The sequence below is a fragment of the Lycorma delicatula genome, chromosome 4 (assembly GCF_047948215.1).
Source record: "Lycorma delicatula isolate Av1 chromosome 4, ASM4794821v1, whole genome shotgun sequence".
NCBI lineage: Eukaryota > Metazoa > Arthropoda > Insecta > Hemiptera > Fulgoridae > Lycorma > Lycorma delicatula.
Window position 1 is genome coordinate 87980382 of NC_134458.1, and position 1033514 is coordinate 89013895.

Consider the following 1033514-nt stretch of genomic DNA (forward strand, 5'->3'; position numbering starts at 1 on the left):
ATAGGTAGAACTCTATTGAGACGTAAGTAAATTTTATTGAGGATTCAAAACACTGAGAGAAGGAAGGTTTCTCCGAAATTTTAGCTTACAATATCGCGCAATAAAATATCATAATTACTCGGAACAAGGGATATAGATCAGTAACGTTCAGTGAAATCGAGATGATTAGAATTTAATCGTAATACTAATTTTGACAGGAATTTGCACTTATTCGAAGTGTACGATATAATTTCGTAAATTACCAGTTGATTACCTTGGTGAGTGGAATGTTTACAATGAAATAGATGAAACTTCATTAAGAGAAACTACAGTATAAAATGATTGACAAACTAATGAGTTTTTTTAGAACAAGTCGGAATATGCAGAATCATATACTTTTAAATTTTCCTGACAGATTTTATCAATATAAAAGGAGGAATTACACTTTTAGGATTAAAAATATTCTGCCTATAAACGGAAAAGATCCTAAGAAAATAACGAGTAGCCAATTTTATTTTTTTTTAAATGTTATAAATAGCACAGACTGTTGTATATTTAAACAATTAATATAAGACACATATAATATAATTAAATCATTTAAAGCGGACTGTATACATAGGAACCTTGTTCGTCGAAATTTGTTATTTCCAACTAAATTCACTTTTGTTTTCCCCTTCTATGGATGCTAACGATCGAGTTCGTGAACTAACTTGGTCTTCTATCGAGACGGATTAACGTTTCTTTAGTTTATCGGCAATTTTGTGTTGTATGACTGTGTTCGCCCTTTAGTAGGGGAAACGAATCCCTAGTTCGTCACGATTCAGTAACTACTGCCTTTTTAGACAGTGCATTTCACAATTCCGGACACGCAACTTTCATGAATACATCTTTACTCGCGGAATTTATCGCAATACCCGTGTATTTAGCAAGTTAAATGCGATTACTACAGGGACAGTACAAGACACGAAGAGGCATTAAACTTTCTATTATTCATGGCTAGTGAATAATTCCCAAATTTTGATTTAAATCTCTTTATGTGTTAAATTAAAACAATAATAGTTTTAGTAGGGAATCAAGAAAGGTGTAAAAATCCACTAAATATGATTTGAGAAAAGCGTATATATGTTACTGTGAAAGACCGATATTTGGCAATGTCGATATTCTCTGGTGAATGTCGACACATACCAAATACGTGGAGAAAGACCGAAATATTTGCTTATATTATTATAGGTTCCGACCTTTGCCGGTATATATTGACAAACAAAGATAAACACTGATGGGGGTCGAAACGATAACTAGAAATAAAAAAAAAAATAATCGCTCGATACCAATTTCTAAGGTAAATAGAATACGAGAAACACTCGTAAAAAAAGGAAGTTTAAATTTAAGCCAAAATCCACCGTATGTTCTAGTAGTAAATCTCGTCATCCCAAATCAGCTGAATTTCAAGTCAACAGTTCTAAGGTTCAAATCCTAGTAAAGACAGCTACTTTTATACGGATTTGAATACTATATCGTGGATACCTGTGTTCTTTGTTGGTTGGGTTTCAATTAACCGTACATCTCAGGAATGGTTGACCTGAGACTGCACAAGACTACACTTCATTACATTCATACGTATCATTCTCATTCCTCCTCTGAAGTAATACCTTACGGTAGTCCACAGACTCAAGAGAAAAATATGAAATTTAAGCCAAACATAACCTGCGCTCGCTAATCTCATCTAATTAAGTTAAATATACAAATTATATATGGTATTTTCCAACATCGGAAGCGATTAGTCAAATTCACCTCATTCAGCATGATGGTGACAGTTGAATAAAAATATTTTTATGAAAAAATTGAACAAAGGACAAACCATCTGACCATTTATTTGTATTGTTATCTTTCATCCGTGTAGTTAACATATTCTATATACCCTGATGGGCCGATTCAATTTATAAAATGCTGAAAATTTGATTAAATTTTTTTATAAATGCGGTGAATTTTTTTATATTTAATGTTAATTACACGAGCGTAGGTTATGTTTATCTTAAATTTAATCTTCCTTTTTTTCGAGAGTATTTCGTAATCTATTTAACTTACAAATTGGTATCGGGTGATTTTTTTTAATCTTTAGTTATCGTTTCGATCCCTACCAGAGCTATTTGTGATTGTCTACATATGCCGGCGAAAGTCTGAAGAAGCAAATATTTCGGTCTTTCGCCGACGTATTTGGTATGCGTCGACATTCACCGGAGAATATCGTCATATACCAGATATCGGTCTTTCACAACAGCATAAAAGAATTGTCAGGTTGTAAGGTAATGCAGTTTTCCGTATTAACCGGGACCCGTAAAGTTTTTATTTTTGTAAAATAAATTTATTAAATCGGATAAAAGTACTTATATATTTCTTACAATAAATAAAAATTAACTAAAATAACTGTAATTAAAAAGGTTTGGGCGTTTTTATTTACTTGTCTTTGGGTATTTTTATTGGCTTTCTTTGGTTTTATTTCTGCTTTAACATTAATTTTTTTTGAAATTTATTTAATTTTTTACAACGTTGTCGATCGAAGATTACTAAATACCTTTACAATCATTGTAATTTTCTTTTCCTGTTCATTTTTCAACGGTGAATATAATTTAGAATTATTTCCATTTTCATAAAAAGCGAGTCATACGAGCTGTTCATACTTTGTAAAAAAACATAGATGTTGCTCAAAATATTTCTAACGGTTACGAATTATATAGTTTAACGTATCTTCTTACATATACATATGTAATAATTTATGAGTAATTCGCCCCATAAATTTATAGTTTATTGTTGGAAATACAATAAGGAATCTATTTAATATGATAAATGACAATCAGAGCCAGAACTTTATGGATTAAACGTAGAGACGATATCAAGCGTCACGATCAGTACATGAGATTGTAACACAGGCTAAGTTAATTGAGAACCTCTTATATGATCTAGATATATTGTATTCTTGACCTTAAGGGACTCTATCAAAGATGTTGAACTATGATTATTTAAAGATGAAATTATATATAAAAAAAAATTGAAACAATAATAAAACGTGGGGTGTTGATAATTCTGATTATGCAGTAGAACGAGAGTAAAATAAAAACGTAAGTAATATAATCTGAAATAATTCTTTTTTAAAATAAAGCAGCAGAAAACATAGCAGCGAAACACAACTATTTATTAAAATTATTTTTTTTTTACTCACTTATTTTTTTGTTTATTATTCTCTTTTAGTATTTTTGCACAGATATTTGCTTTATCAAAACGTCACAGGTTTTGTAATAAGACGGAAAAACTGAGATTGTAAACAAATTTTTATAATTTAAATTATGTTTTTAATTAAATTTTATACAATAAGATTCCGATGATGCAGATATTTATGGGGAAAAACTAGACAAAATAATAAAGAAAAGTTAATCTTATTGTACTGGTTTTTATAAAGTTAGAATAATTCATAGTAAAAACTAAATGAAAGAACGAAATTTATCTTAAAAAATAGTGCTTTAATATTTAAATACCTTATTTCGATCAAAACAGGATTATATATAATATAGATCAGTCGGGAACGGGTACGTAATCAATCCACGGATAAAATGGGAACTGTCCCAGCGTTTATCTGGAGGGATTAATAAAGACCCTGGAAAAAATTTGATCGGAACTCTGTCCAAAAAAAAAGAATTAAAAAAAACAGCTACGCTTAAAGTCTATATTAGAAAAAATAAATTAATATAAAGTTATATAAAATAATATTAAAGATTTAGAGAATAATATTAGTAACATCACTGCAAAATAAAATACTAGTGATAATTTTAAAATGGTATTTTAAAAAAAATGGGAGGGTAATTTAGTTAAAATAACTGCGGAAGCATAATAGTAATTTTTCATAGGCGGAATTGTTGTGCTCTGTTAAGCAAACTACATTGTTGTTTTTTTTTTTATTGACTAATGAACATTGTTATTTTTCTGACTATTACGAAATAAAATATTGTTATTTTTGAAAAAGGGTATTGAGATTTATCGTAATTGAATACCGAATTTTGTTGTTTTTTAATATATTGTTCCTTTTTAAAAATAAATGTCCAATTTGTTTATTAGATCTGTGAATAAATTAAAAATTTTTAATTAATTAAATATTTGTTAATGTACTTATATTTACGGGCGCCCAATTATGCTATTAAGCCCATTTATGTATCCTAAAAACTTTAGTTTTTATAATTCAGAGGAACCGCAAGATAATGTTTAAAACTTTGTCAACGATAATGCCAAAAGATCGATAATGTTTAAGACAAGGGTGTCTCGTGAAAAAAACGGAAAGAATTTCAGACACGTTCTACAAATAAAGATAAAGAAAAAGATTCATATAAACACGGCTCTGAAAACGCTTAGTTTTCAAGTTTCAACTTATGAAAAATTTCGCCTTGATCTCTCTTCCTGGGTTAAATGAAACCATAATGAAATTTTTGCAACTTAAATTACGGGGTTAATTTGATGATTTCATATGGTTTTTGACCTGAAAAAGTGAATAAAGTAGGTATCAGAAATGTATTTCTAGTAATTTTTGAAAAAACATCATTATAAAAAAAAAATTGATGGCGCTAAACACATATTTCTATAGGTTTGACGTATAATAACTTCGATAAATTGCTAGTAAACAAACAATAATTGCAGAAAATTTCATTCTAAGAAACTCTTTGTTAGAATCGTCGACGGAATATGAAGAAAAGTGTAAGAAGTTTAACTTTTATTATAAGCAAAACGAGAAGTGGCAGAAAAATATTATTTTATAATTTAAAACCGAGACAAAAAAATTTCAGAATAGGAAAATACCTAGAAATAAAACCAATTATAGAAATAAATCAAGAAAAATATTAAACGAGAAGATAATTTAATAGCATTATTTAAATTCCATTGTTATATTAAAAATGTTAAGAAATGAAAATTCATTATGTAGAAATAATATCGAAAAATAAATTGAACCTTTTTATGTTTATTTCATGTCATTACTTATATTTTCATAATGAGCACACGACTTTTTCTACAAAGCAAAGTTAACAGAGATTCGATTTATTTTCTAAGAAATTTGATCGTCCTTCGAAAGTTTTTCTTAATAACTCGCCCAACATTTTGTTATTGTAGATCACAACGGTCCACAACAGAAATACTCTTTAATTATTAACTGGTATGATGTACGTTCAATTTGGAAGCAGTGTGTTATTCTACCTGAAAAACGCACCGTTATTTTTTTATCCGTATCAGTATATCTACAAATACATTAGTTCATTTTAATAATAATAAAAAATAAATAATTCTCAACTTGAACCAAGAATATTGTCCCAATTTATTGTAATTATCGCACATTTTATGGTGAACGTATTAAATGATGAGGTGAAATTTTAGAACTTCTAAAGAAATTGTATGAACTGAAAAACGAGCTACAATAATTATTTTTTTACTTAAATGTGTCCTAAAAATCATGTATTTATCTTTATGTTTTTTTTTGCTCCCGTGTTTTTGTAATTAATTTATTGTTATTATTTGTTTAACATTATTGGTTTTTAGTAATAGTGGTAAAAGATTATTTTGAAAAAAAAGAAACACGGAAACCTTTTCTTTTGTTTATATAACGGTAAACGATTGTAACTAATTTGTTTGCGCCTAAAGTGCTGTGCAAATTAATTTATCTTTACCTTTGTGTTATATTATGATACTGTTATACAGACCCACTGGCGCGAAGTGGAGAAAGCTGTGTAATAGGTAGTCCTTTTGTATACTTCCGTAATATTCCCATCTAAAAATAGAATTTCATTAGAGAACCGATGCATAGATTTATCTGATTCATACAACGTAATCTGGTTTTGGAACTTCAAAGGTTATAAAATAACATTTTTATTCAGTCAGAATATTTTTATTTTTCATAATCTATATAACAATAAAAAGTTTTACTAGGAGGCTTTATTTTACGATTAGTAAGTTACGAAATATTTTTTTTCCATAATAGTACATTAGTTTGTACGAAGTTTTTTAAATACGGAATTTTTAATTGAGTATATTTTGTATTTAATTTTTCCTTAAGAAAAATTCATATCTGGCTCTATAAGGAGGCAGTAACTTAACATTTATTCATTCGTATAAAATTACTTTGAAAAGGTTTCTTATATATGACACATTCGTATTTTTTTTCAATATTCCTGCAACTGTGTTACTAAGAATTATTCGTAGATATAAATTATACAAGACCTAATGTTTCTAATAATAAATTCAGTACATCTGATTATGATTATATTGTTTTAAGTATTGCTAATAACTGAGAGTGTAATATGCGTCTCACAAAAAAAATCTGAGCTAGGTTTTACCGAATACTTGATGGAAAAATTGACCATACCGTTTTAAAAATTTTGCCATTGCTGTTGTGATTTTTAATTAATTTAAGGGTCTGTTTTCCTAGTTCTGTTGAAATGCTCCAAAATTGAGAAATTATATAAAAAAACTGAGTTTAGGTTCAAGATAAGACCTTTTTCAAACGTTTATTGGTAAATCATGGTCGACTTCATTAAGTCGGTAATTTAAAATGTTTGTCGTGTGAAAAATTATAATTTTTTATAATCTACTGGTGGCAGTATGTTTTAGTATTTTTAAAAGATTACTTTTGTAGTACCAAAAATTATAATACTTACCGTGATTTTGTTTCTTAATATTATTCTTTAACAGTTAACAAATACATTAAAACAAAAAATAATCCTATAAAATACCAAAGGAAATATTTTACCCTCGTAAGAATAATAATCTAAAAACGGTTAGTAAATAGAATCGCACAATAAGTTTGTCCCCCCCCACAAAAAAAAAACAAGTAAAAATAGCGGCATAAAAAAATTCAATTCTTTTTCGTTAAAAAAGACGGATAAAAAAAGAACCCTACTTTTTTACCGGAAGGATAAAATTATAAAAAAACCTCCATCCGGGTTACCTGTTGCCCGGCTTGACTATTGTTAATGATGTCTCCTTAACCGAGGTTGACCTTTTTTCTCTTTGTTATTCACCTACTTTTTTTTCAGGGTTTGTATTTACAAATTTGAGGGTGAAAAAATAAGTATCATTAATAGTTTTTCCCTGGTAACGTATGACAGGAACCGTAAAAAATATTTCACGGTAGGCTATATACAATTTATTAGAAAAAACGTTTTTTTGTTCAAGTAGTATTAATTATTGCTGTTTTGAAAGTATATTGGCCTACCTATTTAGCTTATATGGTACTGATTTTAAAGTATATACAACTGGCTGATGTTATTAACTGAATGGAATTTATCTGAATTAAAGATCTATAGATCAGCTTGCTTTTTACAATATACCGATTTAAATTCCATTACATATCATAAAAGTAACATACGCACGAATATTTTTCATAACGTAACGGTACAATAAAAATCTTTCCGCTCAAATAATATTGGCGGGATCCAATTCCCGTCAAAACCCTTGAAAACATAAAAATCTCCGCCTGAAATCTCGAAAACATAAGTCAAAGTTATGTAAAACTAATTACAACGCTTCAAAAAATTATAAAAAAAGCCTTCATGTGGAGTCTAATTTAGAGTGATTTTAAAAACGTTTTTAATACTTGATAGTGTACAGACATATATTATATGGAGGATTTAGGAAATTCAATGAATGTTATCATTTTAGCAAGTCAGTTAGTTTGACTCGCCTAGTTCCATAGCACCAGATTATTTTCACCACGAACGTTGCCGTTATAAAATTTAAAATCAACATTCACAAGTGTGAAGTATCGATACTTCAAGTTAAGTATCGATAACTGTGTTTTTTGCTTTCATAAAATCCGCAACACTACTTAAGACGTAATTTTTGTATTTAGCATGGTAAAGATTCTCCCAAAAGACCTACGGTTAACAAATATTTTTTTTTGGTATCCGTTATAAGGTCTTTGCACTCTTACCAAAATAAATTTATTTTTCGTTAAAACTATGTAAGGATTCGTATATCCGGAAGTACTAGAAAATAGTCCCATTCTACGTTTACACAAAGATGCGTTTCCGATGGAGGAAGATGTTGTTAGGCGATTTTACGGTTTCTTTTAGAAGCAATACTATTCCACGAATGGATGAAGGTTTTCCCTTCTGATTCTCAAAACTGATTCTCAAATAAAATTAAATCTTGTTTCGACATGTATTTATATTCGTCAACAACATGCAGACGGTGACAGTTAATTCTGCTTCTATTTTGGTAAAAATGAACCTATAGTCGAAATAATTAGGCTAAATGGATTGTCCCAGTAGCTAAGTTTTCTATCCGTTGGTTTCACATCAGGTCTAACGGCTAAAGTGCTTATCGGGTAAAGCCAAATAATTTTATTTCTCCTAAAAAAATAATCCAAACATACGAAGACATATGAAAGCATATGAAAGGATGCTTTTACTTCCAGCAAGATGCTCTTAACTACCGCAATACAACACAGAGTCCAAAAGTTTTCTCGATAAGCATTTCCCAGATCTTATTGGTCAAGTTGGACTAATTCCATTGTTACTTCATTTATACCATCGGTTTTATTAAAAATTGATCATATTTAGAAAAATTATTTGGCAATTCTGTAGAGCTTAAAAATCGAATCGCCGTTATATCTGCAGAAGTGACACGTCAAATTGAATTTAGGAAGAAACCAGTTTTAGTTATGATATTTGCTTCACTGCCAATGGCTCATTCCGAATCAAAATATCTAATCTTTTTCATGAAAAGTTTCGTTTATTTTACTACATAGTAACAATTGTACCCATTCTGCAATTTTCTGAATAAATTTCTTAATCAATTTTGAAAAATAATCATTCCTCATTGAAGTAACCTTTACTTATTTAAAATTACCGATAATTGAAAACCCGTTTGTCCAAAAGCGCTCGTACTTGTCAAGGAGAGTAAAAAAAGATCAGTTATTACGTAATGTTGTTTTTTTTTTTAAATCGAGTTACGTTATTACAAAAGTTTTTTTTGTTGATTTTGTGAAGTTTTTTTGGAAGAAAAATTTCAATAATGTAATGAAATTGCATAAATTAAATGCGAGAAAATAACGCCACCTCGATTTTTCCGTTATTGTATTCATCAAGGAAAGTTACCTTGGAACAGCCATTTCGATCAGTTATACGATCGTGTTACTAGCAACTTACATTTATTGAGATCATATAAAAAATATATTTGATAAAGAATATATTTGACTTCTGTTTATCATGAAAAAATTGATAATAATCACTTTGTATGTGGGGCAGAAATATAAGAGGAACTTATAAAAATAAATGTAATAGATTTTTTTATTTTATAAAAAAAGGTTGATTCGAAGCATTTTTGGCGGCATTATAGTAAAATCTTGTAGAAATTATTTTAATAATTTATTTCTTTTACATATTTCATAGGATTTTATTATGATAAAAAATCCTGTTAAAATTTTAAATCTTAAACATCTTCATAGGAACATAATCGTGCAATCTTTTGCAACTGATTAATCATAACAATGAACACAGAAGTGGAACGAGAATGTAAATTATTTTTAATGAGTTTTCTTGTACGTAAAATACTAAGGGCAAACATTTTTTTAAATACTCAAAAAATTCTTTATTTATATGACACCTTTCTGACTAGAATGAATTTTAGCGGTGATATATTTGTCAAGACTGCATATCTGTCTCTCTTGTGTTGTTTTTGACTAAAAATTTGCGTATTAAACTTTATTATACATTTTTATGTGTTCTATGTTTCATCGATTTTTGTAACGATGAGAAATTATTACTATTGAGCTTTCAACTCATCCGCAACGACGTAACGCGACTAGTACAGTATGTAAGCTTTTTTATATAAATAAAAAATATTAACATCATTTTATTTTTATTAAGTAATGTCATTTAATTCTTAACTGTTTAAATTACAAATGACGCAAAACATACTGAAATTGAAAATTTAGTGGCAGTTTATGAAGTATCACTTTATAATATTTTATTTCAGCGATCTATATTTAGCGATAAATATCAAATAGCTATTTAGACTGAATGTATGCTACGTCACGTCGTTTTAATATGGAAAATACATTCACTTAATATGTTAAGGGTTAATGTCATATCAAAAAGATAGGTAGGTAGGGTGCATTATGTACTGTACATATATGTATGTATCAGAAGAGGTGATTGCCATCTGCGAGGGTCATACGATGGGCTGCATGGCTGCAAGTCTGATGGGTTAAACTGGTCATGTGTCATGTACTCATGTGTCATGGGATTGTGTTAGGGAATGGGGTAAGGGTTGTCCTCCCCACCCCTTTAATTTTGGGGATTGTCTGTAAGGGAGGACTTTCCCTTCTGCGTCGTGCAGGGTTTTCAAAAAAAAAACTCTGGCCCTTAGTCTACCCATTATCTCTTTTAGTTCACGATACGTCAACCAAATTACATACTCGAGTACCGAGTATTTTTTTTTCCTTTTATTGTATTTATTTATTTTTAGCTCTTTTCTGTTATATTTATTATTAGACTCTTTACAATATAAATAGGGAACAATAATAAATGCCAGGGCTAATTCTGAATTATAAATAAAACCTTGATTTGATCAAATAATACACTTAAATACATTAAAAATAAAAATAAATTTTAAAAATTAATAATTAAAAATTTTAATGGATATATATATATATATATATATATATATATATATATAAATAATAACGGTCAAATTAACCGAGATGCAAACGATTGTTTCTTTTTTTTACAGGTTTTTTATCTTTATTAACTAAAATTTATTAGTTGAATATTTTTCAGTAGAAAAGGATTGAAAAAAAAACAGCTACAAAAAATATTTATTCACATAATTTTATAAAAGTAATTCTGCAGAGTTACCTGCGAAGTATTTCTAACTTTACTTTGCGAAGTTCTCTATTCCAAGTTCTCCAACATCCCTTCCTTCTTCAAAGTTCTCTATTGGAACTTGCTAAAATAAGCAATTCTAAATCAGTCTGTAATTCTACAGTTATGTTTTTTGATAGCAGTCCTTACATACGTGGTTTTGTATACTTCTTAGGGTTTTAGGCCAGTTTTGCAAGTTATAATATTCCTCAATTTTATTTTTCTTCTTCTATATCTTTGTTTTATCTCATTTCACTTAAAATCAGGGTTTTATCTTAAATTCTTCCGTCGTTCCTGCTTATCACAACCCCATCAATACTTCAGTTCCTCTCTCACGGTTCTCTGCTATTCTATCCTTAATTTGAGCCTCCCTCTCTTTTATATCTCTAGTTTCAGATTATTATTTTTTCAAAATTCTTCATTCCACACGTCTAAACACCATCTCCGTTTACTTTCCTGTAGCGTCTGCCTGTACGAACAGTCTTTTCCGTTCCTTTAACGTATCGGTTTTTCATGTTGACTCTTTTTGTCATTCTACTCATCCATCTTAGTATAATAATCTTCACCGCCTTCGTTTTCTTCTTCTGTATCTTTTTAGTATTCTATATTTCCAAGCCGTACATCGTTGTCAGCTTCATTACTGTTTTATACATTTTCCTCTATCCACTTACTAAGTTAATACAGAGCACGCACCTTATATTTTAAATCAATTTTCTGCCTGTAAATTTTCACTCTTTGATCTTGTAAACAGTTCTTCCTCTCCCTTGAATGACATATATTCTATTAATTTTCATATCGCTCTTCCAGAACTTTCCTTCACTCTTCGACGTGTCGAAAACTTAAACTTTTTCAGTACCTTCTGTTCATGTTTATCATCTTTTTATTCGTGCTAGAAAAAATGTTTTTAAGAGGCTTATTTTAGTAAAAAAGATATAATTCTGAAATAAATAAAAATTTAATTGGAATATTGCCATTAATTTATGAATGAAGTTAAACAAGACTGTACTATATTAAAACTAAAAATCAAGTATTAAGTAAAGAATATTTTTAAAAAATGAAGAAAAACATTCAATCGGCAAAGTATTTTGCTAACATGAAGTAAATAATAATTAAAAAGAAAAAAATATTTTGGAGTGTAGAGATTTACGGTAGCGAAATGTGAAAAATGACGAGAAATAAAAAAATAAGGGTTTTAATAATTATTGGGGTTCTTATTTAATAGAATAAGTTTGAATGTTCAGATAATTAATTAGGTTTGGAAAGAAGACTTTTAAGGCAAATTTTAAAATACGTAATTTCGCAGAATTTATTTTAAAAAAATTTAAAAAATGAGTAGCATTCTAATATATCCATATTTACTTTATCCACTGTTGAATGATGGAGCAGTATTTAAAACTTAGATAAAGTTAAAACAAGAATAATTAAAGTAGGGTATTGGAAAATAATCATAATTTAAGTTAAAAGTTCTTTATTAAATTTTAATTTATAAAAAACGTAAATTTTAAAACAAAAGTTTTCTAAAAAATGTTGAATTTTTGAAACCTCCTTTCTCGGGATTGAAAAATCATGGGTTTTTCCAAAAAGTAATTATCTTTTTTTAAATTTATCCTATTTTATCTACAATGTAGCATATGATATTAACTGAGGATATAGAGAGTATGCTGAAAGTAATATTTTTTATCTTTTAATGTTTTCCTGGAAAAATTAACCGACCAAATACCGTTGATAAACATGCATTTGGTGTTTTTTTTTATTTTTATAAAAATGATGAAGATGTAAAATGGATGAAACAGAACCCAGGATAAATGCAACAGGATTAAGATTGCAATTCTAAATACTATGCAAGATATTTCGTCTAATTCTTACAGTTTACAAACTTTGTTTTTTCTTCTAAATATAAGAAAAAAAAAAATTTTTTTAAATTGTAAATTAAATTTAATCTCAATTTGTATTTAATAAGATGAATTAATGTTACTCGTGGTACACAAAGATAAGACCTTTTTTTTTAAAAAAATGTGGATAAAAAATGTATGCACGCTTATATAAAAAAAAAGCGTAAACACTTCTCTTTATTGTATAATTATTACATGGGAGTTTTGGTGGAAGGTCAAGGGGCAATAGTAGGTCTACTTGACCTTCCCCGCCTTCGCTTCCCCCCCAAAAAAGGTCTTTGTTGCAACCGACAGAGAAAAATAGGGAAAAAGTTTTTTTGCACTAATGTTGTATAATATCTATATATATATATATATATATATGCATAATTTTTTTAACATGAAACAATTATGTAAGAAAACGTATTATGCAAACACAAAGTATTGATAAGTGTTTAATCAATGTATGTAATGGATAAAATGGGATATCTGTGTAGAGTGTTTGGGTATTTAAAAAACAACCGTGTTTTAAATTCCATATTATTCAACAATAAAAAGTATTTAATGGTATAATGGTAAATAAACGGGATCTAAGCCGAACCTATAAAAAATGTCAGTATTTCTTGATACTCATGACTTAGAAAAATTTATTATTTATTATATGTTAAAAAATAAATTTTAACAGTTTTTATTTTAAATGTAATTAGAAATTTTATGCATATAGATTACTTAAAATTTTAAGCATTTTATTTAAAATCTACATGAGCTGTTTAAAAATTAGTGTGGATTCCAGCCGCACTGATTTTATCGATTCCTAAGAGAAAAGAGATATTTTAATATGTTTTTATTAACGAAAGAAAAAATTCTAAAATACAATTTTTTATTCCTCTAAACATGAATCCCATTCAATACGTATAACGCAGAATTAATTATTTCTGCTCGGAATTATTTGAAAGCTTCCAATTATTAAATTAGTTCAATACACTCCAACCACACTATTAAAAAATATGTTTATTTCCTGCTTCAAACAGTAAAAATTGTTATCTCGGTGTTTTATAACTTTTGTAAGAAACAATAAAACATCAAATTACTACAGAAATAAAACGGGCAGCGTTTTCAAAATTCTTTCAAATTTCCTATAATCAAACGTAAGGTTTTAGAAGTTTTAACCTTTGTATTACATATTAAGAGGCCTGTCTATTCGACGGCGGCGCTTCAGCCGATAAGCCTACGTGCAGTAGTAGCTGAACTGGAAACAGAGGTTTTAGGTTGATCAATAGACATCTCTCCTTCTACCAGTTAGTACCATGGTTATACTGGTTCTATAGTTCTCAGAATTTTCAAGATGTACCAAGCAGGGCCAGATTTACATCTACAAAACAGAAAATGGGAAAAGGGGATTATGTATGAAAAAAAGAGTTGAGTGGTGAGAAAGAATAATCTACTCTCGGAGAAATCGAATAATAAGATATAACCCAGAGAAAACTTAAGGCCATTACCGGGCAGCAACCGCCAATTCCACTCAAAATCCCTCGGGAAGTCGGGATATATTTATCCACTTTGGACCAGCAAGTTACTTTTCGACAATTTTTCGTTGACCGGTTTAAATTTATGCTGAAAAAAAAAATGGTTTATCATCCGAAATAAATAGGTATTACTCATCCCAGAATCGTGTGGCATTTGGAATAATCCAACCATCCATCAAAAATTCAGATATTAAAGATCATTAACGGGTAAAGCTAATATATTCATTAAAACCCTAATCCTTAAAAAATCCTCTACCTGGTTTTACGTTCGGCCGATTTTAACGATACATGCTTTAATAACATCTTCGTATACAGACGACTAAAGCTATATGAATAATAAAACTTTTATTCGCTATTAGTTCCCGAAAAAAAAAACAAAGCGGCTCCCGATATCAACAACGTCTTGACTGTAGCGCCATTTTGGTTGAAAAATAACGATTTTACGTTCTGTTAGTCAGAGTAATTGGTCTGTCATCTTTAGTAACATCAAAAACAGAACTTCTTTTTAAAAATTGGATAATTCTCAAGATATAGTTGTTTTAGATGATTTGAAACACTCCTGTAGTATTCTACGAAGAATATGTGTTGTAAATTTTACACCTTTAAAGTTATGTTGTTTGACTATTACTTTTGATAATTGATTCTTGTGGAAAAAAGTTAACGAGAAAACCTTTTATTATGAAATCTCATCGGATGTAACATTTCACAAATAATAGCTGGTAATGCGACGTATTTTAGATAGGTAAACGGGTTATTATAAAAGGCTTGTAGAAAATTCACATAAAACGGTCTAAGATTTCTTCTGTATTCTAATTCTCTTTGTTTTTTCTTGCCATTTGACAAACGGAATTATAAACTACGTACATACCGCAATTATATAGTAAAATCCCATTTTTTAGTGCAAGATAAAAAAAAATTATCCTCATCGTAGCAATTCAAGAACACTTCCACTATATGAATTATAATTTCATTGGGACAGTTAAAAAAACAAAAAACAATATAAATAAACAACAGATAAAACATCTACGGTTGTTTATAGTGAAACATAATTTTTAATATAATATAATTAAAACAGTTTTGGAACGTTAGAATTTTACTACTAGGAAAAGAAGCCAAAAATTTTACTATTAACGCGTAATTTTCATCAAATTAATTGCAATTCCACAACTGTAACACACTAAATAACCTGTTTTTGTACGTTATAAAATTAAATTTTTCTATTAAATGTTCATAGACAAGTAATTTCTTTTTTGAAGAAAATTGAATTCCTACTTAAATATAAATACAAACAAAATACCGTGTAATTTTTGAACCGAAAAAGCTTTGTTTCTTGCAAGAAATTTATCAAAAATTCCAGAATTTCGAAAATCTCTGTTCTTCTATTAAAGAATTATGTATGCATTTTATACTTTTCTTTTAGTTTTAGACAGTTGTCACACAATCCGTAAATAACTAATAATTTTTGTTATAATTAAACGTTGTCATTTAATAATAATAAAAAGAAATATCCTTAGCTTATATCACAGAGAGGTGACTTTCATTTGGTTCCACTACAGCTTAACGAGAATGATTTACAATTCTTGGCTGAGCCCACCACTTTTGATGGTAAACTGAATTGGTGGAGAGGGAAAAAACTCCACAGTAAATTCATTGAGTGTTTCATACATAAAGAGATGGACGCTTGATTTTGATGGCTGGATGATGCCGGGCTGTACGTCGAGACTTTTGTGAGCCTTACGTTTGCCGTACAATATAGATACAATAAAAAAATTATTTAATGAAAGATCCCCTGTCGTCTGTATGGCAAGACTGAAGAATCCAATGAGCACGTAATTATCGGTTATCAGGTTTTGACACCAAGAGATTATACAAAGTATTGCTACAACGTGACTAAACTATTGCACCGGTGTGATTCTGTGAGACTTAAAATTCTTGAAGAATATTTTCCGCATTTCCGATATATTCCTATATCCGTGCTTAAAATGTACAGGTTAATCATGGCCGTAGGATTTTCACATTTAAGTCCGTGGAACGTAATCGATATCTTATCGTAGTGGATAGTTAGCAGGATAAGGTTACCTGTCTTAAAAATGCCGCTCTTCTACTGGAAAATAACACTAAGTGGAAGTATTGTGAAAAAGTGAGAAAATACAGCGATTTGGCGGATCATGTAAAGGATTTTTGGAAACACAGGTACGCGTTGTTCCCGTCTTAATGGGTGAGATTTCGCACTCGTTACGTAATCAATCCTTTGATTCTCAAACTGGTCTATTTTTACCGGTGCAAAAGGCTGTTAAACCCCTGTAAATGGTAAGGAAATCTGTAATATACGTTCGTGTTAGCCCGCCAGTAAATGAAGAGGCACGGTATACGTGCCTTGTGATTCTTATAAATGTAAATTTACTTCTTGTTTTTCATATGAAATTGTGACGTATTTCTATGAAGCTGTATCATTTTAAATGTGTAATAATGTATCGTTGAAAGCCTTGCCTCGATGTTACCGACTAAAACGCTAAGAACTGATGATAAGCTGCTTGATAATAATAATATCGTTTATCTACACTTTGAATCGTTCTTAATATAATTTGGTTTGTTGAACAGAATATTGTGTTCTGTTTAAATAATTAAATGTGCCTAACCGGCATGCTGCTGCTTTCATAATTATCATGCCGAACAATACGTAGAGATATTACTAGTATGTAGGGCACAGGTCCATATCACAGCACGTATAAGATTGTCCTACACTATTGTATTATAAGTTGTTAAAAGTTTTATGTTTTTAAATATTTTTTCAAAATATTACCAAAAAAATTGATCAGGTGTATTATTTAACGGTTTAAATTAAATTTTTAAAAAATACCGGTTTGAAAATTTTTTATAAAAATTTAATATATTTATTCTTAAGTAAAATATTATTTTTGTACATATTTACAGAAACCATATCATAATTTTTATAAATATAATGTAAAATATTTTGAGTGCTAAATAAAAAAACTGATTTTTTCTGAGACTGTATCGACTGTTTTGATTAATATTGCTTTATTTACGGTTTTATAAATATTAAATATATACTTTCGTTTTTAACCTCCAATAAATATTTTAAAACCATTTAAACAAATAATTTTTTATTTTCAATTTAATACGCTTCAGAATATTGGCTATATTTTTAATGTGTAGTTTAGATGAGTTTTGCATCGAAGCAAACCCGAGTTCATACTGTAATAATTCATTCAAAAACAAAAATAGTCAAATTCGACTAATAGAATTACACTAAACTCATACCTTCAAAAACACATTGACTTCCTAAGGATCGTACCTAAGGATCTGGAACACCCAAACATTTTTTTCTGAAAATGTACTATTATAAGGAAAATTCATTTTTTTATAATTTAATGAATATTATAAGGCACTCTTTGTGGATATGCCTAAAAATAAACAAAATCAGTGGTTTAGTAAAATGAAATCGAAGAAAGAGAGTTTTTAAATTATTGGTTTGATTTCAATGAGTTTATTATGAAAAAAATTTTGAAAATATGTTGGAAAAAAGTCGAAATGTAACTTTTCATCGATTTGAGAGATATTTGGTGCGATTAAAAAAATAAATAAACCTTATTTCTTATCAGAAAACGAACAGTCATAACTCAATGGCTTTTTAAAAAATTTATATGCTTTCTTCATCCAGTTTCTTTATTATTTGAAAGAACAGACTATTTTTTATTATTATAAGAAAAATTTCGCATCATTGTATTATAGATCGCTTACTTCATTATTCCACATCACCAATCCCCATTCACATACTTTTCTCAACGTTCAGACGATTATATTTAACTTATTTAAAATTAAAAGAATAAAAAAAACACAAAAATTATTCCCTAGATTACGTGTTTCATTTTCAACTAATCGGGTACATCTAATCGAGATCCGAAAATATATTTTTAACTACAAAAATAACTAGTGTAATAATCATAAATATGTTAAGGGAATTTTATTCGTACATCATTGTTACCGTATAGTGTATTGGTAAAATACCCGAGAGGGTATGTTTTTTTTTACCAATTGTTAAATAAAAAAGGGTGATGGAAGTAAGGGAGTTGAAGGGTAAAAAAACTCAATCATTCTGCTTTCTGATCTTGAGAAAAATAAACTATTTTAGATATCCTAGGAAAATAAAATGTTACAGACGATTGGCTTTTACAAAAAAAAAAGAAAAAAAGTTTAGCAGTGAGAAAAAAGCCTGATATCCGAGTACGAGAAATTAAAAGATACTGATAAAAAGTAAGAGAACTAACGTGATTGCATAACCTTAAACGATGGTTTAACATATATTTAATGTTCCAAATCATTTAAGTTTTTTAGTGGTCTACTTTTTGTGCCAAAAACCAATATTAATCATCATCTAAAAAAATTAAAAACCTTGAAAACTGAGCGTAAACTAATGTAAAGCTTTATTTCTCCAACGATATAATAAACATTCATATAAATGAGTAAATAGTATGGTAATCCAAAAGTCCTTACAAAATATCTAGTGGAACTCTATCTAGTTGCGATCCGTAAGTAATTACTTTTAAGTCGCTTTTTTATGAAATAGAGATGAGATATTTCATTTTATGAAATAGAGATATTTAGTCTTTATTACCACCGTAGGATTGCTACACCAATATGTATTTTTAATTAGAATCCAATAAAAAATTATGAAAAGGAGACAGAAAAAATGAAAGTATCACTGAAATTTAACGAGTAAGCTAGGCCAAAATTAATCAGCCTGTAATAAAAAATGTTTAATATCTTTGCCAAGTTAACACCGATAAAAAAACTTTATTAATAGCATTAATAATATACTATATTTTTTAAATAATAACTTTTCATCAGTTTAGTGCACCTTGGTGCGTTACAATTCGTAGAAAAAAAGGAAATTAAGAATACAGATAAAACATACATATAAGTCATTCCGACACTGTATTATTCTGTTCTGGATTCTGTTAAAAATGTTCTCTTTTCTATTCATTTTGAATTATTGGTTATTTTTAGTAAGGATAAAATCGGCATCCAGCAAATAAACTTATTATGCAGGAAGACAATTCAACGGGGAAACAATCCTTAGTCAGGCTTGAAGAGTGACTGTCTACCGATAGATCACACAAAAAACCGATAGGCTCCACGACTTCCCACTTTTTCTGCAAGGTTATGATGAGATCTGACCTACAATAACGAAGTTAAAACGGAATAAATGAATTAAGAATATAGCAAAAAGGTGGACGGTGGGAAAAGATTATCTATCTATGGAAGAAAACTGTTACGAGATAAACAGTCCTATTTAGATAATAATTTTAAGATTTCTTCCATATAGTGGGCGCTCATCACTTCAAAAGCTTTTCAGGAGATTGAGAAATTTGGTCCAGGGTGAGAGCAGCTCGTTATTAACCGACAATATAAATTAAAATTTGATAACTTTTATTGTCCATCAGTCATTGTACCGTATGCGTACATTGTTAGCAAAGAAGTTTGCCGTATATGATAAATTTTGGATGGTAGCATGATTAATGCTAAGAAGGATTTCTATAACAACTGAAAGTCTGATTTCTTAGTATCGAGCAGGTTAGAATTGATAAATACAATCTTTGTTTACGGGCTCTTTTTATTTATTTATTTTTGATTTTTTTCAACATCCTTTCAGCTGTAAAATCTTGAATTAAATCATTTTACAGATTCTACATAAAGTAGTGTTATTAAAAGCTCAGTATTTTACAATTTACGAATGAAAAAACGTAGACGTAAACAAATGCGCGGATAAAATAGCATTTCTTCCATCTGTTTGATATCAGTTAATGACCCAAAATTAAAAACGAGCTTAGGTCCTATGTTTTTTTTTTTCAAATCATATATTTTTGATATAATTATTATTTTGTTTTTATTCTACTAAGGATGGACGAAGTTCAAACCAAGACAGCTGGGATTAAAACCGAACATTGTAAATAATTACTGAAGGATTAGAACTACAAATAAGAACCTATTTTTAGTTCATTTCATTGTTTTGAACGATTCGTATTTCTGTTACAGTACATAGGAGTATAAATTATTCATTCACGAACACAAAATTTCCGTTAGTGTCTTTCATCTATTAGATGTTGCTTTTAATTCTAAATATTAATTTTTCTTTAATTATAATAACTGAAAATATTCGTAGTTGAATATGATATTCCAATCTGACATAATAAAATATAAAAAATGATTTTAAAAAGAAAGAGATTTTTTATTAATTAAAACGTTAATAAATATTTTTTTCTTAAAACAACATTATTTTGTGTAATAAAACACTTTACCTTTTTTGTGTGATATAATATCGGTTTGCTCTGTTTATATAAAACACATAAAAAATTAAGAACTTTTTTTTCATTATGTGCAGTGTACAATACACCGGGTAATAATTTTCTTATGAAAGTTACTGTGTACATAACCTACGTTAAGCTAAATACAGAATAATATTTTTATTTACGGATATTCATCATTTTATCGTTTTTTTTGTTTTTTTTTTTTTACAGATACTATATATATGATATATTCTATATACGAGTTTTTAAAATACAAAATTGGGCTGTCAGATCATTGTTTAGCGTTCATAAGACAGACCAGTGTTTCGAAAACTAAATATGTTAACTTATCCTTTTAATTATATTTATGAATGAACAATTAGTCATTGCTGAAAAAATTAAAATTAAAAAAAAAATTTTTTTTTTTTAATTCTTAAAAAAAGATACCACCTTTGCCGAACTAGGCAACGGAACTCTATTTTCATATAACAACACTATACTTCGGCTTACGAGAAACATTATTAATCTGTCGATGAATTTTTATATAAAACTAATAAAAAAAAACTCTTATTTTTCTACTTTCCGTTCAACGAGTACGTGCTGAATACAATTTTCAAAAATCTGAACTATTGAAAATAAAAAAATTGGAATCTGGAACTATTTTGTACATTACTTTATTTTGGAACTTTATTTTTATACATTATACATTTCATAATGGTTTTCATTCGGTATAAGTTACTTCGTGTAAAAAGTTAGATTAATTGTAAAACGTACTTTTTATTAAGATGCTAGAAAGGAGTGTTCTTATTTTTTAAACGGTAAGAGTATTTTATTTCGTTTTACATTACTGGAAATTATATACAATTAGCCAAGGAAAAGAAAAAATATATTCTGGGAACGAAATTTGGTGCATAAGATTCTGTGAAAACAATAGCTTCCACAAAATTATATGCTATATCCAAATACAGTAAATATCGTTCATAGTGACCTCGAAGGGACCGACGATTTTAGTACATTATTACCGATAGTCATAATAACTGATGTTTAAGTAGCTTAGTGGTACCATGCCATCTACACGGGTATTGTAATACAGTAATAACAATAACTATTAAAAATAATAATTTATTTCCGCAAAAATATTATACAAAAAAAATAATAATAAGTACAAATACGGTAGAGTAAAACAAGATAGAGGAAAATTGTAAAAATTATTTTTCTGCAAAAATTCGGTTATTTTGCTTTAAATCATTATGTTGACTAGGCCGTAATTTTTTTGATTTCACATAATTTGTTTCAGACTTTTCCTAATTTTTTCACGGACCTTCAATATTACCGATATTCTCGAATGACCTACGCCTATTTCTTGGGGGATGTCCTTATTAGTTTCGCCATTCTCTAACCTCCTGATAATGTGTGCCTTTTCCTCTAACGTGAATGTTTTTCGCAGTCATAATTAAATCGCTATTAAATTAATTACACAGGATACGTAAAATAAAATACTGCACCCGCAGGATACTATTACAGAAAAAAATTAATAACAACTGAATGTGACTGCTTCAGTTTACAATAATCTGGTACGGGAAGATAAGAAAAACAAGAACTATAGTACATATTTCGGTAAAACGGAACCGACAAGATTTTTATTTATGTTTTCTCTAATAATAAATGTATTTAATAAAGAAATTAAACCTACGTTAAATAATTGCATGAAATTTAAATAAAATATGAATGCATTCATATTAGCAATTTTTTAAAAAGAATTTTTACCAGAAGTTACCTGGTGGTCATAGTTATAGAAATAAATCGGCACCGTGAGATAGTTTTAAGAAAAAAATACATTGTCCCGTAACTCTTCATAAATAGGAAAAATAAACTTTTTTTTTACGAAGGCCATGGTGATTTTTTTCCTGATACACCAAGGCATTCATAAAAAAATGTTTATTTTTTCCTATGAATGGAAACTTATGGAGTTACGTGTTCTTCAGCAGTAGATGACACGCATTGAAATATGTTTTCAAAACATTGAGATATAGAATATATAAAGAAAAATAGTTCCCATAAAAAACAATTACTTTTCTATAAATGGAGACATATAGGACACTCTGCGGAAAAACTACGATGTGTCCCGTGCTAGTCAACGTACCGGATAATTAAAAAAAGACTGAAAATTTAAAAGCAAATACAAATTAATAGAAATAACTTACAGATTCGGTTGAGGTCTCGTTTCATAGCAAAACACATCAAATTTTGACTCGCTTAATTCATTAGTACCGAATTCGGCCACCAGTGCTGCCACCATTGTTTTTAAAAGTGGATACTTTTACTGGTGGGGAACGTGCTCGCTGTGCGTTTTGATTTCACGATTTGCAGTCAGCAACTGCGGTTCAACGTAATTTTCGTAGAAAATACGGTAGGAAGCCTCCTATTAGGCGTGCAATTTACTCTTGGCACCAAACCTTCGTCGAAACATGTTGTTATTCTTCTAGATAGAACGGCCCGTTCTTCTTCCAGGAAGCAACCGTAAATAATATCGTTTATCAGGATACGGTTCAAAATTTTCTAATTCCTCAGTTAGATGATGATGACTAAGATGAACGCCATTACTATCAGTGAGACGGGGGACCGCCTCACTACCACCTAGAAGTTCGAGATTTTCTTGATACTTGATTCCCAGGTCGGTGGGTCGGTCGTGAAAAGGTCCCATTGCAAGCTCATATCGTTTCCCAGATTTGACCCCGCAAGATTTTTTCTTGTGGAGTTTCATTAAAGATCTGGTTTATGTACCGGCTTTGCCTGCTAATCTTGCTGAACCAAGATTTCGAATTAACTCCGCAGCTGCAGAGGTAAACAGTCGTCTTGCCGGTTAGTCTGGAATGAAATCGACTTCAGGTGGTATGTAAGATGCGTTACAAATGGAAGCCATATCGAACCAAAGTGAATATTTAGTAACAAACTAGTTGTGTTTTCTGTGAAATGAGACCTCAACCGAATCTGTAAGTTGCCGTAATAAATTTTTATATGCTTTTAAAATTAATTGCTTTTTGCAAAATTTCAATACTGAAGTTTTCAAAAATATATAGTGTGGTTTTAATATATATATTTTGATACAATATTAATGAATATTATATTTGTACATAAATTTAAAATACTTGCGTCCAATTTTCGTGAAAATAGCTGAAATTAACTGAGATTTTTACTTCAATAATTCATTAAAAAAATATATTTAAAAACCGATAACCCAAAACTATGGGCTCTCTCTCTCTCTCTCTATATATATATATATATATATAGCCTATATATATGTATATAGATACGAGTATAAAAGAACAAATCGTTAGTGGCTCATAATCAACTCCAGCAAAAAACTACTGAACCTGAATTAATAAAAAATTGTATACTCGTTCTTCTTATTGTGTAACTGCGTACTAACAAAAGATTTTTTGAAATTCTGAGTTTAAAGGGTTAAAATGGAGTAACAACAAAATTTACAATTTTTTTTTTGAAAAACAACAACAACTAATGAAAATATCAATGATCAGTGATTTTTGGTGAGAGCAGTTTTCATAAGAATAAAAAAACAAATTTCTATATTTTTTTAAATTTTAAATTGAAAGAGGTGAAGAAAGGTAGAAAAATGTTGAACAATGATTGCAAATTTTCCCCATTTTTGTCTGTACTAAATGACATTTTGGGATGAAAATATTATTCAGATAAATATCTAAAAACCATTTTCGGTTTTTTAGCCGTTTTGTGCTACTTCTATTGAATCAATATTTTTAAGATTTGGTAACAGTGTGATAGTTATTTATGTTTGTAATACTCATTATGTATTTCGCGAGCGAATCCGCGACGGGAAATCTAAAAACCAATTAGTGGGTCAACTTGCTCTGAACAAATTAGAGTACACTGGTAATTTTTATAAATTTAATAGGTTTTAATTTTGTCATCATTATTCTCACAAGCATAAGTTTAATGAACGCAGAGGGTCCAGGGGGCGTAGCCCTGACCGGCTAAACATCCCCTGACCGCGACGGAAAACGCAAGTAACCGTTTAGCGCGGGCGAAGCCGCAACAGGGATGCTAGTATAATTATATATATATTTTTTCTTTCTACGATCATTTTTGATTATTTAAGAGAAAAAGGCATCTTACCCGTAGACAGTATTTGTATTTAAAAACATTTGCAATAAAAGAGAATACGGAAAAAATAAAATTCCATTAAGGAATAACATTTTATTCTCCCTAATATTAAACAAAAAAAAAAAAAAAAACATATGTAAGTTACATACTATGTTACAAATGTTTCATATGTTGCATACGAAAATCTATTTTTTTGAAACTTTAATTTATATGCTGTATGTATAACTTAATTTTTAGAATATACTTTATTTCAAAAAATAAATACATTTAAACTAAGAAATTTTATTCCTTTTACTTTATTGTACATTAAAATTAGAGAGAAAAAACCGGAAGTATGTTAGAATGAAATGAAAACGAAGTTGTAGCCGTACAGATGTTTCTAAACATTTACAAATAACAAACGGATGTCATTCATATTCCATTAACAACTACAATTCGACGTCTTTAAAACTCAATTTAAATTCTTGTAAAGGATTAAGGTTTCGGTCTTATTTTTTTATCACGTCAGGCAGACTACCTACATACACTAAGCTCTATATTCTTTGCTAACTCACAAAAGCTTTAAATAATTCAATATTAAATGCAATTTAATTTTATTTATTTATCTAATCTTTTAATTACATATTAAATTGTTGAAAATTCTTTTTAATTTAATTATTATTTTTTATTATTCTCTTCGTTTTTTATAATTAAAAATGTTAGCTATTGATTTCTTATAATCGTTTATCTTTTGATTAATATTTTACTTACGTATTCAACAGATGAAGTTGTTCTATTATTATTATTTATTTGACTAGTATAATGATTTAGTTTTTGAGAAATAATTTCTACCTAATTATGTACAATAAATATACAAAAAAAATGAATCAGAACTCATTTTTATATGAGAATAAAGAACTTAGTTTTTGTGCCTACATGTTTTAATTTTTTAATTATAGAAATGAATTGGTAATATTTTTGTCGGACTATTTTTAAAAACTACTTTTTTTTCTTTGTAATTTTTATTTTATTTGTGTTTTTAACATAAATTTTAATCTTTGTAAACTCTAGTATTGAATACTAGTAAATATTAATTGCTTTAAAAACAACATATCCTGACCGACTGATAATAGTCAACGCCCAGCAAAAAATACTGAAGATAAATTGATGAAAATTTGTATACACGTTCTTCTTGGTGTAAGTTCAGACTAGGAAAGGATTCTTGAAATTCCGAGTTTAATGGGTTAAAATGGGGTAACATTAGATTTTACTATTTTTGGATTATTTTACTTTTTTTTATTTCTCTGTGAAATTCTTGATTTTTGGTGTGTTATCTCCATATGAATATCTAAAAATAAATTTCTAATTCTCTGAAATTCGACCATGAAAGGGTGAAGAAAGATCAAAATAATCGAACAATAGTTTCAAAGTTTCCCCATTTCCGACTATACTAAACGAGATATTTATTCGATTTAGGCTTTCAAATACTCTAACTATTTTCGGGTTTTTCGAATTTTAATACTTTAAGGGCTAAAAAAATATTTGTTTTTACGTTTTATGCTACCGCTATTGAATCAATCTTTACGAGATTTGGTAAAATTGTGATGGTAATTTATGTTTATAATTCTGATTATGTATTTCGCGAAAGAAGCCGTGACGGGAAATTCTAATGTATTAAAATGTTTATAATGTATGTATTTATTTATTAATACTTAATTAAATATTGCAGAAGTTTATTATTTTTTAAAAATTTTATTAGCTTTCAGAAACGTTTCCGGTATTATATTTTACAATTGTTTTGTCTTAAAATACTGTTATTGTTACTTCCGTTTCATTAAGTAATGAGTCAATATGTTTTCTTTTGAATTTATTTTGTGGTTTCTCTCTGCGAAAAAAGTCTTTTTTAATTAAATATATTTTATAATCAGTAAATATATGGATTTTCCTTTTTTGTGAGCTCTTTCTTTTAGTAAGTCTGTCATAAATATAAGTACTTATTTTTTAATTTCGCTTTTAAAAGTTTATTATTTTTTTATTTTATTAAATGAAGATTATATTTGAAATACTATTAAGCCAATTTAAAACATATACATACTTCAAAATTTTTTCATCACTTTATATTATTTTAATTATTTTTGTTTTATATTTATTCTGAATACAATATTATTTTGGGGAATACAAGGTACTTATTTAAAAGGATTTTAGTTTTGAATTACTTTAGATTTATTTTTTAGAAAAATAATTAAAAACTAAAAAACAGCTGGATTTTTAAAATATATTTATGTTAAATTTTAAAAAATGCATACAAGTATAATTTATCTTTAATGAGTAAACTTTTTACACTTTTAATTAATTTTACATTTTGTAATGATTGTAATATTTAAATAATTATTTACATCGATAAAAGAATACGCTTACCAAATTTCATTCAAATCACTGTTATTGCAGATACAACTTTATCGACGCATACGGATATCGAAAAGTTATTGCGGAATCGGTTCAAATGAATTTAGTGATAGTAAAAACGAATTCATCAATCAGCATGTCAACATCCAACATTTAATTTCTCAAAACTGGTTACCGCTGATACATTAATAAATTATTGAATATTATTAAAAAGTATTATCCACCTTACCAGAAATTAATTTTGAACTGCTACGGATACTGATAACTTGCAATCAGTCATGACTGTTCAATATTTTAATTTGTTAATTTTATTTTATAACAATATTTTAATCTCCTAACGATGGTCTAAGGACTGAAAGATCTTGAGAAGTTCAAAATTAATTGCTGGTAAGGTGGATTTGTACTTTTTAATAATATTTAATAATCTAACATTTATGTTATACTTTATTTTCTATGTTATTTTTAAAATGAATTACAAATCGTTTATAAATCGTTTAATATTCTCAGTAAATAATTTACCCGCATTTAAAATGTTGTTGTTTTTTAAGATCAAGCTGTAAAAAGTTCTTCATTTAAAATTTAATCACGTGAAAAATAAATAATTGTATATTTTTTTAGTCCTGTTTACTTTACAACCGATTAATTACAATCAACTTTGAGGTAAAGTTCACGAAGATATAAGCCGTATTCTTTTCAATATAAAATATTATAAAAAAAAAATTAATTGCACTAGTAAAATTAATCGCCGTTTATTTTTTCTGTTGTTTGATCGTTATGAAATATTCCTTAGAATAAACAGGAAAATTGCCTTTTCCTCTCAGTTTCTCATTATTGTTAAATATTTATTCTGCCGTCAAAAAATTCGTATATAATATTAATTCATACAGCTCTATGAAATTCAAAGTAAAAGAATCGGTCATCAGATACTATTCTGGCGCCAGTAAATTTATATCATGCCGACCGATTTTTTTTTTTAATTAGAGATTGTAAAATTTCCATTTTTTTATTTACAAATAAATAAATAAATAAATAGCTTAAAACAATCTTTAAAAAAATTTAATTCTTAAAAAAATAATACCTATCTATTAAATCAGATAATTTATATTTTTGCTATTTTTGCTTTTAACTTCTTTTATGACAAATTTTTCGGTCAAGAATGTTAGGTGAAAAGTTATAATTTAGTTAAATACTTCAGAAAATCACACAATTTTTGACACCTGTTAATATTTTTTTTACTCGGCTTATCAAAATGAACGAAACCAGTTTATTTTTACCGGATAAAACAGCTTTTACTTAAGATGTGCGATACTTATTATCGGAAAATCGTTAATTGAAAAATGCCTAAATCGGTTAAGAAAAATTAGAAACAATTATTAAGTAAGAAATAATTAATTGGAAATATTATTATATATTTTTGTGTTGAATAAAGTAGTGTAAAGTTAAAAACCAATAAAAAAGGGTACTTTTTAGCCTTTCTACAAATTATTTTGTTTTTAATAGAAAAAGACTTAGCGATGAAATGAAATTTTATAGATTAATAAAAGAAGGATTAACGAATAAAGTACACGATATCTTCGGTATTTGTTTGGTTATTATGAAGTTTCAAAATCATTAGGAAGATATAACGTAACTAATATAAATTAGTCTCTTATTTATTTATGTAGTTTGATACAACTTTTTTTAATCCAAGTTGTATTCTTTACAGAAGCCTTTTTTATATATATTTATAAACTATCTAATGGGTTTAGTATTATTTATTGCAATATTTGTCTGCTCTTGCGGTTTTTATCCTTTAGGATTTCTCTTATTATCAAGCTAGCTGACTCCGATAAGTTTGATCTACCGACGTATTTACTCGATCCTTTTGATTTTGAACTACGTCAACCAATTTTTTTTAATATTCGACAGTAATTCCGCACAATATAAAACAAGGCTTATTTATTTTCATTTCTGTATTTCATAATTAATATCTGTAAAGAGCATATTTAAGAGGTATTTACAAAAAATAATTATCATTGGATAGCATATTTTTGAGGGCGTATATTGTAAATAGTTGGTGATAAAAATCTGTTACAACAATTATGATTTGATTAAATATTAATTTATATATTTGTTTTATACACATAGATATAAATGATATGAAATGTATCTTAAAGAGGATATGTCTGCACTTGTTTCGATCAAAAGCACAAATATTATACCGAATTCGATAATATATATATATATATATATATATATATATATATATATATATATATACAACGTAAGCTTCAAATACGCTAACATCAGTAAACAAATGAATTTCCATTTATTTCATGTAATCTTGTTACTAATGTTGCGCAAACGCAACTGTATTATGCATATTATTCTATGAAACTAAGTAATGTTTTTATAAAATTCGTAAAAATGGTTTTGTAATTAATTATAATTTTCTTTTGTTTAATTCAGTAATTTTTAATTTTTGCTGAATTTATTTATTTTTGCTAAATGGTGTAAAAGTTTAATAATTTGATTATTAACTATTTTTAATCTTTATTAATTACTTTATTGTACAGTTATCTTTGTAATTTTGTTTTTCTTGTATCTATTCGTGTATGTGTTTTATCATCGAGTAAGCACATTTCAGTTATTATTTTTTTTTATTGTCCTACTGTAATATTAATTAATAAGTAATTAAGATATGATTAATGAGGCTAATACATTTTTAATCATAAACTATTTATATAGCTGTTTAATTTACTTTCAGTTCATTTATGTGTTTTAGAAAATTGTGTTCTGAAATTATACTAATAATTTCTACTGCAGTAAAAATATAAATTTATATATATTTTTTTAAAATTAATCACTAAATATCTTCATCTCTTTCTTATTTTTTCTCTTTATAAATATACTTTTTAAGCTTTTATTTTTGAGATTCTTTTTGATTTAAAAAACAGTAGGATTTTATTTATAACCTTTGTGAAAAATTCCAATCACAGGTTCATAGAAATGAAGGAAAAAATAAATACATTGTGTAGTACAAACTCCAATCGTGTATAAAATACATAAAAAACCAATTAAAATTATAAGATATTTAATGTTTAAGTATCTTATTTTATTGCTTTTAATTTTATTAATTCAACATATAAGCTTCGAAGCTAGTGCATGGGAATTTTGTAGCATATAAAAAATAACATGCCTGACTGGGATTCGAACCCGGGACCTCCAGATGAAAGGCCGAGACGCTGTCACTCCATAAAGTAGTAAGTAATAACGATATTATTTAAACCATACATCTCTTAATTATAACGTAAATTTTACTTAATGATTTGTTTGTCTTTTTGACAAATTTAACATAAGGAAATAATTTCAGACGTAATTCGGCAATCCCCCCCCCCCCTTTCGAGAATATTTTTAAGGATCATTTAAAGTAAAATATTTGCTTAAAAATGGTTTCCGACTTTTATTTTCGAGTTAAATAGCGAAAACTTCTCACCCTGATTTCCATTTCAAAAGTAAAATCATTTCTTAAAATTATTTTTCGGAAACAAATTAAAATAATTTTTTTATATTTGACTTTTTTTTATTAACGTTCTAAAACTGTATCTCCACTGTTTTCTTAAAATATTATTGTACGACACGATAAACTGGAACCCAAAGGTAAAAATTTATACAGAATTTAACTCTAAGAAAAGAACATAAGTATTTATTTCTTGAAAAGAAAAAAAAATTAATACATTATAAAATTGTTAAGATAATAAATGAATTAGGCTATTTGATTAGTAAAATTAAATTATAGAATTTTTTCGTAAAAAAATTTGTTTTACGTTGTTTTTCAGAATTTAAATTACTTATATATTTAATAACTATAGTTTTGAAAATTAAATCGGTAATAATTTTACAGAGTGCCCCATAAGTTTCCATACATAAGAAAAATAAATACCTTTTTATGAAGGTCGGTTGTATCAGGAAAAATACAAATCATAAATTATCTCAAGGAACGTATCACGGATGCCATTACAAACATAAAAAACAGATCTATTCATAAAAAAATGTTTATTTTTCCTATGTAAGGAAACTTATGGGATTATATATTCTTCAGCAGTGAAGGGGACAAGCATCGAAATGTGTTTGCAAAACAATGGTGATTATACGGAGCATATTATATAAATAAAGACAGTTTTCAATAAAAAAACCTTTATTTTTTATGTATGGAAATTTATGGGACACCTGTAGATTTATATTAAAAGATATTAGTTTTCGTAATGTGAGTTATCTTCATTGATTAAACTATACTTATGGTTAAAAAAATAATTTTTTATTTTATTTAAAAAAAATTGTTATAGACCTAAGAATTATTATCTTATATAATATTTTTTAAATTTAATTGTTTACAGGCCGAAAAATAAAAAAAAAGGGTTTACATAAGAAAAAATATTTTAACATGATCTATATTTGTAATTTTAAATTTATTTCTAATACATTATTATTTTGATATTTTCGTATTTGTAGTAGTTTATTTGTTTAAAATAAATAGCTGATTTAAACCGGATAAATATATTATTTGATTTATGTATTTACAAAATAAAAATCGTAATAATTAATTTTTTTTTAACATTAATTAATAAACATTAAATTACTCGCTGTTGTTAAATATATATTTAAACAATTTTATAAAACAAAAACCATCTTAAGATTTAACTTACCCTTAATTATTGCTGCAATAAAATTAATTATTATTTTAAAAATCTACTTTAATAAATAAAACTTAATGTATACAGTAAAATAAAAATATGTTAACACATATGCGTATAACTAATTTAAAAAATATTTTTAACTTAATTTATTAGAAATTATAGTAAAAACGATATTAGATTGTGTTGGGTTATGGATTGTTGAGTGTAATAAAGTACGTTGTTAAATTAATAAAGTATATGTGTTTCTCATAAGTAATTTAATTTAAAAAATAAAACTCCAGGCTAGAAATCTTAAAAATAATAAAAAAATCGCACAAGTTCCAAACCTTTTATTATACGTGCGATATAATTAAAAAAATAAAGAGTTACAGCCTGGACTATAAAGCGGATAGTATTAAGTGTAATGTAAAAATTTTAACGTTTGAATATTACTATAGGAGTAGAGAAAACAGAATGTATAATTTAGTTACCCTTTCGGTGATGTGATTTTGTGTACGGCGGGTACTCGAAACTTCACGCGTGTACCTCACTGATGTATCGCTGGCCAGTCACTGCTCGTTTTGACGTTGTAGGACGCCGCTCAAACACAGACCCTCAAAACCCGCCCCCTCCAAATCGTCTCTTTTCTATCCCTCCCACTACAAAATGGCGGATGAGAACATTGCTCATCTTGCGCCAACAATCAAACTGACACCGTCTCATTAACTTATGGTCGAAACGATACAAAATGACTACCACCCCACCAAATTCTACTATAACTAACTCACTTACATCCCACCCCTCGTTCTATTGTTGTTCTCTTCCTCTATTTTAGTACTTTCTTTTATTATTTTTTTTTTGAAAAATTATTCTTTACTACACTCTTCTCAGTAGAACTTAAAATCAGCATGAAATTCATTTGCAACAGATATTCCTAATTCTTTCTTTTTTTTCTGCTTCAGCCATTACCACATTTCTATAGCTTATAAGAATAATGTCATAGCATCCATTTTAAAAACATATTTTTTGTGATTTTTTTCGAATATCATTCCACTATTTTAACTTTTTTATTATTATTATCATCATCATTGTTATTTTTATAAAATTATATTACAGTTCTTTATTTAATACGTATTGTAGGGGTACAATTTAAATAAACCTATTACTTTACTAAAAGTTTTTCTAAAGTAAAAATAATATTTCGAAGTTAAATAATTTAAAATCGAATTTTTTAAATTATTTTCATTAGAAGTACCTTTTAATCTTGCAATAACTATCATTAAAAAGAAAATAAATATATTCACGTTTTCTGGAACGTTATTTTTTATTATTGAATTTTTTGTTGTTGTAAAAACTCAAAATTTTATCAATAAAAATCATTCTGATTAATATTTTTAAAATTGTAGTCGATATTATGAAACGCTTTTAGGTAAATTTAAAAAAAAAATAATTTAAGAAATTGCCTGGAGATTCTAAAAATATGTATGCAAATTTTGTATAATATTGAATAAATTAAGATCATATGAACTCAGATAAATATAACCTTGCTAGTTATACGGTTTATATTTTACCATAAGTAATAATAACAGTTTTTCTGTTATTCATCCTGCAAAAATACACACTGTTTTGTTAGGTAAAAAAATTCTTAGGAAACGATCAAATTGATTCCGCCTTTAAAATTATAAAACCTTAAATCTTTATCGTACTTATATGTATTTCCAGTTTTTATACATCAGAGTTAAAAAAAAAATCATTTAGCGTTTGAGGATAAAGAATTAGTTGTGAGGTGTCCGGAGTCAGTTGATTTGAATCATATTTATATATAAATTAAAGATTTTAATTTTCTAATTTAATATTTATAAATGCGTTATTTTTGCTGCCTTATAGGTCTATCCATAAAAAAATAATAATAATATTTGGCAATATCAAATCAGAATAGAATTATTTTCGCGTAATCCTGCACAATAGCTCCGCTTACGAGAAGAGCATTATTTGCCCTTGTTATTAATCTTTTACTTTGGTATTTTATTGTCTTTTCTATTGTGCTATGACTTTATTTTTATTATACATATGATGTTTAATAAAATTTAGAATAAAAAAATGAGTTTTCTACGTTCTCATGTAATTTATCTAAATTATTTCTATAATCGCTTTCAAAATTGTTATTTTAATTTTTACTGAATTTGTTTATTAATAAGATTCATCTATTATGCTTCAGAATCATTTCCTATAATTATTAATTACTATTTTTTTATAAACAAACCTTGATCCTTCCAAGTAAATTTATAGTTGGTTCTTTTTTTATCCGTGGAATGTGAGAATTATGTCTTACATCTTTATACTGAACTACATTCTCGATGCTTTATAAATTGTATAATTATTTACGGAACCGAATAAAATATTTATTAAATATTTTTACATTAACCCGTACATTGAATTTCTATTCTATTTATCCGTTAACGGTACGATACACAATCATTTTTTTTCATAATACGTTATTTGTTACTTTACAATTTAAAAACTATAAATAATATACATATCACCTGGTTACTTCTACGTATATTTCAATTTTTCTTCTGTAACTCGAATGTCATTCCACATAGTTAAACTATGTAGATTAAGAGATGGTGATATAAATACATTTTCAAACCGGTTACCAGATGAAAGATTTATTATTTTTCATTGCCGAAGCGAGAAAAGCGGGCGGAGATATACGCAAAACTTAACGGGGACACATCTAAACTCTTACTTGTATCGTTCACCGTAATGAAAAATATTGTTTTTCTTTTATATATCAGAACCCTTTTTTATCATTGAAAGTACGTAAAATCATTCATACTGTAGTTAAACATTTGAAAGAAGAAAATATCCCGATACGGCAGAACTCGAGTCACATTCATCGAATTCATGTGATATCTAAATAGAATCATCATCTTTATTTCTTGGCTGTATTTTTCATTTTAAATACAAATTGTTGTCCGAAGATAACAATGTAGCTATCTACCGCTAATATGTTACATCTTGTGTGTATTTTATGTAAAAATACATGAAAAAAAATTGGGCTGAAACGTTTAGCCGATTAAACAAATCTATAAACGCAACATACATCTTAAAAAAGCTAAAAACACAGCTAATTTTATCTTTTAAATACGATTAAGAAAATTTCATGAAAATTTGAGAAATATAGATGTTACGTAGGTCTTCTTAACTACTTAGTCATTATGAATTTATTTGTAGTCGGCCAAAGTTGCAAAAAATAAGAAAAAATATACATGTAAACCGCTGTGATAAATATATAGCCTTTACAGATAAATAAACGATTAGTTAGCTAATCCTGGTAATTAATTTTAGATTTCCTGCTAATTCCTGATTTTAGAAAAAGGAAAGAACTTTTAAATACTTCATCACCGATCAGTTCTTAAAAATATTAGTTTGTGGTTTTGCTGGATCTTGGTTTAAATTTAATAAAACGTATATTTATTTGTAACAACTTTAATGACCTTTTTGTTACTATAATTTGCTCTTTAGGTTTAATTTAATGGCGAATCTGATATTTCAACGAGAAAGAATACTTGCCCCATTTTAATTAGCATTTTGTAATATTCTAAACGAGTAAACTTTCTAATGTAAATGTATCGTTAGAAAAAACACTATTTTCATAAATTAAATTATAGAATTTTTCCTCGAGTAGTTATAAAAGCTTAAGTAGTACTATTAAATGTGGATATTATTGGTATTACAAGTTGTATGTTTATTTTCCAAAAAAAGGGGTTTGTTTGTAATCGTGATTAAGTTGTTCTTTTAAAAAAATTGATCCAAAATACGACCCACCACAACCATGTACTGTAGGATATAGAACAATTTCAACCCCTTAACCTAAAACCAACTAGGGTGTACTCTTTCATCCTTTTTATGGGTTTTTCCACAAAAAAATCGACTGAATTCACCCGGTTTATGTAAGCGTAACAGGTTTGTATCTAACATTGAAGTATGTTCTCTCAGTTAATCCTTCCTAACGGTTGAATTGGATTCTATATTGTTAACGAAATGATTACAGAATACCTTATCATATATGTTGAATAAAAGTAGGGGAAAAATACGATACGATTATATTTTTTTTGGAAAATATATAAAATAACCCTCATAATATTTTTTGTTATATATTTTTTCTACGAGATAGTAGGTTAATAAGGTTAATCAAGTTATATTTACTTGAGTAAATCATTACTGTACTATGATATGTACTTTTAGAATTACGATTTAAATTGTTACGTGATTTTATACTCGTTATTTTATAATCGGCGAGTTTTTGTGACTATAAATTATCTTAATAAGAGAGAATAAGATGACCTGTTTATTTTCCTCCTGATTAGTTAAATGATTTTTAATGAAACTTCCGATTTTGATACGCTTAAATAATTTAATGTAATATAATTTAATTTCCATTAAGTTTTTTAAATAATTTTTGTGAAAGAATTTTAGATAAATTTCTTATTTTTTAAGTTACTTTACTGGTTAATTTTGCTTACAGCAGGGGGTAATATTGTTCAAACATAATTATGCCAACATTCCGATAGAAAGAATATGCTCTATTTATTTATTTTTTGTTAAATAACAGACAGTAAGAAAGCTTATGATTCTTTTTATGAAAGAATATTTTAGATCAGTGGCTACAAAAGCATGCCGAATACTTTTTAAGCTAATGTTTTGAATGTTTTCTTTTAGTTGGAATTTTGCTTTGCCACTAACAAAATTGAGAAAATAATTGGATATCTTTATTCGTAAATTATTAATTTTGGAAAATTGTTATTCTTCCTAAATATATTTATTTTTATAAATATATATTTTTTATAGATTATAACTATGTATGTTTTATTCTTTTCCTATCTTTATCAGAACTAATTTCAAATTATTTTTCAAAATAATTCCTACCGCTTGAATTTAAATTGTGTATTTTTATTATTAATCTTCACACTATTTATTAAATGAAGTTAAAATTTAATTTAAAAAAAATAAACAACACACAATTAAGTAAGAACTTTTTATAGAAAAAAACTTCTATAATTAGAAAAACATTTTAATTGTTAAATTAAACAACAGAAAACAAAAAAGGATTTAACTGAATAGATATATAAATACAAATTTAAAACATATATAATATAAAAAATAATTAACAAGAAAAAACATTAAAAAACCACTACAAAAAATTAAACACTATCTATATTCATAAAATGAAATAAAAAAAGTGAAAATTAAAAAATATTTCAAATTAGCTATATACAATCGGTGTTGAAAAAATGGTTAGGTTACAATAAAGCCTACGTCATCTAAACTTTTCAGTCCACTTTTGGCATTAAAAAAAAGCTTTTTAACTGTTTTTATAATTTAATGATGTCGCAAGGGTTTAAAAAAATCAAGATGTAGATTTTGGTAGCTAGTAAAAATTGTTTTTAGTTGTCATAATTAAAATCAGTATATATACAACAAACTCGAGAATAGGTTTTACTTAAACAAATACTGACTATATTTTCAATACGTTATAGTTTTTCATTACTGCTTTGTGTTAAAAATCACTCCATTGTTTTTAACAGAAATTGTTGTGAAACCTACAAATTAATAGTTTGACACGCATTTACAAAAGCAAATATTAAAATTTAATATTTTCGTGTAAAAAAAAAGTAAAAGTAAGTGCGAATCATAATTTTTTGAACAAAAAACCCAATATTAAAAAAAAAAGAAGAAAAATGTTGAATGAAGTATATTTTTCGTAATTTTTTATTTATAAATTAATGTTATTTTGAACATTTTAGACTCTAATTTTAAACTTTTTGATTTTTCGTAGAATATAATTTTTATATATTCAATACGTGTGTGTATGTTTAATATAAATTTCGAATACTATTTGTATTTCTGTTAGTTGCATCGTTTTTATTACACCGTTTTTTTATTATTTTTTAATAAAAAATTAATCTCTTTTAGCCTAATTACTACCAACTTATCATTTTATATTTGTTTACTTAAAAAATAATTGATCTCCTTTTTTTTCGGTTACTTAATATAAATTATATTTAATGTACTCTAATGAATACCGGATACCGTTTTCATTTAATATCTCTCTTTTTAGGTAAATAAAAATGACCTAATTGCTTTTTCCTTCCGAAGATTTATTATTTTAATAATAGTAATATTCCACGGCAATATTTTTCTCATTTTTATAACCTTTTTTAAAAAAAGAAAAAAATGTAATTTATAAGTTGAAATAAGGTTATCGGGGAAATTATCCCTAATGCGTAAAGTTTTCACTAATAAATAAACGTATAGCTAAAAAACTCATGGATACTAATGTAAGTAAATTAATTTCCTCTTCTTTCCAAATACAGTTACTTAACATTAATAATTGAAATTTTTAATTTAAATATTCAGACGGGAAAACGTTTTGCTCTCTATTTTTAATAAAATTTTCAAAAAATGCCTTTAGGTAGATGGTATTCTTTTGTAACAAAATATGAAATTCTCTCAAAATCTCAATTCGGGTTTAGAACAAAATTAAATACAGAAAATGTTATCTCTAAATTAATTTCAAAAATCGATAACACACTTGCAGTCCTTCTAGGTCTCCAAAAAACACTTGATACAGTCTACTTTTCTATATTAATAAATAAAATGGAAAGGAAAGGTGTTAGAGGAATCGCTTGGAATTTATTTAATTTTTAATTAAACGAAAAACATTGTAATACTAGAATTAAAACTAAGACATCCATACGGGAAAGAATAATCTGCGGAACTCCACAGGGGTCTTGTTTGACTACATTATTATTTAATCTACACATAAATGACATTACAAATTTGAATTTAAACGGATAAATTATTTTTTCCGACGATACAGCTTTAATCGTTAAAGCAGACAAGGATTTATTTTCTAAAGCAAATAAAGATTTACATAGTATAAAATATTGACCGATAAACTATCTGTAAACATAAGCAAAATAAATATATACATTTTTCTAAAAATTATGAACAAAATATTATTAAGCCTAAAGAAAATCCTTTTATAATAATCCTTTTATTTACTTAATTTTTTTTTTCTTCTTGTCCTGATATTACCCAATAAAACTGGTAAAGTCAACAGACCGAAAAATTTTAACTATTGAGAATGTATTTAATAACTTAATATCACTATCAGCTACGCTATATCTATCATACCATGCCTCAATTCCAGCCATTTGTTTAGTCATTTTGAACTTTTTAGCCAATCTACTGCTTCTTCTAACGTAAAGCCATAATACGAACTAAACGGCGAAACGGAAAATGATCAATGTTATACGAATCCGTTGTGACTACTCCCGACAGCCTTACGCAAAAGTTAAGGAGAGCCCTTTTTACATTAAGAATCGATTTTAATAAATCAGAAATAAATTCCCTAATAAAATAAATAATTTGGCGTACATCCCTACGAGGTTCAAAAATGGCGTTTGGAATTGGAGAATCGTACTCGTCTATGAGAACAATCACCCTTTTTTTTTTTTAAATATGTACATAGAACTTCAGAAAAAATCTTACATCGGTTCTTTGTCGGTTACAGCAAAAATCCCCTGCAAAATTTATTAAAGTCATCTTTGTCATCTTCATCCATGCAGTTCGTTTGTAATAAATATTTATGTCGCCTAAATTCACCCACCACCAATCTGGAACTTCCTACAAAACTACTAAAATTTTTCCTTTAAAATTTAAATATATAATCCGGAATTCGCCGAATGTTTAATTAAAAAAAAAAATATATATATAGATAGAAATGTTCACACCTCTATAAGTACCCGATTATTCATATTACCCACTTTTATTGTATTTACTAGAAGAAAACCATGAAATTCTCCGTTTTTTCTTTCTCTATTCTCGTTCCATTGCTGTCAACACTCACTTCAATAAACTTACGAATCATGTCCAAGTTGACCCTTGTCGAAGCGCTGTTATTAAAACATTACATGGCTCTGGTGCAAAAAATTCCGTTATCGTAATGGTCTTCACAAAATTCGGGGTTTTCATGATTCTTGTAAAATCGCTAGTGTCTGTATCTGAATTTTTCTAATGCCATTTACCCAGAAACAAAGAATGAGACTACTAAATGTGAATACTTATAAACATATCCAAATTATTATCCGGATGTTTTTATTGATAAGAAAACGGCTACTAAAATTAAATATTTAATACATTTTTACTCGAATAATAACAAAAAAAGTAACGTGTGTATTTTCTGTAAATTTGCTGGACTCAGAAAACCTCCTAAATTGTTAATTTCCTTTTTATTGTGCGATTTAAATCAGCAAAATTTAAAAGCGAGACATTCTAACACTAGAAAACTATAATTTGTCTCAAATAGTGAAATATATTTTTGGTCTCGTGAGAAATAATTTGGAAAAAACGCTCAAAAAATTATTTGTTTCTTATTTCTTTTTAAAAAAACTAATCATCTTAACGCTTCCATAAAATATGTGTCACAAATTAAACAGCTCGTGGAATTCGTAAAAGATAAATTAATTTTTTAGCCTACTTTTATTCTAGAAAGTGTAGTACTTATCTTCAATATATTCTAACTGCAGAATCTCTTCTGTTTGACTTAAAAGATTCATAAGTAAATGCAATATTACAACTTTTTTTTTGCTATACCAGATAATAATTAGCAGTTAAATTTTTGTTAAAGTAGTTTTCCACAAGAATTTTTTCTTGCTGATTGTTACCATTAGAAACTCTAGAACATTTTGTAGTTAAAATCACTCAGAATTTAAAAATATTGTACAAAAGTTATAAGGAAAAATTAGAAAATTAATAAAACGTAATGAAAATTAATGTAAATAGTTACAAATGAGTTGCCAATAAAGCAGACTAAAGCAAACATTACTATGAAATCCGTTGTCTGAAATAAGTATTTTGATCAAAATGAATCGCAAAAAATAACACAAATCGTGTATCGCACTTATCATCAGTATAAAGAAAAGTTGAACGCTGCTTTAAAAAGGAGAAACAAGGTAATAAAATTCCTTAAAAAAGCAGCTCGAGTCATCTTATCTGAAATTATTATTACACGCATTCCATTTGATAAAATTCCTCTTAATAAAAAATAATAGATCATTACAAAACATTTTAATCTCAAAATTTTGTTTATTACAAATTCTGGTGCTGCGCAGCACCAGAAAATAATTATGTAAAAATTAAATTTCTGATTAAAAGTACGTCCTAAAAATAGCTTGGGAAAAGATAAATTTTCCTTCTCATATATATTTAAAGAAATATGTGATATTAAAATATAATTGGCCTACCTGTAAACTATTTTTGGAAGACTCGGCACAAAATAAGTAAACCAAGATTTCAAAATTATACAAGACCACATTTTATTGACTCTCGTTCTTTGATACTACTTGTTTTCCAAATCTACTTTAGAAAAACAGATTTAAACATAAACTTAATGCAAAACATCTGCACAATGTCGAATTAGATCGAGAGAATAAAATATTTGCTTACAAGGAGTATTTCTAACTTCGGTATGACGTGGTATACCGAAGTTATATCATCCCGTCATTCTAGATGGTTAATGATATCACTCAGTAATTTACCGAGCGATATCGGTAAATTGATAAGAGTGATATCGGTCAAAAAAATTGAAAGGAAAATTAGACAGAAGAATCTTGAATTTTATAGATTAATTTCCCACGTTTTGAACGATATGTTTATAAACGCTCCGGTAAAACAAATGTGGGAAAAAATGGTTTTACTCGGTTGTGATTGCTTAAGAAACGAAATAAATAACATGGGGTTAGATATAAATAAAAAACATTTTTTGGAATATTTAAAAACGCGAAAATTTCTAAGAAAGGTAAAAAAAATAAATTACGGTAAAGTAATGGATAAAATTTTATTAGAACGAAATACGCCGTTAGTAGAATTAGTGGAAAATTGTTGTTATTTTAGACAATTGGAAAAATATTTATGACATTCCGACGAATATCAGAGTGGATATGCAACGTTTGTCTTATTAGAACATGTATTAAAACCAAAAAAATTCGAGGAATTGGTGGAAAATTGCGAACTTTTTAATTAATAGGGTTTTATTTCTAAATAAGCTAAGTATTAAAAAGCACTACAAAAAATAACGCCTAACGTAAAATCGATAACGAAGATTTCCTCTCTTTTGTATTTTAAATCCAACTAGGTTAAAAAGGTAATCACACAAATATTAAATTACATAATTATATTTAGATTTTTCATTTTTGTTGGTGTTGTTTTTGATGTGTTTCAATTTTAAATCTAAATGTTGTTTTCCCTTCTTTTTCTATATCGTTTAATTTTTCCATTTCTTTTCGAACCAATAATTAGAAACAAAAAAAAACATCTTTTCTTTCTTCTATTTAAAAATTTTTTTTTTCTTTTCTATAATCTATGGTGAATAAAGCTCAAATTTTTTGTTTTATTTTCATTTAAAGGATCAACTTTTATGCGATTTACAGATTTAGGTATTTCTTGTTCGTTTAGCGGTAGTAATTTTAACGTTTTTTTCTTGCGCTCCAATTCTTGGTTTGAATTTAATTTAGCGTTTATTTTTCGTTATTTGCGTCGAACTTTACTATATCTCCATATTTGTAATTGTTGTACCACGCTTAGTTTACAGTGTTATATCTACGATATAATATGATTCACTTCTAAAACTTCTACAGATTATCCAAAATTTCTTCTTTTCTCTACGGCTTAACATATAATCTGGTTTAAGAATTGTTAAGCCAGTTTTCTTTAAAACGCCTTTTCTTGTATTTCTTTGCGTATTCTACTGTTTTTCTTTTCTGCAGAAACTGCCGGTTCTTCCGAGTTTAAATAAACATAAGATATAATTTTATTCTTATATTTTCCTTTGATTTTACGAAGAATTGTTTTGTTATTTTTCTCTTTTGCAAATGGCCTAGAACATAAGAATGCTTAGTCTCCAAATTTATTGCTGACAATATAAGTTTAAAATTTTTACATTCTTCTAAGGGAATTTCTTGATCTTGTTTCTCTTTTACCGAATTTATCACATTTTTCCGTTTTGGCGTTTTTCTCGTAATAAATTAACTACTTCCTTGTACTTTTCCAAGAAGATTTCTTTAAAGAAAATTTCTAAATTTTTAAAATCTTTTCTATTTCTTGTAAAAGATTGTTTAATGGTAAAATATTTACAATTTTATTATCAGATATTGGCAGTCTTTCTATAAAAATATCTAATGCAAAATTACAGTCGATAGTTTTTCGAAAAACTTCTGGTTTAACATGTTCTGTTGTTGGTATGCTAGTACGAGGTCTGTTCAGAGAATAACCGAACGTTATTCTTTTAATCTTTTTCTTGGGCGTTTAACATCTAGCGGTATCCATTTAAGTGCTAATTCAGTCCATTTGACACCAGTTCTTCTTGCTACATGGCTTGCTTACTGTCATTTTAATTCTTTAATTTTCATGATGATATCGTGTACTTTCGTCTGTTCTCATATCCATTTGCAGGTCTTTATATCCCTTCTGGTAACTCCAAGAATACATCGTTCCATATTTCTTTGCGCTACCCGCAGCTTCTGTAGTGATCGCACGATTAATGTCCGACTTTCGCTTCCATAGCTAAGGACTTTCTTTTTCCTGTTTAGCCTCCGGTAACTACCGTTTAGATAATTCTTCAGAGGATGATATGTATGAGTGTAGATGAAGTGTAGTCTTGTACATTCTCAGTTCGACCATTCCTGAGATGTGTGGTTAATTGAAACTCAACCACCAAAGAACACCGGAATCCACGATCTAGTATTCAAATCCGTGTAAAAATAACTGGCTTTACTAGGAATTGAACGCTGTAACTCTCGACTTCCAAATCAGCTGATTTGGGAAGACGCGTTAACCGCTAGACCAACCCGGTGGGTTCATAGCTAAGGACTGGCAGGATGTATCGATCGAAGAGTTCCTTTGTAAGGCAAAAGGGGAGTTTGTTCTTAAAAACGATGTTAAGTCTCCCGAATGCCCGCCGTACAAGCTTAACTCGTCGTTCAACTTCTTTAATCGTATCACTCTCAGTTGCCATCCGTAGATAAACCTATCTTTCCTGTATGTGGCTAGTGAATACAGCACACACACACAGTTTTAAAATTGTGTTTTAAAGGATCTAAAAAGAATATTAAATATTTTTTTAATCGGTTGAATTTTATATTTTTAGTTTAGCCACTTTAAAATAAATAAATATTAACACCGTACATATTTCGTGTATAACTTTTAATTTTTTTAGCATTATGTTACTCCTAAATATTACTGATTATTTTTCATGAATTTAGAATGCTTTGAATATCAGGGTATAGACTTTATATATCATCACAATCTAAGTAATGAGAATGACAAACAAATAAAAAAAAAAAACTTCAAATCGTTTTCGACAAATGACTGTGCAATTCTTTATTTAAAATCATTTCCATTGATGATGTAAGTAACTTACTGTGGGGTATTCTTATTACGAGATACTATAAATTTAAAAAAAATCATCGAAATCTGTGTGTCCGATAGTAAGGTTTGAAGATATAGAAAAAGAAAATAGTACATACGAGTCTAGATTGAGAAATCTTAAATCTTAGCCGATTTACAGTAGGAATTACGTAGCGTAAACTTTAAAATAAAAACTAATTATTAGGGGATTTAATAAGAAAAATTTTTGTCTTAATTTTATATTTGAAATCAGTTGCAGATAAATTAATTATCTTATTTTACTAAGTTGTAATATTATTTAAATTGCAAATTTTAAGATATTTTATAACATAATTAATAAAATCATATATTTGACTTCGTAGAGTAATTATTTTAAGTTTAATTCCACATAACAAATATATTGTATTTATTTAAACTGGCTAAAAATAATTAAAATTATTAAAAAATATACTTATCTGTGTTAGGATTTATTTCTCTTTAAATTGGAATGAGATTAAGATTTCAATATTAAAATATTTTTTGTCTATTGACAATTTACGGTATAAAAAACCGTAGTTCTTTATTTTGTAATATGTATTGTTAATATAAAATGTTTTTAAATCTGTTTTAAAATAAATATTCTTTGACGAATTTTTCTGTCGGAACGAAAAATATGTTCAACTAATATATTCTCTAAAGTATATGGAACTAATTTGCTTAATAATAATCCTTTTTTCAAAATTTTTAAAAAGTTTTAAAATCAGATAATTTAATAATTTCCTTTTTTAAATTAAAAATGACTGTTTTAGTTTTGTCTAACGGTAAATTTTGTAAAATGCAAACTAATGTTTTTTTTTATTTATTCTCTGTTATTTAATACGGATACATTAGTATTATCAAAAAAAAAAAAAAAAAAATGAATGAATAAGAAATATTAATATCAAATGACATTTAAAATATAAATGTTTTTATATATATGCTCACAAAATGCCTGTGTATTTCACCGAAAAAATCTCATATAACTAAGTTGAGAAATTCGGCTAAAAATGGATTAGATTTTACGTAAGATACACATAAAAACCACATCTTAAAATTTCAATGTAATAATAAAAAATTATTAAAAAAAAATGAATAGTTTAAACATGGAAAAGCAAATATTTATGGACTTAAAAATTTGATGAATTAAATGTTAAGTTTTCAAGATCAAATTTATTTCAAAATTTTGCTTATTGATGTCTTAGTTTATAAATTATTCAAATTAGTAATTTGAAAGCTTCAAGTCTTAAACTCCCAGTCTAATAATTTTCATATCTATTTGACACTACTTTATCTAATATTCAGTGGCGGCTCGTAGCTAAAATTAATGGGGTGCTGCTCCAGAAAAATTTTTTTCTGTGAAGTAAAAGAACCGAAAAAATGAATCAAATAAAATAGCTGGAAGCAGGATAGTAATCTAATTCTTCACTTTATCACATTCAAGAATATGGTACACAGTTTTTGAGTACGTTGTGCTTAAAAACCGTATTCGGTTTAACCGAATAAATGTCAATACAGATAATATTTTTTAGTATTATTACATAATATCTTAATAAAATGTCCGCTTAAAAACACTATAGTTCAACGGTGCTTAATTTAAATTTCTATGTACACAGAAACAAATACATAATTAGTTTTTATTAATTACCTACTCTTTGCCCTTCCAGCGTGTTTTTGGACAGATTTGAATATCAAAGAGCCCTTGCTTTCCGCCATCTTCTGATCACTATTGAAAAAACAACTAATCCACTTTCATATTTTTTCCAGCGACCAAACTAGAAAAGGGATCGAAGAAGGAACGTTCCATACACAAGAGGAATAAAAAAACCTTCCACCGGCGCGCCAGGGTCGGCACTGCGGGAGCGACTCTATTTCCCTCGCAGCCTCGGGTGCAGCTTCCTATGTGCGCATGCGCACAACAGCCAAACACCACGCCGCTGGGACTGTGAAGCGCACAGTTCCGTACAAAGATATTTGTATCTTTTCATAAACTGGAGGATGGCCATTGACATTTAGCTTACGGATTATATATTGTACAAGATTAAAGAAAAAAGGACCCATTATATTAAATGTTATCGATAATATCAAGTGGAAATAAGGGTGCTGCAATTCCATAGTGCCTATACGCGAACCGCCACTGCTAATATTAATAAAATTATACTTTTTAAGAAATCTGAGGTTACTTCACCAGTCTTATAAATTTTACATAATTTTTTATCGGTCTTTAGCTAAACGGTATCGTGATTCTGATAGTACATCAACTCTTGTCTTATTATTCAGTACTCAGTTAAATTCAAATATTACTGTAGAGCCTTCTATGAACGAAATAATTGCCAGCTTATTTTTCCCTTTCTTGCATTTTATCTGATAATTTTTTCTCAGTGTACATTTTTTTTACGTATTCCTGCTTAGTATAAGTTCTTTTTTCTCTCCCTGAAAGTGATCACCCAGTTATTATAATATTAACGTATTTTATGTTTTGCCGATATTTATTCTATGCAGACCTCATATATTCATATTACAAAAACCAAATATTTTAAATTTTAGCAGTTCGACTATGAATTTCTAACATAGGTAGTGTAGCACCGATAAAACATTAAATAATTACAATCACTTAAAGTAGAAAAACACAAGGAAAACAGAAATAAAAATGGAATTAAAAAATTAATGAAATAGATCAAATTTTCTTTTAAATTTAAATAAAGGGGAATTTTTTTCTTTTAAAAATTATTTACTTTATAAATAAACGAAACAAAATAGTTACTTAATCACCTACTAATATATAAACTATATTATGCTGATATAAACAAATTAAAAATTAACTTAAAAAACTGTGCATTTCGATTGTTAAAAAAATAATATCAGCAATTATAATGGAATTAGTATAACCGTAAAATATTACTGTTCAAAAACTTCTACATATTTTTTAGTTATTATTTACATATTATTTCATAAATATTTTCGATAATTCTTTAAAAACAAACAATTTGAATGCAGATATTTATTTTTACTTTATTAAACGGTTCTTTAGCATACCATTAGTTGTTACATCCCAATAACTATTTACCTCATTTTGTATAATTATTCGTGAAATATTTTGGAAAGAAAATATTTTTTTCAAGTTATGTTTTCATATTACAAAGATAGTATCTCTAGGAGATTGTTTTGCGCAAACGTTTTTTACCGAAATCGTTTTAAAAAAGAGTTTCTAATCGACGTGTCAGAAGTTTATTATTAGAAATATACGGAACGATGGAAATTATGTATAAATAGAATTGAAAGTTTTATAATAACGAAGAAAAATTTCAACTTTTGCCATAAATTAAGGTTGTTATAATATTGCGTAATATTAAAAAAATTTAAAGAGCAAAAAATACTGATAAAGGTTTCTTTTTTTTAGAGAAAAAAACTGGTTTCATTTAAGAGGTATATTATAAGCTAGAATCCCTGTTTCATATCAGCTGCAACCTAATTCCAGGGGTGAAAGGTCCCGGATTTAAAGAAAACTAGTTTATAGCATACCTCACCATCGCTAGTTATAGTATAATAGTAAGTTGTAGTTTCATCTAGAATGTAACCCCAAAAAATAAACCCCTTTTACCTACATCCCGTTTTTTTGTGTTTTTTTTTTTTTTTTTAGTCACCTATTTCTTTCCTTCTTTCTTTCTTCTTTTTTTTACTTTATATTATGTTTTTTTTTTTTTTTTAATCAAAATTACATTCTTTTACTATTTTCGTTCAGTTGTTCACGAGGAATGAACCATACACAACCAAAATTGGTTGAGATTATTTTGTTCTGTCTGATTTTTTTGATAAATCTTTTCGATGGATATTTAGATATCTTGATTTAAATTTTTTTGCACATCTTATCAGTATGGTTTTAAGGAATATTAAAATTATGTGAGTAAATTATTTTGAATTATGTTAATAAGGTTACATTTTTATAAAATAATAAATATATTTAAATAAAATAAACTGGTTGGTTTTAAACTTAGAATTGATGTAAAATATTTAATAAAATTATATACTGAAGAATATATATATATATATATATATATGTATATACAGTTATATGATAAAGTCTTGAAGAATTGTCGGATTAAGTTTTTAATTTAGTTTAATAACTAAACTAAATTGTATTGGTTATAATTAATTACTAATTAAATTTCAGTGTAAAAATCTGTTTGTAGGTAATATTATGTTTTTTTAAATATCTCCAAATCTATACTGAAATTATTTGATAATTATTCTAAAGATTTTTAATATATTCAAAACCACGTAAGCTACTAGGCTACTAATTTAAAAATGATTTTTCCGATCATTTATTTTTGCAAATAAATATTTTTAATTTTAGTATATGAATATATTTTAAAATTAACAAATTATTAATAACACAAGCCCTCAACAAATACGTTTTTTTTAAATAAAGATTTAGTTATTAGATTATTAAATTAAAATATAAAAATTTATTTTATTTTGAGAATTTTACATTCCGGTGAATATTTTGTTGATTACATAATTTATTGAAATTTATAATGATAATTTTGTAAAATTTGTATTCCAATACATTTATAATAGTCTAAATCATATTGTCTGTATAATATTATAATACTTATTTAAGTATTAAATAAAACAAATTATTTAAAATTATAAATTGGCAGATGACCTGGGAGCCATAACATAGTGTTTGCGCGAACCAATTGAACTTCTTGTATGTGTAAAAACAAATTTTATTACGTTTTTAAAATTTAATTTGTATTGATCTAAAACTGTAGAATATTTTTATTTCGTTAATTTTTATTTTTCATTAATAAAAACAGCTTAATTGTTATTAGATTATTTAGAATTATAAAATTAAATGAGGTATATTTTATTTTTTATTATTTAAAAGTTGGATTATATTTTGTATTTTTTTTTAGACGATGTTTGAAGATTGTTTCTTTGAAGGTTGAAGACATATTTTTTGTAAATTTAATTATTCTCATATTTTTATACTCGTATATTTAATCTTTTATAATTTCACGGCTTCAAAACATGCAGGATCAAACGTAAAAAATATTCACCGTATCTCTGATTAATGTCCTTTATCTATTTTTATAATTACATAAAATTTAGGATTTAAAGTTAAAATGCTATTAAATCTATTTTTCAAATTATTTTAGCTTGACTTATAAAGGATATTTTTCTTATTGCATTGTCGTAGCTATAGGTAAATAACGTTCATATCGTAGATAACGCCTTCTATAATTCTTTACCACCACAATAAGATGAATTTAATTGAAAATAATTTTAAAGAGTCTAAAAAAAAGGTCACGAGTAAACACTCCAGCGTGCGGATCGAATTTTAAAATATTTAATTATTTTTAAGTTTTGTATACTTTCTTTTTGTTTCATAATCAACTATTCCATACTTCATTTTGGTAAACTTGCGATTTATATATTAAATACTTATTGAGGCTTATGTGAAAAATAGACAATTTTTTAATAACATATTTGTAATTTAAAAAAATTACTAAACCAATAAATTATTGGTTTACTTTTATTTCAAAGTTTAATTAATGATTTACATTTCACTAAACACATTTACAATTTTAAAAACGCGGTGAAAACTGCAAATACCGTAGATTATTGGACCCAAAAAATATATTCCCTACTTGCAGGTATCTGCAGTTTGGGTATGATCTTGTGAAAATCATGTATTACAATATTAATTAATAATATTCTTTGATTTATACGGCGTTAATCACTACACTACATTCAGCAAATAAATTTATATGAAGAATTAGCTCATAGCCAGTAGTTGATGTAATTGTTCTAAATATTAAGTGTAGTGAGAAATGCAGCACAGTATAGCAAAGATTATCATTTATCATTGTTACATATGAATTTCGTTTCCAGTCAAATTCCTTTAGAACGATGGAATACCTTAAAAATGTATAATTAATTCATTTAGATATTAAATAAATAATAAAAATTTAATTATATCAGTCCGACATATTAAGAAAATTTAAAATTAAAAAATTAAACTTCATAAAAATGATTTGTTTTTTATTTTAATTTTTTTTTTTTTAATAAGGATATTTTTATAAATTATTTTAACTGAAAGAAAGTTATAAATTTGTTTAAGTTACATTTTTTCGCTGGTTGAGTTTGTATTTTCATTTCTTATAAATAAAAAATTAAAGATTGTGCCACGTCGAAACCGGGTACGTCTTTTCGATTCCAAATAACTCCTTTATAGTTACATATTAAGTCACATCATTTTTTGTGTATCTCCGTTGTCGTAAATTTGCAAAAAACTCATTTCATCAATATTTTAATTATTTTTTTGAAGTGATAGATATAAAATTCAAAACATTTCCATTTTATTTCGGGTACAAATTTTAATCAATTTTTACAATTTTTTTTGATTCTACATTATTAGTTAAATTATCAATTAACATATAAACATTCAAAATCGTCAAAATCATTTATAGTGTATACACTAAAAATTACTTTTTTCATTTAAGAAATTCTGCTTTATAAAAACATTTTAATTTTAAATGAATGTAAATATTCTGATTTGTACTGTACACAAAACTTTGCAAAGAGAAGTGTATTTGGTTAAATAAATATAAACTGTCATATGATTCTTGTAACTGGCGTGATTACGTATATACAGAACGTGTCCCCACGAAGAAACGGAGAAACTTTTAGGACATGTTGTACTGGTAAAAATAATGTAAAAATTCATATAAACATAGGTCTGGAACGGTTTTTTTTTCGAGTTACGGGTAGCGAAAGATTTCGCCCCGATTTCAGCTTTTCTAATAAAAAGAAGCCCTACTGTTATTTTGGAACCCAAATTAAAGAGTACATTTGGTGGTTTCTTATGTAATTTGAGCTAGGAAACAGGATAAAAAGGTTCCAAAACTGTAACTCCAGTAGTTTTTAAGACATCCGACGTAAAACACATAATTCGGTGTCAAAATACAATTTTTTTTTAGGTTAGTAGTGCAATAACTTTGTTAAATGACTAATAAATACGAAAGATTTAGTGACAAAACTTGATAGAGAATTTAATTCTGAGAAAATTAATTCTAAATACAGCCGATAAAAAATAAATAAAAACTTTTAAAAATCATTTTTTTTATTGAAGCAAAGCAAACGAAAGTAGACAGAAAATCGTATTAATCTTTTTGTACCTAATAAAAATTATTCTCAATATTGCAAAACTAAAAAATAAAATATATGAAATAGTATAATGTATAATCCTTTTTATATTGATAAAGCGCAGAAAACTTCTACGCATAAATTGTTTGTATGAACAAAGATTTTATCAGAGTTGAAAGTATTTTTACAATACGCATAAAAATAAACAAATTATTTTTAACAATATGTTTGTACGTCCGTTGTTTATAAAATGTACGTTGTTCGGGTATTTTACTAACAAACCCATTTTAAGATTAGGAATTTTAAAACTGTCTGTCGTTTTGAACTGACCGTAACTGATACGAAACCAATTTAAGATGTGATCCGTATTTTAAAAAAAAAGTACCATTACGTTTAAAAAGTCATTATAGAACTAACTTTATTCTTTTTATTTTATATTAAGAATGGTAATTTAATTTTATTATATTCCAAATGGTTTTAAATTATGAAGTAATTTTAATTTCTTTTTTATTTTATCTTTTTATTTATTTAGTTTTTGCTACTATATTGTATTATGTCATTAATTACGGGATAAATGTTTATTTGTTAATTTATTATAACCGATTTTGTATTTATTTTATTTGAAAACTGTTAAGTTTTATAGTTAGCGTTGTATACATTTATTTGTAGGATTATAAGGTTTTGAAGTTAATACAAAAAAAGTATAGAAAATATTAATATTTCTCTCTCCATTTATTTTAAATAATAAAGACTTTTCGTGTAACATTTTGCTATACATTTTTTTTAAAGAGCAATATTTTAAGATATTTTTTAAATTGGTTTATCAGTTTTTCTATACCGTTTTTAGTTCTGTAATTTTTATATTATGTTCATAAAATGTAAAATAGCTTCCATTTTTTCAGTTTTTATTTTTTAATTTTATTTTCAATGTATGAGTTTTGTCTGGGAAACAGAATTTCTATTTTAATAGTAACTAGTTATCTTTGAAATTTCGGAGTATTAGTCAACATTTTAGGTATTAAGACTATTAGAAAAAATTAGAAAAAAAATACTCTTTTGTTTTAAATTTATTTTAGCATTAATATCTTCGGTTTTTTTGCAATCCTTATTACAGTAAACCGAGGAATACTTGAAATTCTAACCGATAAAATATGATATTCATGTCTTTTTAATATTATGCAAGGTAATTTATTGTTTTTTTATTCTTTCATCACAGTTCATGTCTGCAGGATAAAAATGTATTTAGAGATGCCAAGAGGTATATAAATTTAGATATTTATAAATTATATTACCTTTATTGTTAACGCAACTTCGAACAATAGTAATTTGTAGAGTATTTTGTTTTCTTTGGGCAGTTGGAAGATTTTTTTCACCACTAGGAAGCCAAATATATATATATATATATATATATATATATATTTTTAAAAATAAAAAACAAAATAACTTTTACTATTTATTTACAGATTTAGCTTAGATGGAAATGTACAGGAATTTTTTTTTTTAATTATGAAATAAAATCATTTTTGAACGTTTTATTTTTATGAGTAAGTTTGTCCCTTTTTTAAGAAAGGATGTTTTGAAACATTCGTACTGTAGTCGCTTGTCTCATTTCCAGGATACTTGATAGATACACTTATGTATTTAAACAAAAGAACAAATTATTTTTATTTTTATGAATAGTTGTAGGTGACATTTTTATGCAAAAATTTTTCGATATTTGGAACAATTTTTAATATTTGTCATAGAGATAGGCGGGTAACTTCTTTTTATTCAGCGTGTCAAATTATGAAAATATTCTCTCATTTTGGGTAATGTTTATAACTTTCTAATGTAAAAAATTAATCTAAATCTTGTCATATTTTCTTAAAAGCTAAGATCCTAAGGGTAAAACTAATTATAAAATTTATTACTTGAGAATCTGGTGTTAAATTTTAAGCTGTATTAAAATGTTTGAGATATTTAATAACTTTTTTACCAGCTTTGAAAGATTTTGAAAATAACTTCGAAACAGTTGTTTGAAATGTACCTTGGCTCATTCTGTCGACCATCTTAAATCTTGAGGATTGATTTAAATCGAGAAGGTAAACTGGTAACTGTTATTATTAGCAGAGAAGTTAGTTACTTCAGGAATAACAACTGTACGGCTTTATAGCTGGTAACCAACAGTTCTTTATTCTTTTTCGGTATTTAAAATTAGGACCAGGTAGCAAAACATAGTGGAAAAAAATAATATTTACAGCTTATCGAAACAGTTTACAAAATCTCGGAATGCTGTCTTTACGTCCGCTAATTTATTAGGAGATATTAAAATTAAAATCATATTAAACTTAAAAAATAACACAAAAAACCTACGTCGCATGGTAAAATTAAATTCATTATTAATAAATTAATAATGGCAGTAATGACAGTAATTACGTAGTTAATAACTTAAATTCTGCAAACGGATATAATCGTTGCTAAGGAAATGCGTCAGTGTTCTTAATTTAATCATTTTGTACTCGATTCAGGTTAAGCTATAAAGGAAGAGGTTGAATTACACGAATTAATTTCATAGAAACTTCTTGGTTTGCAGCGGATGTTTTATATACAGATCTATCAGTCTAAAGCTATACGTTGAAATATTCAACTCTATAAAATGCTGTATATCAACTGATTTATCGTTTACTTTAATTAAATATGGACTTATAATTTGACCGACTCTTTTAAAGAAAGATCCAGTAAATATTTAGTAAAGGATTATGTACATCTAATAAGGGTATTTTCAAATATAATGAAAATACCCTTATGTGTGTTATTTTAATGAAAATAAAATACTCTTATATTACGGTATTTTATTTTTTATTTCTCAATTATAATAGTGTTACATTTCATTTTTATTTTTTAATTTATTGTGTTACGTATAAGAATTAAAAATACTTTAAAAATTTATACTTTATTATACTTTAAAAATTAAATATTTTTAAAGTATAATAAATTATATATCAAACCGTTTACATTTAAAAAGAAATAATTAGAATTATTACTTATTTCTTTAATACCTAATAAATACTTAAACATAAAAATAAATTAGCTTTTAATAATTTTAGATTATTTATAATTTCGTAGTAAAAATAAATGTACATTTATATTAAAATTTATAATTAATATATGCTTCATAATATTTAATCCTAAATGAATTTTCAAGTTCTTGAAATAAATTTTTCATTACTGAAAATGGTGCATTTGAACGAGCGTAACAGTTGTATACATTAATTTTTTTTATTAATTATTTTTTTAGTAAAACGTTTAAAAATGTTTATCCAATGTAAATGAAATGTAAGATTGTCATTTGCCCAAGTTTTAAGCAAGTTATCACTGAAATAATTATTTTATAAATTTTATTTTGTTAATCGTTATTTATTGTAATTCTAAATAATTAACAATATTTATTTCCAGATATTTTAAATAAATTTTTTCAAAATTTTGAAATTCAATTTCAAATTTCATTCAAATATTTCACACAAAAAATAAAAAATATGCAATTCAAGGTTTTAAATAATTTAGATATTTTATTAATTTATAGAATATCGTTTAAAATATTTAGGTTTTCAAGAAGGGTTTATATAATTTTTTTTCTTTATATTTGCTGCGAAGTATTTTTATCAGTTATTTATCTAACTTTTTTTTACTTAGCTTGTTGAATTATTTGTGATGCTTCAAATAGGGGTAAGGAAAAATGTTAGCCTTTCCGTCTTTCTCAAAAGTTAGATGATTGATTTGATAAACAGAATAAAAATAAAAGTCTTCAGACTCTTATTGAAATATAATATTTTAGTAGTGCGGTACAATCAGTACATCCAAAAAATTAATTTCAATGGTTGGAATCCAGCTCAAACCATATTTAATTATATTATTAGTGCTCTACTGAATAATGTTCAACCTAAAGTTTACACACACAAGCACGCACGTACATACATATGTATATATATATATATATATATATATATATATATATATATATATATATGTATACACACATGTATACATACATGTGTGTGTACATTCTGTGTGTATGTATGTATACACACACAAAATATTCATAAAACTGTTTCAAGAATTCAGTGGATGGTCTTTCACATATAAATATAGAAAAAACGTTATATTAACATACTCGTATGTCCGGAACACTTAGTTTACCGGCTATTCGCCATTTTTTAACTTTTTAACGCAAAAATTTGTTTTTTAAGGAATGTTAATCGTATCGAGCAAAAATTTCGTATACTGCTAGGGTACCTAGAGAGCTTTACTTGCGTAAAAATAATGAACCTGATCTCTCATTCCATTTCAAAATGGCGGCCATGTAGCTATTTTAATAGTTATACCTTTGCAACCGCTGGTTTATTTAAATGATATTTTACAAAATATGTTAAGCACTTTATGACAAAGAAAATGACACCTTATTTATTCAAATCCCTTCATAAATAACATTATGGCAAAGATTCTTGAAGCGAGTCACTCTAGATTAAAAAATTTTCCATTTCCTCCCGAATAAAATTAAATAACTCGTCTCGATCAAAACTGGAATAATTTTATTAATGTTATCACGCAATAAATTATAATAATTTAATAATATTGAAAGTATTACAATAATATAAAGTGACTCACATAAAGAATTTTTGCCAAAAATTTGTTATTTATGAACGAATTTGAATAAATAAGGTGTCATTTTCTCTGTCATAAAATGTTTAACATTTTTTTTGTATAACATAACATTTAAATAAACTAGCTCTGCAAAGATATTGACAATTAAATAGTTTATTAAAATTCGAAATGGCGGATAACTGGTAAACTAAACGTTTCCGGTCATATGTTGATATAGTTTTTTCTGTATTTCAATATGGGGGACCATCCCCTGAATTTTTGAAACGGTTTTTATGAACATTCTGTATATATATACGATTAAAAATGTAAGTTTTGATTATAATTTCTCGGAATATTTCATGATATCTTTGAGTTTCATATAAAATCTAGACGTCGTAAAAGAATGATAAATCAGATTTAAATGAAAAGTCCAGAATAAATTTATTTAAATTATATTGTAATCGTAGTTATATATGTTTTTTAACTTGAAATATTTACAAAGGGCCTACCAAGATTTTATTTAGAAAGTAGGTTTTTTCATTAACTTGCATCAGTATATAGTATAAAAAAATATTAATGGAGAAATTCAAAATGGTTTTTACATTTTTAACTAAGATCCCGACCTCTTATGATAGAAACATTTTTTTGAATTTAAGATGCATTGTAGTAGACAATTACGAAGGACAAGAATTTTTATCAAAAGTTTCAGGAATATCCAACATAGTATCAGTTTTAACTGGCAGATACAATATTTTATGAATTAATTTTAACAACAAATTTCAAGTGAAAAAAAGTAAATGAAAATTAAAACAAAAGTTATATAAAAAAAAAAATTATTTGAATTTTAACTGAGGGTTTACTTTTAGATATTAATTTGGATTTTATAATTGGTTTCTTGAGTTACTCCGATTAGTATGGACTTTCTTTTTTGGTATAATAAGTTAATTTATTTTTATTTTATGATGGTAAACAAAAAAAAAAATTATATATCTTAATAAGTAAATAAATTTCGTCATATTAATACAATTCCGCATTATAAATTATAATTTAATATGAAAATTTTTATTTCAGATTTTATCTGAAGTGATAAAATTTTCCCTTATAGTAAAATGTTACATATGCGTTTAAGGTTTACAAACATGAGTGTGTGTAAACACACACACACACACACACACACACACACACACACATATATATATATATTTTTTTTTAACACCTATCAACGAAACCCAGCGTAAGATCTTTATAAAATAAAATAAAATATAACGAACCAGTCAAATAGCTTACGTTAATAATTATATACTACTGGATTTTTGAGGTACCAAAAAGTAGCTGACTGCACCAGCGGCAAGTAATTGATCTTTTCGAACATTCACAGAAATAGCTAATTCTTTTTCTTCTCAAAAATCTGAAGTGAATTTATCTGTTAAATAATATAAATAGTTATTAATGAGTTGAAATAGTAAAGAATTTTAAAAACGAAATCTTGCAAACTTAAAGGATAGATCCTTTTTCTTATAAAGTTGTTTCAAATTTTATGGATTTTATTTTAATTACAACCAGAGAGAACGAATTAATGGTAAAAAAATCTTTGATTTGTCAAGATGGAGTTGAGCCCTCCCTTAACATTTTTTAGTTAGATCAAAGCTAAAATTTCAGTCTTGACTAAAATACGAAAACTTATAGTGTTATTTTCATTAAATTAGATCTTATACTACACGAATGAAGATAATATTATAATTTGCATTATATTACATAAACAGAATGATAGCGTGAAAAAAATTCTAATCTGTGTGATGTTTAAACAGTTATAAATATATATAGATGAAGGATTAAAATAGGGGTGATAATGTTATAATTAGCCTCGAGGAAAATAAATGTAAAAATATTAAATAATATTAATTGATGTTAATTTATGTTTTCGTTTCTTTTGGTGGTAAATGGTGTGGCGTAAGTAATGTCTAAAATGTTAAATGACGATTTGTTGATGGTCGTTTATAGTAACAGACGTCGTGTTTAAGGATCGAATCGTCATGGCAGTTGAAGAGTGTATAGTAAAAAGTCAGCTATATCTATCTATCTATCTACTGGTATTATCTGCTGCTACTATTTGTGCCTTTAAAGCAGCTAGTCAAGCTACCTTGGCGACCAAGAAAAAAGTTGTTACGAATTGTTTTCTCAACCGCGTCGGCACCGAGAACGGAGGCAATTTATTATTAGCTGTGTCCATCGCTTTCACTATACACAATGGAAGAGCGTTCTATCTACCCAGCACGTACCAGCACATATTCTACGAGCCAGGTGTCTGTTCTCAGAAATCAACAGTCAAGCCAACAAAAGACATTCATTATCTCTTCACTTCGACCTAACAAAATTTAATTTTCAAGGAATTTCCGGGAACCAAACAAGAACGTTCCCAGTTGCTGGTCGGTTAGATAGACAGTCTTATTATAATTTGTTCATGAAAAATCAACTCGCCTTCTTTTTTTCCTTTTTACATTACCAATTTATATGGTAACAATATAGTAATATATTGACTATTTGCTGTCTGATAATAAATAATCTTAGTATTACAAACACTTAATACATTTTTTAAATACTATTAAATAAAAATGAAAAAAGTGAATATTGTTTGTAGTATTCTGTTTTGAATGTAACGCCAGATTTCTGTTATAAATATACCCATATGTGCAGCTCAAATCTATAAATGTATATGAACAGCCCTATTTTAATAGGCCTAGTCATAATTAAAAAAAATTAAATCCGTAAGTCATTGAGAACGTGAAATTATAGTGGTCGCCATGAAAATTGGCGATTGTGTTTAAACTACTGTATCTCGGTTTAAAAAAAAATCTTACAATAAAAATGAAGGTATCGTCGGAAACTGCAATTGTTTTTGCGCTAATTGGTTCGGCCGACTTTAGTTATCATCATTCGTTTAAAAATTTGGAGCGTAACACTCACGATTTTTTGCACTTTTTTTTTGAAAACGTCAAATTTAAATTACTATAAAATCAATACCGATCGAGATAAAACTTTTCTACTTTTGGAGGTAGATTAATAATAATTACGATTACGATTGTTTCTCAATAATTACAATTAATATTTAACCCAAAACTATTATTACTTAAGCGTACAGGTCGTTTCAAGTAAAACCACCATATTTCGGTTAATGGTGTAGAAAAAAGAAATTTCCGATGATATCGGACATTAATTTTGTGGAACTCATATTTGTAGGGTTTTAATAAATAAACATTCGCGATTTATGGTGAGGATCATTTACAGGATCATAAAAATCGATTTAAAAACGTGGGGCAATATATGATGGTAAAGAAGCCGTCTCAACAGCTATGTTGAGACGGCTTCTTGAATAGGTTCTTGAAAAGGTTCATGAATAGTACAGAAACCTGTTTCTGTACTATTCATGAACCTTTACACCATTAGATGTGTTAATCAGTATTTATGTTAATTAATTATATAATACATAAGTAAATAAATTATTACAATTACGTGTACATTTCAAGTCGCGCATGAAATAAAAAAGAGGCCTTACTTTAGGTTCATAAAACAAATAATAAAATGATAAATAATAAAAATAATGAAGTTGTAAGAAACTCGTTAGTTTTTAACCGTTATTTTCTTTGTTTGTTTTCTTATTTAATTATTATTGTTTGTATACTGATCTAGGCCTAATAGAATTAAATTTATGTCCCTGTTCATGGATAAGATATGATTGTGGAATATCATATAATGTTATATTATGACTCATAACATCGAGAACTCATGTTATTGTTGCTATGTGTTTGTTCTTACTTTGTTTTCTCGTATTATGGTGTCATTGCATATTAGTATAAATTAATTTCAATGCCAGTCTTCAGTCCGATAGGTCCATTAAATCCTGAGTTGTGATATATAATAATTAGACGGATTTTTGATTTTAATATCTTCAGTTCGTGTAGGTTTCTTAGCGAGTTTATTTAACGGTTCCGCGTTATGTCAAAGACAGTTTAGAATAGCATGTTAATTGCGTTTTTTAGTGGGTGATATGACAAAGATTTTTTGTTTTTGTAATGTTTCTGTAATTATCTTAAGTGTAATATGATGAGTTGGAAACATTTTCGTTTTCCGTTCAACATGACAATACAATTAAGAGTGGTTTGAGAAATGTAATCTACAACGTATACAAATTTTTTTAAAAGCTACTTGACTTTGAATTCCATAGGGCGATTGACTTTGATAAGGTTCTAGAACTCATTGCCGATGCGTTGCGCGGCATTAGTCGGAGATCAGTAAAAAATATCTAGGACAGCTAAGGAGTACGTTAGTGATGACAATTGCATTCAGTTTCAAACGCCTGGGAAAAATAGGCCACAAAATGGAAATCTGTTACTGGACAATTTCAACCGTCTTGTATTGCGAAGAATCATATATCAGTACTACGATCCGAATTAAATCCCTATCGATAAGAAGCTCAGAGAGGAAGTACGGTAAAACTGAATGTAAATCTATCATCTACTACCGTTCGTCATATTTTGAAAAAAATGGTATTTTTTATAAAAAAAATGAAAGATGGTCAAAAGTTTTTTTATAGAAAACTTGATATTGAATCTTTAAAGACATTTCACAAATTAAAAACGTCAGGTGATGATCGACCCACATTTTACATAGATGAGACCTTTCTTTTTTTTCCTGTTTAGCCTCCGGTAACTACCGTTTAGATAATACTTCAGAGGATGATATGTATGAGTGTAAATGAAGTGTAGTCTTGTACATTCTCAGTTCGACCATTCTTGAGATGTGTGGATAATTGAAACCCAACCACCAAAGAACACCGGTATCCACGATCTAGTATTCAAATCCGTGTAAAAATAACTGGCTTTACTAGGACTTGAACGCTGTAACTCTCGACTTCCAAATCAGCTGATTTGGGAAGACGCGTTAACCACTAGATCAACCCGGTGGGTCATAGATGAGACCTGGGTTAATGAAAGTCATTATCATAAATACATACGGCAAGATTCGAAGAAAAATTGAGTGATTAAAATACCCATCGTAAAGTCGGTCGTTTAACAGTGTTCATGTAGGTTCGGCTAAAACAGGGTTCATTAAAGAAAGTAAATGGGTTTTCCGTAGTAAATCCAAAGCCGATTCACATTATCATTTAGAAATGAACAGCGACAATTTAAAAATCTGTCTGCAAATGAATTTTTGAATTACTTATGAGAAGGGAGTGAAATAATAATGGATAATGCAAATTAGCACTCCGTCGCGATGAATAAATTCCCACCAACAGTTGGAGGAAAGCTGAAATCCAGCAGTGGCTTCAAGAAAAAGCGGTTGCTTGCAACGATACTGAAAGTAAACAAGAGCTGTTGAAAAAATATAGTTCCGTATAAGAATGAACGTAAACCGTACGAAATTGATGTTATAGCCAACGAGAAAGTACATTCTGTTATTCGCCTACCGCCATATCATTGTCATTATAATGCGGTAGAGCTAAGCAAGCCCTACGGGCGCAAGCGAAAAGGAAATTAGCTGATCGAAATCGAACTTTTGAGTTGACAGACGTTGAGAAATTAATTAATGAGGAATTAGAAAACGGTACGGCAGAAGACTGGGAAAATGCGTTTTGTATACACAAAAAAAATATCAAAGAAGACTTCTGTAATGAAATCACGCGAGATGATGTAATAGAAAAATTTATCATAAATCTTCAGAAATCAGACTCTGACGAAAATGATTTTAATATTTTAGACAACAATGAAGAAGAGCCTTGGCGGAACAACTTCCAGTTTGAGTAGTGTATAATCATTACAAACAATTTTTACGAATTTTTGTACGGTTTTAAGCAGGGTCTTAACTTTATTTATTCGGACTTTCGTGAAAGAGTTTTCACTACTTGAATATAAAAATACAAATAAATAACTTGCAAGCAGTTACACACTTTTTAAATTTCAGTGTTATAATAAATTGTATAATGTTTACTGATATGATTTTAATGTTTTTTTTTTTTGTAATGTTATTCTTTTTATACAGTAAAGTCTTTGATATAAATATTGTGAATAGTTGTAAAAAATAAAAATATTTGAAAATAACAATATTAACGGTAGTAATAATAATAATAATAGTACTTAAATTTGAAATAGTATTTACAGAACTTATAATTTATAATATTAAGGAAGTATAAAGTAATCTGGTAGAACTGTGTGAAGGCGATATTAACCATGCCCGCTGGTCGTTGATCTGTATTGTAACCAACAGGACGCAAGGTTCAACTGCTAGTAGCGACTGTGTTTTTTGAATTATCGTTTCATACCTTTTCCACCTCAATTAAAAGCTTAATATTAAATACTTTAATTTCAAAATACCGTCATCTTATTCAAATTGTTTCAAGGATTACAAGGATGTGTTTTTCCCGTAAAATATTAATTGAAACTAAAGATAAGGTTGTCTCGTAAAAAATATTCTGCACGCATAAATAATAGTAGTTTTGGATCAAATCTTAATTATAATTATTGAGGATCGGTTTTTTAATCTACCTCAAAAACTAGAAAATTTTTATTTCGTTCGGTTTTGATTTTATAGTTATTCAAAGTTGACGTTCTCAAAAAAGTGCACAAAATCTTAAGTTTTCACTTTTTATGCCCCTAATTTTCAAACGAATGACGGTATAGATACTTTTATAGCGGTCGCCATGAAATATAATGACCACTATAAAATAGTGGACGACCACTATAAAATAGAACTAGATTAAATTTAATATATTTAGGAAGTACAGTTTAATACAAATGTCTTTAATTTAAACCCAAAAATAAAACCTTAAATTGATGATTTGATGAAAATACGAAGAAATAATTTGAAGCTTAATTATATAAGTATAGTAAAATAAACTGAAAATATCCCCTTCAGTTTCTTTCTTTTTTTTTGTTTAACTCTGGGACCACCGTTAGGTATTGCTTCAGAGAAATACTCTTCTTCAGTTTCATATCTAACTTTTATTATATTTTTTTTCCTAAGGTCTCTTGATTATTAATTTTTGTATATGTTGTAGGATTTGAAAAAACAGATTTTATTTATGATTATCATGAAGCGTATCGGTTCAGAATTACAAGGAAATTATTGGGGGAAAAAAGCTAGTAAAAAATTATTGTTAACGGTTTTTTAGCGTAATGTTATCTTCCAATTTAGATTACTACCGAGAGTAAAAAATTTACAATTTTCTTATAATTTTTTAAAGGACTTTGTACTGTAATTTTGAGTACTAAATAGAATTAAGTTATTGTTAATAATAACTTTGGATTCCATTTAGCTCTATTTACTTATCAATTTACAAAAAAGTAAATTAAAAACAAGAGTAAATTAATTATCCAATAACTAAAATAATGAAAAGTTAAATGTGATATTAATAATTATGAAAATTGGTATATATTTATGTATATATTTATTTATACAATTCGAACCCGCTATAATGCGGCCATCCGGAGAGAACTGTTATAACAGCGTTGTAGGTTTACTGCATTACTTCGAAGATAAAATGATAAACGAAAAAAAAACATTTGAGTTAATATTGTAATAATACAATTAAAATATTACCAATGTTACACTTAGAAATGAAAATGTTACGTGATTAAATAAAATTTAGAAGGATAAAAATACAGTTTTGAGTATGTGTTGTACAGTACTGTATATTTTTGTATTTTCGTGCACACTTTTTATACTTAATGTTTTTGACAGTAGCGATTTATAATCTATAATGAAAAACAGATTCATCTCAATTTTAAATCTTTTTGTCACTATAATTAGTTTCAGCTATAAACTTTTACAAAAGTTCAGAAAATTCAACGGTTACTGGGGCATCCGTTGAACGAGATTCTCTATTTCGAATGCTATTTTATATATGACTTAATTACGCTTCTGCAAAAACCAAAGGTACAAATATTCATCAACGACGTTAGTATCATCCAAAACCTTTTTCTTGTCAAGGCTTACTCTTTCATCCAAAGTATTAATAAAATAAACGAAGTTCATCTTTCTCTTTATCCCGTCACGAATAACTTCTTCAGGTACTCGGAATTGCCGTGATAAGCTAGCTTTATATTGGTCTCCTTTAATTTTATCGATGATTTCCAGTTTGTCTTTAAATACGGAGTACGTATTTCGTTTAGAAAACATTTCAGAATTACAAAAAGATATGAGGCGATTAAAATTGGGTTAGAAACGACCAGGGCATAAATAAACGTTGGAAAAACTAAACTGTACACGGTATTGTCACTTTTACTGCTTACTGAATCAATTTAATGTAAACAAAAATTAAAAGAAGAAAAATTTTGAAAACTGAACTTTAAAAGAAAAAGGGGAAAAGATCAACTGCAGATGTAAACGATTCACAAATTTTACACAACCACACTTGTGCTAGTATAACTACGACTGTTGAATATGAGATGGTTTTTAATTAAGTGGATCCATAGCATCCTGTATTTTTACCGGATATGAATCACACATGAAACATTTCTGATGGAATAAAATCCGATTGTAAAATATGTACGGTATTGGACGGTGTCGTGCTTACCGCAATGTTATTTAAAAGGAAGTGCAGATTAGGAAAAATATTAAGTTAACATAAGTTTTTGATATTACTATTTTATATTTTTGTCTTCCTGTCTATGCAGTACAACTACGTGTAATTTCACAAAGCTAAATGTATTAAAACATTTATTTATTTTGTTCGGGTTATTACTAGATAAGTATTAAAATAATTAATTAATTAAGTAATAAGTAGTTAAATTGCGTTTCTACACAATGTTCAACTTAAAAGAGATCCTGTGACTTAGTTTAGTCTATAAATAATAGTTTATTGCCAAAATCTTACGTAATAATCTACAGAAGGTGTTGCAAATGATGCCCTTTCACTTCTATGCACTTGTTAATACGTTTGACCATATTTCTGGCTCCTTTTGTTAGCTGTACCCTGTCTATTTTGTGTTATCATTAGTAATGTCTGTCTTCCTTTCCGGTAGGGTAAGTGGATTGCTCCTATAAACAATTTATTTTAAGTAACCTCGCACTAGTCAGATCAAGGGAACTTATGGCCACAATCCTTTAGAAATCATTTTATACCGAAAAAATCCTGTAGCATCTCCACAGTAGATCAAGCTGTATGGCAAGTGGGGCTGTCCTGTTGGAACCCGCAGTCACGCTTATTCTCTTGCAGTAAGACTATCAACTGCTGGATAATTTCTTGGTAGACAGCAGCATCCGCTGTTTTTTTTTTTTTTTTTAAAACAAGGATGCTATTATCCGTCGTCTTGAAACCGCACACCATACGCCCATTTTTTTGTGGGTGTAGGGGAGATTAAAAATAAATGTTCGGTTTTTCAGACCCCAGGTCTGATAGTTCTGACTATTAACATACCCACCAAGGTGAAACCACGCTTCATCTGCGAAAAACACTCGATCTAAAAAGCCAGTATTGCCTTTAATGAAGATATTAAACGATTGACAGTAATAAAACCTTTTAGCATAATCAGCATTGGTTAGCTCATGGAAGATCTGCATTCTATAATGATAAGACTTCAGCATTTTCTTCATTGCATGGTGGACTGAACCAAATGAAATTTTCACTTCCTGGCTTATTCTCTGCAAAAATTTATGAGAAGATCTTGTAACTGCCGCTTTAATGTTCTGTACGAGCTGGATCGTTAAAATTGACGTTTTTCGGGCATGTTTCTGGTCTAAATTATTTCTGGGTAACACTTTTCACTGGCGCTTTCTTTTCATATTTTTCCTTGAACTTTCGCTGACACAAAATGAGATTTCGTCTCTAAATAAGTTTCCATCACGAATATACGTGCTTCAACAGTTAACCGCATTTTAACAAAGAGCAACACATTATTACGCAACGTTTTTCAATGCTCGACACACTCTCAATACTCGAATGTGCAGGCAATAAATAATCCTCCCCACACCAGCTTCAATCGTACCAACATCTTCCACATTATTTTACCTATCTCACATCAATATATGTATTTTAACAGAAATATGCATTTTATATAAATGAGTGATGATGTCTCTTTTAATTTCAACACTGTGTTTACCTAACAAAAGAAGACAATTTTTTTATATATTTTTTTATAACGTAACCACGTTATTTTGAACTGCGTTGTAGCGGCGCCTTACTGGTGTGTGTATATACATATTTGGAAAAATATATTTTAAATCAGTTTGAGACGGAAACCAGAGAAGGTAAATCTATACCTTAAAAATTAAAATTTTCCAAAGTTCCAACAAATCTCCAAGAATTTCGAAGAGAAAAATAAAAGAAACAATAGCTAAAGAAAGTTCTCGTTAATATCAGCGTATTCGCATAATATATACGGTCGGATCCTTACGATGTGACCATTAGCTGTTGTATAAAGCCTAAACAGTACTAGTGAGTCGTCATAAATTTAGAGTTATGGGTAGATAAATATTTACTTTCAAATGTGTTCACAATCATATGATAATTTGAACAGCCAAATAGAATCCTAAAAATTAAATTATTTCATTTCTAATAACGATAAATAATAAGTTTGGTTTTTTGAAACAAATTCAGTAACAAAATCAACAATATTCTAAACTCCGTAAATATTTCAAAACTAAATAAACTCAATAAACTCAAATAAATTAAAAATAATTTATTCCAAATTCAGATGTGTGTAGGTATAATTATTTTTTTTAAAGGAGAGAGAGAATCACTGTAAAATGATTAAATTTGCGAAGAAATTTATCCTACTAAAAATTCACAAAACACTGCAGTATTTCCAATTTTTTTTTTTTTGCGTTTACAAGTAAAATATTTTTACAGTTAGATGGTTTTTTTACAGAAAACTAATAAAGTAGTGATTCCCAAAATGGGCGCCATCATCCCTTAGGGGAACAGTGAATGATAAAAAGGTGAAAAGGGAAGATTGGACGATTACATATCATATAATTAAATTTTAATTAGTCATTTACAATTAAATTAATAAACAATTTAACGTTGTTCTTTGTATAGATTTGTAATCAAATTTTCCCATAAAATAGAATTAATTTTCTTATCTATATGTGTCAAAATTCAATTTAAAAAATAAATGCATATATATTTTTTTTTAATAAAAAAAATGTAAGAGCCGATGCCAAATGATATTCGGTAATATCACGGTCTGTTTTAACATTGGTTAAAACAACTTTAAAAGTTTTTTAATGTTACCTTTTGTCACAATTACTTGTTATATTTGTTTAATTTTAATGAAATGTTGAACATTTTCGATAATATTTTTAAATAATTATTGCCCTGGTGTTAAGGTTAAAAGAAAATTTTAGAAATTTATTTTAAATGACTAAAATTCATAATTTTATTTTTCATTAATTCTTTCTTTTTTTTTAATTGAAATCGCTGTGATCTAAAATATGTCTTCAAGTCAGTGAATAAATGTAAAAAAAATGTTTTTTTTTTATTTTTATCGAAGACTTATTTTAAAATAAGGCTGTATCGCTTGATATCGTCTGATTAATCAAATCATTGTTAGGAAATCTACTTTTTAAAAACTTACGAAAGGTTATATTTTATATAAAGGATTAATGATTCCTCAGATTTGTAATACAAATGTACCTATTTTTGATAATTTTGTCTCTAGTGAAATAAATTTGTGATTAATACTCTACCTTTTTATTACGTCTTGATGAAGTATTTATTTTAGAAGAGGGCACTTTGGAAAATGTCCTACAGACGGTCATAAATGACCGGTTATGATTAATTTATTAATAACGCCCAATATTAATTAAGTTCCATGTTCATCGAGAAAAGAATAAAAATAGGGCAGTTGAAGTAGCTCGTTACGGTTTTATTATATTGTTGCAATTAACTTGCATATTATTTATTTACGTTTTCTTCGTATAGAAAATAAATAGATTTATTTTTATTTTTCTTCTTCTGAAAAGAAAGCTTTTGTTATTTAGAATTTAGTTTCGCTTGGCGGGAAAGTTTGAAAACAATAAGAAAGAGTGACGAAGAAATTCTAATTTTACTGTGGTAAATTGAGTGTATTTTCACTGCATTTCACGCTCTCTATATATTAATTTTATGAATAATTCAAGGAAAAAGTGATTTATGGAGCGATTATTTCAAAATAATAAATAACATCCATTACGTTATCCGATTCAGTTTGCTATATTTACAAGGAATCATTTCGGTTTGAATATTTTTAAAATGATTTGAATTCTAAATTTTTAAAATTATATATTATTACCTCAATTAAAATATGTATATAAATTGTTATAATTTTAAAAAAATGTATATTTTCTTGTGTAAAACAGGTATATCTGGATTTACGTGGCTAAATGTTAATAATTGTAATCTACCCGTGTAACAAATTATTATTTTTAGTTTAAAAATTTGGAAAAGAAATTAACTACACGAGTAGAGCGTATATCATTTACCGTTAGATGAACATCACACTTCTAATCTTAATATTAATAATTTTAAGAGCATTCGTTTTTAATTAAATTTTTATGAATGAATAAAAGTGATAAAATCTATATATTTATGTACGAGAAAGTTAAAAATTTAGAAAAATTAAGTAAATAAAATAACTAATGTCCTTTTCGATTTACGTAAAGGAGTCAAAAATTAAAAAAAAAATGTATAAAATTTTTAAAAGCTGAAAAAATAGCAAAGTTTGCCTAAAAAGTTGCAATTCTTACAGAAATCTGTAGAATATTTTAGAAAAGTTCAGTTTTTATTATAGTATGCTATTCAGGTTTTTTCATGTTAAAATAAACTTTCTAGAATAAATGTTAAAAGCTTTATTTATCTTTCAAATTCCCACGTCCATAAATGGACACCAAAAATATAAATGACCTTTTTGTAATAAAACTGTATTTACAAATAAGAAGAAGCCGGGTCTAACCCTTTGTATTTTAGACTTAATAAGGTGTTTTATATTTCTGTTTTGCGTATTTTACATTTCTTACAATTTTATTACTTTACACCAGTTTTATGATTTAGGCAAAATGTAGAAACGACTTGGAAAATCTGGATCATACCTGGTACAGAGGAAAATTTAAAATTTATGTTTTCCTTTTGAGCATCAAACATCTCAGTAATTAATATTATAATTATCTCTAACAGACTGATTAGTATAATCTACATTTAAGGTCTTTTCATAAAAGACATATAGTTTTGTTACGGTTTATAAAAATATAATTTCTAGTTAAGAACTTGATCTCTTGTTTTAGACGTTACCTGTCGTGATAAACAATATACATAAATAGATTTTTGGTTCTTCGGAAAAAAAACTGTTAAATTTTTTTAATCGGTTGCTAGCTCATAAACCCACCGGGTTGGTCTAGTGGTGAACGCGTCTTCCCAAATCAGCTGATTTGGAAGTCGAGAGTTGTAGTAAAGCCAGTTATTTTTACACGGATTTGAATACGAGATCGTGGATACCGGTGTTCTTTGGTGGTTGGGTTTCAATTATCCACACATCTTAGGAATGGTCGAACTGAAAATGTACAAGACTACACTTCATTTAGACTCATACATATCATCCTCATTCATCCTCTGAAGTATTATCTGAACGGTAGTTATCGGAGGCTAAAAAGGAAAAAGAAAAAAAGGTTGCTAGCTCAGAAGTATGTTATTTAAAAGTGAAATTGTATGTTAACAATGTGATAATAGAATGTTGCAACACTGAACGAACTCCTAACCGATGTTAATGTTAATAGTTACGCTTGGTCTAATGAATCGCGCTATATAAAAATTGTAACGTTAATTCTTAAGTAAAATGCCTAAATTGGAAATTATTTGGTTGATATTTCAGAATAAAAGGAACGATAATAATAAAACATTTTTTTTTTAATAAATGTAATTCAGCTGTTATTATAATTTTGTGTTTATGTTATGGACAAGAAATACAGGAATAATGTTATCATTCACCATGAAATAATTTTTTAGTTAATCGACATACAATTTTAATACTTTTCACGAGTTAGTGAATGACTCAAAAAATAATCGTTGAAACCTCTGTACAAAACAAATACAATAAAGATCAATTCTAGTTCTTTTCTAATTAAAACCGTCTTTACGTGAAAAATTTTATTTCAGTCACTAATACGGTGATAAATACGTCAGGTCTATAAGTTTCTACATTTCATTCTTCAAAATAACAGAAGAACCAGTCTTCTATGATTAATACAGGAGTTAATGTTGCCTCCATTGTACCCAATACGCTTTCTGAACCTAAATTAACTAGTCATCATTTAGTATTCTTCCCACCTCTCCATCTGCAAATTATTTTAAGGATTTTCAACTCAGAAATATATATATGTACATATATATATTTGTATTTCATACGTATTTTAATGTACCTAGATTTAGCTAAATTAATAAGAGAAGCAAGTATAAAAATGTAAAAACTGTAGAAACTAGATGATATTCTACCACTGTCCGTGAGATTTCAATTTTAATTTAAGTAAAAGAGAATTCATAATCGTAATTTCTATAGATATGCATCTTTATCAGTTACCTATTACAGAGATTTTCTGAGTTTCTTTTTATTTATAAAATTTGAGAATCCTTCAGAGTTATTCCCTTCAGGAATTTCCTTATTGATTAAATTTAGAGTTTCTGCACGGACTGTTTCGAGGTATACCGAAATCACTGGCTGATGACTTTCGAGAAGGCCTTATTTTCATTATACCTCCATGTTTTTTCTTAACATTTTTTTAATTTTAATTTTTTTTTTGTAAATAAAACAAAGAGGAAAACGATAAAAAATAGATTTTAGAATATAAAGAGAACGGCCGCCTCAGACACAAACGTTAGGATATGAGGGGTAAAACATAAAAAAACGATATGTCTAACGGTATCTAAGAAACATTCTAGAAATAGTGGGCGATGTCAGGAGTCGGCGCGTTAGTAATGAAGTGTTTAAGAGTTATGGGTGGCTTGGCGAAGGAAACTCCCCTTCCTCTCGGAAGTCGGTATCCACTCGGTGTCGCACTCCACTTCCACTTCCACTCGGTGTCTAAGAAAAATAGCGGCCGCCATTTTGAAACGAAATTTTTTTGAAAGATTGTTATTACACGTCATTCCAATTAATAACAATTAATCTGTCTGGAAAATTCCCTAAAACTGAAAACGCGTTTGGTTGTAATAGTAGCATAAAGTGACAAAAGATGGAGTTAAAGCAGGACCTCTCTTCTGTAGGCCAATTGTACATCAATGATTATTTTTACAATATCAAATATATATTTTTTTACAGTAATATGCAATAGATGTAATACTTAACATTAATACTTAATGATATCCAGATAACCTAGTTTTACAAGGAAAAAGTCTCATCAACTGAATGTAAAAAGCATGATTAATTAAAAATATGTTTAAGGATCATTTGAATGAATTTTCATCTGTGCACTCACTTATTCAGTTAGATTTTTTTTATTAATTCAACTTCCTTGTATGATGGTGTCTTTTGAAACAACTTTTAATTATGTTTTTTCATTATGACTATTGCCCATATACTGTGTATTTTGATCATTAATATATTTTTTCTAGGTTAAATATTTCGTGTATATACAGTTTCATATACGTATAAACTTGGGACTAACTAACCTAATAACACAAAATCCTGCCTATAGGACTACTTGTTTCATATTAAAATTAAGAATTTTAAATTTAAGAAATTCATTGTAAAGAATGTACTAATTAAAAAAAAATCCTTGTATAATATATCGCACATTGAGAAAGAGATTAAACTGATTTATTTAACATTTTATTGTTCAGCCTAGTAATATTTTCCTACATGTTATTTTATCACGTATATCCTCGATATATTTATCCCAGTATAGAAATTATTTGATGACAAATCCTAGAAATTTAAGCTAGTTTTTGCTTCATTTAGTGTATTGTCACTGATCAGTATAACCTGTATAATTTTTTTTTATATATAACCATTCAAGATGATTAAATAAGTAATTAAAAATTTTAGAATATAATTATTAATTTTCTCAATAAACTAATTAATAATGTAATTTTCTATAAACTAACAAGACTCATGAAAGTAGACATTTGATCAGGATTCTAAATTTAGCCCAGGAAAGGAAATATTATCAAATCTTTTTCGAAATCTGATTTTTGTATAAATAATCAAATTTTTGTCAAGATCAATTGAATTTTGTGGCGTAACTGTTTTATTCTGAATGAAAATATTTGATATGCAAACTCTACATCTAAACTATTCAGCTATTATCGATTTCTCACATGACCTTTTCATACAGTTAATTTAGTAGCTATTTGTGGAATTTATTAGTAAAAACATTTGTGCATACTAACTGTTATTTAAACGCCTCCCCTCCTGAAATATTATTAATACAGCGGATAATGGGAAATGATAATCTGTATTACTCCATATCCCAAGTAGTAGACTTTTTATCAACTGAGACATGTTATAAAATTAGATAAGATTAGAGTATTTATATTGATTTACACTCGACAGGAAACGAACTAAATGCAATAACACGTTCAACATGATTTCTACATCGATTTGATTTCAAATTTAACCATCAGTTTAATGAACACTAACAACAGAGCATATTTTTAGTGTAGGTGTATCTCTTTTAAAGATATATATATATATATATATATATATATATATTTAAATATATATATATCTCAAACAGATATATGTCATGAGTTGTATGATATACATTTCACAAAGGCGTGTCTGAATTTGTATCGGCGTCACTTTTTCGTATCATCCCGTTACCTTTGAATTAGACGGAAATACCAATACTTTTCTCATAAGATTCAAGTGCAGACACGTCTCTAAAAATAATACGTGATTTTTTCTGATAAAATTTCCAGTAAAATCAAAAATACAGTCATGTTTATTTAACCGAAATGAAACGATAAACCTTATTTTTATGCGAGACAAATATTATCCTACATTTGAACTGTAGTCTAAGTTAATCAGTTTTTTTTTTAATAGATCTAAAAATCTTTAATCCATTCCATCAGATCAAACAGCCTTGTAAACCGAAAAAATCTTTTTAAAAAGAAAAACCTTTGCCCAAAAAAACCCATATTTTTCTATTCTGTAAAAGAAAAATATTCATTAAGTCATTTAAAAATTAGGAAAAAATTTATGAACTCTATTTGATTTATAAAGTGAAAGTTATAAAACAATGTTAAAAAAATTTAACAAAATCAAAGGAATAAAAACAATAATGTAAATTGTTACGGAAGTCGGTTGAGGTCGATAATTAAAATTAAATTAAAATAAGCAATCGAGATTGAATAATTAAAAAAAAAACATTATGGTGAATTATCAACAGTGAAATTGTTGATAAATATTCACTATTAAAAGTGAAACTATTAATAGTCCGTCGCTAAAAGATGGTTATTCTTAAACTTGGATGAGGAAGTAAAAATATTAGCTGTAAAATACAATGATTATTCGATTTCAGCTTTCTACACGAAAATATAAACATCAGGTCTTACTTCTTCTACAGATTTGAAAACGGGACTAGAATTAATAATGACAGATCAGAATAAATAAATCAAAACAGATTTCATTTTTTTCTCTTTATTAACAAGTAGACTTATCTACTACATGCTATCAATTTATAATGTTAACGTATATATATATATATATATATATATATAGTGACTCACGAAGAAAGCGGAGAGAATAATAGGTTCTACAACTGAAAAAAAAGTTCATACAAGCATGGGTCTGGGAACGCTTCCTCTTTTAGCTATAGCCTTATTTCTGTCAAATAAAGCTGTACTGGAATTTGTTGAACCTAAATTAAGGGGTAAATTTTATGGTTTTACATATGTTGTTCGTTCCCAGAACTTTTCCAGCATTTTTTATGAAATTATTATTAAAAAAAAAAATAGATTTCTGAAAACACAATATTTTAGGTTTTGATTCCATTAAAATTGTAGAATTTAATTATGAGAAAATCTGTATAAGTACCGTCAGCTAAACACGAAAAAAGTTTACGAAATTTGGCTTTTATTTAAAAGAAAACAGACCGAAGTAAGACAGAAAAATACGGTACCTAACCTTTTTTCCCCCTATTTAGCCTCCGGGAATAACCGTCACGTATTACTTCAGAGGATGAATGAGGATGATATGTATGAGTGTTGTGAAGTGTAGTCTTGTACAGTATCAGGTCGACTATTTCTGAGATGTGTGGTTAATTGAAACCCAACCACCAAATAACATTGGTATCCACCATCTAGTATTAGTAAAAATAACTGACTTTACTAGGACTTGAATGCTGAAACTCTCGACTTCCATATCAGCTGATTTGGGAAGACGGGGTTAACCTAAGCTAAACTTACCTAACCCAGTGCTGTATTGCAATTTTAAACCGAAACAGGAATCATTTTAATATCGGCAAGTACTTAGAATCAGGACTAATTATTATAAATAAAAGCGTGTTACAGACTTATCACAATAATTGTTCATAATGTTCTCCTTCTTCAATGTTAATGCAATATTCCACTCCAATTAAAACTCCTTGTGTTGCTTTTCTTAACGTGTAAGTATATTGTTTCGTTTAATCTCCTCTGTGTTGTCACTAATTTTCTTTCTATTTTTTTTTAATCTTATTATAACGATTTCATAAGAACCCACAAGTAGTAAAGCATTGAATTAGCTCAGGTGTCCTAATAAGTCAATTAATTATTACGTTTTGCCCCGTTCAGTTGTTCGTAAATTTTATATTCATAATTTTTATTTTGAAGTAAATATTTTATTCTAATCGGTACTTAATAATACATTATATAGATTTTGACAGGATTAAGTAGGTATTCTCTACAGAAAATAAAAACATTCACACAACTAGTATTTTCCAGGTAGATCAAGAAAATCGTGATAAAACTTGGTTACAATAGCGTTACGGGATATGTAATTAATTTTAAAAAAAGTAGGAGTTAAAATCCATATTAATCGTTTAAAATAAGTTCACATTAACACTAATATTTGATATGAAACAACGGTAAATTAATACGTGAAGAAAATTCCAATTTTTGATTTTAATTATACAGTTATTAAATTCATTTTAATGAAAATTTCCAACAGCACTGTTACAGTATACGTATTACACGAGTTCAACTATTACCGCAGAGCGTTAAAAATGTTTACAGGTTATTTAATCTAAGCGTATTCCTGAGCTACGGAATCTCAAGGGATTTGCTTTGAATAAATAAACAATGATGAAGTTTTGATTATTTTATATAGCATATGTTTACCTACCCAACATTTCAACGGTTATATTAATTAATTTTTACTTTCCTTACAGTGTAGTCCGAAAGCTATGCTGCAAGAAGAAAAGTATGCTAATCAGTAAAAAAAAAAAAAAAAAAAAAAAAAAAAAAAAATGGCGTATGGTGTTTATTTCATTTCTCGAGGTTTCATGACGCAAGAACTCCAATAAAACAAAAACCCATGCGAGGCAATGTTTTCATTCTTACGTATGTGCTTGTGTTAAACATGTTTGAAGCTTAATAACTTTTGACTGGATAAACCGATTTTGATGAAATTTTTTATTTATATGAGGTTCGTGTATATGGAACAATTTGTCGGTAAACCTTTGGGGTTAATATCTTCAATGGGTAGGGGTAGATAGTTTTTTGGTCAATTTTCTCAGAATTTTGCAAACATAACCCTACTTTATATTAGACTAAGTAAATGCATGCATGCGCTTATCTTATCACCTTTAAAAAATATTGCCTCAAAATTCCTCTTTTCCAAAAAAAAATCGAAAAAAGGATCTCTTAATTTATTGCATATTTTTTAATCGATTTTTTTTATATCTTCCTAGCATAGTAGTAATGCAAGTGATCCTCCCCTCCAAAAAAATAAAATAAATAAAAAACGCTATGGAGCACATCGGAAGTGATGTAACAGGTCAAAATTTAAAAACATCGATTTTTAAAATTTGTTTAAAACTTTTTTTGGTATTTATTTAAACGTTTAGAATTATTTAAAAGTTTAAATAATAGACCTTTAATAATAATATTATAATAAAATTACATCATAGTTCACCCCCACCCCTAAAAAAATAAATCTTAGACAATGTTTTATTTGTTGTATATTCATTATTCAGTGGAATTTTTGTAGTTTTTTCCATTTAAAAAACAAGGTAATTTTAGAGGCGATGGAAAAGTATAGATTTTTTTGAATTTTTAAACATTTTTTGGTTTATTTAAACATATAATGATAATTTTACAATAAATTATCCCCACCCAAAAAAAGAAATCTCAAATAACCTTTTTCTTGTATCATTATTTTTCCTCTACGAATTATATAAATAATGAAATCCAGGGAAGTATTACCGACATGATGACACTATTCGGTAACTCTCGGTCGATACAGTTTACGTATATTTTAAGAAAATAAACAAACCATTTATGTTTTTTTGAGGAAAGGAGTTTTTTTGGTGTAAATTACAGCGTAAACATTCATTTGGTCGCCAAAACTGTTTAACGTTTAGCGGTATTCAGGTTAGAACGCTAGGATTTGGTATAAATAATGTTCCTCAGTATAGTGTAATAGGTTAGCTTGAAAAATATTCTTCGTTAATGTGTTCTTTTTTTCAGTTTTATTCAAGCGGTGTATTATAAATAAATTATATACTTATTAAACAGCTCTGTAGTATTTATGGAATACAAAAAAAAAAATTCTACAAAATTTCATAAATAGTAAAATACGTAATATAGGTTTTAATTACGTTGTAGTTAAACTGTATTAATTTGTTATTCTTTAATAAATCACTAAACTTTAGCATTCATCCTAAAAATTTGAATGTGTATCCCAATATTCTGTTAAACCGGAAATATTCTGGCAATATTCTGTAAATCCGGAACGTTCGAATATTGTTTGTTCTAGATTATCGGGATTTTACTGTTCGATTATTTTACGTGTGACCTAAATTAAATCTTAATTTTTTTTTAATGAGAATTTTTTGCAGAAAAATTCGCTTATGATACAGCTTCTAGAGATTTTTTTAAGGACGATTTTATCTTTAAAGATAGATAAATAAAAAAACAGGCTTTTTCCGTAATCAAAAAGCTAAAGAAAATTTCAGTTCTAATTTTTATTAAAAAATTATGCTGCTTCAGTACAAGACATATTACTTCTGAAATAATTTGGTCTTATTTATTGAACAACCTAAACACAAAAATATGTAAGAGACAGTTCAATATAAATTCAGATCTTTGATAAACGTACGTTTGTAATCAATCTTATCTTAAGTTAGACCTGAACGAGGGTCCTTAATTTAGTCTTCCTTGTTTTTGTCTAAATAAAAATACTTAACAGTTTTTCAAATAAAAATATAATCGTATCTAATATAATAACAAATTATAATCGTATCTTTCTCTTTTTTTCTTCAGGCACTATTAAATTAATATATGTTTATAAGAATCAGCATCTCCACCTCTTTCTTCCATGCAGCCCTCCTTCCACGCAAATTGTAAGCAAAATTCTTTAAAGCATATATATTTACGTATTTTTTCTTACATTCTTCAACTTTTAATTATTATTAAGAATCTATGTTCCACGTAGTTTTACGTTCTACCTATCTGATATCTTCTCTACGAATCTGATCTGTTTATATATAATCGTTTACTATTCGAAGAGTGAAATATGCACCAATAGAAGTCAAATTAGATATCGTATAATTAGCAGAAAAATAAAAATTCTTAAAGCAAACTTTTCACTTAGTTTTAAAACGATAATAATTTAAAAGAAAAAGTAATGTTATTACGTTATATTATAATGATTAACGAGTTGTACGAATATTAATGCATTCAAGTTTAATTAGATAATATCTTTTTATTTGTATGTTTATTTTAATAGTATATATTATTTGTATATTTATTTTTAAAAAAACATATCTTGACTGACCGATAATAAACGCCCAGCAAAAATTACTGAAGATAAATTGATGAAGATTTATATAAACGTTCTTCTTACGGTGTAAGGTGCACACTAAGAAAGGAGTTTTTGAAATTCCGGGTTTAAAGAGTTAAAATGGAGTAACAATGAAATTTCCTTTTTTTATAATTTCTCAATAACAAATGAAGATATAAACTTGATTTTCGTATGTGTAATCTTCATGTGAACATCTAAACATTTATTTGTAGATTTTTAAATTTTAGGTTTAAAGGGTTGAAATGGGGTAACATTAAATTTTACAAGTTTTTTAATTTCTCTGTAACAAATGAAGAAATCAACTTGATTTTTTGTGTTTGTAATCGTCATATGAATATCTAAAAACCAATTTCTAGATTTTTTTTAAATTCTACCTTGAAATTTCAAACATTGATTGCAAATTTTTCCCATCTCTGATTTATACTAAACGAGATATTCACTCGATTTTGGCTTCCAAATACTCTTCAGATAGATATTTAAAAACAATTTGCGGGTCTTTGAATTTTAATATTTTAAGGAATAGAAAACATAAATCGTTTTTTACATTATTAACGTTTTATGCTACCGCTATTGTCTCAATTTTGATGCGATTTAGTAAGATTGTGATGGTAGTTTATGTTTATAATTCTCATTATGTATTTCGTGAGCGAAGCAGCAACGGGAAATTTAAAAACCTATTAGTCGGTTCAGTACTGAGCAAACTTGCTCTGAATAAATTACAATACACTGATATTTTGTATAAATTGAACAGATTTTAATTTTTTTTAATCATTATTATTCTTACAAGCATGAGTTTAATGAACACAGAAGGGGTGAGTCCAGGGAGCATGGCCCTGACTGGCTAAAAAATCCACTGACCGCGACGGAAAACGCAAGTAACTATATAGCGTGAGCGAAGCTGCGACGGTGGTGCTAGTTTATAAAATATTGAAAGTTTAAAAAGCGTTAATAGGTAAATATTTTTTATTTTAACACAGACATTAAAAAAGTTAAACCTACAGTAATTATTTAAAAACTAAACTGAGAATGTTATATATAATAACAAAATAATTGAATTAAATTTTAAATAGATTTATAATTACTTTAGATTGTTTTTCAATAACAACAAAAGAATAATAAATCTCTTGTAGAGTGGTCCTTGGAAAGTAGTTGTCTGATTTAGTGGATGTGGGTATAGTTAATTATTAAAAAACATCAAATTAGTAAATATAAAAGCGAAAAAAAAAACCATATATATTTATACGTAAAGAGAGAGGGAGAGCTCGAGATAAGGAAAATAGTTTGTACAAACATATGTCTAAAAACGCTTTGTTATCGAGTTATGGCTAGCGAAAAATTTCGTCCGGATTTCAGTTCCCTCGGTGAAATAAGGTCATACTGAAATTTTTAAGGCGTTATATAGGGGTAAATTTGATGGTTTATTATGTTTTTGGCCTGAAAAATCTAATAAAGTTCCCAGAACTGTATCTCCTGTAGTTTTCATGATATTCAACATAAAACAAAAAAGAAATCGGTGACGAAAATCATGTTTCTTTAGATTTGAAGTAAAGTAACTTTGTTAAATAATTAATAAATGCGTAAATTTTATTATAAAAACTTGTAGAAAATTTTATTGTAAAAGAATTGTTTGTAATAAAGTTTATAGTAAACAGAAATAAAATCAACTGTTATTATTAAAAACAAAATTGTTATGAATTAAAAAAAAATAAAAATAGAAACAGCTGTTTTTATACAAAATTTAATAATCATCGTGAGAATGATACACTTCCTAGCGCTCATGTTTCATCTGAACCTCAGCCGGTACGTGGTGATGAAAGAGAAAACATTCTTCAAGTGGTCAGCTTAGTCCCCAAATGAGCACGAGAAGAATTTCTACCCGATTCAACATTCCGCAAAGTACAGTACGCAAAGTACAGAACTGCTTCCTTATCATATTCAGAAATTTCAGTACCTCCATCTTGGTGACCGTGCCAGACGACTACACTTTTGCCAATGGGTTAACAATAATTACCACTTAATTCCGTTCATATTAATTTTGGACGAAGCTACTTTTACCCTTAATAGCATAAACAACACACGGAATTAAAATCGGTGGTCCGAAGAAAACCCACATGCTTTAGTCGAATCAGATTTCGAGTAACGATTTTCAGTAAACGTTTAGTGTAGCATGATCGACAATTAATATGACCTTTCATACTAGAACAAAATGTCAGAGAAGAAATTTTCTGAAACTTTAAAAAAATGAATTTCTTATACTGCTTGAAAGTTCTCATTGGCGAAACGAATTGAAACTGTCAACTTGATAGAGCACCGACACATTTCACGAATGAATTTATTGGTAAATAGATTAAAGGTAGAGGGCCGGTAAATCGACCACCTAGATCACCGGATTTTACTCCCTTAGATTACTGTTTATGAGGGTGGATGAAATGCGAGGTATATAAACAAAAAGTGATGAACTGATCTCTGCTCTCATCAACGAACGCAAAGATTATCATTATGTTGGATTATCCAACAAGATTATTATTAGGTTGGCACCAGAAAATAAAGTCGAACCTCTATGTAATGAAATCGAGAATCCCGGGAAAAGTTTGTTAAATAGAGGTTCTTCGGAAAAATTATTGCTGAACTGTATGTACGCACTGAACAACTGAGGGAGTATGTGTTAAATGTTTTCTAAGAATTCTATTTATGCGTACGTACTGTAGATAAATGTCTCGTTTAGATAAATGAATAAAGTTTTGCACAGTAATTTTAGTGCTCTGCGTTAGTTAATGGATTTTGGGAAATTCCGATACGTTAATGTATAGGTAAACAGAAATTGCAGAACACCTGTTTAAATCTTTTGTTAGAATTTTATTGTTAACGGGTTATAAGAGAACTTGGGAATTTTCGGTTTACCAGTTGAATAATTATAACCTGTTATTCTTGACTGTTGTCAAGAATACTTTGTGTTTGTATACAGGTACAATTTAGGTACGGAAATCAAAATAATAACTACCTTAAACTTGCAGAGATGACCAAAATACTAAATTTAGTGTCATTATTTAAAAAAAAAAAGTTTCGTAAAAGTGATTGTAGTTTACTACATACTCTATTATGTTAATATGAAGTATGTCACTATTTCGTTATATAGAGGTATGAATACGTTAGTTAGAGTTAAATTTAAACGTAGTTATATTAGAATATCACGGTGCAATAATTTTTTTTGTAAAATCGAGGTTCGTTGTTTAGAGGTCCGACTGTATAAGGAAATCGAGATGAAAAGTGCATCGATGTCAACGGTGGAATTTTCGAACATTGTTGTAAATTAATACAGTATAAACCACTATATATTTTTTTAAAGTAAACCAGAAGTATTTTAATTTTTCAAAGGTCTAAATTTATTGTACTAAAAAATCTTTTTTAATTTTTACAAATTCATAGCATTTTTCTGTTAAGTTTTGTTTTTAATAATAAAAGTCATTTTTTCTGTTTATTATAGACCTTATTACATTAATCTTCTCAATTAAATTTTCTACAAGTTTTTATAATAAAATTTATCCCTTTGTTAGTCATTTAACAAAGTTATTCTACTTTAAACCTAAAAAATATGATTTTCGTACCGAAGTTTTCTGTGTTACGTTTTATATCATAAAAACTACAGAAGGTACACTTCTGTGATCTATTTTATTCGATTTTTCAAATAAAAAAAAAATAAGAAACCACCAATTTTATCCCTCATAAACGCTTTAAAAATTTCAGTATGACCTCATTTCACCGGGGGAACTGAAATCCGGTCGACATTTTTCGCTAGCCGTAACTCGATTACAAAGTGTTTTCGGACATATGAGTTTTTCCTTATTTCAATCTCTAGAATAAGTTCCAAATTATTTCTCTTTCCTTTTGAATCACTGTGTATATTAAATAATTTTCTACGTGATTCATACTTAATGACGCCAATGAAGAATTTACAGCTATTTTTTTGTATCCTGAAACACGTTTTGAATATTTGAAGAAATCTTCATGTTGTTATATTAAGGTATTTCAGAGGAAAGTACTCATAAGCATACAAATATTTAACAATGATGACGGTATGAAACAATAAGGTTTGCTATTGCTGAAAATGAATCGATTTATTCATTCGTCGGAATAAAAGTTCATCGGAACAAAATCTATGGAAATATAAGGTCATATATTTTAGTTATATTTTCTTACCGATGCACGTACCTATTGATTATTTAGGAAAATTCTAGTTTTCGTTGAATTATTGAACAAAAAATTAATTGTTTAATCTGTGAATAATTTATTCAAGCAGAAAGTTATCAAAGGGTCGATTGAAAAGAGTTTACATATTATTCTACAGCCAATAGAAGCTCACGTATACTCGACACAAAAACATTATTTGCTCTTATAGACACAATATTTCATAAATTATCTTTCTGAAAAGCTACTTTGTGCTTGCCTTATTATCATTATTTTTGCATACCTTTAACAATATTTTATTGTAGTGGTGAAATAATGGGTTTGTTGTACTGGAAGAAAATTTAAAGAGAATTCCTAAGTGTCAATGTCTAGTATACCGGAGTTATACACAGACCTGTCTGTTCAGTACCTGATCAAGGATATTGGTTCATTAATCATTTTTAACAGAACACCAAAAATTCTTTAGCCCTAAAAAAATGAAACACCTTTCGCCACTACCGCCTATTGATTTAATTCTTTTTTTCTTTTGAAGAAAGAACCCTTAATGTAATAGTTCATATAGGTCTCTCTCTCTCCTCTCTTTTTATATATATAAAGAGTGATTCATGAAAAAATGTAACAAACTTTCAGGATATATTCTACTGGTGAAAATAAAGAATGTTCGTATAAACATAGATTCGGAAACGCTTCGTTAGCGAGTGTCGGCTGGGGAAAGATTTCGCCTTGATTTCTGCGCCTTCAGTAAAATTAAGCTAGACTGTAATTGTTGAGGGCTAAATTAAGGGTTAAATTTAGTGGTTTTAAACAAAATCTGACCTGAAAAATTGAAAAAAAAAACTTCGTTGATTGGGAAATAAACGAATAAAAGTTAAAAAAATAAACTTGTAGAGAATTTGATTTTGAGTTAAATGGTATGAGTATAGTTCACAAAAGCTAAATACAGAAAAGTAAGAATTTCGAAGTTTATTAAAAACAAAACATATCCGTATGTTTTCAGATTTTAACCGGTTATTAAACGAAACAAAATTTTCAGTGTTAAATAACGAAAGAATTAACATTTTTGAAAAATAACATATATAAACGCAAACAATAAAAACAACTTACAGACAATTAAATAAACTGCTTAAAACGTTCTCCGTTACAGTGAATACAGCACTCTGCCCGACGAACAAAGCTATTTTACGCCAAACATAGAATAGTATGTTTTTCGATCTTAATATTTTTTCTGTTAACTCAGATTTCTTTAAAACTAGTCAGTTCTAGGACCTATTTTTTCAGATCAGGTTTCATGCAAAACCACTAAATTTTCCCCTTAATTTCGGTTTCAGGAATTACAATCTGGCTTAATTTAACCGAAGGCGCAGAAATCAGGGTGAAATCTTTCGCCAGTCGAAACGAAGAGTTTCCGAGCCTAAGTTTGTAGTAACTTTCTTCTTTATTTTCACCAGTAGAACAAATCCTGAAAGTTTATTGTGTCCTTCGTGACTCACTCTGTGCGTATATATATATATATATATATAAAGTTTCAATTTATAAACTTTTTTTATTAAAAAAATCAATTTATATACTTGATCCTCCTTCAGGTATAATTTAAAAACAAAAAAAAAAAAAATGTTTTGTACATTGCTTCAAATTTGCTTGCTCCTCCACTAAATGTTTTTACTAATATGTTTCCAGCAACTAGTAAATCAACCGAAGAAGATTTTTTGCAAATAAGGATTTATGGAAGCCCTTGAATATTCTATTTGTTTTAATTTTGATTTCTTGAAGTTTTTCGGTAAAATAAAACACCTCAGCTAGTAAATCATAAATAACAGTTATGCTGAAAGGATGGAAAGATTCTCTCTCTCCTTTTCTTATTCGAATTAAAGAATAATCCTAGGAATGTCTCGATTATTATTTTTGTCCGTTAATTTTTTTTTAATAAAATGCATCCTGAGCAAGTAGATTAAATCAAAATAAAAACCTTAACATAAAAAGTAATGGGTATTATGATTTATCATCAATTTTTTTTTGTTTATGAGCATTCTGAGTGAGTAAATACAAAAATTAAGATTTTAAAATAAAGATATGAGGGGAGTAGCAGAGGTTTCATTCGTGTAAATCGTTAAAATCGAATAGATAAATTCATTCTGCATGTTTCTTTAAATCTGGTTTTATCGTTCATTTATTACCCTGTTGAGGAGACATAGGGGATAGGCTGAAATATTGGCTACAAAAATGAAAAAATTGGCTATGGCTCCACTTCTGTATAAAATACGAAGAAAATAAAACGTTGTCATTCAATTTATAGACGTACCTTTATGCAGATATTAGACCTCACTCGTCTACTTAAAAATTATGAAACAATAACATTTTTATCTCGAAAATATTTTCCAAGTTTTATTAAGTAGAATACTACACTGAAATTTAGTATATTTTTTTCTTTTTTTTGAAACAGTGTAGGAATATATAATTACGCTCGGTGATAAGTTGTTTACGGAACGTGGTTTAGTCAGCGACTAAAAATATTACTCAGTATAAAATATGAAACCGTAAAATACGTCACCCTATTTGTTTAAGCCTCCTCATTGTTCGACCAATAATGGAGTTACCTGACTAAATTTACATCTCTAACCTTTTTAAGTCTTCACAGATATAGTAGTAAATTAATCCTTCATATCGGCTAAGTAATTCATAAAATTCCTTTAAGCTAATTTCGGTAAAAAACAAATTAATAAGTGTACGGACATTTTTTATTTTTATGTATGTGCATTAAGTAATGTATCATTTTGTAAAATTATTTATAATTGACTTAGATTTGTATTTTTTGTTTATTATTTTATATGTTATATTTAAGATTATAGTATATATCAACATACATACAACTTAAATACAATTTTATAAATATAAGAATACCGATTATGAAAGCAGATGAACAATTTTACGCATAAGATAAAGCATTATACAACTCATCTGTGAGTTTTATTATATTAAAAAAATAAGAAGAAAATTACCAATTCCTATTCCTTAATATTAATTTATTGATAATGCATAAAGTAATAGTGATTTATTGGATTTATGTTTACATACATACATTAGATTACAGATGAAGAAAACTGTTTCGTTTCGAAAAGATTTTTGGGTAAATGAGAGACTATTATTCCACTTGATCAAACTTAAAGGCAGTTTAAACAACAAGAATAACACGATATTTTTCTTCCCATATGAAATTTACAGATTTCAATTTTTTTTATAACGCAGAATGATATTTAAAAATTATGAAAAAATTGGCTTGAAATACCGAATGATTCAAAAAGGACAATTTTAAAAGCATATAAAGATTTATTGAGGTAACTTACAGATTCGCTTGAAGTCTCATTTCGTAAAAAAAAAAAAAAAAAAAAAAAAACACTTCTAGTTTGTCATTCGACTAGGAGTTTTTTTATACGGTTTGTCACATTATTTGTCATCTCGATATGGCTTCCATTTGTTATGCGACATTCATCCCACCTGAAATCGATTTCATTCCAGACTTTAGCTAGCAAGTCGGGCGTTGCCTCTCCAGCTGCAGCGTTAATTCAAGCTCTTAGCTCAACAAGATCAGCAGGCAAAGGCGGTACATAAACCTGATCTTTAATGAAACCCCACAAGAAAAAATCTAGCGGGGTCAAATCTGGGAAACGAGGTTGCTGTGCGATTGAAATTTCACGACCGATCCATCGACCGGGAATCAAGTATTAAGAAAATCTCGGGACTTCTAGGCGGTAGTGAGGTGGTGCCCCATCTTGCTGACAGTAATGGCGTCCATATTGGTCATCGTCGTCTAACTGAGGGATTAAAAAATTTTGAAGCACATGCAGATAAACGATACCGTTTACGGTTGCCTTCTGGAAGAAAATCAGGCCGTACAGTCTTTGTTTGCTTAGGCCCCAAAAACATTGACCTTAGGGTTATCAGGAACGTGCTGCGAAGTTTCATGAGGGTTTTCGCTACTCCATATTCGGCAGTTATGGGTGTTCACCTTCCCACTGATAAGAAACTTTGACTTATCAGTAAAATTTACATCGTTTAAAAATGTATCGTCATCTGCAATTCTATCCGTCATTTCCATACAAAACTGCTGCCGAGCAACTTTGTCGTCACCTGTAATTACGTTGAACTACGGTTAGTTTGTATGACTTCAAGTACAATCGTTTAAGTAAAACGCACCAAAACAGTCGTTTGTGAAACGCCAGTCCCACGTGACGGAGTTCGAGTTGATTTCTACGGTTTATGTGCTAAGCTTTCTCTGAGTTGTTCAACAACACTTCAGGGACGCATAGGCGTCCTGGTGATTTTGTATGTTTAACAGAACAAACTGTCTCAACGAAGGTTTGGTGCCAAGAGTAAATTGTACTCCTACTAGAAGGCTCCCTACCGTTCTCTGTACGAAAATTATGTTGAACTGCAGTTGTCGGCTGCAAATCGTGAAATCGAAACACATAGCGAGCACGTTCCGCACCAGTAAATATATCCATTTTTAACAAGACTGGTGACAGAGCTGGTGGCCGAATTCGGTACTAATAAATTACGTGAGTCAGAACTTGATGTGTTTTTCTATGAAATGAGATGTCAACCAAATCTGTAAGTTATCTAAAAAAAAAATGTTGTATGCGTTTACAGTTGTTAAGTCCTTTTTGAATCACCCGGTATTGAGGAAGAATAGTTGTATAAAATCTATGTTAGAATCGGGCATTTTCAACTTTTATTCAAAGGAATTTTTTATACGGTAGAAATTTAAGGAAAAATTGGAAAGGCGTAATGATCTAAGGAAAAAGTAAGATTATAAAAATTTCTGATGATATTGTTCTTTTAACGGAGTCCTGAAATTATAAAAAATATGTAAAAAAAAGATGGATTCATTGCTAAGAAAAAATTTCTGTTTAAAAAATATATGAATTTTTATTCAAAATTAATAAAATGAGATATGTTAAAGAGCGAGGTCGGTTTACATTTGTCAGTAGAAGAATAGTGGTTTTTTTTTTTTTTTTTTTTTTTTTTTTTTTTATAAGAATCAGACAATTTATTCGAAAAAGTCTTTTTAAAAAACGTTTTTTATAATTCCGTAAAATAAATAAATTAAAACCGTCTTATGTTCAATTAAAAAAACAATTAGTTTTGTAAATAAAAATTTTTTCAATGATTTAGAGAAAATTGCTTGCAGGTCCTTTTAAAGATATGATATTCTACATAACAATAATTTAAAAAAAAATTATGTTTTACGACTTGTTTCTTTTTTGTAAAATTCAGCTTTTAAATCTTTAGGTAGGCTAAGAAATAATTTTTTTTTATTAATAATACTAATATCTATCTTTAAGGGACGCATGTCATATACTAATTATAAAATTAAAAATAATGTAAGATTATTTTAAAAAAGCGTTGTTTTGTTGAACAATTAACATATTTTATGAAAAAAAATTTAATTTTTACCATAAATAAATCAATGAAATTCTTTAAAATAAAATATTTTTGAAATCAGAGATCGCGCCTATTATTTAAAAACAATATTTTTTTATTTGGTTTTAGCCAAAATATTTTATTGAAATTCTTTTAAATGTATAGGTAAATGTTTGGGATATTAAAAAAACTGAAAAAAATTACTAATAAGTATGGTATATGTCTTAGTGTACAGAATGAACGAGTGAACATCAAGCACGCCCGCACGCACGTACTACATTGTCGGCGTGACAGAGCACGCCTGGGTACAGGGCCTTAGCTTACCGTAACGATGTATTGTACTCCCCTATAAAAGTAGCAAAAAGGGTGCCTGTTGTCGCTTCCTAGTCGCGATCAACGAATTTGGTCCGCTTTTTTATTATTTAAAACAAGAATGAAAAAGAGGGTTAGGTCCAGGTGGTAGGCACCCCTTCCTAGTGAAACACAAAGATTCCAATCGGTTGTAATGGGTTACGCGAATCTAACGCCTAACTGTCGGGTTACCGCCCCACCTGCAGGATCATTCTTTCTCTTTTACTGCACGTAATTCCGGGTTGTAGGGATGTATGGCTTGATGCAGGATGCATCCACCCAGCTCTTTGTTCTCTACCGCCACCGCCGTCTGGCTTCCTACTTCCCTATTCGCCGCGTCGCTCCGCGCGTCCTAATCTATCGACCTCGGCCTACATTTAATATCGTTACATTTTATTTTAATTTGTATCACTGTATTGCTCATCAATAATTCTGTTACTACCCTACGGGGAAAAGTACATTTCCTACAAAAAAGTATTTTTTTTTCTATTAGAAGTAGGCTTGATCTAGTTTGTTCTATTTGAATTAGTACCTGCTTTACATTCAGGAAGCTTTATTCGTGACTACATTAAACGGATCTTAGCGTGTACAGCCACTAATTCATAAAGTCTCCAATTATTTCCCATAAATAATAATAACTTTACAGTTAAAGTCTTTAACTTTCTACAGCGTCTCATTCAACTATTGTTTATGATTTAAAAGAATACATCAGTGTTGATATCTGAAACAATTTTTTTAGAAACTTAAATAATTTATACAGAAATGAATCGATCACAGATTAACTTTCATGTTAATGAAAATTGTGACGGGTTTTAAGTTCTGATGACGTGAAAAAAACCAGGTCTTTTTAAGAAACGTCTGATTAAAAAAATTGCGGAAACTTAACCTGAAAAGGATTCAATAAAGCTTTAAAAAAAAATCACGATTTTTCTATATATTGTATTTATTTATTACCCCTACTGTACCTCAATTAGCAGGTTTGCTTGAAAGTCAGTATAGGTTGAACCACAGGGCCGATTTTAATAAAATATACTTTACATAATTTGTTTTGGTTCACGCAATAAAAGTATTTTTGATAAATTAAAAATTATAGAGCGAGAACCAATAGCTGGGTTTTCTAAGGTTCTTTACGTGTAAAAGTTATTTTTACAAACTACCATTTTTTTCAAGCTTACACATATATTGTGTCGTTTTCATTACAAATAGTGATTTTCTTAAAAGAGAATGATTTGACGTTTGTGCTATGCCAATCGGTTTCAGCAGAATCCTATCACTGGTTCGTTTTCATAATGATGTGTTTATCCTTAACGCAAAATTATTGTATTATTTTTAGTCAGAAGATTTCGACCCTCAGATTAGTATTAAATTTTTATTAGTTTTACTAAAAACAAAATTTCAAATACAGAGCTACCAGAAGTAGGCCTACTCTTTTTTACTTTCAGGTGCTTTGTTAATTATTTCTTAGATTAGAATTGCTAAAGCTGTGGGCCACATTGTGATATGAACTTCAACCACTTTTAGTTTTAAATTTGGTATTTAGCATTAGGAGTTGTCATGGCAAAAATATATTTTTTTGATTCACTTTTGTTCCGTACTCTAGCAATCTAGGCCTACATATTTTTTTTATTATTTTTTTTATTGATTGATTAATTAATTAATTTATTATTATTATTATTATTATTAATAAATAAAACTTTTAATATATGTTTCCAAATTATATCGTTCCTAAAACGACAAAAAAAAACTACTCTTCGAGAAGCATTCTTTTGGTCTTTAAATATAAAGTTTAGTCTAATGTCTGATTTTTTATTCTGTGTCTAATATGGAGAATTACTGGTTCAAAGAGATAAAAAACAAATATATTTATAAATTATTTTTTTATGAAACATGGAACTTTGATATACTATAATATAGTGTACAATAAATATAGTTTAAAGTAGAATAAAACAAACTGTGAAAAAATATTACTTATAAAGACCCGAAGAAAACAAATTTCAAACGTATATTATATATTAAAAAAAAAAAATAAATAAATAAAGCAAATAACTTTATTTATTATTATGACTATTTTTACTTCCTTGTACGAAGTAAAGGAAGTAATTGTGACCGGGAAAAATTTCGGTTTTCATATTTCAACGGAAATATCCATTTTGACCATCCCTTGGATTTAGGACTGTAGTAATATGTAGTTGTGCATCTTCCCTTTTGATCGCAATCGACTGAACCAAAAGTATCCACAAAAGCCCAAAATCCAAAATATATGGATTTAGGACTTTTTCTTAACTGCTGTAATAAGCCTTCATTGAGAGCTTTTCAAGATATATATATATATATATATATATATAATTACTTATATTCATTGGTTCCAGACGTATAGCAAAATAAAATATTAATTAATTAAATATTTGGATGTTAAAAGGGGAAGGCATATAGTTTCGAATCAGACTTCATCTCCTTTATTTATTTTAACTTTTTTTTTTTAATTTAAGTATATTGATTTATTAATAATTATTAATTTCTGATTTCAAAAAAAAATACAATAAATAATTCAATAATAGAAAAAAAAAATTTTAAATTGAAAAAATATCAGAAGTTATTAATGAAATAAAATTTTATGTACTTTTAGTTTAAAAAAAAGTGTATATGTAATTTAATAGGCGTACAAGGAAGTCATGTAGTGTCCACATTAGATTTTTTAATTTAAATTGAAGACCAAAAGTTTCTTTTGCCTGTTTAATGTTAAATTTTAAGGTTAGAAATAGTAGAATGTGATCTCGAACAGAAATTGTTTACATTAAAGCTATTTATTTTTTTAATTTTATTTTTAAAATGGATTTGAATTAGGCCTTCCTTCAAGTAAAAGTAACCCACAGCTCATGTATGCAAAACTTTAAAAACTTGACTGTCATTTTTTTTTTTTTTTTTTTTCTTTCCGGTTATTCTATTAGAGTAGTACTATTTCTACTATATAGTATACTAGAGTAGTACTTTAAAATAATTTTTATTGTTTAGGTATTTCGTTTTGATAAATGAAAATAAACATAACATTTGGTTTAGTCTGGTTAAACTGTAATCTAGCTTTCCTAGAGAAAGGAAAGTTTTATTTTATAACACATTAGTTCATAAAAAAAATCAATTGTTTATATCTGTGTTTGTTTGGGCATCACGCTAGAATGGCTATATGTATTTTTATAAAACTTAGAAGGAGAAACTTCTTTTAAAACCGATTAAAATTTTAATAAAGTCGTTACTCAAAAATATTTACAAGAACGAATTCCGCCTCTCCGTTAAGAAACATATTTTTGTTGCATTTACCCGTTTAAGGTGCATCTAAAAATATGTTAATAGAATAAAATGATGCTTAGGTTTTATAAAACGTAATTAAAGCCAGTTATAAATTTACACCTTTTGCAGCAAACATTTATTGAAAACTTAAAACAGGACAGTGACTTTTGTTGATAAAAGACTATTTTGATATTTTTTCCTGATGTAATCATTAAACATAAACGAATTTTTTTAATAAAAATGTACATAGTAAAAATATGAGACTCAGTAAGATTCTAAAACTTAGATTTATTAAACTTTTCGTCATGCCTTGCAATCATCTTTCTCTCTCTTTCTCTCTCTTTCTCCCTAGACAAATTCTACTAGAATTTTTTTATTTATACTCCAAAGAAAAAAAATTAAATAAAGGAAAATTGCATAAAACGAAATTAAAATCCTCATTCAGTACTCTCGTTAAACAAAACCTTAAAAAAACAAAATATTAAGAAACGAAACATTAACACAGATAAATATCATCAATTTGATATTATTGACTATGTAATAAAATATATGTAAAAGGAGCTATGCTAATTTCTGGAATGATACAAGAAATTTTGTATGAAGGACAAAATTAAACGTAAAAATTGATAGAAAGAATAGTAATTTCATATTCTATGGAAATTACTCTATTTAGTTTGTTTTCATTGCTCAGTAACGCTACTTATCTGTTCTTATATAAGAATTCAAAGAAATATGTTGTTGGAAAAATGTAAAACTCTTCTTAATGACATAATTAACACTAACCGTGACGATGATAACTTATTCTTCACGAACGAAAAAAATATTTTTATAATATACGTTATTTCTTATTAGTTTGTTTTTGAATGGAACGAAAATAAATTTAAATAACGCGTAACTTCTAGAAATGATATTTGTAAAAACAAAGAGCAAGAAGACTGATAAACGCTTCCAAAGCATTAAAAGTTAGGGTATTTTTATAATTTTCAAATAGGGATAGTTACAGATCTTTTGTATTAATTATTGGAGAACTGATTACTGCTTATCAGCGATGCCGGTTGTTTATAAAGTATCAAATTACGTGTGGTATTCAAAAAATACATTTTTAAACAAGTTTCTTTCCTTAAATAATTTAATTTAAAAAAACTATTTCACAATTTAAATGGCGGTTCTACCTTTCTGCTAGAAATAATACTTTTGTTAATTGCTCGAGTATTCATTCATACACAATTTGTTGAAATATTAAAGATAATAATTTTTTTTTAAAAACGAAAAACATAATTTTGTTAAGTTTTTGCTGTGATACAAGATTTAAATGTTAATTTACATATTATGTATGTTATCATCTACAATACATAAGTGATAAAAGTAATCTATTGTAATGACGGTCGAAAAATTTGGTTTATTCATCTGTCGCTACAAACTTATTGTCAATTCCATTTTCTTCATTCATAGTTTTATGTTACAGGAAAAAAATAAGAAATTGGGGAAAAAATGAACGTCAGTAGCAATTTGGAGCAAAGAACACAATTTTTGAATGGTGGAGCCATCAGATTTTATTGCTTGTAGTGAAGAATAATATAAAATTGATTAGTAGAATTTTTTAGGAGAGTAAATCATTTTTAATTTATTATTCCATACAGTCCTTTTCGACTATGTCAGTTTTAATCTTCTTAACTCAGTGCCTTCATTATATCCTTAATTTTTACTTTCCTGCTGGACTAACTGATTTTTACATAGTTATTGCATAACCTAAAAATAAGAGGAAAATTTAATTTTTTTCTGTTATCTCTCATTTTTTTGCATAAATGATTCCTGTTTAAATAATATCTATAACTGCCCCTTCATTGTTAGTATTTTTTTTGTTTTTAGGGGTAAGAAATATTCTGAATGATCGATATAATGCCTTTCCTTCTTACAAAACACATGACTCATTATTGAAAGAGTTTGCAGAACAAATAACATGAGTGTTACTACAGTGAATATATGGTGAAGCCAATTAATGAAATAATTCCTGAAAGCCAGAAGTGGTGCTTTTAAACATTGTCAGTAATTGTAACTTATTTATGGTTCACACAGCTTGATAAATAGAATTTTAATTGCTTAGTGTATTAAATTCTAAGCTTTGAAAACTAGATGATTGAACAGTTTTGTTGTTAGACATAATTTCTTAAGAAATGCTTTCTTCTTAATCAATTTTTGTACTGTAATATAATGATTTTTTCTTTGATGAAATATTCTGGAGATAATATACCTCTAGATGAATCTCCAGAAATTTTAAACTAAAGGAGATTTTAAGAGAAGTTTATTAAATAATACAAGAACCACGATAAAGCAACAAGAGATTGATGTTAAAAAAATAGTGGAGAACAGTTAATTTAAAATAAAGGATAGAGAGATTAGGGCCAGACACTGAAATAGGTTGTGAGTAGCGAGGTAAAAAATAAAAGTAAAATAGAAAACATTTTTTAGATTATAGGATAATTATCATATCAAAAAGTAAAACTCTGGTTAATAATAATTATAAATAATATGATGGGGATTTCTAAATTCTGTGGATATTGCATTATCTTGTGTTTCTGTAAGATCTTCAAAATGAAAGAGTATGAAGTAAAGACAGAACAAATATTTGAACCCGTGTTTAGTAAACCAGTTCTATTACACTAAAATTTAACTTTGTAATGGCATACTGTTGATATTTTTAGCTAACAAGCATCAAAAGAATAGAATAAAATTTAGTAGAGGGTATATTTTTAAAAGCATTGTAGTATTAAATAAGATTTAAGGATAAGATATAGCTAGCTCTATGCACCTCAGTCTAAAATTATTTTTTGCACAACTCCTAAATTTCCTATTTTGCAAGCCCCTGTATTTCATCTTTTGTTTATAACAGAAATTAGCCTTTGAAATAAGAACCTAAAATTAGGCAAGAAGGCGCTTCAAATAATTATCATTTAGTTTTGGAGCTTTTTACGTTTCAGAAGTATCTACTACTAGTCTTACTAGAATGTAGGCGTAAACTGTGTTTTGTCTTCTTGTAAAAAATGCATAGTTTTTAAATAATTCCTTAATCAATCATGTCCAGTCAGGAAAGAAATTACATTCCTAACTCCTTGCCGTTTACAGCCTAAGAAGAGATTAACAAGATCTTTACTGGATCCTTCATTGATAAACCTGTGAAATTTTGTTAAGGGTTTCATAGTATATCTAGTGCTAGGTTCAGAGACCCAATTTTAGGTAGTATTATGGTAATTCTGTTGGCCAGTTTAGACCCAATAAATCACACTTTGTATCCTTTTCCCACAGAAAATCATCCATCTCCTGTACCCACATATTTAACACAGTTACATATAGTTATGAAATGAAATATCCCAGCAAGGAGAAAATTATTTAAGATAACTCATAGCCAAATTTAGCAAAAATTCTGTCAATCTATATACTGTCCTTTTCAGTAAAAGATGTTTGGGAGAAATATAAAAGAAAAAAGTAGATCTAATGGAGCGTATCCAAACTGACTATTATGCTTGCATTTGGTAAGAATGAATAAATATACTGGTTTTATGAACATTCAAATTCAATGAAAAGTAGATGTACCTTTGTAAGTGTTTAGAACCAGGATCCTTAGCAATACAGAGTAATTTTAGAGATTACCAAGTAACGATACCAAGTGTCCACATTACTTATGGTCAACAATAATTTGGTATTGATGAGTAGTTTTTTTAAATATGGCTGGTTCTCAATGGCATTTATATTTTTATTTTAGAGGGCACTGCTTCCTAAGATATTTAAGTATTGTGAAACCTTGCAGTTGTTATTTTCAACGACCATGGTAGAATTGTAAAATCTTCAGCTTTCATCTAAAAGTTACTGTACTCAAATCCTCTTTAGGTTGATAAATATTCAGATGTGACAACATTCTGTACTATATAAACTAGGAAAAATTTGAATTTTATGTAATAAATTATAAAACTTAAAAAATTAAGCATTAAATGAAATGGTACAAATTACCTTTTAGTCTACTTATAGTTACAGACAATAAACAGATGCTGAACATATTTCACACAATTTAAAATTCAAATTTCTGGTATAGATGCTGTATTAATTTGTTCCATTGTAGATAATTATTGCAAATTATAAATTGTTTATACTACTTTTCATGATGGTACCAGAGAGATAATTTTAGGTCTTAAAAATTTGTGAGCTATCTTTAAGTGGATAAATTTTATTAAAAAAAACACAGATATTTGTTAAATTTTTTTCTTCATAATATTACAATAATTGATCTGGTGATCAGTATCATTCTTTGAAAGTTCTTGCACAAATCTTTGCTTAAAAAAATATAATTTATTACTTTTAAAACTGTAAATTGAAACTCTACTAATGTTGTTCAAGGGATACCTTTCTCAACCATTAAATAATAATAAGTGTTCCAAAGGCAGGTTTTCACATAGCCGCCGAGGCTATGGGCCCTCCATTCAAGCAGAATGGAGGGCCCATTCTGCTTGATTGTGTGCCATCCATTTAATTTTATAGTAACTTTCTTCCCTTTCTATATTGTCTACCAGCTTTATTCGCTTCCAACCTTTTGCTTTCCTCCTGTTCCAAATCCCTCCAACGCCATCACCAACAGGCAGTTACATCTCAGCCAGTATCCCCACCAACTGCATTTTTTCTTTTTATTATTTCGATAATCGCCCTCTCTTTTCCCACTCTACGAAGCACCTCCTCATTCCAAACTCTCTCCATCCAGTTGATCTTTTCCATCCTTCTCCAAACTCACATTTCAAAGTCCTCCAATCTTTGAACCCTCCCTTCCTCTCCTCACCCTTCTCCATCGCCCTCTCCATATCTCTGCCCCATAAAGGGCCACACTTCACATGAAACATTTAGCAAGGTTTTCTTAGTCGTAGGTCTAGTTTGCTACATAGCAAACCTCCTCATTTTGCTAAATGTTTCCTTTGCCCTAGAAATTTGTACTTTTACTTCCTGATCACTCTTCATATATTCCTTAATGATGCACCACAGGTACTTAAAGGATGCCATTTGCCCAATTTTATTTCCCTCAATCCTAATTGTTGCCCTTTTTTGTTGATTTGTTAATTATCATGCTTTTTGTCTTCTTTATATTTATCTTCATCCCATACTCCTCACAGGTCTGATTTATTCTTCTCAACATTTCACTCATCATGCACTCACTCTCTGCCAATACTGTCATGTCATCAGTGAACCTAATGCACTCTATCCTCCTTCCTCCAATATTTACACCCTTATTACCAGTTACAATCTTTTCAATTATTGCTTCCACGTAACAGTTGAACAGAGTTGGTGACATGTAACATCCCTGCCCACCCCTCTCACAAGTCTGCTTTCCTGCAATAGCTCATCCTAATCTTTATTTTTACCTTCTGTGACAAGTACAGATTTCATATTAATCTCCTTTCCTTCCAAGCGATTCCTTTTTTCTTTAACCCTTCAAGCCGGTATTTAAATTTTTAAAGCCCTACCCTACTGTCGGTAATTTAAATGCCCAACCAGCAGCTGTATTACAGTACTAAAAGTAAAAAATTATAGCTTCAAAACTATTACACCAATTTAAACCAAATTTTCAGCAGAAAAATAATCCACTTTTTCCCATCTCCAATCTATGTCTTTTCTTGTACGCTTCACTTGTATATCAATATCATCATCACTGTCGCCACTACTCTGTTCAGAATCTCCTTTATTTTTGTTATGATTTTCTGGCACAAAATCTTCATCACTCTCGTCACTATCAAATTCACTACCACTATCAAATATTCTAATGTTACTGTCACACGTTTCATCTAAACATTCAATAATTTGTTCCGTTGTAAGATTACGCGACGTGCTTGACCCGGCCATTTTCATTTACTCACAGTTGACACAACTGACTGAAAGAAGAGCATTCAACTTCGTAGAACAAAATCGTATTTCATCACCGATATGCAATCCTACGCAGTTATAAAAACATGGAGGGGATGAACGAAGCCTCGTGATAACACAGAGCCAGTTGTTCAAATAAACATTACGAGATGGCAGTGTTATGAAGTTTTGAAGCAAACACTGTGCGCTGTGAGACTGTCACATCCACCTGCCGATACATGCAACTTAACATGTGCGTGACATTCACGTGCTCCCTGCCTGAAGGGTTAAGAATCTCAGCAATTTATCCCATTCTACCTTGTCAAATGCCTTCTCCAGATCAATGAAGACCACATATAAATCTCTTTCAATATATATGCTTTTCAATATATCTTTCTGCGATCACTCTTATTAACCATTAAATGGAGTTCTTTAATAAATGGCCACAGTACACATTTCTCATAAATGGCAAATTTTTGTCTCTCTTATTAGATGCATTTATTCACTACTAAACTTGTTAACTACTTCACTTTCTTGTACAAAGTTTAGTAATTTGTGCTCTTTGGAAAATTTATTGTTAAATTAATCACTTACTGGTCATACTTAATCCCTATGTATACTCATATCATATTCTTTCAGTATTTTTTTATAGAAGACATTATTTTTAACAAAAATTTGATTAAATTCAAAAATAAACTTAGAAACAAATGTAATTTGACTTCAAATAAATATAAATATTTCATTGATTGCTAATTAATTCTTTAATATGGTGGAACCAAAGGGACTGGGAGAATTTTAAGATTTCTGTAATATAGTATTTTTGTAGCTGTACATATTCACATCTATTTCTGTCATCTAATCACTGTAATATTAAGTTGTTTCCATACTTTTGTAAAATACTGTACATGACTATTACACTGGTACAAGAATTCTTTATTTCAAATTACATTCCTTACACTCTGAGAAACCCTTTTGCACTCTTGCAGTCATCTCCTTACCTGCATTTCTCATAATTTGAGGTGAAGTTATTTTAATGTAGTGGCCATGTTAATAAACATAACTATTGATGTTGGACCAATAATAGTCATTGATGAATTATACCGATTCATACGCAGTATTCTCGAAAACAGAGTGTTTGGATGGACATCAATATACCTTTCATTTTAGATATCAGTTTCACAGACATTGTTAATCATGACATTTTGATCAAAAGAATTTTGTTACCTGGAAATTTTGGACAATAAAATAAAACATGATTTTAACAAGATGGAGGTCAATGATCAAAGATCTATTAGTATGATAGATTTAAAATTTTACTTGTATATATCTAAATCTTTGGATAGGTTGGAAAGGAGCAATAAAGTGACCTATCAGATCCCAAAATCTATCGCAGTTGGATTATTTCTTTAGGGATACATGAAACTTAATGTTTACAAAATCAACTATGGCCTGAGAAGATATATAATTGTCAAAGTTGCTTGTACACAACCAATATCACACAATTTCTGAACACATATTACATGAAATTAAGATGCTGCCAAGGTACAGAAGGGAAACACTTTGAACATTTAATAGAGATGAGGTTCCAAAGATTAGTTTTTCCTTTTGATCAATTAATTCTCCATTAAAGCTTAAAGCTTGTGCATGGGAGTATGGAATGGAAATGTTTTTAACATATGAAAGATGCTATCCCTGACAGGGGATTTCAACCTGGTAGCTTCTTAATAAATGTTGAGGTGCTACCACTCCACTATGGAAATTGGTAAAGTTTAATATATTAAATTATATTTATTTTATTATAATACATATATTGAAAACATCGTATAAATCTTAAAATGAACCATTTTCTTCTGCTACTTGGAACAGCTGATTTACAGCAATATGTCATTAGATTTTATAATAATTTTTGCAATATCTGTATTTCTTTATACTGTTGCTAAGTAACTGAATAATGTTGAATGGCTTTAATAATATTTGAATTGTTTTACATTGTTTAACTATTAAAAGTATATTATTCAATGCAATCTGAAGATGAAATGAAATAAAAATATTTCTACATGTTCTTAATCTCATTCCTTTTACAATATTTTTGCATTTTTTGATTTTGGTAACTGATAACTAAAAAAATGGAAGTAATTATCAAACAATCGCCTAAATAATCATTGTTCTTGTCACATGAAAATGATATATAACATAACCATTATACTATTTAAAAAGGTTTGACTCATGTGGGGCTGATCCAAGATGGTGGACAGAAATTTCAGATTTTTAGAAAACTTTTTTTAGCAGTCAATCTGTATATTTCTATTGTTTAGTCAGCTGTTACACTTATGTTTCAATGGAGGTTGTGCTCGGGGGGTTCGCTCCCCGTGCACGATTACTAACTTTAGCATGGCGATTTGTCTGATCGGAGTGCACACCTAATGGGGTGATAGGTGAAATTGGTTGCGATCGACCAGGGTGTTTTCCGAGAGGCCCTCCTAACCGGAGCTGTAGTGGGAGATTAGAGGTTATACTCAGCTCCCGATGGACCAAACTTTAGGACCTCTGGAACTTGGTTTATTGTTTCTTGCGGCTGTACTCCGATCGCTTAAATACTTACGATCCGTTGCGGGCTTGATTTAGATTTATCTAGTATCAATGGGGTTGTGCCCGGGGAGTTCGCTCCCCGAGCGCAATCAAAACTTTAGCATGGCGATTTGTTGAATTGGAGTGCACACTTAAGGGTGATGGATGATGCTGGTTTCGGTCGACCTGGGTGTATTCCGAGAGGCCCTCCTAACCGGAGCTGTAGTGGGAGATTAGAGGTTATACTCAGCTCCCGACAGACCAAACTTTAGGACCTCTGGGACTAGGTTTATTGTTGCGGCTGTGCTCCAATCGCTTAAATTCGTACGATCCGTTGCGGTGACTGAATCTGCTGAAAGATATGCTGTCGTAGCATACTTGATGCATCTATGTGCTAGGGGCGTAGTATAGTTTAGGCTGATTATGGTAGGCGCAGGGTCTTCTTCTCCGCGAGTTAGGCTTTTGCTTAGTTCCTGAGGGCAACGTGGTAGCGTTAGGTGTCAGCTGTCTTCTTTGGAAGGCAGAGCTCAAATACTATCTCTCGTGACGAATTACCAATGTATATGTCCCTTGGGGCATCTGCATTGGTGGCATCTCCCCGTGGCCGGGCTGTACAGTGTGGAATGTGTTACAGTTTTAGGGCAAGAAGATGTCCTGCGTTAAAGCCATTACTGGCAACGAACAGGGGGGGGGGGGGTGTAGCGACCTGACACACTACGAGGCGGGATCTTCTCCCCTCCGGGGGGGAATTGAGATGTTACACTTATGTCTGCAATATGAAGCCATTTCCAGATTTTTCTAATCCTTTATATAGTACTTATTTCAACCCAATAATTACATATGCAACAGAAACAATGATTGAAGGAAGATTGATTGAATGTAGGGTACAGGCTGTGATTATAAGCTTAAGAGAAGTATTCTATAAAGGACATGAAGGAACATAAAATATGGAATGATGTAGTGAGAAAATGGTTGAAATTAGATGATTTGTTAAAACTGCAGTAGCATTGTAAAAGAATAATAGCCATAATCTATAGAAATTTTATGCTTCAAAACTGGGGCTATTAATTAAAAATATTAATGATATTATTCTACAGCCCTTAAGACATTAATGTGGTGTTCAGAAAATATAACATGTTCATGTTTTTGTTAAGCAGATGTGAAATTTGAAGAAATAGATTTTAAGAAGAATTATTGATATCAGGGAAAGATAAAATATTTCCATTTTTAATAAATAACACACCTTGGGTACACAATATATAAACAAAAAAAACTTTTATTATAAACATACATACAATGAAAATTTTAGGTAATTATTCTAATTTTTCATACATTCATTCACTGTTGGATTTATATTTATAATTACACTATTTAAACTAAATTTACACAATCCCACTCTTCCAGTAAGTGTATAATTATGTACATACTTACATACATACATACTAAAGTACATACAGAAGTGTCTTTCATGATATTAACAATAATAATGAGAATAATAATTAATTAAATACAAATTATTTCAATTACAACACATGGCATTTACATACAATGTTATGTGTATATTTTTAACTTCAGGCACATACTTAAAATATTATCACTAATTTATTATTATTATTTCTTATACGATTATTAACTTTAATTAAAACTATAGCTAATGAATATAAATTTAAAACTAGCAAAAAATATACTATTGTTTAAATTAAAAAATGAAATTCTATTAAATTCAATATCACAATTTCCATTACACAGGTCATATTACAATTAATTACAGTAATATGTTAGAAATAAAAACAATAACAAAACATATACTTAATTTAATAATTTAAATATTCACATTGTATAAAGCTTTAAATAAAATGTATAGTATATTATTGTAACTTATATATAAACATTACATTTAACTTACATAAAATATGATATGTATAAATTGTGCAAATGAAAAATAATTAACTAATTTATAATATTAATTATTTCAGTACAGCGCTTATTTTGTGATAAGTAGGTATATTTTATCATAACAAATGGTTGTAAAAAATAATGTGTGATGAATGTATACATTTTAAGAACAAACATTTAACACGATATTCAGCAATATTGATAAAACATGAAACATATACTTGTATATTAATTAATTTTACCATTTAACATAATAATTACTGTAACATTCCTAATAAACAAAACGTTTTCATGGTTTTTTATCCCTAATATTAACATTAAATGCAAACAACTGAGTTCTACTGATAGGAAGTGAGATTAGAAAAAACCTTAAGAGAAGATAAAGAACTTATGGCTATAAAGGAAAGAATAGAACAAGATAGGAGAAAATACTTAGTAATTTTTAAACAGTGCAAAATGGAAGGGTACCTAAAGAAATCTAATAAGAAGATGTACAGGTGACCAGCAACAAAGTGAATAGTTTTTTATCAGGAAGGAATAGGCTGTTACAGAGAAGAAAGAAGTGTGTGATTTACAGCTCAACTTGACAGCAATCAGCCAGTGGGAAACGATCTTGGCTAACCTAACATAAAAATTAATATTTGGTTAAAGATATAATGATCATACATCATACATGTGTCACATTAAATTTATTCTTATATAATTTGTCATTTAATGAAATTGTTCATTTCATTAACCTTATATTGGTAGAATTTCTTTCCTACAGTCTTAGTAATCTGAATTTTCAATAGTCAAATTGTGATTTAAAAAAAAAACAAAATTAATTTTTTTATTATAAAACAAATATAGCTTGTAATTTATAACACAATATCTAAGAAAAAAAACAAAAATGGAAATCAGAAGAAATGAGAATGATTTCAAGTTATTAATTCTACTCAAAATTGGGTGTTCACATTTTAATATTGGAAAATTTCTGTTCATGTTTTCTGTAATCCTACATACAGTGTTTTATATTGAGTAACATATAAAATAATGTAATAATTTTTTTTTAAATCAGACAACGAAACTGTTTTTGCATTATATATTACAATACATCAACTTACAAGAAAGGGGTTTATTTTGTTTTAGTTACTATTTTTAATAAATTATTTATTTAAAGTGTTTACTTAAATTTAAGAAATGTACATTCACGTACCAAAAGTAATAATATTCTTGTGATGAATTTTAATTAAACAGACATGATTTTCTACATCCTCATTTCATATATGCTCAAATATTTTAATATGTACGATTCATAATTAACTTAAATTATTACTCAAAATATAGTTATTGTTTATGTGTGTTAATATATTATATAATCTCTTATTTTGTTAATCTTTATTTATTTATTTTATATTTCATAATTCTGTACTTTTATGCATTGTGATTGAGGTTTTCTCATGCTTTTCTTTGATCTTCAAGGGAAATGTAGGAGCAATTTGATGGCTCAAAACCAGATAAATATATTTGGATTTTGTTTACTTTATTGATAACAAAATCAATTGAATGATATGCTTGTCTAACTATCAACAAAAATAACTACTTACAAATGTGTTAACTACAAAATGATGAGTAAAGAGATAGACTGAAAAACAACATCCGTATAAATTATATTATACAGAAAAAAAATTGCATATAAATATGGAAAAAAGTTCTGCATATACATTCCAGTAGTTTTTAGCCAATTAAGTACACTAATGTAATTTGTATAGGTTACCCAATATTTAAGTTATTTCATTAAAAGACAATGTCCTTCATATTTTTAGAAGTCTCTGTTTCAATATCTCATCAAACGTTTCATAATGTATTAATTAACAGATTATAAGTCCTTAAAAAGCATGAGCAATAATTTAATTAGGTTTTAAAAAATGTTCATCTTTCATAGTATAAAAAAATGTGCATACATTACTTCTTTTCATTTTTGAATTTTTTTACATGTAACAGCAGGTTCTGCAATTACTAATTTTGTAATCTTTTTTCACTTATAAGCACTGTACATAAATATAAATATATATATATTTATTTATATATATATTTTAATGTTATTACTTTTCTACAAATACATTTTAATATAATAATTGGTATAATTATTAGACATTTTAATTAATATCCAATCACATAACAATGCTTATATATAATACAATTAATATATAGTAAATATGGTAATATAATATAATAATTTAAATTTTGTGTAAGAATATAATTAAAAATATATATAATTAAGCAAATTTAAAAAAAATAAAACAATAATTATAGTATATAATTATATATAAAAGTGTACCACGATAGTATTTAAGAACATTTCAAGTACAGAAATAGTTATACAGTAATACAATGATTATATTTTTGAAGGAATATGAAAACCTATGCTGTGAATATGGTAAACAAAATATATATTTTATAATCTGTCAAGCGAAAGAATAAGCATTTATAGAAAACTACATACTTAAATATTGTTTTAAATTATTATTATTATTATTTATGCTTCTGACAATAAAGTTTTCATTTATGTTACATCTACTCATGTACATTGCTGGTTATCATATGAATTAATTATTATGAATGTAAAATGATTCTAAAATAATTTTTTTTCAATAAAATTATTATCATCATTAATAATACATAAACTATATTTTGTTACAATTATGATAGTGAAATGTGTAAGTAGTTAAACAACTAAATTTTTAGATTTTAGGTGAAGGAAGCAGCCTAGGTTTAACTGTTAAGCACATTAACCACTAGTTTGGGTTATGGGAGCCCAAAATAAGAAATGAGTTCTTGGACTTTATCAGAGGTAGTTATCACCCCTACTCCAGAAAAAAATGAGCTCTAATAAAAAATTAGATGTCCTGTCAATTACCGTAAGACCAGAAGATAAGTAGTTCAGTTATCAAAAGATTAATAGTATCACAAATTGATTTGTGATACTATTAATCTTCTATTAGTAATACTATTAATCTTTCTCACAGTTCTTATTATACTTATCCATGGGAGAAGGAGTAATTTTAGAAAAACAGGAAAGTAGAGGAAGGGAATAGTCAACTCAAAGAGGGACTGTCTCACACAGGTGTAAATTCAACCAGTTTTATGCTTTAGTTAGGCCAGATTTATATAATAGTGATGACAAATCAGTGAACTTTTCAACATTAAGCAATGCAAAGAGAGGTGCATGATGTGAAAAGCTATCTTCCACTTCATGAAATGATGGGAAACATTACAGGAATATAGTTAGCATTAGAGCTACTAGTTAAATATAACTAGATTGTACATTTTATGTTGTGTATTTCATTTTGAGTTAATGAAAATTATTACTCTGTTATTAAATGTTTCTTTTAATTATAATTTTCGTAATAATAATCAGTAGCAAACTTAGTTAAATTTTGAGTCTTACATCAAGATGTAACAGAGTATTCCTACTTTAATTGCAACTAAGAAGAATTCTTGTGTAGTAAGCAATTCAACTTTATTAGAGTAACATAATGGAAAATCATTATATTCCTTTACTCTTTCAGACATCATATGTCATGCGCATTCTTTTCAGTTATTATTAGTAAATGCACTAATAATTAGGTGAATTTTAAATAATCATTATTTACACTCTAATTCACATAAACCATTAATGTACATACATCATCTAATGTGCATAACTTAAGTAAAGGAGAAGTTAAGAATTTATCTTTTTTATATCATTTACAAAAGATATATATTTTATTCCAGTAGAATTAAAATAAAATAAATTGATATGTAGAATTTGTATTCTGTGTGATCAGTTAATCAATAAATACAGCACAGTAATATAAACAAATCTGCAATAATATATTCCAAATATTTTAATTTTAAATATACTAATTTTTCTATGAATTTTTCTAATGAATTAGAAAAATTACATTTAGTTAAACAGGAAATAATATAAAATAAATGAATACTTAAAATAAACATGGATCTTTGCCACTAGAACTAGAAATTTCTTCCTGATTTGATGTTTTCTGTCTTTTTGCTGCATTTTGCATTCAACTGCTTTAGTTATAATATCAATAATACTGACAATGTAATTGCCTTGTTTTTATCCCTTAATTACAGCTCATTTGTCTGATGATTTTTAAAATGAATACAGGTTTTTATTTTGCTTAGTAGTCTAAAAGAGAATTTGGAAATTATATTATTTGAATACCCTTATCGATCGCAGTTAACAAAACTTTCATCATGGTTACAAAAAATATTGTTGTTTAAAATGTTGCAATATATGCCATTATTAGAATACTTAGGCTTTCAAATGAGTTGTTTATGTTTATGTGACTTTTCATTCATTTTATAAAATGTTTATCAAATCAAATCACCTAAATCTAGTGTTATCTGTCTTCATGATCTGAATTTGGAAATGTTATTTAATTGGATGAAAATTTAAAAGAAATAACTAAGTTGAACAAAGGCTCATAATTAGAATATCATTTTATTATAATCATAATTTATGATTAGTTTTATAGTAAACATTTTTCTATAAAAAATTGACATATTTTTAAAATAATACAAAAAAGACTACAAAATATTTAATTGTGCACTATAGTGAAGAGGATAGTGGTAGTGTAGTGTGATGATTGGCAAGAATGAATCTCCAGATATCTAAATTGACAGTATTGTCTGTGTATGTATGTGTATTTTTTAATATAATTTATAATATATTATCTCTACTACTTATCAGCAATTGATCTATTAATAATTTATTTCTATCAACATTTGCTTACTTATTTAAGCAGCCAAACTATTATATGAGAATCATACAAAACAGTTATGTAAGCATTTATGTGGCTATGTAACTGATGCTACAAGATAAATATGTAATAGTCAACCCTTTAATAAAAGTTAAAATAAAATCAGGGCATATCATTAATGATTATTTTAAGGTTTGAAAACTTAGAAAAAAAATTGGTCTTACTGACAGCAGTGTAGCCAAATGTTTTGTTACAATATGTAATTAACATGTGTGAATAACATAATTAAAGGAATCATTTATTAGTAGTTCATTTTGAAGTATTGGTCACTTTTCTTGTTAGCACGCACCCAAGTATTCATGTACATGCATTATTGTAATTGAAGGCAAAAACAAAATATTTTATAAATATGGTGCAGTACTTCTTTACAGAACCTGAGCTGTCAAAGTAATCAGGAACAAGAAAGGGGTATTGTGTGAGTGAAAATGAGAATAAGTTCAGTTTGACAACAGTGACAATAAGACATAATATTTTCATTTAACATAGTGTTGTATATTAAGCTTTGAATGCACTACAGTTTATACTAAAATATAATGAATGGTTGTGAAATTTGAGTTTACTGATAATAACTTTGGATTCATTGTTGAATAGTTTTAACTGATCACACAGCTAGTAAACTGAAAGAAGTTTAAGATCACAATATTTCTGTAAAAAGGAATAGTTTAATTATAATTAAGTGATAATTATTCTACATTAATTTTGATTAAGTTACTCACATAAAATAATATTTAGATATATATTTTTAATTAATTTTACATAGTTATAAATAAAATAATAGAAGCGTACAACATAAATAAATATAGTAATTCTTATATTATAACATGACTTGCAAACCAAAAATTCTTTAACTTATGTTCACTCTAGACATTTTTAGATATATTCCACACAATAATAAATAAGTAACTTAGCACCATGTATGTTTTTTGATAAAGTTTCACGCACTGTCCACATAAATATTTTTGTTATTGTTATATCCAGGAGATACATGTGATCGCTTTATGATGTAAAGTATACATCAATATTAAAAATATATTGTTTTAGTTTTTAATTTAGTACTGTAGTATACAAACGACAATACTGCAAAATTTTTAACTTGTATTTTTAATTAAATCTGTAAAATTATTGATTAATTAATACTTCCTATATAAGTGAAATAAATAATTGTAAGAAGTGCAATCATTATGTTTTAAAGTTATCGTTTGATTTATCTACAAATAAATTATAAATAGGAATAAAAATTTAGAAGTGAAGATGAAGTCTATCATTAAATAGGCATTACTTATTGATTGCCTGAAATCAGTAACTCATGTGCATAAACTAATTATCATTATTTCTTTATAACGTCTTTACATTTTACATTTAGATTGTCACTACAGTTTATCAGTCGCAATATAACCCTTGTACCTCCTCAATAATTTTTTAGGCATGTTGATTTTTCTACGTGGCACTCTTCGTATCATATATTCAAAACCTATTAATAAAATCATAGACATATTATTTACATAAAAATAAAAAAGTAATAGCTACTGTTCATTATCATCACACTAGGGAACATTTCTTGGAAAAGAAGTCATGGAACTTGTAATTAAGATTGAAGTATTTTCTAGCATTCAGTTAATAATTAACATATTTTTTATTTAAAAAAATAACAAAAAACCAAGATTAATGAATTATTTTGAATACTTTAAATATAACAAGTAAAATTATATCGGTAGTATGATTGTAATTAGTGATTTTTATTTCAAAACAGTAAAATAAATTTATCAAGAATACTTGTAAAATTTGTGTATCCTAATTATAATGTGTTAAAATTTCTGAGTTTTCAACATTGTCTTGTGTAATAAATGTATAAATTAAAATTTATGACAGCAGCATTACATTTCAGTATTGAAAAAGTGCTTAAAACAAATTACTTAAAAATATGTTTAATAGATATATTTACAAAAAATATATCACTGATTATTATAAGTATGTTAGATGCCACAACCAAGATGCTTGTAAGTTAGCTGAACAAGATTCAAATCATTCCAAACTGTCACAGCTATCCTCAATATAACAACCATTTCATAGCAGGCTTACTAAGTAAAATGAGGAGCAAAGTGGTTCCCCATTGTCTTCTTTACTGAGCCAAACATACAATTGTACAAAGCATGTTAAGACCATTAAAATTAAAAATATTCAGCTCAGTGAAGGTGTCGCTTATGACATCTTACCTTGGGATTGAATAAATGGTGATGGTGTCGCTTGTGATACCTTCACTCAGCTCACATTGGAGAGTAGCTGTACAGTGAACATAATTCATCTCAAAGAAAGGAACTCTGACTAGAACTATTGTACTTTACTAATTTAGACTGGAATAGATAGTGTAATACAAAAAATTTATATCCACTTTCCACCGAGAAGCAGTCCATTATATATTGCGTTTACTTAAAATTGTAGGAGATGTTATTGATTATTAAATTAAAAAATATATTAAATATAAAAAGTTTTATCATGCTGATAAAACACTGGAACATCTTTAAAAAATATTTTTATAATATTAAAGAATCATTTCAGATCTACATGAAAGTTGTAATTCCAAAAGATCTTTTTACCTAGTCATTGAGTCATCAGTACTAATGGTGACTCTTCTGAAAAAAGATAAAACTTGTAAAAAAAAAAACATGAAACTAGAAGCCTGTTAAAAAATTTGGATTGATGAATTTTATCTTTGATGAATGTAGAAATTAAAACTCAGTAAGACTAATCATATAGCTGTAATTTTAATGAGTCAAACAAGCAATCATATTTATTACATGTTTTCTTTTTTAAATAATCTTAAAAAAAATGAAAACTAAATACAGAAAATCTCTTTTATCTTGGGAGTGACATTTTGGTTTAGTTTTGGATTAATCATTTTGATTAGGTTTTGTTATTTAGAATTATATAGTAGCTTTTATATATGAGTAACTAGCTGTTAATTATTTGTAATCTTAATTTTTCCTTTTATAAAATTAAGTAATGATTGAGTATAATCTATGATGTAATAAACAGCAACCACTTTTATTATAAAAGAAACAATAATAACATAAAGATACAATTTTAGGTAAATAATGTGTTTGAACATATTCATATATAAAAATAGATACCAATATTTAATCTTAGATATAAATATACATATATATTTATACACATACGTATGCAAATAATTTGAGCGAGCAAAAATAGAGTTAAAAGCAAAGCTGTATTAATGTTAGTTTTTACAGCAGTCCTTTAATTTACACAAGGGTTATGTACTAGTAAAATGTGATCTAAATTGAAGATTTAGCCAATCTAAATTGAAGCCAAGTACAAAGTCTGAATTAGGTTCTGATGGAAAATTGCCTCTGAAATGTATTACAATATTACATAGTATTTTAGAGAAGTTTGATAATGAAAAGAGTATTTTTTATAATTCTTACCAATTATACCAAATAAGTGTCTTTGCAAATGTGATTGCTGGAAACCAGTCCATTGTTAATAAAGTGTATAATGTAACTGGAAAAGCAGTAGAAATAGTAGGACTTGTGGTGAATGATTGGAAAACAAATTACATTTTGGTATTTACTACTTGAGCAAGAAGAGTTCCTCAAGAATTTTAGTTGGCATAAAAAGGTTTCAGGGAATAAAAAATATTAAATATGTGATCTTTAAAATGAACTTTACAATACCATTAAGGAATGGATACAAACAGGAAGTAGAATGTTGTATAGTAACCAGAAGTGTTTTAAAAAGAGATTTGTATCTCGAGTAACAAAAAATGAAAATGTATGAAAGGTTGGTGAGGCCGGTTGTATGGTTCAGTAATAGGGACACTGCTTGTGGCAGACAAAGAAACCCTGAGGAGATTTGAGAGGAATGGGGTGCAAAAATTTCTAGACCAGTGAATGAGGGTAAAGAGTGAGGTCTATGGACAAACACCAAACTTAATATTTTAATTAATAGGAGGGACATTGTAGGATTTATTGTATCTCAAAGAACTTGATTGATGGGGAACATGTACAGAATGGAATGTACAAGAATGTCAAAGATAATTTTGTTCAAAAGGTCTAGTACAAGGGAAAAAGTAACAGAAGAAGAAGGAAATAGAGGATAGGATGTAAGAAGAGCTGTGTTAATGGAATGTAAAGGATGGAGGAAATTTGTTGATGCTATAGGAATGTATAGAACAAAAATTCATAGTTCGGTGTAGTGCTGCAATAAAGTAAGAAATTAATTATAAGAGTGTACTTTTATACCTGTTCACTGAAAATAGGTAATAAATAAAATATAATTTAAAAAATTAAAACTTATTTTTTTATTATATTAAAAATAAGAGAAATATGCAAATTAAAAGTTATTGTCTAAAAAATCTGTTTATCATTGCTTATTCTACAAAAATCTTTTTTCTTCTTTGAACAGAACCAAAGCAATCTCCACTTCCCTTATATATCTTTTAATGTGGTCTTCATGTGAAATGATCTGTTCAGCCATCATGAAAACTTTATCTTATGGCTTTAATGACAGTTTACATAAAATATCACCACCCATTTCATTTGTTTTATCATTTTCATAATCAAATTCACCTTCTGTCAGTCTATAATATCCTGATCATCAAATTCAGCATCTGGCATTAGTATGTTTTCCAACTCTTATGCTTCATTAATCACCAAACCCTTGGCCTGGTAACTGTTCAGTTTTTTCGCAATGTAATGTAAGTTTCTTTTATTTTTACCACCTCTAGTTATACAATCCTCTAGTAATTGTTTTATGTTCAGAATGTTATCAGCAATAGAAAAATTCTTTTAACACTTTCTTAATGTTAACTGTTTAATCATTTTTGAGTTGTGCGGAGCAGTAATTGAGAAAAACTTAAAATTTTTCTTATAATGTTAATAAAAAATAGTTATTTCGGTATTTCTTATAAATACGGTATTTCTTCCTGCCTAGTATAAGCATTTTTTTCTTGTGTATTAATGAATACATGTTCCCTAAATATTTGACTGCATAAAATCAAAACCATGTAAAATGAGAAGCCATTATGCTTGTACAGCCAAGAATCAAGGTTTTGTTTAGATTTTTGTTATTTGTACTCTATTTATTGATGTATGAAGCACTGTATATTAGTTTGAATTTTGTAGTTTGTAATATAAAATAGTTTATTTATATCTCTCTAGATTTTGTAGCATTTGAAACAGTAATATGGGTCAGGGAATTTTCAAAACAATTTTTTATCAGTTATTTAGTAATTATACATAGAATAATGAATCTTATAAGTTGTTCATGTGTCATAAGAACAGAACCTCTTGGTGAAATATTTCCATTCATATTTAAAATTGAATCCAGGAGGCACACCAACACTGAAATCAATTAATATACAAAGCTTGGATAATATTTGTTAAGCCAGTGGCACATCCAGGATTTTCAACGGATATGAGTATATATACATATAAATTTTTTACATATGTATTTGAAAAATGTTCATTGCTAATTTCTAATAAAATATAAATTATAATAAAATCTACAATTCACTTTAGTTTTTGAAAAGGAAATAATATAGTTAACAATTTATCTCATTATTTTAAACAATTGTCATAGAATACAAATTTGGCAATAAAAAATGTTCAAATGATTGTATAAAATACAGATAGGAAATTTGTTTTAATAAAGTAGTACCCATCATATATCATATTTTATTAATACAAATTTTAATATTACTTTCAAAGCACTAATCTCAAATACCATTAGGCATTTCTGTGCTTTTATTTCTAACTACCATATTTGTCTACTGCTAGAGACCAGACAGAGCTATTATTATCATTACCAAGTGCATGGTGTACACTACACACCATAAAAACTTATGGATGGAGAATGCTACTTTTATTTTTATTTCATGATTGAAACTTGTCAATTAACTGATTTACTGAAATAAACCTTCATCATAGACTAATAAAACTTAAACTGAGGACTATATCTGCCGTCATTTATTACAATACAATTTTCATTGAAAAAAAATTAAAAATATTAATAAAATTGTTTTTATTACTTTAAGAAAGAAGACAATTATTATTATTTTTATTATAACAATGTGGGGAAATCTATTCACCTACAAAAACTGAAGCAGACTGGGAAACACAACCCAATGAAAACTATATGAACAATTATTTTTAAAATATATACATTTTTTACAAAAATTGTCATACTTTTTTTATTGAGTACATTTATCTACCTTTCTTAGCTTTGTTATCAATGAACAAACTGAAATATTCTTAATACAACTAAGATATTAAAAGTAGAGAAAAAACATAAAAGAATTCTAGAATAAACCCCCTCCTTAAAAAGGAGGAGCGAAATGTGCACAAGAAGAGAAAAATACTCCGAAAAAATTAAAAAATGGGAAAACTTTAAAATAAAAAGGAAAGCTAAATGAAAGTTGGTATGTGAATTTAGCTAAGCAAAATAAAAAATAAACAAGTAATGTTTGTAAAAGTACATGCCAAATGCATCAATTCATAATCATAGTAGTATAGAATTCCCTTTTAATCTGCAGATGTGAACAATAATATATTATGTTAAAAGTTGTCCAGTAATTGTTCTGGTCTTAAGTCACTGCAAAGGAAACCAACTGATTATAATAACAACCTGTGAGAAGGGTTCAAATATACATTCTCCTTCAAATACCAACATATGAGTAGACATTGAATTTTAAATTTACTTTAAAGTAGTTAAAGAATTAAGTTTTACTTAATTTTTGAGTTACTTTTAAGTTATACTTATGGGTAAATATGGACTTTTAATGAAAATCTTAACAAGAAGACAGTCAAGTCTGGGACTGATTAGATTGTATATAGAATAGCTTCTTGAAACATAAAAAGTTGTAAAGTAAGGATAATTTGCAAATGGTCAAGATCACATTTAATAAATAATGAATCGCTAAATTTAAGCCTTACTGGTTGAAGTCAGCCCACCAATGCAAGACATCAAGGACTTATATGTGATTAATGACAATAGCAGTCAGCACATAAAAATTTAAATAAAAAAACAGTGAAAATATTAGGTTATGAAAATTGATTAAATGAAATAGTTATGCCTGATTTTAGAATCTTTTTGTTGTTGGGGTGTGTTACTCATGGTCCTCTTCCTGGATCTGTCACTGGATTTTATATTAGTCCTGAGTTTATTAGGTCTGATTAGCTAATAGATAACTTCCTCAATACCATATATTTTAAAACAATAGTATGTATTATGTTCACCATGTAATATGTGTTAACTACAAAATTAATGTACCTTAAAACATATGCTGACTAATTGTCAATAAATCCATCAACATCTTGGGTATAGCAAATTTTACTTTTTAAAATAATCATTGAGAATTACTGTTTTTATTTTAAGCTGCAAGGTAATATGATTAGCCCTGCATGATGTATGGCTATTAATTTTATATGCTCTCATAGTCAGTTTTTGTCATTTCACTCTGGATGAATATCATTTAATTGCAAGCATACAATCAGATTTGCTGTTAACACCATACCTATAAGTATTACTGATGAATCAGTTTGATGAAAAACGGAGTTCGATTTGAACTCTGAAAAAAATAGTTATGGTCAATGAAAGTAGTACAAGAAATATACACATAAAATTATATGCTATTAAAAAAATTTACTGGAGGAAATGTTAAGTAAAAATGTAAACAGTCTTTATCTATCACAAAGAGTATTCATTATTACTTATAATTCCACAGAGTTAATTAAGGATAAAATATACTATTCTAGTGTTTTACAATGAGTATTTACGTTAATATTTTATATTATTTACAAATAAACTAAAAAAAAAAAAATGAATGTGATTACGCTATGCAACATCACTTATCTGGGCGTAGAGAGTTAACTAAGCTTTTAAATTAACTGTATCAGTTATAATCAGGAATGATGAGGATTACAAGTTTTAAATGGAGGAATTTTGAAGGGTCTAATTCATAGTTCTTTCCAGATTACTACCAACTTCACTCAGCTCCTAAATTTCTGAGGAAAGGCATAAGCATGAATTCATCTGTATTGAGTATGGAAAAATATAATCACATTGGCAGAACAGGTGGTTTATTTCAGGAGCCATAGTTTTGTAGAGCAGTCTTGCCAAATCTATTTGTCTGTTAATTTATGTGTAAACTGCATAATTATGTATTCAAAAGTATTTATGTATATTAAGTGCCACAACTGGAATCATTGTAAGTGATCTAACCTCAGTTACAAGTTACTCTCAAATATGACTTAGTCATCTTCAAAAAATAATAAGCATCACATGCCATGTTTTTACTAGGGAAAGCGATGAGGAGTGAAGCAGATTCTCATTGTCTTCTTTGAGATAATTGTGTAGTTGCAAATCAGCATGTCAATCCCATTGAAATACAGGTGACATTTGGTCCCTTAAGTGATGTCTTTTTTCTGTTTACCAATAGACTGGTGAAGTGAACATCACTTTTCTGTGAGAATGCAACTCTAACTGGTGCCTCTTGTACCTTGGGTGCTTTGCATACATTACATTTATAATAAAGTCTGAGACAGATAGTGTAAAGCAAGAAATTAATCCCTTTCTGTTATGAAACAGTGGATTGTATATGATTCAGCTTTGCAGGGCTGTAAAAATACTTTTAATGTTTTAAAAAAGCTTATTACAACATAATTAATAAATAATATAATAAATAGTAGCAATGAAATTGCATCACAGTGCAACACGAAACTACATAAAAATGTTGAAGCTAAGTATTCTACAATTTTTCTCCCACTGGTAGCAATATGCATTCAAGATATATAAATATACTAAGATATGCAGCTTCAAATAAAATCTACTTTTGTTATCAATCATTTGACCAGAGTGATGTACTTTTTGATTCCTTTTTCTTAAGTAGATTTCATCAAATCTGCTGCGGGTAAGAATGGTATAGATGGTGAACACTGTAGCCTTGTGAGCCCTACTTGGTCCAAACACAGTAATTTAGACACTATAAAATTTATTTTTATGACCATTTTATTATTTAAATCTAATAGGGTTCAAATAAATCTTGATCTCCATGTAGGTGTGCTTTAAAATCTTTGAAATCATTCTTCTTATACACCACCTCACTGTAGTTCTGTAGAATCTTACTAATTGTTTGTTATCAGGTGTCTACTTGTTATTTGGCTCATGTTAACAGGCATACAGCTCTGATATTAATGTGCTTTAGCTTGATTTCATCAAAACTTTCACTTATTTTTTACCAATTTGAATAAAAGTAGGTCCTCATCATAGTCATAGTCAGGATTTTCTCCAGGGGGCAAAAATAAGATAACGTTTTTTGTTAAAAAATGGTTTTATTTGAACATTTGAAAACGCTAAAAGTAATTAGTTGAAATGCTATTTAAATCTATCTAAATCTTATTTCAGCACTAACCTACAAGAGTTCTGGTTAAATCTTGAAAAAATGTCTTTCTCAAATTTATTTTTAGTTTCCAGAATCCTCTTTTTATGCACACTCATCATACAAAGACCAACAAGCTGATTTTCTATCATTGTTGATTGTAATCAAGTTTTTACCTTGTGTAAGATGCTGAAGGATCTTTTGATAGTATATGTGCAGGTCTGTGCAAGTGAAATAAATAGAACCATTTTATGGATGGGTAGAACAATTGGGTTTCTTTAACTAGTGCAGCTAATTCTATCTTCTTCAGTTCGGCATTTGGCACATTTTCCTTTCCATTGGTTGTACCAAAGTTCAGTTTCACTGAGGAAATCATTTAGATTGTAGTAACTACAAAAACTTGTAGTTTTTTTTAAAATCCTCATACATCATATTAATCATTACATGAGGGTGGAACATAGGCAATGAGAATGAGGGCAAGTTTTCCTCACAAAACACTGTTCCAGAGACATTATTAATGAATCTATGTACAGAATAATTAGTGATCTTCTCCAAAACTCACTAGAGTCTGTGCTGGTGGATTTGCTTGATGTTTCTGCTGAATTATGACTCGTGGCATATTGAAATCTGTTCCAAGATGCTCGGCAATTATTTCAGCCTCTACTATAGCACTTTCACTTTCAACAACCGCATTTCCAGTGTTTTGTCATGATGTCTGTGATTTTCTTTAAGTGATTTGCACATTGAAGTAAGTCCTTACTTGTTAACTGAATAGTATTTACCACCGGTTGCAGGACTGTCAAATATTTTGCTGTGAGACAAAGATTAACAATGAATTCTGATTTTGTAGCAGCGCAATGCATTTGAAAAGCAGCTTTTCTTGTTGCATTGTTACTTTATGTTGATAGTTTTTCAAGCACCATAACGATTTGCACATGCTTCTTGAATGTGGCAATACTTTTATATTTTTGAGACTAATGGGTTTCATAGAGCATTGTTATAGTCAGTATGCATTTTTGATGAAGCGCAAATTCTCAGAAAAATCTTATTATTTCTTTTATTGTTGAGACCTTATTTCGTATCACTGCTATTTTGTTTAAGTCATTTACAACTAAGTTCAGTTTGTGACTAGCACAGTAAAAGTAAAACATTCTCTTATACTTTTCTCAAACAATTTTCTGGGTACTATCATCCTTTCCTGTAATACTGGAACACCTATCATATCCTTGTCTGATGCATTTTTCTGGATCAAGGTCTACCTTTTCTACAAAGTTGTTAATTACAGATGCTACAGATTTTGCATCCACGTCACTCAACTTTATAAAACCTAGAAATTCCTCACAAACTATCATCTTTTCTTCATCAAAAAATCTAATCCCAATGGAAAGTTGCTCTTTCCCTGATATGTTACTGCTCTTGTCTGCCAGGATACTGTAATCATTTGTTTTCTTTACATCAGTATATGATGTCGTCTCTAATGACGTTGCCACATAGGCTGATTATTTCATTTTGAATCTGTGGTGACAAGTAATTGGAATTTTTTGCACCCTTTTCTATGTTCCCTTTTAAAATGTGGTTACCAGTGACAATTTTGCATTTGATCAAGTCTTCAAAATCACCTTCATGATTATCTCTACCTGCAGAAGTAGGTCATGTGTACACAAAACAACACAGTCGAAATTATTGATGCAAAAATTTTCTTGTTGGCTTCTATTTCTTGTTGGTGGACAGAAACAGCTGCACATCAATGGGTATACTTTCAACAAAACATTTTTCTGCTATGTCCGCCGATTTGTGCCACTGAGATGACATGTTAGATTTCACGAATTCATGCATATCTTTATAGTGAACAAAGGGCCTAGCTATGAAAGAACCCAAAACACCATCCACATTAGTTGGTGGAAACAACACAAAGTAAATGCACAATGCGCCCTTTAATTTCTAGGAATATGCCAGCCAAACAGCATAATCCACCAACCAGCTGTATTTGAATTTTCTTTTTGATTGCACAGCATCCTTAGCAAAGTCATAATTTGGAGTTGGTGACCAACAGTTCTTTAAAACTTCCATTTATTGAGATGAGGCCATTCTAAACGAACGTCCAAGCTAGTGACCCACATCATTTTCAAAATATGTTTGATCCTGTACACAAGAACCAGATGATAGCAAAGATCCACCTGCTTTTTCACCAACATTCTGCTTCAATTTCTCTTTTCCGTCATTATCACTTTTGCTGCTACTTTTATCGGGTTGCTTTCTCTTCTGTCACCCTAAAAGAAAATAATCAACTACTACTACACTTCCCAAAAAGTTAAAGCAACTAAGAATTTAAGCTTCTGAACGGACTCTCTAGTAGAAACTTCAAGCTTAAAAATGTCTTTTTTATCGTCTCCTTAAAGTAATTTTTCACAAAGTTACAGAGTTTTGAAAATCAGTAAAAAATATATTTTGTTCATGAAAAATGGTCTTAACCTAAATATGAGTTGAGTTTTAAAACCATATAATTGCCAATTTTTTTCAAATTTACAAAAGTAAATCTTTTTCATTTATACAAAAGTGTACTAGTGGAGTAAGTAGAAAAAGAAACACAAAGAAACTGGTGGAATGGTCAAATCTAACAGGCAGTGGCTGTGTACAGAATGAAATTAATGTGAACATGATTCTGATTTGAGGTTAGAAATTTTTCTGTCAAGATTGTTTAACATATCAACTTTTGTAGTGATTGAACTTGATCACAACAAAAATTGGACTATTATGAATTTTGAAACATTCATTCAGCTATCAAACTTTTAATGTTGTTTTATCATTGAATGATGGTATTTTTTTAATAAACCTTTAATATTTTGTACAAATTTGTTTTATTATTTAAAACTAGCAAAAGTAGCTTGTTGCAAAATCAACTATTTCAAAATTCAAAACCATCTAATAAGCAAAACTGCTGCAGAAGTAGCTAATTACAATTTTCAGTTGTTATTTAAAATTATTGGAGTAAGGTATACTTGTTATTATTCCCTTATTTGGTATTGTATGATTTTTCTTAAAATTTCAATAATAGACAACAACATCAAAATCATTATTATTACAAACAAAGAAAACAGTCTTTGAATTTCCTGAACATTTTAGGTTGCTTTAATTAGATGATTTTGCAACTCATCGACTCAAATGAAAATAATATAGATACATACCTTTCATGCTAAAAAAGTTTCTAATATCCATTTTAGATTGCTATTGTTATGGGATTGCGGTCTGAACTAGCTCAAATGCATCAACTCACAAAACTGATTCACTCGCACTGATTGTAGCACTTAAATAAGGAACAGAAGGTACTAGAACTTTTCTGCTAAATCCAACCTCGAATATTCTATATTCTTTGAATTTTTACCTTAGACCATCCAGCCCTTGAACTGCCAGTTCCCCACTTGTTCACCAGAAAGCGCTCCCACCACGATTCAAACATGCTTTCTTGTCGCACAATACTATTATAACCTATTGATAGTGACCTATAATTTTTTGTTTATGCCTATGTCCTCAATTTGACTCATATGTTTTTTTATTTTTTGTGTGTTCAAACCTTACTTTTTCAAAGGTCCAATTTTGATAATTTTATTTTTACTGAGTAGGTGAAAGTCCTCTGGTTGTCCCATTGTCAGTTTTCCTTATAACTTAAGTGAACATTATTTTAATAAATATATATGAATATTACCTAAGAATTTAAAAAAAAAATTGGATCATCATTGCTAGTTTTGATTTTGATAGTGTAATGATTAACAAACTGATATTCTGAAATACAAAATATTTTCATGTGAAAATGGAAAAGAAGATTTCTTCAAATATAGTGTAAAAAAAGTCTTCTCCATTCCATAAAGGAGTAAACTTCACACTGATTAACAGTAAATACACATTGTTTCTCAGTATTTCTTTTCTTATTTCTGTCAGGAAACAGGTTTTTTGTCTTTGTGTTTCTTGTAATTAACTTTATTTCATATCAGTAGAAATTTTATAAGTACATCAAAATCTTAAATTAAAAAAAAAAGAAAGTAGAACTAAAAAATGTAAAATAAAATTTTTAAAACAATAAAACCGGCATTAAAATATTTGCAAAATAATACTACTTTTTTAAATTTGACTTTTTGTCAGAGCCAAAGTTATTGTAAAGTAAATTGTTTAATTTGGCACCAGATTCTAAAATCAAAATGTAATGAACTGAGAAAGTATTATTTTCTATTGTTAGTGTTTATTTTAATGCAAATTTTTAGTCAATTTTATTTTTCTAAAAAAAATTTATTTTAATCGTTAAACTTAATCTAGCTTTGTTGTAATAAGTTTCTCTCCTTCAGCACATTTCTCCTTAATGCAATCCAATTTTCATTTTTTAATAATCTATTTAAATTTTTTTCTTCATCTTCTTAAGCATTTTTATACTTTTCAAGTTCATCTTTCAGTTCTGTGTTATTTACTCTTAAAATTTAATTTTAGAACAATTTATTATCATTAAATATTAATTCCAAATTTCTGTCATGGAGGAAAATATTAAATATATACCTTACAGGAGTAAGTCACAGAAGTTTTGTATTCATTTGAAAATGAAATTCCACTTGGCATATGTCTAGAGAAAAAAGGGAACAAGAACTATCATTTGATGAAAATATTCATTACTTGACTATTTGACAAGAAATGTTCCATTCAAGACAAGTAAGTTCCATAACTAACTTGCAGCTCCTTAAATTCATATAACTCCATCATTTACCCATAACATCTGCTTTGTTTTTGGACAAGCATGATTTGCATGTTATTTGTTAAAAAAGGCAAATAAAAAATATTAGCGCTAACAGCAAAAATGCAAGAAACTTTGTCCTATATGTCAATTTATATTAGAATACCTTGTTCTAACTGTGGTCAGACGATGAGGCTTCTTAGTTTCACCAAATTTGTGTTATTATATTTAGTCATGTCCAACTGCACAGCAGGTTCATTTTTCTTTGTCTGTGTATGCCACACTAAGATCTGAAAATTTAATTAGTAAAATCTCAATATTATACTTATAATTAATAAACTTATACATCTAAGAAATAAAAACGTTGGTTTTATTATTCATCTGTAAATTTAAAAAAAACTGGAAAGAAATTTATCAGAAATTTGGGTAAAAAGAAATTATTTGGTGGTAGCCAGAGAAATTTTTTCAAGTAAATTTAGATATGAATACTTATTATGTTGTGAATATATTTATATATTAACATTTTAATAATACACAGGTGTATAAGGATCCTGAATAAGACAGTACTGACTGGACATTAACTTATTTCTTATTCACCATGTAATTCTGTCATTATATTGTCTTGATTTATTAAATAAAGAATGATTCAAAGAAACGGGAAATTTAAAAAATTAAATAACGTTAATGAAAAATTTATTTAGAAAATGAATTTTATTTCATGTAATTGTACAAATGTTGCCATTTTGGGATACATACATTTTAGTTTATTTTTTAAAGATGACATCTTCCAGGTGACCTCCTTGTCTACGTAAACACTCACGAAGTCTCTTCGTTAAATTGTTCATGGTTTGACGTAACTGGAATTTCCGCAATTGCTTCTCGGATCTTTGCCTTCAGTTCTTCCATTGTAGCAGGTCTACTGTGGAACACTTTGCTTTTAAGGTGACCCCACAAAAAGTAAGCGCAAGCTGAGAGATCAGGCGATCTGGGAGGCCATCTAATGTCACCATTTCGTGAAATGACACGTTATCCAAACAATCGGCATACAGCTGCCATCGATATTCGTGCAGTATGTAATGCTGCTCCGTCTAGTTGAAACCAGGCTGTGTTTAGAATTGGTGGAAATCTCTTTTGTTGTTCCACAACAAAGGTTTCAAGCACGGCTACATAACGAGCCGACGTCACTGTAATCGCAAGACCGTTAAAAATAAAGGGCCTATAACACCGTAAGATGACATAGCACTCCACACGGTCACTTTCTGGCTGTGCAACAGACACTGGTGTAGCTGCGTAGGATTTTCTTGTACCCAGTATCTGAAATTTTCCTTGTTAACAAATCCACTGAAGTGGAAATGCGCTTCCTCTGACATCCACAGTTCGTGAACAAACTCTTCGTTATCATTTATCTTCTGAAGCATTACATTACAGAATTGTGCTCGCACAACTGCATCGTTCGGTTTCAGTTCCTGGACGATCTGCAACTTGTATGGATGGTATTGCAAGTCCTTCACTAGCATTCTTCGAACACTTGAACTATGCAATTGTAAAGATGCTGAGAGACGACTGATTGATCGATGTGGACTTCGTGTGGCAGCATCTTGTAAAGCTTGAACATTCGGTGGTGTACGGACGGTTCGCTCACGGCCTGGTGGTTTCTTTTTCATTGCCGAACCAGTTTCCTCAAAATTAGATGTCCATGTTTTAATTGTATGTGCTGATGGAACAGGGTTGTGCCGTCCCAGATTAAAATGACGGCAAAATTCTCTACGCGCTCCCTCCACATTATCATTGTTTTTGTAAAACACTCTGATAACAAATGCACGTTGCGCACCACTCTAAGGATCTATGACAACTAAATGGCAGGTTAGGTTAAAGAGGCTGGCGCCACTTATCAAGTGGTACCAATTGCCCACGGCTACCAACACAACTTTCAAAATTTCCCGTTTCTTTGAATCACTCTGTATTATGTTTTTTCTAGTTCATTATCTTTATCATGATGTAATTTGCCTTTATTTAACTGTAGATATTCTGTATTCCATAATGAAATAAATCCTTTTATACAGGTAACAGTCATGTTAATTTCTTTTTATTATATTTCAATAATGTTGTTTACAGAATTAGTTCCATCTGAGAACATTTTGGAGATGATGTCACATTTAGGAAGATTTATATGATCAAATATGACAAGATAAAAATGATATTTTGACCATTCGAATGTACTGATGTGTGAGTTAAGATTAGATTAAGTTAGGTTATATAATACAACTACAACTAGATATATTAATATATATAATACAATTAGATTATATTAGGTTATGTCATAGTGTACATCATCTTTGAAACATACAAAACTCAGGTATATATAATTCACTCAAAAATAAATGATTATTGCAGCAGTAAAAGTTTTGAAAATGCGGTCCTACAGTATGTTAGAACCATATTTTCACATATACTGTACCTTTGTACAATTATCAGCTTTAAATTCAATTTCCTTTGGAGCAAAAGGTGCTAAACTTCTTAAAAATCCATCTTCTTCAAATCCAGGCTTAAATGGCATAGCAGCATTCGGCCTCTGAAAATAATTAAAGTTTATTTTAAATAAACTTTTGTACATAATTGAATAACAGGTATTTAATGTCAGTGAAGGCTCATGATTTCTGAAATAGATGATACAGCTCAGTGCTAAAATCCCCTAAGAATAATTTTTTTAAACACTCAATTTGTTTTTAAATCATTATTTTGCTGTTCTAGAGTTTTTGCAGATTGCTAATTTGCAAGATGCAAAAGTTATTATCAAATGAGTTTTTATTTCATGTATCATTGGACATATTTATAAAAATCTAAACCAGTTATTATAAAGTTCAAATTCTAAGTATGTAAGTTTATTTAATGAGTCACAGTTAGTCAAATCAGAAGTTGGATTGTTTATAATTTCACTAAATACTATGTTTAAAGAAACGCATTTTGTATATTAAAAAAGAATTAATTTAATTTCATAATTTATATTAATCATTACATTAATATTATTTCTATTATACTGAATTACATTAAACATTTAAAAAAATTACATTCATCGTAATTTAAACATTGTATAGTTGGTGTCTGTTGCATAATAATGGGAGTAAGAATTTGTCTTCTTATGAGTATATTAGCTACGAATTTACATGGCAGAATGGGAAAAATGAAGAAAAACTACTCATAGTAGCAAACTATTGGCCTACACAATATTTTGCACATTGTTACAGTATTAAATTCCAATATAGTATTATGATTTTTAAAAGTTTTAGTAGTTCACCATATCCTTGAAATTTTGCAACTTCATTTTTTAATTCAGTCTTTTTTTCAAAAATCATCAGAAAATGACATTTTTAATAATAATAACACTGAAGGGAACATTATACAAAACCTTTCTAACAATGCACACTAACTGTTAACAAAAAAAATACAAATATATATCTTAATGATTTGCAGTTGTAATGAAGCTGGTTTAGAGTGTATATTATTTTCTCAATGAAAAAATGTGCATATCATGTTTACTTACAGATATTGTGGTAACTGCTCCAAGCATAGGTTATACAGAACTAATGCATTATGAAGCACTAACTTATTACAAGATAAACTTCATTTGAACTGTATTAGATTATAGTTGATATCATACTGCATGGTCCAAATTTGAGAGTTGTAAATAGCATTATCAAATCTATTTCATTTTTATATTAACAGAATTACACTTTTTTATGTAGAGATTTAAATAATACAGTAAAAAATTAATGCAATAATAATATAGTAAAAAATAAGACATTTGCTTGGTAATTTTAGATGAAGCATTGCATCTTGACATCACCTAATAACCTGCCTTTGTTTTTTTATGTGACATTATTTTTTTGTTTATTCTTTATTTTATTTGTTTAATTTCTTATACATTCAAATATAGCAATATAATTTGCTAAAAATATAAAATGATATTCCCTCATTTTTCTCATTGGAGAAGAAAACTAGCTAAATCATACTATTTTCTTTTAGATTGCCTTGTAAATGTTGGAAGAAATTTTATTGTTTTAGGCTTTATCCAAGGCAGTCTTGTACATCAGTAAAATGAATGGGAGGAAAAAAGGATGCAATAATCTGGTGTACATATCTAACAATTTACAAGAAGCGCAGTGTAATTCAAGAATTATTTTAGTTTTTATAGATTTTTAATTTGTAAGTTGCAACAGTTATAATCAAATAACTTATTTTAGAGTATATTTATCTATCCAAAACTGTAATTAGAGAGTTCAAATTCTAACTCATTAAGTTAGAAATAAATGACAGATAGTTGAAGTTTACATGAAGTTAACTTAACACTTAACACAAATCTTTTAGCAATCAGCTTTAAAAAAATTGGGTATCTGAAACTAATAATTGTATTCAACTTTAACAATTGGTTTATACACTAATTTGACATTTTCCACTGAATGATATTAGCTTTGCATCTTATTGTGATATTTTCATTAATGCAGTACAAATTTTGACAGTAGTAATTTAAATAAAAATTATAGTTGTTACATAATCAATCTTTTTCCATTCCTTCCAAATATATGTTTATCAGAAAGAAAGTATAAAAGAATCATGTAAAACATTTAACAAATATCAATATTCAGAACTCTAATTGGTAATCTTCTCAAATAATGAAACAGAATCTTCATGAGCTGAATTATAAATGAAAATCACCATAAATACTTGTAAACAAACAAATGTTTTTAATTTTATTTTATTTGTGACTCAAATTGGACGGATTTGTGGTTTGCTGTAATTTGGCTCTGATAGACCAGCGTTTCATATTTGTTAGGATTGATACTTCAATAATAATTTCATGAAATTTTCTTATAATTCTTCTTTATCTTCTGCTTAATTGATTGACATCCCAATTTTTGATTTTTAGTAAAAGAAATAAAATAAATATTTAAAAAGGAAATCACTATTTATTAAAAAAATAAAGAAAAGAAAGCATTTTAAACAAATCAAAGGAAAAAATAGTTTATTAAAGATAAAAATGAAAGAACAGAAACGTGTAACTAGAAATATCTGGTCCTAAAAAATACAAATAATTTATGTGCTATTAGATACATCTTGTACAATACAGACTGGTATATCACAAAAACTAAGGTATATCTGTTTACCAGTAATAAGAAACTAATTTTAACCAGTGCAATCTAACATGGAAAGGTTCCTTGTGAAGGAACCTGAGAGAAAAATGATCTATTTTTAGTATTACTACAACGAAAAATTTCCCTCTTATCTCAGTGACTGGTGTTTCAGTTATATATATAGGCAATTCTACATAAGGTACAATATGTTAGGTAGTTCACTTCATAATTCCTGAATTGGTATAGTTATTTTAAATTAACATTATATAGCAAACAGTAATGTAGCAATAACCAGTAAGGGTGATAAGCAATTTATAATATTACTGTTTGGGTTTTTTGTATAAGATTTAATATCAGATAACTTTAAAGCTTTGCTTGATAAAAATTCAGAATTTTTTGTGTGTGAAAATGGTTAGTTTGAAGAAGGTTCTGAAATTTATGATTTGAACTCACAATCTTTTAGATAAACTGGAAAGGCATTACCATTTTGCTGCAGAATTTAATATCATTACTATATAATTATTATTTATGAAAGCATAATTTTATACTTTTGATTAGTATTCTAACAACACAACATAACTGGTTTTCTAAAGTTTGTTTTCAGAGAAGTGGAATTTTGGTAAACATAGGTATTTACAATTTAAACTTTCACTACAAAGTAAAACAATTTAAAAAAAAAGTTTTTGTTGTGAAAATTTCTGTTCCTTAAATAGTTAAACAATTAAATCTATAAACAGTTATATATGTATTACTCACCTGATGAAGAAACTCAACACTGACAGCGAATCCTGCCATGTCAACAGGGAATTTACGACCAGCTATCCAACCATCATAGAACCCTAAAAATGTTCCATTATGAATAATCGGTGTACTCAATCCAAATTTGGTACATAATCCCACTGGCCACATAGAAACCTTCCTTGTATATCTCATCTAACAAAAATAAATAAATAATATATATGATAGACTAAACAAAATAATTTTATTTCTAAGTAAGATCATTTTTTTCCAAATAGATTTGCAGTTGTAAACATTTGGAAGTCAGTAATTTATTGAAGTTATTGTAATGCACCTACTAACAATAATAAAAAACAGAAGACACCTCATGGCCTATCTCTCCAAAACTTATTAACACAATAAAACTAATTTTCATAAAAAAATGTTTAATTTTCCTTTTAGATACCTCAATATTATCAACATTTTTTTAATTCTGAGAACATTTAGTGAACGTCTTTAGAATGGAATACTAAGCAAACTTTTCAAATAAAAAAATACAATGCAGCAGACAGAAAAGTTCTCTGTAAAGGGACATATTGTTTTTATGGTTATATTGTTCTATTCTGAATTTTTAAAATAATTTCCTGCTACAAAAATAACTAATTCTATAATATATAATAAAGTTAAAGTTGAAAATTTGTTTGATATAAAAAATTCTCTTATGAAGCCACATTTGGAGCTGATAATAATACTAATAATTTTTTTTTATAACAAAAAATCTCATTAGCATTTTTTAAATTTCTCCAGAAAAATTTGTTGTATTTTTTATGAGGATATATGAAACCATAATAAACCATAAAAATGTTTTTTCAGTGTTCACTGAATGAACACTGAATCTCAATGAATGAAGAAAAAAATAGCTGAAGACAGTATGTTTTGATCATTATACATCTACTTCATAATAATTAATTTTTATTTCAATTGCTTATTACGTTTTATTGTATTGTGAAACAGTCATGCTTATCAAATTATCTTAATAACAAATGTTCACATGAATGAAATTTATTTACTATTACAAACCTATGAATTCATGATAGTCAGAATTGTTCTTGTGAAAATATTAATTACCCGTAATAAAGATTGCAAAGAACTTAATTGAATGTTAGCTAATTAACATAAATAAGTAATTTTACTGAGTGCACTGTACTAAATTAATAACTGGTGATACAAATTTGATACATGTACCATGAGTTACTTATAGACAGGTGCTCCGTTAATTAAATAAAAGAAAAATCACATTTATTCAGTGACATAGTTTATTAGTTAATTTATGAACTGAATTTATACGTTATACTTTTTTAAGCAATGTTATAGGTTGACTGATTTTAACATTTACCCCATTGGTCATGTGTTTAAAAGTAGAAAGCTTTGAAAAAAGTTTTGATTGACCATGTGGTGTACAGAGCTAAGTTAAGAATTAATAAACTATAGAGGATGAATATGTAGCCATGACTGCCATTCATTTAGTCTTGCCAGTATTTGGAATTCATAAACTGGATTTATAAACTGAAGCATGCACTATAATCATCTGTTATTGATTAAATTTTTGCTTTTAATGCTATTTTGGTGAAAACTGAATAACTTTCATGCTTGATACATAAAGAAATTATGATACATTTTTTTCATCTATCTATTTAAACTCTGTTTTTCTAATGTGTGTATTGAATACCACTACCCACAACTGTTGTTTGCAACCTAATACAAGATACTAGTTAGTCACTAAAATGTCAAAACAAACATTTCATGTTAGCCTTACATGGAAAAGTGAAGAGAGCTATAATTTCCTGTTATCTTCTTTCTCTCAGCTAAATATATTGTTGAATACCAGAATACTGTCTTTTGAAATGCAGGTGTGATATTGAGCTCTAAATGTGTCACTCTCACTTTGTTTACAGCGCAGCAGCTGTGTACATCATTATTGTGGCTGTGTAGTGAACATCATTATTCTTGAGAAAGCAACTCTGGTTAGTGCCACTTCTACCTTTAGATGCTTTTTTTATACATGCGTTGCAGCCATAAGAAAGATTCAGACAAATAGTGTAAAGAAACAAATCAATAGATTCCTTTTTGTTATGGAAAAAGCCCATTATATATACTGACTCCATTAGTAGTGAAATCTAATCATTTTAAACCCCTATAACCATGAAAAATTTGGTTAATATATGTCTTAAAAGATTCTGGTTAACACTTAAAAACTTTTAGTAAGCTTAATAGCATTTCCTACTTGTTTTTACTAAGGTGATGAATCATACAAGACTGCGCTGTCAATAAATAGTGCTTTAATAATTTTAAAAATCATTAAAAGTTTCAATTCATAATTAATTTTGTGAACTTTTTAAATGCACACTAACTTTTTACATACTTTTCACTTTTTATGTACTCTAAGTTTTCTGCATTTATTGTCAAATTTATCATATTGTAATGGGATTTCTTCAAATCATTTCATAGTATGTTTTTGAAAAATGTTAGCTATTATGTCATAGAATAATGAAAATTGCTCTATTAAAGTATGTAATTTTCAGTTCTTTAAATAGTTTTTAACTATAATTGAACATTTTAATTCCCTCAATATAAAACTGAAACCTTAATATTAAACTGAATCATTTGTTTGTTTGTATTTATTTCTAAAATTAACTTGGAAAATATAATCCACTGAACTTTGTTTATATAGAAAAGTCTTTTGCATGGGATACTGCCCACTAAGAAATATAAAATATGATAAAACCATTACAAATTATATCAAGTTCTCTCAAATGAAAACTAAAAGCCGCAAGCATAATGGATTTCCTATAGTTTGTTGTCAAATAAAGTAAAGAAAAGAAATATGTAAAGGAATAAAATAAGGAGTAATATTATAAATAAAAAAAAGGAAAATATTGCTGCAGTAGAAAAAATTTAGAAATCAAAAAAAATATACCTTTCAAATAAATAAGACAGTATTATTTTCACAAACAGTTAGTCAGTTATGTAATAATACACCTTGAATCACTAATACTTACAGGTCTCTGCTCCACTGTATTTCCAATTGCTGCTGTATTGTGTACCAATGTAAATGGTTACAGAACAACAGTCTATGGACCATCCCTAATAAATTTTTGACTAGATGTAGTTTAATAAATCTTTGACTAATAATTATAATCAAAGATCAGCACTCTTTGATCAATCAGTCATTATTTCAACTAACACAGTGATCACAGTGAATCTTTCATAGACATTATTATGTGAATTACCTTATTTCTGATCCAAAATTAAAGAAAAAATTGTAAATTTCATTGTACTGGCTAAGCATTAATATTAAGGTGTTTATGATACAGTAAACATTCAAAAGATTAAAAAATAACTGTGTTGAATCTTCCAGTCAATGTAATAATTGTGTTTTCTTTTCAAAATAAAAATATTTGTTATTTTCATTTACAAACATTTATAAATAATATTTATTTACTATGAATTAGTAGATTAAGCCAGTTAATTCCTAACCTCATTAAAGAGAGCGATGTCATATGTGTTATCATCATCGGCGAAATAAAATACTCCATCAGTAGCATTTGCTCTAAGCCACTGAAGTCCTCTATTACGATTGGATACTCCTCTAGGTTTTGATCCACGTTTGTTTTTAAATGATTCTGGCATAGGTGCTGAAAAATGATATCAACATAGTTATGAATGAATTAACAGTTAAATTTTAGCATCATAACATTAAATTATTCATATCAAATTTAATATATTTAAAATCTATTTTAATTGCAGATGCACCTAGTTGCTTATATTTTAAAGTGTAATATATTTGTTTTATATGTACATGACATGACGATAAAAACTTAAATCTTCTGTTTAGATTATGAAACATGCTTCTATGGTATCACTGCTAAAATTACAGGCTTCAGGTAGATGATTTTATGTTGAATTTGGTGGTTTCTCCATCAAATGGTTGTGTAAATGAGATCAGTAGCAGAGTTTTGATACTTGTTAACATAGTACCACTCATAATTTTTAACCACTGTCAATTAAAGAAAACAATATATAAAAGTTAATATACTTAACTATTATAAGTCATAAGTGTTGTTTTTCTACTATTTTGGAAAGATCATTATTATTTGTGACCCATCACTTTCTTCCTTCAATTTGACAAATAAAGCAAAAAATCTCATGATAATTATATAAGGTTGCCCACAACTCTATGCGTCCATAATCTATGTAGGGTACACTTTTAGACCGGATAACATGTAAGAAATTCTTCAGCATTATTAGCCAGAGTGAGCAGTAGCTGAAATAAAATAATCATCAACACAAAATAGCTGCTATGACTTAAATTTTATAATTTATTTCAAATGAATTTATAAATTAAACTTATGAAAACATTAGTATATAATACTAATTAAATCATAGCCCTAAACATAATACATCATAAAGATACACTATTAACAATGTATGAATTTATAGTTAAATAAATTTCACAGTTAATGTGATATAACTTTGCTAGAAGTTGTAGAATTTTACCATTCTTTTATATAAATGGTACATATAAGTATGTTCATTTATACATATTTAAAGTTACTGTAATTAAAATTATGAGAGGATTTTTACTGATATATATGTGTGGAGTTTCTCTTCACTCTACTGCTAGTAACTCGCCAATTTATTTTATTATAAATCATTGAAAAGGTCTTTTTTTTTTGTCTTCAGTCATTTGACTGGTTTGATGCAGCTCTCCAAGATTCCCTATCTAGTGCTAGTCGTTTCATTTCAGTATACCCTCTACATCCTACATCCCCAACAATTTGTTTTACATACTCCAAACGTGGCCTGCCTACACAATTTTTCCCTTCTACCTGTTGAAAAGGTCTAGGTTAGGAAAAATTTTTATAAGGTGCAAAGGTGAAGGGAACAAAAAGGATGGTGTGACTCTGATGTGTAAAAAATTATGTAATAGAGCAGCTAACAAGGTTTCATCTGTAAATGTCTTTAAAGCACGAACAATTTTGTTAATTGAACTATGTCCAGTAAAATAAAAAAATGGATATTGTTTGCACTTTACACTTTAATAGAAATTAATAAATTATATATATGCTATAATGTTTTACTATCATGAAATATGCTGATTGTATTTTTCATTCTAATAAAAAAATAAAACTTAAACCTTGTATATTTATTTTAAATTACAGAGACTGGCATAATGTTTTATACTTGGCGAAACTAAACCTTAAATATAAAAGAGCTGATTTAATCAAATTAAAACACTACATTTGAACAATAGTAACTAAATCTGATGCTGCCTTTTATCATATCAATCATAGAATTAATAACTATGTAGATAATATGTGTCCTGTTGATAATTTGTTCAGTATAGTTATACACTCACTTATAAAATTGGTTTGTTTAAAAGTAGTAAAATCCACTAATGTGACTGTTTAAATAATAATAATCATAATGATAATGGCAATAGCAATGACAATGATAGTAATAATGATAATAATGTTTGTGATTTATTTCTAGTTCTAGTATTTTATGAACTAATATAGTAATTAATTTTCTGTATCAGGTCTTTGAGCAGTGCAATTTTTGTAGAATGTAATATTTGCCTGAACTGATCTGTACTGTGGTAGAATGAATTCCCAACCATCTCAAAACTGCCATCAAAGAGAGGTAAGACATTATGATCCCCAGTAATTAGTAGTTTAGGAAATAATATGTTTAAGATTCGTCTTAAATTCTGAAACAGTCGATACTCAGTACAGCAATCAGGGGATTGTATAAAAATAAGATTAAAAAATTTAATGGTAAGATTTGATTTTGTTTTTAATTTTTCAAATTAGTTTTTCTAAATCATCCGTAGTTAATTGTTTTTGAGATGGTATGTTGCAAATCATAGTGATTTTTTTACATGTATTTCATCTATAATTTTTAAAAAACTATTTTATAAATAAATTATTCTTACCAACTAAATGCTCAAATCGAATTCCAGTCCTTTGTAAAAGTTCTGTTACTTGAGTTGTTGTGTTTTGAGCATCTTCAATGACTAGCCAGTATAAATTGCGTACATGCATTAATGTTTGTGCAAGGCGAGTTAACTCTGGAATTTGTTCTGGACGGCGGTAAGTTGGAGTAATAACATAAAGGGGAGGCAGGAACTGAAGGACGTTCTTTTGGGTAGGAGATGTTTTTGGACCAGATGTAGCATCACAAATTTCCATCATTTGTTGCCCCATCTGCATCGCTATTTCTCGTAAAACCTTAAAAATAACACAAAAATAATAATCATTGCATATACCATTAGAAAAATTACTATTACAGCTATTGAAGTCATTGAAGTTAAAATTATTTTAACTTATTAGAAAATAAAACTAATTTAAATTTGTTTTAGATTATTAGGTCAATAAAGTTACTTCAAGATTATTTATTTGAAGTACATAAGTGTAAAAGCTTAGGTGTAAATCATGCATGACTTATTCTGTCTCGTTCTGATTTTATAAACTTAAAAGGATTTGTAGAATCTTAGGCAGATGGAATAATTATTTTTGTCACCATTCTAAAATATTTATCTTTTTCTCAATGCTCAACTTACTGCTTCCATGTAGCTGTTTACTTTTTTTATGTTAAAATCTATTCAAAGAGTTTGATATACAAATATTTATTGGGTTAGCTAATACTAATTTGGTTAGAATCTTATTTAAAATTCAATTTTTCCAGAAAAAAATTTCTGTCTTCTTTAACATTTTATGTATTTATGGTTACAGTATAATTTGGTTAAGGCAAACACAACTACCAGGCATACTTAATATTTCTTTTATTACTACTTTTAAAATCTAAATTCTACTGCAATATCCTACAATGAACCTCTTATTTGCTTCATTCAATATCGTATCACTTTTTTACTGTTTATTTGTAATAATATGAATTGAAAACAATTTTCACAAAGTGAAAAGTTATTGAGTTATATTGTTTTGCATAAAAACAAAATTTTAACGTAACTTTTTAACAATATTGTAAATTTAGAAAAATAACCCTGAACAAAAAAATAATAGTTTCAAAAATGACTATATAAATTAATAAAGTATGGGATTAATTCAGGATCTGTAATTGTCTGTGTATTTATAATTTTTTTTTTATTTATTATTAATTTATGTTTTTTAGTTTCTTTTTAGCAGAAGTGTGCTATAAACATGAAACCATTAATTGTTTTATGTATGATATTTATTTAATATTTTTACCAGTCTTTAAAATTATGGGAGAATTGTTTAACTCAAATTTAACTAATATTTGTAATACTGCTATTTTTAATCAACTGAATTTCATATCTATGTTTAGAGTGTAATATCTTAATAAAATGTAAAAATACTAGCATTTTCTGTGTTGTGTTTTAAATTTTTATCAACATTTTTGTAAAATCATTAATATTTTTATGTCATTAGACTAGATTTAACCCTAGAATAGTACCTATACACAACAATAGTGAATGGTACCTATACGTCTTATAGACGTACAGCCCTGAAAAGTGCCAAAAAATGGTATAATAAATATTTTAAATTCTGTAAATGTCAATAAATGTTAAATCTTCTTCTATTTGCATACTTACTACATATCATAGAATGAAAAACTGCTCTTAGAATTAAAATATTAAACAAAACTGCAAGTAAGAAAACATCATTATAGAAAATAAATTTGAATTCGATTCCCAGGAATTTTTTCAAGCAGGTAAAAATGTTTAAATGAAAGGATGAGGTATATAAAAAACACTTTAATGAGATTTAAACAAAAATTGGTCATAAATTTATTATTTTTTACAAACTTGGCAAATGTTGAAACAATGTTCGCCACACACTGGCTTTCTGCAGTTGCAGCAGGTCATTTTACTCATTCTTTTCTTCTTATAAGAACAGTACGTACAATACTGCCTTTTTTCAGATTTTGATGCCGCTTGTATTTCAACAGGTGCATCCGTCACACCGAGACAATCTTTTATGATGCTTGGTAGGTTGTGAGGCATGTGTGACTGTTTCAGTCTCTCCATCATCCACGGAATTGACAGTTGATCGGCCAATTTCATGAGGAAGTGAAATCTTGACAAAGGCTTCTTGTCACCATTATTTTTCATAAAAAAATTGTGCAAATAAATAATGTAAGCATTATAGCTTGCTATATTTAGCAAAAAAAAAATACATCAAGAATAGTACCAACACGCCTGAGAGGCGTGGTAGGATTTGTTAGAAAAAATGCACTGACCTTGATGTGAACACTTCTGAGGTTTGAAGTACACTAATCCTCCAATGGAGAGTCAGGTGTAGTATATCTAGAAGGCAGGGGTATTATTCTCCTCCAAAACAAAATGGCGGCTGTTCAACTACTGAACTACGTCTAATAGGCGTATACGTACCATTCTAGGGTTAAGAGAAACAGGAACCCTAAGTTTATATAATAAGCATTTCAGCTGGTAGTTTGGTATAATGTACAACTCCTGAACAGGAAACAAAGTCCTTTTACAGTTCTACAAGTTCCAGTGCTCTCAATTTCTTCTTCTCCACTGAGTTCTAATAAAGAGATGGCAGCCTTTGGCTAATATGAGGTGGCAGCATGTTATCGCAGTTATCATGGTGGGAGATGACCCAATCATCAGATCACTCATCAATGGAAGAAGGAATAAAGGATAAGGAAAGGAAAGTGAAGAGGACTGTCTCTGATGACAGGGGTCTGATGAACTGCCTTGTCCAGGATATTTTTTTGTGTTATTCTGTTGGAAACAGTGAGCATTAAAACATTTTCTTCAATACCATGGTCCATCTTTGCTATTTTTTATTTTATTTATACCTTAATCGCCCAGTATTCCCCTTTTTATTGTCTTTTTCTACTTATTACAAAAGAGAAGGAGTCTGCTCAAAATTAAAAAGTTAAAAATTTGATCTACTCTTATTAACTGCTAATAAGAGTTAATTATAACTCTTATTAACTGCTTACCTCTAGAAATTTTGTGCTAAAAAACTCTCCAAATAGCAAATTACAAGAACTGCTGGTTTTGCCAGAGGAAGATGTACCTTTCAAAAAAATTTCAAACTATCTTTGCTATAAAAGTTGTTTAAAATTTCATTTTATCAGAATTTTACCTCTTAAAAATATTGCTAAAATTCATTCCTGGCCTTCTGACTGATCTATATAATGTATAATTACAAATCAATCTTTATAAAATATTTATTTTTTAACTGTGAGAAAGAATAGGAAAAATGTATTTGTTTTTTCTTTTCCTTAAAAAATACAGTATTTAAAAACATTAAAAAAAAACAGAATAATTTTAAAAATTATGGTATCCATTTATGTAATTAAGAAGTAAGTAAAATATTTTTAATGGTAGAACCGTTAATTGAAAGTGTCTTATCTATATTAATAGGAAGGAAGATGGCGATGTAAAAAAAAATAAAATCAAAAAGTGAAGTTATATAGTGTCCAGGTGGCTAATGAATATTAAAAAAAATTAGCCTAATACTTTATCACAAATAAAATTAGCTTTGTTACAAAATTACCTTTTCTCCAACAGTGGTGACAATAGAGCTGTCCAACTGAAGTCTGCTTACAAGGGCATGCATACTGGATGATGATAAGCTCTGCGGTTGATGTTCAAATGTAATAGATGATGGTGTTGTAACTAACCAGGAACTTGCTATCTGATATTGTGCTACAACAAGACATGCTCCTATAACCATAACCAGCCACATCTTTCTTGACATTGGTATCTTCGGTGCATTCATTGATGCATCTAAATGTCTCTGGAAAATTGAATTGTTTGACAGGTGATTGATTACAAACCTAATATTGATCTGTATCAATGTTATTTTGTACATCAAGAAAATGAACAAAAGGTTTGTTATAAAAAAGACTAAAAATATGAATGATTGTAACTTTTACTATAAACATACACATTGACCCATTTGATTTATTTGAAAGTAATTAGTTGTTAATTTATGTATTTTGGTTGTCATAATAACCTAATTGTTCCCAAAATTGGTATTTCTGGAACAACAATCTTCCCATTCTAGACTTATTAGAGAAAGATTAATGAAGTGGTTTCCAATTACATCTTCACTGATCTGAATGTACTGTTCTGATATAAATGAATATACTGTTTGTGATATAAGCATAAGCCTTCTGAAATGCAGGTGATATTCAGTACTACAAGACATGTTCCCTCAGTTCACTACAGAAACTAGCTGTATAATATTCATCATTACTCTTACAAAGAATTACTCTGACTAGTGTCACCTATATTTCAAATAATTTACATTTGTTACAGTGACAAAAGATTAGGATGATTCTCAAAAGCAACAACTTTTTGAGATAAAAGTTTTTAATTTTTTTGGATTAAAAAGTTATTATAAATTTTTTTTTCTGTATATTGAACTTGATTAATTTTCACTGGCAAAGTCATATCCTTGAAAAAACTGTAGTTTTTCACAACGTAGGAATTCCTTAAACTTCATTGAATGAAAAAAATACTTATTGATTACTATACGCAATACATACATGACATTGATTAAAATAAGTGTTTTTTTCTGAAGTTTTTTTTGAAATGTTTTCTGTATCCAGAAAAACGCCAATACCAAGAATAAATAACATAAATTATCTCTTCAGGGTGGAGTTTGGCTGAACAGTTTATAATTTAGCAGGATCTTCTTCGTGTTATTTTCAAACAATAGGCTTGAAGGGGATAGGCAAGTTGTTTCTTTAAAATACTGTTCCTGTTATCAGCTGGCTCTTTAGTTCCTGGAGGAAAAGAAATTGCTTTTTGGTAAAAAAAATGTTGACAAAAATTTGTTGTCAACAAAATTGTTGATCAGTAATATGCTGCTCTAATCTGACTAAAAATTTCCAGATTTCCCAAGGTTTGTGAGCAGGATGGCATCTTCTACTAGGAAGTGTCCTTGCTTTAATTTTCCTCAGGATGATGGAATCATTTATCGTGTTCTGCATTTTTCTCCAAGGAGGGATTATTCTATGTTATTCCTTTTCCTTATCATTCTTAATCTCTTATCCCCTACCATCAAATCTGTGGGTAGATATCTAACTATACTAGGTCCTTCATGTTAAGAATGTCCTGTAGAGCTGTAGAGTCATTTTTATTGTTTTCTGGTAGGGATACTGCTTTTAGTCCAACTCAAGGATTTCTGTTTCCTCACCAATGGCTGCACGATAAGCATAATGGATATTAGGTAAAGGCTTTCTAAACCCTTCTAAAAATACAGAAAATAACACTTAGCATATAATAATAGAGCAGTTTCATTCAGAATTAGGAATTGTAAAATAGTTCTTTCAATCAAGATTTAAAATGAAATTTTTTTATTTCTTCAAACAACTTAATGTTTTGTCTAAACAAGGTTTTAAGATGAATGTCACAAAAAAGAATATTGTAATAAAATATTATAAGAAAATTAAGTTCATGAGTCATATACTGAAGCATCTGAGGCTAATTTGTTTTTTTTTTATCGAAAAGCTAAGGGATAAAAAAGATTTGAATACCTCCTCCTTTGTTTTATTAAATGTCTGCTTCAGTTTCTTCATCTTTTTTAGTCTTTCTTGACTTCTTATAAAAGATTGGTAATTAAATGCCTTTATTGATATATTCATTCTTCCCGTTCGTGCTGCTTCCATATTTCCTATGTAATATCTTCAGTAGTTTATAGCTGCTGCAATGAATTTTGAAGTTCGAACTATGATGGCTAGTACAGTGCCTATTACCCAAACTGAAAACATTCAGTTTAGTTTTCACATACAGAAGCAAATTGCTTTCTTGGAAATACAACTTATTATTTTATGTTACTGGATGGTATAATTGAATACAAATAAATATTTTGCTGCTGTTTATACTTAATATAAAACTAAGTATTTTGCCATAAAAATAAATGTTATGGTATATTTTTAAACATTATAAAAATGTTGGCCTATTCTCAACAAGCATTATAATTACATCAGCAGACAAACACTAAACGATAAATTAACTAACATTATAATTCTCTGACATATATAAACATAGTTTATAATCTCTCATGATTTTATTTATTGTAAAAATAAACACGGACAAGCCAAGTATCATAACTCAGGAAATGAGTCACCTTTCTTGTCAAGAAACAATATAGCTGTACTGTTTGCTAATGTTTTGCTAATTGTTTGTAATTAAATTTGACACATATATATATATATATATATATACTAAATTTAAAAATTGATTTTTAACATAATTACATTTTTAAGTTTACTATAAATATTATATAGTAATGTTCAAAATATTAGCTACACATTGAGGTGATTAAAATTTCAAAAAATTTGTGTTCTGCGATCCAGTACTAACAGCACAATATATCTTATGAAGACTCATTCACTGTTAGGTAATGAAGCAGATGTTATGCTAAAAGGATAGTAGAATGATTTGAATTCGGCTGTTACTGCCGTGGTGCCAAGCATCAAGATTAGTTGCACCACCAATACTTCAATCACCGCTTATTTCTCATGTTCTTTGTTACTCTCAAATAAAATCCTTTTTAATGCCTATAAAATGTTTATTTTTGTGGTTTCAATTTTCTGCATATCTACAGACATTCCATCTATTGAAAGATATCACAGAACAGAAAGAAACAGAGAAGTACACAAAACTGGCCAAGAATTCACAACAAAAAATTAACTGATATATATATATATATATATATATATACACACGCATTTATAAGTATATAATATAAAAATTCAGTAATAATTTAATTACACTGGTCAACATGAATTTTGTCTCATGAGTACCAATAGGTGTATTTAATGCAGTTTTTCATCCTGTTTTCAAATATGTATTCGGAATTTCTCCATCACCCACAGTTTTTTATTATTTTAATTTTTTCATCCATTTGTCCATTGTCAACTAAAAGCTCGTAGAGCATTGTAAATATGATAGAACCAAATGAACTAACTCAAAGGGTAGGGTTGCTACTGTTGTGCAGGTTCAGATGTGTATAGACATGTACAAATGTGATCTAGTGTAGCACACATTCATCAGAATGATGCCAGTTGTGAGATAGTAGTGATCCAGTAAGCAGTGTGATTGCTTTGTGTGTCTGAATTGTTGTGTATTATATTTACAACTTTATTTCTTTTAATTAGTCGTTAGTTACAAAATGCATTTGTTTAAATCATCCTAACAAGTTTTGTTATGTATGTGGTGAAGTGACGCTCAAGTCTCAAAGGCGAAATCTTACTCCATTAGTAAAAAAGTGTTGCGAACTTTATTTTGGATGTAAAGTCGGGGATCAAACAAGGGTCTGGGCCCTCACATATTTGTTGTTTATCGTGTTCTAGGCTTCTCACTGCATGGAAAATTGGCACCTGCCACATGCCATTTGCTATCCCTAGGATTTGGAGGGAACCCAAAGATCACTCTTCTGACTGTTATTTCTGCTTAACAAACATTAAAGGGATTACGTCAAAATCAAAACATACAGTGGTGTACCGTAACTTGCAATCTGCAATGAGACCAGTTCCACACTGAGAAGAACTGCCCATACCAAAGCCTCCAGAACATATGACATTAGATGAAGAGAGCTCAGAGTCTGATGGAAGTAAGAAAGTAAAAGAAACAGATTCTGTTGATACAACTTTTGAACAAAACAGTTCATCTGAGTCTCATTTAGTGATTCAAGAAAATCTTAATGATTTCATACGAGATTTAAAGTTATCCAAAAAACACTCTGAAATGCTTGCTTCCCAGCTAAAAGATGGAATCGTCTTTAAAAGAATATGAAGATATGTACTTATCGTAATCGTCATTCTGTATTTAAAGACTATTTTTCTGAAGAAAATGGCTTAGTGTTTTGTAATAACATTTCTTCTCGTATGGAGACACTTTGTAATGAACATAACCAAACAGAATGGTGCTTGTTCATTGATTCCTCTAAAATTAATTTAAAAACGGTACTTCTGCATACTGGCAATAAATTCCCATCAGTACCTGTGGCTCACTCTGCTACTATGAAAGAAAAAAACATATGAAAGCTTTAAATCTATATTGGAAAAGCTTCAATATGCATTGTATGAATGAAATATTTGTGGTGATTTGAAGGAAATTGCACTTTTTCTTGGTCTGCAGCTTGGTTACACAAAGTACTGTTGCTTTTTGTGTGAGTGGGGAAGTAGGAACAGAAAAAACCATTTCATTAGAAAAGAATGACCTAAATGCAAATCAATAATTCCTGAACAGAAAAATGTGAAACATGACCTATTGTGTAATCCTAAAAATGCATATCTACCTCCGTTACATACCAAACTAGGACTAATGAAGAATTTTGTTGAGGCCATGTCAACACTCCTGGTTTCATGTACCTAAAACAAAAGTTACCTAAAATTAGGGATGAAAAAATAAAGAAGGAATATTTTCTGGGCCCACAAATACAATCACTAATGCTTGATGAAAAGTTTGAGAAGCTATTGCATCCACTGAAGAAAGCAGCTTGACAATCATTCAAAAATGTTACACAGAGTTTTTTGGAAAATTACTGTGATATTGTCAACGATCTTATAACATCTTATAAAAATTTTGGTTGTAATATGTTGTTAAAAGTACACTTTCTATACTCGCACCTAGATTTCTTCTGGAAAATCGTGGTGCAGTGAGTGATGAGCACAGGGAACACTTTCATCAGGAGATTTCAGCTATGGAAAAGAGGTATCAAGGCAAATGGAATCCTAATATGTTGGCCGATTATTGTTGGACTATCAAGAGGGATGCTCCACAGGTGAAATATAGCAGAAAATCGTCATTTCTTATTTACTAGGTAAGTCAAATGTTTAAATATTGTGTAGTTAAGAATGCAGAAAGTATTAAAATGTTTATAATTATAAATGCCTGTCTCTCAAAAACCTTGCATAATGGAGAAAACTGATATCATATTTGAATTCAGGAGAAAAAACACTATTAGAATCACATATTTTTCTTCCTGAGACAAAAATAAATTCTTTTGTTTCCCGGTGTTATTACTAGGTGTTTTACAAAAGAATTTAATTATTAAAAATTAATAGAAGAACCTGAATTTAAATATAAATAATGAGTTTGCAAATAAATTTTACAAATAAAATTTAGGGTTGCTGATTTAGTTACAACTCACAACAGTTCAGTTTTTTATTACTAGTTGAAGACTCCCTCACTAATCCTTCTTGTAATCAGGTCCTGATTACAATTTTCTCCCACAATCGATGCAAGAAATTAAATCTGGCTGGAAGTATTACTGTATTACTAATATATGTATGGTTGAATGTATTATGAGCCATCTCTGTTACGTTCATTCCCTACAATTCTTATCAGTAATCAGTAATCATTTAATGATTAATGATATTTTTTAAAATTAAAGCTCCTTATCAATGTTGCAATAATACTAATATTGTAATGAGGTGTTTTTTATTTCTATTGTAAAGAATTATGCTGACTGTAATGAATATCATAAGCAGAGCCTGAGAGTTCCACCAGGCTGGTCTAGTGGTTAACTCATCACAAATCAGCTGATTTTGAAGTCAAGATTTCTAAGATTCAAATCCTAGTAAAGGCAGTTACTTTTATATGGATTTGAATACTAGATCGTGGATACCAGTGTTCTTTGGTGGTTGGGTTTCAATTAACCACACGTTTCAGGCGTCACCAACCTGAGACTGTACAAGACTACACTTCATTCACATTCATACATATCATCCTCTGAAGTAATATCTGACGGTGGTTCCAGAGGCTAAACAGAAAAAGAGAGAGCCTGAGAGTTATTTTCTCTGTTCTATTTTAAATTAGGAGGCCTGCCTTTACCTGACAGGTACTAAAGCCATTAGTTTGGCTTTAGGTAAAATTGCTAGTTTGGAAAAAAATATCTAGACAGTCCTGCAAATTGAGTTACAATAAAGATGCTGGCTACTAAAAGGTCCCGGCATAATACCATAGATAGAGTCTGAGATATAATTCCTATGATATTTATTCAAGAAAAAAGGATGAAGGATAATGAAAGGAGGAGAGTAATAAAAGGAACTGTAATAACCCACAGAGAAACTTCCTCTCAGTGGAGTAGTTTACTGACTTGCTCATTATCTTGTTAAATTTTATGTATGATTTATATCATATATCATATGATATATCATATCATATATCATATGATTTATATCATATCGTATGATTTATATCATGATTTATATCATCATGGGTTCTTTTATAAGAACCCATAATGTGGTTAAAACATATGAATGACAGAATTAATATTACGGTTAAAATGAAATTATTGAGTGCATTATTAAATGTATTATTAAACGCAATTATTGAGTGTTAGTTTAAAAAAATATTAATTTATGTTTATAAACAATTAAGCTGTAATGATTCCATTGTATGAGCAAAAGCTGTCAAAGTAGAATAAAAGATACTTAATACCTTTTTAAATGCCATTGTAATTGACAGCTTTGTGTGAATTTTAACATGGAACTAAACTATAATTTGTGTCATTTGTTGCAAGGACTTTTACCATTAAACTTCCATAAAATATCTGTAGATTTAACCTGCAATTTATATCATAGTGTAATGCAAAGTGTAATTTTCATTATGTGCAGCTAGTCCTCTGTTTTCATATACAATACACTTTTTTCTTATTCTTAAGTTTTAACTCACATTTTTGTTTCTTTTATACTTATTGTAGAAACCTTGTTTATATTATAATTATTAGTTTAAGTATACCATTGATTACTTACTAGTTAAAATAGAACATCAATTAATACTTAATTTCACATTGTTATTTGTTGGTAATTAACTATATACTACACTACACATTCAGTTGTCAAATTTTATCAGTGTTTTACTTAATGTGTGAACAGCCTGTTTGATAAATAATAATAAAATAAATTTAAATAATAATATTATTTAATCTTCATTTATATGATTTTATAAATAAATATAATTACTTCAAAATGGTATAATTAATGTCATCATCATGATCATCATTATCTCTAATACCATTAATGAAGGAGCTATACAGTTTCTAAAAATGTGTGAAAATAAACCTTCATTTATAGTATTTAAAAACTGAAATTTTTCTTAATTTATATCTATTTGACTTTAAATAGACTAAGGTTATCAAATAGATTTTTATTTAATGAATGTAACTATTAGCTATTACTTAGATTAGAAATGTGTGTGTGTGTGTGTTCACACGCATGCATATGTGTATCTGTGAACAGTTAAATAAATAATTTAATATTTTTTTTATATTTTAAGCAGCACCATGCTATGGTCAAGTCATCATCATCATTCACTAAAGGCTATGTGATTTAGCCACGTCACTCTCATCTCCGCTTCTCTCTTCAAGTCATTATATGAACCAAGACCCATCTCTTCTTTAACACTATTGATGATGTTTGCACTCGGTCTACCTCTAGGTATTTTACCCAAAACTTTGGCCTCAAATATATTCGTCAAGAACTGGTCATGTCATATTACATGTCCTATCAATTTCACTCTTCTTCTTCGTATAACATTTAGCAAGGACCTCCTCTCATTCACTTCTGCTAACACTTGATCATTTATTTCCCTAACCACCCAGCTTGTTCTTGTTATTCTCCTCCAAATCCACATTTCCATTGCTTCCAGTCTTCTTTCTGCTTTCCCAAGCATCCATGTTTCACACCCATAAAAACACTCCAGACATAAGTTTTAGCAAACTGTTTTCTTATTTGCATACTCATATGATTGTCAGTCAGTATATTCTTTTTATCCTGGAAAGCTTGTTTTGCCAGCGCTATTCTTCTTTTTACTTCTGTGCCACATTTATTATCACTAGTGATGGTGCTTCCCAAATAACAAAAACTGTCAATCTTCTCTACAACAGTACCGTCTAATTTAATATCAACTCTTGTACTTTCCTTTGTTTTTCCTACAGCCATAATCTTTGTCTTCTCCTTATTCATTTTCAGTTTAAATTTTGTTAGTACTTTAGATAGAGTTTCTAACATAATCTTCATTCCTCTTGCTAATTCTGCCAGTAACACAAAATCATCTGCAAAGCAGATACAATGTATGGGTTTTCCATTACCCCTGATTCCTTTTGTTTCTTCTTTCATTTCTATAATAGCTTTTTCAATAAACAAATTAAACAGAAATGACAACAGTTGGCAACCTTGCCTGACTCCCCTTCTTATTTTGGCCTCTTTCTTTAAGCCGTTGATTTCAATCTCCGTTTTCTGTATTTTATACAGATTCAAAATTAATCTCCTATCCCTCCAGTCGAGCTTATTTCCCTCATTGTTTGAAATAGCAATTCCCAATTCACCTTGTCAAAGGCTTTTTCTAAGACTACAAAAATCAAAAATGTCTTCTTATTAACCCCAATTCTTCTCTCCAATAACACTCTTAGCACTAGTATCACCTCTTTAGTTCCCTTCCTAGATCTGAAACCGAACTGGTCCTCTCCCAAATTTGTCTCAATTTTCCCTTTTATTTGGCTTTTAACAATGTTTAGCATTAGTTTTGAAGTGTGGGATAACAAAGAGATTGTCAGCGCTTCTGTAATTGGGGCAATCGATTGCATTTCCCTTCTTAGGAATTATTACAGTTTTGCTATTTATAAAAACCAGTGGCAGTATCGTTCCCTCTTCATAGCAATGTTTGATAAGCCTATACAAACACTCCTTTGTTGACTCTCTTAATTTTTTAAATATTTCTGCCAGGATGTTATCTGTGCCTGTTGCTTCGCCATTATTCAGGTTATTCAAGGCATTGAAAAATTCTTCCTTAGATACAGGTGGTCCCATCATGTCATTATCCACTCTATTTTCATCTTCCAGATATTCCCTAGTGTTAACAATATCCTTTCCTTCATATAGCTCCTCAATATATTCTTTCCATCATCTAAATCAAAGAGAAGATCCCCACTTTTATTCCTTACCATATTTGTTTTTGTTCTCAATTTTATCATCATTGACTTAATACTCAAGTAAGCTCTGTCAGTTTTTCCTCTTTCTAGGTCTTTCTGAATCTCCTCATTTCTGTCTTGCATCCACCTTTCTTTTTTTTAGTCTGCATTTTTGAGTAATCATGTTCTTTATCCATCTGTACTTCTCCAGGTCTTTCCTCTTAACTTGTTTCACTCTTCAATGAGGTCCAGTATTTCTTTGGTCATCCATGGTTTCCTTGGTTCTAACTTGTTTAGCCCTATTATTTCCTTAGCCGTTACTGTTATGGTTTCTTTCATTCCTTCCCATCCTTCTTCTCTGCTGATCAACATCTCTCATTATTTTCAGCACCTTAACTATTTCCTCTTCCTTGAGTTTTCCTATGTACCATTTATGCTGGCTAGCTCTTTTGTATTTCCAATATCTAATATCACTTTGCTATCACAAGGACATGATCACTGTCTATGTCATATTCAGGGTACAAATGACTAGACTTTATTTGGTTTTTATCCTATCCTTAACCAGAATATAGTCAATCTGGTATCTCCTCCCATCTCTTGGCATTGTCTAAGTATACCTTCTTCTTTTGGGCATTTCAAAGCATGTGTTAGTGGCATTCATCCATACTGTTCACAGAAATCTAGCAGTCTTCCACCTTTGGCATTCATCTTTCCTAATCCAAATTTACCCATCCATGGAAAAATGGTCAATTATGTTCAAGTAGGAACTAATATATTGTAACAAGACCAGTATAGCAGACCTGAGTAATGAATTCCTGCCAATTAAGAAGAAAGTAGTAGAAAATATAATAATAGGAGAATCCAGAAAGAGGCTAAAAGGAACCTTTGTAAAGGTAACAAGCCCGTTTAACAATCGTCTTTTGTAATACTGCCTACTGACACACTAAATACATTTCATTCCGTGAAAAGAGTTACCGGACCAAGGTTTGAAATTTCATGGGAAAATGTGAGGGTGGTTAATCATTCTCACACTTTGATTTGGGTCTGGTCTAGCAGGTAAAGAGGATAGGATTGTAAATACTTCAGAGAAGACTAGTTAAAAATTAGGTCTGTGAATCAGTCTAAGCAAGACATTATGATGTTGTCTGCGAGATGAGAATCTGCAAGATGTCAGTCAGCGCAAGGGAGTATTCTGTGAGTAAGTCAGTGAAGGAGTGAATTTCTAGTTTAGGTTTGATGCAATTATGGTGATGTTACAAGTAATTCCAGTACATGAAAACAAGAAATGGTTTGGTGAGTTACTGTAAGACTATAAGTGAAAGAGGTAATGTATTAAATTTCATTCATAAATTGTTAGGGTAGTTTATTTGTGAATAGCAAAGGTATTTGTAGTGAAAAAACTAAGAATTTTTGTCTTATCTATTGTATTATTGTTGTTAATGCAAGACTAGTTTGGTTAAAAGTGTTAAGACTAGTGGTCATGCTAATGTCTTTTGTCAGTGGGACTGAGTTCTGCTTTTCATTATTTATCTATCTGTGAATAAATCCTGACAATTACTTTAAATTCTGTTTTGTATGTAATCATTGTTTATAATTATTATTATTGGCATTTATTATTATTGTTGTAGTTGTGATTACTATGATCATTATTTGTTTATTTATTATTGTCATTATTCTAATTATTATTGTGAGTTGTTTGTCACTTATTATTATTATTATTATTACTATATTCATTATTATTGATTTATATGTTTTACTTATGTTCTTTAACTAATAAATTGTAATTATGTAAACATTTTCAGTTGTGAATCTCTCAATATCCTGGTCGAGCAGCGAACAAGCGACAATATATTGCTACTTATTATTATAATCTGGTCAGTTTGTAATTCAGTTGTAAGGTTAAAATATCTTATAAAAAACCACTAGACCTATGGGAACAAATACATGATACACATGCCCCTCTAAAATAAAATTTCTAGTGTTAATATGCTCATAGTCATTGAAAAAATTCTACATAAATATTTAATCATATAATGTCCTATTTCGGTAGCTTTTCTGTATTTATTATTTGAAACTTCTGTTCAGTATCTCAAATAACTGAAAAATAAAACACAATATTCACCTAAAACAATGAAAATGTTTATATAAATTTCATATACTTGTAATCTGACTTAAATTTATACTTTCAGTGACTAGTTGCAGATGAAAATAGAGAACTGACTGTAAACAGATCAACTAATAAGTAATTACATATAATTAATTTGCATTTCAAGCAGTCACCAAAAGAACAGAGTATAAGTATATTATAATATACTCTAAATACATTTTAAGCAATACTGGAAAAGTAAAGAATACTTAAAATTATACAATATTTGCATAGATTAAGGAGTAATAGTTCTGAGGAAAATATTTAAAGGGATAAATTCTTAGCATTCTTCCCAATAGCTTCTTGCTTGATTTTCATTGTTAGTAAATCTGCAGCATTTAAATTAATTTCTTACTTGATTTTATTTTGAATTTTCTATAATCCTTGAGATCCTAATATCATAGGATCCATGATCTTACATTAAAACTTTCAGAATATAAAAGCAATCTGTCAGATTGTTGTTTGATGCTTATAAATGATTATGATGCTGATCGGTATTTAAAATTAAAAATTTTAATATTTTCATACATTTATAATTTTTTGAACATAATACTTTACATGAAATAAGTATCATTTATTTCTAAAAAATACTATTCTTTCCTATGAAACCCAAAAACAAAATTATGTATGACATAATGTAACACTTCGCCCTACAAGAAGGGATCTTATACTTTTACTATTTTTAACAAATTACCAAAACTTCTAAAAGATTTTTCAACTAATTTATTTAACTTTAAATTAAAAGAATTTCTATCACAAAAACAATATTTCTTGATGAGTATTCAAACAATACTAGTTGAGTAACCCTGAATTTCTTACACCCTCATGTAACATGTACAAAGAGTTTGTATTCAAATATTGTTTTTTTTTTCATCTTTTATGACTGCATATGATCACTTTAGTCAGGTCATTTTCCAAGTCTCTTCGAAGGGACTGTTCAGGCCTTGCAGCCCTCCCAGTACGTTTTCATATGTTCTGATCTCTATGGCCTTTCTGGTATTGAAAATTTTATGTTATGAGTTTCTTTCTTGTGAGTGTGAAGCGACTGTTTTTGTGATTGATTTTTTTCATTTAATTTTATCTTGTCTGTGGTGTCTTTTAGTGTAATGCCAATTTCCTTCACATCCTCTCTTATTTCTCTGATCCATCTGCATCCTGTCATTGTGTTTTTCATGTCAAGATTGTACTGTTCCAGCTCTTTCAGAAGTCCTGAATCTCACATCTTCATGATGTGTCAAAGAATCCTTGTCTTCTATTATGCATGGTATCATGATGGGTTCTAACTCTTTGTACATGACTTTGTTGGGCACGATCCACTACTGTCAGTCTTTCTGGTAATTTTTGTTGATGCAGTTTCTTCCAATTCTTCTTTTGATTTTCTGAGTATGTCGATCTTTGATTGTTCATTTAGGTGAAAGAGTGTTTCTGCTGCATATCTGACTTCTGGTTTTATACTGTGTTGTAGTGTCTTATATTTGCATTTATGGATAGACATTTTTTACGGTAGGAGTACCAGGTTAATTTTTGTGCTTTAGCTATTTTAATGAGCCATTCCCTCATTACCATTTCCAGACTGCAGTTGGACTTAATCTATCTTTCTGTCTGTGGAACTGTTCAAGAATTCTGTTTCCTTACTGGGGGTTACACAAAAACCAAATTAGTAGCTGAGGTATCTACTGGGTAAAACCAGGTCACCTACTCCTATTCTTAATCAATCAATGATCTATTCTATAGCCATTACAATCTCTTTCATCACCCTTTACATACTTTATTTTCTCATCTATCATTTCTATCTGTTAATATTTTTCTAAGCATTTTGCCATATAAATCTGTAATATTTTATAAGATGTATTTTATGTATATTAATATAACTGATCATTTAAAATATTAATGTTAAAAATACATTTTTAAAAAGTAAACAAAAAAAATTTAAAATAGTATAATTTTTTTTTTTCAAGATGTGCAAAAACTATTAGGAAATTACAAAACCTACGCTGATGAATTGCTATAGCAATTCATCAGCTTGCTATAGCAAGAGTAGTGTTTGACCCACTACGTAAATAGCTATTTGTACAATTTACGGTTTTATTAGTACAAAAAAGTTGAGTGTTAAAATGTATTAATTATTCATACAGTATATATAATGCAGTATTTTATTGCTGATGATATAGTAATTCTAGCCGAGAGTAAAAAGGATTTAGAAGAAACAATGAATGGCATAGATGAAGTCCTACGCAAGAACTATCGCATGAAAATAAACAAGAACAAAACAAAAGTAATGAAATGTAGTAGAAATAACAAAGATGGACCACTGAATGTGAAAATAGGAGGAGAAAAGATTATGGAGGTAGAAGAATTTTGTTATTTGGGAAGTAGAATTACTAAAGATGGACGAAGCAGGAGCGATATAAAATGCCGAATAGCACAAGCTAAACGAGCCTTCAGTAAGAAATATAATTTGTTTACATCAAAAATTAATTTAAATGCCAGGAAAAGATTTTTGAAAGTGTATATTTGGAGTGTCGCTTTATATGGAAGTGAAACTTGGACGATCGGAGTATCTGAGAAGAAAAGATTAGAAGCTTTTGAAATGTGGTACTATAGGAGAATGTTAAAAATCAGATGGGTGGATAAAGTGACAAATGAAGAGGTATTGCGGCAAATAGATGAAGAAAGAAGCATTTGGAAAAATATAGTAAAAAGAAGAGACAGACTTATAGGCCACATACTAAGGCATCCTGGAATAGTCGCTTTAATATTGGAAGGACAAGTAGAAGGGAAAAATTGTGTAGGCAGACCACGTTTGGAATATGTAAAACAAATTGTTAGGGATGTAAGATGTAAGGCGTATACCGAAATGAAACGACTGGCACTAGATAGGGATTCTTGGAGAGCTTCATCAAACCAGTCAAATGACCGAAGACAAAAAAAAAAGAAAGTATTTTATTAAAACTGTTTTACATTTACTCATAGTTATTATAAAATATTAAAATAAACACTTTTAATAGATGATAAACTCATTACTCAATGAAATAACATATCTCATACTTTAATGCTAATGTACGTGTATTTTAAGAATTATATTAATGTAATGTATGATTTTACTGAATTACATTGTAGCAACTTGGTGTAATAATTATGTATTGGTTTTAATATTTACTATTTGTCACACTAATTCACCAGACTATTATTAAAATACATTTAGTAGAAAAAAAAAAATTTATATATATATATATATATATATATAAATTTTTAATTATAGAAATTGGTGGATCCACTTTCAGTCTAACATAATTTTTAGTAGGCTGAATTATTTAACGGGTAAAAATTAATTATGCAGCAAACAGTGAGTATTAGAAATACTGAAACATATGTGATTATAAATCATTTTATTTAAAGAGAGATTTTTTGAAGCTCATCATTAGGATGAGACTCAAATTCTGATTGTTTAATAAGTAAATACAGTTAAACAAGAAATAGGTGTTATTTTTGTTTTCAAAAATTAATTACCTTAGGAAGAATATGTGTATTCTCGATACAATCAAGGCTTGACATGACAATTTTAAGGCAGGTATTTGTGCAGAGGCACTCACTGTAAAAAGAGAACTCATTTAGTAAATAAAACAACACTAAAATCTCAATTGTAATATATATTACTTTCAAAAACTACTAATTTTGTAAAAGGAAGTTAATCATAATAGGTCATTAAATACAAAGAATTAGTATTTAGTTTATATGAACTGTAGTGTAATTACTCCAGAATCTACAATATACACTTCCCAAAAAATGAAAGTTTTAATAAATTAATTAAAGAAAAATTTAGTTCTGGATAAGGCATAATTGCATTCCTTACTACTTGAAGCCCCAACAGTACCTGGGATATTTCATTGCATGGTATTGGTATTTTTTATATTTATTTTTTATAATGATCATAAGTTGATCCAGCATTAAATAAAAAAATTAAATGTGTATTCATCAATTAATTTTTTTTATTTGAAAATGAGAAAATTTGTGTATATTGATGGTACTAGTAAGTTTAATTGAAGCATAAACTTGTAGATCATTCTATAAGAAATGGTTTATTGAACTTAACTTTGCTTCAACTGTTGTCACTTTATCCTAATTTTGAAACTTTTCAGTTTCCTGGATGTTAATATCTCCTGAGATATTTCAGGTGTTGCAAAGACATCATATTGTAAGCTTATAAGGAGATACAGTCTATTGACACATCATTATTCACAGCTCAAAAGAAAGTTGTAAGTTATATAGAAAAGGTTTTATTAAAAAATGGTTGTTTTATTTATATTAATAAACCATTGTTTCCCTAGAAACATTCTGAAAATTGAGTGAAATAAATTATCACATAAATCTGAGTGTAAAATATTTCATAGATTATAATTTTGTAATTGTCTGAATTAATTTTAATGATTTTCATCATTCACAAACTATATACACATTAACAAATTAAACAAGATTTGTTTTTTAATGAAGTCAGGGCTTATTTATGATTTTTGTTATTCTAATTAATAAAATAGAAACCTGGTGATAAGACTGGTGGTGGGATCATAATTGGTGCAAATAAATTTTCAGGTTAACTGAAAGTTATCTTCAATATCCCAGTTATTCAAAGAATTTTAATATCATTGAATTTTTTATCAGGTAATTAAAATAAAATTTAAAGAAAAATTATGTTTTGTTGTTGATTAATCTTCAAGTATAAATCAGCAAAGCCCACTGTTTATCTAGAAGAGAAAGAAAAGTAATAGTCTACCACTATTATTACTTGGTACAGTCGCTTCCAGTGTAAGTGTATGTTATATCTTAATAAATCACTGACTACCAAAATTATGGCAATAAATAAAATCTTTATTTGTCATGTAAAGCTAATTTACTAGCTATACTGACATATTACTTTTTATTTAGTTGAATTTATGATTAGTAAATTGTAACTTGCTTTTATTTAATAATAACAACAATATATATTATTAGTATCGGTACAAAATTAAAAAATTATTTGGTAATAATGTCTACAATAAAAATAGAATAATTCATATTTGTTTAACCCTTAATTTGTCCCAGACCTCTCTGGTTTTAAAGTGATATTTTTTTTGTTTGTTTGATCTCTTTAAATATATTTTCAATTAAATTCATTGTAGTGTTGTGGTAACTGAATTGAAGGCATTTTCAGTGTTTAAAATACTTTGGTTTTGATAACTACATCATAATAACTATTGTTGTAGGCTATACTAAAATTATTTGTAAAATATAATTTGAATAATAACAGAATATCTCTAAATATTTTAATTTAGTTTAAAAGATTATGTTTAAAATATAATTTTAGCAGTAAAATAAAAAATATTGTTTTGATGGCATGTTCAATTTTTTTGATGGATTCTGTAAAATTTTTTTAATATTATAAAAATATGAAATAAACTAAATTTGTTACATATTAAAACATTTTAGAACAGAAATTAATTCATTGTACTTCTAAAAGTTATAATAAATATCACATTAAATTATACTGAATAGAATACTGAAAAACATTACATGCTAAAAATGAAATAGCGGCCTATTTATCATGTGAACGTATTGTGATAAGAGTCAACAGATTTATGTAAATAAGTCGAGTGGATGAACTCATGATGTTTGGACGTGTTTTTGCCGCTGTACGGTTTCTATAGTTTTGATTGTTTTTTAAAAAATACTTTACGATTTCGTTTATTGGATATTGTGGTTGCATATACTGTGGATAATTCTGTGAAGTTTTACGAGTTTTGGACGCCGGACTGATCTGTTATTTACGATTTTCAAAGTGAGGTTTTTTCTCCATAACAGCCTATGTTAAATTACTATAGACTGAACGAAAATTATTCTAAGTCAATCAGCAAGTCTGAGCTGGTGTTTGACGTCACAACTTTCGCGTAAACAACGTCTTAGAAAATTTTACCCTATTGTGTGGTGAGCAACTTAAAATTTTTCTAAGTGCCACGAGCAGGACACGGGGGAAACTTCCCGTTCCCTTATCTCCTTCTCCAGCTCTTATTTACTCAAACCGTTCCAGATCTATCGATCCGGATGGAGGAGGTGGTTAGGCGGTTCAAAAAGTTAACCAAAAAACTCAGAAAAAATTTTGACAAAAATGTTAAAAGAAGCATAATAGAAGTCGATACGGAGCTTACCGCTGCTGTGGAAGATATTATCTCTGGCCCTTTGATGCGAACTGAGATTACGTTGTGTTCTGAGTCTTTTCAGTGCTATTTTGAGCTGACGGTCGAGTGAACACCTTCCCCAGTTCTGAGTTTTTGCTGTATCAAGGCTGTAACAACGGTAGCGTCCATTTATCTTAGACTCATTATTTAGAATTATTCACACGGTTCAAGGTGCAAAATTTGTTCGGCCACCCGCCTCAGGGTGACGATAAGGTGGCAACGACTTCTGGTCGTAAGTCCCTGTAACGAGTAAAGGGATCGACCCTTAGTCCTACTTACGTTCTTTTAAAAACGAGGGCCGTAATATGCGATTGCGTGCTAGTATCCGTACTTCACGCCATCGATCCAACAGCGGTGAAGAGGTGCGAAGAGTGACAGGAGAATATTCTAGGTCTCCAGCTACCCATGGCTCGCTGCGGGCAGTCGTCACACCAGTGGGCTTGCCCAGTGATACGGTAGAAGGAAGACCATTGTTCCTCGGTTGACTAAGATTAAAGAAGTCCTTTCTGCTATGGTAAAAGGGTACGAGACCCTGGCCTCCAAGCCGAAGGAGGTCAAGGTGCTTCAAAAAGCAGTTCCGGACCCAGCACAGTCCAGGCGCTATGCTGAGGTAGCCAGGCCAAGAAACCAGAAGTGCTTTTTGTAAACAAGCCAAAGAGATCCACCAAATCAAGTTCCAATCTTAATAAGGACTTTGAGGTTGCCTTTCTTGACAGCCGAAAGGGCCAAATATTAGAGACATAAAAGAGACCAACAAGAGACTGGTAGTGGTTGCAGATAATAAGGAGACTATCCAGTTCATCCAGGACTCTCTAGCGGTTAGGAAACTTGAGGTCAAGGTGGACACCAAACGCAGGCGTAGGACATGTGTCATAATATATGACACTGACTTCAGCCTCTCTGATGAGGGAACAGAATACAGACTTGGACGAGGCTACGTTCAAACAGGAATGTAGGCTGGTCTTCAAGACAGGGAAGCGTGATGCCCTACGGTATCACGGTGTGTTCGAGTTAGGTGATGGTCTCTTCAGAAGTTTTTGTCTGAGGGAAGAATCTTTTTCGGTTTCGCATCCTGCCGCGTCAAGGAATACCTTGACGTACAGCAATGCTACAAATGTTGTCGCTTTGGCCACAGGGCCAAATTTTGTAAGTATGTGTCGGCCTGCGCGCATTGTGGTGAGAGAGGCCACAAACGTGACGATTGTTCGCAGAAGCAAGAGGCTCCGACTTGCGTCAACCGTAAAAGGTTGCGCAAGAGTCATAGGCACTCAGTCAATAGCAAGGAGTGTGGATGCTACATGAGAGCGGTTGAGATATACTTCAACTCTCTCGATAGTTAGGTTCGGGCAACTAAATGCCCAGAGTGCCTATGTAGTCCAAGTTGAGTTAGGTGAGGTTGTCGAAAAACGGAGTCGCGATGTAGTTCTACAACACCCGTACGTGGTCAAGGGTGATCTGCCAGGTTTCCCAGGTTGGAAGAAGTTTTTCGTTGGTAACAGTAAATCCGCTGTTTTGTGCAGTAAGTCTTTAGATAGCGTCTTCACACGGCAGGTCTCTGACACGCATCATGTAGCTGTCAAGCTTGCTGTCAAGCTTGCTGTGGATGGTTTGGACCTAGTCATTGTTAGTTCGTACTTTCAGTACAGGGATCCCACTCAACAGGATTTGGAGAAATTGGATAGAATTGTTAGGCTGGTAGCTGGTTGTCCGATTCTGATAGGGGCTGATGCGAATGCCAAATCACCTCTTTGGCACAGTGGGATTACGTATGATGGTGGCGAATTGATCGAAGGTTTCACTGCGCAGCACAGTTTTGGTGTCTTTAATGTTGCCGGCGAATTGGCTACTTTCGCTGGCGCGGTCGAAAGGCGGGCCATGGAGGGCCTTCCATGGTATCAACATCGAAGTTTCCATTGGCAAAGACATCCCTGGTAGGATTCAGAACTGGTCTGTAGTCGATGTTTGCGCTAGCGATCATCGACTAATAGTATGAGATTTGGTAGTTGGGCTGCGCGATGTCTATAGGGGTACGTCCCTGTTCAGCAGGGGCGCTTTCTGCACAGGCGGGTGGATTGACCCAAGTTTTCTAATATTTTTGCGGCCAGTCTTCGGGTTTTTGCTCGATGACTGGACGAGCTCTCGTTATAAGACCTGGCAAAGAATGTTTCTTCTGCGGTAGTTGAAGTCGCTGATCAATCAATTTCTGGAGGTACTCATCGGGAGAGAGTAACTGGATGCTGAACTCGGGACTTCACTGCAATAAAGCGGATTGAAGGCCGGCTCAGGAGAGCAGCACAACGTGATGATGATCCTGATCGGCGTGCAGGCTTGCTTGCGGAATATCGTCGGAAAGGAAAAGGATTGAGTATTTTCATGAGGTTAGGTCTTCTAAGCGTGACTCCTGGCGCTCTTTTGTATAAGATGAGGGAAAATAAGTACCCATGGGGTGTCGTTTAGAGAATTCTTGGGCATAAGAAGAAAAAAGACATTCTTCTGTCGGCTCTCTCGACCCAGGATAAAATTGCAATAGATAAAGATCGTGTTCTCAATCTTCTGATGAACGATCTGCTTCCTGTTGATACTGAGGTTGCTGAAACTTCTTATCATGACGTGTTCGAAGGAAAGTTGTAGGTATTCGCTGTGAGAATCAGTCTTCTGAGATTACTGAGGCGGAAAAGACCTTACTTACAGCTCTACGGAAAAGACCACGAGGCCTATCCGTAATAATCTCCCACCTTACGTCTCTGATGCTATAGCAAAAAAGCGCCGACTGAGGAAGAGATATCGAATCACCCTGTCCCCCGATGATAAAAGGGCTTTTTATATTCAAACGGACAGAGTGAAACAGTTGTTGGCACAACATCGAGAGGATTCGTGGAATGAATACCTCGCCTCGGTCTCAGACGATCACTCCTCGATGTTCAGGCTAAAAAAAAAACTACGAGGAGGAAAGAAGCCCCGCCACCTTCTGGCCTTCTGGCATATTCGGAGGCGGACAGGGCGGAGGTTTTCGCCGACACCCTGGAGAACCAATTTACTCCAAACACCCTCCCGCTCCGAACGACGACCACACAACTGACATGGAGTCCTTCCTCGTAGACTATTTAGCACAGGTGGAGGATGCCCCACTAGAAATAGACCAAGTCACTGAGGCGGAGGTTTCCGTTGCAATCAAAGCCACAAGCCCCGACAAGGCTCTGGGTGTTGATGGGATCGGTGCCCGCGCATTCCGGAATGTTCCACCCGCTCTTATAGCGACCATAACCACAATATTCACGTCAATATTGTGCGGCCGAGGTCTTGGCCGGCCTTTTACCTACAGACCTGCTGATTGAGCAAAGGAAGAGACTCTGGGCATTGGTACCTTTACTCCTTGCTGAAAAAATTAGAATTTCTGTTGATATAGAAGAGGAGCTGTTAGGAATCTGGCAAAGCAGATTGGACAGTGGAACGAAAGGGAGTTGGATGCATCGCATTGTTGGAGATCTTAGGAGTTGGTATTAAAGGACCCATGGCTTACTGGGTTACTCTTTAATGCAGTTCTTGGTGGACCATGGAGGCTATAGAGTGTACTTGTACAGATTCGGCTTGGACCACTCGGACCTCTGTCCCATGTGTGCTGAGAAGAGACCCCATTACATGTTTATTCTAGTTGCACACAATTTGTGAACAAACGTCAAGAGATGCTGGAAGCCTTGGGCTTAGAGACCATGTTTAATCCAAAAGACATTCAGAGAATTATGATGAGAGGACTCCAAGAATAAGAGGTTAAAGGAGACTACATTAAAAAAGTGATTGACAGACTACATGCCTCTGAGGAAACCCAACAGGGAATTCAATGCCGGAGGGTGTTGGGCTGGACAGGCTTGTGGCTGAGCGCTTAGAGGGCCCCCGAGCATGTTGGGGTTGTCTTTGCATAATGAGGCTTCAGGCTGTCTGCATACCAGCATCATGACTGTATACCTCTGTCAGAAGTAATGCTCTAACAGCAATTCCAGAGGTGAAGAGGGGGAAAAAACAAAAGATTTATGTAAATAAGATTGGTTTACCAAACAGTTGGGTTTAATTTGACTTTGCTACCTAGTACAACTGTTGAAGATTCATAAAGAAATAAGCGAGTCATTTTCAGAAATTGCATAATTCATTCTATGATAACATATTATAGTACACTGAAATGATAGTTTTAATTATTAAAATTAGTGTTTAGTGCTCATCAGGGAAAGTTATTTTTATATTTACTTTTTCCATAATTTTATTGTTATAAATTTCATATAACCAGCCTAATTTGTCTAGATCAACCTGAAGCCCAGATTAATATATTTTTAAGCGATTATTATTATTTATTTTTTAATATATTTTCTTATAGTGGAAGATACACAACAAAAAGATTCCATTTCATTTCACAAAACTTCCTCTATATTTTTGTTTTACACTCTTTACTATTAATATACAGCGATAAACTATTTTGATATTTATCATAAATGTATGTAGCTTATTGAGGAAATCAATTGGTCATCTGCATTATAGCAGTATTATGAGTTAATCTCTGCTAGGCAAGATCTCCTGTATTAGCAATTGGTTATTAATTATAATTATAGTTCAGTTATAGCTAGATTATCACAATTGACTATTACTTATACTATTGCTGCTAGTAGCTATAACAGTTTTAATTGTCATCGTCATGTTACAATTAAACATTATTATTAATGTTGTATTATGAAATATCTAAAAATAATATAAATTGAATTTTTTATTAAATTGATAAACTTTTAAAATGTTTTTCTATTAAAATATTACTTCAGATCATAAATTCTTTATAATCTAACATTTATTGCTATTTAATGTACTTTATTGTTAAAGGTAAAACGGTTATTTTTAATCAAATTTTTTTTTCATTCCAAATATTATTATTACCTAGATAAGAACTTGTTATTACTTATAGAACTTTTTAGTTAATTAATTAATTAGCTAGAACTTGTTACTGTTCAATAATCACTTACAGTAACATTTTATTTCAAACCAAGTAAATTAAAACCTAAAAGAAAATTTCTAATTTGTAAAACATCTATCTTTTTCTTTCTTTTTAAAATTATTGTTCCTATTATGGTTTACATTGTTCATCAGTGACGTGTATGTTACCTACATACTAGTTTATCTTTCTGCTTTTATATGAATTCAGAGATAATCATTCCGATCTTATCTTATTGACATTTTAATTAACAAGTATTCAGTGTAAAAGACTATAGCCAAAATATATTCTTAGTGTGATTATTATTAAAAAAATATGAAAGAAATTAATAGGGGTAGCAGGCTGATTATGTATCGTCAAAACATGTTTCATGCTATTTATTACAGAATATAGGTATTTATGTTCCTGTGAATGTTTCTATCCTGTACACAGGATGAGGTGCTTTCCTTCAGCACATAGTTTCCTTTCTATGATAAAGCAGTCTATGAATTTCTGTTCAGGTTTTCCATTTATCACTGATAAGAAGTACATTGTAGAATTTATATCTCCCAAACAAAATTATGATAAAGTAGTAGTAATAGTAGTGCCTTGTAATACAATCTACTCCAGAAACACTAAAATTGAGAGTGGAATAGTAGGTTTCAATTCAAAAGATGAAGCAGTGAAGAAGATACAAATTATGATCAATTAGGAAGACGAATGAATGTGAAAAATCTACAGTTACATAAAGAGCCCATACAGGTTTGTTTATCATGTTATTTGTGTTGCAACATATATTTTTGCAAATAAATATTCAAATCTTCATTTACTGACTCATCACTGTCTGTGCTGGACAAGAAGATCTTGAAACTTGAAACCAGAAATAAATATTCTGATTTTGTAGTAAGCAATCTCAAAAAGGTAATTTTTCCTTATTCTGTTTTATGAGGAAGAGATAGTGTTAAATGAAATTCTTGGGAAAAAGAGTATCTCTTACAGATGTTAAGATACAATCCTGAAATTGCTATATAACTTTTTTTTTAATCTGACATTAACTTAATAAAATTCAGCAGTTAACCTTTAAAATGGTTAACCATCTAAGATGGTGAAATGAGTTACAAGTAGAGAAAACTGGATTAAACATAAGGACTAAACGGTTATTCTGAGACAGAAATGCTCACAAAGTATTTTCTGAGTCTTTGCTTTCTGAAATATTAAACACGCTTGTAAAGTATGAATTTATGTTGTCAGTATAAAAACATGACTAGTGTTATCAGATTAACACATAAAATTTGAATTCCATCAGTGTTCATAAGTCAGTTGAAGAGTTTTCATTGCTACACTACAACTGTAAAGCTTTAAATTTTTTGTTTTGTTCTTTCTTCTTCAAATATTCAGATACTTAGAGATGACCACTTTATGTTGATATTTACATGTCACTATCTATATGAGATTGTCATTGTCATGTTATTAAAATTGAAGTTAGAATGTAATTAAAAATAACAATTGTTTGATTTTATTATCAGCTGATTGATGATTTATCAGATCAGTTACTTGCAAAATTAATTTAACTATCAATTTAAGATTATTTTATTAAACTAACACTAAAAATAATATTGAGAAAAGCTGCAGTCATCTAAGAGAATCAGAATATCAAAAGTTTTGAAAATAAAACTCGATAAATATCATGAGATGAACTTTTTGTTTCTATGGAGTTAATTTTAAAATCTTATGAAGTGAATATTATTATAATTGAGTAAATATAAAATAAAGATATTTCAAACCATGTGAGAAATAAAATCTTCATTAAAAATTTAAAGAATAAAAAAAAATATAAAAAACTTTTTAAAAACCACTCGAAATCAACAGTGGTGTTTCAAAACACCACTCTTAAATTAAATGCACTAAAACTTAAAAAATAATTTTCATACGGTATCACAGAATGAATTTGAAAATAAGCTAATGGTGATATGTAAGATTATGTGAAAGTCATAGCTTCAAATTAAAAATTGGCAAAAAAAATCAAATTTTTAATTTGAAGCTATGATTTTCACATAATGTTACATATTATCATCAAAACTTGTCAAATTCATTCTGGGATACCGTATGAAAATTATTTTCTACTTTTTAGTGCTTTTAATATAAGAGTGGTTTTCAAAAATTTTTTTTAATATATTTTTTATTTTCTACTTTTTAGTCTTCATAAGTTTATACTTTATAGCTAGCGCACAGGTTTGAGCGTATTTAGCGAAAGATCGGATCGGTACTTTTTACGGCGGGTGAGTGCTGCAATCAAAACATAGGGCTAAACGATTTAATTTCCGGATAACCAAGATCCGATCCATCAAGAGTGTACCCAATGCGTTAAACAGTTAGCTCTCGACCTGTTGATATATACGCCGTTTGAATCGTGAAAATCGGACGAGCGGTTGCCGAGATATTACGGTGGCACCCCATCAAACCCCCCATCAGTTTCCAAACGGCGCCCCAGGGCACTTGAGAATATTAACATCCGACGGGTACCATTGGGAGTGGGCGGAGTATCGACAAGTGAGTCTAAAAATTTTTTCAGAGCGCTATGAGCGACCGTTTTCGATTTTCGTCCGAAAATCGGGATCTGGGTTAAAAGTACTAAATTTTCCCAAACCTTCAGTCGCTACTGTGCAGAATTTATAGTAGCAACTGTATACTCTAATATATATCTCTCTTTTTATAAATCTAATAGCGTGTTATTATTTAGCTCCAGTCGGTTGATATAGTAGGTAGAGCCCTATGTTTTGGTAAAATTATGTATTTCAAACGTGTGTCAATTTTAGATCCAAACTTACTGAAACAGGCTAGGTTATCTTTCACTAAGAAAATTTCTTAGCAATTTAGGGGCATCTTAGCAACCTGAAAATATTGCTAAAATGTGTTGTCATCAGAAGTAAACCTGTATGCAAAATTTTAGAGCGAATGGATAAGTGAAAGTGCTTCAAAATTCGACTGAAAGGTTCCACAGCATGAATCTTACATACATAGTCCAAGAACGAGGTGATATAAGAGCGGTAAAAATATCTAATAATATATTTTTTGTGCTTTAATTTTTTCAGAAAAATTTTCTCTAAAACACCTTCTGAGTGATAAAATGTTAAAAAAATATGCACATGCATGTACAATATTCTATATACAGATTTCTGTTATTCTACACACATACACATGTGTGCATGTGTGCACGCATAAAACAATTTCAGCAGTTGAGCCCAGATTAGTTTGAAGTAAGAATAAACAAAAATGAACATAGGGCTGGAGTAATATAAGTGTAGCATTATCTAAAAATAGAAATCTCATTGTCCGTGGACTAAATAATGAAAAAATCTTTTATTAGTCCTGCTTTATTCTGTGAAGAATAAATTTATCTATTTGTAATGAATGTTGTTTTCCAAGTATTTTACGGTTTTGTTTATTATTTTGTATTTGTACTATTTTCAATGTAAATAACATCTTTTGAAGTTAGGTATTACTTTTTCATACTTTTTTTTTTATGATGGTCGAGTCTAAAAAACAGATTTTATCCAGAAGCAAAGTTTGGTTGTTTATGCTTTTGGTGTTGTGATTCTTCAATAAATTAATTAAAAATAACTACAATTAAGAGACAAACCAACTGCTTTTTGCAATAGTAAATTAATATTAAAATATTAATAAATATGTGATACCCAAATTAGTTAAGAGTAATTTCATTCTCATACACAACATTCTGCAAATATGTTTATTTATTATTTGAATTTGTAATATTCAACCGTTTCCAACTGATGATTTGTACTCAAGGATATCGTATTCTGTTACTAATTAACTGTCATTATTTAGTTATATAACAGAAATTTTTTAACATTTTCTATCCGCTGACAGAAAACATTTTTCCATTATACAATTACTATTATGTTATTTCAATAATGCATAATAATAAAAAAGTATATAAATAAGTAAAATAATTGAAGAAATGAGGAGAATAACTCAATTTTTTCCACATTTTGATTAAACTATAGATTGTTAATATCATAGAATATACATTTTAGTTTAAGAAATTCAGTACCAGACTACTTGTTAACGATTGATCATTAATGAAGACTGTGAATATGACACTATGTATGATTATTATTAATAACCATTACTAGATTCATTGCTAAAGTCAATAAACTTTATGACCTCTTTTTATTTATTCAACTATAATAAATGTTGAGTTCATTATAAATGTTCAGGGTAAAATGCAGTATGAATTGAAATATAATGAGTTCAAAACTCAGTTCATTATATTTTATTTCTTTTACAATAAAAATCGGATAATGCATTTTCATTTTACTTTATATATTTTCAACTTATTTTAAACTGTCAGTAACTTTGATGTTGAAAGATCTCCTTGTTATGAGAACAACTGCGGTAACAAATCATTCTGCTACAGCATTTTCTTTTTAAACTTTATTTTCTTTCTTTGTCTCTCTCCCTTTCTTTTTTAAGAGAAATTGTCAGTGTTTTGTATTTTTATCTTTATTAATGTAATGATGGTACAAATGGATCTTTATTAATGTTACTTTGAAAATGTATTGAATTCAAAAGGAAATTTTAATAATTTTGTTGTAATTAAGAAGTGGTTTGGTTTGAGTAAGCATTTTATTTTCAATTTCTTCAAAAAACTTTACATAAGTACTTTATATAAGGTGAAGAAAAATTTAATACAAAGTGAAAGAGAACATTGATTATTTGAAATTATGATTTGGGTGTAATTTCCCCTTTTTCAGAAATAAGTATGAATCGCCATGGTACATCTAGTGTTCAAAATTAGTAATTCCTCTTCATAGTAAAGTGAAATTATTACATAATATAAAATCATCCACAAGAAAGGTTCTGTGTATTGTGGTTTTTAAAGACATTCTTTGAGAAGTGTGGGTAAATTTTAATTAGTTTTGTGAAGTAACAAGGGTAGTACCAAATGTTAAATAATTTGTCAGTTATTTAATTTATCTATTTGGCTACATATAACTTTTCCCTCCATTTTTGCTTTAACTATATGTCTATCAGATATATTAATTATATCAGTTGACACAAAATAAATCAACAACAAACATCGTATACTAAGCATGCAGAAAGAACAAACAATTTCTCAGTGGTATTTACCAAGTTAAATATACTGGGTGTAGTAGCAGATAATCATGGTAACCTATTGAAATGCAAGCAATAATCAATTCAAAATTTTTTCACAAGAGAAAGGTTTACATCCTTTCTGCAATGAAATAATATCTTTAAAAAAACAGTCTCTAGTAGGAGAAAATAAAAATATATCATATTTTGTATAATTAACATTTTTGTTTATCTGTTTTATTTTAGACTTAACAGAAATTCACATAGTAAAATTTTTACCATTAAACATTGTGTAAAATTGAAATGGAAGTTAATTAATTAATTACAAAAATTAGAGTGTAGTACAGCACAAAAAAATTTAATTAATTTTGTAATGTCATAAATATGGTCTAGTTTTAATCATCCTAATAAAATTACTATGTAACATTTTTTCTTTAATTTTTTTTATAAAATGAAATTGAAAAGTTTCAAATGATTTTACTCTACTGTAAACACATTTTCTCCTTTTTTTAATTAATTAATTTTCAACACTTATCAGTATTTTATATTAACGTAACATAGTAACTGCTGTCTTCATAACCATATCTATATATTATGACAATGTTAAAGTGTTTGATCAAAGGGAAACTGCAGCCTGTAGTATTTTAAATCCAGTGATGTAAGTAAACTGGTTTGCTAAAGATAGTTTTGGATAATGCATGTTATCGTTACACCAAGTGATCATTTGAAAAGTTATCACATTTATTATTCAACAGCTATCAGTCCCATCATATTTTTGTTTGTAAGCATGTACACCATTCTTGGGGTGAAACTTTTTAAAATTATTTTCAAAGGGGTGGAACCCACCCACATCACTACATCTACCCCAACTCAAAAATCTTAAATGGCAATGGTAACATTTAATTACATTAATTGACAACCTGAAAAAAATAACAAATTTTGGTGAAAATAAAATAAAAATCCGCTCGCCCCTCTGCTTGGTAAAATAAACCGTTTGGGGTAGTACTTTTTTCAAATTCAGTCCAACAAAAATAACTATAAAATTATGTGATATTACTTCTTAAAACATTTGAAATAATCATAATATGTGGATTAAAATTGTGAAAATTATTTTTTAAATTACAAACACAAAATTTCATCCTTAATAGTTTTCTAAAATTTCAAGGGTTGAAAAATTTTTTTTTTTTAATGAGACAATGTAGGTTGTGACACGTCATTAGAAGGCCATTTTAATGACAAGTAATTTGGTATAAATAAAATAAAAATAAAAACTGGTTCGCTGGTATTGAAGTTAGAAATAAAAATCAGAGTACTTAAAGCAGATAAATCTTTTTTGATGTATGATGTAAAAAATATGTAGAAATTGAATGATTAGTGAAAGTTAGAAGGAATGGAAAAGTACATCTCAATCAGACAATTGACTGATGATACAGAAAAGAAATGTAGTTTCTGAATAAAAATTTTACATTGTTGTCTAGGTACACTCATATTATATTAAACAAATTCAAAACAATTCATATTTTACCCTCTTATTATTTATTTTTCCTTTGTTTTATTCTTTGCTTGTGATAATATTTTCAGAATTTCATCAACAATTCTCTCTTCCTATCAGAAAAAAAGGAGAAAACAAAGTCCTTATAAAAGTAAAATATATTGTTACATTTTATGTTCAAGGATAATGATATAAAATCTCTTCCAAAGTGATCATATTTTACTTATGAGAAGAAGAAACTAGCTTGTTATAACTTGAGATACAAACAATATTACTCTTACTTTACACAGATTTTTCTATAAGTTCAGATGATAAGCTTTTGTATTTAGTAATAGCAATAATAATAATATATACAAGGAAGAAGAATAGAAAAAGAAGAGAGAAAAAATATTTCTTTCTCTAAGCTGTTTTATTTCTTTTATATTACACTAGAGAATTGGACTTCTGTTCACTGAGACTGTCAATTGCCAATTTTCTGATAACTTAGTCTTTAGAATTCTTAACAAACTTCTGTAATGTCTTTTTGTTTTCTTGAGAACATTATAACGAAAAGAAATCTTATAAGTAAAAGAACACAAATAAAAGGTTTAGTAATGTCAAAAATAAAAGTTACACAAAAATTAACAAAAAAATTTCTATCATTTGCTTTTTTAAATTAATAGCTATTATCAATAACAGGAGTTGGAATTTTTTCAGATTGTTAATTCTTAGTAAAAGTATACTTTTATAAAAAGTACACTGTAAATTTTAATATATATATATATATATTTTTTTTCTTCTTTTGGAATTTATGGCTCTGGCAGCTTTCAAATTACAAATAACTGCAGTTGCATGTTTATATGCAGGTAAGACTGTTTCTAATATGTAGGATAAAACCTTTCATTTGAAACTACACATAACGTAAAAATAGTGATTTTTAAAATCATGTATTAAAGCATATTTTTTAAAAACAACAATTTTTTAAATGCCATATTTTTCTTGTAGGGACAAAAATTATTTTGACAGTATTAGTTTATACCGTTACAATTTTTGCTGAACATACAATGGTGATAGTCAGGTTAAATCACAAATGTCACCATAGGAATTTGGAAAACTCTATAAATGAGATTTGCAGATCTTATTATAAAATAAATAATCAATTGTTTCAATATTATAAAGCCACTTTTCTTGAAAGTATAGCAAATAGCATCTCCTGGTAAATTTGTTATAATTTTTTTTTTCCGAGCCATTACTTCTGAAACATAGACAATTTCAATGAATTTTGGAATAAACTGTATATGCTTGTTTTAAGTTTGTGATAAATTAATTCAGGGCCTGAGAAGCAAAGGGGTCCAAGTGATTTTTTTTGACAAATGGATCTGAGCAGTGCAACCTAAACTAGAAACATAGGAAAGTTTAGCTGTAAAAGGATCCAAGTGATTTGCCTGTTCAGTGATGCTTTCTGGTGGCAGTGGATATAACTACTCACTAGAAACAAACATCTGTTGAGTGGCAAAGGGGTACAAGTGACACTTGGATCCCTCTGCCTGTAAATAAAAAACTACTAGCAGAACTGTTAGATTCACGTCAGTTGTGGACATACAATTTGGGAGTGCACAACTTAAGCAACAAAACAGCTACAATGTTCATGTGGCTAGAGTGTGTGGGATCTAGAAGCTCACAAGAGATTATGACTTGTCTTTTAAAATATATAAAAGCACTTCCTTTTTCTGTTAAACACTTGGACGCTTTCAGTGACAACGCTGGAGGCCAAAACAAAAACAAAAACATTGTGAAATTTTGGTGTTTCATTGTCAGCAACACCCAAATAGAAACAGTAGATCAAGATTTTGCTCTTATTGAGAAATGCAAGAAGAATAGCTCTTTTGTTTTTGTACCTCAGGATTGGTATACTCGTGTCAAAGGGTAGCCGAAAATTTACCGTTACTGTAATGAGCCAGGAAGATTTTAAATCTATTGATGAAATGTCCAAGCACATGAAAGGTAAAACTGTAAAAGGCATAAGGAAAATGCAGTGGCTCCACTTTGAAAAGACATCCCTCTTACCCTTTACTACAAAGAAACAGTAAATGATGACTTGCCTTTCTACAACCTATCCTTGAAGCAGACAACTGGCCGACCGCCAGTTGTCAGCGACAACGACAGTAGTTTAGCTCAAACCTTTGTATGAAGGTCCAATCAACATCAAAACATCCAAATACAAGGACCTGCTAGGGCTGTTGCCCTTCATACCACCTATTCATCATGAGTACTACAGGAGCTTGCCTCATGGAGCATCAGAGTTGTAACTCAACCTGCAGGAGATGACACAGATGAGGGTGAAGAGGATGCAGAGGATGAAGATTATGATGATGGTGTGCTTGATTCAGGCTATTAGGAGGCTCAATTAAGCTGAAATGTCTAACAATATATATATGTTACTTATGTTATTACAATGACTTTTGCTTACTGTCTTATTAAAGCTTTTTATACTTGACTAAGTGTTTTTATTATTAAAACCATGTTAAAGGCAAAGAGGTCCAAGTAACTTTTTAGCAGCAAAACGGGTCTAAGTGGTTGCCAAGCAACGCAAAAATAATACTTTGAGACATGTAGTCTTCATTAAATTTCATAATATTTATACATAAAAACAACTAGACATATCTAGATTCCAAAAATAAATTGGTAAACGGCAAAAGATTATCCCAGAATTTATTATAAACAAGTAAGTTTAGACTAGTTTTTCTCAAAATGTAAGAAACGTCACTTGAACCCCTTTGCTTTTCAGGCCCTCAATTCTGATAAAACCTTTTGAATGATTTTAGGAATTTTTCTTTGTCATTTAACTGTCCTGGATGCACTTTTTTATTCTTCTCACTCAGTACTAATCTATCAATCTCAGTAGATCTGCAACATCATTCTTCCTCAATTATTTGTTTCATAGATTTTAATCTTTATCTTCCTTTATTGTTTATCATCTTTATAGTTTCTTTTATGACCAAATTAAGTAATTCTATGTTTTAAATCTGGTCGGACTATCATTAACCTAATTTTTATTTCTACAAGATTTTGCTAAAATGTTCTTTCTCTTTTCCAGTTTTTCTTAAAACCTATTCAAAAATTTTTAACAACTTACCGAATTTTTACTATCCTCCTATAAAATCACTTCTTAAAAGACTTATTATTATCCTTTTGTACTTTAATCCTCAACATCATTGTGAGTAATTTTATAACTTATTTTATTTTAACTTGATTTAAAATTAAATTTCTCCTCTGATAATGTATCCTATTATTCACTACTTCATATAACTCATTTTTAGTTTCAGCCAAAGGAACAATATCATCAGTAAATCTCATTATTTTTATTTTTTATCGTCGTTTAGTTTACTCAAATCTTTTCTCTGTAAAAATTAAAAACAATAGGGACTTCCTTTTTCTCATTCAATTCTATATTTGAGTACACATTTCTTAGTCTTTTATTCTTATTACAATTACTGGATTCTAATACAAATCTTTAATTCCTCTTTCTCTATATTGCTTTTATTCTTTTATTAAATCTTATAAATTCTGTTCTTTTTTATGATATTAGTTACTTTTCATAATTTAAAAAAATATATAATGGATTTGTATACGTTAATTATACACATAAAATATGTACTAATGTAAAGGTTTATGTATTTTATTGACTACAGATAATTTTTTAATTTATATGATTTCACAAAAAAAGTCATAAAAATTATATAGTAAAATGTCAGTCTCTTTTTTGCTGATGACAAACTGGTGACTATTTCTAAATTAAATCAATAAGTTAGGAAATTTATTTTATAGTGAAACAACTGCCATTATTGATAAAGTAAGCTGAAATTATTTGGCCTGTAAAGAAAATACCAGCAACCAAATCAAAGATGTAAACATTTTTGTGGGATTTTCCCTCTATATGTAATTTTAAAATATATTTGTACAAATAATAAGTAACATGAATTCATGTAACTATGGGTATATGTGTATGTGTAGATTAAACTCATTGATTAAATTCTTCTGTTGTTTACTGTTTTTTTTTTTTTTTTTGCTTGTATGATAGTATACATTACAATAAACAGACTAGAAATTATTATAATATTCTAAATATATTGATAAATACCAAATAATAGATATTAATATTATAATAAATAAATATTATAATGCTTGTTTGGGTATTTTTTAAGTGCAATTGTATTTATTTATTTTTTTACTTTTTCTGTAACAAATACTCTATATTATTTCTTAAAAAAAGAGTAATATATTATCATTATGGCTATTATACAGCAGGTGTTATATTCTAGAATTTTATTACTTAATTAATAAAATTAGTAATTAGTAGATAATTACACCGCATATTATCTTAAACTATACAAAGTTTTCTCATTGATTTAATGATATACTTACTGTGGAGGATAAGAGTTTCTTTTTTGTTTAACTAAATCTCATCTCCAGAAAAAGCTTTTTCCATTTTTTTGTTTTTTACTGTTAAACAACTGTTGCCCAACAAAGTATTTGACCATATTGACCTGAAAAAAAGATTAAGTTTTTTATCTTTCATTATTTTTAATTATTTCCAATTTATTCAAAATAATAAATTATTTAGGTATGTATTTTAATAATACATTCTTAAAGATAATAAAGTGATCTACGTAAGTATACTTGTTTGTCACTCAACACTTCATTTGTGCTTCATGATCAGTAATGGTACAGCTTTGTCAGTCACCAGGAAACTGGTGACAAAGCTCTTGTCAGTCACCAGTTTCCTGGTGACTGACAAAGCTGTACCACAAGTGATTTTATTGTGAAACACACTGCTGAATCAATAGTATGACATTAGGGAAAATGGTTTTAGGGTTAGTGTATTATTATTTATACTTATACTATAATTCCCAACTTTACCCAGGAAAGCTTGTGTCTGTAAAGCCCACTCTGGAGCATTCAGCTCCAGACTTGGCTTTTTGTAAAGAGGAAACTGAGTATTTATGTAGGTTCATAGACAGAGCTGCCTTTACCGATCAGTACAAATTCCAAAAATGAAACATTTAACATCACAATCTTAGTACAGGTGCAGTAGGTAGCCAGGAGATATGGTTACGTGCAATCAAGATAACCATGAAGAATGGGGTTTATTGGCATAAATATATGCTGCAAACATTGCTTCTTCTCTAAGTACTAGAGAACTATTACAAAACAATCTCAGCCTGTCTTAAGAAAACAGTTTAGCCAGACCAATGGAAAATTGCGATTTGTTGTAATGAATACAACTAATCCTGTTAGAGTTCCTCTATTGGACTAGTTCATCTTCTGACAAAAATCTAGGCTTCCAGTTTGAATAATGCAACAAGGGTCATTAAATAATTAAACACATATTCATTGAGATCATGATTATTATTTATCGTACAAGAATTAAAGTTATATTTCTCTCTTTAAAATTAAACAGATAATTTTACATATTTTAATTACATTTTACACATCCTAATCCCAGTCGCAAAGAGTTCTTTGTTCTTAACAATGCAACCAACACTATACCTGAATTTCTTCTTGTTTATTGCTTCAGAATACTTCTCTGGACTGGACCAAATCACATTGTGAGAAATCCTAACACGATCAGAAATTCATCATGCTGTTCTCAGTAACAATTTTCAGAACAGATTTGGGGTGTTTCTGATTTGTGATCTGCTGCCAGCATCATAGGCATGGGTTTTTCAGAGATTAAAAATTTAATGGAGAAAGAATTCAACAAGTACTAAAAGATAGGACATTACCTATTTATTCACAAATTATGTGTGCTTCTATAAGCTTAGAATAGACCGTTCAAAAAATCTTCTGAATCGATATTCATCTTTAAAACTGAAGTGACTATATTTGAAAAATTTTTAACTTTTAAAAATTTCACAAATGACTTCACATTTTCTGTTTGTATAAATTCTGTATGTTAGCTTCTTGTGGAAGCTAACATACATGCATTTACTCGCATAATTCAAGCACTACTTTAACCATAATCTTTAATATTTATACAAGGAAACGATTTTACGTCGGTATATAATGAAACTAGATTGCGATAATCGATAAAAAAATTATATTTATTTGACTAAATATTTTATTTTTGAATATTTAAAAAAAGTATTGTTTAAAAATTGAGGAATGTGAAAAAAACTAGTAGATGATGCCAGGGTAAGAATATTTAGTATCATTCCTCAAAGAAGATCATAAAGACAGATTAAAATGTTTGATAAAAGTTATTAAAAATATTTTTATTATAAAATATAGTTTCGTTTATCATTACAAAAGTTTAGTTTTTAAATGAGAATACATTTTAATATACATTAAGAAACTTTTTAATTATGAAAAGGATTAAAATTTTACAAAAAGCATAGAACATTCATAAGTTTAACATATTTGTTAACCTCACTTTCATCTGTTGCTTTTCAACGGTAAAATAAGCTAAATAAAACTACTACTAAATAGGTAAAGTAATGCTGTTTTGTAATGTACTGTAAAGTACAATATTGGAACTTTTATGTAACAATTATCCTCGCAGAATGCGCGTAAATAAGGATCCATATAAAGCAAGATTACAATATCTAATGTGGATAATTAGAAATAAAATTTATTTACATTTCTTATAGATTTGGTCATATACAGTTTTTTTTATTGCGGTAGAGATATGAAATGAAGTAAACAGACATAGGAATTTAATAGCACAGAAATAATTACTATAATTAAGTCGGTACTGTAGTCTTATGTTGTTTAAAATGAATTAGACGGCTATATTAAAAAATACTTTAGCAAAAATTAAATTGAAAGAAAAGATAAGGCAGAAACTAATGAGCGATAAAGGAAAATGTAGAATCTGCATCAGTGCCGGGGTGCAGTGGGTAAGAAAACGAAAGTGTAGGATAAAAAAATAATTAATAAAATATTTTTCAACAGTGGTTTAAGTACTTTTCTTCTTGAAAGTGAACCTATACTTTTGATAATATTTGTCTGATATATCTACGTCAACAATCGATTTTACCGTTGGACAACTGAAATTTATTTCAAATTATGTACGTTAACGTATTTTGCTTATTTCTTCTTTTTTTTCTTTCTTTAGGACTTATTCACTCCATTATAATTTTTAAATATACATTTGGGAATTTGTTTTAAAACTCAACCCAAGCGAAATACCTTTTTGAAAAATTATTCAAATAGTTTCGGTTGAAGAGGTTGGCACTAACTATTTTTGTAGTTTTGTAATTAGAGATATAATTTTCTATTTCTTTTTTGTGAACAGTTAAATATTTTTGATTATCTGTGTTTTTTATTAAGAAAAAATGGTTTTGAATACGGAAGAAAGAATTTTTATTGCGGAAAATTATTTAACAACTAAATCTTTTGTTTTGTGCCAAGAAGCGTTTTTTGTGTCAAATGCAGTTCCCGGGTAAGAATTTACCAAATAAATCTTCAATTCATGTATTGATAAAGAAATATAGAGGGACTGGTTCCTTTGCAATCACAGACGTAGTCGGAAATGTTAAGTACTTAATGACAAAATACTGGAAGATGTTAGGGTAAGCTTTCTAAATTCACCAAACAAATCATTATGAAAACTTGCGCAACAAAAATAAATATCTGTATAGCGCCTTTAAAACTAGCCGGCTGCTTAACTTTAAAGCCATACCGAATTCATGTATCACGTGAATTACACCCGGTTGATTTTGCTGCTAGGCTCCACTGTTGTCGACGGTTTACTCAGTTTGTTTGGGAGAGCATTAAAGTGTAGGATAATGCATTTTTTACAGTTGAGGCTTGGTTTCATTTGAGCGGTTACGTTAATAGTCGGAATGATCGCTACTGGAGCTTCAACAAACCTCACATCTCATATTCACGTCCTCTACATCCACAGAAAATTGTTGTGTGGTGTGCAATTTCCAAGCGATGAATAATCGACTCCATATTCTTTGAAAACACTCTTAATGCAGACCTCTACCAAGAAACTGTATGCAATTTATTACAGTTAAGAATTAAATGAGATATTCGTGGTTTCAATAAGACGGGGCAACATGGTACACGGTAAGAGCAACTTAAACCTTTTGAAAAATTTCATTAGTGAAAGACTAATATCGACTGACTTATGGCCAGCTAGGTCACCTGTTCTTTCTCCTTCAGATTTATTCTTAGGGAATATTTAAAAGACTGTGTATTCAAAAATAATCCACACAACATTGAAAAGTCGCTATAACTCAAGAATTACAAGAAATTGGAAGAGGTACACTTCGAAAGGTCGCATGAAATATGAAAAAGAAAGTAATCGCTTGCTTTGATGAAAATGGTGGATGCTTTCAACATTTGTTATAAAAAAAATTGATTTCAATATGGTCTGCACAAAAAATTGTAACATTTACAACTAATCACATTAAATACAGCATATTATTTTTATTTAAATCGGGTTTTTTTTTGGGTTGCATTGGAAACAAACATCCGATATAATTTTTAGGAAATATTTTTTTAAACATACGAATTTAACATTTTTTTCATCACCTGAAAATACTTTTGAATTTTCTCAAAACATAACTAACGAATGAGTTTTAAATTCTGTTATGCTAAAGGATTTGCGTACTTTTAAATGAAAATGATTTTAAAAGGGACATAACAATGTAACTGTATTTAATTTAATTTAAATGAGAAAGTGTTATTTTTGCAGTTTTATAATTATCAAAATAACAGAGTAATCGTTTTAATCTCTACTACCCTATTTAATATTGGTCATAAGAAAGCTTGGCTTACACCCTCATGACTCATAAAAATCCTGGATCTATTATTTTTTTTTTGTGTGACTCAGTTATTTGTGGAGATGGTTAAACTACACATAACAATATTCTTCTTGTAGCTTGTCGTTGTTTGTTTTCCAATTACGTATACAGTTAAAAGTGTTGGCGCCGCGTTTCTGTCAACAATTCGTTAAAAGTTAATTTTACGTTATTTATATTTTAATACTTTTTGTGTTTTAACTGCGTTCATCAATACATGAACATTCCGGTTCGGATTTATTTCATGATAATTAAGTTATTATTTTAACTACCTGTTTTTTAAATAATAAAATTATAGATAAATAAAAATAAAAATTAAGATAAATTATAAATAATAACAAAAATAAAGTATATCTAGGATATATACATGAATGGAACTGCAAAATAAAGTTAAAGTATATAATAAAGAACATTTAAAATATACAAAATTATTGCAAGATAATATTTTCCCCCTTAGCTTAGAATCAGAATGTACCTATCACTGACGGAAAACCCCGATTCGTTAGTACATGTCTCGTGGTGGTCAGGTGTATACTTGTTATATTAGTATATATATATATATATATCGAAGTTTTGGAAAAATTTACTACTTTTTAATCGGACCCGAATTTTTGGACGAAAATTGGAAATATTTTGAAAACGGTTGGTCCCAGCGCTCTGAAAAACTTTTTTCAACTCCCTCTTCGTACCCCATCCGCTCCCAGTGGTGCCCGCCGGATGATAATATTTTCAAGTGCCCCTAAAGCACCGTTCGGAAATTTGGGGGGGGGGGGGTGGTGCGATGGGATTCCACTGTAATATCTCGGCAACCGCTCATCCGATTTTTACGATTCAAACGACGTATGTATCAACAGATCGAGCGCTAACTGTTTAACGCATAGGGTACACTCTTGATCGATTGGATCTTGGTTACCCGGAAATTAAATCTTTTATCCCTATGTTTTGATTGCACTCACCCACCGTAAAACTTACCGATCCGGTCTTTCGCTAAATACGCTAAAACCTGTGCGCTAGCGCAGCTGTAAAGTATAAACTTATGAAGACTTAAAGTAGAAAATAAAAAAAATATAAAAAAAGTTTTTAAAAACCACTTATATTAAACGCACTAAAAAGTAGAAAATAAAAAATATGTAAAAAAAAATGCTTAAAACACCATGATATCACCATCAAAGCTTGTTGTCAAATCCATTCTGAGAGAGTGTTCTAAAGTTATTTTTTACCTTTTAATCCATTTCATTTGTGCTATTTTAAAAAAAATTTGCATATTTTTTATTTATTTATGTGATTGTTTTTCTTCATAAAATAATGAACTATGGCCAAAAAGTAGGCACCGGAATGTACCGATCACTAGCGGAAAATCCCGATTCGTTAGTATTAATTTCTGGAGTTAAATTTCTAATTTAACTTTCGTTATATCAATTTGAATGATTCAAAAAAAGTATTTTTACACAAGAGGTAATCAATTTCAGACTCCTAGTAATCCCATTCCGAGACGCTGCTCGCCAGGAGGGCCTAGCTGCGAAGGCGTGCCTTAGACACGCCCTGCAGCTAATAAACGTATGAAAATGGGGCAACCAGGATTAATAAAGTATTGTTTTACAGTAGTAACATAAAGTATGTGAGAATTTTTCTAATTGATCTCATGAAGAAAGCTGTATGAAATCAAAATCAATCAATAGACACTTTCCTGACGCAACTAATAGTATTTATCTCACATTAATTTTTAGTAATTTTTTTATTGATATAGTTGATTGGTGCTGCTAATCTTCGCAGTAGTGGGGTAGCAGTCCACCTTTCATTCGGAAGGTATCAGGTTTAAATCTGTTTAGAATTGATTGTTTTTACACAGTTACAAAAATTATATAAATCTTTTAATGTAAAAGATAAAGAGTGAAATAAGTGTGATAAAGAGTGATATAAGATAAAGTGAAATAAACTGTATAAAAAACACAATAACAGAATTTATTCGTACAGAATGATTTTGCTGGCAGTTGTGTTATTTCAAGAGCGTTCAGCAAAATCACACCTTTTAAATAAATTAGAATGTATATTAGTATTTTTTTCACTAGTAGTCAATAGAATGCTTAGGAAGATAAATTCTTGAAAGTAACAGCGTTTCAAAGAAGTGCATAGTAGTGGATTTAGTCTTTATTTTCTAAGTAATGATTTCTTTTAAATAAAAAGTATGTGTTTTTTCTAATCTGGCTGTAAAAGATGTTCTATACCTTTACTGACGAGTTTGTCGATCAGTAATTTGATTCATTTTATTATATATATAATTAATTGATTATATATGTAATCAATTGAGACTTCATTTGACTTTCCACTCAGTTTTATTCTAATATATCTTATTTCACTCAAGTTATAACGAAAAATTTATTGAAACTAAAAAAAAAGTTTACCTTTTTTGATTATTAATTTATAAAATTCGACTTTATAATAAAGTCCCGAAAAGATTTTTTAATTGTTTCCTGTTAACCAATTACTATTTTTAATATTGCTTAGTGTAGTTCTAATACTCAATCTGAATATTTTTGGATCGGCTGTTTTCTAATTAATGATTATTTACCAGTTATTAATATTTCAGCCCGAGTATATGACTGTTTTGTTTTTACGTTAGTTCACACGAGCTAAAATAAATCCTTTTTCTAATAATTAATTAAAAATTACCGTAATCAAGGTACGGATGACAATGTGTTAAAACAGTATAAAAAAAAAAATCTGTTTAATTAGAAGTGTATTATTTTCCAATTAATTTGAAGCTTTACTGGTTTAATAGTAATGGAAATAAAAGTTGGTCTCATTTAATTCCAAACCCACATTCGTAATAACCTACACAATTTCATTTCATTGTTAAAAAAAAAAAAACTGAAATAAATAATAAAATTGTGCAGGTTAACAGAAAAGTAACTGGAAATAATGTAAGACAATCCTAAGTTTTTCCGTTATTTTTAAGCTTCAAAATAAGTGAAAATTATTAATAAGACTAGTATATTTATTTACAAAAATAAAATGTATAAGAAGAATAGACACAGTGAAGATTCGTCCTGTCGCAGTATTAACGTCTAGAGTAGTACAATACAGAACTCTAAAATGACATTTATTAAGAATTATAACCATAATAATAATATATAGTTAGCAATAATGAAGCACTCTATTATCTAATGGATGTGTAGTGTAGTAAGGAAAATGTTTTGTTATGTTTTATTTTCTACAACATTATCTGAAATTACTGGAGGCACGCAAATAATGTGGGAACACCCAGAAGATGATAAAAAAAATCAATAAATGTTTTTTTTTCTTTTAATAAATGAAATTTCTTCGTTTAGGTTATTTTTTCGGTTTAAATTCCGTCCGGTACACAATAAATTAACTTCAAAATAATACCTTCTTTTAAAAAAAGATGTTTATAATACCTTCTATATTATAAAAATATAATATTATACCAGGAAGGTTTTTCTTTGTCTTTTAAATTCAACGAGTATATTTTACGACCTCTTCTAATAATTTAGCCTTTGTATTTCTAACTATAAATTTAACAATATTAAATAAATTTTAAAAAAAATATTAAAAATTGTTATATATACATATATATCTATACTGAAAAAAATCGCATCATTAAATTTTTTGTGTAACTTATTTATAAAAAAAATTACAGTATAATTTCTTTGCATCAGTATTTATTAGTCATATTTTATTTGCATAAACTAGATCATTAAAAAATTGTCCTACTAGGATACGCGCGCACGCCCACACACACAAAAAAAATTTCCATATAAAAACGCTGCATAGTTGTTAATCGACATATTGTTCCAAATTTTTTTTATTCTCATAATGGAAATGGCATTATAACATTTTCTTATGAAATTTACTTTAATGTAACATAGCTTATTTATAAACGGCACATATAATACATCAGATATCTGTTCTATTTCCATCTACCTAAACTTAGGTATTTAATAAATAAATAAAATAAACAAAGTAGATTCGGGAAAGAAGATTACAGTTTTATATAAATTTATGCAGAATGAACAACCAAAGATTTACAAAACAAACATTTAATTTCTAACTAAACAGAACCACAAAGACCAAACGATTTAAAGAGATAGAAACAGATCTAAAAACTTTAACATTTCCAAGGATCTGTGTAAAGACAGAGATTATCTAGTAAAATGATTTGAGAATCTAAGTTTCCAGAAAGAAAGAAAGAGAAGTGTATAAACCTGAATAGATAGACGAAAGGCGATAATAACAGAGCATAAGAAAGAATAAAAAATTTTTGGGAAAAGAAAAAGTATGCAAACATAATCCGTAGTGGTCGGAACGAAAAGAAGAAGAAATAAAATAAAATTTTGTTTTAGTTTATCGTCTGAAATAATTCAAACACATGGGCTAAATGTATTTATAAATAAAATTACGTGACAAATCAAATTACATAGCTTAGTGGATGATGAAATCCTACAGCTGAAAAATGAAAAAAAAACTACCCTGGTTAAAGGTATCTGAAAGAATGAATGAATCAAGGATGACGAAAATGTCTTAAAAAACAGTTAACCAGCAGGATAAGGAAAAAAATACCAAATAAACACCTTTGGTAGAAGCATTGTGAAAAGTCCAAGGTTCATCGTTAGCTATAAAGCTACGAAAAAAATGAAGTTAGCTTAAAAATTGGTACTAATCTTTCAATCCGGTAGAGAACACACCATTTTTCTTCTGATAAAACGTTTAGTTTAATCGTAGCAGTAAGCTTTTCCTATATCTTAATAAATGTTCAGTGGAATGTTGATATTTTTGCTGCTGCACGTTTTCGATTTGGCTTGTCCTCTTCAAAAATTTTGAATTTTTCACTTGAGGTATAAAATAATAAATCGCAAAATATTAAGTAGCTTCTGTCATAAAGTAGAACAATACGTTAGACTTATTTTAATGCACTACTAGGTGAGTTCGGAAAGTTCTCGGCCAGACAAAGAAAACACAAGATTTTTCACAATCTATTTTAATTTTTTTTATTTTTCAATCTTGCAATTCGATACAATTAGACCAACGACTTTCCAATTTTTTAATACCCTCAGGATAAGCAAATCGTCTATTACTACAAAATAAGCAGTTACCTCAGCTTTGACTTCTTCATCTGAAGTGAATCTTCATCCGGCGAGCTATATTTTCAGCTTTGGGAAGAGGAAATAATCGACAGCAGCCAAATTCAGCGAATATAACCAAATACCGTGAATATACCCATGTAGAAGCACTTCGAAGAATTAGGTTATAAAGTTAGGCGGTAACAACCCAAGACGTGTGTGTAGTGCGAATTATTTTGATGAAAGAGCCCTTATTTTTTGGGCAGATGTGAACATTTAGACTGAATAGCACCTTTCAATCGTTCCAGTAGTGAAGCATAATACTCCCCGGTGATGGTCTTGCCTTATTCCAGATAGTCTATGAACACCAAATCATGAGAATTCCAAAAAACCGTACCCACTAATTTTCCTACTGACAGAACCGTTTTCGCTTTCTTTAGCGCAGTTTCACATGTTCCCTCTCACTGTTTAGACTGGTGTGTAATGGTGAATCCGTGTTTCATCTGTTGTTATAAGACATCGATGAAACTCTGCGAAATCGCATTTAAATAAGTCAGAACGCTCTCGAGAAATGTTTAGTTAAATGCGTTTTTGGTTGACTGTTAACAAGCCCGGCATCCATCGAGCAGGAAGCTTTTTAATACTCAAAACATCGTGTAAAATGTAATGGACAGTTATATTTTACAGTCTATGTTACATGTTACAGTTACATGTTACATGTTACAGTTACATGTTACATGTTACATGTTACAGTTACATGTTACATGTTACATGTTACAGTTACATGTTACATGTTACAGTTACATGTTACAGTCTATCGAGATAGTTACAATATGAGGTTTACGTACCTTCAGTCGACGATCATTTAATACAGCATTGTGGATTTTTGGGGTGATTTCTTCGAACTTTTTACCGTCGGAAACGAAACGGAGAAATCTTTTAAAGTGAAATCTAACTCTGTTTTTATAACCATCGAGGTTAAAAACGTAGTACTTTATAACAGCTCGAACTGTTATGTAATGAATTTTATTCTTTTTTTCAGAAAATATCAAAACTTTTTCATTTACTTGATCGCTACAAACAACCAACTAGATACACGCGTCTGAAACTTCGCTCTCTAAAACACTCCATCTAAAGCATGATACTTGATAAATATTATAATCATTTGGTCATACTTGCGTCATCTTTTTATCAGGCCGAGAACTTCCCTAACGACCTTGATACACCACTTTATATATATAAATTGATTTTAAAATCATACCAATCAAAAATCGTTCAAAAATATCTGTCGTAGCATGTCTTTTGCGTTGCGTATACTCTCAAAAATAACGAAAAGAGCATTATGAGGTATTCTCCACCTTAACACTTATTCTGACACCCACACTGATTCGACCGAATTCTTATGTTCTAGTGTTACAGTCGCTGAAATTTATCGATATATGGTCTAATCAATATAATTGCGTCTGACCAGGATAGACTGTATGACGTCCATAATTTTTAGATTATAATGCTTCAGGTTGTACGCTTTGGATAATGTAATCGAGTTAAATTTGAGTTGTTCAGTCGGATATAATAGATAACAATTATTTCTTCGTATCCCACCAGATACCTTAAAACACATAGCAGCAGAAATTAAAGCTAGAATCATTTTATTTACTTTGACCAAAATAGTTTACTAAAGTAATGAACTAAACCGATCCACTTGATGGCTGTAGACCCCAATTCCTTGCATTCCATATCATTAATCCGTGTCGTTACAATTGCTATCGGACCCTTCGTTTTTTCGTAATGAAATTATTTTTTTTCATTTTAAATACGTTTTTATTTTTTGGATTCAACTTACTGATTAGGAATTTTACTTGGATAATCAGGATATTATCAAAACTAATCAAATGCAATGTATTCACTTCAGACGCCTGACTATTTGTTTTAAAACGATTATATCGTAAATTCTTCTTCTGCTTTTTTATACAGAAGTTCTGATCCGGAATAATTCACGGTATTTATTACTGTAATACGCGTTATTTAAAGGAAAATGTTAATTAAAAATAATGCGCTAACTTTACTTTAGGATTGATGTGTAATAAAATAGGGATAACATTTCAATATATTTATATTCTTTTAGTCTTAAGAGGAATTTTTTTCGATAACGAAATTATGTAATAACGGGTTTTCCACTGACTCATTACACATCGGTATCTATTATCTGTTCAAATGATATTGAATTTGTTGGAATCATTTAATTAAAAAATGCATAAACAAGTGACAAATCGCTAGCGCACACGCATGCGTAGACTATAAATATCGTCCTAGAATTTCCAGTCCTGGTAATTCAGTTCTGTTGAACTAATTTGACCGATAATACGATGTCTGTCTTTACGGGTCAGTCGTGATTTTAGATTTACTCTATCCTACTATAATATCAAATCATTTCGATTGCGGTGTTAATTTTGTACCGCAAGTAAAAAACTCAAAATTGTTAAAGAGGTTTGTTTGAAAACAATTATTTCTGAGATGAAGTAATATAATAGAGTTTTAGTGAAATATTTACGAATTGCTCACATAATATTGTTAAAATTTTAGTAGAATTAAAATATTATAGCATTTTTTTAGAGAAAAAATAAGTAAACAAAAAACTAACCTGAATCGAATTATTTTATTTGCTATAAAATAAACTTTATGTTCAACTTTTTATTAAATTTCGAATACTAGTTTCTTTCGACTTCAAATAAAACGATGCCAACGAATTAATAAATTTCAATTTGTTGCCGGCTTAAAAAATTCGAAATTTAATTAAGAATTATAAAACTTCCTTTCACATTTTTTTAAAAATTTATTTTAATTTTTTTATAGTTTTATTCTAATTTAAATATGGATAGAGTGAAAAACCAAATGAATAAAAAATGCCGTTTGGAAGAAATCTCCACTTAGATGAAAGTAAGAAAAAGATAAAGGACGTAAAGAGATTACTGCCGAGCCTGAGGTTATATTCTTTAGAATTCAAGAACATGTACGTAGACAGTTACGCTTTTTATAATCTAATTTTTTAAAGTAATTCTCTTTAATTTTTTCGTGATAATATAATACTTTTTAACCATCAGAATGACAAAAATTGAACTCTAGGTATATTATGATGAAAAAGAAAAATGTAAAATAATACTTCGTTTAAAAAATCTTTCACTTTAGTTATCTTGAAGAAACTTACAATGGAGGCACCAGAGGAAAATTCCTCTACAAAAAAAAAAAAAAAATACGGATCGAACTGAAAGGCTTCACAATGTTTTTTTTAAATTATTAAAAAACAATTAAATTAAAAATACATTATCGTTAAAAAATATAAACATACCGTACGGTACATCGCTTGGTTACGATGATAAGACGCCAAACTTCTTAACCTAATTAAAACAAAATACGTACATTTTTTCTTTAACAGAAGCGTAACGTTGTTTATTTAACTGTTAATAAAACCTTCCTTTAATAAGGTTTGAAATATTACCTGTAAAGAAATGTCAGTTGATTATCTGAATTGTCTGATGAGAAAATTCAGTTTCAAAGCACAATATATTTAATAATTTGCTTTTAAACGCACAACGAGGTTACTAAGCATTATTTTTATCCTTACATGACCACTTATTAATTTATATTTTTGGTTAACGGCAGTAAAAATAATTATTATAATAGTTAATTCTATGTAATTTAATTACAATAAATTCTTTATAACTATTTTATACTGGGTAAATAACTGATAAGGAAATGTAATTTTCTTGTTTTAAAAATTCCTTATCTCATGATTAATTAATTTTAATTTTAACTTTTTCTGTAATGTTTTGTTCTCCGCTGTAAAATTTTTTCAATTAAAAGCTCATAATATTAGTTTTAATTAATCGTATATAAATACTGATCGCGTGAATTATATAGTTATTATTAATTCCCCAGAATGTTGATGCAACTTATGTTTTGTTGTGTTTCTTACGCGTGTAGTAACAATGTAAGTGTACTACATGTGTAAGTTAAGACAAGATTACGCTTCGCAGATGTAAAGAAAATATGGTTTTATTATCGTTTATATAAATATAATTTAATTTAAACGTTTTCAAATGTTTCCTGGAAACGACGTTATTTTAATAAAAAGATTATTAGCGTCTTTTTAATTCGCCCTAAAACGTCCTAAAAATTTCAATACGACCTCATTTCACAAGGGTAGTTGAAATCCGAGTGAAATCTTTCACCAGTCGTAACTCGCAGGTGAAGCATTTTAGGACATATGTTTGTGTGATTTTTTTCCCATTATTTTCAGGAGTAGAATAGGTTATGAAAGTCCCGGGAGAACTTCGTGATACACTCTTTGTGTGTGTGTATATATATATATATATATATATGAAAAAGTTTTATAATTCTTAATTAAACTTCGAATTTTTTAAGCCGGCAACAAATTGAAATTTATTAATTCGTTGGCATCGTTTTATTTGAATTCGAAAGAAACTAGTATTCTAAATTTAATAAAAAGTTGAACATAAAGTTTATTTTATAGCAAATAAAATAATTCGATTCAGGTTAGTTTTTTGTTTACTTATTTTTTTCTCTAAAAAAATTGCTATAATATTTATCTATGATATTTGAATTCTACTTAAATTTTAACAATATTAAGGAAGCAATTCCTAAATATTTCACTAAAACTCTGTTATATTATTTCATCTCAGGAATAATTGTTTTCAAACAAATTAAATACTACATCGGTACAGATTAAACGCAAATTTACCAGCAGATATACACGTAATGCAATCAACTTTTGCCAGAAAAAAAAATACATCACGTAACAGAAATAAAGAAATTGAGCGGTACAAACTAATTTTATACTTAGCTTATAAAAAAATTAAAAATAATTAAATTATGGCATTTAGGAACAAACTAAATTTGATAAAAACAACTTATTGAACGAAGTAACACAAAACAAAATATTATTTAAATGCGTACTAAAGTGGTTCCTTTCCTCACATTTTTAAGACGATTGGCTTTTAACATCCACTAAAAGTTCCGATTTAATTCCACTAAAGAATTTTAGGTTGGTAATCAGCTCCGAAAGATCCTTTGGAAGTACAATTTCCACTAAAATGAAAATGAGTTGTTTATAACTTTTAACACTCTTAAAATATCATCAAGTTTCTCCTTGGTATTTAGTGAATCTATTTAAAAATTATTTGGTTCTTACAAATGTTTTTGGCTTACTTCTTTCATATTTCTCTCTTATCCACTACAATAAACAACTTCAAGCGTTCCGCTGTTGAAGCGCTTCCTAAGATTCAGATTGTGGAATAAGCTACGTATACAATTTTATTTAATCTGTTAAGTTATTTGAAAACAGTAATTTTTAAATATGGAAAGCCCACAAAGTCAGAGTCTATTAGGAGAGTTGGGAGGGTTGAGGTACAGTAGTAGTATTTTTTTTTTCACCAGAGGTTCATTCATTGGTGAGGTACTGTATCATAATTTTCTTTTAATTCAATTTCGTTACACAGCTGAAGTTGTTAGATTCAGGAAAAAATGTGCGAGGTCTAAGGTTCACATAATAGTTTAATATTAAATATCTGACGTAGTGATTCTTATATTACGATAATATATATATATTCGATAAAATTAAATATAGAATTAAATAACTTAATAAGAATAGATTTTTAAAATGGTCGGAAATTAGAGTGGATGTAAACGTGCGTTAGATAAATGTAGGTAAAAAGAATTTTTACTAAGAAATATGTGTTCCACATTCTGTTTTTCATGATTAAAACGGATTAAAAAAATCACTTTATTGATTTAGATACCCGTGTTGCTGCATTGTTTAATCATAGAAAGGTCAGCAAGAAATGTAACTCCAGTTAATTTAATCACCCTTTTAGCAATATTAAAACTAACGCAGTTAATTCATAACAAGCTATATTAATATTATATTTAAAGAACACATTTAATTAACTCAAATATTTTTAAAGGTACGTGTATAAACTTTTTTTACTCTAAAATTTGAAATATTAATGTTTTTAGTTTGTAAAACTTCGTAGTCTATTAATATAATTATAATAATTTAAACTTAGTTTTATAAAAGCTATAATATTGTAAAAATTGTGTTTCTTATTATAATTTAATATAAAAAAACACCTTCAGCAGTGTTTCTGAACTTTCCCAATATCTGTATAAAGGTTAAATTTTAAACCCTCCCAAGAGAAGTTGAAAATTAATTTATACTGTACTGTATTAGGAAGATTAAGACATCGTAATTTATCTGATAACCGTCCAAGCCCTAAATGGTTTTTTTTTTTGTACTTCTCCTAATAGGAAGCAGTCACCGGACAGATTTATAGGAAGAAATTCCACAATTTTAACTGAAATCCAATGGGTATCTATCGAATACTCACAAAAAAAATTGCTGGAATAAAGAATAAAGAGGCGATCTACTAGAAGAGTGATCACAAAACAAGACAAACAAGGTACCAAAATAGAGTATTACAGGGGCCCACACAAGGAAGTTGGCATCCATCCTACCTACAATTCCTCCGGGAATTGATGTATTTTTACCCAAGACAGGAGCGAAACTAATAAACAACGAGGTTTTGCAGATCAGCTTAAATATAAGCAGCTATATATCCATTTTTTTTCTGGATATTATATAGCCAACTGAAACAACAAGGCTCAAGCTTTTTTAAGAAAAATGATCCGTATCTCGAATTGTGTAGTAGTAGAAATATCCAATTGATTTATATAATAATGTTTGGCCAGTTCTCTGCGGTAGAAGGCATTACTGCTTACTTAAAGAAAAACAAAAAAACTTTACAAAAAACTATACGACTAATTCCGGTAAAAAGTTATTTACTGTTTATTTAGGTGCCAAGTTAAATTATCTAAACGGTAGTTACCGGTGGCTAAACAGGAAAAAGAGAGTGGTGCCAAGTTAAAATTTTGGACCTAAAATGAACATATTTTGGGGTTATTTGATTAACAAATCTTCAAGAAATTAACTTTTTTCCAAAAAAAAAAAAAAACTGCGTGACACATAAAGGTTGATACACTTGAATATTTTCTATTTTTCATATTTAAGTTTTAAAAGTTATAACAATATACTTCATCAACAATTTTTTGACAGATTATTCTTAATAATAATTAGTCATTATTCTAAGAATCAATAAAGAACATTTCATTTGGCTGGGAAAAATGTATGCGTAAGGTTTGCGTAGCCTCTATTTTATGTAATCAGACGAAAATTTTAAAATCTAACGTAACCTCAGAATCTATTAATTTTTCTTCTTGTAACGGAAATATGATCTAGGTATAATTTATTATTGGTACCTGTCTAACCGATATAACAAGGAACGTTTTTATGTATGCTTTCGGGAATATACTGTAAGAACTCTTACCGAAACAATGTGGGAGTGCATTGAGCTAATTAGAACACGTATGTCTAATACGTAAACGCTTATAAGGGTGTACTCAAATTATCTTGTATGCATTCTGTGTATCGTTAATAAAAGGTTTTTTTATTTGCAAACAGGCGTACATGCACAGTGAATAGAATCTGTATGGAGAATTGACAATCATCCCAAAAAGTAGTGAGATATTAAGGATTATTGCGTAATTTTATGGAATTAATGTGACGAAAAATAATTTATTTGAAGAAAAAGGTAGGTATAAAATTATTGTTCTGGACACAAAATTCGTAATCTGAGGTCAATATAAGTGTGTGTGTGTGTGTGTGTGTGTGTGTGTGTGTGTGTGTGGGTGGGTGTGTATGCAAGTTTTCTGTATGCATATTTCGTTATTTTTTATGCTTTTTCATCAAATGAATCAGACACGTACTTGTATTTATTTCAGTCAGTATTCAACGGTTTATTTCATACATTTTATAAAAATAGGTTTTGAATTTTGGGTTTTGAGAAAGGTCTGAAAACTATTCTTCTCTGATATTATCTAATTTAGAAAAAATAATAGTAAAATTTAACAACTGGATTGGTTGAAACAGAACAACAAAAGAAAAGGTATAAAAATTCTGTAAGTAGTTATAAATTACCCCTATTGATATTATAAAGGCTTTTAATATGTCGTCCATTCTAGATCGTTAAGAGAACATATTTAATTTATTTTAATTCAAATCTATATAGATAAATAATTATTCTGTTTGAAACATAAAAATAGATTAAAGAGATAATTTCAATATAAGACAAATTATAAGATAAAATATAGCTGTGTTTAAAGTCCATATTATTTATTTAAATACAAATATTAAGAATGTCAAGGTAACTAGATTAAAATATAAAAAAATATTTAAAAATAATTTACATTTCAAAAGCCGCTATTGGAAATTAATTTTGAGCACATATTTGCGTACACGTTGAATGGATTAAAGATAAATCGTGATTTTTTGCTTTGTTTTAAATTAATATTATTTTTTTAAATTCATCAACAGAGTAATATTATTTCCGTAAAAGAAAACTTTTAAAATTCATTTTAAACAAATTGTAGAAAAACAATTTATTAAAAATGGCAACGGAAGCATAATAAGGCCCTTTCTCTTAACCCAAAGAATCGTGTTGAGATAAAAAAAAAAAAAAAACAGAAGTGTTGAGTTCCGTTGTTTGGCTTACCAAAGGTGGAAATTGTTATTCTTTTAATAAAATAAAATAATGACCGTTCTTTTAATAAAGAATGAACATTCATAAATATAAACACACAAGAATAAGTTAAAATATCTAATTCTTTAAATAAAGGTTTACATGACTTGTACTTATGAACGCCAGATAATAGTGTAATCTGACAGCTCATTTTTGAAACTTAACAACTCTTTCTGACTTTTTGAAAGAGTCCCTAGAGATGATACTATACTTATACAGAATATATACAAGCATAATAAATATTTAATAATAATTATTCAAACTTAGCGTTTTATTAAGACGTTTCACAGAAAAACAGTACGGCTTGAAAGGCTTTTTTTTAACTCTTACTGTATTTAAAAGGTAAAACGTTTCAAAAAGTGATAAACATTTAATTTTTAAATTGTTTTTTGTTTATCTTTGTCAGTAGTATTATTTTTTTACCTTATTTCCGATAATATCAAATTTTTAGAAATTAAAAAATAAGCACTTGTAAAATTTTCTAAAAGAAACTGTTTTCATAATAAAGCACATTTCAATGTCTCCTTAATTTATTTATAATACAGTTATATTCGCTGCGATCTGCGAAAAAAAATTTCTCATCAAAGAAAATATTCCATTTGAAGGCAAGTACTTTTCAAAATTTTTATAAAATTCTAATCAAAAATATTTAAAAAAGTTAATAAAAAAAAATAATAATAAAAATCAACCTACTAATAAATATCTCTCAAGCGTTTTCGGTTTTTAATCCATCATCAGAAGAATGCACAAAAACTCATTTATCACTGTCAACTCTTTTAGATCATCTTATCAAAATATTCAACATAAATGGTATATTTGTATAAGAAATAAAAAATATCACCTACTATTATAATAAATAATGCTGTATAAAATAAAAATTCTCTAATATAATATACAAAATCTTAATTATGATTCAATTTAATTTATCAAAAATTGTTGATAATTCAATATCTGTCTGTAAAAATATTGTTTTGTATGATCTAATTTTTATTAATCTGTTTACGTTTGGTAAACTTTAAAATTACTTTAACTCATTTCATATCTTCTTGATCTATGTTAAATAATTTATATGGAACTTATTTGATTTAAGTTTCGTTTATTTGCTAAAATATGTTTTGAAAGGTTTAATTTGTCAATATTTTAATTTTACGAAGTTTTACTTTACAAGTAGGTTAATAAATCAGTCTTTACGAATAGATAAATAGGTTAATAAAAATAAAATTGAACACCGACGATGTTTTTAGAAATTGAGTCGTTTTAAAAATCGTAACCCCGACTCAATCTGTGGCCTTGAAAAATTAACAAACATGTAATATTTGAACATTTTTAATAACTTACTTTACATAACTCTGCGCATTTAATCGCACAGTATTTAATCGCATAATAATTATGGTAGAGAACCATAAGGAGAACAAGAATTCGTTGATATTTTTGCGAATTTCCCTCTAGAAATCATTTTTTTTTCAGCCCGTTAAAACCTTGCATTCGTGGCCCTGAGAAATTTTTCCATAGACGGTCGGCGGTCTATTTTTACCGCGCTGTGATTTTACGGGGTGATGTGTTTGCATCTCCCCTCTAGGATAAGTACATACTTCTTTGTTTTTTTTTAGATCTGTTACAGGTAAGACACACCGATAATAGTGATACAGCCCAGAAGGACATCTTCTTCGACCTCGCTGTCCCCGCAAACCCTTTCTAGGCGCACGAGAGCTTAGAAGAAATGAGAGAAGTTTTGTTTGGTTGAAAACTTCTTACTAAATGAAATAAGAAATAAGGCGATCGCCGCATCCCGCTTTCGCAAACGTGAATATTGTTTTATAAATTGTAAGAACCAACCATCATATTTTACTGACCTAAGAAGATGAAGAAGACTCCCAAAGGACAGCAAGGATTGTGGAAGAAAAAAAATCTCAGCAGTCGTCATCGGACGGCTGCTGAGATTGCTGCTAAGAGAGAAGAGGCCTGCACTTTCTTCGTGCCCTTTCAGGGCCACGGGACAATTCGAGGTTTACGGTTTGTAAGTTACTTACTATCGGTTTACGGAAAGGTAGGCTAAAGAAGAAAAGAAGGAAGGAGATCGAAGATTGGCCTGCTGTCACGGACTGGAATCCGATCCGACCGAATCCTAACGAGATGCAGTAGTAGAAGACAGCCGGAGTGAAGAACTGGTGGGTATACAAAAGGTGTTGCCTTGGGTTAACAGGCAATTATTTCTAAAAATTTACTATAGAGCAAAATTGACCCGTACAACTGGCAGAGGATACCGTAGGAAAATTCTACAATGTACGGACCTACAGGGCATCATTCACCAATGTAAGGAGAGGAGGGGAAAAAATGTAGTCCTATTCTACCGTACTCAAACAACCGGAAGTTTACGTCCCTTTAAGTGACCTTCTACGATGGGCAGGCAATACCGTATACCTATTCTACAATGTCAGGACCTACAGGGCATCAGCTTCTCCCAAACAGTCATTGGACGTACTAGGAGTGAGCTTCCCTTTCAGTCGCCTCCTATGACAGGAAGGGGAGAAACCTTAGTCCTATTCTACCAAATCTGGAACTACAGAATGTATACGTCTGTTAGGATCACTTTCTACTACAGACAGGGAATATCGCAGGATTATTCCGCAATGCTCAGTAATTACTCGCCTGTTAAAAGAGATATACAACAGCAAGGAATTTTTGTCCTTGTATTCCGTTCCGCTCTGTCAGTATTACGTTTTTTTTAATATTATATACCTATATTTTTGTTATATATATGGGCTCTATTTAAATGAACGATTGATCCTAGTTATAAAAAACGTATAATGTTTTATAGTCTAATCAGTATACACCCTGTTACTTTAAAAACAGCACTCATGAATACAGACATTAAAGATATTTCTAACGTTCTTAGACCTAAGCAAGTAGTTTAGTTTTTTCCTTGTTTAACATACATAAATTTGTTTAAAAAAAAAAAAAAATAAGTTTCCATTCCTAACTTTATCTCACCAACCGTCCATCATCCTTCCCTAATTCTTACCATTATGTCACCGTCAGTACATCTGATTCCCTCCGAAAAGGGAAGCGCATTACATCTTCCAAACGCTAGGGCCCCCGAAAGGCGCATTCCTGCTAGGCGGGAAGGCTCTAGTACAGAAAGGACTTCAGGGGGCGGACTGAAGGAGAATCACGCCGGGAGAAAAAAGCTCATTCGCGGCTAGTCTCCCAAGTTCAGCTTGGTCAAATAATTCTTCCCAGACTAAAGGATAGAAACGCAGCCAATAATTCATCCATAAATAAAACAAAATAAAAAAGTAATTACTCACCTGTTAAAAGAAATATACAACAGCAAGGAATTTTTGTCCAGGTTCTGCGATTACTCCCGCTATTCTTGTATTCCGTTCTACTCTGTATATATTACGTTTTTTTTATATTATATTCACATATTTTTGATATATATATATATATATATATATATATATATATATGATCTCTATTTAAATGAACGATTGATCGTAGTTATAAAAAACTTATAATGTTTTATATTCTAATCAGTATGCACCCTATTACTTTAAATAATATTTTTTTTTTACAGGTGGTTTTGTTATAAATATTCATTTTAACTAAATCTATTACTAATTAAGAATTATATAGTAAATATTAGTTCAATTAATTTATTTATTATTAAAAGTTTCTATTTATTTTTATATTAGATTCACTCTGAAAAATTAAATATCAATAGAAACAGCAAATACGAACGACTAAAATATCTAATAATTCAATCGAAAGAAATAACATAAGGAATGAAAAAAAAAATAAATACATTTATGTGTGTTAAACAAGGAAAAAACTAAACTATTTTCTTAGGTCTAAGATCGTTAGAAATATCTTTAATGTCCGTATTCATGAATGCTGTTATATTACAGAGGCTTCTGATACAAGACTCTGGATTCAGTGATGAATGACTGAGTGAGATCAACAAATAATAAAGCCAGTGGGCATGAGCTTTTTACACAGGGCTAGTAGGGTATCTGACTGGAGTGGATGAAGCATATCGTAATACAAAAGAAAGAATCGGGATATATAAAGAACGGTGGACGAAAGAAAAACGAAAAGTATGCTGAATTGGAGCCTACGAGGAAGGAGGTGATATTGTGGGAAAAATAAGCATAGAGCGATATGAATGTTAGGAAGTAAGAGAAGGGCGAGTGGAGATCCCGTGAACGATGGGTGCGATAGACGGCTAGAGGTAGAAAGAACGTACGTGAAAAAATCACCAGAATGGCTTTATTAAAATAATTCATTAACGATTTGTTAAAATTGTATGTTTTTATGCGGCGAACTGGAAAAAAAACAGATAGATAAATTAAGATTAATTTTCTGGCTCTTTATTAAAAATTAATATAGTATACCACCAACCAGGTCATTTAAAATTACATTAAAAGATTTTCTTTCACAAAATAACATTACTCAGTTGATGACTTTTTAAATATACTAAGTAAAAACACTTTTTTTGTACTAATGTGTAAAAAAATTGCACTTACTATTCAATTACCGCTTTAAAAATTATTAAATTCTGTAATAATTTTTTTAAGAGTGTCTTGAGTTATTGATAAGACTATTATTTCACGTAATCATTAAATTTTTGGTAATTAATCATCTATTTTATGATGGTATTCTGATTTAGGTTTACCTTGATCGTTGCTGGTACAATACTGGGGTAATTGCCTTCTTTTTATTTTTTTGAAAAGTAGCATACATAACCATAACGGAAATGATGTATGAATTGATCCGATTAAAATTTTTCATTTATTTATAGATCGTGTAAAAAAAACTTATTGCTTGTAGTATAAAAAAAATTCAATTTTATCTTTCAGTATAAGATAAAAATTTAATTTATTCCAAAATAAGTATAAAAAACTTTCGTTTTGTAAAAATTGCTAGAAATCTGATAATTTTTTTTTTAATAAAAATAAAAAGCTGGCAAGGGTGTTTTATATAAATGTTCCGTAACTGAGTCTATCAGTAAATAAAAAATTTATTATTAGGTATCATTATTGTTATTCAGGTTATTATTTATTCAAAATAGAATACAAACGTTTCTTTTCATGATAATAAAAACAGTGTTATTGATATGACCCTGTATTACAATGGCTCTATTGTCATCCGACTGTATCATTGGTGCCTCAATACAATTTTTATTGTAATACAATACGCTCATACAAACGTCCGCGAAATAAATATAGTGTAAGACTAATAAAAGCTATATATAGATCTATTTCTGCGGATTATTAATATATTTAGCATTATATTTTATTCTTCACTTTTATGCTCATTTTCACCCTTTTTTCCAGGACACTGACGATATTTTTACAGTTAAAACAACACCTGATAAAAATAAATTATTATTAAACCATTTTCCTATCGTTCTGGATATTATTTACAGTATTGTTACTTATTTATACACAAATACACAATATTCAAGTAAGCTTAATGATATTATTGCCAATATAATTACTATTAATATGGAATAAGCAAGGTGAAATTTTGAAGAAATATACCTGAGACAAGAAAAGAATTAAAAGCGTCCGGAAAAATAAAATTCACCAATGATAATATAACCGATTAAATGATAACCGATTACAGCTGTTATAATTTACCTATACGTGTCGATACGATTTCACATTGAAGAGTATCGAAGACGAAGAAGAGTATCGAAATTTTGTATTTTTTTGTGTGGAGATATTGTTGAATTCATTTTTGTGTAGAGAGAAGCTCTTGTTGAATTCAAACACGTGCAACCAAATGAATAATTCTCAAACGATGAAGTAAACGTTTTTAAGTTAATATTTGGAAGTGCACGAACGATGAAGACGAAGAGATATCGTTCATTTTTCCCACCGAATTTAATGGCCAAGAGGAGAAGAGAAGTGACGAAGAGACTATGCTCACTTCTAGCCAGATTTCTCTCGTTTTCTTTTTTTTTTGGGTTGTTTGTGTAAAATAGACTATATTTGATTAATTGTAAATTTCCTCCCGAAAGAAATTTTATTATTTTCGTTTATTCTTACTCATCTTAAGAAAGATGAGTAAGCATCTTTCTTTTATATTTATGCATTATGCATATTTATTTCATGTTAAATATTTATGTAGCATGCCACTCACCGAACTGCGCTGTCAGTTATCCGTATAATTTGAAAGTGGAAGATAGAATAGTGTAGTACTAACTGATGGAAAGAAAAAATTTCTGCCGTAATTTATTAATTGATTCATTTATAAGAATAATAAAAAATGTATTTAGGATAATAAAAAAATATTATCTATAATAAATGATATCACGTATAATAAAAAATTATTTGGTGGGGAAAAATATTACTTCAAATTTTTTTCCTACCAAATAAAATTTTACCACCAATAAGAAATTAATATTGAAATTTATTCTACATAATATTATAAGCCTACATACTTTTTATCATACTGTTAAATTAGTATTTTATTATACTACGTTATAATATTTTACATACTCGATTAAGTTTTAAATCTAAATAGCATCATAATAAATAAAAAAATGTAAGAAATAATAATTATAATTTTTAAATTCTTATTTAAATCGTTTTTCTATATTTTCATGAAAAAAATTGCATTAAAAAATGCACTACTTCCAAAAAATTCACACACAACACATGAAAACTTGAATTAACGCTATAATCATCACTACTGCCATCTTTATTTGATTCACAGAATATCATCTTCATTTCCATCTACTGTTTTGGTAAAGCAACGTTTTTTAAATCCTTGTCTAATGGTATCTGGAATTATCGAGTTCGATTACGATAATCCACTCACACAAGCTCATGGAAGGTTTCTTTATTCTTTCAATAGGAGTTAGCTGATGGCTAATGCTTCGCATCCAACAATTATAATTTTTTTAAAGATTATCTTTAAAAGGCTTGTTCAGAACTACATCCGAAACCTGTAACTGTGAAGTCATAACACCAGGTATTACAACTAAATTCGTGTTTAGTTTTTTTACTTCCGATTTTACATTTTCGGTCAAATGACCCCTGAATGCATGCAATATTAATATGGATCGCTGTATTCTAAGATTCTATGACCTAAGTTTCTGGATCAGACCGTTTTAAGCCAAACTGCTACCAAAGACATCCAAAGTTTTTCATTAATTAGGTACTTTTATTAATAATAATAATAATAATAATAATAATAATAGTAATACTAATAATAATAACTGAAGGTAGTTATTACTTATTATAAATATAAACTGCAATAAGTCCCCCATCACGAATATAGAAATGAAAATAAATTATGAAACAATTTAAAAGCTTGGTAGAATCCAAATGCATATCGGCCCCGCATATAGGTCGACCCCCCATTTTATGGGAGAAAATGTAAGAAAGAAACCTCGACCTATATTCGGATAATGTGGTATATATTTAAAAAACGTAAACCTTTTCAGAAGTTACGAAAAAATTTCTGAATAAACTTTTAGGAGACACCTATGTGTGTGCCCAGGACGCCAATATAGATGTCTCAGAAATGCAAGGAATATGTTAGTGATGGATCCCTGACGTAGTAAGTAAAACAAAACATACATAAGTATGCATTTATAAATGTTTTATATTTCCATCAGTCTGACGTTTTACACGACTGCCGAAAAGGAAGTGTAATGTATTTAGGGTGTATGTATGTGTTTGTTCCACCGCAGCAGCTCAACGAACCGGAAATGTCATAGGCTATATATATATATATATATATATATATATGTTTAAATAAGTTTTAAAATAATAACTATATACGAAATTGTCTCCCGCACGCTCTTTAATTATTCCATATAAGTAACTGTCCTATATTACAGAGCAATGTTTGTCAGCAATGGTTTTTTTGGCAGTCGTGTTTTTTAATTTTTAATATTTATCTTTTATGTTTTTTGGCAGAAATTTATATCGAAAGAACGGGATAAAGTATTTTAATTAAATCTGGTACGCACATTTAAGCCAAAATTCCTTATAAAAAAAAATAAATAAGGTTATTTTTCGTTTTCAGATTTCAAAATGGTGTCAAAGTTAATTTTTAAATCGGTAATATCTGCATAATTGTTTATTTATATAATACTACTGGCCCCTTGCTGCTCCAAAGTGTTATTATTACAAAGTAATGTTATATATTTTTTTAAAAATCGCTTAAAAACCTATTCTATTTACAATACGTCTCACCCCCAACCGCCTTGTTTTTCTCTTTTCTTTCCTACCACAGGTAAAATGCGCATCTAAAACATATTTCCAGTCGTCCAGATGTTCTACTGGACGGATCGAGCTGTCTTTTTTATTCTACTCGGAATTTATTCTACTCGATGCGTCATCTAGCATTGATTTTCAAAGTGATTCAAAGTGTCTTCAAAGTGATTTTCCCATGAGTAATAATCTTGGAAAGTTCCTCGATTAATTAATAAATGAGGATTTTTTGAGGAATTCTCAGAGGAAACTCAAGTTTGGGATCCGATGACTCTTAATGACATAACTGTGGGTTATTCCAAGCAATATATAAAAAAAATCAGTCCGATCCGTCCAGTAGAACACCCACACGGACTGGAAATAGGTTTTCAGCCAAATTTTTTTAATGTATAAGATAGTAAGTCAAAGAAGTCTCCGTACCCTTGTCTGCAATTAACGTGTAACTACTGTTTTGAAAGTCGCACGGCATTCGATCCCTAAGAAATAATTAATTTACTGCACTTGAAATCCCTCCTCCCCAGGTAACACAGGAGACTCATTCGCTTTCTTGTTTAAGTTCAGAAACCGTGTTTGATAAGAGCAGATGCAGTTACAGTGTTGAGGAGCGGTTGCTCACATGTGTGAACAACCGCGTACACGAATTACAACGCACGGGGGTAAACAATATCACAGATAATTAATGCATTCCGTGTACGCTTTAAGAAGGACCCCCTCGTAAAGTAATTATACTCGTTCGGGAGAAAGGTACATTTATTTCCAGCATTGTTAAAGATAGACCGCGTAGTGGATGCAAAAAGACATGTGTGCAAACATTTGTAGCCGTCGTCGATTCAACTGATCAGTCTCCAAATAAATCAACTCATAAATGAGCGGCCAAACTTAATATTCCGCGGATCAGTAATGCATGATCATATTAAAAAGACTTGATTTATGAGACCATTTCGATCAACGTTTGAAATGAATCATCAGATGGAGACGTGGAACAGGGTGTTGCATGCTATCTTTATTAGCACGATTTCCAAATGTGGTGTCCTTACAAGAGTTCTTCTCTGATAAATGTGCAATTTACTGCAGCTTACGAATCAGGAATGCTATTTTCTGGGCTATGAAGAATTCTCATATTATGTGTGAATCGAAAAGTAATCTACCACATGTCGTGTTATGGGTCGGGATGACATCGCGGTTCGTCTTCGGATCATGTCTTTTTGAAGACTAAATGAATGATGATTCTTATTTGCAAATATTGGAAAAATGTTTAATAACTCGAATTCAAGTGAGAGATATCACGGAAAGTGTCTAAATACAGAAAGAAACTGCGCACTCTTCGAGTGCGCAGTTTTCTTAATTTACAAATCGCATGCCTCTGGATTGGTCGTGGTTCATAAGCATCATCAGCCCCATCGTAGCGGTCACCACGAAGCCCCAGCCTTACCATACCTGTCAACACATTGTGGGTAATAATCAAAGCTTATTTACCTCAAAATCGGAAATGTTTTTCGCAAAAAAACCTCCAAATCGATAAGCAACAAATGAAGAATTGCGTAAACATGCAATTCTTGCATGGTTCTCTTCATGTTCGTATAAAAACAACATGTCTAAGAGAACGTAGCTCCGTTTGTTCAGCAGGATGATGTACACACAAATCCACTGGATAAATAATTAGTAACACGTATATAAGTGTTCAAGATATTTAGTAAATATAGAACATACATTTGTAAAGGATATTAGGAATTTTCAGGTATAAGGTGTACGCAATCTTAAACATTTCATTGTGATAGAATGGCATCTTATTTGTAGAAATATGATTTAAATAACCGAAATTCTACGGAGATCCTTAAAGTAACTAAATAATGGATATAAAAAGAGAAAAATATTCAGTCTAAAAAAATATTATTAAAACAGTTTAGATCCCTCTACTAAGAAAGAGATAATAATATTTTAGTTAAACGTTTATAGGCAGAACAGTCATGAAAGTTAGACATACTGTCCGTCTATTTGATCGACGGAAAACGAGTAGTTACCATTTACAGTGCACGCGTATAGAAATTTAATAATTCTTACGTAAGGAATTGTTTCCCAAACATTTTCCAATGTATTTCAGGTGCCTCTGATATATATCCTATATATTTGTATTTAAGTATAAAACTTTATTCCTTTTGAACAATTTTTAATAATTATTTATATATTGTTTTTTTGTTTTTTTTTCTTTTTTTTGTAACAACCAGTTGTTTTATAACTATACTATACATTTTTGTAAAATGATTGATTTCTTCTTTTAAATACAACTGTATAAACAAAAATAATGATAATGAAGAGATTTTTGTGATTTTATAAATTTTATCTGTTCCAGATTACAGATTTTGTTTGAAATTTCAAAAAATCGTCAAAAATATATGTAAAACTATTCTTGAAACCAATGTTTTTAACATTGATTATATTATAAAACTAGCTCTACCCGCCACGCTTCGCTGTGGCACATTGTGGTTGCATGGATGAGAAATGAGAAACAAAACAAAGCATACGTTTCATAGAAGTTTAATTTTGCAATACTTGTGGATATACAATATTTTTTGTTTTTCCACTGTCTGCGTAGATATAAAGGCTATCTGGTTTGCCGACTCGGGAACACGCAACATACAGTTGACAATGTGAGAAGCAATCCGCATCTAAATCTAAACCACACAATTCTAAAGATTGACCTTGAGCTTTATTGATTGTGATCGCAAATGCCAATCGAATTGGGAATTGCAATCTTTTAAATTAAAATGGTGTATCGGTCGGGATTACGGGTATTCGAGGAATGAGGACATCTTCACCTTTGAAAGGCCCCGTTAAAATCGTTGCTTCCACTACGTTATTCATCAATTTCTTAACTGCAAGTCGCGTGCCGTTGCAGAGTTTTGGCTGATTAATATTCCGCAACAGAATAATTGTCATTTTTTGATCCAACCGTTGCTAGAATCAATCTAATGAGGAATGTTTTCCCAGTTCCTCCTGGCGCATCCAAGAAGAAGGTCCGTCATTTATCATTTGCATTATGCGATCATAAATACCTTTCTGTTCACGCGTTAATTTGGGAATGTTTGATTGGATATATGACTGAAGATCACCAATGTTGTAACTCTGTTCACGGCGTAAATCCACATTAAATGAAGCAATCGCAGCTCGGGTGGGTGCTGGCATTCCCAATTGACTAAGAACTTTATTTGCAATAGCTAAGCACTTGTCTTCAATATTTATCAATGCTTCGTTGTAAATGCCTTCTGTAAATTCCATGGTCATATTGGTATTTTCTAGGCGTACTATATGCAAAATATCCTCAGCCATATGCGATCGATATCTTTCCCATAACTCTGTGGGTGATGAAGGGAAGCAAGCGGTCAATATAATTGCGAATAATGCGCGAATTTGGATTGGATGTGCAGTGTTGCACGCGTCATTAATACATATATCCCACTGCTGGTCGTTTTCTAATAAATTCAGAGCTTGGTGAAAGGCGCAGCTCAATCACGACACGATCACACAAAAGTACCGCGATTAAAGTGAATATTTAATTCAGATTGTATAATAATCTGAATCAGATGCAAGTGGATCGGTTTTTTTGTTGTTAATAAACAATGTAATTGGGAACAGGTATTGTTTCACATGTGACTGCGGTTATCGTTAGCTAGTATGGCGAGTGTTCCCCTCGCTTCCGGCAGATGGCGCGGTCACTGGTACACAGCTGACCGTTAAAAACCTGTTTTCTCGCGGTCGCGGGTATGTGACTGATGCGAAAAATAGATAAAAACAATCTTTGATGCGGGTTATATATCGTGCTAAAATTTGAGCTCAATCGGTGCAGAACATTTTGAGTTTTTGAAGCGTACACCAACGAACTTAACCTTTTTATATATGAAGATTTGTGGGCTGTGAAAAAAGCCCTTAAGTCGTGGAAAAAACACATCATTTTAAATGCTTACAAAAGCAGAGTAATGCTTACAAATTACAGAATAATCAAACGGCGTTGATTTCAGATGTTAATAAACTGCTAACGTAAGTAGAAGTTGTGCTGCTTCAGTGTACAACGTGATTCTCGAGTATGAATCTACTAATGAATTACGGTTTCCAAAGAAAACAAAACCCCGCAGGTCAATTGAGAAAAAGGTGAAAATTTGAAAATAACGCGATTCGTAAAAAAATTACACGAATTTGAATTATTTAGAAATAGTTTAGCGGTGTATTATGTCCTTTGGAAAAGAATTCGGTTATTGTCTTCGACAACGCTTCTTATCATTAAACGAAAAGAATTCCAGCCGTGTTATAGAAAAACATTGATATCAAAATGTGGCTTAGTTCAAAAGGAATAATTTTTGAAGAGGTTTAAGTTAATGTTCAATAATTGCATAGGGTTTTGCGTATTAAAAGTAATTATAGTCCGTATAAAATTGGTTTGACACACAATGCCATATTGGTAAGTCGTGTTTTTATTCGGCTCCTAACGAATATGTTTGCCGGCCTCCGTGGCGCGAATGGTAACGGTTCGGACTTTAATCCGGTGGTTCCGAGTTGAAATCCCGGTCAGGCATGGCATTTTCATACGCTATAAATCATTCATATCATCACCAACTGCGGTTGTCCTTCTTGGTGGCTTTTCTTTTTGTTTTGGTGTTTTTTTTTGTTTTTTTTTTTTTTGAATAAAATACAGATGTTTTAGCTGTTAAATATAATTCAAAGAAATTTGTTACTTAATCAGTTGTGATTTTGTTTACATTGGTAACGGCCATACGGGCTCTTTGTGATTGGTCGTTGTGTTTGACAGCGGCCATCTTGCATGGATCTGATTGGTTTTCCTTTGTTTACATTTCCATCTGATCTATTAGCCTCTTATTTATTAAAAAACTGTACAAATTAAAAATAGATAGATAGATTTATTAAAAATAGATGAAAACAATCTTTGATGTGGGTTACATATCGTACTAAAATTTGAGCTCAATCGGTGCAGAACATTTTGAGTTTTTGAAGCCGTACACAAACGAACTTAACATTTTTATATGTATAGATTTAAACAGTAATATCCAGATATGAAGAATTTAAATAATTAAACAACTCTGAAATCAGTTTCTCTAGGTATCGTGAACAAATGCATACGATGAAATTTTGTGATACAAATGTTAGCCCGTTTAAATGTATATTTAGTAAAATTTGTTTAAGTTGAATCGTATAAAAACAAACAATACTCAAAAAACCTACAGAAGAAATTAATATTCTTTTATTAGATGAAAGGAGTAAGAAATAAATATTTAATAAAAGCACAGACTTTCTTATTGAAATGTATAATTAACATAATATTATACTTTCAAATCTTATTAATCAATAACCGCTTTAGAAATAAAACCGACACCTTGGCTTAATAAAATGTTATTAAGAAAATAGAACAAAAGGGATTTAGACCTTGGTAATGCTACTAGCAGTAATATACAGTTCTCCTATATCGATTCCTAAGCGTTTCTAATCTGAATATTCATTTTGGGTAGAGGGGTTCTGTCTCAAAGTCAAGCATAACAAAGCAGAGTGTTAAATACAACCCTACCTTTATTTGTCCTTTAATATTAAGTTCGTATAAGCAATAAGAAAACAAATTAACCACTTTATTGGAATTTGTTTCAAAATGCAGTAGCAATTTTAATTTTTCATTAAGTATTTAATTTAAAAAAAAAAATGATGATACGACTGTGAAGAATTTAGTAATTAAAATGTGCAAATAAATGGAAAATTTTATTATGATCTTTCATTTTATACAATAGCGGCATTTTGAAAAGCTAAACGGTTATTGAAATCAAATAGTAAAAAGAAACGCTCAGAAATAATTTACGAAAAATAAAAGGCTATAACTAGATGCACATTTCAATTATTAAGCAATTATTTGTCAATTGAAATTTGTCATTTATGTCTGGTAAATAGCCAGAAAGCGCGCCATGGTTAAGTTTTTATATAAAATTGTGTGAGCCTAAACGGATGTTTTAAATTAAATACAATAGTCTTTTAATCTTTAGTTAATTCCCAGCAATATTTTAAATTAAAGGTGTTTTTTTTCACACATTCATAAGTTAAATACGTCAGTTAAAATTGGAAATTTAAGGAATTTTATTATCATCTTCCCTCTAAAAACACTCAAATACTTAATGAAGTGGAGAATTGAAACCGATACTATGAATCGATTACTTGGCGTTAATAATGGTTGTAAAGGATTAGAACGAGAAAGAAAACAATTTAGGTTAAGTTGTTTCAGTAAATCCTCAAGTAGGGTTTTCTGTAGCGCTGTACTATTTATTGAACCAGTTTACAAAATTTCTTTTTTAAAAAATAGTAAGATAGCATGCTTAACATAAAGTTGAATTATGTCTGCAAAATTTTGAGAAAATTAACCCAAAAGAACTATTTACCCCCCTGGAGATATTGATCCCAATTTTTAAAAATAAATTGCCCCATATACACGAGTCTCTATACAACGTTTCTTCAAAATCGGCTTATCCAGTCAAAAGCCTTAAGCCTTAAACACGCCAGTAAACGTACATATGAAATTACTTCCAATTTTTTATTGTTTTTTGGGGTCCCCGAGTCATGAAACGTCGATAAATGCAAAAAAAGAACCCATACTCCACATTTTAACTGATTATCATACTTTCGTTCTTGCAGCATAGCTCTAAAGCTATGAAGCCAGGAAAGTAATAACTGAAAAACAGTTTCTTTACGTATCTAAAATGAATTATTTCCCACTCTTTAAACAAACTTATGACAATACAACCCATGTCTAACTAGCCTTGAAGCTTCTTTAATTAAAGGTTTGAAGCTTAATAATTCGTTTTATAATGATGATAAATTATTTCGGGTGGTTTTATTTACTTCCCAATCAGTTTTACATTAATTTATGTTTTCATTATTAAAAGGGGGGGTAATTTCTACAATTGTTTTAAAAATCGCATTTTAAATCGCATAGGTTAAAGTAAAAGTGAACGGGAACTGAATAGACTATTTTAGATTTATTATCGTAATTATGAAGGGAATGATTATTTTTAAAATCATCGAAAAAATATATTAAGTGTGATTATTGGAACTACCTTAATTACTCTGTGCTAACATACAGTAATTTGTATTCGTCCAAAATAATTAAAGACAAACAGTTTGATCTGCCTAATGTCAATCGGTATTAAAATTCTGATAATCAGATTCACCAATAAAATTTTCCAACACTATCGATCTGCTAACGTCAGTATAAAGAGGATTTTAACTCTTATTAATGCCCCGAAACTGAAACAATAAGTAATGCAATTTGCCCTTCGAATTTGAATAAATATGTGATTATCGCATAAATTGTTATGTTACATCCACGCTTTAAGAATACCGATAAAGTATATATAATTAATATCTAGTAATAAAACTATTTTCTGTAAAGAATACTAATTTAAAAAAAAATCATGATTTTTTTTTTTTAATGATTCAGAGTTAGTCCTAAACTTGAATATGTTTATTATTGTTCTTTTTTTTAAATGAATGTATTATTTTTTTTTTGTCTTCAGTCATTTGACTGGTTTGATGCAGCTCTCCAAGATTCCCTATCTAGTGCTAGTCGTTTCATTTCAGTATACCCTCTACATCCTACATCCCCAAAAATTTGTTTTACATACTCCAAACGTGGCCTGCCTACACAATTTTTCCCTTCTACCTGTCCTTCCAATATTAAAGCGACTATTCCAGGATGCCTTAGTATGTGGCCTATAAGTCTGTCTCTTCTTTTAACTATATTCTTCCAAATGCTTCTTTCTTCATCTATTTGCCGCAATACCTCTTCATTTGTCACTTTATCCACCCATCTGATTTTTAACATTCTCCTGTAGCACCACATTTCAAAAGCTTCTAATCTTTTCTTCTCAGATACTCCGATTGTCCAAGTTTCACTTCCATATAAAGCGACACTCCAAACATACACTTTCAAAAATCTTTTCCTGAGATTTAAATTAATTTTTGATGTAAACAAATTATATTTCTTACTGAAGGCTCGTTTAGCTTGTGCTATTCGGCATTTTATATCGCTCCTGCTTCGTCCATCTTTACTAATTTTACTTCCCAAATAACAAAATTCTTCTACCTCCATAATCTTTTCTCCTCCTATTTTCACATTCAGTGGTCCATCTTTGTTATTTCTACTACATTTCATTACTTTTGTTTTGTTCTTGTTTATTTTCATGCGATAGTTCTTGCGTAGGACTTCATCTATGCCGTTCATTGTTTCTTCTAAATCCTTTTTACTCTCGGCTAGAATTACTATATCATCAGCAAATCGTAGCATCTTTATCTTTTCACCTTGTACTGTTACTCCGAATCTAAATTGTTCTTTAACATCATTAACTGCTAGTTCCATGTAAAGATTAAAAAGTAACGGAGATAGGGAACATCCTTGTCGGACTCCCTTTCTTATTAGGGCTTCTTTCTTATGTTCTTCAATTGTTATTGTTGCTGTTTGGTTCCTGTACATGTTAGCAATTGTTCTTCTATCTCTGTATTTGAACCCTAATTTTTTTAAAATGCTGAACATTTTATTCCAATCTACGTTATCGAAAGCCTTTTCTAGGTCTATAAACGCCAAGTATGTTGGTTTGTTTTTCTTTAATCTTCCTTCTACTATTAATCTGAGGCCTAAAATTGCTTCCCTTGTCCCTATACTTTTCCTGAAACCAAATTGGTCTTCTCCTAACACTTCTTCCACTCTCCTCTCAATTCTTCTGTATAAAATTCTAGTTAAGATTTTTGATGCATGACTAGTTAAACTAATTGTTCTGTATTCTTCACATTTATCTGCCCCTGCTTTCTTTGGTATCATAACTATAACACTTTTTTTGAAGTCTGACGGAAATTCCCCTTTTTTATAAATATTACACACCAGTTTGTATAATCTATCAATCGCTTCCTCACCTGCACTGCGCAGTAATTCTACAGGTATTCCGTCTATTCCAGGAGCCTTTCTGCCATTTAAATCTTTTAATGCTCTCTTAAATTCAGATCTCAGTATTGTTTCTCCCATTTCATCCTCCTCAACTTCTTCTTCTTCCTCTATAACACCATTTTCTAATTCATTTCCTCCGTATAACTCTTCAATATATTCCACCCATCTATCGACTTTACCTTTCGTATTATATATTGGTATACCATCTTTGTTTAACACATTATTAGATTTTAATTTATGTACCCCAAAATTTTCCTTAACTTTCCTGTATGCTCCGTCAATTTTACCAATGTTCATTTCTCTTTCCACTTCCGAACACTTTTCTTTAATCCACTCTTCTTTCGCCAGTTTGCATTTCCTATTTATAGCATTTCTTAATTGCCGATAGTTCTTTTTACTTTCTTCATCATTAGCATTCTTATATTTTCTACGTTCATCCATCAGCTGCAATATATCGTCTGAAACCCAAGGTTTTCTACCAGTTCTCTTTATTCCGCCTAAGTTTGCTTCTGCTGATTTAAGAATTTCCTTTTTAACATTCTCCCATTCTTCTTCTACATTTTCTACCATATCTTTTTTACTCAGACCTCTTGCGATGTCCTCCTCAAAAATCTTCTTTACCTCCTCTTCCTCAAGCTTCTCTAAATTCCACCGATTCATCTGACAACTTTTCTTCAGGTTTTTAAACCCCAATCTACATTTCATTATCACCAAATTATGGTCGCTATCAATGTCTGCTCCAGGGTAAGTTTTGCAGTCAACGAGTTGATTTCTAAATCTTTGCTTAACCATGATATAATCTATCTGATACCTTCCAGTATCGCCTGGCTTTTTCCAAGTGTATATTCTTCTATTATGATTTTTAAATTGGGTGTTGGCAATTACTAAATTATACTTCGTGCAAAACTCTATAAGTCGGTCCCCTCTTTCATTCCTTTTGCCCAGCCCGTATTCACCCACTATATTTCCTTCCTTGCCTTTTCCAATGCTTGCATTCCAATCTCCAACTATTATTAAATTTTCATCTCCTTTTACGTGTTTAATTGCTTCATCAATCTCTTCGTATACACACTCTACCTCATCATCATCATGGGCGCTTGTAGGCATATAAACGTTAACAATCGTTGTCGGTTTAGGTTTTGATTTTATCCTTATTACAATGATTCTATCGCTATGCGTTTTGAGAATGTATTATAATGTATTATAATTGTATTATAATTGAATGTATTATAATTTTTGTTTTAACAGAATGTTTAACAAACAGATGAAAATTCATTTTCTGGTTTCAAGTTAAAGACTAATAATTAAGATCTGAAAAGGAGATTTTGTTTCATGAAGGTTACAAAATAAATGAGGATAAACTGAAAACTATAAAGGATAATTTAGTACTTATCTGTAAAGCAATTTTCTGTTACGCTATCGTTTGGTGTAAATTTTCTTCTTTCTTCGATCTGGACCACACTCATAAATGAACGTAGTACATTTTCATATATTCAAGCGTACACACGCGCAGGGACGCGTAGTAAAATAGAAGTTTTTTATCAAATAATATTACATATTTTAGAACTTTCTAAATTTATCCTTCTTCTAATCTAACGCTCTGCTCTAGTTACAGTTTCTTTAAGCTTCTATCTAACGTTATTTTTAGTGTTACTTAAAACCTTGGTTGTAAAGTAAAAAGAAGAATGTCAGTTTTTGTCAAGATATGTAAAGAAGAGTAAGACAATTAAAATTTTTTTTAATTTTTTTTTTACTCACCCTTTTATATTTTTACAAAGTTTCTTGACTGAATTTATTATATCATCGCATGGTTTTCTGACGAATTTTTGTAAGCCTATTTTCTAGCTTATATACTACTTTATATAAAATTTGAATAACGTGAAAGAAGAATATACTAAATTTTATCTTTCATAGTATTTTTATTTCATTAAAATTACGATACTAATAAGCCGTTAAAGATAATTATTTTAAATCTATGAAAAAATTGGAAGCATGTAATAAATGTTTTATCAGATATAGTGAATTGGTCATTATATTATATTACACTTCGCATGCAAATTATTTATAACTTTTTTTTAATAAAACGAATTAAAAAGTAATACTTTTTCAATTAGTGTTTTAGATTTCGAATTTTTGAAGTCAGGAAAACGTTATATACACACTCTCCGAATTAACTCAGTAACACTGACTCTTCCGACAAACTTTAAATCATCGAAATTGAATTAGATGAGTTGAATAAGTATTTAAAATTTTTAATTTATTTTTTGAGCTGCTTTTATTAAAAAGGAATAACAAAGATGGACCACTGAATGTGAAAATAGGAGGAGAAAAGATTATGGAGGTAGAAGAATTTTGTTATTTGGGAAGTAGAATTACTAAAGATGGACCAAGCAGGAGCGATATAAAATGCCGAATAGCACAAGCTAAACGAGCCTTCAGTAAGAAATATAATTTGTTTACATCAAAATTAATTTAAATGTCAGGAAAAGACTTTTGAAAGTGTATGTTTGGAGTGTCACTTTATATGGAAGTGAAACTTGGATAATCGGAGTATCTGAGAAGAAAAGATTAGAAGCTTTTGAAATGTGGTGCTAAAAGAGAATGTTAAAAATCAGATGGGTGGATAAAGTGACAAATGAAGAGGTATTGCGGCAAATAGATGAAGAAAGAAGCATTTGGAAAAATATAGTTAAAAGAAGAGACAGACTTATAGGCCACATACTAAGGCATCCTGGAATAGTCGCTTTGATATTGGAAGGACAGGTAGAAGGGAAAAATTGTGTAGGCAGGCCACGTTTGGAATATGTAAAACAAATTGTTAGGGATGCAGGATGTAAAGGGTATACTGAAATGAAACGACTAGCACTAGATAGGGAATCTTGGAGAGCTGCATCAAACCAGTCAAATGACTGAAGACAAAAAAAAAAATTATTAAAAAGAAAATTATATACAATTTTTAGTTTATTGCTGATTTATTCATAAAACATGGGTAGATGTACAAAGCTTTTTAAATAGCTATATTTAAAAAAACTTTGAAAATTGTACCAAGGGAAAGTTAATAAAATAAAACAAATTTTTTAATTTTCACGAAAGAAGTTAACAAACTCTCTGTCTGTGTACTGTGAGCGACTCAAAGTAACACAATTAAAAAACTTACATAATTATGAAAAAGCATTATTAAGTTTTGCTATTTCCTATTGAGATAATAACTGGTATGTGACCACTTCCAAAGAAATTCTTGGGCACGCGCCAGGTGAGATGTAAAAGTAGAGATGCTGAACATACAAGGACATATCGATGGATGAAAATGTACCTGATGAAGATATAAACGTGTATGACCCACCCACCGTTCAACAAGAAAAAAACTTACATAATTATGAAAAAGCATTATTAAGTTTTGCTATTTCCTATTGAGATAATAACTGGTATGTGACCACTTCCAAAGAAATTCTTGGGCACGCGCCAGGTGAGATGTAAAAGTAGAGATGCTGAACATACAAGGATATATCGATGGATGAAAATGTACCTGATGAAGATATAAACGTGTATGACCCACCGTTCAACAAGAAAAAGATCCAAGTTCTGCCTCAGTCGATCATGTATAGTACCACGAGAAGAACATGATGATGAGCCCCATGAATGTTGATGGACGTTGAAATCACCAATTATAAGGCCGGACTAGAGAATTTGTGATAAGAGATTGGGCAGATCATCTTCAGTGACATCGGAATTTGAGGGAAGGTACAATTTTCAGATATTAATTTTGAATAGTTCCTTCACTGCCACCGTAGGGATGCTTGTAGCCAGCAGAATCTGCGTGGTTAACACGTCTTCCTTCAGGAAAACAGTCACAACTTCACGTCTTCTAACGTCAGTTTGATGGTCGCATCTCTCGCAGACGTAGCCGCAAAAAGACTCTTCATACCGGGGACGAAGGTGACACAATACCAATGGACTTTCTTCCTTTAGAAGGATTTCGATATCACAGCGACGAGAACGGAGATCGCAAACATTCTACTGAGTAATACTCGCATTTGTACCCATAAAAAATACTTTTTTCTTGCTGTGAATAAAAAAAACTCTCGTGCAGATTATTTATCAAATAATTTCCGGTTTTTCTTTTTTCATTTTATAATCTTTAATAAGCGCTTCTTCCGGCACTTCAACCGCCATCATATCCTCGTAGAGACCTCGAGATGGTGGAGGGGACTTGGAAGCCTAGGTGGTTGGAGATGCCGTACCAGGGTATGATGTTTTAATAGATCCCTTCATAGGGATTTTGGTAATTTGCTGAGTAAACGGTGCAGTAGGAAATTATGTCAGTACACCGCCACTATATGTGGCGGTGTACCGACTGAAGTGGTTTTCGATAAACCACTCCTTTCAAGCAGAATTATGGTGTAAAAAATTACTCCGTCAGACATCATAATACTTCTTTCCAAATAAAAATTTGACTAATTTTTTTAAATAATTATGCTAAGATAATTTAATAATTATTAATTGTATTAGTAATGCTTATTCGTAACCGGATTTCTCATTTAATTTTAACAAGCTACTTGTTTAATTAATTGTTGTGGTAATGCATAACATAAATGCCCATTAAAATTGGTTAAAGGACAAGTGTTACATATTAATTCTAAAATGGTCACTTTGTGGTCAGTCAGAGATTTTGGTTTGTAACTTACGCATATAGGGCCATTTTGTTTGACTTAACGCTAATTGGATTTATTACAGTGATTAATGTACTGTTCACGAAACGTTCAGTTTTATTATAACAAGTTACTCGATTTCAACATTTACTTAACTTTCTGAAACACGTATCGAACAAAACTTCCCTGTTAAATTTTTTTTCTTAGCAAGGAAAATTTTGAAATAGTATCGACGTAAGTATAATGTAAGGTATATATTTTATTTTATTGAGAATCAATTTTTTATAACATTCTATAAATTCAACTGTCCTTTATCAGTGGTTTTGTCTTCATATTTATGCCGACAGTTCATCAGTTAGTGCCATTAATAAACTACAACTTCCGACTATGATCGAAAAGCATCAGGCGGCACGATCTTGTTTTAACGAATTTTTTTTGATATAAAGTATTACATTTATTCACCTACGCTATCTAAAACATTTGTCGATCACGCTGAACCAATTAAATGAAGATTATTTGAAAAAAACATTAAAAATTTTAATGAGATAGTTCAGCCACAAATTGTAGTAAAAAATATAATGTAATGTTAATAAAATATTTTGTTTGCAGTTAGGTATCTTAATCTTTATTTTAAGTATTAAGATTTTTTCCAAAAGAAATGTTTCTGTATAAAATTCCTTATTTTTTTTTATTTGAAATAAAGATACATTTTTCTGGGAACAGAAGAGCATTAAGTCAATATAATAAATTTGTGTCAAGATACAAAAAACTTTAAAAATAAGTATTTGTACGTTTATATATTATTTAGGGCTTAAATGTTTCAATGTTATGCTTGATCAAATGCAAACTATTAAGATTAAAAAATATTTTTGAGAATAAAATGTTACAGACTTCCTATTCTTTTTTAATAATGTAGATAATATTTTTTTTAAAAAGTTACAATTTATTATTTTTTAAAAGTATTTTTAGTATTTATTAAAATAAGCAAAAAGGGTACAAATTTTAATTTTATATCACCAGTTACTTATATTACATAAAAAAAAATATTATGGTTGCGGCATACAATGTTTCTATGTCCGAAATATGTTTAAAATGTTTATGATTTATAAAATCATATAATATTGGTTCTAAAGACTACCTATCGAATTTAATAAATTTATAATCAATTATTATTATTATTATTATTTTAATTAAATAAAGAATAAGCACAGTTGTGCCAAAAATAACCCAAAAAATAAGGAAAAATATTTTTTACCCGATTGTTGATTTTAAGGCACGAATTTAATGCTACCAAACATCAGTAACCCATACATACCATGTGGCCTCTTATCTTAAATGTCTAAGTAATATTAAGTCTCCTTAAAGCCTAATGTTTCTCACAGCATTGTGGATATATTTGTGTTAAGTATGGTAATTTGGAGATAAATGTTTTGTACAATTAGTGGAGGGTACAAGCACGTACTAATTTATTTATGCTAATTATGTACATACAGAGTGATTCAGGAAGAAAAGGAAATAATTTGAGAATTGATTCTACAGCTTGAAATAAGGATAAAAATTTATACAAACATTCGTCCGAAAATGCTTTGTTATCGAGTGACGGCTAGCGAAAAATTTCGCCCGAATTTCAGTTCTCCCGGTGAAATGAGGTCATACTGAAATTTTTAAGGCGTTGTGTAAAAGGTACACGTGATGGTTTTTTATATTTTCTGACCTGAAAAATCGAATAAAACAGATCTCAGAACTGTATTTTCCGTAGTGTTCATGATATCATGATAGTTTTCACGATTAAAAGCGAAAAATCGTTTTTTAGGTATGAAGTACAACTTTGTTAAATGACACGGCATTTTTCAGAATAAAGAATTCGAAACGGAATTTCACTTTTTTAGATTCAGATTCAATTGGAAAAATTTAGGTACAGTTTAGAGTACAATAAAAACAAAAACAATTACATAATTTGATTCTCAAAAATAATTAAACGCAATATAAAAAAAAACTAAACCGCCTAACGTTTATCATTAACACATAACCACAATTTTATGACAACAGTGAGTAGCATTCAAATTTAATTTAGAAGCATGCAGTTAGTGCTGCCAACCTAATTTTTCAAAGGTCCAAATTTATTGTACTAAAAAGAGCTGGTTTTAATTTTTACGAATTCATAAAGATTTTCTGTTAAGTTTTAGTTTTAATAATAAAAATTTACCTTTTTTGGTTCTACATAAACTTTATTACATCAATTTCTTCCGAATTAAATTCTTTACAAGTTTTCATAATAAAATTTATGCATTTATTATTTAACAAAGTTATAAAGTTATTATACCGCGTATACCAAAAAAATTACTCGATTTTAAAATTTCATAACTATTCAGCTTTTAATCCGTTTAGATCGCGCAAAGTGCTAATAGAAAGAGGAAACTCTCGAGTTTTACACGGTTGGCGCTAGGTAGCCCCAGAAATTCATTTACTTCAATGTTAAAGGAAATGGCGACTCCACAACAGAAATTATTTTGTGTTGTAGAACGTGGCAGAAGATGACAATTTTGTAACACGCTTAGCGTTTAGTGACAAGGCTAATTTTCATTTAAGCGAGAAGGTAAACCGCCACAATGTTAGAAAATGGGTTATGGAGAAGCCACATGAATTTGTACAGTACGAGAGAGAGACTATCCAAAGTAAATATTTTTTGTGCAATTTCTTAGGTAAAGGTGTATGGTCCCTTTTTTTCAAAGAACACTGTTACAGGAACAACGTATCTCGATATGCTTGAAAACTGTCTTTTCTCTCACTAAATATGACGCCGATTCGGAAGATTTCATTTACCAGCAGGATGGAACCACCTCACTGGAGTCTATACCTTCGAAAATGTTTAAACGATAGGATTCCTCAAAGTTGGATCGGCCGAACGGGACCTAACGATTCAGCTTTACATAAGTGGACTCTAAGATCTCCAGACCTCACTGTGAACGATTTTTACTTGTGAGGTTTTGTAAAAGATTTCGTCTATGCGCTTCCCCTTCCAGCTACAGCGGTCGAACTGCGGAACCCCATAACAGCAGACGTGGCAGCAGTGAATAGAGAAACGCTTGCTAAGGTGTGGGACGAATTCGAGTACCGTGTGGACGTATGCATCTCAAGGGGGGTATATTGAGCACCTATGACTTGGTATGTAAAAAAACTTCATGAATAAACCTTTAATACAAAATTAATCTTAAGTTTTTATATTCAGTATTTCATAAAATCTAAATAATTCAAATAGGATGATTCTTTTTTTACTTCAAACCTAAAAAAAAAGTGTTTTTCATATCCGAATTTTTCTGTTTTACGTTGGATACCGTGGAAACTACAGGAGATACAGTTCTCCTAAAAAACATAAGAAACAATCAAGTTAAACCCTTATATAACGCCTTAAAAATATCAATATGTCCTCATTTCACCTGGGGGAACTAAATTTTTTTTGCTAGCCGTAACTCGATAACAAAGCGCATTCAGAAATATGTTTGTTGAATTTTTCCCCTATTTCAGGCTCTAGAATCAGTTCCCAAATTATTTCCCTTTTATACTGAATCACTCTGTATATATATATATATATATATATATTATTATTATTATTATTATTATTATCATTATTTTACCGTCAAAGACGAAAGATGAAGGAAAACAAATTTAAACAAATTCATTGATAAAAAAATCCCGTATTGGATTAATTTTCATTTATAGACAGTTAAAAAGCAATGAATTTTAGTTAAATATTTATTAGTTGTACGCTACCTATTACTAACACATCGGTAAACCCTACTGTTCTACGAAAAATTTCATTATAAAACCTCTCTTACGAACGGTGCGTTATAGGGAACGACCCTGATTATTTTTAATGTAGCCATTATTACTATTATTATTATTATTACTTTTTAAATTTTTATTACTGAAACTAATCCTTTTCTTTCTACACTGCCGAGGTAGTTAACGTGTTAATAAATGTGTCACGTGTTAACAATAAACTTTTCTGATCGAATTTTACAGTTAATATTGAAAATCTCTCTGCTTATGACTATAAATAAATAATAACAAATAAACGTTGAAACTTCACATTTTATCCTTTACTAAATTTTTTATATATTTCTCTATACATGTATTCATATTTAAACTTGGTAAAAGATGTCAGAAGTGCTTGTTTTATTCTTTTTTTATGACAAAACAATGGTAATCCTCTTTTTATACCCCAAGGAAATTTAGTGTTTGTTTCGACACCTTTTTCCCTGAGTATTCAATTTTACACGAGTTTAACGTAACTAAGGCAACGTTTTTCTAGAATGTATTAAAAAAAAATTAATTGATGTTTTTAAATACTGTTTTTATTGACAGAAATGTTTTCTAACTGATAATGTAATATGAAAAAATTAGAAAGATTATTTATTTAAATTAAGACTTTTTAATTTTGTAATTGTAATTTTTTTACTCCTAAAAACATAGTTTTTGAATCCCTTTCATTCAGTTTGTACAAATATTTATATTTTATTAGGAAAGATTATGTAAACGATATAAAAAAAGAACTAAAGACTTGATTTTAATTAAATCTATAACGTAACTTTTTTCAAAGAACTTTTCTAGTTTTAGATATTCTATCAGCTAACTGCAAGAATGATTTAGCTTTAAAGAAAATTTAAATTTAAATTTTTAACAACTATTTTACGTTATTAGATTACTTATTACCCAAAAATAAATATAAAGTGGTCATACAGGAAATTAAATTTTTCTAGAGCACAGTTCTAATTGTGACGTTAAACTCCTAACCATTAATTCGGTTAGCCTTTCTTTCTTTTTCTGTTTAGTCTCCTGAACCACCGTAAGGTATTACTTCAGAGGACGAATGAGGATGATATGTATGAATGTGAATGAAGTGTAGTCTTGTACAGTCTGTGTTCGATCAATCCTGAGAAGTGTGGTTAATTGAAACCCAACCACCAAAGAACCACCGGTATTCACGATCTAGTATTCAAATCCATATAAAAGTAACTGCCTTTACTAAGATTTGAACGCTGGAACTGTCGATTTCAAAATTAGCTGATTTGTGAAGACACGTTCACCACTTGACCAACCCGGGGGGTAAATCCTACAATACCTACCAGGTTTTAGTTGAACATATATAATAGGATTCAGTAATAAAAAAAAAACAAAAAAAAAACTAGTTTGGAAAAGTAAACGCTAAATGTTTATAATCAGAAACTATTACATAAAATAAAAACCCTATTAAAAAAAAAAAAATAAATAATAAGGAACAAACCTTCAATGCCGACTCATTAAAACGGTTTACGTTACTAAATTTATAAAAATATCGATTTTTACTGGTGGATTTTTTCCAGATGTTTTCGATACTCATCGCTGCAAGATATATTTCTATATGTATTAAAGTAATGAAAGAAACAGTTATTTTTATAAAATTTCTGTTGTTCTACTGTTACTTTTATACAAATTTTAAATTTTCAAGTTGTTTTTCGTAGATCTCTACTTTTTTAAGCCATCGGTCGCTACGACTAAGAAAGTTTATAAATTTCTTACCTGTGCCCATACAAAATTTTAGGGTCTATATTAGTTACGGACTTAAGTTCTTTAGAACTGCATTATCACTTAAAGGATTTTTTTTATCTTTGTTTTATTTGGAAAAACTAAAAAAAATCTACGAAAAAGCTTGAAGATATATTATTAAATTTAATGAATTTATAATGTAGTTTATGAAAAAAAAAATTGATACGTAAAAGCTTTAAAGAATAAAATTAAGTTTCCAATCAAGAGAAAAAAAAAAATGATACGTCATTATATATATTTTAATAGAAAATATAAGTTATTTTTTATTATTATTTTTAATTCCTGTATATTAATAGTATAATTGGCTGGTATTTTTTTTTTTTTTTTTTTTTCTTTACTAATGCCACTCTTCTACGGTACAGTTATTTTGTGACAGGTATTCGATAATTATTTCGAATAATTGCAGTAGTACTGCATATGTTATTTTGCGGGAAGTTCTGATCTATATTTGATCTCGGTGCAGCATTTAGTGGTTGACCATTTGCTAAACACATTGACCAGTAATAAGCGTTAGTTTCATTTAATATAAATTTATAAATGATATTTGAAGGGTTGAGGAACATTTAATTGTTATTATTATTATTTTTTAGTGTTAAGGGCATTGACTAGTATGATCAAAAATAAAATTGCCTTTTCCAAAAAAAAAAAATATTTTTTTTTCTTCGTGCTAGAAAGCATTAGCGATTTAGTCAGAAGACAATTTTGTCAAACAGATCATTCAGAAAAAGACCTGTCAAAGGATATTAAAAACTTAAAAAGAAACACAAGACGTTAAGGGCTCTTGCCTCTTAAAAACACACAAATCATATTTAACGAAATGTTGTCAAAACTAACCAAAACAACTTCAATGTCATACAAAAATGAAAAAACATGTCCTTTCATTAAAATTCGTCAAAAGCACATAAAAACTATCTCGTTCTTAAATTTTACCGCCTTAGGTTTACCCTTAGGCCATTTTGTTTCCAACTTCCTGGAGGCCATGATGTCGAAATCCAAGGGTCTGAGATCTCGGAGGAGATGGATTCTTCTGATCCTCCGCAGTAAATTACTGAGGATTATTATTATTGTTATGAGTATTTGACCAAACATAGTAATTAAATGTGGTAGACAAATTAAAAAAATATTACTGAATTAAGAAATGCTATAAATGGTAAGACGAATTGAAAATATATTGAAGTAGTTATTTTAAAAAGTTCGGATGGAATTTTAAAAAAGAAGTTATAATGTTGTTACACTGAAGTTCTCGATTTAGCTTTTTATTGCCACTGCTCTTCCGGATAATAAAAAATATAATACAGAATTATTGTAATACATTATTTATGTCATTCCAACGACATCCGTAACGGACTGATAGCATCTTTGTCTTTGATTCGGAAGTTTCTAGATTCAAATCCAAGTTACGTTTGGCATTCTTTTCACACTCTACCAAATTCAATTATTATTATTATTATTATTATTATTACTACAAAAAAAAAATATATAAAGTCCTGTAATTGGGTAACTTATAGTTACCGGAGAATGAATGAACAAATAAACATTGTTTACGTATCATTAATTTCTTGAAAACTACTTTTTATTAATCAAAGAACAGTTTTAAATTAAAAAAGTACGGCAAAAGATGCAAGCGTTGTTTATACTAATTAGCACTATCTCATTTGGAAATGAAATACCCGTAACACACATCTGTATTCTTCCCCGTAATTCTCTCTTTTGGCGTAGACTGATAATTTATCCAACGGTATTATCTTTGGATAGATGTATTACTTAATTTCAAATTAAAAACTAGTCTAGTAATTGCTACCCAGCTTCTTGAAGCGTAATTTACACAAAAAAAATATTTGAAAACGTTTTTAGTTATCTAAAGAAAATTAAATCAAAACTGGCCGATTAGTAATTGAATTAGTTAAATTATATCATTACCAATTATTATCATACCAATTATGATATCATTAACACACAGGAATTAAAAAAAAAAAATAATAAATCATTTATATTTTCTATTAAAATATATATAATGACGTTTCATTTTTTTTCTCTTGATTGGAAACTTACTTTTTTCTTTAAAGCTTTTATGTTGTTATTAATTGTTTTATTTTTTTTAAGCTACATTATAAATTCATTATATTTAGTAATACATCTTCAAGGTTTTCCGTACATTTTTTTTTAGTTTTCCTAAAAAACTTTCAATTACATTTTATGGAGGTTGAAATGGGAACTTGTTTTATTACTTTACGAAATAACTTCATATTTAACTAATTAGTTTTAGTATAATTTCGTTGATTCTATAAAATAAATTGTACAAATTATATTTTTTACATGCAATGAAGTTCTTACATGCCGTAAAATGAAAAGCGAAAGAAGTTACTGACAAAAGGTTTTCAATTTTTGAGGAGTTGAGCCTCAAGATTAGAAATTAATGATAGCCTATATATGTTTATGTAATTTAATAAACATGTTAAAAAATTGTTTAATAAATTTTTAAAAAGTGTAATCCTCTATATATTTTTTTTTAGTTCTAATTCTATTGAAAAATTAAAGAGAAAGAAAATAATAGTAAAAACTGAAGCAGTACGGGAAAGTCAAATGCACGGATTCTTGGATAATCTATACTTCTTTCCAAGGTCTGAAACATTTCTTCAGACGACCTGATGTTTATTTGGATAATTAATTTTAAATGTTGCTATATATTTATGAACAAAGAAGATTTTTGTAAAATTGTACTAGCGTATTTTTGAGTTTAAAACAATGAAAAACGTTCAAGTAAACTTGGGGGAACATATAATTTATTTTGCAGTTACGGGCATTTAAAAAATGTCCAACCCTCGTTCTTGGCTTCAAAGGTAAAATAATGTAGTACTGAACTTATTATTAAAAATTAATTATAAGTTATTAAAAATGTTATTTTCCAACATTGTATCCTCCAACAACTAGGGCCCCATCAGGAGCATTCCTGCTTAGCCGAAAAAACGTTCGCACCGACAGGCCTTCAGCGGACGGCCTGAAGGGGGAATCATGCCGGGAGAAAAAGGCACATTAGCTGCTTGTCTCCCAAGGTCACCCCGAGAAAAGTTTCTGGTTTGAAGGATTGGAACGCAATAGTTTTTAGTATAAAACCTACTCCTTCCATAAAAAAAAACTAATATATACCTGAAATTAAATAAATATATACCTGCCCGATAATAAGAAAGACCCAACAGCTAGGGACAGTTTTCCAGGTTCCGTTATTAATAAGGAGACACATAAATCGATACATTGCGTTCCGTTCCGAACTACACTTTTAAAACTGAATATTTTTTAAGGTAGACAGGCTATTTTATCGGAAAAGAGTGGCCTCTCCGAGAATCAATATGGCTTTCGGAGGGGTAGATCAGCCCTTGTTGCAGTGGCTGCTGTCCATCGAATAGCTGAAGGGATCATCACGGGAGAAGAAAACCGGGTCAAAGGCAGTCTATGCGTATTGGTGACTCTTGATGTGAGAAACGCGTTCAACAGTGTCTCACACGCTGCAATAGTAGGGCCTTGATAACACGCAGTGTTCCACCATATATAACAAAGATTATAATGTCGTATCTGACCGGGCGTAAATTGCGCTGTGAAGTGGAGAATGGGATAGTGGAACGAATTATCGAAAGGGGAGTTCCGCAGGGGTCGGTACTTGGACCGACTTTATGGAATATTGAATATGACGGGGTATTCCGGCTCCCGCTCCCCCCAAAAGTTTCCTTACTGGGCTATGCTGACGATCTGGCCCTCGTGGCTGAAGCCAAGAACAGGAGAGAGGCACTCGAGAAGATAACCAATGCTTACAACACAATAAGCGGATGGATGAACGAAGTTGGACTGCAGATGGTGCCCGAAAAGACAGAACCTGTCGTGATCACAAAGGCCAAACGAAGACCCACCATAGTGATACCACTAGAAGAACAAAGAATAGTGTCACGACCGGCGGTTAATACCTAGGCATCTGGATAGACGCCCGGCTTCGTTTCGGCACACCCGTAAAGGAGGCATGTGAAAAAGCTGAAAGAACAAGGAAGTTAGTTGCTGCCCTTCTCCCGAACTGCCATGGCCCGAAGCAACAAAGGAGGAAACTACTTGTAAGCGTAGTTTATTCAACGCTACTCTATGGAGCAGAGGTATGGGGGAGAGTAACGAAGTACCAAACGTACAAAGGCATGATGGAGTCCTTACACAGGAGGTGCTGCCTAAGAATCACCGCAGCATACAGGACCGTGTCGAAGGATGCGATAGAAGTACTTGCGGGAATCGATAGATTTGGTAATCGAAGTACGGAAAAGATTACGTGAGCTTGGGGTTCTCTCCTCCGCAGACAGATAAAGATGGACACGTACACTGACGGAGGAGATGGAGAACAAGTGGCAAGAACGGTGGGACGGCAGCACAAAAGGCAGATGGACACACCGCCTGGTGAGAGATGTAAGGCGCTGGCGAGAGAGACCTCATGGCTTGCTGGATTACAGCCTTACCCAGTTTATGGCGGGCCATGGGGGATACAGAGCATACCTTCATAAGTACGGTCTCGACGATGAACAGAACTGCCCGGTACGTGAGGAGGAGGAAACGCCATACCACGTGTTCTTCCACTGTCCGAGATACGAAGGACCTAGGACAGAGCTACATGACGTACTAGGTAGGGAAGTGATGTTCCAGCCTGAGGAGCTGATGGACATAATGATAGAAAAGAAAGAAAACTGGAAGGCGATCACTACGTATGTGAAAATCATGATGAGGGACCTCCAAGCATGGGAGGAGTCACGAAACAATGGGCGGCGTCGGAGAGTGCGGGGGCTGACAGGTTCGTGAGTGAGCGACTAGGGGGTCCCTCGTACATGTGGGGGTCGCCTTGACGTGAAGAGGCCGCGGACACTCCGCTCCCGTATCTGTTGGCATCCACAGATATTGTGTGACTTTCTTCTTTGTGTGTAGTATGTAGTTACATAGTTACTTGATGTATGGTGATGTTTCTTGTTTGCGGTTGTTTTGCTGTAACTGATGTGTTTCTGTTGATATTGCACTAAGACGTATGAATATGTGAGTGGGTGTGTAACCCCCTTCCAGAAGGAATGCTTCGTTAACGGTTCCAGGAAGGGTGGTAGCCAGGGGTGGCGGTTTAGTCGGTAGTGCGCAGGTTTACAAACGCATATTAATAATAATAACATCGTGCGGCACCTGTTAGCGAGCCCGACACTGCTTAAGCGTCCGTAAATGGGATTCCCCACCTCTTTAACAAAAAAAAAAAAAAAAAAAAAAAAAAACTATCAAGAGGATCAATCAGATCAAAGTTTTTTACTGAACATTTTGATATTCTTCGTAATTGTATTCTAAATATTGCATAATTAACTTATTAATATTTAAAAACCCTGTTGTATTTGAAATAAAAATATCATGGACAAATGAAATAATAAAATTGTCATGGACAAAGCCGGTAAAGTTTTGCAACTCTTTATCATTTTTTTCTTCATAGTATTGTACATATTTAAATACAAATAAAAATGAAGTATTTTCAATAAATTGAGATTACAAATATTAATCTCGGATTATTAATGAAAACTTCAATACGTGCTCTTATTATTCAAAATCAGGAGATAATAAGGCTATACCATAAATAATTTAATATTATAGTCTAAATAAATAAGCTTTTTGTAGAGTTTTATACATGATGGTTTACTATGTTGTTTGCCATTACTTAATCAGTAATCGTGTAAACATATAAATTTATCAATATAAACAGAAACTCGTAGTTTTAGTTAAAAAATTCAAGTATATAATAAGATTAGATAAAATATACAGTACCCGTTTATTTAATATAAATGAATTATTCAAAACATTATCTAGAAAAATCCTGTAAGCAAATCATGTATATATACCGGAATGTTTTATTATTATTATTGTTATTTTATGAATGATAAGGATTGCATAAAATTCAGTAATAAATTAGATTTACTCCAAATTACTGAGTAGAAGTTCAGTAATGTAGTCTTTTGAGCTGCTTTGTTAAAAAAAAAAGAAAATAAAATCTAAAATTCAATTCTAAGGAAACAGCAAATTGAAAATCTGATTTAAGCTCGGTTTAATATTTAAAATGTAATGAAACATTATTATTCTATTGAATTCATTAGAAGAGAGTATACAATATATTTACATCTCAAAATTCTATTCTTAATTCTTAAATGAAAATTATTCATATGATATTTTGGAATATACCAAAAAATTATGTTACAAGATTATCTGGGTTTCGTGAATTATTCACTTCCTTATTATTATTCGTGGATTATTTTCTTTCCAGGTTATTATTAATAAAAAAAAAAAAAAAAAAAAAAAAAAAAAAAAAATGGTGTACTGAGACAGTATCGCATAGCGATTAATGTTATAATGTAACTGCTCCAGCTGAATCTCGAACTGTGTAATTTTCGCATAGTAAGAAAGATAACTAACCCTCTACGCCACTTCAACAAATGGAGGAAGTATTTAGAGTAAATAGAAAAATTTCCCTTATGTAATGCAAAGTTTAAATACTATTGTTATTTTCGTTTGTTCTATTTCCAAATCTGTAATTTTTTCCGGTAAAACAACATAAATATTTTGTTTTAAAGAATTTTGTAATGAATTCCTCAGGATATTACGGAGAAATATTTAATTATGACATTATTAAAATAAAAATACCCAAACTACATACACGAGGAATGCCTTTTAATAAATTTTGATTCCGAAAATGAATTATACACCAATGTTTAGAAAATGTAAACAAAAAGATGTACAGTAGTTCGACCTGGCGATTTTTAATCAATGTTGGCACTGCTGCACAGATAGTACCACGAGAAACGTCGTAAGTGTCAAGAAATCGCTGTAAGTGTCAAATCGCTTTAATGCACTTGTTAGTTTTGCGTTCGTTTCTACGTTTTATGAACACTATAAAAACACACACGTTCGCCTTACAGCTCACTCAAGTGCCTGCGCGTAGCGTATGTTTGTGCTGATATTCCTCGTGATTACTCATGCACCGGTCCAACAATCCAATCCCACCCTGCGCGTCAATTAAGCATTCTAAACTTTGACGAGTAGTATTTACTGACTATGATCTGAAATCTCCTTTACGCACTCTGGGAAGAATTTGTAAAAGTATTCGTGTGACTGAAAATGTATATATTATATTGACTCGTGTAGAATTATTTTAGAATAATTTTGATCGTTAAAAAAATGGGTAGGAAGAAAATTAAAATACTTATCAATATCAACTCCATCCGATCAGAAAATGATTCCTTGCTGGTTTTCCCGCGCGAACGACTATGAAAATGAAGTCGCACCAAACTGTATGAAGAATGGGATTCTATCAAATCAAATGCCAACCGCTAAGCCCTGATTTTTATTACTTAAAAATGCTTAACTATTGGTTGTGACCTTTCCCGATCACAGTAGTAACAGACCTGATGAATTCAACGTCAGCTGTCATACGCAGGTCTATCCGTCTGTTATCCCTGCATGTCGGTGGGATCTTGGGAACAAGATATAGTGCTGTTTACTCTTCACCATTTCCAACAGCCTAAAGTCCAGCATTCTTGGCCGAATGATGCGTGACTCAAAGTGACTCTTTTATTGTAATTCCACGCAATGCTAACCGGAATTTGGCCAGATGGGCCTTGTCCGAGGCTTACTTCTGGCTAACGCTAATCATATAATCGTATTAAGTCACCCGGCTGCAGTTGACTAATGGCGGAAGACAAAAAATAGAATTGATATTAATTTAATAATAAATAAAAAATAACTTTTTATAATTCTTTTACACAATAAAACTTGTAGCAGACCGGCCGATTTAAATTTAAATGAGATATCTGTACCTGGCGGTGTTTTTCTTTTATACAGATTTCACAAATAAGTTCATTCTAAAAATATTAGATGCGGTTAAAACTCTCTTTTATCTTAAATAACAATAAATTTTATCAATCACAGCTCAAATGAAATACACAATGTTAAAAAGCGAGGTAAAATGTAATTAGCTTTTTTATACATTTGGCGTCTTAAAGAAAATTCACATGCCTTTAAGGGTAGGTGTTTTATTTTTGGAATAACTTTGAAGTCCTAAGGGCAACACATAATTTTTACGTGTTCAGAAGAAACAATCTAGCCCCTGCTTGACCAATAATTACCATTTCAGACAAAATTATAATTACTTGCCACAGGAAAAAATGGGACTATTTTAATGAAATATAAATGTTTTTTAACGTTGTTTGATATCAAATAAGAACTTTTAGAAAATTATAAATTTAATGAATACATTTTGATTTGTTACATGGTTCTCACAACCATAATACAACAGATTTATTCTTCCATATGCTTTCTATGTCGTCTAATTAAAAATTTTTAAATCCTTAAATTGTTTTTTTTTGTTTTTTATTTTTTATTAATATACCTTAGTTATATAACTAAACAATTTTAGGCAACCTGACAGATACGAGAAATCAATTACTTTTGAAAATGGAATTGCCATTCCCAGGAGTAACAAGCATCAATTCCATGCGTACTTGTGAAAATAAGACAACAAGCGATTAACTGTAACTTTCTTCATCGATTTGAATGTAAATTTTCACATTAATATACCAAGCTTTAATTTATGACAATGGTAAAAGTTTTACTTAGATAATGTAAGCGATAAAAATAATTATTGATTTCGCGAAATTTCATATTTTTGACTTAGAACTGAAATCTTTCATTATGTGACTTTATGGATTCATTTAGAAACATTTGTTGAAATGACTATTTTTATTAATTTAAAAATAATGATCTAGTTTCAAACAATTTTAATAATATATTATTGCAACTCGGAAACGCGTACTATGTTGTAGTATTCAATAAGCTTAATTAACAAATTATTTTATATTTTAATAATAGAAAACTTTTAATAACTAGACCCTGAAAACTTCGGCTAGTATGATAAATTTCCGGTTAATTTATAATTAATAGCGATAGAAGCCAGAAATGTTTAATATTTCTATCACTGTAACATCTATTATAAGCAATCTTTTTCCTACGTAAATCCTAGGTAAAAAAAAAGAGTGATAGCCTATATGATGGCCAGTGCCAGAGAAATACCTTTTCTTCGTACACTCCTTTTTTCTAATCTAAGAATGCTCTAATGGTTTCTAATTATGGCGAGTGGGAACGGAACTAATATATATCGATTTCCATGTATCTTATCTATGTCGTAAACATGTGCAAAGATATTCGATACAAGATAGTGACTCTGAAAACCGATGTAAGTCACTGTTACCGTATCAGAAGTAAGGAAACAGGATGGCTTGTATCTAACTATAAACTCTCATCGCTTGTACATAAGCTTTATATTTTCAATCTTATTTCTAATTCAGTCGTAAGTTATCTATTTATAAGTCTAATTTAGTGATTTAAGCTTTTTTTTACACGCGATGCTTTAATACTTTCATTCCATAAAATTTTATTGGATTATTATGAATAAGGTAATCGGGTTAAATTGTAGTTACTATACGTAACTATACCATATCCTTATCCAAAAAGCAACAACTAAGCCTAATTTCGTTATAAATCGTTAGATATAATTCCATGATGAAAAAACTTAAACAGGCTTTTATTAAAACAGTTCAAGATTTAAAATTAAATATTGGTATAAAAGACACCTTAAAATACCACGTACAATAATTTTCAGTTGAAAACTGCTTAAGTTAGTTAAATAATAATAATACACAGCATTAGACATTTTTATTTGAAAATACTAAATTTTAACAGATATAAATTCATGTAAAAAACAATATCAAAAACTTCCACTAGTTTATTACCTGTAAATTAGAAATAAATTAAATATATTTGGTCTAATTACAAATGTTTAAAAAAATATATATATTATTAAAGGTTATTTAAACTGATTATTGAAGGAAAAGTATCAGTTAGTAAATATAAAATAAATCAAACACTAATATATTTAAAACACATAACTGTATAATAAGTATGTACGATATAGTTTAAAGATTAGCACAAAGTAGGAAACAAAAACGAAATGCATCTAACCGCCTGTCAAGTGACTGATGACAAAAGAACATTTTTTACTTTTGCAAGTTAAAAATGACAAACGTTATTTAAGTCTTAATATTTCATTATATTCCGGAAAAATGGGCTCTGAACAGTAAATAAATATGACATTTATATGCAACACAGTATAAGATAATCGTGTTACAAATTTATCAGTTTTTTAATAATTAATTTATAACTCCATAACTTTCTAATAACTGAGGTTGTACTAATTTATAACATTAATTTTATTTATTTATTGTATTTTTTCCGTTAAAAATACTATTTATCGGAGAAAATACACTTTATCCATAATTAAACAAAAATTAATTGAATAATTAATGAACTAAATAATATTACTATATACGTTTATAAATGATTCAATTTTTATAGCAATCTAAAATATATTTTTGATTAATCTTTTACTTATTATTTGGTAATTTGATCAAAATAGAAAAATAATACGGGTAGCTATGCTGCCCGTATTATTTTTCTGCTGCTATGCTTTTTCTCCTAGTAAAAAAAAGTTTATTAAATTGGTTAATAACGTATATCGACTTTTGAATGACCGCTTATTATAGGGCTAACATTTACGAAAAATTATTTCTTTAATTACAGAAAATTATAAAAAGTAACTAAGAATTAAAATTTTGATAAAGATTTAATAATAAATTGATTTAAAATTATTACTTTTTATATCTAAATATAACATGAAGGGGCTTTCATGACTAGAAGAAATGAAACATATACAAGTTATTTTTAAATAAAACTTAAATTATAAACTAAATATCGCAAAAATAAATTGTATCCTACCTTTTTTATTCAGAAATAGTTTTATATTTTCATAATATTTCTTCTACGACACTGGAAAAAACAATTTAATTGCAACATTTGAATGAAATGTACATTAAATATTGTTATTATTATTACTATAAACTTAATTTACTAACAACTGTGTAATGAAACATAACTTAATGAATAACATATTAATCTAAATTAATAATTTAATGAAAAACTGTTATCTTTTAACAGTGATGACAAAATACTCGATAATGCATGCCTCTTAAGATAAGTTAAAAGGAAAAAAATTCTCTTTATAAATGGCCTTTCCCAATGATAATAGACAAATAAGATACATTTAACAGACAAAAAAAACCAAAAAAAAAACAGGTTAATAGTTAAAATTAATAACTGATAAATTATGATTTAAATTAGCTGTAATAGGCAAAAAACCAATATGATTAAATTTTTAGTTTTAAATATTTTCGGTATATTTACAATTTTTTAATCTTATTTTGTATATATGTGTGTTTTTTATTTGTTTTATTGATTACAAGTTTTAAATTAAAAGATATCTATACAATTTTTATAAAACAAAACCCCTTTCGACACATCGAAAGGCGGTGGTAAGTAGGGGACAAAAGAGATTTCCACCTTAAAGTTAAGAAAAACTTCAAATTTACTCAATACGACAATGGTTGCAGTGAAAAAAATTTTCAAATGTTTAGCATACGACAAGCCCATCTTCTTAAAATTCCAGCAAAACTTTGGTCAGCCCTTGCCGTAAGGGTTGGTCATATCAAAAATTGTTCAAGACAGAAGTTTTAGGTAATGTTTAAAGGACTAGCGACCACTTAAAACCGATCGATGCTGTGTCTGTTAAGGGAGGAATGATATTTTTTGTATTCGAAACCCCATTTTGTCCACCCTCTGGGCCAATGGTTGGTGATATCAAAAAACCTTACATAGATAAGTTTTAGGCCCTTATCCAAAGAATAGTAGGAACTTTAAACGAATCGATATTTTACTTAATAGGAAAGTTATAGCGATATTTTGTTTTTTTTTCAAAAAAGCCCTCCCATTTCCACTCCATGGTTCGATTTTTGTCATTAACGAACTCGACCGAGATTTTGGGTCGTTATATTATATGTATCAATTTGAAAGTGATTGGCGGAAAATTACGGCAGTTACCGTGTCCACAAGAAAGTGAAATATATATGTAAATGTATACAAAAACTTTTAAACTGTCTGTGGTTTTGGCATCTACAATAATAAAATTTACAGTTGTTCGGAATGAAATTACTGATAAAATATTTGCTTTGATCAGATTAATTTTTGCTTTGCTCAGACAGAAATAAAAATCTTCAAAAGTATTTTAGCAACTTTGGAATGAAACTAATGTCAAGAGATTTTAAAAACTTAATAGTGATCGATTTTACATCTTGAAAAAATTGTGGTTCCGTAACCCGTAGAATCTTTTGAGTTATAGCATCCTGAAAATTTAGCGGTGTTATTTAATAAACGAGTCGAGATTTTAAAATGTCTGAAAGTTCTGAAGGTCCTCTAAGTTTGAAAAGTATTTTTGTTTTTTAAATGTACTTGTTTATCCCTTAGATTTTACTGTCATTAAAGCCAGAAATTATATTCATTTTGTTAAACTACTGAAATATGTAAACAAAAGGATGCCGTATAAAATTTATGAATAGTTTGTAGACATTGCCATCATAAAAGCTTTATGGGACATCACAATGTTAAATCAGGCAAATTAGTAACTTTTACAGCTAAAGAAAAATTTCTTTTCCTACATTATGTCACAAAAGTTGTTCATTTTTCCACAGATCAACTGAAATTTAATCAGTTTTCTTATGACATTGTGACCTGTAAAAAAGTTTTATTATAACTTACATTTAAAATTTGATACTTACTCCAGGATTTGACAATTTTTGACAATTGACAATTTTTGTGGGGATTTTATTTTAAATAAATAATGATTTTATAAAAATCTCATCAAAATGACTATATTTAAAATTTTAATCTTACCCTTGACTGGTAAAAAAAAAAAAAAGTTTGTAAATAACCATTATCAGTCTAGCAAATTATATTATTTCAAAATTTAGCTCTCTTTACGGAATCAAAAATATTCTAATAATCCAAAAAAAGGCAAGATTTATTTCGAAATCATATTCCCGACTTTTTAAATTTTCTGTAGCTTTTACAGGTTTATCCCAGTGGGATCAGGAGCTATTTCTAGTAACCCGCAGAATATACTAAACCACTATACGTGGATTCACTTGCGATCCGTTTTTCTTTCTTTTTTTTCGGGAGTGGGGACTAGCGGGTATGTAATCCTTTACGAAACAGTAGGAAGATTAGATCTATTCTAGAAAGCTTGTGAACCGACTAAAGTAGATCTTGACTCTTTTCATTTCCTGCTCCCAAAAGGAATTATAAGCCAATTTTCCTTTTTTTTTACTTATTTTATTTTAACATTACAGTTTAATTTCTTCTGGTTGTACAAGTATATAACTTAGTAGCCGAATTGAAGGAGAAATATATTTTGATGAATTATTTTGAAAAAATTTCTACAAGCTTAGAAGCAGAAGTATCAATAACATATTACAATCACCGAAGTGGTAATAAATTTTGTTATTAGCAAGCGTCAGGAAAAACTTTTGGAATTGGAAAGGACTTATCTGACCACTGCGTTATCAAAACTTATTGTAATATACAGTACAATGGAGTTATTCCGAAACGCGTAAACATATAATAAAATAATGAAGCTAAGAAACGTAAGCAGTACTCAACATAGAAGTCACAATGTTTTTAGCAGAAAATACAGTAATAATTATTATCTTAATAATGATAATAATTTTAACGACGTTAACCCGATCAGAATAGTAAAGAAATTTGAATACACATTAAAAAAGTTCCATAAGACATTAGCGAACATATGGTTTAATAAACAATGTATTTTTAATCAAGTAATACCAAATTATACTAAAATTAAAAATATGGTTACGCAGCAAAGAAAGCAATTAAAAAGGCAAAAATAAATTAGGTAAAGACGGAAATTAAAAATTTATATTTAAAAAAGGAAAATTTTAATAAAGAATTAATACATTTACACTTGCAACTTAACCAACACTGTTTAGTCGATACAGTAGATATTATAACAGAAGAAATGAAAAGTGTTATAAAGAAAGAAACCAAAGAAATATATACAGGAATTAAGAAAAAAATTGGATAGGCTAACCAAACGTAATGAAAAAATAGGAACGGGAAAAAATACAAAAATTAAATTCCACCAAAGAATTGTTAACATAGCTAATATAATTATATTAATTCCCAATTAAAGGACTAAAATATAATATAAAAATTATAAAATTGAAAAAATGTTGAAAAAAAAATTATAGGTACAGAGAATGTAACAGAAATGATAGAGATAGAAGAACAGACGCATGCAAGACATTTAGCAGCAGAACTATTAAAAAATAATTGAAAAAGTAACCAACAAAAATGAAATATATGTAAAAGAAGTCAAAAATACAGAAAAAATAAAAAAGAAACTAAAAGAAAATAAGGCACTAGTTACAAAATCAGATAAAGGAAATCCAGTAGTTATGAAAAAAGAAAATTATATAATGAAAACAGAAGAATTTATAAATAAAACTCAATGTACAATAGAAAATAAAAATAAAACCGAAATATAACAGAAAGGAGTTATGAAAAATCTAATTAAATAAAATGATTACAAGTATATTAATAGGAATCCGAGTACCATTTATCAGAACAGGCCAAAATCCACAAAAAAGATTTACCGATAACCTATAATAAATTATACCAATGTGCCAGCATATAAAAGAGAACAATAAGTTTTGACAATGGAGTTATTATGAAACGTACCAACGTAGAAATTATATTCTGCTCCGAAATTACCGATATTTATTGTACGGATTTTTTTTTGTTGTAAATTGATGTAAGATATGTAATTTTAAAATACTTCTAAATTTTTAAAATTAAAAAATTTGAGATTGTAAAAGAATATGACATTCAAAAATAACTATTTTATGAATTTCATTATATTAATACATTCACAACCGCTGAGAATAGAAATTTACTTGAGCTTAATGAGTCAGAAAACGCTTTATACGAGTGCGTGAGTATTAATATATCTTATATACGCGTATTTGTAAATATGTTTATTAGAACGTTTATTTCTATTACTATAACATTTATATTGATGAACAAATAGGAAAGTGACATGAAATTTCCATTAAATCTGGTGCAAATAACTATAAAAGATAATAACGGTAAAAAAAAAAACACCTGATTTGTATCGTCAATTACCCCTTTTTTTACATACTGTCACGTTGATAATAATTTTTATCGATCATGATTTTGTCAATACTATATCCGCAATATGACTGATGATTGTTGATACGCCAATGATTACTGATTTTTTTTTATTTTTATTAACGTTAAAAGTTGAAGTAAAACTTTCAAATCTGCGATAACTAAATAAATTTTTCTTATAAAAAAAGTTTCTTGTATATTTTAAATAATAATATGTAAAAACAGAAATAAATTTTAATTTTTTTCTTTAATAATAAGCTTGAGATCACTATTTTCAAAATTTTAAACAGACCGTATTTAAGAGGTGTCAATTTTTTGGTACAAGTACTGCTATCATAGATAAGTAATATCTTCTCTAAAATGTTACTCGCAATAAAACTGAACTGGGCGAATAGTTGTTATTAAGGAAAAAGTTATTTTAAGTAATTCAAAACTTTATCAAGCTACTCTTCAAAAAAATCTGAAACTGTGCTTTTTTTTTAATTGATAAAATTGGACTGGATAGTGCTCCAATGTGCAGTCTTTTCAGTTAATATGTTTCAAAATGTACTTAATATTACAGGAAATATTTACAAACAACAGTGTATTTATTTTTTTGTAAAAAAAATATTATTTGAAAATCGCTTGTTATTTCTCAAAATAAAATCAAATATTTATTATTCTTTAACGCAAAAAAAAAATTATTAAAATCAACGATTTTACGATGTACGATTGAGAAATTAATGATATTGAAAATAATGGTTTCTTATCATCAAGATTTCAGCTGGTTTAAATTAAGTTTATGAAACTAAATTGAATAGTTATATTTTCTGCTAAGAAAAACACTTTCAATCAGGTAAAAACAGGATTTTTTTTTATATAAACATTTTCAAAATTAAAGGTATTTTTAATGTAAAAAAAATTATATATTTTTATAAAATATATAATATTTATATATACTTGAAGAGTCATAATCTGTATTTTAATTAAAAACGGAAAAGAAGGTTTTTGGAGAAAATAATCTCCATTAAAACTGCTAGGAATCTCGGTTATTTGTTGGGCAAGAGTACAGTCAATTCGTATAATCTTATAATACATTACTTACTGGGAATTAATGGAATAAATTAATTTTTTTTAGGATAATTTTCATAAAAGATTATTTTTTGTGTTATCTAGTTGAAAAAATCTGTAGAAACTACGGTAAATTGTACATAAATTTACCCTGATTTTCATCGGTTTTTAGGAGTAATGAAATTTCAGCATTGTATTTCGTGATTTCCTTCATTTAGAAATTATATAATAAATTATTATTTAACAACAAATAAATCTTTAATTATATATATTAATTAATTTTTATCTGGCTTCACGTTGTTTAAATACATTTTTCGAAGGTCGGTTTCAATAAGGCACTGTTATTTTTGAATAATGCTATGCGAATCCCCGTTAGTTGAATCCCAGTTATGTGTATATATATATATATATATATATAGAGAGAGAGAGAGAGAGAGAGAGCATCGTAGAGCATCAAATACGTAAGCGAAATCGGTACTGTATTATAAGATTATCGGAATTGACTACTTTCGTCCAACAGAAACCAAAATTCTTAGCAGTTTTGATGGAGATTATTTCCTTCAAAACTCTTTTTTTCTGTTTTTAATTAAAATTATAAGTAGTATACATTTATAGCACATATACAGTGTTACCGCGATGTTGAAGGATGTGATTTATCAACAGATGTTTTAATAAAATACTTTCCTATCTTTACTGAGAACTTTTTAAAAATCATTTTTTAAATGATCTCCATATTAAAACCAGCTAATTATTTTTTTAATAGTTAAATTACAGACGATACCTGGTTTTTAAATATATATATAAACAGTAAATTCTTTTATGTTTTCTTAACAAAATTAAGACTTGTTGATTTTATACCAACAGAAAAATAGGCAAAAAATAAGGAAAAATCTTTAATACAAACATTTAACAAAAGTTCTACAGGTTTTCTGTAAATAAACTGCACTTCACTTGAATGACGCATTTTAACAAAAATAATAATTTTTCACACTCTATAAACTTGTTTCTTTTTTTATCGTGTTGTACGAAAAGTGCTACATGATACATAAAACTCGTCAAAGATAAGCTTTTTTGATAACATATTGTAATTACTATAAAAATAAACGCCTATAAACATATTTAAAAGTTTCTTTAAAAGTAAAATAGATACAAAAGTAAAGTTGAAGTTATATTAGGCCCTTATGATTTCTTTTGTAACGTGCAAAAATATTTTCCTCTACGAAGAAGGTCAAACTGGTAACTTGACCAGTATGTTATATTTATTTATTTTTATTTTTTTTACTTCCTGTGAATCAGTGATATTATGAATTCAGAATAGATATATTAATTTTGATGCAAATATTTTACAGACAAAAATTATTTTCTGCGAAATTTTTAACTAGATTTCACTCATTTAACTCTCTAAAGGGTCTGAGTAGCATCAATTAACGTGACTTAAGTGAAGACATATAGTAGGATACTACTTTTTATTACAATATGAAAACTAGCTATTTTAATGCGATTTACTAAAAAAATTACAATCGTGTTTCAATGGTTTCCTTATGTTCGAAATCCTGTACAGGTCAAATTTAGTAATTAAAATTTTACACATTTCCCGTTATCCAATCAAGCTGAAATTTTGCACACAGCTTTGGTTCTGATGACAATATATCATATTTAATATTGTTCTAAATCCAATCTGGCGGAAATTATTTAATGTCGTTCTAAATTCGATACGGCGGACATTGTGAAAACATATTTCTCTGCTTATACATGGATAACAAATCATATGTTTCGGTAACTAAGGGTTTGTTATGGCAGCGAAACGATTTTGTTTACGATAACTAAATGGATTTGCTATTATAACCTATCGTTACTGATTTTTTACTGTAAGTTATCTGATTTTGTTTCGACAACAAACCGATTTGTTATCTAAGTAAATGAATACTGTTACTATAACAAAATCATTTGTCATCCCGTCTTTTGTTATTTTATAAAATCATTTTTCTTTGTGTGAGGATAGTAAAGATTCTCGTGGGGACAAAAAATGAAACCAAAGAATACAAAACAAAAAGAAACTGCAACACAACGAAAAGACGGTTGGAGAAAGTGTGTAAAAAATATCACGCAAAGCGAACGAATGAAAGTGAAAAGGTGAAGCGGGCGAGAGTTGATTTTTTACTTTATTTTTTACGCAGCGCTAGTAGAGTTAGTTAGAATGAGAAAATATTATAAACCAATGTGAACGAATTGATGGCATTTGAATGAATAAGTGCGGGCGAGAGAAAAAATAAAAAATAAATAAAAAAAAAAAGTTAAAACAATGGCTTTCTTTTAAAGCGATATTGCTCTAAAAAGTAGAAAATAATTTTTCAGTGATTATAAGATAATCAAAATAGTTTTCAACATCTGTAAAAAAAAATCATTGTGCGCTCATAAAATATTACTGAAGAATTTGAATAGGTGTTCTGTGAGAATTAACAAAGGTAAAAATGTGAACATAAACTAAATGATTAGACAAAGTAATATTTTATGAACGCAGAATGGTTTTCTTTTTAAAAAATGTTGAAAATTATTTTGACTATCTTATAATCACTGAAAAACTATTTTCTACTTTTTAGACCAATTTCGTTTTAAAGAAAACTCATTGTTTAAATATCTTTTTTTAAATTTATTTCTTTACATAGTTGCAATTTTATGACAAACTTGGTTTTCAAAGTGTTTATAAGTCGTATAGTTCGTTAATACAGTGGAACCCTCGAATAACGAGCTCGCATGTTGTAACGAGCACAACTCCGGAATTTGTTTGGTTTTCTATCTCGTTAATGATAAATTAACTTGCTTTTAGCAAGGTATCGACGCATCGTTACTTGTTTATTACGAGCATTTTCATTTTTTAAAATACTGTAATTCAAAAAAGTTAAATAACAACCAAATAATCTCAACGCAAGGGAAATTCCATTTTTTTATTCATAAAATACATATTTATGATTTATACGTAAAAATTATGACATTTTATGTTAGGTTGGTACAGGTCAGGTTTGAAAGGTGAACAAAAGTTTTGTAACAGGATGTTGTACAGTATGTACAATACAGGTCCCATTGCGGTACTACAAAGGCTGGAGGTTACAGTATTTTAATTACTCGCGTTTTTCTGTTTGCAAAATTCCAGGAAAGACTGGGGCCAAACAATGATCGTCAAAATCACCCAAACAGGTTCATCGAACTCTATAACACATTTTAAACGATTTAAATGAAAGTCTGAAGAGGGACGTGGCTAAAGATAAATTTTACCTGTCTTATCCTTACTGGTAAATACAGTTGTCATAATTTTCAGTATAAAAATACAGTTGTACCATAGAATCAGTTAAACAAAGAGCTTTGCTTTAAAGTGATCGATCGGATACCCAGTAGCCAAATACAGTACAGTAATACTGTAGTCGCGTCAGTGAATACGTTTTTATTTTAGTATTTCTTGCTAAAAAAAATTGTGCAGTGTATTTTTAAAAAAGTGTACTCTATTGACTCCGTGTGGTCAATTGTAATGAACCATGCCGGGCGTCAAAAAGAAACAACTGTCCGTGAGTGATAAAATCCAAATTATTAAACTGGAAAGAGCCCTGTCAAATTCAGTTGTTTTCATAAACCATGGACTTTCTTCACACACAGTATGGAAGAATTGCCAGAAACTTACGAGTCCTTTTGAAAAAATCACACGCTAGCAAAAAACTCAGGCTATGTGACAAAGACGACTTACATAGTGCCCTCTTATCATGGTTTAAAGTGAAAAGAAGCGAAAATATACCTACCTGTGGTCCAGTTTTAAAAATGCAAGCTTGAAAATTCGCTATACATCTCGGCTAGGCAGATTTCGTTTGTAGCAGCAGATGGTTAGACCGTTTTAAAAACAGACATCAGATTTTTTTTTTTTTTCAAAAATTAATGGGGAAGCTAACAGCGTAGACAGTTCAATTGTGAGCAAATGGGTGAATGATAATCGGCTACTTTTTAAATCGGGTTATAATGAAAAGGATATTTTTAATGTCGATGAAACCTGCTTGTTTTATAAATTAACCCCCGACAAAACTTTTAAATTTAAAGGTGAAAAGTGTATTGGTGGGAAACAGTCAAAGGTCAGGCTAACGATCTTGTTATGCTCAAATTCGAATGAGACAGAAAAACGGAAACTTTAAAGTTTCCGTCAAGTTAATTAAACTTTAAAGAATCTTAAAGAATTCTTGAAAGTAAATGGAAATCCAAGATGTTTTAGGAATGTAAATAAACTTACCATCAATTACGTGTCTAATTCTAAAGCAAGGATGACTTCAATGATTTTTGAACAAGACATTCATAAATGGGACTTGGAATTGCAAAATATAACAGAAAAAATTTGTTATTGATCGATAATTAATGCTTTTAAGATTTACTGAGAACATGGATGAAAATAAGAATTTGAAATGACGGTTTTATACGCTATCATTATGAAGCGAGCTTGATGTAACGTAGCACAAGCTACAATTCAAAACAATTTTAAAAAATCCGGTCTCATTTCACGTCATATTTCGACGGAAGAATACCATGACGAAGACAATATGTCACTTTCAGAATAGATTCAAACTCTTAACTCGACAAAAAAATCAGTATTTCAAGAGTACTCAATAAATGACTACGCAACAGCCGATGACGACGTACATACTACAGAAATTCTGACTGATGAAGACATTATTACTGAGGTAACTCGTAGTCGTGCAGATTATAGCAAAGTTGAAACTGAAAACGATGAATCTACTACTCTCCCAGTCGTATCAATGATTGACGCCAAGTGAGTTTTAACAAATTAACGGTGTTTAGTGAGACTAATAATGTAAGTCATGAATTTGTGAAGTACTTGAATAAACTACAAAACTGTTTTGATGATTACAGGTAAAAGATTATTAAACAAACAAAAATAAACGATTATTTTAAGACTCATTAGTTTGTATGATCAATTAAGTTTTAACGTATTCTGTTAGAATGAAGAAAAAATAGATTAGAATGATTTTTTAGAACTAATAAATACAGTTTGTACGTAAAAATATGTGACAGAAATGTTTGTGTGGTGTTCATCTGTTACTTTCCTCGAAGATTTTGGTAAGTTTTACTGCACAATTATTACGGTTTTTTTTTGCTAATTCATTGAATGCTAACAGCTTTGGTTAAAAGCAAAAAAACTATTAGTCTAAACATTTTATTTACTTAAATTTTACTTGTTAGTCTATAGTACAAAACACATCGATATTTTATTTTAAAACAGCTTCTTCTCAGGTATATATTATATTTTTTGTATTATAATAGATAATGACGGCGTAAAAATTTACGGTTACGAGGTGGTAACCGTACGAGCACTCGGCTATAACGACCATATTTGATCTGCCCTTAAATCTCGTTTTATAACCAAGTTTTACTATATTTACAAACGAGAATTTTTTTTAAATTTTAGAAAGAATGAACATTTATTTTTCCTATAGTATTTTTTCAAAAAAATATTAAGCGTTTATAATTTATAATAAGCAAAGCTTTTTTATTTTTAGAGTAATGACGTAATTTAAATCTAGTTCATTTATTAAATAGAGTGGAGGTGTCATTTGAATGTCTGAATCTCGCCTACAATTCGATGAGTTGCGCTAATATGCAATAATATATTTTGTTCATTGAAAAAGGCACCGGAAACTACTTTTCTCCTCATTTTCTCTGGTGAGACTAACGTTTTTTATTATTGATAATCTATATACTATTTTCGTTAGTGATGAGAGCGTCTTTTATTAGTGTTAATTATTAATGTTACATTAGTGTTAATGTTATTTATGTTAGGGGTTATCTACAACCGTAACAATTAAAATATCTAATAGATGTGAATGTGTATATTATTTTTTCAGACTTTTTATTATCATTATTTTTTTTTTATAAGTTGCCGGATTTTAATAATAATATTAATAACAACGATATTGTTATCTTTATATTATATTTAATTGAGGGTAAATTTTATAATCGATATTTAATATTATCTAGAACACTTGCGGGTTTTATGATTTTTGATTTTACATTTGCTTATTTCACTTGTAAAATATTTCCTGCTGATCAACTGCAATTTCTGAAGAGAAAGGTTATGTCATTTGTAAACCTCAGATATAATGGTGATTTATCATTTAGTGTTATTCCTGTTCCTTATATTTTACTTCATTGAATACTGACTCTGGAGTTCGGTTGTGAATAACTTAGAAGAAAGAAACAGTCTTCTACCTTATACCTTTTTTGAATTTCAATGATTACTTTAGCCCAAACTTAGAGAATTCTGTTATTTTCATATAAATGATTTTTACTATGTATTACGTAATAATTCATTTTTACTCAAATTTCCTTCAGAACTATCTCGGTAAACCCTATTATTCAATAGTTTCTGAATGTAATTTTTATTTACGTGACTTGATACGTGATATATCACGTTACCGCGAGTTGGAACTCATTATATATTTTGTATCTCATGATTAAGACTTTTTTGCGAATTATTAAACGTACACAACTAACAGCTGTACATAAAAAACAAATAAACATTTGTTTAAGATAGAATTAACCAAAAAGATGTTAAGGAAACTGTGTAGGTTGTACATCGATTTAGAACGAGATTTAAGACCGAGTAAAAAGAGTAGATAGACTGACAAATTTGTAGTTTTGGTTAGGTGCAGTTTCACGTATAAATGTTAGTGGATGGAATAAATTTACAAGCGGTAAATTACAATCTTCAACTCTTTAAAGATCAAAATAACCGCGATTAAATTACTATTACTTTATGTTAAAGGGCGAAGAGAAATCCCCTATTTCTTCGTGTATTTTTGTTAATGTACTCTGCGTGATGTCAATTCATGTGTACGTAGCACTGCTACCTTCTCACCCCTCCCATCTTCATTATTGTCAGTCGTTTCGAGCGAAACAAACCCTTGCTTACACTTGACGAAGTAACTGCTGATATCATGGAGTAGGAGGGAATAGAAGAGAGAAAACGACAGATGGGGGAGGTAACATTATGATGTAACCATCTTCTTTTCTGATACCCTAGCTGTGATAAATGGACGGAATAAAAAAAAATTATGATTTTTCCCTCATATTTCCTGAAATATACCTCTAAGGAAAATGAAGCAAGAATTAAAATAATGGTCTTATTATATTGAAATATTGATAATTTAGTATGTTTAGTTTTGTTAGGAAGGTAACGGGAGTTGTTATTAACATCTTTACTTTTTCTAGTAAGCCTGGTACGGGATCTTGTTATTTTTGAGAATGGTTATTCGTTTTTTTATGAAAGTAGCTTCGCTTACATGTTAGGTAATTTGTAACCGATTGATTATACGATCTGATTGAAAAAAATTCGATTATAATTCCTACATCATATGATTATTTAAAATTTAATTTTTAGAAAATTATTTTCAAGAAATTTACTTAAAAAATTTTCAAAGTATTAGTTTTGTTTCAAAAAATCTAAAGCTGAAATTTTTACATTCAAGTAAAAATGATTATCAATAAAATTGTTTTTCACTCCAGTACAGTAATTAAAGATCTAAGAAAACATTAAAAATGTAGGAGGAGACAAAGCCACACAATCAATTTTGGATATTATAAAAATATATCTGAAAATCTAATTTTTTTAATAGAAATCCTGTATTTTAACAAAATCTTTAAAAAATCAGGTATATTCCCTCCTTTTAAATATCTCGGAATTATATCCGACCCTCCGTTAACATTCCTAAAATAACAGACATAATTTAATATAACGTTGTAATTTTTGTATAAAGACATCGATAAACAGGCTACATATAATTGATGTCTATATAAAACAAGAAGTTCTATTAGAGGAAGATCATATTTACTGCCATAAAATTTTAATTAAAAAAATAATTAATAATATTGCGATGAATTTAGTTTTTATGAAAATTATTTCATTTATTTTTAGGGTAAATTTAAAGAATTAAATTACTTTAACTTTGATTTCTATTGATAAGTTACAAAGTCCAAATATAGATAACAAAGTCCACGTAATCGATGTGATCTATTTCACTTAAAACGGTTGTGAACGCGCTATCAAATTATACCACATTTTAATCAAGAGAAAAGTTTTTGGCCTTCACCTTTCAGATCGAAGGTTGTAAATCTTGTTAATGTTTTCTTGTACCCCTTTCTCTAAGCACCTCACTCCCTTTACCTTTCACTCGTGGATAACTACAACAGCAATCCTCTGACAAAGTAACAAATAATTTTCTTCAAAAGAAAAAAAGTTTTTAGACATTATATAGCACGATATAAAGTTTATTTCATGTATTTACTGAAGGTGACTTATCTTTTACATTTTTATTTTTAACCGTCTCACGTTTTTCCAGTACTATAAAATAAAAAAATTAATATACAATAATATATCATATTTTCATAAAATTATTAATTTGCATTCATCGAGTACAGAAAAATTGAACATTTTTTATATCGGACAATTATTTAGACACATTTTAAAATTGTGTACATATGTATGTTAGCGCGCGCGCTCACACACACACACACACACACATAAATACTATTTTTTATTGAAACAAAAAATGTATAATATTTAATGTTTAGGCTTATAAAAAATAAGACATCGAGAATATTTTTAACTAATACGACTTCTTATATCATAGTATAAATAAAGATTTTTTTGTAGGATAACGAAGAAATTATAAGTTTTTTCTTAGACTAATTAAATGAAGTTCACAGGATAAAATTCTCATCTTTTTTATCATTTGTAAGATTATTTAAAATATATCAGCTTTTACAATTTCAAGTGGTGTACATTTATATTAGAGATCAAATATTGTTACAGTTAAAACATAATTAAGGTTAAAATAAAAGCAGCTATTGTTTTATTTGTTAATTCTTTTTTACAAAATAACACCATCGCACAACATTTCTAGGCAGTTAAACAGAAATTAGAAAGTTTAAATAAGATAAAACTTAAATTAAGCTTTGTTTGAAGAAACTTAATTAATTAAATAAGTTTAACAGAAATTATCGTAAATTCTGTTACAAAAAACAGTTTATTCAGTTATTGTTAATATCAAAAAATGAAAATAATGTAATCTTTTAACGAATAATAATTACATTAATCTTTTTAATAATTAGTTTTAAAATAAGGTAAAAAACTGAGGATAATTTTATCTTGTTACTTCATTATTTGAATCTCTCTTTACAGTTTTGATAAAAACTAAAAAGAAATACCCTTTTCTTGATAAATATTTATTCCAGTTTGACTTTACACTCGTATGAAAAGCGCAGAAAAAAATCAAATTAAATTAATAACTAATCTTTTCTCATTGCCGTTATTTAATTTGGATGATTTTGGATCGATGATATTTCAATCAATAGTAATCTTTCAATAAATTGCTTTTTCAATCATAAACGATTATTTCTAAAAATTAAAAAAAAGCTGTTTTGTTCGTTTTGATTGACTGAATAAACAAATGTGTTCAGTATTAATAATAAACATTATTACAAAAGAGCGAAATGATATTTAAAGAAAATGCATTTTAAAATAATTGCTACGCGTGTCCGGACGATCTAAGCATTAATTTCTTTACTGTTATGGGGACACATACGAGTATACTCGTAGTAAGCGAGGCTTGTTTTAGAGAGGAATAAAACTGTAATACTGAGAGCATAACACACAATAGAATAGTTAGCTAGTCTTATGGATTTCTACTAATAAGATTATACACAAACTAATAAATCTCTTGCTAAAGTTACGGCAGCCACATTGTTAGGAAGTATTAAATCATATTTTTATATAAATTATCACTTTATCAGTGACGTAATTATGTTTCTTTTTTTATTTAAAAAGGCAACTTAGGACCACGCAAATATCACTTCTTTCTATTTGTTTTCTCTTCTTCCATGAGTTTCTCATTTTTAACGGCATGGCTTTGTTTTTTCTTATCTGTTCATTTTCTTTCTGTCCTTTCTTTTTCTGTCGCGAGAACCTTTAAATTGTAAATTATTACAACAGTCCTATACTTTCAAGCCTATCGTTTGGAGGTCCTCGCCATCTGTTTCAGTAATTTGATTTGCTTTTCATGTTCCTCAGCAAGTCAATGATTTATTTATTTCATCTGTTTGGGTCCATCCTAATCATACGCCCCAAGAAATTTAACCTTCTTTTCCTTATCGCTGTTTATAGATCTTCTTAATTTTGGTAAATCTCCTTGTTTTATTTCAGTTTGTATCCTTCCTCGTATTACCTTAAGACCATGAATTTTCCTTAGCTTCTTTCGGTCTTGAGCAATTTTTAAGGTCGATTAGGAATAATAATTCATTGTCAAATAAGATTACCGGTCTTACTGCAGTTGTATAATGTCTTAATTTAACGATCTTGGAGAGATTCTTCTTCTTCTTGTAGATTAATTTAAGTTTCTCCAGTTTTACTGTTCCTGTTTCAATTGAGAGTTTATCTATTGCTGTTCTGCTTATAATCTCTCTTAGGTACTTATCTTTCCGTACTTAGTCCCTATTGTCTTTTGTGTAAATGATGTGTCATTATTCCCGTCTGGGTAAAGGATACCTATAAACTTGCTTTTTGGGGTATTCATGAAAACTCTTCTGTTTGTGTCTTCATGCGATTCAGCTAAAAGAGCCAGGTTACCGGCAAAGGCTAAGTAGTTAATAACTACATCTTATTTTGACGTTTAGGTTTTCGGATCCGATCTTCGCATCCGGATTTTTTATTTATTATGTAAATTTTTTTATTTATCTCGTTAAAGCAAACATTCCAGTTTTATCACTTTTAAAAAAAGAAGTAATATTCCTTCTATTTCCGAAATAGCTGTTATTAGAAAAATGACAGATGCCTGGAATATCCAAAAACTTACAAACTGAACAAAAAACAATAATTCGATTATTTAATAAGTTAAGGGATAATTTAAATTTCTTCGAGACGTTTCACACATGTTTACAGTTCAGTCGGTTTAAAAATGATCAAAAACGAGTAATTCTTTTCTTTAATATTATTTTATTCTTGTAAAGAAAGATTTAAATAATAATATTTCTTAATAAATTCTGCATAATAATATTTTAATTAAATTAAATTTGATAGGTTAATAGAAAATAAATAAAAACCATCCTCAGTTATTAATTTCGAAATTTATCAGAAATGATATAACTGGACTAATGTTTATGGCACGATTAGCGAATGAAAAAATACTATTTTTATTTATTTACTTTGTCAAGCGGATGATTTTTATGCATGATTATATAATATGTAGCTCGAAAATTACGATGCCGAATGAAAACTGTCAAAAATCGATTTCCATTCACAGTTTCCGTATTTTATACCGTTGTTATAATAACTGAGCTACCTTAGTTATTTTTTTGTGAAGAAAACCGGTATTTAAAATATTAAATTTATTAGTTAAGATTAGAGAAAGAATTTTAAAATACATTAGATCTATCACAAGTGTATTGTCGCCAATATGGTATACCAAAACGTATCAATATTACGTATTTTGATGATTTTTAAGTAAATCACATCTTTATAAAACCAATAAATTAGTTTTCATATTTCTTATTTTTATAGTAAATTCATTAATTTAGTTTTTACAACAATCTTATAATTTTATGAAATAAATTTCGTTTTTAAATCAACCTAAGTAAATCTTATTTACAAAGAGTACCTTCATTTTTAACAAAATAAAATTTACTTCAATTCCTATCAATTCACTTATTCTGTGAAATCTTTTATTAATTTTTTTTTCATTGTGTTTTATTGTTTTTAATGTCATTTATTCTTTCATTTAATAAATAATAAGGTTCTTTTCTCCTTTTTTCATATTCTTTTCTTCAATTCTTCTTCAATAAATTTCCTATAAATAAATAAATTTTTATTTTCCTTATTAATAATACATGTATTACATATGACAGATAAAAAACTGTAAATCGACGGTAAAATTTTAATTTAAGTAAAAACTTTAATTTATTATATATATAATAAAAAGAAAGTAGAGATTTGTTTACATTAATTTTATTATATATTTTATAATTTATTTCATACATCTTTTTTATTAATCTTATGTCTTTTGTTGAAAAGTATATTACAAAAAAAAGAAATTAAATTAAAAAGTTTATTTAAAAACCAAATTAATTTTCTCTTCCCAGAAGTTCCCAGAAGTTCCCAGAAGACATTTTTTTTTGAAGATAACATTTTTCGTAAAGCATGACAAGTCTATAAAATAAACTTTTCTTTTATGATTTTGTTAATTTTAAAAGTGGAGTTTTTAATATCGGCCCAGATTTTTTCAGAAAACTTTGAGATTATACATATTTGAATAATATGAAACTTCCCTATATAGTCTATAGAAATTTACTTGCACATTTAGCAATTTAAATTTCCAAAGATGCCTAAAATAGATTGAAAAATTTAATAAGCTATTTTATAAAAAAAAAAAAAAAAATAATAAATAAATTAAATTTTAATAGATTAACAAGATTATTAATCTATTAGAATTTTAAAAATATCGGTGACAACAATCTTATGGCGTTAAAATTTCATTATTTTTAAATAATACATATTATAAATGCAGGAAATTAAAAAAATAAAAACTTGACACGTGAAACCCCTACACTAAAAAATGTATTTATTATAATTTGTTAATTGAAAAAAAAATTGTTAACGATTCCGCCAATCTCCATGGTAGAGCGGTAGTGTTTCTACATTTCATCCGGAGGTTCCGCGTTCGAGTCTAGGTCACCCATGACTTTTTCCCATGCAACAAGATTCATTATCATCCATCATCAGTAACAATTAATAGAAATCAGCCGGTTGTTTCTATATAAATAAATAATAATTATGAAAAGAGTTAATAAATTATTTTATATATATAATAAAAAGAAAGTAGAGATTTGTTTACATTAATTTTATTATATATTTTATAACTTATTTCATACATCTTTTTTATTAATCTTATGTCTTTTGTTGAAAAGTATATTACAGTGACAAAATAATGTTCATTATGAAATCCAAATAGTGTAAATTGTTTATACATTTTCATTTGTAATAAAATCATTTATTTTCCTTTAAAGTAACTTAATATTTCGCTAAAATACGAGTATTTATTTATAAGCTTGTATAATTGTAATAATTAATCTTGGGGAAACCTAAAAAAAGTGAGATGATGATTTTTTTATTTTGTTATAAATTTTTAGAGGGTGAAACACGCGTTTATTTAAATATAAGCTGTTTAATAACCAAAAGATTTTTATAAAAACCAGAAAAATTACATTTTTCCTATGTTTAAAAATAAAAAACTATCTTGTTTATTAAATATATATTTTTAAAAAAATTAGGAGAAAAAAAAAGAAAAATTAATATATTTCATTATCATATATATATATATATATATAACGAAATAATATTAAAAAAGTACTTCCTCTCCGAAAAAAAGGAATAAAGTAATAATCCTCAAAAAAATTTAAATATACTAACTTTTCAGTATAAATTTTTGCGTATTATAATCGTAAATACGTAAATAACTTGTAGCCTACCTGATTGCGGGTAATGTCTGGCAATTTTCTCTGTATAAATAAAGAGGTTATGTGATCAGCGACAATCCATCCGCTGTCCGTCATAGTACAACTGATGATTAAAGAAACAATAAAGTAAACCAAGTGCAATAAAAGAAGCCGACTGGGGTCTCTCCTACTCACCGTCATCCCTTCTTCCTATTTCTTCACCGTCACTACTTTGTTTAGATAAATCAGAAGCCACACCCTTCCACTGCATCATTGGTTAAATTATTTATTATAATAAGTACACTAGAGGTTTAACGTCAGTAAAAGTGATTTTTCTTAGCTTGTAGTACAATTTTTCTTATATATTAACGATAATTTTTTATTACCTCTGGTTTAAACTTGATCTTTATTTTAAAGGAAAGTTATTTTTTTTATACAAATATGATTGTAAAAGTTAGCATTAAAAAGCATATATATATATATATATATACTTGTATATATATATATATATATATATATATATATATATATATATATATATATACACAAAATAAGCTTACAATAAAAAAAAAAATATTTTACAGCAACAATTTAAAGAATTTAATTATTTTCTCTGAAAATAACTTTATAATTCATAATTACTGAATGTTTTGCAAAAAGCGGGCCAAAGATAAGAGTTTGTTTGGAAGTGTCTGGATACGAATAAGTGAAACTTTCTGCTGGATTTAGTAAATAAAAAAAAGATTTAAGAAAAGAAAATAATAAAATAATATTTTGTTCTCTGTAAATTGAGTTTATCAAAAAATTTATTTCAGTAATTAATTTTAATGTAAGCTTACGTTATTGTATTAGCTACATTAAAAAAAGTTTTTAATTCGTTTTGTTCATTTATTTTAATAAGTCGCAAGTTACTTTTCGTACTTATAAAATAACGGAACAAATGTAAAATAATGGAATAATTACATAAGTTCGTTAAGAAAAAAAGAACTCTGGCTAAGTTACTGATTTTATATCATTGTAATTTTTAGACAAATCTTACTGTAATATCATTTATAATTTTGCACAACTTATCTAACGAGTTAGATATTTAAAAACAAAAGAAAAGAAGCAGATGTATATACAATATTTTTAAACCTATTTTCCATGTAACTGCAAAAAATACATTAATTTTTAAGGAAAAAAAATGACTTAAGAAAAATTAATTATAAATCACTTTACCGTCTGTATCTTTGAATCACGTTTACTTAAATCTACGGAATCACAAAACTGATGTGAATGATTCTTACACCACTAAATTTTTAGAACTTTGAAAAATCTAGAAAAATTTATGTATAAATTTTTCTAGATAATTATATTATTGATAAGCAGTATGGCTTAATCGAGAGCATGTCGTATTTCACGGATTATTTTTTTATAATATATTATTTTTGTATAATATTTTAAACCGTTGACTAAATTACGATCTGTGAGAAACGGAGACATGGTTATTATAAAGTAAGAGTTAAGTGTAATGTAACATTTTTAATTACTACACCCAGTCACATAGTTAATTATTCGATATTATTTATTTTTTTTATTATCCAGTTATATCTATGCCTGGTAATTCAAAGTAATTGAAGACCATCAATTTCTTGTTTTCAATCGTATGTTAATATCATAATAATTAACTTGTCACTCTATATTATTGTATTAAAACCTTTGATTTTTAAGAAATCAATTAACTGGTTGTTTTCTGTTGTTGTGACTAGATATCAGTTGTAATTCCCAAACTCTCTCTCATTCTCTTTCTCTCTCTCTCTCTATATATAAATATAAAATATACAGAGTGTTCACGTGGAATGGATAAACTATCAGGACATGTTCTGAAAGTAATGAAAAAAGTTTGTATAAACATAGGTCTGCAAAAGCTTTGTTTTCGGGTTACGGCTAGCAAAATATTTCGCTCGGATTTCAGCTCTTCTAATAAAAAAAAATCCCTACTGTGATTTTTGGGACCCAAATTAAGGAGTAAAGTTGGTGGTATCTTATGTAATTTGAGCTGGGAAATAAAATAAAACAGGTCCCAGAACTGTAACTCCTGTAATTTTTAAGATATCCGACGTAAAACACAAAATTCGGTGTCGAAAAACAAGTTTTTTATAGATTTGTAGTACATAGTTTCGTTAAATGACTAATAAATGCAGAATATTTATAACAAAATTTGTAGAAGATTTAATTCTGAGAAAATTAATGTAAATACAGCCGGTAAAATGTAAATAAATACTTTTAAAAATCGTTTTTTTATTGAAGTAAAACAGACGAAAAATATACAGAAAATCGTATTATTCTTTCTGTACCAGATAAACATTCTTTTTAAAAACAAAAACGCTAATTACTGAAAATAATTTTAAAAGAAATACAAAATGTATAAAACAGTATTTTAGCAGTTTATATTCAATAATTTTAACATTTTGATTTTTTTTAATGATTAAAACAAAATATATTACTGTAAAGAGGTATTTATTTATTGTAAAGAGGTAAACAAATTATATACACAATTTCCTTTAAAACGCAGTTTTAAAGGAAATCGCGAGCGATTGTTGTTTCTATTATGGTGAAGTCATTTCATAAACCTTCCAATCATTTCTTAGTCAATCTCTCTCCTTCAGGGTCGCTTTCTCTCACTTACTCTTTGTTCTTTTTTCAATTTTACTTTACTCCTACTACTTCTACTTATATATATGTATATAGGTATATAGAAAATTTTTATGGGAATTGACGTACTTTATCTACTGGAAACATTACATAGATATAGCACAGAACACACAAGTAATCGTTTTACTAATCATCTTTTTGTTCTTATCATTAAAATCTAATTTAGAAGGTTGCGTGTTTACAGATTATAACTGGTTTTTTCTTTAAAGCCTCTTCTTTATTCTTACTGATTAGGAATAACACCTGTTCTAGCTTCAGATCATCATTTTCCCGGTCTTACTAGGTTGCATCTACCGACCTTTCGATATTTTGAGGAACGTCATGAAATATTATGACCCTTTTTTTAAAGCTAAGAAATAAAAAAAAATATTATTAGGTCATACGAGAGTAATAAGGAAACAACTGTAAAAGAGACGCTATGTAAACGAACAAATGCGTTGTGAGAATTTTGAAAATTTAATTTACGTATGTGCTATATAAAGATACCAAAATAAACAGGGTGATTTTTTTTATGATTAAAACAGAACATATTAATTTTGTCAAGATAATAAATATTCCAGTAAAGAGGTAACGAATTGTATATACAATAAAATTAAAACAATCTATTTTACAGAACTTTTACATGGTTAATTATTTTTTTAATTACTTAAAATAATGGATGGATTACGTATTCATTTACATTAATATTTTGAATACAAATAATTAATATTTTCTTTACATTTAATAATGAAATTAAATTTAAATGACGTATTTATTTTTTTATTTACTATAATTAAATTATTTCTTACAATAAACAATTTATATAGACTGAACTAAATTGTTAAAAGAGAGACTGCAATGAGACGGATGTTATAAGATTAGCGTTTTAAAGGATATGGTGGGCGATTGTTGTCATAGCTTGGAGGAGTCGTTTCATAAACCTTCTAATCCTTTCTTAGTCAATCTCTCTCCTTCAGGGTCTCTTTCTCTCACTTTTTCTTTATTATTTTTTCAATTTTACTTTACTCCTACTACTTCCATACAAATAATGTTATACGAAATTTGTACATTGTAAAATGTAATCCTAACAACAAGACTGCATTGCACCATTCTACGACAATATAATATTTCGTATTGTTTGGCCAAGAATAAATATGATATAAAATTGTTCACTTAACGTAATAGATAATTTACACAACAAATATTAAAGTAAACTATGATTACTCGGTATATAATTGATGTAGAATAAATAGTATAACTCGGTATTATAAAGCTGGTTTTCTATTTTAGAAGTCGTTAATTTGAATACGATTCAAATGGTACCGTAATTTATTGTTTAAAGTAAATAAATATTTGAAACTCCTCAACCAAGGAAGTTAAAATATTTTGAATAAAGTAATTTTTTGCACAATCATTAATTTCGTTCTTTCAATTATTGCACAGCGTGCTTAGCGATTTTTACCTCTAGTATAGTTATAAAAAAATATTTATTATGATTTAAATAGTTTATGAAAAGCAGTATGAACGATTTACGTTGACCGGTGGATAAAATAAAACTCACAATTTTAATTTCGTAATTGTTTAAGACTTTTACTTACGCACAACGGTGTAAATTTCATACTGAAAAATCGGTAAACGAATGAAAATAAAAATAAATCGACTGAACGAATAAGTGAGTTATGCTGCCATTTCACTAGACCTGATATTTATGGTTTAGCTTTACAAGCGGCAAGGGGGTTGTGGTAGTGTTTGTCAGCAGTTTGTATGAACACTGGCCAATATATAATAATTCAATACTGCTGTTTCTTTTAATCATTTCTTATTAAAAATCTATCCTTTTATTTATATAAGTTAGAATTATTTTATTTAACAGTAGATACGAGTATAATTGGAGGGCTTGAGCACAACAGCCAATCAGAGCGCAGCATTTTGGTCGTATGACTTAAGCCACGCCCACTTTATTTTGGAGGAAAATTCATATATTTTGCAGTCTTTTGCTCGCAACATTCACATATTTTGCAATCTTTTGTAAGCATTATTTTCAAGTTATGATTCTTTAATGTATTTTCTTCGGTGTCTAAAAATATCTCGTAAAGGGTGCGTCCTAGGGCAGTTTTGACTGAAAAATAATGCTATATATTATAGCACCCCTATGCGGAGAGGAATCATATAAGCTAAATTTTAAAAAGTTAGTTACTACGTTTCAACACTAATTCTTGTCAATTGTTTGTGATTATTTTTTTATAATCTTCAGAAAAACCCATCTACATTGATATAATGGTATACACAAAGTAAAATTGCCATCATTGTCCGAATAGATTTTATTTTCACCATTCATTCATCCGGCTCTTTCAGCCAATGAAAGTAAAGATTTTGTCGCTGAAATCGCATTTTTCATAATCGTTGTTACTGTGCGAACACGTGCCCTATGCACTTTTCAGTATTCGACGCATTTGCAGTTGGATTTAATAAATACTTTGTTACTGTGTTAAATCATATTTTATTACGCATAATTCATAATTGATTTAGATATATTGATATATTTATACTATTTGTAACCTTTCCATATTATTATTTTGTACATATTATTATATTAGTTTCACTGTTTAAAGTTACATTTATTAGAAATTGAAATAACCTTTTAATATATTTCAGTTTAACATCTTTTTTAGGTAATGAATTATATCTTTGAACTGATCAGCAACACATTTAAAAACACAACAAAGACTTAACAGTAGCATTTTATAAGTAAAATAATATATTGTACTCAACGTGGATTAGCATATTTGTAATTTTACATTTTTTTTTGTCTTCAGTTATTTGACTGGTTTGATGCAGCTCTCCAAGATTCCCTATAAAGTGCTAGTTGTTTCATTTCGGTATACCCCCTACATTCTACATCCCTAACATAAGAAAGAAGAAAGGAGTTATATAGATTGTTTATCATAAGAAAGGAGGATATGAAACTGAACAGTTACAACCACATTTCTAGGGCAGGCTACTTCTTATCCGTTTATAAAATACTTAATCTCATCGAATAAAACTTCACCCGCAAAATTTACTAAATCTGATGTTGCTGATTTTCTCCCATTTTCGCCTACAGGTTTCCCACAACAAACCAAAAACTATTACCGGGAACAGTATATACATCCGGTTGATTTAAGGGATTCTAATTGCGCACCCGTATCGAATTTATTTACAAATGGAGAATGTTTATGGTATTGCTTATACGTTAGCGATTCGTCTTAACGTTTATATTTTTCAACGCTTAAATAATTCATTATGTAATCTATGTAAGAAAAAATTAATTTTCAATTTCAATCATTTATTTTTTTAAAAATTAGTCGCAAAATATTTCACATAAACTAGATTTTTCAACAAAAATCGTAATAATTCATTTTTATCTTCAAATCTCATAAAAAGCCGCGGTCCGGATTTTCCCGTCGGGTCTTTCCTATCGGTTAAACGTCGAAGCTTGGATTTCAGTATCAGCTTTTTTAGTCTTGCAAATTTTATTGTTTTATAGATTTTAATTTTCCATTTACGATTTCAAGTCCTAGAAATTTTAACTTTTTTATGCTTCTGTCAATCAATTTGTAACATTTAAAAACAACAACATCATCATCACTATCGTATATAAGAGGCATATTGTATCTAAGAGTAAAAATTCAATTCCAATAATTTATTTTACATAAATTGAATTACCAACAACACGCTGACTTGTTCGCCGCGCAAATTTAATAAATTGTTTTGATCGATCAAGTGTATCTTTAAATTGCTAATTTCTTAACAGTAAAAATATAATATTCAATGGGTATTCTTCAATTATATCACCGTGATTGGCGACTAATGGAAACGCATTCATAATATGTTTTGATTACCATCTTTGAAACTACCCGTAATAATATTATATTTTAACACGTATTAAATTTACAGGAGCTATATTTATTTGTTGATCTGATATGTGTGTTAGATTCGGTTTGAGTAATCTTGATCCATAACCCATTAGACTATGATACTGTAATCTTTATTTGAAAAATCTATCAATACTGTGCTTTTAATTTCGATCTGTAATGTAGTGTGATTTGCTTTAATTAAAACGGTTTGTTTAAAGTTCTTCATTTCGGATTGTATATATTCACCAATATCTTCAATCTCATAACTGCCCGTCGGTATAGTTAGGTAATGTTTTTTATTTAGCACATAATTATTATTGTTTTCATCTTTTTTTACGTCCTCATCAAATGCGAAACATAATCTATTGTTTTTATTTTCTTCTACATTCCGAATACTGTCATCAACCATTGCCCTCATCAACTATTGTAAACCCATTTTATATTGTTCTTTTGAAAGATCGTTTGGTGGGAAATATGTACTATTAATTACCAAACTAGTACCATTAATCGATAATAGAAGTGTCATATCTCTATTATGAAAAAACTAAAACAAATATTAATATATTATTCTGAATAATCCACACAAAAACGTAATTGACCACGAATTACATTGCCATAGGCTTTATATATAGTAATATTTTATGTTACATAGATTCTTCGAAATAATTATTCAGTGCTCTAAGGGGCTGTACACCGCCGATGCTATCAAAATACTCTACATTTTTATACATTTAAAAAAAAAAACTCCAATGTGTACCACGTCCGTTTGATAAATCTAAATTGACTATAGGGAGTTCATTTTTACTAATCTTTTTAGGTAAAGCAACTCGCATAAAAACACATCTAAAATGTGGAATTTTCAACTATTTTGCATACTTAACCAATTCGTAATCATATAAAGCACGTTTCGGTATCAAATCTATTATTTTTTTTTTACTTTCACAATTAACTTTTTTCTTAATAGTACCGCTTTTATTTAATTTTCATCTACCACCCCTTTTTAGTCTCAATCTAACAAAAAATTTAGATTTAAGTTTCATCACGTTAGCTACAGCGCAAGCCGCCGCTATTTCAGCAAACTGCTATCTGGCGCGATCACACGTTCCCAAGCTCTTTCAGTTAGTGCTTTATCGGCTTCAGATCTGGTTTTATTATCTGAATATTTAGAATAAGCTACATCGTGCAGTTTACAAGCCTCATCCAATTTATTGATACCCCTGTCGCCACGCTTCAGCCTCTTATTTAATTTTGTACCCGGGCCGCAATAATGACATCTTGGCATATGCGCCCCAAATGCTAATAAATCTACAGCCTTGTTAACTACAGAACCGATAATACCACGTCCTTTTTTGTATTCTTTTTCTTCATATCTATATATAAAAAAAAATTATTTTTATTCAAATAATTATTAGCATAAAATTTAAGATATTCTTTAGTGTATCTAAATTAGTCGGTACAAATTCCAGCCAACTAAATATTTCATATAAAGCAACAAAATATAACAAAAGTATTGATGAAACACATTATTTTGCGGTTTCTTGATTGTCAATTTTAGTTGGCCGGGATTCCATCCAACTAAATATTTCATATAAAATTAATTTTTTTACCACTTTTTTACAATAAACAGCAGTCTTCAACAACAACATTTACAGGGTTAATGATTCTTTAATATGTCAGTTTCGCTCACTCAGATTCGAGTGAAAAAAATGTGAAACAGATTATTTTACAGTTTCTAAATGATGAAATCTAAGCGGTGAAAAAAAACTGATTATTTTTTATGAATGATATTATCTTTTAATTTTGTTAATTCGTTTTCGCGAATCATTTCTGCAATAATTGATTTAATCCCTTGCATTTATTTTCTATATATGTTGTGATGGTAGCTTTCATGTGATCTTCTGTAACACGCCTATTTATCTCATCATCTATATATTTTTCAAGTTTCTTTTAAGCAAAAAATTACGTCTTTCATAAACTTTCTAGTTTCTTCAGCCATCATCAGTATTTTAGCGTCTATGTGCTTTTTAATATTTACATCATAGTCAGTTATCGCTTGATTTAATCTTTCCAAACCGACAAACTGTTCACTGAGATTGGTTGTGTATTCGTTAAAAATACTTTCGGCTCGTTTAAAATTCACGGCGTCACCATCTTCAATCGAATCAGATACATTAAACAATCTATGATTTTATTCACATTCCAATTTCCATAAGTGACCGTTATGAAGGGACAAAAATTAAACAAAATTTTCACCAAATTGTACTATTATTAAAAATTAGTGCTGCCTCACTCTGTCTAGGCAATTCCAGTGGTAAACCCAGAGTGTCACCTATATGATTGATTTAATTAATTTTTTATTCTGTAGGTTTTGCAGGATGATCAGCAACTGAATAAAGAAACAACAAACTTAATACAGAAGTTTTTTTGTCACTTAATGTGCGTAAAAGAATGAAATATGACTCAGTCACTATTCTTAACCTCCCAAATCACACACGATATGAAATAGCCCAATGAAAATACACATTCATCCCAGCATATCGCAGATTACACTAACGTTTCACTGCCCCTCTCACATATCACATCAGTAACCAACTAATCAGAATACTGTATATTCCTAACCAATCACAAGTAAGAATACGATTAACCAAACAAAAAGTAACTAATTCACACAAATCACAACTGTAAAATGAAATGACCAATTAATAGGCTGTAAATTCCAACCGATCATAATCCCCGTTTTTTAACTAATCCTAAAGTGTGAATAACACTTACCAATTGGAATACAACAAATTTTTACTGATAAAATACGTACCGTCTCTAAATGTTGTTAAAATTATATCATGTACACAAAACTAAAAAAAAAAAGCATTAAATGAGGTTAAAATTATTTCATGCAATCACAGAACTTTACATTTTATCATACCCAAAGGCTGAGAACCAGCCAGAAGACAACTAATTTTGAACAAACACAAGAGAAAGAATTATCATCACCAATATTTTATCCGATACGCATAACAAAAATATTTCTTAACCGATCCAAGTCCATTTATGATTCAATATTTTTATATATGTATACAACCCACTGTATTTATGTATTGTAAGATTTCAATTCAGTATGTGAAAAGATGTTTTTTTTTTTTTTTTAATAAATCTAGCACATTTTGACAGATTCAAACAAGAAACTGTTTGTAGGTGACTGTAAACGTCAAAAAGTAACGTGTTTGTAGTTTAATTTCTATGTACTTTTAAATAGCAAGAGTGATATCTTTACTACTCGAGAGAGTAGTAAGTGTATTTTCTCGGACTTAATAATTAAATTTACAATTTTACAGTTCATTTCGTATAACTGTTTTAGGAAAAAATCAAGCGACATTTAGCGATATTTAATTTATATTGTTCACCGGAAAGTGAAACTGGTCGAAACACGAGATCATACCAGACAAAAGTAAATGTTGCAGTTTTTAAACTATGATCCGACGGAGTATTTAGTTATTAATAAAGAATCGCGAGAAGAACGAAATGGACCCTGGAAATTTTTCATTCAGGCCGCAAATACAGCCCGACTGAGTGATCTCTAGTCTCCGTACGTTTAACAAACAGGACCAAAAGGATTTAGATATATATTCTTACTTGGTGATCGGTTGGTAACAATTTAAATATAATAACGAAGGAATTTTATTAGAAATTTTGCTTTATAACATTTTGAAAATAGTTTCGTACTTTCGTTTTCTCATTATTTGGCATTTTAATATATAAATTTGACTAGAAATATGTGTAATTCGATCGGTATCAGAATATTAGTTTCGTTTTTTCAGTGACAATTAGAAAATTATAATATCATTGGTAGGTTAATTGTCGACATTGCAGTAAATAAATGTTAATTTTTATATTTTCTCACGGTAAAGATTTATGTTAAATATCAATTTCTATGATTATCGAATTTAATAATCTCATTTTCATTTGCCATTTCTCTTTTTTTTTAATCCGAGAATATCAAGTTGTAACATTCATTCTCTGTTTATATTTTACTGCACCCTAATTAGATCAAAACTTTTAATAATATAACGGCTAAACGCATCAGAAAGGTTTTTAGTGGTGATTTTCTTGAAAAGAATTAGTAATATCGCAAAAGAATTTAACCAACATCTCTGTATCCACTTAATAAGCATAAAAATATTGCTTTTATTTATACTTTAACACGGAATAATATTATTGTTTTACAATTCCCCTGAGGGTCCTCGGCTTCAATAATGAATCAGTTTTTTCTTTCACATACAGGTAAGTTTTTGTAACAGCCACTGATTTCACGTAAATGGCCAACCAAATACCTCATTTATAGCATGAAGCTGTAATTTTCGCCATGGAGTTTTCACACTGATGTTAATGAATCTTTATTTACAAAGTCAAAAATAGCTGATTTAAATAGTCTAGTTGATATTTTTTATTATAGTTAAAATAGTTTTAAAATATATTTTTTTTAAACGTTAAATATCTTAAAAAACTATTTTATTTAATAAATTTTATTAAGTATTAAAATTAAAATAGTTATTAAATAATCGACAATTTAACATCAGATATAAATTTTAATGTAAACGCATCATCGTTTCTTAAAAGGTTAACGGGGAGGAAAGAGTCAGTCTTAGTACAAACTTACGGATGCGGGGTGGTAGTTAGTCCAATCTCGAAAAAAATTGGTTTTTCGGTTAAAAAACTGGTCTTTATCAATACAATGACAAAATAAATTTCTGATAATAAAACATCATTTAAGATAAAGGATAGATTTACTGTTAAAATAATCAGTTAATTTTATTGGAAATGCAAACAATCATTTTTTATCTGAACGGATGGATACGTGACACCTAATGCTCCCTCCGTTTCTACAATCGGGTTAATACACATGTGTAATGTATATTATATATAAAACGGAAAAATATCTTTGCGTAATGTTAATTCAATTAAGTATTTCGTAATATTAAGAAATTTTATACAGAGGATAAAATATCAAGTGGTAAACAACTCACGTCCTATCATGTACGTATTTCAACCTTCATGATAACTTATGAAGAAAATAATTAAATTCTTTCAGTGTTACTTTCTGTCTTCAATACATGTGCACCGTAATATTTACTTGCGGCTTAGTAATAATTTAATTCAATTGTTATTTTTATCTATTTTTTTCTACTTTGTTATTAAATTATTTCTTACACAAATAATTAATTTTATGTTTAATTACTTAGAATAACAATAAAATGTATTATTGTTACATGTATTAATAATAAAATTGTAATTTTTTTTAACAGTGTTACAGATTCAATTAACCGACATTACTAAGGAATTAGTTTTTAATAAAAAGTAAATAATTCCTTTAAATACACAATTATTACCTTTGCGCATTTGGCAATAAAACTATAAAATCTGACAAAATATGAAAATTTTTTCCTATTATCATATGTATTTATTTATACAGATATTTTTGTAAAATGTATGAAAATGTATTCATCTACAACACGCAGTATGTCGATAACGATCGACATGCAGTATGAAACATACGGTATGTCGATAAGTTACAAATACGATTTGAACTTAACCCAAGAATTCCCAACTAGTTATGTTTTGCTAGTTGTTATCAAAAATTATCTTTACTATATTTCAACGGCAATCGTCAGAGTGAGGAAAAATCCATCGTGAAGATTTATTTATTTGGTGGTTATGCTTTTAACGCATTATTTTTATTTAAATTTTGTCTGATGATGCGCATTTCATACGCGTAGTTATCGTGTATCGCTTAGTCACATTCTCTTTGATTGTGATGACCTAACCTGTTGAGTTATATCTTGTTTTTTTTGACATTCATACTTGACAAGTCTAAGTTTAAACTTTTAAAAAATCTACTATTTGAAAAAATACTTTTATTTTTTTTTATTTAACGTCACATAATCTTATTGCAAAAAATAGAGTACAACAGAATGTTTTTTAAGTGATGTTTTTTAATATTATTCAGTAATTTATTCGGTTTCATTTTTTCTTTATTTTTTTGGCTCAATATCACCACATAAGCTTGAACCTTGTGCATTGGATGTGGAAATGGAATATTGTAGCGTGTTAAAAACGGCATGTCTGACCGGGATTCGAACCCGGATGAAAGGCCGTGACGCTATCACTCCGCCACGGATATCGGCGTTTTATTTATTCTGTTTCGTAGCATAAAGACTTTACAACTATATATTTTTTTTAAACCGTTCTTATTATTCATCATATGAATAGTAGTTACGAAAAAAAAAATTATTTTTAGTTATTCTGCGTAAGTTAAAAGTTATCAATCACAAATTCAACGTATTAAAAAATAATACTTCAGTATAGCGTATAGGTTTATTTTACGCGGAAAAATTTATTTATTCCAATAATTTCGGTCTTCTAATAACGATTAAGATATTTTGTACGTGTTGTCAAAAAGGCCTTATATATATCGAATCAGTAGAGTTCATAAGTTTATCAACTTGTAAATTGTGACAACAACTTATTATTTAACAGTTAACATATTTTCATAATTAGAGACATAATGAAGGAAATATAACAAAAACCAAAGTTCCCTATACTAAAAGCAAATGCAACATGGGGATGTGGTAATTATAAACAGTATAAACACAGTTTCTTGTTACTAGACTTTACAGCAATCTCACTGACTTTAATGCATCTCACGCATAATAATGCATGAGATGCATTATATGCGGTCCATCAAGCTGTGGAAAAATAAATGTAGTTTTTAATCTTTTAATTTATCAAAACTGATTACGGTTTAAAAATCTGTACATTTTTTCAAAATCTTTACATCAACCTCTGCATAGAACACTATTGGAACTAATATTGTTAAATCCAGAACTCGGTTACTACGAACATACCGAAAACGATCAAATTCCGCCACCGGAAGCGGCCCAACTGCATTCAATAATGTTTCGCGACCTAGAAAAAGTTCATAAAACAGATCTAGTAACTTACGGTGAAATGCTGGGAAAAACTGGTGCACATCTAACATAGGCTGGCGTAGTTAAATCAAAATAATCATTTTAAATACAATGAAGTGACGAAAAAATTTCATCCAAAAAGATCAATTTTCCCATATAAAACGACATCAAAATTTAGCAGTAGCGGACTACTGCACGCGCAATTAAATTATAATCCAATTTATCTATATTGAAACGATCCAAACGAATTGGTAGACTGCAAACACTTGTGAGTGAGTACGAAGCCGGAAACAAGGCTATTTCAAATGAAATTATATCCATAATTAAAGAATTGAAAAAAGTGGAATTTGAATAGAATATTTGTTTTTATTTTTTTATATATAGAAATGTCACGTTTAAAATTAGGCGGTAAAAAAAGAGGAAAGGGGGAAGAGGTCCTCCGGGGATCGAGTTTTTAATGACTAATGATGGAAATTATAATGTGAAAAAACATAGATTGTTTAATCTATCTGATTCGATTGAAGATGGTGACGCCGTGAATTTTAAACGAGCCGAAAGTATGTTTAACGAATACACAATCTCAGTGAACCAATCTCAGTGAACAGTTTGTCGGTTTGGAAAGATTAAATCAAGCGATAACCGACTATGATGTAAATATTAAAAAGCACATAGAACTAGAAAGTTTATGAAAGACGTAATTACTTTGCTTAAAAGAAAAGTTGAAAAATATATAGATGATGAAAAAATAAGCGTGTTACAGAAGATCACATGAAAGCTACTATCATGCCATATATAGAAAATAAAATGCAAGGGATTAAATCAATTATTGCAGAAATGATTCGTGAAAACGAATTAACAAAATTAAAAGATAATATCATTCATTAAAAATAATCAGTTTTTTTTCACCACTTAGATTTCATCATTTAGAAACTGTAAAATAATCTGTTTCACATTTTTTTCACTCGAATCTGAGTGAACAAAACTGACATATTAAAGAATCATTAACCCTGAAAATGTTGTTGTTGAAGACTGCTGTTTATTGTAAAAAAGTGGTAAAAAAATTAATTTTATATGAAATATTTAGTTGGTTGGAATCCCGGCCACCTAAAATTGACCATTTAGAAACCGCAAAATAGTCTATTTCATCAATACATTTATTATATTTTGTTGCTTATATGAAATATTTAGTTGGCTCGAATTTGAATCGACTAATTTAGATACACAAAGAATATCTTAAATTTTATACTAATAATTATTTGAATAAAAATTTTTTTTTTATATATAGATATGAAAAAAAAGAATACGAAAAAAGGACGGGGTATTATCGGTTCTGTAGTTAATAAGGCTGTAGATTTATTAGCATTTGGGGCGCATATGCCGAGATTTAATTATTGCGGCCCCGATACAAAATTAAATAAGAGGCTGAAGCGTGGCGACGGGGGTATCAATAAATTGGATGAGGCTTGTAAACTGCACGATGTAGCTTATTCTAAATATTCAGATAATAAAACCAGATCTAAAGCCGATAAAGCACTAACTGAAGGAGCTTGGGAACGTATGATCGCGCCAGATAGCAGTTTGCTGAAAGAGCGGCGGCTTGCGCTGTAGCTAACGTGATGAAACTTAAATCTAATTTTTTTGGAATTTGAGACTAAAAAGGGGTGGTAGATGAAAATTAAATAAAAGCGGTACTATTAAGAAAAAAGTTAATTGTGAAAGTAAAACAAAATAACAGATTTAATACCAAAACGTGCTTTATACATCGTGACTTTTGTTTCTTGAGAATTATTTATAACTCCTCAATGCTGCCTCTTTATAAATTTAAATCCAAGAAATACTTTATGTAGTTTTCTATTTTTTAATTTTTTTATATTTTCAAGTCGAAACTTACTACCACTTCTTTCCTTAGTGTTGGAGGGATAACCGAGTTCTCTTTTTGTTCGTACTTCATCTATAATTTTACGTTTATAAAACGTAGAATTGAAAAAAAATTTACATTAAACGTAAAGATTTTAAACGTAAAATTTTTTAAATATTTGAAAAAAACCGTAAAATTTATATGCATATATACATAAAAATGTTGTTTGAAACAAACGCTATGTTATATTTTACCATTATGGTACCAAGCACTCAATATTCAATGACCTAATTTCGATGTTTTATCTGAAATTAGATTATAAAAATTTAATTTTTAAGACTAATGATTTACATGGAAAGTACTTTACATGTGTGTTAATAAGTATTCGTTAACATATTATGTACGTTAACATGTCATATTCGTTAACATATTGTGTTATATTTCGTTAACATTAGTAATAATAAATATACCTAAAGAAAGGATCAAATCAGAAAGAATAAATTTACAGTTACAGATTTTATGTTTTTATAGATTATATATTTTATATAGAATTTAAAAAAATTATTTCCGTTACAATAAAATATTTAAAGAATTATATTTTTTAATAAAATACGTTTTACCTAGATTTTATATTGTGGTCATACTTAAACAGAAACGAATTCAGTTAAATCACTGATATTTTAATAAAATTCTCTGATTGATAGATTAATAAAATAGAATACTTTTTTAATTTTATTTATAAAAGCTATCTCTACCTTTATAAAAAGAAAAATGACACTAAATACAACATGAAAAAGAAGGCACGTTCTATATTTATGTCACATTATAAGTCAAACATTGATTTATCTAAATTTTTACCTGAAAAAACTAGTTTTATTGATAGAAGAAATATGCTGATAAAAAATAAATTTATACTGGACTAGTGACTCCAGAGATTTAAGCGAGATTGTTAAGAACATACAGGGAGAAATTTTTTTATGTATAAATTTTGTTTTTCTTTTTGACAATCAGTACAAAAATTCATTGAATTTTTAAATATCAAACGTTGATATCTATTTTTACCTAATTTAAACAGATTGTAGGTTGTAAAAGTGATGGAATGTTTTGGTCTGGTCAAGGTAAAAAATAAATTTCATGTGATTATACTTTAAACATCCAAATATTTTACGTTATCCCTTAACAAGTTTGGTGAATTCCTTCATTCCCTTCTATTCTGAAATAACTTTTAACCTTGATGTATCGTTGGAATTCTATACTTTCAATACTATTTGTTTTTTATATTTCCCTCCTCCTAAATTTCTTATCTAAAATTCTTCTACCGTTACGAAATTCCTTAATATTATTACTTAATCCCTCTTCAAATAATATCCCGTTTTCATTTACATACGTCAAAAATGAGCTACTTTTAAGAAGATGTGAATTTATAACTACTGACAAAAGAGACCGTTGCAAGACGTTTATAGATTTCATAATGTTGTTTTAATATGTAATAATCATTTAATTACAATTTAAAGGACTTTTAAGGAAATAGCAATCGACGGAGTGTAACAAAATATGCTTGAAAAGCCGCACTAGAAATGATAACTTTGGAATCATAAAGAACAATAATAAAAACGCGCTGGTTAGATTTAATATTTCCCGTATCTGTAATGTCCATGGATTAAGATGAAAGTAGTCAATCTTTTGTGGTTTTCTTACTTTTAATTAATCTGGTATTCTTTAGAAATCTGTATTTTTTATTTATATAAAATTTCATATATAATTTATACATAAAAAGCAGTAGAAGAGTAAATAAGAAGACTATACGTTTCTTCAGAAATATTAATATTAAGAAAGAGCTACGTTTGGCGCTTATTAGAATAAAATAGATAAGTAAATCGCACAAAAACTATTTCGGAAACAATTATATCATTAAAAATATCAATATTGGAACTGCGTCATCAGAATAAATTAAAAAGAAAACTGTATCAAACAAATACCCTAACATCAAATAAATAAATGTTAAAATAAAATGAAATGAAAAACCCTTTAAAAACACTTTTTAAGTGTTTTATACCCGTATTTACGAAATATAATAAGAATACTGATAAATAAACATATATTAAAAATAATATAATCTAGTCCTGGATAGGAACAAGAAAGGTTTTTTATATTTCCCTCCTCCTAAATTTCTTATCTAAAATTCTTCTACCGTTACAAAATTTAGTATAGTACATCTTCCTAATCTTAGTAACATTTACACATTGTGTAAATGTTACTAAGAGTAACATCTACACTAATGAAATTCTCCACCTAGATTAGCCATTCCAGAAAGTCTAATTAATTAAAAGCTTATTTATTTATCCGTTATTATTTTATTATTATTATTTATAAAGAAAATTATTGGTTGTTTTTTTTTAAATATCTATGATTTACTACTGACTATTATTTAATAGTAGGAATGGGCATGTATCCACCATTTTAAGCCGTTCTTGAGCGTTAATCGTTAATACTTTAATAAACAATTACAAAGATTAATTTACAAGTTTTAATTCCGAAACAGAATTTACTACAATATTCAACATTTAATATCACATTTTCCTCTGATTTCTCACATTAAATCCTTTCCCGTGAATGTTCAGTGTAAAGTGTGCATCACAAAGTTCTCCCGGGAATTTCATATCCCATTCTGCTCGTGAAAATAATAGAAAAACTTTACATAAACATATGTCCTAAAATGCTTCGTTTGTGAGTTACGGCTAGTGAAAGATTTCGCTCGGATTTCAGCTACCCTGGTGCAGTGAGATCGTACTGAAATTTTTGGGACGTTAATTAAGGAGCAGAGTCAGAAATTTCTTATGGTTTTTGAAAAATCGAATAAAATAGGTTCCAGAAACCGTATCTGCAGTAATTTCTTTTAGAAATGCTGGGGTAAAACCAATAAATTGAGGTAAAAAAACCCTGCTTTTAATTTGACGTACATTAACTTTGTTAAATGGGTAATAAACACATAAAACGTTTAAACAAAACTCATTATAGAATATTTAACATTTAAATATATTTTGTATAAAATATAATTAAAAATATAAAATTTATATTACACAGAGCAAAAACATTGAAATTTATTTATTATTATTTTATCTGCAGCCATGGAAAAATTGCTCATTTACTATAATATTTACGTATATAATTTTGAAATTGTAACTAAATTTCATATTTCAATAAAAACTCTGAAATTCATTGCAGAATATACAGTTACTTGTGTGTTATTGGAGCATGAATAAATACATATATAAATATTATCTTTATATTACGAACTGTGTTAAATATACAAAAAGAATTTCTATCACGAAAAAGAAATAAAGAAAATGTCAATAATATTGCAAGGTGACCTACTGATTCAAATTACTATATCAAATTGAAAAAAGAAATAAAAAAGATTTTGATATTCTATTTTTATTATATAAATGTATAAAACATTTTCTATGAAAATATTTTTCATTTAAGAAATTTTATAAATTATATTTATAATACATCCAGTAAACAAGAAACAGCAAATAAATTTTGGATTTTACTAATTTATTGTTGATATCTTAAACTTGAAATATTTTAATGAATAGATTTAAAAAAAGGGCTAAGCCAAATGAAAATCTAGGTATTTAAATAGTAACACTATTTCTTAAAATTTCAGATTTAAATTATTTAAAAACAATTTGTTTGGTTTCGATAATATTTCAATAAATATTTACTGTTCTGCAGAAGACTCTACACTCTTTTGTTTCGCCTTTTTTTTTTTTACTAATCTTTTTAATACCTAGATTTCACAAAGTTATTGAAAATTAATTATTCCTTTATATATCGTAAAAATAGGGCATTTATTATAAACAGTTTCGTTTAGAAAACAGTTTAATAACAGCGGTCGTAAATAAAATGGTAGTTGTTTTCCTGAGTGCCTGATAGTTATAACGCTTGGAACGTGTCAAAGGGTAGCACTCTGCTAATTCAAGGATGTAAAATAAGGGTAAATATTTCAATGGTCGACCCTTAATTTAATAAAGTGATTTCAGTAGAATACCAAAGTTAAACAAATCGGGTGTAATTTTCCTACACGATATTTGAAATAAATTAGTAGCTAACGATTTAAACATTCCATACCGATTAAAAAATTTATTTAAAAAAATATTTATATAATTTTTATAAAATGTTAATACGTGTATTATTGTGTGAAATGATAAAATAGTTATGGATATATTTTTCGGAGTTGACAGTTTTCGCAAAATTAGTTTCTTCTTTTGCAAAGTGTTTCATCAGCTATAATTTTATATTAAACGGATAGACTTCATACTAATCTAACGTCAATCTCTTACTAAAAACCGTGTGAAAAGAATTCTGTCTGATAGTAAACACAAATACTGTGTTTGTGTGTGTGTGTGTGTGCGCGCACGCAAACACACACACACACACACAAACACACACTTTATCTCTGTCTCTCTTCTCTCATGCAGATATATACGTTTGTATGTATATAAAAATATATATTATAACAGACATATTTTACTTAGAAATATTATCTTTATTAATCTCTTGGGTGTTAACCCAGTGATTCCCAAACTGTGCGCCGCGGCGCCCGTGGGAGCCGCGGCCTCTTCACAGGGGCTCCGCGAAATATTGTAAAAGCTTCATAATTAATTGAACCAAGACATTTATAATTATTAATTTAATGTTAATAAAGTAAAAAAATAATGAAGATGCACGAGTTTTATTTATTTTTATCTCTTACTTACGAATAGTCATACTTTTACTTAGGGTAGGGCGCCATGTAAAAATTTTAATTGAAAAAGGGCGCCGCGACTCGGAAAAGTTTGGAAACCACCGGTTAACCAACAACTATACAAAATTATAAATTCACTACGTTTCACTTACTCGTAGACATTCAGACATACATCATACAAAATTCTATTACATACTCTTTGCATGATTTCTGTATGAATGTGTATTGTCATCAGAGAAAGCTTAAAGAATTCTAAGTGAAACGTTGTGAATTTATTCAACAAGTTTGTAAGTTATAAGTTATAAGTTTGTAAGTTTTTTTGTTTGGATTGGTTAACCCAAGAGATTAATAAAGATAATATTTTTTAGTAAAATATGTCCTGTAGATTATTTTTGTTGAACCAAGATTATAAGGAATTCCTGGTGGTTTTTCATAAAACCTTGTATTTTATTCCAATTATTCTAGAATCGTTTTCTCAGTCAAATATGGCTATCATTTTCTACGTTTATTCAAATGAGTGTAAACTCATTAAAGACTAATTTAATAAAAAATAAAATACTAAGTGTGTCAAGAAATCTATTGATTCAATTCTGAATCAAATTTATTGGGAAATTATTAAACCCAAAATTTCCCTGCAGACAATACCCAGGAGCTATCACAGTTATAAGTAGTTTTGTGAGCATTTTTTTTTCAGGGATGATTGTCAAAAATCAAGATCGAAAGCCCCTCAGCCTGTTGCTATCAATGAAATATCAATTTCTGCAAAACATGTTATTTTCCAAATATCCTACGCCAGAAGACATCCTATCAATTCTCAACTGCAGTGGTCTCCATCTAAAAAGAAGTGTCGAAAGCACGGCAAGACCACAGTTTTAACGGAGCCTCCGTACAAAAATGAACTGCAGAGAGAAATAAATTATTAAAAAAATCGGAAAGAAATTAAGAAAAAGGAGAAGGGTAAGAAAAACTTGGCACAGGATTTATCAAACAAAAATCAGAGAAAAAGACAAAACAAAGAAAAAAATAAAACAAAACCTAAATGAAAATGGTCGCGTTCCTCTTCGTCATCAGAGTATTCTGATGCTGAATGCCTTTACTGTGGATATTTATACTAACAGTCTACGATGCGATGAGTCCAGTTGTGGAAGTGTAAACTATGGGCTCATTGCTACTGTGCCGGTGAAGAAGACGAAGATGATGAGCTATTTTACCTTTGTGCATTATGCCTAGGTTAACCAAATCATGCCCTAACCAGGGTGTTTTGTGCTACTACTAGGTAAGATAATTTTAGTTAATTTTAAAATAAAAAAATAAGTTTATCTGTGTTTCAGTATGAACAATAATAATATACAGTTAAATCTAATTTTTTTTCCAAATTTTCAAAGCATTTGGTTGATCATATTAATCCAAAAGTATTAAGTATCCCATCTTGACACACTCTTCCATGCATATATGCGTGTGTTGTCGTGTTTGAAGCTTAATTACGTTTGACTGGATAAACCTATTTTGATGAAATTTGGCTTCGAGACTCATGTATATGGGGACATTTTTTGTTAACGTTTGGGGTCAATACCCCAAACAGGTATTGAAGGGAATGAAGTAGATAGTTTCTTTGTCAAATTTTTCAAAATTTTGCAAACATAACTCCACTTTATAGCTCAGAACATGCAAACATGTTTATCTTACCATTTAAAAAAAGTTTAAAAATAAAATTATCCCCTTCCAAGAATTAAATTTTTTGAGTTATTATTATTGTTATCGATTTTTTTAATTTTTTCCCCTTTTTTCACGTATCATTACTTTTCTACCATAAATAACCACTGCCAGGAAAGTATAACAACTTTTTTGTCAAATCTTTTCAAATTGCAACCGTTCCAAAAATGGTACTCGAATGAAAAGGTGCATTGTTAGGGTGATAGAAAATTAAAAAAAAAAATTATTACTTTCATTAATTAAAGTGGAAAATAAATGAAAAATGAAATTACGGCTTTGTTACTGATACATGTAGTGTTTATTACTGACATAATTTATTTACATTTTTAATGTAACGCGTTTACTATGATTAGGTCTGGGTAATATCCTGTTTTATTAATTTAAAAAAGCTGACAACGTTTGTGGTGATGTTTTCCAGTTTTGGTTTAAAAATTAACGTTTAGATTTTCCGCAAAACATATTTTTTACCATTATAATTGTATACTTTATTTTCAACTTAAAAAAAGTTATTAAACATCAACTTTCCATAACGATAAATAATTATAAAATCGGTTACACACCACTACATATGATACCTTCATTCTATTCACTAGAAGGAATGGCTGTGCAGTAAACATTATTTTCAGAGCACCTCTGACTACATCTTCTTGTACCTCAGTCGCATTATAAATGTGTTATAGCCATAAGAATGGTGGTTAAAATAGATACTTGATAAAACAACAGATTAATGTAATTCTTTATACTGGAAACAATTCGCTCGCTATATGTATTCTTTCCACTCAATAGGGGTTCTCAGATGATTTACTATATTATTAAATGCTACGTATAAAGAAAAAAGTACATTTGTCGTACTGTATTTTTACTTTATTTCAGAAGAATATACGTTGTAACATCATTTGTCATTTAGAAAATAGAGTATTTTTTAAGGCTGTTTCTTTTTTTTTGCAATAAAATAGACGGAATTGTTAAGGATTATTCTACTTTTTAATAATAATAATGAGAGATGGAGTATTTCCATGCAGCCCTATCAGGATATAATATTAATTACATTTAAATTAACTGGACTGATTCGTAAAACAATGGTTAAATGAATAATAAAAAAAGACATAAAACATGACATGACATAAAACATTATGTCAATTATGACTGTTCCGTAATTTATATATACAATTTATATTGAAACGAGTCTATATTCTGAAATGAGCCAAACTATAATCGATTAATAAAGATTTTTCAGTTGACTGGTTCCTTTATAACTCAATCTGTTAAAATAGGATAGGTATGCAATAAAATATGTACAGATTAGAGAAAGTGATAAAATTTAGGTAACTTTAAGAGATTTTAAGGAGACACTATCGACAAAATAATTACAAAATGATATTAACGATTTGACGATCGCAAATCTATACAAGTAGTCGAGTTGGAGTACTCATAGGGTGTAGACCTATTGTTGTTCCGCTCTGCGATTTTTGCTCTTTAGTTCGGTTTTTTTTATGTTTTTTGTTTGGTTTGTAGGTTGTACATTGTTGGTTAGTGAATTGTGAATGTGCCTGTGAATTTTCGTGAATTTTGGACATGGATTAATACCGGTTTTTTGATTTTTTCTTCGGCTTGTATTTGCCATAAGAAATACATTGAAGTGGTTCTACATAACCTACTACTTGGTGAATACTATTCCAAGTCGATCGAGAAGTTGCTGCAGGAAGATTAAGTCATCTTTCTGGTAAATAAGGACTTTGAAAATTTTCCTGAGCTGGTGAGTCAGTTTTAAATCAAGTCCCACAGCGTTACCGATTTGGCCGGGAAACTTCTTTTCCTTATAACTCCATATCCGTACCCTCAATCCCAAATCCCTCTTGGATCTACACGATCCATACCCGACCGCATACTTCACCCCACAACAAATTTTTTTTTACCCCCCGTCCAAATCCGACCTCGGATTTGGAGGAATACATTTTACCTCCCCACAAACCCCCACCACAGCCGAGTTTATTTGTGGATGCCTTCTACCCATTGCTACCGATGCTGGGAGGGTGGCCACATCGCCTCCCAGTGCAAAGGGCCTGATAGGAGTAATAAATGCTATAATTGCGGTGGTCAGGGTCATCAAAACGCGAATTGCTCTGCGCCCTCCAGATGTGTTGCTTGTGGTGTGGTCGGTCATTGGATTGGGAGTAGGGACTGCCGGCACTCTCGCAATTTATTGATGACTTAAAGGCCTATATACGCAGTTCTAGGAAACCTGTGGTACTTACTGGAGATTATAACTCCGAATGTCGAGAGTTAGGTGGTATGAGATCTACTCCAAGAGGCTACATACTTGCTGCTATGTTTAATGCGGCTGGCCTTGTGACGCATAATACTGGGTCCTCGCCCACCTTCGTTGACAGGGGGCGAGGCTCGGTTGTGGATATTACCGCATCCTCTGATGGGATTGCCCATTGGATCAAGGACTGGCGGATTTGTGAGGAAGAGCTGGCGACTGACCACTTGGCTAATATGTTCACGGTAGAACGTGGAAGGTCGGGAACCCCTGCCCGTAGTCAAAGGCTACCTCCTGCCAAAGATGGCAGCCCTCAGAACTTCAGGCCAAACGTATTGTGGACAGGGTGGCTCATCGGGCGATCCTGATGGACCCTGCTCGGGCGATTACACATGAAGGGCTTATGGAGGTACTGTGTGATGAGTAGAGGAGAGGTGAACAACCTGAGGGGCCCACTAAAGAGAAGAGTCCACTGGTGGACTGATGATGAGATTACTACCAGGAGAGCAGCTACAATCACTGCTAGAAGGAAATTTCAGAGAGCAACGAGGAGAGCTTCTAATGATTTAGACGAGTTACTTGTTGCATACCGACAAGAAAGTCGCTTTGTGCGGCCATTAAGAAGGCCAAGGCGAAAGCCTGGGCGGAGCTGGTAGCAGATCTGGTCGTTAATCCGTGGGGGGTGCGTATAAAATTGTCATGAACAAGTTTGGCGCTCTCATACCCCCTCTATCTCTAGAGACAACACTTCGAGTTGTCGAGGAGCTGTTCCCAGTAGCTGAAGACCCGTAGAATGAGATAGCCTCGGAGCATGAGCAAAGATTCTTCATTGAGGAGCTGAGACTGGCAGCCAAGCGAATTAGTGTAGATAAGAGTTTTGGACTCTTATCCAACAGATAAGAGGTTGGACGAGGTCCCTGGATCGTTTGTTAAATTAATGGTGACAAGACATCCTTGGGTCATATTGGACGCCTATAATACAGTTTTGGAGAGCTGTCGCTTTCCTTCCGTTGGAAGGAAGCGCGGTTGGTCCTGGTGACAAAGAAGAGAGACATGCTTGGGAGTGGTGTTTCATATCGTCCGATATGCTTGCTCAGCACCCTGGGCAAGCTGTTGGAGAGACTTATTGCTGATAGGCTCTAGTCCGAGGTGGAAGCGAAATCCCCTGATCAATATGACTTTGTTAGGGGGAAGTCCACAATTGACGCGTTGAAACTTGTATCTGAATGGGTTAGAGATTGAAGTAGTGGCACTAGGCGTTGACGGAGGATCCCGTCAGTCGTCCTCCTAGACGTAAGGAACGCCTTTGGTAGTCTCCAGTGGCCGACGATTATTGATGTGCTGAGAGAGAAGAATATAAGTAGGTATCTCCTTGGCATAATTAACAGTTACCTACATTGAAGAAGGCTTAAAACCCCCACAGAAGATGGTGAGTTGGTTTTTTGATGTGTTTGGTGGGGTTCCGCAGGGGTACCCTGGGTTCCGCGAGGTCCCGCATGAGTGGGTCGGTTCCCGGCCCACTCCTGTGGGACCTCGCTTTTGATGGGGACGTTAAACTTGTTGCATATGCAGATTTGGCCCTCCTCGTGGCCGGATACACTGAAGCAGAGGTGGAGGAGGTAGCCAATAACGCGGTCCGGCGAATAAGTTGTTGGCTTGAGGTGAGAGGACTACAGTTAGCACCTAATAAAACTCCGTAGTAGCGTTGGTCGGGAGAAGAAGATTGCGAGAAATGCAAATTAATGTTGCTGGAACCAGTATTCCCACGTCGGGTGCGTTAAGTACCTCGGCGTGTGGATGGAGAGGAGCCGAAACTACAACGTCCACCTTCAGCAGCCTTGGCACGTGCTGAGACAGTTGTTGATAATCTCGGTAAGCTAATGCGTAACCACAGAGGTCCTCGTGCTTCTAGACGACGTATAATACTGACGGTGACTTCTTCTATCATATTTTATGCCGTCCCTGCGTGGGTAGAGGCCCTTGAAAAGAAAAGGAATGTAGACAAAATATCATCGCTTCAATGACGTGCTGCGTTGAACATTGCAGCCTCTTACCGCACGGTTTCGTGAAACGCTATTGAGGTCATCTCCGGAATTCCCCCGGTGCGGCTGCTTGCATTGATGCTCCGGCGGGTTTATCTTGGTATGACTAAGACCGAGGCTAAGGACTTACCTCTGGCCGAATGGCAGGAGGCTTGGAACACCTCACGTACTGGTTAGGTGTTCCAGTACCCGCAAATCCAGTGGACGCGTAAATTAATTCCGATAATAGTTGTATGGGTGCAGAGAGGACTGCGTGAGGTAGGTTTCTATATAACGCAGCTCCTTTCTGGACATGGCGAATTTGAAGCCTACCTGCATCGATTTGGCAGGTGAGCGTCTCCTCTATTCAGGTACTGCGATCTTGAGGATACCGTTGAGCACACCATCTATCAATGCCAGTGGTGAAATGTGGTCAGACAAGATATCGGATTGAGCTGGCTTTCTCCGGAAGAAACAATTCCATACATGTTGCAGGAAGAACGGAATGGGACAAGTTAGTACACCTAGCAACTAGTATCCTGAAAACTAAAGCGAGAGAAGCTAGAGAGTGGGATAGAGCCTGATTCAGGACCCAGATCAGTAAGAGGACTGAAGATCACCAGCAAGAAATCAGAGTTCCATACAAAATACCTAAGACTCAGGCAAAGAAAGTGACTTGATGGTGAAGGGGTGAAGGACAGGCCCCTGTGGAGCCGTCGTGCGTCTGCACTTGTGCGGATGGGCGATGGTGATGAAGCACGGGGACTCTGGACCTCTGGACCCTAAAGGCACCTCCTGGGCTTACGCAATGCTTAAACTGCAGGACCGACCCCGGAGGAGGAGAAAAGGAGAGATATGAGTTTTAGTCGGTAGGGTGCGGGTACACATAGGCTCTTAATAACATCTAGCCGAACCCGTGCGAGTCCGGCACTCCATTTCTCAGACTCATTTATAACAAAAACAAAAAAAAAATCTATACAAGTAGTACACATGATGGCTATAAAAAGTACGTTAATAATATTCAGCTTAATAAATTTATTACAGTTTTAATTTACAATTTATTAAAAGCAGTCTATAAGTCCTTTTCACAACACAATAATTTAAAGTCACGATTTGTTTTAATATGTACATCAATAATAGCTAATAATATGTTTTGACTATCGCATGCGTAATTTGTATATCATGTGCACTACAATCGATACCGTAACGCTAACGTATTTCCGATATGTGTAAATTTTCCTCATCAAATATACTTAATGGGGTTTAAACAACTTTTTCTTGAATTAATATATTTTGATAAAACATTATCCTAGGAGAACGTGTAGACCTGAAAATCAATCGACTTTAACCCACACCGTTCTGTGTTTTCTAACGGTATTCCCAAACACTACCCCCTCACACACACACATAAACACACACACACACACACAAACACACACACAACACGCACGAGGCTCCGTTGAGAATTCAAGGACGGTTTTAGATAGCTCACAGCTAGTTTTTTTAACCGGCCATCTTTGATTTATTAAGGAAATTCCATTTATAGGGCAAACACAATAATTATAAAAATATTTCATATTAATTGCTCGATAGATATACTTTTCTTATTATTCTCGTTCAATTAGGGGCTTTTTTATCCAACAGTTTTACAGTTATAGGCTATTTTTAAAGTAATATCTATTTCAATCAATAACGGTTATTTAAAAAAAAATTAAAACCGTAGATTCGTTTTGAAAACAAAATAAGGAATAGAATTTTTCGAATCTTTTTTTTAATTTTGGGGTCATCGGATCAATGGGGCTTTTTTTATTGATTAAATGATTACCAAAATAAGATTTAAGAACCAAAGTTTCCAAATTTCAGATAAAGATGTTTTTGATTTTGGGGCTCTCTTACTCTGTGGGGATAATTTAGGAAAAATGTTTTATAAAGGACTGATCTTAACAAAAACATAAATAAATTTACAAAAAGTATTGTTTAAAAATATTAAAAAAGTAAAGTATAACTTTTATTAGAGTAATGGAAAAAAAATTGTATTCTTATTTGAATTTTATAGGAGGCAAAACTACTAAAATTTTTATTTACGTTAAAATGATAAAGAAAAAAAAATAATAATAGAAACAAAAAATAATGAGTTAGAGAAACAAAGAGAACGATTTATTTTTTTAGAGATGTATAATAAAAGAAAGATTTAAAAAAATATATTCATATATTGGTTAGGCTTAATAAATTTGCTTAAATAAAGTTTACTTTATATCTAAACACCTCCAATAAAGGCTAAAACAATAACGTAAAGATTCTCAAAAACCTTTCTGTGTTTAAGTACGGGATCCATAAGGCTGGAGTACTGGAAACATTCATTGACAGCCATATAAATGATATATAAAATACCAAAAACTTTTAAATATTAAAACCGAAGGGAGATAGCGCAAAAAACCTAAAAAACATATTTCAATTTTAAGAAGTGGGGGTTATTTTTTTATTTTTATTTATAGATGCAATGTATTTAACAAATCCGTTTTAATAAAGTTTTCTCTAAAATGCCTCTAAAGAAAATACAATCAGCTTTTTTTGCGATATCCCTTAGAAAAAATAATTAATATGATCATTTATATAGAAATACTGAGCCAAATTTGAAAAAAAATCAGTTCGGTCAGTCCTAAGATATTAGACCGAAAGCAGTGTTCCGCACATTCATATATACATGTTTTTTTTTTTTGGGGGGGGGGGGGTGAACTACTAAGTTCACCCGAAAAAAACTAGCTGTTTTCTCAAAATCGGTCAAATATTGCAACCGCTAGAAAGAAATAACCTGGCAAAACACCCAAAATATCAGTTTTTTGCCTATAATTCTAGTTCCAGTAAACCGATGCGCTCGAAAATCGAAAGGAATCTCACTCTATTCGATTTACACATCCTTACAAAGTTTTATCAAAATCGGTCAAATATTGCGCCCGCTAGAAAGAAAAAACCTGGCAAAACACCCGAAATATTAGTTTTTTGCCTATAATTCTAGTTCCAGTCAACAGATTCGCTCGAAAATCAATAGGAATCTCACTCTATTCGGTTTACACGTCCTTACAAAGTTTTATAAAAAACGGTCAAATATTGCGCCCGCTAGAAAGTAAAAAGATGGCAAAACACCCAAAATATCAGTTTTTTGCCTTTAATTCTAGTTCCAGTCAACCGATTCGCTCGAAAATCGATAGGAATCTCACTCTATTCGGTTTACACGTCCTTACAAAGTTTTATCAAAATAGTTTCGGGAACGGTGTGAGAATGGGTTTTGTAAGCATTATCCTTAATGTATCCCCAAATAAAAAATCAGGAGACTGAGGGGGCCACAACCCCTCCGAAATTATTATCCAAGAAAGTCATAATGTTGTTAGCTGTATGTTCTACAGCATTGTCTTGCTGAAATCACGTGTACTCTAGCCGGTCTGCAGGTGTAGTGTTTAGAAATTGTTGCACCAATCTGTGTGTAGCGCTCACTTTTCATTGTGCCATAAAAGAATGTCACGAAGATTCGCCTACGTGAAATTGCACAAAAAACACCCACTTTTTGTCCGTGCAGAGGAGACTCGTGCAGCTGCTGTGGATTTTCCGTACACCGAATGCGTGAATTCTGTGTTTTCACTTATCCATCGAGGTGGAACCGTGTCTCGTCAGACAGAAACCATTCATCAATTTTTTCCCCACCGGCGTTACAAATGACATGGACTACTGACAAAAAGGTACACGTTTTCCATTGTCTGCAGGTAACAACATGAATTTTGTACGGATGGATCTTTAAACACTTGCGCGATGCCGTGTGGCCACTACCGTTAGAGAGACCAAACTGGCTAGATAGGCCTCGCACAGACTTCTTGGGACTAACACAATATGTAGCTTGTACATCTATAAACTTTTCTGGTGTTAGAAATTTCGGTCGATTACTTTTGACTCCATCTGCCACATTCCTTGTCTCTTGGAACTTGAACTTATTATTTTTGAATAATAATCTATAAAGTGAAAAAATGGAAACCTAGAGGGGTCAACATATTACAAATGCTTATTGAGATTTAAATTTGGGTCGTTTGACAAAGTGCCTGAAACCGCTTTAAATGCTCTTTTTTGAAGTTTTAGTAATAATTTTTAATTACGAGTCAACTACCAAACCCATATTTCCACACCAGATCTTATTAAAGACTCCATTAGAGCTTTATACACTAATAAAAGAGTTTTAGATGGGAGGACGGTTTTTCAAGTAATAAAATCTATTCAGATAAGCTCTAATTTTCACAAGAGGTTATATAACAAAATAACAAGAAAGTTCGTTTTAAAAATTATTTAAAATTGATTATATTTATAAAACTGTTTGTAGCAATAAAAATTGAGTAACCGGTAAATCTAAATAAGATTATATGTGCTTAAGGTTTAATTATATTTTATTGATTATAAAACACTTAATGATTATTTGTACTTATAATTTAGTTTTAGAATACTGATATCAAAACTTTGACAATGACAAACTTATCACTTACTAACTTTCTGGCATTACCCTAAGTTAATGTTGTTGCGTGCCTACGGTTTCACGAGCTGTCATTTATATATGTACACGTAAAAAAGTAATGTTTATTTTAAAAAAATACGATTGCTTTTTTTGACGGGGAGTCACATAAGAACGGATAAACAATATAATTAAGAATCTGTTATTTGAATTTTTAATTATTTTTTTAATAAAAAAAGTAAAGCGTTAAAAATATTTTATGAAGAGTAAAAGCCATGATAATAATAAAATTTAAAGGAATATACAATTATTCAAAAATTTATCATAGAGAAATAAATTGTGATCAGTTTTATTATATATATTTATGAAATATAAACCCGTAAATCTAAGATTTTGATCACTTTTAGTTCAATCTAAATATAGAAATTCAATATAAAGAAGTCACTATTGCCTTTATTATAAATTCAGTATCCATGTGACTGGAAAATCTAATCAGATATTTGTTTTTTGTGCTAAAGGTTGTCGTGTCAATAGCCGAGCTCTTCGTATAGTGTATGTCCTTTATTCGGCGATTTCACGTTGAGTCGTAGATCATTTAGAATAACCGACATTCGTATTATCCAATAATATCACATGCATAATTTTACATTTTAAAGGTTAAATGAAGGTGTTTTTTTTTTCAATATATCTAAGATATATTTAAATGAACCTGTATCTATTTATAAAATATTCCGTATTGTATTGTTTACTTTAAAATTTCATTGAAACGCGATACTGATTTACCTGTTTGTTCAACAGAAATTATACCCGAAAAAATCATCTTAGAAATTATAAGTTTATTACACAAATGCCAATATTTTCCAAGCAAATAGGAAAAATTAATGCCATTTCTAAAATGTTATATATATATTGTTTATGTGTGTGTTTCAAAAATAATAATTTTTTTCAAAAATACAATGTGGCGTAGAATTTCTTTTATTGATTTTTTCTCTATGTCTAAAATGTATTCAATCAATTTTTCCATATAATTTAATTTTGTTTATTTAATTATTTATTTTACAATAAATTAGAAGCTTACAAATGCAAATTTAAAAGTTATATTTACTTTAAAATTTTATAAATATATTAGTAACTAATTTTTTCACTAGAAGAGTCATATTTAATCAGAAATCCAGCTGCGTTTGATGATGATTATTATATTTTTTAATATTCTATGTTATAGAAAATATTCGACGATCATACTTTACCTGATTAAATCTACCAATTTACTTAAAAAAAAGTTTAATTTTCTTAAATCTACCAGTTTATTCTTCAGACATCGATATCGGAGAGAAAAAATTCCCTAAATAAATCCACAAGAATAGCTATCTCCAACCAGACCAAACCAAAGACGCATAATTACGGACCTAGGATCTTTAATCACATCTAAAAAATATGAGACAGAAGTGATAAACCATAAGTAAAATGGAAAAATAATGACTGACCCACGGAGAGATGACAGAGTGATACGTATAATCCCATCCAGAGGATAGCTTCAAAGTTCACTTTCAGTTGCGGTAGCCCATCCTGCTTACTAGTTTTCGAAAATCCGATTTTTTTTGCTGTATAAGAACAGCATGTTATTGACAAATGACTTGCATAATTTTTTTTATACGTATTACAATAATATTGTTTTTCATTCAATAACTAAAGAAACACTTGAGATGAAGTTTAAGCTTTCAAAAACAGACTAAATCTCATGTATCTAACCGAACTAAAATTTGTTCAGGCAGAGCCCAAGAGTTAATTTTTTTTTCTACCAAAAATACTACTACATGAATTTCTATTCGGAAAACATAAGTATAAAGATGTTGGATTGCATACTAGGCCTAGCCAATGTACGATCTTGTGACGTCACGAGCACACTGCGTATTACTACTCGGCCTGAAAACATCAACTCCGCGTATCAAATCGAAGTAGTACTTATTATCATATTTTATACGGTAACTAGCAGACCCGGCAATGATTTGCTATTGCTATATATATATATAGAGAGAGAGAGAGAGAGAGAGAATGGGAGAGAGAGTTTAAATGAACACAATTGAAAATTTGAAAAAAAAAATTGAAAACTGAACTTCACAAATTTTACCTTTCACTTATTCTCCTTCCCCTTTTCCCTTTCCAACTTCTCTCTTTCACCCTTCTCCCTCGCCCCTCTCCCAGTTTCCTTTTTATCCTTTTCCGTTTTCCATTTTCTCCTTTTTCCATTTTGCCCGCGCGTAAATCGGTCCATTAGTTTTTTGGTCTTTAGCGGACACACATACGAACATGCCTTTTATATATATATATATATATAGAATAAAAAAGTCTGTTTGTATATTTGTTTGTTTGTTTCGTAAATATCTCGACACCGGCCCCACATAGCGGGTGTAGTTTTTGCAAAAATATTTATTTTCAGGTAACTAATATTCATATTCTGAATATGAACCAAATCGGTCCATTAATATAATTTTTCTAACTATCTCAACCCCAGCGTCATTTAGCGGGTTCATTTTTGCAGAGATAATTCTTTCCATGTAAGTAACATGTATTCTGAATATGAGGCAAATCGGACCATAAATACAATTTTTCGAAGTATCTCGACGCCAGCGCCACCTAGCGGGTCCAAACTAATTCAGAAACCTTTCCTGACATGCGTCCAACCGTTCCCCAAAGTTTCATCGCTATCGGATGAGCGGTTTAAGAAGGCATAAGAGACCTTCAGACAGACAAACATTCATATTTACATATATAGATAACTATCATATTTACATTTACTGAATATAAACAATACGTAATTATTTATTTTATAACCTTTATTTGTACTAAATTATTAATTTTTAATAATAAATAAAAGTTTACTTCAATTTTCTTCATGTATCTAATTCAAACTTCTAGCAAGTTCACCATCCTCGCTAAACGAATTACTATCACTATCACTTTCATTTTCACTTTCACTATCAGAGTCTACATTATAACATAACGTTCTGTCATTTCATCCATCAATAGTTCCAGTTTTTCATACTCTTTTTCAATATTTTTTACTTTTTCATAATAGGGTTTCCAGTCACCTTCATTCATGGAATTAATTTTCTTCGTAGTTAATTTTTCAACATTTTTTGAAGAAACTGTTGTGTTATGACTAGCCACATGACTTTTACGGCTGACCATACCATCTCGATTGGATTCAAATCAGGATGGTACGGTGCGAGTCTAAGAACACGATGCCCATGCTTTTTCAAAAGTTTATCCAAGTGATATTTTTGTAATTTAGTTTTATGTAACTTTACTAATTCATATAACTGTGGTTTTAGCATGTTTGAACTACACGGGTTTATATGGGTTTTCTCCAGCCAATCGGCCATATATTTTCTTCTGGAGTTAAAATTTGGCGCTTTATCAATCAATACCTGTATTGTGATAAGGAGCGTTATCAATAACTACTACTGACATTGGTGGAAGATTTTGAATCAATTTTTCACGCGCCTGTTTAATGAAATTGTCTGTATTCATGTTGTCATGGTAGTCGCCACTTTACGAACTGGCTTTCCAAATTAGTAATGTCTTCGGAGTAAAGCCGATTTCTCCTTCAGCATGAATTACTATTAAACGGTCACCTTTATTAATCGACACATGAAGTCCCTCAACAATACCATCAGACCACAACTTTGTCGAACAATGCGAACTTAAAATGTACGTTTCATCCAAATAAACAACTGTAGCATTGTTATGTCTGTACTTAGTCGTTGTCTGCAAATATTCAATTCTCTTCCACCTGATATCGGATTTCTCAACTAAAAGTTTTTTGTTATTTTCAGTTTTACGCCATTTGAAACCTACCTCTTTTAAAATAACAGCTAAAGTTAATTCACTGCCTTTAAAATCAATAGATCACTGAAGTTCTTGCCTTATTTTTTTTTAAAGTAGGTAATTCATTCTTATCTGAATGAAATTCATTAACTGTTCGTTTAACTACACCTAAATCAAAACTGTCCAGTCCACTGACAAGTTTCGAACGTCGTTTATACTTTTTTTTGCGTGCTGAAAGAACACGATTGGGATGTTGATTGACGAAACATGTCTTTTTTTCTCTTCTGAGAACCAGTGTTTGTGATATCTCACAACCAGCAGGATTTCTTTTTTTGCATTTTTGAGTGCCAATTATATGTTTGTCGTCAATTAATTTTCCTACTTTTAGAGCTTCTTTTTTCATAAAAATATAAACATTATTGAAAAATTCACATGCTTGACGCCTAAGTAATTTTTTCTTAACTACGGATATAAATTCTGCCATAAAAAACCGTACTAATAACGTACGAAAAAATAAAGCAATTAATAAATATTACAAGCAATTTGCGAAAAACAATGAGTAATTATAAAATAATATGACCGCAAAAACCCGCTATCCGAATACCTTCACTGAATACGAAATAAACTGGACTAAAGTTTATTTCTTTATACGCACATTTTGTACTACGAACGACGGATCTAAATATAATCGTGACGAAAGAAATCACTTCTAATTGCATTTATGAATATTTATAGGCCTGTACATAATACCAATCAGAGCATTATTCATTGGTTAAGGAATTTGTTATTGTTTACAAAATTGAGCGTTTTTATACACGTAATCAACTCAAGTGGAAAGAATTGAACACACAACAGCAGAAATTACTTATTTGGACGTCCGTATTGTTTGTAAGTCAAAAAATTGAAATAAAAATAATAATTACGCCCAAAAATAATGTTTTGGAAAACAATAATGTAACGAGATGTCAGCATGTGATGTCACAAGCTCGTAGATTTGCTGGGGCAACTATATGAATTTTTTTTATTTTTGGTTTATCAAAAAATCATTATGATAGAATTGCGTAAAGAGTAATAAAGTAAAGAATAATTTTTCTTATTTAATTTAAATTTTACAGTAAGATTTGTTTTATATACTGCAATGAAAGGTTTATGGTAACTTTGGAAAATAAAGATTACTTGATTTAATTTATCGAAATTCTTTTTAAAAAGAGAAGAAAAATAGGGAACAAATAAATTGCTCTTAACCCAACGGTAGATTTAGAAAATATTAATTATTTAAAAATGAAGGTAATTTAAAACTGTACAACAATTTTTTGTGTTTTATAATAAGTATTTCAATAATTACTTGAGGTACAGTTGTGGGGCCAGTATTATTCGATTTTTCAGCTCAAAATCCATTGAATTTTCCCCTTAATTTAAATTCCAAGAATTTCAGTAAGGCTCAATTTACCCTTCGAGCAGAAATCAAGGCGAAATGTTTTGCAAGCTATAACTAAAAAAAGAAACTTTTCTGGATCTACGTTTATAAAACTATTCTTCTTTATATGCACTTGTAAAATATGTTATTATGAAATTCTTTCCGGTTCTTTGTGAGACACTGTTTTAAATTTATTATTTTGAAAAGTATTTATAAATTCAAAAAGCTAAATATTTTGCTTTCATTCTAATTTTTAAATTGTGATTCTTTAGTTAATAAAATAAATAACGATTTACTTATTCTAATGAATCATAATCAAGTGACGATTAAACAAATACCTTGCACAGAAATAAAAAAATGAATATATAAAAAATTCAGCCGCTTTTATGCGAGACAAAAAATTTCTTTCTTTTTACTGTAATGTTTGATTTTTGGCTGTCATAAGAAAAATGTTGTAAATGACTTGATATGAGACATTAATCACTCCTGAAACTGGCATAACCGTTCTCAATACAACAAATTCTCTAGCCAGGCTTCTTAATAAAATTAAGAAGGGTTTCCTGTTTTTCTTCACTGAAACAAACATACTCTCACATATTGACATTACCAATCCCACTAAAATCTGCACTATATTTAGCTCTACAAATGAAACCTTAATTCTTTATAACACAGAAACTATTAATATAGTAAACATAATTACTCTCAAAGAAAGCGATTCCAACTAATACCGCTTGTACCTCAGGTGCTGTATATGCGTCACAGCCATAAGTAAAACTGAAACAGATTCTGTTAAGCAACTAATTAAACTACCCTTTCTGTGAGAAATATTGTATTATATAAATTAGTTCTAAGTAGTAGAGGACAACAATTTTCACGGGTCAATGCAGATTCCTGCTATGACCCGTAAAAATTGTTGACCCTTAAAACATGTATTTATGTTTTAGGATTACCGTTATCATATTTTATATAAATAAATGGTTTCCCGTTTTAGAAATATTTTTTTATAAAAAAAAAGATTAAATGGTCTGAACCAAGTTGATAAACTTATCTTCCGTAAGGACCCTTAAAAACAGTAATTATAACATTATAGACATCCAGTTTTGATAAATTATTAAGTAAAAATAAAATATCAATCAAATCTTAAATATTTATAACTTAAACTGAGAAGTAAATTTCAAGTAATATAATTGTACATTAATTAATTGTAGATTTGCTTTATTTATATGTTAAATCAATTAATAATAGTTTAACCAAAGATCTACTTGCAGGTGTTCATTCTAGCCAGGCCAGCCTACCGCAATGAAGTAACGGCAGTCGTGCTAGGTATTTGTAGTACCGTAGACGACCGACTGTACGCGGAAATCCACGATCGTCGGCATGACTCATACACTTCTACTCTGTCGTTACGACAGGACACAACGTGCAGTGTATTGTTTATTTAATGTTTGTTTGGTCCGTGCGAATTGAATTATTCATTAGTACTGTAAGTACATTATAAAAGATATTTGTTATTTTATAGTGTGTTCGGGTTTATTATTTAAATTAATTTTATGTTGTCGTTAATTTGATAATTTGTTAAGTAAAGTAATGAAAATTCTGAATAAAGTAGGTACAAATTTTTGTATTCTATGATTCTAATAAATCACGATATGTTAGTAGATATCCTATGCAACAAATCTTATTGTGTGTGTGTATGTGTGTGCGCGCGCGCGCGTATGACTTCTGTAGCCACTCTCTTAAACCAATGTTATATACATTTTTTATCGATTGATGTAAGAATACAAAATTACATCAGTATGAACTCTCTCTCATTAATAGACCAAAATGTTAACCGATAACGAGAAAGTATTTATACTAAAAGTGATTTTTCAATAATTTTATAAATATTAACTAAGGTGCTAAAAATATGTTCAAAAATCTAATAATAGGCTTATTGTATTGCTTTGTAACCAGAATAAATTAATTATTATAATTATAATTAACTAAAATTTCCTTTTGGTAGACAGTCATCCCGTTGCTCTCCATTTACCTCTGTTTTGAGATATCAGAAAAGAGTATAAAATAACACAACAACGTAGTAGTTATTATTAATTTAATCTTATTATATCTAACGTTAGTGTAAGGTCATCCTTTTGCTGTCGCAAACATGAAAGTTTTAATAAAATTACCCATTATTTATTTGTATATATCCTTCAGCCACTGTGGCCTACGTAGTATAGCTATTGTTATATAACTAAACGTAACAGTCATTTTCCAATTTCTTATCGCATGTAACGTGTAATTTAATAATAATAATACGACAAGCATTATTAAATACCGTTACTTGTATAATTATTACAAATATTTTACTCGTATAATGAATTTTACTTAACACAATTCTAGGAAAATTTATATCTAATTAATTCCAACCTCTGTCATACAATAAACATACAACATGTATTTATAACATACTAGATGACAAAGACAAGCAGCAAATCCGCTGTTTGATGAACTAAATTTGCTTACACGAATCTGAGGCAATCAGTACAATATCTCCTTTTGATAAGTTCATCACTACGGAATGTTTTGTGTGTTGTCTTTCAGTACTGTTAAATAATTTTAATTTAATATTTTATAGTGAGTATTCATTGTTACTTTCAGCATTACTATGTATTTAAGTAATATGTAATTTGATTAATCTTATTTTAGAATGTTGACAAATTACTAACATGTTTTTAAATTTTTCTTTGGTGCATAAGGGATACCGCTTTTATTATAGAATAACAGCGTTTACAATAAGCAGTTCTATCAAATGAAAAAAAAAAAAGTTTAGTATGGAACATATATTGAATTCACATGATAAATAAAAATATGTAAATAATTTTTGTAATCCGTTGTACAGTATATAATAACGATTTTGTGTACGCTGTAAAAACGAGACTGTACTATCACATCTCTACCTCAATTTAAATAGAAACCTTACAACTTGCTGCTCCCTTGTATAGATAAATCGTACACTAAGTCGTTTATCTTTCTAATATATACGTTTTTTAGTAAACGTACTTCGTAAAACGAAAGGAGAATCTGTTTTTTAGAATCGTGTACGTCATCGCTATAAATTCACAAAAATTGGATGTTTTAAAGCTTTTAATGTTGAATTCATGTGTAGGCTTTATAAAAATTATCTGAAAATTTTACGGTCGTTAATAAAGAAAAAATTAATCTTGAGTTCTAATCCGTTTTTTTCGTAATAGTTTCAAATTTACTTTTTAATTGACGTTAAAATAAAGTAGATCCTGTTTTGAAATTTTTTTATTCTAATTTAAACCGATGTGGTATAGATCATTTTTTAGGATTTAGTAGATGAAAATAAAATGTTTGTTTTTATGAAATTGTCGACCTTAATAAGACTATAATGATTGTGATTTAGTAACTGTAATTATATACAATTAGGAACTCCCCTCCCACTTTGATGAAATTTGGAATATACCTTATTCAGGACCTAAGTTATTCGTTACAATTGACATTATTCGTCGGAAACGCCTCTCGCCCGAGTTACTTCCCTCGTAAGTTACGCAGTACCATTACCACAGATTTCGTAACTCAGCAACGTACAAGTATAATATAAATTATTTTATGTCCATATAATTGGTTATTGTTTATAATTATGGACTCACCTTAACAATAGGCTGATTTAATATTACACGAGGTTAGCGAGCGAAGCGAGCGTTAGGTTTTGTTGAAATCGTACCGGAATCGTTAGTTATCTAACCTAACCATAACCTAGACTTAAACCTAACTAAACTCAATTAAATATCACTTAACCAAGTTACTTATTCCGTAAATAAAATACGGTACTTACGTATTAACGCCACCACAGCTACAGCTTTATTTGAAAACAAAGTAGTCAATCGGATTTCGGTGGAAAATGACCAGTCTCTTCATTAATTTGAATAATTAGTTATTTATATTTATTTATTTTATAAATATAATTTAACCAAACTTAACCTACGCTCGCTTCGCTCGCTAACCTTGGTGACTAATTAACACCGTAATTTTTTGAATATTTATTTAATAAATTCAGTAATTATTGCAATTATTTATTATTTAAATAATCAAAACACTCCTGTTAATCAGTCAAGGTTAGCGAGCGAAGCGAGCGTAGGTTAAGTTTGGTTAAATTATATTTATTAAAATTAATAAAGAGACTGTTTTGAATCTATGTTAAACTTTATATCGGCTCATTTTCTACCGAAATCCGATTGACTACTTTGTTTTTAAATAAAGCTGTAGCTGCGGTGGCGTTAATACTTAAGTACCTAAAATTCATTGCATTTATCTTTACTTTCTCTTCTTCTTTTTACGTTTATTTTCCGAAACCACCGTAAAGTATTACTTCAGAGGATGAATGAGGATGGTATGTATGAATGTTAATGAAGTGCAGTCTCAGGTCAACAGTTCCTGAGATATGTGGTTAATTGAAACCCGACCACCAAAGAAAACCCGGTCCACGGTCTTTATTCAGATCCGTATAAAAGAAGCTGACTTTACTAGGATTTGAACCTTAGAACTCTTGACTTCGAAATCAGCTGATTTGCGATGACGAATTGACCATTAGACCGACCTGGTGGGTTACTTATCTTAATCTAATTTCACCTAACATAATTTAGCGTTAATCTAATCTCATTATTAACTTAATTAACAAACTTAAACAAATGATTTAGTCCAAAGTTAATGTATATTACACTTGTATAGTGTTGCATTACGAAATTTTCGATGACGATACTGTGTAACTTAAGATGGACGTAACTCGGGTGAAAGGCGCTTCAACAAATAATTTCAATTGTAATGAATAACTTAGATTTAAATAAAGTATATTCCAAATTGACTCAAAATCGGAGACGAGTCCCTAATTGTATACAATTACCAGAAAAAATCTTGTTCTTTCACCGTTTTACTAGATTCTCTTTGTAACTTGTTTAAAATACTTTTGAAGTCTTTGCCTGTTTATCTTTAAATAATTAGTTTTGTAGAAAGGCTACTTTTCTTGACTCAATCACAAAATCTCTAAGTAAGATTTTCTATTAGAATGTCGAATGAACTAATTAATATATTATTAAATTATTTAAATGTTTTATTTTTATTTATTAACTAGCAGACCCAGTAATGCTTCGCTATTGCTAGATTTGAGTATATATATAGATTAAATGAACAGAATTGAAAGTTTGATAAAACGTTAAAAAAATGAACATTACGGAACATCACGAAATTTAACCTTTCCCTTTTCCCCGTTTCCTTCCCCATTATCTTTCTACCTTTCCACATTTTTCTTTTTACATTTCCCTTTTCCCTTTCACCTGATCATTTCCTCCCCGTTTTCTTTCCCCATTTAGATTTCTCTTATTCCTCTTTCCCCTCTTTATTTTTTCTTCTTTCACCTTTCCGTTTCCTTTTTCCCGTTTCCCCCTTTTTCTTTATTTAATTTTCCCCTTCTTCCCATTTATTTTTTCGATTTTTCCCTTTTCCGATTTTTCCCTTTTTCCCCGCGCGTAAATCGGTCAGTAATTTTTTACTCTAAAGCAAACACGCATATCGGAAATATTGAAATGGAATCGTAAAATATTTGGTATATCGTGTGTTGCTTTTACGTTCAACAGATAGCGCTGTTTTAAAAAAAGCATGTTTTTACTTGTCATAGGTGTGACATCTTAGGTCATCTTATAAAAACACGCGCGTATTTGAATGCAGTGTTGTGTCAAAATTTCAAAGCAATCGGTGGAGAACTTTCGGAGGTTTAAGATTTTGGACAAACGAACATTTACATTTTTATTTATATAGATTAAACTTTTAATTTATCGCCGAATTTAATTCAATTATGTTGTGTTTTAATTCAACAGTTATGTAAAATTTAGACGAATTATAGCTTCCTATATAAAAGTATGTTATGTCATTAAATTCATTAAGAATAAACAAAGGAAATCTTTGCTTGTAAAATTTGTAAGATAAACGAATGAGCTTTCGCAAGTCAGAAAAAAGCTAACGACTTTTCACGGATTATTAAACAATTTAGCCATTCGTAAGTAATGCTATTTGTTATGTTTTTAGTTTCTTCTCGTTTTTACAGCTCGAAAGTAAACAAAATATACATAAAAGTTAATTTTAACTGACGTATAATGTGGATTACATGTATGCTGTAAAAAAGAGGGAAAATCTTTACATTTCATTTTATTAAAATAGAAAACGGTAAAGTTTATGAAGGTTAACGAATTTATCTCACCTTTAATTTAATTTATACGATATATATATATATATATATTTAGAGAGAGAGATAGAGAAAGACAGATAGACTTTATAAATGATTTTTTAAAGCAGATTATAGGAAAATTATAATAGATGAACTAATTTAGTATACATATTTTATATGTAGGTATATGTATATTAAAGATACGTTCCAAATATTCGTGGAAAAGGAAATAAAAAAGGAAACAATTTAAAATATATTATTTTGCATTATATTTGCTTCTAAGTAGTTTTATTCTGCATTTACTAATCTCTTTACCAATATTCATGACATTTTTAGAAATATTCCTGGAACATTCTTAATCTGCTGCTTCATTGCATCTTCGATAATGTAATCTATTCCCTACATAGTTTTCCTTTCGTAGTCTATTCAGGAGAGGGAACAAAGAAAAAATCAGCAGCTGTCAAATCGAAAGAATATGTTTTAGAAAAGTTATATCGTGTTAGATGTTTCTTGATGAGCACGAGTAGATTCGGTGATAAAATTTTTGAAACAATGTGATTATAAACGTGCTAAAATTTAAGGTTATTTTGGAGAATACTACGGTAAGCTTTTTTGAAATTACAAATTCTGACGATATGCCTCCGCTGATTTCCTCCGATTACATAAATCTCTTCTATTTCTTGTTTCGAACGAGTCGGTTATTTCTGTTATTTAAAGCGTTAGACGGACGCACAGTATATACTTCATTGTCATTAGCACTAACATAATCCATATGAAATGTCCCGGCTTCGAATCGCGGTCAGGCATGGTATTTTTCATACGCTACAAAATTCCATTTTTATATTCCAATGAACAAGCTTCAAGCTTTGTAGCGAAATCATATCAAACAAAAAAAAAAAGCTTGTGACAGTCGTATGTGATTTTCTTCTATTCAGTTTCACCGTATGCTGTTTTTAAAGTAATGTTAATTGTAATGTTAAGTGTTCTTTTAAGAAAAACGCCAAATTTTACATTTGTACGATGCTCGGTAACGGATACTCTGAATTTCAGTGATGTTACATGCACGTTACATAATCAAACAGCATTTGATATTACTGGAGAGGAATATAAAACCTGAGGTCGGCCATTTTGAGACGCCTTGAATGTTGCTGTGTAATAAAACATTAATATATTTTTCTCATGATTATTATTATTTCGCGTAAAAATTGTCAGATTTTTTATTTAATATCCAACAAATACATTATTTATTTATTTTATTTGTTTTTCACAAACATATACCTGCTAAAACTCTGAAATCAGATCGGAATGATTTTATAATTCAAGGTTTCATTTTGAATTTGGCTTAGGTCAGATGAAGTTTACGATTTCGTGAATAATTTTTCAGCTAATTAATTCTATCGTTTGACTAAAACGATAGTATGGTCTTCAAGCAAGCGGACGTGAAATATCAAACAACGTTAAAAATTGGTTTATAAGGATTAGATATTTTTAAAATCTGCTCGTAATCCTTATAGTTATGAAAAAGGTGTATGAAATGATACTATTTCTATTTGAAATAAAAAAAATAAAGCCAAAATAATTCCTCATCGCTAGATTGATTTAGCATTTCTGATATTAACCCACTGGGTTGGTCTAGTGGTGAACGCGTCTTCCCAAATCAGCTGATTTGGAAGCCAGATCCAGCGTTCCAGCGTTCAAGTCCTAATAAAGCCAGTTATTTTTACACGGATTTGAATACTAGATCGTGGATACCGGTGTTCTTTGGTGGTTGGGTTTCAATTAACCACACATCTCAGGAATAGTCGAACTGAGAATGTACAAGACTACACTTGAACATTTACACTCATACATATCATCCTCATTCATCCTCTGAAGTATTATCTAAACGGTAGTTACTGGAGGCTAAACAGGAAAAAGAAAGAAAAAATAGAGCATTTCTTATATTACTAGCTGCGGAGCGTGCCTGCGGCACGCCTCCGCAGCTAGGCTCTCCGGGCGGGTTGCCCTGGCGGGCGGCGTCTCGGAATGAGAATATTAGGTGTCCACAATTATCTCTTGTGTAAAACATTTTTTTTTTTAATGATGAGAATTGATATAACGAAACTTAAATTAGAGATTTAACTCTAGAAATTGATAATAATGAATCGGGATTTTCCGTAAGTAGTCGGTGCATTCTGGTGCCTACTTTTTGGTTATAGTTCATTATTTATGAAGTAAACCGATCACATAAACAAATAAAAAACATGTATAGAAAATGTTAAACCACCACTCTTAAATTAAACACGCTAAAAAGTAAAAAGTAACTTTAGGACGGTATATCAGAATGAATTTGACAACAAGCTTTGATAGTGATATTTAAGATTATGTGAAAGTCAAAGCTTCAAATTAAACATTTGATGTTTTTGCCAATTTTTTCTTTTGCGTGATGAATGGCCTAAAGAGTAAGGTGCAAACACGCATAAGAAAAATTTGGCAAAAACGTAAAATTTTAATTTGAAGCTATGACGTTTACATAATCTTGCATATCACTATCAAAGCTTGTTGTTTATCAAAAATTAAAAGAAAATATAAAAATTGCTTATGATATCACCGTATATTTTCAACTCATTTTTTGGTCTAGGACCTAATTATATAGCCTTAATAGCCTTCAGGTGTTAATATTTGCTGAACACAACCATATATATATATACATATATAGTGTTTCATTTTAATCGCCTGGGAAATTTTCTCGTAAACTACGCACAATACAAAAAAAAATGACCAAGAAAATTACTCAGATTGAAGGGGGATACCTGATGGTGACCTTAAACTTGACCTTGACCGTCATTTCAAGGTTAACACGAATTTTTCAAATGGAATGGTCAATTTTTGATCATACCAATGAAAAGAGCAGAAAATTTTACATTGAAATATGTGGTCACACATGTGATCTTGGACCTTTTTTGAAGGTCATACGGCTAAAAATCAGAGGTAGTGTTATACGATAGTGAGGGGACACCTCACCCCTCCAATCTGAGTAACGTTTGTTTAGGCCATTTTTTTTTTTATTGTGCATAGTCTTCGAGAAAATCACCTGAGGGAATTAAAATGAAACACTGTTTCATTTTAATATCTCGAAATTTCCCCTAATTAAGGTCATATTTTTCTTCGGCACATTTTTTAACTATTAAAAATAACAATATTTACAAAAAAAAAACTTTTTGCAAAATCGCACTCCCACCTGAAAAAATGCTGTTGCAGTCGTCTGCTATGTTGTGACGTCACAGGTGAGCGGTAGAATTAAATAAATGAATAATGTTTAAAGTGTAAAAAAGTAACTCGGTCTGGGTGGGTCTCGAACTCAAACGCCCGATTGACTTGGAACCTGGTGCGTTAAGCCTCGCAGTTACATCAATCTGCCAACCGTACAAGCGAAATTTGTTTTATGTAAGTTGAGAAATTACAATAGTTTACTTAGTGTCTACCGTCACCGCTAGTATCGCCACACCCGCGCGAATTAAATACGCTATGCGCGCGCGTTTTAGTTAAAATCATTGAATTAAATTAACGAAAAATTATTATATTTCAATAAAACAATAAATAGTTTAAGTTGTGTGTGTGTAAGCCGTTCATCAGAAACAACTTACAATTGTCTCGGAACGCGGCTTTAGCCGCGTGACGGGAAAGTCCTATTTACAATTAGTTGGGAACTACTCGTACTTACATTCTTTGAGCTGACTCTTACCTTAAAAAAACTTCTAAGAAATTTAGCAATTTCCTTAAATTGTGTTGAATTTCATCTTGGTTGAGTGGACAAAATAAAATTCAGAAGTTTTTCAGTTCATTAAAATACTTTTGAAAACCGAAGCGTTTCGAAATAAAATCTGAAATGTTTTGTTAAAATTTAACCCTTAAAAAGTTTAGTTTATGTAATCATTCCAAAAAAATTTACAGTTCAGCCTTTTATTTTTGAACAATTTTCTTTTAAATCTATACTACATTAAATAAAAGGTGAGGTATTTGTTTCCATAAAGTCTTGATTTTACAAAAATCTTTGCGGCCTATGAAACATACATTGTCATCACAAGATAAATTAGACTAATAAAATTAAAAAAAAGAAACATGATCAACTGAATTTCTAAAATGTAAAAGAGTAAATCTAGTACACAAAAATTGTATTTTAAAAATAACCAGTGTTGGACCATTAGATATGATTAATAGTTTAACTTATTGATTGTTATCCAAGAACAACATTCCGTCAATAATCAAATTTTTGTGAGTTATGAGTAAATTTTAAAGTTAATTCTAATCATAACTAAGCAATAAAGATGTTTAATGATTTTGGAATATTGTCTATAAAAACAAAATAATATAAAAATATATTATTGAAATGTAATTTCATACGGTGGTCCGAGTTACGAATTCCGGTCAGGCATGACATTTTTCATACGCTACAAAATTCCATTTTCATATTTATTTATTTCCACGTACAAGCTCTTTTTTCAAAACTTCTACGGTGAATTAATCTATCAAGCATTAAAAAAAAAATCCATACCCTTATCAATGTTGTAATATATTATTACTTTTTCAAAACCAAAAGTTACAAAAATTGATAAAAATGTTAAATAACATCACGAAGAACCAGACGTTTTCATGTAAAACAAATAATTCATTTAAATATAATATACTTTTTTTTTTTTATTAAGAGAAACTTTTTTCTCTTTCCAAGGAAGCATTTTTTTAAGGAAATTTCCAAAACCACTAATTTTTGAAATGTAACAATAATTCTCAAGATATTGTTCTTTAATATACATCCGATTTAGGTAGACGGCATCTGAAATACCAAAATCTGGAAGTGCGTCTTTGTTTTGACACTAACAGGCCACAAATAAACAAGAAATTTTTTTATTATTCTTGATAATTTGAATTAATATTTAAATTCGTTAATTTGATAACTTTGGCAAATACGAGTATACAACGATTAATTCTTCTTAAGGAAATAAAATATTAAGGTTTATTTTCTGATAATTCCTTCTTAGATAAATGGAAACTTTTCTCTCAAATAATCCAAGGATAAATACATTTTCAAAAGGAGGATTATTCAAAATTACTATACCGTATGAATGCGGTGTTTCATATCGTTCATTATACATGATAGATGTAGTCAGTTTCCATTTCAACGGAGTGTAGTTTCATACAAATATTGACAGTTAATTTGTTACAGTCGAGTAAGAGTTTCTTCGTAGAATGTAAATGTAATATAAATAACTTTCACAAAAGCTTTTTGTTTATTGCTATTTGACTGAAAAATTTTAAGCTGAGGAATGATGTTCAGTAGCTGCAATAAAAATTAAACAAGTACTTTCTATGAAATAATAAAAATGAGTTTAAAAAATATGTTGATTTTTTTTTTTACAAAAAAAGTCTAACAAAATTAAAATTTTTGACTTGTAATCTCGAGGATGATTTGTGAATATTTCCGTTGAAGTTATTAGCATTCTCTAATGTAATACTCTAAAACAATTTTACATCAATTTTAACGATATGTTCGTTTTTTTAAAATCCACTTCTGAACAATGCAAATCATGATTATACTATTATGAATGCTTATCATGCGTAAACAGAAAGGGTGATAGTCTAGGTAACGGCAACACAAATCTTATAGTAATTATCGGAATACCAGACTTAATTAGTAATAGACAGTTTTTTTCTTTTGAATCGATACTCATAACCTATATTACTAAAACGTACTTCAGTTTTAAATCATTCTTATTTCATTCAATTTTTTCTTTTTTAAATAGATTATATAATTCAAACAATATTTATTATCTCTACCTTAAATAAAATATTAAACTATAAGTCATAGTAGTTTATCTTTAAACTTTTTATTACGTAGATTAAAAGTGAGTTTAAGTAGGTAAAAATAATTCTTAAAACTACTTTTAATAATAAGATTAGTTAAAAAAATATTGTTATAAAAACACTTTATTTAAATAAAAGAATTTTGTTTTAAATTTAAAAAAAAATTAAATAGTATAATAGAAAGCTTTCTAAACCAACCGTGCACAAAAAATTACTTAAAACGTAAAACTAGATGGCCATATAGACTGTTAAACAATCATCTTCAGTATATGCTGAGGAATTAGTATGTAAAAAAATAAATAAATAATAATTATAATGAAGAAACGTAATTATTATATTAAATCAAAACATAAGCAATACTAAAAATGAAATAAAAAAAGTATTTCTTCTGGTTTTTACAGAGTAAAAATAAAAACAATGAAACGGTAACACTTATCGTTTTGGGTAATCCCAAAAGAAGAGTCAAGTTTTTATCTCTTTATCGAAAGCGCTAAAAGAGATAATAACGTAGAAGACCTTCATTTGCTAACGTTATGATTTCGATTGGAGTCGCTTAAAACGATACTTTTTTCTATTTTACGTAAAAGTTGTATTTATTTTTATTCTATAATATAATAGTAGTCGTTAATATTGTTAATCCATTAATTTACTACGATTATTACTTCTTCATTAACATTTTTTTTTTTAAATTTATTCATGTTTTGTACACTAGTTCTTCAGTAATATCAGATGATGATTCATTAATGATCGAAATGGCCTTATTATAGTTTTAGATTTTAATTCATATTTGTGGTGTGTTTTTTTTTTTTTAATTTTCTTGGTTTTACAAAATATTTTATTAATCTTTCGGCGTAACTCCATCTTTATATAGCGCATAAAAATTAACGGCTTTAAAGTTTCAAGCAAAATCTTTAAACATAAATATATCTGAAGATTTTCCTTAGTAATAAAGAACTGTATAATGCTACCCAACAAGTAGCTCTAAGTTCCAATACCTACTTTTTTCGTGAAAATTTATCAATTTTTCTTATCTATTACAATCGAATTTATTTTTTAATTCTTCAAACATACAATTTCATAATAAAAAATCAAGAATCTAATGATGTAGTCAATCGTTAAAAAAATATTATAAAAATGATCTTGAAAATAATTCAAAAAATTCAAAGCGAAAATTGAACTGTTGGTATAGTGTCGTCTACATGGTTACTTCAGCCGAACGGGAGCGTTTTGTCGTTAAAGCCCGTATTTAAAAATTCTTCAGTAATTACCGGTAGTAAATTAATGTATTACCTGGTAATAAATTTACCTCCTGCATATTAATCATCTGTTGGTGAGATGTGGCGTGATAATAACCCTCATAAACCGAACATGACGTAGGTAAACGTAATATACTGTAACATAATTTTATAGAAAGCGCCCGTATTATTTAAAAATTTACCACAACTAATCTAACATACTTTACACAGATGAAAAATATTCTTTATTTTCATATATAATGAGGTATTTTTTCTTAATTACTTTCTTCATTACAAGAATGAAAGCAGTCGTTGTCTTCTTTAATTTCTCATTATCTTTTCTTCTAACGTACGTTATTTTTATCTCATTACTGAAATTTTTCTTTAAAAAACTGAATAAAAATTAAACAAATATACCACCGCTTAACTGCTTTTTGCCTAACATAATTTCTCGACTGTTTCAAACGCATAAAAATTATTAAAATATATTCCATCACCTTCTATTAGTTTCTTATTTTTGACCAGTGGCATTGCCATTATAAACCGTTTTTTTTAATACCTATTTTAGACAGGAATATTTTTTAAAATAAAAAACGTTTTTTCTTAATCGCTTCATTTCTACAATTAAATAAGAAAATTTAAATACTAGTTAAAACTATTTTTTATACAGTCTGCCTTTTGTCTGTGACGTGTGTAAAGTACCTGAACCACAAGACACACTAGTCAGATTGCTTTCTTTGAAAGTCATATTTCTGGAATTTTTTTTTAAAGTTAAATTAATTAAAAAATTAACTTAACAAAATAACTTAAAAGCACATAATGAAGTAAATCATCACAAGAAATTACAAACACCAAAAAAAGTGACGTGTAAAATAAAAAGTTGAGTACAAAATAAAATCCTTATGCAGAATCAAATATAATGCTCACTAAACAACCAGTGAACAGAGTGAAAATGTCACTTGTAGGACCTACCCTGCATTCGGTGGATCGGCATACCGACGTGCAAAAGTACATTTGCCTTAGCGAGGAAGCAACAGGAAACCTGTTCAGTCCTCCTCATCCTCATCAAGAAGTTTGGCACGGAATGCTTGCTATGTTGAAAATGACTACCAGTTTCGGGTCGACTTGTATTTTAGTGTCGTCACATACAATCAAATTTTTGCAAGCAAAACCGTTACCGGATTATGTCTCTGTCGGACCATAAACAGAATTTAAATTTGGAACCCCATTTATATAGGTTGCGGATAACTTCAAACAATAATTGAAGGGCAGTCGGGAAATTCCGTTTTTGGCATCATAAAAAAACCAGTTGTTTTTATTTCATTAAAAAAAAGTATTGTTTTTGTATTTATTTAATTTTAAATGCGTTACGCAATTTTTATCTTAAAAAAATACACCATATTAAGATACAAGAGTTAATGGCCCCCTTGCGAAATCTGATTTTATTAATTTTTCAATTAATGTGATGACATTTATTTATATTACTTAAAAGTATTTTTTTTATTTTTTTTAAATTTATTATTTATTTTTATATTTTCCTTTACTGGAATCCGCTCCTCCAAATTACGGGCCCTAGACATTTGTCTATTGGTTTATCCGACCCTGCGAAAAAACCGTATGAAACCGAAAAAAGGTTATGATACTTACATATAATATGTTTAAAACAACTGCATCGTCTGGGAAAATTATATGTTATATAATCTAATAAAATATTACAAATTAAAAAAAAAATTGAAAATTAAAACCTTTTTTTATGACGACATAATTCTTGTAGATATTTAATATCGTAAATTTATCCTTGTTTTGTATAGAAAGATTTATTACAAAATTCTAGAACTCTTTTTTTCATTTGGAAGTTTTAATTACACTAATAATTAATAATTAGATAATTTTATTCCCTTGTAATCAGGGATAAAAAAATAATGTAGTGTTTCAAAAACGTAATGGGAGGTCAACATTAAAAATAAAGGTTTATTAGAATTTGCTCCGTAGCTACAAATGTACGATTATCTAAATATATCGGAAAATTTATGTCAATTTATTAAATGATCAAATTTTATGATAGAAACTTTGTTTTAGTTTTAATATCTTTGTAAAAAATTCATAGTTAATATATTAACTAGAGATGTAGTTAATAAAATAACTAGACGAGAGGTAATAAACTATCTCTCGTGTGTACTTTAAACAATAAGAAATCCACTTCGCAAAAGTTAATAATTTTTCTCGGTACACAACAAAGATAATATCGACTTAACTAATAATGTCTTAAAATTTCGCCTTTTAATGTTTCTTTAATCTGTAGACAATAAATTCTGTTTTCTTTATTTTTTACTGTAATTTCTATTTGTTTCTGTTTGTACCATTGCGTTATATATTTCATAACAAGTTTGTAATAAGTGCAAAAAAAAAAATTGTAAAATTTATTTTACGATTATTAACTTTAATATTACTAACGAACCGTGAATACCAATTAGATCTGTGGGTGTAGGTCTGCCACTTTTAGATCTTCCATAGTGTCTATGTCGGGATATTGATATGTACCCAATGCATTCTTGATGATGATTAGTATAGCAATTCCTTCTGTAGATCTATACTCCCTTTCCTAAACTATGATTTCATGATACGCCTTCCGGCTGCCTCTTATCTAAACTGTAGTACACAAACACATATATATATATATACAGGGTGTCCCATTTAAAAGGCAACCCAACCTTATATTGGTAGGTATTGAAATAATAAAAAGGCATGTGTAAATGTAAATTAAATTTTTATTATTACCATCCATTACCTTACATTTAGAGTAACTGTTGGAAGTGGCCGCCATCTTCTTGAATAAAAGATTCAATTCTTTTTACAGCGTTTCTTGCAACCTTTTTCAAAGTTTGTGGCTGGATATTTGATACAGCTTGTTCAATATTGACTTTCAATTGTTCAAGTGTTCGTGGTTTGTTGCTGTAGGCTTTTTCTTTGAGGTAACCCCGTAGAAAAAAATCCGCCGCAGTCAAATCTGGAGATCTTGGTGGCCACAAGCCTCGACCGATAACACGATTACGAAAGAATTCCTCGACGAAATCAGAAGTTGAACCTGCGTTGTGCGATGTCGCACCGTCATGTTGTAGCCAGCAGTGTCTGTCTTCCTCTTCCAAGAGTGCGATGAACTGAAATAAAATATCCTGATATCGTTCTGCATTAATGGTGTACTCGAAAAAAATAGGACCGATTATTTTCTTCCGCGATATCGCGCACCACACGCCCGACTTCTGCGGGTGTAATTGTTTTTCGTGATAAACGTGGGGATTTTTAGCACTTCTAATTATACTGAATTGGCTGTTTCCGTAGCCATCCAAATGAAACCGTGCTTCATCTGTGAAAAATAACGATCCATAACATTAATTCCCTCGCGCAGAAATCGACGGAACCGTTGACAATATTGTAGTCGTTTTTCTTTGTCGGGCTCAAGAAGTCGATGAACCGTTTGAATGCGATAAGGTCGTAATTGTAATTGTTTGGTCGCCCGATGAACAGTTGATTTAGACAAATTAATTTCAGCAGACAAACGTCTGATCGATTTATTTGACGAGGCGAGTAATCGGTCTTTGATTTCAGTGACTGTATCTGTATTCAACACCGATGCAGATCTTTTGTGTACCTTGTTATTAACAGAACCGGTCTCTCTAAATTTTGCGACTAACCTTAATACTGATGTTTTGTTAGGAGCTGGTTTATCTGGGTACTTATGGCGAAACAAATCTTGCACTGCAACCACTGATTTCGTACTGAAGTACGACTAAACAATGAAAACACGTTCATCTAGCGAAAACACCATCTTGTCTCTAGCAATACAGTAACGAGTAGAGGAGTAAGCTTGACTTTTGAAATTTCATGGATGAGTGATGATGGGTTGCGTTTTATATGGGACACCCTGTATATATATATATATACATATATATATATACAGAATGGTAGTTTTAAAATGCAACCTAAAAATCGCAACCCATTTAAAGAAAAATTATGTGCTATATTTAATGCGAGTAGATATATACATATTAAAATTACTTGTGCAGAACAATATTGAGATCAAATTGTTTTATGACAAAACTTGAAAGTGTCCACCATTTTCATAAATGCAAGTCTTTACCCTCTTTTTCATATTCCGTGGAACCTTTCGAAGTGTACCTCTTCGAATTTCTCGTAATTCTTGACTGGCTGTGGTGTGTGGAGTATTTTTGAATACACAACCTTTCAGATATCCCCAGAGAAAAAAATTTACAGGACAAAGATCACGTAACCTAGCTGGTCAACCAGTCGATATTACTCTTTCACCAGATTTCTCAAAAGGTCCAGTGTTGGTCTTACCGTGTGATATGTGGCCCCGTCTTGTTGAAACCACGAATCTCCCTCATTTAATTATAAAATTTTCAATAAATCACGTTACAATTTCTTGGTAGAGGTCTGCGTTAACAGTGTTTTCAAAGAATATGGGGTCAATTATTCCTCCCCTGGAAATTGCACACCAACTTACTGTGGTTGTAGAGGTCGTTAATGGATGATGTGAGGATTGTTGGAGCTCCGGTAGCGATCATTCCGACTATTAACGTAACCAATAAAATGAATCCAAGCCTCATCTGTAAAAAATACATTATCCAACACTTTAATGCTCTGCCAAACAAATTGATTAAATCATTGATAGTAGTAGAGCCTAGCAGCATAATCACCCAGGTGTAATTCATGTGATACATGAATTCGATATGGTTTTAAGTTAAGTAGCCTTTCTTTTTCCTGTTTAGCCTCCGGTAACTACCGTTTAGATAATTCTTCAGAGGATGATATGTATGAGTGTAAATGAAGTGTAGTCTTGTACATTCTCAGTTCGACCATTCCTGAGATGTGTGGTTAATTGAAACCCAACCACCAAAGAACACCGGTATCCACGATCTAGTATTCAAATCCATGTAAAAATAACTGGCTTTACTAGGACTTGAACGCTGGAACTCTCGACTTCCAAATCAGCTGATTTGTGAAGACGCGTTAACCACTAGACCAACCCGGTGGGTTTAAGTTAAGTAGCCGGATAGATTTAAAGGCACTATACAGAGATATTCCTTTTTGTTGCACAAGCTCTCGTAATGATTTGTTAGGTGAGTTTAAAATCTTGCCCTAACATCTTCCAAAGTTTCATCATTAAGTATCGAACGTTTCCGGCTACGTCTGTGATTGCAAAGAAAACTAGTCCCTTTATATTTTCTTATGAAATGATGAATTGAAGACATTTGGAACATTCTTGTCGGGGAACTGCAATCGGAAAGCTTCTTGACAAAATCCTTTCTTCCGTATTCAAATCCATTTCTTCTTAATAAAAAACACAGATAAACAAAATTAACTAATTGTTCACAAAAAAGAAATAGAAAATTATATCAGCTCATTATAAAACGTCAACGTCTTCATCCGAAATTATTGTATTAAATTTTCTAAAAAGTATTTTTCTCGGGTTGCGCTTTAAAAAACATCCAGTATATATAGAATCTTTGCTAACAAACTAAAAAGTAACACTTTTTCAGTTCATCGTTAAATTTTTACTTCGTAAACATCACCACAAAGTTAAAAAAAAAATTAGCAGTAATTTACTTGCCCTTAATTTGACACTGACTTTAAAGTAGAATTTTAACGGTATTATTTTACCGAATTTTCAAAGAAAAGTACGATATTATTTTCGGTCGCATGGTGGAAATGGGTTGAGGGTGAAAATGCATTCTATTTACGTTTTAAGATATGAGGTGTACAAAAATACCATTCACTTAAATTGTGGCTTCGTTATAAATTTATTTACAGGCCTATGTATAAAGTTTTGGGGCTCAATAATCTCCAAAACTACTAAATTCATTTCATTCAAGTTTAGATATACTGCAGTACTAACGTTGTAATACTACTGTACTAACTGTGTAATCTGACGTGCGTATGAAAATTTGATGAAGATTGGTTGATTAGTTCTAGTTACGCTCAATTTAAGGTCTAAATGTTTGATCGTGGCAGGTTAGAAATTAACTTCATATTACTTATTTTCAAATATCCAAATATTATATGTAACATTCAAATATTACATATCTAAAATTTTTTATTTTCCAATAACGAAATAACGAATAGTTGGTCTTCTCGCGCAGATTTTTTTTTTTTTTTTTTTTTTTTTTTAGTACAGTTCTGTTTGAAGTCGGTTATATATACATTATTAAAAAAATTGTTTTATATTTACTTAAATTTTAAAAAAAGGTCCACAGTATTATCCCTCATTAAATAAAATCGCTACCCAGTGTGAGTTAAGACTCTTTGAAATTCGGATATATGTATTTTACCGATTGTTTTCAACTAATTTTTTGTTTTAATTTCCTTCTGAAAATCTTTTGAACATCAGAGTGAGAATCAAGTTAAATTATATATAATTATTTTATAACTTTCCAAAGTTAATAAATAACAATAAAAACATTCTCAAATAGCATTAAACTATCATTGTGGTCAGTTTAATTTTTCATTTAAAATTTTTTCACCCGAGTTACGTAGAAAACGTCTACAACGGTGTCTTAAAAAGAAACTTTGTCAACTGAACACAAAAAAGACCGTGAAAGTCGGCCTATCTAGTAAAAAGAAAATGACTTTAACATATTAAAAATACGTATAACTCAAATTAAGAAACTTCTTTTCATACTAAACCAAGTTATAAAAGAAGGAAAAGATGTTTAAAATTTTATTTTAAACATATACTCTGTGTATATTAATTACACTGTAAATATAATTAATAGTGCAATATTGTAATGTACTGGTAGCGTTATTATAATACGAGAAAAATAGCAACAATAAACAGGTTTTAATGTATCAAGGTGTTATTGTATAAATTCAAGCGACCTTCGGCTTTATCAAAGTACTACTGTATCTTAAAAAAGTAAAACAAAAACACATTGAGAAACGGGGCTACATTTTATATAGATTACAAATATATACTATTTTATTTGTTAATGAGTTTTTAATGAATAATTTTCGTTCCTTTATTCTGTTTACATTATTATTATATATAGTACAAGGTTAATTTTTCCCTCCCCCATATTCCTGTCAAGTTTATATAGTGTTTTCTTTTGTTTATTTATAATTATATATATAAATTATTGCAGTCGGTTTGTTAGTATAATTTGTAATTGGTCTATGGTCATGTACTGTCTATTATTTCCAAACAGTTTTCTCGGATATTTTAAAAATAAAAAAAACTTTTTTTATAAGCTAGTCTATAACTTTATTAAGTTTAAATATAATTTTTTTTTTAACCTATTGATCTAGTATAATGTTTTTTTTAAATTTATAACTTTTTTATTATTTTTTTATAACATTACCTTTATTATAACTTAGAATCATAATATAAGGTTGCTTTTCTTTTATTGCAATAAATCATACCGTTCTTCATCGCATATAGAGCTTTGTTGGCCATATATTATACCTACCACATAATACGTACACCGACACGGTAAACCAGAGAACTCAATATTCAAGTCGTTCTTACCTCACATATTTCCACGTCTACTTAACACAAATTTACATTAACTCGTAAACGTCAAACGTACGGTCGAATGAAAAAAATAAATCGGTGCATAACACGCAGACTTATTGCGCGTGTTCTTTTATTCATACTTCCTTTAACAATTTCCTCCCTTTTTTTTACCCAAAAATAAGTTTAACTTTTCGTTTCCGTATTTGGAACAAAATAAAATATATTTTGAATTTTTGTGATGAAACATTTTAAAGATAAATAATATTAAAATCGTACATCTCTTTATATAGCCAGTCGTTTGGCAATGGAGTTTATTATCCTTTCTGTTCTACTCTACAACCTGAAATATATCATACATGTCTTGGAGTTACGGTTCATATTTCATAAGTTGTATTGTTTTCTTTGCAGAAACATTTGTTAACTGCAACACGTTTTTGCCCTGAGGTAGATAATCCCTACGTTCGGAACATACGATCTACCTTCCACGTATTGAGTGGTTACAGTGGTATATAAGTAAAACACACCTGGCTAACGGGGCTCCGAATATTTTTCTCAGAAGAACTATCATTCTTTTGAGCTGACTTCTATCTTCAGGTCTTTTCGGTCACCGGCAGATCATGAACGATGGAAAACGATTTTGGAAATGGACTTACATCGTTTTTAGAGCTGGCGATGTGGCGGCCAGGGTGAATGTGATAGCAGGTGTAACAGAGGCCCTTCCGTTGTACAAACTCCCCACGATAGCCAGCATGTAGTAAATGCCCATGTTTGTCGGTGGACGGGAGCCCTGAAAAGTAGGGTGTATTGGGAACTGGAGTCGGTGCAAAAAATGCGAATCCCATCTCTGCCAGGACATATGCCGGTTCCACCCGAGTACCGGGCCAGACCTCCAAGGTTGGTAACCCTAGAGTGGAGATGTACCTCGGCGGCTAACCTTGTTACAGAAAGGATTAATTCATCATGCAAATTGAACAATGTTTTGCGGCAGAGGATTCACGTAAATGCCCTCGTTTAGAATCAGCCGTGTCGCCGGAAGCGAAACGGAAGGAGAGTCTGAGTGAGAAATAATTCGACATTAGGTGAAGAGTCTGTAGACAGCTGTCTTCCAGAATAGTTTACTCAGACCTGAGTACCTGGTAATTACGAGAGAAAATGGTAATTTCACGGATGTAAGCCCTTTTTATATCCCTCATGAAATAATTAGTTGCACTGGCGGCTCAGTAAAAGAAAAACTGAAGACATTCAACGGGCTCTACGTCGAGACAGCAATTGAAATCTAGTCGTAGCAGATTCTTGCTTTAAGAAAAATAGGTAAGTTTGCTGTACGCGTCGATCCTTGCAGCACTCTCAATATGTCAAAGGGTGTTGTGGTCTGTCAATACCTACTTAATTGTTCTGAGCAGGAAATTGTGAAGGAGTTGTCACCACTAGAAGTTACAGAGGGCCGAAGGCTGAACATGAGAAGTAATGGCGGTCGTTCTACCTTCTGCCTGTTTTAATAGACCTATCCTGCTAGAAAAAGTGCGCGCTGATATAAACAGTCTGGATGTACGACTACGTACGACTATGTACGAGCTTTCGTGTCGCAACCTATGCGATGCTTCAGTTGTCAGCAATTTGGCCACACCACTGCTCGATGTGAGAAACCGCAAATATTGATGTGTGGTGAAGAAAATCATTAACAGGAAAAAGTCACTACGGCAAAAGTCACTACGACGAAAAAGTCACTTCAAGGGGCAAGGATCCTTCCGTTTGCGTTAATGGCAGGAGAGAATTTATGTCGATCAAGAAACTGTCCTAAACTAGCCAAAAAAAGTGTAAAAAATCGCAAACCAAGAGCAACAACAACATTTGCTCAGGCAGCGGCCACGTTCTAACTCTTAACTGTTGAAGCAGACCAGCTCTTCGGCAACCTTGCTCCAGGTTTGGCTATTATGATATTGAGAAAAATCGATAATAAGATGAAATTTTTCTCTCGAAAGGAAGCTATGAAACGCCCAATACAGCCACCAGTACTTATATCGAGAAAGAATAAAATTGCAACTAAACAGAATATGAATGAAGAAAAACTTCGAAATTCGGGTTCGTCTACATAACCCTTCAGATAAGCCTGTTAAGACGGTGATTATTTCGGAACCCGCTAAGGAGACTTGATGCTGTTTTCTGAGTTGGCCTTAAAATCAAAACCAAAAATACCACCTAAAACCATACAGGGCCTGTTTTCTCCTTATCTTGCCGGCGGTTGTAACGACCCCTGTCATGTATGTCTCTACTGTTTCCGCCTCTGAGTCTGTGCTAAGTGTTGAGCTATCTAAGGACGTCTAAGTTCATTAGTCGTCGATGTCCATACAACTAAAAAAAAATTTGCTTGAAAACCTTGCTTAAAATGGAATTTGCTTAAAAACCTTGCACCTCTATATAGAAAATTTATAAAAATTATATATAAGGTTAATTTTAGTGCGTATTCCTATCTAATTACTATCAAATATTTCATAAAGATAATCGTAATAATAATAATAGTAATAATGGTTTATTTTTCAAAACATTCGTATATTTTTTTATTCAAAATGATAAACTAATAAAAAGTATTACATTACTTAGAAATAAATAAATAAATAATAAGACTTTATAAAAATAAATTTGTTCACACAAATTTCTATTGGTGACATCAATTAACAGAAATCCATAAATCACGTTTATATACAAATAGGATTAAAATAAAACGAAAAATAATGAATGATTATTTGAAAAGATATCCACCCTCAAAAATTAATAGATAAAACTGCCTATCATACACATGAGTAGGAGTTACTGACTTTCATGCATCGAATTAAAACGAAAAAAAAACAAATATTTATGAATATCGCACACATACAAATTAAAAAATAAACTACCACTCTAAACATAGTCCAGTATCTTCAGAATTCAAAGTAAATACCTAATACCTCGTTTCCTGTATAGCAGTTTTATAGATAAATGGTTTTTTGTAGTTGCTGGAACAAAGTTGAAAAATTTATAACAAAGGCAAAGAAAACTCTTTTGGAACAAAGTAAAATTTAGTTTGTGAACTCGTAATACACCCTCAACCAGCCCGTCTAGTAGTGTAAGTGGGTATTTGCATGTCCACTACACGACCCTCATCTCCTGAAAAATATATCTAACACTTTATATACGTACAAAAACCGTAGAGGTAATATTCTGTTCCTCATAAATAACCCAAAAGACTTGCTGCCCTTTCGTGTCTCCACTGATCAATCTTATAAATTTCTTTTGAATAATACAGACAGGATTAACTTTTGACTGAAATGTACAGCCCCAAATCGTAATACTGTATTCCAACTTAGAATCTATAAAACCGACGTAAACATGTTTGAGGAAGAAAAATTGGGTGGATGGTCCTCGAATGATAAAGGTTATATTTAACGATACATGCATTCAGGGTTTCATATTTTTTATTTTAATATTCCATGATAAATGTTCATCAACATCTTGACCAAGATATTTAACACTGCTTTACCATAAGATCAATCATAATGTAGAACACGGTTGACATTATCGATGTTAAAGGGAAGTAAATTTAGTAAGCTATAAGCATTTTACAATTATAAATAAAGGGAAAGTTTCCAATGTTTTATCCATTTTCATGGTAGACGTCTTCAAGACCATTAAGTAACCACATAATATTTTTCATTCAAAAGAAATTATATCATATTTCTTTTTAATAAAATAAAAACATTGGTTTGTGCGGAACTACGTTTCGCACGAGATTTGAACGTGACAACGAACTTTTAATCTAACTGATGTGTTTATTGAACTACTAGCTGCAGGGCGTGCCTATGGCACGGTTCCGCAGCTAGGTCCTCCGAGCGGGTTGCCCTGGCGGGTAACGTCTAGGAATGGAATTATTAGGTGTCCAAAAATTGATTACCTCTTAAGTAAAAATTTTTAATGATGAAAATTGATCAAGGAAAAGCGAAAAAATAGCAGCAAATCTTTCCAATTAAATTTGGTTTAGATCGGTTTAGGCATCTTTTAAAGATTGCTCACTCTCAACATTTTCATTAAGATCTGTAATATCCATTTGTAAATTCACTCAATACGAGAGCTGGAAGCTTAAATATAAATTAAATTTGTTTATTTATTAGTTATATATTATATCCAGTTTACGAAACAAATTATCGTAATATGAAACTAACCTTCCTTGACACAATAACAAAAGAGAAGTTAGCTTCAAAAGCAATAAATCGCTAAGGAGGATATATAGGATTCAAAATTCTTCTAATTTTGACCATTATTGTTTCTTCTAATTTTGACCTTTATTGTTTACCTTTTGATTTGACTCGCGTGTTTTGCCTATATGTATGTTTAGTTGTAATTACAAGGCCGAAAAAAAATCATGTTTACGATTCTAAATGAAAGCAAGCCCTCATTATTTTTATCCTTCAAAAGAATAAATAATGAAAAAATATAAAAGTAAAGTAATTGAATAATGAAAAGTATAAATAATGAGAATTTTAAACCCTCATTATTTATACTTTTGTTATTTTCTATTGTGATTTATTTATTATTATTATTATTAGAGTATTAGTGAATCCATAGTATTTTCAGGATCGATTTATTTGTATCGAGAATAGTTGTTTTAAGATCTGCTGAAATGAATTAACGATAGTAAAATTTATTAATTTATTTTGCAATTATTATTACTGTTGTTATTTATTGTTTATAAATATTTAAGAAAAACTTTTATGATTTTCTGACAGGCAGTATGTTCAACCATGTAAATATGTTCTTTCTTTTTTCTCTTATTTGCTGGCGTTGCTTCTTCTTACTTATTGTTTATAAACATTTAAGAAAAAACATGATTTTTTGACGGGCAGTATGTTCGATAATGAAAGCATGTTGCTCAGCTAAGAGGAACGCATGCACAGACAGATACACATACAACTGCCTTTAGTAGGGTAGGACTTAAATGCAATTTTAAGTAAAACTCAGTTTTTTTTTGTATTGTCCATTGTCCTTATGACAGATTACATGTGAAATTTTTAAAGAAAGTTAATTAATAATTAAAAAAGAATCGCGCCCGCGATATTCGTCGACCTTTGATTGTAATGTCGCAAAAAAAAACTTCTTATCCTGATGAAGTAAACACATGTTTTTTGAGAAACTGGCGTTGGGCTAGATGAAAATACCAATTAATTAAATTCATCCATGATTTGGATGTTTTAAAAAATTACTTGCTTAAGCAAACAAATTGAATTGAAGTGATTGTTTAATTAGCTAATGAAACACGTTAATATTCCATTTTTCATTTCATTTAATAATAATAATAATAATTAATATTAATAATTTTTGCAAGTTTAAATTTAATGATTTGTTCAAAAATAATTATGAACAATTTGTTATAGAAATAAACTTTAATCAAATCAATGTTGATAGTGTCAATTTAAAACGATGAAATTGAAATCATAAATCAAATTCATGAAATTGCTGTATTTGAAAAGCCCGCCAAAACCTGCTTGACATGATAGTATATTCCATTGCACGACGGTTCGGCTCGGCTCGGCTCAGGCGGAACGGGACAATTTTTCGTGCGTGCTGCCGGCGTTCATCGATTCATAAGACGTTGTCACGTCAAAAAAATCTGCTTAGTGCTAGTAAGTAAATATTTCATTCAGATCAGTAAATAGTTTTCTCATAACGTAGATCAAATTAGAAACGTAGGTGTGACACTCCATAGATGAAAATGGAACTTCTTCAGATTTTGACGGGAAAATCAAGGATTTTTTTTATTTTCATTGATCGAGCAGTAGTATCAAATAATACACAGTTAAGCACAAAATAAAAATGAAAAAGTCGTTAAAATCCGTTTGAGATAACAATAAAGAAATCATGTAATAGTACTAAATAAACATGATACTAAAAGAAAAAAAGAATTTAGATAGTATACATTTTTTATGCACCTATTTTTACACACTAAAAATTTACTTTTTATTTGTTGTCTTCTTAATATTGTTTGAAAACTCATCGAGGAAGTAATATGCATTTCTATGAAAGAAATTTATATTTTAAATAAAATGGTGTGAAGTTTTTTTAAACGAGTTGTTTATTCATTAAGTATGGCCACTGAATCGTAATTATATTTGAATATACTCCTAATACAGAATATACTCCGAAGTATATTCTGTGTATTATGAAAAAGTAGATATTATTTAGTGGATTTCCTAACAATTCGTAGATATCGTTACTGCGCCCGGTAATATTTTCTAAAGGGGAGGAGGGTGGGAAGAACATCTTTTCTTTAGGTTTTGGAGTCTCTTTGAACACAATTCTGCAATATTTATATACATACATATGTACGAGGGATATCTCTAAAGTAAAGACCGTAGGGAAATTTCTCCCCTTAAGGTTGGCGAGCCTGTGTCGTTCATGGCCACGCTAGTAATGTACACACTGTATTGTCTGTAATTTTTCGGGTTGTAGTAGTTTTGATTACGTGTAAGTTATTACGTTAAAAAATGAATAGGAAAATCGATACTGCCGCTGACTGTGAAATACGTGGAGTAATACGTTTTTTAGACCATCAGAACATTAAGCCGGCTGAAATTCATAAGCAGTTGGTTGATGTGCATGGTGATAATGTAATGAAAGAAACGTCTGAACATGGTGTGAAAGGTTTAGAAATAACAAAATTAATGTGCGTGATGAAGAACGTTCAGGGAGGCCCTCGATAATCACCGAGGACTTGTTGAAACGCGTCAATGATGAAATCAGAAAGGTTTGTCGCTTAATGATTTCCGACCTGGCCCTTTTTTTTTTGCCTGATGTTTCAAGGGTTGTTATCGGTCGCATTGTTCTTGACCATTTAGGCATCAGAAAGGTTTGTGCACGTCGGGTGCCGCACGTCTTAACGGAACGTCACAAAAAAATCCGAATGGGATCTGCTTTGGAATTATTGATGAGCTACATAGAAAAAGGTGATGAGTTCCGTAATTCATTTGTTACCGGCGATGAAACATGGATTTTGTATTACACGCCAGAGAGGAAACGGTAGTCAAGTGAATGGCGTCATCCTCAATCACCAACCAGACCTACAGAGGTCAAGCCACAGTCATTTGGACGCAATCTTGATTGATTTCATGCCACGTGGAACGACTATAGCTGCAGAAGCCTACTGCGAAACTCTACTTAAGTTACTACGCGCCATTCAAAACCGGCGACGTGGGCGGCTAACCGACGGCGTCGTCCTGCTGCACGATAACGCACGTCCTCATTTTGCGGGTCCGACACGTGATTTACTGAGAATATTTGGATGGGAAATTAACGATCACCCTCCATACAGTCCGGACTTAGCTCCTTCTGATTACAATTTGTTTGGGAAATTGAAAGAATTTTTGAGTGGTACGCAATTTTCGGGTGAAGATGAACTTAAAAATGTTAATCAGTGACTAAATGGACTGGCGGCAGAAGAATAGGACGAGAGTATATTGAAGCTGGTGTATCGCTGCAATAAATGTCTTAATTCACGTGGCGCTTGTATAGAGACTTAGTCTGAGATAGTAGTTTAAGAGAAATAAAAAATATTATGAAATTTTCAGTATATATATTTTTACAATGAAACGCTCATTACTTTTGAGATATTTTCTCGCATAATATTTTTCGTCCGCTCTACCGGAGGAAAATGTATCGATTTGATGAAATTTGATGGTGGTGATGTAAATCTATTGGGAATAAAACGTTATTGATTTTCAAGCGAATCGGTTTAGAACAACCGGAGTTACGAGGCATAAAACTTGGTTTTAAGTGCATTTTCAAGCTTTTAATGTTTAATCTTGAACGGTGACATGTTTGAAAACCCAAAATAGATATTTTGCGATTACCACCAGATGCGAGCTAGTTTTGCTTTAGTACTTTAGTTTTGCGATAATCCAAAATGAGTTTTGAAGTTTTAATGGTTTTGAGTCCTTTTCTTTTTTGTTAGCACGGTTCCAGAACCACACAATCTATCAGTAACAGTATCAAAATGGTTTGTTGGCAAATAGTAGTGTAAGCAATTGATGCACCTGTAACTCAACAACTATGTGAAAACGAGGAAGAAGAAAAAACAGAAATATATAAGTATAGGGAGATTAAAAAAAGACTTCACAACTGTAAAACACATAAAAATTTATTAAGCTAACTTAGTGATTCGATTGAGATCTCATTTCATAGTAAAATACATCAAGTTTTGACTCGCTAGTTTATTAGTATCGAATTCAGCCACCAGTGCTGTCACCAGTGTTGTTAAAAATGGATACATTTACTAGTACGGAACGTGCTCGCTGTGTGTTTTGGTTTCACGATTTGCAGCCAGCAACAGCAGTTAAACGTAATTTTCGTAGAGAGTACGGTAGGGAGCCTCCTAGTAGGCGTACAATTTACTCTTGGCAGTAAACCTTCGTTGAGTCAGGTTGTTCTTCCTGACAGAACGACCCGTTCTTCTTCCAGGAGACAACCGTAAATGGTATAGTTTATCTAGACGTGCTTCAAAATTTTCTAATTCCTCAGTTAGACGATGATAACCAAGATGGATGCTATTACTATCGTCGACTAGGAGTACCACCACACTACCGCTTAGAAGTCGGAGATTTTCTTGATACTCGATTCCCAGGTCGGTGGATCGGTCGTGAAGGTTCAATTGAATGGCCACCTCGTTCCCCAAATATGACCCCGCTAGACTTTATCATGTGGAGTTTCATTAAAGATCGGTTTATGTACCATCTTTGCCTGCCGATCTTGTTGAGCTAAGACTTCAAATTTACTCCACAGCTGAAGACATAACGCCCGACTTGCTGGTTACAGTCTGGAATGAAATCGGTTTCAGGTATGTCGCATTATAAGTGGAAGCTATATCGAACCAAAGTGAATTTGAGTTGTGTTTTTCTATGAAATGAGACCTCAACCGAATCTGTAAACTATCTCTATAAATATTTATACGTTTTTAAAGTTGTGAAGTTCTTTTGAATCATCCGTTATTTAATGCAACAATATACAGTACCTCGCAGTATTATAAAAGAACACATGGTACTAACATAACATTTATTACAAAAAACTAACTAAAACATTGGAAACAGTATAATTTTCAATAATCATTACAGCAGTGCAATATCCTTTCTTTGTCAACTGAAACTGGAAATCTGCCTTACTGACGTACTTATTGCGACAGAGTTTTTCCGAAAAAAATTATTTTAAATAATTTACATTTTAAATCATAGTAAAATAGAATAATCTTTTTGAAAGCAATCAAGGGTAAAACAAAGAAAGAAGGAAAATGAGGAATTAATAAGATAGAAGAACATAATATACAAAAGTTACAGAATTTCGTTTTTTAAATAAGTAAAATTGTAATGAAGAGAAAAAATACGTTGAATAACAAAAGCAGGTGTCAAAAACCAGAAAACTTTTGCAGAAAAAGAGAACGTTTGGAATCGAAGTACATTTTATTTCTTTGACTATATTACGTTTTATGGACTAGATTAATGGAATACGGACAGCAAAATAAAAATAACGTATCGAGGTTGTAGATGATTAAAAAACTGTAAAATAAGACAAATATTAGATAAATGAAAGCTACTCGTAGTTCAGAATTTACGATCTTGGAAGTAAACTCGGGTTAAAGATTGGTGGAGAGTAAGAAAATGAAATATGCCTACCCAAATTATTCTAAAAAAAATGAAGAAGAATTAAGGAGAACTTTTCCGTTTACAACCTTGAATAGGGGTTCAATTCTTAGTATTTGTCAACAGACGAACTTGGTCGTGGATTAAAAATTTGGGTATCTTCAGAATAGAAATTTCTAAGTACTGCATATTATTTTTCTACATTTAGTAAATTAAGTCAGCGGGGAAAAGTTGATAAAACCTGTTCAGATTAAATGTATTTAAAAATTTATTTAGGTAAACATTACGTATTTAATTTTCATTTAAACTATTTTTTCTCATTTTTAAGCTTTTCAAGAAAAAAATTAATGAAAATCACAGATCGTCATTTAATTGAAAGAAACTTAGTATTATACTAATTATTCAAAGATACATTTGAAAAATAATTAAATTACAATGCGATAAAATATGAAAAATAAAAACAAAATTGATGTTTTCACCGGTTTATACGCGTATAACGAAACGTATTTTTTACTATAATATTATTTTTAAGATTTTTAAATTAGAATACACGCGAATATTACTTCTTATAATCCGTTAAATAATTTGAGTCCTCTTTTATGTAAAATTTTCCAGTTAGCTAAATGTAAAAAAAGACCTCAGGCTGCATCGAGTTTTAGTTGGGTTTTCAACCTGTTTAATCTGTATTATTTATTTAAATGAAATATTTATTTTTGCGTTTACTAATTTATTATACTATATATTTAAACAAATACATGTATAAAACGTTATATATGTATAATAGATTTATAAAACGTTTCAAGTATATAATAAATTCGTGTAGAAAAAAATGTATTAAGAAACAAAGGTCGTTAATATTTTAAGAGCTGGCAAACTTTCATAAAACACAACTTTATAAGAACATTAAAAAAAAATTAGAAACTGTCTCATCTGTCGAATTTTAATTAGATCTGAATCAAAATGTATTCAGTGGGTTACTTCTCTCGTATTTTTAACATTAGTACATTTCATTCGAAGAAGATTCTACAAGATTGTAGGAATTCATACCCAACACATCGAGGCGAATATGGCATACGTCCAAACCCGCATACAATACAATAATAATCGGTGTAAAATCAGGCCTTTATATTTATGGAAAATTTAATGTGAACGTCCCGTGAAGATATATTTGATAAAAGTTACGCACCATTGTTATTTATTATTATATATATTTAAATATTATACAGGCCATACTTTATTGTAAGTATCGGAAAATTTTAACGTATCATTTAATATCTTTTACAAGCCCCAGAGTAGTTTTTATTATTTAAAAATATATTTATTTTTTCATTCTGGCTGTACAGTAGGCCGATGTCCAGTTACAACTATTCTCTCCCTATTTATCTATTTTTATTTTTTATAAGATAAGAAGTTTGTTATGAGCGAAAAAATGATAATAGGTATAAGAGACCAGGACATTCCACATTCCGGATGAAAGGCCTAAACAATACTAATCCACTAAAGTTATTAATATACACTTAATTCAGACAAGTTTTTAATCATGGATCGGTTCAAAAATTAGGGGAAAATATTAAATAGTAGTAATATTAATAATAAAAAGAAAGTTTACAATGTATTTTTATTAAGCCAGTAATTAAATTCATTTTTTAAACATATAATACGTCATATTTTAATGAAATTTGAGTCGTGTCCGGATCGTAAACCTATTTAAATACTTGCCTTTCTATTTGGAATGTCGATGTATGAACCCTAGCCGTGCTAGTTAATTGTTAAAGATATTAACTACTCTACTTTTTTACAGGCTATTGTTTACCTGCAAACTACAATTTGGCCAAGCGAACCCGGAGTATAACACAATTAAATGTGAATATTGTATTATCAACAAAAACTACTCATCTACTTAAAAATCTCGGTAATAAAGCTGCGCAAGATATTCCGGCTAATTATTATCTATTTTGTAACATTTATTCCGATTATTACTAGTACTTATTTCTGCCATACATCAGTAAATTTCATTTTCACATTTATACGGATTATAATTTCAGACGTAATTTTAGGAAAAATTACCTGTACTTTGCAGTCAGGGTGAAAGTGACGCATATTAATGCCAGAAAATATAGTTATGAACATTGAAAACTGATAGAAATCGTTGTTTGTATGTATTTATAGCAAATAATATTAATATTTAGCGGAGTAAAAACTGAATTAAAATGAATTTGTTGGTTCTTAATCCCGAAAAATAAACCTCAAATAAAATTTATAATATCAATATGTTGGTACCATAAAGAAGAAAAATAATAGAAAAGAAAATTTTGGCAAAAATACAGGAAGAAAAGAGTAATTTATAATCTGTACAAGAAGCATTTATACCTGAAGAAGATGAAGAAAGGCAAACTCTGAGTTAGAAAAAAGTGAGACAGGATGTAATCAAGGTGTTAAGGTTTGCTGATGATCGTTTGGCGGATACAAAATATGAATTAAAAGAAACACTAAATTATATGAGTATATTCTTAGAAGAGAAATTCAATAAAAATAATTAGGCTAAAAGAAAGGTAATAAAGTTTAACAGAGATGAAGAAGATAAGAATTAAATGTTATAGGGGAACAAAATATACAAGAAATGAAAGACTTTTATTATTTAGGAATGTTAAATTACAAAGGATGAACGAAGTAATGCAGGAACAAAAGCAGACTGGCATCAACAAGAAGAACTTTTATGCAGTAAAATATCTTTCGATCGCATACAATAAAAAAAAATTAGAAAAAATTTCTTGAAAATATTTGTGTACTTTAAGGTATTGAAATATGGAAAACAGAAAAAACAGAATGGAGAAAAATAGAGGTCTTCGAAATGTGGTGTTGCCAGAAGGATGGTGGAGGTTTGCTGGCTCAATTGAAATTCGAAATGAAGTGATCTTAGACGAATAGAAATAAGATATTTTTTCGAATCTGGTAAAAAAATCAATCAGGTGCATGATTGATTTTCCTCAGCTGGGATGATCCATTCCAGCTGGATGGGACGTGCATTAAGACATCCAGATTTAGTTAATTTAGAGGTGGACCTGCAGAACTGTAGAGAAAAACAAAGATTGGAATATAAGAAACGGATTGCTGAGTATCTGGGACGTAGTAAATACATAAAAATTAAAAAATTATCACAGAATAAAAAGGAATTGAGAATAACATGAAATCAGTCAACGACTAGATGACTGGGAAAAAGATACCGTAATTAAAAGATTGAAAACAGTCTGACTTGAAGTACCAATCGTTTCTAAAATTTGAAAAACCATTTTCAAAAATAACAAGCATTCTTTCTATGGCTTATTATGGAAAGTTTGGAGTGGAATAATTTCCTGGTTGTCTTCATCATGTTGAATACACTATTGTATGCGAGTAGGCTGATTTCATTAAATTCTGGTGGTATTCACCATATAATTAACACATTTCTATACTCATCACAGCGATAACTATACACTGAACACCATTACCGTTAGAAAAAAACAAACCTGAATATTGCCTCCTTCATCTCAGTTGTTTTACAAGTAGCATAGGTGTAAGAATATACTTTTCGGCCGACTTTTCGTTATTTTATTTAGTTTCCTTTTGCCTCGTTCAAACACATACCTAGTCATCATGACCCTCAAAGTAGTAACGTTACCTGAATTCGCTAAATAATATTGCTAACAGTAGATAACGAGAATAAAGAACATCAACGTTCCAAATTGCAGCATCATAGCAAACAACGCTTCTAAATTGCCACGCTCAATTTTTTTTTCTAGTTGAGCGTAATTCAAGAACGACTCGACCATCTCCATCAATTTTCACATGCACAACTTCAGAGGAACTAAATTTCTAAATTAGTATATCTAAATTTCAGTGAAATTATTTGGCAATTTTGGAGATTTTCGAACCAAAAAATTTTAAACATAGGCCAACAAAGAAATATATATATATATATATATATAAGAAAACCGCATCTTTCTTCGAAAAGTCTGTAAAAAGACCGGGAGAGATCTAAAGCAATAAATACATTAATTATGAGAATCAATGAATATATTCCCTATGCTTAGCAGAAGAATAAAATTTTTAAAGGGCGTAAATTTAAGTAGAAAATTCGTTATATATGTACATCTATTAAGAAAATTGTAATATGAAAATTTTCCTTCTAAGGAACTTTATTATACAAAAGTACGAATACAAAAAATATTTATTTTAATACGATTATTTTAATAATTTTTACAACGGTATGAATTTCACGATTCTAAATCATGAGTTATTATGTTAACGTTTTACTGAATTTCACTTCCTGAATGATATTGATTTTTTAGTTTATGCCCCATACTAAGCTATGAAAACGTAAAATAAAGTCTCAAATATAAGGATATCTTCTCCTTCAATCGTCTAAATGGAAAATTGTAATCATTATGATGTCTGCTGCTTTTTCTAATGGTTGAAGTAATCTAGTACTTATAATAAATTGCTTAATTCCTATAACCTTTTTTTTCTTTATTGAAATTTACGATATAACGAGAAAGTTATGGCGGTATTAAAAAAAAAGTAAGTCAATGTTTTATTTAAGAAGGGAAAATTAAATAATTTGGATTAGAATTAAATCTTTATTAAATATATTAAATAAAAAAATAGTTCATACTTACTTTTTTAACCGAGTTTATTTGAAGCCCGTAAGTATAATCAATAAATGTCGCATGTATAAAATTGACTTCTGAATGCTTTAAAACATTTCTACACGCTTTAAAACTAGTCTGATCTTAGCACAGAAAATTTTGCCTCTATTTTATTAACAAATATAAAAATATTATATACATATTGTAGGCTTTGATATTCTTTGTTATGTGCTAGGAAATCATCGGCACACAACTGTTACATACAATGCACACTGTTATGTACAATAGATTCTGTTAAATGACTACAAACAAATAAAAACACATGATAATTAGAACTAGAATAATTAAAAGCGTTTAGATAATAAGTCATGAGGATGACTATTTATGAACTTGTTTTATTCAATTTGTTGTTGACAGCTGTTTAACAATACATCATCCGGTTTTAATGATTTTTACCAGCTATTTTGTAATGAATAAAAAATGTGGTTTATCTGAAATTGATGTTTTCATTTGGAAGCCGCCATTTTTTTTCTATAAATCATAGAAGATTGAAATCTTCACAGATCATTTTTGGAACTTTCGTTAAAAGGTCTGTAAAATTTCAATAGAATTGGAGGGGGAATGGGCTAGTGATACTAAATCAAAGCGTATACCTCTTCGTGGGACACACGGTCCGTCAGTTCATGAAATTTCTAGTAAGTGTGATTCTAGGGTTTAAACACTACATTAAGTACTTATAAACTGGCCAGTTAAATAACGGAAACGTTTCAAAGAATTTAATATTGCACTTATAAAAGTGATGAAACGTAATTTACATACATAAAAAATAATGTAAGTTTAAATTAAATGTAAAAGCTGTACTTTTTTTGGTATTTAGTACGGTTGTATTCTTTTTAAAGCCAAATGTTGAATTTATTTAAAAATGCTTTATGCGAATACGATAAAAGTTTAGTATGTTTAGTATGTGAGTAAACATACTAAAATTATAAAATCCTAAATCCATCCTAAAATTATATTATTTATGTAAAATAATATAATTGTAGGATCCACATAGAATTTTTAAATGATTATTTTGAAATATAATCGGAAAGATTTATTTTTAATAGGTATCAAAATTAGACAAAAGTAATTGATAAATAAGTTGATAAGTTATAATAAAATGGATTGATTTAAAAAAAAAGTCATCTTTGGAGAAACAGAGGCTGTAAGATAATTTCGTAATCATAAATAACAACTTAAAATTTTGTTTTTCCAAGAGTTGTAACATGTGTTCAGGATTAAATGACCAAAATTTCGAAGATAAACGAGATATTTTTCGTATTTCTTAAATCTGTTCACGGATAGCTTTATTCATATAACAAAAAAATATGAATATATATCACGTCTAAAATGTATTGAGCCTTTGGGGGCCAAGACTGAGAATAAATTTATTGTTATTGAAAGATAACATTATAAGACCACATATGCATCATTTTTTTCGAAGGCCTTCTGCCATTTTTTCCGGCAACACCGTCGCTGTAGAACTTCTGTGAATTCTGTACAAAAAATTGTGACACGTGGTTTTCACAGGTCTCTTTTGAAATAACTTAACACCATTCAGGGAGTTCTGCAGGACTGAAACAAATGATAATCTAACGGTGCCAGGTCCGCGCTGTACGGTGGATGCATTAAAACCTCCCGATCAAGTTTTCTCAGTTTCTGACGGGTCGTTAAAAATGTATGCGATCTGTTGTTGTCAGCGTGGTATACAACACACTTTCTGTTGACCAGTTCTGGCCGTTTCTTTTGAATTTCTAGGTACAATCGCGCTAATTGTCGACAGTATAGGTCTAAATCTATCGTTTTGCTTGGCGGCAGCAGCTCGTAATGCACGATGGCCTTCCGTTCCCACCAAATGCACAGCATAACCTTCATGGGCGTCAGTGTGGGCTCTACTAAAGACTGTAGAGCTTCTTCTCGTTTCGACAACGATCTTTATCGCACATTGTTGTTGTAGATCAACCATTTTTCAACACTCGTGATGAATTGCTTCAAAAATGGCTGGAATTCGTTACGTTTCAGTAGAGATTCGCAAATTGAAATTCGATCGAGTAAAGTTTTCCGAGTCAGATCATCTGGCACCCAAACGTCGAGCTTTGTATCCAGCTTTCTCAAAACGGTTTGACCATGTTTGGTGATGGTTGCTTAGATCATTGGCGATGCCATGACTACTTATATGCCAGTCTTCCTCGATATTTGTCAGAATACGCTAACGCTATCTCGTGTGCAAAAGGTTCAATACATTTTAGACTACCTATTATTTGATTATTAAGCAATATTAAAACAGGAAAACCTTTCCCAGTGAGCATCAGTCCTGATTCATCAATCTTTGGCCGTAAAAACTCCACTAAAGATTTAAAATTCAATTTTGTATAAAGTACAAAATATCTGGACATACTCTTACATTCTACATCTAATTTTCATTCAAAAATAATAATAACTTCAGACTAGTAATTTATCATGATTAATTAAAACATACGTTTATGAAAAAAATGCTTACCTCTTATATTACTTAAAATAAAAATATAGGTTTTATGATAAAATTAATAAAATATTTAGTGACAAAATTAAATTTGTAAAATTTTCTTTCTAAGAATATTAATATTTTTTATAAAAAAAATTATTTAATTTTTTTTAAATTATTGTACAAATTAATATACTAAAAAAGCTGTAATAACCAGAGTACGTAGTACCATGGGCATTGAAATCCAAATACACATAATTATTTCGATTTAACGATTGAAATTAAGTTCACAGCTTCATCACTTTTTACCTCATTTATGGAAATTACTCAGCAGTATTTCTAACAAGTCTCCTGTGTTCACTGTAAATTAGTATGCGATAATAAAAACTGATAATATTAATCAAAAATAAAGAAAATGAATAATAAAACAGATTTTTTTTCGGCCACTATGAATCGCATAACAACCTTTATTGCCTTGTTCTGTTTTCACTTTTTTTAAATATTGTTTCATTCGTTGAGTCAACTAGCAAATTTTGCAATAAGCACCAAAGTCACGCTATGATAGAGGTACTTTGGGTACCTTCTCGTATACAGTAAGACTAAATGGATAGATTATTAATTTATCCATAATTTCTTAATTTTGCTCGTAGAAAAAAGTGTCCGATAGTTTTTTTTATGCAAAGTCGTCCTAGTTTTTTTTACTAGTAGTATTTATTTTTTCATAAGATTAAAAATAAACAACATATTGACCAAAAGCTAGGGTTTTTTTGTTGAAAAACCACGTTTTTTCCACAAACAGCAATAAATTTGGAAAGTTTTGCAAATTCAATCAAATATATCGTTAAATATTGATAAATGATGCATTTTTACATAAATGTACGAATTTGCATAAAACTATCTATTTTCATTAATTTTTATAACAATTTGTTTATAGCGTCATTTTCATGTGTTTACGAAGTATATTAATATTTACTTGCTATAATTCATGGAAAATTTTTTTTTTTTTAAAAAAACTATCACTATCATCTTAAAATACATGGTTTTTCTACAAATAACAATTAAAATATTTTTCTATTTGAAAAACAGAATTAATAACGATCGGTTTTGAGCGTTAGTCGAGGTAACAAAACACGATTTTTTTAAATAATGAAATTTTAAAATGTTGATAAATAAACAATTAAATTAGTTATACAGATATCCCTTACGGAGAAAGTAGGTAGTAAGCTGAAAAAGAGAATGCTATACTGACTTTTTCATATTTTGCAATTTGTTTATTGTTATAGGCGTTTTATCAACAAGTTGCAAATTTTCGCAGTAGATCCGGATTGACGGGTGACCAGAAATAAAAAGTACTTCAAAAATGAAACTATATATAGCCTTGGGTCTTACGAGTCCGTATTTTTTTGAATTAACTCTAATTGGAACACAGTTATGAAAGTTTATTTATGGCGTGCCCTCGAGTTTCGCTACATATGTATGATAGCTATAGCGTTATTTTGCTACTTGTAAAATTCGCTAGCGCCCTTAGTTTTGCTCATAGAAAAAGTACCCCGAGAGGTTGTTAATTCAAAATCTCTTCAGCTATCTATTGGTGTTTCTATTTTTATATATAATTAAAAATAAAGCCGATGTTAGCGAAAAATTAAAAATTTTTCCTTAATTTGTTAATTTACAAATTAAATAGTTAATCGCTCATGTCCTATAGGGTACACTTTTATTCGAAATAATTTTACGGACCCATTCTAATAATTTATTTACCGTAGTAAATTTTTTCGAGCTTACAATTTCTATTGACTCAGCTACATCACTTCACTGTGCAAATGCTGTTTCTTTCTTTTTCCAGACTGATTTTTTAATTTTGGTTTGAAAACCTTCCAATTTTTGGATTTTTTCCAAGAAATATCTCCGTACTAAGTTTCCTCTTCAGAGATCTGTTTTTCTTTCAAGTATTTTTTGACTTCAGAGTACTAAGTTAGTTTTTTACTAATAAGTTCTTTTTCGGTTTCTTGTCCATTCCCGTTTTTTTCGGAAAATTCTTTTTCAGTTTTTTATACCTAGGAATTATTTTTTATTTTCTAGGTTTCATTCTTTTTTATGTGGTCTTAAAATGTTTTTCTCTCTTTTTTTAAGATTTTTCTATTTCTTCTTTACTATTTAGTTTCAAACATTCCGTTGTGTAAAGACTTTCGGATTTAATTAATGTATAAAATATAAATTCTATTATTAAAAAGAAAAATAATAATAATAGTTGTTCGTTTAGAACGTTTCATATTATTGGTTCCCGTGAAAATTAATTCATAGGATTCATATTAATCAAATGTTGACTTTTTAATAAAGCAATCCTTTTTTTTTAAAAAAAGAAGAAATCATTAATCCCATTTAATAAATTGGTACACGATTGGACCTAACGTATACTAACACGACGCGATCATACTTATAAAAATTCTCAGATTTTCCACACAGTACTAAAGGATGGTTCCTGAACGTCCTAAACTTTTTTCAAAGGTCACTTTTGAGAAAATTTCAATTTTGGTGACAGAAGGTTAGTCACTCCCCTTCTGTGGAGATAGCAGTCATTCATAAACATGAAATTAACTGAAAATCTGCACAGCATATATAAATAAATGTAGACAGATTCATATTTTTATTGTAACAATAAATATCTATATCATATCAATGATAGATGAACATGGTTTTTATGCCAAAACTATCACCAAATCCTGAACGTAGTAAGAATACATTATTATTTTTACTTATAAAATTTATTTCCTATGTCTGTTAATATCCTCAGAATTATGAATAATTTTTAGAAACAGAATAAACGTAGAATTAAATATATATAATACATACTTCAGCTTAGGAGACATAATTTTTAAACAGAATAAACTTCTGTATTCGGAAAATTTAACGTGGTATAATGGTGGCTTACTATTCCTATTTTCATTTAATCCGTAATCGAGATACTAACAATTAATTTTTGCAATTTCGTAACGTTTTTAATCGTTATTCAAATAAAACAAAGAATAATTGAAATTGTATACAGTATTTGTAATAAAATCCATACGTAAAATAAACAGAACGAAATAATAAATAAAATTTATATACCATAAACTGGAGCAACCCTTTTCTATTGTAAATGTAATTGTGGACATATCAATTAATAGCCTGAAGCTTACTTTGATCATCACCAGTGTCACTATCACCCGTTTAAAAAGACAAAGCAACACTTGCGACCTTTATTAACACAATTAATTGTGCATATATAGCTAACTTTTATCAAATTTAAAAAAAGTCAAAAAGGTGTTAAAAAAACAAAAGATAAAAAACGAAAGGTATAATAGGGAAAACGAAATTGGAATAAATTTTAAAACAAGTTAACGAAGAATTTTACTTATGATGATTATTTCACAATCGAAACGGCCAACTGAAGGTTTATACTTCATTTGGCCGTTTCGATTATGAAATAATCATCATCAGCAGATACTACGGAAAGTATACAAAAGAAATACGTAAAAAAGTAAAATAAACGCAAATAAACAATAGTAACTGACAAATAAATAGTACTTAGAAAACGCTATAAAACATATGTTTTTCAGGGGTTTTGATGTTATTTTTATTTTTTATTCTTATTTTAAAATCCCAGCAAAAAATAATTATTTCATAATTTCTCGTAAGTACTGTTTCTTCTCAACTAATTTATTACTTCTTTGTTTAAATTTTTACGTATGTTCTGGTATATTACTTTTTGTAGTAACAAATGCTTGTTAAAAATTCGAGGTAAATTTAAATATTCGAATTAAGGAGGTTCTAAGAATAATTAGATAAAAGAAACCTTTTTGTAGAATCATAAAGTAAAATTCAGTTTTGGTTGTGTCACATTAGGATACTTACGTTATCTTTATAATGGAATAAATATATCGTTTAAGAATTAGAAGGGAAGATATTGAATTAATATTGTAATAATTAATTGAGAAAGTAATTCTTTTTATGACAAAAGTTAGTATACAACAGATGGGAATAGAAAAGTAATCGTATCGGGAAATGTTATTTGTTAAATGAAATATAAATTACAACACAAAAAACTAAATATATTTTCTAAAACTTTTATCTTATTTTACGAGATAAATTAAATAATTGAGACCGGTTGGTAGTGTTTTCTTATGTTTATTAAAAAAATCCTCCTTTGGTTACAGATAACTTAAAAATATTTTATGCAGAAGCAATGGCAAACAAAGGCTTAATTTTTATATAACGTATACACAGAATCATATTTTATTTATTTAATTTCTATTTCCATCGTGGATTCCTAATACGATTACACAAACATTATATATATATATATATATATATATATGTATATAAACACACACATACACAAACAGACGGACATTCGTAGTATTATAAAAAAGATATCCCTGGAGAAAACTTTACATTAACTTGCATTATTATTCTTTTTTAAAAAGAAATATTAATGCATGAATATTAAACACAGTACTGCATTTAAATCAAGTGCATTTTTTATGAATGTATGACTGAGAAATAACGCATAATTTAAATGTATCTTAAAAGTATCCATTAATATAAATGACGTATTTGATTTTGCAACATTACAAATAATATTTTGAACAGAAGTGCAGAATTTTTTAATATTACACATCTTGAAAAAATTGTTCTTCTAATTTATGCAAGCTAAATTTTAAAATATTTTTCATTACTTATTCATATATTATTTATTATATATGATATTTCGTATCGGGTGGGCGACTGAATAAGTATAAATTGTTACTTTGGGCTATTTATACAGTTATACTATTTTAAAGCCCTTTGTCAGTTTTATTTTTTAAGTAGAAATTTAAAAATATATTCGTATTTACAAATATAAATTCTGGCAAATAAAAAAGAAAAATTGAAATAAGTAAAATACGGAAGATAAATATATGAATTATTAATATTACAATTACAATGCAAAGGTATGAAGTGTTTTAGAATTTCGATGGTGAGTCGTTTTCGTTTGGTTTCTGTAAATCGTTTGAAATAAATTATTATATTTTTGAACCACGTAAAGTTTTTTAAGTTCATACATACGTACTCGTACTTACATAGAAATAAAACTTTTGTACTTCTTAATTGCTAGAACTTTAAAAAAATTTCTCTAAATTAAAAAAACGTTCTCGCATTTCTCGTCTTTTGTATACCTCTGTTTTGTAGGCGGTAAAGTAAAAACTGATTTAAGACTCCACTTATAAAGAATAAAAATTGTTAACTATACAGACTCCGCTTACGTAAAATCCATAAAATTATTCCTTCTTTGGAGCAATGTAATTTTATAAATCGCTTTTAAATTAAATACCTTTACAAAGAAGACCAAACTGATTATAATACAAAAAGGGACCTAGGGGTAAAAGTGTTCAGAAAAACTACCGTAATATGTTTTTAATCCTTATTTCTACAAGGATTCGTTAACGAGTTTCTGGAATAACGAAGACCCTTTTGTTTTAAATCATTTTTAATTAATTGTTGTGAAATCATATTATGAAATCATAATCGTTTTAATTAAAAAAAATTAAAATGCTTTTCTGAACACTCTGTATAAAAAAAAAAAAAAAATACTTTTAAATGTGTTGTAATTATCTCGACCATCTTAATTTATGTTGTGCAAATAACATTTTTATCAAATAAAAGGTATTTAAAATCGGTTAAATAATTTAGCGTAGCATATTTCTTTTCAAAACATTAAGAACCTTCATAAAAATAAATATTCTTAATTTACTCAAAACTTCTAGAAAAACTTCTTTTTTTTAAAATTTAATTTATATTTTTATCTTTTTAAATTAACATTTGAGTTAAATTTTAGGGGTTAAGGGTTTTAAGGGTTAAGGGTTTCTTATGTAAATTTTTAAAACTAATTATGAAAACGTTTTCGGCTTATATAATTCCAAATACGTGATATTTTTCCAAGAGTGCTTAGGTAACCTAGCTTTATTCCTCTAGTTTCTCAGCTATTAACCTTATTATTGCCCATCGGATAGTAGAATTCACGGTTCGATCCAAAGGCATTTCCCTCACTTGATCATACGAATGTTCCGCTAGCATTACAAATTAAAAAAAAAAAATAGTTGCCTAAACTAGTGAGGTTCAGACTGACACCCACAGAACTCTAAACGAAGAATAAGGGATGAAGGATAGAGTGGCGGATGAAAGAGGACCATCCATCAACCCTTGAAGAAATCACAATATGAGGTAAAAAATTCCATCGGTTGATTTTCGCCCGGGTTAAAGCAAAATATTACTGATCGATGTTTTGGATTGACCGGCATAAATATATGCTACAACAAAAATTGCTTCTCTTCTAGAAAATTAAGTATGACCCCAGAAGATATATAGCGTTCCTAAAGGAACAATCATACACGTACGGGAAATTGTATGCGCTGTAAAAATATCCAAATGAACTATAGACCGTTCATTAAGATTCCCAAGGAAAGTTTGATGATGGGTGACATTCCTCAACAAATTGCAAAAATATCAACCGTTAAACAGTTATTCACAATTCCCAGAATTTTACAGCCAAAACTTCAGTAAAAAACTTTACTGAGGCGGGAGCATCAATCTTAGCGGCCATGTTGAATTGCCCGTAGCTCGGTTCAGTGTGATGAAATGGAGCCGGCAATATCAGAGGTTTGAGGTTGAGGGGGGGGGGGCGAAATCGCACGATGCGCAGACCTGGCTCCCACCTATTTCTTATTTACTTAGATGCACGATCGGAGGTTGAAAAAAAAAACAGCCCTCATATATAAAACAGTAAATGGTTTTGCTGTTATTAATAACATTAAAAACATTTAAATCTGTTGAATGAAGTTGCCTAGATTTTAAAACAGAACTGATAATTATTAGTAGATATTTTTAACTTTGAAATTAGAAGAAAAAACTAATTAAAATTATTGATGTCAAATATGTTATCAATCTAAACTTACCAATTATCACGTTCTACGTAGTTTAGAACTTCTCCCTAAAAAAAATACGTTGTTATTATATTTTAATTAAAACACTATCAAATTTTATCAGCAGTTATTAACTACCCTAACAAAAATAATTGAAATTATCGAGATTTTTAGTTTAACATAGATTAAACAATAAGAATGTATCACAAACCAAAAATATTAACACCTGGGAAAAAATATATTAGTGAAGTAACAGCAATGTTAACCTATAGTAAAAAATATTAAAATATGGGATGAAAAATTTTCCACCAATTCTTAAGTTTTACTACCCAACTCGGTTCAAGTTTCCAAAATTGTAACAAAAACCCCCATATCAAGAAAACTAATCACAATCTGTTATATTCCAAAACCAATACGGTTTTAGGCTTGTTATAAAAAATAACAAGTTTCACACACTGAGTTAAATAAGAAAAATAAAGAGTTAATTTTTTGGCAGTTTTCTTTTTCATGAGCCGAAGATAATATTACCTCAGTATACAAGCAATCTAAAGTATAACAGATATTCAGCCCTAAATGTGACAATTTCAGTCTGTTTACCGCAGAGACTTGTTCAAATTGAACATCATTATTTTCAGAGAAATTCCATCTAGTTAGTATCTGTTGTATTTCACATAATTTACATTTATTGTTTGCCTAATGGAAGTCTTAGATAGATAGTGTATATTAGTGATTGTAAAGGTTAAAAAAAAAGAAAATTTTTTTTTGTTAAGTAAGGTGTGTCTTATAGTATTTTTTTGTGCTGATTTCAAATCTACAAACCAAAACTGAATGGTTGGCAGGGAATTTTAGCAACACATATTTAAAGAAAAATTGATTTTTTAAAGGAATTCTACAACATACAGTATATTATTTTGCTAATATCTACTTTTCTTTAATTTTCTCCTGTATTCAGCTCTGGAATTTCACTTTTCAAGTCTCCAGCTATAATCAGCTAGCACATTCGAGCTCCAATTTTCCTAGTGGCGTGTTCTCATCATTGGCATAACATGGAATAGCGATCACCATGCGCATCACTTACATCGTTAAGATAAGGTGGAAAAAAGACCAAATGTGAATGTATTTGACATAGTATATTCCAGTTTTTTATAGTTTTCAAGAAGTTAATTGACTGATTCTACATAGTTCTCATCCTTCTTTATGACCACTAATGATTTAACAATTATGTTACCCGTGCTCCATTCTCAGATACATTTAAACTCCTCTAAGAGTACGAATATTTCATAAGCTTACTTATGCATGGTCCAAAAATATTCCTTCTTCCTTTTTTTGTCTCACAGATCTTGAGAACTCTTAAAATATAAGAAATTTTGGTCATTACGATCAATTTCTTTGACGAAATTTTTCATCAGACCAAGTTTTATGTGTAATGGTGGAAGACACACGCGTTCATCGGATTCACAAGAGCTTGCCAAGTAATATTCTTCTGTCCAGCTGATGGTGCTTCTCTCTTCGGCCAGTCTTTTAATGTAGTGAATTTTCCTGTCTCCGTTGTCCCAGTCGCATAAGAAACAACAGTACTTGGTAAAACTAACCTTCAGTCTTAATAAAATCACCATTAGGTATCCACATATGTGCCAAGAATACTTTTCATACTGTAACATCGTCAGTAAAACTTTCATATTGTCATATGTCTCCTTCATTTGTGCTACATAAGAAAGAGGAATTGATGGTTTTTCATCTTCATTATGAAGGTGGACGTCTTTCAAACTCCTTTTAAATGGATCTATATATAATCTCCATTCCGTAGAATTGTGATGCTGTCCTACTAAATTAAATGAAGAATTAACATCATTATCTATTACCTAGATATATATTAAGAGGTGCTGAAGTTCTTCCTGAATAACACGGAAAACATATTCTAGTGCCCACTTTTGAAAAGGTTCAAGCCTTTTAATCTTGAAGCCAGTAACTCTGACTGCTTAATTTTAAACAGATTAAGAACTAAAATCATAAAGTTCCGCTTGAGTAATTTTGTGAACTTCAATGCTCTTACCTTGGAAATCTGAAACCTCTTCTCTTCACTATTTTCTAAATAATCATACCCTTCTTAATCGTCATCAATTTCTTTTAAACTCTGGAATAAGTTTTATGACTGAGTAATATAATACAGATTTCTTAGATCTATTTGTGATATCTTTGATTTTTTGTGATAAAAGAATAGCAGTATGTCGAATGGCCCTTAAGCTTTCTCCGTAGGAACAGCAAAGGTCGTATGTCTCATCTTTCCACTTAACCAACTGCTTACCAAAATTGTACAAGAATTAAAGCAGTAAAGTAAGCAAAAAAATTATAGCAAGAGGGCAAGTCTTCCATTGATTTCCTATCTTACACCCAAAATAGTCCATATGATATTTTACCTGAAGGAGTAATATTTTTCTTTGAAATTTAAACGTTAATTCACCACACACATAAAAAATTGTTAGGATGTATTATACAACTTCTAGGCACTTCTCTTCTCTTAAGAAGCATGGTGCGTTGGTTTATTTGTTGTATATGCTCATATTTTTATTCTGAATGAATCGCTATCATCTAGCGGAAAAAATTGAACTAACAACTGTATAATAAATATTTATAATTTTTTATTAAATTTAAATCAAAGATTAACAATTCTTATGAATATTTTAAATAATTATTTATATTATTATTATTCAGACTTATTAATATAAGAAGAGGATTATTATTTAATATTTTGCTTTAGAAAAAAAGATTCTTTATTAACGAGTTATTTAAAAGTACGTTCAACGGACTGTGGGAAAGAAAGACTAAGACAGCACAGGGAGCGGGAGAGAATCGGCTGCGCGCAGCCACCCAGCGCATACGTAGTCCGCTCTACGCCAGTAGCAGCAGAGTAAGGAGCAACAGCTGGCCTGGCAATTAAGGCAACTTCACACGAACACTCACAAGACTAAATCAAGACGACGGCGTTCCCAAGCTAACTACTCCCTGTTAAAAATATGGCTAGCGTTAAATATTATATTTCTAATAAAAATATTAAATTCTATATTTAATCATTCCTTAAGCTTATTTTAAATATAAAAATACCAAAACTTTCAAAGAAATATTCTCTACACACTAAGGTATTTTTGTTTAATGAATATGTGTAAAATACTTAATATTGTCACAAACATGAGGATACGAACGCATCGAGGGTCCAGGGGGCTCCGCCCCATGGCTAGACGGTCGGGCGAGCAGAGCGAGTTCTAACCGGCTAGTTTATATAAATGACTAACATTACAGTAAAAACAATATCTTTGCAACACAACAAAAACAACATATGTCGGTATCAGAAAAAGTAGGAATAAAACAAAATTTCAAACTCGGTATTCGCATGAAAGCCAGAACGGAACTGATTTTCTCATTTGGATTATTTCATAGTGAAATTAGTGGTTGAGATGGCTATATCAATTAGTCATCTCAACCACAAAAGTTAATTCACTTAAAGTTAAAGCCTATTAAAGTTAATAGTTATCAAAGTTAACTCTAATAAGGCTGTTAAATTTAATTCATTAATAGCCTTTATTTCTTATTAATTAAATCATATTATTGGGTTAGATTTATTTTTCCTGGAAGGAATGAGTGATAATAAACAGTCACTACCGATATCGTTCTATGACCTAATTCCATATCACTCACATTAGTTACTCCTAAAAATTACTCCACCCAGAGCCATTCATAAATATCTTCATATGTTCACATTTCATTATTAATTCAAACACTGACTCACAAAAAATTTTTATGTGTGTCTAGTATTAATAAAGAGAATAAATCGTTCTTCAAATTTTCATTTTTACGTGTAAAAATTAAAAAAAAAAAAAAATGAAGCCTTAAGAATAAATTTTGAGATCATATTTGAATTCAGGATCAAAAATTCATAAGAATTATCTGAGTAACAAAACCCTTCTAGACCAGTCTTATTTAGTGAGCAATCAAGTCCTCCGTGGGTATAAATTCGACAAGAAATCAGAAAGGAGGAAAAACAGAGCAACAGAGCTACTTTAAATTAAAATATTTGTAACTTTAATGTATTAATTACATTTAAAAAATAATCAATCAATATTAAATAAACAAAAAACCACTTAATTTTAATTTTAAAGCTACTATATGATTAATCAGTTTTTCAGATAAATTACGAAGACTATCATTGAAAGTAGACGTGTACTTTTAGATTATAACTATATTTACTATGTTATTACAGTTAAAAGTGTTTTAATGTTTTCTAAAACAAGATAGATTATCCTACTTTTTTATTTATTTTTTCATAACCGTGTCGTGAATCTCAAAATACTAGTTTACCGCAAATCAATTTAACCACAGTTAACGACTTGTTTCAATTCATCAACCGGGAATCGTTTGCCCCCAAAAATTCCCTAAAAACGTTTGAATAAATATTCCTTCCATGGTAAGACCGGATTGTTTAACGGGTGGCTGAAAACTTTCTACCCAGATTTTCCTGAGATACTGTTTGTCAAACTGTCGAATTTGGATGTACATCGCGTTCAAAACAAGATTCAATTCATTCAGCTTCCAGTTACAAATTCAAGGTGGGTATATAACGATTTTTTTACCATTTTTGAGAAATTTGGGTATAAGTTTTGTAATATAATTACGGATAATATAATTACGGAAAACATATTGGTTTTCTTTTAAAACCAAAATGTTTTTAAAGTTTTGTAATTTTTATTATTAAGTATTTTGTAAAGTATGTACGAGGATTATTTTTTTTTAAGGTCCGATAGGTCGCGAAATAAAAACCCGCCCAAAAATCGGATGAAACTTTGCGCATATGTGTTGAGCGGCGTCTCTAGTTTGGCCTTCAATCACGCCGCGTCACTTCGTTTAGTTATGAACACGTAGCTAGCACGTAAACATGTCTACAACAATAGCATCTCCCGTCAAGTGTGAAGTGCATGCGGTAATTCGATTTCTTCAGACTGAGGGGTGTAATGCCGCTGAAATTCATCGACGAATAAGTAATGTGTACGGTGAAACTTCAATGAGTGACAGCAAAGTGCGACAGTGGTGCAGGACTTTAAAGCAGGCGTGCAGATGTTCATGATGCAAGCAGTCAGGGAAGGAAGCGAGTGTCAATCGATGATCTCGTTGAGCGAGTGGATGAGGCAATTCGAGAAAATAGTCGGTTCACAATTTCTGTATTCAGTGATTTGTTTCCTGAAATTTCAAGGTCAGCTCTCTACACCATTGTGAGTGAGAGACTTCAGTACCGCAAACTGTGCGAGATGGGTTCCCAAGATGCTGTCCGACCATAACAAAACAATGAGATGGACGCCTCCATAACGTTTCTCCAGCGCTACCACAATTTTTTGAACAAAATTGTCACAGGGGACGAGACACGGGTCCATTTCGAAACTGATCCAAACAGTGGATGCATTCTCATTCTCCCAGTCAACCAAAGAAGTTCAAGCGAACCTTCTCCAACAGAAAGTGTATAACTACTGTGTTCTGGGACCGGAATGGAGTTCTCTTGGTGGAATTCATGGAAAGTGGCACGACCATCACTGCAGCTTCACACTGCGTGACTTCAACGTCTACGAAGGGCAATTCAGAATAAGCGGAGAGGAATGTTGTCATCAGGCATTCTCTTTCTCCATGACAATCCTCGGCCGCACACTACAGCTGTAACAAAGAAGCTCCTGCAGCGTTTTCGTTGGGAAGTTTTTGATCACCCACCATACAGCCCGGACTTGGCTCCATCCGATTTTCACAACTATGCTCACATGAAACGCTGGCTAGGAGGACAACATTTTGGCACACACATCGAGCTGCAGACCAGCGTAGAAACATGGCTGAAAACACAGGCGGCTCCGTTTTATGACGAGGGTATTGGAAAACTAGTACCACGCTACGACAAATGTCTAAATTGGAGTGGCGACTATGTAGAGAAATAGCGTAACTATGTAAGTACTTGTTACAAATAAAAAAATTTTTATTTTCACTGTGGTTTTAATTTCGTGACCGATCGGACCTTGAAAAAAAATAACCCTCGTATATATCGTACCGCATTGCTTAATATGTAAGTAGCCAGCAAAAACTTATATAAAAAGAAAAAGAAAGAATTCAACACACAACTTTATCGCAACGTATTTGCTTTGACTTTGCTCAAGTCGGTTGCACCGTTTCAATCACAAAAACAGTCCGATCCAGATAGCGTTGTAGATACACCAGTGGGTAAGTTTTACTTTTAATTTATGGGGACCGATCTGTATGCGATCCGAACATGATTTCAATTAAGCGATTTTTTTCAGTTATGTTGCAGTTCGATTGGGGCAGTGTATGAAGGTTCTTAAAAAAAGTGAGTAAAAGAAAAAAGGAGTCCATTAAAAGTAAGAGTCCGTTGAACGGGAGTGTTATACGTGCTAACGAATAACATACCATTCAGATTATAATATGACTTTTATCACCAAAGAATAATTTAATAATTTCCGCTGGTAAACGCTGTATATATTCATAGACAATAAAATGAACCTTAGACTAAACTAATGATTTCTTTTAAGCAAGATTCATTTCGTTAGTGTAGGTGTATATTTGCAATAAAAAAAACCTCATTTACAGTTAACGTCACTCGTAAATGGTTGTCTATATAAAAGAACAAGAAAATAGAAACAAAAAGGAAAAACAAATGGAAGAGTAAGACTGTGATGTAATGGAAGAAGTGTAAATTAGAAAAGAAAAAGTATATATACAGAAAACAAAAGCTAAGAAAAATGGATAGACCACGACTTATAGCTTTGGTCAAAAGATAAAATTTTATTACGGTTTTCCTTTGAATCTACTGGGAAATGTCTCTGTTACTTCCATTTCTTAAAAGTACGATATTTTATGTTTGTAAACTTCCACATACCGGCAATAAAATACGGCAACACTACATTTAGAAGTAAACAAGCGCAAGACGGAATGTAAAAAATTTGCTGCTTTTGCATGATATGAACTTTTTTCAATACTTTGTATAAAATAAGTTTTTATTTATTAATTTAAAAATTACGTTTTTAAGTTTTTCTATAAGATTGGAACCCTCTAGATTACCTTGAACATTTTTATAAAAAATTAAAATTTTAATGAAGTTCTCCATTTTGTAATCCCAAAATAAAAGATGTTTTAATATCTTCTATTATTAATAATGTGTTTAGTTTCGATTTTTTTTTGTTTATATTGTTTAAATAGCAAAACTACAAAGCCAAATTTCTGTAAAAAACCATTTATTCCACCACGTTCTGTGTAAACTGATTATAAACAAAACATGTTTTTCGTATTATGGTATAATCACAAAATATAAAGTAATATGATTCAGCTATTGAACAAATTCAATTACCACGTACGCATCGTTATATATATATATATATATATATATATATATATATATATGTGTGTGTGTGTGTGTGTGCGCAAAAGTAAAATTTGTAAAATTAATTACTTCCTTCAGCTTTATATTAAATTTATTTAAAAAAATTAATATTCGCTCGCCTTTATTTTACCTTTTAGTAGCTGTTTGTTACTTAGATTTCAGTTACTTTAACGTTTCTGAAGGATACGTTTAATTATCAGAGGTAGAAAGTGTAAAATTAAATCGGGTAAAACATATTAAAAATTACAGGTCTTCCTGCTATTCATTTAATTAGTTATTAATGTTATACAAGGCAAAAAATTAATTGTTTAAGGTTGTTATGTTTTTAAATCAGTTGAGTGACTTTGAAGTCCATTAGTTCATTTATTTTATTTTCCTTAAATTTGAAACTGTGATCATATGTATAACATTTTCCATCATATATATATATATATATATATATATATATATATATATATATATATATTATCGTTACTGGATCGTAAGGTTACCAATTTAATATTTTATATTATAATTGTTTTTTCTGTATTTAATTTGTTGCTGAATAAAAGAAAACTCGTTCTAAAGAAGCAGAGTACTTTCTGTGCGAAAGTACTAAACAGGGAACAAAAAAGAAAAAAAATACACTGTGAGTGGATAATTTAATAAATTACGAGTTATGGTCTGTATTCATCTGTAGGAGAATATATAAACTATTTTTTAATATACCGAGTGGCCTATTTAAATTGTGACACATCTGAGATATAGATTTTTTTTCTATTAAAGTTTTTCCATTTTAAGGGGGAAATACTTTCACAACCTTGTTGTCCTCTCTAAGATCAAGTAAAGGTCATTTCAAGGTCAACTTAATTGTTTAAATAGGAACCTAATTTTTTTATTGCAGAATTGATTTTTGTAAAAAAAAGATTAAAATTTCATTTCAGACTTTTTTTTTCTAAAATTGATAGTTTTTTAGTTATTCATTTTCAAAAATGCTGCGGGCCTCTAAATTGGTGTTTTTAGTTTCATTAGGTCTGGTCCAGCTGACGAGTTACATCCAGCTGATGTTAAATTTTGAATAAAAGAAAATTAAATTTTAAATAAAAAACAATCAATTAAAAGATAATCCTAAATAAAATTAATTTACGTTTTAATGCATTTTTTTAAAACAAATCTTACATACCGGTATGGTACGTAGCCTACATGTGTTTCACGCTTTGGTCAGTTAAGTTATATCAACTGTATGAAAATATTTGGTTTAATGAATTACTGATATTTAAAAATTCTTTTTAATACCGTTTATTTAAAATAATTACAAAACCTTACTCTACATAAATTACAGCAAAAAATGTTCGAAGTAGTGTTTTTCTACTACTATGCATTTTTCGATACGTTTTAAGAACGACCCGTGAACATTTAATAGAGTTTGGTGATATTAAATGTTAATCTTCAAATACTGTTTGTTATATGGTCTTCCATGTTTTTACGGGTACTTGGTACTTCTAGGTAAACCTTTACTTTGAGGTAACCCCTTACCTTTCGGTGACATTGCTCGTAAAGCAAAATTACCTCAGTTTTTCTGTAATTGTAAATCGTTTCATAATTTCGAATAAATAAAAACTAATTAATTTAATATTTATTTGCAATAGTAACAAAAATTAATTGAATACTGATAATACGTTCACTTAGACCATTGATTCTCAAACTTTTTCGCTCGCCGCCCACATCGAGAATCAAAGCCTTTTAGCGCCCCACCAAAAGCTAGGTCTAAACCCTTTAATTTACTTATTTATTTCTATCAATACGTTGTTATGATCGGGAGATATGCAGCGTTAAAGACAAGAATGACCTTTTCTCTTTAAATTGAAATATTTCGGTTCAGAAAATTCGTAGAGACATAAAAAAAAAGAAATTAAAGCTTAAGTCTTAAGCTATTAAAGGATTTTAATGCCGTTTACAGAAAAAATGTCGTTTCTCCCATGCACTCGATCAAACACGAAGAAAAGCTATCAAATTTTCAAAACTTTTCTTCTGACTAATTTTTTTTTAATTTGATGATTTTTGAAATCTGAAGTATTCTGACAAAAAGTAGAGTATTCAACCTTTAATTTTTTTTAAATTCGTATCTCTAAGCCTCTTGGTTGCAAAATTAAAGAAGTTTGAATATAATCATTTTTTATCATAAAATATAGGTGTCCCTTTAGTTCTTTGTACTAGTGTTGTAGGTATTTAATTTTAGTTTGAAATATCAGGAAAACATAATTTTTGACTTTTTTTTAATCCACCATCGCCTTCCTAGACTGCCTGAACGCCCCCCAATTTTCTGTGAGTCTTCTACCACCCCCCTAAGTCCTCAAGCGCTCACAAGGGGGCGTTATCGCCCACTTTGAGAACGAATGACTTTGAAAAATGTCATTTGCAACTTGTACTTCACTTTTAGGCTATTTTAAAAAGTTCGCTGTGTTTACATGTTCTAATTCTTTTTCTTCTTCTTCATTATTGTTAGCATCGATTGGTTTTTACTTAAACTTTGATTTTCTTTTATTTAAAATTTAACATCAGCTGTATGTAACAGCTGTGCCAGACCTAATGAAACTAAAAACACCAATTCATAAGCCTACAACATTTTTGAAGATGAATAACTAAAAACTATCAATTTTAGAAAAAAAAAGTTTGTAATGAAATTTTTCTTTTGCAAAGAATTTGATTTTATAATAAAAAATGCAGGTTCCTATTTTAAAAAAATTAAGTTGATCTTGAAATGATCTTTATTTGACCTTATCAAAGACAACATAGGTTATTAATGTATTTCCCCCTGAAATGGAAAACATTTAATGGAAAAAAAATTTTTCCCTAAAATGTGTAGTTTTTGAGATATAGATGAGTCACAATTTAAATGGACTACTCGGTTTACTAGCGCACATTCAACGCATTTTCCTTTGATATTTTATTAGATAATTAGCATATAATAATAATGCGTTAAGAATTAATTAAGGTTTGTTACTATAGCAGGTATAATATAGGATGTGACCGTTACAAACTCACATTGACATCGTTATAACAAAGTAAAAAAAAAAAAGTCAAATAAGGAGTTTAATTTACGCGTGTTACGTTAACTATTGGCCAACATAAACTATTCCTACAATAAATTTATAACGAGAATGTTAAAAAATATATATTTTTGTAGAGACTTTAGTTTGGCGAGCAGACAAAGATGACTGGATAAAACGAAATTCAAAGTAAATAATTTGTAAAACACTATTATTATTTTTGTTAACTCTCTTACTCAAATTTTATATTATCTCTATAAGTCTAACTAATCTTTACATAGAACTAGAAGTTAATGATATTGAAGAACAATTTAGATCCGGAGTAACAGTACAAAGTGAAAAGATGAAGATTTTACAATTTCCCGATATAGTAATTCTAGCCGAGAATAAAAAATTATTTAGAAGAAACAGTGAGTGGCATGGATGAAGTTCTAAGCAAGAACTACCGCATGAAAATAAACAAGGACAAAACGAAAGTAATGAAATGTAGTAGAAATAATGTATATGGACCACTGAATATAAACAGAAAGAGAAAAAATTACAGAGGTAGAAGAATCTTGTTATTAGGGAAGTTGAATTACTAAAGATGGACCAAGCAGGAGCGATATAAAATGCCGAATAGCACAGGCGAAACGAGCTTTCAATCAGAAATATAATTTTCTTATATCAAAAATTAATTTAAACGTCAGGAAAAACATTTTGAAAGTGTGTGTTTGGAGCTTGGCTTTATATAGAAGTGAAACCTGGACGATCGAAGTATCGAGAAGAAAATATTAGAAGCTTTTGAAATGCGGTGCTATAGGAAAATGTTAAAAATCAGACGGGGGGATAAAGTGACAAATAAAAAGGTGTTGCGGCAAACTGATAAAGAGAGAAGAATTTAGAAAAATATAGTTAAAAGTAGAGACAGACTTATTGGCCACATATTAAGGGATCCTGGGAATAGTCGCTTTAAGATTGGAGGGATATGTAGATGGGAAAAATTGTGCAGATAGTCAACGTTTAGAATATGTAAAACAAATTGTTCGGGATGTAAGATGTAAGGCGTATACCGAAATGAAACGACTGGCACTAGATAGGGATTCTTGGAGAACTTCATCAAACCAGTCAAATGACTGAAGGCAAAAAAAATAGGTTTAGAAACAAATGAGTATCGCATTTAATAAATGTTATTAAAGTTACATCAGTTTAATAATCCTAAATTTTCCCTAGCCTATCATAAAATGTTTAATACGAAAGCTACGTTGTGAGACACTTGCAGTTATGTTTTTAAAAGTTTTATTTGTTAGTCACGCGGGGATATTACAATAATTATAAATGATAATTGTCGTGGTAGATTTTATTTATTTCAGCTAGTAAACTGCGTAAGAGTGTGCATTATGTTAAATACATGGCAAAATTGTGGTAACATTTTTCCCATAAAATGATAATTTTTGTACATAATTTATTTTTACGTATGTGTGAAAGTCAACAAGAAAGAAATCGCATTACACCTAAACTATGTCTGAAAAAACAATGTTTGTATATTCGAAAGATTGGCTATAAAATGAAATTATAGTTTTAGAAAAGTAAACGTCAACTTAACTAAAAGAAATACGAATAAATAATGATCGCATACAAATCCAATTTTAATTCACATTTTACTTTTTTATCCGAAGTTATCATTTAGCTGAGTCAACAGAGATTCAAAAGGGCCTTAAACTCGAAAAAATTCACTTCAGTAATAAATTATTGAAATGGATTCGGGAAAGTATATAGAATAAAAGTGTGCCCTAGCGGACATCAGCGAATAACTATTTCATTTGTTTATTAACAAATTAATGAAAAATCTTTAGTTTTTCGCCTACAGTGGTTTTATTTTTAATTGCACGTGAAAATAAAAAGCACCAATAGATAGTTGAGGAATATTTGCATACAGAATCTCCCGGGTACTTTTTCTACCAGCAGAATTAAGGGCACCAGCGGATTTTACAATAAGCACCAAAATGGGGCTATGACGTAGAATAGCTTGGAAACCGGGTACGTTCTCGTATACAGTAAGACTAAACGGATAATTTATTAATTTATCCATAATTTCTTAATTTTTCTCGTACAAAAAAGTGTTTGGGAGATTTTTTATTCAAAACTGTTTTAGATTTCTACTGGTGGTGTTTATTTTGTCACAAGATTAAAAATAAACAAAATATTGAAGAAAAACAAGATATTTTTTCAAAAACCCACGTTTTTTCCACAAACAGAAAAACATTTGCAAAATCAATCAAATCTACGTAAGTTAAGTATTGATAAACGACGTATATTTACAGAAATATACGAAGTTACATAAAAATATCTGTTTTTATTAATTTTTTATAACAATTTATTTATTGTATTATCATTTTCACACATATATATATATATATATATATATATATATATATATATAAAAGTAATAAATTAACGTTTTCTTTGTGTTTTTTCAACAAAGTATTCAATAATAATTTAGCCCTGATGTAAATGATGAATGATAACCGCAGACGTTTGGTTACGCACGGTTAGAGATTTAAAATGCACAAATATATATTTCCTGATAGTTAATATTATTAGTAAAAGTCTGTTTGTCAAAGTTATCTTGGCGTAAAGACGTAGCTCTGCAGCCGTTCAATAACAGAAGAGTACGAGCGTGTACGTATGTATTTATGTGTTGTACTTATGATGTATGAATGTATCTACCATAATCTGGTATATGCAAAACTCAGAACAATCTGTGTAAAAACTGCGCTAAGAATACTTTGACATTCTGTATTTATATGAGCGGAAACAAGTCTATGTAATACGATCGCAGATGTAGCTGCTTTGAAAATAAATAAATATATCACTTCCAGTATTTATTTTACCTTTATATTTACTTGTTTTGTTGCACCTCACAAAGATCACATTTCAATTTACCGGTTATATATTTCGATTCTTAAAAAATCAAACGAAATAAGTATTAATCTTAAACAATCAATTCTCCTCTGCGGTAGAGCCTTCATTATAAGAAATAAGACGTTTACGAAAGCGCTACTTGCTTTCCTTTTTACTTCATTATCTTCCAGTTTTTTTTTTATATGATTATTTTTTCCGCTAGTTAATTCTTTTTAGGTCACTGTTCGAGTGTGCGATAATTTATGGGTTTTCATTGCCTATTTGAAAGTGTTATTGGTTTCTAAAAGGTATTGTTTTTTTATTTTAATACTCCAAACTGTATGACCACACTGCTTTTACTAGGCGTGTAGATATCGTCGTTAATAGAGGCCTACGGTTATTAAAATATCACAAATAAGGAGCAAGTTCTTACTGGATTTATTAGAATCTAAATAGAAATTTATTGTTTTCATTGATCGTTTAATTTTATTAATATCCGATAATGGTAAAGAAAAAGCACTTCAAAAGCTTTATTGAAATAAGATTGTAAAGATAAAAAGCGGAAACTATTAAAACAAAAAAATTTGTAAATAAAATTAAAAGTTTCACATTTTTATTTTCGGAAACGGTTCTGAGGGTTTTTTATACGATATATATATATATATATATATATATATATATATATATTAATTAATAGTACATCGATATTTTAGAACTGGATATTTTACGGTGTATCAATTTTAAATTGTATTATAACCGGCCATGAATATCCACCAAAATTAGTATGAGCAGTCTCATTTTATTTTGATAATACTTTATGTCATACTCTCTGTTGCGCCTTCCTTGTAGAAATAAATTGAAATGTAACAAATGTAATTGTTTCTTCTTTTTTTATAAACAAGTAAATTCATAAATTCTTGTTGAGTTCAAATGTATAAATTACAATATACAATTATTGGCACTACCAAATGCCACATATTAAATATTTTGGATACAATCTATGCGATTAGATTATAAAAAAATAGATTATGAAATTGTATCGTATTCGATTAGATAATTTGAAAAAATAATATGTTTTCTGGAATTCCAGTGTTTTAAGTTTAAGATACACATTTTAAGATTTATAGATATTAAACGTTATAATTAATTCAAAAAAGTATACGCAAATAAAGTGTTTTATAAAATATAACAAAATTTTAATGTTTTTACTTTTATAGTTTTCTTTTATGTGTAAACAAGGGTTTATTTCATAATATTGCAGGGGAATAAAAACATAGCGTATTATAATTTTTTTTTTCTATATCTCGTTCGACGTAAAGTGAACTTTATTATTCGAAATTTAAATAAGTTCAATGTTGAATAAACTTTTCAAAACTCAGTTAAGTAAGCTATATATCTATCTGTTATGAACATTTTACGTCAGTATACGGTTACAAACCAGATTTAAATATGTTATTTCATTTTTTATTACTGCATAGTAGTGCATAAATAGATACCGTTCCTGTGAAATACGGTTTTATAGTTTATAAAACTTAAACTTTTAGTCCGGTTTTAATTCTTTTAATAGAAAAACTGAATAAGCAAATTTTCAGAAAGATGATAATGTTTAAGTGACTAAGTGACATGCTGAAAAACGAACCCAAGAGTAATCTAGAGAGGTGTTTATAGAAAAAAAAACAACAAAAAACAAGCGATTTATTCTCTTCTTATTGGATGGTGGATGAATAAGAGAAAGAAACTACTGAAATATTTTATCTCGTCATCTTCCGTAAGCATTCGGGTATTATCGGAAAACCTCTATTACGTCCCACTCGGTAGAAATAAATCACGTGCCCGCACAAAATAAACCGCTTTAGACCACCTCAAACTGATTCGAGGCAGCCGACCTATTTTTATACGAGTTAACAGTTCACTTTAACCTATCATTCTACATCAGTTACTACTCATAGTTTGCTCTAGGTAATATGTAAATATTTTATAACTATGTATTTTCGTAAAAATAATGCTCATAATCATTAGATTTTGAGCTTAATTTACGTGCTGTTTGTCTAATTTACTAAAATTAGAACAGTGGTTTTCCCATGTAAATCGGCCAATTACAAATAATTTCAGAAGAATTAAAAAAAATGGTGAACTGATTTGGAACAAACTGTTTTTTCTTTTTCATTCAGCTTACAATCTTAGGAATCGCATTCGTTATTTTTATATAACTCTATCGACTGAACGAGTGATTAGTTATAACTAATTTAGTTCGGGAGGAGTTGACCCTTCCGACCCAGTAAGGTTGCCCAAACTTATCTTCAGGCAGCTTAGAGTGTTTCTCGTCTTTTCGTTCTTCCTCCACTCTTGTGTGCATTCGAGAAATAAAGCTACTTTTTTCTTTTCCCTAGCCTTATCGGATAAGATGAGGACCATTTAATTCTATCAATTCTCCAAGCAGACCCTTGTAATGTTTTCAAATTCTCTCAAATATTTTTTAATATTTCGCTCAACAGGGAATAGTTAATATAAATATTTCATATTTTTTCGTTACTATTCAGCATAATATATTTACTTTTACTAACATATATTTTTTTCTATTAATATTGGTTTATAAAACCAATAAATCTATTATCTTCATTATAAAGAAATTCACCTAATCCGTAAGATATAGCGCAGTATCAATATATCAATAAAATATTGTTATCGTAAAAGCAGTGATGTAGATGGCACGCTTATGCCCGTTTAATTAAAACATAAATGTATACGCTGTATTTCATATGATCGTTCAATAAATCTTGAATTAGATTATTTTGTATTTCTGGGTAAAAGTTCACGTCCCTTTTTGATTATAACAGGACTTGAATGTGAGACGTTTACCGCAAATTATTTAATTTTGAAGAAGAAATTAATTTTCCTTCTACAAGTAGATCTATGAATGAAATGGGAAAATAGAACCGTTCAAAAAAAAAAAAATAATAAATAAAAAAAAATAGCAAAGGTATATACGTTTTAGGTAGATTTCATAAGAAAGCTACCTATTGTAATAGGTACAATGATTCCACTTCCGGAAAATTTCAACACATCTTCACGTTTCACATCCCCCAGACCTCAAAATCACCGTCAGTTCAAACGTTTATACATAGATTTATATATATATAAATCTATATTGTGAATATATATTTATTATACTTTACGGCGAAAATATTTTTTATCATAATATTTTATATTATAAGGTGAAAATATTTTTTATCCCCTACTTAGCACAAGTGAAATCTACCTCCGCCTTCCAGCGTGACAAATGGGATTTTTTCAACCGAAAAGAATATCTACAAAACAATTTATTATAGTACTGTATATTACAAAGATTAGTGACGTGTTTAATTAATTTTCTAATTTACTTTACTTTGTTTTCTTTGTGAAACTAATGAATGAACGGGTATGAAATAAAATCCTTTGAAAAATAAAAATCAGAAATACAAGGGTTAAATCTATAGTAATGTAATTCTTATTGCAATTATGTTTAGGAAAGCGTAAAATACTTTGATATTTGTGTAAGTAGTATAAAAGCTGCATTATAAATAGAAATTTTTAAGAATTCCTAATGTTCATTAAAGGAATATTTTATTTGGTCTTTAGAAAGAGAATTAATTGTTAAAAATGTAAGTTGAATTACATTAAAATAATTTCAATAACATTAAAAAATGTTTGTGAAAGGTTTAAATAATTTTTTCATGCATGAATAGTGTATTAAAAAGAACTTTATAATGCTTTTAAAATACAGCGTGTTTCAAAATTATGTTACCACTCAAATGGCAGATATGTTCCCGTCATGAAATGTGTATTTAAATGTAAGTTCCCATATACATATCTTTTAAATTTTGGTCGTCGAAGAGGTAAGCAATCACATCTAGTACATAATAAACATACACAGGCATAAACACTAATCCTAATTAAAAAAATTAAAAATAATAAATAATAATAAATTAAAAATAATAATAAAAAGTAAAACAGTAATTGACCGATTTAAAGAAATTTTCAGATATTTTGTGAATAAATTTCTTAAAATAGCCAAATATACTTATTTTAAGTCAAACACAAATATTTCCTTATAGAATGGGGTAAAGTAGGCCTTTCTTTCTTTGTGTTTAACATATAAATATAGGTATATTTGGGGGTTCTGCATCTTATAAGCGTGTAGTTCTTTATTCCCTTTTCTTTAAGAATACTAAAAGAACATTTTAAAATTCAGGTAAGCAAAGAAATTAACAAATAATTATTTTCACTTAGTTTTTTATCACTATATTTTACGGTTAACTGTAACAAAATCAATCAAGATAAATAATTTTAATTATTAAGTCGATCAAAAAGATACAAATCTCTTTAGAATTTAGGACAGTTCTGTCTGTTTTTTCTCTCATGGTAACTAGAAATTTTTCTATGAGTATGTTAATAAAAAAATATGATGGAATAGATATACATAATAAATAAAGCTAATACAATACTATTATTTGAATATCTTAAAAATCAATCTAACTAAATAAATCTAGGTTTAGTATTTTTTTTACACGATTTATGAGAATATAGATTATTTAAGGACTACAATTATTAAAATTACAAAAATATATTTAGCGGAATAACAATAATTATTTATGAAATTTGTTAAAAATTTTACGTTTACGAAATACAATACACATTTTTCAAAGTGCTCAATAAACTGATAGGGATATAAAACGACGAATGAAAATTTACTAAATACTTGCCATACTTCCGTCTGTCTCTAAAAATAAAATTTACCGGCGTCGGTATATGTAAAATGTTGATGATTTTCAAAATATTAAAGTTGATTAATTAATTAGTAATCAATCTACCCGTATTCCATCGATTCAGAAATCAATAACCTTATGATTCAAATTCTATAACCTTATGATTCGGTAAAACTAAAATTCATTATGCACTGACTAATCTGTTTTTTAATGCCAGATTGTATTTATTAAAAATAGTAATCTAGTAATGCATAATAATTAATATGCAATGTATTATTATGACTATTTATTATAACAATTTAATATTTTGGTTATTGTCCCTGTAACTTACTTCATTTAAAAATATTTTTTCATGAATAAATTATACAAAATAAAAATTTAATTTTTCTAATTTATTATTTAAATTAACACATAAAACAAATTAAAAATTATAAAGTGACAAAAGAATTTGTAAATATTATCGGTAAAATGTATAAATTTAAAACATACATGAAAAACTTAAATTGATAATAATAATAACATTAAAAATAATAATAATCAGCGGGGAATACATTCATTTTAGACTTGGATATAATACTCCCCCAGTCTACTTGAGTCAGAGTTATCCGGTTCCGGCAGCAAGGCATCCTCTCCAACACCATCGGTGGTATCGGAGATGGATGAAGATTCCACCTCTTCAGAGGTGGTAGCCGTCAGGAGGAGGAGAAAAGAGATAAAAAATGATGGTCTAAGAGAGAATTTTGGTGAGCTTGCTTTAATATTAAGATGTTTATGCTTTCTTGTTTTGTAATTTCTGAGCTTCTGAGGGATATTTATTTGAAGGATGTGTTTTAAATGATTGCGGGCTCTTTTACGCCCGTTTTGATAGTTTTGACATTTCTTTAGAGATGGGTTTTGTCGTTTAAAGTGGCAAGGGCCCTGCAAATATCTTGTCATCTACTTTCAGGAAAACTGGGGTTTTGACTTTGTCGTTATTTTTGATCAGGGTGGAAACGTTTTTCTAGGCTGGAAAAAGGTTAATGAACATAATAGTGATGCCCGATATACCAAAAAAATGAATGTTTTCAGAATCAATAAATTAATATTGAGGGTAAATTGACAATTCAGCATATATCGATTAATTGATTTTTATCGGTATATTTTCGTTATAGATATTTCTTTATTGAAATTATTATAACCAGTATTATTTAACGTGTGCACTCGAATGATTTTTTCTAAATGGGAATCTATCAGCTAATTGTTCAAAGCTTTTCACAAGCAAATTAGCATGAGCTATCTTGAACTACTACTTTGTATTATTTGTATTCGCTGAATTCTAATTTTAATAAACGATTGTATGACAACATCTTCAAATATATATTTATTTATATACAATATTTTAATTTTATTTAATTTAAAATTACCTAGTGATGGGTTACAGAAAAGCAAACTGTAGTACATGTTTTTTCATATTAATGGCTGCTGTTCTCTAAATTAAATGTAAAGCTTTAAAACAGGATACAATAAAATCTTCCTTCTATGAAGTACACTAGGCGATGAAAGATCTAAATCTCCTAAAACAACATTTTCTTGAGTAATTAACAATTGTTACTGTAGTATAATTTTTTGGTATTGCAAAATTTTATGGGATGAATCACTGTAACTGCTATAAATTGTCTGATGGTAGGAGTAAAAGGTTTGCGGTTTTCTTCACCGTTATTTATGCGCTGACATAAGAGACATTGTACAGTAAACAGGCAGTGTTGCACGCACTAAATATTACGGGTGGACTGGTTCCGTATGGAAGGAGACTATACCACTACATGGTACTGAAAAAGAGTTGCGAAGGGGAGATTTCCCTTCATTTTGTATCGAAAAGGGGATTATGTTAAAAGCAGTCACGAGTGTTTTTAATTTAATTTAACTAATTTTACTTAAAAACCTTAATTAGATTAGTTGATGACAGTAACGGAGAAACTGTAGTAGAAAATGAGTTGGTTACATAAATCAGATTTTCAGGTTCTATAATGTATTATAAATATTTTTAGATAAACGCAAAACAAAGAGAATTACAGTATGACATTATAGTAATAAAATCACTGGTGGCCAAAAAAATGGCAAAAAGTAGTAAATGTTAAAATTAATTTAAATGAAAGTTTACAGTTTATCTGTTTATTCCTTTTTCTAATTCTTACATATAATCAAGAAAATATTTACGTAAATTTTTATTTGCTTTTTTCTAAATGAAAAACTAAAGAAAAAAATTTATAATTATTTTCGTATGTGTCTGTGTTGTTTTATTAACAAAATTAGCTAATCTTACTTTAGACACAGCTACCGATACATTCTACGGACAGAAGACAGGCGGGCGAAAATGAAAAATTATTATTGATCTGCGATTATAAGGACCAAAAACTCGCATGTCATAAAATATTTTCCGAAAATTCAAAATGCTGCAGGAATTATTTGGAGTGGATGAACAAGGCCCTCGGACAACAATGTTAACTGCACCAATATTTGTCTATGACAAATAAATGTGAAAATTAAATTTCATAACCTATAGAAATTTAAGCAAGGTAATATCGGTTTTATTAAATAACCTAATCAATTATTTAAGTATTTTATTTTTAATTTATGCTAAAGCCGGAATGGGTTTTTGAACTTTCTTTTCTTTTAAATAATTTCTTTACATAAAAATAAAAAGATTCCAGAATTTTAAGGTCCTATCTAAGTAGTAGCTTTAGTCGTGGCATCAACCAACACTCCTTTTTAATTTACGACATCACGCTTACGACACACGCTTCTTTAAGTACAGTCAAGTTTGTTTTATGCAGAATAAATTTAAAATGTTGCTCTTTAAACTAATGCTTCTTAACAAAAGCTCTGTAAAAAAAAAAAGATAAATTAAGCGTAAATATAGCTTTTATTTTATTATTTATTGGTTTTTTTTTATTATTAAAATCACTATTAAAGTTAATTAATATTTTAATTTTAACTTAATAAGTGTGAATTATAATTACAAAAACAGATTATATAAAAAAACATTTCAGTACGTATTGTATAAGTTCTTGTAACGCCTGAAATAACTCCTGTCACATGTTTTAATTGTTAATAATCAAGCCACAGCTAATCGGATCAGTGTTGATAAGGGTTTATAATCCGGTATTCTCTATGCGCTTTTGCAGTTTAGAATTGCTTAGGTATTGTCCCGTTTAACATTAACTGTTATAATCTTGGTAGAAGTCGAAACCTGTGTTATCTTATTAAAGCCAAAAAGAGGTCGGATCTCGCGTCAAGAGTCAGGCATTAGAATGGAGCCGCTTGCCAGATTATGGATAATTTTAACAGTGACGTGTAGGTAACTACCCTTTACTTCTGGACATTCAAAATCGTTATTTAACTTATTATAGAAAAGTATGGAACCCATAAAACAAAATATTTACATTTGTATATTCTTTCTCAAGAATTACTAAAGATTAAGCTCCATTTTTTATTTTAGAATAAATTGCATTGTTTTCTACATATTGTGCGTTTTATAAAAATAATAATTAATAACCGTTAACTATTTATTAATAATGTGAAAACTACTTCCAGCTATTCTCGCCAGAAGTAGGTTATAAAATATTTAAAATTAGTCGGAAGTTTGACGTCATAGTTTGAAACAGAAAAATTAAAATTAATTATTTAAATACAATTAAATCTTTTTGGCAGAATATCTAAAAAATAGTTTAAATTATTCAGACAAAATTGAACACAAATATTTACTATAACATGAGATTTCTCATTAATTTTAATCATCTTAAACTATGGCTGGTGTGATTATCTAAAACCGTTGGAGATTTTTTTTTTTATCATATTTTGTGAATAATAGATGAAGTTTAACTATTATTAATGTTCTTACATTAATTTTACCAACTGATAAAGCTATCTTTTATAAAATACTCATAAACTTTTTTCCTATTTAATATTCAAGTTCCAAAAAATCATGGGTAAAAGGAGATCCTTTTATTAATTTTAGAAGGATTCAAATTTACCTATTTGGCACTCGTAGATCTTCATGTTGTTTTCCGTAATGCGAAGCATAATTGGAGCCAAGCTCCAAAGCAGAAAGAAGTCCAATTTATAAATCCACTTCTAACGCCACTTCCACATCTATCTCCATTTTATAAATCTCCGCTTTATAAGTAGTATGTAATGTATGGAAACATTTGAAACCAAAATAAAATTCTAACGAGAAAATACAAAAATGTTAAAATTCGATATAGTTCCCTTTTTAGGTGAAGTTAAGTATGAGTTAGAAAGTAAACCAATTATTATCGGAAATAATAATCGATAGGAAAGGAAAGGAAAGTCGTTGCTTTACACTGTAAGACCTAGTCTTTCATCTATTAGTATTATATTTATATATCTGAGTTGCAAGCGTCACTAGTCGCTTGACTAAGATTTCTTTTTATACATTATGTCCGATAAGTCCCCATGCTACTAGACAAATATACGTTGTGGATTTATTTTCATATACATATCGTAAACCAGCGGCCGAATTTAGATCATGATTATGTTAAAAAACGACTTAAAAATGAAACCATTTCAATCAACTTTCGTGAATAGATTATCAGATGAAAATATGGAGCAGCGTATTACAGCCTGTCGTGCTTTACTATTACGATTTCCAAATACGGTGTCTCGCACAAAAGCATTATTTTCTGGTGAATGTACAATTTATTGCAGTTTACGAGTAAGGAATATGATTTTCCTAGCTAAAACCATCCTCATTCTCTGAGCGAGTCGGAAAGAATCGGAATATAGGCCGGGATGACATTGCGATATTTGATCGAACCATATTTTTTTCGAGAGAATTATTTTTTTTTGCTTGATAATTTTTCCGCATAAGCTCTAAACTTGTCCGCGTGGGATATGGAAATGGAATTTTGTAGGGTATGATAAATACCAAGCCTGACGGGATTTTAACCCGGGATCTCTGGATGTAAGGTCGAATCGCTACCACTTGACCACGGAGTTTGGAATTATTTGAATGATGATTCTTATTTGCAAATGTACAGATAGTTAATACCTCAGCTTCAAGAGAAGGATGTTATGGAACATGTCTGAATACAACAATGCTCATTTTGCTCTTCGAGTGAATGATTTTCTTAATGAACAATTTCCAAGATGGCAGTAATTCACAAGCGTCACTAGTCATATTGCATTGACTACCATGAAACCCTGGCCTTATCACACATGGCAGCTTATTGCAGGGAAGAATCAAGACATCTATCTCTACGAAACAAATGGAATATTGCGTAACATTGTGGAAAAAGCCTTTTTAATCATAACTCCGAAGAAGACTCGCAATATGTTAAAAAGGACTTCGAGAAGCATAGCTCAATGCCATTCACCACAATGGTGATTACACACAGATCCACTGGATAAATAATTGGTAAGTAAAAATGTATATTATTATTCAAGTACTCATTATCGCATGTATTCGGTGAGCTTCGAATGCCGATCTGTAACAGTTTTTTGACTCTGTGAAAAAGAAACAAGAATTCACTCCACTCCTTATATTCCTTAGTAAATTTGTCATGAGATGCTTGCTATTTATAAAAATATCTCTGCCATTTTCGAGGTTAAATTGTGATACTCATGTCATCATGTACAATTGTAATATTATGGTACCTAACATATCAGGAAATAGTTTTAAAATAGATAGGAAAACAAACCTATGTTTTTCTACGTTACCTTTGTACTAAGTATGCACAAAGGATGAAAATGTTTAGTTATGTATTAATATAGGAGAATATAATGCATTATAAATAAAAACAGTTGTTAATCGGGGAGAAAAATTAACAAACAATGTACAACGCTGCGCAGAAATTATAAGCAGGTTAGAAAGCACAAGAACAAAAAGTTTTCATAAAAAATTCATGTACAAATCAGGAGCAAATGTGAAGCGTTTTATAGCTACAAAACACGGGATTTAAGAAGCCAAAAATGCTTTCGTTTGAATGATATAAATGAATTTAAAAATTAGCAAGATCGATTAGATTAATCGAAACAGAATGTTTTAAGACAAATCGAAGAAAAAAAGCTTATGGAAAAGTACTTCCTAAAAAAGAAGGTGACATAAAGATCATCGGATTGGTTGTTTTATTAATGTAAGGAAATAATTTGTTAAAAACTATAAACAGAGAAAAATATTAGTATAGAAAAGAAAAACCTTTCACCAATTACATTAAAAATTTCATTAAATTCCATTAATCCCCTTTGTTTTTAAGTTTTGCTGACACAAATTACGTTGATAATTTTAAGTTTATGTATCTTGTATGAATAATAAATATAAATAACAGGGAATATTAGTACGGTAACTTTTAATAAAATTGTTAAATCTAATTTTAAGCGAAACACGTTTAAGTTAATAATAGATTCTTATAATTTATTTATCTAATCAACATAACGTTGTCAGAATATGTTAATTTCATATGTTACATCTCGTACATTGAGATTTATTACACAGTAATTTTTACGGGTCTCTTCTAATAATTATTAAATTATTTGAAACAGCTTACGTATTTACTAGCATAACATATGTATTATTCTAAAAATATATTATTAATCTTAATATGATTTCAATATCGTTTTTTTTTTTAATTTTCACTAAATTATCATTGATTGACTTCTGTATTAATTATCCACATATACCGGAATGTTACTTGCAGGATATATGAGTAAATGTTTGATGTAGCTGCAAGTATTTCCCAATTCATAGACGCTACCATTAGTTAGTTTGCTCCATTTGCTCCTTTTCCAGCCGTCTTAGTGGTGATGGTCTTTCTCTACATCTACTGAAATCACCAGGGAGCGCTTCAATACCATCAACGTTCACTTAGCCATCTTCTCTTTTCGTTACGTGCTCCGCCCATTGCCATTTAAAGGGTTTTAAATTTTCTCTCTTTGTCACACGCTGTTCGCATAATGGTCTTCACTTTGGTTAATAAGTAATTTCCTCAGTCCTTTCCTTATATACATAGAACTAACATTAATAAAATTGTTTAACGATAATCTAAAAAAAAGTACCTTACAGGCCTATTTTTTCTTTCTTTTTTTTTGTAACGTAAAAATATTTAGTGTTATCCTGTTTGAATAACTAAGTATCATGCATTCAAAATAATTATGTATACTTTTTTATTTTAAATTAAATTCGTTCAAATAATCTCATATTTTCTATATTCTAACCAATAATTTAAGTAAATAATAAAATGAAAAATTGTACTCTATTAGAAACGGCAACCGATCGACTATCTAGTCTAACGTAGTTTCCTATCCTATGTAACTCATATCTCAAGAATAGAGTAACGATGCTGATGCATTCCAACGGTGGCAAAGATTGCGACTGGAACGCCGGTTTTACACGTTCTGATTCTTACCTTTCTTGTTTCATTTGAGCGAACAAGATAGTATAATATTCTTGTATAAAAATAAATAATGTGCTATTTTCATAACAAAGTTCCAGAACTTCGTTATGAAGTTTAAGTTTATTTCTTTTTAAGTCGGACCATTTTACTTTCAAATATATATATTAATAACACTTTCAAAAAAAACATACATGAAAATAATAGTAGTAATAATAGTTCCTCCTTTTCAAATCGGAACGAAATTACATAAAATTTGATGCTAAAAAATTAAAAGATCTCTTTTTCTTAAAAAAAAAAATTATAACAGGTTTCTGTTTTTATTTCAGACATATTACTGAATATATCCACCTGATCTAAATATTGATTTAATCTTACACTGCAGTAGCTTTAGCGATATTGTCTGAACATCTATGGGGTACAGTTTTTATAAAATCATAATCATACCGATATTCCAAAGAGTATAATTTGTAAATTGCAAGTGTTTTAATCCTTGACCTTGTTTAGTAACGAATTTCTCCTTCCGGGTAAACGTCAAAAATTGAATAATTTTGTATGCAAATAAGATTTGCGATTCATCAAACGAAAAATGAACACCATTTTTTTTTGTAATTGATAAGCTCGTAGAATGAAATCTTTACTTTCTAAACACAAATTTACTAATAATTCCAAGGTCTAAAGAGAAGGTGAAAATGCCAAATAAAACGTAATTAAACGAATTGGTGTTACTTTTACGACTAAAATAAAAACATAAAAAATCAAACAGCTAACACGTTAATTTATTATGCATAGTACCATGTCTTCTTCTATTTTTAACTACGAAAGAATGCTATACCCAAAATGATATTTACTATATATTTACTTATAATAATGTCTTACTGTAAATATACAGAGTGATTCCAAATTGCACAGAAATCTCTACGGAGATGATTCCATAACCAAAAATAAGAAAAAAGTTCATATAAACGTAGGTCAGAAAACGGTTCGTCAGCGTGTTTCGGCTCGCGAAATATTTAACCCTGGTTTCTGCTCCTTCTGTGAAATTAAACCGTACTAAAATTCTTGAGGTACAAATTGAGTGGTAAATTTAGTGCTTTCTTATGGTTTTAGATCTAAATAAACTGAATAAAAGTGGTCCAAGACTTCTATCTTACTTAGGTTTTAACAGAAACTGAGTAAAAAACGAAAACGTTTTGTCGGAAAATACACTTTTTTAGGTTAGGAATAAAATAACTTTGTTAATTTACCAATAAACAAGTAAAAGTTTCTAGGTAACTTTGTAGAAAATTTAATTCTGAGAAAATTGATGTAAATAACGTCTGTTATAATTAAACACACATATGAGAAGTTCAATTTTAATTAGAAACAAAAGATTGGATCGGAAAACTGATACGACTTTAAAGAGAACAATTTACATTCAGATGCTAAAAATTATAAAAATAAATTTGAAAGACATCCTTCTAAAACATATTAAAAATTGTTATTTTTTTATAGCTTGGCAATAACAGCTGATCAGGTTTAGCGTCTAGCATTTGAATATTCATTTGAGCGGTATTTTGCATGCACAATCTTAAAATAAGTTATAAAGAGCGATTTTTCTTTCACTTGTTTCTAGGTTTTAGGGAAACCTTAGTAAAATTTACAGTCAACATACTTACTCTAAAACTGAATTTTTATTGTTCCGATTAATAGAAAAATGAATACTGAATGTGCTTAATGATTAACTTTAAATCTAAGTTACAGTTTCTTCTTCTGTTAGTAACAAATAATTTTTAAATATGTATACGTTTCATACGTTGAAACAAACAAATAGAATTTCGTTTCTTCTATTATTTATTAGTATTTTAAATTATATTCTTGCTAGATAATCGAATATCTACTATGTAAAATACCATCCAGTAATTTAAATAAGTAATAAAATCCCTAGATCTATTCTATTTGAAATGGCCACAACTTGACTACCTAAGCAGACGTATCTTGTCCGGCTCGGATCTAATGATTCATTTGGCTGAGTTTCCGACCGGATTGTATTGTTCTAATTCCTAATTATCTTGTTTCATCAGAATAAACAAGAAATAAAAATATACATGGGTAAAATTAAATATAATTTTATTTTCAAAATTAAGTTTCAAGTTCGTAATTGAGCAAAACACTTTTTACAATTTTAATTACTAAAAAACTACGACTGGAAAAAACTAAAACATTTAATTTCGAACCAAACTAAATTATTTTTTCGTCAAACTTACTAGCTATCTAAAACTATGTATTTTTCGTCAGCAAAGTAATATTTCGTTCCTGTGTTTTTCTTACGTGTAAATTTAATAAAAGATTTAACTGAAATTTATGGGAATTCATATGTGTGCATGTGTGCACGCGCTTGTGTGCATATGTTTAAGCGTGTCCTCTCCTCTCTCTCATACACATAAACACACACTCACTCACACTCGCTCTTTCTCTTTCTCTCTCTCCCTGTCTATCTGTGTTCTACAGAATCGAAAAAGGTTTTCGGTTCTGTGGCTTTGTTTATTACAATATTACCCATTAAAAAACGTTAAAAATAAACTAATAATTAACCAGAAATGGTATTTTAATGTATTGAAATAGCAGAAGTATTGGGTTTTCCTTCACATAAACTAATTACTTGACGTGTGTCGTTGGTTACGAAGAAAATGATTTTGTCGGTTAAACAATGTAATTTAACATATTAAATTACATTACCCTATTGGTAACATATTTGAAAGTTTTCCATCATAAATTTATTTTTGTAATCAGTTCATATTTATGCTCTTTAAAATGATGAGTTACACTCTTTCAAAACAGTTAATAAGTTTTAAGGATTGTCATACTTCGTTAACAGCTTTGTATATATATATATATATATATATATATATATATATATATGTGTGTGTGTGTGTGTGTGTGTGTATGTAAAAATATGTTTTATATGTTTTTCCTATTTCTATTCAATTTGATAATTTCATTTCAAATTTTCATTCTGGTAAAAATTTTAAAGAATCACTGTTGTAACAGCGAAATGAAAACTAAAGCACAGGGTATGCTACCAATATGTCAGCTTACTACACTAGGTTTAGCGTAAAAGGTTTAGGTTTAGGTAAAACAGTGAAATTTTAGGGAAATATTTACTTTATAAATACTTAGAGTAATAATTACGTTTAGGAATTTCCTTAAAACAGGTAATTCCAATTAGCATGTTAAAAAAGATTAAACTTTAATTCTTACAATTCCATTATCTTAAGCTACATAAGTTTTTAAAAGTTTGAAATTTATCAACTATGATAACTCTAACATTCTATAAAAACAAAACTCGAAGTTTTTTTTGTTTAAACCACTACTAAAAGGATAAAAACCTGAATTAAAGAGAGTTACCGTAAACGTTTTTATCCAATTGTATTAGAATTCAGATAATTGCAATAATAACCAAGCAAAACTCGGGGTTTGTAATCCCAAAATTGGATTGTTTCAGCCATATAGTATTTCGTCTGTACAATTTTTATAAAAACTCTTTTTGAGTTGCGATATAATTGATTCGGGTCACTTTTATTCATTATTGGCATGACGTATATTAGGGGTATATAGACCTTAATTATAATATTATTATGTGTACATTACTTATACGTTTATACATTACTGTATACTTTTATTGCAGGGTCTATACTGCAAATGAATTATCCTGCTTAACATGTACTAATATAACGCTGCACAATGTTATTTTGTAGCATTATGTTATTTGTGTAAATATTTTACTTCACGTTACGCTTCTAAAATAAACTAACTCTTTCTAAATTCTCAATACCTACCGCATTAACCCTCCTGTAGCTCTGTAACTGGAGTGATCATCCTTTGTCACAAAAAATTCATTGATTGTTTTCTGGCTTTTTATTTTAAAACCTTAGGAACTCTAGTAATTATTTCCCTCATCTTGTTATTTTAGAACCTACCCCCAGTAACGAGGTTCGATTTTAAAAAAATTAAGATTTTTCCTGTCATCATTAAATAAAATTAAAAAAAATTAACTGTAAAATAATGTTATTATAACTTAAAATAATACAATTTTGGTATTATACAAAAGATAAATTCGTTCAGTTGAATTCAATTGCTAACAATCATTTTATTATAACGAACTAAATTAATTCCAGTGATCTACGAATAAAAATTGACGGATTTTGTTGCACGTTTCATTCAATGTCTACAATTTTGATTCACGCATATTTTTACTAAAAAAACGACTCACTACTCTACACTTCACACTTGTTATGTATATAATAATGCTTATTTTTAGTATTCTTAAATTTGCTCTTATACTTAAATAAATCTTCAATACAAGTACGTTATTTAAAACATGATCAAAACTTTGATTATTATACAATATTAAAAATTTTCATAAATTATACTGTGTAGAGATTAATGTACTTCTTACTTTTAAGTAATAAAAAGTGTCACAATAAGAAACGGTATTTCAATTAAGAAAAAAATTCCCTTTTTTGTCAACAATATTTAATATTTTTCTTGTAATATGATGTACAATGTAGGAGGTTAAATATAAAATAATGTGTTAGCTAAATGACCGCCATAGCTCCGTCAGCAGGTGTCCACTTTTTTAATAAATTTCAAGTACATATTCACACGGTTGTAAGTCAATTTTTTTTCAATACAGTGGCGAATTTCGTTTCCTAACTCCAGGAGTTTCTGTGGGTCATTTGCCTACATGTTATTCTTCAAATAACCTCACACAAAGCAATCGCAAGAGATCGCACCACCTTGCTGACCAGTTCTTACCTCCAAAACGAGATTTTACAAAACCCGGTAATTTGATCTGTAATAATAGGATAACTTACTTACGTATCGCATGTCGCACCGTCTTGTTGGAACTGTGTATCTTCCACAATCATATCTTCTAATTCTTACAAAAAAAGCAATTCTGGAGTGTCGTATGATAAGAAATGGGATTCACCGTAACAGAAATACCAACGTCGCTCCCAAAGAAATAGGCCCCGATCACTTCCCCAGGTCAAATTGGGCATATTACCGTCACTTTTGTAAATGGATGGATGGAATGCATGTGAACAACGCGTGGGTTTTCATTACCACAAATTCGACAATTTTGTTTATTCACGAAGCCGTTAAGGTGGAAATGATCTTCGTCACTAAAGACCATTTTCCGATAAAATTCATCATCCACTTCTTTATTTTCTGACCCCCAATTGACGAAGTCTGTTTGTTGTTGTAAATCTCTAGAAAGCAGATCTTGCTTTAAGTGAATTTTGTATGCATGAATGAGAAGTCGTTTTGTCAAAATTCGTTGTACTGTAACCCGTGAGATGTTTAGTTGTTGTGCTCGATGTTTTAGGATTAATTGTTACACTCACTCGCTGCAGCGATGTTTCGCGCAGACAGACTGAAATGTTGACGCGCGCGCGGTGTGCGTCTACGTTATCTTTAATTAAGGGAGTACGTATTCTTAAATTTCTTAATCAACTCTTCAGCAGTTGACCGAGATGGTGCATGGGTCTACCGAAATGATAACATAATTCTCATTGCTTCCGCCAAACACGACTCCCCATTTTTGTAATTGTAAATGTATTCATTTATAGTAAATAAACGTTCTTCTAACATGTAACGTGGCATTTCTAACCCTTAAATCTTACTAAGACTGATATTAAATAGGGCGACTTAATATTTAGAGTTAAAAAATTGCGCGTAATTTAAAATACCGATCCTTATTGAGACACCTTATATACAACTTCGTTAAAATCAAGCAAAAAAATAGAAATATCCAAAATAGTTTTGATGGAAATTTTACACAAACATTAAACCCCGCTATTTATTTTACTATATCCATCTCTTTTCAAGTACCAAAATTCACAACGCCTGTTTCACTTTTTAACCTTCCTTAAAATTATTAAATAGAAATACGGAATTCCGATGGACATTCCTTATATGGTGATAGAAACTAGAAATTCGCCATAGAGATAATTTACGAAATTCAGTGGAAAAGGTTTTTTCAGGAATTTCCTTTGAACCATTCGGTAAGAGGTTAAGACTGTATGAAATGTGTTTCGTATTTCCAGTTTATAATCCGTAAATGCTGGAAAAATTATATCAGTAGTGTCGCAATAGTAAAATCTAATATTTCGTATATAAATATGAACGTGTATATAAGTACTGATGTTTGTTTAAAAATCAAGAACGATCGATCTGAATGAATCATAGAAATGTTTTTTTATTTTTATTGAAGTATGAAAATGATTTTATGAATAAATTTATCAGAATAATCCTTTTATTACGTAATCAGTAAAGCTTAAACATAGACCATATCATTTTTTATAACCTCATTTTTCATGCAGTAATATTTTGTAACGTTGTGCAAACTGCTTTCTGTTGGTGACGATACGTTTACGATTCCTGCGGGAGAAATTTATAAAAAGAAATTTGAGTTTTATTTAAGTACTTCATTTATCTAAATCGAGTAAAATTTATTCGAGATATTTTAGGGATTTAATTGAAAATCTTATCGTAATACGATTTTCTAAGCAAACTATTTATTACACACGCGCGCACAGAATGTGTGTATATATATATATATATATATATATATATATATATATATATATATATATATATATATGTGTGTGTGTCTGTGTAAAACTTAAAGTTACATCTATAAATAAGTAATCAGACGCTTTTCTTTATTGAAATAAAGAGTTTTTGCTTTAATGGCTTGATTTGTTACAATTTGTGTACATTTTTTTCTACTAGTTTTAAACGATTTAACATATTATAGTTTAAAAGTAAACCTGTTTTAACAAAATTATCTAAATCTTAGCAGAAACTGTTTTTTTTTTTTTTATTTTGAGATATTTGTTAATGGACTTCTGCAAAAAAAAGAACTAAAATCAAGTCAAGTCGTTTTATATCGTTCAATAATTTTTATTATTATTAACTCGCTTCATAATAAAGATTTCTTTATTTTACTTCCTAGTCAGGTTTTCTAATAGTTATATTATTCAGGTGAAATTTGTATTCAAAAACTAAAAAGGTATTCATTTTTAAAACTTATTCACAGAGGCATAAATTCAAGTTATTTTTAAAATAGTTATAATTAAAAAAATTATCGTTTTTGGTTTTTTGAAGACTGATTAATAGTGTGTGTGTGTGTGTGTGTATAAATATATACACACACACTATGAATCATTTGATTAGGGAACTTAAATGTTGTAAATATACAAAACGACCCACACAATATACCAATATATACCATTATACAAAATCCCACACATTCACCATACGTTAATGTATGGTGAATGTGTGGGATTAGTTTTATTGCAGACGATTACATCATGACTTTTGGGTTCATAAAATTACCATTTCTGTATTAAGAATATAAATTTGTAACAATTTAAGTAAAAAAATAATAATAATGTGGAATTTGTTTCATAAGATCCATCTGAACTGTAAAAATTGAAATATACAAATATATTATAAAGAATATTTTAAATGAAAAATTTTGTCAGAATATAAATTAAAAAAAATATCTTTTTTTTCTTGAAAATGTATACAACATACTTTACATGTGATAGAATTTTCAAATTATTTTATATTTTATAAATTTTTAATTAATATATATATATATTTTAGTTGTGAAGTATTTTTTTTTTCGTTAATTTGTGAGGATATTCACAGTGTTACTTTATTTTTACCAAAATCAAGTACGTAGGGAAATCATAACGAGTTTCATGTTTATCGAAACGTAAAAAATTTAAATGAATTCCAAACGAGTAACTAAAAGTTAAATTTTTCATTACAACGGATTTTAAAAGAAAAGGGTTATCAACACGAAAAAAACTGTAATATATAAAATTGGTGATTTTATATGTATACGACAATATACAAAATCTCACATACATTATACATTACGGCAATAACTTAAGGAAAATAAGTTAAAGAAAATTTTATGAAAATAGTTAATTAAGATAAAGAAAAATCTTTCATCAATTCTCTCTGATGCATTCCTGGCGTTAATTTTATCTAATCAACAATGTTTGATTTTATTTCAAACTTATTTACGAAGAGATATCAAATAATTATTTGAAAAGTCAAAGAATATATAATCTTATTTGCGGAGGTAAAATGTAAATTTATTTATAGTTCGTTTTCTTTGATTTATTTGCATATATAAATAGATTTCGTATTTTTATTTGAAATTGAAAAGAACAATTAGCTTACATAAAGAAAGTCAAGTAACAGGAAAATTCATTACGGTAAACAAGTCAGCATTTATCTGTTAAAAGTCAAGAAAAACTTAATGAAACCTTAATAAGAATAGTTAAATAATTTCTGTTTGAAATTATAAACACAAAAATGAACTTAAAAAAAGTTATACTCGTGTGTATATATACAATACAATTTTGAATATAGTTCACTATTAATCGTAAATTACAAGTGATGGTGATTTTCGAAAGAATTATTGTAAATTGTAAGATCTTGTTAGAAGATAGTGAAAAGTATTTTAATGAACAAATGATTTACTTTATCTACCTTAATTTTTAAAAATAATTCTAGAGGAATAAAACTCCAATGATTAAAAATACATTCTTCAAATCATGAAATACGTGTTCCATCATAATAACAATGATTTGACTTTCAGTACGTTTTACAATTCTTTATTAAATTATTATTTTTGTTTATCTTCATTAATTATCGCTTGACGTTATTTACCCATAAAAAGAAATACTTAATTCTGGAAAAGTCTTCCCCATACTTAATTCTGGAAAAGTCTTGATAACCGATAAATGATTCCATTCCGAAAAATCAAACCACCCAGAAACATTTTTTGTAAAACACCCATAGATATTCTTGCAATGCATTTGATAGAACCATTTTGCTAAAACCATATTTCGTCATTAATTTTGTTTACAATTCATAATTCAACAATGTAAAAATTTTTTGAGCGTGTGAACAGATTGATGAGCTATGATTCTATCACTTTTTTATGTTTATTTCAAAGAGGTAAGGAATAATCAATCCAAAATCATCCCAGCATAATAAACAGTTATTTGTTACAATGCAGTGACTGTTAATACACAAGATAATATGTTGTAAAAGGTTGATTTGCTTGTTAAGATTACCTTGTTAAATGGAAATAAACTTCGTTTGAATTAACTCAGTCGTGTAACACACGTTAGGGTTTGATGTAACGCTCAAATGAATCATCTACAAAAGTCAAGGCAATTGGGTGGAACATTTAGATGAACATTTTGGATAAAGGAAAAACCGTGATAAGGCATACTTACTGTTCTATCCGATACGTATAGTAGCGTTGAATACTGTCTAGCATTCGTGGGTTTCGCAGAACCGCTTGTCTTACCTATTCAGCATTTTTATTAGACCGAATAGTTGGCGATGACCCAAAAGACCTATCTAATATATTTCCGGTCGTTTGAATCTTTTTATATTATTTTAAAATAATATTATGCAAGTAATTTTTTCGTGTCAAAGCTCATTAAATTTTCGACGAAAATCTTCGAGATACTGATCGATGCCCAAATACGTAATGAAATGACTTCTCCATGACCACTGTTAAGTAAACTATGCAGAATAGAACAGTGTGCTTTAACTTGTTTTCTCTGATTTCAGTTTATCTCGTTGACTATAACTTAAAGGAAAAGTATATTCTTTTAGTAAGTTAAACATTTAACAGGATTTACTTTTTGGTTACAATTATTTTTAAAAACTCTTATTCATTATTTATCTCAATTAATCAATAAACACAATATTTTGAATTTAAAGATTAAAGATACAATAAGAAACTAACGCCAAAAAATTATTAATAAAAATTCTGTAACGATCACATTGTGTTCTTTTACAGAGTGTCCCATATAAAACGCAACCCATCAATCACTCATCCATGAAATTTCAAAAATCAAGCTTACTCCCTTACTCCTTACTGAAAAGGACTCGTCCAACATCTGAACATCGCGGCGACGCAGTAGAACACTACCGATAGTAACAACAATGCAATCATAACGTTCCGTGTATTGCTAGAGACAAGATGGTTTTTTCGCTAGATGAACCTGTTTTCATTGTTGAGTCGTACTTCAGCACGAAATCAGTGGTTGCAGTGCAAGATTTGTTTCACCATAAGTACCCAGATAAACCAACTCCTAACAAAACATCAGTATTAAGGTTAGTTGCAAAATTTAGAGAGACCGGTTCTGTTAATAACAAGGAACACAAAAGATCTGCGTCAGTGTTGAATACAGATACAGTCACTGAAATCAAAGACCGATTACTCGCCTCGCCAAATAAATCGATCAGACGTTTGTCTGCTGAAATTAATTTGTCTAAATCGACTGTTCATCGGGCGACCAAACGATTACAATTACGACCTTATCGCATTCAAACGGTTCATCGACTTCTTTAGCCCGACAAAGCAAAACGGCTACAATATTGTCAATTGTTCCGTCAATTTCTGCGTGAGGGAATTAATGTTATGGATTCGTTATTTTTCACAGATGAAGCACGGTTTCATTTGGATGGCTACGTAAACAGCCAAAACAGTAGAATTTGGAGTGCTGAAAATCCCCACGTTTATCACGAAAAACAATTACGCCCGCAGTAGTCGGGCGTGTGGTGCGCGATATCGCGGAAGAAAATAATCGGTCCTATTTTTTTCGAGTACACCATTAATGCAGAACGATATCAGGATATTTTATTTCAGTTCATCGCACTCTTGGAAGAGGAAGACAGACACTGCTGGCTACAACATGACAGTGCGACATCGCAGTACACAGGTTCAACTTCTGATTTCGTCGAGGAATTCTTTGGTAATCGTGTTATCGGTCGAAGCTTGTGGCCACCAAGATCTCCAGATTTGACTGCGGCGGATTTTTTTCTACGGGGTTACCTCAAAGGAAAAGCCTACAGCAACAAACCACGAACACTTGAACAATTGAAAGTCAATATTGAACAAGCTGTATTAAATATCCAGCCACAAACTTTGAAAAGAGTTGCAAGAAATGCTGTAAAAAGAATTGAAGCTTGTATTCAAGAAGATGGCGGCCACTTCCAACATTTACTCTAAATGTAAGGTAATGGATGGTAATTAAGTGCAGCGTGTAAATCGATATTTCGGAATTGAAAATATAATATCAGAGGTAAACTTCTACATCGGGCTTCAACTAAAATGTTATAATATTTTTTTTTTTGTAAGGCTAAATAAAAAAGTAAAAATTAGAAACGCATCAGTGACAACATTTATATATCAGGAACGGAAAATATATTTTTTCGATTTTAAAATCTCAAGCCACTAGCTAAACAGAGATGTAACATTGTTACCATACTTAAAATATGTTAGAATTAAATTCTAAAGAAATATTTTTTCTCAGTAAAATTTAGAAGCTAAGTGGTCTAAAATTCTGTTAAAGTGAAAAAATTATATAAAGTCTGATACGTTTTTATCAATAACCAGAAAATGGTGTAATATTGGTATTCAAAATACAGTAATTAATCAATTAAGAAAATAGTTGGCTTTAAAATGAGCCGTGAATCAGATTTCTATGACTTTTTGCTAGATACACAGGGATTCATAGTCAGACTTAATCGATGAATTTATTATAATCTTTCTGAGTTTTCGGAACTATTTTATACCACCTTTACCGAGTACATTCGTAGAGCAAAACGAATATTTGACGTTCAGTTAGACTTAACTCCTGTAAAATCGATTGACACAAACTTTACCCCGCTGTTTTTTTGTAACACTGTCTTTATAACTAAGCTACTATGTTCAACACCAGCTTAGTCTCGCGCTACATAATATTACCCTCATATTCAGGCTACGAAGAGCTAAGAACAACAGAATCTTCCTGTATTATGTAGCCGGCTCACTTAGCTCACTTGTCCTTTAATTATGCTCTTGTAATTCATGTCAACACGCTGTGCTTGATAGCATATTGCTTATTGAATGAGGCCTTTATTTGAGATATTTTCATTCTACCGCCGATCACAAACGAAGTTTCCACTAACATAATGTTCTCGCTTCACTGCTGTTTGTTATATTTTTCTTTTTCCTGTTTAGCCTCCGGGAATTACCGTTCAGTTATTACTTCAGAGGATGAATGAGGATGATATGTATGAGTGTATATGAAATCTTGTATAGTCTCAGTTCGACCATTCCTGAGATGTGTGGTTAATTGAAACCCAACCACCAAAGAACACCGGTATCCACGATCTAGTATTCAGATCCGTATAAAATTAACTGCCTTTATTAGAATTTGAACGCTGGAACTCTCGACTTCCAAACCAGCTGATTTGGGAAGACGCGTTTACCACTAGACCAACCCGGTAGGTTGTTGTTTGTTATACGTAAAAAAATCTAAAACTTTTTAACATTTTTAACATCCATTTTTAAAAATGAAAATAAAACATGATGTTAAAATAAAAATACAAATAATTTAACAACAATATACTTTTGTTTTATTAAACAGATAATAATAATAATAATAAAAATAATAATAATAATAATAATAATAATAATAATAATAATAATAATAATAATAAATGACAATAATGCACATACACGAGTATTTAATATGTATTTGTAGTAGTAGGTCGAACTTACTGTGCGTCAGTGAAGGATGAGTGATAATTATTATCAAAACAGCCCTCTTGATATTAAAAAAATTCAGTTTATCCTTAGTTACCCGGAAACCCCACAAAAATTGAACATGCATTTACTTGTGTATATGTGTGCACGCCAGCGCGCGAGTCTGTAATATTTCATAATTTTAATAAAATATTTGATTTTATAATTTTACGATTTATTAAAAAATATGTTAATAAATAATAATGTTATAAAAGAACATAAACCTTTGTATCTATAGTCTGGTTAACGGAAAAAAAAACGCCTGAGAGTTAATGTATAAAAGAATGCTACTGTGTAAAATAAAATAAAATACATGTTAATATATTCCGTAATAAAGGCTATCCTTTTATTCATTATTTTATTGAAACCTTTTTAACTAAAACAAAAGTTGTTTATATTTCTATTTATATACAGAAAAGTATGATTTATATTCCTTTTAGATATATAATTTTAATAAAAAAATTCCAAAAAATACGTTGCCAAATAAGTTGTGGATTTTTATATTCATTCTTACAAGTTTCACGTCTTTCGTTTAATATAACAACTAGCGGGTTTTCAAAATTATCAAATGCATCCTCTCCCTCCAAATTCGTACAAACCGATATTTTAACATTATAAAACAGGCTTTTTTTTTAGAAAACAACAAACATGGGTGTTTTATTTCGTTAACTAAACTATAAATTGTAATTATCTACTTTCAATTACATTGCGAACTCTGTTTAAACTGCACGCAAGTGTCATAATGTACGCTACATAAATTGGTGATGGGTAATCAACACAGATTTTGAATATTACTTTTTTTAACTCTATAAATAAAATTTCATTTCATTATTGTCACGGATTAAAGTTTTATTTTTTTACTTCCATGTATCGGATGATTTTTACAAACGGGAAATTGACCCTTTTAAAAAAGTTCAAATCGACTGAGGAAGACTAAGAAGTACATCAAGGTTTCTATGCATAATTCATGTTGAACGTTACATGCATGTTTAAGAAGACCTTTTTAACTCTTTCTTCTTTACAATATTATTTCTAGTAGCCGAATTCGCGCTACTTTATTCATCTTTCTAACAATTTCAAAAGGAACTTTTTCAAATTGTGAAATACGTAATTCAAATAAATGTTATATAAAAATCAAAGACTGTTCTAATCATAAATAAATATATAAAAGCTGTTCTTACATTGTGAAAGTACGTAATACATTTGTTTGTGCGCGCGCGAGTGAACGAATTAATTTCTATGAAATAATCATATTTTGACATGATGATTTTCTTGTGTACAAAAATCCCAAAATCCCAAAATATTAAGAACTGAAAAGTGTTTATCCTATTCAACAACCACAGTGAAAATTCTGGATTAACGGTTGCTAATTTACTTCTTTTTTTTTTTCATTTATCATACAAAGGATTAGGGTGGTTGTGTCTTCAGGAAAACTGAATATATTCACCATGTCTGTCAGATGGTTAATCTGGAACAGTTGATCAGTCATGTATTGTATTAATTCTGGATAAATAAATAAATTAAATAAATTTTTTATCCCGACTATTTCATAAAAATACATTATTAAGTTCGCATCAGGAACGGGTAGGTATACCACACTACGGATAAAAGAACTGACCTGTTATTTCCCTGGATGGATTATCGGAAACCGTAGTACAATTTTGATTAGTAAAACATCAAAAAATGCACAATTAATTATAAAATAGAATATAAATGTGATTAAAATCCATAATAGTTATTTAAAATATTAACACATGAAATAATATTAAAATAAATATGTTAAGATATTAAATTTAAAAAAGAAATTACTACAAGATAAATCACAATTCAGAACGCGCTAATAAAAATTATTTGAGTACATATTTATGTAAACGTTGAAGCCAAGATAAGGTAAAGTTTTGAGCAAGGTGATTAATATAACAGGTAAAAAAGTAAACTTATCGGAGATTATAAGATTAATCTTCTTTCAGCGTAATTCACTACCCTGTTGACAAAATATAAAAAAACCAAACTGTAGATGTACATTAACTCTTATAAGGACTAATTCTTTTTAGTTATAAGATTCGTTTATCTACTTTTTTTTATCAAAACATTACAAAAATCATTCAACATTGGGTGATCTGAAAGTAAATTCTTATGGAATAGTTTATAGGGAATAATCACTTGATTAAAATAACGGTAGGAAAATTACTTATGTTTTTAAATAGGTAATTTTTTTACGATTCTATGAATTTTCATATTCCATTATACTAACAACACCTATGCGTACATAAAAGTGTAGAATAAAAAATAAACTGTCGCAAAACTATTGTTTAGTCTTTGAACCGATTGATTAGTCTCATTGGACTACCGATGAAAACGATTTAGTACGAAATTAAATGAGTTTCTACATAAATATTTTCACGAATTACATTTGAATTAACATTTTAAAATTAAGATGATTGTTTATTATGAAAATAGTAATTTAAAAAATTCTGTAGGATTTGCGAAAAAAAAATATAGTAATTGAAATAAAGAAAAATATTTAGGTAAAATACTATCTCCTGCGTGAATTTAATTTATAACAAGATCAAATAAAATTTAGTAAAAATTTATTCATGGGCGTTTACTTACTTTATGGTGGTACAATTTCAATTCCCAAAAATTCCTTATGATAAAAATAAAACATTAGTTTTAAGAACATTTAAAATCATAAATTTATTGGTAGTTTAAACTTTTTAAAAAATTTTCGGATGGTCGGCTTTACTACGGTGACAATTAAAAAAAAACTCCCTATTCCGTCTCTTTAATAAAGGTTTTTTTTTCATGGTACGTGCTTTTTATTAGCACTATATAATTTACAGTAGTATGTAAATAGATTTATATTTTTTTTAAGCAACAAAGGTAGTTGAAAAAGGTTCGTGAAGGAAATAAGAATTTCAGTTATAATTTAGTGGGAATCCTGATCATCTGTTACAATACAGTTGTCATTTCACGGAAACAAAGAATACAATGTAACACTTCGAACTTATGAGTACAGCTATTTCACTATCCAGAACTCTACTACAAAAAAAAAGTTTAGTAATTCAATAATAAAAATAAAAATAAAACTTGTTCAAAAAGAAGTAATGATTAATTTTAAATAAATATTAACAAAAAAGTGAAAATACTGTAGATGGGGCTAGATTCAATGGTGTTCTTATCTAAGATCCCCTCTTATGTAAGATCTGGTGGCTCTATACACCTTAAAACAATGTAAAATATCTTATGGTTAGGTTTGTAAAAGAAATTAAGCTTATGAAATCGCGCTAATGTAAATGAACTAACGTCTAAGGTACATTAATATATAAAATGATTCAGTAATATTTATATATATATGTATATATAACTAGCATCCCCTTCGCTCGCGATATAAGGATATCTGCTTTCTCGTCATGGTCAGAGGATGATTAGGCGGGAAACATTAGTCTAACCAGGGGGGGGTCAGGTCCCTAGACTCCCTGTGATCTTATATTCACGCTTTTGAAATTGATAATGATAATTTTTTTAAGCAAAAGATTTAGACAATAGTGGTCATACTAGTCACGGAAAAGTAGTGGTTTCTGCATTTGGCTTCAGCATTTTATTTTTTTAAAAGACAAACCTCCATGCTGTGAATAACTTATTTGGTTGTTAAGCAGCTGGGCCGTTCATTTAGTCAGGAAATTAAACTAACGTTCTTCAATTTAAATTATTTGTGTTCTCCTGGTCTTTTACTTTTTTTGAATAAGTTTCATTATTTGATTTTTATGTAATAATATAATAGATAATATATTTACTATAGATGTTGATATATATATATATATATATGGGATCCCTATATATATCCATATAATGTATATGGGATGGGATCCAATTCTATTATTAGTATATATATATATACTAATAATCGAAGTTGTTAAATCTCATATAAAATAAATAAATTTAAATAATTTGTACATGTAAAACCATATACTATACAAAACTACGACTCGGTAAGCTTTACAGGTGTATAGATAATAGTTGGGGTGGGATTATATTTTCAGTTAAGTTAGAACTGTTAATCTGATTGAAATGAAGTATTATGAGAGATTTTAAAGTTATGTTCAACAAATGATTAGGTTAAGAGATCTGAATTTGTTTACCTAAAATAGTTATTCATATATGTAATATTTTTTAAAAGCTAGGTAAAATTTAAGCTTATTTTCACCTCCTTAAAAGAAAGAAGTTAAATCAGATACGTTTTCTGCTAAATGTTCGTGTATGTGTGTACAATCACACATACACACACACACACACACACATATATATATATATATATATATATATATATATATATATATATTTTAAAAATGGTACAGAACTAAAAGAAGGAAATTGATAAAATCAGCTGATCATTTATGAGATTGCATATCATAATTTATTATGACACAATTCAGGAACTTTAAGCACATACATACCATGTGTAAGAGAATTGAGACAGAAAGAAAAGCCTGCAAACTGAATCACAAAGGAGATTTAAGTAATATTAAAAGTATTAAAAGAGGAAACATTTTATTACTGATTATTCATACAATCATCAATATTTACCACAATAAATACATTTAATAACAGTTGGCATATATTTTCAAAATACGCTAAAAATGTTTAAATTTATGGTGAAATTTAAACCGGTTTTTACATATAAACTATTACATAAAGAGGAAGAGGGTTTTCGTTTGTTCGGGATGAACAAAAAAACTACTCGATCAGTCCCAACCAAATTTTTACCCATGTTTCTTGACATAATTTAAGAGCGTTTTTTGATATATTTCATCTTGCAAATTCTCTAAACATCGACCCAAACATAGTCGATTTGGTCTTCTTTTTTGTGTTAGATATTTAATCTAAAACCAACATTGTACGGGTGTACGTGTATCTATATATATATACATACGTACATACATGTAATAGAGGAGATTTTACGATTTAAGCACAAACTATAATGATCCACGATCTAATATTCAAATCTTTATAAAAATAACTGACTTTACTAGGACTTGAACGCTGGAACTCTCGACTTCCAAATCAGCTGATTTGGAAAGACGCGTTCACCACTAGACCAACCTGGTGAGTTCACTGACAATGTACTTTTTTTCCTACATCCCCGAGCCGGACATCCAATTAAGTATACTCGGCTCGGCGACGTGTCCTTTCCGGATCTTTTAATTGCCTGCCTCTTATCTCCGACAGAAGAAACCAGATCCGGCTATACCGTTCCCAGCCCCCCTGCCGGAGACCGGGTCTCGGTCTTTCCTTTTGCCAGCCTCAAACCGACGGCGCAGGAGCTCTGACAATGTACTGCATCTATGTAAGTACACGAAGCTATACGAGATGTTTTCGTAAAGGAATGACTATGTAACTGTTCCACCCGTCCTATCAAGTCTATCTCTCTCGCACGCAAAGTGCGCAACTAGACGCCGCCCTCTGTATTAAACTGTTCACTTATAAAATAGTTTCGTTTATTTCTTTTATTTTTGCGACGTCCAGACGTCGCAAGACAGACAATACGTATAGAAGTTGTCGGTCGCGTAGGACTGCTTTTTAATAGCTCAATTTTGAACTAGAAATACATATTTATTTATATCTGATCCAAACATAAGTGACACGGATTAAAGTTTATTGTTCAGATTTCCGCTGAAATATTTTTAATAGTAGTTTATAATTCATTTCTGTAAGATATTATGTCTACCGTTAGCATTTAACTATACGAATATTTTATTTACGTTCAATCATATCTCTCAAAACCGAGCAATATTGAACTTCTTATCAAAAAGGTTTTCTTTTTCTATCATTATTTGAATATTTCCTATGTTTACTTTAGTTTTTATATCTATTAAAATCAATATAACCGTTTCTATTACTTGCAACGTACATCAACAAATATCTTCTTTATAGTAAGATATTTCCGATATCCTGTTCTTTGCAGTTTTATATTACGTGGGTTGCGCAAGACTGTAATAATTTAGAAATCTCGTATTAATATTTAAAATAGTATATTTTTACGTAGTTTACTTTTGTTTAGTGTTTTATTTCACTCATCCAAATTTTTTTAATTTTTTTTTTTTTGATAAATCATTTAATATTAAATTAATACCTGTTCAAGACAGTAAGAAAAGGAGGCGCAAACTTTAGGATGAATTTATGATTGGGAGGTTTATAGTATAGCAATTGTTCAAAAGGGAGGTTTGGCGTTCTGCCAGTAGTAGCTAATTATCTTGAGACTCCCTTGTCATAGCTGCGCCGTGCTTATTAAGAAGTAATAACTAAGGAAATTGTGGAGCGACACCTGCGGCAGAATGTACTACTCCTGAAGCATGCTTCAATATTCTTTTTGTTAAAAAAGAAAAAAAAATGTAAAAGCTAGGTCTTTATTATCTTTTCCTTTAGTTAAAATATATTTTGTACATTTTTCTTTTTTATTCTAATAACATTACGATAAAATTAATGTAGGTTGGATGATATATAGCGGTTTTGTGAATTTAGTTAAACAATTAAGTTATAAGTTCAAAGGTTAAGTTAAAGGAATCGATCCTAACAAATTTAATACCGTTTTGTTGTCGATTTGATTAATATGTGAACAACAGTTTCGTTCCCTTATATTAATCAACTCCTTTTCAATATCAATAAAGCGTTGCACAGTAAATGTAATCAATGTTTATGACATATCAACTGAATTAGCCAGTGCCCTTCTGAGTTATGTATTTTTTTTTTCGGGGAATAATGATTAAATCAAATAAATATTATTTATTTTACTCTCTTTCTCCTAGTGATTCTTCAAAAAATGCTTCCTTAGCGAAAAACCTTTAATAAAAATATCAAATCGGCAAGAAAAAAAGGTGCCCGTTTCAAAATTGTAGTATTTAATAATACAAATTGTTTTCTTATTTTTTTCGATTTGGTCAGAATGGAAACCGTGTTACAACTTTTATTTCGCCTTATTTTGTGTTTTCTCTTTTTACAAAATTACTTCATCATTTCGTTTTGTCATTTTTTCCTTCTGATCACTAGATTCGTGGTTTTTTTTAATTATGCCTTGGAAGTCTTACAGTTTTTAATTTTTTCCTAAAGATTCCCCTGTAGTGAATTACCTTTTCGCTTATCTGTTTTTCTGTCAAGACGTTCCGACTTCTAAGAACCGAATTAACTCAGTTTTTCGAAAGAATTCAAATATTTTCTTTCTCGATTTATTTTTGGCGATTCTTAAAAAATTTCCGTAAAATATTAGTTTTTTTATTTTTTATCAAATCGTAAAGGTTTTGATTTTCTTTATACTTGGGAATTGTTTTTTATTTTCGAAGTTTTGTTCTGTTTTATATATCTCAATTTTTTTTTTTAATTCTTTTTTTTTTAATTTTCCTGTTTCTCCTCAATCATTTAAATTTTAACAATCCGATGCGTAAAGACTTTCTCGGGTTGGATTACTTTGTTCTAACGTTTCATTTTTTTATAGGAAAAATTGTAAAAAATGTTTTCCTCAATTTTCAAAATTTTTTCACGGATCATCATGTTTTGCTAAGAAATCTTGTTCGATCAATTTTCTGTTAAATAATTAAATTTTAAAATTCTGCATTTTTTTAAAAATTTAGTTTAATAAATTTAGTGCACGTACTAATTATTGTAAATTGGATATTAGTCATTATTCAACGATAATAAAATGATTCGTCACGATGAAGTCGGGAACCAGAATGAATTAATTTTACATTAAGTTTTGATCTAAATTTCGATCAAGAACAAGTTAAATCTGTTCGGAAAAATCAACGGTTTTTATTTGATGAAGAAAAAAATTAGAATGCTAAAACTTTATCGGCATTCTTAATGAAATGAAAAAGAATACCTCACAATCAAGGAAGAGAATCATATTTAAACAACATATTTTACGTGGAATCAATTAAAAAAAAATTGGAGCAATAATCGGTTGTTATTTGATTAACAATCTTATTTCTATGAGTTTCATCGTTTTTTTTTTTTTTGGAGGTGAATTATAACTTGTAAGCTGATATTTCATAAAATCCTACAAGAGAGTACGTTGCAAAATCACTTGAGAAAATATGATCAGACTTTAATAAAATTTGGCAGGATCTTTGATTTACCACATATAGATTATTGATTTAGGATATTATTATATACATAAAAAAAAACTTCCATTATTTTCAAAAAGTGACGAAACAAATGATAATTTTAAAAAAATGAAAAGAAAGGAACGAATATAGATTACTTTTTTCAATCACATTTCTATGTAAAGCTATACTGTTATTTAATTATATCCAAGCAGATGCAAATAAAACGAATTTTTGTTTAGTAAAATGATTCGCTTATTAAAAAAAAGAAATAATAATATGAAGCGAATATTTACAAAAATGTTGTTCGTAGAAGTACTTATATTCACTAGAATTCAACAATACCCTATATTACCACTGCAATATTTCTGGATTAATAATTATAATAATTTGCAATATTCCTGGAAACGAAAAATAATTTTTCCAATAATGATGATTTTATAAAGACTTTTATTCTATGAATAAATAAATATTATATATTTATTTATTTATATATTTCTGTTGTTATGAAATTAATTAATCTATATCAATCTGGGTGGTACAGATTCTACAGATAATCAAATAATGTTCAGTGAACTAAAATAGAAATAAAAAGATTGAATTTTTCATAAAAAAACAGTATTTTTTAATTAGATTTCATATTTTATCTCTGGCAATTAAAAGCTGTTATATTTTTGTTTAAAATTTCATTTAAAGCAGATTATAATCCAGTATTGTTTCGAAAATTGTTTGTAACAAATATTGGTATTTTTCTTTAAAAAAAATATATAAAAATGAATTACTATATCTAACTATATATAACTATATCTAAACTATATATAACTATATCGGTTATTAAATTTTTACATAAATAATCTCGTTAAATTATTTTTTAAATGAGTGGATATACCGAGCTTCAAGCGAATATTATTCACTATTATTATTGTTATTATTACATCATCACATCCACTCGGTGTATGCTTTTCCCCAGAAAAGAGTGTGGTTGTGGAAAAAATCGATCAAAATTTTAATCATCAAGTAATTATATATAGGTGTAAGACTGTCTGCACACAAAGCTACTAAAAAAAAAAAACAAAACTGGTTCCAATTCAAATCAAAATCTGTTTACTAACTGGTTAACGACACGATTCCGCATACGCAACTATTCAACAGTAAAGGAAACTGTTCCTGTCGAATGCGTTCAACCTGCAAGGCAGCGCTTTTTATCGTTGTGCGGTCATGATTTCAAGATGTGGTATTATTCTAAGAAAAATAAACAAGAAAGACAATTTTGGATTAATACGTAACGTGAAAAAACATTCGCTGCAGACTATTCGTAGCATCAAAAGAGCTTCAGTAGATTCTATATTTATTTCTATCGCACGTCGAAAAAATATTCTAAGTGATTGTTCCCACCGTACGAAGCAAAATACTACATCAACATGAAAGAATTCATTTGAGATAATTTGTGCAAAACTGACACTACTTGTAAACTGAAGAAACTAGGTAACTGCGAAGCCTTGCAGCTTTGGAATGGTTTGTGACTGCTACTAAGAGGCGGTGTGCTGAATTCCATTGACTTACATCTTTTCGTAGCTCTGCGTGCAACGGGAGAGGAATAATTTCACAAAAATTTGTAACCTAAAATAACTATTTAAATTTTTTTATGTATTAAATTTTCATCCTGCATTTTATTTTTATTTGTTAATGACCAAGCAAGAAGTTTAAAAGACTAATCCATTGAGGGATCGCAATAGATCCATATTGGATTGGGTGGTGATGAGACAGCATGGGCGAGAAGGTAGCGGGCCACCCTAGTAGTCACCACAACGGTTGAGATGCACAGGACTCTGAACCACTCATTGAAGCTCCGCAAGAAGTACAACATGCCCCTAAGTTATGCCAAAAGGCGGATATCGGGAAATGTTGTACCAGGGGGAAGGGTTTTAGTCGGTGAAACTCCGACACTGCCGTTTGTGCAGATAGGTGGTGGCTGGAAGAACTCCCCTCCTTCGACGGAAAAAAAGGAAGAATAAAAGATCCGCACTGGCTATTTCAAATAAGAATTACTTGAAAAAGTTCCTAAAAATATTGGCCTACGCATTAATTTGTTCCTTTTAATTTTTTATAGAAGAGCATCCTGTACAAATAATTTTTTTTTTTAAATTTGATTTTCGTAATCTCCACTGTTATTCAAATGGACCAGTTGTTGTATTACCATCAGTCTATAGATAACCAATTTAAAAAAAACTCTGATTCTTACACCGCTGCTTCTTACGAGCTACATAACTGCCTCGTACATAACTGATATGCGAGCTATTTAATCAATTTGACCTCTAAATCCGTTTATTTTACGATATTTATTACTTTCATGCAATACTGTATGCTAATTATTGTGAAACGATGATAAACTTAATTAATAACTAGTTTTTTATTACCGTCTTCTTATTTAATCTCTAAACTCAAATAATATAAGACATTTATTTCAAAACTAAATCGGTTTCTTCTCTTAGATGTATTAATAATAAGTTAACTTTAACTATCCTACCAAAAACTTATTTTAATAAATAATAATATCATCGATATTTTACAGATCAATAAATTTAATTCGCAAAGAAAGAATCGCATGAAAACAGTAATTAATATAAATTTTACTATTGTCTAAAAATGTTAATTCCAGAACTTTTATTGATGCCTGTAAAACTATAGTCAAGGCGTAGACATTGATTACGTAAAATAACACTTCCGAAGCCTATGGTTGTTTTTTGATATATATAACGTGTAGATGTATGCGTTACAGGGGATGATCATAGTGCATTATAGTGGAATACAAAGACGAGAACTGAAGGTACAGTATGACCACGGAAAGCTTTTTCTTTAATATGATCTCCATTTATAACTCTAAACGTAACCGTATTCTATTCCATCAACTCGTCATCATCTTCCACTCTACCTGAACTGGAAATAACTCTGAAAAACTTTACGCATATTTTACTTTAACCAAAATTTATTATAAATAAAAATTCTAAGGTGTATAATATATAATTAAAATAACAGCATAAACACACTATAATAAAAAATAATCAGTAAAGTGTTAAAAATATCCCTATAAAGAGGTGTTGCTTCTAAAATATGTGTGTATGTTATAACCTAAACTGTACGTATTACGTACTAAATCATATGTTTGTTATTTGAACTAAATAGAAAAATAGAGATAACAATCTGGAACATTCTTATTGATGATCAGGCATAAGGAGATAAATAACAAGGGATCTGTTAGTTTTCTGAAATGAATGTACATTGTAAAAAAGAGGACTGAATCTATTCGTCTATTTTCTGCATGGTATGTTGAAACGGCTCCGTTTAACAGCTAGTGAACACGACCGACCTGAACTATACAGTCAAGGACCAGTCTGCCAGTTAAGTCGATTTTATGCTAGTAGTGTATGCTTTACTGGCAGTAACATTTTGTAGAATTTATTTGTTTGACTTGTTACTTCTCCCGCTCATGACATAATAGTCGTTTGAAATACTAGTCTGTGGCTAGCTGCTATCAACGAAAGTTGTCGGGTTGTATACATTATATTCACTATTATCTAGTCAGAATAAATTCCAAATGATAAACTAAACGGTTGTACCGTTACAAGAACTAATACTAGCTGAACTATTGTAAAATAAATATAATATTTCCCTCATTATCATATAATCAATAACATACAGCTTATCGATTAAGATTCAAATATACAAACGTTTTTACACGTTAAATATTTCAAAGCAAATTGTAAAGATTTACTCAGTGTAAACACTTTTCAATATTATTTCAGTTTATTAACGAGTAATCATTCGATATATTAAGGTATTCTTTTAATGACGGGAACATTTAATATAGTTTTATAAACAGAGAACATGCAAACGGATTACGTTTGGAATGAATCCAAAAGTTCTATATAAATAAAGCTGCTGTATTGATTTTTTTTTAATACAATGCCATTGAATAAGAAATGTAACAATTCAGTCACCGCTTTTTTGACTTGATAAACTTCAAAATTATAACTTTATCCTTAGTTTTTATTGATTTTTTTTCTGTAATATCTACAGAATCAACCTAGTTTTTTTGTGTACAGAAAAATAGTTTTTTGTACTCTTACCCGTATTATGGAATGAAATAATAATAACCCTTCTTAGTATTATTTAATTTAGTTTTCTATTACTGCTATATAACAAACCCTGTTGAGTAACTCTTACACTCGGCTAAAAGAGTGCATCATTTAATAACAATTTAACTCCATTTATCGAGCATTAACCATCTCAAAAAATGTCATGCTCGTTCGTTTTCTGTCAATGAACCTAACGAATAAACTAAAGAATTGTATTTTCAACCTGATATTTTTAACTTCAGTTTTGTAAATTGCTTAGTAAATTGACCTCATAATTTGAAGTAAATCTTGGTCTAGCAAGCTATTTCTTCAGCTTAGTGTGTGTGACACACACACATATATAATATATAATAAAATGTTTTTCAAACATGTGAATTTCAGGAAATATCGATCCTATTCATACCGATAAAACTTTCTGTTAGTTAAATCGGTGTATGTTTTCTGTTATCCAAAATTATTACTAAGATCAACCTAAAAAGGTTGAAGAAACAAAAACTGTACCCGTAAATTGATAAGTACGAAACAAATTCAAAGGAGCACCTAACCTTTGTTGCCGTTGTCGATAAAGGTTCCTAACATACGGGCTTAATTATATTGTTTTGATCACTTGGTAAAAGTGATCGATATTAGCCATAGTCAGGAATATCGTTCTCTAAGTATATTTAAAGTAGAAACTGCTCAATTCTATAATAATAGACCAGTTCTTCAGTACAAGGAGATGTTTTCAGTGGATATCAATTTTGCCAATAATAGAACAAATTAAATTATTCGCGAGTAACAGATGAATGGTTTGTGACTTGTACTGACTACAAAATTTTATCTGTAATTATCTGTAATGCATCATATTATTTGGAATGTACCCCATTAGATGTTAATTTTAAGAAATACATTTATACCAAATTCAGCCTCAGAAGTATAATCATTCAGTTTCCCATAAGGGCCGGGTCTACTGTTTATTTATATATATACATATAAACAATATACAAGCAATAACAAACAACAAACTAATTTTTTGCACCGTTAAAGTACTATTATTTAAGTAATTGTAACTGAAGTATATAGTGTACGAGGGCCGTTCAAGTTCTCGGCTTGATAACAGAAGATTTTTCAAATTTTTTTAAAATTTTTCAATGTACCTTGCAATTCGATACATTTTGACCAACGACTTTCTAACTTTTTAATATGATCAGTATACTGCGGTTTCTCCAAATCTGCAAAACAAGAGGTAGTCTCAGCTTTGACCTCATAATTTGAAGTGAATCTTCGTCTAGCAAGCTATTTTTCAGGTTTGGGAAGAACAAATAATCGCTGAGAGTAAAATTTTTCAAATATGCCGCTCTTCGAAGCGTAGGTCATGGAGTTCTGCAGCAACAATCAGAGACGTGTGTGCAGGCACATTATACCACTTAGTTTTTTCCAGACGTGGACGTTTAGCCTGAACAGCACCCTTCAATAGGTCCAGTAGTAAAGCGTAATACACTTTAAAATCCAGTAATAAAGCGTGATGGTCGTGCCTTTTTCCATTCCAGGTAGTCACTAAGAAACACATACAAGAATCCCAAAAAACCACAGCCATGGCTTTTCCTTTGGATGAAACAGGTTTCTTTGGCACACTTTCAATTGTTCCTCTCCATTATTTGGACTGCTACTTGATCTCTGGCATGTCATGGTGAATCCATGCTTCATTTAATGTTTCCAGAATTTGAAGAAACTCAAAAAATTCGCGTTTACATAAGAATAAACACCCTAGAGAAGTGTTCAGTCGAATGCGTTTTTGGTTGACTTTAAAAAATGCGGCAGCCATCAAGCAGAAAGCTTTTTCATACCCAAAAAATTGTGTCAAGTGTAATGAAGAAGGTCTGTTGAAAGGCGTCTGAACCTTAGCAGCATTCCATCTAAAGGATCATACTTAGTTTTTTATCATAGTGATTTGATCACTAACTCCAACTTTTATTTAAATAATACCTCTCTGTATGCCAAAGGAGCAAAGAAAACCAGTAGAGATTTTTCTCGTAATTCACCAATTACATGTATTTATTAAAATTTTTATCTTAAAACCCCTTAAAATTCATTACTCGTTGACATTATTATCCGTGCAATTATTTTCAGTAAAACTTTAATGAAACTTTAACTGTTAAATAATTATATGCAAATATGATCAGAAAATTGAATTTTTAAAATCAATTGTTGACATTAATTTTAACTTATATAGCTACTAAATCGGTCACCAGAGATCAAAGAAGTTTGGTGCAGATATTTTCTAATGTTATGCAGGCAAATAAAAGCAATAAATACAGGTTTTTATGTGCGTTTGAACTATCAGAAGCAATTTCCCCTCCCACCAATATTCTGCTTAACATTCGGGATCATATCAGAAGTCTTAAAACCTTTTGACCCTTTGTAGTTTATATATATATAATATAGATGTTAAAGCTTTTAAGACCACGTTCCAAATCTGTCAGATTTGTTTCTTTCGTTGTTTTTGTTTGTTAATAGTTGTTATTACATATTATCTTTGTAATAAAATTTCCGTTACTCATTCCTGTTCTAAGATAGCAGAGAAATTTAATAATTTTTGTTCAGTACTCAAACAATAATAATACTGAGCCATTTCAAACCAAGCCGTTCATCTTGAATAGTTTTGTTGATGAGTCAGTATTTTTATATCCTGTTAACACCCAAGAAGTTAAAACTAGAACTTCAGATATTCTGTTGGTATTGATGACATTTCTGCTAATATTTTAAAAGAAGTCGTTGATTCTATTGTCATTTCCCTTACAAATTTAATTAATGAATTTTTCAGTAATGGAGTATTCCTTGACTTAAGACTTAAGATTTAAGACTTCTGTTATTGTTCCTCCTCCTTAAGAAATATTAATTTACACATAAATTACAAAATTATTTTCCAATTTCGTTATTGTCCGTATGTTCTAAAATATTTGAAAAAAAGAAAAATAGACTTTTAACTTTTCTTGAAAAGCATACCATATTAACAAACTTTCAAATGGTTATAGGAATAAATTGTCTACTGACACAAACGTTTCCCAGTTATTTAAATATATTTTTAATTCTGTAGATAATAAAATAAATTTATTTTTATTTTTTTGCAATTTCATTAAAGCAATCGATTTAGTTCCAAGTTTTTACCAAACTTAAGAGCTGTGGTATTAAAGGAGCTTATTACAACTAGTTAGTCATACTTTACCAATACCAACCGTAAATAGTATTTGAAATTTCATCTTTTGATAAGAATAGAGGTGTAAAATTTAGGTCTTCACTTCTAGATGTTGAACGGAATGCCTCAGGGAAGTATCCTCGGTTCCTTGCTTTTCTTATTGTTTATTAATGACCTGCCTCAAAATATTGAGCTATCCATTGTAACCATCTTCGCTGACGATACAACTGTATCTATATCTGAAGATAATTACTTTAGAAGAAATTAAAGATTTTACGATATCAGTTCAAAACATTATTAACTGGAAGGATTGTAGTAACCTTCTACTCGTAACTTTAAATATGGATAAAACCGTAGCATTGTGCTTCTCAGGTAGTCGTACACATTGCCGACCGCATGGACAGAATTCCTGTTGATGACGATGGTATTTGCCCACAAAGTGAAATTTCTGGGTGTTTTATCACATAACTAGTTCTTTTGGGATGAACAAACTAATTTTCTTTGTAACAAAATCAAGTCTTACATAGTTTTTCTGAAGCGTCCTAATAAACCCCTAAATTCATCATCATTATTAAATATTTAATATGACTATATATATCCTCGTATAAAGTATAAATCTCATCTCTTCGAACTCCATGAAAAAGTCAGAATGAGTTTTTAAGATAAAAAAATTGGCTGTAAGATCATTATCTGATGGTCATAAGTATGAACGTGTAGACCAGCATAGTGTCTATTTTACATAGACACTTTTTTATGCAATAAATAAATTTTTTTTAAATTATATTTTATACAAGTATAAAATTATTTATATCGACTATAACTGCTTAACAACGTAATACGGTTTTCATTCTATTTTTTATATTAAACTATTTACAACATTCATGAATGACTCTTATAGTCTTAAGTTTTTTAAACTTATGACTAAAGAAACACACTGTAACAGATTTTTATTTTTAAAAGATTTAAAAATAAAATACACATGTTTTAAATAAAAATTAAAAAAAGAAAAAATGTTATAAACAAAATATATATAAAATTCAAGTATTTGATTAAAAAACACAATTCTAAAAAATATTATATTAAAAAATAAAAAATGTTTGATATTTTGAAAAATATTGTTTTATTACACTGGAAATTCTAAAATAAAATTGTAAGTAGGTTAAACAATTTACTTATAACAGGCGGCCGGTCCTTCTTTATTGTATGCGGATCACTTAACATTCCTAATATTTTATTGGCCTGTTAACGATTTTTGGGTTTGGCATAGCGAATTGCCTAGGGGATTTAGGGTTCTTCTGGTCTTTCCTGTGTTTTGATTCTTTGTTCTTGTGTTACAAGGTTTGATATTTTTGTAGCGTTTTGTTTATTTAGTTCTATAGAAGGAAATGACAATATATACATTACGTACGATTCAAAGAAATTTTAAGAGATTATTTTTAAAAGATTATTAAAAAAGACGAATTTTTCAAATAATAAAAAAAAAAAAATTTCAGTTGAAAAATTGATATTAAGTTACAAATAATTGGTAACGGTAAGTGATTGAAAAATCTCTCGATTAATAAATTGCAAAAATTATTATAATTCAGATATTTATAAATTTTTCATATTTTAACTGGAGCAAGCGAAGGGTTTTTAACAAAATTAGAGTGACAGTAGAGGCGGAAATTATGGAAGTCTTTTGTTTATCGTTTACTTCTTTTTGGGGCTCGTTTACTTCTCTTTGTTTTGGTTACGAACAAAGCCCCAAGGGAAAATCAGGGGAAATTAAAATTGACCCGTTTACTTCCTCAGCCATCTTTGTGCGGATAATGCTGACCGACATCTTAGACAGAGCGTGCCATGCCCGTTCGATTTGCAGCGTAGTCCTCGTGATGTTATCCGGTATAAATATGCCTGAATCTCTCAGGCGTGCTGTAAGAACCAATCGGCCTTGAACACCGTGTGTTCTGCGGTGTCTTCCCTTCCGCAGTAGTCACGCTCCGCGAAGAAACTCAATACGCGCGCCCAAGAACGTTATACTTTAAAACAAACGCGGCAGGCCAGGAACCGTTTCAACTCGTACCCCAGTTTCCCAGACATCATATTCTTGATGTCTCGGACGAGTCTGTGGAACCATCTATCCTTCGTCGACTGATCTTAAGCTCAGGAAGCCTACCTTGACTAAGTTTGACACTGATTGTAACGAAGTTTGACCACAGTAACTCGAGAATTCTTCGCTTATTTGTTTTCATTTGGTAAGGGGCCTGATCGCTAAATTAAATTCTTCGGTTCTCCCTAAAATTCAGTTAAAACCTTTTATGTTATTATCTGAAATTAAGTATAATTTATAAAATGAAAAAAAGTAAATGAACAGGAACCGATCTCAGTGTAAAACTTTTAAACAGATAAGTAACAAATGTGCTAAAATAAAATTACAAAATAAAAAAAAATAGCTTGTTATAATTTTTAATGAAATTTAAAAACTAAGATGTAACGAATAATCTGGGAAATTATAATTTAAATTTGTTTTAGCGTTCAAAATTACATCAAACTCAATGTGAAATTTCGACCTCTTATAGTTTGGTATAATTTAGCTAGTTAAATAAATAAAATTTCAGATATAATATAAATAAATTAATATGATATAATTATAAATAAGGATTGTTTTATATTATCTGTACTATTATATTTTAGGTCAGGAAAAAACACTTGCATGACACCACTACTACTACGGTATAAATAAGCTCTTATAATAAAAAACTTTCAGGTGATTAGATAAGATTTTATAAAAAAAAAAAAAACACGATACTTGTAAAAATTTTAATTTTTATATCACAGATATGTTTGTCACCAGCTACATGTCTATTTAAGTGCAGATGATAAGACCTACTAAAAGGGATTATGTCATCAGGAATGGAGACGTATAAACAATGTATGACACACCACACCAGTATTAGTTAACTTTGTTATATTAAATTAGTATTTAATCTCAACTTCAAACAGATAAATTCAGATCACTGTATTTATGTTAGCCGAAGTTTTGAACTAATTTAAAATTACCGTTTACCTAGGTTTATGTCTAAAAGAAAAATACATGCAACGATTCTCTACATTTTCGCTTACGATTATTTATTTATGAAATTTTATCATATTAATGTAATGCATGTATTTTATTACTATAATTTTATAATATATTTTTTTATTACGCCATATAAATTATTGTCATATAAAAGCCATTTATATCGTAACTGAACGTGATGGTATTCAATTCTTATAAATATAACGAGTTTGATACAAAATGCGTTAAATTATATACTACACAACTGTAAAAATTTGTGATATTAATACTACTTATATGCTAAGTTCAAAAAATATTATATTCGGAAAGTAGTAATAATATAAATAACGTATGATAATCTTTGAAATAGTACTCTAAGAGATGAAATTTATGATCGCAGGTGGAATATTCAAATAATAAAAAGGAAGGCATTTCCAGTTCTACCAATTTTGAATTATAATATTCCATACTCTTAGAACCTTTACATTCTTATACACGCTCCAACCATATTTTTCAAAGGGCAATAGGTTAATAAAAGGAAGAATTAATTACTGTAATTTGAAAAATATATAGGCCTATTGTATCAATAATTACTTTTTAGAATCAATTATTATCAATTTAAAATCATTCACTTTCCTTTCAAAGTTAGAATAATTATTCATAGTGTTCAGTAAATTATACGAGTAATTAATAATACATTTTCAAATGTTTATGGAATATAAAAATAGACTCTAAAAGTGCATTCCTATCGCACTAATAAAAATTTCCTTAAAAAATGTAATTAAATATTATTCACATGAAAATAATGATAATGAAAAAATCATTACAAAACAAAAACTAATCTCAAATGGCCTGTATCGCTTAATTGTTTTTTTTTTTTTGTGAAAAATATGCTGATAGATAATACAGCTTGATTCAAAATGAATATCGAGGTTTTAAAACTATGTAACGTTTCTCAAGTTAATTGATTATTTATACATAAAATGAAAGAGCAACTCAAACAGTTTCAGCTGTACGCAAGTCCATAAACTGTTTCCTGTACCTTCCGCTTGAAAGCGCTAGTAGCAAAGATGGCGACCACCCTCAGACAGAAAGCGTTTTGTGTTTTGCAGTTTGCAAAGTGTGAATTTGTAATTGCCGTTCAACGTGTATTCCATTTGAAGTTCCGTTGTGATCCCCCAGTGACAATAACATTCATAGATGGTATAAATAATTTAAAACCGCTGGTTCTATTTGTAAAAGAAGAGTACAGGACGACGGAATGTGTCCAAGATCGACATTGAACGTGTAAGAGAGTCTTTTGTGCGTAGTCCTAGGAAATCCGTTAGGAAGGCTAGCCGCGAATTAGCAATTCCAGTGACAGTAGGGTTTTAAAGGAAAAAACTGCGTCCATATCGTTTACAGCTGTTACAAGCTCTAAAGACTTATAAAGGATTATGGCTTACTTAGTAGTTTCGCAAATGAAATGGTGCAACGATGAAGACTTTCTTTATCGTATTCAGTGACGAATCAACATTTCACGTTAACGGAAAAGTAAACGCTCATAATGTGAGTATCTGGAGATCAGAAAATTCTCACGAAATATTTCAGTGTAGACAAGACTCTCCAAAAACTGATTGCTTTTTGTGCCGTATCCTGACGGCAAGTTTACGGGCCGTTCTTTTTCGAAGCAAGTGGAAGCAAGTGTGTCAGGAATAAGCCTTTTGAGAGATTGGTAGGAAGTCTGGAATGCTTCCCCTACTGGAGAACGGACAAGACGCATTATACATAACATTGATCTGTGGGTTCAGCGTGGCTTTGGGGAGGTGGGATTTTACCTCTTCCAGCTGCTAACTGGGCATGGGGATTTTGAGGGGTACCTGAGCCGGTTTGGTAAACCCGCTACCTCTGCTTGTAGATACTGCGAATCACAGGACACACCGGAGCACACCATATACCACTATTGTAGGTGGGACGGTGTTCGACAGGAGCTGAGTTTGACCTGGCTTACTCCAGAGAGAACTATGGGTTATATGCTTTCCAGCAGGCAGGCCAGGGGAAATGTGGAGAAGCTAGCTACTAGAATATTGAAGACAAAATTCCGTGACGGTTGGGACCTCAGTCGTGTGTAACCATGCGTGTGTTTAGGTAGGGAGGGCAGCCTCGATCTGGAGAGGACGGTTCGCCGAGGTGGGCTGTTCTTGATGAGGGATCGGGGACCCCTTGTGGTAGTTTTTTGTATAATGACAACTGGAATTCTCATATAGGAACACCGCTAAAACACTGCACAGGAAGTGGGGTACTCTAATGGGTTGCTTACTAATATAATATAAAATAAAGATTCGGCCGGCAGCCCGACCTGCCATGCCGGACATACTGCCGGTAGGTGGGAAGGGCTGTTAGAATAGAAAGGACACCCCTTACGCTGTTTTATGCTTAATTGAGAGTCCGGCATAGGGGAGTAAGGGAAAAAAAAGAAAAAGGAAAAATAAGTGTGTCTGAAATGAACTATCTTGATATGCTGCAACTATGGCTCCTTCCTCAACTGTAATACGAACTACAGAACTTTATTTGGTAACAAGATGGTGCGCCTCCTACCTGGCATAACGCTGTACGTGATCGGTTGATGAAATTCTCCCGATCGCTGGATAGGTCGTCGGGGACCAGATGAAAGGGCTTGTTTGCCGTAGCCTCTACGTTCGCTCGATCCGTTTTTTTTCTTTGCGCATTTATAAAAGATCAAGTGCAAGTGCCACCGTTACCGGTTGATCTAACTGGCTTGAGACACAGAATTGAAGCAGCTGTCGCATCAATTACTGCAGATTTGCTGATTAAAATATGGGATGAACTCTCCTATCGGTTTAATGTGTGCCGTATTACGATTGGTGTTCACATTGAACTCTTTCACAGAAAACTGTCTGAGTTTCTCTTTTATTTATTGTATAATTTATCAATTTAAATAAAAATTACTAAATAATACATAACTTTAAAACCCCGATATTCATTTTGAAACACATTATAGTTGAAAAATATATTTTTTACAAAAAATAAACTTTTATAAGACCTGCACATTCACATTTATAACCCCAGTTAAGGTTGCTTGTTTGTGTTGTATTTAATAAGTAAATTCGTTGAGTTGAAACTGGAATTTTAAAAATTGTGTTAAATCTTTTACAATATTTGAAAAATATTCCGATCTTTCTCCAATAAAATACTGTTTTTAAAATATACTCGTATGTTTTTTTGTTTTAAGGATGTGTGTGTGCGCGCGCGGGTATGTGTGCCTGTGTGCGTTTTTAATTAATTTGTATTTTAATAAAACTATCTATGAAAAGAACAATGAAAGCATTTTTCACGATTTTCCAGTGTAATGAAACGTTTAAATCAACAAGTTAGAATTACTCAAAATTCCGTTGTCTATTAAAGTTTCACTCGTTTATTACTCAGATAAGGATTCATCCAAATTCCCAGTTTTTCCTTTTTTTATTCTTATATCTTGAGATATGTAAAATATATCCTCACGGTGATTGGCCAGATGGCCAATAATTTAAAAAAAAGTTCCTTAATTACACGACTGCCCAAAAAGAAGTGTAATGCATTTAGGTTGTATGTTTTTATGTATTTTCCACCGTAGCAGCTCAACGGCCAAACCGATTTAGATGAATGACCCCGCGTTGGAATCTTTACCTTACCGGGAGTGTCACAGGCTATATAAATATATATATATGTAGTAGTGGAGATTTCCCGATTGAAGCACAAACTTTAATGAATTGAATTAATGAACTGTGAACTGTGTATCTCACTGTGTTGGTTGGGTTTCAAGTGAATAATTCAAATCAATCGAATGAATTATATTACAAAAACAATAAAATTAAATTTACGTTAAATAACATAATATTAAATAAATTAAAAAAAAAAAAACCTCTGTTTAATAATAATGGGCTTCCCGGGAGGACTGCGTATGGGGCTAGAGTGGTGACGTGATGCGAGCACCTCATGTGAGGATAGACCAATCATCACCAGCAACTAGTAGCAAACGGGTGCGCTGTTTTGAGAGGTGCATTGGGGTGCTGTTATAATATATCTGCAAACAATCGTCCGATTCTCAGAATTCAAACGGGGTATTTGTTAGTAAGTTGCAGGATAACTTTTGCATACTTCAGATACAGTCTTGATCTAACAGATCATGGTTATTCGGAAATGTTATATCTTCGAAACTAATCTTCCAAGGAGCTCTGAATAGTAATTATTCTATATTAAAGAGTCTCCAGACTGCACTTAAATATTTTCTTTGAAGGACAAAATTTTGTTATCAATATAAGACCTGGTGAGAACTTAATCATTAGACAACTTTAAATGCCTGCTGTTTCTACAACATGAAAAATATATTTATACAAATTAAAACTGTCTGAAAGTTGATTGGTCACCCATTAGTTGATTAAATTAAATACTGCATAACGATGTGTAGTCCTTATTTCCATACCTTGTTTTCTCTTTTTTAATTCGATTTATTGTCGGTTTTTAGTTCAATTTTTTTTATTTTTTGGCAGTCGTGTTTTTTAATTGTTATAATCGTTATTATTTAATTCTTATAATAAGTAATATTCTTTAATCCATCCTTAGCGAGTAAATCACAAACAAAAAATTGCTTAAACCAGAAAAGGACCGAAATACCGATTCAACTTTCTTTTAGATTTGCAACTAAAATCGTTGAAATTTTATACGCTTTATTTTTTCGAACAGTATTGCAGTAGTAAAATACATCTTAATCGAGTAAATGAAAAAAAAAAAAATTCTTTAAAAGAGTATCATGACTGTAAATACATTCCTAAAATATTATTTTTCATTTTAATATCCGGTGAGTGCTACCGGAGATTGCCTTAAAAGCAGCTGTCCAAAATAACTTAAATGTGGCAGCTATTAGAAAATATAATTTTTTAATACCACTTTATATTGCTATTGATTATCGTATAGATTTTCCTATTTAGCTTATCAAAACAGACATACCAGTTTTTATTAAGATAATTAATTATGAAAAATAATCATTCCTTATATACGATATAGCTATTATTTGAAAAAAAAGATGGCCTGTAGTTGGATCTTGTTGAACGAAAAACGCATTAAATAATAAACAACAATAAAAGATTAATTATTAGCTGATTATAATTATAGAATTTTTATTGCGTGTAAAGTAAAAACACCTTCTTTTTTAAATGTTATTATGAAGCGATTTGTTTAGTTTCAAATTCATCGGAAAATATGTACAATTAAGATAAAGCTTAATTTAAGATGGACAAAAGATAAAGATACACGACTAGTAAAATAATAATATAATTACATACAAAGAAAATTAAAGTTTAGTATACGTAACACTCTAGCAATCTTTTTACACTACATCCTTAGGAAAAAATATATTTCTCATTATAATTTTATCATTAGTTTTCTGTTTATTTACGATTTAGCATGATAACTTACAAATTCAACATTATATAGCGCTTTTTCTGTGAAATTATAGGAAAATCTTCCTTACTGTATAAAGTCTCTTGTAAACCTTTTTTCATCTTTATCGAGATTTGCAGATAAATTATGTAATTATTTTTTATTTTCCAAATTACACATTTTCAAAGAGAAATATTTTATATATTATGTACACAACAGTGACTATTGTTTTTTTTTTTTTAGAAATCGATAGAGAGTTAATTTTTGAAAAAGAAAACGTATAATTCTGAGAAATTATGGAAAAATGAAGTAACCAATTCTCTTTGAAACCCAACATTCCGGTTAATGAATAAATTGATTAAATAAAGCTGTCCATCCGAGTGGGAATTTAATTAACGGAATATGAAATCCAAATTAAATTTATTTTATGCTCTTTTATTTATCGTATAAAGGAAAGGGATAAAATTGTAGCCAGTAGATAGAAATTTATTTTTAACTGAATATTTATTTCCTATACCTATCCAGCGATATTCAAATATTAAAACTGTTGTATCTCTTTCTATCTCCTTGTTGAAGTTTAGCATATCAAAGGAGGTTCGCTGACAAAACAAAATTACTGTACAAATTTAATAATGTACAAAAAATGAATTCAATATTATATTAACTGAAGAGAAATAAAGTGTATGAAAATGTGTATTAGTGACAAATAGAAAGTTTAATCACTGAAAAGAGAGAAAAAAAATTATTTTCTAGCGAAATAAACAACAGATTCATTATTGTGTTACTGAAGAGAAAATTATTCCAGGGTTGGGTTGTCTGCTGAATCGGAGTAGTGCTATTATTAACTGCTTATCTTCTTAACTAACTTAAACCTTGAATTGAATGCTTGTTTAGCATGCTTTTATTTTGAAAAGAAATAACAATTTATAACAAAAAAAAAAATTAGAGACGCTAAATAATAATTTATTTTATAAGATATACTGTATATATAAGTAAATTTAATACTCTCAAATTACATTATATAAGGTAATTTATGAATAACTATAAAAATAAACAAGCTAAATTTATTATTATAAAGTAAGATAAAATATAAACGTGAATATTTTTAAAAACACTGGAAAATAATTAATTTAAAAAACTAAAATAAAACGTTTGAGATATAAAAAGTCAACCGGCGACTATGTTTCTAAACTTCTCCTCATGTAACCATAAAAATTAAATTTTAACTGTGAATTCAAATGATTATATTTCGAAGTTAATTAAAAATTCTTTATCAATGAATTTAATAGTGGAGCTTTTGTTAATGGCGGTTGTGTTAAAAACGTTATGAAATCCTCTCAATCTGAAGTGGATTAATACATTCCATTTGTTTTATGTTTGTTCTCTAATTATGATAATTTTTTTGCCGAATTTAATTGTTTTTTCAAGACTGCTAAAAGCTTGTTTTTTAAGTTCTACGTATAAAATATTTGTGTTATGGTTAGTGTCTCCTGGTATTGGGGTTTTGATTCTATTAACTAATTTATAGAAGTCGATTTTTTTGAGTGTATTTCCTCTCTTTTTTTCTTGTATACATGGGCTGGTAATGTGCGTAGTCTGTCCGATTTAGTATTTAGTGCAATCATCGCATTTTAATTTATATTCTTTTTTTTTCTTGCTTATGATCTAGTCTACTTTGTTTCTAGTTTTTAAACTATCCTTATTCTCTGAAAGTCAGTCAGTGTATCATACGTCAGTTAATGCGTGTTAGCGTTATACATTTTCTGTCGCTATTATATTTTACTTATACTTTCACTTTAATACGTACTTTAGTTTATTTTTACATTATTACTGTAGTACGTATGTAGCATTTTGTCCATAAGTGTGAATGAATAGCAGTTAGCCGAATCAATTTGTTTATTACATTGTCAACTGACAGTGGTGTTTAGGTGTATTATAAAATGTTACATATGAAAGAATGTATGTTTGTGCTGCGTACTTGGTTTTCTGAATGTTTTAAAAGTATGTTTGTCATCTATTTTGAATATGATGAAGTCGAAAAAAATCATATTTTTTAAAATAAAATAGAATTATAATAAACTGTTTTGTTAAAACATTATAAGCTTAAATAAATTCGTAAAAATTCTATACTGTGCTGCAGTACTCTAACATTATACATGTTTAAATCGCCTTAAACCATAATTTTGAAACAAAAAAAAAGTGGTTTTAAAAAAAAAATAAAACTTTATTTTTTACCTACCTGATAAGTATTAAAAACTATTTCCTACTATTAAAGTCTCATTTAGAAAAAATAAAATTATAATAAAAAAACTCTTGCGAAGTTCCGTACAAGAAGAGCGACTTTTCGTTATTTTATTTTGTTTCCTTTTGATAAAGTATGAACTCATTCTAGTCTAAAATTTTACAAAGAAAACGAATTAAGAAATAAATAAGAAACAGAGATAAGTAAACAATGAAGAAAATCTAAATAAAATAAAAATATAAACAAATATAAATGATAATAAAAAAGTAATTTTAATATACTGTAACAAACTAATCAGTAATACGTTAATAATTCCGAAGCCCTCACTATTTCGCAGTCAGAAACGCACTCATTTTCAAAGTAGAACGCACTAAATAGGTTCCATTGACCAGTAGACCCTACACACAAGCATCTAATTTCAACTCCCTCACCACTTTGCCTTATTGCATAAGCGCGTATGTAAAATACACCACTACACAGTCAACATAACCCTTAGATAAAAAAAACATACCCAGTCATCATGACTCTCAAAGTAGGTAACGCCACCTGAATACGCCGAACAATTAAAACATTAAACGTCAGTGGTTAAACGTCAGTGTTCCAATTTGCAGCATCGTAACAAACCCTCTTCTAACTTGTCCCATCAAATTTTCATGCACAACTTCAAATACACAACTACAGCGTATCTAAATTTCAGTGAAATTGATATAGTAGTTTTGGAATTTTTGAGTAACAAAACGTTAAACATAGATTTATAAATACAAAAAAAATATATATATATACGTATAAAATGACTCAATCAATCTTCATAAAATTTTTACATGCAAAAATTCAGGTACCTACTACTACGGCATACCTAAATTTCAATAAAATTGATATACTATTTGGAAATTTTCGAGCCACAAAATTTTATACATATATATATATATAAGGAACCACAATTTAAGTGAATGGTATTTCGTACTCCTCATATCTGAAAACGAAAAAAAGTCATTTTCATCGAGACTTCCACCATGCGACCGAAAATAATCCCGTATTTTTCTTCGAAAAGTCGGTAAAACAATTTAACCGATATGTTGAAAAAAAAATTACATAAAGTTAAACAATAATTATAGACCGCTATTTTAAGAAGTGGGGGTGTATTAAATTACCCCACTTTTGTGTTTTGTTGAAAATTTTTCCAACTTGGCAGAGCTTCATTTAATGAAAAATGATTAATACCCAACACGTTTTAACACCCATTCATCTGATTTTTTTGAAAAGTAATAAAATAAATCTCCCTACAATCTCTTTACAAAAAAAACAACCACATGACAATTTCATGAGTTACGAATTAAGCATCTACTGAATTATAAAGTAAAACAAATCGTAACATACACACACACACACACACACACACACACACACACACACACACACACACAGAAAGTTTTAACAAAATATATTTTATTTTGCGATTCATGATAGAAAAAAGCTGAGGTATACTAAAATCTGGATGTTTCAATCTTTACCGATATCGTTACCTCTCTCCACAATATATATATATATATATACATGCAAAAATATATATATATATATATATACGAACACACACACAATGGGTTAAAAAACTGGTCTTCGAAGTGAAGTTGTAAACAGTTGACAGCAAAAAATCTATGCAAACTAGTACGAAATCTGTGTGTATACTAATCGAACATGCACTGTTTTCTAACACTGTCGAAATTCGAAACAGTTCTAATGAAAATTCTTCGTTCCTTCACACCCCTTTTCAACTCAGTTTTTTATTGAAAATTTTACACTATATTCGTACGGTAATTAATGAATGTAGTTAGTGCATGTAATTAATTAATGGTAGTTAATGCATGTAGTTTAAAATAATATACATATATATATATATATATATATATATATATATATTTAATAAAAATTAACATAGCATTTTTTTTTTTTTAAATGTGAGCCACTTGAAATTGACAATTCAAATCTATTTCTAAAACTATAGATTAAATTTTTCTCCTAAATATCCTTTTTTTCCTTTTCTAACAGAGTTAAAAATTCATAGAAGGTTAAACACCGGAAAAGAAATGTAAAAAGGTACTTTGATGCGTTACTATTCGTAATTCTTTTTCTTTTTTTTTTAATAAATGCAGCTCAGAACAATAACTCAGAAAAAAAATTTAAATGACATAAAACAAATATTTTCCACCTTGTAATTTATCAGATGTAGTTTTGCAAAGACAAGTTTTTTCGTGACGTGTACTAAAGTTCCCTGCGGAAATACTTTTTGAACGTATTATGTACACTGTTATTAAAACTGATCAGTAATAAATTTCGAAAATTTTCCTTAAAATGTATAACAGTAATAAACGTAAGTGAAAAATCATATTCATCGAGACTTCCACCATGCGACCGAAAATAATCCCGTATTTTTCTTCGAAAAGTCGGTAAAAAAATTTAACTGACAGGTTGAAAAAAAAATTACATAAAGTTAAACAATAATTATAGACCGCTATTTTAAGAAGTGGGGGTGTATTAAATTACCCCACTTTTGTGTTTTGTTGAAAATTTTTCCAACTTGGCAGAGCTTCATTTAATGAAAAATGATTAATACCCAACACTTTTTAACACCCATTCATCTGATTATTTGTCGGGATTACTTCATCTTTATTACTTGACGGAAAGGTCATAACGCCTTTTGTAGTTAAAATTTTGAAACAAGCAATCTTAGGGATGCTACATAAATATTTTAAAACTTTTATTTCATAAAACATACTTATCAATCATAATTTATGAATTTTAAAAATTCTTTGCTTCGATGTATTCTTTGTTACGCTTGCTTTCACAACACTGAGAATCGCCGTAAAATTTAAAAATAAAAAAGATTAGACTGTACTGTAATGTTGCTAGAAAATACTAAAAAATAATCTAAAATATTAAACTAGTAAATATTAGATGGAAGAGTATTATTGGAATTTCCAATCTTTTAATTACAGCTTGATATTTCTTATACATTTTTTTTTCTTTTAAAATAAATGGAAAATATTTTTAAAACAGACATCTCATGAGTTTGCAGCGTTTTTAAAAAGAATTATGATGAAATATCAGAAAAAGTAAACGTTAAAATTGGTTTCGACGAGACTTAACTTTGGAAAAAACGACTTAAAACTGTACAGTTATGTAATTTTACTATTACATTTAAATTTGTGAAAGTAAGGAATTCTTTGGTTCTATTTCTTTTGTTCGTTTTTAATGTTAATAAAAGTTTAGAGTGTGTAATCCTAATTAATTATTATCAGTAAGGAACATAAATTATAAGTTTATTGAAATATTAGTGTTGTAAAATTATTTACAATTATGACCTAAAAAAATTCAATTTCTTATAGCATTTAAGTCAGAATTGTTATATTTATTATTATTATCATCATAGTATGGTTTTCTTGCCCTGTAGCAGGTCCCTTGCATCAAGTCGGTGTCATTTCGCTATAATGTCAACTAAGATTCTGACAATTTCAAATTAGATTGTCAATAATTTTTCCATTTTTATGGGTTCTATTTTTTGCATCATTCCTTAAAACAGTGTTTCAATCAATCCTTCTTCTCTCATGATGTGTTCCAACGGTTAATTTTCGTATTCCGAATTGCTGTAATTGAGCTTATATTCTCGTTCACTCTCTTATTTCTTCTTTATTTTTTACTCTGTCCATTTAATATTTTCCAGTCTTAGCCATTTTTAGCATTAGCCCACCGGGCTGGTCTGCTGGTTAACTCGTCATCGTAAATAAGATGATTTTGAAGTCGAGAGTTCTGAGGTTCAAATCATATTAAAGGTATTACTTTTATTACGGATTTGAATACTAGATCGTAGATACGGGTGTTCTTTGGTGGTTGAGTTTCAATTAACCACACATCTTAAGTACAGTCGACCTGAGACTTTACAAGACAACATTTCATTCACATTTATACATATCATTCTCATTCATACTTTGAAGTAATACCTTACGGTGGTTCCGGAGGCTAAACAGAAAAAGAGAGAGTCTTCTCCATTCACACATTTTAAATATCTCCAGCAATGAACAAATTTCACATCCATAAAAGTACACCTCAACTGTATTACAACGATTCTTCAAATAAAACTCCTTCTTGTTAGATAATAATTATTTATTTATATTAAAAGCGTCATTTTAGCCATTGCTGTTTTTTATTTCGTTTTCACAACAAATTGTTGTTAATATGGTTTCTAAGTGTTTTACATTCATGGCATCATAGCTCTAGAGATATGCTGCAAGAAGGAAAGTATGGTAATCAACCAAAAAATAGGATATGGCCTTTTTTTCATTTCTCGACGTTTCATGATCCAAGAATCCCAAAAAACAAAAAAAAAGTAGGGGCAATTATTGTGCGTGTCTGTATGTATAACTTAATAACTTATGATTATAAGCTTAATAACTTTTGACTGGGTAAACCAGTCAATTATTGATTAAATTTTCTGTAGAGACTCGTGTATATGGGGCAATTTATTGGTAAATGGGGGTCAATATCTACAGGGGGTGGAGTAGATAGTTTTTTTTTGGGGTATCTCAAAACTCTGTAAAAATAACTCCATTTTATATTAAGTTCATTACATGCGTGCATGCTTGTGTTATCATTTTTTTTAAATGTTGTCCCAAAATTTTCCCTTCCACCAAATTTGAAAAAAGCTATCTTTTATCTACTGCATATTTTTTATCTGAAGTATTTTATGTCTTCCTAGGCATAATAGTAGCGTAAGTAGCGAAAACAAAATACTTAGGGGGACAATATTGGAGGTGGAAGAGCCAATCAAAGTCTAAAAATATCGATATTTTTGAATTTTTAAAACTTTTTTTGTTTAACTTTTAATAAAAATATTACAATATTTCATCATAATTCACCCCCACCCAAAAAAAATCTTTGGTAATTTTTTATCGGTTGTATATTTTTCAATGGAATTTTTTTGTTTCTCCCATTTAACATAGTAAATGTAGAAAAAATCAAAAAAAATTCTTGGAAGGTGATTTTGGAAGTAAAGGAGCAGAAAAATATTAAAAAGTTACAGAGTTTTTGAATTTTTTAAACTTTTTTGATTTATTTAAACATATAATGGTAATTTTACAATAAAACTTCATCATAAATTGCCCTCACCCCGAAAAGAAATCTTCGGTAACTTTTTTCACGTATCATTATTTTTCCACTTTATAAGAATAAATAGTCAATTCCTGGAAAGTATTAAAACTTTTTTGTCAGCTTTTTTTTTATTGTTTTACTTATTCAATTATTTTTTTCCTGCAGATAGGCTTATTGTCTCCTACCCTCATCGCTTTCCTTTTCTTAACATTTATTTTTATTCAACATTCTGTAATAATGTCTTAGTTTCGAAAACATCTATTGAGTATCCTGTACATCATATCCAAAAAAAACATGATGTGCATCATATCCTTACACAATTTATTTATCTTCCTCGTATCCTTTATAAGACCTTCTACTACAGGTATTTTAATCATACCTTCAACATAGATTTGCTTGTTGGTAGACAAACCCACTTATTTTACATCTCTTTTTAGGTTAAACCACTTATTATTTGGACGCCTTTTATTTTCATAGCGTTTTCTGATTCAGGTATAGTTTTTAATTAATCTTTTATATTTCAAATCTTCTCTTGGGTTTTTTATCCTATCTTTCGATTGGTTTATCTCATTTGACACAATATTATTACTAAAATATAGTCTTTTTTTAAAATAAAATGCTAATTAAAAAGTTCGTAAAATGTAAGTAATTTGAAAAACTAAAAGAAAAAAATATTCGTGTAATTTTTTTTTCTTAAGCATATAATAAACTTAGTTTAAAATTCAAAAATATTACTTTCCTTATTCAAATTATGTTTTTCTTTTATTCCCAGCAGCTTAAGGCAAGGATGTATCAAACCCTTTTTATCACAACTCTATTTTCGAATATTACGGGATTTTAGGAGATTCCAGTATGACCGAAAATCTCTGATAAAAATAGTTTATTATAATTACATAGTTTTAAGTTAACTTTTAATATTCTGGTACTAAATTAAAATTTTGTATAATACAGATTGAATAAATAAGAAGCTTAAAAAAGGAAAGTTTAAGTACATATTACTTTTCTATAAAAAAAAGTTTGTTTTTCTTGAAAAGTCATTCGTAGTTTCCATCTTGCAATATAACTATGCAGGTAAAAAATATTTCTGAATATATTTTACATTTATTTTCAAACAAAAGAATATATTGTATTTTAGGTTTATTATCGGTACATAATCATGGAATTGTGTCTCTACCCATATTTAAATTAAAAATACTGTAACTGTTTTTTTTCCTTTTTATAAATTAACCGCATATGTCACATAAAAAAGTAAAATTTAAAAAATTAATTTATAAAATCTCACAGTAAAAAAAAATTATAATATTAAAATTGTTATTCTTTATATTTTTACTAAATTTTATATATAAGCGGATATTTAAAATGATGTTTTATATATATATTTATTAGACTATATAATTCTTATATTTCTATGATACTAGAAATTTTCATTTCACACAATTTACAATTATCCTAACAGAAAACGTTCGTTCACTGAGCCAAATATGGCTAAAGATTCTGTACACTTGAGAGATTTGACTTTTCTTTTCATAAGGTCTATTTTATTTAGGAATACAACTTATATACTTGTATTGTACTATTAAATAACAAAAAAGGAATATAATTTTTATTTATACAACTTATGCCCTGCGGGTATTTCATAAATTTTGTAACCCGCTTTCGGTAGAAGATTATAAAGTTTTGTGATGAATTACAAAACGGCGTAGATAACAGTGATCACGTACACTTGAAAATGAATCATTTAATTTAAAATGTCGGATGTAACAAAGAGCTTTTGATGGAGTCTACACAATAATTTATTCATATTAGAGATGAATACACCTGTCATATGTTAAAATTAAATAAACTTTCTTATTGTTCTTATCTCAGTGTAACTTGTTTTAAATTACAAAATGAAAATCAGGTATTTTTTACGGTCATGAAATGTCGATAAAAAAAGAAATATTCTAAAAAGGGTTTATAAATAAAATAGCAACATAAAACCGCAAAAGATAATTTTTAAAAAAGAGGCTTTGTAACAATCATATTTTGATTAAAAAATAGTTATCGACTGTGATGTAAAAGAATTATCCTTTGAAAAGTAAAACAAGAAACACAACACTCCGAGCAGTAAAAATCTTTCATCTATAAAAAATTTTTATTGAGCTTCGTCAAGAGTTGGATCTTTTTTAAACTAATTTTCCTGAGTTTTATTTTTAATCTGTATTTTTTTTTTAGTTTTTATTTTAGCATATTTATTTATTATTTAATTTCATTTTTTATATTTTACATTTATTGATCATTATTTGTGTAGTTATTAATTCTTATTTTTCGTACATTTTTTTGAATATTTTAGGTATCTCTATAGATGATGTATGATCATCTGAAAGATCTTACGTTCAGGAATTAGATTACAAAATCATATATCGAATTAAAATTAGAGTTTTAATCAAAAATAATATAGAATAAAATTTGACTTTATATCTCAGTTTATTAAATACATATAAATTTTTAATGAGTGTATTAATTTATTAAAAATAATAAATAAAAATTAAAATCAATAAGAACACATTCTGAAGTAACTTCACTTATAAAGAGTCCTTCCGTTATTCAGTAAGGAGTTATGATATATCATACACAAAGAGTTAACCTCTTTGTACCTACAAAAAACCTAATTTATGATTGTTTTACTGGTAACTTTTGATTAATTATATGAAGAAAATTTACAAAGAAAAGAATAAAAATATAAAGTAAAAGGTAAAGAAACAAAACTTTTTAAGGAAATACGGGCACTCTGTTTATTCACACCTAGAAAAAAAATATGCCAAAATAAATGAGAGGAAAAGGTTTTGATTTAAATTCAAAGTAGGAAAATACATATATTTTTGGTTGTTTTTTGTTGTGAAAATATGTAAGTTTACAAATAATTATGTTATGTTTGTGTACAATAAATCTTAAAAATAGAATTTAGGTCTTGTGAACGTTTCTCAAGTTGTAAAATGATTTCACTCTTTACTCTCCCGGCTATATATAAGGAAAAGTGTGACGATTAGGTCAAAAATCACCTACATGGTTTTTCAAAATCTCAGTGTTTAACTCCGTAAGGACTTCATTTAGATAATGTAGGTATTTACTTTTCCAGTGTGAACGTAGATATGAATATAAATCGCGCGACTTTTCGCTAGATTTTTAGGCTAGGTGAACAGACTTTTTTTACTTGGTCAGTAGGTATATCTATATGTAGGGCATTTATTGTTAAAACGTTATGCAAATTTTTCTAGTGGGTGAGGTAAATTTCTGATTTTTTCACCTTTTACGTAGATAGTTTAGAATAAAAGAATTTTCTTATCAAAACATGTAGCGCTTAGGTAGTACAAAATTTTAATTACTTCGAAAAACTGGGAGTACATAATTTTAATTTTTTTTAGAATATCTTAGTCGGAAGTAACCCACTTAAAATAATCGACAAGGACACTTAGTACAACTGCTTATAGTACACGTTTGCAAATTTTATTCATCTTCGAGTACTTGATCTTTTTATCTTTTTATTTGAATTGCTATTTTGTATGTTATATTTATTTATTATTATTATTATTCTTTTTATTATTTATTTTGTTTATGATTTTAAAGTAATAAATTGTACATATAAGAAATTTTTAGTTTGTCTGTCAATATCATAGTAGAGCCGCGAACACGTAACAATACGTAATATTTTCACTCCCTCAAAAAATCAAAATATTATACTGACAATGAAACTATTCAGCCCCTTTTTTAGTTTACTTTCAATATTAGTTTAAACTAAAACAGTTGTAAGAGAAAATCTTGAAATCGTTTTCAACGAGAAATCAGTTTTGAAATACAGCTTAAATTTCTCAGTATCGGAAAAGTACAGCACCTCCGTTGTTTTTCTTTTTCGTTTAATCTGTTTACAAAGCTTTAAGAAAAAAAGACTGAACTGATTTTAAAGATACTGGAAGAATAATTACTTTTATTTTATTATGACCGTGTTTGAGACAAAATAAAAGAAAACAGTAACAATTATTGAAGAGAAAATTAAAAGGTTTTCTAAAACACTTACATTTTTAGCTGATATAGAAGCTGGAATGTCTGTTGTTAAAATTGATTAACCTAATATAGTTACTATACGTTACATTTTTCACCAATCAGTTTAAAGTGTTCAAAATAATGGGAAACAATCAAGGAAGAATTTTTTTAATCCCTATTATTTTTGTGATTGTGACCTATACAATTTTATTTGATTATCAATATTTGTTTATAACAACCTGAAGAAATTAAATAATGTAGCTTCTTTTAACAACCTTTTAAGCTAACTGTCGATTTCATGTCACGTGATGCGCTAGTACAGTTTTTTGTTTTTACAAAAATTTATTACCCATTAAACTTAAGAATTTATAAAACTATAAAGGATATTGATTTTTACAAAAGTGGTTGGCCTAAGAAAACTGTAACTGAATTACTTCAAACCAGTTGATAGAAAATTTAATTCAGTAAAATTAAAATATCCGTAGATAAAAGAAAAGAAAAACAAACATCGTAAAAATTAATTTTACATTAAGTTTGTTTTTAATGTAATATTTTGTAATTTTTATTTCAATCCAAAGTTATACATTGTTCATTTATTGTCAATTAATATGTATAATAATAGAAACTATGTGAAGAATTTATAATACGGCTCTCGATATAATATTAGAAGAATATTAGGAAATATGAGGACAATATATTACAGACAAGATGACGTAATTTTTAATTTTATTTACAGCTAAAAATACAAGTATTAAAATTATTATTAAAGAAATAATTTTGTATTTAAAATTAAAATCAAGTTCTGAGTATAACGTAAAATGTCGTGAAATCTGGGATGAAGAAGCAGTCCAGCCTATATTAAAGTACGTTATCGAATTTTATTGCATTGTTCTATTTTACAATATAAAGTTATGACCACACGTTATCATAAAATCCAAGCCAAAGGATGTAAATATTTAATAAGATTGAAATTACTGTAATTTTGTTTTATGTAATTTATGCGTGGTCATATTAGTCGTAATAACACTAAAATTCAATTTTAATATTATGAGTTTGAAGTCTGTTATAAACGTAATAAGTTATATGGTTTACAAAATGATTATAATTTATTAGTCTCTCATTACCATTGAGGTGAGTTTGAAGCTTAAAAATCCACTTCATAATAATGGTAAATATATTTTATATATATGTATGTACATATATATATATATATAGGGTAACATGGCTGGTGTAATGGGCTTTTTTCAGAAAGAAGAGAGAGAAAATAAGGAAAGAAGAAGGAACCAAAAGGGATTCTTTATTTAGAATAACAGGTCCGTTTAACAATTTGTTCTTTGTAATACAGGCAATGGCACCTTCAAAAGCTCCTTTTCGACCAGAAGGATTACCGGACCGGAAAAATGACTTATAGAAAGCGTAGAAGGGGCGGACATAAAAAATTATTACGCTTGAACAATCAAAAGGTCAGTCGGGTACTGGTTCTGCAGGCCAGGAGATATAAATACTGCCGGTGACCAGCGGACAGGGTCAGTAGATTTTGCAAGCCCGAGTTCGGTGCAGTGTGCGATAACAGTAACTGTCGGTAACGACTGAAGAGTGCGTCATTTATTTCATTTTTGACAATAGTTGTTGTAAATAGTAAGCTGTTCGGCGAGTTATTTGTGAACAGGAGTAAAAGTGAACGTTTTCTATTCATTCATAAAGCGTCGGGTAGGTCCTTTGTAAACAGTAAAAGTGAATAATAATTTCCGAAAGTGAATTGTATGAATTTTAAATTTTTCAATCGTTATCATTGTTAATGCAATATTATTCTCTTATCAGTCATAACGTTTTTAGTAAATTAAGACTATATTTTGACATTTTTAATTAATTTTAATTTTTTTTTAATTTTCAATCAATTTTCTCTTTTTCTTTTTATTTGAATTACTATCTCTATGTTATATATATATATATATTATTATTTATTTTATTTTATATATTTGAGTAACAAACTGTAGTTAAAAGAAATTTTTACATTTGTTAATCTTTCGATTTTCTTGTCGAACCGCGAATATGCGATATATATATATATATATATATATATATATTATATAATTAACTCAAGTTTCCTCATTCTATTAAATACTAATATAACGAATTTATTCAAATTTTCTCCACGTAATCTGAAGTTTTTTAACCAGAAACTTCTTGAACTAAGTACTGCTGTCAGTAATGGTCAAATTATACTATTACCGTTTTAACCTACTGAATAAAAATATATATTTTTATATAGAATGAAGTGATATTTGAAAAATAAATTAAATAACTGCTACATTAAGAGATGAAGAAAGGAATGTTCTATAACAATCACGTAAAGAGCTGTGCGTCTGCGGGGAGGTCCACTCGTACGAACACGTGATGTTCGACTCCCCAACTCTTGGAGAGGCCAGAACTCAGGCCACCCTGGAACAATTGGCCACTCACAAGCGAGTCAGTGTGGCTAGAGCCGCATTGTCGGACTGTGTTCAACCGATATCAGTAGTTTACCTAAGGGAAAAGACTCCTACCGCGCTGCTGCAGGAAGCTAACCGAGAGATATGGCTGGCTACCAACCAGATTAAGGCTCCAAGCGCTTTAATGGTGGACAGGTACTTGCTGGCATTCAGCGGCCTAGGCGTGGCAGCGAATTGCTGTGTTGGACGAGATAAATTTAATTTTTGATAGTCATATATGTTTTAATAGTTGACGGGGTGCGCCTACCCATTTTAGTGATATATAACAAGAGGGCGGTGGGGCATGCAAGCGAGGGCGGTGGGTATGGTACCACGCTTATTCCGCTTACGCTTTTAGGTTAGCTCTAGGAGCTAGTTAGGACACTGGTCGCTAAGCTGTTTTGAGGCTCAGTAGCCGTTTGTGGCACAGACATTTGGTCTTATGCTTTAGGGCGATCGAATGAAATGGTGGCGGGAGAAATGCCAAGCAAACCAAACAATCACGTTAAAACGTGATTTTGTTATGGACTGATGCTCATAAGACAAAGCGCACGGCTAATTGTTTACTTAAAAAAATTTCAGTATAATTTTTAAAAATAACTATTGTTTACTTATTTAACTATTACTTTAATATAATAACCTAAATATTATCCAAAAAACAAAATCAAGTATGTCGAGGAAATGAGAAAACATAGGTTATTAGGCAATTTATATAATAAAATATTAGATTTTTTGCGCGATTCATCCCACGAGTATGAAGTTGTGTCATGTTAAAACGGATTTGGAAAAGTATTCTTATGGGTAGTAATTGGAAAAGTGTAATTAAGTATATTAATTACAAATAAATATATATATAAATATTCATAAAATAAAGTACAGTGTATTAGTAACAAACGAAATGGAATACGCATATTTTTCGATCATATTTTAAGTACCAGCCTGATTTTTTTTTTTTATAGCATTTCTTTAGAGTTATTCTTATCTATTTTAAATAAATATTAATAGAATTTAAATCACTAAGAATTACATTGTATACTGTACAAGTAACATCATACGTGATAACTCTAGTAATTAAACTGCTTATTTTTTATATTCATTTGTTTTTAACTGCTATAATGTGTAATAAAAATAAGTTGTATATAAATAATTTGCAAGAAGTCGAAGTATCTATTCAGGTAGACCACTTAACGCTTCATTTGATCAGTGGATTACAGTTAATACAGTATATATGTACAAGTATTTTTTAATGTCGATGAAAAATATTCTGGAGATATTTACTGATACCTAATTACCCTAACGAAAATTATATAAATTAAATATCTTTGTTAACGCAATTTCTCTTAGCACATCATACAATAAAACTGAAATTTTACATAAAATTCATGATATAATATATTTTTTTTTTTTGCAATTTACATAAATATTTTCATATCGAAATAATATTGAGAAGCCTTTACAATAGCTGAAATAGATCTTTTTAAATTTTGATTAAGTATATAAAGTAAAGCTAATGAATATCTTGATGATTATGAACACCAGATTTGCGCAAATATTAAATCGGTTTATGTGTGGCAAAATTTTTTATTTCACCTTTGTGTACACGAGGGAAATATTACATTCGTATGTGTTGAAGTTCTGAAAATTGGCAATCCGAAGCAGACTGCCTGACACGTTTCGATGTTAAATAATGAGATTAGAAGCTTTATTGTTGTCTCTATTCTGTATTCATGAAAAGACAACCGATGAATGATGGCTGGGATAAATTTGCTTAAATATCTGTGCATGTACTCGTCACTAAACTTAAGTAACATATTTATCGCTAAAATACAATAGATCATTTATATTGAAGTCATATCTTTGTCTTTCCTCGTATTATAAGGAAATTCTTATACGCGTCGGATTCAATCTGTTGTATGGTTATTTAAACTCCCTGAGATGTATAATATAGATTTATTAAGTCGTCACATGCTCTATTGACATCCACGTCTTTTATTTGAAGAATAAGAATGTTGGCTTTATATAGCTGTGTTGCGCTCAAAGGTCAACCAGCTAGGTCGTGTTATTAAATAAATAGAACTGAAAAGCAAATGGTGGCTGTTAAATAAAACTGAGGAAGTAACTCTTGCGTTAATTTTTAAAAAGGATTGTAACGCCTTAACGCGAGAAAATCTGTGCACCGCAATAAAAAGTAAGCGATTAACTGAACACTACTCTGAAATTAATCGTAACAGATGAAATAGCAAAAGAAAGGAAAGGATGATTTACTTAGCAAACTAGTTTAAGTTAATGCTTAAAATGTTGAAAAAAATTCAGGAAAATCTTTAAAGTAGATAAGATTTTTTGTTCACTATATAATATTATCCAGCAAATAAAAAAATGTTTACAAAAGACTATTAGTTAGAAATCTGAAATGGGCATAGTTATGAAAAATATTAACTTTAAAATAGAAAAAAGTAACCAAGTAATTCATGGGTGATGTTATTTTCAAAACTTCCAGACTTACATACAAAAAGATACATAATCCATTAATACATTTTTTTCTTTTTGGTTTCATCAGTCGGCAACTAAGGATTTTTTTTAGCGAAGCAATTCATTGACGTTATCAGAAGAGAGTGAAAGAAGATTAGCCCTTCGAAAGATCCCGATCTCTCTTGAAGGGAAAATGGTTTTTTCAGCATTAAATAATTGAGGATGATTAAACAAATATTAATAGGAAAAATTAAAAAAAAAAAAAAAACGACTATTTTAGGAGATACCTGTAATTTCTTTATAAAACACATTTTTGTGAAATAATATTTTATGATCTGTTAGCCTACGAATCATTTACTTAAAAGTCTTAATGGATAAAATATAAGAAAATTTTAAATATTTTTCTTGCAAAGATATTTTTAATATTTACTTCAATACTGTTTTGGCGAAACTGTGCTTTTTAAGATTCACACTGAGGACTTTACCAAAAATGTTTAAGGGACAAAATTAACTTTGAAAAGAGAAGATAATACAAATAAGTTAGTTGAAATTAAAAAAAATATATACCAAAGTATTGAAAAAGACAGCCATCCAGTCGATCTAAATCATTACGTGCAATTTTTTTTCTTTTAAACCAATTCCTACAAGATCAACGTTGTATGTGAAATTTGGTACGTAGGACTAACTTACTATCTTAATAATCAACTAAATATATACAAAGGGGATCTTGCACGTATAATGTAGGAAGATAAGGGCTCGGAATAATCCGGTGAGCAGGTAACTCGAGGCTCACTTGAGATTAAGGAATTTGAGAAGTAATCTTTAATATTATATACGCGTTTTCGCGTAATGTCTAGTTCGTATGCTTTCGGTTATATTGACTTTCATTTACCTCATACGGTTGCATTTTCGGTAATCGCACAGTAAAATCTAATTGGAAAATTAATTTAAAAAAGAAGAAACTAAAAAATTATTACCAAGAAATTACTGAAAATGTTAAATGACGTACTTGAGAATGGTCTAGATCGTAGACCAGGCTTGATTCATCTAACTAGGCGCGACCTAGTTAGATTCATCTAAAGTCGCCCAACCTAAATGGCAATAAATTATTTTTTTAGAAAGCCTTTTTATTAATTTACAAAATAATATTAACATTTACAAAAGTATTATTTACAAGTTTATAATAAGATCTGGAAATGTCCACCGTGATTTTCAATGCATGCATCAGTGCGTTTTCTTACATTGTATGCGACCTTTTTCAGTGTAGCAGCAGTGATATTTGATATTGTTGAACATTGCTATTTGTATTGTTGGTTGAGTACACATTATCTTTCAAAAAGCCCAACAAATAAAAATCGGGAGGACTAAGGTCCGGTGAACAAGGAGGCCATAGACCACGAGAAATTATCCGGACATCGAAGAAATCGTATACTAGTGTTCGCCGTGTGTGCTGTTGTTCCGTCTTGTTGTAGCCAGCAACCACGTTCATCAGCATTTTTACAGCAAAGCTATAAACGGCATGATTATCTTTTGATACCGTTCAGCTGTGAAGGTGTCTCCGCAAAAAGATAAGCCCGACAATTCTCCGACGAGATACATTACACCAGCCACACCATACCCCAATTTTTTGCGAATGTAATGGCTGTTCATGGAACACATGTGGGTTCTTTGAAGACCATATTGTATAATTTTGACTTTTAACATATAAGATGAAACCAAGCTTCATCGCTGAAAAAAAACTTTATCTAGAACAGATATGTCATTTCGAATTAAACCACCTACAATAATGCATTCGTTTCTCCTTATCTAGTTCTTGAAGCCAATGACTTACGTTAATCTGGCGAGAATGTAATTTTAGAACGTTAGTAACCACCTCATGAACTCTTCCGTAAGGTAGCCCATCTGATTGGAAAGTTGTCGAAGAGACTTTTTTTGGAGAACGTAGAAGTGTTTATTTATCGTCTGCCAACTGTCGTAATTTAAATTATTGGACAGCCGATAAGCTTACGAAAACGATTAAATAAACGACTTATAGTGGTTAGGTATAGATTTGTAGATTTATAGATTTTGTAGGTAGGTATAGATTTGTTTGGCACATTAGCGTCTGGAAAATCATTTAAAAATCTTCTTGACACTTCGCGTACGATTTTGATTCGCAGTAATTCACAACATTAAAGACGCGTTGTTCTTGCGTAAAAAATATGCTACTCAAACTAAACAAACTGATTGGTGCCACGCCCACTGTTGCCCGGAGGCGTGATCTAGTAGTGCTACCGTACAATATTCTGTCACACAAAACATTACCCTAATTAAAATATATTTCACAAATTTAACTGTCATTCTTACAAACCAGAAAAATTTGGGTTGCGCGACTTTACGATCACCTGTATTTGATATGATGCAATTAATAATGCTTTTTATAAAGTAAGTAGATTACAGAATTACAGAAAGTTTTTGGAACAATTATAGGATAAGTAAAAACATAAACTAAGAGTTGAGACTACATTAAATTTATACAAAACTTTATTCATTCCCATATTTCTGATTGGAAGCAAGTCCTTACCGGTAACTGATCGTTGTATTTTGCAAGCGTAATCGGCAGAAAAAGATTCTAGAAAAAATTCATAGCAATTAGAGTTTGAGAAATGAGGTCAGTATACGGAACTGAACGTTAATCCTATGAATATTCTGAAAACGTATAGAAACAAACGTACTTGTTCACTTCAAAAGGAAATAACTTATTTTTTTAAGTGAATTATGTTTGTATATTTAGTTTTATTGACACTATCGAACGGAAAGCTGGTCAACAATGTAAATGTTGAATTATGGTGTTAGATGTAAATAACTTTAAAAGTTATTTGCATACAATTTCCCGCCAAAAGGAATGTATTGTAACGATGATGATGGGGATAAATGGAACCGTTAATGAAGCTGTTCCTTGAAGACAAAGAAGAAACCATAATATGAGAAATACAATTCTGAACCTAACAAAAATAAAAATTCCAGACTGAAAGTATTAGGAGATCCACCTTCACTCCTTAGACTCTTGAGCTCGAGGTTACGCTTTTTGTGCAGCAATCGAATGGGAGACAGAACCCTGGTACTTTTATGTAAACAGAGCGGCTCCCAACAAATCATGCAAATATCAAGGAAAACTTAATTGTATTCTGTTAAGCTAAAACTCACAGAACGTACCCTGAAAAGAAATATTATTAAACAAGGATTAAGTGTATAACTCCATGCAAGGACCACCAAGTGAATGATTTGCTTTGAAGCCGCTTCAAGTAATGTATTACAATCGTGCCTACATTTCTGGTTATTAGGTCATATTTAGTGATGGTGGGAATAGAATATTAAATGAAGACCTTTAACGTTAGTAAAAATTCCAATAGAAATTATTTCGTATTTACGCCTGAATTAAAAAAAATATATATTCTTAAAACACAAACGATGTAACAATACAAAAAAAAAAAAATAGTTTAGTATTGTACCAGTTAAGTTGGTACCATCTTGTATCGAATCATGGTTAAATGAGATTAAATGTTTAAAAAGATCGAATCGGTTTACTTTATAGGTTTTTTAATAGGGTTATCTTCGAGCCAAACTCCTATCCCGGTACAATTAACTGATTTAACCTCGCTAAATCGCAATAAGGAGCTAGTTAAATGCACCTACTAGCTTAATGCAACGAAGAGCAACACATCTCAAGAACCTGAGCCTGAAGAAGCGGAGGGTAGAGAACGCAATCTAAAAAATCATGTTGAAACATGAGACTAACCAAGCAGCACAGGCCTCTACTTCGGGTTTGAAACTGCCGTAAGTGATATATGGGCACTCTTACGATTCTAAGCTTAATGAGCTGACCCGATAAAAATTTTTAATTATCTTGCCGGTACTGCTGTAGCTTATAACGAAGTAGTCACAGGATTACAGCAAAAACTGACTCGAAACTTTTTCCAGTTTCCGTATAAGGGTCAGTAGCGGTGACAATTGCACAGAAGGAATAATTTACTTTAACCGGTAGATAGTGTTGGCAAAATTAAACTCCATAGGTTTTGAAAACATTTACTTTCATATCGGTATAAATTTAATACTGAATTAAAACGAATGATACATAAAGAAAACCATTAATTGAACGAATGAACGAGTTGGGACATTTATGTAATCCGATGTTCGTCGTTTTGTTAAACATATGAATGCTGTGGTGCGAGTGTTTGGGCAGTTTTTACCGGTCACGACTGACCAACCTATACTGTTAAATCTATATGTATAAATATGTGTCCTATTTCTAGAACGTTTGTCGATGTCTTACTTGGTAATAAAACTTCGCAAGTTCCATTCTAATTTAGTGTTAAAACGTGTTTGTATATAGTTTAGATTTATGGTTTTACGTGTACGTATTGAATTTTTTTTGAAATTTAAGTTATAATATTGACATCTATCTTTAGTGTAAATTCCCAATTACAATAAACGTAATCATGCCAAAATTAGTAAACCCATAATCACACTAAGTGTGAATAATTTTTTTAATTCAAAATTATAAATAACTTTTTTATTACAGATATCGGTATCCGATTGAGGTAATAATTACATTTTTTTAAAGAAATTTTTTTGTCCAAATCGGTCTGAATAATTTTATATTTTTAATGTAAAGTCCTCACAGATTTTTATAATCTTGTTTCATTAACTATTCATTTCTTGTTTCTTATCAAATAATGCTCATAGGTCTCTCTCTGCGTGTGTGTGTGTGTGTGTGTGTGTGTGTTTGCAGAGCGTGTGTGAATTGTTTATTTAAAAATTGGGCTTTGCTTTACCTATAAATAGATTCTTGAATTATTTATAAGAAAGCAAAGATAATACAGGTTAATAAGTGGGGAGTCACTTACATGTAATTATTATTAAAGGCCTTTACACTTGGTGCTAATAATAACACAGCGAATAAATTATTTTAAGAACAAAGCTAGATGCAGTTGTTTACGTAATGATACTTAGCCAATTGACCAGCCTCTTTTGGCATTCAACTCGTTCGTTATATTTAAAAAAAAAAAATAGTGTTAGTTTATAATATCTAAAAATTACAACTCTTTTTTTTAATATAATAATTGTTATTTAGGTAGGTCTAATCATTAGTTAAACTGTGAAATTGCATATTAATTTTATATTACCAGTCCAGAACAATTTACAGTTGGAGTAGAAATTCTACTGACCATTAAAAAACATCTTGTTAAATGTTAGTTAATGATTTAATGATTAATGCATATTATCTTCTTAATTTGAAGAGGTTAAATTGTTAATATTTATTAAATTCGTACAGATATTGATTTAAATTCATGCACCCAATTTTATTATGTAAAATATCTCAATTCGTTGTTGAGATATGAAGGAATTTTACTGGGTGTATAAAACTATAGAATTACCGCGGGTCGAAACTTTTTTCTTTAAATTATATTACATGATCCATTCCACAAGTGGATTATAGTGAATTATTTTTTGACATTTAGTTACTTTATCGGTTGATTGATGTCTTTCATAGTAGAGAGAATTTCTAAGATAAGGTAATTAGGACATGCTTCCGACTATGGAACTCCGCTGATTCCTATCACAAATAGTACCTCACTGTGTCCCTCGGTAATACATGTTGTTCTATCATTTTTATCTTCCACACAACTTCTCATTACTTTAATTATGTACTGATTTCTGGGTCTACAATGTTATACTTAAGGCTGATAGCTGCTAAGAAACCAGCTTTCAAGGGTGATGGTATAATAAGCCCGTCATGAATCACGGTAAAGGCAAATTCCTCCTCGGTGTTGGTTTTGACGGCATACATTATTGTAAAATGGATCTCTCAAGTATAATTTGCAGGAAGGGCTTTTTGTCTGTCTGAAAATTCCACTCGATATCAATTCTTCTATTAGCACGAGTATAGCTTCATTTTATCCGTTTTGCAAACACGTTTTTCGTCGGCTTCCACTATTAAACCATTGCTGGTAAATTTTAGATGGGACTGGTGCTGTAACGCTGATATTCAATGTCTTTCTCGTTTAGTTTCAGCTGAAAAAGGTACGAACAGTTATTTCTAGCTGTAGTTCATACCTGTTGGTGTGAAATTCCTTTAAGAATGAAATATATCAACTCTTAAATCGATTATTTACTAAAATGTTTCCTTTTTATGGAAAATGCAGTTTTTCTATAAAAAGTAAACGTTCTAGTGAGTATTTCAAAAGGAGGGGCTACTTAATTTAGCTATAAAACCGAGTGGATAGGCGCTCAAACTGAAGCACCAAATTTCGTTTTTTCTCAAACACGCCCGCACAGGACCACGCAAATATCATTTTATTTCCTTCTGTTCTGATTTTCCCTCTCATTCTTTCAGTATGTGTGTTTTTCGTCTACACACACACACACACACACACACACACACACACACAAAAACCATCTATATATATAATTATTTTTTTATATATAACTATTTTTTTAATAAAATTTAAAGTAAATTAACTATCAGAAATGGTTATATAACGCGTATAAAAATAAACACTATATATTACTACTGTCAACATGCCGTGATCTTAATAATTAACCATTCTTCAATCAACTGTTTTATAGATTCGAATTAAAGGAAACGAAATTTGACACAGGATTATTAATTATAACAGAAATATTTTTCTCATTTTACAATTTGTGTATTGAATCTAATATTGATCTATTCGTAACATATAAAAAACTATGAACTGAAATATTTAAATTTATTTAAAACTGATTTGTGATAACTTATTTTTTTATAAATGACATTGTTAAGAGTCATGTTTCATTACCTTCTTGTTATTTGTAAGGTAAATAAATTTATAATCTGTATAGTTCCTTTTACTCATTCTAAAGTAAATAAATTTGTTTATATTTAGCTAGCCTTGTTAACAGCTGATATTTTATATTAACAATGTAACTATTTCTGTATTGTTCAGTCTAAATTCAAAGCTCATAGAGTCAACATGTACATTTCCATTAAATCATATATTCAGTAACGATGTAATAAATTCATAGAATATTAAAGATTATATATACATATAAACTGATAAATTTCTCAATTTATTATTGTTTGAACCAGTAAATTAACATTAGAATAATGGAAACAGGACGGTTTGTTATTCGATGAACAGAAACGGAATGTGTTTACAATTAATCTCTTAAGATTTTACAATTTGTGCTAATGAAATGCACTTTTAAAAATAATTATACTTTTAGTTTTCGATTTATTAACGGTTTACGAAATAAATATAGTCCACTAAAAACTTAACATTTTTAATTTTAAAGGAAATAGAGATTTAATTCGTCTAATAAAATTAATTAAGGTTTTCAGAACGTTTTGATATGTAATTGTCTACTTAGGAAGAATAAGATAAGACACAAAGATAAGCCTTCCTAGATGTATGTTTATGTGGTCCGTTTTTTTTATTCATGTGAAAAAAAAACACTTCCAAAATTAGACAAGCTTGTTTTAATTTACTCAGTATATAACTATCCATTCAACTTAACAAAATTCAATAAGCTTATCTTTTTAGTTGCATTTATAAACAGTTTTAACCACCATTTAAAATATACTTGGTAAGTTTCAGAGACATGCTTTTGCGTTTCAATTGATAGTAGTGCCTCCATATTTCAGAATTATTTCTTCCAATGATGCAGAGGGAAATATAAAACTTTACGCAGCTGTAGATGTACAATTTTATATATCGGACAAACTTAAATCGATAAATTATGTATAATAAGATTTAGCTATAAAAGATACAATAATAAAAAACTAATTAACTACGAACAATTTGTGGTATGAACATCCACATCTATATGAGCACACTGTGGTTTCGAATCATCCGAAATTTTTTGTTTTTAAATATGTAATTTTATCATACAATTAGATGTATTTTTGTACTTTACTTTTAAATAATAAAATATCAATTATTTTTTATTTACAAATAACATAATTTTATGAAAAACCGGAATGTAACATCACTTGTCATTTAAAGAAGCACTTTTTAAATGAATAAACAATTTGTTCAAAGGATTTAAAACTAACAAAATCGCCTTCAGATAAAAAGTTGCCAAAATTTGTCATATAATTCTCAATAAATTTATTCACTAACTATGTCTGTAAAGGAACTATCACAAGATTAAGCGTTTGACAAAAGCGTATTTACTCGTACAACGCTACCACCTTTGGGTGTTTGTATAACTTGATAACTCGATTGTATCATCCTCGGACTCATCTCTGTATTATCATCGTCAGCAAAACTAGTAGTTAAATTTCCTTAAATTTATCATAAATTTCTTGGTTGACCTTATCTGTATGTTTGGAAGTAATAAAATTTCCTTCCTGTGATCTTAATAACCCTGCTTAGACAACGATTCACAAAATTAACTTTGTTTTTGAGCATGAAGTTTTCTTTATTTAAGTATTTTATGAGATAACCATTATTAAATCTATCCACCTGTAAATTACCGGAGATTAATTTTACATTAAATTTATCCAACTCCGTATTTCTGAACTGCGCTTATTTTTTGGAATCTTTTATTTAACTGGGAAATAAGTCTTTATTCATATCAATGAATAACTGTGGGTTTAATTAATTACCGGATGATTTAAAAAGAGCTTTACATTTTTAAAAGCATATGCAAGATAAAGCACATTTATATAAATTATAGATTCGGTTGAGGTCTCATTTCATAGCAAAACACATCAAGTTTTGACTCACTTATTTCATTTGAACCAAATTCGGCCACCAGCGCTGTCATCAGTGCTGTTAAAAATGGACAAATTTACTGTAGTGGAATGTGCTCACTGCGTGTTTTGGTTTCACGATTTGCAGTCAGAAACTGCAGTTCAACGTAATTTTCATAGAATCCGGTAGGGAGCCTCTTAGTACGCATACAATTTACTCTTGACACCAAACCTTCGTGGTGACAGGTTGTTCTGTTAAACACCCAAAAAAATGAGGCTCGCCCTCGTGTTCCTGAAGCGGCTGTGGAACAACACAGAGAAAGCTCTGCACGTTGTCCGAAGAATTAACTTGACGTGCGTCACGTAAGACTGGCATTCCGCAAACGACTGTTTGACGCGTACTATGTAAATGATTACACTTGAAGCCGTACAAAGTAACCGTGGCTCAACGCATTACAGATGATGGAAAAGTTGGTCGGCTGTAGTTTTGTGTGGAAATCATGGATAGAATTGCAGACAATGTTGCATTTTTAAACAATGCAATTTTTAGTGATGAGTCAGCGTTTAACATCAGTGGCAAGGTGGCACTCATAAGTGACGAATATAAGGTGAATTTTCTTTGTGCCCTAAGCAAACACAGACTGTACTGTTCTTCTTCCAGGAGGCAATTGTAAATGATATTGTTTATCTGGACATGCTTCAAAATGTCTAATTGCTTAGTTAGACAATTATAACGAAGTTGGACGTAATTACTATCAGCGAGACGGGGCACCAACTCACTACCGCCTAGAAGTTCTAGAGTTTCTTGATACTTTATTTCCGGTCGATGAATCTGTTTTGAAGGTCCAATCGCACGGCCGGCCACCTCATTCCCCAGATTTGACTCCTCTAGACTTTTTTTTGTGGGGTTTCATTAAAGATCGAGTTTATCTGTACCGTCTTTGCCTGCTGATCTTGTTGAGCTAAGACTTCGAATTAATGCCGCAGCTGCACAGGCAACGCCCGACTAGCTGGCTACAGTCTGGAATGAAATCGACTTCATGTAGGATGGATGTTGCGTAACAAATGGAAGCCATATCGAACCAAAATGAATATTGGGTGATAAACTTGATGTGTTGTTCTATGAAATGAGACCTCAACCGAATCTTTAAGTTATCTCAATAAATTTTTATATGCTTTTAAATTTGTTAAGTTCTTCTGAATCGCCCAATATATCGCGTCAGAAATTACTAGTTGTTCCACAACAATCAAGGTAAATCACGGGTGAAAATCTTGATTAGAGATTTAGATTTACAAAATACCCAAAATAAATAAATAGTTTTTAGTTGATATTAATTAATAAAAAATGATTACATGAAACAATCTTCATGGAAGCATGTGAGGGTAATAAAGTTGTTATTACTTGAAATAGTAACAATTTTGAAGACATTAATTGGAAAATATCTGAGTAAATATTTATGTGCTCGTTAAACGGGAATGTATAGGTCCATTTTTTTTTAATAAAATAGTTTAGTTAATTTTTAAATAAACTGGTAAGGGATTTTTTAAATTGTTTCTCGTGATAATTTATAAAATTATCAATTGTTCAATTGAAAATTGTTCTGTTGTCCGGCTTGATTGAAGGAATTTTAGTTTTTTAGGAATGAATTACTTCGTTTCAAAGCAAAGGTAGCATATTCGTAAATAAAAAAGGCAAGAAAATTATAAGATTTTAAATTTACTGAATCTTGCTCCATCTTCATGATTCGTACCTACCGCCACCAAATAAGGATCTGTTAGTATAGTACCCCACTCTCTTTTTGTTTTAGGTTTGGTTTATAATCGTTGTAAACCTTTATAAGATTTTGATAAATTGATATTATCCATTTGTTTTTATTTTCATTATACGTTTTCTTCATTGCAAAAATTTATTTGTTTTATTATTATATACTCGTATTTTAATTAGTTCGTTTATCGAGGATTTAATTAGATCTGTAATATTGGAGAACAATTTATAAACGGTTAATTCTCGTAAAATTAATTTAATCAAATAGACATTGATTTTATACTAGTCATGTATCAAATTTTTTTTAATCAAAATTACATTTTTCATCTAATTCGAAGTCGTCCATTTATTAAATTATAGTGAAAAACATTTTTAACAAAATCTTATTTCATCATACATGCTGAGAGAAGAGTCTAATAATATTCTTACGCAACATCTTTCATGGAAATTTGTTGATAATCCATAATTCGTAGATAAAAATAAAATAAATATAAAACGACTTTTAAAAAATTTTGTAGCAAATTGTTAATAAAAAAAATTAAGTTTTAATATTAAAAAAGTTATAATATTTTGTTTAAAAATCGTTTCGATCGATTGTTTTTTGGTTAGAAACTGAAGATGTATTCAATTTTTACCAACGATTTTTTTCACCTTCCGTTTTAAAAACTGAAAAAACAAATTTAATTTTGTATATTTAAATTTTTATATTAAAAAGGAATAAAAGACCTAGGAAACTTTTATTTTAAAAAATGCTTATGATATTTTAAGATTATTTATTTTAATGGTTTAAAAATAAATAATATGCTAATACTGGTCCGAAGCTGTATTTGATTAAAAATTGTATTTGTTATATTACAAAAAACTACAACCAATATATTATTGGCCGATACAAAAAAATAATTTATAGAACTTTATATACATAATATACGGTCTGTCTTGTTTTCAATAAAAGTAAAATTTATTAAATTTAATCTATTCAAAAACTCTTTTTCATAGTCATTCATGTTACAAGAATTAAAAAAAAATTAAATTATCGACAAATTATGTTGCAAAGTTTTATTTATCTAATTTGACTTATTTACATTTAATTTCATTTTACATTACTTACATTTAATTTATTGAATATCGAGCCTGAAATATTGTGTTTTTCAAAAGTAATTTTTTATATTGTGCAACATATTATAAAAAAAAATTTACTAGTTCTGGTTCTTGTTTTGATTCAGTTCTTTCAGGTAAAAAAAACACATGTGAAACCATCAAATTTATCCCTTTAAGTTTCAAGATTTCAGTATGGCTAAATTTTACCTTTTGAGCAACAATTTAACAGAGCGAAATTTCTCACAAGATATAGATCGAAAACAAGGTGTTTCCGGACCCTCTCACAGTTCCTGTCCCCAAAGTTTTACCTGTACGGGCAGGGGTAAATACAACTATTGGTAAGTCACCTAATAAGCACCTTGTTAAGGGAGGCCACACAACCACTCCCCCTCTGTGATGTCTTCTGCAACTTCCCATTTTTCAAAATCTCCTCTTTCATCACCTCGTATATTGGAGGATATGGTTGAGGAATCTTCCGACCCCAGGGCATTAGAGTTGCTTAAAATAAAAAATTCGAAAAAGAGAAACTGAATCACCTACAACTAATTTGTTATATATTTAACTGTAATTCTGTATCTATAATTACCTTTATTCATAAACATTATTCAGAGGAATGTTCGAGGTCTTCGGTCTCGCATTAAAAATATTAGAGTATTGATGCGCGCACATGAACCGATAATAACGTGCTTCCAAGAAACGCTCTTTCCATAAGATGGAGTAAAACTCAGAGGCTATTTCTGTGAGAGATACAATTGTCTCGAACATGTCTTCTTTGATATCAAGAAGGCGTACGGCACGGTCTAGTGACGTGTTATTCTAAACACCCTTAAAGAATGGAGAGTCAAGGGCAATATGCTTGCTTTTATTAGGGGTCTCTTAAATGACCAAAATTTCCGTGTTCGTATTGGAGATTATTTATCGAGTAGCGTCACCTTGAAGAATGGAGTCCCTCAAGGAAGTGGATTAAGTACCACCATCAAGGTGGATTAAGTACCACCTTGTTTGCTATTGCCATTAACAGTATTACTAAACGTGTACAGCCACCTGTTTCATGTTCTTTATTTGTTGATGATTTTTCTATGTATATTACGTCCCGTTCAACAGCCATAGCAGAGAGACTACTACAGAACACTATATCTCGCCTTGAAGCTTGGTCCAAGGTTACCGGCTTTATCTTTTTATCTGAGAAAACAAAATGTGAAGTATTTTCTCGCCTGAGGGACCCTTTTATTCCCCAAGTCTTCCTGAACGGAGAGTTAATCTCTCCTGATGTTAAGTTTTTAGATTTATTTTTTTGATAGCCGTCTTTCGTGGATAAAACACATCATACAATAAAAAATGAAACGTATTAAACTAATTGATATGCTACGAGGCCTTAGCAACACCAATTGGGGAGCTGCTCGGTCATGTATGTTGCGTTTTTATTATTTCCTAGTTCGTTCCTGTTTAGATTATGGTTATGTCGCCTACTCTTCATCACGTTATACCGTGCTTAAAATGCTAGATACTGTACATCATCCTTTCCTTCGTGTTGCTGCAGATGCGTTTAGATCAAGTTCTGTCGCAAGCGTACTTGTTGATTGCGGTGAGCCATAACTTTCGGATAGATGGGACCAGCTTTTAGCATCTTACATTGGCCGTCTTAAAGCAGATCCGAATAACCCAAATTTTAATGCAAAACTGTTTATCCTTGTAAATCCTTATTTACGTAGGCAAGAGAACCATTCACGTTATACAGCACATATGGATATTTGTTCCCAGCGTTTACTGCACCTTATAAATGTTGACACACCTTCTATTTTTCCAACTTATCCCTCTTCGTATACTCTGTGGAGAATCAACGTTATAAATTTTATTCTTGACCTTACCGTATACAATAAATAATCGACACTACCTATCGTCTTTCAGCAAATGTTTCACCATATTCTCTCCAAGATAAACCCAGACGCAGTAGTATACACAGATGGATTGGAACAGAATGATATCGTTGGATGCGCATCTGTTGTTAATGAAAAATCTTATATGTTCGGCCAACCTAGTATTACAAGTGTCTTTTCTGCTGAATTATTGCTATCAACAAGGCTTTGAATGTTATCAACCAGAAGTACCGTCATATCCTTATTTGTAGCGATTTGTGTAGCCCATTCTAAGCTTTAGAAGATATGTATTCTAGACATCCTATAGTCTTCGGAATCTATAACGAATCGCTGAATTAAACAATCGCAACACACGAGTGAGTTTCTGTTGGATCTTTAGCCACGTGGGAATTCCAAGAAATGAATTTGCAGATTTCGCTGCTAAAGACGCATGTAGTCAACCGTCCTTCACCACTCGTGTTACTACGTACAATTTTATTAATTACGTATAACTCGCTCTTCGAAAAGGTGTCAAGGTGACTGGACTGCTACACTGGATAATAAATTCCGGGACATCAAGGATACTGTGTTGCCATGGAACTCTTCGTGTAGAAAAATTCGTTGAGAGTTTTATAATTTTATAATTATAATTGTAGTTGTAAATTGTAGAATTTTTATGTTAGTTTTTATTCTGTTATCCGAGAATCTTTACACCTTCATCCCTTTAAACCCCTCACAGGCTTTGTTAGATTTTATTTATGTTTATACAAATTTTATATAGTTTTTTGTTTTTATTTTTGTTTCTTTTAAATAAATATATCGTATTGTTAAGATTCCAACTGTGATAGTAGCTTTAAGTTATTTAGTGATATTTTATCTGTGTTATTACTCTTTACTTTTATTTCTCTTTTAATATTTTTATTTTAATCCAGCTTTAGTTCTTAGATTTTTAAATTTATTTGTTATAATTTTTCTGTTACAGGCGATGATAACCGGAAAGCGTTTTTTGCCCTCAAAAAACTAATCATTAATTTCCTTCTTGTGAAGTTTTTCCATGATTTCCTTTATAAAGTCCTCAGGATTTATTTTCGTGTAGTAAGGAAGGTATATATATATATATATATATATATATATATATATATGTATATATATATATATATATATGTGATATCTAAAAATGAGTAACAGAATATGTTTTTAATTTTAATATATTTTTTAAGGGCCTTTTCTCAAATTTATAAATCCTGCGGCATCCCTTGTCTCTTTCTAACATTAATATAGCGAAATCAGTTTTCCTGTTCACATAGCATCTCTTAAAATATTTTATGCATGCAGGCATCCCTTGAAGCAAAACTTCTCTCGCTTAAGCCCAGAATTTCCGTCTCGGAACCATATAAATTAAAAGGTAAGAAATCATTTTTGGTTATAAATTTAGTTACGAAAATTTTTTTAAGATATCTATAAAAAAATATGCGCAAGGTTTTTTTGAAGGATTCTAAATACGTAGTATTATTTTATTCATTTTTTAATCAGATGCATTTTCAGTTGAACAGCGATGTAACACGTGGTCTTCTCTCCTAAAAGAAGGTATAAGATATTCATTTATCCCTCCTTACCTCAAGCAGCGTGTGTACTTATACAGAGGAATCCCCCACCTATTACACATATTTAATATACATCTTTCACTTATGTAAGGTATATAACCTTAAGAAGTGTGTGTACTTTCTGGCAGTCCTTTATGGTCTGCTATAAGAGATATTACTTTCCTAATCATGAAAAAGGTTTTACATTCTACTGGTTTAGTTAATAAAAAAAATATAAATAAAAACAGTCGGTGCATGGCTATAATAAAAACCCTCATTTATTAAGCATAATTAAAATATAACACCTTGGAATAATCACAAGAACTCTCAACAATAGAAATAATTACAACAGGTAAATAATTTTACGATTTCCTTCCAGACAAACAGTTTTTTTTTACCATTTTATACATAAATTATTTTACGTATATTTTCCTTACTTTACGTTTTTTAACACAAACTGCTTCATGGCATACAGAATTTTTTTTTTTAAAGTCATATGATTCTTTAGTAAGTACATAACTTTGCAGGTAACATAGTGAATTAAATGGTACTTAAATAAATAACTACCTTAACTTCGAAAAATATCCAAAATCCAAATTTTTTGAATTATTGGCTTTTTGGACACTTTTGGTTCAGTCGACTGCAATGAAAAGGGGCGGTGCACTGCTAGATGTTACAACAGTCCTAAATCCAAAGTTTCAAAATTCTACGGCTAATCGTTTTTGAGTTATGCGAGATACATATGAACGTCTGTACGTACGTACAGACGTCATGACGAAACTAGTCAAAATGGATTCAGGGATGGTCAAAATGGATATTTCCGTTGAAATCTGAAAACCGAAATTTTTCGCGATCACAATACTTCCTTGTACTTCGTTCAAGAAAGTAAAAATCAAAATACTCGTAATAAAAATTACAACAAGTAAGAATTAAAACAAAAATTACACTTAAAATTACACACTTATTGTTACTTCATGAAAAACATTGATATATGAAAGAGCAAACAACGATAAAATAAATCTTAATAAACTACGTGAGCAGTTAAGATTTAGGTTGATAGCACTGTTATAATTTATATATAAACGATCTAATACCGTGAATTGAAATTATATGCAAGTATTATAACACAACCCACCGGTTTGGTCTAGTGGTGAACGCGTCTTCCCAAATCAACTGATTTGGAATTCGAGAGTTTCGTGTTTTCAAGTCTTAGTAAAGTCAGGTATTTTTATAAGGATTTGAATACTAGATCATGGATACCGGTGTTCTTTAGTGGTTAGGTTTCAATTAACCACACATCTCAGGAAGGTCGAACTGAGAATGTACAAGACTACACTTCATTTACACTCATACATATCATCCTCATTCATCCTCTGAAAGGTAATTACCGGAGCTAAACAGGAAAAGTAACACACGGTTCGAAAATAAATTTTTATATGTGATTTGTTTGACACGGCTCACAGATAGAGAGAGATGTGACTCATAATGTGTTACATGATAGTCAATACGTTAAAATGTGTGTGGGCGCGCGTATAGGAAAGAATGATCATTTAGTCCCGATTAATAAGAAATTATTTATCTGTAAACGTACAACAAAGTTTTAATTTTAAAACGATTATTGTAACTAATTAAATATACATTTAATATTTCAATATCCAGAAATGTTCTCAAATAAAAATAAAATCGTTTCGTATTCTCATAAAAGTAAAAAAACAGAAAAAATGTACTAATGCAGTCAGTATTAATGCATTAGTTACAGTACTAGTGCAGTCAAGGGTAAAAATAATTATGAATTATTTTTTAGTCCCTGTTACAACCGTATTAAAATAATTTTAGATTTTTATATCATTAAAAATAATAAAAATATTGAATTTTTACAATTTTTATTTTAAGAAAAATATTATCAATTAGAATGTACTCATTGGGTTTTTAACGCCATCGCATACTACTTTAGTAGTTATTCGCAATTATTTACCTTACTAGAACGCGAGGGTGTTAAATTTTTTCTATGGATTTTAAACTAATTAAACAAAGTTTTATTTCTCCCTCTGGAATTTCATATGCAGGGGCTGTATGAATAATTTTCGCAGAAATTTAATTTAAAACTGATTAAGTTAGTTACACTTTTTCGTGATATATATATATATATATATATATATATATATATATATATATATATAAAGTCATTCTTTTTTCTAGTAATAAGTCAGTAACTGGTGCACTACATTTCTTTTTTATTATGAAATATAGGTTTTAATTTATAAAACTAGAATTGAACATGCGGAGGAAAAGCTTAGTTCATAATTCAATTGTTCACGTAAAGCAATAAAGTGACCGCTGCATGACATGGTTTCTAAATCTGGGTTCTACTGTTTTAGTCAGAGTGGTCATCTCTATCGACAGCCAACATATATCTTGAATCATTCTGTAACATTTTCCCTTTCCATCGACGTACCTCAAACCATTTCTGAATGTAATCCTCTTTTACAGGATCACATTTACGTATATCGAGTCTCTAGTATCAATATACCATGAAATCATACGGTATTCATTCGAAGCGATTGAAACCACAATAGTTGCAATCATTGCTATTTTAAACGCTGTTACAGTAACTCTTTTTTAAAGAATTACAATAACTTTTTTTAAAGTTCTTTTTTGAAAGTTATTGACATGAAATTGAATAGGTCAATTAACGGGGTAATTCACCTCAATTGTGAATGTATAAATTTTCAGATTCATAAACCTTTTTATTTTTATTATTTTAAATTGCACTATAATTTCAAGATTACTATGCGGTACTTTACAGTATATGGAGTAGATTTTTATTTAATTATTATTAGAATTATTATTTTTTTATCATTTGAAATATTTAATTTACTTTACATACAGTTATGTTGTGGGTTTATCTGTGAAAGTCCTAATATTTACTACGATTTTACATTTTAAATCTATGGTTATATTAGCGGTTTTTATGCCATAATTTTATATTACTGTTAAATTAATTAATTACAAATGTTGTAATTAACGTTATAATCAATCGATTCAAAACATTACACCATAAAAACTCTCTTTCCATCCGTGAAAGTGTTGCTGAAAATCCAAGATTGTCTATTCTACGCCGTTCTCAACAATTCGACATGGCGAAGACTACCAGCTGCATATTTCAAAGGAAGATTTGGCTTTATACGTGTATAAGATTCAGTAGTACAGAAATTGAAGCCAACAGAACAAATGCCGCGCGTTGAATTTGTAACACTGAACCATAGTTTGATCAGATGCGATCAAAGATTTCGATAAAAGCGTGGTTATATCTAAAAAGGATGCAGCGGGATATTGTTGGTATGAACAACAATATTTTCCGTTTATAATTGTATTTAGTCATGCTATTAGTTTAAGTAGAGATATTCAAAGATTTTCAATTAAAAAAATCCTAGTTTTTATTGCAAAACCTAAATACAATACTCATAAATTAATATGAATATTATCATTAAAAAATTCGACAAATAAAAAGTTATTTCCACTTTTAATTTATAGAAGTATATTTATTAATAGTTAATATTTTAAGAAAGCAGTTTCAATAACAGTATAAATTATTCACATCACCATTCTAAAGGGAAGCAATTTATTTATAACGAACGCAAATAATATGGCAAACATGCTTGCTTATTTTGTGTTCACTCAAAAAACAAACACATGTTCTACTGTATCGCTTTGTCATCATTTCATTGTTTCATTGGTATTCTATTAAGATGCCTCTTTTTACTGTCTGTTAAGATGTTTTATAAAGCTAAAAAGAGAAATAAATAAAAGAGAGAAGTTAATTTGTAGGTGACTGTTCACTGAAGGAAATAGAAAAGGAAATAAGAGGTGAGACACACGTGGTAAAGATTGTGAAAGCATTGACTCATCCTTTCTACTAAGCAGCGGTAATATATATATATATATAAAATACTCGGAAGTGTACAAAGGATGTTAAAGATAAACTATTTATCCTTTCACTTTTCCTCCTCTATCATCCTCTGAGGCAAAAAGACATGAAGCGATAGAATCGACATCATCTGGTTGCTCTCCACACTTCTGTTGAGTCGATTCTTTGCTTCGTTACTCTTCGGCTCGCTTCCGTAGGCGTGACCCCTTATTTGATTACATAATGTTTCCCGGGGGAATGATCCTCTTTTCTTCTCGCCTCAATTCGGAACCACTTTACTGCTGCCTGTTCTTAAGCGATTCCTGTTCTATGTAGGACTTATAGTTAGTGGCAGGTATTTTTTGTGAGGGTAGTATCCGTCACGAATTATTTCCTGAAGGGTACCATCGTTTCCCTTCTTTTATCCGATCTGAAAAAAGTGGCCCTCCGTGTAGCAGCAAGGTAAAAAGATTTTTCAGAACCACAATTTTAACTTAACGTTACTGTGATTACGTCTCAAAAAAATGAGCGCCAACTACATAACGTTGAAAATAAAAGAAAACCCGTAGAAAGGGCGAGAATTTATAAATTTATCTGTAAAAATTGTAATTATAATGCGAAGGGAAAACTAAAAGAAATGTTTAACTAAAATTAAGGAGCGTTTGACTGATGATAAAATATAAACCAGAGAAATCAGTCCAAGCTAACCACTTCTTTAAAACTGATCACAATTTTTTGTACTAGAGATAAAATGTTTTTTAAAAATTTAGGTAATAAACATTAATTAGACAGAACCTTCATTGACATATAACGATGGAGACCAAATGCGTCATAAAAAAATTTTTAATTTTTTGGTAGAAGTTCTTTTTGCTTGAACATTAAACATTTATCTCTTAAAAGAGGAGGTATCTTTCTAATTGGCTTATGATTCATGTTATCACTATGGTTCTTAAATACATGCTTATCTTATTCAACCACATAAAAGAGGTGTGTATCAAGAATAAGTAAGCAAATTGAGTAGGAGTTTTCAATTGTTTAGACCACTTTAAGCTAACTTGACGCTTCTGATTGGGACTGCCTAAACGAAACGTATTACATTTTGCTAACAATTGTTTTTATTTTTATTTATTGGTTGATGTATTTGTTCTGTAATATTTTTAAAGTATTGTTTATTAATTATAATTAGTTTTTCACTATCATTTTTCAATTATTTATTATCATTTGTTGTATACTATCTCTTCATGTACTGGTAATTATCTAAAAATCGTAGAGGGCATCTGGTTTAAAAAAATTATTTTTTTTATATGGTCTCAAATACATTTTTGTTCATTAACTCTATTTCAATAATCGTGTAGCGTACCTTTTTTTTACATATTTACTCTTTCTTTGTACTTACAAATACAAAATAGTTGCAGCATTTCGCATCTGCATCTATTTTTATCGTCTATTCACACACTCAGATCTGTTACACAAGAAGCCATTTCAGGACTTTTTTCAGTCTGTATACTAAAAAAAAAATTTATGGATTTTAAAGATATTTTAGTTTTACAACCAGATTGTTCAATAGATTCAGTCTTTACTGAAGTAGGCATGCTAGTTATTTATGACACAATTAGACTTATAGTCCTGCTTTTTTTTTCTTTTTAAGTATTGTTTTACAAAAATACTTTCTATTCGAATTTAATTAAAAGCATTATCTGTTAAATACATTACAAACTGTTTCTGTACCGGATAAAGTGACTCGGTACAAATTACTTATAAATCAACGTGAGTGGATTGAAAAACATCTCTAGTTTTGAAGATGACACACATGAGTTTTACTCGACATTTTTATGACATTACATATATGCCGTAACTTACGGTTAGATATAAATGTAATAGAAATACAGTGAGATCTGGGGGATGACTACATTTTTATCAAAATCCTTCAATAAAATATATTTTTAAATTCATTCTATTAAGATGCTTATACACTTTATAGTAATTACAAATTACTTGTTACATTATTACATACAATTTGTAGGGAAATGGATGTAATATGATAATTACTACTTACATTATCGGAACAAGTGGAAAAAGTGTACTGGCAATCCTTATTTTTAAACTTGCGAATAGGACAAGTTGTCCTATTCGCAACTATTAAAGTAAGGCTCACAATAAGTGAAAATAATTACCGCATAAAATTTTTATAACTTTGCCTTATTCTGAAGATAATAAATATTTAAAAAGTCTAACATTACCCACAATCAGTTTAACTAGCACAGGACATGCCTTATCGTTAAGAATAAACCGCACTAAACTAATCTGTATTTTCCAGAGCAGTTATTACCTTATAATTGAATTGAGTGTCTGTGATGGATTGAATACTACTTGAATAAAGTAAATTACAGAGGCGTTGAAGGATGCATTAAGATTACGATTTGCAGTATTCAGACTTGCTCTTTTAACCTTACAAGAATTGCCGTTTTTTTAATGATTTTAAATCCTAAAAAATAAATAAAATGATTGTATTCCAATACCATTTAAATTAAACGATCATATCGTTTATTTTGAACAGTACATGAGACCTGTACATTCATCTTAGCATCAGACGGAGAATGCTTTTTATATTCATCTTTTCTTAGAATATTTATCCTTTTAGCTGTCCATTCTCTAAAGTCTTTATAGAAATTAGTCCCGGTCTAATTCTTTTTCATATCTGTGAGGAACAGCGTACAAAAAGTACTGCTTGTATTTCTTACGAATTCCGCCAATATTTGATTGTTGTGAAAATCTACGGCCGAATTAATACTTTCTGCATATGTAGCACGCTTCTTTAATCTTGGCAATATTAGTCTGATGACCACCAATTTTAAGTAAATTATTTTACAACGAGTCGGTTCATACCTTTCGCAAATAGCTTTTTTAATCCGTGTTCTTTATTATGAGACATTCCAACTTGTATTATGCAAAACTAGTACGTACAATTTTCTGCGTAAAATTAAAAAAAAACAACAAAAAACAAATTCTAACCGTGAATTATTTCAAATATTGGTCAGTTTCTGTATGAAATACAGAATCAGAGGGCAATGTGCATAAATAAATAATTTCATAGCCTTCTTATACATTGGACGAGATAAATAAGGCTGATTTAAACGGCAGATTAATAGCGGCCATCAGTTCCTGAGAATAAGAAAGTATCGGCTTCGTGTCTAGTATTATTGTTAATGGTTTTTGAACAAATTTCCCGAGCATAAATAGTTAATTTTATTACCGAAGTTTCTGTCCCTGATTGGTAACAGTGGGATTATTATGATTATATTTCATAATATAATAATATTGTACAGTTTATTTTTACACACATCTACACAGGGCACATTTACTGGAATATAAAACTGGTTCATTATCGAATCTCTTTTTGTGATTCAGCAGCGTAAGTTGGTAAAACGCTTCCTTCTAATTATCATGATATACGAAATATGTACTTTTTAGAATATTTTCTAACGGTTCTTTACGTACTGATCAATAAAAATCAAGTTACTAGATGAAATTTTATGTTTTATCTAGCGGTAAGTGTTCATCTTCATTCTTACTTTCTCCTAATTTTATTTACTTCCTGTTAAATTTTTCTTCCGATGTTATGTACATGTAAATGTTGATTAACAGTTATGATTTACGAGAATTATTTTCCGATAGTTAACAATTTTGAAAATAAACAATTAGGGCTAAATGATTTTTATTACGGATGCGTTTGCTTACTATCGTAATATTAATTATGTAAAGCAATTAATACTTAAAATTAAGAAATAACACTTATAAAATTTATTATTTAGTAAACAGACTGAAAGTAGATATTTTTTTCTTTCACGAAAAAAATTAAAATTGCTTGATTTACCAATTTAATTGCCAGGTATTAATTACTTTTTGTTCTTATTCACAAATTAAAATTTTATTAACTAATCTATAGAGAATGGATATAATAAGCATTTAATAACTAAATTTTGAGTACTGGCCAATAATTAATTATAACTAATTGGTCGCTAGTAATTTAATATTAGTAAGAGATGACAGAAAGAGGCTCTTAAGTCTAAAGATTTCACATCTTTATATGAAACCCGATCATTTTCCACCTTCTAACAATGAATATTCAGACAGTTTCGAAAGTAGTCAGATGAAGTTTTGGCCATTTATTTACAACTCAAAACAATTAAATTAAGAAAACTCTGAAAATTTTATTTTTTTTGTGATTTAAAATGTCCTGTATAGAAGAAGAGATATGATGAAAAATTCAAGCTATCGTATCACGTCAAATGCTGCTTTGTAAACATACAGACGCTACAAATGTAAAAGCCATTACATTTTTAATTATTATTTATGAATGACAGTAAAACTCAGTTTATACTAAAATTGAACTAAAATAGATGGTAAAACCTTTTCAACAGTAAATTTTTTTTTAACTCTTCCAAATCGATTACATTTCCTATTATCAACATTTCAGAACATAATTTTTTATTTTTTGTATGACGGGTTAATTTCTGTACTTAAATAAGTTTAAGATATAATAATCGCTAATAATAATTATTTTTAAAGGTACTTACATAATAATGAGAGGAGTTTTCTGTAAAGAATAAAAACATTTATTATAAATAAAAAAATATAAAATCCTTAAATCTTAATTTAATACAAACACCAATATACAGATTTCGTAGATATCGGGTGTCCGAGAATTATTTGAAAAACTTTAATATCGAGTAATAGTTTATTTATTAAGATATAAAAACGGGTTGCATGAATTTAGAAAAATTAAAACGGAAGTTTTTTTTTTTACTTGTAATCAAAGACATTCAATATGTGCACCATTAGTCATTTGCAAAATATCCAACCGGTAATCAGTTTTATGCCATATTACAGAACATATTACATCTTATATTACATATTATATATTACATATTACATATTATATTTTACAGAACATATTCACATCTTCGAGTTCGAATGCGACTCATAGTTAACAATCCTCTCCTTAACACACTCCTCATATTAACTCAGAGTTAACAATATTCTCCTTAAGGTCATCAATATTCACTACGTGGGTTTTGAATACATTACCTTAGATGAATCTCATAGGAAAAATCACATAGACTTACATCCGGTAATCGAGGTGGGCAAGGGATTCAGCACGACCAATCTAGCGATTTGCGAATGTTTTGTTGGGGATTCACACACTAATAAACCTCAATGTGGCGGCGGCGCTCCATCTTGTAGAAATATGATTTTGGGTTGTAACTCTTCAAGCTGAGGTAAACAAACCCTTCTAACAAGTTCAGGTAGATATTCGCGTTAACTGTCGTTTCCGCATAGAATAAAAGGTCCAATCACAAGATCGTGAAGCAGTCCGCATCAAACATCCAGTTTTGGGCTATCTCTAATACCGTCAATTGTAACATGTGGGTACTCTGATCCTCATATACGAACATTCTAAGCGTTCACTTTGTCAGACACGTGAAATGTAGCCTCGTCTGAGAACATTTTTTTTTTTAATGTAGCAATCATCATTTTCAATTCTTTCAACCGTTTCCGAAGAAAATTCCTTTCTAGCAATGCCATATTGTGGAGCAGTATTTGTAATTTTTAAGGATACAGCTTTAATCGTTTCTTCAAAATATCGTGAACGGTAGATCGCGGAAGATTTAACACGTCGTAGTTGTTCAGAAAATTCTCAGACACCCTTATTTTACAGAAAAGAAATACAAAGTACTACTGAAAGGTGAATTTCTAATCATATTATATTTTGCATCAGATAGTAAATACATTTTAGAATATATTTAACTGTAGTTTAAATATGGACGGTGATACTGATAAATAAAGCTATGTTCATGAACGGTCGTTTTATTGAAAGTGATCCACCATCAGTGTTACCCCTCATAACAGACCAGATCCCAAAGGGTTTTAGGGTCCATAGAATGAGGGCATCTCTCAAAAATTCCAAATCGCCTAAAGTTTTGCAAGCAGGATTTTGTTTTACGCTGTTAACAAATGTTCACATGATTATCTCGTATATACGTCTAATAAAATAAATATATAAAAAAATTAGATCATATAGCGGAAAAAAAAAACTTAAGCGAGAAGTTCTATTACCTGATTTTATAAAGCTAACAGCTTTTAGTTAAATGTAACTATGTTTAAAACTTTTTCATAAAAAATAAACAAAGCATGAAAACTAGAGAATGTAAAAATGTGTGTACTTTGCATCTTTGTTTACGTTTGTCTTTCTGTTTCATGCACGTCATATTTATTTTTAGTTTTTTAAGAAAATCCATATACATATATATATATAATATTTTTCAGAAAGAGATAAGTTGCATTTTACAGATAATTGATAATAGAATTTCTAAGAAAATCATATTTTTTTAATTGGAAAGAAAAAACTAAAAACGTATTTTGTGATAATGTTAAGAAATACACAGAAATAGAGATTCCGGACTTTAAAAGTTGTGAATTAAGAAAAGTTTTTTAAAATTTCAAAAAGGAAAGTTTTCCATGAAGAAGTACAAAACAAAAAAAGTAGTAATAAGAAATTCAGGAAAATGGCCAGTTTAAGAAAAACCAAGTTTCATAAACAAACAACATTTAAGGAATTGACTTTTTTCATTAAATTAGAGTTTGATGAAAAGATAAGGAAGAGGAACACATCTTTGTTGGGACTTAAGCTATGAAGAAACTCTCATCATAGAGGGAGAAGTGAAAGGAAGAGGAGGAAGAAGCACAAGGATGCTAATATATTATAATAGGAAGAAAATAAGCTATTAGGTAATAAAAGAAAATGTTCAGGACTAAAAAAAGGACATTCAATTGAAATCTATCAAGGATGTATGAAATTCTCCCTTTCCTCCCCATCTCACTTCACTCATTTAAAATACATCTAATTTATTTCTAATCATTTCCTGTTTTGCGTTTACAAGCTTACACTTTTGCATTAGTGTCAGTACATTCCATGGTCCTATTCTTATCATATTTCCTGTTTTCTTTTTCGTTTTTCCAGCCCTCCCTGCACAGTTACCCTTTCGGTGGCTATACCTTATTCTTACTTCTTCAAAAGAGTATGAAACATTGTTGTATTCCCCTCCTGGAGATTTGAATAAGGGGAAGCTATACCTCCAAAATCTTTTACTCATCCACCTGAATTAACGTAAACATTTATCAAAAAACTAATCTGATACTTCTTATCATACACCAGGAGCTTTAATAAAAGGAGAGGTTTGAATATAATTCTGATAGATTAAGAAAAAAATAGTGTACATATGAAAGAATACTGGTGGTCTAACAAACTATCTTTGAAAAATTATTGTACTACTGCACTGTACAGTTGACTGAATTATCAATTTATATAGATTATAATACAAAAATAGGTAACTTTTGCTCTAGTTGAATTTTAAAGCATTAAACTTGAGGTAGAAGTTCTGAAATAGCTAATACAGAGCATTCAGAAAGTTGCTGTGCAATGGAATTATGGAAGTGTAAAGATGAAACTTTCTTAATTATTACTTTGTATTTTTATTTCATTATTTTACAGAAATGGATGTTACAATAACTGGAATGTCTCGTACGTATGCCGATGTTGCAGTCTTTAGTTTGTCAATCGTGCATGGTTTGTTGCAACACACTAAAGGCCTCAAAACCCTCAAAATGATTCATTCACCAAAGAAATTTCATAAAAAAATTCATCAATTCAATTCTGTTAGCTGTGTACACTGTGGTGCCATGTTGCTGAATCAACCAGGATTGATTTTCACTTCTGTTAACCGACTAATGAAGTTTGTTATATCAGCACAATAATGACCACTATTAACTGTATTTTCAATAAAGATTGGACGTACAATATGCGTTCTACTCACACCGACCTAGCCTCCAATTTTCCCTTCGTGTAATTCATGGAGGTAGTTGTTGACCACAGTCATGCCTTTTGTGAATTAATAAACCCTCCCAGATGAAACTGCACTTCTTGTGTAAAAAATGTAATGTCAAAGATACGACGGAATTTTGGTCAATAAAAGTTTTAAACCATTGACAATAATTTAGTCTTTTGGTATGATCTGTAGGTTTCAGAACTTGTACAAACATTACTATGTCAGGTAAAAGTTTCAGTTCTTTTCTTACAGCTTTATGTACAGTAACAAGTGGAATATCTTGCTGCTATGCTAATGTACACACTGACTTTTATGGACTTTCAGCCATAACATTCAAAATATCAAGCAGCTTCTGTTCGTTTAGTTTAGGTGGTTTTCCACATCGATCAGTCTCTTCAACAGACCCTGTTGCCTGAAATGTTTTGATAAGAATTCGAACTACATTGCAATGAGGAACAGGAGTATTTTGAAACTTTTCAGAAAACTTATGTTTCAATAAGTCTGTATACTTGTCACGTTCATGAAAGATGTGATCAACAATAAAAATGCGTTCTTCTACCGAAAGAACCTTTACGTTTCGCACAACTATTGATTCTGAAAAATGAAGCAAAACAATGCACATTCAATCACAATTCAACAACTGATATCTGGTTCATTACTAAGCAACGCCCAATGAGCCCACAGGCAACCAACCTAACGCCTAAAATACAAAATGGGACCAAGCAATTCTAAAACATACTGCACAGCGACTTTCCAAACACATTGCACATTAGATGTATTTTATATTACAACAATTTACATAACTAATGTGAAAAACTTGATTTATCAAAAAATTTATCCAATATATTAATGAGATAATTCTGAAAAGCCGCAGTGATTAAACAAAATGCAACACTAAGTTATGATTGTTAAAAATAATTTCAAATCTCTCAGCCCAATCCATTAGAGCAGTTACAAAAGTAGCGTTATGTATTTCAATCATGTACAGTGCATACAAAGAAAATAAAAGCTTGCTTGCACGAGGCAGACAACTGCTGTGTAGAGCATTACATTACTCTTTTCTCGTAGCATTAGGCTCATTCAATTTTGCAATACAGACTACAGTGTTTAACTATTTTCATAAATAGCAAAATTCTTTCCACATTTATAATTTATTATCATTTTAGCGTACGTTAAATATTTTTTGCTGTATACAGTACAAAAACAAATAGTTTTATTCTAGTTTTAATAAATTACACTGCTCAACAATGAATATGTTTTGGGTTCAGAAATAGCATATTCTTATGTATTTCTATCTACTGAGTTAAAAAATGACCGATTAGCTCTTAGTTTAGAGATACATGTTTTGACAAGTTAATTTTTTATCCGATCTACATTTTTAGTTTGGGGGTTAATTTTGTTTTTGGAGTTTTCACACCTGTTAAATGACAAAATACAATGTTCTCCGGGTGTCTAAAGATTAATCATTATTACTCTTGCTATGACATTGAGTTTCATATTGCTTGCATTGTAAGTAGTGCAGAATTTCTGGTTTTTAAGTGCTTTTGAGGTGAAAAATTTGTTAAATCAAAATGCTACGAAAATGTGTAAATTCAGTCAATACTTTTTGTTACATTTGTGGTGAAATAACATTTTCATCACAGAAACGCAATCTACTTGTGAAGACTGCCTATGAGTATTATTTTTGTATGAAGGTAGGGAACCAGGATAAGTCATGGGCTCCACATATATGTTACAACTCTTGTTCAGTTATTCTATGAGGATGGCTGAAAAATAAAAAAAAACGATTTATTGCTGTTGCTGTCTCTGTGGTTTGGCGGGAGCCTAAAAACCATACAGATAACTGCTATTTCTGCTTTACTCCACCTATAAGGCAGGATTGTCAATGAAGAAAAGAGGAACAGTTCAATACCCTAATCTTCCACCTGCTATTTGACCTATTCCACATTCAGATAGTTTCATTTCCTACTCTACCTGAAAATTATGAGCTTTAAATAGAAAATGAATACAGTGTGGAAGAAGAAGAACCCAACAAGCCTTCCACATCCCATGACTCTGATTTTGACTAAAAAAGATGATAAACGCACAGACTGAGTCAAGAGGAATTTGGACATTCGTGAGGAAGAGGAATCAAGGTCATTCGAGACCTTGATTTGTCGAAGGAGAAGGCAGAATTTCTAGGGTCAAGAATCCAGCAATGGAATCTTCTCCAATCTGATGTCAGGGTCTCACAATACAGACATCGTCATAGGGATCTGCTTTCATTTTTTGAGAAGAAAAACAATCTTATTTGGTGCAACATTAATAGCTTGATGAAATGTTTGAATTTGAATCATGATCCAACTGATTGGAGGCTATTCATAGACTCCTCCAAGCTTAGTTTGAAAGCTTTACTTTGTTTGAAAGTATTACTTCACAACGGCAACCGTCTGTCTTCTTTCTATTCATGTTGCTCATGCAGTTTTCACATGAAGGAGACTTATCCAATCATGGCAATCCTCCTAGACTCAATCAAATATGCTGAAACAAGTGGAAAATTTGTGGCTACCTAAAAGTCGCTGTACTCTTATGAATGCAACTTGGGTATAGTAAATACTGCTGCTTTTTATGTACGTGGGACAGTAGGAATAAGAAATCACATTAGATTTAAGCAGACTGGCCTGCAAGAAATCTTAACTCTAGTTAGAAAAATGTTATTGCCGTGGCTCTCGTGAACCCAAAAGATGTTCTTCTTCCACCTCTTCGTACAAAGCTCGGTGCAACGATCTCATGAAGCCACCACATGATTCTCTTCAGACCCAACCAATTGCCAGGTATTCTTCCATCAATTAGAACTCTTAGAATGTAATTAAAATTTAAAAAAGCCAAATGTAATGTTTCTATGTTGTTGGTATATGTAATTAAAATATTCTCTTAATCCGTTAAAACAAAATACTTCCACCTATTGTATATCACAGAAACTAGAACTAATAAAACTTTCCTTTGTCATTCGTTTTTCTCAACCCAAACTTAGCAAGATTTAACTCATGAAGTGAAGGAAACATTAAAAATTTTTTTTTGTTGGGCAGTGTAACTTATACTGATAAATAAAAATTAGGAAAATTCTTGTATTAATTTTTTTTTTTAGAAAAAATTGTCTAAAATTAAACCAATTAATGCAGGTAAGATTAAAAATGTATATTAATTTATACTGGTTTCTTTAAGAAGCACCAGTGAAAAAAAAACCTTTTTTTAAGAATTAAAAAGAAATATATGCACAAAGTACCTTCAATGAATAAGTCAACATTTACGTGATATTAGAAAAAAAAAATTAAAACGGAATATATTTTTTTCAAATTATTTAAGAAAACTGTTAATTTTAACATTTTAAAAATAAATTATTAAATTATATAAAAGTATTTTACTTTATAACTTATAAGAAGAATTAGTATAAGAAATTCGTTCAGTTTATTCTAAATCTTTATACTGATAAACTTTACATTGTACCAATTTATGAAAGATATTTGGCTTACTGGTTTCATTTTTTCTTCGTATATGATGTTTCCTTTTTTCATTAAATGACTTGACTTTTTTTTTATCAGTTTGTTTTTATATTGGAAATACTGTTCTGCAGATGTCATGAAAGGTTCTCTTATGAAAAATAAAGTGGATGTAGAATTCGATTTCCTGTCGGTTGCGGGGGTTATTTCAACGAGATTTCTTTGATATTTCTAGGTTTTCCTTTGAACTTATGTTTTTCTACTTTCGTATATAGATTAAAGAAAGAAAGATAATAAAAAAAACCATAAATTAAGCTATAGTCGATCGGATATTATTATAATAATATTTAAAATCGATGGGCAACGAATATTTATTACATTACTTATTAAGTAATTATGTTTTCTCATTGGATATTTTCAACTTCTATCTTCATTAAAATAACACTGATATTTGTTTTCTAACCATTTCTGAAATGAAAAATAAATGGTAAGAAAAATAATTCGGAATAAAATCTATTGAAATCTTCAAAATAATACTGGTTAAAATGCACTAGTGGAAAATTGTCGCCTATATAAAGGCTTATTCATACCGTAGTTTGGACAATGAAAGAAGTTACCCGAGTTCAAACTGTTTTATAGGTTATAAAAAGATTCATAATATACATACAAAATTAAAACTTCGTTAAAGCAGAAAGAAACAATTCGTTTACATTTTCAGTAAAATACGAAAAAGCCACTATTTCTACACGGTTATTTTTTTTTGATTGTCATTTCCGACCAGTGTAACTTCATCAAAACAATTCTGTAATAGTATATTTTACAAGAACTTTTATCCGAAGTTATTTTGTTAAAGTTATACAGCGAATTAATTTTATATTTTTAAAAAAGAGGTTTGATAATCGTTTAAACGAATTCTTAACTGAGTAATGTAAAACAGATCAGTATTTAATTTTGAATTTATTGTAGTTTGTTACGAAATTATAACGATTCAATGTCAGTGTTTTCTTTCGTTAGACTACATAATTAATTATAAGTGTATTATTAAAGTACTGTTAAGCCTTTCCACCACAATGTGGTTAAATGATGCAGCGAAAGATATTAGAGGAACTTATTATTTTTGTGTATTGTATAAAAATATATTGAATGTTACGTTATTTTTAACCGAGCATAGGTCATCCCAGAAAGAACGAACGCCAGAACAAATTAAACTATATATGATTCAGAATATATCTATACAAACATTTTAAAATGTTATCTATTTTAAAATTCCAATATGCATAACAGTTGTTTTACATTACTCTGCCAAAAAAAAAGTTTTTGACTGAATATTTTTATTTTTATTTTATACCAATAGAACAAGACTGAAAAATTCATTTAATTGTACTTTATTTCAAAAATATTTGAAAGAATTTTTGTTTACTTTAGTGAAATATATTTGCCATTATATTCATATTTATTTTAAGCTCAGTACTTTTTTTCTATTTACAATGTTATTTGTTTGCATAGGACGTTATCGAAAGAGAGAGGTGTTTTTCTGTGTTTTATGAACTGGAAGAAATCGTTAAAAAAAATCGAGTGTAAAAAATCTTCAGTAACGACCGCGATTAATGTAGCAATTAAATGAAGCCACAATATTAAACGATAATTAATCTCTTAAGTTTAATTCCATGAACGTTTTCCAATAGGCTAAGATAAATCATCGAGCCAATTTTTTAACGTCGTATTTTATACGTTTGTTAATCAGAAGATAATTTTCTAAAATTCTCATACCATCGACTAACGAATAATAATAAATATTTGATGGAGATATTATCTTTTCGTGTACATTAATTCCTAAGAAAATAAAATAATCATTGTCTATATTTTTATAAGCTTCTATTGGGTAAAGAAAATTAGGTAGCAATCGACTGCACGATTCTAGTCTTAATATGTTTCATTAAGCTTTCTAGATTTCGTACAAAAGGTACTTAATAATCTTTATTGGCCTTTACTGTTTGGTTTTTTTTTTCAAAAATGCAGGTAATTAATAAACAGAAATATGGATTTTTATCTTATAATCACGAACTAACACGGCACGGAGCATAGCTTCCTAACAGTTGAACTGATTTCAATAAAAATCACTAGAAATTTGAATCTTAAAAGTCGATAAAGGTAAGTCAAGTTTTTGACGCATCGTAATGTAAAATATTAGTGACGGCTGTGCAGGATGAAACTAAGTTGGACTGGCCTAAAGAGATACCGGATTGGTTACCCGTATTTTTCTTCTTTCCTCAGAAACCAAATTTCTACTTGTTTTAAAATATCTTCCCGGTAGAACTGAATTGTATAAAATTCAGGGTAGAATTATTGTTGTCAATTTTGTTTCCTTCCTTGAAAGCTACCTCCTGATTAAATTCAACCGAAATTTCTTGTCACTTAATGCACAACCGCATCTGTATGCATTTATTTTTCCGTTGCAAATCACGGTACGTTATGTGAAGTATGAGTTATATCGTTAATTTATAACACTCCTAATTAGATTTCCATAATGATTCAGAGATATGATAAGGTTCTTTGCTTATCATTTATCAATATTACTGTTGTAAGAAGATAATATGGGTGCGTGATGAGATATGTTTCGTTTAATTGGGCGCCATAAATTTTCCTGTCTCTTTACATGTTCTTTTTTTATATAATTATTTCTAATGAAAAATGAAAGTGAGAGATATACAATTACCTCTTATGAATTGAAAATTCTAAAAAAGCGAAAAATTATAGAAAAAATTGTTCAGCAATTGATGCACTCGTTTCCAAGTAGAATAAATGGAACAATGTTAAAAAAAAAAAGGTGAACGTCTCATGGCCATTATTTTATGCATCATTAAGACATTACCTCGGCCCTTAACTTATCTTAAATAAATGTGATAAACTTTTTTCAAAACTGTCAGGTTTTTATGGGACAATTTATATTATAATGTTTTAGTAGCATAAATTGCTTATAATATTTCTTTATACAACATTTCTAAGTAGTATAACTGTATAAATTAAAGTTGGACTTACCAACAACTTTAAAATTTGTTGGTAAGTGGAACTTTAACTTATACAATTATATTAATAAGAACGGTGCCTAATGCTTAGTAAATTGAGTAGTATAAATTAAATGTTTCAATTACAAAAATAATACGCATTTTTTATTTTTACAAACAGAACTTTAAAAATCTGATTTGCAATAAAATAATTTTTTTTTAAAATTGCGATATTATTACATTTATTTAATTTTATGTACTTTATCAACTACAAGATAACCCCATAATTTCAGTTACTAATAAAAAATGGATTTTTAAGTGTATGCAAATTACTAAGCGTGAACAAATAAAACTTAGAGACTCATTTCACCACGGATATCGGAATTTAATTAATTAATTTTTTTAAGGGTGCGATATTGGGATAGTGGGGGAAGTTAATTATTTATTATTAATAAGTTCCTAATGAAATATAAAATTAAGATTTTTCAAAATAAAATATTTTTAATTTTATTCAAATATGTTGTGTTTTTAAAATTTAATTTAAATACAAAAAAGAAGTAAACATGTCACAATGAATCGCCGCAACACTTTGATGTTAGTAATGAAATAGGAATTTTAATTAAGCTATTTAATTCTGATGAAACTTATTAGTGGAAATTATTACATTAATACTACCAGCGAATTAAATAACTGAAATAGCCTGACATCTAATAAGGTAGTAATTTTTACAAGGTAAAAATTTTTTTTGAGTTTACTTCTTTTTAAAAAATAAATGTTGCGTAATTTTTCATGCCTGTGATGATTTCGTTATTCTAGTAAAAATAATGAGATTTCGACTTCAACTGTTTGACACTACGATACTTATGACATCACATCTATAACATAATTGCTTGAATAAGCTGTTCATATATAAGCTTCCTTCTTGCTCTTATAGACATAAGGATGTGGTGAACGTCTTATCCCCAGTTAAAAAGTAGCAAATAGGCTTTATGGAGAACCCTCTACTTCTCCAGTGCGCTCTAGTATTTTCAGCTGGAGTAGCAATATTTACCCTAGTACTTTATGGCATTCTCTTTCAAACAAAATATAAGTCAATCTCGGGTGATCCTTATCATTTTATTCCCAACTATATCAAAGGATTTGTGTGCCAGGTAGTTTCTATTGTTTATGATTATTTTGACTTCATTTTCACCTACGTGATCAGTATCGAGTAGGGAATCTGGATGCAAAAAAAAAGTCACAAAAACAAAACGTGGAATGACGGTGAACTGTTTAATAATAACAACGTGAATATATGTGTCAAGGCACTAAAATGAGCGAAATTGTCAAATCGAAGACAAGTTCGACTTTAGTTTTTGTCTAAAAAAAGGGGGACTAAGAATGAAGAAGGAATAAGAATTGGAAGTTTAAAATCGGGATAGTAAATGGAAGCAGCAAAGATATATTTTAACTCGATAGTAAGGATAGGACGAAAAACAAGTTTAATTTGGAAGAGACAGAAAAAAAGGAAATCCCAACCAAGTTAAGATTGAAGGATAAGATAAGAAAGAGCCTTAGTGAGAAGGGCCGGAAAAAGTCCAGGATGGAGAGAAATAGCGGAGAAGAATAAAGGATGGACATTTCAACCCCGTATAACATGGCACAAGATTTAGATAAAGAAAAAATTGTCTTAATAAAGGATTAGAAATTATTCTAAACCATAAGTTTTCTAAAATCTTAATTTACATGAAAATAATCATTTTTTAATTGACGATTTTTAAATGTTTATGCATGGAACCTACAGTATAAATTTAAAGATGTTCCAAATTTATTTTTGTTGAACATGAATATACGAAAAACTGTTCTAGAGTTATTACATTCGCTGAAAAATGTTATAAAAAATTTGAAATAAACAGTCTGATGTTTCATTATTTGCATAGAAAGCAATTAACTCTTTTCTTTTCTAAATACTCATTTGGTCTTGTTAGTAGACAGACTGAAACTATTAAGGGAATATCCTAGACGACGGATTTTAAAGTCAAAACGTGAAAATCTACTTTAAAATGCTCCAACAGAAGTTTTATCTATTAAGCTACATTCTTATTTTTTTTTTGTTTGTTTACGTGGCCGAAGGCGGATACAGGAGCGAGATCTACTAATTATTCTTTTAAAACTGTTTGGTTTTTAAAGTTTGAATCGATAATGTTTTATTTCATAAAGGGTGCATGTATTTAAATATATAGCGTAATATTAAAACATCACATTTGCTGTTCCAGTGTCGAAAACGAAAATAAAATATGGCCTTAAGTAACATTTGCTAGCAGTGCAATAAGAAATGAGAATGATACAATTGTGTTGTGTGTACAAGGGAAGGTAATACAAGTTAAAGGTTAAAAATTGCAAACGAAGTCGGAGAATGGACTACGTGAAAATATTTACCAACGATGTTGGCCACGGTAAGTTAGTAGGTATTAAGTATTAACAAATTAGAATTACGACTATTAGATACTAAGATACGAAGACTATTAGATACTATTACACTTCATATTAAAGCCTCTAAAGATAAATATGGATCTACAGCATTCTACTTTTAAAGTAATTATTACTTGCATTCTTTTTTTATTGTATCTATGAACCGTTACTAATTAAAAATTGTTTCTTCATCAGTATAACAAACTTACTCTAATTTTGTATAAAGTGTAACTGAGGAGCTTGTATTAGACCCGCGTACTACATTAAAGATTAATTAACATAACAGTCAAAAGTGAAATCGATCGCTAATTAATAAATATTCTGATATTTTTTCAACTTTTGAGAAATTTAAAACTCGCACAGTATTTACGTTTCTCTTTGAATTTTGATCCGTTATTTATCTTGCTCGCAATTTGATAAATCAATTTTAAAGCAATTATTATAAACATTTTGATTTTTTCAGGATTTCTCTGAACAAAAAATTGATTATACGGCCATGAAAATGGTAGGAGTATGAACGGTATGTACCGGTATAGTACCACAATCACCCACTTTTAAAAATAAAATCGTAGCTTGCTTAAATTACGAGCTTATTTTAATGCTATTTAATAAATATTTCACATTCAGGAATAGTGAATAATATTTATCGGGTTAAGTGTTTACTTTTTAATTATAAGAGACTTTTTTTATACCACTTTTGAATTGTTGACAATTGCAAAGCGGGTGGCAAGAGATCCTTTATTCACCTTAACTGAAAAAATTAGTTAATATTAATATTTTCATTTGTAAATAACTTCTTTTTTACTTGAGAGCGAATCTATACTTTCGTTACTTTATATAAACAATATTAATTTTATCATAAATGGAATTTTATGTAAATTTTTTAATTTATTTTTATCGATTGAAAATCCAACTACAGATTTTTTCTATAGGCTTGGATTCAATTAAATGAGATAAAAATTGCATTAACTAAAAAGGAACAGAATTAAAATTGAAAAAAAAACTGGATTCTATTGACAAACTAAAAAAAGTTATGATTTTATTTTAATTCAAAACAAATTACATGAAGCGTTGTTACAAAAATCTTAAATTTTAACTACGTTTAAATTAGTGGATAGAATTCAATAAAATTCACCCCTTTATTCGTATTCGACTAGTCGAAGCAGAGTGATACGTTAAAGATGGTTACGGTAGACGTACGGATCGAATTCGAGTCTTCATCGAATATCTCCGACGAAACTGCGGCATACTATCCGATAATTTGAGTTTAGTTTTTATGATGCAATATATTTTGTGGTCTGGTATGGTTAAATCGATTGTGTAAGCGGTTGACATTGCTCAGAATGAGGCAATAAAGGTGGATCTAACAATTTTCACATGAAAAAAATGTTTACTTCGAATATTTTAGGGTAAACCACCCGGGGAGAGATTACACATTAATAAAAAAAAATATCAACACGCCGAGGTTGCTATCTCAAGGGTGGTATGGAAACGCAACTGATGTTCTCAGTTTAGAAAAGAGTAAGTAAAAATACCGGTTTCATTCCTTGTTTGTTTGTCGTCATTGAAGAAGTAATTGAATTTCACGGCTTTCTTGATAATATTGACAATATTATCGTAAAGCAATAGATCATTACTCCCTTAAGATTTTTTTCTTCCATCCACGTAATGCAAAATATAAACTCAAACTGAGATATCGTCGAATGGTAGATCGGTTAAACTAACTGTCATCATATAGACTGGGATTATAGGGACGTTATATACGATGCGGATACGATAAAAACACTATGTTCAAGTTTTTCCGAGATATACACAAAAGGTCTGGAAAACGCTAAATTCCTCTGTAGGTTCCACGACTGGATGAGGCCGAATTTAAGAAAGAGTGTAGGCTACTCTTCAAGACTGGAAAGCGTGATGCCCGGCGGTATCACGGCATTCTTGAACTTGGCTCTGGTCTCTTTAAGAAGTTTGTGTCTGAGGGAAGATTGTACATCGATCTAACGTCCTGTCCCATCAAGGAATATGTTGACGTGCAAAGATGGTTCAAATGCTGTCGTTTTAGCCACAGGGCCAAGTTCTGTAAGTATGCGTCGGTCTGCGCGCATTGTGGCGAGAAAGGTCGCAAGCATGACCTTCTGTCCGCAGAAAGCCGAGGCCCAATCCTGCGTTAACTGTAAAAGTTTACGCAAAAAGTGCAGCATTCGGTCAACAGTAAGGACTGTGGCTGTTATTTACGTGGGGTAGAATTGTACTTCAATTCTCTAGACAATTAGGACTCCTTCTTTGAATGATTATTGTCTGTACGTAGTGTTAGGTGAATAGGTGTTGTGAGTCTCGGGGTTTCTTTTCGCAGCGCCCATCTATAGTTGGATGATCTACCAGGTTATGCAATTTTTCAGGTTCTTCGTAATATATTATGATCCATCCGCTCTTCGGTGCAGAGGGATTTTGATTGTAGGTTTTAAGCGATCGCCAAATTGCTTCTTTGGCAAAAGTTAGTGATAAATTTTGTGGGCACTTTTTATGGGCTTTCGACCCTTTCGCAGGGACGCTTTTGCATAGGAAACAGACTGATCTTAACTTTTAGTTGCGTTGGCCTCAGTCTTTGACTTAGAGCTGTTTATGTAGTGATAGGGGACCTGGTAGAGTTTTACTTTCTGCGATTTTTACCGCTGTAATACTTAATAAATTATTACTTGGCTAGCTTACTTAGCCACATACCCTGCAGTGGCGATTGCGGGCTCATTTTAATGTTAGTATCCCAGGTGGCTAGGGTTCTTCCCGGAAAGTTGATTGGCCGGAGGTAGGTGTGCAAAGCACACCTACCCCCGGTTAGATAAGGGTCGTGCTCGGGAGTGTGTTTTCACTCTCCCGGTTACGGTTATTAATCTAGCATGGCAGTTTTTGGTTGAATTGAAGTGCACTACTAAGGGGTAATTAACGAACTGTAGTTGCGATCAACTTTTTAGTTCATCCAAGCGGGCCTCAAAATTGGAGCTGAAGTGGAGGTTATACTCAGCTCTCGGACAGAGCAGACCTGAGATCCTCTAGGATTATATTTTTGGTTTGGCTTGCACTCCAATCGCTAAATTTATTATTGCTATCGTAGCATCGGCGTTGTACCGAATAACTGGTTCTGCATATCCTACGTACATGCATTTAGGTGGCAGCAAATTTAGGCGCGGGGTCGTGCTTCCGCGAGTTGATAGAATAGAGTAGTTAGAGAGGACTACGTAGAAATGCTAACAGGTGTCCGATGCCTTCGGAGAAGGCTAAAGATAGCAGAATTTACTGCAATTCGAGGGCTAGAAGATGTCCTCCGATTAAGCCAATAATGGCTAGGAACGGAGGGGTGATGTGGCAACCGGACATGTCATAAAGTGGGTGTTGTTCTCCCTTGGGGGGAATTGAGATGTAGGTTCCATGACGATGTTCGGAAGATACCGGAGTCCGCTCCGGTATCTCCCGGAGATAGGTGGAAACCAAGATAAGATAAAATGGTGGGGACAAAATAGCAAAGGAGCTGGGTGAAGATGGTGGGGACAAGTTGGTGGAGTGACAGGGACATGTTGGGGGGGGGGGCAGTATCACGTGACCAAAATACTAGTCCTATTAGTTCGTTTAGAGGGAGGAATGACCTTGACCTCTATGACGAGACGGGTCTTCCTTGAACCGATATTTCTATACACATCCGCCATTTTCATTCTATTTTCCAGCGGCTACGCATTAGATACAACACTGTTTCACGTTTTACTGCATTTTATTTTAGAATCTGTGACCGTTCTACTACTACTGTAGTAGAATTATGCCTTTCTCAGTGTATTATTAATTACTTATATTTAGTCTGGTTTTTGATAAATTAATTTTTTACCGTTTTTCTCTCGGATGTCTTATTTGCTAAAAAAAGAAATTAATATAAAAAATAATTGGGATATAGGAAAACAATGGGGGATGTAGGAATTATCTGTTTTGACCGTCATCTGTCAATAACGTCCAGACGTTATTGCAGGACGTTGTAAGTCAGGGAATACCAGTATTCCTTGGCTTACGATATCGCTAATAACCTAAGATTATTTTTGACTCTGGTTAAACATACCAAAATCAATTACTACCAATAATTTTGTTTTACTCTTTATATTAATGTTTACTTTATTGACTTAAGTTTCATTGCGCAGCTCAATTTATTAAATTAATTACAAAATAAGCGATAACTACTCTTCAAATAACTATTATTAATATTTTCATGAAATGAGGTAAAATTTATAAAATAAATAAATAAATAATAATAATTATATTATACCTAGGAAATAAGTTGCGTGCGTAACTGTCACGGAACCCCATTGAATCGCTTAAAATAATTTTTATGCATGTTAATAAAGAAAAAAAAAATTATAATAAAGAAAAGAAATTAAATAATCATTCAATAATGAAAATATATAGAAACAAAATCAATCAAAGAAGATCAGAAAGAAAAATTATATGACGCGATAGTTCACTAGTATTATTTAAATTACATTGTGTTACGTTAAAAATAATAAGAAATGAAAATTTATTATTTAGAAATAGTATTGAAAAGATAGATAGAGAAATTTTTTATTAAGTACATTGGCAGTATTAATAGCGCTTCAGGATTCGTGTTCTATGAACCTTTTTCATAGAACATGTCCTTCAAATCCTTTCTTTTACCTCGTGAGACAGTTTGTATAAGAGAATTTTAACACATTCAGAAATTAAAAAAAAAAATCTATTGATACATTTACTGTATTTTAGTTTAAGGTTAATTTTAATTTGATATTAATTTATCTCCAATCCCATTATAATAATTTTAAAAAAAGTAAACCATGTATTTTTGGATACTTTTTTTTAATTATAATTATTCTTTAAACTGATTCTAATTAAATAATCAAGCAACTTGCATCCTAGCAGTAGAGTATAACTATTTATAAAAATTAATTTTTTTCACTTATTTATTTTTTTCTTAAAGGATAGTACTTTCGGCAGATATCTCTGCTTCGTCAGAATATTTTGTGGTAATTAAATTGAATGCATAATTAAAATATTAAAAACGTAGAGAGGTGTACACTGACAAAACAAAAATATCTAAGTCTTTATTTTATTAATATTTTAATTTAATTTAGACAAAATATTCTGTGATAAATTTTTTACTGAAAAAAATGTATTAATAAAAGGGCAAAATTAATAATTTTTAAATTTTAAGCTTTTCTCATTAAAAAAATGTAAAGCAACATTATCTTAAAAAATTACTTTTTAAAATAGTTTTTAAAGAGAGAAACCAAAAAATTGCCGAAATATCATATTATAAATACTGTTTTCTGTATAAAAATTCATCAAATTGATGTTTTATCATTAAAAATATGATTCTGGTACGAAAGAATTAATTAAGCCAAAGGGTTTTTTCAAATTATGACTATTATTTACTGTTCTCAGAAAAAGATTCTATTAATTTTTAGATCGCTAGATCGCCCGAAACTTACCTGCGATCTTCATGTATGAGTGCAGTCAGGCGGTTGGAGGGCGTTCGAATAAACAGGTTAACAATGCTTACAATCCATTTTATTGATAAAGGTAGGTAATTCAGTTTTTATAAACAGCGCAACAGTAAAAATAAATAATAAATCAATTTTAACGTTTCTTAAAGTTACAAAATACAAAATCCTTGTATAAAACAATTTATAAAATCATTCTGTTCTATTTTTATTCGTGACTGAACTCTAATGAATCTTAACGACCTATTTTCAATTACCTTCATGTCATTTATCAAACAGCGGTGTACTAACTTTTTCTAACATTCTTTAAATTGTCTACACCCACTTACAACTGTAGGATTTCACTGATTGACTTCGACATCCTGTCGAATTGTCTAATTACTTCTTTTTTTATTTTTAAGAAAAGGGAAAGAAAAGAAAGCTTCAGTTTATTTAACGAGTTAAAAATAACACGTCCTCTTTATTCCTTTCTAAATTAATGAATCCAAGACAGATTACAAATTTCAAAGATGTTATTTGTATTCGTTTATTTTAATCGATAACTAACCGGTTTCATGTCACTATATATATTTCCTTTTCACTACCGATTGTTCCAACTTTATGTACAATAAATCCAGCCGATTAAGACAGCAAAGGAGTACATCGTTATAATCACTTGATTTTTTTTTAAATTTTAAACTAATTTCCAAGTTGCTTTCCTTTTTTTAATTTTTCACGTCCAATTCAAAATTTCATATAAATCTCTTTCTTTTTTTAAAAAATAAAACTGATATTCTAAACTGATTTTACAGATAAAAGTATCTTTCTTCAATAAGCTACACTTAAAAAAATAAAAAAGCATTGTTGTAACGTATAATTTTATAATAACATTTAAAGCATTTGACAATATTTCCAAACTTTTCCTCTAATTTATCCTAATATTTATTTTTTTATTTTTGGGTTCCTTGGTCATCGATTAAGTAGTATTAGGATTAGTACCTTTTGTAGAGTAGTTTATTCTCAGAAAGGTCCTTCTTGATAATCAAGTTTAAGACGAAAAGGAATAACTACAGAGTGTCCCATATAAAACGCAACCCATCAATCACTCATCCATGAAATTTCAAAAGTCAAGCTTTCTCCCATACTCGTTACTGAAATGGACTCGTCCAACATCTGAACATCGCGGCGACGCAGTAGAGCACTACCGATAGTAACAACAATGCAATCATAACGTTCAGAGTATTGCTAGAGACAAGATGGTGTTTTCGCTAGATGAACGTGTTTTCATTGTTTAGTCGTAATTCAGTACGAAATCAGTGATTGCAATGCAAGATTTGTTTCGCCAAAAGTACCCAGATAAACCAGCTCCTAACAAAACATCGGTATTAAGGTTAGTTGCAAAATTTCGAGAGACCGGTTCTGTTAATAACAAGGAACACAAAAAATCTGCGTCAGTGTTGAATACAGATACAGTCACTGAAATCAAAGACCGATTACTCGGCTCGCCAAATAAATCGATCAGACGTTTGTCTGCTGAAATTAATTTCTCTAAATCAACTGTTCATCAGGCGACCAAACGATTACAATTACGACCTTATCGCATTCAAACGGTTCATCGACTTCTTGAGCCCGACAAAGAAAAACGGCTACAATATTGTCAACGGTTCCGTCGATTTCTGCGTGAGGGAATTAATGTTATGGATTCGTTATTTTTCACAGATGAAGCCCGGTTTCATTTGGATGGCTACGTAAACAGCCAAAACAGTAGAATTTCGAATGCTGAAAATCTCCACGTTTATCACGAAAAACAATTACACCCACAGAAGTCGGGCGTGTGGTGCGCGATATTGCGGAAGAAAATAATCGGTCCTATTTTATTCGAATACACCATTAATGCAGAACGATATCAGGATATTTTATTTCAGTTCATTGCACTCTTGGAAGAGGATGACAGACACTGCTGGCTACAACATGACGGTGCGACATCGCACTACACAGGTTCAACTTCTGATTTCGTTGAGGAATTCTTTGGTAATCGTGTTGTCGGTCGAGGCTTGTGGCCACCAGCATCTCCAGATTTGACTGCGGTGGATTTTTTTCTACGGGGTTACCTCAAAGAAAAAGCCTACAGCAACAAACCACGAACAATTGAAAGTCAATATTGAACAAGCTGTATTAAATATCCAGCCACAAACTTTGAAAAAAGTTGCAAGAAACGATGTAAAAAGAATTGAAGCTTGTATTCAAGAAGATGGCGGCCATTTCCAACATTTACTCTAAATGTAAGGTAATGGATGGTAATAATAAAAATTACATTTACATTGTTTTCAATATAATATTTCCTTTTTATTATTTCAATACCTACCAATATAAGGTTGGGTTGCGTTTTATATGGGACACCCTTTATATATTTTTCCTTTAAAATTGTGGTCAGTTTTTATGTAACTTCAAAGTATTTACGGTTTAGGAAAAACCATTCTAACAGTTTAAAAATTAGTATGAAAAAAATGTGTTTCTGTATCTAACCGGTTATGCACTTTTCCTCTTTAGCCTCCGGAACCGCCGTAAGATATTACTTCAGAGGATGAATAAGGATGATATGTATGAATGTAAATAAGGTGTAGTCTTGTACAGTCTCAGGGACACCGTTCTTAAGATGTGTAATTAGTTTAAACCCCAACCACCAAAGAACACCGGTATCCACGATCTAGTATTCAAATCCGTATAAAAGTAACCGCCTTTAGTAGGATTTGAACCTTAGAACTCTCGACTTCGAAATCAGCTGATTTGCGATGACGAGTTTACCGCTAGACCAACCCGGTAGGTTAACCGGTCATGCCATCCGATATCCTAAATATCAATTGTTTTACAAACGTGATATTCCAATACGGGGCAATTCAAGAAGGACTTAAATTTAAAAGCACTTAAAAATTTGTTGAGATAAATTACAGATTAGGTTAAGGTCTCGTTTCATAGTAAAACACATCAAGTTATGACTCATGTAGTTCATTAGTACCGAATTCCAGCAGTTCTGTTAAAAATGGATACATTAACTGCTGCGGAATGTACTCGCTGTGTGTTTTGGTTTCACGATTTGCAGCCAACAACTGCAGTTCAACATAATTTTCGTAGATAGTACAGAAAGTAGCCTTCTAATACGGATATAAATTTACTCTTGGTACTAAGAGTTTTTTTGAGTCGGGTTGTTCTTTTTTTAAACAGAACGGCCCGTTCTTCTTCCAGGAAGCAACCGTAAATAGTATCGTTTATATGCTTCAAAATTTTCTAATTCTAAGACGTATAACATACAATGGAGTACGTCCTGTACGCCATTAGACGGGGCACCAACTAACTACCGCCAAGAAGTCCGAGATTTTCTTGATATTCAATTTCCAGGTCGGTGAATCGGTCATGAAAGTCCAATCGTTTGGCCACCTCGATCCCCAGATTTGACCTCACTAGATTTTTTCTTGTGAGTTTTCTTTAAAGATCGGGTTTATGTACTGCCTTTCCCTGTTGATTTTGTTGAGCTAAGACTTCGAATCAACGCCGCAGCTGCAGAGGTAACGTCTGACTTGGTAGCTACAGTCTGGAATGAAACCGACTTCAGGTGGGATGCATGTCGCATTTCAAATGGAAGCCATATCAAACCAATGAATATCGGGGGACAAACGTGATGTGGTTTTTTATTATATAAGACCTCAACCGAATCTGTAAGTTTCCTCGGTAAATTTTTATATGGTTTTAAATCTGTGAAGTCCTTGAATCACCCGGTGTTTATACTTAGGTTTTTTAGTAGGTAGTACAGTCAAGTAGAGATAGGTAGAAACATAATCTGTAAACTTGGTTTAAAGCGAATTCCATTTAAAAACATGGTACATGATAGCCAACCAGAAATTACTAATTTTTTTTTTTTTAGTTGAATTTGTTCGTAAAAAATAATCTACGAGATATCGCAAAGTAGTAAAAAAGGTTTATATGATTATTTTATTTTACAAAATTTACTAAGAGACGGGACAACTATTGCAGAGTTTATTTTTTTAATAATAAAGACAGTAGCTTCGTACTCGTATGTAAAATTTACAGATACAGTATTTAAAATAAAACACAATTGAAATCTGCTGTGACTAATCTTTTTGTATTTTCATTTATAAAACAATAGTACTGTAAAACAGATTTAAAATAAAAATATTTCAATCTTATTTGAAGCAGTTTTCGTTTTATATTATATAAAATGTTACCGTATTAAAAATTAAAACAATTCATGCATATAGAATCATCCTGGCTGTAATAATAAATTTAAATATTAAATTTTAAATATTAGATATAAAAAATGAACTTATAATAGTATTATTTATTTAATAATTACCGGGAATTACAAAAGAGAAATAATATATTTTCTTTGTTGCAAAATAAAATAGAAAAGTAACAGCGCGCTTGAAAATTTTCTAGAAAGAAAATACAATATAATGAGAATTTTCTAAATGGTATTGAATACTGTAGTATCTTTTTACATAATAAAATGTGTATTTTATTTGGAAACTTTTTCTTACTTTTTTTATAAATTAAAACAATTCTTTTTGATAAATAATATTGAAAAATACATTTTATAACATAATAAGTGAAACAAACCCCCAAGGAAAAACAATGAGAATTATTTTATGTACGCATATATATATATTAATTTATATTTAATAGATCAACCCTAAATACAGAACAACTGAAATAAGATGAATTACCTTATTTCATTGCATAACAGAAGCGCTTTCGCGAATTTGAATCGCATCACCAGCTGCATACATTATATACATATTGTCGCCGAACGGCTTCGACGGCACGTGGCACTTAATAACCTTGTAGTAGCCCTGAGAAGGGTTGTTGTCGTCGATTGGCTTTGACGGCTTGTTGTAATTTATAACCTTGTGGTAGCCCTGAAAAGGGCCGTTTGTTGTTAGCTCTGAGAACAGCTGCTGGGTCTGGAAGTTCGTCTCAGGCGAAGCTGGTCTCCCCGACTACTTGGCAGTAGTCGGGGAGACCAGCTTCGCCGACTACTTAGCAGTAGTTGGGGAGTTGCGGCTCGTCTATTGAAATCTAACCGGGCTTCCCGTCAGCGGTAGTTGGGTCACCACTACAGCATGGCAGTGGTGGCCCCCCAGAGCCCCGCAGTGTCGGGTCGGCGTCGGTCGTCTTTCGTTTTGTAAAAAAATTACAAAACTTTTACTGAAATTTAAAATTATAATCCCAACAAATGATAAAAACATAAAATATAACAATTTAAAAATATAAAAAAATTGTTTCAAATTACAAAAGTCAATCAATTAAAATAAACCAAATCAAAATTAAAATGTAAAAATGTAATTAAAACAAAGATAAAAATTATATAATTAAAAATGTTAACTTTTAAAATAAAAACAAAAACTTAAAGCAAAACCATGTTCTACCCATGTCGCTGATTTTACTTTATTCACAAACTGTTCACTGTTTTCTAATATATATATATACATATATATATATATATATATATATGTGTGCAGCTGATGATGCGATTTAAAATCGCGAAAGCGCTTCAGTTATGTAATGAAGTAAGGTAAGTCACCCTGTTTCAATTGTTCTTTACTTACGATTGATCTATGAAATATAAATTAATTTATATTGGTACAAAGGAGTATAGTTATTAAATGGATTTAAAAAAATATATATCTATTTTTTTTCTTTGTACTTGTACACTATATTACTGTGAAAAATGTTTCACAACAGTGTGTGTGTATATATATATATACACTGTATATTATTTTGTATAAGGTATTAGATTTAAAAAAAATAATTTGTTCAGCTTTTCTAGTGATGGCCGGATTAGAAAACATAAATGCTGGTGCAAGGACCCCCTTTTTGTATTAATAAGGGTTCTTGCTTCGTTATTCATAGAAAGTTAAGGGAATATTTATTTTATATTTGGTGGCAATAAGAGTCAATTCATTAATATATAATTATAATAAGATTTTGTGTTTAATTTTTAATAGTGTATGATGGTAATTAATATGTAGTTTGAGAGTGGTTTTTTTTAATTTTTTATACTCATGTACATGTTAGTATATAAATATAAGTCAAATAAGACGGGTTGCAGTATGTAGTGGTATACAAATTAGGAGTGATTATATTGATGTAAAAATGTTAGCAAAGAATTGATATATTTACAGTGTGCAACATATTCACTCCTAATACGAGTAAATATACTTTTAAGCTAAGTAGGACATGGATTTTCCTGCAATACAAAGGATAGGAGACGGGGACCACTATTTCATAGTTGATGGATAGTGGAAAATTTTATTAGATTCCTCATCATCGACTGTATAATAGCGATACGTAAATGAATAGTTGTCGATAAAAATGTTAAGTCCCGGTTCCATATATACAAATAATTTAAAATTACTTCGCGCTTGATAAGTAGATTTTTGGTTTTAACTGTTTTTTATGGTCTGTATTACCGGTAAATAATATTAAAAAATATCGTGCATCATCTTTCACCGATTGTGAAAATTTGAATTAAATATTTGGAAAAAGAATGACTAGCTATATGTATTTTAGATCAATAGTATGACATCATAATGGAGCATGATTCAAATCATACTCATTCACTGGTACAGGTAATTAAATTAGATATAATTGTATGGTAAAAGTTTATGATCACCTAATCAACTGTCGTTGACTTCACTTATTTCATCTTAAGAAATCATTTAAATTTGCGTGCACAGCGTAGACATGTAAAACAGTTTACACGTACCACACGAGTAAGTATCTCTATTACGTAATGAAATTGACAAATCATTTTTAAACAATCCAAATAATAAAAATAGATTGTAAATATGATATATGGTGTTCAAAAAGTGATTCAACCTTTAGGAAGAGTGTTTTCCTTCTTTTGTTACTGGTTTAATTGAGGAAAAATGGGTTAAACAATGCAACCCACCGGGTTGGTCTAGTGGTGAACGCGTCTTCCCAAATCAGCTGATTTGGAAGTCTAGAGTTCCAGCGTTCAAGTCCTAGTAAAGGCAGTTACTTTTATATGGATTTGAATACTAGATCGTAGATAACGGTGTTTTTTGGTGGTTGGGTTTCAATTAACCACAATCTCAGGAATAGACTACACTTTACTTACACTCATACATATCATCCTCATTCATCCTCTGAAGTAATACCTGAACGGTAATTCCGGTCATCCTAAAAATGAAAAAGATTAGGGTTAAACAATGCAGCAGAGAATATTCATTGTTTCCCGATACATTAGATGAGCCAGTTACGCCCAAATCTAGAATACCTTCACAGAAAAGTATTATGTGGATGCACCAAACAAGTCCTCCATCAAGTGGCTGTACGACAAGTTCCAAGAGACAGGCAATGTGGCAGATGCAATCAAAAGTCGTCGATCGAAAGTGCTAGCACCAGAAAAGTTGATCGTCGCGCAAGCTGTATATTCTGTTAGTACCAAGACGTCTGTGCGACGCCTATCTAGCCAGTCTGGTCTCTCCGTTGGTAGTCCCGACACAGCATTGCGCAAGGGTTTAAAGATGCATCCGTACAGAATTCGTGTGGTTCTCTAGTTGTTACCTGTAGACACCAGAAAATGTTTAGCTTTCTGTTAGCCGTTCATGTCATCTGTAACGCCAGATGAGGAAGAACTGGATGATTGGTTTCTGTCTGACGAGCCACCGTTCCACCTTGATGGATACGTGAATGCACAGAATTCGCGCATTTGGTGTACAAAAAATCCACATCAACTGCACAAATCTCCTTTGCACGGACAGAATGTGGGTGTTTGGTGTACAATTTCACGTTGGCGAATCTTCATGACATTCTTTCATGGTACAGTGAACAGTGAGCACTACATACAGATTGTGCGACAATTTGTAAACACTACACTTGCAGACCGGCTAAAGTACCCATCGGGTTGGTGTAGTGGTTAACGAGTCTTCCCAAATCAGCTGATTTGGAAAGTAGAGAGTTACAGCGTTCAAGTCCTAGTAAAGCCAGTTATTTTTACACGGATTTGAATACTAGATTGTGGATACCGGTGTTCTTTAGTGGTTGGGTTTCAATTAACCACACATCTCAGGAATGGTCGAACTGAGAATGTACAAGACTACACTTCATTTACACTCATACATATCATCCTCATTCATCCTCTGAAGAATTATCTAAACGGTAGTTACCGGAGGCTAAACAGGAAAAAAGAAAGACCGGCTAAAGTGCACGTGGTTTCAGCAAGAAAATGTTATGGGTCATACAGCCAACACTATGACTTTCTTGGACCAGTGTTTTCACGGACAAGTAATTTCGAAGGGATTGTGGCCCCTGGTCTCCTGATTTATCCCCTCCTGACTTTTTCTCATGGGGTTACGTTAAGGATGCTGCTTACAAAACTCATCCTCACACCGTTCCCAAATTGCAGAGCGAGATCGAATGATGTGTCGCTGCAATTCCTCAAAAAACGTGACAACATGTGTTTAAGACCATGAGACGTTGTATTCAATTTTGTTGAGAATCGCAAAATGGAGGCCACTTTCAACCATTATTGTAACTTACTCATTTTCCCATAAGGTTGCATCACTTTTTGAACACTCTGTACTACTAGCTAGATATTGTACATATATGCAGTTATCATAAATACATGTTTGTAGGCTACCTGATATTAGGGACCAGTTCTTTTTCAAAAGATATAGCCATTTAACAATAATAATATCAGATACGCGGTAAACTATTTAAATTTAGGAATCGGTTATCGGCTTCTCGAAACCTCTTTTGACGAGCTTAATATCCTGTTGTACATCTTATGCCAGGCAATGTTGATATCTACAGCATTACTAGTGATAACATAACTATGTTTTTACACAGTATTTGGTAGTAAAATGGACATCATTGTTCTCAGAGATAGCAACTCTGTTTTATGTCTCTTGTAGCTCAGATTTATTATGTGTCGCAGCAATTATTTAAACATTTATTTGTAAAGCAACAAATAAATGTACCCCTTTCTGTGATAAAAATAGATTATATATATTGTCTTTATTAAGTAGGGAAAACAATTTTAAGGGGGAAAAAATTAAGTTTTTATTTTAAAAAGATCAGCATTTCTTTCAGGGATATTTTAGTGGTCAGTATTGATGTTACTGTCCTCATAGAAGTTTGTAAGTTCGATCACGCAAGTTGAATTTTTTATCATGACTTTTTACCGTACAAACTTGTGAGAGTAGTAGAGGTTTTAAGTTTTTCATGAACTGAGGTTAAAGTTTATATATTTTTTGATCACGAAGTTGGATGTTTAGTTTACTTCAGAAATTTGTTTTTATCATTTCTTTTAATCCTAATCTTCTCGTTTTATTTTTTATTTAAATTTCAAAAAATAGGTTTTAAGTAGAATTTGAAGCTTACAATTTTAAGGGAAAATATATATGTTTAAGAAATGAGCAGCGTGCTTAATATTGCGTTGAACCTCATTATATTTCTTCATCGTATTTTTACATAAAAATTTCCTTTTTTGTTTAAATAAACTTATTTCATGCTATATAGACTAATAAATGAAAATAAATCAATATCATACTCGACAATATTTTTTGCTTTGTTAATTCATCGCATTCTTCGTCCGGTTATATTAAATTATTTTATAGTTTTAAACATAAGTACATTTGTAATATGAACTTTAATGGTTTTTTTCATCTACATCTCCGAAATAATGTGATAGTCATTACCGAATAAATTAGAACATTGTGTTTGAAATCAAGCATAATAAAAGTAGTGTTAATTTTCACACAACCATTCATTTTTGGTATAGTCACTTGATAACGTAAAAATTAATGGTTGTTTTCATATTGTAAGTATATATTAACAAATAATTCAAGAAAAACATGGTTTAGTACAAATTTTTTATATTGAAATGCAAGAGATCGGTGGCTATATTAAGATTTTAATGTTAAAATTTACTGAAATCTTCTTTTGCTTTTTTTTTAGAATGACCGACTGACAACCCATAAAGCAAGTTTTTCATCTGTTTTTCTTTCTTGTGGGTGCTTTCTTTTCTGGTTTTCCAATAGTTTTTCATTCTTTCGCTTCGTTTCTTCCTTCTCCCTTCTGACCTGACCTTGTTGGTTTCTTTTACCTCCTTCCCTTAGAAACCCTAGAAATCTTGTACCAGTTTTCTGAACGTTGTTATATCTTGTACAATTTCTTCAGATATTTTCATTTATTTTAGATCTTTTTGAGAATTTTTCTGATCTCCGTTTGTTTAAATCTTTCAATTTATTATTTAAACAATCTATTTATTATTTTTTCATTAATTAATCAACCTTACGTTTTAAATTAACATTTTCATTAATGGGAATCCAGGAACGAATTTCATGATGAGAGAAAATGAAAGACACTGGAAACGGTAGATTTCTTACAAACTTCTACGGCAGAAGTATAACAGTTCGGCCGGTTGCGACAGATACAAATTGACTTTACAACTTTAACGTCACGCATAAAGCAAAACGACAAACATCAAACACAGAGACATCATATCATATTTAATCAATTCCTTCGATGAAGTTCCTATTATTTTTCAGTCCTATTTAGAAACAAGAACCCACTATTATATATAAGGACCACAAGTTATTTAATTAACGGTTTTTTAAAAGAAATATTATATAAGTAACAACCGAAATTTAATCAATTTTGTTAATGAACGCTTTCAGTGTGAAAAATACATAACCTTTTTTTTTTTTTTAAGAAATATAATCTTTGTATAACGTAATACATTAGGTACTATAATAATAACTATAATATTTATTCCATATTTACAAGGGGAATGCTCATTTTGAGTTACTTCTGATGTATTTACATCAACACTCATATTTGAGGGATGTTATATTCTCTCAGACAAATAAAAATAAAATCATATTTATTTTAATGAATAAACATCATAATTCACGGTGGGAGGTGGATTTCGGTTATTAAATATTATATTCCATTCACTGTTGTAGAAAATTTTAACGTAGAAACAAAGTTTGTCAATACATTATTGTATGGATGACATTTTGAAATTATTTTCAATTTCAAATTAAGTCCTCACACCAAACAATATCATTGTAATTCGATCTAAACGTTTTATCAAAACGTTTATAAAACGAAATGTTTATAGTGTCGTTAGTTTTAAAGTATCTACACAGATCATCTGAATTGTAGGTAAACAAAGAGAATGAAGATATGTTGGCTAGATAGAACAAAGGTACTTACTTCTATGAATGTGAAATAAATAATTCGTATTTAACTTACTAATAGCGGTATTAAAAAAATTCGAACGCTGTATAAAAATAACAAATTTTTAGTTACCATCTCTAACTTTTTCTTAAAATTTTTGATCTCACGAATTTTGTGAAAATCATTTAAGTCCTTACATAGTTAAGTTTAACGAAATGAAAACGTTTTCACACACAAAAATTTCTCTATTATAAAAAAGTATATTTCAAAGTACATTTTTTTTGTACATAAACACTTACAAAATGGAAAAACCATATTTCTTTTATTCCTAACAATTATAGCAAAATAGGATATTCAATTCGTATCAGTTCTACAATTTTGCACACATCAGTTGGGGGTATTCGGGCCGAAAACGGCATTAACGTTATGGTAACATATTTATGTTTTTAGTTTTCCCAATAGTACATAACCCGATATACGCAGAATGACACTAGTTATGTTCATTAATGTCGTGCCTATTCGGAGATCGTAATGTTCATCAAAATTTTCATTAATATCTGTTTTACGGAAAGGTCAGTGTTTTGAGTAGGAAATATAACAAATGAGGCTAGGTAGTATTTAGACTTTTTAACTCGCAGTCCGTTAATTTTTTTTTTTTAACGATAATGAGTATAAATGAATGTAACCCAGGCCAGCTGAATGAAGTTATTTAACATAGTACCAAGTTAGGTGGCCCGTTACTAATTATAAACTATACAAAATATGAAAACTACACAAACTCATTTGAAGTTTATAATTATATCTAAGTCAGTTCATATAATTTATTTAACTGAAAAAGAAAAGGCACACACGCGCGCGTGTACGGATGGGTGAACGTCATCGTAATCGATAAACTGTTAATTTAATGAATTTTTTACCTTAATTCAAGTACAGCCTAAAGATTATAGTAATTAAATTCATTAATCGATCAATAAAGATCGATTAATTAATATTAATTGATTAATTAACAATCTTTTATGAAAATGATTAATTGCCTGGTATCTAATGATGAATCCTTAAGTCATGTAACGTTTGAATCAATAATGTTTCCGTTCTTGCACACTATCTAGTGTGCATTGTAATTATTAATTAAAGTTTAATTCATGAAATCATAATAATGGCTATAATAGAAAATATATGTAATGTATATATTTAATTTAAATATATTAATAGAGTATTCCATTATATTTCATTTAAAATTTAACATTACCAGAAAAAAACTTTATAAAAAAGGTGTAATGCATAAATGCAGTAGAAAATTGCAATAAATATTGCACAAAAATATTCCATATTTTGCAACACCCTGTCTACGGGTGTTGCAAACTTACAGTTGTTTTGCGTTCTTCTAGGCTTAAAATAGATAACAAAAAAGGCAAGAAATATCAAAAAAGCATTGTTTCTAAAGTATTTTTAATATACTAGAATAAATAGTCGAAAATCACCGATAATTTTGTAATGGTTTGCTTAAATTTAATCATAAAATGTCGATTAAACAGCATACAATAAATTAAATTTACAGTTTTTGTTATGTTTGGTTTAATATAAATTTTATTTATGATGTTTAACGAAAGATGTGAAAGATACAAGTTATGTGATTGTTGTTCAACTTTTTGTTATTAATATAATATAATATTAATTAATATAATATTGACTTATACATAACAAATATATATATATATATATATTACAATATTACAATTGAGAATTTTAAAAGAAATTTTACTGTTCTTCTTTTTATTAAATTTACTGATTTTTATGAAATTTTATGAATACAAAACAGACAAGCATGTTGGTTTTAAAAAGGAATGGGTGCAACGGAACAGATAGGATAAGGATTATTCAAACGATTTGAGAAAAAATACGTAGACCAAGGAAAGAGTTTTTCTATATGCTTGCGTATCTTAGAAAATCATTTCTTCCGTTACGATAAGCATATAAAGATCCTGAAATAACACTACATACGAAAAAAATATTTTTGATATTACACAGGACAGGAAGATTAAAATCGACATCAGAGTTATCATTACGCTCAAATCTGTCGTAAGTGGTAGTATGGCAATAATAGATATATATATATTCAAAAATAAAGAGACATAATGGGACAGAAGACATGTGATATAGAGAGGTAACATATGATTGGTAACAATCTCTACAAAATTGTAAATAATAGATTGTTGGACTTTATATAACGTATTAAGGACTCATCTAATAATCGTCTTAATTTAAATTCCCAGAAACAATACAGTTACTTAATATTTTATATATTTATCTTCTACGAATAAACAAAGAAAGGTGATAAAATAAAATACATAATTATTAAAGTAGTGAGAGATAAAGATGTAGTGTTAATAAAAAAGAGGTTAATCGCCAATTCGTATGTACAATAGGAGACAAAATCGGAGTAAGAGAGCAAAGAACATATATCGGTTTGACACGTGAAAAGGTTTAGGTCTATACAATTTATAACTGGTGGAATAGTTATAATATGCGTAAAGCATACAAAAGACAGGTTATTTACAGATAGGTTAACGTATATGATATGTTTGGTGGGGTTCCGCAGGGTCGGTCTTGGGTCTGCTCTTGTGGAATCTTGCCTTCGACGGACTGTTGCGTCTTGAATTTGACGGAGACGTCGAACTGGTTGCCTATGTCGACGACCTGACCCTCCTGGTTGCAGGCTATACTGAAGCTGAGGTTGAGGATACGGTGAATGCCGCTGTGAAAAAAGTGAGTGGTTACATTTGAGAGGTCTTATTTTGGCCCCCAATAAGTCCAAGGCCGTTGCACTCGCTGGGAGGTGGCGATTACGAGAGATGATAATAACTATTGGAGATGTTGAGGTTAACACGGTAGGTTGCGCAAATACTCGGAGTGTGGATCGAGAAGAATCAGCTGAACACACATCTGATGAGAACATCCGAGCGTGCCGAGAGTGTTGTTGCCAAGTTAGGTCAACTTATGGGAAGCCATAAAGGACTTCGGGCGTCCAAGAGGCGACTTATCTTGCAGGTGGCTTTATCCATCATTTTCTGTGCGGCCTCTGCCTAGATAGATGCATTTACCAGTAAAAGGAACGTTGATAGGCTGTCGTCTATTCAGCGGCGAATTGCCATCAAAATTATTGCGGCATACAAGACTGTTTCCCGTAATGCTGCTGAAGTGATTTCGGGCATCCCTCCTGTTCTGCTGAGGGCTCAAATGCTGTACAGGTTGTATAACGGAATGCCTAAAGTTGAGGTTAGACAAATCCTTTTAAGAAATTGGCAGGAAGTCAGGAATGCTTCTCCTACGGGAGAATGGACAAGACGCATTATATATAACATTGATCTGTGGGTTCAGCGTGGCTTTGGGGAGGTGGGATTCTACCTCTCCAAGCTGCTAACCGGGCATGGGGAGTTTGAGTGGTACTTATGCCGGTTTGGTAAAAGCGCTACGTCTACTTTTAGATACTGCGATTCACAGGACACACTGTTGCATACCATATACCACTGTTGTAGGTGGGACGGTGTTCGATAGGAGCTGGGTTTGATCTGGCTTACTCCAGAGAGAACTACGGGTTATATGCTTTCCAGTAGGCAGGCCTGGGGAAATTTGGAGAAGCTAGTTACTAGAATATTGAAGATAAAATCCCGTGACGGTTGGGACCTCGATCGTGTGTAACCATGCTTGTGTTTAGTTAGGGAAGGTAGCCTCGATCTGGAGAAGACGGTTCGCCGAGGTGGGCCGTTCTTGATGAAGGATCGGGGACCACTTGTGGTAGTTTTTTGTAAAATTACAACTAGATAGCCTCACATAGCAACACCTCTAAAGTCTGCACAGGAAGTGGGGTACGCTAATGGGTTTCTAATAGTATTGGCCTACTAATATAATATAAAATAAAGAACCGACCGGCAGCCCGACCTACCATGCCGGACATACTACCGGTAGGTAGGAAAGCCTGTTAGAGTAGAAAGGACCCCCCCTACGCTGTTCTATGCTTAATTGCGGGTCCGACGTAAGGGAGTAAGAGGAAAAAAAGGCTCAAATCCTAGGTTATTTACACAACCTACCGGGTTGATTTCGCAGTGAACGCGTCTTCGCAAATCAGCTGATTTGGAAGTCGATAGTTCCAACGTTCAAATCCTAGTAAAGGCAGTTACTTTTATACGGGTATGAAACTAGATCGTGGATACCAGTGTTCTTTGGTGGTTGGGGTTTCAATTAACTACACATCTCAGGAACGGTGGACGTGAGACTGTACCAAGACTACACCTTATTTACATTTATATATATATATATATATAAATATCATCCTTATTCATCCTCTGAAGTAATATCTTACAGCGGTTCCGGAGGCTAAACAGGAAAATGTGCAAGACCTGCTAGATACAGAAACACATTTTTTTTAATACTAATTTTTAAACTCATAGTAGACCATTTCTGAGATGTATAGTCAATTACACATCTCCGAAATAGTCGATCTGAGACTGTACAAGACTAAATTTCACTTACACTCATACATATCATCCTCATTCATCCTCTAAAGTTATACCTGACGGTGATTCCCGAAGGTTAAACAGGAAAAAAACGTTATTTACAGAGAATACAGATGAGTGCAAATCACGCAACAATAACTCTATAAAATGAAAGAAAAGTATGGGTTGAAGATAAATTAAAAAAAAAAAATGGTAATAAAAAAAAGAAAAACGGAGTATATGCAGGTAGGATAAGAACAGGGAGTTTTAGGGAATAAAATATATAGGGATACTGATTATCAATAGAAAAAAAATGAAAGTTGGATAATGATCAAAATTACTAACAGAAAAAGATTTCTTTAACAAAAAAAAAGGAGCAGTAAAACAGAAATGATATTAGGGAAAGATCATTAAAATACTAACTTTAGAGAGTTGCACTGATGCGAGGCTTGAATAACATTTACATAAGATAAAGAAAGCATAGAGGTATTCGAAATGCGTGTAAGAATAAATTTCTGAACGATAACCGATTAAAGAACGAGGAACGAAATATAATGATCATAGTGCGAAAACAACAGTAACTGGGTGATATATATGTCAAAACGTTGTTGTATAACGACAGATGTTTTGAAAAGTATAGAAAAGGTTCAACATTTTGGCACAGACATCGAGTTGCAGACCAGCGTAGAAACATGGCTGAAAACATAGATGGTTCCGTTCTATGACAGGGGTAATGGAAAGTTGGTACCACCCTACGACAAATGTCTAAATCGGAGTAGCAACTATGTAGAGAATTACGTAACTATGTAAGTACTTGTTACAAACAAAAAAAAATTTATTTTCACTGTGATTTTAATTTAGTAACCGATCGAACCTTGAAAAAAAAAACTAAGAATTTAAATATACGAGGGTTATTTTTAATAACCCTCGTATATTTAAAAAATCATAATAAATTTTGATAATGTTACGGTCAACAAATTGTTTTATTCTCTGTGAACTCTTGAAAGTGTTATTTCGTACTGATCGAAAACTTCATTAGCGTTGCTTCTGAAATGTTGGTACCCAGTTTGAGCTGTTTATTTTCAATTCAATTACAGTAGAAGGTTGTTTTCTGAATTTTAAACGTCACTAGAAGAACGGTCTAGAGAAGGTGATAAGAAATTGTAAGCCGAAAAAAAATGACTAGTTGTATAGTAGAGTTTAATGGATAAGCTATTAATCCACCTTGTGCCTAAAAGTACAATTAATCTACGTATACTGAGCTAATTTATAATAAATTCTTGACCATACACAGATTTCTAACTAGTTGTGGGACACACCAACGCCAATGTTAACAGAATGAAACCGGAATTGGAATGCTGATATTCGAATTCAGCTATTTTGATTGTTTTTGTATCCACCTCTGGGGAACTATGCTTTGTTGATCACATATACTTAAGCTAAAATTATTCGACCATCTATACAAAATTGTATAGATGGTAGAATAAACCTCCCTCAATAATGAAGCTGAATTACTTTAATTAATTCTTATAAAATGCATGAACTACGCAAATCTGGTATTCATTAGTATTTTTAATTTTTAAATACATTAATTAGTTAGACCCACTAATACTAATTAGTGGGTCTCATATCCTCTAATTATCTAAGCTTCTTAAACTAATTTAGAATAATGTATTTCGGATTTCCGATAAACTTTTATTCGTCAAAATATTTGACGGACTGAGTAGATTACGGTTACAAATATGCCTATGTATTTAGTTTTGGATTAATCTTGGAATGTAACAACTATATGTAGAAAAAAAATCCTTGTTTAGCGAATTTTATTGCTAAAAAATTAATTATGGTAGTTTTTCTTTAATGTATTATAATGGTAAAAACACTATCTTGAAAAAACATTGTTTTAAAGATTATTTCAGATAAAAAAATTGATTTTTGATTTAAAAAAATACCGAAAAATCAAAATATTATTATATATAAAGAGAAAGTTATTTTAAATGTTTATTAAACTGTTACAGCAAAAAGAAACGCTCACTAATTTTTATAAAAGTAGAAAACTTGTAAATGGATGCATATATCGATTACTAAATACTCATTATCGATGCATATATTAGCTATTAATTAAAAATAGATATAGTAGAAGGAATAAAGTAAAACATTTTTATTAAATATTAAAAAAAGAATCTTACGCAACACTAAAAATTGTTTCTGCTTTTATTATAAAAAGAAAAAACCGGCTTTTATTCAGCCGGCCTGAATAAAAAGCTAATTTAACATGACTATAATTAAAATAGTCTTTTTAATGAATTTTTTATTTTTCTTCAATTTGGCTTACCCAAATCAAAATTTTATATAGTTTTTTAATTACTAATTTTGTAATATAAATAAATACATCGTATAATTTTGTGCAGTGTTTTAAAAAGGGTTTTTTATTAATTTTTTTCCTTTTGTATTTAAATTTATTTTTAATTAATTTTTAATGAAATTTTTTTAAGAATCAAAGTATGCGCCATTTCCTCTTGGTTAATTGTTCTTGATTTTCTTTGGTAAATTGTTCTTCTCGAGTTTATTTCAAAAACTATTTGTTATAGCACTCTTTATAATAATTAGTTTTACTTTTTAATGAATAAAGTACGTCTTCAGAGTAAATAATTTGAATTTTGTTAAAACATTAATTAACTTTTCTCAAAATATGAATCCCTATTCATAGTTCAAATGAATCTACAAAATCAAGTAGCTTAATATCAATTTAAATATTTTAATTAATTTTGAACAATCTTTTTAAATGTTTAATAATACGTTGTAAATGCTTAATTGTTTTTTTTTTTAATTTAATACGCTATACGAGGTGTGTGAGAAAAGTAATGAGATTGGTAACACTTCGAGCGATCTGGCAATGCTGTGTCTACCGGTCTGTGCTAGTCAAGTTCGTTTAGCAACCCAACTGTTTACCGGTTTGTTCATCCCTTCCACATGCTCAGTACAAGTTTCAACTCCGTTCAGCCAACACGTTATTTTTGACAGCGCCATCAGTGAAGTTCTGTGTTACGAAAATGGAGCATCGGAATTTAGAGCAACGTTGTGCAATCAGGTTTTGTGTTAAACTTGGGGAATCCGCGAGTGTGACTTTGAAAAGTTGAAACAGGCATATAGGGAACATTGCTTATAGCAAAAGTTTTCCACTGGCACAAAGTGGAAGGTCAAATTGGAAGGTCGAGAACTCGTTGAAAATCAACCTCGCTCAGGGAGACCTTCAACTTAAAAATTTGACGAAAACGTTGAGCGTGTGAGGGTTCTTGTGAGATCAGACCGTCGTTTAACAATAAGGATGATGAGTGAACAGTTAAATTTAAACACTTTCACCGTACATCAAATTTTGACAGACGATTTGGACAATGGTTTGCTTATCAAGAGCACGATTTTGAACAAATTAGTGCTGAAAAATCTCACAACGGAACAGAAGGACAATCGAAGAAACGTGTGCGTTGATCTTCTTGAGAGGACTGACAATGACCAAGAATTCTTCAATCGTGAGATTACAGGTGATGAATCGTGTATATTTGAGTACGATCCTGAAACAAAGCAGCAAAGCAAAGTGTGCCACACTCCGTCATATCCTCGACCGTAAAAATGTCGAATGAGCAAATCTAACATCAAAACCATGCTGATTTGCTTTTTTGACAGTAGCGGTATCGTGCATAAAGAATTTGTTCCTCCAGGACAAACAGTTAACCAAGTGTTTTACAAAGGTGTCCTTGAAAGGTTCAGGAAAAGAGTGATTCGCGTGAGACCAGACATTGCAGACAAGTGGATACTTCATCATGACAATACCCAGTGTCACACGGCCATTTCCATTATGGAATTTTTGACCTCAAAACGCATTCCTACGGTTCGTCAACCCCGCTATTCACCTGATTTGAGTCCTTGTGACTTTTCCTTGTCCCGAAATTGAAACATGTCTTAAAAGAACGTCATTTTGGAACTCTGAAGAATATTCAAAAGACTGTGACCGACCAGTTAAAAGCCCTGCCAGTTGAAGCCTTCCAGCGCTGCTACCAGGAGTGGGAACAACGACCCCGCCGGTGTATAGCTGCCCAAGGGAACTACTTTGAAGGGGATAATATTGTTGTTTGAAAAAAATAAAAACTTTGGTAAGTAAAAGGTCAGTCTCATTCTTTTCTCACACACACACCTCGTATATATATATATATATATATATATATACTGAAAAAAATTGTGCTTAAAAAAAATTTGTTTCATGAAATAAAGTTTTTGAAAAAAATAATCAAAACTTTATTCATTAAGATAATAAACGTTACTATAATACAGTATTTCAATACACGTTTTTTTCCAAGAGAAATACAACAGGAGGATTGTTTTATAACAAGGGCATTTTATTATTATGGGAAGGGGTAAAAATTTGTCAGAAATAATGAAAAGAGGGTTTAAAATTACATAAAAAGTATAAGAAATAATTTCTGAACTCTTTTTAATTTTATTAAAGATGAAAATGTAAACGTAATTTTATAGTTTAGCGTTGAAAATAAATAAAACCGCAAGGGCGTAAATAACAGTGGAATCAAACCAGCGTGTTTACACCACATAGCATTGTGGTATTTGCACCGTATAGCGAAACAAAAAGTATATGGATGAAAAAGCGTTTTTACATAGCGGATATGATGTGTTTAATTATTTTTTTCTTTTAATATTTATTAATATTAAATTTTATTTCTTTTAGAATTTTTTTTTACGAGAAGTACGATCAATAAAAATAATTTGTTTACTAAAAAATAACTAAGAATTAAAAATAAATATGAATTGAAAACTCATTGTGCGAAGGCATAAAGCCGTTTTATGAGGTAGTTTTTCAGATCCAGGTTGATACAGTAGATCCGCAGAAAAAAGCTCGGAGTAGCGGTATGTGTACCAACCCTGCATTTTTCTAAATCGAAATGTTTTGAATTAAAATTAAAATTTATTATACGTTAAAAAAATTTATATTTTTTTTTTTACTCTTTGTTCATTATAATATCAACCCACTTCACTCTTCTCTTACCCCTTTCACTAAAGAAAATTAGTACCGCTCTACATTACTTGCTCTACTCCCTTTCTATGTATTGTCTCCTGTTTATATTATATTATACATTCTTAATAATTCGCAATAATATTTAACTAAAAATAATTTTGAATATATATTTTTTTAATGTTACCATTATTTTTAAAAGGAAAAATTAATTACCGCTAAAATAAATTACAAAATAAAGAGAAAAAACGTGAAACGTATCATACTTTAATGAGATATAAATTGTCGTGTAGTATTCTGTGTAAAGAAATCACGTTAAGAAATAACTGTTTTGTTAACCATGGTCGAGTAACTCACGCACTTCTTTCCGTTCGCTGTAGTTATTCTGCTTATACAACACAATAGGGCCTTCACTATATTTACGCTATTAATATTCTTTAAAAAATACATGAAATGAAGTATATCAAGTATTAAACAATGAAATGTGATTCATGATTATAAAGTTTCGAATCTATTGTACGTTAAAAATATCATCAAATTAATAATAGTATTATTGATTTTTAATTATTGTGTTAAAACAGGAAATATTATATGTTTGTATTCAATTCCTAACAATTGGTTCCGTCATAAAATATCAAATAGAACTACTTAAGACCCATTTAAAAAAAAATATATATATATATGTAATTCGCATCTCTCTTTTTCTATGTGTATATGGAAATTTCTCTTGTTGAAACATAATACAAAACGTATTATAAAAAAATAGTATAAACACAAATACACAAATTGTTGCCGCAAATATTAAAATTTTCACAAAAATATGCTCTGCATAATAAAATTACGATGCTAATTCTGCTGTGAATAAGTAAAATTATTATTAAAACATTTTACTTTTTTATTAATGAAATTTTGATTCTTCAATGAATGAGGAGTGCAATAAATACAGTACAGATGTACAGTAAATTCTAATCAGTATTTTTTTATAGGAACGATTTCATTCCTAATGGTATTAAGCACTAAAATAATAATAATATATGTAACTATTGATATATTTTACTGCAGTATTCGTAAAGCTTAGTAAACAACGCTATATTACACAATACTATATCGTACGACATCTGTTGCCGAAGTTATAATACGTGAGCTGAAAGTTTGCCTCTCGCCAACTACTGTCTAGTGTATTAGGCTTTGTATTGTACTAGTCTGTTGTTTTTGCATTTTATATACTTTTTCTTTTTCTGTTTAGCCTTCGGAACCACCGTCAGGATTACTTCAGAGGATGATATGTGTGAGTGTAAATGAAGTGTAGTCTTGTACAGTCTCAGGTCGACCATTTCTGAGGTGCGTGGTTAATTGAAACCCAACCACCAAAGAACACCGGTATCCACGATCTACTGTTCAAATCCATATAAAAGTAACTGCCTTTACTAGGATTTGAACCTTAGAACTCTCGACTTCGAAATCAGCTGATCTGCGAAGACGCGTTCACCACTAGGTCAACCCGGTAGGTTGCATTTTATATACTTGTCATCTTATTAATAATCTGATGATGTCATCTGGTTAGATAGTACAACAAACCCCGCTCGCCCGTCCCGCCTAAGCCAGCCAATAGTTCGGTTGATAAAAACGGACAAACCTTCAGTTCACCTAGTGTTTCTTATGTTACTCTTTTTTTCATTTCTATAATACCCCTTCTTTATTACTTCTGATTATATTAATGCGTGCGCGCGCGCGCGTTAGTAGATGTGCGAGCAGGAAGGGCGACTAAAAAAGTAATATCTAAACAGCGATCCTCTCACGTCATTCGTTACGTTTGCGTATAAGTAATTGAAGATTATGACATTATATCTAGGAACATTATTATTCGTAACATTAATGCTATTGTCTCAGCTTTCAAAAACTATAGAAACATAATTTAAAGCGATTCGTTAAAAGCTTAAATTCTATTTTACGGAAAACCTAAACTTACGGAAGTGTCTGATTTGTTATAAGACGACCACTTCTATCGTGAATTAAATTTTAATTTAATTGAATTTAATACGTCATAAATATACAGGGTTAACATTTTACATATTTTTACAAAAGAACAAAAGCTTATCGCTTACAAATTTATTAAAAATATTAAGAAAAATATAAATGTATGAAAATTATTAAGAAAATAAAGAAACATTATTTTATTACTAATAACAAAACCGGTTTAGTTAGAAATTACACCAGTTACTCTGATAGCAAAAAAAATTATAATGTCCTGCAGAATTTGAAAAAAACAAATCTCCCCCTGTAATTCTAGTAGTTAATAATATTTTATGGTATATTTAATAGTATTTAATATTTAATAGAATTTAATATATTTAATAATCAGTAATTAATAGAACAGATGAACATTATTTCGGTATAGTTAAAACATACAATATAAGATAAAGTGAAGTAAAGTCGTTGGTTGGATTTTTTTATTTTGTTTTATAAATACTTCGTTTAGATATCTCCTCTACTAGTCCGACGCTACCGCGAAGAGATATAGACGCAAAATTGCTTCAGTGTCGTGACTCATTGTTGCAGTAAATAAATTCTCGTTCATCAACACCATGGTTGCGTTAAACATTGCCAACTAGTCAAAGAGCAACCTTAGAACATTTTTCTTACATATTCTCACCCGGTTCATATTATGCCTTCCAATATTTAATTACAGTGATCACTCTGACATTTATCAAATTAATTCAGCAAATTTGCAGATTAGTGAAAGGGTAGAATGGTTGTTAACCTTAATTTGTTTTCTGTATCCTTGTCAGAAATATTATCATTGAAGAAACTCAAATAATCAATTTTTGATAGAAACTGAAAAAGTTTTGTTTTTATTATAATTTTTTTCCGAAAACGCTTTTCTAACAACCTTTTCTAACTTTTTTTTACTCACAGAACAAATAATCAATAAAATAACTATTTTGACTTCATATTATAAACCGGAACTGATTAAGAAATATTTGAAACACGAATGATAATAAATAAATAAATTTATTATATAATTGAGAGTAACTTACAAAAACGTTTTTCCCTCGGAAGATTGTGCTTTTTTCACAGTTTTATGACTTATGATGAGACACGGATTTACCATTATGAATCGGAATCAAAAAGACAAGGCACAAGTATAAAACACATAAATTTAACCATCGAGAAAAATTCCGGAACCAACCATCAGCAGGAAAACTCATGATGACAATCTTTTAGGATGCAAAATGCCCGGTTTTGTCGATTTTCTAAATTAGCGAACAATAAACAGCACATACTGTGATTGGTAATAATTCCCTAAGAAAAAACCTGAAATTATTTCTACAGTTCAGTAGTATGAATTTGTTTTTAAATTAAGTTTATTCTTAATATTTTCATAAAATAGGTTATATTGCTCGTGCGTAATACTTGTTGCCAGTAATCATTATAAATAATTTAACGAAAAAATCCAAATAATTAGCTAATATTGAAAAAAAGAGTTATTGTATTAATTTAGTGTACAGCTTAAAAATAACATTTTGAAACTGAATATATATTCTAAGCATTTATTTTATTTACGAAATTTAAGAGGGTCATTCAAATCTTAAGAGATAAATTGCTCTGGAGCTGAAACAGCTTATTTATTCAATGTGACTTTTTTCAATTTTCAATAAAATCTTTAGCAAAATGAATACAATTGTCCCATTTATGAATCGCCTTATTTATGTCTGCGGCAAAGAAATGTTTGTATTGATATCGGAGTCAATTTAGCATTTTTTCTTTGATCACATCATTGCCATTAAACTTCTTACCACGTAGCACATTCTTGAATGGACCAAAAAACTGGAAATCCGATGGGCCCAAGTGAGGACTGTATGGGCGGGGGTCAAGTAGTACTTCCCGATACAATTTTTTGATGGTTTTTTGAGTTACGTGTGCTCAGGTAACTCCTCGGCGTTATCGTAAAACAGAATGATGTCTTTGCGCTGAGATCCGTTTTTCGACACTGCTAACTTCATTTTGTTGAGAAGCATATCTCACAGAAATATGCGCTGTTTACTGTTCGCTGATCGAGGAAATCGACAAAAACCGGGCCTTTTGCATCCCAATAGATTGCCATCTTGATTTTTCCTGCTGATGGTTGATTTCCGAAATTTTTTCCCGGTAGGTGAACTCATGTGCTTCCACCACGTGCTTTACCTTTTTGATTCCGGTTCATAAAGGTAAATCTATATCTCGTAACAGGTTACAATACTGTACAAAAATGCATCATCTTCCTGCTTATACCGTTAATTTCAGCTCTGCGCACGTTCGAAGTCTTGTCTCCATATAGCGAAGTTGATGTTCGTGACAATGTTATAAACTGTACCACCACTTAGTTCTAAATTCTCAGGTGGAATATCAATTGTAACCTGTCGGTCTTTTTGGATGAGAGCGTCTATACAAGTTTACAAGCGCTGAGTTGAAATTTCAATTGGTCGTCCACAACGGTGCTCGTCAGTCACTGAAGTTTGACCGAATTAAAATTTTTTTACCCGCTTGTAAAATTTTCTGCGGTTCAAATAAATTTGTCCGTATTTTTTGCTCATACGAGAATAAATTCTAACCAGCTTTTTACCTTCGGAAAGAAAAACACGGTGTAAAGCACTACGATGAAAGCAAAATACTCATGCTGCTTAAGTAATTTGCAGGCTTCTTAGAGAATTCGCCATTGTAAAACGAGATTTTGAAGTTATAAAAAAAACAATTTTACTCAAACAGCTGATCAGAATTTATTATAGCGTTACCAGCTTACTGTACTCATGTAAGATTAATAAAAATTAAAAAAAAAAAAAAAAAAACTATGACTGACTTGTTTTAATGAAACCGAAAAAGTGAGAATGTGATATTACTTGAATTTAAACAGTTCTTTAAGCTCCCGCATTCACATACACGCGCGTTGACTGCGATTATTTAGCTTTAAGATTTATTTTGTAAAATATATGTTGAATTTGCTTTAACGTCCTAAATAACATTGATATTTGTCTGCTTTGATTAGCGTCACCTGTTCACCTCTTACCCCGCTAACATCAGCACCGCTTAATACAAAATGTTACTTTACTTAATATAACGAAATACCCATAAATTTTACGCTAAGATTCATCTTTTATGTCAAAAGAATATTTTGAAGATTACTGTCGTGATGAAATAACATTATTTTTTATACAGATCAATATAGGAAATATATACTTCCGTATTGTAGATAAACTTTGAAAAAAGATTTCAAACAAATATAAAGCGACAATTTTACTTATGATCTAGATGTATATCATACAGATACGAAACTATTTTTTTTTTCGGAGAAGGTGCAGATATCATTTAGATTTTTTTTTTTGCCTTCAGTCATTTGTCTGGTTTGATGCAGCTCTCCAAGATTCCCTATCTAGTAACAGTCGTTTCATTTCGGTATACCCCCTACATCCTACATCCCTAACAATTTTTTTTACATATTCCAAACGTTTTTAACATCTACATGTCCCTCCAATATTAAAGCGACTATTCCTGGATGCCTTAATATGTGACCCAATACGTCTGTCTCTTCTTTTACCTACACTTTTCCAAATGCTTCTTTCTTCATCAATTTGTTGCGACACCTCTTTATTTGTCACTTTATCCACTCATCTGATTTTTAGCATTCTCCTATAGCACCACATTTCAAAAGTTACTAATCTTTTCTTCTCAGTTACTCCGATCCTCCAAATTTCACTTCCATATAAAGCTACGCTCCAAATATATATATATATATATATATACATTCAAAAATGTTTCCTGGCGTTTAAATTAATTTTTTATGTAAGCAAATTATATTTCTGACTGAAAGCTCGTTTTGCCTGTCCTATTCGGCATTTCTTATTGCTCCTGCTTCATCCATCTTTAGTAATTCTACTTCCCAAAAAACAAAATTCTTCTACCTCCTTAATTTTTTCTCTTTCTATTTTTATATTTAGCGGTCCATCTACATTATTTCTACTTCAGTTCATTACTTTCGTTTTGTTCTTGTTTATTTTCATGCGGTAGTTCTTGCGTTGAACTTCATCCATGACATTCGTTGTTTCTCTTAAATCTTTTTTACTCTCAGCTAAGGTTACTACATCATCAATAAATCGTAGCATCTTTATCTTTTCATCTAGCACCGTTACTCCGAATCTAAATTCTTCTTAAACATCATTAACTGCTGTTTTATGTAACGATTAAAAATTAACGAGGATAGGGAACATCCACGTCGGATTTCCTTTTTTTATTACCGTTTCTGTCTTATGTTCTTCGACTATTACTGTTGCAGTTTGGTTCCTGTAAATTTTAGCAATTGTTTTTCTATCTCTATACTTGAACCCTACATTTTTTAAAATGATGAACATTTTATTCCAGTCTACGTTCTCAAATGCCTTTTCTAAGTCTATAAATGCCATGCACGTTGATTTTTTTTTTAATCTTCCTTCTACTATTAATCTGAGCGCTAAAATTGCTTTCCTTGATCCTATGCTTTTCCTGAAACCAAATTGGTCTTCTCCTAACACTTCTTTAGCTTTCCTCTCAATTTTTCTGTACAGAATTCTAATTAAGATTTTTGATATATGAATAGTTAAGCTAATAGATATATGAGTACATTATTTAATGCATACTGAAGGATTATGCCTATAATTTAGATACATTTAATTAGTATTATTAAAAAAGTGGTCAACAGAGTAATTTGTTACTGTAAAAGGAAATATTTTAATGTAACGATTGAAAAATCTTTTAGATCGATAGCTAGTTCATAAAAATTGAAAGCAAAGTATAAGGTTCTGTCTTGTAAATTCTAGATATTATAATGTGTAAATGTGTAATGCAGTAATAAATTTCACGTCTGATTAATTAAGAGTGAATAATTTTTCTTCTTTTTATAGAAAACTTGAATAGTTTTTTAAATTCACTAAAAATCAGTCAGCATCAATCATATTCAACGGAATCAGACAAAATCGAATAACCATACATGCCATTTTCAAATAGACCAATGAAGTAATATCACATTTTAGACAGGAATATACAATTATACATTAAACAGCCTATTTAATAATGAAACCCAGGTAAGAGATTGATTAAACTACTTGGTTTGAAAGCAGCACGGTGTGATCTTGTTGAAAACGAAATCAATTTTGTCATCTCACAAAGATTTATCATGTGACAAGACACCCCAAAATATATTACATTGTGGAAAACGTACATATTACTGATATCACTAATGGGAAAACTACCCACATTATAAACAGTATTACATCTATCTGAAAACCACAATGCAAAGTTTGAATCCGTAATTAAGGTTAATTAATTACTAACCAATCGATGAATGATTTTTTTGAACTACTAACGCATAGTTTTCCAATCCTGTTAATTAATTATATTATGGTATAGAAATATACCGCATCATAAGCGAAAGAGGGTTACGCAGAATAAATTGATTGATATTTTTAATAAAATAATATCTCCTTTAAACAATGACGAATATTCTCTAAAATCCTAAAAATAAACCTAACTTGATAACCTTGCTTTCGTTACTAGCAGTATTATGCCGGTTAGAACATTACATTTATCGTGTGTTAGCGTAAATAATAATTACACTGAGGAAAAAATTGAAACTTTTTTTGGTGCAAGGAACAAAATATGTGATCGTAATAGAACTTTTTTCGCTAAATTCAAATATGTAAAATAGATTTTCTACATCATACATTATTTTTTTTTTGTGATACGTAGATAAAATATGAAAGAGATTAAGAATTTACATTATGCAGAGCACTATTCAACTTACCTAAAATATGCTAGTTATTTTCCTTTTGTGTTGGCATCTGGAACATTCTTCTGTAGTTTCTAGCAATAATCTGCGATCATTGTTGGATTCTATTGTCGCTGGTGCCTGTTTTCCATGATTGAGATTTTTTGGTGAAAGCATTCCCCGTGTTCATCAGTGATGGTGCCGAGATAGAAATCCGGATGTGAATCCAAGAATTGAAATTTTAGGGACAAATTATACCCCATATGTTTACATGACTGTAATAATTCACCCACAATCTCACAGTAGTTGAACATTTACGCCTAAAAACGCTTCCGCAACACTTCTAAATGACTTCCACGCAGAATATTCGACTTGGCTTAACAGTTCTTCCAATTGTCCAACTCTAATCAAAGTTCTTATTTGGAAAACCACAAAATTCCTTCCTTGATTTCAGCCTTTTTCGTCACTAATACGAGGAAAATTTTCTTTAAAATAATGAAATCCCACACAATTTTCATCAATCATCTTAACAAAGTTTTTGAAAAACCCTAATCTTATATGGAGTGAAGGGAGAAGAATAATTTATAAGTTATTGGAAATGTACAACATTCTTCTGTCCAGGCATAAGTCTTCCATACTTTGGCCATTTCTTCCCGATATAATGATTTGTCTGGTCCCAGCTATCCCATTTACACAAAAATCAATAAAAGTTAGTGCAGCTGAGCTGCAAACCCATTAACACCGCAATAAATTTTAAATCGTAGCATATAGTACTTATTGTATTAAAGTTTTTCTAACATTTTCATATTGTTATATGTTTCTTTCATGTTAGTTGCAAAAGCTAACAGCACAGAAGGAAATCTGCTATCATTTGCAAAAGGACAGCCCTGAAACTGGTATATGAAGAATCGATGAACAGTCTTCGTGCTTGGGAATTATGTTTGTGACGAAGTACATCCACGACAGCATATGCCCCAATATACTAAACAATTTTCTTCAGAATATTACGCTTGAAACTCTTCCTGACGATTAAAAAAGAAACACACCAGTGTCAGTATGGAGAAGATTCTAGCCTTTCAGTCTAGATTTCAAAAGCCGAACTTGTTTCTTCGACAAGTTCAAAACCCGATGAGATCGTTTAATTCACGTTAAGTTATTAAATGAGGTTAGCGGAAAGAGGATCCTGCTTCAAAATTAGATCATCTTACTCCTTACATCGAATCTCATCCCAGCCCTGTAGGGGGAAGACCTTGTGACGTTACCGGTCACCACAGCACCTCCTCCGTTCCAAGCCCTGAGGGGCTTTATCGGAGGTCATCTTTAGACCCACTAACTGATTACGTCTCACAGTCATCAGCCAGGCCTCGGTCGGGATGCACCGATGTAAATGCCTCGGCAGACATTTGCATCAGTAAAATACATATCAAATTTCACCTTCACATAGGCCTCAAACGGATATCTTCACATCCAACCTAACATAATTCCCTCAAACGAACTGACCGAAACCGCGGAAGCGCGAACCCCGCGCTTAGACCAGATTTGACAGCACCGTTCGTGACTGTTAATGCCTCAGAAAACGAACAAGTTAAATCAGTGCTACGCTCATACCAAACAAAATTATGTCTTACGCAGCATAGAAATTCACACCTACACCCAAATAATATCGAACCTCAGTGACTACCTCATATTCCGATTCATCTTCTAAAGTTAGATATGTTGGAGGATGCGGTACAAGTACCACCACACCATGAGACACTAGCCTATAGCAGACGAAAATTCGAATACTGTACGGTGTGTTTAAATTTACTATTTATCCCTTTTATCTTTGTGATACAGAAATAACAGTCGAAAAACGGTTTTGTGATTCAAACAATACTATCGGCATGGCAGAACTCATGTGCCCATTACCTTTAGTCGTCTTTCAGGGGTTTCACGCAGGTCGAACAACAGACGTTAGAGATCCAGTTCTTAACTTGATCCTTAACTATACAGCCATAATATAGTTCATAACATTTTTTAACTAATGAAGTCAAACTTCGCCGCTATTCTTTAAGCGTCGAATCTTCACACACCTGATAGAAATTATCCATATCATATACGCACTTCCTCAGCATGCTTATTCACCAGCATAACACAATTGACGCAGTAACTATGAATAAAACAAAGAAACAGAATGGAATCATATTACGTGCATACACAGCGAACGTTTAAACAACACTAATGTGTTATAATTGTACGAGTCAAGATTGTTCTTACTGACATTTCAGTACAGTAAATGAATTGTCACGCGTATACAGTTGTTGCCTTCATACGGTTATATTTGTACCCCGCTCTCTGTTAGAAATCATTTAAAATATTCTTTTATGTACATAATTATCCCCCCAAAAATGCGTAGAATTCCGAAAAAGCAATATTTCAAAATGTTATCGAAAAAACTGTGAGTGATGAAAAACTTCTAATTGCACTTAAATTCAGTGTAATAAGTTGCCTTAGGAACAAAATAAAACTTCTTTGCGCCAAAAGCAGTGTTTATAAATGTTATCTGATTAAATTAATATTATTAGATTACACAAACCAATTATAGATGGGAAGTGGCAAAAATACATAAATTAATCTTTCCTAATATATCTGTCTGGTTTATGTAAAAAAAAGTAGCCCGCGTACAAACTAAAGTTACTTAAATATTTATTTCTTCTAAACAAAATAATAAAAAAAATATTTTTTGGTTGATTTCTTTAGAAGGAATTATTACTTATTAAAAATATACCTAAGTGTAAACGTTATTATTGGAATAGATTAACGTCTAAAAACGATGTGACAAGTTGACAAGGTTGTTATTGATGGCCTCACTCTGTCAATTAATAATAAGGAATTATTTATTACATACTACAGCCTACCATAGTAAAATGACATTACAGAATTTTAATTTGGTACTTATAATTTCATATAAAATAAAATTTATATTACATTAAACTTTTTTCCGATAGAATAATTTCTACGTAACAAATTTAGACATAAAATATTAAATTATTGAATATAATTTTTTTCTTTTAAATGAACGGGAACGAAATTTTCATCAGAATAAAGCTATAACATTATTTTTGGCAATAAATTTCAGTTTAGTTTAAGAGGTACTCGATGTTTTATTCAACCTTTCCAACGTACTTCTTTTTTTATTAGTGCTTTTTCGTGTCATTTTATTTTAGCGGTCAATAATCTCCACCCTTTAGTTAAACTTTTAAAAAATCATGTGTTAAGCGTATATATAATGTTTTGTACAACTATTATACTTCTACTACGAAAGTAGCTTTAGAACAAGTCGCAAGGTCTGTTAGTATGTATTTTTAAATTTTATCGGTTTGATTTTACTATGCATTACTTGCATAACGAAAAGCTGTGCATTACTTCAATGAAAATTTTAACAGTATTTTTGTCGCTTAGCCTCGGTAGTTCATGTTATTCTGGTCCCAGACCCTGATCGTTTATCGCTCATATCCTGCTTTGGACCTTCCTCTATCACGAAGTTCGTCAGAACTTCGCCAGTAAGGGTCCGCAGAACTGGGCGGCACGACGAAGTTAACGAACTGTGTTTACAGTTCTAAACATGACCTAACCTAAAAGTGAAATGAAAATGGGGAAAATAATTAACAAATAAACATGAAAACATTATATTTCAGTTGAATTATATTTGTAATACAGAATACTTTCAAAAAATTACCTCGAATTTTGTTAAACAACGTTTTTTTCTTCCATTTAATGAACCGCGGAACTAGAATGTGTCACTTTTTCTCAAAAAGGTGGGTTTACGAATCGCGCTGCTAGGTGGCAGTACTTGATAGTACTAGGTAGCGTACAAAAACTTGATAATGTACTTGAAATAATAAAATTTAAAAGAAAATATGCTACGACTTGTTTTAATAGTAAATGTTCTTATGTAAATGAAAGTACCGAAGATGAAATAATTTTTTTAATTCCCAACACTTCATTAAAAAAAATATAAAAGTACTAGTTTACAAGAGATTATAGCTGCTAATAAAACACAAAAAATAAACAAGAACAGCAGGAAAAGTGTTGCAAATGTGGCAATAAAGATTTGTTACATAAAACTGAAATAAATTCGATTGGTAAAATTTTTATTCTACAATTACATCTGTTTAAACTAATTGATGCAGAAATAAAAAAAAAGTTCATTTAATAATAATAATAATAATATTAATAATATAAAAAGTATGTCCACGGATACTATAAAAATCAAGGGTTACACTTGCAAAGTAATAAGTGCAATATTACATCAGGGATCTTCGATTCGTGAAGGTCATTAAACTATATTAAAAAGGGAAAAATATGGTAGGAAGTGAATGATATGACTATCAACAAAAAGAAAAAAAATTGGCTGAGAAATTCAAAAAATGTATATTCGTTTGTTCTAGAAGACAATAAATTTTAATAATAAATATATAAGATAACAATCGGTAATTCATAAAAAAAAAAAAAAAATGATCTAACAAAACGCAGTGATATCCGAAAAAATTACAATGAAATTGTAAACCGTACGGTAAGAGTCTCGCAGATACAATTTCTTCCGCTCAAAAAACAAAAATTTCTGTAATATAAATATAAGTGTTTTTAACAAAACGATACTGATGTCAAAAAAGGTAAGACACTGCATTTCTATTATCAAAATCTATTATTAATTTAGAATTTTGTTTAAAAAATAGTACATGTTAAATATATGTAATATATTTTAAAAAAATATTCGCCAGTAAGGGTCCGCAGAACTGGGCGGCACGACGAAGTTAACGAACTGTGTTTACAGTTCTAAACATGACCTAACCTAAAAGTTTTTTTATTGTATATATAGTATATATAGAATAAAAGAAAATAAACAATGTTTAAGCGTTCCATATAATAAGCAAAAAATAGAAATATTTGTTAGAAAACTTTTACCGGCCCGATTTCATTTATGTGTAATACCTATCTCATTTACATATAGAAATAATACAATTGTTATGATTATTTTGCTTAATAAATGAAATCGGACTAGCAAGAGTTTTGAAACAAATTTTTCTTTTTTTTTCTTATTATATGAAACGCTTAAACATTGTTATTATCTATTATTTTATATCTATTGTCAATTACATATATTTAACATGTATTTTTTTTTAAACAAAATTCTAGATTAACAGATTTTAATAATAGAAATATAATCTTACCTTTTTTTATATCAGTATAATTTTGTTAACAGTTTTATTTAGATTACAAAGATTTTTATTTTTTGAGCGGAAGAAATGATATCTGCGATGTTCTTACCGTACGGTTTACAATTTCATTTTAATTTTTTTGGATTCTGTTTACCTGATGGTACCGAATAAACAGCGCTTCCCCAGAGATGTTGGCTAAACTTTCGGGAATGATTCAGGACGTCAAAATACAACCTTATCTACAAATCCCTTAGATCGCTTCATTTTCTCTTACTACGTCATTTTAAGTTTTTTAAATGAAAATTTATATCTTTAAAACTAATTGGAATATTCTGATAAAATTTGTTTATATGTACCAAAAAAGTTTACTAATAATTTTTTTAGAAAAAGTTTTTCCTAAAATAAATAAGTTTGAAAGTTTTACCTTTGAGATTTCCAAAATGGCACCTATTAAAATTTTTTAATCTTTGATAGCTCTGTAAATATTATACAGAGCTAATTTTACTATTTTTTTAATTCATCCAAAAAAACTACGGTTTGTGTTGCGAATCGTTCCTTTGAACTAACCCCAGAAATAAGAATCATATGTAGTAGACGAATCGCGTACATGGGCTGGCCGGTGGTTATAAATCGTTACTTACATTAAGAATTAAATCCAATAGTTCGTTCCATTTTAAAGCCTAATAAACTTGTGCAGGTTATTGGTATTACGTGGGCATTTAAACATAAGAATAAAAATTCTGTAATTCATTGTTAGTCGACCTTAAACTATAAGTCTAACCTTGTATAACAGTACTGCTACACTTTAGGGGAAGAGGGAAACAGATTTAGGCAGGTCGCTTAAAAATAAATCGCCTAATATTATATTTACTACTTAAATATACCAAATTTTCCCCTTTTTGAATTCTGGTATCGTTCAGAACGAAACAAAAGGTCTAGTTTTCCAATTATTCTCAAAAAAATAAAAACGTGAGAATCATACCTGAAATATAATTTTTCACAAAATGTTATTCCTTAAATTGTTTAGCATAATTTTTACTGAATTGCTTCCTAGACGAGTAAATTACAAAATAATTGTTTCATTATAAAACTTGATTCAAATATTGCACTATTAAGTTTCTGTTAACCTAATTAAAGATGGGGCTAAACGGCGGAAGAGGTTGGAATTGTTTTAACAATCACATTTATTAATGGCCATTGGAAGCAGATTGCTTTTTGAGAACTGTCAGTTTAAATGTAAATGTTTGTATTTTAAGTACACTATAACTGAATTGATAAGAGTCATAAGTCACTTCCAGAAATGACAGCTATTCTGTAAGAAAAAACTCTTGAGTGTCACTTTATCTCGAGCGCTTTACATTCGTCATAGCCATAAGAAAAACTTAGACAAACAGTGTTAAGCAACAAATTAATGTACCTCTTTCTGTTGTGTAACAATAATTTATAAACGATATCTTAAATCGATAAGAGAAAATTTAAACCATAATATTTAATTTATTTAATTTATTTATTTATTTTAATTTATTGAAGCTGCTAGAGACTTAGGGAAAGGAAACCGAAACTTCTTTATCACCGTTAAATTGTGCTGGTCTAAAACAGGATAAATCTTTTTGAAGAAAAAAATCCGTTATAATGTAAATTTTTTTTTTAATTGAAGGAGAATAGGATTCTGACGAACTAAGAACCTTTAATCTGATCGATAATATTGAGTTCTTTTTTCTGTTCTCCAGAATTACATAACTTTTCGAAAAAGAAAAGAATTAAAATGCAATTTTTGTAATTTGGGAGAAGGTTGAGGACCACCCAGTGAGACTCAACGTAGTTTGAATAAAGTATTTTTTAAAAATATTAATTAAAATATTTCAGGGAAAATTTAAAGAGATTCAAACCATAACCATCTTAAAGAAATTCTATTAACCCGAACGCGGTATTCAGATATAAAATACTTTTACACCTATAATATACGGATTTCTTCTCGGAAGTATATTTTTTCATTTTACTAAGTATGATGTTTTTAAAAATCCTAAATATCCTAAACTTTTCGGAAAGATGTATGCTTTTAAACAGTGAAAAGATTGTTCATTTCGATGTCACATTCGCTGAAATTACTCCGGTCAAACAAACTGACTATTTAAATTTTTACACTTCTACAGTCCTGTTAGCAAGCAGTAAAAAAAATCTATATTTTTAATGATCTGGATTTGTCGAATAGATCGATTTCCTTTTGAAAATTAGTATCGATTTCTAACAACACACTATAATGTATTCAAGCTCTTGAAATGTATTAAAATAAAGATATGATCAATCGACTTAAAAATGCTTACCATTTATTATGTTTGTGCGTGCGTACGCATGTGTGAGTGTTTTTGCGAATAAAAATTAGGCAATTGTTATTTTAAATACAAAAAAAATATTAGCATCTCACAATTAATTTTTAATAAATTTATACGGGTATTTAAATTTTGATTAAGTCAAGTAAGAAAGTAAGAAAGAAAGAAAGAAAGAAAGAAAATTTTTGTGGTATCCAGTTTTTCTATCGGAACGAAACGCAAGGATAGCGGGAGAATTTTTATCTCCCTACTAATCTTGCAGAACCTGGACAATGTACCTTGCTGCTGTGTCTTTTATTTATCAGGCGGGTCATTGTTTATATAGTGGCGGTTATAATTAATTTGTTTTATTTATGGACGGAATTGTTATTTGCGTTCCGATCCATTAGACCGGTGAGAATTTGTTGACCGGGGCTGACCTTGCGAGACTAGCCGCGTGTGAGCTTCGTTCTCCGGGTGTCATTCCACTTCATTCCGTCCCCTGAAGTACTTTCGGTGCTAGCGCCTTCTGGCCTAATAGGAATATACCTTCCGGGAGCCCTAGTGTTTGGAGGAAGCAACGCGCTCTCCTTCCCGGAGGGAGTGGTATGTGCTGGCTGGGATATAATTGTAAGTATTGGGAAAGGATGATGGGTGTTTGAAGTTAGGGGGCTTTCTTCCTTCGGGCGTCTTCGCTGCTGCATCTCGGCTGGGCTAAGTCGGGTTTCCAGTCCGTGTTGGTGGACCGATTTTCATTCTTCTTTCTTCTTAAGCCTGCCTTTCCGTAAACCGGTTGTAATTAACTTGCAGTCCGTAAACCGTTTTTCCTATAGTCATTGAGTACGAAAATTATTTTATTGTGATGAATGTATACTATATTCTCGACTTTTCTGACATTAACTACTCGAAATTTAATTTGTTTTAAATTTAGTAATCAATAACGCGATTCTTTATCGTTAAAAAGGTTAAAATTTAATTTGCTAGATTACAATGCTAAATAAAAATATCGCGTTCATATTTAAATCTTTTTTTAATTATTTTAAATAGGTATTTTTAAATCTCCCAGAAAAATTTAGTTTTCCCTATGTTGGATTTTTTTATAAAGTGTACGCTGAAACAAAAAGCAATTATGTACTTAATTTTCTTTAATTGGATAAATAAAATAAATTTTTAATTTTAATCTACTTCAAGTCAAATTGTATTTTTTAAAAAGCAGTCGAATTTCGCTATATTATAATCCTGTATTACATTATATATTTTAATTATACAACTAATAATTAATATCATATATAACCCATCATATTCAGATGTAAATAGTCACCCAACTGGTACTGGCAGTTTAAATTACTATGCTACATAGTACGATTCTGGAAAAAGTTTCAACAGGTAAGAAGTCTACCCAAAAAAATAATTAGGTCTTCCGGGTTATGGATTCATCTTAGAGTTTTACATTCTACCTACCTACAGTAAAATGTACACTTTTAAGCCGAATGCTTATAAAAATCTACTTACGTAATATTTATCATTGTACACTGATATAAACATACTACGTAAAAAAAGGTTTATTTAACAAATTGTCGATTTAAAGATTATTTCTATTGAAAACTCTTACTTTTTAAGGTGGTATACTCATATACCCGATAATCAGAAAATAATTTTATAAAAATTGGAAGCTTTGTTTAATGTTTTTATTTATATTTTTTAATAAATTAATAGAAAGAAACGCTCATGAACCGTTTACAAAATATTAAAATCTATAATTGAATGCGCATTTTAATTATTTAACAGTCATAATCATTAGATATAAGGAACTAGATATAAATACAAAATCATAACTTAAGGAAAACATCAACAATAATTAAAATTTCTATCTAAAAAAGCATAAACCATATCTAAAAAAAATTTCATCACGCATTTATAAAATAGAAATTAAGAAAATAGAAAAACAATGCAACCTTGCTGTAAGTCGATAAAGTTGAAAATAAAAGCAATGTACTGGTAACCACTTAAATCCTCCAACCGGCTTCTGTGTATTGAGTAATGTTTGATTTTGTTACATTAATAAATTTCTTTATGTGTAATTTTTTTCTTTAATTGTAGGCTACTTTCACAAATTCTTTTATCTCTATTGGTTAATGTTTATCAGTTGAAATCCGTTCTAGTTACGGATTACTTTTTGTTTATTCTACGGTTCTTGGTCATTATCCACCGCTATTTTATACTATTTTCAATAAAATATGCCGTTTAACTTATTATATAGTATAACTTAAAATTACGCTTGGTACTTCGGGTGCTGATTTGGGACATTAATATAAACTTAAACATTCTTGTAAACGTTTTTCAATAGTAGGTCCAAAAATGCTTTTTTTTCAAATTACTAGCGAAATACTACATTCAGATTTCTGCTTCCAGGATAAAACGAAGCCATATTGAAATTCTACGGACCCGAAGTAAGGGAAAAATTTGGAGGTTTATATGTTTTTTAACCTGGAAAATTTTATATAATAGATCTTAAACTGTATCTCTTTTAGTTTTAAAGAAACATTTGCAAAACCTAAAAAAGTGGAGTCAAAAAACACTTTTTTTAAGTTTTGCCGTAAGTTAACTACGTTAAATTATCAATAAGAAATAAAAATGTCTAATAGGTCAGTAAATAATTCACGTTTAAGTAAAATGATGTAAATAAAGCCAATAAAAATAAACCTGACCAAAATATAGCACAAAAATTTTACACTTTTAAACAGGATAAAAATCTTCTTAATAGTAAAAATAAATACTTGAAAAATAATTTTAAGTACATTAAATTAGCTGAGAATTTTTTTATTTCATAGCCGGAAATAACACCTGATCAGCAATCAGTTTTTGTTTGTTTGTGAATAATTTTTTGGCGATGAGTCTTAAAAAGCGGTTTTTTCGACACCGGTTTTTTAGACTTTGAAACATTTTTCTAAGAAATTTCTATAGAAACAAGCCACAGATTTTCTTCTTCTTTCGCAATCCCAAGAATTTCAATTTCGTTTTACTGTTAATCAGGACGAAATACAGTGCGTTTAAAAGTCTCTGTGCAATATGGTTTAGAATTATGTGTGCATTCTGTTCTTTCGGCGTTAGGTTGTATGCCCCGTGGGTTCGTTGAGCGTTGCTAGTAATTAGAAAATGGGTATTTCAGGACAAATAGGCTTAAAAAATAAGGAGTACTAGACAAAAGTCTTCAGGAGAGGACAAAAGTCTTCAGGTGTTTTTTAAGTCGCCGGAAATCAGAACAAACGACTTCAGATGTGTTTTAAGACGGTGTTAATTAGTACTGTCTTCAGATGTTAACAAGATGTTAGATGTTTGTAAAAGATAACAAATCTTTTTAAGAAAATTTTCGTAAACGAACGTCTCAAAAGATAACAAGATTTTTTAAGAATTAGAAAATTGTCTTAAGACGTTCATTTCCAAAAAAATTGAATATCTCAAAAACGGGGGAGATGATTTTGAAAATTCAAACGGCGTTTTGTTCAGGGACGAAAGGCGGATGTAAAGGAGAAGTTTTGAACGTGGTGTCGATGCCGCAAAAAGGGCTATTTAAAAAAACGCTAATAACTTCGGAACGGGTGAGCGGATTATCTAAACTCAAGCGGCGTTTTGTTTAGGGGCGTCTTGGTTTTCTTAAGGCATTTTTCGTAAAATATTTATTTATTTTTTTTAATTAGGCTTAGAACTTTGTACGTTAACAGACAGCTACAAGAGCTGTACGTCGGTGCTACTAACCTTTGAAATATTATAATAATTAAATTAAATAAATAATAAATTTAAAGTGTAAGAAATAATGAGGTTGGAAATTGGGTGTGGCACATTGCGAGCGTATTGCTGTAACGGACTTACTGGTGTACATGCGGTATTTCAAAAAGTTTTTATTCCTCATTTGAATTTATATTCGTATATATAATCCGTATCAACAAAATTAAACTGAAACTAATAATGTAAGATTAGTTAACATAATCAAAATTTTTAATAAAAAGTTTTATATCCTATTTCATAAAATTATGTGTTTATAAGGAGGAGGATACAAAATCATGAATATATACGCAAACAATCAAAATTTTAAATAAAACAATTTTTATCGTAATTCAAAAACTTACTTCTGTATCGTCAAACTTAAACTGAATCTAACTTATAATTACTAAAATAACGAAAATTTTTAATAAAATATTTCATGTCAGTCAGAAACATACCTCTGTATCATCCAAATTAAACTGAATTTAAAAAAAAAAAATTAATAAAATAATCACCATATTAAATAAATGATCTTATATGGGAATTAAAAAAATTACCACTGTATCGAAAAAATAAACTGTAACTAATATAAAATTATTAATATAATCAAAATGTTAAATAAAAAACTTTTAAATTTTAAATAACAATTAAAAAAAAAAATATTGTATCCTAAATTTTTGATAAATCATTTTATATCCTATTTGACAACTGATGTTTCTGAAGTGAGAGGATACAAAATCATATGAACATATACGAAAATAATCAAATTGTTAAAAAAAAACCTTTACATCGTAATTAAAAAAAAATACCTTTATCATCCAAATTAAATCGAATGTAATGTAAAATTAGTAAAATAAATAAATTTCGATACCCTATTTGAAAAAATGATATATCTGTAACGAGGAAGATACATCATATCTATCGTCTGTACTATTATATAAAGAGGAAGAGGGATTTTGATTGTTCGAGATAAACAAAAAAACTATTACATCAATTGGAATCAAATCTTTACATTTTCCTTGGCATAACTTAGAAGATTTTTATATATATTGTATCTCAAAAAAATCTCTTCCGGCACGCCGGAAAGCGGAGGTAGATTTCAACGGTGCTTTCAAATGTGCAGAATACATTCGTGTTATCCGAGGGAAGCTTTTAAGCCATCGACCGAGACTCAAGCTCACTTGAAAGTTAAGATATTAAAAATGTTCATTATTTCTTTGCTCCCAAGGAGGGTGAAATTATGAATTAAAGATAACCATTAAGGAAAAAATTTATTTTACTTCATTATTATATTTTTGCCAACATGGCAAAGAAATAAATTATGAATTTTTCGTCATCAATGGTGTGTGTACTTTAGTTACCGTAGTTACTATTATTCTATCTTTTGTAATTTACTTTCGTATTCAAGTTTCCATTAAACCGGAATACTATAATTATAATTTATCAATATTATTCTCATAATCATTAAGATAACACAGTACGGGGCGAGCGAAGCGAGAACTGCGGCCATGGGATACGCCCCTTGACCCCGGGAGGTACCCGAGGAGCCCCTGAGTTGGTTCCGGGATTCGCCTGGGCTGACGTGAGCCCCGAGGGTCCAGGTTGTAGCTAGACGGGCCGGCTAGTGAATACGTAATAAAATAATGAAAATTGTAATAAATAATTTTATATCCTAATTCATAAAATGTCTTCAGTTTCATCAAAATTAAACTGAATTTAATGTAAAATTACTAAAGTAATATAAAAATTGACAAAAAATTATATCCCCCCCATTTGACAAAATTATGTATTTATAAGGTGGGGGATACAAAGTCATAGAATATGTACTAAAATAATCAAAGTTTCTGTCACAATACTTATATCCTATTTCAAAAAATTACCTCTGTATCAAAATTAAATTGTATGTAATGTAAAATTACATTAAAATAATAAACATTTTTAATAAAACATTTTATATCCTATTTAAAAGAATGATGTATCTAGAAGGAGGTGCATGGAAAATCTTTTGAAAATAATAAAAATTTTTAATAAAATATTTATATCCTAATTCAAAAACTTTATCTCTGTATCATAAACGTTAAACTATAGCTAATGTAAAATTCTTAAAATAATCAAAATTTTACATCTTAATTGAAAAATGATGTATCTATAAGGTGGAGAACACAAATATCTTATGCGTATTTATTAAAATGTTTTATTAAAAATTTTGCTTGTTTTAGTATATGTTTATAAGATTTTGTATTCTCCTTTTAAATATATTATTTTATCAAATAGAATATTAAATATTTTATTAAAAATCTTGATTACTTTAGTATATATTCATATGATTTTTTTATTCTAATTCCTATAAATACATAATTTTGTCAAACAGGATAAAAAATTTTTTACCAACAATTTTTATTATTTTATTATATGTTACATTAGACACAATGTAATATTGATATAATGATATATACAACAATAATTCACACAAATACATGCGGTAAAAAAAAAAAAATAAATAACATTGGATCGATTAATAAAGACGCTATCTGCAACGGACCTGCTAGCATATCCATTGACGATCCCTTTGAAAAAACACAGCTGGTCTATTACTACAGGCGCTGTCAACAACGAACCTGCTAGCGGACCCGCTAGCTTAAACGTTGACGGTCTCTTTACACGATACGCTTTAAAGTTCGTTTTACTCTGTAACAAACGACTTCGTAAAATGGACTGACTACGTCCACACTTCGTGTTCCTTATTTGGTGTCTGCAGATTAAAAATTTGTACTTAAGTTTAAACAACAATTTTTAAAACGCATAAACGTTACTAAAACGCTAACCGTTATGATCGAACAGTAAGTTAAAAACGGCGTTCGTCTTCACGCATTTGACCCGTATACTTGGGTAATGTGTACCCATGTATACAAGGATGTAATAAACATGTATACCCATGTTAGACATGTAATGAATGTAAACCCTCCTTTACATCCGCCCTGTGCCCCTGAACAAAATACCGTTTAATTTTCAAAATTACCCCTTCCATTCCCGAGATATTCTACTTCTTAAAAACGAAAGTCTTAAGAGAGATTCCAGTACATCAGCTGGTTAAAGTGTTTGAAAACAAATTGAAACTTGTGCAGTGTTGTATTGATATTGAAGCAGTCGTTTTCAACACCTTTTATTAATTATTCCAGTTATTGTAATATCCGTTTCTATAAAATAATGAAATAAAAATACAAAATAATAATTAAGAAAGTCTCGTCATTACACTTCCGTAATTCCAGTGCATTGCAACATTGTAAACAAACTGTATTTCGTTAGCTGTTAACTCGAAAACAAAGCATTTCTGGATATATGTTATTAATATTTTTTGTTTATATTAATATAATAATGTGTCAAGATTAACTCTGAATCCTGCTGTATTAGAACTTTTTAATAATTTTTATCTCGTTTGTAATTAATAAAACAGATTCCCAATGATCAGGTGAAAAAGTTCCGGTTATGAAAAACTTATATATAAATTCGTATATCATCAACATTTTTGAATTTACAGTAAATTTCATTATATTAATTAAATGGTAGCCTAAAAAACTTAAGATTAAAATGCTATCTAAAATTAAATAAATAAAGGTAAAAGTCTTGAAATATACCTATATTATTTGGATATTTAGTTAATATTAAACAGAAGTCTAACGCGAAAGACATTTTTTTGAATTAATTAAAAAGATATCTTTTTATTGTAAAAGCATTTAAAAGTTTTATAACTTCTTGAATAAACTTTCAGATAAGAGAAAGTTGAAGTTTTATTTTATTCAACTTTGACGAAGAAAAACTTGAAATCTCGTTTAAATCAAGTGATGTTACATTAAGTTTAATTCAAAAAAAATATATATATACAAATGAAACGTTTAATATAATCAGTTTATATTAATATATAATAATAAATTATAAATTTTTAGTGCTCGTATTAGTTTGGATTGCTTGCTGAAAAAATAATTTTAAATTAAATAATAAACTTGACAAATAGCTAAATAAAACCGCTAATTATTGTTTTATAAAAAAATAAGCTTTTAGCGTATATATTTATTTTAGTACATATCTAAGAAAATAGAAAAAACTGCATATTTTCTTTATTTTCATCTCACACATCATATCGGATGGGCATTTCCATCTAAAATTCTTTGTCATTCCTTTCAATACCGGGCTTCTTCTCTCATTCAACCACTCCTTCTACTATCTTACTTTTCCATCTTGTTTTAGGTCTTCCTCTCGCTTATGACTTCCAATTCTTCTTTCCGACATAACGTTTACTTCTTCGCTGTATAAAAATTCCGACTTATGACCGAGGTGCTTATCGAGTAGACGATAGTAGTAGGTCGATAGGAAACCATAATAAATTTAGATTCTTCGGATTTTTTTGTTTTATTTTATATTTGTTTTATCCAGATGAATTATAATTATATTTTTATCAAACGTTCCTTTAATAAGTTGGTATAGTTAACCCACACATATTTAAAATATCCACAGTTATTAAAGAAAAAAAAAACAGTTAAAATATCTTTATTGCTTTCGGTTTAATACGCCATTTTATTGGCGTTTCACAGTTAAAATTTATTTACGATAAACTCGATTACAAATGTTTGTTATTTCATTTTCATCTAAATATTTAACATAAATGATGAAATATTATTATAAAAGAAATAAGCAGTGCCACGATATTTTAATATAATATTCTGTTATAAAATTCCCGATCTAATGGTAAATAAATTTAATTATTTTTTAATTAACATTATATTTATTAATATTTTTAATATTATTTAAAACCTGTCTACTAAATAAACGAGTATTTTTTTGAAATTTTTACTCATTTTATTATTGTCAATAATAATGTAATTAATACTTAACAAATCACACGTATTAATAATATATATTTAGAAAGTCCTAGATTTGAATTATGGTCATGCTTAGCAGTTGTTAAAAAAATAATAATTTCATATTATTAAAACCAAAAAAAGAAAATTATAGCTGGGTTAAAAGGAACTTTTATACACTTACTTTTCCGGTTACAATTTGTTCAATCATTTATTTCGACTCCTTGCAGTGTTTTTTTAAGTTTAATTTTAAAATGTTCTTTGAAAAATGAGATTTAAAAAATTTGCTTGATGAAATGTTTTATACAAACTAGCACGGATGTTATAATTCTTTTAAAATTGAGAGAGATTCAGTTGATTATTATGAAGTTATTTTCAGTACGATGAATTTTTAAGAGAACTTTAAAAATAAAACAAATCCTTATTTAAATTAACTTTAATTTAACCTAATTATAACCTTAATTTAAATTAAGGTTAATACTTGAAGGGTGTGATGTAAAAAAAAAGTGGGATCGGGATGAAAGAATCAAAAGAAAAATTACAGAGAAAAACAAAAAAAAAAAAAATATATATATATATAAATTCCAAATTAACGAATTTGAATGCGGTAATTCGTCCAGAAATGTTGTACACTTCAGAGTGTTTATCCAATAATCAACTCGGGCTTTTAAAAATAAATTCAAAGAAAGAAAACCTATTTTTAAGGAAAATATATGAACTTACAAAGGACGACATGCTATATATAAACTACATCCCCACAAAATGCTATGTCAGAAATTTAAAGAAGTAATGCACTAGAGAAGATCGTCCTTCATAAATCGCATTTTAAGAACGTGTGATAACAAAATTCCCAAGAAAATCCTTCTATTTTATCTAGAAAGAACAACTTATCTAGAAAGAAGGATTTAAATGAAAAAGGAATAGAAATTTCGGACTTAAAAAAACGGGTATTAATCAAGAAAAAATTAAAAGAAATCATTTGGGAAATAAGGGCTTTGTACGAAGGAGATCCAAAACAAAAAATGTTAACCTAAGAATTCAGGAAAAAGGATAATGTAAGATTTAAAAAGTACTGTTATGAAAGGAAGGAGAAGGACGCTAAGAAAAGCGTTAACACGGTCTACTGTTGGGCGGTAGAAAGAAACAAACATGAAATAATTTTTTATTTCAGGGTGGTTAATAACTTATGTACTATCTGTGGGTGTGTTTAAGATATGTTCTGTTTATCCAGATGTTCTATTTCGTTTTCAATCGTATTTAGTTAGGATGTTGTATTATCCTAAAATTGTAAAATTTATCTTTCGTTGCTTTGTGAGTAAATCTATTAAGCTTTATTTTTTTTTTATTTATGTGTTTACTTTAATAATCTGGGTTTACGGGATAAGTAAATAATAATAATAGTAGATATAACTTAACTTAAGACGAAGAATTGTTTAATTCATCGTAATATAAATAGTTATTAATTATTTTAATTTGGGCCCTATGGTTTTCCAATGGGGTTTTTCCGGATCCAAAGGAAGGGTGCACGGATGGAAGCCGGACTCTCATTGTGTAACATAATGTAATGTGAGTAGATTAATGTGGGTGAACATGCTTCGCCCACTTAACCAGGGTTTTACGCATCTTGGATATGAAGTGCGAATTATTTTTAGGTTAAGTTTGTATTGTTTCTTTTTGCTTTGTTTTATTTTTCCTGTGTTCGCCTAGGCGAATGATGAGTATAGGGTTTTTAGCTTGTGAATAACGGGTTTGGCGGAGTGGATTCTCTACGAGCCATGCTAATCTCGCTGTGGGACTGGACTTGCATGGTCTAATGGGCAGGTAGCCCGGCTTCTCAGTCTTATTTAGTTGTTGGGCGAAGCATGTTCGCACAGGGTCGCTTTAGAGCACGACCCTTAGGTAGGATAGGCATAAGTGGTATTAGATTTAAGTCTAGTATTAGGGCAAAGTACATGCGCTGGGAGGCACAGGGTGGGGTACCTGGACCTCCCAATGCTTAGTTTAAGTTTTAAATTAGGAAGCCTGTGTGCTTCATTTAGTCATAAGATAGATGTGGGTGGGAAAGACTTGTACTGCGAATTGTGTGGAGTCCTCAGCAGCTTCCAATTGGCAAGCACTTCCTTCGTGACCTGCGTGTCATTGGTAGGCTAGGAATTGAGGACTTATGCTGAGTGGTAGTGGAAGGATGCCTCTGACTTCCACTCAATGGGTAAGTAGATAGTCATAGGCAGCGTGCGTTCTACGATGTAGTTGTTAAGAGTGCTGTGTTGAACGCGCGCTGGTTGTGGAGGATAGGGAGTTTATCACCCATACTCAGTCGGCATGGTTAAATAAAATTAGGTGATGAGCCTTCGAGCTCGTATAGGTGTAAGGAAAGGACTTGTGCTGGTCAGGTGAACCACCCTGACCAATGGGCAAGCAAAGATTATATTAAGTTAGTATAAGTTAATTTAGGCGGCCTGCGAGCTGCACTATTATGTGTGATTAGAATTAAGCTAGATATAAGGTAGATTTAAGCGAGTTGCTTCCACCCAATCGACGTTGACTTGTAACGGGGGGTTACAAGTCGCGCCCTGGGAAAAAAAAAGCCCGGTCCACTGCGTAAAAGGGAGGGAAAGAAGAAGCAGTGGGCAGGGCATGGGGACGAAGCGTGGCGACGTTTAGGGCCAGGGAGGCAGCTCTACTGTGGAGAGGGTGCAGGTCCACCTGACATGTAAGAGGAAGGTGGGTCGGCGCTACTCGATGAAGCACTGGGAACCCTCGAGGTAACGAGATGGGTCGCGAGGGGTAATGGGGACATGTAGAGGACATGTTGCCCATTATAGGATAGGATGGTGAGGGTAGCCCTGCGGGTGAGGGGGTCATGGGCATGCCAGAAGAGGGATGTCTGTGGTCTCTATCGATACCGTGGGGACCCCGTTGGGAGAAGCCCTACTAGAAGGGCCAAGCTAGGTGGTGGTAGTCTGCTGCCACGGCATGCCTATGGGAACTGCGTTTGCTTAACGGCGGGGACCGCTTACCATAGGGGTGCTTACAAAGAAAAAAAAAAAATCATTTTAATTTTAAATTAATAAAAATATAATAATCAAAAAGAATTATTTTAATTAATGTTTGTTTACCTTAAAATAATTGATCATTTATAGATGCAATTTATTAAAAGTATCAAAAAGTAATAAAAACGACCGTACTGATTATAGTTTTAATGGTAATATACTCTGATAAATTATAATAAAATTATGATAAGACTGTAATCTAAATTTATTTACAAAGTTTGAAAAGTAAACTTTTCTATGTTAGAAGGGATGGACTTACAATACAAGATAATGGATAACGGTAATTCAGAGCAACTTTAATACGTAGTCTGAAACAATAAGAAGTTTATTCTGACAGTTCTGAACAAAAATGAATATGGACAGACATATTAATGGTAGAATATTTTAAAAATTTAAGGTATATGTAAACACTAAATAATGAACACCTTTATTTTATATTCTTTCTTTCAGTGGCCTAAAATTATATACACCCTTATTTACACTTATTTATAATTAAAATTAATTGCAAATGCACAGTAAATTATTTCTATTTTAAAACATGAAATTCAAAGATTGAATTTTTATCATAAACTTTCCTATTACAAAACTACGTAACGTTTTTGTTTAGTGTAATAAAAAAAACACTGTGAGGTGAAAACCATGCGAGACATAAAATGTAGTAGTTATAATTTATACTACACCAACAAAACTTACCAACAACGAAGCAGTTACAGCAAAAACAAGATTCAACGTAAGACAAAAAGATTTACTTTATTGCATACTTTATGTTAGCTTGTAAAATTGTGCGGTTTCATTTGATCTGAAAATTTGTTGTACGTCACGAGTAATGTGTATAAATATTTCTTTACGTATATTTCTTGTGTGTAGTCGGATTTTTTTTTTTCAGGTATTACGTTTACTACATTAAATTATATTTGAAAATTGATAAATATTAAGGGAAAATATCAAATTGTGTTTTTGGTCAAAATATTATCACCTCGAATTCTTTATAGACTTTTTAAAGCCCGCTTAAATATTAAAATCTTTGTTACAAAAATTCTGTACTTGTGCATGAAGTGTGCATATATCTCGCCCTATATTTGGCGTTTCATGCCAAGAAAGATAAACCTTTTTCCCCGATTTCTAGTATAGTACGTGGTACAATACCAATATTGTACCACCTCTTCGCCAAGGAAGAGGTTAATTCTACTAAATTTTTGAAACGGTTAAGAATATCGGGAGTTTTTTTTTTAAATAACTGAAGGTATAAATTAAATCTAAGGGAAATAATAATTTTCAAATTAATTCTTGGGAAGATTTTAAGCTTTTTACAAATAATTCTGAAAATATTAAGTAAAGTCAATACCAGCTATTGATTTTTATTTCAAAGCTATACCCCTATTACGATTTCAGGTCATTTTTGTACTCTTTAAAGATCAGAACTTTGTACGTGTTCTTTTACGTAAAATATCAAATAGTGATCGGTCGTACGTTTTGGTATTCAAGAGTTTCCTCGAAAAAAGTTTTTACCGACGGTTTATTTTGTTTCAGGCTAGAATAGTTACAGACTATCGGATAAGTAATTATGGATGAACAGAAGTTTTGAAAAGTTTTTCGCAAAGGCTGACGAACTTGGAATCGGAATACTAATGTATAAAAATTTTTGGTACGGATTTAAAAAATGAGCTACCTTAAATGATTATTTAATAGGATTTAATATACTGAAATGGATTATTGAAACAAGAATAATTTAGAAATTATAAAAATATTTTTTTTAAATATATAGATAAGCATTTCGATTGTTAAATAAGCATCATCAGCCGATACAAAGGAAGTAGTACAAAAAATGTATATAAATAGTAATAAAAAAAAATTAACTGTGAAATAAGAAATAAATCAAAAACATTGGATCATTTTCTAATAGACTTTTATTTTTATTTATTTATGTTTTATTCACAAACCCGTTAGGAACCTTTTTTTGTAATTTCATAAATCCTTATTTATCGTATTATATATAACATTATAAATAATGTTTATTTTAAGTATTACTTCTGTATTTTTTGTTTAGACTATTAATTACTTTGCATCGACTGACAATACATTTAACAGTCGAAGAGAAATTTTGTTAATATTTTTAATTTTCTTTTAAATAGTTACTGAGATTTTGTGCGACCTTATTTTGTATTACAGTTAAAGATAGGCATATTATGTCAAAGTAAAGAGAAGAAAAAATCGTATAGATAACTCTTGGGCGTAAATATCTCCACATTTACAGTTACATTTTACTTCATCATTACTACGGGTATAATATGTTCTCAGTTCTTAACCAAGACCCTTACTCTGGTTATATCTTGTTTCTGTTCTCTTTCTAGTCATTTCATTCTCCCTTAAGTCCTTAAGTCAGTCCCTAACTTTCTTTCAAATATTGTAACATGTTAAAAACACTGTCACTGGAGTTTTTACCTTCTACTAATCCATACGAACTGGTATATTTACTGGCTCAATATTTTATTCATTTTTCTTCGTTTGCCTTCATACCTGTGTTTAAAATGAATCTATGTGACACAATGGAGTTTTCAGACACTTCAAACGGCTAATTGTTTGATTCCATGTGATACATAAAAGTATTGTGTATCTCATGTCGTAACACATTGAGAACGAATAGATAAATTTAACAGTGTTCTGTGAACATTATTTAAAAATTCAAGAAAATTCTTAGCGATATATAATAACGTTGGTGCTTTGCAGTACAAATAAGAGATGATAGAAATATATTTCTATACAGGATAAAGGAGAATTTTTTTTTTTAATTCTTTCCTTAAAAATAGTTTTAACAAAACTTTGACGTGTAATTTATTAGAGCACCGTAATAAAATATCTAACGAAATGTCGATACATAGCCGTTTAATAAGATTCAACAAAAAACTTTCTACATGACGTACTGAAAGTCAATATTTTTTTTTTTTTGTAATTCTTCACTTGATCCTATTTTTTTTTATTTTTTAAATGAACCCAATTATTATGAACATATGTCATTAATAAAAATCAATAGCATGGAAGGAAAATGTAAAATGTATCCTACTTCTCTTTTCTTTTTTTATATTATATATATATACAAAGTCGGTGATCAACTGAAAACGGTTTATTAAATGTGGTTTCACACATCCTTATTTCACAGCACTCATTTACGAATAAAACGCTCACTGAAGCTTTCTATTAGTTGCAAAATCATCACTTTATAAGAATATCGAATCTACCATCTTGCTCTGAACCAAGTACTTCCAGGAAAATGTTCTCATGATCGGAAATTCATAAAACGATTTGATCCATCTTCAAAATTAATAATATTTTTGCCCTGAGGTAGATATTCCCCACGTCCGGAACACAACATCTACGTTCCACGTCCAGGGCGGCAACAGCTGTACTCAAGTACATTACATATAGCTGGCTAACGAGGTTCCGAGTGTTGTTTCTCGGATATGCTTTTTTTGGCCGATTTACATCTATAGGCCGAATTACAGGACTGGACTTTGCGGCCACCTGCAGATACGAAATTCTTAACGATTACGGAAATGGATTAATATCGCCGTTAGAGCTGGCGATGTGGCGGCCACGGTCAATGTTATTTGCAGGTGTAACGGAGACCTTTCGTCGTCCACATGCCCCCCGCGATGGCAAGCATGTAGTTAAGGTGCCCATGTTCGGAGCATGGGAGCTCTGAAAGCTTCGGTGAGTAGGGGCCTGGAGTCAGTGCAGAGACTGCGCATCCGCTCTCTGCCAGGACATATGCCGGTTCCACCGGAGTACCGGAATGGACCTCCAGGGTTGGTGGCCCTGGAGTGGGGGTGTACCCCAGCGGCTAGCCTTACTACAGAAGGGATTATTTGTTCATGGAAACTGAACAATTAAACGTGCAGAGGGTTCACGCAAACACCCTCGTTTAGAACCGGCCGTTTCGCCTGAGGCGAAACGCCGAAAGAGTGAGATGGAGGCTAGAAAAAGCTTGCAGAAAGCTTTTTTCAAGAGCAGCATTCCAAAACCTAAGTATTTGGTTATCACGAAGGAAGAAGGTAATTTCTCGAAGGTGAGTCCTTTCCTCATCGCTCGAGAAATAAACAAATGTGCTGGAGGCCCTGTTAAAGAAATAAGAAAAACTTTCACGGGACTTCATGTAGAGACTGTTAATGATATACAGTCTCAGAAGATTCTAGGACTGAAGAAAATTGGAGAACTAGCTGTACGTGTTGATCCCCACGGCACGCTCAACACCTCAAGGGGTGTTGTGGTCCGTCGAGATCTTTTAAATTGTTCGGAGCAAGAGATAGTAGAGGAACTGGCAGCACAAGGAGTAATAGAGTTCCGTCGATTGAGCATGAGAAGGAACGGTGAGGTTTTACCCTCAGCTTCCCTTGTCCTCACTTTCAACCGGCCTACTTTGCCGGAAAAGATAAGAGCAGGGATTCACCGTTTGGATGTGCGGGCATTTGTCCCACAGCCAATGAGGTGCTTCAAGTGCCAACGCTTTGGCCCCACCGCTCTTAGATGCGAAAGACCGCAAATATGCGTGTGCGGTGAAGAGGTGCATGAGGGAGAGCCGCGTAAAGAGCCTCCTACATGTATCAATTGCAAAGGAGCGCATTCTTGTAGATCAAGGAATTGTCCCGTCTACAAAGATGAAGTAGCAGTGCAGGAAGTAAAAACCCTGCAAAAGGTCAGCTACTTCGATGCAAAGAAGATAGTTAACGCCCGTAAGCCTAGAGCAACAACAACTTACGCTCAGGCTGCGGCTGCCGCTCCTATCCCTGCTCCAGTTGCTGTCGATGAGGGTCAACTCATCAGTAAACTTGCTCCGACCTTGACTAATATGATTGAAAGAATTATAGACAATAAAATGAAACCTTTCAATAGTAAAGAGCCTATAAAGCCAAAAATATTAGTACAGCCTCCTCCCGAAGATAAAACACCGAAAGCTGCTCTTGCTCTGAAGAAAACGGACGCCAAAGCAGAATGCCAAGTCCGTCTCAGTGAGATTCTTGATGAAAAGAAAAAGGTGACACCTACAGACTGTTATGGAGGCTCCCAAGCCTCCTGTAACTGAAGTGGCCTCTAAGCCTCAGAGGCCACAAAAAATTTCACAGGGGGGACGTGTGTCCCCCCTCCCACAGGCGGTGATCGGTGCTACCCCCGTGTCGGGGACCGGCCAGGTTGCCGCCTTTCAATCGGCGCCTGAAACCGGCGCCGATCCATGTCCGTCGTCGTCGGCGGCTTCGGTGGTCTCCGATTCGGAGACCGGAAGCTACACCGGCGACGACGTTCTCCGCGAACATGCTGCCGTTCGCAATATGGAGAAGAAGCGAAAAAACGGATGGCCGAAAGGATAACCCAGACAATAATTTAATTAAAAATTAGCTAGTCGATTGTTCAATGGAACATCAATGGATGTTTTTCAAACATCCATGAGCTCCAACGCTTGGTACATGATGTAGACCCGATTTGTATATGTCTGCAAGAAACGCATTTCTGCCGAAATGAAAATTTTAAATTAAAAGGATTCGATATATTTCGGCGAGATCAACCGCCAAATGTAAGAGTTAGAGGTGGAGTAGCTATATTAACATCGACTAGAGCTACCACCGAAGCGGTTGTTCTAAACACTAACCTACAAGCGGTCGCCGTTAGAATGAAGCGTCCGCTTCAGGTCACTGTCTGCAGCATATACTTGCCGTATTTTGATTGGAATAAGGATGACAAAGTAAGACTAATTTCCGAGCTTCCCCCACCTGTTTTACTGGTGGGTGACTTTAACGCTCATAATTCTCTTTGGGGATCAGATCGAGTAGATCCCCGTGGAAGAGAACTGGAAGGGTTCCTGATGAATTCAGAACTTATTATTTTAAACGACGGATCACGAACCTTTTTCAATGCCAGAGATGGATCGACGTCCTGTATAGATCTTGCACTTATAAGCGGATCCATAGCACCGAGGTACAGCTTCCATGTCATAGACGATCTGCATGGAAGCGATCATTTACCCGGTGCAAATTGTAACTGATGTTACAAGAACAATATATCCCATCCCTAAAAGATGGTTATTTGAAAAGGCAGACTGGACGAGCTTCACAGCTAGAACGATACTCCCAGAAACCAGGAGTTATCGGAGACGATGTCGACGCCATAACAAATGCAATAATTTAGTCGACATCGAGTAATATTCCCAAAATATCTGGGAAATTTACGAAGAAACCCGTTCCATGGTGGAACGATGAAATAAGTGAAGCTATAAAAAGAAAGAAAAGGGCGTATAACGCCTTTAAGAAGTGTCCTAGTATAGAAAATCTTGTTGCCTTTAAGAAATACAGGGCGTATGCAAAACGTCTTATGATAGACTCGAAAAAACGATCCTGGCAGCAATACGTGTCATCCATTGACAAAACTACTACTGCGTCAGATGTTTGGAGGAAAGTGAAGGCGATTTGTGGGTGTAATGATTTTGCTCCCATAACTAGCCTTCAAGATGAAGATGAAATAAAAGACACTCCATATGAAATTGCAGAGCTGTTATCCAATCACTTCGAAAAGGACAGCAAAACGGCCAACTACGAGAAAGGTTTACGAACCAAAAAAGAAGAACTCGAAGGTCTACTAAATTTTAGAACTGAGTATAATTACTCATATAATGTACCATTTAAAATGGAAGAATTCGCGAAAGCGTTGGAAAAATCAGGTAACACAGCTGCTGGTCCGGATGTAATCCACTATAATATGATCAGGCAGCTGAATACCACTGCAAAGCGTAGATTATTAGAACTTTATAATAAAATATGGCGGGATGGAACGTACCCGCAGCAGTGGATAAAAGCTCATGTTGTTCCAGTACCATAGAAAAATAAAAATTTAACAGACCCCAATAGCTATCGTCCTATTTCTTTGACGTGTGCTATGGGGAAAATATTGGAAAACATGATTAATAATCGACTTGTCTGGCTTTGGAAAAAGAAAACCTGATATCACCGTATCAAGCAGGTTTTCGGCAATACCATTCTACCACTGATCAAATGATCAGCTTAGAGGACATTATATATAACAGCTTTATTACAAGGAAACATTGTGTCGGAGTCTTCTTTGATCTTCAGAAGGCTTTCGATATGACCTGGCGTTATGGTATAATGCTCCAGATACATGAATGGGGCATTCTTGGCAATCTGCCCATACTGCTCAGGAACTACATGAATGACCGTACCTTCCAAGTACGCGTCAACAATGAATATTCATGTGAAATAATCTTGGAAAATGGCATACCGCAGGGTTCGCCGTTGAGCGGTACCTTGTTTACCATTGCCATTAATAAATTGATACTAGCCATTCCAGTAGAAATCAGCAAAAGCGTCTATGTTGATGATCTGGCAATTGTGTATGCCAGCAACAAGACTGCTATGGTGAGGTACAAATTGCAACGAGCGATCAATGCTCTAAATGAAGTTGCAAGGAATAACGGATTCCAATTCTCACCAGAGAAAACGTGCTGTGTACACTTTTGTAGGAAGAGAATTCCTCATCAAAGTCCTGCGTTGACAATTGACGATAATCCAATACAATATAAAGATAGCGTAAGATATTTAGGACTAGTATTGGATAAATCCCTTACATGGTGATTACATATACAGGACTTGAGTGATAGATGCAAAAGAGCCCTAAACATTATAAAATGTTTATCGAACTTAAATTGGGGCTCAGAAAAAGAGGCATTATTGAGATTGTATAAAGCATTGGTTCAATCTAAACTAGATTACGGATGTATCGTATATTCATCCGCTAAAAAGTCGCACTTAAGAAAGTTAGACGTAGTTCATAACAGCGGAATAAGATACGCAACAGGCGCTTTCCGCACGTCAGGCGGCTAGTCTGATGTCCGAAGCCGGAATAATGCCGCTACATTATAGAAGAGAGATCCTTTTGCTAAGATATGCAGCAAATGTATGGGATTTCCCTGCTCATATAAATAATAAATTGTTTATGAATCATCCTATGGCTGCAGTATATGAACATCGTGCTACCTATTCCAGAGCAGCCGGAATTAGGTATCACGAATTAAGAAGAAAATATGAAATTGCTTTACCAGAGACAATAGCGATTTCTACTAGATAAATACCGCCACGGCTTTTGCCAGCGGTTGATACAAGTTTGGATCTCTCTCAAGGAGAAATAAAAAAGAAACCAGCAGTGATCATCCAGCAGGAATTTTTGGCAACCGTCAGTAGTTACGAAGAATATATTAGAATTTATACTGACGGTTCTAAAACCGAACATGGTGTTGGATGCTCGATATATGTAAATGAAGAAGCCCACTTTTGGAGACTGCCAGATGTGGCCAGTGTCTACACGGCAGAACTCACTGCAATTCAGCAAGCTCTTCGCTACACTGAACACTATTGCGAAGAGAGAGTGCTAATATGTTCCGATTCATTAAGTGCACTTGTGGCAATTCGGAACAAGAACATTAAGGATGTCCTAACTGCAAACATCCTGTTCATTTTATACATACTAAAACAACGAGGACAGCGATGCGTATTTGTATGGACTCCGGGGCATGCTGGTATTACAGGTAATGAAATCGCAGACGAAGCTGCCAGAAAGGCAACAGTCTGCGATAATTTGGATGCATTTCCTGTAAGAGTGGCAGATGTTAAAAACCGTCTAATAAACATAGTAAGAAGCAAGTGGAACGCTGAATGGAGGAGTTTAAATACAAAATTAAACTCAGTTAAAACTTCTCCTTATAAATGGAAAAGCGACTTTAAGTTGACTCGCCGTGAACAAGTAGCGGTGACCAGACTTAGAATCGGTCACACGCGATTAACAAGTTTATATTTGTTAATCAGCGAAGTGAGACCAATGTGTGGTGTTTGTAATAAAACACTGACAATCAAGCATCTAATAGAAGAGTGTACCATATATGAGGACCTCAGAAAGAGGTTCCGTCTTAGAAATAATATTAGTGCTGATCTGGATAATGGAAATGAAGAAAATATAGTTGCATTTTTACATGCCAGTGGACTTCTTAAAAGTATATAAAATGAAAGTTTAAAGCTGTGACAAAAGAAACTCTAAGCGGTAGTTTATATATCTATAAAGAAAAAATGGTATTGATAAGTTTAATTTTAATTTCAAATGCATGCATATATATATAAGGGAGTCTCGAAACGTGGCACGTATAGTGACGGGAGGTAGCCCTCTTGCCTAGGCCATTTTGGTTCACTTGCATTCAAGAGCAGTGAGTCGGGGTGTGTCCGATGATGGCATGGGGGACCCTCAAGGGTGGATTTAGGGCGCGAGGCTGTGGGTGTATGCTGTGCATGCCTATAGCCTGTTTTTAAGAAGGATTCAACTGCCACGGCACCCTGGCGCGACTGATATACTGCTCAACGGCGGTTCTGGTCGCCCCGAGGGTGCTTAAACAAACTATAAATGAGACTCGTAGAAGAAAGAAAGAAAGAAATGGTATCGATAAGTTTAATTTTAATTTTAATTTAATGGTCTTTTGAGAACCTATCTCAAATTTTAATATTGGGGCCCTTTACACCCCATAAGCGTTTGTGATTGTCCTTGTCTTTATGTCTTAAATGTTTTGTGTAGTTTGTGCTTTTAAATAAAATGTAAGGGCCCTTTACAACCTTACATATGACGATCCAGATGGTGATAGTAGTTTCTTTTAAAGATTGTGACGAGGGCTAATGACCTTGGCAGTCGATGCCCATAATAAAAAAAAAATAAATAAATAAATAAATAAAAAATAATAATAATATTTTTGCCCTGAGGTAGATAATCCCCACGTCCGGCACACAACATCTATGTTCCACGTCCAGGGCGGCAACAGCTGTACTTCGTACATTACATATAGCTGGCTAACGGGGTTCCGAGTAAATTCCTCGGTTATGCGTTTTTAAGTTTGACCTGTTTCCAACCTCAGGTCACTAAACGGACTGGATTTTTCGGCTACCTGCAGGAAATGGAATACTAAACCATTTTGGAAATGGACTCATACCACTCTTAGAGCTGGTGATGTGGCGGCCAGGGTCAATGTTATTGCAGGTGTTACGGAGACCCTTCCGTTGTCCACATGCCCCCTGCGATGGCAAGCATGTAGCAATGGTGCCCATGTATGTCGGTGCATGGTAGCTCTGAAAGCTTCGGTGAGTAGGAGCCTGGAGTCAGTGCAGAGACTGCGCATCCGCTCTCTGCCAGGACATATGCCGGTTCCACCGGAGTACCGGATCGGACCTCCAATGTTAGTAGCCCTGGAGTGGGGGTGTACCCCGGCGGCTAGCCTTGCTACAGAAGGGATCAACCGTTCATGAGTATTGAACAACAATCAAACGTGGCAGAGGGTGCACGTAAACACCCTTGTTCAGAATCCTCCGATTCGCCACAAGCGAAGAGGAAAAAGAGCAAAGAGTGTGACAAAATCAGGAAAGATGCTAATAGAATCAGTAAAGATTTACGTAAAAGCTTATTTGGCTATAGTGTACCTAAGCCAAGATTTTTAATTATTACAAAGGAGAATGGAAACTTTCAAAAAGTTAGTCCATTCTTAATCGCAAGAGAAATTACAAATTGTGCTGGTGGTCCCGTTAAAGAAATCCGAAAGACTTTTAATGGATTGCACGTCGAAACTATCAACGACGTGCAAAGCCAGAAAGTCCAGGCGTGGAAGAAGATCGGTGAATTTGCGGTTTCTGTTCAACTGCATAGCACACTGAACTCATCCAGAGGAGTTGTTGTTTGTCACGAACTTCTTAATTGTACAGAAGAAGAAATTATACAAGAAATATCGAGTCAGGGAGTGACTCAGTGTCGCAGACTAACCATGCGAAGAAATGGTGAAGTTGTTCCTTCGCCCTCGCATGTTTTAACATTTAATAGGCCGAATCTTCCTGAAAAGGTACGAGCTGGCATCCATCGGCTTGATGTACGAGCATTTATTCCGCAGCCGATGAGATATTTTAAGTGTCAACGATTCGGACACACAGCAGCTAGATGTGAAGCGCAGGAAATATGCATATGTGGAGAGAAAACACATGAGGGGGACCCATGTAAAGACCCTCCAACCTGCGTTAACTGTAAAGGGCTTCACAATTGTCGTTCAAGAAACTGCCCTACATATAAATTAGAAACAGCGATTCAGGAAGTTAAAACGCTTCAAAAGATCAGTTATCCTGAAGCGAAGAAGATTGTTAATCAGCGTACACCACGACCATCGACTTCTTATGCAGAAGCAGCGGCTGCCCCTTCCACATCTAAAATTAATGTGGAGCAGTTGCTTAACACGATGGCACCAAGTCTTGCGACGATGATTGAAAGAATCATTGATTCAAAGATTGAGTCGACTCATCGGATGGAACAAACTAAACATGAGAAGGCTCACTCTCCGTCTGACGCCGTTGACATGAGAGACGCACCAGTACAGTTTAAATCAGCACCTAAACCTGCAATTACTAAGCCACCAACTGAAGTAAGAATAAAAAATCTTGACTTATCTAGCAAAGAGAGACGGATCACTCCGTCGTCTAGTCACAAGCTTAAAGAAATTGTGACAAGAAAATCTGAATCTACGGAAATGGAGGTACAAGGTATTATTGAGAAACCACCAGACGTAGAGAATATAAAACCTGTACCATTAGAGCCTCCAAAAGCGCAAAGATCAGCTTCGGTGAGAGCATCTATTTCAGCTGGACCCAGTACTGCAGTAGAGATAGAGTCCGGCTCATCCGCCGCGGAGACTGCATCGCTTATTAGTTTAGATTCCCTAGCAAAGATGCTAACAGCACCGACGAAACTTACATCTACTGACGTCAGCCGTAGAACGTCACTGGCATCCGAAGGAGAGGGGGACGATGCCATGTTTGAGGCCTCAGATACGCTGTCATCAGAGGTTGAGGCCGTCAGAAGAATGGAGAAACGGTGCAAGAAGGGATGGCCGAAAGGAAAGCCTAGAAAGTAATATTCTGGATTCGAAGTTAGAAGAACATAAATTTTTGAACATTTTTGATTCATAGAAATGTGAATAATTGAACCTTTTTTTTGAAGTGGGATGGGGCTAATGACCAAAGTAGTCGATGCCCCTAAAAACCTCAAAAAAAAAAAAAAAAAAAATATATATATATTTTTATTTAAACAAAAAATATTTACATTGCACAGAACAAATTGTAATATTATATATATATATATATATATAATAAATTCAATATTAGTGGTTGGAGGGAGACAGTTTAGTCATTCTAATAATTATTAATTATTTGTTTAAATAAAATATCGTCCTCGAATCTGATCTGTTGATTGATTAATTTATTGTTATAATAATATATATTGAATTTTCGAGGATACAACATTAAAATAAAAATTTTAATAATAATATTTTAGAAATTTATACACATAGTAAACCAACACAACATAACACGATAATACAAGCTAATTCATCTCATCCATGGAATCAAAAAGTGGTAGCTTTAGCTTTTAATTCTCTAATCTATAGAGCTATTTCAGACACAACAATATAAAACTAAATTCCGCAATAAATATTATAAAGAATATAGCAATATTAAATGGTTACAATGAACAACTGATCAATAAATTATACTTTAAAATTACAAAAATAAAATATATATAAAGACAACGTAAAATTATCACAATGACTTTGAAAAATCTTAAAATAGAATTTAACCCATTTTATAAATATTTTGATAAAATATATAAAACCTATAATCTAAAGACAACATACACCACTAACAATAAAATAATAAATTTTATAAACAATAACGATTATACTAAAATAGAAACTCCAAAAATATAAATTTCCTAAATAAACAAGGAGTCTATAGTCTGAAATGTGAAGACTGCCATTTAGAATATACAGTTATGACGAACAATTTTTTTTCTATTAGAGCCAAAGAGCACATTTACAATATAAAGAAAGGCTACTTGGTTAAATCTAATTATCCTAGACACATATTACAAAACTAAATCATTGATAATTTTATTCAAATATTAGATATTTCGAACGACTTTTATAAAACCAGTATTCTCAAAAATTTTATATATATATATATAACACAAATCATTTTTCCCACATTTGTACCCTTACAATTTTAATAAAATATTATCATAACGAAATATTTGATAGTAGCAAATAGAAAACAAGTATTTCCGGAAAGACAACTTTATCGACGTTTTGCTTAAAAAACTGTCAGGAATAGTAGTAAAACTTCGTGAATCCCTAAAAATTAAATTTCAAAAATAATAAACCATTTTTTTCTGCATTTTTATAAAAATAACGTAGACAAACATTTGTACTATTAGATTTCTTTTTTAATGTAATTATAAAAACGACGAATTAATTTGGTACATAATTGTTTTTATACAAAATTAAACTCCTCAATTTTAAAAGCTTTCTTATTTATGGACAAACAAAAATCAAATAGTACTGATTAAATATGATGTAAAAATATACTATAATAATTTATGTAAAAACGGAATGGTACACAAGGATAGCGGAAGATTTAGGCGTCTCCTACTAATCGCAGAACTTGGACAAAAATCCCTTGCTGTTGTGTCTTTCTTATATCGAACAAGTAATTATTTATTTAATGGTGTTTACACTTATTTTATTTATGGACGGGATTATTCGTTGTGTTCCGATCCTTTAGACCAGGCTGACCTTGGGAGAGGTAGCCGCGTATGAGCTTCGTTCTCCCGGCGTGATTCCCCTTCAGTCCATCCCCTGAAGTTCTTTCGGTGCTAGAGCCTTCCGATGTAGCGGGAATGCGGCTTTCGGGGGCCCTAGTGTTTGGAGGATGCAATGCTTTCCCCTTTCTGAAGGGAGTTACATGTGCTGGTGGTGATATAATTGTAAGAATTAGGGAAGAATGATGGATGGTTGGTGAGATAAAATTAGGAAAACTTTCTTCACTCGGCCTGTCTTTATTACTGTATCTCGGTTGGATTCGGTCGGGTTGGATTCCAGTCCGTGGTAGCGGGCCGATCTTCGTTCTTCTTCATTCTTTTCTCCTTAAGCCTGACTTTCCATAGACCGGCTGTAAATAATTTACAAACTGTAAACCTTGAATTTTCCCGTGGCCCTGAAAAGAACGACACGGGTTGAATGTGCAGGCCTCTTCCGTCAGGCGACTGCTGGGCTTTTTTTCCTCATTCATCGCTGCCCGTCTGCAAACTTCTTTGCCTTCTTGAGGTGGGAAAGGATGTTTGGATTTTACCATTGACTTAACAAAAATTCGCGTTCGCGAGTGAGGCGGAGATCGCTTTATTTAATTTATTCTATGTCGTAAGAAGCGTCTGTATTTTTGAAGAAGTAAAATCTTACTTTTAAAATCATCTAGACACAGGTTTGTCAATCTCAATCTACGAAGGGTTTGGGGGGACCGCGAGGCCGAAAAAGCTGTCCTTCTGGGCCGTATTGCTGTTATCGGTCTGCATCATCTGTAACAGATCTAAAACAAAAACAAACTAACATGTCCTTATGCTTAAGGGGAGATACAAACATGTCATCCCATAATGTCGCGGCGTGGTAGAAATACGAGCGTCTACGGAAAAATGTTTCACGTCCATGAATGTAAAGTTTAAACGGGCTTAAAAATGGTTTCTGGAGGGAAGTTCGCAAAAAAAATCAACGATTCCCGGCTCTCTTTGTGGTTCTCTACCCGATTAAATGCGTAGAGTAAAATAATTTATTAAAAATTTTTCAACATTACCAATTTGAAGTTTTCAGGACGGTTTAGTCGAGGTTAAAAATGTTTAAAACTTCTCAATTTAGAAAAATTAAAGTTTGGTTTCTACTTTAATTCTATACTTTTACCTGTTTATGAAGTAAAATTCCATATAAAATTTATTTAAAAAATTTTTTAATTAATGGTGTGGACGTTTTCAGGGCCACGGATTGAGGCAAGGTCAACGATTTTTAAACTGACGTATATTCGCAAAAATATCGTCGGTTTCGGAATTTATTTCTTGTATTCACCTACAAGAACGACCTTTTAATGGTCGTTTGCAGGGCCACCGATTGACTCGTGTGTAACGATTTTTAAAACGGTTGAATTTGATAAAATTAAAGTCGGATTCCGACTTTATGTAAAAACATAACGAAAGCATAATGAAGTAACGGCATAAAATAATAGTGGTATACTTTTAGCTAAAAATAATCTTAATTTAAATCAAAGATTATTAATTTATTTATTTTTAATAAAAAATTTGAATTACCGTAGTACTACTTGAAAGATTTTAATTATTCATTCGTTTTTTTTATTTTACTTAAAAAAGAAAACAGATCATTAAATACACACTTAATTGCACCATCATATTTAACGGTATTAATACGTCATCGTTATATCAATAAGAAGCCAAGTCTACAAGTAGGAAAAAATAATTCTGTTTTATAATATTAACCAGCTATCAATGAAAAGTCTGGTGAGACTTTCCAAAACGAACATTCTTATTACTATTACTGTTCTCTCAATTATTATTATTTAATTTCTAACAGTTATCATTTTCAACTTCTGCTTAACTCTGATTATTACAATATACATGTTTGTATAATATATGTGAGTATTATTGTTTCAGTTAACGAATTGCTATTAATAGATTTTATAAGTATACATAGTATATATATATACTATAATATAATTAGTTGAATAATCTCATTATTGTATAATTAAGAAGTTATTTTTATGTTATAAATTTCCTTTTGTTTTTTTCCGTAGAAAGTGGGAAAATTTGCCTGAAACAAACGCCCAGCAGCTCGCACATACTGGGTGAATGGGGTTCGCCGCCTATGCGGTGGGACCCACTAAAAACCCACTCCTTCACGCAGGGTGGTGCTGGAATTGACGTAAAGGCATAACATCAGCACCACCCGCATCACAGGCACTCTTCTCATTCACATCAATATTTACATAACACACTCAGACACTATTTACATTTAATATTTACAGTTAATAATATATACAGCTCAGAATTTACACTATAGCTATTCCGGTCTCAGACAGCAGAAACGCGTCCCGCGGGAGCCACCGGCGACAATGCCTAGGTACTCCCGCCACCCACCCACGACGGCTGTCGCCCATCGCTGTCCTCAGCCGACATCTCCGTTGTCCTCCCAGCGGTCCTTCTCCATTAGTTTCTACTGTAGCACTCTTGTAAACCACTGGGCACACGCAGTCCTTCCTTCATCGGAAGAGAGCGTCAACCGCATGACTCCCACCGGCGAGTTCAAATCGCTACGTGGTATCTCCTGCCTCCATCTGGGACACACAAAGAAGGTGTGCTCCCGTATCTCCGTCATCACAATACTGGCACAGTTATGTGCGCCTGTTTCTGATCCTGCAAAGGTAGATCCCGAACGAGCCATGACCCGACAACCACTGAGCCGTCTAGAAGTCAACCTCTCCATACAGTCTATTGACCCAGGCAGCCAGTTTCGGGATCAAGGTGTAGGACCAGTGCCCCTCCTTCGCAATCCGCCATCTCTCCTACCAGTCAGACAACATACGGCCCCTCGCTTACTGTCTACCATCTGTGGCTCTACCTCTTCTTTCTTTGGGCAGCAGGTCCAACGGCGGCATACCAGCCACCATCAGTGAGGCATCCAATGATACCGTCCGATAAGGCTGCGCCAGCTTCCTATATATGCCATTCAATCTCCGGGCATTTCTCCCCACTCCAAAGGCCTCCTACCATACCGGTGCCGTATACAATATCATCGATACCACGGTAGACGCCAGCATTAGCGCTTAAATGTCCTAGGACCCCCGGCATTGGCCATAAGTCTCAGCAATGCCGAGGACATCCTTTCCGCCTTCATGGCCACTTGCTGCACGTGAAATGAGAAACCGCTTGACCTATGGAGCCACACTACAAGTATTTTGCCGCTTCCTTCGGGGTGATCATTTCTCCATCGACTTGTACAACAAAAGTGGGTATTCGCCACCTACCCGTTATTGCTACGATTTCAGTTTTCTTAGCTGACAGTTGCAGCTCCTGCGTCTGAAGCCATGACTTGATCTTCACAGTGGTCCTCATAGCTATCCTCACCACCTTCTCCAACTCGTTCGCCGCCACTACTACCGCCAAATCATCGGCGTATGCCACTAATTGTACTTCCAGCGGCCACTCCTGCCTAAGGAAGTCGTCGTACACCACATTTCACAAGATGGGCCACAAGATTTACCCCTACGGCACGACGACCTCCTCAGAAGTGATACTCAAGTTCCTTCCTCTGAGGTGAAACTGCATCATCCTCAACAAGTAAGGTGAAATGTGTCGATCCTCCAACTACCGCAATATGGCCTCCCATCTCACTGCATTGAATGAATTGGCGACATCCCGGAAAACGACCAGGAGAAACACCCTGGCCGCCGCCTCCACCACCTCTGTCACTTTATTAACAGCATCCACTGCACTTCTTCCTTTCCGAAAGCCATATTGCTTGTCCGAGAATCCTCCAGTTCTCTCTAACTCCTCCTGCAGCCTGTTTTCCAGAATAATATCGAAAAGTTTCCCCAGGCTACCAATTAGATAAACCGGCCTCTAACTTATTAGGCCGTCCTCTCCGCCACCTCCCTTAGGGAGGAGAACCTCTTTCGTCATCTTCCATGGTGTTGGATATCTCTCCTTAAACAGGCATTCATTAAATACTTCCAAAAACGTGATCGGAGAGGCCTCCACCAACGCCCTCATCGCCTCCGCAGGCACTCTATCCATCCTTGGGCTCTTTCTAGGAAGGAGTCAAGAGACCGCGTACCACAGCCCTTCGAAGTGACACGCGGTATCTCTGTGGCCGCTAACTCCCGCCATCGCGGCATCTCACTTCTCAGAAACAGAGTGAGCATTGTTTCCTGGAGTTGCACTTCAGGAAGCCTGGGGAGTGATCTTTCCAGACTCTTTGTTACCAATTTGTATGCTATGTCTCAGGGGTTCTCCTCCAGCTGGGTACAGGTCTCTCTCCATCTATTCCGCTTGGCTTTGTTGATGGCTCTTCGGGGGCTCCTTGCAGAATCTTTCCGTTCTGCCATGGCTCTCTGTCACCTGTCGATCCTCTCGTCTTCTTAATCTCGTGAGGATGCGCCTTTTGCAAACGCAAATCCTCCGCAGTTCGGCAATCTCGTTCGACCACCAATATATCTGTATTTGATGCGACCGCACCTCTGTTCTCTTCAAGGCCGAAGTGCAAGCATCCTGGATGACTTCGTCGATATCAGCCTCCTCCCTGTTTTCTTGTATTGCCTGCGCCAATGACTCTATAAACGCCTTCTGTAACTGCTGAAAATCCGAGAGCCCAAACATCCATGGCCTAGCTCGTCTTTCTTGACGTATCTCTCTATGTCCAGCGACCCCCTTAATACTTCGGTGGTCGCTGAGAGTCTCCTTCTCTAGAACCCGCCATCGCCCGCCATCACATCCGTAACGAACGCCTGGTCAAGGACGGATTCCGTTGATCCTGTTGAAAAGGTAGGTACCTACAATTTGTTGAGGCACACCATACTCAACGACGCCATCAACTCAAACAGTAGCCGCCCACGCTCATTTAGGGTCCTACCCCGTAAGCATTAAAGTCCTCAAGCATAATTACTTCACCTGTGTGTACGCTTAACAGCCGCCGCTAAGTCATCCAAAAACTTAAGGTAGCGATCCACGCCGCTGTTAGGGGAGATATAGAAACTAAAAACCACCACCTCCCCCCCCACAACACAAATCCATCAACCCAGCCCTGTCGAATAACAGTTAGCCCCGGCCTCACCGCCATTATCGCCACACTATCTCCAGTATCCTTAGTCCAGCCAGCCTCCGAAAGCACAGCCCAATTTGGCTCAGCAAACAACATAATGTCTCCCGCAACCTCTCTGGTAATAGCTCACAGGAGGTCATGGGAGCGTCTACTCCTATTTATATTCAGCTGTGTTATCTTTAATTTGTAGCACATTTTCCGCTACGTTAGTGAGCTTACACGCAATTACTACACATAGTTTACGCTCAGTTATATAATAGCTTACCTATATAAGCTACCAATAGTCTGCTATCAAAGAGATAACCAACTGTTTCTCATTATCATTAAAATTATAATTAATTAAAATTAAAATTAATGTACTTCTAAAAATGTTAAATATAATCAACGTAGGTAACACTTAGCAATACTTAAACTACACGATAAGAAATAAAATTCTTATAGTCCACTTCATTACAAACACACACACTAACACAGACAGACCAATGACAAGCAATTTTAAACCTTATTACTAACCGGCAATAAAGCTATAAAAAAAAAAAAAAACTATAAACAAAGGTTGTCCGTTATCCAAACTCTATATATAAATAAAATCACGTCCGAATAATCAACCACGCTTACAAATGTACAGTCCAATAAAGAAAAACCGCAAAATCCAATCCAAAACTAAATAAGAACAGAGTAATATAGACCACGTCTACTCTCAACAAAATCTCTCACTCGACTTTGTAAAGTTCCCTTAGGTCATGTTATCATTTTTTGGTGACCGATGAAATCAATACTCACATATGTTAATTATAATTTTTATTCTTATACGATGTTAGTTCCTTTTCAGTATCTGTTACAATTTAAAAGTTACACATTGTTCTAATTTATTTATTTTTTTAAATTTTCAGGTGGCTCAAATGAGTTTTTTTTTGTTTTAATAAATCTCTATTGGGATCCTACATACGCTGTTAATATAATCCACTTATCTCATGTTTTGGCGGTTTTATGGTATATATTTTTCTTTCAGTTTTTAAAACATTTTTCCGTCATTTTGGTGTCTTACAGTTGATTAAAAAATTGATATTATATATTTTAATAAACCTTACATTAGGGTGTTTCGATTATTACAATATTATAATTTTGTCGGCCATTTTGTGATGAACCCTATGGCCGATTCCGTATTTTTGTAATCCTCTAATGATGCTTAATCCGAATCCGAAATTAAAATCAAAATCCAAGATATAAAAGTGTTCTCACACATATATACTGAATTTTATAACGAAATTTTTGTTCGTTGAAAACTAAGTTCTACTCAATGAAAATCTAAAAGAATTAATAAATCAATGAAAAGAGGAGCCTGAAAGAAGCTGTAACGTTGTTTTATGGTGAAGCTTGAAAGATTATTAGTGACGTATTGAAGGGAAAAATAGGTATGGGTTACAGAAAAAAGAATATCGTATGTCCAACAGGTAACTGAAGACATTCGATGCTCCACTGAATATAAGTTTAAAAAAATTGGTATGAAAAGAAAATCTATTGGAAAAACTCTTTCCTTCACTCGGCTATATTATCCATTATATCTTACCGATGAGTTTTAAACTTAATAACTCGCTTCATAATAAAGATAAAAATTGGCGCATGCCCTGATTTTAATACGAATGAGTTTTTTTTATTGATTTTTATTCTTTCTTATAAAGCTAGTTATTAATACTTAAACTAATCGGGTAAGATATAAAACGCCAAGTACATGCAAAATAGTCTCTGATTAGAGATTGTTTTAAGTGATACGCTATTACTTATGTACGTATACATTTGTTATGTACGTATATATAACAATAATATTTTTATTTTTTTTAATTTGTCTAAATTTTTAATATGTAGGATACTTTTAGCAAAAAATAATTAAAAATTTCAGGTAATTATTGTAAGTAAAAATAAAAAAGTGTGGATTCAAATATGCTTCCTTTTCGACCGGTAACGCTGACCAGTTTTCGAGTTATAACATACGAAAACTTCTGCTTTAAAGATAAATTGAAGCGATTAGAAATTAAATTAAGGGGTAAATTTGATGGTTTTATATAGTCTTTGACATGAAAAAGGTTAAATAAAACAAGTTCCATTCCTGTACCTAAAGTAATTTTTGGAAAATTATTGTAAACATAAAATATTTTCGTCACGAATGACAATTTCGTAGTTTTCATGTACAATATATACGTTTTGTTGCCATTAAACTAATAAAATTTTGGAACGAAATTTGTAGAAAATTTTATTCTGAGAATATTTATATAAGTTATAAGTATTTTATTAAAAAACAGTGGCAGAAAATTTACTGAAGCTGTTGAACGTTAAGCAGAGTTTGCAGAACTTCCATTATTTTCCGTAATTAAAAAAATAATGCATTTTTATGTGATTATGGCAGCAATAAAAAAAAAAACAATAGGCGTTTTGGTGAAGTTTCCCACAATTTCACTTTAATTATTTTATCAGTAAAATTGAAAAAAATTGTTTGTATAAAGAGAAAAATAATTTAAGCATTATCTAGATTGACCCGTTCAACTGATAAAAAAATTGTTTAAAATTTTCACAAATTCAAATAAATTATTTAATAATGTAAATCCTATCTTTTAACTCGGCACAAAACTCGGTACACGTTATATCTGCCAAAAAATTAATTTATAACACCTCAACACAATATTTTTTGATTTATTGAAAAAAAAAATGATTTTAACGATTTTAAACATTTACTCTCTACATGTAGAGAGTTACATTTCCTTGGAAAGGAAAAACAGCTGAAGTTTTCCATTGCTTTCAGCTGCGTAGTACTCAGAAGATTTGAGTGATGTTAATATGACCGTTTAGGTCCTCCTAACCTACGCCCTTAACAACAACTAAAAGAGCTGCTGCCCTCTTTCAGGGCAGCAGCTCTTTGAGTTGGTCATGGATGTTCAGCAGTCAGCTGAAGAAAGACCTCCAGGCTGCCCTTCGGGGTGACCGGATAGGTCTTAAAATCAGGAACATCAAAGAGACCGGCAAGGGATTAGTTGTGGTAGCGGATGATACAGAGACCATTCAGGCAATTAGAGATTGAAATTCAGTCCTTAAGCGACTGAAAAAAGACCCAAAGAGAACGCGTAAGCCCCGCATTATAGTCTATGATATTGATCGTAACCTTACCGATGAAGATGTTGTATCTCTCAGCAGAACAATGATTTTGATGAAGCCGCTTTCCGGTGAGACTACATGTTGGTCTTTAAAACGAGTAGGCGTGATACCCAGAAATATCACGGAGTCTTTGAAGTAGGTTCGGGTCTCTCAAAAATTTATGTCTGTAGGCAGACTATTTATCGATTTAGGGTCCTGCCGGGTAAGAGAGTACGTGGATGTCCAAAGGTGTTTCAAGTGCTGCAGATATGGTCACAGGGCTAAATTTTGTAAGTATGCGTTGGTGTGTGCCCATTGTGGCGAGGAGGGCCACTAGCGTGACGATTATTCGCGTAGGTCCGAGGCTCCGGCTGTGCTAACTATAAGTGGTTGCACAAGAATCATGAGCAACCAGTTGTTAGCAAGGAGTGTGGCTTTTACGTAGGGGCCATTGCGCTGTACTTTTATTCCTTAGATGGTTAGGTTCGGTCAGCTAAATGCCCAGAGTGCTTATCTAGTCTAGGTTGAGTTAGGTGAGGTTGTAGAGAGACGGAGCCTCGATTTTGTCCTTCTGCAACACCCATATGTAATTAGGGGTGATCTGCCAGACTTTCACAGCTGGAAAAGGGTTTGTGTAGGGCATACCTGTCCATGTCTGCTATTCTGTGCAGGAAGTCGTTTGATATTGTCTTTATACGGCAGGTTTCTGACGCGCATCATGTTGTGGTCAGACTTGCCATTCGCGGATAGAACCTTACAGTTGTTAGTTCATATTTCCAATACAGGGATCCCACGAGGAACATCTAGCGAGGTGGGATAGGATCCTTCGTATTGTTGGCAGTGGTCCAATCCTTATTGGTGCCGATGTTAATGCGAAGTCGCTTTTCTGGCACAGTGGGACCACTGATCATGGTGGTGGCTTAACTGATAGTTTCATGGCGCAGCACAGTTTTTGAGGTCTTTAATGTTGCAGACCAGTGGGCCACTTACGTCGGTATGGTTAACGGACGAAGGACCTTTCCAGGTACAAATATTGGCATCACCATTGGCAGGGACATCCCTGGTAGGGTCCTTGACTGGTCTGTGGTCGACGACTGTTCTACCGATCATCGGTTAATACTTTTTGAAATAGCCGATGAGCTGCGCGATGACCATGAGGGACACTTTCCTGTTTACCGGGGGCGCTTCCTGCATAGGAAGGCGGACTGGCCGAAGTTCTCCTCTTTGTTGGCGTTCAGACTGGAGATTTTTTCTCGAGACCTTGACGGCCTGCCATTAAAAAATGACGGCTTGGCAGAAAATTTCACTTCTGCGGTGGTGGCGGCGGCTGAAGCCGCCATTCCTAGAGGCACTGTGCGGGAACGTATCCTGGTTGGTGGTGTCGGAATCTGACAGCAATGAAGCAGTCTGTGAATCGACTGAGAACGGCTGCGCAATGAGAGGGTGATCCCGATTGGCGTACGGCCCTAACTTCGGATTACCACAGAAAGAGGGCTAGGTACTTTCATAGCATTAGGTCCTCCAAGCGTAATTCCTGGCGCTCCTTCGTTCAGGAGCAAGGGAATAGAGACCCTTGGGGAGTTGTGTATAGAGCCCTTGGATATAAGCACAGGAAATACGTCCTCTTGTCAGCTTTGTCAACCCGCGAGGGTGTGGTAATTGATAAGGACCGTGTCCTTAGTATTTTGCTGAATGATTTGCTCCCGGGTGATACTATGGTGGGTGAGGTTTCATACCACCGGCGTGTCAGGCGGGAAGTCGAGATTTTCGAGACTGACTTACAATCTTCTGAGATTACTGAGGCGGAGGTGCGCCAGGTGATCTGTAGTATGGTGAAAATCCATAAATGATGAATATTTAACAGAAAGTATTGAATTCAGGAATGAAATATCTTTAATAAATAGAAAAATTCAAAGTGTTAATTTTTTTTACCCATAGCAGTGTTTTATATGTTACATACTACAAAGTTAAAACACGTACTAATAGTTCTGTGATCATTAAACATTACTCATTTTGGAAATGATAAAAAGTATATTATGAAATTTTCGGTCGTAATTGATTGTGTAAGGATTGGCCATCACCAAAAACAATCTTATTGCGTTAGTAACATCTTAAGTATCTTTACTAAGGATATGGAACATTACTAATAACTGCCAACTAGATACGTCCAGTAAATTTGCAGATTTTTCAGAATTTTTTTGTAAATAAGGTATGCGAGTAGAAACGATAAAGTTTATTGAAAACCAGTAAGTAATTAACAGTGTACCGAAATGATGCTGTAAAATATTAGAGGACCAGTTTCACAGTTAAACTTTTGGATTAAAAATAGAGTAAAACCTGAAAAAGTGGAGTATCTAACACGCTACCGCTGAAATATCGACTAGTAATAATGGGAAATTATCACGTAGGAGTGTAAGGGTGATTGTGTTCAGTTGGCCAACAGCAGCAACTTGGTAACTTGGTATCGGAAACTTCGCCCTAACACCACTCTGCCCTCTGTAAAAATAGATATAAATTGTCATTTTTTCTTATAAAATCGCATTTTTTTAAAAATCTGGATTGCAAAATTATTGTGCAAAAACTGTTCGACCGAGTTTTTTGAAATTTGGCGTGTTGCTTTGTCATATCAAAAAGTTCTTTGAGGCAAAATTTGAAGTATAATAAAAGTATATGTATAATATAAGTTCTCGAAAAGAATTTCCAAAAACACTGTGTTTTTTTTTCATTTCTTTGACAGTTATTTTTTCTCTCGATCTTTTCCCTAAAATTGACACTTATCGAGTTATCTAGAGATATAGGAGAATAGAAAATGGATATTTTTGCTTTTTTTTTACATTTTGTTTAATAAAAATTTAAGCACACCATTTTCAACTGCCGCATAATAAAATAATCACTGTTGATGATATTCCGGAGGCACTAAACCAAAAATTAGCTACCACGTACAAAAAGTCAATATATGCCCATTTTTAAAACAGATACCGCCTGGAATATTATTCAATTAGTAGTTTCTAACGACCGTTAGGTTACAACAATTCGTTCCCGTTTGCGTTTTTACATCTCCTGTAAAATCGTGGGTAATGAGTAAAACATGAAGAAAGGGTTCATCTGAGAACCAAAGGCAAAGAAAATTATTTTTCACCAAAGTAAACGGCTAGTAGTAGAATGGATTTGTTAATAAAACTTGTAAACACGTATAATTAATTAAACCAATGCAGTTTTTATCCGATAACCTATTTTTATTAAATACGTGTTCATATAAAATAAAATTTATTTGCTACTGCAGTTAAAAATTGGTTGGATTTATCGTAAAATCAATTATTTTAACTATCTCAAAAAATAGCATAACACTTCTGAATTTTTTTGTTTTTTCTCCTAAAGTAATTTTTCCTTTCTTTGTACCCCAAAAGAATAGTTAATTTAGAAACAGAAAGATAAATTGATTTTAAAGAAATACACTGTGCAGTTTTTTCTGAAAATGTTGTGCCATTTACCAAATGATTTGTAGGCAAGTGTTATTACTGCCATAATAAATAATATTAATTTTATAAGAAAAGTAAGAGAAATTTACTCTACGTTTTATTATTTTTTTTTTATTGTTAATATTATTTTGTTTTTGTTTGTTTCTTTCTTTCATATAAGTTTACACATTAAACGTACTACATAGACTTATTTCTTCAAATATTAATATCATTTTGTTAAAAAAACACACAATATAAATTTTTTTAAAACCTAATATATGACAAAGTATTATTAACTCATATGATAATACTAGAGTATGAAATTTATAACAGAATTTTAAGGTACTAGAAAATTTATGCAGGTGATATTAATTGAGATTATTTCAAAGATTTTTTTACCTTTATGTTAAAAATATCCCTAAAATTTAATATTTCATTTATTTATTTTCTTTTTTATTAATTAAATTGTGTACAAAGTTAAAAAAAAAGCATTAATAAAAAAAAATAAACTTTTTTAACGACTTTATTTTGCTACCTGTTCGTTTGCTTTTTACCGCTTTTATATTAACTCACTCTTGGATTATATACTTGAGATTCATGGTACTGATTTCCATCAATTTTCAGCCGAATTTTGAAGCACTTCCGCTTATTAATTCGCTAACTAACTTTGCATACAGATTTGCTCCTGATGACAACACATTTTATCAATATTTTCAAGTCGCTAAGATGCCCCTAAGTTGCTAAATGAAAAAAAAATACCTCTTCAACTTATGAAACCTCGTTTACATGCATATTTTCTTAATGAAAAAAAGTTTCTTAGTGAAGATAATTTAGTCTCTGTAAGTTTGGATCTAAAATTCGCACACGTTTGAAATACATAAATTTACCAAAACGTAGGGTTCTACCTATTATAACAACCGACTGGATCTAAATGACAACACGCTATTAGTTTTATAATAAACAAGTAGGACATATATTAGGGTATACAGTTGCTACTAGAAATTCTGTACCGTAGCGACCCAAGTTTTGGGAAAATTTAGTACTTTATAACCGGATCCGAATTTTCAAACGAAAATTGCAAATATCTCGAAAACGGTTGGTTCTAGCGCTCCCATGTTTAATCCCAATTTCAGTGATACCCGTCGGTTGATAATATTTGCAAGTGTCCCGGGGCGCCATTCGGAAATTAGGAAGGAGGTGCGATGGGGTGCCACCGTAATATCTCTGCAACCGCTCGTCCGATTTTCACGATTCAAACGGTGTATGTATCAGCAGGCCAAGCGTTAACTTTTTAACTCATCGAGTACACTCTTGATCGACCGGATCTTGATTATTCGGAAATTAAATCGTTTAGTCCTATGTTTTGATTGCACTCACCCGCCGTAAAATGTACCGATCCGATCTATTGCTAAATACGCTCAAATCTGTGAGCTAGCGCATTTTTAAAGTATAAACTCATGAAGACTAAAAAGTAGAAAATAAATAATATGTAAAAAGAAATGTTAAAATACCTCTCTTAAATTAAACGCACTAAAAGGTAAAAAATAATTTTAGGACGGTATCTCAGAATGGATTTGGCAACAAGCTTTGATGGTGAATGTAAGATTATATAAAAGTCGAAGCTTAAAATTAAAAATTTGATGTTTTTGCCAATTTTTTTTTATGTGTGATGAATGGCCTAAAGAGTGGGGTGCTCATGTCAAAGTACAAATCTTTGCACCCCACTATTTAGGCCATTCATCACGCGTAAGAAAAAATTGGCAAAAACATCAAATTTTTAATTTTAAGCTATGACTTCACGTAATCTTATATATCACCATCAAAGCTTGTTGTAAAATGCATTCTGAGATACCGTCCTAAATTGTTTTTTTACTTTTTGCGTTTAATTTAAGAGTGGTGTTTTAAAATTTTTTTATATATTTTTTTATTTGATAAGTAAAATAATTTGAACAGTTTTCTTCTCACACTATAAACCCTTTTATTTACGCATTACTTAGCTTAAACTAATAATTTGTTAAACTTCGTATTGTAATCGTTCCATATTTTACTGGTTTTCATGAAAAATAAAGTTTATATTGTGAGTTAATGAAAAGGAAATATTTTAAATAAATTAAAAAGGCTTTATTGCCATTTAAAAACTAAAATATTTTGTAAAAGATTTTTTTTCTAGTCTCACTTAAGTCTTATTTAATTATTTTGAATAGTTTTTCTTTTGCGGTACTTATTCTCATCGTTTAGTTGCCTTATTATAGTACTTATTTTCTTTTAATTTATGCTCCAATTAAACACATTTTTTTTTTAAACAAAATATTTTATTCCTGTTGATGTCGTAAAAATAATTTTGTAGGTTTACAAAGTTTATATAATTAGTATCCTTTTTGTTTTAATTCTTAGACTAAATATGAACGTGAATCTATCGGCGTATGGTTCTCCTTTTATTCAATTGATTTTGAAATTTATGAGAATTTGTAGAAATAATTAATCGTATACTAGGTCAAGGAAAATACTTTTAAATGTAAAAGCAGTCTCAAATAATAAAGAAATAAGAAGTGCATCGGTCAAATAATCGATACCAAAAAAAATTGGGGCAATGCTATTGCTGAAGTTTCCTGCTACTTTAGTAGAGCTTAAATTGTAAATCCTACATAAAAAATAAAGTTTAAAGTGGGTTTTAGCTTGAAGATTAAGTTTGTTTTTTTTTCTTTGACGTCATGAGATTTTGTTAAAAGTACCTCAAATTACAATATTTTCGGTTTCTTTTAATTATTATAGCTCTAGATGAGCCTGGATCACCAATAAACGTCTCCAAACTTTTCTCTTAGAAGGAACTCCCGACCAGAACCAACCCCTTCACATCCTATGGAAGCCTATTCTTCGTAAGATTTTTGCTACCAGATCCTGTTATCTGTTGTAACCTGCTACCTGTTGTCGGATTATCTCCTTTCTTCCTCAATTCAATAAAATTCGTAATTATTTTAGCCTTGCCTACTTCATTTTTAAAACATAACTAACCACCAAATACTTAGCGATTCAATATTTTCTCCCACGTTTCGATCTGTTTTATTTTTAATAAAAATCTATTTTATTAAAATCTTCGTGTTCAGCTGACGTATTAGATTTTTTCAGAATTAAATTCTTTATAAATTTTGCAATTTCTTTACAGTTTTTTTTTTCTACGGGTAATAATGATTTAATCATTTGTAAGTTAAACGTAAAAAAACTGTATTTTGCGACATCAATCTTTGTGTTTCACAATAATTTTCTTAAAAACTACTTTAGATGCAGTTCTGTTTTATTCAATATTTTCATGTAAAAAACCATACGTAGACATCAAATTTAAGTTTCAAGAATTTCAGTATGACTCCATTTTACCCTTGGAGCAGAACAGTGTGAAAACTTTTGGTTAACTTTAACTCGAAAAAAAGCGTTTCTTAACCGATACTAACTTTTTTTTTCTTTCACTTAGAGAACGTGCTCCGAAATTCATTTCGTTGCTTGTGAGACAGTCTATAACCACTCTTCTATTAGGATTATTTTAATGCAAAACCTTAAAAAGATTAATTACAAATTTCAGATAAAAGAATAACACATATTTTAACATTAAAGATTTTTTCCACCGTTCTTAATCTACGTAGTTTCTGTGGTTTTTTTTTCAAGAATGAGATTTGTCACCTTGGCTTTTTGTTCGAGGGTCTCCTTTTTATACGGACGACGGTTTTTGTAGCCTAAACAAATTTTAAATAAAAATAAACTAATTAATATTTTTAAAAAAGTCTTAATGAAACCGAACGCAAAAGAAAAAAAATAAAAGAAAAATTAATAAAACAAATCTTGAAAACTGACAATCACTAATAATAGTCGATAATATATATTCATTTTATGATATTTATGAAGTTACAATATTAATAATGCAACCACCAATTAAATAAATGGAAATAACTGTAATTAATTACATGATAATTAGTGAAAATGATTAATGTATGTATGAAATTAACAAGTAATTAATTATTTGTATATATAAATGAAATTTCTTTATACGAACAGAATATAGCCTATTCAAATATTACTACGTAATTTCATGGAATTTTATATTACTTCTCTCTACTGTTATTAAAATGACCACTTTAATTCTTCATATTAAAGTACCCATAAAATTATTCGCTTAAATCAATGTAATAATAAATATATTACAATCATACATTTTCGTTTGAATTTTTTTACCAAACTTTAAAGATTAATTAGTTTGTAATAACGTACACGTAAAGTCAAAAATAGAAAAAAAAAATTATATATAAGTAGTAATTTCTTATATATATTTAATAAGCGCTTGAAAAAAATAACAATAAAATGACTCTTAGAGTTCTCACAGCGACGTTAAGTTTTTCATTTTGTAACATATATAAGGTAACCGATCCAGTTTTACTTTTAGGGAATCTGAAGAAAGGTGTCTAATTACCAGACATGAGACATCTATGACAAAGAAATAAAAAATATAATAAAAATTGTTTTGTCTCGGTTATACGGTTGACTCCTCTTTTATTTACATTTTTAATCTTTAATTTTTTTTAATAAATCAGAGTAAAAGATGAAATTAAACGACTTTTTGCAATTGATTTAAAAAATAAATTTTATCGTATATTATTACATACAACACAGAATTTTTGTAAATGAACATTTTTGGTGCTTTTTTTTCAAAATAGTAGTTCTAATGAAGAGGGTCTATAAGAATCTTTGCTACGAAACCTTATTATAAAGAATTCAATGGCCCAAAGTCAGTAGTTATACATTTATTAAATTTCTATTTTTTACTGTATTTAGAATCTAACAAAGTGGAATTAAATTTAAAAAAAAAAACAGGAAAATTCTAGTTAATTTTTTGGAAACCTATTAATCTACCTTTGTAAAATAATGATCCCTTTTTCCTGAGCTACTGAAATCTTATTATCATAATTTTGCTTAAACCACGAAATTTATTAAAATTAATAAAACCAATCAGAATTTTACAAAGTTTGATTACATAAAAAATTCATATGGAACTTTACGTAATTATTATTGGCTTTGAAATTTGTAAAATATAAAATTCCTACCTTGCCTGTTGGAGGTTAAAAAAGATGTAGTGCACAAATACATTCAAAACTTTATTAAAAGAGAATATAGTTAATGAAGTTTTTGTTCAGTATACGTTAAATATAAGGATATATAAACATTCGTTTAATTAATGTCTTCGTTAATACAGCATTGTTAAACAATAAAAAGGGTCTTTAAATTTGGTCATCTATTTTTTGTTTATCAGATCACTTTTTGCGAAATTTAGAGTATTTCATATCGGAAATTTATCGACAAAATTTGCGTTTAGTTTTAAAATTAGAAAATGAAAACTAAATAATATTTATTAAATAATTAAATAGCTATATAGAATACATAGTAAAAGGAGTTGAATTCGCAACTGAAACAAATATCTTCGTAAGAGTTTATAAAGAAATACGGCTAAATTTTTATGAATTTTAGGATGATTTTTGCCTAGTTTGTAACCTGGTTATTAAGACTTCTCGACTGTAATGATGAATCAATCGATTATTTACTTACACAAATAAAAAATTTGGTGACCCTTATAGAACTTTAAAAGTTAGTTTCTTTTTACTGCTTAAAACTTTTTTCTATATATTCATCGTAGTTATTACTTCACTTTTATTTTTATAAATAAAAATAGCTCTCTAATCGTATGTTTTTTTAAAAAAAAAGAAGATATTTCTAGGTTTTGTTGTCAAATAGAAGTAAATAAGTTCCATAACAACTCTTTGAGTTTATTAATAGGTCTATTGAGATTAATAAACGCCTAGCGTCTTTTCGAATTTAAACATGTTACGTACGATAATACGATGGAAGAAATCCATAATAGTCGCCTGCAAGTTAATAATACTGATTTACCGTTACAGTATAATGTTATCATGATGACCAAAATGTGGCGGCCAAACTTCCATCTATTACAGTATATCCCAGTTGCGCAGTTGTACATGAAATAGTTCATCTTCAAAAAACATAAATTACTTTTTCAGTGCGAATGACAGAATAATTATGAAAATGATTGCTGTTATTTTATACCAATAAATCGTGAATTTTTCATCGTCTACCGTTAAGATAATTGCGGGGTATAAATGCAAGAAAGTTAGGAAATGATCCGCTTTTCATCCAGCTAGTATTCCTCATAAGACTACGTTCGTAATTCCCGCCTTTCTTTTTCCATGTATTTAAACCAAAGACATGCCAGACTTAAATAGATTTAAATGGTCAGACGTAATGAATCGCATAATACGTAAGTATGACAGTATTGATATAAATATTTTGTAAGTAATTAACTGGGACAGCATGTACGATTGTAATTGTCTATTTAAAAATGTTGACAGTTTCTCCAAGGATAAAAACGTTTAACTTTCCGCACCGTTTGAATTTATTACACAAATTCACTACATTTTTTCCACTCAATTTATTTGTTCCTAAAGGCCTGCCTCCGTTCTTCTCTTTAAGTGCAGGTTTTGAAGTTTGAATTTTTGATTCCTCACGCATACAAACAGTACGTGTATGTTATTATTAGCGGATTTTCAAAGAATTTATAGAAATCCTTACTGCACCCGGTCAGATTTTCTATGGGAGTATAGAATATCGAGTTTCAATTGGAGGGGATACCAACTTCTCTTTAATTTTTGGAGTCTCCTGAACTCGATTCTGCAAGTATATATGTATGTGTAAGAATTTTCATCCGCTCTACCGGAAGCAAATCTTAGCCGATTTTGACGAAACTTAGTGAGGTGATATAAAGCTATTGGGAATAAAGCCCTATTGATTTTCAAGCGAATCGGTTCGCAGGAACCGAAAGCACCACCAGGAACCAATGTACCTGGGGCGCTGGTACACTGGTATCAATGTACCTGGTGTACGTAGTGCATTGTACCCAATGTGCGCCACCAGGTTTCCCAAAGGTTTCAGAACATCAGGTTTGTAAAACACGGAAAGCAATATTATTTTCAAAAATCATTACGAAATGCAACATCCTTTCTTTTTTAACTAAAAGCGGAAATCCAACTTTTTGACGCAATTACTGCGACATAGCTTTTTTTATATACGCTATTGTTGTATAAAATAATTTAACATTTCCTTTAAGTTAGAATTGTGTATTTACTGGTGACATTCTCCCTATACTAGAGATTGGCATAGTGTATATGAATTTCTTTAAAATTAATTCATTTACTCTAGTTATCGTGGAACATGCTAAAAAAATAACAAGTAGGCAATACTGTTCGGTGCAAAAACAACAATAAAATTTACTTAAAAGAACTTAAATACTAATTTAACGATTTTATTCAAGTAATTATATATATACAAGCAATGTTTTACATTGTAATGTAAAACATATAGAAATCGGGTGTTTAAAGTTTTTGAGCAGGACAATGAATTTTAATTATTTTTATTATACCAAAATTAACATGAATCTTCATAATTAATAAGAATATTGAATTGAAAAAGTCTAAAACTTAATTTTTTGGCTTTATCCTTTCCAATGAAATGTCTGTTGTCAGAAATAAAACGTAGTTTTTAGTTTTTCACTCGTTAATTGGAAAGAAAGTAAGAAAGAAAAGAAGGTTTTGAACGGTTGCCTAACAAGTTTGTTGGAGCTTCTCTATGGTTACAGTTTTAAGTCGACATTAATTATTACAGCCTACGCCGTAAAACGAAAGATGAAACTGGATTTAGAATTTCGTATCTCATCAGTGCAAATTCATAAAAATTTAATAATTTAGGCTTCTTTAAAACTTTTTCTTTTATAAATTTATTAACATACAATAAAATTTATAAAAATTATTAGGAGGATTTTAAACTGTTAATAAATAAAAATGTACCTATTTTTAGCCTATTATGTTTTTAATAAATTAAGCGACCATTAAAATAAAATAGCACAATCAATTTAAATAATAAAGTTTTCCTTTGGTAGAAATACATATTCGCATATTTTTCTTAACGTTTAATTATAGGGCTACTTTCATCTGTAGTAGTTTATTTTTGTATTTAAATAATTTTTTTTAGAAAAATCATGCCGTCAATGATACGTTCATACAGAAGTTGCGATTTAGGTGTTTAGGTTACGTATCCTTTGGTTTTTATTAACACAAACAGTAAAAAAAAAAAACAAAAAAAAAACATGTATATATACTAAGAAACATTTTTGCTTAGTTATATGTGCGTGTTGTATATGCACGTTAAGTATTTGTGCACAGTCGGTTGCGTGCGTTGATATTTTCCGGCTGACCAAAATTAGGCTTTGTGCAGTTCATTTGTTCATCTACTAGACTCTACATCAAATTACCTGAGAGGAAGAATCCATAAACTAATTACTAATTAAATAAACCACATGCAACGGACAGAATTTGTAGAAAATCTAATAACGTTCACTATGAACAAAATTACGATTAATTTGATGTAAAGTTCATTAAAACTGTAAATGGAGTTCCGCATTCAGCACCGCATAATTGATTATTTTACGTAATATTCTGTTGAACTGTATTGTCATGTGGTCATGGCCATTTTCATATTAAAATCAACTCAAATACATACCTTAATTGTCTACTATTTATTCAATACATTTATTTATAGTTTGGCGGGTATTTTCATCGAGTAGATATTAACATTGAACAAATATATTTCAGTTTAATTAATACATTAATAATTAATTAAATATTATTAAAATTAAAATTTAAATTATCTATGTTACTAGAGTATGTTACAAATATACCTTAAGTATGTTTGTAATATAATAGTACACATGCGTATATACTTTAGAGTAAGTGTATACAAATTTACGGTTTAAAATTACGATACAGTATCTTTCTGCCACGTTTCGGTCTGTTTTAAATAAGCCAGATTTTGTAAACTGTCGAGTTTCTTAGATTTTCTCAGAATAAAATTCTCCACAAACCTTCTTACAAGATTTTATTTAATTACTGGCAAATTAATTAAGTTACTGTTCCTCAAAACAAAAAAAGGGGTTCCACCACAACAAATATTTTTTGTTTTACAATAATTATCTAAAAAAATAACAGAGATATAGTTCTAGGGTAAAAAACCACATAAATATCAAATTTTGCCTCTTTTAGATCAAGCTCTGAAATTCTTTCCATTTCTTCGTGAGATACTCTGTTTATACATCAAGCCTAGAAAGAAATATATATATTAAAATGATTAATAAGTGGAATTTTTTAATGATGTAAAAGAAACTATGATTAAGTGAGTAAAGAAAAACAATAGTTTTCAGATGTTCCCTTTAATGCTTCTCGTAAATCTTACGTCTTCTAAATCATCCGAAAATTCCTCTTTATACCTTATCTATCTACTTATCTTTTAATTTTATAATGTTTATTACAGGTGGGTGAAGTCCATCTTTTTGTCCTGAAATTCTTTCAGTCTCTTCCTGAGACACCTCTGTATATAACGCTACATACTTGAACCGTTACCATTCCGTTTAAATATTTTTAACATTTTTAGAAAAGAAGGTTATTGTGTTACTTTTAAACACAAATGGAATACAAAAGTTCATAATATATACCATAAAAACTGACGAACATAATCAAGAACACAGATTTCACTGAATAACATATCGGAAAAACACGTCATAGTTTTCCTAAGATAAGAAGGATATCTACAAGCACCAGATATAACAGTAGAATCAACTTTTAAAAATTAAATCGCAGATAATAGACCGATATAAAAAAAATATTAACCACACTTATTAGATTTTACACAGTTTTACGATAGAAATCATGAACGCAACGCAACATAACAATATGAAATTTACAAACTAAATATGATTAAAACAATTTATTAAACGAACAAAAACCACAACACAGATCAAATACAAGCCTACAACTAATCTCACGTTAAACAAACTTCCGAAAGTTTCAAGATCCGTTAACAATGTTCCGTCTATAATTTGACTCATTAAGGACACACATAATAATTCCGAAAATTGTACTGGAAGTGAATTTCTACGTTTTAGTGAGTAAGCATGCTTTAAAAATATTTTTGAAACATGCCAAATTTGAAAATTGCATTTAAAAAAGCCGCTTCACACAGTTTTAATTAGATTATGTTATTAATACGCGGAATAAATGTTTTTTTTTTTTTTTTTTTTTTTTGTTTTATTTTAAGTGCTAGCGTTAAATTATTTCTTAAAAATATCCAAAAACTTAATTGGCTTTTTTTCAGTTTAGGTGTCTATAGTTTGTCAATTTAGAAATATTAACTGATAAAAATTGCAAATGTCATTCAATTTTGTAATCTTAGTCCAACATGTTACTTTAAAAAGTGTTTAAAAAATTCATGGAATTGTTTTTTTTTAAGAGAATTTATAAAGCACTCCACAGAGTACCTAAAAATTATTGAGCATGCTATGATATAACGTTACTCCTTGTCAATAGGAGTTGCTAAATAAATATGCCAAATAATTATACGTTTAAATTTTCCTATGTGAGATATTGCGATGATTAGCGTTACAGGCTAATGTTCAAATAAATGTTGAGAAGTCGGTACTAGTTCAGTTGTCACGGCATTTAAAATTTTTTTATGTAAAGTTGAAAAATGTAATTTTTCTCAAACTTGATTCCCTAGAGATACTCAATTTTCTTAAAAAAGCAATAAGAACGTTAAAATAAAGAAAATTATTTCTAGTACTGTCAATGATCGAAATTCCAACATCCAAAAATAACAAGAAAGAAATAGAGGGATATACATATATAATATATGACTAAAACATTTTCAGACAAATACATGACACGATATTCATTCTCCAGTCTATTTCCCCAGGGAAATATTTTCTGCAGTTTTATGTTACCAATTTAATTTAAAATTCATTCACCCATGAAAAGAGCGCGCTAATTCATTCATAAATATTTAAAAAATAAAATGTATAAACGCATAAGAGATTCAAAAAAAATGTCGTAAAAGAAATAAGTTGTACCCCAGATGGATCATTTATTTTTGAATTTACTCCATATGGAGATCAATGAATATTGAAATCAGGACATGTTTCGTGTTCAATCAGATTCAAAATTATAGAATTTTATCTTTCAAATGATTTACAAAACAAATGGTAAAAATTTATATTATAAATGAAACTTAACGCTTGATTTTTATGGTTATTTATTATTTACAGAAACATTTTGTAACTTAGAACTGAATTAAAATCGAGTTAAAATAATTTTATTTGATAAAATAATAATTAAAAAAATAAATAAATAAATATTAAAAAATAAATTTTATGTCTAATTAAATAATGTTAATCGGGTTTAGTTAAAACTAAACGAAAAACTAATTCAATTTCAATGTATATCGAATGAAAGTGACTTCACTTATCTTCTGTACGATATCAAAAGCTTTGTGATTCAATTTTCCGCTACTTAATAAATATTAAAAATTTTATTACGCTCACCAAGCTATTTTCCAGTCCATGCAATAAATATTTGAAAAAGTTTCACTTCTTTTGTCTCATCTTTTAAGAAATCATGCGAAAATAAAATTGATCAACACCGTCTTTTGTACCTCCTTTCTTCAGGGATCTCTCAGACGTCAGAGAAAATTTACAGGAATAAAGTTTTATAATTTATGCCTTTTCGATTTGCTTATCCTATTACTCTTATTGGATTATTCAATTAACATAACTCCTCCCATTCTCATTATGGTTGGCTCAAGGAACTAATACATTTTACTCGAAAAATTTATTTAAATTTGTTGATCCGATGATATGATGTGTAACCCCAGCGGAGTTGAAGTTATGTATAGAAATTAATTACAAAAGTAGAATATATTTTACTAGAACGTAAATTTTCTCAAATTTTCTTATTGTAATAATATTATCATTTATAATACAACGGTAATTTGTTTTTGCAGGTTAAAAAATCCTCCATTTTAATTGCAAATGCAAATTTTTATGTATACATTTTATGACCAGTTCTTAATATTTCACATATTTACATAAATTGACTAATAGGGTAAGGTTGTGATAAATATATTTTTAGTTTAGTTTTTTAAAGTTAAGTAACGGTTCAGTAAATAAAGAATATCGAAGTCAGCTTTTAATATAAAATAATAGCAATAAATAAATGAATAAAAACTATTATAAATTTATACATATAATCCATTTAAATATGAAAAATTACCATGAAGTTTTTATAAATAAAATTATAAGCTTATTTATTTAAAAGTTAATAGTTTAAATTAGGCTGCGGCGAAAGTGGGTTTGGATATATTGAGTTCCTTACTAAGTGAAAAACTACCCTTTCACATGCAATGACAATTCCACTCTTAATGGGATAATATATTACAAACTAGTCTCAAATAGAACGCTACCCCGCGTTTAACGATTTTTTTCTTTTATAAATAAATAATTAAACTTTATAATGTTATGATTAAATTACCTTTTCTATTTTTGTTTAGTGAAATATTATTTTTACGATTCGTTTGCTGTGTTGCATTTGCAGCATTAACAAAAGATAATATAAAGCTTCATGCACTTACTACTGACAAATTCTGATCGATAAAAATAGTAAAAAATGAATCAAAACTACTTTAAGTGAAGAAAATTACAGCTATTTATACTTTGAAATGTTTTAATGATCAATGATCACAGATTAATATTCAGAAATACCAAATTTCACGAATTTTTGTTCAGTTTTAATTACAATAGACATTATTAGAGTCATTTATAATCGAAGAATTTTTTTTTAATGCTGATATTAAAAGCATTCTATTAATGTGGAAACATGTTTTTGTCAAGTTACGTAGTTTTATTTTTAAATTAAATTTTAATTACTCTTATTACATGGAAATTGATTTTTTTACCTTATATTCCCGAAAACTGTGGGGTTGAAATCGATGATCATGTTTAAAAAAAATATTCACAAAATAAATTGTTAGAATTTTATTCAGCCTTAGCCAGTGTAATATTAAAGTAAAAATTACAATTTTTTACCACTGGATGGGTGACCGCTTGGGAACACCACGTGCTGTTGGCAATATTAATGTACAGCCATTCCAGCCGCGGTGTAATACGTTGGTTGTGGAAGTAGCATACAGTAAGTAATTGCCGGATAAATAAACTATGGATAATTTACACTTCCTTTATTTGCCTTTAAATTTACATTGAAAATTAATCAATACATTAAATCACAATAATTTCATACTTTAGTGAAATACGCATTTTTAAAAATATGTTAAACATAATGTCTAGCTAGAACAGATATAAAATTAGTAATATGTTTTGTGAAACATTTCAAAGGAAAGTGAAGTCATAAGTTAGTAATTGCTTAATAATAGTTAAGCTCGGCTGTTTCATTATTAAAAATTAAGAAAATGACAGGATACATTTACATTTATCAAGGGTATGAAAAAAACACATGAATCTGAACATACAGCCAGTCAAAAAAGAGGTTATTTTTTCTTATGGTAATATGATAATATAATATAAGGTACATAAATGTTATAGTAATATAAATATCATTAATATTATTCAATAATACAAGATAAACCAAATACATTGTTATAATACAGTTGTATACATGTAATTTACTTTTTTTTATTCAATATAATATATAACGGTGATCATAAGAATGTATATGAATAGTAATACAATAAGAATGTAAGAATATAAGAATAATATTAATAACTTTGTAACAATATACATGACGCTGGAGAAGATGTGTCCAGTGGTCCGAATAACCATAATGCCACTGGATTTAAAGTGTAATTAATAATGACTTATTGCACATTTAGTGACTTATCGCATCTAACACATACAATGTCTATGTTTTGTGTGTATTTATGTGTGTGTGTGTGTGTGTGTGTGTGTGTTCGTGTGTGTTATGTTATATGTGTTGTCTGCATATGTGTTTGTGTGTAGTATATATATATGTACATGTAAATGTAGTATAATAATTAGTCTGTAGAGTAGAGTGTTAGAAGAGCATAAGAATAAAATATAAATATATAGAATATTACATTAATAATAAGTAAAATTTATGACCATAATATAAATCACAATTTAAAGCACATTAATAAAATACAGTAAATAAATTAGAGTAATGAAATTGTTTTAATAATATTCTCAATTAGTAACATGTGAAGTATTTTTTTATTTATTTTAAATAAATAATATTTTATTAATTATCAGACACTGGCGGCAAACAACTTATGCACAGGTCTTCGGAACTGACCATCAGCAGTCTTTAAATTAACAACTTGAACTACCTGGGTAAACCTTAGTGATAATTCCGAATTCTAATGCACTGGTGTGAACAGTTTTCCTTACAGATTAGCACTAAGTCTCCAACAGATAGATTACACGAAAGAAAACGCCATTTATTTCTCTGCTGGAGGTAAGACAGTCCTTAGACCATCTCCTTTTCAGATTGATTGGTCGAATTTCTGTAGTAAATGCCAAAGACCTAGGCGATTAATTTGAATTTCTTTGTAATCGGGTTCAGGTAGACATAAGTGGACAACCCACAAAATGTCCACCAAGCAAAATGTCCAGGCAGTAGTGGTTCTGAGTCCCTATGATCTGTAGAAACAGTAAACATGGGACGAGAATTAAGACAGGCTTCAACCAGTGTGAAAACCAAACCGTATACAACTCTTCAAAGTTCAAGATTGTTTGTCCTGCAATACGATGTAGATATTTCAAGATATTTAATTGCGCTCTCCCATAAGCCACCCATCTTGAATGTTTGATTTTAGATTTTTTGAATTTAAATAGGTCATACAAAATATTCTTGGCAGACCGGAAGTTGGAACCATTATCGGAAAAGATTTGGGTAGGAATACCTCTTCGTGAAATAAATCTCTTGAGTGTTGTTATGAATGACTAGTCAAATCAGAGATTAATTCTAAATGAATTGCCTTAGTACTGAGGCATATAAAAAGTGCGATATAAGATTTACTTATGGCTTTGGACCGCTGCCCGCCATGACGAATTGTAAGTGAACGTCGACAGTCTATTGCATAGACAAAATGGACGGAAAGATACTACTCTGAAAAGTGGTAACTGACCTAATTGTTGGACTTGAATTTTTGCGTTAAAACGAAAGCAATCAAACATTTATTAATGACTGATGAAATGCTTGATTTAGCATTTAAGATCCATTATTTCTGGCGTAATTAATAATGCGTTAATTGTATACCAGAATGTAAAATATGTAAATTCTCACCAATAATAATTAATTTAGTTATATTTGCCTTTGAGTGTAGGGAAATAGGATGTTTAGCTTGATAATATAATAAATAATGTTTTAATCTACCTGTCACTCGTAATAGTCCTAAGTCATCCAGAAACGGGTCAAGTGAATCGATTTTACTTTGGTTTTCATTTGTGGATTAGAAATCTAGTGGCTAAGTATGGAGCAGAAGTGGTTCCATATGTTGTAGTTCCAAGTGCAAAATGTTGTAGTTGTTGATCTGGAGATTCACGTCACAAAATGCGTTGTAAATTAGTGTCATAAGGTTTAACTAGTATTTGACGATACGTTTTTGTTATGTCAGATATGACATAGTTATGGATCCTAAAACTAAGTATAATTGAAAATAAATCCTGTTGGACAACAGGCCCAATTAATAGTGTATCATTAAGAGATAAACCAGGTTTTAGCTGACCCATCGAAGACAACTCGCATTTTAGTAGTTAGACTTGTGAACTTAGATATTAGATGGTGAGGTAAGTAATATATATCTAATTCATTAGTTAATAAATCGTCAGAATTAAGTAATGACGTATGACCTAATCTTAAGGATTCTTGCATACAGACGGGATATTCCCCTTTAAGATTAGAATTGCTGCATACTCTTCGTTCCAGATATAAGAACCTATTTTTAGCGTTAATGAAAGAATCACCTAGCCGGAGTTTATCAGATTTACGTGGTAATGGAGACAATAAATGAAGTTGGAAGTGTGTTTCAGATGTAGAAGTTTCATTAACTGAAACATCAACATCAAGTATAGGTGAATGATCTAAGTTATTGTTGCTTGTAAAAAGGGACGTATCAGCATTCTTATGTTCAAATTTAGTAGGAAGACAACCACTAAGAATATATCCTAGTTTAGTCTCTTGAATAATAGGATATATTGAATCTCGAATAAGTTTACGAGACAAAATAAGGTTTAAATAAAATTGGGCCTCCGATTAAAATATCAATATTATTTGATATATTAAATTTGGGATCTGCAAAGAATAGAATTTGAAGCAGATTATAATCAGAACGTTCAAATGTATGTAATTAGTTATGTCTGGCAAAACAGCACAATTCACTTTGAATGAATTTGTTTGTTTCGTGAATGCAATGTAAGTACTACATTACAATCAGATTTGATGAATGCATTATTTATATCTGAAATAGGCAAATCTTTTTTATTGAGTTGAAGTCCCAATTTGCGAGCAAACTTATATGTGCAAAAGTTTAATTAACTGAGCCCTGACAAGGCTCTACATAAATGAGAATGGGCAAAAACATCATCTACATTACATACACCAGTAGACAAAATTACATTTTTGTTTAATTGTGAATAATAGGCATTATTACTAAATTTATCCTTACTTAATTTAAAATCAGTTTTTGTCAGTATGAACGAGTGTGTTGTGTCTTTGTTGACATAAATCAGATAAGTTATTTGAGTAACGTTGATTTTTACTGACTTTTCTGAAAACATATGAGAAAACAATTATTATGTTCTAAAAAGTCTCTTCGTCCATCACTGGATAAATTAAAAAATTTATAGCATTTTTGTAACTGATGACTAATGAGCTTACAAAATAAACAATGTTTAAAGTTAGATGAAGAATAATAATTAACATTATGTTGTTTATGATTCTTGTTAACGTTTAAAGTGGGATGTTTACGATAGAATTTAAATGCATTGTTGTAATTTTGTCCTTTTAACATTTCCAATACTGAATTGTGAGGTTGTAGTACTTAAATTAAGATTTTCCAGGATGTATCGTCTGAACTCAAGAAATTCTAGGAACTCTTGAAAATTTGGACAGCACTTATTTGATAATCTTTCCTTCCATAGTCTGGCAGTATTATAATCTAGCTTTGAGGTTAGAAATTGAATTGCAATGAATTCGAATATGTTAACTGGAAGTTTCATTGCTTCAAATGAGTTGACAAATGAAGAAATATCAATGAATTTTGATAGATCTAATGATTCTCTTTTCAAACAATTCATTTTAAAAATGCGATCTGCATTAAAATAAGCCATCTGCTTTTTTAATTTATTATCAAATCGTTTTATCAATAAATCTAACACGAATTTATAATTTTCATTTTTTATTGGAAGGTTTTAACAATGGCTAAGGCTTCGTCTCTTAGCGACGAATATGAATAATGTAATTTTTGAACATTTATTAAATCTTTTCTAGTGTGAAATAAATTAAAAAAGTGAGATCATTCAAGAATGTCACCTGTAAACAATGATAATTTGATAGGTTGCAATTGTAATTGTTTAATAGCTGTGTCTACAGAATGTTCTTGATTACTTTTGTTGACTAATAAATGTTGCAATGTACATTCTATGTTCCATAAAGTTTCTACGACTTGTTCTCGATCTAAAGCCAAACTATCATCAACTTCATTTCTAATTGTGACTGAATGGAGAATCATATTTGCAGTGCAATTCACGCAGATTTCTTAATTTGACTTGCAAGGCGTGGATGTCACCTTGTGACGTATCAAATTTTTCTGCGAATGTTCAAATTCTTGTAATGGAGGCTTTAATTGATTTTCTTTGTCTTAATAACTGCTCTTTACCCATAATAATTACAATAAATAATATGGCCAAAAAATAAAGTAAAACTAAATTACACAAATAATATTATATGGACAATGGTGTTAACATAAATTACGAACCCAGATTCAATGTAGTGAACAAAACTCCAAAATAATATTTTCGTTCAATCATACGTTAATTATTATTATTATTGAAGATTACCAATGAAGACTGAATTTGCTAAGCTGGAGTGTATTTATATATATCACAATATTAGAACTTAATTATCCGGTCTATCCAATTTTTTAAGTATCTGGCCCGGAGGACCAAAATTAATGTACAGCCATTCTATCCGCGTTGTAATGTGGTAATAGCATACACTAAGTAATTGCCGGGTAAATAAACTATGGATAATTTACACTTCCTTTATTTACCTTTAAATTTACATTGAATTAATTAATAATACATTAAATTACAATAATTTCATACTTTAATTAAATACGCATTTTTAAATATATGTTAAACATACTGTCCTAGAACAGATATAAAATTAGTAATGTGTTTTGTGTAACATTTCAAAGGAAAGTGAAGCCATAAGTTAGAAATTGCGTAAAAATACTTAAGCTCAGCTAGTTCATTATTAAAAATTAAAAAATAAGAAAATGACAGGATATATTTACATTTATCAAGAATATGAAGAAAACACATGAATCTGAACAACCACTATTTTGAGAAAATGGTCACTCAATACGTTACGCCGATGTTCTAGATTACATTCAATATGTACATTTGATTTTATTATTGTAGTCGAAATAGCAAGAATCATTTTTGAAAACTATATTTCTTCTCCAGGAAGACCCAGCAGGGATGTAGATTATGTAAACTACCCGATTTAAATAGTAAGCATTGAATCTTGAAACGTAAAGTGTTCCAAAACGTAAGACATATAATAGCGTATCGGTACTGGATGTTATAAAATTTAACAAATTTTCTGTAAATCCGATTCTGGATTATAACAAGAATATAAAATTACTCATGACTCGAGTATATTATAAAAAGAGAAGCGTATAAAACAAAATGTTTTAAGACATTGACATACACCTCGGGTAATATAAATCAAATCCAGATGGAAGGAACACTTAAATAAAAACTTTCGCAACTTTAAATTTACCTAAAATCTAAAATGTTGTTTGGCTACCGAAGTGCCAAGAAAAAAAATTTGTAATAATAACTCATTCTCTGTTCTATGACGGCTGAAATAACAAATGTTCCGATGAATATTACCGTTACTAACTTCTGCCATAACTCTGACACCATATGTAGGTAATATTAAACTATAAACATTAGATCCAATGAAAGACATCATATGTCTCATTCACTCGTTTAGTAGATTTTTCATAACATTTGTTAGCCGATGTTTACAGTATGAAATTTATATGACGGTGCGAAAATAGGATTCTTAACAATGGATTTTAATGTCACCGGCCACCTAAATTATTCTTTTTGTACTCACTTGATTGCACGGTTGTTTATTGGATTTAAGTGTTATTTTCTGCCTTTCCTAGCATTTTCACTGTAACATTCGTAGTTGATGCGTTTCAGAGTACCTCCATTCTCAAAACTACATTTAACAATGGGAGGGCTAAACGTAGTGTAGCACTCCAAGAGAATGGAGGTATGCGTCAACTACGAATGTTAGAATGACATTGCTGGGAAGAGCAGAATATAATACTCAAATCAATTATGATTTGAGAATAATAGAAACAGAGAATAATGAATCAGTAAACTCGTAGGAGTAATGTGCTTTTGTACAAGCGGATCGAACTCGCTATCGCTACTTCTGCATCCCTAAATTAGTAGGTATAATAATTGTCAGGATGTTCGTGTTAATTTAAACTAATTAACACCACGGATCTATCATTAATTTAAAAAACACTGAAATATAGAGTTATAAACGGTTGGAATTTTCGATATGTATTTTGTATTTGATTTTAAAAATATTTAGGTTTTGTCAGTGATGTATTACGATTCTCCACGTATTCAGGATATAAAGAATTTATATTCACAGAACCGACACTTTAGAAGAAAGGATCAAAATAAAATGAAGTGAACAGAAAAAAAAAAGGATCACCTACAGAGATAACGAAAGAAACACAAGACAGCTTCAGGTTTACTGATGTAACACCCAAGTTTATAGCCGAGATTATGCGGCATGTTCATGTATCCGTGAGAACTATAAACTAGTTATGGTCGGAACTGGGTTAAATAAACAATTCTACTGCAAGATAGAATTAATAACATCGTTTCTATTGTACTTAACAGATTTCTTTACATATCATCTGTCTCCTGATACAAATATGACTTAGCAACGATAAAAAAACATGTAGATGTAGGTAATTAAGATAATAAAATTCATATATAAACAATTTAACATTAAATTTTACGTTAATATCATAAATTTTATATATATATATATATATATATATATATATATATATATATATAATATAAATTGCATAATATATTAAATCATTATAAATTACATAGATAAAAAAAGTAAGAATAATATTATTAGAATATTAATGTAATGGGATTTGAGGTAAAAAAAAAAAAAAGATTGTTACACATAAAATATTAAATACACTAATTTATTGAACCAATGACAATAAATTATAATAAAAAGAAGTTAAATTTTGAAAACAGAAAAAATTGAATTATGAATTTTAATATGGAAAATAGAAAAATGATAAAGTATGAACAAAAAAAAAAATTTATAAAGAAATAAGAGGTGGCTAACCTCTGGTGATTGAGCGGATAATCTTGCTCTCGGATTGTGGTCATATAAGAGTGAAATTATACTTTTAAAATGAACTTAATAGTAATGATAAAATAACTACATCGACCGAAGTCGTCGAGGGTGGAGTAGTCCTCCAGATAGTTGCCGATCGAAGTCCGTCAGAAAAAATGGTGGCGTGGTGAGTTGGAGTGGTACAGCCTCGGATACCCTCGTGGCTTTCTCTCCCAGGCGATTGACGAATGTGGCGACAATGTGAAGGCTACCTGACTAACTAAGTAAAGTAAGAATCAGAAGTCTTGAGTCAAGAAAGAGTCTAGCCCCTGGCAACCGCCGGAGCTTATATACGCTTGAGGTCCAGACGTCACGTAGAATGTTCTCGAAAAAATAATTTAATAATAAATGTAAAACGTCGAACCTTCCGGATCGACTTCAGACATGAAGATTACCTAGATGCAATAACTAAATTCCACCGTACTTTTACATTAAATCTTTTTATTATCATGTATGAATTAATATTAATTATGTCCAAAAAAACGAAGCCAAATAACTTTGATTTTATTTAATTTAAGACCAGTTAGTGCGGTATAATATGCTTTATTATAAATTAAGAGAGATGATTTTTTCTGGTGTTTTTATTGTAATAATGAATAAAAATTAGAAGGTACAAAAGATAATTGAGTTTTTATTATATTAGTACTTGACATATGTTTATAGAATATTAAATGTGGAGAATGATTAAAATATAATTTAATAACTCAAGTTAAAAAAAAAATAAAGTTACTATATAAAAAAAAAAAAAACAATAAATGAAAAACAATAAAAGTCCCTTTGCAAAGAACAAATTAAATTTAACAGGAGTGTTCCACGAAAACATATTTAAGGATTTATCCCCTGGGCTTAAAAATTGAGAACCATGATGATTTAATAGAATAAATTAAATAAAATATTAAAAAGTTAAACATGGAGCTTAATGCTTAGCGTATGCATAAAGCATGAAAAATTAACTTGTTGTAATATCTCTAGTTATAAGAAGTACTAGCTGCTGCTTAGTACTTAGAATTTAATTAAATTTTTTAATTAATAAATTTATTTAGATAACATGGATGAGTAACTTTATCTGCCAGCATAAATTGATTTATTTTCATCGTTATAGCCTGAAATTATTTTTAAATGGTACGGGTTCCAAAAAATCCCTTTTTGTATATATATATATATATATTTTTTTTTTTTAAATTGCAATTGTCTTTTTTAATAAAAAGATAATTTTAATTATGAAGAGGATGATACGCAATGTATCGTCTCTGATTTTTTAATTAAATAACCCCTTCATTTTGTCGATTATTTTTCTTTCTCTCTTTTTTTTAATAAAATAATTATCAACAATTTTATTTCAAAATATTTAATATAAAGTTGTATAGCCATTACATCACGCTAGTCAAGCACAGTCATGCAGTTCAGTTACCCAATCTAAAAGTAGAAAAATAAACAATAAGATAAGCTATTACCTTTTTATTTGTCTATTGAATAGAACAATAAAATTATATTAAAAGTTTATTCTGTGGCTAGTATTGGTAAATAAAAAAACAAGATTAATTATAACTTATAAAACTAAAATAAAAAAAAATTATTGAAAAATAATAAAATATAAATCTAATGATGCACTCTATGGAAGTCAATAGAAGTCTACTGGAGTCAAAATCCCGCTGCAAAAACGCGGCGCGCGCATGTATAAGAGCCTCTTTATAAGGTTACCTCTTTATAAGAGGTAATAATACTGGTGTGTGCCGGGTAAACCGTCTACTGCAAGCTCAAGGACACCGGCAGCCAATAGCTCTGTAGACAGTTTGTTTACATGTGTTCCAGATATAAATGGAAGAGACTTGAAACATTCACCTGAACCCTATCGGATGATAAGGTATACGCATAACTTCAGTTTTATAAATTTAGCGGTTCATACTAACAATTATTAGAATAGATTTAAGGTGAAACATACAAAATGGAAAATTAAAAAAATTTAACGAAAAAATTTCACCTATAAAATTATGAGTATTTCATTGCTGTTAGGAGAAGAAAATATAATATAAAAATTAGGAAAAAAGGTGGAGTTTATAATTTTTACATATTATAGTTTAATTAAGCTCTGCATAATACAACGAAAAAATTGTCCAGACCTATCAACGAATAACTCAATATTATACTGTTTTGATAATGTAAAATAATAATGAAAGCCTTATCATTTATATATATATTGTTGTACTGCAGTGAAACCTTTTTTTTTTAGATTTTGGATCGTTGCCATATTACACCGCAGAAGTTCATGAAGGAATAAACTAACAATACTTCAAGTTCACGTAAAAACTGAAAATCTGGCTTCATTGAAATATGTATATTTCTTCCTCTTTTATTTTCTCTTTCGTTTTTACGTGGTTTTATGCCACTTTTTTCTTTTCTTTTTCGATTCGACTCGCTCTGTTTTGTGTATTTTTTCTTTTGATTTAAGTGAACACTTAAAAATTAGATTCGGGAAATGTCAGAAAATAAGCCTTTGACTTTTTTATCTAACAAAGGAGAGTAGCGGTACAAATAAATGATTTCTTTTCATTATTTATATTTCTTAAAGAAAACTTTTAGCGTTTAATTCTTTGCAGGAAATGTTTATTTTTTTGTTTATATATATATTTAATTGATGTCTCAAGTTAAATATAGTTAATATGCTCTTGTAATTTCACTTTCATTTTTACAGTTTTTCAGCTTCTTTACAATAGTGGTTTTATTATCAACATTACTTTTCGATCTTCCTTAATTGACGTTTTATTATTCAATTTACGTGCACATAAAGCTCAAAAAGTGTTAAAAATAGATTAAATGTAAAAATAAAATTCTAAATACTTTATTAAATAACTTATACATAATTTCCCAAATCCTTTCGTCCTCTATTCAAGGATAAAACACTTCTTGAGGTTCTAGGAAGTTAAAATTTAGCATACAAATGCTTTTGAGACCCAAAGTTACGAATAATTTTTTTAATTTTCCACGGCAGGTCAAACTACAGGTTTATAAAATTAAAACCTTCAAAGATTTATTCTTTACGCGTTCCTGAAAATTTAAATTTAGATTTGCTGCGGGTTAAATTTATATTCATAAATCAGATAACAAGCAACATAAAAAAAAGTATATTTTTTTAGTAGTTTATAAACTAGTCGTATTGCAACTTTAGCATGATAAAACGTTAAAATACTTTTTTTAAATATTAAGAATTATTAACGGCTTGCTTTCAAATTTCACGGATTTTCAAGAAGTGGAGTCACCGTAGCATTGTTATTAACGGCGCCCGTCTTATTTATTTATTATCTGCAAAGATTACCCTCTTAAAAAAGTTCTTAAAACTAGCACACACTAAAATGTTTATGTACAAAAAAGGAAGAAAATAAATAAAATGGAAAATTCAAAGAGAAAAATATTTTCTTGGTATTGTATAACAGCAATAATGATGAAAACTTAGTTGCAATAAACAATAATAATAATTGACAGAAAGGGCCAGGCAGGAACAAGTGTTACGGAAGATGATTACTCTACAGAAACAGCAGAACAATTTTAAAAATAACCCGGCTGCTTGGATATATCGTGCGAATATCAACTTAAAACTATAAATCATAACAATGAAAACTAAACAGAACAATAACATCCGTAATGAAAAATATATTGTTTTTTATCTTGCCCAGTAAGAACAGTTCATTCACAGAAATTTGAAAATAATCATATGAACGAAATTACGTGTAGTATCCCCCAGCACAAGCTGATTCTATGTATTTAATATTTATTTTATAATTTTAGTTTTAATAATAGAAAAAATAAAATTTTGTTTCATAGTTTTCGCGTTTTTTAAATACATTAAAATCTTAATTAATACGTGTTACATTAAAAATTTTTGTACTGTCACCAATAACATTTATATATTGTGTCCTGCTTCTGTGCGGTGATCTGAAGGGCTAATTCTGTTGGTAAGTCTATGAGCTTGTAAGTGTGATTTTTGTATCTTTGGGTTAAGGTGCGTCCAGTCTGTCCGACATAATATTTAGCGCAGTCACTGCAATTTGATTTTTCAGTACGTACTAATTAATGTATATGTATAATAGTACAATGCGTTCGGAAAGTTGTAGTGTACTGGAATTATAGAAGTGTAATGATGAAACTTTCTTAATTATTATTATTTTGTATTTTTATTTCATTAATTTATAGAAACGGATATCACAATAACTGAAATAGTTTATAAAAGATATTGAAGGTGACCTCCTCCAACATCAATACAACACTGCACACGTTTCAATTTATTTTCAAACACTTTAACCAGCTGAAGTACTGGAATGTCTTGTACGTATGCCGTAATTGCGGTTTTTAATTCATCAATCGTACGTGTTTCTACACTGTTTGTTTCACTACCACCATAGAAAGTAATCTGGGGGAGTTGGATCGGGCGATCGTGGAGGCCACAAACCCTTGAAATGATTCGTTCACCAAAGACATTTCGTAAAAAAGTCACTGACCTGTTATCTGTGTGCGCTGTGACCCTATCTTGGAACTAACCGGAATCGATATACCCTCCCGGGTGAAACCACGCTTCATCTGTAAAAAACATAATATCAAGGATACCTACAGAATTTTGGTCGATAAAACGTTTAAACCGTTGACAATAATCTAGTCTTTAGGCATGATCTGTACGTTTCAGTTCTTGAACACGCATTACTTTGCAGGGGAAAAATTTCAGTTGTTTTCTTACAGCTTTATGTGCAGTAGCAAGTCCGATATCTTGCTTCTGTGCTAACTTGTACATTGACTTTGACGGACTTTCAGCCATAGCAACCGAAATGTCTATTGGCTTCTGTTTGTTTAGTTTAAGTGGTCTTCCGCTTCGATCAGCGTTTTCAACAAAGTCTGTCACCAGAAACTTTTCGATGTTTCGAGTAAAATTTTTCGATTTTTTGAGTTCGAACTGCATTATGGTGAGGAACAGGAGGAAACTTTTCAGAAAGCTTATGCTTAAATAAGTCCGTATACTTATTGTATCACGAAAGACGTATTCAACGAGCAAAATGCGTTCCTCTACCGAAAGAACCGTTGCGTTTCTCGCAACTATCGATTCCGATAAGGAAACAACACGACACGAAGCACGCAACTCAACAACTGACGTCTTGGTTTATTACTGAGCAACGCCCAACGAACCCACAGAGCAACCAACCTATCGCCGGAAGAACAGAATTCACCACATAATTCTAAAGCATACTGCACAGCGACTTTCCGGACATATTTTATGTTTTTGCATCTAAGAAGAGACCTAACAGAAAACTGCACTTTTGTTGTCTTCAGTCATTTGACTGGTTTGATGCAACTCTCCAAGATTCCCTATCTAGTGCTAGTCGTTTCATTTCGGTATACCCTCTACATCCTACATCCCTTACAATTTGTTTTACATCGGCACATAATTTTAAAATACATGTTTTTTTTAGTTTGTGGGATCACATCACAAACGTAAAATACTCACTGAGTACAGCTAATATGTGATTCTTTAATCTGATGACGAAGGCACCCGTACCAATTCACTTCAAACGTGAAATCACATTATTTCATATTATTATAATTTCACGTTCTCTAAGATAACAATCGATATTTTAATGTTAAATAAAAGTGTCTTAATAGTTTCTTTGCAGTTGAACCTTTATCTAGGCGATCACGTACTGTGAAATAGAAACAAACTAACGATTCAAAAGAGAAACAAATAATTGAGGATATATAGTATATACCACAAAATAGTGAATGAAAAAACTCAATTTTTTACAGTATCAAAACCTTGCATTTGCTTCGTTATTTTTGAGTTTCAATATATTTAATGAAATCCTATAGGATTTACGGAAAATTAAACATAAAATATTACATTTTCACTTTTCTTCCTGCTTACGGAGTTTTAACCGCTCAATAATTAAATTAAAGGATGATATAAATCAGTATTTTATATATATATTATCAGTATCAGTATTATATATTTGAAAGAACAGAGGTTTACCGAACCTATAAATATTTAAATATATGTTTTCAGTGGTCAGTTTCAATATAGAGACCATTAAAAAAAATTTAAACCATACTAGATAGCGAAGTAGTTGTATAATCAAACATGAAGTCTGCAGTGTACTCTACCCTCGTGTGAACAAACTGTACTCGAATAACTAGCAGTGATGATTCCCAGCAGTTTTAATTTAAGTTTTTTCTTCATTTGCAACTCTTCTTCCATTTCATTATTAAATGAATTTATGTATCCTACTGTATTAGTGCCGGCTGATAAGTGGTTCAGAGCAAAAAAAATCTTATCTTTATTAAGAACCGGAATATTAACTGAAAAAAAAACTTTTCTTTTGTTACGCAGAACAGTATATTTTAAATGTTTTTGACAGAAAATGATGGATAAAGGGGTTTATCAATACGTTCAAATGACTGATAAAAAAATAAATTACGATTCTATAACTGCGTGTAATGAATGTAAGTTAATTGAATAACGCTCATTTTAATTTAAAAAAAAAATAATAATCTTCATAACAGAAGAGAATAATAATAATTTCATAAAATCAGTAGAATGCCTTATTTAACGCTCGCTGTCAGTAAAGTTATGTAATCTTGTTAGAACAATAACCGGCGTCTGTCATTTCATATTGTAGAGGTTTATGGTAGATACAAAACATTCTGAGATGTCATTTATAATTTAAATTTTATTTTTGAAGATGAAATGTGTAATAAATTTATGATGTCGTAAACAAATTTCGTTGTATGCATTTTTACGATTTGTTATAGTTACCATTACCGTTTACAAAAAAAAGTTGTGTAAAAATAAAATATAAATGCAGTTAAAAAGAAAATCTTTTTATTAAAATATATTATTTTCTATTTTAAATTGGAAAATGAAATTCGGTGGAGCAAAAATAATCTATAATCTTTATTTTGTAGAAACAAATTTAGTACTCTACACATTAAGGTTAGTGCCAAAAATCTGGCCTTTTACAATTTCACAATATACATGATTTGTTTATTAATATTTTTCTTTGCGTTAACGTTCGAAATAGAATTGCTGAATCTAAAACTGAATCTTACTGCACTTCTATAAAACAATAGAAGGTAATAAAATTTTCTTCTAAAAAAATAGCCTTGTACATTACTTTTTAGATGATTTTTATCAATTTTAAATAAGAATAAGTTATGATTGCTTTTAATATTTTAATTAATTTTCTAATCGATCCAAGCAAGATGTTTTTTTAGCTTAATCTTTTAACATTTATCTGTTGGTTTGTATTTTTATGACGTCATCACGACCAAACTTGTTTTTATACTTTTATAAAATGGCTTACGTGTAACAACGTTTCATAGAAATTTCTCGTTTCAAAATGGCTGTTAGTATAGTTGTAAACAAGGATGATTGTGAGGAAGTTTCCATTTCCAAGTCCTAACAAAATATTGTGTCTCTTCCACGCCTGACGTCACCTACCATTTCCAGTCTGTTTTTCAGTGGCTACACGAAAGATAATTCACTCTTTAATCACGTTTACTTCATGTTAAAGCCTAAATTTTGTCTTAAATTTATTCTACTACTTCTATACAATATCGTGCTAATCTCAGTGGACAGTTAATTCTTACATTATTAATTCTTGATAAACGTATAATTTATTGTTTTTCTTTTAGATACGAAATATAAATAATTCTTTTTTAATGGATATTTAATGGAAAAAATCTGTTGACAATTATCGGTTTGTGAAGTCCGGTGTCCATGGAAACAGTGTTAACCATATTTTTGAATGTATTAGATTATTTTTGCACGGTTTAAAACTTCCACTAACGATTACTATCAAAAAGACTGAAGCGTCTCCGCCTTTAATCCGGAGGTTCCGGCTTCAAATCCTGGTCAGTCCTGGCATTTATCATACGCTAAAAAATTTCCATTTCATATTCCCACGCTCAATCTACAAGCTCATATGGTGAATTAATCATAAAAAAAACAAAAAAATAAAAAAAATTCCAGGTTTTAATTTTAACTTTATTAATCCAACTCCGTTATACAGCTTGACTTTTCAATTCAGTATAAAATGAGAGCAATCTACTGTTTATATAACAGCTTATTAACAGTCTACCTTGATTGGTCCACTAGTTCGACGAGTGTGTACATGATTGTACAAAATGGATCGTTCACGAAGGTTCCATCTTTATATCTAAAAAGAAAACATAGTAAGAGGTAGCCTGTTAATCAATTAACCCTTATTCCATACTGGAAATGAATTTTCATTAGAGAAATAAAAAATTTGCGAATTTTCAATATATAAAAAGCATTATTGTTATTATTTTAATTAGTTTATAGTCGGAGATGCCTTCTAGAAGGCTACTAATTTGGAACACCTTACAGGTTTACCATAAAATTCAATAAATAAAACAAATTTATCTTACGGACGAGCAGTTTGAATTAAACCAAATTACAACTGGTACTTTTTTTTAAATCATTTTTATGCCAATAAATACTCACAATGCTCTTTCAAAAATTACTAATTGTTATTTTGATAAAATCCAAAAATAAATGTAGGCAATGAAGAAATATCGATTCTTTTATTTTCTTTAATATTTTATATATTATATACTTAAAAAATTAATGTATATACCCAGTTATTAAAATCCGAAATTACGTTGATAAATAATTAGCAAAGGATGTTTTAGAAAATATGTAACTGATGATAAAATCAATTGTTTTATAATGTGGGTAGATTAGAGAAAAATCACTTCACTCTCAGTTGAAAGAAAAATATTTATTATATTATTTAGAACTTAAACATTAAGAAACGTATTTTACAATGCACGGGTCAAACACTTTCTATCCAGCATAATTCTGGTATCATCTGATTTTCAAAACTGGTAGCAGTTTTAAATAAACGAGTATAATAATTTTACGTGGAAGTTAAAGACTTCAAGAAACGCTATCTCTTGAAGTCAGTAAAATTATACAAGTAATTTGTATAAAAGAAAATTTGTTAACATGGATAAAAATACAAATGTTTTAACTAAAAGATAAATGAATGGTATAAATCAGTAATTAGAAAATAGTTTCCAGTTGAAAATAAAATATAAGAAAATTCAACTAGATGTGAAAAATGTTCATGGTAAATTAGTGACGACTTAAAATATTAAGATAAAAGGGAACAAAATTTACGAGAAAATAGAATTTCTTACACAAAAAAATAAACATAATAATAAAGATAACATAAAACTGAAGTAACATAAACGAGGAAAACTTTTATTTCGAAAAAAAATTTATTTCCAAACAATTTAGGCTAAGAGTCAAGAAGTAAGTTAGGGAGTTAGTAAGTATTTTAAAGGATTTTTGTATAGAGTGTAGCGCTGAATGGTAGTGAATTATGAACCCTTAAAAGGTAGAAAGACAGAGTAGAGGCTTTTGAGATGCGGTGTTACAGGAGAATGTAGAAAGTAAAATGAGTTGACGTTCAAAATGAAATGGTTTTAAGACGAACCGGAGAAGAAAGACGATGTTGATGAATTCTCATGAGAATAAGAACTCGGTTTGTAGATCATATATTAAAGCAGCCAGGGTTAATTAATTTGGCAGTTGAAGGAAGTGGAGAAGGTAAATTCTCTAAGGGAAAGATAAATAAAGAGAATAGTACAGAAGATGGAAGATGTACGACGAGGTTAATACGTTTGCACAGAATAGATAGGAGTGGAAATGTGCATCAAACATGCCAAATGAAAGATGACTCGGGAAAAGATTATCTAATTTGTAATAACATTTTATGAGATTCGGTTGTTTTTTTTTGTACACATAAATCATAAAACTGTGTCGTGTTCTATTATTGTTGATAGATTATTTGTGAATATAAAACACTTCCATTGAATTTTAATTACTTAAAGAGAGTACTGTGCATTAATATGTAGTCTATAAAATCTAGTTTCATAGAAAAATCAAAGCTTTATTTGATGAGGAAAATAAATTTTAACAATTTCTAATAATTATTTTATAAATAATAATCTATATTGAAAATATGTTTTATATATGTACGTATTCATGTCACTAAGCAAATAATTAAATTACGTCATACGAATAATTTAGAAAATTTAAATATGTATTAACTATAGCAGACTAGATTCAGAATGATAAAAGAACTGAATCGATGTGAATTTTTATATATATTAACTTATTTTTTGTTTTTGTTTAATAAAAATAGTACTGAATTATTAAAGAAATATCTGCATAAAAAGTTTAAAAAATATTGAATGTCAGATAAGGCAGATTATTTTATTTATAATAAATTCTTGCTAGATAATTGATGTCGAAACAATTTTTATTTATTTTAAATATTTTTTTCCTGATAAATCTGATGATTTAATATCAGGTGCCCGTTATTACATAAAGTATTTATTTATAAAAAAGCAAATGCATTACATTTATTACTAATTGTTACGTTAAGATTCACAAATAATTTAAATAATTATTAAATTCTATTTCCATTTAACTTATTTCTTTCATTACCTTTATTACGATGAACTAAAAGCCATAGCAGAGAAATACATTCTTCTTTTACGTAGATTTCATAAGAAAGCTACCTATTGTAATGGGTACCATGATTCGACTTCCGGAAAATTTCGACATATCTTCGTGTTTCACATTCCCCACACCACAAAACCACCGTCAGTCCTAAAGTTTATATATTAATATATATGCTGTTACCATACATATGCCTAATTTAATATCGGCGGGCGATAACGGTAGCAAGGGTGTGACCGGGCGCACAGTATACGGACCCGCTGATACAAGCATCACTCCCACTGCGCAGATGGCCACGCAGTTCTCCCACCATAGCGGCGCTGCAGCCCTACCACTCTCAGGCACCAATAAAAGAGCGTGCACGAGAGTAAATTTACAATTGCCAACGAATCCTGGGCTCCTGAACACCCCGGAGGAAATCGACGACACTGTCGAACGCGTCACGTCGTCAATGACCAAGGCCCTGTCCGGCAGCTCAACGGCGAAACCGCGCACAGTTGTTCGAAACGACCTCCCTCCTCATATCTCCGACGCCATAGCGGAGAAACGACGATTGAGGAGGAGATATCGAATCACCCTGTCCCCCGTTGATAAACGGGCCTTTTATAATCAAACGGACAGGGTGAAACAACTGCTGACAAGACATCGAGAGGATTCGTGGAACGAATACCTCGCCTCGATCTCTGACGACATCTCCTCGGTGTTCAGGTTGAACAGGAGACTACGAGAAGGGAAGAAGCCTTGCCATCCGGTTGTGGAGCAGCGAGGTTTTCTTGCATATTCGGAGGCGGAGAGGGCCGAGGTTTTCGCCGACACCTTGGAGGACAATTTACTCCAAACCCCCCTCCCTCCCCGAACGACGAGCATACAACCGAGGTGGAGTCCTTTCTTGTAGATTATTTCTCACAGGTGGAGGATGCCCCTCTAGAGATTGACCAAGTCACTGAAGTGGAAGTTTCCGCAGCCATTAAGGCCACAAGCCCCGACAAGGCCCCGGGTGTCGACGGGATCAGCGCCCGTGCATTCCGGAACATACCATCCTCCATGATTACAACTATTTCGGTGATATTCACGTCCATTTTGTACGTTGGATATTTCCCGAATTGTTGGAAAACGGCAAAAGTCGTATGTCTACCCAAACCGGGGAAAAGTTTACTTTTCCCCCGGAATTATAGGCCAATCTCCCTGATACCGGTATTGTCTAAGTTGTTCGAGAGAATTTTCCTCGAAAAACTGAGGCGATACATGGAGGGAGAAGTGCGGCCGGAGCAATTTGGGTTCAGGGAGGGTCACTCAACGACCCTCCAACTGGTAAAAATAATAGATGACCTTGTCGGAGGCCTGAACAGGAAAGGCGTGACTGCAGCCGTTTTTCTGGATGTGGCCAAGGCCTTTGACAAAGTTTGGCATAGCGGGCTGCTTTATAAACTAGCACAATCGGCGATTCCATACCGCTACGTCAGACTGATGCGGTCATATTTGCTAGACCGACGTTTTGTCGTGCGCGTAGGGGAAACAATTTCCTCCACTAGAGAAATAGCCGCTGGGGTTCCCCAAGGAGCAGTGCTTTCTCCTTTCCTGTACACTTTGTACATAAACGATATGCCACTGTCGGAAGGGGTTAAAACGGCCCTTTATGCATACGATACGGCATATCTCTACAAATCCGCAAATGTGGATTACGCGGTCCGGAGGCTCCAAAGGCAACTCGACTTAGTGGAACCGTGGCTCGATATGTGGAGAATCAGGGTCAACGGTGAACAATCGGTGGCCGTGATGTTCACATACAAGACACGCAAACCGGCCAGGCAACTGCAAATCTCAGGGGAGAAAATCCCTTTTGAGAAAACGGTTAAGTACCTTGGGGTGGTCTTGGACAGGCGGCTTACCTTCGGCGAACATGTTAATTATGTGACCCGGAGGGCTAAGGCCGCCAGAGCCTCACTATACCCAGTACTGAACAGTGCCAGCCCGTACCCACTGGCAACTAAGTTACTTATTTTTCGGCTGTACGTACTGCCGATTCTGACAGTAGTGAGGTAGTGACTGACAGTAGTGAATCTTCTGACACTAGTGAATACTGCCGATTCTGCCCTCGGCATGGGGGGCAGTGTCAAGCTCCTCGCTTCAAAAGAAGATTGAGGTCGTCCAAAACATTGCGTTGCGGACGATATTTGGAGCTCCGTGGTTCGTCAGGAACGCCACTCTCCGATTCGATGCAAGATTGCAATCCGTGTCCGAGGTGGTGGTGGCGCAGGCGCGCAGACTGTTCGGGAGAGCGGCTGTGTCCGAACACAGTCATCTCCGGGACATCTGCCGAGAGGACCCAACCCCGACAGTTGTATGGAAGCGGCCTCACGCCGTACTGGACGAACCACCGTGATGGTGCGGTGCGGGAGCCGAGAATCGACAAACCAGGCTTAGGGGCCTCCATATCGCATGAGCCACAAACGGAAAAACGCGTCAGAGCGTTTCCGGGGTCGCGAGTGAATGGTTTTCGAGTGTAAACTGTACAAGTCAACGAGTTATACGGTCTCAGGACAACAAAATGCGGTAAGTTGTGTTTTTTTTTTCAGACACAACTTCCGCTCTGCAAACGTGGAACTCTGCCACAACAATATGGTGGGTAAGAGCAAACGCCGTTTTTTTTTTCGTTCGTGTGTTTTGTTTCTCTTGTTTCAGAAACGTGAGAGACGTGGGTGTAGAGCGACTCGTGCCGTCTTGGTCTTTAGCTAAGCACTCGCCGAAATAGAGAGGGAAATGCCCTTCCTTTAATCCCGCCATCCCAAAATATAAATTCTTTTTTTTTTCGGTTGTGTGTGTTCTGTTTCTTTTGTTACAGATACTCACAGCAGCCACCACAACAAACAAACATGGTTTCTTCACTGCGGCCACGCGGTCCCCCCAAACCCTTCTCGGACACACGTGTGTCTGGAGATTAATATTATTTAGCGCAAAGAACTTCTATTTACTTCTTCTGAAAAGGCGATCGCCGCCTCAAAACCGCGATCGCGAATAGGTATCACTAAATTTGTAAGTTCCCTATTTCCTTTCCTTTCAAGAAAGAAGAATGAGGGAACGAGCCCAGCAGTCACCAGCCCAGCAGTCACCTGCCCAGCAGCCACTGACAGCATGGAAGAAAGAAGAAACCTGCACTTTCCCCGATCAGCCCTTCGGGGCCACGGGAATAATAAGGTTAATGGCATGTAACCTTAGTTACTGCCAATTCTCGAAAAATACAGGCCAAAGAAGAATGAAGAGGTCACCGGAAGAAGAATAGGAAAAAGATGAAGAAGAAGGAAGACCCTCTACTCGACCCAATATCACGGACAGGAGTCCGGAAAAGAGCCCAGCAGAGATGCGTCCTGAAAGGCAGCCATCACAGAAGTGGATGAAGAGCTTCTACTCAAACTTTCCTTTTAAAACTTACAATTAAATTAAATCAGCAACTGCGACCCCTCCGGAGAAGGGGTCGCATTGCTCCCTCCATATAGTTAGTGCCCCGTTGTGGCGTATTCCTGCTAGCCTATGAAGCGCTAGCACCGTAAGGACTTCAGTGGACGGTCTGAAGGGGAATTACGTCGGGAGGACAGGTTTCATAAGCCTAGCCTTCCGCGGTCAGCCCATAAAATGGGTTTGATAACGCTGGTTTAACAACGGATTGGAATGTAATTAAATCCGTCCTTGAAAACACAAAATATTAAATAAGACAAAAATTGAAAAATTAGACCCGTCACTTAAAATAAACCTTTAAAAACACGCCCGATAGAATCATCCAGCAGCAAGGGACACCGTCCAGGTTCTGCGATCCGTAGGGAGAATCTATAAACTCCCGCCAACTTTGCATTCCATTCCAAATTTACAATTCATCGTCGACCACCGCGTGGAGAAGACTACGAAGAAGAAGAAGAGGGAAGACGACAGAAAAAGTTCCCTGGCCGGCTCAACGTGGGATCTCCCGGCAGATACCAACATCCCCGCCGGAGCAGCAGGCCTGGCTGGCCCGCCTAGGGAGTCGCTGGACGCGGACGCTACCTTCCCGCTCCAGCTCCAGCTCGCCGGGCTTCAATCGCTTTGACCGGTGGACTCAGCAGCAGGAGCCGGTCCATCGTGGGATCGCTCGGGGAGAACCGCGCCGGGGAAGGACGACCAACGCCGATCTGACACTGCGGGGCTCTGGGGACCAACATTGCCACGCTGTAATGGGAACCCAACTGCCGCTGAGGGAAAGCCCGGTCGGACTTCAATGGACGAGCCGCAACTCCCCGACTTCGCCGGAGGTCAGCTTCCGGACCCAACAGCTCATCTCAGAACTAACACAAAAAACGGCTCATAGCCACCACAAGGTTACGATATACGAACCGTTGAACCCATTCGACGACAACAGCCCTTCTCAGAGCTACCATAAAGTTAGCAATTACAACGAGCCGACGAAAAAACGGCCCTTTTCAGGGTTACCGTAAGGTTAGTAAGTGCCACGTGCTGTCGAAGCTATTCGGCGACAATATGTATATGTAATATATATATATATATATATATATATATATATATATGTTTTTTCACTTTCTTGTGGACACGATAACTGCCGTAATTTTGCGCCAATCACTTTCAAATTGATACATAAAATATAACGACCCAAAATCTCGGTCGAGTTCGTTAACGGGCAAAATCGTACCATGGAAATGGGGGGATTTTTTAAAAAAATATCGCTTTTACTATCTTATTAAGTAAAATATCGAATTCGTTTGATGTTCCTACTATTCTTTGGATAAAACTTATGTTAGTAAATTTTTTTGATATCACCAAACATTGGCCAAGGGGTGGAAAAAATGGGGTTTCGAAGTCAAAAAATCATACCTCCCTTAATAGGCACCCTTAATAGTATCGAATCGCCTTAAAGTGGTCGTTAGTCCTGTAAAAAGTTACGTAAAAAGTTTTTCAAACAATTTTTGACCAACCCTTACGGCAAGGGATGACCAAAAGCAAAAAAAACAGTAAAAACAAAATATCGCTATAACTTTGTTATTAAGTAAAATATCGAATTCGTTTAAGTTCCTAAATTGACAAGAAGATAAGGTAATAGATTTTTCTTTTTGGTATATTCAAACGAGGTAGGGTATCTAACGTAAGTTGTAATACTTAATATGGGTAATGTAGGTCTATTGTACTTTCAAATCATCTTCTCAACATCACTGTTGCTACACTTATACATGTTTTTAAATTAAACTTTCTGAAAACATTGCCGTCAACATCAATCTTCTTATGAACAAAAAAAGTTTTTCTTAACTTTGATCAGTTCTCTTCGTTATTTACTAGAAAACTGGAAAAATACTGAAAATGTTCAATATTAGAGGTGAGGTTCGATTATACGATTAAGACAATAATTTACAAGAAAAATGGTTAATTTTATTTTGTCTAACCGTATTTACTGTTTTCTACCTGTATATATAAATGATTTCCGACTTATTTTATATTTTATAACCCTTAACTAGTTAACTGCCTTTAATATTTAATATCTAGAATAAAAGGAAATATAGTCTAGAAGTTTGTAACAAAATCAATAATTTTACGGGTAAATGCCAATTTTTTTATTTATTGAAAGCAAAATACTGCAGAATAATTAAAATATGATATGAGTATATCAAAATCATTACATGTTTTTTACAAACTAAATATATAATGAAGCATCATTACATTTATTATCAAAATTTTTCTTACTTATAAATTTTAGACCCAGAATTAATACTTAACAAATTCAGTAAATGCCAATCTGTTTATTTTCACCATCAGTTGTTGCTGTTAAAAAATAATAATTACTTTTTAACTTAAATAAATAAATAAAACAGAAATGGGAATAATTATATTAAATTTTATTATTATAAACGAAATACAGGAAGTATATATAATATCCAATGCATCAGTCATTTGACTGGTTTTCAGTTTTACAGTTTTGTGTTACTACTTAACTCTAAAATATTTAAATTTTATAGTGTGATCCCTGTAGTGACCAAAGGGTTTACATTTCAGTTGATATTTCCTCAGACCGTAAAATTGTGAAGATTGGCGGGAGTTTTCCATAATAATAATAATTTTGAGTAGTTTCGAAGCAGACTTTTATTTTTTGGGTTATGACGATGTACGGATCTTACTAAGATTGTAGGTGGAACGGAAGCTAGGAATCTGAACAATTTTCCTTAATTTTTATTTTTGGATCTGGTTGTTTTTCACGTTTTGCAATCCGTCTGCGGGTAGATTGTCATTGCCCATTTGTAACTAGTATTTATCTTATGTTTAATCCCATTATACCTAAATAGTTATCAATAGGTTTCGGTAGTTATCTGACGTATCCAAGTAATCTTATGAACATCTGATCGAGTTTTACCAAAAACCTTTGATATTTCGTTCGGTTTCATAGAGACGATTGTACCATTGGACTCGTCGGGATTTCTGTTTATCATTGTAGTTGATCGCAAACTTTTATGTTAACAGATAAATCAAACTGAGGCCGCTGAAGACCTTGGTATTTCCAATTTTTCTATACGTTGCTAAAATTTGGACGGCTAAAGCAAAAGAATTGATCCTTTTGAACTGTGGCGTGTAAGAGGATGCTGACAGTATCGTGGATGGAGAAGAAAACAAACTTGTCGATTCTCAAAGAACTCGGTATTCAGAAACGCCTATCAGCTATATGCTACCAGCGAACACTGCAATTTATTGGACTTGTAGAAGATCGGCAGGAAGACAACGTAGAGAAATTATTTCAGGGATTAGTTGGACAAAGATCTCGGGAAATATTTTCAGTTCGACAGCTGGACCGGTAGGAAGAGAAAACAAAAAGAGTTCTGGACAAACTACTCCACGAATCAGAAGGTCGGATGTATCGAGACGAAAGTTAGGAACATTACCAGCTAGACCGCCTACTTTCACCGCTGAAAGAAGGATCTACGATGGTGATAATCATGAGTTGTAAAAAGTCCAGTTAAAGTGCAAATCGTTAGAATTCTTAATAGATTAAACACATAAGTTCATAAATAAAACCTGAATCATTTGCTTAATGAATCTAAGCATGTCTTTTCTTTTTTATCATCCTATACACTTTTATCTAGCAATAAATTCTTATTTATTTAATATTAAAAAATATATCTTGTCGAGTTTTTCTCTTTCATACTTGATTAATATTTCAAATAAACTATAATTTTTCTGTTTTATAGAATTTTCATATTTATTTGCTATAAATTAGCTCCTTTCATACAAATATTAAAATGATTTCTTTGACATTACCTGACTTATATCTAATGTAGTAAACTTTTTTTGCTTGAAAACTCACTTCTTTAAAATAAATTTTACCACGCATTTAATTCACAGATGCGATGAAAATTTGGTGATTTTTTAAAAAGTGTTACATCATTTGTAAACGTATAGGGATTTACTTTAAAGATTTTCCTTCAACACAAGTAAAAATATAAACAAGAATTCTTCTCTGGAAAATTTCCAAGCGTGGAAAAGATAAATAAACGTTGCTTAGTTTCCTTTATACTCAAAGACCTTAGAACAGAAAGAGTTCAAAAGAACATACGTAATTTATTCAAAGTATTATTTGCGGCGATAGAATATGTCCTGTACGAGCTTAGTTCGCATAAAAATATTTTAAAAACGTTAGAACTAACGACCCAAATAAAAGCGATTCAGTTCCGATTAGTTTATATCAATAATAATATAATATTTTAAAATTGTTTTCTTGTGTTGTAAATAAAACTTATCAATAAACAGAGCATAAGTGTAATTTCTTCACTTTTCGCTTACTTTTGCTTAAAATACTCTAAAATGTCAAATTCAAATTGTAATAAGATTCCAGAATTACTACGAGAATTTTCTTCATCAATTGTACTTTTATCTTACGATAATCAACTTATTTAAAAAACTGGTCTAACCAACTTATTTTAAAAGAAAATAACTGGTTATAAAATTTCTATTAAATATAATTATTTATGATTTAAAAAACTAACATTTATATAATAATTATTTAATAATAACATTATGGAAAAGAAAGAAATAATCAATTTCATTTAAATAAATATTGAATACACTTAAAACAGTTATCAGTGAGTTTTTATTTACATAAATAAATATTTCATACCATAAGCCTTCAATATTTATTAGTTTAAAAAAATAAATAAATTTGTTGGTTAATTTTTATAATTATTATTATTATTACACGAATTATAAGGAACGGATGAACTGTTATTAAAGAACGAACTATTACTCAATTTCTACAACGGAAGATAAAATTTTACTTCGGAATTATGACGGCTCGTTATCAACCACGGTTATTCGAGCGCAATAAAATATTTAACACTTATTTTCTCATATTACAGTTGTTAATAAATAATTTTTTTCCTAATTCCCTCTGCTCATTTATTAATATAAGTATGAACCCATATAAATTATTCATCGATGTGTTTCGAGATTGGGTTTTTTTTAATTTTAAATCTTTCAAATCTTATAAAATAAAAAGGCAAAATTGTGATAATAAACTACTAAAAAAAATATTTCCTTGGCAAATAGAAAATTTTATGTTTTAAAATTCACGTAGTAATAATTTTAATGATCTCTAACGAAAATTGTAGAAAAAAATATATATATATACATTTCATTTTAAAATCAGATATTATATTTTTTTGTTAAGAATATCAAATGAATTTTATTAACAATATGACCTGACCTTCCATGGTTCTCCCCCCAGTGGTAATGTGGTATAATAATCTTAAAGAAAACAACTACTTTGCTTACTGTTGTTAAATAAACGACACATATTTTATTTCATTAATTACCGATTTTTTACCTATCCATATTCAACGGATAAATTATTTGTTCATTCATGTAAATAAACATGTTGGGTGTAATCTAAAATGAGTAATACGATCACATATCGGTAATACGTCCTGACGAGAAGTAGCAGTTCTACTGGCACCCTTTTTTCTTTTTTATCATCATACTTATCTATTTTCTCCCGTTTAAAAAAATAATTGTCAAATACAAGTCTCCTATCAATTAATGCCATATAGATTTATTGAAAATTACTTTAATCAAACTTAGGTTGTTTTTTTAATGTTCTACTTTCTAGATGCATTAATAATTGTAAAAAGTCTTACAGATCGTTGTAAAATTACAAATTATCTTAATATGTTATGTGATATTTTTAAAATTTTATTTTTACGTAGTTTAAGAAAAAGAAATGTCTGCTGAAATCAATAATGTATCATGAATATGTGTACTTAATTCGTTGCTTTTTAATATTTTCCATTTCGTTAAAACAAATCTTTCGAAGTATCATGATAGGTTCTTACGAAATCTTAAGATAAAGAATATAAGGTTTTTTTCTGACCTTCTAGTTAACCAAAGCTCTGAGTAGTCCTCCACTCAAAAACCAGTGATGTTTTGGTTATCCTGTTGTCCCAAAACTGGTGGGTATTGAACCTTTCATTCACTCGTAATGTATATATTTTTAAAATAATTTTTAATATCAACTCACTAACTGTTTTTTATATTTTTTATTTTCAAATGCACTGGAGAATGCTTTTCTTGCGATGTCTATTTAGTTCGTTTACAATAAATAAATAATTTAAAAGGTCTTTCTATTTTCAGTTATGTAAGAAAATAATTAATTTTTATATTATTCAACTTTTTTTATTTTAATTTGAGTTAAATTAATCCGATGAAGTTGTAGTTATAAAAAATAATTTTATTACTATATGTAATAATAAATTGTTAATATATAGTAGTAGTAGTAGTAGTAGTATAGTAGTAATAATCCCCAACAAAAATTGTTTCTGTTTATCTCATAAAATGTTAGATGTTTAATACCAAATTTTCTTTTCAAATTTTTGTAATACATATGGGTTTAAGTAAAAATAAGAATTATGACAAATAAATAAATAAATTTTTATTTTTTTATTTAATATATTTATATTAAATAATTAATTAATATTTAATATATATATATATATATATATTTTAAACAATTTTTTATAATTATATATTTTGTTAATATTACGCAAATAGTCCATACACTTTGTGTTATTACGTGTACCCAAAGCCGTGCAAATTGTTATTGTTCTTCCATTTCAATTATACGTTTTTATTATTATTTCATTTCAGGTTAAATGATGGTTCGATTAAATGCAAACAAAGAAAAAAATTGTACAGTTGTTAAACCTATTTCACAATGCATCATGTTTGTTCTGTTATTTATAAAATAAATAGCTGCAAAGCGTATGCCAATTCTGTAAGTTTTGTATGTATACAATCAATCATCTACATCACGTATACCGAGAAACATGCATCACACACACACATACACATACACACACACACACACACACACACACACAGAGAGAGAGAGAGAGAGTTGAATTTGTACGTGTGTGCATGTATATTTATATATAAATTATGATAGTTTATCTACGTTATTAGCCAGTCAGGGCTCGCTTCGCTCGCCCGACCGTCTAGCCAGGGGGCGAAGCCCCCTGGACACTCGGAGCGTTCGTATCATCATGTCTGTTAGAATATTAAGTATTTTACAGATATTCATTAAAGAAAAAGAGATAATTAACTTTACTTAATTATATTTCTGTTGCTGTAGTGACAGAAATTTAATGAAATAAAAGTATTAACATTTACATATTATATATATATATATATACACATCGTTCGTATCAAGAAGCATGGTGCTTCTATACTTATTTATTTTTATTAAAAAATTCAGAAACCTTATATCTACAATTGTCTTTTTTAACAAAATGTAAAAAAATAATAATTATAATAGATGTTAATGTAAACAATGTACTGTTTATAGTACACAATACAATTTATTATACAGTTGTTAGCTCAATTTTTTTCCGCTAGAAGGTTTTTCAATTTTTTTCAACAACGGCTGCGCGCAGTCGCACGGCACACCACGTGGTCCGCTCTGTCCCAATGGCAGTTAAAATAAAAATATGAGCACATACAACGAACAAACCAACGGACCATGCGTTTTTATTGGAGAGATTTCTCTTTTGTGAAACACAGTAAAATGCTAAGACTTCGCTAAATTGAGTACAGTTATTCCTTAGAGTGCAACAATTATTTACTGTTTTGTGTCAGATTATACCAACAACATTATACCTTCTGACCAATCAGGATGCATTAACACCATACCAAGGATGCATTAATGCCTAACTAGTTTACCATTTTCTTTTACCACCCACTTGTTAGACTTCTATGCATTATGCTCCTCCCATATCCAGATCTTCATTTATTATAAATGAATTTATTTTTCGGCACTTTCATTTATTACTTAAGAAAAATCTGTCTTCAAAAGTTATTATTCGGCTACTTTTAAAGTACTGCATCTGTCCCGTATTGTGTTGATTCATACTAAATTTGACGATCTGTAATCTATACATTAAGTAACTTTACTTTAAGATTAACAAGAAAGAAGGAAACAACTAAAAACCGTAAAAGGATTCTGCAGTGAACTTTTAATATTTTTGTTCAAAGAAAGAACAGCATGAAGGGTCTTATATAAAGGGATACAAAACTAAATTATTTAACATCAGTGGTCTATTGAAACGAATTTATTAAACTCTTTCTATCATCGGTAAATTACCCGAATGTTACAGAGATTTTTCGTTGATTTTCCTCTTTATGATGCCTTAAGGGAATATTGGTTTATACATTTAAGCAGTTTATTATTATTTTTTTTTTTTGATGTCGAGGACTAAATAGTGCTCGACTGAAAGGACCCACTATCACCAGTTTAAATAATGTCTAATCTATTACTACTTATAAACTTACTTTTAGTATTAATGTAGTTAAAAAAAAACTAACATAAGCTAAGTTTAAATATATTTTCAGCAGAAGAACGACCGTTCTTAGTAATTTTCAATAAAATTCCTTTGTATTTTGTTAAAACAATGGATTATAATTATATAAAATTTTGTTTAAAGTATAGAAGTATCTAAATTAAAAAAAATAAACATTTTTTGAATAATGAAATCGATGAAGAATATTTAAAAGAAAATTACTTTAGAATAGCTAAAAATAACGCAAAATAAAAATGCAGAGCTAATTTGATATTGTGTTTGTTAAACCATCAAATAATTAGTAATGTAAAGAAATTAGTGGAAAAACTTTTTTTTATTGGTTAATAAATACTAAAAGAAAACTTAAATAAAAAAGATCGCTCAATAAGAAATAGAAAATAATTCACCTGTATTTACAAATAAAAATAAAAACTTAAAAATAAAAAGAAATGTACCCTTGATGTGAGCTGTCCAAGTTGAAAGCAAAAGTTTAGCTCACAAAATACCTGTCCTATCTGAACTCTTTATCTTGACTGGGCCATCATGTGACCGAGTTCACTACACCTTATGCAAAATTAGAATTAGATAAAGGATCATCTTATAAAAAACCGATGAAAATACCTTAACAATTTTTTTTCTGTCTTTTTTTAGTTATCTTATTCTAATAACCAACACATTTAACAATTTGACAACAAAACATTTAACAATTTATTCCAATATGTTTTATATTCTTAAGAAACAGTTTTTTCTTAAAAAAAAATTAAAAAAAAAGAAAAGATGTATAGCTTAAAATCTGCCTCTTCCAAATAAATTGATTTTTTGTTTTTAAGAAACGTTTTCCCCGCCACGGAGGCACACCGAGTGTAATAAGCTTTTTCTTTCTTGTGTTTTCTTTTCTTTCCTGTTTAGTCTCCGGTAATTACCTTTCAGATAATACTTCAGAGGATGAATGAGGATAATATGTATGAGTGTAAATGATGTGTAGTCTTGTACATTCTCAGTTCGACTATTCCAGATATGTGTGGTTAATTGAAACCCATCCACCAAAGAACACCGGTATCCACGATCTAGTTTTCAAATCCGTGTAAAAATAACTGACTTTACTAGGACTTGAACGCTGAAATTCTTGACTTCCAAATCAGCTGATTTGGGAACACGCGTTCACCACTAGACCAAGCCGGTGGGTTGAGAGTGTAATTAATTAAGAGTGTAATAAGCTGGTTAAAAGCAAGCTTACGGTTTTAAGTAATGTTTTTTTTTATTTTTCTGTGAATTACGTATTATTAATTACATTATGAAAATTGATGAACGAACCCGGTTTCTTGTTGTAATATTTAATAAATATATCTTTGTATATCAGCTTGCCAATTGAAGTTAATATACATCAGCCAAATGTCCATTTTTACTATTATACGAGTATGTTGGTTGGTGAACATCATTACTCTCAAAGTAAATAACTTCGACTGGTGCCTCTTGACCACCAAGTACTTTATATACGTTATAACCATAAGAAATACTAGACTGTATAGTGAAAAATAATAAATCATTGTAAAATACTCACTAGGAGATCATTTTTCTGTTTTGTTTCTTTGATTTCTTTTTAATAATAATGAATGTATTTCAACAGATCTTTTTTTTTTTGTTAGAATAAATCTTGGAATAAATTGAATTATGTACTTTCGTTTATAGCGTTTTGGTTTATTGTGTCTACGTGCATGCTTTTTTATGTAGCATGTATCTACAGGAAGCTTCGTTCAGTTCAAACTACCTGCACAAATGTACATATAAGTTTATATAAATTATATCCCTTTAAAAATCCAATCTAGAATACGTGACTTTGAATGTTTTTCTTTTTAAATAAATTCAAATATTTAGTGAAATATAAACAAATATACTACATTCTATAGTTTTAGATTTGATAGCATGGAAAAAAAACCGGAAATATAGATGTGTTTTTCTTCTATAGTATGTAATAATAGAGTTCGAAGGAATCATTTACCAGTGAATGTATATAAAATTTCCTTCTGCACGCTACTAGCTTGTGTCACCCACCAAATAGTAACAGAATTTCCTTTACAGTTTTTCTTTTCTGTCAGCAAATTTCAAACATTACTGCAACACGAAACATTTTTCTACAAAGTTATAAAATTGAGAATATAAAAATACAAAAAAAAAAAACATTCCTCACTCTTTCATTATTGAATAAAATCAACAGTGGAATATCTTACGCGATATCAAAACGATTCAACATTTTATATACATACTTATGTTATATAAATATGTTTCAGTTTATTAAGATAAAGAATCATAGTTAACGTATTTATTACAAGCTGAAATTCTCGGTGATAGATTTTTAATTGGGTAAATAAATATTTCTGCAACAAAAAAGATTTTTTTGGAATTACATTGTTATTAATAGAAATGTTCAGCTATTTTTATTACATATGCTTCTATTACAGCTTTATAGCATATTAAAAATGAGAGAAGTTTTTATAAAAAATAGTTTACTTCTTCATTTCTACTCATTACTTCTACTTCAACTCATATTTAACAAAACAAAAGCCTAGGAACCTATTGAATATTTTACAAGATATATTTTGTGAAGTAAATTCTGAATAAGAAAATTATAATATAAATTTAAAAAAAAAATATTTCTCAGTAGTTGTAGAATGCGTGATAGTTGTTTTAAAATAATTAGTGGATGAGCAATAGTCTATTTATGGGAGACTACACTAGGTTGCCCGTGGGGTAATTTTGTAGTCAGAATACCGGGAACCAAACGCAGTTTTGATTATTGATAGAACATTTTTCCTCTGTACATTTTAAAACTATAACCTGTTTCTTTATTCGTCGTAAGGGGAAAAATGTCTAAACTTCATTTACCAATTCATTCACATCTTATAAAAAGTTTATGTTTTTAAATGTTATACAAGATTTCAACATCTTTTCATTACATATTATTTGTTATACCTGAATAGAGGTTGTTTCCGAGAAATTGTAAGATAATATATATGGAATAATATATCGAATAATATATCTTAGCTTTCTTTAAGTTAGTTACAAGTTACTAAATTTACTAAATTTTTTCAAAAAAAGAAAAGAAAAAAAAGATTGTTTATAAAAATAAAATACTTATAAAATGGGTAAGTGGTTTTACAGATTGTTTTATTGAAATAAGAAATGCAAGTTGATATTGTTAAAAAGTTTACAGACTTTTTTTTTTAAAAAAGTTATTTTGAAATGATTAAATAATAAAAAAAATGTTTTTTTCTTTTGTGAGGTGTTAAGTCGTTCAGAAATTAAGAATTATTAGGTGATACCCAAAGCAACTGTTCACTATAATTGAATATTATTCTTTTAAATCAAAATACTTGAAAATATTCTTTTTTTCAAAAAGGTAGCAAAAGCAAACATTTTTTTTGTAAAGATGGTAATTTTTTTAAAACAATATTAGTCTTAGGTAGTTTTTATATAAAAATAATAATTAAAAAAAAATCACACCAATTTACTACGTTCTCAGGGAAAAACTGATATTTGTTGAGTAATTTTGTTGTAAGAAATTCTGCATTTTGTAAACAAGGATGTTCCCATGCTCACTACAGATGTTTTTTTCAGTATTATTGTTAAGTCAATACCCTTATAAGTGATTTTTATTTTTGAAACATGCGTTTTGCAAGCGGTTAAAATGACAGCGGATTGTTTATATTTACTTTATAAATATTATCTGTTTATCCATTATAAATATGTATTTTTTTTCTTTTAAAAACATATGTTTAATAATACGTATTCTTTTTGTTAGAGAAACGGATAAAAAAAATTCACCGACGTTATTAAACACAAAATACGGAGAGATTAAAAAAATAAACCACTTTAAATATTTAGGAAAAATAATTCAGCCTAACAATAAAGACAAAAAAGCTAATGAAATTTGGAAGAATAAAAAGAAAAATTCAAACAAGCTAACTTAACTTATTTACAACAAAAGATCCTTATCAACCAACACAAAATTAATACATTATAACCTTGCGATAAAACCGGAAAGTCCATATGCATCTGAATTTTTAACTTTACATAAAAACGGACAACTAGAAAATATTGTAAAAACCGAAAAAAAAATCGTATGAAAAATCCTAGACCCAAAACTCAAAAATCTAATGTTGAAATAAAAACTTAAAAAAAAAATAAATAAAATATTTTACAAAGTATTAAAAAGGAAAGATTTTGTTTTTACAGTAACATTTTCAGAAAGAATTATAATAAATTAATTTAAAAAATACTTGATATTTACACCAGAAAAAGAAATTTAACCGAACTGTTATTAGAAACAGAAATAAACCTGCAAAAATTAAATATTTCCGCTGTTGATATTTTAGAAAGAAACTTATTTAGAAAAAAGTTTTATAATTTTGAATTCCGGAAATTTTAAAGAAAAAAACATCACAGAACATCGTGAAAGACTAAAAATTACAATGTAAGAATGCAGAGAAAACACTGTAATGAGAAATATTGAATGCAGTTCTTACTTGGCCGTAATAAAGATTAAGAGTAATCTATGCAAGTGTAGAGTTTTATATTTAGGAAATATTTTATTCAAATAAATATAAGTTACAATTTTTAAGTATTCGATTTCGTATTTATGGTTTTTTTTTCAAGTAGTTTTAAAATCGGACTCAATTTTCAGTAAATAGCCGCTGTTATTAGTTCTAAAGTAATTATTTGAGGATTTTCTTTTAAGATCAATTCGTGAAATTCACTCTCGAAAAGATGTACGCTTGCACAAATTTAAAAATGCCGTATATTATTTCAGCTAAAATATTAATTTTAACTGTTGTTTATATTTTTCTGTTAAAAATTTATATTTTTCGAAATTAAATTTTAGTATATACATATATATATATTTTTTGTTTTCTGAAAAAAAAATTGTAATTGCGTGGAAAAAAATTAAACCACTACATCCTCCAATATGTACTGATAAATAACTGTATTAGTATAAAAAATGTAATTTTAATAATAAAAAAAAAAATAGTTTCGACAAAAAAAATTAATAATAGGTTTAATTAACTCTACAATAGAACTCGGACAAATTAGCTTATGTTTGAAAATGTTCGCTCTAAATAGGACTAAACAATAGCCCATTGTTTATATGAATTTTATTTTAAATAATGCGTTTGACCTTATGTTTCGCGAAAAGTTATTTCTGTTTGATTAGGATATTGGATATAAATGGATAATAATAATTAATAATTATTCAGAGGAAAACAAGAGTGGTTGTTAGAAGCTTGCGTACGCGTTATTTCAAATTGCAGTGTGCGTGCCTGGACGCATGAATGAGTGTATTTTTGTGTAATGCAGAGGGATGGATGTATTATTCTACAAATACTATAAATAATGCTATTAATTTAATCAGTTCAATGAATCGTATGTTTAATCTGTACTAGAGAATACTGAAGCAAATTCAGCAGCAGGATGCTATAATATTACATATTACTCTTGTGAAAAAAAAAAAGTTGGAAATTCTGTTTTTATGAATATTAACCTATTATGTTATAAAATTACAGTACTCTAATTTATTCGCAGAATGAATTTTATAATTCTAAGAATAATACTGTTATAAATCGGCCGGTATCAAAATAACAAGTTTTTGTTTTCATAATAAAACAAAATAAAATAATAACAAAAAGGAATATCTAATGATTAACCCTTTTTTAACTAAAATCTTTGTTAATTGTTTCTTCATCGGTATGTTACCCGCTGATAAGCAGTCGACCAATATAAAGTTAAATACCTATAATGAAAGAAAATGTAAAGAAAATGAAAACAATAGTAAAAAAACAGCAATATTGTTTAACTAAAAAGTATTTATTTACTTATAAATAATAATAATAATACTCCTAAAAATTAACTACTCCCATTAACTACAATGAATGAAAATGAAGTTTTCAGTTAGTGAAAAATGGCATGCCTAACCGGGATTCGAACCCGGAACCTCCTGTTGAAGGGTAAAGACGCTACCACTCTGCCACTGAGATCGGCAGTGATTAGATGTTAATCACATACTAAAAATATTTTGAAAAAACATTATTACATAAATTAAAAGCTTCATTTTATTTCAATATTTACAGTCGCATAATAAATAACCATTTTGTTAAACTATTTTTCCTGTAAAAGACAAATTGTGATGCTTATTGAATTTATTAAAGTGATAATCGATAATTGTAAAAACCATATTAAATTCGTATAAAGTTTTTTTTTTAAGTTATATTCTTAAAGAAAAAATTATGTTCGTTACCCCAAAATATAATAATAGTAATGTCCTTATTACCAACATGCAAGGAGGAATCGAAAACCCATCTGAACATGGTTTTCCATCCCTTCTGCTGAAAACCCATCATCAAGATTAAGACCAAAACACAAATGTCTCTTTGAAACATTAAACATCAACTTCCTGATAAATATATTTCATAAAATTGTTATTGATTACAAAACTTAAATGATTAATCATAATTTTTGACGAACAAAACATCTTGATATCGCACTTCAAGAAACAAGATTCAGACGAAAACACAATAGACTCAAAAAATTATAAAATTTTCAAACTGGGAAAAAAACTAATGCTTCATTTAGTAACAGCGTTATAATAAAAAAAAAAATTAGACTGTCAAAAATATCTATTTACCCTCTGAACGTTTAGCCCTTTTAACAATAAAATGTAGCAATTTAAGTTACACATTAATTAGTGCTCATGTTCCAATTAATGAATATAATAAAAGAAACTCAAAAACAAAGAATAATTTGGGTATCTAAAACGAAATCATAAAGTACCAAAAGACCACATCAAAGTTTTACTAAGAGATTTTAACGTACAAATTAGATAAGATAAAAGATAACGTATACCAGAAATCCATCCTAAACTTCCCAGCTCATGAAAGAACAAACAAAATCGGAAAGAAGACTAATCGAATTATGTAAAGTATTCAACCTGAAATTAATATCCACTTCACTTTAAAAGCTTACAAAAAAAAAAAAAAAAAATGAACATCCCCGACCCGAATTTATGAGAATTCTAAAACGATCGTGTTGTGTTATTTCTTTTAAAGATCAGAAAGAAATCCAAAAAGTCAAAGTCAAAAAGGGCGCAGACAAAAAATTGACAAAAGGTCAACAAAAACAACTGATTCCAACTTCAAAGGAAAAATAACAAACGTAAAGCGAAAAATTTGGAGGAACTGAAAATTGATGTAACAAAAACAGCCTAAGATAGCTGCCCTCTAAAAAGAAACATAAAACACAGATGATGGAATGATACACGCAAAGAAGCAATAAATGAAAGATTAAAAGCGTGGAAAATTGGTACTCCTCAAAGATAAAAGAAAACTATCTAAGATTTTAATGAAGAATATTGTTTATTTTAAAAACGTGAGACGTCAAATGTGAATATGGTTGATTTTGCAATTGATTTTGAAAATTTCCTACATACATACTCTGGCTGATGAAAGAATGTACCTGAACTTAGGCCACATTAATTTCTCAATAAATTATGGTAAATAAATGCAAAACTAAACCTTGACCCTTTCTACATTACTTTATAAAGAACTTATTTGAATAAAAATAAACCAAACAATTATATTCTCAAGGAAAAAGCTATTTTTGTTTATTCTGCTCATTAATGTGATAAAATCATTTCGATACTGCTACACTGTATGGAGATGGCAAATTATTTTAAAATCCTGGCACTAATAAAATATCGGATGAAATGGCTAATAAAATGAAACTTGAATGAGGGTTAAGGTAGAGTTCCATATTTTAACATGTGTAAAACGCACATTTTACAAAAAAAATTGATGTTCTACAGAACGAAAATAGATCGCAAAAATCGTGTTACTCGCGTTTTCCTCTAGAATTTAATTGTTGCAATTATTTTTATTTGAATTAGTTCTTTATAAACTAATGTGAAAAGAAACAAGCTTTGGCTTTGTATAAATTGAATCTTTTTCGATGGTTTATTGAGAAATAATCAGATGTAGTCAAGTTCAGGTTCATTCTTTCATCGGACAGACTATAGCTGGAACTAAAATTAATTTAAATCATTAATTCTAAACTTCTTATAAGTAAATTAGAATATTATTTAACATAAAATATAACTGTCGCTTTATTACTATAATACGCGTACTATAGATGTTCTAAATCTTGTTAAGATTAAATATATTTTAAGCTACTAATACTTATAGAAATATTATTTGTTTACCACAAATGCAACCGACAATTATTGTCGCTTTCAAGCAACATACTATGTTGTATGTAATTAGAAATTAATTAATTATTAATGAAGCGATTCTGAAGTGTAAATTAAATTGTCACAAGTTAATTACGGTGCGGTGGAAATTTTGATTATAATATTGTATTAATTGTAAGATGCACGCACGCACATGCGCGCACACGCACACCCACACCCTCCCACCACACACACACATATATATATATATATATATATATATATCTCATCTTCTGTAACATTCTACCAGATAGTGAAATGAAATAGGTGTTGTGGTAACGCCTTCTTCATTTATCTTCCACAAACATATGTGTTCCGTATGTCCGTATCACCCCTTCATATCCTCCATAATTCTGTTCGTTTACATTCTGTCTCCCCATTTCTATCAACTTGCCAGTATAGATATGAATATTTTTCAGCTTAGATAATCTAAAACACTTCCACCGATATGACTATTTGTTCAAAATATCGTAATTTAAGTTTTTAATTGTTTTGACATTCGGATATTTCTAATTTTAAAAAAACTCTACAACAATTACATAAACCTCTGTTAACTGTGATTAACACAATTACTTAACATTGAGTAAAAATGTTTTTAATCTTATTTGTACCGGATCGTTCACCAATAACGGCTAGTTTTATTTTTTCCTTTTCATTTTGTTCATCATTTATGGCACATTTTCATCGACTCTCCTGTCATTATTTAATATAAAAATAGAAAATCTCCGCTCAGTATGATTATTTAGGGTGAATATTGCTACAATTCAAAAGGTTTTTTGCTTGCATTTAAAAGAATTTTCATAAAATGTTTAATTTTTTAAAAATCTTTCGTAAAATGTTTTACTATAATGAAGATTTTTTTAAACAAATTTTTTATGAAACAGAAACGAAAAATCGGATGTAACTAATTAATACATGTTTCCCAATTTTTTTTGTGGAATCTTTTTGATGTTTGCTTTAACAGCGGTGGCGGTGGGAACATGACGTATTTTAAGTTAATGGCGTTATTGCGATGCGGTTGACGATTCCGAACACACTATTTTCGTGTGCAAGCGATGGAAGGAACATCGTATAAATACAGGACTGATACATACCCGACCAGAGCAGCTCTCGAAGTGGCTCTTGGCTATGTCCGGGAACTGGCATAATTTTGCAATATTTGCAAGAGCAGTTCTCAGAATAAAAGAAGATGATGCAAGACGAATGGGATGTAGGTTTTAGTTTATAGCAGGGCAGGGCGGACAGCCCCGTTCCTGAGAGCTCACATTTCCTGGTGTATGGGTTCCCGTGATGAAGCGGGGACTCCTGGGGTCCGTTAGGTGTGGATTAATGAAAAGACTGAGACCTGGCCGTCGGTGTGGGTTCCCGGATACGCTTCGGCGGCTTCGGCTCCTGCGCGTCGGTTTGAGGCTGGCGAAAGGAAAGACCGAGACCCGGTCTCCGGCGGGGGGGGGGGGCTGGGAACAGCATAGCCGGACCTGGTTTCTTCTGTCGGAGATTAGAGACAGGCAATTAAAAGATCCGCAAGGACACGTCCCCCAGCCGAGTATACTTAATTGGATGTCTGGCTCGGGGATGTAGGGGAAAAAGTTAATAGCGTTCGGTATAATCAAGCTTTCTATTTAACATTAAAAGGAATAGGATAAGAAATTTGACACAATCGTAAAAACCTTTTTATTATGAATAAGATTTAACGCTTATTTTTTTAATAAGTAGTGTAACTTTTTTTTTAGTGCACTAAATTTTATAATCTTATTTTTTGTTCAATTTACATTTAAAATTCTAATTTCGGTTGCGTATAAAAAAATATTTTACTCGTTTTCTTAAAAATTCTGTTAAATATATCATACCGCTGGCGTTACCTTATTCAAAGCATTGAATTATCAATAAGCGCGCAATATCTGCCTTCTTAATAATTATTAAGAAAGCTTTTTTAGTAGTCTATAATTATTAAGAGTAATTTATTATTAATATTATTTTTAATTTCTTTAGAAAAACGGAAAAATGTTTCCTTTATGCCTTCTTAGAAATAATATAAGATATTCCCAAATAAACTGAGAATATTTAAAATAGATTTCACTATATTTTTTGGTCTTCGCGGGTTGTATGTTATTTTAATTCGATGATCTTAAAAACTAACGATTATTCCAGAAATGTTTTGGTATATGTATATATACGTAGCATAAAAATGAAAGAGCATATAAAAACAAAATTCATTCGCTTTAGGCGATCGCGAAAACGAAATAGAAGAGCGTAAGACATAATGTACAACACTACGTATCAAATCTGACCGCTGATAAAATCTGGGCTTAATTTGAACTCCGTTTAAAAGTACCATCGTCCGACATTGCCAAGTTCTTTGGACATTATACTGAGCAATTGAAATTTTCCTAACAGCCTTATTTATATTTCTTACGACGTTATGAAGAATTAGAGATCTACTATTTTTTCATCACTTATAACAATATGGTAAATTAGTAACCTGGTTATTAATTTAAAATAGTAGACCTGCTTTAACATTTTAATGAGAGTTATAAACTAATTCGTTTAACGTTTTTAACGCTCCAAATATTACATGTTACTATTATGTCGTTACTAATTATTTTAAAACCAAATGAGGTAAGTGTTTACTACGGTAATTAACTTAGTTTTTACGAAGATAACAACAGATAAAATCAACTGCAAATTAAAGTTATTATAAATATATAAATAAACAATGAAAATGGGGAAATATTATTCAGGTTAATTAACTTTTCTCTAACTATACATTCGAGATGGAATTTGTCCGAAGCTGTTCTCCTCGTTAGATTTAATTATTAATTATTGCGGTATAAATTATGTTAAAAGTAAATATAATAAAATTAATTATAAAACAGTGGGGTACAATTTTTTTTACTTTCTTTTTTGTTGTAATTTTATCCACGGTAACAACCGACTTCCTCAAATCAATAACAATAATTTTATTATTACAGTTCGTGTTGTTATAGTCTCGCTTTATTTACTATCTGAGAAAAAGTCTTTACTAATAATTCAAAGTATTACATAGCTTTTACAGGTTTTTTAATCCTCCAATTACTTTTTTTTAAACTGAATAAAATCGAACTTTTCCAATCTCTGTTAATTTAATTTATTACAATTATAGATATTCAAGTGATAAACCCCTATTACGTTATTGTAAAATAAGATTTCTTTGTTTTTCTGGTATTATGTAACAATTGGATTTTACGAAAAATTTTTACAGTACAGGGGGAAGAGTAGTAAAAATGATTAATTTACGATTTATACCATCAAAATATAAATTTAAATCACAAATTTATTTTGACGCCTGTAGTTCGTTTTGGTAACTTTTAAATATTTAAAGTAAAAATGTACAATTTGATAGTAAAACAATTATCAATAGATTAATAATTGGAAAATTTCCTACGCGAATTAAGGTTGAAATTGATATTAAAGAACTTAATAAGCAAACTGATTAGTCGGTGAAGGGTTGCTTGATGTGCATATGCATATGTTTGCTGACAACTTTTGTCAACGGCGCGCTCACTATGCATTAGTCTATGCATAGACACCTTTAGGTCTATCTTTTACTGTATACTACTGTTTTCACAACTCCGTGAAGTGCAGAATAAACGAAAAATTGAACTTTTAGAAGGGAGTATTAAAAGACATATCGCATTTTATCTTTTAAAAAATATTTGAAGTTGTGACAGAATAATAAATTAAAATTTCACTTAAAGCAAATTTGAAAAAAATAAGTAAAGAGCTCACGTTTTCTTCCATTTTTACATAGCATATTTGTAATAAAACATTTTTGAAAATTTTTGCAGCTTTTTATTTATAAATGTTACCTAACATACTGTAACTGATTAAATAAGAAATTAAATAAGAAATATTCATTTTGTTCGTAATTTTCAAAAATTTCTTAAGTAACGCTGATATATTAAAGTTAACTGTACTGTCGTTTTCGGTGGTTTATAGTTCAGCTTTAAAATAGATTACAAGTTTTAAAAATATTATAGATAATTTAAACGATTTTTAATTCTTGAGTACACCGTGACTAATTATAAACTTAAATTAGTACTTTAATATTATATTAAATAATACTAATAATAATAACAATACTTGGTTTGGTTCAAGTTTTTTTTTTTTATACTGGCTGGTAAGAAAAAAAATACTCTTAATGAATTTTTAAAATGCGGTGAAGGGAAGAATAAGTGGATTGGCTGTTTGACCGCTGAAAACGTGCTAAAGTGCGTCAACAAAGAAACAGGAATCTTGAACGAAATCAATAGCAAAAATAGATGGTCGAGTAAGTCACGTTTTAGGGTTAAAGTGTCTTCTGAACGATATTGTCGAGTGCAGGATTGGGAAAACGTTGTGTTTAAATCTAAAAAGCATTCAGCTACGTATACTATTAAAAACAAAATTTAATCCAGAGAAATAAATAAATTATATTTTTTTTTTTTTTTTTTTTTTTTTTTAAATTAATGAAATAAATATGAATAAAGGGTTTAACAGCAATATTTGGTTTTTTTAAACATTTTTTAGATTTTATAAAATTAAAAAATGATAAATTTATAATAAGTTACGTTCACTAAAATAAAGTGTGTTAACAAGCACTTTGATAAGCGTAGTTATTCAAAACAGCCATTATTACGATCTAGTTGAAGAAATATTTGTAAATAAAACTTTTATTATTTATTTCGTGTCAGAGCGGGTGATGTACAATAAATTCATGCCAAAAAGTTTATTAACCAGCGCCTTACAATACTAGTAGCAGCGTGCAATAACATTTACAAAACCCATTTTATAATGCGCTTGTTACTTTTCTCACTACATTGGTTAACGTGAAAGATATTTTAAGGGTTTATTTTTTTTATATAGCGTTTTCCCCATTCCGTATTAATGATTATTTCTATTACTCTAGACATTTTTCTATTATTACTAATTTTTAAAAACTATTCCTAAAAAAAAGAAAAAACAAAAAAAAAACTGTTATTACTATAAAGTTGATTAATAATGTAAATTTTTAGAATTATTATTATACGTTTCAGATTAGCGTTAACTGGAATTTGATTAAATATTTGTCAACAGAGGGGTATTTTCTTCTTTTTTTTTTAAAAAGAAAAAGATTGTATAGATAGAGTTATTATGCTTCAAAATCAACGGTAAAGATGTAACTCGTAAAGTATAACATAGTTTACTAGGTATATTCTTGAGAGTATGTTTTCTTACAAAACAAACCAACACAGATAGAATACATTCACTAAACTCAGTGCTTCAGGAATTTAGTATTTGATCTAAGAGACAAATATCAACTAGGTGCAGATGATCAAACATTAAATAACCGTTATCTTTATACTTTCACTTCCCATACAATGCGTATTTTCAATCGCTCGAATAATATACATTAGTACTCGTGAATTCTTTGAGACAATAATCTACAGTATTTAATGTTTATTCATAATTTTTATTATAATATATTCGAAAAAGCTTTTTTTTTAATTAAAATTAACTGAAATCTATGAGGTAGTTTTTCCAGCATATATGAAATGAAGTGAAAAAATATTAAATCGTTGGAAGAAGCCGTTTCTTGATGAAAATCCATCATAACAAAAAAAATATAAATATTTTTTGATTTTCACAAAATTATTAAAAAAATCACTATAGCTGATTCGGTGCACAGTACCTTCGTCAGGTGTTACAAACATAATTTCTTTCAGGTGTCTGTTTTTAACATCTGAGGAAGGTACTGTATATCGACATTTGTCATTTTTTAAATAATCTTTTGAAAAACAAATAAAATATCTGTTTATTTTCTATTGTTTTGAAAACAATTTTATTAATCCATCTTTTTAGATCATTTTTTTTTAAAAGGTAAATTACCTTCTAGTATTAATACACTGTAAAAAATTATAAAACACGTAACTATCTATCACATACATTTTTCTAAGGATTAATTAGAATACATTCCGAAGTCGAAACCTGTTAGAGATGGCACACACTGAATTTTTCAATCGACTATAAAGGCCAGAAATCGTTCAACCGGTTTAACCTATTTAAACAATCTTAAAATTATGTTCTTAGACTCTTTTTTGCTTCCTAAAAAATTTGAATTTGGTTACAGAATTTCAGTAACACATTGACCCACAGGTAAAAAGTCTGAACTTGTTTTTGTATAATATGTAATTACAGTAAAATACAAATAATAAGTAAACGCTTGTGAATTTTTGGTCGATTACAGATAAATTATTATTATTAATAATAGCAGTTACAAATTGGAAAATTCTTTTGTACTTATTCTATAGTATCATAGAAAGAAGAAACATCATCCTAGTAAAATCCTGCTAAATATTGTCCATTCTTATCAATATACATATAAAGACGATTTCTAGAGGCTATATCATCACCCGACGTGTCATATCTTGTGGAATAATTGCTACCTCCGCTTGAATTGCTCTTTTCAAATTGTCAAGAGTGTGGGTCCGATGTGTGTAAACCTTAGATTTAAGGTAATCCCAAAGAAAAAGATCGTTTGGGGTGAAGTCTGATGAACGGGACAGCCAAGCAACATCACCGCGTAACGAGATAAATTTTCCATAAAACAGGTCTCTTAGCACTACCATTGATATCCCAGCGGTGTGCGTTGTGGCGCCATCTTGTTGGATCCGCACATCAAGGTAATACAGTCCTAAATTATGAAGTTGAATCCTTAACAAGTTCTCAAACAATGGTGGGACGTTACCGTAACTGTTTCAACCGCGTTTTCAAAAAAATATGGACCAATAATGCCATCTATGTAAATTGCACAAAAGAAGTCTCCCTTGATTTTGAAGCTTAATAACTCGCTTCATAATAACGTAAAAAATTGAGGTGGTCTATTTTACTCTGATTTTTTCTGATATCTATACAATTTTTTTCTTTAAAAAAAAAAAGAAGAAATGACCCCTCTGTCAAAAATTTAATCGAATTCCAGTTAACGCTAATCTGAAACGTATAATAATAATTCTAAAAATTTACATTACTAATCAACTTTATAGTAATAAACGGTTTTTTGTTTTTTTTTTTTGTTTTTAGTCTCTTTATCAGAGCGCAATGGCTTTTCGTGCACAATTTGTGGGTTATGATCGGATCAATACCGGAAATCTTGCTTGTTTACACAACCTCTTATGTGGAAATGTGCTTCATCACTACACAAATGAACAGCATCTTCTGGGACACTATGCAGGATGTTCGCACATGACTGTTGAAGTCTTAAAAATCTGTCGGTTTCTGTTCTTGGACAATCATAATTTTATAAGGATGATAGTGCAGATCTTCTTATAAAATTCTTCTTGCACTCTTCCAAGGAAGCTCAAAAGCTGCAGCATGCTTCCTTGCAGAACGTTTTAGGACTGCAAACAGACTGTCCACAGCCCCAATATTCTCAGGCACATTTAGGTCGGCCAGATGATTTTTTTTCAACGCTGAACCCATTGTTCGAAAATTCTCGACGTACTTCAAGATACTCTTCCGATCGGGAAAGTTTTCATTACGTGAAATAGCAAACTTTAAGCTAAAAGCTCTTTGCACTGTAATCACAGAACTGCTGCTTTTGAAAAAACATTTTCACTGCGTACGCGCGATGAGCTCCTGATCAAACCATAATGACGACTGAAAACGGCAGGAGGATTGTGAGCGGAGTGATGACTCCCTCCCCTCTTACCCCTTCACTGACGGCACTACAGTGAATACAAAGTCAGTAGGGTCGTGTATGCTCTATTCTAGGCTTATTCATTAAAATAATTCGAATAAATTATTTTTGTTGAGTAATTAGAATCAAAATTGTTTGGTTTAAACTCTTATAAATAGGTACCTTTCCAAGTCACTAGTCCATATTCGATTTTTGAACTAATTAGTTCAAAACAGAGAATACTTAATAGATCAGTATCACAAAGAGTTCTGAGCACATAAAAAAATCTTAGGCAACCAAATATTTTTAACTTGGCATAATTAATATGATTTCTCCAACTTAAATTAGCATCAACTAGAATACCGAGGTATTTTATTTCTTTTACCAGTTCTAATATCGGACAATCACAGTTCACATTGTGACAAGCTTCAAATGTGGTATTTTAGGAGAGGTGTAAAAATTGATGATCGCTTAGCATTAAAAAGTATATATTTTATTTTTGGGCTCATTATCATAAAATTATTAGTAAACCAGATTCTCAGTAATTTAATATCATTTTGCATATTATTTCTTAATTCTTCGATCGTTTTTCCCTTGTAACTTAAGCCAATGTCATGCAATGTGCGGTCTGAAAGAAAAGAGGTAAATCATTGATGTGCGATGCCTCTTTTTCCTGCGCTATACGTCTCCCGAGCAGGATATGTATGCATGTTTATACATCACTGTATTCTAGTTTCTTTTCTATCGAACTTAATCGAATTAAAAACTTTTTATATCTCTTTGAGATCTAAACAGATTTTTTTTTTAACGCTAACAGTTGAACAAAAAACGAACTAAATAATAAAAAACCAACTTATCTCAGAGACCTGGTCATTTTGGGTTAAGATTTTGGAATAAAGATAATTCGAGTTTTAGTTGCTGATTCGTACAAAAACTTAAACAATTCAAAAAATAAGTAAGAGTTAAAAAAATAATAATTACCTTCTGCCCTTGATGCGAAATGTAAGTAAAGATTTTTTTTAAATTCGCTACTTTTGAGGTCATGAAATAGTTCAGAAAAAGTTGAAGCTGAATTTCTGTAATAAATAGAAAAAAATTGCAATCGGTCATTGTATGATGCCAGTTGGTCTATCATACCTTCTTATGATTCACCTGTTGCAGCTAAAAATCTATAAATAAAATAGCTAAATTGTATTTTTTATTTTTTTATATACTGTTCATATAAAAAAGATAATCAGTAAATAAATGTTTGTAAACGGCTACTTCATTCGTATATGATTTTATTGCTAGTAAATTTCATTACCGGTACAATGTCTTCACATTTAAACCTGATTACTTATCACTTTCCAATTAGATAAAAATTGATAATAAAGTTACAATCGGTCGTATAAATAAATTTAGGATTTCAGCTATATGAGTGCAGTTGATGATGTATGTTCTAAATTCCTGAACGTGTCGTCTGTGTTCTAGTAAGTACTGTACACTCATTAAGTGTTGGCAACTACACTCTTTCCGATGCCAAAATTCATCTTAGGTTATACATACACTCATTTCATTGAATAATTTAACAAACTTTTGTATAGGATAAATTTTTAACAAATAAGTCTTGTTAATTCTAATTAAGAGAATAGAATATAAAGATCGATACCGGCTTATAATTTATTAAAATAAAAATTTATTTATTTATTCGTTAGTCCTATCGTATAAAGGCTGTTGACCTAAAAAAAATATGTAAGGATCTGTCAAAACACTTAAAACTCTTTTTAAAATATTGTAACTTGACATCCGGTTCTTGATCGTAACGATTAAATTACAAATATATTTTAGTACAATAAAATAATAATAGTAATAAAGAAAATTGAAAAAAACTAAAGGAATATATTCAGTTTTTCTATATAAATAAAAATGTAATGTTCATATAATAAAAATCTTAAATCTCCGAAAATTCTTCACCGATTGGTTTGAAATTCTGACAAAACGTTGCATTCGAATACGCGCGTGTTTTTATATACCTACTATTTATATACCTAAGATGTCACACCTGTGACATGAAAAAACATGCTTTTTTTCAAAACAGCGCTATCTGTTGGACGTAAAAGCAACATACGCTATACTAAATATTTTACGATTCCATTTCAGTGTTTCCGATATGTATGTCCACTATAGGTTAAACTACTGGACCGATTTACGCACAGGGAAAAAGGGAGAAAGGAAAAAATCGAAAAAGGTAAAAGGGAAGAAGGGGAAAATTGAAAAAAGAAAAACTGGGAAAACGGGAAAAGGAAGAACGGCCAAAGGAAATGGAAAGGGGAAAGGAGATAAAAGAAAAGTGGAAGGGAAATAAGGGAGAGAGAAATTGAGGAAGGAAAGGGAAAAGGGGGAAATGGAGAAATGAAATATAGTAAAATTGAAAATGGGGAAATGGGAGAAGGAGAAAGGACAAACTTTCAATTGTGTTCATTTAATCTATATATATACTCAAATCTAGCAATAGCGAAGCATTGCTAGGTTTGCTAATATATATATATATATAAATATAAAATATGTTTATACATAAGGATTGTCTAAAATTTATTGAATCTTTTGAGGGCGAATTTGAGAATACGTCTATTTTATTGGAAAATAACATTATGAGACCGCATACTCATAATTTTTTTTTTTTACCATTATCCCGTCGCTATAGAACTTCTGTAGTTTTTGGTCATAAATTGTGACACGTGGTTTTCACAGGCTTCACAAGTTTCTTTTGAAACTAACTGAACACCATTCAGGGAGTTCTGCAGAGACCGAGACATGATAGTCTGACCCAGATAGTCTGTGCCAAGTCCGGGTTATATGGTGGATGCATTAAACCTCCCAGTCAAGTTCTCTTAATCTCAAACGGGTCGTTATAGATGTACGCGGTCTTGCGTTGTCAGCGTGATATACGGTACCCTTTTTGTTGACCAGTTCAGGCCGTCTCTTTTGAATTGCTAGGTACAATTGCGCTAATTGTCGACAGTACAGGTCGGAGTCTATCGTTCTGACTGGTGGCAGCAGCTCGTGATGCACGATGCCACCAAATTCACAGCATAACCTTCATTGGCGTCAATGTGGGATTTGTCACAGATTGTGGAGTTTCTCCTCGCTTCGACCACGATCATTTCCCACATTGTTGACGTAGGTTATCCACTTTTCCATCACTCATGATCAACTGCTTCAGAAGTGGCTGGATTTCGTTTTGTTTAGTAAAGATTTGCAAATAGAAATTCGATACAGTAAATTTTTCTGAGTCAGATCATGTGACACTCAAACGTCGAACTTCTTTTTGTAGCCAGCTTTCTCCAAATAGTTTAATGTTGTTTGGTGATAGATTTTTAGGTCATCGGAGGTGTCATGACTCCTTACATGTTGGTCTTCCACAACTTTTGTCAGAAAACGATTCACGTTTTCTGTGATTGGTCGCCCAATGCGAGGAGCATCTCGGATATCAAAATTTCCAGAAGGAAAGAGACTGAACCATCTTTTGGCTGTTGGTTTTGATAACGTATATTGCCCATAAACAGCACAAATTTCTTCACGGACCTGCATAACATTTGCGCCTTTTTCGAAATAAAATTGTAAAATGTAGCGGAGTTTTGCGGAAAGTTCACTCATCTTCATAGCGCAATACCTTACGTCTGAGTATAAGAATTCCAATACTTTTTGCATATTTATTAGCTTCAACTGCCAGTTGTCAAATGATTTTCGGCCTAACCCACTGCTTTTCATATATCCTGAGATTTGGGAAGCTAACGCTATCTCATGCGCAAAAGGCTCATTACTTTTTAGACTGCTATTATATGTACTTTATGTAACAAAAGTATAAACAATAATTGTAAAAAAAAAAGTTCGAGATAAGTATTGTTGTTTTTTTTTTTTAATTTTTTATTATTTGTAACATATAGCTAATTTTGCATAATTAAAATAAAAGCATCAACAGGAATATGTGTACGTGTAAATATACTCACGTAAGAATACCGAATATTGTAAACTTCATAATTTATAGCTAGGCTCAGTTTAAATAGAGAAATACAAAATTTAGAATTAACCATTTTTCTTGTTAATTTTACTATTAAATATACTTTACGTAGGTGGTTTAAAATGAACAGAGAATCGGTTGTAATTATTAATTAGTGGAACCCTTGGTTAAAAATTTAACTGAGATTGTAAGATATAACCCGGCTTTTTGAGTCAGACTTATAATTAAAGTGCCCGGAGATTTCGTTTTTTTTTCTGTCCCGTGACAAATTAATAAACTCTAAAAATAATTTATTTTGATAACCATAAAGATATTATATACTAGAAAAAATCTTTTGTTTATAAATAGATATTAAATCTTTTGTTATATGACGTGGAGTATAAATAGTTTACCTTTATTTTAAGAAGTGAAGTTGGGACAAGACTGGTTGATTTATATTCCTACTTAGCGACATCCAAGATTAGTTAATTTTGCATGCTTCTTTCAGTAATTAGACATACCAGCAAAAATATCACAAATATAATGATTACGTTCATAAATTTTATATTAATAAAAAAAAAAAACACCACAGTCAACAAAAAATATTAAAATAGAGTAGAAAGGAATATAGATTTCTCTCCAATAAGCCAGATGTGATTCCTTAAAATTAAAAAAAAAGGGTGATTATATGATTTTGAAACCCGCCAGCTTGCGTTTTCAAAACTATAATATTGTCCACAACAGAAATGAATATGATCATTTGAGAAAAATTAAAAAGGAAAAACCTGTAAAATATTGATTATCATGTAAAATTAAAGAAATTTTTTTGTAACTATTTTTCCCTACGTAAGAATGAATTGTACTCCCTTTGGCTCCTACAAAATTCTTTATACGAATTTTTATAAAATTACATTATTATAAAATGTAGAAAGATTTTTTAAACCCAGAAATATTCGATTAATCTGTTTGATTTGGTTGCATACGTGAGGATGAGAGAGAGATTTTTCATATGTTTTTTAACAATACAATTAATATTCATTAAAAAAATTCCAGAGAACTTTGCATAAGGGTTGAGAGTAGTCAGAGGTTAAAGGGGAACTTACAACACCCCCTTATTCTCTTTTTATAAAAAATTATTTGTTAGCATTAGCTTACTATATACACGAGTCTTCGTACAAAGTTTCATGACTCCCTGTTACAGAGACATTAAACAAAAATACATGCCAAACATTCTTATATTTATCCTTACATAGAAAGTTACACGGGTTTTATTTTGGAGATGGGGATCTCCTAAGGTCGAGAAATGAAAAGAGTAAAATAAGTACTAAACATTTTGATCCCGTTACAATACGTTATACGTATTGTATTTTAGAGTAGCCAGGAAAGTAATAATTTATTTCAGAAGATAAAAAGACCAAGATAAAAAATAAAAGGATATAAATAAATGGAAAAAAGTTAAATGGATAATTTTGTATATAAAATAGTAATACAAAATGGTATACATAATACCATTGTGACCGTAAAAGCATATAAACATTTATTTAGTTCTTACAAATTCGGTTGGGGTCTCATTTCAAAACAAAATACATCAAGAGTTGACTCTTGTAGTTCATTAGTACCGAATTCAGCACCACCGCTGTCACCAGTGTTATTGAAAATGGATACATTTACTGGCGCGGAACGTGTTCGCTCTGTGTATTGGTTTCATGATTTGCAGTTTAACGCAATTTTTGTAGAGAATACGGTAGGGAGCCTCCTAGTAGGGGTACAAACTACTCTTGGCACTAAACCTAAGTTCAGACAAGTTGTTCTGTTAAACATACAAAATCACCAGGACGCCCACGCATCCCTGAAGATGCTGTTGACCAACTCAAAGATAGCTTTGCACGTAGTCCAAAGAAATCAATTCGACGTGTGTCACGTGAGATTGGCATTCCATAAACGACTGGTGCGTTTTTCACGTAAACGATTGCACTTGAACTCATGCAAACTAACCGTAGTTCAACGCATTACAGGTAACGACAAAGTTGCTCGGCAGCAGTTTTGTATGGAAATGACAGATAGAATTGCAGATGACGATACATTTTTAAACGATGTAAACTTTACTGATGAGTAAAGTTATCAGTGGGAAGGTGAACACCCGTAACTGCCGAATATGGGGTAGCGAAAACCCTCATGAAACTTTTTATTTTTTATAACCCTACATTTTTTCTTTTAACATTTAACTTTTTTTTAATTTTTTAAAAAATATTTTTTATAACCCTGAGGTCAATGTTTTTTGTGCACTAAGCAAATACCGTACGGCCCGTTCTTCTTCCAGGAGGCAACCGTGAACGGTATCGTTTATCTGAAAGTCCTTCAAAATTTTCTAATTCCTCAATTAGACGATGATGACCAACTATCAGCAATGGATTCCATTACTATCAGCAAGACGGGGCACCACCTCACTACCGTCTAGAAGTCCGAGATTTTCTTGATACTCGATTCCCAGGTCGGTGGATTGATGATGAAGGTCCAACTGCATTGCCGCCTAGCTCCCCAGATTTGACCCCGCTAGATTTTTTATTGTGAGATTTCATTAAATATCGGCTATATGTACCGCCTTTTTCTGTCGATCTTGTTCAGCTAACATTTCAAACTAACGCCACAGCTGCAGAGGTAACGCCCGGTTTACTGGCTACAGTCTTGAATGAAATCGACTTCAGGTGAGATGTATGTCGCATTACAAAAGGAAGCCATGTTGAACCAAAGTGAATGTTCGATGACAAACTTGATGTGTTTTTCTACGAAATGAAATCTCAACCGAATCTGTAAATTATATTAATAAATTTCTATATGCTTTTAAAACTATGAAGTCCTTTTTTAATATATATAAATTGGTAATCTTGTACATATAACATTTGAATAATGAAAGAAAAAAATTTGCGTACGGACGAATAATCAGGTATGTTTTACGAATTTAATTAATTTTTCTTTCTAATTTTCCTCTCTGGATCAATAGAATTGAAATAGTCTTTCACAGAAAATAAATATAATTTTTTTCTTTTTTCTAAATTACATCCATAATGTATATATTTAGAAATTACTACCAAGCGAAAATTTTCTGGAATAAAATATTAAAATATTGTGAAAGAACTCATAGTTTTGTTTAAAACTCGAAAACAAAATTTAATATTTAATAATTCTATAATTGTTTAAACAGTATTAGATTTTTACGAAGAATATATCATCGGCTGATTCAATAAAATATACCGGTTAAAATGAAAACTCAATCTGTGTTTTTTATAAATCATATTTTTCATAAATGTCCAAATAACCTTATAAATGATTATACAAACGATAAAAATTTGTGAGACCAATATTATTTTCTACAAGAAAGAGTATTTTATGGCGATTTTAAAACAACTTAAAAAATAAAGGATATTTGCAAATTTAATCTGATTATCGCCCTTGCTTAAAGTTCTTTTATTCCTTAAAATAAGAGTACAGATTTAGGACAAATACTTAAATATGTACGGTTTTCTTTTACAACGGTTTTTCTATCATTTTTTTTTTATTTGTGATGCATATACATATAAGTAGTCATTAATTAAGATACCCAGGATTAATTAATTTTTTTTATTCTGAAATAAAAAACGAAGAGAATAAAAATGTAAGATTATTATTACATGAAAAATAATTAAAATATCCTTTGAACCAAAATTTAAAAAAAAAATCGAACAAACTGTTAAAATCGTACGTGCCAAATATCTTTAAAATCACTATTAAATAATACAGACTTTCAGTTATGGAAAATTTATGTGTAATTTTATTAAATAATTTCAATTTAAAAGATTTTAAAAATATTATTTAATATTCGTAAAAATTCAACTGGTTTTTTTGTAGAAAATACCGTGGTATATCGATGTTATTTGTCATTTTGTTTTATAAAACATATTTCCTTTACTTTTCTATCAATTCGTGTCATAATTTATTAATGAATAACAGCAATTTTAAGTTTTACGGTGTCGGAATTTACGTTTCTTTTTTTGATTTACGAATTGGCAATGACAAAAAAAATGTAGTTATCAATGAAAATAATATAACAGTTATTGTAGCCGTTATTCTGATAAGAAAATAAACATTACATAATAAAAAAAGAATAATATAGATTCAGTACAATATTCAATTAAATGAAATGCGATTTAACAAAAGAATAATATATTTTATTTCAAATAATGATCCATAATTTTTTTATTGCTATTCTTTTTATAATTGTTTCCCTGTATTTATGCGTTTTATATTCTTTATCTTACACTGGAACACTTCAGCTTAAAAAAAAAGTGTTCAATTAAATATTATATGGAAACAAATAAAAACTTATAAAAATGTATCTGTTTTATTATTATTACTATTACGTAATTAGGAAAGAGGTTTTCTGTTAATACCAATAAAAGTTCTAAATTTGTTTCGACTTACAATCACCAGGTTTTGGTTGTATTTTATCTATTCGTAATCTAAGAAACATTTATAGAATTCAGATATGGAATTACTTGTACGGTTTATGGTTTCTGTCATTGTTATTACTATTAGATTTATTACTTACGATCTTTTAATACGATTTCTGGAGAATGTTTTCACTTAAAATTCTTTTATCATACTTTTTCCTTTTATCAATAAATAAAAAATGAACGTGGAAATGTAATAGGCACATGGTTCTGTGCTTAAATAAAATAAGCAAATGTTCCGTTTTAATTTCTTTCATCGATCATATATAACTTCGTTTTAATGTTTATAAATTTTATTATTTCATTTTTATGTTGTGCCTTTTTACTGATATATGATATTTCGCACAGGTTTTTTTGTAAAATATTAGCGTAGGTCTGTACGCAATTTGATATTTATATACATATATTGTAACCGTAATATTTAAACGTTCTTTAGATATTACTTTTTTAAATTAAATGAACACCTTTAAACATTTTTTTTTAAATTTAAATACAAAAATGTTATCTATAAACCGAATCAGAGCACCCATGTTAATACGTAACTTTATTATCGATCATTTAATTATACATTTTCACTTAAGATTATCTTTATTTAAAATATAGGATAATAAACTTTCATCTTGACATTTATATTCAGTTGAAAATTATGGGAATTAGACAAGTTGTAAAAAAAAATAAATGGTGTATAAAGAGAACGAAAATGGATCGAGAGGCTATAATCGGATCAGGATATAAAGGTATAGAAATGAGATGACTGAGGGTGAGGTAGCGATATCCTACCTCTCTCCTGCGCCATTTAACATCTACCAGGAGGAAATTACAAGAACATGTGTAGATTAAAGCGAAGGAGTTTTGGACAAAGAAAGACAGAATATATTAAATATGCTTATGATACTAACGGAAAGTGAACGCCCAATAATAATTCAATATATAAATTTACTAGGAATTTTTAATCAGAATTATTAATAAATGAAAAACTTAAAGTATGAATACGGGCGTGACATGGAAAATGGTAAATTAAGATATGGCTAATACGCTCAAGTTATTAGGAATGTAGATTATGGAAATAACGTAATACAGCATCCATTTGTTACAACAAAAACGGCTACTAGCCGTTATAAAGCTATCACATGAAAACCTGGTATGCACATGGTGAGAATTTGCTTTTTCTGTAGTACTGAAAGTCACAGCTGGAGGAAAATTGGAAGTATGCCTGCTTGAACTTTAATGAATTTTTAATAAATATATTTGAAGGTAAATTAGTAGGTACTAAGGGAACTTCTCAGAGGTGTATTCTTCAAGAAAATGGTGAGTTGTACACTGGCTTGAAGATGGCAAAATTCAGAAGAAGACTGGTTATTTCAACAAGGCATCAAAGTTTGACTAATATCACTTTTAAGCAACAAAATACAACCCATTGTATTGGTTGCGCCGCTAGCCACCTTCTCCAGTCGCCAGGTTGAGATCAAAGAAGAAGTAAAAAAATAAACTAATATCACATTTAGAAGTTGATCGATTGATTCAGTCCTCGGACGTTGGCCATTGTACGAGTACGATCATGAAACTTGCTTACCAGAATTCAATGAAAAATATAGAGTTATTTATTTTCAGTTAAATTCTCCTGATTTTTTTTTACAAAATACTAAAAAGTCTAGTAGGTAAATCGCGTTTTTTTAGCATTTTAATGAAGTTAATTTCTAACCGAAAAAAGTATTCTACTTGTATTTTTTTTTTTAACTTTATATAAACTTTCCTAACAATTATTGGAGATAGTCTGGTTTAATTTCATATCAGTTAAAATAAGATATCACAAATTTGGGCTTATAACTTATGTTCCAATAATTTTATTTAATTTATGGTTATTTTATTTATGAAGCAAGGAAAACTCAAAAACAAAATGTACCTTGACCAAGTATTACGTGAACATTTTCTTTCATGTAATTTCATGAATGGGTACTTCGAGAATTACTTCGCATAACAGCATCAAATAAATATTACATTTTTCTAAATAAAAAAAAAGGAAGAATTTTATTTAATATGTATTTTCAATTTTATATCCTACAAAAATAAGTTAGATATGATCACAGGAAAAAATATATATCAGGTTTAAGTCATAATGTATTGAACTACTGAGATTTACACGTTTAACTCCCATTAACTTATAATGTTTTTGCCCCGTTTCAGAAGATAAAATAAAAAGGACAATTTGTGTCAGCTACAAAATAAAGCGCTCTATTAAATTGATAAAAAAAAACAAAAAAATAAAATAAAATTCACTGTAAGCCAGCATACACTTTTTCTGGTAATAACGTCCTGAATTATTGTAGTTATCTACTCGAATCTAATGTGTGTGTACGTGTATGTTTGTTTCTGTATTTCAGTAACAACATATATTTTATTCTTCAATATCACTGCAAATACCCAGTATTCGATTTTCAATTTCAGTTCAGGAAATTCAATTCAATGTGGATCGTTGCGTCCGTACCGCAGCAGCTGTGAAGATTACTTCGTTTACGTAGCTCGCATCAACACTTCCTCTCTTTCTGTTATAAAATAAATTTCAAAGTATTTTGTAATAAAAAGAAAGAAGTTTTTATATCCTTAATTTCAAATTGCTGGAAAAAGATTTATCAGGATCCAATATCTTTTGAGATTTTATTGTACTTTGCTACAGCAACACGGCAAAAAACATTACATAGCAATATCCGTTCTGAAAATTCATTTTTCCGGTTTATTAACTATTGTAGATGATAAAATCTTTTAACAACTTTTATTTTAGGTCTTACTTTTAAATTACAATAAGTTATCCCGGTAATTGTTAATAAAACTTGATAGTATTTAAATTTTCCAGAAAACATTAATTCTGTATTTTAATTAAATTAGTAACACATTAATATAATTTAATTAAGTGCTTCCATACGTAAGGTAAACAGATGAAGACATATGCATAGTAGTTAAATTTTAAAGGTACCGATTTCTTGATTTTATCACCGGGATCTATAGTTCTAATAATAATTTTAATTCTAATTCTGTTCTAATAAATCTGATTATAATATAACCGCAAGGAAATTCTCGTTTAATAAAGATATCTAACTACAAAATAAAGATGCATCAGATAAGTCACGGAGTCTTCTGGATAATTATTTTAATGAATATATAAAATTCATATTATCACAACGAATTTATATTATACAATCTTAATATAGAAGGTATTCTAAAAATATATTCCTAATTTCTGTAGTAATTTAATAAAAGTTATTTTTCCAACAGAGAAAGTAATTTTTCGTAACTGCATTAGCCAGGATTAATTATTTGAATTTTCTGGAAAATACGAATGTTAATCCGTTAGACAAAAACAAAAAAAAAAACAGTTTGTCCAAGCCACATACCGAAATTTCTGACAAATTGTGTATTAACGAACAAATATTGTTTTCAGGTTATATCGTTTTGAGAATAAACCCATTCTTTTCGAAATAGTGGTCAACATTAATACTTTAATCAGAGGAAAATGATAAATTCCTTTTAATTTATAAAAATTAAATGTATAACAAATACTCTAAAGAAATAGCTCTATAATAAACAAAGAAATTTATGTATATATTTGGTTGGTCTTTACGCAAGATTTAGTTATTCAGAACCAGACACGTATTGGTTTTTTAAGTTTTGATCCTAAATAAGCTACATTTTATACAGAGAAATGTATATGTATTTTCTTTTACTACACATTAGGTTTCTTTGTCTCTGATAAATTTCAATTCTTGCTCGATAATGAATTAAAATATTGATAATGAATTCATTATCAATATTTTTAAAAAATGTTTCTTATTTATGATTTTGGATAGTCGTATTTTAAATCCTGCTTTACAAACTTTGTACTCAAAATCTTTCAGTCGCGAAGTGACAGTTGGTTAGTAAAAAACTTATTATTCTGTTAATTGTTTTTTTTTTCATTAATGTATTTTTGTAGCCCTTTTTGAGACTCCAGTATCTAAATATTTTGAAATTGTATTCATCGTTACAGACTTAAAATTATCCGAATGAATTAATAAAGATGTGACTACATAATATATTCTTACCCCCCTCTCACGCCATAAAAGAACAATAATTCTTAAATTTTGAGTAGTAATCATATAGATTAGTTTTTGTTAAATGTAGGCCTATTTAGTTTGAATCTAATAATTATGAAAGAAATATTGATTTATTAAAAATAATATAAATAAATTTACCTATATAGCTACTTGTATTTCTGTACTTCTCATTCTTGTTTACGTGTATCTTTTTCTATCTCTGTGTACGCTCGAACACGTGTCATTATTTCGTATGGATACAAAAAAAGAAACCTACAAGAATAAACAGAAAAATAAGCGCTCTTACATTGCGACACAATACTTTAGGTGTAAAGTTGCTGACGCTGCGGAATAAGTACCTTTGCTCACAAACCAGCCACTCTCTTTTAGATGACACAGAAAAAGAGTGAGAGATGATGAGTGTGTGCGGGAAAGTGGTAGAATCTGTGAGAGTGGAAGTGATCGACGAGGGTATTTTGAAAGGACTAAAGGGAGGCCAACAAGAAATACAAATCACCATTTGATGGAGTCGGCTATTTGTATGTTCTACCTAAAGAAAAAGGAAATTCATTTGTAGAAGTGTAAATTTGTACATTTTCTATTTCTCTTTGGAAGAGAGTTTAGCGTATTGATGCATATAAACATCTTCAATTTTCACCTAAAAAGTTTTCATTAATTTAAAAATGATCCTTCATTAGAACTATTTACATCAAATAGTTTTATTTTTCATGAATCATTAGACGAATATACCATTAAAGTTTCATAACTAATGAAACTTCTAATTTTTTATAACTCTAAACTAAGAACATAAATTTATTGACACTTTTTTACTTCATTCAAGAACCTATTACAAATTTTTGTTGATATTCTTCATATTTTACGTAAAATTAATTTTATTTTTCTGTTAAAATGTTGTAGAATGTAGGAAATGTATTAAAAGAAAATCCGTTTTATACTCTTCATAATTAACAATAAATCAATTAGACGAAATGATGCAGCTGCTGAATAAGTTATTACGTGATAAAAGTAAATTTCCAGGTAAGGTAGCGCCACTGATAATTCAACTTGTTTTTTTTTTCGAGAAAAATAGTCAAAAGCCAATTGCAGCCCCTTTTAATTTATGTATACGATTATTTAATGTCCTAACCGTCATACCGTAAACATCACTTGCTACCAAAATTATTATTACAAATAAAATCAATATTTTTAATGTAAAACAGATTTAAATGTTATTATGTGTTTTTATGTTTTATTTAATATAATTGATGTTTCGAAAATTTTAAAATAAAATACTTATTTTTATAATAAATTAAACGCTGTATGTAATCGAAGGATTTTAAAATAAATATGATAACAAATATTTTAAAGTATATTAAAAAAAAAAATTAATAAATAATAAGTACTGTTTCATACTTGTGATGATCTGAAAAATAGTATATATATATATATATATATATATATATATATATATATATACATATGTATAATATTTTTAAACTTGCCATCGCAAAATCAACTGATTTTCGAAGTCAATAGTTCTAAGATTCAAGTCCTTGTAAAGACAGTGGTTTTATACGGATTTGAATGCTAGACTTTGGATAATGGTTTTCTTTGGTGGTTGCGTTTCAATTAACCACCCGTCTCAGGAGTGGTCGACCTGAATCAGTTCAAGACTGCATGCTTACCGGTAAATTTACACGTATACATTGCAGCTATGTCAGGTCTCGCAAGCCGGTAGCAGTAATTGCATTTGCTTATACCCACCCAGACCCCTCGGCAGTACCTGGAAAATTGGTTCGAGGAAAAATATGTATTTGTATATGCGTGATAATTAGATTAGAAATAACTGATTACTATTGAAAGACATAAAGTACAAATATGTCTACAGCAATCTATTTAACATGAGAAGATATTGTATAAGAAAAGAAAATTCATATAAAATAGAGATTAGTTTTCCAGACAGCCGGTATGGTATATTAGTTAGCCGTGTAAAGTATTAGAATGATGTAGATAATTTATTTTCTTACTTATTGATTCTAATCGATTTTCATCATTACAGCAATAAAAAAAGCATTAAGCTCCATAAATTTATAAACAAATTTAATTTCTTTATTAAAAAATGTTAAAGGAAAAATAAATGAGGAAAAGTAATTGAAAAAAGTAAATTATCAACACTATCGTCCAAAATTATCAACGTCTCAATAAATTTTCTTCCCAAACGTATTTACTTATTTCTAAAGAGCAAGATGCAATCATACAAAATTTAAATTCATTAAAGCGATAAAAAGTTACAGAAGGACAATCATCACCACCGCCAATTAAACAAACACAAAATTCTGTTTTAGTAGCTGTTATTTTTTTTTTAAAGAGACATCTCTCTGGTTAATTGAATAGAAATTAGTTTGTATAGCCTACAATGAAATGAATTTTAAGTGACTGTTTATATCCGAGAGCCAACTGAATAAAATTCGTCCTCGAAATAACAAGCCACGATTGAAGGATATAAATAATTAATAAATTCTTTTTCTAAACTCTACGTTTTGTTTGTCCCAATAGCTCTTTAGCAATTCATTTCCATCTGTACGTGGGAAAAAAATCAGCGCTCCGTCAGGTGTTTCCGGGTAGGCCCAAATTCGTATGTAATATGTTGTTTTCTTAATTTAAAAAGAAAAAAAACCATTGTTTTATCTATTTAGTAAATTAAATTTTACCGGAGTTATTTTTTATGATTCTTATCAAAGGGGAGTTCAGGTGAATCACTGAAGGGAGTTATTAATTTAATTTATGTATTTGCGAAGTTAATTAGTCTGTGATTTACTCGAAAAGGAACGTTAATTTCTAAAAAAAAATTTCATGCGAAAATTATTTAACATTTTAAAAATATTTAATTTTTGTCTCCGTGAAATTTTGACTAACATATATCCCAGATAAATTACAAAAAAAAACTATTCCCGTAAGGTTTCTTTCTGTTTCTCTGGGTGAAAAACGCTTTCGCGTTATCATTGCCCGGTTCCCGTACGGTGGGTACGAGATCCACAGTTTCAATGTCGAAAAAAAAAATCTTATAATAATAGTTTAAAATTCTATCTAATTTTTTCTATAAACACATTTTCAGCTCATAAATTATAAAAACAGCTTTCCCAAAAGTAGGAAGAAAATCCGACCTTCTGTATAAAATGAAACAAAATTTCAAAGGAAACATATCACAGATTATATTATTTTTATGTATTAAAATCTTCAGCTAAACTGTATGGTTGTATATAAAAAATAAAAAACGATTATTATCTTATCAATAAAAACTTAATTAATTTAACTTTTGAGCTATTTTTTTGTGAAGGGGAGGGAAGATCCTCCAATAAATATTTCAAGTTATCCATGAATAGATAAAATTTAATCGTATAATTCCCTATTCCCTATGCCTGATAAAACAAATTTCTTCTGTATGTTTCATGGAAAGAGGTTCTGTCGTTCATATGTAATTATGTACAACCAATAAAATAATAGGTACAAATTGAAATAACTAGCTTTTGTTTCAGTTTTGATATGATATGCCAGAGATAAAATGTAAATAATAAACGCATTCACTGATAAAACAAATAATACATATATATTGTACAGATGACTCTAGCGACGAAACGTTTTCAATGATTTTCTATGTTCGAAATCCTATACAGGTCAAATTTAGTAATTGAAATTTGACACAGTTCCCGTTATCCAATCAAGCTGAAATTTTGTACACAGCTTTATTTCTGATGAAAATACAATACGGCATATTTAATATCATTCTAAATTCTGGCGAACATTATTTTAAATCGTTCTAAATCCAATGTGGAGGACATTGTGAAAACATATTTCATTGTTTACATACGGATAACAAATAGTATGTTTCCGTAACTAAGGGTTTGTTGTGGCAGCGAAACAATTTTGTTACGAAACGAAATGGATTTGTTACTATAACCTATCATTAGTGAGAGTAAAAATTAAACAGAAATTCAATTTTTAAATTTTTAAAACAAATACTATTTCTGAGTGATTATAATTTTTCAGTGGTAATAAGGTTTCAGTGCAAATAATGTTTTTGAGTGATAAAATAATGTTTCAGTGATAAAATGTTTCTCAGTGATAAATGTTAAATGTTTTATCTCATCATATTTTGGCCTAGCGGGCGAGCGTTGATTTTTTACTTTATTTTTATGCAGTCTAGAAGAGTTAGATAGAATAAGAAAAAACTATTAACCAGTGTGAATGAATTGATGACATTGAATTAACAAGTACGGGCGGGAGATTAAAATGTAAAAATATAAATTAAAAAAAAATTTTAAAACATTGTTTTTTCTGAAAACGAAATTGCTCTAAAAAGCAGAAAATACTTTTTCAGTGATTATAAGATAATCAAAATAGTTTTCAACATTTGTAAAAAGAAAACCATTTTGCGCTCATAAAATATAACATTGTCTAATCATTTTAATTTATGTCGACATTTTTAGCTTTGTTAATTCTCAAAGAACACCTATTCGAATTCTTCAGTTATATTTTATGAACACAAAAAGTTTGTGCTCATAAAATATTTTCTTTTTAGAAATGTTGAAAATTATTTTGATTATCTTATAATCACTGAATAATTATTTTCTACTTTTTAAAGCGATTTCATTTTAAAAGAAAACCATTGTTTTAAATTTTTTTTAAATTTATTTATTACGTAATTCCTTCTTTCTATGGTAAAGTTTCTATTAAATCTGCGATAAATCGATGATGGTTTACCAATTTTGATAAAATAAATAAAATTTAATCGTTTTTTTTTCTTCTAAATTTCATACAGCTTTCTTTTACAAAAAGTAATGTAGTCACTGACTCAGAACTGTACTAAATTATATGGTAAAATCAGGCTTTAACTTTTACTGCTAATCGATTAATGGAATAATCTGGATAAACTTACCCCTTCCTGAGTTTCAAGTTACATCTTTACTAGCTGATTAATAAACATGCGAATATTAAGATTCATATATATATATATATATATATATATATACATAAATTGTGTATAAGTGGTTGATAAATTAACGCAGTAATAGAACAAAATAAACAATCAATAGAGATTCATTATTGGTATTAATATTATATAGATTTATTTACATATCGTTTAAAAATATGCCATGAAATGTAAGTGCAATATCAGTAATTGATTTACTGCTATTAAATTATTAGTTGTTTGTTTTGTCATATGTTTGTACCACTTGTCAATATTATTGATTTTGTAACAATCATATATTGTATTTGTTTACAAGCATCGTTGTAACTCCGTCGGTAAATTTTTATTAGTCTACTATATATCATAACCGGATATTATTCGAGCAGTTATGTTTTTTCCGTTCAAAAAAAATAAAATAATAAGCGTTCAATTTCCGTATTTATTTATAATTTTTTCTAACAATATTTCTAATACCTCCATATACTCGTATTTTTTATGTCTGTATATTTCTCTTTTTCTTTCAAGATATTTCCTTTAAATATCAGTAATACAAACAAGATAGTAAGCCCCGATTAATACGAGTAGATACAAACATACACATTCTAAGTAACATATACATTTATCTTAAGATTTATATTTTCTAATACCGATTGGCTGACTCGTGTAATAGTGTGGATGTCTCCAGACCTGTAATGTACGAGTATTAGACAGCCATAGCATGTTGCATCCCCTGTTTCTTTAGGGACTATGTCTGTAATCGGTTAGTCGTGATTTGTTAGGAGATATTTTGTCGATTAGAAATACAGTCAAACACATATTAAATAGCTGATGAGGTTACAGTTATTCGGGTTAGGACTAAAACTATCAGTCTTTTGTACGGGAATATGCAATCTCTAACAGTCTTTGCCACCACCGAACCATATTTTATTATTTAAATTATATAGAATTGCAAAAATGTTATTTACACGGAGACAAAATTCCACAATAATTTCTCTTTGTTAGAAACCTCAAGCTTTCACATATTTTTTCAGACTAAATCTATGGAAAAAACTAAAATCCGAAAATTTTCCGATAGGAAGAGTTCAAGTTTTACAAGATAAATTTCTGTACATGTTAGATCATATAATTAGAAGGAATAATGAACGAAGAATTCGGGATTTTTTCCCCTTATCAAGACTACATAATATGTGTTATGTCTTCTTTATCTACCGATCTTTAATTACGCGCATAAAAAAATACAATACACTTTGGTAAAAACAACTGGGTACTATTTCGTTATCTGTCAAGAATTGTTAATTGCATAAATTACTTAATTTTACGTACTTAAATATCATTGTAAAGTCGTACATGAAGATTTACTTTATCTCGGTCGTTTCTGATTCCGTTTAGCCAGCAAGTTTATACACGTTGCATGTTCATTCGCGATTGTCAAATGTTTAAATTACCGCAGGGGTTAATTCTTCATATCGCCTGTTGTTAGCTAGTCTTCATAAATTGTGTTCGGTAGTTCAATCGGTCAACGTGAATTTTGTTCACCTTGTTGAAGAAGTTACAAATGAAAATGACGCCGTCACATTGTTACAGGAGTATGCCGCTCTCCATAATCCGCGTATATGTCAACGCGGTCATGACAAGATTTTACGAATGGGTTCGCGGGATCACATTATTAAGAAAAATAACTCATAAATAAAGTATGTAAAATTTCGTAATAGATTAAAGAAAAGTACAATTTTTTTTCTGTAAACAAAAGTACAGTAAAAGAGTACCGCTGAAGGCTGAACTTTCGAACGAAATTGGACATATTTTTTAATCTACATTTTGTATACAGGTAACGTCACATATGGTTTGCTATTCTCTGTATTTTTTATTACTGGTACAAGCAAAAATATTCATTTATTTATGATTGGTAGAAGAAATATTAAAAAGACTAATTATAAAAGAATTGATAAAGTAAAATGCACAGTAATTTCTACTTTAGTCAGGAAATTAATTTAATTAAATTTTTTACCTAATTTCAGTTACAACTTTCTTATCTACAGTCGGTATATTACGTTTCTTCTTCATTCTTAAAACTAATTCTTCTGCATCTGCCTACATTTAGTTACAGTTAAAAATTACACCTCAGAACCTTAAAGAGAAATTAAAATTTCTTCATAACTAAATATCTCTAGTGAATCCATACTTGGTGTGCGAGATATTTATAAATCTAATCTCTAATTCAATACTGATTGTAAGTAAATAAATAACTCAGGGTGTATTTTAATTATCTTTCTATATATATATATATTTGTATGGTTATATATTATTACGTAGAATTATAAATTACCAAAGAAAATTCAACATTTCGGGCAAAATCCATTACGTAAATTTCACACTTGAAAAGCATCAGCTAGATTATCATACATATGTATTAAATGGTAATATAATTCAGAAGCGGACCTGAAAAGGGAAGCCGAGTCGGTTGCTTCTTTTCACAGAAGAGGGGAATACGGTCGATGCGAAATACTTAGGAGACGTGCAATACTTTACTTCACTTCCATCCTCATATCCTATCCCTCTCCGTCTTATTCTTCGTTACTTACTACCAAGCGAAACTTCAAATTTTAACTTCAGAATCAATCCTTGTGGTTTGATTATGTGTAGAATTTAGATACAAAATTTATAATCTCTACAAGCTTTATTTTTAAACACAATTATTGCACAAGACAGTTCAATCTTTATTATTTATTTAATTTACAAGTAACTCGTACTTAAATATATGTAGAAGGTATATAGAAGGTACTTAAATATATTTAAGAAACGGGAAAACCTTTAGAACATGTTCTACTGGTGAAAATAATGAAAAAATTTCATATAAACGTAGGTTTGAAACGCTTTGTTTTCGAGTTACGGCTACCGAAAGATTTCGCCCGGATTTCAGCTCTTCTAACAAAGACCTATTATAATTTTTGGGACAAAATTAAATAGTACAGTTAAAGGAGTAAATATAATTTGAGCTAGGAAATAAGATAAAATAGGTCCCAGAACTGTAAAACTCCAGTAGTTGTTAAGATAGCCGACTCTAAACACGAAATTCCGCGTCGAAAAGCAAGTATTTTTTTAGGTTTGTAGTACAATAGCTTTGTTAAATGACCAATAAATGCGGATGATTTAGTAACAAAACTTGTAGAGAATTTAATTTTGAGAAAATTAATCTAAGTACTTCCAATAAGAAGTAAATAAAACCTTTTAAAAATTGGTTTTTTATTGAAGCAAATCAGACGAAAAATAGACAGAAAATCGTACTATTCTTCATGGAGCATCTTGTCCAAAGACATTCTTTAAAATACAATAATTCCCGAAAATGTAGGAAGAGCGAAAAGATTATGCTCTTTACCTTTTTGCATCTACAGCTGTTTAGTGTAGCGAGATGAAGAGAAACATCATATTGTTGCTCCACAAATTTATGTAGGCGACGGCTCTTCGCTTCGCTTCTCCTTACGACCTGCTTGATTACTTCTAACTTTCCCTACCAGAAGAAATTTTATGCGATACTTTGGGTATACATCATTTGAGATAGTATATAAACTTCTACGTAAACATTACGTACAAATAACGTTGCGACGAAACTTTTACAATAAATTCGCTAAGTCTAATAGTTTCAGGTAAGTTCATATTACCAACCCACCGGGCTGGTCTAGTGGTGACGCGTCTTCCCAAATCAGCTGGAAGTCGAGAGTTCTAGCGTACAAGTCCTAGTAAAGTCAGTTATATTTATACGGATTTGAATATTAGATCGTGGATACCGGTGTTCTTTGATAGTTGGGTTTTCAATTAACCACACATCTCAGGAATGGTCGAACTAAGACTGTGCAAGACTACACTCATACATATCATCCTCATTCATCCTCTGAAGTATTATATGAAAGGTAATTACCGGAGGCTAAACAGGAAAAAGAAAGAAAGAAGTTCATATTACCGATAACATTTTTTTTTTATAACTTATCAATATATACTCCTCACACCAATTATTTTACGGTTAATTTATTGCATTTCATATCACTGTGACTTCTCAATGAACATTAAAGAAAATACAACGGAATTATTTTCGTAAAAAAGGTAACCTATCTTGAATGGTTTTTTTTTTAATTTCTATGTTATCACAACTAATTGCTCGTTTTTAAATAATTATTTCAGATATGAATATTACCTCAAAGAATAAAAAAATAATATTTATATTTCTATTCATGATGCGGATAAATATTTGTAAAATAATAATATTATTATTATTATTATTATAAAAACATAATAATACACCAAAAGAATCGTTTTATCTTTTGTTTTAAAATACGTGAAAAAGATGTATTTTAGAACAAAAGATACTATTTAAAAAATAGTATTGTTCTAAATCTCAGAAACTATTGTTACTTATTGTTTTGTTGTCATCAACTATGTATTACATATCTTTATATATATATATATATATATATATATATATATATATATATATATATGCTACTGCTTTTTTTTCGTGTCCATAGGATGAACATTAAACAAAATTATTATTTAATTTTAAATAAATTATTTGAATATTCCCTTTTTTTAAGGATAAAACTAAGTTTTCACTAATCACTTGTTATTTATTAAAATATCATGCATTAATATGTAGCGAGATTACTGCTTTAAAAATGGAGAGATTGACAAATACGAAAAAAACTTAGTTTTAATCATTTTTCGACGAGAAAAAATAGGCCAATAAATACAACGTATGCGAAGGGAATAAATAAAAGTATTATTTAAAGGGTTTTTTTTTTGTTAGGTTAAGAGGTTTTTTTTAAATAGTAGAGTTTCGTAAAAATTATACAAAATAAATATGAGCGAACGAATAATATAATGATTAGAAAGTTTCCGGAATTTCTAGTATAGATTTATTTAATTTAATTTACACAGTGATAAGTACATTTAGTTGTGTTATATCCCAAAGTTCGCTCCATCCAATATTGAAGATGTTTTGTTACACGACAACAAATTGGTTTATTTTTATCTGATTTACTGAAGCGCAATAAATTATTTTTAAAATTAATTATTCATAAATGTTAAAATAAATCATAAAAAAAATTGCAAAGAAAATAAAAATGACTTACTTTCTTCATAATTGCAAGAAATATTTCTAACATTAACAGTAAATTAAAGATTATCCGGATTTTTGTTATTGTTATTATTATTTCTTTTTTATACAAATAATTATTGTATCTTTCTTCTTTCAGATACAACCAATCTTTTAATTTACTTTATTAAATAAATACATTCTTAATTACGTAATTTAAATTTATTATTTACTTATGTCGCTATTTAATTCTGTGAATGTCAATCAAAGCGTTAAGTATTAAGTGGAACACTAAAACGCATCAAAGCGTTTTTAACGGAAGGAAAGGTTCAAATAGGTTACGTTATTTGTAAATGACCCTAAACTTGAGGTCTATAGCCAGTTTAACGACCTCTGCTTTAGATTACTGATTTAAAGAAAGACTGGTAGAGATCGCTAAGGAATACTGCAGTTAGTCGGGTAAAGGGTTATATACAACTAGTTACAACTCAAAAAAAGAGAAAGACTTTAAGATATTTTTTTCTTTAACTCAAAATGTGAGTACGATATGGATTCGGTATGTTCGTCGATACAAAATTAAACAGGACAATATTTTCTTGAAGGGCTCATCTTATCGTCATTAAGTTTTATATATAAAATTACATAATTTATCGATCGATTTCGAAAATGAGCTAAATTTATCCTATATTTATCGATGTAACGTGTAAGGTGTAATGATATAAACATATACGAAATCTTCTTCTCATTAATCTTGACCTTTCTTATTTGCAACGCCGAAGCCTCTTGGTGTACAGGAAATGGCCCTAGACTAGAGGTTGTACAGTTCAAAAGCGTTATATTTCAATACAGAAAATATGTTTCAAGTAAAATATTATTTACTTATATTCCATGTGATTTTAAAATTTATTTTTAATTATATTTAATTTAATTTGAATATTAATCTTTCAATTCAAAACTGAATGTCAGTGTCCTTACAAAAGTAACCAATAATGGCGTCTTATTTAAGACCAGAATTTTTTAACGCTATTTTTATTAATTGGTGTAATATTAAAATAATATTGTTTAATCGTGTGTGAATATAATATAACTCTCTCTTCTGGCATTTTACACGGTATTAGAATCGCACCAGCAATTCTGCCTCATTATAAATGCAGTACCAGTTATTCTGTGCCCACATTCCTATGTTACATGAATATAATTCACTGGTAAACTGTTGCTGTTTTTTTTTCTTCTTTTTGTTTGAACTAGGAAGTGACTTGTTACATCTGCAATTACCGCTAATAAAAAATGGCAGTACTGCATTAACCATGATGTATAACAAGTGCTTGTTTTGAAACACAATATTATTTATTTACTAAATGATTAAATGAGTCGATTGCTATTAAACTTACCGCAGTTAACCACCGCCTAAGATGAACGATCTTGTAAAAATAAGCCCATCAAAAAAGTTACACCCGATTTAATTCTCATGTTTAAGCGATCGTTAGCAAATTATTAATGTACTTAAGAGTACATTAATAATTAAGTACTCTTAAGAGTACTTAAGAGTTTGAATCCCTTCTTCTAATCAGTTCTTTTACCCGTTTTCATCACCACCAACCCAAACATTAAGAAACGTCAACGTTCTCCTATAGAGTAAGAGAAAAGCTATTTAAGATAAATGAATTTAATTTACGTAACAAAGTAATTATTTACTTAATTAAAGAAAAAAAAAATATATATATATATAGGGTAATTTATTTACTTAATTATATCAACGATAATCAGTATTATGGGAAAAGAAATTATAAAAAATATATTACAAAAGTTAGCATTTTATTTTTATTACATAAAACAAATTGTGATCTTTGAAAATACTATTTCAGTTTTCAATATTTTTAATTTCCAAAAAAATCCACCTGTGATATTATGACATCCGAAAGCATTATGACGGAAAACAATTTTTTTTATATATTAAATTATCACGTCATCCCATATCTTATTATTCTAGAGATAAATTCTGTATTCTCTTAAAAAAATTATAGGTTTATAATGCAAATACGACTATCAATGTCACATCTTCAGTTAAATAGATCTGTATTTCCAACCGTTTTTTTTTTTGTTTTTTTTTATTAATTCCACAGAAAACTTTGTATGCGACATTATTCTCCAATGGAAACGAAAAGAACTAGAAAAAATATTCTCTTTTTCTTACTAGTATAAGTGAATAAAATAAATCAATGAATCTAACGTAAGTTATATAAAACGACAACTGATCAACTACTTAGATGATGATTGTGTTTCATTGATTCACTTAAAAAAAACGAAAAACAAAACAAAACCCAAAATTCAATTCAGGAAAAATGTTTACAAAATGACAGGGTATGATGAAATTAAATGATCTGTTTGACTTTGTAAAAGAAAAAGCATAATAAAAGAGAACATTAGCTGACGTTTAAAAAGTTGATAAAGAAACTCCTATCTATGTTTTACTGACTAGGAAAAAGCATTCAATAAATTAAACTGGCTTCTGTTACTTAAAATTCTAAATAAAAAAGGTATGAAAGGGAGAGATAAAAGATTTTTAAAGGAAATGTACAAAAACAACAGTAGTGACAGTAAGGTTTGAGTATAATGAAACAGAATTAAAAAAAAAAAAAAAAAAAATCGAAAAAGTGAAAAAATAAGGATATGGAATGTCTTTTCGATATTTATAAGAAATAGATATCAAAACAAGTTGTTATAGGTTGCGGTGATGTTATAATGTGTGGTGAGAATATAAATAGATTAATTATACAGATGATTAACGAATAAACAGAAAGAAATGAATTACCAGTAATCATCAAGAGAATGATAAAGAAGTGAATTGATAAAAATTATAAATCGGAAAGAAAAAATTATGAAAATGTCAAACCAGTTAGATGTAAAAAAAAAGATGTAAAAATGGAATTCTAAATGTAGAAATGGAAGATAACACACTGGAACAAATAAATAAAAGTTTTAATTATTTAGAATGTATAATTACATCTAAAAGGTCAATATAGCGAAAATAAAGAGCAAGATTGCTGGTAAAGAAAAAAGTAAAGAAAAACCAATATGGAATTCAGAAAAATATTATTTTATTTTTTTACGTGGAATATAGCATTAAATTCTTCTGAAAAGTGGTTTTTAAGAAAACGTGGGCGAGGAGGAAAATAGTAGGAATAATATTGCTCAAGGTAACTAAAAAATGTTAAATAAAGTCAAAGAAGAGAGAGATTTGCCATAAGAAAAAGTAGGCCAAAGCAGATAAGGACACAAACTTAAAAAAAGACTTTACAAAAAATACTAATAGAGATTTAGTTCAAAAAAGAAGCGAAAGAAAAAGAAAATGAAATGTTAAATAATTTTAAAAACGAAGAAAATGACAACAATATGAAGAGATAATCTCAGAATCAAGAAAAATTACTGAAAGGTTCAAGCAAGACGTCTTTGAACATTCTACATTGATAATTATTTTTAAATTGATGATAAAGCTTTATCATAAACATCACATAGACCGTTTACGGTTTCAGTGATCCCACATTAAAGTTTTGTGGATTTTTCAGGGAAGAAATTATTTTTTATGCTTTTTTCATCAAACAGGGAAACCGTAGAAAAAAAGGTTGTCGAATAGACATTATTACACATCGTACTTAATTAATTCAGCACTACCCATACTGTAACAGTTTAATTTTCAGCTTGTAACAGTAATAATAACACAGAAATACAACACGTTTTAAACACAGGTCAAACCAAAAAAAATCTGAAATGGAATCAACCAATTTGTATGGAATATCCCATTTTTAATTGTTTTTCTTTAATCTGCAAGCTAATAAGGCGTGCTTTTCCACATTTTTAACTTATAATGGTTTTTTTTTTACGAAGATTACCTTTTATTAATATTTCTGTACGTACATTATGGCTTTAAAGGGACCAAGCAAATGAAATTTGGAAAACCAATCGAAATATATTAATCCACTGTTACAAAATTTTGTTTCTACTGGTATATTATACGTTTAATTTTTTAAGTTTAAATTTTTAAATTTTTGTACTGTACAAAAGGATGTAAACTAAAAACAGAGATTGAACTACACCGACCAGTTACAAAAACACATTTTCTCACGTGATTTTCTAAGACCAAATCTCCTGTAGGAGCATTAAGCGATCGTACACAGAATTCCAATAAATCTATTAACAGTATTATCATTGTGATTATTTTAAATTATATCTGTGAGGCTTCAACTATTTGAATTGGAGTGTTTGATGCAATTTCCTTCAACAATATTGGACCGCTGTACAAATTCTGGTAGTTACAATTACTTTGAATTGAAGTTAGATATAACGCTGCAAATGGGCCACTTAATATTGACCAAGAACGAGTTGGGAATGCAAATGGAGCTCTGTTTGATTGAGATAAACCAGGTAAGAAAGAAGATTAGAAAAAAGAAGAAAATTTATGGAAAAAGAAGGTAGAAAATATACTAGTTACTGAGTTGATGTCACTCTCAAAGTTAAATATAAGTCCGGTTTTTTAAATTTAAAAAAGTTTTTCTTAGAAATCATATTATTTACATTAAAGGGTCATCTTTTCTAGTTCTACTCGACAGAAGTGGCTGACTTTTCTATAGCAGTTTGTTTTCCTGCAAATTTACAACTTTTAAAATAATTTCTATATACATTCAAAAATCTGGAAATTGTACTACTTTAATTTTTTTTCAAGAGTACTTAAAAATTTGGATTTTTGAGAAATATTTCTTTAAAAAAAATTAAAATTATAAGTATTGTTTTGTAGATTGTTTAATAAATATGAAACATGTGCATTAATAGCTGTATTAAATATTTACGTTTAATGTAATGAAAATATAATTGGGAATATAAGACGTTCCTTTAATATTTAGTTGTGAATAATGCAAATGATTTTTCAACCCTTCTTTTAAGTAACTTTCAAATCACGAGAATTTTAGCTCAGATTAAATTAAAAACATGTGTAGATTTTATTTCGGCACGCGTCATTCTTCTTTTTGCATAAATGTTAAAAGGGTTTTAATGATGAACGCGCGCACGCACACACACATATTATTTTTAATTACGTTATATAGTAACATAATTATGTTTAATTAGACTATAATCATGTACTTTATTTTATATATTATGCTCAATAATTAAAGACACAAATAACAACAATGGAAAAATTATTTAATAGAATAAAGTGAAACTGTTTTAGCATTTAAGTCGGCACTCCTGAATTAGAAAATATGAGTTGTTAGAAAAATATTTTTAAAGGTGTAAAACCGGCGAAAATTCACTTCTGGGTATTAAAATAGTATGGTAAAAAGTGTAAAATTAATAAAATCAAAACCTACTCGTCAGTTGGTAAAGTGATGCTACAATTGATTTGGGATTATAAAGGCCAAATTTATTGCGATTATTGGAAGAAAACAGTGTACAGTCAACAGTAGCATTATTATTACATGCTAAAAAATCTTGTGAAACCTACAGTGAAACCCGTGAAAAGTCTGATAAGTGGATCGAACAGTTTAAATCTGGCAGATTAAGTGTTACCAGTTTTCATCGTAGCAGAAGACCGGTGAAAGTTTCGACTGAAGTTTTGAAAAAACCGCGTTAAAGATTTTAATTGCAAGAACAAAAGCATAAAAATTTTGGCTATCACAGAAATCTTTAGTTAAAGTATCGGTACTTCCATTCTATTTACCCATGATAAAGTGAATTTTATTACAGAACGATGTGTATTCAAGCTGAGTTCCGAGACAGTCGACTCAGATCAAAAAAACACCTGAATTCACATTTGTACGGAAGTTAAACGACAATTTTTTGCGGAAGGTAATGCTTTTTCGGTAGATTTGATAAGAAAGCTATTTATTATAATGGGTACCATGTTTCAAGTTCCGGAAAATTTCGACATATCTTCGCGTTTCACATCCCCCACATTCTAAAACCACCGTCAGTTCAAAAGTTTATATATATATTTCACTTTTTTCTGAACACGATAACTGCCGTAATTTTTGCGGCAATCACTTTCAAATTGATACATATAATATAACGACCCAAAATCTCGTTTCAGTTCGTTAATGGGAAAATCGGACCATGAGGGTGGAAATTGGGAGCTTTTTCGAAAATACGAAATATCGTATAACTTTCTTATTAATTAAAATATAGAATTAGTTTAGAGGTCCTACTATTCTTTGCATAAGGGCCTAAAACTTATCTAATTAAAGTCTTTTGATATCACCAACTATTGGCCCAGGGGGTGGAAAAAATGGGGTTTCGAAAACAAAAAAAATCATACCTTCCTTAATAGGCACAACATCGAATCGGTTTAAAAAGGTCGTATTAAACCATCCTATGTATGTATGTCCTCTAAACATTACCTAAAACGTTAGTCTGAAACAATTTTTTGTATGACCAAGGAGTGACCAAGATATTGCTAGAATTGTAAGAAGATGGGGCTTGTCGTATGCTAATCATGTGAAATTTTTGTCACATGGAACCATTGTCGTATTGAGTAAATTTGATTTTTTTCTTAATTTTAAGGTGGAAATCTTTTTTATCCTCTATAGCACCGGTGAAATCTATCTCCGCTTTCCGGCGTGCCGAAGGGATTTTTTTTTTTAGATCGCATAATAACTTATGTTAAAACTTGGACTCATCATTTTGAGCCAGAATCCAAAAGTCAGAACATGAGACAGAAACATCAGAGTTCGCCCACTATGAAAAAATCATAACCTACTCGTCAGTTGGTAAAGTGACGCTATCAGTCAATTGGGATAATAAAGGCCCAATTTATTGCGATTGTTGGAAGAAAACAATGTACAATCAACAGTATCATTATTATGATATGCTAGAAAATGAAGTGAAACCTACAGTGAAAAGAAAACTTACTAGTTCTCTCTCAGAAGACGTAGAGACGTAGAAGACGAAGAGTGCAACATAATGCATCCCTCCCCCTACAACATAGCTCTAAAGACATGAGATGCTACTCGGACGTTGCTGGGATGTGTTGCCTCATCCACCTTACAATACTGATTTCACACCATCAGATTTCTGCTACTTAGGTCTGTCAAAGAATTTTTACCTGGGACAATGTTCAACAACAATGAGCAATGTACAAGAATTTGGTACAAGAATGACTCAGACACCTAGGTGAACAATTTCTTACCACTAGAATAAGAAATTTAAAAGAAGTATGGGATAAATGCCTAAATTCAGTCGGGAATTATGTTGAAAATTTAGTTTGTTTCATTGGCATTGAATAAATAATTTTTCTAGTAAATTATCTCTTTAATTATTATTGAACCCTCATTTATATATAGAGTGTATCACAAAGTTCTCCCGGGACTTTCATAACCTATTCTACTCGTGAAAAACTTTAATATAAACTTATGTCCTAAAATGCTTCGTTTGCGAGTTATGGTTAGTGAAAGATTACACTCGGATTTCAGCTACCCCGGTGAATTGAGGTCGTACTGGAATTTTTAGGACGTTAATTAATGGGCAGAATTAGTGATTTATTATGGTTTTTGACTTGAAAAATTGAATAAAATAGGTCCTAGAAACCGTATCTGCAGTAGTTTTTTTTAGAAATGTGGGGAAAAGAAAAAAGAAATGGGGGTTAAAAAACCCTATTTTTTTAGTTTGACGTACAATAACTTTGTTGAATGAGTAATAAACTCATAAGACTTTCAAACAAAACTTGTAGAGAATTTAATTCTTAACAAAATGGTATAAGTTGAAAAAAAAGTTAGAAATTTTAGAATTTTATTCAGAAACAATACGTTAGTACATTTATCATCGAAGTACTTATTTAATGAAAACAGAAACCAAATTCTTTTTCGGTGATGTGATAAATTAAAAAAAATTAGTTAAAAATTCATGTTAAAAATTAAAAAAAAAAAAGCTGTAATTTACACGGCAATTGTAAAATAGATAAAAAACTACTTAGATACTCCTTTAATTAATGACAAAAATACAATAAATTATTATTTCAAACTTGGTAATAGAACAACAAGAGCTGATAAACAATGCGCAATAATGTATAAGTGTTTAAATTATTCTGTAAGGTACATTAAGCATATTGGGTACAGTGACCTGTACCCAATACTGTACTGAGCTGTACTGTACTGTTGTCTTTAGCGAAGGTTTTCTGTGAATTTTTGATTGAACGTAATCAGTTTGCAATTGAAGTAATGCCGTACTTATTTACAACAAAGAATACGCCGATATGGTATTCATTTTCGGTGTGTGTAATGGTAATTTTACAGCTGTTGCAAAAGAATGTAAAAAACATTTTCCGGATCGCAGGATTCCAAATCCCAAAATATTTAGCGCAATTTTTCACAATCTTCGGGAAATAGGTTCATTACGTAGTATTCGTACGAACTACGAACGATCTATCCAACAAAACGATATTATTGATGAAATTATTATCGAAGCAGTTTAGCGATCGATGTCTATCTAACCGGATCGGCGTTTCACATACGATGGTTTAGAGGACGCTTAAACAAAACAGGTTTTATCCTTATCATAAACAGCCAGTTCAACATCTACGCGCAGGAGACGGTCCGCTTCACTTATAGTTCTGCAACTGGTGGAATACAAATCGACAACTCTACCATAAAGTCCAACATTATCTACAATAAAGTCCAACAGGGTTGTTGGGATCTACCAACCCTGTTAACCCTGTTGGGGTTTTGTATGTTTTGTTTACCGACGAGGCAAATTTCACACAAGATGGCGTCAACAACTTACGCAATGAGCTTATACGATTAAATCCTCATGAAACGGTGGAAGACAATTTTCAACACCGATTTAGCGTCAATGTATCGTGCGGCCTTCTTCATAGTCAATATTAGAACCGTTATTCCTGGCCGCTTAAATGCTGAGATCGACTTACACTTTCTTCGGGAAGAATTGCCCCAGCTGCTTGAAGATTTTCCTCTAGCGGTGAGACGCTTCCAGAGAATATACTTCCAGCACGATGGCGCGCCTTCCCGCTTTTCTTATATCGTTTCCACTCACTTAAATCAGCATTTCCCTTAGTAATGGATCGGTCGTGGAGGTGCATATCTGGCCTCCAAGATCATCTGATCTAATATCTCTACATATTTATGTCTGAGGATGGATGAAAAATATTTTATACAAAACAAAAATAATATATTCTTGTAAGGAATTAATTGTCCCCATTATAGTTATGGCTGAGCAGCTTAAATACAGCGCTGAAGAACTAAAAGGAGCAACAAAGCAATACAGAAGTGTGCCAAGAAACGTGTTGTAAATGGCGGGCTCATTTTTGAACATTTATTATAAATTTGTAGGTATAATGCACTTTGATCTAATGTACTGTTTCTAAATAAAATTTTAATTTTTCTAATTATTCTTTTTTTTATTCAACTTATCTTATATCGTTTTGTTCAGAATTAAATTTTTATAAGGTTTATTTAAAAGTTTTATATGTTTAATATCCATTTAAAGAAGTAATTTTACGTCATTTATAAAAAAAACCAAAAAAAAACAGGGTTTTTACCCCAATTTATTGATTTTAACTCCGTATTTCTAAATAAAACTACTGCAGATACGGTTCTGGGATCTATTTTATTCGATTTTTCAGGTTAGTACCCTTAAGAAATCATTAATTCTGTTTCTTAAATAACGTCCTAAAAATTTCAGTACGCCCTTATTTCACCGGGGTAGCTGAAATCCAAGCAAAATCTTTTACTAACCGTAACTTGCAAACGAAGCATTTTAGAAAATTTTTTATATAAACTTTTTCCGTTGTTTTATAATGGGTTATGAAAATCCCGGCAGAACTTCGTGATACACTCTGTGTATACGTTTATATTTGTCAAATGAATATGAACTGTATTATTACATTTTATACAAGTACTATCAAATTTAGATGATTTTTCATTTCATTAATTTTTTTTTGTCTTGAAACGATTAATTACATTGAATATACCTATTAATTCGTCATTTACGATTTGCGCTTCATAATGTTTCTGATGAGCATCACATTCATAATGTTTGATACCTATATCAAACATTATAGTGTCCTAACACTATATATTAATAATTAAAAGTAAACAGTACATTAATTTTTCCAATCATTTCTTAAATACTTCGAACGTTGTAATTTTAACTTAACTGATATTACAAAAACTACTAATTAATTTTGGGAAGAAATAAAAAATGTTCCACTTGGTTAATGCGCTTTTACTTTTGGGAAAACTCAAATTTGAATTGCCACCAACAGACAATTACGTACCAGTCCTACTGGGGATAAATGTTATAAGCACTGAGACTCCCTATCAGAAAGTTTAATGGTTTCAGAGATGCTGTCGGTTTACTGGAAAATCTTGAGAGCGTTCTTGTCCTATTTTCCTCTTCTTTTAAACGAAAACGTCTCCGTCAGATCGTTGGAATAAGTACATATATATATCCTTTATTTCTCTCCTTTGAACACTCTCTCCTTCTCTCTTCTTTCTCTTGTGTTTACATCTCGACGCACTTCAGTAGAATGTGCAGTTAGCTGTATCGTCACAAAAGCTTTACGGAAACACAACAAATAATTGCTAACACAAACACTATCAACAGATCATTCAACTGGAACTAACTCATTGAAACTAACACTTTGATCTATGCGTCTATAAACACGAATGAAGATATAGAATTCATAAAAGATATAAAAGCATCACACATGAAAGGTAATTATTAGGCACTAGTTAATTAAGAATGGTTTGTTTTTTTTTTAAATAAAGATGTCTAGAGAGATTGTTTGATTAATGCTCTCAAATGTCGATCATACGGTTATATAAAGCCTAACAGATTTAATGTTTTCTCCACTTTTTTTTAGGAAAACTATAAATTAAAAATAAATAAATAAATTTATATATATTTTTTAGTAGTTCATGTACGAGTACGAAACTTCAGCCTTACAAAATGTATCTTTTTAATTTTTACATATTTCAGATTATAATTCAATATTGAGAAATTAAACTTCTCCAGATGTTTATTGGTTCATGTGTATTCCTACTGATTAGTTATAAAAACATGATTTTCTTTTAACTTAGTGTACATTTGTCGCATTACATCTTCTGCTGATGAGTTGAAGCATAATAAGAGTAAAAATACGTTTCATAGTAAGAGTAAAAATCGAAAGTTGTTTTACAGTTTCTTTTTTTTTTTTGTTTTAACCATTACTGAAAGTTATCTTCAAAAAAAAAACCTTTTTTTGATATTTCTTAAACTAAATGTGAAATGCCCTCCGAAAAATATTTAAAAATATGCTATATGTTTTTTGTTATTATCAGTGAACTGCCTTACAATTAATACTTTGTCGTTGGCTACAACCGGCTTGGGCGTTTTCTACCGATGGTCTTCCAGTTATTGGCAATATCTTTTAACTATCAGATATAACGTAGTGTATTCGTTTTGAATAACTGAGCATAATAATATGCGTAGGAACATAGGAAAATATGCACAGTACTGATAAATTACAATTAATAAGCTGTGTATAAAATAAGTGATAGCGTTAAATAAAAATGATTAAATATTTCGTTCCAGTAAGACCGACGTACAGTAACTTTTGTAAGATAATAATTAAATGGCGTTTTGTCTTATGAACTGGAGTCCGTAATATATTTCTTATCTGCACTTTTAAAGTACATTTTTTTATTAAGTGTGACAGTTAATTGTTATGTAAAAAAAATAATTTCAAACATCACTTCGCATCCTTTGCATTAATGGTTAGTTTTAATTACGTTTCTTATTATACTCATTTTCTTGATCAGCTTACTAAAAAAATATATATATTAAAAAATCTTGTATTTAATTATTATAAATAATAAATCCTGACTGAAATAGAATGTTTCAAAAAGTAATAGATACTTTCAAAAGTATTAGTAAAGTAGTAGTAATAGATATTACTTGAAAACCGGATGATAACTGAAAAATCTGTTGATCTAAACAGCTGAAATTAGGTGAAGATAATGATTTTTAATATTTTTTTCATTTCACAACGGTAATTGTAGGTTTAAGTTAATGAGCTATCAAAAAAAAAAGCTTTTTATTAATTTTTTTCAATCTTTTGAAGATTAACGAAATAACTTGTGGAGAATAAAATAAGATGACCTTCAACTTTTTCACATTACTATGAGGTGAATATATAACCATTATTATGATTATAAAAAATTAACTTTCAAATTCATTAACAAAAGAAGATATAGACGTGGCTATCTGTCAATATTTTTAATGATTATAGATCATTGCTTAGAATTATTAAAAATTATGCTATATGGATTAAACATTATATCGGGTTAATATATTACAATTCTTCTGAAAATGAATACAAAATCAAAAAGCGTATAGTAAATATTTTTCCCACGTTATAAAAGATATATTTTGCATCGGCAAACCCCGTATTTACTGATAATCGACGAACTCGGAGAAAAATTTTGACAAAACAAAATATTTGGCTATTTGATCTTCGATCCGTGATATCGTCTGACAAATGAGATAAGAGCTAGTAGGTAGAATTTTAGGTATTTGGGAGTAATCGTGTCATCGGAGGGCAGAGATGAAAAGTGATATTGACAAATAAAGAAAAGGGCAGAGCTATCATTAGAACATTACATCAAGTTCTGTAGGATAAAACAAAGTCAATAAAAATACAAAAAAAAAATTTACTAGGCATTTCTTGAGAGCTAATTGCCATATGGTGCAAATAATTCGATACTGTTCAGAGATTTCGATAATTTTCTACAGGCCTTAAAAATTGATTACTGGAGGAGGAGCTGTTTGTGAATAGCTTGCAGCATACCAAAAATGAGGAAATATGGATGCGAATAATGTTGAAAATTTTCTAACCGAATCTATTTTCAGTAAGCTATCAGTCTGGTATGGAAACAAGGGACGTTTAAATAAGGGTAGGCTACAGCAGAAAGCGTGGAACTGGCAACCAGCGGGAACAAGGGATAGAGAACGGCTAAGGAAAAGATGGCTGGAGCAAGTACACTTGGCTATGGATTAGTGACAATTAGAGAAATGAACCTTTGGATGACTGGATGCGTGAAACAGCTGAATTAGTTGCATTCATTCGCATAAATGTAAAAATATAAAAGATATAAGGTAAAAATAGAAGTTAATCACAACATATGTAGATCAAAATTAACGACCTTTCTAACATCAGAAGTAATAATTGATGGCTGATTGTAAATATAAACTTCACGTAAAATATTTAAATTTTCACGCCCAGAATCTTTAAGTAATCATTTGCCCTCTTATAGAGATAACCAGGTTTTCATGCGGAAGTCAACGATTTGTATTTTAAGATTAACATTTATTTTTATTTTTTTTAGTTCTAAATATAGCTTAAATATTTTAATTATGGTTATTAGTAGGGAGTATTTGAAAGAAAACGCGAAGTGTAGATCTCGATATGAGTAAAGTTTCGAAAAGGGGCCATCAGAAACTTCATACCTTGATTTCAGTTGGAAGTCATGTCTGTTTTCTATCTCTAAAACGAACAAGTAAACATTGTTTCATAATTAATTAAACGTTAATAATTAATTTAATATTTTTTGAACTGTCGGTATGTAATTTATATATAGATGGTTTAGAATTTTATATTAATAAAAAAGTCAGTAATTTAAATTTCTTATTTATTTGATCCTGTTCAAATTGTGCATCAGTGGACAATCAAATTTAATACTGTCCGTTTTTGTAATTTACAGCATATAAAAAAAGTTTTCTATATTTCTTATTATTCATCAGCATATAAAATTTAGATATTATTTATCTCTGTAATATTAAATATGCATGACTTCTTACGTAATATTATTATATTAATTTACATGAATATAAACAAGTGACACTCTATGTTAGTGTGTTAACTACGGTAACAAAATAATGTCCTTGATAACACATATCACATTTAATTTTAAATTAAAAACACGTTAAAAAATGTTAGTTAAAACATTCTGGTATACTACTAATTATGATATTCAAATACGTATTTGTCACCACAATAACTAATTAGTACAATGAAGTTATAACATCTATTATAAAAAAAAAATATTTTTGTTAATTTCAAACAGAGACTACTCCCCTACCACCCCAACCTTCTGATTGATTACATTCTGTAAATGTAATCATTCAGAATTAATTTTATTTAAAAACCTCAAGGACGTAAATTTCATAAAATATAATTGAAATAACAGTAAAAGTGTCTTACTACAGTGATATATTGTTAAGGACGCATTTTAGAAAAAATCTATCTGAACTATCAAAATTAAAAAAATTAGATTCTCAATATTTGGAAATAGGATTCTTTTGTTTTTGTTCCCTCTAGAAAGCGTACCTTTAAGAAAGCCGTTAAATATTTCAAAGATAGTAGAATAAGTTTTTTATAGTTTTTTATAGGTAAAATGTCCGTTCGATTAGACCCGATAACAAAAATTCGTAAATTTTAAATAAATAAAGGACATCGCTCAAAGATCTGGAAGTGATAAAAACCGTATTACTTATTTATAACCTGATAAATAAATATATTACGACTTAATACCACATCAATGATTTGTAGATGGGAATCTTTGCAAATTGCAAAGGTTATCTGAGGGAAGTCTAACTTAATTTACCACTAATTCATTTAGTAAATGAGGTTAAAAAGCCTTTATCCACAGTAGAAGTTGGCGAAAAACTACTGTGGTCTGTACGCAATGGATATTCGGTGAAGTTTGCAAAGTGCGTGGCAAACTGATCAGCTAAAACCCAGACCGAGTCAATATCTACCAGCATGCTTCCAGACTTTTCTCATCATCTGTAATAAATGGTGGGCGTTCGAAGGAATCGTTAATATGAATTACATTCAGTACCGTTTGAAATCATTTAAAACATTTTTCTGATCCTGCTACCCGCACGAAAAATTATGTGGCAAAATATGAATTTCAATGAAAAACACGGCACTTTGTCCTTGACTATAGTGGAAAAAATGAAATATGTGGCGTATATGTTACTCGATTAGAAGGTTGGCTGAGATTATAGTAAAAATGGGATCTTTTCCTATTAAAAAAAAAAAACATCATTAAACGAACGAAAACCGGACGTGGCAAAGACAATCATGGAGATATGAGAAAACCTTTTCATTTACAATGCATTATTGTTGAAAAATTCAGTGAAAAATTAGTACTTCAGGATTAAGAGAAGTACAAATTGAAATATTATTTGTAAAAAATGCTTTTCGGAATTTCTCTGATGGCTCCATTTTTATAAAATGTTACAATGTAAAACTGATAAATTACACATAATTATGTCTGTACATTTATTCATCTTTGTTCGTCAATAAAATTTTTATTTTTATCTGTTTTTGCATTAAGAAGAAAGAACAACAAAAAGTACCGAATAATACCATTTTTAATTCTGATCGAAATTTTGGCAGTGCTTTTGTATAAAGCATTTCGTATTTAAAGAGAAATCACCACAATTTCAAAATAAAAATATGTTTTGAGCGTTCTTTGTCATAAAGCATTTCTTAAAGAAAAAATATACATTCATAAAAAAATTTATTCACTCAAATTTTATTGTAAATATTGTAATACGATTTTGTATTTTTTTAATTTATGCGAGAATTACATTTCTCCATCTGAAATTAAAAAAAGAAGTTTAAATGCTCTTTTAGGTAAAAATTTAATGTAAAGAAAGAAATTAAAGCATAATTCTTTTTTCAATTCTTTTCTTATCTTCTAAAGGGAATTTCCAACCTAATAAAATAGCAGTGGGTCTGATAATCTGAGGAATGTTAACTATTTAGAATAACAGTAAATAAATAATTATTAATTAGTACAATAAATAAACCAGCAAATTAATTAGCATAATTTATTTTAAAAAAAAGAAAGTAAAAATATTTATTAAACTAATTGCATTCGTAATCTTTGTGTTAATTTGATTCAGTTTTATTACAACAAAAAAATTAATAAAGTAAAATAAAATTACGTAAATACACCGTCCAGTTCATTTGAAATCCCTAAAGTTAATTATTCTTCTAAAATTATTTGTTACATATTTAAATTATTCTTAACCAGTTAATAAAATAAAATTATATAATACCTTCAATTATGACTGTTTTTATACACATTTCAGTTATCCAATTTGCGAATAATTGAGTATACAATAGATTTAATAAATATAAAAGCATTTCAGATTAATCAGTTACCTAAATTAGTCTAGTGGATACGTTACTTGGTACCTGTATAAAATCCTGTGAGTACATTCAATAAAAAAAATATAATTTATTATAAAGAATATAAAAGATTAATTAACTTTACAAAACTGTAAAGTTCTTACCGCGTCCGAAAACAATTTTCACTTATTTTCTTGTATTTTGTTTTCATTACTGTCGTTCTGCTGAACTTTTTCGAAAATAACAAAATCTCCTGGAACGCTAATTCATTTATAATACCTATATGATTCAGAAATGGAAACAAAAAGTTGCTCTATTGTGGGTTCAATCCTTTTTTTTTGCTTATTTTTCTTTAACTTGAGCTTCCAATTTACTGATAATAATTTCCTTATCGGTCAAAATTTCATAAATCATCGCATTGGTTGCGGGAAAAATGCTCACACATTTAATCGATGTATGCCCGCTCTTATCTTCTCGGGTAAAGTAGGTCGGTTAAATGTAAGAACATGAGATGCTGAAGGTAGGACTTCGCCATTCCTTCTCATGTTCAACCTCCGACATTGTAATACTCCCTGCAGTGCTAATTCTTCAACCATATCCTGCTCCGTGCAGTTCAGAAGATCCCGACAGACCACAACACCCCTTCAGTTGTTGAGTGTACCATGGGGATCAACACGTACAGCCAATTCTCCTATTTTTTTCAGCCCTAGGATCTTCTGAGACTGTGTATCATTTACAGTCTCTACATGAAGTCCCGTGAACGTTTTTCTGATTACTTTAACAGGGCCTCCAGCACATTTATTTATTTCTCGAGCGATGAGGAAGGGACTCACCCTCGAGAAATTACCGTCTTCCTTTGTAATTATTAAATATTTCGGCTTCGGAACATTGCTTTCGAAGAAAGCTTTTTGCAAGCTTTTGCTAGCCTCAACTTCAATTTTCCTAGATTCTGCGCTCTTTCTCCGTTTTGCCTCAGGCGAAACGGCTGGTTCTAGACGAGCGTGTTTACGTGAACCCTCTGCCACGTTTGGTTGTTCAATATTCATGAACGGTTAATCCCTTCTGGAGTAAGGCTAGCCGCCGGGTTACACCCCCACTCCAGGGCTACCAACCCTGGAGGTCCATTCCGGTACTACTGGAACCGGCATATGTCCTGGCAGAGAGCGGATGCGCAGTCTCTGCACTGACTCCAGGCCCTTACACACCGAGGCTTTCAGGGCTCCCATGCTCCGAATAACATGGGCACCTTAACTACATGCTTGCCATCGCGGGGGGCATGTTAACAACGAAAGGTCTCCGTTACACCTGCAAATAACTTCGACCGTGGCCGCCACATCGCCAGCTCTAAAGGTAGTATCAATCCATTTCCATAATCGTTAAGAATTTCGTATCTGCAGGTGGCCGCGAAGTCCAGTCCTGTAATTCGGCCTGTAGATGAAAATCGGCCGAAAAAAGCATATCCGAGAAACAACACTGTTTCTCGGAACCCCGTTAGCCAGCTATATATAATGTACGTGAGTACAGCTGTTGCCGGCCTGGACGTGGAACGTAGATGTTGTGTTCCGGACGTGTGGATTATCTACCTCAGGGCAAATTTTTATTATATAAAGATTTGCCTCAAGGCAAATCTTTATTATTATTTATATTTGTGTATAGTTTTATTTTATTTTAATTTGCTTCTTGATTGTTTACTTATATATTATATTTCTTAATTCGTTTTGTTTGTAAAATGTTAAATTAAAATGAGTTGAAACTTTTTCAAAAGGAAACAAAATAAGATAACGAAAAGTCGATCTACTTGCGCTGAACTGCGCAAGAGCTTGTTTTATTAATATATTTTCTTTACGGTAAAGCAGTACCGAAGAACGTATATTACAATAAAAGAAAATCACCCCGAGCAGTATAGATATAAACTTATTAAATTTATTACTAAACCATTTCTATTTTGAGTGGATTCACCATTATCCAGAATTCCTACTCATCTAACAAAGAAAAGCTTGGCTGTAGTAAATCAATACATTCATATTAGTTTCCTTTAAAGTTTTAAAATTTATATAAAAGTAAAGCAACCACTTACCAACAATTGTGAGTATTGACTATCCAAACGCTTTTGAATTATTCCTCCATAATCAGGGATTACTGATTAATTATGAATTTTATAGTTGTGCGTATAAATTTTTATAAATGGAATTAAAATGAAAATAAAATTTAAAATTATTAAGTCAATGTTAAAAGAAAAACGTCTTATCGGTAAGATATTTACAACTGTCATGTTTTGTATTTTAAATCTTTTTGTTTTCTGTATTTTTAAAAGTGTTTATTTTTACGTAATTCTTGACGCATACAAATTCTCAGCCAATCACTATTGTAAATGTAAACCATATACCAAAACATTCTGTTAAATTACATCGCATCTTTTCGTATAAAAATATCAAATCTTTCATTATCATTCAATACATGAAAATTTTCTTAGAAGGGAAGTAAGACACCCAAGTTGGAAAAACAACGATAAAGAGAGAGAGAGTGTGAAAGAAAGAAATAATTAATTCACGATTAAGAGTCAGCAGATGTATTATTGTAAGAACGAAAGGAGAAGAGGTTGGAAGAGAAAATTATTTAAATTTACTGCCACGCTTAAAAATTGTTGCTTTTGTTTAATTTTTCGGAATTAATTAGGTTTAAAAAAAGATTAACGGCTAATATGAAATTAATGGATAAGAAAGATTAAAATTAGAATATTGCAACAAAATGAATCTCAAATCATCTTGTTAATAAACCATGAACATACTATTATACTGCACCATAACTATACACTATTACACTATAACCGGAAAAATCATTAAATTTACACCAAAATGGTTGCATAAATGTTGATATAAAAAATCTCATTAGCAGATAATCTCGCTATCACTAGTACGCAGTAAGAGTCTAATGTAAAAAACTTATAAAGAAAATGATAGTTACGAATTTGCTCTATTACATGTAATATTGAAATGTAACATTCCGTGTTATTAAATGGTAATTACCTTATTCGAAAGTACTTACCAGACTATATACTAAAGCAGACAAATTTTTCATATTTAAATAAATGTGAATCTTTGTGCTTTAGAATTTTCCAGTCTTTCATTATCATGCTTTATTTAATTTATCATACTCATTAATTTATTGACCATAATAACTCGTAAAATTATCTTTATTACTATATAATAATTAAAACAATTTTATATAACAAACATGTATCATTATAGAATGATGTATGCTGCATGATTGTTAACTATTATATAACGCAATAAATTGATTGACGGTTTTAACAATTAAATCATTAATCATACTTCAGAAACGTTGCATCTGTAATGAAGTTTAAATGTCTTACATTTTTTTCAGACAAACCTTCGACATTTTCTGTAAAAATATTGATGGAATTTATTACTATTATCCTTATTTATTTATAATTTTAACTACTGCATTGTTTCATTAATAATTATGTGTAATTTCTTTCTGTAATTGTATGTAAAAAATATTTAACCTTTCATTATAAATGAAGTACTAATTTATTTTAGCTTATGTCTTTGTAAATTACTCGTGTATGGGTTTCCGAGAGCAAAAAACCTATTAAAGATCTTAAAACCCATGATAGAAATATTTTCCAACGGATGTTGGAACATTTTTTGTTTTGATTTTCTATTTTTATCGATTTCTTTGAATTGTCCGAAAGTCTGCAGATGTGCAGTTTTGCAGATGAATCGGGGTCTGTAGGCACCCTTTTTTTTAGTAATTATACCTGCAGTTAATACTTATAGATCATCAGAGCTTGTTGTTAATTACAACCGGTAAAATACTGGTCAGAAAAATAATCTGTCTGGTCTGATCTTGAAGTATCAACCTGCCGTAAGGTAAAGTATGTGCAATCCTTGCCCGCCTTCGTGGTGTGAGTGGTAGTGTCTCGGCCTTTCATCCGGAGGTCCCGGGTTCGAATCCCGGTCAGGCATGGCATTTTCACACACGCTAAAAATCATTCATATCATCATCTGAAGCAATACCTACCTAACGGTGGTCTCGGAGGTTAAAAAAAAAATTCTTGCACTACGATAATTTGAATGACAATATGTAAACCTTTATTTTCCTTTTACAAAATATGACATAAAAATGAATTACAATATATATTTAGGAAACATAATACCTACAACGGATAACCTGTACGCAGGTATGAGCCACTTTATAACAACTCTAAAAGGGGATATAAAAATTAAAATTATTTTTAAAATAAATAGTAGTAACTAAAGGTTCCTACATAAATAAATAAATAAAGGTTGTTACAAACAAGCACTTAATTGTTAAAGAATAAGGTCAATTAAAATTTTAACTTATTTTAGAAAAACAACGAAAGAATAAAAACATTTAATATAATACTATAACAAAAACGCCCGCACTCATGCATTAAAATTCAGCATTCTACATTTAGTAATATCAAGAAGATACAACAATATGAAGATGATGTAAATAATATTTATATTGTATAATTTTATGCTCAGTATATTGTATAAATTGAAGTAAAATGATTATTGTTATATCTGTTATGTTGTTAACACTATTTTATAACAATGTAAAATAATTGTAAATAATATTAATATTATGACTATAATTATAATTATAAATTTACCCTTAATAGCTTGCCTTCCTTAATTTGGATTAGCTACGTTATAGGATTTTATATAAAAAACCAAAACGTTATTAACATTGGGTTAGAAAATTAACTAATGATACACTTTTTTAAAATAATGATTCACTTTTTTAAATTATTTAAATTTGAAATAATGATTTATTTAATTTTTTTTTTTTTTAATAACGAAAATTACATCCTTTTAAACAACATCTGGAAAGATAAAAGAAATTTATTTTAATCAACTCTAAAAAAAATAACTGTTTCATAATTTATATACTTTACCACAACGACCTTTCATTAGTACTTACTTAAGAATTAAGTTATAAATAACATGACATATTTTGTTATTAATAACATGTGAAATAGAAATAGATATATTAGCTATGTATTTAAAATTAGTTAATAAGGTTCATAAGGTTAATAAGTTAATAAGGTTCTCTATTTATGTTTTTCACGTGTGATTATCTAAGGACCAATGTAACAAATTTTTTTCTAGATTTTTTGTTTGTCCAATACTCTATAGCTCATTTTTTTTTCAGTCTTTATTCCGTCCAGTAATTATTTTTTCAACAATTTTATTTTTCCCTAGAAACTTTAATTATTTTCTTATTCTGTTTCTATCAGCAAAGTATTCAATACAGATTTCATTTAAATTTTGTTCGATTTCCGGTTTTCTTGTTGAATTGTTTTTTTTTTTAAATTCTTTTAGTTAATATCCCATAGTAATTCATAGTTATCACTCGTAATATATAAAAGACAATAAAAAAAAAAATTCTGATATTTCAGTTTATCTGACATTTTGGAGAAGTTTTGATAAAGTTTTCGTTGGATTACATTTAATATCCTCCGTTAATTGTTATTGGTCCTGTAAGTTTTCGGAAAGTTCTTTTGTTCCCACGTACCACTTATTCTTCTGAAATCTAGAACCAATGATTTTTACATTTTTCGTGTCTTTTTTGGAATATTTTCGTAATTTATAAAACTATTATTAATGCCGTTATTAAACATATGCCTTAACTGTTAGCTGTAAGGGATATACGTATCTGTATCTTATCGCATTTGTTCGTACAGATTCTTCACATCTTGGCAGATTCTCCATGCAAATTCGCGAAAATAGGAATTTACCGTCGCTCTGTTTGTCCCGCATTCCTCAATTGTTCCTACCTTTTGCAGCAGCCCAAAGCGATGATCCTTTAACCAGTAATAGGATTAAAGAAATTCTCTGAATGTTTGTCACTGTAGTGTTCGAATTGCATCCCAGGAATATATCTTACTCCTTCGTACGCCTTCCATCTTCAGGTATAATGGTTGTGCCGGGTTGAACGCTTGCCGTGATCGCCTTTGGGTTTCCACAGACCGTCACAAGAAACACTCACTCGTTTATCTGCAAACACCTCCAAACATCCACAAATAAATACGGCCTAAATTATATTTCCGCCTAGAAAAACACGATTCATTGATCTCTGCGTGTATCCAGGCCCATCGATCCTGGCCGGGTTAATCTGTGATCGCTTCCGTTCCCATGCCGAGTTCATCGGGGCAGAATTTGGTCGTGACGTATTCCTTACACCAAGAATAAATAAAAAATACGATTTAGGTATAATTCTCCAGCCACATCCTCTTATGTAGACCAATTACCGTTCTGCAGGTTGTGCTATCGCATCACCAACTATCGGACCGTGCACTTAAGACGTAACCATTTGATGGCTGTTAGGTCACATACTTTCCCCTGATACAGATTTCCGCATCGCTGAAAATACCGTATTGCATTCTCTCTTTCAAGTTAACTTTCTCGGAGAATTCAAACAAGGACATTGCACTTTTATCTCAGCTCTACATCTAAACCTGAATAAAGCAAAGTTACATAACTTTTCTACTATAAAAGATATTAATCAGAAACGATAAGAAACAACTGTATGGAAGAGTAGGAACTGTTATTAGAACTATGTTACCATGGTTGGAGCTATTTTAACTTTGTGCAAGCTTTTAATAGTCAGACTATAGTACAATTTTTTCTGCCGATTAATTTTATGATTATTACAATTTAAAATGAAAAACCTAAAACAGATAAAAAACATAATTTTTCTAGTTTAATTCCAAATAAGCTTTATGCTTTGAGAATTTTTTTGTCATTATAGAAATTTTGCTCTGGATATTTTAATATCATATACATTTAAAACAACTCGACTCACATTAAAATGAAAAAAATTTCTAATCTGCTAAAACAACAAAAAATTCACTACAAAACAACTTTTAAAACATTTACTACAGTTTAAAAACACCAGTGTCTGATGTTTTTAAACCGTAGTTTTAGTACAGAAATATTATATTTAAGTTATATGCACATTATTAGAGTAATGCAACAGTATTTACTCATAACGAATACATGTTTTTAGAATATCGCTGATATATATCCTGAATTAAATTTAATAAGGAGCTAATCTTTTTTCTTATTCCTTTTTTGAACTGATTGAACCAAACTGGCCAAAGCTTTATTAAACCATGCAGTTTAAAAGGGTTTAGCCTTAGTTACAGTTTATTTTTAAGTTATATAGTCACACTTTGTTTTTGTTACATGAGAATTATACTGATTGATACCTTAGATTATTCGTTCTCAAAGTGGGCGGTAAAGTCCTCTTGTGGGCGCTGAAGGCCTTCAGGGGGGTGATAAAGGCTCACAGAAAATTGGGGGCGTTCAGGCGATCTAGGAAGGCGATGGCTGATTAAAAAAAAAAGGTAAAAATTATTTTTTCCTGATATTTCAAAGTAAAATTAAAAAAACAAAAACACTAGTGTAAAAAGTTAAAGGGAGACCTATATTTTTTGATAAAAAATGATTGTATTCAAACTACTTTGACTTTACAGCGAAGAGGCCTAGAGAGACGAATAAAAAAAAAAAAATAAAGCTTGATTACTCTAATTTTGACAAATTTCAAAAATCATAAAGTTAAAAAAAAAATCAGTGAGAACAGAAGTTTTAAAAATTTGAAAATTTTTTCGTGTTTTAATCAATTACCGGGGGAAACGAACTTTCTTCAGTACATTGCATTAAAATCGTTTAAAAGCCTAAGACTTTAGCTTTAATTTCTTTTTTGTATGTCTCTTTACAATTTTTTGAACCGAAATATTCCAGTTCAAAGAGAAAAGACCACTTTTGTTTTTAATATTGCATATTTCCCGATCTAAGCAACATATTGATACAAATGAATATGAAAATTAAAGGCTTTTAATCTAGCTTTTGAGGGACGCTAGAACAATTTTGATTCTCAATGTGAGCGGTGAGCGAAAAAGTTTCGGAATCAATGCCTTAGATCGAGCAAATAACTGGATTATTTGTCTATCCTTATTTGTTACTACTCATTTCTTTCTTATTCTACATCGATTAGTCCGGTACATAAAGGTATGATCCAGTATTATTCTGTTACAGTAGATATATACATTTTTAAGATATATACATTTTTCAAACGAAATGTAAACACTTTACGTCCATTTATTGTACAGGTAAAACAAGATTAAAGAAGAAATGTTAACAACATTTTTAGAGATTATTTTTTTAAATCACTAAAATCCATTAGAATGTATTTACGTAAAAATTTGTTATACAAATATATAAATATTAGGATATACACAGTTGATATTTTGTTTTTATTTTACATTTTATCAGTTTGTTATCTCACAGCGTTAAAAAAGCCAGTTTTATTTAATTATTCCGTACTTGCAAATAAAAGGTTACGCCGACTAGATAGCCTATTTCAATACCATAATGATAACAAAATGGTTTCATTTTTTGTTCCCATTATTTGTTTTATTTTCTTTTTACCGCATTGAGGTTACATGGGTGAGAAGTTCCGGTTACGTCCTAAACTTTATCTCCAAAATTAAAATCATTAATTTTACTGATCAATCAATTCATTATATTCTGTTAATTGTTAATACTTTTTTATCCCATGATAAATCGTTTTTTTTTTTGTTTTTTTTATATAATCCATTATTTTACGTAAAAGAAAAATTTATATCGACAAATAAACCAATTTTTATTGAAAGACCTGTCGAATTTTACGTTTATTGAGTTAAATATTATCCTTCAAATATCTGTCAACATTTTCATTCATTTCTAATAACGCAATGTATTTTATACGTTTAATTTGATATGTATATATTGTTACGGAAAAAGTAATGAGAATTTTCCGATTCAGTTTGGAAGCTGTGTAAAAATATTTATATTTATTTATATTATCGTTGTTATGCAACTTTCCATACAGAAGAAGTTTTAAGTGATATTATAAATTCAGTTTATTTTGAATGCTTAAGATTTAAACATTTACTTATTAATATTAATAATTAATATTTATATCGTATTTACAAAAATGACTGATTCTTTTTTCATCTGTTCAGATCTAAAAATTACCAAGTTATCGCGCATTTATATTATATTGAAGCATATTTTATTTTAAGGTAATTTTATCAGAGCTTTTGTTTGATTTAATGGAAATTAAATTGTTTTTTATTTTAATCATACTAACTTTCTTAGAATTGGTTATCCATCCTTATTTATAACCACCCATTTTTTCACACTTAATAGTAATTGGAAATTAATTATATAAATTGTTGTAGTTACTTAAAACGAGGAGAGAGTTAAATTAAAACCGTTAAAAAATCTGATACCGATTTTTAACTTAAATCTAAAAAAAATATAATTAGATAAACGTCAGTCAGTTTTGGCAAAAGAATCGGACGTAAGCCATACTAAACAGTACAAAATTAAAAGGAAAATGAATAGATGAAGTATTAATAAAACTTTTGAATGATTTAGAAGTACGAGTATAATTTACGTAAAAGAAATTAAAGCTGCATAACGAAACTCATGTTTTACTGCTTAATAATTCTTTTTACATCACTCAAAAATTTCACTTATTAATGCTTTTAATATATATATATATATATATATATATATATATATATATATATATATATATATATTCCTTTTAGTACGGTTTGATATATAAACAGAGTGTCTCATGAAGAAACGGATAGAATTCCAAGTCATGTTCTAAAAGTAAAAATAAAGAAAAGAAATAATCATATAAACATGGGTCCGGAAACACTTCGTTTTCGACTTAGAGTTTGCAAAAAATTTCGCCCTGATATCTGCTCCAAAAGTAAAATGAAGCCATACTGAAATTGTTTTATATGGTTTTTTCAATGGCTGAATAAAAGAGATACCAGAAACATCTGTATTAATGTTTGAGAGAATTATTGTAAAACATAAAAAATTGGTCACGCAAAGCAAAACTTTTTATCTTTGACGAACAATAACTTCGTTAAATTGTCAATAAATAAAGGAAATTTGTAGAAAATTTAGTTCTGCTTTACTTTGCATTAGGGAGCTTTTCTTTATTAAAACCAAAATAGAGTGAAACGTGGTAAAAAAAAACTATTATAACTTACATTCATAAGAAATCTGACAACAAAGTTGTTATATTTTCCTGGCATTGGTTATTTATTTTTATATAGTGAAACAATAATGATACATGGAAAAAGTTGAAACAACCTAAAAAATCGATTTTTTTACTTTGATCGACTCCTCCACCCCAACGTATTTTTTTAGGCCATTTACACTACTACTATGCTTAGAATGACATAAAAAAAATTTGTTAAAAAGTATGCGATAAATAAAAAGATAGCTTTTTTGATTTTCGGGGAAGGGGGAGAATTTGGGCCCATTTTTTTTAAATGGTAAAAAAAGCATGTACGCATGTACTGAACTTCATATAAAATGGGGTTATGTTTGCAAAATTTTGAGAAAATTGACCCAAAAGAAATTTATACCCTATCGTCTGGAGATATTGACCCCAAATTTTACCAACAAATTGCGTCATATACACGCGTCTTTGTGCCAACTTTCATCAAAATCGTTTTATCCAGTTAAAATTTATTAAAGTTCAAGTACACCAACACACGTACGTATGTACGAATATTATCCTATACGTTTTGGGGGGGAGGGGTCTCTGGGATATAAAACGTCGATAAATGCAAAAATAAACAACACTTTTGACTGATAGCTCTAGTGCTATGATGCCCAGAAGGTAAAATTATTGTAATTTTAAAACGAAACAATTATTTTAGTATTTGAAAATATCTATAAACAAAACCCATTATTAAAATTATTAAAAGTTGTATTGTAAACTAAATACAATTAAATGTTACTATTACAATTATTGTTCAAAATTTAAAGTATACTTTATTTATTATTACATGTTTATTATTCATTACTTGTTTTAAGAAAATCCATATTTTTGTATTACTTAAAAAGTTATTTTTTTAATAACCTACCATTAATTACTTGGAATAATTGCCCAAAAATTTATAAAAAACCTTCTTTAAATGTTACCTAAACAATAAATAAATAATATCAAGTAAAATTATATAAATTTACTTTAAAAGATAAAGAAATATGTTGAATTGTTAAAAACAAATCCGACTAAAAAATAAAAAAAAGTTCTGTTATTAATTACTTCTAAAAAATTAAAAAAATAAACAGCCTACAATTTTATTATCGCTTTGTATGTTGTTCTAAGACATAATTTACAACACATAATTATAAAGCCAAGGTCTGTATATTATAATTTTCCTTATGCTTTTAAGAACAACAAAATTTGAAATAAACAATTTTTTTCGTTCATTGTTTATGTGTAGTATAAATATATAGTATGGAACCTTAGTTATCTACCATTTACGGAACGCTACAAAATTTAAGCGTGCATTTGAGATCGATTTACAAGTTTTAATCTAACACGAAAAGTTTCAGGATACAATTGTTTGACCCACCGGGTTGGTCTAGTGGTGAACGCGTCTTCCCAAATCAGTTGATTTGGAAGTCGAGAGTTCCAGCGTTCAAGTCCTAGTAAAGCCAGTTATTTTTACACGGATTTGAATACTAGATCGTGGATACCGCCGGTGTTCTTTGGTGGTTGGGTTTCAATTAACCACACATCTCAGGAACGGTCGAACTGAGAATGTACAAGACTACACTTCATTTACACTCATACATATCATCCTCATTCATCCTCTGAAGAATTATCTAAACGGTAGTTACCGGAGGCTAAACAGTAAAGAAAGAAGAAGGATACAATTGTTTAACGATTAAAACCTTGCACAATTTAAACATAAAAAAATAAATCATTAATCAAAATTACACCCTTTCCAGAAAAAAACCTTGTAGTAAAATAAACTTCTGCTTTTTTACCTCAAAATCCTTGTCATTTTTTTTTAATAAGACGTAAAAAACAAAAAATAATAATTTTAATATTTTCTTTTTATTGATTTCCAATGTAGTAAATCAGAATCAACACAATTGTAAATTATTTTCGGGTGAGTGTAATTATTTACTCTTTTTAAAAGTAATATATCATTAACCGTTCTGTAGAATTTCTTGAGCGAAAAATTTTATCATTAATTTTTTAGTTTTACTTTTTATATCAAGGTAAAATTTTACATTTTTGCATCAACACACGTATGGATTTAATTCAGCAATGTATCACATTATATAATTTAATTAGAATCCTACACTTTTTCATTATTATTATTATTATCAAGATGTTACTTTTTATTACACCCAAAATGCGAAGAAATAATATTAAATCGTTTAAGCATTTTAAAGCAATATCATACAATTTTTATAGTGGTTATTGAATTAAAAATACAGCTTTGATCTCATGATTTTGGTGAAGACTTAAAGATAATTTGGTTTCGTTTCATCTTTTTTTGTTAGCTTATATTCAGTCTTTTTTTAACTTTTCTCTCGTAACCTCTTCCACATGTCGAAATCTACAGTTTTCAGAATTATTTGGTGTACTGAAAAAATTACATCGATAATCGGCTTTTTTATTATCGTAAATAACCTTAATATTTACAGAGAAAAATAATTTTTATCAGAAATATTGAACTGTAAAAATAAAGAATAATTTGAATAAAAATCAAATACAGTAAAATAAAACATAACGGTTGCCATGTAATTTTTAAATCAAAGAAAGGTTCTTCTACTTACAGTGAGAAACACGTTCGCACTAGGGTACCGCGAATGCCTGTGCACATAAAGGAAGGAGAACACTCTTCTGCATACAAAAAAGTGTCTGCGTAGGAATAAACTAAGCAAACTGAACTAACATCGTCGGGCGTATTCTTAAAACATATAATTTTATCTAAGGAATATGACATCTGGTGGCAAAATCAATCTATCATGAAATACTCGATATATCATTTTTCATATCAAGAGTTATTCTGTGTATTATCATTTAGTTTTATAGCCAAAACAATATTAAATTCTTCACTAAAGTAGACGTTCACTAAATAATATTTTTTCACGTTATGGAAATGGAACTTTTTTAACCGTTTTATTTTGTAAAAGTTGACAATATTAAAAAACTGGACTACCATTTAAAAACATAATTAAAGAGTTGTACATGGAAAATTTTAATTAATTAAAATAAGCTATAACTATGGGCTTAACTTTTAATCCAAAAATAATGAATGAATTTTAAAAAGTCAAACAATACAAACTTTTGTTAGTCCGTTAAAAATAAAAATAAAAATAATAGGAAATTTTTGCACCGTTACAAAGTGGTTTTTTCAATAATAATTCTTTGTTATACTGCTTCTATTTTTAGTAAAAAAAGAAATATAATATTTTACTACAAGATTTCTGAATGGACAGGGGTAAAATTATTTGTTTTAACCATTTTTAACTGTTGAATCATAGAGATTTCAAGCAACTTCATAGTATGTGTTATAGCAAACTCCAAATAGTATGATAGTGTTTACCTTTCTGTCACTAAATGAACTAAAAATGACTCTTGTAATTGTCACGCTTTTTCCTGATTATTTCCCAAATTTATACTTATTTCTATTAAAACTGGTTATCTGCGTAATTCCTACAGTATCTTAAAGAAACACTAAAAAGTTTTTTTTTTGCTCAGTTTTATTAGGGGAGGGGACTTCTCTTTCTTTAAATTTTATTTTATAATATAAACACATAAAAGGTTGGCTTTAAAGAGTTTATGTTTTGATAGAAAAAATTGAGTTTAGACTAATCATAAACAGTATTTTTTGCGTCGTTTTTGTGATTTTCAATGTATTAAAAGAACTCGTGTAGAAATTAAGGATACAAATAATAAAATCTACCTAGTTTTAACATCTTTGTCGGTAGTATAGTTTCAATATTATATAGCTACATTAAGAGATAATGTAAAAAAATGAGTATTAAGCACACTTAAGAACATATTTACCTGTAATTTAAGTACTTTTAAAAAATTTTGAGACGGACGATTCCAATAGTATTAAATAAAAACTGACAACACAGTTGTAGGACTTTTCCGTCACTCGGCTATTTATAAATAAAATATAATTAATATATTAATGACGTATTGAAAAAATACCACGTTATAATTACAAGATATTCGCTTGAGGTTGAATCCGCAAATTTCGAAAACGATTTTAAATATTAAAATCGTTTTCAGCCCCCTTAAAAATATATAATTTGATACCTAATACGACCATGTTTGTTACTTTTTGCACGAACCCCAAAGTGGGAGTCAAAGTTCAGTTCAGACGAAACCACAATGAAAACAACCATCATAGTGATCACAACAAATCTTCAAAGTTTAGAGGATTTTCTAGGGTAAGGGTGCGATTTTGCAAATATCGTTATTTTTAATTGTTAAGAAATGTGCCTAAGGAAAATATCACCTTAATTAGGTGAAATCTCAAGAGACTGAGGGTGACCTTGCTCTACATTCTCACCCCCTTTAACCTTTTAAGTTGAACATTTAAAGGCATCAGATTATGCAAATAATCTGACCAAGTTTGGTCAAATCGGACCAGTAGTTCTGGAGGTATAAGTTTATTTATAGAACACCGTATACACACACGTACATACGAACATTTAAATCAGGAAAATTTCCATCGGGTTTTTTAAAAAAAATTTTGGGTTCTTTGGCGGTGTCAAAACCTCAAGATCCGGTGAAAACCGCATATGTCGAAATTGGATTGATTACAATACTTTCCCTTCTAGAGCTATCTAGACGGGAAAGTAAAATTAATTAGTATTTTAGCTCTCAGTAAAACAGGAAATATAATAGAAAAGGAAGGTAAGCAACGCAAGGTTTCAATCTTTTTCCGTAAATAGGAAGTATTATCTATCAATGAAAATACAAGCACACCTTTTTATTTGGAAGTCGTACAATTTCGTAACAAAAATTTCAAACCTGCAATTGTTACAATTTATTTTATTCTTAATTTCATCGATTAGATTTGGTTTATTATGTTTATTTTATTTTACTTACATTAATTTTATAGATTTATTTCAACCATCTCACGGTTTGTAATTTAACTTTTTATCGATTGCACAATTTTCATTTATACATTGATTAATTTACATCATAATCTTGAAGATTGTTCGTGGGAATATGGAACAGTAGTTCTATTTAGCGTTTATTAAAAATGCCATATCCAACCGGGATTGGAACCGGGTTTTTAACGGTAAAAGGTTAAAACGCAATAATTTCCATATGATAAACTAGGTTTACACTATCGCATATATTCCAGTACTCATAATTCACTGAATTAAATCAACATTTTTATGTCGTTGTCAACACACAAATTCAATCAAGTATAAATCAAATCATTTGTCGCCCGGTGTGCTTTGTACTATACTGTATACGACTGGTATTAAAAATATTTTGTCTGAAGAATAAAACGTAATTTACAGTGCATTGTGAACATCATGCACAACGATAATTCCACAAAGCCTAATTTTCTAGTAGGCCTAACCAGCGTTCCTTAGAAAGTGTACACTCTTTATTTTTTTAATTTATATCATTTTTACGTAATCTATATTTTTTATTATATTGTATTTGTATAGTATTTGAATAATTAAACGAGGTCAAACTACTCATTTATATGCGTTTGCTCAAAGCTGCTGCATGCAGAATCCCTACAGTTAACATGTGCAACATTATCACTGTGCACGATTGTCGTGTAACCACTTAACATAGGAGCAGAATGGAATGTTATACTAGCTTATATACTACTGAAACAACAAAAATATCTTATTTCCTCCCACTATTTCATCAAACTGCACATCTGTTCTGTTTCTGTTTCTCCATTGAAAATGAATAAAGTGTAAGCGTTTACGTTTGCAAGCGTTCTACATACTCGTACACTGGACTGATGCGTATGGATAAACATGTGATGGGAGAAATGTTTATAAATATATATATAAAATAAATGAAATATACAGTAAAATAGAAATAAACCAAAGTAATTTGTTAATGTGTAACTCCGTTCTAATAAAAGATAAATTTGCGTTTGCTATAACAGATACGTACGGAATAGAGAAGATTATAATCTAATTTGTTTATTATGAACTTATATTTAGAGATTTGCAAACCTTTACGATGTTATTAAAAGGTAACGTAAGGATACTTAATAGTATAATATTCTTTATACTGAGCCTCTTTTTTCATTCTAACGATAAAGAAATCATTTCATTGCACTTTTCTTAAATTTTTATTTAGAATTTTTATCAATTTTTTGCACTTAATCACAGTTATATGATATAAAGAATTACGAAAAAACAATTTAAGGAATGAAATTGTTATTACTCCAATCACGAACCACGTTTTTCCGTTTTGCATTAAAAAAAAAGAATTATAATATTTTAGATTCTAGGTTTTCTTTTTAAATTTTACAATTAATTACAGACCATGAATTTTTAGACTAATAATGTAAAAAAAAATCCGTAACAGTATTTCTCTGACTAATAAATCTATTGTAATTACAATAAATTCTAATCTGTATGCCTATGATATAATTTTAAATTTATTTGAAAAAAAATAATTTTTAATTAAATCTGTATTTGATAATAACTCAGTCAACTTCTAAATCGAATAGCCACGTTTCTCACACTCCCTGTCTTCATCATACCATCTTTGAGCCTCTATAGCACGAAGTTATCTACTTTTCCATGTTTTTGAAGAATGCAGCTCTGGTATCTCCCCTTGGTTTCTTCCCTACTGCTTTTACTTGGAATATATTTATTAAGAATTGATTACGCCGCACATACGCTCGATAAATTTTGTCCTTCGTTGTCCAATTAAGTTTAAAACCAGTTTGTTTTCATTCACTTCTTCATTACTTTTTTTATCCACTCGACTTGTCTTCGTTGGTTTCTTTAAGATCCACATTTCTTTTGCCTCAAGCCTCTTCCTTGCCATTTTTCCACGGATTCACGTTTCACATACCACATATACATTTTAGCTAACATTTTCCTGCCCGCTAAACTTATATGATTATTAATAAATTCGCTTTATTTTGGAATGCCTTTTTAACTAGTGATATTTTTCTGTTAATCTTTAATATTTTAATTTGTGATGACGGTACCTGCTGGCAAAAATGTTCAATCATTTCAACATCGTATTTTTAAGTTTTATATCAGTTCTTATATTCTCTTTTTTCTTTCTACTCGTATTTATCACTATTGTTTTGGTTTTCTTCCAGTTAATCTTAATTTAAATTTCTTATAAGGTTTTCAGCAGTGTTTCTAGCATTTTGGTCATTTCATTTTTTAAATCTGCTATTATTACTGTATCATCAGCAAAGCTGATACTGTGAATACATCTTCCATTAATTTTAATGCCTTTGGGCTTTTCTTTCCTTCTTTTGAGTGCTTCTTCTATGAACAAGTTAAATAAGTAAGGAGATAAGAGACAACCTTGTGTCACTCTTCTTACACACGCTTCTTTCACACAATCATTTATATCAATTTCTGTCTTTTGTAACTTTTACGAATTTAAAATCAGACTTCTATCCTCCAATCAAGTCGCGAATATTCTCATTCTCTGAAACAAGATATCCTAGTCAACTCCGTCAAATACTTGATGATAATACTGCAGTATAAGTTTTCAATGTTCAGAATGTAACAATTATTTATAAATTACGTCAAAAAAAAAAAAAAAACAATAGTAACTCTTAAGGACCTTTTTCAAAATTTGCTGTATAAATTAAAAGAAAATAATTGAAAAAGGGTATGTTTTCGTAAGATTGTAATACCATCTGGCAAGAAGGACATTTATGTCTATAAGCATGTTAACCTCTTGATCCACTACAGTTATATAAATATCAGTAATTTAGCCATTTTATTACTATCATTACACTTAATTACATATTTTAATAACATTAACTTTGTTACACACTGTTAAATACTTGATTTTCTTTACGCTATCTGGATTAGAAACATATCCTTTATTCCCATACACGTAAATTTTCAGTATGCGTAATTCCTGTTCGATAAACCGGGTATGATTAAATTATCATACAAACAACCCTAAAAGCGTTACGCCTTGTCTGATCGCAGTCATTTTGGTAAATTTCAAAATACAACCGGATTAGTTCAGCACTCAGTCTCTCACACTTCACCTACTATATGACCTTAATAGTTAACTAGTTAACCCAGATACAAGGATTTATGTATATGTAATTTAATTCGCTTTGAATAGATTACAGTAATAATAATCGCTTGTTCTTAAAGTTACTGAACTTTTATAGCATACAACTTTAATATTAGTTAACGTCAATCAATAGATCGAAGTGATTTTTATCATGAAATATTTCATCAGATGATATCATTAATCTAATAATATTAGTAAAATCTCCTTTTTATTTTATTTATCAGTCTGTATTTATATAAAAATTAAAGATTTTATTAACAAACTTAACAGAATTTCTAATAAAACGAAGATAACTTTTTTTTTCAAAAATTTTACAATTTTTCAGTGCTAAAAAAAAACTTTTTTACACAAAACCAACCTATTGTGTCGCTAATTCATTACAACTACGCGTGAAAATAATAATTTCAGTACAAGTAAATATTAATTATATATACTAACATTCCATTAGCTTCTGAAAGGCAAAAGTGATAGCAACTTAGGGTTTGAAGGTTCTACGTTGAACTCCGATTAAGTATGGCATTTTTCATATTTTATATTTCATTTTTCACGTAAAAAACTGTAATACTAATTTGGGGAAGAGCCTGTTTTTATTTAACGAATGAATAATTATATATCTTATAGTTGGCGTAAGAAATTTAAAACTATATGATAATATTGTTCTAGATAATGCATCAGATCTGGTTTTTTTTTAATCATTATGTGTTATACATATTACAAAAAACCTGAAAATAAAGTAAGAAATCTTTTTTATTTATTTTAAATCATCGATAACAAATTAAAAAATCATTGAATTTTAAAAAGACTATAAACTGAATTAATTGTTTAGAAATTAAGGTTTGGCACGAAAATAATTTTTTTTTCAAAATTTCTTACGATATACACTACCGATTTTATTGATGAAACTAGATTTAATAAGCTCAAAAACGATTTAAAACGAGTTATCCATGAAATGTACCATCATTTACTAATAATTGAAACTAGTTATTCAAGAAGCAATGAAAGTATTTTTATAGTATCTTAATAATTAATTAAGTTAACTACGGTTATATCCGTCGTCATGCTTTAAGGTTTTGTAGTCGGCGAGTTTAAACGCAATATTAATGTTTGTATGTAAGCTTATTTCCATTTGTTATATTAGTATTTCAAATTCAATGAATGAATACAGATATAAAAGCCATATACTCTGCTCAGCGACAGTAGTGAAATCTATGTAGAGGTGAGCTCTACAGTTATCGGTACAACACCAATCACCAGTCAACTAGCAACAGCAGTGGTATTGTGAACAGTAATATAGCGCTCAATAACAAATCTTTTTTTATAGTTTCCATACCATAAGTATTAACACTATCTGTCCGCGAAATTAATTTAGTCTACTAACATTCATCGCTAGCAAGAATTGTTGAATGAATACGTCAAGAATATTAACCTCTCTAATTATATTTTTTTCTAAAATAAACAATAGATGCACAATAGTATCATCAGTTTGATTTTACTGATAAATTACTTTTTTTTTACAGGCGCATTCACAATTAATTTAGTATAAATTTTCATTCAATAGTTTTAAATTACCGCTTCACAGATCGTATATGAGATAGGTGATGTACTAAAAAAATTAAAAAAGATAAATGGTAGTATTACTCGTAGATCGGAAAAACAGACGAAAATCATGACTCAAGAATTTAGGCTGAAATAATATGGCACTGATCGTTTAAGATTTATTAGGTGATTTTTGCGATAAGCTAGTAAAAAAACTTTTCCAAGAATCAAAACTTTTTAATCTTTCCTAATAGTTTTTTTATTTATCGACTTGGGTGGAAATCAGCCCTCCTGTTCCTTAAAAATTCTGGTTCATCGCCAGCCTTCGTGGTGCAAGTGGTAGCATCTTGGCTTTTCATCCGGAAGTCCCGGGTTCGAATCCCGGTCAGACATGGCATTTTCAAACACACTACAAATCATTCATCTCATCCTCTCAACCAATACCTAACGGTGGTCCCGGAGGTTAAACAAAAATAATTCTGGTTCATCAAACTATGATGTGCGTTTGTCGGTATAACTTTTTTCGCATCAGTCATTCGACTTTTCTTTCTTTTCTTTTTTCCTGTTTAGCCTCCGAGAATTACCGTTCAGAGTATGAATGAGGATGATATGTATAAGTGTAAGTGAATTGTAGTCTTGTACAGTCTCAGTTCGACCATTCCTGAGGCGTATGGTTAACTTAAATCCAACCGCCAAAGAACCCCGGTATCCACGATCTAGTATTCAAATCCGTATATAAGTTACTGCCTTTACTAGGACTTGAACGCTGGAACTCTCGACTTCCAAATCAGCTGATTTGAGAAGACGCGTTCACCACTAGACCAACCCGGTGGGTAAATCAGTCATTCGACTAGTTGATTTAACTTTACAGTCCTCTCTCTATTATATTCAACTTAAAAATCAAATACACCGTAAATCTTTATTTATACGCTTTTTTTAATTATATTAATATTTGTATTTCTTTGGTTTTTTACCATCCATATTTCCATCTACTATTAGGTTAACTAAACAAGGATGGCTTATTATTTTTCCACCCACCTTATTCTTATTTTAATGAAATTTTATCATAAATATCTTTCTATTCCAGCTCATATTAACACCTTTTAGTGACGTGTTAAGATGCTTAATTTTCAACACGTTTGAAAGCACCTAACATTTTCCTTCTTTGGTTATCTTACTGTCTATGAAAATATAAGTTAAGTTCAGTAAGACGCTGAACTTCGTGAGACATAAGCGTCTTATATTCATTCTATAACATTCAACCTTCTTAAAAAATGTAAATATATTTTAAAACCCATTTCCAACAATAAAGTAATTTACTTGCAAACAAAACATGCAATTAATTGAAATTTTGATTTGTATAAAGTTAAAAAAAAAAATATCTAAGTATATGTACATTAGTTTTTTTTTTTTCAGTAAGACAAAAATGCTTTTTCTTCTTTAATTTTCTTCTCGCTGCATAAAGAAAAGTCAGGTGCACTTGACTTCCCCGCAGTGAAGTACTTAACATTTGTAGAGCTGTTTTCATATCATTGTTACAACCAGCAGGACTACAAAATCAAAAAGAATCTTACAGTTCTTGCTTTTACACTCGGTAAGTATGTGAAAATGTTTTTCTTTAAAAAAAAAATGTAGGCTATATGCATTAAAGCCTACTTGTATATATATACACATACATACACATTTTTATAACGCTCAGATACATGTGGTAAAATAAATCGAGAGTTTTTACATGTAGTTTCTATACAGACAACATTTTTTAATTACTCTGAAAATATTCTAAGACAAGTACGTGATATATCATGCAGTCTCTAATTAATGACCTTACTCCCATCTTTATCCACTTGTTTATCTTCCTAACCCTTGAATGGGGGAATACACACACACACACACACACACACACATATATATATATATATATATATACACACACACACACACACACATTTTATTTCACTTCAAAAGATTTTTACGTTTTTTAAATAATATTTATCTTTACAAAATTTATTTTAAGTCCGTTTTATGAATCTATATCTATCTGTACTATAAAATTTTAATGTGTAATATATATTATTATACTTAAATTATATTATTATATTAATATATATTATTATTTAAAAGTCAGTAAACTTTGAGAATTTTTTTTGTACGATTGTTTCTTGCAATCGTAGAAAGGTTTGATGTTGGAAAAATATTCTAGATAACATTGAAGCTAAAAGTCAAAATCAGTAAATTGAATTAAAAATTATTTAATTAGATGTGGTGTATTACTATATTTTTAGAGACTTTTGGTTTTAAATTCTAGGGATCAAAACTTTTTATGTAAGAATTCTTTGATAAATCGGACTACAAAGAATACCGTAAATATGAAATTTATTCATTACTTTACTGTAATACTTAAAAAATAAGTTAAAGAAGAACTACAAGAGAAAAAAATCAGAACGCTATCATTTTTTAAATATATTTTGACATATTAATTTTTCCACATCTCTGGTTATAAAAATTCATTTAATATGTTTTAACCGCACTCTGTTACCGATCAGAAAACTTATAGCTGAGTCAATAATATTTTAACCTCGAAGAAATTACTACACGAAATAAATTATAGGAATGGGTTCGGAAGAATGTGTAGAATAAAAGTGTTCCCTAGTAGATATGAGCGATTAATTCTTTAATTTCTTTACTAACAAATTAAGGAAAAGGGTTTAGTTTTTCGCCAATAGCGGCTTTGTTTTAAATTTAATCAAAAAATAAAAAGCAGCTGAGGATATTTCGCATAAAAAACCTCCCGGGTACTTTTTTCTGCGAGCAAAACTAAGGGCGTCAGCGAAGTTTACAATAAGTACCAAAATCGTGCTACTATCATACATAGGTTGCGTAACTCGAGGGCGCGCAATAAATAAACTTCCATAATTTTGCCCTGACAGAAATAATTAAAAAATTCAAAAAAAGACTGATTCATAAGACCCAAGACTATAAATTAGTCAAATTTTCAAAGTATTTTTAATTTATGATCGTCCGTTAATAGGGATCTACTGAGAAAATTGGCAACTTGTTGATAAAACGCTTATAACAATAAATAAATTGCAAAAAAATGAAAAAGTCAATATAATATTTTATTCTTGAGCATACTACCTACTCATTCCATAAGCGATATCTCTATATATTATTTAATTGTTTATTTATCAACATTTGAAAACTGCATTTTTTTTAGGTTTTGGTACCTTGGCTAACGCTCAAAATCTATCATTATTATTTCTGTTTCTTTTTTAAAATATATAAATATATTAATTGTTATTTGTAAGGTAAATCATGTACTTCAAGATGGAAGAGATGGTTTTTCAAAAACTTTAATTTTTCAATGAGTTTTAGGAATTAAGTGTTAGTACACTTGGTAAACACATGAAAATGACGCTATAAACATATTGTTATAAAACCTAATGAAAACAGATATTTTTATGCAACTTCTAGATTTATGTAAAAATACGTCATTTATCAATATTTAACCTTATATCTATTGATTTTGTAACTGATTTGCTGTTTGTGGAAAAGTTTGCTGCTGTTTGTTTTTTTTTTTAAATATTTAGTTTTTCGACAATAGATGATACTTTTGTACCTATGGTAACGACGGTGGGCACGATGTAGACGGATGTAACTGTAGTTATGTGTTAGGAGATAAGCCTGTTCATTACGTGTTTTTAATTTGGTTCGCTTTAAGGTTTATATTTTGTATTTAATACTTTACATTCATTTATTATAATAATTACTTTTTTCTTTGTTTATTGTGTACTTTATTTATTAGTAGAGAGACGTTAACAAGAGATTTTAAAATTATTTGAAACACCGAAGTTCGTATGCATAAATTATTTTCTGGGTAAAAATTATTATGAAATGAACGACTGGATGTCAAAATAATAATTAAAAGTGACACGGTAAAAATAATTACAATTGTAATATCAGATTTACAGGAATCGCAACTCCCTTCCCCAGATTTAATATGATTCCTAAACGATGAGGATAAATTTTTTTATTATCTATATGTAAAATACTTATCGAGTGATTTTGAGTGGTACTTATTGAGTGAGTTACTCTTATCATATAGTTGAGAGCACAAACATCTCTATTATTACGTAAAAAATGAAGTTATAAATCTCTCTTGAAATAACACTATAAATTCACCCCTTATTTTTTATTTAGAGTAAAGATAATATTTAACCGAATAAAAATGTAATTAATGTACACATTAATTAAAATAATATAATTATTTAAACAAATATTAAATAAGTAGAAAGTAGGAAACTTCAAGAAAAATTATTATAATATATTTATGATGTAAAGAGAAAAAAGTAAAAAGGTGTCAAAATCGTTTTCCTTGCAACTAAAAGAGAGTGGTTTGTAGAGTAATTTTATCCGACACAGGGATATCTTTTGGAGATTATTTCATTTAAAATTAAACTCTCTCATAGCTTATTTAACTTCCTCAAATTAATTTAACTCTTTCTATATTCATTATGTAAAAAGTATATCAACAAGAAGCTCGGAGAAAAGTAATTTTAAATAACGTTCTTAACAAAATATTCTTTACGTATATCCTATTTTTCTTGATTAATGAATTAAAAAATAATGATCCTTGCGCATGTTACCGATTTAAAAAATTATTTACTGTTAAATTTAATTATAATTTAATAAGAACCAGTGTCTTAAATCTAATTTTTTAAATTTTTGCTCTGATAAAATTAGCATTCGTTAAATTAATTTTCTTATACAGAGATCGAACAATAAACTATATATAGTTTCTTATAGTAAGAAACCTAACCTTGGTAATTAATAAAACGTTTTACTCCTTTCTATAGTTATCATAGTTTACAAAATAAATTCTTAAATCGATAGCGTTTTCTTGCGTATAGTCATCTTATATTGTTTAAATTCCCTCTCTCTAAACCGATACCTGATTTCTATGCAAATCGGGCGACAATATATGAAAATGACCTTCCTAAAATGTGCTCACCTAATTAGAAGAATAAATAATAAACGAAGAGTTGCTGTAATCAGTGAATTAATAAAAGACTATTGCCACTCTATATATATATTTTTTTTCTTCTAAGGTCGCTTTAACAGATAAGATTCAGTTTAGTTACATTTATATTTTCCTGGTAGAAGAATTCCTTTATTTTTTCTTCGTTCCAGTTAAATAACGACATATAAAAATATTATTAAACTGTTGAGTCAGCTTAAAAATCGCTTTCATGTATCTAGTTATGTATTTCCTTTTTTTAATTTTTTTCTGTTTAGCCTCCGGGAATCACTGTCAGGTGATTCACTTCAGAGGATGAATGAGAATGATATGTATGAGCGTAAGTAAAAAGTAGTCTTGTACAGTCTCAGGTCGGCCATTTCTGAGATGTGTAATTAGTTGAAACCCAACTACCAAAGAACACCGGTATCCACGATATAGTATTCAAATCCGTATAAAAGTAACTGCCTTTATTAGGATTTGAACGTTGAAACTCTCGACTTCCAAATCGGCTGATTTGGGAAGACGCGTTCACCACTAGACCAACCCGGTGGGTTAAATTAATTAAACCTGGATGCTTAATGTACGATTTATCAGCTTAACTCATATCGTTACAATATTCTACCACAAACCTGACCTGCTCTTCTTAAGCCTTCATTTAGAATTTTCTACCCGATGGGTAGTTTCGTATTTCCTAATTACATTTAACGATCTTGGTTAATGAAATTACAAAAGAATATTGAAAATGATCGGTTTTAAAATGGCTCTGATAAACAATTTATTGAGGCTATAATTCAAATTATTTTACCTACTTCATTTACATTAAAAATCAATAAAAAATGTCCCTTCGATTTTAAGCGAAACTGAAGACAAGTACAAGTCACCCAAATTTTCTCGATCGTACGTCTATCACAAGTAATCCGTTGAACGGTTGAATAATTATTCGGCCTACTTGCTCGCATATTTAAATTTAGCAAAAAGAGAGAGTGAATCGATGATGTGGCTTCAAATCGTTGTAGACAAAGCGTAGCAGAAGACCATGTAGCTGACCACGACAAAGAGCTAGAGTTCTTTGGACTGCTTTTATTTTCTATATATTATTTACCACATAATAGTTGGCTTTATAAAACAGATTATTTACAGATATACCCGTCATTAAACTTATTTTATTAGATTTCAGCTGAATATTATCGTTAATCTAGTACACAGATAAATATTGAGGATGTTCGGGTTTTCCGAATATTTCCTACATATTATACCTCATGTCTGAAAGAGGTGAAGGTACATTATTTTTTTTAATAGATTATAAAAGAAATATTAAATTACGATTAGCTTTCTAGTCACAAAATTTTCAGTTTCTTTGTTGAATGATTCGATTGGATTTCGTTGTCAAACCACATTAAAGGATTAATTACATAAAAATTACAAATAGAATTCTAGCGTTTGAAAAAATTAACAAAATTAATTTTTACACGGCTGCCCAAAAAGGAGTGTAATGCATTTAGGATGTATGTATATTTATTCAACCGTAGCAGTTCAACGGCTGAACCGATTTATATGTATGACCCCGCGTTGGAATTCTTACGTTACCGGGAGGGTTAAAAGCTATATATATATATATGTGTGTGTGTGTGTGTGTGCGCGTGTGTTTGAATAAACATAAAAAATTTGAAAACAAAATTATACTATGTACAAATACTATAAACAAAATTGTCACCCCCACGCTCTTTAATTATCCTATATTAAACAGCAATGTTTTCTTTTTGGTAGTCTTGTTTTTTAATTTTTAATATTTTTCTATGTAAATTGAGGGAAATATCAAATTACTTGATGGATAAGAAATAATTATTGTTGTGTATAATAGCATCCCACTCCATGTAATGAAAAAAATTACAAATACACAACATTTTATTGCATTAAAAATGTACGTTACATTTTGATAAAATTTGTAACGCAATTTATATTTTGTTATACAAAATATATTTTATTATTTTTGTTTATACTGTTTAGGGTTTAATAATAAAATGAGTTACTTACATGAATAAAATTCTTTTCGAAACTGATCACAGAGTGTGTGATTTTTGATGGTGAAAACCCCAACCTGAAAAATGTACAAAACATTTAATAATACAGATTATTATAGTAGAAATAATTTTGATTTATATTTTGACTTATTGACTTATTTTCTTATATTATACGTTTTATATCTTTGCCGATAAGTTTGATATAACTTGGTAAATTAGGAAACACAAAATACTGTTTAAAGAAAAACTGTAGTTTATAAATTTGTTTGTAGTCAATTGTAAATCAGGATACTTAAGCCAAAATAAAAGACAGAAAAGAAAGAAGATTGAAAATGAAACATATTTAGCTCATTATAAAAATAGAAGAGCAGAGAAATCGACTGGAAACTGATCACAAAATAAGTTTATTAGAAACAAAAGTTTAAAAAATGTTTAAACCGGAATTAGTTGACAAACTTACTTTATCAACATGAAACAGAAAGTTTGTAGAGGAATAACGTTAGGGGATTAATATTTGATAGCGTTTATTAGTTTTAAATTTGTTAAATGAATTTTTACAAGTTCTCTTTCATAGACACAGTAAACTGTAATCACCTTCCTTAAAATTTATTCATGGGCTGGAGTTCGTATGATTGGTTTAAGGTTCATTCTATCTATACCTTTTTTGATACAAATTTTTATCTTATCGCACCTTGTATTAGGGTCGGGCATTGGCTATTAACCGGTAACCGTTTGATTGGGTCTGCCTAAAATAATATTTCTTGTTTTTTGTTTTTTTAATTTTTTTATTTTACAAACACGGGTAGAAATATTCGTTTTATGGGGTTTCGTAAGTATTATTTATATGTTAATTAGTTATTATTTTTTTAATTAATTTATTTTTTATATATTTATTCCTCAATATCTACTGATGATTGTTTAGCGGTAAAAATAACCCTAGTATTTGATTTAAATAGATTTTTCTTTAAAATTTTTTGAGGCCTTTTTTGTTTACTAATTCACTTCAATAATATTTTAACATTGATATCTGTAACTAGATTTAAATCTTAATAAATTGTTACATTTTGGCAAAATATTTCAAAAACAAAAGAAATAAACTAAAAATTAGACATCTTTTCCGGATAAAAGTGTTCCTTGTTTTTTTTTTTATGAAGCTATTTTGTGGTTATATAATAATTAATATCAGGAGGAAATCTAGTTTTTAACACATACAGTAGAGGAAACTCTATCATTTTAAAAATAATTCGTTGGTGATTTTTACTGGCAAAATTGCACAAAAAGAAGTTTGAAGAGAAATATATTTGTCTTAAAAATTTGAATATGTATTTTTTAGTTATGCGTAGCTAACACAACACGAACGATATTAAATTATCAGCGGAAAGAAATAATCAAAAATGAAGAAATTGGCAAGAAAAAATTTATATTTTCAAAGCCAATAAGTTGACAGAATTTTTTACAAGATAAGTTAGATTAAAGTTCAGAAGAAAGCTGCTAATTTTTCTGTAGAAAAACTAAGGGACGAAAGGTGCATAAAGTGGTTGTACGCCACCTAACATAAATCCCAAGTCACATCTAATCTCAAGAATAACAAATCCTATCACATGTTCAGTAGAGTAAGTGATTTCCCGTTGATTTCTTCACTGGGCCATAATGCATATCATAATTAGTCTGGCTAGTGCTATTTGCACCTCAGATGTTTTATATGCGTTACAGCCGTAGGAAACTCTGAGACAGATAGTGGTAACAAACTAATACACCTCTTTCTGTTGTGAAACAATCTGTATTATACATACTGTTTCATCTCGACTTTCGACGAACAGTATGATGTTTTTTAAAAACAAAAACAGTATTTTCTATGCAATAGATTATTATAAAGAAAATCAACCGAGAATTTAATCTTAGATCAAGTGACAGTAGTGTTCATATGGTAATAAAAAATATGTCTGTGTAATAGCTAAAAAGATGTTTATGTATTGAAACTTTTATGTTCATTGTAGTACCTTTTTTTCTCCGAATTGTTCACCTTGGAACACGTTACATCATTTATTTATTTGCGGTTGTTTATTTTTTCTGTTTTTCTATATGTCTTGTACTTCATTTTTTCTATCTGCTTCGTTTTCTGTTGTTCTTGCGTATTGGTGCTTCTTGGAACCTTTTATTTTCATCTTTTAATATTCTCTTTAATATTTCACTTTCCCTTATAATTTCTTCATTTATCTTTAGTTCTTTTAGTTCTTGGAGTTGTGTGAACCAGTGTTGTAATTATATTCAGTGTGAAAACGTAATTGTTTTTTAATTTGAAGTTTTTAAAGCGATCAGTGTGTGATTTTATATCGCTAAAGAATCTATTCTGTTATTTTACGAATAGAATAATTAATGGATTGTTTTTACTTCCTTATACAAAGTAAAGGAAGTATTGTGATCGCTAAATTTTCGGTTTTCAGATTTCAACGGAAATATTCTTTTTGACCATCCCTGAATCCATTTTGACTAGTTTCGCCCTGACGTCTGTACGTATTTACTACGTATCTCGCATAACTCAAAAACGATTAGGCGTTGGATGTTGAAATTCTATTTAGGACTGCTGTAACATCTATTTATGCACCTCCCCTTTTTATTTCAATCGACTGGGCCAAGAATGGCCAAAAAATCCCAAAATTCAAAACATTTGGATTTTGGACTTTTTTTTAATTACATCTGTATATATTTATATATATTATGTATTAATTCACTATAGAGCATTATAAAGATGCTTACACGCGGGGATATGGAAATGGAAATTTTCAGCAAAAAATCCCATACCTGACTGAGATTCAAACCCAGGCCCTCCGGATGAAAGGCCGAGACTCTATTACTACGCCACAGAGATCGGCTAAATTTATATTTTTTATCGTATATAATCAATTGTACAGATTCCTGATGTGATTTATATAACTTATTATTATTTACCGATGAGAATAAAAAATGTATTTATTTATTTATTCTGAAGTGGTTTACTTCAACCATCTCTATTTACATTGTTCGAAACCATCTCACGTATATTTTTTTACATTATTTGAAAATAAATAAATAACTGTATAAATTGAAGTAGGGAATGAGAAAAGTTACTGTTATATGAAAATGCGAAATACTGGAACGATTTCCATCAAAATAAGAATAAATAAACTTAAGAAGCTTAAACAATGATATTCCATCTATGTTAAAATCCTTTATTAACTTCAGTAACAGTGTAACGTTTCTCTTTTCCTCTTACAGAAACTTACTTGCTAGAATTATATACTTCTATTTAAACTTAGATTCATCATCATATTGAAATTAATTAAAGAAATAGTTTTTTTCAAATCTCAAATGTATTTTGTTTACGCTTATTAACATACTTGCGTGTTAATTTTTTTGCATTAGTAACGCTTATTTACTAATTTTATGTGAGAAACATCATAATGTAATGTCAGCGTTTTATTTCAATATAAATAAAATAAAAACACTCAGTACAATACTTCAGTTTCATTAATGTTCTTCCTTTTACTTTACACCAACTCAGCAATACGTGTAATTTTTCACTTATTCAGGTTATATAATCAAATTTCTGTTATTGGGTTAATTAATATCGTAAAACACATTTATTATTTTTCTTTTCTTTTAATTTAAATATTTTAATTGACACGTATTAATTGCCTGTATTTTTCACACAATTCAATTAGTATTTCTAACACGAGATCTTGCGATCAACCATTAGACAATTAATAAATTAAAGTAGAAAAAATAGTTTTCAATTTTCTTAGCTAAAAAACAAAATTATCCGTTAAGGTAGGTAATAAAACTTATTCATTCTTTCGTCACCGTTATTAACCCTGTTTTAAGAACTTATAGATGAAAATTGCTCATAAAAGGGTTATAATTTTTTTTTAATTATCAGGTGAAGATTAAAATGCTTACTTTAAACCAGTTTTTTTTTTTTCTAAAATAATACGGGAATAATATATACGAGTGTGTGTATATATATACATATATATATATATATACATATATATATATATATATATATATATATATATATATATATATATATATATATAAGGCTTTTAATTATTTTATAAAATTATAGAGCGTATAATTGTAATCGGATAAGTGAATATTTTAAAGGTTGAAAGATAAAAAAGAGTAGGTTTCTGGGTATGCAGTATCCTTGGACACAAAAAACAGTTTCTTTTTTGGGAGGTGGGCGCCTGATCCAACTAATGGAAATAGTATGAAATTGTTTAAAATTAGACTCGGTGTTCTTTAAGCAAGTAGACAAATAATGAAGAATAAAAAACTGCTAAATTTTATAAATTTCTCATTGAACATTCCATGAAAGATCTTAATAAAGCTCATCTTGATTTGTATTGACAAAAGTATTAGGAAAGTAATTAGTTCTCTAACTAGACATGAAATGCTTAGAAAATCTAACAACTAAGGATCTTAGTAGATCTCTAAGGATCTACTAAGAAATTTTTTACAGGTGGGGTACTTAAAACTTAACCTGCCTCTCTAAAAATATAATTTTATATATAAAAAAAAATAGTTTTCTATTTTTGTCGAAACTGTAATGTTGTTTCACGTTTTGTTATGTCTTGTTTGTAAAAATTGTAAGAAAATGCTAATAGAAGAACTGTAAATTGACTGGTGAAATCTATTATTACTTTTAGCCTCTACATATGATGAAACTTAAATTTAATCTAACTTTACAAACAATATATGTATGCATATTCTCTGTTTAACTGTACTTGCCGGGATTCAGTATAAAAGTTTCTTTAATAGAAAATGTTTTTATGTAGATTATTTAATGATTTACACGATACGCCCACGATTCAAGAGACACAGAACTTATGTTAACCAATTTTTATTCAGAAAATTACAGTAAAATATTTTTTTGCATATCAATAAGAATAATTTTCTTATTTTAGAAAACGTTTTAAGAAGAATTATTCCATACAATTCATCATTAAGCTATTAGAGAGGGTTGCAATAAAGGATATAATTGAAAAATATATTTATTCTATTAAGAAATAATATAGAGAATGGTTATTTTTTTAAATTTATTATTTTTCTTATTATTTACTTCTTATTTTTATTTTTGCTTATTATTTATTATTTTCTTGTTATTTATTTATTTTTCTTTATTATTGTCAATGCCAAAGTTTTTAGATTCTCTCTTCAAAGTTTGTTCGCGTTGAGCCTTCAACTATTTTCCTCTTCTACTTTGCGTTAAAAAAATACCTGTCTTTGGACGAAGTAGTTGTTTAATTTATGACAGTGGTTAATTGATGATTAAAAACAAACTGCGAATTATTCGGCAAATTTTCGTTTAAACTCATTCTGTTGTTTTAACGTACGGTAGGAAAACTAATGTAAATTCGAAATGCTGTAACGATCATGTTGTCACAGAAACTTAGCCCTGTATCGGGTCAATTATAGAAATTAGGGTACAAATGGTTGTACGGTATGTTTGTGTAGTTTAATTACAGCTAAAGTTTGTCATTATATGAGCCTATTGTATTTACAAGTATCTTTATACGTATACATTTTGTGTTTTCTTGGTTTTTTAGCGAAAACCTTTAATTAAATTTATATCTTAATATTTGAAATCATATAGTAAAATCCATTTTGTTAATTATTCGCCAAATTGTACGTGAACTTGTATATTCATTTTTACCTATTTTTTCTTAAGCTATATTAAAAAATAAGCGATCTTTTTAAAATAAATTGATTTCGGTTATTTTAGAAAAAATAAAAATATATTCGATTTTGGAAACTTTTGTCATGAAATCAACTATTAAAATCTTCAGTCATAGTTTAAAATTATGGTGTTTTAACCTGAACAAAAACTCTAGGAATAAGGAGATTCTGTAAAAATTTACCTATATAATTAAAAAAAAATGCTTTAATAATTTTGAAATTAACTTTTTAATAAATTCACTTTTCTCTTTAAAATTTGTGTACAGTGTCTTACCAAGAACGAAAAAATCTCAATAGATGTTTTAAAAGTAAAAATAATGAAAGAAGTGTACATTAACATGAGTATGAAAACGCTTTATTTTCGAGTTAGAGCTTGGAAAATATTCGTCCTCATTTCTACTTCATGGGTAAAATGAAGTCATTTTAAAATTCTTGGAATTGAAACTAAGGGATAAATTTGATGGTATCACGTGGTTTTTGACCTGAAAAATTGAATAAAGCAGGTCTCACAATTATATTTCATGGAGGTTTTTTAAAAATTATTGTAAAACACAAAACAGTGGTGCGGAAAACACAATTTTTTTAGGTTTGATGTACAATAACTTCGTTCAATTGCCGGTAGACGGAAAAGTTTTTGCAACAAATTAGAAGAGAAATTAATTCGTTTAACTTCAAGGCAATTGAGATTATACGAAACAGACCTGATACATTTAGAAGAGACATAACAAAATTTTAAATCGAGTGGAATATTACTTAAACAAAGGACACTTTGAACAATATTTGTAATTCGTTTAGATTTATTTATTTTTAGTAATTATTAAATTAAGTTAAAAATATTTTGAATGATTTTGGTTTTCGATATTTTCCAATATTAAAATGATTTAGTTTTGGTTTAGAATTATGGGACAGCATTTTTCTACCCCCGCTTCGATCTGTTTTGATTTTAATAAAAATCGAATTTCTTAAACTTATCTTCATTCTCAATTTACATTACTTAGATAGATTTTCTCTCAATTAATTCCTGTACAAATTTTGTTACAGGATTTTATTTGTTTACTGGCAATTTAACGAAGCTGTACGTCAAATCTAAAAAATTATGAACACTAATCTGTGTGTTTTAGAATAATTTTCAAAAAAAATATTAGAAATACAGTTCTGAGACCTATTCTATTAATTGCTTTCAGTTCAAAATGTATGAAACTATCAAATTTACCCCTTTAACATGATTTCCAATGACTTGATTTTTGGTGTATGTAATTTTCATATAATTGTAAACAAAATTTCTAGGTTTTTCGAAATTACACTTTGAAAGGGGTGAAGAAAGGTAAAAAAAATTTGAACAATGCTTGCAAATTTTCTCCATTTCCGATTATACTAAACGAGATATTCACTAGATTGGAGCTTGCAAATACTTTTCAAATAAATATGTAAAAACCATTTCGGGTTTTTTTTAAATTTCGAATTTTAAGGGGTGCGACGATGTACGACGCGGCGGCTCAACCAACACAGCCACTGCCACTGTTACTGTGTGCGTGACAACTAGCACCTGCCTCTGGTTACTTGACTAAAAAACACAACCGTGACGGTATACGCAAGTAACCATATAGCGTGGGCGTTGCCGCGACAGGGATGCTAGTAGTAGCATATATATGAGTTTGCCGAGATATTAGATTTTATTTGCAATCAGATGAAATAGAAAAAAAAATAGATAAAAAGATAACTGTAGTTTAATATTCATTTCCTATTTTTATGATAATCAACTTCTATCATATACGTAGATGTATTTGTGTATGACTGCTGGTTTATGGTGTGATAAATAGCGTAACAGCTTATCTGATAAGTAGAACAATAAATGAAATTTCCATTAAATAAGAACCGGAAGTTGTTTATTTCAAAAGAAGGTTGGCTACAGAGTTCAGTTACTTACGTGATGAGTATTACTTTTTGTCAAATTATTTTATTTGGTTACTGAGAAAAATCAGTTAAATTTATTAATGTAAATAACAATTTATATTTTCTTCATGAGTTTTTGTAGATACACACACAAGTAAAGCTGAGTGTTAACAGTGATTATTATGGTACTGTATTTTACAGAGAAGATTTATAAAAAAATAGATAAATAAAAATTCATCAGTGTTCAGAAAGTAATAGTGTTCAGATCATAAATATTATTTTATTTTTGAAAGTTTTGCTGTTTACGTTAAATTGCACAAGGAAAAATTTTATTATTATAAATCTTACCTCAATTGTTAATTTTGTACTGTAAAATTAACATTTTTCAATCTATATTACTAGGTACTTTTTTGTTATTATTCGTTGAAAGTATTACTATTTGTAAAATAAACTACCTCACCAATAATAAGTGTATTTTAAGATAAAAATTATCTTTCTCCACTCATAAATATAATATTTTTAACATTAAAAAAAATGGTAGGATAATTTTCCAATTTTATTAAAAATGTAGGTACTTTAATCGAATACCACTGATTATTTTTGTTTAAATACCCAATTTATTTCTTTTTAACAATATGGAAATGTTATTTGATTGAATGCCTTGAACGGAAAGGATATGATAAGAGTAAGTTTCCTTATCACAATGATGTAAATCCAACTACGTGCATACTGTAGGATGTATTGCAGCCAGTTACCTAAAGTCGGTTTTTTACGTTTATCATAAAAGCAGTTCAATCTCCCGACGTTTAACATGAGTATTTGGAATTTGCTGACTAACTAAAACTATGTCATTGATTCCTGCAACCGCGTAGAACTCTACCGGAAACCAGGATATGTAGCAACGGGGACACGCTCTGCGTTTTTACGGAACCGATTAGAGTTGGTGAACCGATTTGATGTTGCATAGCGTTCCAAAAATCATACTTCCCGTTCGAAAGTAAATATGCGAGTCAGTACGTGGCTAAAAATTCAAACTTAGCTTGGTGACCGTCATACGCTTTCCATTTAGTTGGGCGTTCTAACAATGAAATGTTGATGTTGCTGAATCGAGCGTGGGTCCCAATACAGTAGTCGATTGGAATAATTTCATTAGAGAACTGTGTGTCGACTACATTGAACAGCACAGCCGAGGTAAAGGTATGGTCGTCGAATTCGATGAGACGCTGTTCTCAAGGCGCAAAAATCATGCTGGTCGCGCCTTCTCTCAATAATGGGTTTTCTGCGGTATTTGACATGAAAACGGGAATGTTTCGTTGTGAAAGTTGATCTTAACTCGATTGAAACCCTGCTGAATGTTATCGAAACAGAACGTAAATTTCGGGATATTGTACTTTGGATTTCTGGCATGCTACCTAAGCGATGCACTGGAAACGGAAGGGTTCTGCTATTTTATTGTGAATCATCGGTACCATTTCACTGATCCTTACACAGCGGAGTTCATACTGAAACCATTGAGTGCTTGTAGGGACCGCTGAAATAAAGTAAAAAAATGGAAGTGCTAGGCATCACGTGGAACCCTGCTTCGCCGAATTTATATGCGTCACATGGTAGGGAGATGAGAACCCGTTCCAGAAAATACTCGATCTGGAACTAATGTGTATATACAGTACAAACATAAGTCGAACAATAAGATATACCCCTGCGTCATTTATTTTTCAGATTTCGAGCTGTGCCCTTAATACGACCAGCCAAAAATAGGTTCTTCATGTGTGTTTATCTTACTAGTTCAAACTCAGTTTTAACGCATCAGAGGCTTGTTATCTCCTAATGACTCTTTGCCATAAACACCGAAGGTTCCTTTGAACCAAAGGAAAAATTTCCTGTGTTCGATGGACTTGCACAGGGATCATTCATCAATAGATTTTAGAAGTGGGAATAATTAGTAATTTTTACTCTGATCATTCGGAAAGATTTCAGGAATAATTACGAGAGCATATTTGAACAGTATTAGAATAGTTAGCATATTTGAACAGAAAGAAAGATTTGTTTCTTCAAAATACCGCCCGACCTCATGTAAAAAAATCACTATCACTGTCATGAGTGACATTGATAGTGGAACTAAAATGGGAAATTATCCATCACATTCACCAGACCTCTAACCAACAGATATCCATTTGTACCTGAGTCTGGATAACCGGATGAGAAGCAAGCAGTTTTACAATGAGAGCGACCAAAAAGAAAAAAGAAATCAAGATTTTCCGCGGTAAAAGAAAAGGTTTTTATAAAAATATAATTTATTAAATCGTTAGGCGAAAGGTTCATGAACCAACAGTGGCAAAGTTCATATTTTGATGGATAAATTAATTTTAAGACTATAATATGTTTCTTTAATCGTTCAAAGAAAAACGGGGCGAAAACATTTCTGAACAAGTGTATAAGTAGATCGTTTTCTTCAAAAATTATATCGAATTTATTCATCTTATATCCTTGATATTTTAACTTACGTTTGCAAATAATCCTCCAAATCAGAAATTACACTAAAATAACTACTTTCTAATAAATCTAAAGCTATTCATTTTATGATTTTATTACCTTCATGTATTTGTATCATTTCCATTTTTATCATACCACTTAAAATTTTTATTTAATAATTTTTTTCAATGCTTCTATCATTATGGATTTCTTTAAAACTTCTAAACAAAATACAGAAAAGTTTGCTGTTGTTATATGTTTCTTCTACACAGCCGCTACTGCAACTACTGTTTGAAAACAAATTTCCTTTTAAAATACAACTGCAATGTAATAGTAATAATGCTCATTTTTAGTTTTCTTGACTCTATTTATTCGTATATTGAAAAATAAGAGGTTTTTATCAACCAAAAATATTTATTCGTAACTGATATTCTTTAAAAAAAATTCTCAGTAATCAGGAAACTATTGGTCAAAAAATGTAGAAATTTAATCATTAAAAAGTGTTAATTATTAAGGTTGTTTTAAATTATTATTATTATTTAAATCTTTTACATTAATAGTTATGCTAGGTTTTTTAAATAGCCATAAAAAGAATATGATTTTTAGTATTTCTTAAAATTTTGATAATCCAATGAAATTTTACATATTAAGAAAAAAATATATATTAAAGACTTTGTTTATGAAGTTTTAAAATATTCTAAAAAATTATACTGCGAACAGTGTAGGTTTTAAATTCATAAATTACCCACCATTGTATTGATTAAGTGACAAGTAGAACATTAAGGAGGGGTTACCTCGTTTTAATTTGTTACACAAAATTATTTTACAGTTTTATCAGTCTGTTATTACTATTTTATATTAAAGTTTTTGATATTTATGGATTACTATTATTGATAAATTCTCCTATTTTATAACGATCATGTGTGTGTAACATTGGGAACTGGTATATTTTGTGGATTTCATTTATCCACTGTTAATTAAACTGAAATTACGTACTTATACAACAGACACACACATATAAATGTATATAGTTGAAACAGTATAAGTTGGCTGATCATGATCGCAACAAACTCCTGATTAAAAACCTCCAAAAATTTTGGACCAAATGTAAATCAATAATAAAACACCAATCGAATAAAATCTCTTCAGTCAGTATTATTTTATCTATTATTCGTTAACAGTTTGTTGTTTTTAGAATGGAACTCATAACATTCGTGTGAGAATAAGTCATCTAAAACAAAAAACGAGTAATTTTACGTTAATTCAAGAATAGATTACTTGTCAACTTTAAGTTTTATATAATTCGAACTGTAACTCTCTGTATATGTGTGCATATACAAGTATATTTATGTATATACAAAACACTCACGTGCGCGCGCGCATATATTACATATATGGTGTAAGTTTGCGTACAACTCCAATAAACCAACAGAAGAACTTTTTTACTGACTTAATAACAATAAAAGCAGGTCTATTTAATCAATTTATCGTATGATTGGAACATGTATGAAATGATGGTTCAATAATTGAATAGTTGACTTTAACGATGACCTTAAATTTAAATTTTTCTTTTATGAAATGGAATACATAGATACAAATTTAAACAATGCGTGCTGCTCAATAAAAATCGGTTCTTTTAACTAATTAAGGGAACAGAGTGTGTAGGGGTGAATATGACGGCCTAATTATTATAATTATAGAAAGGCCTATAAACAAAAACAGAGCCGTACTGTTTAATCGATAGAAGCGACAGAGGCTAAATAAATTCTTTTTGTCAGACAATTTTTATAACCAAAAAATTTGTTTGTTTTTTTTTCATATAAAAAACCGTTATTATCAAAAGTGTATTCAAAAAATAGATATAAAGTAATAAATTATTATCAATCGATTTTAGATAATTTTATCTATTAACTTTTTTCTAATGAAGAAATATTAGTCGGAAAAGTAATATGACACGGGTACTAAACGAAATAAACAAACAAGACTGCTACTAACATATAAATACATCGGAGATTAATATGTAACCGGATTACTATCACAAGCGTCGCATAAGGAAGACATTTATCTAATAATAAAAAAAGAAAATGATGCAAGAAATGACTGCGTTGAAACTTGAATCTTTCCATATATACTGCCTTTACGGAAATAGATCTCGCATACACGGATAAATATGCAATAAGTAGGTGAAAAATAGTTTTTATTTTTTTTTTATAAATATCGACCGTTGATGTAGATGTAACGAATACGGCAACATTCCTTTCATAGAAAATTTAATTTACCTTAATTTTTGTTTCATAAGGAAGATTTTTCTTTGTAAAGTAATATTATTGGTATTGGTGCAAATTCAATTTTGAGAGTAATTATTCTGTCAGTTAAAACCCTTTTTTTTATGTTATTCAAGGTAAAATTCTAAATGCTTTGATAAAATATGTTTTCCCGGTTTAAGTTTTTGACAGGAAAATTAATAAAAAAAATAAAATAAATGGCATTGCCAAGAAGAATTTTCCCTTGTACATGCTAAAAAACAGGAAAACCTTACTGTATAATTATAATCACATGCACTTTTAAATATATAATATTAAACGACCTTCCAGTTCAAAAGATTTCTGTTATACATGGGATTCTAGCATCAAACATAATGCAGATTTAATCGTATTGGACTATAGACAATAAAATCCAAATTTAGTTCTGCAGTCAGAGATGAATTACAAATTAACTGTATACAAATTTAAAACAGGCATGGAATCTTTGAGCTCAGGTGATGGTTAAATTTATAAAAAAATGTGTTTTTGATAAGGCTAGAATCTGAAATCGAGATTATTCTTAATATTCTGAATTCTTCAATAATTTTAAATACTTTTTAACTTACAGCTACAGCTATATATATCTTTTATTACACTTTTTTACGGAATAACCTTTTAATAATAACTTTTATATTTATATTTAACTAATAATAACCTTTTAGCAATTTTATGTAAAATTGCTGAAATCGTGAAAAAAAATATTATAAGGGTCTTTGATTCTAAATAATGGAAAGGGGAAGCGGAGAAATGAATGAGTAGCTGTGTACATATTTTGCTGCGAGTTTCAGTACAGAAGAAACAGTAGACAACTATGATGTAATGCAGTGGTCCCAACTGGTGTGTCACTCAGTCCCGTGAGCTGTGTCGCGGATTATTAGAATTTAAAAGGAAATTTGAAAGAAATTTTATCATTCAGAAAGTCTCTGTATAACGTAATTTGTACTCGTACTTACCATGAAATCTTTAATATGAAGAAATGTTATTTTAAGACAAGTAGATCATGTAGGTGTTGACTATACCAGTCAACGCCTACAAAAATGCTGAGTCTAATTTTTCTGCCTGTCGATAATTTTGATTGATAGAGAACACCTGCAAAAATGCTTAGTTTAGTCTCTCCACGTGGTAATAAACCGAGTATTACTACGTTGAGGGATTTATCTGTTAGTGTAGGTACTTTTCAAGACTCAGAAATTTTTTGCTGAAAAACCTGGCGACGCTACCAGTATTTAGACTTGTTTATTTGTCATTAGAAAGTATTGGCTAGTTTCAGTTTGTACGTGGCATAAGTAGGCAGTAATGCAATAGTTTTTCAGAAGTACTCTTATATCAGTTTTATCAAGGATAGATTTTTCATTCGAAAAAGACAAGATAAATCAAATTCTAAACCTGTGACAGCAATCGTGGCAGTGCGAGTTCAAGTAGTGGGAGCGAAAGGATCTTATGACTGTGTTAAGAATTACATTGTTGAACATAATATTTCCTAGGAGAATTGCATCTCTCTTTGTACTGCGGGAGTAGCAGCATTGATGGAGAAAATGAAAGGTTTTATAAATTTCGTCAGTGAAGTGAATACGACTACGGTGACAACTCATGTTTTTTGCATACAGAGGAGGTTAATTATGAGAACTGTTGATGGGGAACCTTTAGAACGGGACTTAAGAATGATAATTGAAATGATCAATTATTTAAAAACAAGACCAGTTGAAAGCAGACTGTTTGAAAGGTTTGCGACTTTATAGGAGCTGAACATACCAGTTTATTGCTGAATTCGAAAACACGTTGCCTTTCTAGGGGTAAAGCATTGATGCGGGTGGTAGAGCTTCAACACGAGCTTCTTAGTTTTTTTAAGATGAAATTTAGATTATACAAGGCTTTTGCAGGATAACCTGCAAATTTCTTGAGCCGAACTAGCACATCTTGCTAAAATTATCAACAGATTGAACTCTTTGAATGCAAGCATGCAACACAAAGCAGAAAATATTATTTCAGCCACAAAGAAATTGGAAGGATTTTTCTAAAAAAATTTACGTTTTGGCAGGCTACAAATATCGAAGGTAAATTATCCTCTAGCTGAAAGTTTTGAAAATCAGCTTACACAAAATAACAAAAATGCCTAAAGAAGTTAATAAAAGAGCATTTGCGTTACAAACTTCAGTAAAAAGATACTTCCCTACTATATCCGTTTTAGAAGTAGAATGGGTAATTTTTCCTTTTGGTATATCTGGTGAGATCAACATACAAAACCCCACTCGCCTGTCAGTGAAAAAGGAATTCTCATTCTCTGGATGGGTCCGGAAAACCCATGGCTCGATGGATTTCAATATAACGCAGCTTTTGTTGGGCCATGTGGGCTTTAGAACTTATTTGTTTAGATTTGGGCTCGATTATATAGATAGTTGCTCTGTTTGTGGAACTGAAAAGACGTCTTATCATGTCTTTTTCCGGTGACCCCGATTTGAACTAGAGCGTGGCGAAGTCCTGGACACGTTGGGCAGGAGGGATATGTTTTTACCTGAATACTTCGAGCAGATTATGTTAGCGAAAGAAGAGAACTGGAACGCAGTGGCGAGACTTGCCAAAGTAGTTGCAGACAAACTGCGTGTCGCGAAGAAGGCCGAAGGAGGGCTACGAGCCGAGGGGATGCTATGCGGCGGACAGGGCTGCGGTCGAGTGTCTAGGTGGTGTGTTCCCCGACCTTGTGGAGGTCGACTGGATGAAATGAAGCCGTGGTCACTCCGCTGGCACGGGCCCGTAGGTAAGTTCCCCTCTTCTGAAGCTTAGACTGTGGACGTTCTGGTAAGTTCTGTGTAAGTATGTGGTAAGTATCTGAGAGTGAGCATGTTGTTGGCTGTGTGTGCGTGTGTATGTGAGTGACGTGTATGTGCACCGCAATTTGTTTCACTGTTGTGTGCCTTTGGTGTTTTCCTGTGAGGGCCGATTGTGTGCGTGGGCGAAATTGTGCTTTGCTGTGTCTTATTGTTGCTTGTATTTTGTATCTTTGTGATGAGTGTGTGATTTTATTGGTGTTTATTTGTGTATCGGTGTTCCTTTGATTGCGGTGTACGATTATATGAGCGGGCGTTTTCCGCTTCCTGAAGTAATACTGCATGAGCTGTTTCCAGGAGGGGTGGAGGTTTAGTCGGTATTGCGCAGGCACACATACGCATCTAATAATATCTTACGGAACCTGTTAGCGAGCCCGACACTGCCTAGGCGCCCGTAAATGAGGTTCCTCCACCTCTATAAAAAAAGGTAAGAAAAAGACTTCTCATGCGATTGTACCATGAAAACAAATTTTTAGACACTTTTGCATTTACTTTTGCAGTCCAGTCCTTTTGCATTTATACGCGATGTCAGTATTCCATAAACGCAATGAGAGCCACAAAACTTTTGCTGCAGTTTGCAACGTCATGAATCAGCATTTTATACAATGAAAATAGTGAAATCTAAACAGAGGAACAAACTAGTACATTTTGAAGTTGATTTACGTATTGGCCTGTCAACCATAAGGCCACGTGGTGACAAACTCTGGGGAACACACCAAGCGCAGACTTTACATTAATTTTAGTGGTGAGTTTTAAATAATAATAATATGTATTTTTTAATCAGACTTCCGGTATAGATAGGTCGGCACTTATCTTTGTCTTTCTCTGACACCGCTCAATATGCTGCTTTTATTTAGAAGAATACGCCCGCTTGTGTGTTAACATATTTCCATGCATACTAGATGTCAGATACTTAGAATTAGATACATATTATTATTATTACCGGTATCATGAATATTATCATCGTCATTATTATTAATAGAAAACATATAAGTGTGTTGCGATATTGTGGACGTTCAGTCAGGTGTATCGTCAGTCAAAAAGGTTGGAAACCACTGATGTAAGGGATTAGGAATTATACTTGCTGCGCAAGCGCAACTGTTTATGTTCAACTAAAAAAAAGAAGAAAAATAATCACCCCTGGTTACGTCATTGTTTTATTAACCGAACTCGAACTAATTCGATTGTGATAATCGATGTTTTCAGGGAACGTATGTAGCCTTTCTCTTTAAATATCGGATTAGATCACGCGATCCTTTATACTAGTAAGAGCAGACTGTTGTATCCCAATTTAAAACCTGAATGTTAGTAGAGCGCCAAACGGTACGATTTTATTTTATCAATTTCCGATAAAAAAAAAATAACTTTCTAACGTTAATGTGTAGGCCTGTATGTATATAAATATATATAATAACGTGTACGTAATAATATATAATACGTGTGTATTATGATCGATGGTATATATAAATATATTAAAAATAATTTCTTTGACTATAAGGGCGTTGTCATACAAAGCTATAATTAATGAAATTAAATGCAAATTAACTGAAAAATAACATTACAAATTTTTATATTAAAAAAGGAATTTTACAAATTTTTGTAAAATGAAATTTAATTAAAAAATTAAAATCATAAAAACTTTTAAATTTTATTAAAAATATAAAAGCATTACGCATAATTGCGCCAAAATGCACCGTTAAAAATTCCTTAACCTATTTTAGTAAACGTTCAGACAGAGCCTGCTTTACCAAACGTTAGTTTGGCAAAGTAGTAGAAGTAGTAGTAATTTGGTAAAGTCGGTTACCAACCGACACCGTATTGGTGTTAGTTACTAACGGATCCAACACGGGTCAGCTCTTAATGTATTTGTGAGTAGAGAACAGGAGTTTTAAAACCCTATTTTTTACTATAGCAACAAAATTAACTGTCATGTGGAGGACATGTAGTCGTCTACTCCGGCTAAATAAAATAATATTTAAGTACTGATACAGGCCACATATTTTATTAACAGATTTTAACAGTTGTCGACATTTTGGACTTCTGTGCGCTTAAAAACATCTTTCAATAAACTTATGACTCTGCCGTCATCCTTCTTTCGAAGAAAGAAAGAAAGCAGAGAGAAAGAAAGAAAGAAAAGAAAGAAGAAAGAAAGAAACTTTCTTTCTTCTTTCTTTTTTTTCCTGTTTAGCCTCCGGTAACTATAATTTTCAGAGTATGAATGAGGATGATATGTATGAGTGGAAATGAAGTGTAGTCTTATACAGTCTCAGATCGACCATTCCTGAGATGTGTGGTTAATTGAAACCCAACCACCTAAGAACACCGGTATCCACGATCTAATATTCAAATCCGTATAAAAGTTCCAAAGCCTTTACTAGGACTTGAACACGCTGGAACTCTAACTGCCAAATCAGCTGATTTGGGAAGACGCGTTCACCACTAGACCAACCCGATGGGTACCTATATCTACAACTTAGTGACCTCGTATTTAACGTATGAATGCAGTACTGATTTTCTGATGCCTTCAAATTTAGTATATACTACTGCCACATAAATACAGACCTCCATGAGAATACAAAATATTGTGTAGACAGTATCGATTCTGTGATGCTAGCCAAAAATATTTTATCTCGAAGTAATAACTGTCAAAAATCGATTCTTTTCTAAAAGAAAATGAAATAAAATGCTGCAAAATTTTAATCGAACAGTTATTACAGTAACTGTCTCTGATTTACAGAGAGGAAAATAATTTAGAAAATTTCCATAGATCCTACACATTGTTTATAAAATTCTAATTTTCCTTTAAGACGCAATATCCTAAATTTGAGACGATTTTCTTTTTTAAGGATTTTTTTCGGTTATGTTATTAATCTTATAAAAGCAGTATTTTTCTGTAAAAAAATTATTTAGATAATTAATTGTTTAACTTAGTTTAAAGATCTTTATGTAATAAAAATACGGATAAAACCTAGTTTATTAGTTTGCACTAAATAAATTAAAAAAACATCAAGTTTTAATGGGCTTAAAATATTTTTTTTCGTAATTTTTAAAATTCTATTCCTACCCATCCATTTGTTGTTTATATTTTTTATAAAATTAAGATTTTTTTTCAGAATGATTATTTCATCCGCTGCTAAATAAAGGAGACGCATATTTTTCTGGAAAGAATGTGCATTTGTACCAAGTTGTTATTTTTATGAAACAATTAAAGAGTTACTAATCAGAGTCGCTCAAAATTAAAGTAATGTATTTAAAAAAAAGTCAATCCCGTTGGTAAACAGAACAAAAGTATTATTTGTGAATGAATTTCGATGGGCTTAGAGTACCGATGTGTAACAGTATGAATTCGCTTAAGTAAGCAACGGGAAACTACTTCATTTCTAACTTTCTTTAGTAAGTTAGGCATAAATTTGTCATTAGGATAATTGTTACCTAAAAGATTGTTACCAAAAAGACAATTCGTCTTTTTAAAAGCGAATCATAATTACAAAATTAATTTATATGAAATACTGCAACGTACTAATTATTATTGAAAACATTCTATTCGTGAATTTCTATTTTTAAGAATAAAATTTTAAAAAATCAAGTCTAGTTTGTATAGATGCTTCTCTAAATTTTATTATATAAGCTAATTGAAAATAATTTCATCTTATTCACCTTGCGCTTGATTAACTTTATAAAATTTCACAATATCTAATTGGTATTCATGAAAAAATTCTACTTCCTTTTGAAGAAATTGTGAAAAGAAAATTGAGGAAAATGAAAGAAGCAATCAGAAAGGAATTAAAAAATAAATAAAATAAAAGAACATAAGTGTGTCTGTAGTGTAAATGAAAAAAAAAACTGAAGTATTCATCGTTTTCAAAGTACAAACAATTCAGTGAAGTGTGCAGAAAAACAGGTACGCTATGTGAAAGAAAAGCACGGAAACGGTTGTACTCATGCTTTTAACACAGAATACAACCTATTATATTTTTTATTATTTTCTATAAAATACATTTTTTAAAGTAATTTTTTCTACATTTTAACTATAATTAATTGTATTCCAGCCAATCTCCGTGGCGGAGTGGTAGCGTCTCGGTCTACCATCCGGAGGTCCCGGGTTCGAATCCCGGTTAGGCATGACATTTTTCACACGCTAAAAATTTTCATTTGGGCTAACGACCATAACAGTTTAACTCGTACCTAAAAAATTTTTTTTAAATCCAGAACCAGAAATCTTGAAAATCATTTAATACTGTATCTTTCAATTCATTTACTAGAAAAAATTTGAACGTATTTAGATTTAAAATTTATAAGTCATTTTAACAGATATTTTACATTGTCTATTTAATATGAGATTAGCTATTTAATATGAGATTTTTTTTCTATAACGGTAGAAGACCTGCCTTGCTGGTTTTCATTAAAAAAGTTAGTTTTACATATTTTTTAGTATCTTTACTATTCGATTTGTTATATTTTGACTTTTTAATTCGATTTTTAAATCAAAAATTGATACAGAAATATTTTTTATTTAAAAAAAAAAATCTTTTGTATTTAGTTAACTGCTTTAGTTGTTTTAATAGTCAAACTGAAGTTTTTTATGGGATAATCTTTTTTAAACTAAACTAATGTATATTTCGAGAAGATATCATTAAAGAAGTCATTATTAATTCTATCTCAGTTAAATTTTTAACAGGCTCACTTGTATCCTACTGTATTTGATGTTATTGTTGTTTTTTTTTAAGCAAAGAATATTCATTGTTCAATTGTAATAAATCTTCATTAATAAACTACATTAATTAAACTTAAAATAATGTTTAAATTAAGGGAAGACTTGTTTTTTCTTATTACTCAATTTTAGAATCATATTAAAACATTATTTACTTAAATGACAATCCAACAGAACTTGTATTTTGTAAACCGAATTTTGATTCGACTAGATACTAGATTTATCTTTATTCTACAGAGTGATTTTTTAGTCCTGTTACCCAATTTTAAATGTAATTTAAGAAAGGGAAATTTAGGTGGAATAAAAAATGTATTTGTTACTTACAAAAGAGATTTAATAAAAAGCTATTACTTACATAATTGTTAAAAAATATGCTCAAAATGCCCACCGCTTGCGGTTATACACGCACGGACTCTTTTCAGCATATTAGCAGAAACCTTTTTAAGAGTTGCTTTGGAAATATTCGTGATGAAGTCTGTAATATTTACTTTAAGTTCATCAATAGTGTGAGGATTGTTTTTGAAGGCCTCGGACTTAATAGCCCCACAAAAAGTAGTCACGAGATGTGAGGTCTGGGGACCTTGGAGGCCATAAGCCCTTGCTTATTATTCGATCATCAAAGAACTCTTGCAGAAAATCCATCGTTTCTCGAGACATGTAGCGCCGTCTTGCTAAAACCAGCAATACCGTTCTTGAGGTTCCAGGAGGGACACAAATTAGCGCACAATATTCCTGTATACTTCACCATTTACTGTCTGTTCGAAGAATATGGGTCCGACTATACGATGACGAGATATCGCACACCACACACCAATTTTTTCAGGATGCAAAGATTTATCTTGTAAAGCGTTAGGATTTTCAACCGCCCAAATTCGACAGTTTGACTGTTCACATAACCATCGAGATGGATCCAAGCTTCATCACTAAAGAACACTGTGTTTAAAAATTCGATTCCGTTATCATTTACGAGAGACCTAAACCAACGGCAATATTGCAATCGCTTGTTTAAATCTGGAGGCTGAAGCTCTTGGACTAATCGTACGCGATACGGATACAATTTCAATTTTTTAGCAGCTTTCTGAACACTCGAATTTGACAAACCGACTTGCGTGAAAAGTTTTCGTAAACTTTTCCGTGGAGAATTGAGCAATCTTGTTTTCACATTCTCTAAAACGTCATCTGTCAAGCGAGTTGATCGACCACTACGTTTTCTGTCGCAAACACTACCTGTCTCTCGAATTCGGTTTGCTAGTCTAGAAACTGACATTTTTTTCTGGCGGAGGAACACCAAAAAATTTAATTTGAAATGATTCTTTTACACTCGCGTACGATTTCGTAGCAAAATATTGTTCAAGAATGAAAACTCGTTGTTCTATGGCAAAAGACATTCTGTTCGTAACACGACCGGAAACGGCACAAAAGTTTACACAGCTCAAAGAGAATCAACTCACACTGCCGTATCTATACCAGTTGAATAGCGCTACCAACTTCGTGTCACAAAACAAAATTTCCCTACTTAGATAAAAATTAACAGACATTAACTATTGGGTAACAGGACTAAGAAATCATCCCGTAGTAAGATTTTAATGTGTATATAATACATCATTTAATCTGTTTTACATTGGTCGTACCAGTTCGACGTGAAAGTTTGTTTTTGGACAGTTTATTTCACATAGAATCCATTTTTGAAGGTAAAATCACAAAAATAAACACAGTTGGTATGAAAGCTCATCCAACTTGTTAAAATGTTTCTCTGATACTAAAAATTTTGAAGGAATTTGAGTTGGATCCCACTTTTCTAAAAAAAAAAATCGTGAATTAAATATATATATAGATATATATTAGAATAAAAGGAAATGTTTGTACTAACGGAGCATTACTAAAGCTGATTTGACCCTGATGAGTGGTAAATTCTTCTCCGATAAATGCCGATATATCACTCGAGAAAAGGATTACTAATTTAATTTAACATTTCTGGTTCTAAGTTTTCTATCCCAATAAGTTTTCCTACTGAGAATTTTTCAGCTAAAGAATAGTTTTCATTACCCTTATAAAAATACATAACTACTTAATGATACATAGAAAATAATCTAAACTAGAGGGTAAATCTTAACTAGATAGTAATATAATGTACGATAAAAATGTAATTACCTTTCTCTACGGCTCCCAGTAATTCATACTTACAAAGTGTGTAAATGTGACTAACCTGGGTGAAATGATCGTAGGTAACATCGAGAAGTGTTGGGTGATTATAGTATTCTCTCAATAACAAAAGTACTTTGGGGTGATATTAGGTGAGAGATTGTTGTTATTTCAGGGAAAAATTCCAGCAGATCATCAAGAAGCCAGTCGATTCTTTACAGTATCCGGGGCATTTGGTTTTATAACGCTGCAGTTATTGTTTACAGGCGTAACAGAAGTGATTATGCTACATGCCGTTTCAGGCGCACAAGATGGAAGTAACAGCGTATCAAGATAAGTCATTAATTTGTAAGGGATATCTTTAATCCTTTTGACAAAATACGATGAAAGTTTGAAAACTGAGATAGGAATTTGTATCATTAAAGGGAGTGTTTTGCTTATAAAAGCCCATAATTAAGAAACTCCGAGGACTAATGACAAATACCTACTGCTTTAAAGTGTCAGAAAGAACAGAATATCGTAATGTCCTAAAGTGGATGCCACATAGCATCTATTGAAGATATCTAAACAATCCTTCGACTAATATTAGTTCAAAAATATAACTTATTAACTCACTTTGAAAACTTTCTCTGAGGGGAAGTAGTAAAGAAGTAGATTTTAAAAACTGAGCCTGTGCAGGAAAGATATTCAAAACGTTAAAATTTGTACTGATGTCAATGATCTTATCCCATAACTCTTTACTAGTACTAAAAAATTAATTATCTTAGTATCAGATGTTATAATTTATTTATTTTTTAACGTAATCATTCTACAGAAAAAAGTGATCATTTCAAATGAAAATTATAAAATGAGATGGATTTACCAAGTTGGAACGAAATGAATTTAAACCCAACAAATTAAACAACAAAAGTTTGCTTAAAATAAATCTTAGAAAAAAAATTAAGTTGTGCTAAAGTTACTGCACAGAAAATTTTTTTCCTTTTGATTTAATAGGCTTTATAACTTATTGTTTCAGAAATTTTAGTTTACATTTGCTTAATTTTTAATTTTTCATATTACTTCTCATATTTCAAAAAGTAAAAACGTAGATATATGACAAAGAAATTGTAGTTAGTAAGAAGTCAGTCGCTGGTCCAGTAATTCCTCCTCACCCTACGCGTTAACTGAGTTTTCTAAACGTTGACATGTAATACATGAGTAGTTTACTTAACAAAATACTTTTCAAAATTAAATCCATCGTTTATTTCAACACTCCTATTTAATTGTCTAATTAATACTTTTAATTGACAACCGGGGAAAAGCTAAGTAGTTTAATTTGACAAAATATAAAAGTTCTAATCGATTTATTGTAAGGCTTTCTTTTTATAATTCATATATTAACATTCAGATGTAATAGAGAAAACGAAATATTAAATTATCGTTTGTCTAACACTGAAAAAACGTTCTGAAATATACGCAAAGGTTCTCTAAAGAGATTTTTTACGAAACGAATGTATTTCATATGGTCCTTCAAGAAATATTACAGTTAACAAAAAAGGCACTAACAATAAAAAATACTTATTATTTATATTCCAAGAATTTTTTTCTCTTTTTGGTCAGTAGAAACTATTTTCTGGAGAGACAATGTTTTTTCAGAAACTCTTGATCGCAGTTGAACATTTTATTTTGGGATTGGCAAGCTGATGGTGTGTTTTTGAAGGATTTTACGAGAATAATAATAATAATAATGAAGATAGATAATTTTATTTCTAGGAATAGCTATAGTCTACAGAAAGATAACAGACACTAAATTAATACTATTAAAACAAGTACATTGTAATTGATTTAAAAGTTTTTTTGCGAAATATATAAAACACTGTTATATGTACGTCAAATAATAATGATGTTAATATATGTTGATTATATGTGTTTTATCTGTCTGCCTCCCTCACTCCTACTCGTTCCATCACTTACTTACTTGCTAACTGGAATGATTCATTGAAAAATTGAAACAACCAACCATTATAAATAGCATACTTGTTCTGATTGTAGTGAAATATGTATCGGGCAGTCATCAAAATATTTAAACAAGAAATTAGGACATAGAGATAAAATTAAATAACTGGACTAAATAAGATAAACTGGACAAAAGATTTATTTCAAAATTAATAAAATACTTGGAAAGAAATAAAAATACAATCGAAAAAAGATCTAGGAAGTATACATATAAAAGTAATAATAAAATTTATTCAGTAATCTATATATTAATTATGTATTATATAATTATAATGTATTCAATAATCTATATATTTAATTTTTCAGCAATTACTCGGTAACTAATTTATTTACAGTCTTCATTGAGGGTCTTAAAATATTCGTTATGTTAGGCCACAAATAACCAACATGCATCGACTACGCTCACGTAACTATGAGTGGACTTTTAAGGGAACATAGTTATTCTCAAAACTTAATGCCTTACCTCGACGGCATTCAAATCGAGATATTTGAGCGACTAATTAAGATGCAGAATTCGTTTGAATCTTAAAACACTCACCATGTCAAGCTCCATCAGATGAATCCATATCAACTTAAATACCTAAAAAGGTTTTGAGGGAACGTTAATTAAATTAGACTAACCAATAACTTAATTTTATTGCTGTGGAGCAGCACGAGTTCCCTTGTTTTCGGTTAAAATTAAATAATTTTTTTTATCGTAAAAAAGTATTTTTTCATGTAAAATTTAAATTACAAAATTGAATCTTTTTCATTTACTTGCAAAATATTTAAAAAAAAAATCACGTTCCTTATTTGTAGTGCAAAACCGTATATATCATTTATAACTAATTACATATTTTGCTGTTACTGGTGGTTACAAACAAGTGAACATTTGTTGGGAACTCATAGATTACAGATCACTACAGTAACGGGAATAGTGGTAATACATAATTAGGTGTGATTTCTTTAGGGGTGGACTATGGAATATCTAATCTCTTGAACTTTCTAAATAAATGAATAACATAAGATTATGTTATTAAATGAAAACTTTAAATTGAAAACAAAATGTTGTACGCCTTGTATTGTGAAGTGCAAGGCGTAGCTGGCAATAGAATTTCTATACTGAGAAACTGATGCTGTATTTCGAAAACGAGTTTATTGAAAAATTTTAAGATTTTCCCTTGAATCTGTATTCATTTAAACTATCATTTAAAGAAAATAGATTGAATATAAGCGCTACATCTTTTTCAAGAATTTTTTTTTCTAAACCAACTAAGTAAAAGTAAAAAATAAAAAATTCGCAAATTTTCCCCTCCACTTCAGAAAATTTGAGAAAAACTTTAATACTATAAATTCTTCACATATCTACTACCAGAGATATCTACTGACCAAGTTTGGACAAAATGGATTCATTCAAACTGAAGATATTTAGTTAAAAACCAGTACGACGCAACGTAGGTACATACGTAAGAACGGATATACATATATCCGGAAAAAATGTTGCTTTATTTAGTCTTTGTGGATAAAATCTCGAAATTTGTCAAAAAGCCGGTAAATCATTTTTGACTAATCACCACATTTTTCCTTATGTAATTATATGTATAAATATATTAATAAAATGTATTAAGTAATATATAGAGGTGATTCTATGATTCTCAATTGCACGTCAATCTCTCGGTTGGTGATTCCGTATCGCAAACTAAGAAAAAAAGTTCAAATAAATATAAGTCAGAAAACGATTCGTTTGCAAGTATCACTTTTCCGATCCAGTTTGTGTATTTTGTTTCTAAAAAGTTGAACTTCTCAAATTTATGTTAATTATAATAGACATTTACATCAATTTTCTCACAATTAAATTTTATACAAGTTAGCTAGAAATTTTTTATGCTTATTTGCAAATTAACAAAGTTATTTTATTCCAAATCTAAAAATGTATTTTCCGACAAATTTTTTCGTTTTACCCCGTTTTCTTAAAAAAACCTAAGTAAGATAGATATCTGGGACCACTATTATTCAATTTTTTTTTAATAAACAACTATAAGGAAGCACCAAATTTAACCCTCGATGTGAATTCCAAGAATTTTAGTACAGTTTAATTTCACAAACGGAGCAGAAATCAGGGCTAAATGTTTCGCGAGCCGAAACTTGCTAACGAACCCCTTTTCTGACCTATGTTTATATGAACTTTTTTTTTTTACAGAATCATCTCCCAAGAGATTTCAGTGTAATTTGGAATCATATAAAAAAAGAATCTTTTACATAAAATTATTGTGCAAATCAATGTGCAATCATTTTATAAAAGGTTCCTAATTGTTTAAGAAATTTACAAAAAGATAACAATTTATCATGATTCATTTTTCAGTTATTCGATTTGTATGCTTATTAACAAAAAATAATTATTTGTGTGAAACTGTATTATCTGAACTGATCTTTAAAGCCAGTACATCTTAAAGCTTAATAAGTTTACAGATAGGTGATAACAAAAAGGACTGTAATATAATAGCGGATAAGTTGAAAAAATAAATCGAGGGATTAGTTCAATATACTCAACCCTCAACCAAATCAGAAGAGAAAAACGTTCCACTGTTTGGCAGTAGATTTTGTAATAATATAACACATTTCACAAAACATTTTTTTCTTTTTTTTATCTTTTCTTTTTTAATGAATAGTTTTCCGCTGTTATATTAAGTCTTTTATTTAATGTCATAAGTCCAATCAAAAGATTGAATGCGGTATTCTATTCCTTTCTATTAATTCTCTATATTTTTAATTTCTGTTTAAAAACTGGTACATTCATTTTGATTAGCTGAATAAGAAAATTACGTAGTAATGGGTAAAAAGGATTATTTCGATGAAGGTGATTTTATATTTGAAAATTAAAATGTAATTACATATTCCAAGTCGCTTCAGGTGACTACAGTGACAATAAGAAAGCATATTAATCGGCAGCTTGCCTAATAAGCAAAATCACACAAAAGAGCAGATTTAGTATACGTTAGCATACACATGATAGTTACAGTATTTTTTCTCTCCGTTACAGTTACTAAAAAAACAATCTTTTTCTAAATACCATATCCTTCCCGTAGCAATATTAGTTACCTTCAATTATTTTTCTTATTCAACAAATCGCAACGAACATAAAAATATAATTTTATACGATCTTTTTATTTTTAAAAATAACTATTCCTGACTATTAATGGTTTATCTATTAATTTAAAAATAGTTCTAAATAGATGTAGAGGTATTGTACAGTTATCCATCTTTGGTTAAGTGGGATAACTGCAAAAACTGTCTCTATAATCCCTAATCAAGTAAGGAAAACTAAAAAAAAATGTTATGTTAATCGGTAGCAGATAAAATGAATTTTTAGAATATTTTATAATGCCGTTTCTAGTTTTTCATCAGTTTTTAAAAACAATTTTCAATAAGCAAATGAAAGAGGTTAAAATAAAACTGATCCTGATAATAAAATTAGACAGACCATTTGCGATTTTTTACTGCCATTATGAAGTTAATTATTAAGCACTTATCGGCAGAGATAAAATTCCACCTCTGCAGTCGCAGCAATTAGTCGAGTTTGAAATTTTATAAATTAAAAAGTATCCACTGATTTCAAAACACGTCATACACCATTATTTAGATAACTTTATTTTATGTTCAATGTTGTTAAACGGTAATTTTAAAAATACTTATAAAAAGTATTTTATTGTGGCGAGAACAAAAAAAAAACCTAACCCAATAAAAATAAAGTTTAACACCATGTAGCCCATTTTATTAACTTATCAAATTATCGCCCCTTAAATTTGTAATATATATCTTTAACCGTTTATGAACTGATATTCAATTGGTAAAACAATTTTATCTTCGTTGTTATTCGGCATAGAAACACGGGTCACGGCTCTTTTATCTTTGCGTTATTTTAAATCGATGAATAAGACATTTTATAAAATATTTCGCTGACCTTTAGAGGTTTTTATTTATAGATAATTAAATTGTTTTAACTAAAATACCAAAAAAAGGAAAAATCGTGCTAAGAAAATCAGTTCTTTCCGTCGGCTGCCTACATATACAAACAACTTTTCCTCTGCCAAACTTATTCTTCTACAGTAGTAGAAAAACAGCTTGGATTTCTCATTGGTACAGTAGCGATCAAATGGCTAGCCATCAAATTCAATCTGCATTATAAAGGGCTCAGAAAATCTTTTATTTTTTCGTTCGCATCGCAATAACATATTTAAAAATGTAGAAAATAATTAACTTTCAACACTATTAAATACAGAACAAAATTATATAAAAGGTGATAAGACTTTTTTGAAATCGGATGTTTAGTTTTTATTTTATAAACCTTCAAACTCGAGTAAAAATATTTTCTCCGCCGTCAGTCGTAGCATTTCGTTATTTGACATCAGATATCTTTTTTAAACAGATAACCGTAATCTACGTAACATTTTTGTCTTTTTTTATGTTAAGTTTTAAAAAATTGTATGTTAGCGCGAAACCGTTTATGTATTTGGTTGACCTTGTACCTCTTAACCATCGCTTCCATTTTTAGTAATTTTATCACTTTGTTAACTTCACTTGGATATCTTTTCTCTTTTCCAATTATTAACTCGTAGGAAATATCAGCCGTCGTTGAATTTAAACTATCGATATTTTCAGTACCGTATTCCTCACCGCCCAAAAAACCATTTTGGTATTTGCACACAATGAGCTATGACGATATGACTATTTAAAAATAAAATTATTTTAAATTATTTCTTCTTTATATTTCTCTAGTTAATTCTATTAGTTTACAAAACGATAAACTACATTTACGATGGTTTGCATGACTGTTACCTTTATTTTTTGTTTGCACTGTAATTATTAGGTGCGACTACCATTATTAACTACACGTCACACCAACCGTGCATTAACATTGAATATATTTTTTTTACTTACTTTTTCTGAATTTTATTAAATATTCTTATAAATTTCCTAACATTTTTATATAAAAAAGTATATAGCAGCGAGGTTGTTATCTCTTAGAATGTAATTTTTAAATATAAAAAGTTCGATCCTGGATAATCGAAGGTTTGTTGTAAATAAGATTTGCGGCTTAAAATCGAAAAATATTTAAAAATATTTTACTGTAAATATATTTTTATTGGAATTTTTTCGGAAAATATTTTGTCATGTTAAAAAAAAATTTTACTACCTTGGTTATTTATTTTAGGGTCTATTGGTTCCAGCTTCAGTTAAACTCATACATTAAAATTTATTTATATATCGAATTACAAATATCACCAAAATTAAATTATGGAAGGTAATTTTTCATTGAAGTACAATTAAAATATATTTCTTAAAACTTTTATCAATTATTATATATTAGCAGCATATAAAGGTAATTTTAAATATTGAAATACGATTTTTATTAATAATTTCAATCAATAAATTAATACGTTTTAATCAATTAATGTGACGTCCGGAGTATATAAAAATGATATGGCTGTTTTGCATACGTCGTTGTTTCCTTGCTTCTCTCATTCCAGAAAATATGATATGAAAAATTCTTTACGTGATATCAAACATAAAAAATATAGTAATGAAAATTTTCCAGCATTCACTGAGGCCAGTTTTTTTTTTTAAAGGGATACACCGTTACATCCATTAATGTATAAAGAGTTGAAAAAAAAACTGATAATTTTCCACATTGTTAATAGCAGACAAAATAAAGTTACTACAAAATAAAATATTACGCGACCGTCTTACATTGATAATTTATTTCCTGAAATGAATTTGTCACTCTATAAATGAAGTTTATTCATACATAGTTCAATATAATATATCCTTCGACATATTATACACGTATTTTTTTTTTTCAGGAAAAATATTCTTAATCTTTATATTCGCGTTACACTGAGGCTAGTTATATTAATCTATCCCCCTTTAATATTAAAACAGTACTTCCTTCAAGTTATTTACGACATACTCGCGTTATACTGAAGGCATATTACTCTATCCCCTTTAATATTAAAACAGTACCACCTTTAACTTATTTACGATATACTGTAATGTTTCTGTGATCGGATATTTACTTTACCATTTTTCTGGAAAGGAATTTTTATAAAATTATGTTAATAAATAATAATACCAATCTGTTTCATAAGAATATGAATTTATTGGGCGAATTCATTAATTCAGTGGATTTAATAAGATTAAAGGAGATGGGATAAACGAAAAACTTAATATTTTAGTAAAAAAACATTTAATTAATGGTGTAAAAAAGAAAAAGATAAAATCTCAGGGTTATTCTTTACGAAGTCGTAAGTTCTTAGATCAACGTTTACAATGCGATTTTAAAGAAAAGTTATTCGAGTTCTGACGCAAGGTCATCGATTTTCATGTAAAAATGTAATTAAGAACGAAACATATTAAAAATATTATTCAATCCGGAAGTTTTTTATTTATTTACCAACTTATTTAAATTAAATCGTTAATAAGAAGTGAGCGTAATAAGTTTAAATATAAACTATAGTAATTGAATGATTTAGAATAAGTCTCAGTATTTTTTTTTTAAGTTATACGTGTACTGCCTTTACATGCATTAGGCAAAGTAGGCTAATAACACATGTACATAACCATAGGTAAATAGAAAATTACTAATTTACTATTTGTAATTAAAAATAATTTCATACGTAAGAGCGAAAATCTCGCTCTTTTTTATGGTCTGTAATCAGGGAACTTCAACAAATAAACAGATAAAAAACGAGATACCCGAAATTTCTATTCATTAAGATATTTTGTTTCTATTATATCATAAAATATTAATATCAACGCAAAAATAAAAATCTTATAGTAGTATTAAAACGAATTAACTACGAAAAAAACGAATTAAACTTTATCTCAACTATTTAGGAAAAAATAATAAATAATTCATAATATAAAATGAACACAGATTGAATCTTTAATTAAGTATAAGATTAGATATTTCTTTTTCTGATAAACTACGTCACCTTTGTCTCTCACAAGTCATCCTTTACAATCTTCTACTTACTAAAGCAGAGAAAGTTTTGTAAGAAAAGTTTTCTACAGCTGTGTGGGTATATATAAGCAAAGTAAAATATTCTTAAAATTTCAGTCAGCACCACTAAACTTAGTCTGAAATGAAACAATCCGTTATTTACACTTCGGTTTGTAACAGAGTTAAGTGCATTTTATTGTAAAAACAGCTTTATTTTACTTTTCAATACTATCACTTGAAACTATTCCAGATTTTCTTGAATAAAGAAAACTATCGAACTTTCTTTTTAATAAAACCATAAGAAGAATCCTCCTGATTCAATTTATTCACATGAAGAAACATAAGTTAATGTAATTTGTATAAATATTATAAATAATTTTATACTTGTATGTATAAAATCGCGTTATTTTCCGTTATAGATGAAGAAATCGGTGTAGAAAGAAGAGAACAAATTTTATAAGAATCGCCTGGTGAAGATGACATACATTTTTTTGGAGATAAACCGTAGAGGATATTCAACTGATGATTATAACTGATTATTCAAAATTAGAAGATATTACAACAAAATGTGGAGTGAAAATTAATATAAAGAAAACTAAAATAAAGAAGATAGGAGGTAATAAGCAAATGAATGTCGACATAAAAGAAAGAAGAATTGATCAAATAAATCTGTACAGCTGCTTTGGTATCATTTTAATAGAAAATTTCAAATTTAAAACGAAATAAAAATAAGCATATCAAGATCTAAAAAAGCATTTAAAGGAAAAAAACAAATATTCTACTGAATAATGGAGTTAGACTAGAAGAAGCGTCTCGTAGAGCTAAATAGCGAGTTGCTGAGTGGATATAAAACATTAGACTAAGTGGAAGAGGCTGGTGGTATTAAAAGTTACGTGGGAATAGATTAGAATTTAGATTGATATACATGGTTCAAAGAATCTGTTTCAGGGCAGATAACCCAAAAACATGGTATATACGAGTATATTACCGAAAAATATGTTGACAAAAAAAGTTGTAATATTTTCATTGGTAACGGTTATTTATTCTTATACAGGTTTCCTCATCTTCACGCAGAGCCGCCAATAAATTTTTATTTACTTTTCCATAAATTAACAGTTCGTCAACGCTCCAAATGGAAATAAATTTGTGGTATCACCCATTGTGAATGACTGACGAACAGTAACAACACAAACACGGTTCAAATGAATATTCAAATGCTAGACACTAAATTTAATTGTTGATTGCCAGCTGTTATTGTCAACATATGAAAAAATAAAAACTTTTAATTTGTTTTAGAAGGATGTCTTTCAAACCTATTTTTTATAATTTTTAGCTTTTGTACGTAATTTGTTCTGTTTAAAATCGTATCGCTTTTCCGATCCAGTTTGTGTGTTTTATTTTTTATTAAAGTTGAACTTCTCAAATTTATGTTTAATTTTAGTAGACGTTATTTACATCAATTTTCTTATAATTAAATTCTCTACAAAGTCAACTATAAATTTATGTTAAAATTTTATGAATGAACTTTTATTAATATTAAAAGTTTAATTAATTTTAAAATGATACGTAATACTTTTAAAAAATTAAAAAAAAAATCGATATTTTTAAACTTTGATCGGCTTCCCTACCCCAATATTGTCTCGAAGTATTTTTTTGGGTCAATTTGACTACCACTATGCTTAGGAAGACAAAGAAATTTGGTTAAAAATATGCAATAAATAAAAGGCTAGCATTTTTCCAACTTTTGTGGTAAAGGGAATTTTGAGGCAAATTAAAAAAAAAAAAAATGATAAAATAAGCATGAATGCATGTACTAGCTAAATATAAAGTGGGTTTATGTTGCAAAATTTTGGAAAAATTGCCCCAAAAAAATTATTTCCCCACCCCCTGGAGATATTTTTCCCAAAGGTTTTCCAACAAATTGTTCTATACTCACGAGTCTCTGTACAAAATTTCATCAAAATTGGTTTATCCAGTCAAAAATGATTAAGCTTCCAACACGCCAACACACACGTACGTACGAACATTACCCCCTGTTTTTTTTTTTGCGGGGGGATCCCTGAAACATGAAAGTTGAGAGATGTGAAAACTCTACATCCCAATTGATTACCATAGTTTCCTTCTTGCAGCATACCTCTAGAGTTATGATACCAGGAATGTAAAAATCATCGGAATATAACACGAATTATCTTTCATACATTACGTAGTTTTACCTTTACTATTTATAAATAATACGAGTATAAAAGATGATCTATATATTTTTTTACCGATGAACAGATCGTAAATCGATGACATAGTGTTCAAACCAGATTATCTTTTCCTTCCAAATCACACGGTGAAAATTGAGCTAGGAACGTACGACGACGCAATGAATTTGATTTATTTATTTTTTTAAAATCATTATCGTAAAACAGGGCCGGATTATTCAAGACAAATGTCAAGGGCCGGTAATATGGAGGGGCTCTGCTTCATCACAGGAAAGCATAAAAATAATAAATTAAAAAAAAAATTATTTTTTTATTTTATCTTTAATAATACAGAATAATATATTATTTTAAAATAATACAAACATTTATGTCATCATAATTATTGACAATGTAATAAAATCGGATTATTGCCACTGGCGAATCCAAGGGAGGGCCTATGAGACCTCATGGGAGGCCATTAACCCTTGGAAATTAATGTGGTGTATTTTTAAAAAAAAATAATATCTTTAAGATTTAAAGATGCTAAAACAATAATTTTTTCTTATAAAATCAAATAAAAATTTGAAAAAGCGATAGTTTTGTTTTTTCTGATACTGAAAAGGAAATTTCCGACTACTCTTCAATTTTTGTTTGAAGCTCTCCTCAACTTATATAAACGGGACTCCAAATTTAATTTTTTTCTAGGGCCAGTAGAGGCTTAAACTGGTATTGATCTTAAATATTTCTTACTAATATCTTTACTTTTTATATTTTTCTTATTTTATACCCTCCGATGTAATGTAATCCAATAGTTCCAATCAACTATAATAGTTTTCATGATTTCAAAGAAAGTTTGTTTTATGAAATATTTCTATAAATAAAAAAAAAAAAACACGTTGCTGTATATTGAATCGCAAAGGAAGCTGCTTTAATATTAAAGTGGATGGATTGATAAATAGCCTGTGTATTATTAAAATAATATATTAGATATTCTGTATAAAAATTAGTTTTATTTTTAAATTTAGACATATATATATATATATATAACTAAAATTTCGTAAGTTTAGAACTCATTAGTACGGTGAAAAAGTCATTCCATGAAATTAATTAACATTGCAAAAATCCCTTCTTGATTACGTAATCTATCCTTTTGTAGTCACATAATATAATTATATCTGTTAGTCACAGTGAGGAGAAGTCTTTTTTTTTCAACTGCGTAAATTTGGATGTTTTGTTTTATTTACGGTTTTTGTTTCTTTCATTTGGTTTTGTTCCGCACAGATATCGTTTAGAAATAAAACTACAGACCATTAACATTTACAATAAATGATCTCATTAATCATGCATGTGTACGTTTGTTTGTGTGTGTCACTTCGTAATTTAACCGGGTATGAGAGAATCCCCGGGCGGTAAAAAAAAAGAAATTCTTTCCCCTTGTTACACGAACATTTTTCCCTTCTACAGAAAATGAACCCGGACTTTGTATAATATATTGCATTAGAGTGAAAAACTGACAAATAATCCCCCGACGTCAACAACGAGTTTAATTTACACGCTGATACCAGTTGTATAAAATTATTTCTATTTATTTTTAATACGTTACACGAGGGATGGTAATGAATATAAGTATATACTTCAAAGCACATTTCATCGTAAGCGTTGTGTTGTTTGAACACAGATTATTTTTACTTAAAATACAGTACGCTTACCCTCCTATGTCGCTGTAATTATTTTTCCTTTATAATTTTAAAAAGTTGTGCTTTTTTTTAATATTTTCATATAAAATTTTAAAATATTTTGTTCAAAGCGTGTTATATTTTTTCTGTATTCACAAGATAATGATCTCTTGAATACAAACATTTTTTTAATCGCGGTTATTTCCCACGGGCTGCATTTTTGCAGTAAAGATTAGTCAGAAAACGTGACTAAAATGAGCGATGTGCGGGTGAACTTTAATTTGCAATGAATTTAAATGGAATTCGCTTCGCATTATCGGATCGGAGAGTTACATTTTACAGTCAAAATCAGCTATATATTACAGCCAGGATTAACTAATTATCATGCATTCATAGACATCAGATCTTTTTCGTTAGGGTCAGGGTTTGACGACTAATGTTGACGTTTACATACCTCATTGCCAACACTAATTAACTTCGGAATATTGAAGACAGCATATAAACTACATTTCGTAGTTCTGTTGTCAATAATTGACAACAGATTTCAACTGAATATATTTCAATCAAACCTTATCTACGATCAGCTCATGAACGTCGATTCTGAACAAACGTAATAACTACTAACTCAAGTAAACCGTCGGTCCTAATATTATATAAAGCGGGTACAGGAGTCACCAGTAGATGGTCTATCCCTTACTATTCGTAGCTGGTAGTCTATCTCAGCGGGTACTTCGTACTGACCTTAACTGAAAACTATAGTCCATGTGTTCCGTCCTTTATATCTACAAATAGTAGTGATTTAATGGTCCATCTCTCGTGTTTTTTATAGATTTTTCCACACCACGACAAAGCTTTACGTGTTCCGGTCGTACTTAGGAATCAGTTTTATACAAAAAGCCAGTTGCTGACCGAATGAAGTTTTCAAATATCGTCTTTAATTACAGAGATGGCTTGAAGGAGTTGGTGATAAGTTACTACTGTCATATATGGCTGATATTTATAATAATTTATTTCCTAGTCCACCGAACCGTTAGGTATATATTAACAGTAAATTTATTCCTTTAAACATCTAATAACTAACGTCATTTGTGCGCATGTGTTTCAGTTTGTATAACTATGACAAAGCGATGATGCAAGCGTTAAAAGTAAATCATATCTTGTTTCAAACATTTGGTCGAATATGAAATCAAATAAACATGTGTGCCCTGAATCTACTGATAAATAATATAGATAGGATATATTTAAATGATGCTTAGGGTATAAAAATTGTTGTACGTGCAGGGTACAAATTAGTAAATTTTAAAGAAACTCGAAAAGTTTTTCTAAACTGATGATTATTATTTACGTTATTAATACGAATTCAGTTAAAAAATTAATTACTATCCATCTGTTTAAACTAAATATTTATCCATATTTGTGTCTAAAAAATTTCAAGCGATGAAATAGCTCCCAATATTTACAAGAAATATTAGGCAAAATTGGAGGTTAACAAGACGATCCGTTTTGTATTTTTAAAAGAATTATCATAAACAATGTGATATAGATATAAGCGTAGATACACATTATATTTATTTAGAAAAATAAACTACCGAAATCAGAAGGGAAAATGTTTAAACGTGATAAAAAGCCATTTATCTAACCTAAAAGCTGTTGATTCAAATCTGGCAAAACCTGATTGATATTGATAAATAAATATAACAAAATATCGCCTTGCTCGACCCATTTGTATTATATACATCAAACTGATAAGGCTAAATTTCCACTAGCAAATTCCACTATGAAGCAATATCATTATACTTACTTCTTCACATCAATGATCCACCCTAAGGGCAATGTCTTTGGTTCGGTTGTGTGTAAAAAAGAATTCGATAATTTTCTGTAAACCCTAAATAGAAAAGTGACCTTCACTAAGTGAATTAAATAATAATCTAGCCGTCCGTTACGGAAAAAGTAATAGAGTTTGTTATTTAGTTGAAAATAGTAGGCAGCTTTATTCTTCGTTGGGGAATTGGTAGTGTACGAGGGTCGATCAAGAATTAAAAAGACAAATGGTAACGGCGGAAAAACTGTTTAATAGAATTTCCGAAACTGTCTGGTGTTTAGATTGACACCCCTGACAAAAAATATGAATTGTCCTAAAATACCTTTTATTATTATAACCTATTTGGTTATTTCAAAATGTGAACCGTGGAAAAACAGCGTGCTGTGATAAAGTTTTGTTATTTTCTGAAGGAATAAAATCGGCCGAAATCCTCGTGGATTTTAAAACAGTGCGGTAAAAAGTTTAGTAACCGTAGAAATTTTTATAAGCCGATTGAACACTTTAAATCTGGCAGAACAAGTGTCACCAGTTTTTATCGTAGCAGAAGACCGTGGAAGTTTCGACTGATGCTTTGCAAAACCGCATTAATGATTTTAATTGCAATAATATAAATAAAAAAATTTTAATAATCACTGAAATGCTTAGTTAGAGTTTCGGAACTTTCCATTCCATTATCAATGATAAGCTGAATCGCCATAAAACGTGTTTGAGATGGTTTTCGAGACAAATGACTTACAAAGACATCCGAATTCACATTTGTACGGAAATTAAAAAAAAAAAAACTGTTTTTAATGGAAGGTAATGCTATTTTAGATACATAATAACTTGCTATGAAACTTGAAAACATCATTGGGAATGAAAACGTCAGAGTATGGATTGGAAACATCGGAGTAAGCCCGTTAGGAAAAATTCTAAACCTACGCATCAGCTGGTAAAGTGTTGGTAAAACTTATAACTACAATCTACAAACAGTAAGTACTACTGTGACATGCTAGAAAATAAAGTGAAATCAGCGACAAGGAGAAAAAGTTCTGGATCTCTCAAAATGTGTAATTCTTCTGCATGATAACTTCCCTCCCGATACAGCTTCAAAAGATGCAAGCTACTCAAAAGTCGGGGTTCGAAAGATGTATTGCCATATCCATCTCACAGTCCACATCTCGCACCATCAGATTTTTTTTTACTTGATCATTTCAAAGAGTTTTTACATGCACCAAGTTCGACAACATCGGAAGGTCAAGAATGAGGTACAAGAACGACTCAGTATTCAAGGTAACAATCCTTTATTACTAGAATAAGAAAGCTATCAGAAAGTCGTGAAATACCTAAATGCACCAGGTTATAATTTTGAAAAGTTTTACGTTAGTTTCGTTTTCACTGAATAAATAATAATTTTTCTACATTCATTTGTCTCTTTAATTACTATTGAATGACCCTCGTGCATGTAGAGTTTAATAGTCCAAGGTTAAACAGATAAGAATATGTGTTATTTACATTATACACAAGGTCGTTCTAGTGAAAAAAACGGCGAAATAGTCAAATTTAACTGGTACGATTAGAACTTAATCGGCTGTCATTCTCCATGGTAAATGATTCCCTTATCTACTGCGGTTACCTAGACACGATGTTTTTGTAATTGCTCAAACATCGTAAAAACTTATTTCATTGATTTAATTGTTTTTAAAACTTTCTTTTACTTAATGCTTTTATTAAGAATTGATCAAAATATGAAAATGAAACTCAAATAACCGAGAAAAAACCCTGTGGTACAGAAGGCGCCAGATGGTTTTCCTTCGCATAATACGTAGTAATAATTTTCAATTTTCAATTTTCAATTTTAGCAGTCGATGCCCGTAAAAATTCAGTTAAAAAATAAAAAATAAAAAAATAATAATTTTCAATATAAATCCAGACTCTGTGATAAAAGGTCTGCTTTTAGGGCTAAATATTATCTTCCTGATATAAAGGTCATTGGAAAGAAACTTCAGTTTTCATTTTTTCTATTTATCCGTACGCCGGATATCGTATTTTAAAAACTTATACCATTTTTATAAGTGACTAATGTTTTGTCACCTACAACTATTAAGTTACATCACCTAACTTAGACAACAAAAAGCAGTCTTAAACAGTATTTTATGTTAGGGATAGTTTATTTATTTCATCGATGAAAATAACAAATAATATTTAATGTATAACATGTTTTTTTTTTTTTTTGGACAGCTTTGTTATATTGACATGAAAGTTCTTATACAAATTTTATCGTTCTATAAATGTATTTATCTGATAACGGGATAATTAATTATCCTTTCCTCAATTTTTATAAATAACTAGTCGGAGAACTAAATAAAATGTTCAAGAAAATTTATAATTAGAATGTTCTTCTTCCTGGTGGTATGAGATTTAAGTTTTTCAAATTCTGATAAGCGGTCTCTAACGACTTGAAGGGGTAAATTTATATAAATACAAGCGTACCGTATATTCAGCAAGAGGGAACAATTTTTTATCAACAGCCCAGGAATAAAGGAGAACTATATTATATGAATGAACTTATAATTGTGTGAATGTGAGGAGGGAGATTTGAAGCCAAGGACTGCACCAGAGTCAGAGTGGTTAATACTAGGTATAAAGGAGCGGTAAATTCTACCAAAACTCGCTCAACAGTAATATCACACAGCACTGCATTTTGTTCTCTGAAACAATTTTCATTGAAATAATACATTATACGTCTAATTTCATAGTTAAAGCTGAGACATCAAGTGTGTAGCGCGAAGTTTTATAAAAGTTTTTCTTAGACTTTATTCTTATGTATAATATTGAATTCAGATATTGAAAGTAAGTTTCAAATTTTATTCTTTTAACACAATAACTTCTGTACTTTTAATTACTAAAATGATGGAACACTTTTTTTATCCATATAAATAGCAGTAATTTGTATGTTATACTATATTATATCAAACTACTGCCCAAAAATGATCCTGTAGTTTAGTAAAATGAGAGTTGTTTTTAGAAAATCAGTGAATTGTTTTGGTAAAAAGAAAATTACAATGATTACATTAAATTAAATTGCTGTGTAGCAGAGTAAATGAATGAATTACCATTTTTATTTACGTTTATAAATTAATTAACCCGCCGGGTTAGTCTAGAGGTTAAACTCGTAATCGCAAAATCGGCTGATTTTCGAAATCGAGAGTTGTCATGTTCAAGTCCTTGTGAAGGCAGTTGATTTTATATGGATTTGAATGCTAGACTGTAGATACCGATGTACGTTGATGGTTGGGTTCCAATTAACCATACGTCTCAGAAGAGGTCGACCTGAGTTTGTTCCAGACTATAACTTTATAGATACATTTATACTTACATTGCACTACGTCAGGCCTGGCAAGCCGATAGCGGTGATGGCAATTGCTAATCTATACACACACACTCAAAGCCGCCAATAGCTGGAAAACTGGTTGGAGAAAACATACATTTACATTTATAAATTGATAGTTTTATATATTTTCTGATTTTCATAATGTAATTCCGATTTCCATAAAAATTTCCGGAATGTTACAAAAGGTTACTCTAAAGTAAAAACCGTTTCATTGTAAAAAAATTATTCTGAAAATTTTATAAATTTTTTTTATTTCTCTTAAACTACATACCTTACAACACTTCTCTATATAATCGCCATATGAATTAAGACATTTATCGTAGCGATACACCAGCTTCAATATACTCTCGTCGTATTCTTTTGCCGCCAATCCATTTAGCCACTGATTAACAGCATTTTTAGGTTCATCATCACTCGCGAATTGCTTACCATTCAAACATTCTTTCAATTTCCTAAACAAATGGTAATCAGAAGGAGCTAAGTCCGGATTATATGGTGGATGATCGTAAATTTCCCATCCAAATGTTCTCATTAAATCGCGTGTCGAACCCGCAATATGTAGACGTGCATCATCGTGCAGCAGGACGACGCCTTCGGTCAGCCGTCCACGTCACCGATTTTGAATGGCATACCGTAACTTAAGTAGAGTTTTGCAGTAGACTTCTGCGTTTATAGCCATTCCATGCGGTATGAAATTAATCAGCAGTATGCCAAACCGAACCCAAAATACTGTGGCCATCAGTTTGCTTCCAAATGGCTATGGCTTGACCTTTGTTGGCCTGGTTGGTGACTGAGGATGACACCATTCACTTGACTGCCGTTTTCTCTCTGGCGTATAATATTGTTTCATCGCAGGTAACAACTGAATTGAGGAACTCATCACCTTTTTGTGTGCAGCGCATCAAAAATTCCAAAGCAGATCCCATTCGAATTTTTTTGTTACGTTCCGTTAAGACGTGCGGCACCCAACGTGCACAAACCTTTCTGAAGACTAGATGGTCGTGAACAATGCGACCGATAACACCTTTTGAAACATCAGGAAAAAGAATGGCCAGAATATTATCCTTATACCCAATGGTTCAGATCCCATCTATTTAAGATTAACGGGTGTAATAACGACTGAAACGAAAAGCTCTTTCATGGGGTGCGTACAGAAATAGATTTACCACATATTTAGGCATTTTAGTACCTCTCAATCTTAATAATATTCTGACACAATTTCATCGCACTCTTCCACTCCTTTGGAGTCCGTCACCTCTGAAATAAGAAGCCTTATTATTTAAGAAAAAAAATAATTTATTTGTATAATAAAGCAAGCTGTGTGCATAATTAATTCATATAACCTTTGTAAAATGTCTTAATACACACCGAGCTCATTCGAACCGGGTAAGTTAAATTATATATGTACGATCCCCATACTCTAATAAAAAAATAGTAACATTAAATAAAATAAAACTACCATAAAATGTTAAAACAACAGCTGTGCAGTTTGTTTACCACATCTAATTTAATGTTATTACAAATTTCCCGATATCACGTAGATTTAAGTCGTAAATTAAAAATAAAAGCTAATATAGACTACCACGAACAAACCGTTGAATCCAAACAAAATTTTCAGATAATATCTGCTACATATTACAGACAGTTATCAGCTTTAAGGAGTGAAAGACTAATTTAATCGGTAGTCATTTATAAAAAAAAATACATAGTACGTTTTACTTTGGTTTAGAGAAAAAAATTTAATAAAAGACATTAATTCTAATAGTATATTGCTATTACATGCTTGATTTATTTACGAATAAAACGTTTAATATTATTCTATTAGTTAAGAAGCTAGGATTCATCATACTTTTCGAATAAAAAAAGAAAAACAAATCATTTTATAATCCATTTTAACGACCCAGACAAACGAAATGTGATATCCACATTTTTTGAATTTGAAAAATAAAATAATTATTAAAAAAAAATCCCTGTTAGTGATTGTACAAATCTACCTAGAGTAATTATGAAAAATGAAAAAAACATGGTTAAATAAGTTTTTCTTTCTTTTCTTCCAGGCATAATTTCAGGATACAGTTAAGGTAGTCAGCGAACGATGTGATATTTAATATTATTTCTACATTTTATGTTGTATTCGGATGCCTGTTAGCTTTAACAAAGTGGAGGCCATTAAAATTGCAATCTCAAATAGCCTACACAGGTGCCCGACTACAACATAAAGTGTAAAACTAATATTAAATTTCACATCGCTGACTAACTTATTGTATCCTGAAAAATACCTACAAGAAAAGAAAGAAAGAATTATTTAACTATTTCTTGTTCGTTTTTCATAATTATTCTAGGTAGATGTGTACAATTAGTAGTGTTTTTTAATAATTATTTTGGTTAGCGCTTTTTTGTTTTTTTCCATAATTTTACCATTCAATATACTAGTCATATAATAGATACGATACTGCTATTACTTTTTTCTTTTTCCTTTTTTTTTTAGAAACGTGCTAAACAAATATAAATTTGAATGATAATGTACACGCATGTAAAGTATGTACTTGCTAGCCGCGATATATTTCTGTTTCATTTTTTTGAGCATACTTTTCGCTTATATCTCGAGAACGATGAGTTTTTGAAAAAAGATCACACAAAGCTAAAAGTGTTTCTTTTCTATCGAATATCATAATTAAAATTTTAAAATAGCCTACTTCTTAAATTTTGTCTCTCAGTGAAGGACAGCGTATGTTACCTTCAGACCGAAGATCTATTACTACTCAAAAGTTAGTTGTAATTGGTTGGATCTGTGAAACTACAGAAGGTAATAAACGTACATTACATTTAGGTACAATACCAACCATTCCTATGGACGTAGTCGGGTAATTAATTACATTTGTTTAATTTTCCAGATTCATGAACATGTAGATTTGTTCTTATCTATATCGAGATTTTATGATTAAATTTTACTACTTTCTTAGCTGAAATTAATTACGTACTTTATTAATGAGAAGTTAAGTAAATAACAAATTTTGAGTTATTTTTACTTATATAAAATATTTTACTGCGCAAGATCTAAAGATTCAAGATATAAAGAAATCAACAGGCTGAGAAAATGATAACAGTACAACATACGTGACTGACTTATAAAAGTAGTGGAGGTAAGATGAGACAAGTCCGCTCGCTTAGAACTACATATCGAGATTCTTTTTTTGTAACTTTAAACATAAATTTAATTCATATAAAACTTTAGCAGTAATAATATTAAATATAATATTAAGCTTTGCCTAGAAATGAACTATTTAGGGCTTCTTAAACAACTTTGGCGTATACGATCAGCTGCTTCGTCACTCGTTTTGGGCCGTCCGGGGGACTTTTCACTTCCACAATGCCCGATTCCTTAAAGTGCTCATACCACCGTCTAATGCATCACATAAAATGATCTCCGTCATGCGAACGCATGACGGAGATCATTTTCATAAACATGTCAGAAAGTCCGTTGAACAGCTATAACCGATTTATACTCCGCTAACCACAAAACTCATTGTGCTTTCTGCTGAACTGTTACCGTTGTTGTGACTAGCAGTGGCGCAGAGGCGTTGTGGGTTGTTCCATTGTGCGCATCGGCTCAAGGTCACGGCCAGTAAATTTTTTGATGATATCACGATTACTTTACAGTTCCAATTAATACTTTCTCTCAATTAAATAAGGAGATATAACTTTTTTTATTCCTGCAACCTTTTTCGATGACCTATAAATAAATCTGTTTTATTAGCTAATTTATATTTCATTTTGAGTAGTTATTTTAAGTTGGACTATGGCGCTTGACTTACAACTATCACATGTATATTTTATGATACCCTGGTAGTTCACACTATTAATAAATTAATACCTAGTATACACTTTACATATACGAGTATACTTTTAAACTTAATACTTAGTACTTTTAAGTAGGCCAACTCTAAAAAAAAGCGTACTCGTGTATAAAATCACAAGAGTGGAATAATAAAACTGCTATTGGTAAAACATCCATCAATATTAACATCATTTAGCAAGTTGCGCATTAGTATTATTGTAAAAATTAAACATCATTTATTTCTGAAGCGTTTTTGCGTGGTTGAAAAAGTAAGTTGTTGGAGCATAATTTTTATTTATACTTGTGTATTCAACAATTTAAAACTGTAACGTATGATATATTTAAAAGACAGTCCTATTATTTTTTTCTAAATGAGATCTCTTAGGGGTTCCTATGTTGTTCCAAGTTTTAACTATTCTTTACTTTAGGCGATACATAAATAAAATCCCTGTTTCTCGCGGAAAATCCGAATTAATTATTTTTTTAAATCATGACGTCGAACAAAGCTTTAGAACGATGAGAATGACTGTATATAATTAGCTAGCAGCAAATTATTATTATTATGAATAATATTGTTTTTAGTTACTACGTGTTACGGTAGCGTCATTCAAACCGTTTATATAAAACATGTTCCTTTCAGTTAAATAGGAGCTCGGTTTCAGGCAGTACGGTTAAGAGTACATGATTCAATAATTGTATAAAATATTAAAGCACACGCGCGCGCGCGCACACACACACAGAGACAGAGCGAGGGAGAGAGATAATAAATATTTACAAACATTTGTTTCTTTTAGGTTAAATTATACTTCAAGGAAACTTTTTATAATTACAAAAAATACATAAAAAAACAACCACTAAACATCAATTTACGCTATAATTACGTAAAAATATTTTTGTTTACTTTCTCAGAAAGTTTATAAACCTTATTCATAACACGTTTTAATTATACATTCAGCAAAGCTAACATATATTAAAGTTAAATAAAGGGGGTTTTATTCCATTGAAAATATATAATGAGTTATTCGTTGAATTAAAAACAAATTTTAGTATTATAAAACGTAAATAATTTTAATCACAAGAAATGAATGAAAATGAAATATTTTGTAACTTACTTTCTGCTTTTTTCTTCTTCTTCTTTTTATTATTATTGTTATTTCAAAAATGGTCTGTTGATAATAGAATGCCGCTTAATTTTGTCAAAACAGTTCTTGTAACCTACTCTAGGAAAATCCTTATGACGAAATATACTTACAGGATTGGTCAGCACCCTATATCTCGTCTTGGAAGTACTTCTGATCTCGGGATTTACTTTGATTCAAAGTTAATTTTCAACGAGCATTTAAATAGGATAATCTCCAAGTCCAGAAGCAATTTTGGTTTGCTTCTTTAGGTCGGTCGGCATTTCCAGTATGCAAGAACCATTTTGCACCTATATAAGACTACGGTTAGACCTATTCTTGAAAATTGTGCTGTGATCTGGAATTGTGGTAGGGACTATACCTGTAGTAGTATAGAAGGAGTACAGAAGCGGCTATACTATATACTATGTCTTCGTTTTAATATCTCTTCCTTTGAAAATTATGAGTGCTGTTTTTGGAAAATGCAGTAGCTTAAAGTCGTATTGTATAAGAGCTTATCTTTGTTCATAAAACTGTTTACTGGGGTTATTGAGTATAATTTGAGAAATACAACTATATGTTTTCCTTTATTCGCTCTAGTAGGTATTACCTGTTAAAATGATATAACAATAGCAGGTTGATCCCGTTAGCAAGATGGGTTCATCTTGCTAACGGGTATGGTTGGCTGGTAGATATATCTCACGTTAAACCCTGCGATATAATGAATATATTTGGATAAGATTTCTTATTGGCATCTCGCATGTTTTTTATTTTTTTCTGTATTGTTACTGACTTGCACGTCTGCAGAAACAAAATCAGCGAGTAAGACAAGAACCATCACGTGATATGTTTGATACGTACGTAATAAACATGATCAGAAATTCTGTAGAAGAAGAAGAAAGTATCAGCATAAAAAAGAAAAATAAAGTGTGTAAAGAATGTAGATAACATGATATAAGGCATAAGGCATATAAGGCATAAGGCACAGATTATCAATCTGTGCCTTATGCCCTAAAAATATCATGTTATCTACATTCTTTACACATTATTTCAAAATTAAAAATTCATATAAAAAAACACAAAATGAAAATTTATCTTAGGAAAACAAAAGTAATGAGAGTAGGAGATAATAAATGTCAGTGAATGTCGGTAAAATAGAAAGAATAATTGAACAAGTAAACCGCTACAGATATTTAGGTACCATGTTTAACAGAAGATTGAAAAAGCGATTAAAAAGTACAAACAAGAATATCAATGGCTAAGGAAGAATATAACGGAAAGAAATAAATATTAAATAGTAAATAGTAATATCAACCATAACACTTGAAGAAGCATCTTGTGAAGTGCAGCATTTGGAATTTGATCATATGACTATGAATATAGATGTTAAGAAAGGAGAGGTTGGAGGCATTTGCAATTTGGGCATGTGGAGATTGGAGAGACAAAGTGAAAAGAAATAATCAAGAGAGTGATCTTAGGATAGAAGCTTAATGACAAAAATTCTGAATAGGGAAGCTAATTAGCTGGGACGTATCGTGAAAAAGAAGAATTTATTAGAAGAGTGCTAGAAGGATCAATGGAATGTGTAAGAAAGTGTAAAAATTATAAATTTAAATGAAAGACCATAAAGAGACGGAAGCTACCAGCAACTAAAAAAATAACTAAATAAAAGTTTAGGAGGAAGTAGAGAAGAATGGAAATAGACATGGTACAAAAAACCTACCTTAGAACAGTTAACAAAATATTAAGTAACCAAGTATAAGTAAGTATACGCTTTATCATGTAAATATTTATACAGAGTGATATTAAAGTATGGAAACGCCTTCATAATTTTAAAAAAATGAGGGATACTAGGAGATAGAAACAAGTGTAGATCTATATAGGTACAACAATCAAACACTTTTTGGTGTTTGATATTTTTTCCACCTACTCGGATCCGCCATATGGAATTAATTTTTGTTTTTTAATAGGAAGCTGGACATCTGTATGATTCTATTAAAACTTTAACGCGAAAAACGATGGTGAAAGCCGTATCTCCATATATTCCTTCGTTTTCAAGTTATAAGCAATCAAAACTGCAAAAACGAAGCAATCGTGGTGTATAAAACAAGGTAAACTGCTCCAGAGTAACTTTTTTATTTCGTATTTCTTTTAGAATTACGTCCAGTATCAAACTTCGAACAGTTAATATTGCATTTAATAACTCAAACAATAATAATAAAACGTAATAATAACTAATAATTTGCAACACTACAAAAAATGAAATGGCTAGGTCAACTGATAATATTTACTTTAATTATCGCAATATTTGATTTTAAAATCTAGATTTAAAAAACGTATTACAAATTTAAAGTAGTAAATCATTACCGTTTTCTAATATCTGCGGTAAAATATCAACAGATTATAACTGACTGATTGGTTCGTTGAATTTTATCATTTACGAGATAAAATATTTTTACAGATATTTTTCAGTATTAGAAAATGAATTAGCGGTTAAATTGATATACAAATAAATGACTATAAATATGTATAGTTTTGGGGAGCATATTTATATGTACGTTACAAACGTGATCAGAAATTCTATAGAAGAAGAAGAAAGGATGAACATAAAAAAAAGAAAAACAAAGTGTGTAAAAAACGTAGATAACAATATTTTTAGGAAATAAGGCACACATTATTCAACACATAATTTCAAAATTAAAAAATCATTAAAAAAAATACCAATGAAAATTAATGTAAGAAAAACAAAAGTAATGAGGGTAGGGGATAAAAAATGTCAGTGATGTCGGTAAAATAGAAAGAATAATTGAACAAGTAAACCGCTACAGATATTTAGGTACCATGTTTAACAGAAGATTGAAAAAGTGATTAAAAAGTACAAGCAAGAATAGCAATGGCTAAGGAAGCATATAATGGAAAGAAATAAATATTAAATAGTAAAACGCCATAAGACTTGAAGAAACATCTAGTGAAGTGTTACATAAGTTGAGGTGTATAGTTAAGTTAAAAGGAGATTTACGTTACATTTATATCGATAAAGAGTTTCTGATTGTTTCAGTTTTCTCTTCTGGTGTAGTGTTTCCATGTAGTATAAATTTACAATTTTAAAATATAAAAAGACAGAATCTTATAAAAATCAATTCCTGATCTTTTTTGTTTAATATAGAAATTGTTAAAAATAATCGAAATCCTGAAATATAATTAAAATAATGATTTCGATTTCTTTTTCAAATAACTTGTTGTTTTAGGTGACACAATGAAAATATAAAAGCTACGATTTTAAAATTTCTAGAAAAATATTTGACGCTGATAGATTTAAATAAATAAAACAAATTATAAAAATTAAAAAACACAACTTCCCAAAATAAAAAAAAACAGGTATGGGAATAAAAGACTAAACATCGTTATGCAGTATTATTTAAATAATATAGTGGGTGTTTCAGACAGTTTTAATTTGTTTAAATACATTTTTAATTTTGTAGAAGTAGGCATCTGAGGTTGTCTAATGATTAAGTTCTTACCAGGTCTTACATCGATAAAGAAAATTTTGTCCTTCCAACAACAATTTTTAAATGCAATCGGATAGCTCTGAATAGTAAAGTAATTGTCCTATATTATAGAGCTCTGAATAGTAATTATTCTATAATAAAGAACCTCCGACTGCATTTAAAAACTTTCGTTTTTAAAAGTTAGTTGTTATTTAGTTGTTCAAGAGCAAAATTTTTTATCATTAGATAATCTTAAATGCCTATTTCGACAACTTGAAAAGTGTATTTAAACAAATTAAAACTGAAAGTTGATCGGCCACCAACTATTTTATTTAATTAAATATTGCATAACGATTCAATTTAATTTTAATTATTATTTGGCAGTCATGTTTTCTAATCTTTATAATTGTTTTTATTATTTAATTCTTTTTAGTAACCATGGCGAAAAATTCACGATTCGAAAACTTATGGATATAACGTATTTAACATACCGAGTCAAATGAGGAAACTATAAATATTTCAATTTACTTATTTACTTGGCGTATACCAATCTAAACTTACAGATTTCTCAAGCGATTGACTTCCTCGAGAGACTTTTTATCGTGCGAATCATACAGAAATTTTCTGGGATCCAAATAAGTAATGGCTAAACTCTCCGATAGTCTCGCGCGATTCGGTGTTACATAGGCCTGGACCTTGGCAAAAATATGAGTGCTCAGATCTACGACGTCTCTATCTAGGGTAATCCCTTGTAGTTTACGCATCGTCACACCTTGTACAACATTAGTGGCAGCATATGCCGTTCCGTTTTACCCTGTCCCCATAAAACATCAAATTCTACAAAAGTGGGCTTGATCCTCGATCCGATGCCGACAGCATTACCTCTAATCGTACTGACATCACACGCTACAAAATCCGTTTGTGGGAGCTCGCCGGTCTCAAGCTGGTCTCGGCGTAGCGCAGGCCACTCGATGTTTCTGAGTATATCAGTTAACCTTTGTTCTGGTTTGGTTTCATCCTGATTTTGTATCATACAAGGAAATACCCCGTTTGAATTTTTAAATCGGAAGATTGGTTGCGAAGATATAACAATATTTTCGAATAACCGTGATCTGTTAGATCGAGAGTGTACCTGATGCATGCGAAAATTAGCTTTCAACCTACTAACAAATACCCCGTTTGAATTTTGAAAATCGGACGATCGTTTGCAGAGATATAAGAGCTCCCCATTGCACCTCCCAAAACAACGCCCCAGGGGCATCCCGTGTGTTACCGGTTGATGATGATGATAGTCTCTCACGTAGTCCCCAAGGGAAACGTGTTATTACTAAACAGAAGTTTTTTAAATTTATTTAATATTATTTTATTTTATTTAACGTAAATTTAATTCTATTATACTTCTATTATTATTCATTCGATTGATTTGAATCATTCAGTTGAAACTCAGCTAACACAATGATAGAGGCTCACAGTTCATTAATTCAATTCATTAAAGGTTGTGCTTCACCAGCAAATCTCCAATATTACACACACACACACACACACACATATATATATATATATATATATATATATATATATACACACACATATTTATATAGTCTATGATAGTCCCGATAACGTAAGGATTCTAACACGGTTTCATACATCTAAATCGGTTCGGTCGTTGAGCTGCTGCGGTGGAATAAATAAACAAACAGACATACAAACATACACCCTGCATACATTATACACCTCTTTAGGCAGTCATGTTAAAAAAAATGGTGACTGATTTATTAAATGCATTTTTATTTTGGAAATACTTTCGCCGTATATATCTTAAAAGTCAGTGGTTTACACAATAATGTTCACTGCGTGGAAAATTTTTTTCTACTTTGTTTAATTCATACAACTAAACAGAAAGAAAAAATCAGGAATAGCTGTGTTGATCTGTTTAAAAAATAATGACGTCGGTTTTACACATTAATGAGATACGTCATTAGTTTTAGTTGTTCATTTGCTATCCCCAACATTAATTAATATTTTTCTTCAAACAGCAGATATATTATGAGAATAAATTATAAAAATATTTAATAACTTATTTCATTCCCTCAGTTTTTGTCCCAAATTAATTATTTTCTATATCTTTTCGCATTATACTAATTATCATGCACAGTTTATTATAAATAAACAATTTTTTTTTAAGTAAAACGAGCAAATTAATTTTTTGCATTTATAGCATAATATAATTTATTATGCATCATTTATTACTATAACATCATTTATTAAGCAATATACTAATTATCATGCGCAGTTTATTTTAAATAAACAATTTTTTTTGAAGTAAAAAAAGCAGATTCATATTTGCATTTATAACATTATATCATTTATTATGCATTATACTGATATCATGCACAGTTTATTTAAAAAAAAAAAAAAAAAAAATTTTCAAGTAAAAAGAGCAAATTCCTACATTTACATTTTTCTTGGAATTGTATTTATGAACTAATTTTCTTTTTTAAAAGTAGATGAAGAAATAACGTGCCATATAAACTCCCCTTCACTACGTATATAATACTTCTATTATAACATATACGGAATAGGGATTGCTATACGAATGATAGTGGTAGCAAATGGTGGCGTGAGAAAAATAGGGTTGTCTAAAAACAGATTGTGAAAAGGGAAAAACTGAATGTGTTCAGTTCGAAAAAACCGTTAGGTATGGATGACTTGTTATTAAACTTGTAAAATACAAATTTTTACATCATCATGTATGTGTATTAAATCTTTCTAAAAAAGTATTATACTTAGGTAATTGCACTTGTATTACTACGTATTGTTTTTTTTTTTTTGTAAATTTATTTTTAAATTGATACTGAAAGAAATTTTACCTTATTTATATCGCCATCACATCAATAGAGTTAATTGTGGATTAACGCGATCACACCGTTTTCTTACAGTAACGTAAAAATCTGAAACAGAAGAAAATGTATAATTTTTTTTTAATTTAGTATTTTCAAGTAAGCTACATTCCTTCCAAATAGTTTTTAAATTTATATATTTTTAATGATTAATTATCTAAATAAAATATTTATTATGAGTATTTAAAATTAAATTTAAATTTTAAAATTATATTTTTTGTAAATCCGTTTCGATATAATTTCACATTATTTACATACGCCTAAACAGTTTATAAAAATTAATTTAAAAATGAGGTTGTGTTTTTTAAATAATTAAAATTTTAAGCATAAAATTATTTCTATTTGTCTTATTATCGTATTAGCTTATCTCAATTTACATTTATTTTTCTGTTTATATATTGTTTCACATGATCAGGAAAACCTATTTTAACAAATATTACAGAATGAATTTACATTAAGCAAACAACCCTTACTGAAATCCTAGCTTTTTCTTCGCTTGAATATTTACCTTTGAAAGACTCATTCATGAAGAAATGTTTTTTTTTTTTTTGCATTTATAGCTCAGAAAATATACTTTAACCTCATCCTCATAAACAATAGGGCAAATGATTATACCAACTTTTGGATGTTTTTTTTTTTTTTTTGTATTTACTAATTTAGGATAATTTCTAACAAAAACTTTTTATGATCTAAAACGAAATTTGAAACAACTTTCTTAGGAAGTTTTCTTTTTCTTTCGAGCAAGGAACCTCCTCTCAGCAAGACTACTTTTTTATGATTTATTTTATATGAGCACGCAATTTAATGAAACTTTTCTCAAGGAATAAAAAAATTAAAATAGTTATTGATTTTTTGGGGATTTTTATCGACAGGTTTCTTTCCCGGGTAATTTTTAAGAGTGGTACTTGTAGAATACGGGTAATTCCGCTTATGTAGAGTATTCACAGTTAACGAATATTCGTATCGTTATTAAAGAGGAACTTTATGGTATACGTAAGATAAATCCTCTTACATTTAAATAAGGATTAACCTAGTAATTAAGCATAGTTTTGAATTTCAACTGCAATATTTCAACAGTGCGATATAACTCAGAATAGTGTTTTTTTCTTTTTAAGTTAAGTTTTTTTTATTAAGAGAGATTGGTTCACCCTAATTATTAACATTTGCTGTACAGATGTTTCTTGTTCTTCCCCGCAGTATATTATATTTATTATTCATTCACCAACGGCTGTCATACTTATATAAAACCTATATATTTACGACTCATATAATTTAAATACAGTTATATTATCTTCCTATAACTTATTTATCTCTCTAATTAAGTTTCAAAAAATTGATTTCGAAGTACTTAGTAAAATTTACTTTTTCTAGCAAAATGATAATAATAAAACAACATTCCACCGACCGACTTGCATCGGTTTTCAATTACTTAAGTTTTTATACAGAAGTTTTTTTTCAATGGTTTTCTAATAGAATTTTATTTATTATTTATTCTCAATACGGTAAAGTTAAGCCGTATATAAAACAATAAATTATATTTCAATATCGATATGTTGTAGACATTTTTTAAATACTTCCGTCTGTAATACTGTAAATGTCTGTAATACTGTCTTAAAAAAATACAAAAATAAATACGGCTAAGGTAAAGTAATCGATTTGAGATTACTCTATCATTTAAACTTTTACACAAAACATGAACTTATCTCCTTATAATACCCGTAATTTAAACGATCTTTTTTTAATAAAATATTTAAAAAAAAAAGAAAATTTTAATTTTATTGAGTTTGACTCGAAAAAATTAAAGTTATATGATTTTAATTTTAATATACCAAAATTTATTGAATTTTTACTGATATATAATAAAAAAATCCCATATGTATTAAATCTAATAATAAAATAATTCGTAAAAATAGGTTAAACAAATTTCATTAAGGGTTCCTACGTGAATCTTGTCCAAAGTTTCAGAGGATCACTTTTTCCCCTTTGTTTTGTCCTTATTTTCTTAATTTCAATCCAGTAAATCATCAACGTTTTAAAAATGTAACATTATTATTTAATATATTTATACATTATTTAATTTTTTTTTATCTTCAGTCATTTGAATGTTTTGATGCAGCTGTCCAACATTTCCTGTCTAGTGCCAGTCGTTTCATTTCGGTATACCCCCTACATCTTACATCCCTAACAATTTGTTTTACATATTCCAAACGTTGCCTATCTGCACAATTTTTCCCATCTACATGTCCCTCCAATATGAAAGCGACTATTCCTGAATGACTTAATGTGTTCTATAAGTCTGTCTCTTCTTTTAACTATATTTTTCCAAATGCTTTTCTCTTCATCAATTTGCCGTAACACTTCTTCATTTGTCACTTTATCCACCCGTCTCATTTTTAACATTCTCCTATAGCACCACATTTCAAAAGCATCTAATCTTTTCTTCTCAGCTACTCCGATCGTCCAAGTTTCACTACCATATAAAGCTGCACTCCAAACATATACATTCAAAAATGTTTTAATGGCGTTTAAATTAATTTTTGATGTAAGCAAATTATATTTTTGACTGAAAGCTCGTTTCGCCTGTGCTGTTCGGCATTTTATATCGCTCTTGTTTCGTCCATCTTTAGTAATTCTACTTCCCAAAAAACAAAATTCTTCTACCTCCTTAATATTTTCTTTTTATATTTTTATATTTAGCGGTCCATTTTCATTATTTCTACTTCAGTTCATTACTTTCGTTTTGTTCTTGTTCATTTTCATGCGGTAGTTCTTGCGTAGCACTTCATCCATGCCATTCGTTGTTTCTTTTAAATCTTTTTTACTCTCAGCTAAGATTACTACATCATCAAATCGTAACATCTTTATCTTTTCACGTTGCACCGTTACTCCGGATCTAAATTCTTCTTAAACATCATTAACTGCTAGTTTAGAGTAAAGATTAAAAAGTAACGGGGATAGGGAACATCCTTGTTGGACTTTCTTTTTTTATTACGGCCACTTTCATAGGTTCTTTGATTATTACTGTTGCAGTTTGGTTCCTGTTCTTCTATCTCTATACTTGAATTCTACATTTTTTTAAATGCTGAACATTTTATTCCAGTCTACGTTATCAAATGCTTTTTCTAAGTATATAAATGCCAATTACGTTTGGTTTGTTTTTCTTTAATCTTCCTTCTACTATTAATCTGAGCGCTCCCTTGTTCCTATAGTTTTCCTGAAACCAAATTGGTCTTCTCCTAAAAATTCTTCCACTCTCTCTCAATTCTTCTGTACAGAATTCTAGTTAAGTTAAAATATAACTAAGCTCCTTAAGTTAAAGTATTTAATTCTCCGTTTTCCAGTAAAAGTAGTTCGGCTGTTCTTACCTAATCGCCGGACATACCTTATTTATTTCAGTTTTTAAATCACAAATTAAATTATTAAACTACGTACATATAACAAGAGTATTGTTAAAATATCATTATAGTGTAAAAATAAGTTCTATTTTCATGAGTACTGAAATAGCAAATGATATTTAATAGCTGAAATAGCGAAACCGACAATTGGATAACAAGTGATGAAATTAAAAATATTAAAAAACCCACGAAGCCGTTTTGAAGAAACATATTTACTGCAGCGGCCCCTGACTGCTTATAACCGTAAAAATAATCTAAGAACCTGCTCTAAGGTGATACCTATGTAACCTATTTAAGGTTACAACCTGAGGTGCAACCTATATAATGCAAAATACCCGCATCAAAGTCGGCCCAGCCGTTTTAGAGAAACAGATCTACTGCAGCGCCCCCTGGTGGCCTATAACCTCAAAACATATCTAAGAACCTTCTCTGAATACCTATATAATGAAAAAACCGCATCGAAATCGGTCCAGTAGTTTTTGAAAAAAATGGTAACAGACACACATAAAACCTCTCATCCCAAACGCATATACCTTGTCCGTTCCTTCGTGGGTAAACAATTTTAAAAAAATAATAAAATATAAAACTTATAAAATATAGATGATTTTTTAAATATAATTTTTATTATATTATTTCTTAATGAAGTTACGAAATATTCAAAATTACCACTGCGGGAAAACATAAAAAGCATTTTATTTCTTGTTGATATTCCACTGTACTAGACTAACCAGCCGAGTTAAACTCGTCGTTGGAAAATCAATTTTCGAAGTCGAGAGTTCTAAGGTTTGAGTTCTCATAAAGGTAGTTTCAGGAGTGGTCGACCTGAATCTGTTCCATACTACATGTTTACCGGTACATTTACACTTACATCGTGCTACATGTGCAGATAAGTCAGGCCTGGCAAGCCGGTAGCAGTAATTGCATTTGCCTATACACATACAAGTACACACCCAGACCAGGCAGTAGCTGAAAACTGGTTAGAGAAGATACAATCCACCGTACACGTTAATTTCTATAGATTTTCTTTATGAGATTATATCAAACAAATCCTGTAATAATACCCATAAGTTTTTAAGCAGTATAAACTAATATTTTCTTCGAATTTTAAAACAAGTCTTGAAATGCAACAAAATTGTAATTCTTGAAAGACAGGATTTTTCTCTCACCAATTTTGATAAACTTTAATCAGAATTTATTTAAATTCTCAGATTGCTACCAATAATTTTAAAAAAATGCTGTTTCATGAAAGAATTAGGATAATAGAGAAAGCGTACGGAATAACTAAATAGATTTACAACAAAAACTTCTAATAAACGCGTCTTATTTATTTTTAAATAAGAATTTTTAACGCGCCTTATTACGTTTATTCTTTTAAATGTAAAAGAAAAATATTATAAACCAGTAAACGCCGAAAGTCATTAGGTATCGAATTGTTTAAACCTAAACGAAAAGGTTAAATAGAAAAATTAGAAAAAAGAGAAAGAAAAATTTTATGCAAAAATTTAAAATCAACTAAACAGAACGAAACCTGGGGAATAAAAAATAATTCCGAAGTATAAAATTTAAAAAAAAACCGAAAAACTTCCCGGTTCGATAGAATTTTTTTACGGGCATTTTTCAAGAATGTACAAAAATAGATCTACAAAGAGAATATTCTAATCTTCTTAAAACCGGTTAAACTGAATTAACTCGGTTCTCAGAAGTGAAAAAAGATAGAGAAAAAACAAATTTCTGTAAAAGAAATTCTTACACAGAAATTTTTAAGAAAAATCCGAGAATATTAGGAAGGTTTCTGAGACAAAATAAAAAAAAGGAACTGAGATCCAGTGGTCGGAAGAAAGAAACGAGAAAATAAATTATGAAGGAATATAAGTAAAAAAAAAGGGCGAGAAAAGTTGTGTAAGATCCATAATGGGAAAATCGAAAAAAAGAAAATATTTGCTCTATTATTTTTTCTCATATTGTATTATGTAAAGTTTCTTTAATATTATTAGTATTTTGCTAGAGTTTGCAATGGACACAGCAGAATTTTTAATAATACTGATGAATATGTTTTTATAACGTGTAAATACCAATGATGCTGTAAAATTAGATTAAATCTTTAAATCGACTACAGTTTCATTTATTTGGATTTGAATAATAATGGTACTAATCTAATTATTACGGTTTATAGAGTTCTGGAATGGATTTTACTAAAAAAAGCCAATTTTTTAATTTAAATTTAACGAATTAAATTATAAATTATAATTATACATTATAATAAATAATGAAATATGCTATAACTTTCTTATTAAGTAAAATATCGAATTCGTTTAAAATATTTTTACTAGTTTTAGGAAATTTTATATGAAGTTTTTATTTTTTAATTATTTAGAAGAAGAAAATCACCGTATCAGTTACTTAAAAGCAATTTATCTCGTATAAACAACCAACTGATATTACACATTTTTCACATCATTAGAAAATAAGTAGTCGAATCTACAGTGGGAATTAGTGCCAAAACTGAGTTGCTATCAGACGCCCGTATATTCGTAACAAACGTTATAATTTGTTTGATTAAACCTTTAAAGTTTTATTGCAATGTGGTTGTTTATATGAATATTTATTACTATTAGGTAGATTTCATAAGAAAGCTACCTATTGTAATGGGTACCATGTTTCGACTTCCGGAAAATGTCAACACATCTTCGCGTTTCATATCTCCCAGACCCCAAAACCACCGTCAGTTCAAAAGTGTATACATATATATAAATGTATATATCACTTTCAAACTGATACATAAAATATAACGACCCAAAACTTCGGTCGAGTTCGTTAATGGGAAAATTGGATCATGTGGATTGAAATGGAGAGGGCTTTTCCGAGGAAATGAAATATGTTATAACTTTCTTATTAAGTAAAATATCGAATTCGTTAAAAATATTTTTACTAGTTTTTGGATAAGGGCCTAAAACTTATCTAAGTAAAGTATTCTGATATCACCAACCAGTGGGTGAAAAAAATGGGGTTTCGAAGACAAAAATTCATACCTCCCTTAATAGGCACATAATCGAATTTGTTGAAAGTGGTCGTTAGTCCTCTAAACATTACCTAAAACTTTTGTCTGAATCAATTTTTGATATAACCACCCTTACGGCAAAGGATGACCAAAATATTGCTTGAATTGTAAGAAGATGAGGCTTATCGTATGATAAACATGGGAAAGTTTTTTCACATGCAACCATTGTCGTATTGAGTAAATTTGAAGTTTTTCTTAACTTTAAAGTGAAAATTTTTTTTATCCCCTACTTAGCACCGGTGAAATCTACCTCCGACTTCCGGCTTGTCGAAAGGGATTTTTTTAAAATTATATTTACTCCTTTATGTTAAATCATTTTCATATATACAGGAAGAAATTACACATTATAATAAATAAATTACAATAAATGTGTACGTGCTATTTAATTAATTTACTTTTAATTTAGGTAAATCAGGAGTTTAAAACAGAAGGAAATATAATTAAGATAAAACAAGAACACGATAGATTGAACAAATACAACGAGGTGACTCCCTTTGATTGGTTGATTTCCTGTTATAAAAAAAAGGAAATCCATAAGCCTACTTGCCTAAATACATTTTGCCTGTTCTGGTTTAAATAGTCTTTCACTATATTTTTTCCTTTGAATGGTGACAGCGTATTATAATGGATTAGTTTTCATATGAAGAGTACATTTGTTTATTGCTTTGCGTTATGTGATCCATTTTATCTTACAATTAAGACGCATGTAAATCAACCTTACCCCCATTTTAAATTAGAATTGTTTTTTCTAAATGTAAAAATGTTCATTAAACAGCTACTCCCGATGGAAAATAGATTATTATACCTTGTAGAAGTCAAACTGGCACGAGGAGATATGGTGTTAGTGCAGTCCGCTCTTCATCTCTTACACTAAAAGTACGTTCACAACCGTATGCTCTGTGTAGTAATGCGTAATTTCTCTTAACGTAATTATTGTTTTAAGTAATCTTTCGTAAAATACAATGAAATACTTTAAATTATAATTTTAATAACTGTAATTTTTTTGTACTAAAATTTCAGGCCTATTTAGATCAAATTTTCTCTATTTCATACTTAATAAAATAGAGAAAATAAAATGTTAATGTCACGTCAAGTATTAACATACGAGCTTTTTATACTTCCCATCTAAATTTTTCATTTTTAAGAGTAATTTAAAAATATTGGTACTTACGTATTAGCCCGTCGACCACAACCATAATGATCCCGTAACTCAAAGTTACGGGATCATTAACTTATTTTACATATTAAAAATATAATCATTACTGTTTGTAATTATAGATATAAATTAACCAAACTTAACCTACGCTCGCTAACCTCGACTAACTAACAGTAATGTTTTGAATATTTAAATAATAAATAATGATATAATTACTTATATCATTATTAAAATACTATTATTTAAATACTCAAAGCATTACTATGTTAATTAGTCAAGGTTAGCGAGCGAAGCGTGAGTAGGTTAAGTTTGGTTAAATTATATTTATAAAATAAACGGTTATAAAAATGGTAATATAATGGTTATATCGGGTGATACTAACAATAACTCAAAAGTTTCCAATTATTGGTGGACGGGCTAATACGTAAGTACCGAAATATTAATTTTATTTTTCATAAAATTTTTTAAATTAAACAAGGAGCTAAATGTATTATCTACCTTCTAAAAAATCGTTAGTTGAATTTTTATTTTGATTATTTGTTTTATATATCAAATCCTCCGTTTAAAATTGCAGCCTGTAAATGTCGAACATTACAACTGCAAATTTATCACGTAAAGTTCATCCCTAACCGTGTACCCTCAATATATAAACACCATTTTACTTTAAACAATACTTAGATACAATGTAGTTTTACTTTGATATTTATTATTTTATCCCAGTTTAGAAATTTTCCGAATTTCCTATTGAATGCGGTATAGAATATTTATTTATGGTAGGATCAAACCAGGTACGTTTTTAAAGATAAATATTTGGTTGGTTTTCATGCCGCTGCATTTGCTAATTAGCGAACGGAGGAGAAATCGAGTGGACGTAGAAATTATCCTAGTTTAGCCAAAGGGTCTCTTCCATGATGATATCCTTACCAACCCGTAACCGACATAAATTTACCCAACCGTCCCATTGGAAACCTTATACATAACTATTTGTTTTGTTGGTTAGTAAAGGTAGATTATATTACACCTACCGAATTATCTTCGTATAACGGCAAGATATATATATATATTCTACACCCTACATCGTATCTGTTGTACAGAATAATTAATGCGTATTGACTATGATGTAATTTGATTTCCATTTAATATACCTCTGAACTAATAAAATTTGATAATTCAGTAGAACGTTAATAATTCGAAATATCAAACATCCGAATGAATAATTCTACTAGTTCTGTATACATATGTTTTTTTATAATATGCACGTACTTTTGCGTTTCGTAAAACCAAAAAAAAACCACTTTAGTTTTATTTTTATTATTGAACCAGTGTGTTTTAATGAATCATAGAATTAAATTTATGATAAGATTAATTCGAAAAGTATATAGAAAAATTGCGGTCTATAGTAAAAAAAAATCACCTAAAGGTTTACCAATCCCTAACTGATGGTGAAGAGGTACGAATAATGATTAATAATTTTCTTCTGAGAATTTTCGGGTTTGAGGATTAGGATGAGAGAGAAATAAAGGAATGGTTAGAAAATAATATTTAGGTGGCAGAGTTCTAACTTTTAAAAGAAAATGAAATTGTAAAAGTGATCTGTTTATAAAACAAAGTATTTTTGAAATCAATCGACGACTGAGGCCTCTCCCTCATCACGCCTTCACTACTACTCGCCCTTCTGCTTACTTTTGATTTTAAAAAACTTTGTATTATGATTTATTATAATTTTATTTTATCCACTCCAAAAGCTTGGTCATTCTACACAAATAAATGAAATTTAATTTCGACATTTAATACCTTATAAAGAAACTGGATCAAATTGTTTACTTTTAAATCATTTTCTTGACAAGATATGAGTACATAAAGAAGGAATTGTATTTTTTACCCTAACGTACATTTGAAATTTTTTAATGTTTGTTATAGTTGTAGTAGTTATAATATAGTAAAATACAGAGTCGTTTTTGTTTATGCACTCTATTTTGCGTGTAAAACATTCATTTTATTATTAAAAAAAAAACAAATAAATAAATACAAATAATATCACAAAATATATTCTAATATGTACATTAGTACCGTGTGTTTCAAAATGAATATCGGAATTTTAAAACTATGTATTATTTCTCAAGTTTCATACGTGAACTGAAGGAGCAACTCAAATAATTTTAGCTTTGTTAAGTTCTAAAGTCTACAAATTATGATTTGCATGCTAGCTTTGCAAATGAATGATGCAGTGACGAACCAACATTTCATGTTAATGGAAAAGTAAATACTTATAGTGTGCGTATCTGGGGATCAGAAAATTCTCACAAAATACTGCAGTGTGAACGGGACTCACCAAAACTGAATATTTTAGGTGCCGTATCCCGACGGCAAGTTTAGTCCTTTTCGTGGATACAAGTGCGTCTGGAATGAACTACCTTGATATGCTACAACTATGGCTCTTTCCTAAACCGCAGTACGAACCAAAGAACTTTATTTGACAACAAGATGGTGCGCCTCCTCTCAGGCATAACGCTGTACGTGATCGGTTGAATGAAATTCTCCCCGACCGTTGGATCGGTCGCCGAGGACCAGATGACAAGGCTTGTTTGCCGTAGCCTCTATCGTTTGCTCGATCTAACTCCGTGAGATCTTTTTCTTTGGGTTTATAAAGGATCAAGTGTATGTGCCACCGTTACCGGCTGACCTACTCGATTTGAGACACAGGATTGAAGCAGCTGTCGTATCAATTACTCCAAACTTTCTGATCAAAGTATGAGATGAATTTTTGTATCGGCTGGATGTGTGCCGTGTGACGATTGGTGCTCACATTCAACACATAGGAAAAACTTTTTGAGTTGATCTTTCATTTTAAGTATAATTTATTAATGTATGTAAAACTTAATAAATATTAAATGTTTTTGAAACCCCGATATTCATTTGGAAACACACGGTATTTTAAATAGCTTGTTTATCATTTAGATAGATGATCAAAATTTGTTAAAATTATTTACTATTTATTCATTATTATATAAATATGACAACACTGTTTATAAATATCCTTTTAAAAATAACATTCATTTTTGATGTTAGAGTTATTTACATCGATCGGTCTGTGTTTTTTATGTTAGGAGTTTTAAGAAAAATTTCTGTAAATATTTCAGATGTTCAACGGAAGTATAAAAACAAGCTCTTTTGTTACATAGTCTACTTATTTAAATGAATTTAGTACCAAATAAATCTAATGCTACTGCAAAGGTGTCTGCTCCAACAAATGAGGTAACGCAAACGTGTTGAATGTAGACAAGACGAACTATGATTTATTCTATAAGCACATATGTTTTAATAACTTAGATTTTCTTAATAATTTTAACAACAAGGAACGAAATTATTGTACAACGATATGGTGAAGTAATTTAAATAAGGTTAAAGGGTTAATTGTGTGTCTTTTTAAAACAAAAATCACTATACTACAATACCCTGGAATTAAAAAGTAACCACACTTTTCTTCTTGTAACTTGTCTTTTATGGAATAATATTTTATTATTGTAATAACGACGTTTTAAATATATTTTACATTACAAGCAGGATTGTTTGCATGTGTTTAGGTAGATTTCATATGAAAGCTACCTATTTTAATGGTTCCATGATTCAACTTCCGGAAAATTTCGACATATCTTCACGGTTCACATTCCCCAGTCCCCAAAACCACTGACGTCACAAAAGGTTATAAATGCACATCCATATATATAATTCACTTTCTTATGGACACGATAACTGCCGTAATTTTACGCCAATCACTTTCAGATTTTTCCTTAAAAATAACTCTTCCCAAAATCTCGATCGAGTTCGTTAATGGCAAAAACCGGCCATGGGGGTCGAAATGGGGGGAGGGGATTTTTCGAAAACAAAATACCGCTATAACTTTCTTATTAAGTAGCATATCGAATTCGTTTAAAGTTCCTACTATTCTTTGGATAAGGCCCTAAAACTTATATAAGTAAAGTCTTTTGATATCACCAGTCATTGTCGAGGGGGGGGTTGAAAAATGGGGTTTCGAAGACAAAAAAAATCATACCTCCCTTAATAGGCACAGTATCGAATCGGTTTAAAGTGGTCGTTAATCCTCTAAATGTTACCTAAAACGTTTGTCTGGAACAATTTTTGATAAGACCAACCCTTACGGCAAGGGATGATGAAAATGTTGCTGGATTTGTAAGAAGATTGGGCTTGTCGTATGCTAAACAAGTGAAACTTTTTTCACGTGCAACCATTGTCGTTTTGAGTAAATTTGATGTTTTTCTTAACTTTAAGGTAGAAATCTTTTTTATTCCCTTCTTAGCACCGGTGAAATTTACCTCCGACTTCCGTCGTGCCGAAAGGGATTTTTTTCTTTTTACTTACAATGAATTTTATATATATATTTAGAAATAGACAGAGAGAAAGAAGGTGTCTTAAAAAGAAACAGAAAAAATTCAGGATATGTTTTACAAGTGGAAATAAAGAAAAAACTGATATAAATAGACGAGAACGCTTCGTATTACTGAAATTTTGGAACATACATTATGCAATAAATATGATGATTTTAGAATTGAAAAATCGAATAAAATAGACCCAAGAAATGTATCTTTAATAAAGTTTGTGAAAATTATTGTAAGGCACAAAAGATTGGTATCTAAGAATACCAAGGTATTCTACTGTACTATGATACTCTGTATTTTAGGTTTGACTTTGTATTTTAGCAATAACTTTGTTAAATTGCTTGTAAACCAATAATATTTTACAAAAAAAAAAAAATGTAGAGAATTAGATTCTGAAGAAAATCTTTGTAAGTAACATCGACTGAGCATGATGAAGAATGTAAGTCTTTTATTAAAAAAAGGAGAAAAAAAGCAGAATGAAACGCTGTAGGAAAAAACTGCATTATAATTCTAAATTAAAACAGGAACAATTTTTATTTTGGAAAATATCTAGAAACTAAATAAATTATTAAAGGTAAATGAAAAGAAAAATTAAATAAGACGATAACTTAATAGCATTATTTAAATTTCATTGTGTTCTTAACCGAAATGCCTTCACAGAAAAGTATGGTGTGGATGCACAGAAAAAGATCTCCATCAAGCGACTCTACAAGTTCCAAGTGATAGGGAGTGTGGCAGATGCAGCCAAAAGTGGTCGACCGAAAGCCCTAACACCAGAAACGTTGATCGATGTGCAAGTTACATATTCTGTTAGTCCTAAGAAGTCTGTGTGATACGTATCTAGCCAGTCTAGTCTCTACGTTGGTAGTGCCCACACAGCATCGCGCAAGCGTTTAAAGATGCATTCGTACAGAATTCGTGTCGTTCACGAACTGGTACCTGCAGACAATGGAAAACGTGTAGCTCTCTGTCATCTGTAATTGATTGCATGCGTTATGAGACCTTGCGTCGTAAATTTAAATTGCTCAGGAACATTCGTCGAATCCTGGGCAACGATAAAGAACTTTTGAACCACGTATTTTTATTTCTTAGAAGTTTAGAATGTTAGATACCTTTTAATAGTGTTATGAATTTCGTTTTAAATTTTTTTTCTGTTATACGAGGAGTCTTTTACACTCCTCTGGGAGTTTGTTAAATTTATTTTATTTTCATTTTAGTTTTATATATATACGAGGTGCGACAATAAGGAGACTGATGTGAAAAAAATGTTGCTTACCGTTTTAGTCAAGTTTAGTGTTGTCTCCTTCAAAGTAGTTCCCCTCTGATTGCACACACTTATTCCAGCGCTTTTGCTATTGATGGTAACATTTCTGAAACTCATCTTCTGTAATATCCTACAAGACCCTCGTCACAGCTTTTTGGACATTTTGTGTTGTTTGAAAATGGTGTCTCTTGACCGCCATTTTGACTCTTAAAAAAAGAAAAAAGTCGCACGGAGTGATATCTGGTGAATAAGGTGGCTGTGGTAGTACTGAAATTTGTTTTGAGGTTAAAAATTGCTGTACTGACAGAGCAGTATGGGATGGCGCATTATCGTGATGCAGAATCCAATTATCAGCAATGTTGGCACGGACACGAAGAACTCGTTTACGAAGTCTTTCTAAAATTTCTTTGTAGAAATATTGGTTAACTGTTTGTCCAGGAGGCACACACTCTTTATGAACAAATCCCTTGGAATCGAAGAAGCACACAAGCATGCATTTCACTTTTGACTTTGATATGCGAGCTCTTTTTGGTCTGGGTGATCCCTTTGAGCACCATCGCGAACTTTGGCGTTTTGTCTCTGGATCGTATTGAAAAAACCAACCTTCATCACCAGTGATAACACGGCTTAACAAATCTGGATTGATTTCCGTTTGCTCTAACAGATCGGCTGCCACATATTTCCGTGTTTCTCGCTGTTGTTGAGTGAGATTTTTGGGGACCAATTTTTGCACAAATCTTTCTCATACCAAGATCTTCAGTTAATTATGACGACCCGTTTCTCGACCGATGTTGAGTTCTTCTGCAATCATTTTCACGGATAATCTTCGATCAGATCGTACGATTTCACGCACCCTGGTCAAGTTGACATCTGTCCGTGAGATTGATGGTCGTCCACTGCGGTCTTCATCTTCAACATTCGTTCTGCCTTCACAAAAAATTTTATGCCAACGAAAAACTTGAGCTTTTGACATAACCTCCTCTCCAAAAGCCTTCTGAAGCTTATCGTAAGTTGTCGTCGCGTTTTCACTCAATTTAACACAAAAAGAAATGGCATACCATTGCGCAATATTTAGCGGTTTCATTTCTGTGACGAGAGACACAAACACGTGTTCACTTATTACAGCACAACTCACGACTGAGCAGTTGAATCAATGTGCCGCTTGGACTAGAAGTAGCTTATAGATCAAGGTCAAAGATGGTGTGCTTACGCAAGCTGCAGGGTTGCCACATCTTGCAAATAAAAATCAGTCTCATTACTTTATTGTCGCACCTCGTATATATGTATGTATGTATGTGTGTGTGTGTGTGTGTGTGTGTGTGTGTGTGTGTGTGTGTGTGTATAGAGTTGTTTTTTAAATATTTATTTTTGAGTTTTTATCTGTGATAGTAGTTGTATGATTTTGTGTTTAATATTTTAGTTTAAGTTTTAATTCTATTTTTTTAATATTTTAGTTTGTTTTAATTTTGTTTTTAAATTTCTAGCTTAAGTTTTTTGTTGTTGTTTTTGTTAGATTCTATATTTTTTTATATTTTATCTTTGTTTCCCGGGTGATGATAACATATAAATATTTTTCTCCCAAATAAAAGGAAAAAAAGTCATCTGTAACGCCAAATGCGGAAGAACTCGATCATTGGTTTCGATCTGAAGAGGCACGGTTAAACCTTGATGGATTCGTGAATGCACAGAATTCACGCATTTGGTGTACGGAAAATCCACATCAGTTGCACAAATCTCCTCTGTAAGGAAAAAAGTGGATGTTGGGTGTCCAATGTTACGTAGACAAATTTTCATGACATTCCTTCAAGGCACAGTGAATAGTCAGCGCTACATATAGATGGTACAACAATTTTTAAATATATTTCTACTTAGAGTATACGCTCCTAGATTTTATTCTTTTTAATTCAGGAGGAAATCTTTGTGTTATAAAATTTGTATTTTGCGTGTATTAGTTACTTATTATTATTTTTTTTGTATTTTTTATATTTAAAAGTAAACATCGATAAGTTAAAACAGTAAAAATTTTTAAATTTCTGACGTTAAGTGAGGAGGTATATCTATTTCCAATTTCAGTTTCCTTTTTATAATCTTCAAACTTACAAAATGTTCATTCCATATATTGAACACCCTTCAGCATGAAATAGCGCTATCTAATCAATATTTCATTCCCTAATCCAATATAAAAGTAAATGAATAAAATCAATTCCTTAACGCAGGAAGAGAAATATTCACCAACTCGCATACATTGGCTTAAACTCATCCCTATATACGGTTTTTTATTTTTGCCTTCAGGAAATCTAAAAAAGTTGAAAAATACAAAGCGTATAACTTTCTTTCATTGATAAAAGTAATTCCAATTTATTGTATATTATTATATAAAAACCGAAACAAAAAACAATTTTACCCCTAAAATATTAATAAAAACTTAGCTGTTAGTGGAAACATATGTACAAGTGAAATAGTTGTTATGTACAACTATAATTTTCAAAAAAAAATAGTTTTCATTTTACTACATCCTCCGGGGAAAAATAAATCAAAAGCTGGAAAATTAAATATTGTAGGTTTGAAAAAATACTAAGAAATGATTCAACAAGAATTAAGGGTTGTATAAGGAAAATAACAGGACTGTGTTTCGGAGTAGTACATAGGTTTAGGGTTTGCCCTCTTATCCAAAGGTTGATAATTCAAGGTCCGACCAGATATTTTAACACTATCTCTCATCTAATACTCTTTAGAGAGATTGAATCAGTTGGCCGGAAATGGCTCCACCATAAGCATATGGGGAACACAGGTAAGAGTTGCCTCAGTTTCTCACCAGTCGAAGCTTCAAGGAATACTTGCACGAACGGGCATTCTCCGCCGAATGGGACTGTTACGGAAGGGGTCACACTACAGAGCACACCGAGTTCCCATATGACAGATTCGTACAGCATAGCGAAGCATGCCTGGGAGAATTCGGCATGCTAATCCCGGATAACATCAAGGGGACTGTACTGCAGAACAAGCGGGCTAGGTACGCGGTGCTGAAAATTGAAATGTTGGTTTTAATTATCCAAACCAAGATGGCGAAAGAAATTCAGGGATGAGTATTTCCCCTGATTTTCCCTTAGGATTGTATTCGTAATTAAAGTAGGTCCGATTCCAAGGAAAAGGAACGAAAAAAACTGTCTTTTGGTCACCGGATATCATCCGGTTAACTTCTGAACATCTTACAAATCAATAAAAAGGTTATATGTAATTCTTTGTTTTTATTATATATATATATATATATATATTATTATAATTCGAGAATTTCCCAATGGAAAACGTTAAGCATTCATGATTCATATTTCTGTCACTTGGCATTCTTCTTCTCCCTCCAAAATTCTTTCATTCTTTCGGACTTTCAGAAAAGGCTTTCTTCCGTTCTTCAGACCACTTCGGACGATGTTGTTTAGGCTTCGGCGCTTCTGGTTTAACTTCCCATCTATCTATTTTGTTTCTGTATATATATATATATATATATATATATATATATATATATATATATATACACACATATACACAGACATATATAAGCATAAGCTTAGTGCTGTGTATATGACTATAAGGTTCAAATATTTTGAAGCACATTCGTAAACCGAACCGGATATTTTACAAAAATTTATTACAGATGTGAATTTATAATTCTTTAATAATTATGTTCAAAAATCGTTAAATTTTAAAATAAATCATTTTAAAAATTAAAAATATGATAGCTAAGATTTAATATAATAATAAATAATATGTGGAATCGTTTTGTAACAAAGGGATTACTGTCTGAGAAGAGAAAATGGGTTGACATCGGTAGAGAAATCTTTTTCAGAAAATAAATATTGTAACCTGGATCAGATATAGAATACTGGCAAATCTTAATGCACGTAATTTAAACGAGGTAATTGTTTCTACGTCCTTCTTGTGGTGATCGAAATTAGATTTTGCTGACGGGTGTAACCTAGTAACTGTATTTTGTGTAGTAGAGATAACGACTAAATTTTCATCCAATTTACTCATATCCTAACGGTTGTTATCCCGCTACCTGTCTGCAATTTCTATCTCCAGCCTTTTCGTTTTTACTCAAAATGCATGTCCACAAACCTATATAAATTCGTGTATATTTCGATGGATGTGAGTTGAGCGCTTAGGTGAATGGATGTAAACGTAAAATATAGACTATCTAATAAATAGCAAAAATTAATTGTGAAATGACACCTTAGTTAACGATTAATATCCGCTATGTTCTGGAAGGTGAAAACCTCCTAGTATCGGATTCATCTCTTCAATTTCCTATCGCCTCGATAATTCATACTTTTTTCTCCTTTATGTTCTAAACGTTCTAAAAAACTAAAATATTAATATCGCGTTGTCCTATGATGCACCCTCTACAGACTTGGAAAGGCAAAACGAATAATTTCCAAAACATTTCTAAGAAACAATCAGGTGATATCACTTCCATAGGTTTTCTTTATCTCATCTCAATAGAAGGAGGGTATACATCAAACGACAAACCGATATATTTTCGTTAATCTTCGTATTCTGTATGATACTGTCGTGTTAACTTATTATACATCACCGATTATTGGAGGATTGGTTGAAACAAGCTTATTATTTGAGCTTATTATATCTGAACCAGTTCTTGATGGAGCCTGACAAAACGGCGAGAGGGGATACACGTATGTTGGCTCTGACGGTTTGTGATGGTTTAGATATCACATTTCCTGAAGAAATTATTTATCAACAGAACAGCAGTGTTTATTATTTGAAACGCGTGGTGATGTATTTATTCGTGCGTTAATACTTCGTACATTATTACATTACATTATTAACTTTCGTCGATATTATTTTATATAAAATCCGCGTTAATGTGATAATTCGTACATTGTTCCGTAAGTATTAATTACTTTTTTAAAATATAATTAATTTTTATTTTTCTATGTTTATTTAATATATTTTCTTGAAAAGGTAACAAAAAAATACATTCTAAAGGGCGTAAAATTATTGCGTCGGTTATTAAAAAGAGTGGTAAAGAGTCCAGAAGCTTTAATAAATTCATAATCTATCTAAACTTAAAAATATTTAATGTTTTATTCTTAGTACACTTTAAAAAAAAAATAATAATAAATAAAAACACTATAAGAAACAAATTAAATAAATTAAGATAAGACAGAGGTAAAACCCACCCGGTTGGTTTAGGGATGAGCACATGTTCGCAAATCAGCTGATTTCGAAGTCGAGAGTTCCAACATCCTAGTAAAGGCTATCCGTATAAAAGTTACTTTTATACGGATTTGAATACTAGATTGTGGATACGGGTGTTCTTTGGTGGTTGGGTTTCAATTAATCACACACCTCAGAAATGGTCGACCTGAGACTGTACAAAACTACACTTCACTTACACTCATATATATCATCTTATTCATTCTCTGAAGTAATACCTGACGGTGATTCCCTGAGGCTAAACAAGAAAAAAGACAGCTATAATTAGGCAGAAGTAATATGATGACATGGTTTTTTTTTAAATGAATAGCATAATTGAAGAGTTTCAATCTTCTATAATGTGAACTGCATGACGCCACACATTCCTTACAGGATTCAAGAACTGGCGCGTGGATAGTACTCTATTACTCTCCTCCCTTAAGAAGGCTCCAAGTTTGAAAAATGCATTTCTTTCCTCTTCTTTTCAAATCGGTAGGATTTCTTCAAATCTTCATGGTTTTATCTCAGATATCGTTTTTAAAGATGTTTATCGGGAAACAGTTTTATTCCAACTGTTTTTAATATACGTCTCTAGATGATAGCTTTGTTCGTTAATCTTTCTTTTTCCTGTTTAGCCTCCGGTAACTACCGTTTAGATAATTCTTCAGGGATGAATGAGGATGATATGTATGAGTGTAAATGAAGTGTAGTCTTGTACGTTCTCAGTTCGACCGTACCTGAGATGTGTGGTTAATTGAAACCCAACTACCAAAGAACACCGGTATCCACGATCTAGTATTCAAATCCATGTAAAAATATCTGGCTTTACTAGGACTTGAACGCTGTAACTCTCGACTTCCAAATCAGCTGATTTGGGAAGACGCGTTAACCACTAGACCAACCCGGTAGGTTTGTTCGTTAATCTACTACATATAATCCCACCGAATATTAAAAATAAGAATGCTATAGGACTTGACTACTTCTTCAATGGCGACTAAATAGTTAAAATTCCTATATAATTTATAATTAGCATAAATTAATGAATTAACTTACCATATTTAGTTTTTTTTGTTTTTTTATGTTGCTTTTACTCTGTATAGTTTACATAAAAACAATATCAAAACAAATTGATTGAAAACAGTAAGCTTTTAATTCTGATATTTAATTTTCATAGAAATTTCGGTTTCTATGACTTTTTAAAACCGCTAAGGTGATAGTATTAATTTTCCCATTTCCACAAAGTTTTTTTTTATAACTGAATTTTTCTCAGATTTATTGATTTCCATACGGTTATGACGTTTTTTCAAAAGTTTATTGGTGTGGAAAATTCGTGTGAAAAGAAATATTAAAAAATTATATATGTGGTATTTTCTAACGATTTCCGAATGAAATAAATTTAAAGTAATATATCGGTTTAATTCTGATTCGTATTTAAAAAAACAATGCTACTATTGAAATACGCATATAAACATGTAAAATATAAAGTACGATTTATATTCATATTTTGTATCATTATATATGTCTAACAGTCAATCGTACGTTTAAATAAGGATAGACTACATATATGGCCCTCTTTTCATCTTCTATGGGTCTGAACACTGTAATTACTCACAATGATGTACAATATAATTAACTGACGCCATCCTTGAACTCATCTACTCAATGTTTCAAATAAACTTTGTAATGAGAAGTAACGTTCAGTGGTATAATATGAACAAATAATGCGAGTGTTATTTTCTGTTTGTTACTAACAAACACGCGCGCATTTAGAACTACAATTTGTTGTACAATGAAACTATACTAATTATTAATTTAATTGTTGGCACAACTTTACAAACTTTGCAATAAAGGTGCATGTTTTATTAATTAAACACAATTTTGGTATCGGTTTATATCGAATTAAATTACTATTTCTGTATTGTTTACGTTTTGAGAGTGAAAAATAAAAGATTTTAATGAATTATTAATGGTAAAGTCATTAGAAAAAAAACTTATCATTTTAAAATACAAAGAAAATGAAATTATAATGTATATTCAATCGGATAACTTTCACAAAATGTTTAAATGTCATTAAATATATGATTTTCAATCTTGCTAAATCTGTATAATAGGTACCTTGGTATAGTACAGCGTAAACAGGTTACTCATAAACAAATTAAAGAAATAAGAAAATATTTTATTCTCAAAATTTCATTAATTTTAAAAACTCAGGTGTCAACAAAAAATATTTTCAGACTTTAACATACCCTCTTCTGGGTATTAACATACTCTTTTGGAGGTCTTTGATATGGACTGACACAGAATATGAAGGAAAACAGAGAAATTTTAAGTTAAATATCATAGAGCTCATCATGTAAAACCTACAACGTAAAGAACAACGTGGCCTATTGAATTAACAGCGACCATGTTAACGTACAGCTAGAATTTTTCTATAGCGAACAAGACACATTCTTATTGCAAACGCCTATAATCATGACAGATTAAAACATTAAGATCAATTTTGGAAACTTCATAAATAACAACATTCTTAAACTGAATGAACGGGTCGGAAAGAAACTCCATAATCAAAATCGTGATATCATCAGTTAATATTGTGCTCGTATAGTTAAAGAAGCGACAAACGGATCTGCTGATGACGGAAGATTTCTATGGGCAAATTGAATGTTGATATTTACATGATATCAATACAAGATCAGCTGCTTGACACTAGAGATTAATAAATGACTCGTGCAAAAGGTAGAATTTTACGATACCCGAAATAATCTAGATGTTCTCTTTAAGATTTAAAATTTTTAAAAATTAATTTAAAAATTTAAAGATTTAAAATTTTAAAATATAACCTAATAGAATAAAAATCATGCATTATTATACATAAACAACTACCCCTGTGCTTGATGATTAAATATAAAATATTTTATGAGTACGCGATCCAAATTGAAAGATCATCATATTGCGTATTACAGTTATAGATAAAAGAAGTCCACAGTTATAGATTATATTATCATTATTATATATTATTATTATATATATATGCTATAGGATTGGTGTAACGTAGAGTTACAACAACTACGTAGCAAAGTCTGGGCATTACGGAGGGAGTACCAACGGGCTAACAGAGAGGCAGATATAAACCGCAAGGAGCGAGCAAAGTTAGAATATAAATGGCCAGGGACGAATATAAATGGACCATAAAGAGAGCCAAGGAGACTTGTAGGGAGCAAGTCTGTGCCAGCATAGATGATGGTCCCCGGGCCACGGCTACAGGATTGTAACCGGTAAACTTGGAAGGAGATTCCCGGCAGTAACTGAGAACCAAGTGCGGGTGTGCCTTCGGGACCTATTTCCTGAAGGAAGAGACCCCTTGAGAGAAAAACTAGCTGCTGACGGAATTGTTCCGTTAAGAATAGACGAACTCATCGTGGCCGGGAGGAAGATGAGACTGCATAAGAGTCCCGGTCCCGATGGTGTACCAGTTGAGGTGGTGCAGTTGTTGGTTGACTTAGCACCAGTAAAGATACTAGGAATTTTGAATCACATGCTAAGTCAGGGGCACATTCCGGTCGACTGGAAGAAGGCAAAGCTAGTGTTGATAAAGAAGCCTGGAGCAGGAAATACATCGAGGTCCTATCGATCGATTTAATTAATAACTGTTAAGTTATTCGAACGGATGTTAGAGGCCAGACTTTGGACTAGCATAGAAAACCTCGGGGGATTGAGTCCACGACAATAAGGACTCAAAACCGGTCAGTCGACAGTTGACGCTGTAAAAGAAGTCATCCGGATAACAGATGAGGCAGCCACAGGAACATGGCGAATAGGTGGGCGATAGAAAGACAAGAGATTGAAGGTAAAGTGGGCCCGATTGAAGCGGACGTTATTGTGGGGAGAATCTTGTCTGTTGAGAAGGAATATCATGAAATAGTTAAATTTATCTCAACTATGCTACGGAGAAAAGAAGAAAAGGCGAGGGGGTGAGGATAACCCCTCATGGAGTCGTCGTCCTCTGGGCTTGCTTGGATGGTCGGCGGCAATGAAGTAGAGGGACTCCGGATCCTCTCGTCCGGCTAAGAACACTGAGAGAGTGAGGAAATTGGGATAAAAAACTGAAAAGACCCGTACCGGCAGAGGGCCAGGAATGGTAACCCGTTAGAGAGGCCAAAGAAAAGACCCAAACCGTGAGGGGGGGCCAGTTATGGCATCCCCTGTTTGAGTGACCAATAAAACAAAAGATCCAACCGGCGACCCGACCCGTCATGCCGGACGTACGGCCGGTAGATGAGAAGGGCCATTTGAGTTCAAGAACACTCCCCTGCGTTGAGCCATTCTTAATTGCTGACGCAATGCTGGGGGTATAGGGGAAGAATCTAACACTCTGCATTCTTGTTTCGACTGTTCATTTAGATTTTTACAGTTACTTTTTTTTTTTTTTTTTTTTAAATAGTTTTTCTATAAATTTAAAACAAAAATTATTATAATTTAGTTTTTGTATTGCCTCTTAATTTTATTTTTTCTTATTCACTTTTTTTAAATATTATGTAAAAGAAAAAATAAACTGTTTTTTTTTGTTTTTTTTTTCTAATTCTGTTACAGTCGTACATGAGCTGTAATAATCGAATTTTATTTGCATTTTCTATTTATTTATTTTTTTAACGTACTTATTTTTTATTCTTTTCGAGTAACCATTTAGAATACTTCAATAAAATAAATGGTTACTTTAACATATTCAGTCCAATATTCTCGATTAGAATTGGCCAATAGGCTTTATTTAAAAATGTATAAAAATATACACTTGAAAAATTATAATGCATAAAGGATACCGTGTTTCAATGAGCTCACTAAAATGACGTGACACTAATGTCGTTCGCATTAGGACAGCAGCTACATAATTCATTATCGGAAAATATATCAAGTTTACTAAATGAGCTTTTGTAGTAACTGGCAGCACGATAATAATATTTCGTATTGATAATACCGGAGAAAATACGTGAATCATTAGTCGGTTGGAAATTGTTGAGTATCATTAATACAGATCGATAAAATTTACCTACCGATGAGAGAACAGAGAGGATTAATGAGAAATTGATTCTAAAACAAAAGCAATCTGAAATAAACAATTCTTCCGTAACGAAATTGCACTTAGACTGTAGATGCTTAATAGAAAAGGAAATATTTCATAATAATTCCAGCTGGTGGTAATCGGCAGTAGTCAACAGCTAAAAGATTCACTAATTATATCCTTTAGGTAGGTTCTGAAATTAATCATTTTCAATATGAATTTTCTCTATATTTCTTTTAACTTGTTCTTAAATTTAAGGTAATATATTTTTTGAAAATTTAAATTATTCTCTATTTTTTGATTCCAATAATTGCGTAAATGCATGTAAATCGTAAAATTCCAGATTTCGTTTCGAAATTCTTAACTAAAATGGCATACGTTGAAATTTGTAAAGATGAACTAATGTTATCATTTATAAATTTAGATATTATTAGCATAAATATTAAGGAGTAAAACAAATATTATTTTATTAAGTTTTCCAAGTTTATTATTTTTCCTTACATAAATAATGCATATATATTCATCAAAAATGTTAATGGCTTCTCTATAAATATAAGTAACAGGTTAGAAAATAATGATAATTAAATTTTGTATTCTTACCGATACATATATAATCACGACAGAAATGTAACTTCACTAAATAAAAAAAAAGGAACAGCCCCAAAATATTTTCTGGATGGATAAAGAGAAATTATGATAAAACCTTGATCACAGTAGAGACACGAGGTGCACAATGTGTAAAATAAAACGTTGACCTCATTGTCATATTAATTATTAAAACTATTAACGCATTATATAATATTCAATAAATACATGAAATACCATTTTTGTTTAACTACGAAATAAATCAAAATTCAGAAGATGCAGTTTATTTTAACTCATGTTTATTCACACGTTGAATGGAGGTATAGAAAATTCAAGGTTTTAAAAACTCTTAGTGTTATTTAAAAATTCATCTACAGAGTTAACATATATTTTTTTCTTTAAAATAGAATCCTTTAATTATATTTTAGATAAATTTGTTAGATAAGTAACTCTTTAATAAAATATAAATCATTGGTTCTATACACAGAAAAATAAATTTTAAGTTCGTTCTGTCATAAAATTTCGTTAGAAAATGATCGGTTTACTGCAAATTTTACAATTTTTTTTCAGAAGAAAACCAAATGAAACAGATAAAATTTAAACGTATAAATTTCATCGATTTAATTATCTGAACATGAATTAGTCGGCATCAGCACTTCAATGGACGTCTAATTGAATGGGTTTATTGCTCACTGGGATAATTCTACGTTCAAATAATTCCGTATCTGAGAAAAATTTTTCCTGTAAGGACTTTTTTTCAAGAAAGATTCTTTTGACCAGAAATTAAAGAGATTAATGAAAGAAAAACCCACCGAAATGCAAGTAATACTGAAATTTACATTCTCTTCATTATAGAAAGTGACAGAACATCATTATTTTCATGCGAAAAGTTTTTTCTGGTTTTATTGAACCTCGTCACCTCAAAATCATTAATTATTAATATTCTGTTTACATCAGACTGAAAATTCTTTGGTATTATGATAAATTATAGACAGGATCGACGATTTATGTCAGGAGATTGTCTTGAGCTTCTCTCTGAGTGAGATTTTTTACCCCTTAATTGGGGTTTTCAGAGGGGAAAGAACTATTTTCTCTTCAAGCATTCATTTTCCTTATCCTTTATTCTTTCTTCTTCCGTTTTAAATTCTACAGATGAAAATCATACCCTGATAGATCCATATTGAGAGTGTTAGGACCCGTAACAATTGTATATCTTCGATGTATTCTCGTAGAGGGGCTGCCTGTAGTCTTACTCGGGGACATTTATTCATTTATAGTCGCTACACATTAAGCCTGACTGTTGAAAAGCCTGTTAGTTAATGCCGGACATGTTAATCCTTCATAAAATATAATACGATAAATGAATCCGTTTTTAGTACGTGACGTTACAAATCTAGATGCATTACACTGGACTAGTCTATATAATAATGTAATGGTGTGTTCTCAGACGGAACTTAACATATCGTAGTCGGAGAAGAGAACTTAAAAATTTAAATATCTGGGTTAGATCCAACGATATTTCAAGGGAAACGGTAAATGTTTAACCACTTAGCTACCCCAATAGATTGCATATTTTTACAAATATTCTGAATTATAGTAAAGTTCATCTATTTAATTATTAAATTTTATAATAAATATTTATACTTTTTATTCATATTTTATAAATTATTGTTGTATTGTTATCGAATTGAATGTAAGAATGAAGTATTGTTCTTTTTTCAGTTTTATCTAGTTAAGACTAAACTTGATTAAAACCGGATTTTTCACAGATCAGTCTGATACTTGAGCAAATTATATTGTTGTACATTGATTTCGTTTGATTTAAAATTTTTAGGATAGAATTTATAAAGTTATAGCCCAGTAATTTCATTAAAAATTACCGTAGTAATCAATCGATGTATATTTAAACATGCTATTCAGAAAATAAAGAACTGGAGCATGCATTATATTTGTTTGTTGGTCTATGCAAAGTACAAATACCGACTGTATCTTTAACCTAAATAACACATATATAATGCAACCATAAAGATAAATTGTTATATATACATCTTTCTTTTACAGTACATTTAAGTATACTGACTTCAATCAAATATTCAAAAACATTTCTCAAAGTAAATTATTCACCACGTCGTACTTTCATAAATAAATCAAAAATTAATAATTGATGTAACTCATAAGCTTTTTTTTTTAATAAAACTCTATATCTATTAAGACGTAATATATTTTCGATTCTTTAGATTTTTTTTCCTTGTATAAGAAGGTACTAAGGACGTAACCTCCAAAAAATGATAATATATAAATACGGTGTACATGAAAGTTAACAAATTTTTTAATTTTTTTACATAAAATATATGTAGATAACTTTTTTTTCTAAAAAGAGCTGTCAATTGTACGTTAGAAAGTTTTCCTAAATGTAAAATATACTATATGTATGTAAATATAGATGTTTTAAAAAGTTTGAGAATTTTCATATATTCCAAAGTTTTCTTATTTTAAAAGGGAATATGATTTCTTCATGTAAGTAAAGACAGTGGACATAATTTATTGTAGGAAAACATTTATTGTTCCCTACAAAAAAAAAAACATAATTAAATTATTTATTACATTACATTACTAGTGTTTCTTATGGTTGTAGTCCATGTTAAGCACATGAGGTACTTGTCACGAGATATTTACACTGAAAATAATGATGTTCTGTCACTTTTTGTGATGAAGAGAATGTAGAGTTGAATATTACTTGCATTTCGGTGAGTTGTTCATATCGTTATGCAACAATATATTCGGCTCAGAGAATATAAATCACAGGAAACTACTTCACGCTTTACTTTGCTTAGTAAACCTGGCTGGAGATGCTTTCTGTTCTTCAAAATACCTCTCCCCTAAACGAGTAGTATTCGTTGCTTAAAACCGTTTATTTTTTTTATGATACGTAATATACAGTCTGAACAAAAGGTTCCAGGTCTGAAGCTACTACAAAAACGTAAGTAGTGGGCATAGTTAACATGTTGAAAGAAGCCTTGTGAACAACAAAACCAAAACTCATTCAGTTTCGATCACCGGTTTGAATTGTTTATCTGTTTTTTAAGGTATTTTTGTTCCTCAAAGAATAAAACAACGTGCGAACATCAAATTTTGTATTTTGCTCGGGAAAAGTGTTAGAGGCAAGTATTGAAATGATAAAAGCAAATGAAGGTTATTTCGTTCGCGTGTGTTGGAGAGGATTACTGGTTTTCGTGATAATCTGATGTCATTAGAAGACGATAAGGGCACTCGTAACCGATAAGGAGTCAAAAAAAGCGTTTTTTGGAATTTCTTCTCATTTTATTTTTCAATATTTTCTGAGTCATTTGATATAAGATTCATAACTGTATGTTAACAAAGAAATTTTTTATGTTTTTTTTAAAAACATTGCATCACAGCTGTTTTGCAAACAAGGACGCTCAAATTTGCCAATACAACTGGAAATTTTACCAGAAAAACTGTTCTTACTCAGAAAACTTCTCCTTCAATGTCTGTTTTTCAAGCTATAAAGCCAATATTTCAAAGTTTATTTGATGAAGATTTGTTGAAAAAATATTTCCATGGACAGAAGCAGAACTCCAAGTCTTTCTACCACACAATTTGGAACCGGTTGCCAAAAAATATTTTTGTGGGAAAAGAAACACTTTAGTTTGGAGTACATGATACGGTATCAACATTTAATAATGGAAACATTTGCAGGTGTGAAGTTCTGCAGCATCTTAGAATCAATCCGGTTCTTAATACGGTAAAAAGTTTAAAAAGACTCACGCGGAACGGGTAACTGAGGCGGAAAAAACAGTTCATGAAATGCAGAAAAAAGGCAAGACAGAAAAGCAGAAATAATAAACTAAAGCTAGATGATCAGGAAACTAATACTGATGACCCAGATTATGAAGCTAGGCAATTTTAATACAGGTAACTTAAAAATACTCGGTAATATAATTTAAAAATTCCGTTTTCGAAAAATCATTTTTTCCTATATTTATGACCCATTATCTTAGGAACTACTGAAGATAACAATTTGAATTTTTTTGTCATTATTCTATATGTGTATATCACTCAGTATATCTAGAATTATGAAAATATGTGTGCAATTATCCGTTAAAAAAAAAATTGAATTCCTAAAAAATTGAAAAACATTTATTATAATTATTAATTTATATTTCATTAGGGAAGTGGTTTATAGTCATAATTCTAGATGCATCTAATATACTTAGAATACCAATTATCCAGAAAAAATGTGAAGCCTGTAGCAGTTCTTGAGATAATGGGTCTTCAATATAGCTGAAATTAACATGCAAAGGATAAGCGGTTACGACTGCCCTTTTAAAGAGGAGAAGGCCGGTAACCAACTGTATTGATGACAAGGTCAAACGCGTACGTGAGTTACTGCTTCTGTATACCAAGACGTCATGAAACATTTGTTGCGTGCGACCGCATTTTTATAAATTGGTTCCTACTTCACAACAATGAGTCAGACCATACAGGCATCATTGTATGACAGTTTTCGGCCATACAACAGATGACAGTGTTTGACCATCCTTCATACTGGCCAGATATAACCCCTGCGGTCTATTTTCTATTTCCTAAAGTTAAGTTGCCCATGAAAGGAAAGAGGTGCCAGTCGATAATTGCCATAAAAACAAGCATTACAATCATCCTAAAGGCGATTCCAAAATAAGTCTTATCTAGAACTTTAGACTGCCTTTATAACCGATCAAAACGTTGTATTCTGTTGAAGAGAGAATATGTAGAAATTTAAATATGAATAAATTTTTATCCGATTTTCTTTTTTGTTGTTTATCCAGCCTCAGTCCTGGGAGTTATTGTTCAGACTGTACAGTATATAACAATTTGGAAACCTAGTATCTAAGTTCAAAGATTTTGTGTATTTCAGAAAGTGATAACATGACCAAGTTTGAGTATGACAATAAGGAATGTCTTTCTTATAAACATGCTATCATTAAAGGTAGACATTTGTTTTAAAAAAAATTTCCTTTATTAATGAGTACGATTAAATAATACGCAGAAAAATTTAGAGATGAATTTCTCTTAAAGAATACGGGATATTTAATAAGTAAATATTTCATTCAAAAGTTGAATGCAACAGAGTTTGTTTGGGACCGGTATACGAATAAGACTCATATGCTGGTTTTTAGTAAATAAAAGATTCGAAGAAATTTCTAAACCAGACAACTAAAAACTATTTTGTACTTCAGTTCCTACTTTTAATAAATCGCCTATCAAAATGTTGAATTAATTTAAGACTTCCTTTTTACAGAAGCAATATTGATGAAAGTTTAAATAATTCAAATGAAACAATATAATTCATTCTCAGTGTACTTAAATGCGTTCTCAAGTACTTACCAGTTGACGCCTTTAAAATTGTTATTTTAATGTGTATCGATTTTATTTGTTTTATATGTTCACGTAGTTGCTTCACTGTCATTTTATATAATATATATTTTTTTAAATAATATGAAATTTTATCATTTCTTTTTTTTAAATTTATAATCTTAGAATTTGTAATATATCTCGGATCAAGGTTTTTTCACGGTTTTCCTTGGTCGTTTCTGGCAAATGCTGGAGCCGTTTATTTAACTTACAATTCGTGTTGTATTCCGTATGATTCGTGCGTTTTTTCAAGCAATTTTCACATAAATTTTGTAAATGATTATTTTTTATATTCTTTTAAGACAAATAAATTTTAAAAATTAAATTTCAGTATTACCTTGTACATCTTATACAAGCCGAACGGGCACAAAGAGATATGGTATTATATACGTCATCTTTTTTTTTTTTTTTTTTTTTTTCTCCGACCGGATATCCATTTAAGTATACTCAGTCGGGGAGAGTGTCCTTCTACTCAAAGGGGGCGTCCCCCACCCACCGGCTTTACATCCGGCACGGCAGGTTGGCCCCCCGGTCTTGGATCTTTTGTTTTATTTTTTGCCTGCCTCTAATTCCCCGCGTTAGGGCCAAGGTCCGGCGATGCCGTCCCCCAGCCCCTCCGCAGGGAACCGGGTCTCGGTCTTTACGCCTATGCCTCTAACCGACGGTACCCACCCCACAAAGCGCCTAGACGCCCGCAGGGAGACACACCGCCGCCCGGGACTCGGTCTTTTCTTTTATTCCCATCTCCCCTGGAGTTCTCCCCCTTCGCAGGAACCCGCATACCAGGGCATTCGGGCCCTCCACGGAGAGACTGTCCACCCTTTCCTACTTAACTTAATCACAATCTACCGCCCTCTTCTTCCTTAGTTCTCAGGATCTCTCCAGCAAGCCTTTTGAACCAGTCCCAGTTCTCTTGATTTTGTACCATCCAATTAGTTAGATTATCCGGTGTTAATCGATTTGTTATAATTACCCTCCTGTTTTCAGCCCATCTAGGACATACAAATATAGTGTGCTCCGCATTATCTGTTTCCTCACAATAAACTCATTGTGGTGTGTCCCTTTTTCCAATTCTGGCTAGGTACTGCCCGAAAGATCCATACCCCGATAATAACTGTGTCACCTACCTATATCAGGGATTAGTCTTCTAGTCCAATCCCCGACTCTTGAGCGTGACCATTCCAACTGCCATTCTTGCTTCAATTGAGCCGCTTTCTCGTCTTGTGGTAGTCCCTCATATCTAAGCATCCTGCTTTTAATCTGCAGGTCTATTGGTAGAACCTCTGTTATTACGCAAAGCGCGTCATAGGACACCGTTCTGTGGCCACTAGCGGCCACCCTCAACAGTGCAAGTCTATGCGCGCTTCTCAATTTTCCTTTATTCCGTTTAATACTAATTGTATGTCCCCAAACCGGGGCCGCGTATAATATCATTGATGTTGTTGCAGCAGTTATTAATTTCCTAGTTTCTATTTTTGGTGTTCCATGGTTCTGGAAGAGTCCTCTCAGAGCTTTGACCATTGGAGTGACCCTATTACATATCATATCGATGTGTCTGCTAAATCTCAAATTTTTATCGAGTATGACTCCCAGATATTTTGCCTCATTGACTTGCATAATTGGCTCTCCTCTGATATTCAAATTTATACCTCTAATAGGTCTTCTGCCGGAAAGGGCAATACAACTTGACTTCCCTGGGGCTATCTGTAGTTGGCTTCTTTGTAACCATTCATCTATAATTCCTAATGCCAGATTGGCTTTGCGTTCTAAGTTATCTACATCCCTATCCTCAACGAGGATTTCTATGTCATCAGCATAGCCAATTGCAGTAACTCCTTCAGGATAATTCAGTCTGAAGACTGCGTCATAAATAAAATATATACATCACCTTGCAAGGACATATTCTAACCTAGCGAATGCGTCATGCATAATTTCATTTCATTACGCGATCCATTTACAACTACTGTTGTTATGAATCATTTATCATAAGAAATTAATTATAATAATGAACTATTACTTTCTTTTTTTTAAAAAAATGGCTCATTGTACATATGTACAATGTTAACTTTAAGTGAATAAGACATTGACAGACAAGGGTAAGAAGTTATACATAGTGTGTTCGATGAAAATAAAAACTTGCTTGTACTAGCCAGACAGTTGCTGTACAGGATAATGTCCTGTACAGCAATATAGCAATACAATGGGTGATATAGTGTATTACTCTTTTCTCGTAACATTAGATTCATTCAGAAACCGAGTATTCTGCAATACAGTGTGTTCAACTATATTTATAAACAACAAAAATTCTTCCCACAATTAAATTCATTATCGTTTTGTTTAAGTTCTGACAATAATTTATTTAAAAATATTTACCGTACGTACCTTCCTTCATGTTTACAGTGCAAAAATGAATAGTTTATACCTGTATTAATAGATTATTATTATTATTATTACACTCCCTCTATCAAGCAAGTCATAAAATGAATGAACACTTCATACGAACAAAGATTATCATAATATTTCATTTCACTAATATTTATATGTACTTGTTGTAATGGGTATTGATGGTGTTTATAGTAATAAACATCATCATTAAATTTTTTATCTATACCCTACAAATTATAATAATTTATTAATAGCTTAGTCGTTTTCCACGTATTCATAAAATATTTAAGTAATTTTTGAATCGCATTTTCGACTAATATTTATACACATATTTTCTTTTCATTTTCAGTAAACTGATTTAGTTCAATTCTTGGCGTGACCCAGCACAAACGATATAACTGTTTCCTTCTGTAATGTGTAGCGTGTTAGTAAATGTTTTGTGTTTATCAATGAGTAATTTTTTTACGTTTTTGTTTTCTGAATCTTTTTTGGAAATGGCAGAATTTAAATCATTTTATTAGATTTATGTATTGCATATTTGTAATATTTAAGCTATTTCAATTCTTCTGATTTCGGTGGATGGTTAGCGGGCGAAAAGTGGGTGAATGGTAGGCGGAAAGTGGGTGGTAGGTGATCGTATGGTGAGGGATAAGTCGCGGATGGTGGGCGGTTAGTGGGCAGAGGGTGGGCGGATTCTGAATGATGGGTGGGTTTTGGGTAGAGGTCCTTGAACAAATTTAAGATGATATTTATTGAATGCGTTGTTTATGATGAAAATAAAACGCTCCATAGTCAAGCACGTGAAATAGTTAATAATGTACACGATTTTATGAAGAAAGAAGCTATAAAGTTAGGAAAATTAGAAGATGACAAACATTAAATACGCATTCAAAAATGTGAAGAAAGAACCGCTGAAGCTGCAGCTTGTGGGATTTAAAAATCACAAGTTCAAAACTCCAGAATGAAAAAAAGCACGATCTTCTTAAATCTAAATCACAGAATAAGTCGTGCTCATTCAGCAAACCAAAAAAGTATAAACAACATTTAAAGCCAGTTAGTGGATAAGACAGTTTTGATCAATAGACCGGTCAAAATAACTCATTTAGAGGGAAAAAAATTGTTACCTGGGCTTTTATAAGTGGAAATGGTAAAGGGGCTTATAATAAACGTAGAAAAAAAATTCGTGAGCGGTGTGGTGGATGGTTTGATTTGGGGGTGTCTACATTAAATAAATTATTGTTTGCTGCCTACATTAAATAAATTACGCGAAGAACTTCAAACAAATATTCAATTTAAAGGTTCTAGAACTACACTAGCAACTATCCTGAAAGAGATAGGCTTAATGGTGTAAATCTGATGATAATAATAATAATAGGAAACTTTTGATTGAGAAACAAGAAATCCAGTGCAAGAGGATAGAATATTTAAGAAAAATGAGTGAGAGCAGAAAAAAAATTCTTCGATTGTCTATTTGGACGAATCGTGAATTTTAACGTCCCATTTGACAACAAAATCTTGGTCGGTTGTCAACGGTGCAGGAGTAAGAGTGCCGATTAATAAAGGTAATCGAATAATCATAATCCACGCTGAAGGAGAAATTGGGTTCATTCCGAACGTGATGTTAACTTGGAAAACGAGTTCAAAAAGCGGTGAATATTACGACAGCGTCTACAACAACAATTTCATGAAGTGGGCATCTTAAAAATTAATTCCTGGTCTTAATGCGCCATACCACAATTCACTTCCAGAAAAGCCTCCAAATTCAAATGACAGGAAAAGTGGCATTATTAATTGGTTAGAAAAGAACAATATTCCGTTTAATAACGCAATATTAAACCATAATTGTATGATATAATTAAATCACATAGAAATTCAAAAATATAATACCATTTTGATGAACTATTAAAAAAACACGGGTATTGGGTTCTGAGACTTCCACATTATCATCTCAATTTTCTAAATCCGATTGAGATGGTACGGTCGGCTCTGAAAAGATAAGTTGGTAAGTAATTCACAAAACTTTTAATGTCAGATATTAAAATATTAGCTGAGGGAAAAATGAATGAAATGAATAAGAATTATTGGGAACCATATTACGAACATGTAAAAAAAGCTGAAACTGAGTATGAGAAGATGGAACCGCTAATCGATGAAAAGACGGATAAATCTGTCCTACATCTAGATAGTGGTAGTGAAAGTGACTGTTCAAGTGAACAGTCACTAATTTCAAGTGTGTTAATAATAATAGTATAATCAATAATGAAAACAATCGTATAAAAAAAAAATTGCACAATAATAATGTTACATCTAATTTAGTGTAATTACGGATACAACATACGTTTAAGCACTAGTTGAGATTTTGTTTAGTTCAAAAATACATCTAAATTAAAATTCTCATGTTTACAACCTTTATTTATTGAATTATTAATAATAATTACGTAATGATGAATTACAAATAATAACACATGAAAACGGTAAAAAATTAAACGTGAATAAATAAAAGTACAACGATTATCATTGTTGTCCTGTGAAATGGGTGAAAATGTTTTCTGGTTCGGTAGTAATGCAATCTCAACCTTCTCCACCACAAGCTTTTATTTTCACTGAACGCATTGTACTTTAATTTGAACTGTGTGTGTACTTGTACGTGCCATTTCGATTTGTACAACTTTACCACCTGTACGTTTAGTTCTGTACTCGTGTACCTATGTATTAATTAATTTTTGAGTTTTCCAACGATTTATTGTTTATTTTTGTTTTTTTTTTTCACTATGTTTTTATTGTTTTAATCATAAAGTAACCATACTGCTCTAAGGAATCATTATAAATAGATAGTGATTCATTAACTGAACTTTCAATTCTAGTTAATTTTAATTTTATTACAACGCTTTCATACATATTATTACAATGTATATTTTTGGTAATTTTTTCACATTGCACATTTTTGTAATTGAATCACATTTACTTTTACTTTTTATTTTACTTTTTTATTACGTAATCAATAACATTAAACAATCTTTTTCAGTATATTATAGTGCCTATGGAGTTTTCTTTCTATTTTTTTGTGGATTATTCGACAAAAACTTTTCACGGATTAATATTTTTGCTTTGAATCCTGTAAAAAATAGATTTCTTCATTCTAAACACAATAAATAGTCGCACTAGGAAAATGTAATTTTTTAAAAAACTACCTTATCACAATAGATTTTTAAAAATTAAAGGGAACACAATGTGGCAAAATTGAGTAGTTAGTTCTGCACGATTGAATTTTTAATCGTATACAAAAGTATTGCACTTTTTTAATAAATAATACTCTGACTTGATATTTAAATCAAAAAATGGTGATCTCATTGGAAATCCTAGTACAAAATAAATGCGTAGTTAAATTTATCTAGTAAAATATAAAAACGTTTGTTAATAATTATGGTTATTGATCAGTGCTTAAATTATTGATTAACATAAAATTAAAGCATGCTCTTCATTTATATAATGTTTAATGTAATTTGGTGTAAATAAAATTTCGATATGTATTATAAAAATGAATTTGATTACTATTGTTAAGTTGTACTATGACCAGCAGACTTCTCCTATTTCGTACTGTATAAAACACAATTGATTGATAAAGAAGTTGAAGTGATAAAAGTAAAAATTAAAGTACAAAACGAAATTATCGATCTAGTTAATTGTAAAAGGTTTTTTCAATGCCAAAAATAATCTTACTGTATTAGCAAAATATAAGCCCAATTTTTAAGAATACCGGAAATCACAGAGGTAAAAATACATACGTTAGATCCCTATTTTTTTGGCTTTTATTAAATATTTTTTTGTTGTAAATAAGGAATCCGAGGGAAAAATGATAAAAATTATTTTATCAAAAACCTACGTAAGATAAAGTAGGTAATTCTTTGGGTAATTAATAGTGAATGGAGAAAGGCACGATGTTTCATAGTAGTAGGTTAATAGGATCAAATAAAAAATCTAGGCTTAAATAAGGGGAAAAAATGAAATAGTCGAGTATCTAATAGCCGTTAATCAACAAAATGAGGGAAACTTTTTTCTACTCCATTTCTTCTTCACCCCTTATCTAAGTAAGATATTTGTTGATATTTTGAAATGGAAAATTTTATAAAACGAACATTAAAACACGCTGTTTCGCCTAACAACAAGGAACCTTGCTGCATAATTTCATAAAAACTGGAAAACGCGTTTGGACATACCTCTGTCACAAAAATGCAAACAAGCAGATTAAATATCAAATATAACGTTGGTAAGAGGATATCACTCGCTCTGACAGTAAAATGTGAATTGATGTAAATGAATATCAGCGGTTCATATATTTTAAGTATTAGACAAATGAAATAACATCAAGTCGTTTAAATAGAGGTTTTCATGATTCTGTTGATTTATCACTTAAGACCATATCGCAATCTATTTTGGAGTAGACTACGACTACTCCATATTTTGGAGTAGACTATAATAATGAGTACACGCATTATAAAAACACGACACACTTTGATAATTGAATAAAAAATGTTCACGATAAATATTTTTTTGTTTATAGTTATTTTTTGATTTTTTTGGTATGTATATATTTTCTTCATTATTTAAGAGAGGAAAAAAGAGTTTAAATAATGACAGTAATATGAAATAGGGCTACACCCCAGCTCGCTTCGTTCACTAGTCACGGAGGGGCTTCGATCCTGAGCACCCCTGCAACTTCACTAAACACGCAACTTCCTTTTCTGCACCACCCAAGTGACGCATCAGTCAATCTCCTTTCAACCATAATGTAAAACATGGTAATTGCGAAAAATGTCAAAGGATAGAATATTTTCAGTAAATTATTCATTCCTTTAGAATGGAAAATCCAATTTGATAAAATAAATTCAATAAAATTTAAACTATTCGCGATAACGATTTGAATGCTGTTGACCATTTTATTTTAAATACTACAAAGTTAGAGGTATCTACCTGGAACATTTTCGTAATGTGAAAAATGATTACGAAATAGATTTAGATATTTTTAAATCAAAGAGAAGAGAAAAAATTTAAATAAAGATTTTTTCGTAAGTTTAGAACAATATAAGGGTTGAAAGAAAAATTTAACATTAGACTTAACGTCTACATTTTTAGAAAAATATGATTTTTCCTTTATTTTACGTTATATTCGAAATCCAAGCTCCATCAATTTAATTAAAAAATTATTCTAAAATACGAATTCTTTATCTTAACCCACATCATAGTTATTTAGTTTTATCCATTATTTGCGCTGTAACAGACCTCTTAGAAATAACTGTTATCTCCGTCTTCAGGTATTGCATTGAAAGGATTATTTCATTATAGTGAATCATATTGTAACATTAACTATACTAAGTGCCACATGAATTTGAAAATACGATTATAAAAACTTGAAATATAATGATGGAGACACGTGATTGAGGAAGATTTTAAACTATTTTATGAATTAAAAAAGACCTCTTGTAACGACAGAACTTTTCCTTAAATACAGTGCAGTTTCAGTATATTATGCTGCTTCAATAGTGAATTCTGAATGAAATTGTTTAAAGATTTTTAAGATGTTATACTATTTTTCAATTAAACCTGTTCATTTGCTGCACATTACGGAAAGCTTCATCCATACTCGATTCTTGTATTGCAATACCGAATGTACTGAAATATTTCGGATGTTTACTCTTTTGAGATGGCTATTTCAGTTAGTTTGTTCTTCTAATGAAGTGATTCATCTCAATAGTTACGTAAACAGTAGCGTTCTGAGAACATACCTGTTTCATAAACAACCACTTGAGCTAAATATCTCAAGCAGGAGTACAAGCACAAATGTACGAGGTTGCAGGCAACTTCAACGTTTATTTTAATATTATAAATAGCATTTTAAACATTTCTTTTACAAATTATATGTAAACATAATATTAAAATACAGACTAAATTAGTAATTAATTCCTTAATATTAACAGTATGTAGACTAACTGGATCGCATGATTTCTCGATTGATCAAAAATGCCAATATTCGTTTAAAGAAATCTTCCCAAGAATTGGCTATTATTATTTTTATTTTTTATTTGAAATCATTCTTTAGATTTGACGTATGCATTACTAACGCAATACTTAATATATAATACTACAACTGCACAAGGGAAAAAATTTATAAATATTACCAGCAAATTTATATAAAATTAAAATAAAATTGCTTAAATAACAGTTAATATTACCCATTTTAATCTCAAAATTTAATTCTCGTTTATCTTAAAAAAATGATTTCATTTTAAAAAAAAATGAGTTAATTTAAATCCATCGACTTGTTTCAAAGACGAAACCAGTTTTCCTAAATTTACTATGAAATATAGAAAAGAAAGAGTTTTTGATACCGGAGATAAAAAAAGCAGGTTATCTTTTACGTGATCCCTAATAGAAAGAAACAAAAATAGAAAGGTCTGAAACGAAAAGGATGTGTAATTTTGCTTTTTTCTGCCTTTTAAAAGACAATGATATTTTCAAAAAAGACTCCGCTTTATATTATAACTTCACATCTTAGTTATGCATATTTCAGAAAATGGAAGTAGACATTGAACATTTATTTACTTTACTTATTTATTTTCCTAAAAAATGACCTTCGTAAACCATTTATAAATTTTGCGATAAATTAAATGTTTATTATTTTCACATGTTCGAATTATATATTTAATGATATTACTGGCCGATAATATTAATTTTGTTGCGTTGTAAATGCTTACGCTATCTGAATTTTATTATTTTATTTCTAACATACAGTATATATTAAATCTGAAAGAGGTTTTTATATTATTTATATCCTTTACGGAGAAACGTGGTAGACAAATACACTTAAAATGGAATATAAAGACGTTATTGGGCGATAAGTATTTTAGATCTTTACGAATGGTATATTCGTAAAGATCAATTTTCTTTTTACTTGTTTTCTGCAGAATTAACAATTTTTATAGATTATGCACACATTTTTATAAGTACTGGAAAATTTAATAATCTGTTCGCATTACCTATCAAAATATTACTATCACAATATTTTTTATTGTTTTTAAATTATTCTATTACTAGTCCAGTAATATATTTTTATATTTTAATTAAAAAGATTTTCTTTGTGGACTAAAACATTATAAAACATTATAATACTTATTGACCAATATTTATCCTAACGGTCAGTAATTGAATTGTTTTAGTCTGTTGTGTGAAATGCCGTATTCTTGTATATAAAAAGATCTTCCAAAAATATTCGTCCATTTAAAACATAATCCATCAAAATGTGGCACGATCTTTTTATAAATTTCGCTCGGAATAATCAGCTTAAATAAGGCCTTTTTCGAATCTTAAGGCCTCGAAAAAACTTCCCTATATTTTTAGAGGTAAATTTAATATAATTATTTTTTTTAACAGTTACAAACTAACGTCAAGCTGAAGAGACAAGAAAATTTTACGTATTCTTCAGGAATATTTAAAAATTTATTTCCGAGTTAATCCTTGAATTCGACCGCAAATAATTTGATTGTCATCGGACAGTAATTTTATATTCATTGTAAATTCATACGATTCAAGGAAGCGAGTTTGTGATTGAATGTATAACTGTAAATAGAAAGATAATTAATTTTTTCACCCTGACCGTAGGACAGGTATGAATCATATTTACACTTTAGTTTTATTTGTCATAGTAATCATTTGGATTTATATCTCCTTGTATAAGACTGTCAGTTAAATTCGGATTACATTAAAAATAATAAAATCACAATTTGTAAAAATTGTACGTTTTTCCTTTACTAACTGGAATAAACTTTTTAAGGTCTGGGATAGTATCCCGGTCAGGTTTATCATTTCACACGATAAAAAAATTCTTTACTCATCAGCTATAATTAGGTGGTTAATCTGTAATCGCATGAAAAATAAAATAAATAAATAATTATTGTTTTCTTTTTAGATATTAATTCCTGACAAATACTTAACACTTTCTAAACGGTCAATTAGCGCAAAACGCAGTAGTGGTAATCGAGATTATAAATTACATTAGATTCCGGATAATGTGACCACTTTGGGACTGAGGGATTGTAAGCTCTATTAAGCGATATTAACGAAAAATAAGGAAAATAAACACAAATAGAGTACAGTACATATTAATGATTATTAAACACATTTAACGTCTTATTATTCTGAATTTTTATTTTAACACGGTATTAAAGTTACATAAACAATATTATTTAATTACAATAACCGTTAATAAAATCTTATACCATTAATAAAAGACAAAGCTTCGTAAACAAAATAGAGGTAAAAGTCAAAATAATGAACTTTTTATGTATAGTAAAACACAGAAATATGTATTTTAACGTCTCTTAGTTAAACATCTTGAAAAAATTCTTCTACCTTGTTCTGTAGTCTCCCTATCATTACATGACAATTTTACAAATTTTTCACAGACTCGCAGTTCCGCCAGCGATCTTCATTACGTAAAATACTCTGAAGTCCGTCAATGAATTTTGATTTTTTATGCGTTTGACATCAGGTTCGTCTTCCTCACCTTCAATTTCGTCCAGTTTTTAAGTAACCTTTTTGATTATTTCGTCATCACTCCCACACAAATTGAAAGAATTACGTACTGTAAGGCCAGTACGTACAACATTTTTTTCCTAGCGGTTAAGAAGTTACCTCCCTCCCTGTAGCGGTTAAACAACATGTATCACAAATAAAATTGTGTTATTTTACGAGTAAAATAAAGAAACGAACGAACTAGTGGACCTTATAAATGGCATTTTGGGCAGTTAAAGCGGCATAATTTTACATGGTTATACCAATTTGTTTCTGTTTTTTCAAAACTGTTCCAGTTAAACGGCTACCCCGAATAACCAGTGGTCCTATTAACGGGAATCCGCTGTATTATTTATTAGAGTTTAAAAAACATATTTTACGTATACGTTACTTGCACGTTTTACGCGGGTGTAAATTTCATTTAGGTTAAAAAGTAATAAAAAGGAGTACTTTTATTTAGTTAGTACTTTTTATTTAAGGTAAATTTCAGTAATGATTTTGAACTTTTTAAGTTAACAGAAACTTGACGAAGGAATAAAGCCAGATCACTATGGATTTATTTTTGCTTTGGTTTTTTAAGCCAATGCAAAAACTTTTTTAACAAATATTTCCTGTTTCCTTAATGACCTTGAAGATGATCGCTTAATAAAAAAAAATTTTCTTTTATCAAAACTAAACAATATTTGTATAAAACATTTTTTAAATAATTTTTTACATAGAACGTTTTTTTTTCAGGATAAACGTTCGTAACGCTTTATTTGGTTCCCCAAGTATATATTTCGTTTTTAATTGTACGCAATTCTACTCACAACGTTTTTTTAACAGTATAAAAGAAAAGGTGTTAATATAAAGATCATAAATATTGATAATTTAAAAAAAACCATACCCCAAAGGGACGGCTATATTTTTTGTTTGGAGTTTCCTAAAGTAGGCTATTCGACTACGGTGAGGTGCAAGAAATGAAACATTTCTGCCGCGTAATAGTCTCAAAGTGCCTAATAAAATTAAATTTTGCGATTCATAACCGCTGATAACCAGTAACAAAGGTATAAGACTTAACAAGAGCCATAAAAATAAAATGAGCTTTTAAAAATTTATAAAAAAATTATTATTGCTTTTTTAAAGTTAATTTGAAATATTTTGTACTCTTTTACTTAATTTTTTAACAGTATATTGTAAACTTGTATTAAACGTAGCTTTCCTAACCGTCATATATATTCAAAATAAATGTAGTTAATATTGCCTACCGCATAATAAAATTAAAGTAAAAAATATATATATTCTCGTTCCCAAACTTTCTAATCATAATATAAAAGTATAAATCAAAATTATTTTTAAAACTTTAACGGAAATTACATGGTAGCTAAAATATCTTTTACATAATGAGTTCTCTCGAGAAAAATCGATCACAGTATACTGCAAAGCTTCCCGACAAGATAAAAAGTATTCGGATCATGCACGCTGGATTAATATTTGAATTTAGATATACTATTAATGCTTTTTAAATTTTAAATATTGTTGAAATGATTTTTTTTTAAAGGAAATACTCTAAATACCATTTACTTAAATAAATAATGGGTTCGAATGTTGGTTAGAATCGGCATTTTCAAATGCTTCACTCAAACAAAAAATTGTAATTATAATCGGGTATCCCATGTAGTTAATTAAAATAAACAATAAATAAATAATTATATTTTAATAAAATGCTCTTTGATAACGTAAAATGATGGGTTATATATCAACAGAAAAGTTACAAATTGTGGGTAATTATTGGTTGCAAATTATGGTCATGAGTAATTAAAAGTTAAACTCGGATACTTTTAGCTTACACAGTCACTTATTACCGAGTTAAAAACTAATCTACAGGAATAAAATGTACATTATCGTATAAGTTCTGAGTTTTTCGTCAGAGTTGGGATCTCAAAGATTTGAGTGTTTTTGTGGTTGACTTTTTTTTTCTAGTAGTTAGGTATGACATCATCATTCAGGGCAAAGTTGTTTTAGTATGAGACTATACTTTAATATCGAGAAAAAGTTAGTAAGTTTGGCTTTATTTAGATCAACGTTGTATGCCAGCCTCCGTGGCGCGAGTGGTAGCGTCTCGGCTTTTCATCCGGATGTTCTGGATACAAATCCCGATCAGGCATGGCATTTTCACAAGCCACAAAATTAATATTTCATCTCATGCTCTGAACCAATACTTAACGGTGGTCCCAAAGAAAAAACTTCATAAATCAAAGATCATGAAACATCAGAAAACATCAAAGACAACTGCTACACGGTGAAGCGCCGGTTTTATTGAATTTGACTAAACTATTATTGTAAACTATTAATTGAAATAATTGAGAATTGAGCCACCTGTTTACACCGGGTATACATATACAGTATATACAGAATGTATCAAGAAAGTCCGAACTTTCTTGCAATGTTTGTATAAACATATGTTCTAAAATGCTTCGTTTGCGAGTTAAGGCTAGTGAAAGATTTCGCTCTGATTTCAGCTATCCCAGTGAAATGAGGTCGTACTGAGATTTTTAGGACGTTAATTAAGGATCATAATTAGTGATTTCTTATGGTTTTTAACTAGAAAGATCGACTAAAGTAGGTGTCAGAAACGTATCTGCAGTAGTTTTTGAGATATCTGGGGTGAAACCAATAAATTCAGGTAAAAAACCCTGATTTTTATTTTTGACGTAAAATAACTTAGTTAAATGGGTAATAAACACATAAAACTTTAAACAAAACTTGTAGAGAATTTAATTTTAACATAATGGTGTAAGATAAGTTGAATAAACAAAGAAAAATTGGAAAAATTCTAATTTTATTTAGAAACAGTACACTAGACCAAAGTTCATTACATGTACCAATTTATAGTAAATGTTCAAAAATGACTCCGCCATTTTTAACGCCTCGTATTTCTTACCACTATACTGCTCTTTTGCTCTTTTTAGTTCTTCAGGGCTGTCCTTAAATTTCTCAGTTGCATCTCTAATGAGGACAATTAGGTCCATACGAGAATGTATTTTTGTTTTGTCTATAATATTTTCATCCATCCCAGAAGCAAAAATCTAAAGGTGTTAGATCAAGCGATCTTGGTGGCCAGGAATGTGGACCTCCATGACCAATCCATTTCTCAGGGAAATGATGATTTAAGAGAATGGGAATGGCACAAGAGAAGTGGGGAAGCGCGCCATCGTGTTGGAAGTATACTGTGTGTCACAGCACTAGAGGAACAACTTCAAGCAACTGCGGCAATTCTTCTTGAAGAAAGTGAAAGCAGACTTCAGAATTTAAGCCAGAGATATGAACGGTCCAAATAGCTGATTGTGAAGAAGGCCGCACTATACATTGACGCTAAATCAGAGTTAAAAATTGCCTTCCACAGTTTCATGAGGATTTATTTCTGCTCATGTATGCGTAGTGCATAATTTATTGTATTTCCGTCATTAATAAAAAAATTATTATCTAAGTAATTTTAATTTTACAATTGTGCAATTTCTATTTTTTTTTTATTTTTTAACAGTAAATTTTGTTTAAAAAAATTTTTCATATCACCAAAAAAAATTGGTTTTTGTTTACATTAAAATAGTTTTTTCTGAAAAAATGTACCGCTTCTAAATAAAATTCGATATTTTTGTAACTTTTCTTTGTTTTATTCAACTTATCTTTCGCCTATTTTTTTTCAGAATTAAATTCTCAACTAGTTTTGTTTAAATGTTTTATGTGTTTATTACTATCTAACAAATTATTGTACGTGAAACATAAATAGCAGTATTTTTTACCCCAATATATTTTTTTCACCCCAGATTTCTCAAAAATTATTGAAGATACGTTTCTGGAACTACTTTAATCGATTTTTCAGGTCAAAAACCGCAATAAACCACTAATTCTGCTCCTTAATTAACGTTCAAAAAATTTCAGTACGACCTCATTTCACCGAGGTAGCTGAAATCCGAACGAAAATTTCACTAGCCGTAACATTATTTTTTAACTATAAGGTTATCAACAATATTTTAATTTCAAATAATCCTCACAGCGGTCTTAATTTTATTATAATATATATATTTTTTATTACAAACTAAATTAAAAGTAATTGAATTGTTTATTACTATGTCCTCTTGTTTCATCTTACAAACTCACTAGATTGAAATTTAAATAACTATTTACAAAATCTTTTAGTAGATTGAATAAAACTTAGTTTTCACATCAAAGCGAAACTTTTCACAAGCTGTAAGTCAAAATCGAAGCATTTCCCGACCCCGTGTTTATATGAAATTTTTTTAAACTTTTCTCTTTTGTATATATTTTGAAATTTGTTCCGTTTCTTCGTGAGACATTTCGTATGTATTTATAAAATAATAATTTTATACATCAATTTTTATACGTACATATACAATGATATTCCTGTAAAAATAGAAAAATAAATTTTAATTCCAATAATATTCCAGTCTATAGAATGAATTAAGGTACTCACATAATCATTTCATTTACGAGGAATCTTTTGTTGGATTCGCTAATGGGATGTGTTAGGGGAGTTGACCCCAAAAAGCGACTGATGAGTAAAACAAGTAGGGGATATACCCATAGTAACCGACTTTATTCATAAAAATTTACGTTATGACGTTTTTCAATTTATACATTTTTTTAAATATCGATAAACCGTGATGTTAAGATATTTTTCCCGAACAAAGAATTCTATTTTATAAAACTAACTTTTAAAATTATTTACACCAGTAGTATTTTTTTTATTATTTGCCACAATAAAATGCAATTCTGTTAAATTTATATCGGTATAATTTGTAAATAAGTAGTGTAAATAAAGGCTGTTAAGCAAAAGTAAAATTAACAAATAAAAAAGTACCGCTTTGTTCCCGGCAACGATAAATTACAGTGGAATCCAAATGTTTGCTGGGTTTTTTCTGTGTAGGTGTACATAGAGTTATATAAAGATTTATGAAGCATTTGTTATGTTTTTTACTGTTAGTTTAACAGGAATTTCGGATAAAATCGTAATTTACCACCTAGTTTGTTTAGTTTTATTATTATTTTTAATGTTTCCATTATTATTTCTTTACCCAAAAATCACTGAATATAAAGAATTTCTATTCGTTACACCAAGGTAATGTTTATTAATTTCTTTAAATTATTTACTATTTGATATAGGATACTGTATTATTAAAAATTATATCTTTTCTATTACCAATTTTACTCAGCGTTTTTTAATCAGGATTTGTTCATAATTTCCAAAGTTTTAACTGCATATATATATATATTTTTTTTTTTTTAATCATTATTGTCGTATTCACTACTTACAGAGAGTATCAAAAGATTCATCTGATTTCAAAAGGTATTAATTCCGTAACCGTTCACCGCTAATGAACGAACTGTAATAGCACATGAAAAGGAATTCCAGAATTTCACTAGATTGTCGGCAGGTTTCTACCTTAGGATGTGCTCTCTGAAGTCTGCGTTAAGACGGCGTCTCAGCAATAGAAAGCATTCTGCGTTGTTCGCTTCAAAAATTGTGAGTCCGTGACAACTGTGCATCGCCGATTTTCGTCGACAATAACCCGACACTGCGCATTCTATCGCTCAGAGCATTCGATATTGACACCAACAGTTTAAAAAAGCAAGATGTTTGTGTAAAAGGTTATCAGAAGGTCACCCATATATCGGAATAACAGGTTGAACGTATCTGACAGAGTTTTGAACGTATATTTATGTTTTGTTTCTCATGTAACTGTTTAGCGTAATTTGCTGCGACGTTTCTTGCACAAACCACAAAGGATTCAATTGGTACTAGCCCTCCGCAGAGGTGATAAACGACGTGTGAAGTTTTGTGAATTCATCCTCGACAAACAGGAAGAAGATTACTTTTCTTCATATTCGATAACGTGACCACGTTTCATCTAAGCGGAAAGGTGAACCGCCACAATGTAAGAACATAGGGATCAGAGGCGCCATATTCAACAGCTGAACGTGACAAAAACTCTCAAAAGTCAATGTTTGCGAGATTGCCCGAGAAAAGGTTTATGGAAAACAGTGATACGGGAATTTCATACCTCAAAATATTGCAGAACTGGCTGGCTCTTAGAAGCAGACTCTGACAAATTCGTTTTCCAGCAGCACAGAGCATCATCGCGCTAGCATCTGCAAGGTCGACCAGTTTTTATCAATCAGCTTCCACAACGATGTATCGGCCATAAGGGGCCTGTCATGTCGATCTGCCATTTTACCACAGACCACCGAGGTCGCCCCGTCTCAATTGTTAGTGATTTTATCTTATCGGGGTTTGCGAAAGACTCTGTTTGTGTGCCCCTCATCCGGTAATATGGACGAATTTTGAAACCGCATAACAACAGCAGTGGCTACAGAAATACTAGATATGAACGTTTGAGTGTTGGGCGAATTTAACTGCTTTGTATTGTGTAATGTATATCGTCCATCCGGAGGGGGCCCTATTGAGTATTTGTGAAAATTGTTTGCAAAATTTCACATTTAGTCATGTGTTTTTATAATTAATCGAAAAGTTATATGTTCATTTGTTTAAAAAAATAAAGCCTTTTGATTCAAATGAATCTTTTTGATATACACTGTATTATAAATTCATATTACAAATTATCAAAAATAAATTAAAAAGATAAACAACATCAAAATATTTTAAGTTATTAATTTAATTTATAATCAAATAATATAAATATTGATATTTAGAGAGAGAAAAAAGAGATTTTACTGGTCGATTCATATTACATGAAATATAAGAAATCGCTAAAGTACTAATAACTGAAAGTATTATCTAGGGAAACCAGTGATCAGTGATGTCAACCTATAGCAGAAAATATTAAAACTACCACCAAATATTTCTCTATGTGCGATTTTATACGTTCAGAATTTGATCAGTGTATCAACTTACTGTTTCAATTTTAGATAATTTATCACTATTATACAACCGAAATAAATAATTGTTTAATTAAACATTTAATTTAAATGAGTAGCTTTTTTAGGTTGATTTAGTGCATTTATTCTGCACTAAGATTTAAAAAAAAACAACGTAAAACTAAAAATCAATAATGAATTTAATTAAAAAGTACTATCCATTTTAAAAATTAAATGTATAACTTAATTTAGAATAATGTTTAATTAATATTGATGTTTTTATAATTCTACGTCACATATTTTTAGTGTTAGTTTTCCTATAATTTAGGAAAAAGTTAGCTGCCGTGCCGATTCGATCGATCTTGCTTAAAGTTGAAGCAATAACCTAAAATCTAAGCTTAAAGTATTATAAACTGTAATACAGCAGTATATTTTATATGTAATAATTATTTATTTCCATACATTAAGTTTATATGTAGGCTATTAGAATATTTAATAATATTTATTTGTTGAATACATAATTAATTTTATGCATGGCTTATATATTTGTTATCATTGAGGTAAAATGATAATAATATCGCAGCTTGACCTCATTTGAAATGGTATAATTAAGTATCTCATTCGGTAGCCTTTAATTTATATGTTTTTCATAAGATTGTGAGGCGGATTATGAACGTTTAAGACTGGTTTACAGAAAAAAAAAACTTAACTAAGGGTTTACTTTATTAATCGATTACAAAAGTGGGGAATCATATCTTTTAATGAGTTAATTCACGAAGACTATTAAGCTTAGCTCGGGTTATTATTTTTTTTATCCACTATCTAAGCACATTATACTAAGGTAATGAGTATGTGAAATATACCCGATCCACTTTTTCATGCGTGTAAATAATAGGTGATGGATCACCAAATATATTTAATATAGTTCAGATCATTTGAAATTTATATAAAGTTTCAAAATAGTATTCCAATAAGGAATTTTTCCGTGTCGAGGTGCATTAGACTTTCGACGAAACCTCTTTGAAAATCTATTACCAACTCTATGATCATTATAAAAAATTTCCGTTTTTGAACTGACCAGTTTATCATATTCGTTGACAAAAACCTTTCCCACTATTATATTAAATCAAATATCATTATATTCTCCAACTAATCAGTTTTTCATAAATATTTTTTAATGATTAAGCTGCTAAACGGCGACCTTTATCGAATAATCAAGGGTAACTGCTTAAAAAGTTTTTGGACTGTATGACTTTGCGCGCGCGCGAGTATATCTAAGTTTAAGTGTACGTAAGTGTGTAAAATTTCAGGAAATCATTTTAATACTGTTAACAAAAAGTTTACAACAAAGTTGTAATACTTTCTTGGCATTGATATTTAATCTTATATAATGGAAAAATAATGATACATGAGAATAAAGCAAATAAAGTTTTAAAAATTCAATAATCGATATTTTTAAAACATTGATTTAAACCCCCACTCCCATCATTGCCCCCAATGTATTGTTTATTTGGTGACTTGCACTACTACTATGCCTAGGAAGACAAAAAAATTCTTTTAAAAAATATTCAATAAATAGAAAACAATTTTTTCGATTTTTGGGGGAGGGGAGAATTTTGGAGCAAAATCTTTTAAAAATTGCAAGATAAGCATGAACGCATGTACTGGGCAAAATATAAAGTAGATTTATGTTCCCAAAAGTTTAAGAAAATTGACCCGTAAACACTATCTACCCGCCCTCCTGGAGATAATGGTTTCAAAGGTTTACCAACAAATTTTCCCATACACAGGAGTCTCTGTACAAAATTTCATGAAAATCGGTTTATCCATTCAAAAGTTATTAAGCCTCAAACACCCCAACACACGTACATACGTACGTACGAACATTAGCCCCCACTTCTTTTTCTTTTTTTGGAGTCCCTGGGTGGTGAAACGTTGAGAAATTTAAAAAAACCGTACCCTATTTTTTGTCTGATTACCATACTTTCCTTCTTGAATTATAGCTCTAGAGCCAGGAAATATAATAGCTGTGATGCCAGGAAAGTAAAAATTATTTTAAAAAATTGTTTAATTAATAATATTTTAGTTGACAATGATAAAAAAACAGAAATGTTTTATAGAATACTAGTTGAGTACAAACACTGCGAATAGGAAGAGTCGATTTGTCTTCAAACCATCGTCTTAATGAATAGGTCTACACATGTCAAGTCTTTTTTAATTAGTAACAATTTAAGCTGCCCGTATCTCCAACACATTCTTTTTTATTCAGTAGGAATAAATATATACATATATATATATATATATTTACATCCGATAAATATTAGAATAAATTATTTAAATTATCTTATATTTCTGCAGTTCATAGTTCAAATAATAAAAAAAAGTTGTGTTATTTATAATATACATATTAGTCAACTGAACTTTTATTTATACAATTACTAAAAAAAAATATTTATTAAAAATGTTTTATCTATTTATAAATATTAAAAAAATGTTACTAAAAAAAAGTTCACAGTACAATATGTCACGATAATTTATTCAATAGAACTATAATAGAAAAAATTATTTAGAATGTTTAAATATTAAATTTTTACAAAAGCAATGCTGTAAATCGTTATGAATAAGCTTCACTCATGTCAAATTTACGTTTCATTCATTCAGATATAATCGTAGATTTATCTTGGTTTGAAAAAAATATATGTATACAATCCATACAATTTGAGTTTATTATTGTTACATGCTACACAATATGCACAAATACTTTTAAAAATAAATACAATGTATTCATAGATTGAACTTTAAACGGGTCGCAGTAAGTGCGTCAGAAAGGCGGATCTCCTGTTTTAATTAACGAAGAAAGCGCACTGCTGTAATGATTTTTAAAAATAATATTATTTTCGGTGTTTTAGCTAGCTTACGGTTTTTTTTCAGGTTATATTAGTATCATGTGGTATTTCATAATACTGTATATTTTTCCAATAAATACATTATATTTGTAGATTTATGGTTTTCTTCTTCCTCCTTTTCACGAAATTGTCGAGTGCCGACAAAAATTTTTGAAATTTTTGGAGCCGTGTTCACAAAAACGAAAAGGTTCAAATTGACCGAAAATAGAACAAAAACGATTAAAACTTAAAAACTAATTTTTTGGCCACCTTCTCCTTTCCTTTATACCAGATCACACTTTGGATTATTGCAAATCTAAAGTACTTTAGCGAAACTAGCTCGCCCCTGGCTTGCGGTGCTCGCAAAAATTTTATTTTAACTTCAAACTTGATTCTTCAAACTTGAGGCATTGCAAAACCTGGTGATGCTCGCAAAAATCTGATTTGGACTACAAATTTGATGTTTTGGGACCACTGGGAAACTAGCTCACACCTGGTGGTGTTATCTAATTTTAGCTTTCTATATCACCCATCAAGTTACAACATGAAAACGTACCAAAATAAATCTAGTTTTTTCTCTAACTGTGGTTCCTGTGAACCGATTCACTTGAAAACCAATAGAATTCTATTTCCAATAGATTTACATCACCTCACCTAGTTTCGTTAAAATCGGTTACGATTTGCATCCGGTGTAGCCGACGAAAATCCGGATGTAGTAGAAGTTTCTACAATTTTTCTTGGGAATCCGCTAAAAAACTGGGTGTAATTTTGTGTAAAATGAAACTCTTAAAATTTTAGTTAGTAAATAATTACTACTTCTGAGTATTACTGCGTAGTTGTAGAGCTATTATTGAGTGAAAAATTACGATTACATTTTCGAATTCATGCACATAGAATTCTAATATTTATTTATTTCATAGAGAATATTAATTTAAAAATCTATTCAAAATTTTATTAAAACCGTTCAGTCCATTCTAGAATAATAAATTTCTATTAAAACAAAAAATAAAATACAAAATAATGGACAGATGGATAAAAAGGCGTTTCAAGTCTATGTTTACAGGACTTTATTCTTTACTGATGTTACAAACATGCTATTGAAATATTAAATGACCTTTTTTAGTGGCATCTATATATGTGCATTTGTTTTGTGTTTATGTGGCCACTCGCCCGTTTTTATGAGGAATGTGAAGAGGTTTTTCTAAACATGTTTTTTTTATTAATTCTGTCCCTATTTAGAAACCACTAATGAAGTAGCTTTTACCACTTTATAAATAGTACTAATAAGTCGTGATTTAATAAATTTAGTGTGTGTGTGTGATTTTAATATTATTAATGAACCAAGCATGTATCACTTAGCAACTTAATGATGTATATATAATTTTAAGTACAAGTTAACTTATAAAGTTTCATTTCAAACTCTGGTCAATATTCCTACTGATATAGATTTAATACTTCAACATATGTCGATTTAAAAAAAAAACTTTTTTTTTGTAAGGAAAAGTTAAAATTAATCCCCGATCCTGCTGAACATACTTTGAATAGGCCAGTATCTGAACAACAACCTCAGGCATTTCAGTCGGTATAATTTGGACGCACTGACACATCTTCAGCATAGAACAATAAAATCATTTGGACGTACTGTGTATGTCAGTCTTTTGTAACAATGGTCTTTGTTGCATTTAAAAAAGAGAAAGATCACATATTTTTTTTTTTTTTTTTTTTGTTTTTAGTTGTTACGATGGGCTTTATGTACATTTCTTCACTTTATTTTCCCCGATTAATTTCTTTTGTTTTCTGCTCGTACATCACATATAGCATCTGTTCATATTTTATGTACTCGTACTTACACAACGTAAATTATCAAATTTCTTTTAATTATAACTTTTATTAATAAGTAAACAAAATTTCGTGGTAATTAATTTTAACGAAAACTTTTGATTTTCATTAAATTGGCAATCACCGTCAAATATAAATTATCTGTTAACTTTCAGTTACCTATATGCTTAAATGTTTGTTAGAGATTTTAATATTTATGTCACTAATAATAACTGCTTTTTTTTAATAATTATAAAACCACTTCACAAAAATTAATATCTCTTTACGTACATCGTAATATGTACATCTTTATTTCTAATAATTTTTTATAGGTAAATTTTTCTAAATATCTTTATAATTCATTTATCCTCATTTATTTTAATTGGATCATACGGTTAACAACGTTTCGTTTTTGAATAACACATTATAAAGTAGGAAGCATTTTAATATCTATAATTTTAATAACAATTGAAATCTGTTATTTCAAAGCATTTCGATAAAGGTTTGCTTTTTATTTTATTTTTTATTTTTCTCGATTCACTTCTGTTTTATGCTAATCTTTTAACTTCAATATAATTATAAATATCTACGTATTCAGTTGTCTGTTTTATATATTCCTCCAACTTTTTCTTCCTCCGCAGTTTTTATATTTTACACATCGTTCTACTATAAAATTAACTAAAGCTTGACATTTTAATGTATGACTAATCAATCTAATCAAATATTTTTTTACAAGATTCTACCACAAATTTCTCTCTTCTATTTGTTTTAGTACTCTTAATTTTATTTTTTATCAACCAACCTAATTTTCAACATTCTCCTGAAACATTTTATCTTACTGGCCTCTAATCATTTTCTTTTTGTTTGTTTATTTTATTCTTAGAATCCTGTTATACAGATGTTCCATGAAGTTCTCCGGGACTTTCATAACCTATTTTACTTGTGAAAATAATGAAAACGTTCATAAGCGTATGTCCTAATATGCATCGTTTGCTAGTTACGGCTAGTAAAAGATTTCGCTCGGATTTCAGCTACCCTGGTGAAATAACGTCATACTGACATTTTTAGGACGTTATGGTTTCTTTTGATTTTTGACCTGAAAAATCGAATATAATAGGTTCCAGAGCCGTATCTTCAGTACTTTTTGAGAAATGAGTGGTGAAAACCAATAAATTGGGGTAAAAATCATGCTTTTAATATTTGACGTACAATAACGGTATTAAATGGGTAATAAGCACATACAAAAACTACTGGAGATACGGTTCTGGGGCCTATCTTATTCAATTTTTGAAGTCAAAAACCAAAGAAATCACTATGCTGTTTCTTAATTAACGTTATAAAAATGTCAGTACGACCTATTTTTAACGGAGTAGCTGAAATTCGACGAAATCTTTCACTAACCGCAACTTGCAAACAAAGCATTTTGGGACATCAGTTTACATGAATGTTTTCCATCATTTTGACGAGTAGAATAGTTTATGAAGGTCCGGAAGATCTTCGTATACACTCCATATATTCTTAAAGTATTTTTCTTATTATTTTGATAGTAGCTGACTTCTTTTTAGACAAAACTTCACCTGGTTTGTACCGGTCTATTTCTTGATATATATTTTAATTCGTTCATCTTCGTAATTTTTCTTCCTATACAACAAAATTCTGAAAATTCGTAATAGTTTATACAAAATTGGACCGATTTCATGTAGGACAGCTGGCTGTGCCTGTAAAAAAATAGATGATGTCTTTTCCAAAATTATTGACTTGTGTAATAATTATTGTATTAAAATTATATAATATTGTTTTGTATTCTTAAGTTTTTCCTTTATAATTATGTATACATACAACTTACAAACAAGTAGGTGTTAATAAATTTTAAATCGCTCTCAATTTCTTCCTGTCTCACCCTTCCTGACCTTGTACTTTCTTTCTTATTTTTTTCTAAAACAAAGAATTTTAATAATAATAAATGTAATTCTCTTTTATACTTACATACCTATGTGTGAACTTCACTTCGTACTCGGGAAAAAAAATTATATTTTCCACAATAATTACACCCACCATATTAAATAATTAAAATGTTTATATAAAAATTAGTCCTCTAACTAAAATGTAACTGGTTTCTTGTGTTTTTTTACCATAGTAAAACTTTTTTATAAAGTAGTTTTTCTTTAATACTGAAAATATTGACACAAAAAAGTAAACTGTTGTAATGTTTGTACGTTGGTATAAATCATTCTTATTTATTCTTCTAGTTTCTTTTAAACCGTTTTTTTTTTTTTATCAAAACAATAATATGATTCAATGACATTTCATTATATCACACTGATAATTTATGAAAGAAAGTAAATTTCTATGATATTATAGATAAGTTTAAGGTAACTAAAATTGATATCAGCCTACCTTTATTTCGTTTTTTTTTTTTTAGAAAATTTTAACAATAACAAGTATTTTAATAAAATATTATTATATTTTATTTCCATGAACTTTTATATAATAATTAAAACGTTAAAATCAATATAAAGAATTAGCATTATGTTTTATATTAATATCAAATATTATTATAAAATTATTGTAATATTACAATACTATGCAAGTAATATTACATTCAAAAGGGTAGGAAAAAACAACCTTTATCAGAAGTATAATCAGTTAGTATGAGTACCTCTTGTATGAGAATAGTTCAAAATTTAAAAATTGGTCTATCGTATAGAAATTTTATAGATCAGAGTCAAACTATATCCATGAAATTTCAACGCTATCGTTATCTTGTTTCTGTTTTTTCGATTACTATTTTTTTTCTTAAATTCTAAATATAAACGTACCCCATCTTGAACAAGGATACAGCTTCACTTTGTAATTTTACGAACAAATAACCTAATAATATCTCTCCCTTCGATGCTCACAAATGATTAATAATTTTGTGATTAAGCGTAAGATTTTCTATGTAATAAATTTAAAATCATAATTTTGAATCTGCAATAATTTACTTCTGATTACTGTCAATTTCTGATACCGTCAAGTTTGATTATTTTAGTGGCCGTTTTATCGTAACTGTACAAAATAAAATAATATTCACAGCAGAAAAAACTGGAAGTATCAACCATATCCATAAAAGTTTTCCGGTTGAACTAATGTATAAACCCTAAGTTGTTTTCGTCTTAAAATAATTATAGCTCGAGGTAAACAAGCTGAAGTTGTTGTCACTTTTAGTGCTGCATGTTACCTGCATTTCAGTAAATTTGCGTTATTATATGCAGTAGTATATTCAGCTTAGTGAAGACGACAACAGAAACCACTTATTGCCTTGCTTTCTCTCATAAGTCTAGCTTCGAATGTTTTTTGTTGTGGGGAGTCAGTATACTATTTTTGGAGGAGACAGGTTTATATCAACTTTCATTCGAATATAACCTTCTGAATGGGGTAATTAAAATTTTATTGTTAAACTATTTCGTCCGTATAGTGTTACTAATCCTAATTATTTATTTTTCCCGACCGGATTTTTATTGTTTATTCAAATTAATTCTATTCTAAAATTATTATCCGAAAAATAATTTAATACATACCTCCTACGATAAATATTGTGCAGGCTAAATGGCGAATCAGTACATGACAGGGTTCTATATTAGCTTGTAATCATTTCATTCATAATAAGAGCGCTTCGCGCAATTTGTGCGAGTATGCGACCGATTCTATACCTATCGGGAGTGAAGATGAGATCCATCCCGTAATACCTGAAACTATACGAAGGATTATGAAGTTAACACTTTTTTCTAATCTCTTTTCCTATGAGAAGAAGAGAATTGGCAGGAGATACAACACCTGTCTTGTTCCGCAGACCACTATTCACTTCATTTCGATAAGTGTAGCAGAAGCAGCCGGAGTTCTTTTTGATTACACCTGAGTTTCCTTAGCGGATTTAATTCTTTTATTTCTTTCATCTAAGTAGGTAAGGTAAGGTAATTCTACCTTTAGAATTTTCCTTATAAAAATATGTGGTACACTTTTACCGAATTTTCAGTAATGATATTAAGACTTATTTATCGATGGTTTTCAAATAATTTATCTACAATTTGAAATTTAATTTAAATTTGAAATCTATGTTTTAGTTTTAATTCCTATATCTATTAAAACTTAATTTTTTTCTTATTTTAACAGTATATTTAAGGTACCTTTTCTCTTTTTTTTATAAATCTTACTTTTTGTTTTAAAAAACTGTTATCTTTACTAAATTTTAGAAAGACAGACATGAGTCTGTCTTTCTTATGTTTAACTTATTTCTGCAGTTATTAACTGCAGAAATATACGGAAAGTAAAAAAATTCCATGTAATTAATTTTTGACTGAAATATGATAGTTCAATTTAATGTCGATCATACTTACTAGAGATATTACTAAAAATTATAAAACAAAGCGACATTCTTACTTGATATCCATAAATATTTTTTTTAAATTCATACTACCAAAAATCCTAGATAATTATACGGTAACAAAAGACAATGAAAACCTATTTAAAAGATACGACACGCAATATTTCTTCAAGTAATCACGTAATATATCTTTAAGTTATGACTTCCAAAATAAATGTTTAATAATAGCATTAAACTAGATGATGACCGAATTAATTATGCGAGTTAGTTTTAACTGTTGGTCTATTAGCTGATCGATTGGTTGTGATCAAAGTAGGTAATCAGAGTTAGGAGTGAAATAGCTTAACACAATTTATTTAAAGTGAAAATTTAGGTGAAAGCATTAAGTTTTTTGAAATCAGATTTTTTCGGGTTTGGGGTTGGTTAATTAAAACTGGAATAACTGATCGGCTAGAACAATTTGAAATGTACATCTTTAAAGATTAATGATTGGAATAAAATTTTCTGAAGTCTTAAAGAAAATAATAAAATAAAGCTGGGGATTCGTAGCAATGATTAAAGTTTAAAAAAATACTGAACGTCTAAAAATGAATGGAAAAAATTAAGAAAACTCATAGTAGTGAAAAAGAAGGAATTTTTTTTTTATTTTGGTGAAAGATTTAGCAGCTAATCATGAATGTCACAAAAAAGTATCATAAAACAGAAATCTCTATATATAAATATATATATTTATATATGTATAAAGAGACTGTTCTGACTGACTCAAAATCAACCTACAGCCAAAACTATTGTAGGTAGAGACTTGAAATTTTCAGGGTACCTTCGTATCTTTAAGTAGGCATGCACAAAGATAGGATTTTGCGAAATTTTGATTTTAAGGGGTTCAAATGAATAATCGATATAATTTTCAGTACCGATTTATGTTTGTCGAAAATATTTTGTTTTAAGATCAATCGATATTGAATGAATGGATTACGGTAGTAAAATTTATTAATAATTTAATTTTTTTATTTAATTTAAATTTATTATTAATGTTGTTATTTATTGTTTATAAACATTTAAGAAAAAAATCTTATGATTTTTGACGGGCATCATCATGTAAGCATGTCCTTTCTTCTGGCTGTTATTTGTTGGTGTTGCTTCTTCCAACCGATCGTTTATAAACATTTAAGAAAAAAGAAGTAATATGATTTTTTATGAGTCAACAGGTTAGTGTGGTGTTTCAAAAAGTGAATAAACATGTCAGTTGAAAAGATAACTGTCAACGACACGTTAATAACCCAAACAGTTAAACCTATCAAAGGAGATGGTGCATGCCTGTTCCGAGCACTTGCTTTTCGCTTATTCAGTGATGAAGAACGATGACAGGAGATACGAAACACAATCGTTTCGTACGTGGCTGATCATTGAATTTACTTTGCTCATATCTCTAGCAACATAATAAGCAAAAGCATCACTCCAAAACATTCAATAAATATGTTTAAAATTCAAGTATCGCATGGGCGAGGCCGCGACGGTTAACCTGCTAATAAGTAGATAAAGGAGGTGTTGGATGTAATTAATTTTATTTATTAAGAGATTTATGCTGGCAATTTTAAATCCATGGTATTTTAATACTGTTCTTCTAGAAACAGGACTACTTTCTCTTCATTAAATGTTCTTGGCTGAACCAATTCTAAGTTACGGTCACCGACATTCATCAAGGAATCAATAATCTGAGAATAAAAGTATAATTTATCAAGAAAACAGATGAATTTTTCTCCTTTGTATTACGTGAATATTATTCTACTAATCAGTAATCGATAGGCTAATTATTCTTTCTTCTACTATTCACAGAATTAATAGATAAATTTCATAATTAATAAGATCTCATAGTGTTCCTCTATTTCATGTTCTTGTAAAGGTTTTCTTTAAAATTACGTGAAGTAGTCTTTTCATATTAATATTTTGTTCTTTCAGTAACTCTGGCCTAATCTTCTACCTTTCTAACTTCTAACTTTCTGGATTAAATCAGTTGCTAAAAGGTAATCGGATGTTCTACTCTTTATCTACTGATCCTACTTCCCTTCCTGAGTAATCCTCTATTTGTAGAAAATGTTCATGGTCCTATTAATCCGTTTACATAAATAGTCGAATTTCCGTCCTTGTTGTTCATACCCTTTTGTTGAGAGATATGAGATATATATATATATATATATATATATATATATATATACATCATTTAATATACTTGACGTATTGAAATATTTTACAGCTGTTCCTTCTCAAACATGACATTTTGTTTCGTTTTAATCTCTCCATCACAATTGTTGTCTCGATTTTTTTATAATAAAAAATAAAAGTAATGAGAAAACATTTCACAGCTATAGTTGTTGTAGTCGGTTTGTTGTTTCCATGAGATTTTAAGGTTTGACATACATCTTTCATATTACATATAACTTTTTTTTAAAGATAAATGTAAATATATAGGTTTCCTAATGGAAATAAATCGAATTATCTCAATCAGAATTGCAAAAAAAAAAAAAAATACTAAATTAACTGTATGAAAATTTAAATTGACAGTGATGCGATCACAAAAAATTCTAGTTTTATGTGATATGAACATTTAATCTTGGTCAACAAAGATAATGACGTTTAAAAATACGTAAGACAGCATATAAATATGTAATAACATTGAAATAAATAAATATAGATAGACTAATCTAAAGTAACATCAACGTTTCGTTATTAAAAATACATATTTCATGACAAACAGTTCTTTGACATAAATAACCCATGAATTTTACTAGTTTTTAAATCCATCCAATTAACATAATAACATTGTTTAACAATACTTTAAATTTTACAGGTAATTTAATGATAACACTTTTTTTTATCTACTCTAGAAGTTTTTAAATTACTTTAAAAGGCCTAATTTAAAATAAAAAAGTATAGTCCAAGATGTATTATACAATTAAGAAAAGAAAGTTCTAAAACAAGTGATTTAAAACGATCAAAAATTTAAACTGCTCATCAGAAAGTAGAAATATTTGTAAAAGAATTAATACCAGCCCTTGGAAGATTAATCAAGTACACACGAATTCAGATAGTTGGCTATTAATAATCGTATACTAACAGTAAATGCCTTCCATGGAAACTGATTTTTTTTTTTTTAATTTATCATAGTAATTGTGATAATTAAATATACTAATGGAAATTAAAACACTTCAATAAGTAATTTAGGTCAAAATTATTATCTTTCTTTCACAAAACACGTTAGAATTATTCACGCTACAAAAAAAAAAAACTCTTATATCAAGTACATTTAATTACTATACAGAAGATTAGGTTTTAACACCAGTTTATCTGGGTTTTTTATTATACTTTAATTTTAATATAATAACGATAAGAGTAATCTTAGTGATAATTTGTGATAAATGAATCAGAATTTTTAACTTAACGAACAGATGACAGATATATATATAGCCATCATATTAAGTAACTGCATTACACCATAAAAACCAGATTATTATTACTAATTCAACAGACTGATTTTTTTAGATTTAATTTTCATTAATATGTTTATTGATTATATTATTTTAATATTTATTTATAAGTAAGTAAATTTTTACTTGATTTCATAATATTATTCATTGTATTCTGATATAGTTGATTAATTTGTGTGTTTTTTTTTATTATTATAAAATATATATATATATATATATATATATATATATATATATATATATATATATATATGTATCACAGAGATGAGACTGCATCTACTACTGAATAAAAAGAAGGTTATACAGCCTTTATGATACTGCGTGACGTATTTGAACAAAGGTCACCAAGCTCACTATGTACTCGACTACGATATTGACATTCAAGAATCATCAGAGTTTTTCAAACCCCATTTCCCTGCCGCAAATAAAATTGCTTCTTCAATTTTATTTGATATTACTTTTTATTACGTTCATTCTAGCTTTTTTCGAGTGAATAAAATTACTTTGAAAGTTTGTTGTTGGATTTTTATAAGGTAATAATCGTGAAAAGTAACGGAAATTCGAATAAGTTCTTGAATTTATAAAGAAGTTTTAGATGATAAATAATAGCATAATAATGTACGAGTATTATACGGCAATTTTTTTCCTATTTTTAAAAATATTTCATTTTCCATAGATTATACTTTTATACTTTTTTTTTATTATTTTAATAAAATGTAACATTTTTATTAAATATTAATACTGTTATAAATGAATAATATTTACGTATGTCAATACCTAACTTAAAATAACCTCAGAAGGTACAATTCATTTTTGTTACTTTTGCAGCGAAAAACTCTATTTTGGATTTTTTCCCCGGATCATTTTAGTTAGCTCGCTTTCTTCCTTCAAAAAAAAGATTCATTAAATATTTTTTAATTAGTAGTCCTAAAAAAAAACTTACAAATTTATGTATTTTTCAATCGTTCACCAATTAATATACATACCTCTTTAGATGCACTTCGTTATCTAATTTTTATTAATAAATATTAATAATGATAAATACAAAAAAACAAATAAAATTTTAATGTAACAACCTAAAGACAAATATAGCCAAGTGATAATCTTTTATAGCAAAGAAAAAAATAATTCCCTCCCCCCCACCAGTTTAACTCATATATATAAAATTGCACCTATTCTGAATAAAATGAGGAAAATCAAAGCGAAAGTTTTTCACGATATATACCATATAGGTAGCTTCATTTATGTTTCCTTTACTTAGCGCTGAGTAGAAGAAGCAAAGTATCAAAATATATCTTTTACCCCTCCCATTTTACAATTTAGATTATTACTCTTAATAATATTATTAATAATTTATTATTAGGGAAACATATAAAACTGATTTTAAACGCACCTTGATTAGTTTTAATAATAGCTTTTTGTTTCCTGTAAATCACAGTTAATATGAATAAATCACTAATAACATATTTTTTCATATAAATTCGTTTTACGTATTTAATGTTTTTAGCTGTTAAATAGTTTGGAATTTTTTGTGAGCAAGCGTGAAAAATTTAATTCGCTATTAACTCTAAAATCGGTTTTTTAAAGATTATGAAATTATCTTTTACATCCTATTTTATTTTGCGACTGCGATAAAAATTGATCGAATTGAAATTTTTTTAAGAGTTGATCATTTTCAATCCGCTTTGAAAATTCCATTTTTGCAAAATAATAAAGAGTTTTACGGGGAAAAATGTATATAAAATCAATAGCTCATTCAATTTTTAACAGTTTTCTTTTTTATTGTTGCTCTACAAAGAAAAATAATTGAGATTCAACTTAAAACAAAATATTAATTAGTTAGCTTGTTTTTGTATATTCTTTGGCTAAAAGTTTTAATTACTATTGACTATAAGAGGAAATATCATTTGAGTAAACAAGCTGATGAGATTTTCTGTAGTTTTTGGTGATGATTCAGAAAAAGGTCCTATTTTTCACTCTCTTTCTACACATCCGAAAAATCGATTTTCGAGGAGAATTCAAGACTACAATAACTGAAAATCTAAATTCATTTTTACATTTTTATGGAAATAAAAATAAAACATCTTAATTTTTTTTTTTATGTGAAAACGTTTCAGTATGACTCACAACAGTAAATAGTTTTGCGAATAAATTTAAAAAGTGACATTAAATTTATTTAAACTTCTTAAACATGGTTTCCGCTAGTATATTTTAATAATAAAAAATAATTTAAAAAATTCATTAACCACCTTACCAGTAAAATACATGAATTTCCTCAAGATCTTTCGGTTTTTTTCAAACCATCATCAGGAGATTAGAAATATTAAAATAAGTAAAAGATTTAAATGAGAATACAGTCATGACTATGAATATCAACAGTATACTCCATGTCCATTTTAAGTATAATGTTGACATTCAAACAGTCATGACTGTACTCTCATTTTAATTTTTGACTTATAACAATATTTTTAATCTCCTGATGATTGTTTGAAAAAATAGAAAGATCTTGGGAAAATAAATCTTTTTTGCTGGTAAGGTGGTTAAAAAAGTTTTTTAATTATTTTTTATTAAATTTATTAACTTTCATTCGCTCTTTGCCTATTAGAATGAGATTTAATTATCCGTTTTACAATGGTAAAAAATCTAGGGAGAGCTATCTTATTCACCGATCCCATTTCAGTTAACATGCGTAATTTCATTCCATTAACAAAATTTATTAAAGAAAAAAATAATGTAACACAAAAGACCATTTTTTTAATCATTTTTTAATTAAGTTAATTTTACGGTCGCGTAAAATGCACACAATATATTTTATCAATATTATCTATAAACTGCTCTAGAATATTTGTATTTTCTTACAATCTTCATCCAAATATGATTGTTTTTAGAGTATCATTTTACCAGTTACGGTTCATTAATAATGGTTGTTTTATATAGGATTTTTTAATAATAGGAGGTACATACGAGTATATCAAATATAAGTATTGTAATAAAAAATAACAATTATTATGACGGGTCCGATCGGTATTTAAAAAAATATTTTTAAATAAAACTCTAAAAAGAGGAAATTACTACAATGGATGCTTAATAATTGCTTTCGTAAAATTATGCTTAAAAGACAATGCACAAGCAAATCATTTTTACCGGCTAGTTCATGGCCTGTACTGATGTATTTAATTATATTTTAAATGTTAAATTCCACTCTATCTGCGATGTAATAATGAATACTTTCCATTTTCTTACTTACCTTACCGATACCAGTTATTTTTCTATTATTAAAAATAATATTATTTAACATATATTTGATTAAACAAAAGTTTTACTACATCAACAGTGATAAAAGGTAAATTATTTGACACTATTTTTAACTCCCATTTCTTGTGCGCGTTAATGGAATTAATTAGTTAAAGCAGGGTACTTTTCCATAGTTCCCTTCATCAGTTTATAAATAAAAATTTGAGTAATGAAAAAGAAAAAGTAGATAAAAGAAAAATAACTAGAGAATATAAGAAAACCTTCCTAAAATTCTTAATATAATTACGAACAATAAAATCATAAACAGAAGTAAAATGCGACAAATATATTGCCAGGTTAAGCCAGCATTCAAAACATATATAAATATTATTTTCATAATATATATTACTGTAAATTTTAATTGCAGTATTAAGTATTTTATTAATAATAAAATACATTACTTTGATAACATATTAATACCTTTGTTCTCTTAGGGAGCTCTTTCTACTATTTCTTTGTCGTAGAGAATTTGATTACGTTGTTTAGTGTAAACGAAATAAATTTAAAAAAGTTTTCCAAGCGAAAAATCGACAATCTGAATCTGCGGGATAATAAATCCGCAAAAAACTTAACGTCAAACTTCAAATTACAATATTCATTAAAATATCAAATAGTATACAGTTCTGACTTCATCTTTTTTAATATTATATATTTCCATATTTTAATTAAGAAAGAACAAAATTATGTGTAAATGGTTTTTTTTTATCTCGATCTTAACGTTTTTTCTTTCTACCAAAATATTACAATGTATATGTGTTATTTTTTATTTTGTTTATGCATAATTTTAATAATGATGTTAAATTATAATATAGGCCTACACAAGTAAATTTTAATACGATTTTATCAGTGGTAAAAACATTTTATTTTGTTATATATAACAACTTCTATATAACTATGATATACAGCTTATTTAAAATAATTTAAAAAACGGAAAGAATAAGTGGTTAGAAGTTTAAATTAGCAGTGAAATAAATTTTTTCAAGTAAAATTAAAAATTTTTCATTATCGAGATTTTTTATGCTTTCAAAAGAAAGAATTATATTACTTTCAGTTATAAACAGATAACCTAAATTACTATGTTACATTTAGAGGAAAAATTTTCAGCATTGCACTGCATGAAAAGCATTCTGTTAGTTACTTCTTCGTTTCAGTAGGCGTAGTTATAGTGATTTCAAACGAAGAGTTTACACAACTTTTCGGTAGTAAAGTTTTGCAGCAAATTTCACAGTTTACTCTTCGCTTGTTATTTAAATAAACTTAATTAATTAATTTTATTGAAAAGTATGCTTTATACTTTTCATGTTAAAAATCTGCTCTGTATCCTTCAAAAAAAGTAAATATATTAAAAATTATTATTTAATCATATTACAACTTTTACAAAGTTTTGTGTTGTGTGTGTGTGTGCGCGTGAGTGTATTTGTGTTGTGAGTAAATGAAATATAGAGTTTCCCAAAAGTCTTCATTGATAGGAAAAATAAACATTTTTTGATGAAAACAATTTTTATATATATATATATATATATATATATATATATATACACATACACATATAAAAACCAAAAATAAACGAAATTCTAAAAACAAGGTATTTTTCTACAGACAAAACGACCCGAAATATAAGAGTTTCGAACGAACTAAGAAAGATCAGATCCGATAACCTGAAGAAATATCGGCAAATACAGAATATCGTCAATTTATGTCAGTTTTCCTTCTCACTTTCTTTGTTGGCTTGATATTCTCTATTTGCCAATATTTCTTCAGGTTATCGGATCTGACCTTTCTTAGTTCGTTCGAAACTCTTATATTTCGGATCGATTTGTCTGTAGAAAAATACCTTTTTAGAATTTCGTTGATTTTTGGTTTACCATTTGCGTCTTCAATTTTTAATACAATCTTTTCTAGGTCTTTATTTCTGTTACGTATTTCCCACCGTTTTTCAAGCTCAGGCTTTTGATTACCGCTATTTTTACTAATCTATTTTCTGGTATTCTTATGACGTGGAAAAGTGGGATAACCTTTGTTTTTTCATCAGACCAATAATTGGTTCTGTAATATTTTTGTAAACGGTTTTGTCGGTTGCGATTCGCCACACTCCATCTTTTATATATTTATTGTTATTTATTTACGTTTATGTATTCTGTGTATGGAAACTTATGAGACACCTATATGCATATGGTTAATTTTCTTAATATGGTAGGATAACTTTTTCTGTTTTCAATGTATCACTCCTCTTACATTTAAAAAGATCTCACCTTACTCCGTTCCTATTTCATTCTATTTTTTCACCGTGTTGAATGTGAGTGCATATTTTTACTTGTGCTTACTCCCTTCCTATCTTTTATTTTTCATTTTTAATCAGGTATTATCGGTCTATACCGTTAAGAAAAATAACAAATAAATAATCTTTGAAATGTATTTTTAATATGACAGTCAAATTAAAAAAAAAAAACTTACCTCAAGCACGTTTAAAATTCTATCCGCTACAGACCCATACATTTTAGAATACACATTTATAGTAATGAGATGGAGAATGGAGTCCTTTATCCCGTAATTATTAGTGTCCGTCAGAATTATAGTTTTACAATTGCTGTGGAGATAAGGAAGGAATGCAGCCGGTGGTGAATCGTTTGTTGATGGAATTGTTGAGGTTACTCGTAGAGTCGGAGATGGAAGGAATTTACAAAAACAAAAAAGTCTTCATTGCTTTGCAGTAGCTTCAGTTCCCGCTTGAATATATCTTTGTCAGAATGTACTTCTCCAGTTTTGCTGATTAATATATCACCCATATATCTGATGATAAAAAAACTTACTCTGGTTTAACATACGAGTAGTTTATCTTTTTTTTTTTTTTAGAAAAATGTAATGTTCACGTGTAATAAATAATTATGAGATAAATAGTTCAATGTTCACATTAATTAAATTTAAAACCTCTTAATAAAATAGAAATATCGAAAAAATGAGTGAAAACTTTGAAAATCTTTTGTAACATACTTATTTAATCGTCAGACCAGTTTTTTCTACCTGCGATCTAACTTTATACCAAAGTTTAAAGAACACTGAAAAAACTTTTTTAGGACTGATTCTTCCAGAGGAGGACAAAATCCCTGTTTAGAAATTCAAAAACATGTTGTTTTAAAATTCGATTTACTTCAATATACTCGTATTTGTGGGTCAAATATTTTTGTTATATTAAATGAAATAGTAAGTAAAACATGAATCAAATAACATATTATTAGGGGAATAGTGGAATCGTCGTTTGATTAGAAAACAAGATCTGTAAGAATCTTACAGTTCATTTAGACCGATTCGATAATGTACTTGTCCTTCAATCGGTATCTAATTATACTATTCATATCCTGTCAAACAAGTTTTTCTAATACATACATTTTTTATAAAATATTCTGTTTGACTGATTTCTTACTGAAATATACTATCTTATAAGCACTATTTTTAATGGATTTTCACATGCAAATGTTATACTAAAATTTTTGTTGCCATTTTATTACCGTAAAGTTAATTTTTATTAACATTAAAACACATCATCATTTAGAAACTATTTACAGAATAAATTTAATTCTACTATTATTGTTTCTTATTTTATTTATAAAGTGTCGTTAGAGGACTTAGAAATGAGTCATCTAAGAGAAGCAGAGTGCGTGATTACGTGCTCAGAATATTGCACAGTTATATTGTAGACTTCATGAACGGAAGGGCTATCCACACCAACAGAGAAAGAGGACAGACAGGTTTTATTATGACACAATTATTTTATCTTTTGTCCGGTATTTCAATTTTCATCGCGTTTTTTATTATTGTTTTCTTCAAAGTTTATTTATTTTATATACGCACGCGCGCACATTTATATAACGTGTGTATATTCGTAAAAAAATTTCAAATTTGTGTAGTTTTCAAATTTAAAATAACTGATCTTAAATCTTAAATAAGAGGATTTCTTCTATCCAATATTAGTATGCAATTCTACTGTAAAAAAGAAATACTATGGTAATGCTCTATTTTGAATAAACAATAGATTGCTTCAGCAAATAAAGCTAATCCTAGAATCATTAAAAGTTGATTAATTGACAGCACAATTTTTCGCTAAACCGGTGCATCGACTTTAAATGGCGACAATGATGAATTTATTTTTTTCAAAATAATATATTAAACAGTTTTATTTAATATTTTCTCATGTACGATATCGAGCAGCCATGTCTTGGGGAACTGCGCCGTTTGTCTGCCGCTAAACCGTTTCACGCGGCCTACAGTAAGTGAGCTGAAGGCTTGCCCTGTCTTTATCAACCGAACTGTCGGCTGGCTTTGGCGGGACGGACAAGCGATACATTGAGAACAGCGATTAATGTCCTTTTATGGAAAATTCATTGGTCATTTGTTATTACTTTCTCGTAAACAAACTATAACAATGTTTTACATTTTTATTTATAATAATTAAAAAAATAATATTTAATATACATACTAATAATAGTTATAAATAATTCCATCATACTACAATAAACACACTTCATTAAATATATATATATATATATATATATGAGGGCTATTCAGAAAGTAAGGAACGTTTCCACCTGACGCCGCCAGGCGCACGCCAATCGCGTATATATTGTTGTGCTCGTGCTCGGCACCTCAGTCAGCCGTGACAATGGGAACATCTCCGCACTGCCCGATTTTTATATACAAATTTGAAATGTGTGCTGCAATCGAAAATCCCGCCAGTTGTGAGGTGCGGTCTGCGATTCGTTTTTTGTTGGCAAAAAAATTAAAACCAGTAGAAATTCATCGGGAACTGTGTGAAGTGTACGGGAACAACGTAATGAGTGAAAGTTCTGTCAGGAAGAGGTGCATTCATTTTAAAAATGGCCGAACAAACGTTAACAATAAAGAGAACAGTGGACGTCCGAACATTGTGACTGACGATCTGGTCTCCAAAGTTGACGAAAAGATTCGTGAAAACCGCAGTTTCACAATAATTGAGCTTTCTCTATGTTTCCCAGAAGTTTCACGGACTTTATTGTTTGAAATTGTTTCACAGAAGCTAGGCTACCACAAATTTTCAAGTACGCGTCACTGAGTGGTTGAGATCACAGGCGGCAGAATTCTATGACACAGGAATTTCATAGCTTGTCCACCGCTATGATAAGTGCCTGAATTTGTATGGTGATTATGTTGAAAAGTAGTATTTTGGTCCCTCTTTCACATGTATATAATAAAAGGTTTTTCTTGTACTTGGTTTTTTTTTTTAATTCCAAAACGTTTCTTACTTTCTGAATAGCCCCGGTATATATAAATATATTAAATAATATTATTAATTGAATAATTTAAAAAAAATAATTATACGAAATGTGAACTACTCTATATACATCTCATTGTTACGTCAGAGTTTTAAATCAGAAGTAAGATGATACGGTAATTCAACTATAACGTAGTTAACGTATCTACAATAGTACTTCCAACAGAAGGATATTTGATATCACTAGATTATTCCGAGAAAAAACATCAATTTTTTTATTACTCTAAAAAAAATGCAATTTTTCCTTCTTCCCACTGAACACATACGTATATCACATCAAGAAAGGTCTTCCTGTATGACGACATTTTTCAGTTCCATACAGATATGGTAGTATTTTTTACTTTCCCATCTAGATAGCGCTATAGCTGTAGAAGGTTAAGTATTGTAGAAGGCTTAAGTATTGTAATCAGTCCAATTCGGACATATGCGGTTTTTACAGGATCTTAACGTTTTGATACCTAAGGCATTCGAAAAACCGGATGGAAATTTTCCGAATGTTAATGTTCGTATATACGTGTGTGTATTCGGTGCTGGCCTCTAAATCACCTTATCTCCAGAACTATTGGACTGATTTTGACCAAACTTGGGCACATTACTTCTATACACGGGGCATTGATGCCGTTAAATTTTCAACTTAAAAGGTCAAGGGGATTGGCTTTAGAGCAAGGTCACTCTCAGTATCTCAAGATTTCCCCTAATTAAGGTCATATTTTTCTTAAGCAGGTTTTTTTAACGATTATAAAATAACAAATTTACAAAAAAAGTTTGAAAAATCGCACCCCCACTCCAAAAAATGCTCTAAACTATTGCTATGTTGTGATGTCACAGGTGAGCGGTAAAATTAAATGAATGAATAATATTTCAAATTTAAAAAAGTAACTCGGTCTGGCTGGGCTGGGTCTCGAACTTGATCGATTGGTTGACTCGGTACCTGGTGCGTTAAGCTTTGTGGCTGCACCAGTCTGTCGACCGTACAAGCGAAATTTGTTTTATGTAAATTGTGAAATTACAATAATTTAGCTAGTGCCGACCGTCGCCGATAGTACCGTCACACCCGCGCGAATTAAATATGGTATGCGCGCGCGATAATATATTTAAATAAAATGATAATTATTTTAAATTAAGTTGTGTGTGTAAGCCGTGCATCAGAAACAACCCAAACTTGTAGGACATTCTCGGAACACGGCTTTAGACGCGTGACGGTTAAGTCCTACAACTGTGCTGTCAGCTTTTTCATTGGCAATTAGGAGACAAGGCTTTACACGTTAGGTACTTTAATCATTAAACTTAATTCTCCCACTCCGCAGCAAGGTAACATCGAGGATGCAATAATCTATATGTGGACAAAAAGGAATACATACGGATGATGAGAATGGTCTCCCTATCTGTCGAAGTAGTTTACAGTCTTTACCAGTACAAATAATTTCACATTTTATGTTTGATTTTAGATTAAAATGTATTACCAAATTTCATATATTCCAGTGGACATGCTTGAATTTATTTATATATCCAATTTAATTGGGTATATACATAGGGGAAGTTCCGTCAGACTTCAAAAAACGTGTTATAGTCATGATAACAAAGAAAGCAGGCGCAGATAAATGTGAAGAATACAGAACAATTAGTTTAACTAGTTATGCATCAAAAATCTTAAGTAGAATTCTATACAGAAGAATTGAGAGGAGAGTGGAAGAAGTGTTAGGAGAAGACCAATTTGGTTTCAGGAAAAGTATAGGGACAAGGGAAGCAATTTTAGGCCTCAGATTAATAGTAGAAGAAATATTAAAGAAAAACAAACCAACATACTTGGCATTTATAGATCTAGAAACGGCATTCGATAACGTAGACTGGAATAAAATATTCAGCATTTAAAAAAAATTAGGGTTCAAATACAGAGATAGAAGAACAATTGCTAACATTTACAGGAACCAAACAGCAACAATAATAATTGAAGAACAAAAGAAAGAAGCCGTAATAAGAAAGGGAGTCCGACAAGGATGTTCCCTATCCCCGTTGCTTTTTAATCTTTACATGGAACTAGCAGTTAATGATGTTAAAGAACAATTTAGATTCGGAGTAACAGTACAAGGTGAAAAGATAAAGATGCTACGATTTGCTGACGATATAGTAATTCTAGCTGGGAGTAAAAAGGATTTAGAAGAAACAATGAATGGCATAGATGAAGTCCTACGCAAAAACTATCGCATGAAAATAAACAAGAACAAAACAAAAATAATGAAATGGAGTAGAAATAACAAAGATGGACCACTGAATGTGAAAATAGGACAAGAAAAGATTATGGAGGTAGAAGAATTTTGTTATTTGGGAAGTAGAATTACTAAAGATGGACGAAGCAGGAGCGATATAAAATGCCAAATAGCACAAGCGAAACGAGTCTTCAGTCAGAAATATAATTTGTTTACATCAAAAATTAATTTAAATATCAGGAAAAGGATTTTGAAAGTATATGTTTGGAGTGTCGCTTTATATGGAAGTGAAACTTGGACAATCGGAGTATCTGAAAAGAAAAGATTAGGAGCTTTTGAAATGTGGTGCTACAGGAGAATGTTAAAAATCAGATGGGTGGATAAAGTGACAAATGAAGAGGTGTTGCGGGAAATAGATGAAGAAAGAAGCATTTGGAAAAATATAGCTAAAAGAAGAGACAAACTTATGGGCCACATACTGAGGCATCCTGGAATAGCCGCTTTAATATTGGAGGGACAGGTGTAGGAAAAAATTGTGTAGGCAGGCCACGATTACCCACCAGGTTGGTTAGTGGTTAACGCGTCTTCCCAAATCAACTGATTTGGAAGTCGAGAGTTACAGCGTTCAAGTCCTAGTAAAGCCAGTTATTTTTACATGGATTTGAATACTAGATCGTGGATGCCGGTGTTCCTTGGTAATTAGGTTTCACTTAACCACACATCTCAGGAATGGTCGAACTGAGAATGTACGAGACTACACTTCATTTACACTCATACATATCATCCTCATTCATCCTCTGAAGAATTATCTAAACGGTAGTTACCGGAGGCTAAACATGAAACAAAGAAGAAGTCAGGCCACGTTTGGAATATGTAAAACAAATTGTTAGGGATGTAGGATGTAGGGGGTATACCGAAATGAAACGACTAGCACTAAATAGGGAATCTTGGAGAGCTGCATCAAACCAGTCAAATGACTGAAGACAAAAAAAAACCCAATTTAATAAGAAATTGTCAAAAGTTTCCACCAGTTTTCAAATATACTCGTAGTAGAGACTGAACTCTAAGTAAAATTTATGGAAAAATTTATTCTCTATTTTTATGGCTTATGCTGCTCTTTTCTAATACATTTTTTTAACACAAATTATATTTTTCTTACATTATTATCTACAAGGTTTTAAAACTCAGTGAAAGATGTATTTTTTTCTATGTGTTTCAAAAATAAAGAATATATATCCCGAAGGAAACACTTAACATAATTTTTCTGGTTTGATTATCAGCTACATGTAATCCTACTGGATTTCTGTATTTGAAGTGGTTTTATTTTTATAAAGAAATGTATATTCAATCTGAAATATTTTTTTTCTTTTTTAAATAGAAGAAAATCAATGTACATTTCAAGTGAAATTGTGTATATCATCTTTTCTTTTCAAGTATTTTACATTAGATACAACCATTTTTTAACACTTAAAAAAAAATATTTTTAACTATCATTTTTTTGTCAAATAATCCTTTTTGTGCACATTTTACAACAAATTTCAAATTGATTAAAAAAAAAAATATATATATTGAAAGCAGACAATTCTCTTGTGTATAAGTAAATTCTCGTATATAATGAATTAAGATGCATATTAGTAATCTAGTTATTGAATTACTTTGTCTACATAGAGATTAAATAGGGGATTTAAAAGGAATTGACGCTCAATTTAACTTTTAAATATCTTTTTATTTTATGCTTTTTATTCTTAATATTTATGAATATTGCACATACTTCAAAGAAAATTAAAATTAAAGAGAATATATATAAAGTAAGAACATTAAAATTTCAAAACATTATTTTATCTTATAAAAAAAATTGATGAATCTTTTTATTATAAAAAATAACAAACTGACAAAAAGTGAGTTACAAAAAAAAATAAAAAATAAAAACATTCTATTTGAATTGTCTAAAACGACAACAGTTGTTTACATTTTTAATTTTACTCTAAAATCGCAGTTATAAAATATTCATTTATGGTGTGTATTTCGTTTGGTTTTTTTTTAAATTATTTCTTTATTTTATTACTTTACTTCTTATTTCCTCAGTATCTACTGATTATTTTTTAACAATCGATCTGATATCGATATTATTTTTTTTTTTTTTGCAAATTGTTTTAACTTATGAATTTAAGTTATTATTTTGAAAAACATATGCTTATATTGAATTTTTATTTCATCTTAAATTGATTGAGTATATTATTTGTTTAACGCATATTGCAGTTAATTCAATTTTTGCGAAATATTTGATTTGCATTATAAATAAAATAAACATTTTTTTATCATCAGAAAAGTAAATATTCTCTACATTTTTTAGTCTTTATTAAAACAGAAATTAAAGGAATTTAACCGCAATGTGAAAAATACTGTTGAACGGGATTCCGTGATAAATTTTTAACAGTTTTAATAATCATTTTATTTTTACTCGTTTGGCTGGTTTGTAGATTTCAATCATATTTGTTCCGAATCGGTCTTTTAATTTATTGGCTACTACTTAAATCTTCCATCATTTCTTTTAATATATTATAATATTTATCTTTTGTTACGATTCTTACAATTTACTCTTCATTCTATTCCATATTAATTAACTCTGAATCTCTTTGAGTGTTCAATGAGGCGAGAAGAGAAAACAAGATCCTTTTATAGAGGAACCCTAATATTCTATCGAGTAGTATAAAAAATTCTCTCAATAACATTCAGAATTTTATGAAGGATGACAAAAATAAAATATTTTATTGTTACACTTCTCCTACCCACAATTCGCGAGGCGAGAAAAAAAGAAGAAATATAAACAAATTTATTTGACGGCTCTTCAGATTTTATTTATTTCGATCCCTTCTCTCCTCGCGTCACTTAATTCTATAAAATTCTGTTTCATTATATGTACGTTTCCCTGGCGAAAAGAATTTTCTTCTTCCTCAGTGGGAAAATATCTCACTAAGACATGTTTTATTATTTTTTTTCTATTTTATAATTCTTTCAGTCGTCTCTTCACCACCTCTTACAGTTTAAACAGTTTAACATTTGAAGAAACGTTAGATATCATCGAAACAGGTCATTTATTCGTAACCCACAGGTTTGGTCTAGCGGTGAACGCGTCTTCCCAAATTAGCGGATTTGGAAGTCGAGAGTTCCAGCATTCAAGTCCTAGTAAAGTCTGTTATTTTTACACGGATTTGAATACTCGATCGTGGAAACCGGTGTTTTTTTTGGTGGTTGGGTTTCAATTAATCACACATCTCAGGAATGGTTGAACTGAGACTACAAGACTAACACTTCATTTATACTTATACATATTATCCTCATTCATCCTCTGAAGCACTATCTGGACGGTAATTACCGGAGGCTAAAAAGAAAGAAAGAAAAGGTCATTTATTCGTATGACTAATCTATTGAAGTAACTCCTTTACAAATCTCCTGCTACTAGTTTTTCCGTAACAGTAAATATAATTTGCTTTCAGTTTGCTAAAGACTAACACTGGGATATTTTTTTTACATCACTCTATTAAATGAAAAGCAACATGGCTGCCAAATTTCAACTTTCTATTTGAAAGTTCCCTTTTAGTGTGTTAAAGAATACGTTTTTTTATATTATCTATTAACTAAATATTTGTATTATATTGAGAACCAATTTGTCTAATAATGATTCTTTTCAGTCACCTGAGGCAATCCCTTCAGCTAGAAAAAAGCGAAAAACAAATTTTTCAATAAATAATCAATAAAGGAGCCCTGATTTAAATTATTATTTTTTTACTTTTTTAGAATGTTATCGACTTTTATTTTCTCGTTATCTTTATATTTTACCTTTATTATTTTGAATGAGAATTATAAAAAGTAATGTTGACAGAAATTAATAAATTTTTCAAAGAAAATAAAAAAAACCTTTTACAGGGTTTAAACAAAGCTAAAAGCTTTCGGAGGTTTTATGAATATTTCGTAATCCTTTAATGAATTAAGTCTTATTAATCGAACTAATGGACAATAACATCTGTAAAAGTAATTAAAATTATTTAAACAGTAATTATCGTGAAACAAAATTTTGAAAAAAATTCGTTGTGCATATGAATCCTTAATTATAAATTATTTATACCTTTATTTTCATAATACGTTTTGTATATTTCGCATTTCCATAAATTTTTTTATAAGTCAAAAAAAACCTGAAAAAGATGCGTGTAAAAGATAAAGTAAATATTTGCATAATATATACTTTAAATTTTACGTTACATTCTTCACAATTACCTTTCATATTGTTTTAAATATTCTTTTTTGTTTTTCATATCCTTCTCTACCTTTAAAATTAAAGTTTTACAGCCCTCCCATACGTTTTTAAGTAATCCCCTTCCTCAAGTCTTTAATCTTTCTTTTATTCTTCAAACTTTTAAAATTTTATTCAAAAGCATGTTACAAAAACATTTTCAATTATATATATATATATATATATATATATATATATAATTATTAACACATGATAAAATTTATTTTTATAAAATCTACAACCACATACTCGTATTTTATGATTCGTATTACATAAAAGTTGTGTAATACTTTTATCTTATTTCCTTCAATAAAAAGTTATTACTTTTCTTTCACTATCTTAAAATTTATACAATTTTTTGTATTTATCTTCATTATAAATTTATTTATTTATCTGTTTATCCCTTAATCTCGTAAAATATTTCCCCGACTTTTATTAAAATGTTTTTTTCCTAGTTTAGATATAAACTCTTTTCTGGGACATTTTATTCCAATAAAATCAGAAAATACCTTTAACTTCTCTACGGAATTCCTTGGAATAAAAACAACGAATAAAAAATTCTTTAAATTTCATTTAAATTTTCTCACGTGGATATATTTTTCCAAATAATCTTTGCTGATGAAAAATTGAAGCCTGTAATTAAGAGTTGTAAAATGTTTGAGTTTTAATTGTGTTTTTATAGCAAACCGAAGAGATTTAATAATAAGAAAAGTGTGTGGAAAAGATAACAAGCTTCATAGTACTGTATGGAAGCTTAGTTTCCAGTTGTATATGTTAGGTAACTTCATACACATATCTGATATCCCCATTGTATTTGATAAATTTAAATTTGATAAATTTTAAAATCTAGATAAAATTTTTGGTCTACCGGATACGTTAAACACAAGTTAGGAATATTGTACGAGTTCGAATTTTTATTTATAGTCTAAAATAATTTGAATATTAATTATAATATGTACATTTTTATAATAACAAAATTTGAAGTACTAGCTTAGCTACTTTTCATCTCGTGCACTTAAACAGTCTTCTAAGGTCTGTCTTAGATCATGGCTTCATTAACCTCAAGGTATTTTAACCTCAAGTGTCGTTTTACAGTTGTTCGCTCAGTATTTACAAGCTAAGAGAAAAAGAAAACTTCTTGAGGTAAACTTGTATATACCAACCCGTGGCTCTTCTGTACCAACTGGCGAGTGTTACAAAATTTCATCAGAAAATAACCAAAACTATCATGGTTATTAATAAGAGATTAAATACTTTGACTCTTGTATTCCCACCCCAATAAAGCGAGATCGGTTTCTAGATTTTGTAGAAAATCTAGAGTAAATAATATTACAAAACTTTTTCAAATTTTTTAAAAACTTGTTTTATACGTTTTAGTCATAATTTAATCAAATTATTATCATACATTGCATGATTTTAATTAGTAGGTTAATTTGGATTTCAAAAGTTAACATCATGTATTGAAATTTCTAATATATTTATAAAATATCAAATAAATTTTCAATCAAACATATACTACATAAAGTAACGAAATAGTGAAGTTTTTGCATAGTGAAGTTTTTATTTCATTTACTTATCACAATTTTCGACATACGTTTTTGTGAGTTTTTATAAAAGATTTCTCATTCGATCCATCTCTGATAATGCATCATTATTACAAGGTTTTTTCCTGTTGTATGTCAAACGGCTATCGGATTTGTCATCTGCGACCCAAACAATCCCGCATAGCCGTTTTGTAGATTTTGCAACTTTTACACCCGTACCCTTAATTTAACCCCGTAAACGGGGGGGGGGGGATATTTTCAAAAGTAATGGTGGAATATTGTATTGTCACCCGATCTTAGTAACTGTGCAAAATTTCATCAATCGGTAATGTCAGGAAGTATGTTGAATTAAAGATACAAGATTTGAGGACAAACAAGGAAAATAAAACATTGTGAGTTAAAGAAAAGCAAGTAAAAAGGTAGTAAAAAATGAGTCACTGGTTATTCACCAGACTTCAGATGATCTTAAGATTCGCTGAATTAACAAATGTAAATTTCCGTGGTAGGAAACATTTAAAAAATTGATAAATATTAATTTAGAAAATTTAAATGTTTAAAAAAATAATTGCTCAAGTAAGAAATGCTCTTCTCTTCGCTTCCGCATTGTTATCTCTTCTTAATAATTGAAGTAATTTATTAACAGTATTATATATTAATAGTAATATATTATACAGTATTATATATTAATAGTAATATATTATACAGTATTTTCTTCAAACTAATTAACCTTTGAAACTTTTAACCTACGAATACATCTTAAAACTTACGGAAATTTAAGCAGGGCTTTCATTTTTTCATTTTTGATTCGTGACCTTTTTTTAAATTAAATCCAATAAAATTTGTAGCGGATTTGCTTTTAAGTTTTTAAAATTTTCAACGCTATTCAGTTCTCTCCAGATAAATAGCTTTTACAACATATTATTACTAGAATTTTATTTTAATCCATAAAGTTTGTTACAGGTTTTTTTTTCCAATTTTAACTAAGAATTCTTATATTTATTTCTTAATTTTAGTTTTTTACTCTTTCATTGGCTAAAATTTGAGTAGATCAATACAAATAATATTTTTTTCGGAAAATTTATTTTTAGGATAACTTTGATGTTAAACAGTAATAGTTACGTATTTAACCTGTTTTGACTTAGCAGTAGCAGTAGCAGTTTTTACTCTTTTAAGTAACATACAGGTAAATTTAGCGTTATCAGTCTATTTTATTAAACAGTTATCCTACAGAAATATTAAAATCTTAGCATAAAAGTATATCTTTAGTCTAATGTTTATTAATTTTTAATAAATACTAAATTTTGTTATTTAATAAGGCTTTAATTTTGTTTATTAATAAGCAATTAAACCGTTATTGAAAAAATTTGGTAGGCGCAAATTTACGTACAGGTTCTTTTTGTCTTATAATATTCACGTACTAGACTATGATGTACTAGACTAGTTAGTTGTACAGATCTTACATCATACTAGACGTTGTATCATGTACTAGACTAGTTATATAGATCGTACATACCCTCTTTAACTCTAATAGAAACTTTATATAGAATGTTATTTTTTTAATGATGTGGTATAAAATCTTATTTACATTCGTAAACAGAGTGAGGAATTAGGGTAAAATAAAATTACGGGTCGATTGTGAGATGTGGCAACACCGTAATCCATACAAGTTTATTTAAGTTCAGAAAATGAGACGGATATAGAAGTTTTCGTTTATATGCATTCTACTATTTCCTGATCCTAACGTAAAAAATTTAAATTCAGATAGAGTTAACGTTTTATTATTCATAAAGTACAAACAAAAATCATATTTAAGGGACGATACGAAGAAATAATTTTAAACATCAACATTCAGAATTACTTTTATAAAGTTATCCAATACAATAAAAAATTCGTTATTGTAAACAAAATGTTTATCATGTTTCAAGTTTTCTATCTTGTTATTCATGTTATATGATATTCTAAGATGTGGGTAGTAATACTCGATTACTATTCGTATAAAAAGAAGTTTCAGGAAGTGTTTCAGTGAAGAAAATCCGTCATTATTACTATAAAAATAATGTATACAGTTTTTACAAAACAAGCATAGATAAGACCTTATTTATTTATGTTTTTTATATCATCACCAATATATAAAAATTATGCGCTTTAATTTGCACTTCACACAACGAAAATTCAAATATATGCATACAAAATAAAATTATACGCATACAAATCATCGATACAATGAAATATATATATATATATATACTCAATGAAATAAATTAATATTAAATTAAATAAAAGTGCTAACATTTTCGATCAAATCTTCTAATCTTTAATGAATTAATGAACTTTTTTTTTCATTTGCAGCAGCTTTTTGTTGTAAATTAATTTAATAAAATAAATTAAGGGCGTAATTTTCTAATATTTTTGTTTTTAGTTTATTTTTCACTTTTCCCCAGTTAGGGCTTAAGAGAATGAAATACGACAGAATTCTTAAATCCGGATGTTTTTCATTATGCTTATGTAGTACTACGCATCATGAAAAAAAAGCTTTTCTTATTTCGAGTTTTTAGAGTTATATTTTTAAAGATTCACTACATGCGCTACACTCGAGCCGCTAAAAAAAAAAGATTGAGTTTTATACCATATTAAAGCTTCTTCCTGCGTTATGTTGAATTATGTAGTTGAAGAAAACTTGTGGGGATCAAATTACGCATAAGAATTATCCCATTGTTTTGCCTGCTCTCCGGGTAGCCCAAGCAATCAGTACACTCCTGGTAAAATACAAAAATATAAATTCAAACAGTACTGTTTTGGTTTAAACCTCCTTAATAAGACGCTAAGCTTATCTTCATTATTACTATATCTACATTCTCGTAAAAAGTATAATGTCACCTGTTGGGGATCCCTTAAAACCACAGAACGAGTTTTTATGATAAAAAAAATTATGGATTGTCACATAATTATCTTGCGCCCATAACTATGGATCGTGTAGACAGATATTTACAAAAATTAAACATGTTAACCTGCGTTTATATTTATGCATGTGCAATATTTATTAGAGTAGTCACTTATTCTTCAATAATAACAAACTCCACCAGTACCAAATCAGATAACGGAACTGTTTTCGTATAATTCGACACAATACTTCGGCTTACGAGATAGACCCTCATTATGCTTCCGTTGTTATTATTAATAAATTATGAACCATTTAAAAAATCGTCCTACCAATTTATTTAAAATACAATTTAAAGATTCTCTTTTACGGAAACAATATTACTCTGTCGATAATTTTTTTAAAATAATACTAATTAATTATAATAATAAACCCTGATTTTTCTACATCCTGTTCAACGTGTATATAAATATGTATTAAAAATAATTTTCAATTGTGCCATGTTTTTTTTGTTGTTTAGTGTTTTTTTATTTATTTTTTTGTAATTTTTTATGTTTAATATAATTATCTTAAAATTATTTCACGTGTTTGTATTTAAATGATTAATAAAATAATTACACACCTTTTTATAAATAATTTTTTACAGAACGTTTAGATTACAGTACCCGGTAAAAGGGCGAAAAAACATGGTATTTTTGCTAGGCCGAAAAAGGAGTGTAATGAATTTAGGATGTACGTATGTATGTTTGTTACACCATAGCAGCTCAACGGCTGAACCGATTTAGATGTATGACATCCCCTTTGGAATCCTTACGTTACTGGAAGTGTCATACGCTATATAAATATTAATATATATATATATATATATATATACATACAAATGCATATGAAAAGGAAAGGGAAATAATCTGAAAACTTATTCTAGAGATTAAAATTAGGAAAAAAGTTCATGCAAACATAATTCCGAAAACGCTTTGTTATCGAGTAAAGGCTAGCGAAAGACTTGGCGCGGATCTCAGTTCCCCGGTAAAATTTCAGTATATTAGGGGTAAACTTGATGGTTTCTTGTGTTTTTTGATTTGAAAAATAAAATAAGTCCCAGAAATGTATTTCTTTTAGTTTTGAAGTACAATGACTTTGTTGAATTACTAATAAATTTTATTCTGAGAAGATTGGTTTAATAAAGTCTATGAAAAACAAAAAAAAAATTTTATGAATTTATAAAAATTAAAAACAGCTGTTTTTAGTACAATAAATTTAGACATTTGAAAAATTGCAATATTTAAAATTTATTTTTCAGAAACACTCACTGTGTTTTATACTAGATTTATTACACAACTGTCCAAAAAGGAGTGCAATGTATTTCGGGTGTATGTATGTTAGTTCCACCGTAGCAGCTCATCGACTGAACCGATTTAGATGTAAGACCCCGCGTTGGAATCCTTACGTTACCGGGAGTGTCGTATGCTATATATATATGTATGTTTAAATAAATTTAGAAACGTTTTTTTAAAAAATATACTACATATAAATACTATATGCAGAATTGTCACCCGCATGCTCTTTATTATCATATATTAGTAATTATCCTGTATTAAATAGCTATGACTTTTTTTGGCAGTCGTGTTTTTTTTGTAATTTACAATATCTATATCTTGCTTACTGGGTAATTTTCCGTGATTCCCATTTGATATTCTTCAAATAAATTATAATTAAAATATTTAAACAAAAGTAACAAACTTTAATGGGATATAAAACTCAATATTTTTCATGAATAATTATTCTATAGCTATAATTCTACAAAAGACAACCAACAGAGTTTCGATTTGTTTCGTAATTCATAACATACGGATATGATGATAAAGGAAAACGTAGAGAATTTATAACATCACAAAATCTAAATGAAAGATCTCATCCATTCACTTGTTATACCCGATAAAATTTAACTTCGGTGTTTATATTAGCTAGATAAACATGTACAGTATAATATTAATGTACTTCCACTACCTTTTGAGCAAACGACAATTACTTAGGAAGTTTAAGGACTGGCCGGTACAAAATATATCTTTGTATATAATTCCTTAAGGATTTTAATATTGAATCCTGTCCACAAAGATATCGTAATACGGTAAAAATAGTTTATTAAATGGGCTTAGGGTCAAGATTTTTGCAAAAATGTAAGGTTCCCCTAAATTCAATTTCAATCTCTAAAAATTAAGTTAAATCGCAAAAATCTTGAGATATCAGGGTTACAACAACCGGTTCTCGAACACGGAAAGCTATCAAAAACTTATTTATTTTTCTTAACATATTAAAAATAATAAAAGATATATAAAATTTATAAAAAACGATTGCCAAAAAACAAAAAATAAACAACAAAAAAAAAGACAATAAATCGAAAAAAATAAAAGAAGAAAGTAAAGTATGGAAATAAAGGACTAAACATCGTTATGCAGTATTTAATTAAATCAACTAATGAGTGACCAATCAACTTTCAAACAGTTTTAATTTGTTAAAATACATTTTTCGTGTTGAAAAGAAACAGCAGGTATTTAAAGTTGTCTAATGATTAAGTTCTCACCAGCTCTTACATTGATAAGAAATTTTTTTCCTTCAACAAAAATATTTAATTGTAGTCGGGGGACTCTTTACTATAGAATAATTACTATTCAGAGCTCTTTAATAGAGGAAAATTACTATTCAGACCCCCCCCCCCCCGAAGATTGATTGCGAAGATACAACAAAATTTCCGATTAACCGTGATCTGTTAAATTGAGAGTGTACCTGATGCATGTAAAATTTAGCCTTCAACCTACTAACAAATACCCCGTTTGATTTTTGAAAATCGGACGATTTTTTGCAGATATATAATATAAGACCGCCCCATAGCACCTCCCAAAACAGCGCTCCAAGGGCATCCCGTTCGTTACCAGTTGATGGTGAAGATTGTCTAGCCTTGCACGAGGTGCTCGCATCACCTCATCACTCTAGCCACACACGCAGTCCCCCACGGAAAGCCCTTTATTATTAAACAGAATTTTTTAAATTTATTTAATATTATTTTATTTTATTTAAGGTACAATTTAATTCTATAATTTCTGTAATATTATTCACTCAATTGATTTGAATCGTTCAGTTCAAGTTCAGCTAACACAGTGATAGAGGCTTAAATTTTCACAGTTCATTAAGTCAAATCATTAAAATTTGTTCTTCAACCGTCAAATTTCCACTACTGCATATATATTTATATGCTCTATATATATATATATATATATATAGAGCATAATAGGCTATATATAATAGTAATAGGCTATATATATATATATATATAGCCTATTACACTCCCGGTAACGTAAGAATTCCAACGCGGGGTCATAGATCTAAATCAGTTCAGCCGTTGAGCTGCTACGGTGGAACGAACATACATACATACACCCTAAATAAATTACACTCCATTTTGGGCAGTCGTGTAATTAGTAACGACTCGCTTTCTTATTACAAGGAAATTGTTGTTCACGATCTTTCTAAAGCTAAATGTGCAGCTCGTTCTTCAGTTAAGTTACATAATTCCTAGAGTAAAATAAAGACTACGAAGAAAGACTTCTAAATATTATTTTGAAATTAAAATCGTATTTATAAATATTAAACTTTTCGTTCTTAATACATTGATCGAATAAAATGAGTTATGAAATAAATTATATTATTTTTCTAATTATCCGATATTTATACAAATTTTATTTTTTATTTTTTTTTTTTTTTAGATTTTCTATATGAAGAAATTAATTATCTAAATTACTGAAAAACTAATGAAAATTTTTATTTTATCAATTTCCATTTAAATATAATAATTCCTCAAAGAGAAAATATAGAAAATAATGAAAAAGCGGTGATATAGTATGGTTTTTAATGAGGATTTGTCAATACGTTAGCACACGTATGGAATACGTAAATAATTCCAGCTAATAGGTAGCGAAAATAAGTACGTTAAAGTATTTTCTATTCAATTTCATTACATTAATAAAAAAAATAAAATCGAATCAGTATAAGTATTAAGATTTATTTAAATTTACTTTTTTTATCATTTAAGCTTAATTTATTTTTAATGATTCTAAGAAAACCGAAGTCTATTTCATCAAATCTTCATATCTCAGTTTAATTAATTAATTACAGTAAATTTTATTTATTTGATTCACTGAATTAAAATAGTCATTTTTTCAAATCAATTTGGAAAATACATATTCATTTATATGGTACTACATAAGGAATTTATTGGAATGACATATTCGTTTTATTAAATGAGATTTATTTTTTTTATTATTTAATCAAACCTATAAAAATTTAAAAATCGCAAAGTTTTATTTATTTTCCTGGGTATAATGATAAGTTTAGTGATAATTATGTTACCATAATGAACTAGACTTTCCGAATTAGGGAATAATCAAAACACTTAAAATTTTATACAGAAACATTATTAAAAAAAAAAAAACGATAATCTATAAAATAGATGGATAAAATGAGTGCACAGAAAAAAATCATCTTTTGATGCTTGCATAGTTATAAAAAAAAAAACATGGAATCTGTTTACACTATTATTCATTAAAAATTATTTGAAAAAGTAGGATACAGTTTCTAACGTTTCAAATCAAAAAATACAATCCCAATGCCAGCACAGATTTTAAAGTAAAAATATTTTTATTATATCGCAATCTATGTAGAATTCTCGCACCATAAAGAGAAAAGTTCGGAAACGTCGGCTTTATGTATTATAAACTTTAGAAAATGATTTTACATTTCGTTGTCAAAGCAACTTCTTTCAGATAATAATGAAAAAATATTCTAATTAAATATTGACATAAATATTATACGTAAAATGTTCTTTTACTGTTTTAAGGTATAATAATATAACTATTATCATTTATAATGTCAACACACTGGCCGTCCGCGCACAGAGCTACTAATAGAAACGGAAGTGGTTAGCGATTCAATCAACAAATTATTTAGTGACGCATTCCATACCCGCAGTTAGTCAATAGTAACGGAAACTGCATCAGTCGAATACGTATATTATGCCAAGCAGCGATTATTGTCATAATAACAAACATTGATTACAGATTACAGTGACGAAGAAAATGTAGAATTATTTTAGGGGAATCAAACTAGAAAGATGATTTTGGGTTAATCCGTATCTCGAAAAAAACATCAGCTGCAGACTATTCGTATCAGAAAGAGGGCTATAACAAACAGACTCTTAATCTATTGTTTTCTGTCGTAAGTTGAAAACTGACTGTTCCTGCCATACGACAGCAAAATATTGTCGCAAGTTCGCGGTTCCACAAGGATATTGAGAGATAGCACAAGTGAAAATTTCATATAAAAACAATTTATTACTCTCAAATATATAAGAGAAAATAAATAATATGTAAAATGGTAATTCAAATTAAAAACGAAATTGATTTAATAACAATTAAATTATAAATACCAAAATACAATCGGATTTATTAAAAACCTTTTAAAAGCTAACAGATACTAACATTGAGTTAACAATAATATGACAATAGAAAGACCTACAATTCACTTTCTGCAAGTATTATTCATTTTTACTGTTTACATAAGAACTACCCTACACTTTATGAATGAATAGAATACTTTCACTTTCACTTCTGTTCACAAATAATTCACCGAACAGTTTCTTGTTCTCAACCACTGTCCAAAATGGAATACGCGTGGCGGTCTTTACTCGTTAATACCAAGCACTTACTGTTATCACTTATAATGCTCACCGCACCGAACTCGAAAAACTGCTGACTATCCTCCGCTAGTCCCCGTCAGTATAAATACTTATATCTCCTTGCCTACATTACCAATAACCGACCGTTCTTTTGATTGTTCAAGCGTAATAATTTCTATTGTCCGCGCCTTCTACGATTTTCTTTAAGTCCTTTTCTAGATATAATCCCTTTTTCGTTCTTTCTAAATTCCTCTTTCTTTACTTTTCTCTCTTTCTTCTTTCTGGAAGCTTCTCTCCCCGTTACCAGATAAATAAAAGAAAATTTATTTGTGATAATTTTTACCGGATGGACGCTATATTAGGAAAATGAAGTAACTAAGCGACTTGGAAGCCTAGTCATTTGAAACTGGTTTGTGATGGATTACTAACAAGTTTCGGCGTTCGTTGAACTACATTGGAAGTGAGACAATTAATTGACTGAATGCGAGTTACCAATCATCGGTTTCTTTTTAGTAACTCCATATGCGGACAGCCTAAAATATGGTAATTTCTATAATTTCTGAAAAGCAAATTTGTTAATTAAATCAAACAGTTAATTTAAACAAAATTTTTATTCCAATTTTGCTTCTAATAATCTGAGTTTACTGACCAGTTTTTATTTTTATCTTTTTTAATATATTAAATAATAAAATTTAGACTAAAAGTAAAAACGTAGTTGAACAAAAAAAGAAAAGATTTTTCAGTAAAATTTATATAAATTTTTTGGGTGATATGAAAATAATATCCTGTCAACCCGTTGTTGGCTGCTCTAAAAATTATTTGAAATCATTGTGTTATAACGATAATGTTTGTTAAATGAAATCCGGTATAAAATGTTGCGTCAATCTTTTTTATAATTCGGTAACATCCGTTTGGAGCCGTAGTAATAAAAATGTTACATATCGCGCCCATTTTATTATAGGGTTCTACGACTGACTGCATCTGCTTTATAACGGTCAGCTATCCATTTGTAAACTGTACCTAATGTACGTAAAATAATAATTTTTTTATGAGTAGCAACAGTGATTTCTTTCTAAAATGTTTTAATTTTATAAATTTATGAAATGAAATGGGGAAAAAGATTCTGAAATTAAAAGAAAAATGTATGTTCATTTACGTATTAACATTTCTTGAATAATTTTAATGGATAATAAATACATCAAAATTCGTATAATTAATCGCTATGATTCTATAATGTAAATAGTACTCAAATAAATAAAAAAATACTAATGTTTCAAACAGAGTAATGTGATTAAAATACCTTGTCTATTTATATCATACTTTCACATTATGCTGTAACTAAAAAGCAAACAAAAATTATTGAATCAAACACCTTTTGAAGTTTAAAAAACAGTAACTTTGAGTAAATTAAGATTTTCTTTGAGAAGGTTTATAAGTTACCAATATGTTGATTATATTTTGTTAGTCAGTAATAATAATAATATTAATAACAATGTAAAGATGCATTATAGGATGGCATAGTTTAATATATAATATAGGTTGTCTACCTGGAGCTCTATTGGTCTGTATAGAAGGAACCCCCATTCCAAACCAGTACAGTCCGTTGATTTTACTATTCGCACTGTTCCACTAACTCATTTATATAAAAAATACAGTGAATCGTATTATCCTTACTAATTAATAGTTGTAAGTTTACTTATAATTCCATTTATTTTATTATACTTATTAAAACACTATAACTAAGTAATAGTTATAGGCTGCCAACTTTGTTTCTTAGCTGAAATAATTGACATTTTCAAGGATTGTATAGAGGATATCAAATTTTTTGATTAGTTGTTTGTTTGATCAAATTTTGTGAAAATATACTGTTAAATTAGTTAATATATTTCTTAAACGTAATGTTCTTTAATTAATATTACTATTTGTTAGTGTACCGCAGAGGTTTGTGCTTAGAATTTGTAAAGTTATTTGTGTAGATAGAAAATTGCTTAGTGTATAATTTATGAACGTATAATTGTACTTTTTATAAATGGTTATTGTTTAAATAAAACTTACTACTGTCATAAATCTGCTGTAATATTAAAAAAAATATCTGAACTAAAGAAAAGTAAATCACTGAGCCGGCAGTTGAAGAAAGTAATAAGAAATGTGACCATTTTTATAAATGAAAAAGTATGGAATAGAAATATTTTGATAGATTCCAAAAAGATTTTACATAACTTTTTCAGAAGACTAAGCTTGTTAGCACATTAAAACTGATTAAGAATTCTGCAGAAAATTAAAATAGTGATTTTTTTCAGTTTCCCTCGCAGAAATCTAATATGCCTAAAAAAGGATTCCGGGTTGATGATTTTTACAAGGCCGTTATTGGACGGATAGTTCTCAACTTTTACATCACTGAAGATTGAGTTCCTACGCTTCAGAAGCTGGCTTTCAAAATATTTAAAGAGGTAAAATTGTTTTCAGGAAGAAAAGACAGCTTAAGCAAACTTTTTAAATAGGTATTAAGTGGCAAAAAAACGACAGTTCGGTTCTAGTAAAAAATCACAGCATACAGTATAAAATATATTTCAATTTCTTCGACAAATTCAGAAATTTAGATAATAGGATCGATCAGCTCTTTACACTGATAAAACTTACGTTCATAGCAGATACATTCATAGTAGAAGTTAATCACATGAAATAAGAAACCAGGAAGAAATGAAAGTTCCTTATTCAGAAGGGTAAAGACTTATTTCTTGCAGGAGGCAAAACTGTTTATTTCTAGGTTACTTCACGATTTAAAGATAATACTGGTAGCTATCATAGTAATGTGGTCATTTTTAAAATTAATTTCAAAGATTATTTTAAATGGCTGACGAAAACTAATATCCAGTTTGCCGAATAGTATATTGGTGGTAGATAAATCACCCTATCACAACGTTCAGATAGATAAAGCACCGACTTCACCTTCTAAAAACGTAGATATCTAAAATCGTTAAAGAAATAACAACATTCTTTGACATTCAAAATTCTATAAGTTAAACTATAAAATTAATAAAACAAAACAAACTACGGTATGTTCACAACGCTATTGATGAAATATTAGTCATGAAAGGATATTTCATTATCCATCTAGCACTATATCACACAGAACTTAACACAGATTAATTTGAACCGAACTGAAGAAATAGAAAGGATCTCGTAATACAACGTTTAATCTGTAAGACGTTATGCATCTACGCAAGAATAAAATATCCGAAAAGAGATGTGGCATAAAAGCACAGTTATACCAAAAAGGTGGAAGAATAGTAAAGAACGATTAAGAAATCATTTTCATTGATATAAAAAATTATGAGAAGTTCGTCTGACCGTACAAAAAGACAATCGTGGTAGGATTTTGTAACGTTTTTTTTTTAAATGAAGTGGGATGGAATAAGTTCGGAATACTTGGTGATTAATAAAAAATGCACGAATTATTTTGTTAAATTACTGAATTTAACAATTTAAATACAATTTAAATTGTTAAAAAGTCTTTAAATTACTTTTACTGCACTCTCATTTTACGTGGCAATAAAAATGTTGCGTAAATATTAAAGTAATTGTTTGTCATTCCATATTCTATATAAACCACTATAATTAGTCTATCTTTTGTTACTTACAGATAATTAATTCACAAATTCCTAATAAGCATGAGTTATTTCATATAAATTATAGTAATAAGAGCAAAAAACTTAAAAACGTAAATTGATAAAATACTTCCAACACGTATACAAGGATAATCAATCAAATTTATCTGTAAAATAAATTTCTACTCGATAGTAACAAATCGTTTTTGACAACATTGAAGTCTGGCGTGTATGTGACAAGAGTTCATCATTCAGAGCTCATCGGTGACTAGACATACTCTAAAATTTCAAACATAATAGATATAAGGTACCTTTTGATGCAACACTTTCGTAGTTCTCGCCTCCCACAACTTAATTTACCGCTCAGGTAGTGGGCAACAGTAGTCAGACGTATAGCCCGGGCGGGATCGTATATACGCCCTTAGTTAAATTTTATGGCCGGGTGCTACCTTTAGTTACCTCTATAATTATATCTAATTTGAAATAAATGTCTCCTTGAGGTTACATATCTCAGAGACTGGATGTTTGTCCAGTTCGTTTTAATTCACCGTAATGTTTTGTATGAATAAGCGTGTATGTTTTAAAAAAATAATTTTTTAGGGTAGGGTTTTATAATTAATCATTCAATAGAAGTATAGGAAAAGTAAATTAATACGAAAATTTTAAAATAATATAAAAATTTCTGAAACCGAACGTAATTTTATAAGATTATTATGAACTTTATAGCTTATAATTTATTTTCTTAATCTCTGAATAATTTTCCTGATATTCAGATATTTTATTAATTAATTTTTCACCACCACATAAACTTTATACCTTGTTTATGAGAGAATATGATGTGGAATTTCTATAAAGTGTGGAAAAATCAAGTCTAACCGAAAATTGAAGCTAGATCCTTTTAAATTAGTAGAATAAATATGGTAACAATATTACATTATTTAAGAAAATGTATTATTTTTTTACTGTTTTTGCATTCCATTAAAATTGTTATATTTAAACAATTATATTTAAGATTTAAATATATATTTAATTATATTTAAAATTGTTTTATTTAAAAAATAAATAAATAGGTTTATTTATAGGTTAAATAGGTTTATTTAATGTTCTTTATTACAATCTATTTAAATTCTTTGAATAAAAAAAAGGTTTGGTAAAGTAATTTTGGACCATTAATCTTTTTAAAATTTTCTGTTTAAGTTCAAAGCATTTAAACAAAGTATTAATTTTTTTTTTAATTGGAATTTATTTATAATTTCTTTAAATTTGTATGAAGGTTTTTTATTTATTTAATAGCACCATAATATGGAATACAGTAAGAAAGTTTTTATCGTATGAATAATGCTTAACTTGATCAGGATTCAACTAAGAATCTTCTGAATAAAAGATAAACCGTACCACAGCCTATCTCATATTTATTATTTGTTATTATTATACTTTATTAATATTTCAAATAACAAAGAAAAAAACCTGTTGTAAAAACAAACTAAATTACACATTTGAAATTTATAACATTGATTCCTTGTAATATTAAACTCTTTGACCTATTTATTAGAGTTTACAATTATAGTCACTATCAGACCTTTTACAAGTCATAAAACCTTTACTTAGGGTACAGAAATAAATCAATATATAATTACCTGTTTATTCCTGGTAAAGGTTTTACATCTACTTGTCACTCATTTTTAATTAACTGAAAAACAAAATTACTGAGTTTCCTCTGACTGGATTGCTTGCATAAGGTTTAATGAAACGAACTAAATATTAAAATTAATTATTTTATGTATTGTATCGTAGTACAACTAAGAGAACTATATGTATATATCGTATAAAACCGATCACAGACCGGATACGACTGCAACTTCCTTTCTTGCTTTCTCACCACCACTTACTGATAAAAAACAGTAACAACGACAAAAAATGTTATCTTAATTCCACGAATGAAAATATAGGTTTTTTTTGGTTTAAAATGAACCTAATTTTTTTCAGATAAAAAGCTATGACAGTTTTTTAAAAATAAATTTGAAAACAAAGTTATTTTCACAAACAATTTATAAAATTGTATAAAAAAATTAAAAAACAAAAAATATTAATTGATAAGTAAACGTTATTTATAAAATATTATAAAAAGACGTTTGTGATCCACCAGTTGTTGCCTTATCAAGAAATCTCAGTCGGAAGCGTAAATTTATTTTTAAAACGTCAAAAAATCTAATTCATACCATCCACAATGACTTAATGCACGCCTCATATGTAGTTTTGATGAACGTTTTCTCAGAAAAGATGAAAGTTAGTACGAACCTTAAACTAATCATGAACAAATTTTTAAGGGAGGGGTAAACCGTTTAACATTCTTATGATTGATTTTATACACGAAGTACAATATCAGCCATAGTAATGTGTTGATTTTTTTTTTTATCAGAACCTGTATTTATGATGTGTTATAAATTTTAACTGTGATCCCTTACTAGATCAGTGTTTCTGTATATAACATAATATCCAAGTGTGTTAAAAAGCGGTCCTTTTTTGTGTATTTGTAAAATCCAGTGGTGATTGATTTTTTATTCGTTTATATGAGATGATTGACAAATGTTGACATTATATTATTACGGAGTGCTTTAATGTTATCATTTATCTTTGAGCTTGTGTCTTGCCTGATACAAATTACTGTACGGTCGGAACGATTTAGATTTAGTTCACATACTAAAATAATCTAGTTCGTTTTGTAAAGTCACACATGAAACACGATCACCGAACAAATTCAATATCCATAGAATGTAATATACTAAACCGCTACAGCAGCTCAATATTATGTATCGAACAAACGAGACGAAGCTTCAAATAAAGGTAAACACAAATATAAAAGCACTCTATAATAATGTAAATATCAACATCTGTACACCGTCACATGGAAAAAAAATTCACCGATATTAAAAAAAAAAAATAGATTTTCTTCACATACCTAAAAAAAATAGTCACAACTTTACACATCTGTTCTTTACCGATACAAAAAATTTGTAAAAACAAAGTTTTTTAATCTGATACACTTTTCAACCACCTCATAAATACACTTGTTTTCTTATAACTAAAAAATATCAGCCAGCAATTAGAACCCATAGACTGTCGCCAAAATGGATAATAGTAACATCAATCTTTGAAGACGACCGCAAAAGCAACTTAAAAACGTTTAACGGAAGTTAAAGATAACACTGATAAACACAATTTTTGTTTCTTAAATCTGATGCGCTATACCAGAATATTTTTTAATGGTGAAAACGAAGTCAGAATTTTTCCACCCTGCGTTTTTGAAAAGTTCAAAATTTTTAGATATTATACGATGCATGTTTTATATAATTACATGATATTTATGTGCCGAGTATATATTTTTAACTCTATTAATTCCTTGTTAACCATGAAATATTAACTTAAATTAAAAGTGACATCGCATATCACGACATCATACCTTTATTAAAGCGTACATGAACAAGATTTATCATTTCTGTACAATTCAAAACAACACTAAGCTATTGGGTTTGTTAACCTGCTGCTTTTAATACAGAGTGTTCAACTAGAAAGAGGTCTCCATCGCTTATTTTCGTGTATAAATAATAGTTTATAGGCAAACAGTTACATAATTTACAGAAAATGTTTTGACCGAACAGAAAATGTTGTTTTGACAGAAAATGTTTTGAAAATGTTTAATTGGCCATATTCCTGGTTACTCTTGTTAGCTGTACCCTGTGTGTTTCCTGGGTGACATTGGTAATGTTTGTCTTCAACTCCTGCAGGGTGTGTGAATTGCTCCTATAAACAACTTCTTTTAAATAACCCAACACAAAGAAGTCTGGACTAGTCGGATCACGGGATCTTGGTGGCCACAATCCTTTAGAATTCTTCCACCGAAAAAATCCTATACCATCTCCATAGTAGAGCGAGCAATATGGCAAGTCCTGTCCTGTCGCAACCAGCAGTCACGCTCATTCTCTTGTAGTAAGGCTATAATCTGTTGGATAATTTCTTGGTAGACGGCAGCATCCACAGTTTGTTCAAAAAGCAAGGGTCCTATTATTCGTCGCCTTGAAATCGCACACCATATGCCTATTTTTTGTGGGTGTAGGAGAGATTCAAAGAAAATGAGCGGGTTTTCAGTATCCCAGATCCGATAGTTCTGACTATTAACATACCCACAGAGGTGAAACCACGCTTCACTGTGAAAAACACTTGATCTAAGATGCCAATGTTGCCTCTAATGAAGTTCTTGAACCGTTGAAAATAGTGAACCCGTTTAGTATAATTAATATTAGTCAGCGCATGGAAAACTACATTCGATACGGATAACATTTCAGCATTCTCCTCACTGCAGTGTGGACTGAACTTTGTTAAATAGTTCTTTTCCCGTATTAGTCTCCGCAGATTTATGAGATCTTGTAACTGCCGCTTTAATGTCATGTATGACCTACGTACGTCGTTAAAAATGGCCCGTGTCGGGCACGTTTCTCATCAGTCCCCGAACCGGTTCCATGAAGTGTTTTGACTAACTTCTAAATAACGCTTTTCACTGGTGCTTCCTTTTCAACTATCTCCCTGAACTTTCACCGACACACAATATGAAATTTCGTCTCTAAATAAGTTTCCATCACGAATACACGATCGTTAACAATCAACCGCATTTTAACAAATAACAAAACACGATTACGTAACCTTGTTTAAATGCCAATGTTCGATACAGACTGGTAATACTCAAATGTGCAGGCAATAAACAGCCCTCCTCATTCCAGCTCCAGTCGCACTAACATCTTCCACATTATTTTACTATTCTCAAACTAGTATATGCATTTTAACAATGATATGCATTTAATATAGAGTACTCAGTGATTGGGCCTCTTTTAAGTTAAACACTGTAGTATAATCTCTTCAGTCAGTGATACAGTGATAACTGTATTAACTGAGTGAAGTCTCATAATGCCTTTCCTTTTAAGTGGGTAAATGATTCCGAAAATTATTGACTGTAAAATCGGGGATCATAATAAAATATAGGTTCGTTATACAATAAGTATTAACGATGCGCTCAATTTAAGAGATGGCTGAAAGGCACACAAAGGCCTTACCATTTGATGTCCCTATGATTTGGCGTGAACCAAAAGATCACTTAAATCATTACCTCTGTTTTATTAATCTATCTGGAATCTCTAAAAAGGTTAACACAATGTACTTTATCCGTCATTTCTAGCCGCACTCAGACCTATACCTGATAGTGGAATCCAATCCAGTTCACGTGGTTCCTGAAAATTTGCTTCGTGAAAATAATAATAAAGAAGCGAACATTATGGAAGAAGACAATCATGATTCATAATTTGAATAACAATCCAGGAAGCCACATTTTATATCACAAGGCGGAATAAAAAAATTGACTTTGTAAGAAATTTAAACTCATCAAACAAATCAAGCTGAACTTTTAGGCTCAAGATTGTACGGTTGAATTTACTTTAAAAATATTTCTCGGGCTATCAAAACCGACAGAATGATTTTTGTCAATAGAATCTGAAGAAAATTATTACTTAGTTAAATGAAAAAAGAAAAGAAAATTACTTAGTTTAATGGACATATATTGATGAGCTTATATTAAAATTATGGTTAGTTTATGAACCTGAGGAGTGGCGCCGTTTCGTTAATTCCTCCAAATATAGTTTAAAATCAGTTCTGTTTCATAATAGTAATAAATAGCCTTCTGTACCGATCTGTGATTTAATTAGTTTGAAAGAAACGTATGATGTTATGAGAATCCTTATTTAATTTCAGAATTTTACTTAGGAAATTATTTGTTTAGAATTCTATTTACTTTCAATTTTATCTATTGAAATGCTTCATTAAATCATCCCCAGTACACAAAATCAGTTTTAGAAATTAAAGAATGTTTCCTAGGAAAGCTGTTTAAAATAATTATCTATTTAGATTTTATCCTTTCAGATAATTCAAAAAATATATACTATACGTATCAATAAACAAACCCGTAAAGCAATTTACAAAAAAGGATCAAAATTCCTTCTAAAAAAAACAAAAACTACAAGAAAAAACCATATATTTATTATTTTAGTTTACGTTCCATTTTATATATTTTTTTTAAATCCTATAAAACCTTTTATAAATTTGATTTTTCATATTTGAATATGCAATTATCATAAAATTATTTTTCGTAAAGTTAGATGAATCCACCTAAAAATGTTTTAAGACAAATACATATTTTAATCAAAGTTAAGTTAAAATTCATTCATTTAAAATTAATGCAGCCGGTTTTACATCATGTGCGGACAAAGAGACAGACATAAATATGATTACTTTACTTCAGTTTTGTTTGAAACGCAAAACCAAAGTGAAAAATATATTAGCATCCCCGTCGCGGCTTCGCCCACTCAAAACGGTTACTCGCGTTTCTCTTCGCGGTCAATTATTTTTTATTTTATGTTTTTTAGTCAAGTAACCGAAGCAGGTGCAGCCAGCCGCGTCACACATACAGTACTGTTACTGTATGTGGCAGTAACTGTGTTCGTTGACCCGCCGCGCTGTACACCGTCGTTTTCCTTAAAAAATTCGAATGTCATAAAAGCCCGAAAATAATTTTTAGATGTTTATCTGAACAGTATTTGCAAGCCCAAATTTACTTAATATCTCGTTTAGTATAGAAGGAAAGGGGAAAATTTGCAATCATTGTTCAAATATTTTTTTACCTTTCTTCACCCTTTTCAAGGTAGAATTTAAAAAATCTAGAAACTGGTTTTTATATATTCACATGAAGATTACATACATCAAAGAGAAGGTTGATATCGACATTTGTACCTAGAAATTCAAAGAATAGTAGATTTCATTGTTGCTTCATTTTAAACCTTTAAACTTGGGATTTCAAAAAATCATTTCTTAGTGTACACTTACATCGTAAAAGAACGTGAATACAAATTTTCATAAATTTATCTTCAGTAGTTTTTACTGGGTATTGTTTACGAATGGGTCATTCGTATAACAAGTCGTGGGTCACGACTTGTTATTTTATATATATATATATATATACCTTTTTTTTTAATTTTAGTCGCTGCATAAATAAACTTTCCCTCTCGTCGATGATAGAAAAGGCAAATATTCTTTCAAAATATCTGTGTAATTTATAAACCAACCTAATTTTACCTAAACATTCTATCAACCTATAATTAATTTTAATTACTCTTAATTAAAGTATTAATATTATTTTCATGAAGAAAAAGTTTAACTTTAAATTTTTCTTATAAATCGTTTGATAGAAAAACGATTAATTTTATCTCATTAAATCTTGTTATCTTATCCTTTATTGTTGTACGATATAAATTTTTAAAGAAAACCTGTCGAAATTTTGAAAAATAGTCTTAAAAGGTATCTCGTTTATCGTTATTTCCCGATAATGTGATTTTAACCTTCCATAACATCGTTAAAAGATTAATAAAAAAATAATTTTTAATTCTATTTTTATCTACCGTTTAAAGTTATCTTCCGACGATCAATTATACATCCAATTTTTTTATAGATTATTCTTATAGTGTCTTGGTAAAGCTATCCAACATTTTAATAGTGATTTGTGTGTTATAACAACGCTAATACGGTATCATACATTAAATTAACAATAAAAAAATCTCGAAGAAAAGAGTATACTAGCTTAAAGGTGCTGCTACGTAACGTAACAATTGCGCGAACAAGTATGTGTTCTGTACTATTTTCTGAAGAGGTATTGCGGCAAATAGATGAAGAAAGAGCATTTGGAAAAATATAGCTAAAAGAAGAGACAGACGTATAGGCCACATATTAAGACATCCTGGAATAGTCGCTTTAATTTTGGAGGGACAGGTAGAAGGAAAAAATTGTGTAGGCAGGCAACGTTTGGAATATGTAAAACAAATTGTTAGGGATGTAGGATGTAGCGGGTATACCAAAATGAAACCACTAGCACTAGATAGGGAATCTTGGAGAGCTGCATCAAACCAGTCAAATGACTGAAGACAAAAAAAAACTATTTTCTACATTTACGTGAAGTTACTGTATTATATTCTTTATTTATTTATTTATTTTTTTTGTTTAACTTCTGGATCCGCAGTTAAGCAGTTTTTACCGCAGAGGATGAGATGAATGCTTTGTACCGTGTGTGAAAAATGCCATGCCTGATCGAGATTCGAACCCAGGACCTCCGGGTGAAAGGCCGAGACGCTACCACTCGCACCACGGAGGCACGGTATTATATTCTAACGTCAATTAAGTTTTTTAGCAATTTTAATGGAAATTCATTTTTCCTTCACAATTCTTTTTCCATCCCATCGTTATTTATACACTGAAGTAATGATGTTAAATAAAAGAAAATTCCGAATTTTTCTGAGGAGAAATAAATAAGCACTGGTTTTTTAACGCCCAGCATATTGAAATAGACCACCAGATGATTTTGTTTTAAATTATGGAAAGTTGAAATTCCCTATGGAAAAACAGGGGAAAATTTGGGGTACATTTTATGGGTAATTTCACGTAATTCTTATAGGTTTTCCTTAAATAAATTAATCCTCTCAAAAAAACAACACCGAAAAATAAGTTTTAATACTGTATTAAACTCTAGTTTTTTCATTACATGATAAGATATAACTCTTCAAAGATACGTAAGTTTTTTCTTTCGTGGTGCATATTAAAATATTAATCTTGTACTCGTTTTTATTTATACTTTTATCACGTTTTATTATATTAAATTTTTTAGTAATTACATTTTTATTGAATGCAATTACTCTTGTAGGAACATCTAGCATAAGAAAACATACGCTTACCAGAATTCTAATCAAATTCCGTGAAAAAAATAATGTTCAATTTTAACTCTGGAATGCCAAAGTACATAAATATTACCGACTTTAGAGAAAATAAACGGGAATGTTCCCTCCTTCCAACTATTGTTGTGGGCGTGAGCTCCTACCAATTCTTTACTTTACTTTATTGTGTAATTAGATGTGTAGAAATGTAAATATTGTCCATCTTGTCATACTGAGATACGGATATATATCTGAAGGTAGTTTTTATGGATCATTTATAAAACAATAAACATTTTAAACGATAGAGGGTTTACTTAGCATTGATAATATTTGTTAACAAACATATATTGTTTCTAGTGTTTATACAAATCAAAGATTTTTTTTTCATATAATGATTGAAAAGTAATGTTTATTTAATTTTTTTTTATTCTGAACAACCAGAAAGTTTTTCTTGACAAAAAATAATCTTTTATTTTTCTGAAGAGTCAGTGAACTGAAATTTTTAAATAAATAAAAATTGTAGATATCAAATTTTTTAGTTGTGTAAACGTATATAGAAATTTTTTGACAAATGGTCCGCACTAGAGAATTTTTTTTAAGATCGGGGTTAAATAACTTTTTGTTCAAAATTTATAAAAGTATTTTTTACGATGTCGTACAGTTCAAAAAAGGAGTGATAGAGAACTTAAAATAATATATACCGCCACACACTAAAAAAAATAAAATATTTAGATAAAACACTACCTTAGATTAGATAAGATACTAAAATGGTGTCCTACTATTGAATTTTACCTCTTAGATGTATATTTCCTTTATTATAATCGCATAAATTTAAAACCTTATTCAAATTGGAGTAATTTACCCACTAATCTCTTTGTCAAGCTCCATACTCCACAAAGTTAAAATTTATTGCACAGAGCACATGTTGTAGTATGTATGTTACATATTTGAACACAAGGACACTGTTTGCGTATACCATTATAACTAATTTTGACCACTAATCTTAAGAAAACATCAATTATCTTTAATTTTATTTTTAAAATAAACGGAAACTTATATAATGATATTAACCTACTTTAATTTTATCGACCGTAAAGAATAATTAATTAAAATCTAAATGTATTATTTTGTAGAGGTTCAATTATTTGTCTATCGATTAACAGTTAGCATAGAAAACCATCCATTCACTACATACTCAATGCAAAGAATAGTAGTAACAAAGTGACCCACTACTTTCTACCATAACATATATAAAACATCGATAAAACAATACATTTGTGAAGATAATATCGAAAATACCAAACACTACCACAATCGTTATAATCATACTGATGAATTTATTTTCGTAGAGTGATTAAAAAAATGAGAATTATGGGGATGTTACATTAAGTAATTTTTGTAATTTTTGAAAAATATTATATTCAACGTTAAATTTATTTAATCTAGAAAGTATTTTTACTGATAATATCCGCGGTTTATTTAAATGCATGGTAGGGCTGATGTACACACATCCCCACCATTGTCTTTTATGATAGGTTATTTTTGGCAACCAAGTTTCAAATTGTTTACATTGGATAATAATATTTTATTTAATATAAGACTTTTATTCTATGGATTTGAATGATATAGTAACGTCAAACCAGATGTATGATGAATTATTGCTATATGTTAACTGGCGTACCAAACCTGCTTATGCAATTAACACAACAGAAATTTACACATAATGTATCTTACTATAATTATAAAATCATTAAATATAAATATATTTGCCATCATTTTCTACCTATAACGTAATGTTATTTGTAACTGGAGGTTTTTACTTGTGATTACACAAGCATAAGCATAATTTAATACACATAGTGGATTCTTTGTACCCTAATTGCAACTAACTGAAAATTCTCTCAAAAAGACTAGTATACGTTATTTATTAGCTTATAAAGTGAAGAATAAACAAGCGTTGCGTTTGTATGAGTTAGTTCGTCATGATTCTCGGTCTTAAACACACCTAATGTCCAGACTTTCGTGCGTCGGGGATCAGGCATTAAAACAGACATCACTGCAATCCCGGACAGACTTCTCCCAAGGTTAAATTCCTGGACAGTAATGAATGAAGAATTCTCCAGTGACCACCGGGCCATGCTATTTAACATCCAGTTTGGGAACCCGGTGGATCGGGTGAATCGTTACAATTGGAGGCCGTTAAAGGCACAGATCTTGTCTTTCTAGGAATCGGTGGTCTCAAAAGTGGAAGACACACAAAACTGAAGCCCTGAAGACCTTTTACAGATATAAAGGGAAGAAAGCGATAAGCTAAGACCTTGACCCAATGGAACCAGAAAGCAGGTCTATTGGTGGTATCGGAAGATTGCTGCACTGCGAGCCACCACTTTCGCAGACAGAAGACGACGCCAACGTGTACGAAGAAACTGATCTGAAGAAGTTGAGAGAGCGAAGTCCCTATACAAGAATGCCAAAAAAACTCTGTGCAGCAATTAGAGCTTCCAAACGGGAGGCCTGGAAGAAGATGGTGATGGAACTAAATGATGACCAGTGGGGGAGAACGTACCAGGTGCTGATGAAGAAATTCATCTCACCTCTCTCTCTCGCTTATCTAGAGGGCAGAAACTAGTGCGATCTAAATTTTTTTCAGATCGAGGAATCAGACCGCGTGCATATAATTTGAAATGAAGTGAGACGATTTAGGATAGATTAATTACGCTGGGCGACAGCTAGGATCAGCACCAGGAAGAGTCCAGGCCCGGATGGTGTGTCTGGCATGTTGTTTAAGGGTCTGGGCGAGACACATCCTTGGATTATTTTGAAAGCTCTAAATAAAGCTTTAGGAATGGGAAGCTTCCCGGCATCATGAAAGCAGGGCAGGCTCCTGCTCATTCCTAAACCAGCGTCAGCCGGTCAAGCCTTGACTTTCCGTCAAATTTGTCTACTGCCCTTGCTGGGCAAATTGTATGAACGATTATTAGCTGAGAGGATTTGGACTGAACTGAATGCATCAGGAGGATTTGGACTGAACTGAATGCATCAGGAGGTCTCTCGCCGGCCCAATATGACTTTATAAGGGGGAGATCCACCGTAGATGCTCTCCGAACAGTGGTGGGTGGAATCGATTCATTAGGGTAGGCACCTGGAGGACCAGGAAGATTCCCTTGATGGTCCTCCTGGATGTCCGTAATGCCTTTTATAGCATACTTTGGGCTATAGTAATGAAAGAATTAAGTAATAGGAATATCAGCTTCTGTTTGAGAGCAGCGATAAGCGACTTTCTTTGAGAGAGAGGTGCCCACGGCAACAGAAGATGGAGATGTTAGATTCCATATGCAGGGGAGGATGGCTCAGGGGTTAGTATTAAGTCACCTTCTCTGGAACATCAACTTTGATGGCGTACTGAGGTTGTGCTCCCTAAGACGTCTCCTTGACTGCTTATGCCGACGACTTGGCAATACTGGTAGCCGGTCGCTCAGAAGAAGAAATGGAAAGGGCAGCAAATACAGCTGTAAAACGGGTGAGCGTTTGGCTGCGGTCAAGGAGCTTAGAGATGGCGCCCCAAAAAACACAACTGTTAGCGGTAGTAGATCGTCGTAAAATTCGACGCATCAGTATTATTGTTGATGACTTCCGAATGGCTATGATGTACCATGTCAAATACCTGGACGTATGGTTTGAAAAATCAGGAATATACAACAAACATCTTCAAGAAGTATCTAATAAGGCTGAGGTCGTGAGATCAACTCCTTAGGACATTTAATGGGATCCAGGTGGAAATCCCTTGATGCCAAACGTAAGCTACTACTGTCAGCTGTAACGGCGATAATTCTTTACGCTGTTTCAGCGTGGTTTGTTGCCTTAAATAAATAGAAGAATGTAAGACGACTTACCGCACTTCAGCGGCGAGCAACATTAAGGATTACCAAAGCTACAGAAGAATGTCCTCAAAGGCAGTTGGGGTGTTGATGGGAGTCACACCAATCTGTCTCTGGGCTCTACAGAGGAAAAGAATTTATGAAGGGATGCCAAAAGAGGAAGCTACTGCACTTCTTACTCAAGAATGGCATGAGGCTTGGGATAGACCGCATAATGGCGCATGGACACACAGGCTTATACCTAGACTGAGACCGTGGCTGGAGAGGGGACATAGAGATGTAAATTATTATGTCTCTCACATTCTCTCCGGTCATGGAGAATTCGGGGAATATAGATTTGGTAGAAGAGAGTTCCCCAATTGTATTTATAGCGGTTTGTTGGATTCCCCCCAACACATCTTTTATAACTACCCAAGATGGGAAGACGTTAAAGAGAGTTTACAACTGAGAGATATCACCCCAAAAACCACAGTCGCGTATATGTTCAGGAGCTTGGAGGAATGTAAAATTATTGAGAGTCTAGCCATTACCATTACGAAAGAAGCTGATTATCGCGAATGAGGATCAGATTGAAGCTCAAGAGGAAGACGTGAGGGGGAAGGGTGACAGCCCCCTCCTGAGCTGCCATCTGTCCGTGGTTGCATGGATGGGCGGTAGCAATGAGGTGCGGGGATTCCTACCCCCTCGTATAAAAAAAAAAAGATGGAGTCCCGGCTGCGATGGCGGGGACCCGGGAATGACACAACCGGGCCTGTTTCCCCCCACCATACCAATTTGAGGCAGGCAAGAAGAAATTGCAAAAGATCCGAATCGACGGGCCGACCTGCCACGCCGGACATACTGCCGGTAGGTGGGAAGGCCCGTTAGAGTCACAAGGACAGTTCCCTGGGTAGAGTATTACTTGAAAGCACGGCCGACCCAGGGAGCAGAAAAAAACTCGCTTTCGGCACGCCAGAAGGCGGAGGTAGATTTCACCGGTGCTAAGTAGGGGATAAAAATGATTTCCACCTTAAGTTAAGAAAAACTTCAAATTTACTCAATACGACAATGGTTGCATGTGAAAAATGTTTCACACGTTTAACATACGACAAGCCCCATCTTCATACAATTCCAGCAACACTTTGGTCATCCCTTGCCGTATGGGTTGGTATATCAAAAATTGTTTCAGACAAAAGTTTTAGGTAATATTTAGAGAACTAACGACCACTTAAAACCTATTCGGTACTGTGCCTATTAAGGGAAGTGTGGTTTTTATTCTCATAATTTATCAATTTAACAGTCCTTACTTAAAATCTGTAGTCCTACCAAAAGTAAAAAACAGTTTTTCAAAAAATGTTTCAGTAACTTTATTAAATTTCGTGCTTTATCAAGATTAAAAGTCTACCGTGATGTACAGCGTCCGGGAACTGCTGTCCAAACTTAAAGGACTGATTCTGGATATAAAAATAATTTAAAAAATTTATCGCGTATTTTATTTTATAAAGTGTTAGAAAAAAAATTGCGTAATGTGATATAAAAATAGTAAAACTTTTATTTCAAAATTTTTTAAAGATTTTATTCAACGTTTTTTCGAACAGTACAACTTAATAGCGCAAAATAGTTTAAACAATGAAATAAGGGCATTGATTTCCATAGATATTTTTAACTTTTACTTTTATGACGTATTATCTTCATATAGATTTATCACCTTATTTATGAATGCGTTTCGCAAGCCACTAACATAACTCACGTCCTGTTGTATAATTATATAATATTTCACATAAAAATCAGAAGTTCTTTTTTAAATGTATTAGGAAATCGGGTTTAAAAATTTAGTATAAGAATGATTTAGTATAATTTAGTTTTCAAGAAAAATAAAAAAAATGTAGAGAAATTATTACTACATATTACAATATTATCACCGATGGAAAATTAAAATTAATTATACGTACCTCAATCCGAATATATTACTAAATTTAACAAATTTCCTTAAAGACAACAATTAAGTAAGCATAATTGAACGTATGACATAATTAATTTTTTAAACTGTAAATAATTATCATTGTCGACTTAAATGCGTATATGTATGACGACCACCATTAATAGATTACATCTCCGTCTCTCCCTTTCTCGCACGCTAGCACGCGTAGGCGTGTACATAAGTACGGTAAGTGTATATGTGCGTATGTGTATAAATACACATATTCAAGTCAGTAAACATGATGAGATTTCTAGTTGAATTTCCCAGTTGATTGATAATACATTTGTTAATTAGTGTATGTCAGACATTCATTATAGGACAGACATTGTAATTTAGTTTACACGACCGTATGCTACTAATGGAAACTACCTTAATACAGATAGGCTAAAGTGGATTAACAATACCTAAATATTGGACCTCTTATTATTGCTTATTAATAAAATTAATCGTTTATCTTCAGTATCGTTTAAGCTTTATAAAAGCTTTCTGTATGTATTGTAATGTTTCATTTACCTTCATTTCATTCTATAAATAATATAAATAAACGCCACAACATCGAAAAGTAATTACAGTCTTTAAAATGAGAAAAAAAACTGTTCATACAAATACATTAATGTCCAAAAACGCTTCGTTTTCCTACATTTTCTTTTTTATGTTTTTTTATTAACGGAAATTCATACCTCAAGAAAAAAATTTAAAATTTTTATGTAATACGGTATATAATATGTTTAATTTGTAGATCTCGAACTTTTACGCTTAAAAAATTTCAAAATAATGGCCGTTTTAAACTAGAAATAGTATCTTGTTTATTTCCTATTTTTTTTTTTTTTTTAAACTATGTCTCCTCATTTATTGAAATATGATTTCTTCTAATTGAAATATCGTTATAACGCGTCGACGCTTGTATTGCATAACAAAGAAGAAACCTGACTAAACTTTGAGCCAAATTTTCCTGTACTATGAAAAATATGATACTGATAAAACAGTATCATATTTTACGCTTTAAACATTGATTTCTGTAATAAAAATCAATTTTTATTTCAAGTTTTAAGAATAAAGTGACGATAAACAAGCAATAAAAACAAGGTGGGAGAAAGTAAAAATTTCTTTCTGAGTTTTCAAATCGGTTTATCAATTTTGGACTGCAAGGAAACTATCAAGTTAATATTTAAAGGAAACATTAAGCACCGTAGTGAAAGATAAGAGGTATTCTGGAAGCTAGCGATTGGCTCGTTATTTGTTATACCTGTTGTTTGTTCAGTCTTGAACGTTGACGTTAACAAACAGTAACTCAAGACAATGTACACTGCGCAAATGTATTGTCATATAGATATCATGCACAACATTATGCGACTAAAGATATATTACCCGCAGTTAGTTGTGACTTACAAGGAAACTAAGTACTCTTATATAAGCGCACGAAAACTAGAACAAAATGTTAATTCTTATTTGTTAAATTAAAATATTCCTTATTTTAAATACGCTGTTTTAAGATAAAATTATTATCCAAGCCAGCGGATAGTTTTTTATAAGATATAACGTATTTCATAAAATTATGACATACGTTATGTTGACCGAGGCAGACTTTTTAGTCTTAATTAAGCGGTAAAAATGTAACGCAGCTCTAATAAAAAAACTAAAAAAAAAACTAATAAAATGAAGCATATTAATAAAATTTTGCAAAAATATTCAATCTAAGATTAGATTACACAATCTTACCGACAAATAGTTATATCAAGAAAGTAAATATACTTGTAAATCTAAATACACTAGTTCTTCCCGTTATATTTTATTTCATTACTATCTAACATAAAATGAGCAGGAAAATATATATGTTTACGCGGATTCAGGGAAACATGTCTACGAAATTTAAAAAGATTATGTTCACAATGTAAATGAAAAAATAAAATTACTATTATCCGTTAAAAATATAATAATCTACACACAACAGACTACACACGCAGATATTTTAATTTTAATTTAGTTGAAAATATTGTAAATGATATTCTTACATGTAAAACTGTACAGAAAATTATAAAATTTGACTAAAACGCCAAGCCAATCGGATTTTACTTCCATGTATAAATTTTTTTGATGTAGAACTCGATTATTCAGTCCAGCCAAACGATAGTCGGAACAAAAAAAATTGAATATCTAATAGTTTTTCCGATTTTATTCCTGATATACAGGTGTGAAAAAATTTACGCAACCCTGAATTCATTAACCCACTGACGTAAGAAATTTGCTTTTAGGCTGATACTATTGGGTGGATTGGTAATACTTGTCCGTGTATCAATAAGGTATACACAACAATCAAATAATCTCTCCCTATTTTGTCTGTTAGTAGCAGGTGTGCTAAAAAAATTATCATGCTTTTTAACAGTCTCAACGTGCATTTATTTTAAATCGCAATCGGTTTTTAAGTCCCAGGAAGACTTAATTATAACTTTTCCTAGATTAGTGATACGCAGTAATTAACAATTTCCCTCACACTCAAGCGTTTTAGAGAAACCAGTAGTGTAGACAAAAGAAAACGGTCCGACCGGCCAAACGTTTTAAATCATTAATTTTTATTATGTGTCCGTGCGCCCTTTGAACGATCACCTCGAAAGTCAACAAGAAGGCTATCTAAGTAGATAGGAATTTTATACGGGAATGTCCGCAAAGCGACAAAGAAATTACATCCGTACCTTTTTCACGTCGTGAAGGAAATGCGAGAACCCGATCACGGAAAAAGATTCAATTTTTCCAAATGGTTTTGTTCGTTGCAATATTCGGATCATGGATAACATTTTCTTTAGTGATGAGACATGGTTTCACGTAAGTGTCTATTTAAACATCTCAATTCCCCCCGAGGGAGATGAAACCCTCCTTGTGACATTGCCAGTTGCCACACCACCTCCCGTTCCTAGGCGTGATTGGCTTAATCGGAGGATGTCTTCTTACCCTCAAACTGATCACATTCCACAGTCATCAGTCCGGCCTCATGAGATGCCACCGATACAGATGCCTCGAGAGACATCCACGTCGGTGAATTCCGCCCTAGTTAAGTTTGCCTTCAAAGAAGACATCAGACACCTAATTCTATCACGTAGCCCTCAGGAACTAAGCTAACAGCCTACTCGCGGAAGATCAAACACCCCGCGCCTAACTCTACAAATTCGAACACCACCTAATCCGTATATACCTGCTTTATAAACGATTGCAATAAACCTTTATGCCACGACAGCATATTAAATTCAGCAAAAAATTATGCCACGACGGCATATAATAATTAATTAGTGATTGAAGTGCTACTAGCGAGAATAAATATCCCAGAGAACCTCAGGTCTGGTCCGTTAGGGAGCTGAGTATAACCTCTAGTCTCCCACTTCAACTCCAACTTTGAGGACCACTTGGATTTACAGCTAGGTTGATCGCAACCAACATTTCCTTATTTGCCCCTTAATAAGTTTTGCACTCCAATTCAACAAAATATCTATGTAAACAGCCAGAACAACTAATATTGAAGTGCAAGAATCCTCACGTTTTCCACGAGATTATATTAAATTCAAAAAAATACGGGAGTTTAGCGAGCAATTTCTCAGAAGAGAATATTTTTAGTAAAACAGTAACATCTGAACGCCACCAGCAGATTATAGCTGACTTCTTAGCGTTGCTTCGAGTAGAAGAAGATGAACGCCATTGCTGGTCGCAGAAAGACTGTGCAAGCCCGCATAGCGAATAACACAATGTTGGTACTAGGTGAGTTCTTTAGGCAGAAACATATTTCCTGTGCCAGATTTGTCACCTGGGTCAGATTTATTTCCCAAGGATTTTTTCTTTGGATTTAAAAAAAGAGTTCAAAAATAATCCTCGCACACTTTATCAACTCAAACGGAATATATCATATATCACCGCTGCAACCATTAAAATAGTGGCTGCTAACATAAATATACGTGTTGAAGCCTGTATAGTTGCAAATAGAGGACATTTCGAACATTTATTATAAGAAAATTACTCTAAGTTATGAAATTAATCAATATATATATTTTAATTTATTTAAATTTAATGAAGTCTTTTACCACATATTAGTTTCTATGTATTTTTTTTATATGGGATGCATAACTTTCCGCTCTCTCTCTGCAATTTAGTATTCGAGTATACAAAATTATACTCGAATACCACAGAATTTAAAAAATCAGAAAAATTGGTACAAATTAAAAGAAAAAATTTTTTTAAGTAAAAAGGTAATTAATTATTCAACAACGATTCTATCATTCTACTTATATTCAATCATATAAATGGAACATTTTCTAAAAATTTTGTAGGTATTTAAACAAAGAAAATTAATTCTCTTCTCTTTTTTCTTTTTATAACCATACCTATTAATAACTGGGTAATTATATAAACACATCATGCTTCCTTCAATAACTGTAGTAATTTGCTCTTAATTATAATTTATAAAGTATTTAAAGTTATTAAATAATTATAGTTGTGTTTGTCCCAACAACAGTTCTCTCTCTTTCTCTCTCTCTCTCTCTCTCATACACACACGTGCACGCACGCGCGCACACACTACGCATGATTTGTTTTTATTTATTTATTTATTTACAATGATTTAAATGATGCTCACTTTTAAATACAGATGTTTTTAATTGAAACACGAGTTCTATAATAATAAATGGTACTATAATATATTATGGTTCAACAAATATTTGTTTAAATATACACATTAATTTTAAACCTGAATTCAATGGTTTAAACGAATTGTATGTTTAAAAAATAGTAGTATTTGGATAATACTTAGTGAAATTGCAGAAAATTTTGGATTAATGAATCTACACATTTTTATCTCTACCCTTTTTTTTACCAGCTGATGTTTAAAGTTGACATCTCAAACAATTGATAAAAAAAAATTGGAAAAAAAACAAACGATATTTTTTCAATCTCACATCAGTTATTGGAGTAAAATTGGGAGAAAAATTTACATGTTGTATTTTATACAGATGTAATTGTAGATTGAAGTGATGTTTTCATTTTAATCATACATTTATACGCAAATGTATATTTTGGCAAGGGTGTGTAAGTTAAATTTCAATCATGTTAATTATAAAATAAAAATAGTGGCATTTATTTATACTGAAATTGTAGTTCATGAATAACCCTTTTAAAAAAATTAATAGGTTGAAGATTTATCACAAAAAAATGATAATTTATTTCTATACTTTTGTATTCAGAAAAATAAAATAAATTAATTTTATTTATTTTAAAATAGTTAATTATTAATATTATGTTGTTTTTTTTACAAAATGACAGCTTAAAATATGTTTTTAAATTAAATAATCGAAATCAGAGGTCTCAGCCGATCTCCTTGGTCGAGTCGTTGTTTCAGCCTTTAATCCGGATATCCGGGATTCAAATTCCGATCAGGGATGGCATTTTTTATACTACACAAATTTTTAATTTCGCATTTCCACTGCACAAGCTTCGAGTTTTTGTGGTGAATTAAACATAAAACAAATGTGTATTTGATAAAATATTTATCGTAAATTGAATATTTTCCTCGTATTTCTGCTTCAGGGATATACTAATTTTTTATACAATATTGCAAGTGTTACAGGAATAAAATACATGCTTTTCTACTTAGTATACGAGTAAAGTTCTCGTATAGAATGTATATTTTATACTGGTATAAAGTGAGCAGATACTTCGTTTGTAACATGAAGTAATATTATCATTTATATCCCTATTATCCAATAAAGTTTGGAATTTGCGATGATCCTGCTTCGTAATCCACTGGATCTTAATAACAGGGTTCAATTAAAGACAATTTGACTGAATAAGAATCTTTAGATCTAGTTAATAATATTTTGAGAAACAATACGTAAACATTTTTGGTTAATCCATCGGAGAAGTACATTCCTAGATGAATCGCCAGTTAAATTTTAATTTCTGGACATAATTCATTAGACAATCGCTGGAAAATTACATAAACAAATTTTTATTTCTTCAAATTTCCTAAATAAAAAAATTTCAGAATACGATTGTATGTCGGTAGGCTAAGTACTGGCGATATAGAACCTACGTGCGATACAAAGGCAGATAGCGTCGATACACCAGTAACTTGAGATCGGTGATTGTAACTTCATGATAAGAACATAAGAAACAATAGGAATAACTCAGTTGCTAATACTGCTTTTAATATATTTATTTTATATTTCAGCAGAGGTGGAGGCTCTATCTTACCCGAAAGTTACTTAAGACAGTAGCCGAATACTAGACAACCATCTTTCACCGATAAAATTCGATTTACTTCTTAAACTAAAAATTCACTGAAGAACAGGTTCAGAATTCTTAGAAAAATGATCTTGGCCATCAATGGAATTATGTGACATATGGAAATAACCTAATAAATTACCCATTTAGATCTCAGTGGATGATGTTGTATGATACCCATAACTAGAAATGCAATTAATAACAAATAATTGCCGATTTTAAAAGTTTTTTCTTTCAGCCCTTACAAACTATATTTTAATAATTTAAAAATAAAATGTTAACTTAACGTAGCGTATTTATTAGTAACTGTTGAAACTAATAATAATAATAAATATCCCTGGTCGATAATTAGGTGTAATTACAATTAATAATTATCGGGTAATTTAATCTGTGTAACCTTTAGCATGCAGATTCTACATCAGTTGACCTTCGTTTCAATCTCAGACAAGGGTCTGATATTTTTCCATATACCATTTTCCTCGTTAGAATATATGTTAAGCGTACCAGATATTCTAAGAATAAAATTATTTTGGATTTATATTTCTGAGTATATTTTAATAGAGTAATTGAAATTGTAAAAGTCTTTCTTCTTCTTTTGTTTATTCAGTGTTGTGAACCTCCTAATAGAATAATTAAATCAATTTATCAGAAAAATCAGGCTTTTATGAATGTCACAAATAACTTCCTAAAATATTATTTAATTTAATTTTTATTTATAAATTCTGTAGTCGAATAAAGTAAATTTTAATCAATAAGTTCACTTTTAAGTATTACACAAAATTTATTATGAAACCTTTTTCTTATCGAGATATAAAAGTACTTATACAGAAGAATCGAGATACTTTTCCATTTTTTCGATTTGATTTTTTGCCAGAAAAGTTTGAATTACGCCTATTCTGTGAACAGGAACATAGTCGTTAATCAAAATTCTCCCAGAAAACAATTTCAGTTACTTATAACTTTCAACTGGAAACATTCGTATTGCCAATTCTTTTTTTTATTTAATTTTTTTTTGTTATCATGTCATTAAATAAAATAAATTTAATCTTACTTATTTAATCTTCATAAGTTAATACCACTCAAGTTTAATACAATAAAACATTGTCTATTTAATCCGTTTTTCCTTTAATACTGATTAATCAGTAGTTTTGAAAAACAAATCTACTAAAAAAGTTTTTAAAGACTATTCATGATACTTTTTTCGTATCTTTATAGTTACATTAACGGAAACAAACGAAAATACTTCATTCATATTAATATAAAAACATCTTCTATAACGATAAATAATGTCCTGATATTTACGTTGTGCTCGATTACAAATATAAAATGTAAATCAAAGTAGAAAAAAACATTTTTTTAATAACTAACAGAATTATAATGCAAAATATTTTTAATGAAGAATGTCAATTGGATAAAAGATTTATGAATGATGTTTGTCCAACACGTGGTTTACAGAAAAAAATATAATTAATAAAATTATTTTTTTTCTTTACTAACTGAACTATTTAAAATAGTTTAAATTTCATCTTATTTAAATTTTTTAAACATGGTTTCCGCTAATACGATCTAATAAAATTAATAAATCCACCTTACCAGCAATATTTATTAATTTTACTTATTGAATTATTTATATTGATTTCATTTTTATGGTTAATTATTTAACTATGCTTTTTTTAATGTTTATTTATTGATTGAATCTAGGTCCAGTGGCAATTCATAATGAAATATGATATGATTTTAAAAAATGTGTAAGATTTTTTTATAAATTGAGGAAAAAATTAAATGATGAAAATAAAAAATATATTATGTATATATATATATATATATAAATGTTAAGTTCGTTAGTGTACGCTTCAAAAACTCAAAACTGCACCGATTGAGCTCAAATTTTAGCACAATATATAACCCGCATCAAAGATTGTTTTTATCTATTTTTTCGCATCAGTCACATACCCGCGACCGCGGGAAAACAGTTTTTTTAACGGTCAGCTGTGTACCAGTGACCGCGCCATCTGCCGGAAGCGAGGGGAACACTCGCCATACTAGCTAACGATAACTGCAGTCACATGTGAAACAATACCTGTTCCCAATTACATTGTTTATTAACAAAAAAAAAAACCTATCCACTTGCATCTGATTCAGATTATTATACAATCTGAATTAAATATTCACTTTAATCGAGGTACTTTTGTGATCGTGTCGTGATTGAGCTGCGCCTTTTACCAAGCTCTGAATTTATTAGAAAACGACCAACAGTGGGATATATGTATTAATGACGCGTGCAACACTGCACATCCAAACCAAATTCGCGCATTATTCGCAATTATATTGACCGCTTGCTTCCCTTCATCTCCCACAGAGTTATGGGAAAGATATCGTTCGCATATGGCTGAGGATATTTTGCATAGAGTACGCCTAGAAAATACCAATATGACCATGGAATTTACAGAAGGCATTTACAACGAAGCATTGATAAATATTGAAGATATTTATCAAGTGCTTAGCTATTGCAAATAAAGATCTTAGTCAATTGGGAATGCCAGCACCCACCCGAGCTGCAATTGCTTCATTTAATGTGGATTTACGCCGTGAACAGAGTTACAACATTGGTGATCTTTAGTCATATGCCCAATCAAACATTCCCAAATTAAAGCGTGAACAGAAAGGTATTTATGATCCCATAATGCAAATGATAAATGACGGAGTTGAGGGGACCTTCTTCTTGGATGCGCCAGGAGGAACTGGGAAAACATTCCTCATTAGATTGATTCTAGCAACGGTTCGATCAACAAATGACAATTATCCTGTTGCGGAATATTAATCAGCCAAAACTCTGCAACGGCACGCGACTTGCAGTTAAGAAATTGATGAATAACGTAGTGGAAGCAACGATTTTAACGGGGCCTTTCAAAGGTGAAGATGTCGTCATTCCTCGAATACCCATAATCCCGACCGATACACTATTTTAATTAAAAGATTGCAATTCCCAATTCGATTGGCATTTGTAATCACAATCAATAAAGCTCAAGGTCAATCTTTAGAATTGTGTGGTTTAGATTTAGATGCGGATTGCTTCTCACATGGGCAACTGTATGTTGCGTGTTCCCGAGTCGGCAAACCAGATAGCCTTTATATCTACGCAGACAGTGGAAAAACAAAAAATATTGTATATCCACAAGTATTGCAAAATTAAACTTCTATGAAACGTATGCTTTGTTTTTTTTCTCATTTTTCATCCATGCAACTACAATGTGCCACAGCGAAGCGTGGTGGGTAGAGCTAGTATATATATACTAGAAAAAAGGCGGGCAATAGGCTCGCCGCGAAAAAGTTTCTTTACTCATGATTTGTTAAATTTTTTTCCCAGTTGTAACTAAATAACGTTCATGAATTTAGCATACTAACAAAAAACGTTTATCAACGAAAAGCTTCAAAAGCCTGAACATTTTTAGCTATTTCTTGAGTTGTAATTTTTTAACACAGCTCTAACCCCAATGGTTTTTTTTATCCCCAAAACCAAATATAATTTTAGATAAATCGTTCATCTCAAGAAGTATAAATCGTTCGTGCACTCTATTCAAAACAAAAATGTGAGCACATGCAGCAAACAAACAAACCAACGAACCATGCTTTTTTATTGGATAGATGCATATAATAACTGCATATCAATAAACTTTAACAATATTAAGTCCCTTGGACTTAGTCTAATTAACACTGTACTGTATATATAGTTGATGCGTAGTATTTCATTTTCTTTACTTCAGATGTGTTTACCACTGATGGTGTTGATGTTGGTAAGCGGCTTTAGTGGGAATATATAGGACATAAAGAGGAGTGAGACTGGCTTCTGCTGCCTGTATAAAGATGTGTGTAAAGAAACACACACACTCACTTAGGCGAAAGCATAATTTTGTTTCGCCCCATTTTGGTGCTACGACAGTACAGTTTCCTCACCAGCGTCTAAAATACTCCTTCCAACCTGCGCGAAAACTATATAAAATTTAGACTTACTGGACCATTATAAAAACATAAATAGTTCATATGTAACATAATTTATAACCCACTGATGGTGGGTTATAAATTATGTTATAAATATGTGTCTTCAATTGAACAATAAAACCAGTCAACAAAAACGTTATCTGGAACCTAAACTGTAATACAAACAGTACTAGTTATAAATGAAGCCATCACCCAAGTGTGAGGCTGAAAATTTATTGGTGAGGAATAAACCTTCGTTAAATTTAATTTTAAATTCGATTTACAAGATTTCTATTCTGTTTCCTTAATAAAAAAAAACTTAGCATATCTCTACGTACGTACTGGGATGTTAAACGCGGCTGGTTATTCGCGTGGAAGTCACACACAGATGGATGACTAGCCGTAGTAATTTAATTATAACGCTATCGGTCCTCGTTTCTATCTCCAGACAACATTTCTATTTTAATTTTGGCTCTAATTAACAAAAACACCCTGACCTGGTTAACCTACCACAACTACATGGGTTGTATAACTTGTAGTGCGTACACAAGTGTCGAAGCTAGCTTCGAGTCCCGAATAAATAAATCTTCAATAAATATTCTGGAACTTTTCAGTATACCATATGACTCAACCACTCATGCGGTGTAGCTATAGGTGGTTACATTTTTAAGAATCCTAACCTATCATCCCGCATCATTATTACAACTTTAAGCATATTATGCCAATATGAAGGAGGGTTCTGAGCCCTTTACACCCCTCGTTCCAAAAAATTTAACATCCTGCTTATCATTTACCATCACAATATAGAAACGTACGATAATGATAAAAATTTAACAGTAAACTGGACATTGACTACGACGCATTGAGTTCCACACATAGTTCGCGGTCTATAACGTTAAAAAATAACTTGAGACAGTGTGGAACCATTCGCCACTGTCAGCGTAAATTTTAGTCATTGGAAGTCAGCTACCTCTAAATTTTGTTTCTATCGGTGAGGATGATGTAACCAAGTTATATCTTTGTTGTAAAAACAAATATGGTTGATCGTTAATTATATATTTTGTTTAAATTTTAACAATGCTGAAAATATGAGTAGAATTATAATGAAGCGTCCTTTTATTTAACGATATAATTAATTAATACATGAATTTAAATACGAGATTTTAATTATCAATAAAATATTTTTTTTTTAGTTTCATCGATAATGACAAAAACATGCTAAAGAAAATAATTTTTTTTTTAATAAAATATACAAAAGTTTATTTCTGCAGAACTAGTAGGCGATCGGGAAATGTCCCCAAATGATATATGATAACGATCAAAATCGTTCTAATCGCTAATTTTGATTATTTTCAATGTTTTAGCAATGTACTTTATACCAATATGTATATTATTATATCTAAATGTATCAGATACACTAAAAGATTACTACAAATTGAAGGAGCTATTTTGTGCTAAATTTTTTTGGAGATAGACATGTTTCGATATCAATAAATTACGAAAATTTGTTTTTACTTTCATTTGTAGATCCTTTATTCTAAAGAAGTATTTAATTTCTTAAAATAACAAATTCTCCGCGTGCATTAAACTTATAATACGTATAGTATTGTGGTAATAGTATTCTCGCGCAAACTGTGCATGCCTCGACAGGTTTTTTCGCAGGCTATCGACTTGTCAACGCGCATTGCAATATTAAAAGAGTTTGTTGAAGGTTTTTTTTACTATTCTACTGTCTACGAAGTGAAAAAATATTATAAATTTTATATATAATTTACCGAATAGATAACTTTCGTACTTGTAATAAAACATTTGTTTTTGTATCGGTAAACTGTCCGTATACATTTACGATATAATTTACGACGTTGTCCGCATTTAGCTATCCGTATAATTTATGATGAACAATAATGATCCTGAAAGAAATCTGTTTGCTCTTTGATGGAGATGAATGAAGCATTTTATATATAATCAGATATTCGTATTAAAGAAACGAATAAACGATAGATAGATTAGTATTGAGTGCCTTGAATTAAAGGTATATAAAAACTAATCTTAAAATAAAGTAATCAGTATTATATATATATATATATATATATATATATATATTTTTTTTTTTTTTTTTTTTAATGGGACGATCGGCTGCCGCTCGCGTTATGTGTTCGGTGTTCTTTATATCTCTGTAATTTTTTTCTATGGCATATTAAGAGCTGAAATCTTCTGAAAACCTCTCATATCTTAAACTTTAATACTTTACAGACAAACATTTTAAATTCGAAACTTTGTCTCTCAACTTTTGCAAGTGAAGGAAAACGAATCAAAAATTTAAAAAAAAATTATAACTCAGTTGGAAAATGCTATGGAAATTTCGGTCGGTTTTGATTTTCGAAAAATTGTTTGAAGATTATACCATAAAAATTTCTAACAGAAATACTGATATTTCGCCGAGATATCATGAATTAAATGCAAAAAAAAAATTAAAATTTCTATTTTGCATTTTTTGCTATTAATGCACTTCAGATAATGTTCCTCCAATTTTAGATCAAATTAAACTTCAGAGATGCTGATTCAGTATCCTCAAAAACATAAAGTATGATCAAAATTAGCGATTAGATCGACTTGATCGCTTTTTTTTATGTTTTGTAAGCGTCTTTTTGGGGTGTACAACTCGCCTATAGAAGGAAGAAGGAATGTAAACTCCTATTAATATAAACAAGCGGTGGTAGATCAGTTTAACTACAGCTGTATCATACAACTCAGTTTCTAGAGAATTTGTTACTACAGTAACAAGTTCATATGTGTTTGGACCTCACCAAATTTGCCGCGAGCTGTAGAAGTTTAAAACCATCAGATTAATCATTGCAATTAAAGTTCAGACTCTTGTAGATTTGATCAGTTCCTCGAGCGTTTTTAAGTATTTTATTGCAGTAGTTTTCTTTATTAAACCTTAAGCAAAATTCCTTATCTAATTCTATAACTTTTTTAGCAATCCTATTAAAAACAATGTTCCACGTTTTATTTTAAATTAAAATTCAGAATTTTTTTATACATATTTTAGAACTAGTTTTAAATGAAGCTCAAAACTGATGTTTTTTTTTTATCAATAATCCTGGGTATTATTAATAAAAAAATATTAATAATAATTAAAACCACCTAATTACCAACTAAATATAATAAAAAATAACCCTTCAGAGCGTTCGGCTATTTACTAGCATCAGAAATATAAGATATTTAAAAATTAGGAAAATTAATGTTGTAGTAAACCTTTTGCCATAATATTTTTAAAACAATGAAATAAATGAGATAATAAGTATGTTACCACCTAAATTTAATGAAATTAAATTAAAACCACTTATGACAAATGAAAGTTCTCTATTAAATTAAATATAATAACGAGTGATTCAAAAATGACTTCACAACCTTAAAATCATACAAACATTTATTGAGATAACTTACATATTCGCTTGAGGTCTCATTTCATAGCAAAATACATCAAGTTTTTATTCGCGTAGTCCATTAGTACTGAATTCGGCTACCAGCGCTGTCACCAGTGCGGTTAAAAATGAATACATTTACTGGTACAGAACGTGCTGGCTGCGTGTTTTGGTTTCACGATTTGCAATTCAACGTAATTTTCGTAGAAATTACGGTATGGAGCCTCCTAGTAGGAGTTCAGATTACTCTTGGCACCAAACCTTCGTTGAGGCAGGTTGTTCTGTTAAACATACAAAATCACCAGAACGCCCAAGCGTCCCTGAATCTGCTGAACAAACTCGGAACAACTCGGAGAAATCTTTGTATACATAGTCCGAAGAAATCAACTCGACGTGCGTCTTCCAGGAGGCAATCGTAAACGGTATCGTTTATCTGGAGGTCCTTCAAAATTGTCTAATACCTCATCTAGACGATGATGACCAAGATGGACGCCATTACTGTCAGCCAGACGAAGCACCACCTCACTACGCCTAGAATTCCAAGATTTTCTTGATACTCGATTCCCAGGTCGGTGGATTAATCGTGAAGGTCCAACTGCATGGCCACTTGGCTCCCCAGGTTTGACCCCGCTAGATTCTTCCTTGTGAGGTTTCATTAAAAATCAGATTTATGTACCGCCTTTGCCACTGATCTTATTGAGCTTAGACCTCGAGTTAACGCCGCAGCTGCAGAGGTTACGCCCGACTTGCTGCCTAAACTCTGGAACGAAATCTACTTCAGATGGGATGTATGTCGCATTACAAACGGAAGCCATATCGAACCAAAGTGAATGTTTGGTAACAAACTCTATGTGTTTTTCTATGGAATGAGACCTCAATCGAATCTGTAAGTTACATCAATAAATTTTTATATGCTTTTAAATTTGTGAAGTCCTTTTTGATCACTCGTTATATAGATAAGTTTTATTTAGAGTACGAAATGTTTTGGTTGTCTGTAGAATATTTTTATTTAATACTTATCTTTTTTAAATATCAACTCCCGTTAAACAGTGTATGGATTAATATATATGGTATATTTCCAAATTAACATCATTCAATTTATTATTTTAAAAATTTAATTTGATTGAACTTACCCAGATTAAATTTGATCCACTATCTACAATATATTTGGCAAAATTTACAAAATAATATTTTCATTAATAGTATCTATATATTCTTTAATTTTCACTTTAATATATAGTTTACAGTTTAGTCTTTATACGTTATATTTTGTTATCAACATTATTGCTTTTGAAGAAAAATTATTATTTATAAATTTAAGTTTTAACAATTTTAATTGTAGTTAGCCATTTATTTATGTTCTTTTAAATGGCGCAGCCATATTGATTGTTACCAAAAAGAAATTAATCATCAGAAAAACGAAATATTTATTCTCAAAAGTAACAAGTATTCCATTCTATACAGGAGTAAAGTGAAAAATTAAGTAAGTCCCGCTTCTTTCTTCACCAAGCCGAATATAATGTAGTATATTGGTACAAAACAAGCATACCAAAACGAAGGTGGTATCAAACACTACAAATTACACCATAACCTTTTCAACAACAACTACTTACATTGTGAGTGTACTACTGTGGGTGAAAACAAATCTTTTAGCATATGACAACATTCATAATAAAGATTACGTCAAATATAGAAAAATAAAAAAATTAGTTTACCCTTTTCTGTTTGTAAATAATGTGTTAGTTACAATTGAAGCATATACGTTGTTTCAATTCAGTAGGAGAAACATTTAGACATTTAATTTAAAAATTATACATTATTTTGTTAATTTACGTAATAAAATTTTAAAGTTTAAAACAGTAAATATCGATCGGCAAGTTTAACAAAAAATAAGAATAAAAATTAATTATCATGAATCTTACATATCTTTGACGCCTTCGAAGAAAAAATCAAGTTGAAGTATTCCACTCGTCTGATTTTTAACATTCTCCTATAGTACCCCATTTCAAAAGCTTCTAATCTTTTATTCTCAGATATTCCGATCGTCCAAGTTTCACTTCCACATAAAGCTACGCTCCAAACATATGCTTTCAAATATGTTTTCCTGACGTTTAAATAATTTTTGATGTACAGTAGCGAACAAACTTTTCCGAGCAAAGGGAATTTTTGTTCTGTAGGGAATTTTCATTCTGTAGCAGACTTCTTGCTGTTTGGTGTTTCAGGTTATGTTGTTAGTTTACAAACAAACAGAATTAGGTTTCTTGTGCTTTTATAATTCATTGTCAATTAGATTTTGGTAACTTGTTAGTTTCTATAATAAGTTTGTTATTCGTTTCTAGTTAATACAATGGATATAACTCCAAGAAAGCGGTCAAAAATTCTCTGTCCCAACACATACAAATGAATCAAAGATAGATTACCAGTGAGTGTAGTGTGGGGTTAGGTACTGTAAACGAAATCGTGTAAAGGTTTAGGGAAACACGTTCCGTTTCTCCAAAGAGAAAAGAAGAATGTGGACGGAAAAATTATGTGTAGTATCGATTACTAATAAGAGAAAGCAAAATTAATCCACGATTGTCAGCTATTGACCTTAATACGGTATTGAGAGCCAGTGGGACTAATGTTTTTGATATGAAAGTTCGTATAAGATTGTTAGCAGTGGTAAGGATTGCTCGGAAACCTAAAAAGAAGCATTCACTGACGCAGGTTATGAAGACAAAAAGATTTCAATGGGCAAAGGAACATAAAGAAGAGACTATTGAGATGTGGAAAAATGTTACTTTTTCAGACTCATTTCTTTGTCTATGGGGAGAAAGTAGCCTACATTCGTAAGTCAGCAGATGAGAAACTACTACGCCGGCACACCTGCAACAAGCTTCTATCTATCTTTAGATTAAACGAATTATTTTAGAATATATATTAATAAAGTATGACGTTTAATGTGCTCAAAATGTTGGATTTATTTTAATGAATTGTGTATGCCATAATTTCCGTTAGAGGTTAATGTATAATTGAAAAATTTCAGAATACTGCTGTTAATTATTGAAAGAAAAAAAATTGCATCAAAAGATTTAAAAATATAAATATATATATATATATACGTATAAATTTTGTACTAAATAATATTTCATTATGTAGATATTTCATAATACTTTCATAACACTCTTTCGTTGGTTAGCAGTTTTTATCAAAGCTTTTCGAAGTAAGAAGTTTTTTTTAAATATAGAATTAAAATATTATACTATTAATTATTTAATTAAATTATCTTAATAAATATTTTAAAATATTTTCTTGTATTTTTTAAAATAGCATACTTCGATAAGCTCTGATGACGATTGTCAACCATTGAAGTAAAAAAACAGTGTAGTTTTATGAAATATCTGAGAAAGTAACAATAATTATAAATATATATATATATTAATAAAAAGAACAAAACAAATAATTAAAATGTATATTTGTTTGTGAATATGTTTATGTATATTTCGAAAAAAATTACAAAATGTTTATACCATTTAAAACGTTTACCATAATTCCTTTTTTAAGTTATGTTTTAACCAAAAATACGAAGCCTTAAAACGCTATCAGATCAGGTATAAAAATGTTTGGTTAGGTTCACATTTTCGAAAATCTTATTTATAAACTGAATTTAAAAATTATATGTACTGAGTGGCGCACGAAATGATCCAACATTTGTTTTGGCAATTATTGTTTAGGTCAATAATTATTAATGTGTTTTATGTTGGCAGAAGTGACAGGAGTTCATAAATATTAGTTTCTTCTCCTTACGAGTGCGCTATTAGTGTATCGTTCCAAGACGCCGGACAAAGGAAGACTGACTATTGAACAGCGCATTAAGACTGTGTTGTTTTTTTTTAATGAAACGAAAAATGTGGTGCTTTCACAAAGACGGCGTTTCGTGCACATTTTCAAACTCGGTGGTCGCACTCGTTTAAAACAATACGTAGAATTTGAATTTACGAAAAATTTGTTAGTGATGATTCAGTATTTGAGAGTAAGCGCGAACAGCCTGCCAATATTCGTTCTCTACAGAATGTCGAAGCTGTCAGAGTAGCGTAGGTGAGGAGCCCGAGCAAATCAACAAGAAAAGCAGCAGCCCAACCTGGGATTTCTAGGCGATCTGTGTAGCGAATTTTAAAACCGGATTTCTATTTGTATCCGTACAGAATAACAATTGCCTAAGTTAACGGCGGAAACAAACATCAAAGAATGGCATTCGCTGAATGGGTTGTAAACCAAGAGGCATTATTGAACAATATTTGATTTTCTCATAAGACACATTTTCACCTAGACAGGATGGTTAATAAACAAAATGTCCATTTTCGGGCTTCCAAAAATCCGCACGTGCTACATGGAAAAGTGCATCACGCTCCAAATATTATGGTACGAGCCGCTATCTCAAGTCACGGTGTAATAGGACCATTCGTTTTTGAACAGACAGTGAACATGCTGCGTAATAATTTTGTTCTTCAGCTTCTTGCAAAAGGGTTTCAATTACAAAACGAGTGGTTCACGCAGGATGGAACCAGACCATACACATCTAATGTTGTTTTAGACTTTCTGTATGAAACTTTTAACGTAAATGTCATTTCAAACCGATTTCCTAATCGTTTTGCGTGAGAACAGGACTGGTCTCCGAAGAGTCCTGATTTGAATCCATGTGATTGTTTTATTTGGGAATTTTTAAAGGAAAAGATTCTCTCTTAACATCCTCGTACAGTGATGGAAATGCGAATGCCGATCACCGAGGCGTGGAACAGATAATCGAGGATATGTGTCGTCGAGTTATTAGCAACATAGGAGTTCGTATTGAAGAAGTTGCTAGACGTGATGGTGGTTATATTGAGCATGTGATAAGCAGACCATAATCTCTATGTATATAGAGAACACTTTGTAATTTACTTTTCTGTATTACGATTCAAATAAATATTATTTAACAAATCCAAATGTTGGTCAGTCTGTAATCGTAGCCCTTAAATGCGTATCACACTATTAAAATGAAATTTTAAATATTCTACCTACGGGAAGTAACGTCACTTTTAATAAATATTTTATTCGTGCAGATCACATTTGAATCTTGATAAATAACCATTTGTTATTTTTTAGTTAACGTAAGATAAAATTTATAGAATACTACTGACGTTACTGAATTAACGTAAATTATTATTTTTTTTTTTTTTAGTTTAGGAAAAATTTTCGTGCCTCAACTAGTGAAAGATTTTAAGTTACATGAAGTTAATCTAATCAGATAACGATTTTACTCTCTTCGCATCAGAGATCTTCCACTCTCACTTACATACATTTATCCGTTCTTCTCCCCATTCTCCAACTCTTTCTTCCCCCTTTTACCTTTATTTAAGTCTCTTACCTTCCTTAAATATTATTTGAAAATATAGTCTATAATATCATTTCTGAGGGTCGTAGAAAATAAAATTCCCATAACTATCGGTAACAGTATATAAATTATTACTTTATGTCTTTTAAAACTATCTTTATCTTGGATGTTATTTGTGTTTTATTTTATACTTGCAGTAATATTTTTAAGCATACACGGTGTAATACTAAAATTGCTTTTGTAATTTTTGTAAGAAAGGTTATACTTTTTGTAAAATGAAATTATATGCTAGCAAATCACTAGCATTTTAGTTTTAAGATATCTTTTCAAAACGAGTATTTCCTTTCTGCTGAGTTGAAAAAGTAAGTTTATTATTATTATTATTATTTATTTTATGTTTGTTTTGTATTATTTTACACCTGCTTTCGTGTTTTTATTTTTATGCTGTCAGTATGAATTTTTGTAAGATAAACTTAGTTCATCTGTATACATCTTCTTGTATACTCAGATCATAAATAAAATTAACTCTTAGAAAAAATAAATAAACAGACATTAACAATTGTTTGAGACGTTATACAAATTTATATCTATGAAAACGGATAGTATGTTTGATATCAGTTAAGTTTTACTGTAGACTGTAACGGATATATTAAAAAAACGAAATATAAAATGCAATAAAAACTTTTGTCGAATTATATAATATTTTTAATTATGTCGTACGTCGGAATGTTTTAAATATCAAGGTTGCCATAAAATATATAATATACTGAAAGTTTATCCTCACCGATTGGTATGTTTATTACTACATAGTGATAAACCTTATTAGTGAAAACCTTAATTATGATAACTATCTTCTTTTTTTTTTTTTAAGGTGTGTCAAATAACATATCACTTTTACTGATACTGTGAAAAATTTGATTGATTAAGTACTCAATATAAGAAATTATCGTGCAAGACAATCTTTTAAAGCTGCTGCTGCAATAAAGTTCTCCCATTGTAGATCAATATCATCCCTATTTAGATTTCTTAAAGTATTGCATTCCTTTCTGTGTTATAATGTTGATGATCGAATCTAGAATCTTCATTATGAATATATTTTTCCTATCTGAAATCGCTACTGGCTTCCTTCATATTCAAATTACCTTCATTACTGAACACTACCACAAATTTCGGTACGTGTTATAAAAAGTTTGTAACTTTTTTGAACACATCATCTTCATGTCGATTAATTTTTACACAAAAAGCTACTAATAATAATTTTTTACTTTCAGAGCTGATAAAGTTCATGAATTTATCATAAATATTTAAAACGTGTTATGTTATAATTTATATATACAAATGTAAATGGAAAAGCTTGCATATTTCTCTTAGGCTTAAATGCTGAAATTTGGTCCGATAGTCAACAGAAATACATCTCGGATTTTTTTTATTAAAAAGATGATATAGGATTGCGTCATTTCTATAACTTTCTAAGAGGTTTATAAGCTAAAATATTTGATATAAACATATATTAAGAAATGTTATGGAAATTCCTTCTAAATCATCCTTAAACTGGATAAAGAAATTTCTAGCCTATATTCGGAAAGTTCTGGAAAACTTAAGTCGAACTGTTGAAGTAATATATCCATATATACCAAAATATATATATCATTTTGGTATATATACCAAAATGGGAAAATTCTCGCTGACTGTATTCAGTTAGCTTATAGAGTGAAGATTAAACAAACGTTGCGTTTTTGAGAGTGAGTCACATCCCGTGTATCAGTGCCGATTCACAATGCGGCCATATCTACATACAACACAAGTCACCGTATAATTACTCATATAGTAGTTATTTAGTTAAACGTTTATATAATATTATGTCTTCTCAGTTCCATTAAAACCTTTTAACCATTTAAAGCATTAAATCTTTTCATATGATCACTCTATTGTTGTCGTGTTCAATTTTTGTGTTTGTGTTACTTATTTATTTTCTCTAATGCTATTTAAAGTTAATATAATGCAATTTTTTTAAGTTTATTGGAACGTGAGTTTAGTGTATTCCCTGATTTGTCTGTACGACTTGAGTTATACCATTATTTTGACACCAAGTCTGACACCGATTCAGCTGATAATAGTGCACGATTATTGATATACCCTCAGAATAAAGGCCGCGAAAAAGCCCTTAAGCTGAGGAAAAATACATTATTTTAAATGCTTACAAAAGCGAATTACAAAGAAATCCAACGTTGATTTCAGATATCGTTAATAAAACTGCTAACATAAGTGGAAGTTGTGCTGCTTCATTGTATATAGTGATTCGCGAGTATTAATATACTAATGATTTATTGTCTCCTAAGAAAACAAAACCCCGCAGATCAACTGATGAAAAAGTTGACGATTTTGATAAAATCGGGATTCGTAAAAATGTACACAATTCTATTTTCGAAACGAACTGCCTACAATGGACTAAGGTGTTACGAGTTATAAATTATAATAACGGTCTACGAGATTTCCGAAGAACGTTTTATAAATTTTTAAAAAGTATGATTTTAAATACGAAAAACGGGACCGAGAAAGTGCTTTAATTGACAGGAATGATCATTCTTTGGAGAAGACATTACTTCACTGAAATAAAGAAAATGAGAAGGCTGCAGAAAATACTATATGGATGAAACTTGGGCCAAAGAAGACCACACGAAAAGTTTGATTTTGAAAGATAAAGCTATCAATTCGTCAAAGGAAGCCTTTCTCTGTGGCTTATTAACCGGTAATAAGGCTTCATCGGTTAAAGGTAAGCATCTCATAATACGCTAATCAGCAGCGATAGCGGGTTTGTCAATGGTGGTATCTGGATTTTCGAATCTAAATCTACAGGAGACTATCATAACAAAATGAACGGCACATCTTTTGAGAAATGGCTTAGCGATGTGTTATTTCCTCTGAAAGATAATTCGGTTATTGTCTTAGACAACGCCCCTTATCATTCGTATAAAAAGGAAAAAATTTCAGCGTTGTCTTGGAAAAAGAATGATATCAAAATGTGGCTTAGTTCAAAAGGAGTGATTTTTGAAGCGGATGAACTTAAGGTTCAATTATTGCAAAGGGTTTCACGTATTAAAGGTAATTTTAATGTGTATAAAATTGTTGAGTTAGCAAGATCCAGTGGTAAAATCGTGCTTCGATAACCTCCCTACCGTTGTGAACTCAATCCAATTGAGTTAATTTGGGGACAAATGAAAAGTTACGTAGCGTCCGGAAATACTACTTTTAAAATATCTGATGTTAAAAATTTATCTATCGATAGAACGGGCCAGTTAGATTGGAAAAACTGTATAAAACACGTAACCGATACTGTTGAATCAAATTATTGGGAATTGAAAAACATAATAGAAAACAAAATTGAATCTCTCATTGTATCTCTTAATACTGACAGTACTACGGATTTCTCGCAATCAGATGACGATACCGAATTGAATTTATTATTTGTTTATTTATTATCATAGAAATCTAATCTAAAATGTTAGTGAACTTTTACTGCTACGGATAATTGACTATTTCATACCTCTTAAAACACTCAAGGAAACTACTAACAATAAACAATTTTAATGAATAAAATACTCTTGGGTTATCAGATGGGCTGCTTAAGGTAAAAAATATTTATTAGTCATTTAACATGTCTTAATTTATTTAAATTGAAAAAAAAACTTTCGGCACGTCGGAAGGCGGAAGTAGATTTCACCGATGCTAAGTATGGGATAAAAAAGATTTCCACCTTAAAGTTAAGAAAAACTTCAAATTTACTCAGTACAAAAATGGATGCATGTGAAAAAAAATTCACCTGTTTAGCATTAAACAAGCCCCATTTACTTACAATTCCAGCAATATTTTGGTCATTCCTTGCCGTAAGGGTTGATCATATAAAAAATTGTTGCAGACAAAAGTTTTAGGTAATGTTTAGAGGACTAACGACCAGTTTAAACCGATTCGATACTGTGCTTAGTAAGGGAGGTATGATTTTTTTTGTCTTCGAAACCCCATTTTTTCCACATCCTAGGGCAATGGTTGGTGATATCAAAATACTTTACGTAAATAAGTTTTAGGCCCTTATTCAAAGAATTATAGGAACTTTAAACGAATCCGATATTTTACTTAATATGAAAGTTATAGCGATATTTTGTTTTCGAAAAAGCCCCCCAATTTCCACCCGCATGGTCCGATTTTTCCCATTAACGAACTAGACTGAGATTTTGGGTCGTTATATTTTACGTATTAATTTGAAAGTGATTGGCGCAAAATTACGGCAGTTATCGTGTCCACAAGAAAGTGAAATATATAGAAATGTATACACAAACCTTTGAACAGACGATGGTTTTGGGGTCTGAGGGATGTGAATCGCGATGATATGTCAAAATTTACCGGATGTAGAATCATTTCGGAGTAACAGTACAAGGTGAAAAGATAAAGATGCTACGATTTGCTGATGATATAGTAATTCTAGCCGAGAGTAAAAAGGATTTAGAAGAAACAATGAACGGCATAGATGAAGTCCTACGCAAGAACTATCGCATGAAAATAAACAAGAACAAAACAAAAGTAATGAAATGTAGTAGAAATAACAAAGATGGACCGCTGAATGTGAAAATAGGAGGAGAAAAGATTATGGAGGTAGAAGAATTTTGTTATTTGGGAAGTAAAATTACTAAAGATGGACGAAGCAGGAGCGATATAAAATGCCGAATAGCACAAGCTAAACGAGCCTTCAGTAAGAAATATAATTTATTTACATCAAAAATTAATTTAAATGTCAGGAAAAGATTTTTGAAAGTGTATGTTTGGAGTGTCGCTTTATATGGAAGTGAAACTTGGACAATCGGAGTATCTGAGAAGAAAAGATTAGAAGCTTTTGAAATGTGGTGCTATAGGAGAATGTTAAAAATCAGATGGGTGGATAAAGTGACAAATGAAGAGGTATTGCGGCAAATAGATGAAGAAAGAAGCATTTGGAAAAATATAGTTAAAAGAAGAGACAGACTTATAGGCCACATACTAAGGCATCCTGGAATAGTCACTTTAATATTGGAAGGACAGGTAGAAGGAAAAAATTGTGTAGGCAGGCCACATTTGGAGTATGTAAAACAAATTGATGGGGATGTAGGATGTAGAGGGTATACTGAAATGAAACGACTAGCACTAGATAGGGAATCTTGGAGAGCTGCATCAAACCAGTCAAATGACTGAAGACAAAAAAAAAAAAAAAAAAAAAAATCATGGTACCCATTACAATAGGTAGCTTTCTTATAAAATCTACCAAATGTAAGTATAAAATATATTATAATATTATTAATATAGAAATATTTTTGTAAAATATAATAGCGCGGAGTTATTGAATATTATCATCGTGTAGTTTCTTTTTTATGGATTCACAAGTATTAGGTGTAATTAAATCATTAATTATCTTATTTTTTTCCAAAGCAGCTACATCGTGACCACAAACTCCCTTTCCGTATAAAGAAATAAACACGAATCTCTTTTAAATAACTAGTTTAATATTTTTACACATATAGCTTATTTTAGATTGTATCTGTATGTTTTTTCCAATGTCCATTAACAGTTTTATCCAACCCCCAAGTACGTTCAGACATTCTATTTTATGATGAAGGATGAAAATCGTAAAAAAGTATGTTTTTCGCGATTTTTTTGCTCATGTTGATGAGTTAAAAACAGAGGGATGTTTTCAGCTCAACATTCTTTAATCGGAAATGGAATTTTTTTTCAGATTATACTTTAGAAGGGGAGTTATCGAATATAGATTTCCAGGCGGCCACTGAATTTTAAAACCTCTATCGATCTACCATCCTTCACAGTGTTTATTTAAAAAGTACCTTACCGATTAAGCATAAAGATCTAGAGCTCCATCTTGCTGTAAAATGGCAGTTAGTTCCATATCGATCGATCGAGAGCCGGGGAATAGAATTATTTTCAATTATTTTCATCCTTCAAAAAAGTAGGGTACTACCAGATGCGTTACAGATATTACTCCCCACATTATTAAGTGTGTGGTGAGTAGTCTGTGATTCGGCTCATAAAATGGGGATTTTCTTTACATTAAAAATACACTTTCTTATATTTATTACTCAAGTGAACGGCACATTCATGAGTATGTATTTCTTAATTGAACATCAGGTAAACGCCATAAGAGAGCTTTATAATAAGTTTTCCGATCAAAAAGCTCATTAACACGAGCAGGCTTGAACGGTTATATCCAGGATCTCTTTTCATTACAATCTAAGTGTTGATCGGAGAATATTTACCACTGAAGACCCTTTTCAGGCTAAGGAGAAGATAGTAAACAGGTTACCTTAATAATCAGAGTAATTCAATTGACTGAAAGGACGTCCAGATCGTTTCAAATACAGAACTGATCGGTGGAAAAAGTCTGATGAAGTTTAATTAGCAAAGTGCTGAACAAATTTTTGTCTTATGTTTTCATTTGAATTTACACAATCATGTACCTAAATAGGTCTTACTTTAGTTGAATACTCGCTTCACTTAAACTTAACATTGCGTAAATTATAATTTTCACTGAACATATGAAAATAATATCGACTTATAAGAAACTTGGCAGCTGATTATCCATTAAAGTCACTTGACGATATACAGTGTTACCAACCTACCAACCTTTGTTATATTATGGAAAGGGACATCGTTGTCATTAAGTAGAAAGCTAAAATTTGGCATAGTTTTCCGTTTAGCGACCTTTAAAAAAAATTACTTTAATTAAAAATCCTTCAAATTGAAATTTCTTAATAGATTTTGAAGGAGTATATTTTTACGCATTATTTCATACCAGAAGGAATAGCTATATTGATTTGTTTCTTTAAACTATTTGCTTCCTCCCAGAATAAAATACGGTCACTTGATAAACAATGGTTAGAAGTGGCTCATAGCTTGAGCCACTAAAAACGTATCATTTATTTATATAAAGAACGAGTAATTCAGCTAGAAGATTATACAACATTGTATTGATAAAAAACTGTACATATTGTGAACAAAGTTTTACTCTAGTTATGTTTTCTACCAGTAACATTATATTTTTATTTTTTTCTGAAATAATCTGTTATACTTTTCTTAATTTAAAAAAGTTTTTTAATTTTCATAAATTTAGATACCCATGAATACATGTATTTTATTTTATGGTAAAAAGGGGCCGTTTAGTACCGTGCATGTTTGCTGCAAGGTACATTAAAAACTTTTCCTTTCCTTTTTTAATAATATATTATTGCTTTATTCTTAATTTAAAAACATTTAAAGAAAGCATCCAGTTGTTTCACTGAAGGAAATAGAATTGAATGACAGTTATGAAATGTTTTCTGTTAATTTTCTTATATCTGCTTATTATTTTATTTTCAGCGAATTTTATATGTAATTTTCCGAGTAATTTAACAGACTGCATCATTTAAAGAAAACAAAAATTTTATTCGATATAACGTTAGGAAAACTAATAATAAACATTTTTATAATTATTGTAAAAATAATTTAATCCACGATATGGTTTCTAATATATTTTAAACTAATTAAAATGTTTTTCCTAAGAAAAATGTATAAAAAATTAGCCGCTCAGTTTTATTAAACCTGATTCGATTCTGTTAAGATCCTTATAATTATTTTAAATCACTTGATTTTTTATTTATAAATTAAGGAGTGTTAGTCAATTTTTAGTTTAACGTAGATCATTTAAAATTTTTGATAATTACTGAAACTTGGTAGTTTCACATTTTTCAGGAAAAAACATAAATATCGAAGAAATGCTGTTAACTATTAAATAATCAATAGTAACTTTAAAATGTTGCCGCATTAAAAGCTAAAATAATATAAAAGTAAAGTAGCACAGATTTATTTTCTGTAAATTGATAATCTATACTGATAAAAAAAAAATAAAAACGTGATGATAAAACTGTCGCGTATTTGAATACGTGTAAAACAAGAATTCTTGCATAATTAAGCCTTCTGTAGCTTACATATTATTGTATTAATAATATATTTAACAAGAAGTAAACATTTCCTAAAAAAAAAAAAAAAAAAATTAATTTGCAACTGATGTAAAATAATACACTTCTTGTTCTTATTTCCATCTGTATATGTGAGCGCGCGCGTGAGTGTGTGCGTACAAAATATATGAGGAAAGAGAACAGTAGTAAATGATGACTAATTACCACGTAAAGGCTACTCGATTACATTACATTGTAAGATGTTAAACTAGTGATAAAATCCAATGTTGACAGCAGCATCTGAATAATTTTACTTTTTATAAATATATGACATTGAAAACTAAATAAGATTACTTTACCTGACGATAATAATGATAATAATAATAATAATAATAATAATAATAATAATAATAATAATAATAATAATAATAATAATAATAATAATAAAGTTAGTCGAGTTGATTCAAACATACTATGCATATAAACAACGTGATGAAAGAATAAATGTCAAGAATTGTCATTGAATTTTGCAATATAAACACTGCAGTGTAGGCAATTAGCTTTCATTGTGCATATAAGTATATAACACTGGGCTAGTATTGCGTAAAACCAGAAAAGAGAACATTTAAACTTCTTTATAGGGTAATTAAAATAAAAGAAATGTAGGCTAAGTAAAACAATAGTTTTCACGAAAAAAAATGTATTTCTTTTAAATTTTAATCTTACTACGATACAAATATTGAGAGAATATTTATGCGATACACGTAATATCTTTTTACCCACCTATTGGACGAAGATGCGTTTACAGCATGTCCTGGTTTAAGTCCAACGACGAAACTTTTTAATCCATGATTAAATGCTTTTCAACCCGATCTATAAATAAAAATATAAAATGTTTTCTTAAAAAGTCATTTAAAATTTCTCAACCGTTTATTAAAATTATGGAATTTTTTGAACTCTTATTTATATATATAAAAAAGGAGTTGATTTCTTTGAAATGCAAGATTAAGAACCCATAGATATACAGAAAAATTTAATTCGGCAAAAAGTTTCTAGTTTCTATTTATTCCAAGGATGGTTTTTATGTTTTTCTTTTATACTCTGGATTATCCGTTTGTCCGGACATTCTCTTATTCCGAAATTCAGTTATACTACAAGACGGATGACTAATTTTAAAAATTCCAACGGCTTATTTTTTACCATGTTGAGTGCCAACGTTTCCATAAAAAAACATGCACGCTGGATCTTCCGGTTATCCGTTATTTTTCCGAAATTTACTTATATTTACTTATATCTCCAGAACAATACGACCAATTTTAAAAATTGAAACAGCGTATTTGCAAGCAGTACAAGGGCAACGTTTGCATACAAAAGATATACTTTCGATCATCCAGTTGTCCCGTTAAGTATATTCATATCTTTTATATATACAAAGAAGGAGATGATTTCTTTGAAATGCAAGATTAAGGACTCCATAGTTATTAAGAAAAATCTAATTCCGCAAAAAGTTTCTATTTATTGCAAGGGTAGTTTTTATGTTTTTTTCTTTTTTCGATGCGACTGCTCATGCGGCAGTAAACCGCACATTTCTATTGCATAAATCTGGCTACACAACTTTTTTTTCTGAAATAGCCAAAAGATTCATTTTTTAAATTATTTATCGACATGCCACATAAAAATCATATGTTGTCGGTCGTTATTTAAAGTTGTCGATTATCAAAGATTTTAAAATTTCTGTTTTTGTTCAATAACTTAAATGAAACATCATAAAAAAATGAAATCACGACAATGATAAATCTCGATTTTTAGGAACTTTTGAAGTTTCTACAACCTTTCTACACCCAATATTAATGCCGTAAACTCCGAAAAGTTACTGCGCAAGCGGTATTGAGTACAGATTTTTTTTAAATTGAAGAATGTTCTTGACAATGGAGTTTTTAACTAGCTAGATGGAGCTAATGCCACATCTACAATAAGTTCATCGCGGCGAAATGCTAATATTTTCTTAAAATATTTCAGTCAAATACTTAATATTCTCACAAACATGAGGATACTAACGTGTCTTGAGTCGAGGGGCAGGGATACGTACGTGTCGAGGAGGCAGAGCCCCCTGACTAGACGGTCGGGTAAGCGAACCGAGCCCTGACCGGCTAGTATTTATATGAATCATTTTTATCCTTATATGTTTCAATCTGTACAACAATAAGTTATAAGATAAGAAAATGAAGAAAATAAATGAACTCTGATTTACAAAGGAGTGAAATAAGGATGTAGTTTATTCCCGTTGTTTTTCAAGTTGTACACAGAAAAAACAATACAGGAATCGATGGAAAATTTTCTGAACGAAGTAACTACATAACGAGAAAAAAATGAAATTTTAAAGAGATGGTTCACATTGTTGATTGATGACATTGTTTATATTTTTAAAAGAAACTATTAATGAGTTAGAAGAAATAATGAATGACGAATTGCAAGGAAAAAATACAGTTCACGTACGTCTGTACGTGACGTAAGAGTATCTACGTCTTTTATTCGGAAAGGTTTGGGTTTAAATCCCGGTTAGGCACGGAAATTTTTTCCATATGCTATAAATACTTCATATTCCCACGAATTGCTTATTCGTGGGAATATGAAGTATATAACTCAAGGCTTTTGAGTTATATGATGAATTAATCCCCTATAAAAAAGAATAATTAAATTAAGATTAAAACAAAGGTAACATAATACACAAAAATTTGCTGAATTTTTTTGAGTATGTAGTAAAATTACAAAGTATCAAGGAAGAAATGAAATATATAAAATAGATTGAAATTAACAAAAAAAAAAAGTTTTCACGCGAATAAAAATCTACTTGATTCAATTATGAATCTATTAGTTAAAAAGGTATTCTTAAAAATATTTGAATGCAGCACTTTATGATAGCAAAACATGAACGATCAGAGAAACAAATAAAAGAGTAGAGAAATTAAGAAGAATAGAGAATAAATATTAGTTGTTTCGACAAATTACGAAATGATTACTGCTTAACAATAATATTTAAGAAAAGATATTTTCGCAGGTTCTAGTAAAAACAATAACTAGATATAGACATCCAGGCTTAGGTAATTGAAGAAAAAACTGTAGCCGATAAGGAGGGGATTATATAAAACAGCTGAAGATGTAGGAAGTAGTGAGTAGCATGAAACTAATTAACTGACTGTGAATTCAAAAATAAATAATAATACGCTAATTAATGATAATCTCTTTCTTTTCCACCTTACGGGTAGACTATTTACCCTGTTCCGACATCCATCTTCCTCAGACAGAGTCTTCCTCTACCTCTTCTTGATTCTGGTCTACATTTCATAAATTTAGCTGGCAGGCGTTCTTTTGTAATTTTATCAATTGGGGAACACCAGTTGGATTTATACCGTTTAATGGTCTAAAACAGACGAGGTATCTCTAACTCACTCCTCTTCCTGTCCTACTATTCCTCTTCTAGTGTATCCAACTATTGCTCGCAAGAATTTCATTTCTGCCGACTGTTTTAAATAAATCTCTCTTTTCGTTGCGATCTAGGTCTCACTATCAAATAACAATAAAGGTGTAGCAAGTGTTTTATAGAATTTTATTGTTGTTTTTTTCTTTAAAGTTCTGTAAACAGTTCAAGATATCGCTGAACTTTCTGAACTTGTTTGAAACAGCTTCACTCAAAGAAAAAGACACGTCATATTTATGCTAATTAAAATGTGAAACTTGTTAGGATATGGTGTTATATATGGCGATATTTATCCTAATCGGAAACTTCCCTAAAAGCCATCGTCTTTGATTTCAAAGCTTATATTTTCATCTTATATTTGCAGTAGACCTTTTGTAAAATAGAAATTGGTCTCTGCAGATCATTCAGATCAATACTTACTTTGTCATTGCATACAACAAGGAATTCAACCAATAATCTACCTTACCCTTTTATTTCGTTTAAAAAATGTTAATGATGATATTTTATTAAATATCTAACTGTATTACGGATCTTTCCATCAAATACTAGTTTCATGTATTACCTTAAACGGCACCCAAGTTGAAATTTCTAAAATATTTCTAGGAATCTGTTTCAGTTTTTATTAACTTTAATTCTTATTCTATGAAATCACTGGCTATTATGAATTCTTCCGTTTTAAAAAAATCACAATTTTTAAATTTAAAAATGTTTCAATTGATTTTATTCGAGTGATATTACGGAAGTTTCGAGATATATTCTGCAGTTTTCTTGATTCGAAATCCGCAGGAAACTCCGTCTCTTTTTTAGGTAATCAGTATCCCCGTATCTTATTACACTCATAAATCGCCCGGCCGGGATGTATTTTTAATTAGAACACAACAACAGAATTGTCACCGGTGACAGTATCAAGGAACCGTTAGCCTTAATATTTTAAAGCTAACAGTACTTGGCCAAACCAAGACAACTTGTTTTGGCGCACTACTTCGACGCACAGTATTTCAATTGTTTTTTTAACTTTATTTTTTTATATAGCCCTTGAAAGTTTTTGCTTAAAACTCTCCTAAACTAGTAATTATTGTTTTGATCAAAGGCTGTTCCTTTATCAAAGTATTCCTGTGCGAATACATTCCGAAAAAACTACTTTTCATTGAGCGGTATAGGATCCCCTTTTAATTAATTTTACATTAACTGTAATTTTCGTTAAAGTTTTAACTAAATACCGTGTTTCAAAATGAATATTGGAATTTTAAATCTTTGTAATATTTATCTAATTTCACGCAAATTGATTAATCATACATGAAATAAAATAGTAACTTAAACAGTTTTAGCAGTGTCTAAGCTCATAAATTGTTCCTGTACCTTTCGCTTGAACGCATTAGTAGCAAAACTGGTGGCCCCTCCCCCAACAGAGAGCATCCTGTGTTTTGCAGTAAAATGTGAATCTGTAATTACCGTTCAACATGTGTTCCGTTTGAAATTCCGTTGTGATCCCAGAGTGACAAAAACATTCGTAGTGGTATAAACAATTTGAAACCACCGGCTGTATTTTAAAAGGGAAGAGTACAAGACGACCGAGTATGTTCGAAGACAATGTTGAACGTGTAAAAAAGTCTTTTGTTACACGTTCTACATGTTTTGTAGTCGTATGAAATCTATAAGGAAGGCTAGCCACAAATTAGCAGCTCCAGTGTTTCTGTGTGGAGGATTTTACGGAAACGCTTACAACTGCGTCCATATCGTTTACAGCTGTTACAAGCTCTAAAGCCTACAGATTATGGCTTGCGTGCTAGCTTCACAAATGTAACGACAAAAACTTACTTATCGTGTCGTAATTCATTTACGAATCAACACTCATAATGTGCGTATCTGGGGATCAGAAAATCTTTATGAAATATTGCAGTGTGAACGAGACTCCCCAAAACTGAATGTTTTTTCTGTCGTATTCCTGACGGCAAGTTTACGGGCCGTTCTTTTACGCCGAAGCAAGTGTATCTGGAACGAACTACCTTGGTATGCTACAACTATGGCTCTTTCCTCAACTGTAATATGAACCACAGAACTTTATTTTACAAGATGGTGTCCCTCCTTGCTGGCATAACGCTGTACGTGATCGAGTTAAATTCTCCCGACCGCTGGATCGGTCGCCGAGAACCAGATGGCAGGGTTTGTTTGCTGCGGTCTCCACATTGCCCGATCTGACCCCGTGCGATTTTTATCTTTAAGGGTTTATAAAGGATCAAGTGTATGTGCCACCGTTACCGACTGATCTACCCGATTTGAGACACAGGATTGAAGCAGCTGTCGCATCAATTACTCCAGACTTGCTGATTAAAGTATGGGATGAACTCTCCTATCGGTTGGCTATCTGCCGGTGACGAATAGTGCTCACATTGAAAACTTATAGGAAAACCGTTTTTGTTGCCCTATTATTTCGTGTATAATTTATTAATGTAAATAAAACTTAGTAAATATTACATAACTTTAAAACCCCGATATTCAGTTTGAAACACACGGTACTTTAAATTAAGATCACGAAAATTTTAATTAAGGGAAAAATTCATTAAGTTTTTAAAGTTTAATTAAAATCGGTTTGGTTGTTCCGTCAGAAAAGTTGCAATTCAGAATAAATTTTCCGATAGTACATAAAAACTTTGTGGTGTAGTTTATTTATTAATTTTTAATTACAAAAAACTGTACCTTTATAAAGGTTTTTCTTTGTAGATTACTGAAAATAATCGTAATCAGCTTACATGTCGAAAACATTAAGCTAACAAACTAGATAGATTATTATAATATTGTCAGTACAAAACCCATTGAGAATAACATTACGTACAGAGGGAACGATTTATGGGAAGGTTTGTGGGAGGTACGAGCCTCGTATTACATCCCTCCATACTCTTTCTTAATGTTATCCTTGTAGGGTTTTGTATTTACAGCACATAATCCGTCTGTTTTGTTAGTTTATCATTTTCAGTTACTTAAAAAAAAAATAATAATAATAAAAAATATAAAGATTGCAGATTATTGTTAGTACATGAGCGAATATTTTCACTGCATAAAAAACCTTTTACAATCCTTAACTTAAAAAAACAAAATTCAAACATTATTCCAGAACACTTGTTTTTACACACACACACACACACACACACATGCGTGTGGAAAAATTAGTACAGTGCAACTGTTTTATGTCATTGGAACATTTTTATTATGTTTTTTAACATAACAATCTCACACACGAATACATAAGTATATGTTGTATGAAATAATGACTAAACAATTTAATCGTTGCGAGTTGTAAATAAACGTTTACATTGAAGGACTCGTCTAAACGCAACTTGTTTTGCTATTATTTTGTAAATGCAATTTGTTTCGCTACATCATTATTTAATAACATAAAATTACAGTCATTTTTCTGTTGTTTTTTTTTTTTTTATAAATTTCGTAATAAAAATTGTACGGCAATTAAATGTAAATAAATTAATTACTTTTTTCAAATTTTTATTAACTAATTATCTAATAAAAGAAGTACAAATTTAAAAAAAAAAAATTTTTTTATTTTCGTTATATTATTGGTTATTTTTTTGTATGCGTGTACGTAAATTTGTGAAACCTTTATTTCGTAACGAATTTAATTGCATCCAGTTTTTCATTTTAATGAAGCAATAAAATTTAATACAAAATAATTTTAAATAACAAGAACAGATGTATTAATCCAAATTTAATTGATCCAAATTTTCAGTTTTCCGAAACGAGCAAATCGTATGAAATTATTAACAATTTCAATGAAAAATATAAATAAAACTTTTAAATAGTTTTAAAAATAAATAAATTGAAATTTTTAAATAATTACCTTATGAGAATGTTAAACGTACAATTTAATTATTAAAGCCCAGTGTTTTAGCGCTTCATAATATGTTAGAGAAGAGCGGATAATTTATTTTCGGTAAATATCTCATTTACTGCTCCGTAAACATTTCACTGCTGTACTTGGGACCAAAATAATCTATAGTTATAATAAACAACCGATGAGCGTACTATAAGGACAGCCTTATCTACTTTATTTATTTTTTTATTTTTTAGCTAACAAATTACTTTTGACTTCACTGTTTATGTTTAGACTGCCATTATAGCAAAGGTTTATCGGTCCGTTTATTAGAGCATTGGACTACATTGCTGTTTTTATATCATCGCAAATAATTGTTTCTCTCTCTCGCTCGCTCTCTCTCTCTCTCTCTCTCTCTCTCCTTCCAGTGTTTAGATGAGGTAGTATATATTGTTTTACAACAGAAAGCCCTACATCATTTTGTCGCTTTACACCATCTGACTCAATGTAATGACCCCATCTGATCCAATATTTACAGAACCATTATTAACATTTATAATAAATACAATGTTTCTGAGATAGAAGTGACATCAGTTGCTGTCGTTGAGATTAATGATGTTCAACATAATGTCTTGCTTTATACGACTGGAATAATTTTTGTCGATATCCTGATAGATTGCTTGGCACGTCCTATTTCTGCTGAGATTAATGACTTTTTATTAATTATTTAATAAAACTGAAAACAAAGTAAATCATTTAAATTACAAGTTATAATAATTAGTAATATCTTTATAATTTTATTTTCTTCTGATATTTTCTTCTGATTTTTTTTTTTTGCTTTAGAAAGGCTATAATCTTTTCAGCTGTTATTTAATTAATAGTAATCAATAGTACAAGTAGACTGCTAATTTTTTTCTAACCTGCTCCGTACCTAAGACAATAAACGTAATTTATTATAAAAAATTTAAAAATTAGGGATAAATAACACTGAGAGACAAAAAAAGTTTGTTAATGTTTCTCTAAGTGTGATACCCTTTCTTGATTTGCTTTTTTGCGTACATTACAGATCTGTAAATAAAAAATTCCTATCACCCTTAGTATTATGCTTCAAAAAAAATTAAAGGAAAATATAGTTAAAATCTGTAAAATATATAATTTTGCATGGCCATGCCTGTGATAGAATGATTTCGCTGATGCTTTTCTTTTATAAATAGCATCAGGCACATCCCGAATTAATGTCCAACAGTAATCGGCTAGCATGTTAGTATTCCATTTCCCTTTATAGCGGCTTTCCATCACCGAAATATCTTAGTGGAAACGTTCACCGTGTTCGTCACTTACGTCTCCGAGATTGTCCGGGAAAAATCCAGATGTGAGTGAAGGAAGTGTATTTTCAAAGACATATTACATCCCATAGCTCTATATGAAGTAAGAAGTAGATTAACAATATCGTGGTAATTGTCGAATTTTTGTTTGCGAGAAAATGTTTGCAAACGTCTTTAAATGAAGCCTATGCTGCACTTTCCACGTTATTTAACAATGAGTTAAATATATCATCTTTGACCAACTCTTGTATTTGAGGACCAACAAATATTCCTTCTTTAATTTTTCCTTCACTTACATTCGGAAATTTCTGCCTGATGTACAAAAATCCGAGACTATCCTACTTCATTGCTTTTACAAAATTTTACATTAGTCCTAGCTTGATATGAAGAGGAGGTAAAAATATTTTTTTGGGTTCAACTAAGGGCTGATGAATATTTTCCCCATTTGGAATTAAGTTGTCTCGTTTTTCTTCCACTGTTTGGTAACATAATGTTTATCCCTAGCTCGGCTGTCCCATTCGCAAAGAAAACACATGTACTTAGTATAGTCTAACTGCATGCCTAACAAAGTAGCTATAACTTTCAAATCACCACATATGTTCCAGCTATGTTTTTATAATTTATTTTTTCAAGAATCTCTTTCATCATATCGTATGTCTCTCAAATTTAAACCATAAGCGATTGGTATTGAAGGATATTATTTACTGTTGTGTAGTAGAACCACTTTTAAACTATACTTGGACGAATCTATGAAACGGCGCCAGTCCTCAGGTTTATGAACTTGTCCTCATTGCAACATACGCTCATCAATATCTGTGCAATAAAACAAATTATTTTCATCAATAAAGTATTAAGAAAGTTCTTTTTGTCGGCTTCGAAAGCCCGAATTTTTTTTTGTTTTTTAAAGTAAATTCCAACCTTGCAGTCTTGATCCTAACAGTTCAGCTTGATTTTTTGATAAATTTAAATCACTAACAGAGTCATTTTACTCACCTTGTGGTATGAGATGTTGCTTATTAAAAGATAATTTAAAATCAAAATCATTGTTGTCTTCTTCAATACTGCCTGATTCTTCATCGCTGCTTTCGAAACATACATTCACAGGTGGCTCAAGAACTGGAAAAATTTCACTGCGAGGTACAGGCCTGATTACAAATTGCAATGAAGGATATTTCACAGTATGTTTAGATTTTTTAGAAATTCCAGACACACTTACTAAACAAAAGTAACGATAAGTTACATGATCCTCTGGTTCACGCCAAACCATAGGTACACCAAATGGGAAAGCCTTCCGTGTACCTTTCAACCATCCTCTTAAATATACCAACAATTAGCGCATAATATTTGAGGAGCCCACATCTTAACCTGATTACCAGTTTTACACTGAATGTACAAATGATATATTTTTTAATTAAAGGTGTAATGTTTTTTCTATTTGATTTTACGATAAACTCACCAGATACACAACAAAAGACATCCACATCATTTACACAATTTCGAGCCATTATGACACTGCACCGTTAACAAAATTCCGAGCCATTATGACACTGCACCGTTAACAAACTTAAGACAAAAATAAAACTGAACAAAATTAATTCATTCCTAAATCCAGTGCTTAATACAAACAACACAGCTGTGTTTTCAGCTGCATGCTTTGACCTGCACAGATATGAATAATCTTTTCTATAAAGGCTCACTCTTCAGTATTAGATATGATGTCATAATATGTGACTAGGATTGATTTAATTTTTTGGTCTAGTATTTTTTATTTGTAGCTTACAAACTATGTTAGCTTATTTTTTATTGTTTAACTTTGTTTAAAAATACAATATAGGAACTTAAAATACTAACTATACGTTGAAAAATGAAAAATATTCTTTAATGAAAATTTAAAACTTTTTCAAAAATGGTGGGTGATAGGAAGATTCTGAGTTCATATTCGTTTTCAGCATCAAAAAACAGATTAAAATCATGTATCGCATGTTAGTAAACAAAATTCTATGTTTATCAGTGTAATTGAATAATTTACACTAAATAATCATTTTTTGTTTATTCCCATTTACGTATTCAGTTCATGATCAAAATTTAAAATTTTTACATTTTACTTACGTATACTAGTCTTATAATACACGGTTAAAATGTATATTAAACAATTTATAAAAAAATTAAAATAGCGTTAAATACGTACATGTAGATTGAAATCCTAAGTGTATTTCGTGTTTATATTTTTAATACATTTTTAATGCTTATAAATCTGTTTAATTGCACGCATTTTTAAATGGAAGTGTGATTTGAAACGCACATCTTATTTTAATATGAAAAAATAAATCGTTTAAAATAATTATTTTAATTAATAATTTGATTCTCAATATAGTCCTTATTTACCGTTTCAGCCAACCTTTGGATCACAGCTGTAGAGCTATGCTTCAAAAAAGAAGATATGATAATCAGTTAAAAAATGGAGTACGGGTTTTTTTATGCCATTTGTCAACGTTCCATGACCCAGGGACGCCAAAAAGCAAAACAAGGTGGGGGTAATATTTGTACATACGTAAGTGTGTTGGCGTGTTTGAAGGTAAACAACGTATGACGTGATAAACCAATTTGTAGCAAAATAAAATTAGGCTTAACGAAGAAAACAAGAAACCGCTTAACTCAAAATATTTTCCTTACTAGGCCTGATTCCTATTTCTAGGAATGGTTGTGCCATTTTGGCAGTGAACTGTGTCTTGTATCAGTCGCTTTCAATCAGGATTTTGGCAATTAACATACAAAGCTCCTGGGAAAAAATGTAATTTTTTTTATAATGGGGAAAGGATTTACTTCTTTCTTATTTTGTGATAATTTTTGGCTTTAGTTGTCAGACCAGTTTGATGTAATACTCCATTTATTTTTATTTTATCCCAACTTTTAGCTTTTACATACATCTTACATTCTGCATCGTTAATTATCTATTTCATATAGTATAATCTTTGCCTTCTTTTTCTCTCCTCCAACTTTTCCTTACAGAATCAAATATTTCATATCTTGATGGCTTAATAATTAACCCACCAGTCTTCTCTATCTTTTTACAGGATTCAACCTGTTAAAATGTCTGTCTGTTTTCTCACTTCTTAAGTAATTTAAGTAGAGGGTAACCCCTCCACTTTCGTACGAACGTATGTACGTGTTGGCATGTTTGAAGCTTAATTACTTTTGACTGGATAAACCGATTTTGATGAAATATTTTATGGACTCGTGTATTTGGGGCATTTTGTTAATAATAGCTCGGAGTCAGCATCTCCAGGTAGGGTAAATAGTTTTTTGGGGAAATTTTCTCAAAATTTTGCAATCATAACCCCGCTTTATAACAGGTAGTCTAAAATGTAGTAAGCCTTTTGCGCACGAGATAGCGTTAGCGTCCTAAACCACAGAGTATATGAGTCGCAGTGGGTGAGGCCGAACGTCATTTGAAATTTGGCACTTGAAGCTAGTAGACGTGCAGAAAGTGTTGGAATTTTTACATTCAGAGGTTAGGTATTGCGCCGTGAAGATGGGTGAACTTTCCACAAAACTGTGCAACATTTTACTATTTTATTTTGATAAGGGCACAAATACTGCTCAGGCCCGTGAAGAAATTTGTGCTGTTTATGGGCACGATAGGTTATCAAAAGCAACAGATAAAATATGGTTTAGTTTCTTACGTTCTGGAAATTTCAATGTCCAAGATTCTCTTCGCAGTGAGCGAACAATCACAGAAAAAGTGAATTATATTCTGGCAAAAGTCGAAGAAGACCGGTATGTAAGCAGTCATCACACCACCAATGACCTAAACATCCATCACCAAACAGTACTAAACCGTTTGGAAAAAGCTGATTACAAAAAAAAAAACGACGTTTGGGTGCCACAGATCTGACTCAGAAAAATTTACTCGATCGAATTTCTATTTGCGAATTTTTACCGAAACGTACAGAAATCGAGCCATTTCTGAAGCGGTTGATCACAACTGGTGAAAAGTGGATAACCTATGACAATAATGTACGAAAAAGATCGTGTTCAAAGCGAGGAGAAGCCTCAGACTCTGCGGCAAAGCCCATACTGACGCCCATGAAGGTTATACTTTGTGTTTGGTGGGATTGGAAGACCGTCGTGCATCACTAGTTGCTGCCGCCAGGCAGAACGATAGACTCAGACCTGTACTGTCAACAGTTAGCGCAATTGCACCTAGCAATTTAAAAGAAACGGTCTGAACTGATCAAGGAATGGATGTGGTATATCACGCTGACAACGCCAGACCGCATATATTTTTACCGACCCATCAAAAATTGAGAGGACTTGACTGGGAAGTTTTAATGCATACTCCGTATAGTCCGGGCCTGGCACCGTCAGATTATCATTAGTTTTATTCTGTGCAAAACTCCCTAAATGGTGTAAGTTAATTTCAAAAGAGGTTTGTGAAAACCACGTGTCACAGTGTTTTGATCAGAAACCGCATAAGTTCTATAGCGACGGGATTACAGTGTTGCCGGAAAAATGGATGACAGTCGTCGAAAAATATGGTGCATAGGCGGTCTCGTAATGTTATTTTTCAATAATAATTAATGTAGACTCAGTTTTGGTCTCCAAAGGCTCAATTAATATGCGATGGCAATATTGTGAGTGTGAGAGCCGATCAAAGTTTAAAAATATCAATTTTTTAATATTTTAAAACGTTTTTTGGTGCATTTAAACTTTTAATAATAATATTATAATAAATTCTCATCATAATTCACCCCCCACCTCCAAAAAAGAAATCTTAGGTAAATTTTTATTGGTTGTATATTTCTCAATGGAATTTTTTTCTTCCATTGAACCTAGTAATCGTAGAAAAATCAAAAACGTTTCTTGGAAGCTGATTTTGGAGGTGGGGTGCAGAAAATCTAAACAAATTCCGATTTATTGAATCGTTTTAATTTTTTTTCGTTTATTTAAAGATAAAATGATAACTTTAAAATAAAACTTCATCATATTACCCCAAAAAAAAAAAATTTGGTTAACATTTTTCACCTATTATTTTCCAGTATATAAGAATAAATAACCAATGCCAGGAAAGTATTACAACTTTGTTGACAGCTTTTTTGTTAATTTTATCGAAATATAAGCTTTTAGTTTTTCTTGATACAGAAAGAGGATTTTCTTGGGAATTCTATTATAACTTGTCCAACTTGTCCATAAAACGTGACCTATGAAAGCCGATCTCCTCTGATGTTTTTTTTCTTTAAATTTCTGGTATAGCATTTTATGGGGACCGAGTACTTATATATAATGTGTATCCTCCTTTGTAGGTACAAATATTTTTCTTAAAAACTCTTTTCATTCTTTGGAATTTCTTTTAAAAAGCCTATGTTGATCACCGTCAAACATTTTGCAGCGTACAACGCTTCTGGATGAAGCGTTACGCTAAAGTTATTTAAATCTTTTTACTTTTTCATATTTGGTTTATAAAAAGTTGAAATATTTTTGATGTTTGACATGTATTGAGTTTTTCAAAAGGCATTAGTAGGTCTGTTCTTTCTGCTTTTTCTTGCAATACTTTATTTGATCTGTTACTATTTTGGAGTAGTGATAACCGAATATTTGCAAAAGCGAGACGGTCAGTAACCATGCGACGTCTTCCTAAAACTATCTTGAAAGCTGTTTCGCTGTTCACATTTCTTTTTTCACTAGCGGATTACTTCTTCTAAAACAGTAGATAAGTAAATTAGTAAACAAATGAACCATTTATTGCTAATTCGTTTCTATACAATATTTTTCAAACTAAACAAACAAAATCATATAAAGTAACTCGGCTAAAGTAGCCTTGCAGGTTAAAGAGTAAAAGTTCATGTTTAAAAATAAAATACTAAAAAATTCAAAATAATCTTTTCTTCTCCCTAATTCAATTCTTCCTTTATTTTCAACACCATAAGTACACATTTTGTAATCCCATTCATTCATTCACTAACATAATTCCTTTCATTCTTTTTCATACTCCTCTATCTCTTGCTGCCCTTCTCTTGTTTGTTTATTACAGCCTCATTAAATCATCGGAAATATTATTGATCATAGTCTTTTTTCTGAATGGCATGAATTTTGGACCCTCAAAAATTACAGATTAGTATTACAGTTTTCTAGCAGAGCTGAATATCATCTTGACGTATTGATATACAGTAGTAAATATAATTGTTTCAGTAAAAAAGAAGAAGAAGGCGGTGAGAAGGCACTTCACTGCTTATTTTCCCTAGTAATTCTGCCTTTGGATGGTTGTTATTCTTAAGCATGATTATATCGTTTTCGGAAGTGACTTGTATCTCGTGTCAGTTCCACCAGCAATATTTATGTCTATACAACTAGTAAATAAATTAATGTACTTATTAAGCCTAATATTCTTATAAATCTTCAGTTAAATTAATCGATACAGATAATTAATGAATAATATAAATAATTCCAATGAAATAAGCTATTAATATCCGTGTTTATCTACTTTTTTTTTGTTAAATATTTTAAAATTTAATATATGGGGGCTAACTGAATTTTTTTAATATACTTTTATTGTTTTTAATAATTCTTTTTTATTTAATGCTGAGAAACTTTTCTAACGTCGATTACCAAAATTCGGGCTGATATGGCCCGATAATTGCTTATTATAGAGGATAATGAAAAATAAGCAAAATATTCCCATATCATTTCGTTCAATTCAAAACATTTAAAAATATTATCGGTAAAATTGTATAACAGACATTTTTCACTTTTTATAAATGCTTACGATTACAAAATTTGGTAAATGATCACTTTTTCAAAGCACCTGTATCGTTGTATTGCATTACAAAATTAAAAATCAATTTATATTACGTAAAAATTAATTGTAAACTTATAAATCATTGTAAGAAGTATAGTATATAACAACATTATTAAAAAAAAATAACAATAATAATAAGACAAAAATTAATTAAAATTCACATCTTTAAAAAAACAAAATTAAATTAATTTACAATTATTACATTATACAATAGTATGTCCAATCTAAAAGTTATTGTTTAATGGCATATTTAATTTTTATTAACTCTTTAATTACATTTATGTTTGAAGGGAGTTGTTAAATTTTTTTTGGCCCATATAGTGTGAAAAGAAATCAAATAATGCGAGTCTGTGCTGAAATTCTTTAATATTATTTCAAAAATGAGTATTTTTCTTTAGATTAATTAAAAACTTAATTTTATTATTTCTAACGAGTGAAAATTAGCTCATAGATAACAATAAACTGAAAAATATTTTTTAAAAAACTTAAAAATTCCCTTCACGAACTCGATTTGATATATTTTTTATGCAATTCATATTACTTTTTGTTTGTCCAATTTAAAAATACCTTTCAACCCTAGGCAATTACTCTAGAAGCCTAGAGATAGTAATCCTAAACTTTATAATTTGCGTGTGTGTGTGTGTGTGCGCACGTAATAAATTTTATTAACGTTTTAAAACTACATAACACGTCTTGCCATTAAATATCGTATTAACGCATTCCAACTTTTATCTCTTTCCATAGAAATTGTGAAACTACCGGTCAAGAGGTTGTAAAGTAACGTGAGACGCATAAATTACTTAGGCGTACAAGTTTTACTTTGCTTAAAAACAAACAATTTTTTTTTTTAAGTCGGTAATTTTTTAAGTTTAATTGTTTTTATTTCAAAGCTTTATAAACGTAAATATATTTGTTTTTAATTAAGAAGTTCTATATCTGTGCTCGCTATTCTCGCCAACCCCAAATGTTGTGGTAATTTGAACTTTTTATATAATTTTTCATTCGTGAATTCAATTTGAGCATATTTTCGTTCTTTTGCTAATGGTTTTTTATTATTTCTCTTATACTATGTATTACATTTTTGTCTATTTTTCATAAATTTTCAGCTTGGTTTATCAAAAATCGCTTTTCATTCAAATTTTCCATTCTTTATTTTCAAAAGGCGTGTATACCTAAATTTTCAACATTATCTTTCACTTCTTAATCCAGGTATTCTACCTATTATTTTGTTCTTTTCATCATACAATCTTCATTCAAATTTTCCAACTGATGGTATGCCCAATTCTTCAGCAAGCATTATCGACTCAAATTTTTCACCCCTTTTTTCTCTTTTCTACAGTACGTTCGGAAAGTTGCTGTACACTGGAATTATGGAAGTGTAATGACGAGACTTTCTTAATTATTACTTTGTATTTCTATTACATTATTTTATATAAACGGGTAATACAATAACTGGAATAGTTTATAAAAGGTGTTGAAAATAACCTCCTCCGATATCAGTACAACACTGCTCACGTTTCAATTTGTTTTCGAACACTTTAACCAGCTGATGTACTGGAATGTCTTGTATGTATACCGTTATTGCGGTTTTTAGTTCGTCAATCGTACGTGGTCTGTTGCAATACACTGCTATTAAATTAACAAAGCTATTGCATTTCAAACCTAAAAAACGAGATTTTCGTCACCGCAGGTTTCTGTTTTACGTTTGATATCATGAAAACTACGAGAGATATCGTTCTGAAATTTATCATGTTTTATTCCGTTTTTAGGTCTAAAAACATAATAGACTATCAAGTTTACCCCTTATATAGCCCCTTAAAATTTCAGTATGACCTCATTTCACCGGGGTAATTGAAATCCGGGCGAACTTTCCTCTAGCGGTCACTTAATAACAAAGCGTTTTCTGACATATGTTTGAACATATGAACTTTTTTCCTTATTTCAAGCTCTAGAATCAGTTCCCAAATTATTCTCGTTTCCTCCTTAATCACTCTGTGTATCACATTTAAATAATTTTACAGTAAATTAAAAATGAGAAGTTTAAAAAGTTATTATTTTCAATGTATTTTTGAAGTTTACATGGACAAAAAATAACTGGAATACCCGGTCTTTAAATAGTACGAAATTATTTAAATATTGGAATGATATACAATATTAAAATATTAAATGATATTCAATTATTTTCATATATAATTATTTTCAGTAACTAAAACTAAAAAGTAATTGCCATTATTAAAATTCATATTTTTGTTACTATTATTATAAGGTATTATTTAAATAATTGTAAATTTTAGCAAGAAATTGTTGAAATTGAGAGATAATACAAGCTTTAAATTTGTTTTCTGTAGATATGTTACATGAAATTATTTATCTATCATTCATAATATGAAGTCAGTGCATGAATGTCGTGACACTCTTTTAACGTTATATTAATCAGTCAATTATACAATGGAAAAAAAACCAAACTTCAATAAAAGTAGACACAATTCTCTTTTTTTTCAAATAGTATGATAGTTTATTTAAAAATATAATAACAATATTTATAATAAAATACAAGAAATTTCTATTGTGAATTTTAAATTATTTTTTCCAACTTCAGATAGTCCGAGAGACTTCCTGAAATTATTAAAAATGTATATATATATTTTTTACGCGTCCCCTGTATTTCTTTTGATATTAATCATTATTATTCAATATTCAAAGTAAAATTATGTTATAAAGACCACCTTCGAAAATTTACAGTAAGCTCATATGTCTTATCTAACCATACGGGATTCTTATTTGAAAATAACAACGACAGCAAAGTTTTTCAAAATAAAAATAACTTTACTACATCGACTATCACTTTTTGTCTTCTAATATCATTTTTGGATGTAGGTATTTATAAAAATTAAAAAAAAACTGAAATAGTGTTTCTGTCAACACAACGTAAAGTTGTTTGAAAAAAGGCAGTATAAAACGATATGTTAAAAGTTAAAAAAACTATATTTCTCAGTTTTCAACTTTTTTGCACGGTTTACACCGAACAAAACAAAAATCAAAAATGTTATTTTCTGTAAGATTCCACCTTTTCTTCACAAAAATTGTAAAATAGTGTAATATACTGATGGAAAATAATGAAACGTATTATATACTTTTTAATAATAGAAAGAAGGGGTAAATCTCTATTTATCTTCACACTACAAAGAAATGTAAGGATATACATTGGCAAATTTCCGGTTTTTCATCGAAGTTCAGCCCTCCGTTGAACGAGTTACTCAAACTCGTTCAATTTCGGGTAAATGTACGTAAACTATATACATTCGTAGATAATACACTTCAATAACAAAAAAAGGAAGTATTTAATACATTTAATATTTATACCAATTTTCTAAGATTAAAATGTAATTGAAATTTCATTTAAAAAATTATTCCAAAAGGTGTTCAAAAAATTATGCCTACATTTTAAAAAGTACCTTTATTTTTTTATGTGTGCTAATATAAAAAATATATATAACATAGATATATCATAAAATCTTTATGTTACACATAGAGAGCAGAATCCCAATCCTTTATTTACACTTCTCTTCCTACATTCTGTTTTATTGGATATTGTCGTGAGAGTTACTATAGCAACTTTTGGAAGTTTTGTTTGCCGCATTGACATTTAACGTTGCAGTTTTTTTTACCGATTATATTTACTAATAAACGATAGGGAAATGGTTGATTAAATATTATAGGAGTAATTAATCCAAATGAGAGTGAAAATAATAAAGACCTGAAATATTTGAGTTAGAAACAGAATGATCGTTATTCCCTCAAAATCTAATAACTTTTCTTATAAAATGAGGAAAGATAAGATAATGAATATATAGAATAAAAATTTATCGAAATGTGTAAAACGAATCTAGTCACTCAATGAAATTCTTATTTCTCAAAATAAAGAAAAAAATAAATTTATGCATATCACATAAACAAATAACCACGCGCAACGAATCTAATGGTCAGTAGTATTTCATATTTTTCAATTTTCTTCAAATAATTATTGCGATTGTTAAGTTAACGCCATAAAAATGCAAAACGGTCATCATCAGTGATCCTTCTTCTCATGTCTGAGAGCTGGTGACCCGATTCATATTCCGCTGACAATTTCCTGCCATAGCTCACGGTCCTCTGCATTCGAATCAATGTGCCTAACGTTTCTCCAGCCGCCTGCTTAAAAGGTTTAAGAGAACGCGAAAGCCCTCTTTACGGCGGTCTTTCGCGCGACCTATTGCCCTCGATTTTTCCCTGTATGACTAGCTTCTAAAGATTTTCACCGGGCCTACGGACTATAGGGTCGAAAAAGCGGAGAATGCGCAGGAAACAAATTGCGGACAACCTTCTCTCTATATTCAGTTCTTTTAAAATCGTGCTGTTTGTCCTCTTTTCCATCCATGCGACGCGGAGCATTCTTCTGTAGACCCACACTTTGAATGTATCAATTCTTCTCCGGTCTTCCACTTTGATGGTCCAGGTCTTAACGCCGTACATAACCAATGAGAAGACTAGTACCAGTAGCAGTCTCAGCTTTGTATTCCTCGTTCAAGTAGCTGTCAACTTCGTAAGCGCCTCCTTCGCCAAGATAATTCTTTTTCGTATTTTGGCCAACGAGCCCCCATCTTTATCTATTGTGGATCCTAAATACGATCGGTCCACCTTTTCGAGATGACACAGCACATCACTGACTGAAAGATTGTTGGCTCTGTCTACGATCTTAACTTTTGTTTAATTTCAGCCATAGTGCCTCACTTTCTTGCTGAATTCTATCGAGGACCTCCTTCATTTCAACTTCAGAGCCTGCGAACAGGGTCGTACTGCAACCAAATCTTAAGTTGGATATACGTCGGCCTCCCATTCGTACATCGCCTTGCCAGTTTATCAGTTTCTTCCGCACGATATATTCGCCGTAAATGTTGAATAAGATAGGAGAAAGAATACATCCCTGTCGTACTCTTCTTGGCGGGTAAAAGGACTCCATTATGTCATTTTTCAGCATAAACACCGCGCTGTTCTGTTCTTTACATATAGGTTCTGAATGAGGTTAACAAAACGGTCAGAAATGTCCATCTCCTTCAATACTCGCCTCAGATCTTTCCACTAGACCGAGTCGAAAGCCTTGGCGTAATCTAGGAAGTATATTACAAAAGAAGTGTTGAACTCTGGCTTTCTCTATCGCCTACCTAATATTAGAAATTTTCTCTGCGAAATTTCTCTGTCCAAATAGTATAGTAGACGTTCATGGAGTGTGTACAACAAAATTTTACTCGCATATGAAATGAGAGAAACAGCTCCTAATTTTCGCAGCAAAATTGCAGGAATTCAATTTTTTTTGGTTTCGCACTTACTTTTTTCCACAAAGTTTCGTTACTACCGATTTTAATTCCACTGAATGTATATATAATCAATCCTGTTTACGGATTAATAAATTTCGTTTTGTTATTCAAAGTTAGATATCTAAAATGCGGGGTAAATTGGACCTAACATTATAAGAATTAAACAAGTTATTGTTCTGCCCGACTCAATACATTCAGAAATTATTTGTGGAAGAGATTTTGCAATGTTATCTGGAACAATATATATATATATATAAAACAGTTTTTTCCTATCGACAAATCCCATTTATGCTTGTGTATTCAATCTACACTATATTTATTACATTAACAAGTAATATCAACCAATTTCAAATTAGGTTTCCAAAAGTGTCTTTGATCATTTAAAAGAGAGAATGTACTAATGTCAAGAACATTGGTTTTCCAATAGTAAGAAATGCATCTTCCATTATTAAATTATAAGATAAGGTATAATAATTATTAATAAGAATAATTGTTAAAGAGTTTTTAAAAATTATCTCGTTAAGAATAAATTGTTCTAGTTATGAAAGCGCTTGCATATCGTAACAAAGGAATCCATCTCTATGAGTACACTTTAGCTGTATGGTAGAAGGGAAGTAGGATCAATTAATTAATAACAATGAATATTTTATGATTATTTATAAATAGCTTACTATTTGTAGTTAATTTAAATTAAATTAATTTTTCACTATTTTTATTTTCTTTTTTAGGCTGAGGATTGACGAAGATTTTGAGCGGTCTTGTTTAACAACTAACCAGGAGCTTATCTATCAAAATTCGTTATCATCATCAGAAAAAACGTAAGTAAAAGAATAATTAGAAAGGAATATATTAAAAGCTTTACAAGTACAGTATTACATAATAACTTTGAAAATTAGGCGGTTTGATTAAATCGGAAATAGAAAGGTATTAAATTTTATTTTTGATGAATTGAAAAAAAAACTTGATCGATTGATCGATCGAACGCTTTCAATCACTGCGTACTCATTACTAAAATCAAGATAACTGAGGCTTATTAAGACAACGGCGTTGATTTAAAAATAGAAAGGAATATAAAAGATAAAAATTCTAAAGAGAAACAATACTTACTGTATACTTTTTTTTTAATAAAGCAAATACTTAATTAGCGATATAGGATGTAGAAATGTGCTGATAAGTTTTTTGATAATCTGGAATTATTCGGGTGTATGGTACAGTTCTATTTAACTCAGACCGTATACGAATTTGAGTACCTTGCTCGTGAAGTTTCAGCTATAAATATAGCTGCGTTATTCGTACATTGTGGTTCACCAGACACCAAGACATCGTTGGTGGTAGAAAACAACTGAACAATCGGTAGCGTTAAAATTTAATTGATATGATTAGAACTACATCTGTTTTTCTTCTTCATAAAAAGACAGGAGTTTAATTTTTATTTTAAAATACAATTATTTTTAGATTAAATTATTAAACCTCATTAAAAAAAAATTAAATCGAGCGCTGATTCAGTGGTCACAGATACGTTCGTACAGAATATTTTCTAAATATTCTAGACCATTAGTTGTCAAAGTGGACGATAACGCCCCCTTGTGAGCGGTGAATGCCTTCAGGGGGACGGCGGAAGCCCCATAGAAATTTTGGGGCGTTCAGGCGGTCTAGGAAGGCGTTGGCTGATTAAAAAAAAGGCAAAAATTATATTTTCCTGATATTTCAAATTGAAATTAAATACCTATTACACTAGTACAAAAAATTAAAGGGACACCTATATTTTATGATAAAAAATGATTGTGTACTGTAGCAACGTTGCTTACCAAAAAGAGTGATCGGCTGCATGTTACCGAACGCGGTGACTTACGGCTGTTTTTAAGTAAATTCGAGACTGATATTAACAAACTCGTTAAAGCACATCAGATTCATCCTTCACGTTAATGTAAGTGTAATTTTTTAACTGAAAGCTTTGTTTTAATTATTGTATTGTTATATTGAATACGCTATCACTATTGTAATATAACTATATAGAAACAATTGTAATATTTTTTAAAGCAATTTTAATCATAATATAAAATAAATAATCATATTTGATTTTTAATCAAACACGATTAAATATGCGTTTTAACTGCTCCCATTTAAAATGTAAGTTTCAAATCGGAGATAGGATATGCCACGTTCAAAAACAATAATTGCAATTGCTGCTTTTAAGAACGCATCTTAAAAACAGCAATTGAAATTATTATTTTTAACAGATGGTAAGTTTAAAAATTTTGAGGGGCGCTAGAAAATGTCTGATCTCAATGTGGGCAGTGAGCGAAAAAGTTTGAGAATCAATGCTCTAGACGTTGTGAAAAAATTGTGAAATATTTTCTTTAGGTTTTCTTGTGTTAATACTAATAATAATTATATGTACTATGAAGAACAAAAATATAATTAAAATCAATAAATTTGTAACATTTCGTGGTATTATTATAATAAAATTCAATTTAAAAAAATGCAGAATACAGAAAATCAAGTACGTGGTAGAATAGCTACATAATATAAAAGTACAGAGTAATTCAAGGAAGCATAAACTATTTAAATCCTTTATACTTTTAGTTTTATTAAAAAAAAAGAAATAAACGCACCATATGCAACCCTTATTTAAATACTGTAACTTTGTCACATATTTTAGGTTCCTACTCAAAGTACGTTGCGGTAGAATAACACGGTAATGCAAAATGACTTCCCTACCGTTTACGTTTATTCGGCTACTTCCGTAACTTTACGAAAATGAACGATGTATACACATGAGAATAATCCGACCTCGAATTATAATAATAATAGATTGATGCATGTTGTATGCCTGCATGTATGTATGTACGTACGTATGTGTGCAGCTGTCGAGTGAATCACCATCATATATGTCATTAAATGGGGTAACCGTTACATAAGAATGTACATTATGTGTGCAGCAACGATTAATAGGTTGATTCTATGTGATGATAGATTGCATATTTTTTTCTCTGTTTTAAGAATAATGAATTAACTGATATACTAGGCGTGATATCTCTTTAATTCAAATGGTTTCTTTTAATGATTTATAAATAAAATGATTTTAAACTAAAGATGATTTATATTATACTGAATCTGTAATTGCTGATAACAATAATATTAATAATAGATGCTCTATTATAAAATTACTGATAAGAAAATATTAGAAATTTAGGTTTCTGTGCTGTTAAATAATTTAAGCTGTTCCTTTCTAAATTTAAAAAATGATATTTTTATTTATTTGTTAATTATCTATATTATTATATATATATATATATTGTTTTAATTTAGTTATATTGTTTTTTATCTGTTATAATAAAATGTTATTTATTTATTTGTATATAATGTTTTTGTTATTTATTAACAAGTGAATAAAATATTTTTTTAACACAAATTTTTTAGTTTTCTTTTTTTAACAAAGATTTATTTATTAAAAAAGTATAAAATTATATAACGTGTCCCACGAAGAGGTATGCTTTTGATCCAATTGAAACTTTACATATCTTTTAACGAAGATTCTAAAAATGTTCTGTGAAAATTTCAACTTTCTAGGTTTTATAGAACTAAAATGACAGTTTTCAAATAAAAACATTAATTTCAGATAAACCACATTTTTTAATCATTACGAAATAGTTGATAAAAATCATTAAAACAAGTTGTTGTATTGTTAAATGGATGATCAAATTGAATAAAACAAGTTAATAATTAGTCATAACCTGGCTTCATTTTCCATTGTAAACATTTAATTATTAAAATAGGATTTTAACCTTCGTTAAAAGGTCTGTATTTAACGAAGGTTCAAAAAACTGTTCTGTGAAAATTTCAACTTCTAAGACTTATAGAAACAAAATGGTGGCCTTTTTTACGAGGGTTTCTCGCAATCTATTTACTTAAGAGATTGGTATTGCTTGATTTTTTTTTTTTTTAATTTCTAGTTATCTTTTCTACTCCCACCAGAGCTTATCTGTGTTTGTCGTCATGTTCCGGCAAAGGTCTGAAGAAGCAATATTTCGGTCTTTCATTGACGTATTTGGTATGTATCGACATTCACCGAAGAATATTGACGTTCTCTAATTTCGGTCTTTCACGGTAAAACATATACTATTTCATAATTAAAATGAATTAAAAGTTTTTTCACTCACTGCTTTTTCATTTTTGTCTCCATTAAGTACGTTTGCAAAGGTCTCCGATTCTTCAGAACGGACTCTTTTTATTATAATAAATGAATTAAAAAGATGACAAAATATTAAAAATTATAGAGGTGTACCATTTTAGTTATTGGAATAAAATCACTCTCTAAAGTTGCTGAGATCTTTGCGAAAGTATTTAACGGAAATACCAGAAAGAAAAAGCAGTAAATAGAAAATTTTTTAATTAATTTTAATAATTAATATATTCTGCTCCTTGGATGTAATTTATTAAATATAAATTTATACTATTAAAATTTCTTAAAATATAAAATAGGTATTTCATAATCTCAAAACAAAATCCCGAGAATGACAAGGAAGTTATAATATATTTTTTAGGCAAGAATTTCTTACAAAGAAAAAAAAATTACTGGAATTTTATCACTGCTGCAGAGTTATTGGCGACAAAGAATAAAAATTTTCCGGTTTGTATATTTTTAAAGCTTTTCTTCCCAAAGATCTCCAAAGATTGATAGTTATAGATTAAACAAAATATGAGAACACCTGTGTTTCATCGTTTTCAAACCACTTATCACTACTAAATAACAATATAGTTTTCTTTTTAACTTTTTTCTGTATAAAAATGAAATTAACTGTTAATATAATACATCATAAACTTTTTTTCGATACTTTCTATTTAAAGTAACTATAGCGTACTTTATCTATAAGAAGTGTTAGTTGATGAAAGCGAGGGCTTCCGTACGTAAGGAGACATTGATATACTTTGTACAAGCCATATTGGCACACGAAGAAGTGATGGGCTCTGGTCTTCAACTCTCACCTTACAAGAGACACAATCGTATGCTAGCCTAGCCTATGCTTCTTCCATAACTTTACTTTATTCACGTAGTTATTTACTCCTAACTGCAGTTGTTACGAGCAATATATCAAAAGGAGATGAATGATAACAATGAACTGTTACAATCAAAAATTATAAATAAATATGAAAGCATATATAAGAATACATGAATTTTGTATTTTACATTGAAAGAAATCTGTAGGGCTTGTGAACTGTTGATAAAATACTAGGATGTTGGTGTATACTTTACTTTAAACTGTGCGTACTTGTAAGTGTGAACCGGTGTCGTTTCGGCTTGTACAACCTGTACATGACATTACCACGAATTGACATCATATCTGCTGTTGACAACTGTAGTCAACGACAATAAAATTAATCGATACTACTAAACATAGTTGACCGAGCGAAGCAAAGTTTATTTTTATTCGACTTTAAAACGTTTCCTCAATTTGTAATCTAGCTGCAACCAAAACGCGTTTGACGATTATTATGAAACTTTGCATTAAGGTTCTTCGTAATTAGGCGGAATGGCATAATTTAAAATGATTTTTCATAAAATTTTCCGTTTCAAATCTGCGTCCAGTTTAGAGTAATTAAATTTTGTACCTTTATTCATTCCCAACTGTCGCTGTGTACAGTTTTTCCAAGTTTTTTTTATTACAAAGCACGTTGTTAGCGAGATAAGTAAGTAATTCGCTATCAGTTTACTTTCTCTTATAATAATATTTTTTTCTCTACTATTATTTACAACTTATTCACATCTTATACCAAGTAAAATCATGTCAGGGTTTTGATAATTAGAGGGGGGGCGGATATCTCGCTCTAAAATATTAACTTAAATTTATTTGTAATAAAATATTTATAATTTCAAGTTAAAAAAAGGTTCGCACTATATAACATACAGTTCGCGGTTTTAGTCGTGTCAAACCTTATCGGTTTGACTTAAGTTCATAAAAATGAACTTTTTTCCAATTGTGATTAATTTATTGTGTTGTTATATTTCATAAACAGGTGTAATTTAATACATTATGAAGCCATAAGCTATATTATTAATTAATTAGAGTGTAAAAAAATATAATTCATCATATAGGTCACCCTAATCAATTAATCACAAGACATTTATTAATTTATGATTAATACAACAAAAAAATAATGATCTATTGTAGTAACGTAGTTTTATTATGAAATCAACTTGTTAAATTTTTATGATAAAATATAATTGCTCTTCTATACGGAACGTAATAAACTAAAAATCAAATATTATTAAACTTTTACAAATAAAGACTATAAAATAAATTGATAATTTTCCCATAACACAGACTACACTGTCACAAATTTAGTGACAGTTAGTGATATTAGATATTTATAAACCTGCAGTAACACGATTCATATAAATAGAGAGATAGATGAAATTTTTATTTCTGTAGAATGATGCAAATAATGTTTTTACATAAATTTTTATACCAGCGCCTCGTTATAAACTACATTTTTGGTTCTTTCATTACCACAGCAAATATAGATCTCACTGCTCTTGCTCACTCGAAAACATGACTCATGCAATTTCCCATGAGAAAAGCAAAAGCAGCTCTTAAATCTAGACCAACTATACGTAAAGTTTGACCTTCTAACTTACTGGTGGTTGTTGTAAAACGCATTAATTGGAAACTGGCGTCTTTAAAATTGAATAGAAATTTATAAACTCAATGAGTCCGTAAACCTTTTCGATCAACTCCGCCATTGAAATAACTGTACGACATAATGATGGCGACAGAGGGCCGGAGCAAGTAATGCGGCGCACTGTCGGACTAACTTGTGGACGTGTCAAGAAGGTAAGTGAATAAAATTTGTGATAACGCCGGTTCTTTTTAACACATCGATATCAAACAAAGTGGAAAACCTTCTGCTCAGCGCCTGCTATTAGCGTTCAACGTTTCATTGAAATCGGTTTTGTAGATTTTGAGATTAGCGCGGACAACAAATAACCAAGAACTTCATTTAACAGTATGCATACGTTGTTTCTGGATGATATTGAGAATTACCCTCTCAAAAAAATAAAATGTTACTTCCTACATAATTGTTCAGTATTTTTCCGATGTTTCAAAGAATTATATTATTTTTCTAATAAAGTAATAGTAATATAACTAATATGTTAATTATTTTGTTAAATAATTTTTTTTTTTAATAACTTTACTCGTAAAATATCAGAACCCTTTTTTATATATTAAAATGGTGTTATTTTATTTTGATATGTTTTTTAAAATTATAAAGGAAGCCGTATTTTTCCTCATCTCAACTAAGGATAAACTTGTTTTGGTCATTGTATGCCTGTTTACTAGTGTGATTGTGCATTCTCTCTAATGAAGTCAAAATCATATACGTTTACTTTATATACTAACAGTTTTAAATAAAAATTTAATGATTCGTTGGCCTAAGTATTGTACTGCACGGCAAAGCCAAGTAGTAAACCGGCTGTTAGTGAACTAAACTTATAAAGTTTACTTCACTAATTTTTTTTTAGGAAAAAGTAGACAAAAGTTTACTTTTTGAATCTGACGATACAAATACAAATAAATAGTTTTTTTATAGTAAATAGATAATTTCTTTTTACTTGATGTCTTTCACCACTATTTATTCAGTGATCTAATTTAATAATTATTTATTACTAAAAACATTAATTATTAATTATATTATATGTAATTTGACTAATTATGTTTTTGAATGTACGCATTTAATTACGTGATTTTTATTTAAATCGTTCTGTTAAATATACCGTGTACTGTGTTATTGTTATCAAGTAATAGAAGCTATTTTTCAATGTATTAATCATCAATTGTTAATCAAATGAGGAACACTTTATTAATAAATAATTCGGCTAAATAGATATTTATATAAATAATATATTGAATATTTATATAAGTAATAATAAATAAATAATTCAACTAAAAACATTGACATTATCGTGTTGTGCTTTACGTAATTATTTATCCACAATAAAAAAGTACTCGATATCTTACTGATAAACTTAACATTTCTATTAGGAAAATAGCGCCTGCAATATTCACCGGTAATTCTCTGTTAAACCAGTATAAAATTACGTAATGAATAAAGGAATGCAATGCGAGACATATTGTCAACTTATTTTAGCAATGAATAGACAGTACTGAACAAAAAGAAATAGACAGTCCTTCAAAAAAGGATGTGTATAATATAATTCCTCAATAACAATAATGTTAACAAAAAATATATTGACTTTCGACATATTAACTAAAATTACAAAATATTATATATATATATATATATATATATATATACACGCTTTTAGTGTAAGATTCTATATTAATAAAAGTTAGCTATTTGAAAAAAAAAGATGCAGTACTGTATTATAACCAAGGCATTTTATTTAATGTATGTAATATATTATTATTAAATAAGGATTATACACATTAATTAAAAAAAAAAATAACGAGAGATAAAACAATAATAATAAATATTCATATTCAGTCAACACAGATAAGAATATTTAAGTTCAGATTTACATTGAAATATACGTTTATTTATTCACTCTTTCTGACGGGAAGAATAGTTTTCAATGTCTTTTCCGTCAAGAAAGGTCATATGTACTCGAAATACTACAGTTTCGAAAAGAAAATTTCTTCCGTACCAGAACCAGATGTTCTGGATTCATTTATCTATAATCAGATAAACCGTAGGATACAATATTTATAATAAAATAAAAATACATTAGATATTATGAGTAATATATTTAAGAAAACATATGGCTAATAATTTCAGTTTAATTATGTAAAAATTCTTGTAAACAATTTTGCTTTTGCATGTAGGAAAATTTATTTATTTATTTAATTTTTTTGTTTATTTCTTCCAGCAATTTATATAACCGATTACGGTCCTTCAAATATTTGTTTTCCATTTACCCTGTCCCCTCATCTGAAAAAACGTGAACGAGGTAGGTGAAAGCCTAGCCAAATCTTCGTGGGCGTCCAGGATTTACTGTTGCGTTTTCGACACCGATTATCAACACTTCATTAAACGAATTCTGCGTTTCAAATTGGCGGTCTAACGCACTCGTTGTATATGAGTAAACGTTTTTAATTTCATACTTTTTTGCATCGGAATAATTTTTCGGATATACTGAATATAAATTGCACAGAAAATTCCCTTGAAAAATATTCAGGACTTATCGCGTGTAATCGAATTTATAACTGTTGTTAAGCGACAAAGGGTAGTTTTTTTTATTTTTGACAATTCTCCAACACTTACCATTTCAAATGATGGCTCTTACCATATACCTTGTTGACATTTTTAACTTAGCGTACGCTGTTGTCGCTGAACCTTTGTTTCATGTAGTCGATCAAACCGTTACGATAAAGTTTACATAGGCTTAAAGTAGAACGCGGTATCACCGGGTTGTTGATGAAATAATAATAATGATGATGATTAATTTTTTATCTCATATAAAAAATTATATAGTTCATCTTCTTCGGCACATTTTTTTACTTGTGATTTCGGCTTGCTCACAACCGTACCTGACGTTTTAATCAAATGAAAGATGGAGTTGTTTTTTTAACGCATACAGATCTATTGTAGCGAACGGCCGAATGTAAATTCGTAAATATTTATAAATTTCAAGCCGCAGTCAACGTATATATATTATGCGTAACATATATACGTACATATGCACGGGGCAATACATATGGTAATGTACCGTTATACATATGTTAATGAGCAACAAATTCTTCGTAGTATAAACACCAACACGATAATATATATATATATATATATATATATATATATATATATAGTTTTCGATTATCCATTTTTTTTAGAAAACTGTCAAAGGATAATATTCATACACGAGGCCATTATAAAAAATTACCGAAATAAATGTACCGCTTGATTTAATCTGCAACTTTAGCCAATTCGCGCTATCTTTGCTGAAATTCAGATGTTATTACCTAATACAATATTTTCTGCATCGATTTCGGTACATCAACCATTCGGTAATTTCAACTGTTTCGGTACATCGAGTTTTCTTTGTAAAAATTCAAACACAAATGAATTTCGTATCGAGGTTTTAGAAACCGGTTCAATCACTGAAACGTGCGATAGACATCTCCGTTATATATTCAATAAAATATAAGGCAACCGTTTCTTCTAATTTATTTTCATATTATTACTGTTTTTATAGAACAGTCTATTATTATCGATGAATCTTTCCACACATATCGATAGATCTGTACGATATGTGAGCCTTTTTCTGTTCGCCAATTTTTATTCAACACCACGGAGATTTGTTTTCTTTAGGATGCAAACACACGTGATTTAACCGTTTGCTCAGATCTCATATACATTCTACAACTGGAGCATTTGATTTTTTTTTTAATCTAGCAATTCTATTCTCATACAAGCGTATAGTTTTAATTAGATCGTTTATTATGATGCCGCATCTTTAATACATAAAATTTTACTGGTTGAGCTTAACTCAAATTCGCTTACCGTTATAAAATTTAGTAGGTCATTTAATGAAGTATAGATATAGAAAAAAGAAAGGTCAAGAAGCAAAGGAAATTTTATTAGTTTGTATCTAAGGATAGATATATTTCTTTAGATTAATTAGATAATTAGATTAATTATGACTACGGGTATATTTTATTGAATAAAATGTATTGATACATCAATAGATTATTGAATATAATGTATTTTATTTTAATTATAAAATATGCTTGATAATTTTTTTTAAAATGGCTCTTTTTTATGTTGTTCACGTATTCGCCATTTTCTTCTTAAGTCTAGTGTGGTATTTTTTGTTTTTTTTTTTTAATTTATCACAGATCTTGATACGCCTCTCTCCTTACATCTCTATTTCTATATACTGAAAAGAAAACGTATTTCACAAACACATCTGTATTTTTTACGTTTCTAAAAGTTGCAAAATAATGTCGTTATCACATTTATTTTACTACTTTTCGAAACTATGAACGATTTTAAAATTAACAATAAATAACAAACTAAAATTTAAACTTTGAAATTAAAAATTTATTTTACTAATTTCTCGAAAGACACCATAAGGATGTTTCGTACACTGTTTTTTTCGTCCTATAACCCTACTAACACATTTAACAATAGAAAGAAATAGTGAGGAAATTCTAAAGTTAGGTAAGTTGGATACTTTGTTCCTATCTACCGCCTTAACGTAGGGAGAACTAAATTTTTGTAAAACACGCCTACAAAAAATACAATTTGGTTTGCCGTTCCGGCCAAGTTGGGTAATGTATAGCGGTTTTAAAGATCCCGCAACCAGTACCTCTGATGTTCGCACTCACCAGTATGCGAGTGTGTTACTATGTAGTGTAGAGTAATGATTCTTTCAGTGCCTTCATACCTCGTCTAGAAACTTACTTATTTTTTTTTTATGAAGTAAACACTGATAATTTTTCAACAGTTCGCCAATTAATTTATATTCCCTTAATTTTTAGTGATTACTCAGCGATTCCAAGTTATATCTATGTCTTTACCATTATAAAATGGCCTACTTGTGTTACAGTGGTTACTGAAACTCGTCGTTCAGTTATATATACAAAACAGCATCTAGTTTTACCGTGTAATATTAATTATGGAGTAAAACAAATTTCACTCTTGACGAGAAAACAACTTGAGGCAACCTTGTCGACTCCTTTCCAAGTACTAAATTTATGTGACCTTCAGTAAACGAATCCCATATTTGATTTATTTTACAATGATTTGTGTGAATTTATCGAAACGAAGAGTTCCTTAAAAATTAAAAACGGTACACATTTTGACATAAGAAAAGGTTATATTTCCAAAAGAGGGGAAATTCGCCCATTATTTTTATTAATTTTGGGTCTTTTGGAAGTTTAGTTTAAGAAATTAATGATTAATACTGTAAGATACAGGAATTGGATGCAAAAATACTTTTTTAATTTAATTTCTTTGGCGTGTAACTTGATTTTATATCAATCAGTTGCAAACAAGATATATAGATATATAGACGAATATGGATTTTGATAAACGTGTTCGGCATCAATATTATAGCATGAAATCTGTTGTTATATTTTAAAACGCTAGAAACGGTCCGTTAAAAATAAATAACTTTACACTAATAAAAATGTTTAAATAAAACTTATCGTCTTAATTCTGCAATTGAAAATAAATACGTCCATTTGTTTTTAATCTATATGTTGGCTATGGTTCCGTGATAAGTTGAGTAAATAAGTAAATATTGGGCTGACATATAAGGAAATTCTTAAATACTATGAAGATAACTACTGTAGTTTGCATCGGTCATTGCTCACTTTTCTCGATCCAACAAATAGTATAGAAATCCTCATATAGTCAAAACGTTTTAGAAATATACAAGCTCGCTTTGAAGAGTCTTAGTCTCCACCCTAGTCATCGCTACTAAATATATATTGATCACTCCTATCTGTACTCCCATTTAAAATATAATATTACACCTTGGGGGGTATTTGAAAAAAGACAAAGTGAGTTTTTAAGATAAGGAAATGATTAATCAAATCATTGTTTGACTACAATAAACAAGATATTAATGTTGATAGATTTTTAAAAAATGTATTAAAAAAAAATATATATATATACATACATACATACACACACACACAGACACACGCCGAGAGAGAGAGAAAATATTTCAGGAAGTAAAAAATTAAACTTTCCACAAATTTTTTATTGAAGTTTCTAGATTTTATCACAATTTTCTTAGAAATTACTAGAGATGCACTTCCGAAACCCATTTTTTCAATTTTTCTTGTAATATTGCATATAAAATCACTAATTTCTGTTTTTAGAATTTTAATATAATATTATTTCACTTTTACAGCAGAAATTCGGGTAAAATCTTTAGCTGTCTGTATTCCGAAAACAAACGTTTTCCAGACCTAAGTTTATATAAATTTTTTCACTATTTTTATGAGAGAAATAATCCTTTAAATTAAACACCCGTTATAATTTAATTTAAACGATTAAAAAGAAACTGTAATTTAATTACATCGTTGTTTTTCACCAACTTTAAAATTGCAGCATAAATTCTCTTATTCTATACTGGATATTTTTTACTTTCTTTTAATTGTAGTTAATCAGTACTTTTTTTGGTACGCGTGAGTGTGTATGTATTCGGTTATTGTGTGATTATTATGCGATTTATTTACTGTGTGATTATTACTGATTGTTGTGAGATTTGATGCTGCGATTAACCTGTATGTGTGTGTGTATTCGAATAGTTTATCGGTATGGCTGATAATTCAGGAACATTATTTAATAAGCACAGAAAAAGAAATGATTTGCGAAGTGGTGAAAAACAAATATTAAACGTATTCAATCTACGTTGGTTGAAAAGTAAGTAGTGAAACTTACTTCTAAATTAACTGATGCGTCGGCTAGTGGTTTTAATAGATTACGGACTGAAATAAATAGGAAAAGAAAGGTAGAAACTCCTGTTAAAAATAGAAAACGTGGAAAACCTGTGCTAGGAAAATGGGATGAATTTGATAAAAATGTAATAAGACTGACTGTACATAATTTGTTTTTTCGAAATGAAATACCAACCTTAAAAAAAATTGCTGGATGTGATAAACTGTGACAAGAGTTTACCAAAGATTAGACGCACTATTTATACAAATTACTGTTGTCGATGAATATTAAATTTATTAAAAGAAATTTAGAAAAAATGTTATTGTTGTTCGAGAAGAGATCATAAATTGGCGGCGTAATTATTTTTTAAAAAATAGCAAATTTTAGAAAAACGGGTAGAAATATATTTTATTTGAATGAGACGTGGATAAATGAAGACCACATTTCAAAAATTTGATGTGAAACGACAGTTACATCGATAAAAACAGCATTTCTGTCCGGATTAAGCAGGGGCCTGCAGCCTACAAAAAAAAACAGTAAAGAAAAACGATTAATTGTTGTACATATTGGAAATGAAAATGGATTTTTAGAGGAAGGGATTACTCGTTTTTAAATCCAAAATATCTGGAGACTACCACAATGACATGACCGGAGATGTTTTTAGGAAGTGGTTTGAAAAAGAATTGTTTTAAAAGTAATACCCGACAATAGTATTGTAATGGGCAATGCTCGGTTCCATAATGTAAAACTGGAAAATATTCCAAACAGTTCATGAAGGAAAGAAGAAATTGCTTTATGGCTGCAATCAAAAAATCACCAATTTGAGGAAAACAGTTTAAAACTTTAGAACACGTAAAACAAATCGTGACAAATTTAATAAATTTTTAATCGGTGATTTGGCTGAAATGAAAGGTCATACGCTTCTCCCTTATCACTGTAACCTTTGATTGAGTTAGTGTGGAACCATGTAAAAGGCTATGTTGCCCGAAAGAGTAATACATATAAAATGAAAGACGTTAAAATCCTGCTTGAAAAAGGCATGAACAAGGTATCAACTGATACGTGGAAACAGTGCATGAAGCATGTTACAGAAGAAGAGAAGAAAATGTGGGGCTTAGATAATTTTCTCGATGTTCTGGTTGATGAACTAATAATTAATGTTAGAGATGATTCGTCATCAATGCCAATTTCTGGGACTGATGAAGAATCGGATATAATCGAGGGAATCCAGTGTTTGTCGGACACTGACACAGAATAAGGTAACCAATTTTCTTAACGTTTCGAGGTGATAAGGTTTTGTTCAAGTTATATATTTTACCTATTAAATTATTTTTAATAATATGGTAGTTATTGTTTGTGATACTATTGTTTTCGTAGATTTTACTATATTAAAAATTTTGTGAGGAATTAAAAATTTGTAAGTTTAGTATAAAATTAAGTATAAAGTAAATATAAATTAAGTTTAAAGTGAGTATAACATTCTGTGAGGAATTACAAAAAATTGTAAGTTTAGTATGAAATGTTTTTTAGGCATACTATTCCACAGCGCTCTGTCGTTTGCAGTGTGTTTATGCGATATCTCCTTAGAATTAACAGAGAGTATAAATATATATATTTATGTATTCGTCAAATTTAATTGAAAACAAATATTGTTTCTTGAATGAATCTAAGAAAGGTGACTCTTTTACTAAGTTATATACTTATCTTGTCCTTGTTTATTTTTACAGTAAATTAAGTCACGGTAGATGATAAACTATATTTATAAAAATATGTCAGATCAATTACTGTATAATGTTACTTATTATCCATTTAGCGTATGTCTGCTGTCGTAAGTATAATAATTGTTTAGGCCTACATTTTTATTACATTTAAAAATATACCATAACATTTCTTTTTATGGCAAAATATTTAATTTATATATATAAATGGCAACGTTCGTATGTGTGTCCGCTATAGACTAAACACCTACTGGACCGATTTACGCGCGGTTTTTTTTGCAAAATGGTCCGCTTATCCGGGGTCGGTTTAAAGCTATTGAAATCCTCGATCTGACCAGTAAAAAACAAGTTAGCGGTATTTTGAACCGACTCTGTGTTTAGAGAGTAGTTTGAATTAAATCCGATAGGTAGTGCTGTTGTTTTGACAATTGGATTTATTTACGTTCTGACTTTTATAAAGTGAAGGGTTAAATTTTGTGAAGTTCCGTAATGTTCAAACTTTCAATTGTGTTCATTTAATCTAATAAATACTTAAATCTAGCAATAGCAAAGCATTGCCGGATCAGTTAGTCATAAAATATAAACAGCAGAGTTAAAAAATATTTAGAAGAGATTCGTAAACCATCCAGTAACGTAAATTAATAACTTGTATTTTCTCATTCAAGAAAGAAATATGCTTCTGCGGGTAAAAACAAAACTGGATGTTTTCAGTTTGGATAACAAGTAACGTACTAGCCGTTGTAGTCTAAGCTTCAAGATTCAATGCATCAGCTACGTTCGAACATGACATCCCACTTTTTTTTGTTTTGGGGGTCCTTGTGTCATAGAATGTCGAGAAATTCAAGAAATCTATATTTCATTTTTTGACTGATTACCAAACTTTCCTTGTTGGAGCATAGCTCCAGAGCTATGATGCCAGAAAAGTAAAAGGATTTTTTGGAGAGAGTTCTAATGAAAAAGAATTTTTACACGTTGTTGTAAAGCTAAATATTAAGATAATAAACAATCCGTTGCAAAAATTGTTTTCATTTTGATAAAATTAAGAAAACATAACGTACCACACACAGCCCCAAAATATAGCATTAAGTAAAAATTCCTTAGCCGGTTTTTTGTTGATGTTAATACAGAACTTAATGTTTATCAAATGGTAACATGTATTATGTTACCTATGCTCTTAATAAACAAAAAGAAATTATTTATAATTCCATAATTGCAGGTTTTGAGACGTAGCGCGTAGTTGACGTTTTGACAGCGTAGTGTTGAAAATTGTATGGATTGATTGAAGACGAAAGTAGAGGTTTAAAGAAAAGAAAAATTGAAGAAAAAAACAGATAGACATTTTAACAGGTTGAATCCTGTCAAAAGAGAGAGAAGACTGGTGGGTTAATCATTAAGTCATCAAGATTTGAAATATTTGATTCTACAAGGAAAAGCTGGAGGAGAAAAAAAGAAGTCAAAGAGTAGAATATATGAAACAAATAATTAACGATGTAGGATGTAAGATGTATGTAAAGGCTAAAAGATTGGAAAAGAATAAGCATGAATGAAGAATTTCATCAAACTGGTCTAACTAAAGTCAAAAAACTATCACAAATTAAGATAAAGGGAAATCCTTTCATCATAAAAGAAATTTTTGTTTTTCCAGGAGCTTTGTATGTTAATTGCCAAAACCCTAATGATTGAAGGCGACTGATACAAGAAACAGTTCACTGACGGAATGGCACAGCCATTCCTAGAAATAAGAATCAGGCCTAGCAGGAAAATTATTTTGTGTGAAGTAGTTTCTAGTTAACTTCTTCACTAAGCCAATTATATATTGCTAAAAAACAACCAACAATGAAATACAAGTAATATTATTCTCAAATTCTTACATCTGTTACAGCCAAACATCTAGAAAGACCGGCACAAATAATCTAAAACATCAAATTTATGTACACTTTTCTGCGGGAGACAATTCATTATAAACAATACACAGCCGCTTCAAAAACAACTAGTTATGCAAAAAAAAACCAACTTCTTTATGAAATTAAAAGAAAAAAATTGAAAAGTTTTAGCTTAATAAATCATTTTATTCTAACAAATAAATTTCTATTGTTATAAAAGTTATTAAAATATAAAATAACTTCATGTTTCTATAGTAAATTACAGGAATTTGGTCGAGGCATTTTTCCATACATTACTGTTTTTTTTTCTTTCTAATCAAACGTATTTAATTCATTAATCGAAAGATTACATATTTCTTCTTTTTTTTGATAATTAAGTTCATTTTCAATGTTTAGGCCTATGTAATTGATTGTCCTTTCAATCTTCTCTACGCGTTAAACAGTTCCTAATGTCAAGGAAAGCTAAAAAAAATTTAACATCTATATCTAGTTTACCCAAATAGATTATCCGATAATTGGAGATTTTACGGAGTTCAACTGTTTTTTTTCTTTCTAATCAAACGTATTTAATTCATTAATCGAAAGATTACATATTTCTTCTTTTTTTTTGATAATTAAGTTCATTTTCAATGTTTAGGCCTATGTAATTGATTGTCATTTCAATCTTCTCTACGCGTTAAACAGTTCCTAATGTCAAGGAAAGCTAAAAAAAATTTAACATCTACATCTAGTTTACCCAAATAGATTATCCGATAATTGGGGATTTTACGGAGTTCAACTGTTTTTTTCTTTCTAATCAAACGTATTTAATTCATTAATCGAAAGATTACATATTTCTTCTTTTTTTTTGTATCTAATAAAATAAATTTAGTCACCATATTAGATAAAAATCAAATTATGAAGGCTCGGGAAAACTGTGAGATTTGCAAAATCTAAAAATTTCAAATAATAAAAGACTCGCCTGGTGGTTTATGTAGACAAAATTTATTTTCTTCTTTCTAATACAATATACAATTATTTTTATGTTTAATTTGAATAAATTTTCCTGTACTTTTTATAGACATATTAAATAATTGTAGTTTTTATAAGATTTTATTGGAAATTTCTATTAAAGATTGATATATATATATATATATATTTTAATTAATAAAATATAATATTTTTTTTAAATCTGCTGTTTTGATTTATACTACGCTTTCTGTATTGTGTTTTTTGTTTATTTTAATGGCTGAAAAAGTTATTACTTTCAACTTTTTTCAGTCTTATATACAAAAGTAAATTGCACTGCATTACAGTCTAATGGTTTTATTATATCTTAAGCAAATCATGGAGTAGAATTTTGGAAAATTAAATGATGTGGGGTAAAAAAAAATTGAATAGTTAAAGTGTAAAACAATTATGTTAATAGATCTCTATACATTTATTGTAATACTTTAATTTTGAAACAGAAGTTAAAAATTGTTTTGTATGACCCTCAAAATACATGGGAATATTACAAATCCTCTTTTTTTTAAATTTGTATATTTAAAAAAAAAAATGGTAATTCATTATTATCAACGAGTAATTTTTTTATCGTATAACTCAGATTATAATAGGCGAAGGTATATAATCAATCACTTGTGCCTTTTTGCGTTTTAAATTCTGGAATTTATAGTTAAAAAAAATAATATTAAACGTTCCCGTTATATCTTTACCCATTAATTAGCGTAGTAACTCTCTTCATAATAACAGTAAAAATTGAAAGCGTCTTATTTTAAACCAAAATGATGTTTTAGGTAATCTATTCAATTTAATCCATTACTGAAATTAATCTTCAAAATAAACAGAAGATAAAGTACCTTTTTTGAGTATTTTTTAACCACTAGACTTAATACTAAGGGTAACGCAGTTATCAGCTGCTTTTTAAGTAATATTTATTTCAGTAAGGGATTAATTGTTTTTTACAGTACTTTTTCATATGCAAAGATTTAAAACTTATTTTTCAAATACCATTCCGTCACTTTTGTAATACTGATTAATTTTAGTTCTCTATCTACAACTGCTTATTCAGCTTACCAAAACAAACAAATCGGTTTTTTTTTCAATTAAAAAAATAATCATTCCTGGTTTATTTTTTATTTTTATTTTATTTTTTTATCAAATTAAATATAATAGGAGGAAGTCTTATAAACTTCTGTATAAGAATCAAGTAGTGGTTATAACAGTAAAAGATATAGAATGGTAGGCTTAAATACAGATGTAAGACAAAGCTATAATCTGTTGCTTTTGTCTTCAACTTACACATAAAAGTAAATATGCAGGAATTGAAGGAATATGTTGAGATCGGAATAACTGTTCGAGAAGAAAAAAGCTGGCAACACAGTGATAGGACTTTCCTGTCACGCGGTTACTTACAAATAAAATATAATTAATATATTGACATATTGAAAAAAATCCCACGTTATAATTACAAGATAATAATACTCAAATTTAAAATCTGGTATTACTTAAAAAAAGCTTCTATTTCAACAAAACTGCTTTAAATATTAAAATTGTTTTTAACGCCCTTGAAAATGTACAAATTGATATCTCACACGACCATAATTGTTACTTTTTGCGCGAACCCCAACGTGGGAGTCAAAGCTCAATTTTATAGAAAATTTTTTTTTAAAGTAGTCTTGATTACGATAAAAAAGGGAAAGAAGAAAAATGTTAAAAATACATGACTTTTGTTCTGGTTCGGCCGCATGGTGGGGTTTGGGGCTCCCAATTTAGTAAAGATTAATTTATATGCATAATTAGACGAAAAACCACAATGAAAACAACCATCGTAAGGATCACAACAAAACTTCAAAGTTTAGAGGATTTTCCTGGGGTCAGGGTGCTATTTTGAAAATATTGCTATTTTTAATTGTTAACAAATGTGCCTGAGAAAAATATGACCTTAATTAAGCGAAATATCGAGATATTAAGAGTAACCTTACTCTACAGCCTCACTCCTTTGACCTTTTAAGTAGAAGATTTATTGGCATTAATGCCCCATATATAGAAATAATCTGACCAAGTTCGGTCAACATCGGTCCAGTTGTTCTGAATATATATCATATATATATATGATTTAGAGGCTAACACCGAAATATACATACATAAGAGCATTAACATCCGGAAAATTTCCATCCGGTTTTTTTTTGGGTTCTTAGGTTTCAAAACGTCAAAATGTGAAAACTGCATATTCCCAAATCTGACCGATTACAATACCTTACCTTCTAGGGTTATAGCTCTGCTACAGCGCTATCTGGACGGGAAAATAAAAAAAGTACCAAAAATAACACTGAATAGCACGGATTCATTGTTAGGAGAAAAATTCAGTTTTAAATTAAATATGAGTAAAACCAAAGGTAATTAGTTATCTCAGAAAGAAGGGTAATGTAGAATTAAATGAATTAAGAACGTAGAATTAAATCGTAATATACAGAAGTTGTAGAATTTTTTTAATTTAGTTAGTAAAATTATACAAAAATTGAGCTCTCGTGAAAAAAATAGTCTACTTGTATGAAATACAGATATATCAGTTAGAAATTTTACGTGGAGTATAACTAGCGAAATATGGACAATAAGAAAAGAAGAAAGGAAAAAAATAGACGAAGATAAAAACGTAGAGATTGAAAATTAGGTAGTTCAATAAATTACAAAATAAAGAGATCTTATCATGAATAGTAAAGGAAAGAAATTTACAGCTCTTGTAAAAAGACAAATTAAATTGTTAACCCGTATATTAAGAAAATTAAATTTATCTGTTTTAAAGTTAATTCGGTAATGTAAGGATGTGTGGTAGATAAAAATTATATAGGATGGTAAAGATAAGATTATATAAAATAAGTAATTCAGGACGATGCATGTATTAATTATGTTGAAGTTATAGATTAGCACAAAACACAAAGAAATAAATAATAACACCAAATCAATCTGAATGATAAAAAAATAATTTCCTGTTTAAAATAGCAGCCATATTAAAAACAGTCGGTCGAATAACACCTAAATTATGTAAGGATAAATGTATATCAGTAATTAGGTAGTTAAGAGGATATGTTTTCAAAGTAATTTTTTTAGCGTTTCATACAGACATTAAGACAAATAAGACAGTCAAAAAGGGTGGTTTTCGTTAATTTTTTTCTTCGGTTATATCTAGTAAAATTTGATTATTTGAATTAAATAGTATAGATTAACAGAAAAATGATCGGAGAATAAAATTCGTTTGCTCTCGGTTTTTTACTTTCATTTTGAAGCGAGTTATTAACCCTTAAATTCATTGATAAAGGTTTAATTCAACTAACACAAATGTTTTAAAAAATCTTTGAAAAAATATACTGATTTCAAAATCGGTTTATTTTTATTAAAATTTATTTAAATCTAATGAAAAAAATAAATAATTTGTAAAAAAAATTGATAAAAATTAAGAATAGATACACACACACACACACACACACACACACACACACTCACTCACTCACTCACACACAGCCTACTAAATACCCAAAAAAAAAAAAAACAAAAACAGATATAGTTACGTAATTTTACTACGTATACGCATATATCACTTATGATAACATTTACAGTATCTCTCTCCATTTCAGTTTATGTAATTGTAATAATTACACTTGTTTATAACACGACAAGCACATTTCACATTGTCAGACATATTACACGAATTTATATTTATTTTTCTTAAAAAATAAAAATGATAACAATGATGATAAATGCATAAAAAATTTTCTTTTAATAAAATTTGTAAATCAGTTTATGAATAATAAACAATATATTTATTGTCATAAAATAATTCTACAAAATTTTAATTATAATTTAGTTCATTATTTAATTATTTAAAATAATAATAATTGCTTTTAAGTATATTAATGAAATATTTTATCGTATACGTATGTAAAATAAAACATAACCTTACTTTTATTATTATTAAAGAAAAAAAAACGGTTAATTTAAAAAATAAATAAACGTTATTAATCATTTATTTTTGTCTTAAGTTTTATAAAAAGAAGTTTTTTTTAATTTATCATGATAATATTTAAAATTTAAGTTCCATCTTTTAATTTGTTAAGAATTTATCAACGTATTTCAATTTTAAAAAAGAAAAAATTTAATTTTAGTAAAGAATAAAAAAATTATTCAATTTTAATAATTTACGAGAGAAATTTACAAAGTTGATTAACAAATTTATTCATAAACGTTTTATTATTACATTTAATGTCGATATAAAATTTATTAAATAAATTATATTTAAATATAGAGTTATTTATTTTCATATCGATGTTATGAAATAACCTTTTATTACAAAAAAAAAAAATATATATATATTAGTATATGTTTTATCAATGTATAAAATAAATAATGAAAATTAATTTTAAATATTTTATTTATAGTTATGTAAATATTTCAAATATTTGACAGCTCGTATATACACATTTATTTATTTTATTAATATTAAAAATGTAGTTTACTTTCTTATCAAACGAATATTTAATTAAAAAATATAAACATAAAACTTACCAAATTATTTATGCAGATAACCGTAACAGAAATATTTCAGTTCTCGGTATAAGAAGGCTGTGTTGACAACCCAAAAAACTGAAAGTGAATGTAGTCCAAGAAAGAACATGTGCACTATTAACACTCTTTAAAAATAGCATGGGGTTATGTCCGTTCTAACATGATCCATGCCGCATTGTAAGAGTTAAGAAACTTTTTAATAACGACACGACACCGTTTAAATAATGCTAAATAATTATTTACACGATATAAAATAAATCCCGGTAACTTTCTGATAATCTTTCATTAATATATAAAATAACGAATAATAAATTGTATATGTCCGACTGTCTTTCTAGAGCGCTCAACGAATACCATTCGGCTCGAGGGTAGAACGACGTCTGCTTCAGCTCTCCGGCCGCGAGGAAAATCAATGCATCGTTGCTATGGTGATATAAACAACAAAGTGGCGTTGCCAGTCGGCTTGTTAGCGTATTACAGCGCCGTTATATAAAAACCGCTAAAATTTAAATCTTCATCGTCCGATTTATTAGTGCACATAATATTACGAAGGTTATTCGTCCATCTAACGTAAGGTACGAGTCGCTTTCTGAATAAATATAATAATTAACTTTTTGTATTATCATTATATTGTAAAAACGAATATAAATATAGTTAATGAAAGATAACTATTGAAAAACGTTCGTATCTGTTTTACATAATATAAAAATTTTAAACTAGATTTACAATTTGGTTGTTATATACTTATTATTAGAGAAATAAATTATAAGGTAAAAATAATTAAAACATAAAAATTTAAAAAAATTCTTAGAAATTACGCGGAGACGTCTAGTTAAGATTCCAATTCTTTTTAAACGAACTTTGAGCGTGTTCTCTATTAAAATTTATTTTATTTCAATCACTACTTAGCGTACTTTATTCCATATAATTACTAGTTTATGAAGAAAAGACTAGCTTTCCACCCCACCTAAAATAAACATAAATTAACCATAAAAATCTCTGGGTTTGTTTCACCTTTAATTTCATTTAGAAAAGAAAAATTTTACTAAAAACTGAACACAACGAAGGTTTCCAGCTGCAATTTTATAATGTGAGAAACTAATCGATGAACGCAACTCTTTTTCTTTCTTTTTTTTTAATGATGGTTTAAATTCGTTTAACAGTTTTCCTTTTGAAATTATTTCACTTCTTCCCTGAATTACAAGAAAAACTTTATCAAATCTCACGAAAATCCATCCGCTATTTAAATGTTTATTGTCTGTCAGAGGAATATAAAAGTTTGACAAAAAAATTGAAGTTCAATAATATAATCAAGATATTACGAGAATTTTTTGTTCAGCTAATTATTTACGATAATTTTTATTACATTTTTCACCGTTTGATCATCAATATAAACTTGATAAGTTGCAAAAAAAAGAGAATCATTAAAACTGTAACTTATTACAAGAGTTAAGTGAAATACATCTGAATTTTAAGTATATTAAAACTGCTTTTAAGTAATTAAAATAATTGAAAATCCAAAATTATTAAAAAAAAAAAATCATTTCTCCAGTCAAAATTGCTTTATAATATCAGTTATTTTAAAAATTTTGATCAAAAAAACCTCACATATTATTGCAATATCAAATTGTTATTAAAACCATTAAAAAAAGGGTAGAGATGAAGAAAAAGAGAGTGACAAAATTTGTCTATTTCATAGCCCAATTAAACTAAACGTGAATAACCAATATAATTACGAGTAATGTTGCGAAGTACCATGGAGTTGTGGGTTTATTAATAACGCGTTTCCATTCTACATCATGTATTGTGATTACAGCATAATAATTGTCGATTGTTAAAAAACATAATTAAATAGGTTATTAAAAATTTATGTTGATTTTCGAAATAAAAATTAGCCGATCTATTCTTCTGGGTAAAGCCATATCATGAGAAAGTCATTTATATGTATCATAATCTGTAAGAGAAACTCTCCTTTGCTTTGAATTACTTTTAGTTTCTCTGGGTTGTAGTATAAAATGACTGTTTTACAAGAATGGATATATATACAGAGTGTTTCTAAAATGGTGGGCTGGCTATACTTTTACGGATTCTACTTGTAAAACAAAGAATATCCTTAGAAAAAATGGCAATTTCTCCTTCGTTCTCCCCCTGACCGCCAATTTGTTATTTTTATATAAAAATTTATATCTCAAGTTCGGATAGAGGAATCACATTAATATTTTGTAAGCATTTTTGCAATAACGTTTTAAATTAGCAAAAAAGTCAGGACTTAAATACCTTCGCAAATTGCAAAATGGCGGCCATATTTATTTTTCAATCCAATATATCTTCATAAATATAAGTTTTATCAAAATGTATGTTTTGCTAAGATATTAAGACTTTTATTTTTAACAAAACGACATTTTATTTTTTTAAATCGGTTAGCAAATAGTCGAGTTATGGCAGAAAATTGATGTTGTAATTTTGTGTCTGTTTTCATGTCCTCCGCTTTACGTTCAATTCGATTAAATATTAATTGTTTATATTATTGTTAATTCTAATATTGTAAATTGGTATTAAATTAAGTAATAATTTTCTCACAATGAAATTTAACATTACATAATAATAAAACAATTGATATTAATTTTTCACTTTTGAATAATTTTACACAGCGACTATTACTGCTGATCAATGTAAAAATTAAGCTTCTTTTAACAGGAATGGTGTTTAAAACTATCATACCAGCATTTATAGAACAACGAGTATCCTCATGGTACCTTCCAAAGTAGCCATCAACAATGATTTTTCCTGAACATACGGACAGGTATTTTTAATGACTATCTTTTGGGTTTTGTCATTCTACCAAATCATTTAAATGGAGAAAATTATCTTACTAATTTGCCGAAAATCTTCCACATTTTTTGGAACTCCTACAATTAAGACGAAATGTTTGGTTTCATCACGATGGTGCTCCAGCGCATTTAAATCAGTTAGTATCAGATTTCCTGCATGAAACTTTCAATGAAAAAATGGATAGGCCGCGGAGGGCCAGTGCCCTGGCCTGCCCGTTCACTTGACTTAAACCCTCTTGACTTCTACCTGTGAGGCCATTTGAAACTTATTGTTTATTCAACTCCAGTACTCAACATTTAGAATCTTCGACAAAGGATTCAAAATGGATTCCAAGAAAGTAGGAATACTACCGGAGTTTTTGAACGGTTAAGGCAATCTCTCAGAAAAAGACTGGAGACTTGTGTAATCTCTAACGGTGAACACTTTGAATATCTCTTATTCTTTTAATAAACTTAAGAAACTTTTAACAATTGTTAACTGTTTATTTTAAAAAAATGTATACCTTATGTTCTACAACAATTAACGTAAAATTATCACAGGTAGTTGTTTTATTTTTTTAATTATTAGGTTTATTATTGTGAGAAAATTATTACTTAATTTGATATTAATTTACAATATTAGAATTAACAATAAATAAAAACAATTAGTATTTAATCGAATTGAACTTAAAGTTGACATGAAAACACACATAAAATTATAATTTCAATTTTCTGCCATAAGTGGGCTATTTGGCAACCAATGTTAAAAAATAAAACGTCATTTTGTTCAAAATAAAAAGCTTAATATTTTAGCAAAACATACATTTTAATAAAACTTATATTTATAGAGATATAACGGATTGAAAAATAAAAATGATCGTCATTTTGTAATTTTCGAAGGCATTTAAGTTCTGATTTTTTGCTAATTTTAAAACTTTATTACAAAAACGTTTACAAAATATTAATGTATTCCTCTATCCGAACTTGAGATATAAATTTTTATATAAAAATAACAAAATGGCGGAAAGGGTGAGAACGAAGGAGAGAAGCGGTGTAACTTTCACACTGAAACATCGACAAATGAATGTTACAAAAAATAACATATGTTGTTGAATATATTGGTAAGATATAACAGTGATGTTAACGTTTGTTTTACTTTACGTACAGCTTTAGAGTTGCGGCGAGAATTTGTCAGCAGTTATAACGGTTAATACCGTCTAACTTATATTATTTATGTTAGACCTGTGTAAACAATGATATAAAAGTATATCAGCTATTGTCTTTTTCCTTGTCATACAAGTAAAGTTTGTTATTTGGTTAACTTCTTTTTCATCTTTTAGTTTTTCAATCATTTAGTGTCAAAAATTATTTTAATTATGTTTGGTGGGTAATAATCATACAAAACGATTAATTATAAGGAGTCGAGGAGATTTTATAGCTCATGCGTAGAATACTGGTCACCTTAACCAGTGATAGAAATACTTTTTTCATGCCAACTAAGTAAGACTTTGAGTACTTTTTCTTTTTTTTGGGAATTTTTAATGAATTATAAGTATATATATATATATATATATATATATATAAATGTAATGCTATAAAGTAGCTCTTCACTAATAAAAACAAACAATAAGTAATTTCTATAGTTTCCTTGCTGGTCTTTAACCACTGGTTAAACCGGAAGTTCTGCTGGGATATCAGGAGCATCTCAACTCAGAACTGATAGACGGTTCGGTTTCTTTAAGCAAAATAAAAAACACTTCAAAACAGTCTTATTAATTATATATAATTGCTATTTCGTTTCAGAGGGCTGAGTAACAGATTAAATTAGGGTGTTATTTAGGATAATAGTGATAGGTCCTTTGCGCTACAGTTGTCTCCAGCTGTTAACAGTAGATCTGCCCTGTTTTTTCGTTTACTGGTACTCTCTTACAGTATCTGTCTCACCTTTTACCGCGCCCTTTTCTGTTATTTCCCATCAGATAAAGACCTTTCATTTTCCTTTCTTTTTGGCTCGATCCGGTCCTACTTCATTCCTCTTCTGAATGAATTTTGGAGGTGTTTTATTCATCCTAACTTTTATTTAAAATTCTCATTTCTTATTCCGTCCGTCAATTTCATTCTTTTTTATATCTCTCCAAATCCACATCTCAAAAAGCCTCTATTCTATACTACACTGTTTATGAAAATATGGATTTCATTCCTATACAATAAACCTCCTCCTTACGAAGGATATGAATTTGAAATGTGTACTGGTGTATAGAGTAAGCTTTTCTTCTTGCTAAAGCCTTATTTTCCCATAGGTATTGTTATTTTTTATTTTTATCTTTATTTCGCTAAATATATATATATATATATATATATATATATATATATATATATATATATATATATATATATATATATATATTTGGTAATAATTCATTCGGTTTTTAAAGAAAATATAAATAACAAGAATCATCAATCTCTTTTATTATTTAATTTTTAATGTTTCTTATGATAATAATAATAATATTTTATTGCATATAGATATGTTATATGGGTGTTTGTACAATGTGAAGCATTGTAGTTAATGTTTAATGATGATCACATGGAAAATACTTTAAAGAATACAACTCGTATAAATTGGATAATAAAAAAAAGAATTTTGAGCCTTCTAATTATTTTCATCAGGATTTGCACATTTTAAAATCTTTACATTTCTTTTTCATCACATAGAATTAAACTAATTGAAAATTTATAGAGATTAGTTGTAAAAAAAAACCGTTTTCTTTTCACTAAATTATTAATAATTTGTAAAAAGAATCTTATAATTACGTGTTTAAAAACACATTTATTATTTCATTTGCTATCATTCAAAAATATTTAATACTTAGTAAAATAATATTGTACGCGATACTAAAAAATGTTAAAATTTTTAAATTTTCACGCGATCATATTAGAAATAACAGTAAAAAATAATTTATTTCTGTTAAAATAAAAAAACCCAGTGAAGTACTTTAGTCGACTAGAAATTGCCTTATTATGCTTATGTTGCCATTTTTAATCAATTGCCGAACGACCTAAAAGATTTTCCAATCATTTTATTTAAAATTAAATTAAAAGATTTCCTTATACAATAATAATATTGCTTTTTCTACGAAGTTTTAAGTAATACTCCTTATATAAACCTTAATTTTCGGTATACTTCTTTAACATATTAAAATATTTCCAATTGATTTTTTCAACATTATTCTGTATCTTCACACAGTTGCATCACAATTTTTAATATAATATTTATGTATTAATATGGACTATAACCACTCCTGTTTTTTTTTTTGTAATTTTTAATTATATAGATTATTTTGGGATGTTCTCTGGTAAGTGCTTCTGGAAATATTCTTTAGTTCTTCCAGCTAAATAGCGAAAAAGTTCGTCTTTTTAGCTGTGGTGTAGCACAGCTATCATTTTTTAATTATAGAATGATCTATAAACAAATGATTATGTGCTGATCAAAATAAAGTGTTTATTTACTTACATCGTATAATATGTAGGACGCATAATAAAAAATAATGTAATGTTAAAAAACTAAATTTAATCTATGCATTCCTTTTTACTATTTACTTTACAACTCCTGAACGGGAAATTTAAAAAAATTGTTTCATAGAAAACAAACTGAGCTGTTATATAATATTACATCCACAGCATTTTATTTTAATTTATTTATATATTGGGTCGGCAAGAAAGTAATTTCGATTTTGTTGTGAAATAAAACTCAATCTTTTTTTTAATACAAAGAATGAATTTTAATCAATTATATAACTTCCATTTTGGTCGATAATATTTTACCACCTCTCTGGCAACTTCATAATTCCGCGCTCATAGAACTTCTGGTCCTTATCAACAAAAAAAAAACTGAACCGAGTGCTATTTCATGTCAGTTCCCGACTAAGCTCAAATAATCTTTCACGAGTTGCAGTCAATTCTGGCTGTTTTTCTTTGATTGCTTCTTCCAGTTTCATTAGTTGTTGACAATAAACATCTGAATTGATCGTTTGATTCCTTGAAGCAGCTCAAGATATTCAACACCTTTGTAATTCCACCGAATTGACAGCGTGACCTTTTTTTGATGCAATTCAGCTTTCGGTGTGGCTTGTGCTGGTTCATCACACCTGGACCAAGATCGTTTTCGATGGATTTTATTGTAGACGATCCATTTTTCATCACCAGTGATGATTCATTTTTAAAAAAAAAGTCAACTTCATTGCATTTGAAATGTATATCGCAAATTTTGATACGTTGTTTTAAAGAACCCAAATATCGAGCTTCTTAACAAATCCAAGACATTCGATGTGATCTTCAATTGTGTGTGATACATTTAACCTCTTTACAATCTTTAGCGCAGTTATATGACGATCTGATTCAATTATGGCTTTGATTTGGTCTTTATCGATTTCATAGATCGACCAAAAGTTGGTCATCTTTCAGGGAATAATCTCCAGAACAGAATTTTTTAAGCAGATTCTGACACGTGCGTTCTGTTAGACAATCAACACCATATACTTCACATATCTCATTTGAGTACCAGTAACTGTCGCCTTAATCCGTTCGGTTACAACAGCTACATAGCCTCAACAGCTGCAGATTTCTTTCCTTTACGGAAATAAAAAAGTCAAATATATAGAAAATGTCCGTTTTTGCAAAAAAATCAAAACGTCTAACTTAGCCTTAAATCAAAGAATAAATAATAATTTTTTTCTTTTTCTTGCGGAGGTGGAAATGCATTTACGCACGGAATGTCGGACTCCCGCTGATGGTATTATCCAATCACTATCAGCAGACTACCGACTAAAACCACCCCCCCCCCTTTCTACCAGAACCGTTTAACACATTACTTCCGGTCAAGTCCTCCTATACTAGCCTGATTAGGTGCTACCTAATTTTCAGGACTATCCAGGGCAACATTTTTGCTCCTGAGAATATTGCCGACAAATCGGGCTACACTTTCCCTGCTGCTCAGATTACGGAGCATCATCGTAACCACATTGTGATTGTGGCGGTTCAGTGGTCCGAGATCCGCCTCTAGTCTCCCTCGATCTGCCGCCCACCGAGCACATTTGAAAAAGGTGTGCTCGGCGTCGTCCCATACACCGGGGCAATAGAGGCAGCCGGGGGACGGCGCTTTCCCTATGACATGGAGGTAAGCGCGGAAGTACCCGTGACCCGTTAAAAATTGGGCCATGTAGTACTCCACCTCTCCATGCCGCCGCTCCGTCCACGGTCTGACCAGAGGGATAAGCCTTGCGGTCCATCGTCCTCTGGTCTCGTGGCCCCAGGTCTCTTGCCATGCGAGGAACGTGCGAGTGCGTTCCTCGTTGGTAATGGTCTCCCGGTCTTCGCCTGCCCGTCGCCTCCTGTAGATCACTTGGCGCTCCCTTACCAAATAGTAATGAGTATGACGCCGGCGACCACAAGTACTGCAGACTCGGAGACCCTCCGATACTCGGAAGCGACTCGCAAGGCTGCGGTGCGTTGCACCTGCACGAGCCGCTTCCGCTTTCTTGCAGTTGTTAATGTGTGGACCCACACTTCCGACCCGTATAACAGGATGGAATGCACTGTGGACATCAGCAATCGTCGCCTGCTGGCCTTCGGTCCACCGACATTCGCCATGAGCCGGCTGAGAGCGGTTACGGCTCTCGCAGCTTTGTCGGCAGCTCTCCGAAGCTGCTCAGCAAAGCTGAGTTTCCGGTCAATCATCATACCGAGATACTTTGCGGCCGGTTTGGTCTCGGCAACCTGTACTCCGACCCGCAGGGAGAGAAGGGTGTCGATACGCCTCTTCGTTAGAACCACGATCTCCGTTTTGCTGAGGGCTAGAGGCAATCCATGGTCGTCCAGCCAGGCACCGATTCCGTGTATGGCTCGGCGGAGCCTCAGTGGGCGCGCTCCTCGTCGCGGTCTGCGACAAGTAGCGCAACATCGTCAGCGTATCCAACCAAGACAGATTGGCATCTTCAGACATCTCCAGCCTCAGCAAGCCAACGTAGACGGCGTTCCAAAGGTCGGGGCCGAGAATCGACTCCTGCGACGCCCCTGACGCGATCGCAGTCTTACGCCAGCCTGTCGCGGTCTCGTAAATGAGACCCCGGTTCCTAAGGTATGCGTCCACCATTTTGAGGAGGTATTGAGGCATATGGAACGAATGCTCCAGGGCCCGAATTATATCGCTCAGCTCCACCGTGCGGAGTTGAAAGCGTTTTTAACGTCCAACGTAACGAGAAGACCACACGTCGCGAAAAATGATTGTGGTCCTCTGCTCGTCTCACTGCCTCAACAACCTCTTGAATTGCGCCTAGGGTCGACCGACCCTGCCGGAAACCGTATTGGTTGGGTGACAAGTCACCTGCCTGATTCATCGCCGCGACAAGTCTTTTCTTTAATAGCTTCTCCGATACCTTCCCAGCTGTGTCAAGCATGCACAATGGGCGGTAGGAGGACGGCGACTGTGGGTTTTCTTTGCCCTTGGGAATTAGCGCAAGACGCGCGGTCTTCCAACTGGCGCTAAATGACCCAGCCTTCAGACATGCATTATACATGTCTAAAAGAAGACGGGGCCTGCAACTCCCCACTAGTTTGAGTACCTCGATGGTACACCATCGGGACCAGAGGCTTTTTTACCTTTCAGCGACCGTAGGACTCCCTCCAGCTCCTCCATCGAGAAGAGCGGGAAGTCGCCCACGTTGCCGAAGTCCCGCTAAGTCCCGAAGTCCCGGGGGTGGACCGGGAACAACATCTTAACGACGTGCTCTACTTTAGCCTCGTCTAGTAGACCTGGTGACCGCGAGACCCCTAATCGCCGAGTTACTATCTTGTAACCCAGCCCTGCATCCACGGTCTCCGTCAGTTCTCTCCAGAAGCTTGCCTTGCTCACATTGATGGCTCGACGGAGCCGCTTCTTTGCCGTCTTTTACTCGGTTGACCTGGCGTTTGCGTCTGTGCGATTCCTTGCACGTTGCGCCACTCGTCTTAGTCGAAGACACTCTTGAGAGTGTCTTCGAGTAGTCTTGCGCAACCCCGCAATCTCCGGTGTCCTCAGTACACGGGTCGCTTCCGGTGCCTCGGCCCCTCGTGGGCATGGAAGCGTCGCATGCAGAAGCGATCAGCCGCATGGTCGAAGCAACTACAGCTTCAGCGCCAGCGTTCCCCCCGTTGGTGCTGCAGATTTGTTGCCTTTACGAAATTAAAGAAGTAAAATATGTAGAAAATGTTCGTTTTTGCAAAAAAATCAAAAAGTCTAACTTAGCCTTAAATCAAAGAATAAATAATAATAATAATTTAGTCTTAAATAATAATGGATGAAAATCGTTCTGTTGCTCTGAATTCACGAATAAAATTCAATATTTATTCATTTTAGTATCCTTTTCAATGTATAAATAAAATTTCATTGCTTTCTGATGGCTTTTTTTAATAATAATCGCGATTAAACAAAATTTTGCATTTTTTATCAAAACCAAATGTTTCCATTGATTTCCAAATAATATTTTAATAGTTAAATTTATCTTAACATTTTAATAGAAAAAAAATATGTGCAATATTATTTTTAATAAATTTAGACCATTTTAAGTAATTTAAAAAATGAAGGATAACAATTATAAAGACGTGATTTTGCGTCCCTCTGTGAAGCTCTTTCGTTAGACGAACCTTTCCGATTCATATTTATTTATGATTTATTTAATTTAAATCTATAAATATGTAATGATACAGTGTTTGTTGTAAATTTAAAGAAATAGAATAACTTTTCTTCTTCAAAAACAGTTTTTAATAATTAAATTGTTTTTATTTATCCATTTTTTTATATTTTAGCAAAGATAAAAGAGTACATTGGTAAGTAAAAATGCATTGTAAAGTTAGAATTTGTAGTTTATTAAACGATGATTTACAAGATTCGTTTTTATAAGCACCAAACACTATTCTGACTGTCATTTATATCTAGAAAAAACTAGTTCTAAATTTTTTAAATAAGCCCGATTGCAATTGAAACCGCTCAAAATTAAAGGAAAGAGAAGCCTCCGACAGACGTGGTCATAGCAATAAAATAAACTCAATCAGTCTCTTTCTCAGTTGAAGTAAATATATATACTCTTAGTGCATCTAATTTATTCTCTCTAAGTAGTAATTTATTGGTGCATGTATTTCCTTATCGTTTGTGAATTCTTGTACTACTTTTATAATCGATACTGAATTGAAAGAGGATTGATAACATTTGACTTCAATTATCTATAAAACATGATCAGTCAGTTGGTAGACTGACTGATCTTCTTGCTGTTTATTAATTTCTACTGAAAAGAGAAAATGTATCACCAAATTTTGCAAAATAATTTAACTCTTTTCAAGGGTAATTAGATAAAAACTAAACTACAGTACTATTTTCACATCACACAGGATAATATATTAGCCAATGAAAAACTGCGTCTTACAAGCCCTTTTTGAAATTGCTTCTTGAATGCTTGTTTTTCAAGAAAAATAATATTACTCTGCTCATGAATTTTTAAGTAATACAAATGAAATGTTGCTAGATTTTCTGTTTTGTTATTTAATATGTTTAAACAGTTTAAAGTTAGAGTACGTTATGTACCAAACTGTTCTTCGATCAATACCTTTACATTGTTATTAATATTTTATTTAAAGAAAAGCTAAACTCAGTGGTTATTGGAATAAATTAAACAAGAAAACTATTAACAAAAAAATATTCAGAGTCAGCTTCAGAGATTCAGAGTCAGCAAAGAAGATTGATTTAGAGTGAAAGCTAGCTAAGACTAAATGAAATTTGTTACCTCAGACTAAATTTTTACTTGAAAATAGATTGCAAGAAATTGTAGGTTTTACAAGGGAAATCTCTAGATTGGACAGCATAAAGAATTAAAGGACTGGAGAAACAGTGAAGGAGGAAACTTACAGAAGGGAATAAAGAGGTCAAGGATTAAATGGTATTGACATATGAACAGAATGGAAGAAGGGAGTGTAAGAAGGTAAAAGAAATGGAATTGTTAGGAAAGAAGCTGAAGGGTAGACCAAGCGATAGTTGGTTAAAGTAATGGAAGAATATAAAGTGAAAAAAAGATGATGGAAAGAAAGAAACTCTTAAATAGAAGTGAGCCAAGGCAGGAAGTAATAGAGAAGATTACTTTTCAAGTAAATTAAATTTGGCTAGTAGTTGAAAATTGAACACGATGATGATGATGATCTTAAAATAAATTAATTTCAAAACTGGATTCAATTAAAAACTGTTCTCTATATATGCGATTGCTTTTACTGTCCCAAATATTCATTAGACAATGTACATTTACTAATTCTCTGAAATGTTAACGATAATATTATATAAAACTAATTTTAACTATATTATAAGATAGGATATTAATTATTTATTATTACTACTTGTCAGTTTTCTTTTTTTTTTGTTTTTGTTTTCTTTTTTAATTAAAAGTAAACAGCAAAGAGAGAAGTTATCATTACTAAGCCCTTAATGATCTAACACACATTGTTAGGTTGCCATCTTATTTAGCTGTAGGATTACTTCACTATAGGAAATTTATCAAAATTAAACTAGAATGTAATGAGGAAAATTCAATGAAATCATACGACCTTGATTTAAAAAACAACACAAAAAGAATTTTTATCAACAAGGAGAAAATGTTTAGCTGACAGTACTGCTATGTATTTTCTGTTACTAAGCTTTATAATCTTTTTTCTTTCAAGCTAAATGATATCATTAATCTTACTTCATTTTTTTATATTTCACTTTACAAACATTAGTCTGCCCTGCACTATTCTAAATTTTTTATCCTTATATTAGTGACAAGATCAACTTTTAACATTATTTATAATAAATGTTTTACTTTTTAGATTGGTTTTACAAAAGTCATGCAGCAAAATCTAATTATTATTTTTAAATGTTATAATTATTCTTTTTTTTTTTGAGTCTTCAGTCAAATGTGAGACGTGAGTGGTCTAACCCCTTCTGCATTCCTCTTTCTACTCTATGCCAGTGTCTTAGCCTCCACATACATACCTCCTATTACAACCTTCATTATTAATTATGTATTTTAAATATTCTAATTTTGGGGTCTTCCTTCTATATTTCTTTATAACCAAATCCAATAGCCCTAAGGGTCTAAATTAATATGACCCAATATTGTCGTTTAAACATTTTTCTTCCCAAAATATATATATATATATATATATTTAAATATATTATATTTTTTATTCTATCAACTCATAAAGTTTTCAATATTCTCCTGCATTGTCACATCTAAGAAATCTCTATTCTATGAAAAACTGGCTAAGAATAAATAATAAATCAAAAATAAATAAATGAGCGAGCATTTTTATTTTTAGTGTTAATACATTTAAGATCCCAAAATAATAATAAATAAAATAGAATGAAACTTCATTTTACTGTCAATAGTGGGGCTCATTGCAATATGGTAGCAGTTTTTGTAAGAGCAATTATTCAGAGCATTATCATAAAAAAAATAATAACTAAAATATTAAAAAATGATATGATAACAATAACATTCAGTCGCTATATAAGCAACATAAGTGAATTAATAATAGTCATGTACATTAAAATATGAATTTACAACATCTTTTGAAATAACACAGTATATGACAAGTATAAAGAATACTCCAACTTTTTTGAAAACAAGGTGTGGAAAAATAGAAAGAGTAAAACAGTTTAAATACCTCAGATAAACTACAGAATGGAATAGTCAAAAAAATAATCCCAAGAAATCAGATGAATAAAATGGAATTGGCCCATTGTGTAATTCAAAACATGCACCACAAAAAATCTGTATAAATGTAAAATTAAGGCATCTGAATACAGTGATTAATTCAGAAGCATTATACGATGCAGAATGTTTGATGATTATCAACACAGGCCTTTTAAAAGAAATCCAAAAGAAAGAAAATAAATTTTTAAGGAAAATATTTGGTCCTATAAAGACCAACATACTTTATATATATTTATATAAACTCTGCCCTCCAAAAAATTCTATATCAGAAATTTAAAGCGGTAACAAAAATAATTCATAAGAGATCAGTTTTCATAGGCCACATTTTATGGATGAGCAATAATAAGAATTCCAGTGAAAATCCTGCTCTTTTATCTGAAAAAAACTAAAAACATATTTTATGATGAAGTTAAGAAAAACTTAAACCAAGCAGGAATAGAAATTCCGGACTTACAAAATTGGCAATTTATCAAGAAAAAAATTAAAAGGGATCTTGAAAGGTGACTTTTCTACAAAGAAGATCCAAAACCTAGTAACAGAAGAATTCAGGAAAAAGGCCAGCAGGAGATTAAAATGTGTATTGGTAGGAAAGAAATGAAACAGAAGAAGTGACTAAGACAAGCATCAAACATGGTCCATAGTTTGTGAAAACAAAAAAAAAAAGAATCTATATGTAAAGATAATAAGATTTAAAAGCCTGAAAAAAAATAATAAACAAATAAATATATATATAAAAAAAATTATACTACTAGACATAGTTCATAAAGACTTAGAACCATACTCTTTGAAGTTGTCTCTTATAGATGGAGCACTTTCAGAGCTTAGAGCTCCATCATAAATATACTTTTTACAAATTATATACAATATGAAATTAAAATATTTTTTTTTATGTAAAATTTTTTTATTTAAAAAAAATATATATATATTTTTCTAAAATCAATCAAGACTCATCCCCTCTGCACTAATAATATAAATTCAAATATATATAATTTAACTTAATCCACCCAAGTACAGATATAAGACAACTCTTACCTTATTTGTGTATTTATAACTTTTCATGAAAGCACTTTTGTGGAATCCTGCATCATCATCATCATCATCAGTGAAAAATTATAAATATTCAAATAAGGTAAGAGTTGTCTTATATCTGTACTTGGGTGGATTAAGTTGAATTTTATATATTTGAATTTATATATATTTTTTTATATAATTAATATTATATAAAATTATTTATTATAATATTATTTTATTAAATATACATGTCTAAAGAAACAAACAAAATACATCAAAATTGAAAACAAAAGGATTTCATTGATATTAATTTAATAGACCTGATCCTCGTTTGGTTCTGGTTTTGGTGGTTAACTGAAACATTTACAACCTGATGTTTCTATACCTGAAACATTTCAAGGAGTAGTATCTTGAAATTGAAGCATGAAGCAAGTACAAATTTACCAGTACTAAGTAACATTTAATAAATCACTTCTCACAGATCATGGAAGATAACAATACTAGATGCAGTTTCACTGTTTGATATTGGCATTTATTAGTGGCTAATAATAATCAAAGTTTCTAATGACATCACTGAACATTAGAAAAAGAAGAAGAATGGGTCTAAACCATAATTCAGTATGAGAATTTCTCTAAAGCTATCTTAACTTACACCTGTATTTTTCAGAGTTGAATTTTGGGAAAGAGAGACTTACTTGAAATTTAGTTGCTAAATTGCATACACATATTTATTTCACTTATTACATAGTAATAAGTGAATAACTAATTAAGTGACTCTCTTACATATTGAAAACAGAATGTTTGTTTTACACAAGCTGTTATACTATGAGAAGTAACGATTGCATGCACATAACAGTTGAGGTGGTTTTGTACCTGGATGAGTAATAATGATGTCTTATATTGAAGATAATAGCTAAAGCCTCTATAGAAGCTAAGTTCTCTACCAGTAATATTAAGTATTCAGTTCTGAAAAATGTGAAATAGATGTCAAAACCTAATTATTTCATATAATTGGTTTTTTTAAATCTTTTTTCCTTCAAATTATCCTTGTGATTCATACAATTAGCACAGCACTCTTCCCATCCCTCAAAACATATATGGAAGTCTTGTTTTGGATTAACATCTAACTATACCATAATGTTCAAAATGATTTCATGGCTCTCAAATCACTACCCTTTAAGCAGTACTTTCACATAGTGAATAGTCAGAATCGTAAGCACTTGTATCCATAAAGAAGTAAGGTGCTTGGCAGACCTGAAGCACTGCATATTAAGTTAAAAAATTCTGGACTACATCTGAGGAAGGGGAATGACATTGTAATGTAGAGAGTTTCCAATTGTGTAATTTTTTCAGGTCTGGTCTTTTGTGGTGAACAGGATCACAATGATTACAGAGAACGTTTTGAAAATAATCAGAGCAGCATCACAAAATACAAAATTACAAAATAGAAAATAATGTGATTAAAGTTAATTATTGAAAATACAGTATAAACATAAAATAATGTTAAGGTAAATACATGAAAATAAAAAAAAATCATTACAAAATGACTCGCAAGTCACAAGGCGTTAATTACAATTATTAGAACATTATTATAGAACGTTTATGCACACATTGAACGGAAAGCAAAATATTCAGGGCTTTTAAAAATGTTTACTGTTTTAAAAATTTATCAACACAGTAATATTGTTTCTGTAAAAGATCGTCCTTTAATTGATCTTTAAAAATCTGCTGTGATGATTTATACAATTGATCGGTAATTTATTAAAAACGGTTACGAAAAATATTAAGCCCTTCCTCGTAAGCCGAAGTACTGTGTAGACTTAACGAAGAAAGTTTTGTTTTATGGTTTCATAGACGTGGTTGTTCTTATTTTTTAAGAGTAACTATTTTTTTAACTAAGATGACATATTCATAAATATAAATACAAGGATATTTTTTAAAATACAAGGATTTTTATTACTTTAAAACTAAAATTTTTGTGACGATTTTATAAGCCGTCAGGTTGTTTGGTAACCTGAGCAAGCAGTTAATATTCACGCTTGCTAGGTGAAGCAGCTTTTCTCGGCGATGAAGTGGAATCGATGGTGAAGTACATCGAGTTTTGCCCGGCACGTACATAACCTAAAGCGGCAATGACCCGTGGGTCAGAACAATGCGTAATAATTAAATTTATTAGAAAAAAATGAGTTCAACTTTACAAAATATTTGTGCTTAGTATTAATTAGACGTGTAAATAATACTCTGCAATTTTTGTTTTCGCTCGGCAGTTATTTTTTCCTCATTGTTGTTGAAGTGGCAGGTAAGATAGGATATAAACAAGTTGTCAAAAAAACAGTGCATGTTAACTGTAAAGTGTCAGTTTTATTTATTTATATGCCAGATTGAAATACTAAATATTAAAGACTTTAACTTCGTTACTTACTTTACGGAACTTTTTCCTAGGTTAGATTGACCTGAATAAAGTATTGTTTGGGTTAACTATTGATTGTTCCTGTCTAGGTTAGTTTTGTTGTAGTGATAGGAAAATTAAGTTGGTTTATTGTTTTCATAATTTCTAGTAGAATAGCGTTAAATGAAAATGTATATTCTTTTATTGATCAAGATGGTTTTCCCAGCTGTTCAGCACAATTTTAATACAGGTTATTTAGAAGTTTGTACGTTAGAACTGTTATAAACTTTTGTATTAATATACTTATTGTAAAGTATTATTGGATGATCAAGATCTAGGAAATAATTTTTCTCTGATCTTCAGTGAGATTGATTTTTTTGTGCTATGTTTATTTATGAAAAAAAAATTAAACAGAACTTTATTTTATTTAATTTTTAAATAAAATTATTTGTTTTGATTTTGTTCTTTGAAAACTATTTTAATGTTAATTGAACATTAATTTTGGATGATCATATATTCTACATTTATCCTTTTAATGAGACATATGTTGACAAATTGATTTTTGATTGATTATGAATTTCTTTAGGTGCCAATGGTAACTCATGCCATGTATAATGATACAACCACTAAATATGTTCCTGGCAGGGCTTGCAACTATGGTGCTTATCTTTTATTTCACTTGGAGCTCCCAAGGAAAAGAAATCAAGAGATTTATAAACCAACAGAAGGATATGCCTTGTGTAGTATCATTCAATGTAAGTTACTTTGTTATTAATACGTTATTTTGTAAAGTTACAAAACAACCTACACAAATTAATATACTGTATATCATAAATATCTGTTTGTATATTTACAATTGTGGAATTTTTATGCGATTACTTATTGATCTTTATAACTTCTTTTGTTGCCATGAGTTTAATTATTTAAATTGAATCTTCCTTAACAACTTTAATCATTTATTCTCGTAACAGAATATGTTTTATTACATGAAGTTCTAAATTGTTTTTAGAATTTGTAAACCAAAATCTTTGAATGTTAATCATAAAAGCAGATAATCATTCTAGACTTTTTTTATTGGTTTATTTTAAAGATAAAAATATATTTTTTGATTAAAACACTGACCATTTTATTTTTACTCTATTTTTTTGCTATACAGTATTTCAGTATTTCTCAGTAAGTAGTGTCTCAAACATAAAAACAAAATTAATAACCAAGAAATAGTTATTTTTCTTTATTATTTTACATGATATGTTTAAGTAGCAAAAAAATACACTCGCAACTACTGATTAACATTAACCAAAATAAAAACATTAACCAACGTTTTGTAAATCATAAAACATTTTTACCAAAAAAATTTGGTCTATTATGAAACACAATACTGTACGTATTATTAATTTATTTTTAACCAATTCAGTATAATTAATGCAGTCTGAAATTTGTAATATACACATTTTATACACAGCGTGAACTGAAAAAATACCAATTCTATGCTGCTCATTGCCATTCAGTATAATTTGATCATCTTGAATTAATTCGACAGGTAGGTAGCTATTCATTATTTTTTTTTACATCAAATCCAGGCATTTTGAACCATAAGTATACAATAAGTATCATCAGAAATCCGAAAAAAGTTGCCTATTGCTATTTCTTTCCTCATGTTAACATGTGTGTTAACATTTTTGTCAGCTAAATCTTTGTAGCTCATATTTTTATTAAACACACTAGTCACATTTGGTTTGGTAACATAATAAAAATGTTTGTTTTCTGGGTTATCTTCTAGAAGAGTTGTTGGAATGACACAATATAAAGTAGATCAATATTTAAATTGATCATCATGGAAAAGATCTACTACGTCAGTCAGTAATAAGTTCTTACCCAGAAAATAAAACTGATTTTTGTAATGAGCCAGCATTAGTCACCGAGAGTTTGGATTATGCATTTTTAAATTTAATACTTTCAAACAGTTAAGAAATATGATTCAAAATTAAAAAGTACCATTAATTTTCTTCGGTATTTGAATATGAAAAAGTTATTTTTAAGCTACTTGTGTATTTTTTTGAAAAAAAAGCAAAAAACTGTTGTATTAAAAGTGATAATTTAATTGTTAAGGAATTTTAATTTTATTCATTGAAATAAGCAGGTATAGATTGCAAACTATGTACTACGTATTTCATTAATAAGGAAATCATTCGTTTTCTTTTAGTATAGTTATGTAGGTGTAATGAATGACCTGGGAAAAAATTTTAAGATTTTATGGGGCAGATGGGAAAGCAATAAGTCTAGAACTCACTGTGTTATTGTTGTTCAAAAGTAGTTATATGTAAATTATAATGGCTGATTTGCATTGTTAGAAATTATTATCATGAGAGATTATGATGTTGTGTTAAGATATTGTGAAAGGAGTACATTATTGAAAATTATATACCATTAAAGATTGATTGTCAGTTTATATAATGTATTATTTGAATAATTTTAATAAAAGCAACTTTCAGTTTTCTCGCTAACACTTTCTAGGTGTTATAGAACCACCAGTTTTTAATTGGGTGCAGTTTAATATCTTACCCTGGACCTGTTTTTAGCAGTACAAAAATTATTACATATTACAGCTACAGTTGAATGTAAAACTTTTACCCTGATTAAACCTGTTTTAATATTCTCTTTATTATTTTTAGGACACTAGGCAAGGATTTAGGAAGGAGGGTATGCCTGTGATCTATTTTATTACTCCAACTTACCCTCGGAGGGAACAAGTTGCTGAGTTGATAAGGTTGGGACAAACATTAATGCATGTTCCAAACCTTCACTGGATTTTAGCTGACGATAATGCAATATGTAATCCAATGATAATTGACTTACTTCCTAAGTTTGGTGAGTTAAACTTTTTGTTACTGCATTATATGAATTTATGTTTGGTAATTATTTACCTCAGAATCTGGTTTTTATATTAAATTTCTTTATGTGTGATTATTAATATCATAAACTCTAGTTCATATGATAATTACATAAAATTACACTTTATTACCTTTTTTTTCTTTTTTTTTGTTGAATAACAAATTCATAATTCCTACATAATCATCTTTCTATTGCACAGATGATTAGATTGCATCGTAACAAATAAAAAAATGCGAAGCTTAGATTAAATAACACAATATTTGTCACGGATTTTTAAATTCATATTTAATCAAAATATCTTAACCCCTTTCAGAGTCTTGACAATTGTATGGTAATTATGACTAACAGACAATCTGTCGCCCTTAAATATATCTTTCAGTTTTGGCGAAAAGTAGAAAAATTTTAGGGGTTAGTTTGTCCATTTTTTGTGATTGTTAGTTTGGCCACAAAATTTTGGACTTTTACTACTTGGTACACAAGTTATTATTATTATATGTTATGGTTTTGAAGTTTAGTTCACAATTCTCTTAAGTCATGTTACCTTACTTTGGTAAATATCATACAGTACTCTGCAAGTCTACAGGATATCTGGTGTAAATTTATTTATTTGAGACCTGTAGCCTAGCTGTGCTTTTTGATCATAAAGTGAAAGCAGATAGTAGCTGTGATGTCTTAGTGTCACCACTCACAATCCAAAATAATTGGAACCCAAAAATAAATGGTGGACAGGAACAGAATTTAGAAAACCGTAGCATAAAAAATTTAATTGGTTTATTTGGGCTTATTTGTTGACCTTCCACATAGTAGAACAAATATTCTTACTGCTTCGGTGTAGGGTACCTCTTCACTACCTCCAATATACTTTGCTTTTGTTCAAAATAATAGTGCAGTTCTATTTTTTGGCTCTTTTAGTTCAGAAAAATTACAGTAGATATTAGATTTTTTTAAGAAAATTATTTGTAATTAATTTAATTTTTTACCAGTTTTATGATTTCTTAAACAACATAGTAAAATATTAATCAGTTACAGCTTTGTTTAATATGTTGCAAAATCATATTGTAATTTTTTTTCTTGAAAGTGTGTATTGTTCAAAGAGAACAAGCTAGTAAAAATAAAAAATAGAATTATTGTACTAATAAAGCTAGGTTATTACCATTTATTCAGTTTATATTCTTGTATGTGACTAATCTATTTCAAAACAATTCCTTTTGTGCTGTTAAGTTACTTTTATTTTCAATGAATGAACAGTTTGTTATTGAATCCATATTTGTGAGTGTGAACAATCTTTGTCTTGAATTTTTGATTTGGATTAAGCGTCATTAGATGATTACAAAAATACACGAATGGCTGTGATCAGCCATTAGGGTTACCTCAAAATGGCCGCCAAATTTAAAAATTTGTAATAATCATTACACAATAATGGTGTAAGCTATTATATTAGTTCAAACGCAATAATGTAAGGTTTACTGAAATGCATAAAACACGTAAATATCAATTTTGTAAATCAAATGTAAAATCCCAAAATGGCAGTAAAACTAACTTTTTTACCAAAAATAGAAGTTAGAGATAATATCTGTGTTTTAAATGCATTAATAATTGAGAGAACAGTAATAATAATAAGAAGAAGAATATTCATTTGGGAAAGACTTACAAGACTTAGTAAGTCTTGTAAGTCTTTAACAAACTTTATTGATAAAGTCTGTTATATTGCATTTTGTACCGAATTGATTAAAAGCTATTTAATTCTTACTCTACTTTGTGTATTTGACTTAAATAAGTCTGTGTGTGAGTTCATTGCTAACTGATGGTGTGTGATATTCTGCTTTCATTATATATCTAACTTATAATAGACTAGTCATATAATAGACTAGATATAGATAGCTTACTCAAACTGTGGATTGAATGAAAAAAGATACTTTGCATTCAAATTCAAGCCATAAATTGAATATTTCTGAGAAAATGATAGTCAAAATGTAAATTATCTTTTAAATTAAGGGATCTTTTGCAGTTTATGCCCTGCCCCATTTCTAATTTTTTTTTTTTTTTTTTTTTTATCAACAAGTTGGAGAAATACCATTTACACACCCTCCATAAATAGGAGAGTGTTGGACTTCCACAGGTTCCTCTAAATGTCATTAAGAGCCTATGTGTACCCACACCCTACCAACTGAAACTCCTATCTCAACATTTCTCCCCCTCCGGAGTCTGTCCTGCAGTTAAGCATTGTGCGGCCCCAGGAGGTGCCCTTAAGATCTAGGGGTCCAGAGTCCCGATGCTTCATCACTGTCACCCATCTGCACAAGTTCAGACACGCAACAGCTTCACAAGGGCCTGTCCTTCACTCCTTCCCCCTCAGGTCCCTTTCTTTGCGTGAATCTCAGTTCTTTTATATGCAGCTCTGATTCCTTGCTGGGTGATCTTCAATCCTCTTACTGATCTGGGTTCTAAATCAGGCTCCATCCCATTCTCTAGCATATCTCGCTTTAGTTTTCAGGATACTTGTTGCTAGCTGTACTACCTTGGCCCATTCCACTCTTCCTGTCAACATGTATTGAACTGTTTCTTCTGGAGAAAGCCAGCTTAACCTGAGATCTTGTCTGACCACATCCCACTGCTGGCATTGGTGGATGGTGTGCTCAACAGTATCTTCAAGATTGCAGTACCTGCATAGTGGAGACGCTCTCCTGCCAAATTGTTGCAGGTAGGCTTCAAATTCGCCATGCCCAGAAAGGAGCTGCGTGATATAGAAGGCCACCTCACCCAGTCATCTGCATCCGTACATCTATTCTCGGAATTAATTTACGTGTCCATCCACCATTAGGTGAGGTGTTCCAGGCCTCCTGCTACTCAGCCAGAAGTAAGTCCTTAGCCTTGATCTTATTCATACCAAGATAAACTTGCTGTAGCATCAATGCACACAGCCGCACTGTTGGAATCCTGGAGATGACCTCAATAGCATTTTGCAGAACCATGCAGTATGCGGCCGTAATGTTCAACGCAGCAAGTCTTTGAAGAGAGGATAATTTATCTACGTTCCTTTTCTTTTGAAGAGTACCCACACAGAGATGGCATAAAATATGATTGAAGAAGCCAATGTCAGTATTATACATCGTCTAGAAGCATGAGGGCCTCTATGGTTATGCATAAGCTTATTGAGATTATCAACAACTGTCTCGGCATGTGTCAAGGTCTGCTGAAGGTAGACATTGTGGTTTCAGCTCCTCTCCAACCACACACCAAGATACTTAATATATCCCAACGTGGGAATACTGGTCCCAGCAACATTAATCTGCATTTCTCGCAGTCTTTTTCTCCCAACCAACGCTACTACGGAGGTTTTGTTAGGCGATAACTATAGACCTCTCGCCACAACCCAGCAGCTTATTTGCCAAACCACATTATTGGCCATCTTCTCAATTTCTGCTTCAGTATGTCCAGCCATGAGGATGGCCAAATCATCTGTATATGCAACAAGTTCAATGTCCCCATCAAACTCAAGTCTTAAAAGCAAGGTCCCACAGCAGTGGGCCGAAAATCAACCCTTGCGGAACCCCACCAAATGCATCAAAAACCAACTCACCATCTTCTGTGGAGGTTTTAAGCCTTCTGCCATGTAGGTAGGTGTTAATTATGCCAAGAAGATACCCACTTATATTCCTCTCAGCATGTCAATAGTTGTCAGCCATTGGAGACTACTAAAGGCGTTCCTGACATCTAGAAGGACCGCTAATGGAATCCTTTGTCGACACCTGGTGCCACCACTCTGATCTCAAGCCCATTCATTTACGCGTTTCAAAGCATCAATTTTGGTCTTTCCCCAACAAAGCCATATTGATCAGCGGAAAGCCTACCCTTCGTTTCCACCTTGCACCAGAGCCTGTCAGTGATTAGTCTCTCTAACAGCTTGCCTAAGGTGCTGAGCAGGCGTATCGGATGATATGAGATACCTCTCCCAAGCATGTCACCCTTTTTCAGATCCTCGTTCACCCAAAGTGTTGTCTCTTGTGGTAGGGGGAGATGGGTAAGTCAAACTTATTCATGACAATTTTATATGCCCCCCTATGGATTAATGCCCAGATCTGCTCAAGCTTTCGCCTTTGCCTCCTTAATGACCACACAAAGGGACTTTCTTGCTTGTCGGTATGCAACAAGTAACTCGTCTACATCATTAGAAGCTCTCCTTGTTGCTCTCTGGAGTTTCCTTCTTGCCGAAATTGTAGCTGCTCTCCTTGTAGCAATCTCATCAGTCCACCAGTAGACTCCTCTTTGCCGGCCCTTCTGGTTGATCACCTTGACTGCACTCATCACACAACAGGGTCCAACCAATCAGCCACCCTGTTCACAATTCGTTTGGCTTGAAATTCTGAGGGTCGCCACCTTTGTTTTGTCTATGGGCAGGGATTCCCGACCTCCTCACTCCACCATGAACATAATAGCCAAGTGGTCACTCACCAACTCTTCCTCACAAATCCACCAGTCCTTGATCCAATGGGCAATCCTATCAGAGGATGCTGTAACATCCACAACCGAGCCTTGCCCCCTGCCAATGAAGGTGGGCAAGGACCTAGTATTATGTGTCACAAGGCCGACAGCATTAAATGTAACAGCAAGTATGTAGCCTCATGGAGTAGATGTCATACTGCCTAACTCTCGACATCCAGAGTTATAATCTCCAGTAAGTTCCACAGGTTTCCTAGAACTGTGTTTATATACCTGTAACTGGTCAACTTAGTCGTTAACTTAATCTAACATTGTTGAAGTGCAATAAATTGTGCATGTTGTTATACTGGTAGCCAGAAGCACAGTATCAACTTTTTGGGAAATGAGGCATCTACTGCAGAAGACCCAAATTGAGCACATTAGGGGTAACATAATTATGTTACATTGTAGAGAATGATGATTTAAATATTTTTGGTCATTAGATTTTTTGTTACAGTATTAAAAATAATTTAGCTAAATGAAGGTAAACAAGTTTAACACTATCTGGTCTTAATGATTTTTGTGCATATTATTTAGTATCCAGTTTTGGTATGATGAAGTCTCTTTCATCAGCCCTCAAAGCCAGTCATAACATAAAAAAAGTAAGATACATAGTCTAGTTCATGAACAGTGTGAAATATTGTTTGCTTTAACATGATTTTCTGTGAAACAGGTTCTCTCATCAGAAAAATGCACAAGTTTCCAGAGTTTTTAAAAACTTATATTTGATATTCATTTTGATAATGTTCAGTATCTAATTCAGGTTTAAAAATAAAATAATTTACCTAATTAACCATCATGTGACTTTGTCCATTGATTATTGTAGCATTTTTCAAAAAATGTACTTTGTCATCAGAGGTGTATTACTTGATGAAAATCATCAAAATAGTAAGACTAAAATATGTACATATGCTTGTAAGTGGTAATAAGCAATTACTATACTATCAATTTTATGTTGTGTTACTTAAAATCCTGTATTTATACTTGTATGTTATTACATTTATTAGTATGCACAGTGATATGTGAAAATATTGTTATACTCTATTATTTACAACTATGTGCATATGTACAACTTTATTAATCACTTGCCTGATTAACCCGTATTAACTCTGAAAGCTGTTGTTATGCCTAGATTATTAATCCAGGTTATCTTGTAATTTATTTACTGATAATATGACACATTTGAACTCCCTGTGTAATTTTTACTGAATCTTTTACAGCAATATTACATCATACTATAACCTTGTTTCTATTTTTAACACTTGCCTCATTATCTGACTTAGTGATACAGATTTACTCCTTATGAATTCATTACAATTATGTGTGAATATCTTCAATATATTTTGTGTTACTGTATTGCATAATACAGAACAAAATGATAACAAGATCAAACAAATTAGCCAAGAAAAAAACATAGTTGCTAGTTTTTCTTTTTTGTTTTCCTTTTTTATTTGATCAGTAAATATTAATTTTATTGCATTAATTTTCACATACAGCCTATAATTCTTTTATTTATGCTTTACTATTTATTTAGCAACAACACTTTAAAGATGATTTTCCAGCTACTGAGAAAAAATCTATCAAGCAGTCCATATGATGTTTATCCATTTTTGAATTAATGATAGTAAAAAAAAGTGTTTTTACCATTTTATCACAAAATCATAGTATTGTTGTCCAGACTTGCTGTACATTTTCCAGGGGTGCCTCACTAAAAATTTTATATGCATTTGAATATTTATCCATATATTAAATTAACTGAATTTATGTATTAAAGTGTATGTAAAAAGCAAACTATTTTTTTAAAAATTATTGTTATTATAGAGTAATGTATGTTTTTATTATTCTAGGATTGCTCAACAGCAATTCTTCAGTTACTGAAAATGGTGAGCTGTAAGAAAAAATCTGTACTTTAATTATGCGTGTTTTCTATATAATATTTATTCATAACGAATTGTATTTTTACAGTGTTTTTGATTTTAAAAATGGAAATTGATGAATAAAATTAACATTCGTATGCCCACTTAAATTAATTTCAGTTAGTAATTTAAAGAGATTTTAGATCTTATTTTCACTTATTTAAAAAAAAGAAATGAGTAATGTGATACATTTTTGCACATAATAAAGGAGGAAAACAAGAGATAGAAAAAAAATATGTTTATTTTTCTGTTGTTAGATAAAAATCTCATAAGGCAATTGGTTAATATTAATATTTTTATACTCTTCGTGAAGCGATATATCTCTGATAAAAAATATATCTCATATGAATCAGTATGATCAGTGCATAACCAAAACCATTTGACAGATAAATTAGGTAAACTATTTTTTATTATAAAAATTAGCAAAAATTAATTTTTTTTTCTGAATTCCTTGTTTTATTGGACTGTTTTATTGATAAATGCAAAATTATTGTTCTCCAACTGTTGGAAACAAAACAACTTTTGCTTAAAATTATTCATAATGAAATTGTTGTTTCAGGTTTGCCATACACACATTTAGCAAGCCCGATGCCAGAAATGTATAGACAGATGAGTGTTGTGCCGAGAGGTGTAGCTAATAGACGTGCTGCACTGTCTTGGATAAGGTCAAATGTAAAACATGGTGTCATTTACTTTGGTGATGATGATAACACATTTGATCTCAGACTTTTTGAAGAAATTCGCGATACAAAAAAGGTTTCTATGTTTCCTGTTGGGTTAATTGGTGAATACAGTATAAGTTCACCTATATTAAAAGAGGTTAGTTTTTTTTTTAATTATAAGATATTTTGAATAATTTTCTTCCTTGTTAATTTTTTTTTTTTTTAAATAAGAGAAAATTGTAAAATAAAATAGTCAGGAAAGTATTTTGTATTTTAAAATTCATATTAGTTTTCGGGTAGAATTATATGTTAGTTTCAATTGTTAAACACACATCTTCAGTACTCAAAAGAATTAGTAATGATAAATAGAAAAAAGACTCTGAATGAAAGAGAACATTCTCAAGAATATACATATATCAACAGTAATAAAACAGAGATTGTATTTCAGAGACACGTTTCATTCCTTAGATCATTTTCAGTCACAGATTTAATTAAAATTTACAGTTAAAAATTGTTCTAACAATTATTATCATTATTAATATAATTATAATAATATTTAATATAATAAAAATTAATTACAAAAAATGTTTGCATTTGATCTCTTGTATAATCTGATCTTAATGTAAATTAATGTTGTGGTTCTTGTCTTTCTTCTTTCATACAGGTGGAAAAATTCTGTAATTTTACTTCACTGTTTACTTACTTGCTGAAAATTCCATTTTATACATGGGTAAATATTTGTATTTCTTTGTTCTTTCAAGGTCAAGAAAAATCTGGAAATTAATATATAATTTGTATTAAGTCGATTTAAAAAACATTCTGTTATTAGAATGTATGAATGGCTATCTAAATTTAATGGCCTTCATGTGGTGATTCCATTTACTTTTTCCATTCCTTTTAGGATATGTTAGAATTAACAAGTGTGCAGCATTATTATTTTCTCCTCAACATGTTTAAAATATCCACTGGAATTACGGAATCCATGCTTGTCCTTTTATATCTTTGTTTTGGATTGTACACTGAATAATTGTACTTGGATACCTAGATCCCACTTTTTGCTTATCTGTTCTCCTTCCCCTTCTTTAATAAATGGGACTTCCTTCTATGAAGCACCTATTATATGTAACCATAAAGTTCTGTATGTCCCAAACTTTAAATTTAGGTCCATGTCCATTACCTGTTATTATTTACAGTAATAAAATATATTCCTTATTTAACCTTTCCAGTTAATATCTAATGACCTCACTTACCATTTACATTACTTTTCATGTATGTACATTTCTCCTTCCATTTACACTCCTTTCTCTGTTTGAAAATCAAATTTTAGAATTTTGCGTGCGCTTTCAACTTTCTGCTTTATTTTCATTTTATAATTCACTTCCAAGCCATCAAACAGAGTTAACCATCTTGTATTAACTGCATAAGAAATGGTGCATTGTACTACTTGCTATGGACCATAAGCAAATTTATAAATTTTCACTTTCTACCTCACTAAGGAAACTTACGTAGCCTGTAATTTTCAGGGTCTTAGTGTCATAATAAATTTTGTTATCCTCAGAAGCCAGAATTAACTTATTGATGATTATAATTATAATTTGATTCAAGAGAATCAATCCAAGAGAATCAAGTTATAATTGACTCTTTTATTAATCTTGATTAACTCTTTTAGGGATGAGTATAAGTAAGCTCAAATTTTTTTTATAGACATTGGATTTTTATCACAATTAGATGATCATATATATATTATATATATATACACAGGGTTTCCTTTAAAGGTGAGGCCAAACTCTAGGAAGTGATTCTAGGTCAAGGTCAAGTTCCATTATGGACTTAATGTTTGCCATGCCAGAGGTGGCTGTAAAGATTACAGACTGGCGGATCTCCGAGGAGTACATGGGCAGTAATCACCAACTGGTTCTGATGATAATCTCGGATAATGGCCAGGATAAAGGTGTTTTGCTCGCATTCATGGGCTGGAGTGGTAAGGATTTTGACCTGAGTACTTTCGCTGAGCTCCTCAACTTTCATGGTGTACATGATGCAAACACAGTGGAGGAAAAGGCTCATCACCTTACAGGTTGTTTGGAAGAGGCATGTGTGGGTTTACCGTGGAAATATAGCAGACTGGGACACCCCCGACTTATTGGTGGACTCTGGACATTGCCAGAAAACGTATGGAATGCTATAAGGGCAGGAGGCAGATGACTTAGTCATACCTGCACTCTCTGGGAGCTATATATGTGAAACACTATAGGGAGTGCAGGAAGGAGCTTGCTGGGCTCATTCATGAGTCTAAATGAAGGGCCTGGAAGCAACTCATTTTGGAGGTGGAAGATGATCCGTGGGGGAGGCCGCATAGGATCTTAGTTTGGAGCAACTTAAGACCTAGGGTACCTGTAACCCAAGACCCAGATGAAGTGTGACTTAAAACATAGAGGGCTATTATCCCGCTGAGAATAGTTAGCGGTGAATGACAGGGAAGAGATAGAACCTCTGCCTCCCTTCACCCATGAGGAGTTCATGGCGGCGACATCAAGAATTCCAATGGATAAGGTGCCAGGACTGGACTGGCTCCCGAATCTTGTGGTAAAGGTGGCGGCTCTGGCTGAGCAGGATGTCTACCTGGAAATGTACAATACCTGCTTCACTGAAGGAGTTTTTCCAAACAGGTGGAAGAAACAGCAGCTGGTGCCTAAGTTGGGGAAGGATCTGGCACTTCTTTCCTCATATCGGCCTCTGGCCATGATTAACTCGCTTGCCAAGGTATTGGAGTGAATGATACTACAGTGCATATCGAGAGCTGTGGAGGAGCCAGGTGGACTCTGCGAGACAATTTGGCTTTCATGGGGGTAGGTCCGCCTTGGATGCTGTGGTGGGTGTGTGCTAGACGGCAAGGAGGTCTATCACAGGTGTTGGAGGCAGGATGAGTGTCCTGGTGACGCTTAGTGTTAGAAATGCATTTAATTATATTTCTTGCATCGCATTAATGTGTTCCTTGGCAGCTTTTGATGTCCCAGAGTATTTGATAAGAATGGTACGGTAATATCTCACTGGGCATAAGGTGATATATTAGCTGCTGTGCAGTCTAGATAGAGGAGTGCTACAGGGGTTGGTCCTTGGACCGACTCTCTGGAATGTCACTTACGATGAGGTGTTCCAGGTTACACATCCTCATGGAGTAGCCTTATTTGGATATGCAAACAATCTTGCTGTGGTGATTGATGCTAATACTCAGTGGAGGCTGTCAGTAAAATTTGTGACTCCTTCTCAGTGATCAGTGCCTTGATGTCTGGTGTCAGGCTGGAGCTTGCATCAGAAAAAATTGAGGCAGTGGTTATCATCTCTGTAAAAGGCCCATACTGACTTTTGAGTTGGAAGGTAGGAAGATAGTCAAGAGGCCGGCAATGAAGTATCTTGGGATATGGATCGACTCCAAACTTAGGTTTGTATTCCAGCCATCAAAGCTATCAAGAAGGTGGAAAGGGCGCTGTGGTTGGTTGCCAGCTTCTTTCCAAACAGAGGCGGCACACTTCAGCAACGTAGGAGGTTGCTAGTCGAAGTGGCATACTTCGCTCTATTATATGGAGCCGGGCTGTGGGCAGGAGTTGCTGAGTATGGCAAGTACAGAGGGAAATTGGAGTCCTTTCACAGAAGGTGCTGTCTTCATTTGATCTCTGTTTATCGGATAGTTTCCTTAGAGGCAGTGGAAGTGCTGGCAGGACGTATGTCCATTGATTCGGTGTTAAGACAAAGAAAGAGGTAAAGACAGCAGAAAGATTTATTATCTGATTAGAGGAAGCATGCAATTCAGCTTACACATGATGAGTTGATGGCAAAGTGGCAGGAGAGATGGGACCATGGCATTAAGGGCCGATGGATTCATCAAATAATAAGAGATTTGAGGAGTTGGTGTGGAAGGTCGCATGGCTCACTGGGATATAGCCTTACTCAATTCCTGGCAGGCCATGGTGGCTTCAGATCTTACCTTTATAGGTTTGGACTAGACGCTTCAGACCTGTGTCCTGAGTGCGAGGTGGTAGAGACTCCAGAGCACATGTGCTTTTGCTGCTCATGCTTTGAGGAAGAATGGAGGGAAATGCTAGACATACTGGGTGGCCGGCGCATGCTTAAACTGCCTGAAACTCAGCAGATCTTGATGAAGGGTGAGGAAGACTGGAAAGCTATTGAGGACTTTGTTAGAAAAGTTTTGGGAAAGCTACATGCAGCTGAGAAGTCCCATGCAAGAAGGAGACGCCAGAGGGTGCCGGGCTGGACAGACCTGCGGCACCTTCCTAGTGGCTAGGGGGTCTCCCGAACACGTGGTCACCTTGGCACAATGAAGCTGTGGGCACTCTGGTTTGGTGCCTGAAGCGTGCTTGTTGCTTCAGAAAATGTCAGAAGCCATTTTGATAAGTGCTGTTTTGTGTACTTTTTGTTGGGTGTGCATGCCTGTTAGTTATGTGTGTGTAGATTGGCTGTGTCTGTTGCAGGTGTTTATTGTGGATGGTGGGTTGCTGTGTTGTGTTCTTGATGAGCTATTGTGTGATGCGTGTGTGTTGATGGCTGTTAGGTGGATGTGGGGCGTGTTGGAGCTGTGTGTTTTTATGTCTAATTGTGGTCATTGTGCTTGCGGTTGTTTCGTGTGTTGTTCTTGGGGTATGTGCATGTTTGGTGCTACTTTATTGTTAGTTATGTCTTAATTGAGTGTGTGGGCATTTTGCCCCCCTTCCTCTCTTGAAGTATTGCAAATTTAACGATTTCCAGGAGGGGTGGTTAGCCCTTGGTGGAGGTTTAGTCAGTAGTACACAGGTACAATATGCACTTAATAACATTCTGCACAACCTGTTAGTGAGCCCAACACTGCCTAGGTGCCTGTAAATGGGGTTCCTCCACCTTGTTAACAAAAAAAAAATGATATTTACAGTAAGAAAATGAATTTATACTAATGTGAAAAATTAAAAGTTTTCCAAAACAAAGGGAATTAAATTTTGAGTGTTCCTTCATCCATCAGCTGATCTAAATTATTCCTATAATATATTATTATTTTAAACATAAATTGCTAAAAAATGTTCAGATCAGGGTGGCTACAAGTCCTTACTAATTGTTCTGTCCTTCATGAAGTCTCTGTGGATTTGAATGAGAGACTGATCAGAAGTATCCATGACTGTTGTAAGTATCCATAAGAAAGTTCTTCTGGAGTCTAGTTATGCGTAAATTCTTTATACAGTCATAGATAGATGTGGTATTAACAGTCTGCTCAAAGAATATTGGTCTGTTTATCTGGCTTCCAGAAATTGCACACCAAACATCAATTTTTAAATCATGAAGTGGTTTCTGATGGGTTTCATTTGTGTTTAGTGTAGCACAGTCCCACGTATTTTGAGAATTAACATAGCCTGATAAATGGATCCACACTATATCTGTTGAAATGAAGAGAAAAGGATAAAGGAATCCATCGCTAATATTCTGTAAGAGCCACTGGCTGTAATTTGCTCATTTACCTTATGTTGTTTTAATTCATGCACAACACTCATATGATAGGCAACTTCCGGAGTTCAAACAGTTGGTTGTTTCACTCTCTTCACATTGGTAACAGAGCCAACCTGGTTGTTTGCCACCTTTTCACTAAATCTTGAATTGTTGATTTTACAGGAACATTACTTCTCGGATACGTCCCTTGAAAACTTTCACAAATCAAATTTATTGAAGTTGTGTGAACATATTCCTCTACAATGAAAACACGCTTCTCAATTAAATACACCATGATGCACAAGCACTACAGACTCACTGACAGGAGAGGAAGGTTGAAGGCTTAGGAGAAAGTCAATGATTTTCGACCAATACGCATGAGCAACAAACATACCATCTTCTGACACAGTTGTGTCAGATAGCTGAAACTGGTTTTATATGCACCACCCGGTAGAGTATGTTATTATGGAGGATATTCTATAAGAAGTATTTTAGAAAAGCAGCAAAAAGTGACACAGTTTAAAAAAAATTCTAACAGGATTTCTAGATGCTCAGACGCAAATGCAAAGAACTACCACCAAACTCTTAATTGAATTGTCTGATCATATTAAAACAAAAATCAAAATAAAATTTGGACTTTTTCTAATTTCCTTTCCTTACATTATATACCTGTCCATAAAAGAATGTGATCTGATGCTGAAAATTTTACCTTCTTAATATTGCCAACTGATGTATGGTTTAAAATTGCAATGTAAATTAAAGATTTGACTAAATTAATATTTCAGAAGTGATGGAAAAAGTGCGTAAAATCATTTTGGCAGATGACAAGTGACAGTGAATGAATTAGCAGAGTTTGTAGGAATGTCAGCAGAATGCATGCGCAATATTTTTCACCAGGGCATGAACTAGCTGTGTGCTAGATGGGTACCATATTTGTTCATGCCCAATAAAAAACCGTACCGAAAAACATTTCAAGTGATTTTCTTGAGCTCTTTTGGTACAATTCAGAGGAATTTTTCTATCGATTTGTGATGATTGATAAGACTGATTTGGCTCCCAGTGACTTGTCACTTGTTTCCTAATCTAAAACATTTACTTGGAGGGAAGAGATTTTCGACCAGTAATGAAGTTATTGCCGCTGTAGATGGTTATTTTAGGTGTTGGATAAATTGACGTATTGAACTGGCCCAAACACTCTCTTGGAATGGGTTAAGTAAATAGATCTTAATAGTGGCTTTGTTGAAAAACCAAAATGTACCCAGAAAAATGTTGTTTTCTTATCCAGGCCCAGAACTTATCATTCCCACACTCTTATATTTATTTTATTCCTATCTTTTTTATATCAGAATGTTCTATTGTAATTTGTCTATACTTAGAATTCTTCTTGTTTTAGATTCCTTTTATATTAATGAAGAATTAATTATTTTATTGTGATTTGGGTTCAAAAGTTGGACATTAATTAAATGATAACATTATGAGGTATGATAAAAAGTTGTTTAACTTGCTTTAAGTCACAATGATGTAAAAGGACTACTTCTCCCACACTTGAATTATTCCATAGAAATCCTGTTCAAGCATATTCATTACCAACTGCAGTCTAAATCAGATCTCCTCTTTTTGTTATAAAAATTACAACCGTCCAACTTGGATTTTATCTTAGAGAAAAGGGAGATTTGTGTGACGACTAATTTCATACTTGAGCATGGTGGAGATGACAAACTGCAGTTATGTTGCTGCAGCTGAAAACCTTGCATTTTTGAATACAGTTTATGTGATGTGTTATCATGATGAATATTCAGTTGTTCTTGTATCACAGTTTAGATTGTTTGCACCTTAGTTCCTCTCTCAGATGCTTCAGAAAAGTCTTACAGTGAGACTTTTTGTTTACATCTGAAAGATACGTAGTGCTGAACCGTATTAATATAAGAAAAAAATAAGATACAGAATTATCCTCTCCCTATCAAAGTTCTACTTGTCTTGAAGCAAAAGTATCGTATTAATTCCTCACCTGACTCATTTCTTAATTGCTATATTCAAAACCATCTTTGGTACCTCATCGGCTGATTTCCTGAGTTTGACATGGAAAGTGATGTTTCCTTTCTGGTTCTTTAAGCTGTTCACTGGTATCACAAGCAAGTAGTAAACACATGTAATCACAAACATTTGTATGATAGATACTGACATTTCAGTTAGAAATTATACTGTTTAGCATAGTTTTAGAAGGAAATTGCTCAAGTCATCATTGTGCCAAGATTAGTTTATTGTAGCCTCTACTTTTACAGTTTCTGAACATTATAATCATTCTTGATCAAAAATCCTGAATGGTTTAATTTTACAAAAATTCAGAGTGGTTTACATCTTATTTTTCTCATCTGTGATTAATAATAAAGAGAAAGTTTTTTTTTATTTTGTGTGACTTTAAACACACTACAGTTATGTGTTTTGAAATATATGTTCCACCATCAGACATATCTGAATGATTATTTTGTTGTTGTTACACATATTAACATTTTCTACTGAAATACAAATAAAACAGTTTTGGGATTATGTGATTCCTTAGTCATAAAATATAAAATGTTAGATAAAGATAGAGATAGATAATAACAATAAATTAAAAAATAAATTATTATTTTAAATGATGTTTAAGGGCAAAGTGGTTGGTTTCTTTGATTCATGGCCTGCAAAAAGAATGTTTCCAGTGGATATGGCAGGGTTTGCTGTAAATATAAAGTTCTTGTTATTACATCCAAATGCCACGATGCCATATAAAGCTGGCTATGAAGAAGATAGGTTTTTACGAAGTTTAGGATTAACTTTGGATCAGATTGAACCAAAAGCAAATGGTTGTACTCAGGTAATTTTTTTTTTTTAACATGTTTTATTAAATATTTTTGTGAATTATTATAACTCTTATTGTAAAGAGTTCTTTTTCTGTCAGTATTTTTCATTTCTTTATATTTAGTGGTAAACTTTATCTCACCAAATTTATTGAATCAATATATTTTTAGATATATCCTTCAACTATTTGGATCTGTATCATGAATTGTTGTCTCTTATTTTTTCTTATATTAAATTAAATTAAATTAAACCAACCATTACCAATTAAATCAAGCTGATGTAGTTTTTCTTGAGAGTTTGCCTGACATTTTTTCTCTGTTTCATTTTAGAACAACCTGAACTTCACCAGGTTACCTAATTTTCACCATTTCTCTATAACACCGCAATTTAAAAGCATCAGTTCTCTGACTTTTCACTTTCTTATTTTCCATATTTTTATAAACAATTTCTCCATACAAATATTCTAATTATTACTTATGAATTTCTTAACATATGTTTGACATTTTCTTTCTTTTTCCTGGGAAAAATGGTAAACTATCATTGAATAACATGAAATTTGTGTCAGCTGCCACCTGGCAGCAGCCACCAGGGGAGTCTGTCAGCTACTGTCAAAATCTGTTGTATCCCTTATACTTTCTTATAGCCAATATTGCAGCTGCTTCTTTATTGGAGTTCATTAATTTGAATCCATCCAACAACTAATCTGTTTCCTATTTAGGAGTGGCACAAAAGGACAAATTAGTTGCCGAGATAGTTTATATTTCTCAAAAATTCTTAATCTATTACCATGGTGAAATTCATCAAATAAAGGTGTATTGATTTTATTTTTTTTAAATTGGATTCTCTCCTGACAGTGAATCCACACATCTAATATTTCTTGTACCTCATTTTTATTTTATTCCAAATGAGCAGTTACATTGTATATGAGGGTTATTTTTTTTCAAGGTCCGATCGTTCACGAAATTAAAACCACAGTGGAAATAAAAAATTTTTTATTTGTAACAAGTACTTACATAGATACGCGCTATTTCTCTACATAGTCACCACTCTGATTTAGACATTTTTCGTAGCGTGGTACCAACTTGCCAATACCCTTGTCATAGAATGGAGCCATGGAATGTTTCTACGCTGGTCTGCAGCTCAATTTTTATGCCAAAATGTTGTCCTCCTAGCCAGCATTTCATGGGAGCAAAGAGGTGAAAATCGGATGGAGCCAAGTCCGGGCTGTATGGTGGGTGATCAAACACTTCCCAATGAAAATGCTTCAGGAGCTTCTTTGTTACAGCTGCAGTGTGCAGCCAAGCATTGTCATGAAGAAAGACAATGCCTGTTGTCAACATTCCTCTCTCCTTATTCTGAATTCTCCTTCATAGTCGTTGAAGAGTATGAGGCTGCAGTGATGGTTGTGCCATGTTCCATGAATTCCACCAAGAGAACTCCATTCCGGTCCCAGAATACAGTAGAAATACACTTTCTGTTGGAGAAGTTTCGCTTGAAATTCTTTGGTTTACTGGGAGAATGAGAATGCATCCACTGTTTTGATTGTTCTTCAGTTTCGAAATGGACCCATGTCTCGTCCCCTGTGACAATTTTGTTAAAAAAATCTTCTCCTTCATTGTGGTAGCGCTGGAGAAACGTTAGGGAGGCGTCCATTCTCATTGTTTTGTTATGGTCAGACAGCATCTTGGGAACCCATCTGCACAAAGTTTGCGGTACTGAAGTCTCTCACTCACAATGGTGTAGAGAGCTGACCTTGAAATTTCAGGAAACGAATCACTCAATACAGAAATTGTGAACCGACGATTTTCTCGAATTGCCTCATCCACTCGCTCAACGAGATCATCGGTTGACACTCGCTTCCTTCCCTGACCGCCTGCATCATGAACATTTGTACGTCCTACTTTAAAGTTCTTGCACCATTGTCGCACTTTGCTGTCACTCATTGAAGTTTCACCGTACACATTACTTATTCGTCGATGAATTTCAGCTGCATTACACCCCTCAGCCTGAAGAAATCGAATTACCGGACGCACTTCACACTTGGCTGGGGAGATGCTATTGTTGTAGACATGTTTACATGCTAGCTGCGTGTTCAAAACTAAATGAAGTGACGTGGCGTGATTGAAGGCCATACTAGAGACGCTGCACAACACATATATGTTCATCCAAGGTTCATCCAATTTTTGCGCGGGTTTTTATTTCGTGACCTATCGGACCTTGATAAAAAATAACCCTCATATCAATATCTTTTTCTAGATTTTTATTATTGTAGGTAACTTTAGTTCTACAGCATTACTTTCTAGATTAATAAGAGAGATAGAGCTTTTCTTGTACATCTATACCTTTGATTTGAGCTAAACTAATATTTATGAATTTGGCCATACTCTGCATCTTTTGTTATCATAAGTAGTAATTTGAGAATTAGTGGTCTGACTGATAGTCTAAAAGTTCCAAAAATAATCTGGCTTTGTTATTGTAGTTCATATACTTTTATTGAACGACACTTCAGTTTTATAAATCTTGTTTTTCAGCTTGCGTACTCATTTTTATCTCAATTAAACAGAATAGTGATTATGATGATACTTGGTCTATTCTCTTAGCCCTTATTGTTATTTAAGTTTAATAGTCCTATCAAATTTTGTTTCTAACATCGAATCTCCTTTCATTTCATCATTAGTTCTTACTTCCTTAGTTTTCCTATCCGTGTATCTCTTCTCTGTGTTCTCACACTTCTCACTTCTTTGTTTACTGTGTAAGAGAAGTTTTCCTTTTGTGATTTTAATGGTATTCATCATCATCCTTTCATTTCATTCATTTGTTATTGTACTGGCTGTAGTTCATAAACTTCCACTTAACTCTGTCTCCACTAATCCACCAATAATATTCTGCTTTTCTCTTTTAAGGTCTTCATTTACATACTTTAACCATCTCTTTCTTGGTCATTGTCTAGGTCTTCTTCCAGTTATGATTAGATTTAAAATTTCTTTACTGACTCTTCCACTTTGACATTCTCTGCAAGTCCAAAAACTGACTAGCCTGTTTTATTTGATTCTCTCTTTAGCGCTCTCTATATTCTAGGTCTTCCGTTGTAGAATTTCTTAATCTATTTTGGTTTCTTCTACCATGCTTTGTAAAAACTTCATCTCGGTCGTCGTCTTCTTAAAAATTAATTTTATTTTCTTCTTTTTTTAGTCGCTCACTCAATTCTTAACTATATGTTTTAATAGAATAGTTATATAATAATTCATAAAAATTTTCTGTTTAAATTTCATTGGTACTGTCTTTCCCCTATTGTTAAACTTCATACATTATCATAAAATTCTGCCAGTATTCTCCTAATCATACAGTATGTTTAATTTTACTGTACAAAGAGAAAATTTTATTCATAATTTTTTTTATATTTATAAAAAGAAATTACAGTATTAGAGATGCTTTCAGAATGTATTTCTGTATTCATAATCATAGTAGGTACTAGGTGATTAAAATCTCATGAAACCCTAATACCAGCACTTTAAAACAGTTGTTTGATAATGACTAATTTGTTTTATTTGAATTCTAAATAGCATTTGATTTAATACTCTAATCCATCCATTATATTCTCTGTTAATCAATGATTTCTGCTATCCATTATTTTTCTGCAAAAAGTCTCTTTCCTTGCAATATTATTTTAGATTTAAATTTATCTATTTATTATCTATGATATCTCTTTTTGTTGTAAATTCTAGGTATGTTCTTATAATATGAAATTTTTAAATTTAAATCTTTTTTAAAGAAATTTATTGTTATGATCAATATCCGTATGATTGTTAACTGTATATTTTTACTTCCTAGGCTATAGCATTCTGTGTTGCTATAGAACTATAGCTATAACGGGAAAGTATATAAATAAGAAGACTTTTAATAATAAAATAATTAAAATAAATTGTAAATAATCTGCAGGAAAACATTTTATTCCAATGCTTCAAAGTCCAAAGAATCTATTTTTTTCAGATGGACATTTGTGCCCATGTATGTATGTTTGGTGGTCTGTATTTGGTCTTATAACTCTGGATGCCATTTACTGATTTTCTTTAAACTTGGTTGACAGGTACTACCTTTGGGAAGAAAGATTGTATTAAATCTTTACAAAAATTGGAAAATGGGGTGAGGATGTTTTGACCGAAATAAAATGTCAAATATTTACTGGGTCAGTAGCAAAACATATTTCTTACAGAAGTTGAAGTAGTTTCTATCAAGATCACTAATTACCAAAACTTTTTATTTAATATTCATCTCCCTCCCCAAAAAATTACTAGATATTTTTCCTTTTTTTATCTATATCTTGTTTCAGAAAAGGGGTTACTGGGAGTTTTTTGCACTATATTTTCTACATCAATAGGCCTTCAAACCACTAAACAAATTTTTTAACCATCCCTCTCCAATGATCCGTGATAACAAAAAAAGCATTTGAATAAAGCTAATTTTTAAGAAAATATCCCTAGGTGGTGATAACAAAATTTAAAAGAACTTTTTAAAATTGTTTAAAAAATACAAAGATGCAGTCAAAATTCAAAATAAACAAAGTTGTAATTTTCTAGGAAGAGAGAGGAATCTTTTGGCTATTTTTTTTTTTTTTTCAAGAAATACTAAGTAGTAAGGGCTATTGAAAAAATAAGAATTATTTTTTTAAATGTAATGAGTAACTTACAATATGAAATTTTAAACTTAAATCCATATTGCAAGTTACTCATTACATTTAAAAAGTAAAATTCTTAATTTTTTGATAGCCCTTATTGTTTAGTATTTCTTGAAAAAAAAAAAATTAACCAAAAAATTCCTCTCCTTCCTAGAAAATTACAACTTTGTTTATTTAGAATTTCAGCTGCATCTTTATATTTTTTAAACAATTTTAAAAAGTTCTTTTAAATTTTGTTATCACTACTTAGGAATATTTTCTTAAAAATTAATTTTGTTCAAATTCTTCCCCTTGAGTGCTTCCCCAAAATGAAAAAAAAATTGCAATTTCAAATTTTTATTGCCCAAAATGCATTTTGTTAAAAAGAGTCACTAAGTCATTCATATTTGACCTGTATAGCTGGGAAAGTTATGCAATTCATTGCCGGCTTATTTTTCATTTGATTGATTGTTGGAATTACTTCCTGAATGAAATGAATACAAGCAATAATATATTACATATTTTGAATAGACTTATATATCTTAGCTTCACCTACATTTTTTTCATGATTTTATAAAGAGACTTTTCTGTTAGTAGTTTAAATGCTGTATCTGATTCTAGTAGATGTACATTCACTTTCATTTCTCTAATCCACATTGTACTCCTCAGCTATTTTCTTTTCTTTCTTTCCTTTCACTACAACTGTATTCCAGTCTCTTTCTCTATATTAGAACTGTTGTTTGTATTTTACTAGTTTATTTTTGTATTTATATTTGGTAATTCTGAAAAATTACCATTTTAATTGGTTTTAAGTTCTGAATCTACCTGACTTAAGTCATTTTTCACTATGGTGTTTATAATAGCATAACTCTCTTGTGTTTTTTAATTCTCCTACTCCATTGTTCTCCAAATATGATTCTCCAGTGCTGATCTTGTGTTAATTATCTTACAAGACCTTAAATAAAATCCATATATTGCCTTTAAAGTTCCAACTAGATATAAGTTTAAATAAATTTATTTTTTATATTGTTTTATACTTGAGGAATATCATTTCTCAACAAGTATGATACCTGCTTTTGAATAGTATTTTCCATCTGTAGGATTGTTGTAGCTTACTGAATGCTGTCATATTTCATAAAAGTTAAGAGAAATTGTGAAAAACATTTTTCAGTAATTATGGCCATAGTTTTCCACTGATTAAATCTGTATTGCGCTTTAAGACTATTGCTTAACTTCAACAATATGTTTAAACTTTTGTTTTTGAGGGTGTATCAACCATTATTCAGGTGGCACTTTCAACAACGAGTGGAAATGTTTATTCCTGTTTTTACGAACCATTAGTCTGACCTCTTCACAGACAACCATCCCCTGCAGTATTAAATGTAATATTATAGTATGTGATCCTCTGAGACATGAAAGAGAATATTCTTGTAGATTAAGACAAAGCTTCCTTGTCTTTCTATTTATCTTCCACTATAGATTAATGTATCCTGGATCTTCAGAGATGACTGGATGTATAAGCATGGGAAACTGGGATACAAGTTGACCCGGTTTCTGACCGGTCACAATTTCTTCAAAGAATATCATTGAGACCCTCCACTGAGTGTGATTATTGTGAAAGGGAGGACACTGCAGAACACACCATGTTTGAATGTGACAGGTTCTTACAGTTCAGGGAAGCATACCTGAGAGAGTTTGGCTTGCTTATACCCAATAACAACATGGGATCTGCTGCAGAATGAACAGGTGTGGCACGCAATGTCAAGGATGTTGATGACAGTTAATCTGTTGATGACAGTTATATGATCAAACATAACAGAAGAAATGCAGGGATGAACACCCCTGATTTTTCCTTTAGGCTGTGTTTATAATTAAGGTAGGTTTGGCCCCAAGGAGAAGTGACAGATGAAAAAATAATAAAATATAAAGTAGAATAATGTATATAATACATTGTTTCTCAATGGAAGGGGGTACATTATATCTGTTGCTTTAGACTAACATGCCAGTCTTTCTAATTACTGTGTTGTATTTATAAAATCTACTAGTAACAGTTGTTTTTTCTGAGATTATTGATGATCAGTGTATCACCAATCCTTGTGAAGAACGTGTTACTTGTAGAACTGAATATCTGTTGCATTTTAATAGGCTTGGCTTATCGATATTTGACTGAATGTTTGGCTCAGTAAAGAAGGCAGCAGGAAAACACTTCATTCCTACCGTCCTTAGCAGCCCTGGCATGAGTGATTGTTATTACTATCTTGAGGACGATCAGCAGTTGAAGGAGCGACTTATATTTTTATCTATCACTTTCATCCACTTTGATTGTCGCACCTAATATATATCTTTTAATCTATTATTTTCTACATTATTATTAATTGTTATTACTTATTTTTATAAATATTTTAAATAAATTAAATTTATTTTTTAGTTTAAATTTGTGATTGAATTTATAGAAGTTAGCGCCAGGAGTTAATTATTTTATTAACTTGGCTCTCTATTACTTTATAAGAACCTTGATTCTGCATTATTAGTAAACCTTGTTTTTAAGAAGGGATACTTCTCAAAAATTCTTTGTCTTGGAAAGAATTGTATATATATATATATATACACATAAATTTTTTTTTTTAATAAAACATTCATATAATTTTTTTCACTGTGTACTCATTTTTAGGTATTGGTTTGGCATACTCAAACAGCTAAAAGACCAGCACCTGTGCTGAAAGTTGATACAGTCATAGATTCCAGCCTAAAGGATTTACTACAGACAATGAGCTTTTTAGGAATTGGTTCGATCAGTAATAATCATGGTAAACGGTTCTTTTTTATTATAATGATTTTTCAGCTTTTTTATTATATTGATTAATTGTACCTTCAGCTATAAAAAAAACATATCATTAAGTTACAGTTTTCTGTTTAACATCATGTACAATTAAATATAAGAATTTTAAAACTTAAAAGTTTAAGTTTTACCAAAACTTTCTTACTGTTGTGATGCATTTATAAAATGTAGTAATAGTTACTTCATAGTATATACTTTATTAAAATATATAAAGAACATCCATTATAATTCCTTTTTAGGTTAAATTTGCTGTTAAATTATCATATGCTACCAACTTTTTCAAATTTTTAAACAAGATTTTTTTGAAGGCTTAAAGTTGGTTGCATTTTAATATTTTTCAAAAACACTGACTTAATTTATGAGAATACATCTATCTGCTAATCAAGTTCCTTTCAAGAATTTCTTCTCATTTATCAGTTCCATGAAATGGGCTTCAGAAAAATGTTTCATATTTAATTTCAAGAATTCAGAAGGTTTTCATATTGAGGTTCATTTTTATTGATATCATTACATGATCTTAGTTCTTGAATTTAGATGTTATTGTAATGAGATGCAAGTAGTATTATAATGTAAAATGTGTTGTTAAATAACTTCTAGTTATACATTTTGGGATTCTGGTGTTTTGTTGATAATTCTAAAAAAATCCTTCTTTGTACTTATTTGATGGTTTTGGCTGCAATATTGTGTGGCATTTCCTCTAGTTAATTCATCACTAGATTTCAAAATATTAGAGTTTGAACTTCTAGATATTTTCCTATTACTATCGTAACATTTTTTTACACAGTCAGTTCATGTTAAACAGTTTATTAACACTGCTTATTTTTACAAACTTAATTTAAAACTTACGAACCCCTATGCCGATCTAAATAATTTAAACCACTATAATACTGAACTTCATAGAAAGTTTATGTTCAAATTTTTCTAAATAACTTTATTATAGGATGAATAATAGCTTAAACCAAAAATGTATCATATTATGCTGCATCATTTTTCATGTAGTTATATTTTTAGTTGTGACAGACTAAATTTAGTTGTGCAAGAGTCGACCCACCAGGTTGGTCAAGTGGTGAACGCGTCTTCCCAAATCAGCTGATTTGGAAGTCGAGAGTTCCAGCGTTCAAGTCCTAGAAAGCCAGCTATTTTTACACGGACTTGAATACTAGATCGTGGATACCGGTGTTCTTTGGTGGTTGGGTTTCAATTAACTACACATCTCAAGTATGGTCGAACTGAGAATGTACAAGACTACACTTCATTCACACTCATACATATCATCCTTATTCATCCTCTGAAGTATTATCTAAATGGTAGTTACCAGAGAAAGAAAAGGAAAAAGAAAGAAGAAGAAAGTTGTGCAAGAGTCACACACAGTTCTTGTTAATGAAATTTAGACAAACTCAAACTGTTATTTAATATCCATGTATTAAGATCAGTTAATTGTTTTCAATATATCAGTAAGTTAATGTTAAATTTTATTTTTTCACATTTTTTTTATAATGAATTCAAAAATAAATATTGTAATATAAAGGTCAGTTCAATAAATGATATGAATAATTTGCAATTAAACTACTTAAATCTTACTAGAAAATGTAATTTTTTAATAAGGAAACACTTTTCAAGTTTGTATGTAATAAAAGCTTGGTTTTAGATTATTTCAAGAAGGCTATCTACCACAACAGTTAAATTAAAGCCCATAATAAAGTTTGTTGAAAACTTTTAAAATATTTTATTTTAGATTATAAAATATAAATTTATATTTACTTGGAGGAGAGTAATTAAAGAAGATAAAAAAATAATTATTTTAGAAAGATTGGAACAAGATAAAAGAAAAAAAATCAGGAAAATCTGGCTACGTAGAATTTTCAGTGGTAGAGTACTACTTAGGATGGAAACTATATAAAAAAATTATTCTTCTCTTTCAGTAAAGTTTTAAGTTAAGGGACTTATGAGGACTGTATCTCCCTACAGCCTTGACCAATTGTAACTAAAATTAAATGGCATCAATGGCACATATTCAGAAGTTGTAAAAAAATTTTGTAGTCAATTTATCCAGTCTGAAGTTATCGAGAAAAACAATAACTGACAAATAAATTAGTTGCATTATCACCCATCCCTTAATGAAATTGCCCAAATATATAACCAAACTGTCATACTAATGTATTAATGTAATGAAATCATCTAATTAGTACAAGAATATGACTGAGTGCACAAAAGATAAAAAAATGAGTTTTACCCCTCTACCTCTAAGTGGTTTTGAATAAGAGCAAACAACATCAGAAAGTATCTTAGCTATGTGAGAGGAATTAAATTATGAGAAGTCTTTACCTATCCTTTGAGCAAAATCTTGAGCCCATTTTATAGAATCAATAAACGGGGAGACATTTTTGAAAGAGACTTGATGAGCAGATGGATATATTCTAATAATTCAGTCATTATTTCTACAAAATTTAAAAATACAGTCAATTTAAGTCTTCTAAAAAAAAGTTGATTAAAAATTTGAAAAAGTTGACAGTATATGATAATTCACCAGCAAATTTAACCTAAAAAGAAGTCATAATGGAGCATTCTTCATATATTTTAATAAAGTATTTGAATAAAAAATTTAAGTAAATTGTCCTTTGAGATAGAGGAACCATTAAGTCTTTATCTTCTCACCCCTTGACTGATCATCAAAATTAAATGTCCTATATATAGAAATCACTGCCAAATTTCATCCACATCACTCCATCCAGTCTGAAGATATCAAGAAAAACAGGCCAAGTATGTGCATTCATCCTTCCAGAGAGGGTTGTGAAACATCAAGAACTGCAAAAACTCAGACACACAAATTTTAATCCAGTTAACATGGAACAGTTAACTAAACTGCTAAACTTAACCTTACACAATATACTGTATAGCTGTACCGTAAATTGACAGGATTTGGATAAACTTTAGTACAAAGCATTTTTTCAGAACTTTTGATAATAAGAAGTAGCATCTGGGATAATATCTGATAATTTATATGAATATTACAATAGAGAAGGGATAATTCCTATTAAAAATATACTATAACTATAAAATGTTTTCACATTTTATATTACAGTTTTATTTGAAAAAATCTTATGAAAACAGTAGTTTTTTCTGTGTATCCAATTAAAGTAAATGTACTTTAATTGTGCTCTGTCTAAGAGCACAATATAATTTAAAAAGCTTTATGAAATTTATTTTAAAAATAAAATATAATTTCTGTGCATAGTTCAAAGGGTTGTCATAGGAATGCTTGGATTGTACCATGTCAGTGGAGTACAGAATTCCTGTGTGTACGGCTTACTTACAAGAAACTGTAGGATAGAAAGAGCTGATCTATCATGCTCAAGGAATTAAAAATATTACTATTTATATGTTTATCATAAATATTTGTGCGTTAATTGATAAAGTGATAACGTTTGAAAAAATGTGTAATTTTTTTATATTTTAAATAGTTATGTTAAGTTTTTTATAAACTAATTAAACTTTTGCCATAAACATTTTATGTGTATAGAATTTATATGAGGATTGTTGTATAAGTTCTGCACATTTTGGACTATTCAAAAAAGATAAATGATATGCTTGCACAATATAAATTGAACTGTTAGAGAACGTAGTAGACATAAGTTAATGTTTTATTACATTTTTAGCATTTTTTTTTCTTATTTTTCAATAAACACTACAGCTCTTGTTGCACTTCTTTAGAAAACTTGATTAAAACGAAAGATTTTAAGTCAGTTATATAGAATATTTGCTTATTAATTATTTTATTTGAATTTGCATTGTTTTATCTTTAATTATAATAATTTAACCAAATTATAATAATAATATAGAATTTTGTATTATCATTGAGTTTACTGCATAGTAGAATGGTATTACTGCTGAGTTAATTGTGAATTTCCTGATTGCTCTTTTTTACAAATTACTAAAAAATATATTCATTCTTTCTATCAGCATATTGTTATTGATATTACTTTACTAGCTTCCTGTCGCAGCTTTGCCCATGCTATATGGTTATTTGCATTTCCCGTAGCGGTCAATTTTTTTTTTTTTTTTTTTTTTGTCAAGTAACTGGAGGCAGGTACAGCCAGTCACATATACAGTAACGATAATAGTGACTGTGTTGATTGAGCCACATTCATGCCCCTTAAAAAAATCAGAATTAAAAAACCTGAAAATCGTTTTTAAATATTTATCTGAAGAGTATTTGCAAGCCAAAATCTACTGAATGTCTTGTTTACTATAGTCAGGATTGGGAAAATTTATAATCATTGCTCAAATTTTTTTTTACCTTTCTTCATCCCCTTTCAAGGTCGAATTTCAAAAATCTAGAAATTTGTTTATTGACATGAAGATTTCACTCACCAAAGCCAGGTTAATTCTTCATTTGTTACAAAGAAATTAGAAAAATAACAGGGTTTTAAAACAAATTCAAAAATACATTTTAATCCTTAAAACTCAGAATTTCCAAAAATCTATTAATAGGTTTTTAGATACTCATCATCATTCACTTCAAACCCAACTCACACAGTGATAGACACACAATTCACAATTCATTAAAGTCTGTGCTTCAACCAGCAAATCTTTGAGATGAAATATATCTAAAAACCCTCTCAGTCATGTCAAGTCATGGGTAAAAAAGGCTCTCAGTCATGGGGTAAAAATTTGGTTGTGATTGACTGGGTCATATTTTTGTTTATCTCGAACAACCAAAAACCCTCTTCCTCTTTAAATAATAGTGTATATCAGTGGTGGTGAAACCGCAGATCAGACACTGACCCCTTGAAGGCTTTTTAAATGACCCACGCATTAATTTTTATAAACTTATTTTTTATATCATAAAAGAGAGAACAGACAATTGAAGATATTAAAAAATTAAAGTATAAATATCTAATGTCAAATTTATAAAAAAAAATATTTCTAAGTGGATGTTGGCTAACATCCCCAGGTGCAGTGATATAAATATCACTGCATCTGTGTATGACTGGTGACAGTTGGTCATAAACTTGGCACGCATATTCTTTTCATTGTAGAACAGGGATGTACCAGCTCTCGGTGTTGAACTAATTGGCAGCCTTGGTGTATGTCTAGAATTGTTAAATAATTCAACTGTATCATTTTTCATTACTTATTTTTTTATTACTTCAACTTTATTGGTCAGTGTTTAATAATTCAACTTTGTTATTATTTTTTTATTATTAAATTTTCTCATCTACATATGTATGTATATAAAGTACATTAATAAGAAATTTCTTCTAAAATTTTGTATTCTAAATATAAATATTTTTTGTTGTAGCCCTATACTATGTCGGCATTTAAAAAAATAAAAACAAACAATACAAGTTCCAGGCCATATGAAACAGAATGGTTTGATTGAAAACAATAAAATGACTTGTGTGTAATTTGTAACGAAAAAATCACTTTATGTACATATAATGTAAAAAGACATTTTGAAAACTTACATTCTAATCTTGGCTTCTCAACAGATGAAGAAAGGAATATTTTCTTAAGGAAAGAATATTTTGTACAATAGAAAAATAGAATCATTCACAAAACAGTGTTTTAAAGATTTTGTTGATTCCAAAATATAATATTATAGCTGATAATTTTCAAGTAGCTCATTGCATTGCTCGCCATGGGAAACCTCTTTCACAAGAGAAGAGTTTTTAGAATGTAGTGCTACTTTGCAGATTTTAAAGAAAAATACTTGATTATAAAGTGTATGAATGAATTATCAGTAAGTCACAATACAATTAAAGAACAAGCAATAGAATTAGAAAGAAATATTTCTTTGTAAATACATAATGACGGGAAAGTTTGCAAAAATATTTTCAATTATAGATGAGAGTAATTATGTAAAAGGGTATGAACAACTACCAGTTTTTGCTTGATGTAAGTCAGGCAATATAATGGAAGAAGAGCTAATGTGACTAATAACATTGGAAGGGAAGTGTATCAGTCTTGATTTTTTTTAAAGAATTTGATAATGCATTTATAGACATGGTTATTGATCTACAGAAAATTGTTTCTGTAACAACAGACGGTGCACCCAGTATGGTGGGGGAAAAACATTGGTTTTATTCAGCAGCTTAACCAAAATATTAGACATTCTCTGATTGAATTTAATTGTATAATACGCCAACAAGTTCTACATGCAAAGTAAGGATTAAAATGTTTTCCAATGTAATGCTAGTTGTAATAAAAGTCATCAACTTTATAAGCACAAGAGGTCTTACGAATTTGTACAATTATAAGATGAAATTGAGTGTTAATATTCTGGGATTTTAACATACAACAGTGTTTGATGGCTCAGTTGTGGTCAAATTCTTAATCAGTTTCTCAATTTATTAGAAGAAGTAAAGCTCTTTTTGAATCAAAAAAACAATAGTTATGACAGATTTTCAAATGTAGATTGGTTAAATGATTTAATATTCTTAAGTGAAATCGCTCAGCATTTGAGAATAAAAAATTTCAAAGAAACAAACAAATTGTATTGATGATGTTTGAAAATATTAAAATATTTATGACAAAACTTGACATCTTCACTAAAGATTTGGAAATGAAAATTATGAAATAGTTTCCTCAATTGCAAAAATATTTTTACAACACAATAATTTTTGAAAGTACACTTGACATTCCGAATAGCACAAGCGAAACGAGCCTTCAGTAAGAAATATAATTTGTTTACATCAAAAATTAATTTAAATGTCAGGAAAAGATTTTTGAAAGTATATGTTTGGAGTGTCGCTTTATATGGAAGTGAAACTTAGACAATCGGAGTATCTGAGAAGAAAAGATTAGAAGCTTTTGAAATGTGGTGCTATAGGAGAATGTTAAAAATCAGATGGATGGATAAAGTGACAAATGAAGAGGTATTGCGGCAAATAGATGAAGAAAGAAGCATTTGGAAAAATATAGTTAAAAGAAGAGACATACTTATAGGCCACATACTAAGGCATCCTGGAATAGTCGCTTTAATATTAGAAGGACAGGTAGAAGGAAAAAATTGTGTAGGCAGGCCACGTTTGGAATATGTAAAACAAATTGTTAGGGATGTAGGATGTAGAGGGTATACTGAAATGAAACGACTAGCACTAGATAGGGAATCTTGGAGAGCTGCATCAAACCAGTCAAATGACTGAAGACAAAAAAAAACTTGACATTCGAGAAAATGCAATTAAAAAATATTTAATCATTATACAGGAAATAAAACAAGCCTTCTAGGAGAGATTTAATCAGTTTAAAAGTTTGCAAGATACATTTCACTTTATTTTATATCCATACAAAACGGAATTCAAATTGATGGAGTTAACTGAATTTATGTGGCTAGGTATCCATGATTTAGAAATGGAATTATCTAAATTTTAAAGCAACATAGTGTGGAAAAACTTGATTTCCAAAGTAGAAGGAAATATTTCTGAAAGTAGTGCAGATAATAATGATCCCACACTAAAAATTGAAAATATATTAAACATATGGAATTCTTTACCAAACAATTTTATATCAATTAGAAACTTGCTAATGATCTTTTAACGATGTTTGGTTCCACATATTCATGTGAAAAATTATTTTACTCAATGAATTTTGTAAAATCTACAGACAGAAATAAACGTGGAAATGGATTGACTACAAAATGTATTAAACTAATGAATATGGAATATGAACCTAATATTAAGAACTATCTGAAAATAAGCTTTTTAGAGGATTTTAAAAGTGAGAACAAAGTAAAAGGTGAACTGTCAAGTTTTTCTGTTAAAAAATTTGTGGTGTTTCCAAGTTATTGGCACTCTTTTTACCACACCCTTCCCTTCGCCTTTTCAAGTGACACCACTGACTTAGTGACACTAGGCTAATATTAAAAAAAATAATGAACAAAATATGACCTGCTTCTCAAAAAGTTTCGCCATCACTGATATAGATTAATGTTTTCTAAAAGGTGATATGGGAATATAAGTGGTAGAAGTCTGAAAATGTAAAAATGTAATTTTCTGTTGCTTTATTATACTAAATGAATTTCATTTATTTCAGGTGTTAAAACATATATTACAAAAGATGGAAAAAGTCATTCACTATAATAATGATATAAAACTTTGGTAGAAGATTTAAAAGGTAACTTGTAACATCATGTCATAATTGACTAAAAGAAATCTAAAAAAAGGTGTATAACTGTTGTAATACGAGTATATAATTTTATTCACATAATATTTAATAGAAATTATGCACATATAAATAATCTATTTATTTAATCCTTTATTTTAATACATACTCATTTTTGTTACACTCTTACTGTATTAACTAATTATTAGCTTTATTTCGATTTTAGATTAATTATAAAAAATATTTGCTTATTAATTAATGATGTTGTTTTGTGTTTTATGTAATTATTGTTTTTCATTGTGCATAGGGCTGGACCCAGTTTAGCGATCATGCGTAAATGTTTTATAGTAGTTTTGATTTATGTATATAAAGTAAATAATTTTCTATATAGATTATAGTTATTTGTTGTTTATGTTTTTTTAAATCTTTTTATATGTATATATATATATGCTTTTCTTAAAAGAAAATACTCATTTTATTTTATAATACTGGTATCATTTATAATGGCATTTAATTGATAACTTATAGTACAATTTGATAAATAGTATGGGATTAATATATTATATTATAGACATTATATAGTGATCTGATTACTTAAAGTAATTTATTTAACTTTCTTGCAGTATTTTATTTATCATATATACATATGCTAACGCTGTTATGATTTATATTTTATATTATTGTTATTTTTTTTGCATTTTTTACTATTATATTTATTGTTGTTGGTTATTTTAATTAATTTTTTGCATGGTGTGAAGTCTATTTTTAATGAATACAAAAATTATTTTAAGATAAAACCCACAGTTATATTCAAGACATCTAGCAAGTGATCAGTTATAGAAAATTACTTTTGTTTATTATCTAATTAAACAAGGAAAGAGAGAATGAGAGTTCAAGGGGCGTTCTCAACTGTCATGTTGCACTTGTGTAAACCAGTTGATACAACTTTATTTTAATGACAGGTGATAACAAGAAATGCTTGCCACATTGAAGTGAAAACTTTGGTTTATTACTTTTATTTTTTTTAAGAGTTTAATTTTTGATGAGTACTATTTAGCTTTGAGAGTTCAAGTATCAGATTCGTTTTGTAATTTTTTAAATTCATCTACCTGTAGAATTTCACTGCCATTAATAGTTAAATATTGATTGACTTCTTTGACATTTTTTTAATAAAAATAAAGGGTCTTTCTCACTGATCTGAATTGATTTTGTTGTGTGTATTGATCATGTAATATTTTCCTAGCCTACTATTTCTTTTCTCACATAAAACTAATATTTCAAATGAAGATGTTTTATTATTATTCAGTTTACCTCTAATAATTATTATTAAATTTTACTTGCTATTTTATATTAACTGATACTTCTGGAAAAATCCGAAGAATTTTGTTGTTACATTAGTCTTAATTGAATTCACTGACTTAAATTCATATTATCTAATTTAATCTAAAATTGTAAAAAAAGTAAAGTGGAAAAGCTTTGTTTCAAGTGTTTTGTTAATTTGTTTTTTTTTTTTTTTAATATTCCTAAAGATTCTAAATATTCTCTTAAGCATTAGTTTGTCTATATTTTGTTGGAAATTTATCTAATTCTGTAAAATAAAATAAACTTAAGTAGTAGATGATTTTGTTATTCAAAGCTTTGTTTTGTGCAAGTTTAAAGCCATCTTTGATTGTGGAGGGAGTAATGTTCATTATGCAGGAAAATGAGATGTCACCTGATCTGTAGTAGGATTAAATAAAATTGTTTATGCTTTTACTAAATTATAATATTACAAGTTTATAAGCAATTACAGTAGAACAAAAACTGGTTCATTGAGAATATAATTTAAAAAAGAATAATTCTTTTGCAATTTTAACAAAAAATATTTTTATTTTAAAGTTTCTAAGGTGTATAAATCTTTAATTTTTTAGATAATACTTTAGTTTTAATCCTGATGAAAATATTTACAAAAATACAACTTCTAAATGGATTAGAATAAAAATAAATTATTTTTACATTCTTCATTACATAATCTACAATATAATAATTGATTCAGTTAAAAGTTATTTCCTCTGATTGCAAACTTAATGTAGTTGTCTGGTTAACCTTATTTGTAGTATCACTAGAAATACCATTAATTACTTTAAATTGTCACAAATAAAGGTATACAGTGATTTATAGTTAGTACTCATAATTCTATTAATATCTTCTTTGACTGAGGAGCTATTAACCATATTATTAAGTCTTGAAATTGCTTCCTTACAATAACAGGACTTTGTAAGTTCCGTACATCAGTGGCTCCTACTTGGTTCAACATGTTTTTAACGGAGTCTACCCAATTAAATGTTATTTTATCATTTCCAGATACCTGACTTACCTTAGAGCATCTAACAAATGGAATTTACTGTTCCAAGTCTCAGGCTGTCCCACACTTATTTTTCTTATTCATGTATTGTCATCATGGCCCAACAAGCCAATTATTAACCTCTTTCCCATATTTCCCAGGTGATGGGAAAATTATATTCAGATTATGAAAAATGATAATAGAAAATCTACTTTCATTATTATAAAAATCCTGAGCTTACTAAGTTTCTCTTTCTGAAATGGAGCAATTAATAAATTAGACATTAACTAAAAAATAGAAATTAAATTAATAATCAACTAATTAATCAATTAGAATTAGTCTTGGAAATATTAACCTCTAATAAATTATCATCACTGTACTTTCTCAATAGTTGTAATTTATGCTAATAATCTGTCCAGGACCAAGCCAATAGTACCAAGTTATCTGCATAAAATAGGTCCATTAACTCTTTAAGTAAGTTTGTACTATTACCTCTAGCAGCATTTTATTCAAAACACTCCATATATGCTGTAAATGTGCAAATAATAAAGGGTTCAATATTTCTCCTACAGAACTCCAGGGCACACTTTGATTTCACTTGAAATCAAATCTCCTTCAACAACCATGAAAGAATATAGTTTTCATACACACCTTACTGATTTTGAACCAACCCAGTTGAATTTAATTCCTTTCAAACCTTTCCAAATGAAATAAACAAATCAAATTCGTTGTGAAAATCAGTAAAAGTAGCATACTTTTCTTCACTTTAATCTCAGCTGAATATTAACTGCCACTGATAAAGTAAATACTGCATATCTACCTGCATCCTACCTGATATCAAATTTGCTCCTCAGGTAATAAGTAACTCATTTACCTTGACCTACTTAGCCTATTACATGATCTGCATAAACATCTTAATCATTATATTAATTAAATAAATTCCTTGATAATTCAAAAGATCATATGAGTCGCCTTATTTTTTAAAAATAATTTTCAACTTAACTTTACCCCATTTTTTCAATTATCATTTCATCTTCCAAAATCTTATTAAAATTATTTAATAAATAATGGATCTAGATGGAAAATAAACAAGAACAAAACAAAATTCATTACTTTTGTTTTGTGTAGTAGAGATAACAAAGATGGACCACTGAATGTGAAAATAGGAGGAGAAAAGATTGTGAAGGTAGAAGAATTTTGTTATTTGGGAAGTAGAATTACTAAAGATGGACGAAGCAGGAGCGATATAAAATGCAGAATAGCACAAGCTAAACGAGCCTTCAGTAAGAAATATAATTTGTTTATATCAAAAATTAATTTAAATGTCAGGAAAAGATTTTTGAAAGTGTATGTTTGGAGTGTCGCTTTATATGGAAGTGAAACTTGGACAATCGGTGTATCTGAGAAGAAAAGATTAGAAGCTTTAGAAATGTGGTGCTATAGGAGAATGTTAAAAATCAGATGGGTGGATAAAGTGACAAATGAAGAGGTATTGCGGCAAAAATTTCTATTTCCGCTGTACAAACAATTTCCCCACATTAAATCACCTTCAGTAGAATTTAACAGTTAAAATTCATCCCTCTGAATTATAATTTTAATATGTACATTATTGAAACAAGTATAATTTAATTCTAACTTAAATGAACAACAACTCATTATTTTTTTTATCTTATTAAAATCCATCACTGGGTCAAACTCAACAACCTCAATAACAGCTATATTGATTTTCTTTAAAAATATCATTATAAAACTGCTGGCCTACCAGTACTTTACTTCTGAAAAGAAGACAAACTTATGACTTCAAATCAATGGGAAAACAAAGTTTATAAAAGCTCTTCCCTATAATCTGGTTATGCCACGTGCATAAAATATCCAAATGCTGAATAATATCAGATTCATTAGTAGCTAAATTAATCATCAAATTATACACATTATAGTTCCAAAATCCTAGCTTTAAATAGTTTTTTTTAGAGTCACTAAATAAGTTTTAGACTAATTCTTCACTACTTCCTTAATCATCCATAAACTGAGGGTATTTTTGAACTTCATCTTCTTTGGTTTTCTGACTTTCTGGAATAACAAAAAAAATCATTGAATTGACGCAGTAAAAAGTTTTTTTATTACTGTCTTCTTACTTCGTTTTTTTGAGTAGTTTCAGTCGTTGCAAATGATTCAGGATCCACTTTCTCTTACATCAACAAAATATCACATGTTACCTGTTCCCAAGTGTTGAGTGCAACCACAGTTTGAGCAGACGCAGTATGATTAATCTTAAAAAAATAATAAACTCTTACTGGCCTGATTTCATTTATTAAACAATGAATAATCATAAGAATTATATTATTTCTGTAAATGTGATATGTATTACATATAAATGAAATCGGTCTGATAAGTGTTCTTTAACAATTTTTTGCTTATTATATGAAACACTTAATCATTATTTATTATTGTATATCTATTGTCCATTACATATATTTAACATGTATTTTTTTTAAACAAAATTCTAAATTAATAACAGATTTTGATAATAAAAATGCATTGTTTTACCTTTTTTGATATTATTATCATTTTTTTAAAAACAGATTTATTTATATTTCAGAAATTTTCATTTTTTGAGTGGAAGAAATGATATCTGTGAGACTCGTATTCTGTATGGTTTACAATTTCATTTCATTTTGTTGTATTTACTTTTACTATTCAAATTTTTATATAGTACTTTTAAGAATCCATTCTCTTTCTTTATTTTTAACAGTTCCTTATTACTTTCAGATACATTTATTTATTTTAATTGTTTGGTTTTTCAGATTTTCTTCACAGATATTAATTAATGGCTTTTAAAACATTTTCATATTTAACTGCATTCATATCAGTTATTAATAAATTTATTTAATTTCCTATCCGTTTCATGCTTGTCTCAAGGTTAATTAATATGATGCTAATATCCTCTGCCCACCCTCCTAGTCCCCATCACTGTACTGCATAAAAATAGAATTATTATCTATAGTTTTTCCTAATTGACCTTTGGGATCTTTTGTTCATTTTTCTTAGTATTAAGTACACTGATATTATCATCAAAAACTTTTAAAATTAATAGATAATAACCTATTTATATTTAAATTCTATTAAAATAAACCACGTAGTAGGAATATTGAGATAAGACTTATCTACCTTAATTTTTTTCATGAAAGTACTTTCATGGGATCCCACATCCTCAGTCATGAGTGAAATAATTTTGTTATTGCATGACAAAAATATAAAAATAAAAATACTAATATAATGAAAATTGTGTATTAATTTATGCTAGTGCTGCAATCTGTTGCAGTTTTCATAAGACTGTCTCCCTCAAACACTGTCTGATGGTTTATCAAATTGAAATTTTCTTTGTTTTTATGTCTAATATTTTCTTATATATTTAATTTTATGTCGTATTTTTTAATTTATTATATAATATAGGAAATGTTCAATTTATATGGGAAAAACAAACTGATTTTTAAAACTACATTTCTTGAACGTTATAGAAATTACAAAAATAATAAATTAGGTTTATCTAATATAGTGCATCATCTAATAAACAATAAGCATTCTATTTCTGATGTTAACACAAATTTAGAAATTAATAAAGATGACATAAAAATAAATATATAAGAAAAATTGACATATATAAATATATGTAATATATTTCTGAAATTGAGGATGTAGGATCCTGTGAAAGTACTTTTATGAAAAAAATTAAGGTAAGATATCTCATTATTGTGTACTATTAAGGTAAGCTCTCAATATTCTCTACTAGGTGATTTATTTTAATATAATTTTTAACAATACAGAGGAATAATATGAATCTTAAAAAGATTAATTTCAGTAAAATAATTAATTATTTATATAAAACGATAATCACTGCTTTCAGAACATAATAAAACAAAGTGTGCAACCATTTTTACTATAATTGGTAACAGAAGTACCACAACAATTAACTTATTGAACTAAAGCATTGTCAAACACATCCACTCCCACAAATGTCAGAACTAGACATTTCTTCCTGCTGTATTTTGTAGCAGTCCAAAAATAATATGCATACACATGCCACCCTTTAACTTTTATAAATATCAATAAACACTGGGATCCATCTTGCACATAGTTTATGGTGGCTGAATTTCCCATAACAACAGTAAAATGTCTGGATATTCCATGGCAAGTACACTACTTCTGCAAGTATTCGTTTTGATGATGTTTTCATTCACATGTTTAGCAATGTTACCTTGTCGATTCATCATCTGAACACTAGGTTAATCCTTCCTTCTCCTGAAATCAAGAATGTCTTAACAGATTTCATTAAACACTTACCATCACCTGCCTTCTCTTTTCTCATCACTTAGACTCATAGATTCATACAATTCATGGTGAATTTTAGTAGCATTGATGCTTGTGAAATCACAAGTTAGTAGCAGGACTTTTTTAAGTTTTAGTCATTACAATCTAAAAAAATATGATAAATTTGCAGATAGCTGCATAATGAATCAGCTGAAGCTGCTGTATATATATAATATATACAGATTTATTATTGGCAATTACCTTTTTTGATACTAGCTATAACTTCTCATAACACCTTGTAAATAAAATCAGAAAGTAGTAATAATGTCACCAACGATATATGTTAATTACAGTTCATTGACCAGTTACTATAAAATCTTTATTTATTACATTATGTAAGAATGTTTAAATTACATAATGTAATTAACTCTCTAAAAACTTGTAAAACTGATAAGTTAGGATTTGCTTTTACCTGGACTGCCCCTAGTGATATAGATCACTATGTTCTAATAGTGTTCATTAGGTTCTCATTTGCAAAACACCATTGTCTCTTTTATGAAACAATTGTTTAATGAATTATCAATTTGTTTTGTTTTAAATAGTTCTAGTTTATTATGATCCCACCACGAGATGCTTTGGGGACAACCCCATTCATATCGGGGTTATAACAAACTAGAAATCACAACAAGGTTTGTAAGTGAACCAGAACTTACAAAACTGCTGATATTCATTCTCTCTCTTTCTCTCTCTCTCTCTCCCCTCCACCTTATGCTAGTATGCTCACTCAGGTGTTTTTATGCTCTCTTGCTACTCTCCAAATACTAGAAGTACAGTTCAGGCCATTAAAAAGGCATTTGTCTTTTCTTTAACTATTAATGTGTATCACTGCTGTTAAATGGAATAATGGTTATTTTTATTCAAATACATTCCACTTTTTAATGGTATGGATTTATTGTATTTCAGATTGGTTTTAGACTATACTGTTATTATTATTTTTATTTATTTATTTTTTTAATACATTGGTTGTATTTTTAATTTTGTATATTTTTTTTATTTTTATATTAATTCATTTGTAAGACAAGATTTGTATGGAAATTTATGTAGCATCTGTATTTATAAACATACATTATTACAGTTTGTATTATGTAATCTTTATATAATTATTTGTTTTGTGTTGTAAAACTTTTTGTAAATTAATTTTATAGTATTTTTTATGTGGTTAAAAATTAAAATATATATAAATATGTTTTATTTGTAATAAGCTGTCACATTTTTTTCTTTTTTTTAAATGTAAAAAGTGGTTATATTTGATTGAATAAACTGCTCTGTATTTATACATATCAGTGTGATCTTCTGCAGTCTAATAATTTTAATTTAATTAAAACTGCAAATACATTCTATAAACCAGAAACAGTTGCATATGTGGAATGTTTCATGTGTTTTGAGCTATACTGGCACAGTGAAAACATAATTTTCCATAAAAAAGTGTGTGTATATATATATATATATATATATATATATTTATTTATTTATTTATAATAAATATTCGTAATGAAATGAATAAATGTGGTATTTACGTTCTGTAGATAGTATGATGGATATCTGCTCCCTTCTGCTCTAAGTTATAAGAGTTTTCTATCTTTATTATGTTCCTGCAATTGACTTCAATTTTTTTCCCATCTGTTGCTTCTCATTCTTTTCATTAAGTCTTTTATTGCTTTGTCCTTAGGCTTTATTCTTTTGGTTGCTCCTGAATTAGTTTAAATACTTAATATTATGTTGAATGTAGATATTGACTAGGTCATAGAACACTTCTAAATTAGTACCTGTTCTTACGTTCACTAAATGAGTGGCTACTGAAAGCTCAGTGTATGATAATATCACAATCTAGGAACTCTAGCTGCTGTCTCATTATGCTACCTTCATATGACATCACTGTTTTATGTTTCTCCCTGATATATCCTAAACTAGAGCAAGTCCATTCTAAATGTAAGTGCACACATGGGCATATTGAATATAATCTTGATATTCAGGAATTGCTACTGTTCCATACATATTTAGTATAATAACTTAATCATTTTACCTGAAGGGATTTTAATCATGTAGAAAATTTATGAAAACATTGCCGGAACAAGGGCAATTTCTGATAGATCACTGTTAGCGCGACTAAATGCTCCAGAAACTGTCTAGTCTTTTTATTGTTTATTTTCTAATATTTTTAAAATATCTCATTTAAGAAACTGATTCGGATAAGGTTTCTTAGATCACATAGAGGATTTATCACTGTAATTAATTTTTTTAGAAGGCAGTTCTGAGTTCATCTAATGTTGAGTAGTTTTTTTTTAGCGTAATAGTAGTAGTTTTATTTTTTTCATGAAATTAAATTGTTAATAATTGATCCAAAACAATTTTTTCTTATACTTAAGATTTTTTAAGGGTTCATTCAATGAACTATTCTTTTTAATTCAAGATGTAATCAGGCAAGCAGTAAAACATGCATTATTTTATGTAATCTTATTTTCTTTTTGCATTTGGTTGAAAAAGTAAGATATTTTTAAAAGTTTCAGTGTTATTCACAATTCTTTCATCTGTTAAAGTAATTTCTAGTTCAGTTAGAATATCTGCATTGTCTATGCTATAAAAAATCAAACAAGATGCATTATTATTGTAATTAAAATAAGAATTCTTCTTCCGTTTTCTTCTACAATTTATTTCCCCTTTTATGTAACACATATTTGTAAGTAAGGATTTCTAGTTACAAAACAAAATCTAGAAAGAAGGTATTGTGTTAATGAAAATTAGTTTGTAAGTCGCTATATTGATAGGTTGTTTTATTTGTATTTGTAAAAAGAATTATAAAAAAAGGTTTTAAATATTTTTCATGTATATATTTATTTCTGTAAAAAATTATTGTCTTTTATAGGGAAGCTGTAAACACAAAATTAAATGTACTTAGTTCAAGACTTCTTATATTTTATATAACTGATGTCTTAAGTTGTTGCTGAAATTTCAGTATGACTGCTGTTCAGCTATGATATTACAATCTGTGATTCAATAATAAAAACACATGTGAAACTACCACAGTGTTCCTGGTTTTTAAATTGTATTTGGTGGTTTAATTATGCAACTTTGAATGGTATTAATGTAGCTGGCATTACATTAACATGCATTGATACATACTAGAAAGTAACTAGTATCCAGTTGTATTTACAAATAATTTTTTTTAATAATTTCACTTAACTCTTGGTTATTATTATTATCATCATCATACTCACTGTTATTTATAAACAATGTTAGTTATTTTTTTAATGTAGTTTCCATCACATTTATTTTACCAAGTATAAAATATATGCACTCATACAGGTTGTGATCACAGTTCTTTTTATATTGATTTTGTTATTTAATCTTGTTTTTTTATTATACATTCACACATATGTATATATATTATTCCAAAATGTATTATTTCCAAAATGTATTTGTGTTATTAAAATTAGAATGAAAATATTGTGCAATAAATTCTAAAAAAATAATTATCACCATTATTGTTGTTACACATGTTGCCAGCTTAGAAAAATCTTTTCCTTGGAGCTAGTGATAAGCAGGTGCAGTGTTGCAACACCAGTCATACCAATAAGTGCTAAAGAAGTAGTTGTATTTTATTTGACTCGTTACAGTATGTGACAGTTATATTAATTTTTAACTAAATGCCAAATCAAGTTATTTGTTTTGTATCAAATCTTTATAAAAGAAATAACTGCCAAGTAATAATTTAGATCAGTTGTGTTCATTGCCTATCCTGTTCTTAATTTATTATAACATTTGGTATGAATAATGTTATGTAATCATAGATAATTTTAAATCTTTATATATATAAACCCTTTAAAGCAGGTGTCCATTTCATAACATGCTGGTGAATATCTATGCTAAGTGTGAGTCCTTGAACTAACTCTCTCAGCTTGAGTTTGTGGCTGTTATTTTGATCTCTCTTTAGTTCACAAAGTTTTTTTTTTTTTAATAAAAATATATATACTACATATCCATATAACAATAATTTTTTTTGTTGAAAATAACAAATTGTTTTTTTTTTAATAATATTTATATTTAAAAGATTAGTTATGATAATTTTTATAGAAGTAAAAAATGAGTGATGTTACATGCTCATTAAAAGAATAATTGATTTTCTATACCTTTCAAAAGTAAAAATTAGTCTACATTTTTTTTTTTTTTTCATTTATAGTGGGTTGTTTTACAGTACACATGTAGTTAAAAAAATTGTTTTAAATAAGTAATTATAATTATATTTTAATATATCTATAGAAATTGTAAACTTCTTGATAAAAAAGGTTCTGATACAAATTTTTGATAAATTACTTCCTGTGCTTGGATGTTTGCATTTTTAATGCATAGAAGTTCTAATTTAATTTGCCATACATTATGTAACATTGATCCCTTTTTTTACTATATAAATTGCATAATTTATATTTTCACTATGTTGAAGCTCTTGTTCTTTATTTATAAATTTTTGTTTTAACTTATTCTTTTTATATTAAAATATAATTGAAAAAAATAACAGAATGCAGGTGTATAGTAAGGTGAAATAAAGAAATTAGGAAAAGATTGTTATAACAAGAATATTTTATTCTATTTAAAACTCTTAGGCTAATAAAAAAAAGTTATGATTATTTAAAATTAAGATTAAATATTAATAAAATATGAATTGAAATATTATTTTATTATTTAAAATTAAACAGTAATTTAATTATTTTTACTTAATCATTGTATATCTTTTGAAACAAGAATTCTAAGATAACAATACATCACATTCAAGACCCTACAATGTTTTGTCTTTTCTTTGTGATATTTTTTTTAGATAAATTTGTACATAACATTGCCTCTGAAGCTTTTATCCTAGTTGGACCCATCAACTGTGTTGAAGGAAAATGTTAACCCAATAATCAGGTCAGTTGTAGAGCAAGCTTATTTAATTTTCTCACACTTTGTTAGTTTATATAGTTTCTACCAGTACATATAAATATGGCATAGAAAATTTACTCTAAAATTAAACCATTTAGGTGCAGACATGAATTGTTATACTTCATTTTAAATAAAATATTAGAATTCAGTACAGCCATGTCAATAAGATGCCAGAAGACTTTTTTTACAATTTTTTTGTTATTTTCTTAATTGATTCAGAAAGTGGGGTATTTGCATATCAGCCTTGTCAACTAGTCCCCAGCTTGCAGTATGTTTGGGTTTTAGCCTAGTATTTCATTTTTGTGAGCTGTAGTACAAGGGTGGTTCAAAACGTAACCTCCACTTGGCTATAAATAAAAAACCTGCATATATAAAAATATTTTATTATCTTCATGTTAGTGAGGAGATAAAAATCAGTCAGCACAAATCTGGGCTGTAAGGGGTATGATAAAAAATGTCCTGTTAAATATTCAGAAATTCTTGAATCGGAAGTTTTTGAATCAAGAAACTTGATTCAGAAGTTCTTCAGTTCTTTGTGCACTGTGAGGACGAGATTGTCAAGCAAAAACATAACCCAGATAACAGCTTACTGCGATGTTTGCTCTGAATGATTTGCCTAAGTTTCTTCATAGTTTCACAGTAGACTTGTGTCATAGCACTTTGATGATAATGACAAATTTCATAATGCCATTAAAAGTTGGCTGGGTACCCTGACAGCTGAGTTTTATGAAGAAGGTATTTGTAAATTAGTGAAACACTATGATAAATGCTTGAATATAAATGGTGATGTTGAAAAACAGTTAAAAGCTGTAGTTTTAAGTTGTATATAATAAAATATTTTTATCTATGCAAGTTTTTTATTTATAGCCAAATGGAGGTTACTTTCTGAACCACCCTTGTAATTACTGTTAAAATTTTTATGTTATACTATCTAACTACTATTCCTTTTAATAATCTTTCTGCATCTTGTTGGGAACTTTTGACATGTTTTTATGGTTTTCCCGTAATATGGTTTAACAAAATCCAGTCTGCAATTATGCAGTCGCTCATAAAGATCAGAGCTTTAATAACAGTTGCTGGATATAAGCAATAGCATTTATCTAAGTAGCTTTTTACTGTTTTTTTAAGTAACTGGACTTTGTTTATTGTCATTAGAATCAGTATCTTGATTAAAATTGAGTAGAAGCCAAATATGTAAATAGTTTTACATATACAACTCATTAAAAAAAATCATTTGACATTTTTCAGTGGTGTATTGATAGAGACATACTGTTTGTCCTCAAACAAGCTTCTCATTTCACATTACAGGTATTACATTACTGTTAACAATGCTACTAATGGTTGATTAGTGATTGATGAACGGTGTTGCACTGACTGTAGCTCCACCTTAAACTGACTTCTTAAATGGCACTTAGTGTACTTTAATTTTAATTCAACATTTATTTATTATGTGAAGTAATATAATCTAATAAATAGTTTTTAATTCATGTATTTACATTATGTTTATAATGCTGAATATTTTGAAAACATTTTGTGTTGTAATAATAAAATGGGAAAAATTATATTACATTTATAATTTATGTAATATTGACTAATATGTAGCTCAGGAATTTGAGTATAGTCGGTTCAAATTATAGTATATTGTGCTCTCTAACTGCTTATATACTATTAGAATTGTTTTTTTTTATTCTGATATTTTACTGGTAAATGTTTTACAGTATTTTCTTGTCCTAGTTTTTCTAGTGCTTAATCACTACTATTTATTGACTTAAAATGTTTATATTTACAAAAATAAATTTTAGTCCTTTGCTTTTTGATTTCATTTTTTTTAAATTATTAAGTTATTTTTATTACATACAATTATTGCTGTTTTTATCCATGAGATTCTGTGATGAAGATTATGAATTTTTTAACACCAAACTATACCAGATTTATTTAATATAGCATTTTGAAATTCAATTCAAGTAAAACACTTTCAGTTACTCTTTCAGACGTCTACAGTAAAACTGATGCTGCTGTTGTCACCCTGCCATCAGTGGTGGTGGTTTTTATTTGAGTCAGGAAGACACATATTTAAATGTTATATAAAAAAAAAACTGCTAGCAATAAAACCAGGGTGAAAACAACAGCAACAGTCACTGAAGATGACCACAAGAATACCTAGAAGCATTATGAGGTGAGTTTTGAAATGCTACATCTAATAAATTTGATTCAATTTGTCATAAAATAATTCTTACTTTACATAATATATTTATATTATTTGCTTTACTTGTAATTTTTTTAATTATTATTTTAATACATTATTATTGTTTACTTTTCCCTATATGCTTGAAATCATGTCTGCTGGTCCTCGGATACTAAAATTCCTGTTTTTGATATTCTTTCTTCCAATTAGTGGTCACTTTTAAAACATTGCTGAACATTAATGTAGGTTGTCACTCATAAGTAATTCCTTCCTTGCTCAACAATGGATAGACTAAGATGTTTGTTTGTATTAAGATATGATGTAGTCTTTAAAATGCAGGATCTTTTTTTATCATGCTTACACCATCAAAGTTGGTCATCTTTCAATTTATTTTTTATAAGTTAAGCATTATAACTTATATCTCATAATATTCTATTTTATCTCATCTTAAATTATTAAAAGTAATTTAAATATCTAAACTTTATACCTGACAAGTGATGTTGAATGTTAAAATCACATTTAACTTCTTGACAAATTGAAAAAAATCAGTATTTTTTCTTCTTGTGTTTTATTTTAGAGCAAGAATTAATTTAGTAACTTAAAGGCATTATTCCAATATCCATTAATTCTAATTAATGTTTTGTTTTTTTTTTAATTTTAATATAAGTAAAATGTGTTACACTAGGTGAGTTATCCTTCAGTTATGTAAAAAAAATATTCATTTATTTTTAACAAAAATATTTTTTTGACTTAGTGATAAAAACTTTGTGATAAAATACTTAGTGATAAATATTTTTACCATATCAATATTTTAGACAATAAGACTTTTATGTATTATTAAATATTACTGGTGTGTGATTAAATACATGTAATAGAGAAAAAGTACTTTATGAATTATTAATTCAAACTAATTTAATACATCATATAAGGTGGAAAATATTATACTTTATTATTTATTTTTAATATGGGAAAATCCCAGGATATGCTAAAATGTTAAATCACAGCATGCATAGACATGAATAGAATTACAATTTCTTTTTGTTAACTATCTTCCTATATTCCTGTTTTTCTACCATAGAAGCTAATTTTAACTTCCTAGTATATGTTGATTCTGTGATCTACACTCAGTAGAAATGGAGAAAATAAATACCCTATTACCAGTAATTAATAATTGTGTATGTTAGCTTATAGACTTTACTTCAAGGATCTTTCAATAATTAAAGAGAGAAATAACTAGAAAAATTATTATTTATTCAGTGACAATTAATATAATCTTACTTTCTAACATAACTCCCCATTTCATATAGGCACTTTTCCCATCTTTCTTATTCCAACAGTAAAGAACTGTTCAACTTGTCTGAGCCATTTGTGTGCCGCATTCTTCCACTGTTCATTGTTGCCAAATTTGGTATCACATAAAACCTGTTTGAGAGAAAACGAAACAAAAACAAATCTGATGGTGAGATCAGGACTCAAGGTGGATTTAGCGCAACACTCTCCAACCCAGCTTTTGTATATCTTCCCATGTCTTTTGAGTGTTGAGAAAGAACCAGGAAATTTCCTTATAAGGGTTTCACTTTATTTTCTAGCGTTTTTAACAGTTGCGCCCACTTATAAAAATTTGCACAGATAATACACTTTTTATCATACTGTTTTAACAACTGTAAGTGAATTTCAGCCACTTACACATCTTCAAAAAATAAAAATCTTATCACAGCTGGGGCTGTTCTTTTACACTGCATATTTCAAGTGGAGCTAATATTATTTTGAAATAAACAAAAGAAATTTTAATAATGGAAATTCTTTTCGAGCAGCTGATATTTTCTATTTCGGGAGTACAAACCTGAACATCAGACTATTTCAATCTATCCTATCAAATAGTTTTGTTGCTGTTGCCAGTTATTTCATTAAACATTATATGGCCCTCGTATGTATAGAAAAATATGGTATAATTGCTCATTTTTGAGTTAAATAAAGCACAGTATAACAGTCAGGTAAAAGCCAGCTCATAAACAACAAAAAGTTAATTCTATTTAATTAATTTTTCAAGAAAATTTCTTATGAGTATTTTTATACAAATGTAAGAGAAAATTTTAATTATGTAACTGAAGAAAAATATATATGTTTGTAAAAATCCTTTACTTCTGGTTTCTGATGCTGTGTCCTGTTTCCTAAACTACTTATTTTTCTTTCAGACATATGTGCAAAAAATAGAAAATTGTTTAAATTTATTTCAATAAATTTTACAGTATGGAAAAAATTACATTAATGGATAATTTCAGTGACTTTCACAAAAGTTTTAATTTCCATGCTTTTGTTAACATAAATCTACTCAACAACAAATGTTTATAGGTATTAGTTTCAGTGTACTAATTGGGATGTTTAATTCGTTAGTACTGCTGCAACATTTAGGACTGATTTTGATACACCATTTCCCCTATATATGATGTTAGCACATGCATCAAAGTCAATGCAATTTTGATTTAAATGAAAACATTATTGATCCCACAATTTGTTGCACAAGCTGTACCAACTTCCCCTGGGCAGAGTAGGACCATCAGACTGTTTGAAGCTTAATGGCAGCCAGATGTAAATATTACTTCAAAACATATTCAATAAGTGATATCAAATCTTTAAAAAAATTATGTTAAGCTGGTTAATTATATTTTTAGTGCTGAATTAAACATTTTAGTTAGTGATTCTGTTTGCTGAATCAAGTAGACAAATCTCTTGCACAATTTAAATTTTGTGAATCTATAACTTTGACATTTATTAGCCCCTTAGTTGAATAAGATGATTGGGTTTTACATCTGTCATGAAGGAATGACAAACATTTCCAACTGACTCCTGATTATTTGCTTGAGTAGCTAAGCTCTCACCAATATATTTCGTCTGAGCTCATCTAAAATTTCCTTACGCCTAAATTCTAAAGGACAACTGTTGAAATTAATCTAAGAGCATGCTCTGCAAATTTATAAATTAACACAGATGGCCAGTCACTTGAAGGCCTTTCCGTAATATTACAGCATTATCCTGAAACTATTGTACAAAATAATAAATATATTTTGTGTGTGTACAGATTTGAAAATAAAAAATTATCAGAGAATTTTCTGAAATTACTCAACCTTGAGAATATAAGATTTTATTCTAAAATAAACTTCCTTGAGTTGCCTATAATCGAATTTGATTATAGGCAACATGAAGACGTCAAACAAACAAAATCTTTTAAATCCAGACAGGTTCAAAAGAATGGATTCATGCTTTATGTAAATGATGGCTGAAATAAATAACACTAGCCTTCGGGTTCGTGATCCCGAGACATCCACTTGTGGACGGATCAGAGCTCGAGACGTTTCGGTGGCGAGCAAAATGAAGCATTCAATTGGACCCAGGATTTTGTGCATTGGCTCATGGAACGTGGGTAGCACGAACGGAAAGAGCTACCAACTGGAGGATGTGATGAAGAGACGGAGATTGGATGTTCTGTGTGTCCAAGAAACAAAGTGGCGTAACCAAGCAAACAAGACCCGTTTTTTGGATACGAACACAAAGAAATTTAAACTACACTATCACGGGCTCGAGAATCATGGAAATGGAGTCGGCATCGTACTCTGTCAAGAGCTACAAAACAACATCGTCGATATTGGAGAAGTCAGTGACCGCCTGATGAGCATTAAGTTGGTGATCGACAGGGAAATTTGGAACATCATCAGTGCCTATGCACCTCAAACAGGATGTCCAGCAGCAGAAAAAGAGGCTTTTTGGCTTGATCTGGAGAACTTCCTAAAGAAACTCCGAAGAACGAGAAGGTGTTTCTGGGTGCGGATCTCAACGGACATGTCGGCACACAAAATCAAGGCGATAAAAGATGGCATGGTGGTTATGGATATGGCTGCAGAAATGAGATACTTCGACTTGCCAAAGCTCATGAATTAGCGATACTGAACACGTTTTTCAGAAAACAGCCCCGTCACCTGATCACTTACAGCAGCAGGGGCCGTACGACCCAGATCGATTACCATCTGTGCACTGCCGATATGAGAAAGCTTGTGAGGGATTGTAAGGTCATCTTGGGAGAGGACGTTGTGGGTCAACATCGTTTGCTACTGACTGAAATGCGCCTTCCAGCTGCCTCTCGAACTAAAGACAAGTCGGTTAAAGTGGAAAAGATTCGATGGCAAAGACTGGGTACTGAACAGGGCGTGCAGCTTCTGACAGAATTGCAAGACTGGATTCATGATGTTGAGGCAGATGCTGACGAGATGTGGCAAGCTTTCCAAGATGTCTGTTTGTTGAAAGCTAAAGAACTGCTTGGAGTGTCGAAAGGTCTATTGAGAAACGGAAGAGAAGCCTAGTTTTGGAAAGGTGACTGTTAAGAAGGCAGCATTCAAGGCGTGGTCGAAATGCGATCCACTACTAACAATAGAAAAAGAGCGACTCCGACAACAAAAAGTTGAAACGAGAAAGCCGCGGCAAAAGAAATAGCTAAAGCCAAAGCTGCTGCGTGTCAAAAGTTTTATGAAGATCTCGAATCTCCGGACGGCGATGGGATGATCTTTAAAGTGGCGGCACAGCGTCGAAATAATGGAAAAGCAATAACTTCACTTAAGTTTATTGAGGATGCAAATTGCAGGCTGCTTACTGATGACCACGACATAACGCAGGGATGGAGAGACTACTTTGATAATCTGTTGAACGAGGAGTTCCCACGAACCGAATACCCATCCTGTGAACCCGTCTTAGGCGAAGAAGTAGAAGACATAACCGAAGTGGAGGTCGAAGCTGCACTGAAAGAAATGAAAAGAGGTAAAACAGTGGGACCGGACGAAGTGCCCATAGGGCTGTGGAAGTCTGTTGGAGCGATCGGCATCCTCTTTCTCTGTATTTTTTTCAACAAAATTAGAAACGGAAGTTCGATGCCTGCGGATTTTCGTTGGAGCTTCCTCTTGCCGTTCTTCAAAAACAAAGGAGACTCCAGAAAATGCGGCAATTACTACTGTAAAAAAATTCACGTTAATCAAATGTGGTTTCGTGCCTGACAGATCAACAGTGGATGCAATTCAAGCTGTGCGTATACTGGTGGAAAAGTTTAGAGATGCTGCTAGGAATTTGCATATGATATTCATAGACCTTGAGAAAGCTTTCGATCGAGTGCGACGAGATTTGATATGGACGGCATTGAGAAGTCACGGTGTTCCAGAACGATATGTTGAAATCATTGTGGACATGTATCACGATGCAACCACAAAGGTGAGATGCATGGCATGAACATCAACGGCTTTTCATGTGATCATGGGGGTACACCAAGGTAGCATGCTGAGCCCACTGCTCTTTAACATTATTATTAATTATCTGACATCGCACATCATGGATGAATTGCTGCTGACCGCCGTACCTTTTGCTGACAATGTGGGTCTCACAAGTGAAAGTGTTGCGGTGCTACAAGATGTTTTCAATCGCTGGAAATGTGCACTTGAAAGCCACGGTCTGAAGATCAGTGAATCGAAAACCAAATATATGTTCTTGCCATTCAGCGACGCACAAGCTCCATCGCCTGACATTATGATCAATGGTCGAGTTATGCCGAAGTGTACAAGTTTTAAGTATCTTGGCTCTATATTGAATCAAAGAGGCAGCTGTGAGCAAGATGTGGATCATCGAATCACCGTGGCATGGTTGATGTGGCAGTAGATTTCGGCTGCTCTTTGCGACAAGCGTATGCCTCCAAAACTTAAGGGCCGAATGTAAACTAGTGGTTAGACCCGCACTTACATATGGAGCAAAGTGTTGGACACGATATGAGCAGTTTGATCGAGATCTCACGACCACAGAGATGAAAATGTGTCAAATGTCTCTTGGTGTGACTAAGTTGGACCACATCAGAAGCGAATGAATACGAGGCTCCCTTCAAATAAAAGTCAGTGGCGGAGAAAATCTCTGGAGAGCGAAACGATTGGTTCGAAAAGGTTGTTTCTCAGCACCCTTCAAGTGTTACAAAAAAGATAATGGCTCCTCATATCCCACCAGTCAAGAAACGAGGAAGACCGAAGAACAGTTGGTATAGGCAGTTGGAAGATCGATGATTGAAGCATGGCTTGACCCATCAAGAGAGCGACGATAGAATGACACTCCGTTCAATGAGACCAAATTGAATTGAAATTTTACTGTTTTACTGCTTACCCCGAGACTTTTGTCTCACAACAGGAATTATATATGTAATATTAGTCATTAAGTATATTAAAGCAAGGAAGAAGATTCTAAAATAATCTTCCAAACAGAGAATATTAGTTATGAATTGTATCCATGAAGGAATGACAAATATTTCCAACTAACACCTGCTTATTTACTTGAGCAGCTAAGCTGTCCCCATTGTATTTTACTGAGCTCACCTAAAATTGCCTAATGCATAATTTTTATAACTTTAATTTTATAATTATTCACCTAAATTGCAATAACAAAGATATTTAAAAAGTCTTCTTTTGTATTTGGAACAAACGTTTAATTTTTAAATGTTTGTTGATTTATAATTATCTAAAATTTAACACTTGGGTCTTTTGAATCACCTGTTTTTTACCGTGTGTAATTTGCTTTACGTTTTTGAGTTTTTATTAATACTCTAATAACTTTTATAGGTATTTTAATTTTTATTTATTTATATTTTTAGCATAGATTGTTAATTGTTAATATGAGCTAATACAACAGAATTCAGTTTCATGTTACATCATTTTGTCTGTGTTAAGATTTTTCTTAAAATTAATCAAATAATGCATAAAATACTCAAGATTAAAAATGCAATGAGAGTTATTATTCATTTAAACATTTATTTTGGATATACCATTAAAATATTATGAAAGTATTCTATCAGGAAGAATTTTTAATTTCTTTTCATTTGTTGCAATGTTCTTTCTTTCTACAGTAATGTGCTGTGCTCTGCGAGATATATCATCATTCAAATTGGTGTATCAGCTAAGTACAATGACATCAGACATATTGAATTTGTGAATGCATAAGACAACAGATCCTAAATATTTATATTTTATGTATCACCATTGTAAATTGGATTATCACCTAATTTAGTTCAATTAGGCTAAACTAGTGTTATCTGTGTTGCTTTACAATATGAATGAGACAAAACTGTTCTAAAGAATTGGCCAATTATTCTCATTCACAGTTATAGTCTGACAAAGTAAATTTAATTGTGTTGTTGATTTCTTTAACAAAATACCATAGTTGGGGTTATTTTGGAATGTTAAAATCAACTACCTTATTTACACAATTTACAAATACAAATATCATGTAAAATAATAATAATAATGCTTCAGCGGCCTTATTACATAATGCTTGGCTATAAAAATGAAATTCATAAATGACAATCACCATTTTTCAGAAGTAATAAGTAAACCTTTCATAGTATTTTTATAGTAATAATTTGTTTCTGTATATTTTAAATTGGTTGTCATTAAAATACATTGAATAAGTCATGAAATATGTAGTTTTCTTATAATTTTATTGTGCACTATGAAAATTCTTACTTTGGAACAAATTTTTAGTTTTGTTCTGTCATAATGCAGTATTACTTTTAAAAAAATATATATATATACGTTGATGAAAATCTTATTAGACAACAAATATATCTCATTTGTTTGTTTTTAAAATCCATTCAAACTGACTTCTTAGTTGTACAGGACAAGTCAAGACAATAATTATATATAATAGCAAAAGTTTCAACTAATTTATAATAAACATATATGATCACCACATTCATTTGCTTTAGATTTTAAGACGCATAAAGGCCATAGTTTACTGAATAGGTGTCTGTCACTATTTAAGATTTTTGTGCAATCCATACATAAAAAGAAGAGTACCTGGATAATCTTACGTAGCTGCAATGAAGAAGCATCTACCCTCTTTGCTACACGAAAATGCCACAGATGGAAATAGGACACCAGTTAATGTAATTCTTGTAGTGCTTATCTAAAAAAGGGTAAAAGGAGATAATCAGCACACTAAGGAACTGCCTCAGATCAGAGTAGTTTAAAATTTTGCTCAGAATGTTATACATTTTCAATTCCTAAAAATAGAATTCAGACTATTATAGGAACTATCAAAAAATTGTTTATTCCATTTGGAATCCTTAATTTGGTAATGGTTAGATACTTTAAACTTGCAAGCAAGGTACAGAACATTTTTACCTTGATTTAAGGCATTTTCTGTTCATATATTTTAAATTTCATGAACTTTTTTACATCTAAATGTAAGATAACTGATATTATAAACACAACATTATAAGAAATTAAAAATATTTGTGTGTACATATATTTGTAATTAATGCATTCCAAAATGAAAATTAAAGAATATTCAGTGTCAGAAGTGCAGGTCTATGTGACTTTATCCGCTATAATTTGTACTGTCATTTTTTGTTTAATTAATACTTATACCCATAAAAATACAGAAGAGAAGATACTGAGAATAAATAAATGCTTAGTATATTGAATCATCTGGTGTTTTCACATAACAACTTACATTGTTATTAAAATGAAAATACATGAAATTAGTTTCATGCAAAGGTCCTAATATAATAATACTATTGCAGATAACTATTTACATGATTGTTAAATATTTTGTTGATTCTGTGCCATTTACATTCTTATCAATTAATAATTGGCAATGTTTGACTGAGTATTGAATAGAATTCAGGATTAAAGAATATAAAATTTGACTGCCTTATATTGTGGTCAAGATCAGTACTGTTATATAGTACTTATTTATATTTATATAAATATGTGTGTGTGTAACTTTCTGAAAATTTAAATAATTCATCTACATGCTGACCACTGTGCCAATGAAACAAAAAGCAACTTAACCACCAAACACAGTAAGAGAAAACCCCAAAAAAAACAAATTTTGTGGTTAGGGTTTACGTTTTCTAAATTTTTAAGGTTTTATTTCTTTTCTTTTGTTTTTTGTTGATATAATTGTAGAATTATGTAGGCTGATGGTGCAGAATCCCATGAAAGTCGAATATTGGTATTAGTTTTTTTTTAGGTTTTCCCCGTACGTGTTTGGTGTTATATATATATAAGCGAGGCATTTTTTTAAAGTACCATTTTGAAATTAACAAAAAAATAAATACATTTTTCTTAAAAACTTTATTTTTACATGAAAACCTGTACTTTAATCGACTTTTCTACATAATTGCCACCAATACTAAGGCATTTGTAGTATCGTGCAACCAGCTTTTGAATACCGTCATCATAAAAGTCTGCCGCCTGACTTAACCACTGCAACACTGCTTTGACACCGGTACCCAGCGTGAGAACAAATTTCGATAATTTAAGTGTTCGGACAATTTCATAGACAGCACTTCTTGAAACTTGAGGAAACTCTTCATGTAGCGAAGAAATCGTAAAGCGTCTGTTCTCTTTCACCTTTTCATCAACTTTCTGCACCAAATCTTTAGTAATGACAGAAGGTCGTCCATTTCGTTCCTCATCATGAAAATTCTGGCGGCCACCATTGAAAGCTCTAACCCATTTTCGTCATTCCATCGTTCATAATGTTTTCTCCATACACTTCACTGCTCTGACGATGAATTTCAGCCGCTTCACGCCTTTAGTACTAAGAAAACGAATCACACCACGTATTTCACCGTCGGCGGGATCCTACGCTGATCGAGAATACAAATAAACGTAAACACAATCGAATATTTCCGTAATGGCGACTGTGGCTTGCCAACAGATGCAGGTACACAGTGCGCATGTGTGGAATGCCGACCGCAGCATAGCAGCGGCAGAAATTCAAAACGGTACTTACTTTAAAAACACACACACACATATATATATATATTGTTTTTTCTAAATTCTATACTCATAAGACCCATATTCCTTTGTACCAATATATTGTATTTTTTTATAATCAAAAACCAACGTGAACAACCTAAGTACAGAATTACAAAGTAACTGAAATGATACTCATCTTATTTTATTTTATTCCGAAAGCACTTTCACGAGATTCCGCATCATCAGTTTTATATAAAAGATATAATTTATACAAAATTACATATCAGACATAGATTTTTTTTAAAATTAAAATTAAAAGATTAAAATATGTATACAAAAACATATAAAGACAATTAATATAATAATTACATATATATATATATATATATATATATATATATATATGACATCATAACGGACATTTTTTTAAAAATAAAATAAATAGATAAAAAATATATACTATATATTCTGGCCAGCCAATGTTACATTACTGAGTGAATCTGAAATAAATTATTTATACATTCTAATTTCACCTATTTTTATCTAAAAACGTGCTGCCATCTGTTGCCGGTTTTAGAAGTGTCCTCTTCATATTCTGTCTGAAAGCTTATCGAGTTGGAAATTCATTTGTATTTATAAATATAAAACCTCTTCAAAATGTCCAAAATTGTACTATTACTTTAAATTAAATTTCTTGTTTTTCACTATTTCCAAATTTGTCTGAATATTAGATAGAGTATGTTTGTTTTTAATAAGGTGTTCAGCAACATTAGATAAACTCAATTTACTATTTTTATAATTTCTAATGTGTTCTAAAAATCTAGTTTTAAAAGACGTATTAGTTTTAATTATATATATATGGTCACAATCATTACACTTTATTTTATAAATTCTGCATGAATTATATTAGTCAGTGTGATTTTTATTTTTTAAATATTTTATTATATGATTGTAAAGCAAGGGTTTACGAGTGTTGTAAGCGTTTACAAGAAGGTCGTGAAGACATTGAAGATGACGAGCGTCCCGGACGCCCCAGCAAATCAACAACCGATGAAAAAGTGAAAGAAATGATTATGAATGATAGCCGAATCACAATCATTTCATGGCTCATGCCATGAAATTTTTTCGAATGTTTTGGGTACGAAACGTGTTACAATAAAGTTTGTTCCAAAATTGTTGAATTTCGAACAAAAACAGCGGCGAATGGAAGTTGCTTAGGAGTCGCTAAATGAAGTCAACAACGATGCAGAACTGCTGAATCGTGTTATAACAGGCAATGAAACTTGGGTTTACGGATATGATGTCGAAACTAAGGCTCAATCGTCCCAGTGGAGGCAATCTGGATCACCAAGACCGAAAAAAGCTCGACAAGTACAGTCAAATGTGAAGGTTATGCTCACCGTGTTCTTCGATTTTAACGGCATAATGCATCATGAGTTCTTGCCACAAGGTCAAACGATCAAAAAGGAGTATTAGCCTGCAAGTACAACGCCGTTTGCGTGAAGCAATCCGAAAAAAACCCGGATTGTAGCGAAACAATTCATGGCTTTTACACCACGATAATGCGCTTGCGCACACATCATTGCTTGTTGGTCAATTTTTAGCCAAAAACAACACTTTAATGATACCCCAGCCGCCATATTCGCCAGACATGGCCCCCTGTGACTTTTTTCTATTCCCGAAAATAAAGAGAACTTTAAAAGGCCGTCGTTTTACAAGCATAGATGAGATTAAAAGGAATAGCCGAAAAAGCTAAACACTATTCCAAATATCGAATTCCAGAAGTGTTTCGGGGATTCGAAAAAGCGCTGGGATAAGCGTATAATATCTAACGAGGACTATTTTGAAGGAGATAACAGTAATGTTGATGAATAAATAAAATTCTTTCCAAAAAACAAAAATTTTCATTACTTTTTGAACACACCTCATATATTTTAATTCACTAACGTATTCAGGTATTTTGTTTTTCAAAATAAGCAAGTGTCATGTACTTAAATTACAGATTCTTATGAATCCAAATTTCCAATAGTATTATCCTACAGTAAAACAGAAATTGATTGAGGATAATTGCAGAAAATCATGTTTTACTTCAATGAAGAAAGAAGTAAGCTTTTAAAAAAATGTATAATAATTCAGCTGAGATTTCAATGTGTTATATTCTATTATAAAGTAATTAATTATTAACAGTAGGGGAAAAAAATCATCTCCCTCTAAATCACAAATCATCCAAATAGTAGGTATTGTTTTCATAAGACTGCAATAAAGGCTGCTATTATAGCCAGAAGGAAGCATAGTATTCATAATTCTACCACAAAGTGTATACTGATTTTGTAAAAACACTTCCATCTTTTGAGTCATGGTTTGTCTACACATCATCATATAATATGTTTTTTTTGTCTTCACTCATTTGACTGATGCAACTCTCCAAGATTCCCCACCTAGTGTCAGTCGTTTCATTTGGTATATCTCCTAAATCCTACATCTGTAACAATTTGTTTTTCTTATTACAAATGTTGCCTGCCTGCACAATTTTTCCAATCTAAATCGTTCTTTGACATCATTAACTGCTAGATCTATTTAAAGATTAAAAAGTAATGGTGATAGGGAACATTCTTGTTCGACTCCCTTTTTTATTAATGCTTCTTTCTTATGCTCTTTGATTATTACTGTTGCAATTTGGTGTTCTGTATATGTTAGTAACTGTTCTTCTATCTCCATACTTGAACCCTAAAGTTTTTAAAATGCTGAACATTTTATTCCAGTCTACATTATCAAATGCTTTTTTTAAGTCTATAAATGCCAAATATGTTGATTTCTTTTTCATTAATCTGAAAATTGCTCTCTTGTCCCTATAGTTTTTCTGAAGCCTAATTGGTCTTCTCCTAACACTTCTTTCACTCTCCTCTCAATTTTTCTGTACAGAATTGCAGTTAAAATTTTTCATGCATGAGTAGTTAAGCTAATTGTTCTGTATTCTTCACATTTATCTGCTCCTGCTTTCTTTGGTATCATGACAATAACACTTTTTGAAGTCTGACGGAACTTTCCCTTTTTCATAAATATTACACACCAGTTTGTGTAATTTATCTATTGCTTCCTCACCTGCACTGCGCAGTAATTCTGCAGGTATCTCGTCTATCCCAGGAACCTTTCTGCCATTCAAATCTTTTAATGCTCTCTTAAATTCAGATCTCAGTATTATATTTCCCTTTTCATCCTCTTCAACCTCCTCTTCTTCCTCTACAACACCAGTTTCTAATTCATTTCCTCCGTATAACTCGTCAATATATTCCACCCACCTATCTACCATTTCTTTCATATTTTAAATCGGTAAGCATCTTTGTTTAACACATTATTAGATTTTAATTTATGTACCACAAAATTCTCCTTAACTTTCCTGTATGCTCAGTTTATATTACCAATGATCATTTCTCTTTTCACTTCTGAACACTTTTCTTTAATCCACTCTTATTTTGCTAATTTGCACTTCATGTTTATAGTATTTCTTAATTTTTGAAAGTTCCTTTTACCTTCTTCATCACTAGCATTCTTATATTTTCTACATTATCCATCAGCTCTAATATATCCATTGATATCCAAGGTTTTCTACACGTTTTCTTTGTTCCGCCTGAATTCACTTCTCTGATTTAAGAATTCCCTTTTTAACATTTTCCCATTCTTCTTCTGCATGTTTTACCTTATCTTTTTTACTCAGACCTCTCGCGATGTCCCCCTCAAACATTTTTTTTCTTCCTCTTCCTCAAGCTTCTCTAAATTCCACCGATTCATCTGAAACCTTTTCTTCAGGTTTTTTAAACCCCAATCTACATTTCATTATCACTAAATTATGGTCGCTATCAATGTCTGCTCCTGAATATGCTTTGCAGTTGATGAGTTGATTTCTAAATTTTGTTTAACTATAATATAATCTATCTGATACCTTGCAGTATCGCCCAGCTTTTTCCATGTATATGTTCTTCTATTGTGATTTTTAGACTGGGTGTTACCAATTACTAAATTATACTTTGTGAAAAACTCAGTAAGTCAGTTCCCGCTTTCATTTCTTTTGCCCAGCCCATATTCACCCACAATATTTCCTTCCTTGTCTTTTCTGATGCTTGCATTCATTCTCCAACTACTATTAAATTCTCATCTCCTTTCATGTATTTAATTACTTCATCAATTTCTTTGTATACACACTCTCCCTCATTGTTATCATGGGCACTTGTAGGGATGTAGACATTAACAGTCGTTGGCTTAGGTTTTGATTTTATCCTGATTACAATGATTCTATCACTAAGCTTTCTGAAATACTGTACTCTCTTCCCTCTCTTATTGTTCATTACAAAACTTATTCCTGCCTGCTCTTTATTTGACGCTAAGTTAATTATTATAAAATCACCTGACAAAAAGCTGTTTTCCTCTTCCCATCGAACCTCACTAATTTCTATTACATCTACATTTAACCTATCCATTTCCCTCTTTAAATTTTCTAACCTACCAACCTTTTTTTAGATTTCTAACATTTCATGCTCTGACTCATAGTATGTTATCTTTTAATTTTCTGGTGATCCCTTCCTTAGTAGTCCCCACCTGGAGATCTAAACGGGGGACTAGGTTACCTCCAGAATATTTTACCAAGAAGGCACCATCTTTGTTACACAAAAATGCAGAGAGCTACATTTTCTTGGGGAAAAAACAGCTTTAGTTTTCCATTACTTTCAGCTGCACAGTACTCAGAAGATTGAGTGATGTTAATATGGCTGTTTAAGTCTTCCTGACCTACGCCCTTAAACAGCTACTGAAAGAGCTGCTGCCCTTTTTCAGGAATCATTCCTTAGTCTGGGTCTCAACAGATACCACTCTGATATGATTGCAACTTTGGTCCAGCTACTCTGTATCACTGAGCCCCCTCACTATCGGCAAGGTCTCATGATTCATAGAGGGGGATATGATATGTACACATTAATTATTTGCTTATAAATTAAATTATCATTCTGTATTATTATAACAGAGACTATAATATACGTATTTTCCACCCTTGTTATATCTTATACCATACTAAACAGTGTTATATTTTATATTACACTTCTAGTAGACTCTGACTCTTTGTTAATTCTCTAAATCTGCCATATTAATACTTTTATAGCTTCTGCAGTTCCCTTTTGTAGCATTTATTACCAGAATACTTTACAATTGTTTATAATCTTCTTTCATAAACTTTGTTAATTATTTCCCTGCTCTAGCTATTGAAAACCTTCCCAGCTTTAAATTTAAAAAAGAAGGCATTTCTAGCACAGCTTTATGAATAAGAAAAAATTTTTTTAAATTTCAAAATAATTTTTAATGTGATATAAAACAATGTTGGCCTATTGCGTTGTCAATAAAATATTTTCATTCATTTAAAGAAGCTCTTTATTATAACTGGATATTTTATGAATATAAACTGATGTTTTTATTATAGAACTATGTATGTAATTAGGATTCAATTATATTTTTCATAGAGAAATCACTTGTTATGTCTAGAATAATGTTTAATAGTAGTACAGCTAAACAAATATCCTCATCACTCATAGAGCATTAAAAGATACAAATTCTATTTTAATGATTTGATTAATTTACAATAACAGTAAATATGATCATTAATAATAATATGTGAAATAACATGAATTTTTTTCTATATGTGTAGTAACATGTCATTAGTTAAAAAGATTAAACCCACCGGCTTGGTCTAGTGGTGAACGTGTCTTCCCAAATCAGCTGATTTGGAAGTCGAGAGTTACAGCGTTCAAGTCTTAGTAAAGCCAGTTATTTTTACACGGATTTGAATACTAGATCGTGGATACCGGTGTTCTTTGGTGGCTGGGTTTCAATTAACCACACATCTCAGGAATGGTCGAACTGAGAATGTACAAGACTACACTCATACAAATCATCCTTGTTCATCCTCAGAGGAATTATCTAAACGGTAGTTACCGGAGGCTAAACAGGAAAAAGAAAGTTAAAAAGATTAAAAAAAAAAAAAAATTAAAAACATTGAAAATATAAAAGTTAAATAAACAAGTAATGTTCTTTATTGAGGTGGCTTTGGTCATTGATAGTTTTTCTTTGCTTCATACCTTTCAATTTTCAGGGTGCTTCTCCCTGAGATGTTTCAGGTTGTGTTGTACCATCAGGGTTGCAGTTTACCCAGTTGGGAATCCTTTCTTTAAAGCACAATGAATCTTATTTGATATATCATCATCTATTTGATTTGATTGATGATTTCAACATCTATTTCTCTATTTGATTTTAAATTAGTATCTGTTAAATAAATTAATGAAATTGTACATTTTCTTTTCAACAAAACCTTTGAAATAATTTAATAATGATAATTACTGTATGTATCTTGTTATAAAGCTAATTAAGTATGATTTATTTTCAAACCTTGAACAACATTTTGATTAAGTAATTTGTTTTTTTGATTTACCATTAGTTTTATAACTGTTATTAATTTTTGATAAATATTTATAGAATTTATTTTACACCATATTACTTATTTATGTAATTTTAGATTCTTCTTCCACTCTGTAGACTGGTTTAAAGTTTATAGATATGTTTTATTTCCCTCTACTGACAATCTGTGAAAACATAGCTGTTTTCTAAGAGGACTTCAACACCCACAGTTTCATATTAAATCATAAATTAATAACTTCATTAAGATGGTACATACTTGAAAATTCAAAATGTCTTTCTCAGAAACGTGAGTAATGGCTTATGTTTAATATACTAAGAAGACATGTTTTTTTAATGTTTTCCCCAAGAGAGTAGAGGTAATAAAATATTACTTTTTTCAGCTGAAAGGGTACATTATTGTTACTTTACACTATTTATTTCAGTCTTTCTTACGGTTGTGACAAGTGTAAAGCATCTGAGGTACAAGTGATACTAATTAAACATTCTTTCTCTGACAGTAATGATGCTCATTATACAGCAGTCCCTGCAGTTAATAAAGTGAATGAAAGTGCTACTTGTCGAGATGAGTATCATCCCAATGAGTGACAATTAGGAACTCTTACTTACAAAACCTACCATTTGTTTATAAGTAAGAATGAAACTAAAGTTTAAAAATTATTAAATATAACGTGAAAGTGTTGTACTGCTGTCTATTAGTTCATTACAATATTACTGCCAGTTTGTTCTTGAAGCCCCAATCAGAATATTTATATCGTTTTTTACACTATAAAGATATAGTTTTGCTTATATTTTGGCATTACTGAATTATGAAATAAATATGGAAAAATGCATGTTTCTTTTTTCTTGCAAGTAAACATCTGATTTGTCATAATAAATTACTCTTTCACTTTACACAGTGTTGGCAACTTTTTGCAGTTAGTTTTGTCTTGAATTACTCTTTTATTCTCCCCCTGAAATCGGGTTTAATTGTAGTAATATTTATTATTATTGAAGTGATATCTACATAACCAGCCAGATACTGAAGTTGAATATTCTGTAAAACTTAGAATATTCATAAGGAATAGTTTTGTTTGGAAGTGTAATTCATTAACAGATGGTTCACAGGAATGCCAGGATTTTTCTTAAAGTGTCCCTCTTTTACGTTGGTATGCAAGATATATTGTTTAAAACTAATAGATTATAAATGTGGAAGTTTGAAAATAACTGATTAATCATCCATCACATTCGTTAATGTACCACAAAAGCTATTGTAATTTTAATCATAAATTAGGTAATAAATTAAATATAATGTTTATATTTTATAAACTTTAAAATTCATCTGTTAACTTTTCAATTTTTTTCTTAATCTTTATCAGTACTCTTATTGAACAATAGTAAAACGTAAAGTTTTATCTGTTATTTTTCTTATTTGCTGTTAAAAGATAAATTAGCTTTTATCTTTGTTGCTTATTTTTGTAACTGTTACTTTACATCATAATGAAAATTATTTAGTAAAGCTTTGTTTTTTATTAAAATAATACCTACATTAAATATTTGTGTACTTTGTGACCAAGGTGTGAATTAATTGAATTGATTTGAGTGCAAGGTTATTTTATTCAATGTTTTCTTATGTTACATTGTAAACTATTGGTTACAATATACTGCTAAATCTATTACTCATATTTTATTGAAATTTTATTTCATTTAATTATATTTTTTACTTTTCAGTTAGTAAAAATTAAGAATAAATTTTTTAATTTATTTATTTTTTTATGTATGGTAATATTTTATTACATTATTTAAGTCAAGTCTTCCATTTTCCTGTTAACTCAGCTTTTGTAGCATTTATTATTACTAAATAAAACTATTAAATTAGAACTGTGTACATTTTATAATGTGCTTTTACTATCATAATAAATGCATTAATCACTTTTTTTTATTTGTTGTAATTATAAGACTATATCCTTATATTTTTACCTATAGCAAGATTTATTAATAAACTTCTTTCTTATAGACATTTTTATCATGTCTAGATACAAAACTGTTTAAATTGTAATAACTGTCAATAAATTATTCTTATAGATATATTGGATAAATTATTATTTTTATTTTTATTCCTATATATAGTTTTCTAATGACGTATATTAAAAATATGATTGATATATTGTAATAAAAGAATAAATAACTTATTGCTTTGAAAATTTAGAATATCTTTACACCTTTTAGCTTTAGAATTCAGTATGTTTTTAAACAGATAAGATATTAAATATTGAAGATCAAAATTAATGATTCAATGTTAAAAACATTCATCAAAAATTTAATTAATTTTTTATATTAGTAAGGTAACATTGAACAATCTCCTGATAACCTACGAGTATGTGACTGTTTCTTATAAAACAAAATAAATACCAAACATTAATATACTGTTACTTCATATTTCACTTTAGTTTTTATTAATAAAGAATAATGATTACACAGGGCAACAAAAAAAAAATAAAAATATTTGGAACGGAGATATGTATGTGAATTAGAATGTATTTTTTATGCTAAATCGTAAAATGAAAGCAGTTTTTCTTCATCACCCACAGATTTTTAGTTGTGACCCTTTTAAGTATTGAGAAACTTCTTAAATAATAGAATACAAAAATAATAATAATAATAATTACAATTAAAATTCCTACCTTTATCTTTTGCAGACTTTATTTCTTTTATCTTATTTTCCTTTTGTGTTCTTTTTATCATCCTCTTTTTATCAACCAGCAGTAGTCACTCATCATAGATTCATCCCATCTGCCTTGATAACATTGTTCCACCTGCAATATATCTTTATGGAACCTTTCTCCTTGTTCATTGCTGATGTTACCTAAGTTTAAAGGAAAACATCCAAATGAGAATGTAAAAAGTGAATTTTCATTGGCATTCTGCAGCCTAAATTTTTGTAGTTCACTAAATGTTCACTTATAAGCTGATCATGATTTTCAGCTTTTTTGTTTCCAAGAAAATCAGTAACAATATCTTTGAATGATGCTAGTTCTTTAGGATTCAATTTTCTGTCAAATATATTTCACAAACTAATTTTCTTATTTGTGGTGCAGTAAATATTCCCTCTTTTAATTTGGCTTCACTTACTTGTGAAAAAATCTCAGCTATATATTTAAAGCCATCTCCATCTTTATCTAATACTTTAAGAAAATTCTTTATCAGGCCTAGCTTTATGTGTAGAGGTGGTAAAATAATACGATCTGCTTCAACAAGGGGAATATTGACAACATTTTCCTTTCATGGGGTAAACAGATTTCTTTTTGGCCAGTCTTCAACTGCATAGTGTTTATCTGTAGCCTGACTATCCCACAAACACAAAAAACATATATATTTTGTAAAGCCATTCTGGAAACTGAGAAGAAGTCCTATCACTTTCAGGTCTGCAATGATTCGCCATGAGTGTTCATTATACTTAATAGCTTTTAAAATTTTTGACATGCTTTCATATGTTTTTTCATTCCTACAGCATGTGCTTTTCTGTTATAGAAGAAAACTTATTCAAGTTATGCAACAACACTGCCTTTAAGTTTCTTTTTGATGCGTCTATAAATAAACGCCAATCATGAATAACTTATTTATTGCCCAGTTCAGATATCAGCCCCCTTATATCACGGCAGGAAGAAATTAAACCATCTCTTCTAAAGTATTTCAATAAATTTTCATTTCAGTTTCTATGTACTGAAATTTTAGTATCCTTGTTTAACAAAACCCATTCTTTAAGACGTGAATGTAGGAGTTCTGCATGTTGTTTCAACAAATACAATTCATGAATTAGGTTGCTCAGTTCTGCTTGTGTGATGAGGTGAGGTTCAGTACTTGATTCTTCTGGAATGTAATTAATATCTATTGAAGGTGAGAATTCATCAGTTGAGAATTCTGGGAATCAGAAATTTTTTTCCAAGAAGTTGGAGCAATCGGAATCAGTAAATCAACACCATGAAGTATTGGTCTCATAGCTGAACAAACATTTGGGTATGCAATACTACTTTTACTGTTTGAATTGAAACCAGTAACTTTTGTTAAGCAAAAAAACAGTCATCATAATGGTTAGGAAGCTCTTGCCAAATCATCCTTTTAACCACTGGGTTAGTTTAACGTAGCACTTGATGCATGCTACATGTAGAGCCCAGGATTTATGTTGGTCTCCCAAGGGACAGTCAAAATAATGTGTGTAAATAGTTTTGAGCAGATTTGATACTGGTTTTCGTTGACTTTTCATGGTGAATCCTCCACAGACATAACAAAAAATATTGGGAGAATTTTTACAAGCCCGATTTTTATTCATTGTAAAATTCAAAATGTTTTAATGAATGAAAGTAAATTGAAATATTACAGAAATACTTACTTAATTATAAAAAATTATAAAATATTTACAAAATAATTAATTACTTAAAATACTTCATAAAGTATTAGTTTCACTGTGGAGTGCAATAAAGCACAGTGTGAAACACACACACACACCCGTGCAGACACACGTGCATGCACACACAACTTAACAAATTTTGATGTTTAATAAAATAATACCAAAAGTAGTTTTGTCATAAAAATCTTTCACTAAATTTACAGCATCATTTATAAAACAGTATTTATAATGTGTGTATGATAAAGCAACTAAAGAATACAGCCAGTCATACCAAGAGCTGAACTCAAACTGAAGAAAATTTCATGTTGAATTACTCATTACTTGACTCACTGATATGTCTATACATGTCTGGCTTGACATGAAATTACATCATTCGACTGTTATGTATCAAATATAGGTCTACAGTGTGCATCACAACATAAATCAAGATGTGAATAAGCAAACATACAGATGTACTAACTTATTTGTATTGTTTGTTGCACGAATAACGGAACAAATAAATTTAAGGGGTTGTAACTTAAGAATGTTACATGACTGGTTGTTTTGGAATATATATTCAGATTCAGCATATAAAATAATATATACGAGAAGTAGATAAAAAAATAAGTAGCACCCTTGCTGTATTATTGAATTGAGAGGGTTATATGCTAATTGAGAGGGTCTTGTGGTGGCAGCACTGGTTGTGTTGCTGTCTTCACGCTCTTCCAGCAGCAATTTTATATGACATTCAGCACGTGTGTAGTATTGTCAATATGGGGTGTCCTCTAGAGGTTTTGTCCAGCATAGAAGTGTGTTCAGTAGTCTGATTTTTGTGGGCAAAAAATTACAATAGTTGTGAAATTCATCGCCAAATTGTTGAGGTATACAGTGAGACTGCAATGTTACACCCCTTGATCACAAAATGGTGCCAAATGTTCAGAAACCGAAGAACAAATGTGAGTGACAAACTGCGTGCTGGGGGTCAACTGCAAACACAACGGGTAACGCAGAACATGTGAATGAAATGATCTTTAGTAACTGGCGCATTAAAATTAGAGAGATTGCAAGTGAACGAACATCAATTATGGTAGTGTGCTTGTGATTATTCACGATCAGCTTGGTTACTGTAAGATGTATTCACAATGGATGCCACTACTCCTGAGACTAAACAAGCATCACATTAATGGAGACACAAAAATTCACCGCAGCCAAAAAAAGTGAAAACATTCCCACATGTTCGAAAGATTATGCTGACAGTCTTTTTCAATTCTGAGGGAGTTATTTATAGTGAATTTATGCCCCGACAAACAACAATCAATGTTGAATCTTACTGTGAGACTTTAAAAAAATTGCGCAAAGTCATTAAAGATCGAAGACCCAGAAGATCGAGTGATGGGGTCGTTTTTCTTCATGACAACGCTACTTCTCACTCAGCTCATGTGACAATGGAGTTACTGCAAAAATTCAAGTAGGAAGTGTGGTCTCATCTGCTTTACAGCCCTAATCTAGTATCCTGCGACTACCACCTGTTTGGCCCTCTCAAGTGAGACCTGGGAGAGGAGGAGCATTTCGCTAATGATGATGAACTGAAGGAAGCGGTCCTTAAATGGTTGAAGGAAATTGGATGAAATTTTTATGAGAGTGGAATTAAAAAACTTGTCACAAGGTATAAAAAGTATTCAGAAAACTTTGTGATTATGTCGAAAAATAGATAAAAATATGTAGTTTTTTGTTCAATAAGAAAAAAAATTGTCTTATAAATATGTGTTGTTTCACAAAAGGGGTGTAACTTTACTTTCTGATCGTCCCTCATAGAACACCTACTCCCTTTTCAATTCCAAATTTTATGTTTTCCAGTGTTATGGGTTGATGTAGACTACCATTGTTGCAAAAGTTTACAAGTAAATTTGTTTATATTTGAGATTTGTTGAGATTCTTTAAATAAAAAAAAAATGTAGGTCAAAATAGAAATCCAAATGAAACTTGTTTCTCAACATGAAAAATAAATTATCAATAAAACCACTTTTTATGGAATATCATAAGTAACCATTATGCTGAATTTTTCAGTCAAAAATTCCATTTAGTGAAAAGCACTGAAAAGACTTGTAATTAAAGTTTTATTCTGGTGTAATACTTAAAAAAGTATAGGCTAAAAGTATAGGGTAATGACTGAATTAAACCTTTTGCTCAAAACTAATTTTCCTCTTTCCAATGAAATTTTATAAGCTATAAACAAATTTTATGTGATTTTACTATTATTTAAGTTCATTTTTATCAATCTGAATCTTTTTGAAAACAGTCCATTGTGAAAACAAGCATACAAGAAGAACACAGATGTCCTCAAAGAAATTATCTAAAATTAAAGAAGAAAGTTATCCAATTAAAAAGCTCACAAATAAATTATGCTACCATAAAATAAATTATCTGCAGTAATGAAGTTGGTTGCTTCACAATATTAAAATTAATGTGTACTCCAAGTAACACTAATTATGGTAAATTAAAAAAATAAAATCGGTGAATAAAAAAGTTTTTAGCATTGAAATAGCAGTGAGGAGTAACTGTACCTTGTTCTTTTAATATATTTTAGGGGGTGGGATTAGCAAGTTACTGAAGAGGTAATTAAGCCACTAAGCTTATTGTGCAACCTCTGGGTAGAAACAAAATTGTTGGGTTGGACCACTGGCACATTCCCTAATTATAATAAGAATGCACTGGCCCTGCAGATCCTCAGCACAATCATGAACTTCACAAAGTGTGACTTACACCCTTACACTCAAAATGACGAAGAAGAGTTCAAAGATTAAAAAAATGGGTGGGTGTTGAGAAAGGATGATCTACCCATAGAAAACAGATACAGAATTCCTAAAGGAAAAACCTTGCCCTTTCCCAGAGTTTTGCCATCTAGAATAAACACCTAACTGAAATATAATCCATTCACCCATATTCCTCTCCAATGGACTGGAAACTCACATTTAAGTAGTTTACTCACATAATGAAGGTTTAGGTTAACTGTCATAAAACTCTAATCAAGAGGGGAAATTGGAATGCAGACTACGAACTTACCCTAGTACTTTTCGTCCTTCTGTGTTTTTTTCTTCTTTATGCAGCTTGTTGATTTTATTTTTTTATCGTCAAAATATTTTTAATTACTAAAAAAATCGCACTTCCGGTGCGGAAATAGACAGCATTGTTGTCTTTCGGCGTTATAAGTATGCCATTAATTGTATAAAAGTCTAGAATTTACAAAATAAATCCTTATTACAATTGTACTTTATTTCATATGTTTAAAAAAAATGATTCCTCGCGTGTTTTAAATATTTAGTCCGCGATTCCGTACCAACATAACCTACATATTTTGTTGTACTATACAATTTATTATGATAATAATAAATAGTTTATAATAATAACCATATTTATGGTTAATGAATTACACATTAAAAAGTATTCCTAAATTGTATTTAATTTTTTTTATTGATTTAAATCATATTTAATAGTGTATATTTATACGTGCGTGTGTGGGGGTGTGTGCACGTTGTGTGGAATTTACTTTCCAGATATTGGGTTACTAGTCAATATCGGAAAAAAGACGTTTGATTTTTTTTTTAATTTTCTTGGGATAAATTTTATTAAAATTAAATTTATTATTACAAAAGTATCATTTTCTAAAGTTCAAGTTCACTTTCATTGCAATAAAATATCAAATGATAATTTTCTTTGCTAGCATGGGTTGTATATTATCTTTGGAGTAGTGTATCTCTTCGCATCGATATGGCTGGTCGAAGTGGTGGTAATAACAATGATCGGGATTCGAGGTAAAATGCTATGTAATTGTTATTAATTTTTAGTGAATACACTTTTAATAGATACCCTGAGTGATTATTCTATTATATAAGTAGATACTTTTTGTTTTATATATTATTTAAAGCGAATGTTTCCTTCGATGTTGGGGCCCCATTTTAGCTCCCATGCTTTTTATACTTCTCCGAGTGAAACTAGTAAAAATGCTGTGATTATGTTGCATTTACGCTCAGTTGTTTAAAAATTGATTATTTCTAACCTTTAAACTGGGATACTTTATATATTTTGATTTTTTTTTAAAACCCGTTTTGTATATTTTCTTAAGTTTCGGTAGTGATGAAACATAACCAAGATGATCGGTTTTCATTTTTGTATGTACTTATTATTTTCCCGATGCGTGGTCGTTGAAAATTATTTTTATGTTTTCTTAATTGACGCATGTACAGCAGTTTTTTTAAGATTTTCATAATTTGTAGATAAAGAGATGAGATTTTTCAAATTGTTTCTTACCTAACCAGGTTTACATTAATGATGTGTTTATATTGTAGATTAAATATTACAAAGTTATTTTTAAGCTGTTTTATGTGATGCTTGACAAAAGTTACTGTTTAAGCAATTTTGTCAAATTATATATCCACATCAAATGCTTTAAGAAACATTTTATAATGGGTAAATCAGTTTTTGTTTACTTTTAACTCAATAGTAACCCATTTAATCTTAGTTTTTATTATGTCAGGTCAGTATATGTTAAAAAGTACCAGAAATGGATTAATATTTTCTGTCAGTCCTTTAAAATGGCTGTGTAAATATTTTTTTTTGCAATTGCTATTACGTATTATTTGATGAAAATACTTGTCTGACTTATTTTGGTCTAGTTATTTTGATGATTCTACATTATATTTTAAGTTAATATTGTTGGTTCACTGAAACATTTGTACAGATTTTTGGTCAACTCTGTGTGATGGTATGAGGTGTAAAATAAGTTTACTCTGGGGTTGGGCATTTGTTGCACTGGATAATCTGAATATAACATTATTTAATGATTTATTACTTTAAATTTTAGATTAGTGGCATAATTTTTTAACAAAAACGTTTTGTTAAAGTTTTAATAAAAACTATAATTTTATTTCAACATGAGCTCCATTTCAGATATCAGTAGTTATTTATGAATATAATAATATACTGTGGGCACAAAGTCTTTTCCATGTTAAGAAATAAACAAGAATTTTTTGTTATTAGTTTATTTAACATTTTTACACGTAAAGGATACTTTAAATTATATCTGAATGTACCTTATGTACAGTTTCATCAGTGCTTTTAGACATTCTCTTCCATGTTGAAGAATCAAAGTCATATAAAAAATCTCTGACAACAGTTTTCAGCTCATCAGCATCCCTTAGTCAGAATTTGTAGATTCTTTGATTATGCCCAAAAGGGAGTTGTCACAGGTTAAGTCTGTGACATCTAGGTGGCCTCTGAATTTTGTAGCCCCTACCAATCTGCTACCCTTCAAAATGTTATTTAAAAAGTCCCTTACCATCTGAGCATAATGAGTTGGAACTTCATCTTGTGGTAAAATGACAGTTAATTTCAAATTATTTAATCAAATTTGAATAATAAAATAATTTTCAAGGATGTTTAGGCTCAGGTTAAGGTTTATTACTCAGGTAAATGGCACACTTGTTAAAAAAGAAAACTGGTTTCCATGATTGAACATTATGAAATTTCCTTAGAAGAACTTAGCAGCAAGTTTCCCTTATAGCCTTGCCCCAGTCATGCTGGGACATGCTCATTAACATGAGTAGGCTTAAAGAGTTTTAAATCATGATCTTGTTATCTTCTGATAAGAAATGTTTACCTCTGAAGAACTTTTCCTGGTTAATTTAAGATACTTTAAACAGGGCTCTTCAATAATATCAGAGCTACTCAATTACTTGTCCAGATCATTTCAAATAGAAGACTGATCTAGAGGAAAGACTACTGATGGAGTTTCTTTAACAAAACTCTGAACAGATCTGCCGTATGTTTTATTATTTTTGTTTTATGCTGATCTATCCACTGTAGTAACTAGTAACAAGCTTTTCTTTAACTGAATATTCACTTGTGTCTGCCGTTTTCACTTAACACTGCACAAATAAAAATTCTCATGGAATACATGAAAATAACATTAAATTGTAACAAATCTGGTGCTTTGTTAATTTAATGAAAGCAGTTGACTATCTTTTACAATCATCTAATGGCATACAATTTTACCAGCCTATATGTTATATTTTGGAAAGGAAATTTGATGTGACCGTGTAGGCAAAGTTAGAAATATTACATTAATTTGTTTTTTTTGAGTCTCATAAAATAATATAATTCATGAGTAAATTTATATTTTGAAGAGGTAATTGATATAACATTAAAAGTAATTAAGTGCTAGTTTTTGTGCATTAATGCATGAATGTAGTATTTTAAGGTTTATATTAGATGTTATTCAGCATCAAGCATAAATTATCTAAAGTAATTGAGATGGAGTTAATATAGTATTAGGTTTTTTTTACTGTAATTTAAAAAAAAAATTAAATACTGTAAAAACGTTATTAAAATGTAAGTATAGGTGTAGGTTTTAATGTGTATACATACAGTATAATTCTAGCTGATAGTAAAAAAGATTTAGAAGAAACAATGAATGGCATGGATGAAGTCCTACGCAAGAACTGCTGCATGAAAATAAACAAGAACAAAACAAAAGTAGTGAAATTTAGTAGAAATAACAAAGATAGACCACTGAATGTAAAAATAGGAAGAGAAAAAATTATGGAGGTAGAATAATTTTGCTATTTGGGAAGTAGAATTACTAATGATGGACGAAATAGGAGCAATATAAAATGCAGAATAGCACAGGCGAAACAACGAGCCTTTAGTCTGAAATATAATTTGTTTACATCAAAAATTAATTTAAACGTCAGGAAAAGATTTTTGAAAGTATATGTTTGGAGCGTAGCTTTATATGGAAGTGAAACTTGGAGAATCGGAATACCTGAGAAGAAAAGATTAGAAGCTTTTGAAATGTGATGCTACAGGAGAATGTTAAAAATCAGATGGGTAGATAAAGTGACAAATGAAGAGGTTTTGCAGCAAATTGATGAAGAAAGAAGCATTTGGAAAAATATAGTTAAAAGAAGAGACAGACTTATAGGTCACATATTAAGACATCCTGGAATAGTCTCTTTAATATTGGAGGGGCAGATAGAAGGAAAACATTGTGCAGGCAGGCAACGTTTGGAATATGAAAAAAAATTGTTAGGGATGTAGGATGTAGGGGGTATACTGAAATGAAACGATTAGCACCTGATAGGGAATCTTGAAGAGCTGCATCAAACCAGTCAAATGACTGAAGACAGAAAAAAAACAGAGATTATTTAGTTTTCATGAAAAAACATACTTTTTGTTTGTTAATTTCAACCATTTTTTCCATGCAACTGTAACTTTGATCCACAAAAAATGTAATTTCCATCTGACTGCATTCAGATGTTTTTAAAGGGATGTTGTAAAGTTTTGTATATACATCTTGGTAGGTGAATGTTCAATGATAACATTCAGTTTTTGTAATCATTTTGAGAAGCTCCACTATGATAATAATATTTTTCATTGTTAGTTTTAAACCATCACTCGCTCATTTTCTCGTCACCTTTTTCAGCAAAAGTGAACAAATAAACAAGGACCATAATTCATTTATTTCTTCATTCTTGCTTTCACTGTTGTTTAGATTTTGTTTTAATAACAAGCCCAAATTTTTTCCAAACACTTTTAAAAATTGTTTTCCATGATTGGGTTGTATAAATCTGCTATTGTTAGTGACTGCCTTTTACTCTGAGCTTCTTTCAGAAAACCAAAGCTTTTTGCTTCATTATTGGCCAGAAGAAAGTGCCCTGTGATTTTTTATTTTTAAACACTTAAGCTTTTGAGTGATTCTTTCTTCTTTGTTTAGGAGGTTCAAGTCACAGTAAATAAAAATATTAAGAGATAATTCATTAATATTTCCACCATGTTACCATTGCCAACAAATCCTACAGCTATCAGTTTATAATTATTGTTTACTTATTCTGTATTCAGTTAATGAATTATTACTGTAAGAAATTATAATCAATAAATGGTCACTTTTTTATTTAAATGAGCGTATGTAATATTCAGTTTTTGATGTAAATTACAGTACTACTCTGACCCTGAAAACTGCTAACATACATGCATATATAGACGAGAGTAGAAAAACTTAAAGTAGCTTTTATACAAAGAATATCTGAATTAAAGTTTGAACTATTTTAAGTATTATAAATTTGTACTATGATATCTAAAGTCTGAAATGGTTTATTAAATTAGAGTAAGAAATATTCTTTGCTACATGACGGTAAAGGTCTTTTTAAAACTGTATAGCTTTCATATATTGTGCCAATATAAGTAATGACTATGGACAAATGGAAATGGTTATAGCATCTTAACCAACATAGAGTCTGAAGGGAAAATATTAAATAAAATTAATTTATAATAGCAGATGTTTTAATATAATGAAAAATTTAATTTAAAGTTAGTGCTCGCCATTATAGTTAAGTAATTATAATTTTTTCTTGCACCTACATTATTAGTAATGGACTTAAAATGGGAAACCTGCTGAAAGAGAAATAAACAACTATAATTTGTTGCATGAAAGCTTACAGCATACCCAAACATAACAGTATGATGTTTCTTATTTAATTTAGTGCAGTGCATCTGAAGAAAAATCACTTTAACATAACAATGAAGTAAAAATAACTTATAATACAAGAATTAGAAAATTGTGGTAAAACAATATTTATCTTAAAATATAAAAATTTTAAGAAAATATGTTCCCACTATATTAAAATTTCATTAAGTAAAACAGAAAAAGATATTCGTTACCTCAATTGTGGGCGATTCAAAAAGGACTTCACAACTTTAAAAGTATGTAAAAATTTATTTAAATAACTTACAGATTTGGTTGAGGTCTCATTTCATAGTAAAACACATCACATTTTGACTGCAACAAATTCAGCCACCAGTGCTGTCACCAGTACTGTTTGTGTGTTTTGGTTTCACAATTTGCGGTCAGCAACTGTAGTTGAACATAATTTTCGTAGAGAGTACTGTAGGGAGCCTGTTAATAGACGTAAAATATACTCGTGGCACACCAAACCTTCATTAAGACAGGTTATTTTGTTAAACATACAAAATCACCAGCCCATGCATTCCTGAAGCTGCTGTAGAACAACTTAAAGAAAGCTTTGCACATAGTCTGAAGAAATCAACTTGACTGCGTCATGTGAGACTGGCATTCCACAAACAACTGTTTGGCACATATTATGTGAACGATTACACTTAAAGCCGTACAAACTAACCATGGTCCAACACATTACAGATGATGACAAAGTTGCTCGGCTGCAGTTTTGTGTGGAAATGATGGATAGAATTGTAGACTACAATACATTTTTAGACAATGTAATTTTTAGTAATGAGTCAACATTTCACAATCAGTGACAAGGTGAACACCCATGACTGCCGAATATGGAGCAGCAAAAACCCTCATGAAACTTTTCAGAATATTTATGGTAGCCCTAAGATCAATGTTTCATGTGCCTTAAGCGAAGAGACTGTATGGCTTATTCTTCCAGTAGGCAACATAGTACCAGTAGGTACATTTATCTGGACATGCTTCAGAATTTTCTAATTCCTCAGATGATAATGTCCAAGATGGATGTCATTACTATCAGCAAGATGAGGCACTACCTCACTGCCACGTAGAAGTCTGAGATTTTCTTGATACTTGATTCCCAGGTCAGTGGTTCGATCTGAATGTGCAGTTGCATGGCCATCTTTTTCCCCAGATTTGACCCCGCTAGATTTTTCTTGTGAGTTTTCATTAAAGATTGGGTTTATGTACCACCTCTGCCTGCTGATCTTGTTGAGCAAAGACTTCGAATTAACACCGCAATTGCAGAGTTAATGTCCTACTTACTGGCTAGTTTGGAATGATACGATTGTTTTCAGGTGAGATGTATGTTGCGTTAAAAATGGAAGCCATATTAAACCAAAGTGAATGTTAGGTGACAAACTTGATGTGTTCCATGAAATGAGACCTCAATTGAATCTGTAAGTTAACTTGATAAATTTTTATTTGCTTTTAAAGTTTTGAAGTCCTTGAATCACCAGTTATTTCTTCAATAATCCAGTATGCTGCTATCTGTAGAACTGTTGTCATAGTTTCCCAAATTTATCACAATATCTTAATAATATTTTCACACAAACTGTCTGCTTCCCATGCTTTTTTTCTTGTTTAATTACATGTTGAATACAATTTTTCCAAGCATTTGCATTTACTCTATTGCCACCTATCAATAGATTTTTTACATCGCTTAACTTAAATGTTGTGTTATTGCTCCCATTGTAGCCTTTGACTTGTGACCATATCAATTCTATTGGGTTAAAATTGCAATGGTGTGGAGGAAGACACAACATGACATAATTTGTTTAATTTTGCTATTTCATCTACTTTATAGTGAATATATTTTTGTTTAACTGATTTTACTAATCTTGTAAGTTCTACTGTTATCCTGTCTTCACTGTATATTATTTTCTTCGATTTTAATTATTGGCAATTACTGATTTTTGGGTCAAAAGCATTTGGAATTTTTTCAGCTTTCAGGCAATGGTATGGCAACCCACCGATTGGTCTAGTAGTGAATACGTCTTTGTAAATCAGCTGATTTCGAAGTTGAGGGTTCCAACGTTGAAATCCTAGTAAAGGCAGTTACTTTTATATGGATTTGAATGCTAGATTGTGGATACCAGTGTTCTTTGGTGGTTGGGTTTCAATTAACCACAAATCTCAGAAATGATTGACCTGAGACTGTACAAGACTACACTTGACTTACACTCATACACATCATCCTTGTGTATCCTCTGAAATAATACCTGGTGTTGATTCCTGGAGGCTAAACAGGAAAAAGGCAATGGTATGGCGCATTAGTCATTACGATGATGGATCCTTCAGCAAAAGTTTCGACAATTTTTTTAAACCACTGCTTAAAATTGTCACCATTCATTTTGTCATAATACTCTTGGGAAGATCTGGATTCCAATACCCATTAACCACTGTTCAAAAATCCATTTTCACTTCATACACGCATTACTATTAATCGTTTATCTTTTCCACTCAGGATTTCCAACCCAGTTGAAAAACCTTTCATAAAAGTGTTTTGCGCTCTTTATTCTTGTACCTTTCCCTGTGCTAGTTCTGCATTAACCCAAGTTATATCTAGATAATAAATTTTCTCACCATCTTCATGAAATTGCTTAATTTCTCTTGAATATGCCTTACACCTTGATATAATATCTTCATGTACAATTAATAAAGAATTATTTTTTTTGGACATGAAACAAAACTGCATTGATCTTAAAACACAATGTAATATACTTGTAGAAACATTTGGCAGTTCAGAAACAGTATTCACAGCATACTTTGTTCAAGTTAAGAAGCTCGTTATTGAAGTAAAACAAATGAACTTTTTTCTGTTAGTGGTTTTTGTAAAATTTTCCAACTTTTTAATTTTTCACATGCTTTTGAGTCTTTTTAGGGGTAACATGTTTACTATCAATTTGTGTTTATTATATTAAAAATTGACCTTTTTTATATGTGTATTTTGCTGATTATTTCTTGTTCGGAGCTTAAGGGTTTTCCTGGTTTATATTTTACGACCGAATCATTCATTGTTAAAACCTGATTGTTACAAAACTCAGGGTAAATTAGAATTGATAAAAATAATACCGAATAAAACTGTTATGAAAATGAACTATAAAACTGTATCGTACCGTATGGTGTAACAGGATAATATAGACTGAAATACTTCCTTTCACTGAAATGAATAATGATGTGAATCATTACAAATGATGTTATTGTTCTTAAACATCAATAACCAATATTCAGCAAAATTTTTATTGCTTAACATCAGTATGCCATGGTACCAGATAAGTAGTAGCATATAGTACATTATTATATCCACAAAACAATAAATGTACTTAATGTGGGAGTGACAGAATGATTCAGCCTAAACTACTGAAATACAACTCATACATGCTGAATTCATATTCTTATTTATATCTTAATGTGTTATATTAATATATGAAGTGTGGCTATTAAATAATGAGACTAATGCTGTAAAATATTTTATTTTAAATTTATACATATTTGGTTATCTATCCCCTTCAATATACACCCCTCTTCTATCCCTACAACACTGCATGCAAATTTTCCACTGTTTGAAACAGTGTTGAAAGTCTTCTTCTGTGAGCTCTTTCATGGCATGTGCCGCTTTTTCTTTCACAGCTTCAACGATCTGAAATCTTGTTCCTTTTAATGCAGATTTGACCTTGGGAAACAGATAAAAGTCACATGGTACCAGGTCAGGCAAATAAGGCGGATGGTCTAACACTGGGATGTTATATTTAGCTAGAAACATCTTGACACACAATGCTGTGTGAGATGGTGCGTTGTCCTGGTGAAGAACCCATGACTTGTTCGTCCACAATTCGGGTCATTTATTTCTTATTTTTTCATGGAGTTGAGCAAGGACCTCAAGATAGTAATGTTGATTAATAGTTTGATCTTCAGGAACTCGATGATGGTATGCAATCCCATGAATGTTGAGAAAGCAATCATCATCGCTTTCAATTTTGATTTGCTCATGCCTTCCAATGTATGGATTGACGCTTAGTTTCTGGATCATAAGTGAAAAACCAAGATTCATCACGTGTTATTACTTTCCAAGAAGTTTGGGTCATTCTCATTGGCATTCAAAGTGTCAGAACAAACATTTTCACGAGCTTCTTTGTGTTCAATTGTGAGAATTTTAGGCAGCATTTTTGCGTACACTCTATGCATGTAAAAATTGTTATGTAAAATTTGCTGTATGCATTCTTTGTTAATTCCTATAGATTCAACAATCGTACGAATAGTTAACCAATGGTCAGATTGGATCAGATTACCAATTTTTTCAATATTTTAATCCATTTTTGACATGGAAGGGCGACCCGGGCAAACATCATCTACAACATTTTCTCGGCCATCTTGAAAATGCTTAAACCACTCAAAAACCTGCGCATGTGATAAGCATTTATTGCCATATACTTTTTTTAATAAAAGATAATTTTCAATAGCAGTTTTTCCAAGTTTCATATGAAATTTCACAACAGTTCTTTGCTCTAATAAAACACTTATACATTTTTTTGGCAAAACAAAATAACAGATGTTATCCAAATGAAGGCCACGGCTAGACTAATATATCTAAAGAAACTGGAGTGTCAACAGTCGAAAAAGAAGGCTTCATGCTACACAGCTGTCAGTCGTATAAATTTGGTGCATGCACTGTTCTTCTGTAGCAGCATTAGTCTCATTATTTAATAGCCACACCTCATATATTATGTATATTATTATATATTATATTCATATTCAGATTTATATTTCTACACAGACACAAGGATTGGTTGATGTGAATACTGATGAAAAAAAGAATTTACAAAAAGTAGCTGACTCATGGAATCAGAAGCTGTAATATCAGTCAGTAATAACCGTTTAGGTTAAAATAAAAAGAGAATGTACACATTACAGTAAATAGTGTATAAATAGTTTATTTTCTCAAGAATTAATTAGTCATGAGATTTAGCATTGAATTTTGTTGATGGCTTTCTATTTGTTTATGGTTTTGATTGTCAGTTGCCATGTAATATAGGTGTAGTAATGTGTATGTAACTGTAACATAGATGTAGATTTCATTGAGTAGGTTGAAAATTGGCGGGTCTCTAACATTGGCATAATTGGATTCTCCTGAGGTTCTTATGATTATTTATTTCACTGCATATGTGTATGTACATGGAAGTTAGGAACAATTCTTGTCGACCACAGTAGGTTAAATGTGGTGGTTCGAGAGTGCAGGAGTCCCTTATAATTGACAGAATGCTCTTAAGCATTTTCACAAAGTTTACTACATGTTTAGTGTTTGGACTATTTGGTAGTTTACTTTTATTGTTTTGTTACTGTTTATAACTGGGTAAATTTTTTTATTATAATTGTTTTTTAAAATTTCAAAACATTTTTGAAATATTTAAGAAACAGGAAAGAGTAGAATTTTAATACTGCCGTATATTCTTAAGTCATAGTAGAATTTACATCAATGTAACAGTTACGTTCTATAGAGACTGAGCAATGGTAGGATAATAGCCTTTTAAAATGTACTTTTTATGTGTCGCAAACACTGTCTTAAGATTCCTGTATTTTAGTTTATTTTTAAAATGCCTTGATCATAGTCACATTGTTTTGAACATATGCATCAACACTGTTTCTCTGAAATATTAACTAAACTATGAAATGCATTTACATTATAAAAACTGTGCTGCATGATTTAAAATCATTTAATCTAGTTGAAACTTTGCCAAATTGTGGTGAAAGAGCATTGAAGAACACTAGTATATAAAACTGGAAATATTTATTACCTATCTTGTTTGTTTTTTAAATATTGAAATTAGATTTTTTTCAAGAGAAAAACTGCTATAAATAATGTTTTGCCTTTTAAAGACAGTAGTAATTAAACCAAGGTTGATAAACGTCATATGTATATTTAACATAAATAATTGTAGAATCCAATGATTTTTTGAATAACCTGTTTTAGAAAGGTTCAGCAATTTAAATGTGAGTGTCATCTTTTGTGGTCTCTATTTGGAACGTAATTGTATAATTGCTGTGTGTGTTAGTATAGAATTATTGATAAAATCCACAGTCCCCATGTTTTTAAATTGTGGGTCTATTATTGTTATGAAGTTTTTGTATTTTAAGTAAAATATACACCATACTATTAATCTGAACTGTATTTAGGATTATTTTTAAAAGTAACAATATTTTAGTTTTTAATATGTTTTATACATTGTAATAGTTCAGTTAATACATTAAGTATTTAATGATTTTGTTTAACGATTGTTCGAATGAAAATGAAAATAATTGTATCGCTTATTACAATTATTTCTTTCAGTTGCAGAAGTTCTAGAACTGCTGTTATTTTATTTTTTAAGGTTTTTTTACTATCCATTTTGCCAATAAATATATTTATTGTATATGTATTTTCAGATAGAGTACTGTGTAGCTTTTTAACCTTTCACTTTGCAAAAACCAATTCTACTGTACCATACAGTATTGGTTACAGCAGTAAACTTATAGTAACTTTTATTTATTATTACCTAAATGGTTATATTGCATTTATAATTAAAATGTTATATTTTTTAATTTTTAGTATAAACTGTACTAAATATTAATTTTAATAGTTTATATTTAATTTTTTAAATTTAATATGGGGGTCCAGCGTGAACCTTCTGCTTTGTTCTAAATTATTTTTAATTCAGTTTACTTAGATTGTGTGTTAATTTATGTTTTTCTATGCCATCAGATAGGTTATTATTTTTAGAATAAATAGATCAAATTCATTTGTGGAATTAAATTAATCTAATTTTACATAGTAATGTTATTTAATATCAGAACACTTTTTTAAAATTATTTACATTTATTTTTCTGAAAATATATATAAAATTATCTAATTATATAAACAGGACTTTTTGCTGGGGACAAGACACAAGATTATTCCTAATTTTGTTCAGCTGACAACTGCATTTTTGTGGTGTCACAACTACTGGTATGCTGACTGAGAGCTGCATACTTCATACTTGTACAAATTGCTGCACAAACATAATAAACTAACTTACATCAGAATAAAATCATGTCATCCATTTTTGTTACTACTCTTTGTGATATCAGAGTCTGAAGAAAATGGAAGGGATTTAACCAGTGTGTTTGATTCATGAGTTAAATGTATATAATTTTTAAAAAATAACCTCTTTGTGTGTACAAATTTAGCGTTAGAGTTTACAGTTATATTTATAAACATTTAAATTACAAAAATAATAAAATGCAAGCTGCTAATTATATTTTACTACAGTCATTAAAATTGATATAGCATAAAGTTCTGTTGACAGGAATTATTAATGATCTTTAAAAAAAATGAACTGAGTGTTTAATGAGTGTTTTGAACTGAATTAAACAAATTCAATTATTTACATGCAAAAAGTGATAATCAAAATGTATATATAAGTAGAACATTAATAAAGTACAAAGATCCAAGGCTGTTCCTTTTGGAAAATAAACCTTCAGCTGAAAACACTTTTGGTGTCCACTTAAACAATGGGATACATGAATTGACAGGTATACTAGTGAGTAATAAATGTGAGGGGTGAAAAATAATTAAAGATTAACTTCTGTAAACATTTTATAAATGATATAACAAAAAACGATGGAGACAGCATGAATGAAAATGAGGCCTATTTCATGTGTTAAATAGTAAAGAACTGATTAAATAGTGAAGAAAAAACCAAGGTGTAATTATAAAATAAGATTAAGTTCAAGAAACAAGTGCCCATTCCTCATGCAGAAGGTTGATAGTTTATTAGTTAAAGCTCAGCAAACCAATTACATTTTGATTGAACAGTTTCATGATACTGCCCTCAGTTACCATTCTGTTGTTGGTTATAATTAACCATTATCCTGGTCCAGCAATTCAGGCATGTACAGTTGTACTCCTTACGGATAAGGGGCACATTTAATTACTTAGTGATAGATGAGTACTTCAGAAATAGAGGGGTTGTTATTTAATATCCTTGTCAGATGAAATTGAATGTCTGATGATTACAGGTAAAATAATTAGGAGCAATGCCGGGTTTAAAATATACATTCTGATTAATTTTTCAAATTAATTAAGGATTATTTGTTATAATGAACAATAAATTTTTAATACAGTAATTTTAATACAATAATTTTTTTTTTATACAGTAGGTTCTACATAAGAGGTACTTAAATCTTACCTAATAAAAATTTTTGCTGAAAAGTGTCACTGAGTATTATTTCGTAAATCTTGCTGCTATAGACAGTCAGTCACCTTGAAAATTATATTTATAGGATCCAGTTATAAATTTTTTCTTACCTGGGTTACTTTTATGACTGTGTTTCCAATTATGTTTTCACATCAAGGAAAGATTGGATATATGTTAAAGATGTTCACACTGAAAGCATAGTTAATGAGGTTTTTGAATATATTCATTAAAATAACTTTGTTATTTTTTCATAGTGTGAAAATTTTATTTGATACTATATGATATTGCAGTAGCATTAAAATATGATTTCTATTCTGATATGTAAAAAAATCTTGAGTGGTTTTTTTTTGGCAGATAATTTTTAATGTGTTATAATTGCTTATTAGTTTATCATTTAATTAATTAATATTTTTCATGAAGTTGTCTGATGACCTTTTGTTATTCAATTTTATTAATATATTTTGTTATAAATCCAGCTTGTTACATATAGCTTTAAAAAATTCACTTTATATTTTTATTAGGTTTGCAGATTTTCTTTCAGCAATACAATGTTAATGTCATTGTTAGAATTTATAAATAAAAGCACTTATTATAAAGGGGGGGGGGCTATTGTCACTATTTTTATTATTATGACATATCATTTTAGATGGCCTACTTAGTGATAATGTTTTATCATAACTTTTATCTTATTTTAACCTAATATGATAATTTTATTTGATTATCATATTATAATGATAATGCTTTCATGATATTATAATTACGTTATGATTATTTTAATCTAGACAGTTTTGAATTACTTTGTAAACAGTTTATAACACAAGTCTGCAAAATTTGGGTAGTGGAATGTTTTTTAACTTTTGATAATTGATTCTTATGTATTTGAATCGGAATCTGAAAATAACCTTCATTTTTTCCCATCACTTCAGGATTTTTCACAAATCACAGATTTCAAAATTTGTAGAAAATAGAATATTGTGAAAATGTGAGACAAAACGGTTCTTTTTATAATAAATTAATGTAATATATTCACTTTTTTTGGCTTATACTATACATTCTTAAAGCTAAATAGTTGAGTGGTCTCAACTATTGAGAGGTCTCACTATTGATGTGAGCCGGGGAGGAGGTGGGTTGAAAATGACGAGACGGGGGGAAGAGCTTGGCTGACAGGTTGCGACAAGACTTAACAAGATGTAACATGTTTATTGGCAGCTATCCATGCCTCTCATGCACCATGGAACTACTATCAGTGCTGTTTCAATTATTAGAATGCATAATTGAGTTTTTTGTTGTCCTCCATGATCAAATGTGTTTCTGTCACTGGAAAATATATTTTCAGGCCATTAAGCAAACTTTCTGTTTTCAAGAGGCTGCAAAAATTCTGCAGATTCTTTTTGTTACATTTGTGATGAGTTAATGGTGGAAAGACAAAAAAGAAATAAAATAAGTTTCATTCGACAACTGTACCTCACGTACACTTAGGAGATTAAAATAGGAGCTCAAGACAAAACTTGGGCACTCCACTATGTTTGCTACACATGTGTTGAAGGACTTATATGGTGGTCAAAGGGTGACCAAGAACCGTTCAGAATTGTTGTTCCAGTGGTCTGGTGAGAGCCACAAAATCACATTAATGATTGTTACTTTTGCTTGACTGGTGTTCACGGTTTCAATTTTAAGAATGAAAAAAGAATCTTCTATCCAAATATGTCATCCGCTTTACGCCTGATTCCTCGTGGCCCAGACGTACCAGAGCCAATTCCACCAGAAAATTTACCTGAAATAGACGGTTCCATAAGTGATTTAAATGAAGTTAACATCGAGGAGTACGAATCTGGAGATGGCTATGCACCAGAGCTTTATTCACAGTGTGAACTAACAATTTAGTTCGAGACTTACATCTGACAAAAGTAAATTCAGAATTGCTTGGTTCAAGGCTTAAAGAGAAAGACCAGCCAGCAGCTGGCACCTACTTTCTTGATTCAGGATAGAGAAAAGAATTTTTTTACATATTTTTTGGAAGAAGAAGAATCTTCTGCACTGATGTATGTGGACTTTTGACTATTTAGCATTCCGTATAAAAGTACCAATTGGAGACTGTTCATAGATTTGTCCAAAAGAAGCCTCAATGTTGTCTTTCTTCACAATGGAATGTGTATCCGTCAATACCTGTCGGACATTTTATCCATTTAAAAGAGGGTTACAAAAATTTGGAATTCGTTCTTGATAAAATTAAATACAACAATCATAAGTGGATTATGTGCAGTGATCTCAAAATTATATTATTTCTCCTAGGACAGGAAGGAGAATACACAAAGTTTTCTTGTTTTTTGTGTGAATGGGATAGCAGAGAAGAGAAAATCATTGGATAAGGAAAGACTGGCCAAAAAGAGCTTCATTAGAACCTGCTACCAAAAATATATTCTGAAAAGCTCTCATAAATCCGAATAAAGTTCTCTGCAATTTTTAAAGCATTACTAAAAGAAGGTAAATGTTTTAAATATATCTGTTACAAATTTCCAGCCTTATCAACCGCCAAGCTAAAAGAGGGTGTCTTTACTGGTCCTGACATTAGAAAACTTCTCAAAAATGGTAATTTTGAGAAACAAATGAAAGTTGCAGAAAAAGAAGCCTGGGGACCCTTTAAAGATGCCTTAACCAGGTTTCTGGGCAATAAGAAGGATTCGAACTTCAAATTGAATTGTTGAGAACATGCTGCAGAAGTACAAAAATTTAGGCGTTCCGTGAGCTTGAAGGTTCACTTGCTAAATTCACATGTAGACTATTTTCCTGAGAATCTGGATGCCGTTAGCGAAGATATGGGTGAGAGAGTTCATCAGGACATGAAAGAAATGGAAAGGAGGTATCAAGGAAAATGGACTACTGCGATGCTGGCAGACTATTACTGGATGTTACACTGAGATGAAACCTATAGAGAACATAGAAGGAAAAGTGCGAAGCAGAGTGTAAGCCATTCAAAGAAACTTCAATACACAGAATAAAATTTCATGTATTTACATACTTCATCATTAAGGGTGGTTGAAAGGGAGGACCTCATAAAAGTAAATAAATTTAAAAATGCACTATAATAGAAATTAGGCTTATTTTGTGACAATTTTCATTAGAAATTAAGGGGTCAATGACCCCCCCCCCTTTCATCCTCTTCAGACCACTCAACTGTTTAGCTATAAAAACGCATAGTATTGGCCAAAAAAGTAAATGTATTTTATTACTTTATTATAAAAAAAAAAGTTTTATATCTATTTTATTGTATCACATTTTCATATTGTTTTCAACTAGGATCATTAAATGAATGTTAGATAGACATACAGACTGTTTCCAGACCTCCAGGAACAGTACTGCAAGCAGGGAGGAACTGGGGTACAAGCTGACCCAGTTTCTGACAATTTATGATTAGGATACCCGTGTATTTAGGCATTGAAACCCTCTACAGAATGTAATTACTGCGGAAGAGAGGCACCGCAGAACACATAGTGTTTGAATGAGATCGGTTCTTGCAGCATAGGGAAGCATATCTGAGAGAGAGAATTCAGCATGGTTACACCCTGATAACATCTGAGGACTAAGCTGCAGACTGAATGGATGTGGGATACATTAAAAAGATTTTCATCAGAATTATCCACACAAAGATGGCTGAAAAAGTATAGGAGTGAATTTCTCCTGATTTTCCCTTAGGCTGTGTTCATATTCAAAGCAGATCCAGCCCCAAGGAGTAGTGAAGGACAAAAAAAAACATATTGTTATTACATTTGGCTTCAATATCTTCAGGTTAGTCACTTGTGACCTTTAATGCGATAGTTCTGGGTGAGCCATATAAAACTGGTCTCAGCCATCTGACACAGTATCTTATGATACACTCTGTTTCAGAAGGTAGTATGGTTGTCATGCATGCATATTAGTTGAACGTCATTAACTCAGTTATAAGCTTTCATCCTTCCCTTCCTGTTCAGCGAGTGTGTAGTGTTTATATGTCATGGTGAATGTGGTTTTCATTGTAGTGGAATATGTTCACAGAACTTCAATAGATTTGTGAAAGTTTTCAAGGGACGTATCCGAGAAGTAATGTAACTGTAAAATCAGCAATTCAAGATTTAGTGAAAAAGTGGCAAACAACCGGCTCTTTTACCAATGTGAACAGAGAGTTCAACCAACTGTTTGGACTTCGGAAGTTGTCACTTATATAATGAATCATATTGGAAAGAGTCCTCACAAGTCAACAAAACTATTAGTGCAACAAACAGGAATTTCTCAAACGTTGTGTCAGCATGTACTTCGTGGTTTGGAAATGAAAGCTTATCATGTGAGTGTTGTCATGAATTAAAACAATATAATAAGGGTAAACAAGTAAATTAAAGCCAGTAATTCTTACAGAATATTAACAAAGGATTCCTTTTTCCTTGGCTCTGCATTTCAACAGATGAAGCATGGTTCCATTTATCAGGCTATGTTAATTCTCAGAATATGTGGCACTGGCTATACAGAACCCAAGTAAAATCTATCAGAAACCACTCCATGATATAAAAATTGGTGTTTGGTGTACATTTTCCGGAAGTCGGATCATTAGACCAATATTCTTTGAGGAGACTGTTAATACCGATATCTGTTTATGACTGCACGTAAAATTTATGCATAACTAGACTCCAGAAATACTTTCTTATAGATACTTCGGCCAAGACTTTCTACACTTCTGAAATCCACCAAGATTTCACAAAGGATAGAACACTCAGTAAGGATTTGTGGCCACCCCGATCTCCAGACTTATTGCTGTGAGATTTTTACCTCTGGGCCTATCTGAAAGGGATGGTCTACAAGAACAACCCACGGACGTTGGAAGAGTTGAAAGACAACATACAACAAAAGATTGCCAGGATTCCAGTTGAAGAACATGATTCGCCATGCTGAAATTTGTATAATGGTTGGTGGTGAGCATTTTGAACAGTGACTAAAATTACATGGCAATATTGTAAATATTTCTCTTTTCAAAAGCACTGTAATTGAGATTCATAAATGTAAATAATTTAATATTGTGTTTTGCTTTTCACTTTTATTTCCTGGGGCCAGTTTTATTTAGCCTTCCTGTTAGAACTGAATACAATATTTGGAATTTTTTCTAGAAGTCTATAAAGCTTTGTCTATAATTTTTCGTGAATTTCTTTTATGAAACAAAACAATTATATAAAATAAATGATCAAATCTGATTAAAAAAAAAGAAATTTTTTTTAATCTGTGGATACTCAATTTCAGAGATTAACCCTAAAACTGGTGCTCCTTTATTTCCACTGGTAGATTCTGGCAGATTTTTGTTTTGCTTAATGTATGTTTTATTTTAAATATATATTTTTAATTTAATCTTTTAATTAACTGCATCATTGATCATATTTTGTTTTGAAGGTAGAAAATTACTTTGTACTTACTTATAAGTATTTTTGGCAGTAACATTTATTTTCAAGGAAGTGCATATTTTTTTTGGATACTGGCCAGTCATTTAATTACCTTTCTCATAGTACTAGCTATCTATTTTTCCATTTCAGAGCTTTGTTAAAACCATTAATAATAGAATCATGATTCTTACAAAGTGTGAAATTTTAAATTTTTTAACATTTTCTTTTTAAACAGTGCATTACTTATAGGTATTCATTTGTAGGTTAGAAATAAAAAAATACACTTTTTGACAAATTGAAAAAAAAAATTGGTTAAGCTTTTAGGATTCTATATACTATATGAATGATTTTCATCATGTACATCAGATTCAGATTCTCACCAATCAGTTCTATTGATAAAATTCTTTATACAAAATCGCATCATCATATAAATATCTTGTTTGTTATAATTGTCACAAACTGAACAATAAAGTAACAATTTTGTCAGCTGTTGAATAAAATCTTTGATTACATTTCTATCTAGTGCATTTCCATTGCTATCCAGTGGCATTTACTTATACTACAACTGATATTAAATGAAATCTAAGAGATTGTAGAAATGTACTATTATGAAAAAATTCATTGAAAACTAGAAAATAGGAGATACTTTATTATAAATAGTATTTTTCATGATATTAACACCATAACAGTATAGCTCTGGCATGCAAATTGTTAATTCAGTTGTGTGCATACAATAGCTTGTTAATTCTCATTTGCTACTTAATCAGATTCCAGAGGATAGACCTGTGGAATCTCTATTCTTCTGTGATATTGTAGTTTCTTTGTTTTCTAGTTTGGATTTTTAATTTTGTTTATTTTTTTTAAGGATAATTTCTTGTTCCCTGTTCAAAATCTGTTCTTTTGTAATTTTAAGTTCTTTAAAGTATTCATCTATTTTTTTTTTTGTAGCCAGTTACTTTTAACTTTATTTTTTGTTGTAGGTTAGTAGTTTCTTGGTTGTCCTTGCTAGATGACTATAGAAGGCTACTCTTCTTTTCATCATGATGTTCAGTAAGGGTTTGTTCTCTTGATATATGATTTCATTAGGTAGAAATCGATATTTTCCATCTACTATATTTTTTTTTGTTAATAATTGTTCTTGGAATTCTTCTTTCCTCATTTTGAAGTTCTATTCTGTTTCTGCTTCTAAGATTGAATAGTGTTTCACGTGCATAGGTTACATCTGGTCATGTTACTGTGTTGTGTCTAATTTTTGTCTATTGAGAGGGACTTCTTTTTGTATGTGGGCCTTGTTATTTTTTTTTTTTGCAAGTCTGAGTTTATTGATTCTATTCTGGATGGGTTTTTCATCTATGTTTCTTGTTATTATTTCTCCGAGCTATTTAAATTTGTGTGTGGTTTTCGTTACTGTTGGTTGTTAAGGGTGATGGGCATTATTTCAGCCTTTTCATAGATATGCAATCCGTCTTTTCCTGCTATGTTTTGGAGGTTATCTATTTGTTTTTTGGTTACCTCCCAACTTTCTGACAGCAACAACACAAGATCATTGGCAAATGCTATACAGTTCAATTTTATTTGTTTCCCAATTCTGAGTTCTTTGTTCTGGTTTTTCCATTCTCTCATGATTTTTCCAATACGTAGTTGAGAAGTGAGGAAAGGCCATCACCCTGTCTTAAACCCTGTTTTTATTTTGAAAGGTTTTTGGAAAATATTTTGTATGTATTAATAATGTAGCTTTATTAAATGTGAAGTAGAATATGTAATCAATTTTTTTCATTTCTGTTATAGAAGTGTAACCGGGGGATCTAGATATGGAGGAAGAAGACCTTTGCCCATCGAACCACCATTCACAGCATTTGTTGGAAATCTTCCCAAAGGCGTTGTTCAAGGGGATGTAACCAAAATATTTTCAAATTTACAGGTAAATTAAGATATAATTAAAAGAAAAACTAATAATATTATGTGCATTTTCAAATGTGACTGGTCTCTTACAGTATACATGAATGCTTAGAACTATGTTCATCAAAATTACTTTAAAGTCTCTTCATATTATTTTAGCCTTTATTAGACATGCCAGTTACATTTTGTGTTTATTTCTTTACAAATACACAATTTTTTTATCTTAAGACTCTTATTAATCAAAGACTAGATTTTATGAGAAGTAGGAGGCCTGGATTTACCTGTTAGGCACATCATATGCCAGTTTAACTCATTGTGCTAACCCCAGGAACTGTCCCTGAATGTTCTCAGTTGCAGACAGTCTTTACCCCTACTAAGTCCCAATAAAAAAGCAGCTGGCCTACAAGCTTCCAGCTGCCAGTGTAATACACAGATGGAGGGAGCCAAGGTGGCAGCAGTCCATTTCTCGGTTCCTCTGGGAATTGGGTGAGTTACTTAGAATTTTTCCAACCAAGAAGGAGTTAAGGATTGGCGTAGATGATTGGTCTTACCCAAGACCCTTATCATCTTTTATGGAAATAATTACATATAACTGTCCTATTGGTAAATTATAGCAGTGATTACCCTACTGTGACAGAGTTGACTATAGGGTCATTTCATGTCAAGTGGACCAAGAGTCCCAAGTCGACCATCTTCAAACTTCATCAAATTTTGCATGGACATTGCTGTCTTCTTAAATGTAATTTTACCAAATTGTAGCTCTATCTACTATTGCTGATTTTCTGTGATCTCTTGAAAAAAGTGTACTTACTGGTAGTTACACATACATGCAAAAAATTCTAACATTGACTTAATTTTGAACACAATAATAAAGCTATAGGTTTGAGTTTTAATACTTTCAATTAACATTTTATGCTGAATTCAAATATGTTATTCACAAGTTTCTTTTAGCACCTGGTTTTGAGATATAGTAGCTGAAATTCATCTAAAAGTTGTGACATTTTGTAAGTCAAAGTTTGAGCTTATATAATCCCTTATCTAGTACTTTAATTGGAACGAGACTCTGTAACCTGAAAAAGGGCATAATTGTGTGTAATATTCTAAAGTTTCAAAGCAACTGGAGGCTTATGTCAGGATATATTCATCATCAAATTTGGTCAGAAAGGTTTTAGCTCAATTTTTGACCTACATTTGAAAGCTTATATCTCAGGTATACCTTAGATTTTGTTAGTTTTATAATAGTTAGAAAGAGCAACTTTTAAACTACAGAATCCATGCAGTTTGTTTTTTGACCCATAGTTTATAAGTGGCAGAAAAAACAGTTAAATGATAATACATCTTTCATACAGGGAGCAACAAGCACAATTTTTAAAAATATTTATTACACATGCACAAAAATACTAAAATCATAAACAAAATGAAATATAGTCATAGCAATAATAACAAGAGAGTGCAATAAAGTATTACAATATTGTAGAACACAGTATGTTCAAAATAAAATAAAAGTATCTACTCAGAAACGTTTTAGCACAATACTTTTAATTCCACTTCAGCTTAAATTGTTTCTCAATCATAGACTGGATGTAATCTGGATACATACAAGTATTTTGTCATCCTGATGATGTCAATAGTGCTGCAAGAGTAGCAAAAATGTGCTGTTTTGAAATCCAGTCGGTGTCCTTTTTTTATGATAAGAATGAGCTGCACTATGAGGGTGCATAAAGCTGATGAGGACATCATGTTCTTCGAAAGATATATCGCATGTATTTCCATTCCACCAAGTATTTTCATACATGCAAGCCACATATTAGCCTGGTTGCAAGCTGGTAAGTGATATGCCTTGAGTAGGTTTATCAGTTTCATAAACATAAGCTTCAAATATTGAAGTATCATTTGAGACTTGCTGACTTGGATTTTAGCTTTGCTAACTGGCTTAAACTGGTGGTTCTCTCTTGTTCCAGCAGTTGTATGACCTATTCTAAACTGGCTTTCCTGTTAAGGACGGATTCTCTCAACTTCTTCTCTTGTAATAAAAAAGAACCTGATTCCTTGTATATTTTCTTAACAAAATTCAAATAAGTCTCTTGGTGTTCTATCTGGTTTTCTGTAGGTCATTGAAGACTGGCTTGTGCTGCTAATCGTTTTGTAGTACCTCCAATTCCATCACAAGGTGGTTTTCTGTGGCTAGTACCAAAGAAGTTCCATTCAGCTGTTATCCCAACGTCTTCTTCATGGTGGCACAAATTGATAAAATTCTTGAAATTCTTGTATTGAGCAGCTGAACCATCACTTAAAAGTAGTGTATATGCTTTATTTCAGTCACTGTCTTCAAGTATTTGATTAGTTTAGTCAAAAATATATGAACAGCAATGATATCATTGCGCAGACAATCACTGACCGTGCAAATGCTAAGATTCTGAAGCTCACTTTTAGGTAGATTTCATATGAAAAGCTACCTATTGGAATGGGTACCATGATTCAACTTCGAAAAAATGTTGACATATCTTCGTGTTTCACATCCTCCAGACCCCAAAACCACCAATTCAAAAGTTTATATATATTTATATAATATGTAAATATATATATATATATATATATATATATATATATATATTTCACTTTCTTGTCAACATGATAACTGCTGTAATTTTGCACCAATCACTTTCAGACTGATACATAAAATATAACGATCCAAAATCTTGGTCGAGTTCGTTAATGGGAAAAATCAGACCATGGGGGTGGAAATGGGAGGGCTTTTTTTTAAAAAAAAAATAAAATATTATAACTTTCTTATTATGTAAACATCAAATTTGTTTAAAGTTCCTACTATTCTTTGGGTGAGGGCCTAAAACCTACCTAAGTTTTTTATATCACCAACCATTGGCCCAGGGGTGGAAAAATGGGGGTTCAAAGACAAAAAAAAAATCATATCTCCCTTAATAGACATAGTATTGAATCGGGTTAAAGTGGTCATTAGTTCTCTAAACATTACCTAAAACTACTGTCTGAAACAATTTTTGATATGACTAACCCTTACAGCAAGGGATGGCCAAAATATTGCTGGAATTGTAAGAAGATGGGGACTGTCTTATGCTAAACATGTGAAACTTTTTCACATGCAACCATTGTCATATTGAGTAAATTGAAGTTTTTCTTAACTTTAATGCGGAAATCTTTTTTATCCCCTACTTAGCACTGGTGAAATCTACCTCTGCTTTCCAGCTTGCTGAAAGGGATTTTTTACTGTAATAAACCATGAATGGATGCAGTGTAGCTTGGCTGTTTTCCCAATGGAATCTCTGTACAGCATCTCGCACAACAAACAAATAGTTCTTAGCAAAATCTTATCATGATAGTGGTATGATTATCATTTAGATTTTACTTCAGTTGTTTTAAATATGAACTTTGATATTTTGAAACAAAATGGTGGCTAGCCAGTAGGGAAAGCTCTTCAATATAATTTTCCATAGTCGCCTGTAGACATTTCTGCATGTGGACTTCTTCACCATTGATCCTAACTGAAACAAAATCTTTCTTTCCTGGACAGATTCAGGAAAATTCATCATCTTCAAAAAATTTAAGGACCTGTTGTCTAATATCATCCTTCGATTTTCCCTCCTTTTTTTCTGGTGTAAAATATACCATCATCCGGTATTTAAATCAGCTAGTCTAATTACTAAACTTTGAGTGGTTTTCTACAGTTCCGAGTTTATCTCTTAATGATACTCTGCTAGTCGGACCTTTGTTCAATAACATTTATTTTTTTTTTTAAGATTCTGAATTCATAATTATGTTACCTCTTGTCATAATAAAAGTGTATCGACAGGTACTAGTTAAATCCAGTGATTCTAATATACATGGATCCTCTGGTGTAATTCTCCAAAACAAGTGATGAAACATTATGCACTACGAACCGTAACTTATGGAACCTCTTGTGCACCATATGTAGTCACAAGATATCTCATTCAAATATTTACTGAAAATGAAAATAATTTTCCACAAGCTTCTAAAATTATTAAAAATGATTTCTATGTCGATTATATCATTATCAGTTCAGATAACCTAAATGAAGTTATTCATTAAAGGATAATATCTCCATATTATTACAACAGTATGGTTTTTCGCTTCACACATGGTATTCTAATAATTGCAGTATTTCGACGTCTAATCATAATTCATCCATACCATCTAAACAAGAAAACAGCATACGTACTCTAGGAGTTCTATGGAACAATAACTCAGCTACACTAAATTTCCAAATCACTCATTCTAATAATTCTAAAATTTATACCAAAGGGAATATTCTTTCCATCATAGCAGGTGTCTATGATCCTTAAGGACTCATTTCCCGTATTATATTTTTATACAAACAGTTTATGCAGTCATTATGACAACTCAAAATTGACTGGGACAAAATATTACCCAAACCATTAATAATACAATGACTTTCATTGTATAATCAATTACATTTAATTGAGTCACTTAAAATAAGTAGATCCATTAATTCTAACAATAATAGTAAAATTCATTCTATTCAATGCATGGATTCTCTGATGCCTCTATTAAGGGCTATAATTGTTGCCTTTATATGTGCACCTTATTCGCCAACCATATAATTTCATCTAATCTACTATGTTCTAAATCAAAGTTAGCCCCCTTAAAACAAATCACATTACACAACTTGAACTCTGGTTGTTTACCACTCACGTGTTTATTCATGAAGGTATTTAATGCATTAAAGATACAGTTTGACAATATACACTTACACATGGATTCCACAATAGCACTTTGCTAAATTCATGGACATTCTTCGAGTTGGAAAGTATTTATAGATAATAGAGTTTCTAAAATTCAGTAAAACACTTCAATTACCAATTGGCATTACGTCAAATCCTTTGATAATTCAGCAGACGTACCGTCTAGAGGTTGCTCACCAAGCAAATTACTTGATGTGTCACCGTGGTGACATGAGAACCATGGCTATTTCAATCTTCTTCCCATTGGCTAATGGATTGTAATATTATGTTTAATGATGGTAATTTAATGTTGTATGCGATTACACACAAAGGTTTTCAACTTTACATGCTTTATTACAAACATTTAGCTTCTGTTTGATTCATTTACAATATTAAATCAAAACCATCTGAACGTAACTTTGGTACTCTAACCACTAAGGAATTAGATCATACCTTCACCTTTTTATATGTCAATCACAATACGTCAATTGTGATTGACGTATATTTATTGAGTATTTCAATAATGAGATAAAGAATCTTAAAAATAATCAGTTTATTGATAAACAAAGTAAGCCTAGTTCTCTAGATCTATTCTTGGATTATTTAGGTCTAATGTGTATAGGAGGCAGACTTCAAGGTTCTCTCCTACAATATCACATTAAACATCATATCATTTTACACCCTAGTGCGAACATTATGAAATTAATTATAAACTGTGAACCCTTAAGACTCTTACACTCTGGTGAACAATTAACACACTATCCGTTGCAACAGAGATACTGGATAATAAATGCAAAAAGAATCATTTCGTCAATCATACATAAGTGTTTAACTTGCTTTCTGTTTGATGCAAAAACTGATTCCCAACAACTTCGTCAGTTACCGTGTGTTGAGATTCCTTCCTGAACATTCTCTTCTTGCACAGTAGATTATAGATGCCCAATTGTAATTCGTCACGGTGGGCATAGATCTAAAACATTGAATAAAGCTTGTATAGCGCTTTTTATATGTTTAGCCACTAAGGCTATTCATTTAGAGTTAGTTTCTGATTTGACTTCACAATCATTTATTTCCGCCTTCAAAAGATTCATTTCCTGCAGAGGTATACCTGCTAAAATATTTTCTGATAACTTTGCTTTCTTTCTTTTTCCTGTTTAGCCTCTGGTAATTACCTTTGAGATAATACTTCGAAGAATTATATGTATATGAGTGTAGTCTTGTACAGTCTAAGTTCGACCATTCCTGAGATGTGTGGTTAATTGAAATCCAACCACCAAAGAACACTGGTATCTACGATCTAGTATTTAAAACCATGTAAAAATAACTAACTGACTTTACTAGGACTTGAACGCTGGAACTCTCAACTTCCAAATCAGCTGATTTGGGAAAACGCGTTCACCACTAGACCAACTGATAACGGTGCTAACTTTCATTTTGCTAAAAATATTTTGTACAACTTGTACCAACTTTTAAAGTCAGACAAATTTAAAAACAAATATTCAAACTTTTTCAACATCACAAGGGATTACTTGGTAATTTATTCCTCCGTCATCTCCCCACTTTGGTGGTTTATGGGAAAGTGCAATCAAAAGTGTCAAATATATATGTCATGTAATAGGAAAAACAATTCTTAACTTTGAGGAAATTTTATACAGTGTTGACAGATTGAGGCGTGTGTTAACTCTCACCCTATTTTTGCTATTTCCACAGACCATAGAGACCTAGTACCATTTTCACCAGAACATTTTCTTTTTGGATATCCTCTCACACCTTTACCTGAACCCAATTATCAAAGGGTTGAAATTATACGATTAGGTAGATGGCAACTACTCCAAAAATTTATTCAATCAATTTGGAGATGGTGGTTAATGGACTATCTGCATTATCTTCAACGATGCAACAAATGGCATTTTCCCACATGTAACCTTTCAGTAGGAGATCTAGTTCTGATCTCACGAAAATACTTTATCCATGCACTGGAAGCGTGGAGTTATAACCTAGGTTTATCCGGGTTCTGACAATTTAGTCAGAGTTGTAGATATACACACAACTAATGGGTTCACTGAAGAGACTTATACATAAATTATGTTTTTTACCAACCTTTAAAGATTAACATAAATTTTATTATTTAAATAAATAATTAGTTAATTTAAATGATGATATTTCCAAGATATATTATTTGATTTAATATTTATACTTTATGTTGTTAATGTAATTTCATGTTATAATTGTAATCTCATGCTGTGATTTAATCTGTTGATTAATGTATTGTTACAGGCTAAATGCTTATTAATGTAATTATTACATCACATTCATATTGTCCTATACTTTTTAAACAAATTTTCAGATTGGTTATTATACTACATACCTGTACAAACGTACACAACTTGCATACATACAACATATACATATGTTCATCTTTGTAGCAGATTGATGATCCCAATCGGGATAGATTTCCAATATTTACGTATTGTTTATTTATTATAGCCATTAATTATTTATTTATTATATGCATTATTAACATTAAATCTTCATTGGAATGAGATGCTTGCCAATGAATACCCCTATACATCATAAGGACTCATGAATAACACTTTTAAAGAAATCCTAATCTATATGAGTTTTAGGCACAATGAGTGGTATGGAATACCAGATTCAAACTAAATCTTTTTTGGAATGAGATGCATTTTGCAATTCATTTGAGTAATGAATCAATCATCACTAACTGAGGTGTAGATGTGATTGCTCTTTTATCTCTTTTCCTTATTACATTGCCTTTTGTAAATGTATAAATGTGGAATTTTGTATGATACAATAGTACAATAATTTGAATTGTAAATTGAAATTCTTTTTTGAATGTACTGGTTTAAGTGAAGCAAATTTTAAAAAATGAAGTAAAAAAATTTGCAAAAAGGGGAAATTATGTACTTTAAGGGATTCATTTCTTCCTAAAAAATAATGGAATTAACCATTGAGTTTAGAGAGTAGTTATTGAGGGAGGTAAAAAAATTCTGAATTACAAGTTATTAAAAATGAGGATTTGCAGATCAACCATGGTGTTAGAGAACTCTGTAAGTTTGTTGATCCATTTTCTTGTAAAATTGATGAATTTACTCTAAAGATAAATAGATTTCAAAATGAGTAGTGTTAGATAAAAAAGGAAAACTTGAATTTAAAATTGAAAATTTCCGAGTTTGAAACACAGGTTGTGGAGCTCCAGCAGTGTAACTGTTCAAATAATTTAGAAATACATGGGATTCCTTTATCTAAAAATGAACACATCTCAGATATACTGAAGTATTCTGCTAAATGTTTAAATATCTTCAGCAGCATTAGTGGGATCATTAACACTGCTCATAGAATAGATCCTATTAAAAATAAGAATAGTCCTCCTGTTGTAGTTAGTTTTTTGTTTCTAGATTTGCTAAAGAGGATTGGTCGACAAGATTTAATGAAATATATAGAAAGTAAAATGATATAAAAAGAAGGGAAGTATGGTAATCAGTCAAAAAATGGTATATGGTTTTTTTTGCATTTCACAAAGTTTCATGAGCCAGGGATCCCAGAGAAAAATGGGGGATAATATTTGTATGTACGTGTGTTGGCATGTTTGAAGCTTATCAACTTTTGACTGGATAAACCAATTTTGATGAAATTTTATGGTCCTTTTCCTTCAGTGTGAATAATATGCATGTCAAATTTTCAAAGAGAATATTTTTTTTCATTTTTTTTTAAAAGAAGTATTGGAAAATTTAAAAAAATAATTAAATTATAACAAAGATACATTGAATTACTGTGATAGTGCTTGTAAAATATTTTTGCTGCTGTAATGGGTATTTTTAATTCCTTGAAATAAAATATAATATATTAATTTTTGGTAAATTATGATTTGTTTAAATACTGCTATTATGTATTTTTTACTACTGGTCTTGTAAATGAAGAAGTGCATGAAATGAATTTTATTTCCTAAAAATAACAGTACAATTTCTGCCTGATAGATCATTGTAGAGGATGAAAAAAAGCAAGACCTTATATCAATCCTACTCACTTGATATAAAGGTATGTAAACATTTTCTTGCCATATAGCTGAGAAAGTGTAAAGCCTCAGAATATTAATAATCTTTAAAACAGTATTTTCTTGACATAAAAATCACAAACAATTTCTGTTAAAAACTGTAATTATAATAAAATTATAACTGTAATAAAAGTATTACACTAGAAGGTAATGCTTTTCAGATTAATAGATGTATTGAATTAATAAATATATTGTTAATGTGTCAGACTACCATACTCACCAATAATAATAATTTCTAAAGCCTGTTTAAAATATTTTTAATACGTCACAGAAAATCAACTTGTAATTTTCTGTAGTATACTTATTTTATTATGAGATTTTGATGTGTGAAAAAAGTGAAGGAATCTGCATTTGGGATGAATAATTAAATAAATACTATATTAAAGTACATTTAAAAAATCATTTTAACTTGTAAATCAGTTTTTAATTGTAGATGAAAATCATCTTTATATATTAAAATTAATAGAAAAAAATCCAAAATGAAATGTGCTGCAACATAATTTAACCTATAAGAATGTTATAATATCAAGGTATCCATAACTTGGATCTAACTGTCATCAACTAAAAAGATTTGAAAGCACCTGAGTTTGCACATTTCTGGGCATAAAAATGAGAAAAAACCATGTCTATAGTAACAAATATGTAAAATATCTACAAAAATATAACTAACTATAATTTTATAACAATAACCACATTATATGATTATAATATTAGCTTTATAAAGTTTTTTCCCTGTTGTTAAGAGTTTTAATGTTTTTACAGGACTTTGAGATTGTGATCAAATGCAGCACATTCATGCCAGATAATAATTTCAGTTTTTTTATTACAGGTTAAAAATGTGAGACTCGTAATGGATAAAGAAACTGACAAATTTAAAGGGTTTTGCTATGTTGAATTTGAAGATTTACAAAGCCTTGAAGATGCACTTGAAATGAATCAGGTTCTGAGTGTAGACGATCATATTCTCCGCATAGATGTAGCAGAAAATAAGAGAAGTGAAAGAGGTGGCGGAGGCGGTGGTGGTTTTGATAGAGGAGGACAAAGAGGAAATCGTGGTGGAGGTAAAATATACCCTATGTTCGAATGTAAAAAATACTAATGTTTGAAAAATTCCCCAGGCCTCCTAATTAACCAATTAAAAATTTTCAAAATGCATTTGAAAATTTGAGTGCTCTTTTATATATGATTAAATTTTCAAGTATCTAGAGACTTTATTTCAGGCTCTACACAATTTGGAAAAATTGCCCCTTTTTTTAAAAATTGGATTGCAAAATTACTGTGCAAAAACTGTCAGATCGATTTTGTTGAAATTTGGCATGTTACGTTATATCAAAAAGTTCTTTGAGGAAAATTCTGAAGGACCTATGTATAAGTACTCAAAAAAATTCCCAGAAAAAATCATTTATTTGACAGTTATTGCTACTTTTGCATCAATAATAATGTATTTTTCGATTTACAACTGATGATATTGTGAGTAAAATTTAATAACAAAACGTTTTTCTCTCTTGTTCATTTCTATAAAGTGAACAGTTATCAAGTTATCTAGGGAAATAGGAGAAGAAAAAAATGGATATTTTTGCAATTTTTTTTACATTTTGTTTAATAAAAATTTAAGCTCACCTTTTTCAACTGGCGCATAACAAAATAATCATTTCTGATGATATTCCGGAAGCATTAAAGCAAAAATAGCAATCATATAGAAAAAGTCCAATTCAAAACAAATACTGCCTGGACTATAACTGAAAACTTAACAACACACTTACAGGTGAGTAAACTTAAAAAACGAACACCAATAATCAACTTTTGCGGGATCCCAAATCATCAGTTGGTATACAATTCTAAGGTTACATCAATCAATTATTAAAAAACTTAAAATTTAGAAAAACTTACATTATCACACTATTATAACCCTAAAATTTGTTTACAGCTCCACTGACATACACTGGAGTTACCATAAAAACATTTTTCTTACAACTTTCTGTAAAAGTAACCATTTATTTTTATAATGGTAGGCTGTTGCTGATATTATACTCATACACACACATGAGGTCTATTAAAAGTGTATCCAACCATCCAACATTTCTCTTTTCTTAGGATTATTTGGATTTGATTTGACAATTTACATAGAACGGCAGTAGGCCCTAGTGCATACACGTGATCTTTGTAGACTTATAGAATGAGTTATTCATTGCCAGCAGCCAAAATTTTGCTTGTGCAACATGCTACCAGATCAATACCTTTTTAACATTTTCCTGTCATAAAATCAATGCTCACAATTATTTGTTCATTCAAACTTTAGTAAGCTCATTTTGAAATATTTTAACAGTTTTTCATGATTATTTTTCAGTTAGCCTAATTTAAGATTTTGTGGAACTCCCAGAACTCCCTTCTAACTCTTTTCTCTTGCAAGAAGCAAAAGATAAATAATATCATGCTGTTTTAGACATAAGTTAAGAATATATAGGTAGGCAAATTAACATATAAGCTTAGTTATCACTGTATATGGCTGCACCAGCCACAGCCACTAAGTTTCTTGATCTGAAAACAATTTTTTTCCCCCATTAAAATGAATACCATGTTTATTACATTATAATTTGAAAAAAATAATTTTTTTTAGCTCACTAGAAGTTTACATATCAACAGTTAGATAGCAATCCGTGTCTTAAAAGTCAGCAATGTATTTACCCATAGTAAGTGAAACTGCACCCATTTTTTAATTTTGTAACATGGACATTATTTTATTACGTGTGACTTTGCAATCATCATTTTATTTTACTTATTTTTAATTTTGTATACCCTAAAACATCTCATGTTTTGTGGGACCATTAGACTCCAAGGGGATGTAGATTATTCATTTTGCTCAAAATTTATTTTGTCCTCATTTTATGCTTTTTCTGCATTGATTAAACCTTATATCTAAGATAACTCATTTTAGTTATAGTTAAATTATCATCTAGCTATGTTTTTGCAAGATAGAAATATGTTGACCACCATAGCCTACTATTTCTCCCAGTTGCTACTTCTAAGAGGCGCCACAGCATATTGATATGTATGTAAACTGTATTTTCAATGTGTGTGCACGTGCAAGCACTTATTTTACAGATTTATTCAAGATTATCTGTCATTTTGAGGTTCTTCTGCCTTGTATGAGTGCATTTAATTGTTTACTGTTTACTGTGTCCAGAAATTGCTCTTAATCTGTTCACATAAAAAAAACTTGTTATCCAGAAGACTTGAATGACTAGATGTTAGAATACTATTTTTTTACACATGCCTCTAGGACTTGAATCCTATTAAATTGATCTAAATAAACAATATTGTATAAGTTTTATTTTAAACATAATTGTGTAATTCTAAAAAAAAAAATATTTTTTATAAAAAGTGATGTATTAAAGATCCGACACTGAAAGGTTGTAACTTCGAATTACTATCAGCCTTAGCATTATCGGATCATCTTCACTTCAAATACTAACATGTCCTTAATTTTCACCTACACTCATTTTTTCATTGTGCATTTCGTATTCTGTAAACAACAACCATTATCAATGATTCAGTAATTCTCTCTGTTATATTTCATAAATCATAGTTCATTGCAATTTAAAAAAAAACTTGCCAGTTAGAACAGGTTTAAAAAACCTATTAATTATCATAAGATCTTTACAAACAATGTAATCACTTTTTGGGATTATCTTGAGAGGTTTTTATAAAGTAAATGAAAGGATAGAGGAGTTATGTTCCTATGAAATTGCTCTGTTGTAGAATCTAAGTGATTAAAATAGAACTTGTTTGTTACATGTCTTATTTATTTGTTATTTATTCTTTACTGCTGTTGTAGTATTCCCTTTCCTCTAATATAACTAGAATTATTACTCAAGGTTTTATATACTAACAATTGAGGAGTTTTTGAGTAATTTTTTCCAATTAAAAGAAAATTAATTGACATTGATTAATATAATTGTTGTGAACTCTTAAAAGAATTAAAAACAGATGAACTTGTATTATTGAAGTATGTTTTTATTATTTAATTAATTTATCTTGGTCAAACAGGTTTCCGACCAGGAAGAGTTGGAGGGCCGCCAGGTGGTGGATCTGACAGAAACTTTGATGAAGGTTATGGGGGAGGTAAGATTCCCATAATTTATTTCTATATAATTTCTTTCTTTCCCTGAGTTAGGCAATATACTTCTGAAAACTGCTGTATATAAAATTGTTTTCTTTTTTTTGTATAAATGTGATCCAGAATTCTTTTTTATTTTTTACTTCATTTCCTAAGAAACATTTTGTGTTTATTGTGTTTGCTGCTATGACAAGTGTATGTTTCTTGTTTAAATATAAATATATCTTGTATATATAAATAATAAATAAATATAAATATATCTTGTATGATTTCTGTATAAATCTAAATTCATAAGAGAATGGTGGTTATTAATGTATGAAAGGTTTTTAAAGTAAGGAAGGACCATTCTTCATTTGCCACGTATATACACAATGTAAACTGATACATGTATAGCTCAGTTATTTCCTGCTAAGGGTGAAGTACGAGGATATATCTGATTTTTGAAGGCAAAAAACAATTCTGTTGCTGAAATTCATATGCAAATATCTGACATTTACGGCTAGAATATTATGAGTGATGCAAGTCAAACAGTGGTGCTGCCATTCGTTTCAGGAATGGCAAACAAATGTTCATGATGAAGAACTTAGTGACCAGCCAGTAGTGATGATTTTACTGAAAAAGTTGAAGAAATTCAAGAAAACCAGTGCTTACTGTGTTACAATTGTCTTTGATGTTTTACGAACTTTCATTTATGAAATTTTGACTGAAAAATTGGGTGTAATAAATTGTGTGTCAGATGGATGTTGAAGATGTTAACCAACATACACACAAAGAAAAACATCTCTCTGCAGTGCATGAATTTTCCTAGAGTTACAAAATAAAGATGACTTTTGGTCACATTGCAGCTAGAGATGAAACCTGGATTTCTTACTTGAACTTCACGACAAAGCAGCAGTCAATGCAGTGGTTGCATTCATCATCTAGACTGAAGAAGAATGTCAAACAAGAACGTTAGGTAAAAAAGCTTGTGACTACTGTTTTGTTTTGGGGGGGGGGGGGTCAAAAGGGATGGTGTCTTGCTTGTTGATTAGTGATTTTGGAACTATTGCACAACATTAAAAAAAATCTTAGAAGAGCTATATATAAAAACAAATGATGTGGGATGCTGTCCCACATTATTGAAAAATGGCATTACTGCGTGGTTCAAGTCACTAGCAGCAGAATTTCTTGAAACCGGCAAAGATTTACCTGCTACTGGTAAAGTTAGATACAGGTCCTGAATTTTTTGCCCCTTTTTTTTCCTCTAAAGTAGAAGTAGAATGATTGTTTCATCAATCAGAAATTTATATTTTATCGTACAAGATTTATTTTTGTCTCTTCTATGTTGAAAATTATGTTGTTTTTTTTTAATATACTTTTTTTTTATTTTTGTTTATTATGTTTTTATGCCTGGATGTGTTGCTTATATTTTATAAAATTGCTATTGGTCATCTCTTTATAAAGTTAATTTAACCGTTTTTACCTTATTTTATATATTACTTGCATATGCATTATTATATATTTATATTAACTAATAATTATGTTTAGGCTTTTACTATCTTTTTTTAATTCAGTTTAATAATAAATGAGATATATGTTCTCTAAAGTCATATGTATTATACATGATGAGTATGCAGGTTTTTTTTTTATTATATAGAGTTCTTGTTTAGTATATATTCATATCTAAATTTTTATTCATTTGCATTCTTATATTGTATTTATGATACTGGTTTACAAATTAGGAAAAAAATTTGGAACAGAAACGCCAAAAGCAAATTTTAATCTATTTTGTGCGCTGAATGTGAAAAAAATTTTTCGGCACCTTTCACATTTTTGTTATACATCCTTCAGTATTGCTAAATAATATTAAATTTTGAAAGAGACCAAGTTTTGTAATTAAATTAAATTGTTATAAAAATAGTGAATCCACTTACCAACAGTTGTGATTATTGAGTATCCAAGCTCTTTTGGATTATTCCTCCGTCATCAGGGATTACTGATTAATTATGAATTTTATAGCTGTGCATATAAATTTTTATAAATAGGAATTAAAATGAGAATAGAATTTAAAATTATTATGTTCATAACAGTTGATTGTCAATAATTAAAATGAGTCAACGCTAAATAAGTCAAAGAAAAACTTCTTGTCAGTAAGATGTTTACAATTTTTATGTCTATAGCATAACAGTAAATCAGTAATCCCTGATGGAGAAATAATCTGAAAGCGCTTGGATAGTCAATATTCACAATTGTTGGTAAGTGGAGACTCTACTTTTATATAAAATGTATAACACCAACAGTGCCAGATGTTAAGAAAATTAAATATTGTAGTTTATTATATATAATTTGAATACCCATATTTTATTGTGCTTTTTAAATAAAAATCCCTTATAGAATACAGCTGTAACAGATAAAACTTACCTAAAACTGGAGGTGGTGAACTAATATAAATTACTTTTTCCTTTAGTGTGCAGTAGGGTCCTCTCTTTGTAGAAATCAACAGCAGTCACTCATTGATTCATCCCATCTGCCTTTGTAACGCTGCTCCATTTGCAATATATCTTGGTGGAAGCATTCTTCCTGCTCATCACTCAGAACACCCAAATTTAGTGGGAAAAAGTCAAGATGGGAATGTAACTAATGAATTTTTAATGACATTCAGCAGCCTAAATTTTTTATAGTTCAACAAAAGATTTTGTTATAAAAAATCATTATTTTATGTTTTGTTATTTCTAAGAAAACCACGATCTATATTCTTAAATGACTTCCATGTTACTAGCTCTACATTATTCAACTTTTTGTCAAAATTTTCATCATTGAGTAATTTTCTAATTTCAGGTCCAACAAATTCTTTTATCTTGGCATCACTTAACTTAGTAAACATTTCTTTTAAATATTTTAATCTTTCTTTATTCAATGCTTTGACAAAATTCTTCATCAACCCTAATTTTATATATAAAGGTGGCAAAAAAACATGCTGACGGTCGACTAAAGGAACATATTTACTATTGTTTTGTTCAGAAGTAAAAGTGCCTCTTTTTGGCCACTCTTTAATCACATAATGTTCACTTGCTGCATGGTTGTCCCACAAACATAAAAAAAATGCAGTATTTTGTAAAGCCACCTTGCAGACGGAGAAGAAGACCAATAACTTTTAGGTTGCCACAGATACTCCATAAGTGAGGGTCGTAATTTACTGTTTTCAAAATTAATGACATACTTTCATATGTTTCTTCATTCCAGCAGCATGTGCTACAGGCACAGAAGGATTTTTGTTTGAATTATACAGTAGCACTGCTTTTAAATTTGTTTTTGGTGATTCTATTTGTAGTTTCTATTATACATCAAATATGTTATAATAGCGATCTTTAAACAAAGATAACTAAAAAAACAGATGTGATAGAGCATTTTTGATTACATGTTCTGTTTCAGCATAAAAAATACTTTATAAAACGCTAACATAAGTGTCTCTAAAATATTGTAGACCATTGTTATTAATGATAGAATATTTTATAAAGTTGCTTATTTATTTCGGCATTATCGCCTATATATTTTAATGGTCTATTGGGCATATTATTTTAATTTGTAATTTTCTACTGATTTGGATATACCAATTTATTATTGATAATAATAAACAGTAGTATAGGGTACAGCAGAAGTTACTCCCACATTTTGAAGGTTAATTTAAAAAAACTAAATGAGTTAAAAAAAAATCTACTAAAAAACGTATATAATTCAGTTTTTTAAAGTGAGTTTTGAAAGCTATGTCACTCAAATGTCTGCCGTCGTTTGTGATACATTGTTGAAGCCTTTCTTGGAAGTTATTCAATACTCTAGCACATCTCAAGATCAATGACGGCAATTTCTTGTCATATCGCATCCTGTAAGAAAAAATGTAGACTTTGAGGAGAATCTTTAAAAAATTTTCTTTTAAGTATCCCATGGAAAGGAATCACAAGGGGTCAAATCTGGTGATTGTACGGCCCACTCAATGTTACATCATAAAGAGATTAGATGATCAGGATATATATTTCTCAAAACTGCAAGCAAACATTGAGAAGTGTGAACTGTAGCTCCGTTCTGTTGAAACCAAACATCTACTGAATCTTCAAGTTCATCTAATCTAGGCTGCAGAAAACTCTGTAGCATCTCTCTCTGTATTGATCTGAGGTCACAGTAAACTGTAACACCATTGTCTTAAAAAAAATAGAGGCCCCATATGCTAATTTGTTCTGTTGCACACCAAAAAGTAAACTGAGGACTGTGCAGCTGTTTTTGATGAAGTTCATGGGGATTTGTCTCAGAACATGAAAATCTTGTATGTTTACGCTTTTTGTATGTGCTAGCTTTTATTGCCTGCACTTATTCTGGTGATGGTTTTCTTTTCAATGTTGATCCAGTTGCGTGGAGATTAGAAACCCATTTAAAGAAGTTTTCATATCCTATCCAGCACATCGACAAAGACCAAGCATATACTAAAGGCTTGCTGAGTTGAAATTACAGATTCATTGTTTTTAATAAACACTTCCAACAACAAAGTCATGATGTTCTCCTTTCCAAACCATGGTAGCAACAAAAAATGGAGGGACTGTCATTAACTAGTGAAACTCCGTCCATCTCGGTATCCCCATCACATATGGCACAGTGATGTTTTCTAATGTGGGAGGTACTTTTGCTGCATCTGTTATAATGATATCTTTATTTCTTATGACATTACTGAATATTTTTACAAAAATTCCAATGAAAGGAAGATTGAAATTATACCAAGTCTCTTTCATAGAAATAATACAGAAGAATCCATTACTAAATAAATAACTTCTATTTACAGGAAAGAGGTTAAACAGTGAAAGCTTTAAGTAGTACTGGGTGCCCAAGATACCCAGTACATGGGAGAAGAGAAACCGAAAAGCGTTAGTGTATTTGTTGTTACAACAAGCAGTAATATTTTGAATACCATGCAGCGAGCTGTGATACACATTAACCTTGACAGTGAGTGGAGAAAAGTGCAAAAGAGAGGGAACACAACCTGTAGCTGTGCCAACCACCAGTGCACCAAACACAAAAATATGCCATTGATGAAGGATGCCATAATATTCATTGTCAAGTATTATATGCACAGGTCAGATCAATCAAAGGATGCAAGAAAAATTCTGTGCAGAGTTCACCACTGATCCACCCGCCAAGTCATCCATACACAAGCTCATAAAGAAATTTGATTAAACTTGGTCTGTGCTTGAAAAGAAGCATCAATACCCACCCGTGAAAAGGACAATGGGTCAGAAGGAGTGGAGGGTGTGGAAAGGCCTGTCTGGAAGTGACCACCAGCTTATTGTCACTGTGATCTCATAGGAGGGATATGGTGGGAATGGCCTTCCCATTTTTGTTGGGTGGAATAATTGGGAACTAGACTTGGCTGCTTTTGAAGATGTGCTTGACGTAAGTGAAGTGCCCCTGGCTCAGTGGAAAAGGCCACCAGACTAGTGGCCTCATTAAAGATGGCCTGCGGCGAACTCCCTGGGAGACATATTAGAAAAGGGTGACCTCCTCTCTATTGGTGGTCGTCGGAGATTGCTGACAAGAGACGGGTGTGTCTAGCGGCTAAAAGGAAAATGACTAGGGCTCATTTCCCTGTCCTGAGGGATATATGTATGTCCCAATACAAGAAAGCCAAGCCAAGTTTGCATCATGCATTCAAGAGGCAAAACAAAAAGCATGGAATGAGCTAATTGTGGAGGTAGAGGCAGACCCTTGGAGCAGGCCACATACTATATTGGTGAAAAGGAGTATGAGACCCAGGGTTCCTGCTATGCAGGACGCCCAAGAAGTACAGGGCATAATCAATGGCTTTTTTTCCGGATGGTCAAGAGATAATGATTGACTACAGGGATGATAGAGAGATTTCACCCCCTTTTACACAGGAGGAGTTATTGGATACAACTTTATGCATGCCCCCAAGGAAGGTGCCAAACCTGGGACAGTTGCCGAATTTGGTTAAAAGGTTGGTGGTCCAGGTCGCTCCAGATGTATTTCTTGAGGTATATAATGCTTGCCTTGCAGAGGGGGTATTTCCCCACAGGTGTAGATGCCAGTGGCTGGTGTTAGTCCTCAAACTGGCAAGGGACCCGGCATTGCTCTCCTCATACCGGTCACTGGCCGTGATAGACGCCATAGCGAAAGTGTTGGAGCACATGCTCCAATGCAGAATATCCTAGGTGGTGGAGAGGGTGGGTGGACTCTCCGCCAGCCAGTATGGCTTCCAGAAGGGGAGGTTCGCCATTGATGTGCTGGGCGCTGTGTGCCAGGTTGTGGAGAGAGCTGTGAGGAGGAGACGAAGGGCCATGTGCATGCTTGTCACCCTTGACTTGAGAAATGCATTCAACTGCATTTATCATGTCATAATAATGGGATTGCTAGTGGAATGTAGAATTCTGCTGTACCTCCGACAGATGGTCAAGTCATATCTAACTGGGCGTAGGCTTATTTGCTGCCTGGAAGATGGAACAACAATTGAGTGTAATTTATACAGAGGAGTACGGCAGGGCTCAGTCCTTGGAACTACTCTCTGGGTGTTGTCTTATAATGGGGTCTATCACATTTCCCTTCCACTGGGGGGATCCTGGTGGATTATGCTGATTACCTCTCTTTGGCGGTGGAGGTTGACACAGTTTGTAAGTCCACCGTTAAGATATGCAATGCTTATCAAACCATCAAAGAATGGATGGCATAGTGGCCCTCTAGCTTGCCCCTGATAAAGCAGAGATGTAGGCAATTGTCTTTGCCAAGAGACTCACCTTGGAGGGAAGATGGATCGAAGTCAGACTTGCAATTAAATATTTAGGGTCTGGTTTAGAACACAGGCCATCAAGACGACTGCTGAAGCAGAGAAGACAATGAGGTTGGTTGCCAGTCTCCTGCCCAGTTCCAGAGGAGACTGCTGGTGGAAGTTGTGTACGCTACAATGTTGTACAAGGCCAAATTTTGGGGGAGTGTTGCAAAATATTTAGGATGACTCAAGGCTTCACACAGGAGATGCTGTCTGTGGATAATCTGCGCCTATCACACAGTTTCTAAGAAGGTAGTCGAGGTCTTGGCTGTTCTTTTACCTATAGACCTGTTGATTGAGCAAAGGAAGAGACTGGGCATTGGGACCTATATCTTCTGGTGATAAGAGGAGAATTTTTGCTGATACAGAAGAGGGGTTGCTAGGAATTTTGGATAAGGAGACGAAAGGGCGGTGGATGCACTGCATTGTAGGAGATATTAGAAGCTGGTACCGAAGGAATCATAGCTCGCTGGGTTACTGTTTTTAACACAGTTCCTGGTGGGCCATGGAGGCTATAGAGCGTACTTGAACAGATTCTATTTTGACCACTCGGACCTTTGTCCCACGTGTACTGAGGAGGAGACCTCTTTACATGCTTATTTTAGTTGGGCACAGAGGTCATGCTTAATCCAGAAGACACTCAGAGAATTATGATGAGAGGACCCTTAGAGTGGAAGGCTATAGAGGACTATATTAAGGAAGTGAATGACAGATTACATGCCTTGGAGGAATCTTGACAGGGAATTCAACACTGGAGGGTGCTGGGACATACAGGCCCATGGCTGAGCGCTTAGAGGCCCCCCGAGCATGTGGAGGTCGTCTTTGTGCAATGAGGTTGCAGGCACTCTGTATACTGACATCTGATGGCTGTATACTTTCCCTGTTAGAGGAATGCTCTAAGAGCAGTTTCAGAAAGGGGAAGGAAAAAAAAGAGGCACAGAAGGAAGACCAATGAACAATATGTCAGTGCATCCTAAAGGACCTGAACCTGAAGCCATACAATATCATGGCTTTTCAAGAGTAAAGCCTACAGACCATGACAAAACGTGTATGATATTGCACATGGCTACTGCAGGAAATCAAAAGTGGTTTACTCGTTCCAGATCATGACTGACAAATGCTCACTTCATGATGGACGAGGGATGGTTTCATCTCAGTGGCTATGTTAATTTGCAAAATTTGCGATAAAAAAATTGGTCTGTCATAAACTCATGAAAAATATTCAAGCTACCACTGCATGATGTAAAGTTTGGATAGTGTGGTGTGCTATATCAAGGATGAGAATCATTGGACCCATTTTCTTCAGAGACACAGTGAACACATACACATAGCCAACATCTTCCAGCTCTCCATAGAGCAGCTGACACCAGATGAACAATGTTTCATGTATTACCAGCAGGACAGTGCAACAGCTCACACAGCACATGCTACCTTGGAAGCAGTGCACCCAGTTTTTACACCTTATGACTATCTTAAAGGATCTATGGCCTCCGCAGTCACCTGATCTATCCTGTTTTAATTTTTATTTGTGGGGCAACTTGAAGGTCAAGGTTTTCCAGAACAATGCAGGAAGTCTTGATGCACTGCAATAGAATATATGCATTGCCAACACCAACATCAAACAGGATGAGTTACAGCAAGTCGCTTTGAACATGTTCCAGGCCAAACTAATGCTGGAAATGTCCACCTGTAGTCAACATTTCCAGCATTATATCCAGAGATGGAAGAACCAACGTAAGTTTGTTTTGTCTTTCATTTACTTGTTTAATGTTGTCTTACAGTTCATGTGTTCTTCGCTTGCTTTGGATTCAGTTTATCTTGGGTCACCCGTATAATGCTATCAGAAGTATTTATGTAATATATGGAAACAGAGGCATATGTAGAATTTTTTTAGAGGGTCATTATTAGAATTGTTTACAATAGACATCGTTATTTTATTGTTATTATCATTATTATTATATCATGTTACAATATATTTATTTTACAGTTTATTTTATTTAGTTGAACACTGTAAAATATATAACACATAATATATTCAAATATAACACATTCATAAATACCGTAATAAAACCTTCTATAACGTATTTTTTTCATAGCCTTAGGGTACAATTTTTTTTAACATCTATTTCATTTTGTGTAATAAAAATGCTTGTACTAGTGCCACATGCCATTATTATACTTAGCACAATAATCATATATTTTAGTCAGTGGTTATTTGTATACGATATGTAAGACACTTTACATAACATTTAAAATCCATGGAAGCAATCAGATATGAAATAAATTTCATTAAACACATGTTAATATGGAACCCACTTAGGTTGAAGAATGAAACTGGCACTGATGAATCCACATTCTATGAAGGAATTTGAATCAAGAATTGAATGCAGTTGTCTCAGACATTCAAATCAGTACTCTACTATAGTGTATTATTGTTTTGAAAAATCATAGTTTAAAAAGAGTACTGGTAGTTAAATTAATATAGTATTTATAATGTACGTAGCCTATGGTATATTATGTTACTACATTCAGAAATTTCAGCACTCGCAATACAATGTCCAATGTTTCTTTTTCATTAGTTCATTTAACACATCTCCTACTGTTGGAGTGTAATTTCTATCTATGTTGAGGAGTGCTAATTCATTCAAACATGTATTTCCAGTAGAATTATGCAAATATGTTTTTAGAGGGTGTAATGTTGAGAAACATCATTCATTTGTACATGTGGACACTGGGAGTACAGCTAGTATTTCTAACAAAGTGAATATATTTGGCATTATGTTGGAATTGCACATAGCTAACCCATCTATGGCCAATTTTGGTTGGTCTCCCTTCTGAAGACGTGCAATTTTTCTGTACCGTAATTTTAATTCATTATTCACATCTTCCTGGCAATCGCTTCTTATTTCACTGGCATAGAATTCTGTGAGTGAAGTGAAAGCATAAACTTTAGACAGCAGGTGCAGAAAGTCTGGGTTTGTAGGTAAAAGGCAATGAAAGCCTTTCAATATTTCCTTGCGTTTCCAGAAACGTGAATCTAGTTGGGACATGAAGGTATCCAGAAATGGAATAAAAGTAGAGACACGATCACTGATGATAAGCCCAACTTTACACGGTTTTTTGCTCATGCTGACATGCTAGGGATTTGAATGGATGGAGAAACCCAACCTATTCAAGACTTAAGAAGCACAAATGAAAATTTTTTATCAACATTTTGGAATATACATTTCATTTCACTGTTAATATCTTCAGCAAGGTTTACTGCTTCCACGAGATCAATAGTTAAATTCTGCTGGAATTTACTCAATGGAACAATTAAAGAAAGCAGTCTCTGAATACAAAACTGCGGTATCACAAATTGACAGTCAGTCAAAACACATATAAGTGAATTTTCTTTTAAGGACGAGTATTTTTCTTTCCATTCTGATGTGCTTTGAAGGGTTGCAATAATAGGGTTATACAATTCCACCACTGTGGCCATGGGATTATACCTTTCCAACCAACGTGTTGTGCAAAATTGAACGAGTTTTTCACAGCAGGAAGTTGTAGTTTCCATTTCACTTATCGCCAATTTTAAAACATGTTGCCTTTTAGGAGTATTAAGAAATTCGTAGACTCGATATTGTACATATGCACTTTCTAATGGCAGTTATTTCACAAGCACTGGATACAGCTAAGTTGATGCTGTGTGTAGACATATAAAGCTGATGGAATTATTTCCTTTACATGTGCCTGGACTTCGTTTACTTTTTCTGACATGGACATAGCTCCATCATATCCTTGACCATGAATCTTATATATGTTTACATTTAATGAACGCAACTTGTCCAATAACGTTGTTGCGATTCCTTTACTGGTCACATCATATAGTGGTATGAAAGTTTTCCTTCACATTGAAATTTTCTTTATTAACATAATGAACAGACAGTGATAATTATTCTAAGCCTAATATGTCTGACTTCTCATTGGTGAGAATAGAGAAGCAACTGGAGGCATTAAGTTCTTTCATGAGATTTCGAACAATCTGGTTGATGCACACTTCAATTGTTTCATTCCATATTCTAGGACTGGTATACTGCACATTTCCAACACTACACGTCAACATTTTTTTTAATGCAGTATCAGTCTTACTTTGAAAGCGAAGAAGTGCCCTGAAATTGCCATCATTTTCTTCTGGTTCTTGGTTGACCTTGACCTGGATTCGTCCTGAATCCATGTACTCTTGGAGTACTCCAAGAGTTGCAGAGCGACGTGTTGTTTCCTGCAAAACAAAATACTCTTAATAATAGGAATAAGTTTTTCCTGTTCTCCAGTTTCTTTTGAGTTGTTGCAGTATCTATTAGCTTATCTATAAACTTTTTCTTCCCACATGAAATTTCGGTCAAAGTACCAGCTACCTCCAAATTTCTTTTGTGAATATGCAAGCCACTTCCAGCAGTAAAGCCATTTAAACTGAAATCGCAGATTTCGTTTTCCTTTTTTTGGAAAAACAACCCAATATCATAAGCGTGTGTGGTTCACTGGAACTTGAAGATGTTGAAGCTTCCAGAACCAGAACAGTATACTTATCACTTGTAAATGATTCAGTGGGCATGTCAACATAATTGGGTAATGTCGATGTACATTCAATACCAGCCAGGTTTTTACAGGAGAGTGTGAAACTAGTTTTTCGGGAAGAACGTTTGCGACATCATTGTCACGTTGCGGCAGCAAAGAAATATTTGGTAATGTGAAATTTTAAATAATGTTACATCTCACTACCAGCATGCAACTTTTTGTTAAAACCATTGTAAAACCATTGAACTTTGAGGTTGCTTAGACATATTAAAGAACAGGGAACGATAATGTGAAGTTTCTATTTAAAAATACGAACTGTAAAATGCACAAACATTAAACGAACGTTCCACAACAAAATCTGAACTCAGATTAACAAGTGAATACCGCTGGACAATGTACAATATTTCATATATACACTGCTGCCACTGCAGAGCTGTCCCAACAATATGTTTCACAACAAGTAACTTTATATGGTGTCGTCCGTATTTTATTACAAGGTCGGTATTATTATCATACCTTCTTAGTAAGCGGCACGGCTTTGATGGTCTTTCCTCTCTTTCAGTAGACAAGAAGAGGTATATGCTTTGACACTCAACATGTCAGTGAGAGCACTGCCGCCTTCTCAGAATACTGAATGATGGTTACTGTGTCGTACATTGAATGATGTACTGTATGTGTATGTGCCACAGCTTTGAGTGCAGGGATTAAATTATTGAAGCTGTCGCCCTTCCTTCGATGTCGATAGATTTTATTACTCTGACAGTGAGAAATTACAGGAGAGAATGCAATGGATTTTTAAAAAAGATACTCAAATATATATGTGTAAATTTATAGTAGTTTTATTTTATATAGGCCTAACATTAAAAAGTACTTAAACCTTCAAGAGGGGGTTCAAACCCAGTAACGTCCTTGCATATGCCCCTGTATGGAAAACAGTTCATAATAATAAAGTGTGTCCGTAAAATAATAGTGGGGTTTTATGAGAGGTGGATCAAAAAATAAGTTACACCCTTGCCGTGTTCTTGAACTGAAAGGGATATATTAATGTGGTTGCAGCACTGGTTTTGTTGTCTTCATGCTCCCCCAGCAGCAATTCTGTACAACATTCATTATGTGTGTATTGTTGTTGTGAATATGACGTGTCCTCTAGAGGTTTCGTCCAGCATAGATATGTGTTCAGTAGTCCGATTTTTGTGGGAAAAAAAATTACAGTTATTGTGAAATTCATCACCAAATTGTTGAAGTATATGGTGAGAAACAGAAGAACAAATGTGACTGATGAACTACATGCTGGGCGTCCTTCTACTGCAAACACAACGGGTAATGTGGAAAGCGTGAATAAAATATCTTTAGTAACCAGCACATTAAAATTAGGGATATTGCAAGTGAAATTAACATCAGTTATGGTAGTGTGTTTGCAATTTTTCATGATCAGCTTTGCTACTATAAAATGTGTGCACGATGGGTGCCACATCTGTTGACCAACAACCACAAACATCAACATTTTGCATCTGCTCTTTCTTCTCTTCAACATTATTTCAGGACTGGTCCACAGTTTTTGAAACAAATCATCACAGGGAATGAGAGCTGGGTGCTTAATTATTCTCCTGAGACTAAACGAGCATCACATGAATGGAGAGACAAAAGTTCGCTGCAGCCAAAACAATGAAAACATCTCCACATGTTCGAAAGGTTATGCTGACAGTCTTTTTCAATTTTGAGGGAGTTGTTTACAGTGAATTTAGCTCCGAGGAACAACAATCAATGCCGAATCTTACTGTAAGACTTCAAAAATTCCGTAAAACCATTAAAGATCAAAGACCTGGGTGATTGAGGAATGGGATCGTTTTTCTTCACAGCAATGCTACTCCTCATTCAGCTCATGTGACAAAGGAGTTACTGCAAAAATTCAAGTGTTAAGTGTGGTCTCATCTGCCTTACACTCTGACCTAGTACCCTTTGACTACCACCTGTTTGGTCCTCTCAAGTGAGACATGGGAGGAGGCGTTTCGCTAATGATGATGAACTGAAGGAAGCAGTCATTAAATGGCTGGAGGAAATTGGACAAAATTTTTTTCGAAAGTGGAATTGAAAAACTTGTCACAAGATATGAAAAGTGTTTAGAAAAATTTGGTGATTATGTCGAAAAATAGATAAAAATACATAGTTTTTTGTTCAATAAAAAAAAAAATTGTCTTAAGTATGTGTTTGTTTCATAGAGAAGGTGTAACTAACTTTCTGATCGTCTCTCATAAATGGTTATAGATTTGAAACAAAGCATTGTAGAGAGATTAACTATATGTTTAATGAAAAAGAGAAATACCCCAAGTTTCTTAGCTGTTAAGTAGATTTCATTGCATGCTCCCTTAGTTGCCCTGCAGACATCAAGAAGATATTCAGTCTCTCGTCATACATGGCAGAGAACATCTGTTGTGATAGAAGAAACATATTCAGTGATCCTTTCTTTTAAATGGTCTATATTTTGAACTTGAACGGAATACACTTGCATTTTTCATTTTTTCATAACCCCAAAAATGGAAGTCCATGGGGTAAGGTCTGGAGACTGTGGGGGCTGCACAGTCCACCCTTTTCATCTGACCTATTATTGAGGAAATGTTTCATTAAGAAAATCCTGCATGATTGTGGCAAAATGTAGAGGACCCTTTCTAATTAGAAAATGGAATTCTCTGTTATTTGGTGCACTGTTATTTGGTCCTTCTAACTTATCCAGAAAGATGTTCCCTGTTATTGATTTTTCAGCAAAAAAGAAGGGACCAATAACTCTATCTTGTCCAACAGCTGGTGAGCTGTTGGACAACATAAAAAAAAACATCCAGAAACATGAAATATTACTTCATCACTTAAAATAAATGTTTAAAAAACATCATCCTGCTCTAACCTATCTAGAATGTCTACAGAAAATCAAATCATTTCACTTTGTCCTGTGGGTAAGTTGTAACACCTGAATTTTATACGCAGTGAAACATAACCGTCTTTTTAACACATTGTGAAGTTTTAAAAATCTCCAACTGTCAAGAATAATTCCGCTGGATATCTTCGGGCTACACAAGAAACTTGTTCACACTGCTTTAATAGTTTCATCAGATACTGATAACCATCCTGGATGTGTTTGCTCCTGTACGCTGCCTGTTTCTTTGAGTTATTTATCCTATTGCTGAATGTTTTTTTCATGCAGGGGTCTTCGTTGTACACACGACAGTATTCATGCCTAACACGTGTAACTTGACTCAAACATAGCTGGCCACAACACACATTAAACCTTCCTCTGCGCTGCAAACATGGTGACTAACGTGCATGTGCTGCTTCCATGTACTAAAAACAATGCACATGCACTAGCTTTTGCACACATAAATTTGGAATGTTTCTCTTTCATTTAACGTACAGTTCATCTTTCTACTATGCTTTGTTCTGAAGCTATAACCATTTAAAATACCACAATTATTTTATGGATTCACTGTATAAAATTAAATTATTATTCAGGTATGATGTAAAACTTAAAAAATTAAATTTTTTCCTTAAAAATATAAAACTTTATAGATACAGGAATAGAAAAAAATAACACTATTATGAACTTTGTAGATATTAAATTAAAGAAAGTTAAAAATAAGCTAAAATTATAAGTTATAAAAAAGCTATTTTACAATAACTGTAATCAATTATATCCACATCACAAAAAAATTACAACTTACAGTAGCATAGCCAGTAGACATTAAAATATATGGATGGTAGTATGAACTGAAGATGCAATGTAATATAAAACAAATTGTCAATAATAATGTAAGAATTATAAATAAATAAATATATATATATATATATATATATGGATAGATGATACAGAATATATATATATATATATATATATAATGCAATTAATAAAACAAACGTATTATGTGTCAAAGTACAGTCTATTTTCTTCAATAAGATATGGTTGTATGTTTTCTATAAAAAAATTGATAAATTTAATTTGAAGGGGAATTCCAAAAATAAGTTTGTATAGTTTTAATTGTGATTTTTGGTCTTATATGTTGCTTAAAAATATATTGTTATTTTTATTGGGTAGTATATTTTGACAAAAATATATAAACACATCTATTATTGCTGGTTTTTTTGTTTTTCTTTTATTCTAGGTGAATATAATGACAGAGGACACAGAGGTGGAAGTGCTGGTGGAAGACTGCAGAGTGGTGGATTCGTTCAAAGAGGGCATAGAGGAAGTTATGGATCATTCAGTGATGGAGGACAAAGTCGTGACTGGTCAAAATCAAGTGGTGGTGGTGGTGGTGGCAGCGGTGGTAGAAATTACAGAGGTGACAACCAAGATATACAAGACATAAACATTAGAGTCCGTAGAATGTGCACAGATGATACTAAAGAATCTTCAGGTAACATAAGTACGTATTAATACTTTCAGGTGTAGCTCCCTGTTAAATTGACTGTCTTTGCCTTTGATTTTGATAACAACAGCAGTAATAAATGCCAACATGTACAGAGTCTTTCTTGAGCATGATACAGCAACCGGTTAATTAAATTTGACTGTAGCTGTTGGCAATACATTTTTACTTATGCACTTTAGTTGCAAAAATACTGCTGTCTATGACATTCCAAATGTTGCGGAAACAGGTTGTAAAGGATGTTTACCATCTTACCCAGAATGCTTTGAATAATAAAAATGTTTGAGAAAATTAATATTTGAAGAATGATAATATCTTTTCTTTTAAGTATTGCCACTTATGATACAACTAAACCACAGAGGGATTTTTAATATTGTTTTTAATGTGCATTCACCACAATAAACACTTAGTGTCTTTTTTCTTATTTATTGAGCATAAATTATTCCAGTTGAATTCAAACAATATGTTCAATACTTAACAGTTATTTTAACAGTATAACAGAGTTAAATTGTATTACTTAATAAGATTTATTGAATATAATAGATAATGTGTTATAGTCCTTTTCCAATCAAGATGTCCTCGTCTGTATGGACACCTCATTTATACAGATAAAACTTGACAGTGTCTCGACAAGAGAGGTTTTTCTATATTAATAAAGAAAATACCCAAAATCAATGATTATATTTTATAAAAAGGAAGTTTCACACCTAGATGAAACTTTTGTATACCTTTTAGTGATTAGTATGATGTAGGTGTCAAAGATAGAATAATTTTTTTGCAAAAATCAAATGTTTTTATTAAAATTAAGGTAAAAATAATATTCTTAGGTTTTTTATACAAGCGAAGTGTTGAATTGACAAACGTTTGATGATTTGGTCGCAAAAATCAAAAGTTTTTTTAAATACACTAAAAATGTTATATTCTCTTTAGCAAGAAACTATAAATATACCTGTACATTTTAGACTGTTCTAAATGACTAGTGGGTTGAACTTTTTTCTGTAGTATTTAATGATTTAATTTTAAGAAAATAAAATATAAACAATTTGCACACTATGACATTTTTTAGATATTTAAATGTGTATAGGATTTTATTATTTTCTTTTTTCACTGCCAGTAGAAATTTACACATTTATGAACTGCTGGGATCAAACAGTTGTAATTAGGAACATCAAGTAAATAGATCTCAGAAGGATGCACTTATATTTCCTCCAGATTAGGAAGCTAAGCTTAAATAATTTTATAAAAAATTCAATATCATAACTAATCCTCACCTGATTTGTTCTGCTTAAACGTTTTAAACTATGGAGTTCTTGAAACAATATGTATGATTTGTTGAAACCCAACGCAATTTCTTTTACAGCTCATTAAGACAAGTTTAAAGTTAAAAAAAATTAGCCAAGTACTCCAAGGAATACTTACCAGAACTTAGTTAGTCAATTTATCATATTTATTTTGTAGAAAATATTTTAAAATAAAATTAATTTCCAAGATTGTAAATTAAAAATGATTTTCTTTCATATGAACTTCATTTTTTAAAGTAAATGTGGCCATAATCCTACAACTTTACATAAAGGCAAAACATTTGCCAATCTTGGAATTGAACTAAAAAAAAAATATTTTTATTGAAGATACAGTAATGTTATGAAAATATGTAATTTGCTGTTATTTTTGTTAATTGTTCAATTGTACTTTATATAAAAAAACTACTACTTTATGTCTTTGGGTATTGCATTAAAGATATTCGTAGCAGAAAGTTTAAAAGTCAGAATTATTTATAAAAAAAAGGAATTACTGATTATATGTATTCAAAAATTTATTTAATAAAATATTTTGTGCTATTCAGTAATCAATCAGGTTTGACAGTGGTGTTTAAACATCTTTTCTGGCTTTAAAACAGCTAATAGCTACTTGAATATGTAGTTTGGATTATATTGTATTTACTGTAGATAATTTATTTGTTTTTAATGTGGTTTGTTACATATATGTCTCACTTTAGATACGTACACAAAATTTCAGCATTTAAGCTGTATAGTTTTCTAGTTATAAATTAGTAAGATTTGTTCTACTTATCTGAAACAAGTAATTTAAAACGAAAATTACGTACTACTGTTTGCTTAGCAGCAGGAAGTTGTAAGCTTTGAATCCAAAATTATGTAAGATATATGGTTATCTACCCTGGACAGGTCCCTTGCAAAATGCTGTCTGCTTTCTTTTCTGTTCCCAACTAAACTTTTAAGATCCTGATAGCTCCCATTTGTTCTAGATTGTATATAATTTTTTCCTATTTCTTACTTTTTTCCCACATTTTCTTATCCCTCGAGCAGTGTCTTTATCAATCCTCTATTGATATCTACCAGTTAGTAGTTAGCTTTCTTATTCTATGTTCTAATTAAGCTTCTAGTCTCATTAACTCTTTTAATTCATTTTCACTTCGTTTTCATATTCACATTCCAAATGCCTTTCATTTTCTTAGTGTCCATGTTTCATATTTGTGTAGAGGCACAAATAATGTAATAAGCTATGGAATCAACCATTTTTTCAGACGATAAACATTAAGTTCTGGAAAACTATAACAACTTCTTACTGAGAGTTATAAGAAAATATTGTACATTGAATTAAACTCATTAAATGTAAATTTTGTATAGATAAGACTACTGTGCAATATTTCAGTGGAAAGGAGGTTGATAATGCGATGCTGTGATAAACTGATTACCTGAATCATTCTGTATATTATTTGTAAATATTGTCCTTATTGATGATGTAAAATATGCTGTTTTAAAATGTAAAATATGTAAATCAAAACCGTACAATTAGGGTCATTATTCCATTTAAAATAGATTTAGAAGTTAATGGGTTTTACTGCAGTAAGACAAAGAACATGAAGGTATTTTATCTTTGAACTGTAGTAATTACTACTAAATTGGATAAATTTTACTATAAAATTTATGCAAATCATATTCCTTCGCAAACATTTCTGGAATGTGATGTAGAAACCATTGGAAGATAAAAGAAAAGGTGGCAACATATATTTAAGTAGAATATTATGAATAAGGTATAGTTAGTAATAGTTATGGAGGAGAATAGAACAAGGTAAAAGTCCATAATTTTTATCATTAAATAAGATAAAAATGGAAGAAAATTATCCCTATTTGGTATTTAAAATAAGTTTGTGTATTGGTGAAGCTTAGAAATAAATCATAGGTCTTGTGGCTAACAATTTTGCCAGATATATTGTCGTTACATATGCAGGTGTGTGGCATATGGAGGGGATCATTTGTTACACATTTTAGGAGTTTTGGTCTTTTCCATATACACACACACACACACACACACACAATATTATTATTGCCAGCTTTTTGCATACTATAGTTTGCAGGAAATTGGGTTGTAGGAGTCTGTCATACAATATTTTGTATAGTTAAGGTTAAATGTAATAGTATAGTGTAGAAAGTAATTTGTTCATTACTTTCAGGCTTTTCTTATGATCAAGACTATTTTAGATCACATAATGACACTTTTTTTTTATAAGTATTAAAGTTTCTTACATCCTTTCACCAATAATTTTGGATGAGAAGAGTAGGATAAAGATGAAGGTTGGTTGCTATCACTAAGTATTGATAACCCTAATGTGTATTCATTCCTAAAAACATCCAGCATTGAAATACATTTAGTTTTTGATTGTATCAGTTCAAAACTTGACCTGTGGTAAGTCAATGGACATTATTAAAAAAATGAACAGCCTAAATCCAAAATCGTGAAATTTTAAATCAATGCATTTGTTTATTTTCAAGAAAAAACACATGGAACATACTAATTGCTGCAGGAGATTGGTTCAGTTGTTAGCATTTTATCATTATTTCACAAACCTTAGTTTTCAGAATACTATACTTAAAAAATTACTAACTGTATTAAACATTTGTTATGACAGTTTTAAGTAATGCAGCTTACTATCTTACCCAGGATTCAAAACTCCTGTGAGATTATTAATAATTTTATTATATTCTATGATGTTTTTGTTTCTGTTAATTTATTATTTATTTGTTTCTTTTCTCTTTCAGATTCATCTGGTCGTCCAAAGTTACAGCTTCAACCCAGAACAATAACAGACCCATTAAACCAACTGGCAGAAACAAAACAGGCATCTGCAATTTTCGGTGGGGCCCGGCCACGCGATGAAAAATTACAAAATTTAAAAGAATAGTTTTGCGCTCTTTCTTCTGCAGGTAAATAATTTTGTTTGTTTTGTACTGGTATGTAGGCTTAAAATTGTTGCATGTATTTTATTTTAATTCCTGTTTTTTTCTTTTTAAACATTTTTTAGCTTTATTTTATGTGTTTTTATGTATTACCTATTTAATTATAATTATAAAGTTTGTTTTTACTTTTATCATATAGTTTTATCTCATACTAAAATGTTCACATAATGTAAAAGCATTCTGCTTAATGACCCTCTTCAGATTGGAATTTGTCTTTATTATTTTTTAATTTTAACAGTGTTCAGTGAACTGTACCCAGCATTTCTAACTTTGAATATCGTTGAGAACCAGTTCAGTGAATTTTTCATTGGCTATCTTAAAATTATACTTGACATATTTCAATTTACAGGATGTGTCTTCTTGTGATATTCCAGAACCATCAAGTATCCATTTAACCATTTTACCCATGATATTGATATTTTTAAGCTTATGATCTTAATATTTTGTATGGTACAGGAAGAACATTTCTTGCTTGTAAGATGTAAAGTCAATAGACTATTTTATTAAGATTGTTTAAAAATTATAGAATTCTTACTGGTGGGTATAGAGAGAACATTAGCATACTAGATATTCATGATAAAGGGAATCACAGTATAATATACATACTCACTCACTTTGTAGTCTTCACAGATCTTGTGGGTCCATGACTTCCATTGCAGCCTCCTTCACCCACCTCTATCACAGTTTAGTATTACTATGAAAAAACACTAATTTGGAATTTATGCAACTTCAGACAAAATTTCCTCTCCTTAATTTGGTCTGAAGTCTGAGTTAGTGAATATTTTCAATAGATTATATAAAACAAATTAAACTAAGATTTTTTGTTAACGGTCATTGCACCTTCTTTTTCATGGTACTCTTTATGAATGAATTATGCACTTGAAGTATGTAAATCTGAGACTTTTCCTTTCATTAACATAAGGTTCTTATTAAGTTTCATTCATCAAGTTAATTTTGTAATGCATTACTGTTTATATTATTTTTTCTTTGTTACTGCTGTAAATGGAAAATTGCTCAAAAAGGGATACTTCTTACTTGTAATTTGTCGTGATTTCTGTCAGCTTTCTTTAAAAAAACATTGCTGTTCAACTCTTAACAATAACACAGAAAAGAACAAGTTTAATATGATATAAAACTGATTTTTTTTTTGTGCAGAAAAGTGGTTTGTAAGATAGCTTAAAGATAGATAAATTTTATATCTCTTAACTTAAAACATATTTCAAGGACTTTTCAAATATTCATAAAAAAAATTTTACCATTTTTATTTGAAAACAGTTTTCAAGCTGGAAAACAGGTTTATTTTCCAGTTCTTTTTTAAACTTAACTAGTTGAAGCTTTGTTATTTTGAAGAATATCATAAATATGTAAGTATATGTTAGGAGGCCCTGCCTTATCTGACAAGTACTTCAGCTGTAGGTTAATTTGTTTTATATAACTACCATATAGGAAACAAGTGTCCTGAGACAGTTCCCTTGACAGAGCCATTTTCACCAAATTATAAAAATACCAAGGTCATAATATACTGGTCCATACATCCTTTTAAATCCAGTGGGTATCTGAATAAAAATTAAGAGGATTCCCTTAGGAAAAAAGGAATTAAGGGTAGGGGATTATTTACTGAAAGGTGAATTGCAAGATGAGGCAAACAAATCTGTGAACAAACAATGATGTTTTCAAGGATTTGCAGGAAATTGGTGCTTTTCCAACCCACAGTTCTTTAGAAAGTCAGAGTGATTTTTATCTAGGATGAGAACGCAGATTATAAATTGTAAACTATGTCAAATATGTACTGCAATAGATATGTTTACCTCCAGATACCAAAAAAGCCACCTGGAACAGGTTCAGGCTTCTGTAAGGAAAATTCCCACACAAGTATGTGGCATGAGAAGTTTCCAAATAAGTTATAATCCATTCAGTCAGACTCCCACTAAAGGGTTGTTGTTGTTTGCACAATCATTAAGCTTGTGCACTTTCTAGTCAATGTAATTCTATCCATTTAAAAAATAAAACAAAATTTGTCTTATAATTAATCTTCAAAAGAATTTATCATGTCAAACTTCAGTTGCACGAAACATCAACAACAGTTAATTATACATCAGTTATTCTTCTTTTTTTTTAAATCAATTATACATCATTTATCCTTTATTTTTTAAATGCACTTTTTCTGCAAAATTTCCAAATTTTCTTGTATTATTAATATTATTGTGATGGTATAATGCAAAGATGGACAAATATTATCTTTGAATACTCATACTTTGAACATTAAAAAGTGTTTAAGATTTGATTTATCAACTGTAATACCTGTGTATAAAATTGTAGTATCTCAAATATCAAATTTCTTACCCAATGCACTGAATATTGTTCTCAAAGAATATAAAAAATTCAGTTTAAAATAACATGATTCAATATAATGAAAGTTTAAAATTGAAATAACCTTGTTACTTAGTCAAAGGTTAACATATAATATCTTGAATTGCATGTTTTTTTTTCCGGATTAATTACATTTCAACTTTACAAAAAGTAACCTACTTTAAAATTTTTAACTTTTATTTTGACTTGTAATTAAAAAACTTCAGGGTTTCTTCAATATAAAATATGAGTTAAGAAGTAAGAATATCTTTCTTAAATATTATATACTGCTAAGGTGAAGTCATTAATTTCTACAATATTATGACTTAAAATACAGTCATATATACCGGATGTCCAGAAAAGCAGTCCAGGTTTTTAAGAGTTAACCCACCGGGTTGGTGTGGTGGTGAACGTATCTTCCCAAATCAGCGGATTTGGAAGTCAAGAGTTCCAGCAATCAAGTCCTAGTAAAGTCAGTTATTTTTACACAGATTTGAATACTAGATCGTGGATACCGGTGTTCTTTGGTGGTTGGATTTCAATTAACTACACATCTCAGGAATGGTCGAACTGAGACTGTACAAGACTACACTTCATTTACACTAATACTTATCCTCATTCATCCTCTGAAGTATTATCTGAATGGTAATTACCGGAGGCTAAACAGGAAAAAGAAAGGTAAAAGAGATTAATTTTTTATCTTGCAGCACTCGACAGTGTTTTATGAGTAATCTTGAATCAACAACAATTAAATTTTAGTTCACACATTCTCCATTAGATAGCAGCTGAATTTGTTGCTCAGGGTATGTTGTTATGCGCTTGGGCTTCAGTACTATGATGTTGCCACAAGAGAAGAAAGCACTGTGCATGTACTGGTTTACAGAAACAAAATCAATGATTGTCATACAAGCAAATTATTCTTGAGTGTATCATAGAAATTCTGTTGGTGACAATGCATATGTTAGTGGTGTGATCAGTTTTTGGAAACTGGAAGAGTTTTGAAAGGCACTCACAAGGTGGGCTGAAAACCCAAAAAATTTGACAGTCTTTCCAACAAGTCCAAAACATTCAGTTCGTAATGTTAGTTGGTAACCAAATATTTCTAAAACACTGTCCATGATGTTCACAAACCATTGAAACGTTGTGCCTATAGACTGCAGCTACACTATGAAATTAGACCTAATGATAAGCAACAAAGAATTCAGTTTTTAACAGCCACATTGGATTTCTTTTCTGCTGTGAAGATTACTTGCAGCACATTTTATTTTCTGATGAAGAAACATTTATGTTCATGAAGTCAAGATTTGCCTTATTTGTTGATTTTGGAGCTCAGATAATTGGTGGAATTCTTCCACAACTGTTTGAAAATGAATGTCTGGTATGGTATCATGCTTAATCAAATTTTTGGGCCATTTCTTTTCCATGAGTAAACAATTCCAGGCATAGTATGCTTTGACATATTACAGAACTTTGTGTTTCTGCAGAGTGGCTAATTTTCCAACAGGATGGAGCCCCTCCACGTCATTCAGAAGAAGGCTGAATAGGCAGAGAAGCTCATTGCTCGACCACTGTGTGAAGTGCTAATTTGATACTGATAGATTTCTTCTTTTGGGGCTATCTAAAAGATATACAAAAAAAATCCAGTCACTTGACTGCCTGTGTGAAAAACAGCATCCTTGGAAGCGATTCCTGCAGATATGCTGGTAAGAATGTTTTATGAGGTGGTTTATTGGTTTGATATCTGCAGGGCTATAAACGGTGCTCATATTGCATTACTTAAGAGGAAAAAAAAACATCAGACTTTATACTTTCATATAATAGAATACGTTCATTTGTAATTCTAAATGTAATAAAGTAAATTTATTTAAAACCATGGGGTTCTTTTTTTTTCTGACACGTGTTTTATATATATTTATATAAAAACATTTTTAGTTAAAAACTTAATAAAATGCTATCTAACAGTTGGCAATAATGACAATAGAACAAAGGAAAATAATGACGTTTTAAATATTACATTATTCCAGTACTGGACAGCAGAATATTCGTCTATAATGAATATTAAAATTCGTTCATAATATATTTTCAAAAAACAATTTTGACAAATTAACAAATCATAAATAAATAAATATGTTTTAATATAATTATAGAATTTAATAACTGAAGATGCAAGATCCCTTGAAAATCGATTCTTGGAATTAATATGGTAAGTTTATCTTATCTATTTACAATGTTTTGGTGGTTTACTTTTTATTTAATGTGTATATACTTATATATTAATTATTTTACTGAAATTAATTTGTTTAACATTGATATTATTCCTCTGTACTGTTAATTCATACTTTAAATTCTATTAATATATACTACCTAGTACAGAATAATGACATAAGATATCTTCTTACCTTAACTTTATCATGAAAGCACTTTCATGGAATCCTCATCCTTACTCTTGATTAAAATATTTGATTAAATTGCATATTAAAATTATTACAATTATGAAAATTACATATTAATTTATTAATATGCAATACATACGTATTTATAATTATTAATTAAATATTTCAATCATGTCTGAAAATGCAGGATCCCGCAAAAATACTTTCATGCTAAAATTAAGGTTAAGATATGTCTTATCTCGCTATTCTTTACTAGGTGGTTTATGTTAATAGAATTAAAAATATATATATATATATATTTATAAGTTACAAATGTAAGATTGTTAATAACAATTTTTGTTTTTTGAATGTTTGAGATGTAGTTTTTAAAATTCAAGAATATATATTCATGCCATGACTTCTATCTGAATAAAAATTATGTTTGGTCAAGTCTGAGGATCAATAGCTCTCAAATGAATCAACAGATTTTTATGTTTTATGCACCAACTTTTATTAGCCCTTTCAGTTTTACATTTAATGATTGTCTTCAAATGTTTTTTTCCTTTTGTGAGGTTTTTTTTTTGAATTTAAAATAGTACCAAATTTCGAGTGTATATTAAAAAGATCTTGCTTTCTTTAACAAATTTAACTGATAAATTCTGCAACAGAATTCTTTCAAATTTTAAATGATGCTTGTCTTTTTTTTTCTTCTTTTTTTTAAGATTGCCAAATTTTAAAATGTATCTTTTATAATTTTCTATTTTTTACAAACTCCTGCTAACTTTGCTGTTACAAATCCGCAAGATACACTACACAATTTAATTTATTCATTATGAATACAGGTTAATTCTCCTGAAATTAGGTTCTTTTTGTGAAGGCAACCACTTGATGTAGAATTGAATGACTTAAGCTGGTGTGTCAAACAAAAACATGGCAATTTATCTCAGAGTAACTAATCCTCATATTTGACTGTATATATTATTTGTTCAATAGTAGTATATCTTTATTCAATATTAGAAATGAAGAAAAAGACCAGTTTTTATTAAAAGATAATTTTTTATGTATAAAAAATGGCCCCTGTCTGGTATGAAAATGTTCAGGAAGAAGACTGCCTGAGAGGTTGCATCATTTTTCTCACAGAATGACTAGCCCAGCTAGAAACAGATTCTTGTTGAGAATAATGGGAAATACTGTGTGTTTCATACAACTTTTTTTTTTTGTAACTGATATATGTTAGCATACAGATGGTATTTAGCATTGCCTTTCACTGCCACAACATTTTACTATCACATTCAACATATTAATACACATCATTTTTAATTCTCTTAACAAAAGATGATCGATTCATCGATCATTTACATTTTACCTCATAACCCTGTTCAAGGGGTACTGTTAGTGCTTGGTGTTACTGTACCATTTAGTATGTTAATGTTTTGTTACAGAAATTTCAGAAAGAATAAAATATAGTCAATACTTTCCAGTTTATTAAAAATTTTTGTTTAATCTTTTATTTATTTATTTTTTAGGTGGAGGTGAAATACTGAAGTCTGATACATCACCCACCTGAATGTGAAGAATTTTTTTTCAGTGTTTTTTATTTATTTTAATTTTCGTTGTTTGGGAAACCATATTCAATTATATCAAAACTTATTCTATAAACAATGTATTTGTTATTACATTTTTTGTTTTGGTCTTGTATCCATATTGGATAATTATTTTGTTACATGAAGGTGTACATCAAATGCCAGTGTTATATAATTATATATATAAAAATTCATCTATCGGCTGTATTAAAGTCATTGAAATAGGACAATTATAATTATATTGATAATAAAAAATTAAAAAATCCTGTGACATATTGTGATATATATATATATATATGATATATATATATGTGTGTAAATTGAGGGTTATGTTATTCAGAAGTCTAATACAGTGTATAATAACTAATTCTAGGTGTAATTTATTATATAAGTTACTCTTCTTCCGCAATGTTTTTTCTTGGTTTATTTTGGTGGTTAAAAAAAATTGTAAACTAAAAATTTTTTCTTTTTAAGAAGAAACATTTATTAGGTAAAATTAAATTATAATTAGGTAAATTTCAAGTTCTTATTTGCATCTTTTAGCATAGTCATTTAATTTATTTGCTTATACTATGTGATGTAATAAAATAAATTTTTTTATTTGCTTAGATTTTCTTTTTTCAAAATATTAGTTATATGATAGTTTACTAATATGTGACTATGTCTAACTTATGTTAACGTTTATGATTAAATAATCAACTTTTCTTTTTTTTGTAGGAACAACTGTTTAGGACGTGATAGTTTATAATTATGTGTAACTTTACTTTAAAATTTTATTTATAATTAGTAAATGTTAGTTAATTATTATTAGTTTTATGTTCATAAATTGCCTAATGTTTTAGATATCATTTTCCATAATGATATTTTTATCTGAAATTTTTATATTTGTAAGCATTTGAAAAGAAAATATGTTTACTAAAAATTTTTGTTCTATTATTTTCATATGTGCAAATGCTAGTTGATAAACATCTTAAATATTTTTGTCAACATTAGTTCCCGTGTAATTTCCTTGTCTTCGAAATATCGTATGCCTTGATATTTATTCTGCCATATATATTTGTACAAAATCAATTTATTATTATTACTGATAAAATGTAAAATAATCCTTTTTAAAATTTTTTGTGGACAATTATGAGCATGTACGTGCATTTTTATTGTTTGTACTGTATAAAATTTTTATTATTTCTTATATCTTATAAATGTAGTGATTTTGCTCATCAAGATTTAAAATTTTTAAAAGTTTACGTTAACTAATAGTTTTATTTTAAATTGGTTCTGTATCATTAGTGTTATGTTAATACTGGATGTTTAAAAGATTTGTTTTTGTTTCTTTTTTCATTTTATTTACTTCAAAATTTATATGTGTTACGCATAATATTTCTATTAAATATTATTTCTTTAAATTAAATTTTTGTTTTTATTTGCACAAACCATCAATTTAATTTATTGCCATCTCATTTTTTCTGTTTTTGTTTATTTTCCGTGTGTGTGAATACATTTTATGTATATAGTGTTAGTCTTGTGTGTGGTAGGTAAAATTGCTTATTACATAGATTAGTAACAAGTTTGGTAACTTTTTATTGTTTACAAGTATTTGCATGATTTATTTTACTTTTATGCATGGAATACTGATTAAATATTGCGTTATTGAAAGAGGATTTTTAAACATTTTTTTAGATATTTTCAAATTTTAACCTGTAAGGTTACAACTGTAAACATAATTACAGTTTTCTATTTCGACTGGAAGAAAGGTAAACAATAAAAAAGCTAAAGATCCCACTTAACTTGGTGAGATCAATTTATTTCATAGTAAAAAAATTTGAAAATATGATTTGATATAATAGATACAAATTCTGACAAATATGAAAAATTCTCACCGTGAAAAATCATTCAGGACCTTTCTTTTCTCAATTTTTTTAATATAATTTCATATGGAAAATTAACAGAGAAAATTTACTTTTGTTTAATATAATTCCTGTAGGATCGGTATAGTTCCTCAAACTTTTTTTTTATGCATAGAATGAGTCTTTAGAAAATGAGTCTTTCAAAAATAGAAAGGGATTTATTATGTTGAACTTGTCTTAAACTGTGTGAAACCATTAACACATTCCATGCAAGTATGGTAGTGCTTCCATGCAATGTTGAATGTGATTGACAGGTGTGGTAGTGCTACTGCATGAAATACTTTGCAACGTCCAGATGAACTTTGTAACATCTTAATCAAAAACTATTATGCCCTAAAAATGGAATCTTTTTCTAAAAATTACAAATTCCATATCAAAGTTATTTTTAATTATACTGTGGCAAGTTTAAGATATAAATTTATTATTTTGCAATGTTTTATTTTACATGTAGTAGTAAACCCATCACTGGAATTGTTCTTGTTTACTTATGTGTCAGATTTGATTGAATTTCTTGCACTTCGCATTTAAATAAAATAATAAAGAATATATACAGATAAATGAAGTACAGTTGCGTATAGAACTAAAAGAAGTAGTTTTGCAAATTTAGTGAAACCTAAAATAAGCTTATGGATAAATGTAAACAATATATTAAAACAAAATTTTGGTGTATTGCAAAATGAAATTTCAGTTTTTTTTCCCAGTGTTTTAAGTTGTATATTTTTTAGTTTTTTAAATAATGTAATTACAAGTATAAATCTAAAATTGTACTGTTCAGTATAAATCATATTACATGTCTTAGATATAAATATATTTGTTTTAAAATTTGTAATTTATATTTAAAAACTAAATATATCACAATTAATATTTTAGAAAAGAGAAAAATGACTCTTTTGCATAAACAATTCTGCCTGACACCAATTGCACCAAACACTGAAATGCTACATCATAATGGTTATAAAAGAAAATGGGACAGAGGAATTTTCTTTTAAAAATCCATGATTTTGTAGAATATTTAGGTTATAAAAATCCACCCCCAAGCAATAGTAGTTAACATAGCTGAAGAATGGAAATATTTGGGAATTGTTGAAGGATGTCAGTTAGTTCAATAGACTCCCTTGAAATTCAATCAAACTGGCAGCTGCACACAATTTACATTTCTGAACCTGATATATAAGTGCTATAATCATACACCCAAAAACCAGAAACCATTAAACATTCATGCTGGTTTTACAAGTGTGCTACTGTCATTGCAAAAGACCAAACAATATTTGATTAAGAAAAATGAAACTGCAAATAACTTGTTACATTTGTTTGATAATATTTATCTGTAACATTAAAATTTGAATTTTTGGACCCAGAATTTGATCAGCCTTCAAATTAAAAAAATTAAATATAATAAACTTAATGTAAGCTCAAAACAAATAATGAAGTAAATAAAAATTTCTTCAAAATTTAAAAGCTAAAAATGTTTTTTTAGAGAAAATGCAATAAAACGTGTACAAAAGTTAAAACAATTAGCACCATTAAAAAAGAATATTGTTAACTAAGGATGAGTCACAAACATATTTTATCTCATTTAAATTTAAATTATCTAATATTTTATCTTATTTTTCCCTCCATTGTTTTTTTTTTTTAATTGCAAGTACACTAAATTTGTTGCATGTTAATTCATCATTATCATTTTAGTTAATAGTATAAATTATTAATAATTTAGCTACATGAACAGAAGATTTTTCCCCTGTATTCCAGACTCCATTATTATACTACACCTGATAGCACCTTCAGGACAAAATCTCAAATATCAGCGTTTACACTAATCCTGCAGATATTGTGTTGTGGTTATAGAGAAAATCATACCATGATGTAGTTTAAAAAATTAAACTTACAATCTTTATTGGTTTACAAGTTTTGAGGATTTTATTAAATTAATAAGTATTTTACTTAGTGCCTGTGTTTGGTTATGATCATTGTCTGAACTTAAACCTCTTTAGTAATTTTTTGAGCCATGGAATGATCAGTGTATGTCTGGGGCTAAAACCCTTTTATGGGTACCATGCTAAAATAGTGACATGGTACTACGGTTATATATTACCCACAGTTTTGCAGTATATGCAAAACCCACTTATGTGTAGAGTAGAAAAAAGCATGAAGTTTGACTTCCTACTTAACCGTATGTTTTGGTTTTCTGGAAATCATTGAATTAGGTACCTCATCCATTAGTTGTAAAGTGCACTGTGCCAATCTTAGATAAGAAGCCAAGTCCCTGTAAACCAAACAGTTTCCACATTCATATTATGAGCCTCCCCAGCTTATTTATGCTTGTTTTTCTAAATTTCAGTTTGTAAGATCTAAGAATGAACTAAGATCTATCAACAATAAATAAAATAAATATTATGTTCATGTGTTTAAAATAGATAAATATTTTCTATGTTCAAAAAAATCCATTGTAAACCTTTTTTGTTAGGTTTTCATTGATTTTATATTTTAATGAAAGAATTGTCATCTAAAAGTGAAAAATTTAAAACTGCCTGTCTTAATTCAGTTCCCAATTAATGCTACGATCAAACCTTATATGCATTTAAGATCCACTAAGATAATTCAAGAAATGTTTTCAAAGTTTAATAATGTCATTACAAGTACAGCAAAGAACAGCAGACAAGGTTTAGTTTAAAAATAGCACACTACAGGATGCAAAACAGGATAGGTTTACAAAAATTAATGTGAGTAAAATTTTTTTACTCAAAGTTAGTTATTTATGCAGGCACGTGGACTATGCATACATGCAACCTGCTGACCAAGCACATATGCGTGGTAGTACAGTGGGTTTTCTATCTCTACTGGTGGAGGTCAGCATGTTACTGTTGAGTTGGCATCATATGTTAGTGCATCAGAAACGTTTATATTTTGTTACTGTGCAGTTAGTAGTTATATTGAACCAACTATTTTTGGTGGAATGTTAAATTTGTGTGAACTTTCATAACTTTTGAAAGAGGATAGATTTTTAATAAATAGATCTATTTTATAAATATTTGTACATCAGTTAGTGTTGATTAGATAATTGTTTACTTTTATAATTATACATTGATTCTCTTATTTTAATTTTAAATTAATATTTTTTGGAGATTATCGATATCCTTTGTAATAAAGTATTTGTTACATAAATATATCTTTAATTTTATTATTAATCTTTTTATTTAAAAGATATATTTTTAAAGTTTTTATTTAAAACTTTAAAAATATACAATGTATTATATCATTTTGTGTTTAAAAGATAAATTGTATAGTTACTTGTATCAGATCTATTCTAAAATGTTCAGAGGAATTTATTTAAAAACTAATTTTCAGATCATAAACAAGTCAGATGATAGATGAAATCGGATGAAAATAAATTGTAAATTAATGTAACTATAAAAGTAAAATAAAAATTCTAAATCAATTATTGATGTATGGAATAAATTGAGGATTTATTGCATGTAAATTTAACACAGAATTTTTATAAGTAAACTCCACAAATGTAGGTCTCTCATTTTTATAAAACTAAGAAATCAATTATTTTATCTAATTAAAAGACTAAAAAATTAGTTAACATTAATTGCCAGCATGAACAAGTAAGAAATTTAGGAATACGGTCAGCCACGTGTGAGCAAGTGTTCTGCAAGGACAGTATAAATCAGTACATTTTTGTTTCCCTTGCACAGCATGGTCATGTTTTTCGGGTTTTTCAAATATTCTGTATTCCAAGACATATATATAAATATTGATAACCAGTATACTTAACTGAGTTAAAAACAAAAAAATAATTCAGCACGGAGGGTTAATAACCCTCTGTGCAATTCTCTATGCATGTAAATTTCTATAAAATTATTTTTTTTTTAATTTTGTAATTTTTGGGATCCTTTGTAAGATAATAGTTTAAAACTGGCTGTTTTAACATATTTTGTTTATTTTCTTTTGTGGTATATGGTAGGTTGTGCTATTTACATTTTAACAAAGCATAAAAACTAGAGAAGACTGACAAAAGTGACATGTTGACTCGTTCTCACTAGCTTCTCAAGAAAATTACTGATGATCAATTATGTTTATTGTTTTAATTTATGAGTGGTATAAAACAGTTTCATCTGTAAGAACTTGTCATCTGATAAAACAGTAGTACTTAAAATAATTGCCAGATGCACTAGACCATTTCAGGTGGAGAGAATGAGGGAAGGTGTGTTAGTTTGATAATTACACCATATGGCTAATATATATTGACAATTATTAAAATTGGTTTGTTGTTAAAGAATAATGATCCGGGTTATAGTAAAATGACATAGATCTGTTATTAAATAATTAATATAAAAAAATATTGATTTGTTCTCTTTATTATGGTTTTTTTCACATACAGTGAACAGTATATTTATCAATTGTGTATTGGATTCAGATATATTGTCCTTGTAAAAATGTTGAATTCTAAGCAGAAGAAAAAACTGAAATAAATTATATTTCTTTAATTTATTTTTGTTTCTTAACAACAGTTTTAAGTAGACATACTTAATTAACATATAACAATTCTTGAACTACACCTGTATAAATATTGATTGTTTGAATCTACCAGATAAGAAGGTGTTTATCTAAAAATGTTTAATGTAAACTTAATATCTTGAATCTAGTCTTGGATAAAAAAAGTCTTACAAGATCTGTAAAATATTACATTATTTAAAATGTTGAAATGCATTAAATAAATCTGAGCGACACTATTTAGGATCATCAAATTACTTGACCATACCTTACTATCTTTTTCTGTTTTCTTTAATTTTTTTTATGATTGATCTAACCTTGAAACTATATATTTTTTATTACTTACTTTTTTAGACTGCTGGTCAAGTCTGTTAACTACATTCCTGAATAATTTTACTGATCCGTAAAGTACATGTAATATCTTGATCTTGAGTAGTATAATGCTAAAAAAATAAAGGGTGTGATTGAGGATAAATGGTATTGACTATTATCACATTAATAAATTTATTCCAGATAATTAAGTAATACTGGATGTAGTTACCCTTTAGACCAGTTACTGTATGCTGGCATTTAGTGAAGATCAATTATATTAAAGGGTAAAGGGTTTTAATCAATTTTCATGGAAACTATTTAAAAACTTTCTTTCCACAAAATGAATTCTTTTTACGATTTACTTATTGGGGGATGCATTTTAGTAAAAGATTTTACTGAGACAGGAATTAAAGTGAATAAAATCTTTTTTTTTTTAATTTTATTAAACAATTTTTTTTTTAATTTTGACTAAAGGGGTCCCTTGTAGGATAATAGTTTAACACTGATAACTGGGAACACCAGGTGATTGAGCTTGTGGATGTAAGTAAATATTTATAACATAATACAAACCCTGTCCATCCAGAATAGACATGATCAGAGATGGTTTAGATAATTTGGAAATATAATATAGAAACTTATTTAAATCATGTTAATAAATTCAAATTTTACTCACAGTAAGATAAATTTTGAAGAAAATAGGCCATTTTTTATGGTAGGCCTATTTTCTTCAAAATTTAGGCATTTCAACATTTCTGAAAATTTAGAAATACTTGTAGATGACTTCATTGTGCTAATGCAGCTTCAGCAGCTTATGCTTGTTTATAAACGCATACAACTAAATTATTGGTCTGTAATTTTTACCCTTGAATCTGCTATAAGTAAATATGAAAATCTAAGCTTACTGATCATAAACAAAGTTAATAAATTAAATTAATTTACCGTGTCTATTTCATAATACTGTACCGACTTGAAATTAAATTATTGGAACAAAATTACCAAAGAAATGGGATTCTAAATTTTTGTGAAAGGTTTATGTATATAAAATATCCCAATCAATGCTGAATTGACCCAGATGATCTAGATGTCTGAATGAACAGATTCCATATAAATAGAATTACATTGAATACATTTATAAAAGAAACATTTAGATTATATTATAACTACCTATTGAGCACACGATCAGTGTAATTTATATCCTCATTATGATTTGCTTAGAAATATCTTCTGAATATTTATTTATAACTTCCAAATACAGTTGGTTGTCTTGAAATTAGATTTTTGGAGGAGTAGTAGGTGTAGCTTTACTTGATATGTAACTTGTCTAAGAATTTTACAACCTCTGCTTAGGAAACATGGTAAGATAGTACTAAAGAGAGAGCTATAACTTGTCCAAGCTGAATTCGCACAGATCTGATCTAGCAATGGTTGCCTAGCTAGCGCGGGGCTTTAATATGCTCCTCATCGAAGACAGTATATATGCGGTATACATTTTTTTATCTTGTAGTAATTTTTTTATTTTTCTATACTAATTTATTATATAATTTTTTTTTTTAGTATTTTTTATACTAATGTTTATTCCAATCAATAAACAAATTCACATCATAAATTTTTAAATTATTTTTAGTCTTATATTTATATAAAAACTTAAATAAATTCATAACTGAATAAAACAATACCCAAATATTTTGCTAACTTATTTTTTAAATACTAAAAGCAAAATAAAAAAATATGTAAAAAAACATTTTTAAAACACCACTCCTAAATTAAATGCACTAAAAGGTTAAAAATAATTTTAGGATGGTATCTCAGAATCGATTTAACAAGCTTTGATGGTGATATGAGTATGTAAGATTATGTGGAAGTCACAGCTTCAAATTAAAAATTTGATGTTTTTGCCAATTTTTTCATAAGTATGATGAATGGCGTAAAGAGTGGGGTGCTCATGTTTGCACCCCACTCTTTTTTTTTTTTACTTTTTAGTGCATTTAATCTAAGAGGCTTTTAAAAAGTTTTTTTAATATTTTTTTTATTTTCTCAGTTTTAGTTTTCATATGTTTATACTTTACAACTGCGCTACCGCACAGGTTGGAGTGCAAAAGATCGGATCGGTACGTTTTACAGTGGGCAAGTGCAATCAAAACATAGGGCTAAATGATTTAATTTCCAGAAAACCAAAATCTGCTCGATCAAGAGTGTACCCAATGCATTAAAAAACAGTTAGTGCTCGACCTGCTGATACATACGTCGTTTGAACCATGAAAGTCGGATGAGCAGTTGCCTAGATATTATGGGGGCACTCCATCGCAGCCCCTCCCCAATTTCCGAACAGCACCACAGGGACACTTGAAAATATTATCATCTGTCAGTTACCACTGGGAGCGGATGAGATATCGTTTAGGATGGTCGAAAAAAATTTTCAGATTGCTAGGATTGACCGTTTTTGAGATATTTGCGATTTTCGTCCGAAAATTCAATCTGGTTAAAAAATACTAAATTTTCCCAAAACTATCAACTTTTTCATAAATTGTTGATGAGTTATCCTTTTTTTTTTTTCAAGTTTATCATTATCTATTAAAATTTTCTGTATTATACTGACAGTATTTGTTTCACTTTAAATGGCTACTGTCAGCAGATGTCGAATTTTATTTGCTAACATTAGTTTTATTTCTACTGGTGTTTGTGTCTTTTTTGCTGTCATTTTGTTTTTTATTTTGAATTATTGTTACAGCTGATTCCTTGGTTTTAATATCATTTGAAGAACTACTAATTCTTTTGATGTTTTATCAACCAATATTTTTTTGTCACTGTTGAAATATTGTCAAGCAGTTGGGAACAAATCCCATTTCATTACCGGCGCAGATAATTATTAACCTTTCTCCTTTTGAAATTGGCACAGCAAAACACTTATGTGCATTTGAAGGCTACCAAAATTTCTGTTAGCAATGAGAACTTAAAATAATGTATCATCGACATAGACGATTGGTCTTCCTTCAACTCGATCTATGTCTTCTTGGTTTTCTTCAACTTTATTCAAATCGTTTGTACTCAACATCATGTTTTTCAATAAAAATTGCCCTGTTATTTCTGATTCTCTTCCATTTGAAGTTCATGCTTAACAAAAATGTTCGTAAACTACTCTTTTGCCCATTAAATACCCCATTACTTTTTAGTTTTATAGTAGGTTTCCTTAGAGAATGCAAGCAGCCCTTGTTTAAGTAAAATTTTAACACTTTACCTCATATGGCATTCTGATCTAAACTGTCTTATTCCTCTGCAAGGGGAAATGAATTTTTTCCAAAGCTATTTCATGAGTAATTCGTTAAACTGATCGTTTTGAGATTCCTGTGGCAGACACAACACATTGTACAACTTTTTTGGGGTCACTATCAAACATTCCAACTGCAGCTTCTCCTGGCATGTAATTAAAACGTGTTTAATTTCTTTCCCTTGGTGGTGAATGTCTTCTCTACATAAATTAGACATAGTATGCAAAATAATAAAATCAATTTACTACCATAAGAATAGAGCCAACAAAAATTTAGTAATTTAATGCAAATAAATTACTTTTAAAATTTCACTTATGACTTTCAGCTACTTTCAAGAATTGAAACTCAAAGAATGCTATAATCGAACGATAACCTTATACTCTTCGGATACACACAATTAACTGGACAAGTTTTAACTGCAAATACAGTATAAATTAGAACGGAATCATTTACAAAAATAAGTTAGTCTCTGATTGAATCAGAAACAGTTTGTAAATAGAGATTTAATGTTTCATTTGATTGTTTAGAATGACACATTGTTCGATCATTTACACAAACCTGAATAAAGAAATTTTTCTTATGTATGACTCATTGCCTAGGCTAGCGTACAGTTGTTCGCCACTCCCAGAACAAATGGCAAAGAGCGTAGCATAAAAGTAGACATCAGTCTTGTGCGTGTTTGGCTTGAATATCTTATACAGTTATAAAACTATAAATAAATACATTTAGGCCTAAACACTAATCAGTAATAGCCGATTAGTCTGTATAATAATGCATAACATATATATTTCAGTATCTAATAAAGAAATAAATTATTAATTTAATAATATATAAATACAGGATTAAATAAGTAATTAATAAATATAAGATGTGAATTTGTTCATTGATTGAAATAAACAATAGTTGTACTGTAAACATACTGTCTTTAATCGAATACTATTATAAGCCCATGCTCATTAGGCAGCAAGATATACAGCTATGCTGTTCATCAGATCTGTGCCAATTCGGCTTGGACAAGCTATACCTCCCCATTAAACCCCAATAATGAAGCAGCTGGTTACTTGAAGGTGCCAGCATTGCACGATGAGTACAACCAAAGTGATAGAAGACATAAATCTCAAATTATTTGCTTAGATTATATTTATGTTTTATGCGCATTAGGAAGCCTGGCTTTATTCAATAGGCGCCACTAGTTTAGTTTTTATTAAAATATTCCTTGGTAGGAAATAGTCCTTGGACTATTCCATAGATACACAGAGTTGCTACCTCACTGGGTTCTAATAAAGAAGTGGCTACTCTACTGGCTAATAAAAAGTGCCAATGTGATGATACAGATGGAACTAGGGTGGTGGCTGATCTGATTCCAATTGGCCTTCATCTAAGGCAGAAAGAAAAAAAAGTGGAAAGGGATTGGTAGTTAACGCTCGGCTGGGATCACAGTAGGTGTGTAACTGGAACATAAGAATGAAACTGATGCAGTTTTATTGACATATTTTTATGTTAATAGTCTACAAATGTTCTTTACAAAATTAGATTTTTTTCAGATACTGAGTTTAGATTTATTCATGGCAAGTTTTATTCATTTTAAAGTCTGGTAATTAATATCCATGGCATAAACATAGATTTTAGAATAAATAGTGAACGAGAATACAATATGTCAGAAAAAGTAAATAAAAGAGACAAATTTTAAAATGTTTTTATAATTTTTAACTTATTTTGGAACTAATTGTAAGATTAAGTAAACTGTAATTATTTAATTGTTTAATATTGCATTTTTACTGATATGTTTGTTAAATATACACTTTTAAATAAATTATACCGTATATAAAAATATTTCTTTGTTTATACTGAAATTACAAATAATATTATTTAATATAAAAAATTATAAAAATAAATTATAAATCCATTTACCAACAAATATTTATATAAATTTGCATCCTAGCACTTTCAGATAATTATTTTTATCCTCAGGGACGTATCATAACTAATTATAATGTAATATCATATATTAAATGAGTAAGATAAGTAAAAAAATATTTGTATAAATATAACAATTCATCATCAGTTCTTTAAATCAAGTCATATGCAATTAATTAAATCAAATCATAGTAGTGTAGGAGACTTTTGATGGCTTTTATAGACTTAAATTCATCAGATGGCAGCATAACAGAATTTAATTTTTCTTGCATGATTAGTTTATAAATGTTATTAACAAAACTCAGTAACTCCATAGGATTGGTGTTGAGATTATGTATTCCACCTCAGTGAGTGATTTGTCAAAGTTATCCGTGATTCAGGATTTATCTGACATTTTCAAGTAAAATTTGGTTAAGTTAAATATGATGTACAGGTTATGATTACTTATACATTTAATTGGATAAGTCAGTTAACAAAATTAGGCTTTTCACAATTTTTCTTTTAATAGGCAACATTTTCTTCCACGGAAAGTATAAATGCATCTTTTTTTTAGAATTCTTAGAATTGTGCATCATACAAAGTTTGACCATTCACCAATTTATTTTTAATTTAATTTGCCTCTTGTTTTATTAATACCAATTTTTTTAATTTATTTTAACCACATTACTCTTTTTATTTTAATATTTTATTATTTGTATGATTAATTTACTTAGAATAAAGTTATTATTATTTAAAATAAACAGCCTAAATATCCTGGTATGCATAAATCCAGTGAGGAAGATGAATTCTATAATATTTTGTATTAATTTATTAAAAAGAACAATATTATTGCATCATTTTTTGCCATATAAATTCAAATTTGCAGGAATCAATTATCTGTCCACAGGAATCAGTTATTCCACTTTACTATATGCAATTTTATAAAAAAAAAAAATTATGTCTGAAGAGTGGAAGTAAAAGTGAATTTACAGCAGACTGATAGGATTGGTGTAGAAGACGAACTGATGCTACTGACAGCTGGTTTAACAGGCTTTTTTTAGATTTTTATGTAGTTTTAGAAATGGCGTTGCCTCTTTAGAGAAAAGTTGGTAGTTTTTTGTGCTAAATCATTTTTTTCCTTATATATTTGGGTCATCTTTTAAGTTTTATTTTTGTTTTGATAAAGTATTTGTTAAATTTCATTACAAATTGAAAATGTTAATTTAAATATTTAACAAATTTAAAAATTTTATAAGTGAATCAAGACTGTTAATTTCAGTTTTTGGTTTCATTAATTCCTCATGTTATGTATTTATAAAATTAATGCAATTATTTGCTATTAATATTACAATAAACATTTGGTTTTTACAATTTTGTATAATTAGTTTTTTAGAAATAAACTTTCAAAATTACTAATAATTATAATAATGTTGTCTGTTGTAATTGTGCTTCTATATTTATAATTTCATTTGGTTTTCAACAATTAATTGCACTATTGATTAAAAAGTTTACATCACTATAAAAAATTTTATAATCACTCACAATTAAATAGTATTTACCTGAAACATTTTCTACAGCATTTCATATGACAACAAATGTGTATGTGAACATTATTCTGCACCTATATACATACAATAAATTATATAACTTGAATTTATGTTAACTACAGTATTTAACAAATATAAATGCGATTAAAACTAATTTTATTTCATATTTATAAGTTACTGAAACATAGTAAATAATAGTTGATACAGTTGAAGACTAGCCTGTATTGGAATTGCTAAAACACTATTCATAATACTTAAAAAAAATAAACTGATAATCAAATGTATTACATACTATTATAAGTATTTACATTATGAATTTTAAAAATGCTTTTGCTATTTCAGTTAATTTTACCATCATTCTTAACATATAGTAAAAATTTGTTTTACATACATACATACACACAAACAACATCCATGCACTCGCATATACAAATAGAAAATAACAAAGAACAAAATATAGAAGACATGGGTGGAAGGTCATCTTTGTCATAAAGATGCAACTCATTTCTCAGGAAAGTTTTGTTAGAAATATAGTATTTTTTTTTATTTTAAATCTTTAAACATGTTGACAATTTATATAAAGAATTAGTTCTTATTTTATTTAAAAAAATAATAAGTAATTGAAATTAATTATTTTTTTTGTTGAAAAAAATGACATATTAAAGAACTTTCCAACATTTCCTTTGTCCATTAAATCCATTCTTACAAGAATACAAAATGATTTCTTCCTTAGTTGTCTTTTTTATACATTTTAGCTAGTTATTAAAAGAAAAAAAAAATTGAAAATATATAGGTATGTTAATCACAAAACTTGCTTGATTTTGATGTAACTAGAATTTGTTAGTTTTCATCAGAGAAAAGTAAGTTTTACAAACACACAAAGTAAAAGTAAAAATAAATTTATGAAACTCATGTAAGTTTTTGCTTTAAAAGGCATCATGTTCTAATAGATTGCTATTAAAAAGCCAATAGTGTTTAATTAACAACCAAGTGGAGCTGCACAAAGCATTGACTTCAATGAGCTACAGCAACATTCTTTTTAAGGAGGGAGGCTTATTTTAGGATGCTAAGCTTTAAGTCACCAGTCAGAAAACAGCTTCTGAGTTAGTTCATAGACAATTCCCCTTACCAGATAACATCAAAGATGCATTTGCATTCTTGGCAGTGAGTATTCTTTGCATTCTTACTAAAATCTAAAAAAAGTTTAAGTGCTGATTGTTTTGGAACAAAATATTGTTTATCCTAGAAAGTTTTATTGCTATGGTCATTGTCCACTAATAAATCCAGACAGGATGCATTGAAACTTCACTGAATGTTATTTAACTTCACAAACAGAAACCAATTTATTAATCATGACTGTGGCTGTTGGCATTTTACTTTACTCCATCTGTTTCAATTTCCAGATATTAATCCCCGAAATGTTTCAGGAATTGTGGAATCATTAGACTAAGGATATAATTTACTGTAATATTCTGTATCCAATGTTGTAACACATATAAAGTACTTATATATAACTTATTAAAAGGCAGAATGACAAAACATGATAGCATATTAAAATTATAAGTAATTCACTTTCTAGTTACACAAAAATTGTTCTTTGAGAGAACTTTTAGAAGATAATAATGTAGTCTAGTTCAATTATAAAATGGTTAAAACATGGTTGTTCTAAATATTAAGGTATTTCCTGCTTTTTGGACTGGAAAAATGTAAGAATTGTTCTTACAAAATATCTGAACATTCTTCTTATTGTTTGGAGGAAATTCAAACAGTTTTTAAAGTAGTTTAGAACCTCTAACTTTGCCTAAAAGTACCCAGAGAATCTGAAAATTATCTATGCAACATGGCAGCTTAATAGGCTATGTTAACAACTTAAGATGTAATTTTTTCATTTGTTTAATTTATCTGTTAATATATTTGTTCAAAATGTGGAATTTTTTTTAAGAATTCATCCTAGGCATAGGTAAACAGAATTATCCTGGGTTTTTTTTGGGAGGGAAAGGGGGTTGAATGTAAATATGTATTATAGCAATAAAATCAACAGTTATTGTACTGTTGTGTGCAGCTAACAGTATAATTCTGTATGCAAAGAAAGTGTGGTCAGTTTGTTTCCATATGCATGTATATATATGTGGGTGTAATGACATACTATAATATTCATTGAAAATTAAAAAATAATAATTATATGCTTATTTACTTTATTAAAAATGGTTTTGTGATTAATTGTATTAGTATTATATTTTTAATAATGTAGAATATTCAAATTAATGCTGATTAACACTTTTGCTATTAATATAACTACGTTCTATTGTGTTAATAGTCATATGCTATAACCAAACGTTTTAACAAACTTTTTTCCTGCACTATTTTTTACATAGAACATTTTTATATAGCTATAATGTATGTATTAACACTGAATTTGGTCTGTATTTTGCGTGTGAATGAAATTTTATATTATTTTTTCTTTCTCATATAAAATATATGTTGAAAAAAAAAATTAACTTGAAATTTGTGATATAAATTTTTAGTATTCCTATAACACTGGATAGAATGGAGCATACATATTTGTTTGGGTATCCCATGGCTTCACAGCCCAACTGCATTGATAGCATATTTAAGTTATAAAAATTCAATGCGAGTGAATTTTTTCAGTTTCATTTATTTTAAAGCCACATTACCATTGTTAAGTGCATTGTGTTTTTATTTAATAATAATTGTTAAAGTGTATAAATGTATATAAATGTAATTCTTCCATACCACTTGTGTAAATTTTCCACCTCGGAAAAATATTTGCTACATTAGCTCCTGCACAGTTCTTACCATAACATATCTGTGAATTTAGGCTAAATACATGTAAGTTAGTTTTAAATTATATTTTCTTATTCATTAAAAAATAAATTATTAGTAATGTAATTGCCTAGTACAGTTATTATTCAAATTATTAAAGAAAAAAAAGATAAATTACATAAATAAAAAATACACCTTAATATAATGATTATACATCTTTAAAATCAATTTTTATTAGCTAGGATTAAGCAGAGAATTGGAAATATTTTATACAAATAAATTTTAACTAAATGAAGGTTCTGTATTGGGCCCTGGCTAATAGACTTCAGTCAGATTTCATTCTGTGAGTTGATCTTCTGCTTTCCTCTCCATTCCTAATCCTTTATTTCTTGTTTGAATGAATGCAATGAGACTTTGGTCACTTGCCATCTTAGTTCCATTTGTGGTATCTATTGACATCCTCTAGTTACCAGTCAATGGGGGATAGCAATCCTCTATATTTGTGTCCCAGGACTCTGTTTCCTGTTAGAGAGTGTTATATAAAAAGCCAAACTAGTGGCTGAAGAAACAAAATGTTGGGTAAGGTCCCTGCTGAGTAAAGCCTAGCACCTTATTTCTCATAAAAAAAGGATTATGTTCTGTAATAATCTATATTACAATATGACTGGGTCATGGGTAATATCCCTGGGTCCTGATCCTGATGATTTCACAATGCCTGGAACATTTTAGGAAATAACAATATAGAAATTAAAAGGTGTGAAATAAGGTAAAATGCCAAATCATATTTAATTGATCGGTTCCTATAGATCATCCAAGTTAAATAACACAGGATTCAGGGTCACTACATGTTGCTGACATTTATTACTTTCTACCTAATCACTGTAGCAGTCAATGTCATTAAAAAGAAAACTGCACTAAACTCTGTTATTACACTTATATTACGAGATAATTATAACAAATTAAATAATTCTATGTATCAGCAATAATTGAATTGCACAAATAATAAAACTTGGTAAATTAACTGTGGTAAAAGTTATTTTGCTTAAAGACAAAATCATCCAAATAGACTTGAACAAATGTAACTATTAATTACACCAATAATGTAGGTAAGATTACAGCTCAGACATATAAAGAATAGTTTTATGAACCTAAGAACCTTGAAACCTGT

General features: G+C 30.1%; 3 protein-coding genes and 1 long non-coding RNA gene across 23 annotated transcripts; 2 read left to right on the top strand and 2 right to left on the bottom strand.

Annotated features, from left to right (window-relative positions):
- Positions 1–103812: 103812 nt before the first annotated feature.
- Positions 103813–867972, bottom strand: GlcAT-P (Glucuronyltransferase P). 16 transcript variants are annotated; one of them, XM_075363535.1, is made up of 17 exons: positions 867607–867972; positions 773065–773194; positions 693848–693928; positions 642452–642515; positions 427177–427196; positions 325376–325410; positions 226021–226071; positions 169586–169707; positions 150928–151009; positions 140668–140727; positions 135897–136139; positions 132323–132617; positions 129865–130022; positions 126367–126543; positions 122940–123053; positions 120648–120771; positions 103813–107847 (listed from the first exon to the last, which is right to left on the bottom strand). In XM_075363535.1, exons 9-16 carry the CDS (start codon positions 150970–150972, stop codon positions 120664–120666), a joined length of 1200 nt encoding a protein of 399 aa, XP_075219650.1. In that variant the 5' UTR covers positions 150973–151009; positions 169586–169707; positions 226021–226071; positions 325376–325410; positions 427177–427196; positions 642452–642515; positions 693848–693928; positions 773065–773194; positions 867607–867972; the 3' UTR covers positions 103813–107847; positions 120648–120663. The 16 variants fall into 16 exon arrangements, with proteins under 16 accessions (XP_075219650.1, XP_075219649.1, XP_075219648.1 ...); XM_075363534.1 differs by lacking the exon at positions 867607–867972 and adding an exon at positions 784290–784434; XM_075363533.1 differs by lacking the exon at positions 773065–773194.
- Positions 867973–884316: 16344 nt separating this feature from the next.
- On the top strand, positions 884317–918926 carry GlcAT-S (Glucuronyltransferase S). Its single transcript, XM_075361987.1, has 7 exons — positions 884317–884498; positions 885175–885343; positions 887261–887456; positions 894435–894694; positions 902654–902860; positions 910170–910305; positions 918372–918926. Exons 2-7 carry the CDS (start codon positions 885191–885193, stop codon positions 918416–918418), a joined length of 999 nt encoding a protein of 332 aa, XP_075218102.1. The 5' UTR covers positions 884317–884498; positions 885175–885190; the 3' UTR covers positions 918419–918926.
- Positions 918927–924578: 5652 nt separating this feature from the next.
- LOC142323631 (uncharacterized) lies at positions 924579–956025 on the bottom strand. Of its 3 annotated transcripts, XR_012756140.1 has the most exons (5): positions 955892–956025; positions 951126–951307; positions 947732–947991; positions 940096–940204; positions 933467–933652 (listed from the first exon to the last, which is right to left on the bottom strand). It is a non-coding gene; the product is annotated as an uncharacterized LOC142323631 (long non-coding RNA). The 3 variants fall into 3 exon arrangements; XR_012756139.1 differs by lacking the exons at positions 933467–933652; positions 947732–947991 and adding an exon at positions 924579–925062; XR_012756138.1 differs by lacking the exon at positions 947732–947991.
- Positions 956026–956387: 362 nt separating this feature from the next.
- On the top strand, positions 956388–1017548 carry LOC142323632 (eukaryotic translation initiation factor 4H-like). 3 transcript variants are annotated; one of them, XR_012756141.1, is made up of 8 exons: positions 956388–956640; positions 976771–976903; positions 986522–986753; positions 989740–989814; positions 1005317–1005580; positions 1009639–1009803; positions 1014333–1014388; positions 1016084–1017548. XR_012756141.1 is itself a non-coding variant. In XM_075363550.1 (7 exons), exons 1-6 carry the CDS (start codon positions 956597–956599, stop codon positions 1009779–1009781), a joined length of 891 nt encoding a protein of 296 aa, XP_075219665.1. In that variant the 5' UTR covers positions 956391–956596; the 3' UTR covers positions 1009782–1009803; positions 1016084–1017548. The 3 variants fall into 3 exon arrangements, 2 of the variants coding, with proteins under 2 accessions (XP_075219665.1, XP_075219667.1); XM_075363550.1 differs by lacking the exon at positions 1014333–1014388 and having other exon boundaries at positions 956391–956640; XM_075363552.1 differs by lacking the exon at positions 1014333–1014388 and having other exon boundaries at positions 956393–956640; positions 1005317–1005571.
- The last annotated feature ends 15966 nt before the right edge of the window (positions 1017549–1033514 follow it).

Excerpts from the sequence above, each read along its gene's own strand:
- GlcAT-P (XM_075363541.1), bottom strand. The coding sequence starts at position 150,972 with ATGTCAAGCCTTGATTGTATCGAGAATACACATATTCTTCCTAAG. Across the intron at positions 136,140-140,667 it reads TCTTCATTAGTCCTAGTTTG|AGACATTTAGATGCATCAAT; the intron begins GTATGTAACGGA and ends TCAATTTTCCAG. Across the intron at positions 123,054-126,366 it reads GTGTTGAGTTTCTTCATCAG|AGGCCGAATGCTGCTATGCC; the intron begins GTGAGTAATACA and ends AATTATTTTCAG.
- GlcAT-S (XM_075361987.1), top strand. The coding sequence starts at position 885,191 with ATGCCATGTATAATGATACAACCACTAAATATGTTCCTGGCAGGGCTT. Across the intron at positions 902,861-910,169 it reads AAGCAAATGGTTGTACTCAG|GTATTGGTTTGGCATACTCA; the intron begins GTAATTTTTTTT and ends ACTCATTTTTAG. Across the intron at positions 910,306-918,371 it reads TTCGATCAGTAATAATCATG|GTGTTAAAACATATATTACA; the intron begins GTAAACGGTTCT and ends CATTTATTTCAG.
- LOC142323632 (XM_075363550.1), top strand. The coding sequence starts at position 956,597 with ATGGCTGGTCGAAGTGGTGGTAATAACAATGATCGGGATTCGAG. Across the intron at positions 976,904-986,521 it reads AAATATTTTCAAATTTACAG|GTTAAAAATGTGAGACTCGT; the intron begins GTAAATTAAGAT and ends TTTTTATTACAG. Across the intron at positions 989,815-1,005,316 it reads TGATGAAGGTTATGGGGGAG|GTGAATATAATGACAGAGGA; the intron begins GTAAGATTCCCA and ends CTTTTATTCTAG.